General features: G+C 50.3%; 3 protein-coding genes across 5 annotated transcripts; 1 reads left to right on the top strand and 2 right to left on the bottom strand.

The window, feature by feature from the left end:
- Positions 1–45,454: 45,454 nt before the first annotated feature.
- On the bottom strand, positions 45,455–229,835 carry WDR3 (WD repeat domain 3). Of its 2 annotated transcripts, XM_085620704.1 has the most exons (27): positions 229,701–229,835; positions 188,399–188,611; positions 176,000–176,209; positions 174,564–174,682; positions 169,079–169,157; positions 167,992–168,087; positions 167,076–167,168; positions 166,870–166,971; positions 166,624–166,721; positions 163,908–164,015; positions 163,095–163,325; positions 162,622–162,715; positions 161,741–161,842; positions 136,599–136,684; positions 123,157–123,298; positions 118,455–118,511; positions 117,960–118,060; positions 110,670–110,781; positions 106,550–106,684; positions 104,844–104,894; positions 100,801–100,866; positions 77,639–77,731; positions 76,643–76,690; positions 73,115–73,158; positions 55,989–56,117; positions 53,523–53,616; positions 45,455–46,936 (listed from the first exon to the last, which is right to left on the bottom strand). In XM_085620704.1, exons 2-27 carry the CDS (start codon positions 188,567–188,569, stop codon positions 46,781–46,783), a joined length of 2,817 nt encoding a protein of 938 aa, XP_085476830.1. In that variant the 5' UTR covers positions 188,570–188,611; positions 229,701–229,835; the 3' UTR covers positions 45,455–46,780. The 2 variants fall into 2 exon arrangements, with proteins under 2 accessions (XP_085476830.1, XP_085476831.1); XM_085620705.1 differs by lacking the exon at positions 76,643–76,690.
- Positions 229,836–230,309: 474 nt separating this feature from the next.
- On the top strand, positions 230,310–701,619 carry GDAP2 (ganglioside induced differentiation associated protein 2). Of its 2 annotated transcripts, none has more exons than XM_085620706.1 (14): positions 230,310–232,070; positions 320,521–320,765; positions 340,021–340,160; positions 489,274–489,427; positions 501,411–501,499; positions 552,134–552,210; positions 583,178–583,337; positions 595,576–595,726; positions 632,391–632,467; positions 640,159–640,235; positions 672,563–672,702; positions 673,303–673,357; positions 695,357–695,500; positions 699,753–701,619. In XM_085620706.1, exons 2-14 carry the CDS (start codon positions 320,587–320,589, stop codon positions 699,798–699,800), a joined length of 1,491 nt encoding a protein of 496 aa, XP_085476832.1. In that variant the 5' UTR covers positions 230,310–232,070; positions 320,521–320,586; the 3' UTR covers positions 699,801–701,619. The 2 variants fall into 2 exon arrangements, with proteins under 2 accessions (XP_085476832.1, XP_085476833.1); XM_085620707.1 differs by lacking the exon at positions 230,310–232,070 and adding an exon at positions 298,238–298,354.
- LOC146799822 (parvalbumin beta-like) lies at positions 352,441–362,419 on the bottom strand. The gene is made up of 5 exons (XM_085620703.1): positions 362,304–362,419; positions 360,080–360,147; positions 357,928–358,060; positions 353,792–353,901; positions 352,441–352,689 (listed from the first exon to the last, which is right to left on the bottom strand). Exons 2-5 carry the CDS (start codon positions 360,138–360,140, stop codon positions 352,664–352,666), a joined length of 330 nt encoding a protein of 109 aa, XP_085476829.1. The 5' UTR covers positions 360,141–360,147; positions 362,304–362,419; the 3' UTR covers positions 352,441–352,663.
- Positions 701,620–919,161: the final 217,542 nt, after the last annotated feature.

The raw sequence follows: 919,161 nt of genomic DNA, 5'->3' as shown, positions 1-919,161 counted from the left end.
GGGATGCCAGTGGTCTTGATACCTCACCAGACCTTGGCATGTTGTCTCCTCCTACCGTGGCTACTGAGGAGGGAGCTTCCTGTGCAGTGGTGTTGCGTAGGATGGCCGAGGCTCTCCACCTCGAGCACCCTACAGTGGCGGTCAGGACTAACCTCCTGACAGAGGTGCTTCAACTGCAAGTGAGCTCTTCAGAGCACCTCCGGCCGTTTAATGAAGCCCTAACTGACATACTTTTGGGTACCTGTTCCAGGCCCAACACGGGGGCTCCCGTGGATAGGATGATTGCCCGACGCCACAGCCCGGCCCGAGCTACCCCACTTTCCTCTCCCAACACCCCACCCCTGAGAGCTTGGTGGTCCAAGCCTCTACTGTATTTATTTGAACAGTTTTATATAGCGATGGCTAGATCCGGAGGTATCCGAGCGCTTTACATGAGGACGAGCATTGTTTCATGGCATAGTTACAAGTTACATCGTTACAAGATACACAGTTTCAGAGCATAGTTACCAGTTGCTGGAGCGCAGTTGCATGCATAAAAAAATGAATATTTAAGGGAAAAAGCAGGCAAGGGGAGAGAGGATAGGAGCAAGAGAGGAAGACCAAGAATGAAAGAGGGAAAGAGGTGGCGGAGAGAGAAGGAAACTTAACAGAGAGACACGGAAAAACAGTGTTTACTGTCCAGTGTGCTGTGATCCCAGTGGAAAAGGTGTCGTTCCCACACCTCCGCTGTGTGTGGCTCCCTTGACGCTGTGGACTCTCTCAGCTCTCAGAGGGGTTTCTTAGACTCCAGGGCATAAAAACTGGATCCTCCCCAACAAGAGGATAGGAAGTGCTTTGGCAAGGGGCGCCATTCCCACACCTCCGCTGTGTGTGGCTCCCTTGACGCTGTGGTCATTCTCAGAGGGGTTTCTGACACTCCAGGGAATAAATGCTGGATCCCTCCCCAACAAGGGGAGAAGGAGCACTTTGGTAAAGGGCACATGGATTACAATAGTTACAGGATACACAGTTGCAGAGCATAGTTACCAGTTGCTGGGGCGCAGTTGCATGTGTTAAAAACGAGGCAAGGGAAGAGATTCAGGGGAGGGAGGATAGGAGCAGGGGAGGAAGACAAAGAATGAAAGAGGGAAAGAGGTGGGGGAGGGTGAAGGAAACATTAACTGGGTGACACTGAAAAACAGTGTCCAACGGCCGGTGTGCTGTGATCCCATTGGAAATGGTGTCGTTCCCACACCTCCACTGTGTGCGTCTCCATTTACGCTGTGGACTCTCTCAGAGGGGTCTCTGACACTCCAGGGAAAAAATGCTGGATCCATCCCCAACAAGGGGAGAAGGAGCACTTTGGTAAAGGGCACATGGATTACAATAGTTACAGTTCCAAAATCCAATACAGAAGAAACAAGTCTCCAGGAGAGGAAAGAGGGAAAAAGTGGGAGGGGGAGCGAGGGACAGGGGGCTGGGAAGCAGATCAAATCAGGCAGATCAGCCGTGGGAGTGGAAAACCTCGTGGGGCCCAAGGATGTAAAGAAAACGGGTCCAAAGCTTGACTGGGGTCACATAGACATTCAGTCCAGTGTAAAGTTAGGTAAAAACAATTTCTGGTTCATCGCCTGTACTGCCCAGCTTCTCTCACTGCACCGGCATTTTCCCCGCTTCGAGCCTCACATATACCATTCGGCTGCAATGAGGACCGCCATGAGGATCTTGACAGCTGAATCCTCAGAGTGATAGACTGCAAGTCGGATGCGTGTCCCCCACAGTAACAGTGAGCCCTGGAGGCTAAGGCAGTTCCATTATAGCACTTGGAGGAGGCAATCATGATAGCAACTCTTCGTGCCTCTGTCTAAGCCCTCTCCCAGCAGTTCTAAGATGGCCGCTGCAAACTACACAGATCCACTCTAAAACGCCCAGAGTGGAGTGAGAACAAGCACCAGTGTGGGGAGGCATAGTGATTGACGCGTCTGGAGGGCCCAGAGGAGCAAATCAGGAGGAGGAGGAAAGAAAAGACCTGAGGTTGTGTACCTGGCCGCTCTGATCGACATCTTACGGTGCGCAGAAGGGCACAAGCTCGGTTTTATGAGTGGCGGCAGCAGTGGATCGGCTGGGGTCAATTTGTACTGCTTGTGGTCATATAGTACATTGTTATACCTCTGGCCCAGACACAAGCCCCTACCCAAAACAAAAGCTAGGTGCCCAGTGAGGTGGTGGCGCTGACCCTTGGCGTAGGTGACCATGTTCATGGGATGCCGGCTCTTGCACACAGGTTAGCTCATGGTGACCGCTGGACATGGATGGGCTGCGCTCTTCTAGTCACTTCTTCATCAGTGGGATCATCTCAGGGCACTTTGAGATTTTCTACTTTTCTACTTCCAAGAGCGCATTCCCTAACGCTCCACCAGATAGGGAATCCAAGAAGCTGGATCATCTCGGGAACAAGATTTTTTCTTTCGCCAGCTTGGGACTGTGGTCGGTAAACACCTATTGGGTTGTTATTCCCACTTTGTGTGGGACACAGTTGCACAAGTGTTGCCTCAGTGTCCGAAGGAGGCCCGGACCGTACTCTCCCAGGCTGTAGCCGCAGGGAGGGACGCAGCGAAGTTTACTATCCGCTGTGGGCTGGATACCTCTGACTCTCTAGGCAGGGGGATTTCCACGTCGGTAGCCCATCAACGCTACACCTGGATGAGATCAACTGGATTTTCTGGGGATGTCCAGAGCACCCTTATGGACATGCCTTTTGATGGCCGTCGCCTTTTTGGCAACAAAACAGACAACGCTCTACAGCGTTTTAAGGACCCAAGGGCTTGGGCCAAGTCCTTGGGCCTCTCCAACCGCCCTGCGCAGTCTGCTTTTTGCCCCTTTTGTGGCTATGGAAGGGGTGCCCCACTACGTCCCACCAAGGGCCACAGGCCGGCGCAAAAGACGCTGCCTTGGACTTGAGAACCACCACCATGGTTCTGGGGGCCAGCAAGCGGGCCAGTCCACCATCCTCCCCTCAGCTTCCGCCTCCAAACCTTCCTAGTCTGACATTTCAGGCCCATCAATCGCCAGTGGGCAGCAGGATCCACCATCACCTCCCCCACTGGCGCACAATTACGTTGGACAGATGGGTTTTGCTGATAGTCCGAAGGGGCTACTCCCTCCCCTTTGAGGCTACCCCCCAGCCATGCCACCTCAGTACCATCGTATGTCGGAGGATCATCTGGGCCTTCTCCAACAGGAAGTCTCAGCTCTCTTGGCCAAGGGAGCCATTGACCGCGTTTGTGCCCCAGAAGTAGGTTGTGGTTGCTATTCCCACTACTTTCTGGTACCCATGAAGGACAAGGGCCTGCGTCCTATCTTGGATCTCAGGAACATCAACCGCTTCCTCTGAAAGGAGAATTTCAAGATGTTGACGCTCGCTCAGGTCTTGTCTACACTAGACCCTGGAGACTGGATGGCAGTGTTGGACTTGCAGGACGCTTACTTTCACATCCCTGTCCTGCCTGCCTACCACCCTTACCTGCGGTTCACGGTAGGCCAGGAGCACTTTCAGTTTACCATGCTCCCCTTTGGCCTTACCAGTGCCCCTTGGGTGTTCACGAAAGTGATGGTGGTGGTCGCAGCTCATCTGTGCAGATCAGGGGTTCCAGTCTTCCCCTATCAGGACGGCTGGCTGTTGAAGGCGGGTTCGCCCCAGGCTGTCGTCTCCCACCTCGAGGCTACAGCCGACCTCCTGCATTCGCTGGGGTTCTCCATCAACGTGCCGAAGTCACACTTGACCCCTCTCAGAAGCTCATCTTCATCGGAGCGGTTCTGGACACAACGCAGTTTCGGGTTTATCATCCCGAACAGCGAGTCCGGGATATTCGGGGTATGATTCCGATCTTTCAGCCTATATCCCGGGTTTCGGTCAGGATGACCCTAAGACTGCTGGGCCTCATGGCCTCCTGCTGGTCGATCATGCCAGGTGGCATATGCGGGCTCCGCAGTGGGACCTGAAGTTCCAGTGGGCGCAGCATCAGGGGAATCTGTCTGATTGCGCCCAGATCTCGGAGGGCACTGCACGACAATTGCAGTGGTGGCTCACGAACCAGGATTGGGTCAACGGCAGGTCCCTCTCCCTTCCCCAACCAGAACACACAGTGCTGACAGATGAAATGAAAAGAATTTTTGTTAAGCGCGAACAGCTGCACTGAGGCGTCCAGGCGCTAGGGAATAGAATGAACCTTCTACTGAAGATACATCCCTTCTGGGTTGGGACGGCCGGATGGGAGAGGCAGAGATCAGAGGCCTCTGGTTGCCGGCTGAGTCCGGGCTCCACATCAACCTTCTGGAGCTTTGGGCGAGCGTCTTGCACTCAAAGCCTTCCTTCCCTCTGTTTGGGGAAGAGTAGTGCAGGTGTTCACGGACAACACCACCGCCATGTGGTACTGCAACAAACAAGGTGGGTGGGGTCGTGGACCCTATGTCAGGAGGCCCTCTGCCTCTGGACATGGCTGTAACATCAGGGCATATCCCTGGTGGTTCAACACCTGGCAGGTTCACTGAACGCCAGGGCGGAGAACTCAGCCGCAGGTGCATGATGAATCACCAATGGCGTCTTCACTCAGAGGTGGTGCAAGGTCTCTTTCAGCAGTGGGGAGAGCCTTGGTTAGATCTATTCGCCACCGAAGAGAACGCGAAATGTCAGCAATTCTGCGCGTTGGAATTTCCAAGGCGGCACTCGCTAGGCAACGCTTTTCGTCACGGTGGAGTTGCGGTCTTCTATACGCCTTTCCGCCTATACCACTTCTGCTCACACTGCTGAAGAAGATCAAGCGCGACCGGGCCCAAGTCATTCTCGTGGATCCGAATTGGGCACGAAGAGTCTGGTATCCCGAGCTGCTCGACATGGCCATCGATCCTCCGATCCAACTGCCTCTTCAGGAGGATCTTCTGTCGCAGCAGCAGGAGATGGTCCTACACCCGAACCTATCCAGCCTCCACCTCCTTGCGTGGAGATTGAGTGGCGGTAGTTGACGTAATTCAACTTGCCACCCGAAGTCTGTGATGTCATCTTGGCAGCCAGGCGTCCCTCCACTGAGACGGTATACGCCTACCGATGGAACAAATTTGTGGCCTGGTGCCCAGCAAAGGCTGTAAATCCCCTTTCTGCCCCTCTTTCTGGGGTTCTCCTGTTCCTCCTTTCTTTGGCCCAGCAGGACTCTGCCCTGGGCACTCTCAAGAGCTATCTCTTGGCCATTTCTGCCTTTCTTAGGCGTCCTGATCATCCTTCTCTCTTCGAATCCCCGGTTGTAAATCATTTCTTAAAAGGTATTACTCATCTCTTTCCTCCTATCCCCTTCGTAATGCCTCAGTGGTACTTGAATTTGGTCTTGACCTATGTGATGTGCACTCCCTTAGATCTGCTTCACAACTGTCCTCTCAGACTCTTAAGACTGCACTACTGGTAGCCATCACATCTTCCAGAAGAGTGAGTGAGCTCCAGGCTCTTTCATCCAAGCCTCCTTTTCTGGCTGTACATCCGGACAAGGTTGTCCTAAGAACTCGTCCATCCTTTCTTCACAAGGTGGTCACCTCCTTCCATATTGGGCAGACCATCACTTTGCCCACCTTCTCTCCGCCTCCGCATCCTTCTAAAGAGGAAGAGAGGCTCCACAGTCTAGACCCAAAATGTGCGCTTTCCTTCTATATAGATTGCACCAAACAGTTGCGGGTGGATGACCAGCTCTTTGTTGGTTAGGTGTGCGTCAAGAAAGGTCGGGCCGTACACAAGCAGACCATCTCCAGATGGATCGTTTTGTGTATTAAAGCTTGCTATTCTCTTGCAAAATAGCAGCCTCCAGTGGGGCAACGCGCCCATTCCACCAGGGCGACGGCAGCCACTACAGCTTTGGGACGAGGAGTCCCTCTAAATGACATCTGTCAGGCAGCTGCGTGGGCATCGCTGCACACGTTTATAAAACACTACTGCCTGGACAGCCAAGTCCAGAGGGATGGCTTCTTTGGCCGTTCTGCATTCCGGACTTTCTGGTTTAATCTTGGTTCGCAGACCCACCTCCAGGGTTGGTATTGCTGGGGTATCTATTCTAAGGTAATGGATCTATAACTAACTGTTTCTTTCAGATGAACAAGTTACTTACCTTCGGTAACGATATAATCTGTAAAAAACATAGGCTGGTTATAGATTCCTTACTGCCCCACCCATCCTCCCCGTTCTGCGAACTGATTTCTAGGTTTAAGGACATCCTTTAAGGGCCCTAGTTTTGTGCACCAGTGATCAGTGTCTTACATAGCTCTGTGTATCTGGTGCGGAAAGTCGTGTACAGAACTGACGTCAGCGCACGAGGGCGGCGTCTAACTAGCTACAGTGACATCATCCCGGCGACCACAACGCCAACGACTGACGCAAAGCCACCTTTCGATGCGCAGAGGTACTGCTGACGAAAAACTTTCCGGATCCAGTCTGAAACCTGGGGTGATTCTAAGGTAAGGAATCTATAACAAACCTATGTTTCTTACACATATATTGTTACCAAAGGTAACTTGTTTGTTTGCACTGTGCCTTTCTGTAACATTTACATGCTTCATGTGTGACACTTTGAGCGACACAATGGGGCATATTTACAAATAATCTATGCAATGCAGCACAACAAGTGAAGTTACTGCGCTGCATGTACTGAAGAGAGCAGACAAAGTTGTGTCATATCTTCGAAGAAATGGCTCTGTTCTTGTCTGTTCATGCATTGGCCCTCTTTGTGCGGCATAGCACCAACACAGGCACCCTTGCGCCATATTGCAAAGATCCCTGCGCTACGGTTAGGATACTTTTTGTACAGAAACTACCATCCCGTACAAAAACTATCCTTTGAAGCTATTTCCTATTTGAATGTGAGCTGCAGAATGCAGCACACATGAAAAGAGGACATAACCAAGAGACAAAGATATTCCGCCTCGTTCCATCAGCTCCAGCTAAATGCACCATGTTTTAGACGTCTGTGTAAATATGGTGTTGATTCACATTACATGAGCGGATGCACAGGAATGCCCATGCACCACCCATGTAACACCTTCCTGATGCGAGGTAATGCAATATATACGACAAGAGATCCAACTGAACAAAGAACCTCTGAAAGGGGAAAGCATAAAAGTGGAAAACACCCCTTGATCCGTAAATTATACACTGACCAGGATGACTTGGGATTCAACTAACTTTTATATTGACAAATATTAATACATTGGCTTAGTACTTCAAATCGAATCGACAGTGGTTGCTCCGTCGTGACAAAGTGTAAAAAGTGGTCAAGGTAGGGCTCGTGAAGTGAAGGAAAGGTGGATAATAGAATTTACAAGCTATACAAAATATACAATATTTACAAGAGTTAGAGTGACCTGTCTACCATAGTTTTTAGGAGACTAACTCAAAATGCCCACGCGACGTGATGCCGTATATTTTGTATAGCTTGTAAATTCCATTTTCCACCTTTCCTTCACTTCACGAGCACTACCGCGAGCACCTTTTACACTTTGTCACGACGGAGCAACCACTGTCATTTCGATCTGAAGTGAAAATCCAATTGATGAATATTTGTCAATATAAAACTTTATTGAATCCCAAGTCCTCCTGGTCACTGTATAAGTTATGGATTATGGGGTGTTTTCCTTTTTCTTGCTTTTCCTTTTCAGAGGTTCTTTGATCCGTCGGAACTTTTGCCGTATATATTATTATCGGCCCAGTTCCAGCTGATATTGGGTATACCCTATTGTTATAGAATTGCAGGGTAATTCACAGCTTTGCTTTTTCTTACAAAGCCTTTGTAAGTACAAAAAAGGGTTTTCCGCCAGAGCTGCGCAACCAAGACTTCAAATCTTTGTAAATCTGGGCCATTATCTCAAGGAAAAAAGTGGCCCTGAATTCAGAGACATTTGGGCCCAGATTTACAAAGGTGTCACACAACGCAGTGCAGCACCCAAAGATGCTGCGGTGCCCTGAGTGAGAGAGCAGGAAAGCCCCATATTTACTAAGATATGGTGCTATCCTGCTCTTTACCTAGTGGCGGTGCACAATCAATCCGTGGGCGCCACACACATACATATCTATGCGCCATAGAGGAAAGGTCCCTGTGCCATGTCAAGCATAGGTTTTGTACCGCAAGGCTACCCTTCCAGTACAAAAAGCAATGCTTAGACTAACTTTAAAACGTTTCCCACTTTGAAAGTGTGCTGTACAGTTAGCCTGTCTTATTTTCAGTGTTTATTTTTTGTGGAATTCAGTGGTGTTTTCTCAGTGTTTTCCAAATGTTTTGAAATCAGTGCTTATCAGTGTTTATTCAGCTGCCTAACCCCCAAAATATACAAACACTGGGGCTCATTTACAAGCCCCTTGTGCCGCTGGTGCATAATTTCTTCCCATATAAAACGTGATGCACAGGCAGTACAAGAGGCTTGTAAATAAGCCCCACTGGGTTTTCCAGTGTTTACTAAACACATTGGTTTTTGCAGTGATTGCTATAAAGCACATATTTAGGGTAAAGGAGACGCAATGCAGGATATGGCGTGTCTTCCAACTGGCAGTGTGTAAATGTACATATGCAAGACTGTTTTAAACATAGAAGGTCAGTGCATTACATCTCATCCTCTCTTACATCTCATTACCTCTCACACTCAGGACTCTGTCTGGTTTACAGGCCTAATATTGGATTTAAAAAGGAAGAGTGCTATATTCACATGCGTTATTAAAACAAATTCCTGGACACAGTTAGGAGTCACTCACCTACTCCTAACTGAATATTATTACATTGTAAAGGGGGGGGGGGGGAGGTAAATTCTGCCCATGCATGGTACATGTGAAACCTTTAATATTTTGAAATACACCAGATTAATTTGCAGTCCTACATTCTAAGGCACATGGGAATTGTTGCTTTAAGCATGCTTGCCAGATGCCTCACTACATTACACTGGGGCTGCTGTTGTGTGGACATTCACTGCTCCCAAGTGTTCCTGTGGCAAATATCTCAGCCCTGACCTTTTTAACAGGCATGAGATTGTATTCTGGGACTAGAAATTATGCATTGTAACGATGGGCTAAAAAACCCAGCAGTACAATTCAGTTGGGTATAAAGCCAGGATTAGTGGAAGGATTCACGCATAACAATGGGGCAGGTATGAATAGTGTTGGTATGTGGAAAACATTGTATCATGTTTTCACCACTATCCCATGTGCATAATGACAGCTCTCTTTTCATAGTTACCTGTCACTACACCTTGGATTGAATGTTCAAATCTCAGGGTGTTTGGCAGGTGACCTGCTATCAATACTGATTTGTTAAAAAAGGGGGTTGATGTATCAAAGGGTTTTACACAATCTGTGGGTAAATGGGATAGTACATATTGACCAACTTTCTCATGAACCAGACATTTCACCAATACGGGAAAGAATTAAACACTGGCAAAAGATTAAATAAGGTGTTAATATACCCAAAGTCTCTACCATGCATAAAATAATTAAGTCAGACCTAAAACATGCTTCTAAACCCTGCACCTTCAATCAAATCACACAAGTCTAGAGGAAACAATAGGAAGACGAAACAATATTTTAGCGTCATCCCTAAACATCAAACCTCAAGCAGGAGTCTTACAGCAGTCTTTATTGCTGCTACCTTGTATAACAAAGTTATATTGTATTTATCCCTTCAAGAACAAATACAAATGACCTATTCTCTATACCTTTTGTTTCTTTGAATGGCATTTTAGTTTGTGGTTGTGCAATTGTTTATTAGTGGTTATATGTTTACATTTATGAGGGCTGTTTCCTTTTCTGTGGGGTTTTATCAGTCATTATAGGTTCCAATTAAAACTGAGGAGCCTAAGCACAGTGCAGCACACACGCACAGAGGAAACGTTAGGAGAAATAAAAGCATTACTCCTTTTAATGCCTGCTTCAAAGTGGAGTTAATTTTTGACATAAAACCCTGTCTCCTATTGCTAGTAGATAGAGTTTTGCATCAAAAACCATGGGTGGTTAAACGGGAACAACCTGGTGCTACCCATGGAATGCCCCCTTAGTGCAGAGAACCACAAAGCAGCACTTCTACATGTGAGGCAGAAGGCAGCACACATGGAAAGCAGAACTAACAAGCAGAAAAGAAAATATTTCACCTCGTTAAGCCTCTGGGGAGCAAGCGCACTATTTTAGCACAAACCTTGGTTTACAAGTCTTTATAAATCTGGGTGTACGTCAAAATCCATGGGTACTGAAACACCAGCACCCAACACCTAACCGATGCACAGTAAAGGGAAACAACGTTAGGCACTGCTTTGCGTTACTTTGTAAGCCACACAGAGCCCCTCAAATCTACTTTGCGTGGCTTAGTAAATGCCAAAATGGATACTGTGTCTGGTTTGCACAACAAAAGCGACACAACCCTTGTGCAAAATTTAGGAAGTCTAGGTCAGAAAATGTTTCAAGCACAATCACATCCTGTTTATTATTTTTACATTATGGAAATTTGCCACTTGGTCAGTGTCAGACTAAATGACTTGTCTACCTATTTATTTATTCACTGTTTTCTATATCGCGAATCAGACACCGAGATTGGGTGTCAGAGCGCTTTACATTTCCACCATCTTCGATATCAGGAGATATCCAATTCTTTCACGTCAAAAACAAGTTTATGTTTTGAGACATCACATACATGTCTATTTATTCACTAACACTGGCATATATTTATCCATACACAAGACACATATAATGCGGAATAATAGAGATCATTACATTACAATCACGATTGTTGTGTCGTACCTAAATTTAAGATAATACCATTACTGAGTTCTTCTATATCCAAGCTGGTTATAGTATTGATATGTTAAAACACATTGTTCGTTATAGGAGAAATTTACCCATCAGAAAGGTCTATGGGGCTGTCAGGCCCCAGCCCCGGTAAACACTGACTGCGTTGCGAGGGGCAACCAGGAAGCGCTTTGGCCTCCCTGAACTACATTACCCAGCAGCCGTAGCGGTGTCGCGTTGCACGTGACACTACGCTACGCAGGGAACCGGATATATGCGCAAGCTACAGACCCAGTGCTGTCGATTATTCTCGTCCCGGACGGCGGTCCGTTTGATGCTTCTACTTCTCGAAGACCCGGCGGTGTGAAGTCGCATCGCTTTCGTTGGGGTACCGTGAGTACAAGGAAGTCTGTGTTTTGTTGACTTTGGTGACGCTGGCGCTCCGCTCGTTCCTCTGTTGGTGAGACTGCCTTCCTGTGTCTCGTGCAGAGGAGCGTGCTTGCGCCCCAAAATGCTTCTGTGTTTTGGTGCCCTAGGTTCCTGTATTACTTCTGCACCCAAAAAACGCCTGTAGTTCGTTCCTCTGTTGGCGAGACTGCACAGCTGCGTCTCTTGCAGAGGAACGACAGATCGAGGGGGAACAGCTCCTTCTCACCTTACACTCCTCTGTTGGAAGAGACCACATAGTTGTTGGCCTCATTGCAGAGGAGATTCCAGTGGGATCTTTATATTCCTACCTACTGGTGCCTTGGATCACAATCAATCAATCAATCAATGAATTTGTAGAGCGCGCTACTCACCCGTAAGGGTCTCAAGGTGCTGGGGGAGGGGGGGGTGGTCGCTACTGCTCGGCCAGGTCTTGAGTTGTTTCCTGAAGGCGAAATGGTCCTGGGTAAGCCGGAGGTGGGTGGGGAGGGAGTTCCATGTCTTGGCCGCCAGATAGGAGAAGGATCTTCCTCCGGCGGTGGCTTTGCGAATTCGTGGGATGGTGGCGAGGGCGAGGCTGGCGGAGCGGAGCTGTCGGGTTGGTGTGTAGAATGCGAGTCGGTTGTTGAGGTACCTGGGGCCCGCGTTGTGGAGAGCCTTGTGTGCGTGGGTGAGGAGTCGGAATGTGATTCTTTTGCTGACGGGGAGCCAGTGCAGATCTTTCAGATGGGCAGAGATGTGGCTGTGGCGGGGGATGTCCAGGATGAGTCTTGCCGAGGCGTTCTGTATGCGCTGTAGTCTTTTCTGGAGCTTGGCTGTGGTTCCGGCGTAGAGGGTGTTTCCGTAGTCCAGGTGGCTGGTGACAAGGGCCTGGGTGACCGTCTTCCTGGTTGCGGTGGGGATCCATCGGAAGATCTTTCGGAGCATGCGCAGGGTGTTGAAGCAGGATGCTGAGACGGCGTTGACTTGCTTGGTCATCGTGAGGGAGGAGTCCAGGATGAAGCCCAGGTTGCGTGAGTGGTCTGTGGGTTTGGGGGCGGTGCCCAGTGCGGGTGGCCACCAGGAGTCATCCCAGGCAGAGGGGGATGGTCCCAGGATGAGGACTTCCGTTTTGTCTGAGTTCAGTTTCAGTCGGCTGAGCTTCATCCATTCCGCGACGTCTCTCATCCCTTCCTGGAGGCTGGTTCTGGCGGTGTTTGGGTCGTTGGTGAGGGAGAGGATCAGCTGTGTGTCGTCGGCGTAGGAGATGATGTTGAGGTTGTGTTTGCGTGCGATGGTTGCGAGGGGGCTCATGTAGACGTTGAAGAGGGTGGGGCTGAGCGAGGATCCTTGTGGGCCGCCGCAGATGACTTCGGTAGCCGGGGACAGGAACGGGGGAGGTGGACTCTCTGGGTTCTTCCGGCGAGGAACGAGATGATCCACTCCAGGGCCGCGCCTTGGATTCCGGTGACGCAGAGGCGTTGTATCAGGGTGTGGTGGCATACCGTGTCGAAGGCTGCTGAGAGATCCAGGAGGATGAGGGCGGTGGTTTCCCCGTTGTCGAGCGTTGACCTGATGTCGTTGGCAGCTGCAATGAGGGCGGTCTCGGTGCTGTGGTTTGCTCGGAAACCAGACTGTGACGGGTCGAGGGATCAGTTTGTCTCGAGGAAGGCGGAGAGTTGTTTGTTGACCGTCTTCTCGATGACTTTGGCAGGAAAAGGGAGGAGCGAGATGGGTCGGAAGTTCTTGAGGTCTGTGGGGTCAGCGGTGGGTTTTTTCAGGAGGGCGCTGATCTCTGCGTGTTTCCAGCTCTCCGGGAAGGTGGCGGATGTGAAGGAGCTGTTGATGACGTCCCGGAGTTGGGGTGCGATGATGGAGTCCGCTTTGTTGAAGATGTGGTGTGGGCATGGGTCTGTAGGGGAGCCGGAGTGGATGGTGCTCATTGTGCGGGCGGCGTCTTCGGTGCTGACCGGGGTCCAGGCTCAGAGGGTGGCGGTTGGGTGCGCGGGTTCGGTGGTTGTGTGCGTGGTCTAGTGCCGAAGCTGTCGTGTATGTCGGCGATCTTGCGGTGGAAGAACGAGGCGAGTGAGTCGCTGTTGCAGGCGCTGGGGTTGGAGAGCTCTTTGACGATGCTGAAGAGTTCCTTGCTGTTGTGGGTGTTGTTGTCCAGACGTTGTTTGTATGTATTTCTCTTGGTGGTGCGGATCAGTTGGTGGTGCTTGCGGGTGGTGTTCTTGAGGGCTGTCATGTTCTCTGTTGTCTGATCCTGGCACCAGGTTTTCTCCAGGGAGCGGCAGGTTTTCTTCGAGTTTATGAGGTCGTCGGTGAACCACGGGGCTTTCTTGCTGTGGGGTCTGCTGGGTGGTTTCTTCAGTGGTGCGAGTTCGTCGGCGCAGTTGGCGAGCCATTGAGCGAGGTTGCGGGCTCGTTCGTTGGGGTCCGTCGTGATGGTGGGAGGGTTCAGGCTGAGGGAGGTGGTGAGCTGGTCGGCGGTGATCTTGCTCCAGCTTCTGCGGGGGGCCTGTTGCGGGTGGTGGTGGGTCGTGGTTTTCCTGAAGGAGAAGTGGACGCAGCTGTGGTCTGTCCAGTGGAGTCCGGTAGAGTGGCTGAAGGAGATGTACTTGCTGGAGGAGAAGACGGGGTCAAGCGTGTGGCCGGCGTAGTGGGTGGGGGTGTTCACCAGTTGCTTGAGTCCGAGGTTGGCGAGGTTGTCCAGCAGGGTGGTGGTGTTGCTGTCATTGTTGTTCTCCAGGTGGAAGTTGAGGTCTCCTAGGAGGATGTAGTCTGGGGAGGTGAGGGCGTGCGGGCTAATGAAGTCTGCGATGGCTTCGCTGAATTGAGTGCGTGGTCCTGGGGGTCTGTAGATTAGGGTGCCTCTGAGGGTGGTTTTGGGGTCGGTGTGTATCTGGAAGTGCAGGTGTTCGGCGGCTGTGTTGGTGTCTTCCAAGTTGGTCGTGATGCGGATTGTGTTTCTGTTGACGATGGCGATGCCTCCTCCGGTTTGGTTGGTGCGGTCCCTCCGGGTGATCTTGTAGCCGTCCGGGATGGCTATGGCGATGTCGGGGGCTGAGGAGGCATTCATCCAGGTCTCTGTGAGGAAGGCGACGTTGGGTGCTATAGTGTCTAGGAGGTTCCAGAGTTCGACTGCGTGTCGGTGGACGGAGCGGGTGTTGAGCAGGATGCACTTGAGGTGATTCTTGCTGGTGGTAGGCTTGGCGGGTGTCGGACCGGGACGGGTGCAGGTGAATTTGCACTCTCGGCAGGAGAAGGGTCCGTGGGTGCGTTTCGGGGTGGCCAGGTGGCAGGCGGGGTTCCGGCCGGTGTTGAGTGCGCGGAGGGTGGCGGCGTCGTAGGTTCGTCGGGTGCGTTGGCTTCGTCGAGGTCCAGGGTTCCTGGCGCTGGGCGCGGTCCAGGCGTGGACGGGCTTGCCTTTGGCGCGCCTTCGGTGCGGCCGTGCAGCGGTCGCCATATGAGGGGAGGAGGGGTCAGCTGGGAGGCGGGAGGGTATGAGCCAATGGGAGCAGTGGGGCGGGGCCACACGGGAGGCAGTGGCGGGAAAGACGGGAGCGAGAAAAAAAGCAGTCACTCAGTCAAACACCAAAAGTCACTCGTTCATACAGGGTACAAAATGAAAGGGGGGCGGGCAGGCACACTCACGCAGTCAAAATGGGGTTACAGAACGAGAAGGGGTGCGGGCAGGCACACACGGGGCACAGAGCCCGGTCGGCGAGCGCGCAATCGGGAGACGCGCTGAACTGGCGGGACACAGCAATCAGGCAGGCGGAGCTGCAGCGGTGGAGAAGTGACCTACCCGAGGATCAAGGGTCACTGTCTCTGCCGCGCAGCGGTCGCCATAAAAGGGGAGGAGGGATCAGCTGGGAGGCGGAAGGGTATGAGCCAATGGGAGCAGGGGGGCGGGGCCGCACGGGAGGCAGTGGCGGGAAAGACGGGAGCGAGAAAAAAAGCAGTCACTCAGTCAAACACCAAAAGTCACTCGTTCATACAGGGTACAAAATGAAAGGGGGGTGGGCAGGCACAATCAAGTAGTCAAAATGGGGTTACAGAACGAGAAGGGGGGGCGGGCAGGCACACACGGGGCACTGTGCCCGGTCGGCGAGCGCGCAATCGGGAGACGCGCTGAACTGGCGGGACACAGCAATCAGGCAGGCGGAGCTGCAGCGGTGGAGATGTGACCTACCTGAGGGTCAAGGGTCAGTGTCTCTGCCGCGCAGCGGTCGCCATAAGAGGGGAGGAGGGGTCAGCTGGGAGGCGGGAGGGTATGAGCCAATGGGAGCAGGGGGCGGGGCCGCACAGGAGGCAGCGGTGGGAAAGACGGGAGCGAGAAAAAAAAGCAGTCACTCAGTCAAACACCAAAAGTCACTCGTTCATACAGGGTACAGAATGAAAGGGGGGCGGGCAGGCACACTCACGCAGTCAAAATGGGGTTACAGAACGAGAAGGGGGGGCGGGCAGGCACACACGGGGCACAGAGCCCGGTCGGCGAGCGCGCAATCGGCAGACGCGCTGAACTGGCGGGACACAGCAATCAGGCAGGCGGAGCTGCAGCGGTGGAGATGTGACCTACCCGAGGGTCAAGGGTCACTGTCTCTGCCGCGCAGCGGTTGCCATAAGAGGGGAGGAGGGGTCCGCTGGGAGGCGGGAGGGTATGAGCCAATGGGAGCAGGGGGGCGGGGCCGCGCGGGAGGCAGCGGTGGGAAAGACGGGAGCGAGAAAAAAAAGCAGTCACTCAGTCAAACACCAAAAGTCACTCGTTCATACAGGGTACAAAATGAAAGGGGGGCGGGCAGGCACACTCACGCAGTCAAAATGGGGTTACAGAACGAGGAGGGGGGGTGGGCAGGCACACACGGGGCACAGAGCCCGGTCGGCGAGCGCGCAATCGGGAGACGCGCTGAACTGGCAGGACACAGCAATCAGGCAGGCGGAGCTGCAGCGGTGGAGAAGTGACCCACCCGAGGGTCAAGGGTCACAGGGGGACCCGCTGTGCTTTGAACCTTTTGCCTGCTGTCAGGAACCAAACCAATACTCTGGGGGATTTAGTGCAAACATTTCGCTCCCCAAGGTATGACTTTGGTCAGGAATTGTTAGGCTCGCAGGAAGCACCTCTTCCATGGTGCACCATTCTCTCGATTATACCAGCGGCATAAGGAACTCTGTGGAGTATTGTGCAGTAATCTTTGCCTTGGAAACAGTTATCGCAGTACCTATGGATAATAGCAGCACTGTACAGAGGATGATTGTACCCTAGCTGTTGTGTCATGTTGTTTCTTGTTCATTATATATTATTTCCCTAGGAGAGAGAGTCTTAGGAGGGTGTGTCAGTAGCTGCAGGATTGCACTATTTACAGATCCACGTGTACCTCTGGGTAGGTTGGGGGAGGCAGATATAACCTTTGTGGGTCACAGTAAATGAACCATTACACATATGTGACATGTTTATGGTGTGTTCTCTCTTCCCCAATAGTTTTGTGTCGGATGTTTGCAATCACCCTCTTCTCTCTTCGGGTATCAGTCCTCCGCTCTCTTTGTTTCAGGTAGGGGGTTTCCCATAGCATCCGATAATTGCCATGTGCCGTCGGTAAGGGGGGTGTTGTGAATGGACAGCAGGGGCTAACTATGTGATCTTGTGTCCCCACAGGTCTCCCTCCCTGCAGTCCCCATCCTTTCCTTCCCTCGCTTAACTATCTCACCAGTCAGAGTATATTGCTACTCGGACTTGGGGCAGTTGAGAGGTGGACCCCTTTGAGCCTCAGCACAATCCCGAGGATTCTGGACAGTGGAACCTGACAGGGGCATATCAGCAAGCAGGCGATAAAAAATTATCGCCGCTTTTGTGTCCGTTTTCGGACGAAAAGTGGCGATAATTTTATCGCCTAATCAGCAAGGTCACACTATCGCGTGAAACCTTGCATTAGCGCCTGAAATCTGAACGCCCAGCTTTGCATCTCTAATGAGATGCAAAGTGGGCGTTCCATGCCGACATGACTGGAGAAATGTCGCTAAGCGACATTTCTCCTATCAACAAGCTCCACGCTATGAAGCATAGCGGCAAGAAAAGTAGCGATAACCCCTATTATCGCTACTTTCCTTACGCCTGCTTAAAGACTGACTTAGCCATGATATCCTATGGAAGGTGGATATCATGGCTAAGTTTATCTTGCTCTGTCATCAAGCTAACGCCAAACTTTATGATAATATCTCTGGATTTCCAGCGACAATAATCACGTTTGGCAGTTAGCGCTAGGATTTTTATCGCTTTTGAGATAAGCGTTGCTAATAGCACGCTATCTCAGCGATAAAAATCCACGTTAGCCGGCGATAATTATCCTAGCGCTAAGTGCGCTTAGCGATACTTATCGCCGGTCCTTGATGATATGCCCCTATGTCTCCTTTTTGAATCGTGGAGCATATGTGATTCTCCTAATATTCGGTGGGAGCGAATTCCAAATCCTTGGTGCCGCTATCGTGAACGCTCTATCATACGTTTTTTCTTACGTAATAATGCTGGTTTCTGTAGAAAATCCTCCGATCCTCTCGAGGGTCTAGCGCCTCCGGACAGCGTAATTTTATGGGCTAAGTAGAGTGGAGTTTTGTGGTGAATTGCCTTGTGTGCAATACATGCAATTTTTAGCTCTATTCTTGCCTCGTATGGTAGCCAGTTGAGCGCTTTCATATGTGGAGTGATGCGGTCGTATTTTTTTTGTTCCCGTTATAAGTCTGGTTGCTGCATTGAGACAAGCTTTTAGGGGAGCTGTTGAGATCTTAGGTGCTGGTAGAGTTGTGCATACATATTCAATTCTGGCTTCAGTTTTCTGAGATAATTCAGATGAGAACAAGCGTTTCTTGCCATTGTGTTGATGTGTGCTCGCATGTTTAGATCTCTATCCAGTGTGATACCAAGGGATTTGGTTGAATCAACAATCGTTGGGGTACTGTTTAGTGCTGTGATCAACTTGGTCCATTCTTTAATCTTGGCTGAGCTTTTAGGAGGATAGATCAGAAGGAATTTGGTTTTCTGCGAGTTGAGCTTAAGATGATTGTCCGCTAGCCATTCAACAGTTTTCTTGCAGTGGCGTCACTAGGGGGGTGCGGACCGCACTGGGTGACACCCTCACGGGGGGTGACACCAAAGGTCCGGTCGGTGTGTCACTCTGTCTGTGGTGCGTGCACTGCAACCGTCCGTGGCGTGCACAATGTTATTGGAACCACCAGCAGTCCAAACGCAACGACGACGCGCGCAACCTAACCTTGTTCTATTGGTGCCTGGGCGCAGCGCGCACTGTCTCCTCCTCCGCCGCGGCTGCGCAGCTCGGCAGTGACGTCACGTCGTCACTAGAGGGGTTCCCGCATGCGCATTGCCCCCCCCCCCCCAAAGTGCGCGTGACTTGGCATCATCACGACGAGGGACGAGGAGGTGAGGAGGTCTCAGGTCGCCGTCGGCCCGTCGCCAGCCCCCACTGCCACTAGAATTTAATTTTAAAGCAAGGCCGACCGAGGTAGTCCCCCCCCCCCCCCTGTCTGCAACTCAGCAGGTGAGTGGCCAGTACTACTATTGCCTGCAAGAGACAACTGATGAGCCTGGTGCGATGCTTCTTCTGTCTGGTTTCTGGAAACATAGTGACAGGTAAGAAACTCTGCTCCTGCCACCTGCAGTATTGAGGGTAAATATGGACTGACAATGGGGTAACTGTTAGGATCGCGCACAAATTACTTGGCGGGGGGCACCAGGGAAGGTGTCAACAAGGGCCAAAAAGATACCACAGATCGAGATTCATCGATGTCAGGGGTGTGTTAGCGCAGAGATCAAGGGTGTCAGCTGGCACGCGGGGCAAGAGATAGTGCAAGGATGGAAAATGCAATGAGTCCAGTGAAGTTAGTAGATAATGCTGCATTGACCTGCCTTGTACTGTAGGTGCTTTGGAAGTAGGTATTTGATTAATTGATGGTGATAGAGGATGGGCGATGTGCTGCAGTTTTTGCACCATTTCTGTGTTTTCTACCTTACTGAATAGTGCTTTAGTCTTTCTGCACTGTGAGGTCAGTTCCTCCAAGTGATTCCCTCAAAGAGTTCATTCCACACACACATTACCACACATTATTTGGGTTAATGTGTGAGTAAGGGGGCCTAATTTAACACTGATCCAGGTCACTTCTTGACAGAACAGCCATGCTTTGCTTTTTAAGTCTGTCCACCTGTCATTTCAATATTTAGCCTCAGAAAGTAAGACAGAGTGGTAGCAAACTGGCCAGATTGATTTTATTCACACCCAAACACATTAGCGCCACTTTTACAGTTTGCCAGTGAAGCGCTATTTTTGTTGTCTTGGCTTTGTTTTCCCTGGGCTTGGATCTAGTGCACCAATCCTGGAGGTACTGCAATGTGAGGATTAAAAAACAAAATTTGTACTGCTGCTCTGCATCTAGGGATGTTGTCTTTTTTTTACCATACTGCTTTCGTTTTGTAAGGATATAAGCAATAGCCATTGAAATGGGTCAATTCAGGGCCCTGTTGTCATGTCCTTAACTTTTCAGGCGAAAGCACTCACTGATTTCTGAACAGTGAGTGCAAAAGCGTTAATGTAAGCATGTTGTTCCTGCTTACATTTCACATGGTTTGCAAAATTTTGTATTCCCTATGATTGTTTGCTTTTTCCAGGATGCTGTCACTTTTTTCTTGTAGGCCACATATTGCTCTTGCCCAGTGCGTAATTTAAATTGAGCCGCATCCAGGTGTTTATTGCTGGCAACAATTGGGTTGTAGTTGAAGGCAGTCTGAGTTTTTCTCAGTGGGGCAGTATGGTGTTCAGTGGGGGAGAGGATGTGGCACTATGGCCAGAGCTGCTGAATTTGGAACTGGGGACCCAGGTTCAGACTTAATAACCAGTCCACCAGACCACTCTCCTGAGAGAGCACTATCTCATGCTAGACCTTAGAAGGCTTCGCAAGACATTAGAATCCCTGGTGTCGTAGCACCAGCAGGTGGACCCTAGCATGACAAGTGTAGGTTAATCTACAAGGCTTGTCCACCACTATTCATACTGAAGTTCACCTCCAGTCTTGTGGGCAGGCCTATGAAGCAGTACACCCTAGAACAACAGTGACCTTGTCACTGAGATCACAGGACCCTTGAGAAAGGTCAGCTCTAGGGCGGTGCAACCAGTGTGACCACACCAGGTGCTGACTTTAGGTTGAGGCATCATTTTTGCAAGTATATTATGGTTTTAAAAGCGCTTGCTGCCTCCTTCCTGGCCTCCAGTAATTTACGGTAACAATTAAAATGTCATGATGACTGGTGATTAATGTTCTTCCTAGAGAGAGATCGGAATATTGTCTAATGGAAGATTTGACTCATGGAAAGGTAGCTCAGTGGGTTAATGTACCTGCTGCAAAGAACATGTACCATGCAGATCACAAAGTGCACATAATGTAAATAGGCCAGTGGGCTACTTCTTTTGTCAGAGAGACCCTATTGTTACTTGCAGTTTATAAGTTAAAATCCTAACATAGAACAGTGAGCTATTAACTGTCATCTACTCCGCAGCAACACAAGTCACATTTTTTATTAACTTTTGATACGTTTGAGCTACAAACAATGTATTAGTTTAAATGGTCAGATCATGCTGCAGATCTTGCATTATGAGGCAAATATGGCAGAGCCATTATTATTTAGAAAACATTTGCAAACTAGGATTTTTAGCCATTCATGTTTGAACTGCTGTTTTGGAAAAGGGAGAAGTGCTGATGACAGAAACTCCATGGCTCGGAGACAAATGGCTTGTGCTTTTTATTGTATTTGGGGACAGTCTGTGATTAGAAGTTTATCCCACTTTGTGAATACATTTTACTGTCAATAATTCATTATAACCTTAAATAATCATGTGCATCCATTGGTTGATAAAACTGGGCAGTGAAACCAAACAAATACAAAAAATTGGGATGTTTGCGCATTCTGGCCACACCTCTGGCTCCGCCCACTGATCCAATCCTTGGGTTATTCCCGCCCTCTGATTCTCCGCCCAAAGTTCCCCTACTTTTTTTCCCCACTTCGACCACTGATATATTGTGTTTCTGGATAGTGGGAACACCACACCAGTAAAAAGTACCATACCTATGATATTATAAATTCCAATAAACTGTTGACCAGCAGGTAGCCCACTGTAAAACCTGATTAATGAGTCATTATCACACTGTAGTTAACAGGCACATTTTGTAAATATAGGACCTACATTTACAAACCTTACTAAGGATTCTGTATGGTCCCGTTATTTGCCAACTGTGTCCACTGGTGGACTCGGAGCGGAGGAGGTCCATGCGGTAAGTCGTGAGGGGGTGACACCATGAGTTACCCGCACCGGGTGACACCAACCCTAGTGACGCCACTGTTTTCTTGAGTGCTTGGTTCATAGTTTTGATCTCTTCTGGAGATGCTATCTTCATATACAGCTGGGGGTTGTCAGCGTACATGTGAGAGGAAATGTTAGCCTCGTGCAATACCTCAGTTAATGGTTCGACGTATAGGTTAAATAGTGAAGGGGATAGACTTGATCCTTGTGGAACCCTAGTTTGAATTGGAGGTGGTGGGGATAGCTTGTTGTCTACCAGGAATCTCTGCGATCTGTTCTCTAGGAAGGAGTAGAACCATTTCAGTACACCTCCCTGTTTTATTTATATTCTGATGTTTACTTTTTCTCATTAGAAAAACATAACCATGAGTACCAGAGAGCAGAGTAAAAGAAGCAAGGCTTGATAACCTACTCATGCTCGAGTGCGGGGCCAGTATCTGCATTTAGAGCATTGATATACCTTGTTTCCATGGAAACCCACTGGCAATCACATCTGTCACTTTATTGTAACATAATTGCACTTTCTAAGCACAACCTTCTTCCTTGGTCCATTAAAAACTTTTGTGAATGTATTGATCCTTTTAAATTAAAACTTTTGTTTTTTTTCTACAAATATATTCATTGAAATTTAAGTTAGCAAAGTTATTAACCTTTGAGGGGTATCCCTTTGCACTTTAAACCACTAGTAATACAAACTGTCACACTCGCCAGTTCCTGTGAGAATCAGTTGTACATTAGTACTCCGTATCATTCCCACTGTCTCACCACTGGTCCCACCCAGAGAGCTCCTGGGATTACTTTCTTACTAGTCTTCGGCCTCGGTTGGCCGTCCTCCTGGATTCTCAGCAGCTGGCCCAAATAGTTACACTACCTTTACCTCATGACCCAATTTGACAGGGGTGGCCTGAACACAGAAAGTGAGGCAAGGGCACATTTATTCCAGGGCCTAACAACACAGCAGCGCCTAGCCGCAGAAATAAATCTACTTACCACAGGTGAGACTGTGTGTGAGGGTGAAAACTAAGCCTGTGACCTGGAACTTCTTGCAATCCCCTGACCCACCACACCAGCCTCACCGTCCTCGAACTAGTTCAGGATGTGGTCACCCTTCCCACGCTCCTGCGTCAAAAAGAGAAAACTCCCCCCTTCCAAACATCAGTTTCTAACAAGCAAGGGTGTAAAGTAAGCCTGTGTGAGAGGTCACCCCCCGACCCACCATACTGCCATTCGGTCCCAGTTTGAGGCCTTGGCCTCCTCCAGTCTCACATGTTTAGGGTGACATCATCATTCCAGAATACGCTCTGTGGGGCAGATTTACTAAATTCTGATGTATACATTATTATTATTATTATATTTGATCTTATAAGGCGCATAGCTACCAAAAAGGTTTCCCAGCGCCACTGTACAGGAAAAAGTACAAGTAATCAAACTGTCACGGACCTATTGATTGAACAACCAAGCCTTTAGGTGTGTACAAAAGTTACTAAAAACAGTTTCTTTCCAAAGGAATAAAGGAAGAGAATTCCAAAGAAGAGGACCTAGATAAGCAAAGGATCGACCACCCAGACGGGAACGTTTGATCCTAGGTACTACAAACTTGGCCTGGGTAGTAGAACGGAGGGACCGCGAAGGAAGATACGGGTGAACAATGGCCTTTAGATATTGAGGGGCACTACCAGACTTCACCTTGAACATATAGTTCAGGGTCTTGAACTTTATACGGCTCTCGACCCTGAGCAAATGAAGTTCACGAAGAGAGCTGGAGACAGGAGTCATTCGCGGAATCTGGCATAGCAGCCTAGCCGTTGCATTCTGCACCAATTGCAGTCTGCGGTTTACATCCTTATTGGCTCCCAAATATAGGATGTTGCCATAGTCCAACCTAGTTGTAATAAGTGCTTGAATTACTGTTTTTTGAGTGGGACTAGGCAACATCCAAAGGATCTTCCTGAGCCATTTCAGGATTGTGAAGCAGATAGAAGCTACTTTTGCCACTTGCTGCTTCATTGAGAGTTGATTATCAATAATCACACCCAGATTGCGAGCTTGAGTGGCAGGTGTAGGGAGAGTCCCCATTTCAGGTGGCCAGTGCTGGGGGCCCCAGAGGTCTACATTCTTACCCAAGATAAGAACCTCGGTCTTCTCCCCTTTGAGCTTCAATGAGTTAACCGCCATCCACTCCGCAATTTTCCTAAGCCCATTCTGAAGAGAAGATGATTCCGAAAACCTATTTGCCGACAAAGAAAAAATTATTTGGGTATCGTCGGCACAGGAGAAAATAGACAACCCTACTGCTTCTGCGATCACTGCCAGTGGCTTAACATAGATATTAAATAATAAAGGACTCAAAATACCATAGGGGGATAAATGAGTTTTCGACGCTGCCTCAGATGAAAAAACCTGAAAGGTTCGGTTGGTCAAGAAATCACTGAGCCAGCTAAGTGCTGGGCCAGCTATCCCCAATGAACGCAAAGCCGTCAATAACACTGGATGAGACACCGTGTCAAAGGCGGCGCTTAAGTCAAGTAGAATATGCGCCGCTGTCTCCCCAGCGTCCAGATGTCCACGTAATTTCTCTGTGACCCCCAAAAGCGCTGTCTCGGTCGAGAAACCTTCCCGAATACTTGACTGCGAAGGATGTAAAAAATTATGGGTGGCAACAAATTTAGTTCGCTGAATATTAATGTTTTCTTTTCAAGATTTTGGAGTACACTGGAAGCAGAGAAATAGGGCGGAAGTTGGATAACTGCTCTGGATCAGCATTGGCTTTTTTTAAAAGAGGGAGAACCATGGCGTGCTTCCACTCAGCAGGTATAGTAGACTCACGAATGGAAGCATTCAGCAGCTCCATGATCACGCTCAGTCTAGATACATCCAGTTTTTGCATCACTGGAACAGGAAATAAGTCGTTTGGTGAACCAGATCTGAGACTGTTTAAAATTTGCCTAAAGGTGATAACATCAAGAAGTGCCCAATTTTCAAGTAGAGAGCTAGAGTGTCCGTGATTCTCCTTCAACTGTTTCGCAGAATTAGATGTCACTGGAGAAAGGTCTTGTTTCGTCTTAAAAGCAGCATACATTTTTTCTATTTTGTCAAGGAAGAAACCAGCCAAATTCTCACACTGAGTTTCAGAAAGAGTAAGAGGACTAGGAAGGTTATCAGTGCCAGACACATTTCTGACTACTTTAAATAGAGTTTTGGAATTATTTTGTGCATTTATTATAGTATTGTTCACAAATTCCGCTTTGGCAGTGTTGCACAGAGAGTGATCGGCTCGTGTTGCTGTTTTATAGGCGATCTTAGAGTTGTCAGAATAGTCCTTCCTCCAACACCTTTCAAGGACTTTGCATTTACTTTTTTCTTGCCTCAATTTCTCCAAAAACCAGGGGGCAGGTGGGCGATGCTAGAAAGAGGAAGACATGTATCGATAATATTTCTCAAACCAGTGTCGAATGTTTTGCATATCGGCCAAGGAAACCTGACTAATGTCAGGCATATTTTTTGCCAAAACCTGATTGAGATCCACCTGATTCAGCTTCTCCCAGTTTCTACCTTTAGTTTTGCCGCTCAAGACAGAAGTCGAAGGGTGAAACAAAGTTTGCTTAAAGCTAAAACCTGATAAATAATGGTCTGACCACGTTAGCGGAAGAGCAGGGGAACACTCTATGTTTAAAAGATTAGAGAAAATAGGGTCAAGTAAGTGCCCAGCTAAGTGAGTGGCGCCTGAGTTATGAAGTAATATGTTCATTGCCACTAGATCTGAGATCAAAGTAGAACTGACCCCGCAAGTAGAGTCATCCAGATGCAGATTAAGGTCACCCAAAATGGAAAAGTTAGCAGAATTTAAAAGATAAGGGCCGTTAAATCGGGAAGGGCAGCGGCCCACAGACCAGCCGGCCCCGGAGGACGATAAATTAAAAAACCCGAAAAAGTGAACTGGGGATTAAGATTCAATCTAAATAGAGCAGCTTCACAGCCTGAAAAGATTAACTCTTCAAATTTACAGGTATAAATGTTTTTATAAATAATGGCAATGCCACCACCTGATTTCTCTTTCCTATCCTTTCTCTTTATTATGTAATTTGCTGGAAGAGCAGAAGCTATGTCGGGTCCAGAGCTATCCTTTAGCCAGGTTTCAGTAAGAAACATGGCGTCTGGCTGCTCAATAAGCAATAAATCAAAGATCTCCTCTTTATGCTTAGGTAGCGAGCGGCAATTAATATTTAGAAAAGAAAAGGCAGAAACCCCTACTTGGTTGGCAGCGTTAGGTTGCTTAATATGAGTCTTAAAGTCAAATATGTTAGGGGAAACAGTCTTAGTAAACGCAGTTTGTGTACTTAAGACATGCTGGCAATTACTACAGCTATGTCTGCAGCGTACTGGATGTATTATCGAGCATTCGCTTAGAGGAATAGGACGTAGCGCTAAAAGCTGCTCACAGGAGTATTGTATAACAAACTTTTCAGTTTGGGCAGGACTCCTCGCCCCTTGGCCCGAACAGGCACGGACGGGCGCAGACGGGCTTGCCTTAGGCGCGCCCGCTGCGCGCCCGCTGAGCGCATCCGCTGCGCGTCCGACCCCAGCCCATTAAATAGTGATGCGGGCGGGCGGCGTGCAAGCACTAGAGCACTGACTCCAATCAGCGCGTGGCCCCAGCAAAATGGCCGCCTGGCGCCGAAGATTAAAAAGTAGCAGCAAGGTTTTTTAAAGATAATGCTTCCCCAAATTGCCCCCAAATTCAATTTACATCTGTAGGAGAGTAGGGTCTGCTATCCTATGGTCACCCCAAATTTTTGCTTTTTGCTTCACTGGTTTTTGACATATTGAGGCTGTGGGCCTGCTAATCAGACCCCCAGCCTGCTGTTCTCTCTACTAAATTGACACTGTGCACCCTAGGTGCATAACCAATTGGAACTAGATCACCCTGTGAGCCCCCTGTACCAGTGTACACTAGGTACCCAGGGCATTGGTGTATCTAAGGCCTACCAGGGGCTGAAGCATGTATTATGCCACCCCTGGCCTGGCCTAGCAATTTGACACAACTGGCTGACCACTCAGCTGGGGTAAGTTGGTGTAACCACCTCTTACTTAGGTGTAGTATACCTAACCTTAAATGGGACACATGTTAACCTATAAGTCACTCCTATGGCAGGCCTTAACAATCCTGAAGGCAGAGTGCTTGGTTCCATGTGAGATGGTGCTCTGGCATGAGCCGAGCCTGTCTGCAGTGGTCGGAACAACTTCCTTCTACCGTTTCCAGATATCGCCATACCATATACTCTTAAGTGCATTATGAACCTCGCGGTTAAATGCTATCTTTGGTTTGGCTTTATCAAAACATGTCGAGTAAGGTGTCATACGAATTGGAATACTAACCCCTCGCCAATTCTGGCGACGGGGTTAGCATTCCACCCTTCTAGAGGCACACGACATGTACAGTACCTGAAACCCGGGTAAAATCAGACATAGCCTCAGCTCCACAAAATGGACGCTGCCACCACAGACAAGTCTGCCCTCCTGCTGCTGGGAGTCCTTCCAGCTTGGGAGACGTGGACAAAGGGTTTCCTGCCAGGGGAGGTGCGTGCACCACCCCAGACAGGATTTTGTGTATTGGTCAGGTAGGGCTTGAATGGAATGAGACATGCCAGAGGCTCACAAGGAGCCTCGTGCATATGCCAGTTCAAACCGGTCCTGGGGCACACCAGCCCCGGACCTGGGGCAAGCTGGACAAAGGATTGGGGGTGTAACCGCCCCCCTTCCTGGTCCCACCCTTAGGGAGGGACCTAGCAGGTAGTCCGGCCCCTAGAATCCGCTTAAAGGTAGGAGCTGTGTCCTACGACTTCAGACATCCTGGAATCAACTTACTACAAAGAAGACGGGAACTTCGACGCTCTTCTGCACAGAGGACAGAAGGAAATCTCCCCTATGGTCAGGGAGTGACCATCTTGCTAACGCAAGCACCAACCAGCTACTCGACGTCTGCTTTGCCGGCGCCTCCTGCCGGAGCCCGAGCCCAGAGCCCGACAAGACCTGGACCTCCAGACCTCTCACCGCCCGATCCACAGTCCCTGGAAAGAAGGAACCCGTGGAGGCACCGAGACACGTGGAGCCAGCCATCTTGAAAGACCCACGACAAGCTGCAAGCGCGACAACAGAGGCTCCCTCCAAGTTGTGCTTTGGGTCCTGAGAAGCCCAACATCCGAGCAGCATCTGCACCAAAGGTGAGCCCTCCAGCATCTCCACGATCTGCGTGGGGCCCCTCTGCACTTTGCATCTCGACGCGCCTGCCCGGTCCCTGGCCCGTTGGCTAGTGGCCATTTTGGTGACGAACCTTGAATACTACGACGCTGGTCTGTGGTCTGGTTGCTCCAGACTGGCCCCTGCTGCCCTCCAAAGGAGCAGCCCCTCTGACCTTGCTGGTCAGAACCATCAGCTTTCTTCATCCTTCACGACTCCTGCTTTTGCCAAGGCTTGTTTGCTTCCTTCGAGTCGCCGACACCGCCGACAGCAAGAGCCTGCGTGGGACAGCTCGTGAACCGACTCCTGGACGTCGTTGACCTTCAGAGACCACGTGGCTGCGGAGACAAGCCACACCTCATCACCTGTTTGCACCCGACATCGCCTGGTACCTACCTGGTGCCACGCCGGTCACTGGCTAGTGACTGTGAACACTGTCCCCTCTGCTTTCAGGTCTTCTACAACTCAGATCCACCCTTGGATCCACCGCATCTCTTCTGGACCGACCGCCTGCAGCATCTTTGTCATCAGGCTCCATTGAATAGATAGACGAAACCCGACGCACTTCGAGACCTATGCACCCGCTTCCTGTGGGTGAGGTAAAGCTGGCACTCCGGTGCCGAAGTGTAGAGAAACATCTCTAGTGTCTGTGTTTTAAGTCTTTAGTTCGTAGTCCATCCAGAAGACCCTTCTAGCAGTAACTTTTGAACTTTTACGCACCCATTGAAAACCTATGGGAGCCCGCGTGTAACTTTCCTCACTGCACACGCGACCCGTGGACCTCCTGGTCACTAACTGAAGTTAGCTCCTTGTAGGCCCAGCGATTCTAGAGGTCCTAGGCCTTTTCCCTTTCCTAGCCGTGGTACTTATACCACTATTTTAGTATATGGTTTGAGTGGCCACCAGGGCCCATCCATATAAAGTGCAACTTCTGTATATTGTAATACTTTCTTGTTTAACGATTTGTGCTCCCGTGCTCATAAAGAGTCTAGGGGATACTTTGAGTAATAAATACATATATATTTTGAATATATATCTGTGTGGTGTCCTTTCATTGGTATAAAGGGGGGTTACATATGGTAAAACAGCCTGCTTAACACGCTTAAACGAGTTTAGCCTATAAGACTGCTTAGCCTATGCTACCACTAGGGCAGCTGGTCCGAAAAGGTTGACTTACAACCACACCATAAGGGTTGCTTGGCATGGTACAAGGTGGTCACTTTAAGTAGTGAACATCATATACCAGGCCAACTTCTCACAACATCTACCTGTGGATTCCTCACCTTTTGAATATCTCCCATGTGCCAGCTTGGAAGCAAACACTTTCATTAGCTCTTCATTTACAGCTCCGCTAGCGGCACCCAAAGACATCACTGGAGCCATAAAGAGCCCCTGTCGGTGTGCTGACGTCATTTCACTTTTTCCAAGCCTTTGACGTGTAACAATATTTCTTTACTCTTCAGGCATTGCCAGATTGTTTACATTTTCTCATCAAAAGTGCAGATTTTCGTGAGAATGTCACTGCCTTGAAAAGGGGATTTTTAAGCACTGCAAAGACCGCGAGGGTCGGAGGTCGATTACTGATCCTCATCAACTCTGTCTTTGGTGTTTAGGTCAGGATAATGATGTCAACATTTGTTCCAGTTGCCATTGGATGAATCTGAAGGCCCTGAAAAAAAGACATGTAGTTGTTCATGACCAGAGCAAGAAGGGAGAGAAGTTGTCATCAAAAATCACGTCCGAGGCCTAAGTCTCCATCTCCTCATTCATCAAAGTCTCAAAAGTAGAAGCAGCTCCATGGGTCTCGACATCGTTCTTCGATGGTCAAGTTACTGATGCTGTTATCGCTGCATCCAAATGTGAAGGATAATTGACAGCAGGCCAACCAATTCCATCTCCGGCGCCACTACCGGCATCGCCTTCGGTCCCAGTGCTGCTTCCGACTTCTCTGACTACGGACACAAAACAACCTTTGGATCTGGTTCGTCATCCTCAGCAGGAGCAAGAGTGCCCAGTCTTTCCGACTCGCGGAACGGACCACAGTCACTCCTTGAACGCCATGTATAACATATTTAATGGGGCGATGACTCCATCAGATGCACCTGGGTTCTCTTGCTTATTCCCTGGGGGAGTTCTCACCACCTTACCAGCAGGTGCTCTTTATGCGATGGCCAAAGATACTCTGGACAACTCCGGCACCAATGTAGGTTCCTAGAAAAAGAACACCTTCTCCTTTGGTCCTTCCTCCTGTAGAGGTGTCACCGATGCCACAAATGACACCTCAGGAGCCGGCTACCTCAGTATCAACGTCACAAGCTTCGACTCTGGTTCCTCTTCTGACTTCCCCGCCATTGCTGCCGATGTCACCAATGTCAGTACCAACGTCATTGACGCCACAGCATAGATCGAGAAGGGAGGCCCAACGACTAGTAGAGGAAGGTCAATATTTCTTTGGGGAGCGAGACTTTTCAGAAAAGGAAGAAGGGGAAATTGTGGAAAAATCATTAATGGACATGAACTTTGAAGCGTTAAGGGAGCCGAGTGGTCTGGATACATCCTCAAAATGGAAATTGTTTTCCCCAAAGGGTATTCTGTCTCCGGAAGTCACTTCTTTCATTATGTCATCAAAGAAAGCTAAGGCGATGTTAGATCTGCCACTCCCTTCCTCAGGGCTAAAATCAAATATTCTTACTGAGGTATTCAATTCTGCTTCAGTCTTCTGAGCCTCTACTATCCATCAATGAGGCTTTAGCAGAGCCAATGTTACACATTTGGCAGAAATCGAAGACAGCTTCAGCTGGTTCCAAGCCAATAGCCGGAAGATATAAAGCATCTCTCATCCTTCTCCGGAGAGTCTTGTTGTTTAGGCTCATGCTGGTCTATGTTGCCCTATGGATCACTCCCCTCCTCGCCTGCTGATAGGAAATCCAAGAAAACAGAGCAGTCAACGAAAAAGGTTTTCTCTTTTGGGAGCATGGCTCTTGTGTCTATGAATGCAACTTGTCTGCTGGGTAGATACACTCTTACCACAGCTCGTTCTTTGGGACTTCAGTCGCAGCTCAAGGACTACGGGCAGTTTGTTCGAGGATTTTCCAGGGGCTTTTCTTTTCAAGGACGTCAACAGTATGGCCAACATCAGAGGCAGCAATAGGAGTCATCCAATCCCCTCTGCAGGAGCTACAGTGGGCGTGGAAGGGGTAGACAGCGGGCCATTCCTTCCCACAACTTCCACCTCGTCCACTTCCTCCCCTGCTAGCGATGCAGGAAAGCAGTTCTAGTTTTCCCATCTTAGAGGATGCTTTGCCGGTGGGAGGATGGGTGTCTCAGTTTCTGCATCTGTGGAGGATGATAACATCAGACCTTTGAATGTGCAGTATTGTAGAAACAGGGTATGCCCTGCCCTTTCAGGAGTTTCCCCCTCCCATTCAGCCACATCCAAATTCACTTTCCACAGACCATTTTCGTCTCCTCCAAGAGGAAGTCCAATCCCTACTTCAAAAGGGCGCACTGGAGGTTTATCCAGAGTAGGAATAGGGGAGGGAGACTAGTCACGTTATTACCCGATTCCCAAGAAGGATGGTCGTTTACATCTGATCCCAGACCTCAGGATTTTGAACTGGTTTATCAAACAAGAAATGTTCAAGATGCTGACCTTAGCTCAGGTGATTCTTACGCTGGGGAAAGAAGACTGGATGGTGTCAATCGACTTGCAGGATGCTTACTTCCACATTTGTACAGAAAGTATCTTTGCTTCACAGTGGGATCCCAACATTATCCGTTTTCAGTCATCCTGTTTAGCCTCACTTCTGCTCCTCGTGTGTTCATGAAGGTGATTGTGGCTGTGATTCCATCTCAGAAACTCGAGGAATACCAGTATTCCCTAACTTGGACGACTGGCTCCTCAAAGCCTAATCTCCAGAGTTGGTGTTGCATCACCTGCAGGTAACAACTCGACTGCTGGTTGATCTGTGCTTTTCATCAAGAAGTCCAAATCTCACTGGAACCTTCTCAGCACATCTTGTTTAGAGGGGCGGCAATAGACACAACTGTAAACCGAGCCTTCCTTACGCCTAGTCTTTCCGGTTTTCAGTTTCTATTTTTGGTAAATTCTGGTGGGGTTGTTAGGTCTCGCCATAGGAGAGACCTTTAGTAATCGATTTACTTTTTGCCCCAAAAACGTGCACGCGTTGCATTGCTTTCAATGGCAATGCGTGCACATTTGGCGATTCCCTTGCAGGAGCGAGCTTTGAACAGATGGTTCCTGCTCACTCCCGCAAGGGAAACAGGCGCAGGCCCCCTCCTCTCCTCGTTTTACTCGCTTATTACATTACGATGCTTCCCACGTGGATTCCTGTGTTTTAAACAATGGCGCAGTATATTCCGTAAGATCTGTTGCCGGATATCTTGCTGGTTATTCTGCTCAGAAGAATTGTTTCTTCACAATTAACCACATCTCAAATACGCTTGTGGTATGATTCTTTCTGGTTTGCGTCAGATAATTTTTATGATCTTAGAAGATGGCCGTTCTGACAACAGAGCTTTTTTATTTCTTATTTGGTCCCTTTTCGATTTTTTGTTCGTGACGCGCTTGTGACGTCACTACGCATCGAACGTGGATTTCTGCCGGCTTGAAATAATGGCGCAGTACATTCCGCAAGTTCCTTGACGGTTATCATGCCGTCTTTCGCGTCTTCTGAACTGTGAAGGTAAGCTTTTTACATTATGTTTGGCGTTACACTATACGTCTGGGACTTTGTTACTTTTTTATTTGGTCCTTTTTCGATTCTTGTTCGTGATGCGCTTGTGACGTCACTACGCATCGAACGTGGATTACTGCCTGCTTGAAATAATGGCGCAGTACATTCCGCAAGTTCCTTGCCGGTTATCATGCCGTCTTTCGCGTCTTCTGCACTGTGAAAGTAAGCTTTTTAGGTCTTGCTGAGCCAACGCATGCGCTGCGAGACATTAAGTATCGGGGTTTTCAAAGTGCTGCCACAGGCTTTTGGTGGCCTAGCGCTTGCGTTCACGCAAGCGTGCACGCGAGCTTCTGGCATCTGCCTTCCTTCCAGCGCGATCACTTACAATTTTTCGTGCTGCTGCGGGGCGCGCATCACTAGCGTGTTTTTTTTTACATTACTACAAGCTTCCCGCGTCTCGCGGCCAATGCTTGTTTAATTGGCTATCAATTTAACAATGTAACGTTATTGCACCTGTTATTTAAAGATGCATTTAATCCTGATGCTGCAATTAAAGTGAGGAAAGCTCTGCAACTAAGGGTTAAATAAATTCATGGTAAATATGAGAGGTCGCATGGCAAACAAACCAAGAGGAGAAGGACTTTTCAATCTTGCGTTTTTATGCAGCCCCCATTACCTTCCCCTTCAGAGTTCCCACCTCTGTTAAACCAGGAATTTCTGCAATGGGCACCCTAGCTTTATACACTACGAGTGCCACTAAATGACAAGATTTAAGCATGGCAATATGTCCTTAAATACCCTATACTGGTGCCGCAGACCACGAGTACTTTTGTCGTAGATCTGACAACGCTCCTTTCGGATTGGAATTTATCTCACCAGTGTTTAACAACGCCAACCTCTTTGTGGCCTCATTCCCACACCACGATGTGATTTAAATGAGGGCAAGTGTAGAGGGGATAATACACTGTGCATCAACACAATCTGTATCCTGCTACGGTGCAGGGCAGACCATTGCTTGAATGTGTACCTGAAATCGAGGCAGTCACAGCCCTTAAGGGCGGTGTTTCCAGCACCCACCGTACAGGCCATTCCCGCATCTCAATGCTTTACACTAAACTGTCAGAAGGTTTTCTGACTATTTACTATAAATATAAACTATTTTGCAACTTTTCAACTTTACTTGTTTAATACACATTTTCATGAGGACCATGCTACTGATGGATAAAACGGTGTATATCATTCCATCATGCGGATCTCTCATCAAATGCCATTAGTTCTTCACCATGAAATACACTCTGACAGCTCTAGGTTTTACTTGTGTGCAGCAGGTCAAACACTTCGCAATATAGTATTTTAATCAGGGTAATCAACATGGAATACTGACTGAAAAACTGTTTCACCAATCCTTTATAAATTGGAAATATGAGCTTCGTACCCCAAATGGCTAAACCACGACCATTACCATTACCTGCAGTTACACTGAGAACCTTCGAGTTTATTTTATGTACCATACCAGCGCATAAAGAAATCAAATTTCACCGATACACACGTGGGGAGGGAGGCCACAGGCTGTCGTGACATACCCTTTGCTTCTGTAGCCAGAGGGCGTGTTCAGTTCACAACCCGCTAGACCCTGAGTTGCAAATGGCCACTATATTCCTGTCATAAGGCGCCCTAACCCTTCACGCGCGCACAAAAACTCACTCCAGTGAACGGATCCCAAGTAACCCTGGGCGTAGTTCACGAAGTAGCGCTACGCGTAGCTGCGCAAAGTGCACTTCGCACTACACGAGCTACTCGAAGCACTTCGCGAACTGCATAGTACCTTGTTCGCACTGTGCAAGATGCCGTTTTCAATGATTGCACAGTGCGCACAAGCATCCGCCACTGTGCAATCATTGAAAATGGCATCTTGCACAGTGCGAGCTGTAGTTTTCTGCCGCTCAAGTAGATTTTTACTCGAGCGGCAGCTTTCTCAACGCGGACTGGTAGTTTCTCATCGCGAGCATACGCGACCACTCGCAATGAGAAACCAGACCTCCCTGCATTGAGAATCTCGCCGGGAGGTTTATTTACCACGCTCGAGATCGGCAACTTGATGTTGCTGATCGCGAACGAGGAAAAAGTCTCGCTGGGATGTCATTTTGCTTGCTCGCAGTCGCCAACTTGACGTTGAGGACCGCGAGCAAGCAAAAAATGACCGCTGCACTACGCTACGCGACGCTACACGTGTTTGCACTGTGCTACGTGCAATTCACGTAGTGTGAAGTAGCACAAACTACGCGAGCGTAGCGTAGTGCTTTGCCCAGGCTTAATCACAAGTAGCATTTACGTGCCCCTCAGTATAGTATGTTGACATCATTTAACCATTTCTAGAGAGTCTGGGGGCCCGCCGGGGGTCATGAATGTTACTTTGCCTTTAATCATACAAGGTGAAATGTACCAGATGCCAGACAGGCCAGTCCTGATTTCCGTTCTCGTCCAAGCTTTCTTGAATGAAGGGATTGTATTTCCTTCCACTGATCCAGAGCGCGCGCAGTTACGTGAACACCGACATGCATGTGTAAGATGAAGCGGCCCGCAAAGGCTTGAACATACCTACAAAAATAAAATATGAAATCCCCGCCTGATAAGAGAACTGAAACTAAATACTGGACTACGCTATACGCCTGCTACTCAGCCAAATGTATTAGTCCACCCTTCTATTTGTTGCAGTCTTTTCATGGTAGACCAGTAATAATAATTGATATTGTCAGCACATTAAACAAGTAAAAAAAAAAGCATGTTTTAGGAGTAGCAGTAAACCTGGCGAAGAAGTGCCGCTGCCGGGAAGATGCGAAGTGTCCGAAGAGATCCAAGCCTGGATCGAAGATGTGAAGAACCTGAAAGCAGAGGGGACTGAGTCTGGGTAACTTGCCAGTGACCAGGGGCACGATAGACGAATGCCCACCGATGTTGGGTGTTTCAGGTGAAGAAGGTGAAGCTTGACTCTTCCGCCACGAGGACCAGGAGGCGCCGAGGAAGACCAGGAGCTGGATTCGAGCTGTCCCACGAAGGATGTCGAGTGCTGCAGTGTTGGTGCCCGGATTGGACACAACAAGCCTTGGCAACAGCAACCCACGCAGAAAGGAGAAAGATGCTTTGGTGCAGACCAGCAAGGTCTAAGGGACTAACAACGCGGTGGGGAGTCAGGGCATGTCTGGAGCAACCAGGGAAGCCCAAAGGAAGTCAGAGTTACCTTCACAGGGACCCACCAGTCGACGGACCAGGGATCGCGAAGGGACCTTGAGAGGATTCACAAAATGATGGCCCACGGGTCACTCGGGGTGACTAGGCCAACAATCTTCCGTGGATTCTCTGCTCGAGCTGTGGGCTACAAGTAACCCAATGCACAGCCTCAGGGGACATCGAGAAGCTGATGCACTTGCAAATGTGCACGTGTCCAGGGGTTCCGGTTCCACATCACTCACGGGGGCTGCGGGTCTCAGCTTTGGTCGGGACTCAGGTCGGCCTCCGAGAAGTCTGGAAATCCATCTCTGGTGTTGCAAAGTCTTCGGCGTCCGGCGGGAGCTTCGGAGATGCAGACCGGACAGCTGCGTCTTTGGTGCCTGCCAAGCAGGGGAGTCACTCCTTGACGCCAAGTGAGATTTCTTCAGTCATCTAGTCTTGCGTAGAGCGTCTAAGTTCCAGGATTTAGTTGCTGAGTTTCATCTAGGGATATCTAAAGTCCTGTTGCCAGGGGTTCCTACTTTATACCCAAGGAAGGGGTTGAACTAACTCTGGGGACCCACCTATGGGGAGGTTTGGAAAGAGGGGTGGCTACACCCATTCCCCTGGTCCAGTTTCGCACCAGAGCAGGGGCTGGTAGCCCCTGAACCGGTTTGAGCTGGACTATGTACAGGGACAGCAAGTGTGGCCCCAGTGCAGGACTTCAAAGCACTCTGAGTGAACCCACCCAGCCCCAAAACACTAAAGCCTGTTTGGAAGGTGGTGACACCTCCCGGTGACAGGAAACCTATTGCCTCCCCTGCCGGAGTTTCGGTCAGCAGCAGGAGGCCAGACTCGTGTCTGTGGCTGCAGCATCCATTTTGTGATGCCAGGGCTCTTTTAAGTTGGTACCGGGTATACCAGTGCTGTCATGTCTCTCCCTCTAGAAGGGTGGGATCATACTCCCACACCAGTTACAGGAGTGGGGGTATAATTCCAAGGTGTTTGACACCAAACACGACATGTTTCCGTGCAGCCAGTCCAAAGTTAGCATTTCCCTTTGGGTTATAATGCACTTAAGAGTATATGGTCAGGCTGCATCACAGACAACCCCGGAAAAGAGTTTCCGAAGGCTGCAGAGGGGCACTGCTCATGCATGGGCACCCTCTCACACAAAACCAAGCACCTTGTCTTCAGGAACGATAAGGCCTGCCATAGGGGTGACTGATAGGTTTCTATGTGCAGTGATAGGTGAGATATAGTGAACCTCTATCTCTGTATGGGGTGCATGCACCACCTTACCCAGGCTGCAGTAGCAGACCTGTGGTGTCATTTTGGAGGGCTTTCCAGGGGTGGCATAATACATGCTTCAGCCTCTGGTAGGCCTCTGGGGTACCTATGCCCTTGGTACATAGTATACCATATACTAGGGACTTATAAGGGCACCCCAGAATCCAATCTGTGGTGTACCTAAAGTACATGGAATCAATTTAGAGAGGAAGCAGCTAGGCTGGGGTCCTGAATAGCAGGTCCCCAGCCAGACTAAAGTTGAAAAACAGTGTTACAGCAGAAAAAAGTGATGGTAACCATAAGAAGCAGATCCTACTCTCCTACACCCCCCACCCTCCCCAAACGCAGGGACATTTAAACTAACCTTGACCAGTTGAGTCTTCATGTTCTAAGTGGAAATATATGGGGAGTCCATCTGCATTGGCATGGTTACTCCCAGGTCTATGTTCCACTGTATAGTCCATCCCCTGTAGGGAAATGGACCACCTTAAAAGTTTGGGGTTTTCACCCTTCATCTGTTTTAGCCATAAGAGGGGCTTATGGTCTGTCTGAACAATTAAGTGAGTGCCAAACAAGTATGGCCTCAGCTTCTTCAGAGTTCAAACCACAGCAAAGGCCTCCCTCTCAATAGCTGAGCAACGTTTCTCTCTGGGGGTCAGCCTTCTGCAAATAAAAGCTACTGGCTGATCCGGACCTTCATCATTCAACTGTGACAGTACAGCCCCTATCCCCAATTCAGATGCATCTGTTTGTACAATGAACCTTTTGGAGTAATCAGAACTTTGCAGAATGGGAGCAGTGCACATGGCCTGCTTCAGGTCATCAAATGCCTTTTGACAGCTAACTGTCCACTGAACCTTTTGGGGCATTTTCTTGGAAGTAAGCTCATTCAATGGAGTCACAATAGATCCATAACCTTTTACAAATCTTCTGTAAAACCCAGTCAGGCCTAAGAAGGCTCTAACCTGTGTGTGGGTTGTTGGAGCAATCCATTCCATTATGGTTTGGATTTTGCTCTGCAATGGTTGAACCTGGCCTCAACCTACAAGGTGGCCCAGGTACACAACCTGACTCTGCCCTTTCTGGCACTTAGTGGCCTTGATAGTTAGGCTTGCTTTTTGCAGGGTCTCCAAAACATTTCTGAGGTAGACCAGGTGATCCTCCCAAGTGGAGCTAAAGACAGCAATATCATCTAGATATGCTGCATTATAGTCTTCCAGGCCTGTAAGGACTTGATTCACCAACCTTTGGTAAGTGGCAGGTGCATTCTTCAAACCAAAGGGCATTACCACAAATTGATAGTGCCCACTAGAGGTAGAAAATGCTGTCTTTGGCTTTGCATCATCAGCTAGTCTGATCTGCAAGTAGCCAGCTGTCAAGTCAAATGTGCTTAGAAACATGGCTGAGGTCAAGTTACCCCCCACAGGTCTTTCCCTTGCTAACCTCAAGCCACAGAGTAATATCCACCCCCCACAGGTCACAGAGCCTACCAAGCAGCCACTACCGCTATTCTTGAGACATCTTCGCCCGCGCAAGCAACCTTGCCACCTTTCAGAGGTGGAATCCCGAGCTCTTGCCCTCTCCTACAACTCTACCACTCTCTTCATCACAAGGTCACGAGTGATGAGATATATTGACTTATCGTCATCACAAGGTCACCAGTGATAAGCTATATTGACATCTCTTGGTCACAAGCAATGAGATATATTGACATCTCTTCATCACAAGGTCACCAGTGATGAGATATATTGACATCTCTTCATCACAAGGTCACCAGTGATGAGATATATAGATATCTCTTCATCACAAGGTCACGAGTGATGCGATATATTGACATCTCTATCACAAGGTCACCAGTGATGAGATACATTGACATCTCTTCATCACAAGGTCACGAGTGATGAGATATATTGACATCTCTATCAGAAGGTCACCAGTGATGAGATACATTGACATCTCTTCATCACAAGGTCACCAGTGATGAGATATATTGACATCTCTTCATCACAAAGGTCTCAAGCGATGAAATATATTGACATCTCTTCATCACAAGGTCACAAGCGATGAGATATATTGACATCTCTTCATCACAAGGTCACCAGTGATGAGATACATTGACATCTCTTCATCACAAGGTCACCAGTGATGAGATATATTGACATCTCTTCATCACAAGGTCACCAGTGAATCATTATTGATTAAAGGGATCATTCAAAACACAGAATGATGCCTTGAAGAGGAAGGGCAACGCCCCAGCCTTGGCACTACGGAATCTAAAGAGGAAGGTAGCCGGCACTAATCTAACTCTACTGCTCTGAGTAATTCAAGCAAAATTGATCCCTACAATAACCTATGGTAGCGAGCCACTACGTGGCAGCAATGCATCAACGCCCGACAGGATTGTGTTCAGGGCCCATAGAAAGATCTTTGGTCCCCCCAAATACACCTCTCCCGCTCAGATAAGGCTGGAGTTTGGGTTTCAGAAACAATCCCTCACCAGGAGTGGTGCTTATATTAATTGTTGGTGCAAAATCAAGAACGGCAAACAGAAGACACTAAACTCACACACATGGCTGGAACTGACAACCAGAAGCAGTTCACCCACCCAGGCCTACCTCAATGCATCCTTAACTCAACTTGGCCAACAAGATCTCTTCAGCAACATCTGAAACCCACACCTGCTTCAAAAAGCTGTTTAACAAAACCATCAAACTTGTCTCACTAATCCAGGAACATTCAGCAGTGGCGGGCATAGCCCATGACTGGCTTGTGAAGCAAAGCTAAGACAAAGCTGTACCCCAGCCCTACTTCCATATGGGCTTTTCTAACTTATTAAAAGAAAAATTCCTGAGATATTGACTGGGCATCCTACCGTTACTCCTACACCTACCTCCTTGGAAATGCAACTCAACCGCAACTGACTGCCGGTTATGTAGAAAGGGGTCAAAGAGAAATTAGATCATGTAGGCAGGCAGTATTGTCCTGTTTTTCCCCCAATGGATTTACAGTTGAACAGTTGTTCCGGGAGATTACTCATCATGGATAAAAAGAAACTAACGGCAACGCACGGAGTGACACATAAGGACAAGGAATGAATTGTTGGAGGGGCGCTTAATACCGGAGCTCCGAAACGGGATAGACCCCGGATGGCGGCAGCGACACCGTGACAGCTGCGAGGGCATCACGAATGGACACCTGGTGTACCAGTCCATTCGCTGATCTGAACACCAGTATCCCTGAGACAGGGAACAACATGAAGAAGCTCCCCGGCATGCAGACTGAGAGCAGGGTCTATAGCAATTCGGGCAGCTGCAGACCAAAGCAGGAGACGGCGCCCGCATGAACGCTCAGCGGAGAGTGGCTCCTACCAACACCAGCCTACTAGCGACCCGGGAGGGGCATAGGACCTCAGCTTCCACCACCCTGGCCCTCAGCGGTGTGGAGCTGCTTCCTGCCACGACCCAGAGCGGCACCGGTTCCCCGTCTACCTCAGACTGGACTGGACTGGACCACAGGGATGAAGGCACAGGGGTGCGTTGCTGCAACCTGGACGGACTGCACACGGGGGCCGAGGTGGGACTCAGCTGTGTTCCAGGTGCGTGAAGCAGTGAACCGCGGGCCACAGTGAGAGTCAGGCCCAGCACGGGCCGATCGGCGGTGTTTTCTCCAACCACTGCCGCCTCAAATGACCCAGGTGGGATGCATGGCCTGCACCCCCTCCTCTCCTTCCTCCGCTGGCCCATATACGTAACCCCCCCCTGCCAGCTCTCTTAAGGGTGGATCGACTGATCAGCGCAGCGTGAGACCGCATTACAAACAGCAGGCACAACATACAGTCTCACCCCTGGATGGGAGGAGATCCTACAGACCGTAACCACTGTACTTTGCTGCCGGAACCTAACTGTAGCCTTACGAATACCACTGCTCCGCCATATGCCACCAGTGCAGGCATTGTAATATACCTATCGATGAGGATATAGTCATAGCTTATCACAATGTCACCAGGGATGAGGATATATTTACAGCTCATCACAAGATCCCCAGCAATGAGGATATAGTCAAGGCTTATCGCAAGATCCTCAGCAATGAGGATATATTCACACGCTATCGCAAGATACCGATCGATGAGGATATATTCACAGCTCATCACAAGGTCACCATTACTGAGGACATATTAACAACAACTCTCCAGCTCTGGATGCATAATACTTCAATTAAATTATTCAAAGGTGGTGGTGGTTTTATTCGGGTGATAGGTTGGCCATCTCTTTGGTCAGTCATGCGGACGACTCACCTCGCTCACAATGTCAAAGTAAAAATGACAGGTGGTCACTTTGACTAGGATATGGCCATAGAGAACTTTGGGATAGTCAGCAGCTGAAGTCACACAACCTACAAAGGATCATTATTTTATAAGAGACAAATTATTATTATTATTTTATTTATTATTTTATTTAAGTGGCTTATAAAGCGCGCAGCTACCCCCGGAGGGGTGTCCCGGCGCTAATACAGAAACTCAGAAAGGAGGGAGTAGTCAAGCCGATGGCAAGACGGGAATCATAAACTGGAGAACAGCCAGGTTTTTAGTTTACTACGGAAGATGGATTCAGACGGGCAGAGCCCGAGGTCGAGTGGGAGACAGTTCCATAGCTTAGCAGTAATTACGCTGAACCTTCTACCACCCATTCTGGAACGTCGAAAGTGAGGTGCAGACAGGAGGCGTAAGTGGTTAGATCTCAGTGATCTGACCGATTGAGATATTGCTACTCGCTTTTTCAGGTATCCAGGTCCAAGGCCGATGATAGCTCGAAAGGCGAGGGTGAGGATCTTAAATTGAATGCGGCTTGCAATAGGGAGCCAGTGAAGCTCTTTGCAATAGGAGGCAACCGATTGACGGTAGGGGATGTTTCCGATCAGTCTGGCTGCCGCATTCTGAACGATCTGAAGACGAGCGATCAGATATTGAGGGGCACCGGCGTATAAGCTGTTGGCGTAGTCTAGATGAGAAGTGATGAGGGCCTGAGTGATCGTTCTACGGGCATCCAGGGGAAGGTAGGGAAGGATCTTTTTAATCATGCGAAGCTTCATGAAGCAGGCAGAGGTGACCTTATTGATTTGCGCTTTGCAAGAAAGTGAATCGTCGAATTGAAAGCCCAGGTTGCGTGCAGATTGAACAGGGGTAGGCGCAGGGTTAAGTGCTGTAGGCCACCACAGGCTGGAGGATATTGGAGTTTTCTGGTTAAAAAACAAGACTTCCGTCTTGTCAGCATTAAGTCTAAGGTGGTTGATGGTCATCCAGGCACAGATGTTATCCAGACATTGGCGGAAGTTGACAAAGGTGGAGTCTGAGTGGTCTCTAAAGGAGAATATCAACTGAGTATCATCAGCATAAGAGACCACTCTGACTCCACAAGACTCCACCACTGCGGCCAAGGGTGCGAGGTAAACGTTAAAAAACAGAGGGCTCAGGGCAGAGCCCTGCGGGACACCACACAACAGGGGTTTACCCTCTGATTTGAAAGGCCTAAGCACCACCTTCTGAGTTCTGCCAGTGAGGAAAGACTCAATCCAGGCGAGAGCGGAGCCACCGATTCCGACCTGCTTTAAACGGTTTAATAGGATGGTATGTGAAACCGTATCAAAAGCTGCGGATAGGTCGAGGAGGCCCAGCATGGCCTCCTCGCCCCTATCCACACACTCACGGATAGTCTCAGCCACTTCCAAGAGAGCAGTCTCAGTACTGAAACCTGCTCTGAAGCCAGATTGGGAGTCGTGTAGTAAAGAGTTTTTTTCTAGATATTCTGTTAGTTGCAGCTGCACAGCCTTTTCCAAAATTTTTGCGGGTTTGGGGAGGAGGGAGATGGGGCGAAAGTTAGAAAATTTTGTAGGATCGGCATCAGGCTTTTTCAGAATGGGGACCAGCAGAGCTTCCTTCCACGTAGTTGGAAAGATGCCATGGTGGAGGGAGGCATTCCAGATAGAGAGAAACGGATAAGCCAATGAGGGGGCCAGGTCACCCATTGTCTTAGCGGGAATAGTAATAAATAAAGTAAATATAAGTGGCTGAGATAGAACCATAACCGAGACATCTTTTGAAAGAGTGCAATTTGCAAGGAATGCATGAAGTGGAGGAATTGGGACTGACAAAGTGTGGTCCGGTTTCTTCTGCCAGTCACCACACTGGCTATTTCTGGCCAACACAATTAGCTTTGAATTTCCTTTGTAATTTTCAAGTTTTTACTCTGTGATGCTCTGGTGTAGCCCACTAATATGATGTTGAACTATTTGCTGGAGCTCAGACACACTTCTGTCAGTTCCTCTTTAAATCCATAACAATATGGTAGAGACCCCAGTGTCCAACCATGTTTGATGGTCTTCCACCAGACCAGTAGCCCAACAGCTCTGTTATGTTTACGTGCCACCTGAAATCCTCCTACTTCTGGGTAACCAGAGCCTGGACAGCTTGAGAGGCAGCGTAGGCTTTGAACAGCAGCCATTCTCTCTCCGTCACGAAACGTGATGACAGTTCCTGGTTGGTTTGAATGATTAAATCTTCCCTACTGTTGAGAGAGTACTTCCTCCTGCATCAGAAGCCTCCAAGAAGGGCAAAGGCCGGGTCTTGTGAGGTCTGTCAATCAAGCCCTTACTCGATTCAGGATGATGAACATCACTTTCACTCTGAGCACCATGACCCTGAAGATGACCTGTGCTGGCCAGTGGAAGAACAGGAGGGAGGGTGTAGGAAAGCTGTGATTGCACTTCGAGCTCAAGTCCATATAGCACCGAGGCTATTAGAGACAGTGGCAGTAGGTGAGAGTGACGGACATGCATTCTGAGATAAGCCTGACTGCTCGTGTCAAGCTACCAAGGGGGTGAGCAGGGATTATTTTAGGACTGTAACTCCCTTATCCGGACTAGAAAGAAGTGTCCCTACTTGGACAAAGGTGCAAACCATTGCCAACCAGAGACCCCCATTTCAAACAATGCTCTTCATGGTCTTTAAGGTGTCTTCTGTCGTAAGCGGGGTCCAAGTGAGTAGGGTCTGTTGGGTGGAGTCGCTGGGGGTGGGGGTTGAGGCAGTGCAGAGGTCTTTGTTGTCAAAGCTGTAGTAGAGTGTCTTGATCTTGAGGTGGAAGAAGGAGTTGAGTCTGTTGCAGAGGTCTTGGGAGGAAGGGACGTCTTTTGTTTCGCTGCCGGATTCGGCGAATTCCTGTATGATGGAGAGGGGGTCCTTGGAGTTGTGGGTGTTGGAGAGGATTCGGCCTTGGAGGAACTTCTTCTTTGTGGATTTGATGAGTTGGTGGTGTGCTGTAGTGGCTGTACTGTAGGCGGTGTATGTTTCTGGAGTTTTGCTGTTTCTCCATGTCTTTTCAAATTGTCGGCAGGAGTGCTTGGATTCTTGAGAGTGCTGTGGTGAACCAGCTTTCTTTCTTGTTGTGTCGTCCTGTAACTTTCTGGAGGGGGGCGAGTGTGTCAGCACAGTTGGCGATTCATCGGTGGAGGTTGCCTGTTGCGGTGTTGGCGTCTAGCGTCGTTGGAGGTGGACTGCTGGTGAGGGCGGAGGTGCGATGTTCTACGGTGACTTTGTTCTAGCTTCTGCGGGGGAGGCGACACGCGTGCTTGTGTGTGGTGGGTTTCCTAAAGGAGAAGTGATGCAGTGGTCGTCCGTCCAAAGCAGTTTCGTGGTGTGGCTATAGGAGATGCTGTTTCATCTTGCAAAGGCGGGGTCGAGTGTGTGTCATTCTGTGTGCGTGAGGGCGGTGACCAGTTGCTTCAGTCCTAAGTTGGTGAGGTTCTCTAAGAGGGTGGTGGTGTTGGGTTTGTCGTGGTTATCAAGGTGGAAGCTTAGGTCTCCGAGTAGTATGCAGTCTGTGGAGGTGATGATATCGGTGAAAGGGGTGTGGGGGCCAGGCGGTCTGTAAACAAGGGTTCTGCAGTCGTTTTTGAGCTTGGTCTGGATCTGGAAGGGGAAGGGGCGAGGCGTCGGCCGGGTCGGTGGTTATCATGTGGAGGGATGTTTTGTGGACTATGGCGATGCCTCCTTCTGGGCTGGGCAGCAGTGGCGGGGAGCACAGGAGAAAAGGAGACAAAAATAGAAAGAGTGGTCAAAAGAGAGAAAGTGGTCAAAAGAGAGAAAGGGGTCAAAAGAGAGAAAGGGAGAGCAAAATAGAGAAAGAGCAAAAAAAGAAAAAAGACAAAAGGGCACAGAGCTGAACACCGAAGAGCAGAGTGCTCTTCCACTGGACCACCAGGGATGAGGCGCAGGCAGGAGCCTGTGGGTGGATGAGAGTCTTGAACATCTACCTGGCACAGAAACTCCGGGCTCAGAGGGTAGTCCCACAACGGTGGAGCTGCACGGGAGAGAACAGTGACACTGACCAAAAAGGTCAGTGGTCTTATTTATGAGGGGCTTTTGGTGACGTCCTGGTAGACACTGAGTAGAGTAACTTAAGTGTATGTTCAAAGAACACAGGAGCTTTCAGCACGTTTATAAATTCATTTATTTTTACAAAAGACTCTTAGAAGCAAGTTATGTGAATGAGCTGTTCCCGGGTATCATGACTGACCATGACTGACAGAGATAGCACAGGTTTTCGGAATCCCCTAATAGGAGACATGCCACAGGAACGCTGATGGACACTCCTTGGAACAGTAAAGTTGATGTCCGCTGGATCGCCTGTCACACGACGGATGACAGGAGGTGGTTCTCATGGCACCGCTTTAATGGCCCATATTTACATGCCGACCTTTTCAAAGACCGCTTCTGTGCCACAAACACATGGTACCCCGGGCAGAATGTGACTTTATGTGCGAACAACAGAGAGTGCATCAGATGAGCACATACAGCACCCAGAGGCACTCATGATTCTAGGCACTATGGAAGGTCCTTGAAGTGCAAGGGATAGTTTATGACCTTCCTTCCAGAACTCGCACTCTAAAATGATTGGCTTTATAAGTAACATGGAAAAACATGCTTTGAAATACTCTGTTCTTTGTAGATAACTGGCTTTAAAATATTCTATTTAGCTGCACTTAGGGAATAGAGGGCAAGTGAGACAGGGCATCAGAGAAGACAAACATTGCATGTACCAATGTCCAATGGATCCGTCACTGACTGACGTGAATGATGATTCACAGTGATCCTGTCTCAGGCCCAGTAGAAGTGATATCATGCTTACTTTAGCAGTGACTGAGTACATCCCTAAGTCACGCAAACAACCAAAAGAAAATGTGCTCACACACACGTGTGCACGAAGAATAGTAATATGGGTACCATTCATGGGGGTCTCTACTGCCTGTGGCGCTCAGGCACGGCCATCCAAACACTGCGTCAACTCATGGATGCCATGGGTTTAGCTTCCTTGGGACCAACGTCTCACCTCACATCAGTTACTGCAGACAGAAAATGGATTTTACTATTTTGAGTTTGTCAGGGATCTAACATTGCGGTGAACAACCGAAATCCCATTCCTGCTCTTAAAGACAAGTATCTTTTCAATGTGGCTAGGCACTTGACATATCAAGACACTAATCAGTGGTTCTTCGAACCCCTAGATGGATGATGCGCTGTTGAGCCTGTGCCAGGGCACTGTACACCAGTTAAAAACGAGGATCACACTTGTGCATTGCTCCTGCTGCTGTACGTCACTGCCTCTCGACAGAGGCAAATCTCACAATGTCCTCATCATGTTTAGCCGCAAATTCCAAGTCTTAAGGTGCAAAGACTTTGAGGCCTCCAAACAAAAGTACTGTACTCCTAAGATGAATACAGCACTGGCAGGTCCAGATGAAAGATGGACACGGAACCGCTAAACCATGACCAGAACCAGCTTCTCTTTCTTCTTCCTCTTCCGCCGCTTCTCTTCGAACCGGTCTGTTGCATCAGCAAAGAAGGTCACCTCCTCCTTGGACTCGATTTCTCGTTTCAGGAACTGAAGCCCAGCCATGTTAAAGCCCAGCACATCCTGCAGGGAGAGAGCAGGTAAGAAAGAGGAGGCATAGAATATACGCATTTTACATCTCCAACACACTTTCCAAATCACTGGTAAAAGGCAAAGAACCTGTGCTCGCACAGAAGGGGGTATTTTAATGTGTTCTAACGTCTACACATGGTATCCAAATTTAAGAAGAGGTGAAGGCGGCTGCCCTGGGATACTGAGGAACATCTATTTACATATCCCTGATACATGTTCGACTAGAGTCTAGCCAGCTCCAGGACTACAAGTAGGGGAAGGTGCATTCGAAAAGTTACATTTACATTTTGTGGGACAGAGTGAGGAAAGCCATCCAATTAGAGTGGGTTACCCCACTTCCGCTGTGAGCAGCCACTCTTTTATTGTCAAAGGCTGCTGCCAGCAAAACCAGTTTATCATTTCTACAGGAAGCATGTTTTTCCTGGATTGTTTGCGAGTGCAGCATGCGTACAGACATTGGTTGTCAGACTGAGACAAACAGTTTTGAGGTTGTGACTGTCAGTCGGATATTTCAGGTTAATAGGTCTTCCTGTTTTCCAGAGCCAGGGGTCAGCTTTATCCCTTCAGGCATTTTTGAGTTGGTTCGCTGTCTCGCTTTTTCAACAACATTGTGGAAGTTGTTTGGGAAAATCCTAGTGTCTCCCCAAACCTTTGTAGCACCCCAGCCCAACAGAAAGGCACAAGAAGGGTGGTCCTGCAAGCCACCCCTCCTCCCTCACCAGCCTTTGACAGTCTGCATACTCGAAGAAAGCATTATCTTGGGTGAATAGGGTCCAATTCCACCTAAACTAAATGAAATTGGCACAACACACCTGCACTCTTATCCTGAGTCGCACAGGTTGTCAGAAGGACGCCAGACAGTCTTTACATCACAGCACAAAGCCAGGCCTCATCAACACTTAGGGTGTCTTCTAGAGGCAGCGGCTAAGAGTGTGCCACAGCAAGGACCCTGCTTGTCCTCTCTCTTGCCTCTGATGTGATTAGCCGCTGAGAACTATTAAAAAGCCTTCGGGCAGGATGGCCTTGCCAATACTTTACATCTTTTTTATTAGGGTGAAATAAATACCCAGAAGGAGTTTTGTGTTTCTTTAAAATAAAACTCGTAGGTGAGGGCACGCGCAGCTCAAAGCTCTTCTCACTCACTTTCTAAATACATCTGGTCACTGCACAAGGCAATTCAATGCCAAGTGCACAGCGATGGTCCAACTTGAGGGACAACAACATGAGGTGCAAATGCCTCTAATTCATAACCAATGGCAAAATAAACTGTGGAAAGAGGGGTCTTGTTACGTGTCGTTTGTGGTTGTGTATTAAACACCTTTCAGACCGATATGAAGTAGGGCTGGACAGATTGTGTAGGTTGAAAAAGCAGCGGCCTGATCTGAGGAAACTTTAACTAGAGCAAAAGTCTACAGTAACACAAAATGTGAGCGGTGCTGAACTAGAAGTGATTTTGTTCTCATAATATTTCGGAGGTTTGTCCTATGGCTGGGCTTGGAGTTACTTGCCCGGGTGAGTGCAGTTAAGACACTAACGAAAGGCACACCCGTTGCAAGTCTATAACTGAAACCTTTTCATGACCAGGAGTGAGCTTGGTGATGAAAGGGAAATTTGGGTAAGTGACCGAATATCCCGATTAAGCAAGATATTGCTTTGTTCACTGATATTGGAGTTGACATTTATGCCCAACTGGATGTCAGCCTCACCCACCAGAAACGAGTGGGCCTTAAACAATGAACAAGAGGGCAGAAGGGTGGTCTCGTACAGTGCATGGGTGGGCCAGAGTGATTCGGATAACTGGGTTCTAAAGAACTGTAATAACCCCAGTAGACAGGAGGTCAAATTAGCAGCGCCCAGGTTTCCACGGTAGAGTGGACCATACCACATTTGCAGAGTGTTTAAATGCCCCTGGCCGTGTTTTCTGAACAATGTTAAGTGTTTATGCACCAACTATTAGAAAACAGACTAAACAGGTTAAAAGTACACATCCATCAGACAAGTTTGCTGTAAGAAAACAATCCAGCTCCAATGAGGAGAAAAGATTACCATCTTCCCATTAGCGGTCACAAAGACGCTCAAGGCACAGCCCTGCTAGATATTATAGATGCATATAATTTGGTGAATGTAATGTAAATGTGTGCCTTTTGCTACTATGTTTTTACCTCATATTTACTTTCCTAATCCTTTTATAATCTGGTTTAAATCTATAAACCGGCAGACATTTTTACGACCATTAATATCTAGGAAAGAATAAGGGGTTACTCAAGGAAGAGGATGAGGGGTTCAGACAGACAGATCCACATTTGATCGTGGTAAAAAGGTTTTGATATCCTTTTCGAGTGTACTGACATGTTTAGATCCCGGTGCAATCAAGATACTATCTGACTTCTCAAATCGATTGTTGGCTTCCGTGACGATCCATTCCAAGAGCGAGGTGGCTGTTCTACTCTGAATAGTTTGATAGAATTTGTAGTACTGCTAGTAATATCCTTGCGCAGAGCTCCAAAACGCTCCCCAAGATTTGTCAAGGTGGTACGTGTGGCTGGAGAACACTACAAGAGCTGTCTTAATATTAGAAGGAGGGAATCACAGAAAAAAACGGTGCGAAGCTCGTTGAGGGCACCCAGCGTAAAGATAGAGTGGACTTCTGGAAAACTGTGAACGGGTCCCCCTTTTCCTCCTGGGTGAAAGAGCCTTGGACATTAACATTCAGGCAGGACCTGTCTGGGTGACTTCACTATTTCTAAAGATGGTGAATTGCATATCCTTCAAAACGAACTACTGACTTTTCTTGTAAAGTGATTCTGCAAAGTCGTTGTATCCAATACACATAACACAGTTACGGACCTGGATGGTGCTCCTTTGTATCAGCAGTCAACACGCCTTACGAGGCTCATGGTGTCAATCGATTATTGAGCCAATCTTTAAATGGAGCGACAGGTCTGATCCAAAGAAACACTTTCCAACTTGTCTATCACCTGTGAAGATTACTGGCACCGATCAGGGCCTGGGCCGTGGATAGAGAGCTTTTTACTGACATCCAAAATGGCTCTCGACAAGGGTTGGGCGTGATTTACCAGCCTCTTCGTTTTTACAGCACTGTATCCAAGTGTGTCATGGTTCACAAGAGATCGATTAACGTTTATGGATCTAAGTTCTACTTTTCATTTTCTGCATCATGGGAAACTGGATCCTCATGGCTAATATGGACACAGATTTTGCGATTATAGCTTTTTTTGCAACAGATACATCAAAGTTTTTCTCTAAAAGTGCGATGTGGACCTAACAGGGAGTGTACTTGAGCTTTTCTCAAAGTGAGGTGTACGACAGGGTTATGTTTTAGTACTTCTTTTTATCCTATACAATAAGCATGTGGAAGGTTTTACTAAGGGCTGGTGGTTATGATTCACACAGACTTGATAAGAAATACATACTGCTGTCGCTCCATGCCAATGATCCGGTCCTTTTATCTAGGTCGATGAATTGTACAGACTCTCCGATTACAAGCTATGTTTGCTGTATGGGTCATTTAAATGTAAGGCCTGATTCACATTAGCGTGTATCATGGTTCTAGGGTCAAATAGGACAAAAGACAAAGTCCATTATTTGTGGGGAGTTCCAAAATAAATACAACAAAAATGCTTTTCAACATTTGGGCATTACGTACAATAAGAAATTGGAGCGATTTAGTGGAAAAAAGGAACTGCCATTTTTAAAGCATGCAGGCTGTGGTTTTGAATGTAGCTACTAGTTCATGGTACAAACCCACACACCAGATGCTGCCGGGGTACAAAGCGAAATGGAAGTCAACTGTGTCGTGCGGTGCAGGAATCTGGGCCTATCGTCCATGCAGGTGGTCTCCAGATGGCAGACAATACATTTTGTGGGATTAGTTAAGACAGCCCCGGTCTTTCATTTCATAAGGAGCTAGGGTTGGGCCATTCTCCTGCGGCTGTGGGGAATCTAGCCATTACTGTGCATACGATGCTGTGTGTACGGTACATTAGTTCTTGTAGGACGGGTCTGGTTTGGCCACTCCAGGCACTTTATCAAAGACCTATAAAAAGCAGTTACTTATCGTTGGTAAGTCTGATGGATACTCTATTTAACTGCAGATTTCTCAGCTTGTTTTCAGCGATTCCTTCGTGAGCCTGTGGGTGGTGAATCTGCGTCACCTCTGTCCCACCCCAGAAGTGATGTCAGAGGCATATATAATCACAACCCCGTCACGCTTACGTCAATCTCTGTCTGAACTCTGTGTGCGCCGTCGGATGCGGACCCACTGACTGACCACATTTGAGAATGTGCAGATCTCGAAAGTGGGAGCTTTTTAGGACAGAGAAGCAAAGGGTTCATTCCAGAGAATGGAGATTTGGGATGGGGTGTCTGTGGTTCGATAGATTAGAGTATTCGCCAGAAAGAGCGTTAATGAATGTAACAAACTTGTTCTTCCGACGGATACGTCTAACTGCAGAGTTCTCACCTTGTGAATGGATACCAACGCTGCACCGTTTCAGATGCTGGGGCTGTGGAATGGCTCAGGCCAAAAAGTCCTGCAAAACTGAATGGACCAAGTGTCGTTCCTGACTGACCTGGCTGTCAAGGGAGTAGTGTTTTGTGAAAGTAAAATCGGACGCCCTGGTTACACACTGACCGATGTCCAAACGGGCACTCGGCCTGCCGACGCAGTAGTATCAGCGCTGCCCATAGTGGAATGAGCAGATTTCGCTGCGGAGGACTATTAACAGTAAAATGATTATTTTCTGCCCTGCACCTCATGAAGAGCTGACTGTCCACCGATGGTCCTTGGGGCAATCGTCGTAAAAGCTCTTTTTGGATACAAACAAAGGAGTCTTTCTTCCTTTTTCGTGGGATCGGGTGGAGCAAAGCACGCCGGAAGTGTGAGCAACCGTCCAGCAAAGAAAGGCGTCACAACCTTGTGCAGAAACAGCGCCCTAGTCCATACCACCATCCTGTCCAGAACACATTTGGTATATAGTTGCTGGGCAGACAGCGTTTGCTATTCGCACATGCAACAAATTGATGTTACCGCTATGAGAAAGACAGTTTTCAGAGTTAAAAGACAAAGGGAACAGCTAAACACTGGTTCAAATGGGGCACACACCAAGTTTGAGAAACAGGTTAGAGTCCCACAGTGGCATCACAGATGGTCTGGGTGGAAACACGTAGACTAACCCTTTCAGAAAACACATCACAACAGTTTATTCGTGGCTGCAAGAGCAACATTTTTATTAAAATTGTGATTTTGTTTCTGCAGCAAACTCAATTATTTTTGTTTTTTTGGGACAGTTTTTCCATTCTTCTGGAAGGCCCCAGCACTATTCAGGGGTCTTGCTCCTCTAATGGAGCCCCCTCCCTCCCACTACAGATGAGGATTTTTTTTCTGCTACTTCAAAAATGTCGATTTAAAGACGTAGAGAAAAAATACTCTCCTCTATAATTCAATCCATTTGGGGGAAAATTCTGAATGTGATTGGCAGGATTCATGACTTTCTGAATCACAATTCTAAACAGCATACATATATCTCTTTAAAGCCCATGCAGCCGCTCACTTTCACGACTTACATCTCAGAAACTACAAAACGCATTTATACCAAGCCCAGGAAAGCATACTTCTGAGAAACGCTCTACGGCCAAGCCAAGTGTGGTGTAAATCCACTCAGCAGTTTTGGCTGCAGGAGGAGGCAACACTTCCTAAGGCAGCTAAAATGGGAACACATCTCTCTGCACTCTCCTCCCCTAACCTTTTCACCGCTACACAGATCTGTGTCAACATGGGCATGCTGGAAGTTAGTTAAATGAACCAAGCATTTGTCAGTTTTGGTGCAAATCAGTTTTATGGGTCCAAAATTTGAGGCACAAAAATACATTTTAAAGACTTTGGAATGGAAAGTGCGGCTCAACCAGAACGGCCGAATGGTAATTGTGGCAGATCTGTTCTATTTGTGAGTCTTCGTTTCTTAGCGGAAATTAGTTTTAAGATTAAATTATGCATTTTGCACTTTCAAGGCCTTTATTAAATATGGTCACTGTGAACTTGTGGAGCGGAGCATTTGATGTCAATGTGCGATGTAAAGGACCCCTCGGTTTCAACGCGATCTGTTTTACGATTATAGGATTCGGAAGGGTTGATCGTAAGTTGCTCCTATGGTTCTTTGAACCAAAAGAAACTTAAATCATAATTTAAAAAAGACAATCACTAGAGCGCACTTTGATTGAAACACGCGATCCAACAATGGCGCGATTTAGAGATTGTTATGAGGAATGATATTTAATGTTGTAGACGGTGAAGGGCGTGGAGTGAAATAGTCACAACGTCAATAGTAATACTACATTTTGCAAAATATAACCAAAGGGCTGTGAACGAGGAACCCCCCCCATCACACTCTTCTTCTGGTCAACTCTTTCCCTCTCCCGCTCTTCCTTGTCCATCCACACCCCCTTCTTGCCTCAGCGGGTCCGCCCTCCATCACCTCACCCTTCGCCATCTCAGTCTTCGCCCTCAAACTCAGACTCAAGTCAGAACACAAACACAGGGCGATCATCGCGCTCTCACCTTGACTTGGCCAACCTTTGCGATTGTGGTCGTCTTCAGGCTTTCGATCACACTGACCAGCAGCTGGTTGCTGGTAATCTGACCAAAGTGGATGCTAAACGAGGGCAAGAAAAGACATCAGACAGGAAGGACTCAGTACAAGAGCTCACTCTGACATAGCAAAGACCAAAGTTCAAAGAAACAAAAGGGGCAAGCATCTGGAAAGAAGGGATGTCTGTACACAAATAACATAGGAACTGTGATGTCACTCGCAACATACAATATAAAGGAAGGAGGTCCTTCTTAATATGGCAATAAGCTACTCAATTCATTTTCTGACTTTATTCTAAAGTGCATTATGAACCGAATATCATAACGTTTGCAAGCGCTTTCAAAGGCATGAAGACCCAAAGAACGACATTTCTGACCGGACATCGAGAATGAGGTCTTAGTCCCAGGAGCAGCTACTAGGCGATGACTACCAATGACCACACTTTGAGCCCAGCTCTCTGTAGCCGATGGTCACTGAAGTCTCCAGGCTCAAGAGCCATCAGGGGCAGGTACTAGACGAGGACTACCAATGACCACACTTTGAGCCCAGCTCTCTGTAGCCGATGGTCACTGAAGTCTCCAGGCTCAAGAGCCATCAGGGGCAGGTACTAGGCGATGACTACCAATGACCACACTTTGAGCCCAGCTCTCTGTAGCCGGTGGTCTCTGAAGTCTTTAGGCTCAAGAGCCATCAGGGCCAGGTACTAGGCGATGACTACCAATGACCACACTTTGAGCCCAGCTCTCTGTAGCCGGTGGTCACTTTAGTCTCCAGGCTCAAGAGCCATCAGGGGCAGGTACTGGACGAGGACTACCAATGACCACACTTTGAGCCCAGTTCTCTGTAGCCGGTGTTCACTGAAGTCTTCAGGCTCAAGAGTCATCAGGTGCAGGTACTAGGCGATGACTACCAATGACCACACTTTGAGCCCAGCTCTCTGTAGCCGGTGGTCACTTTAGTCTCCAGGCTCAAGAGCCATCAGGGCAGGTACTAGGCGATGACTACCAATGACCACACTTTGAGCCCAGCTCTCTGTAGCCGGTGGTCACTGAAGTCTTCAGGCTCAAGAGTCATCAGGTGCAGGTACTAGGCGATGACTACCAATGACCACACTTTGAGCCCAGCTCTCTGTAGCCGATGGTCACTGAAGTCTCCAGGCTCAAGAGCCATCAGGTGCAGGTACTAGGCGATGACTACCAATGACCACACTTTGAGCCCAGCTCTCTGTAGCCGGTGGTCACTTTAGTCTCCAGGCTCAAGAGCCATCAGGGCAGGTACTAGGCGATGACTACCAATGACCACACTTTGAGCCCAGTTCTCTGTAGCCGGTGGTCACTGAAGTCTTCAGGCTCAAGAGTCATCAGGGGCAGGTACTTCCTCTTCTATTTGAGAGGCAGCCTCGGATCATTTCCAATTTCGCCCATTGCCCAGGTCGGGAATATGCCCAGGATGAGACCTTACGCTGGGGACATGGAAGCACTTTAACCCACCCATAACCTTAGCCAGCATTCCACTCGTTAAAGTAGGGATAGCGGATAAATACCACTTAAGGCATTAAAACTTCGGCCAAACAATCCAGAACTGTACTGCATTACATTCTTAGCCCTACCGAAAGTGGTCTTCTCGATTTCCCATGCACTAGATTTAGAATTGGCCACAGTTAGAACCATACCATTGCCAGACTGAGAGAAGTTCATCCTCTAAGATGATAACTGAGCTATCACGTGACTCGACTCTTCTGGAAGCATGCACTATTAAGAGGCATGCTAACGCTGTATTTGTTTCAGATGCAGGCCAACAAGGTACCCTTTGAGAAGGGAATCCTACACCTTGCCCTTTTATGAGTCATGCTAACACCTTATCCCTTAGGAGACTGCTTATCATGATGCAAACACTCTTAGGATGGAAGCCGCCACCTGATGATGTAAGGGAGCACGCTAACACACTCTTAGGATTGAAGCCGCCACCTGATGCTGTAAGGGAGCAAGCCAACACACTCTTAGGATGGAAACCGCCACCTGATGATGTAAGGGAGCTAGCCAACACCTTATCCCTTAGGAGACTGCTTATCATGATGCAAACACTCTCAGGATGGAAGCCGCCACCTGATGATGTAAGGGAGCACGCTAACACCTTATCCCTTAGGAGACTGCTTATCATGATGCAAACACTCTCAGGATGGAAGCCGCCACCTGATGATGTAAGGGAGCACGCTAACACCTTATCCCTTAGGAGACTGCTTATCATGATGCAAACACTCTCAGGATGGAAGCCGCCACCTGATGATGTAAGGGAGCACGCCAACACCTTATCCTAATAGAAAGCACGCCAACACAGCCATCTTTTGGGAGGCGTGACAATACCTTACCCTTTACGAGAGATGCAAACACATGCCAGTATATAGCTTTCTCGGAGGCATGCCGACATTCACTCACCGGAGTACAAAGAAGAGGCAGCGGCAGATCCGCTCCAGTTCAAGCCCCAGCTGGATGTATTCATTAAAGAGCGTGAGCAGGTCCGGGACATACGAGAACGGCAGCACCAGCAGAGACTCCTCCAACTCGCTGAGGGCATAGAGAGGGTTAATGCAGGTTAAGTCTACTGTAAGCCCAGGTGCCAGAAATGACCAAAGTGTTAGATCAGAGACATTCACAAATGTTTAGTTTCATAAAACAAGAGTCATATGTTCCAAAAACAAGGTGTGTCAGAAAGGTAGTGGTCACCAACAAACTCCTCAGATGGCCATCACACCAGGTGTAAAGAGCATAAATGAGAGACGACAAAGCAAGACATTTGTGAATTTCATTAATTGTACAGTAAGCGCAGGCCTCGTTCATTGGCACTTTGCCACAATGGCTGCTTTTTCTTAACAGGATCCACAGCGCAGGAACTGCGCTAAGCGCTCTGAGCTACTCCAGAGTCATAATGCACACAATGAATATAAAACCTTCAAGCTTAACATGAGGGGATGTGCAGCAACTATTGGTAGCAACGCCCGGCCATCCAGGAACCTCAAGATAGACAAAAGATTAGCAATCTATGCATGTAATTACTAAAGGGCTGAAGAGGGAGACCTAGGGGGCCAGGCTCTCTGTATATACTGCATTTCTGTACAGAAAACCTTGTTTTCTCTCTGCCTACTTAGGAAAGTGAGTGCATTTCTTTCTTTTTTACCAGTGATCTTGCAGTCCAGTCACAGAGACCACAGGTTTCTTCATTTCACACTTTTTAAACGCTAGGAGCTACACCCCTAACCCACAGCCCCCGCTATAACGTACCCTGTGCCCGCGGTGTCCCTCCGACACATTAGACGTGCCACTCATCTCGATTAACCTCCACCCTGACTGCATTAGTCCTCGTCCACGTCACTCTCAATGCCCTTCATATGTAATTACCCTTCACTCACACAATTAACGAGCCTGCCCCTTTCTTCTGAACACCCCACTCTCCCTACGGCAACAAGATATCACCTGACGGTCCTCTTACCGCCAACACTTGGCCGCCCCCCAAGTGCCTCCCACTGGTGGATGCCAGTGAGGTCTGCAACAAAACCTACTTTAACCCTCACCACCTTCACTGCCACAAGCAGCGACTCCTGGTGGGATCAGAGTAAACTCCTCAAACACCCTTACTACGCCCCTCGATCAGCGCAGAATTGACTCTGACCCTGGTAAATTATACAAAAACATCCATGACATGCTGCAAAGCTTTAAAGGCAGGGAATATCCACCCAGAATATTGGAAAATGCCTTACAATGTGCAACATCCACACCTCGTGAACTATTGTCACCAACCATGAAATCTAGCAGGGTGAACCGCACAGTTTTAGTGTCGAAATTTTCCACATGGAGCTCTGGATTCAAAAACGAATCTTCAAACATTGGCCAATGGCACAAATGGAACCAGATTTTAAAGGTATTTTCTCTGCTCTCCCCCATATTCGCATATGAACGCAGTAAAGACACCAAAGAAATCTTATCCACACCTGCCATCAAACCTATTCAACAGTCGTATAAAGGCGCAATTCCATGTTTTAACTGCAACAACATTATTAAGGGGCATTACATAACACATCTACGTAAAGGTGTAGGAAAGTGGGTTTCTGTTGCAGTAACCCCCCCCCCCACACTTTTTGCCAGACTACTGATGCACTTTGACTTGATGTGCTCTGGGTCCCTGCCAATCAGGTTCCCACGGCCTGTGTTCTTTCCCCAAATCTAACCCAATTGGCACCTCTGGCCACAGGTCAGCCTCTGGTAAATGGTACCACATGTACCCAGGGCCCTGTGACCAGGGAAGCCCTCTAAAGGCTGCAGCACTTATTGTGCCACCCTTAGAGGCCCTGTACCTTTACACACACACACACACACACACACACACACTGCCTTTGCAGGCTGTGTGTTTTGGTGTAGAACAATGTGATGAGTCGACATGGCACACATCCTTGTGTGCCATGCCTACAACCCACTGCCCTGGCATAGATCAGTCACCCCTCTAGCTGGGTGCCCTATGCCTGTGGTGAGGGTACAGGTGCATGAGCCCTGTACCCCTACAGTGTCTAAGTCCATTCTTAGACATTGTAAGTGCAGTGCTGCCATTGAGAGTATATGGTGCTGAGAGGTTGTCATTACGAACTCCACAGGACCACAATGGTTACACTAAAGACTGAGAAGTTTGGTATCAAACTTCTCAGCACATTAAACCCACACTGATGCCAGTGTGGGATTTAATGAAAAATGCACACAGAGGGCCTCTCAGAGATGCCTCCTGAAAAACGACGAGCCTCTTGTGGGTTCCCTTACTAGTACACACCAGCCTGCTACCACGAGACATGTTTCTGGACCCCTAGGGTGGGAGCCTTCACTCCCTGGGCCCAGAAACAAAGCCTTTCCTGGGCGGCCCCAGGCCAGGAAGAGCCATCTGTGGCAGGGGAGCTTCAAAGGCCTGGCAGCCTTTGTAATGCGACCCCCAGCCTCTCCTGATATCAGGAGCAGCCCCCTTCCTGTCTCCCCTCCTTTTGGGCGGGAAGACAGGCGGGAAAAACAAGCCAGCCCAGAAGGAGTGCCCACCTCTGCCAACTCCATGCCTTAGGTGGGGGAGGCCAGGTGAAGCCCTCTCTTCAGTGCTCGCCATCTTGCAGATGGCAGGCACTCCTCAATCGGGATTAGGGTTTGTGCTCAGTCCCCCACGTGGGGTGAGAACACCAAGGGTGTAGTCACCCTAGGCTCAGTAGCCCATTGGCTACTGACCTCAAGACCCCTATAACGCCCCCTAAATATAGTATTTAGGGGGCAGCCCTGAACCAAGAAAGGAGATTCCCGCAACCTAAGAAGAAAAAGGATGAAAGAAGACTCCCAGTAGAGGAGACTGCAGAGAACAACTGACTTGGCCCCAGCCCTACCGGCCCATCTGCAGTTTCCGGAGATCCTGTGCCAAAAATCGTCTTGTCCTGCTGCCAGCGACCTCAGAACACCGGGGAGGACTGACTGCCTTCAACAAAGACCGGATCTCCTGTGAGCAGCAGCTCTGTTCAAAAGAAACCCCCAACAAAGACTCCGAGCCTGCTGAGGAAAAAGAAACCCGACGCCTGGAACCACCACTGCACCAGTCGCCTACGGGAAGAAGGATGGAAGAGATATGGACTGATTAATATGAAAATCAGACACTACCTTAGGGAGAAAAGATGGATGTGCCCTTAAGACCACTTTGTGCTGGTGAAAAACTGTGTAAGGCTCTTTGGTACACAGCGCTTGGATCTCGCTTACTCTGCGCGCCGATGTAATGGCTACCAGAAAAGCGGCCTTCCAAGACAGATGCTGCAAGGAAGCTCTGTGGATTGGCTCAAAGGGCGGACCCATCAATTTGGACAATACTAAGTTCAACTCCCACGGAGGAGAAGGGTTTCGAACAGGGGGTAAACTTTCTTCAACCCCTGTAAGAAGTCCTTGACCACCTGCATCTGGAAAAAAGAGGGTTGGTTGGGAGACCTCCTGTACGCTGTAATGGCAGACAAATGGACCCTGATTGATGCATACTTTAAGCCTGATCGTGCTAAGTGCAGAAGGTAAGGGAGAATGACATCCTCCTGCCCCTTCGTAGGATCAAGGTGATTCTCTCTACAGCAAATGAAAAACCTCTTCCACTTAAACGCATAAGACGCTCTTGTGGAGGGTCGCTTCGCTTCTTTCAGAATATGCATGCAATCAGGAGGCAGACCTAAATGTCCGTATTGCAGGACCTCAGGAGCCATGCTGTTAAGTTCAGTGAGGGAAGGTTGGGATGAAGAATCCTCCTGCCCATCTTGGACAGCAGGTCCGGCCTGCAAGGCAGGCGTCTGTGAGGTCGCACCGACAGATGGAGAAGGTCCGGGTACCACCACTGGCGTGGCCAGTCCGGAGCTATGAGGATCATCTTCATGTCTGAGCAGCTTGGATACCACCTTCGGAATCAGAGGCAGGGGCGGAAAGGCGTAGGCAAATGTCCCTGACCAGTCCATCAAAAGAGCATTCCCCCTGGTCCCTGGACGGTGGAATCTGGACGCGAAGGCGTGGCATTTTGAATTTTCGTCGTCTGCAAACAGATCTATTTCTGGACGACCCCAACAATGGAACAGGTCCACCACCACCTCGTCGTGTAGCACCCAGTCTGGCTGATCTTCGAAGTGCCTGCTGAGTGCGTCTGCTTTGAGATTTAACTCCCCCGGAAGGTGCACTGCCACTACCGAGGGGTTCCGGGCGAGCAGCCAGTGCCAGATCGCCTGTGCCTCCAGGGAAAGAGGACGTGACCGAGTCCCGCCCTGTTTGTTCAAGTAGAACATGGTTGTGGTGTTGTCGGTCTGCACCAGGACTGAATCGGCCTTGATTGCAGGGAGGAACGCCTTTAGAGCAAGGTGGACTGCCCGGAGTTCCAGCATATTTATGTGGTAGCCCTGCTCTCTTGTAGACCACCGACCCTGTATCTGGAGGCACCCCATGTGTGCCCCCCAACCTTGCAGAGACGCGTCTGTCACCACCGATTGCACCGGAAGTGGCTGGTGAAAAGGGACTCCCACCATCAGATTGTCCTGACGAGTCCACCATGCAAGGGAGGATTTTGCCGCCTGGGAGAGAGAGATTTGATCTCCCCAACGGCATGTGGACTGATCCCATTGGTCCTCTAGAGCTTGCTGCAAAGGTCACATTCTCAGTCTGGCGTTGGGAATGAGAAAAATGCAGGACGCCATGGATCCCAGCAGAGATGCTACCTGCCGGGCTGACGGCCTCTGCATCTGCTGCATAAGCCTGCATTTCCGCTTCATTGAAGACAGTCTCTCCTCCGAAGGATACGCTTTTCCCACGCTTGTGTCCAGAACGGAGCCAAGGTAGTGGATGGTCTGAGTGGGCTGCTGCATGGACTTTGCCATGTTGACGTGAAGGCCGAGATCGTGCAACTGTCGCAGACAGGTCTGAAAGTCTTTCCTCACTTGTTGCTGGGATGGAGCCTTCAGCAACCAGTCGTCTAAGTAAGGGTAGACGAATAGACCCTGCTTGTTGGGGCAAGCCGCCACCACTGCCATACATTTGGCGAAGACTCGCGGAGCCGACTTGAGCCCGAATGGAAGGACCTTGTACTGATCATGCTTGCTTCCGACCACAAACCGCAGGTATTTGCGGTGATGTCTTGCAATTGAAATGTAGAAGTACGCATCTTGGAGGTCCACCGAACACATCCAATCCCCTACTTGCAGATGTGGACATATTTGATTAAGCGCCAACATACGAAACTTCTCCTTGACGATGACTTTGTTTAGGAGACGAAGGTCCAGAATCGGCCGAAACTTGTGCTCTTGATCTTTTTTGGGCACAAGGAAGTACCGGGAGTACACTCTTTTTCCGATTTGCGAAGGAGGAACTTTTTCTATGGCCTGTTTTTGCAGAAGGGCCCTCACCTCCTTTTGGAGCAGCTTTAAGTGGTGAGGACGGGACTTTTTTGGCGGTATGTCTTTTGGACGCGATCGAAAACGTAGCGCATATCCATTTCGCAGTATATTCAGCACCCAGCGATCTTTTGTGATGCTGTCCCACTCTGCCAGATGTTGTGAAGCACTTCCCCCCCACTGGAGTGGGCAACGGTCGTAGAGGAAGCCACAGCTCATGACTTTCCTCCTCATGTGGTAGTGGAGGACTGTTGCTGGTGTCCACCTCTCCCCCTGGTGGACTTTCCGCCTCGAAACTGTGATTTTCCTTGGGTCTTACTCTGAGACCACTGAGGGGTTTGAACCCTCTGTTGAGGCCCCTTGCGTTGGGTGGGTCTATAACGGCGCTTGAATTCTTTTTTCTTCTCCAACCCCACAGCTTTGAGGGTGTCCAGCTCAGTTTTCATGCGCCCTGTCTCCTCATCCGTGTGAGTGCCGAAGAGGGAGGAGCCAGAGAATGGGAGGTTTAAAATCCTTTGCAGCGCATCCGGCTTGAGCCCTGTCAGCCTCAACCAGGATGACCTTCTGGTGCATACGCCGTGTGCGTAAGAATGGGCTGAGAGCAGCGCAGCATCCGCCGCAGTGCTAATCAACTGATTAGCCACCAGGGACCCTTCAGTGACTATTTCTTCGAAGTCCTTTTGGTCCTCCTTTGGGAGCTTGGACTTGAACCGCTCCATAGCGTCCCAGAGAGCCCTATCGTATCTGCCCATCAGCGCTGCCGCGCTGGAGACCTTGAGGGAAGCCGCTGCGGACGAGCAGGCCCTGCGCCCCCAGGAGTCCTGGGTTCTGCTCTCCTTATCCGGAGGGACGGAAGAGGACGCCGATACAGCATGACCCTTTCTTGCTGCCGCCACTATTACTGAGTCCGCAGGAGGGTCCATTTTGACAAAGACAGGATCAGAGGTAGCCGGCTTATATTTTTTGAGGATACGAGCCGGAACCGCTTCTACGGTCGCTGGGGTTAGGAAGGTGTCCATGACGGGTTCCATAATCCCTGGGACCAAAAGGTAGCAGTGGACGAGACGCAGACTTCTGGTGAAGTGTTTCGAAAATCACCGACGTGGTGACTTGCGGGACTGACATCTCAATCCCCAGCTTCTGCGCACCCCTCTGCAGCACCTCATGGTAGGTGTTGATGTCGTCTATGGGCGAGACCCTGGACACTGGGCTGCCCGATAGCGTGGGTGAGTAGTCCCTTATTGAGGACCTAGTGGACGAAGAAGATGACGTTGATGGTGACCTCCTATCCCGGCGACGATCACGAGCCCGTGATCCGGCTGAACGCCCCTCCCGCCTGGGGGAGCACGACCTGCATCGCCGGCTCTCAGGTGACTTCTCACGTGCTGGCCTGGGAGGACTTGCTCTGTCCACTGCCTCCACCAACCTTTGTAGCGGAGAGTCATGCACTTGGCTGACATATTCCCGCATTCTCCTTGTAGCCCCTGAGTCCTGCCAATGATGTGCTGGCAGCAGCCATCTGGGAGACAGTCGTACCGCAGAAATGGTCCCTTGAGCCTGAGGGGAAGACCTGCGGAGTTGGCTGGCAGACTCTCTTGGAATTGCTGGTCTTGGTGATGCCCCTGAACGTGAGGAGGAATGGCGCGAAGCCGACTCCGTCACCAGGACCACCGACCTGTCCGAGGCCTGTCTCGACGTCGAGCGTGGTCTTGACTTCGATCTGTGGCTTCGCCTTCTTTCTCGCCGGGACTCTCCTCTTCGACGTCGAACGACGCCTCGATGTGGACCGGCGGCAATGTTCAGCAGGCGAAGAATGCCGCCTCGACGTCGAACGGCGGTGTGAAGCCGACGACGGAGGCCCTCTCTCCCTCGACGCCGAACGCCGTCTCGACACCGGCGGAGATGCCACTCTCGACGTCGATGGTACCCTCGCCGCCGATCGCCGCCTGGATGACGACGGCAGAGGACTCTTCCCTCTCGACGTCGATCGCCGATGGACTCGCGACGACGGAGGGGATCCTGTCCTCGACGACGGAGGGGTGACACTCCTCGACGCCGATCGTCGCCTGGTTGACGATGGCGGAGGTTCCCTACTCCTCGACGCCGATCGTCGTCGAGATGACGACGGCGGAGGTTCCCTGCTCCTCGACGCCGATCGCCGCCGGGTTGACGACGGCGGAGGTTCTGCTCCTCGACGGCGATTGTCGCCTGGCTGACGACGGCGGAGGTTCCCTGCTCCTCGACGCCGATCGTCGCCGGGTTGACGACGGCGGAGGGGTGATGTCTCTCGACGCCGATCGTCGCCGGGTTGACGACGGCGGAGAGGCTCTGGTTCTCGACGCCGATCGCCGCCGAGTTGACGATGGCGGTCTAGACCTCGACGTCGACGACGTACCTGCTCTCGACGGCGAGCCCGCTGTCGAAGGTCTCTTCATGGAAACATGACCTACCGGAAGATCTTTTCTCAGCGCCGGTCCCGACGCTGAGGTGGAAGGACGAGAGGACTTGCTTCTAGAAGTATCTCTAGGCCTCTTGGAGCCCTTCCTCACCGGAGATCGTCCTCTGGATGGTTGTGCCAGGCCATAAATGCGAATTCGCTCCCTGTCCTTCAAAGTTCTCTTGGACAGGCTCTGGCAGTGAGGACATGTCTTGGAATCATGATCCTCCGGTAGACACAGGATACAGACCCTATGAGAGTCAGTCCTGGCCTTCTTCTTGCCACAAGAAGGGCAAGGATCGAAAAGAGATAGCATTTTAAGGTTGAAAAAAAGCCCAAAACTGCCTAAAAAAGACAGCCTCTTACTTCTGTAGATGTAAAACGTCGAAGTAAGGGAAAAAACAGTTGTAAAACACAATATTTTCTGACAAACTCAGAAAAAAGTGGAGCTCTGTTGCCAGGATCCTTCCAGAAGGAGCCGGAAAGAACAACTGACCTAACTGCCACCCCTGAGGCATGATGGGAAGGTGGGGGTCAGGTGTGCCTTAAAGGCACGGTGTCAGTTTTTTGCTATGCAGCTATGAGTTAGCTTTTCAGTCTTTTTAGACTGGGTATTTGCAATGCAGCCTGGGAGCTTCCTATGCTTTCAGTGATTTATGAGAATTTCTGCTGTTTTCTGAGCATTAAAACAGTTTCTAAACCAGTTATAATGTTGTTTCTCGTGTTTATAATGCTATTTTTTTATGTATAGTGGAAATTCCTTACAGCATGTTTCAGCTCTAGTGTTTATTGGCTGCAGTTGCTTGTGTATACATATAGGTATATAACATATATATTATAAAAGTTGAACTCACTGCTTTAATCCATTTATCCAGCTCCTAGCATATTCATTGAAGCTGGGTATAGGCATTCCATAATTTCATGATTTTATCATATTGGATTATTATATTATTTTATTATATCAACGTATTTATGTTTTTATAATATTTTAATATATAGACCTCCGTTTCTTGCCTCAATTCCACCAGCTGAACTCCCTTCAAGACAAATGAACTCTTTTAAACATTTAAGACTTTTTATTCTTTTTCTTCCCCTCTTTTTGTAAGATTTTACCATTATTCTAATCATCATTATTGATGTTAATGGTTTGTCATAACACTTGTAAGCACATGTGCACTTTATTCGGGGTTTTATACTTATACTGAGCACTTTATCTTGTGGACCTAATTAAGCAATGAATTTACCACCAACATTGAGCCAAATAACTTAATCTCTCTGGATCTGTGGAAGGGTTCAAAGTTACATCTCACAATGTGTTTTTATATTGTTTTAAATGTTTTTTTAATTAAGGATATTTGGAACTTTTTTAACACAATGTTTTGATGTATTCTCTCCTAATTTTAGTACGTGCGGAAATGTTAGACTACAGGGTCTTATCTATTGGAAATTCCAATTATCCGACATATAGGCACATTGCTTTTTAAGTGTTTTTACTGTATTGATACAGGAACTGATCACCATTAAGTTGACTAATATACGTAACACAATAGTGACCCAGGCTGTCCTACGGCATTTAAGTCGGTAGTTGGGTACATTCAAGATGCATATTAGGCATTCTTTGTAAAGTCACGTTTGATTATGTGCACGTATTGAGCATCAAATAATGGATCATGTTATACTCAACAAGTATGTCGGACATGCAGTATTGTGTTGGAATTTAAACATATAACTGGCCCTTTTGTTCGCATGTTTTGCAAGCATTATGCTTATGTCATGATTTTGGTGGCAACATCATCGCATAGTCTGTCTTCATGCTCTATGGTTCACTAACACTGTATAAAAAAAGAAAAAAAGCCACAGGCATGTCATGTGATCAAGGGCTTACGGGCCCGAAACGCGTCATGGCGGCATCCACTGCGGGTAATAAAAGTAATTAAGCACAAAAAAAAAAAAAAAAAAAAAAAAAGGCGGCATCCACTGCGGGTAATAAAAGTAACTAAGCACAAGTTGGTGTCCGTTTCCTGCTTTCGGAAGGTCCAGCAGCACGATTCTTCCGAATTAGTTGGATTTCGAGGACATATAGGTATATATGTATGGATATATATATATGTGGGGCACATATAATATACTGTTTCCGGGATCCCGCCCATTGGCGGGAATATTCTAATGCTTATGACTTTGATGAGGATCCCCTGGAAGAGAACTAGGCATATCACACAGAGTAGAAAAAGTAATCTAAAAAGCAATCTCAAAAGTAACGTAAAAGTAACTTGCATGTAATTTTCATTGCAAAGTTGATACAAAGTATATGTACAGCATTTCACAGTATTGCATTACCAGTAATTCAAACTATAGATTTCAAAAGTACATTTACAATTGCATTTCAAACTGTATATTTACTGCAAAGTATTTATCAACTTACCAGTGCCAGGCTCGCTTGGTTCTAGAAAATAAAATAACTAAAAGAAAACATTCATACAAAATCAATTGGTCTGAAGTTCAGTCTTTGAGTGTGTGCAATCATTTGCTGACTGAGTGTTTACAACAAATGCTTAACACTGTCCTCTGATACTGCCTTACTGCTCGACCACACTACCACAAATGGAGAGTGAGGTACTATCTAACTTTACCTCTGCCTACATTTGGGGATCCACTGGACTCTGTGCACACTGTACCTCACTTTGGTATACCATATACAGAGCCAGCTCCCTACAAAAGGCAACAAGATCAAGTTACATACCACTGCCAACTGCGACAGCAGGAATGTTGTTTATTTGTTGAAATGCCCTTGTTGTCTGGTTTTTATTGGAAAACCGGAGCGCAAAATCAAGACAAGACTAAACGAACACAAAAGTAACATCCAAACTCACAATTCGTAACCAAGCATAGCTCGCACTTCTTATTGTTCAACCACAACACCAGTCAATTGCGATACTTGAGATAGGGTCACCATGTGAGAGTATTAACAACAACAAACTTCTCCTTCAGAGAGAAACACGCTGGATCAAACTATTGGTCACACTCAATCCGAATGGGCTGAATGATCGCATAGAATATAGTTGCTTCTTATAACTGGACACAATCATGTCATGTTTCGATGTCACTGAACTGAATCTATTAATTTCCCTTGCTCTCTGATCACAATATTACCATGTTTTTCCTCCGGTTGAATTTTTAATATAAACTGATTGCTTTAACTGTTTTACCATTCCAAGATGGCACCCACGCTCACACTCATATGTTTATTTACTGTCATCTCGACTTTTCGTTGATATATTTTCACCATTGATGTTGTTTCCTTATTTTCCATGAGAACGGCCACCATCTTGTGGCATTGACCATTTGTTTTCTTCCAACAGTCTTGCTTCGTTTTTGTTTCTCTATTGCGAGCAAATGAGTCCGCTTTCACTTTCACCCACCTTGCATGATACTACCTGGTCACCTGTGTTGTTCCGACAAACCCATTGGTCTATTTAGTTTGAGTGAAGGAGTCTGTTGTTTTCCCCCTTTCCGTATTACAGCCGGGCTCTTCACCCGGTCCGTAACAACCACGATGCTGTGTTTTCCCCCGACTAACGCAGGTAAGAATCAGAATGAAACCCGTTGCACATTTCCTCACCATTGTAGATGAGCCGCATGCGATCACTTGTTTGCCTTCACGAACCTTGACATCCTAAGCTCGTTAAGTGACGATATGACCCTCTTGTGTGCTATTTACTGTCACGCCTTCCGACATGCACTACAATCACCCTGGACCTTTATGTTATTTTCCCACAGCACCAATACCAATTCATGAAAGAATAGTATAACCATACGGGTTCCGATTCACCCAGTGAGGCACTGGTCCCGATATAACACTCCCGTCATGGCACACTTCACCTTATTTTTTAAGATTAACCCACGTGAGCTCACTGCTCACGCATTTTACTGTAGTTACTCGCACTGATCACACAACTGTAGCAGGTACACAACAGTTTGGGTCATTAAACATGATGCATGACACCAACATACCATCTCATTACCATACTGTGACCCACGTTCTCCTTGCTTATTTCCTTCAAATGTTTAATGATCCTCTGACGAAGGGCTTCACTCAGCCCAAAATGCATTGGGACCAATAATAACTCATCATCACAAACAAATATGTGAAGGAAACACATCGCATCAGTATCGGTGTGAAGAAGAATTTATGAGGATACAATAAATTCTATACATTAAGAATAGATGACCGTGTTTTACTTTCGACCTTAAGCTGGATTACTCCATTCATTGGACACCCTGCAGTGCATTCAGGGCACGCAGCCCCTGGGGTGGTGCTTTTCACTTATTTCCACAGATGCTCACAGATCAGAGAGCGATACCTTGTCTGAATGCATCACCTTGCCAAACCTACATGAACAGTCGAGTTACTGGATTACTTTTTGGTGTGCATCCAGGTGTCTGGAGTTTCTGCAAGATGCAGGGAACGGTTCCGCTGTCCCACAGAAGGTCTGGGTTCTTTGTCGAAGGCAGGCCATCCTCCCAAGTTTCTGGAGGCAACAGCAGCAGGACGAGTCGACTTTGGTGCAGTTTTCGATTAGGGGTGTAGACAGGTCAGCTGCGTCTTCTCCCCTCTGCTTTTGTGGCTCGTGTCCTCTCTCTTCTTAGGTCATCAGGATCGGTTTCTCTGGTGCCAGGGGCTCCCCTAAATACTACATTTAGGGCTGTTAGGGGAGTATAGGGTAGAAGCCAAAGCGCTACTGACCCTTAGGGTCACTATGACCCCTATATGATCACTTCCTTGGTGGGATTAACCCTGTCCGAGAGTTTTTAGGTTTGACAACACAAAGATGGCTACTTTTGAAAAATTGTGACCACCTCAGTGTAGTCCACCTTAGGGGAGGTATTGGCCTGGAGGAGGCACACCTACCTGACTAGCTAATTTTTCCACCTGTCCAGGTGCCAAGTGGGTCCTGGACAGAGGGGCGGCTTCCTCTCTTGTGAGGGGAGTCAGACTTGCATTCCAAAGGCAGCAGCTCTTTGAAGTTTGCCGGCCTAGAGAGACTAATCTGCAGGTCATCCCCCGAAGGGGATGTTCCACCCTATTCCCGGACAGGCTTTTGTTCTGGGCCTCCTGAGAGCAGATAATCTCACCCTAAGAGATCAGAACAGTGTCTCGGGTGGCAGGCTAGCTGAAATCAGTCAGGGAGCACACCAGATTCTGGTAGACTTTCAGGGGGCACCTCCATGGTGCCTTCTGGGTGCATGTATTGGTAAATCCATCACTGGAATCAGTGTGGGTTTATCAATAGGACATGTTTGATGCCAAACATCCCTACCATCAGTGAAGACATCATGTAGCTGGGTAACTTGTTTTCACCAGTGTCCAGCACATGTTTTAAAATTGCTTCCCTGGTCACTTGTACTGGTTGTAGTAGGACTACCCGGCACAGGGGCATATCTGATCATGCATGTATCCCCTCACATTTAGTATAAAGCACCCTGCCTTAGGGCTGTTAGGCCTGCTGTAGGGGTGACTTACAAATATTGCATGCAGTGGTAGGGGACATGGCACACAGGGGGGTGTGACATGTCGTGTATTCACTTTTGCCTGCACCAAGACACGCAGTCTGCGACGGCAGCACTGTATGGGCTTGGTGAGGGGCCCCTTAGGGTGGCACAATTCGTGCTGCAACCCTCTGGGACCTTCCTTAGTACCTCAGGCCCTGGGTACCACTTACTAGGGACTTACAGGGAGTGCTAAAGGTTTTGCCAATTGGGGGAACAATTGTACAGTTTTGAGAAACAGCTCTGGCACTGGGGACTTGGTTAGCAGGAACCCAGTGCACTTCCAGTTGAAATCACATCAGTTACAAGCTAAAAGGTGGGGCTAACCATGTCAAAAAGGGCTACTTTCCTACACTTGATGGCCCCTTTAGCCAGCAGGAGGTTGGCTTTCTGCATTAACAATAGAGACGTGGTCTGGAAAAAACAACAATTTGGCATAGTAAAATCCGCTGGTCTGACTTGACGGATTCCAGCCGGGAAGGAAATATCATATCCTACCCCTAACTGGATGGTTGTGGGACTGTGAGGAGGAATCAAAGTGTCTTGGAAACAGCTGCAACAGGGGAGGAAGTGTTAGGGTACCGCTGTCCCTGCTGCAGTGAACAGCTTTGGCTGCCACTGTGCCCTCCGCCCTGACAGGACTGAGTTTTCTACTGCACCGGATTGGAAGGGGGGGGGGGGATGCTGCTGTTGTGTCAGGCCTCTGCAGTAACCCCTACATTTTCTATATCCCTGGTGTGAATGTCTGGCGGGGGATAATAACCCAAAAGTTTGACCTTCTTTGCACCGAGTGCCAAGTCAATGTTCTCGCCATACAGACTAGATCGGTCACCAGTCAAGTCTATAAGGAGGATTGGACATTCCATGGACACCTGGTTTATTGCATCCATATGTGCCTTCTAAGCACTACTCTGGTGTCAATAGCACAACTTATGTAGCTGGTGGTCTCCAGGCCTGGATGTAACACATACTTGGCTGCGTTGCGTCCGTCTTGACCCATTTCAGCCAGTGAAGCCCCAAGGAACTCTGGAACAACCGGCAGCATCTCCTGGCCACGCTCCATAAGGCACAACGCATTCAAAGGCTGTGAAGCTCGGCTAGCTGAGAAAAGCATTATCTTGCAAAGGCTTCACCTTCACTATATATCGACTCCCTGCATGGGAAGGGGGCGTTTAGAGAAAAACTTCTGGATTGACCATTTATTGATGCTGCACCACGCTGGGCATGGTTTAGATCAAATGGCCATCAGAGTGTCCAGAAGGGCCTTGTTAAATGGTAAAAGTGGTTCAGACAAAGTTGGTTCTAGTTGAAGAATTTCAGTCACATTTTTTCCAGAGTACGCAACTGTAATTTTCGGACTTTTGCTGATCTTTGCACAACTACAGCAAAGGAGGCACCTTCTACCATTGGTTCATTCTCTGGGGAGGTATGTAGCGCACTGGCATCAGCCCTTCATCAGTAAAATGAGAGATGAGACTGCCCACTTCCTCGTCATCCTAAGTGTCGCAGGGAACATTAGCTGTGCCCGGGACGGAATCTGAGTCGAAACCCGCTGATAGTACCGGAGTCAAGGGAGAGGCGGCATCTCATGGGGGGCTTTACAAGCACTGGCCACATAAGACCAGCAAAGACGAACATCTGTTCGGAGTCAGAGATCCGGTGCGAGCACAGGTGGCCTCAATAACAGCTGGAAAATACTGCAAGTGGATGATGACAGCCCGAGGAATTTGTGGCACCGAATCGAGGAGCCCTTTCAGCGCGGCGCTTGTGATTACTTGCCTGATGTCACGTAGTGGGATGGAGTCGAAGCCTGATTGGCTTTCGTGCACTTATGGCACAATTTCAACTTACTTACTTGAAGACTTTGAGCGAGATTGGAAGCTACCCCACAAACAGGACTGCGACAGCTGGTTAGAACACATCTTATGCATGGCAATTTAGAGTTTCGCCTCACACTCTCTAATCACCTTCGGGTGCACAAGGGCACACTTATGTCATCCCGGCATACTACGGAGGAGGGGTAGGTTTCCACACCCAGAGCAGGAGAGCAGACTTTCTCTACCTGTTACCTCTGAGGCGCCGACGAAGCCCGTCCCCTGGACTAGGAGGGTTGGGCATAGGTTCCTACAAAAAGAGTTCCTATCAGCGCTTGGACGCTTAACTCCTTTAATATTAAAGGTATTACAGGTTCACAGACTTCTTTTTCTCTGGAACCTCCTTCACTTTGTTCTCACCTTTTATACCGGTCCTGACGAAGCGCTACGGGATCCCTTAGGGACCAACAGCAAGTGCGAAACATGTTGACCCCATTTTAGTAGGACTTCATTCACCACAGCACCCATCCTGAGAGCAGCGGTCAGTCATACATCTGCCCTCCATATTCTTTCCAAAGAGGAGCTCCAGGATCCTTTTTAATTTGCCATATGGATCCGTGAATAAAAACTCTGGTTCTGGTTTCCATATAGTAATTTTAACCAACTCACTCACCTTCCCTTTTTATAGACCCACACACCCCCATGCACAACTGCGGCGTCTCCGAAAAAGATCTCCGACAAAGAGCCCTCTAGCAGGGCCCGTGAGGGACTGCAGCGCCGCCCCCACGAGGAGCAACGCTCTATGATGAAGCATGACACTCGCAAGGGTGTGTGAGGGCACTATATTCTAAAGGAGGAATTTCCTCCACACTTACTCCGACCCAACCTCGCGACAAGCTCACGCACCAACCTTTTGGTCTCATCTCTATTCTTTAAGGAACAGCTACCCTCCTAGTATATATATACACTTATGTCATGACTTGGAAATCTGTTTGGGGACGACCAGGATGTCATTGAACAGATTTGCTTTTTCATGTGGTGTGGCAAGCTGATCCCAGCAAGCTTTGCCAATTCCCCCAAGACGTGAACATATCCACTAAGGAAGCAGGTGGCATCAGCGGTGCAGAGGGTCAGGCTGTTGGACAAAAAAGACATTTCTGGGCATAGACACATTTCTTGAGGAGGCCTCGTAGGGAAGGCATTTTGTTCCTACTTCAAGGAGGATGTTTGAACAACAAGACGTACCACTCATGAGTAAGGACAAAAACTGGGAATCACCAGGAGCAGGCATACAATGTTTGGTATGTCTTAAGGAGAGACGGGGAGCAAACAAACACAGGCAACTTTAACAGAGGAAACGTTAGTCTGGTCTTGCCCAAGGGCAGAAGAGTTTTGTGGGTAAAAGTGTAAGAGAGAAATGCATGGTAGAAAAGAGGTACAAAGGTTAAGACAGAATAAGAGATTAAGAAAACACTTAAAGTTTATTGAGGGTGGACATACTAAAGAAAATAAGGGAATTAAATGTCTGGAACCAGACTGGATTCTTTCCAAGAAGGTTCTACTTTATGACACCTACCAACATCAGTTAGAATTTTGCATATTTTGATACATTGAAAATTGGCACAAAGGCTGAGTGCATATGAAGGGTGATGGTTTAAATGACATACCGTGCCCATGACCATATCCTACAGGAAGTGATCACACTTTGTAATTACTCAAAGGTAAATTATGTTCCAATCACTTATTTTTTGATTGGAATCCACAGTGACTGAGGTTGGTACATTTCTGACAAAGGGCCAGAAGGGCCAATAAGTAGCTGGACATGTCCAGAACTTTCTCATCACTCACCTGGACTTAACTTTCTTAAAAACTTCAAGGACGTATGCAGAAGGCTGAAAAGAAACGAAACAGCATAAAAGTATTCACTACCCACAGAGCCAACATAGTGTGCTGTGACGACATAGGGGCAATGTAGTTATATTTACACGCAGAAAGGCTGCAATTATATATTTAGGAAGTGAACAAGACTCAAATCAGGGTGACTAGTACACATGGTGCCCTAAGAGGACACTGTAAAATTACTCAAAATGATTCTAGCAGGATTTGAGCTTTTCTTATAAAACAGTGACTGCATCTAAACGTGCAACTCAGAGCTAGCATTTCCTTTATTCATCAGAACTTGTAATTTGTTCTACAATAAAGAATTAAAAAGCATATTATGTGACAAATGATGCTGATATGCACCAACCTTATACGATAAAGGACCACAGAACACACAAACCACAGCTGCCACGAGGGAGAAGAACACACAAACCACAGCTCCCACGAGGGAGAAGAACACACAAACCACAGCTCCCACAGCTCCCACGAAGGAGAACACACAAACCACAGCTACCATGAGGAAAAAGAACACACAAACCACAGCTCCCACGAGGGAGAAGAACACACATACCACAGCTTCCACGAGGGAGAAGAACACACAAACCACAGCTCCCACGAGGGAAAAGAACACACAAACCACAGCTCCCACAAGGGAAAAGAACACACAAACCACAGCTCCCACGAGGGAAAAGAACACACAAACCACAGCTCCCACAAGGGAAAAGAAGACACAAACCACAGCTCCCACAAGGGAAAAGAACACACAAACCACAGCTCCCACGAGGGAGAAGTACACACAAACCACAGCTCCCACGAGAGAGAAGTACACACAAACCACAGCTCCCACGAGGGAGAAGAACACACAAACCACAGCTCCCACGAGGGAGAAGTACACACAAACCACAGCTCCCACGAGGGAGAAGTACACACAAACCACAGCTCCCACGAGGGAAAAGAACACACAAACCACAGCTCCCACAAGGGAAAAGAACACACAAACCACAGCTCCCACGAGGGAAAAGAACACACAAACCACAGCTCCCACAAGGGAAAAGAAGACACAAACCACAGCTCCCACAAGGGAAAAGAACACACAAACCACAGCTCCCACGAGGGAGAAGTACACACAAACCACAGCTCCCACGAGAGAGAAGTACACACAAACCACAGCTCCCACGAGGGAGAAGAACACACAAACCACAGCTCCCACGAGGGAGAAGTACACACAAACCACAGCTCCCACGAGGGAGAAGTACACACAAACCACAGCTCCCACGAGGGAGAAGAACACACATACCACAGCTTCCACGAGGGAGAAGAACACACATACCACAGCTTCCACGAGAGAGAAGAACACACAAACCACAGCTCCCACGAGGGAAAAGAACACACAAACCACAGCTCCCACAAGGGAAAAGAACACACAAACCACAGCTCCCACGAGGGAAAAGAACACACAGACCACAGCTCCCACGAGGGAAAAGAACACACAAACCACAGCTCCCACAAGGGAAAAGAACACACAAACCACAGCTCCCACGAGGGAGAAGATTAACAAACTATCACTGAGCCGTCACTCAGATAACCAGAGGTTTAACATCGGTGGCAAGTCATACCAGGTGACTGTGGACACCACAAATGAATGTAAGATAGAAAATGTGAAACTAAAAGTGATCAACCACGGGAAAGGGAGGAATCCCGACAGAACAGATTTCTATAGTTCATGATAGAAGGGTATAGAGACGAACAGGGTCTGATTCACACTGATGTACAGGAGTAGTACAAGTATCAAGAGATCCATACTACATGGCAGGTGGTGGGGCACGGAGTGGGAAGCATGAGGAGTCTCTTTAGAGCACATAGCAGCTCTCTAGGAGGGTGAGCCAAGATTGTCCTCGTGTTGCCTGGGAGAGGTTTGGCAGGGATGGAGTTATCAGCGCGTCTCGTGAAACTAAGAGGCCCACTATGGATGGAAGTTGAGGTGGTTGGTTTGTTTCATTCAGCTATAAGAGACAGCCCCCAAAGCTAACAACAGATCTCGCAAAAGTAGCTCTCAGTGAATGAAGCAGGGTTAAGGGTCAGAGGCAAAAACACCACGGCAGCAGCTGTAAGGTGAATGGTTAGCCGGAGAGACAGTAAACGCTGCATTAGAGTTTGTAGTTCAGCCCATGGGGCGGACATGTTCACAGTTGAAGGGCATATGGGGGGCCTCAATGACTCCCTCCAGGCAAGTCCAGCCCTGGTTCGCATGTGGCATAAACAGGATTCCACCTTCTATCTCAGCAGCAAGCAGCAGCAGCCGGCTGGCAGAGAAGTCCATGATTCAATATCACAGCTACATAAAAGAACTGTCAGACCCTAATCTCTATTGTACAAGAGCCACAGAGTCTGGACAGCTAAACCCACGACACAGAAGGACCCGGAAACAAGATGTCCTTCACTAACAGGTTCAGGATGGAGACCCTTCCGAACATGGTATCAGCTTTATAACCGGATTCTTTATTCAAAACACCTATAATTGTGCCGCAGCATTCAATAACCTCATGAGGATAAAATGCTTAATGAGAAACTAAAAGATACTGCCCTTGGTCCAGAATTACAGACCCGAGGACGTAAGAGGTAGCTTCACTACAGCCACCAGAGAGGGAATACCTCCGAGGATGCCTGACATTTTACGTTGATGTCTGACACTCGTTTTGGGACCCTTAAAGGATCTGTGAACCAGGAGCCACGTTTAAGGAGGAAGTCTTGACTCACACTGGGAAACGCACATGAGTGAAAGGCCGACTGATGGTTTGAAACCACCGGTCCACACATCACTGCACGTGTCGGCCTGACCTCCCTTTCGAGGGAAGTATGACGTCAATGCAGGCGGGTGCAGGATGTAACTGCACTCGCCTGCAGGAGGATGCCTCGGTGTCCCGGGGTTTCTAGTGCACCCCTCGCAATTGTTGAAATCCGTGTGTGGATCAGCGGGTGCTCAGACAAGGGCTCCACGCCTCCTTAAAATGAGTTAACACCCCTCTTGTAATGCACTGTTGTGATCAATGTTATAGAAAAGGGCTGTGCAAGCAACTGCGACCCCGTCTGTAATACCAAAGTGACCTGGACGAACACAAACACGAATCAGACAGCAGTTATGGCACTGGGGGAAACCGTATAACATGGCATCCCCGTGTTTCACCAGCAAGCATTCTCCCGGCTTGTCCGGGGAATCATTTCAGCCTCTGAAGCATTGCGCATGCGCAGAGGCAACCCTCTTCTCGTGCACACCCTCCATGCTCTTTCTGCACGTGCTTGAATCACACAACGTGATACAATCGCCAAAGGAAGCCCCTCTTCCACACACATGTACATCATGTATGAGGGTGGCCACACACTGCAACGAGGCAGCTGCTGAAGTTCACTGCTTCATGATGAAAGAACCAGCAGCGAGTGTCCATCGATCGAGCCAAAGAGCCATCTTCCAAAGAGGAAGCCGTGCCAGCGACCTACCGTGATGTTGCCATAGGCCTGAAGAATGGGGTTGATTGGAAGAGGAACCTGTAAGAAGAAAGGGAATAGTTACACATCTCACACACACTCTGCACCCTGCTAAGATCTCAAAGCCCCAACTCAAGCTGGCACCATCTTCAGCAACTAAGATAAGCCTCGTTCAGGATTCCACAAGGGATTCCCCGGACGTTACACCTTTAGATGCAAAAGGGGATCATTGCTTTTCTAGGATAAGACGCCAGGTCCCTTTCCTTAGAAGACCCTTAAAAGAAATAGGAGTCAAAATGAGTTGATATTCCGCAGCAGAAATGAAGGACCTTTTAAAGTTCGAGCAAGGGGCATTATTCAGCATATAGGCCCGACGCCGTTTCGAACACAGCGCGACCATTGTCCACAATTAGTTTCTCTCACCCTTTAATAATGTTTTTGTGGAAATAGGGGCACTTCTTAAAGAACAATACGTGTGTCAGTTCTCAGATTAAACAAACTGACAAGAACTGATGTCAATTGTTAATCGTCAATGAACACCATCGCTATCAATGAAAACGTGATTCATAGGACTCCGTGTCTCCCGTTGCCACATTCACTCGCCCGCCATGATCGTCTTTGTATTGCGTCACAAACACTACGACTGCTTTGAGGACGTCGTTTTGAAACTATTTACACCGATGCTTCCTTGACAGCTAACGTTATGATCACTTAGTAAATGTTGTGTGTGAAGCATTTAAAGCGAAATCTTTGCATGTGATTACTTTGTAGTTCCAACAGATTAAGTCACTTGTCATTAAGTTAATCCTACGGATGTCTGTTCTATTTTTGTTTGCTTTACAAGAATCCAGGTACATTGTCACATGCTGACAATCTCTGAGGCAGGAGCCCCTCTACGCATCTATTTGCGTAGGACAAGAGCCCTGGAGTTACTGGTGATTGCAAGTCCTACTCAGCAGGTTCTGGATTTGGGGGGACACACAGTCTTGTCCTAGGTTTCGATCTCACCTCTTTCTCCGCCGCCCTGCACATGGCGTGGTGCTCTCGCCTCTTCCTGGACTCCTCCCGGTACAGCTCGATGGCCTCCATGACCCTTTCCGCCTGCAGAGGAGAAAACAGAAAATCAAAGGATTGAAATGCCTCTTGTGGCAGTTCCTTCAGCCTCCCCTCACTGCATCCGCTGTCAGTGCACACGTAATGCGGGGTAGCCGTGGGGTATGTCAGCATGCTAGAACTTCTAAGAGCTTTTGTGAGAAGTTGGCCTGGCATATGCTGGTCACTAGTTATAGTGGCACCTTGCACCAGTCCAATTCGACTCTTACGGTAGATAGGTTTAAGACAACCTTTTAAAGAAAGCTATCCCAGTGGTAGCTGTGGAGAGCAGCCTTCAGGCTAAGTCTCTGAGGAATGTAAAGCAGCTTGTTTTACCTTATAATCTCTTGAATTACCAAATGAAAAGACACCACACAGGTATATATATCAAATATATATGTATTTATTTCTAAATATACTCTACTAATCTCTTTATGAGATTAGAGCCAGGTAAACATTCAAAAGATCAACAGTTCTCAATAAATTAAGCACAAATATGGCTGTAGCCCTAGGGGCGTACCAGACCATATACTAAAATAGTGGTTTAACAAACTCGACTTGCAAAAGTAAGAGGCCTAGGGCCTTGGGAATCGCTGGGGCTTCACTTCTGCAGTGTTAGCAGGTAAGTAATCAGCCCACACACGCGGGTTTTCAATGCAGTTCAATGGCAAATGTGGCGGTTTGTATTTAACAGTTCTAGGGCACTTCGCAAAAGTCAACAAGCAAGAAACTTACAGGGTAAGTATTTCGAGAGCCAACACACACTTGGGCACCGGAGTGCACGAGTTACCTCACCCAGGGAAGCCGGGTGCATAGGTGTCCTTTGTTGTCGGGTCGCGATGCTGTTTTCAACGGAGATGGAGTAGTTTCTTACCTGTAACTCCAGTTCTGTAGTAGGGGTATCTCTGTTATAGTCATAATCTATGAATAATCCCCGTCCATGTGCGGGGACCCCGGAGCAATCAAAAATATCTCTTAAGCTGTCCCGCATTTGCAAACCTGCAAAGACACTTAAGAGACAGACAAAATAATACAGCCTAATCACCACAAGGCTGCACTGGCCAGCACTTCCTCTGAAGTGAACACAAAAGCCAAAATAAAGTTGAAATGTCATTTTTATTCACATTTGACATGTTCCTTTATTATCACACACTCCCTTCACCAAAATCCCTTTAAACAATAGAGAGGAAGGGGTGGACAGACAAGCCCTATAGGCTGTCATTATGTGTCTGCTAAAGGGATACCGTGCCTTTAAGAAACTCTCCAGAGACCTCCGGTATCCCAGGATGCACAGCCAACCCAAGTTACTTTCAGTTCTTTTTGAAGGTGTATAACAACAGGCCTGATACTGTCAGGTTACTCCACCGGGGAGGAGGGAGGGTCGCTTATGACTATAACAGAGATACCCCTACTACAGAATTGGAGTTACAGGTAAGAAACTACTCCTTCTGTAGTAGGGGATCTCTGTGTATAGTCATAATCTATGAATAGAATGGCAAGCCCATCCCAACCAACAAACAGCGGTGGAGTAAAAACCGAACACCAACAAATTACTGTGCAAACAAATTCCTCAGCGAAGCCTGTCCAACCTGCGCATCTGCCCTAGCATCAGAGTCCAGGCAGTAATGCTTTGTAAACGTATGGACTGACTTCCAGGTGGCAGCCTTACAAATGTCAGCAATGGGAACATTCCTAAGCAAAGCGGTGGTAGCCGCCTTGCCTCTAGTCGAATGTGCCGTAGGCTTACCCCCCAATGTTTTATTAGCTTTTTGGTAACAAAGCTGAATACAGGACACAATCCATCTGGAAATGGACTGCTTTGAGGTAGCTAAACCAGTTCTTACCGAACCATAATTAACAAACAGTTGATCCGACCTGCGGATATCTTTTGTCTTATCCAGGTAGAATTTCAACACCCTACGCACATCAAGTGAATGCAGGGACCTCTCCGCCGGAGAGGAAGGATGCTGAAAAAACGCAGGCAAAGTTATCATCTGATTCACATGGAAATCTGAGATTACCTTAGGCAAAAATTTAGGATGGGTACGCATCACTACTTTAGAAGCATGGAAAACAGTATACGGCTCTTGGCAACACAGAGCCTGAATCTCACTCACCCTCCTGGCCGATGTAATGGCTACAAGGAAGGCCGCCTTCCAAGACAAATGCTGCAGCGAAGCCTTATGGATAGGTTCAAAAGGCTCCCTCATCAATCTAGATAACTCCACATTCAATTCCCAAGGTGGAGAAGGCCTTCTAACAGGGGGAAACACCTTACGCAAACCCTCCAAAAAATCCTTAATCACAGGGATTTGAAAAAAAGAGGTTTGAGAAGGGCCCTTCCTATACGCAGTCAGAGCTGCGAGATAAACCTTAATAGATTGAAAATTAAGCCCAGACTGAGCTAACTGCAGCAGATAAGGCAAAATAACGTCTTCTTTACAGGATGTAGGGTCAAAGCCCTTCGCCTTGCACCATAAGCAGAATCTCTTCCACTTATAGGCGTAGGAGGTCCTCGTAGACGGTCTCTTAGCCTCTTTTAAGATCTCCATACAGTCCTGAGGCAGGTTCAAGTGTCCATACTGCACTAGCTCAGGAGCCATGCTGCCAAACTCAAGGACGAGAGATTGGGGTGAACCATCTGCCCTCCGAACTTCGTGAGGAGGTCCGGCCGGCACGGCAGGCGCCGGTGTGGCAGAACAGACCGGTGAAGAAGGTCGGTGAACCACCATTGTCTCGGCCACTCCGGAGCAATCAGGAACATTCTGGCTCTGGATTGCGACAGCTTGATCAGCACCGCCGGAATCAGAGGAATGGGTGGAAAGGCGTAGAGAAAGCTGTTGGACCAGCTGATCCATAGTGCATTCCCCAGCGTCCCTGGCTGGTAGTACCTGGACGCGAAGTCGCGGCATTTGCAGTTTTCTGCCGTGGCGAACAGATCTATATCAGGAGTGCCCCATTCTGCGAAGACGTCTCTTAGCACGTCGTCGTTTAGCACCCACTCGTGGTTCTCTTGAACGAGTCTGCTGAGCGCGTCTGCTTGGGCATTCTGCACTCCCGGCAGGTGGGTCGCCGTGATCGTCAGATTCCTGGCCACCAGCCAATTCCAGATCGCCTGTGCCTCCCGAGACAGGGTGCGTGACCGGGAGCCCCCCTGCTTGTTGAGGTAATACATGGTCGTAGTATTGTCCGTCTGAACCAGCAGGGAGGACGTCCTGAAGGAGGGATGGAACGCCTTCAAGGCCAAGTGTACTGCTCTGAGTTCCAAAAAGTTGATATGGTAGGTCGTCTCCATCTGCGACCATATCCCCTGAATCTGAAGAGGGCCCGAATGCGCTCCCCAGCCCTGGAGAGACGCATCGGTCACTATGGTCTGGGCCGGAATGTCCTTGTGAAAAGGGGTCCCCTTGCAGACATTCTCTGGGGAACACCACCATTTCAGAGACTGCCGAGCGTGCTGAGACAACTGGATCTTGTCCTCCCAACGCCCCCTCTTCTGGTCCCATTGATCCTCCAGACATTCCTGCAGGGGCCTCATATGCAGACGTGCATTGGGGGTGAGGAAGATGCAAGAAGCCATCGACCCCAGTAATGAAGACACCGTCCTCACCGTAGGAGAGCGGGCTGAGATGAGATGCAGAGCCTTCCCACGGATCGATAAGCGTCTCTCCTCCGAAGGACACACGCTTGCGGTCAAGGTATTGACTGAAGCCCCCAAGTACTGGAGACACTGCACAGGGATCGGCACTGACTTCGTCATGTTGATGTGCAGCCCCAGACGGTGAAGCAAAGCCGCCGTCCTGTTGAAATGGCACTGGGCTTCCTGATAAGTGGACGCTTTGATCAACCAGTCGTCCAGGTAAGGGTACACAAACACCTTGGTCTTCCGCAGGTGTGCCGCGACCACTGCCATGCACTTGGAGAACGTCCGTGGCGCAGACTTCAGGCCAAACGGGAGTACGGAATACTGGTAATGGTTGTTGCCTACCAGAAACCTCAGGAACTTGCGATGCTTCGGTGCGATCGGCACATGAAAGTAAGCGTCCTGCAGATCTATGGCGCACAGCCAGTCTCCTCGATGCAACTGACGGTAAATCTGATGCAGGGACAACATACGGAACTTTTCTCGGCGGATCCACCTGTTTGCTTGACGCAGATCCATAATAGGCCAGAACTCGTTCTTGTCTTTTTTTCTTACGAGAAAGAACCGTGAGTAGAGACCTTTTCCTTTTTGCCTCAAAGGAACAGCTTCTATCGCCTTCTTTTTTAATAGAACGTCCGCCTCCCGCTGGAGCTCCCGCACCATGTAAAGGGAGCGCACTGGTGGAATCTGTGGAGGCGAACTGGTGAAACGAAGACAGTAGCCATTGCAAACAATATTCAGCACCCACTTGTCCCGTGTTATTGTCCTCCACTCTGCCAGGTAGTGTTGAATACTTCCCCCCCCCACCGGAGCGGGTAACGGATGAGGGGGAAGTAACTTTTCAGGGCTTCGACCCGGACGGGCCTTTGTTCCCCGCCGAGGACTGATGCTGGCCTCTGCCCCTCTGGCGCTTCTGAAAGGGCTGCCTCTGGTACTGCTGCTGTTGCTGGGGCTGTTGCTGGGGGCCCGACTGACGCCCTTGGCCCCTCTGCTTGGTGTAGCGCCTGCCCGAGGAACGGAAGGACCTCCTCTGCTCCTTAGGCCGCTCCAGCCCCACCGCCTTCAGAGTCTCCGCCTCAGCCTTCATGCGGGCCATCTCGTCATCCGCATGCGACCCGAATAACGTCGTGCCAGAGAATGGTAGATTGGCGATCTTCTGCTGCGCTTCCGGCTTGAGCGGAGTCAGCCGCAGCCAGGAATGCCTCCTCATATGTATGCCGTGGCAGTACCCATGGGCCGCCAGCAACGACACGTCCCCCGCCGCACTGATGATCTGATTAGAGACCATCATGCCCTCGTTCAGCACCTCTTGAAAATCCTCCCTCTTGTCTCTGGGCAGGGAGGCCGCGAACTGTTGCAGGGAGTCCCAAAGAGACCTGTCATAGCGCCCCAACAGAGCGGAGGCGCTAGCGGCCTTCATTGTAGTAGCCGACGTGGAGCACATCCTCCTCCCCAAGGAGTCCATTTTGCGACTCTCCTTATCCGGGGGAGCCGTGGAGGAAGGCGTCGTAGAGTGTTGCTTACGAGCCGCCGCCACGATAACAGAATCCGGTGGGGGGTCCACTCTGAGGAACGCCGGATCCGAGTCAGGGGCCCTGTACTTCTTTGACAGTCTCGAGGGCGCCGGCTTCACCACAGCCGGCGTTAAGAACACCTCCATCGCAGGTTCCTCCAGTCCTGGGACCAGCGGGAGGAGGGGGCGCGACAGATGTACTTTATGCAAAGTCTCAAAAATCACAGACGTAGTGGGGATAGGGGTAGTCACTGATATCCCCAACTTCGCAGCCCCTCTCAGCAACACCTCCTGGAACGTGGCAATGTCATCCACTGGAGAGACGCGGGTAGGAGGCGTCTCTGACAGCGAGGGCGAATACTTGCCAGCCCCCGGAGAGTACGTGCCCCTCGACCCTCTGGAACGGGACCGATACCTCCGTCGACCATGTCCAGAGCGAGTGGAGGATCCGCGCCTACTCCGTGATCGCCTGCGAGGGCGAGAGCGAGATCTCTGCCGGTGAGGGACCCTCGGGGGAGGAGGCGGTGGCTGCGGTGGTGAGGCAGGCAGCTGAGGCACGGGCAGAGGCAGCGGAGGAGGTGGAGGAGGAGGAAGAGGAGGAGGAGAAAGAGGAGGAGGCTGAGGAGGAGGAGGCAGTGCAGGCACCGGTGGAGGCGCCGGTGGAAGGTCGGGCACCGGAGGCAAAGGAGGCCGCTGGGTACGCAGCGGGGTCAGATGGTCTGAAGCCCCATCACTTCTAGCCGGAGAGCCCCCATCATCATTGTCCGGCTCGCGGCCACTCTCCTCTTCTTGGCGGGCCTGTCCCGCGGGGAAGCCACCGAAGGCGAACGTCCGCGCCTCCCCGATCCCCGACTGGAGATCGTAATCACCGAGGACGTATTCCCCGATGTCTGGGACGTCGAACTGTACCTTGACCTCGAACGGCGTCTCTTCGCCCTCGACGACGAGTGCCGCCCCGCAGTCGATCGTCCTCTCGACGTCGAACCAAGTCTCCTCGACGTCGACCCATGCCTCCTCGGAGTCGAGCCCCGCCTTGATCGCCGTCGCCGGGGTGTCTGCCTCGACGTCGACTGTCTCCTCGACGTCGACTTCTGGCGTCTCGACGTCGACCGCCGGTGCCTCGGCGTCGACTGCTGCGATCTTGACGTCGATCGTTGGTATCTCGACGTCGATCGTTGATGTCTCGACGTCGATCGTTGGTGTCTCGACGTCGACCTGCGTCTCGGCGTCGACCGCCTCCGCCTCGACGGCGGGCGCCGGGATCTCGGCATCGACTCCGTCAGCGTCGAGCCGTGGGTAGACGGCGGCGAGTGCAGTCCATGGGGCTCGGTACGACGTCGATGTGTTGTCGACGTCGACCGTGACACCTGCGACGGCGACCCGGTCCCGGGTCTCGCCGGCCCCTCCCTAGACGTCGAACGCCGAGGCTGCCGCGACCCAGAGCCCTGGATCGACGGCGAACATACCGGTGCCTTCTCTCTCGCCGTCGTCGCCTTCGACGTCGAACGCGACCTACCAGCCGGTAGGTGTCGTTTCTGCTCCTTTTTCTGCCCGGAGGTCCCTCCAGGGGCTGAAGCATGGGCGGAGGAGGGGGAATGGGACCCTCCATGCCCTGAAGTCTCACCGGTCCTCTGCTTCTCCTGTCCCTGAAGGCGAGTCTTCTCCCGGTCCCTCAGGGTCCTTTTCGAAAAGGTGCTGCAGATGTCACAGGCAGCTGGGACATGTGAGGGCGACAAGCAGAGGATACACACCTCATGTGGGTCCGTCTTAGCCTTCTTCCTCCCACACTCAGGGCATTTATCGAATAAAGCCATGCTGAGAGTGGGCCAAAACTGCTCCAGATTGCAGGCAGTAGTAGACAAAGGCTTTAGACGTCGAATGAAACCACTTTTAATCCCAAAAATCCGATTTTAATCAATTAAACCACCCAAAAGGGTAGAGCTCAAGCTCCAGGGTCCTGCTAGCAGGAGCCGGAAAAAAGAACTGAAAGTAACTTGTGTTGGCTGTGCATCCTGGGATACCGGGGGTCTCTGGAGAGTTTCTTAAAGGCACGGTATCCCTTTAGCAGACACATAATGACAGCCTATAGGGCTTGTCTGTCCACCCCTTCCTCTCTATTGTTTAAAGGGATTTTGGTGAAGGGAGTGTGTGATAATAAAGGAACATGTCAAATGTGAATAAAAATGACATTTCAACTTTATTTTGGCTTTTGTGTTCACTTCAGAGGAAGTGCTGGCCAGTGCAGCCTTGTGGTGATTAGGCTGTATTATTTTGTCTGTCTCTTAAGTGTCTTTGCAGGTTTGCAAATGCGGGACAGCTTAAGAGATATTTTTGATTGCTCCGGGGTCCCCGCACATGGACGGGGATTATTCATAGATTATGACTATAACAGAGATACCCTTACTACAGAACCTTGAAGACTTGCTGCTTGTGGCGACTGGAGAGGTGTCCGTTCGAATCCGACGATGGATTGGAGTTGCAGAAGACCTAGAAATTGAGGGGACAGAGTTCAGAGTCACTTGCCAGTGACCGGTGGCCAGCGAGATGGATGACCACAGCTGTCGCGTCTCTTCAGGTCGATGATGGTGTTTTGTCTCTTCGCTCACGAGGTCCAGGAAGGCTCGACGATGACCAGCAGCTGGATTCGGGAGGTCCCACGACGTCTGCCGCTGTCGACGGTGTCAGCACCCGGATTGGAGCCAACAAGCCTTGGCAGCCGCAAGTCTCGTGTAGAGTGAAGATTGGCAATGGTGCAGACCAGCAAGGTCTGATGGATTTACCCAGCGAGGGTAAGTGAGGGCAGGCCCAGAGCAACCAGGCGAGCCCTTGAAATCGATGTGGAGGTCTTCAGGTGAGTTACTAGCCAACGGGCAAGCAACCGCAAAGACGCCTTTGCAGGACAAGTTTAACAACAGCCCACGGTCACTCGGGACGGGGTAGGCCGCTGAAATTCGGTACTAGACCTGCTAGGGACTTGGACAACAAGTGGTCCAAAGCACAACTTCGTTGGACGTAGTTTAGGGCTTGTACTCGAAATCAGTGCACGGTTCCCTGGTATTGCTGTTCCTCGTCACTCGTGGGGTCCAGATGCCACAGCTTCGCTGGGGACTCAAAATGGCCGTCGAGAGGTCAGGAAATCCGCTTCAGGGGACGCAGGGACTTCGGGCTCCGGTGGGAGCGGTAAAGTTTGCAACTGTTGTAGAGAGTTTTGGTGCCTGCCAAGCAGGGGAGTCACTCCTGGACTCCAAGGGAGATTCTTCAGTCTTCCAGAGATAGTGGAACGCCGAAGGGCCAGGATTCTTCTTAGTTGCGCGTCGTCCAGGTGTAATCTGAATTGCATTGGCAATGCTTGGTATCTTATAGTGAAAAGATGGGAGGGACTAGCTCTATGACCACTCCTCTAGGAGGGTCAGGGTAGTGGGTGGTTACACCCACTTCCCTTTGTCCAGTTTCGTGCCAGAGCAGGGGCAGGTAGCCCCTGAACCGGTTTGAGCTGGCATATTTACAGAGGAGCCTACTGCTCCCCCAGTGCAGGACTTCAAAGGCACTCTAAGAGTGCACCCACCCAGCTCCAATACACTAAATCCTGTCTGGGAGGGGGTGACACCTCCCTGTGACAGGAAACCCTTTGTTGGGCTCCCTCCACTGCGAGTTTCGGTCAGCAGCAGGAGGGCAGCCCGGTGTCTGTGCTGGTGGCATCCATTTTGTGATGCCAGGGCTCTAGATGATTTCTACCGTGTAGTACAGTGTGTACATGTCGTCCCCTCTAGAAGGGTGGGATCCTACTCCCACACCAGTTACTGGTGTGGGGGTAGGATTCCAAGTTGTTTGACAACAAACACGACATGTTTTGATGCAGTCATTCCAAAGTTAGCATTTACCGCGAGGTTATAATGCACTTAAGAGTATATGGTTTAACCGCATCCACAAACAGCAGCAGAGAATAGACTCTGCCAGCTACAGAGGGGTCCTGCTCAGGCAGAAGCACCCCCTCACATAGTAAACCAAGCACCCTGCCCTTGGGATTGTTAGGGCCTGCTAGAGGGGTGACTGATAGGTTTATATGTGTGTGTATGGTGAGATATAGGAACCTATACCTCATTGAGGAGTGCTAACACTACCTCACACAGGCTGCAGTAGCAGGCCTGTGGTGTCAGATTTAGTCTGCTTCCCAGGGGTGGCATAATACATGCTGCAGCCCCTGGTAGGCCTGTGAAGTGCCAATGCCCTAGGTACCTAAGGTACCATATACTAGGGGCTCATAAGGTACCACAGTATCCAATCACTAGTGCACCTAATATGCACACCAATCATTTAAGGGAGTAAGCAGATAGGCTGGGGTCCTGGATAGCAGGATCCCAGCCAGACTAGTCAAAAACCATCCAAACACCAGGAAAAAAAGTGGTGGCAACCATATAGTCAGATTCCACCTTCCTACAGCTTTTTGAAAGAAAACGGAAGTGGACATGAAAACAGACAAAATATAAAAGCTGGCAGTGGTGTCGAACGCTAAAAGAATTCCTGCAGAAATGTAAAGTGAACTCAAGAGAAGTAAGAAGGTGGTTCATAGAGCTTTAGTCTTTGGACCGGGATTAGTGGCCCCAAGCACACAGTATAAAAGTGACAAAGATTAAAAGTACCAATGTGGGATTTACTGTTCTGCAACTAAATGAATTTAAATGAGTCAACAGTTCATTGCATCCCGTTGTTTTTACTCATGCTGTACGGAGGCTACTCAACAGAGTTAGACCGAAGACGAAGGGGCTTTTGATGATGATGAAGCGATGCTGGGTCTCACGACAAGGGATCAACGTGTAGAGGGAAACGGTCTAGTCTTGGATAGACACCGGCTATTACCATGGATGCTCTTGAAAATGAGTGGCGGGCCATCACGGCGAGATCAGGCCAACTGCCTATCAGGCTACTGGGATGCGGTCACGGAAGTTTCAACAGGTCGGGACTAACTTGAGGAATTAGAAAAATGCCAGCTCTCCCAATTTCACGATCCGAGTAAACACAACCCTGTCACTTCCCTGAATGACATCTGATTTTTATTTAAAAAACACTAAGACAGGGCAGGACAGTAGCGCTGCAAGGACCACCCGCTCTTGCACCTTTGCACAGACGGCCAATCAATGGCGCCATTTCATGGGATTAATTTTGCAAGGCAGAGTCTGCAAAGACTGTCGATCACCTGAGGCCATTACATATGGCTAATTAGGGCAAAGAATGCACAGACTGTCAGTCAACTGGGGCCATGACGTGACTAGTACCACTATAAGGCAGAGGTTGAAATCAAGCCCAGACGCTGCCCGATGAATCTGGAAAGCGCTTCCATGGAAAGGAGGTGGAACTACAGGGTGCAGCCCAGGTGGAACAAATGATCGTCTGCAGGGGAAGTAGTTATTGTCGCTGCCCCGACCAGCAACCACGTGGAAAATGGCTGACACGTGTTAACGCTTAAAGATTTATTCTCAAGCTTCTGGGCGTCCAGCTCCTCGCTTAGCTGGTGACCGTACCACATTCTGCTTCCACCTGACAACAATCGACACAGACAATGCCAAAGAAGAATGTCAAATATGACCAACACTGCGTGAACTACCAAGGCACAGTTGTGTTCCTAGCGATGCCCAACTGGCACTTCAATGACCATCCCCTGGCAACGAGTCGGCAAACCTTTCACCAAAACCGTGATTTCAGCAGCTTTACAGGGTGATGGACAGCTATGCAGTGTGATTCTCAGCTATACAATGGTTAAAACCAAACGGCATGGTGCCAACAGGTGCAGCAGCACTAGGTCAGTTTCCCATGTTTAAAGGAAACGCAACTATCTAAATGCTACATGTATGTAAAGCACTAGGCCAGGTAATCTAATGCAGACACACGCGCTCATTGCTGGGGTGTCCCCGTTAGTCACATTCTCCCAATAACTAATAGGGAACAATCCTGGTAACTGGGTGACAGGATTATGTTACTTACCCTGTATGCATCTGTGTGCAGCGTGTAGCGCTGCAGATTCACACGCTCTACATACTCCTGCCATTTAGTCTAGGGCTCGGACATTTACAAGTTGTTTTTCTTTGAAGAAGTCTTTCGCGTCAAAAGGTCTCAGTGACACCTCCTTTGGTCGCAGATGTGCATGGTAACAGACTCGGCTGTTTAGTTGTTTTTCACCCAACGTGTGAGAGTAGGGACGGAGTAGTGCGCAAGATAAGAATAGTGATCATGCATGTTGAAAGAGTAAGATTAAAACGAAGGACATCTGTAGTAAACACTGGCTCCCGGGGATTCTGGAGAGTTATATATAATGAACAGATGCGTGCAGGGTAAGTAACATAATGTGTGGCTGTAAATACAAAATGCTCTCGACTCTAAAGCAGTACTCCCCTAAGCGATGGCCAGCCGGGACGGAGCATCGGTTTGGAACAGGGTCATGAGGACAGTTTGACCAGCCCTAGCTTGCTCTCTTGCCAGGATGTCCACACAGTAATGATTTGTACCCCAGAGTGTCGCCTTGGGTAGGAAGGTAGGGTTCCTTTATCTTTAGCATGACATGTCTGGGTGTATTTAACAATCCACCTGGTGATCCCTGCCTTAGAAATGGTTGAATATGCTACTTACCAGTATGCATCTGTTCTTGGCATGTAGGGCTGCTGACATTCAGATCTGTGCATAGATCGCCGCCTAGTGTTGGGTCCGGATGATTGCACATTGTTGTCCTGGAAGAGTCTTCGAAGTATAGGTGGCTCCTCCCCTGGGCTACAGTGCGCATGGGCATCCTCTCCATCCTTAGATTGTTTTTCGCCATTGTGGCAGTGATGGAGTAGATACAGTAAGTGATGACCATGCTATACAGTAAGTCTGAGTGCTGCAGCCGCTACAGGCGCCGGGGAGGAGGGTGGGCGATATGAATGTCAGCAGCCCTACATGCCAAGAACAGATGCATACTGGTAAGTAGCATATTCAGTTCGAGGCATGTGGGCTGCTGAATTCATATCTGTGCATAGATTATATAGCAGTCCCTCCATTTAGCGGCGGCTGCCCGTGCCAGCTGCAGCGGTCTGAAAAAGAGTTTTGAGAACAGCCTGTCCTACAGCTGCCTGCTGTTTGGAGTGTACATCTACACAGTAGTGTTTGGTAAATGCATGTATAGTGGACCATGTGGCTGCTCTACATATTTCCTGTAAAGGAATGTTTCCTAGGAAAGCCATGGACGCCCCTAGCTTTCGTGTTGAGTGGGCTTGTGGGGGAATCGTTAATGTGCGTTTAGCTTTTTGATAGCAAATTTGAATACATTTAACGATCCATCTGGCTATACCTGCTTTGGAAATGGCGTTGCCCTTGTGTTGTGGAGAAAAGGCAACGAAAAGTTGTTTTGTCTTCCTAAAGTCCTTAGTTCTGTCTATATAGTACATGAGGGCCCTCTTTACATCTAGTGTATGGAGCATTCTCTCAGCGACATTCTGTGAATTTTGAAAGAAAACAGGCAGTTCAATAGTTTGATTCATGTGGAACTGCGATATCACTTTGGGCATGAATTTGGGGTTGGTACGTAGTACAACCCTGTTTGCGTGAACCTGTATGAATGGCTCTTGAATGGTTAGTGCCTGGAGTTCACTAACTCTTCTTAACGAAGTGATTGCTACTAGGAAAGCTACTTTCCAGGTGAGGAATTGAATCTCACATGAATGGAGAGGTTCAAAGGGTGGACCCATTAATCTAGTGAGGACCAAATTGAGGTTCTACACCGGTGCCGGTGGGTGTCTTGGGGGTATTACTCGTTTGAGTCCCTCCAAGAAGGCTTTGATGGCAGGCACTCTGAATAAAGAGAGGTGCTGCCCGTTTTGGAGATAGGCTGCTATCGCGGTTAAATGGATACGTATTGAGTTGTATGCCAGATTGCATCGGTATAGGTGTAAGAGGTAACAGATGATGTTTTGAATGGATGCATCCAGCGGGTTAATGTAATTGTTGTTGCAGTAAATGACAAACCTCTTCCATTTAGCCGCATAGCAAGCTCTGGTAGTGGGTCTCCTGGCCTCCTTGATGATATTCATACATTCTGGAGGCAGGTTCAGGTAGCCAAACTGTAAGACCTCAGGAGCCAGATTGCCAGGTTCAGCTGTTGCGGATCTGGGTGCTGAATCTCGCCATGGTTCTGCGTTAAAAGTGCGGGTTTGATCCGCAGCCTTTGATGCGGCACCACGGAAAGTTCTAGAAAGGTGGTGTACCATGGTTGGCGCGCCCATGTGGGAGCAACTAGGACGAGTGTTAGTGAGTGCTGTCGCAGTTTGCGTGTCACTAGCAGTATCAATGGCGCTGGGGGAAAAGCGTACGCAAATCTGCCGGACCAGTTCATCCATATCGCATTGCCCTGGGATTGTGGATGTGGGAACCTGGCGGCAAAGCTTTGGCATTTTGCGTTTTCGTTTGTGGCGAATAGGTCTATCTCTGGTTGACCCCACTGTTGGAAGTACGGTTGGAGAACTGACGGATGTAGCTCCCACTCGTGCATCTGGTGGCTGTGTCTGCTGAGCAGATCCGCCATCTGGTTGTCCTTGCCCGGGAGGTGTTCCGCCATGAGGAATATGTTCCTTTGAATGGCCCACTTCTACATGCTCTGAGCCAGATGAGACAACTGTGGAGAGCGTGTTCCTCCCTGCTTCTGTATGTAGTACATGGCAGTCATGTTGTCCGTCCGGATCAACACGACCTTGTTGCACAAGTGTACTTTGAATGCCTTCATGGCTAGGAAGATTGCCATCAGTTCCAGAACGTTGATGTGCATCTTCTTTTGCTGTGTCGTCCATAGTCCCTGCACTGTGTAATTGAGTACATGAGCTCCCCAACCCTGGAGAGACGCGTCCGCTGTCAGTACTATTTGTGGGACAGGCTCTTGGAACGGTCGACCCTTGCAAAGGTTTTGTGGATTCCACCAATGCAGAGAGTTGTATGCCCGACCGCTTACCAACACTAGGTCTTTTAATTGCCCGTGAGCCTGGTTCCATTGACGTGCCAAGCACTCCTGAAGCGGGCGCATATGTAGTCTTGCGTGCGGGACTATGAAAATGCAGGAGGCCATCATGCCTATCAACTGCATGAACACTCGCGCTGGAAGGGAGTGTTGGGGTTTGAACTTGGAGATCAGCATTTGTATGCTGTTGATCCTCACTAAATTTGGCTGAGCTGTGGCTGTCAGTGTTTATGGTCGCGCCCAGGTACTGTCTTACGTGTGCGGGTTGGAGATGTGATTTTGGGTAATTTAGTGAGAATCCCAGACTGTGAAGAAGGTGAATGGTGAGGGACATGTGGCTGGCACATTGCTGGGCTGACTTTGCCTGAACAAGCCAGTCGTCCAGGTAAGGGAAGACGTGAATGTGTTGTCTCCGTAGATGTGCAGCCACTGTTGCTTGGCACTTGGTGAAAACCCTGGGTGCTGTGGTTACTCCGAAGGGGAGAACTTTGAACTGATAGTGATGCCCCTGAATAGTGAACCTGAGATATTTCTTGTGTGATGGGTGTATGGGTATGTGGAAAAACGCATCTTTTAGGTCTAGTGTGGCTAGGAAGTCTCCCTGACTGAGTAGCGGGAGAACCTGCTGTAGGGTGAGCATATGGAAATTCTCTGAGAGAATGTAGTGGTTGAGAGGTCTGAGGTCTAGTATAGGTCTGAGCAACCCGTCCTTTTTTGGGATTAAGAAGTACTGAGAGTACACCCCTGTCCCCTGTTGGTTGACGGGCACGACCTTTATTGCACCTTTTTGCAGCATACTTAGCACTTCCTGCTGCAATAATGCCAAGTGCTCTACGGACATAGGACGGTGCTTTGGCGGTATGTTGGGTGGAGTGGACGTTAATTCGAGACAGTAACCGTGCTGGATAATGTCTCTGACCCACCTGTCTGTGGTGATGGTTTTCCATGCTGACAGGAACTGTTGGAATCTCCCCCCGACAGGTGTTATGTGGTCGGGGGGCAGGGAGAGGGCGTCACTGTTTGTTTTTGGGGAGGACCTGGTGTTGCCGTAACCACGTCCCCTGCCCTTCGTGCTGGAGCCACGATATCCACCTCTGTTGGTTTTATCATAGGTACTTTGTGTGCCCCCTTTAGTGTACTGCTGCTGTGACCCCTGACCTCTAGCTGCTCCTCTATTCCCGGGGCGACGAAAGGAGCCACTACAAAACTGCTGCGTCTGCAGAGCCCCCATTGATTTCGCAGTGTCAGTGTCTTTTTTAATTTTCTCGAGGGTAGTTTCAACTTCAGGGCCAAATAAATAGTCTGGGTTGACCGGTTGATTTAAGATATTGTTCTGAATCTCCGGCTTGAATCCTGAGATTCTCAACCATGCGTGCCTCCTCAACATGACGCTTGTGTTGATTGCCCTTGCCGCTGTGTCGGCAGCATCCAGGGCGCACTTGATGGATGCATTGGTAAGGAGTTGTCCCTCTCTAATGAAGAGCTCCGCTGCCTCTTTATATTCATCTGGCAAATGCTGGAGTAGTGATTCTAGCGTGTCGTAGCGTGAACGATCATAACGGGCTAGGAGTGCCTGTGTGTTTGCAATGCGCCAGATGTTTGCTGCTTGCGCTGCAATCCGTTTGCCTGATGTCTCCAGCACTTTGGACTCTTTGTCTGGGGGAGGAGCATCACCCGTTGTTTGTGAGTGGGCTCGTTTGCGAGCATTAGCAACCACCATGGAGTCCAAAGGTAACTGACCCCTAATGTACATAGGGTCTCCGGGTGCAGGCTTGTATTTTTTTTCAATCCTGGGGTTTAGCACCCGTGCCCTGGTTGTTTCTTTAAAAATGTCTTTTGCAGGTTTGAGAACTCCTTTTAACATGGGCAGAGTCTTGACAGTTTTTTCGGAAGAGGCGAAAGTGTCCACCAAGAAGTCTTCTTCGACAGTGTCGGAATGGAGTTCTACTCCATGATTGCCAGCAGCCCGTTCTATGAGGGCATTAAAGGCAGCAGTGTCCTCTGTGGGAGATGTCTTTACGTTATAAAGCTGCGTGTCATGGGTATCTGGTGCAGCACCCTGGTCTGTGGGGTCATCCCATGCCTGATCTGGGTCTTGCAAGTGATCATCAGGATCGATATCCCCAGGGTAGGTGGTATCATCCCCTACATAGTCCTCTCCTGCGTCTGCCTCTGAAGGCGTAGGAGAAAAGGACGTTGGATCCTGATGGAAGGGTTGAAAGTGTTCATGAAGCACTGGCTCTGACCCTGCCGGCAATTTGTGTTTGAGAGGAATTTTGTAGGAGTCCAATCCCCTCTCTGGCGTGATTTTCCTTTTGCGGAGCATCAACCTACAAGTGTTGGCGTCGATAAATTGTGGCTGAGAAGGCTCGAAATCTGTGTGTCCAGTGGATGGGGACTGTGTCTGGCGGACACGTGTCCGAATCTCGAACAGTTTCGGCGCTGTGGGCGGCGGCAACCCAAACGTGATGTTGGTCGGCGCCGAGGGTGCTTTCGAAGCCTTGTGCATGTCGGGAGCCGGCGTAGAGTGGAGGGCTGCCCGTTCTCTGATGCGTTGCAACGATGCCGAGACCTGTTGCACGGTGAAAGCAGATGGCTCCTTGGAAGCGATCGGCACCTTGGAGGTAGGCGTCGAAGCGGCATCCGACTTCTTTGCAGTCATGGGGTCATCGATGCGAAGGGAGGCATCGACGGTCGTCGGAGTCGATGACTTGGCAGGCGCCGCCGTCTTAGACGTCGACGCAGACGGGGTGGCCACCTTAACTTTGGTGGTTTGGGCCGATGTCTTCGGTGCCAGAGGGCGAGGCGCTTTGTGGGGGCCGAGGGCCTTCTTCTTGGGCTCGGCACCCGTATCCGCTGCAGTGAGCTCGGCACCGAAATCCCTTTTTGCGCGGTCGGAGCCGATGACCTTTGCCGGCGTCGAAGGAGTGGAGGGCTTCGAGGCCTTCAAGCCGATCACAACCAGTTTCACTTTCGGTTTCGACAGAACTGGTGCGACGGATGGTTTCGGTTTCGCTGAAGGGAACCCAGTCGTCTTCGATAATAAGGGCTCTTGCGAAATGTTCGAGGCCGGGCCTGGAGGCGGGGCCGAAGAACCGTGAGATTGATCTTGGGTAAGGCCCGAAGGCGATCCCTCGACCTGAGCCTCATGATGACGTATTGTTTCGGCCTCCGTATCGACGGGTTGGCCTAGCTCCTCGCTGGAGCTATCTATCTCGGCCCCAAGGGCCTCATCGTAGTCTCCTACCTCTTCGACGACTTCTTCTCCCTGAAAGATCACCTCATCGTCGTCTTCCAATCGGGAGTCGTGTTCGGAAGCGGGGCTGGAGTCTACGTGTTCCACGCTCTCGGCGTCCTCGTCTTCGGTGCTAAAGATGTTGGCCGGGGCAGGCGCCGATTGCTGCGCCTCCAATCTCGCTGCCCGTCGATTCCGGAGAGTCTTCTTCGAGCGGAATCGGGCACAGGCCATAAATTTCGACTCATCGTGATCCGGTGAGAGACATTTGTTGCATACCGGGTGGACGTCGATGTGTGGGTATTTCGCGTGGCATAAAGGACACCTTTTGAAGGGAGTCCTCGATTCCATCGTCGATCGAAGTTCGATGTTCGGACCAAGCGGATCCGAAAAGCTTGAAGAAGATGCTAAAGCACTAAAGAAACTAGTCGATACCGAACGGGAACAGTACCGACGATAACTAAAGGCCTTTTGGCCTTAAACTGAATTTTCCTAACTGGAGCTAAGATAAGCACATCCGAACCCAATGGCGGAAAAAAACAATCTAAGGATGGAGAGGATGCCCATGCGCACTGTGGTCCAGGGGAGGAGTCACCTATCTCGTGATACTTCGAAGACTCTTCCAGGACAACAATGTGCAATCATCCGGACCCAACACTAGGCGGCGATCTATGCACAGATATGAATTCAGCAGCCCACATGCCTCGAACGTGAGCTTTTATGGGTCTGTGAAAAAGCCACAGATAGTTGTTGCATCTTACGGAAGGGTTTGGTCCTTTCTATGTAGTACATGAGAGTACATTTAACGTCCAGTGTGTGGGTGCTCTTTCAGCTACAGAGTGTGGTGCTCGCAAAAAGACTGGGGCTCAATAGTTCGGCTAAGGTGGAAAGGGGAGACCACTGTAGGTAGGCGCTTAGGATAGGTTCTAAGAAGCACTCTGCCATGGTGGACCTGGAAGAAGGGTTCCTGCATTGTGAGGCCCTTGAATTCACGGATGAGCCTAGGAGATGCGATCGCTATGAGGAAAGAAATCTTCCAAGAAAGGAACCGCAAAGGACATAATTGCAGAGGCTAGAAAGGGGGCCCTGGAAATCTGGAGAGGATAAAATTGAGATTCCAGACTAGGGCAAGAAGCAACCTTGGTGGAATCGCACCTTTACGGCCTCCATGAATGCTTTCATGACAAGGACTTGAAGAGGGAAGGGTGTTCCCTGCTCTGCATATATGCAGTGATGGCAGCTAGGTGTAACAGAATTGATATGTAGGCTACCCTGCCTTTTCTAAATGTGGGGGTAAGAAATAATATATTGTACTGTAAGAGAAAAGGGTTAATGTGGTTTGTAGTACAGTAGTGGACAAAACACTTCCGCTTACAAGCACAGCAGGTGCGGGAAGTGGGTCTACGGGCTTCTCTTAGTATACACATGCACTCATGAGGTAAACCAAGGCGATCAAACCCTAGGTTCTAGGAAGCCAAATTGCCAGATTACGCTACTTGGGGTCTGGGAGCCTGACCCTGCCGAGGCTTTGAGTGAGAAGGCGCAGCCTGTTGGGGAGCTTTTTGCGTAGAGAACCATGGTTGTCTGGCCCCCGGTGGAGCCACCAGGGTGAGGGATGTTTGCCTCAGCTTCCTGATCACCTACGTGTCAGTGGGAGACGAGAAATAGTATACACAAATATCCCCGAACAGTTCATCCACGGAGCATTGCCCATTGACTGGAATATGAAAATCTGGCAGCGAAGTTTGGGCAGGCAGCATTTTCAAACAAGGCGAAAAGGTCTATATCTGCGGTGCCTCACCTGCGAAAGTAAGGGAGTAGGATTTGTGGGTGGAGTTCCCATTTGGGACTTGTTGTTGTGTCCTGCAGAGCAGATCTGCAAAGTCGCTGTATACTCCCAGCAGACACTCTGCCAGGAGATGAACTCGGTGATGAATGGGGCAAAGCCAAATGTGTTGAGCTACGACCGGCACCTGAAGCAAGTCTGTGCCCCTTTGTTTCAGCATATAAAATATGATAGTCATGTTGTCTGAATGCACAAGGACTACCTTACCTTCAATCTGCAGAAGAAAGGCTTTCAGAGCAGGTTGAACGGCTAACAGTTCCAAGGGGCTGATGTGGAGACTCCTTCGATAAATAAAAATGAATAATACATATTTGTAAAGCACAACTTCCATCACCCCTTAAGGTTTCAAGGCGCTGGGGCCATGAGAAAGATTAAGTGAGCTACTGTCCAGAGTCACATGGTGCTGAGCTGCCACTGGGGATCAAACCGTGAGTCCTGCGCTCCGGAGTCAGTCGCTCTGTCACCTACGCCACACCTTGATGTGGTGGCCACAAACGTTGAACTGTCATGTCATTAAGATGTCCTCCCGAGCCGGCTACAGATGTTTCCATGGTGATGGTCACCCGTGGTAATGGGTCAGCAAAGGGCGTGCCCGCCCTGCAACATATTGCTGCTGTTCCGCCACAGCTGGGCGCAATCCGCTGGATGAATCAGGATGTGAAAGTAGGCGTCTTTCGGGTCCAGCGTGGCCATGAAGGCGCCTTGCTGCAGGAGGTGGATGACATCCTGTAGGGTGACCTTGTGGAAATGTTCTGACAGGATGCATTGGTTACCAGGGCGAAAGGGCAGGATTGGTCAGAGATCCGACCTACATGGGAATGAGGAAGTATTGGCGATAGATGGTCCGTTTCGCCCAGGTGCTGCTGTGGTTCTGACTCGATGCCTCCTTTGGATAGGAGCCCCGCACCTCTTGTAATAGCGAGAAATGTTCTGGCTGAGGGTGTGAGGGCGAATGTTTGGTGGGGTTAGGATTACTCCAGGCAGAAGCCGTGCTCGAGGATTGCTAAAACCAGTCTGTGGTGATTTCCTCTCATCGGGGAAGAAATCCCTGGAGTCTCCCTCGACGAGAGCTGCGTGATCGGAGGAGGGAGGAGGTGTGAGGTAAATCAGTGTTGGCGGTAGAGACTCTCTTACTAGGAGTGCATCTACCTCGGCCCTTGGAGCAGTTCTCACCAAAGGAGCCTTGAGTGAAACCCCCATCACCCTGCGAGGGGTCACCCTCTTGCTGAACACAGTAGGACTGGGTTGCTTCTAGGGAAGTGGCGTTTGAGCTGCCTCTTGTCGACTGTCTTGGAGAGGAGCCAGTCCCAGAAAGAACCTGAAGGGCACCATTGCCTTGGCCGTTTCTTGATCTTTTCAAGCATGGTGTCAACCTGGAGTCAATGCCGGTGCTCCCCATTGCATGGAAGCTTGACGAGGTGCTATTGCACCCCTGGCTTGTAGCCAAGAGAGGCACCTAAGAATGACTGAGGTGTCCACTCCCCTGGCTGCTATATCTGCCGCTTCCGGTCCGCACGGGATGGTTGCATTAGAGATCGCTCTCCCCCCGTTTGCGATACTGGTCAGGGGGATGCTGACCGAGCCCCTCCATCTCCTCTGTGGGCTCTATTAGAGCGAGAAAGGAGGCCTACTAAAGTGGCGATGCACCAGTGACTTGCTGCCCCCTCCGTTACTCTCTTCCCCGCAGCATCCATCTGCTAGCTCTCCTTGTCTGGAGGCCGAGCATCTCCTGTGTGCTGGGCTGACACTCTTTCTAGCCGTAGTATCCACTAAGGAATCTGGGCGGAGATGACCCCTGATACAGGGGAGTGTCCAATGGCAGGGCTTCCTCGAAGCCAAGCCTGCGTTTCTTTGGCAGGGTCTCCTCCATGGCAGAAATCTTGCCTGTGGGTGGCTGATGATCCTCCTCTGTCTTTCGTCCAGCTCCTGCTGCAGCCTCTGGAGGATGGGGCATTCCTCGACGCCGAGGGCAGAGGGTCTTGGATCTAAAGGTGGTTTCTGCACCGACGGTGCCTGCTTCGTTCCCGGTAGCGCTTTCAGCTTTGATGATGGACCAGGTTTTGAGAGTTCAGCCCCAACAGGTATCCTTGGACTCATGGATGGCTGAGGGTCAAGGCCCGTAGAAGGGTCCTTTCTTGGTCCAATGCCTTTTGCTTTGGTGCTGAAGAGAACTTGAAGGTGGTGGCGCCCCTGGAGGTGGCGGCAGGTTTGGCACAGGGCTTAACATCATTCACCCCGAAGTACGGTGGTCGGCTCCGATGTGCAGTCTGAGAATGGCTTGGGAATCGACAGAATTCACGTGAGGCGTGGTCTACAAGTGTGGACCGGAGCCGACTGAGATGGATGGAGCGTCCTCCAGTGTCCCTTCTTGCTCCAGGAATTCCTCCTCACCTGACTCCAAGACGTCGTATTCGATGAGCTGTGGACTTGGCTGGCGTGCCTGGAAGCTAGGCAGGTCATTCAGCGCTTCGCCCTCTTCCTAGGTGCTGAGCGGATCAGCCTTGCTGAAGATAGCCAGCGTTTCTGAAAAGGAGTTGGCCATTCGACTGTGGGCCCACCATCGGTCTCGATGCTGAGACAGTCTTCCTGCTGTGGAACGCTGAACAAGCGTCGCTTGTCATGGTCCTGCGAGAGGCGAAGCTTGCAGATAGCGTGGAGGTTTGGCCAGGGGTATTTAAAATGGCACACTAGACATCTTTTATAAGGTGTCCATTCCAGTACCTCTGGAGCATTGTCATTCTCCAAAGGGTAATCTGATGCTCGAAGGGCCCCGAGGACTGAGAGTGGATTAGGCACTGTTAATACAAAAGCACTGAAGGGTCTTCGCGCATAGGGTGGAAGGCAATGGACTCTTAGGCCGGGAGAGGAACCGACAGACTCGGAGACCAGGAGCAGGCTGGATCACGACCGACAGACTGGGAGACCAGGAGCAGGCTGGATCACGCCGGAACCCGAAGGCAGAGAAAAACAATCTAACGGCGGAGTCGGCGCCCATAAGCGCCTACAATCGGAGGAAGAGGCGCTGAGACCTCGTGACTCGAAAAACTTCTTAAAAGACAAACAAGTTGAAAATATCTGAGCCCAACACTAGATGGCAGAAGTATGCAGAGCGTGTGCATGTACAGGCAGACATGTTACAAAGTCGAGTACTGACATACTGGTGCCTAAAGAGGAAGGGGGAGGGGTCCAAGGGTGCTGTTAATCAATCTCTCTGGTCAAAACCACTATGCAGCTCCTGGTGAGGTAAGAATAGACATAAACATCGATGCTACTTTAATTCATGTCTCTCTGGAGGGAGACCCGTCTGAAGCTAAAGCAGAATTCAGCCACCGGGGCCTTTCAACCCCTTGCCTCTATGGACAAACATCCTTAAGATGATGAGAGGGCAGAAGCGCCTCCAGGGTCTCTCTGAAGAGATTCTACTCGGCTGGAAAGAGCAGAGTCAAGTTTGTCCGCAGACCCCGGCTTTCCCATGCCTCTCTGGACAGAGCTTTTTGCATAAGGGGGAGAAAGGCTGCAGGACCTCTTTAATTCCATGGTCATCTAACCACAGGGACTGTCCAGTTTAGGACATTATGTGCTCTGTCGTTGGCTGCACTAATGCTGCTCAGAACTCGCAAGCTATTCATCACTCATGAAATAGGGCCGCAGAGGACGCTTTTACAGCACCCAAGAGGCTGGAATTCTCGAAGTACACGCGGAGAGAGCGCACATGCCGGATGTAAACCTTAAACATCAGTCCAAAAACAATATTCATGTTAGGAAAGAAAAAAGGAAATCAATTGGAGTAATGAAAGAAGAACACATACTATGCAGACAAAGAAAAGGCAGGTGAAAGCAATAGGTCAGAGAGGGTGGATTCCTTACTGCTTTCACGGTTTCAATGGTCTTCTTTCCAGCCAGCCCAGTTTCTCCTTGTGTCTCTCCTGCAACCTGGAAAAGACAAGACATAAGCATCTGTACCAACCACACAGTGATGCACATGGGTTCAAAACTCCCCACACGGAGGAAATACAGGGCACGACAAACCCTTCACACGAAGAATACCTGCTCATTGCGTATCAAAACTCCCAATCACATGGAGGAGACACAGACAACAAGAGGCAATCACATGGGGGACAGCAGATTAACAAAGCCCAACACAAGGAAGAGACACAGGTCGCATGGCATCCTGTGGAGAAGACACAGATCGCAATCTCATCACAGAGAAGACACAGGTCACAAGACCCCAACACACGAGCGAGAAAGACGAGATAGCCCCATCAGGAGATCACTAACGTCCATCACAAGGAGGAGACACAGGTCACAGACTGATCACTAGTAAACTCTGATCACAAGAGCAAATCAAATGGAGGAGACCCCACATCTTCGGAAGAGACACTGGTCAAAATCTCATCACAAGGATGATACATGGAGAGCAGGCTCATAACTTTGAGAAGCCACTGGCCACAGCATCCTGTAGCATGGAGAAGAAACAACTACAAAGATCCTGCCACATGGAGAAGAAACCGGTACAAAGATCCTGCCACATGGAAAATAAACGGGTACAAAGATCCTGTCACATGGAGAAGGAACAGGTACAAAGATCCTGTCATATGGAGAAGAAACAGGTACAAAGATCCTGTCACATGGAGAAGAAACAGGTACAAAGATCCTGCCACATGGAGAAGACACAGGTACAAAGATCCTGCCACATGGAGAAGACACAGGTCAGAAGCTCGTCACATGTAAGCACACAGACTTCAGGCTCATCACGTGGAGGAAACACAGCTCAGAAGATCACTTTTCATAGAGAAGACACAGGCAAGAAGACACAGGCTCTTCGAATGAGGACACTGTTCCATCACAAAAGGCAAACAACTCCAAAACACCCAAACACATGGGAGAGCCCGGCTTTTCTGGTGGCACATTCTTGTTGTCCCAGGTAATGGCTGAAACATGCAGATACACCGGAGAGAACTCATATTTTCGAAAGAACAAATAACTTTATAATTAAAGTAATAATAGTGAGGCACCATTTCCTAATGTTCACCTTCAAGCAACAAACATCCTCTTCAGGGCCTCACGTTAACTTGGGTTTACAAACAGTGAGGTGAGGTACAGCAACACAGCACGGGCTTCCCGCCACCAGCAACTAGGACCATCGCTTCCCACTGATATCTTTGAGAAAGTTCTAAAAAGGCGCATGGATATTAAAAGTGGCCCATTACAAGGAGGAGTCATGGCAACCGGGTGTTTCATCAGAAGGTGAGCCACGGAGTCACATGTCCATCACAATGACAGCACATAGACCATCATAGGCGTGACACGGAGAACATACACACAGTCCTAACCTCCCATAACTGACAGCACAGAGAGACGAAATTCCCATCAAAGGGCAGCACACAGACCCTCCCTGCCCATCAAAGTGAGAGCACACAGACCTCACCTGCCCATCAAGGTGAGAGCACACAGGTTCCACCTGGTCATCCTAATGAGAGCACACATACCCCCCGATCATCAAAGTAGGATAACACAGACCTCACCTGCCCATCTAAGTGAGAGCACACATACCCCACCTGCCCATCAAATACAGAGCACACAGACCTCACCTGCCCATCAAAGTCAGAGCACAAAGACCTCACCTGCCCAAAGTGAGAGCACACAGACCTCACCTGCGCATCAAAGTGAGAGCACACAGACTGCACCTTCCCATCAAAGTGAGAGCACACAGACCTCACCTTCCCATCAAAGTGAGAGCATACAGACCTCACCTGCCTATCAAAGTCAGAGCATACAGACCCCATCGGCCCAAAGTGAGAGCACACAGACCGCACCTGATCATCAAAGTAGGATAACACAGACCTCAACTGCCCATAAAAGTCAGAGCACAAAGACCTCACCTGCCCATCAAAGTCAGAGCATACAGATTCCACCTGGCCATCAAAGTGAGGGCACACAGACCTCACCTGCCCATCAAGTGAGAGCACACAGACCTCACCTGCCCATCAAAGTGAGAGCACACAGACCTCACCTGCCCATCAAAGTGAGAGCACACAGACCACACCTGATCATCAAAGTAGGATAACACAGACCTCACCTGCCCATCAAAGTCAGAGCACACAGATTCCACCTGCCCCTCAAGGTGAGAGCACACAGACCTCATCTGCCCATCAAAGTCAGAGCATACAGACCTCACCTGCCCATCAAAGTCAGAGCACACAGATTCCACCTGGCCATCCAAGTGAGAGCACACAGACCTCACCTGCCCCTCAAGGTGAGAGCACACAGACCTCATCTGCCCATCAAAGTCAGAGCATACAGACTCCACCTGCCCAAAGTGAGAGCACACAGACCTCACCTGCCCCTCAAGGTGAGAGCACACAGACCTCACCTGCCCATCAAAGTCAGAGCATACAGACTCCACCTGCCCATCAAAGTGAGAGCACACAGACCTCACCTGCCCCTCAAGGTGAGAGCACACAGACCTCACCTGCCCATCAAAGTGAGAGCACACAGACCTCACCTGCCCATCAAAGTGAGAGCACACAGACCACACCTGATCATCAAAGTAGGATAACACAGACCTCACCTGCCCATCAAAGTCAGAGCACACAGACCTCACCTGCCCCTCAAGGTGAGAGCACACAGACCACACCTGATCATCAAAGTAGGATAACACAGACCTCACCTGCCCATCAAAGTCAGAGCATACAGATTCCACCTGGCCATCCAAGTGAGAGCACACAGACCTCACCTGCCCCTCAAGGTGAGAGCACACAGACCTCATCTGCCCATCAAAGTCAGAGCATACAGACTCCACCTGCCCAAAGTGAGAGCACACAGACCTCACCTGCCCCTCAAGGTGAGAGCACACAGACCTCACCTGCCCATCAAAGTCAGAGCATACAGACTCCACCTGCCCATCAAAGTGAGAGCACACAGACCTCACCTGCCCCTCAAGGTGAGAGCACACAGACCTCACCTGCCCATCAAAGTGAGAGCACACAGACCTCACCTGCCCATCAAAGTCAGAGCACAAAGACCTCACCTGCCCATCAAGTGAGAGCACACAGACCTCACCTGCCCATCAAAGTGAGGGCACACAGACCTCACCTGCCCATCAAGTGAGAGCACACAGACCTCACCTGCCCATCAAAGTGAGGGCACACAGACCTCACCTGCCCATCAAAGTGAGAGCACACAGACCTCACCTGCCCATCAAAGTGAGAGCACACAGACCTCACCTGCCCATCAAAGTGAGAGCATACAGACCTCACCTGCCTATCAAAAGTCAGAGCATACAGACCCCACCTGCCCAAAGTGAGAGCACACAGACCACACCTGATCATCAAAGTAGGATAACACAGACCTCACCTGCCCATCAAAGTCAGAGCACAAAGACCTCACCTCCCCAAAGTCAGACGATACAGATCCCACCTGCGCATCAAAGTCGGAGAATACAGATCCCACCTGATCATCAGTGAGAGCACACAGACCTCACCTGCCCATCAATGTGAGAGCACACAGACCCCACCTGCCCATCAATGTGAGGCCACACAGACCTCACCTGCCCATCAATGTGAGAGCACACAGACCCCACCTGCCCATCAATGTGAGAGCACACAGACCCCACCTGCCCATCAGTCAGAGCACACAGACCCCACCTGATCATCAAAGTGAGAGCACACACACCCACTTGACCCGCAAAACGAGAGCACCAACACCCGACCTGCCCATCGCCAAGTCCGAAATGCCCCTTATTTGTGGGTGATCTGGGTGTACAAGTCCTTGCCTGGTAAAGCAGGGTACAAGCAATCTCAGACTTTCAGTCACAGAAGCCATTCTATAAAGATACACAGAATTACGCATGCCTCTCCTTCAGTAATTTCAAAAGCATCAGAGTCCCACGTATGTGGACAGTCACTTACCACAGGCTCGCCGCCCTTCGACACACTCTCTTCGAACTCTGCTTCCCTCTGCTACAAAGAGATGGAAAGAAACGCAGCATCACTGACATGATCACGCAGCGCGGCGCGGCCAAGCCATGAAGGACGGGACACAGTAGGGCCTAAGGGACTGGATAGGGTTTAAGGCAAGAGCACTTAGGGTAAACCTCAGGCGGGCACAACAGGTGGGAAAGGAGCACGTGTACCAGAAAAGCTCTAGGCCTGGGGGTTAATGGTGCTGGAGGGGTAGCCCTGCTAGAGCTGTGAAATCAACCACTCTCTGAAAAAGATGGGCGTCGAAGTGAAGCTTTGACAGATGAAAATGGAATACTGGCATGTGAGGAGGTGCAGCTGCGATGCTTTGCAGGAGTGAAGAAACAAGGGCGCAGGCACTGCACCTCTGGTGCAGCTGTGAGACCAACGCAAGAGTGCTAACGCCAGTGCTCCTTAAGAGGGAGAGCCGTAGCAGTGGGGTCACTACGGCACTAGTAATGGTGTTTAAAGACTGCAATGAAAGCACTGCCAAAGCACTGTATGGTCAGACGCACCGTCGGCTACAGATCTGTGGTATATAATGGAGCAGCAGCAGGGTGGGCATGGAGATCGTGCAGGATAGTTCAAGAGTGTCGGTGCCCAGCAGCAGGGACTCCTCCCTTCCTTACTAACTTATGCCCTACTCTTCCTTCCCTCATTTCATGCTCCTTCTCCCATGCACTCTTATCCTCCTCCCTGCCTTACCGTACACTTCCACACCCTTGTTTCATGCTCCTCCTCCTCTGCTTACCATCTCGTGCTCATCTCTTCCCTACCCTTACCATGCTCCTTCTCCTCTCCTTACCACGCTTTTCTTACCCTTACCATGCTTCTCCTCTTCTTATCACACTCCTCCTGCTCGCATTACCCTTACCATGCTCCTCCTCCTCCTCTTACCCTTACCATGGTCCTCCTATCACACTCCTCGTGCTCTCCTTACCCTTACCGCACTCCTCCTCCTCCTCCTCCTCTCCTCACCATGCTCCTCCTCCTCCTTTCCTTATCCTTACCATGCTCTTCCTCCTCTCCTTACCATCAGGGCCGGACTGGGAACCAAAACCGGCCATGGCAAAGTGCTCGGCTGGCCCCCCGGGGCTTGGGGGTGCCGCCGAGCTCTTTGCCAGGGCCGGTTTTCGGCCGATTAAGTTACAGGGCCGCTTTTGCAGCTATGCTGCAAAAACGGCCCTGTAACAAAACCGGCCCCCACCCATGCGGCGCACCGGGGGATTGCCCGGTGCCCGCTACGGCCAGTCCGGGCCTGCTTACCACGCTTTTCTTACCCTTACCATGCTTCTCCTCTTATCACACTCCTCCTGCTCGCATTACCCTTACCAAGCTCCTCCTCCACTCCTCACCATGCTCTTCCTCCTCGCCTTACACTTACCACGCTCATACTCCTCTCCTTACCATTCTCTTCATCCTCTCCTTACCCTTACCACACTCCACCTACTCTCCTTACCCTTACCAGACTCCTCCTCCCCTCCTTACCAGACTCCTCCTCCTCCTCCTCTCCTTACCAGACTCCTCCTTCCCTCCTTACCAGACTCCTCCTCCTCTCCTTACCAGACCCCTCCTCCTCTCCTTACCAGACCCCTCCTCCTCTCCTTACCACACTCCTCTCCTTAACCTTACCAAGCTCCTTCTCCTCTGCTTACCATCTCGCGCTCCTCTTCCAGGATGAGTGGCTCCCGTGTCCGCTCCCAGAGACGCAACGACTTGTCGTGGGAGGCAGACACGATGTGGTCCCCATTAGGACTGATTGCCAAACACCAGACCTCGAGGTGATGTCCCTGCACAATAAAGAAGACCCTGTCAGCACAAGGGGAAAGCCAACCTGAGGCAAACAGGTGCTATCCCAACACCCAGGGGCACAACCAGCAAAGCAGAAAGCACTTGGCATATTGATATAGCTGACTTGCCACAGACGACAGTAGAACACTGTAGAGAGACTGGTGCACCGAGACATGAGGGCTACAGAAGCACAGACTGACATTCACTTACACTTTGGATTTAATGCGGAGTACAAGGCAGGGATGTGTATTTATGTTCATACCAAACAGGGGTTGTGAGAGAGCAACCTCAGGGGTATCCTGGCACTGTGTCGGTCTGCAGAGAAATGACCATGTGACAGATGTAGCAAAGAGCCAGGTGTTACTGGCTTTCCTAAAAGCCTGAAGTGTCTCAGTTTTCAGTAAGAAATTCAGAGTGTGCACCACCAGGAAGCTAAAAGATTGTCCCTCGCAGCAAGATCTTTTGATACGCCTGATGACTAAAAGATCGGAGTCAGAGAAACGAAGATTGTGAGCTGGCCTGTGTTACACCAGAGGCTTGTGAATGAATCGAGGCTGGTTTGGTTTAAGGCTTGATGGCACAGACATGTTTCAGAAAGTGCTTTTGTGAATGGGCGGCCAGTGCTAATGAGTCAAACGCTGAATTATATGTCCTGAGTGAGGCAGATTTAGGATGTCAAATGCCGCATTCTGAATCCTCTGAGGTCGCTTTGTCAAGTAGTGCGTGAGCCCCAGGTAGACAACATTGCAGTAATCTAATATGGACGCCACAAGAGCTACAACAATTGGTTTCTGAAAGGACACTGGAAGGCTGGAAAGAATTTTCCTAGAACATGGAGTAGCAAAGAACAAGAGACAGAGTTTGGAAATTTCGGTTTAGAGACGAGAAGCGGTCGGAAATATTGCCTAATTTTCATGCATTTGTTGGGGCTTTATCTCTACAAAGGTCGCCAGGTGTCAAAGTGAGGAAATGAAGCATGTTTTATTAGCATATAATTTATGTTGGTTTATGCCCAAACTAAAATCAGACTTGTATTCGCAAGAGAGGACTCGTATGAGCCGCCGTGCTATAAACCGGGCATTAGCGTGTGCACACGTACATATACATTGTCTGTTCCTGGAGGTGTCACGTATGGATGTCTTTCTCAGATTAGAGGATGAGGGAATTTTTCTAGTGAGTGAAGATATAAAAGGGTAAGAGTGATCTCTCTGGTGCTCCCCAGCAGCATCACTCTTTGCAGTGGGCGACATGACAGTGAACAACGTAGGAGAGGGGCCCCTTGCTTTCTTGGTGTAGATGGGTTTGAACTCATGTGTGCTGGAATTGAGAGCACGTGAAGATCCAGGAGAGTGCGTTGGAGAAGGGTTTGTAACTTAGCTTGCGACATTATTGAGGACTTTGGACAAGAAAAAAGATGGACACTAGGAAGCCATTGAGCAGGATAGTCCTGAAATGAGAGAGGGCATTCCTCGTGCGGTACAAACTGCTGATGGGAAGACTGGTTTAATCCTGTATAGCGGATACAACGCAATCTAGTTTTCCTTCTTTGAACACTCTTAGGACAGGCTGAGATCTGTGTAGAAGTCCAGGCGCTTGGCTGAGAGCAGCAATGTGGGCCAAAGTCGTCAACTTGCATGTTATTCAGAAAAATACGACATTGGGGGTTCTGCATCAGAAGAGAAACAGAGGTACTTTGTGGAGCGCAGCTGATTTGAATAAGTCGGTCAGAGAGAAACTAGCTAGCTGCCTGTAACAACAATTTTGCAGCTCGAAACTCTTCTGGAATTGCATGCTACACATTATTCCACAACCTCACTGTAGGAAGCTGGCTCTGCATAGGATATCATCACTAGGTGGTTCTACCGTGCACAGAGTCCAGGGGTTCTCCAAAAGTTAAAAGAACAGGGCTCAATGTAAACCACAAAGTGCTCTATTAGTGGTAGTGAACAAGCAGCCTTAGGCCGAACACAGAGGAGTGGAAGACATTTATTGCACAACAGTCATCAATAATGGACACGTGACTCAAGAAGGATAGCCAGACCAATTTTATAAAATTATTCTTTGCTTGGACTTTATTTTAAGACCAAGATCCTCATAATCAGGTAAGTACGTTTTTAATGAATAATACTTTTTACTTTGAAAAAGAAACAGAAACTTTTTAACACAGTCCAATGTTATCCTATGGGGAAAACAATATTGCGGTTAAACAGTTAAGTACTGAACCTACAATCCCAGTCTTCGGATGCCAAACGTCAGCAAGGGCCAGGGGTTACGTGAGCACCACCAGTGGCACAGGGGCGGCCCAGATGTCACTATAGAGTACTCGTAACATGCTTAGTAATCCTGAAGGGATCAACGATGCACAGAGTTTGGCCATCAGTGCACACAAAGCATCCTATCGAAGGCGACCAGAAAATCCTGAAGCGGCAACATATACACTAAGCAACATCTGTAGATGTTTGGGCAATTCCCAAAGGGCTGAACAAGGGTTCATTGAAAGCCCCCCCCCCCCCCTACAACGGAATAATAACCTCATCAGATAACCATTCCCTGAGCATTTTCAAAACTACCTTAGGTTAGACTTTGGCTATAATGTTATTAAGGGGATAAGCACCTCCTCAGGATTTAGGAACACACCCGGAAGAGGTGACTCAATGGAAAAAAGGTGCCTCAACGGATGGCACTGCCCTCACTGATGAGGCAATGCATGGTACGATCTGCGATACTAAACAACCGTACATACTACTGAGGATCTAAAATCAGCCACTAAGGGGGTGCGTCAGGCTGGGTCTGTACTGATACATCAGGAGCCCCAGGAGAGGAGCGAGCAGAAATCCTGGGAGGAGAGTTCAATGACACACTTCCCCGGTTCTCAGAAGATAAGCAAAGTGCGCAGTTAGTGGCAAATGATCACTATGTACAGTTTCTTTCACTTTGAAATAAGAAAACCGGTTTAAGTGCTCGAATGAGATAAAACTACATCCAACCATAGCTCTGTTGGCACTGGCCCTAAAAGTACGATGAGCTGGAGTATCCTTAAAACATCTACCATTTGCCAGATCAGCCCCTGCGGGGCCAAAACAGCCCCAGGGATTCCACTCGTTCTGAAAGAGGAAAATAATGACTAACTGCTGGAACCCTCTGGCCTCACATAAAATTGCCCAAGGGGCCGTAAAGCAGGGAGGGATTATTTTCAGGTTTCAGTCGCTGTCCACTGAAACAATAGAGGAGGGAAACCAGGATTCTAAATCAGTTCAACTGGTATCCAACAAACCCAGCAAAGGTAGACTTTGTTCAGGTGGAACGTACTCAACACTTATCATAATGGGTCATGGGACCGTCGCTCCCAGAGTCATCTCCACCTTTCAACCAGAGGACCAGGTACAATACGTATTATTAAAAAAGGAAATTCAGCATGAACCTCCTGAAGGCCTTCCTCTGTTCTTGTTACATGTTCCAAGACTATTGCATTGGCATCTAATTCTGAGATTGATCCGTACTCTCAAGAATAGTTCTAAGATTCTGAAAATCTCTTTGACGTGCGAGCGTCCATATTGTTACCCCTTAAGCTCTTCTGCTGTAGTCTCCTCACCTTCAAATAACTTATCGATATTGATCGCTCCACTTTTTTTTTTACCTCAAAGTGTTAACACATTTAGCACTTTATTTATTCACCCCATGTCCTAAAATTGAGTTTCCTCCAGGTTCGATTTAAATAAAGAGCACGCTGAAGCTTGATCAACGACACGTTGTCTACAATCTGGAGCCTCCACACTGCCACCAAACTCAACTGCAACAAAACGCCCTATGCAAAGCTGCATGGAAGACTTAGATTTAGCACATTCCACCTTGTACTACAACACGCCAGAGGCCGGCAACATTCATCTCAGCATTGGATAGTACCAAGTCATGCACTCCACATCCAGCACGTGTGCTCAGCACTGGATACTCCCAAGTCATCCTCTCCACATGCAACACGCGTACCTCAAGAGTCTGAATGTGCTCAAACTTGTCGGCATCCCACTGCTTAATTTTGCGATCCTTTCCAGCAGTGAAAAAAAGGTGAGACTTGGGCGAGAACTGCAGGAACATCACACTGTAGGATGAAAGGAAACAGCGCCAGGTTATATCAAACACCAAACCAGCAGCCAATGGCAGTAAAAGTATCCTCCGACTCGAAATCAGTGCAGTTAATACAACAGGTACAGCATAAGCGGAGGCTGTGCAGAAATATCACTTTATTTCCTGCCATACACTATGAAACCGCTTCCCTCACTCATGCTGCAATGCTCTAAAGCTACTGACGGAACTTTCACACCGCACACGAGCCGAGAAGACATTTAAGAAGCTTCAGAAGCTCTGCACGGTTTCTCGATAGCCAGACACACGCCTGTTGTTCATAAGACATACAGGGAACTCTGCCCCTCAATGACAAACGTCCTACCCACAAAAACAAGTAGGAACTGCTCCTCTATATTAACCTTACAAACTTTCAGAAAGTTTGGTGTGGTGAGAAAGAATATACAAGGAAGAGGAGACATATTTCTCGCACCAAAATCCTCCACTGTCAAATAATCTTTGTAAAAACATGGCCCAGATCATTGATCTTTCAAAGCACTCACATTTGCAAAAGACTAAAAGCTCAGCCTTCTAAACACCTACATTGATGAGAACAAGACACCTCCAAGGAAACGCAATCTCTGGAGCCTTTTCCTTCTCCCGTGGGGTTAACCAAAAATAGGCCAGCTGTTCCCTTGATACCCAGTCCTGTTTTTAGCTCTTGGCCTGGCGAAAGCAGCGCATGCGCTGCTCTGCCATGCAGAGGCTTTTTGGAACCGATACGATTCCAAAAGCCTCGTCCCAGCTCCACCTTAAGTTTTGATTTGTGCGCGTCGTTTTGCGTCACAAATTATGCCAAAGGTTGCACCGAAGGCATGTCACTCACTGATTGTTGCCACCCTGTCTCCTTTTAGGCAAGCCCCCTGGGATTTGATCTTTCACTCGCGGTGCAACACTCTCTCCTTCATTAGTCATTGAAAGCACTTTTTTTTCCATTAAGGAGACAGCTTCTCCGCAATGGCGACAGCTTGTTTTCAGTGCAGCGCGAGACGAGGTCTCAACACGGGCCGATAGAACTGCTCTCCGCGCACTCCATGCGCCGTTCGTGAGGTGTTTTATATGAGGCATACCAATATATTCTCCGTCCAGTGTTTCCAGCATTTCTTCATTACATTTGGCGATGACTAGCCAGCCACAGCCTGGCGAGTCGCTAAGGGCCCCTGCAGTCAGTGGGGACGGATCATGACGTTTTCAACTTAAACGCCACATCGCATAATGCATTGCTGTTCCCACGTTGTAACTGGCAACATTGATTACAGAAGGAGTTCCGTTACACTGTGTTTTTGCTCGAGTCCTTCTCATTTCTCTGGGGCGATGGCCATGCCTCCTAAGGCGTGCGCGCGTTCCATAGACTGCTGTAACCCAGACACCACGTCTGCCCAGTGCCCTGCTGCAGACTCCCAGGTGGCACGTTGGCTGTCCTGTGGACGAAGAGCTCGAGTTTCTGAGCCTCTGCTCCTACCCCCCTACCATGGCTGATACCCGGCTTCCCCAGCAAAGGTTTCTAGCCACATTAGCCGGAATCTACCTGTGTGCTTTCGGGTCGCTCTCTGTGCATGTCCTTGATGAGTAACTCGGTCTGCTCACTTCTCTTGTATTAAATGAATCGCTTTGCCTGTTTCGCTTGTCTCTACATCGTCGCTACTCTCATTCTCGATCTCCAATCCCCACACCACCCTCTTGTTTGGTTGATCGCCGATTCTGAAGCTTCATGGTGCAATGTTGATTCAGCCATGGCAGGATGCGGAAGCAGTGGCAATGGTACAAGGGAGCTTTAAACACGGGACCCCCCCAAACAAACGGAGCAGAGATCACAAAGAAACGCACTGATACCCCTCCGCACTGTTCCAGTTTGACCACATCTGTCCCCCATCTGCCCCTGCTGTTTCACCTATCCAGTCTTACCATTAACTCCCCCGCCGCCCCTCCTTTCTCCCCCTCCTCGCTTTGTCTGTCCCCACCCACCTCTTCTCAAGAGGAACCCCCATGCAGGGGGGGTGGGGGGGGAGGAGGGCTAGGGTCCCAGGAAGCGAAAAGGAGATGTAAAGTGCTTCCCTGCCCCCTTTTTTTGCAAACTGCCCCGGCTGCTTCTTTTGAGGTCACTGATGAAGTGTGGGGTGGGGGGAGATGGCTCTCCCGCCCCCTGTAGTCTGCATTGTGTCAGCATTCAAACCTGTGACCTGCAGGTAACCCAAACAAATCTTAGCAGCCGCCGCATCCATTCATTGAGCAAAAACACAAGCATTGACACCTGTGATCTGCGGGCCATGCGCCAATCTCGCCTGCCGGTGCATTAGCCACCCGAGCTGGCTTCGGCTCAGTGCCTGTGATTTACAGGTTAAACAGGGACCTTTCCAGTGGACCCAATCCGCGGAGCAATGGCCTTTAAAGCACATCGTATCCGGCTGAACATTTATTTATTCAGGAAACTATACGCCGCGAACAAGGCCTCCGAGTTGGTCAGAGCGTCTCATATTTTATGCATCTTAAAATACAGTATATACAGCAGTCCAGGCCTCTAGGAAAGCAAACTGGGTGCAGCGTCCGTGAGAGTCGAGGAGAGGTCAGATTGATTAAAAAAAAATGATACATTGTTGGACTTCCACAGAGAGTAACTGCATATACAATATAATGCAGCTAATCTTTAAAGTGCAGGAGACCCACTTCTTTTCTTTCAGCCGGAGGCAACACAAGGTCACCATTGACCCTGCCCGAACAGTTCTTATTTGACAAGAAGTATGGGGATTTTTTTCATAAAATTAAAAATGATTGGAAACATAGTTCTTCGTAGAACCCGTGCAGTTCGACCTCTGACTATATAAGCGGTGCACAAGCAGATAGCACCGCCTGTGAAAGCACAGAATAGCGAGTGTTGTCGACTTGGAAGGTAAAGGCCAGTCACAGAATGCAAATAGTAAAAGCTACATCTGGAAGTAGTGCCGTAGTTTGGATGTATTTGTGTGCATAAACACCAGTAAATCAATATTGCAAATGGTAAATTGCATCGCCCTAAAATATTGCCATGGATTAGGCGTACTTGCTTGCTGAAACAGAGATCAAATCCCGTTTGGATGCTTATGGCATATCAGGTTTCGAGGTATCTGTCTGATAAATTAGAAAACGCCGCAATCAGTCAAAAGCGTTGGGCAGCGTGATCGACTCAGATAGTGAAATCCATACCTGAAGCGTATGCCCTGTGCTGGAATGGGCAGCGTGATAGACTCAGATAGTGAAATCCATACCTGAAGCGTATGCCCCGCACTGGAACGGGCGAGTTTGCTCTGAAGGCAAAGGTTAGTTTTCATTCTGACCCTAGAGGAGCCCCAAAAATGGTCAATTTCTGCAGGAATATCTTGGAAGTATTCAGGTTTGTGAATACATCTTGCGTCAATTGGAAGTCATTTTATTGAAGAAAGGGCAGTTTTGATGTGGCCGTATTTGCATGAGTTTGAGACAAGCCCAGCTGCAGCATGCAAGCCCGGGGCTTATTTACAAGCCCCTTGCGACACCAGTGCGTCACTTTTTCCCATATTAAAAGTGATGCACCGGTGGCGCAAGGCGCTTGTAAATAAGCCCGCCTCGTCTTTAGAGGTGCAAGGCTTAAATTTGGAAGTCCAGTGAGGAGCATTTCCATTGTAAGGGGGGAAAGGACAAGCGGTTGTAGAGCCAGTTGTACTTCCTTCGATGGTAGTAAACGTTTTCACTTATGGAGAAGTCTGTGTCAAGAACTGCCCTATTTGGCGGATTTTTAATGTGGACTCTAAGGTTTAGTTTTCTGTCTGGTTTGATACCTCCAGGTCTAGTAGAACCAACAATCTGAAGTTGAAAGCTCGCAGATGTATTCAATTTTCATTCAGCCTAAGATTGAGTTTTTAAGAGAGTAAGAAAATTCAGTTTCTAATTTATTTCATTTTAGATTTAGAATTTTTGAATATAGGCGGGGAAGATGAGACCTTAAGATCAGCAGTGGAATTGGAAATGCAACCGGTCTCGCCTTTAACTAAGTTAAAGCCATTTGCTTTGCTAATGGTATGGTATAGCAAACCAAAGCAAATGGCTTTAACTTAATAAAAGGCGCGACCTATTGCATTTTCAATGCTTGTTATTTAATTCATTGGCTCTGCACCCAGAGGTTCGAAGAGGCAGTCGGCTGTACACAAGTAGAGTTTGGCATCTGAAGGCGTGGTCGGATGCCAACCGTACAGTCTATTCCCACCAATCAAACATCTAGACCAGCCCTGGCCCGTTTTCAGATAAGGCCCCAAAAAATATAATACTTCTGTTACCTGAGACAACGCCCTCAAACACTGCAGGAAGCTGGCTCTTTATGTGGCGATATCATGCAGAGGGTCCAGAGAGGTCCTCAGAAGTGCAGAGGGCTCAATGTAAACCGAAAGTGCTCTATTTGTGGTAGGGTGATCGAGCAGCCTGAGGCCTAACACAGAGGAGTGTAAGACATTTATTGCACAACACTGACCAATAAGGGACACAGGACTCCACTCCAATTTTATAAAAATAGGCTTCTTTCAAGATGTATTTTAAGACCAAGATGTATGTTAAAAGGCAAGTACGTTTTTAAATAAAGATCATTTTCCAGGTTTTGAAAGTGAAAGTGATGTCGTTTCAATTGTAAGTGCACAAGGTCCGTGCGATCCGGGTCCCCTGTGCCAGAGCTTCTTCCCTAAAACTGTACCATGATTGGCCCTTCAGACCCCCTGTATGACCCTAGGAAACAGTCCCTGGGTACCTAGGGCATTGCATTGAAGGGACATCCCCCCTGGGCCATGCAAACCGCCACTGCAGCGGGCAAGCCTTGGTGCAGACAAAAAAGACAACGTCGACGTGGCACACTGCCCGTGTGCCATGTCAAAGAAGCATTACCGAAGGCACGAGTAAGTCACCCCTCTAGCGGGCTGTACCAGCCCTAAGGCTGGGTGCACTATATCTCAGGTGTGGGCATATCTGCATGAGCAGATATACCCCTACAATATCTAATTCTATTCCTTAATGTTGTAAGTTCCAGTGAAGAGATTGAGTACATGGGTGAAAACTCGACAGCTCTACTTCCCCAGCACCATGATGGTTTCACTGAACAAAAGTGTGTTTGGTAACAAGCCACTCCTCTCAATAAACCCACACTAATGCCAGTGTAGGGTTTATTGAAACCTGTACCCAGAGGGCACCTCAGAGGTGCCACCTGAAAACCTACCAATGGTGGTGTGGTTTCTGATTGGCTTTAGTCAGCCTGCCACCACCAGACATGTTTCTGGACCCCTGGGTGGAGAGCCCCTGCTCTCTGAGGACAGAAACAAAGCACATCCAGGGCAGAGGTACCACACCTCCTGCACCAGGATGGGCACAGTGCTCGAGAGGGAAGCTTCAAAGTCCTTGCCGCCTTTGCAATGCGACACGAGCCACCGCTGCTAGCAGCAGATGGTCACCCCCTGGCTCAAACCCCCACTTTTAGTGGAAGAACTGGTGTGAAACCCAAGTGGGAATAGGAGGTGTGCCCCCCTTCGCCAACTCCACTCCTCAGGTGGTAGGAGGTGAAGTAAAGCACATTTTTCAGAGTCCACCATCTTGAAGATGGTGGTACTTATCCATTCAGGGCTAGGGGTGGCATAATAGAGGGTGAAGACACCCCAGGTAAGGAAGCCATTGGTCCCTACCTGCTACTACCCTGTAATGCCCCTAAATTTAGTATTTAGGTGGCTCCCCCAAACCCTGAAATCAGAATCCTGATGACCTAAGAAGAGCTAGACACCACAGCATTGCACCAGCAGAGAAGACTGCAGACACCTACTTGGCTCCAGCCCTACCGGCCTGTCTGCAGCCCTCAACGATCCTGTGCCAACAGACTACCTGTTCTGTAGCCCAGCGACATCCAAAGCCTTGGAAGGACAGCCGGCCTTAGTCAAAGATCAAGATCTCCCGTGGCCAGTGGACATGTCCAGAAGAAATCAACTTTAAAGAAAAGGAGCTCAACCCTGAGGAACCGCAAATCCACCGCCGGACCCACCTCTGCACCCGATGCCCACGGCCCGAGTCCAAGTGGCCCACTGGTCCTGCAAAGGTTCCCCAGCGATTCTTAGCCAGAGTCCACCGTGGGCTGATCTGAGCTGGACTCCACCTCGACGCCTGCAGCATCACATCGAAGACTCTCATCGACTGTGACCTGTCAGGTAAGACATTTCCGACGTCTTAGGATACCCCTGCACCTGAAACCCCTGGGCCTTGGGGACCTCAATCATTGGTGTCCCTACGTCCCCTAGGATCTCTACTTACCTGGGCAGCTGTTGGGATTGCTTTGGGCACCCTCCAGGCCCAAGCTTGCAGCCCCTTTCCAAAACTGATCTCCCTGAATTGCATTGGGCGCCTGAAGCGGTGTTGGCACTCTGCACCCCGCCACCCCTATGCCGCTGAGGGTGTAAGTTAAGTGCTGCCTTGTAGCGCCCTCGGTGCTTACCTTAACTCCAGGAGATCAACCCCTGACACCGGTTTCCTCACCTGTGAGCAGTGCATCTTCAATCACCCCCAGTCTCCATTGGCTAACATAGGGCGCCTGACCCCAAATTTGACCTCTGCACCCGGCCGCCCCTGTGCTGATGGTGGGGATACTTGGTACCAATTTGAACCTGGACTGGTATTGTCCTGACACCCTGAAGACTGGATCTGTAAGTTGTGTACTGACCTGAAAAACTACATTCTTTTTCCTCCCATAGGTTAACAAGTGGTCACTTTTTAAAGGGTAAAGTATTCTTACTAAAAAACGTACTTACCCTTTTACGCATTTCTTGGTCTTATAATAATTATCTTGAAAGATGCTTATTTTTCTAAAATTGGTGTGGATCTCCTTTTTGAGTTGTGTGTCATTTATTAGTCAAAGTGCGCACAACAAATGTCTTGCACGCCTCTGTGTTAGGCCTAAGGCTGCTCACCCACACTAGCACTAATAAAGCACTTTGGTTTACACTGAGCCCCGTACACTCGTGGGGGAATCTCTGGAGTCTGTGCACAGTGTCGCCACCTAGTGATATGACCTATCCAGAGGCGGCTTCCAGAGGAGGGAACTCAGGACTAGGGCTATATCCAGTCTGTATTGGTCAGCGAGGTATGAAGCTCAACCAATGAGCAGAGACCCTCCTGGCTTCCCACCTGTCCTCGTGAGCGAAGAGGGAGCGGTGGCAATCCCCGAAGTCCAGCCCCCAGATCTTGACATTTCTGTCCGCAGAGCCGGTGGCAATCAGGGCGCTGTCCTGTGTGAAGAAACGCATCACGACACAGGATTAGACCCTGTACTGAACTGCACAAACAAGGCAAGACAAAAATCTAAGAAGGCAATAACGAAAATATGACCACTCCCAACACAAATATAATCCCTCTATTGAAAAACATGCAAAATGATACCACAATGGGTAATGCCACCGCACTGCAAAGAGTATACGCACAGGATAGATACCTAGGCTTTCAAGAATCATTTCTAAAAACCCAAAGTCCTCTACGGGGTGAGGGGAAAGTAACACCATCAGAAGGAATCCATTTCTAAATCAACATTTACATCAGAACTAATCATTAAACACAATTGATCACTTAACAGCACAAGTTCAAGTACACACAGTACTACTTTTAAGAGATCAGTTAATGACTTACGTGGGATATGTCCATGCAGAGGACGGGGAGCTTGTGTCCGTAGAGAGAGAGAAAGAACTGCAAAGGAAAGAGAGGGTTCACCAATCTTATCCGAGCTGCCACGAAGGACTGACCTTAGTGGTGAGAAATGAATCCATCGGCGTCAGAATCAAGCAGTCACAGAGACAGAGAGTTGATAAACACTGGACATGGATAGGACCTTCCATCTCTGCATTTGGCTATAAGGCAATTGTTTAATGGTTTTCTTCGCCTGCTGCCACACACCCGTTACACAGCATTTATTTTAGCATTCTTATGCAACGCACTCAACCCTAGTGTATCTGCGAAGTGTACATACAAGAGAAGACATGCTTCAGCTAGCACAGAATAGGATGAGAGTAAAACAATCACATGTACACAAGAGGAAAGTCTAGTTTGGTTGGGTCCAGTATGGGCTGTGGTGTGGCAAGAACATGAGAATGGGAAGGGTTACTGGGCGGAAGCGCAGAGGAGAGGAAGTGACGGCGAGGCAGGTACCAGGAGTGGAAGGACAGTTTGAGGAGAATGGGAACACATGCTATATAAAGATCAGACTGTATTTGAAGTACAAACAGTGTATAAAGTGTGTAGAGTATAGAAAGCAGACGAGGTACATAAGACACATGCGGTGCATAAGGCACAGACGGTGCATAAGCACGGGAAACAACCTTTAGCACTACTCCTCAACATCAAGGGGCCTGAGCCACGATTCCTCAACCACGATCCAGCCTGCTCCTGCACCATTCATGGGCTGAGATCCCTCAACTGGTGAACAGCTGCTCGCTATAACAGACGGTTGTTGCACAAACGAAGACACTGAAGTCCGTGTAACGCCACTCCCCCCACACGGGCATGCTCTTGTTAGCCACATTTCTGTTAGAATCTTCTCCACTGCTTTAGCAGCCCATTCACATCATTAGGCAGCATCCATTTTGAATGAACCCAAACAAAGCTGGAAGGGTTGTCCTAATGCTCTGTCCTCAGTGACAGCATAGACTCCATTTACAGCAAGAACCGGATAAAACAGGGCCCGTCCCAAGGTTTATTTAATTCTTTTTTTTAATTCTGCTTTGAATGCCGCATCATTGCATTCTAGGAGACTATTCACACCTGCAGTCTCTTTCCAGCTCAAGGCAGAAGCGCGTCACAAAACATTCTGCACAGGTAAACCGCACCCGTTCACCACCTTCTAAACCGCCCTCAACCCATGCACACCACCATCAACTGAAGGCCAGGACAACAGGAGATCTGGGTGAAACAGCTGATCGTCTCCTGATGTGTGTGACTATTAAAGGACTGGTTTAGTTCAATTATAAGCATTTCTACGATCAATTTCTAGCTCATGTCATTTCTGTGTGCACTTTCAAATGCATCTACATGACACATACTCCACACCTTAGACCCCTGCGTTTAGGACATTTCATTCAAGGGTTAGGATACTGCTAACAGGATCCTTAGGTCTGTAAGGCCATATATCCATAAAGGGCTTCTGATAAAGTGGCCGAAACATGTTGACCAGAGGATGAGAAAAACAACTGTAATCCTCAAACATCCTCCGTTTATGTTTTTAAAGCACATTAACGAGGTTATTTCAATTACAACATGACATGTCATCAGGTTGGCAGAGCGGAGTTTTATCTCTATTATACTAAATAAAGTTCCCTTAATTCACTTTTATTTCAATCTTACTGTAGACAAACTTGATAAACTTGCTTCTGTTGACCTGCAGAGCGTTTTAACATTTTTAGTTGGACGATCGCCCATCTATAAACTAATTTTGACATCAAGAAAAAGTTCTCTGCAAAGAGCTCCCATCTCTGGGGCCCATCCAGTCAAATATCTACTGAAAAAAGAAGGGGCGCAAAGTGCAGAATACACTTGGAGCCGCAGGATTGTGAAAATACATTCCCTCTCCACCCTCAACTGTCCTTAGATAACGAGCCTGGGGGGTGATTAACATGAATAGACCATCACTGACGAACGTCGACTCCGTGGGGCGAGGATGGGCGACCATGAGGAACGAGAGCCGGACCTTTGGGAGGAGATGGCTACTAGTTTGATGGATCTCCAGGTGAATAGAACACAGCTCAAGGGGGGACTCTTGGGCAGGGGGGGCCAGTAGGACATGCGTGGGTGGAGGGGGGGAGTGAGAGAGGGTGGGCGAGCACAGCAGGGCGGGAACTTGTGGAATGGAGTTGGCAACAAAGTCCTCCTGCTGACCGATCTTTGATACGATGCTACGCTGTGCTCATTTTATACTTATGAAAACTGTTGGTCATGGATAAAAATCACAAATAACATTTATAAAGAATGTATCTCTACAGACAGGGTGAGAAGACCCAGTGATGAAGCTTGCCACGATGATAGGTGATGAAGCTTGCCACGATGGTGGGCGATGAAGCTTGCCACGGTGGTGGGCGATGAAGCTTGCCACGATGGTGGGCGATGAAGCTTGCCACAATGGTGGGCGATGAAGCTTGCCACAATGGTGGGCGATGAAGCTTGCCACAATGGTGGGCGATGAAGCTTGCCACAATGGTGGGCGATGAAGCTTGCCACAATGGTGGGCGATGAAGCTTGCCACAATGGTGGGTGATGAAGCTTGCCACGATGGTGGGCGAAGAAGCTTGCCACGATGGTGGGCGATGAAGCTTGCCACGATGGTGGGCGATGAAGCTTGCCACGATGGTGGGCGATGAAGCTTGCCACGATGGTGGGCGATGAAGCTTGCCACGATGGTGGGCGATGAAGCTTGCCACGATGGTGGGCGATGAAGCTTGCCACAATGGTGGGCGATGAAGCTTGCCACGATGGTGGGCGAAGAAGCTTGCCACGATGGTGGGCGATGAAGCTTGCCACGATGGTGGGCGATGAAGCTTGCCACGATGGTGGGCGATGAAGCTTGCCACGATGGTGGGCGATGAAGCTTGCCACGATGGTGGGCGATGAAGCTTGCCACGATGGTGGGCGATGAAGCTTGCCACGATGGTGGGCGATGAAGCTTGCCACGATGGTGGGCGAAGAAGCTTGCCACGATGGTGGGCGAAGAAGCTTGCCACGATGGTGGGCGAAGAAGCTTGCCACGATGGTGGGCGAAGAAGCTTGCCACGATGGTGGGCGAAGAAGCTTGCCACGATGGTGGGCGAAGAAGCTTGCCACGATGGTGGGCGATGAAGCTTGCTACGATGGTGGGCGATGAAGCTTGCCACCATGGTGGGCGATGAAGCTTGCCACGATGGTGGGCGATGAAGCTTGCCACGATGGTGGGCGATGAAGCTTGCCACGATGGTGGGCGATGAAGCTTGCCACGATGGTGGGCGATGAAGCTTGCCACGATGGTGGGCGATGAAGCTTGCCACGATGGTGGGTGATGAAGCTTGCACGAAGGTGGCTGATGAAGCAGGGCACTTTGGTGGGTGAGGGTCTCCTATGGTATATGTAGGCACACTCTGAAAAGTTTAGGATGGACTGACTTTCTCTCTCCTTCGCACACAGGGCACTATATTTATTTCAGGCTGTGTTGATTCTGTTGTCTCTTTGTGTTCACGAAGACAATCAGCCTAGACTTCGGCACCATCAGCCCTCCGCTCCGTTGCGAGGGGATACTCACTAAAGCGGTGCCTAGTAGATGTGAGAATGCAAACAGTGTGAAAACGCCTTGGTTTCAGAGTCAGGTAGGGAAATGCACTCAGTTAGCACTCACCCTCCTAATAATGACGTCCGCACAAATGACAGTCATTGCACTCACTCCCTCTGCAGATTAACCTCATCTAAAGGTATCCGCTAGCATCACTTCTCCAAGCAAAGCTGCCACGTGGTGCCCTGCTTATCTGGGTGAGCAGCCCGCCATCTCTAGTGTGTCTTGGCACACCCGCAGCTGGAGATGGGAGACAAAGAGGTGCGGAAAGAGCAAAGCAACGGGCAACTCCATCTATGTATCAGAACCAGGAAGAACATCCATGTGCCCGTCAGCACCGCCCCACCAACGTCACAATTCAGGAAGGAGGTGGACACATCTCATTAGAGAACACATGCCACCATGAAGCAACCGTCCACTCTGGCTTTTAGAAACCAGCACTGTCTCCAATCACACACTGATTCATCTTTGCCCTTAATGCTCTCTAGGTCTCCGCTGCTTTTCAACTAGGCTCGCGCTCTAACGCCAACCACAAACATACAAACCAGTTTCCACACAACCACGACAGCCAATACTATAACCAAGAAAAGCTGCATCTAACTGCATTTCTTTGCTCCCACAGCCCAACTCCATGTACAGAGATGACAAAGGCAGAGTAAACAATGCCTTAGAAAACAAGCCCTTCGCACAATGAAATGAGCAAAGAAGGAGCAGCATGAAAAGAAAGGTGGAGTTCGTTGTGAAGCTTGAGAGCAGCTCCACAAAGCGGTCTGTGATGCAACACACGTGAAGGCTCAGGACTTCCTGCTCATCCTCAGAGGGTGGTCAAGTGTAAATATACCTCAGATAAAGAGAGTGCACCGCTCATCAGTGCTCACAAAGGAGTGGTGAGGCCACACCCTACATACACATATGCCGTATAAAGGGGCTCCCTGGCGCGTGTCGCCATAGACAGGTGCTTAGAGGTGTGATCTTTGACATAAATGTGCAGGTGAAGGCAGCACTACATATCAGTGACATCTGCAGGCCCCACGGTATTCTCTGTACCTTTAGTGAATCCGTGTAAAAGATCTTCACGGTGCAGTCCAGCAGGGAGACGGCCAGCAGTCTCTGGCTGGGGCTGTAGCGCACGCAGAGGACATCCTCGTCCAGCTGTAGGACGCGAGTCTGCTTCACGGACAGTCTCCGACTGAAAAGGGATCAAAACACAAATGTGCACAATGACACACCATGAGAAAAACCTTCTCTTGACCACAGTCAGTCAAACTAGGGCATCTCTGACTGAAACAGGTGCGCCTTCACAAGAGTTCTACTGATTCAAGGCTACTCGACATCAGAGGTCATCCACTAGAGCTAAATCTCCAACCAGAATACAAGAGCCTGGCCAGAGAGGAAGCGTCTGTCGTCTCTGTATGGACTTGTGTGAAGGATCAGATTATAGACCTAGAAATTCATGACAAATAGTGGCCAGCTACACATCCTGTTCCATGCCCGCTTTTTAGGTCTCGCTGGCGAGATTTAATGTTATAGGGATTTTTCGTAAAGGGCTTTAAGCCCCGCCCCTCTTTCCCATTGGCCGGCGTCACCGTTTATGCTAAACTGCGGCAGCCATTGTTTTGGGGATTTTTCGGTAAAGGGCTTTAAGCCCCGACCCTCTTTCCCATTGGCCGGTATCACGTTTTAAGCTAAACGGCGGCCAGCCATTGGGAAAGAGCTGTTGGTGACGTTTTCGCTCTGCTTTTTGAGCCGTCCCATTTGGACGGGCTCGTCTGCCTTCCTTCTGCTGCAAAAGGTTTCTTATCTTTATGGGGCCAAACAGAAAGATAAGAAACCTTTTAGCAAGCGAGGCCGTCCAAGTGGGACGGCAGAAAAGGAATATGCTACTTACCAGTATGCATCTGTTCTTGGCATGTAGAGCTGCAGATCTACACACTTTTGCATAGATCGCCATCTGGTGTTGGGCCCGGATGTTTGCAGTTTGTTTTTCCTCTTGGAAAGTCTTTGGAAGTCACGAGGTCGGTGACTCCTCCCTTGGTTCATATTGCGTATGGGCTTCGGCTCCATCCTCAGATTGTTTTGCGCCAACAGGGAAAGATGGAGCGTAGTAATAACAGTGAAGAAACCCATGTGTGTTGTATCTAAATAAGATAAACTGGAACAGATACAGGTAGCCGGGGAGACGGGTGGGCGTGTGTAGATCTGCAGCTCTACATGCCAAGAACAGATGCATACTGGTAAGTAGCATATTCCGTTCGAGGCATATGAGCGGCAGATTACACACTTTTGCATAGACTATTTAGCAGTTCCCAACCTTAGCGGCGACCACCGGTATCTGCTGCAGTGGTTTGAAATAGTGTTTTTAGTACAGCCTGGCCCACACTAGCTTGTTGCTTGGTTTGCACATCTACACAGTAGTGTTAAGTGAAAGTGTGCGGTGTGGACCATGTAGCTGCCTTGTAGATATCATCTAATAGGATGTTCCCTACAAAAGCAATAGAAGCCCCTATCTTTCTTGCAGAGTGGGCTTTAGGGGGAACAGATAGCGTGCGTTTTGCTTTGTGGTAACAAATCTGTATGCATTTTACAATCCACCTAGCTATCCCTGATTTAGAGATAGGGTTGCCTTTATGAGGTGGAGAGAACGAGACAAACAGTTGCTTTGTCTTCCTGAAAGGTTATGTTCTCTGGATATAGTAAAGTAAGGCCCTTTTAACATGCAGTGTGTGTAGAGCCCTTTCTGCAACAGTTTGAGGTTGCGAGAAAAAAACTGGTAATTCTACCGATTGGTTTAGATGAAAGGGTGAGATGACTTTGGGTAGGAATTTTGGGTTGGTACGTAGGACAACCTTGTTCGGGTGCATTTGGAGAAAAGGTTCTTGTATAGTAAGTGCTTGTATTTCACTGACCCTTCTAAGGGAGGTGATGGCTACAAGGAAAGCTGTTTTCCATGTGAGGAATTGCAGTTCGCATTTATGCAGAGGTTCAAAAGGCGGTCCCATTAGCCTTGTGAGCACTATATTTAAGTTCCACACAGGTGAGGGTGGCACTCTGGGGGGAATTATTCGTTTTAGGCCTTCCATGAAGGCTTTAATGGCAGGTACTCTGAAAAGTGATAGGTGCTGTCTGTTTTGTAAGTAAGCGGCAATTGCTGCGAGGTGTAGCTGAATGGATGTATATGCTAGGTTAAATCTTTGTAGGTGTAGTAAGTAGCATATGATGTGCTGTATGGATGCGTCTAGAGGGTTGATTGTGTTGTTATGGCAATAAACAACAAATCTTTTCCACTTGGCGGCGTAGCAGGCTCTAGTGATAGGACGTCTAGCTTCTCTGATAACATTCATACAGTCGGGGGGGGAAGGTTAAGGTATCCGAATTCTAGGATTTCAGGAGCCAGATCGCAAGGCTGAGCTGAGCTGGGTCCGGGTGCCTGATCTCTCCATGGTTCTGGGTTAAGAGGTGTGGAGAGAGGCGTAATTTTTGGTGCGGTACTACAGATAGTTCCAGCAGTGTGGTGTACCACGGTTGTCTGGCCCAAGTTGGCGCTACTAATATTAGTATGAGGGAGTGCTGTTGTAGTTTGCGCACTACTAGTGGAATGAGTGGGAGAGGCGGAAAAGCGTACGCAAATCTGCCCGACCAGTTCATCCATATCGCATTGCCTTTGGACAATGGGTGTGGCTATCTGGCGAAGCTTGTGCCTTTTTTGTTTTCGTGGGTGGCGAATAGGTCTATCTGTGGATGCCCCCACATCTGAAAGAACGGGTGAAGAACCTGCGGGTGAAGTTCCCACTCGTGGATCTGCTGCGTCTGTCTGCTGAGCAGATCTGCCATGGTGTTTTGGACTCCTGGGACATGCTGGGCTAGGAGAAAGATTTTGTGTGGAATTGCCCATCTCCATATGCTCTGTGCTAGTTGAGAGAGCTGTGGAGAGTGTGTGCCGCCTTGTTTTTGGATGTAGTACATGGCGGTCATGTTGTCTGTGCGGATAAGGACTGCCTTGCCTAAAATCTGTGCGTGAAAGGATTTTAGGGCTAGAAAGATTGCCAGTAACTCCAGATGATTGATGTGGAGTAACTTTTGTTGCGGCGTCCATGTGCCCTGCACTGTGAGGTGTAATAGATGAGCTCCCCAGCCGGAGAGCGATGAGTCTTATTTGTGGAACCGGGTCCAGGAACGGTCGACCTCTGGAAAGATTGTGGTGTCCCACCACTGCAGAGAGCGATGGGTGCGAACGTCTACCAACACCAGATCTGTCAGTTGCCCCTGGGCCTGGATCCATTGGCGCGCTAAGCACTCTTGGAGTGGACGCATCTGGAGTCTTGCATGAGGCACTATGAAAATGCAAGAGGCCATCATCCCTATCAGTTGCATAAACACTCTTGATGGGAGGGAGTGTTGAAGTATGAATTTTTGACGCAAAGCCTGAATGCTTGCAATCCTGGCCGGATTGGAGTAGGCTATGGCTTTTGAGGTGTCTATGGTGGCACCGAGGTATTGCTTTATGTGGGATGGTGTTAGCTGGGACTTTTGGTGGTTCACCGTGAAGCCTAGTTGGTGAAGTAGTTGGATTGTAGTGGCGGTGTGGTGTACACATTGGTTGTAGGACGCGGCTTTTATCAGCCAGTCGTCCAGATACGGGAAGACGTGAATGTGCTCTCTTCTGAGATGTGCCGCCAGTACCGCTAGGCACTTGGTGAATAACCGTGGTGCTGTTGTGACCCCGAATGGGAGCACTTTGAACTGGTAGTGTTGCCCGTCCACTACGAATCTGAGGTACTTTCTGTGGGCATGGTGTACCGGAATGTGGAAGTATGTGTCTTTCAAGTCCAGTGTGGTGAGAAAGTCGTTCTGGGAGAGGAGCGGAAGTACACGTGTGTGCTAGAGGGGGGCGGTTTCATTGTTTAAAGCAAGATTCACAGGGCACGTGTAAGAAACAGGTGCATGAACACGTGCCTTGGAAGTGTGAGATGATTTTCAGTTGTGTGCTTTCTGCTGACAGTGCTGTGTTTGCTTTTTGTTCAGAGAGGATTTGTCACAGGTGGAGCAGATAAATGTGTCAAGTTTTGGGATTTCGAACTTGTGAAGGACGAGACGGATGCACAGAACAGGTCTTCTATACTCGTTGTATATTTCAGAAAAAGGGATGTCGGTGGGGCCAGGAAAATGGTCCGAATGTATGTATGTGTTTAGAGGCCGGAGATCCAAGATAGGTCGTAGAGTCTCGTCTCTTTTTGGTATCAGAAAATATAGGGAGTAGACCCCTATATTTTGCTGATCGTGGGGGACCTGTTCTATTGCGTGTTTTTGTAGGAGGGAGATTACCTCCTGTTTAGTAACGTGGAATGTTCTTGTGACATTGGACGTTGCCTGGGTGGAATGTTGGGGGGGTAGATGCGAGTTCTAGGCAGTACCCTGAACGAATAATTTGGGTCACCCACTTGTCTGATGTGATGGACTCCCAGATGTGAAGGAAATGTTGTAGTCTGCCCCCGACCGGAGTGGGATGGTCTGGGGGGAGCAGGGGAAAGTCATTGGGTAGGCGGTGTGGCAGAGTGGGTGGTATTTGTTTTGCCTCTGCCTTTATTGTTATTGCCTCTATAACCGCCTCTTTGATAACCTTTTGTGAAGGTGGACTGAGGAGGGGATTTGTAGGACGCGCTATCTGAGGAGTAGCCTCTGCCCGTGCCCCGAAAAGAAGAGCGGCGAAAGGAGCGCCTAGGAGGGTGTGACTGTAGGGCTCCCATAGATTTCGCCGTATCTGTGTCTTTTTTCATCTTCTCGAGGGCCTCATCTATATTTGGACCGAATAAATGTTCCTGATCGAATGGATGGTTTAATATGGAGGCTTGTACCTCAGGTTTAAAGCCTGAAGAACAAGTTACTTACCTTCGGTAACGATGTATCTGTAAGAAACATTAGTTAGTTAGATTCCTCACCTTAGAATATCCCCAGGCATCAGACTGGATCCGGAAGATTTTTCGTCAGCAATACCCCTTGCGCGTCGCTAGGCGTCGTCTGCGGCTCAGCATCCGTCGTCGGCGTCGTGCGCCGGAATGACGTCGGAGTACTTAGACGCCGCCCTCGCGCGCTGACGTCAGTTCTTGTACATAGCCTTCCGCGCCAGGAACGCAGAGCCATGCAAGATACAGACACTGGTGCCAAAAAATTCTAGGGCCCTGAAAGGGATAGCCTTAACCCTAGATGTCAGTTCGCAGAACGGGGAGGATGGGTGGGTCGGTGAGGAATCTAACTAACTAATGTTTCTTACAGATACATCGTTACAAAAGGTAAGTAACTTGTTCATCTGAAAGAAACACGTTAGTTAGATTCCTCACCTTAGAATAGATACCCAAGCAATACCAACCCCGGTGGTGGGTCTGCGAACCAAGATCACACCAGAAAGTCCTGGAGGACAGAACGGCCAAAGAAGCCATCCCTCCGGACTTGGCTGTCGAGGCAATAATGCCTGGCAAACGTGTGCAGCGAAGCCCACGTTGCCGCCTGACAGATGTCCTGCAAAGGGACCCCCCGTCCCAAAGCAGTAGTAGCCGCTGTGGCCCGAGTAGAATGGGCGCGCAGCCCCACAGGCGGTTCCTTTTTTGCCAAGGAATAACAGATTTTTATACACAAAACGACCCACCGGGAGATGGTCCGTTTGTGTACAGCTTTTCCCTTCTTTGCACCCACGTAGCCAACGAAAAGCTGGTCGTCCACCCGGAACTGTTTAGTGCGGTCCAAATAAAAGGAGAGCGCACGTTTTGGGTCCAGACGGTGGAGCCGCTCTTCCTCTTTGGAAGGATGCGGAGGCGGAAAGAAGGTGGGCAAGGTGACAGATTGCCCAAGATGAAAGGGGGACACCACTTTCGATAGAAAGGAAGGACGAGGCCGAAGGACAACCTTGTACGGATGAACAGATAGAAAAGGAGGCTTGGACAATAGAGCCTGGAGCTCACTCACCCGTCTAGCCGAGGTGATGGCTACCAGGAAAGCAGTCTTAAGAGTTAGAAGACGAAGAGGACAATTGTGAAGAGGCTCAAAGGGAGCGCACATCAGGAATGTCAAGACAAGATTCAAGTCCCACTGAGGCATTACGAAAGGGACAGGAGGGAACGTGTGAGTAATGCCTTTAAGAAAGCGTGACACTACAGGGGACTTGAAAAGAGAGGGCTGATCTGGAAGCCGTAAGAAGGCAGAGAGAGCAGCAAGATAACCTTTCAAGGTGCCCAGGGCAGAGCCCTGCCGGGCCAAAGAAAGAAGAAAGAGGAGAACCTCAGAAAGAGGGGCGGAAAGGGGATCCACAGCCTTTGCTGTGCACCATGCCACAAATTTGTTGCACCGGCAGGCGTATACCGTCTTTGTGGAGGGACGCCTGGCTGCCAGAATGATATCACAGACTTCAGGAGGCAAGTCAAATGGCATCAACTGCCGCCGCTCAATCTCCACGCATGGAGGTGGAGGCTGGACAGGTTCGGGTGGAGGACCGTCCCCTGCTGCTGCGACAGAAGATCCTCCCGAAGGGGCAGACGTATCGGAGGATCGGTCAACATACTGAGTAGCTCGGGATACCAGTACCTTCGTGCCCAATCCGGAGCCACCAAGATGACTTGGGCCCGGTCGCGCTTGATCTTCTTCAGCACTCTGGGCAGAAGTGGTATAGGCGGAAAGGCGTACAACAGACCGCAACTCCACTTGCGACGAAAAGCGTTGCCGAGCGAGTGCCGCCTTGGAAATTCCAACGCGCAGAACTGCTGACATTGCGCGTTCTCGTCGGTGGCGAATAGATCTAACCAAGGCTCTCCCCACTGCTGAAAGAGACCTTGCGCCACCTCAGAGTTCAGACGCCATTCGTGATCCATCATGCACCGGCGGCTGAGTTAGTCTGCTCTGGCGTTCAGAGAGCCCGCCAGATGTTGAACCACCAGGGTGATGCCCTGGTGTTCCAGCCATGTCCAGAGGCGCATCCTGACAAAGGGTCCACGACCCCACCCCGCCCTGTTTGTAGCAATACCACATGGCGGTGGTGTTGTCCGTGAACACCTGCACGACACTTCCCCGGACAGAGGGAAGGAAGGCTTTCAGTGCAAGTCGGATCGCTCTCAGCTCCAACAAGTTGATGTGGAGACGAGACTCCGCCGGAGACCAGAGGCCTCCCATATGGCCACCCCATCCCAGGAGGGACGCATCCGTCACTACGACATGCTCCGGTAGGGGTAGGGAGAGGCTCTTGCCCGTGACCCAATCGCGGTCCGTGAGCCACCACTGCAACTGCTGTGCAGTGCCCTCCGAGATCAAGACATGGTCGGACAGGTTGCCATGATGCTGGGCCCACTGAAACTTCAGGTCCCACTGCAGAGTCCCCATGCGCCGCCTGGCGTGATGCACTAGTAGGATGCAGGAGGCCATCAGCCCCAGAAGCCGCAACACTAGCCTGACCGAAACCCAGGATAGAGGCCGAAAGATGGGAATCAAGGCCTGTATATCCCGGACCCGCTGTTCCGGTGGATGAACCCAGAACCGCGCCGAATCGAGAACCGCTCCGATGAAAAGGAGCTTCTGAGAGGGGCTCAGGTGTGACTTCGGCACGTTGATGGAAAACCTCAGCAAATGCAGGAGATCAGCCGTAGTCTGGAGGTGGGAGACGACTGTCTGGGGCGAGCCCGCCTTCAACAACCAGTCGACGAGATAGGGGAAGACTGGAACCCCTGATCTGCGCAGATGAGCTGCGACCACCGCCATCACTTTCGTGAAAACCCGAGGGGCACTGGTGAGGCCGAAGGGGAGCACCGTGAACTGAAAATGCTCCTGACCCACCGTGAACCGCAGGTAACGTCGGTGGGCCGGCAGGACGGGAATGTGAAAATAAGCGTCCTGCAAGTCCAACGCTACCATCCAGTCTCCTGGATCCAGGGCAGCCAGAACCTGAGCTAGGGTAAGCATCTTGAACCTCTCCTTCCGGAGGAAGGCGTTGACGCTCCTGAGGTTCAAGATAGGGCGTAGGCCCACTTTGCTCTTCTTGGGAACCAGAAAGTAGTGGGAATAGCAACCACGACCTACTTCTGGGCCAGGAACGCGCTCGACGGCCCCCTTGGCCAAGAGGGCTGCCACTTCCTTCCGTAGAAGATTCAAGTGATTACCCAACATGCGGTGGCACTGCGGGGGCATGGCTGGAGGGGTCGTCTCGAAGGGGAGGGAGTAGCCCCTTCGGACGATTTGCAGCACCCACCTGTCCGATGTGATGGACCACCAGTGGAGCAGGTGATGGCGAACTCTGCTGCCCACTGGCGTGGAATGGGCCTGAAAGCTCGGACTAGGAAGGCTTTGAGGCGGATGCTGCCGGGGTGGATGTGGACTGACCGCGTCGTCCTCCAGTACCGCCTCGGCGGAAACCACGTCCGCGACCGCGTGCAGGTTGGTTCTGCAGCCGGTGGCTAGGCGGATGTGCCCCTTCCTTGGCCACGAAAGGAGCGAAAAGCGGAAGTTTGTGGCCGCGGGGCCGCGGGGCCGCGGGGCCGAGAGGCCCAGGGACGTGGATGTGGCCGTAGCCCAAGAGTCCTTGAAGCGAGCCAGCGCACTGTCCGCTTTCTCACCAAAAAGGCGAGTGCCATCAAAAGGCATGTCCATGAGGGTGCTCTGGACATCCCCTGAAAAGGACGTGGACCGCAGCCAGGCGTGACGTCGAAGCGCCACCGTGGTAGAAATCGCCCTACCCAGCGAGTCCGTAGTGTCAAGCCCACATCGGATTGCATGGCGCGCTGCATCTCTCCCATCAGCCAGGGCCGAGAAAAGCCGCGCCCGGGCCTCCTCCGGGCACAGTGGCAGCACATCCTCCACCGCATCCCACAGAGAGTGGGAATAATGGTCCAAGAGACAGGCGGTTTTCAAAGACCGCAGGCCAAAACTGAGCGAAGAGAACAGCTTCTTCCCAAACTGTTCCAGTCTCTTGGAATCCCGGTCCGGAGGAGCGGACGGGAAGGAGGATTGGGAGGTAGAGGCCTGGATAACCAGACTCTCGGGGTGGGGTGTTGGGACAGAAAACTGGGGTCGCCCGGAGCAGGGCGGTGGCGCCTGGCAACGTTCCTATCCACAGGAGGGACTGTGGAGGGCTTGGACCAGGTGCCCTGCAGAACGTCAGTGAGGGCCTCATTGAATGGCAGCAGAGGCTCAGTGGAGCATGCGGCAGACTGAAGCACCTCAGTGAGGATGTTAGTCCTCACAGCCACGGCAGGCAGCTCGAGCCCAAGGGCTTCGGCCGCCTTGCGCAGCACCACGAAAAGGCTGCACCCTCCTCCGAAGCCACAGTCGGAGGAGAGATGAATCCAGTGTCTGGTGAGGTATCCAACCCACTGGCCTCCCCCAGTTCATCTGCCCAGTCCTGTGCAAGTTGGCTCTGAAGGGCCATCGGGTCATCAGACCCCTCCCAGTCGCCCCCGTCATCCGATTCCTGGTAAACAGGAGGAATGATCGGAGCCGGTCGATAGACAATGTGTGTCTCTAGCGGCGTCGGATGCGGCATCGGGCGGCGCCGCATCGGCGTCGGGACCGGACAGGGGCTGAACCGGGGATCGACGTCGACCGGAGCCGGCGTCGGGTGCGGTATCGGTGTCGGCGCCGGCAGAGGAGGCGTAACGAGGTCGACCGGCGTCGACGGGGGCCCAGGCTCGGGGACCTGCGGCGTCGGGGCCGGAGCCTCCAACGGCGCCGGGGCCGGAGCCGCCGGCATGCGAGGTCGCCCAGTCGAGTCCGCGGGGCCCGAAGGCGCGCCAGCGGGCGTCGACGGCGGGGCCAGGTTCCTCATGGCTGAGAGGAAGGCACTGACCTCTGCCGGCGTCGCGTCAGTCCCAGGGACCGTCGGGTATGGGGACTTGCGCGGCACCTGCGGCTCCAGCGGAGCCGCGGGGGTGGAACCACCCGGACCCTCGGCCGAGTCGCGCGACCGGCGAGGGGAGTCCGAAGAGCGGTGTCCCTTCTTGGACTTCTTGGAGTGCCTCGACTTACCCGAAGACTTCGAGCCAGACGAGTGACGATGTCGAGTGCGGCTCCGCGACCGATCCTTGGACCTCCTCCTGGACCGGGATCCTGAACCGGAAACGAGAGCGACGCGGAGCCGAGTGGCGAAGCTCGAGAAGCTTGCGGGACCGCTCCCGCCTAGCTTTCGAGGTCAGGGCCATACAGTCGGAGCACGACGCCGCGTCGTGGTCGAGGCCCAAGCAGTACAGGCACCGGCGGTGATGATCGGTCACCGACATCAGTCGGTGACAGTCGTCGACAGTCGTCGCAGGCCTTGAAACCAGGCATCCTACCGGCACCAGAGTCGAGAAGTGACCAAAAAGAGTCAAAAAAGTTAGTCAAAAATTGACTAAAGGGGTAGCTCTCCCGGATCTGCGCTTACTGGCGCGGAAAAAAGAAGAACGGACGTCAGCGCGCGAGGGCGGCGTCTAAGTACTCCGACGACGTCATTCCGGCGCACGACGCCGACGACGGACGCGGAGCCGCAGACGACGCCTAGCGACGCGCAAGGGGTATTGCTGACGAAAAATCTTCCGGATCCAGTCTGACGCCTGGGGATATTCTAAGGTGAGGAATCTAACTAACGTGTTTCTTTCAGATACTCTCAGCCAAGCGTGTCGACGGAGGAGGACACTGGTGTTAATGGCCCTGGAGGCTGTGTCTGCTGCGTCTAAGGCACAGCGTATAGAGGTATTAGTTATGGTCTTACCCTCTTGAATTAATTCATGGGCCCTATTTTTATATTTTTCTGGGAGACGGTGCATGATGGTTTCTAGCTCATCATAATGCGCTCTGTCGTATCTGGCCAATAGCGCTTGAGTGTTGGCGATACGCCATATATTGGCTGCCTGTGACGCAGTACGTTTTCCTGACGCGTCCAGGAGCTTGGACTCTTTGTCAGGGGGTGGTGCTTCGCCTGACGCCTGGGAATTTGATCTCTTTCGTGCGGTGGATACCACTAGGGAATCCAGTGGCGCTGGCCCTTTCATGTAGGCAGGATCTGTGGGGGCAGCTTTATACTTTTTTTCTATGCGTGGGTTTAGGACCCTAGCCCTGACTGGGTCTTTAAAAACCTCTGGCGCATGTTTTATTACCCCTTTGAGCATAGGTAGTATAGCAGTAGACCTATGTGCAGTATCAAAGGTGTCAGTGTGTAGCTCTACCCCGTGATAATGTGCCGCCCTCTGAAGTAGGTGGTGAAAACCTAGTGAGTCTTCTGGTGGAGATGGCCTGGATGGATAAAGGCCATCTTGTGGGACATCTGGGATGTCTGGATTATTATAATCATCCCAGGGGTCTGGGGATCCTGAAGGGGTGGGGTCGTGTGGCACATCTGCAGGGTCATAGTATGGGACCCCCTGATCATCATGGTCTGGAGACGGGGTCGGAAAGCGATGAGGCAGGGGTGGAGAAGGTGGAGGGGGTGGAGGTGGAGAGGGTGGAGGAGGATGAGGAGGCGGGGAAGGCACTCTGAAAGGGGAAGTAGCACAGTCCTTCCTCTTTGGAGGCGGAGGTGGAGCTGGTTTGTCCAAATGTCTCTTTTTAGAAGACAGTGCCAAATGTCCAGTTTTTGGATCCTTGGTAAGTGTCTTTTGCAAAGGATCCGGTGTAAAAAGTACTTGCGACACTGGTTGTTCGGTCGGCGCCGACGTTTTCGGGGCCGACGGCTTGCTAGGCTTGTCTGTGCCGTGCTTTTTGAGAATCTCCGATTTTTTGTTCGGTGCCGAGACATGCTTCGACGCGGGAGTGTCGGTGCCGAGGGCCTTATGATGTTTGGTCGGCACCGAGAGGCTGGGTTTGGACACCGAGGGCTTTGGTGTGGAGCTCGGTGTCGAGGTAGAGGCCGATCTTTTCTTCAGTGCCGAAGGGTGTTTTTCGGCACCGCTGGCAGGCTGGTTGGAGCCCGAGCCACCGGAGGCTTACTTGGCTTCGTCACCGGGCCCGAAGGTGGGGTGGTCGAAGCAGTGTCTTTGGTCTTGCCTAGGCATGAAGGCGAAGGCGTGACCGAAGCCTTTTTGGGTGTCGGCGCGGGTGTGGGAGGGGGTATTTTACTCACGACCCTCTGCGCCGGGGTGATGTCCTCCACATCCGAGTCGTCTGCTTCGGAAGCACTGACGAGGTCCTCTTCGGTGTGCTGGTGTCCCGGAGTTTCGACGTCGTCCCCGAAGATGTCGACGAACGGAGGTTGAGGAGTGTGCCATTTTTCGTCTGGCCCTTCGATCTCGAATAGTCTTTTTGGATCTAAAAGACTTGCAGGCGGGACAGTCTCGAGCCTCGTGTTCAGGGGAGAGGCAGAGGTTGCACACCTCATGAAGATCGGTGTGGGGGAATTTGGACCCACATCGAGGGCACTTCTTGAATGGAGTTCTTTCCATCAGCCGGGAGCGGAGCCTGGATAGGCCCGAAGGCCGCCGTCGATGACTGGAATCGAAGGTGCGTCGAAGAAGGTGATTGAGGAGATCAGTATCTAAACAATACCGCGGAGAGCGAGGATTCCGCTTCGATCGTCGAACTGGAATGTTCGGAAACGGAGCGCGAAGTATTACATCCGAGCCCGATGGTGGAAAAAAACAATCTGAGGATGGAGCCGAAGCCCATGCGCAATACGAACCAAGGGAGGAGTCACCGACCTCGTGACTTCCAAAGACATTCCAAGAGGAAAAACAAACTGCAAACATCCGGGCCCAACACCAGATGGCGATCTATGCAAAAGTGTGTAATCTGCAGCTCATATGCCTCGAACAGCCAAATGTCATGGCGAGCGCTTGCTGGTGAAGGCATTACACTGTTTGCAGCCTCCTCTCCTCTGATCAGACCCCCTGAAGGCCTGCAGTGATGTTGGGTCATCGGTATGCCTTTAGGGGACTGCTTTCTTGTTGAGGTAACTCCTTAGCTTTCATTCCTCCAGCCTTGTGTTTTGGCATAGCCCTCTGCAAGTTGTGTGTGTGTGTCTGGACTATCAGAAACATGTCCTTTTCCTTCCGGAGATGTCACCTCCAGTCCTGGATACCAGTTTCAGGAAGAGTCCTTGTTGATGGTGCACAGTGATTACACACCCTCTCTCACTCTGCTGGTTCTGCCCTTCCCTGCGCGACCAATCACTGCTGTATCGTTGTGCACACAGACGTTTTTTGTAGAACTCTGAGCTCACCCAGCAGGTACTGGCCACGGCTTCAATACAGCGGCGTGCACCATTACAGTCCCCGTGGGGGGCAGACACTGTTGCATCTAGGACACCCTTCAACACACACTCATTCAGCTGCACTCACTCATTCCTCATGCCTCCCCCTTTTCTAGGACACTCCCATAATCCAAAGTTTCATATTCTTAAAATGTCTCAGGTGCAGAGAAGCCCTCACGGATCCTCACATGAAATGGGATTTCTTTTTTTATTGCTTTGTTATTTAAGCTGACAGCAGAGCTCCTGGCCCCACCGACATCCCTTTTTCTGAAATATACAACGAGTATAGAAGAGCCCTCACCTGTTCTGTGCATCCGTCTCGTCCTTCACAAGTTCGAAATCCCAAAACTTGACACATTTATCTGCTCCACCTGTGACAAATCCTCTCTGAACAAAAAGCAAACACAGCACTGTCAGCAGAAAGCACACAACTGAAAATCATCTCACACTTCCAAGGCACGTGTTCATGCACCTGTTTTACACGTGCCCTGTGAATCTTGCTTTAAACAATGAAACCGCCCCCCTCTAGCACACACGTGTACCTGTACACATCTTTATAGGAGAACCAGAACACGCATGTAAGCCCCTCATGCATAAACAGGCATGTAAGCTGCTTGCCTGCCCCTCCTCCTGAAAGTGCTGCTGCTGTGTGCGCTGGCCCAGCAGCGTCTTTCACCAGCTCTGGTCCCACGAGAGAGCAGCGTGGGCACCTCTGTGCAAACACACACGCATGAAAGCCCCCCCTGCGTAAACGGGCATGTAAGTTGCATGCCTGCTCCCTACTCCTGAAAGTGCAAACACACAAACTTGGACACCAGTGCCGAGGGCACAGACGGGGTGGAAGGCAGGGGGAAGTACTCAGTGCAGGGTATGGCGGAGGAGACAAGTTCACCCTGACAGGGAAGGCAGGGGGGCTCCAGAGGACCATCACTGGACACCCCGGAGGGTTGGTGGAAAACAGACCCCATCCATGTGTTACACGGTGGCGCAGAAAAAGCAGGGTTTAGAGGATTGGACACAACACGTCTGTACAGAGAAGTTTAAAACAGATGAGGAACTTTGTGACTGGGTGAGGGGAGCCTGTCAGTCTGGATATTTTAATATATACCACGACACAGACAGACACAGACGTGCACTCCCTCACACCGCTCTCAAGGCACATTTACACTGTTCGGGGTATGTGTACAAAGAGACAGCAGTCCTAGGATCAAATCACAAACCAACAGCTTTAGAGAAACTGGTTTGTGAGATCTGGTGGCAAAACTGTTCTTTGCTGTCAGGATGTTTTTTTTAAATATAGTATTTGAAATACCCAGTGGTAGCTCCAAGTGTGTGGTCATTGTTGAGAATGGATTGCAGGGTGTGACGTCAACAAAAAAGAAACAACTGGGTACATTATGCTATTCCATCATAGAACCCAGCTGACATTCAGGAACACAGAAATAATAACAAATGGAAAGAAAAGGGCAGTAAAGCAGCACAGCCTGAGGGAAAGGCAAACTCCTTCGTAATGATAACCCCCCGAAGGGAACTATACGCTTGCAAAGGACTTTCATAAAGTTAGCAGTTGACCAATTCGTGCTCAACTCTGTGCGGTGGAGATTCTGAAGGTGGAGGAGTCTTAGGGCGGGGACTTTGGGAGTGGTAGATTCACACCGTGCATCACACTGCGGACACTGCAGACCTGGGGTCCCTTGGATGGTTGCAGAGTCCACCGACCCTTGGATGGTTGCAGAGACTCCACCGACCCTTGGATGGTTGCAGAGACTCCACCGACCCTTGGATGGTTGCAGAGACTCCACCGACCCGTGGATGGTTGCAGAGACTCCACCGACCCGTGGATGGTTGCAGAGACTCCACCGACCCGTGGATGGTTGCAGAGACTCCACCGACCCGTGGATGGTTGCAGAGACTCCACCGACCCTTGGATGGTTGCAGACTCCACCGACCCTTGGATGGTTGCAGAGATTCCACCGACGCTTGGATGGTTGCAGAGATTCCACCGACCCTTGGACTGGGCCTCTGGTCTGATCAGAGCCTATTGAATAACGATGCATCAACCGCTCTGCAGGGCCAAGGATGGGCCACTGACCAGTCAAAGGATGGTGGCCTTTCACCTTCGAGATGGATGGCGTCCCTCCCAGGAGACGGAATTGAACTGAGTTCATAGGGAGAGTTGTGTATGATCCATCGACCCACTGGAGATCACCGACAACAAATCCACTGACTTACTGGAAGGACTTCCTGGCGCCCCCCGACGTCTCCATCCTGCAACGCACACCACAAGTTGGAGGGTTGGTTTGTACAATTCCGTGGCGCAAGTGAGAAGTGATGCGGTCCACTCTGCCCCTGCATGGCATTCTTAGTCACTGCCAACACCACGAAAAGGCAAATAACCCTCTTCCAGGAAAGGTGGCCTCAGCGGATACTGACAGCAGCTGCAGCCCTCCTCAGACATTTCCAGGCTGTCGTCTGGAGAGCGGCTCCATGGAGGGTTCCTCACACCTCTCTGAGGCTCGGCTGACTACAGAACAGATGCTCAATGGGTCCAAGCGCCTCTGAAAGCTTGGAATGAAGGCTGCCCCCTGTTCTCCGCTCCAGGGCACATCAGGATGTGCTGCTGGTCTATTCAGAGGTCATCAACACCTCTGGAGGGTCACAAGGGAGACACAAGCTAGCACCCTTAAATCCACATTCCCGACATGTAAAATGTACCCAGATTCATGAGTATATTGCCTCATACCTTTAAATATTGGTGTCTGTCTCTGTGCCCCAGGCTAAGCTCCTAACTGCTGAAGCTGTCGCCTCTGGAACAGCAGAGTCAGTCTGGATGCTCAAGAGACAGAGCAGATGTTTTCTCTTCAAGGGTGAGCAGACCACCTTCTATCATGTTTTCAGCTCACACAAGTAGCAGAATCAGTCTACAGGCTGCGGTCACGACAACGTTTGTTCAATAATTCAAGTAGCTATTTTTTTTGTTTTAAAAGCACAGTGTGGTGATCATATTCATATATCATATACAAGGGAGAGGATGTGGCATAAGGGCCTGAGCTGCCAACTTCAGAGCCTCTGGAAATCAGGTTCAAGTTTTGGGGTTGGCGTCAACATCCTGTGATTCTGGGCAAATCATGTAATCTCACCGTGTCTAGAACTCAGCACCTTCAGACCCTCCCCGGTGATTTGCTGCGCTTTATATATCCTGGATTTATTATTGATTTATATTGGTTAATGTTAGAAATGGGATTTCTGGTTGGCTAAGGCTTGCGCCAAAGTCAGGCAGAAACCACCACTCTAGTCAGGGCAAGGAAGTTACACGCCAAAGATAACCCCTGCTCACCCCCTTGGTAGCTTGGCACGAGCAGTCAGGCTTATCTCTGAGGCGATGTGTAAAGCGTTTGCGCGCGCACCCAGCAACAACACCCAAGGCCCACCACAAAGGAAACTCCACACAAGGTATTCTATAAAAATAGCCTTTGTATTATACACAACACCTTAGATAAAAACACACACTCTACAATGTGCCAGCAGGCACGGGCAGAATTTACAAGGGATTATATGTACAGGGGACAGGGCCACCTGGACCACTGTCAGGAATTAGCACTCTTAGAACATAACACAAATTACCAAGTGTACATGTAGAACATAACCAGTATCTACTGGCGCAATAATGACCTCAGCGTCATCACACTAGCATCAGGTATAAAACCTATCCTGCATCCATCACAGGGGCATAAATCACATTATGCAATTCTCATTGGTCTAACTCATTAGACCTAACCACCTAGGTATAACTGTACTAGGGGCGCACATCGCACAGGGAAGTACATTCTCCCTACCATCAACCTAAGCAGGTAAAACAACCTTCTAGGCAGAAATAACCACATTTAGAGGTATAAGACACAGGGTGCGCCAAACATACTATACACAGCACATTTCCTAGCACCAAAAGCATGAACACAGGGTGCGCAAAACATACTACACCGTACATTTCCTAGCACCCAAATCACATCAGAGTCCAGGTTGCGCCAGAACCTAAACGTAGCAGCTGCCCACTACTTGCTGGGCAGCTGGGGACAAGCACAGGGCCTAAACGCTGCAGCTGGCACTAAGTGCTGCGCAGCTGGGGGAGGCCAATAGTAGGCATGGGCTCTCACTAGCCCCTGGAACAATATCCACAACGTTGGAGCCACCTAGGCTCGAAAAACAACATGTCCCGCATGGAGCACACGGGCTCCTGAAATCAATATACGCCAAACGTGGGAGCCATCTCTGGGCTCTACACACCATGTCCCCAAGAACTACAGTGGCCCGCTACGGCGGCGCCACTGCCAACACTGGCCCTCTCGTTGGAGCCTCAGGGCTCTATAACAATTATGCCCCTGGTTGGAGCGCACTCGCGTTCTAAAAGCAACACTGCCCCCTCGGTGCAGCTGCCCTCTGCAAGCGGGGCAGCTGAAGTCACAAGTGGAAGCAGGGGGCCTGGCACATCTGTCGGAGCACACTGGCTCACGTTGGAGCGGCCCGCTGCAGGACGGGGCCGCTCAGAACAACAAACTTGTGCCCTTCGTTGGAGCCTCAGGCTCAGAAAGTAGAGATGCCCCCAACCGCTGGAGCCATCTAGGCTCTATGAACATTCGCCCATGTGGATGGAGCGGCCCGCTGCCAGACGGGGCCGCTCTGACTGCCTCTCCCCCCCCCCTTCCCTGGACTCCTTCGCACAACTCACCGGCTGGGGGTGGGAGGCAGGACTCTCTCCTCTCTTGTGGCAGCACTGCTAAGGCGGCGCGGGGATTCCCTCTGGGATCGGTGGCTTGCTCCGGTCACCTCTCTTCTTTACCCGGGCCCCCTCCTGGGACCCGGGACTCAGTCTTGCAGCTGCCTGTGCGACGCGGGGCTCTCCCTCGAGCATGGGAGCCCCGCGCCACGAACTCACGCCGGCCTCTTCCGGCTTGGGTGCAGGCCCCGCCCATGTCACGGGCGGGCCTGCCTGACTTCCGGTTTTGCCGCGGGCCGCGGCGGTGACTTTCCCTCATCGGCAAGAGGGGTAGGCTCCCTCGGAATCGAAAGTACCCATCAAGACTGAAGTCGCGGGGTGGGCACCCGCGCACCACACGTATGGCAAAGTCGCGGGGTGGGCACCCGCGCATACACTTAATTAAACAAGCGGGGTAGGCTCCCGCATTCGGGGGGAATCAATCAAAGAGGCAAAATAAGCGGGGTGGGCTCCCGCAAGACCAGCATCATGGGGGGAATCCCTACGTCGGGATTCCCTCGGCGGAGATCGCAGCCCAGCGCTGCCAAGCCTGCTCGCTCCTCCTCGGGGACAAACAAAGCCCTTGGCTCCCTACAAAGGGACAAAGCGCTCACCAGGCGCTAGGAGGCTGCACCCAGCCTGGGCAGAGAAACAGGACCAGCACAAAGGTCCAAACGGTCCTGAAGGCATCCAGGGGGCAAGGTAGGGCCCAGGGGCCAGCACACAGGGCCCTCCAGCAGGGAGGTAGCCCCCATGGCGGTCCCTCCTGGGCCCCACCAGCAGCAAGCCCCCCTCTGTCCGGATCCAAGAAGAGAACATCTTCTGTGGGGACACAGCCCCATTTTTATACAGCGAACCCCTTTGTTCTGGGTTCAGGGTGAGGGGGAAAACCAGTCGCAGCTGGTTGGGGAGCACCCTTGATGTGCTCAGCCCCTCACTCTATTCATTGGCAGGGCTAGGGTCGTCAGTCGCACCGCAGGGGGCGGGGCCAGCATTGTGTGTGGAAAACCCTGTCCTATTCAGGACCCAGGTGTACTCCTCCCACCCATCTAGCTGTTGATCTCCCCATTCACCACTGGGTGACTCATCCTGACTCTGGGGAATCCCTAGCCCGTCACATGACACGACCAACCAGCCAATCACGCGACAGACACACTGCACACAGAAGTGCCCACTTCTAGAAGTGGCACTTCCACACTAGGTACATGCACGCCGCACACATCATCGCGCAGCATTCACTCCCACGAGTCCGCACATACCAAACTCGGGCCTGCACACCCCACGCATCAGGAACTGCTAGGGACACATACACTCCCCATGCATTCCTATGGGAGGGCAGGCCTATCTCACCACATGCACTCAGAGCACGCACGCACTTTACCCTGGGACACAGGGAAAGTGCGCAGAAACCAAAAAAATTACCACACCAAGTCATCAGTAAAAAGCAAAAAGTTCAGGGGTGAACCTGCCAGAAGGGCCAAGTCCAACAGTTAAAATTGGATATTAGGTCCTTTTTGGGTCTTCAAGAATCATGCAAATAAGCAGAGCTACTCAGGGTTCATGAATTTAGTTACGATTCCTGTCCCCGAGAACTAGGCGATAATGATTTGTCTAGGATCAAACGGTGTGTCAGTAAAGAGCTGGGATTCAAATCCAGATCTCCAGGTACCAGAGGTCACCAACAAAGAGTGCAGGTCTCCTCCCATGGCTGACTGGTTCTTGGACGCTCATTTACAACTTAATGCTCAGAACTCTACGGTTTAGAAACAACTAAAAACCGTTTGCTGAATCCTGTGTTGGTTGACGTTTTTGACCAAAGTAGGACCGGAAGTGTTGCTTCCAGATGTTCTGAGTCCCGCAGTTCTTCTTTAAAGACGGGCTGCTGCCAGTCCCGTTTGTTTCATTTGGGAGACAGGATGCTGCCCTGAGGCTTCAAGCCATTCACAGGAATTAGGAAAGACCCCGCAGACAGTCAACATGCATGCCTACGTGTGCAGGAAAACTGTGTAAAGTTATTGGCATTTGTGTGTTTACTCACTTTCAACAAACTAACAAAGCACCAAGACAGCTGGGCAGCGAAGTAAGAGAAGAAAGTCTTACTACTCAACTCGGTAACAGAGGAAGGAACGAAATGTTACTGAGTAATTTGATAGGCGTGCGGGAGTCAACAAACATTTAGTTGTCTAAAGATGCATAAACCCTTTATGTAAACAAGCATTGTCAAAGTCAATACGTCGCACCTCCAAGACCTGCTGGCTTTCGCAATTATTTTTAGCCATGCTGTACAGAACCACTGTTGAAAACATATGCACTCTAGTAGAGTGTGTAGGAGAGTAGGATCTGCTTCTTATGGGTACCCCCACTTTTTGCTGATGTTTCACTGTTTTTCGACTTTAGTCTGGCTGGGGCCCTGCTATCCAGGGCCCCAGCCTAGCTGCTTCCTCTCTAAATTGATTGCATGTACTTTAGGTACACTCCAGATTGGACTCTGAGGTACCCTTTTAAGTCCCTAGTTTATGGTATACTATGTACCCAGGGCATAGGTACCCCAGAGGCCTATAAGGGGCTGAAGCATGTATTATGCCACCCCTGGAAAGCCATTCAAAATGACACCACAGGATGAGGTGGTGCATGCACCCCTTACTGAGGTATAGGTTCACTATACCTCACCTATCACTGCACATAGTAACCTATCAGTCACCCCTATGGCAGGCCTTGTCAATCCTGAAGGCAGGGTGCTTGGTTATATGTGAAAGGGTGCCCAGGCATGAGCTGAGCCCCTCTGCAGCCTTCGGAATTACTTCTCCGGGGTTGTCAGTGGTGCAGCCTGACCATATACTCTTTAGTGCATTATATCTTAAACGATTAATGCTAACTTTGAACTGACTGCACAGAAACATGTCGTGTTTGGTGTCAAACACCTTGGAATCATACCCCCACATCAGTTCTTGATGTGAGGATATGATCCCACCCTTCTAGAGGGAGAGACATGACAGCACCGGTATACCAGGTACCAACTTAAAAGAGCCTTGGCATCACAAAATGGATGCCTCTGCCACAGACACGGGTCTGGCCTCCTGCTGCTGACCGAAACTCCGGCAGGGGAGGCCTGGACAATAGGTTTCCTGTCCCAGGGAGGTGTCACCACCTGGATATCACAAATAGGAAGAGACAAGGGACTTGCAGTGGGGATATAAGGGTCGTTACCTCCCCTGAATACCCCATATTCTATATTTTAATCCTACCGGGGTTAACAAAAATAAAACACTGAGTGTTGACCACTAGGTAGTTTTAATTATATGCATCTGCACTATTTTGGTCCCGTCTCAAAGGGGAATTTATGTTTTTCCTTTTAGTTGTGTCACGCTTTTGCGTTCTGTTTCGTGTTTCTTCACATTTACTCTACCCTCACAACTATTCTTCATTTTTTAAAAATTGCGCTCCATCCAGTGTGTTGGTCTGCACCTGGATGCATGATGCGGCCCTATGATGAAGCATGACACTGCTAAGTGTGTGAGGGCAGTATTAAGCCATTTATTGTCTTCCCCTTACTTGTTTCTGGTAGGGTTGGCTATGAGATATACCATCCGATGTGGGTAGTTGTATGATTTGTAGTATCACCCTGTCCCTCAGTCTGGGGAAAAGAGTACCCTTAGCTCTTTTCTGTTGAGTGAGATTTAGGTGTAACCATCTCCCAGACAGGCTGATGTGTATTGGGGCTGGGCGGGAGCACTCTGAGTGCTTTGAAGCCCTGCACTGGGGGCACATTTGGTGTCCCTGTGCATAGTCCAGCTCAAACCGGTTCAGGGGCTTCCAGCCCCTGCTCTGGCGCAAAACTGGACAAAGGAAATGGGTGTAGCCACCCCTCTTTCCAAACCCTCCCAGAGGTGGGTCTCCAGAGCTAGTCCAACCCCTTCCTTGGGTATAAGTAAGGAACCTCTGTCACCAGAACTTTAGATATCCCTGGATGAAACTCTGAAGCTGATTCCAGGAACTTCGACGCTCTACTAAAGACTAGAGGACTGAAGAAATCTACCTTGGGGTCAAGGAGTGACTCCCCTGCTTGGTAGGCACCAACATAGCATTTTGTCAGTCTGCATCTCCGAAGCTCCCGCCGGACTCCGAAGTATTTGCAGCCCAGAAAGAGGATTTCCAGACATCTCAAAGGCCGACCGAAGTCCCCAGCAAGGCTGAGACCTGCAGCCCTCGTGAGTAGCGTGGAACCGGAACTCCTTGTCACCGTGCACTTTTGCAAGTGCATTGACTTCTCGACGTCTCCTGAAGTCGTGCTTTGGGTTATTTGTAGCCCCCACTTCGAGCAGAGAATCCACCGACGCGACCCAACACCATTTGACACCTATGTACCCGGCTTCCCTGGGTGAGGTAACACGAGTACTCTGGTGCTCCTGTGGGTGTTGACCCGAGAACTTCCTAAGTCCCAAGGGGTTTGGTCCTGACTCATTTCTAAGTGTCCCTAATCTTTAAAAATCTAACCGTGACTTTCCCCATAAAAGATAACGGGACCCCCCGGTTGTGTTTACACACTGCATACAGTCCCCGTCGGTCCCCTGTGTCACTAGCTTGGGTGGTTCCTTGGGGTCCCAGCGGTTCTACAGGCTCTAGGCCTTGTGTCTAGTTCAGTCGTGGTTCTTCATACCACTATTTTAGTATATGGTTTGGCTCGACCCTAGGGCCTGACGTGTATTTGTGCTTATTACTGTCACATTTGAAGTGTAACGTATGTGTTTTGACCTCTAGCCTCATAAAGAGACTAGCAGGGTGTGTTTAGAAATAAATACATATATTTAATATATATACCTGGTGTGGTTGTCTTTCATTTGATCATTCAAGAGATTATAGACTGGTAAAACAAGCTGCTTTACATTCCTTCAAGACTTAGCCTGAAGGCTGCTCTTCATAGCTACCACTAGGATAGCTTTCAATAAAGGTTGTCTTCAACCTATCATCCATAAAGGGTTGTTTGGACTGATACAGGGTGCCCACCCACTGTAACTAGTGGACAGCATATACCAGGCCAACTTCTCACAGAGTGCTAAAACTAAAAGAAAAAAATAGCACTTTAAAGGGAGAAATGGAAGAAAAAAAGTAACTGGTTCATGCTCCAGGGGAGGGGCAAACGCCAGGTGAGGAAGAAAACCCCACAGACACTGACGAATAAGTAGCAAGCAAATGCGACAATAAAGCCAACAATTGGTAAGCAGTGCATTGTCTTGAAGCCCAATTTAAGCTAAAATCTTGCAACAGACGGTGCATGCGCAGCCTTAAACGAGACCCAAAAAGTGGAGATGAAGCAGGTTGATGTGTTCAACGTCTCTTTGAAGAAGCAGATTTGCCATCGATGTCAGGTGATCAAGCGACTTATAAAGTTTGGCCCCTTTGGCTTTAACGTAAAGCCAGAGAGCACATTAGAGCCGGGGGCCCAACTTTATACGAGCAACACACATCACACATCAGTGGAAGCAGCGAGCGACTTCTGATCTACAACGGAAAATATCTACAGAGATATATTAGTAAAACATTCGAAGCGCGATTTAATGCTGAAGTGAAAATATCATGCAAATGTAACGCATACTAGTTAGAAGCAATTAACGGTACTTCTGAAACTGAATATTAATGTATTACAGAAGCAATAAACCGTGATGAAAATTTAATGAAGGATAAAAAATAATAAAAATCAATTCACAGCAGGCACAGGTTCTTCTTGGGGAATTGTTGAAAAATACTGTTGAGTTGAGATATTCAAGGGACGTTGAGCCTGCAAATGTGCTCGGAGCTGAGAGAATTGAGGGGTGTCTCTAGTTGGCAGCTCTTCCCAAAAGATATTCAGAGACAAGTGTTGCAAATCGAAGAGCAGAAAGACTGTGTCAGAGACACAAACGTGTTTGGACTGAAGCACCAATCTGCAAAGAGATTTGGGGATTCTCTTCTAAAGCACATTTGGAAAATGTAGTAACAAGTCGAACACTAAAAGCACACTATGCAGGCAGCTTCAGACGCCGCCCCCGGGAAACGAGTGTCAGAGGAGGGGCGTGACGGTGTCCGGCAAAGTCTCTACATCTGTGTGTGGCTCAGGATCGATAGAAAAAACACCAAATGGAGGGATCGTTTGAGACCTTATTATGTATCAGGTACACTGATCACATGTGCACCACAGTGCACCTTTAAACGGGTGTGCCAGGCGCAAACATGAACGCTGCACCAGCCTGCAATCAATGTGCTGCCGCTATCCTGGTGCTGCCCTGGTGGGTTCTTTGCCTTCATGCCCATGGCCATAATATGGAGGGGCTGCAGGGGCAAAGAATGCCCTCATTTGCATGCAGGAACACCCTCGACAGAGAGCACTAGTATTACACATGCGCCACAATATCGGTGTAACAGAAGGGGTCGCACACGTGTCTGCAGCCTATTCTTGAATATCAACGCGCCCTGGTGGTGGACAAAGTGGGCACCCAGGCCCGTTGCACCCCCAGGTCACTTTCTGTAGTATGGCCCCTGGCAATCAACACATTAGGGGGCAAAGAGGAACACTGAACTACATCCCGAAAATCAGTTGTGACTTTGTCATGCTTTTGCTAGTCGGGATTAACTTTCCACGCACTTCCATCTAGGACCAGCTGTTGTCAGGGTCGTGTCTTCCAGCAGAGAGGCTCGCTTCTCTTCAGTTTAAAGACGTGTGTTATTGAATATGTAACTAGTGATGAAGGGCTGTCTCATCAAATGCATGTTTCTCGCATGTGCTTTTTAGTCTGTAAATGTACAATGCATGTCTGATAACCAAAACCACATTCCGTGATAATTTAGTGACGATTTAGCTTAGACATTATTGGAGGCGAGGTCATACATCCCATGGCTGTCTCCCTTCATGGTTGTATTGTTGGAGCTGGTTTAGTCACTCGCTTTCAGGCTTCTTTCGTTTAGCTTTAGCTTGACCAGTTTGTTTACCTTTGGCCTCAAATCCATCCCAGGTGATGGAGGCCAAAATCTTCGGTAAGGGAAGTTGCCATGTTTCCACAAATTATGCAGAATCATCAAATTGGCTCCCTTTGGCACAGACGCCTGTGCCTATCTTTCCAAGGACTGTGGGAGTGTCAAGTCGATCAGATACAGACATCAACAGAGCCAACCGTGCGCATCAGTTTGGGACAGGTGCCTTTTTCAAGTTCATATAACAAGCTTAACCCAAACAATGTAGTCTATTGACTTTTTTTGTAACCTTATCAGTACATCCACCGATGTATGTGATTATCTCCAAACTTTCTTAAGGTGACAGTGCAAATTCCATCTTAACTAAGATACAATATATGAGGAAACTTCACCCAGATTGCAGATCCAGATGAGCATGACATCGGCATCGGGTTCCATTTCGACCTAAGAAGCCTCCAGCAGAACTCCCCGAGGCGCTGCAAAGCATTCCATTCTGCCTCCACAAACTGGTGTCAGGACTGTGTTCAACTATAGACAGAATCTCCTTGGCCTTGTGCTCGACATAACTGTCAAACTATTCTAAAAGGACAATAAACCCTGTTGTTTAGGTATGCGCACCACCTCCGAAACTCAGGCTTATTATCTAATGATGTTCTAGAACTAGCATAGCGCTTAGACACAGCACAGTGAGGGTAAGCGCTATAAAATTGTGATGTTACGATTTTTCCCAGTTTTAACTATTATTAAAAAGCTTAGCTGCTTATGTGCACTAGATCTCAGCATTTTAAAATAACTATTTTAAAATAAATATGTTGAAATACATATTCCGTTTCTACCGATCTTGAGTGTGTAAATCCTTAATGCACGATCATTTGGATTGCCATTGCTCACTGTTGTAACCCAAAAGCATTGACACCACCTCAGGTATGTATTGGGTGGGGTTCTGCAGGGTACAATAACCAGTTTTACACATTCCGCTCAGAACTAAGTTCACTTGTGTCACTCGTGGGTTTGAAATCAAACCTTTTAGAGCTGAGCCAAAGACTGAGTTTACACAACACAGAGTCTGATTTAGCTTGTGGTGATGTGCTCGGGGGTTGTGGTCGGGACGATCTCAAATTCTGGTAGAAGAGTCTTGAGCCATGGACGTATGATTTTGATGTTACAGAGCTGTGGCCAGAGGGATTTACTATGGGCAGAATCATCCCCAGCGTCACTGGGCAAGACTGTCACACAGCGGTTGAAGATTTTATTTAACTTCATGTTGCTGGTTAGAAGGCACGTCTGGGATATGTGGGATATGTCAGACATCGCAGTGCACTATTTGGATGTCCCTCAGTAGTTACTGAGGTTGCATTTGACTTGAAATTGAATGGAGGATGTGGGATGTTCTATTAAAAATTATTTTGATGTGTTTTGGAGTTGCCACACTGGTGACATTTATCTTGGGTACAATAACTCCCAAAAACATAGCCTAAATAAGAGAAGGGTAAGAAAGGTATAAAGGAATACATATAAGGGTTATGTTGGAGATAGGGAATAATTAAAGGAAAGTGTAATGATAAAAAAACAGCAGAATGTAAGGCTGCAATTAGGGGAGCACCGCAGCGAAAACAAAACTGAAAAAAGTAGATTCCAGAAAAAACAGTTCACGTCACACGGTAGTTCCCAAATAAAAGAGAAATGCGTCAATGATACCCTGTTCGGAAATTGCTGCCATGAGCAACTGTGTGTTTGATATTGGTATCTCACCTTTCAGAGATAAGATTCTTCCAATGCATCATTCTTCTCTTTTAATGGAAACTCTAGTGCAGCATGGACCTTTTTTTGCTGGAACTTCACTTTTGTTTTGGATTCCTGTGTTTTTTGCACTTTCTCGCTTTGTGGTGCATGTTGTTGTCTCAATCAATCAATCAGAATTTGTAGAGCACAGCTACTTCACCAGCGAGGTTCTCGAGCCGCTGTCTGATAGTGCTGCCTGTTCTCCTATCGGTTGAACATCCAGGTCTTGAGGTCCTTCCTGAATTCATGGAGTGGTGGTGAGGCTCAGAGGTGCAGGTGGAGGTCATTCCAGGTCTTGAGATCCTTCCTGAATTCATGGAGCGGTGGTGAGGCTCTGAGGTGCAGGTGGAGGTCATTCCAGGTCTTGAGGTCCTTCCTGAATTCATGGAGCAGTGGTGAGGCTCTGAGGTGCAGGTGGAGGTCATTCCAGGTCTTGAGGTCCTTCCTGAATTCATGGAGCAGTGGTGAGGCTCTGAGGTGCAGGTGGAGGTCATTCCAGGTGTTGAGGTCCTTCCTGAATTCATGGAGCAGTGGTGAGGCTCTGAGGTGCAGGTGGAGGTCATTCCAGGTCTTGAGGTCCTTCCTGAATTCATGGAGCAGTGGTGAGGCTGTGAGGTGCAGGTGGAGGTCATTCCAGGTCTTGAGGTCCTTCCTGAATTCATGGAGCGGTGGTGAGGCTGTGCATAGATCGCCGCCTAGTGTTGGGTCCGGATGTTTGCACATTGTTGTCCTGGAAGAGTCTTCGAAGTATCACGAGATAGGTGGCTCCTCCCCTGGACTACAGTGCGCATGGGCATCCCCTCCATCCTTAGATTGTTTTTCGGCATTGTGGCATAGATGGAGTATAATACAGTGAATGATGACCATGCTAACCAGTAATTACTGAATGCTACAGCTGCTACAGGCGCCGGGGAGGAGGGTGGGCGATATGAATGTCAGCAGCCCTACATGCCAAGAACAGATGCATACTGGTAAGTAGCATATTCGGTTCGAGGCATGTGGGCTGCTGAATTCATATCTGTGCATAGATTATATAGCAGTCCCTCCATTTAGCGGCGGCAGCCCGTGCCAGCTGCAGCAGTCTGAAAAAGAGTTTTGAGAACAGCCTGTCCTACAGCTGCCTGCTGTCTTGAGTGTACATCTACACAGTAGTGCTTGGTAAATGCATGTATAGTGGACCATGTGGCTGCTCTACATATCTCCTCTAAAGGAATATTTCCCAGGAAAGCCATGGAGGCCCCTAACTTTCGTGTGGAGTGGGCTCTTGGAGGAATTGTTAGTGTGTGCTTAGCGTTTTCATAGCAAATCTGTATACACTTAACTATCCACCTAGCTATTCCTGCTTTGGAAATGGGGTTGCCTTTGTGCTGTGGAGAAAAGGCAACTAACCGTTGTTTTGTTTTCCTGAAATGTTGTGTTCTGTCAATATAGTACAGGAGAGCCCTTTTGATATCTAGTGTGTGGAGCATTCTCTCTGCTACATTTTCAGGATTAGGATAAAACACCGGTAGTTCTATGGATTGGTTCATATGGAACTGCGAGATTACTTTGTGCGTAGTACGACCCTGTTGGCATGAACCTGTATAAATGGCTCTTGAATGGTTAGTGCCTGAAGTTCACTAACTCGTCTTAGGGAAGTAATGGCAACTAGGAAAGCTACCTTCCAGGTTAGAAATTGAATCTCACAAGAGTGTAGAGGTTCAAAAGGTGGTCCCATTAGTCTGGTGAGGACCACATTTAGGTTCCAGACTGGTGAAGGAGGGTGTCTGGAGTCCCTCCAAGAAAGCTCTGATGGCAGGCACTTTGAACAGTGAGAGGTGCTGCCTGTTCTGAAGGTAAGCTGCCAGTGCGGTTAAATGTATACGGATGGAATTGTATGCTAGATTGCATCGGTACAAGTGTAATAGATAACAGATCATGTTTTGCTTTGATGCATCCAGCGGATTGATGTCATTATTTTTACAATAAATGACAAATCGTTTCCACTTAGCCGCGTAGCAGGCTCTGGTAGTGGGTCTCCGTGCCTCCTTGATGATATTCATACATTCTGGAGGCAAGTTTAGGTAGCCAAATTCTAAGATCCCAGGAGCCAGATCCCCAGGTTCAGCTGTTGCGGATCTGGGTGCTGAATCTCGCCATGGCTCTGCGTTAAAAGCGTGGGTGTTAGCCGTAGTCGTTGATGCGGTACCACGGAGAGTTCCAGAAACGTGGTGTACCATGGTTGGCGTGCCCACGTTGGAGCAACCAGGATGAGCGTCATTGAGTGTTGCCTCAGTTTGCGTGCCACCAGCGGTATTAATGGTGCTGGGGGAAAAGCGTACACAAATCTGCCTGACCAGTTCATCCATATTGCATTGCCCTGCGATTGTGGATGTGGGAACCTGGCAGCAAAGTTTTGGCATTTTGCGTTTTCCCTTGTGGCGACTAGGTCTATCTCTGGATGACCCCACCGTTGGAAGTACGGTTGGAGGACTGATGGATGCATCTCAGCGCCAAGACGCCTATGGGCACACGTGCGCTTTATAAATTTTTAATCAAATCAAATCAAATCAAATCTCCCACTCGTGTATTTGGTGGCTGTGTCTGCTGAGCAGATCCGCCATCTGGTTGTCCTTGCCCGGGAGGTGTTCCGCCATGAGGAAGATGTTCCTCTGAATGGCCCACTTCCACATGCTCTGAGCCAGATGAGACAACTGTGGGGAGTGTGTCCCTCCCTGCTTTTGTATGTAGTACATGGCGGTCATGTTGTCCGTCCGGATCAACACGACTTTGTTGCACAAGTGTACTTTGAATGCCTTCATTGCAAGGAAGATTGCCATGAGTTCCAGAAGGTTGATGTGCATCCTCCTTTGCTGTGTCGTTCATAGTCCCTGCACTGTGTAATTGAGTACATGAGCTCCCCATCCCTGGAGAGACGCGTCCGCCGTCAGTATGATTTGTGGGACAGGCTCTCGGAACGGTCGGCCCTTGCAAAGATTTTGTGGATTCCACCAATGCAGAGAGTTGTATGCCCGACCGCTCACCAACACTAGGTCCTTCAATTGTCCGTGAGCCTGATTCCACTGACGTGCCAAGCACTCCTGAAGCGGGCGCATATGTAACCTCGCGTGCGGGACTATGAAGATGCAGGAGGTCATCATGCCTATCAACTGCATAAACACTCGTGCCGGTAGTGAGTGTTGAGGTTTGAACTTTGTTATGAGCAACTGCATGCTGTTGATCCTTACTGAATTGGGCTGTGCCTTGGCTGCCAGAGTGTCTATGGTCGCGCCTAGGTACTGCTGTACGGGGGCGGGTTGAAGGTGGGACTTTGGATAATTCAGGGAGAAGCCAAGGCTGTGAAGAAGGTGAATGGTGTGGGTTACGTGGTTGGCACACTGCTGGGCCGACCTTCCCTGGATAAGCCAGTCGTCCAGATAAGGATAGACATGTATGTGCTGTCTCCTTAAGTGCGCCGCCACTGTTGCCAGGCACTTGGTGAACACTCTGAGTGCCGTTGTTACTCCGAAGGGGAGGACTTTGAACTGGTAATGTTGGTTGAGAACAGTGAACCTGAGGTATTTTCTGTGTGATGGGTGCATGGGTATATGGAAATACGCATCTTTGAGGTCTAGTGTCGCGAGAAAGTCTCCCTGAGCAGCACCTGTTGCAAGGTGAGCATGTGAAAATGCTCTGACAGAATGTAACGGTTTAGAGGTCTGAAATCCAGTATGGGTCTGAGAGACCCGTCCTTTTTGGGGATCAGAAAATACAGTGAGTACACTCCTGATCCCTGTTCTTCTGCAGGAACGAGTTCTATGGCTCCTTTTTGGAGCATACTGAGAACCTCCTGGTGGAATAAGTGCAAGTGCTCTGCGGACATAGGACGGTGTCTTGGCGGTATGTTTGGTGGAGTGGATGTGAGCTCCAGACAATAACCGTACTGGACAATGTCTCTCACCCACCTGTCTGTAGTGATGGATTTCCAGACCGGCAGGAACTCCTGGAGTCTCCCCCCGACAGGTGTTATGTGGTCGGGGGCAGTGACAAGGCGTCACTGTTTGGTGGCGGCGGAGGACCTGGAGCTGTTGTTTCCTCGGCCTCTGCCCTTGATGTTGTTTCCACGGTATCCACCTCTGTTATTCTTATTATAGGTGGTCTGTGTACCTTGTTTAGTGTAATGCGACTGTTGGGAGTTCTGGCCTCTAGAGGGTCCTCTGTTGGTAGAGCGACGAAAGGACCCACTCCGAAACGGCTGTGATTGCAGAGCCCCCATAGACTTCGCAGTCTCTGTATCTTTTTTGATCTTTTCTAGGGTGGTGTCAACTTCGGGGCCAAAAAGGGAGTCAGGGTTGACAGGTTGATTGAGTATAGTTGTCTGTATCTCTGGTTTGAATCCCGAGATTCTCAACCAAGCATGCCGTCTTAACATGACGCTGGTGTTGATAGCCCTAGCTGCAGTGTCCGCTACGTCAAGAGCGCACTTAATGGAAGCGTTGCTTATGAGCTTCCCTTCTCTAATAAGCGACTCTGCTCCTTCCTTAAACTGATCTGGGAGGTGCTGTAGCAGTGTCTCTAGGGTATCATAATGCGCCCTGTCGTATCGAGCCAGAAGTGCCTGAGTGTTGGCAATTCTCCAGATGTTAGCTGCCTGTGCAGCAACTCTTTTCCCTGAAGTCTCCAAGACCTTAGACTCCTTGTCAGGGGGAGGAGCATCACCCGTTGTCTGTGAGTTGGCTCTCTTCCGAGCATTGGACACCACCAACGAGTCCAAAGGCAACTGGCCTCGTATGTAGGTAGGGTCCACAGGAGCTGGCCTATATTTTTTGTCAATCCTAGGGTTTAGTACTCTCGCCCTTGTGGTCTCCTTAAAAATGTCATGAGCCGGTTTTAGGACCCCCTTCAGCATGGGCAGAGTCTTAACAGATCTTTCTGAGGTAGAGAGGTATCTGTGAGAAAGTGCCATCTTTCTTGCATGGTATGCCCCCACTTTTTGCTAAATTGCTGAATGTACTTCGATTGAGTGTACCCTGGGTTCCTGCCAATCAGGTGCCCAGGGCCTATGTTCCTCCCTTAAACCACACAAACTCCAAATTGGCAAACCCTAGCCACATGTCAGCCCCTAGTAAATGGTACCCTAGGTACCCAGGGCCTTGTGACCAGGGAAGGCCTCTAAGGGCTGCAGCACTCATTGTGCCACCCTCAGAGGCCCTGTACCCTTACACACACACACTGCCCTTGCAGGCTGAGTGTCTGGGTGCAGGACAAAACAAAGAGTCGACATGGCACACATCACTGTGTACCATGCCCATCACCTACACTGCCAAGGCATATGTCAGCCACCCCTCTAGCTGGGTGCATTACGCCTATGGTGTGGGCACAGGAGCAGGAGCCCTGTGCCCCTACAGTACCCGGGTCCATTCCTGGGCACTGTAAGTGCAGTGCTGTCATTTAAGAATACATGGTGCTGAGAGCTTGTCAAACACGAGCTCCACAGCACCATATTGGCAACACTGAAGCCTGGGAAGTTTGGTATCAAACTTCTCAGCACATTGAACCCACACTGATGCCAGTGTGGGATTTAATGTACTAAGCACCCCAGAGGGCATCTTAGAAGATGCCCCCTTACAGCTAACTTGCAATCCACGTCTGCTCTGAGGCTGCCCAGGCTGCCACACAGCAGACACGTTGCTGGACCCCTGGGTGGGAGAGCCCCTGCTCTCCCGGGCCTGCAACAATGCACATCCTGGGTGAGGTGAGAAATCTCCTCCCCCAGGATGAGCAAAGGGAAGCTTCAAAGGCATGCCGCCAGTTGGAGTTTCCCCAGGCCACTGCAACCCCCCACTCTGGCGGGAAGCTTGGCCGGAAACCCCATACAAGGACAGGGGATGTGCCAGCCTGCCCACCCCACCCCTCAGGTGGGGGAGGCGAGGTGAAGCACATCTCCGGGCTCTCGCCATCTTGAAGATGGGAGGCCCTACCCTATCAGGATTAGGCTACTGCCCCCCTCCCACAGGAGAGAGGCAGGATAGGGGGTGTACCCACCCCAGGACAAGGACCCATTGGTCCCTGGCCTTCACCTACCTGTAACGCCCCTAAATCTAGTATTTAGGGGCCCCCTGAACCTTCCTTCCCCAGATTCCAGATAGAAAAACGACAAGAAGAGCAAGAAGAACAAAGACCTGCCCTGCAGCTGCTAAAAAGAGAAGAAGACACCAACTGCTTTGGCCCCAGCCCTACCGGCCTGTCGACTCTCGAACCTGCACCAGCGCGGCATCCCACGTGGCCAGCAACCTCACCAACCCCGGAGGACCTGGCTACCCTTTAGCTCTAAGCCCCTGGGACTCCCACGAGTAGAGGCTCTACTCAAGAAACCTACTTGCTATCCCTGGCACCAGCCCGGGACCGCGGACCCAACACACTCTGCACCAGCCAAGCCTGGCCAGTGCCGGAGCGGACAAAGACCCAGAGGACGACCCCACGGCGACTGTGACCCAGAGTCCGGCACCCAAGGACCCCCCTCGACATCCCGGAAGAAGCCTGCAGCCTCAGAACCAAGTGCCACCCCAGCCGCGATCAACCAGAGGGTAAGATTCCCGACGTCAAAAGGCACCCCTGCACCCGGCGCCCTGCGACCCCCTGTGCCCAATCCCGGGGTACCCACCTAACCTACAACTACCCAACTTACCTCTCGAAGTGGTGGTGGCACCTGAAACATCCTCGTCCCCGAGCCTGCAGCCTCTTTCCAAACCGGAATATTCCCATTGATTTCCATTGAGCGCCCTAAGGCTCAAAAGCACCCTGCACCCAGCCGCCCGAGTGGCCCTGGCAGTGCCCTCTCTACTCTAACCTACTTCCCCACTTGCCCTGAGTAAGTGACCAGGAGCCCAGCTCCCACAGCCGCGTGGCTTGCCAGACAGCAGCCACCAACCAAGGCCCCCCTATCCCTCATAGGATAACATTGGGCCCAACTCTCTCTGCACCCGGCCGTCCTGAAACCGCTGAGGGTGAATCAACTGTACTTACCTGACACTGGGGGACCCCTGAGTCCATGCCCGGAATTTCAACACTACCAGTCGAGTACTTACCCTTAAACCGCTAACTTCATTTTCCTCATAGGGTAACATTGACTGGCTTTTTCTTCAAAAATCTTCTAAGTGTGAACTTTTCAAAACTGCAAAAATTCACCAAAAATCAGCCAAGTGACAAAAACGAATTTACTCACCTGCTCCTAGGTGAGCTCCCAGTGCTGGATCTTGGTGCCCAGCCCTGACTCTGAAAAGTGTTCACAACTATACTTACTTCTAACTCATTTTTCTCCCATAGGAAACCATTGTCTGCTTTTCTGTGAAATTTCTTCTAAGTGTCTACTTTTACAAATTTGAAATATTCTTTTAAAATCGTACCAATTCTGCAAACGAAATTACTTACCTGCTTTTGATAAGGACCCCAGTCCTGGGTCTAGGCACCCAGTCCTGGATTACTAAAGTAACGATTAAGTACTCTACCTGCAATTTGAATTTCTTGCCATAGAGATCCATTGAATGTTTTCTGTGAAATATTTTCTAAGTGCTAACTTTTGAAATAGCTAAATATTATTTAAAAATCCTTACAGTTATTAAGTCGACTTTCATCACTTGATTCTGAATACTGACCCCAGGCTGGTTCTAGGATCCAGACCTGGAATTCCAAAAGTAATCTGAAAAGTAATTTATTACAAATAACCTAAATTTACCATTGAGCTCAATGCATTGTTATGTTTAGGAAATAGGATTGTTTATTGCAACCAACTGTGACTGTTTACACAAATTTATTGCTTGAAACAAAAGTATTTATATTCAACCTCTCATTCTGAGAAAGTATATTTTTACCCCCTTTGTGGTTCTAAAAATAAAACAAGCATATATTTTATATATACAAATCATTGGCCTAGAGTTCAGTTATTGAGTGTGTGAAACCATTTGCTGACTGAGTGTGTACAATAAATGCTTTACACTGTCCTGTGGTACTACCTTACTGCTCGACCAAGCTACCACTTTTGAGAGTAAGGTCATACCTAACTTTGACCTCTATCAGCCTCTGGGGGACTGTGGACTCTGTACACCCTGTACCTATTAGGGAACAGTATATACAGAGCCACTTTCTCACAGTATCCATCAGAAAATCATCCTCAATAGGATCAGTGTGGAGCTGTACATCATGATTTGTAGCTGCTCTCTCAATCAAGGCATTGAAAGCAGCAGTATCCTCAGTAGGAGATGATTTTACCACAAATGCCTGCGTGTCTGGAGCAGCATGTGGGTCCCCTGTACCAATATCGTCCACCCAAGGTTGGTTTTGATCTTGAGGGTCAGTGTCCACAGGATAAGTGTCCTCAACATCACCAGCATCCCCTGCATCCTCATCAAATTGTGTGGGTGAGAATGACTGAGGCTCCTGGTCATAATATTGAACATGTTCTACTAGAACTGGTGACGTGGTCCTCTTCTTCTTCAATGGAATTTTGTATGGATCCATTGATTTCTCTGGCAGTATCTTTCGTTTATATATTGACAGTCTACCAGTCTCCGCATCGATAAACTGCCTTGGCTCCTCATCTTCCTGAGGGACTTCGACAGCTCTTTGCCCCATCGGCACTCCTGTTGGTGCTTCGACAGGTTTCTTCGGGTCGACCCCTTTTTGCGGCTCGAGACCCTTCTTTGCGTCGAACATCTTCGGTCGTACCGCCGGTGGTAGTCCGAATTTTATGTGCGTCGACGCGATGTGAACTGTGCTGACCGTCTTCGGCTGCGGGAGTGCTTTGGCGCCGAGCATGGAAGCCGTGTCGCGGATGCGGAGTAACGACTCCGACACCTTCTTCTTTAGGAGGGGAGACGGGGTTGTTGAGTCAACACGTTCCGTCGATACCCTCTTGGACGTGGCATCTAACCCCGAACCAGACGCCGTGTTGTCGACACAAGGACCGGGATGGCTCGGCCGTCGCGAGGCGCTCTGTATTTTTGTGTCGATGATCCTCGGCGCCGATTTTTTCGGGTCGGCAACCTTGACCTTGGTTGTCGGCGCCCCCTTCGGCTCGACGTCCCCATGAAGTCTCTGTGCGTTGACGGCCTTCTTTTGTTTGGTCGGCTCCAAGGGCTTCGAGGCCTTGTTGCCGATGAGAGACTCTTTCACTTTCGGTTTCGAGGTAGGTGCCTGTGCCTTCAGTTTCGATTTCTTTTGATCGAATGATGGCTCTTTCGATACCGATGGCTCTTTGGGGTAGTTCGTAGACGGGCCTTTATGCAGGGCTGTAGAACGAGAGGAATGATCTTGGGTAAGGCCTTGTGGCGATCCCTCGACCTGAGCCTTATCGAGTGTCTCGTTGGGTCCTGTACCGACATGTGGGCCTAGCTCATCTTCTGAGCCATCTTCCTCGGCCCCCTAGGGCCTCCTCGTCGTCTCCTACCTCTTCGACGACACCATCTTCCTGTTCGTCTAGTATACGCTCGTCTTCGGCATCATAGTCGGATTCGCGCTCCGAATCCTGATCCGAGAGCTCCCCCCGAACTTCAAGGTCCACGACCTCCTCATCTTCTGTCCCGAAGATGTTGTCCGGGTTCGGCGTCGCTTTCTGCGCCTCGAGCCGAGCTGCTCGACGAATGCGAAGGGTCTTCTTCGACCGAAACCTGGAACACGCCATACAGGTGGCTTCGTCGTGGTTTGGAGAGAGGCACTTGTTGCACACCGGGTGCACGTCGAAGCAAGCATACTTAGCGTTGCAAAGAGGGCAACGCTTAAAAGGGCTATTCGATGTCTTTGGATCCATCGTTGATGATCTACTCGAGAACGCCCTCGACAAATATACTTGGCGCCGAACGAAAACAATACCGACGAATGTAAAGGCCTAAATACTCAAAGAGCTAAGATTAGGACATCCGAACCCAATGGCGGAAAAAAACAATCTAAGGATGGAGGGGATGCCCATGCGCACTGAAGTCCAGGGGAGGAGCCACCTATCTCGTGATACTTCGAAGACTCTTCCAGGACAACAATGTGCAATCATCCGGACCCAACACTAGGCGGCGATCTATGCACAGATATGAATTCAGCAGCCCACATGCCTCGAACACATAACTCTCCTGCTGGCTGAGAAGATAGGGTCAAACGTGTGTCCTGCGATGTGGGTGGGGTCGGTGACCAGTTGCTGGAGTCCGAGGTTGGACAGACTATCTAGGAGGTCAGTTGTGTTGGTGTTGTTGGTGTTGGTGTTCTCAAGGTGGAAGTTAAGGTCTCCTAGGAATACGTACAGATTTGAGTCGATGGCGATAGGATCAATGAAGTCTGGGATAGTGTTGCAGAATGGTGGGCGGGGTCCTGGAGGTCTATGGGCCAGGGTGCCTTGGATTGTGGCTTTGTTGTTTGTTTGGAGCTCGAAGTTGGGGTGCTCCATGAAGGGGCTGGTGTCGTCTGTGGTGCTTGTGCATTTGTGGATCTCTTTGTAAATTATGGCTATGCCGCCGCCATTTATGTAGTATCGGGCTGGGGTGGCGGTGGCCATGTCAGGGGCTGATGCGGGGTTCAGCCAGGTCTCTGTGATGAAGACGGTGGTGATGGTGTCCCAGATTTCCGTGGCATGCATTCCAAGTGTGTGTGCATTGATCAGCATGCAGTTGATCTCTTCGGAGGTGTTGGCTGTGGTCTTGCTGCTGGGTGTTAGTGACGTGGTGTGGCTGATGGAGGTGATTTCAGTTGTTTGCCGTGAGGTGCAGGTGGAGCGGCAGTTCCAGCAGGAGAAGGGTTCTTCAGTGGTCCTGGATAAGGCCTGGGCGCAGCTGTTGTTCTGGCGTCCGGGGTCTGAAGTTCATCCGAGGTGAAGCGACGTCAGTCTGAGGGGTGAAATGTGGTTGGAGTCCTGTCACCGAGAAAGGTCTGGGCGCGCACACAACATGCCCTCTATGCACGTCCGCTGCGAGGGTGCACTGTGGTCTCCATTGCGGAAGGCAGGCACGGGTGCCGGGGGGGGGTCTCTCCTCGGAGAAGATCCGAGGTGCAACAGGGAGTGATGCGAAAGGCGCTGGAAGCAACAAGTCTTCAGATAGCAGGGGAGGCCCCAGCAGAGACGCGGGGCAGGGACAGGTCAAGGAGGATCCAGCAAGAGGGCGGGCAGGGAGAGAGGGAAGCGGATGAACTAGACTGCAGGTGCAGCTGCACCAGGTTACCATGGGCAAGAGGGCGCACCAGGGCAGATGACTACAGGGAGCCTGGGGCAGGTCGAGCCGGAGGGAGAGCGCAGGGTGCAGTGTTGGGAGAGCAAGGCGGCAGGGTACTGTACCTGAGACTAAAGTGAAAGAGGGGTGGACCAGCCAAGCCTGCCCTGGGCTCTGACTGGTGTGGACGCCCCCCCCCCCCACCCCCCACTTTGGCCTGGGCTGGGCACGGGCTCCGCACAAGCGCATCTCACAAGGCGTGAGCTGGCGAAGGACTATATCAGCACTGGGAGTCAAGAAATCTGGCTAGGCCCGCCTCCTGGGGGTTGATGGGAACAGTAGTTCCACGTTAGGAATGGTGGCACTGGCTCCCAAGTGGAAAGGGTCAGAAATGCAGCAGGAGTCCAGGGCAGCGACCAGCAGCCGGAGGGACAGTAGAGACTGTGGTTTCTCCTTCTCGCAGTGAGCTCTTCAGATGAGGGTTCAGTGTAAATATGGTTGTACTTTGTGAACATCCAGCAGAGTGGGCTTTCCCGTTTGCAGACTCATTTGTTAGTGCTATGTTATCTCCCCATCATTCATTCTGCTTTGGTTTTCCAAGCCCATGAGTCTTTCCGTTTCGCCAACTTGTACATATCAGAATCCGCTCCAGTCTTTGGCCTTCCAGCAGACAGATTAAGACTTTAAAAAGCCTTTGACATATTATCAAATGCACCTCGCAGACTGACAATTTAACACAGTATCATCATGCTAATGTTTTAAAATCATCCAAGGTAAACAAAAAAGCTATCTGATTACCTGGTCTGGAGAAAGAGAGATAGACCAAATGGCTCCATCGTGAGCTGCCACCACCTCTAGCAAGTTCCCGGAAGCCAGGTCAAAGATCTGCACCTGTCCTGACTGAAGGGGAAAACAAAGGGGAAGAGTGAGCAGAGAGCAATCAGGAAGACTGGGATGGGTCGAGCAAATACAATGAAGCAAACATTCGTACCCTGGACCCTTCTGCCCCCCCCTCTCCCCTTTCCATCCTGCTCATTGAAGTATCTGTCGGGTCATGGGGCGGGACTCGACAGCCTTTAGTTGCAGGTCGTTCACCAATTCCAAAAGTCTCACTTGCTGAGAAGTTTCCGAGTGCACTCTTGACACCTGGGTGGTGCACGGATGAGGCTCCCCCATTGCATACGTCACGCTCTTCTGAGAGTGGCACAGTCCAGGAGAGTCCAATGAAGTCTCTGCTGTTACTGCGACAAGCAGAAGCTCTAAGGAATCCATGGTGCGGCCAGTGACGTGACGGATACATGAAGAGAGGCCCTGTCACGATGGCACTCTTAGGTGGCGCTGCTGACCTCAAGCAGTGAGCCCCAGACTGAGACCTGCTTCTATCAGTGTTTCATCAGAGCTCCCTCTCGGCCACTAGGGCCACCTTCTCATGACAGGCCACTGAGGCTCTTTGCTTTACGTAACTTAAAATGTTTCCCACCACACTTGGGAATGGTGTAGGCTCAGCTTCAACGGTGGGGACTTCCCCATACACCATACAACACACTGCATCAGGTTAGGTCAACAGTTCACAATGCACAGTTCTTGCATTTTAAAGATTGGCTGAACATGAAGTATGTCTTGTGTGAGTCTGTAAAGTAAAATATTGCAACAGAATAAAAAGCTTCAGAAGAGATTACCTTTGACCCGACGATGACCTGCCGGTCTCCAGGCACGAAGAGGGAGCAGAGAGCATAGTCACATGGCATCGTTCGGATGCACTGCAGTGTGGACCTGTCAGAAGAGAGAAGCACGAAGGAAATTTGTGTCAATCTTTCTAATGAGCGTGACGGAGGTCAGGATGGAAGTGTGGGTGTGCCTGTGTTGTGTGCAGTAGCAGTGGTTGTTGAATGCTGGGCACGGATTGACAGCATAGAGAGGGCTACATAAAATGTACAGAGGGCACAAGCCCATGATGCCAGGCTGCTGTAGAGATACCCACCTATACCTTTCACAAGAACCAAAAGGCTAAAAACCCTATGTGGGTTGAGACAGAATGTGCAAGGCCACTGGAGCTTATGGAGGAGTGGTCCCAAGAAATCCCACCGACGAGTAACTGATGCACAAACTCAAGCACCCTATAGAAGCACATCTGTGAAAGGGAGCAACAAACCTGTTCCAGATTTTCACGCTCTCTGCAGAGGCTGACAGTATGGCAATATTATCGGAGCTGAAGGCCAGTGTGCGCACATCGCTGCGATGACCAGCCAGTGTCACCTGGGCCACACGGGAGCTCTCAGGCGTCTTGGCCAATGGATTGATGTTGTACACTTCCAGGCAGTTGTTCTGAAGCAGTAGCACCGCCTTCACATCCCCCTTTGGGCACATGATTAAGTCAAAGGATCTGTGGGGGAAAAAACACTCATGTGGGCAAGAGTCATGGCTAGCAACTGTGGCTAGCGGTAGAAACACCGGGACAAGTAGTGATGGAGCATTCTGGACATAAAGAAAGGTAGAATTCAGAGGGTGTAAATACAATTTTGCTGTTCGAGAGAACTATCAAAACACATTAAATTAAATGAATTATTTGCCAACAGGGGCGTATTCCTTGTGCGCCCCCTTATAGGGTCTACTTTGAAGAGGTTCAACGTAACCACCCCACGTATGATTCCTTGTGGCCATCTCAGCTCGCCCTGCTCATTCATCTAAGGAACTAGCCTCAGCCCGTCTGAAAGCTGCTATTGAACTACTTGTCCATGTACTTTCGTAAAGCCACGCCCACGCTGCTCAGTGTCATTTCTAATCCTTCATGCAAATCTAATCAGTGACAAAAGCTCTCTGAGGACTGATTCAAACAACCACCCATTTATGTGACCTATCTTCCCAGAGGGCATTCATCTCGCCTCAGTCACGTAACCTGTCCGATGCAAGACTTCAGAAATCACCCTTAAACAGCAGGGAAAGATCCCAGCCTCTGGTCTCTCACTTGATTTTTGATGACGCTTTGATACTGAGGAGTCGCGGAACCTCGTCCTGGAGTGTGCTTTCGACTGTGGTCTTGGCATCCTCATCTTCCTCTTCTGACACCTTCTGCCTGGGGAGTTAAGAAAGAAAGGTGAATTCTTACAGGGAGGGATGTAGTGGAGAATGTACACAGGCCGTGTATAGCAAGTCTTGGCGTTAGAGGCAAGTTATTCAATAAACTAGAGTCAGAACTAGGCTTCTCTGGGGGTGATGAGAACTCGGAGGTTATGAAGTAAACACCAAGGTGGCCCCAGGGGGCCCGTATCATATCCAGGTGACCTGAAGTGTCCATCAGCAGGAGCTTTTGTTGCAGACATATTTACTCGCATTTCTGTAGTGCCAGAGGCACGCCCATATATCGGGACCACGTGATGACCTTTGACTACCATTATTTTAATTGACTTTAGGTGTTTTACTTTACTCTAGCCTAAATGTACGACATCATGTTTTCTGCACTTGCATGGACTTGAGATTTTATTTTGTGTCTCCTTGTAGTTTCAGAGTGGGAGTGTTTCACAGAGTAGAACAGCCTTGCCATGAACAGACCGTGTGGGATGTTCATTTGAATGCATGAGAGAGAGAGAGAGTGTGTAATGTACTTCTCGGTCTTAGAGTGTAGTGCTATAGGCAGTGGTGCACAAATGTGCATTATGTTGTACATTGGGAAGTTTTATGAAGCTTTTACTATTGACTTTGACATGCCCTCATGCCATCTTGAATTCGGACTCCTGAGTTTTGCACACACAAGCCGGCCCTCAGATTACTCACGTTATTTAGGTTATTCACATTCAAGATTGTTTTCTGTACTTTTAGAGATGTTTTCTACTTTCACAAGCTTCACTAAGATAAGGGGCTGGAAAGTGTGAGAGCGCTTTTACCTTTAGAATGCTTGGATGGAGCTCGGCCAACTCTAGTAAGTTTTCTTGGCATAGAGGTCTTCTTCTCTGAACCTTCTAGTGCATTGAGATTATAAAACTGTGGTCTGTTGACTTTAAAGGTGGGATTTTGGACCTGAAGGATGGACGCGTCTATTCAGTGTGGCAGTTCCTGGTTTAAAGAGTTTCTTGACCCCACGGGCTGTGAATCGCCCAGTCTGGTGTGGGCTAAGATGAAGTTATTGCAGCAGGCGATGTCTTTTTTCTGATTATTGGCATTGTGATGTGTGAGTGCGTCGGTGTGCACATTCAAGTTTCTAGAGGTTATAATCATCTGATGAATTAGGTGCATATCTCTTATATTTTTCCAAGTTTTCTTTTGTTGATTACTTGCATTTAGCAGTGCCTATTTCTTGCAGTGGACGTCCAGTATTATCATCATTGTTATCTGCTTGTACTTTTATCCCATGCATTTAACAGTTACATTTGCTAACTTGTAAGTGTGCTATTATTGCTTGCACATATATGTGTATATATATTGATATATATATACATACACACATGTAAATCGATATCTATAAACACACACACACACACACACACAGATATACACACACATACATTTACATATTGTTTGATGTCACATCTGGGAAAGCCTTTCTGTTGGAGAGTCCCACACTTTATTCTGAAAACTGTCTTCTGATGAGCCTCAATTTATGAGAGTGAAACCCCTTTTCAGGTGTTTTCTTGCTTTGCCGTGTGTGCGCCTCTGTGTGGGAGTGCTGCATTTCTTTTATTTGGGTGTGTGAAGCAGGTTACTCTGCCACAGTGCATCTGTAATATTTTAACTCCTAACGATGTCTGGAGAGACAGTACTGAATAAAGGCAAGACAGAAATAGCCATGGTCATAACAAGCACATTACCAAGCAATTCGAGCTAAAGGCGATGCAAACAGGAAGGGATAAATACGTTCTATATTGTGTATTGCACGTCAAGGGTCATTCAGGCTGTAGATGATGCAGTGCATGAATTGTGCAAGCTTCATCACAAGAGGAACTATGGGTCCAGGGGAGCAGACGGCCTAACAGGTAGAGATGACCCTCCGAGTACACCAGAGCAGACATTAGAACAAGAAAACACAGACTTGTGGAAAATAGGAAATGAACACTTTGTTCGCAAATATAAAGCAGGATCGTGGGATGCGCCCCACAAACAATGAGGCCCCTAGATGCAGTAAAGATGTTTGATATGAGAGTATAACGATTAACATTAAAAGCAGCGCGGGGAAGACTAGGCCATGTGAAAAACCAGACCCTCATGATGCCAAGACACAAACAAGGACCTGAAGTGGGACTTTACAAACAGGTGTGTGCTAACTGCAAGTGCAGGGACAAGTGCCGGTCTCATTTACTCACTGAACTGAGATCAGCAGGGGAAATGAATGCCGAGCACTCGACACACTCAAACTGTCTGGCGTTACCTGTGAAAGGCGGGGGAGAAGCGAAGCAGGGACTGAACAGCCGAAGGAGAGGCTGGACCCCGTGTGGCCTCCGAGGGCTCAGTGCACACATGCCTTCATTACAGGGACAAGTGTTTGAACCTCACGGCCACAGAAGTGAATTGGAGTGGTTCTACTCAGCTTTTCATTCGTCTGAGATCGATCAAACGAGTAGTCAATGATCGAGATAACAATACAGGTATATATTTGTCAAGATCACCAAGATGATTCACCAAAAGGCTTTATTGTGTAATGCGCGGGAAGGAGAAGCTTTCCGACGAGGCTTCTTCAGAAACACACTTACTTGGCTTTTTTCTTTGCCCTCTTCATCTTCTTTTCCAATTTCTTGTTAATTTCATCCTCATTTAGGACGGAGAAAACCTCGAGCACAGCATCGTTACCCTAAGGGGATAGAAGCCACAAAGAATGAAAGCTGTGAAGGCCTCAGGAGAGCTCCTGCAGCACACGATGCACACGCAGGATGCGCCATCGGCGAGCTGCAGACTTTCCACTGCCACAGAGGAGGCCACATTTAGCATCCAGAACTCACATGGCAGGCCAGGATCCGGCCTGTTCGGTCTGTGCCAAGGCTGACGACTCGGTCTCTGCCCTCGCGAAGGATGGCGCCCACCTTGTGGCAACTCAGGATTCGCTGAATGGAAATAACAGAAAGATTATAAAAGACCTTCAAATGAAAGAACATGGAGGCGCTGTCGAGAAGGAAAGAGAAGAAGATGTGAGTAGACCGTGTTTCACCTCTTCAGGTGTCTCGTCCACTTCTTCCGCGTCTCCTTCGCTCGCGGACGGTCCTTTTGATTTCTTGATCTCGGGAGCAGCAGGGTCCTTTTCCTACTCAGGAAGGAAATATTGATAACAATAAACACATCATACGCCACAGTGACTGGGCAGCGACGGGCAGAGGAGTGCATTGCCAGCTTTACTTTTTAAGCACAATTTTCTAAACCCATCTGCAGAAATGTCCTGATTCACTGGAGTTACGTTTAGTTCTATAGTTGCACAAGAGGCCACCAATTTACTTAAGCCACGACTGGGCAGTCGAGGAAAGGTTTGACCCAGTGAGGCTTGGTTTACATGTTATATTCCCAGCAGGCCGGGTGAGTCCAGACCAGTCGCTCAGCTGTACAGGGAAGGATTTTACGACCCCAGATCAGGTGCTAAATTATTAAAAGCCATAATAAGGTAAACTCTTTGATAATTGGAGGGGAAGGGGAGCCAGCTCCCTCCTCTGATTCTGCCTCTTCGAGACTTACCCTTGTCTTAACACAGCCCACAGTGTTTGCCGCCTGCACACTCACCTGCTGCATTGTTTACAGAGCTGCACACAGCCCAGAAGAATCCTGTGAATTATGGTATTAGATGCATCGAGCACAGCTCTGTAGGGTCTTCTCTCTACAGCATCTGGGCTCTGTTACCTACGAGTCTCGACTAAAAAGGCCTTAATGCGCCATGTCACCGGTATCTGTCCTCTTTGAATTGCCGTCCAGAATTCTTTATACTTCAGGGAAACAGCACTGACCTCTCCCTTAAGACAACACAAGACATGCTCAAAGAGGTGCATGACCGAGACATTTGTGGACTACAAAGAGAAGAAAACCCCATGTGGCGTATAGCCCACTGCACTCCAAACACAGGGGTCTCCGCGCTTCCTCACCTCTGATGGATATGTGATGTTCCACGCTCTGAGCTCACTGTCTGCCGAGCCTGTGAGGATCCTGCTGTCCTCTGACAGCACCGCCAGTCCCCAGACCTGCCCAGAAGAAACAGTCACCATCAGAGTGCTCACAAGCAAAGTAAGTCTGAAGAAACACAACAACAGTGGTGGACACGGCAACAGTTCTCATGTCCAGCGTGCCCACAGTCCGCTACACTCTGCTCTGCCTCCTCTGCTCCTTTCTTGCTCCGTTTGGCCTTGTCTGCTCATTTTTCTGCCATTTGTTTTGCCCACTTCTTTTCTGCTTTGCCTTGTCTGCTTGTTTTTATGCCCTCTGCTTGATCTTTTTCTGCCTCCTACTTACCATTTTCCTGCTCATTTTTCTACCCTCTGTTTTGCCCTCTTCTGTTCTGTTTTGCCTTTTTGCTTGTTTTCTACTTTCTGTTTTGCCTTTTTGCTTGTTTTCTGCCCTCTGTTTTTCCTTTTCCTGCTAGTTTCTTCCCTCCATTTCTTCAAGACATGTCGCATAGTGAGTTGGTACGACTGAGTCCTTGCACCCCAGATACCTCCTGGGCTTACAGCGCCACACTCTAAAAATGCTAATTGATGATGAATCTGAAAAATAGTCACTCGGTTGCATTCAAGCCAGCTCAACGTGAAGAAACACCGTCACAAGGGTGTAGACGAGCCAACACATCTGGACCAAAAGAATGACCTGTGTGCACAATTCACTCCTGGCACTGCATATTTAACAACCAGCAGATGAGCACATGGGAAGCAAGAACTAAGAAGGGAAGACAGGAGCAGGAAAGGACTCTTGTTAATCAGCCGGTGTTTAGGTCACACAATCACACGATTCTCCCGGTTCCATCCACACACATCCCCTTCAAAAGCACACAACTTCCAACCACAAAGCACAATTAAGGAACTTGCAGGTGTAGGGACAATCTATTTGGTATCAGCACAGTCCTTACCTCTAACAAGGTACCAAACAGGAAGCCACCTCTGTGAACTCACAAAAAAATGTGGCTAGTTTTCGACCCCTCCCACCACCATCGCAAGGGATCTCCCTACGTCTGGTACTTACCTCGGTGCGGTGGCCGACCATGGTTTTAAAGCAGTGCTGAGTATCCAAGTCCCACCACTTCACCAGGGTATCTTTGCCGCTGGAAAGAAATGAGATAAGAGACAATGAAATCTCACACAAGTTGAGCGAATAGTCATGCTTCCATTTTAGAAGGTGGGGACAGGCGTGTCTTCACACTGTAAACTATTCGAATATCATTCATCCCATATTTAGAAACGGAACAGCTCAAGCTCTCTGGGGGTGCATTTTATTCCAAACAAAAGGAAAATGCCCACAAGCAACTGACCGTTCTATGTTTGCAGTCCACGGACCAGGGATAATGTACGCACAGTATGATGTCAGCAGGTACGTTACACACCGAAAGAAGACTAGGACAAGTGTATGGAAGCAAATCAAACAACGACCACAGGTTCATCTTTCTCGGTTGGTGCAGTGAACTATCACGGCCTGCCTTGGTATTCTCACTGTAGGGCAGCTCAGAATGGAAGAAGTATAAGAAACGCAGATGCCTGAGAAATCCCCTGAACACGGCAGGAGGCCCCCACACAGAGTTCTCCTCGTCCCACACACCTGACCTCAGCCAAAGGAAATGGTGTTCCCAACTGCGGTTATGCTGAACACAAGGACAGACTGATACCTGAAGGCACCACCTACTGCAGTACAAACGCGTCCCTTCCTTCCAGCCCCCACCCCCTTATTACATTAAGTGTCACAAGGAGAGAAATACCTTTCCATGGTGGATCTCAGCTGGGGAATTTAAAATCACAATCATTAACTTTGGGTTTTGTTTACAACTTGAAATCCCTCTTCTTAGAAAAAGAAGAGACCACACCAACGGAGTAGGAGGAGGAATCGCCATCGTCCACAGGATCACTCTCAGAGTCTCACACCAACGACACCCTCAGCACCGTCGAACACCTGCACTTCCAGATCCACACCGACCCCAACACCACCCTCAGAGGAACCCTCGTCTACAGACCCCCCGGACCCCGACCACAGTTCAGCGACTCCATCGCCAACATCGTCAGCGCACACGCCCTCATCTCCACAGACTACATCCTTCTCGGGGACCTGAACTTCCACCTCGAGAACAACAACGACACCAACTCCACCACCCTGATCGACAACCTAGCCAACCTCGGACTCAGACAACTCGTCACAACACCCACCCACTCTGCCGGCCACACGCTTGACCCCATCTTCTGCGCAAGCCCCCACGTCTCCTTCAACCACACCACCGAACTCCACTGGACCGACCATCGCTGCATCCACTTCACCTTCAAGAAGCCCACCACGCACCACCACATCCAACTGATGCCCCGCCGCTCCTGGAGCAAAGTCACCGAACACCAGCTAACCACCACCCTCGCCCAGAGCCCACCCACCGACCCCGACATCGCCGCCCACAACCTCAGACAGTGGATCAACGACTGCGCCAACACCCTCGCCCCGCTCAAGAAACCCACCAACAGCCACACCAGCAAGAAAGCCAGCTGGTTCACTGAAGACCTCCAAGCAAACCTGCCGAAAACTGAAGAAGAACTGGCTCCGGGAACGAACACCGGACAGCTACGCAGCCCACAAGAAAACCACCCGCAGACATCATCACCTCATCAGATCCGCCAAAAGGGCCTCCTTCAAAGACCGCCTAGACAACAACGCACACAACAGCAAAGAGCTCTTCCACAGTGTGAAGGAACTCTCCATTCCCAGCTCCAACACCTCGCAAGACCTGTGTGACTCGCTGGCCACCTTCTTCCATCGCAAGATCGCAGACATCCATGACAGCTTCAACGCCACGACCGCCCCGACAACCAGTGAGACCTCCTCCCCACGACCCCCATCCGCACCAACCGCCTGCTCATCTGGACCAACATCAACGACACCATCAAGATCATGAACACCATCCACTCTGGATCTCCATCAGACCCATGCCCACACTACATCTTCAACAAAGCCAGCACAGCCATCGCACCCCATCTCCGGAAAGTCATCAACATCTCCTTCAAGACAGCAACCTTCCCGGAGAGCTGGAAGCACGCCGAGATCAACGCCCTACTCAAGAAACCTAAGGCGGACCCCAAGGACCTCAAGAACTTCCGGCCCATCTCCCTGCTCCCGTTGAAGGTCAGAGAGAAGACGGTCAACAAACAACTGACCCGCTACCTCCAGGACAACAGCATCCTGGACCCTTCCCAGTCCGGGTTCCGCAGCAACCATAGCACCGAAACTGCCCTCATCGCCGCCACCGATGACATCAGGACCCTGCTAGACAACGGAGAAACAACGGCCCTCATCCTCCTGGACCTGTCCGCCGCCTTCGACACGGTCTGCCACTGCACACTTCGAACACGCCTCCACGACACTGGGATCCAAGAGAAGGCCCTGGACTGGACCACCTCCTTCCTCTCCGGCAGAACACAGAGCGTCCTCCTTCCCCCCTTGCGCTCCGAAGCCACCGAGATCATCTGCGGCGTACCCCAAGGCTCATCCCTCAGCCCATCGCTGTTTAACATCTACATGGCATCACTCGCCCACGTCGCCAGACTGCACGACCTCATCATCATCTCCTATACCGACGACACCCAGCTGATCCTCTCCCTCACCAAAGACCCCCACACCACCAAAACCAACCTCCACGAAGGAATGAAGGCCGTCGCCGAATGGATGAGGAACAGCCGATTGAAGCTGAACTCGGACAAGACGGAGGTCCTAATCTTCGGATCCACCCCTTCGGCCTGGGACGACTCCTGGTGGCCGACCACACTGGGGACAGCTCCGACACCCAAAGACCACGCACGCAACCTAGGGGTCATCCTGGTCTCCACCCTCTCCATGACGAAGCAGGTCAACGCTGTCTCTTCCTCCTACTTCAACACCCTCCGCATGCTTCGTAGGATCTACAAGTGGATACCCACCGAAACGAGAAGAACGGTCACCCAGACCCTCGTCAGCAGCAGGTTGGACTACGGAAACGCACTCTACGCAGGAGCATCGTCCAAACTCCTGAGACGGCTGCAACGTATACAGAACGCCTCTGCACGCATGATCCTCGACATCCCTCGCCGCAGCCACATCACACCCCACCTGAGAGACCTGCACTGGCTCCCCGTCAACAAGAGGATCACCTTCAAGCTCCTCATCCACGCACACAAGGCACTCCACAACACCGGACCAGCATACCTCAACAGACGACTCAGCTTCTACACCCCCACCCGCCAGCTCCGCTCTGCCGGCCTCGCTCTCGCCACAGTCCCCCGCATCTCCGGTGGCAGATCATTCTCCCACCTCGCCACCAAGACCTGGAACACCCTCCCCACCCATCTACGGCAGGCCCAAGACCTGCTGACCTTCAGAAGACTCCTCAAGACCTGACTTTTTGAGCAGTAGCAACCTTCCCCTCCCCCCAGCGCCTGGAGACCCTCACGGGTAAGTAGTGCGCTTTACAAATTATATGATTGATTGACCTCCCTTGGCCATCATCAATGCCCATCCTTTTATCAAATATCCTTTAGAAGCGCCAGGCTCTTCAACCTTTTCCAACAGCGATCGGCCTAGTCATCAACTCCAGCGCCTGGATACCCCACGGGTAATAAGCGCTTTACAAAACCTCATAACATAAGACAGACAGACTGGAGCTGGAATCCCCAATGCATTTTTAAATGACAGTGTTTGGAGAAGCCTTTGCAGTTTTCAAACATTTACTTTGTAAACCGTGGAGGCCAGCTCACCCCTTCAGCAGACTCTTACACTCAAGCCGAGGGAGACGGCAGGAGAGGGGCAGGTCATCCGAAGGGCTTTAAAACAGAGATGTAGCGAGGGAGGGCTAATAGGGCAGCAGGGCAATTATTTAGAACTCTCATTTCTTCAATACAAGTATTTTAGTTGACAATACATCTGGAAAACAGTGAAACAAAATGGCTTCCTTCTTATGGAACTGCACCTTGAAGTAGAACTTTTAACCATGCAGGAGCTATGGGGAGGTAGTGGTTGAGATTCATAGTGTGTGTCTGATGCTTCCCAAAGAAATGATGTAGAAAAACCACAGGAGTTTTACCCATAGACCAAACTGAGATCTGGGTGAGTACAGTATAAAAGCAACAATATCTCAGCAGGATATAATGTAATTACTTAAATCTGTATGTACAAGACATTACAGTTTAGCGAACAAAAGAGAGGAGACTTCAAATAGTTCAATCCCTGCGCCCGTAGGCGTCATATATTATACGAAGATCAGTAAATATACAGAACAGTTGTAGCAGCACTGTAGGGTATAAATAGCCAGGCAACCCTGGTGAAATGTGTACAAAGTGCTCGTGACAGTGAAGTAACGGCGCAAGTGACAACGTGAAAGGTACCACAGCAGAAGGCGCAAAAGAATAAACAGTATGTACAGATTAAAAGGTTCTAACATCAACTTATTCAATGGTACAGTTCGTGATTTCAGTTATGTTAATGAACCAGGGGTCAGAGTACGCCTAGGGAGTTCGAGCTGGTGGACAATGGTCGACGGCGTTTCGATCCTCTCAAATTAGGATCATCCTCAGGACCTGGGTTGCCTATTTGTGGAGAGCTCTGAAAAGCGCTGGCGTAGGAGATGAAGCAACGTCAATGAAAAGGCAGGCGGTCGAATGGAGAGCAATTATTGGAAGGAGTCCATCAAGTTACAATCGTGTACTAGTCGCGGTCAGTCACTGACCGCGACTAGTACACGACTGTGACTTGTCCGATACTGCAGATTAATTTCTGACCCCTTAAATCAACTGATGCCCCTGGCTCATCGACTGGGCCGGCTCCACCATCCCTCGAGTGACGAACAAACCGCACGTCCTCGTTTTTCTCCTCCCGGAATTCACAGCTAATCTCGAGTGACTACCAACCGCACGTCCTCGTTTTCTCCCCGAACTCCATTCTACAGCGACTGCGCGATGGACTCCTTCCAATAATTGCTCTCCATTCCACCGCCTGCCTTTTCATTGACGTTGCTTCATCTCCTACGCCAGCGCTTTATTCAATGCGCTTCAGAGCACTCCACAAATAGGCAACCCAGGTCCTGAGGATGATCCTAATTTGAGAGGATCGAAACGCCGTCGACCATTGCCCACCAGCTCGAACGCCCTAGGCGTACTCTGACCCCTGGTTCATTAACATAACTGAAATCACGAACTGTACCATTGAATAAGTTGATGTTTGAACCTTTTAAACGGTAAATACTGTATATTCTTTTGCGCCTTCTGCTGTGGTATCTTTCACGTTGTCACTTGCGCCGTTACTTCACTGTCACGAGCACTTTGTACACATATCACTAGGGTCGCCTGGCTATTTATACCCTACAGTGCTATCCCAAAGAAATGAGGCTTAAGAACCTAGGGGTTCACATGATGGATGTTTAAGGGCCCAGATGAAAGTTAAAAAGGATGATGTGGCTTTCAAAGGTGCCATACAGTAACAACAGGATCATTTCTGAATTTCATTGGCCATCTACCTGGTAACCAATAAGTTCTTTTCTCGCAGGAAGAGCGCCCGAGTGACCATATCCTTGTGTCCCTTCAGTCTGTATAAACCGCTCTCATTGATGACGTCCCAAATAATAACATCGGTGTCCTGCAGCAAAAGGGAAGGAGGTGAGCATGGTTACAGGTGGAACATGGGAGTACCAGCGTGAGGTAGAACTCTAGGCAAGAGCGAAAGGCAGGCGCATGAGAAGGTGAACCTCCGCAGCACAAAGAAATACAGAGGGTGCAAGAAACTTACTGACGACAGTTCCTTAGCTGGAACACATCAACACTAGACATCCATCAGATATCTAGGGAGCAGATATCCAGGTTAATGAGAGAACATACAGTACTGAATGTGTACAGCCACTCCTGCAGTCGTTTTTATAAAGTCACTTTTTGTTGGTTTAATAAATACAGGTATTCTCACCTACCTGAGAACCCAGAGTCATCTCGGTCTGGGTATCTGACTTAGACTTATAAAGTGAACGCTGCAGGTCCAATAATGCAAACTTTCATCTGAGGACAGATGAAACCCACTCTTTCTGTGTAAAATACTCTGGACCTCATGGACAAAGATTCCATTTAAGGAATCATAAATTGAGACAAATAATTCGCTCATTGCGATTCCTTAAATGGAATGTTCAAAATGGATTTTTTAGAAGTGGTCACAATGTGTGCATCGACTTCTAAAGAATCCATCTGTATTTTGAGAACTGACCTATGTATTAATAAATTGGTTCTCAAAATACCGATTCGTAGTGGGTCACAATTCGGCCTACCTCATTAAAATGCGAGACAGACTACGATTGGCTACATTCACAGGCATGGACCACGGCTTGTTCATGAAAAACATTCACAAAGGAGAAGGGGTCCCTTACCAACAACTCTGAGGAGGTAAAATATTAACATTTTGTCGTTTAAAGATTCGGAATCCGTAAGGTACGGCCTTAACACGCCCCTTCCAAACACCAAATCTTTCTTTATTCCCACATCCAATTGGCGATTCAGAAAGATTAAGTAATATGTTATGGAATCACAGATTGGGGAATTTTAAAAAAGCCATTTTGCAGTTGGAAAGGCTCTGAATTTACGAATAGAAGCCTTACCGAGCGCAAAATAGCTTCATACATGAAGGCTTAGGTTATAAAACACAAAACATCGCACTTTGAAATGTCAGACAGAAACAAGAATGAAAGTCACCCATTCTAAATGCACAGTGTGGAATTATACACAATGTGAACTAATACAATTTCCCCTCTAGTCAGAAACTAATGCTCAATTCATCATCTCGGCATAAGGCCCTCTGGACTAAAGATAGACCTCAGACTGACAAGCTCTGTAGGGCGCAAGACCACCACTACAAGCACTTCAAACTATCTCAGATACTAACATCTTCCCAAAGCCCATAGAACCCCCGCCTCACCTTGGAGCCGGAGACCAGCCGGCCTCCCAGGTGATCGAAGCTCAGGGTGGTGACAGCCGCCTTGTGCCCGTTGAAGGTGATATTGCTTTCGCCACTCAAGAGATTGAAGATCCGGATGGAGCCGTCCTCATAGCCAACGGCCAAGAAGAGCCCATTGGGTGATGGGCACAGATAGGTGACATCCTGCTTCAACCCCGGAAGGATGAGGACCTGAAAAGAGGAGAAGAAAACAAGACAGCTGCCTCTTACATCTCAAAAAAACTCAAACTTGAAAACATACCTGCCCACTTCGTCTCTGAAACATAAAACACCTCTCCCCAGAGACTAGGCAGGAAACAACTCGCTTCCACTTCTCTGCACAATTTTAAAATGACTGCAAAAGGGTCGGGATTGCAGGCTTGAAGGCAAACTCTTGGCGTCAACAGAGTGGAGACAGCCTTGGATAGGAAAGAGCTCGCGCTACAGCTCAGTTTATAATGCCCTCCTAGGTTTAACCGTTCTTAGCAGGTGTTGCAGGGATTCTGCACATGCACAGAGCTATGCGCAGGATTACAGGACCTCGGTGCAAAGGGGCCAAGCCTTCCCACCACCTTAGTGCCCACGAGCCCAGGGCCGACTAGCTATAGTGTCTCACTCGCTCTCCTACTCACAAACGGAGAAAGCAAGGATTAGAAACCCCAGAACACAACATTCCCGCATCTCTCAGGAATCGCGGTAACAAGACGCACCCTTGCGCTCGCACTCTCGTACTTGTCCACAATAAGATCTGACAGACACAAAAATAGTTTAAGATATTTATTTTAATGTGCTCTAAACTGCAGTATATGTGCCACAACCACCAGCAAAATGCATAATATCGATACAGTTAGAATTGTAGCGAGGACATATATCAAAGGGAGATGTCATTTACTAAAGACCGTGGATAAAGGACTATAAGGCCTAACCAGCCTCCCCTTGCTGGGAAAAAGTATTATTATATGTTAGAAGACCTCTGGGCTTTGTCAGCAGACCCCATACCTCAGGCCATAGATCGTATTTCTACATCACAGGTGCGAGTTGCTCTTCTCCCTGGAAAGATCCCTCTCCAAGTGTGTGTTACCATAACATGCATCCTCATAATATCGAAGTACGATTCTCCGGCAAGAACAGCTGCATTGGTATGTTTTGTCTAAGTGCTAGGGCCTGAGCAGAACAGAATAACAAGGGGCGGTGTTTATCGACCTGGCTCCCAATGTTCAGACGAAACTCCAGGAACAGGCATAGAGGGAGCACAGCAGAGAGCTCTCATGTGAAAGACAAACGCTGTGCAAAACTAAAGACATGCAGTGCCCTGTGCAAAAGCAGCATCATGTCCACCGGGCTCACGCTAACCTAAAGATGCCGATAATGACTCCAGCGACCATGTGACATTAGTAATGGTCATAACACAAACCATCGCTTACATCCCTCGGCCGTCGAGCAGAAGCAGTTTGTCATTAGTGGGAGCATGCTATCAACAATTACCCTTTAACACCCCCCCCCCCCCCACCAGTGCTGTACATGGGTGTAGTAATGTTCCTATGTTGGAAATAATATGGCAAATTAATCTCTGCTCTAAATGGGTTGGGAGGCACTGTTTATGTGGAGAGAGAAGACGGGTCGTCCACTCGGGACACAAGGCAGGACTTTCAGGTACTTGGGGCACGTTCGTTCTCGGAGGTTTCTAGAGAGGATGGCATCATGGGGCCCAGGTGATTGGAATATGGGACCACCCTCGTTAGTTTCTCCATTGCCAGCATTTCCCAAAGGCGGCTGATGCAGTCGCGAGATGTGGGTACGATGTGTGATCCGCATAGTTTCCGTATGTCTGACGGGCTGTGACTAAAGGCATGGCTATCTGTTTCCCCCTAACTGATTTTGGGGTTCATTGGAGCGGGTATGGTTTACCTACTATTATAAGTGCGGGCTCTTGTGAACCTCTTGAAGCGCGCTTTCCCAATAGGTGTGGGGCAGCGCCAAAGTAAGTGCAGCAAAGTCCCCCACGCTACACACTCCCTTCAACCATGGGCAGATGTTGCCGGGTTCCACTTTACGGCTTTTCCAGGGGTTTTATACCAGTATGTTACAATTTTGTACTGTCTTCCCCGCTGGCGGACATCAGTGGCAAAGCGCCGTCCTCTTTCGAGTACTCTGTGCCAGTCTTCCTGTGTCAGTCTTTCTGTGCCAGTCTTCCTGTGCCAGTCTTCCTGTGCCAGTCTTCCTGTGCCAGTCTTTCTGCGCGAGTTCATTCCGCCCGGTGCCCCATCTCTGATGGGGGGTCTATGACGCGTCGGTAGCTCTGCTGTGGGTCCGTAAGAGGCCTGGCCGGGCCTCGCCTCTGTGGGGTGGAGGTCCCAGTGGCCTAGTTGGGTATGTGCGAACCGGTCAGTTTCGGGAAGTCACTCTTTGTTTCACTTCTTCGAAGGAGAGTATTTCCTGGTGGTGAAAGATGGACCCACCAGGAGGCATCTCTGCTCTCTGCGTGTTTTAAACTGGGAGAGGGTCTGCGTTGGGGGAAAGTCCTGGGGAAAAGAAAGCGGCATAGATGAGGATGGGATGGAGTGAATCCCAGGTGGGAGGACATGCATCCCAGACTGCTAGGGCTGCCATGGTCCCCGGCGAAGAGAAGAAACGCGTTACTTACCTGTAACAGCAGTTATCCAGTATTGGTGTCTTTCATAGATTCACATGCCTGAATCATTCCCCGTCGTCGAGACGGGAGCCTCCGGTACATAGAAAAGTAATGTCCTATAGACATACATAGAGAAAAAAATAGGCCCAAGGGCCTCCCCTTAGTGGCCTATCCTTGTCCTTATGTAAAAAGGACCAAACTCTCAGAGCCAGCCAATCAGCTATCACCTCCCTCTAGAACCTTCCTGACAGGAGCCTCAGTCCCTCAGATTTTCGTACGCACCAAGCTAGGTAGGCGTAATACAGTTAGAGAGAGACGCGAGTCCTTCCAGGGGAGGCGGGAGGGTTGCATGTGAATCTATGAAAGACACCAATACTGGATAACTGCTGTTACAGGTAAGTAACGCGTTTCTTATCCAGTATTAGGGGTGTCTTTCATAGATTCACATGCCTGAATCAGAGTAGTCAGCAATACATTATGCACATTTCTGATGTAATCATGCCATATAGTCATTTTAGATAATACACATATTACCATGCGAGTTTGAAACATTGGCATACATCAATATATATCATAGCAGCAAGAGATGTGCATACCAGGATGGCGGGATGTTGGAAGGCTCACCTCACTGGAATAGATGGCGAAGCACCGCCTGGCCCACTGCTGCATCCTTCAGAAGTTCAGCATCCAGGCAGTAGTGTCTGGAGAAGGTGTGCGGTGACTTCCACGTCGCCGCTCTACACATGTCCAAAATCGGCACTCCAGCGAACAGCGCTGCTGATGTGGACATCGCTCTGGTGGAATGCGCTTCCACCCTAGCTCCCAAAGGCCGTCCGGCCCCGTCATGGCAGAATCCCATCGCCGAGGAGATCCACCGTGAGATGCTCTGTTTCGTTAGAGGCATACCCATCCTTGGCCTACTGTAGGCCACAAAGAGCTGTGATGACTTCCTGAAGCTCTTTGTTTTGTCTATGTAAAACTTTAGACACCTTTTGAGGTCCAGAGAGTAGAGCGTCCTTTCTGCTGCCGTGGTAGGGTTTGCAAAGAAGGAACGTAGAACCATCGGTTCATTGAGGTGAAAGTCTGAAGGCACTTTCGGTATGAACTTGGGATTTGTCCTCGGCACCACCCTGTCCTGTTTGAACTGCATGAAGGGCTCCTGAATGGATAGAGCCTGTAGCTCGCTGACTCTCCTGGCAGATGTTAGAGCGAGCAGCAGAGCCGTTTTCCATGAGATGTACTTGATGGAAGCTCGATGAATGGGGCTCAAAAGGGTGCTTCATGAGTTGGTTAAGGACTAAATTGAGGTGCCATGTCGGTGGGACCCGTCTAGGTCTTGGGAAGGACCTATATAGTCCCTTGAGGAACTGTTTGATAAGCCTACTGGACCAGAGAGACGGTCCTTTGTAAGTCCTGGTGAATCGTGAAATGGCCGCCAGACGCACCTTTATGGATGCGTGCGCCAATCCTGACTGTGCCAAGTGTAGTAGATATGGCAATATCTGTTCGGGTGTGATATGGAGTGGTCTCAGGCCTTTCTCTAAACACCATACGCAGAATCGTTTCCATTTGAGAGAGTAAGTTTTGTTGGTACTGTCCGCTCTCGCTTTTGCCAGCACGTCCCTGCAATCCTGCGGGATGTTTAAATGACAGAACTCTCTGTGCTCAGGAGCCAGGCCGATAACCTGAGCGATTGCAGGTTCGGGTATTGCACCTGCCCGTTGGACATCGTCAGCAGGTTCGGGTGCTGCTTTAGACGAATCGGCACCCTGATGGAGAGGCGATGAAGATCCGAGAACCAGTGCTGTCTCGGCCAGAACGGGGCAATTAGGATCAGGGTACAGGGCTCCGCCTTCATCTTCCTGAGAACCCTTGGAATCATCGGAAACGGTGGAAAAGCGTACGCAAATACGCTGAACCAACCTATGGAAAAGGCATTTCCGAGTGACCCTGGTTGGGGACGCCAGCTTGCGTAGTTTGGGCATTTGGCGTTCTCCTTGGTGGCAAACAGGTCGATTCCTGGGACTCCCCATTCTGAGAATACGTGAGCCAGCGTACTCTTGTCGAGCTCCCATTCGTGGGAGAGGGATTTCTGTCTGCTCAGGGCGTCCGCAATGGTGTTGTCCTTGCCCGGGACATAGTCCGCCCTGACCGTGATCCCATGGAGTACAAGCCAGTTCCAGACCTTTTGCGATTCGCGCGATAGAGTGAGCGAACGCGTTCCTCCCTGTTTGTTGAGATAGTGCATCGTCGTGGTGTTGTCTGTTCTGACGAGCACCTGGGAGTTCTGGATGCGTGGTAAAAAGGCTTGCAGCGCCAGATACACAGCCCTCAGTTCCAGAAGATTGATATGGAGTTGCTTCTCCTGCTCTGTCCATTTGCCGCTCACTTTGAGGTCCTGTAGGACAGCTCCCCAGCCTTCCAGGGATGCATCGGTGGTGATCACCAGCGGTGCTGCTGGAAGTAGGAATGGCAGTCCTATAGACAAATTCTTGTGATTTCTCCACCATTCCAGGCTCTTGGATATTTGCGGTGTTATCTTCACAATGTCTTCGAACGAACCTGTACTCTGTGTCCATTGGTTCGTGAGGGCTTCTTGCAATGGACGCATCCGGAGTCTGCAGTGAGGGATGAGGAGTATGCAAGAAGACATCATTCCTAGGAGGGATTTGTAGGTTCGAACTCTTAGGGACTTCCTTGATGCCACAGCCGTGGCCAGAGATATTATTTTGTTTTTCCTTTCCTCTGAAGGAAATGCCCTTGCGCATTCCGTGTTCAAGGTCGCCCCGAGGAAGGTGATGCTTCTTGTTGGGGACATGTAGGATTTCTTGTGATTGAGAGTCAATCCTAGATGTTGAAAAAGATTGGTGCAGGCGTTGGAGGACTCGGTCGTGCCTGCAGCTGAAGGTGCCTTTACCAGCCAGTCGTCGAGGTAGGGGAAGACTTGGTGACCCATTTGACGCAGGAAAGCTGCCACAGGTGAAAGGCACTTGGTGAAAATCCGCGGAGCGGATTTGAGGCCAAACGGTAGGACTTTGAATTGGTAGTGCTGTCCTGCCACCTCGAATCTCAGAAACTTTCTGTGCCCCTTGAGTATCGGGATGTGGTAGTAGGCATCCTGAAGATCCAAAGATGTCATGAAATCTCCTTTTTCTAGAATGCCTAGTATTTCTTGGATCGTCACCATCCTGAATGACTGACTCTTCAGGAAAGAGTTGAGTGCCCTGAGGTCTAGTATGGGCCTCCACTTTTTCTCCTTCTTGCGTATAAGAAAGAAGCGGGAATAGAATCCTTTCTCCCTTTGAGACGATGGAACTCGCTCGATCGCTCCTTTCTTCAACATCGCAGATATTTCTCGGAGCAGCAGTCGTAGATGTTTGTGTGGAAGCCTGCGGGGAGGGGTTGCAGGTGGGATGGTGGTGAATTCCAGGGAATGGCCGAATCTTATCAATTGAAGTACCCAGCGATCTGTGGTGAGGAGATGCCAATTTTCTAGGAAATGGGTCAATTTTCCTCCAATCTTTAATGAGGGATATAGTTGCTGGACTGGCTGGAGTAATTGGTCACTGGCGTCCGCCAGTGCCCCTCTTCTGGTTTTTACCCCTGAAGTTTGATCTCCCATAAGAAGTCTGACGACCTTGTTGCTGCTTCTGTTGGTACTGGGACTTATTCTGGTAGGAATACGAGGACCTATTTTGATAGGATCCCCTGTAGGAGGACTGGCCCCTGGATTTGTTGCCTCGAAAGGACTGATTCCTTGCCTGCAAAGTACCAAGTGCTTTAGCAGTATCAGTGTCTTTCTTGATTGCTTGGAGCGCCTCGTCAATCTTGTCCCCGAAAAGGTGTTGGCCGAAGGGCATGTCCAGCACCTTTGTCTGCACCTCCTGCCATAGCTGATTGGCTGGCTCTGAGAGTTTGGTCCTTTTTACATAAGGACAAGGATAGGCCACTAAGGGGAGGCCCTTGGGCCTATTTTTTTCTCTATGCATGTCTATAGGACATTACTTTTCTATGTACCGGAGGCTCCCGTCTCGACGACGGGGAATGATTCAGGCATGTGAATCTATGAAAGACACCCCTAATACTGGATAAGAGGTGGGATCTTTTCAACCAGGGTTTGTCACAGTGGATTTTCTGATATTAGCTGATCGATAAGGAACCATTGTGTCTGTGGGTCCCTCCTGACCCACTCACAAGGGTCCGTAGCTGTGCGGCTCAGAAGTAAGGTATGAGATGAGGGCGCGCCCAGCCACCCTGCGCCGCGGGTTGTAAAGGTAGCAGAGTTTGAAGCTGCCTGAGAAGGAGGGGCGCAGTGGCAGGGGTATCGTTTGAAACGGGTAGAGGATCTGTGGTAGGATTCTCAATTTAAGCACCGCGAAGCGCCCCAACCAGGAGAGCTGTTTAGAATCGCAGCGCTGCATGTCGGGCTGCAAGGACCCGAGCATCTGCGTGTGGTCACTTCGGCCGGAGTGCGGCCCACGCCAATGCCCAGGGTTATCACTTGATTCGCTGCTCAGTGGATGTGGACGAGTCTTTCTAGGGTGTCTTTCTGTCCTGCTCGGGGGTGCAGTGGGAGAGCCTCGGACTTTGCGATGCTGATTTTGAAATTGGAGACAGCTTGGAGGGCACGGGGTTCTTCCATGACCAGGGAAAACGGACTGTTCGGGTTTCAGTAACGAGAGCATAGTGTCCTCTGTACACATGGTTAGTTTAAAGACGTCTCTAATTCCAGCATCTTGCATCCCTTCAGAGGATTGTATGTCAGCAGTAAAGGGCTCTAGCGATGAGCAAATACAAGCGGTGAAAGCAGGAAGCCCTGCGGGCCCTTCGCCTGATGTGGATGGATTGAGAGGGCGCCCTTCATGCAGTTTTGGAGGTAGGTGTTTGGCAATTAGCAGTAACTCGAAGGAAACGTGAATCCATCCCTAATTTTTCCAGGACCCCTTCTATGTACGTCCAGTCCACCCTACTGAACGCCTTGTCCATGTCATGGGACAGGAGAAGGACGTTCTTAGTTTCCTTGGGGTGTTCTCCAAGATAGGCTTCTTGGTATTATCGCTACATTGCCCGCCTGCCCGGATGACGCCAATGAGTGATAAAGTATGGGGCGGAGCAGGGGTCCCAATAATGCCGCTGGAATAGACGCCAGTAGGTTCACATCTATGCTAAGTAGCGATATAGGTCTGTGTGAGCTACTTAAGGTAGGGTCCTTCCCGGGTTTTAGAATGACGGTCACCACTAGCTCACTCATTGATGGTAGGAGGGATCCCGCGGCACCCATCCCATTGAACAGACATGCAAGAAAAGGGGGTGAGGAGGAGACAAGCTGTGTCAGAAGCATTTATAGAAGCTTGCTGAGTAGCCATCTGGGCCTGGAGTTTCTTTGTTTGAGCTTAAATGTGGCCGCTATCACCTGCTCTGGGAGGATCGGCTCATCCAGGGTCCATTGTCGCGCTCATGGTAGAGAATACCGTGAATGAGTGAGTAGCGTTTCCAATAGGATGGAAATGTTGGCTTCCATACGCCTCAAGAGGTGGATTCTGGCCATTCTCTAGGCAGGTGAATTTAGGCCTTTTACATTCAGGGCAACCAGTTTGACCGAAGATATTCAAGAGTGGGAGGCTATGTGCCATCCCTGGATGTCGTGGAGTGCAATATGTAAACATGGCACCAGCTGCAGTGAGTATTACCAAGAGCTCTGCCATAAGCTATACATGTACAGAATGTGGCTCCGATCCCGTGCTCCCTCCCCACCCCTGAATCAATTTCAACAAGCAAACAGGGCGACTTCCAAGAAAAGAAAAGCTAGTCAACAGTGATACAACCCTTCGTGGTCAGTTATGTCCGAGTGAGCAGGTCAGCGTGCCCTCCGCTGGCCCCCGTTTATGCTCTCAGTTTTCAACACAAAGGTCCCTTGGTTCCAGTCTCCCCCTCTCTGGCGTCCACCAAAGGCCCATCTCCCGCAGCTCCTGCTCGTCCCATGTCCTTGGTTCTCATTTTCTCTGCCTCTTGAAGGACTGCCTTTTCAGTCAATTCTATCTCCCCAGCTGTGGCGAGGCGGAGTTCTTAACTCCATTTAGCGTGCATAGCTCGGGCCGCTGTGTTCGTGGAAGGCGCCACACCTGGTGAACTTTTAGTAGGGAGAGCCAGCATGTGGCGGGCGTCTGACTCCATGCGTACCATAGGTTCTTGACTGACTGCTCCATGTAAAGATGAGGTGAAAAGGATGACCCCACTGGTACGGGATGTTGTGTGAGCAGAGGTGGTCAGAAATCAGTTTTAAAGTTCGCCGCAGTTGCAGTGTTCTTGTTGTTGGGTCCTTGTAAAGGGTTTCGTTGTGGCCCTCGAAAAGAACTGAGGGTGAGGAGTGGACGATGAACATCATTTATTCCTTCTAGTTGTAAAAGTGCACCCTCATGAGGAGGTCTGTTGGGGCCTCCCTCAATTTGCCAATTTTGTGGGTTCTGTCTAAGCTTATTGGAGGGTCACTAGGGCGGTTGCGTCTGTGATGGAGATGTTGGATATAAGTGTGAATATCGGGGCCCTCCACTCCTTGTGGGAGACCCCAAATTCGAATGTTGCTATGGCAGGATCAATTTTCTAAGTCTTCCTCTGTCGACTCCAGGTCCAGATAGCGTTTTTCTAATGCGGTCAGGCCTCAGCCGATGTCGTCCATCATCTGCTCGAGATGCCCCACCCTGTAGCCCAAGTCTGTTGCATCTTTTTGGATATCTTTTAGGTAGTCCTCGAGGTTAGCCCGAATCGTACCAATTTAGTCTGCGTTCTTTCAGGAACAATTGCAGGAAGCTTTCAGAGATGGTGGTTCCTGGAGGGGTCCAGGAGTCGTGCTCCACTGGTAGGCGGCCTCTCTATGGGGTCGCCCAGATGCTATGTCGCTGGGCGTTTACCTATAGCAGAGTTTCCCCCAGGAAGGTTGGCACGCAGTAGCGTTGTCGCCCACCTCGCCCCATGGAGGAGGGGAGCTGCAGGTCCGGACTAGTGTAGATGCAGCTTGAGCACAGGAGGTCTTTTGGTAGTGGATATGGCCAAGGGATTTGTTCCAGCTCTCCAAGCTTTCACCTGCAAGGGACAGTCACAGAGAATATCTCAATTGAAGCCAGTGACCGACTGAAGATGTGGTCCCCAAACTGGGTCGAAGAGCTTCTGTCCCGGTCCCCCCAGGTAGGACTTGACATGTTCCCCAGCATTTAACCACCCACAGCTGTCACGTTGTGTTGTGGTGGTCTGAGGCAGCTGTCACTGAGGGCTGCGTGGGTAGGGGCTTGAGTCTTTAGATAGTTGGCAGCTCCAGAACCAATATGCTGGAGTCAGGGGTGAATGCCAATGTGCAACATTCCGTCCATCATCTTGTGTGTTTTGCTGTTCGCCCTATATGGGAAGGGTATGCCCGGACGTGCGTCCCGTGCTCACTACGCCACGGGAGTCAAGCTATCCTGGCTGAAGAGGGGTGAAACCCCAAAACCGGTCCTAGGATGCTTGTTTCCGGTCCAGGGAAGACATGGCTTGGCAGTTCGGGCTGGACTGTTCCCATGAGGCACAGGGTCAAGACTGATTTGCATATGGCCATGTCTGAACTGGGGTGGCGTGGTGAGCAAAATAACGATGGATTAAACCCAGATCTGTGACTGGGGGTGAATATTTTGCCAATGTGCAATATTCCGTCCATCATCTTGTGTATTTTGCTGTTAGCACCAGCAGTACACCACCAGCGGCACGGGGGCAGCCGGGTGCAGGGTGCAAAACAGTGTCAGGAGCCCAACAGGTATCTATGGAGTTGGGTCACTGCGAAAAGAGGCTGCAGGCTCTGGTGGGAAGGACCAACAAGGGGGGGGGGGGGGGGGGGTGTTTAGATTTTGTGATGCTTGAGGATATACGAGGAACCTGGGGTCCTCTTCTCCACGGCCCAGGGGCGATGGATGCAGAGGTGAATTTAGGCGTCGGGTTTTGTTACAGGGAGCAGTTGCGGTCAATGGGGCATGGTGCGGAGGCTGCAGGCGGTGTTGGGGAATCCACAAGAGGTGAAACCACGATGGACTCTGCATTATTGGGGGACCTTTCTGACACCGTTGGCCCACTTCAACTTGGACCGGGGGCCACAGGTGCAGTGGATGCTTCAGTTGTCGGGTTTCTGGTGGTCACGGGCACCTCCGAGTCTTTGCTTTGGAATTCCTGCAGGGTGCAGTAGAACAGGTCTGCTGTTAAAGGGAGGTTTTGGGTCTTTATCGAAGGCAGGCAGTCCTTCCAGGTTTCTGCAGTCAACAGCTGCAGAACAAGTCAACTTTGCAGCAGTTTTCGACAGGGGTGCAGACAGGCTGGCATGGTTGGTACCAGGTCAGCTGCTTCTTCTCTCTTCTCTGCTTTTGCGACTCTTTGGTGTCCTCTCTCTTCTTAGGTTGTCTGGATCTACTTCTCTGGAACCAGGGCCTCGCCTAAATGCTGAATTTGGGGTGTTAGGGGAGGGTAGGGTAGTAGCCAATGGGCTACTGACCCATGGAGCCACTACGCATAACCCTGTCCAAGAATTCCGACGTATCCCATCACAAAGATGGCTACTTCTAAAAAAAACGTATCCACTTCAGTGTAGCCCATCTTAGGGGTGGTAATAGCCTGGGGGCGGCACGCTTACCAGACTAGCACATTTTCCAACCTGTCCAGGTGTCAAGTAGGTCCTGGACAAAGGGGAACGGCTTCCTCTCGTGTGAGGGGAGTCAGACTTGCATTCAAAAGGCGGCAGCTCTTTGAAGCTTGCTGGCCTGGGGAGGCTAATTAGCAGATCATCCTGTGAGAGTGGGTATTGCACCCTCTTCCTGGACAAGCTTCTGTTCTGGGCCTCCTGAGAGCAAAGGCTCTCCCCATAGGAGGTTGGGGTGCAGGCTGGCAGAAACCAGTCAGGAAGCTTGCCAGAGGCTGGTAGGTTTTCAGGGGGCATCTCTAAGGTGCCCTCTGGGTGCATGAATTGGTAAATTCATCACTGGAATCAGTATGGGTTTATCAATAGGAGATGTTTGATACCAAATATCCCTATTTTCAGTGAAGCCATCATGTAGCTGAGGAACTTGTTTTCACCAGTGTCCAGCAGGTTTTAAAATGGCTTCCCTGTCCACTTGCACTGGCAGTAAAAGGACTGATCAGCACATGGGCATATCTGCTCATGCAGGTATGCCCTCACAGCAGGGTTGACTTACAAATATGACATGCAGTGTTAGGGGACATGGCACACAGAGATGTGTGACATGTCTTGTTTTCAGTTTTGTCTGCACCAAGACACACAGCCTTGCATGTGCTTGGTGAGGGGTCTCTTAGGGTGGCACAATTTGTGCTGTTGCCCTTAGGGACCCACCTCGGGTACCATTTACCAGGGACTTACAGAGGGTGCTAAAGGTTTTGCCAATTGGAGAAAGAATTTAAATATTTTTAGGGAAAGAACATTGGTACTGGGGACTGGTTAGGAGGAACCCACTAAACTTCAGTCAAAGTTGTATCAAATACCAGCCAAAAAGTGGGGGTTACTGCAACAAGCTTCCTACACACACTTAATGAGGAGCAGTGCATAGAAGGAGGCGTGGCAATGCCTACCACACGACTAAAGTTTGGAATGGAGATTAGACCATAGCATGGACAGCCAACCTCAGGCTAATGAACACGTTAAGTTGGTGCAAAGCCAGGATTAAGTTACAAGACATCAACAGAGAACAAGGACACCACAGATATAACACAGACGGGCTCACCTTCTCACTCTTGCGTAGGTCCCAGATGAAGACATGTTCACAGGCGGACACAGCCACATAGCGCCCCTTTTCCCCACGCAGGGTGACGAAGACCACATTGGCTTTTGTGCTGGCGATGATGCCAAAGACAGCGCTGGCAGCATAGCGCAAGTATTGCTTGGTGAGACCCATGGCAAACAGTAAACCTGGCACCGATTACAGGTGAAACACAACCTGCAGAACAAACAGGGCAATTACATACACACAAATAGTCTTCTGATATGACACACAAAGGATGAAAATGATACTTCCCCCCCCAAATTCACACTGATCTGCCATCCTAGTCACATGTAATGTCTTTCTCTCAAGACTGTCAGTGCCTCAGTCACAGAGTTCCTAATGTGGATGTGAAACCTTCACTTCCCGTCCATCATGTGTCCTAACCTACTTCTTCTAGACTTCCTGGTACTTCCAACACTGCACCCCTCCACAAAGTCCTGCAGCACATCTCAGCCCAGCACTACAACCAACACTGCACCCCACCACACAGCCCTGCAGCACGTCTCAGACCAGCACTACAATCAACACTGCACCCCTCCACACAGCCCTGAAGCACATCTCAGCCCAGAACTACAACCAACACTGCCCCCCTCCACACAGCCCTGCAGCACGTCTCAGCCCAGCACTACAACCAACACTGCACCCCACCACACAGCCCTGCAGCACGTCTCAGACCAGCACTACAATCAACACTGCACCCCTCCACACAGCCCTGCAGCACGTCTCAGCCCAGCACTACAACCAACATTGCACCCCTCCTCACAGCCCTGCACCACTTCTCAGCCCAGAACTACAACCAACACTGCCCCCCTCCACACAGCCCTGCAGCACGTCTCAGCCCAGCACTACAACCAACACTGCACCCCGCCACACAGCCCTGCACCACTTCAGTCCTTCACTACAACCAACACTGCACTCCACATAGCCCTGTACCACTTCTCGGCCCAGCAGTGCAACCAACACTGCACCCCTCCACACAGCCCTGCAGTACGTCTCAGCCCAGCACTACAACCAACACTGCACCCCACCACACAGCCCTGCAGCACATCTTAGCCCAGCACTACAACCAACACTGCCCCCCGCCACACAGCCCTGCAGCACGTCTCAGCCCAGCACTACAACCAACACTGCACCCCTCCACACAGCCCTGCACCACGACTCAGCCCAGCACTACAACCAACACTGCACACCTCCTCATAGCCCTGCACCACTTCTCAGCCCAGAACTACAACCAACACTGCCCCCCTCCATACAGCCCTGCAGCACATCTCAGCCCAGCACTACAACCAACACTGCACCCCTCCACACAGCCCTGCAGCACGTCTCAGCCCAGCACTACAACCAACACTGCACCCCACCACACAGCCCTGCAGCACGTCTCAGCCCAGCACTACAACCAACACTGCAACCCACCACACAGCCCTGCAGCACGTCTCAGCCCAGCACTACAATCAACACTGCACCCCTCCATACAGCCCTGCAGCACGTCTCAGCCCAGCACTACAATCAACACTGCACCCCTCCACACAGCCCTGCAGCACGTCTCAGCCCAGCCCTACAATCAACACTGCACCCCTCCATACAGCCCTGCAGCACGTCTCAGCCCAGCACTACAATCAACACTGCACCCCACCACACAGCCCTGCGCCACTTCTCAGCCCAGCACTACAACCAACACTGCCCCCCGCCACACAGCCCTGCAGCACGTCTCAGCCCAGCACTACAACCAACACTGCACCCCTCCACAAAGCCCCGCACAACATCTCACCCAGCACTACAACCAACACTACACCCCTCCATACAGCCCTGCAGCACATCTTAGCCCAGCACTACAACCAACACTGCACCCCTCCACACAGCCCTGCTACACGTCTCAGACCAGCACTACAATCAACACTGCACCCCTCCACACAGCCCTGAAGCACATCTCAGCCCAGCACTACAACCAACATTGCCCCCCTCCACACAGCCCTGCAGCACGTCTCAGCCCAGCACTACAACCAACACTGCATCCCTCCACACAGCCCTGCAGCACGTCTCAGCCCAGCACTACAACCAACACTGCACCCCTCCTCATAGCCCTGCACCACTTCTCAGCCCAGAACTACAACCAACACTGCCCCCCTCCATACAGCCCTGCAGCACATCTCAGCCCAGCACTACAACCAACACTGCACCCCACCACAAAGCCCTGCAGCACGTCTCAGCCCAGCACTACAACCAACACTGCACCCCACCACACAGCCCTGCAGCACGTCTCAGACCAGCACTACAACCAACACTGCATCCCTCCACACAGCCCTGCAGCACGTCTCAGCCCAGCACTACAACCAACACTGCATCCCTCCACACAGCCCTGCAGCACGTCTCAGCCCAGCACTACAACCAACACTGCACCCCTCCTCATAGCCCTGCACCACTTCTCAGCCCAGAACTACAACCAACACTGCCCCCCTCCATACAGCCCTGCAGCACATCTCAGCCCAGCACTACAACCAACACTGCACCCCACCACAAAGCCCTGCAGCACGTCTCAGCCCAGCACTACAACCAACACTGCACCCCACTACACAGCCCTGCAGCACGTCTCAGACCAGCACTACAACCAACACTGCATCCCTCCACACAGCCCTGCAGCACGTCTCAGCCCAGCACTACAACCAACACTGCACCCCACCACACAGCCCTGCAGCACGTCTCAGCCCAGCACTACAACCAACACTGCACCCCTCCACACAGCCCTGCAGCACATCTCAGCCCAGCACTACAACCAACACTGCACCCCTCCTCACAGCCCTGCACCACTTCTCAGCCCAGAACTACAACCAACACTGCACCCCTCCACACAGCCCTGCAGCACATCTCAGCCCAGCACTACAACCAACACTGCACCCCTCCTCACAGCCCTGCACCACTTCTCAGCCCAGAACTACAACCAATACTGCACCACAAATCCTATTTCTCAACCCTGCCCTACATTGGGGAGTTAACTTTTCAGGCTTGCACTACATTTTAAAAAGTACCCCTTCACCTACTACTTTTCAACCCCGCACTGAACTGAACACTCCACGCTGCATCAACCTCATTTATCTTTATCCAGTGTCCACCTCTACATCACCTCTTCTCTCTCTGCACCTATTCTCTTTCCTACCTCTTCTGTCTCTGCACCTCATCTCTACATCACCGCTTCTTACCCTTTGCCCCTCTCCAAACTCATTCTTATTTTGACATTGGTTTACTTCACTGTTCTTGCTACTCTATTCTCATTCTTGACCCCTCTGCCTGCCCAGCTCCACCCTCTCTGCCTCTACCTCCCTCTAACTCACTCCTCAATCTTCCTTAATTCTCTTCCTCACCGACTGCAGTACCCACCGGTCTCCGTTAGCCATCTCCTTATTTCTAGAGCTCCATCACTCACCCTCATTGTAAAAACTTACCTATCTCAATGTCTCTGCCTACCTCTTCCTCGGTTTCATCTGACTGAATCTTTCTTTCTGGCTATCTCACCTTTCTGTTTTTACCTTGCAGATCTCCCTAATTCCCTTTCTCTCTCCAGCTCTACCTTCCTTTCCCCTCTACTTCACATTTCTCACCCCACCACTCTCTGCCTCTCTCTGTCATTCACCTGCACCATGAATTAATGAATGAATGGACAGACATTTATAAAGCGCATGGCTACTCAACAGTGTGTCCTGGTGCTAGTCAGGAAGTTCTCCACTTCCTCCACTCCCACCTAGTTGCAAAATAGCCGAGCTTTAAGTTGTTTCCTGAAAATAGCCAGACCAGTCGTGGCTCAGAGGCTCGCCGGAAGATGGTTCCAGGTTTGGGCTATAAGAGACATGAAAGATATTGCTCCGGTTCTAGCCCGGCGTATCCTGGGTATGGTAGCCAGGCGTTTAAATGAGGACCTCAAGGTTCTAGAGGGAGTGTAGTGAGTATTCTCTTGCTGATGTAACGGGCACCCATGCCATGTAAGGCTTTATATGCAAGCACCAAAGGCTGGAATTTGATCCTCTTTCTCACTGGCAACCAGTGAAGAGCACTAAGATGTGAGGACATATGGGACCTGGGGTTTAAATTGAGGACTAGTCTTGCAGCTGCATTGTGAACTGCCTACAGACGGTTTAGATGATCAGGCAGACCCAAGTATAGACAATCCCGTAGTCCAGCCTAGAAGTAACCGAGGCCTGGACCACAGTTTTTCTAGTGGTCAACGACAGGAGAGGTAAAAATGTCCTCAGAGTTCGTAATAGCCCAAAACAGGTACCTACTACCGCTTGGATTTGATGTTTCATAGACAGGAAACTGTCAAAATGGATGTCCAGATCTTGTACTGTGTTTTGTGCAGAGTGAGGTGGGGACATATCATGGGGCTGCCAGAGTCTTCACTCCTCAAAGTGGAGCACCAAAAAAGATAATCTCCGATTTATCGGTATTACATTTTATTTTGTTTTTAGCTAGCTAATCTTCTACCCCTCAAAATCTGCACCTTTCTCGCACCAAGGTCCCTCCAATGTAATTTACTCGTCACAGTTCGAGGTTTCTGTCTAGACAGAGAAGTTTAAAGTCAAAGAAGAGAAGAGGGGTGGGGCAGGAGAAGAGAATTGAGGAGAAACCTTCAAATTTCTCCAAAGAACGCTGAAAATCTTAGTATCAGTTAATTAATTGTCACTGCTAGTTGGGAAAGGGGATTTATTTGTGATTACCAATATTTGACAACTACAGCTACAGTCTCAAGCACTGTGTGCATGTATTATTTTAATATTGCGCACTAGTCTACTGAACGTCAAGAAGCACCTCTCACCGGGTCTTTCTGGCAGTGGGGTGAACCAGCTGATTAGGCACTGAATTCCACATAAAATATTGTTGTTACAAGACAAAAACAATATGGCCTGAAACGCAACAAGAGATGCCTTTATCAATGCTTGTTCAAGCCATCGCTCGGTACTACATGGATGGCAGACCACCGGCATCTTCAGCTTTTGCCTGTTTTAGTTTGACTTCATTTCTGACAGTTAAATAAATAATGCAATATTGTTTGGCATCACAAAAGTTTGCTCTAACTATAAATGGATATTAAATTCAAATTTGTCCTAAAGTGAGCCCAAATTTTGTCTTTCTTGGGCCCCAAAAATCCTCAAGATGGCCCTGCTAAGAGGGGCTAATATGGATTCTCACAGTGTAAATCTTCTACCCCAGTGAGACGCTGACACCCTGAGAACCAGATATCTGGGCCGCACAAACCTCCCTGGGGGTCAACTGATTCCCCGTCCCCAAGAGATCCTCTCAAACTGGGCCAGAGGACATGGAGAATTAACCGACAACGCCACTCGATAATGCTCCACCTCAACCTACCTCTTCAGGCACCTTACAGCCCCTTGACTATGCTCCACCTCTACCTACCTCTTCAGGCACCTTACAGCCCCTTGACAATGCTCCACCTCTACCTACCTCTTCAGGCACCTTACAGCCCCTTGACAATGTTCCACTACACCCTACCTCTTCCTACACTCTGCAGCCCCTCGATAATGCTCCACCTCAACCTACCTCTTCAGGCACCTTACAGCCCCTGGACAATGCTCCACCTCTAACTACCTCTTCAGGCACCTTACAGCCCCTGGACAATGCTCCACCTCAACCTACCTCTTCCACCCTCCCCGATCCCCCCTCGTTCCCCCCCTCCCGGAATGAGGTTGAGCCCAAAACACTGTGTGCTAATCGAGGCTATGTCAGGACATCCCCAGCTCAATGACGCTCAGCACACTGGGTTCTCTGAACATTTATGTTGGACTATGCCTTTCTCATGTGATTTCTGCTTAAATCTGTTGTAAAGCGCTCCGATACCCTCGGGTCTGGCTAGCGCTATATAAAACTTCTTAATAAATAATGTGATAAACGCACTTTTCACTACAGAGTCTCTTACTGTCTAAACCTAACCTAAAGCCAGGACTCTGCTCCACACCAATTCCCAGCATCCTTTCTCAGCAGCTAAGCATTCCACAAGTACTAAGGAACAGGCCTGGACATTCCAAGGTGGACAAAACAAAGAGAGTGGACCACCTTCAGAAGAAGAGGCTCTCACTACTCCAAGAAAACACTGCTTTCCCCCCCCCCCCCCCCATCACGAGGTGAGTAAACCACCTTCAGAAGAAGAGGCTCTCACTACTCCAAGAAAACACTGCTTCCCCCCCCCCCCCATCACGAGGTGAGTAAACCACCTTCAGAAGAAGAGGCTCTCACTACTCCAAGAAAACACTTCCCCCCCCCCCCCCCCCCCCCCCATCACGAGGTGAGTAAACCACCTTCAGAAGAAGAGGCTCTCGGAGCTCCAGGAAAACACTGCTGCTCCCCCCATCACGAGGTGAGTAAACCACCTTCAGGAGAGAGGCTCTTGAGCTCCAGGAAAACACAGCTGCTCCCCCGTCACGAGGTGAATAAACCACCTTCAGCAGAAGAGGCTCTCGAGCTCCAGGAAAAAACAGCTGTTCCTGCTGCCCCCTCCACCCCCATGTGAACGGTAAACCACCTTCAGGAGAAGAGGCTCTCGGAGCTCCAGGAAAACACTGCTGCTCCCCCCATCATGAGGAGAGTAAACCACCTTCAGCAGAAGAGGCTCTCAGAGCTCCAGAAAAACAATGCTGCTCCCCCGTCACGTGGAGGTGGCACATAACACCCAGGCTTCATCCGAGGGGTAGCAAATACCAAAACACAGTAATCTGTGAGATTTCACCTAGCAAGATATCTCTGTACAGCTTTGAACAAAGAGCAACAATCCACCCTACTGAATTCAACATATGTTTTTCACAATAAATAAGTCAAGCCTACTGCCTTTGTTGCAGCTTTTCTTAATAAATAGCTGCAACACATGGAATCGCCTACACAGATGCTTTCACAATAAATAAGTCGAGCCTACTGCCTTTGTTGTGACTTTCCATAACACATAGATTTGGTCAGTGGCATAATGTTTAGCAATGAACCAATCAGTTCACTGGGCATAATCTTTCCCAAAAGCCAAGTGTTCAATCCAAGCATCTCTTCAACAGACGCACAGACCATCTGATCAGTCAAAAGCCCACACAGGAGCCCCTCCCTCAGTACTGCTTCCTAAAGCTCCTATTCTGGTAATCATAAGATCTGGCAATAGGTGCCCTCTCAAGCCAGACCTAAATCAAAAATATTGCATCTTCACGTTTCCATAATACTGGTAACTAGAAGTAGGAAGAAGAAAAGGTCTCAATAATATATACAAGAAACTACAGATTAGGACTCAGTATGGACCACTTATTAAATCTGAAATCCAAATGAGACCCTTATAATGCCTAAAGATGCAAATGTGGCAACTTGGCCCTACAAAACCTTTTTGCAGAGGAGTATTTCACTTCCTACTTTTTAGGGTTCAAAACAAAACCACTGTTCAGGGAGCAAAAGGAAACAAGCATTGGCATAGCCAATAGGTCTCGCTTTTGGGACCTTATAAGTGCTTAGTTATGCAACTGTTGCATGGCTAAACACTTATAAGGTCCCAAAGGCGAGACCTATTGGCCATGCCAATGCTTGTTGATAGTGCTACTAGTTTGCTCACCCTAAGTGCGCTGTAGAATGCCATAGCAAACACAATTTAAACAGTGCTGCTTCAAAGCCGAATGTTTCTTGGTCCACTACTGCCAATAAGCGGCAGCCTGTACAACAAGCAGGAAGTGGGATAAGGGAGGGGGTGGCAAATGGTGAGGACTTTCGCGGCCGCTTTGATGTTCTCAGTGGCCGCGCGGCTCACTGAGAACATCAAAGCGCCCGCGAAAGTGATCAGGTAGGCTGCCAAATGGTGCGCGTGCCCGGCGCACATGCACTGTATTTGGAGGCCTGAAAAGCACTAGTTTGCACTTCCAAATCCCCCGTTTACTAAAGCTCTCGCCAGAGCAGCGCTAAAGCGCTGGCTCAGGCGAGACCTAAAAAGGACCCCTGATGTAACTATTTTGAAGCCGGTAAAATAGGTCACAGTTTTAAACTAAGGGTATATTTTGCTATCATCCTAGGTAAAAAAATTAAAAATATATTTTTTTATTATGAAAACCCTTTGATGGATCAGGCATCAACAATAGTAGAGTTCCTCATAGTGACGTATCACTACCGACTCTACTGATCTGGGAATAACACCAGTTCACAAGAGGTGCAGAAACCACAGTAGAGTTTCTCATAGTGACGTTTCACTACCGACTCTACTGATCTAGGAGTAACACTAGTTCACAAGAGGTTCATCAACAATAGTAGAGTTGCACGGGCGGTGTTGGGGGTTCTGGATGGACGCGGGAGGCTCTAGCTTATCTCACACAATGGCTACCGATGTGTACACAGTGCTGAAGTGGAACGTCAATGGACTAGGAAATAATGTTAAAAGGGGGTTAGTTTCGAGATATATTAAAAGGCTTAAACCGGACATCATACTCTTGCAGGAAACTCAATTCATGGGGCCACACTGCTCTTTCCCGGGTAGGAGGCAATACATTACTTTGGCGCATGCAGGATTTACCAGAGGGTCGAGGGGAGTGGCGATTCTTGTCAAGCGGTCACCCCCCTTCCAGGTTACTCGATGTTGGGAGGACCCAGAGGGCAGATATGTAGCGATTCAGGGTACTTGAAATCACAAATGTTGGCTGATTGCCAGTGTTATGTGCCCCCACGCCTCCAGCGACATACGCTGGATAAACTGTCCGACCTCTTGTTACAGTCTGGCCCCACCACTCATCTTATAGGGGGTGACTCCAATGATGTGAGCAACCCCGCTTTGGATCGTACACTGACCAGACCGGGGCAACAGGAGGCCACCGCACTGGCTAGGTTTCAGGCGGACCTTGGGCTCACTGACCTTTGGAGGTGCCATCATCCATCCACACGTGCATACTCCTACTTTTCTGGGGCGCACAGGGTGTATTCTAGGTTGGATTATCTTTTTGCCCCAGCTGGTGAGATTGACCAGGTTGAGGGGATGGACTACTTAGCCAGGGGAATCTCAGATCATTCATCGCTGTACCTGCGGGTGGGGGGAGGACAGAAGTCGGGGAACGACATGGAGGCTAAAGGCTTGGGCACTGAGGGATGATATGCTTGCTAAATAAATTGGGGTGGATACTGACCTCTACTTTAGAGAAAATGAGGGCTCCGTGCAATCAGCGGTCACTCTCTGGGAGGCATTTAAGCCTGTGATACGTGATAGAGCCCAAAATATTATAGCCCACAAAATAAGACGGGAACTTCAGGAGACACTGGTGCTGGAAACCAGGCTGATAGAACTTGAGAAGGGGAGTGCCCCTCCCTTGAGTGAACATACACTCCGTCAAATAGATATTGCTAAACTGGAATACCAAGCGCTCGTTACTAAAGAGACTCGGGCGCATCAACTCGCAGTCCAACATAGACTATTAGACTGGAGACCGGGCAGGAAAATTGTTAGTGTGGTTGGGCAGGAAGGAGCAAGAGTCGAGGTGGGTCTTGTCTATCAAAGAACAGGGAGGTATTTTTACCACACCTCAAGACATTGTGGAGGTTTTTGCTCGATACTACTCAAAGCTTTATGCAGCCCAGACACAAGCCACTGAGATACAAATAGCTCAGTACCTTGAGACGGTTGAACTCCCCTGTCTGCCCCCCGATGAGAGAGACAGGCTTGATGTGGACATTACTCTGACAGAGGTCATGGAGGCCATTGGTCGGCTCCAAGCAGGGAAAACCCCACGTCCTAATGGCCTTCCGGGAGAATTCTTTAAGGCATACAGTTCCCTGCTGGCTCCGCACCCACTTAAGATGTTTATGACCTCTAAAGAGGAAGGGGTACTCCCGGCAGATCTTAGACTAGCGACGGTGGTGGTGATTCCTAAAGAAGGGAAGCCCACAGATGAGTGTGGGTCATATCGGCCCACCTTGCTTTTAAATATAGAAACTAAGATCCTGGCCACTGTTTTGGCGACACGCCTGGTGTCCGTTATCACCTCCCTGGTACATGGGGACCAGACGGGCTTCATGCCGAAACGTGCCACACGTTACAACCTACGACAGTAGCCAACTGGATGGATGGAGTCAGGGACCGAGAGGAGGCTCATCTGCTACTTTCCCTGGACGCGGAAAAAGCGCTCAACACCATCCATTGGCCCTTCATGAGACACACTCTAGAGAAATTTGCTTTGGCCCGGATTCCAGGAATGGGTGGCATCGTTATACAATGCGCCTGAGGCCAGGGTTAGGGTCAATGGGACTCTTTCCAAGACATAGCCGATTGGGCAGGGGACTAGGCAGGGTTGCCTGCTTTCCCTTCTACTGTTTGCACTTATTTTGGAACCCCTGGCTTGTGTGGTTAGGGCCACGCCGGGGCTGGGTGGCTTTGTGGATGATTCCCGACAGATAGCGGAGGAACAATTTACAATTTACAACACATATCGTTATATGCGGATGATATTTTGCTGAATGTGACAAATCCGACAGACTTTCCTCAAATCCTGCGCATAGTTGAAGACTATGGCTACCATGCGGGGTATAAGATCAACTGGACCAAATCATCCCTAGGGGGGGGGGTGGTGGAGGATCAGACTTTCCCTAGCTGCTTCCACTGGTCCACAGAAGGCTTTACCTACCTTGATCTTTACATTACTGGGGATGTGAACACCAGCCTGGTCCACAACATTAGGCGGGTCTTCTCAAACTTTCAAGAGGATGCTAAAAGATGGCACAAACTTCCCCTAACCCTTATTGGAAGGGCTGCCATGTTTAAAATGGTCCCGCTCCCACAGTTGCTCTACGTATTGCAAAATACTTGCATTAAGATTCCGGATCTTATATTGAAAGGCATTGATAGTGAGCTCCGCTTGCTTCTCTGGGACGCGGCCCGTCCACATATTGCACTCTCAACACTGCAGCGGTATCCCTATAGTGGGGCTTTGGCTCTACCAGACATGAGGTCATACTATAGAGTGGATCATCTTATTGCCATTAACAAATGGCTCCATGCATCTGAGGATCATCCGACATAGGTTTGAAAGGCTGCAGTTTAGGGAACGTACCCATCATTACTATCTTTATGGGGGTAAGGGATGCAGTAGACGGCGCCAGGCGACCCAGAAGACATTGGAGGCATGGAAGAGCGCAGAGCGACAAATGAGGTGGGATCAAAAATGCACCAGGTAAACCCCACTGTGGGACGGGACCAGGCTAAAAAGAGATTGGAAAGCCGAGTGGCTTTAGGCACTGGGACCTAATAGGGATCTCTAAAATAGGTGATGTCCTGGACCATGGTGTGTTGGCCTCCTTCCACACGCTCAAAGCTAGATATCAATTGCATGACACACAGACATACGCGTATCTTCGCTTGCAACATGCTTGGGTGACGGAAGGGTTAGATGGGACGTTGCTACCGGAATATGCCCCATTGGAAGGTCGTCTTCTCCAGGAGAAAATTCCAGCTAAAGCGGTTTCATTTACTTACAAAACATTACTTAATAACACGCCCGATAGATTGAGTCCTCTTCGTGCAAAATGGGAAAAGGTCACCGGTGGGTTGGAAGATATAGATCGGGAGGCTGCTCATGCATCCATGTGAAGTGGCAATTAAATTAAGGTTACGGCTTATCCAGTACAAAATACTACACCGCGTACAATAGGAAGAGCCGAGAGCCCGGAGTGTCTCCGCTGTCAAACTGAGCCTGCGACGTTTATACATACCCTTTGGGGGTGCACTGAGATACAGGCCTATTGGTTTTTGATTGTGAGGGAGCTCAATCATATATTGAAAGTCCAAATAGAAACGGAGCCTCGGTTTCTCCTTTTGAGAATTTCGACAGATGTAGACATCCCAAGGCGCAAACTTGTTTTCGCTAATCTGGAGTTGGTAGTAGCCAAATGGGATATAGCTAAGTACTGGGGGCACCACAAATACCTACCATTAATGAATGGAGGGCAAGTCTTGACTTGTACAATGTTGCGGAACTGGTGACATATAGGGCCCAGGGCTTTCCTAAAAAGTACCGGAAAATATGGACCCCATGGATTAAATATTATGGTCTGGAGGTGGAGGAAGAGGGAGGAACTTTGACATCCGCAGGAACCGGGGTACAGTATTGACCGATGTAATGCTTGTTCCAAGTATGTGCAACCATGAGAACTGTGTAACTGACTGATTTCTCTTTGCGCCTAGTTCACTCACATGTATGTCTAGACTCCACCGAGATAGTCTTTTTGTCATATGCTTACCCTACATGATATGTATAGAAAGGAGGAAGGTCTTTTTCCTTTCAACATCAGTGGAGTTCATCTTAGTCACGTATCACTACAGACTCTACTGATCTAGGAATAACACCGTGTCACGAGTTCCCTACCCTCCCCCCTGAAAAGGAACCTTCTCCAGACAAGGAAGCGTTCGAGGACTGGTGGGCCTATTCCCCGGTGTCACGATCTCTCCTTCCTTTACAGCCCGGGGATTGGAGAAATGAGCCTGATCCCTTTTGGACCGGGGCTCCGTACGACAGTCAACGCTGCCCCTTTAAGACATCCACGGCTGTTGAAGTCCCCGCCCCGCCACTCACGTCAGCCAACAGAAACCGGAAATAGGGGAAGGAGAGGAAGAGAAGGAGGCACGTAAGGAAAGGTTTTCCCCAAATGACTTTTAGGCCCAAGAGGGGGGAAAAAAACAAATTTAAAGAGAAGCTACCTCTTTGACGGCCTATATTTCTTTCATTTTCTGGTAAATACTCTAATCAAATCTTAATAAACATGCACACCTACAGTGATGACCCATAAATACAATGTATACACACAATTCTTTACTTTTTATCTTTGTTTATTTTATTTGATAAGTAAGAGCATTTTTTGTATCAAAAAGTGATTATAAACATTTCATTTCAGTGTTATTTCTAATAATTCACAAATATGCTAAAGACAAATATGTACAATTGGACAAAATTATAAGACATATCCAAAATAACATAAACACAAATTATTTAGCCCCTCGATAGGCCAATTGAATCACTACATTCATATCTTGCATACTAATCTTGCATACAAACAGTCATACAACAGACTAATCACTACAGAAAAGAGAAAAAAGAACCAATAAAAGTGTACAACTGGGAAAGTCAATTGTCTTAAAATGTTCAACAAATTTTTTCCACGTTTGACTGTAAAGTTTATAGTAACAGACTTGATTTCTTCTTATTGTTTAGTCTGAGTACGTCCAGATAAGCTTTCTTGTCCAGTTGTAGAGAAGCTGGTCTACATCTGTCAAAAAGAATTTGATTTTTTGAACAAATCAAACCCAGTGACACCTGCCCTGTATGGTATCCCCAAAACCCATAAAAACATCCTTGATCGTCCGCTAAGGCCAATAGTCTCCTCTATCAACTCTTGCACAGAACCCCTCTCGCAATATGTTGATGCTTTCCTTTGTCCCCTGACTACTCAGTATGCCTCATACATCAAAGATACGGGGCATATGATATCCACTTTGGAAACAAATCCTTTGATTACAACACACAATTACTTGTCACCCTTGACATAGAATCATTGTACACTAATATCCCTCAGGACCTGGCCATTGAGTCGGTGGCAGCGCTCCTGGCCAGAGTCCCGGGGGACAGACCTGATACATTTATTCTAGAATGTCTTCAAATAGTATTAGAGCATAACTATTTTGAATTCCAACAGGACATTTTTCACCAGATCAAGGGAACCAGCATGGGGGCATCTTGTGCCCCCAGCGTAGCAAACATATTCATGGGGGAATATGAGAGGAAACACGTCTATAATGAAGCAGCCCCCTTTTACGAAAATGTTACTCAGTGGCGCAGATTTATAGATGATATCTTCTTCATCTGGTCAGGACCAGAATTAGAACTTTTGGAATTTACAGCCTGGCTCAATGCAAGTGATATAAATCTTAAATTCACCTGCAACTATTCACCCAAGAAAGTGGAATTCCTAGACATATGGATTGTGGGCGAAGAAGGTCATCTTACGGTTGATCTTTACAGAAAACCTACTGCAAAAAACACAATCTTAGAACATAGCAGTTACCACCCACTATGCCAAAAAGACTCTATCCCATTTGGGGAATTCTTAAGAATCAGAAGGAATTGTACCAACATCAAAGACTATATGACACATGCAACACAACTACAAGAACGGCTCCTTCTTCGAGGCTATCCCAAAAGATTGGTGAAACAATCACTAAAGAGGGCAAAATATTACAACAGAGAAACCCTTTTTAACAATGAACCCAGACCGAAGAAAGAGCAGTTAGTCTGTGTGATAGACCATTCCAACCTAAACTATAAAATCAAACAAACCATAGATAAAAATTGGAAGATCCTCTATATCAATGATGACGAAACACCTACCCAGAAACCGCTGGTAGCCTTTAGAAGAAACCGCAACCTCAAAGACAAGCTAGTACATAGTAGAGATAAATTGCGGGCACCCTTGAGACAAACGACCATTGATGGACTGCCCCTCCCTATAGACAACTATAGCTGTGGCAACTGCCATGCATGTTCATCAGCCATCATAACAAAGACCTGGGCATACAGAGACAAAACAGAAACTTTAAAATCCATGACGAACTGCAGAAGCTCTAATGTAGTTTACATGATACTATGTCCATGTGACTCTGGGTACATAGGCGAAACATCTAGAGAATTCCGCATCCGTCTCTCCGAACACAAATCTGCCATTAGAACAGGCAAAACACAAGCACCTCTAGTGAAACATTACGAAGAATGTCAACACACAGAAACAGATCTCCGTTGGGTCATTCTAGAGCGGGTCACACCTACACCAGGGAGGGGCCCTACCAAAACACGCAAACAGTGAGAAACTTTTTGGATTTTCCTTTTAGACACAGTGAACAAAGGCCTAAATGAAGAAATTGTATGGCTAGTTACATCTTAAGCCATCATAGCCACATCGGTTCCTCTTGAGTTTCATTCCTTGTCTGTTCCATCCCAGCCAAGACCTCTCTCCTTAGAAGTTTTCCGATTAGAATATGAGCCACCTGCATCATCCTGAAAGAAATATAGGCCGTCAAAGAGGTAGCTTCTCTTTAAATTTGAGGAAGAGAAGGAGGAGCACGCCCCCGGAAGACGCCGAGTCGAGAAGGAAGACGGAGGAGACGACGGAGGATCCAGAGCACCCGCTCGAGACCCACGGCAGCAGAGAGAGAGAAAGCCAGGAGGCCACCGATACGGCGGACCGCCCAGCCATGTTCCCGGAGGAGCGTGGCTCCTTCAGGTACGGAACCGGGTCACGGGTGGGTTGGAAGACGGGAGAAGGGAGACGGGTAGTTGGAATTGGGCGCTCATGTCCGGTGATGGTTCCTTCCCCACCACGTATGCACCAATGTATGCTGACACAGAGTGATTCACCGGTGCCCCCTACACTACCCACTCCCCTGTGTGAATACTATACGGCGGTAGAAAGCTCAAACTGACACAAGGTTTTCTTTCTTTTTTTCTAGTGCGGATTATGATGCGGTTTGGACATCACCTGGCCGGGCCTCCCCCTCCTTTCTGAGACCAAGAGGAATAGCCCTGACCCGAAGACTAGTCAGGAGCGAGGCGACAGTGTAGAGCCAGGAAGAGAGACTCGGAATAAGACTCCATTATCCTTATTGTCATGTCAAATAAAAACCTCTGTTAAGGAGCCGCAAGAGTGGACATTCTTTACATCTCCGATCCCTGAGAGCCGTTTCCCGTTACACACCGGTTCACAAGAGGTGCATAAACCATAGTAGAGTTCATCTTAGTCACGTATCACTACAGACTCTACTGATCTGGGAATAACACCAGTTCACAAGAGGTACATCAACAATAGTAGAGTTCCTCTTAGTGACTTATCACTGCTGACTCTACTGATCTAGGAGTGACACCGGTTCACAAGAGGTGCATAAAGCATAGTAGAGTTCCTCATAGTGACGCATCACTACAGACTCTACTGATCTAGAAATAACAGTAGTAGAGTTCCTCATAGTGACGTATCACTACACACTCTACTGATCTGGGAATAACACCAGTTCACAAGAGGTACATCAACAATAGTAGAGTTCCTCTTAGTGACTTATCACTGCTGACTCTACTGATCTAGGAATGACACCGGTTCACAAGAGGTGCATTAAGCATAGTAGAGTTCCTCATAGTGACGCATCACTACAGACTCTACTGATCTGGGAATAACACCAGTTCACATGAGGTACATCAACAATAGTAGAGTTCCTCTTAGTGACTTATCACTGCTGACTCTACTGATCTAGGAGTGACACCGGTTCACAAGAGGTGCATAAAGCATAGTAGAGTTCCTCATAGTGACGCATCACTACAGACTCTACTGATCTGGGAATAACACCAGTTCACATGAGGTACATCAACAATAGTAGAGTTCCTCTTAGTGACTTATCACTGCTGACTCTACTGATCTAGGAGTGACACCGGTTCACAAGAGGTGCATAAAGCATAGTAGAGTTCCTCATAGTGACGCATCACTACAGACTCTACTGATCGGGAAATAACAGTAGTAGAGTTCCTCATAGTGACGTATCACTACAGACTCTACTGATCTGGGAATAACACCAGTTCACAAGAGGTACATCAACAATAGTAGAGTTCCTCATAGTGACGTATCACTGCTGACTCTAGTGATCTAGGAATAACACCGGTTCACAAGTGGTGCATCAACAACAGTGGAGTTCATCTTAGTCATGTATCACTACAGACTCTACTGAGCTAGGAATGACACCGGTTCACAAGAGGTGCATAAACCATAGTAGAGTTCCTATTAGTGACTTATCACTGCTGACTCTAGTGATCTAGGAGTGACACCGGTTCACAAGAGCTGCATCAAGCACAGCAGGGTTCCTCAGAGGGACATATCGCTACCTACTTTTTCTAGTGGGAGCACTTTCCCGAAAAGCAGAAAAAAAACAGTTCTGTCTGGTACTTACCTGGAGGATTGTGTTGCAGCTATAAAGTCTTCATGGTGTGTACACATCTTTGCTCATAACTGGGCTTTACAACATACTCAACAGCTATTTTATGAAACCACAGAGGACTAAGCGGGAAGAATTGAAGAAACGTAAAAGAAATGACGTTTGCACACCCTGCCGAATAAAATATGCACTTTGGTGAGTTATCAGCACAGGACATTCATCCTGCTGGGGTCTGAGCCTCCAAAGCACGCGTCTGTGAGGCTGTGAGCTCTTCATCTCTGAGGCTTTACAACCACTGACCTTGCCCCGGCGCCGCTGCTTCTGGGAGGACCATTGACCATTGTTGCTTCTTGTTCACTCATTCACAGATCTGCCCCTCGGCTTTGTTTGGTTAAATCCCGCTCCACGGGTTCTTTTCAACGCTCTGATGCGTTTGTGCCACTAGCGCTGGTTTTATCTTCACCTGGAGGCAAAGAGCACACACCAGTAAAGTGGATTATCAGTGATCGATGGCTCATCTGTCTCTCCATCCCTTCTCACCTTGGTCGTCTGGCATCTGCCTTTTTCTAGGACTTCTTGCAATCCTAACAACGCACGTGGGGAGCCCAAGAGTGTTGTTTAAGGTGTGACACAGGGGAGCAAACAACCGGAACCTATAACCAAGCATTGGCCCCAAAGCTGCAGAACTGGAGACAGAAGGGAAGATGGAGGCAGCAGGAGGGGCCTCAGTGGGGCTGGATATGAAACACACGTGAGGGTGGAGTGAAGGTGGAGAGAGAGCCATGCAGGGTCCACGGCTCTGCTGTGTATTATCCCATCCCATCCCCCCCCCCCCCCCCCTCCTGTTAGCTTCCTGCAGTCTCACAAGATCTGCCTGGAAAGACAGAGCTCGAGAGGGCCATGAGATTCAGGCAGCAGAGGGAACAGACATCGAAAGGTTTACATGTATTTAGAGGACAAGCACCCCTAAAACAAGAGGCTGTCTTAAGAGAGTAAAGTGACGTCTGAAATAACAAGCATTTGCAATGCAATAGGTCTCGCATTTGCGAGAGTTTGAGCTATTGGCCTTGTAAATGATAATGTCTTTTATTTATGTTTTAAAAAGCAACACATAACTGCAAAGCATGGTCATTTACAATGTCAAAGGCTAAAACTCTCAATTGCGAGACCTATTCTTTTGCCAATGCTTGTTATTCGCAGCATCAGAAGGTGAACACATATCCAAATATAATATATATGTAAACTTGACCCCAAATGAGGCCCTTGCTGTTTGTCAAAAACCGGCAAGGCGGGAGCACTGCATTCCCCCGATCGCTGCCATTAAATAATTCCTGTGGCCTGGTTTATTGTTCATGGTGGCTCAGCAGCCACATGTGCATGGACAGGGCCACCAAACTGTGAATGAACTTAGGGAACTCATCCATGCCCGAGGCCAAAGAAATGCCCCCCTTTGGTTATGTGGGCCCGTTGCTGATTAGGGGTGAAGCTCCCCGAAAATCACTTCACAACATGCTCGTTTCATAAAACGTAAACTTAAATGACCCCAAACCGTACTTTAGCAGCCAAAATTGTCCCACTTTGAAAGAGAAGCTGTGGGCCCACTGTTCCAATCACAGCGCAACCTTTACACTATTGTGTGATCCTGGCAAAAAACATTTCAACTTCCTGTGCGCCATGTCCCTTTCCTAAAACAGGAGCGCTCAGAAATAGAATAAAAGTCCTACTTAAGCACCAAAGAAACATGCATTGGTAAATCAAGCCAGACTGCCTTTTTGTCAGGGGAAGATTTTGGAAACAGTTGGCCGATTTTGTACGTTTTGGCACCGGCAGCCCAAGAAACAAAACGGCAATAAAAGAACTTCCGGGGCGTCAACAACATGGCAGCTGGGTGCAGGGTGCCTGCGATGAACAGCAGCATTCGCAGAGTTCAGCTGTGCCCTCAAAGAAGAGTGTTAATAAAAATGAGATTTTTTAAGTGTTGACTTTAACAGGAATACACAACGAGGAACAAACATTGGCAAAGCCATTAGGTCTAGATTTTTGCTAGGGGAGGTGCCTGCTAACAATTCAGTGAGTCTCTGTGTGTGTTGCCCCTGATGACCTAGAAACACATCTATAGAACGCAGCAAAGTCTTGGACTTCAAAATGATGGAATCCGAGAGTAGGGTCCACAATAGCAGAGAACACTGCGCCCCCAAGAGAAGTCCTGTCTAAGGTTGACACAAGAGGAGTGGTCACTTTTAGTGAAATTAAAAAACATACACATTTAGACATTGCACAGTAGATAGTTTTGATAATGGGCCAGTATTTTATTGCATCTTTAAATAACCTTTTATGCACTGAAATCTATTTTGTGAACAAAAAAATAATCCAGTGTTATCAGAAAGTAAAACAAATGTGGGAGCAGGGTGAATAGCACGGTGTCCTTATGATAGGCAGATACATCCATACAGCATGAACTTCCTAAACTAAAAAAGCCAAAAACGCTAAATAAAATGTCCTTGTGTCAGTAAAGTAAATTTATCAAAGCGCACATACTTGCTCTAGTCTAACAGCAACACAACTTGATGCCCCATCGCCAAAATCTAATGCAACACGAATGTGACAAAACAACCATCCAGGAAATGCTTTGCTTTTGAAGGATAGCTCATCCAAGCAATGGCAAGCCATGGACAACACATGAAAGCCAAGGCTGAAACCGGCGGACGCGAAGCCCACTCTCCCTCTGTACTTCTGAAAGTATTTTTCTGAAGCATTAATTACATGAAGGTTTCCGAAAACTTAAGTGGTCAGTAGCTAAACCCAAAAAAGATTTCCAAATTGTAGGGGATCGTCAGTTTTAATGTCTGAAAATCTCTTGAAACATCCCCTAAAAATGAAAAGAGGGTGGGAGTTATGGATGACGCTTTTTAGGGGAAGCACATACAATCCCCAGGCCAATGCTTGGTTAATGCATTCTACAATTTGTCTCTCCGTGCACTGAATTATAGGAGCTATGTACAACATTTTTATTTTAGTCGTTTTTCAACTTATTAAATACATGGAAACATAAAAACACATCTTAAGTGAATACATGAAATGAACCCGGACTTAACTGATTCGAACTCAGTGAAACAGGGCCCGTTGTCTCTGGGACGAGAAAGTGCGTAACAGCTGCCCACTCAGAATTAGTGGCTGACCACTCGGGCCAGCTGATACTGAGGACTCAAATGCTTTCTGCTGAGAAGTGCTGGCAGTCTCTCTTTTAAAGTAAAGGAGTGCAGGTACTCCATACCTGCTCATTTAATGCGCACACCTTAAAGTGACCACCCAGTGTATACAAAAAACTGTTTCTTTACACAGCCCTGCTTCGCTGCCAATCACCTACAAAAATATGAATGCTGCTTGGTAAGATGACGTGTGATTGGGTTTTGAGACCTATTGTGACATCATTCGCAATGACCCGATTGAATTAATTATTAATGGTACAGACTGGCCTGCAGCAGCATGCAGTGTCACAGCAGCTCTGCCCTAGCAGGCAGTGTGAGCAGCGTCAGTAAGCAGGGGGAGGGGTGGCGGTTCCCGGGGGCCAAAAGCGAAGTTCACAGCACAGAGCCCACCTGAGAAAAGCCGCATCTCGGATGGGCCGGAGCTCCGTCTCCAGGCCTAGGCAGCCAGAGAACTCTTTACCCAAATATGGAGGCTTTCTGCCTCGGTTCCAGGCACGCGGGCCTCGGCCCAAGAGCTCCGCTTCACAGATGGTTAAGTCACATACAACTGCTTGGCCGGGCCTCTCCCGCCCTCCCCTGCAGCGGCCCTCTCCGAGAGCAGGCCGGCGCTCACCCTCTCTATCTACTAAACGCTTCACAACCAAGAGAGAAGGGTTTCTTGCCGTGGCACCGTCCAGAACGTTTCCGTAATGTACAACTGCAAACAACCTCTCTCCCTAGGACGCAACTGACACTTTAAATGTGTGTGCAACACGTGCACATCTCCTGTCCCCGTGCGCGCTGAAAGAGACGCCGTGAAAGCTAATATCGCTAGAGGAGACGCCATGCGCTTGCACATCGCCTGTCCGTGCGCGCACATCCTTTGTCTCCCTTCGCGCACCAAACCGACAACAATAGAGTTTTGCCAAGGCGAAGCGGCGCATGAGCTGCGTTTGCTAGGCGAGACCTAAAAATAAAAAGCAATGCCTAGGAATGTATAGGCAATGCATAGAACAGCCTCCTAAACGAACCACGGGAAGTAGAAACTAGTAAATAAATATAAAAAAATCTTTGAGCTACATGGAGGCAACAAGATCCTCATGGGATGGAGTGAAGCTTGAGGCCATGTATTTGACCAGAGAAAGAAATGCAAAATGTAAGAATCAATTGTTATTTTGGGTGGGTAACTACCCAAATCAGGGAATAATCACAACCCTTGTCAGCGAGAAACTCCAAAAGACACTAAATTAGCCTGTGCACTAACACCTGAGAGTTATGGGACAGAGCAGACAGGCTTAACTTTGGGCAATGAGTAAAGTAGTTATGTAGAACCAAAACAGTAACAGTCAAAATCTCAACCAATTAAAAAAAAAAAAAAAACACAATCACGGGGCACTGCCAAACAAGATGGCCGCCTAGACGTGCCCTCTGTGAGACCCTGAGCCCTCATATTAATCGTGCATAACCCTGTGCACAAGTCTTTCAAAAAGTGGTAACTGCAAAATGCCAAATGCCTTAGTGGCAGCCGCTGTGGAAATATTGAAACCCACCACCTCATGGAGACGAGAAATTGAACTGTGGAATACAATGGTTGTGAACATGAGCTGGCAGGGAATGACTGTAGAGGGTGAGAAGGACGATTAAGACTTACCACCTCCAAGATGGTTCTCTTGCTTCTGGGTAGTCTTAATATGGTGCTGCTTTGGCGCCTCCAATTAGTTTGGCCTTTGGCGCCTCTAGTGGACTCAAGAAAACGTTGCCTTGGTAGCTTACAGCGACTCACCGAGTTGGTCCTCTGTGGCTCCTGAATTGACTCCATGTGGTGCTGCCTTTGTGGCTCAACAGTGCTCCAATGAGCTAGCCCTGTGGTGCTTGGTGGGCTCCTTACAGAACTGCATTGGTAGGCTACAGTGCCTCCAATGAGCTAGCCCTGTGGTGCTGAGTGGGCTCCTTATACTGCTGCGTTGGTAGGTTACAGTGCCTATAGCGAGCTAGCCCTGTGGTGCTGGGTGGGCTCCTTATAGTGCTGCGTTGGTAGGTTACAGTGCCTCCAACAAGCTAGCCCTGTGGTGCTGGGTGGGCTCCTTAGAGTGCTGCGTTGGTAGGTTACAGTGCCTCCAACAAGCTAGCCCTGTGGTGCTGAGTGGGCTTCTTATAGTGCTGCAGTTGGTAGGTTACAATGCCTCTAACGAGCTAGCCCTGTGGCCTCCTTATAGTGCTGCGTTGGTAGGTTACAGTGCCTATAACGACCTAGCCCTGTGGTGCTGGGTGGGCTCATAGTGCTGCGCTGGTAGGTTACACTGCCTTCAATGAGCTAGCCCTGTGGTGCTGGGTGGGCTCCTTATAGTGCTGTGTTGGTAGGTTACAGTGCCTTCAATGAGCTAGCCCTGTGGTGCTGGGTGGGCTCCTTATAGTGCTGCGGTTGGTAGGTTACAGTGCCTCTAACGAGCTAGCCCTGTCGTGCTGGGTGGGCTCCTTATAGTGCTGCGCTGGTAGGTTACAGTGCCTCCAATGAGCTAGCCCTGTAGCCTCCTTTAAGTGATGCACTGGAAGGTTACAGGGCCTCTAATGAGCTAGTCCTGTGGTGCTTGGTGGGCTCTTATAAAACTGCATCGGAAGGTTACAGTGCCTCCAACGAGCTAGCCCTGTGGTCCTGGGTGGGCTCCTTATAGTGCTGCGTTGGTAGGTTACAGTGCCTCTAATGAGCTAGCCCTCTGGTGCTGGGTGGGCTCCTTATAGTCCTGCGTTGGTAGGTTACAGTGCCTATAGCGAGCTAGCCCTCTGGTGCTGGGTGGGCTCCTTATAGTGCTGCGTTGGTAGGTTACAATGCCTCCAATGAGCTAGCCCTGTGGTGCTCGGTGGCCTCCTTATAGTGCTGCGTTGGTAGGTTACAGTGCCTCCAATGAGCTAGCCCTGTGGTGCTGGGTGGGCTCCTTATAGTGCTGCGTTGGTAGGTTACAGTGCCTCCAATGAGCTAGCCCTGTGGTGCTCGGTGGCCTCCTTATAGTGCTGCGTTGGTAGGTTACAGTGCCTCTAATGAGCTAGCCCTGTGGTGCTGGGTGGGCTCCATATAGTGCTGCGGTTGGTAGGTTATAGTGCCTCCAACGAGCTAGCCCTGTGGTGCAGGGTGGGCTCATTATAGTGCTGCGTTGGTAGGTTACAGTGCCTCCAACGAGCTAGCCCTGTGGTGCAGGGTGGGCTCATTATAGTGCTGTGTTGGTAGGTTACAGTGCCTCTAACGAGCTAGCCCTGTGGTGCTTGGTGGGCTCATAGTGCTGCATTGGTAGGTTACAGTGCCTCCGAGCTAGCCCGGTTGTGCTGGGTGGGCTCCTTATAGCGCTGCAGTTGGTAGGTTACAGTGCCTCTAATGAGCTAGCCCTGTGGTGCTTGGTGGGCTCTTATAATACTGCATCGGAAGGTTACAGTGCCTATAACGAGCTAGCCCTGTGGTGCTTGGTGGGCTCCTTATAGTGCTGCGCTGGTAGGTTACAGTGCCTCCAACAAGCTAGCCCTGTGGTGCTTCGTGGGCTCCTTATAGTGCTGTGTTGGTAGGTTACAGTGCCTCTAATGAGCTAGCCCTGTGGTGCTTGGTTGGTTCCTTAGAGTGCTGCGTTGGTAGGTTACAATGCCTCTAATGAGCTAGCCCTGTGGTGCTTGGTTGGTTCCTTAGAGTGCTGCGTTGGTAGGTTACAGTGCCTCTAATGAGCTAGCCCTGTGGTGCTGGGTGGGCTCCTTATAGTGCTGAATTGGTAGGTTACAGTGCCTATAGCGAGCTAGCCCTGTGGCCTCCTTATAGTGCTACGTTGGTAGGTTACAGTGCCTCGAGCAAGTTTGTTCTCTGTCACTCCGGGGCGGACAGACCCCATATGGTGCTGCTTTAGCAGGCCTCAAAAACTCTACTCACCCTCTCTACGGCAGGCCAGATTTGATCAAGGCCAGCTATTTATGGGCCTACTAGCCTGTACATCTTTTGTTCATTTAGAAAGTGAATGAGCAATAAAAATGCCTTTATATCTTGCTTTTATCACATTTGCTGTGGGTTTAAAGACAAAGGTCAAATGTTATCTCATGTTTTCTTACAAACTGCTGCTCACTTTATCCCACAAATTGGTGTTTACTTTTCTTTCTTTGACTGCAATGTTAGAGGTGTTTGTAAAGTAAATATTCTGAAAATCGTACAGTGAACAGATGCCAGGTTTTTTTTCCATTCTCAGAGCATTTAAATAGCGTGTAAGTGAACAGTACAAATATTTCAAAATGTGTCAGCAGTTAGGGAAGCCCTTGTGGGCTGAGACAACGTGACAATGAGCGGAGTATCGTCAGCATATGACACGATGGTCACGTTATGACATTCCACCAGCTCTGCAAGTGGTCCCACATATAGATTGAACAGCGTGGGGCTTAGGATTGATCCCTGTGGGACTCCCTGTGACCGGGGAATACTCTTGGAAGTGTGCGTAAGTTGTATGACTTGAAAGCTCCGCAGATGTCATCCAGCGCAGAGCAGAGCCCCTAACGCCGCATGTCTCTAATCTTTGGCGAAGGAGACCATGGGAGACTGTATCAAAAGCCGCACTGAGATCCAAAAGGATCAGTGCAGCGGTCTGCCCTTCACCCGCATATTTTCTCAGAGTTTCAGTGGCCAAGAGCAGCGCCGACTCCGCTGAATGCGCAGCTCTAAAACCCGATTGTGAGGGGTGAAATAGGTCATTCTTGTTAATATGGTTAGTTAGCTTCTTATTCGCTACTTGCAATTTTTGCAACGAAAGGTAGTAACGAGATGGGGCGCAGATTTCCTAGCACAGAACAATCTATTGGTGGCTTTTTTGTTAGTGGACGTTGTAGGAGAGTAGGGTCTGCTATCCTATGGTCACCCCAAATTTTTGCTTTTTGCTTCACTGGTTTTTGACATATTGAGGCTGTGGGCCTGCCAATCAGACCCCCAGCCTGCTGTTCTCTCTACTAAATTAAAACTATGCACCCTAGGTGCATAACCAATTGGAAGTGGATCACCCTGTCAGCCCCTGTACCAGTGTACACTAGGTACCCAGGGCATTGGTGTACCCAAGGCCTGCCAGGGGCTGAAGCATGTATTATGCCACCCCAGGCTTGGCCTAACAATTTGACACAACTGGCTGATCACTCAGCTGGGGTAAGTTGGTGTAATCACCTCTTACTTAGGTGTAGTATACCTATACCTAACCTTAAATGGGACACCTGGTAACCTATAAGTCACTCCTATGGCAGGCCTTAACAATCCTGAAGGCAGAGTGCTTGGTTCCATGTGAGATGGTGCTCTGGCATGAGCTGAGCCTGTCTGCAGTGGTCGGAACAACTTCCTTCTACTGTTTCCAGATATCGTCATACCATATACTCTTAAGTGCATTATGAACCTCGCGGTTAAATGCTATCTTTGGTTTGGCTTTATCAAAACATGTCGAGTAAGGTGTCATACGAATTGGAATACTAACCCCTCGCCAATTCTGGCGACGGGGTTAGCATTCCACCCTTCTAGAGGGACATGACATGTACAGTACCTGAAACCCGGGTAAAATCAGACATAGCCTCAGCTCCACAAAATGGATGCTGCCACCACAGACACAAGTCTGCCCTCCTGCTGCTGGGAGTCCTTCCAGCTTGGGAGGTGTGGACAAAGGGTTTCCTGCCAGGGGAGGTGCATGCACCACCCCAGACAGGATTTTGTGTATTGGTCAGGTAGGGCTTGAAAGAAACCAGACATGCCTGTGGCTCACAAGGAGCCTCGATGCATATGCCAGTTCAAACCGGTCCTGGGGCACACCAGTCCCGGGCCTGGGGCGAGCTGGACAAAGGATTGGGGGTGTAACCACCCCCCTTCCTGGTCCCACCCATAGGGAGGGACCTAGCAGGCAGTCCAGCCCCTAGAATCCGCTTAAAGGTAGGAGCTGTGTCCTAAGACTTCAGACATCCTGGAATCAACTTGAAACTAAGAAGAAGACGGGAACTTCGACATTCTGCTGCACAGAAGACTGAAGGAAATCTCCCCTGTGGTCAGGGAGTGACCACCTTGCTAACGCAAGCACCATCCAGTGAATCAACGTCTGCTTTGCCGCCGCCTCCCGCCGGAGCCCGAGCCCAGAGACTGACAAGACCTGGACCTCCAGACCTCTCACCGCCCGATCCACAGTCCCTGAAAAGAGGAGACCCGTGGAGGCACCGAGACACGTGGAGCCAGCCATCTTGAAACGACCACGACAAGCTGCAAGCGCAACAACCGAGGCTCCCTCCAAGTTGTGCTTTGGGATCTGAGAAGCCCAACCCTCGAGCAGCATCTGCACCAAAGGTGAGCCCTCCAGTATCTCCACGATCTGCGTGGGGCCCTTCTGCATTTTGCCACTCGACGCGCCTAACCGGTTGCTGGCCTGCTGGCTAGTAGCCATCTTGGCGACGAACTTTACGAAATACACCGCTGGTCTGGTTGCTCCAGACTGGCCCTTGCTCCCCTCCAAAGGAGCAGTCCCTCTGACCTTGCTGGTCAGAACCATCAGCTTATTTCATCTCCTACAACAATTGCTTTTGCCAAGGCTTGTTTGCTTCGATCAAGTCGCCGACACCGCCGACAGCGAGAGCCTGCGTGGGACAGCTCGTGAACCGACTCCTGGACGTCGTCGACCTCCAGGGACCACGTGGCTGCAGAGACAAGCTACACCTTTCTTCCTGTTTGCACCCGACATTGCCTGGTACCCACCGGGTGCCACGCTGGTCACTGGCTAGTGACTGTGAACACTGTCCCCTCTGCTTACAGGTCTTCAACATCTCCGATCCACTCTTGGATCCACCGCATCTCTCCCGGACCGACCGCCTGCAGCATCTTTGTCCACAGGCTCCACGGAACAGATAGAAGAAACCCGACGCACTTCGAGGCCTATGCACCCGCTTCCTGTGGGTGAGGTAAAGCTGGCACACCTGTGCCCAAGTGTAGTATTACATCTCTAGTGTCTGTGTTCCAAATCTTGAGTTCCTAGTCCATCCGGAAGATCCTCTTTGCAGTAACTTTGTACTTTTTACGCACCCATTGAAACCTATGGGAGCACGCGTGTGACTATTTGCTCTGCACACGCCACCCGTGGACCTCCTGGTCACTAACTGAAGTTAGCTCCTTGTAGGCCCAGCGATTCTAGAGGCCCTAGGCCTTTTCCCTTTTCTGTTCGTGGTACTTATACCACTATTTTAGTATATGGTTTGAGCGGCCACCCGGGCCTATCCATATAAAGTGCAACTTCTGTGTATTCTACTGTAATCTTGTTTGACGATTTGTGCTCCTGTGCTCATAAAGAGACTAGGGGTTACTTTGAGAAATAAATACATATATATTTTGAATATAGATCTGTGTGGTGTCCTTTCATTGGTATAAAAGGGGGTTGCATTTGGTAAAACAGCTGGCTTAACACGCTTCACGAGTTTAGCCTCAAAGACTGCTTAGCCTACGCTACCACTAGGGTAGCTAGCCCGAAAAGGTTGACTTACAACCACACCATAAGGGTTGCTTGGCATGGTACAAGGTGATCACTTTAACTAGTGAGCATCATATACCAGGCCAACTTCTCACAGACGTACTATCGCTTGCTTCCATTTATGGGGAACTTCTCCCAGCTGAAAGGAGCGTGCTATTAGCTCAGAGATATACAGCATAATGACGTTTCCTCCCTGCATTACGGTCTCTGGGCGGGCTGGGTCTAGTGGGGATCCGGATTTAATTCCTCTAGCTGTGATCTCCAGCTCTTCTAACTCCTGCACCTTGAATTCATCAAGGGTTTCTCCCTCAAATACTGTATCCGGCCTACAATCTGACTTCCTGCCTTGACGTGCTTCTGCTGGAAAAGCGTCGTATACTTTTGCCACTTTTTCTGCAAAGAATTTGTAAGAGATACAGTTTTATCCATAAGACTATCCCTCAATGGGATAGTGTGTGGCATTCCAAACATGCTGTCTGTAGAGGACAATGTGCTACCACATCATATTTTAGTAATATGTTTATCAAAAGGGGGAGTTTTTAAACATGAACTGAGAACCATTTCTACACACCCTCTGAAGAAGATGTCTTAAGTAAACTAAAAGGCAAGACAGGGGTCCTGCGCAAATATGGGCTGGATCCCAATTATACATGGAGCAAACGTTTACTCTGTTAAATCAAAAAATAGTTTTTTGTACGACAGAAATGCTCAACTCACATATTTGATGGTGCTCTCATATTTGATAATGAAGGAAAGGTGGGTCTGTCAAATAAAATATTTGCTCAGGCTCACACAATTGGAGACCGGTTTATGGGTCAAGAGCATTACACTTAGGATGACTACACTATTCAAGTCACCAGATCTGGAGGTCTGTAAAATGTTTATAATTTTTCAAGCCCTGTTTTGTTCCGTTATAGTTTCCCCAATGGGCTAGCCCTGTGTCACTCCTGGGTGGACTCTATACAGTAATTCCGGTGTCGCTCCTGGGTGGACTTTATACAGAACTTCCTGTGTCACCCCTGGGTGGACTCTATACAGTACTTCCTGCGTCGCCCCTGGGTGGACTCTATACAGTACTTCCTGCGTCGCCCCTGGGTGGACTCTATACAGAACTTCCTGTGTCACCCCTGGGTGGACTCTATACAGTAATTTCTGTGTCACCCCTGGGTGGACTCTATACAGTACTTCCTGCGTCGCCCCTGGGTGGACTCTATACAGTACTTCCTGCGTCGCTCCTGGGTGGACTCTATACAGTACTTCCTGTGTCGCTCCTCCACAGACTACCGGTTTTTACAATTGCTGCTGTCACAGATAATTGCTTTTAATTATTGTTTTAAAGCCATTTTATCTTTGCGCACTTTGCACTTTGCCTTACCTTTCCTAGTGTTAACGCAGCCCTAGGCACCCGGTCCGTCACGGCAAGTGCCGATTGTACGGAGGGTGCAGAGGAGGCGAGAGCGGACACACTTCCGGGCTGGGGGCATTTCCGGCGCTGAGCGGTCTAGTTGCTCAGCACCCCATCACCTATATAATCACATGGAATTTAGAACGCGCAGCGGACGCGCCGCCGGCGCGCCAAAGGCAAGCCCGTCTGCGCCCGCCCGCGCCCCGACCGAGCCTAGGGCCACGCAATATACTCATATTAGATCAGACCTTAAGAGCTTCCGCTACACAAGCAGGGAGTTGCTTTCGCTAAGGCCCAAATCATGTTGCCAAACGCTAAATCCTATGACCGAAACCAAGATATGCCCACTTTGCCAAATTACCTTTGAATTTTCACATATCAGAAGGCTTACTCCTTGCCAGAACAATCCCACTAAAACTACCTGTCAAACCATTAAGGCGGCACTAATCAACGTTTGTTCCTTAGTTAAACATAACACAGAAACAGCCAATCTCATAGAGTCCCAGAATCTAGACTTGATCTTTATTACTGAAACCTGAGCAGATGATGCATCAGACTTAGACCTTTCATTAGCTGTTCCTGTAGGTTACTCTATCATCAGGTCTGATAGGAAGGGAAAGAGGGGTGGCGGTCTAGCTATTATCTTCAGAAATAGCCTACGAACAAAAGGCTCAGATCAGGGTAGTAACCCTGACTGTGAAACCCTTTTCTTTCAGTCGAACATCACAAAAAACGTCACACTTAAAGGCCTTTTGATCTATCGACCACCCAGGGCAAAAACACCGCTGTTACAACTGATCAACCCATTTTTGGAATCCAGTGTGAAAGGCCCCAATTTCACCGTTCTGGGAGATTTCAATATACATCTGGAAAAAAGCTCCGATGTATCCACAACTACACTATGCGAGACACTGGCTAACTTGGATATGGTCCAGATTGTCAATCAGAGTACCCATGAGGCGGGACATACTCTTGACGGGATTTTTACTTCCAATCACGACATTAAATTCCTGGATATCCTACCAGTCCCTTGGTCAGACCATAGTCGTAATCTTCTCTATAAACGCTGGAGACTCTAGTAACACAGCTGCCATTGTCTCTAACAGAACATCCTATCTTGATTGGAGCAAACTAGATGCCACAAAACTAAATTAACAGCTTACACTATCCATTCCAAAATTAGAACCAGATAGCAATATCGCAACACATCAAATATCCAGCTGGATAAAGACAGCAATTCATGATCTAGTACCTCAGAAAAAAATCACATCCAGACGAAAAACCCCTTCCCAACCTTGGTTCTCAGACGCCCTCAAAACACAAAAACAACTATGTAGAAGGGCGGAGAGAAGATGGAGGACCAATTATGACCCTCTGCTGAAAGATATTTATAAAACCTCCCTGGCCTCCTATAAAAAATTAATTCTTGCTGAAAAGAGCAAATATTTTGTCACTAAAATTAACGAAGCAAAGAACTGCAGCAAAGAACTCTTTGCCACTGTGAAAAAACTAACAAATATTGATAATGATAAACAGGCAGTAATAAGCACTGAATTTAGTAATACCTTGGGCCAATTCTTTGTGGACAAAGTAACTACAGTCTATGAATCCTTCAAACTATCAGATAAGGACACACCACTTTCGAGAAGTCCCCACAACCTTCAAATCATAACATCCACTTTCATTTCACACCACCATCAGTGGAACAAATTCTTCAAACCGTCAAGAATATAAAATCAGGGACTTTAACGGACCCCTGCCCTCCCAGGGTCATGCATCTTTTCCCAGAGCTTATAAGTGAACAATTAGGTAGTCTTTTCTCACATATAATAAAATCCTGCCAATATCCTGATGTCTGGAAAATTACCTCAGTACTGCCTCTCCTGAAAAAACCTAATTTGGACCCACAAGTTCCAGCAAACTATAGACCCATCGCAAGAATTCCTTTCTCAGCCAAAATTTTTGAAAAGTTATTAAATAAACATCTGTGTACGTTCCTTGCAGATACTCAGGCCCTAGACCATTCGCAATTCGGCTTCCGAGAGGGTCATGGAACCGAAACAGCACTGATTACGGCAGTTGAAGAACTCAGATACATTCTAGATGCCGGAGGGAAGGCCGCCTTGATCCTACTCGATCTCTCGGCGGCCTTCGACACGGTCAATCACGACATTCTTCTCACCCGCCTAACAGAAGCCGGAATACATTCATCAGCTAAAACATTACTTGCTTCCTATCTGTCTAACAGAACATTCACAGTTGAGCTGGGGGAAGCAAAATCACAATCTTTTAGCGCTCCATGTGGAGTGCCTCAGGGGTCTTCTCTGAGCCCCACTCTTTTTAATCTCTATGTTAAGCCCCTAGCTGCCATCATTAGAAACTGTGGATTTCTGCCAGTTTCGTACGCCGATGACACCCAAATAGTGGTGTCAATTAAAAATGACACCAGGGAAACAGCAGTTAAATTCAAAGACTGTATGAAACAAGTTAATCAATGGATGCAGAGGAACTGTCTAAAGCTGAACGGAGACAAAAGTGAAATTATGTTGCTAGGTACAGACATGGAAATCTGGTCCCCGGAATGGTGGCCGAACAACTTAGGCCATTGCCCAAATCCAGTAAACAAAGTGAAAAATCTTGGCTTTATACTGGACAATAAGTTGACTTTTGACGCACATACCAATAAACTTGCATCCACCATGTGGTATATCCTAAAAATAATTAGGAAACTCTTGCCTTTCATCCCCATGTCTGCCGGCAAAACGGTGGTAACCTCACTTGCTCTATCAAGGCTCGATTATGGAAATGCCCTATTTGCTGGAATCCAGGCCCAACACCTAGCCAAACTGCAGCGTCTACAAAACGCTGCAGCAAGATTGATCCTTGATGTTCCCAGATCAGAGCCAATCACACATAAACTGAGATCCTTACATTGGCTACCAATAGAGAAAAGAATAAAGTTTAAATCTGTCTGCCTAACTTACAAGGCCTTGCAAGGGGTCGGATCTAAGTTTCTGAGAGACCACCTGCAACTATACGAGCCCATTAGGACCCTGCGCTCAAGTCAATCAAAATTGATTCAAACGGTCAGATACAAGCAGGTTAGATGGGGAGGGAGAAGCTTCCTATTACATGCAGCAAGGGCTTGGAATCTCCTTCCTATCGCAATTAAAAACAGCCCCTCCATTCTGTCATTCAGGAAAGAGGTAAAAACATGGATGTTCTCGTCCATGTAAACTAGGCCACTGACATCTTCTTCAGGTAGTCACTGTCTCTGTTCAGCGCCAAGACGCCCATGGGCACACGTGCGCTTTATAAGTTTTTAATCAAATCAAATCTGGGTGGACTCTATACAGTACTTCCTGTGTCGCTCCTGGGTGGACTCTATACAGTACTTCCTGTGTCGCTCCTGGGTGGACTCTATACAGTACTTCCTGTGTCGCTCCTGGGTGGACTCTATACAGTACTTCCTGCGTCGCTTCTGGGTGGACTCTATACAGTAATTCCTGCGTCACCCCTGGGTGGACTCTATACAGTAATTCCTGCGTCACCCCTGGGTGGACTCTATACAGTAATTCCTGCGTCACCCCTGGGTGGACTCTATACAGTAATTCCTGCGTCGCCCCTGGGTGGACTCTATACAGGACTTCCTGCGTCGCTCCTGGGTGGACTCTATACAGGACTTCCTGCGTCGCTCCTGGGTGGACTCTATACAGGACTTCCTGCGTCGCTCCTGGGTGGACTCTATACAGGACTTCCTGTGTCGCTCCTGGGTGGACTCTATACAGGACTTCCTGTGTCGCTCCTGGGTGGACTCTATACAGTACTTTCTTGGTGGCTTAGCACTGCTCCTCCCAATATACTGATCCTGTGCCAGCCCATAGACAGCACTCCTTTTAGACTTCTCTTGGTGGCATGGCGGTGTCATCATGGGTGTGCCCTCTATCTCTCCTGGTAGACGACATATAGTACTTCCTGGTGGCTTAAGAGAATCTCCAATGAGATGGTCTTATGTTGCTCCTGGGTGGATTCCAAATAATACCCCTTAGGTGGTTTAACTGCCCCGCCGAGGGGTTGGGGGGTTGGGTCTTCAATGCTACTAGGTTGATGCTGTTTTCCTTAGTGGAACTAACTGCTTTGCATCAATTGTAGTCTACATTGGTTACAGCCCCCCTAAGGTTGCTACGCACCTGCATGTGTGAAGGAGTCTATTCTCACCCTCTCTGCTTCACCCCAGTCTTATATGCAACACCTCCAGGTGCACGCTCGTCAATCCTGGCCCTTAAAACCTCATCCCACATGTCCCTTATATGCCAAACTACAAACAAATCCCTTTCAACCATAAACCATGAAAGGACAGCCAGGAATCCAAAGGAAATCAGAGAACTTCCTGACCTTGCTAGGGGTATGATGCACTATATGAGTAACAATATAGGCCCACCCAGAAAGTGCTTAGGCCTTGCTGGGGGAACAGAAAGCGTTATATGTCTATCAACATAATACAATGAAGGAGCGTGTACAGTGCAGTACGCAAAGTCAAAATGCTGTGTTATAAATGCAAAAGTTGAAAACGTGAGCAACAAAAGCAAGTTTAAACGAGAACAGTAGCGTACACGAACACTGCCTAAATATATAAATGGTGTGTGAGTCTGTTGGCAGTCAGGAGTTATTGGGCTCAGATTGTATCCCTCGTTCTATACCTGATCCTCCTGGCAAGAAGAGAAATCTGTATTAAGTGGAAGGACAACATCGCTCCGGGTAAGGAAGAATGGTTGAGAGCCGCCTTCAAAAGGGCACGGTTAGATCAAGACATTAGGGACGACAGTCATCATAACATTTGGCAACCTCTGATAAGATGGGCATGGCAGAGGCATCTGATTCGATTCACCAACGAATCGAAATACAAAAAGAGCTCCACTTATAAGGTCCCATGATTACACCAGTCCTCAAACACGAGAGGAAGGCCGTGGGGCCTAGACGGAAACAGTGAGCCAAAGAGGCCCCTAGGAATGAGAAAATGTTGGCTTGTCAAATCTGTGGAAGTCTTTGGTGAGATGAGGACAAAAAAAATAAAAAAAGATTGTATTAACCACAGCAGTTTACTACTGCTAAAACGGGTCTTAACCTCACTATTGGGCTCAGAGGTGATCACCAAGTCCTCTCCATTCGCACAGGACTTCAGGGTGGCAAAATTGAATGGTCTACAGATTTTTTTCAGCGAGGTGGTGTGAGGTTGGAGACTTATAACTCAACAACCATCGGGTGAAAAAGTTATGAATCGCAGCCCAGCCAGTACAGAAGGATAACTGCACATAACTTAGCAGAGGGCGGTTAATCGGACACTACTGGAGTAGCACGCTCACTCCATTTCACGACAACCTTCTCTGGTGCAGTACATCAGCCCGTGGCCCTGTGTAGGGTGGGTGTTACAGTCCCTGAAAGAGGAGAAAGACGATGCTCTGGATATTCTCAGTCACAGCCACTTCCACGTAATCTTTCAGTTAGCCTTTACTCGGGGACACTCATCTTCACCGTAGAATAACAATGTCACAGTGCCTTTCCGTGTCCAGATGGAAATGTTTGTGAAATCCTTATGTGGGGGCTGCATGTGTGAAAAGCTGTCAGTAGAGCCTCCCACATTCTAATGGGGTGCACTAGGCATGGCTCACAAGCAAGGATACTTCAGCTGGGGCCTCGGCCCACTGGCAGACTTTGCACTTGCATGTAGGTCATGGGAGCACCAGCAGAAGTCTGATAGAGATGCACATGCAGCAGCAGAGCTTGTGGTCATAAAGATCTTGCTGACTGGGACCTACTCACAGACAGTCTCATGCCCTCGCCCCAAACACGCAAGTGTCCAGCATGGGCCGCAGTGGTGACGCTCCTCGGACATCCTTAGGTTATTATCAGCACTCTGAGAAACTTGAAAGCCAAACATGTCAAAGGTTGCAAATACCTTAGCACTTCAATCCTTATGGCTGCCAATTCTCAAAGTTGAACTCTCTTTGGGATGAATTGCAGAACATCCTTAGTCACGTGTTGATGCGGTCTTCACAAAACAGACACATCTTGGCTTCCAAACCATGTTCACAGCCCTTGGTTCATGCCTTGCATTGTGTTGCTGAGTCAGCATTATCTCATTCCATCTCTGGCCTCTTCTTCCTTTGTGCAAGGGTGCCTCCAGTGTCCCGCTTGACCGTCCGTCAACTCTCCTTCAAAGTAGGATGCAGGCAACTCCTTGGGAAGTTCAGGGTGTCTTCCTCGGGTTACTGGCTCTAACATGGCAAGGGAAGTGGTGGTCAGTGTACCAAACCTAGAACTGAAAGAAATCTCCCCGTCTTCACTCGTCTGCGACCCAAGATTTGTGGTGAGGAAATCTTGGCGCACTGATTGGAAGTATCTGTCTCATTTTTATACCCATGTTGAAGACAGGCCTTGCGTATTCCAGCAGTTGGGTTCTTTATCCGGTTCTGGGCAGTTCTGCAATTATGTGAATTTCACGCAGATTGGTACAGCCATGGTCTTTGTGACAAATGTGAACAAGAAGTCGGGGAGGGAGGCTAGGAGGCTCATCTCAGGAGAAACCTAAAACAAGAGGGCAAGGGAAGCTGTCCCACGTAACTACTTGCTACTGTAAAGTGCAGCCTCTCCCGGGGAGGGAACAATGGGCCAGGAAAGGGCATTGGAGATTCTGGGCTTCAAAGGGACCCTCTGTTTCCACCCCACTGTCTGACCGGCTGAAAGAGATCCCTGGAATATTCTGGGGAAAGCCCTGCAGTATATATTTGATGTCTGGGCTCTCCCTCCTAAGTACACACAGAGTACGCCTGACACAAAGTGGAACCCACTATGGCTGCAGCCACACCATCAACTTCAGCATACCCAGCCCACACCATCATAGGAACCACCATCACCAAATCTTTGTGAAAAGACTGGACCAAGACCTCAGAAGCATGCTGGTCTTCCAAACTCCTACGCCACTGGCCTCAACGCAACAACCTCCCCGAGCCCAACTTGGACTTCAACGCCTGGATACCCACCTGCACAGACACTCTGGCTCCTTTCAAAGCCAACAAAGCCACAAGAACTAGACCGCAAGCAAGATGGTAAACAGAAGTGCTCAGGCTCATCAAACGCCACTGCTAGCAACTTAGGCACAGATGTAGACAAAGTCAGAAAGACACAGACAAGAGCACCTACAAATCCACCCTCAGACACTACCATCAGGAAATCAGGCTACCTAACGCTCCGTGCTCACTGACAGCATCAACAGCAGCACCTACAGATCCAAGGAAATCTTTGCCATAGTAAAAGACTTCATCTCTCTGGCAGCAAGCTCCACCAGCATAGCCCACTCTCAGGACCTCTGCATCCTGCGGTCCCTATTCTTCAGCAACAAGATCCGCAGCATTTATAAAAGCTTCAAGCCCCAACCAGACCCTTACACCCTTGAAGCCCACCTGCCCATATCTACTAACACCCAAAGGACCACCTTGAACAACTGGCTCACAACCATCAATCGAGACCCGCAATGACCATGCAGTCCGTACAATCTGAAGAGCTCTCAGAACCATGACATCACCACGTCTTCATCAAAGGACTGGACCCCATAAGCACAGCCCTCACCCTGATCCTGAACGGCTCAATCATCACAGCCACCTACCCAGATGCCTGGAAAAAACCCACGGTACTCCCCTACTCAAGAAACCCTCAACAGACCCAAAGAAACTGTCCGCTATAGATCTGCAAGCCTACCAGGGAACAGTCATGGAAACTATGATAAACATCTCGCCACCCACCTCACTGAAAAACACCTCAAAAGCACTCAATCTGGATTCAGGCCCAACCACAGTACAGAAACCGCCCTCATCGCCACCAAGGACGACATTCAGATGGTATCAAATAGTCTACCCTGAGCACGCTGTAGTAATTCAATCAAAACAGTTCTGATTTAATTTAATTGTACTACAAGGCGGTTTCTGTAAAGAACTGTATTACAATAAGCTGTGGAGAAACTACCTGAATAATTTGAAAAAATAAAAAAACATGGACTTTCAGAACAACGTGTGAAGATTCCAAATTGGATCTGAACTGTTTTAATTGAATTACTACAGTGTGCTCAGGGTAGACTACTTGATTCTTTTCCTTCCTCTATGAATGAGGATTTAGGAGGATGAATTGGTAACCGACCTCTCTCCCCTTTGAAGCACTGATATAGATTGAGAGTCTGTATTTCGATACCTGGTTACCAATGAGTTTTTAGACATTCAGATGGTCACTGACAGAAGTGACATTGCGGCCCTCATTATATTGGATCTGTCGACAGCCTTCGACATCATCTTCCACCTCATCCTTATCAAACGACTGCATGAAGCCGGCATTTGCCCCTTTCTGACACGCCACACCCAGTCACTCAGCATGACCCCCTTCAACTCAGGTGCCACCAACCTCATCTGTGGAGTTCCACATTTACCCTCACTCAGCCCAACTCTGTTCATTGCCTACATAACCCATTTGCCAGCATCATCAGCGCCCAATGAATAACATCATATAAAGAAACCAAACACCCAGATCGATTTCTCCAACTGTATTGACCAAAGACGCCAGATGGATGACGAACAACTACCTCAAGCTCAACATAGACAAGACGGAAGTAGTGACTCCATCTGGTGGCCTTTCAGACTCGGGCCCACACCCTATTGGCAACCAAAGTAAAGAACCTCAGAATAGTAATCAACAACCAACTGACCACAACCAGCCAGCACAACCAAATACAGTCCCCATCTCCCGCTTCCACAGTCAAGATGCTCAAGAAGGGCTTCAAATGGCTCCACACTAACAAAAAATCATCACCAAAGTCTGTCTGTGAGTCTGTCTCTCCTGCTGTCCGCAGTGGGTGCCTGTTGCATGTCCTGTCTGCGAGTCTGTCTCTCCTGCTATCCACTGTGGGTGCCTGTTGCATGTCCTATCTGTGAGTCTGTCTCTCATGCTGTCCACCATGGAAGCCGGTTGGATGTCCTGTCTGAGTATGTCTCCCCTGCTGTCCACCATGGGAGCCTGTCCTGTCTGAGTCTGTCTCTCCTGCTGTGCACCATGGGAGCCTGATGCATGTCCTGTCTGTGAGTCTGTCTCTCCTGCTGCCCACCATGGCAGCCTGCCCTGTCTGTCAGTCAGTCTGTCTCTCCTGCTGTCCACCATGGAAGCCTGTCCAGTCTGTCTCTCCTGCTGTCCACCATGAGTGCCTGTTGCATGTCCTGTCTGAGTCTGTCTCCCCTGATGTCCACCATGGGAGCCTTTCCTGTCTATGAGTCTGTCTCTCCTGCTGTCCACCATGGGTGCCTGTTGCATGTCCTGTCTGAGTCTGTCGCTCCTGCTGTCCACCATGGGGGCCTATCCTGTCTGTGAGTCTGTCTCTCCCGCTGTCCACCCTGGGAGCCTGTCCTGTCTGGGAGTCTGTCTCTCCTGCTGTCCACCATGGGAGCCTGTCCTGTCTATGAGTCTGTCTCTCCTGCTGTCCACCAGGGGAGCCTGTCCTGTCTGCGAGTCTGTCTCTCCTGCTGTCCACCATGGGTGCCTGTTGCATGTCCTGTCTGAGTCTGTCTCCCCTGATGTCCACCATGGGAGCCTGTCCTGTCTATGAGTCTGTCTCTCCTGCTGTCTACCATGGGTGCCCTTGCATGTCCTGTCTGAGTCTGTCTCTCCTGCTGTCCACCAGGAGAGCCTGTCCTGTCTGTGAGTCTGTCTCTCCTGCTGTCCACCATGGGAGCCTGATGCATGTCCTGTCTGTGAGTCTGTCTCTCCTGCTATCCGCCATGGGAGCCTGTCCTTTCAGTGAGCCTGTCTCTCCTGCTGTCCACCATGGGAGCATGTCCTGTCTACGAGTCTGTCCCTCCTTCTGTCCACCGTGGGTGCCTGTTGCATGTCCTGTCTGAGTCTGTCTCTCCTGCTGTCCACCATGGGGGCCGGTCCTGTCTATGAGTCTGTCTCTCCTGCTGTCCACCATGGGAGCCTGATGCATGTCTTGTCTGTGAGTCTCTCTCTCCTGCTGTCCACCATGGGTGCCTGCTGCATGCTCTTTGGACTCATGCCCTGTCTGTGAGTCAGTCTCTCCTGCTGTCCACCATGGGAGCCCGATGCATTCTCTTTTGACTCGTGTCCTGTCTGCAAGTCTGTCTCTCCTGCTGACCACCATGGGAGCCTATCCTGTCTGTGAGTCTGTCTCTCCTGCTATGCACCATGGGACCCTGATGCATGTCCTGTCTGTGAGTCTGTCTCTCCTGCTGTCCACCATGTGAGCCTGGTGCAAGCTCATTGGACTCATGGCCTGTCTGTGAGTCGGTCTCTCTTGCTGTCCACCGTGGGAGCGTGGTGCATGCTCTTTGGCCTCATGGCCTGTCTGTGAGTCTGTCTCTCCTGCTGTCCACCATGGAAGCCTGATGCATGGCCTGTCTGTGAGTCTGTCTCTCCTGCTGTCCACCATGGGAGCCTGGTGCATGCTCTTTGGACTCACGGCCTGTCTGTGAGTCTGTCTCTCCTGCTGTTCGCCATGGGAGCCTGGTGCATGCTCTTTGGACTCACGGCCTGTCTGTGAGTCTGTCTCTCCTGCTGCATGTCCTGTCTGTGAGTCTGTCTCTACTGCTGTCCACCATGGGAGCCTGGTGCATGCTCTTTGGACTCATGGCCTGTCTGAGAGTCTGTCTCTCCTGCTGTCCACCATGGGGGCCTATCCTGTCTGTGAGTCTGTCTCTCCCGCTGTCCACCCTGGGAGCCTGTCCTGTCTGGGAGTCTGTCTCTCCTGCTGTCCACCATGGGAGCCTGTCCTGTCTATGAGTCTGCCTCTCCTGCTGTCCACCATGGGTGCCTGTTGCATGTCCTGTCTGAGTCTGTCTCTCCTGCTGTCCACCGGGGGAGCCTGTCCTGTCTGCGAGTCTGTCTCTCCTGCTGTCCACCATGGGTGCCTGTTGCATGTCCTGTCGTGAGTCTGTCTCTCCTGCTGTCCACCATGGGAGCCTGTTGAATGTCCTGTCTGAGTCGGTCTCTCCTGCTGTCCACCAGGGGAGCCTGTCCTGTCTGCGAGTCTGTCTCTCCTGCTGTCCACCATGGGTGCCTGTTGCATGTCCTGTCTTGAGTCTGTCTCTCCTGCTGTCCACCAACAGTGCCTGTTGAATGTCCTGTCTGAGTCTGTCTCTCCTGCAGTCCACCAGGGGGGCCTGTCCTGTCTGTGAGTCTGTCTCTCCTGCTGTCCACCATGTGAGCCTGATGCATGTCCAGTCTGTGAGCCTGTCTCTCCTGCTGTCCACCATGGGAGCCTGGTGCGTGCTCTTTGGACTCATGGCCTGTCTGTGCGTCAGTCTCTCCTGCTGTCCACCATGGGAGCCTGCTGCATGCTCTTTGGACTCATGGCCTGTCTGTGAGTCTGTCTCTCCTGCTGTCCACTATGGGAGCCTAATGCATGTCCTGTCTGTGAGCCTGTCTCTGCTGCTGTCCACCATGGGAGCCTGCTGCATGCTCTTTGGACTCATGGCCTGTCTGTGAGTCAGTCTCTCCTGCTGTCCACCATGGGAGCCTGCTGCATGCTCTTTGGACTCATTGCCTGTCTGTGAGTCAGTCTCTCCTACTGTCCACCATGGGAGCCTGTCCTGTCTGTGAGTCAGTCTCTCTTGCTGTCCACCAAGGGTGCCTGTTGAATGTCCTGTCGGAGTCTGTCTCTCCTGCAGTCCACCAGGGGGGCCTGTCCTGTCTGTGAGTCTGTCTCTCCTGCTGTCCACCGTGGGAGCCTGGTGCATGCTCTTTGGCCTCATGGCCTGTCTGTGAGTCTGTCTCTCCTGCTGTCCACCATGGGAGCCTGATGCATGTCCTGTCTGTGAGTCTGTCTCTCCTGCTGTCCACCATGGGAGCCTGGTGCATGCTCTTTGGACTCATGGCCTGTCTGTGAGTCTGCAGTGCATGTTGCACACTCAGGCAGGGGCTCCTGCTACGGGGTTACCCGGGAGGTGGAAGGGGCTCATGTCTTGATTTACCGCTATCCCAAACAATGCTTTTTTGAACCCCCTGCCTGGAAAGCATCAGGCACAGTGACACCGTCGGTGCCCCTACTCCGCCCCCAGCACCAGGCTGCAACTGCTCCCTTCCCCGGGTACCGCTGGTCCCAGCCAGCTCACCCCGCGCGTCTCACTCACCCCCACCGGCGTGCCCTGCCCTCCTTCCCCCGTGTCACACTCACCCCCACCGGCACCAGCCGTGTCCTCCCGCACCGCTCACCAGCCGCACGCTGCAGACCATAGAGACGGCCAGGGAAGAAGCGAGCGGCACCGAGGCGGACATGTTGGATTGGAATACTGCGCGCCCATAGACAAACAGCGGCCATAATGGAACAGGCCCAACGACTTCGCGTGCGACGTTCGCAAATAGCAGAGCTTCAAATGTCAGCCATTTTGCAACGGGGACTACCTAGCGCTAGTTGCGCCCGTAGGCTGGGATCACCCATAGGTCACATAGCTTCGGCCATCTTACACTGGGATATCGTATCGAGGATTTCAGCGAGCTGCGGCGTCGCTCTACGGTATTGGCAACCATGTTGCAATGCTGCCATTAAGTTAAAAGTGTAATGTGGGTAAACGAAAAATAGTGACAAGCCCAGGCTAGTAAATTTCCGGCAAGAATAAGTCCTTGCAGCAAGGAGTGTGCTGCTGTGAATGCCGCGCAAATAGTGCCCTTTGAGTCACGCACTTCTCCATAGTGCGGCAGTACTGTGCTCCTCCCGCTTGCTGAGCAGGAGCGAGGCTTAGGACGCACGCTGCCCCTCCTCTGCGTGCCTGCGCCGCCGGGGTCAGGGGGCGCGCACTACTTCCGGTTGTCAGGCTGGGTCAGCTGATGTTCCCTGAGCTGCAGTGTGCGGGCAAAAGAGACTGGCAGAGGCTGAAGGGAACGGGCTGCGGGGCAGGGAGGGCGGCGCTGGCGGCTGGGAAGGACCCTACGTCTGAGAGGCTCCGGCTGCTGCAGAGGGAAGGCTTCTGTGGGCTCAGGACAGGCAGGAGCCTGGGGACAGAGGCAGGTACAGAAGGGCAGAGGCAGGGGCAGCAGGGCAGAGGCAGGGGCAGCAGAGAAGAGCCTGGGGACAGAAGCAGGCAGAGGCACTCTGAGATCCGAGCAGGGTCATAAGGGTTGGGGGAACCACAGGTGGATACGCTCAGGCAGAAGCAGGCAGGCGCACAAGGACTGAGGTAGCAGACACTCAGCAGGACAGGCAGGAGTCACTATAGCAGAAGGACAGGCAGGGACACATGACCTGGGATAGGAGACACTCAGGCAGGGGGCACTCTACCAGCAGGACAGACAGGAGCACAAGCAGTGGATAGCAGACAGGGGCACGGAGTGAAGCAACATCCAGCCAGGGAGTTGTAAACAGGGAACACAGACAACCGCAGAGAGCCAGGCAGAGGTGAGAGGGCGCAGAGAGCCAGTCAGAGGTGAGAGGGCGCAGAGAGCCAGGCAGAGGTGAGAGGGCGCAGAGAGCCAGTCAGAGGTGAGAGGGCGCAGAGAGCCAGGCAGAGGTGAGAGGGCACAGAGAGCCAGGCAGAGGTGAGAGGGCACAGAGAGGTGAGACGGCACAGAGAGCCAGGCGGAGGTGAGACGGCACAGAGAGCCAGGCAGAGGTGAGAGGGCACAGAGAGGTGAGAGGGAACAGAGAGCCAAGCAGAGGTGAGACGGCACAGAGAGCCGGTGAGAGGGCACAGACAGCCAGGCAGAGGAGAGAGAGTGCACAAAGAGGTGAGAGGGCACAGAGAGCCTGGGAGAGGTGAGGGATCAGACAACCAGGCAGAGGAGAGAGAGGGCACAGTCAGTCAGGGAGGTGAGAAGGCATAGACAGCCAGGCAGAAGGGCTGAGACGTGCAAGTGGAGTACCGAGTAAGAAGCAGGCAACATGGTGTAGGTACTTCTATAGAGGCAGCGACATGGACAAAGTGTGAACATTGACGAGCAGAGTACCAGGTGTAGGTTGACCGGTCACAGGGGGTTGGCAGTGTGCCCTGCAGACAGGGTTAAATCCCCCAGAGTGAAAGGCATCCGGACGCACTGGTTCACAAGGAGGGCAAGCAGCAGGGTAGATGCACGCACAGACAGCTACAGAGAAGAAAGGGCAGGGCGGCAGCCTACAGGACAGGCAGGTGTATTCCAAGGCGGGGGCAGGCCTGGCAGATAGGTGTATTCGGAGGCAGGCCCACAAGTGAGGTACTGGTACCGAGAGAAGGCTCACAGGAAGTGTCTCAAGTGCTGTCTATTTACAGCAGAACCAGAGGTGGGCGATCTGGGGTCACTTCCACAAAGGGGAGGAAGCACTATCTGCTAGTAAAGCTCAGGCAGGGGAAAAGGAGGACATACAGCAAATCCCACAGCATCAGTGTGCGGGCTTCGGAAGGATGAGGCGAAAGGCTTCATCTACTCATCTCCCCATAATTCGCTAACTACGGATCACCAGCTATCACCTTACCTATGCTTCTGGATGTCGGAAGAGGACACCGACTTGAGCAGCAATAATCGGGCGCCAATGGGGTTTGCCTGACAGCACTGGGGATACCAATCAAAGCGGAAGGTACGTACCTTTATAGGACCGATGAGCCTAAACACCCTTGTATCTTTGTAAGAGGTACAATGCCATGATCGGCATCCATGTGTGCACTAATAGCTGGTCAGCGTGTTGATTGTGAAGTGACCACGTTGTAGTTGTCTCAATCTATACTGTGATCACTGGTGTGAATGAATCACAGCCAGAGTGTGGTAGCCTTAGGCACTCTTCCACTTACATTAGAACATTCTAAATCTAGTAGAATCTGTGGCGGGAGGTTCCTCCGCCATAGGTTAGTGCGATAAGGAGCACTCCGCATGGGAACTCTCCAGACTTATTGTTTCCCCTATAAATCAGAAATTGCTCCATGACCCCCCAACTCTGACTACGGTCCATAATGCTCATAGCGCGCCTGCCTCCGAGGGGAGTCTGTTCCCAAGTCTTGCAGAAAGGCAGCCTATTGATAGGTCTTCTCCAAGGAGATGCAAACCTTTCTTGGAGCTAGAAAGCCTTCTGGGCCGTTAGACAATCACTTCCTCATCCATGTTTGCATTTAGAGTTAATGCGTCTACATAGCTCAAGGGTAACGCTGTAATTTACAATTCAATAATAAACCCAACAAATGGAGTAAATTCTATTTTTGACAGCCAAGTCCACAGCTGGGGTTTTATAGCCAGCGCCAGCTGTCAAAGAAACACTCGTCAGTCGGTAGGAAACAAATGAGGTGAATGTGTTTCCCAAGCTAGGAGCCAAAGGCCCTTCCCGCTCTCCTAGTGACCTGTGCGTTTTGTGCTCACACTAAACGTACAGGCTGAGGACTGAAGGCAGTAAGTAACCTTGGTGATTTCAACCAGGTTCACAAATAACATGGCATATTTCCTTTTCATTGGCATTAGTGTAGCACGCAGATGCCAGTTGTGTGGACTGGTAGTTTGTTACAGGAACACACAAGTCAGAGCTTGGGTAATTGTTAGAGTTGCTCGTGTCGAGTGTGCTTTATGGTAAGCGCTCACTATTGTGTGCAGCAGTAGAAATGCACCTGCATCTTGTTCAGGGACGATGGTGTCCAAAGGTGAAAGAGAGAGCCTAGAGGCTATGGTTACTCCTATTTGGGGAAGGTTTCGTTTTATATCGTGACGGCTTCAGGCACGTCTGATCGTGCTGTAGTTGAGCATGTTGCTGAAATAAAAGGTGCTAGCCTGTCCGAGCAGTACCACAGGCTAGTGAAGTTCGCTCACGTTACTATAACCATCGTCGTTAGTTTGGAAAGCTGTCGGGACCGATGCACTGCAGGCTTTCTGCTGTTGATAAACCAATAGACTTAGCAGAGAGGTTCGTTTTGAAGCAGTTAGGGGGGACTGAATATTTATTTAGGTCAAGCCTACTTTGTGAATGACATATTGTAGGCTTACCAAGAACATGTAAGGGCATGGAGCTTGCCCATGATTTATGATTGGTTGTCACTCCTGTCACACTTATTTGGCAGCTTCCTGTGTCCTAGCGAGTCAATCTTGTGAATGCCCCTCCCATGGAGCATAGCCTGTTTACCATCTCTTTTCCTTGACGGGCTTCTATGCTTCCATTGCGTGCTTTTCAAGCGCTACTTTTTATCTTTGGCAAAGCACTTCTCGAGTGCATGCGTTTCATAGCCGACTCCTTCATGTACTCTCTCCATGCACTCCATGATGTCTCATTTGTGTTTCTTCTTGCAACCCTCTTTGTTGCACTTAATGTTATGTCCCCCGTTGCTTTCTTGCTCGTGTGCTTCTCCCCCCTGCTCCAAATTGCTCTATCACCGTAGTTTCTCCTCCCCACCTTTGCTCTCCGTGTTTCTTCCGTACCCCATCGTTCATGTTGTTTGCCCCACCCGTGCCCTCCTTCTGTCACCCGTTGTTTATCCTCCTACTTCCCACATTGCCCCCTCCCCAGGGCTTCACAATACTTTCCCTCATTTGTTTTGGATCAGCAAAAAAAAGGCATCTGTCATTTTGTAGGGGCACACCTACTAAATTATGCTACCTGCTTTGTCATATACTTTTTAGGTCTCGCTGAGACAGCGCAAGCTGTCTCTTTGAGACATTTTGTAAGTGGGTTTTCAAAAGTGCTACCCACATGGTTTTGCTGGCCTAGAGCTTGCGTGCAGGATGGCATGAACGTGCACAGCTGCTCCTCTGCTCCTTGCATTCCCCCCTCCCTTCGCACCCAGCCCTTTGATGCTCTGCTCGCATCTCCCTCCTCCCTTCTCCTCTTTTTTCGTCACTTGTATTCAGGCTCCTCTCATTTCCCCCTCCCTTCTCACCCAGCCCTTCTTTGTTTTTACTGCACTTCGACCTCTGGGTAAACATCTCAAATCATTTAACACGGTGTGTCAAAACAAACAGCTCCTTGCTCAATCCAATGAAAAACAAGCATTGGCATAGCCAATAGGTCTTGCTTTTGGGACCTTAAGTATTTAGTTATGCAACTGTTGCATGGCTAAACACTTATAAGGTCCCAAAGTCGAGACCTATTGGCTATGCCAATGCTTGTTTTATTTTCTCATTTAGCAATGCTGCACGGCATCTAGGATGCTGTACAGTTTGGCTAAAAACCATTGACCAAGCCAATAGGTTTCAAAGGCAATACTAGTTGGCCTTGCCAATGCTTGTTTAATAGCTCTCTGGACCAAGAGGTAAGAAATCATGCTTAGGCCCTCTGCATTTTGAGATAGGACACAAGACATGGTATTGTCTTTGCTGTCTCTCGATATCTCCTTGTGACGGAGAGGACTCGATGCCTGTTTCTCAAGTCTATTGTAGGGCCTGATATCGCAGTAGAACAGGGGGTTCCCCCACTTTACTAGTACCCTGACACCTGTGGCCCAAGACCGTATTTGGCCATAGGAAAGCTTGGGGTCTTTTCCCCTGTTATGCACTAGCACTATGAGATTCCCAGGATTGAGATGTATTTGTTTACACCAGGACAGTTTAGGGTCCTTCTAGAGTCCTCTCTTGCCTCTTGCACTCGTACTTTGTGAACATATGGACTACGGATGTATTTGTAGAACTCTGAGCTTATGGAATGTTTTCACGGTATGGATTTTAATTCATATATTCTTACTATGTCATTTTATTTAGGTTTTATTGTTTTTATGGTATATGTTTGCATGATTCTAGAGTTTTATTTTATATCATGTCTTCTTGTACTTTTATGGCTTCTAGCTGAAATAAAGATTTGAACGGTTGTCAATTTTAAAAAAATTATGTAGGTTATGATTTCCAAAGTTTGGTAACTGAACTCAGAGTGATCCTTCCAGTAGAGCCACGGTCAGCTGGGAGGCGTAATCCCTAATCGGGCGCCTGGAAAGGAGGCAGCATATATAAGGGCAGCAGTTCAGCTTTCAATTTAGAAAAACTGATCACGTCCCATGGAAGGCATAATGTGCAAAAAACAAGCATTGATGGAGATTCAGCAAAGTACTGCTAATGCAAGCGTCATGCCCTTCAAGCGGATTTATAAAGCAGGTGTGTTTGTAACTGTGTTTTGAATTGTTTGAAGTTTGAAAAGGAGGTGTAGTTAGGTGCAATCTTGGGGGCTGTTGGTTTATTCACCATGTGGCCAGAAGAACGAGGAGGGTTTTGAACCTGATGTAATCTAGGAAGAAGGAAAAGCATTTGTAAAGATTTATGATGTGAAATGAGAAGTTCATGACTGAACTCATCTGTGATGCCAACATCAGTTCGGCATCAGGATGAGCTTTTTGGATATGCCAGTGGCGCAGGTTGCAGGACCCATTGCCAAACGCTGTGGAGATGGGGTTTCTTCCACAGTTCAACATGTCTCTGGTTAGGTCTCGCCTAGCGATGCAGCACATGCGCTGCTCGCCTTGGCAAGACCTATTGTCGTCGGTTTCTCGGCCGAAGGGGGACAGGAGATGTGCACGCGTACGGACAGGAGATGTGCACTCCGTAAGCGTGCACATCTCCTGTCCCCGCGTATGGCTGGCGTTTCAACACAGCGCGCGCATGGCGCGCTTTCACTTTCCCTCCCTCCCCGTCCTCCTTTGCCTCCAGGTTTTTGTTGATGCTTAACTGATATCTCTACAGATGACGCTAGACAAGCCTTTTATAATAAATCTTAAAACTGTTGCAGTTATCACCGAGACTCTACTTATCTTTTCTTCTCTTCCTGCTAGTAGTAACTGGGCGTCTCAGGAGTATTTGAAAATGATAATTGGGTAGATTGAAAGCTCTGCTATTTGTAACACATAATGCTTGCAATGTCACTTACTTCTGTCTGGTGTCTGCGATAGCTCAGGGAGACACCGCCTTCACTTCCGAAGAAAGAAACTCAGAGCATAACATGAAGGATTTAATGCGAACACGCCCCCCCCCCCCCCCCCCCAAAAAAGAAGTCGGTGTATTCTTTAGAAACGGAATGATAAAATTAACTGGACTTTTGAACTTTCGGCAATTTGGGAGCTCTTCTGCTCAGCCAGCTTTGATTTATACTGTATTACTCTGTGATCCACGCCAGTGCTTCCTTCTTGGTGTCAGAATTGTTCACTGCAACCTTTTTGTGTGCTTTTTACATAGTGTGCTACCGGCCGAAAAAGCTCTTCAATGCCTCCTCAAGGGTCGTAAGCACTATACAAAAATATTTACAAATTACCACCCGCCCCTCCAGCCCCTCGCCGTTTACCGTGAAAAGACTGAGGCAAGAAAATATAATGGAACTATAAATTGCAAGGCCGGTTCTTATGAAATCTGTAAATTATTCACTTAAACAGTTCTCTCCTTGTTTAATTTGTTATCCAGTATTTGAACTGTCTTCATTTCAAAGTAGGCGAGTATTGAATACCAGGTCTTTTACTTTGTCACCACGTCACACCAGCCCTCCAAGCACTTCTCTGACTTCCCTTTTGCCGGTGCTCTGCCCTCAAGACACTATCGGAAAGGTTCAAGTAAAACCGCAAAGATACTCTCAGAATAGTACTCTCTGCTGTACCGGGCACCTCAGCTGGCAGTATAAATGCGGAGCTCCCTCCTGTCATTGGCTAGAAGCATCCAGCAGCACATGGACTCAAGAAGGCAGCAAGGCCCAGGCTCTTCCACAGCAGAGGAAGCCTGGAAATATTCACCATTGAAAGGAAGGTATTAGTGGAGTAGGATTCAGGAACATACCTGAACTCGAACTGGAAAGAAATCTCTCTCAGCAAATGCAGGCACAATCGCATGCCAGCTCTTTCTCACACTCGGTACACAAAGTATATGCGCAGCCGCATAACTGAGCATAAAGATCAATGTAAGCAACCAAATGTGCCTGACAGCGGAACAATTCCCAAGTAGGTCACACTTGCATTCACAGCCACTTTTTTTTTTTTTTGCTCTCAAATTCAACGATAGCACCGTGCAGGATAGCACTGTGGTTGGACAGATCATTACATCGGCGTTGTCTGTCACTATTATGTACTTTTGCGTGTTCAGCTCTGAATAAATATTGCTTGTCGCTGGTGATTTTGCGGTAGGACAGTCCTTGTGTAACCTGAAGGATTCAGTGGTGCCTGTCTATTACATTGCTTTAGTAATGTAAAGGAAGGTGACCGCATACTCTCAAGGGAGGGTGTGTCAGAAGCAATACCATTTAAAGGATTTCCTTTTGAGACCTTTATTCAAAGTGATGGCTCCTATTCCGCAACAGAATATTTGAGTCACATGTTTATGTCCAATATTTTCCATATGAGGTTGTGGTGCATCAACCTTAATTGCATTAAAATGCTCATGGGATGCCTGACAAAACATGGTCTGCTATATATGAGGATGGCCCTTGAAAGAACTGCTGCAAATATGAAAAGTTTATTTTTCACATGGGCGTTGAGTTTCTCTGTAACTATTTACTGGCTCCATGAGAGGTGATTTCAGAGCTGGCTGTGGTGCAGACAAGCTTGCACATAACCGCACTCCTTGATTGGCATTGTCTGAAAGATGGTTGAGCGGCTTGCAGGGTTCATCAGCGTAGGCCATAGCTGCTGATTAGCATGGCTGCACTACAGCTTGTCCCACACTCCTGCTCTAGAGGGGTCTCCAGTTCATCCATTGGCTCACTACGTTCAATCCCCTACAAAGGGCTTCTCTCCCTGCTGCCGCCACCACTCCCTGCACACTCCCTGCTGCAGGGCACATTCATGCAGCTCAACCCCAGACTTGTCCTTTCCATCTTCTACCATTGGGTGGGTCAAACTTTCTTGCCTGACTGGAGCGTACCCTCTGTGCACATGTCCCCATGCAGGTAAAGACGTTATTGCCTGGCATGTTTATGCTTCTCTGTGCTTCTTGCTGATCAGTCAAGACGCCTATGATCATGTACGCTGGAATTATGCGTTTCTGCGTCTGCTGCGTTTTTCACTAATTATTGATTTTCCGTGTTTGTCACATAAACCATAATTTGCGGGATAACCTGCAGATTTTAAGAAAAAAAATGTTTCGAACTCAAACGAATCAAAGTTTATTAAATATGTGGTGCCGTGTCTCCATGTAGTGGAAAGACCGTTGCAAAGGTAGGCTGGTCATCTTTCAGTTGCCTATTGCTGTCTTACGGTGTTAAACGAGTACTAATAAACCAATATCTTTGCCCAGACAGTATTACCATGTGTAAAAATGACAAAATAATGAAGTAATACTATCATAAAATGTGCCACATTACACCGCGTAATTTGCTTTTTCTTGCTGCATCATTTAGTAAACCCTGCCGCATGATTTGATCCTCACCTGCAGTTTAATTCCAGTGGCCATGAACTTGTTTCACTTAATCCGACTAGTTTGTGGCACCCCCTTCAGTACCTCCTCTCTATTCTACTATGTCTACTTTCACCATACAATATCCCTCTTGCTTCTTTAATCTCTCCACATTCTTTAAAATAGACTAATTGTATTTTCTTCTATCCCTTTTCTATCCTTCCCTTTGCCGATTCTCTTCACTGCATCTTTTTGGACCTGCCCTGGTTCTGTTACACACTGAGTCCCCTCTCGCCTCTCACTTTTTTTTCACCTACTGTTTTCATTGCCCTCCGCTCAATAAAGATCTTTTAGCGCTCTTTCATGTTTGGTGCACATCTCCCACTCTTAACTGCATGCCTGTTATGTGCATTTTTATAGATCACAAACTTGGTCTAAGGGTATTGGAGCACTTTACTTGAGAAACTGAGGTTTTACATGAGAATCAGACATTAGCCATTTTCTTATTCCTATTCCTATTCCTAATCCACTTGTTGGACCTTCTTGCTATGTATTTTCAAATCCTATTTTGCTGAATCTTTAAGTATAATAGAGTAACACAATCACAAGTAAATGTCGTATAACAAACCCCCTTACAACATCAGTGTGCTTCCGAAAAGGATCGAATGCAATTTTCATGGTACGTGCACTAAAGCATTAAGGCTTGGTGCGAAGTGGAAAATGGATGCCAGAGAAAAAAACCTATTTAAAGACATTAATATTGCTCATACTTTTAACTTCATCCTCGTATTCTATCACTTCCTTGTTATCCATCATGGATGCAGTTTGACAACTGTCTGAGGTCACCCTGGGAACACTTTCCGCCACATAAAACCTCGCGCGTGGACAAATGCCGTTGTGGCAGTAATGATGGTGATGGTGGTGGAAATGCGGTAGTAACGGGTTACACTTGAGGCCTGCCAAAAAACGGAGTCCACAGCAGTAAGAAAATTATACAAAAGATGGTATTCTGTATTCTATTCGATAAGAATTCATGTGTGATCATGAAGTGTATTTTCAGACGTAAAATAGTCTCTCCTGCTTTGCATGCGAGCACTTCATAGAAAGGGCTGATACACTTTACAGCAATTAGCTAAGGTGAGCCAGTAGTTCCTTTCCCCCTACCCCCACCTCCAAAGTCAATGCTGGGTATTTTAAAGAACTGTTAATCAGTCTTCAGGACAGACGTGCCTTCAAGGCAGAACTAACAAGCATTTGCAATGCAATAGGTCTCGCATTTACGTGAGTTTGAGCTATTGACATTGTAAATGACAATGCCTTTTATTTTTGTTTCCGTTTTTAAAACATAAATAAAACACATTGATATTTACACTGCCAATAGCTTAAACTCGCGTAAATGCGAGATCTATTGCATTGCAAATGCTTGTTTTTAGATGTAGGTGGGTCATGGTACTCATTGACATCAAAGAAGTGTCAACAAACTGTGAATATACAATTGGTCTTTAATGATCCTTATTAGGCCCTCCTAAGAAATGGTATTTTGCTTAGCCAACTACACTTCTGTATACCTTTCTAATTTTACGAGTGGATGCCGGACTTGTGTAAATCGGTACCCGCAAAGCAGTAGACTGACTTGGTTATGGTGAAAGGCTATGTCCAGTGCCTGAGGTGTCTGGTCTGCTTATTATGAAAATGTTATGATAATGTCACTTGGTCTAGCTCGGTGTCTATTAACCTTTTGACTTCAGAGGTCACCCACTAAATCCGTATTGGAATCTTGGTACCCCCACCGAGTCATTATTGGAAGCCAGGACCCTCGCTGAGCCAGTATTGGAATCCGGGGACCCCCACTGAGTCATTATTGGAATCCGGGGACCCCCCCACTGAGTCACTGTTGGAATCTAGGACACCCCCCCCCGAGTCATTATTGGAGTCCAGGGACCCCCCCACCCCCACAATGAGTCACTGTTGGAATCTGGGGGACCCCCGCCGACTCACTGTTGTAATCCGGGGACCCCACTGAGTCACTATTGGAATATGGGGACCCCCCCCCCCCCACTGAGTCACTGTTTTGATATAGTAGGCGAGGGTATTGACATTAACTATCAACTCTGAAAAGCCATGGCGTTTTCACAGTGTCTTGTTAGGCTGTGTTGAGTGGGACTGCGCTGCTCACTCGGCGAGACATATTGTGAGAGGAGATTTCAGAAGGGGACTTGAAGCCCCGCCCATCATTTTCATTGGGTCACGTCAGTGTTTATGCTAAACGCTGGCTTCCCATTGAAAAGGATGCTTTTTGGCCACTGCCCTTTCTCTCTTTCATCCGGCCCATCAGACTGGCTCGCCTGCTTCACGGCTGTCGTGAAGCAATTATCTCAACATCTGTTTCACTCAGCCGCGTGTTTATCTTTGCATTGTGCTTTCACTTAAAGTGAAAGCGCGATGCAAATATAAACAAGCAGCTGGAGCGCTTGTTGGATCTTGTGCTAAGCAGCATGGGGAAAGACTTTCTCTTCCTGAAACCCCTCCCCCAAAACCTGCTTTGCAACTCTGTCATGTAGCACAGTGTCTAGTGAACCTTTCCGGCATTTAAATGATGCTTTACATAAATGTCATTATTTCCCTGTGGTTATCAGGTAATGAATTGCACTGTCATCACTGAGACACAACACCGCTCCCACAAAGCATTTTATCCCAGGCTACCGTTGCAAAGGCCACTTTTGTAATGGCGTAAGTGAAACAGCTGTCCGCCTCAGACGTGAGAGTGGTGGCCCACATTTCCATGCGAGGGGAAATGGCGGATGAAAGCTGCGGCCTGTTGGGAACGCCGAGGGAGCCCATGAGAACCGGCCCGACTCGGAGCAGCCAGCAGGCCGCAGGTCTTCATGGGTGAGTGAACGCCTCAGCCCTATTCATCCTTGTGCTGGCTGCATAATAACAAACCGCGGCCCTCCCATAATACAGACTCCTCTATTCTCCGCTCTTCTGTAATCATTCATATCTCTCAGCTATGACACGAGGAAACCAGCATTTACAATGCAACGGTCTTGGCATTGTTAAAGTTAGAGCTATTGGCATTGCTCATGACAATGCCGTTTCTTTAAATGTTTTAAAAACAAAAACATAAACAAAAATGTCATGAGCAATGCCAATAGCTCTAACTTTACCAATGTCGAGACCATTGCATTGTAAATGCTTGTTTTCTTTAACTTGCATCCCTTCCTCCTCCCCCCCACACTGTTGCTTGTCCCACCCCGCCCCTCTCCTGCACTGCTTCTTGTCCAGTCTGCCCCCTCCCCCGCTGTTGCTTGCCCTGTCTGTCCCCTACCTCATTGCTTTCCCTGTCCTGTCCCGCGGAAAAAAAAGGCACGAAGTGCTACATAAACCCTACAGTACACTGGACACTACGGGATACTAGCTGGGTTGACAGCAGCTCGTCTCTGTTCTTCAAGTTAGAGCTTCATTCACCCTGTCTTTGTAGCTTGCGTTCACTCTTCCAGCTGTGCGATCCTGTGTGAGCCGCCTGGGAGGTGGCCGCGCGCCAGTCTGAGGGGATAAACTCGGCCTGGGATTAGGTAACGGCGCCTGATGAGTTTGGATTCAAGCACGGCCCTTGGATGACCGGCTGGGAGTGCCTTGCGCTCGCGCACAGCTCACATGTCACATCAGCGCCCTGATGCACCTGTGACAGGACCTGGGAGCCACCCGCGGAGCCGGGAGCGTCACCAGAGACAGCTCGACTGCGGGTCACCAGGATTCGGCACCCCATGCCAGAGCTATCGCCTCATACACACGTTGGTCGTAGCTCGGAGACCCTGTCACCCGCTGCTCACCATTCTAGGGCCCTTGCCGGGCCAGAGGCAGGAAAAGACACAGACAGCCACGGCCTTTCGCCGTCTCACCTAGGGAGCGCTGAGGGGCCTGGGGGCCTTCTCGCGGCAATCAAGGAGCCCCCCGGGGCTGTCAGCTCCATACCAGGGCCTTGTTGACTTGAGGACATGTGACGCAGGTAAATCACAAACGGCGCTGGCCTCACAACTAGAGGTGCTTTAGTTGCACTGTCTCAAATGCACAACTGAACTTCCCTGGAGCACAAGGCTTGCGCTCACTGCACCCAGCAGCGCTGCATCTATGCATAGAATAAACAGCTGGCGATGTAGACAGCGTATCCTCGTGCCAAGGTAGGATGTTCAGAGCGCCTTGCTCTTGCCCTCATTAAACATAGAGGTAAATCCTGGCATACGTCACGAAGGAAAGCCTGGTCCTCGCAGATACTACGCAGTCGGGGAAACACAGGGGATCATTTTGGTTATACGAGTCCTTGCTTATGCTACCACGAGCGTTCTCCGGACGCCGGGACACCACTGCCTTTCTCCGAGGCGAAGCAGAAATGCCTCGGAGAAACGCAGTGGCGGTTTCGGATTCGGGGGCGTGTTTTGCTTTTCTCTCCTCTTGCCATTGGCTGGAGGAGATAATTAGAAAAGTAATGAAAAAACACACCCCTGAATCCGAAAAGGACGGGGCCTGTTCGGAGTGACAAAGCCTCTTCTCCAATGGCTGACCAGCATTCAAGAGGCCAGCCAATGGAGAACAGGGGAGAAGAGGGGCAGGGTTCAAGCCCCTCTTCTCCAAAACATTAAATCTCCGACTTCCAGTCTGCCGACCGGACGGTCCTCGACCTAAAAAGGAGCCCGATGGGGAAATGCGCCTAACATTAGCATATTTCGTCTGTGCACAATGGGGGCATTAATCTGCCGTGAGCTGGACTACGCGTTTAAAGCAAAATTGAGGATAGGGCAACGTTAAAATTAGCCCTAAACAAGTTTACAAAACGAAACACAAATGCGTAAACAGTTGAGACGTTCTTTCCGAATTAAACTGCGGCTTCATTCGTCGCACAGCATCACATACAACGTTTTGCGGTATTAAAAAGCTGAGTTTGAGATTAAGGTAATTAAAGTCGACTTTACACTAAATGTTGTGCTAATACAATACTCTTCAAAGGCCGTGGAGGCTGTCATTTTCCAACGACTACTCGACCTTGCCTCTATGCAGGGCCTCTGTAATTATGCAAATTTGAATCCATATAATTATGGATTTGGTGCATCTGCCACATAATCACTCATCTGCTGCATGGCCTGTCGATTCTAACAAAAATGTTTCTACCTCAAATGGATCACAAGTTAATAAAATTTGTTTGCACGGGTTGCCACGCAGTGGAAGGCTCTTCACGAAGACCGACTGGTCACCTATCTGTAGCTTAATGGGGTCTTTGGGAGTTAAGCAAGTACTAATGAGGTGAAAACTTTGCCTGGACAGCGTTAACCTGTGTAATAATGACAAAATAATGAAGGAGTACAATCACAAACTCTGCTGCATTATTCCGCATAATTTGCTTTTTCTCGCCACATAATTTAGTCAACCTGCCACATAATTTGGCCCTGCTTATAGGAGGGTCACCCCATAGTACTCTGAATAGGCCAAAAACATCACCGCCAGCTTTAAACTCAGGCCGAGTGGAAGCAGGGCAGCCCGCCGCACTTATTGCGGGAGGAGGGCGAGCCCCGCGCCGCACAGGAGGGGCGCGTCTCCGGAGGCTCCCACGCCACAGCCTCTCTTCATGGAGCTGTTGTGCTGCGAGGCGCCAGCGGTGAGGCGAGCCCTGGCGGCGATGTTTGTATATAGACATGGCTGGGGTTATTCCTACATAGTATAAACCTCTGTGTATGCTGATCTGTGGCACTCTTTTTAGGTCTTCTCTCTCTGACCCCCCCACACACACACATAATTTTTTTTTCTACTTTAATAAGCACGGCGCCGTCTTCACTGACACCGCGCTATGCAATGCAATATGTGTTGCTTTTGGTATTGCAAATAACAATGCCTTTTAATTTTTTTAAAGGCATTGCCATTTACAATGTCAATAGCTGAAAATGTCATTGCGAGACCTATTGCATTGTAAATGCTTGTTAAACTTTATTTTTCTGCATGTTCGTTTTTTTAACATGTGTACCATGTTTACCGGTTTGTGTGAACATGAAGAGGCTTTTGCTGTTTAACGTGTAAAGCCAACGGTCTCGTTCTTATGGGTTCAATCTTAAAGGCAATTCCATAAGTCTGATCTGTTTATCATGAAAAGTTATGACAAAGCCATTAGGCCTGACCTACTAATTGTGAAAAGCATGTTTTCTCACCAATGCTTCCAGTTTTCAGTTTTTACTGATTTTTGCAGATAAACACAGACTAAATACGATGTGTGTTCCTGTCTGTATGCTTTAATACGGATGACAACAGACATTGGGAATTTGACTTATTCTAAATGTCATCAGTATTATTTGCAGGTCAAAGCTGTGCGGATTGACAGACCAGAGCATTAACCCCCCCCCCCCCCCAACAAATGCAATGGCAAAGCCAATAAGCCTCGCTCCCCTATGCCAGGGTCACTGGCGTTGCCATGTTGTATACCAGCGGGACTGATGTCCAGCACGGCTAAAAGTTAGTGCTGTGGAGTGGAGTGTCATAGAGTGGAGGGTGTTGAGTGCAGCAAAGTGTTGTTAAGTGTCGTAGAGTGATGAGGAGCGGAGTGGCGTTTCGTGGAGTATCGTGGTGCGCCATACAGTGGCTTAGAGTAGAGTATCAGAGTGTAGGGGACATATAGTGTTGCAAAGTGGCATGGAGTCGCTCAGAGTGGACTGTTGTAGAGTGGAGTAGCATAGGGTGGCATAGAGCGTGTCATGCACTGTAGTAGAGTGACGTGGCACAGAGCAGCGTGGAGTGGAGTGGAGTGGAGTGGAGTAGCCTAGAGTGTGCGTGGTGTGGTAGTGCACTGCCATTACAAACCACATATTTTCAATTGAAAAGGCCATTATATTTGCACAGACGTATAGTTTTACTGATAAAACTATACTTCACACGAACAATGTGTGGCAATGGCATCACCTAGTTTATTGATTTGTTTTGATCGGAATTACAATATTTGTTTCCAGCACATCTCAGAATTACAAAAATATGTACTTTAATTTGGGCTTTCCTCATTCTGATATAGTCTGAAGTATTTTCACAGTTCATTTACAGACATTTAATTTCTGTTGTTTGCTAGAAAAGAGGCCTTTACTTTCACACCTCCCTGATTGAAACAGAAATCTTCTCACTTTGAATTCCGAGGGAAAAAAAAAAAAGTAAACCCCTAGCTCCCTGTAAGACCGTGCCTGCCATTTTACCTCTGTTTTTGAATGCACAGCAAATGTGAGAAGATGAGAACAACATTTAGAGGCGTGTTTACAGAAAGTGAGCACTTGAAGAAGAATACAGTAAACAGGCTATGCTCCACGGAGGGATAGAGACCCGCTTTGCAGCCTGAAACAAATAAAGTCAGCAAATAGAAAGGAAACAAATGTGAGTTACAAACCACAAGGCCGATGGTAAACAATGAGCAAAATGCATTCATAGGTCAGTGTTCAGATGTCCAGAAGAATTCTTTAGCAACCAGGCAGCTGCACTTAACAAAATGGGTAGAATGTTGCATATTGAGGCTTAAACAGCTGTAAATGTGCATGCTTTTTCTTGTGTATTTATTTCTTGTCTCTGCCATAGCTTTTAAACCGGAAAGGTATTCAAATATAAGTGTACTTTCATTGGTTAAATAAATGTGGAAATACACTACTGTCAATTTCATTTTTTCTCAAAACTTAAAATCTGGACAAACACAGATACATTACTAAACATTTGGATAAATACGCCTGAAATGTTAAAAGAAAAATATAAAACTGTGAGCCCCAGTTTTTACATTGTGTTAAAGCCTGTAGTCCAGGTATTTTGTTACATTGAATCTCACAGATTACCGGAGTAGGCATGGTTTCTGGTGTTATTGACTTCCCGAAAGAACCTATGGGGACGGAAGAAGTGTACGACAGCAATCCTTGCTAGTCTCTCTTGGGAGAGATAGTATTGTTTGTCAACTGTAGGTTTGTAATCTGATGACTCAGTGCCTGACGGTTGCCTTGTGAGGAAGATTACAGTACAGTAAATAAATAACTAAATCCAAAGCGTGACCAATCACCCGTGAGGGTCTCAAGGCGCTGAACTGTAGGCACAGGGACATTAAGTGATTTGCCCAGAATCACAGGATGTTAAGCCAACGCTGAGACGCAAACCTGGTTCTCCCACCTCCGAAGTCTGCAGCTCTGGCCTTTACACCACATCCTCTCCCCACAGTATGTTTCAGTTCGTTATAGTGACAAGCGAACTGTTCATGGTATAGGTCTGATTGTGGTGAAATTTTACGATAAAGGCATTAGGCTTGACCTCTTCATTTTGGGAAGCACCTGTTCAAGCCATTGGTCGTGTGGTATCTTCTTCTTTGCCGTACATTCTCCTCCTAGTGTTATGTGCCCCACTGCTCAGCCAGAGTGACTGTGGTGTGGTTAGAATGCTGTGTGCGCTTGATTTGAGAGGGTATGTTGAGCATGTGGGCTGAGCAGCTAGGATGCTTCTGCCGGTGGGGCCATCTTTGCCGTGCATTCTCCTCTTAGTCTTATGTGCCCCACTGCTCAGCCAGAGTGACTGCGGTGTGGTTAGAATGCTGTGTGCGCTTGATTTGAGAGGGTATGTGGAGCATGTGGGCTGAGCAGCTAGGATGCTGCTGCTGACGGGGCTATCTCTCCTCTTCGTTTTATGTGCCCTGCTGCCCAGCCAGAGTGACTGTGATTTAATTAGAATGCTGCAGTGTGCATGGTTTGATAGTGTCAGTTGAATACATGAGCTGAGCAGCTAGGATGCTGCTGCGGGTGGGGCCATCTTTGCTGTACATTCTCCTCCTAGTGTTATGTGCCCCCCTACCCAGCCAGAGTGACTCTGATGTGACTGGGATGCTGGTGTGTGCATGATTTGAGAGAGGGTATGTGGAGCATGTGGGCTGAGCAGCTAGGATGCTTCTGCCGGTGGGGCCATCTTTGCCGTGCATTCTCCTCTTAGTCTTATGTGTCCTACTGCCCAGCCAGAGTGACTGTGATGTGATTAGGATGCTGGTGTGTGCATGGTTTGATGGTGTCAGTAGGGCTTCCTTCATACCTACTTTACCTGTACCCTGAGACTCCTACCTTATGAGTTAACCTGATCCTGTGTCACCTCTCTACTGGTGACCCTGCATCGTCCTCAACCACAGCATTTAAAGGTGGATTATTCTGTCCCTACCAATAGGTGTTTGTTACATTAACCTCTTCCATGTTCATGACGTCTCCCGGCCGTCATGAGTCACAATGGGCGTGCGCGGACGACGGCCGGGAGACGTCATGACCACGCCCACGAATGGAATGTCCAGCACTGCGGCAGGGCTGCGGTGGAGAGGTTAAAGGACACAGATCACCCTTGTAGGGAAGAGTTTTGATTGGATTACCGCCTCCGACAAACCGTAGGGGTTAGAAGATTTGAACTGCAGTAATTCTTAGCTGTCTGCCAGGATCTTGTCATTAAAAAAAACAAATAATACATACATTAATATGTAGAACTATATATTATGGTGGACTGATTACTCCCGTATTCAGTTTATGCTAACTCTACCTAATGTGAGTAGTAGAGCAATCCCGTCGGAGCACTTCCGTCAGGGAAGGGAATGGACCAGGCTGATAACAAAACAAACTCATTCCACTGCTTACAGAAAAGAACCCCTTCGACCCCAGACGGTGGAAGCTAATTATCAGACCTTTTGTGATCAGATATATCATACTCTGGATTCTACCTTACTGGTAAAAAAGTTAAAAACCAGAAATAAACAATCTGCCCCTTGGTACAGTGAGGAACTGAAACTGATGCGTAAAGAATGTAAACAGGCAGAAAGAAAATGGAGGAGATGTTATGATGAATTAGATTAAAGCTTGAAAATAGGAATGGTCATATATAAGTCAGCAATCATTAAGTCAAAAGCTGAATACTACGTAAGAATGATTCTGCAGGCTCCCAACAGTGCCAAGACTGTTTTCAATATAGTGAGGGACTTATCTAAACCTGCCTGTGCGAGTAGTAACATCACAGCGACACAAAAGCTCTGTGATGATCTTGCAGTCTATTTTGACGATAAGATTAACCAAATTATTAACGGGCTGAAATTAAATCGAGCATCCAGCACGAGCGATGGAAATACTTTAGTGACATCACTGCTGCTGGAGAAGCAGGAGGAGGAAACTGATACTGGTCAAGAGGCGACATTGGAACGCTTCCACATTCCTACGGTGGATGCGTTCAATAAATTGGCTCTGCGTGTCACTTCCGGCTCACCGCTGGATCCTCTTCCGCAGAGAATATGGAAGGAATTCGGCTCAGAACTCCTCCCACGACTGTATCAAATTTGCTGCCAATCATTGGACATAGGAGAGGTACCTGAAAGATGGAAGCAGACAATGGTGACTCCACTGCTTAAAAAGCCCTCACTTGATCCTCTGTCCGTCTAATTACAGGCCTATTTCACTACTACCTTATCCTGTAAAAATGATGAAGCGCGCAGTTAGAAAATCCATCTCTCTTCCTAGAAGAAAACCATCTGTTAGATGAGACGCGATTTGGATTCCGTCCCGAGCACGGAACAGAAACAGCCTTAGTCGCAGTCCTTGATGACCTAAGAATGTGGCTGACAATGGAAATCCAGTTGTATTGGTCCTACTGGACATGTCACCCGCATTCGATTCGGTGAACCATGATACTCTGCTGGAGAGACTCAGGGAATATAGGAATGAAGGGTCAGGGGTTAAAATGGCTCCAGTCTTATCTGACGGGCAGACAGCAGGCAGTCGCAATTCCTCCATTTGTATCTACAAAAAGCGCCGTTCAACAAGGGGTGCCGCAGTGGTCAGCAATAAACCCGATTTTATTTAATATATATCTGCGCCCACTCATCCCCATCGTTAAATCTTTTGGCATTGAATTAATAAACTATGCACACGACACACGATTAGTGTTCTCGCTAGAGGGGAGTCGGGCAGTTACGATGGATGAATTCCACAAATGTATGCAAAGCACTACAAACTGGCCCAGAAACAATCCGTAATAATAATAATCCACATTTGTAAAGCGCGAACAATCACCCGTAAGGGTCTCTAGGCGCTGGGGGCCGTTGGGAAGATTAAGGAAGCTATTGCCTAGAGTCACATGGTGCTGGGCTAATCTGCCGCCGGCGATCGAACCGTGAGCCCCAGATTCCGGAGTCAGTCGCGTGATCCCCCCCCACATTCTGGAGTCAGTCGCCCTGGCCGCAACTCCACACCTCTTCCATTCAGTTCCAATTCAATGGAGACAAAACAGAAATTGTGTATTGTGCTACAAATAAAATAGCTCGCCCTCTACCTATTGACTTTCGGTTTACCCCTTCAGACAAACCACTAATTCCAGCAAAAACAGTGCGTAATCTGGGGGTATTAATGGATGACGACCTTCCGCTGGGCTCTCAAGTCAATAAAGGAGTCGGCACATGTTTCTCCTCGATCAGAGCCTTACAGAAGATCCTCCTGTTTCTACCAGATCCTATCAGGATACAAGTGGTGAGGTGTGTAATCCTGAGCCGGCTGGATTACTGCAACTCGCTGTATCTGGAAGCACCCAACTCACTGATGCGGAAGTTGCCCTGAATTCAGACGATTGCAGCTCTACGAGCTCTAAAAAGGCAGAGGAGGCCCTCAACATCTATAGCTCTGCGGGATCTCCATTGGCTGCCAGTTCATCAGAGAATACAATTGAAATCTTTGTATTGTCTTTAGAGCAGTCCATGGTCGAGGACCTAAACCACTCCAGAGTAAACTCTCGTGGTACGCTCCCTCAAGAAATCTGCGCTCAGCGACAACACATCTGGTGAATATCACGAGATTCAAAAGATCCAGGACAGGAGGCGGCGCTTTCGGTCCTGCAGCCTCGCGGCTGTGGAGTGTCCTCCCCCCTCAATATCAGACAAACTCAGGATCTGTCTCCATTTAGGAAGAAGGTGAAAACGTGGCTGTTCCGTAGGGAGGAATAACCCAAAAATGCTGATGTGATTTGGATTTCTCAGATACCTTCTTTCCTGTCTCGCTGCTTTTCTTTCGTTGCCCTTTTCTAGACTGGGACAGACGGCTCAGCCAGGATACCCGTTGGGTGACAGTCTGCGCTATATAAATACAGCTTACATTACATTACATTACATAGATGGCCTTTGCGTCCCCTCTGTTCTGCCATTGGTCGGTCTGTCATTTACACTCTGCTGCCTTCCAGGATGGTGTACTGTGTGGGGTAACTGTTCGGCCCATCAGTCATCGTGTCTCTTGCCCTCTGACTGACAGTATTTTTTGATCACTTGTGCACACCCTCTTAAAAATGAGTGTGCTTGCTTGTAAGAGCAGGCTCGTTTGCTCCTTTTATCGTTCTCCTTTTGTTTCTTTGCTTCTCCTCTTTTTATTGTACTTTTCCTAAGAGGATAGAGCAGCTCTCCACACCTAGTCTAGCAGGTTGCTTGCTTGCCTCTCATTTCATCAGCAATGCACCACACCCCGTGTGTCAGGTACTCTATTCCAGGAGACAATCTCTGAATTCTGTTGTCGATAGTGTATCATTGTGCGGCCCTTCCAAGATGGAAAACATGTTGGTTTTAAATGTGGTGGGTGATTTGGAATTTTGAAACCGCAATAGACTATGTGCAGAACCTCTGCAAGATGGACACCTGCTGAGCTATTTGGGCTTGGTATTGAAAGCATGTGCCCACTGTGTTTAAACGTCAGCATGTTTTCTTTTTCCACCTGTAATCTTTTAAGTTATTTTGTTGAGTTTGTGTGTATTTTTCTTCGGTTGAGTCAAAGGGTGAATGCAAAACATAAGTCAGTGAATGAATGGATGCATAAGTGCAAAGATGAGCGACAGAGTGCACGTTGGATGAATTGAGTGCCCCAACCCATCACCAACACAAAAGGCGCTTTCATTTATAACCCCCCTCCCCCCCGGCATTCCCAGTGCTTGTTTATCCCTGGGTGCATTCTGCAAGTTTATGAACAGATGTTCCTTTGTGCAACCCTTCCTTGCTTTTTATGCTGGCTTTTCCTCAAACTTGTGTTTATACAATTGTAATCTCACATGTAGACGCCTGTGAGATTCCGAGCTCTAGCATGTGACACCGCCTGCCTTCCTGCTTTCAGCCAACTTTCTTTTGAATTCTCCGTCTTGTATTTTCCTACCTAACCGACTAAACAACCAAGTGCTTTCCAAGGGGCTGACGATGAGGCCCCTTGGATCTGCAGAGATGCCACTGGTAATGAGCCCTTTCCTGTGGTTTTTATAAGGCCTTCCAGTGTTCACGTTGGCATCGCTTGGAGAGGGAAATCGCAAGACGTCAATGCTTCTCTAGTTTCCCAGAGCCTGACCGGTGTGTGCCAGTGAAAGATGTTTGGAATTCAGCATCTGGCAGGATCAGCCAGCCTTCTCCCAATCTCTCTCGCTCTCTCTCGGTGTGACTTTGCCTTACTCTTATATTCCCATGTATATGACCACTCCCTCCATGTGTTTATGTAGATTGGATGTGGCTTACTTCATGTCTCCTGTAGAACCGCCTCTTCCATTAAGTACTACTTCATCCTGATTCTCCGTAGGGTACAGGTCTAGGTGTTTCACCCAGTTGCATATCCCTTGGACACGAAGAGTGTCTCGTCTCTCATCTACTGAGTCTCGGGGTGTACATCGTTCCTGTTTCCTTCCTCCAGGTGCTCATGTTATGTGGGTTTCTTCGTGTCTCCTGAAGAACCGCCTATTGCATCAAAGGGTATAGCCATCCTGATTCCCTGTAGAGTAGAGGTCTAGAGAGTCCGCCCAGACACCTATCCTAGGGATTCCAAGTCGTCCCTCTCTCTTTCAGGGGAACATAGGTCTCTTTTTAGGTCTCGCCTGGCGAAAGCAACGCATGCGCTGCACTCCGCCATGGAGAGGACCTTTTGTAAGCGATTGAACGCACTTCCAGATAGACTAACATGGCTGCTCTGCCGCCCGCAAACCTAAACATGCACGCGTAGGGACAAATGAATGCACCCGCATGTGGACAGCCCGACGCCATCTTTGTGCACACGCACGCGCATTTTTTTGTCCCTACGCTTGCATGGCGGCATCCTTTCGCTTTCACATGCTGCCGCGCTTCCATCTTTTCATCCTTTATTAGCAGCATTCCTGCCTTTCTTTTGCCCTTGTGTCGCCCGCCCTCCTTCTTCCACTTCCCTATCTACCCGTAATTCTTCCTCGCTTTCTCTTACTTTCCATTTTTGGCTGGTGGGAGGGCTGGGAGTGAGTCGAGAGCGAAGAAAGTCACTGACTGAAATAAGAGTCCGCTTTTGGGCGGGTACAGTTTGTCTTCACAACATCTCAGCAGCGAGGAAGGTGAACAAATAAACGTGCCAGGAAAGTGCAAACTGCTTGTCTTTTGCACTGATCACCCCGGAGCGCGGTTGCGCAGATGGTTGTACTTTTCTTGTGTCTGCTCGCGCCCTTAAAATCTCACGGAGTGACGCTGACTTCACCCAGTTCCACTCTGATATGAAAATCCTAATGCGCTTGAAATTGAGCTGGCATTTTTGTCAACGCAGATGTCATCATGTAATAAATAAACAAGCATTTGCAATGCAATAGGTCTCGCATTACTGAATGTTTGAGCTATTGGTGTTGCACTATTAGCAATGCCAATAGCTCAAACTTTAATAATGCGAGACCTATTGCATTGCAAATGCTTTTTTTTTTTTTCCTGTAGCTCACGCTGCTTTCTTTCTCCACTTTACTTCGTTTCACTAAAAAGGATCTCCATTGTGCGCCTCCCGCGCCTGTTTTTGTTAAACATTTTATTGTTCCTCTTATACACATCAACGTGCCAGTAGATTTTCCATTTATCATGGCATACACATGTACAACATCCTGTTCAAAATCTTATGCAACAAGTAATGGATTTGTTTTAAATTGACCAACACCTTCCCTCCGCTACAATGTCCTTTCTATGCCCCAGAGTAAAATAGTTTGCACAAAACATTTGCAATTTTGCATTCAGCAGAAAGCAAGCTTAGGTGTACGTCCTTGTAATCCAGCGTAAACCTCCGAATTATGATTTATGCATGTCTTCAAATTGGGTTTTACTTTACAGAACATATGAAATATCCTCTTTTTTTGCATAACATTTGCTTGTCCACCAATCTTCATATTTTCTGGCTCCGTCAGCATCCCGTGTTGATACACATGCCAGCTGGCCGTTAACTCTTCTTCTTTCATTTTGTAAAAGGGCGGATGACTGACCCCTTCCCACTTGTTCTGAAGAAACATTCTAAGCATCCGCTAAAAATATTTTCATTTGAGATCACTTTGTTTGTGTAGGTAGTACCTGTTGAATGCGTCAAAACGGTAGTTTGGGCTGATTCTCTGTTGTCACTCAGCAGCATAAAAAGGGCAATATCGTCTTGATATCATCTTGTTTTTATCCCACAAGTAGATCATTGTATGGTAGGGTGTTGTTTTTTATTTCAGTGGCTAGGAGATTGATATATAGGGAAACTACCAGTGGAATTGGAGGGTCTCCCCTGTATGGGGTCCAAATGAGTGCACCGGTGCCATACAGGGCAATACTCCTGCTGTAACTTGCACCTCGTACCGCCCTAGGCAGCATTCTCCATTTCCTTTGGGTTCTTATAAATGGTCCTCTTCCTGTTCACCCGGTTAGGCTGCTTTCTAGCTTGTCTGCACGCTCTGGATCTGAGCAGGCCCTTTTAGGCCAGAACCCGGCTCATCTGTCACCTCAGTGAAGCTCTGGGCACGGCACAGAGGACGGATTTGACCCGGGCAAGGCCCTTTTTGGTGCTCTGTTTTGGAGCCTGGGATAAGCCTTACGACTCATGGAGATGTCTGCTGTTATTGACAGGGACAGAAGAAGATAGACGACCAGGACTGTGCAGAACCTTCTCAAACTATCCAAAAGAACAAGTGAGGTCTAGCACCCTCAAGCTTTGTCTTGAGGATGTGCTGCCTCTAACAGGAACCTATCCCAAGACCAGAGTATCAACTTCAGCAAAACAAAGCTAGCTTCTCTGGCTTTCTTCCCCAGCCCTCCCCAACAAAGGGATCTTCCTCTGTTTGTGGTTGTGCTGGGGCTGCAGACTCAGGAAAGAGCTCCAGAACCCCCAGAATAAAACATTATCTTTTAATACGTTTTTGAGGTTTTTTTCTTTTTCCAGTAGACCTCTGGTTTCATTGGCCCTCCGAAGACACCACTGACAGCCGACTTGTACACAGTCCAATTGAGAATATTGTAGTGTAGATCTTTGGGTCTAGAAACACCTCCTCCCCTCTGCCTGAGCTGGTGGGTCCTGGGTTAGAGGTTGGAGGTGGCAGGTGGTGGAACAACCTCACCATTCCCCAACACAGCCCACTTGAACCATGAACATCTAACACTGGTCAGTGTGACATTTCCACCCATCCACTGTCTCTGTTGCTTTGGTCTACCCAGCCCGCTCGAGCAGCGAGTCTGAACTGAGAGGTGCCTGTGACCATTTTGAACTGCCCTTGGCTTCCAGATCCAGTTTCAAAGCCTCATGGGTATTGCTCACATGCAAGTCTTCATTGCACATTGCCAGAGTCTGCGCATTGCCAGAGTCTGCGCATTGCCAGAGTCTGCGCATTGCCAGAGTCTGCGCATTGCCAGAGTCTGCGCATTGCCAGAGTCTGCGCATTGCCAGAGTCTGCGCATTGCCAGAGTCTGCGCATTGCCAGAGTCTGCGCATTGCCAGAGTCTGCGCATTGCCAGAGTCTGCGCATTCCAAGAGTTGATCTTCCGTCTTCAACCTCAAAACCCCCTGAATATCTAAATTGACCAAAAACCGCTTCCTGGAAATGTACTGAGCTTCACAGTAGTAGCTGAGACCGGAGACCGGTACTTCTCCAAGGGCTGCCAAGTCCCTCTTACTCCACCAGGTGTCTGATGGCTAGCCTGGCATCATTCCTGGCATTCCAGACATGGCATAAACGTTGTTTCTCCATGACTAAATACTGTATAATGCTGATAGTCACGTCTGCTGAATTGTGTATTGTACGCAGATTTACAGTTCAATGGAAAGAAAGGCTTGAAAATGTGTACTTTGTTTTCAAGATTTCTGTGCAGCATATCGAGAAACATATTTCACAAGTACTGAAAGGCCAGAAATTGCTGATAGACGCCAAACATGAGTCTCTTTGGAATGCCAGTGCTGCGTGGCTTTCAGTTGCTTTCGAGAGGTGAGAATGGCTGTCCAGGCCTGGCGGGGACATTGGGCTACCACTGAGTGTCGAAGTAGTATGATTGTCCCCAGATGGACTTCAAAGAGCGGTGCATTGGAATAATCCACACTTCGTCTATCTTTTGTTCAATTGCCATTTCACTTGATGGCATCATTGCTTTTTAGGTCTCGCCTAGCGATGCAGCGCATGCGCTGTTCGCCTTGGCGAGATCTATTGTCGTCGGTTTATCGGCTGAAGGGGGACAGGAGATGTGCACGCGTGGACAGCAGATCTGCACGCGTGGACAGCAGATCTGCACGAGTAGGGCTTGTTACTACCGGGTCGGACACCAGAAAGGATCCGCCCCACATAACCGAACTCGTGCTTCAGGCTTCAGCTACTGGCCACCCACTCGAGCTGTGGAAGGAGCGAAGACCTCGGCGCTGCCCGGGGTGTCACTTGGCGACCTCTCTCGGCAGGTAATCTCCTCGGGCAGCCTCTCTCCACAGGTGGGAGGCAGTCTCTGTGCTGACAGCTGCAAAGATCACGCACAGAAATCCGGGGAGATCAGACTGCGTGCGCGTGGTCACGGGACGCCAGCGGCCATGCATAGAACAGGGGAGGTTGTCAACACGACGTGCAACGGTAGAGTCCGGGTGGCTCATAAACCACAGGTTGCGCTAGAGCAACTGCTCTGTAGTAAAGCTGTGCTTACTTTACGTATGTGACAGAGCTACTTACGAGCACTTATCCCATTCAACAAGGCTCTGAGACAGTTTTTCCTGCCAAGGCTGAGCTCTTGCACACGCATACAGACGAGGCTGGATGGACAACACCATTTGCTATATGCATACTCTGTAAATATTCACCATCGCTTGTTCTGTGCACGTAAAGCCGCCCTCTAACGAGAGGCGGGGCGTGCAGCCGCTAAATGCTGTGCTGGGTGAGTCACTCTCGCGCGCGTTTAGAGTCAACACAGCAATGTACAAGCTGTGAGTGAGGCTATCACGTACATCAAACTCCACACACTGGTGGTAACGAGCATTTGCAATGCAATAGGCCTCGCATTTACGCGAGTTTGAGCTATTGGCATTGTAAATCACAATGTCTTTTATTTATGTTTTGGTTTTTGAAACAAAAAAAAAGGCATTGTCATTTGCAATGCTAGTAGCTTAAACTCTCGCAAATGCAAGACCTATTGCATTGCAAATGCTGGTTTATGGTGGAGCTGCTTAAGAAACGAGTGTGCAGCCTTCTGACTGCCTCTGGCAGGGTTTCCTTCTGTTAATACCAGGCACATGCGAATGTAGCACCATGGAGCCTTTAGTTCAGCTGGCCAATAGCATTTGCAACGTTTATAATAATCCTTGTACGTACCACTTATAAATAGATATTATTGCTGTTTCTAAGCTCTGTAGATAACGTGTTACTACTGACCTTTGCAATGGTAATCATTTTATCAATCTTGGAGCGATAGATGCTTGCGTTTACCCTGGCTGAGTTGCTGAAGGTTCCTGACGTCAGTTAATGTCCATCTGAAAAGATCTCTCATGGTTCCTGATTGAGCGATTCCTGTTAGCTGGGTCGCAGCAAGCAGTTTTCTCTTCTTGTCTTTAATTTGTGGTTTAACATCATTATTGATCGTATCTGCTAAGTCCGAAAGAACATCAACCGTGGCCTGGTTTGACTTTATAATGAAACATAATTATTTACCACAAATGAAAAGTAAAAAGGCATATACGTTAAAATTGTAGGGAAGACATTCCATGTGTGGTGCGTGTCTCCATAGGACCCACTCTGTGGAATGAACCAGGCTGGTAATAGACACTTCATAGAAATCTGCGCAGCAGATTGATTTATACACCGTATTAGTGTGTCCTAGTAACACATGCAGGGTTTGAAAACATTTTGACCCAAGAATGAGGATAAAAAGAGAAATGACCTTGACAGTGGGAGAAAGTCTAGATAGGCATGTTTTCGGTTTTAGATGAATAATTAAAAAATTACGTCTGACGTTGGCATCTAATGCCTTTGTTTTCAGGAAGAGCGCATTAGCACAGAGTTCATTGGCCATGAGTACTTTCTACCAGGACTAGACTTAGAAGAAGAATGTTTCTGACCCATGTGAAGACTAGAGATGGAGATTAAGAGATCAGATCAACAAGTACTTTTCATCAATTTTCAAGAACAGTATGTTGATTTTGTTGAATCTTCTTTCTTATTGAACACCTCTTTCGAAACAGTGCAGTAAGCCTGTTTTATTCATTAAACGTCTTCTGGACTGCAAATGACACATGTCTACGTCAGTATACACATGTACAAATAAAATCTGCAGCCTCGCAGTGGGCGCGCCCAAGGCAAGCCAGTTTGCGCCCGTCCATGACCCGACCAGCGCCAGGGACCCTGGGTCTCCGACCACCCACCCCTACGACTCAGCTGCCCTCCTCACACTCCCCCCCCCCCCCCCCCCACCCGAAGGAACAACAACTGCCCGCTGTCTACGCCGAACTCCACCCACAGCCAGTTCTCTTGCCGTCACTGCCGCCAATCCTTCACCACCCTCTGCACCCCCACGGCTGCCAAGCCAGACGCCAGCACTTCCGAAGCCCTGTCTCCCACATCTTCCACAGAGCCGCCGCCATCGCACCGGAACTACGACACGCCATCAACACCACCTTCTAAACCGACACATTCCCCGTCTACTGGAAACGCACAAAAGTCAAGCCCCTACTCAAGGAGCCCTCAGCAGACCCAATGGAACTCATGAACTACTGACCCATCTCCCACCTCCCCTTTGCAGCCAAAGTCACTGAGAAGACCGTCAACATCCAACTAACGAAATTCATTGAAGAGAACTCCATCCTCGACCACTCCCAATCCGGATTCTGCAGCAACCACATGCCCAAGACCACTCTACTCGCCGCCACAGATGACATACGCACTCTCCCCGACCAAGGCCACACCCTGGCCCTGATCCTACTCGACCTCTTTGCAGCTTTTGACACCGTCTCCCACCGCACACTCGCCACCAGACTCCACGACGCCGGCATTCAAGGAACCACCTTCGACTGACTCCGCTCCTTCCTCACCGGCAGAACCCAAAGAGTCAGACTTCCACCCTTCCTCCCCAAACCCACAGAGGTCAACTGCAGAGTACCCCCAGGATCGTCCCTCTGCCCTATGCTCTTCAGCATCCGCATGGCCTCCCCTCGCCGTCATCGTCAGACAGCACGGACTCATCATAGTATCCTACGCCGACCACATCCAGCTCATCCTCTCCCTCACCAAGGACCCCATCACCACCAGACTCTGCTTTCACGAAGGAAAAGAATGTTTTATCCTGGATGAGCAGCAGCTGCCTTAAGCTTAACTCGGAGAACACAGAGGTCCTCGTGCTCGGACCCTCCCCCTCTGCATGGGACAGCACCTAATGGCCCACTGCCCTCGGCGGCCCCACGGGCCATGGCCGGAACCTCAGCATCATACTAGACTTTCCATGACCCGACAGATCAAAGCCGTCGTCTCCACCTACTTCAACACCCTCCGCATCCTTCGGAAGACCTTCAAATGGAACTGCCCCTCCCCCCTCCAAATCAAGAAAGAACGTCACCCACACACTCATAACCAGCAGACTGGACTACGGAAACAACCTCTACACCGGTATCAACAAGTCTCTGCTCCGCAAACTCCAGACCATACAGAACTCCACAGCCAGACTCGTCCTCTGCATCCCTCGTCACAAACACATCACCCAACACCCGCAAAACTTCAACTGGCTTCCCCGTCAAGAAGAGAGTCAAGATACTCACCCATGCCTACAAATGCCCCCACAACCTTGGACCCCAATATCTCAACGAAAGAATCTCCTTCCACGTACCCAGGAGAAACCGCCAACCTCACCCTTGCTGAAGCCCTGCGCATCAGCAGAGCAAGGACGGGTGGAAGAACCTTCTCCTACAGTGCAACTAAGATCTGGAGCGAGCCCCCACTCTGCACATCTTCAGGAACACCCTCACCTGGCTCTTCATCTGACCGCTCCCCTCCCCCTGGCGCCTTGAGACGCTCCCGGGTGAGTAGCGTGCTTCAGAATTTCCTGATTGATCATTCGAGGTATTGTATCTAATATTGTATGTGTAAAATGCTTTCCTACCCCTCGCAAAGCCCAAAACACGTTTTGGAATCATCGAGTCAGTGGCTGTTCCATTTTTGTGTAGAACAGAAACTGAACACTTCTCAAGACAATCGAGCATTGCATCAACCCCTTGCCAGACCCTCGTATTCCTCTCTATAGAAAAGTGCAGGATCATCAACCTCTTTTTCTTTGAAAAAATAGTGTGTACTGCACGTCAACGATGCAAAGCTGCTTCTTCTCTTCCCCCTTGCCTTTCTGTAGAATCTCCTGATGGTCAGCCTCCTGAGCCTTCTCTCTCTCTGATCTGGCTGAAACACGGAAATCCCTCAGCGCCACTTCTAATGGAGATGTCTTACCATCGCCCTTCATCAGGGCTCCCTCTGGGGACGCTCTCGAACCCCTGCTTTTCATTGTTCACGCCTCTCACTCAAGGCATCTCCCCAGAAGCTCTCAAGAGGTGAATTCATCCCACTTTTAAGAGGACCTGCACCAGACCCTGATGACCCCGCAAACTACCGGCCGATCAATCGTCTACCATTCATCGGCAAGAGCATTGGAAACGCGTCTATATTCAACACGTCAGCGCCGACCATCTCCTGCACGAACACCACTCTGGCTTCAAATGATGCCGCAGCGCAGAGACCTCTACCTTGCGCATCGTAGACTGTGCACTCTTGATCGCAGATTAAGATGACCTGGGCGTCCTGGTATTGGTGGACCTCTCTGGTGCCTTGGACACAGTGACCATCGAACCTTTATACACACCCTTGTGCAGTGTATGGGATACATAGATTATGCCCTTCATCTGTTCTCATTCTACCTTTCCAGTCGGTTCATATGGCACCTCCAGGTCATAAAAGATTCCATCCCATGTGGAGTCCCCCAGGGGTCCATACTGTCCCCGGTCACCTTCAACCTTCACACGGAGCTACTTGGTGCTCTGCTCCCAGAAAGCTGCATCAACTGTTACCAATACTCTGATGATGCACAACTCCACTGGAGTCTCCAGTGCATCATGCAAAGCCTCAAACACTGCCTGCGCATCCATCCAGCCTGGATGTCCAGCATCTTCCTGAAGCTCAACGCAGCTAAAACAGAATTACTTTTATTTGCCAAGACAAACAAACCAGATGCAACACAAAATTGGCTCAATGACATGAGCCTTGACTACTACGAATCTCAACCCTCGTCAAATGCCAAAGCACTTACATTCACCGTGGACACCAACCTCTCGATCAAGGAACACAGTGACCGAAAAATAAGGACCGTCTGATACCAGATCTCTCTTTTAAAGAAAGTCCAATCTTTTTGCCAGGAAACGACTTCAGAACTGCTGTTCAAGCCCTGTACTCTGGATGGTTGTAATGCCCCATTCCATACCCTCCCAGACCCCACACTGGCACCCTCCTACACGCTTCAGCACAACTCATCAATGCCAGAAGAAATACGATCCCATCACCCCCATCCTGATGGAACGCCATATCCCCTACCTTGCCAGCCATCCACGCCTTCCAAACCGACTGCGTCATTTACAAAACCATCACAACCAGCACCCACTCACAACCAGCACCCACTCACAACCAGCACCCACTCACAACCAGCACCCCCTCGCAACCCAGCACCCCCTCGCAACCCAGCACCCCCTCGCAACCCAGCACCCACTCGCAACCAGCACCCACTCGCAACCCGCACCCCCTCGCAACCCGCACCCCCTCGCAAACCAGCACCCCCTCGCAAACCAGCACCCCCTCGCAACCCAGCACCCCCTCGCAACCCAGCACCCCCTCGCAACCCAGCACCCCCTCGCAACCCAGCACCCCCTCGCAACCCAGCACCCCCTCGCAACCCAGCACCCCCGCAACCCAGCACCCCCTCGCAACCCGCACCCCCTCGCAACCAGCACCCCCTCGCAACCCGCACCCCCTCGCAACCCGCACCCCCTCGCAACCCAGCACCCCCTCGCAACCCAGCACCCCCTCGCAACCCAGCACCCCCTCGCAACCAGCACCCCCTCGCAACCAGCACCCCCTCGCAACCAGCACCCCCTCTCAACCCAGCACCCCCTCTCAACCCAGCACCCCCTCTCAACCCAGCACCCCCTCTCAACCCAGCACCCCCTCTCAACCCAGCACCCCCTCTCAACCCAGCACCCCCTCTCAACCAGCACCCACGCTCCTCTTGAGGCCAAGGTCCCCATCTCAGGTGTTTCTGTGCACACCCTCAGCCAGGACCCATCAGACTGCAGACCCTTTTCATCCATGTTCCAAGCATCCGGACGAGCATCGCCGCACCCACCGGGAGCGCCCCGAGGCTGCTCGGACTCAGGAAAGAGCTCACGGCTCATCTCTTCGTCCGCAGCTCGGTTTCGTTTTTTATTACTCACTGACTTGAAGCTTGCCTTTGACTATGTACAGCGCTGCGCTGCCTTGTGGCTAGGTTCATGCTATAGAAGTACCCTATACATGCACACGCATACATACACCTGCTCAAGAACTGTTACCACTCCCGCTCCTTGGAACTGCCACATAATTCCGGTGTTTGATCGGCTGTGGGACTGAGGTCTGTTTTTGTGAACTCCTTCTTCACCGTCTGTTGGGATTCATAGTCCTAAGTGAGGCCACCGCTGTCGATGGCCCCACAGACCGGATCTTACTGACTGACACTGCTTCACTTCTAGGTTTCAGAAACCACAAGGATTGTTTTTGCACACTCGCCGCCTTGAATGAAAAGGAAGTGGCAGAGTTTACACCTGCACCGGAAGTGCATCAGAGCTGGAGCTTTGCATAGTGAATGGGATCGGTCTGCTCTCTTGTACAATAAGGCCATGGGGGGGAAAGAGCGACTCTTATTTCACTATCGTGTGCCCTGTGTTCACAGTGAATGCGCCCTAAACGGCGTCGGTATGTATTAGCAAGTGGGGTTAAGTTTACATGGGCAGCAAGGGTAAATGGGGTCTCCAAGAGCCCCAGATATCAGCCCTCCTAACTCTGTCTGATTTTAAGGCACTGATATCCATGTAGGGGATTTCAGTCGTGTGTGCTGCAGCCTGCAACAAACCCTTCACAGAGCTCTTTGTGTCAGAGCAGTGTGTTGTTTTGACATCATTGCCCTTTCACACATGTGCTGACGAGTCTTCCTTGCTCCAGCTTCATTGCTGGTGAGGTGTGACCTGGGCCTTTGTAGAAGATACTGTGCCCGCGACTGAGTGACCGCCTCACACATCCCTGGCGCTGCCTCGCACATCCCTAGCGGCGCCGCACACATCCCTAGCGTTGCCTCACACATCCCTAGCGGTGCCTCGCACATCCCTAGCGGTGCCTCGCACATCCCTAGCGGTGCCTCGCACATCCCTAGCGTTGCCAGCGCACATCCCTAGCGTTGCCTCGCACATCCCTAGCGTTGCCTCGCACATCCCTAGCGTTGCCTCGCACATCCCTAGCGGCGCCTCGCACATCCCTAGCGGCGCCTCGCACATCCCTAGCGGTGCCTCGCACATCCCTAGCGGTGCCAGCGCACATCCCTAGCGGTGCCAGCGCACATCCCTAGCGGTGCCAGCGCACATCCCTAGCGGTGCCAGCGCACATCCCTAGCGGTGCCAGCGCACATCCCTAGCGTTGCCTCGCACATCCCTAGCGTTGCCTCGCACATCCCTAGCGGTGCCAGCGCACATCCCTAGCGGTGCCAGCACACATCCCTAGCGGTGCCAGCACACATCCCTAGCGGTGCCAGCGCACATCCCTAGCGGTGCCAGCGCACATCCCTGGCGCTGCCTCGCACATCCCTGGCGCTGCCTCGCACATCCCTAGCGGCGCCTCGCACATCCCTAGCGGCGCCTCGCACATCCCTAGCGTTGCCTCGCACATCCCTAGCGGTGCCTCGCACATCCCTACTCACACATCCCTAGCGGCGCCAGCGCACATCTCTAGCGGCGCCGCGCACATCCCTAGCGGTGCCAGCGCACATCCCTAGCGGTGCCTCGCACATCCCTAGCGGTGCCAGCGTACATCCCTAGCGGTGCCAGCGCACATCCCTAGCGGCGCCTCGCACATCCCTAGCAGTGCCGCGCACATCCCTAGCGGTGCCAGCGCACATCCCTAGCGGTGCCAGCGCACATCCCTAGCGGCGCCTCGCACATCCCTAGCGGTGCCTCGCACATCCCTAGCGGCGCCTTGCACATACCTAGCGGCGCCTCGCACATCCCTAGCGGTGCCTCGCACATCCCTAGCGGCGCCGGCGCACATCCCTAGCGGCGCCGGCGCACATCCCTAGCGGCGCCGGCGCACATCCCTAGCGGCGCCGGCGCACATCCCTAGCGGCGCCGGCGCACATCCCTAGCGGCGCCGGCGCACATCCCTAGCGGTGCCGGCGCACATCCCTAGCGGTGCCGGCGCACATCCCTAGCGGTGCCGGCGCACATCCCTAGCGGTGCCAGCGCACATCCCTAGCGGTGCCTCGCACATCCCTAGCGGTGCCTCGCACATCCCTAGCGGTGCCAGCGCACATCCCTAGCGTTGCCTCGCACATCCCTAGCGTTGCCTCGCACATCCCTAGCGTTGCCTCGCACATCCCTAGCGTTGCCTCGCACATCCCTAGCGTTGCCTCGCACATCCCTAGCGTTGCCTCGCACCTCCCTAGCGTTGCCTCGCACATCCCTAGCGGCGCCGCGCACATCCCTAGCGGCGCCGCGCACATCCCTAGCGGTGCCAGCGCACATCCCTAGCGGTGCCAGCGCACATCCCTAGCGGTGCCAGCGCACATCCCTAGCGGTGCCAGCGCACATCCCTAGCGGTGCCAGCGCACATCCCTAGCGGTGCCAGCGCACATCCCTAGCGGTGCCGCGCACATCCCTAGCGGCGCCAGCGCACATCCCTAGCGGCGCCGCGCACATCCCTAGCGGCGCCGCGCACATCCCTAGCGGCGCCAGCGCACATCCCTAGCGGCGCCTCGCACATCCCTAGCGGCGCCTCGCACATCCCTAGCGGCGCCTCGCACATCCCTAGCGGCGCCGCGCACATCCCTAGCGGCGCCGCGCACATCCCTAGCGGCGCCGCGCACATCCCTAGCGGCGCCGCGCACATCCCTAGCGGCGCCGCGCACATCCCTAGCGGCGCCGCGCACATCCCTAGCGGTGCCGCGCACATCCCTAGCGGTGCCGCGCACATCCCTAGCGGCGCCGCGCACATCCCTAGCGGCGCCGCGCACATCCCTAGCGGCGCCGCGCACATCCCTAGCGGCGCCGCGCACATCCCTAGCGGTGCCTCACAAACCTCATGTGTGAAATATTAGAAAGATATGTTACTTTTCGGGCGTGCAACTTACAGAACGGTGGTTTGTGCTAATCTACTCCTGTTTATAGTAACTAACACTGCTCCAGTGGTATTTTAACGCTGGGCTACCAGAAACACTACGCAACAAGTAGTTAGTGAGTGATCAAGATGGATTTACAGACCCCGCAACCAGCCACATGGTGTTCAGTCTATAAGTGACGTGGCAAGTCTATATTTTGCTATAAAGGAACACTGAGCTCCCTTTAAAAGGCATGTGCCTTAAAGTCTATGCTTCTTGGCACAGGCAGCCTTTGCAGTGGTCTCTTCACCAGCGCCATATACCCAACCTGTCTTGGAATCAAGAAAAATCATGGGGCGGCATTCTGAAGCCTTTGGATTCGTTGAATCAAATATTTTTGGGAAGATCTCTGTGTGCTTATTTTATTCATTTTATTTAATGTATGCTATGTATGTGCAATTGCTGCTTGAACTTTGCGAGAAAATAAAGAAAAGTTAGGCCTCCGCGATCTCCACATCAGCTCGCACCATAAGTGTTTTTAACTCCTTGCACTCGGTGAGGGAGCGACCCCTCACTCATGAGCTGTACCTTGTCTGGTTACTCAAGGCATGAGCCCCACCCAGCAGACTGTGCCACCTTCTGAACATCCTCTTCAGGTTGTTGAGATTCATTCAGCTCCCTACATCTGTTTTTAACTCCTTGTACTGGCGAGGGGGAGACCCCTCACTCCATGTGCTGGACCGTGTCTGGTCCCTTGACCCCGCCCATGTGCTGGACCGTGTCTGGTCCCTTGACCCCGCCCATGTGCTGGACCGTGTCTGGTCCCTTGAGCCCACCCAGCAGACTGTGCCACCTTGTGTGCTTCCTCTTCAGGTTGTTGAGATTCATTCAAGTTACTTGCATCTGGAAGAAGGTTCATATTGGAAACCATTGTATTAAAGGGCCGAGCCCTTGGGCCCAGATGCACTCTAAGGTTCCGAGATAACTTTAATCTGTAGAGGAGAAACACAGCCGCAACTTTTGTAGAGCCCTGATGGTGCAGTCAATCTCCCCGGTCACACAATGCGTTTTTTTTCCCCCTTGTCCGAGACGGACGCACTGTGTAGACTGGAGATTGACCGCACCATCAGGGCTCTACAAAAGTTGCGACTGTGTTTTTTTCTCTACAGATTAAAGTTATCTCTGAACATTCGAGTGCATCTGGGCCCAAGCTAATTACAATATTAAATATTCTAATTTCCCCACAATAAGTGGTGATTTCCAGCAGTGTGGAACCCTTAAGATTTGTTCCAAGTGCCATCACGCCACTCTCTGTCCTTGGAGCCAATGGGCCCACCTACAATGCTTCCACCTCCAAATTAAAGGTGGCGTATGGTGCCCCACATTCAGTCCTGAGGAAGACCCCGATGTAAGAATTCAAATGGCCTACTTAATTTTGGGGTCGAAACGTCAACTTTGTCACCTTTGTATGCCGGTTTGGTCAACAATGCTTTTTCACTGTGCTACTACAAGCAATGGCTATGTATTAGTTATTTGTTGACTGTTAGGCTGAGCAAAGCCTGTTTTATTGTAAATAATGGTACGATGGATATATTGTCACTACTGTACCTTTTCACTCCTTCAACCCTCACTTGATGCACACCACCCCATCTCCCTTTCTCCCCCTATTGCGTGGGGCACTTGTTCAGTACATTTTTGCAGATCTTTTTGTTGATGTTCAATGTGATTAAATAACATTGAACTAAGGATTTTTGAGTATTATTGTTCTAATGATTATTGGTATTCAAGTGTGTGTGTGTTTTTTTCAGAATTGTTCTACTGGGACCAGCTTCGCTACTGTACTGTGGGGATTGGATGTGACTGGCGACTCTGTGGCAAAGTGTACTTTCACATGTAGAGGAGTGCCTTGTGCATTCCGATGAAGGCATTTTTATTTTTTTTGCAGTTTTATAGAACGCAAACCCGGCCCAAAGGTGTCAGAGCGCTTTATATGAGCACCGGATACATTACAAAAGGACAGGTTCCTTTTGTTAGGCACCGGGAGATTAAGTGATTTGCTGAAAATCACAGGATGTTCAGCGTCGTTGCCAAGACTGAAACCCAGTTTCAAGTTTGACCGCCCTCTCCGTTAAGCCACATCCTCTCTTGGATGGAAGGAAGGAAGTTACACAAAACTGCCGAGAGCATGAGGCCAGGAATACTTTTTATGTATATTTTAAAGAATTGCTCCCAATACAGTGTGCAGACAGCTGCGGGAGGGCAGTTCACCGCAGATTGCGTCGCTCTTAAGGGAGGGCTTTATTGTGAAGATTTCACAAATGTCAAGAAAACGTGTTTTTGTTAAGTGCTGAGAATAGAAAACAAGCATTGAAAATGCAACAGGTCTCGCCTTTGTTTAAGTTAAACCAATTTGCTTTGTGAATGGTATTGTTTTGTATTTGTATATATTAGGGTTTGGTTTTGATATATGTTGTGATTTTTTTGTTAGAATTGTAGTAGTAGTTGTGTAGTAGTTTAAAGCAAACTGCCACTGTATGGGAGAGAGTATTACTTTGTGCGTGTGTGTGGAGTTTGTGTCTGAGTGTGTTGTGGGAATTGAAGCAGGCAAGGGCATGTATGTGTGAGACTCTGAGAGAGCTCCCAAATAGTGTAGGAGCTAGTAATGTTAGTCTGGGCGAGGCTGGACAGTGTTTTAGGAGCACTGAGGTAGAGGGAAATATTACTGAAAATAATCCAGTTGATGGAATAAATACCTCAATTAGCCCTGTAGATGGTTCAGCTAGGCATGATAGTTTGGCGAATGTATTTTCACCTTGCCCAGAAGGAAACTTACCTGTAAGATTAACATCATGGAATATAGCAGGTATAGCTAGGAACCTACGGGATGTAGCTTGGTGCTCCTATATTGAGGAGTATGACATCATTCTCCTTCAGGAGACTTGGGCCGTAGAAACGCCGCATAGGCTAGGGTACAAAACATTTTGTTGTGATGCAATCCCGTCAGTAAGAGGGAGAGCGTCAGGGGGGTTGGTGATTTGGGTAAGAGTCACTTTAGAAATAGATGTTACCCAACTGTCGATTTCTTCTCCCGACTTATTGGGATTAAAAATGGTGACCAGGGAAAAAGGTGTCATATATTTAATAAATTTGTACAATAGACCACAAACATCACATAAGGAATCCAAGGTGGTAGAGCTTTTGGATTCTTTTTTAGATACACTAAGACCAAACGCACAGGTAGTAGTCGGAGGGGATTTTAATTGTAAATACGAACCAGTGTCGGGCCTGGATAACTTAGTCGATGAGCAGGATATTGCAAATAATGTCCTGTCTGGATTCCACTGGGTCAGCTAAAACCACTATATCTGCTATTCAGATTTTACAGCTGTCCGTGGCCCATGATTTAAGGGCATGCAATGGCCGTTTTCAGTCCGACAGACCATCGGCTCCAACATTTTGTAAAGGCAACTGTAGGTCACATATAGACTTTATATTGGTCTCTCGGAGCCTATGGTATTTAATAATTGATTTTAAAATAGATCATAGGACAGAGAGTGACCATCTTCCACTTCAATTATGGTTAGACCCTGAGCCTTTTATATCCAAATTAGCTGGAGAAGCTATGTTAAATAGCTCTCTTGGGGAACCTCAGGCAACAAATAATAGGCGTGCTCTAAGATGGCCTTATATCCTGGCTAAAGAAGAGACGATGCTAAATATCTAATACATTTGCTGATACCATTGAAGCATGCCAGATGCCTCTATTGGGCACCCAGGGTGTTTTAGATGTGCACTATAAATTGGTAGATGCGCTAACTCCCCTCTTGAGTAAAATTTACAAAAGGGACACGAACCGAAAAGAAAACTATCTAGAGTTAGCTAATCAATGGTACAATAAGGAATGTCGCATAGCTAAGTCACATTTGATCCAGGCTGTCAAATCTAATAACCCGCAGGGTATAAGAGAATGCAGACAGGCATATAATAAAACACTGACCCAAGCAAAAAAAGCTTGGGATGATGCCCTATGGGATTACCTTTTAAATGCGGCTAAATTGAGAGATCAGGGCGCTTTTTGGAATCTAATTTCAAAAGGAAATAAAAAGGGCAGATCACCTAGGGATATTTATCTAGATGAAAAAACATGGTGCGACCATTTTTCTAAACTTTATTCAAACGACAATGAGGGGTTGCCCATAGGGGACCAAGAGATCAATTTAGCATTGAGTATTGCTCCCTTGCGATTTAGCTTGGAGGAGACTACCCAGGTATTACATGCCGTCAAAATGGGCAAAGCGCCAGGTCCTGATAAGATCCCCGGTGATTTATTGAAGCATGATGTGGAAGTTTGGGGGACCTATAATAATTTTTTATGTAACTCCATAGTGGCAGGAACACCAATCCCCGAAACCTGGAAAGGGGCAGAAATCGTAACAATTTTTAAAAAAGGTGATCGTTATGATCCGGGCAATTACCGTCCTATACGTTTAATAGATCTTTTACAAAAGGTTTTTGCCAGACATATTTTAAATAGACTTTTAGAATGGATAGAGGGGACCCAGATATTAACTAAATACCAGGCAGGGTTCAGATCAAAAACCAGCACGGTTGATCAGGTATTTAGGTTCACGTGCATCTGCTGGAAGTACATTAATATAAGGAAGGGCAGTTTGTACGTGGCATTTATAGACTTGAGGGCCGCTTTTGACCTCGTTCCACGTAATTTGTTGTGGTCCACACTTAAGAATATGGTGGTCCCTGGTGAGTTACTTAAGGAACTCATCAGATTACATACAGGGAATTACGCCAAAGTCAGATGGGGTAAGGGTGGTGAAATCTCAAAGGCCATACCTGTAGGACGGGGTGTGCGCCAAGGCTGTGTGCTGGCGCCTACACTCTTTTCATTATACGTTAATGATATACCTATTTACTTAAGGGACTGTGACCATGACTCCCCGAAGTTAGGAGATGAGGCGATCATCGGCAAAAAGTAATGCCGTGATACGATTCTCATCTCACAGACTCCAAACGGTTTACAAAACTTAGTGAATTCCTTCTATAGCTACTGTGTAGGGAAGGGGTTAGAAATAAATTCATCTAAAACAAAATATATGTCCATAAATCCTCAGAAGTCTTTTAGGAAGAACTTGGCCTTAAATAATCAAAAGCTGGAGTACGTGGGGAGTTTTAATTATCTAGGAATTATGCTGGATAGTACCCTTTCATGGAAGGGGCAGTTGGAAAAAAGTAAATTATCCTTGAAACAAAATTCGATGCCTATTTTAAAAGTGCACGGCGGTAGCCATTCTAAAGCCATTACGCCGGCTCTTGAGGTATTTAAGGCGAAGGCCCAATCAGCGGCACTTTATGGTGCTGAGGTATGGGGGCATTCCTGTTAAAGCAACTTTGAAAAGGAAGAAAATTATTTTATACGTAGATTGCTAAAAATACCAATTAGAACCCCCCTAGTCCCAGTGTTCCTGGATATTAATCTTAAAAGGACAGACTATCAAGCCATATTAAGGCCACTGCTGTATTAGGTTAGGTTATGGACAACCCCGGAGTTGAGTGATTATAAGAGTGGAGTGATAGAAATAATTCAAATCGATGGATATAAGAAAATTGCATGGTTAAAGCACATTTTCCAGTGGTATAACAGGTTAGGGCTCTCCCATTTATGGGAAGAACCTCAGAACATGACGCCGCCCTTCAAAAAGCTCGTAAAGTCTACTTTCTGGTCTTATGTCAATGGTGAATTATTTCATAGCTCATCGATTGGCACATTGACTCAGAAATTTTTGACTATAAAGGATAATCCTGAATTTGAACAATTCATGGATGAGATAGGACCACCGTTAGAAAAAACGTTATATCTGCAATTCAGATATGGGGTCCTACAGACTGCCGCAACTACTTGCAGGTGGGGGGGTAACAATGACAGTGGTTTGTGTACCCTCTGCTCTCTAAAGGCAAAAGAAGATGATGTCCATCTATTGTTCTTTTGTCCAGTCTATAAAAAATTTAGGGACCGTTGGATCAAACCCTTATGCAAAAACATGGGGGTTGGGTCTTACAAAGAGGCAGAACGTATAATCAAGTCAAATACCTCGCAACTGGTAGTGTTTTGTACAAGTAGGTTTTTATTTAACGTGTACCTCATTAGGAAACAGATTGGTTGTAAGTTGTAATGTGTTGTTGTGGTCTGCAGTCTTCCTTAGCCCTGTATAGTTAGTATAAAATGCACTGATTCCTTCTTTTAACTTGTTTTAAAAAAATATTTTAAAATCTGGCTTTTTAAATTAATTTTAAAAAGTATGTTTTTGATTTTTAAACCAGTAATTGCACAATCGTTGATGTAGATTAATTGTTGTTCGCCCCACTGTATGTATTAATTTGAATATTTGGTCTGTGTATTTGTATACAATTGTTGGAAATGTCTTTTTATGTACTTCTTGCTTTTATGGCTATTGTTGGAGGGAGGACCACCGGGGAGTCAGGGGGACCACTCCGGGGAACCTTCCTACCGCAAAGTTGTAGCCGAGCGCCGCTGAGAGGCCTCCTAGGTGAGGTCCTTCTCCTATGATCGTACTAGGCCCAGTAACACCACCACACAAGACTCCGTATCAGTTGCTCATCTAGGTACTTTATCAACAGCAGCACGTTAGAAATATTTACAGTGGGATCAGGAGATCCAGAAAGAGTCTCAATGTCCTAGCGGGACAGTCTCAGTACCAGCCTGGTACGGGGAAGCACTGCGCCAGACCTTGCGTCAGGCCGAAGGTGGCTCCGGTGGTCGGAGCGGTAGGTGCCGGTCTCAAGGCAGTTCGGACTTGGAGAGCCGCGACGGTGTCTGCAGGGCTCGGATGGTAGTTCCGCTTCGGTCGAGCCGCGACACTGTCTGCAGGGCTCTGATGGCAAGTTCAACAAGGTCAGGCCGCGACAGCGTCAGCAGGGCCCCAAAGGTTCGTGAGGATCTTAAGCACGGTGGAGCCGCGACGTCGTCAGCAGGGCTCAGAGCGTAGTTTCAGGATGAGTCTTTCTCCATTGGGTCAGCCGCGATCCGATCAGCAGGGCTCTTGACTCCAGGATACAACTGTCGTCTTGTTGCCGGGTCGCCCCAGATATAGGTCTGGAGCCCTTTGATGTCCGGACCCGTGCGCCCGGGGGGCGGAGAGGCCGGGTTGGGAGCGGCCAGACGCCCACCAGGAGAGGCGCCAGGCCCCAGAGAGCTGTGGGGCGATCGCACCTAGGTGTGGAAGGACGGTTGGGGGTCCCATTGATACTGCCCTCCGCCGGTAGTGGGAAGGGTTCACGTGGTATCCCCCGGGCCAGGGGTTGGCGCCTCGATGTCGGGCCTCGCTGGGACCGAGGCCGGGTGGAGCGGGGTCACGTAGGTGGTTACGTAGAGTCACGTATAATCCAAAATGGAGGAGCCCCGAGGTGCATGGGACCTCGTGCGGCTTAGCGAGGGGGAACAGGACCACGCCACGAGGCCGGCTCCAACATGCCTCCCCCCCCCCCCCCCCCCCCCAGCTGAAGGCAGGGAGAGTCACCCATCTCCTTGGGGGTTCTCCTCGCCGAGGCGGAAGAATCTGGACAGGCCGTCAGCATTGGCGTGGTCGTTGCCGGGCCGGTGCTCCACGGTGAAGTCCATCCCTTGCAGCGAGATGGACCATCGCAACAACTTGGGGTTCTCGCCCCGCATTTGCATTAGCCACCGCAAGGGCCAGTGGTCAGTTTGGACTCTGAAGTGGGTGCCGAAAAGGTAGGGCCGGAGCTTCTTGAGAGCCCATACCACGGCGAAGGCTTCCCGCTCGATGGTGCTCCACCTCTGTTCTCAGGCCAGCAGTCGGCGGCTGATAAAGGCCACAGGTCGGTCGAGGCCCTCGGCGTCCATCTGGGAGAGGACCGCCCGACCCCGTACTCAGAGGCATCGGTCTGAACCACAAATTCCTTGCTTTAGTCAGGGGCCTGTAGCACAGGGGCAGCACACATGGCCGCCTTGAGGGCTTCTAAAGCGGTCTGACAGCGGGGCGTCCAGTGCACCGCCTTGGGCTGTTTCTTGGAAGTGAGCTCCGTGAGGGGCCCCACAATACTGCCATAATCCTTAATAAATCGCCGGTAGTAGCCTGTGAGGCCTAAGAATGCCCGGACAACGGTTTGGGTTGCGGGGGGCTCCCACGCCTGGATGACATCGACCTTTAACTGGAGGGGCGCCACCTGGCCACTCCCCACCTGGTGGCCCAGATAGGTCACAGATCCTTGACCGATCTGGCATTTGCTGGCCTTAATTGTGAGCCCGGCCCTTTGGAGAGCGGCCAGGACTTCTCTGAGGTGTCCTAGGTGCGCGGCCCAGTGGTTGCTGAAGACGGCAATGTCGTCGAGGTAGGCCGCGCTGAAAGCTTCTAGCCCGGCCAGGACCTTGTTCACCAGCCTCTGGAAGGTCGCTGGGGCGTTCTTCATACCGAAGGGCATCACCCGAAAGTGGTAGTGCCCATCGGGGGTGGAAAAGGCGGATCGTTCCTGGGCGCCGGGGGTGAGCTTGATCTGCCAGTACCCAGCGGTGAGATCGAAGGTGCTTAGGTAGCGGGCGGCCCCTAAGCGATCGATCAGCTCGTCTGCCCGTGGCAGGGGGTGGGCATCGGTCTTGGTGACTGCGTTCAGGCCCCGGTAGTCTACACAAAATCTGAGTTCCGGGGGGGTGCCGAGGGCGGCGGCCTTCGGCACCAAGACCACCGGGCTGGCCCACAGGCTGTCTGATGGCTCGATGACTCCGAGGGCGAGCATCTTGGAGACCTCGGTCTGTATGCAGGCTCGGACTCGGTCGGGTACTCTGTAGGCACGGTGCTGCACAGGGGGGCTGTCCCCGGTGTCCACGTCGTGGCTGCACCAGGGGGTCACCCCGGGCGTGAGAGCGAAGAGGGCAGCGAAGGGTTGCAGCAGCTTCCGGCAGTCATGGCGCTGTTCTGGGGTCAGGGTGGCGGAGAGGTGGACGCCCTCCAAGGAGCCGTCTTGGCCCGAGGACCCCAGGAGGTCTGGTATGGGCTCTGAGTCGCTTTCGCCCCCATAGTCGGTAGCCAGCAGCAGGCTTAGTTCAGTTCGGGCAAAGTGGGGCTTGAGCCGGTTGGCGTGTAGGACCCGGAGGGGGTTCCTCGGGGACTCCATGTCGACCAGGTAGGTGACGGGGCTCTTCCTCTCAACCACCTTGAAGGGCCCGGTCCACTTGTCCTGCAGGGCGCAGGGTTCCACGGGTGACATGACCCAGACTTGCTGGCCCGGCTCCAACTCGATGGTCGAGGCATTTTCGTCATACCAGCGTTTCATGTCTTCTTGGCTGGCTTCGAGGTTGGCTTCTGCCAGGGCCCGGAACTTCCGAGTCTGGTTCCGCAGGGTCAGGAGGTACCGGTAGACGTCAGGGGGGGCATCTTGGACGTTCGCCTCCCAGCCCTCCTTGACCAGGCTGAGGGGCCCTCGGACGGGGTGCCCATACAATAGTTCGAAGGGGCTGAAGCCCAGGGATTTCTGTGGTACCTCTCGATAGGCGAACAGGAGGCAGGGCAGCAGGACGTCCCATCTCCTCCTCAGGGGCTCTTCCAGGCCTTTGATCATCCCCTTCAGGGTTCTGTTGAACCGCTCGACCAGTCCGTTCCCCTGGGGGTGGTAAGGTGTGGTGAATTTGTAGGTGACCCCACATTTTTGCCAGAGGGATCTCATGTACTTCGAAATAAAGTTTGTACCCCTGTCGCTCACCACTTCTCGGGGGAACCCCACCCTGGAGAAGATGCCCATCAGGGCCCGGCCCACCACTGGAGCTGTCACAGTGCGGAGTGGGATGGCCTCGGGGTATCGGGTGGCGTGGTCGACCAGTACCAGGATGAAGCGGTGTCCCAGGGCGGTTCGGGGGTCGAGGGGCCCCACGATGTCGATCCCTACTCGCTCGAACGGGGTGTGGACGGCTGGAAATGGTTGGAGGGGGGCCTTAACTCGACCTCCAGTCTTTCCGCTAGCCTGGCAGGTCAGGCAGGACCGGCAGTGATGGTTCACGTCTCTCCGCATTCGGGGCCAATAGAAATGGGTCACTAGGCGGCTGTAAGTTTTGTCTCGCCCGAGGTGTCCGGCGAGGGGCACGTCATGCGCCAGGTTCAAGAGGAACTCTCGGAATCGGAGGGGAACCACCAACACCCGGCCGGCTCCCAGTTCGGCGACTTTCTGCTCGCTATACAATAAGTCATTGTCCCAATAGATCCAGTGGGTTCCCGTGGGATCCCCCGAGGCCTGGGCGGCCGCTTGCACCCAGGAGAGAGCAGCAGAGCCCCCTTTACCCCCCCCGCACCCAGGAGAGAGCAGCAGAGCCCCCTTTACCCCCCCCTGCACCCAGGAGAGAGCAGCAGAGCCCCCTTTACCCCCTGCACCCAGGAGAGAGCAGCAGAGCCCCCTTTACCCCCCCTGCACCCAGTAGAGAGCAGCAGAGCCCCCTTTACCCCCCCTGCACCCAGGAGAGAGCAGCAGAGCCCCCTTTACCCCCCCTGCACCCAGTAGAGAGCAGCAGAGCCCCCTTTACCCCCCCCCTGCACCCAGGAGAGAGCAGCAGAGCCCCCTTTACCCCCCCTGCACCCAGGAGAGAGCAGGAGAGCCCACTTTAGTCCCCCCCGCACCCAGGAGAGAGCAGCAGAGCCCCCTTTACCCCCCCTGCACCCAGGAGAGAGCAGCAGAGCCCCCTTTAGTCCCCCCCGCACCCAGGAGAGAGCAGGAGAGCCCCCTTTAGTCCCCCCCGCACCTTAAAGAGCAGCAGAGCCCCCTTTACCCCCCCCGTGCACCCAGGAGAGAGCAGGAGAGCCCACTTTAGTCCCCCCCCCGCACCCAGGAGAGAGCAGCAGAGCCCCCTTTACCCCCCCCTGCACCCAGGAGAGAGCAGGAGAGCCCCCTTTAGTCCCCCCTGCACCCAGGAGAGAGCAGCAGAGCCCCCTTTACCCCCCCTGCACCCAGGAGAGAGCAGGAGAGCCCCCTTTACCCCCCCCGTGCGCACAGGAGAGAGCAGCGGAGCCCCCTTTACCCCCTCTCCGAGTCCGCACCCAGGAGAGAGCAGCGGAGCCCCCTTTACCCCCCCTCCGAGTCCGCACCCAGGAGAGTGCAGTGGAGGGTGGATGGCGGGTGCAGTCCTCTTTACTCCCCCCTGCGCCCAGGAGAGAGCAGCAGAGCCCCCTTTACCCCCCCCTGCGCCCAGGAGAGAGCAGCAGAGCCCCCTTTATCCCCCCTGCGCCTAGGAGGGAGCAGTGACGAGTGGGGCCCCCTGCCCCCCTCCCCCCAGCTGAACGAGGATGTGATTCTACAGATTAGATGATTGTCGCTCAGCGCCTTGAAACCCCGTCCCAGGTACCCACCTGCGCAGCCCCAGCCCTGCGATCCCCGCTCTGATCCCCCCCCCCCCCGGCGGGTTTTGCATAATCGCCGCCGCTGCTCGCGCTTCCTCTTTGAGGCTAAAATCATAGAAGTGATCTGAGGAGCGGAGCATGTCACGAGGAGTGCAGGCGGGGCAACCCCCCCCCCCCATCCTCCCCACAAGGAACACCCCTCCTGCCCAAGGGGTCGCACCCCTCCTCCCCATAGGGGCACCCCCTCCCGCCCGAGCTGTCTTATCTTTGCGTTCTCTGTGACCTGTCCCAGCCGCAGCTATGCCTCCACCTTGTAAGTATGTGGGAGGTAGAAAGGTGCTCTGTCGCAGTTATCTGTTCTGTAGCTCCTCGAGGTTGGGGCTGGTAATGTAAGCGCTTTAAGTAAGAGTTCGACACTAACTACGGGTCAGCTGGAGCACGCCCCCGCGCGGTTCGACCGCTACAGCGCTAACGTTTACTCCGCGCTTTCCAGTTCACTAACCTGCCTGTGCTGCGGCCTGGGCGGGGTGGGTGGGTCCGCCCCCACCAGACAGGAAAAGAAACCCGGTGCTGGAGAGGAGAAAACCAAGGAGGGAAGGAAAAGCAACCCGGTGCTGGAGAGAAGAAAACCAAGGAGGGAAGGGACAGAAACCCGGTGCTGGAGAGAAGAAAACCAAGGAGGGAAGGAAAAGCAACCCGGTGCTGGAGAGAAGAAAACCAAGGAGGGAAGGAACAGAAACCCGGTGCTGGAGAGGAGAAGACCAAGGGGGGAAGGAACAGAAACCCGGTGCTGGAGAGGAGAAGACCAAGGGGGGAAGGAACAGAAACCCGGTGCTGGAGAGGAGAAGACCAAGGAGGGAAGGAACAGAGGAAAGGAACAGAAACCCGGTGCTGGAGAGAAGAAAACCAAGGAGGGAAGGAAAAGCAACCCTGACCAGGCCCTGCGACCAGGTGACCACAGGAGCCCCTGAGACCCCTGACCAGGCCCTGCGACCAGGTGACCACAGGAGCCCCTGAGACCCCTGACCAGGCCCAGCGACCAGGTGACCACAGGAGCACCTGAGACTCCTGACCAGGCCCTGCGACCAGGGGACCACAGGAGCCCCTGAGACTCCTGACCAGGCCCAGCGACCAGGTGACCACAGGAGCCCCTGAGACTCCTGACCAGGCCCTGTGACCAGGTGACCACAGGAGCCCCTGAGACTCCTGACCAGGCCCTGCGACCAGGTGACCACAGAAGCCCCAGAGGCTCCTGACCAGGCCCTGCGACCAGGTGACCACAGGAGCCTCTGAGACTCCTGACTACGCCCTGCGACCAGGTGACCACAGGAGCCCCTGAGACTCCTGACCAGGCCCTGCGACCAGGTGACCACAGGAGCCCCTGAGACTCCTGACCAGGCCCAGCGACCAGGTGACCACAGGAGCCCCTGAGACTCCTGACCAGGCCCTGCGACCAGGTGACCACAGGAGCCCCTGAGACTCCTGACCAGGCCCTGCGACCAGGTGACCACAGGAGCCCCTGAGACTCCTGACCAGGCCCAGCGACCAGGTGACCACAGGAGCCCCTGAGACTCCTGACCAGGCCCTGCGACCAGGTGACCACAGGAGCCCCTGAGACTCCTGACCACGCCCTGCGACCAGGTGACCACAGAAGCCCCAGAGACTCCTGACCAGGCCATGCGACCAGGTGACCACAGGAGCCCCTGAGACTCCTGACCAGGCCCTGCGACCAGGTGACCACAGGAGCCCCTGAGGCCCGTGACCAGGCCCTGCGACCAGGTGACCACAGGAGCCCCTGAGACTCCTGACCAGGCCCTGCGACCAGGTGACCACAGGAGCCCCTGAGACTCCTGACCAGGCCCTGCGACCAGGTGACCACAGAAGCCCCTGAGGCTCCTGACCAGGCCCTGCGACCAGGTGACCACAGAAGCCCCAGAGGCTCCTGACCAGGCCCTGCGACCAGGTGACCACAGGAGCCCCTGAGACTCCTGACTACGCCCTGCGACCAGGTGACCACAGGAGCCCCTGAGACTCCTGACTACGCCCTGCGACCAGGTGACCACAGGAGCCCCTGAGACTCCTGACTACGCCCTGCGACCAGGTGACCACAGGAGCCCCTGAGACTCCTGACCAGGCCCTGCGACCAGGTGACCACAGGAGCCCCTGAGACTCCTGACCAGGCCCAGCGACCAGGTGACAAAAGGAGCCCCTGAGACTCCTGACCAGGCCCTGCGACCAGGTGACCACAGGAGCCCCTGAGACTCCTGACCAGGCCCTGCGACCAGGTGACCACAGGAGCCCCTGAGACTCCTGACCAGGCCCTGCGACCAGGTGACCACAGAAGCCCCAGAGACTCCTGACCAGGCCCTGCGACCAGGTGACCACAGAAGCCCCAGAGACTCCTGACCAGGCCCAGCGACCAGGTGACCACAGGAGCCCCTGAGACTCCTGACCAGGCCCAGCGACCAGGTGACCACAGGAGCCCCTGAGACTCCTGACCAGTTCCAGCGACCAGGTGACCACAGGAGCCCCTGAGACTCCTGACCAAGCCCAGCGACCAGGTGACCACAGGAGCCCCTGAGACTCCTGACCAGGCCCAGCGACCAGGTGACCACAGGAGCCCCTGAGACTCCTGACCAGGCCCAGCGACCAGGTGACCACAGGAGCCCCTGAGACTCCTGACCAGGCCCAGCGACCAGGTGACAACAGGAGCCCCTTAGGCCCGTGACCAGGCCCAGCGACCTGGTGACCACAGTAGCGCCTAAGGCCGCTGACTAGGCCCAACGACCAGGTGACCACAGGAGCACCTATGGCCGCTGACCAGGCCCAGCGACCCGGTGACCACAGGAGCCCCTTAGGCCCGTGACCAGGCCCAGCGACCAGGTGACCACAGGAGCCCCTAAGGCCCCTTACCAGGCGACCATAGGAGCCCCTATGGCCACTGACCAGGTGACCACAGGAGCCCCTTAGGCCCATGACCAGGACCAGCGACCAGGTGACCACAGGAGCCCCTATGGCTGCTGACCAGGCCCAGCGACCAGGTGACCACAGGAGCGCCTAAGGCTCCTGACCAGGCCCTGAGACCCGGTGACCACAGGAGCCCCTAAGGCGGCTGACTAGGCCCAGCGGCCTGGTGACCACAGGAGCCTCTAAGACTGCTGACCAGGCCCAACGACCTGGTGACCACAGGAGCCCCTAAGGCTGCTGACCAGGCCCAACGACCTGGTGACCACAGGAGCCCCTAAGGCTGCTGACCAGGGCCAGCGACCAGGTGACCAAATGAGCCCCTAAGGCTGCTGACCAGGCCCAGCGACCACGTGACCTCAGAAGAGCAATGGGTAAAGCACAGTCGGAGCACTGAAACCTTCCCTCAAACCAGCAATGGGTGCAGTCGGGAGCAGTGCAAGCTTCGCTCACTCTGGCAACAGGCACAGCACAGTCAGGCCTAGTGTAAGCTTTCCTCACACAAGCTCCTCTCACACCAGCGACCATATAAAGCACAGCTAGGAAGAGTGCAAGCTTCCCTATCACTAGCAACCAGATACAGCACAGCTAAGAGGAGTAGAAGCTTCCCTCACACGAGCAACCATGTATAGCACAGCTGGGAGGACTGCAAGCTTCCCTCACATGAGCAACCAGATACAGCACAGCGAGGATCAGTGCAAGGTTCCCTTACAAGAGCAACCATATACACCACAGCTAGAGGAGGAGTGCAAGCTTCTCTCTCACAAGAAACCATATACAGCACAGCTGGGAGGAGTGAAAGCTTCCCTATCACTAGCAACCAGATACAGCACAGCTAAGAGGAGTAGAAGCTTTCCTCACACGAGCAACCATGTACAGCACAGCTGGGAGGAGTGAAAGCTTCCCTCACACAAACAGGTAGAGCACAGCGCTAAGCAGTGCAAGGTTTGAGAACATACAGACAGCCTGTGTGCAGTCTGTTACCTACGCACACACGCACGCACACACACTAGGCACACTAGCATTAGAGGGGGTAGCACAGCCGATGCATCATGTACGCACAGCAGTCGTACAAGCTTCCCCAACATGTTCAGTCGGGTTCTCATGGGCAACAGCACTGAGTATTGTTACGTGAACGTCGGGACCGAGTCCAAATAAGATATTCGGTGTGGCCTGTGATGTTCTTCGTATCATGAAATGATATGTGTAATAATCATCGCTTTAGGGTGTGTTTCACGGCCGGGCTGTCCTCGTGCACCGCATTGCACAAGTGCCAGGATCCGCGGCCCCTCCGAACATCAGACAACCAGGAAGTGCGTCGACCTCAGCTTCCTAGCACTCGTGATGTTCACGAGATATACAACAGGAGCAAACGGCGGGGTCATGTGAGATCATGGAAGATACGCACTCCGTGTTATCCCCCAACTCCACCCTCCCTGCATCGGCAGCGCCTGGACGCGCGCCTCAAGCAGCTGTGCTAGAAAGGCTGCCCATGGCGCCAGCACACCCTCTAGCCTCCCTCCCCAGCAGCGCCTAGACACAGGCTTCAAGCAGCTGTGCTAGAAAGGCTGCCCATGGCGCCAGCACACCCTCCAATCTCCCTCCACCGGCAGCGCCTAGACACATGCCTCAAGCAACTATGCTAGAAAGGCTGCCCATGGCGCCAGCACACCCTCTAGTCTCCCTCCTCCAGCAGCGCCTGGACGCGCGCCTCAAGCAGCTGTGCTAGAAAGGCTGCCCATGGCGCCAGCACACCCTCTAGCCTCCCTCCACCAGCAGCGCCTAGACACACGCCTCAAGCAGCTGTGCATGGAAGGCTGCCCATGGCGCCAGCACACCCTCTAGCCTCCCTCCACCAGCAGCGCCTAGACACACGCCTCAAGCAGCTGTGCTAGAAAGGCTGCCCATGGCGTCAGCACACCCTCTAGCCTCCCTCCCCAGCAGCGCCTAGACACAGGCTTCAAGCAGCTGTGCATGGAAGGCTGCCCATGGCGCCAGCACACACTCTAGCCTCCCTCCACCAGCAGCGCCTTGACATGAGCCTCAAGCAGCTGTGCTAGAAAGGCTGCCCATGGCGTCAGCACACCCTCTAGTCTCCCTCCACCAGCAGCGCCTAGACACACGCCTCAAGCAGCTGTGCTAGAAAGGCTGCCCATGGCGCCAGCACACCCTCTAGTCTCCCTCCTCCAGCAGCGCCTCGACGCACGCCTCAAGCAGCTGTGCTAGAAAGGCTGCCCATGGCGCCAGCACACCCTCTAGTCTCCCTCCTCCAGCAGCGCCTGGACGCGCGCCTCAAGCAGCTGTGCTAGAAAGGCTGCCCATGGCGCCAGCACACCCTCTAGTCTCCCTCCTCCAGCAGCGCCTGGACGCGCGCCTCAAACAGCTGTGCTAGAAAGGCTGCCCATGGCGCCAGCACACCCTCTAGCCTCCCTCCACCAGCAGCGCCTAGACGCGCGCTTCAAGCAGCTGTGTATGGAAGGCTGCCCATGGCGCCAGCACACCCTCTAGCCTCCCTCCACCAGCAGCGCCTAGACACATGCCTCAAGCAGCTATGCTAGAAAGGCTGCCCATGGCGCCAGCACATCCTCTAGTCTCCCTCCTCCAGCAGCGCCTGGACGCGCGCCTCAAGCAGCTGTGCTAGAAAGGCTGCCCATGGCGCCAGCACACCCTCTAGCCTCCCTCCACCAGCAGCGCCTAGACGCGCGCTTCAAGCAGCTGTGTATGGAAGGCTGCCCATGGCGCCAGCACACCCTCTAGCCTCCCTCCCTCAGCAGCGCCTGGACGGGTGCCTCAAGCAGCTGTGTATGGAAGGCTGCCCATGGCGCCAGCACACCCTCTAGCCTCCCTCCACCAGTAGCGCCTAGACGCGTGCCTCAAGCAGCTGTGCTAGAAAGGCTGCCCATGGCGCCAGCACACCCTCTAGCCTCCCTCCACCAGCAGCGCCTAGACACAAGCCTCAAGCAGCTGTGCTAGAAAGGCTGCCCATGGCGCCAGCACACCCTCTAGCCTCCCTCCACCAGCAGCGCCTAGACACAAGCCTCAAGCAGCTGTGCTAGAAAGGCTGCCCATGGCGCCAGCACACCCTCTAGTCTCCCTCCACCAGCAGCGCCTAGACACACGCCTCAAGCAGCTGTGCTAGAAAGGCTGCCCATGGCGTCAGCACACCCTCTAGCCTCCCTCCCCAGCAGCGCCTAGACACAGGCTTCAAGCAGCTGTGCTAGAAAGGCTGCCCATGGCGCCAGCACACCCTCTAGCCTCCCTCCACCAGCAGCGCCTTGACATGAGCCTCAAGCAGCTGTGCTAGAAAGGCTGCCCATGGCGCCAGCACACCCTCTAGTCTCCCTCCACCAGCAGCGCCTAGACGCGCGCCTCAAGCAGCTGTGCTAGAAAGGCTGCTCGTGGCGCCAGCACACCCTCTGGTCTCCCTCCACCAGCAGCGCCTCGCAACCCAGCACCCCCTCGCAACCCAGCACCCCCTCGCAACCCAGCACCCCCTCGCAACCCAGCACCCCCTCGCAACCAGCACCCCCTCGCAACCAGCACCCCCTCTCAACCCAGCACCCCCTCTCAACCCAGCACCCCCTCTCAACCCAGCACCCCCTCTCAACCCAGCACCCCCTCTCAACCCAGCACCCCCTCTCAACCCAGCACCCCCTCTCAACCCAGCACCCCCTCTCAACCAGCACCCACGCTCCTCTTGAGGCCAAGGTCCCCATCTCAGGTGTTTCTGTGCACACCCTCAGCCAGGACCCATCAGACTGCAGACCCTTTTCATCCATGTTCCAAGCATCCGGACGAGCATCGCCGCACCCACCGGGAGCGCCCCGAGGCTGCTCGGACTCAGGAAAGAGCTCACGGCTCATCTCTTCGTCCGCAGCTCGGTTTCGTTTTTTATTACTCACTGACTTGAAGCTTGCCTTTGACTATGTACAGCGCTGCGCTGCCTTGTGGCTAGGTTCATGCTATAGAAGTACCCTATACATGCACACGCATACATACACCTGCTCAAGAACTGTTACCACTCCCGCTCCTTGGAACTGCCACATAATTCCGGTGTTTGATCGGCTGTGGGACTGAGGTCTGTTTTTGTGAACTCCTTCTTCACGGTCTGTTGGGATTCATAGTCCTAAGTGAGGCCACCGCTGTCGATGGCCCCACAGACCGGATCTTACTGACTGACACTGCTTCACTTCTAGGTTTCAGAAACCACAAGGATTGTTTTTGCACACTCGCCGCCTTGAATGAAAAGGAAGTGGCAGAGTTTACACCTGCACCGGAAGTGCATCAGAGCTGGAGCTTTGCATAGTGAATGGGATCGGTCTGCTCTCTTGTACAATAAGGCCATGGGGGGGAAAGAGCGACTCTTATTTCACTATCGTGTGCCCTGTGTTCACAGTGAATGCGCCCTAAACGGCGTCGGTATGTATTAGCAAGTGGGGTTAAGTTTACATGGGCAGCAAGGGTAAATGGGGTCTCCAAGAGCCCCAGATATCAGCCCTCCTAACTCTGTCTGATTTTAAGGCACTGATATCCATGTAGGGGATTTCAGTCGTGTGTGCTGCAGCCTGCAACAAACCCTTCACAGAGCTCTTTGTGTCAGAGCAGTGTGTTGTTTTGACATCATTGCCCTTTCACACATGTGCTGACGAGTCTTCCTTGCTCCAGCTTCATTGCTGGTGAGGTGTGACCTGGGCCTTTGTAGAAGATACTGTGCCCGCGACTGAGTGACCGCCTCACACATCCCTGGCGCTGCCTCGCACATCCCTAGCGGCGCCGCACACATCCCTAGCGTTGCCTCACACATCCCTAGCGGTGCCTCGCACATCCCTAGCGTTGCCTCGCACATCCCTAGCGGTGCCTCGCACATCCCTAGCGTTGCCAGCGCACATCCCTAGCGTTGCCTCGCACATCCCTAGCGTTGCCTCGCACATCCCTAGCGTTGCCTCGCACATCCCTAGCGGCGCCTCGCACATCCCTAGCGTTGCCTCGCACATCCCTAGCGGTGCCTCGCACATCCCTAGCGGTGCCAGCGCACATCCCTAGCGGTGCCAGCGCACATCCCTAGCGGTGCCAGCGCACATCCCTAGCGGTGCCAGCGCACATCCCTAGCGGTGCCAGCGCACATCCCTAGCGGTGCCAGCGCACATCCCTAGCGTTGCCTCGCACATCCCTAGCGTTGCCTCGCACATCCCTAGCGGTGCCAGCGCACATCCCTAGCGGTGCCAGCACACATCCCTAGCGGTGCCAGCACACATCCCTAGCGGTGCCAGCGCACATCCCTAGCGGTGCCAGCGCACATCCCTGGCGCTGCCTCGCACATCCCTGGCGGCGCCTCGCACATCCCTAGCGGCGCCTCGCACATCCCTAGCGTTGCCTCGCACATCCCTAGCGGTGCCTCGCACATCCCTACTCACACATCCCTAGCGGCGCCAGCGCACATCTCTAGCGGCGCCGCGCACATCCCTAGCGGTGCCAGCGCACATCCCTAGCGGTGCCTCGCACATCCCTAGCGGTGCCAGCGTACATCCCTAGCGGTGCCAGCGCACATCCCTAGCGGCGCCTCGCACATCCCTAGCAGTGCCGCGCACATCCCTAGCGGTGCCAGCGCACATCCCTAGCGGTGCCAGCGCACATCCCTAGCGGCGCCTCGCACATCCCTAGCGGTGCCTCGCACATCCCTAGCGGCGCCTTGCACATACCTAGCGGCGCCTTGCACATACCTAGCGGCGCCTCGCACATCCCTAGCGGTGCCTCGCACATCCCTAGCGGCGGCGGCGCACATCCCTAGCGGCGCCGGCGCACATCCCTAGCGGCGCCGGCGCACATCCCTAGCGGCGCCGGCGCACATCCCTAGCGGCGCCGGCGCACATCCCTAGCGGCGCCGGCGCACATCCCTAGCGGCGCCGGCGCACATCCCTAGCGGTGCCGGCGCACATCCCTAGCGGTGCCGGCGCACATCCCTAGCGGTGCCAGCGCACATCCCTAGCGGTGCCTCGCACATCCCTAGCGGTGCCTCGCACATCCCTAGCGGTGCCAGCGCACATCCCTAGCGTTGCCTCGCACATCCCTAGCGTTGCCTCGCACATCCCTAGCGTTGCCTCGCACATCCCTAGCGTTGCCTCGCACATCCCTAGCGTTGCCTCGCACATCCCTAGCGTTGCCTCGCACCTCCCTAGCGTTGCCTCGCACCTCCCTAGCGGCGCCGCGCACATCCCTAGCGGCGCCGCGCACATCCCTAGCGGCGCCAGCGCACATCCCTAGCGGCGCCAGCGCACATCCCTAGCGGTGCCAGCGCACATCCCTAGCGGTGCCAGCGCACATCCCTAGCGGTGCCAGCGCACATCCCTAGCGGTGCCAGCGCACATCCCTAGCGGTGCCGCGCACATCCCTAGCGGCGCCGCGCACATCCCTAGCGGCGCCGCGCACATCCCTAGCGGCGCCAGCGCACATCCCTAGCGGCGCCTCGCACATCCCTAGCGGCGCCTCGCACATCCCTAGCGGCGCCTCGCACATCCCTAGCGGCGCCTCGCACATCCCTAGCGGCGCCTCGCACATCCCTAGCGGCGCCGCGCACATCCCTAGCGGCGCCGCGCACATCCCTAGCGGCGCCGCGCACATCCCTAGCGGCGCCGCGCACATCCCTAGCGGTGCCGCGCACATCCCTAGCGGTGCCGCGCACATCCCTAGCGGCGCCGCGCACATCCCTAGCGGCGCCGCGCACATCCCTAGCGGCGCCGCGCACATCCCTAGCGGTGCCTCACAAACCTCATGTGTGAAATATTAGAAAGATATGTTACTTTTCGGGCGTGCAACTTACAGAACGGTGGTTTGTGCTAATCTACTCCTGTTTATAGTAACTAACACTGCTCCAGTGGTATTTTAACGCTGGGCTACCAGAAACACTACGCAACAAGTAGTTAGTGAGTGATCAAGATGGATTTACAGACCCCGCAACCAGCCACATGGTGTTCAGTCTATAAGTGACGTGGCAAGTCTATATTTTGCTATAAAGGAACACTGAGCTCCCTTTAAAAGGCATGTGCCTTAAAGTCTATGCTTCTTGGCACAGGCAGCCTTTGCAGTGGTCTCTTCACCAGCGCCATATACCCAACCTGTCTTGGAATCAAGAAAAATCATGGGGCGGCATTCTGAAGCCTTTGGATTCGTTGAATCAAATATTTTTGGGAAGATCTCTGTGTGCTTATTTTATTCATTTTATTTAATGTATGCTATGTATGTGCAATTGCTGCTTGAACTTTGCGAGAAAATAAAGAAAAGTTAGGCCTCCGCGATCTCCACATCAGCTCGCACCATAAGTGTTTTTAACTCCTTGCACTCGGTGAGGGAGCGACCCCTCACTCCATGAGCTGTACCTTGTCTGGTTACTCAAGGCATGAGCCCCACCCAGCAGACTGTGCCACCTTCTGAACATCCTCTTCAGGTTGTTGAGATTCATTCAGCTCCCTACATCTGTTTTTAACTCCTTGTACTGGCGAGGGGGAGACCCCTCACTCCATGTGCTGGACCGTGTCTGGTCCCTTGACCCCGCCCATGTGCTGGACCGTGTCTGGTCCCTTGACCCCGCCCATGTGCTGGACCGTGTCTGGTCCCTTGAGCCCACCCAGCAGACTGTGCCACCTTGTGTGCTTCCTCTTCAGGTTGTTGAGATTCATTCAAGTTACTTGCATCTGGAAGAAGGTTCATATTGGAAACCATTGTATTAAAGGGCCGAGCCCTTGGGCCCAGATGCACTCTAAGGTTCCGAGATAACTTTAATCTGTAGAGGAGAAACACAGCCGCAACTTTTGTAGAGCCCTGATGGTGCAGTCAATCTCCCCGGTCACACAATGCGTTTTTTTTCCCCCTTGTCCGAGACGGACGCACTGTGTAGACTGGAGATTGACCGCACCATCAGGGCTCTACAAAAGTTGCGACTGTGTTTTTTTCTCTACAGATTAAAGTTATCTCTGAACATTCGAGTGCATCTGGGCCCAAGCTAATTACAATATTAAATATTCTAATTTCCCCACAATAAGTGGTGATTTCCAGCAGTGTGGAACCCTTAAGATTTGTTCCAAGTGCCATCACGCCACTCTCTGTCCTTGGAGCCAATGGGCCCACCTACAATGCTTCCACCTCCAAATTAAAGGTGGCGTATGGTGCCCCACATTCAGTCCTGAGGAAGACCCCGATGTAAGAATTCAAATGGCCTACTTAATTTTGGGGTCGAAACGTCAACTTTGTCACCTTTGTATGCCGGTTTGGTCAACAATGCTTTTTCACTGTGCTACTACAAGCAATGGCTATGTATTAGTTATTTGTTGACTGTTAGGCTGAGCAAAGCCTGTTTTATTGTAAATAATGGTACGATGGATATATTGTCACTACTGTACCTTTTCACTCCTTCAACCCTCACTTGATGCACACCACCCCATCTCCCTTTCTCCCCCTATTGCGTGGGGCACTTGTTCAGTACATTTTTGCAGATCTTTTTGTTGATGTTCAATGTGATTAAATAACATTGAACTAAGGATTTTTGAGTATTATTGTTCTAATGATTATTGGTATTCAAGTGTGTGTGTGTTTTTTTCAGAATTGTTCTACTGGGACCAGCTTCGCTACTGTACTGTGGGGATTGGATGTGACTGGCGACTCTGTGGCAAAGTGTACTTTCACATGTAGAGGAGTGCCTTGTGCATTCCGATGAAGGCATTTTTATTTTTTTTGCAGTTTTATAGAACGCAAACCCGGCCCAAAGGTGTCAGAGCGCTTTATATGAGCACCGGATACATTACAAAAGGACAGGTTCCTTTTGTTAGGCACCGGGAGATTAAGTGATTTGCTGAAAATCACAGGATGTTCAGCGTCGTTGCCAAGACTGAAACCCAGTTTCAAGTTTGACCGCCCTCTCCGTTAAGCCACATCCTCTCTTGGATGGAAGGAAGGAAGTTACACAAAACTGCCGAGAGCATGAGGCCAGGAATACTTTTTATGTATATTTTAAAGAATTGCTCCCAATACAGTGTGCAGACAGCTGCGGGAGGGCAGTTCACCGCAGATTGCGTCGCTCTTAAGGGAGGGCTTTATTGTGAAGATTTCACAAATGTCAAGAAAACGTGTTTTTGTTAAGTGCTGAGAATAGAAAACAAGCATTGAAAATGCAACAGGTCTCGCCTTTGTTTAAGTTAAACCAATTTGCTTTGTGAATGGTATTGTTTTGTATTTGTATATATTAGGGTTTGGTTTTGATATATGTTGTGATTTTTTTGTTAGAATTGTAGTAGTAGTTGTGTAGTAGTTTAAAGCAAACTGCCACTGTATGGGAGAGAGTATTACTTTGTGCGTGTGTGTGGAGTTTGTGTCTGAGTGTGTTGTGGGAATTGAAGCAGGCAAGGGCATGTATGTGTGAGACTCTGAGAGAGCTCCCAAATAGTGTAGGAGCTAGTAATGTTAGTCTGGGCGAGGCTGGACAGTGTTTTAGGAGCACTGAGGTAGAGGGAAATATTACTGAAAATAATCCAGTTGATGGAATAAATACCTCAATTAGCCCTGTAGATGGTTCAGCTAGGCATGATAGTTTGGCGAATGTATTTTCACCTTGCCCAGAAGGAAACTTACCTGTAAGATTAACATCATGGAATATAGCAGGTATAGCTAGGAACCTACGGGATGTAGCTTGGTGCTCCTATATTGAGGAGTATGACATCATTCTCCTTCAGGAGACTTGGGCCGTAGAAACGCCGCATAGGCTAGGGTACAAAACATTTTGTTGTGATGCAATCCCGTCAGTAAGAGGGAGAGCGTCAGGGGGGTTGGTGATTTGGGTAAGAGTCACTTTAGAAATAGATGTTACCCAACTGTCGATTTCTTCTCCCGACTTATTGGGATTAAAAATGGTGACCAGGGAAAAAGGTGTCATATATTTAATAAATTTGTACAATAGACCACAAACATCACATAAGGAATCCAAGGTGGTAGAGCTTTTGGATTCTTTTTTAGATACACTAAGACCAAACGCACAGGTAGTAGTCGGAGGGGATTTTAATTGTAAATACGAACCAGTGTCGGGCCTGGATAACTTAGTCGATGAGCAGGATATTGCAAATAATGTCCTGTCTGGATTCCACTGGGTCAGCTAAAACCACTATATCTGCTATTCAGATTTTACAGCTGTCCGTGGCCCATGATTTAAGGGCATGCAATGGCCGTTTTCAGTCCGACAGACCATCGGCTCCAACATTTTGTAAAGGCAACTGTAGGTCACATATAGACTTTATATTGGTCTCTCGGAGCCTATGGTATTTAATAATTGATTTTAAAATAGATCATAGGACAGAGAGTGACCATCTTCCACTTCAATTATGGTTAGACCCTGAGCCTTTTATATCCAAATTAGCTGGAGAAGCTATGTTAAATAGCTCTCTTGGGGAACCTCAGGCAACAAATAATAGGCGTGCTCTAAGATGGCCTTATATCCTGGCTAAAGAAGAGACGATGCTAAATATCTAATACATTTGCTGATACCATTGAAGCATGCCAGATGCCTCTATTGGGCACCCAGGGTGTTTTAGATGTGCACTATAAATTGGTAGATGCGCTAACTCCCCTCTTGAGTAAAATTTACAAAAGGGACACGAACCGAAAAGAAAACTATCTAGAGTTAGCTAATCAATGGTACAATAAGGAATGTCGCATAGCTAAGTCACATTTGATCCAGGCTGTCAAATCTAATAACCCGCAGGGTATAAGAGAATGCAGACAGGCATATAATAAAACACTGACCCAAGCAAAAAAAGCTTGGGATGATGCCCTATGGGATTACCTTTTAAATGCGGCTAAATTGAGAGATCAGGGCGCTTTTTGGAATCTAATTTCAAAAGGAAATAAAAAGGGCAGATCACCTAGGGATATTTATCTAGATGAAAAAACATGGTGCGACCATTTTTCTAAACTTTATTCAAACGACAATGAGGGGTTGCCCATAGGGGACCAAGAGATCAATTTAGCATTGAGTATTGCTCCCTTGCGATTTAGCTTGGAGGAGACTACCCAGGTATTACATGCCGTCAAAATGGGCAAAGCGCCAGGTCCTGATAAGATCCCCGGTGATTTATTGAAGCATGATGTGGAAGTTTGGGGGACCTATAATAATTTTTTATGTAACTCCATAGTGGCAGGAACACCAATCCCCGAAACCTGGAAAGGGGCAGAAATCGTAACAATTTTTAAAAAAGGTGATCGTTATGATCCGGGCAATTACCGTCCTATACGTTTAATAGATCTTTTACAAAAGGTTTTTGCCAGACATATTTTAAATAGACTTTTAGAATGGATAGAGGGGACCCAGATATTAACTAAATACCAGGCAGGGTTCAGATCAAAAACCAGCACGGTTGATCAGGTATTTAGGTTCACGTGCATCTGCTGGAAGTACATTAATATAAGGAAGGGCAGTTTGTACGTGGCATTTATAGACTTGAGGGCCGCTTTTGACCTCGTTCCACGTAATTTGTTGTGGTCCACACTTAAGAATATGGTGGTCCCTGGTGAGTTACTTAAGGAACTCATCAGATTACATACAGGGAATTACGCCAAAGTCAGATGGGGTAAGGGTGGTGAAATCTCAAAGGCCATACCTGTAGGACGGGGTGTGCGCCAAGGCTGTGTGCTGGCGCCTACACTCTTTTCATTATACGTTAATGATATACCTATTTACTTAAGGGACTGTGACCATGACTCCCCGAAGTTAGGAGATGAGGCGATCATCGGCAAAAAGTAATGCCGTGATACGATTCTCATCTCACAGACTCCAAACGGTTTACAAAACTTAGTGAATTCCTTCTATAGCTACTGTGTAGGGAAGGGGTTAGAAATAAATTCATCTAAAACAAAATATATGTCCATAAATCCTCAGAAGTCTTTTAGGAAGAACTTGGCCTTAAATAATCAAAAGCTGGAGTACGTGGGGAGTTTTAATTATCTAGGAATTATGCTGGATAGTACCCTTTCATGGAAGGGGCAGTTGGAAAAAAGTAAATTATCCTTGAAACAAAATTCGATGCCTATTTTAAAAGTGCACGGCGGTAGCCATTCTAAAGCCATTACGCCGGCTCTTGAGGTATTTAAGGCGAAGGCCCAATCAGCGGCACTTTATGGTGCTGAGGTATGGGGGCATTCCTGTTAAAGCAACTTTGAAAAGGAAGAAAATTATTTTATACGTAGATTGCTAAAAATACCAATTAGAACCCTCCTAGTCCCAGTGTTCCTGGATATTAATCTTAAAAGGACAGACTATCAAGCCATATTAAGGCCACTGCTGTATTAGGTTAGGTTATGGACAACCCCGGAGTTGAGTGATTATAAGAGTGGAGTGATAGAAATAATTCAAATCGATGGATATAAGAAAATTGCATGGTTAAAGCACATTTTCCAGTGGTATAACAGGTTAGGGCTCTCCCATTTATGGGAAGAACCTCAGAACATGACGCCGCCCTTCAAAAAGCTCGTAAAGTCTACTTTCTGGTCTTATGTCAATGGTGAATTATTTCATAGCTCATCGATTGGCACATTGACTCAGAAATTTTTGACTATAAAGGATAATCCTGAATTTGAACAATTCATGGATGAGATAGGACCACCGTTAGAAAAAACGTTATATCTGCAATTCAGATATGGGGTCCTACAGACTGCCGCAACTACTTGCAGGTGGGGGGGTAACAATGACAGTGGTTTGTGTACCCTCTGCTCTCTAAAGGCAAAAGAAGATGATGTCCATCTATTGTTCTTTTGTCCAGTCTATAAAAAATTTAGGGACCGTTGGATCAAACCCTTATGCAAAAACATGGGGGTTGGGTCTTACAAAGAGGCAGAACGTATAATCAAGTCAAATACCTCGCAACTGGTAGTGTTTTGTACAAGTAGGTTTTTATTTAACGTGTACCTCATTAGGAAACAGATTGGTTGTAAGTTGTAATGTGTTGTTGTGGTCTGCAGTCTTCCTTAGCCCTGTATAGTTAGTATAAAATGCACTGATTCCTTCTTTTAACTTGTTTTAAAAAAATATTTTAAAATCTGGCTTTTTAAATTAATTTTAAAAAGTATGTTTTTGATTTTTAAACCAGTAATTGCACAATCGTTGATGTAGATTAATTGTTGTTCGCCCCACTGTATGTATTAATTTGAATATTTGGTCTGTGTATTTGTATACAATTGTTGGAAATGTCTTTTTATGTACTTCTTGCTTTTATGGCTATTGTTGGAGGGAGGACCACCGGGGAGTCAGGGGGACCACTCCGGGGAACCTTCCTACCGCAAAGTTGTAGCCGAGCGCCGCTGAGAGGCCTCCTAGGTGAGGTCCTTCTCCTATGATCGTACTAGGCCCAGTAACACCACCACACAAGACTCCGTATCAGTTGCTCATCTAGGTACTTTATCAACAGCAGCACGTTAGAAATATTTACAGTGGGATCAGGAGATCCAGAAAGAGTCTCAATGTCCTAGCGGGACAGTCTCAGTACCAGCCTGGTACGGGGAAGCACTGCGCCAGACCTTGCGTCAGGCCGAAGGTGGCTCCGGTGGTCGGAGCGGTAGGTGCCGGTCTCAAGGCAGTTCGGACTTGGAGAGCCGCGACGGTGTCTGCAGGGCTCGGATGGTAGTTCCGCTTCGGTCGAGCCGCGACACTGTCTGCAGGGCTCTGATGGCAAGTTCAACAAGGTCAGGCCGCGACAGCGTCAGCAGGGCCCCAAAGGTTCGTGAGGATCTTAAGCACGGTGGAGCCGCGACGTCGTCAGCAGGGCTCAGAGCGTAGTTTCAGGATGAGTCTTTCTCCATTGGGTCAGCCGCGATCCGATCAGCAGGGCTCTTGACTCCAGGATACAACTGTCGTCTTGTTGCCGGGTCGCCCCAGATATAGGTCTGGAGCCCTTTGATGTCCGGACCCGTGCGCCCGGGGGGCGGAGAGGCCGGGTTGGGAGCGGCCAGACGCCCACCAGGAGAGGCGCCAGGCCCCAGAGAGCTGTGGGGCGATCGCACCTAGGTGTGGAAGGACGGTTGGGGGTCCCATTGATACTGCCCTCCGCCGGTAGTGGGAAGGGTTCACGTGGTATCCCCCGGGCCAGGGGTTGGCGCCTCGATGTCGGGCCTCGCTGGGACCGAGGCCGGGTGGAGCGGGGTCACGTAGGTGGTTACGTAGAGTCACGTATAATCCAAAATGGAGGAGCCCCGAGGTGCATGGGACCTCGTGCGGCTTAGCGAGGGGGAACAGGACCACGCCACGAGGCCGGCTCCAACATGCCTCCCCCCCCCCCCCCCCCCAGCTGAAGGCAGGGAGAGTCACCCATCTCCTTGGGGGTTCTCCTCGCCGAGGCGGAAGAATCTGGACAGGCCGTCAGCATTGGCGTGGTCGTTGCCGGGCCGGTGCTCCACGGTGAAGTCCATCCCTTGCAGCGAGATGGACCATCGCAACAACTTGGGGTTCTCGCCCCGCATTTGCATTAGCCACCGCAAGGGCCAGTGGTCAGTTTGGACTCTGAAGTGGGTGCCGAAAAGGTAGGGCCGGAGCTTCTTGAGAGCCCATACCACGGCGAAGGCTTCCCGCTCGATGGTGCTCCACCTCTGTTCTCAGGCCAGCAGTCGGCGGCTGATAAAGGCCACAGGTCGGTCGAGGCCCTCGGCGTCCATCTGGGAGAGGACCGCCCGACCCCGTACTCAGAGGCATCGGTCTGAACCACAAATTCCTTGCTTTAGTCAGGGGCCTGTAGCACAGGGGCAGCACACATGGCCGCCTTGAGGGCTTCTAAAGCGGTCTGACAGCGGGGCGTCCAGTGCACCGCCTTGGGCTGTTTCTTGGAAGTGAGCTCCGTGAGGGGCCCCACAATACTGCCATAATCCTTAATAAATCGCCGGTAGTAGCCTGTGAGGCCTAAGAATGCCCGGACAACGGTTTGGGTTGCGGGGGGCTCCCACGCCTGGATGACATCGACCTTTAACTGGAGGGGCGCCACCTGGCCACTCCCCACCTGGTGGCCCAGATAGGTCACAGATCCTTGACCGATCTGGCATTTGCTGGCCTTAATTGTGAGCCCGGCCCTTTGGAGAGCGGCCAGGACTTCTCTGAGGTGTCCTAGGTGCGCGGCCCAGTGGTTGCTGAAGACGGCAATGTCGTCGAGGTAGGCCGCGCTGAAAGCTTCTAGCCCGGCCAGGACCTTGTTCACCAGCCTCTGGAAGGTCGCTGGGGCGTTCTTCATACCGAAGGGCATCACCCGAAAGTGGTAGTGCCCATCGGGGGTGGAAAAGGCGGATCGTTCCTGGGCGCCGGGGGTGAGCTTGATCTGCCAGTACCCAGCGGTGAGATCGAAGGTGCTTAGGTAGCGGGCGGCCCCTAAGCGATCGATCAGCTCGTCTGCCCGTGGCAGGGGGTGGGCATCGGTCTTGGTGACTGCGTTCAGGCCCCGGTAGTCTACACAAAATCTGAGTTCCGGGGGGGTGCCGAGGGCGGCGGCCTTCGGCACCAAGACCACCGGGCTGGCCCACAGGCTGTCTGATGGCTCGATGACTCCGAGGGCGAGCATCTTGGAGACCTCGGTCTGTATGCAGGCTCGGACTCGGTCGGGTACTCTGTAGGCACGGTGCTGCACAGGGGGGCTGTCCCCGGTGTCCACGTCGTGGCTGCACCAGGGGGTCACCCCGGGCGTGAGAGCGAAGAGGGCAGCGAAGGGTTGCAGCAGCTTCCGGCAGTCATGGCGCTGTTCTGGGGTCAGGGTGGCGGAGAGGTGGACGCCCTCCAAGGAGCCGTCTTGGCCCGAGGACCCCAGGAGGTCTGGTATGGGCTCTGAGTCGCTTTCGCCCCCATAGTCGGTAGCCAGCAGCAGGCTTAGTTCAGTTCGGGCAAAGTGGGGCTTGAGCCGGTTGGCGTGTAGGACCCGGAGGGGGTTCCTCGGGGACTCCATGTCGACCAGGTAGGTGACGGGGCTCTTCCTCTCAACCACCTTGAAGGGCCCGGTCCACTTGTCCTGCAGGGCGCAGGGTTCCACGGGTGACATGACCCAGACTTGCTGGCCCGGCTCCAACTCGATGGTCGAGGCATTTTCGTCATACCAGCGTTTCATGTCTTCTTGGCTGGCTTCGAGGTTGGCTTCTGCCAGGGCCCGGAACTTCCGAGTCTGGTTCCGCAGGGTCAGGAGGTACCGGTAGACGTCAGGGGGGGCATCTTGGACGTTCGCCTCCCAGCCCTCCTTGACCAGGCTGAGGGGCCCTCGGACGGGGTGCCCATACAATAGTTCGAAGGGGCTGAAGCCCAGGGATTTCTGTGGTACCTCTCGATAGGCGAACAGGAGGCAGGGCAGCAGGACGTCCCATCTCCTCCTCAGGGGCTCTTCCAGGCCTTTGATCATCCCCTTCAGGGTTCTGTTGAACCGCTCGACCAGTCCGTTCCCCTGGGGGTGGTAAGGTGTGGTGAATTTGTAGGTGACCCCACATTTTTGCCAGAGGGATCTCATGTACTTCGAAATAAAGTTTGTACCCCTGTCGCTCACCACTTCTCGGGGGAACCCCACCCTGGAGAAGATGCCCATCAGGGCCCGGCCCACCACTGGAGCTGTCACAGTGCGGAGTGGGATGGCCTCGGGGTATCGGGTGGCGTGGTCGACCAGTACCAGGATGAAGCGGTGTCCCAGGGCGGTTCGGGGGTCGAGGGGCCCCACGATGTCGATCCCTACTCGCTCGAACGGGGTGTGGACGGCTGGAAATGGTTGGAGGGGGGCCTTAACTCGACCTCCAGTCTTTCCGCTAGCCTGGCAGGTCAGGCAGGACCGGCAGTGATGGTTCACGTCTCTCCGCATTCGGGGCCAATAGAAATGGGTCACTAGGCGGCTGTAAGTTTTGTCTCGCCCGAGGTGTCCGGCGAGGGGCACGTCATGCGCCAGGTTCAAGAGGAACTCTCGGAATCGGAGGGGAACCACCAACACCCGGCCGGCTCCCAGTTCGGCGACTTTCTGCTCGCTATACAATAAGTCATTGTCCCAATAGATCCAGTGGGTTCCCGTGGGATCCCCCGAGGCCTGGGCGGCCGCTTGCACCCAGGAGAGAGCAGCAGAGCCCCCTTTACCCCCCCCGCACCCAGGAGAGAGCAGCAGAGCCCCCTTTACCCCCCCCTGCACCCAGGAGAGAGCAGCAGAGCCCCCTTTACCCCCTGCACCCAGGAGAGAGCAGCAGAGCCCCCTTTACCCCCCCTGCACCCAGTAGAGAGCAGCAGAGCCCCCTTTACCCCCCCTGCACCCAGGAGAGAGCAGCAGAGCCCCCTTTACCCCCCCTGCACCCAGTAGAGAGCAGCAGAGCCCCCTTTACCCCCCCCCTGCACCCAGGAGAGAGCAGCAGAGCCCCCTTTACCCCCCCTGCACCCAGGAGAGAGCAGGAGAGCCCACTTTAGTCCCCCCCGCACCCAGGAGAGAGCAGCAGAGCCCCCTTTACCCCCCCTGCACCCAGGAGAGAGCAGCAGAGCCCCCTTTAGTCCCCCCCGCACCCAGGAGAGAGCAGGAGAGCCCCCTTTAGTCCCCCCCGCACCTTAAAGAGCAGCAGAGCCCCCTTTACCCCCCCCCCGTGCACCCAGGAGAGAGCAGGAGAGCCCACTTTAGTCCCCCCCCGCACCCAGGAGAGAGCAGCAGAGCCCCCTTTACCCCCCCCTGCACCCAGGAGAGAGCAGGAGAGCCCCCTTTAGTCCCCCCTGCACCCAGGAGAGAGCAGCAGAGCCCCCTTTAGTCCCCCCGCACCTTAAAGAGCAGCAGAGCCCCCTTTACCCCGTGCACCCAGGAGAGAGCAGCAGAGCCCCCTTTACCCCCCCTGCACCCAGGAGAGAGCAGGAGAGCCCCCTTTAGTCCCCCCTGCACCCAGGAGAGAGCAGCAGAGCCCCCTTTACCCCCCCTGCACCCAGGAGAGAGCAGGAGAGCCCCCTTTACCCCCCCCGTGCGCACAGGAGAGAGCAGCGGAGCCCCCTTTACCCCCTCTCCGAGTCCGCACCCAGGAGAGAGCAGCGGAGCCCCCTTTACCCCCCCTCCGAGTCCGCACCCAGGAGAGTGCAGTGGAGGGTGGATGGCGGGTGCAGTCCTCTTTACTCCCCCCTGCGCCCAGGAGAGAGCAGCAGAGCCCCCTTTACCCCCCCCTGCGCCCAGGAGAGAGCAGCAGAGCCCCCTTTATCCCCCCTGCGCCTAGGAGGGAGCAGTGACGAGTGGGGCCCCCTGCCCCCCTCCCCCCAGCTGAACGAGGATGTGATTCTACAGATTAGATGATTGTCGCTCAGCGCCTTGAAACCCCGTCCCAGGTACCCACCTGCGCAGCCCCAGCCCTGCGATCCCCGCTCTGATCCCCCCCCCCCCCGGCGGGTTTTGCATAATCGCCGCCGCTGCTCGCGCTTCCTCTTTGAGGCTAAAATCATAGAAGTGATCTGAGGAGCGGAGCATGTCACGAGGAGTGCAGGCGGGGCAACCCCCCCCCCCATCCTCCCCACAAGGAACACCCCTCCTGCCCAAGGGGTCGCACCCCTCCTCCCCATAGGGGCACCCCCTCCCGCCCGAGCTGTCTTATCTTTGCGTTCTCTGTGACCTGTCCCAGCCGCAGCTATGCCTCCACCTTGTAAGTATGTGGGAGGTAGAAAGGTGCTCTGTCGCAGTTATCTGTTCTGTAGCTCCTCGAGGTTGGGGCTGGTAATGTAAGCGCTTTAAGTAAGAGTTCGACACTAACTACGGGTCAGCTGGAGTCGCCCCCGCGCGGTTCGACCGCTACAGCGCTAACGTTTACTCCGCGCTTTCCAGTTCACTAACCTGCCTGTGCTGCGGCCTGGGCGGGGTGGGTGGGTCCGCCCCCACCAGACAGGAAAAGAAACCCGGTGCTGGAGAGGAGAAAACCAAGGAGGGAAGGAAAAGCAACCCGGTGCTGGAGAGAAGAAAACCAAGGAGGGAAGGGACAGAAACCCGGTGCTGGAGAGAAGAAAACCAAGGAGGGAAGGAAAAGCAACCCGGTGCTGGAGAGAAGAAAACCAAGGAGGGAAGGAACAGAAACCCGGTGCTGGAGAGGAGAAGACCAAGGGGGGAAGGAACAGAAACCCGGTGCTGGAGAGGAGAAGACCAAGGGGGGAAGGAACAGAAACCCGGTGCTGGAGAGGAGAAGACCAAGGGGGGAAGGAACAGAAACCCGGTGCTGGAGAGGAGAAGACCAAGGAGGGAAGGAACAGAGGAAAGGAACAGAAACCCGGTGCTGGAGAGAAGAAAACCAAGGAGGGAAGGAAAAGCAACCCTGACCAGGCCCTGCGACCAGGTGACCACAGGAGCCCCTGAGACCCCTGACCAGGCCCTGCGACCAGGTGACCACAGGAGCCCCTGAGACCCCTGACCAGGCCCAGCGACCAGGTGACCACAGGAGCACCTGAGACTCCTGACCAGGCCCTGCGACCAGGGGACCACAGGAGCCCCTGAGACTCCTGACCAGGCCCAGCGACCAGGTGACCACAGGAGCCCCTGAGACTCCTGACCAGGCCCTGTGACCAGGTGACCACAGGAGCCCCTGAGACTCCTGACCAGGCCCTGCGACCAGGTGACCACAGAAGCCCCAGAGGCTCCTGACCAGGCCCTGCGACCAGGTGACCACAGGAGCCTCTGAGACTCCTGACTACGCCCTGCGACCAGGTGACCACAGGAGCCCCTGAGACTCCTGACCAGGCCCTGCGACCAGGTGACCACAGGAGCCCCTGAGACTCCTGACCAGGCCCAGCGACCAGGTGACCACAGGAGCCCCTGAGACTCCTGACCAGGCCCTGCGACCAGGTGACCACAGGAGCCCCTGAGACTCCTGACCAGGCCCTGCGACCAGGTGACCACAGGAGCCCCTGAGACTCCTGACCAGGCCCAGCGACCAGGTGACCACAGGAGCCCCTGAGACTCCTGACCAGGCCCTGCGACCAGGTGACCACAGGAGCCCCTGAGACTCCTGACCACGCCCTGCGACCAGGTGACCACAGAAGCCCCAGAGACTCCTGACCAGGCCATGCGACCAGGTGACCACAGGAGCCCCTGAGACTCCTGACCAGGCCCTGCGACCAGGTGACCACAGGAGCCCCTGAGGCCCGTGACCAGGCCCTGCGACCAGGTGACCACAGGAGCCCCTGAGACTCCTGACCAGGCCCTGCGACCAGGTGACCACAGGAGCCCCTGAGACTCCTGACCAGGCCCTGCGACCAGGTGACCACAGAAGCCCCTGAGGCTCCTGACCAGGCCCTGCGACCAGGTGACCACAGAAGCCCCAGAGGCTCCTGACCAGGCCCTGCGACCAGGTGACCACAGGAGCCCCTGAGACTCCTGACTACGCCCTGCGACCAGGTGACCACAGGAGCCCCTGAGACTCCTGACTACGCCCTGCGACCAGGTGACCACAGGAGCCCCTGAGACTCCTGACTACGCCCTGCGACCAGGTGACCACAGGAGCCCCTGAGACTCCTGACCAGGCCCTGCGACCAGGTGACCACAGGAGCCCCTGAGACTCCTGACCAGGCCCAGCGACCAGGTGACAAAAGGAGCCCCTGAGACTCCTGACCAGGCCCTGCGACCAGGTGACCACAGGAGCCCCTGAGACTCCTGACCAGGCCCTGCGACCAGGTGACCACAGGAGCCCCTGAGACTCCTGACCAGGCCCTGCGACCAGGTGACCACAGAAGCCCCAGAGACTCCTGACCAGGCCCTGCGACCAGGTGACCACAGAAGCCCCAGAGACTCCTGACCAGGCCCAGCGACCAGGTGACCACAGGAGCCCCTGAGACTCCTGACCAGGCCCAGCGACCAGGTGACCACAGGAGCCCCTGAGACTCCTGACCAGGCCCAGCGACCAGGTGACCACAGCAGCCCCTGAGACTCCTGACCAAGCCCAGCGACCAGGTGACCACAGGAGCCCCTGAGACTCCTGACCAGGCCCAGCGACCAGGTGACCACAGGAGCCCCTGAGACTCCTGACCAGGCCCAGCGACCAGGTGACCACAGGAGCCCCTGAGACTCCTGACCAGGCCCAGCGACCAGGTGACAACAGGAGCCCCTTAGGCCCGTGACCAGGCCCAGCGACCTGGTGACCACAGTAGCGCCTAAGGCCGCTGACTAGGCCCAACGACCAGGTGACCACAGGAGCACCTATGGCCGCTGACCAGGCCCAGCGACCCGGTGACCACAGGAGCCCCTTAGGCCCGTGACCAGGCCCAGCGACCAGGTGACCACAGGAGCCCCTAAGGCCCCTTACCAGGCGACCATAGGAGCCCCTATGGCCACTGACCAGGTGACCACAGGAGCCCCTTAGGCCCATGACCAGGACCAGCGACCAGGTGACCACAGGAGCCCCTATGGCTGCTGACCAGGCCCAGCGACCAGGTGACCACAGGAGCGCCTAAGGCTCCTGACCAGGCCCTGAGACCCGGTGACCACAGGAGCCCCTAAGGCGGCTGACTAGGCCCAGCGGCCTGGTGACCACAGGAGCCTCTAAGACTGCTGACCAGGCCCAACGACCTGGTGACCACAGGAGCCCCTAAGGCTGCTGACCAGGCCCAACGACCTGGTGACCACAGGAGCCCCTAAGGCTGCTGACCAGGGCCAGCGACCAGGTGACCAAATGAGCCCCTAAGGCTGCTGACCAGGCCCAGCGACCACGTGACCTCAGAAGAGCAATGGGTAAAGCACAGTCGGAGCACTGAAACCTTCCCTCAAACCAGCAATGGGTGCAGTCGGGAGCAGTGCAAGCTTCGCTCACTCTGGCAACAGGCACAGCACAGTCAGGCCTAGTGTAAGCTTTCCTCACACAAGCTCCTCTCACACCAGCGACCATATAAAGCACAGCTAGGAAGAGTGCAAGCTTCCCTATCACTAGCAACCAGATACAGCACAGCTAAGAGGAGTAGAAGCTTCCCTCACACGAGCAACCATGTATAGCACAGCTGGGAGGACTGCAAGCTTCCCTCACATGAGCAACCAGATACAGCACAGCGAGGATCAGTGCAAGGTTCCCTTACAAGAGCAACCATATACACCACAGCTAGAGGAGGAGTGCAAGCTTCTCTCTCACAAGAAACCATATACAGCACAGCTGGGAGGAGTGAAAGCTTCCCTATCACTAGCAACCAGATACAGCACAGCTAAGAGGAGTAGAAGCTTTCCTCACACGAGCAACCATGTACAGCACAGCTGGGAGGAGTGAAAGCTTCCCTCACACAAACAGGTAGAGCACAGCGCTAAGCAGTGCAAGGTTTGAGAACATACAGACAGCCTGTGTGCAGTCTGTTACCTACGCACACACGCACGCACACACACTAGGCACACTAGCATTAGAGGGGGTAGCACAGCCGATGCATCATGTACGCACAGCAGTCGTACAAGCTTCCCCAACATGTTCAGTCGGGTTCTCATGGGCAACAGCACTGAGTATTGTTACGTGAACGTCGGGACCGAGTCCAAATAAGATATTCGGTGTGGCCTGTGATGTTCTTCGTATCATGAAATGATATGTGTAATAATCATCGCTTTAGGGTGTGTTTCACGGCCGGGCTGTCCTCGTGCACCGCATTGCACAAGTGCCAGGATCCGCGGCCCCTCCGAACATCAGACAACCAGGAAGTGCGTCGACCTCAGCTTCCTAGCACTCGTGATGTTCACGAGATATACAACAGGAGCAAACGGCGGGGTCATGTGAGATCATGGAAGATACGCACTCCGTGTTATCCCCCAACTCCACCCTCCCTGCATCGGCAGCGCCTGGACGCGCGCCTCAAGCAGCTGTGCTAGAAAGGCTGCCCATGGCGCCAGCACACCCTCTAGCCTCCCTCCCCAGCAGCGCCTAGACACAGGCTTCAAGCAGCTGTGCTAGAAAGGCTGCCCATGGCGCCAGCACACCCTCCAATCTCCCTCCACCGGCAGCGCCTAGACACATGCCTCAAGCAACTATGCTAGAAAGGCTGCCCATGGCGCCAGCACACCCTCTAGTCTCCCTCCTCCAGCAGCGCCTGGACGCGCGCCTCAAGCAGCTGTGCTAGAAAGGCTGCCCATGGCGCCAGCACACCCTCTAGTCTCCCTCCTCCAGCAGCGCCTGGACGCGCGCCTCAAGCAGCTGTGCTAGAAAGGCTGCCCATGGCGCCAGCACACCCTCTAGCCTCCCTCCACCAGCAGCGCCTAGACACACGCCTCAAGCAGCTGTGCATGGAAGGCTGCCCATGGCGCCAGCACACCCTCTAGCCTCCCTCCACCAGCAGCGCCTAGACACACGCCTCAAGCAGCTGTGCTAGAAAGGCTGCCCATGGCGTCAGCACACCCTCTAGCCTCCCTCCCCAGCAGCGCCTAGACACAGGCTTCAAGCAGCTGTGCATGGAAGGCTGCCCATGGCGCCAGCACACACTCTAGCCTCCCTCCACCAGCAGCGCCTTGACATGAGCCTCAAGCAGCTGTGCTAGAAAGGCTGCCCATGGCGTCAGCACACCCTCTAGTCTCCCTCCACCAGCAGCGCCTAGACACACGCCTCAAGCAGCTGTGCTAGAAAGGCTGCCCATGGCGCCAGCACACCCTCTAGTCTCCCTCCTCCAGCAGCGCCTCGACGCACGCCTCAAGCAGCTGTGCTAGAAAGGCTGCCCATGGCGCCAGCACACCCTCTAGTCTCCCTCCTCCAGCAGCGCCTGGACGCGCGCCTCAAGCAGCTGTGCTAGAAAGGCTGCCCATGGCGCCAGCACACCCTCTAGTCTCCCTCCTCCAGCAGCGCCTGGACGCGCGCCTCAAACAGCTGTGCTAGAAAGGCTGCCCATGGCGCCAGCACACCCTCTAGCCTCCCTCCACCAGCAGCGCCTAGACGCGCGCTTCAAGCAGCTGTGTATGGAAGGCTGCCCATGGCGCCAGCACACCCTCTAGCCTCCCTCCACCAGCAGCGCCTAGACACATGCCTCAAGCAGCTATGCTAGAAAGGCTGCCCATGGCGCCAGCACATCCTCTAGTCTCCCTCCTCCAGCAGCGCCTGGACGCGCGCCTCAAGCAGCTGTGCTAGAAAGGCTGCCCATGGCGCCAGCACACCCTCTAGCCTCCCTCCACCAGCAGCGCCTAGACGCGCGCTTCAAGCAGCTGTGTATGGAAGGCTGCCCATGGCGCCAGCACACCCTCTAGCCTCCCTCCCTCAGCAGCGCCTGGACGGGTGCCTCAAGCAGCTGTGTATGGAAGGCTGCCCATGGCGCCAGCACACCCTCTAGCCTCCCTCCACCAGTAGCGCCTAGACGCGTGCCTCAAGCAGCTGTGCTAGAAAGGCTGCCCATGGCGCCAGCACACCCTCTAGCCTCCCTCCACCAGCAGCGCCTAGACACAAGCCTCAAGCAGCTGTGCTAGAAAGGCTGCCCATGGCGTCAGCACACCCTCTAGCCTCCCTCCCCAGCAGCGCCTTGACGTGAGACTAAGCAGCTGTGCTAGAAAGGCTGCCCATGGCGCCAGCACACCCTCTAGCCTCCCTCCACCAGCAGCGCCTAGACACAAGCCTCAAGCAGCTGTGCTAGAAAGGCTGCCCATGGCGCCAGCACACCCTCTAGTCTCCCTCCACCAGCAGCGCCTAGACACACGCCTCAAGCAGCTGTGCTAGAAAGGCTGCCCATGGCGTCAGCACACCCTCTAGCCTCCCTCCCCAGCAGCGCCTAGACACAGGCTTCAAGCAGCTGTGCTAGAAAGGCTGCCCATGGCGCCAGCACACCCTCTAGCCTCCCTCCACCAGCAGCGCCTTGACATGAGCCTCAAGCAGCTGTGCTAGAAAGGCTGCCCATGGCGCCAGCACACCCTCTAGTCTCCCTCCACCAGCAGCGCCTAGACGCGCGCCTCAAGCAGCTGTGCTAGAAAGGCTGCTCGTGGCGCCAGCACACCCTCTGGTCTCCCTCCACCAGCAGCGCCTAGACACGCGCCTCAAGCAGCTGTGCTAGAAAGGCTGCTCGTGGCGCCAGCACACCCTCTAGCCTCCCTCCATCAGCAGCGCCTAGACGCGCGCCTCAAGCAGCTGTGCTATAAAGCCTGCCCATGGCACCAGCACACCCTCTAGTCTCCGTCCACCAGCAGCGCCTAGACACACGCCTCAAGCAGCTGTGTATGGAAGGCTGCCCATGGCGCCAGCACACCCTCAAGCCTCCCTCCATCAGCAGCGCCTAGACACGCGCTTCAAGCAGCTGTGTATGGAAGGCTGCCCATGGCGCCAGCACACCCTCTAGCCTCCCTCCACCAGCAGCGCCTCGACGCGCGCCTCAAGCAGCTGTGCTAGAAAGGCTGCTCGTGGCGCCAGCACACCCTCTATCCTCCCTCCACCAGCAGCACCTAGACACACGCCTCAAGCAGCTGTGCTAGAAAGGCTGCCCATGGCGCCAGCACACCCTCTAGTCTCCCTCCACCAGCAGCGCCTAGACGCGTGCCTCAAGCAGCTGTGCATGGAAGGCTGCCCATGGCGCCAGCACACCCTCTAGTCTCCCTCCACCAGCAGCGCCTCGACGCACGCCTCAAGCAGCTGTGCTAGAAAGGCTGCCCATGGCGTCATTACACTCTGTCCCACCACCAGCAGCGCCTAGATGTGAGCCTCCAGCAGCTGTGCTAGAAAGGCTGCCCATGGCCTCAGCACACCCTCTAGCCTCCCTCCACCAGCAGCGCCTAGACACACGCCTCAAGCAGCTGTGCTAGAAAGGCTGCCCATGGCGCCAGCACACCCTCTAGTCTCCCTCCACCAGCAGCGCCTGGACAAGCGCCTCAAGCAGCTGTGTATAGAAGGCTGCCCATGGCGCTAGCACACCATCTAGCCTCCCTCCACCAGCAGCGCCTAGATACGCGCCTCAAGCAGCTGTGTATGGAAGGCTGCCCATGGTGCCAGCACACCCTCTAGCCTCCCTCCACCAGCAGCGCCTAGACACACGCCTCAAGCAGCTGTGTATGGAAGGCTGCCCTTGGCGCCAGAACACCCTCTGGTCTCCCTCCACCAGCAGCGCCTAGACACGCGTCTCAAGCAGCTGTGTATGGAAGGCTGCCCATGGCGCCAGCACACCCTCTAGCCTCCCTCCACCAGCAGCGCCTAGACACACGCCTCAAGCAGCTGTGTATGGAAGGCTGCCCATGGCACCAGCACACCCTCTAGCCTCCCTCCACCAGCAGCGCCTAGACACACGCCTCAAGCAGCTGTGTATGGAAGGCTGCCCATGGCGCCAGCACACCCTCCAGTCTCCCTCCACCAGCAGCGCCTAGACACACGCCTCAAGCAGCTGTGTATGGAAGGCTGCCCATGGCGTCAGAACACTCTGTCCTACCAACAGCAGCGCCTCGACGTGAGCCTCTAGCAGCTGTGCTAGAAAGGCAGCCCATGGCGCCAGCACACCCTCTAGTCTCCCTCCACCAGCAGCTCCTAGATGCGCGCCTCAAGCAGCTGTGTATGGAAGGCTCCCATGGCGCCAGCACAACCTCCAGTCTCCCTCCACCTGCAGCGCCTGGACAAGCGCCTCAAGCAGGTGTGTATGGAAGGCTGCCCATGGCGCCAGCAAACCCTCTAGCATCCCTCAACCAGCAGCGCCTTGACATGAGCCTCAAGCAGCTGTGCTAGAAAGGCTGCCCATGGCGCCAGCACACCCTCTAGCCTCCCTCCACCAGCAGCGCCTTGACGTGAGACTAAGCAGCTGTGCTAGAAAGGCTGCCCATGGCGCCAGCACACCCTCTAGCCTCCCTCCACCAGCAGCGCCTAGACACAAGCCTCAAGCAGCTGTGCTAGAAAGGCTGCCCATGGCGCCAGCACACCCTCTAGTCTCCCTCCACCAGCAGCGCCTAGACACACGCCTCAAGCAGCTGTGCTAGAAAGGCTGCCCATGGCGCCAGCACACCCTCTAGCCTCCCTCCACCAGCAGCGCCTAGACACACGCCTCAAGCAGCTGTGTATGGAAGGCTGCCCTTGGCGCCAGAACACCCTCTGGTCTCCCTCCACCAGCAGCGCATAGACACGCGCCTCAAGCAGCTGTGTATGGAAGGCTGCCCATGGCGCCAGCACACCCTCTAGCCTCCCTCCACCAGCAGCGCCTAGACACACGCCTCAAGCAGCTGTGTATGGAAGGCTGCCCATGGCGCCAGCACACCCTCTAGCCTCCCTCCACCAGCAGCGCCTAGACACACGCCTCAAGCAGCTGTGTATGGAAGGCTGCCCATGGCGCCAGCACACCTGCCAGTCTCCCTCCACCAGCAGCGCCTAGACACACGCCTCAAGCAGCTGTGTATGGAAGGCTGCCCATGGCGTCATAACACTCTGTCCTACCAACAGCAGCGCCTAGACGTGAGCCTCTAGCAGCTGTGCTAGAAAGGCTGCCCATGGCGCCAGCACACCCTCTAGTCTCCCTCCACCAGCAGGGCCTAGATGCGCGCCTCAAGCAGCTGTGTATGGAAGGCTCCCATGGCGCCAGCACAACCTCCAGTCTCCCTCCACCTGCAGCGCCTGGACAAGCGCCTCAAGCAGCTGTGTATGGAAGGCTGCCCATGGCGCCAGCAAACCCTCTAGCCTCCCTCAACCAGCAGCGCCTTGACATGAGCCTTAAGCAGCTGTGCTAGAAAGGCTGCCCATGGCGCCAGCACACCCTCTAGCCTCCCTCCACCAGCAGCGCCTTGACGTGAGACTAAGCAGCTGTGCTAGAAAGGCTGCCCATGGCGCCAGCACACCCTCTAGTCTCCCTCCACCAGCAGCGCCTAGACCCGCGCCTCAAGCAGCTGTGCTAGAAAGGCTGCCCATGGCGCCAGCACACCCTCTTAGTCTCCCTCCACCAGCAGCGCCTAGACACACGCCTCAAGCAGCTGTGCTAGAAAGGCTGCCTATGGGGCCACCACACCCTCTAGCCTCCCTCCACCAGCAGCGCCTAGACACACGCCTCAAGCAGCTGTGCTAGAAAGGCTGCCCATGGCGCCAGCACACCCTCTAGTCTCCCTCCACCAGCAGCGCCTAGACGCGCGCCTGAAGCAGCTGTGTATGGAAGGCTGCCCATGGCGCCAGCAAACCCTCTAGCCTCCCTCCACCTGCAGCGCCTAGACGTGAGCCTCAAGCAGCTGTGCTAGAAAGGCTGCCCATGGCGCCAGCACACCCTCTAGTCTCCCTCCACCAGCAGCGCCTAGACACAGGCCTCAAGCAGCTGTGTATGGATGGCTGCCCATGGCCCCAGCACACCCTCTAGCCTCCCTCCTCCAGCAGCGCCTAGACACACGCCTCAAGCAGCTGTGTATGGAAGGCTGCCCATGGCGTCAGCACACCCTCTAGCCTCCCTCCACCAGCAGCGCCTAGACACAGGCCTCAAGCAGCTGTGCTAGAAAGGCTGCCCATGGCGCCAGCCCACCCTCTAGTCTCCCTCCACCAGCAGCGCCTAGACGCGCGTGCCTCAAGCAGCTGTGTATGGAAGGCTGCCCATGGCGTCAGTATACTCTGTCCCACTGTTAGAATCCGGGGTCTCTGGTTGGCGCAGGTATGCACTTGCGACAAGCAGGGACCCTTTCCTCTAAGTCAGGGCAAAGGATCACCTCTTTAAAAATAACCCCTGCTCACCCTCTAGGTAACGTGGCGCGAGCAGTCAGGCTAGATTCCAGAGGGCATTAGGTTAAGCGTTCAAGGCGTCCCACACAATAACCACCAACCCACCACACAGAGACACAAGGCTGTATTTATGTAAAAAATAAAGTTCTTTATATACAAGATTTCTTTACGCAGGCTTTCAAAAATACAGTTCTCTACTTAAATGAGGTTCTAGTTACTTGTATTGCTTTTAGGCAGTCCACAGTTCTTAAAATTGCACTTTTCTACTTAAAATAGGCTTCTTTGGGGTATTGTGTACTTCGTAGTGCCTCCGGTACGCTTCGTACCGCTGTTTGGACGCGTCGTGCCGTTTCTCACGCTTCTCGCGTGAGCACGCGTACGCTGGACGTGAGCCATACGGACCGTACCCTCGTAGGTACGCGTCGTACACGTCCGGTACGCCTCTTGCTGAACCTCACGCTTCCCGCGTGAGCACCGTCAATGTATTTAATGCTGTACGGGCCGTACCTTCGTCGGGACGCCTCGTACAGCTGGTTCGCACATTGCCAAAGTTCACGCTAGTGAAGCGAAGCGGGACGATCGCCGTACACAGCGAAGGAAGCTGCGTACAGGGGCGCTGCACTGCACAGTACCTTTACTTGGGGGGCGATGTTCGTGGCGGCTCTAGAAGTCCGTCGACTGGTGTCCCACGTCGCGGTGCTGTCCCTTGAGGTCAGTGGATGGCGATGCTTCGTTGGGCACTTCCAGGCTTCCAGGCACACAACAAAGTTCAGAAGCAGGAGGGGCAGCTCGGGGGTGATCTTTCAGCGCGGCGCGCTGTCGGCGTCGCTCAGGTGACGAACAGTGCGTCGCAGGTCCTTACAATGAACTCCACGTCCAGGGGTCGCAGAGACTCAGCGCTTGGAGCCTGGTCAGTCTCTTCCTTACTTTGCGAGCTACGGCTCGGGGGGCAGTTGCTTGCTGTGCTCGGGCCAGGCAGGCAGGCCTTTACTGTGCTCACAATAGCCCCGGTGGCAGAAGTCGCGGTGCTCAGATGAGGGGCACACAGGTTCCCAGGGGTCAGCGTTTGCAGAATCGCCTCCAGCAGCTTCTCTTCTTCCAGGGGAAAGGTAGCGCCCACTGTTCCTGGGCGCAGTTCAGGGGCCAAGTTCACAAGCAAGCCCTTGGAGATTGTTTGTAAAGCACAAGTTGATCAAAAGTCTTTCTCAGTCTTTTCTTCCTCTCCTTCCAGCAGCAAGGCACCCACCGCAGGCCAGTCTCTCAGGCTTAGAGACAGTACTCCTCCATGCAGCTTTCCCAGGTCCTTCTCTTCGGGCAGAGGTTCTTCTTGGCGTAAACAGGATCTGATCTCTTAGGAGCAGGGCTCCTTCTTTTATACACAGTTTCTTTTGTTCTTTGTCGCCAGGGGGCCTGTGCCTGGCTCAGTCCGGTTTTGGAGCACTTTGTTGTGGTGACTCTGCTCTTTCCTTTCAGCAGCAGGGCAGAGACATCAGCCGCTCCACAGGGGGCGGAGCCGGCATTGTGGTGGCAGAGCACAGGTCTATTCAGAGTCAAAGGTGTACTCCTCCCACCCATCCTGGTGTAATCTCTCTACCCACCACCTGGCAGCCAGCCTGTCTCCTGGAATTCCCCAGCCCTGTCCCTCACTGAAACTAGGCAGCACACACACACACAGCAGAGGCGGACTGAAATGGCCAGACATGTAAATACTAACTTTCTAAAAGTAGTATTTACAAACACAGGATATTAAAATAAACTTTACTAAAAGGTATTTTATTATTCTGAGTTCAGGCATACTAAACTTGACTTTCTACCATGCTCTATGAGTCCACTGGGATTACAGTGTGAAGTAATTCCAGCAGCCCATTCTGGCCTATGGAGAGCAGGTAGCCTTCAATAGTGAAAAACGAAAATGGCTGTAATTCACTATTAAGACATGCCACACACATCAGGGCATGTCCTACCTTATACCTACAATGCACCCTGCCCTTGGGCCTACCAGAGGGGTGACTAATATGTAGTTAAGGGAAGGCTTTAGGGACCGGCAAGTGGGGGCACTTGCGCAGTCAGCGCGACAGTACCAGACTGCACGCAGGTTCTGCAGTGGCAGACCTTAGACACATTTTACTAGGCCGCTTCTGTGGGTGGCACAACCGGTGCTGCAAGCCCACCAGGGTTTATATTGTGTTTGAAATTACATTGTACCCAAATCCCTGGGGTTTATTGGGTTGCCCTATTGTGTTATATAGCAAGCCCACCAGCAGCATTTGTATTTACAAGCCCTGGCACTCCTGGTGCACTTTACTAGGGGCTGATAGTAAACCAAATCAGCCAAACATGGACACCAATCAACGTATACATTTTACCATAGGGAGAGCATATGCACCTTAGCACTGATCAGCAGTGGTAAGGTGCCCAGAGTCATAAAACAGCCAACAACAGGTCAGAAAAAATACAGGAGGAAGGCAAAAAGTTTAGGGATGACCCTGCAAAAAGGGCCAAGTCCAACACCCACCACCAGCAGCGCCTAGACGTGAGCCTCAAGCAGCTGTGCTAGAAAGGCTGCCCATGGCACCAGCACACCCTCTAGCCTCCCTCCACCAGCAGCGCCTAGACACAGGCCTCAAGCAGCTGTGCTAGAAAGGCTGCCCATGGCGCCAGCACACCCTCTAGCCTCCCTCCACCAGCAGCGCCTGGACACAGGCCTCAAGCAGCTGTGCTAGAAAGGCTGCCCATGGCGCCAGCACACCCTCTAGCCTCCCTCCACCAGCAGCGCCTAGACACAGGCCTCAAGCAGCTGTGCTAGAAAGGCTGCCCATGGCGCCAGCACACCCTCTAGTCTCCCTCCACCAGCAGCGCCTAGACACACGCCTCAAGCAGCTGTGTATGGAAGGCGGCCCATGGCGCCAGCAAACCCTCTAGCCTCCCTCCACCAGCAGCGCCTAGACACAGGCCTCAAGCAGCTGTGTATGGAAGGCGGCCCATGGCAAACCCTCTAGTCTCTCTCCACCAGCAGCGCCTAGACGTGCGCCTCAAGCAGCTGTGCTAGAAAGGCTGCCCATGGCGCCAGCACACCCTCTAGTCTCTCTCCACCAGCAGCGCCTAGACGCGCGCCTCAAGCAGCCGTCTTTTGAATGCCCATTCGATGAGTGGCCGCTGACTGGTGGCGCCATCACTCTCCCTCCCAGCTCGGTTCGCACAGGCCTTTGCTCACCAGCAGAGGCCACCCTGTGCTTCCAGTAATGAGTGATTAAAGGGCAGCCTGTGACGACGCCCCCACGTGCTTGTGAAAAGTGGTTTTACGAGGGAGTTTCTGATTTTGGGGGGGGGGGGGGGGTTGTTCCTTACGGTCCGAATCTAGAGCAGCTGGTTATCTTGCAGCCGAGGCTGTGGCTTAGAGAGACATCGGCTTCTAGGCGCATCCTCGGGGGTCAGCAGGGTGGTCGGGTGTCAAGAGACTGATGTTCATGGTGGAGGCCGGTCTGTGATTCGCTCATCGGCTTCTAGGCGCATCCTCGGGGGTCAGCAGGGTGGTCGGGTGTCAAGAGACTGATGTTCATGGTGGAGGCCGGTCTGTGATTCGCTCATCGGCTTCTAGGCGCATCCTCGGGGGTCAGCAGGGTGGTCGGGTGTCAAGAGACTGATGTTCATGGTGGAGGCCGGTCTGTGGTTCGCTCCTTCTCTTCTTTAGTCTCCTGGAATTAAACATTCCCTCGTTACCACGAAGGGCGCAGAGGCGAGGATTGTGCCTCATTGTTTCACTCTTTATTAATAGCAAGTTGAAAGGGGAAAAAGTAAAAAACCCAGCACCACAAGGGGTGTGGCGCAGCGGCCAGGGCGTCTGACGCTGGATGCTGGGGATCACGGTTCGATCCCCGGCGCCGGCGGCAGATTAGCCCAGCACCGTGTGACTCTGGGCAATAGCTTGCTTAATCTTCCCGTCGGCCCCCAGCGCCTAGAGACCCTTACGGGTGATTGTTCGCGCTTTACAAATGTGGATTATTATAATTACAACTCCCGTGAGGCACGAGGGGTCACCATGGTTGCCAGCAGTCCAATGCGGGACCGGTGGATACAACACAGAACACGTCGAAGTCCTTCCTCCGTCACTGAAGGGAGTTCAGGCCCTGAGCCGCATTCCGTCTTGGAAGCCGAACCGAAGAGGCTGTGGGGCCCGTCCATACGTACCATGAACACACCGTCTGCCAAGCGTGGGGCAACACGCCTTAACCCACAGCATCAGTCTGTCATTTCCCAAGTGCGACTGCCATAGACTGACGTATACATGACGTGTCCATTTGTCAGGGAGAAAGACAAACCTCGCACTTTGCAGAACAGAACAGTTCATTGACATTGAGTAAGGTCAGAGTTCGTCCCTGTTAGACACAGAGTCCAGTTCAGGAGGTTCCAGCGTAGTGTAGACTTTCTCCCCCTTTTCCTCCAAGGGTGGGTAGCATGGGATACATGCCAAGGGGGGATAATCCTCGCGTCCGCGTCCTTAATAGAATTGAAACTTTCCTTCATGCTAACTAGGACATGCTTCATTCTATGTCCGGCCGGTGAGGACTGTGCATGTCTAAAGCTTGTTTGCCACCAGTGCGGCTGCGCCGTGGATTGTGCCTCGGACGCCCTTTCAAAAGGTTCTATTTTAAACTAATCCGCCACCTTCATCTGCCCCTACCTGGACTGCCTTGGAGACTATCGCCCCCTGGTGGAGTGAGCTCCAACATCAGTGATCTCATTGCCGGCCTCCGCCATTGCCCATCTCACCCATCTGGCAATGGCGTAAGAGTACACAGCCTTGTAAGGCTTTTTGGTGGCAATAAAGACTTGCCGTTGTCCTGGTGGGCGTACCGCCAGTGTCATATCCTCGTATGCCTTCAGGCATCTGACCACACACGGTTGGTGGGTATCTGGAAACGCTAGATGAGATACCGACCTGGTACTCTTCCTCGTTCTCCTGGAGTTGTTGAAGGTGACCCCCCCCCCCCCTCCCTCCCCTCGGGGGTAAAATTCTAGCTAACCGGTCTAGAACCCGTATATCCGAATTTCTCTCACAAGAATTGAGACGGAGCAAGATTGCCCGCTTCACTGAAATCTCCCTCCCGGACAGGTATGGATTGTCTTTCCAGGATGTCAGCAAACGTAGGGCCCGTTTGACGTCCCACAAGCCCGCGTATCAGAGTTCCGGGGGACGGGACATTCTGATGCCCTTGAGGTCTTTACTTACCCATGGCTGTTCACCCATTGGAACATTGTTCACTGGAATATGACCCGCTGAGATAGCCGACCTGAAGGGGTGGATGGTGCAGCATGCCAAGCCCTCTTGGAAGAGTTCTGCCAGGAAGTTTGCGACCTCATTAACGCTGGTCCCGGCGGGAGCCAGGTGTTTCTCCACACACCAACGAACCCATCTTCACCAAGCCAATTTGTCCTTCTTGGTCCTTCCTGGGCCCCGTGCTTGTTGGATGAGGTATTCCGCTCCCTGCGAAAGGCTGACGTCTTGCCACTGGTGGAGCCGGTGAAGCAAACATGTGTATACCTTCTCTATTTGCATGACCAAATACTCATTACGTAACTATTCTAAATATTAACCTGTATTAACTGTTTGGAGTGTTATTATTAATCAATACATGCTCCTTAATAAACACAAATTACACGTGGGACTAAAATGCTAATTGCATGGCTAATAAATCTAATGATTAACTGTGCTACGCATATTAACCGTAGGATGTGTTGAAATAGAAATTGCATGATTCATGTTGCTTCTGTGATGGTTTGTGCTCCAGGTGTTGCGGAATGGTGAGTATCATTGCTTTAAATGTTGCTATAAGCAAGGCCAATACTAATATATATTGGGATTAGTGTGGGTTTAAACAGTAGAATCTTCATTTCCGTATATTAATTACTTTTATGTTTGTTTTTGCTTAAGTTGTTATTCGGGCGTACTAGGCCGCGATATTCAAGATGGAGTTTGGAAGTGGCCACTGTCTTGTGAGCGCGATGTCGACTGCGCAGACTCGGACGGCTCTGAAGATCTCCAGGCGACCTCCAATAACAAGACTACGTGTTCCTTGTCAAGGATAGGAACGTGGGGGATTGCCAAGACTAAGCAAATGTGAATGGCTGAAAATACAATGGCGACCTGTACCCGGAGGTCTACATGTTGTTACTTCGGAACTTTTTGCATGAGAACTGAACAAAAGAATACAAATTAAGGATGACATGTTCAATTCCCCGAGAACCAAGAAAACCTGGGAACAGAGTTCAGAATTTCAAAATTCGGGGGTTTAGACAATCAGAACACTTCTACTACTAGAAAATGTTGCATATTATCCTAGAATTAACTATATAAGGGGAAACTTTAGAAGAGGGAGGTGTGTGCGTTCCAAATTTCCGTCGGTGACTGTTGGTGAGGAGGGTCGATTTGCTAGCACAATTGCCTGGTCCTTTGGATACCTTTGGGACTGTTTCGTGCCGAGCACAATACCTTTTCCTGGACTTATTTGAGTCTTAACCTGCGTCCGACTGGACGATTTCACCAGAAGGGGTTTGATTTATGTAGTGCTGACGGGTTTCTGGAAGTGGTTACCAGTATCAAACTTTAGGGAAATATAATTTTATGTAAATTTGTGCCAAAAATAATATTAATTGAAAACTCTGATTTGATTGAAATTTGATTATACCAACGAAACAAGTTAATTAGATAAACTAAACATTGATTAACAGAAAATGAGTTTGTGATTCTTTTAACAAGGCATTCATTAATCCAAGGTTCCGAAGCTTTAATATGTTTTAGCTGGTTCTAAATCACCATCAACCAGTCCAACTAATTGGTCCATCGACCAAGTGGTGGAGTGCCTTGATGTTGAAGTTAGGATTCTATAGGTGCAGATGTATATAATATAAAGAATTTTCCTCATTTAGGTAATTAGGTTCTCCCACATGTCCAGCGCTTCTTTCCTCCTGTGTTCAGATTCGGAGTGAGACGTATGAGTGTTGGTGTTATGGGCCCCACCAATGAATGCGTGTATAAATGAGTTAGTTTGATGATGGGTCTGTGACGCAGTGAGGATATGTAAATTTGCCCTTTCAGCTGGAGCACCAGCGTCTCCTGAAATCTGCCATGCTATGAGATGAAGATGGCCCTGGAGGACCAGAGGATGTGGCCCGGGGCACCCAACAGGATCCCAACAAAAGATGGTGGACATACCGGAGCGGCCCATGCTCGCTCCATAAGAGAAGGGCAACCTGCTTGTGAGCGCCAGATCGGAGTGGTCAACACCAGAGTGGCTTTCTGACACCTGACCTGACTTGCCACTCGCTGGATAAATTGGAAGGGAGGGAAAGCATCGCCCTGAGCTATTGACTAAGAGTTCACCCCGCCTCCGGATCCGGTCGCCATCTGACACAGCGGGGAAGTTTGGTCTTCCATCTGGAGGCAACAAGGTCAAGTTGGCAAGGACCCCAGAGTGACATGAGCGCTTGAAATGCTTCTGGAGAGAGTCTCCAGTTGCTGGTTGTTTGGAGTTCCAGTCCGCTACCGAGTTCAACGCTCCTGGGAGATATGCTGCGGTCACTGAGATCTGCCATTGGAGGCAATAATGCCAGAAAACCTTGACTAGTTCCGCCAGATCATGTGAACGGGTACCTCCTAGCCGATTAATATATTGCACTGCTGCGTGTTGTCCATCCTCAAAGGTTCGCAGCACGATATCTTGTCCCTCGTGAGGGATTGAATAGCAAACAAGTCTGCCAGAAGCATAAAACAGTTGATGTGGAAGGACAGTTCCTCCTCTGTCCATCTGCCTCCGACTTCCCAGCCCAGACGGCTGCCATCTGACTCTACCAACCGGTCTGGACGGGAGCCAAAGATTGCCCGCCGTTCCAGGCCTCCATGTGGACTTCCACCACGGCATCTCCCTCCTGGCACAGATATATCACACATGGTTTGTATCGAGGACGATAATAAGCCAACAACCCTGGACAGTTGTCGCAGAGAAATCCTGTCCCTCCGGAGTACCTTCTTCAGGGTATTTTTGATCTTTCTTCTTTTCTGACCTGATGGGGACTGTCAAGTAGAGGTCCTTGAGATCCAGACTTGCTAACCAGTCGTCCTCAAGAAGCATTTCCCTGAGAAAGTGAATACCCTCCATCTTGAAGTGGCGGTAAATCAGCCACTCGTTGAAGGACCCGAGGTTGATCACCGGGTGGAAACCCCTGTCTCTCTTCTCGACCAGAAACAGGTTGCTGAGGAACCCACTTGTTAGACGGTAGACTACCCGACCCACAATGCATCAGGAGGGAGGGTAACATGTGTGCCTTCCCATACTGCACCGGGATCTAATCAGCTGACAAGCTCAGCTTATAAGCGAAGAGACTCGAATCCCTGGTGCTTGGCTTTGTTTCCTGTTTCTTGAGCCACGCCCTGTGTGACCTAGGAGTACAACCGAACCTATCTCCCGGAGGACGGAGCTGGATTCAACCTAAGGAGTGCCCGATACTTTCTTAAACCTTGTGAATGCGCTAGGACGCAAGATTCTCTAAGACTACCTTGTTACGTTGGACGCTCTTGGATGCGCTAATGCGTCACTAACGGAGTGACAGCTGTAAGCACAAGTTGCGCTGTGCATTGCACCTTTTAAAAAAAAAAAATATATATATTTTATTAGTTTCATTGCCACTGCGGACACTGGCGTATGCTGCTCATGGACTTGCCGACTCGTAAAGCGCGAGGAAGCGCTACTTACTTTCTAACCCCTGGACCCTTCAGAACGCCGTGACGTTCTGGGAGTGTGAATACATTATCCTACGGTAATCGGTAGAAGTACGCGGGTGCGCTGCCTCCACAGCTGACGAGCATGCACGCGGCAGTAAGACGTGCGCGCCGCCTCTCTCCCGCAAACTAGTCCAAGTCCTCTTTTTGTTGTTGCCTTTCCTACGGAGTGGAGCCTTGTACTCCGAACAAGAAGCACATAGCGCCTCATTGCCTACGCGACCATAAGAGTAGTGTTATGCTTCTACTGCCTATGCATACCGCCCGTTGTATCCTACTCCCCAGGACTGTAAAGTGGTGAAAGACTTCAATGTTGTGAGTACCCTATTTGTTTGTTCCAGAGGGTGCTTAGGGTCTGGGGGCTAGGTGGACATAAACCAAGAACTACCACTCCGTATCAAAGCCACGCATTATAAAGCTCCCATCCGCACTTTGTGGTGTAAGTATGTGAGGGTACACATTACTGCCTTATAGTGAAGTCTGTCCGCCTTTTAAGAGAAGGCGTTTTGTCCTAACCTGTCCCTATTTCTACTTTTGTATTGCTGCAGGTTCTTTGGCGATACAGATCCTCTGCGCCCTCCCTACAGAAAATCCTGAGGTTCCCTGGGTGGCTCATTCCGGTCTCTTCGCTCCCCAGAGATACCGTCCTCCTCCCGTGTTATTCTAGTAACCGAGGTGTGCGGTGTCTCGGGGGGAGAGGACAGACATCAGCTTCACTTCTGTGGATATTTGCATCTCTGTACCTGAAGCCCTCGGCCTCGACACCACTGGGGTGAAGGTGTGAGAAGCATATCACATTCTTGCCCAGAAGGTCCTGCACCTCTTAGTCTATCAGGGACATATCTTGGGGGGTTGGGGGGGGGGATGGGGGTGTTGGGAGGAGGGGAGGACAGAGGGCGGGGTCTCACTGTCTTGTGTTGGGGTTCCGTAGAACCCTATGTAGTAGCCTTGGGCGGTCTCTAGAACCCACTGGTCTGCTGTTCTCTGCCCAGTTGTGTACGAAAAAGCTCAACCTCCTCCCAATCGGAGAGGTGATGACAGGACGGGGCTTACCGTTGTATCTGTTGTTGGCTCCTGCTCCTGGATTGGTTATGCTTCCCTCTACCGCAGACGTGGGAGGGATAGAAGGTCTCTTGACGGCCATCGTGCCAGCCATTGTTGCTCTTTGCTTAGGTTCTCTTAGGCCCTTGGTAGGACTGGCTGCTGGTGGAGCGACGGCTGCCTCTTCTGGCCCTTCCAAAAACCTTCCCCGGGAAGATCTTCTTCATTGAAGATTGAGATTTGTTGAGGGCTGAGAACATGGAGACTCATTTTCCTAGTTCTTTGACGAAAGGTTTGCCGAACAGGGGACCCTGCGTTATTGGACCTGCCTCTGAGGCTGATATTTCTCTCAGCCTGGGGTCGATTTTGATCGGAAGGGAATGGTGGCGCTCCGCAGAGGGCGCAGTTGGCATGGCCCAGGAGGCAGGTCACCCTCTGCACCCAGCCCGCTACATCGTCTGTTGGTAGGAGTTTCCCTGACTGCTTGGCATTTTCCGCCAATTCGATGATCTTGGTTGAGTGACCCACTACATCCAGAAACTTGTCCTGGCACGCCCGCCTGGACCCGTCTATCCTTTTCTTGGAATCCTGCATGTATTTGGCGAAGAATGTGCATAATTTAGGATCGATTTCTGGGGTGGCTGTGACCTTATCGCCTAGGGACAGTTTGGGGGCACTCTGCCGGTAGTCGGGCCCTAACCTCTTTACTAAGTGGCTGATGGATCTTGCTCGGTACATACTCCGCTACCTTTTTGTCAGGGACCCACTGCGCAGATCGCGGCCGATAGATGCCCTCTGGATCGAACATGCCTCTTCAGAGGCACATGAGGGAGAAAAGTCCTGGTCCCTCGGGACTACATTTTGTTTAAGGATGAGAGCGTCCTTACGCCCTGAGAGATTTGTAAAGATGCAGCCCCCTCGCTGGTGCTCTGCTTTGGTGATAGGATAGAAAAACCGCATCCTTCCAAGGTTGTACTCCTACCACACTTGCAGTGATTCACACATGAAACATGGGCCAGGCCCTGCAGTCTTACCGCCTCTGCGGTGCCAGAGGAGGGCTGGAGAGAGGAGGCACACAGCAGGAGACCCTCTACCTCTCTCAGCGCTACACGGCCGCTGGGGAGTGCTGACTGCTGCTCCGCAGCATGAAGAATGCACTGGGAAGAGCGTCCCCTACCGCAGCCGCGCATCAGAAGGAAGACTCACGCGGGCAGCGCGCCTGCCGTGCGGGGAGGCTCAAATACAGGCGCATGCTCGCCAATGAAATATAAAATCACACTCCAATAAAATATGATACTAAGCAGCACCATCCCACTAACAATACAGGAAGGAATGCAAGGGCACATTAACTGACCTAGAGCAGTGAAGAGAGAGGAAGGACTATGGCATGTTCTGTGTTATATGTGTTATAGACTATGGGACTGTTACTGGATTGGGCTATTGGTGGCCCTGGTTACTACCTGTGGTTCATGGGAGTTGTAGTATTGTTCCTGTGTTTTTTTTTTACCTTTATACTTGTTATTAATAGAGTGAAGAAAGTTGTGCATAACCCTCGCCTCCGGTCCCGACATGGAATCATCCGATTCCCTCAGACTCGATAACAATGTGCGCTGTACATTGATGCGCCAGAATATTTCTGCGATACGTCATTCCAGCTCAAAGGTGATAAGATGTCTTCAGACTTGATAACAATGCGTACCAGGGCTCTAAGTGGGATGAAAAAACTGGGGGGGTCTCAAAGAGGCGTGGCCGATGTAATGAGGGCGTTGCTTAAAAAGTAAGCTAACAATCTGTGCTTATCTTTCTGTGTCGCCCGAATGGTAACTTCCTGCTTCTGTCATTGCCTCCAGATATATATTTGAACAAGTAAAATTACCACCTACAACAAGCCAGGACTATTTGCTTTGCCAATGGTTGTTAGTTGCATAAGATAAATAAGCAACAACTATTGCTTCGTTGTATATAATATTTAAAACGCTTCAGTGAAATGATGGGACTGTGAAAGTACTAAACCGAGTCTCTTTGAAGTTGCACCAGAGGCAGGGAAGGGTGGCACTACTGCAAACTTGAGATTTATTTTTCACCCGGAGGCTGAGGGCAGAAATGGGGAGCCTTTCTCTGCTCCTGCTTGTTAGAACTGCTGGTGCTTAGCACCGTCCGCGCCCGGGCCACTTCAAGCCCTGATGTGCACTCTACATTGATGCTTCTTTGTCAGATCCCCTCAGACTTGGAACCATCTTCACTCTACATTGATGCTTAGGGATGTTTCTGTGGTATGTCATTCCGGGTCAAGGGTGATCAGATCCCTTCAGACTCTATAGCAATGTTCACTCTACATTGATATTAGGGATGTTTCTTTGCTGTGTAATTCTGGGTCAAGGGAGAACATTATGCCTTGTTTCTTTTGTGTCAACAGAGAGTGCTCCCTTGGAGTCCACATCCTTCAGAGTGGAGGGCCCCATCGGCGTGAAGCGCTCGCTCCATGGATCCCCTGGGAGCGCCGTCGCAGTTTGTGGACGTGGATGCCCTGAAGAGTTGGAATGATTCCTATGAGGCAGACCCCGCAAACTCCTCTAATGTGGGGTGCAAGGTTGTTCCTGATGGGAAAATGTGCTCCCCTTTCCCATGCCGCCCGGACATCAGTTCAAAGGTGATTTTATGGTAAGGCTGAGGTTCAATAATACGATATCTCAGAAAGAGTGAGGGTCTTAGGGATGAGTTTAAAGACTTGAACAGTTTCTAATCCCCAAATCAACTTGCAATATATATAATAAAAACTTTAAGTCTAGTATTCTGTGTGACCTTTACACTACTACAAAACATGAGCTGAGTAATCAATAGAGTCTGGCTACAAGCGTATATATATCAGTATATATACATATATATGTGTATGGAAAAAGGGTTCCCATCACCCACTGGAAGTGGCTCGCTTCATCATCTGGGAACCAGGAGCTAACAAAGAAACGGTGCTTTTACAGCTTTAGCAAATAACTGTTTTGGAAAACTGGTCTACATGTTTCAGCCAACGGATATTTAAATCCAGGCTTTCGTCAGGACCAAAGAAAAGCCGCTGCAAAAAACTAGTGTTGTTGTGCAAACATAACAAGGAAAAATCGGTAACAATACAACCTGAACCCTTCTGTGAGTCCAGGATGATTTACAGAGAGTGGTTCTGGAAGGTTTACCCGATTTGTTGCGCGTGTGTACCTCGCCTCACCTGGCAACCGCTCAGGCTGTGAGGCACCGCTCTCTGTCGGTACCCCTCTCTGGTACTAATCATTTCATGCTCATCGTTGGTAGTATAAGATTTTCACTCTTTCATACACGAAACGATTTACTGTTTTAAGACAATTTACAAAGGTTCGATATGGGTGTTCTACGAGAAAGAAATTCATTTCGGAATGGATTGTCGGGAAGTGCACCGGTAACCTTCAAAGCTCCTCATGATACTGACTAAAAGTTCTGATGAGTAGAAGCGATTTGGAGTGTCTGGGGTGACCTGGAAGATCCCTCAAATTGGTGAAATATTACTTGCTCAGTCTTCAGCTTGAGAATGAGTTATATTGAATCTTTCGAGGGGCTCCATTAGACACACGAGCACACGCCAAAAAAAACAAGCGCTCGCCATGACGTTTTCGTTTGGCTAAAAGGTTTCTTATCTTTATGGGGCCATGTGTTTGGCCCCATAAAGATAAGAAACCTTTTACTTCAGAAGGAAAGCAGGCGAGGCCGTCCAAGTGGGACGGCTCAAAAAGCCGAGCGAAAACGTCACAACAAGCTCTTTTCCGATGGCTGACCACTGTTTAGCATAAACGGTGACGCCGGCCAATGGAAAAGAGGGGCGGGGCTTAAAGCCCCTTACAGAAAATACCTGTAAACATTAAATCCTGCCAGCGAGACTGCGCATGTGCGCAGCCTACGCTAGCGAGACCTAAAAACCAACAGAGCCAGATATTGCCTAATAAAGGTGGAGGAGAAATCCCCAACACCATGGACGTGTCGGAGAAAAGGTGCGAGGGTATTCTGGACAAGCACTACCTGGAGTTTCCGTAAGTAATTTCCAGACCAAGCATTGGGGGCACCATGTTTCAGGGACTCGCAATTGTGCCTCACTTGCCCTCCTAACCTTACCAGAGAAACAAGTGAATTGGCACCCCAGAACACAACCCTCTCAGGGATCGCAGTAACCAGACACACCCTTTCACATGCTCTGAAATGCAGTATACGTGACACAATTCGAGAACAAATGCATACTAAAATCACTGTTCGCATAGTTAATAATCCATATGTCATGAAAATCCCTGTCATTTTATAGGAAAGAGTGGCCTAAACCCCGTCTCCCTTGCTACTTTGCTAAATGATTACATATAAAAGATCTCTGGGACTACTGGCAGACCTCGTACCATAGCATACACAGATGGACGCTCTACATCTCAGCCGGCGCTGTGCTCTTGTCTCACAACTCTTGTTCCATGTGTGTGTTTGTGGCTCATGTGCTCATTTATAATATGACGTGCGCACATAAACAACAGCTGCATTCTTGTGTTATGTATTGTGCTAGTGCCAGACAATATGGAATAACAACGGACATTGTTGTTTGACTTGATATATGGTGTTCGGACTAAATCTCAGGAAAAGAACCGAATGCAAAAACATATGCAGTTTCCGTGTGAAAGTAGAATGTGGTACAAAAGCAAGCGTGTTTATCTAGCAACGTGCACAATTAGGCTAGCATAGGGAAAATTACAATGGGCCAAGCAGGAAACGCACGACAGCAGGAAGCTGTATCATATCACCAGCAGGGACGGCGTGTGAATGAAGCTGGCCAGCGAGTGTTTGAACACCGCCTTTACCATTCAAGGGACCGACACTTTGATGCCCTGAATCCAGCTAGATGGCTCTTTCTCAGACTGAAGATATCCGGTCTTACCAGCTACGTGCTGATAATAATGGCTTTCACTGCCGACCCTTATCAGTGTTTTCGGGTCACAGAGAAGATGTGCGCCCATTTTATTGCCAGCTCTCATATCCTCAATGGAGGAGGAGATGGAAAGATTGCCCTTCATTAGATCCACAGCGTCGTCTGTTCACAGGTCACAGCTCAGGAGCAGGATGTTTATTTTTTATTTTTTTTATTTTATAGTTTTATAGAGCGCGAACCAGACCCGTGAGGGTATCGGAGCGCTTTACAGGATTGAGGGGGGAGGAATACAAAGCGTAAGGATGGGAGGGATCAAATTGAGAGAGGTAGGGATACATTATACGGGAGGAGCACGCAGTCTAAAGTCCAAGCTACTTGTGGGATAGAAATTAAGGCAGGTAGATATAATATACAAAAAAGCTACATTATACAGGAGGAGCACGCCGTCTGAGGTCCAAGCTACTACATGTGGGATCAAAATTAAAACAGATAGGTATAATATACAAGAAGGCACGCAGTCTCAGCTCTTGGGGGGGGGGGGGGGATGCCCAGGAGTGCAGAAAAATGTATCATCCGTGGAGGCCGTGGATAATGCCGTGGTAGAGGGTGGAACATGTCGATGAGGTGATGGGAAAATACCTCATCTAATGAATACTTTACAATTAAGAAAGTTTTGGTTTCCCTCTTAAAGTGTGCCAAGGACGGAAGTCTTCTGACGGCGGGTGGGAGAGAGTTCCAGATTATTTGTGCGGCCCCAGAGAAGGCCCGATTGTAGGTTTTTTTTCTTCCGGAAGCGTGCTGGTTGCAGCAACACGTCTTTGGCAGATGGGGAGTTTCTGGCTCCTCCGGCTATCACGAGTTTTTGTGCGAGAAATGTAGGGGAATTCGAGTACAGAGCTTTGTGAGTAATGCAGGCCAGTTTAAATTGTATTCTGGCCTCTAGGGGAAGCCAGTTCAGAGCTTTGAGGTGGGGAGAGATGTGGTCAATTTTTTTTGAACCCGTTAGGAGTCTGGCGGCAGTGTTGAGGCAGTCTTTCAATGGGGCCAGAGAGTTCTTGGGTAGCCCTGCAAGAGTAGAGCATCCATATTCAAGTCTGGTAATAACTAGAGCTTGGTTTGCCGTTTTAATGTCAGACACATTGAGCAAGGGTTTTTAGGTTTCTTAGGTAGCTCAGGTGGAATCTAGCCGTTTTGGTCATCGAGTTTATATGGCCACGCATATTCAGGCTGCCGTCAAGGGTTATTCCAAGGGATTTCGCCGAGTCAACAATGGTAGGAGGGCAGTTTAGTGCAGTGATGGTCTTGATCCATTCCTGGATCCCTGGATTGGGTTTGGGTGGGGAGATCAGAAGAGATTCAGTTTTATTTGCGTTGAGTTTAAGCTGGTTGGCGGTGAATCAATGGACTGTCCGCTTCAGGGCCTCGTTTAGGAGAAAATGTCCTCAGGTGAAGAGATTTTTATGTAGGCCTGTGTATCGTCGGCGTACTTAAGGTAGGAGATGTTGGTGGCACGAAGCACTCGGTGAGAGGTTCAAGGTAAAGGTTGAAGAGGGTAGGGGAGAGGGTTGATCCTTGGGGGACTCCAACAGAAACTGGAGAGGGGGCGGCTAGATCACCGTTGATGAGGACTCTTTGTGAGCGGTTTTGGAGGAAGGATCTAAACCATTCAAGGACGGTGCCATCCAACCCCATCCTGAGTTTGAGGCGTTCTAGGAGAATTTTGTGGTTAACCGTATCAAAGGTGGAGGAAAGGTCTAGGAGGATTAGGAGACAGGTTTTGCCTAGGTCGAGGGCTTGGAGAGCGTCATCAACAATGTGGAGGAGGGTGGTTTCTGTGCTGTGTCCCGGTCTGAAGCCTGATTGAAAGTCATCTAGCAGGTGAAAGTTGTTGATGTGTAGGCTTAGCTGCTGTTGCACACATATTTCCAGAACTTTGGCAAGGAGTGGGATGTTGGAAATGGGTCTCTAGTTCTCAGCGGAGGCAGGGTCCAGCGCGTTTTTTTTTTTGGCCCGCCTTAAGTGAATCAGGCATTGAGCCCTGTAGGAGGGAGGCGTTGATTATTGAGGTCCAGGGAGGGATGATAGCCTGAGAGGCGGCAGCTAGGCAGTTAGAGGGGAGAGGATCATTGAAGTGATTGTTCGGTTTTAAGGAGGCAAGAGTTCTCGAGATATTGATCGTCATAGATTTTAAAGTTGGACCAGTGCGCTAGGTTTTCGGGTGAGGTTTGGGAGGACAACGCGGAGAGAAGAGGTGGAGCTGGCTGATTTTGATTTTGGTGGTGGGTTGCGGATTTAAGTTCAATTCCAAGGGCAGAGATTTTTTCGCAGAAGGAAGAGAAATCCTCGCTTGATATTAGGGGTTTAGGTGTTTCTTTGGAGGTTTTCGCTAGTTTGTGGGATTGGTGTTTGACCAAGTCGAACAGCTTGCGAGGTCGATTTTTTGGCGTTCTCCAGTTCAGTTCTGAAGAATTCTTTTTTAGTGTTGAGGATTTTCTTACTGTAGGCATTCCTGGCCTGGCGAAGGAGATTTAGATGAGCTGCAGATGGGTGTTGTTTCCAGTTACGTTCAGTCTGTCGAAGGGATCTCGTCTCCTTGTTGAGGGATCCGCTGAAACAGGGATTTCTATCTTTGATCTGGGTTCATTTTAATTTTAGAGGTGCCAGGTCATCGAGAATGTCGGATATGGTGGAGGAGTAATGGTCCCCTAGGTTGGCGACCGATGTGTACTGTGGTGGTGGCGGGTGGGGGGGGGGAGGAGGGGGGAAGGTCAGACTCACATCGCGCTGCCAGTTTCTCGTGGTCGAAGTTCTTGGTGTCCCTAACCCATCGTTTGGGAATCACGGGTTGAGGTGTCCATGATTTGTGGGTGCTGGGCAGGAGGAAGGTGATGGCGTGATGTGAACTGCATTGACTGCCAGGGAGGCATCCTTGTGAGCGGCTCCAGGTGTGGTTTCTGTCCGAAGGCAGATTAGGGCAATGTTTGCAAGCGATTCAGACAGGTGATGGGGTGGGCCATTGCCATCTGCCCACTAGTAAGGGTCTGAAGGGTCAAAACAGGGTTAAGAATGTCGAGAGGAAGAGGCGATAGTGACAAAGGACGATGCAGATATTGAGGAGGCAAATGAGTGGACATTGTTGAAGTTTGAACCAGGACTTTTTTCCCAATGGTTGTGGGGGATGAAGTCTGTTGTGGTGTTTTTCTAAGGGCTGCTGTATTTAAAGTGAAGAAAGAACAGCGTTAAAAATACAACAGTGCATATTTAAAACATGAAACGTACGAGTAAGTCACTTTAAAATGTGTTGCAGAGCTGCTCTGATGGTCTGTGACTGATAAGGGAAAGTAATAAACGGCAGAAAAGCAGTGTTAAAAATGAATACGGGATATTTGTATAAAGTCCTGGTTTTCATGTCTAGGCGTTTCCAGAATCTTCAAACATGAAGACAGTTCCCTGGGTAAGGTTCCGCCCTACTGGCCTATCCCTCGCCACCATATCCCATGCGCAGCACAGCTCGCCAGTGATGAGTGTCGTCCCAGTTCCTCACTGCCAGGATGAGAGCCCGGTGTCTTCATCGGCCGGGCTGGCGGCACCCAGGAGGTGTTCTTCTATGCTGAAAATTGCTTAGAGAGCGAGTCCAGGCCTCATTACTTCTGAAAGAAGGCTTATGCCCACCACCAGCCCTGCCAACTACCACGCATCAAGCTTTAGACTAATGCATTTCAGTGAGGTGGCTCGTATCCCGGTCACACATTTATAGCGCCTCTTCAGCAAGCCAGGGCGCAGCTAATTAGCACCACACGGACTGAGCAAAGCTCTGCGCTGCTTGCGGCAGGCTTGGGGGCGCTGGGTAACTCGGCTCGTTCTGGTTTGGCTACAATGTAACATTTCACCTGACCGGCACATTCAGGTTCACTGAGAGGGTGTTGCCAAAGTCAGTCCTCTCATGCTCGTTTGCCCAATCGCTCCATGCAGGACAGCTGGGCAGTGTGTGTCTGGTCGCATTCTTCACGCTCCCTGCCTCAGTCCCTCTCCCAGCATCTGCACAGCTCCAGGCTCCTCAGCTCGGTGTCCAGCTCCGGGCTCCTCAGCTCGGTGTCCAGCTCCGGGCTCCTCAGCTCGGTGTCCAGCTCCGGGCTCCTCAGCTCGGTGTCCAGCTCCGGGCTCCTCAGCTCGGTGTCCAGCTCCGGGCTCCTCAGCTCGGTGTCCAGCTCCTCAGCTCGGTGTCCAGCTCCGGGCTCCTCAGCTCGGTGTCCAGCTCCGGGCTCCTCAGCTCGGTGTCCAGCTCCGGGCTCCTCAGCTCGGTGTCCAGCTCTGGGTGTCCAGCTCCTCAGCTCGGTGTCCAGCTCCGGGTGTCCAGCTCCTCAGCTCGGTGTCCAGCTCCGGGTGTCCAGCTCATCAGCTCGGTGTCCAGCTCCGGGTGTCCAGCTCATCAGCTCGGTGTCCAGCTCCGGGCTCATCAGCTCGGTGTCCAGCTCCGGGCTCCTCAGCTCGGTGTCCAGCTCCGGGCTCCTCAGCTCGGTGTCCAGCTCCGGGCTCCTCAGCTCGGTGTCCAGCTCCGGGCTCCTCAGCTCGGTGTCCAGCTCCGGGCTCCTCAGCTCGGTGTCCAGCTCCGGGTGTCCAGCTCCTCAGCTCGGTGTCCAGCTCCGGGTGTCCAGCTCATCAGCTCGGTGTCCAGCTCCGGGTGTCCAGCTCATCAGCTCGGTGTCCAGCTCCGGGCTCATCAGCTCGGTGTCCAGCTCCGGGCTCATCAGCTCGGTGTCCAGCTCCGGGCTCATCAGCTCGGTGTCCAGCTCCGGGCTCATCAGCTCGGTGTCCAGCTCCGGGCTCATCAGCTCGGTGTCCAGCACCAGGCTCATCAGCTCGGTGTCCAGCACCAGGCTCATCAGCTCGGTGTCCAGCTGCAATCAGTCGGGCCTGTGGTTTCCGAGTCTCCGATGCTTCCTCCCTCAAGTGCACCATGGTGCAAAACTTGCCAGTTTGTGTTTTCTTCCTCTTTTGCAGTTATATGCTGCGTCACTGCAGTTCCTTGTGCGTCTTTTCAGGGCAGATGCGGTTGAATATTAAGGGCTCCGAGGGAGAGCCTCCCTAACTCGTGTATGCCATGTTTGACGGGTATCCCCCCCCCCCCGCTTAGCTTCTAAAGGATAACAAGGCTGCAGTGCCATCTTGTCAGACACCTTCTTCCTATTCTTTTACTTTTAGGGGAGCGCATGCCATTCAGCCTTGTTACTGTAAGTAAAGGTACAGCTGAGCTCTGCATTGCAGCCAATGTCTGTAGTCTGCACAAAGTTGTGTTCACCGTCAGCGAGGCAGGCTCTGGGGCCTCTCTCACATCCTAGTGAACTTCCATTTCCTGGTGCTTTGCAGCAGTTTTAAGATCTTCTTAGAGTTTCTTGTTGCTCAGATGGGTGTAATTTCTGATATTTGTGTATCCCTCGTCTTCATTGCTTGACTTTGCTCACCAGAAAGTGTCACTCATAATCGTCGAATGTCACTGATAATTACATATAAGCAATCTGAAAACTTGACAGCTGTGCACCGCCCTGATCTCACTGTGTCCGAGACATGGGACCAATTACCACCTGCCTCGTCCCGGACTGGGGGGCCAGGCACCGTGTGACCGCCGGAAAATAACACCGGCAATGAGTGCCTATTGGTATAGCCATAGGATTTAGGTGAATGCTCCCGATTTGTCGAGTACTGAAATTGGCTTAGACTATTATTTTATCTCAGTTGTGATTTCACGGGTGTAAACACTTCAATGCAATTTGAAGTGCATTGAATGACTATGAGGGCGAGGCAATGAGGGGAGTTGTGATAGTCATCCAATCCAATTAGTACAAATACTATTGGAATACAAAGACATTGTCACAGATAAGGCAGTCGGCATGGGTGGATTGTGGGGTTGTTGATATTTGTCATCTAACAATGAGCAATTTGTTGAGAATCCTAAGAAAAACAACCTATAAAAATGAATGAAACCTATGTTTACAGTTTGCACATTATTTAAAATGCACTGCTCGTGCTCATTGGAAAAAAGCCTATGTAATGGAGTCTGTTTTCTTTTTCCATGATACGTTGTTAAGGAGTACGGGTGCTTAAAGGTGACAAAGGCAGTTATGTGGAAACCCGTCTTCTGACAATAAGGAAAAGTGATTTGAAAGAACCTCCGGTGCTGCAGCAAGTATGCACGAGGTAGAAATCTCTTTGCATTACTGGGCGTGCGCCCGGCAAAGTAAAACCCGAGCTTCATACACGCCGTATCATCCACATGTGTCAGAGAGAGGCAGGCGGGGCCCAGAGCGAGTACAATACAACATTTTCCAGCTATCGCGACAAGAATTTTAGATTCTATTAAGGACATGGAGGCGAGGATTATGCATTCTCAATTTCTTTACTGACTCAACAGCAGCCAATTAAAAGTAAACTACACAAGTAAAAAACATCATTTCCCATGAGGCTTTGAACCACACCTCCTCATAACAGCCAATGGCAACATGTCAAAGTATACAAAATAGAGAAACACCGTCCTGGCTTCCTCTTTCTTTGTGAAACCAGTCCATAAAGTCTGAACGAAAAACACAGTTCCAACTCTCAACGGAGAGAAAAGCAGATTCTTCCTATTCTCAACGGAGACTATAACCAAAAGCCTTATGATCAACATCCATCTGCTCAATGAGGCGATCCCTCTCCGGCCCGAGCAGCACTTCAGTTCTTATTAGAATCCTTTCCTGAAAATAGAAACAAGGTCTGAAAGTAGGGAACCCACAAACTTGACTCTTTTAGGGTGGGCATTTAATAATGTTATGAACATAACCATAATAAAACTTAACAGTGATATTAAGTGTCCCAACGGGTGGGATAATCCTCTGCTCCGTGTCCTTAATAGAATCTAAAATTCTTGTTGCGATAGCTGGAAAATGTTGTATTCGATGTCCGGACCGGAAGTTTCTAAATTTGCAGGTTCAAAGCTCATCAATAACATCAGAAGAAACATGAGAAATAGGCTTGTAGTAAAACACCTTCTACATTCAATCCGTAGACCAGTCGGCTGCTTTCAGGATATCCTCTAAATGAGATCCCAACATGTAAGCCTTAGCGGCCATAGCTCCTCTAGCGGAATGAGCACCATATACCGAGATATCAATACCAGCTTCTGACATCACCCATCAGACCCACCTAGCCAAGGTGGCAGCTGAGACTGGTCTGAAATGTTTTTGAATCGCTAAAAATAACTGACCCAACGGATCAGACCTGTGTGCAAGAGTGTGTTCCTCATAACACTTCAAACATTGCAAAACACATAATTTATTATTATGAGGGAAAGCAGGATACTCCACCGAACGTGACATCGTTTTTGTCCGCCAGGCCCAGAGCACGTACATCAGACACTCTGCGACAGGAGATTAAACATAACAACATAGTGAGTTTGGCCGATAACTGCTTCAAGGAAAGGTCTTTATTATCTGGCCAGAACTCAAGTAATGAGAGTACCTTGGAAACATTCCATAAAGTTGAATATCTGGGAAGAGGGGGATTAGCCACCCTGACACCCTTAAGTAACTTACATACCAGGGGATGCATTCCCACCGGTTTACCGTCAATAGAATCATGACCTGCCGAAATCGCGGACCTGAAGTTGTTAACCGACCTGTAGGAAAGGCCTGATTCTGCACACTCACAAAGTTCAACATCTCTGTTACATCTGATCCCATGGGATCCACCTGCCGTTGAAGGCACCATTCCAGGCCGTCATGTGCTCCAGCCACCTAAGAAGCTCTTCTCGAGCGTCTGGAGAGAGAGGAATGAGATGGTCGTAATGAAACTTCTTCTGAATGTAATAAATCTTGAGGCGCTGAAGGGCCATAATGTAGCGGGCCTGGGAAGATGGCTTGGATGGATGAGGCTAGAAGGTCCACTATTCTCGCCAATACTCTCAATGAAATCATTTGTTTGGACAGGGGGGTTTTGATTTCCCTTTTGATAGACCTGATCTTGGTCAGTGGGAGGAGTAGTTGCGCAGAGACCGAATTTATCTGTAAACCCAGGAATACTATCTGTTGGCTTGGAAATATCATGGACTCTTTGATGTTTATGACGAAGCCCAGATTCTGTAAGAGGGGCATTGTCCACTCCAAGTGAGTGAGGAGAAGTTTCCGCTCCTGAGCCAGAATGAGCATATTGTCGAGGTAGACAATCATGCGCACTCCCATTTCCCGAAGGCGGGAAACTACTGATTTCAAGAGCTTGGTGAAAACCCACGGGGCTGACAGGCCAAAGGGGAGTGTGCAATAGCGGTACCATTGCCCTTTCCAATGGAACTGAAGGAACTTCTGATGAGAGGGGCAAATTGGGACCGTGAGGTAGGCATCTTTCAGGTCCAGATGGACCATCCAGTCCTTCTCCCACAGGAGATCTCTCAGAAGATGGATGCCATCCATCTTGAAATGTCTGTAGACTACGAAGGGATTGAAATCTCTGAGGTTTAATACTAGTCTCTGACCTCCTCCTTTGTTTTGCACCAGGAAGACGTTGCTGCAAACTCCTCCGGGGATGAAGGATCCTACGGCAATAGCCTGCTTGGCCAAAAGCTCTTGAAGCTCGGAGTCTATAAAAATCTGTTCTTGAAGGGAAAAAAAAGAAGAGGGCGAGGTGGGGCGACCTGACCCCGGGAATCCAGACGTTCTATCTGATAACCCTGAACAGCTTGAAGGATCCACACATCTGTGGTTAGTTGTGTCCAATTTACAACAAAATGCAACAATCTTCCCCCTAGGGGAATCGTCGGACACACAGGAATTACCGAAAGACTGGGAGTCAAAGTTTTTGTAGCTTCGGTTAGACGAGGCCAACTCCACCAATTGCGGGTCAAATCTAAGTAGGACAGATTTGCGCTGTTCGGAGGCCAAGGCGCAGTTAGCGTTACCAAGCATACAGATTGCTTTTTGGGTCCATCCCGCCAGGACCTCTGGGTGAATAGGCGCCTGTAGGGCTGTAGGAGAGTAGGGTCTGCTATCCTATGGTCACCCCAAATTTTTGCTTTTTGCTTCACTGGTTTTTGACATATTGAGGCTGTGGGCCTGCCAATCAGACCCCCAGCCTGCTGTTCTCTCTACTAAATTAATACTATGCACTCTAGGTGCATAACCAATTGGAAGTGGATCACCCTGTCAGCCCCTGTACCAGTGTACACTAGGTACCCAGGGCATTGGTGTACCCAAGGCCTGCCAGGGGCTGAAGCATGTATTATGCCACCCCAGGCTTGGCCTAACAATTTGACACAACTGGCTGATCACTCAGTTGGGGTAAGTTGGTGTAATCACCTCTTACTTAGGTGTAGTATACCTATACCTAACCTTAAATGGGACACCTGGTAACCTATAAGTCACTCCTATGGCAGGCCTTAACAATCCTGAAGGCAGAGTGCTTGGTTCCATGTGAGATGGTGCGCTGGCATGAGCTGAGCCTGTCTGCAGTGGTCGGAACAACTTCCTTCTACTGTTTCCAGATATCGTCATACCATATACTCTTAAGTGCATTATGAACCTCGCGGTTAAATGCTATCTTTGGTTTGGCTTTATCAAAACATGTCGAGTAAGGTGTCATACGAATTGGAATACTAACCCCTCGCCAATTCTGGCGACGGGGTTAGCATTCCACCCTTCTAGAGGGACACGACATGTACAGTACCTGAAACCCGGGTAAAATCAGACATAGCCTCAGCTCCACAAAATGGATGCTGCCACCACAGACACAAGTCTGCTCTCCTGCTGCTGGGAGTCCTTCCAGCTTGGGAGATGTGGACAAAGGGTTTCCTGCCAGGGGAGGTGCGTGCACCACCCCAGACAGGATTTTGTGTATTGGTCAGGTAGGGCTTGAAAGAAACCAGACATGCCTGTGGCTCACAAGGAGCCTCGGTGCATATGCCAGTTCAAACCGGTCCTGGGGCACACCAGTCCCGGGCCTGGGGCGAGCTGGACAAAGGATTGGGGGTGTAACCACCCCCCTTCCTGGTCCCACCCATAGGGAGGGACCTAGCAGGTAGTCCGGCCCCTAGAATCCGCTTAAAGGTAGGAGCTGTGTCCTAAGACTTCAGACATCCTGGAATCAACTTGAAACTAAGAAGAAGACGGGAACTTCGACATTCTTCTGCACAGAAGACTGAAGGAAATCTCCCCTGTGGTCAGGGAGTGACCACCTTGCTAACGCAAGCACCATCCAGCGAATCAACGTCTGCTTTGCCGCCGCCTCCCGCCGGAGCCCGAGCCCAGAGACTGACAAGACCTGGACCTCCAGACCTCTCACTGCCCGATCCACAGTCCCTGAAAAGAGGAGACCCGTGGAGGCACCGAGACACGTGGAGCCAGCCATCTTGAAACGACCACGACAAGCTGACAAGTGCAACAACCGAGGCTCCCTCCAAGTTGTGCTTTGGGATCTGAGAAGCCCAACCCTCGAGCAGCATCTGCACCAAAGGTGAGCCCTCCAGCATCTCCACGATCTGCGTGGGGCCCTTCTGCATTTTGCCACTCGACGCGCCTAACCGGTTGCTGGCCGCTGGCTAGTAGCCATCTTGGCGACGAACTTTACGAAATACACCGCTGGTCTGGTTGCTCCAGACTGGCCCTTGCTCCCCTCCAAAGGAGCAGTCCCTCTGACCTTGCTGGTCAGAACCATCAGCTTATTTCATCTCCTACAACAATTGCTTTTGCCAAGGCTTGTTTGCTTCGATCAAGTCGCCGACACCGCCGACAGCGAGAGCCTGCGTGGGACAGCTCGTGAACCGACTCCTGGACGTCGTCGACCTCCAGGGACCACGTGGCTGCAGAGACAAGCTACACCTTTCTTCCTGTTTGCACCCGACATTGCCTGGTACCCACCTGGTGCCACGCTGGTCACTGGCTAGTGACTGTGAACACTGTCCCCTCTGCTTACAGGTCTTCAACATCTCCGATCCACTCTTGGATCCACTGCATCTCTCCCGGACCGACCGCCTGCAGCATCTTTGTCTTCAAGCTCCACGGAACAGATAGAAGAAACCCGACGCACTTCGAGGCCTATGCACCCGCTTCCTGTGGGTGAGGTAAAGCTGGCACACCTGTGCCCAAGTGTAGTATTACATCTCTAGTGCCTGTGTTCCAAATCTTGAGTTCCTAGTCCATCCGGAAGATCCTTTTTGCAGTAACTTTGTACTTTTTACGCACCCATTGAAACCTATGGGAGCACGCGTGTGACTATTTGCTCTGCACACGCCACCCGTGGACCTCCTGGTCACCAACTGAAGTTAGCTCCTTGTAGGCCCAGCGATTCTAGAGGCCCTAGGCCTTTTTCCTTTTCTGTTCGTGGTACTTATACCACTATTTTAGTATATGGTTTGAGCGGCCACTAGGGCCTATCCATATAAAGTGCAACTTCTGTGTATTCTACTGTAATCTTGTTTGACGATTTGTGCTCCTGCGCTCATAAAGAGACTAGGGGTTACTTTGAGAAATAAATACATATATATTTTGAATATATATCTGTGTGGTGTCCTTTCATTGGTATAAAAGGGGGTTGCATTTGGTAAAACAGCTGGCTTAACACGCTTCACGAGTTTAGCCTCAAAGACTGCTTAGCCTACGCCACCACTAGGGCAGCTAGTCCGAAAAGGTTGACTTACAACCACACCATAAGGGTTGCTTGGCATGGTACAAGGTGATCACTTTAACTAGTGAGCATCATATACCAGGCCAACTTCTCACAAGGGCTAACTCAAGAATTTTAGCCAGAGGTCCTGCAAGGTCTAATACTATATCTTGACACGCCTGAAGGGCGCGGTCGATCTCTTTCTTCGGATCCTTTTTGTATTTTTTCAAGAAGGTTGTCATAGAAGAGTCTGTGTGGGTTAACCGCCACCTTATGCGCTAAATCTGGACAGGGGCATTCTGAGCCCTCACATCCTTATCGAATTTTTTACGTATATGTGTTTGCATGTAATCTGCAAGTGCAGGGAATGGGACCCAATCAGCGGAGTGCAGGTGGACAATGTCGGAGGGGTTGAACCTAAAAGGAGAGGGTTGGATGGGAGAAGATGAATGTTTGCGCTTCTAAGCGCTTTTGCGAGGCCTAGACTCTTGAGATGAGTGTGTCTCGTGCCTGTATCTGTAGTGGTATCGGGGATATGAATGGGGGGAAAAGGGGGGGGGGCCGGGGCACCATCCTGAGCCTCCTCTTTGGATTTGGAGATTTTCGAGTAAGTGTGCACACGTGGCCAGGGAAGACCAGGATGCTCTGGTGTGGGAAGGGGTGCTGGGACAGATGAGGGCCCAGAGGGAGAGGGGTTAGGAGGAACAAGAAGTTCTAGTTTCTGGGCTATTGGTAACAAGGCGGAGGAGAGCGCCTTACCAATCTTGGCATCCAACATTTTGTCAATAATTTCCTCCATTGATTCATCATAATAATAAGTGTCATCTCCCTGGTCCTCACACGCAGCTACCTCCTCTTGGTAGAACTCAGTCTGCAATGACTCGGGTGAATATTGCCAATATTCAATCAAAGTCCCCAGAAGGAAGCACAATTATCAACCCACACTAAAAGAGTTAGAGTGTCTAATAGGAGCCAATGAAGAATAAAGGGAACTAGCCTGCAAAGACTCAGGACTAATGGAGGGAGTAAAAACCCCCACCTGCCTGTGCAGAGCAGGAGTGCCCAAAAATTAATGTCTAGTGGACCTGGGAACTACAGGGTTAATGTCCACCACAAGCGTAACAGAAGCGCTGCCTTAACTTAGGAGAAAAAAAACGGCCCGTTCTTGGCTCCAGAGCCTGTTGCGTATGTCCCCGATTCAGCCTGGGGCAGGGCGTCCGTCTGGCAATGAGGAAGGGTGCCGCGCGCACACAGACGCGTGCGAGCTCCCGAGACGCACGCTGTCACGCTCCCTGCGGGGGAGGGGGGTGGCCAATCCCCTCCGAACACGCTGGGTAAACGTCTGGTGGCAGCAACTCCGAAGGAAACAAGCATTTGCAATGCAATAGGTCTCGCATTTATAAGAGTTTGAGCTATTGGCATTGTAAAATTACAATGCCTTTTATTTATGCTTTGGTTTTAAAACAAATAAAAGGCATTGTCATTTACAATGTCAGTAGCATAAACTCGCATAAAAGCAGTGTGTGGAGTGCAGCAGTGTGCGGCGTGCAGCAGTGTGCGGCGTGCAGCAGTGTGCGGCGTGCAGCAGTGTGCGGCGTGCAGCAGTGTGCGGCGTGCAGCAGTGTGTGGCGTGCAGCAGTGTGGCGTGCAGCAGTGTGTGGCGTGCAGCAGTGTATGGCGTGCAGCAGTGTGTGGCGTGCAGCAGTGTGTGGCGTGCAGCAGTGTTTCGTGTAGCAGTGTGAGGCATGCAGCACTGTGTGGCGTGCAGCGGCGTGCAGCAGTGTGCAGCGTGCAGCAGTGTGCGGCATGCAGCAGTGTGCTGCGTGCAGCAGTGTCGTGCAGCATGCAGCAGTGAGTAATGCAGCAGTGTGCAGCAGTGTGTGGCGTGCAGCAGTGTGTGGCGTGCAGCAGTGTGTGGCGTGCAGCAGTGTGTGGCGTGCAGCAGTGTGTGCCGTGCAGCAGTGTTTCGTGTAGCATTGTGCGGCGTGCAGCAGTGTGTGGCATGCAGCAGTTTGTGGCGTGCAGCAGTGTGTGGCGTGCAGCAGTGTGTGGCGTGCAGCAGTGTGTGGCGTGCAGCAGTGTGTGGCGTGCAGCAGTGTGTGGCGTGCAGCAGTGTGTGGCGTGCAGCAGTGTGTGGCGTGCAGCAGTGTTTCGTGTAGCAGTGTGCGGCGTGCAGCAGTGTGCGGCGTGCAGCAGTGAGCGGCGTGCAGCAGTGAGCGGCGTGCAGCAGTGAGCGGCGTGCAGCAGTGTGTGGCGTGCAGCAGTGTGTGGCGTGCAGCAGTGTGTGGTACTGCAAATATGTTCTTGCTAGTCTGGGAAGCAGTTATCCGATGGGCATCTGACTACTAAACAGAATAAATATGCAACACAAACACGAATGTTAAATGACAATTTACAAACGGAAGCACGGTGCAGACAAATTATGTATAATGCAGACTGGCTAGTCATGTCTTCCTTCCCCTACATGTCATATGGTCCCCAAAAGCAGGTCGTGGTTGTAATTAGCAATTATTTATCAGTCAGGCTGTGTGCACCTCTGAGCTCCGTGCCTGCTTAGCTGGCCTGGCTGCTGCAGCTCTGCCGCTCCCTGTGTGCCCATGGGCTGTCCCTGCCTCGTGGCAATACACGGCAGGCAGAAATCAGAGGACCGCAAAAGTAAAAGCGGCCCGCGTGCAAATCATTCGGCTAATTGATTAAAAATAAGCACACCGAGACAGGAGGGCACACGCACGGCTCTCTGTCCCCGGAAGTCCCCCTCGTATGGTGCTGCCTCACTGCTGTTGCAGCGGGGAGGAGGGACAGTAACGTCGGCGTGAAAGCAGCGTGATTTTAATAGAGGCCCAATCAGAGAGCCGACTGGAGCGTGTAAACAGTGTGACTGATAAGAAATGTAGTCACGTGCAGAGACGCCGTAGACTTGGTGTCCCAAGAGCATGTCCAAACCAGGCGGGAGTTTATCAGCAGGCTGCAGCAGCTTCATAAACACTGGACAAATAAAATAGCTTGCGGGTACAGTGTGATTAAAGACAAGATGTCAGTCAATTGTCAGAAAGACGAGTGTAAATAAAACATTTATGGTTTTGCAGGGGAGGAGCGGAGCGGATGGAGCTTTGTGGGTACACGGGTGGGAAGGCAGGCGCTGTGGGTTTAAAGTGAAGTTGATGGGCATTGCTGAAGCGTGCTGCTGGTGTTGTGTTGCCAGGGGGCCATGGGCGGCGGTTATGACAGAGTTTGCCTTGTGGCCTTGTTTGCGCCATGAAGGAATAAAGCAGCTGTAGCGCGTCTGCTCCTGGCATGGGGGAGTTGTGTGTGTGGGGGGGGGGGGGTTCTGTGCCAGGGCAGCTGCTTTAAGAGGTGTGGGCTTGGTTTCGCTGGAGACGCATGGGGAGTATCGTAGCATGCCTGGAGTGCGGTTGCCATGGTAGGACGTGGCTGGTGTTGAGTTAATGGCCATTTGCGAAGCGTGAAAGGGCATGTTGCAGGAAGGCCACGGGTCACATGATGTTTTCGCTCCACCAGCTGTGGATAAGTCCATTGTGTTCGAGCTGCAATAAAAACCAGAACAAGCGGCGCGAAACTGAAAGTGATCGCAATCGCGATAAAACATCAAAGCGGCCGAGCGGCCGCGAAAGTGAAAGACTACGAGTGCTTTCAGGCTGCCAAATGGTGCGCGCGCCCGGCACACATGCACAGTAGTTGGCGGCCTGAAAGCACTCGTTTGCACTTCCAAAAGTGCTTACTATAAGTCTCGCCAGAGCAGCGCTAAAGCGCTGTCTCAGGCGAGACCTAAAAAGGGGAAAAATACCTAAAGCGCAACACGCGCTCAGCAATCGGACAATCCTTAACGAGGTAAGAGCGCGCCTGAAGCGGAGCGTTCGAGCACCCGACTTCCAAAGTACTTACAGCGCTGTACTAAGTAAGTGGAGCATGACGCATCAAATTAAAGCATAAACACCATGTGTATAAGTCCAATAAAATCAATAAAGTTATCAATCATGACAATAGCAATCAAAGCACGATGGCAAAGTAGGTAAAATAGAGAGACACTTATCTTGACTGCGGAGCAGCAAAGCCAGAGGAAGCCAGGATGGTGTTTCTCTATTTTGTAGTCTTTGACATGTTGCCATTGGCTGTTTGAGGAGGCGTGCTTCAAAGCCTCATGGGAAATGATGTTTTTTACTTGTGTAGTTTACTTTGAATTGGCTGCTGTTGAGTCAGTAAAGAAATTGAGATTGCATAATCAGAAGCCTGCGGTCCTGACCTAGAAACCATGCTGACTTCGCTGGGTAACCATCCCAACGGGTTCCCAGGCCCGGTAATGCAGCGCGGCAATGTGCAGATGAGGCGCTGTGCACAAGGCTGCTTTTAGGAGCGCATTGTGATCATCAAAGGTGTCGGAGAGCTCTGCATGCGTGACACCAGCGCTGGAATGCGTGAGTCTTACGCCTGATGTTTGGTACTTGGCAGGGCTGTCTGTATGCATTGGAATCGCATGACTCTAGGAGGGAAGCTGCGGGCGCTATACATCTATTAAGGGCAGTAATGAATGTGGCCAGGGCTTCCAGGCGCCCTGGCTCTCCTCAGTCACTGTTTCCAAAGTACAAAGCTGGAGGTAGCAGTCGTCAAGGAAAAGGAAGTAAAACACAAAATCTTCTCGGATTCTTTTTTTCTTCTCCATTTTCCCTTTATTTAAAGCAGTTATTGCCGCAGACACTTGTTTTTGTTGGTCAGACTTTTCAATGCATTTATGTCTAATAACTTAGTTTAAGAATCCATTAAAGAATGTGTACATAATGTCATCGTTCTACGGTTTTCTTATCTACACAGCAGGCTTTATAGTTACAAAATAAAAAGTTGGCCTATCTCAAAGCATGGGCAGTCCATAGAGCCATCGGTGAAGCAGCCTCCTTCTTTGCTCCTCAAGGCTGGACATGTTTTGCCTTCGTGAGTAATAGAGCGCGCGTTGCCTCATGTGAGTGGCTGAGTCCATCATGAGTGTTTGGTGTAATCATACACCGAGCTCCTTGTCCCGTCATCTTGCTGGGACGTTTATATGTTTGTAGCATTCACCTCGCCAACAAGTCTTCCGTATGCTGGTTAATCTTTCCAGCTTCCGGTACTTTTGCCTTTTTCCCTGAACCCCCAGAAATGTGACCCAATCATTCCTGCTTTGTGAGGCTGTCCGAGCTGCTCCATGTTGGTTCTCCCTTGAATGGGCAGCACAAAGTTATTATTCTATGAGTGAGTGCTGGGTTTGAACGAGGGATTGTCCTGTCTCTTACTGGGTTCCTTCAGCATCCCTGGCTGCCACAGGACAGATGTTGGTCAGGTCCTACCACTGTTCATAGGACCCCTTCTTTGTTCCCTCAGGAGAGGCGACGTCGCCTTACTGGGCTGCACAGCCATAGTCAACACCAGCAACGAGGCCCTGATGGACAAGAACCCGGTGTCCGACAGCATCTTCAGCTACGCCGGGCCTGACCTCAGGGAGGCTCTTCAGAAGCTGAAAGGTAAGAGGCGTTTTAGGTGGCGGCCTTCGACAGCGCAGCGCTCTCCTTTGCTATGCACATCTTGGGGAAACTCAGAAAGTTGGCCTGGGAATGCCTTGTGTCCATTGTTTGCTGCTGGAGTTCTGGTTTGTAACTCATGTACTCGGGCTTTCCATCTCCTGGCTTTATTTGCTTTAGGCTGTCCAGCTTGAGTTACTACCTCCCTATGCCAAATCTGTGTTTACAGTATTCTTCCACAAACTCCTTTTCTTTAATAATCAGGCCTTTAAATCTCTCATCTCGTCACATTTGCTGGGCGTTCAAAGACCGAGGTCAAATGTCACGCTGCGTCTTTGAGGGAGGCTGGCGTTTATTTTGCTTTCGGCTGACTTTAAAGTGAGAGCGTTTACAGGAAATAGGAATACAGCTCACTCTCTCAGCGGATCCTGCTTGTGCTCTTCTTTTTATTTCTTTTTTCAACTTTATTTTAAACATATCCATCTCAAAAGGTTTCTCGTTCTTCAGCTGCAGAAAATATTTGCCTCTCATTCGTGGGGCATGAAGTTCACTCTCTGCATTGTCCGAGTAAATAGAACCATAAACATTTCTAAAATCATGTTTGAAAACTATTACTTACAAAGAAACCTTGCATTGATTGTGTGTGATGTACTGGAACTAGTGAGATAAGAAGAGTTCTGCATGTGAATGAAATACATTTTTGGAAATTTTGCAGAGATTTTCTCATATTTAACATGTTTACCTCAAAATGTGTTTACAAATGAAGGTGGCGCGAAAGTCAAGTGTGCAGGACCCCCTTGTCGCTTGCTTTTGGGTCAACTTGTACATACATGGTTGCCCGTCTTCAGCGGGCGCTTGCGGACTGCACTGATTGTGTCTGATGTACTAGTGCGACGAACATGCCTGTGAATGAAATGCATTTTGGGAATTTTGGCAGAGACTTTTGTATATTTAACATGTTTGTCGCAAAATTCCTCCTCTTTGCTGAGTGCATTTAATTTTAAGTACAAGAGCGCATTCCAGTCTCTGCTTCGGCCTAACCTCTGGTCCTCTTGGGCAGTGTACACTGTTCGCGGCCCGTCGCTGTCTGGCGCAGGGTAAGATCTGTTCACCGGGGACAGTCAGCCACATTGGAATACATTCAATAATGCCTGCTTTTCACTGTGATGTGCAAATCACATACTTTATTCATGACCTCTGTGGCAGCTCATTGTGGAGAGCTGGAGAAGTTTAAAGGCACTTTTTATGAAAGCTTTTGTGTTTAACTACAGAATAATTGTGTATTCCGTCTGCAACTGCGCCTTTTTCAGAACACCTATCACTGGATATAAATGATTTCCTCATTTCTCCTTGCAGGCCATTTGGTCAAAATACTTAATTAAAACAAATCATTCCACTAGGTGATGCCATTGCCGCACACTACGATACTCCATGCCACTACACTCCATGCCACTGCGCTCTGCCACTATACTCTACTCTGCAGCACTCTATGCTACTCTGCATGCTACACCACTTCACTCTATGCCACTCGACTACGCCACTGCCTGCATCACTTCCCACATCGTTCAGCTCTACGCCACTGCACTTTACGCCACTCTGCTCCACTGCACTCTACGCCACTGCATTCTATAATGCTGCTTTGTACGCCGCTGAATTCAATGCCACTGCACTCTGAACACTCTACACTAGTCCAAGCTACGCCATGCCACTGTATGCCACTCTACCCAACTCCAGTCTCTTCCACTCCAATACACGACACTCTCTGCTACTCCACTCTACATCCACTGTTCGCCATTTCATTCTACGACACTCCACACCACTCTCCTCTGCGTCACTGTCTGTTAGCGATGCTGAACAGCAGCCGCGCCGATGTACAACGCGGCTAAAACACATTGGCAATGCCAGTAGCTCTTGCAGGGCGAGACCTATTGGCTTTGCCAGTGCTTGTTTCACTTTGCAGCTCTGTCCCAGTGATGCCTGTTAATGTCAGTGTGTTTCGTCACCGTTAGTCATTCAGGCCTTGCGCCTCTCCCGTGGTTTCCCTTAGTGAGCACAGCGCCTGGAGGCCCTGGAGTAGTCTGGCTGCCTTCTCATGGCGCTCTTATGGTGAAAGAGGTCCCAGTGCTGCTGCTTTCCGTCACGTGCGTTCCTCTCTTGTGCTGTCATTGACCAGGACACTGGGAGTCCCATGGAGTAGGGTGGACACCGCTGACGCCTGTACGGTAGCCCACATGGCACACCTCTGTGACACTGTCCTGACTGCCCCCTCTGCCCAGTGAGCTGGCTGCACCCACAGTAGCAAAAACCCAGAGCAGGCTGCAAGAGGTGGCTTGAGCAGGTCTGGGGGTCGTTTGCTTGTGGTCCTGAGATGGCGGTTCTGGCTGAATACTTCATTCCTGAGTGGAGACTAAACGATGCACTTCAACAAGCAATTTAGACAAATCAGCTGTCTGAGGAGGGAGTTAAAACTCTGCCTGAGGTCTGTAAACATGCTAGTCTCGAGGCGCGTAGCTGGGGATGGAATGGTGATTAGGACAGAAATGCAGCGCCTTGAAGCTGGTTTCTCGGAATGCTGCGTGAGTAACCACTGAGCCGAAGGTGTTGCCTCCATCATAGGTGGGTTCCCTACGAGATGTGATGTTATGTCCTGGAGCCTCGGGCTGAAGAAGCCCTGGTGGCGGATGGGTTTCATGGCGGGTGGGTTCAGGCCTCCAGTGTAGGCGTAGGATCTGTACATCATGGTAGGAGGAACGCGGGCCCATAATCCAGGTGTCGCTTCGGCTGAATCGGGCTGGTATCGGGCAACTGACTAGAGATTTGACGAACGTGCTGGTTGCCACGTTACCCCTTACAGCTGGCGTGGATATGTTTCAAAGCTCTCGAATGGCTTCAGTCCTAGGCCCCCAGCCAGTTCAGTGCCCTCGTTGGTCACCGAGTTGTTTACTATGAAGGAAGCCGGGGCAGGGATCTCCTGAGCGAGGATGTCGCTTCTGTACCAGATTCTGAGACATCAAACTCAAAACTGCAGCAGGTTCTGCCCTTCTCTGGTCAATCTACGCTGATGTGGAAGATCGGTGACCAGCAGAGCACGCGAGGGCAATGAAACTTCCAGTCCCAAGGCTTCGGCCTTGATCCACACTGGTCACTCTGCTCTCACTTGGAATTTCACAATCCCAGAGCATGGGGAGTGGTCATTGCCCTCAGTTGCTCCCAAGATTGTCCTGTAGGATCCACCAGGTTCGGAATCATCCAAGTGTTGGTAATTTCTTTAGGATGAACCTGCTGTCCACGGAGTTTTGGCCAAGTTTCGCGTTATCCTTAAATCGTATCTGTAGATACCTAGGCGGCGAAGGTACATAGTGTCTTACAAGATATTTTGATAAGCTTAAGTGCTGAGAATTACAAGGCCTCTCAAAAACATGACCCTGGGTAAGTTGCTTGGGGTGGCTTGATTCCCCATGTGGGGAAGCAGACGAAGCGCTGCGTGAGGTACTCGCAGGTAGGTGCGTTGAGTGCAGAGGTGCACCCCTATGGTCCAGCTGAAAACAGGAGCTCACTGGGGAGCTTGGAGAGAGGGAGGCTCATTTATGGCAAGTCTAGGATTGTCTGGAGGTAACATTTTGTGCTCGGGTACCTCCCTTTTTTTGAAAGTTGATAAATGATGCAGGGAGTAGGGATATTTTGAGAGGTTGATGTCCCCCCTACAGGTTCGAGAACTCCTCTTGCAGCCCTCTTCAGGCCCTGGTCTGAGGAGGCTTGACTTGCCACATTCATGCGGTAGCAGGTATTCACCGCTCATCGCCTTACAGCCTGGGGTTGAAACGGGTGCTGCTTGCCCTGTTTTTGATCGGTTTGCCTGCTCCGCTCTGTGCTGTGCAATCAGTAAGTATCTGCATTTGCTGAGATGCCATGGTCGTGACCCCACTTGCAATTCTATATATTTTCAAAAAGGTAAACGCGGTTTCCCAGTTGCTGTAGACCTCGATCGCTTCTGGGCACTAGCGGGGAAGCAGCAGGAAGAGTCCTTCAGATCTTCAAACCTCTGCTCGCGTCAGAGGAACCTCCGTGACCGCTTTGGATTGGTTTGTGTGAGGTCTTGGACTGGTCCAGCAGGGCCTTCACCTCAGTCTTCTCAGATCTGCTTGGCCATCAGAGCCTCAAAGCGGCCATTGCCAGTATGAATCTGGACTGTCCGCAGAGCAGACGGCAGTGGATGAACAGAGGTGAAGCATGACGGGCTCGCGCCAGCAGTCCGGAGCTGGCCCCATGTAGACTGAACTCCATCTGTAACCATCAAAAGGGGGAGGCAGGGGGGCTGTGCCCTATTTTTGTTGAACTTGTTTACTAATGCTTTGAAAATCTGACTTTTGCACATTGGATACGATTGCCCAGCAAATGGCCTGATTCGCAGAATGCAAAAGGCATTTTTAAATGTACAAAGACCCAATTACGATTCCGTAACCTGTTACCCAATCGCATTTTGGGTTTGCGATTCGCTATTAGGATAATGGGAATGGGCGTGGTTAGGCCGTCCCTCCTTAACCAATCGCGGTGGCATATATGAATGTTTTGTGACCGATATACAGTCACAAAACATTCACAATTTACCACCAACTTCAAGTTGGGGGTAACCCATTTACAAATGTGAAGGGGCCCCCAAGGGATCCTTTTCCCTTTGTGAATCTTTTCAAAACTTTTTTTGAGAGCAGATAGTGCTCTCACCCACCACTGCCTTAAAACATTTTTTTAAACTTTTCATTTTTCTTTCTGAAACTCATCCCATTTTCCTTTAAGCAAAACGTTCTGCATTTGATTTTTAAATTACTTTATTGAAAAGCAATCACAGATGTGGTGGTCTGCTGACCGCGCAGACCTTCCCCCCCCCCCCCCCCCCCCCATTCCTGTGATTTTTGTGATTTCCAATGGGTCACAAACCGAGACCAACCTCATTAATATTCATGAAGTAAGTCTATTTGCGAGCCGCTGGGAATTGCAAAATGCGTAATACACACACCTGTACGTAGTTGTTTGCCATTTCCTTATAATGAATAGCAAACATGTGATATTCAGTTATCTCAAACAATTACCTACGTACGTCTTGCCGTTTGTCCCCGTATTCTAAGAAGCAGATGATGGCCTTGCAGGGGGGTCTAGGAGTAATTGATACATATGTCCCATAGAGGGATACGCTGGACCAGTGCACAGATGTAGGTAAATCTAAGGTAATGTGTATGTCTAGGCACACCTTCAGAAGTACATACGTGGAGTTGCAACTGCGGAACAAGTGAAAGACTTAGCACATTTGGTAGTCCTTTCAGACTTCCAGCTCAAGCAGGTGTCACTTCTCCATTCAACGCAATCGCCTGCAGAGCAAGCACAGTCCAGAGGTGGGTGAAGGCCTCCATGAGCAGAGGGCTGGTGCTCAGCGCAAACGCCTGCAGTGCAAGCACAATTGAGAGGGGGGCGAAGGCCACCATGAGCAGAGTGCCGGCGCTCAGCGCAATCGCCTGCAGTGCAAGCACAGTCGAGAGGGGGGCGAAGGCCTCCATGAGCAGAGGGCTGGCGCTCAGCGCAAATGCCTGCAGTGCAAGCACAGTCGAGAGGGGGGCGAAGGCCTCCATGAGCAGAGGGCTGGTGCTCAGCGCAAACGCCTGCAGTGCAAGCACAGTCGAGAGGGGGGCGAAGGCCTCCATGAGCAGAGTGCCGGCGCTTAGCGCAAATGCCTGCAGTGCAAGCACAGTCGAGAGGGGGGCGAAGGCCTCCATGAGCAGAGTGCCGGCGCTCAGCGCAAATGCCTGCAGTGCAAGCACAGTCGAGAGGGGGGCGAAGGCCTCCATGAGCAGAGGGCTGGTGCTCAGCGCAAACGCCTGCAGTGCAAGCACAGTCGAGAGGGTGGTGAAGGCCTCCAGGAGCAGAGTGCCGGCGCTCAGCGCAAATGCCTGCAGTGCAAGCACAGTCGAGAGGGGGGCGAAGGCCTCCATGAGCAGAGGGCTGGTGCTCAGCGCAAACGCCTGCAGTGCAAGCACAGTCGAGAGGTAGGCGAAGGCCTCCATGAGCAGAGTGCCGGCGCTTAGCGCAATCGCCTGCAGTGCAAGCACAGTCAAGAGGGGGGCAAAGGCCTCCATGAGCAGAGTGCAGGCACTCAGCGCAAACACCTGCAGTGCAAGCTGTTAGACCTGGCACCTTGGCGTGAGTCTCCCTTCCTCTTTTTGTCGCTGTGCCTCATGTGTTTTTATGGTGTTGGCAGCTCAGCGCGCTGTGCCACTGCCAACCAGTGTCACGGTGCGAGTGCTCCCTTTGTAAATTGTATATGTTGGTTGGATTCCATGATTGGATTGTTTGGTTTACTATCAGACCCCAGTAAAGTGCGCCAGGAGCGCCAGGGCATGTAAATACAAACACCGCTGGTGGGCTTGCAGCACGGGTTGTGCCACCCACAGAAGCGGCCGGTAAAATACGTCTCAGGTCTGCCATCGCAGAACCTGCGTGCAGTCTGGTACTGACATGCTGACTGGCAGGTGCCCACACTTGCCGGTCCCTGAAACCTTCCCTTAGCTACATGTTAGTCACCCCTCTGGTAGGCCCACGGGCAGGGTGCGTTGTGAGCATAAGGTAGGACAAGCCTAGATGCGTGGCATGTCCTAGTAGTGAATTACCGCCATCCTGTTGTTCACTACTGCAAGGCTAGCCTGTTCTCATAGGCCAGTATGGGCGGCCTGGATTATTACACCCTATGAGCCTAACCGACCCAGGGAACATGGTAGAAGATCGAGTTTAGTATGCCTGAACTCGGAATAATAAGGTACATCTTTTCGTAAGGTTTATTTTAATATTCCGGGTTTGCAAATGCCGCTTTTAGAAAGCTGGCCTTTGCTTGCCTAAACATTTCAGCCCGCCTCTGCGTGATGTGTATCTGATGTCTGGCTGGTATGAGTGACAGGGCTGGGGGAACCCAGATGGGCAGGGCTAGGTAGCCTGGTGGTGAATAGGACGATCGACAGGTAGATGGGGGGGAGGAGTACTCCTAGGCTCTGAATAGGACAGTGCTCTGCCACCTCAATACCGGCTCCGCCCCCTGTGGAGCGTCTGAGGACTCTGCCCTGCACTCTGAAAGAAGAAGCCTGCATCGCGTAAACAAAGTGCTCAGAAACCGGACTGAATTAGGCAAGGGCCCCCCTGGCCTGGGAGAACAAAAGATTTGCTGTATAAATGTAGGAGCCCTGCTCCTAAGAAACTAGATCCGCTTTTGACCAAGAAGAATCTCTGCCTGAGGAGGAGGCACCGGGAAAGCTGTAGGAGGAAGACTGTCCCTATCCTGGGGGATTGGCCTACAGTGGTGACCTTGCTGCCAAAGGGGAGAAGAGAAACTGTTGCTGAAGACTTTTACTTTCAAGACTTGTGCTTTTCCAAAACGATCTCCAAGGGCTTGGAACTGAGCTTGCCCCCTGAACTGAGCCCCAGGACCATTGGGCTCTACCTGATCTTCACTCGCCTGCTGCTGGACTGTGGTGTCCTTTCCCTCGCCGGAGCTGTGACCCTCGTGCCCAGTCCCTCCCTGAGCCGTGACCAGGACTGCTTAGCCGCCCCCGCCTTGGGAAGAGCCTCGCTCGATCGGAGCCGCTCCCCCTACGCTGTGCTGGGCTGCCCCTGTCACCTCGCTCGCCGGAGGCTCGCTGTGCACCTTTACCCTCCCGCCGGAATCGGCGTTGTGAGCATCTCCAAGCCTCGGACGGCCCGGACGTATCTGCGTGCCCGGCTGCCCCGCTTTGTTCACCCGCCACCTGCAACACCCCGCTCTTGTCGTGAGCCTGAAGATCAGACACCCATCGTGAGGTGTGGGAGCCCCGGACGCCGCCTCGCTCTTCGGTCGAAGAGCCGCTGAAATCCCGCACCCGCCTTTGCGTCAAGAAACCAGGTACTGTACTTACGAACTCGACCGCGAGCTCGCATCGGATCCAGGGTCCGCAACGTTCTTATTTCCCTGTCATCTGCTGCGTGCTTCCTGGGCGCTGCCTCGGCACGAAGTGCGCTGAGGCCTACAGTCTCCTTGTGCCCGCCTAAAGAACTTCCCGTAAACAAAGAGAACTTTACCGTATTCCTAAGAATTGTGGCCCCATCAGTTCAACGTTACTGGGCCTTGTATTTGAATCTGCTGAACCTACATAAAAGCTTATTTTTATATACCTCCTGATTGGTGTCCGTTTGTGGTGCATGCAAGGGGTTTACTGTATGTGTAATTGCATTTGCTTAACCGTGTACGCCTGAGACTTAGCCTAGACTGCTCGCGCCACGCACCTAGAGGGTGAGCAGGGGTTATTCTGGGGAGTCATCCTTCGCCCTGACAAGAAGTAAAGGGTCCCTGCTTGTTGTGGGTTCACACCTGCGTCAACCAGAGCCCCCTCATTTCTAACACAAGCACAGTCGAGAGGGGGGTGAAGGCCTCCATGAGCAGAGTGCCGGCGCTCAGCGCAAACGCCTGCAGTGCAAGCACAGTCGAGAGGGGGCCGAAGGCCTCCATGAGCAGAGTGCCGGCGCTCAGCGCAAACGCCTGCAGTGCAAGCACAGTCGAGAGGGGGCCGAAGGCCTCCATGAGCAGAGTGCCGGCGCTCAGCGCAAACGCCTGCAGTGCAAGCACAGTCGAGAGGGGGCCGAAGGCCTCCATGAGCAGAGTGCCGGCGCTCAGCGCAAACGCCTGCAGTGCAAGCACAGTCGAGAGGGGGGCGAAGGCCTCCATGAGCAGAGGGCTGGTGCTCAGCGCAAACGCCTGCAGTGCAAGCACAGTCGAGAGGTGGGCGAAGGCCTCCATGAGTAGAGTGCTTCAAATCTTTAAAGCAAGATGATGGCAGGATCTCCCCAGGTCTTTGGAACCTCAGTGGAGATTTGACTAGACTAGAAAATGGAGGTTTCCTTCCTGGTGTGAATCCAACCTGATCTTTCTTTTTTTTGTAATGCATCGAGAATTTTAACTTCTGCATATTTCTGCTGTGGTTGGGTGTGGCCCTGTGCTGCACACTTACTACTAACACAGCAGGTCGTAGCAGATGTCTGTCGGTTGTGAGCCTCTAGGAAGGTTCTCCTCAGTAAGGTCATGGCTGAGAGACGCCTCTAGCCTACATCAAGGATGATAAAATGACAAAAGAACAAACCTTCATGGTTGACTCTTACTCCAAGAGAACAAGGAAAGTGGAAAGAATGTGAGGACATATTTTATATTAAGTCAATCTTGGAATTGAGGAATTGAACCCTGTCTTGAGGGGTGGGCGTTGGCTCTGTGAGAGGGGTGGCTTCCTTAAGGGATTGCAGTGAAGTGAAACCATCTTCTTGTGGAAGTGCAAAGCATGGCTTGGCAGTTCGGGCTGGACTGTTCCCATGAGGCACAGGGTCAGACTGATTTGCATATGGCCATGTCTGAACTGGGGTGGCAGAGCGGGCTAAAGAACGGTGATGGATCAAACCCAGATCTGTTGACTGGGTGTGAGTGTTTGATTGGTTCTGATGCTCCGTCCATCACCACCCCCTTTTGTACCGCTTTGTTCACCATAAGTTGGCAGGGTATGCTCAGACGTGAGTCCCTTGCTCACTTTGCCACTGGATTCAAGCAAGCCTGGCTGAAGACGGCTGAAATGCCAGAAACCGGTCCTAGGAAGCTTGTTTCCGGTCCAGGGAAGGCATGGCTTGGCAGTTCGGGCTGGACTGTTCCCATGAGGCACAGGGTCAGGCTGATTTGCATATGGCCATGTCTGAACTGGGGTGGCAGAGTGGGCTAAAGAACGGTGATGGATTAAACCCAGATCAGTTGACTGGGGGTGAGTGCTTGCAATGTTCAACACTCCGTCCATCATTTCCTTTGGTTTTTGCTTTGTTCGCCATAAGTTGGCAGGTTATGCTCAGACGTGAGTACCTTGCTCACTTTGCCACTGGATTCAAGCAAGCCTGGCTGAGTGTGGCCAGCTCCCGAGTTGTGGTGTGGCCAGCTCCCGAGTTGTGGTGTGGCCAGCTCCCGAGTTGTGGTGTGGCCAGCTCCCGAGTTGTGGTGTGGCCAGCTCCCGAGTTGTGGTGTGGCCAGCTCCCGAGTTGTGGTGTGGCCAGCTCCCGAGTTGTGGTGTGGCCAGCTCCCGAGTTGTGGTGTGGCCAGCCCCCGAGTTGTGGCGTGGCCAGCTCCCGAGTTGTGGCGTGGCCAGCTCCCGAGTTGTGGCGTGGCCAGCTCCCGAGTTGTGGTGTGGCCAGCTCCCGAGTTGTGGTGTGGCCAGCTCCCGAGTTGTGGTGTGGCCAGCTCCCGAGTTGTGTTCCATAAGAGCAGCAGAGTTAGGAGAGGCTTCTTTGACGCTAGTTTCCATTAATGTTCCCACTTATTTGCATCCAAGTTGATTGTTTTTTAAGTGAGAGAACGTTGATAGTGTTTGTTTGTTTATTCAGGAGAGTTGACGTATACACGAAAAACCTATTGACAAAGTCCTAGGCGAGACCTATTGGCTATGCCAATGCTTGTAATATACATTGATTCATGGCACAGTGTTTGGAAATCTTCTTGCCTCAATGAATCTATTGAAAGTGAGACTGTCTGTGTAGTGCTCGTCTGGCTCTATGGTGTGTGGATGGGAGAGGTCCTTGCTCGGACCTCTCCAGCAGGGGGTTGTGGATCAGGCCTGCATCACTCACAGGGCCCTTCACACCTCCACTCACTGATACCTGGCTGCCAAGCTAAAGACATCTGGTGGCAGCAGGCATCACAGCATGTGGAGCCCCGCCCTTCAGCCTCTGACCTATAAAAAGGAAAGATTTGTGGCTCCGTCCTTTCCTGGAAGTGTTTCCAGGGTCTAGATCTCTTTCCTTCCGACCTTGCACACCTCCACCTCCGGACAATCTTTAAAATCCGACTGAGGGTCCTTGTGTTTGAAAGACGTGCCCATGAGTCCCTCTTTTGCCCCCCAACAACCCCTCTCGGACTTGGGGTCTGATTTAGATCTCGGCGAACGGGTCACTCCGTCACAACGGCGACCGATACCCATCCGCAGAATTATAAATCCCGTGGGATATGTGATTCCTATTTCAGCGGACGGGATATCCGTCTGCTGCGACCTAACTCTGGCCCTTCGGCTGCACTGACTGAGGTGTCTATAACTGATACAGCTGGTCATTCTCCTGCAATGCGCGGCTCCTGCTGTGAAACCTGTTTACATGTCACAGCTCAATATTTGTAACCAATAATTCTCCTGTAATATTCAGTTCCATTTGTAAAGCGCTCTGACACCTTTAGGTATATGAGATTGTATAAATCAATATAAACGGATTAATTCACTTTTAGCATTGTTATAATGAGGTGGCGCCCTGGTCCATCCCACTCTGCCAGCCTCTGGCATCTCTCAGACACCCTGCTACACTCTGGGCTCCCAGGGTCCCTCCTGCTGTGCAGCCGCTTGCATCTCTCGGGCACCCTGCAGTCCTCTGGGCTCCCAGGGTCTCTACAACTGTGCCAGCCTCTGGCCTCTCCCGGGCACCCTCACACCCTGGTACCCTCTGGGCTCCCAGTGTCCCTCCTGCTGTGCCAGCCTCTTGCATCTCTCGGGCACCCTGCAACCCTCTGGGCTCCCAGGGTCTCTGCAGGTGTACCAGGGTTTGGCATCTCCCAGGCACCCTCATACCCTGCCACCCTCTGGGCTCCCAGTGTCCCTCCTGCTGTGCCAGCCTCTTGCATCTCTCGGGCACCCTGCAACCCTCTGGGCTCCCTCTCACCTTGCCACTCTCTGGACTCCCAGGGTCTCTTCAGCTGTGCCAGCCTGTTGCATCTCTCTGGTACCCTCTCACCCTGTAGCCCTCTCAGCTCGCAGGGTCCCTTCTGCTGTGCTAGCCACTTGCATCTCTTGGGCATCCTACAACCCTCTGGGCTCCCAGAACCAACACAACTAGTGACCCTCACACTCCTACAAGTGTGATCACAAAGACGAGTCCAGCTCACCCAGAGCTGCAGGCACGGCTTGGGTGGCAGATATTTATTGATTTGTTTGACATGTTGTTGTGCTCATCTCTAAATACACAGACAGCGCCACCGTGTGGTAGATTGTCACAAGTGCCAGTGTTGAGGATTAACTGCCAGTGCCAGGATCTGAAGACACCGGCTCAAATTAATCACTTTGGTATACTGCACATATCCAGAATCTCAACGTTCTGCCGAACGTCAGCCGACATTCACCATGATCACTTTCTCACCCCTGCGCGTGGCACATCTGTTTCTTCTGCAGTTTTTTCAGCTGTTTATTAAAGAAACCCAAAGAGCACAAGAAAGTGAAAATATCTCCATTTATTGACTGGGCGGGCCCAGGTCAGACCCCAGCGGTGCAGTCCTTTTATCGATTAATGTCTCCATAGTGGAAGGGGCTAATCACAGCTCCATCCCTCCATGGGATTGTCAATGCCAGTTCACTGTACAAAATGCAGAAATAAATCCCTGTTTTCAAGTAAGACAGATTGGGTGCGGTGCAAGCAGCTTGGTCGTCATCCGGGAGGGCTTAGTTCTTGAGCAGGCCCTGGAACTCTGCGAATAAAATTTAAAAATTGGTTAAAAAGGGCTACATTGAGGTCTCTGCATCTTTGCTTCAACACGTTCTTTACAGGCTATTTAGTAAATAAAGATTTTTAAAATGTATGCAAAAGTTAAAAATACAAAGCTTTGTTGTGGTGTGTAGAAAGAGGCCTCTGTTCATGTGCACTGAGAGCAGGGGGAGGGGGCTAGGCTAGCTTGGGCCACCCGGAGCGGAAGGGGGGTGCTGGCCCACCCAGTAGCTGATGGACAAACCCAGCCAGTGGTACCCGGGGACAGTAAGGGGGCTAGGCTAGCTTGTACCACCCAGGAGGAGTCTGTCCGAACTAGCCCCGCCCATGGTACCTGGCGATGGCAGAGGGGGCTAAGAGTTTCTGCCACCTGAAGGAGAGCAGGCGGAGCGGGTTGAGTGCCACCCAAAGCAGAGCCACCGAGAAGGGAGCGTTCAACTGAGAAAAGTGGCCCATCAAGTGCCATTCGGAGAGAGGGTGGACTAAGTGTTTGCCGCCAGGAGGAGAGCGGGCAGACGGGGCCAACTAGGGCCTCCCAGAAGAGCGGTTGCTGCCACCCGGAGGAGAGCGGCTATACTGGGCCGTTGGGTGCCACCCACGGGAGAGCAGGACGACTGGACCTTGTAGTGCCACCCATAGAACAGTGGGAGGACTGGGCCATCTAGTGCCACCCAGAGGACGGGCACCCAGAAGAGCGGGTGGAGCCACCAAGAGGAGAGCGGGCCATCTAGTGCCTCCCAGAGGAGAGCAGACCGGCTGGGCCTTGCATTACTACTGCAAGGAGAAGGCGGTCTGGGCCATCTAATGCCGTTGATAAGAGAGCCTCTGGCCTAGTGGCCAGCTAGGGCCACCCTGAGGACAGCTGGTGGACTGGGCCATCTGGTGCCACCCAAAGGCCAGGAGGAAGGACTGAGAGAGTGGCCCTGCTAGTACCTCCAGGGAGAAGTGGCCTGGGTAAGATGGTGCCCCTGGAGGGGGAGCTGGCAAAGGGCCGACTGTTGGCGCCAACTAGCACTACTCGAGAACAGGTGAACTGGGCCATCTGGAGAAAGGCCTTCAGGTGGCAGTACTTTGCTGGAACTCACCGTCTACTCCAATCTTGCCATCACCATCAGAGTCACCGGCTGCCAGCAAGGTCTTGGTCTCACAGTCGGTCAGGGCTCTGGCGCCGGCATTGAAGTTCTGGAGAAACAGCCTGGGGTGGAGAGAAATGGTGGACTGTGAGTTCTGCAAAAGGGCACCCATTCCTGCCACCTTAGAGGGTCACCAGCCTCCCACTCTTTGCCTCCCTGGGAGGTTCAACACCAGCCTCCCATCCCTGCTTCCGTCTAAGATTTAACACCCGTCTTCCCACGTCTACTTCCCTAAGAGGTGCAGACCAGCTTCCATTGTCTGCCTCCATGTGTGGTCCTGTGCTGTCCACTGATCCCTAGCACATCAGGGCATGGTCAGTGTGTACCAAGGCTGCTTGGGCATGGTCAGTGTGTACCAAGGCTGCTTGGGCATGGTCAGTGCGCACCAAGGCTCCTGAGGACATGATCCTTGTGCACCTAGGCTGCTCGGGGCATGGTCGGTGTGTACCAAGGCTGCTCAGGGTATGATCAGTGTGTACCAAAGCTGCTCGGGCATAGTCAAGGTGTACCAAGGCTGCTCGGGGCATGTTCGGTGTACACCAAGGCTGCTCGGGGCATGATCGGTGTGTACCAAGGCCACTCGAGGCATGATCAGTGTGTACTAAGGCTGCTCGTTGAGTAATCGGTGTGTACCAAGGCTGCTGGGGACATGATATTTGTGTATGAAGGCTGCTCGAGGCATAATCTGTGTGTACCAAGGGTTCTCAGGGCATGATCGGTGTGTACCAAGGCTGCTCAGGGCATGATCGGTGTGTACCAAGGCTGCTCTGGGCATGATCGGTGTGCACCAAGGCTGCTCGGGTCATGTTCGGTGTGCACCAAGGCTGCTCGGGCATGATGGTGTGTACCTAGGCTGCTCGGGGCACGATCAGTGTGTACCAAGGCTGCTCGGGGCACGATCAGTGTGTACCAAGGCTGCTCAGGGCATGATCGGTGTGTACCAAGGCTGCTCAGGTCATGGTCAGTGTGTACCAAGGCTGCTGGGGACATGATGTTTGTGTACGAAGGTTGCTCGAGGCATAATCTGTGTGTACCAAGGCTGCTCAGGTCATGGTCAGTGTGTACCAAGGCTGCTCAGGGCATGTTCGGTGTGCACCAAGGCTGCTCGGGCATGATGGTGTGTACCAAGGCTGCTCAGGGCATGGTCGGTGTGTACCAAGGCTGCTCAGGGCATGATCGGTGTGTACCAAGGCTGCTCAGGGCATGATCGGTGTGTACCAAGGCTGCTCAGGTCATGGTCAGTGTGTACCAAGGCTGCTCAGGGCATGGTCAGTGTGTACCAAGGATGCTCAGGGCATGATCGGTGTGTACCAAGGCTGCTCAGGTCATGGTCAGTGTGTACCAAGGATGCTCAGGGCATGATCGGTGTGTACCAAGGCTGCTCAGGGCATGATCGGTGTGTACCAAGGCTGCTCGGGCGCACAAAGGCTGCTCGGGTCATGTTCAGTGTGCACCAAGGCTGCTCGGGCATGATGGTCAATCAATCAGTGACACTTATAAAGCGCGCTACATACCCGTAGGGTCTCAAGGCGCTGGGGGGGGGGGGGGGTGCCGCTACTGCTCGAATAGCCAGGTCTTCAGCTGCTTCCTGAAGGAGAGGTGGTCTTGGGTCAGGCGCAGGTCGGTCGGGAGGGAGTTCCAGGTCTTGGCGGCCAGGTAGGAGAAGGACCTTCCTCCTGTAGTCGCTCTTCGGATGCGGGGGACGGCGGCGAGGGCGTGGTTGGCTGATCGGAGGTGGCGCGTGGGAGCGTAGAAGTTGACTCGGCTGTTGAGGTAGCTCGGGCCTTGGTCGTGTAGGGCTTTGTGTGCGTGGGTGAGGAGGCGGAAGGTGATTCTCTTGTTGACGGGGAGCCAGTGCAGGTCTCTCAGATGTCCGGAGATGTGGCTGGATCGTGGGATGTCGAGGATGAGTCTGGCTGAGGCGTTCTGGATCCGCTGGAGTCTCTTCTGGAGCTTGGCGGTGGTACCGGCGTAGAGGGCGTTACCGTAGTCTAGTCGGCTGGTGACGAGGGCCTGGGTGACGGTCTTCCTGGTCTCTGTGGGGATCCACCAGAAGATCTTCCGAAGTATGCGTAGGATGTTGAAGCACGCCGAGGAGACGTTGTTGACCTGCCTGGTCATAGAGAGGGAGGAGTCCAGGATGAAGCCCAGGTTGCGTGCATGGTCTGTCGGTTTGGGTGCGGTGCCCAGGGCGGGAGGCCACCAGGAGTCGTCCCAGGCGGAGGGTGAAGAGCCCAGGATGAGAACCTCCGTCTTGTCCGAGTTCAGTTTCAGGCGGCTGGTCGTCATCCACTCGGCTACCTCTTTCATCCCTTCGTGCAGGTTGGCTCTGGCGGCGGCGGGGTCGTTGGTCAGGGAGAGGATCAGCTGGGTGTCGTCGGCGTAGGAGATTATGCTGAGGTTGTGTTTGCGTACGATGGCCGCGAGGGGGCTCATGTAGACGTTGAAGAGGGTGGGGCTCAGAGATGATCCTTGGGGGACGCCGCAGATGACTTCGGAGGCCTCTGATTTGTACGGTGGTAGGCGGACTCTCTGTGTTCTTCCGTCGAGGAAGGAGATGATCCATTCCAGCGCCTTGTCCTTGATTCCGATGTTGCTGAGGCGCCGTACTAGGGTGCGGTGGCAAACCGTGTCGAATGCCGCGGAGAGGTCTAGGAGGATGAGGGCCGCTGTTTCTCCATTGTCCATCAGGGCTCGAATGTCATCGGTGGCGGCGATGAGGGCGGTCTCGGTGCTGTGTTTGGCTCGGAAGCCGGACTGTGAGGGGTCGAGGGATCCGTTCGTCTCGAGGAAGGCGGCCATCTGCTTGTTGACGGTCTTCTCGATGACTTTGGCTGGAAACGGGAGAAGCGAGATGGGGCGGTAATTCTTGAGGTCGGTGGGGTCCGCTGTTGGTTTCTTGAGTAGAGCGCTGAGTTCGGCGTGTTTCCAGCTCTCGGGGAAGATGGCGGTGTCGAAGGATGTGTTGATGATGTCTCGCAGGTGGGGTGCGATGACAGCGTCGGCCTTGTTGAAGACGTGGTGAGGGCAGGGGTCGGTCGGTGATCCGGAGTGGATGGAGTTCATCGTGCGGATGGTGTCTTCGGTGCTGATCGGGGTCCAGGCGTGGAGGGTGGTGGTGGGTGGGGGTGGTTGGTCGGTCATGGTGTGCGTTGGTTGGTTGTTGAAGCTACTGTGTATGTCCGTGATCTTGTTGAGGAAGTATGGTGTGCACCAAGGCTGCTCGGGGCATGATGGTGTGCACCAAGGCTGCTCGGGGCATGTTTGGTGTGCACCAAGGCTGCTCGGGGCATGATCGGTGTGCACCAAGGCTGCTGGGGCATGATCGGTGTGCACCAAGGCTGCTGGGGCATGATCGGTGTGCACCAAGGCTGCTGGGGCATGATCGGTGTGCACCAAGGCTGCTGGGGCATGATCGGTGTGCACCAAGGCTGCTGGGGCATGATTGATGTGTACCAAGGCTGCTCAGGGCATAATCGGTGTGTACCAAGGCTGCTCATGTCATGGTGTACCAAGGCTGCTTAGGACATGATATTTGTGTACCAAGGCTGCTCAGGGCATAATCGGTGTGTACCAAGGCTCCTCAGGGCATGGTCAGTGTGTTCCAAGACTGCACGGGACATGATCAGTGTGTACCAAGGCTGCTCAGGGCATGATTGTGTACCAAGGCTTCTGAGGGAAAGAATAGTGTTTGCCCAGGCTGTTCTCCGCATGGGCACTGTGCTCCCAGACTACTCTGGGCATGAACCTAGTGCGCCCCATCGCCCTGGCAGGCCTCTGAAGCAAAGGCGAACGTACCAAACAGTGCCAACAACCTTCCAGCCCCAGCGGTCCACCCGCATCCTGTGATTGTGCCAGTCTACGCTGGCCTTTCTTAGTGTCCTGCAGTAGCCCCCTTGTCCCTGCAGCAGGCGCCTGAACCCTCAAAGTCCTCCATCAGAACCCCCCTTGTCTCTGCAGCAGGCGCCTGAACCCTCCATCAGCAGCCCCCTTGTCCCTGCAGCAGGCGCCTGAACCCTCCTAGCCTTCCATCAGCAGCCCCCTTGTCCCCGCAGCAGGCGCTTGAACCCCCTGAGCACCCCACTCACTTGAGCTCATCCTCTTCAATGAAGCCGCTCTGGTCCTGGTCCAGGACGGCGAACACCTTCTTGACCACATCCGCGCACTTGCCCTGGAGGCCGATCTTGGCGAAGAAAGTCTTGTAGTTGAAGGAGTCTGCGGCTGTGGAGGGGAGGGCACAGGTGTGAGAGGGTGGAGGGCACGGGTGTGAGAGGGTGGAGGGCACGGGTGTGAGAGGGTGGAGGGCACGGGTGTGAGGGGTGGAGGGGAAGGCACGGGTGTGAGAGGGTGGAGGGCACGGGTGTGAGAGGGTGGAGGGAACGGGTGTGAGGGAGAGGGGAGGGCACGGGTGTGAGAGGGAGAGGGGAGGGCACGGGTGTGAGGGATAGGGGAGGGCACGGGTGTGAGAGGGAGAGGGGAGGGCACGGGTGTGAGAGGGGGAGGGGAGGGCACAGGGGGGAGGGGAGGGCACAGGTGTGAGAGGGTGGAGGGCACGGGTGTGAGGGAGAGGGGAGGGCACGGGTGTGAGAGGGATAGGGGAGGGCACGGGTGTGAGGGATAGGGGAGGGCACGGGTGTGAGAGGGAGAGGGGAGGGCACGGGTGTGAGAGGGGGAGGGGAGGGCACAGGGGGGAGGGGAGGGCACAGGTGTGAGAGGGTGGAGGGCACAGGTGTGAGAGGGTGGAGGGCACAGGTGTGAGAGGGTGGAGGGCACGGGTTTGAGAGGGGGAGGGGAGGGCACGGGCATGAGGGGGGAAGGGGAGGGCACGGGCATGAGGGGGGAAGGGGAGGGCACGGGCGTGAGGGGGGAAGGGGGAAGGGGAGGGCACGGGCGTCAGGGGGGAAGGGGAGGCCATGGGTGGGAGGGGAGGGCACGGGTGTGAGAAGAGAGGGGAGGGGGAGGGGAGGGGCACGGATGTGGGAGGGGCACGGGTGTGAGAGGGTGGAGGGGTGAGGGGGTGGAGGGGCACGGGTGTGAGGGGGAAGTGAGGGCACGGGTGTTTTAAGGGGGAGGGCACGAAGTGAGGGCACGGGTGTGAGGGAGGGGAGGGCACGGGTGTGAGGGTGGAGGAGCACGGGTGTGAGGGTGGAGGGGCACGGGTGTGAGAGGGTGGAGGGGCACGGGTGTGAGAGGGTGGAGGGGCACGGGTGTGAGAGGGTGGAGGGTACAGGTGTGAAGAGGGGGGCTAGAGGGCACGGGTGAGAAGAAGGGGGCTAGAGGGCACGGGTGTGAAGAAGGGGGCTAGAGGGCACGGGTGTGAAGAGGGGGGCTAGAGGGCACGGGTGTGAAGAGGGGGGCTAGAGGGCACGGGTGTGAAGAGTGAGGGGAGGGCACGGGTGTGAGGGGGGAAAGGGAGGGCACGGTGTGAGAGGGGGGAGGGCACGGGTGTGAGAGGGTTGGAGGGGCACAAGTGTGAGGGTGGAGGGGAGGGCATGGGTGTGAGGGGGGTTAAGAGGGCACAAGAGCGAGGGTGGAGGGGCACACGTGTAAGGGAGAGACTGGCACAGGTGTGAGAGGGTGGGGAAGGGCACAGCTGTGAGGGTGGATGGGTGAGACAATGGGCATAGGTGTGAGAGGGTGGGGAGGGGCACAGCTTTGATAGGGTGGCGGTGCACAGCTGTGATAGGATGGTGGGGCACAACTGTGGTGGATGGTTCCAGTTGTGAGAGGGTGGATGGGTTGGGGAGGGGCACAGGTGTGAGGGTGGATGGTAGGGGCACTACAGGTGTGAGTGGTGGATAGGTGAGGAAGGGGCACGGGTGTGAGGGTGGATGGGAGAGGCACAGGTGAGGGTGGGATGGGGAGGTAGGGGCACAGGTGTGAGGGTGGCATGGGGAGGGAAGGGCACAGGTGAGTGGTGGATGGAAGGGGCAGCACCGGTGTGAGTGGTGAATGGGTGAGGGAGGGGCACAGCTGTGAGTGGTGGGTGGTAGGGCCAGCCCAGGTGTGAGTGGTGGATGGGTGAGTGGAAGAAACCGGGTGTGAGAGGGTGGCAGGGTGGGGAGATGGAAAGGAAACATTGGGGCATAGAATAAAGCGCCGAGAGTGAGCACGCACCAGCACTGGGTTAGAGCGCCTTCGGTGGGAGAGGGAGGGGCTGGATCTGGGGTGGAGGGCAGTGTTCAGTGGGCGAGGAGGGGTGGCATTGGGCAGGGGGCGCTAGGGCTCCTCGGGTCTTACCTTTGCAGCTGTCCAGGGCAGCAGCGATGTCAGCGTCGCTCAGGAGTCCTGCGAAGGCCATCTTGAACCTGAGGAGGGGGAGGCATGGGTCAGACTCGGGCCTCTCACAGGCATCACAGCCCCCTCACCCCCCAGGATCCGAGACGATTGCCTACGCTCTAGTGCTGTTCATAGCGCGTTACCTGGACCCTCTGGTGCCTAGAGGCGACCAGCAGGACCCTCGGGCCCGCGCAGTTCTCAGGCTCAGCTGGTTACTTTGATCCCCCTGGCGCTACCCTCGGCCCCGGTGCAACTCTCAGCTGGTCACTTGGACCCCCCTGGCACCAGCCTCGGCCCCGGTGCAGCTCTCAGCTGGTCACTTGGACCCCCGGGCGCTACCCTCGGCCCCGGTGCAGCTCTCAGCTGGTCACTTGGACCCCCCTGGCACCAGCCTCGGCCCCGGTGCAGCTCTCAGCTGGTCACTTGGACCCCCGGGCGCTACCCTCGGCCCCGGTGCAGCTCTCAGCTGGTCACTTGGACCCCCCTGGCACCAGCCTCGGCCCCGGTGCAGCTCTCAGCTGGTCACTTGGACCCCCGGGCGCTACCCTCGGCCCCGGTGCAGCTCTCAGCTGGTCACTTGGACCCCCCTGGCACCAGCCTCGGCCCCGGTGCAGCTCTCAGCTGGTCACTTGGACTCTCTGGTGCCTCGAGGCGCCCAGCAGGACCCCCGGTCGCTGCCCTCGGGCCCGCGCAGTTCTCAACTGGTTACTTTGATCCCCCTGGCGCTACCCTCGGCCCCGCTGCAGCTTTCAGCTGGTCACTTGGACTCTAGTGCCTAGAGGCGCCAAGCACGACCCCCTGGCGCTACCCTCGGCCCCGGTGCAGCTCTCAGCTGGTCACTTGGACCCCCCTGGCACCAGCCTCGGCCCCGGTGCAGCTCTCAGCTGGTCACTTGGACTCTCTGGTGCCTAGAGGCGCCCAGCACGACCCCCTGGCGCTACCCTCGGCCCCGGTGCAGCTCTCAGCTGGTCACTTGGACCCCCGGACGCTGCCCTCGGCCCCGCGCAGCTCTCAGCTGGTCACTTGGACCCCCCTAGCACTAGCCTTGGCCCCGGTGCAGCTCTCAGCTGGTCACTTGGACTCTCTGGTGCCTAGAGGCGCCCAGCAGGACCCCCGGGCGCTGCCCTCGGGCCCGCGCAGTTCTCAGCTGGTTACGTTGATCCCCCTGGCGCTACCCTCGGCCCCGCGTAGTTCTCAGCTGGTCACTTGGACTCTCTGGTGCCTAGAGGCGCCCAGCACGACCCCCGGGCGCTACCCTCGGCCCCGGTGCAGCTCTCAGCTGATCACTTGGACTCTCTGGTGGGGCGCTGGGGCAGTTGCCATCTGCTCTCCATACCTCCCTCCCCTGTGAACAGGCACGGCCCACAGGTGACACCCCCCCCCCTACCTCCGCATGTCTAGTGCCAGGGCCCAGGGTGTGCTATAACCTCCCCTTAGTGCCTGTAGAGCCTGGCTTCTAATGTCTCCAACGCCAGCCTCCCAGTGCCAGGGTCCCCGAGGGCAGTGCCCGCTGACCCCTCTACCCCCCAGTGCAGGGTATCCGAGGATAGTGCCTGAACTGTCCGCGCCCACAGGTGACCCCCTACCCCTCAGTCCCCCTTGTGCCAGGTACACCGAGGGCAGTGCCTGGACTGTTCTGTCCTGCGTCTGGCCCGCCCATCATCTGCCTGCCTAGCGCCATGGTCACCTAGGGCAGTGCCTGTCCTACTGCTGACCCCTCTACCCCCAGCCTCCCCAATGCCGGGATCCATAGAGCAGTGCCTGCTCACTCCTCACCCCCGGCCTCCTTAGTGCCAGGATCCTTGAGGGCAGTGCCTGTCCTGTCCTACTGCTGACTCCTCTACCCCCAGCCTCCCCAATGCCAGGGTCCCGAGGGGAGTGCCTGCTAAACCCTCATCCCCAGCCTTCTCAGTGCCAGGGTCCCCGAGGGCAGCGCCTGCTCACCCCTCCCCCAGCCTTCCCAGAGCCAGGATCCTTGAGGGCAGTGCCTGTCCTGTCCTACTGCTGACTCCTCTACCCCCAGCCTCCCCAATGCCAGTATCCCGAGGGCAGTGCCTGCTCACCCCGCTACCCCCAGTCTCCCCCGTGCCAGGGTCCATGAGGGCAGGTCCCGTCCTGTCCTGCAGCTGACCCCTCCATCCCCGTGCCAAGGTCCCCGGGCTCCAGGCTGGTGCTGCCCACTCACCGTGCTTGGGGTCTGTCTGAAGTGGCGAAGGAGAGTTGTTGAGGTCTTCGGCGGCCCTGGTCCACCCTTGGCCCTCTTTTATACCCCCTCTCCTCGCGACAGGTCCTTATACAGCAGTCCGGACCGGCGGCGGGCCCCCGCCCTCCCCAAAGCGCCAGCAGGCAAAAGTGCTGGCTGGCCAGATGGTATTTTTAACCCCAGGAATGCCCCGGATGTCTTGGAGACCCAGTCCTGCACTCCTTGGGCACCCTTGCCTCCTGCACCTGGGCCCCCCGGGAGAGGCAGTCTAGGGGTCTGAGGGGGCTCGGTGCCCTTCTGTCAGTGACCAGCGCACCCCACGTCTCGAGAAGGGCCCATTGACCGGATGGTAACCCGTGTGTTAGGGCGCCTCACAGCAGCTGAACTTTCACTTCTTGTTGCTGACAATCCGCTGACTCTTAAAGATGGGACACGTGCGAAGCCGCTCTCCGGGGAGTGCCAGGCAGTGTGGCACCTACAGGCCAGCCCTAAGGTGTGGCACTGCCGAGGGGGCCTGCACCTACAGGGCACCCCTCAGATGTGGCGCTGCCGACAGATGTGGCACTGCCGAGGGGGCCTGCACCTACAGGGCACCCCTCAGATGTGGCACTGCCGACAGATGTGGCACTGCCGAGGGGGCCTGCACCTACAGGGCACGCCCTCATATGTGGCCCGGGGAGTTGGCGGGGGGTGGATGGACCTGTAGGGCACCCCCTCATATGTGGCGCTGCCGGGGGGGGGGGGGGGTGGATGGACCTGTAGGGCACCCCCTCATATGTGGCCCTGCCGGGGAGTGGGCGGGGGGTGGGTGGACCTGTAGGGCACCCCCTCAGATGAAGCCTGGCCAAGGGCGGCTGGCACCATCAGAGCTCATGTTATAAGTAGTCCTGCCAAGGGGGGCTAGCACCCCCAAGGCGCACCTCCTCAGATGTGGCCATTGGTAAGGGGGCTTGCACCCCTTCTGATGTGACCCAGCCTCTGGCCGCGCGATGCCCCTGTAAAGGGGTTCCTACAAGGGGAGGGAGAGGGCAGTTTGAACGCTATTCTTTTGGGGGACCGATAGTCACGGGGTGCCTTGGGGGGGTTGCAGGATGTGGACAAACTGGTCTCCGCCCTGGCCGGAGCGCTGGTCAAGATGACGCTTTAGCCGCTGGACTGGTCAGCCCCCGCCCCTCCCTGCCCTCCATATTCTCTGCTCCTCAGGGGCGCGACGGTCGCAGCCCCCCCACACCTGGTCTACCTTTTACTCGCAGTTAGAATTGAACCGCGAGGGATCATGGGAGGCCGTTTAAGGTGGGACGGATCGAGGCGGTAGTGAGTGGTGAGAGTTCACTGCTGCCCCCCCCCCCTTACAGGCTCACCTGTGCCCCTCACATACCTTAGGCGTGCAATCACTTCTGAACCTCGAATCACATACCTCCCCTCAAACCACCACCTGCGCCCTCGGAGACGCTCGCGTGTACAGTCGCATGTGTCCTCATATACCCCCCTAAAACCACCACCGACCCCCTCACCTGTGCCCTCGGAGACGCCCGCGTGTACAGTCGCATGTGTCCTCATATACCCCCCTAAAACCACCACCGACCCCCTCACCTGTGCCCTCAGACGCCCGCGTGTACAGTCGCATGTGTCCTCATATACCCCCCTCAAACCACCACCGACCCCCTCACCTGCGCCCTCGGAGACGCCCGCGTGTACAGTCGCATGTGTCCTCATATACCCCCCTCAAACCACCACCGACCCCCTCACCTGTGCCCTCAGACGCCCGCGTGTACAGTCGCATGTGTCCTCATATACCCCCCTCAAACCACCACCGACCCCCTCACCTGTGCCCTCATAGACGCCTGCGTGTACAGTCGCATTTGTCCTCGCATACCCCACCTGTAACCACCACCGACCCCCTCACCTGTGCCCTCAGACGCCTGCGTGTACAGTCGCATTTGTCCTCGCATACCCCACCTATAACCACCACCGACCCCCTCACCTGTGCCCTCAGACGCCTGCGTGTACAGTCGCATTTGTCCTCGCATACCCCACCTATAACCACCACCGACCCCCTCACCTGTGCCCTCAGAGACACAGTTGTTGTCACATGCCTCGTCCATCGCTTGTTGCTTTCACAGATCTGTGCCCTCGCACACACTGATGTGTGCCCTCATGTACCCTCGTCTTTGTATCTTGCAGACCCTCGGGTGTGCTGCCACATTTTGCTCTCACAATCACCCATCAGCCCCCTCACGGACTCCTTGGTAATACTAACGGACCCCTCCACTGTGCCCTGACAGATATTTGTGGGTACCCTCACGCGGCTTAAATCTAAGGGCCCAGGCATTTCCCAGAAAGTTAAGACACTTAAAGAGCCTTCACCTGGCATATTTTTTTTTTAAAAAATATCTTTATTCGATTTTTCCAACTGAGTAAGAGTGAGGGGAACCTCAACAGGGCAAACTGGTATGCTGGAAATATCCGGTTATGGTGTAGTAAAGGGGCAACGCAAAATCCAGAGCACACACTCGGACCACATGAACTAGTAAGATGGGGGTTCTAAAAGTGCTCTCCGTAAATATTTGTGGCTTGAACGACATTAAAAAGAGACAAATTGCTGCGCTAGGATTACAAAGCATGAACCACGACTGTTGTCTGTTTACAGGAAACTCACATAGAGGGCACGTGTACACATATTTTAAAAACACTGGGGTACAAACTGGTTTGCGCAACTTCACAGGGGGCACGGGTGGTCGCTATATTAGCCAGGGGCACAGGGTACACATTTAACCGCTCTAAAGCTGATACATTTGGCCACTGGGCAGTTACAGAGTGTCAAGATGGACAGGGGCAAAAGATCACTCTTTGTGCCATTTATGGGAGCAATAGCGATGATCCGTCAGTCTTCCATGAGATTTCTAACGAACTCACGCGCTGGCCTCTACCCTTATTGATCTGCGGGGATTTCAACATCAATCTCCTCAGTGACTGGTCTTTGAAGGACGACGGGCAGTACACATGTAAGAAGAGACGACATCCTGATGTCTAACTCACTTCGATCTAAGCTTCAAATTGAGAAGCTCCCTCGAATTCTTTCAGACCACAACCCTCTAATCTGCACTCTAGAAACATCACCAGGAAACATAACGCCTACTTCATGGACATTTGAGAAATCCTTGCTCTCAGATGACAAATATTGCGCTCACGTAAGAGGACAACATTGGGAGTGTATCAATCGAAGTTATGTGGGACGCCCTAAAAGCAGGGGTTCGAGGAGAAACCATGTAATATTCACTGAAGGCTAACAAAAGGGCTAGGGAATCCATGAGGGAACTGCAGGAAAATCTTCGACTGGCCGAAGAAGAGTTGATAAGGGCGACCTGAGGATCCATGGGCTAGAAGAGATAAATAGAATACAAAGCCTGGTGGCAATCGCAAAGGTCGCAATTACAAATACTTTTACTGCTAAAGCCATAAAAAAAGCTGCAGCTCATAAAGAGATTTTGTATGAGGTCGATGAGCAAGTTGGCCACCAGCTGGCTATCCGTATGAGGCAACCGGCCTCCGCAAACTTGATACGGGAAATACAGGACCCAATGGAAGGCCAAATATTTGACCCAGAACGTATTGAGAGATATTTAGATAGAGGAGGCACCGACCGGTTTGACAAGGAAGATGAGCTTACCTTAGATGAAATCCCTAACGTAGAAGAAATTGTAACTACAATCCAAAACTTACCGAAAGGGAAAGCAACCGGATTGGATAATATACTTTCGGAATTTTATTTAGTGTTTATAGATCAGATTAAAGGCATTTTATTTGACTCAATCGTACACATTTTTAAAGGGGGGCAGCCTCCAAATTCATGGTCTAGGGCAAAGGTAGCCATTTTCCCTAAAACAAACAAGCCTCCAGATCAGCTAGGCTCATATCGCCATATCACTCTTATAAGTGCAGACTCTAAATTATATTAAAAAATGTTGGCAAATCGAATCGCCCCGATCATACATAAAGTAATTGCTAAATACCACCACGGCTTTGTTCCAGGGAGATCAACTACTAATCACATTCAGAGACTCATCACCTTATTTGATAGTATGGAATGTACAGGAGACCCTATGGCATTGGTTCTTCTCGATGCCGAGAAGGCCTTTGATAGGGTCTCCTGGCAGTTTATGTGGGCCTCTATGGCCAGGGTCGGAATCAAGATGGGGTTTATCCAGGCTGTGCAGAAACTATATGTGAACCCCAGGGCTATGGCAATGGTGAACGGTAGCCTTACCAAAGAGTTGATTATATCTCGTGGAACTCGACAGGGGTGCCCATGTTCGCCATTGCTCTTTGCGATCTATATTGACCCCTTCATTCGTAGACTAGAGGGAAACCGAGAAATAGCCCTGATTCTGTCACCGGATTATCCGACCAAGACCTTGGCGTGCGCTGCTGACACTGCTGTTACAACAGCTGATCCTAGTACAGCTGTGTCTGCTATTGAAAGTGAGGCTAATACATTTGGGCCTGTATCCGGATACGCACTCAATCGGGGGAAAACGCAGATCGTGCTGAACAACAAAAGCGAGATGTGTGATAAGGCTACATACTTAGGACTCTGCATTACATCTAAACTCGAGAATATGGTGGACCGAAACATGAATCCAGTGCTGGGCGCCATGCAGAAAGATCTCCGTCGCGTAGACAATCTACAGCGATCTCTAATTGGTAGGGCCAATGCCTTGAAAATTGGTTTTCCGTAAAATTTTATATCTATTTAGAGCCATATGTTTAGAATTTTCAGATCAATGGTTCAAATCTACGGAACGCACCTTCTCATTTGGGCATATGCGCCACCCCAGCGAGCATACAAACTATTGACCCTGCCAAAGGAATGAGGACGATTGGCTCTCCCAATTTTAAAAGCATATTATTGGGCATCTGTGTTGCTTTATAGTCGTGAGCTATTACAGAATGCCGGGATAGAAATGTTACCAGGGGCGAATCGCCATCTATTTTTCAATTAATTTTGGGTAGTAAGAGTAACGGATAGCTCTGGCGACACTTACATGACAGCTACCATAAAAATGTGAAATTTAAAACACTGTTTAGTGGGTTTAAGGTATGGAAAGCTGTCAGAAAAATGCTGGGTATTGGGCGAATATCATTTTATACCCCCCTGAGGGATAACCCTGCTCTGCCGGAGATCTTCAAAGATAACGGCATCAACAAGTGGAACGAGGCAGGAATAAATCCTATAGGGCGTCGCCTCCCCCATGCAGGGATACAATCCTTTGAAGAACTAAGAGAAAACTTTCAACAGGACTGGCGGGACTTTTTTAAATATCTTCAAATCAGAGACTTTCTGGTACGAAGGGTGGGGGGGGAGGACTCTGCCTGAAAAAATAACTTTAGTGGAAACATTAATTCACATACAAAAAAGCACAATCGGGGGAATATATTCCCTTATAAATGTGCTGTTTCTGGATGATCTGGAGGAAACATCTCAGAAGTGGCAGGGGAAAATTGGTACAACTATGGATACATTTAATTATGCATATTCAATGTCTCAAACAATTCTTATGTCCACGAAACTCCAAGCACAGTTCTATAAAACATGCTTCTTTTTATACTATACCCCAGACAAAATCGCCAAATGGGGGAGTGGTAAGGGGTCACCTGGCCTAATTTTAAAGGGCTGTCAAGAGCCCCCTACCCAAGCCCCCTCTTCAGTCAGACCGTCCCACTGTTGAGTGGCAGAGAGCCCCCCCCCCCACTACCTGCCCACCCCACGGTTCATCTGGGCGGTCTACCCCATGACTTTACTACACTCTAAGACACTCCAGTCCATGCCACTCTACACTACTTCAATGTCGGACTCTCTACAGCATTCTGCTGCACTCTACGACACTCTGCTGCACTCTACGACACTCTGCTGCACTCTACGACACTCTGCTGCACTCTACGACACAAGACTCCATGATACTTAGCGCAACTCCACTCTACTACGATACTACTCCATTCTACGATACTCCACACTACGCCACTCCATGACACACTGTGGGACTACACTTTGACACTCTCACCCATTCCACAACACTACTACACTCTACGCCACTCTGCCCCATTCTACGCCACTCTACACCAGTCAAGTCCACTCTGACACACTTCACCACTTCAGTCTACGACATTCTACTCCACATCACTCCTCCGCACTTAATGATACACCACTCTGCTTTAATCATCTACTCTATTCAAAGCTGCCACTCCACTCTGTGCCACTCCACTCTGCGCCACTCCCCGCCGCTGCACTCTACAAATCTCCATTCGGACATCCTACTCCACCGTACTCCACTCTACTTCATGCAAAGCCGCTCTACTTAAGCCTATGCCAGTCTACAACACTTCACTCTATGATACTGACACTGTACTCCACTCTAAGACACTCTGTCGTCCACTCTACTCTGCCACTGTACTCCACAATACTCTACTCCACTCTATGCAGCTCTGATAATCTACTCCACTCTATGCCACTCTACGATACTCTACTCCACTCTGTCACTCTACGATACTCTACTCTACTCTATGCCACTCTACAATACTCTACTCCACTCTATGCCACTCTACGATACTCCACTCTACGATACTCTACTCTACTCTATGCCACTCTACAATACTCTACTCCACTCTATGCAGCTCTGATACTCTACTCCACTCTATGCCACTCTACGATACTCTACTCCACTCTGTCACTCTACGATACTCTACTCTATGCAGCTCTGATACTCTACTCCACTCTATGCCACTCTACGATACTCCACTTTACAATACTCTACGCTACTCTATGCCACTCTACAATACTCTACTCCACTCTACGACACTCCACTCTACGACACTCCACTCTACGATACTCTACTCTACTCTATGCAGCTGATACTCTACTCCACTCTGCCACTCTACAATACTCTACTCCACTCTATGCCACTCAGATAGTCTACTCCACGCTATGCCACTCTACGATACTCCACTCTACGATACTCTACTCCACTCTATGCAGCTCTAGGATACTCTACTTCACTCTACAATACTCTACTGCACTCTATGCCACTCTACGATAGTCTACTCCACTCCATGCAGCTCAACAATACTCTACTCCACTCTATGCCACTCTACGATACTCCACTCTATGCAGCTCTGATACTCTACTCCACTCTATGCCACTCTACAATACTCTACTCCACTCTATGCCACTCTACGATACTCCACTCTACGATACTCTACTCCACTCTATGCAGCTCAACGATACTCTACTCCACTCTATGCCACTCTACGATACTCCACTCTACGATACTCTACTCCACTCTATGCAGCTCAACGATACTCTACTCCCCTCTATGGCACTCTACTCCACACCACTCTACAATACGATACTCTACTCCACTCTATGCAGCTCTATGATACTCTACTCCACTCTATGGCACTCTACTCCACACCACTCTACTCTACGATACTCTACTCCACTCTATGCATCTCAACGATACTCTACGCCACTCTACGATACTCCACTCTATGCCACTCTACGATACTCCACTCTGATACTCTACTCCACTCTTTGCAGCTCAACGATACTCTACTCCACTCTACGATACTCCACTCCACTCCACTCTACGATACTCCACTCCACTCCACTCTATGCAGCTCTATGATAGTCTACTCCACTCTATGCAGCTCAACGATACTCTACTCCACTCTATGGCACTCTACTCTACACTACTCTACAATACGATACTCTACTCCACTCTATGCAGCTCAACGATACTCTACTCCACTCTATGGCACTCTAGTCTACACCACTCTACAATACGATACTCTACTCCACTCTATGCAGCTCAACGATACTCTACTCCACTCTATGGCACTCTACTCCACACCACTCTACTCTACGATACTCTACTCCACTCTATGCAGCTCAACGATACTCTACTCCACTCTATGGCACTCTACTCCACACCACTCTACTCTACGATACTCTACTCCACTCTTTGCAGCTCAACGATACTCTACTCTACGATACTCCACTCAGCTCTACGATACTCTACTCCACTCTATGGCACTCTACTCCACACCACTCTACTCTACGATACTCTACTCCACGCTACTGGATTGTCTACCACCGGGGCTTCATTTCAAGAAGTGACTTTTCAGGGCGTCCCTGGGACAGTGCTGATGTCTTCTGTGTGCACCTTTGCCAAGTGGTGGTGTTTAGGCTTGGTCTGGAGGTAGCGGGTGTGGAGGGCAGTGCTGTGTTCTGCTGCTTGGTCTTCTGTACTATTTTCAGGTGCTGCTCCTGTGCTGTGGGACAACCTTGCTCTGCTGCTCCTTATAGTGTACCCGTGCTGTGAGAAACTTGCACTGCTGCAGCCTGTGCTGTAAGAGAAGTTTGCACACATGGCTTGCAAGACACTTTAATGACTTCTCCACATGCTGTGAGAGAAGCTTGTACGGCTGCTCTCAATGAGCTACACCTGTGCTGTGAGAGAAGCTTGTACAGCTGCTCTCAATGAGCTACACATGTGCCAGGAGGGAAGCTTGTACGGCTGCTCTCAATGAGCTACACATGTGCCAGGAGGGAAGGTTGTACGGCTGCTCTCAATGAGCTACACCTGTGTTGTGAGAGAAGCTTGTTCGGCTGCTCTCAATGAGCTACACCTTTTGCCAGGAGGGAGGCTTGTACGGCTGCTCTCAATGAGCTATTCCTGTGCTGTGAGAGAAGCTTGTACGGCTGCTCTCAATGAGCTACACCTGTGCTGTGAGGGAAGCTTGTACGGCTCCTCTCAATGAGCTACACCTGGGTTGTGAGGGAAGCTTGTACGGCTGCTCTCAATGAGCTACACCTGTGCTAGGAGGGAAGCTTGTACGGCTGCTCTCAGTGAGGTACACCTGCGCTGTGAGGGAAGCTTGTATGGCTGCTCACAATGAGGTACACCTGGGCTGTGAGAGAAGCTTGTATGGCTGCTCACAATGAGGTACACCTGGGCTGTGAGAGAAGCTTTATTGCTGCTCTCAGTGAGGAGAACACCTGTGCCGAGAGGGACACTTGTACGGCTGCCCTCAGTGAGGTACACCTGGGCTGTGAGAAGCTTGTATGGCTGCTCTCAATGAGCTACACCTGTGCCAGGAGGGAAGCTTGTACGGCTACTCTCAATGAGGTACAACTGGGCTCTGAGGGAAGCTTGTACGGCTCCTCTCAATGAGGTACACCTGGGCTGTGAGGGAAGCTTGTATTGCTGCTCTCAATGAGGTACACCTGTGCTGTGAGGGAAGCTTGTACGGCTCCTCAATGAGCTACACCTGTGCCAGGAGGGAAGCTTGTACGGCTGCTCTCAATGAGCTACACCTGGGTTGTGAGGGAAGCTTGTATGGCTGCTCTCAATGAGGTACACCTGGGCTGTGAGGGAAGCTTGTACGGCTGCTCTCAGTGAGGTACACCTGTGCTGTGAGGGAAGCTTGTATGGCTGCTCTCAATGAGGTACGCCTGTGCCGAGAGTTAAGCTAGTATGGCTGCTTTAAATGAGCTACACCTGTGCCGTGAGGGAAGCTTGTACAGCTCCTCTCAATGAGGTACACCTGTGCTGTGAGGGAAGATTGTACGGCTGCTCTCAAGGAGGTAGACCTGTGCCAGGAGGGAAGCTTGTACGGCTGCTCTCAATGGGCTACACCTGGGTTGTGAGGGAAGCTTGTACGGCTGCTCTCAATGAGGTACACCTGGGCTGTGAGGGAAGCTTGTACGGCTGCTCTCAGTGAGGTACACCTGTGCTGTGAGGGAAGCTTGTATGGCTGCTCTCAATGAGGTACGCCTGTGCCGAGAGGTAAGCTAGTATGGCTGCTTTCAATGAGCTACACCTGTGCCGTGAGGGAAGCTTGTACAGCTCCTCTCAATGAGGTAGACCTGTGCCAGGAGGTAAGCTTGTACGGCTGCTCTCAATGAGCTACACCTGGGTTGTGAGGGAAGCTTGTACGGCTGCTCTCAAGGAGGTACAACTGTGCTGTGAGGGAAGCTTGTACGGCTGCTCTCAGTGAGGTACACCTGTGCTGTGAGGGAAGCTTGTATGGCTGCTCTCAATGAGCTACACCTGGGCTGTGAGGGAAGCTTGTACGGCTGCTCTCAATGAGCTACACCTGTGCTGTGAGGGAAGATTGTACGGCTGCTCTCAAGGAGGAACAACTGTGCCAGGAGGGAAGCTTGTATGGCTGCTCTCAATGAGGTACACCTGTGCCAGGAGGGAAGCTTGTATGGCTGCTCTCAGTGAGATACACCTGTGCCGTGAGGGAAGCTTGTACGGCTGCTCTCAATGAGGTACACCTGTGCTGTGAGGGAATATTGTACGGCTGCTCTCAAGGAGGTAGACCTGTGCCAGGAGGGAAGCTTGTACGGCTGCTCTCAATGAGCTACAACTGTGCTGTGAGGGAAGCTTGTACGGCTGCTCTCAATGAGGTACACCTGGGCTGTGAGGGAAGCTTGTACGGCTGCTCTCAGTGAGGTACACCTGTGCTGTGAGGGAAGCTTGTATGGCTGCTCTCAATGAGGTACGCCTGTGCCGAGAGGTAAGCTAGTATGGCTGCTTTCAATGAGCTACACCTGTGCCGTGAGGGAAGCTTGTACAGCTCCTCTCAATGAGGTACACCTGTGCTGTGAGGGAAGATTGTACGGCTGCTCTCAAGGAGGTAGACCTGTACCGTAAGGGAAGCTTGTACGGTTCCTCTCAATGAGGTAGACCTGTGCCAGGAGGTAAGCTTGTACGGCTGCTCTCAATGAGCTACACCTGGGTTGTGAGGGAAGCTTGTACGGCTGCTCTCAAGGAGGTACACCTGTGCTGTGAGGGAAGCTTGTATGGCTGCTCTCAATGAGCTACACCTGGGCTGTGAGGGAAGCTTGTACGGCTGCTCTCAATGAGCTACACCTGTGCTGTGAGGGAAGATTGTACGGCTGCTCTCAAGGAGGAACAACTGTGCCAGGAGGGAAGCTTGTACGGCTGCTCTCAATGAGGTACACCTGTGCCAGGAGGGAAGCTTGTATGGCTGCTCTCAGTGAGATACACCTGTGCCGTGAGGGAAGCTTGTACGGCTGCTCTCAATGAGGTACACCTGTGCAGTGAGGGAAGCTTGTACGGCTCCTCTCAATGAGGTACACCTGGGCTGTGAGGGAAGCTTGTACGGGTCCTCTCAATGAGGTACACCTGGGCTGTGAGGGAAGCTTGTACGGGTCCTGTCAATGAGGTACACCTGTGCAGTGAGGGAAGCTTGTACGGCTGCTCTCAATGAGCTACACCTGTGCTGTGAGGGAAGCTTGTACGGCTCCTGTCAATGAGCTACCCCTGGGCTGTGAGGGAAGCTTGTATGGCTGCTCTCAATGAGGTACACCTGTGCTGTGAGGGAAGCTTGTACGGCTGCTCTCAAGGAGGTACACCTGGGCTGTGAGGGAAGCTTGTACGGCTCCTCTTAATGAGCTACACCTGGGCTGTGAGGGAAGCTTGTACGGCTCCTCTCAATGAGGTACACCTGGGCTGTGAGGGAAGCTTGTATGGCTGCTCTCAATGAGGTACACCTATGCTGTGAGGGAAGCTTGTACGGCTCCTCTCAATGAGCTACACCTGGGTTGTGAGGGATGCTTGTATGGCTGCTCTCAATGAGGTACACCTGTGCTGTGAGGGAAGCTTGTACGGCTGCTCTCAAGGAGGTACACCTGGGCTGTGAGGGAAGCTTGTACGGCTCCTCTTAATGAGCTACACCTGGGCTGTGAGGGAAGCTTGTATTGCTGCTCTCAATGAGGTACACCTGTGCTGTGAGGGAAGCTTGTACGGCTCCTCTCAATGAGCTACACCTATGCCAGGAGGGAAGCTTGTACGGCTGCTCTCAATGAGCTACACCTGGGTTGTGAGGGAAGCTTGTATGGCTGCTCTCAATGAGGTACACCTGGGCTGTGAGGGAAGCTTGTACGGCTGCTCTCAGTGAGGTACACCTGTGCTGTGAGGGAAGCTTGTATGGCTGCTCTCAATGAGGTAGACCTGTGCCAGGAGGTAAGCTTGTACGGCTGCTCTCAATGAGCTACACCTGTGCCGTGAGGGAAGCTTGTACAGCTCCTCTCAATGAGGTACACCTGTGCTGTGAGGGAAGATTGTACGGCTGCTCTCAAGGAGGTAGACCTGTGCCAGGAGGGAAGCTTGTACGGCTGCTCTCAATGAGCTACACCTGGGTTGTGAGGGAAGCTTGTACGGCTGCTCTCAAGGAGGTACAACTGTGCTGTGAGGGAAGCTTGTACGGCTGCTCTCAATGAGGTACACCTGGGCTGTGAGGGAAGCTTGTACGGCTGCTCTCAGTGAGGTACACCTGTGCTGTGAGGGAAGCTTGTATGGCTGCTCTCAATGAGGTACGCCTGTGCCGAGAGGTAAGCTAGTATGGCTGCTTTCAATGAGCTACACCTGTGCCGTGAGGGAAGCTTGTACAGCTCCTCTCAATGAGGTACACCTGTGATGTGAGGGAAGATTGTACGGCTGCTCTCAAGGAGGTAGACCTGTGCCGTGAGGGAAGCTTGTACGGTTCCTCTCAATGAGGTAGACCTGTGCCAGGAGGTAAGCTTGTACGGCTGCTCTCAATGAGCTACACCTGGGCTGTGAGGGAAGCTTGTACGGCTCCTCTCAATGAGGTACACCTGTGCTGTGAGGGAAGCTTGTACGGCTGCTCTCAGTGAGGTACACCTGTGCTGTGAGGGAAGCTTGTACGGCTCCTCTCAATGAGCTACACCTGGGCTGTGAGGGAAGCTTGTACGGCTGCTCTCAGTGAGGTACACCTGTGCTGTGAGGGAAGCTTGTACGGCTCCTCTCAATGAGCTACACCTGGGTTGTGAGGGAAGCTTGTACAGCTGCTCTCAATGAGGTACACCTGTGCTGTGAGGGAAGCTTGTACGGCTGCTCTCCGTGAGGTACGCCTGTGCTGTGAGGGAAGCTTGCACTGCTCTTTAATGTCAGGATAAAATGTCTGGGTCCAGTTGTGTTGCAGATCAGAGCTCCTAATCTGAGGCCCTTCATAGACATTGTCTGCGGCTAGCTTGGCGCCCGCTGGCCGCCACTCCTCTTGGCTGCAAAGTGCTGATAGCACCTGTCACCCTCCTCGATTTATTGCTTCGGGTGTTGGAGTCTAATTGGACGTGAAGCATGGGGCAGGCAGTCCCTGCTCGAGTTTCATGAGAAGCCCAGCCTGGCAGGCTTTTATCCCACTGGGCACAGGCGAGCGAGCCAACTCCATCAAAATACCCGTGGGATCCTGCCAGGCACCCGATGGTGACCAGGGCGGAAGCAGCCTCTGCACCTTAGGAGTCTCCTGAGCAATGTCGGATACTCGAAGGTGAAAATGGACGCAGTACCCATAATGCCGCGCTTCTCTCTTCTGATCACACAAGTCACGATGTGCCATTGTCTCAGTCCAGGTGGACAAATAATGCAGGGAATTGTGAATGTACTTCAATGTGACTCATTCTTCTCACACGTCGAAGCTTTGTTCTCTTGGGTTGTACCAGTGTTACTCGTGCACTGTTTGTGCCCAACCGCCTTATAAATTCCGCAGTTGTCTAATTGTCCAAGTGTCTTATGATTGTCCATTCGATTTCACACAGCAGCTGACCGACAAGTCTTTCTCCGCTGACCGCGGTTTCGCATTTTGTATTTTCTTTGATGGAAGTCCTTCTTCAGGGCTATGGTAGTGGTACATCTGTGGTACATCTGTAGTTCAGTGTCAAAAAGATCTATCCATACATGTTAGTCTTCTACTGGAAAATTGAGCAAGCTTGGGATATTTTATGGTGTATAGAACTGCATTATTTTTTCTAAATGAGCCATTTCTCGGTTGTGAGCTGTTTGGGGAAGCTTTTTCCTCTAATCCTGATGAAGGGGATGCGATTCAGAGCATCCAGCAGTCCAGGGAACATGACTCGGTGGCCTCGCGTGCCACGATGAATAGTCACCTTCCTAATTCTCAAACTAAGACTGCCTTCTTTCTCACTACAGGAAATGAGGTAGCAAACCTCTTAACTCTGCGCCTTGAAGCCAGCTTGTGCAGAGCTGCATAATGCAAGTAATGAACATGCAGTAAGGGCTTGTGGCTCAGTAGTGGACCATCCTAACTGCACTGAACTGAGACATGTTCTCTGGATAATGGTCCTTCCATCCCAGCCCCATAGCTGTGCATGTACAGCTGTGCAGGGCCGCCTGTGCTCACTGTGCAGGGCCGCCTGTGCTCACTGTGCAGCGCTGCCTGTACTCACTGTGCAGCGCCGCCTGTACTCACTGTGCAGCGCCGCCTGTGCTCACTGTGCAGCGCCGCCTGTGCTCACTGTGCAGCGCCGCCTGTGCTCACTGTGCAGCGCCGCCTGTGGTCACTGTGCAGGGCCGCCTGTGGTCACTGTGCAGGGCCGCCTGTGGTCACTGTGCAGGGCCGCCTGTGGTCACTGTGCAGGGCCGCCTGTGGTCACTGTGCAGGGCCGCCTGTGGTCACTGTGCAGGGCCGCCTGTGGTCACTGTGCAGGGCCGCCTGTGGTCACTATGCAGGGCCGCCTGTGGTCACTGTGCAGGGCCGCCTGTGCTCACTGTGCAGGGCCGCCTGTGCTCACTGTGCAGGGCCGCCTGTGCTCACTGTGCAGGGCCGCCTGTGCTCACTGTGCAGGGCCGCCTGAGCTCACTGTGCAGGGCCGCCTGAGCTCACTGTGCAGGGCCGCCTGAACTCACTGTGCTGGGCCGCCTGAACTCACTGTGCTGGGCCGCCTGTACTCACTGCGCTGGGCCGCCTGTACTCACTGCGCTGGGCCGCCTGTACTCACTGCGCTGGGCCGCCTGTACTCACTGCGCTGGGCCGCCTGTACTCACTGCGCTGGGCCGCCTGTACTCACTGCGCTGGGCCGCCTGTACTCACTGCGCTGGGCCGCCTGTACTCACTGCGCTGGGCCGCCTGTACTCACTGCGCTGGGCCGCCTGTACTCACTGCGCAGCGCCGCCTGAACTCACTGTGCACTCCACGGGATTAATGTTAGCCTGGAGTCCATGGGGGGGCTGCAGGAGCTGTACTGAGACTGAACCGAAAGGTTTTATTGTAGCATTCAGTGGGGCTCAGATTTGGAATGGAAGCATTAAAAGAAAACCTCTCATAACTGTACCAACAAATAGGTCCTTTTTCTCACCAGGCACATGGCATGCATGATTAGAAGCTGTGTAGAAATAGCGCTTCGCGGTACTGTGGTAAACACTAATGTACTGGAATCTTTATTTGAATCCCTTTCGGAGCAGTCAGTAAAAGTGGCAAATATAATTGAAAAATTGAGCAGTTAACATGCACCTTTTGGTTTCACTTTTCCAAAATTATCCTACATAAAATCCTACTGAGCAATGTGCTGGGGCTTACTCACTTGGTGCACATGGGGTCTAAGTTTATACTTTTTGACAGGGCTGTTTTAAATCACCAGTCCGGCCCTGGACGTGTTCCAGGGTCGAGTCAATGACAAAGAAGCGGTCCAAATGCTACATTCAGAAGGGGGAGGGTGTGGCTTAACGGCCAGTGCAGCCGACTTGGGCGCTGAGAGATCCAGGTTTAAGTCTCGTCGTGTGCTCAACATCCTGTGATTATGCGCAAATCACTTTCCCCTTGCCTACGGACAGCGCCTACAGACCCTCACAGGTTATTAGCGGCGCTATACAAATCCAAGTATTATATTATAGTATAATTATTAAGAAGAGAAAGAGGCAGCCAAAAGACGAGGATCAAATGTCCAAGCAAAATGGAAAAAGTGGCCTAGAAGGAGACTAGATAAGAGGTGTGGGGGGGGGGGGGGGGAGGAGTGGTCCGAACGCTACTCTTAAAAGCTGATGAAACACAACTAGTAGAAATGGACAAAGTATTGAGGAACTATATGCAGCCGTTCCAGGCGTTCTGAATTTTCGGTACTGACGGGAATCTCTGTATGCAATTACGAGTTTGCAGACCAAGAATTACTTGGCATAATTCTGCATGGAAAGCTGCATGTTTAAAGCTACAGATCACATTTTTAATGAAACTGCACTAAAGCAACAGCACCGGCCCTGATATAATATTAATGGCCGCCGAGCAGCACGGTAGCAGCAGAAAGCCTTTTAGGCTCTTACGCAACACGTAGCTAAATTAATTATTTGCAGGGAAAGGATCCCATACCCCCGGCAGCCTCCGAGGGATCAGTGAGAGCCGGACTGCGGAGGCGCTCATTAGCGACCCTCAAATGTCAGACACCGGGAGGAAAGAAGAGGCCTGACAGGGAAGGAGACACAGCGACACAGAGATCTGGAAGGGAGGGGGCGCGAGAAAGACAGGGACAGCGAGGTACAATGATGGAAGAGGTGGCGACGGAGCGGGCACAAAGAGAGGAGAGGGCGCGAGGTAGACGAGGACTGCAGGTTAGACAGGGACAGCGAGGTACAATGATGGAAGAGGTGTCGACGCGAGAAAGGGAGCGGGCACAAAGAGGGGAGAGGGCGCGAGGTAGACGGGGACCACAGGTTAGAGATAGGAAATGATGGAAGGCTCGTGAGAGAGAGCAGGATAGAATGGGGAGAGCGGGAGAGACAAAGAGCAGTAAATTCAGACATAAGCGAAAAGATAGAGAGAGCAGTAAATACAGACATAAGCGAAAGGGAATGGGGTCGTAAGAGAGACAGAGGCCTAGGAAAAGGAGGGGAGCCAGGTAGAGAACAAATGCGTATTACGAAGAAAACAAGACAAGCCCGGCTTCTAAAGTGCTCCGGACGTGAGCGAGCGCCCGCCGCGCGAAAGTGAAAGCAAATTTGTCACGGCGAGACGCGGCGGGGCGGGGGAGCGCATTCCAGGCGGGGGAGCGGACCCTTTGAAGTATGTTGCCAAGGGCGCCAGTGGGCTGAAGCGCTTCCGCAAACGGATTGCATGGCGGCACGATGCACGTGATTGTGCGCGTGCTCGCCATGCAATCCACTTTTGGGAGCACTTTGAAATGCCCCTCTTACTAGAGTCTTGCATAGCGATTGCGTAAACGCAATAGCTAGGCAAGACCTAAAAACAAATTTGTAGGAAACTGGACTTTTTGGCTGATGTCCCCCCCCCCCACGTTTTAGGTCTCGCGACCTGCGTTGTACTGCGCAGCAGTGCTTGCGCAGGCAAGAGTCCTTTTGTTCTGGGGTTCAGAAATGGACCTAGGAATCGCACATGCTCGTGCGTGTGCGATTCCTTTTGTGCTACGTGATTGGCCATGGCGTGCGTCTTTTTATAAAAGACTGCACGCAATTGGCCAAAGGCGGGCGCATTGCCCTGCCCATGGCCTATTGGTGTCTATTATGCGCTTGGTGCGCGTAATAGACACCAATAGGCCGTCATGTGGTTTCAATTATCGTGCCCACACACGAGCGCGATAATTGAAAGCACAGGGCTCACAGTGGCGTGCGCACCACTCGTTTGTTCTGTTTTCGTCTTCAGACCCAATCTTGGAGCTGGAGATGAGAAAGCCCGCATTACAACTTACCAACATCTCGAGATTTTCTGAGCAATTTGTTGAAATTGACAATTAAGTTTTCGGTCTGGGGCTGGCCAGCGGCGGCGCCATCACCGCCTGTTAGCGGGCCGAGTGTGAGGCCTCGGAGGGTTCATTATCCCCGGCTCGGGGCCCGGCGGGCCAGACCCTGGCCCCAGAGGCGGCAGGCACTCAACGGCCTGGCGTCACAGAGGTGTCCGCGTATCACCTCTGATTTTTAACCCGAGCTCCAAGCAGACAATTTTTTTTTTGTTTCAGAGAAACTTTACTTGGAAAAATTACAACGCTAGTACAATCAGACTTACACATTTATCATCTGGCTTGAAAGAAGTTAACGGGTTTGAAATGAAAATATGCATATTAACTTTCCTCACAAAAATAATAAAATGGAGGTGGAACTGACAGGTAATAAAAAAGATAAAAACAACAAGTCCCTTTCAGTAGTCCTCGGGTAAAGACCCATCTTAGGAGTTACACCCCATGTACTTTTTTGCGCTTTACATAGCGCGAACTCGAGCCGAAGGCCTAGGAGCGCTGTACATGAGCACCGGTTGCACCCCCCAAAGCCACATTGCTTTTGCACTTGACGGGCGCGCGACTACTGTACACGAGGCTGCGGTGTAACCCCGATATCAGATGGGTGATGACTCGCCTGGATCCTTGACCATGCGTGGTGGCATCATGGCGCACAACTCGGGGTATGGGGGTCCCACACGAATGCGCGCGCTTCTGGAGCGCGTCCATCGGCAAGGGACATTTGACGACTAAAACGAGGATCGAGGCGCTGTATGAATTTAAGAAACGTTTTATACCAACATTTCCAATGCACAAAATCAAAGCCTGTGCATCGCTGTTGTATAAAGAGTGCTTTAGATATTTTATACAGAGGTTCCACATAATGAACGTCGGAAGCAGTATCAAGCGGAGTATTCTAAATATGCTGCGTGGCCATATTACTACTGACCCATTGTGGTTATAAACACATTGTAATATGGCCGCTGCGTTTGTGTGCTCGGAAGCAAAGACGTGAAGTTTGTCCAACGACTTTCAAAGAATGGGTCCATATTACGAGTATTCGGCAAACCCCCAAAGGTCCTTGAGCTTGCCTCACAAATGTTCTTCTCGCGTTCATGTCGCATGTAACATGAATTCCCACAACACACCTTTAAAGATACTGTAATTTCCAGAGGGCTTAAAACGGCGCGCCTTACCAAGACTTATTTTGTAATTTTACCTTCTTAAAAGTTAAACAAGAAAAGCAACCCAAAAAATACGTGAAATGCATGAGTTAGGCTTCCAGCCTTTGCAAAAGAAACACGCATTTGCAATGCAATAGGTCTCGCGTTTACGCGAGTTTCATCTATTGGCATTGTAAATGACAATGTCTTTTGTTTATGTTTTGGTTTTTTAAAAATAAATAAAAGGCATTGTCACTTACAATGCCAATAGCTTAAACTCGTTTTAAACTATGTAAAGATTCAGAATATACTTCTAAAGATTTAAACGCACAGCTACGCTTAGTCACACAAAATTTCCCTACAGTGATGCTTTGTTGTTTGCATTAACACAACAACACTTAATGAAGTAAAATGCTGCTTTCCTGTCACTACGGTCTTCCAATATTAGCATTTTCAATAGATTTACATGCTTGTATAATTCCCCGTCATCGGGTTAGGAAGCTCTTGTACACTTTAATGACAGGAGAGCAGGAAATGCAATTGATGTGTGTAGTTCATAGATGGCACTAACTGGTGCAAACTTCAGATCAGTAAGTAGATGTGCCCTGAACTCCACCAGCCCAGAGGCCATCATACTTCAGATCTAATAGTACACCGAGGGAAATAAAAATACAGGTGCTTTGAAGGAGAAACTCGCACATGAATCTATGATCGACACCAACATTTGTAACTTACTTTCTTACTAATTGCCAATTCTTAAATCACATGGTTTTTACAAGCACAAACCTTCACTTTTTTTAAGCAAGCCTCAATGTGGTGCGCGATTGGCTGCTTCTTAAAAAGTGCTTTGCTTGCGCCGTTCGTTGATTATTGGTGATTTTCTATTTGTCTTACTTTTACCCTTTCTGCTGCTTTTCTGCATGCTTTGAAATAATTGAATGGAGCTTATTTGATCGAACTTACTTTCTTCTAACCTGACCACTGTATCTTTCATACTAAAGAAAACATTCAAATATTGTATATACACTATAAAAGGTATTTTGAACGTTCTGGAAAATATTACCTGCAATCCAAAGGGACTCCCCTGGGCAATTCAGCAACTCTGGCCTAAGAAAATTTGTTTTTGGTTAAATTTGTAATTGACGAGCTAAATGGTAGCGATCACTATAAAGCGGCCTGATTTTATTTTATTTTTTTTACACAGGATACATGGGTGATTTCCTTACAGGCATTTTGCAAATCAAACATCCTAAGATCTTGTTTAATATAACCATTCGACCGATCAGAGATGTTTTTATTAATGCTACCCATGCGTTTGGAAGTGACACAGTATAGCTCTACAGTGACTTCATATCAACCCACAAGTAACAGAGCAGAGCTGCGTTTTAGCAGCACCTGGGCTAGTTGTAGGTTTCCTAATCTTTCTACTTCTATGCCCTCTGATGCAGAGCACTTAAAACAAACTGCAAGTGACATGCCAAAATCCAACCTGGAAAGGTGCGACATTCAGTCGTCCATTCCACTCCATAGTACGAGAAGGTGAGCGGGATTTGAGGAATCGGCATTAGATAGAGCATCCACCAGAATGTGTTTATCGAAAGTACTAATTAAAGGTAAGTTGCATGTTCCACACCTGTGGAAAGTTACCCAAGCAATATCCCAAAATGTGAAAGGTCGGAGTAGTGGACTAGTTAGACAGATGAGGAAGTCTTGCAGTGCCAAGAGAGAAAAAAATGACTTCTCACTATACCTGCCTGTCACAGCAATCATTTTTAATGAACATGTGCACCAACTACCAAGCTGCAGCCTGGCATATACACCAAAGAAACTACATTGCCATACCTAGCTGAAAACTACCACAGTCGGGGAGAGTATCAAACTAATGACCAATATCCTTCCAGACAGTACAATCGCAAGATCCCTACATTCTCAGACACCTCAGATTCTGAGAATGAAGGTAGTTCGAATTAATTCGATACGAGAGGCAACAGACTGGTCACAAGAAGACGATATAATGGCCAGCCTTTTTTAGCCAGGCGCAACAATCGCTGAGGCCATTGGAGGCCACAGTATCAATCCAGATACCCAGGCAAGCAGATCACAACCAATACCTAGTGACACAGAGTGCTCAATATTAGAGGGAATTCACCAAATCCCAATAATTAATCTTTCGATATCCAGTTTGGATGCTTCTGTATATTCCTTACTTTCCAAGGGTCTCTATTTTTCCTCATACCGGCATGAACACCTTTGAACTGTTTCCAGACCTTATGGCATTTTTCAGAAAAGTCAGTCTCCAAGCTATTTTTTTTTCAGATCAACAAGCCATTACAATAACCACCAATAGATGACCCGCATCTAACTTTACGCCAACCTTAGACCAGGTACGACCAGGTCACCATCATTGAGCAGGTAGTATACAAAAAAATTCTAGCAGCTACCAAATATAGAAAAAAAATCTTTAATCTTGGCTGCCATGAATTTTCTGCACTCCAAACTTAAACAGACCATTAACATCACAATCAAGAATTGTGACAAAGGTGGCAGCATTGTAGTATTAGAAACAAACAACTATGTATCTATAATGATGGATCTTTTACAATACACCATTTACTACATGCCCCTCATTGTTGATCCCACGATGTGTGGTTGTGGTTGTGGTTGTGTGTGGTTGTGGTTGTGTGTGGTTGTGGTTGTGTGTGGGTGTGGTTGTGTGTGTGTGTGGTTGTGTGTGTGTGTGGTTGGGTGGGTGTGTGTGGTTGTGTGTGTGGTGGTGGTGTGTGGTGGTGTGTGTGGGGTGGTGTGTGTGGTTGTGCGGTTGTGTGTGGTTGGGTGTGGTTGTGTGATTACACATCACATAATTACACTGTATTCAATACAACATAAATACACTCCACCTACCACTCAGTACTACATAATTGCACCTCACATAATTACTCTACTTAATGCAAGATAAATACACTCCACACAATACCACTCTGTGCCACATAATAACACAACACATAATTACACTGTACTCAATGCAACATAAATACACACCTTTCACTCAAGTTCGTGCTATATAAAATAAAAACTAAAAAAAAACATTTGCAATGCAATAGGTCTCACATTACTGAATCTTTGAGCTGCTATTGGTGTTGCATTATTATTAGCAATGCCAACAGCTCAAACTTTAATAATGCGAGACCTATTGCATTGAAAATGCTTTTTGTAAGCAGATGCTGTGGTAATTGATGTGAAAGTGTGCTCTGTCCTGCTAACCAGGCCCCAGTCCCGGCGCTCTTTCCCTTAAACTATAAATGTGAATTGGTAAACCCAGTTAGCAAGTAATTTTACACCCCTGTCGATCCCTAGTATATGGTACCAGTGGTACCCAGGGCAGCGATGTAAAAGGGGTATCAGGACTGCAGCACTTATTGTGCCACCCTGAATGATCCGAGTGAAACCAAGGCCTACAGGGCAGCCGTGTCAGCTGTGCACGAGCAGCTTGCCTGCCCGACTTTGGCACTGAACATACCATGTGTGTCAGTCACCTCACTGCATTTATTATGTCAGTCACTTCTAAGGCAGCCCTCCTATTGGCCAGGAGGCAGAGTGCACTATATTAGATGTGTGGAAGTATATGTGTAAGCGAATACTGCCATGTGGTCGCATTCTAAACATAATTCTACCGCAAGTGACCGGTGGTCCATCGGATAACATGGGCTGCACATCTCCAGATGTCCAGCTTCATTATGGAACAGCCGATTTTCTTTGTGTTTGGTGTCAAACACCGTGCCTTTTAACCCCCGATAGGATGGTGGTTTCTAGGTTTAACCAGCATGGATCTAGGTGGCACTTTAGACAGAGCTCACCAAATTAAACAAGTGTTCTCATGCCTTGGCAGGTATTTGCAGGGTATGCTGCCAAGTCAGGGATCTGACCTCATGCTGGGAGTGTGTCGCTCCCAGGGGTCTGAAAAAAGTTGTGTGTGCAAGAGGTGACCCCTCCGCCCACACAGGATGGCTATTTAATGGGACCATCATGGCGCTGATGGCCAAAGGATCTTGTTCCCGACTCAAGGACAAAGCCTCCCCGCCACAGTCACTGTTTTTCACAGGCATGCAGGAAAATGAGATATTCAGAAGATGCACACTTCCCTAAGGCTGACCACACCTCTAGGGTGGTGCAGCTGAAGTGTACATCCGTGGATGGTTTTTGCAATCTTGGATTTAGTCCTAAAAGGTAGGTTCTGACTAGTTTAGGGACATCCACCAGATGCGGTCACTTCTGGGGCGGACTAGTCGCAGGACTAGATGGCTACTGATCCTCACACCCACTAACACCCCCTAAATCCAGGATTTAAGGGCACCACAGACGCCAGAACCTCTGATTCGATGTGATACCAAGAAGAGACCAGTTTCCACGACAAGGCAAAACTCCCCAAAGAAAGGCACTATGCTCTGCACCTTTGGCAGCTGCCCTGCATTCTCAGGATTTTAACTTGACCAAGGTAAGATGCTTGTTTTAAAAGGAAAGTGAACCCCTTCTCAAACTCCAGACTTCTCAAGAACTACCTTGGGCTAGAGGAACTAGTCCCCTGCAGTCTGCAGGCACAAACTGCTAGCTAAGTCCATCCCCTTGAAGTCCTGTTCCCTGAGCAGGCTGTCGTGGCTGCTCAAACATAACTGGGCAGGTGGCTTCTGGGAACTGTAGTCCCGACCCTCAACAAGGCTCTGCTTTCTACAACGTTTACTGATCCATTGAAAGATTTCCTCAACTGCAGTGCTTGCAGGTACCAAGGATTGTTGTTGGTTAGTCTGACTACTGTCTGTTTTATTCGATGCTGCAAGAGAAGGGATCCACCTGCACGAATGACCAATCACCCCTGTGGCTCCATCGTGAAGATCCTGCATTTGTTTTCACCCTCTCTAGGCACGCTTGCCGAAAACCAGTTGTCGTAGATCCTGTTCAGCACCATAGAAAGCCAGAAGCACATCTGCACTCATGTCCCCTGAGCCAGGTAGGTCCGATCTGCCTGGAGACTCAGGGTCCAGGGTCAGCTCCTGCTTAAGTTTCAAAGGGTGTTGCTCAAGTCGCCCCGCAAGTCGTGTTTTGCTTAGGTAGCCATTGAAATACAGCGAGCCTGATTGACAGCTCCATTTGACTGCTAAGGTGCACCTCTGCACCCCACTCCCCTGAGCCAGGTAAAACTGTGCTACCTGTTGTGAACTAGTCTAGGGACTCATGAGACTTTAACTCTGAGTGGGTTCCGCTGAACTTAACCTCTAAAGTATGATAAATTGGTGTTGGATTTCTCACGAGTCGTGTCACTTATCGTCCATGTTGGTGATATTAAATGCTTAACACCTATTCCTTTAAGCAGCCGGCTGCTCATTGCCACTCTACCAAAGTCGATAGAAGGTGTACTAGAGAGTACACGGAGTCCATCTTTTTGTGTTGTGCTAGTATTACACGGTAAATGCAAAAAGAACAATTGATGGACAGAATGCAGAACAATGTCATACATTCACCCCAGTACAGAGATCTGGGCCTAAATCCATCGTTTTTTTGCTCACCATGCCATTCCAGTTTGGACCCAGCCATATGCAAATCAGTCTTGACCCTGTGCCCAATGGGACCAGTCCAGCCCGAACTGCCAGGCCAGGTCCTCCGTGGACTGGAAACAAGCGTTGTAGGACCGGTTTCGGGGTTTCACCCCTCATCAGCCAGGATAGCTTGACTCCAGTGGCATGGAGAGCACGGGGCTCACGTCTGAGCATACCCGTCCCACTCTGGGTGACAAATGCAAAAAGAACTATTGATGGACAGAATGCAGAACAATGTCATACATTCACCACAGTACAGAGATCTGGGCCTAAATCCATCGTTGTTTTGCTCACCATGCCATTCCAGTTTAGACCCAGCCATATGCAAATCAGTCTTGACCCTGTGCCCAATGGGAACAGTCCAGCCCGAACTGCCTGGCCAGGTCCTGGGACCAGTACAGGGTCAATATTGATTTGCATATGGCTGGGTCCAAACGGGGATGGCGTGATGAGCAAAAGAACTATGGATTAAACCTAAGATCTTTCTGACTGGGGTGAATGTTTGCATTGCTCAGCATTCCGTCCATCATTTGTTCCTTTAGAGTATTGCATGGTAAGGCACACCTGCCATACCATAGAATACTTTCACCTTGCAACAACATTGTTACCTTCAATAAATACAGATAGGATTTCCCATGCCACGCCTTCCGTTTTAAGCAGCAAATCCAGTCTCCAATCTCTGCAGCATTTGAGCTGGATGTTATTCAGGTTAGTTTGTTTTATTAAGAGCACTTGTTCCCTTTCCTTATGGATTTTGGTGAGTAACAATACTACTCGCACTCCTGTGGCAAGACACCCTCTGACTGCAGGGTGTGGACTTCCCGGCGCCCCCAACAAACCTCACCTTCAAGCATTCACTCACAAGGCTGAGGTGCAGAAGTGGACACATCTGGCTGGAAGTGACCAATTGCAAACCTTAGTCCAGACAAAGAACCAAGGACGGGTTGTGTCCTGTCATGCATGGCCCAGATCACTGCGCTCTGAAGGTTCCTTTCACCAGGGATTGACCTGCTGGTTAGCCTTTGACCAACCTCAGAGAATCCAAAGTACCGCTTCTATTTCCACGTCTGAGAATGAGTTTTCAGCCAAGTCCACAGTGGAGCGTTAATCTGCTGTTCTTGGATCTACTTCTTCTCGGTAGCTTCATGTTTAAGACGTTCTGCCTGAATCCACCCGCACTCTTGCCAGTTAGAGAGACTCTGCTGAGTCTGGATAACCTCACAGGTGATTAGCTGCACTTTAAATATATACTGATTGATTGATTGATTAAACTGGGTCCATCCAGATGTTTATTGATCCGTCCATTAGTTCTCCCTGAATTAGATTTCACAATTACTTGTGTCTCGATCTCAGACTGGCTCCGCCATGCACGCCTCTTCCGCTTGTGTGAACTACTATTCAGGGTGACCTGGCTCCTTGTCAGAGTTACAAGTCTGAAACATGTGGTACTTAACCAGAGATGCTAGTCTGTGTGAACTAGTGCTTAACCAGAGTTACTAGTTTTTCATCTTGTACTTAACCAAAGCTACTAGTCTCTGTCAACTAGCACTTACCCTGAGTTACACATCTCTATATTCTAGTAATTAACCAGAGTAAGTAATTGTCATCTGGTACCTAACTAATTACTAGTAGGTGTCCCGTGGTACTTAACCAGACTAGTTTGTGCCATCTGGCACTAACCCAGAGGTATTTCTCTCTATCTTCTAGTACATAACCAGAATAAGTAGCTGTTGTCATCTGGTACTCAACCAGTTACTAGTCTGTGTTGTTTGTTACTTCACCAGAATTATTAGTTTGTGTCATCTGGCACTTACCTGGAGGTGCTTGTCTCTATCTTTTTGTACTTAACCAGAGTAACTAGTCTGTCTCATCTTATACTTACCCGGTGTTACTTGTTTCTATCTTCTGACACTTAACCAGAGTGACTAGTCTGTCACCTGGCACTTAACCAGTTACTTGTCTCTGTCTTCAAGTACTTAACCAGAGTTACTAGCAATGTTGCATCACATTTTTTTCCACTGTGTGCGGCAGTGTACGGTGTCTGTGTGCCAAGAAACTCACCATTCATACGAGTGCAGCACGCAACTACCAAAAGCAAGTGGCATTTGCCACTCCAAACTTTTGTTTTACATCTTAAGCAAGAAAGGAGTATTTTTACAAACATTGCTCCTTATAATGAGGTATTAAAGCAGTTTTGTGACATAGTGGGACACCCCAAGGACATGAGATCTGTTAAGTAGCACCTAGTAGACACATACCCAAGTTCTTACACCCCGAAAACACTAATCAGGTTAATTAACCTTCCCCCATCTTGGCCTAGGAGGGCAAGTGATGAACTATCTGACAGACGTAGACGACCTCCTCACATCTTATGCCCGGGCAACAGGTAACAGTAAGTCGCAATGTGGCACTATCCAATCCATTGTAACCAATCCCCTCAGAGAACCGACTCACAACAACAGATCCGTAAATAGAGATAACCTCACAAATATCAACATAGAGCAGATTACCCTAACCCACTCTATTAACAAGAAGAACTGTGGGCTCTTAATTGCAGATCTGCTGGCAAACATGCTCCTGACATATTCAACCTCATTCTAGAGAATGATTTAGACATTATTGTCCTCACCGAAACATGGCTAAATAGTTCCTCCTCTCCCATCCTTGACTTATTGGTTCCTCCTACTCACTACCTAATCCTAGTCTGACCCGCTAAATTCTGCCGGAGAGGAATGAGCGGATCCAGTCGAGGGCATTATCCCGGATCCCTGCTTCGTGAAGTCTGCGTGTTAGGGTGCGGTGAGAGACTGTGTCAAAGGCAGCTGAGAGGTCGAGGAGGATGAGGGCTGCTGTCTCTCCTCTGTTCAGGAGGGAGCGGATGTCGTCCGTTGCGGTGAGGAGGGCGGTTTCTGTACTGTCGTTTTTTCTGAAGCCGGATTAGGAAGAGTCGAGGATGTTGTTCACTTTGAAGGTGGCGAGTTGGCTGTTCACTGCTTTCTCAATGACCTTCGCTGGGAATGGGAGCAGGGAGATGGGTCTGTAGTATTTGAGGTCGGTAGGGTCTGCCGGAGCTTCTTTAGGAGGTGGTTGATCTAGGTGTGTTTCCAGTCGTCTGGGAAAGAGGCGTTCGCCAGGGAGCGGTTGATGGTGTGTCGAAGCATGGGTGCGATGGTGTTGGCGGCTCTGTTGAAGATGTGGTGGGGGCAGGGGTCCGTGGGGGCCCCGGAGTTGATTGACTTCGTCTTCAGTGCATCTTCGGTGGTTAGGGCTGTCAGCTGTCGATCGTTGGCTTCAGGGTGTCGGGGGCGGCTGGTGAGGGTTCAGTGTGTTGGCTTTCTTCGTTGAAGTTGTCGTAAATGTTATTGATTTTGTGGTGGAAGAAGGTGCTGAGTTTGTCGCAGAGGTCTTGTGAGGGAGAGTTGTCAGTAGATTCGCTGGTGGGTTGGGCGAACTCTGATGATGCTGAAGAGCTCTTTGCTGTTGTGCGCGTGTGTGGAGCTTCTTTCTTTGATAGCTGTTTTTCTCGTATTTCTGATGAGTTGGTGGTGGGCGTTGGTGGCTCTGAAGTTGTGGGCTTCTGTGGATTTGTAGTTCCTACAGGCCTTTTCGAGGTGGCGGCATGTGTGTCTGCAGTCTCGAAGTTCGGCGGTAAACCATCTGGCTTTCTTGGCGTGTGTTGTTGTTCTTCTTGAGGGGAACAATGGTGTTAGCGCTATTGGAGATTCATCTGTGCAGAGTTCAGGCTGTGGTGTTGATGCCGTCGTCTTCCGCGGTGGTGGGGTGGAATTGCCGAGTGAGGAGGTGAGCTGGTTGTCGGTGATTTTGGTCCAGTTTCTTCATGAGAGAAGTTGCTGGTGTCTGTGGATGGTGGGCGTTCTGAAGGTGAACTGAATGCATCAATGGTCTGTCCACGGGAGTTCAGTGTTGTGACTGAAAGTGAGGGAGTTTCCTGTAGTGAAGAGGGGGTCGAGAGTGTGTCCTGTTGAGTGCGTGGGTTCGGTTACGATCTGGCGGAGTCCTATGTTTTGGAGGTTGACCAAGATGGATGTGGTGTTGGGGTCTTGTTGGTTGTCGAGGTGGAAGTTGAGGTCTCCCAGCAGGGTGTAGTTGGTGGACACAATGGCTTGCAGAGAGATGGTGTCCGTGCGGGTTCCGGGGGGGGGTGGTAGATGAGAGTTCCTCAGAGGGTGGTGGTGGGCTGGCCTGTATCTTGAAGTGTAGGTGTTCCTTCAGGTCTGTGGGCTCGTCAGGGAGTGTGCTCAGCCGGAGTGTGGATTTGTGGACGATGGCGATTCCTGCGGGGCGGGTGGAGCAGTCCTTCCGGGAGATCTTGCATCCTTGGGGAATGGTCCTGAGGTGGTGTTGGTCCAGGTTTCAGTGAAGAATGCGACGTCCGGGGAGATGCTGTCAAGGAGGTCCCAGATTTCGGTGGCGTGTTTGTGGAGGGATTGGACGTTGGGGCGGGGGGGGGGGGGGTCCATTGCAGGGTCTTCGGTTCTGTTGTGTTCTTGCGGGCGGGCTGTGCTGGATTCGCGGTCTTGGCCGTGCTGCAGGAGTGGCGGCAGCAGTGACAGCTGAATGTTCCGTGGGTGTCGGCTGGTGATGCTAGCTTGCAGTTGTTGTTGTGGCCTGGGTTGAGTGCATGGAGTGCCGCTGGGTTGTAGTGTTGGTGTTTCGGAGATCCAGGGTTCCTGGCGCTGCTCGCGGACGGGCGCAGACGGGCTTGCCTTTGGTGCGCATTAGGCACGCCGGCTGCACGCGTATGTTGCAGGCTGTGCAGCGGCTGCCATTAAGTAGGGATTGGGGAGGGCTGGACAACTGGTAGGTGGGAGCGGGGAGGGGAAATGGAAAGGGCTGGGGGGGGGGGGGCGCCGGGGCAGCAGTAGCGGGGAAAAACGGGGGAAAGGAGGCCAAAAGATCAAGGAAAAGTGAAATAGAGAGAAAAAGTGCAAAAAGAATAAAGGGTGAAACAGAGCAGAAAGCAGAGAAAAAGTGATGAAAAGACTGAAGGGTGAAGAAGCTAGAGGGTGACACAGAGCAGAAGGAGAAGTTGAAGGGGGCAGAAAGTAGAAAGCGGAGCAGAGCGAGAGGAGTAGTCGAGGGCCTCGAACACCAGCACTACGGGATACCCATTGGCCTTTAAGGGATCCATCAGTTCTTCAGTGTCCAGTGGCGCAACGAATTCAGAACTGAAACATATATCCAGGAAGCATTCATGGCTACAAAGCAGACAGCGGTTGACAGGTTGTATGCAGTCAAGCCAGACCGGCCTGAAGGATCAGAATCCATGCTTATTTAGTTCTTGAAGCCGAAGTGTGCCGAAGCAGTGTACCATGCACTCATGGTAACGCAGTACTATCAGTGCTGTCTCCATTCTGTATTGGGTCATCCATTGCAGAGCAGATAAAATAAAATCAGGATTCCCGCCACAGTTAGAAAGACAAGCGTCAGCCTTCCAAAAACGCTTCCCAACACAGAGTGTATGAAAGATGGTATAACTCCAAAAATCGTCTGAAAGGTGCTAACCAAACCAGAGCCGATACATTTAAAAAAAGTGTACTATTCCTTTCATATCAGACATGTTAAAGATATGATGGACCAGCTCCCCAAAATACAGCGGGAAGTTAGTGTGGAGTAGTGTCCGTATCTCAGACGAGGACTGTGCAACCTGGAGATCAAACGTCTCTTTAGCTGAAGTTAAGGCCACATTGTTTTGCAAAAGCATGGCTTTCAGTTTGCTTAGGGAATCACATTTTATGTTGGAAATATTTATCGAAGGCCATAGTGCTGCCTCCCTAACTGTGTGGGCAGGTGGAAGCAGTGCTTGTGTGCAGCAAGTGACTATGAAATTAATGGTCACCAGATACGCAATTCTTGGCTCCATTCCGCATCAACCTTGATCATTCAGCATCAAATGGCTCCCATTCGAGAGCAGCCTGAACACAGGATGAATCACAGCAGCTGGGGAACCCTTCAGATAACAAGACAAGTTTGCTACTAAAGCATTGCATGCCCTGTGGAGAGAAATGTCCTTGCAAACTAAGAAACTGATTAAAGCATCTTCATTTTCAGAGCCACTAAGAAAAACTTCTGTCACCATTCCTGAATCTGAACCTGAAACAGTAATTCCCAATACTCGTAAATATATCCTTCCCCTAGCGCTTTATATCTGCCTACCTGTTGGTATTGGAGACAATATTAGAATTGAAAGGTCGTGACCAGCAGGGTAAAATAACCATGGATTATCCAGTCAGTGTATGGTGTCTCCGCCATGGTGAAAGGTAATTGGTCTAATTTTTCGATGTGCAACGTGGTATATTTTGTATCTCTGCATACCATTATTATCTGTCTTACTGTTGGATCGTATGCCGAGGACAGACTTGTACTATTGATGTAACACCATGGCACATGGCCAGAATGTAACGTTTGTAACATCCAGCTCAATATCAATATTGACTTTAATGGTGACTGTCCAAGTTGTTGTTTTTGCATTTGTCACGCCAAGTGGTACGGTTATGCCCAGACGTGGGTCCTGTGCTCTCCATGCCACTGGAGTCAAGCTATCCTGGTTGATGAGGGGTGAAACCCCAAAACCGGTCCTAGGATGCTTGTTTCCAGTCCAGGGAGGACCTGGCCTGGCAGTTCGGGCTGGACTGTTCCCACTGGGCGCCAGCTCAAGACTGATTTGCATATGGCTGGGTTCAAACTGAAATGGCACGGTGAGAAAAAGAACGATGGATTTTGGCCCAGATCTCTGTACCATCAATTGTTCTTTTGCAAGTTGTAAAATAGGCATGTCTTGCTGTACTATGTCAATTGCTGAAGACGCTATGTTGACCAGTGAATAAATTCTGTATGATAATGCGGTCATACAGTTGGATACCACAGCCAAAGTCTTTTCTAAATTAACCCTATCAACCTTGCGCCATCTCGCAGCAACTTCCTGTTGAGCTCATTGTATATTCTGCACAAGAAGCGCTTTTGATGTAGGTTCTGGGGGCCTAATAAAAAATCCCTGAGATCCGCGTCATCAGAACGAAAGGACAAGTGTTGCTTCACCTGGGAAAGTGTTGAGGTTTTTAGCCTCTCAAGACATCCCTTCCCAACACTATATGACATCACCACCCCGGAGTGTTCCTTTTGTTCATATCGCTGATCAGGCCTATTGATCCTAAATTCTTCAGTGTTACCCTGAAATCTAGATTAAAACTTGTTTGTGTTTATCGGCCAAACTAACCATCCCTTCCTATGGGGGTCTGATGAATTGAAAGAACCATTATGTATCATGGTATCTAGTGGGCCTCACTGAAGTGTGTAAAATGCTGCCAATTCTCAAAGTGTGAGAATGTAGAAATAAATGGTGTGTTCAAATCTGTTATTTTTGCTATACCAAGACTTGACGTTTGTTGCACTGTTTTATTCAGGAAAATCATTTGCTGTTGTATGAGGGATGTTCTGAACAAGTCCTCTGTTCCCTAAACCTGCCGATCTTTTGTCCCCCAGACTAAAACCAAAACCCTGTATAGACAGTTGGTTGGGAAATAAAGGAAGCAGAGTATATCCGTTTGGTGTATGTCAGCATATTTTTCTTTGCAGGTGCAAGCCTGTAATAATATAAGGCTAGGTCTGATATTCAAAAACCTATAAGATATGCAAACTTCTGTGAAAAAGTCTTTGAACTACCTTCCTGTGGTTTTGGGCAGTGCTCCCATTCCGTGTAACTATAAACAGCACATGTGACACGAGCTCTGTGTAAACAATGGTGACCATAATGCTAGTAACAGAACAGTTCACCAAAATTACTTGTACCATCATTCAATTCATCATGCAGCTGTAATTCGGAAAGCAAATTATGCACAGTTTCAATGTCCCAATAATCAGAGAAAGTACTGGAGATGATGATGTAATTTTAAGACATTTTAAAAAAATATGGAATTTTCAAAAATTCAGTAGGATCGTATACATCATATGATAGCCTGCCCCTTACAATTTCTTCAGGAACTGGAACTGCTGTAATGTTTCCCAGGGACAAGTCTCTTAGTTCACGGTGTGATGATGCATGTGGTTTAAGAACCAAGTTCACAAGTTGTACTGGGGAGCGTTCTGGGAGAAAGTGTCCATTCAGAAGTAGTAAGTAGACAGTCAGTATGCCAATCCAAAGTACCAGGAAAAGTAATCAGATTGTAATCCAGAGATGTATCCAGAGAACAACAAAGTAAGTCTTTTTCAGCCAAAGATAGAAAGCATACATTCATAGCTTGAAAGGGTGAGACTGTGTTGGCAGTTCAGGTTCACTTGGATCCGCTGGAAAATTGCCATAATGCACAAAGTAGCCAGATGCTGTACGGTCTATGCTTGGTAGCTCAGCAGGTTTTGTAGAACTGGTATATGACTCGATCTGTGGCATGTTTACATAGACGTCTGTACTTGTTTATTGTACAGATGTTGTTTCAACAGCGAAAAGTATAATTTCATTGGAGAGTGGAGTCTTCAGTCGTTATTAAAGCTTCCATCTGAACTTCCTGTACAGTAGTGAGAGGAGTGCGGTGGCTACCCAGGCCCACGTGGCCTGCTGTTGAGAATCCGCCACATAGTGTAGTTTTATCAGATCAATTGAAACAAACCTTTTTTTTCTCGGCGAGCAGAAAGGGGCGGAGGAAGTACAGTTCTGGTGCCCTCAACAGCCAGGACAGGTACAGGGGCTCTGTATAATGGCCCAAATTATTTTTTGTCCACTATCTTTTCTCTTACCAGGTCACCAATTTTCGGGACCCAGGCATGTTTTACCTTTACTACTTTCACTTCCCCAGAGGCGGTGCGTTTTGCTGGGACATTGCTTTGTAAAGCTTGGTATTCTTTAAGGTCCTGTAAAACATCCAATCGATCATTGATGTCAAATAGGGTTTCAGCCGCCACAATGCTAACACTATTGAGGTCGGGACCCACATCCTTACTGCAAACAGGAGTTCATAAGGTGTACGACCCCCCAGGGATTTTCTTGGCACGTTAAGTGCCCTCTGGACCCCATATAGATGACTGACCCAACTGCCACCCAAGCCTAATACCCTCGCTGTCAAGGATTGCTTCAAGTCAGGGTTTTTCATCTCAATTACCAAATTTCCCTCGTGATGGTTTGGGGAGTAGCACCAAAAGCCACACCCAAACTTCCCATTGCTTCTTTGTAAGGGAGAGAGCTCAACGCCGGACCCTGGTCGGAATGTATTGTGCCAATTGCATATGTGCCGATAAATACTCACAAATCCTTTTACAGTTTGAGCGTCAGCCAAGCGCTGTTGCCAAACCCACAGAAATCTGGAGCATGAATCTACTGCCATCAAGATGTACATGTAAGCCCAATCTGAGTGTAAGGGGCGCAGTGATCCAAAGAGACAAGTGTGAGAGGTTTGTCGGAGTTCAATAAATGTGTTTGTGGTAGACGTGCTACGGTAGAGCCATTCATCTGCTGGCAGATGTTGCATCTAAGGACAGAATCCTTGGTCTGTTTAATAGGGCCTGGCCACCAATAGCGCTGCTTTAGTAATGAAACTGTAGCAGTAACTCCTGTATGAGCTGAACCCTGACCTTTGTGTGCAGCTAGTATTAATCCCAATCTGGTATCAGTGTGTGGTATTTCTATATCCCCCACTCCAGAAATCCGAGCATACAGAATGTTTTGTGCATCTAACTTATAGGAGTACTTGAGTGGAAAGTCTTTTGGCAGGGCTAAGCTGTTGAGCGCTTCAATGACAGTTATAGTTGTTCCGTCTATCCTCGTACTGAAGTGACTTAATACAGCAACAGCAGCAGTACAAACTGTTGCCTTGGTGGCTTCATCGGCCATTGAATTCCTTTCAACATGTACGCCAACATGTTGATCGCTCAATGTATGAATGACATGAGCCCGTTGCAGGGCTTCTTTCAGCTTTGCCACTTGTTCCCAAAGCATCTTGTGCTTTAGTGTGCAGCCTTTGGAATCTCTAAATCCAGTCTGCCTCAAATAGTCGAAATATTTGTTATTGGACTGGACACAGTGAAATGAATCACATACAGTTAGTGTAAGGAATTACCGACCCATATTTTGTAGTGCCAGTATCAGCTTTTAGTTCCGCCAGCTGCGCCATATAGTCCCGTAAGGACTGAGTGTGTTTTTTTCCAGGATGGAACATTCTGTCATGCATGCGTTCTTTTACAATTGTGCATACCGCGGAATATTGGTGTTTTGTTCCTACGGACAGCCATTGGTATAAATGATACACTCTTATCGATCTAGAGGCATCATTTCATGTGGCAGAGGATATTCTTGTTCGTACTGCAGAAATGCTTGTGTTTGTAACGTAGAATCGAATCTGTAAACTACATCTGTTGCAGTGAGAGAGTTAGCCCATTGAATCCATCATGGATCCAATGCTTTAGCATTTGGAACGCTCACTTTTGTAACTGCCTCTAGGGTCGGTACAAGGGTCATGACAATTATGCGTTTCCCCTGAGCCAGTGCTCGCTCTCTCACTACACCAGTCTGTACCGCAGTGAGTATTTTTTCAGTTGGTGCAAAACGCTTTTCAGCATTTGTGTACAAATGTGATTTGTATGCTATAGGGACCTTATCACCTTCATTGAAAGTGATATATCTTCACCAAGTTGGTCCAGCAACTACGCGGATCGGCGAACAACCATCACAACGCACGCAACATTACGACGCGTGCGTTCACTATGCACGCCATTACATCGCATGCGACGTTACTACGCATGCTTTTACACCGACGGGTCATGCGCCGGGACGGGCTCCGGGAAGGATGTGCGCCGGGACAGAGAGACAAAGCTGGAACCACGACGAGAGACAGGTAAGGACGACGCTGGACTCGTAGTGGTTTAGGGTAGTTAATGGGGAGTGTAGTGGAGGGTAGTATTTTAGGCTTTAGGGATTAGGGTTTAGGGCTTAGGGTTGAGTAAGTAGTATATGGTAGTGTTTTAGGCTTTAGGCATTAGGGCTTATAGGGCTTAGGGTTGAAGAAGTAGTATATGGTAGTTTCTTAGGTTTTAGGGCTTGGGGTTGAGAGTGGTGTAGGGTACTGTTTTTGGCTTTATGGGTTAGGGCTTAGGGTTGAGGTCGTAGTGTATGGTCGTTTTATAGGCTTTAGTGTTTAGCGCTTAAGGCTTAGGGTTGAGGGTAGTGCCAGGGGGTCGTACTGTGTTTGGTAGGTTCCTATATTAGTGTTTGGTAAGAATTTTATGATGTAATTGAATGCGTGGTACTTGTGTGCGTTGAAAAGGTATTTTGCATGCATATGAAGGGGAATGCGATGTCATGGTTTGCGTGGTAAATGCATGCGATGTAACGGTGCATGCAATGTAAAAAATGCGATGTAATGGCATTCGTTGTTTTTGTTTGCGTTCTATTGTCATACATCCACGCGGATCACCAGGTTAGTTGTGTTAACACGTGTATATGTTTAGAAGCTATCATGTCAGCTTGTATGGAACATAGGATATCTGTATGTTCCTGTGTCCAATGATGTACTGAAAAATCAGGTCTTATTAAGTCGTAGAAAGGTTTCACCCTCTCTCGCGTAATCCAAAATGTATGTCCTGTCAAAATTAAAAAATCCTAAAATGGACTGTAGTCTTTCCAAAGTCGTTGGAACGTGGAGCAGCTCAAATTTTTGTAGCAATTTTTAATCTAGGCTTTTTTCTTCACTTGATAACTCGTACCCTAGAAATAGGACCCTGAGGTGGGAAATTTTTGATTTAAAAAAAAACAACAAAAAAAAAAAATTGTATCCAGGTGAGCGAACCCAAGAATTATGCGGTTCACCCTAGACCAGTGTTTCAGTAATTCATTGTCCGTCAGATAGATATCATCTACGTAGGACAAAGCCTACTCATCAAAATTTTGAAGTAAATCTAGTACCCCGGCTGTAAACAACCAGGGACTATTCTTATACACCTGAGGTAATCAAAAAAATTGCCCTTTGAGAGCCTAGCACTGAGAATGCGGTCAATATCTGCTCCCAGGCGCTATATTTTGGGAACAAAATCCATTTGAGATATCTAGTGTTTTGTATTTTTTAACGCATGCTGTTATTCATTAGTTTGGCACTACATGCATTTTGTACTGCAAATGTTCTTGTGGATGCGTTTAAATGTCTATAATCTAAGACTAGATGATCTGAATTATCGGGTTTCATTACGGGAAACAAGGGATTACTCATAGGTGAGGTGGAATTCTCCATCGCACCCTGGTATTCAAGTTAATTTAGGATCTCCCTGACTTTCTTTGCCTCATGTTTAATTGGGTATTATCTATGCGGTTGAGGAATTGATTTTAATGGGATTTCATGATGAGGTGACTCATCATCCCACCCAACATGCTTGTGGTATAGTGCAGGAGCTAGCGCTAAAGCCCACTCCCGCACGTATGAGTTTTTAACTGACTCCGGTACAAGGTCAGAAAAAGCAGGTAAAATAACTTCTTCCCCTATTGGGCAATCCATTACAAAATCAGGTGGCCAATCCTTTTCGGGTAAAAGAATGTTGTAACCATAGATCAGGTTCTCCCAAAAGAGACCCTTTACTTGTCTGGGTATGGCCCCCTCCATTTGGAGCATTATTTCGTATAAACGATGTGGGACACTTACCCTTGTATCAGGGGTTTCCACCGTGATATGCTCATTCAGCGCTACTACCCCCGGATAATCCATCAGGTACTGACGAGCTATTGTGATTTCTGCTGCACTGTCCAGCATAGTCACTGCCCATTCCTTGTTCAGAAGCAGAGTCCTCGGTAGCCTGGGTTTTTCTAATTTTAATCCTCACTACCTTTTTCTTTTTAAATTGTGGTTCAGAAGTCTTTTGTTTATCTTCTTGTTAATGATGTAGTCCAAAGTGCGATGTGTCTCCCTCTTAGGCTTGACTCGCTCTTCCGATCTGTGCTCTGACCGTCTGTCTCTCTCCGAACGTTTTTCGGATGACTCCTGAAAGGAACAAGAGGAACTTGTATCGGTATCTTGATACCAGTCAGGTTTTCTAATATTGTCACGGTTTCTCAAATTGTATTTTCTCTCTGTGTGCTCCTGTTGCGTAGACCCACCCCATGACTCTGTTTTTGTTTAATTTTTTGTTTAGTATCCCATTTCTTGTTTGAAGAATCGGTGCTTGCTTAGAGTTATCCTTTTCAGAATTGCTCTTAACTATTGGTTTCTCAGGTCTGGATCAAAGATTATCTCTGCCAAGCAAAGCATATGTATCTTCGATAATCGTAGGTAACTCCTGCTGTGCAGGAGTGAATTCCCTCCGGTATTGGCGTATAGCCACCACATAACATAATGGTCGATACCTGGACAAATTTGCCCATAGATTTCATCCCCAGATCTAGGACAGGCCCTGCCCTGTACTCATTCTGTATTTGTTTCAGTACATTTGGTATAACTGCTATTGAAGGGGTACCATGTGTTCTGGTACAAACGGCAGCAAAGATTGTACTCCGAGTGACACTATCTTCTATCGGGGGAGCCATCCCCATTGGCAAACAAATTGTCAGTAATCAATGTTTCTCCTGCTGGCCCATATGGGGAAAAAGTGCTTCAAGCTGTGCTGTTTTCTGTGTCATCCAAGAACGGGATTTGCTCCCGGCTGGTGGTATTCTTTCCCATTACTGGATTTACTGTTTGTGAGCTAATACCTGTAGTAGCCTATGTGGTTGTGTAGCCTGAGCAGCCCTTGCAAGCTGAACTGTTAATGTTCTCATTATGTATTATGTAAGATTATGTAGATTTTTACTAAATCTCTGTAGAGGGTACGCATTCCTGCTGCTCTTAAAGCAGCAATGTCTGGATGTAGTGTATATGATTCTAAGACCGGCCAGGATGCTCCTTCTCTGCTGAGCGGACCGAGTCTTACGTGTACAGTGGTGTGGAGTAGGACGCCTTAAACCAATTAATGTGCTCTTAATAAGTTAGTGAGTCTTCTAAGTCCACGTATGCGAAAAACTCATCCGGTGGTTCAACTTCAATGTATTCATGAAATAATTGTGTGTGTGCATCTGCTGGCAGGAATTTAACTCACGAGTAGAATAACTGTTCTGATGCTTCGTGTGCCTCAACCACATAGGTAACATCACCCGTTGCCGGGAGACCATGTTGTAGCAATTTCATAGTAACTGCCTATCTGCAATTTTCTGAAATATTTAGTGCCGCTACCTGCTCTTCCATGTCCTCAGTTTGTTTGGTCATTGTTAGATAAGTAGTATTTAGTTAACATTTTACATAGAGATATCGTATGCACAATTGGGGAACTTCTAATCATTCAAGCTTGAATAACCTCCAACCAATACTTAGGGTATGCCTACTCAGCTGAGGTTGGATTGGTTTCCCTTCCCACTTTGGACGTCTCCAGTTTAAATGTGAATAGGGGTCTTTAAGAAAACACGACTGAACTACTGAGATTTGACCGTTAAATAAAAGCCTGACCAACGTTGGTGGCGCCATGTTGTGTAGTTCCTACTGATCCATACGATCTATGCATTGTTTGGACAACATACACTAGGGGCTTGGTGCCAAGATTGATTCCGGGCACCCCTGCAGGATATGTTAGCCTATGGACCAGCTAGCTCACTGTGCCACCGTAAGCCCCCATAACCTCACAGGAAGCGAATGGTTTCTGGCAACCACTGAACATGACAACTCTGTCCCCTCGGGGATCGTGCAAACAGTACTGAACCTTTCGCTCAGTCACTCGTGCTCACTTATTCTCCAAGAAATATATAGAGAATACACAGTGGGACGTTTTCATTAAATCTATTGAACCAACATTATTCTTGCAAAAACGTAAATAGTAGGTATAGTTCTACCATGGTGCTAAAGCAATGTATATATGCAGACATATAAAACAAGGCGATAACTCAGTGCACTCCTTCTGATACGAACCCTACTCTAAATGTACCTAGAGTGTGTGTAGGTGTAAAGCCAAGAATCTCCCCAAGGGACGATCCAACCCCATTACCTGATGAGAGAGAATGAAGGGCCCGTCTTGGTCACGAACTGGACACCACTCACGAGATGTCAGACTGTTGTGTGGTGAAATTCTCAGCATGCACAGACCTCTGTGTCAGCGGAAGAGCCTCCTCTGCTAATCTATTGGAAAGCTCATCTTTGTAATAGAAGGCAGCCTTGCGATGTGCGTATAGATTAGTGATGTTATGGATATGTAGATAGCCCTGTCACCCTGTGGATGAAGATAGTGATGACATTTGTACACGAGACCTTGTACATTATGTTCAGGGCGTCGTGATAATGTTGTGCATAGCTACATGTGTATACCAGTTAAGTTTCAGCGAAACTAATCCAACATTGTCATGCACGCAAATATGTGCAAAAGGTAACCGCTGAAAATGTTATTTGTGAGAACAATGTAAGAAATAAGCTGCTTAACTACATGTGCCTAAATCTGTAATATAACTCACTTTTAGCCTCACTTGCAGCCCAGTTGTCAGCCCTGCAGCTGTGCACACACACACGGGTACTTATTCCATAAATCTTAAGCCTCACTCAGTCCTGGAGTCGTTCACGCATGCTTACTACGTACATCACTAGCCCTACTCTGTCCTGAAGCTGTTAGCACATCGGATTACTATGTACATCACTAGCCCCACTCTCAGTCCTGGAGCTGTTCACACATGCTTTCTACATACATCTATGGTCGTACTCTCCGCCATAGAGCAGTGCACACATTCTTACTTCATACATGTTTAGCATCACTCTCAGCCCTGTTGTCGGTCGTGGAGCTGTGTATACACACTCCATATATCTCTAGTCTCACTCTGTTGTGTAGCTGTTCACACATGCTTACTACATAGATCACTAGCTCCACTCTCTGTCCTGGATGGAGCTGTTCACACACATGCCTACTACATAGATCACAGCCCCGCTCTCAGTCCTGGAGCTGTTCGCTCACATGCTTACTACATACATCTATAGCCCCACACACACCCCTGGAGCTGTACACATACATGCTTGCTACATACATCTTTGGCCCTACTCTCAGCCCTAGAGCTGTGCACATATGCTTACTTCATACATGTTCAGCCTCATACTCAGCCCCATTGTTAGTCCTGGAGCTATGCACACATACACACACAAGTACTCCATATATCTCTAGCTCTCCTTTCCGCCCCGGAGCTGTTCACACACTTGCTTACTACATACATCTCTTCTCTACCCCTCTCGGCCCTGGAGCTGTTCGTAAACGTTTACTACATACATCATAAGCTCCACTCATCCCTGGAGCTGTTTACACATATTCTTACTACATACTTCTCTTCTCTATCCCTCTCAGACTTTGATCTCTTCGCACACATGCTTACTACATACATCTATAGCTCCACTCTCAGCCCTGGAGTTGTGCATGCATACACATCTGAAAGAAACACGTTAGTTATAGATTCCTTACCTTAGAATTACCCCCAGGCGTCAGACTAGATCCGGAAAGGTTTTTCGTCAGCAGTACCTCTGCGCGTCGGAAGCTGGCGTCAGTCGGCTTCGCGTCCGTCGTCTGCGTCGTGGTCGCCGGGATGACATCGCGGCAACTACTTAGACACCGCCCTTATGCTCTGACGTCAGTTCTTTCTTTTTCCGCGCCAGCCAGCGCAGATCCGGGAAGAGCGGTACCTCAGTCAATTTTTGACTAATTTTTTCTCCATTTTTGTCGACTTCTTGTTTCGAGTCTCCGACTCTGAAAAGGTGCACGAGGGATGCCCGGTTTCAAGGCCTGCGGTTCCAATAACAGTCTGATGTCGGTGACAGATCCGCACTGCATGTGTCTCTTTTGCCTGGAGCGCGACTATGACCCCAAGTCATGCTCCGTCTGCCGGTCGATGGCGCCGAAGGCTTTGCAGGAGCGGTTCCGAAAGCTGCTTGAACGCCGGCAGTCAGCTCCGCGCCATGTGGAGAGGGAGGTTGAGGGACCTGTCACAGAGCCACCACCATCCTGGTTCGAAATCATCGAAGTTTTCGCACTCTGGATCTGGTAAGTCGAAGCATAAGAAGAAGTCGAAGAAGCATAGTCGCTCTGCGACTTCTCCTTGTCAGTCGGCTGATCCGACAAGGCAAATGGGTAGTGCCCCTCCTACGTCTCCGCACGCGGAGCCTGAAGGGTCGACTCAGAGTTTCCCTCCCTCCCTTTCCGGGACCCGGAGCAACTCCCGCCCATTTTCGTACGTTCTACAAGGCAATGCAGGGCATCTTTGGGCGGACCTACTCCGCCGGCGCGCCTTCGGGCCCTACGGACTCGGTTAGGTGACCTAGGTCTTCGCTGCCGGCAGCTTCGGCCCCGGCACCACAGGCCCCCCTTTGATCCAGTCCTGGAACCGGATCAGCGACGGTGGACCTCGTTATGCCTCCATCGGCGCCGCTCCAATGACACCACTACCGCGTTCAACGACGCTTCAACTGGCTGCTTCAACCGGCTGCAAGCTCTTCGGAGCCCCTGCTTGCGTTTAATGAGGCCCTCACAGATGCCCGTTTGGGCCCGTTGTCCAGGTCCAACATGGGGGGCTCCCCTGGACAGGATGATTGCCCGACACCACCGCCCGGCTCCAGGTGGCCCCACTTTCCTCTCCCAGCATCCCACCCCGGAAAGCTTGGTAGTTCAAGCTTCCACTTCCAAAGGCGCATTCCCTACTGCTCCACCGGAAAGGGAATCGAAGAAGTCAGACCATCTTGACAAGAAAATGTTTCCTTCCGCCAGCTTAGGACGCGATCTATAAATACTGCATGTCTCTTGGGCCGTTATTCACACTCAGTGTGGGATACGGTGGCGCAAGTGCTGCCTCAGTGTCCGGAGGAGGCCCGGGTAGTGCTCTCCCAGACTGTTGCTGCCGGGAGGGATGCAGCAAAGTTTACGATACGTTGTGGGCTGGACATCACCGATTCACTGGGCAGGACAATTTCAACGTCTGTAGCGCTTTGTCGCTACGCCTGGATGAGGTCTACTGGCTTTTCAGGGCATGTCCAGAATACCTTGATGGACATGCCCTTTGATGTCCATCGTCTTTTTAGCGACAAAGCAGACCACGCCTTAAATCGCTTCAAGGACTCGCGGGCTATGGCCAAGCCCTTGGGCTTCTCCACCCCTCCGGCTCAGTCTGCTTTTTGCCCCTTTCGTGGCTATGGAAGGGGTACCCCGCTACGTCCCACCCAGAGCCACCGATCGCAGCAGGTTACCCTACCTTCGCGCGGCCGGGGATGTGGAAACAACCGCTGTGGTTCCGGGGGCCAGCAGGCAGGCCAGTCCACCAACCCGCTTCTGCAGCAGCCTCCAAACCCTCCTAGTCCGACCTTTCAGGCCCATGAAACGCCATTGGGCGGCAAGATTCACCATCACCTCCCCCACTGGACACTGCCTTGCCATGGTATCTCCTCCCCGCAGCTTCGAAGGAGTGTCCTTAATTGAAGTGCAACTATAGGCACCTCCCTTCGCCCTGTTCTAAGGCTCAAGGGGCAGTGTCTCCCTATTTTACAAATTACCATTTAGAATACCTAGTGGGTATTGTATCTGGCACATGACTGATTTGCCTATTTTCACGTAGTACACACTACTTGTACATGTATCGCTTACAATTTCATAACTTAACCGACATTGTCGATAGTTACGTGGGAACAGAAGGGATCTGTATTCTGTCCTGAAGAAGAAGTCTTGAACTTCGAAACATGTTGACATACACAGGAGGGATCGCACATTTAAGCAATAAACCTCCGACCCACGTTTTTAAAAGTACCAGCTCTAAGGAATATGAAATGTTTCTAATCCACAAGAGCTAGGTATTTTTTAAACTCACTTTTCACTTACCCCTGACCCTTCCACTCACTCATTCCTACACCACACACAGTTCTGATTATTAGTGCTCCCACATAGTCGTAGGTCGTAGCACGCCCCGTCCCGCAGCAGGGCGGGAAGACCCCTATGATGAAGCATGACACCAAGGGCCCTTTTGGGGTGTGAGGGGTGTTTAAAGAAACACTATGTGCTTCCAACCACTGTAGGAAATGCACATGACCTCTTAGGACATAAAAACCAACACGTTAGCGGCCTCGCAGCGGGCGCGCCGAAGGCAAGCACATCTGCGCCTGGACGCTGCCAGGGGATGCCACCCGTTCGCTCTCAGGTGTGTCCCCTACCCAGGATAGGTTACTCTAGAGAGGTACTGTTGAAGCTTGGACACCTGTCCCCATGCTTGTGGGGCAATGACAACGCGCTAATAGAGGACGCCATCCACTCGGGGAAATGCCCTTGCTGCGGCTGGTCGCTGGTCGAACAGCAAGATTGTTTTCTCTCTAGTAATGAGCAGTATGTTGGGACTGAGAAACATACCGGGAGAGGGCAAGCAGCACTCTTCCAGGGACTATATCTCAATGCAAGGTCCATCCTGAAGTGTGTGGCAGAAATCTGGGATTTGTTAGATGACGCAAAACCAGATATGTGTCTTTTCACCGAGACTTGGTTACACAATGACTCCACGCCGGTATTGGCAATGGCTTTCCCGGCGGAATACACTGTTGTCCATTTGGATAGATCAGGAAAGAGGGGTGGAGGTTTAGCGATTGCCACGCGTCCGCCTTACTATATTAAGACCTTCTCCCCCAATTTAGAGCTGATGATCCTTAGGGTGGAGCGATCCCAAGTGATCGAGTGGGCGGGAGCCTTCGCTTACCTTCCACCAGGAGGAAATAAAGAGTTATGCACTACGCTATTAGAAAGATTGGCCCCACATACTCTGCACACAAACACGTTCCTATTAGTAGGGGACTTTAACCATCACCTGGAGGTCCTCTCCAATGCGGAGTCTGCCAGTTCAGTGGCAGCAATGGGGTCACTCGACCTTTCGTCAAGGATTAGAAGTCCCACTCATATCGCCGGTCATGCGTTGGACACTATCTTTTCGAACATCCCGGAGTTAGTTAAAGAGCCCCCTCAGACTCTAGGCTGGACTGACCATTCGGCACTAAGCTTCTCTTGGGCATCTACCAAACCGTCCGCCCACCCGCAAGTCCGTAAGGACTTTCGTGGAGCTTGGAGAAAGGTTACACCCTCTGCCTTCAGTCCAGCATATATCGCCCCGTCATTCACAAACTGCAAAGATTGTGACATAGCCTTAGAGAAGTTCAAGACTTATAGAGGCCCTCGACTCTATTGCACCACTTAAGAGGGTAAAAATCCAGGACAGGGCAGCTCCAGCCCCCTGGTATTCAGACACACTCAAGAGAGAAAAGGCCCTATGTAGGGTCAAGGAAAGGAAATGGAGGAAATCTAAATCTGAGCTGGATGAATCGCTCTATCAGACGGCACATAGAGCCTATTTAAACAGCTGTCATTCAGCCAGAAGATTACATCTAGGCTCCCGTTTTTCGGAAGCAAAGAACTCCTCGAGGGAGCTTTTTAAGATCCTGAAGGAGTTCACGAATCTGAGGGCCAATAACCCGCTCCCTCCACCCACTCAGGAGGTATGTGAGGACTTGGCCAGCCATATCAAGATTGATTTTTTTTTTGTTGAAACATTTTTTATTGTTTTCATAGCAACAACACAGTACAAACCCGCTTCCTCCACGGCCAAAGAATGTTTAGTACACATAAAGTTACCAGCCAACAACCGGGAGAATGAGCTTCCGGCCCCTACCGGCCCTCCCCCCTCCCTCCCCACCCCATGTCAGTGTGCCTCCTGTCTTTCACCTCGCTCCCGATGTGCCCCTTCCCTGCCATAAATCAGACATGGGTACTCGCCCTCCACTAGGAATCCCTGTCTTTCCCTTACACTTAGCCACAGCCTCGTTGCCAGCGATCACTACTACTCCCCTTCTACTCCCCATTCGCCACCTCCTCCTGCCCGCCAGATGTGTCCCCCTCTACCCCATTGTCAGCCATCAGCCCCTGAAGTTCCACCACCAACGCCTCCCACGCCCGGGCTGTCGCCAACGCCTTTTCGTCATCACGCCGAAGAGCTAATTGCAACCGGAGCGCACCCTCAGCCCCCGCCCAACGCACAAAGGCCGCCCTCCATCGCAAGAAGCTAGGCCCCGTCCTGGACTTCCAGTGCATAGTCAGTTCCCTCTTGGCCATTATCAATCCTAAGTCGTAAAACTTGCTAGTGACCTTCGTCCGGCGGGTGTGCGGGAACCAAAGCAGCAAACAGGCCCCCAGGTCCGGGTCAATAGCTCGGTCCGTCACCTGATTAAGGCAATCCATGACCTCTGCCCAATAATCACCCAGCTGGACGCAGGACCAAAACATGTGGCGAAAATCAGCGCCCTCTCTCCCGCACCGCGGGCACTGCGAGTGCGCCCCCCCAAAAAATTGCAATATTTTCACCGGTGTCAAATACGCCCGGTGCAACGTGAAAAATTGCACCAACTGGAACCGGGCATTGCGCGTTCCCTTCCAGGCCCGCCGCACCAGCGTGGACCAGGTAGTCTCGGGGATCGGTTTCTCAAGGTCCAACTCCCACTTGCCCCTCAAGGTGGCAAGAGGCGGCAAGCCTTCCATCGCCAGCCTGCGGTATAGGCAAGTAATGGCCTTGGACGTCCCCGCTGCCATCACTACATATTGGCAACCCGCAGCGACCGGCGGCTCCGAGAGCCCCGCATTCCAGTGCCGCTGAAGGCTCGCTACCAGGGCCGCGTGAAGCAAGAAGTCCCCACGTGGGAGCCCATAGGAGTCCTGCAACTCTTGGAACGGCAGCAGCACCCCCTCCCGGAATAAGTCACCCACCATCTGCACACCCAACTCCTCTCAAACAGCCAGCCCAGACCAATCGCCTCCATGCGGGAACGCCGTACACATCCCCAAAGGAATCTCCGGGGCCATATCAAGATTGATACAATCTATCACTCCTTTGGGCCTGAGAAAATAAACCTTGAGGGAGTACCCCCTCAGGAAAACTCCCACCTTCCTAGCTTGGAATGTTTCCCGGATATCACGGGTGAACAAGTGGGCTCCTTCTTAACTCACGTTAAATCAGGATCCCCACTAGACCCGGTCCCTCCAGCCGTCCTGTCAGAACTCACCCCGATCTTAGCTGATGTGCTTGCTGAAGTTTGTAACATACTAAATAGATGCCAACGTGCACACGTGATTTGTAGTGTTTTCGATCCAGTAATACATTAATAATGGTGTGCTTCAAACACCATGGCGCCTGTCCAAGGCGTCGTTAGGGTGACATCCAAATGAAAGTGCAAGAAGAGTGAATCCTTCTGCTGGTGTGAGCACTGTTACAACAGCAAATAAATTGCTATCGACCAATTTTCGCGAGTAATCCTTTATCAATCACTTATAAGACAAATGTTCGATGTCTTCAAAATTTATTCTCAAATTTAGTGCATTAATTTCATGCAGAAATCATTCTTCGAAATCAAGTGGTGCTAGAAACCATTCTTTAGTCATCCAAAATCCGACATCAATAAATCCAATGCATTTCGGGTCCCATCAAGACCCTTCATCAGGGGTCATGTATCAATGCTGTAATTAAAAAACAGAAAAAGGCAATTTGTCTATCAGACCTCAGTAACTGCTGTCATACTACACTTGTGATGTAACAGAACTGTATGAATTAAGGTGAGCTCTTTGTTAATAAATACATAGAAAAAAGATCGTGCAACTCAATTTCACCGAAAACCGTGTGAAAGCACCCAGTAGAAATAAAAGTCGAAAATGAAACCGGAAAAGATACAAGCGTCACTTGCATTAGGTGCTTATGGCAATGATACAAGGCAAAAAACGTGAATAGCAGTGCCAGAGTGAATAACCGAACCTATACGGGTCTGTAGCAATAGTGAAAGAATCAGTGTCTGGATACCGAAAGTGCTCGCAGTAAACCATAGCGCGATACAAAGTTACCCAAACGTCCACGAAAAACATACTAATAAATATCAAAAAGTGAAGGTGACGGATAGTTCAAACTCACCGAATTCGGTAGTTGTACATGGCTTACTCAGCCAAGGGTGCGTGCGTGACGTAAGCAACGTTTTCATTTAAACTAACTGGGGAAAATAGAAAACGGATCATGGTACCTGATCATGGAAATCGAAGACTGTGCGCTTAAAGGTGAAAGTAAACAATAGATATAGAAAAAAATAACTCTATTTCGGATGGTGATCTATTTCGAGAACCAGAATAGCAAAAAGCTGCAATACAAAGAAACGGATACAGGAGGAAATGGAAATTTGAACGCAAACAAGCAGCAGCCTGTTAAATATGTACTCTAATGCAATGTGAATAAATAATTACACTCTAACCCCTTCAGCGCTGCGCGGATTTCCGCGCGGTGCTGAAGGTTCTGAGCGCGGGCGGGGCCATGACGGAGCGGTTCCGTCTTGCGCACATCGCAACCGACGCTCATGACGGAACCGGTCCGTCATGAGCGTCGAAGGGGCTAATGCAGTGTGCAAAAACAGATACATAAAAGAATAAAAAATAATAATAAAAATGAATCTCTACCAAACTATAAAAATCATGAAAATCAATAAGCTTTACAGAAAACAGCTGTATTCAATTCGATCGTTCATCCCCAGTGGTTGTAGAGATTGTAATTTTTTGGTCCAGAAAAATTCAGAGCGCGCTAATGATTTAGAAGGATCAGTGTCTTTTGTGGGCTTTTGTGCTTCCAAAATTGTGAAACGTAGTTGTGCTATGTTATGTCTAGCTTCCTTCCAGGGTAGCGCTACTGTTGACTTTTCATTATTCATTCGAATATTGCTTTTGTGTTCTCCTATCCGGATTTTCACTTTTCTTTCTGTCCTACCCATATAGATTTTGTCGCAGGGACATTTCAAAGCGTAAATCACATTCATAGTGTCACAGGTGCTAGAGTGTCGCAATTTGATTTTATATCCTTTTGTGGGATGAGTAAAGTGATCTCCTATCATCACGTTGTTGCAATGTACGCAATTCATACATATTTGCATGCCTTTAAAAATTCTTTTAGGGCCAGTAGATCCTTTTGACAACAGTTCTTTACGATTCTTTGAACGTTGCATAGCAAAAATTGGACGTTGCGGAAATAAGAAGTTGAGATCTGGTTCCGTTTGTATGATATCCCAATGTTTCATTATGATGGATTTAATCGTAGAAGCTTGTGTGGAGTGTTTCAGTAAATCTGTGAATGATATCCACTGTATCTTGAGGGTCAGAAGTCATTCTTTTTAGTCGAATGAATTGAGAGTAGGGTAAATGTTTTTTTTAGTGTAGGTTGATGAAAGCTGTCAAAGTGAAGACAATTATTTCTGTCAGTTGACTTGATGAACACATTGGTTTTGATGGTCGCTTGATCAATTTGAATGAGTACATCCAAGAAATTGATGCTAAATTTGTTAATTTGATGAGTGAATTTAATACGGTTGTGGATGTGATTGAGATCAAAAATGTTCCTTTCTAAATCACTAGGGTCACCTCTCCAAATTATCAAAATATCATCGATGTACCGTTTAAATAAAATCAAATGCTGAACCCATGTTTTATTGTTCAAAATATGATCATGTTCAAGTTTGGCCATGAATAATGCAAAATGTAGCAATTCCAAAAGAAACACCTTTTCAGCTTTGATGTTATGATTCAATAGAGCCCATTCAATAGCATCTAATCCATCGGCATGTGGAGTGGAGGTATAAAGAGCAGTGACATCCACAGTGCATAAATACCACTCATTGATGTGATTGAGGTCGAGACCCTGTAAAATATTTAAAAGGGTAGTGGTGTATTTTATGTAAGATTCTTGTTGCTGTACAATAGGTTGTAAAAAATAATCAAGATATTTACCAATGGGTTCAGACAGTGAGCCGCATGCTAAGACTATGGGACGAAAAGGTGGTTTTTCCAAACTTTTATGAATTTTTGGTAACATGTATAGTTTAGGCCGTCTTGGATATGTAGTATGTAAAAACTTCTTAGTTTTGTGATTGATCCAGCCCATCTCTTCTGCCCGTGTGAGAATCTGATTAAGAAGACTCTGATAGTGGGTTCTTGGTCTAATTTGGTATACGTGTCACTATCGGTGATGTGTTGCATCACACTTTGAGCATAAAATTCCGAGTCTAGAACAACTAAAGCACCTCCTTTGTCAGCTTTAGAGAAAGTCAATAGTTGATTATTGGCCAGTTGTCTGAGAGTACTCCATTCATTGGCACTGAAGTTTTGTTTAGTCTTCTTTCCGAAACTGATTTTAGTCATCTCTGCTTTAACCAATCTTTCGAAACTGTCAATGGACTTATGGGATATTGGCGAGCAAAAAGAACTTTTGGGTTTAAACTCTTTTAGTTGGCTTTCCTCCATAGATGGCATAGGAGATTCAATGGTACTGAAAAAATACTTTAATCTTAAGATTCTAACGAACTTAAAGAAAGCAATTTCGGTCTCTGCGATGTTGCTGTGATAAGTAGGTACTTACGATGTACCTTTATTCAAAACCGCAATTTGAGCTTTTGATAGATCAACCTTAGAAATGTTCACAACTAGGTTGCTCTCGTCTTGCTGCGAAGAGATCTCTTGTCTAATTCGCTCTCCTGTTCTTTTCCTTTTGCCCCGCCTTGTTTTTGTATAGATTTTTCTGGTTGATGATTTCCCGCTGGACTGGTGGCCAAAAAAGACGACTTCTTAGTTTGTGTACTTCCTGACGTGCTTGCTTGAGTGTCTGAAATAGTTTCAGATCTATTGACTGGAGGTCGATTTTGAGCCAATTCTGTGTCTGATATGACACTTTCTTCGGAGGAACCGGCTTTGTATGGTCTTTGCCATCTCCGTTGATTATAAACCTCTGCCCACGTATAAACCTCATCGAGTTTATAATCAATCGTGTCACAACGAAATTTCTTAATTTTTCTCTCTTGTACTTCCTTAGCATATTTGTCAAGCTTTTCGTTGAGATCTTGTAAAAGTTCATCACAATTTTCAGTGTCTTTTTTTAGATAATTCTTCCTTTATAGTAGTTATTTCAACTTCAAGGGCTTTCAAGATGTTGGAAAGTTCTTCAACAATTAGAAGAATAAGGTCTAGTGAACATTTATTCAAAATCTGGTACCATCTTTCCATAAATTGTTTATTCGTTTTGCAAAGCATGGGTTGTAAGGCAATCCGTAAACCTCTGGGGATTCTTTCACCTTCACTTTTTGATATTTATTAGTATTTTTTTCGTGGACATTTGGGTAACTTTGTATCGCGCTATGGTTTACTGCGAGCACTTTCGGTATCCAGACACTGATTCTTTCACTATTGCTACAGACCCGTATAGGTTCGGTTATTCACTCTGGCACTGCTATTCACGTTGTTTGCCTTGTATCATTGCCATAAGCACCTAATGCAAGTGACGCTTGTATCTTTTCCTGTTTCATTTTCAACTTTTATTTCTACTGGGTGCTTTCACGCGTTCACGTGGTTTTCGGTGAAATTGAGTTGCACAATCTTTTTTCTATGTATTTATTAACAAAGAGCTCACCTTAATTCATACAGTTCTGTTACATCACAAGTATAGTATGACAGCAGTTACTGAGGTCTGATAGACAAATTGCCTTTTTCTGTTTTTGAATTACAGCATTGATACATGACCCCTGAGGAAGGGACTTGATGGGACCCGAAATGCATTAGATTTGGATTTATTGATGTCCTATTTGGATGACTAAAGAATGGTTTCTAGCACCACTTGATTTCGAAGAATGATTTCTGCATGAAATTAATGCACTACATTTGAGAATAAATTTTGAAGACATCGAACATTTGTCTCATAAGTGATTGATAAAGGATTACTCGCGAAAATTGGTTGATAGCAATTTATTTGCTGTTGTAACAGTGCTCACACCAGCAGAAGAAGTTTGTAACATCTCTTTGGCTACTGCTATGTTTCCTGGTAAGTGGAAAAACACACGCATCAAACCACTACTTAAAAAGGTGTTAACTGATCGGACGATCTTCAAAACTATAGACCGATCTTGCTCCTCCCTTGTTGTTCCAAGATAATGGAGACACTAACTAATCGGCATCTCTGGCACAAAACAACCTACTGGACTCATCCCAGTCCGGCTTCCGTGCCTCTTATAGCACTGAAGCCGCAGTGTTGGAGGTTACTGACACTATTAGGATGTTATTGGATAACGGAACCCCAGTGATGTTAGTCCACCTCGACCTGTCGGCAGCCTTTGACACCATCTCTCATCGTATCCTTCTGAACAGATTGCGAGAGTTTGGTGTCAGAGTCAGGGCCTTTAAATGGATTCAAAGCTATCTGTTTGACAGAACACAATGTGTCCAGCTGGACTCTTTTGTGTCTCAACCACTCGGACAGATAAGGAAGTCCCTCAGGGATCCATCTTAAGTCCCACCTTGTTTAACGTATATGTGGCCCAATTGGCCGGAGTCATCAGAAGGTGTGGGTTTGAGACCATATCGTACGCAGACGATACACAGCTGATAGTACCTATTGAGGATGGTGCTGCAGCAACTAAACTAAAGTTTGAAAACTGTATGTTCTATATAGCAAGATGGACGAGTAAAAATTTCCTTCAGCGCAACTCCACCCAAACAGAGATACTGTTTGGTAAAGCTGAGGAACTGTTGACCCCAGATTGGTGGCCATCTGAACTAGGAGAAGCACCCTCCCCAAAAATGTGGGCTAAGAATCTAGGCATTAGAATCGATAATAAATTATCGATGGAAGAGCAGGTGAAGACATTGTCAGGCACCTGTTTCGGAACAATGTGGATGCTTAGAAAGATCTTCCCCCTGGATTCCTCTATCTGCAAGAAAAACCCTCATCCAGTCGCTCCTGGTTAGCCGACTGGATTAAGGCAATGCTTCACTGGTTAGAATAAGGGAAGACCTACTTTCAAAACTACAGGTGGTACAAAACCCGGCAGCCCGCCTTGCCCTCAAACTGGCGCGCAACCCCCTCTGTACCGCTCCTACGTCAATTACATTGGCTTCCTATTAGAAAACGAGCTATTTTCAAGCTGTTATGTACGGTCTTTGTTTCTTCAGGGTAATGGACCAGCCTACCTGAAGAAGAAACTCAAATTGTATCGACCTATAGGTCAGTTCAGATCTAGCAATCGCAATCTGCTTCGTACGCCGAGAATTAGGAGGGCCAAAATGGGTGGTCGGGCCTTTTCTCATCTAGCCCCCAGCCACTGGAGGAGATCCGGGCCTGCGCTGACCTGTCCCGATTTAAGAAAATGCTCAAGACCTGGCTGTTTTAAGTTTATGCTGCTCATTGGGTATCATCTTCTCAAGCACTGAGAGATCCCCCTGGGGATGATTCGCCGCGCCATACAAATGAGTTTAACCTCTTCGCTGCGGCGCAAATTCTGCCGCAGCGTGCTGAACATTCCAATCGTGGGCGTGGTCATGACGGCTCCCGGCCGTCGTCCGCACACGCCCACCGTGACTCATGACGGCCGGGAGCCGTCATGAGCATGGAAGAGGTTAATAATAATAATAATTTAATTATAATAAAAATATATTCCGAACAGAGAGTTAATGTCATCAGTTGGTAATCTGCTGACAAGGCTTTATCGCAAATGCTGCCAAGGCATGGAACGGCCTTCCTGGTCATCTCAGGAGTATGACTAACTTACTGGCCTTTAGAAAGGCGTTAAAAACATGGCTCTTCACCAATTATTATTCGTTGTCATATCTCCCATTCACAATATTTCGTAGGTCTTCGTACAGCGCCAGGACACCTTCGGGTAGCAGTAGCGCTCTATAAATGTCAATAACAAATCTTGTAGCTCCGGATTGGGCATGAAGAGTCTGGTATCCCAAGCTGCTCGACATGGCCATCGATCCTCCAATCATACTGCCTCTTCGGGAGGATCTTCTGTCGCACCAGTAGGGGACGGTCCTCCACCCGAATCTGTCCAGTCTCCACCTCCTTGCGTGAAGATTGAGCGGCGGCAGTTGATGTCTTTCGACCTGCCTCCCAAAGTCTGTGACGTTATCTTGGCAGCCAGGCGTCCCTCCCCTAAGATGGTATACACCTGCAGGTAGAACAAATTTGTGGCATGGTGCACAGTAAAGGCTGTGGATCCCCTTTCGGCCCCTCTTTCTGAAGTACTCTTGTTCCTTCTCTCTTTAGCCCTGCAGGGCTCTGCTCTGGGCACTATCAAGGGCTATCTTTCAGCCATCTCTGCCTTCCTTCGGCTGCCAGATCAGCCTTTTCTTTTCAAGTCTCCAGTAGTTAACCGTTTATTAAAAGGCTTAACACATCTTTTTCCTCCAATCCCCTTCGTTATGCCTCAATGGGACTTGAATCTTGTGCTAACCTATTTAATGTGCGCTCCCCTTGAGCCGCTGCATAACTGACCTTTACGTCGTTTGACTCTTAAGACTGCTTTCCTGGTAGCCATCACTTCTGCTAGAAGGGTGAGTGAGTTCCAGTCTTTCTTCAAAACCTCCTTTCCTGTCTTTTCATCCGGACAAGGTGGTTCTCCAGACCTGTCCATCTTTCCTTCCTAAGGTGGTCACTGCTTTCCACATCGGGCAGACCATTACCTTGCACACCTTCTTTCCGCCTCCGCATCCTTCAAAGGAGGACGAGAGGCTCCACCGCCGAAAACGTGCGCTTTCCTTCTATCCGGATCGAACAAAACAGTTCCGGGTGGATAATCAACTTTTTGTTGGTTATGTGGGTGCAAAGAAGGGTGGGTCGGGCCATACACAAACGCACCATATCTCGATATGCCGTGTTGTGTATTAAGGCTTGTTACTCTCTGGCTAAAAAGGAGCCTCCAGTCGGGCTACGTGCTCAGTTCACCAGTGAGACAGCAGCCACTACTGCCTTGGGAAGAAGAGTGTCTGACTGACATCTGTCAGGCAACCACGCGGGCATCGCTGCACACTTTCACCAAACACTACTGCCTGGACAGCCAAGTCCTGAGAGACGGCTTCATTGGCCGTTCTGTTCTCCAGGATTTTCTGGTGTGATCTTGGTTCGCAGACCCACCACCACCAGGGTTGGTATTGCTGGGGTATCTATTCTAAGGTAAGGAGTCTATAACTAATGTGTTTCTTTTAGATGCTCAAGTTACTTACCTTCAGTAGCGATATATCTGTAAGAGACTTAGATTCGTTATAGCTTCCTTACTGACCCCCATCCTCTTCCCCCCCCCCCCCCCCCGGAGCACACTGCATACAAGTCTAGCGCCACTCTCAGCCCGGGAGCTGCATGCACACAGACTCTCACACAGACGCACACACTGCATACATGTCTAGGTCTACTCTCAGCCCTGGAGCTGTGTGTGCACACACCCTCAGTCTCACACACGTCTAGCTCCACTCTCAGCCCCACAGACGCACACAAACACACTCTCAGCCTTAGAGCTTTACATACACACACATGTCTAGCTCCACTCTCAGCCCTGGAACTGTGCGCGCACACCCACACGTCTTACTCCACTCTCAGCCCTGGAACCACGCACACACAAACTCACACACACTTGTCTAGCTCCACTCTCACCCCTGGAACCACGCACACACAAACTCACACACACTTGGCTAGCTCCACTCTTAGCCCTGGAGGTAGGTGTGTACGTGTGTGTGTGTGTGTGCGCGCGCGCGTGTGTGTGTGTGCGCTCGCGTGTGTGTGTGTGCGCTCGCGTGTGTGTGTGTGTGCGCTCGCGTGTGTGTGCGCTCGCGTGTGTGCGTGTGTGTGCGCTCGCGTGTGTGCGCGCTCGCGCGCGTGTGTGTGTGCGCGCTCGCGCGTGTGTGTGCGCGCTCGCGCGTGTGTGTGTGCGCGCTCGCGCGTGTGTGTGCGCGCTCGCGCGTGTGTGTGCGCGCTCGCGCGCGTGTGTGCGCGCGCGCTCGCGTGCGTGTGTGCGCGCGCGCTCGCGTGCGCGTGTGTGCGCTCGTGTGTGTGTGTGTGTGTGCGCTCGTGTGTGTGTGTGCGCTCGTGTGTGCGCGCTCTCTCAATCTAGCTCCACTCTCAGCCCTGCACACATCGGCACTTGCTATTTAGATTTTTTGCCTGCCAGATACTCTTTCAATCCATGGAGCCGGATGCCACATGCCTTCTAGTTTTACTGCTGGCTAATGGCTTGGGCACCTGGGCAGAGGGACCGTCAACAGAGACGAGGGCGGGGGAAGAGTGGCAGCAGAAAGCGGTCGAAGAGAGTTGGGCAGTAGATTGGCATCCACCATTCTTAAAGGAGATTGCCTGCCTGCGCGCACAGGTCTGGGTAGCAGAACCAGCAGATCTTAAGTGTTCACTTGGTGTGGTGGCCGGACTATGGGCCCCTCTCATTCACTTGGTGTGGTGGCTGGACTATAGGCCCCTCGCATTCACTTGGTGTGGGGGCTGGACTATAGGCTCCTCGCGTTCACTTGGTGTGGTGGCTGGACTATAGGCTCCTCGCGTTCACATGGCAACGTTGCTGGACTATAGGCTCCTCGCTCTCCAATAATGTGACCTGTGTGACCTTCACAGCATTCATCATTTCTGCTAGTGAACCAATTGACCCTGTAAAGCTGTCCAGTCTTTTCACCCTTCCTTCGGTTTGTCTTCAGGCTCAGAAGCATCACTTATGGAGTGCTGATTCCCGTGCCCCGGTAGAGGATCGCCATCCCCTCCTAGGCATGGTGGCTTTCAGTGGACACCTCCATTTAGACGCACGGGATGGCCGTCACCAGGGGTCACTATGCCCCCTCCTAAGCATGGTGGCTGGCTGTGGACACCTCCTTTCAGATGCATGGGATCGCTCTCCCCAGGAGTAGGTGCACCCCCTCCTAACCATGGAGGCTGGCAGTGGACACCTCCGTTCAGCCGCACGGAATGGCCCTCCCCAGGGGTCAGTGCGCCCCCTCCTAGGCGTGGTGTCTGGCAGTAGACACCTTCGTTCAGATACACTGGATGGCCCTCCCCAGGGGTCAGTGCACCCCCTCCTAGCCGTGGTGGCTGGCAGTGGACATCTCAGTTCAGTTCAGACGCACGGGATGGCCATCCCCAGTGGACACCTCCATTCAGGTCTGTGTCATGTGGCCCTTACCTGGAGTTACTTTTCTCTCTCTTCTAGTACTTCCAGAGTAACTGGTCTGTGTCATGTGGCACTTACCTGGAGATAGAGAGATAAAATATATATATATATATATAATATATAGATTCACTGAAAAAAACATAGGTTTCAGGCACGTTATAGCTAGGAATTAGCATTTAAATAACCTTAGAAATTCACTGAAAAAACCATAGGTTTCAGGGGCGATATAGTTAGCTGGACTTTTCACTCGTACAAAACCATAGAAATTCCCCCGTTATAGTTAGTACATCACTCATGACATCACTGATGACATCATCCTTGTGATAGAGTGGCAGACCTCCTCTCCCCCTAATATAACCTTTCATACACACATTCAAAAATAGAAATTAAAATTTTCAAAACAATGGACATACCAATACCAGTTACAACAACCTATTCAGTAATTGTAAGATCCACATACACATCCACTCATTCACCAACAGTCCTATACAGTCACTCATACATGCACTCACTCATCATATGTATTCATACACCTATACATCCTGTTACACAACGCCACTCATCCATAAAGTTACTCACACACGTAGTCACTCATGCTAATAAAGAATCAAACATCAGTTTACCTGCATATTCAGTTATACACACACCACCACACTTACTTCTAAAGAAAATTACACATACTTTTTTTTTTTTTTTAAAGTTCCAAAACCTTTATTATCACCTTACACAGTCATACATCTCACGCCTACAACCTCACGGGCCGGCACCAGATAACACTTCCCCACAGATTTCCCCATCCTATACACAGCCATGTGGCCGACAACCCGGAGGTCCGGCGGCAAATATCTGTTTATCAAACAGGACAGCAGAACTGTGAAATGCACCATGAACCCCGGGCAACGAGCTGAGCACCATGTCCATTAGGCGCAGCTGCTCTGTGCGCTACCTGCAATCCGGAGGCGTGCATGTTCAGGAGCAGAACCCCCTGCAGCAGTCCACAAGCATCGCACTCATGAGGGGCAAACAATCAGATCCCCCTTAGTTGACCTCTACAGCCCCTAGTTCAGCAACTACCTGTACCTGGTTCTCCCCTTCAGCGGAGGCGGAGTGTGCCGCCAAATACCCTTTAAACGGGTCCCAAATGTCACTAGCTCTGCTATTTAATGGTTGCGTCTCAGCGTATATAGCACTCTGCTCCTGGCAGTACAAGAGATCCTCTATCCATTCCTTAAATTTCGGTGCTCGCCCTCTGCCCCACCGACATGCAACTCGCCGCTTCGCCAACAATAGTGCAATGTTCCCCAATTTGCGAGTCATCTTGGGTATCGATACCGTATAGCCCAACAGCATCATAAGCAGATCTAACTCCACCGTATCCCCCAACATAGCCGTCAATGCTGTATGCACCTGCAACCAATAGTCAGCCACTCCCAGACACAACCACGCCAAGTGCAAGAAATCAGCTCCTTCCGCATGGCACCTCTCACACCTGTCATTGTCCGAAAGTCGGCGTGTAATACATTCTCTGCAAGAACTTGTAATGGATAATACGCAGTCGGCTACTGGAGGATATCTGGGAGGTGAGCTCACAACAATACGTCCATTGCTCCTCCGTTATGTCCCTGCCTAGCTCGATTCTCCACTGCTGGAGTGCTCTACAGTCCAACCTTCCACTGTGCGCTCGAATACTGCTGTATAGTTGAGAGACCAAATGCCTACCATCCGTAGACGTAAGCAGGACTTGTAGAGGCCTCACTATGTCGGGTTCCTCCGGGAAGCGCGGCAAAATCTTCCGCAGCCCCTGCCGCAGCCAGACATAGTAAAAGACATCCAGTGGAGTAGGCTGATATCCACCAAACAACTGCTTTCGTTTTGAACCGACCACTAGCGGAGAGATCGCCCCAATGCCGAATTTTTATTTTAGCGCACAGCCCCTGGAACCCTCCTTCCTGTAACAGCGACAAGTCCGGGTGATAAACCAGCGGCAATGTCAGAGCATACATAAAACCAAGCGCCAGACGACGTAGTATTCGCTGCTACGCATCTACCGTGCACGGCACCGTAGTGAATGGCGTGTCAAGTGCGCGGATTGGGCCCTGAATAATACCCGTCAGTGGTAGTGATCGGGATATCCAGTCCTCCACCGCCAGCTGCGGCAGGAATGGCGTAGGTGCAAACCAATGGTATGCAAAGTGGGCCTGCGCACTCAAATAATACTCTAGGAAATCAGGAACATCAAATCCGCCATAGTCGTACGGCCGAGTTATAATCGACCATGCCAGTCGAGGCTGCTTACCAGCCCAGAACATTCGCAGTAATTCGGAACGCAACGTCCGAAAAAAATACGCACCCGGATAGTACGGGATGTTCTGGAAAAAATATAAAAAGCGAGGTAATACCACCATCTTGATCAGCGAGGCCCTGCCTGCCATGGTAAGTGGCAGACACCCAGCGAGTAACATCCTCTGCCAGCTTATTTATGGCCGTACCATAATTCAGCCGCAACGTCTCCTCCCGGACCTTTGAAATCTGAACCCCCAAATATCTGAGATCCGCCTCACACCATTCAATCGGGTAGTCCAGGGGAAAGCGGCCCACTGCAGGCGTCAGGGGAAAAAATTGCGACGACTTCCAATTTATTTGAATGCCCGACAGGCGCCCAAACACCAAAAATTCTCGGAGCAGCGGATTAAGGTTAACCTGCGGATCCACCACGTACAACGTCAAGTCATCAGCATAGAGAGATACATCAATCTGCCGTTGGTAACATTTAAAGGCACTCTGCTTATGCAATTGTCGGATACGGCATGCCAGAGGTTCGATCGCAATAGCAAACAGCAATGGGGAGAGCGGGCACCCCTGCCTGGTACCCCTAGTCAGCAGAATCGAGTCAGACACCTCACCATTAATTAGCACTCTCGCTTTCGGGTCAGTATACAGCAATTTTATCCATGCAACAAATATTTTGGGAAAGCCCATCCTGTACAATATAGCAAACAGGTAGTTCCACTCAACCGAGTCAAATGCCTTGGTGGCATCAAGATATACAGCCGCTACGGGCAGTTCCGGCGCTATCGTATTGATCAAGGAAAAAAGCGTACGCAAATTGCTAGCAGTCGAGCGACCTGGGACAAACCCCGACTGATCTGGAAGGGCAATTTTAGTCATAAGCAGAGAGAGCCTAATGGCCAGTACCTTCGCCAGTATCTTTGCGTCACAATTGATTAGAGAGAGCGGCCTATATGAATCCCACTCTGCCGGGTCTTTACCTGGCTTCAACAGTGAGGTAATCAGTACCTCCCTCATTGTCCCCGGTAACACTCCCACCTCCAGTGATTCCTCATACACCTCCCGAAGCACTGGAGCCATGACATCTATATAGCATTTATAAAATTCCGCCGGTAGTCCATCAAGCCCTGCCGCCTTACCATTGCTCAGAGACATAATCGCCTCCCGTATCTCATCCAGTTCGAATGGAGCTCCGAGAAACTGCCTATGGTCATCGCTTAACCAACGTAACGCCACATCATCCAGAAAGTCCCCAAACACTGCCTCCCCACCACTGCGGGCTTCATATAACTCCTCATAATGCGCAATAAATTGACCTAAGATTCCCTTCGTATCTTGATGTATGGTCCCTCCCTGCTCTCGTATCTCTAATATGTGTGTGGGTCCCCGTGAATGCCTAGTAATCTCCGCTAAGGCGCGACCTGGTCTCTCTCCTTCGCAATATCGGCGGGCTTGCCAATATCGGCCCCTGAATTTGGACTCCCTATCTGCTTCCTGCTCGTAAAGCGTGAGCCGTTTTCGGAATTCCTTATGGATCGGACCCATCGGTTCCTGGGCCATCCTGGTTTCCAGCTCCGCCAGTTCCGACTCTAATTTGGTGAGCGAGCCTTGTATTGCTTTTAATACACCAAAGCTCTTAGATATGTAGTACCCCCTGACCGTCACCTCAAACGACTCCCATATGGTCTCAACACTGTCCACCGACCCCTTGTTGCGGGGAAAAAACTCAGCTATCTCATCCCCCAATTCTGCCTGGAACACCGGATCCAATAGTGCCGTGGGTTGCATACGCCACCTGGGTGCTGCCCTGCCATATCCTGGGATTGCCACCTGTACCAATACCGGACAGTGATCCGAATACGACCTCGTTAAGTGCGTCACTCGACCGAAGTCCACCGCCAAACCAGTAGATGGGAAACAGTAGTCAAGCCTGGCCCAAGTGTTGGCATATGTTGTGAAGTGTGTCCCCTCCCGGACCCCAGCATGCACAAACCTCCAACTATCTACGAGTCCCCCTTCCGCCACTATTCCCGCCATTGCGTCCCTCGCTCCCTTATTGTATTGCGGGCTACCATCCGACCTGTCTAGCCCTGAGGTCATTGTGAGATTAAAATCCCCCCCCCATATAATATGCATGGAACCCGTGTTCAGTATCTTGCCCCATAGCATGGTGAAGAAGGCAGGCGAATCCACATTTGGCCCATAGCAGTTCACGATTGTGACCGTATCAGTTCCAAGTCTGCCCCACAACAAGACAAATCTCCCTTCCTTATCCGTAAGTTCACCTAGCATCACAAACGGCACCGCCTTCTTGATCAGTATCGCCGTGCCCCTGGCATACCCTGAATACGAGGAGAAGCTCCGTACTGCCGCCCATTTGCTTGCAAAAGTGTAAGTGGCCCGGGGACTAAGATGTGTCTCCAGTAACAATGCGATTTGCACCTTATGCTGTTCCAGATAAGCCACCACCCTCCTACATTTCCTTGCGTCATTTAACCCCCGGACATTCCAGGTTGCGATAGTGACGTGTGTCTTGCGCGCTTTGTCAGCCATGCGTCGTTAAACTCCCAAGATCCAAAGTAGCCACCCAGTTCTGCATGCCATGACCACCCCGGATACCTACCGCCCAACAATAACCCCCCTCTACCCCTTCAGATCGAATATTCAGAAGTGACCCTGTCATTAGCGCATCATACTCCAGCCCACGCCCTCCTCCATGGACAAATAACACACACCCGGTGCTAAGCTCTCTCGCCCATTCTGGAACTACAAACATACAAACCATAACAGCATCCCGTGTTCCCACCCTCCTCCCACTGAAGCAAACCCCAACCTGCCAGTCCTGTATCGCCCCCTTCCCGCCCACAATTGCCCCAAACACCAGGGCAAGTACTCTCCCCAACCCCCAAACATGTACTAGGGTATTTCCCATCAGGAAGCGAATCTAGGTGGCACCACCAATTCCCTCCCCAGAAATGCCAGCCCGACCACACATTGTGCAGTCCGGCTCGACGAAACGAGGAGGCGTCCGGCGCTAGAACTAGATCCACCTGGGGCCCACAATAAGCAAACCACTGCCTCCCTTATCAGCAACCAACACTGTGCCACACTCTGTGCAGCCTTAAAAGGATTCTGCTGCTGCGTCGGGGCCCCACAACCCACTGCCACCTCCCCATGCTCGTAGCCACGCAGCACCCAGGCCTAACCAACCCCCAGCGCAATGTCTCACAGCCAGGAATCCCAGTCTCAAACCACGGGCAACCCCCTCATCTGCCCATGTGGTCTAATATGCCAGCTACGGTCTCCCCACTCACAGTTCACCATCCACCAGCTCCTCACGCGTGGGGTCCACGTCGTTCACCGCTCCAGCCTCTGATCTGCGGGAGTGCTTGTACTGTTTAATGAAGTCCTCCACTAGCTGAGGATTCGTGAAGAACTTCTGTCTCCCCTGGTACGTGACCCGCAGGCGTGCCGGGTAAAGCAATGCGTAATCCATTTGCAAGTCTCGTAGTTTCGCCTTAACCGCTATAAATTTCCGACGTTCCTCCTGCACCATCGGAGTGAAATCTGGATACAGCGTGAAGGAGTTGCCATCATAGGATAACGTGCGCGTACTCCGTGCAGCCCTCAAGGCGGCGTCCCGGTCGCGATAATTGAGCATCCGGGCGATGATCGGCCTGGGCGCCGCTCCCGGCTTAGGTCTGGGGCCCAGGGCTTGTTGCGCCCTCTCCACAATAAATTGGGGAGAAAAAGCGTCCGATCCAATTGCTGCCGCCAACATCTTCTCCACATATTCCTCCATTTTGCCCACATTCGTCGACTCCGGAATACCTACGATGTGTACATTATTCCGCCTACTTCGCGCTTCCAAATCCTCATTCTTAGCAGCGATGAGGCGCAGCAGATTGTCCATTCTGGATAGCTGTGAGGTGTGTTGTGTCACCGTGTCCTCAGTGTCAGATATCCGCTGTTCCGCCCCCGTTATCCGTTCCTCTTGGACGTCCAACTCCTCCACCACCGCATCCATACGGGACGACATTCTATCCACTTTATCAGCAATCGTCGCAAACCCCTGACGCATCTCTCGCAAGACATCTTGTAAATTGGGCGCCGCATCCGCCGATCCTCCCGCCGTCACCGGCGTCTCTGCTGGACCACGAGTCTCCTCCACAACCTTGAGCGGCTTCTTACTAGCCTCAAACGTGAGTTTGGGCTGTCTCGCATCCGTCCTGCCCATCCTGGTCTCCGGTCAGAGCGCTCCGCCAGCAGCAGCAGACGACCCCTCGGGACCAGAAGCGGCGCCGATGCTCCCTCCGCACCGCCCCGGAGCTGCTGTCCCACGGCACACAGCAAGCACAAGCTTTCAGTATAACCAAGCGCAGTGTAGTAGTCCAGTCGCCACCAGCTGCACCCTCCGCGCACTCTCACCAGTCTCCGCTGATGGCTGGCAGCCGCGCCAGATCACCAGGGAAGCAAGCCACGTGCAGTCCGTTCCGCCGTCCTGCCCGGCTCACCCGACCTCCTCAGCGGCCACTAGCGAGGCCACACTTGCCGCAGTACTCCCAGTCACCTCCTAGGTTCTCAGTCGCACTCACGGGCCTCCAGCTCCTCCAGGCCCAGTGTCCCAGCATAGTATCTTCTCACTCGCCCGTCAGTGCTCCAGACCGGTCTTCCCCGGTGCCTGGGAGACCTCCGCTCCGAGTCGTCCGCAATGCCCAAGACAGGGGGTGGGGGGGCGATACCACTCGCCCCCACGCCGGTAGTCCAGATGTCGCTCGACTCCCCCAATGCACACCGCCACCGAGCGCAACTCGAAAGCACGCTACTCCCGGGAAGTGGCAAAAACCGCGCTCTACCAAAGCGGAGGGGGGGGGGTGGGCCTCCCCGTCAAAGAGCATCTCCAGCTCCTCCAGCAGCTCACCGATCTGCCCCGCTCCGCATCCACCGCTAAGGCGCCGTGTCCCCCGGATGCGTCTGTCCCGGTCACAGCGTCCACGGCCTGCGGCCGTTATCGCAGCCCCGGCCTCTCCTAGCAGCTTGATCCGGCAATGCAGCCCTGCTCTCCTATGCCCCTCTCACGCCGCCGACAGCGAGGCGTCGTTCTCCGGCACCCCTCGTCCGTTTTCTCTCAACAGCGGCCAGTACCCTCCGGACACTGCACCGATGCTCCTCTCTCAATTTCGGCACCCAGGTGCCCCAAATAAGGATAATTTAGCGGATAATTACCGCCGGACAGCGGGAGCCCTACGCGAAGGCTTCCATTCGCAAGTGCGCCACCTAGCGCCCCCAGAAACTTACACATACTTAGTCTTTTAAACAATCACTTATAGAAACACATACTTATTCATACCGGAACTCTTTCAATCTCTCACTCTCACATATACTCACTTATATACACCAATAGTCACATATACTAGTTTAAAACATATGTAGTTACTCATAAAGACACTATTGAGACAGTCATTCACTCACTAACACACCCATGCACACACTCATCCACCCATACAGTCCTGCACACATGCTGTCTTCAACACATACAAACAGTGAGTCACTCATTCATGCACCTATGCACTACGTAATACCCCCCACCAAACCATACAGACATCAGACACTCATACTGATACTCAAAAAATCAACTAATAACCTATATAGACACTCATGTAGCTACTCACCAACCCATGCAGCCACTTATACACAAAGTGAGAGACTGATACAGATATTTACATATTTAAACATTACTCACTAAGCCATGTATTCACTAAGATACACTTAATCAGTCAGTAATACAATCAATTTTTCAAAAACAAATCATCCATTTAGACCTTTATATACCCATTTATTCTTCCATCGACCTTGAGATATACATATATAAAACATATAATTTTCAGAAAAACACACATTCACTGGATGATGTCATCAGTGATGTCATTTGAGATGTCATCAGTGATGTCATGAGTGATGTCACTGACCATGTCATGAGTGATGTAATATGTGACGTCATCAGCAGTGCATTGCGGGCGCGCGAGTTATAGTTAGCTGAACTAACTATAACAGGGGAATTTCTATGGTTTTGTACGAATGAAAAGTCCAGCTAACTATATCGCCCCTGAAACCTATGGTTTTTTCAGTGAATTTCTAAGGTTTTTTAAATGCTAATTCCTAGCTATAACGTGCCTGAAACCTATGGTTTTTTCAGTGAATTTCAAAGGTTTTTTAAATGCTAATTTCTAACTATGCCTACAGAGATAGGACGTGTTAAGAAAGAAGGAAAAACGCACAGAAAGAAAAAAAAGAAATGCAGAAAGAAGCAACAGAAGTCCTCAAAGACGAAGAAAAGTGCAGGAAGAAATATAACGTGCAGAAAAAACAAACAGAAGAGCAGAAAGAAGCCTTGTTGCAAAATCATCCTGTACCCTCAACTTTTTCAGACGGATACTGGTGGTAACTGAGTCTGCCTAAGCAGTCCTAGAGCCAGTGCTATGTTAAAAGACACTCGGAATACAGTGAAAACACCTACATACACTAGGGCACACTATGCGTTGGGGTCCCCCTGTGATTAGCATGACCTCCTCTGTAAGCCCCTAGTATATAATAGGGCAGGGGATTAAAACTACCTCTTAAAACGCACCACAGGGCGTGTTTGAACACGTCACCTCATGCCCCGTCCCCTCCCATTCCCACTGTGTAAACACACCCTGTAGCCATTTTAAGTTGGGAGATTAAGTCCCCTTGAATCCTGAGGGTCCCTAGGGTCCAACTAGACCACTAGGTACCTCCAGTAAGCGCCACAGAGCTGCGTTGCAGAGAGGTGTAAAAAGTGGCACGGCCTGCACCACCTCTCTGCAACGCAGAGCAGTGGTGCTTACTGGAAGCACCTGGTGGGCTAGTTGGACCCCAGGGTCCCTCAGGATTGAAAGGGAATTATTTCCCCAACTTAAAAACGCGCCACAGGGCGTGTTTGCACACGTCACCTCAGGCCCCGTCCCCTCCCTTCACCACTGTGTAAACACGCCCTGTGGCCGTTCTGAGTTGAGAGATTAAGTCCCCTTGAATCCTAAGGGTACCTAGGGTCAAACTAGCCCACTAGGTACCTCCAGTAAGCGCCACAGAGCTGCGTTGCATGGAGGTGTAAAAAGTGGCGTGGCCTCAGAACACCTGTCTGCAACACAGCTCCCTGGCGCATGCATACTGGAGATACCTGTTGGGCTAGTTGGCCCTCAGGGACCCTCAGTATTGAAGGAGAATTAATTCCTCAACTTACAACTGGCCAGGGGGCGCGTTTGCAGAGTACTGTAAGAGGGGGCATGGCCTCCGGCGCGATGCCGGTCTTTTATTTATTTATTTTTAAGAAGGAGGGCTGTGTTGCCCCCCTTTCTTTTTCTAATTTATTAGCCCAGGGGACCCCGTCCCCCAGGGCCTGCACCCTAATTTTTTTTGTTGAAAAAAATTAATTTGGCCCTCCCAAGGCCTTAATCGACCCCGGGGACCCCAACCCCCGGGTCATGGCCTTTTTTTTTTTCATTCTTTAGGAGGGGGGCTGTGTTGCTGGACAAACCGTATGTACCTATCACCATGACGATTTGCGTGATATTCATTAAAAGGCGACTATGCATACAATGAATCCACGTAGAATGTATTCACACCGCTAGTGAAGCTCTGACATGTCTGACACCCTACCGTGCCTAATCCCGGCGCCCCCGCTGGTGGGTACTCTCCAAGTAGACACCCTTGTCGTTTATTTATACAAACATGGGTAGCTATTGACGGGCACATTTAATACACATGCACACCAAGCCATTCAAAGGGGATTCGACAAAAATTCGACCAAACTATGCAAGAAACCCCCTCACGGTTAATAAAACACACATCCACCACCGGATGTGTAATACTTTTTATTTTACTCTCTGGAAAGGAGACAAACCTCACTTGAGTCACAGCGCGCTCCTGGCAGAGCCCAATGCTGTGTTACACCCACCATTGCCCGCCGAGTGCCACACACCTCTGTGTTGTATTCCACCAGCTAGTGCGTATGCTATGACACTCTCTTGCCCCTTGTGCACTGTAACACCACCCCGTGAATATGTCATGCCACACTTGCCTTCGCACGGGTTATATTGCCCCATCTAACGTGCCTTCCTCAATGCCTATGTTATAAAGCACAGCGCTATGCCATACTTATTACAATCTGGGATCCATATCTTTGTCACAGTGCATATGCAATGTTACACTACCCAGCACATATTTTATATTACAACTTTAGAGACTACTTAGGTTACACAACACTGCCCTGTGCATATTACACTCCAAGGCGCATATCACATAGCAAGCGCTAGTGCCTGTGCTATCTCGCGCTCTCCAATGAATCTGTCATTGCGCACAATGTATTACTTATTATATTTCACGCCCCGGTTCATCTTGTATCACACTTTTTGGTGCATAGTTTATACCATATACTATATCTAGTTTTCATTTTCAATCGTGCTCTCAGGACTATGTTCTACATAACACTGTGTTCACCTACCCTTTTCACGGGCATTACATTTTGCGATAGGGGGTGGAGGGTCAGGGGGTGTTTCTGCCAAGTGAGCCCGGAGTCAGTCCCAAACGTCCTCTTCTTCCTGAATAAAAGTGAGATTATGCTGCATACTTGTTTATATTTTAAGTAGTTCGTACAGACGCACGTTTGAAAAACAATAAAGTTCCTAATACCCACCTTCTATGAACAGTTAGCTTGCTGCCCCATCCACCTCCTCCCTATCCTCTGTTGTCTGAATCCATGGACTAGCCTCCTGCCATGCATAGCATGATGTACCAGTCCACTCCTCCTGCCCTCCATTGCCCAATTCTATGGGCAATCATTGACCTCCTGCTTAGCCTCTGTGCTTAGCTTGCTGACCCTATTCTCCTTCCCCCTGCCCTCCGATGTCTTTGTGCATGCCCCTGCTCCATCCTTTTTGACCACCATGTTCCATGGACCTGCCACTCCTATCTACTCTGAGTGTTCTGTTGAGCTGCCACTCCTCTCCCACCTGCCTAGCATTGTCAGATGACTGTAACCTGTCCCTGCCACCTCCACCCTGCCTGTCCACATGCCATGCCCCTATCCTCATCCTCCTGTCCTTCATGGTCCATTTTACTGCCACACCCTTCTGCACTCCCTGGTCTGTTGTGCTGCAACTGCTCCTCCTGCCTGCCCCGCGTGGTCTGTTGTGAGGCCCCTTCCCCTGAACTCTCTTGTCTGTGCCCAGGTCCTGACCCTCCCTTCTATCCTCCATAGTCCTTTGTGCATGCCCCTGCACCCTCCTTCTTGCCCATCATAGCCATTGTGCTGCCACTAACCCTCCCGCTTGCCATGCATGGTCTTCTGTGCTGCCATGGCCCCTCCCACCTTCCCTGTGTGGTCAGCTAGCTGCTCCTGACCCCCTCCCACCTTCCCTCCATGGTCTGTGTGTATGCCATCAGTCTCACTGTTGCTCTCCATGGTGTGTCTTGTTTCTAGTGCCCATCCTGCCTGACCTCCATGGTCATCTTGCTGCTCCTGCCCTGCCCCCTTGCCCCCAGCCCTCTGTTTCCATGTGCAGACCCCTATTCCCTCCTTCCTGGCTTGTTGGTTCCATTGTAATGCCCCTGATCCGTCCCTCCTGCCCTTTATGGTCCGTTATGCTGCAGCTTTCTCTCCTGTCTGTCCATTATGGTCAGTTAGCTACCATTGCCTCTTTTCCCTCTGTTGTCTGTTGTCCATGTGCATGGTCCTGTCCCCTCCCTATTGCTTTCTATGGATTGTTGTGCTGCACTCCCGTCCCGCATGCCCTGTGTGGTGTATTGTGCTGCTGCAAACCCTGATGCCGGCCCTGTAGGGTCAGTTTGGTGCACCTCTCCATGTCCCTCCTGTCCTCTGTTATCCGAGTCCATGTCTCTATCCCAATTCCTCCTGCCTACCATGATCCAATGTACCATACTGGCGAACATTTTGAACTTGGTAAGAGGGAGATTTTGAAATAAAACTGGGGTATTGATTTTCCCCTTTGAGTTACATTGAAAAAGAGAAGATTGTAGACAGGAACCAGATCAAGTAAAGCCCATTTGAGCTTAAAAAGATTGGACGTTTCCTGGCTGAAACGGGTCTGTTGGCATGTATGGTTGTATGACCATTGCCTCTTCCTTCTGCCCACAATGGTCTATTATATTGCCACAGCCTCTCTTGCCAGTCCTGTATTGTTGGTTTGTAGCCCCTGCCCCCCTTTCCACTGCCCTCCATAGTCTGTTGTGCTTCCACTGCCCTTCCTGCCTGCCTAGTGTGGTCAAATTGTTGCCTCTGCACTCTCCTACCTGCCTTCAATTTTCAGAGTCCGTGCCCCTGGCCTCTGCCTCTCAACAGTATCCCAATGAACAACTAGATTGCTAACATTCTATATTTATTACAAAAGTGTGGAACGCCTGACGTCATCTTGATGTAATCATAACTGTAATGCCTAGAGCATTTCCTTTAGAAATTACATATATGAGAGGGTCTTATTGGCATCAAAATTATGGTTAGTGCTCTAAAAAACTAAAATGAGGACATATTTTCTGAGTTTTCAAATAGCGACAAAGAAATTTTAAATTATTTGTAATCTTAGTTTTTTTATCCAGTTGACCACTTGATTAAATGTTGCATCCAAGGGGAGAGGGTGTGGTGTTACTTCCAGAGCTGCAGACTTTGCAACTGGGGAACCAGGTTGGAGTTTCTGCTTCAGCACAACATTCTGTGATTCTGGTCAAATCACTTAATCTCCCCATGTCTACAACCAAAATGAATTTGATCTTGTGTGATGTAACCAATGCTCATGTAAAGCACTCCAATACCTGACAAGTCTGCACTATATAAAACTGCAAATACACAAAAAAATAAGTGTTTTGCACACTTCTGTCATTGGGCTACATTTGGGCTACATTTGGGTGATATTTGGGCTACATTTGGGCTTCATTTGGGCTCTTTTGTCTCTGGTGGCCATTTTAGGAGATTTATTTGTTATGAAGTTTCCTAATTTCCTCATTTACTGCAGTCTCCTCAGTAGGAAATGCTTTCAGTTTTTTTACTTTGATTCCATCAAGAAGGTATTCAGATATGTCACACATTTGCCATAAATTCTGAATGTTAGCACTCTAGTTGCTCAATAGATCACTGTAGTAAAGCTACTGCTCACCACGGAAGTCTGCTGCTAGTATTAGAAGTGCATGTTTCAGTCTGCATATCAGAATTTTTTAATGAAATAGAAGAGGATTTGAGAAGTCACTCAAAATATGCCCACATTTTTCTTTCTTCAGCACTAATCATAATTTCTATGGCAAAATGAACCCCCTCATTGTGTTCCTTTTTAAATTAAATGTTTTAAGTGTTACCAGTTTATTCCAATCAAGATGGCTTCAGGTATGCCATACTTTTGTCATAAGTAAGACAGTAAGCGCTCTAGTTGATCTTAAGAACACTCTGGGACGTTCTGTCATTGGGCTACATTTGGGCTACACCTGGGTGATATTTGGGCTACATTTGGGCTCTTTTCTCTCTGGTGGCCATCTTGGGAGATTTATTTGTTATGAAGTTTCCTAATTTCCTCATTTACTGCAGTCTCCTCAGTAGGAAATACTTTCAGTTTTTTACTTTGATTCCATCAAGAAGGCATTCAGATGTGTCACACATTTTCCATAAATTCTGAATGTTAGCACTCTAGTTGCTCATTAGATCACTGTAGTAAAGCTACTGCTCACCAGGCAAATCTGCTGCTGGTATTGAAAGTGCATGTTTCAGTCTACATGTCAGAATTTTTTTATGAAATAGAAGAGGATTTCAGAAGTCAAAATGTGTTTATCTTTCTGCAGCACTAATCATAATTTATATGGCAAAATGAACCCCCTCATTTTGTTCCTTTGTAAATTAAATGTTTTAAGTGTTACCACTTTATTCCAATCAAGATGGCTTCAGGTGTGCCATACTTTTATCATAAGTAAGACTGTTAGCGCTCTAGTTGTTCTTTAGAACACTCTGGAAAGCTGCAGTAGAACACAAAGGAATCAACTGACAGTCTCTGCCCTTGTTGGATGTACATGTTTTACTGAGAATGTCAGACTTCATTCTCACATGACTGAGAAAGATAATGTCAATTTACAGAAAATATGCGCTCAGTTTAGCTTATAGATCACCTTCCAAACCTCTGTGGGAAAAGCATGAGAAAATAGTTTTCTCTAAAACATGGTTCATGATATCACAGCAGAAGGCTTTTTCACATGGTATAATCACCTTAGAACACACCACAATTCCTAAAATGAGTATGGTACCATCAACAAATGACTTCTAATGTAACTAAAGTCTTAAAACCTTCTATTAACTGCAATGCTTTTTAATGAGGTGCTATCATGTATATTGGTCCCAAGATGGCTGCCAACACTTCTTGGATGAAGTGCTGACAGCCAATCAGATCTCAGGATGAGATGTGTGGTTAGGCTCCGCCTAGATATATATATGATTTTACTTTTGATTTTCTCAGGAACTACTGAACAGATTGACTCCATATATGCAAAAGGCACATCCCTGAGCTGAGGACTACCTCTTTGCTAAATTTCAAGTAATTCTGTTCAGCCGTTCGGGCTGTACCTTGGACTAAAGGTCCCTATGGAAAATTGCATGGGGAAAACGCGTTTTGGGACCCCCCTTTTTTTCTCAGCCCCCGCTTGACGAATCCCCCCGAGACTTTCAGGGTAGGAGCGGAGCGCCCCACCTATTTTGAAAATTTTGCGAGGATTCGTCAACCGGCGCCAAAGTTATTCCAAATAGAATGTTGCGGATTTCCTATGGAAACACGGTCCTAACTATAACTATCTACTGGCGACCGCCAGTAGATAATATATAAATATATATATATATATATATATATATATATATATATATATATATATATATATATATATATATATATATATATAGTTGTTTTTTTGTTCTAGAGTAACTGGTCGGTATCATTTGGCACTAACCTGGAGTTATCTCTCTCCTCTCCTCTCCTCTCCTCTCCGCCAGTGCTGTAAATGGAAATATAGAAGTGCTGGTGCTACTGTCCAACGTGCCTGCTTGCTCCTGAGAACTCTTGGTACTCTCCCATGAAATGTCTTCCACCAGTTATGAGAAGTGCCGGTACTCTTCCTTCCAAACCAATGAAGAGCAGGTACTCCATACCAGACTGTACCTGCCCAGTTAAACCCCTGGTTTGCACTCTCCCAGCTTCCCTGCGGCTCATGGAAGGGGGACAGCTCTGTTCCTAGAGCTTGAGAGGTTTATGGGCACTGTGAGTAGTACATAGTGTTGGTTCTCCTCATTTCCCCGAGTCAGCACTCACTCTTGACCTGTCAATAAGGAGGCAGGACTTCATGTCATCACTTGCCTTTTTGTGCCATTGTAGGTTTGAAGTTAGATGCATCACAAGCCACATTATCGGGCTGTGAAGATGTGTGTGACGTCAGAGTTAGTCTTTAACATAAGACACTGTTTATGCACCGGAGATGTAGGGCGAGTAAAATGAAGGGAAACGAATCCACACCGAAAGTACTAGCTCTTTCAGGACATGAGATATGATCCCAGATTTAAGAAAGAGTTTAGATGTAAGAATAGATAAATGAAATGTTTATATATGTACAAGGTATTACTGTAGCGCAAACCTAGCCGAAACGCAGCGGAGCACTGTACAGGGTCGATGCCAAAGTTAAGGCAACAAGTGATGGGAGAGGTGGTTGGTTGGGGACTGCCAATGGAATGTGATGTAGTGCTTTTAAAGAGGTGTGTCTTCAACTCTTTCCTAAATTGGAGCAGGTTTGCGAGGGGTCCCGTGGTACATGAATGTTTTTCCAGATCCTGGGTGTATAGATGGATAAGTCCTGTTGTCCTTTTTTATTTTTTTTTACACTTCTTAGCCTGCAGTCTAATGTTGTCCTGGCTGTGGATGTGCTGACAGCCACCAGGGATGGTAAGCTTGTCTGCAAAATAAGTGTGGGTGCTGGTTGCGATGGCTCTGTTGACAATGCAGCTGGTTTTGAAGGTGGTGCAGCCGATGGAGTTTGGGGAAGAAGTATACCAGTTTCTCTGTTTATGATGGTGAAGTCTCTGAGCTTTCTAGATCATTAGGGCGCTTTGAATCTGCCTATGTACCAGTGAGCAACCACCAGTCAGTTACTCAAAGGCCCACACAACTCCTCTACCTTAACCCTAGGTCTCACCACAACTCTAGCTCAGTGCCAACTCCTCTACCTTATTCCTAGGTTCCATCAACTCTAGCCCAGCGCCAACTCATCTACCTCAACCCTAGGTCCCACCACATCTCTAGCCCAGCGCCTACTCATCTACCTTAACCTTAGGTTCCACCACGAGTCTAGCCCACCGCCAACTCCTCTACCTTAACCCTAGGTCCCATCAACTCTAGCCCACTGCCAACTCATCTAACTTAACCCTAGGTCCCTTCATAACTCTTGACCACCGCCAATTCATCTCCCTTAAACCTAGGTCCCACCACATCTCTAGCTCAGCTCCAACTCATCTACCTTAACCCTAGGTTCCACCACAAGTCTAGACCAATGCCAACTCATCTACCCTAACCCTAGGTTCCACCACAACTATAGCTGAGCGCCAACTTCTCCACCTTAACCCTAGGTCCCATCACAACTCTAGCCCACTGCCAACTCATCTAACTCAACCCTAAGTTATACCACAACTCTAGCTCAGTGCCAACTCATCGACCTTAACTCTGTCCCAGCACAACTCTAACCGAGCGCCAACTCATCTACCTTAACCCTGGGTCCCACCACAACTCTAACCCAGCCCCTACTCATCTACCTTAACCCCAAGTCTCACCACAACTCTAGCCGAGTGTCAAATTATCGACCTTAACCCTAGGTCCCACCACATCTCTAGCCAAGCAGCAACTTATAGACCTTAACCCTAGGACTCACCACAAGCCTAGCCAAGTGCCGACTCATCTACCTTAACCTGGAATCACACCACAGCTGTAGTCCAAGACTCCAAAGCCATAGGTGCAAAGTGCACCTCGGCAGTCTTCTGAAGTTGGATTAAATTAAAGTAAAATGTAAAGTGTGTGTCTCTCTGGATGGTCCAATTGTAGAGAGAGAAGTGTTGGTGCCTGGAATTGCGGTGCCGCGTTACACCTGATGCCAAAGAAATGGGTGAGCCAATGAGTTCAAGAGGCCAGTTGTCTGCATAATAGTCAGTTCTACCTCTGATGCCGAGGATCACTGGGAGGTATGCAGCACCTCATGGTTGGCCCCCAAAGTGTTGTTCCCTGCTAGGGCCAGAATTTTACATTGTCGGACGGGAACCGTAGGTCCGGGGCCCACCCACTGGGCATGGGGTACCCACAGGGTGTGCAGGAGGCTCGAAATAGAAGTCAGTGTGACACCGAACCCTTAACTGAGAAGAACCTGGCAGTCGTGTGTCCACTGCAAGTGTCCTCCAGGACTGCTAGTCACCAGCGGTCCTCATAGTAACGGCTGGATCTAGTGTTCCTCTTGGACTAGAGGTCAGTGTCCTGGCCCTCTGGGTGGGTTAGGGGAAGCTGGATCCCAGTTCTTGGTGGTTTGGAGCATCTTCTCATCCGTTCTGTCTCGCTCGTGCTCAGGTGTGGACGAGGGTCTTGATGCAATGGTTCTGACGGAGCCACTGGTGTCTGTGAGATGTTGGACCACGGGCCGCGCATACTTTCTGAATGACTCATTTAAATTAGAAGGGAGAGAGGCAGCAAAGTGCTGTATCTAAAGCAGAGATACCTTTTAAATCAGCAGCAGTTGCCTACCTGGGTAAATAAAACAGTAAAACAACAATGTATAAGATATTCTGAAAACAGTTTTGAATGCCTCTTGGTGACCGGGAGCACTGCAGAGTCTTGCTCCAAGTGTTGCCTCACAGCGTCTGTGTTTTTTTTTTTTTCTTCCGTACTTTGTTTTTTTTAACATGTTACTTCTGTATGGTTTATAGCTGCGGAAGACTTCTTCGAGTTCAACTGCCTTGTGTGTAGTGTAGAGAGCTTTTAATGCAATACTAGAATCCAGAGATTTCTTGTGAAAGTCCATTTGTAGGGACCAGGTCTTATCAGATTGATCTGATTCTAGGCTAGTTCTGGAGTGTAGGACAAAGTCAGATCAAATAGATCTGATTTTACGCTGGCTCCGAAGTATAGGAGCAGGTGTGATTAAATAGATCTGATTATAGGCTGCCTACAGAGTGTAGTACCGGGTGTGATCGAATATATCTGATTCTAGGCTGGCTCTGGAGTGTAGGAGCAGGTATGATCGAATAGACCTGATTCTAGACTGGCTCTGGAGTGTAGGAGAAGGTATGATCGAATAGAGCTGATTCTAGGCTGACTCCGGACTGTAGGAGCAGGTGTGATCGAATAGATCTGATTCTAGGCTGACTCCAGAGTGTAGGAGCAGGTGTGATCGAATAGAGCTGATTCTAGGCTGGTTCCAGAGTGTAGGAGCAGGTGTGATCGAATAGAGATGATTGTAGGCTGGCTCTGGAGTGTAGGAGCAGGTGTGATCGACTAGAGCTTATTATAAGCTGGCTCTGGAGTGTAGGACAGGGTGTGATCGACTAGATCTGACTCTAGGCTGACTCCGGAGTGTAGGAGCAGGTGTGATAGACTAGAGCTTATTATTGGCTGGCTCTGGAGTGTAGGACCAGGTGTGATCGAATAGGCCTGATTCTAGGCTGGTTCCAGAGTGTAGGAGCAGGTGTGATCGAATAGACCTGATTCTAGGCTGGCTCCGGAGTGTAAGAGCCGGTGTTTAATCGATTAGACCTGATTATAGGCTGCATACAGAGTGTAGTACCAGGTGTGATTGAATAGATCTGATTCTAGGCTGGCTCTGGAGTGTAGGAGCAGGTGTGATCGACTAGATCTGATTCTAGGCTGGCTCCAGAGTGTAGGAGCAGGTGTGATCGAATAGAACTGATTCTAGGCTGGTTCTGGAGTGTAGGAGCCGGTGTGATAGAATAGATATGATTCTAGGCTGGTTCCGGAGTGTAGGAGCAGGTGTGATCGAATAGAGCTGATTCTAGGCTGGCTCCGGCATGTAGAAGCAGGTGTGATCGAATAGATCTGATTCTAGGCTGGCTCTGGAGTGTAGGAGCAGGTGTGATCGAATAGAGCTGATTCTAGGTGGCTCCGGCATGTAGAAGCAGGTGTGATCGAATAGATCTGATTCTAGGCTGGCTCTGGAGTGTAGGAGCAGGTGTGATCGAATAGAGCTGATTCTAGGTGGCTCCGGCATGTAGAAGCAGGTGTGATCGAATAGATCTGATTCTAGGCTGGCTCTGGAGTGTAGGAGCAGGTGTGATCGAATAGAGCTGATTCTAGGCTGGCTCCGGCATGTAGAAGCAGGTGTGATCGAATAGATCTGATTCTAGGCTGGCTCTGGAGTGTAGGAGCAGGTGTGATCGAATAGAGCTGATTCTAGGTGGCTCCGGCATGTAGAAGCAGGTGTGATTGAATAGAGCGGATTCTAGGCTGGCTCTGGAGTGTAGGACAAGGTGTGATCGACTAGATCTGATTATAGGCTGTCTACAGAGTGTAGGAGCAGGTGTGATCGAATAGATCTGATTCTAGGCTGGTTCCGGAGTGTAGGAGCAGGTGTGATCGACTAGATCTGATTATAGGCTGTCTACAGAGTGTAGGAGCAGGTGTGAGCGAATAGGCCTGATTCTAGGCTGGTTCCGGAGTGTAGGAGCAGGTGTGATCGAATAGAGCTTATTCTAGGTGGCTCCGGCATGTAGAAGCAGGTGTGATTGAATAGAGCGGATTCTAGGCTGGCTCTGGAGTGTAGGAGCAGGTGTGATCGAATAGATCTGATTCTAGGCTGGTTCCGGAGTGTAGGAGCAGGTGTGATCGACTAGATCTGATTATAGGCTGTCTACAGAGTGTAGGAGCAGGTGTGAGCGAATAGGCTTGATTCTAGGCTGGCTCTGGAGTGTAGGAGCAGGTGTGATCGAATAGAGCTGATTCTAGGCTGGTTCCGGAGTGTAGGAGCAGGTGTGATCGAATAGATCTGGTTCTAGGCTGACTCTGGAGTGTAGGACCAGGTGTGAGCGAATAGGCCTGATTCTAGGCTGGCTCTGGAGTGTAGGACAAGGTGTGATCGACTAGATCTGATTATAGGCTGTCTACAGAGTGTAGGAGCAGGTGTGATCGAATAGATCTGATTATAGGCTGTCTACAGAGTGTAGGAGCAGGTGTGATCGAATAGAGCTGATTCTAGGTGGCTCCGGCATGTAGAAGCAGGTGTGATCGAATAGATCTGGTTCTAGGCTGGCTCTGGAGTGTAGGACCAGGTGTGAGCGAATAGGCCTGATTCTAGGCTGGCTCTGGAGTGTAGGACAAGGTGTGATCGACTAGATCTGATTATAGGCTGTCTACAGAGTGTAGGAGCAGGTGTGATCGAATAGATCTGATTCTAGGCTGGTCCCAGAGTGTAGGAGCAGGTATGATTAAATAGAGCTGATTATAGACTGACTCCGGAGAGTAGCACCTCGCGGAGAGTGGCTAGGACATGGCATTGCCTTTGCCAGTGGCTGCCATGGCCTCGATGGGTTGGCTGGGGACAGCTGTTAGATATTCTAGGGTGGGTGCAGTTGCAGTAAATGTGGACACGCAAGCTGAGGCTGTTTGTTAAAGCTGGCATTGATATTGCTGCTGTGCTGATGGAGTTGGTGATGCCCATAGGTTGGCTTCGGTCTATCTATTTGTCAATGCAGAAGTTGAGGTTCCTTTGATTTTGTTTTAGAGAGGAGGCAGTTTGTCGAGGTGAGAGAGCTGAGCATTACTGTGTGAATATCTCAACCTATTGAGTAAGAATTGAGGTAATGAATACAGTACAATGAATTTTATCGGGATATGCATGTGGGATGTCATGTCCTGGTGACCCGTCACCACCCCAAGACCCTCGCCAGGTGTGTATCTGGCACCTGGTGTAACACAGCAGCTGTGCCAGGGTGCTGCTGGAACCTGCTGGAACAATGCAGGGCTCCTCGCGAGTAGGGCGGCTGTGCCAGGGTGCTGCTGGCACCTGGTGTGACACTGCAGAGCTCCCTGCGTGGAGGGTAGCTGTGCTGGGGGCCCTCGCTAGGTGTGCAACTGGCACTTGCTGTGACCACACAAAGCTCCCCATGAGGGGTTGACGGCTGTGTCAGGGTGCTGCTGGCACCTGGTGTAACACTGCAGGGCTCCCCGCGTGGAGGGTGGCTGTGCCAAAGCCCTCGCCAGGCATGCTGCTGGCAGCTGGTGTAACACGTGTTTAACACAAAATGTTTAACGCAAGTAGGGCGGCTGTGCCAGGGTGCTGCTGGTACCTGCTGTAACACTGCAGGGCTCCCCGCGTGGAGGGTGGCTGTGCCAGGGCACTTGCAGGCGCGCTGCTGGCACCTGGTGTTAAACTGCAGAGCTCTCCGCGAGGAGCGCGGCTGTGCCAGAGCCCTAGCTAGATGTGCAACTGGCACATGGGGTACACTGCTGGGCTCCCCGCAATGAGGTCTGCTGTGCCAGGGCCCTCACCAGGGTGCTGATGGCACCTGGTCTAACACTGCAGAGCTCCCTGCGAGGAGGGCGGCTGTGCCAGGGTGCTGCTGACACCTGGTGTAACACTGCAGGGCTCTCTGCGAGGAGGGCGGCTGTGCCAGGGCCCTCGCCAAGGGTACATCTGACACCTGCTGTAACACTGCATGGCTTCTCGCAAGGAGGGCTGGCTTCTCGCAAGGAGGGCGGCTGTGCCAGGACCCTCGCCAGGCATGCTACTGGCACCTGCTGTAACACTGCAGGGCTCCCCGCGAGGAGGGTGGCTGTGCCAGGGCCCTCACCAGGCTGCACGGCTCCTCGCGAGGAGGACCGCTGTGCCAGGGTGCTGCTGGTGTAGGAAGGTGGAATCTGACTGCATAGTTATCCCCACTTTTTCCTCGTACTTTGCTGGTTTTTGACTAGTCTGACTGGAATCCTGCTAATCAGGACCCCAGTTTATCTGCTTTCTCCCTAAAATTGGTTGTGCATGTACTTTAGGTACACTACAGATTGCTTTCTGGGATACCCTTATCAGTCCCTAGTATATGGTACACCATGTACCTAGGGCTTAGGTACCCCAGAGGTCTCCCAGGGGCTGCAGCATGTATTGTGCCACCCCTGAGAGACCATTCAAAATGACACCACAGGTCTGCTACTGCAGCCTGTGGCTGCAGAGTCAAGCATCCAATCTTCTCACCTGAAGCACCCGACATTGGTGGGCATTCGTCTGTCGTGCCCCTGGTCACCCTGAAGTGACCCAGACTCTGTCCCCTCTGCTTTCAGGTTCTTCTCACCTCAGATCCAGGCTGAGATTTCACCGGACACTTCATCTTTCCGGCAGCAGCACTTTCTCGCATCACGCCATTGAAAACGACAATAGTTTCCGACACAACTTGACCCCTATGCACCAGGCTCCTCTGGGATAGGTAACACGGGTACCTCGGTACTCACAAGGGGGCTGGCCTTAGAACCTTGTATGTTCCAAAGGGTTTGCTTGAAGTCCTCTCCGAAGTGTCCTTAAACTGTAAATTTCCAACCGCAACATTCCCATAGAGTTGTACGGAGCTCGCGGCTGTGTTCTCATACTGCACCCATCCTCCGTGGGTCCCCTGTGCCACTACTTAGGGTGGTTCCTTGGGGTCCCAGCGATTCTACATGCTCTAGGTACTGTGTTTAGTGATGTTGTGGTTGTTATACCACTTTCTTAGTATATGGTTCGGTCTTCCCCTGGAGCCCGCTCTGTATTGTGCTATTTACTGTCGTTCTAGTGATTTAATATTTTGTGCTTTGTGCTCTAATCTCATAAAGAGGTTAGTAGAGTGTTTAGTAATAAATACGTATATTTTATTTATCTCTTGTGTGCATGCACCCCTTACTAAGATAGAGGTTACCTATATCTATTCTAAATCACTACACATGTAAACCTATCAGTTACCCCTATGGCAGGCCTTATCAATCCTGAAGGCAGGGTGCTGGGTATTATGTTAGAGGGTGTCCCTGCATGAGCAGAGCCGCTCCGCAGCCTTCAGAACCTATTTTCTAGGGTTGTCTGTGATGCAGCCAACCATATATATTTATAACGGCTGCTTAGTATCGTGTCGTGTTCGGTGTCAAACACCTTGGAATGATACCTTCCCGCCAGTAACTGGCGGGGAAGGTATGAGTCCACCCTTCTAGAGGGAACACTGGTACACCCGGTACCAGCTTTCTCGGCCTGGGCATCACAAAATGGATGCTGCCAGCCACAGACACAAGTCTGCCCTTCTGCTGCTGAGCCAAGCTTGAGCAGGGGAAGGCCTGACAATAGGTTTCCTGTCACAGGGAGGTGTAACCACCTCCCAGACAGGCTTTAGTGTATTGGGGCTGGGTAGGTGCACTCTGAGTGCCAGAAAGCCAGCACTGGGGGCACATTTGGTGTCCCTGTGCATAGTCCAGCTCAAACTGGTTGCAGGAGCCATTTGCTCCTGCTCTGGCGCAAAACTGGACAAAGGACATGGGTGTAGCCACCCCTCTGCCCTGACCCTCCCATAGGTGGGTCCCCAGAGTTTGTCCCACCCCTTCCTTGGGTGTAAAGTAGGATTCCTGACTACAGGACTTTAGATTTTACCTGGATTAAACTCTGCTACAGAAACCAAGCACTTTGACGATCTACACTTCGCTGGACGACTGAAGAATCTCCCTTGGAGTAAAGGAGTTACTCCCCTGCAGCAGCAGACACCTTAACGCATCTGACCGGGTTGCATCTCCCGAGCTCCTTTCTTTCCGACAGCAGCACTTTCTCGCATCACGCCATTCAAAACGACAATGGATTCTGACACAACTTGACCCCTATGTACCAGGCTCCTCTGGGATAGGTAACACGGGTACCTCGGTACTCACAAGGGGGCTGGCCTTAGAACCTTGTATGTTCCAAAGGGTTTGCTTGAAGTCCTCTCCGAAGTGTCCTTAAACTGTAAATTTCCAACCGCAACTTTCCCATAGAGTTGTACGGAGCTCGTGTCTGTGTTCTCATACTGCACGCGTCGTCCGGGGGTCCCCTGTGCCACTACTTTGGGTAGTTCCTTGGGGTCCCAGCGATTCTACGTGCTCTAGGTACTGTGTTTAGTGATGTTGTGGTTGTTATACCACTTTCTTAGTATATTGTTCGGTCTTCCCCTGGAGCCCACTCTGTATTGTGCTATTTACTGTTGTTCTATTGATTTAATATTGTATGCTTTGTGCTCTTATCTCATAAAGAGGTTAGTAGAGAGTGTTTAGTAATAAATACATATATTTTATTTATCTCTTGTGTGGTTCTCCTTTCATTTGGTCATTCAGGAGGTTCTGATCTGGTAAAACAAGCTGCTTTACATTTCTTCGAGACTTAGCCTGAAGGCTGCTCTCCATAGCTACCACTAGGATAGCTTTCAATAAAGGTTGTCTTTAACCTAATCATCAATAAGGGTCGTTTGGACTGGTGCAAAATGCCCACTTTAATTAGTGTGTATCTGCAGCACATGATGGACGGAATGCTGAATGATTCAGACATTTCCACCCCAGTCAAGCGATCTGGGTTAAATCCATCGTTCTTTTGCCCACTACGACTGATGGATTTAACCCAGATCTCTTGACTGGGGGTGAATGTTTCGATTTGTTCTGCATTCCGTCCATCAATTGTGTGTCTTTTGCTTCCTCGCCCTAAGTGTGCCGGGTATGCCCAGACGTGGGTCCCGGGCTCACTGTGCCTCTGGATTCAAGCCATCCTGGCTGAAGAGGGGTGAAACCCCAAAACCGGTCCTAGGATGCTTTTTTCCCGTCCAGGGAGGACCTGGCTTGGCAGTTCGGGCTGGACTGTTCCTATGAGGCACAGGGTCAAGACTTATTTGCATATGTCCAGGTCTAAACTGGGGTGGCATGGTGAGGAAAAGATTGATGGATTTAACCCAGATCTCTTGACTGGGGGTGAATGTTTTGATTTGTTCTGCATTCCGTCCATCAATTGTGTGTCTTTTGCTTCCTCACTTTAATTAGTGGACAGCATATACCAGGCCTACTTCTCATAGCTGGCACCAGGTGTTACACTGCACTGCTCCTGGGGAGGAGGGTGGCTGTGCAACGGCTCTCGTCTGGCGTGCTGCTGGCACCTGCTGTAACACTGCAAAGTTCCCCGCGAGGAGAGTTGCTGTACCAGGCCTGAGACGTGCCATTTTAATGGCTCTGGGAGGGCAGCCAAGGACAGATTGATTAAAGTAGGTGCTAAAATCCACCCGTGCCCTGAACCGTCTGCGCCTGGCATGTCCTGGGCCTCTGAGCCAGGGTCCCAAGCCCTGTCAGCTGCCTCTTCTGGGCCCAGCACTTGGACGTTGGTACCACAGTCCCTGGCACACTGCGCTGCCCCTCCATGCTGGCAGCACGTCACGGCACCTACAAGCAAATACAAAATTAACTCTTAAAAACACTAATAAATACCTGCTTTCATCAAAAGTCTGATGACCGTTTGCAGAGCTGGAAACGGGATCAGGAGGGAAAGTAAAGTGCGTGTGTGTGTGTGTGTGTGTGTGGTTGTGTGTGCGTGGGTTTGTGTGTGTGTGGGTTTGTGTGTCTTGTGTGTGTGTGTGTGTGTGTGTCTTGTGCTCCTCCTCCGTGCTTTCTTGTCTTCGTGCTTTCTTGTCCTCCTCCTCCGTGCTCTCTTGTGCGCCTCCTCTGTACTCTCTTGTGCGCCTCCTCTGTGCTCTTGTGCGCCTCCTCTGTGCTCTTGTGCGCCTCCTCTGTGCTCTTGTGCGCCTCCTCTGTGCTCTTGTGCGCCTCCTCTGTGCTCTCTTGTGCGCCTCCTCTGTGCTCTCTTGTGCGCCTCCTCTGTGCTCTTGTGCGCCTCCTCTGTGCTCTCTTGTGCGCCTCCTCTGTGCTCTTGTGCGCCTCCTCTGTGCTCTCTTGTGCGCCTCCTCTGTGCTCTCTTGTGCGCCTCCTCTGTGCTCTCTTGTGCGCCTCCTCTGTGCTCTCTTGTGCGCCTCCTCTGTGCTCTCTTGTGCGCCTCCTCTGTGCTCTCTTGTGCGCCTCCTCTGTGCTCTCTTGTGCGCCTCCTCTGTGCTCTCTTGTGCGCCTCCTCTGTGCTCTCTTGTGCGCCTCCTCTGTGCTCTCTTGTGTGCCTCCTCCGTGCTCTCCTGCTCCTCCTCCGTGCTCTCCTGCTCCTCCTCCGTGCTCTCCTGCTCCTCCTCCGTGCTCTCCTGCTCCTCCTCCGTGCTCTCCTGCTCCTCCGTGCTCTCCTGCTCCTCCTCCTCCTCCGTGCTCTCCTGCTCCTCCTCCATGCTCTCTTGTGCACCTCCTCCGTGCTCTCTTGTGCCCCTCCTCCGTGCTCTCTTGTGCTCCTCCTCCGTGCTCTCTTGTGCACCTCCTCCGTGCTCTGTGCTCCTCCTCCGTGCTCTGTGCTCCTCCTTGCTTTGTGCTCCTCCTCCGTGCTCTGTGCTCCTCCTCCGTGCTCTGTGCTCCTCCTCCGTGCTCTGTGCTCCTCCTCCGTGCTCTGTGCTCCTCCTCCGTGCTCTGTGCTCCTCCTCCGTGCTCTGTGCTCCTCCTCCGTGCTCCTCCTCCGTGCTCTGTGCTCCTCCTCCGTGCTCCTCCTCCGTGCTCCTCCTCCGTGCTCTGTGCTCCTCCTCCGTGCTCTGTGCTCCTCCTCCGTGCTCTGTGCTCCTCCTCCGTGCTCTGTGCTCCTCCTCCGTGCTCTGTGCTCCTCCTCCGTGCTCCTCCTCCGTGCTCTGTGCTCCTCCTCCGTGCTCTGTGCTCCTCCTCCGTGCTCTGTGCTCCTCCTCCGTGCTCCTCCTCCGTGCTCCTCCTCCGTGCTCTGTGCTCCTCCTCCGTGCTCTGTGCTCCTCCTCCGTGCTCTGTGCTCCTCCTCCGTGCTCTGTGCTCCTCCTCCGTGCTCTGTGCTCCTCCTCCGTGCTCTGTGCTCCTCCTCCGTGCTCTGTGCTCCTCCTCCGTGCTCTGTGCTCCTCCTCCGTGCTCTGTGCTCCTCCTCCGTGCTCCTCCTCCGTGCTCTGTGCTCCTCCTCCGTGCTCTGTGCTCCTCCTCCGTGCTCCTCCTCCGTGCTCCTCCTCCGTGCTCTGTGCTCCTCCTCCGTGCTCTGTGCTCCTCCTCCGTGCTCTGTGCTCCTCCTCCGTGCTCTGTGCTCCTCCTCCGTGCTCTGTGCTCCTCCTCCGTGCTCTGTGCTCCTCCTCCGTGCTCCTCCTCCGTGCTCTGTGCTCCTCCTCCGTGCTCTGTGCTCCTCCTCCGTGCTCCTCCTCCGTGCTCCTCCTCCGTGCTCTGTGCTCCTCCTCCGTGCTCTGTGCTCCTCCTCCGTGCTCTGTGCTCCTCCTCCGTGCTCTGTGCTCCTCCTCCGTGCTCTGTGCTCCTCCTCCGTGCTCTGTGCTCCTCCTCTGTGCTCTCTTGTGCTCCTCCTCCGTGCTCTCTTGTGCTCCTCCTCTGTGCTCTCTTGTGCTCCTCCTCTGTGCTCTCTTGTGCTCCTCCTCTGTGCTCTCTTGTGCTCCTCCTCTGTGCTCTCTTGTGCTCCTCCTCCGTGCTCTCTTGTGCTCCTCCTCCGTGGCTCTCTTGTGCTTTTTCCTTCTATTACTCTCTTGTGCTCCTCCTCCGTGCTCTCTTGTGCTCCTTGTTAGAAATGAGGGGGCTCTGGTTGGCGCAGGTAAGTACCAGCGACAAGCAGGGACCCTTTACTTCTTGTCAGGGCGAAGGATGGCTCTTTAGAATAACCCCTGCTCACCCTCTAGGTGCGTGGCGCGATCAATCAAGGCTAAACTTCAGGGCGTACACAGTTAAGCATTTGCAATCATCACACAGCAAATACATTGCATGCACCACAAACGGACACCAGGCAGGTTTTATATAGAAATAAGGCTTTTATATATATATATATCTTTTATGCAGACTTATTACACGACCCATTAACGTTTGAAAGGTTGGGCCACGATATCTAATACTGCGGAAAGTTCTTTAGTGTGGGGCAACAAGGTGAACTGTGGGTCTTGGCGCGCTTCGCGCTGGTGCGTCGACCTGGGGGAACGTGTAGGACGCCAGGGAAAACATACGTTGCGGACCCTGGATCCGATGCGAGCTCGCGGTCGAGTTCGTGTGTCACAGTACCTTGTTTCTTTGTAAAGGCGGGTGTGGGGCGTCCAGCGGCACTTCAGAAGGGCGAGGCGGCGTCTGGGGCTCCCAAGTTTTACGGGGAGATCTGGTCCTTCAGGCTTACAGGGGGAGTGGTGTGTCCAGGTGGGCAGGTGGGCAGGTGAGCAGAGCGGGGCAGCCGGGTTCGTTTTCCACGTCCGGGCCGTCCAAGGCTTTTGGAGTGCTCACAGCGCAGATTCCGGCGGGAGGGGTGAATGTGCACAGCGGGCCTCCAGCAGGCGAGGTGACGGGGGCAGCCCAGCACGGCGTAGAGAGAGCGGCTTGGGTCGAGAGAGGCTCTTCTCAAGGCAGGGGCGGCCAAGCAGCCCGGTCACGGCCCAAGGAGAGGCTGAAGAGCACCAGAGTCACGGCTCCGGCGAGGGCGGGAACACCACAGTCCAGCAGTAGGCGGGTGAAGGTCAGGATCAGCCTAATGGTCCTGGGGCTCAGTTCAGGGGGCAAGCTCACTTCCAGGCCCTTGGAGATTGTTTTGAAAACACAAGGTTTTTTAAATAAAAATGGAGCAAGTCTTAGTAAAGGGTTCTTCTTCTCTCCTTTGGCAGCAAGGTCACCACTGCAGGCCAGTCCCCCAGGATAGGGACAGTCTTCCTCCGTACAGCTTTCCTGGTGCCTCCTCCTCAGGCAGAGATTCTTCGTGGTCAAAGCAGATCTGATTTCTTAGGAGCAGGGCTCCTTCTTTTATACACCATTTCTTTTGTTCTCCCAGGCCAGGGGGGGGGCCTTGCCTAGTTCAGTCCAGTTCTGGAGCACTTTGTTGGTGCGATGCAGGCTTCTTCTTTCAGGGTGAAGGGCAGAGCCGTCAGACGCTCCACAGGGGGTGGAGCCAGCACTGTGGTGGCAGAGCACAGCCCTATTCAGAGTCCAGGTGTACTCCTCCCACCCATCTACAGGTCAATCTTTCCATTCACCACCAGGCTACCTAGCCCTGTCACTCACACAAGCCAGACAGCAGATACACATCACGCAGATGCGGGCTGAAATGGTTAGGCAAGCAAATGCCTACTTTTTAAAAGTGGCATTTGCAAACACAGAACATTAAAATAAACCTTACAAAAAGATGTACCTTATTATTCTGAGTTCAGGCAAACTAAACTCGATTTTCTACCATGTTCCCTGGGTCTGTTAGGATCATAGGATGTAACAATCTTAACAGCCCATTCTGGCCTATGGAGAGCAGGTAGCCTTACAATAGTGAAAACGAAAATGGCTGTAATTCACTATTAGGACATGCCACACACATCAGGGCGTGTCCTACCTTATGCTTACAATGCACCCTGCCCTTGGGCCTACCAAAGGGGTGACTAACATGAAGTTAAGGGAAGGTTTAGGGACTGGCAAGTGTGGGCACTTGCCCAATCAGCATGTCTTTACCAGACTGCACGCAGGTTCTGCAATGGCAGACCTAGACACATTTTACCAGGCCGCTTCTGTGGGTGGCACAACCAGTGCTGCGAGCCCACCAGCGGCATTTGTATTTGCAAGCCCTGGCACTCCTGGTGCACTTTACTGGGGTCTGACAGTAAACCAAATAAGCCAATCATGGAATCCAACCAACATATACACTTTACATAGGGAGCCCTTGCACTGTGGCACTGGTTGGCAGTGGCACAGTGCTCTGAGCGGCCAACACCAGCAAAACACATGAGGCACAGCGACAAAAAGTGGAAGGGAAACTCACGCCAAGGTGCCAGGTCTAACACTCCTCCTCCATGCTCCTCCTCCATGCTCCTTCTTCATGCTCCTCTGTGCTCTCTTGTGCTCCTCCTCCGTGCTCTCTTGTGCTCCTCCTCCGTGCTCTCTTGTGCTCCTCCTCCGTGCTCTCTTGTGCTCCTCCTCCGTGCTCTCTTGTGCTCCTCCTCCGTGCTCTCTTGTGCTCCTCCTCCGTGCTCTCTTGTGCTCCTCCTCCGTGCTCTCTTGTGCTCCTCCTCCGTGCTCTCTTGTGCTCCTCCTCCGTGCTCTCTTGTGCTCTTTCTCCGTGCTCTCTTATGCTCCTCCATGCTCTCTTGTGCTCCTCCTCCGTGCTCTCTTGTGCTCCTCCTCCGTGCTCCTGCTCTGTGCTCCTCCTCCGTGCTCTGTGCTCCTCCTCTGTGCTCTGTGCTCCTCCTCTGTGCTCTGTGCTCCTCCTCTGTGCTCTGTGCTCCTCCTCTGTGCTCTGTGCTCCTCCTCTGTGCTCCTCCTCTGTGCTCCTCCTCTGTGCTCCTCCTCTGTGCTCCTCCTCTGTGCTCCTCCTCTGTGCTCTGTGCTCTGTGCTCCTCCTCTGTGCTCTGTGCTCCTCCTCTGTGCTCTGTGCTCCTCCTCCTCTGTGCTCTGTGCTCCTCCTCCTCCTCCGTGCTCCCTTGTGCTCCTCCTCCGTGCTACCTTGTGCTCCTCCTCCGTGCTCTCTTGTTCTCCTCCTCCGTGCTCTCTTGTGCTCCTCCTCCGTGCTCTCTTGTGCTCCTCCTCCGTGCTCTCTTGTGCTCCTCCTCCGTGCTCTCTTGTGCTCCTCCTCCGTGCTCTCTTGTGCTCCTCCTCTGTGCTCTCTTGTGCTCCTCCTCCGTGCTCTCTTGTGCTCCTCCTCCATGCTCTTGTGCTCCTCCTCCGTGCTGTCTTGTGCTCCTCCTCCTTGCTCTCTTGTGGTCCTCCTCCTTGCTCTCTTGTGGTCCTCCTCCGTGCTCTCTTGTGGTCCTCCTCCGTGCTCTCTTGTGGTCCTCCTCCGTGCTCTCTTGTGGTCCTCCTCCGTGCTCTCTTGTGGTCCTCCTCCGTGCTCTCTTGTGGTCCTCCTCCGTGCTCTCTTGTGGTCCTCCTCCGTGCTCTCTTGTGGTCCTCCTCCGTGCTCTCTTGTGCTCCTCCTCCGTGCTCTCTTGTGCTCCTCCTCCGTGCTCTCTTGTGCTCCTCCTCCGGGCTCTCTTGTGCTCCTCCTCCGTGCTCTTTTGTGCTCCTCCTCCGTGCTGTCTTGTGCTCCTCCTCCGTGCTGTCTTGTGCTCCTCCTCCGTGCTGTCTTGTGCTCCTCCTCCGTGCTGTCTTGTGCTCCTCCTCCGTGCTCTCCTGTGCTTTTTCCTTGGTGCTGTCTTGTGCTCCTCCTCCGTGCTGTCTTGTGCTCCTCCTCCGTGCTGTCTTGTGCTCCTCCTCCGTGCTCTCTTGTGCTCCTCCTCCGTGCTGTCTTGTGCTCCTTCTCCGTGGCTCTCTTGTGCTCCTCCTCCGTGGCTCTCTTGTGCTCCTCCTCCGTGGCTCTCTTGTGCTCCTCCTCCGTGGCTCTCTTGTGCTCCTCCTCCGTGGCTCTCTTGTGCTCCTCCTCCGTGGCTCTCTTGTGCTCCTCCTCCGTGGCTCTCTTGTGCTCCTCCTCTGTGGCTCTCTTGTGCTCCTCCTTCGTGCTCTCTTGTGCTTTTTCCTTCTATTGCTCTCTTGTGCTCCTCCTCCTTGTGCTCCTCCTCCGTGCTCTCTTGTCCTCGTGCTCTCTTGTCCTCCTCCTCCGTGCTCTCTTGTGCTCCTCCTCCGTGCTCTCTTGTGCTCCTCCTACGTGCTCTCTTGTGCTCCTCCTACGTGCTCTCTTGTGCTCCTCCTCCGTGCTCTCTTGTGTTCCTCCTCCGTGCTCTCTTGTGCTCCTCCTCCGTGCTGTCTTGTGCTCCTCCTCCGTGCTGTCTTGTGCTCCTCCTCCGTGCTGTCTTGTGCTCCTCCTCCGTGCTGTCTTGTGCTCCTCCTCCGTGCTGTCTTGTGCTCCTCCTCCGTGCTGTCTTGTGCTCCTCCTCCGTGCTGTCTTGTGCTCCTCCTCCGTGCTGTCTTGTGCTCCTCCTCCGTGCTCCCTTGTGCTCCTCCTCCGTGCTCTCTTGGGCTCCTCCTCCGTGCTCTCTTGTGCTCCTCCTCCGTGTTGTCTTGTACTCCTCCGTGTTGTCTTGTACTCCTCCTCCTTGCTGTCTTGTGCTCCTCCGTGCTGTCTTGTGCTCCTCCTCAGTGCTGTGTTGTGCTCCTCCTCCGTGCTGTCTTGTGCTCCTCCTCCGTGCTGTCTTGTGCTCCTCCTCCGTGGCTCTCTTGTTCTCCTCCTCCGTGGCTCTCTTGTTCTCCTCCTCCGTGGCTCTCTTGTTCTCCTCCTCCGTGGCTCTCTTGTGCTCCTCCTCCGTGGCTCTCTTGTGCTCCACCTCCGTGGCTCTCTTGTGCTCCTCCTCCGTGGCTCTCTTGTGCTCCTCCTCCGTGCTCTCTTGTGCTTTTTCCTTCTATTGCTCTCTTGTGCTCCTCCTCTGTGCTCCTCCTCCATGCTGTCTTGTGCTCCTCCTCCTTGTGCTCCTCCTCCGTGCTGTCTTGTGCTCCTCCTCCGTGCTGTCTTGTGCTCCTCCTCCGTGCTGTCTTGTGCTCCTCCTCCGTGCTGTCTTGTGCTCCTCCTCCGTGCTCCCTTGTGCTCCTCCTCCGTGCTCTCTTGGGCTCCTCCTCCGTGCTCTCTTGTGCTCCTCCTCCGTGTTGTCTTGTACTCCTCCGTGTTGTCTTGTACTCCTCCTCCTTGCTGTCTTGTGCTCCTCCGTGCTGTCTTGTGCTCCTCCTCAGTGCTGTGTTGTGCTCCTCCTCCGTGCTGTCTTGTGCTCCTCCTCCGTGCTGTCTTGTGCTCCTCCTCCGTGGCTCTCTTGTTCTCCTCCTCCGTGGCTCTCTTGTTCTCCTCCTCCGTGGCTCTCTTGTTCTCCTCCTCCGTGGCTCTCTTGTGCTCCTCCTCCGTGGCTCTCTTGTGCTCCACCTCCGTGGCTCTCTTGTGCTCCTCCTCCGTGGCTCTCTTGTGCTCCTCCTCCGTGCTCTCTTGTGCTTTTTCCTTCTATTGCTCTCTTGTGCTCCTCCTCTGTGCTCCTCCTCCATGCTGTCTTGTGCTCCTCCTCCTTGTGCTCCTCCTCCATGCTCTCTTGTGCTCCTCCTCCGTGCTCTCTTGTGCTCCTCCTCCGTGCTCCTCCTCCGTGCTCCTCCTCCGTGCTCCTCCTCCGTGCTCTCTTGTGCTCCTCCTCCGTGCTGTCTTGTGCTCCTCCTCCGTGCTGTCTTGTGCTCCTCCTCCGTGCTGTCTTGTTCTCCTCCTCCGTGCTGTCTTGTGCTCCTCCTCCGTGCTGTCTTGTGCTCCTCCTCCGTGCTGTCTTGTGCTCCTCCTCCGTGCTGTCTTGTGCTCCTCCTCCGTGCTGTCTTGTGCTCCTCCTCCGTGCTGTCTTGTGCTCCTCCTCCGTGCTGTCTTGTGCTCCTCCTCCGTGCTGTCTTGTGCTCCTCCTCCGTGCTGTCTTGTGCTCCTCCTCCGTGCTGTCTTGTGCTCCTCCTCCGTGCTGTCTTGGGCTCCTCCTCCGTGCTCTCTTGTGCTCCTCCTCCGTACTCTCTTGTGCGCTCTTGTGCTCCTCCTCAGTGCTGTCTTGTGCTCCTCCTCAGTGCTGTCTTGTGCTCCTCCTCCGTGCTGTCTTGTGCTCCTTCTCCGTGCTGTCTTGTGCTCCTCCTTCATGCTCCTCTGTGCTCTCCTGTGCTCCTCCTCCGTGCTGCCTTGTCCTCCTCCTCCGTGCTCCCTTGTCCTCCTCCTCCGTGCTCTCTTGGGCTCCTCCTCCGTGCTCTCTTGGGCTCCTCCTCCGTGCTCTCTTGTGCTCATCCTCTGTACTCTCTTGTGCTCTCTTGTGCTCCTCCTCCGTGCTCCCTTGTCCTCCTCCTCCGTGCTCTCTTGGGCTCCTCCTCCGTGCTCTCTTGGGCTCCTCCTCCGTGCTCTCTTGTGCTCATCCTCTGTACTCTCTTGTGCTCCTCCTCCGTGTTGTCTTGTACTCCTCCTCCGTGTTGTCTTGTACTCCTCCTCCGTGCTGTCTTGTGCTCCTCCTCGGTGCTGTCTTGTGCTCCTCCTCCGTGCTGTCTTGTGCTCCTCCTCCTTGCTGTCTTGTGCTCCTCCTTCATGCTCCTCTGTGCTCTCCTGTGCTCCTCCTCCGTGCTGTCTTGTGCTCCTCCTCCGTGCTCTCTTGTGCTCCTCCTCCGTGCTGTCTTGTGCTCCTCCTCCGTGCTGTCTTGTGCTCCTCCTCCGTGCTGTCTTGTGCTCCTCCTCCGTGCTGTCTTGTGCTCCTCCTCCGTGCTGTCTTGTGCTCCTCCTCCATGCTGTCTTGTGCTCCTCCGTGCTGTCTTGGGCTCCTCCTCCGTGCTCTCTTGTGCTCCTCCTCCGTACTCTCTTGTGCGCTCTTGTGCTCCTCCTCCGTGTTGTCTTGTACTCCTCCTCCGTGTTGTCTTGTACTCCTCCTCCGTGTTGTCTTGTGCTCCTCCTCCGTGTTGTCTTGTGCTCCTCCTCCGTGCTGTCTTGTGCTCCTCCTCCGTGCTCCCTTGTGCTCCTCCTCCGTGCTCTCTTGTCCTCCTCCTCCGTGCTCTCTTGTCCTCCTCCTCCGTGCTCTCTTGGGCTCATCCTCTGTACTCTCTTGTGCTCTCTTGTACTCCTCCTCCGTGTTGTCTTGTACTCCTCCTCGGTGCTGTCTTGTGCTCCTCCTCGGTGCTGTCTTGTGCTCCTCCTCCGTGCTGTCTTGTGCTCCTCCTCCTTGCTGTCTTGTGCTCCTCCTTCATGCTCCTCTGTGCTCTCCTGTGCTCCTCCTCCGTGCTCTCCTGTGCTCCTCCTCCGTGCTCTCTTGTGCTCCTCCTCCGTGCTCTCTTGTGCTCCTCCTCCGTGCTCTCTTGTGCTCCTCCTCCGTGCTGTCTTGTGCTCCTCCTCCGTGCTGTCTTGTGCTCCTCCTCCGTGCTGTCTTGTGCTCCTCCTCCGTGCTGTCTTGTGCTCCTCCTCCGTGCTGTCTTGTGCTCCTCCTCCGTGCTGTCTTGTGCTCCTCCTCCATGCTGTCTTGTGCTCCTCCGTGCTGTCTTGTGCTCCTCCTCCGTGCTGTCTTGTGCTCCTCCTCTGTGCTCTGTCCAGTCTTGATGGAAAATGCTTCTCTTGAAGTTCTGCTGGGTGTGAAGGGCTGCGGTGTTGAACAGTAAGGACTGGTCCGGGTCTGGCCAGGGAATCTCTACATTAATGTTTCTGAATACAGATCAACACTGCACATGCGCTGCTCCTGCTGTGCCTGCTCTGTGCTACAGCGCCTTTAATGTGCCTGAGCCTGTTCTGTATATGTAGGAAGCTTGCATTGCTGCTCCCTGTGTTGTTTGCTCTGTGTAGGCTAAGCTTGCATATCTGGTGCTGTCTGCTGTGTGTGAGAAGCTTGCATTGCTGCTCCCTGTGTTGGCTGCTCTGAGGTGAAGCTTACATATCTGGTGCTGTCTGCTGTGTGTGAGAGAAGCTTGCATTGCTGCTCCCTGTGTTGACTGCTCTGTGTAGGCTAAGCTTGCATTTCCGGTGCTGTACCTGCTTTGTGTGAGAAGCTTGCATATCTGCTGCCTGTGTTGGCTGCTCAGTGTAGGCTAAGCTTGCATATCTGGTGCTGTCTTCTGTGTGTGAGAGAAGCTTGCATTGCTGCTCCCTGTGTTGACTGCTCTGTGTAGGCTAAGCTTGCATTTCAGGTGCTGTACCTGCTTTGTGTGAGAAGCTTGCATATCTGCTGCCTGTGTTGGCTGCTCAGTGTAGGCTAAGCTTGCATATCTGGTGCTGTCTGCTGTGTGTGAGAAGCTTGCATTTCTGCTCCCTCTGTTGGCTGCTCTGTGTAGGCTAAGCTTGCATATCTGGTGCTGTCTGCGCAGTGTGTAAGGGAAGCTTGCATTGCTGCTACGGGTGCTGTCTGCGCCATGTGTAAGGGGCACTTGCATTGCTGCTGCCGGTGTTGGCTGCTCTGAGGTTAAGCTTGCATATCTGGTGCTGTCTGCTGTGTGTGAGAGAAGCTTGCATTGCTGCTCTGTGTAGGCTAAGCTTGCATATCTGGTGCTGTGTCTGCTGTATGTGAGAGAAGCTTGCATTGCTGCTCCCTGTGTTGGCTGCTCCATGTAGGCTAAGCTTGCATTCATTTCTGGTGCTGTACCTGCTGTGTGTGAGAAGCTTGCATTGGTGCTCCCTGTGTTGGCTGCTCTGTGTGTAGATTAAGCTTGCATTACTTTTGCACTTGCAGGGGAAGGCCTGTAGTGCTACATGGCTTGATTTTAGGTTAAGACCTTCCAATCAGACCTATTTCACCCTCACTAAATTAAGACATCTTGGCGGCTGATAGCCCTAACTCCTTGTGGCGGCAGAGCGCGGATGGCCCCTGTCTTGCCTGGCATTGATTTGTATTTATAGCTCAGTCTGATAGAATGTGATGCACGTGCCCCGTCCGGGTTATTCATATGCTGGGGGTGCAGGTCTTGCATCACGCTGAGGCTGCAGTTTACTGCTGTGGATATCCGGTCTGTCTGTCTGCTACCAAACCATAGGCTCTTCGTAGGTTTCAGCTTTCTTTCCTCCCTCCTCCTGTGACTGCCCCAGTCTTTGCTCTCTCCTCCTGTGACTTCCCCAGTCTTTGCTCCCTCCTCATGTGACTGTCCCAGTCTTTGCTCCCTCCTCCTGTGACTGTCCCAGTCTTTGCCACTTCCTGCTGTGACTGCCCAGTCTTTGCTCCCTCCTCCTGTGACTGCCCCAGTCTTTGCTCCCTCCTCCTGGGATTGCCCAGTCTTTGCTCCCTCCTCCTGTGACTGCCCTAGTCTTTGCTCCCTCCTCATGTGACTGCCCCAGTCTTTGCTCCCTCCTCCTGTGATTGCCCAGTCTTTGCTCCCTCCTCCTGTGATTGCCCAGTACTCCCTCCTCCTGTGACTGCCCCAGTCTTTGCTCCCTCCTCCTGTGACTGCCCCAGTCTTTGCTCCCTCCTCCTGTGATTGCCCAGTCTTTGCTCCCTCCTCCTGTGACTGCCCAGTCTTTGCTCCCTCCTCCTGTGACTGCCCAGTCTTTGCTCCCTCCTCCTGTGACTGCCCAGTCTTTGCTCCCTCCTCCTGTGACTGCCCAGGTCTTTGCTCCCTCCTCCTGTGACTGCCCAGGTCTTTGCTCCCTCCTCCTGTGACTGCCCAGGTCTTTGCTCCCTCCTCCTGTGACTGCCCAGGTCTTTGCTCCCTCCTCCTGTGACTGCCCCAGTCTTTGCTCCCTCCTCCTGTGACTGCCCAGTCTTTGCTCCCTCCTCTTGTGACTGCCCAGTCTTTGCTCCCTCCTCTTGTGACTGCCCAGTCTTTGCCCCCTCCCCCTGTGACTGCCCAGTCTTTGCTCTCTCCTCCTGTGACTGCCCAGTCTTTACCACTTCCTCCTGTGACTGCCCCAGTCGTTGCCACCTCCTCCTGTGACTGCCCCAGTCGTTGCCACCTCCTCCTGTGACTGCCCCAGTCGTTGCCACCTCCTCCTGTGACTGCCCCAGTCGTTGCCACCTCCTCCTGTGACTGCCCCAGTCGTTGCCACCTCCTCCTGTGACTGCCCCAGTCGTTGCCACCTCCTCCTGTGACTGCCCCAGTCGTTGCCACCTCCTCCTGTGACTGCCCCAGTCGTTGCCACCTCCTCCTGTGACTGCCCCAGTCGTTGCCACCTCCTCCTGTGACTGCCCCAGTCTTTCCCCCTCCTCCTGTGACTGTCCCAGTCTTTCCCCCCTCCTCCTGTGACTGTCCCAGTCTTTGCTCCCTCCTCCTGTGACTGTCCCAGTCTTTGCTCCCTCCTCCTGTGACTGTCCCAGTCTTTGCTCCCTCCTCCTGTGACTGTCCCAGTCTTTGCTCCCTCCTCCTGTGACTGTCCCAGTCTTTGCTCCCTCCTCCTGTGACTGCCCAGTCTTTGCTCCCTCCTCCTGTGACTGCCCAGTCTTTGCTCCCTCCTCCTGTGACTGTCCCAGTCTTTGCTCCCTCCTCCTGTGACTGCCCCAGTCTTTGCTCCTTCCTCCTGTGACTGCCCCAGTCTTTGCTCCTTCCTCCTGTGACTGCCCCAGTCTTTGCTCCCTCCTCCTGTGACTGCCCCAGTCTTTGCTCCCTCCTCCTGTGACTGCCAAGTCTTTGCCACTTCCTCCTGTGACTGACCCAGTCTTTGCTCCCTCCTCCTGTGACTGCCCCAGTCGTTGGCACTTCCTCCTGTGACTGCTCAGTCTTTGCTCCCTCGTCCTTTGACTGCCACAGTCTTTGCTCCCTCCTCCTGTGACTGCCCCAGTCGTTGACACTTCCTCCTGTGACTGCCCCAGTCTTTGCTCCCTCCTCCTGTGACTGCCCCAGTCTTTGCTCCCTCCTCCTGTGACTGCCCCAGTCTTTGCTCCTTGCCCCAGTCTTTGCTCCTTCCTCCTGTGACTGCCCCAGTCTTTGCCACTTCCTCCTGTGACTGCCCCAGTCTTTGCCACTTCCTCCTGTGACTGCCCCAGTCGTTGCTCCCTCCTCCTGTGACTGCCCCAGTCGTTGCTCCCTCCTCCTGTGACTGTCCCAGTCTTTGCTCCCTCCTCCTGTGACTGTCCCAGTCTTTGCTCCCTCCTCCTGTGACTGTCCCAGTCTTTGCTCCCTCCTCCTGTGACTGTCCCAGTCTTTGCTCCCTCCTCCTGTGATTGTCCCAGTCTTTGCTCCCTCCTCCTGTGACTGACCCAGTCTTTGCTCTCTCCTCCTGTGACTGACCCAGTCTTTGCTCTCTCCTCCTGTGACTGTGCCAGTCTTTGCTCTCTCCTCCTGTGACTGCCCCAGTCTTTGCTCCCTCCTCCTGTGACTGCCCCAGTCTTTGCTCCCTCCTCCTGTGACTGCCCCAGTCTGTGCTCCCTCCTCCTGTGACTGCCCCAGTCTTTGCTCCCTCCTCCTGTGTCTGCCAAGTCTTTGCCACTTCCTCCTGTGACTGACCCAGTCTTTGCTCCCTCGTCCTTTGACTGCCCCAGTCTTTGCTCCCTCCTCCTGTGACTGCCCCAGTCGTTGCCACTTCCTCCTGTGACTGTCCCAGTCTTTGCTCCCTCCTCCTGTGACTGCCCCAGTCTTTGCTCCTTCCTCCTGTGACTGCCCCAGTCGTTGCCACTTCCTCCTGTGACTGCCCCAGTCTTTGCTCCTTCCTCCTGTGACTGCCCCAGTCTTTGCTCCTTCCTCCTGTGACTGCCCCAGTCTTTGCTCCTTCCTCCTGTGACTGCCCCAGTCTTTGCCACTTCCTCCTGTGACTGCCCCAGTCGTTGCTCCCTCCTCCTGTGACTGCCCCAGTCTTTGCTCCCTCCTCCTGTGACTGCCCCAGTCTTTGCCCCATCCTCCTGTGACTGCCCAGTCTTTGCTCCCTCCCCCTGTGACTGCCCAGTCTTTGCTCCCTCCCCCTGTGACTGCCCAGTCTTTGCTCTCTCCTCCTGTGACTGCCCAGTCTTTACCACTTCCTCCTGTGACTGCCCCAGTCGTTGCCACCTCCTCCTGTGACTGCCCCAGTCGTTGCCACCTCCTCCTGTGACTGCCCAGTCTTTCCCCCTCCTCCTGTGACTGTCCCAGTCTTTCCTCCCTCCTCCTGTGACTGTCCCAGTCTTTGCTCCCTCCTCCTGTGACTGCCCCAGTCTTTGCTCCCTCCTCCTGTGACTGTCCCAGTCTTTGCTCCCTCCTCCTGTGACTGCCCAGTCTTTGCTCCCTCCTCCTGTGATTGCCCCAGTCTTTGCTCCCTCCTCCTGTGACTGTCCCAGTCTTTGCTCCCTCCTCCTGTGACTGCCCCAGTCTTTGCTCCTTCCTCCTGTGACTGCCCCAGTCTTTGCTCCCTCCTCCTGTGACTGTCCCAGTCTTTGCTCCCTCCTCCAGTGACTGCCAAGTCTTTGCCACTTCCTCCTGTGACTGACCCAGTCTTTGCTCCCTACTCCTGTGACTGCCCCAGTCGTTGCCACTTCCTCCTGTGACTGCTCAGTCTTTGCTCCCTCGTCCTTTGACTGCCACAGTCTTTGCTCCCTCCTCCTGTGACTGCCCCAGTCGTTGACACTTCCTCCTCCTGTGACTGCCCCAGTCGTTGACACTTCCTCCTCCTGTGACTGCCCCAGTCTTTGCTCCTTCCTCCTGTGACTGCCCCAGTCTTTGCTCCTTCCTCCTGTGACTGCCCCAGTCATTGCCACTTCCTCCTGTGACTGCCCCAGTCGTTGCTCCCTCCTCCTGTGACTGTCCCAGTCTTTGCTCCCTCCTCCTGTGACTGTCCCAGTCTTTGCTCCCTCCTCCTGTGACTGTCCCAGTCTTTGCTCCCTCCTCCTGTGACTGTCCCAGTCTTTGCTCCCTCCTCCTGTGACTGCCCAGTCTTTGCTCCCTCCTCCTGTGACTGCCCAGTCTTTGCTCCCTCCTCCTGTGACTGCCCCAGTCGTTGACACTTCCTCCTGTGACTGCCCCAGTCTTTGCTCCCTCCTCCTGAGGAAATATGAATTTTGTGATCAGTTATATCCCCTATCGTAGACCCCAACGGCTCCATGTGCATGCTATAAGTACATGTATGTTCCCTCCAGTTCCAGTTTTGAAGACGCAAATACATGTGCGTCCACCGTCAACATGTCCTCTTTCAGATCCGCCATGAATGGGTCAGATATTCCATTCCTAAGTATGAAAGGCCACCGACTTTATGTGGTTCACTTTCCACATTTTACAGATTCAGGCGAGTAGGCCCTGAATTCTGTCATCAAGCCTTTTCCTGCCTTCTGCCTCTGAAAGCTCCAGTCTGAGCCTGCATCTGTATCCATGAACTTTGTCCTACTCCCTGCGCGGCTAACGGTGCCTGATCCAGCATATTGCCTGCCAAAAACTGTATTTCACCTTCAAGATTATCTACTCCGCTCCTCATCCGATGCATTCCTGTCTAGCAGTTTAGGTAAACATTCCTCCAGCTACCGTGCAAAGGGCCAGGCCTCGCTGTCCTCATGCAAGTAATTCATAGGCCCCGTTACCATGGAATATTCCTACCCCCTCGCATCTCATGTAGACACTTAGACGCTTGTACACGCACTAACAGTCAGTATAGAATAGATTCTATCCTAGAGACCTTTCCTTTTGGATAACACAGTTCTTTAAACATAGGATATTAGATATGATTTGGGATTAGGTTGACATAACCCCCAGACTTTTGTCTCCACATGTAGAGCTAAATGTCAAGTCCCCTTCACCCTCTAGTTGCACGTCAATCACACGTCATGCGGCTGCGCGCGCATCTCTGCCAAATATTTCTGCTGACATTGCAGGATTCTTTTATGGATCCACCCACTTGTGACATCATGTATAATGACGTTCCTTAAATTACGCCCATATGACCGCCTCTATTAGTTACGTATGCACAGTTTATCTGTATTATCAGCTGTTACGCCTCTTGCATCTGTTCCTCTGTAATGCATTTCCTATAAAACCAATTATCTGTCAATAATGTATGCCCTTCCTTCCTGAACTTTCGTGGTGATGGAATAGAAAGCCTACAATTCGAATTGTATTCCTTTGTATAGGAATAAAGCCTTTTAAAACCTCTAATACCACGGATTCTGCCTCTTATATTTACTGAGTTATTCTTAATAGACTTTACCGCATAAAAATAGTACCGGTAATGAAATATTTACCACACTCCTGTGACTGCCCCAGTCTTTGCTCCTTGCCCCAGTCTTTGCTCCTTCCTCCTGTGACTGCCCCAGTCGTTGCCACTTCCTCCTGTGACTGCCCCAGTCGTTGCTCCCTCCTCCTGTGACTGTCCCAGTCTTTGCTCCCTCCTCCTGTGACTGTCCCAGTCTTTGCTCCCTCCTCCTGTGACTGTCCCAGTCTTTGCTCCCTCCTCCTGTGACTGTCCCAGTCTTTGCTCCCTCCTCCTGTGACTGTCCCAGTCTTTGCTCCCTCCTCCTGTGACTGCCCAGTCTTTCCTCCCTCCTCCTGTGATTGTCCCAGTCTTTGCTCCCTCCTCCTGTGACTGACCCAGTCTTTGCTCTCTCCTCCTGTGACTGACCCAGTCTTTGCTCTCTCCTCTGACTGTGCCAGTCTTTGCTCTCTCCTCTGACTGTGCCAGTCTTTGCTCTCTCCTCCTGTGACTGCCCCAGTCTTTGCTCCCTCCTCCTGTGACTGCCCCAGTCTTTGCTCCCTCCTCCTGTGACTGCCCCAGTCTTTGCTCCCTCCTCCTGTGACTGCCCCAGTCTTTGCTCCCTCCTCCTGTGACTGCCCCAGTCTTTGCTCCCTCCTCCTGTGACTGCCAAGTCTTTGCCACTTCCTCCTGTGACTGACCCAGTCTTTGCTCCCTCGTCCTTTGACTGCCCCAGTCTTTGCTCCCTCCTCCTGTGACTGCCCCAGTCGTTGCCACTTCCTCCTGTGACTGTCCCAGTCTTTGCTCCTTCCTCCTGTGACTGCCCCAGTCTTTGCTCCTTCCTCCTGTGACTGCCCCAGTCGTTGCCACTTCTTCCTGTGACTGGTCAGTCTTTGCTCCCTCGTCCTTTGACTGCCACTGTCTTTGCTCCCTCCTCCTGTGACTGCCCCAGTCGTTGACACTTCCTCCTGTGACTGCCCCAGTCTTTGCTCCCTCCTCCTGTGACTGCCCCAGTCTTTGCTCCTTCCTCCTGTGACTGCCCCAGTCTTTGCTCCTTCCTCCTGTGACTGCCCCAGTCGTTGCCACTTCCTCCTGTGACTGCCCCAGTCTTTGCTCCCTCCTCCTGTGACTGCCTCAGTCTTTGCTCCCTCCCCCTGTGACTGCCTCAGTCTTTGCTCCCTCCTCCTGTGACTGCCAAGTCTTTGCTCCCTCCTCCTGTGACTGCCACAGTCTTTGCTCCCTCCTCCTGTGACTGCACAGTTTTTCCCCATCCCTCTGTGACTGCCCCGGGTCGCCATGAATCTTTCTGCCCCCCTGGATCATTCAGTATGCTTTCCTTGGTACCAGGGTTGCTGGCACGTCGTGGACATCCCTGAGCAGAGGTCACCTGTCACTTCTTCAGCCCCTGCAGCTCTGGAGTGTTTTTAGGTCCGGATAAAGACAGGAGTAGGGTCTTAGGGCCCAGTGCAGGCATGCTAATGGTGACGTATTGAGTAAGGAAATGACGTCAGCAACACTCACACTTCAGTGCTCTGGCAGTCTACACTCTCACACTTCAGTGCTCGGGTAGTGTTCACTCTCACACTTCAGTGCTCGTGCAGTCTTCACTCTCACACTTCAGTGCTCGTGCAGTCTTCACTCTCACACTTCAGTGCTCGTGCAGTCTTCACTCTCACACTTCAGTGCTCGTGCAGTCTTCACTCTCACACTTCAGTGTTCGGGCAGTCTACACTCTCACACTTCAGTGTTCGGGCAGTCTACACTCACACTTCAGTGCTGGGGCAGTACACACTCCCAGTTCTGTGTCCTCTCACACTTCAGTAATCGGGCAGTGTACACTCTCACCCTTCTGTGCTCTAGCAGTGTTGACTCTCACACTTCAGTGCTCTGGCAGTGTTCACTCTCACTTCAGTTCTCTGGCAGTGTTCACTCTCACCCTTCTGTGCCCGGGCAGTGTTCACTCTCACCCTTCTGTGCTCTGGCAGTGTTCACTCTCACTCTTCAGTGCTCTGGCAGTGTTCACTCTCACACTTCAGTGCTCTGGCAGTGTTCACTCTCACACTTCAGTGCTCTGGCAGTGTTCACTCTCACACTTCAGTGCTCTGGCAGTGTTCACTCTCACCCTTCTGTGCTCTGGCAGTGTTCACTCTCACCCTTCTGTGCCCGGGCAGTGTTCACTCTCGCCCTTCTGTGCCCGGGCAGTGTTCACTCTCGCCCTTCTGTGCCCGGGCAGTGTTCACTCTCACCCTTCTGTGCTCTGGCAGTGTTCATTCTCACCCTTCAGTGCTCTGGCAGTGTTCACTCTCAACCTTCAGTGCTCAGGCAGTGTTCACGCTCGTCCTTGGGCAGTCTACACATTCACCCTTCAGTGCTCTGGCGGTCTACACTCACACTTCAGTGCTGGGGCAGTACACACTCCCAGTTCTGTGTCCTCTCACACTTCAGTCTACACTCTCACACTTCAGTGCTCTGGCAGTGTTCAATCACACTTCAGTGCTCGGGCAGTGTTCACTCTCACACTTCAGTGCTCGTGCAGTCTTCACTCTCACCCTTCAGTGCTCTGGCAGTCTACACTCTCACACTTCAGTGCTCGTGCAGTCTTCACTCTCACCCTTCAGTGCTCGTGCAGTCTTCACTCTCACACTTCAGTGCTCGGGCAGTGTTCACTCTCTGACTTCAGTGCTCGGGCAGTGTTCACTCTCACCCTTCAGTGCTCTGGCAGTGTTCACTCTCACCCTTCTGTGCTCTGGCAGTGTTCACACTCACACTTCAGTGCTCGTGCAGTCTACACTCTCACACTTCAGTGCTCGTGCAGTCTTCACTCTCACACTTCAGTGCTCGTGCAGTCTCCACTCTCACACTTCAGTGCTCGTGCAATCTTCACTCTCACACTTCAGTGCTCGTGCAGTCTTCACTCTCACACTTCAGTGCTCGTGCAGTCTTCACTCTCACACTTCAGTGCTTGTGCAGTCTTCACTCTCACACTTCAGTGCTCGGGCAGTCTTCACTCTCATACATCAGTGCTTGGGCAGTGTTCGCTCTCACCCTTCAGTGCTCTGGCAGTCTACACTCTCACCCTTCAGTGCTCTGGCAGTCTACACTCTCACACTTCAGTGCTCTGGCAGTGTTCACTCTCACCCTTCTGTGCTCGGGCAGTTTTCAATCTCACACTTCATTGCTCTGGCAGTGTTTACTCTCACACTTCAGTGCTCGGGCAGTCTATACTCACACAGAGCTCCATGGCAGAGCTCCATGGCAGAGCGCCATGGCAGAGCTGTCCCAAGAATTCTGTCGAGTGCTGTGGTGTCGGCGACCAGAATGGACCCAACAAGCCTTGGCAACGGCAAGTCACTGGAATTCAGAGAAAGGACTGCGGAGCAGACCAGCAAGGTCTGAAGGACTCGCCCAGCGAGGGTAAGTCAGGGCATGTCTGTAGCAACCAGGTAAGTCCAATTAGAAAAGGAGTTGCCTTCGTGGGGACCTGCTAGCCAACGGGCTAGTGATCGCAAGCTAGCCAACGGGCTAGTGATCGCGAAGAAGCCTCGAGCGGTCGCACTTGAAGCTGGCCCATGGGTCACTCGTGGAGTGGAGGCCAACAATCTTCGGTGCAGGTGGTCATCAAGGCTGGGGCTACTCGGAGCACAAAGCACAACTTCGAGGAGGACCAGGAAGATAGTGTAGCTGCAAAAGGTCACGGTGTCCAGGGGTCACGGTTCCATGTCACCCACGGTAGCCACTGGCCTCAGCTTTGCTGTGGACTCAGGGTAGCCTCGGAAGTCTGGAAATCCACCTCTGGTGATGCAAAGACTTCGGCGTCCGGCGGAAGCTTCTGCGATGCAGACCGGTCAGTTGCTTCTTTGGTGCCTGCCAAGCAGGGAAGTCACTCCTTGACCACGAGAGATTTCTTCCGTCTTCTAGTCATGATAGAAAGTCGAAGGTCCAGGATATATGTTGTAGAGTTTCGTCCAGGGTAATCTGAAGTCCTAGGGACTGGATTCCTATACTTATACGAAGTTTAGGGGATGGACTAACTCTAAGGCCCCACCTATGGGTGGGTCTGGAAAGAGAGGTGGTTACACCCATTTCCTTTGTCCAGTTTTGTGCTGGAGCAGGGGCAGGTAGCCCCTGCAACCGGTTTGAACTGGACTATGCACAAGGACACCAAGTGTTCCCCCAGTGCAGAACTTCAAAGCACCAGGGAGTGCTCCCGCCCAGCCCCAATACACATCTGCCTGTCTGGGGATGTGGTTACACCTCCCTTCCACAGGAAACCTATTGCCAAGGCCTCCCCTGCCGGAGTTTCGGTCAGCAGCAGGAGGCCAGACCCGTGTCTGTGGCAAATGCATCCATTTTGTGATGCCAGGGCTCAGGAAACTCCTACCGGGATTGACCAGTGTGAACATGTCTCTCCCTGTAGAAGGGTGCAATGCTACCCCCGCTGCCAGAACTGGCAGGGGGAGGGTAGTATTCCAAAGCGTTTGACACCAAACACGACATGTTTTGATGCAGCCATTCCAAAGTTAGCATTTACCGCAAGGTTATAATGCACTTAAGAGTATATGGTATGGCTGTATCTCAGAACAGCCATAAGGAAGTATTTCCGAAAGCTGCAGAGGGGCTCAACTCATGCTTGGGCACGCTCTCACACAAAACCAAGCACTCTGCCTTCAGGATTGTCAAGGCCTGCCATAGGAGTGGCTTATAGGTTTATATGTGTTTGTATATAGGTGTGGACATAGGTAGCCTATACCACTGTAAGGGGTGCAAGCACAACCTTACCTAGGCTGTAGTAGCAGACCTGTGGTGCGATTTTGGAGTGCTTCCCAGGGGTGGCAAAATACATGCTGCAGCCCCTGGTAGGCCTCTGAGGTACCTATGACCTAGGTACATAGTATACCATATATGAGGGGCTTATAAGGCACTCCAGAATGCAATTATATATGTACCTAATGTACATGGAAACCATTTTAGAGAGGAAGCAGCTAGGCTGGGGTCCTGATTAGCAGGGCCACAGCCAGACTAAGGTCGAAAAAGAGTGAAACACCAGCAAAAAGTGGGGGTACCCATGTGAAGCAGATCCTACTCTCCTACACTGGCCTCCTCCATCCTGGTGAAGCATGCCAGATAGTACATGTGGGCCGTGCAGTGGGAGTGCACCAGGGTGAACTCTCCGACCTAGTGTAGATTTCAAAGGGGACTGCAAAAGATCTACAGTGGTGACTGATAAACCGTGATTGAGGTAGCCAAAGACCCCTCTCTCTTCCCCACTCAGAGCTGACTGCGGTGATCGATGCATAATATTTGGGATGGGGTGCCTGTCTTAGAGAGCTGAAGATCTCGTCTCCATGTCAATATTCTGGAGCCGAGGACTATCCACTTTGAAAGCCATCCTCCCATCCACCACGGGTAGGCTAGTTCGGGTTTTTACAGATAACATTACTGCAATGTGCTATTACAACAAACAAGACGAGGGTCGATCATGGACCCTCTGGCAGGAGACTCTGCGCCTCTGGACATTGCTGAAGCAGCAGGACATTTTCCTGGTGGTACAACACATGGTAGGCTCATTGAACACTAGGATGGACAAATTCGGCAGTCCATGCCTTGTGGATCACAAATGGCGACTACATCTGGAGGTCTCATCCAAAGAATAGGGATATTCTTGGCTTGATCTGTTCTCCACCACAGAGAACATGCAATGTCAGCACTTATGCATGTTGGAATTTCCAAAGTGACGCATGCTTGGAGACTCATTCGGTGTTGAATGGAATTTAGGACTGCTGTACGCCTTTCTGCCGATACCACTCCTGTCCCAGGTTCTCAAGAAGATCAGGAATGGCCGGGCATAAGTCATCCTACTGGCTCCAGATTGGGCACAGAGAGTTTGGTATCCCGTACTCTTGAGCATGAACCTCGGTCGTCTTATCAGGCTGGCCCTTCCGGTGGATCCCCTGTCGCAGCAGCAAAGCAGCGTTCTGCACCCAAACCTGGCAACCCCTCCTTTATGCGTGGAGATGGAGGGGGGGCAGTTGAGGGTTTTTGATCTTCCTCCAGAAGTCTGAAGTCATCCCAGCATCCCTCCAGTAAAACGGTCTACGCCTGCCATTGGGATGAGTTTGTGATCTGGTGTTCCTCGCAGCATGTGGACCCCTTTCAGCACTGCTGTCGGAGGTGTTGCTGGTTGTTCTATCTTCAGCCCGGCCAGGCCGTGCCCTGGGCTCTTTTGACAGTTACCTATCGGCTGTTTCGGCTTTCCCCCAGTTGTCGGATCAACGCTTTCTGTTAAAGTCACCAGTTGTGGTGAAAGGTTTGCAACACTTGTTCCCTCCTGACCCGTTCATGACGCATAAAGATGCATTTCCACTTTTCAGGTTTGACAGAGACCGGGGAATCTCCACGCCTGTCTCTAGTGTAAGGACCAAATAATTTGACATTCGAGTCATAAAGCATTTCAGGACACTCCCTTCATCAGTAGATACGTGAGCTTACTTACCCTTTGTGGTGGATGGCATTAGCTGTGCTCCGATAAACCAAGCTCTTTACACCTAGACCTAAAACAGGACAGGACACTTTCAGAGCTTGGGGCGCCTGGTGTAGGGGATGAAGCCACATTCAGGTAACACAGGAGGATGATCTCTGAGGAACACCTCGCCCTTCCATCTCAGGGGCCTTCTGTTCACTTGCAGCGTCGAAATGACCGTCACATGGCCTGGTTTGCTGCAGTGCAGAGACCAGCACTGGACTGATACTGCTCCCGGTGGGGTTGGAGTATAGAAGCGATGCTCACCAACCCTGTTACCGTCGTTACCAACCTCTCTAATCTGAAGGCCAGGTCCTCCTGTGGGTTGATGGAGGCCGGTTGTAGGGTCTGTGGAGGAAGCACACTTTTTAGTGAGCCCTCGACCCCACCCCTTTCATTAGCAGGTGGAGGGGCTGGTTAAGGCTTGTCATTCTGTACTCCTCATGCAGTGAGGCCCCCCTCAGGGGCTGGTGGATGCTTGCTGCAGGGTCTGTACTCTTGGTGCAGTGAGGCTCCCTTGGGGGCTGGTGGAGGCTTGCTGCAGGGTCTGTACTCTTAGTGCAGTGAGGCCCCCTCGGGGGCTGGTGGAGGCTTGCTGCAGGGTCTGTACTCTTAGTGCAGTGAGGCCCCCTCGGGGGCTGGTGGAGGCTTGCTGCAGGGTCTGTACGTTTGGTGCAGTGAGGACCCCTCAGGGGCTGGTGATGGCTTGTTGCAGGGTCTGTATGTTTGGTGCAGTGAGGCTCCCTCAGGGGCTGGTGGAGGCTTGCTGCAGGGTCTGTACTCTTGGTGCAGTGAGGCTCCCTCGGGGACTGGTGGAGGGTTGCTGCAGGGTCTGTACTCTTAGTGCAGTGAGGCCCCCTCTGGGGCTGGTGGAGGCTTGCTGCAGGGTCTGTACTCTTAGTGCAGTGAGGCCCCCTCGGGGGCTGGTGGAGGCTTGCTGCAGGGTCTGTACGTTTGGTGCAGTGAGGACCCCTCAGGGGCTGGTGATGGCTTGTTGCAGGGTCTGTATGTTTGGTGCAGTGAGGCTCCCTCAGGGGCTGGTGGAGGCTTGCTGCAGGGTCTGTACATTTGGTGCAGTGAGGCCTCCTCGGGGGCTGGTGGAGGCTTGCTGCAGGGTCTGTACGTTTGGTGTAGTGCGGCCTCCTCAGGCTGGTTGAGACTTGCTGTAGGGTCTGTACTCTTGGTGTAGTGAGGCTCCCTCGGGGGCTGGTGGAGGCTTGCTGCAGGGTCTGTACGTTGGTGCAGTGAGGCCCCCTCAGGGGCTGGTGGAGACTTGCTGCAGGGTCTGTACTCTCGGTGCAGTGAGGCCCCCTCAGGGGCTGGTGGATGCTTGCTGCAGGGTCTGTACACTTGGTGCAGTGTGGCCCCCTTGGGGGGCTGGTCGAGGCTTGCTGCAGGGTATGTACGTTTAGTGCAGTGCGGCCTCCTCAAGGGCTGGTGGAGGCTAGCTGCAGGGTCTGTACGTTTGGTGCAGTGAGGCCCCCTCGGGGCTGGTGGAGGCTTGCTGCAGGTTCTGTACTCTTGGTGCAGTGTCGCTCCCTTGTGGGCTGGTCGAGGCTTAGTGCAGGGTCTGTACGTTTGGTGCAGTGAGGCCACGCAGGGGCTGGTGGAGGCTTGCAGCAGGGTCTGTACTCTTAGTGCAGTGCGTCCCCCTTGGGGGCTGGTGGAGGCTTGCTGCAGGGTCTGTACGTTTGGTGCAGTGAGGTCCCCCTCAGGGGCTGGTGGAGGCTTGTTGTAGGGTCTGTATGTTTGGTGCAGTGAGGCCCTCTCGGGCTGGTGGAGGGTTGCTGCAGGGTCTGTACTCTTAGTGCAGTGAGGCCCCCTCAGGGGCTGGTGGAGGCTTGCTGCAGGGTCTGTACGTTTGGTGCAGTGAGGACCCCTCAGTGGCTGGTGGAGGCTTGCTGAAGGGTCTCTACGTTTGGTGCAGTGAGGCTCCCTCGGGGGCTGGTGGAGGCTTGCTGCACGGTCTGTACGTTTGGTGCAATGAGGCCCCCTCAGGGGCTGGTGGAGGCTGGCTGCAGGGTCTGTACGTTTGGTGCAGTGCGGCCTCCTCAGGCTGGTTGAGACTTGCTGCAGGGTCTGTTCTCTTGGTGTAGTGAGGCTCCCTCGGGGGCTGGTGGAGGCTTGCTGCAGGGTCTGTACGTTGGTGCAGTAAGGGCCCCCTCAGGGGCTGGTGGAGGCTTGCTGCAGGTTCTGTACTCTTGGTGCAGTGTCGCTTCAGGGTCTGTACTCTTGGTGCAGTGTGGCCCCCTCAGCGGCTGGTGGAGGCTTGCTGCAGGGTCTGTACGTTGGTGCAGTGCGGCCCCCTCAGGGGCTGGTGGAGGCTTGCTGCAGGGTCTGTACGTTTGGTGCAGTGAAGACCACTTAGGGGCTGGTGGAGGCTTGCTGCAGGGTCTGTACTCTTGGTGCAGTGAGGCCCCCTTGGGGGCTGGTGGAGGCTTGCTGCAGGGTCTGTACTCTTGGTGCAGTGCGGCCCCCTCAGGGGCTGGTGGAGGCTTGCTGCAGGTTCTGTACGTTTGGTGCAGTGAGGCTCCCTGCAAGGTCTGTACTCTTGGTGCAGTGAGGCCCCCTTGGGGGCTGGTGGAGGCTTGCTGCAGGGTCCCTACTCTTGGTGCAGTGCGGCCCCCTCAGGGGCTGGTGGAGGCTTGCTGCAGGGTCTGTACGTTGGTGCAGTGAGGCCCCCTCAGGGGCTGGTTGAGACTTGCTGCAGGTTCTGTACATTTGGTGCAGTGCGGCCCCCTTGGGGGCTGGTGGAGGCTTGCTGCAGGGTCTGTACGTTTGGTGCAGTGCGGCCCCCTCAGGGACTGGTGGAGGCTTGCTGCAGGGTCTGTACATTGGTGCAGTGAGGCCCCCCTCGAGGGCTGGTGGAGGCTTGCTGCAGGTTCTGTACTCTTGGTGCAGTGAGGCCCCCTTGGGGGCTGGTGGAGGCTTAGTGCAGGGTCTGTATGTTTGGTGCAGTGTGGCCCCCTCAGGGGCTGGTGGAGGCTTGCTGCAGGGTCTGTATGTTTGGTGCAGTACGGCCCCCTCAGGGACTGGTGGAGGCTGGCTGCAGGGTCTGTACATTGGTGCAGTTAGGCCCCCTTGGGGGCTGGTGGAGGCTTGCTGCAGGTTCTGTATTCTTGGTGCAGTGAGGCCCCCTTGGGGGCTGGTGGAGGCTTAGTGCAGGGTCTGTATGTTTGGTGCAGTGTGGCCCCCTCAGGGGCTGGTGGAGGCTTGCTGCAGGGTCTGTATGTTTGGTGCAGTGCGGCCCCCTCAGGGACTGGTGGAGGCTTGCTGCAGGGTCTGTACATTGGTGCAGTGAGGCCCCCTCGAGGGCTGGCGGAGGCTTGCTGCAGGTTCTGTACTCTTGGTGCAGTGATGCCCCCTTGGGGGCTGGTGGAGGCTTAGTGCAGGGTCTGTATGTTTGGTGCAGTGTGGCCCCCTCAGGGGCTGGTGGAGGCTTGCTGCAGGGTCTGTACTCTTGGTGTAGTGAGGCTCCCTCGGGGGCTGGTGGAGGCTTGCTGCAGGGTCTGTACTCTTGGTGCAGTGCGGCCCCCTCAGGGGTTGGTGAAGGCTTGCTGCAGGGTCTGTATGTTTGGTGCAGTGAGGACCCCTCAGGGGCTGGTGGAGGCTTGCTGCAGGGTCTGTACTCTGGTGCAGTGGGGCCCTCTCGAGGGCTGGTGGAGGCTTGCTGCAGGTACTGTACTCTTGGTGCAGTGAGGCCCCCTTGGGGGCTGGTGGAGGCTTAGTGCAGGGTCTGTATGTTTGGTGCAGTGTGGCTCCCTCAGGGGCTGGTGGAGGCTTGCTGCAGGGTCTGTACTCTTGGTGTAGTGAGGCTCCCTCGGGGGCTGGTGGAGGCTTGCTGCAGGGTCTGTACTCTTGGTGCAGTGTGGCCCCCTCAGGGGTTGGTGAAGGCTTGCTGCAGGGTCTGTATGTTTGGTGCAGTGAGGCCCCCTCAGGGGCTGGTTGAGGCTTGTTGCAGGGTCTGTACGTTGGTGCAGTGAGGCCCCCTCTCGGGCTGGTTGAGACTTGCTGCAGGGTCTGTACTCTTGGTGCAGTGCGGCCTCCCTAGGGGCTGGTGGAGGCTTGCTGCAGGTTCTGTACATTTGGTGCAGTGCGGCCTCCCTAGGGGCTGGTGGAGGCTTGCTGCAGGTTCTGTACATTTGGTGCAGTGAGGCCCCCATGGGGGCTGGTTGAGACTTGCTGCAGGTTCTGTACTCTTGGTGCAGTGCGGCCACCCTAGGGGCTGGTGGAGGCTTGCTGCAGCGTCTCTACTCTTGGTGCAGTGCGGCCCCCTCAGGGGCTGGTGGAGGCTTGCTGCAGGTTCTGTACATTTGGTGCAGTGCGGCCCCCTTGGGGGCTGGTGGAGGCTTGCTGCAGGCTCTGTACGTTTGGTGCAGTGCGGCCCCCTCAGGGACTGGTGGAGGCTTGCTGCAGGGTCTGTACATTGGTGCAGTGAGGCCCCCTTGGGGGCTGGTGGAGGCTTAGTGCAGGGTCTGTATGTTTGGTGCAGTGTGGCCCCCTCAGGGGCTGGTGGAGGCTTGCTGCAGGGTCTGTATGTTTGGTGCAGTGCGGCCCCCTCAGGGACTGGTGGAGGCTTGCTGCACGGTCTGTACATTGGTGCAGTGAGGCCCCCTCGAGGGCTGGCGGAGGCTTGCTGCAGGTTCTGTACTCTTGGTGCAGTGATGCCCCCTTGGGGGCTGGTGGGGGCTTAGTGCAGGGTCTGTATGTTTGGTGCAGTGTGGCCCCCTCAGGGGCTGGTGGAGGCTTGCTGCAGAGTCTGTACTCTTGGTGCAGTGCGGCCCCCTCAGGGGTTGGTGAAGGCTTGCTGCAGGGTCTGTATGTTTGGTGCAGTGAGGCCCCCTCAGGGGCTGGTTGAGGCTTGCTGCAGGTTCTGTACGATTGGTGTAGTGAGGTCCCCTCGGGGGCTGGTGAAGGCTTGCTGCAGGGTCTGTACTCTGGTGCAGTGGGGCCCTCTCGAGGGCTGGTGGAGGCTTGCTGCAGGTACTGTACTCTTGGTGCAGTGAGGCCCCCTTGGGGGCTGGTGGAGGCTTAGTGCAGGGTCTGTATGTTTGGTGCAGTGTGGCTCCCTCAGGGGCTGGTGGAGGCTTGCTGCAGGGTCTGTACTCTTGGTGTAGTGAGGCTCCCTCGGGGGCTGGTGGAGGCTTGCTGCAGGGTCTGTACTCTTGGTGCAGTGTGGCCCCCTCAGGGGTTGGTGAAGGCTTGCTGCAGGGTCTGTATGTTTGGTGCAGTGAGGCCCCCTCAGGGGCTGGTTGAGGCTTGCTGCAGGTTCTGTACGATTGGTGTAGTGAGGTCCCCTCGGGGGCTGGTGAAGGCTTGCTGCAGGGTCTGTACTCTTGGTGCAGTGCGCCCCATCAGGGGCTGGTGGAGGCTTGCTGCAGGTTCTGTACTCTTGGTGCAGTGTGGCCCCCTCAGGGGCTGGTGGAGGTTTGCTGCAGGTTCTGTACTCTTGGTACAGTGTGGCTCCCTTGGGGGCTGGTGGAGGCTTAGTGCAGGGTCTGTATGTTTGGTGCAGTGTGGCTCCCTTGGGGGCTGGTGGAGGCTTAGTGCAGGGTCTGTATGTTTGGTGCAGTGTGGCCCCCTTGGGGGCTGGTCGAGGCTTGCTGCAGGGTCTGTACTCTTGGTGCAGTGTGGCCCCCTCAGAGGCTGGTGGAGGCTGGCTGCAGGGTCTGTACGTTTGGTGCAGTGAGGCCCCCTCGGGGGCTGGTGGAGGCTGGCTGCAGGGTCTGTACGTTTGGTGCAGTGAGGCCCCCTCGGGGGCTGGTGGAGGCTGGCTGCAGGTCTGTAGACTTGGTGAAGTGTGGCCCCCTCAGGGGCTGGTGGAGGCTTGCTCCCGGGTCTGTACTCTTGGTGCAGTGAGGCCCCCTTGGGGGCTGGTCGAGGCTTGCTGCAGGGTCTGTACACTTGGTGCAGTGTGGCCCCCTCGGGTGCTGGTGGAGCCTGGCTGCAGGGTCTGTCTGTCTGTTTAGTGCAGTGAGGCCCTCTTGGGGGCTGGTGGAGGCTTAGTGCAGGGTCTGTATGTTTGGTGCAGTGTGGCCTCCTCAGGGGCTGGTGGAGGCTGGCTGCAGGGTCTGTTTGTTTGGTGCAGTGAGCTGGTGGTGGGACGTCCTGCCCCCTCTTGACGTTGTGAAAGAATGATTGCGGAAGTGAACTCCTCCCCCAGCCCTCTGAGCTCAGTTTCCAAGGGTGTATTTATAATGTGCTCTGCCCGTGCCCCCGCTGTGCTGTCAACGCTCTGCCCTGATGGCAGCATCAGCTTGACATGGAGCTGACCTTTATTTCACAGAAACAAAGCCAATAGGTCTAGGCTCGTCTAGAACAAGTGTTCGGTTGTAATGTGTGAGGTTTGTTGATTCACTCATGGAGGTGCTCTTAGACAAGCCAACAGTGCACATGGAGGTACAAATACCCACAGACCATACCCAGATGCGCGTGCAGCCCGGAAACACGTAAGGACACACACCTGCAGAGAGGTGGGTCCTGTACCTGTGGTGTCTCGTACCTCACGGTCTCAAAGACCAGCAGGCATTAGCTCTGGAGAGCAGGGGGCCCCTGGTGGGATATTGTAACTTGCTCATCTGCCCTTTGCTAGCTTAGCAAACGTCTCAGGTGACGCACATCTTGGGGTGTCAATGACTAAAGGTGATGCACATCTTGGGGTGTCAATGACAGTCTTCTGGTGATGCACATCTTGGGGTGTCAATGCCCGTCTTCAGGTGATGCACATCTTGGGGTGTCAATGCCCGTCTTCATGTGATGCACATCTTCGGGTGTCAATGACTCTTCAGGTGATGCACATCTTGGGGTGTCAATGACTCTTCAGGTGACCCACATCTTGGGGTGTCAATGAGTCTTCAGGTGACGCACATCTTGGGGTGTCAGTGACCGTCTTCAGGTGACGCACATCTTGGGGTGTCAATGACCGTCTTCAGGTGACGCACATCTTGGGGTGTCAGTGACAGTCTTCAGGTGACGCACATCTTGGGGTGTCAGTGACCGTCTTCACGTGATGGACATCTTGGGGTGTCAATGACCGTCTTCAGGTGACGCACATCTTGGGGTGTCAATGACCGTCTTCAGGTGATGCACATCTTGGGGTGTCGGGTTCTTCAGGTGACCCACATCTTGGGGTGTCAATGACTCTTCATGTGATGCACATCTTGGGGTGTCAATGACTCTTCAGGTGATGCACATCTTGGGGTGTCAATGACCCTTCAGGTGACGCACATCTTGGGGTGTCAGTGACCGTCTTCAGGTGATGCACATCTTGGGGTGTCATTAACTCTTCAGGTGATGCACATCATGGGGTGTCAATGAGAGTTTACAGGTGATGCACATCTTGGGGTGTCAATGACAGTCTTCAGGTGATGCACATCTTGGGGTGTCAATGCCCGTCTTCATGTGATGCACATCTTGGGGTGTCAATGACACTTCAGGTGATGCACATCTTGGGGTGTCAATGACCCTTCAGGTGACACACATCTTGGGGTGTCAGTGACCGTCTTCAGGTGATGCACATCTTGGGGTGTCATTAACTCTTCAGGTGATGCACATCATGGGGTGTCAATGACACTTTACAGGTGATGCACATCTTGGGGTGTCAATGACAGTCTTCATGTGATGCACATCTTGGGGTGTCAATGACTCTTCAGGTGATCCACATCTTGGGGTGTCGATGACCGTCTTCATGTGATGCACATCTTGGGGTGTCATTGACAGTCTTCATGAAAATGCACATCTTGGGGTGTCAATGACTCTTCAGGTGATGCACATCTTGGGGTGTCAGTGACCGTCTTCATGTGATGCACCTCTTGGGGTGTGAATGACCGTCTTCATGTGACGCACATCTTGGGGTGTCAATGACCGTCTTCATGTGATGCACATCTTGGGGTGTCAATGACCGTCTTCAGGTGACGCACATCTTGGGGTGTCAGTGACAGTCTTCAGGTGACGCACATCTTCGGGTGTCAATGACTCTTCAGGTGACGCACATCTTGGGGTGTCAATGCCCGTCTTCAGGTGACGCACATCTTCGGGTGTCAATGACTCTTCAGGTGACGCACATCTTGGGGTGTCAGTGACCGTCTTCAGGTGACGCACATCTTGGGGTGTCAATGACCGTCTTCACGTGATGCACATCTTGGGGTGTCAGTGACAGTCTTAAGGTGATGCACATCTTGGGGTGTCGGGTTCTTCAGGTGACGCACATCTTGGGGTGTCAATGACTCTTCAGGTGATGCACATCTTGGGGTGTCAGTGACCGTCTTCAGGTGATGCACATCTTGGGGTGTCAATGACCGTCTTCATGTGATGCACATCTTGGGGTGTCAATGACTCTTCAGGTGATGCACATCTTGGGGTGTCAATGACCCTTCAGGTGACGCACATCTTGGGGTGTCAGTGACCGTCTTCAGGTGATGCACATCTTGGGGTGTCATTAACTCTTCAGGTGATGCACATCATGGGGTGTCAATGAGAGTTTACAGGTGATGCACATCTTGGGGTGTCAATGACAGTCTTCAGGTGATGCACATCTTGGGGTGTCAATGCCCGTCTTCATGTGATGCACATCTTGGGGTGTCAATGACTCTTCAGGTGATGCACATCTTGGGGTGTCAATGACCCTTCAGGTGACACACATCTTGGGGTGTCAGTGACCGTCTTCAGGTGATGCACATCTTGGGGTGTCATTAACTCTTCAGGTGATGCACATCATGGGGTGTCAATGACAGTTTACAGGTGATGCACATCTTGGGGTGTCAATGACAGTCTTCATGTGATGCACATCTTGGGGTGTCAGTGACAGTCTTCATGTGATGCACATCTTGGGGTGTCAATGACTCTTCAGGTGATGCACATCTTGGGGTGTCGATGACCGTCATCATGTGATGCACATCTTGGGGTGTCATTAACTCTTCAGGTGATGCACATCATGGGGTGTCAATGAGAGTTTACAGGTGATGCACATCTTGGGGTGTCATTAACTCTTCAGGTGATGCACATCATGGGGTGTCAATGAGAGTTTACAGGTGATGCACATCTTGGGGTGTCAATGACAGTCTTCAGGTGATGCACATCTTGGGGTGTCAATGCCCGTCTTCATGTGATGCACATCTTGGGGTGTCAATGACTCTTCAGGTGATGCACATCTTGGGGTGTCAATGACCCTTCAGGTGACACACATCTTGGGGTGTCAGTGACCGTCTTCAGGTGATGCACATCTTGGGGTGTCATTAACTCTTCAGGTGATGCACATCATGGGGTGTCAATGACAGTTTACAGGTGATGCACATCTTGGGGTGTCAATGACAGTCTTCATGTGATGCACATCTTGGGGTGTCAGTGACAGTCTTCATGTGATGCACATCTTGGGGTGTCAATGACTCTTCAGGTGATGCACATCTTGGGGTGTCGATGACCGTCATCATGTGATGCACATCTTGGGGTGTCAATGACCGTCTTCAGGTGACGCACATCTTGGGGTGTCAATGACCGTCTTCAGGTGACGCACATCTTGGGGTGTCAATGACCGTCTTCAGGTGACGCACATCTTGGGGTGTCAATGACCGTCTTCAGGTGACGCACATCTTGGGGTGTCAATGACCGTCTTCAGGTGACTCACATCTTGGGGTGTCAATGACTCTTCAGGTGATGCACATCTTGGGGTGTCAGTGACCGTCTTCATGTGACGCATATCTTGGGGTGTCAATGACAGGTGACACACATCTTGGGGTGTCAATGAAAGTCTTCAGGTGGTGCACATCTTGGGGTGTCAATGACCCTTCAGGTGACGCACATCTTGGGGTGTCAGTGACCGTCTTCAGGTGATGCACATCTTGGGGTGTCATTAACTCTTCAGGTGATGCACATCATGGGGTGTCAATGAGAGTCTTCTGGTGATGCACATCTTGGGGTGTCAATGCCCGTCTTCATGTGATGCACATCTTCGGGTGTCAATGACTCTTCAGGTGATGCACATCTTGGGGTGTCAATGACTCTTCAGGTGACCCACATCTTGGGGTGTCAATGAGTCTTCAGGTGACGCACATCTTGGGGTGTCAGTGACCGTCTTCAGGTGACGCACATCTTGGGGTGTCAATGACCGTCTTCAGGTGACGCACATCTTGGGGTGTCAGTGACAGTCTTCAGGTGACGCACATCTTGGGGTGTCAGTGACCGTCTTCACGTGATGGACATCTTGGGGTGTCAATGACCGTCTTCAGGTGACGCACATCTTGGGGTGTCAATGACCGTCTTCAGGTGATGCACATCTTGGGGTGTCGGGTTCTTCAGGTGACGCACATCTTGGGGTGTCAATGACTCTTCATGTGATGCACATCTTGGGGTGTCAATGACTCTTCAGGTGATGCACATCTTGGGGTGTCAATGACCCTTCAGGTGACGCACATCTTGGGGTGTCAGTGACCGTCTTCAGGTGATGCACATCTTGGGGTGTCATTAACTCTTCAGGTGATGCACATCATGGGGTGTCAATGAGAGTTTACAGGTGATGCACATCTTGGGGTGTCAATGACAGTCTTCAGGTGATGCACATCTTGGGGTGTCAATGACAGTCTTCAGGTGATGCACATCTTGGGGTGTCAATGCCCGTCTTCATGTGATGCACATCTTGGGGTGTCAATGACACTTCAGGTGATGCACATCTTGGGGTGTCAATGACCCTTCAGGTGACACACATCTTGGGGTGTCAGTGACCGTCTTCAGGTGATGCACATCTTGGGGTGTCATTAACTCTTCAGGTGATGCACATCATGGGGTGTCAATGACACTTTACAGGTGATGCACATCTTGGGGTGTCAATGACAGTCTTCATGTGATGCACATCTTGGGGTGTCAATGACTCTTCAGGTGATGCACATCTTGGGGTGTCATTGACCGTCTTCATGAAAATGCACATCTTGGGGTGTCAATGACTCTTCAGGTGATGCACATCTTGGGGTGTCAGTGACCGTCTTCATGTGATGCACCTCTTGGGGTGTGAATGACCGTCTTCATGTGACGCACATCTTGGGGTGTCAATGACCGTCTTCATGTGATGCACATCTTGGGGTGTCAATGACCGTCTTCAGGTGACGCACATCTTGGGGTGTCAGTGACAGTCTTCAGGTGACGCACATCTTCGGGTGTCAATGACTCTTCAGGTGACGCACATCTTGGGGTGTCAATGCCCGTCTTCAGGTGACGCACATCTTCGGGTGTCAATGACTCTTCAGGTGACGCACATCTTGGGGTGTCAGTGACCGTCTTCAGGTGACGCACATCTTGGGGTGTCAATGACCGTCTTCACGTGATGCACATCTTGGGGTGTCAGTGACAGTCTTAAGGTGATGCACATCTTGGGGTGTCGGGTTCTTCAGGTGACGCACATCTTGGGGTGTCAATGACTCTTCAGGTGATGCACATCTTGGGGTGTCAGTGACCGTCTTCAGGTGATGCACATCTTGGGGTGTCAATGACCGTCTTCATGTGATGCACATCTTGGGGTGTCAATGACTCTTCAGGTGATGCACATCTTGGGGTGTCAATGACCCTTCAGGTGACGCACATCTTGGGGTGTCAGTGACCGTCTTCAGGTGATGCACATCTTGGGGTGTCATTAACTCTTCAGGTGATGCACATCATGGGGTGTCAATGAGAGTTTACAGGTGATGCACATCTTGGGGTGTCAATGACAGTCTTCAGGTGATGCACATCTTGGGGTGTCAATGCCCGTCTTCATGTGATGCACATCTTGGGGTGTCAATGACTCTTCAGGTGATGCACATCTTGGGGTGTCAATGACCCTTCAGGTGACACACATCTTGGGGTGTCAGTGACCGTCTTCAGGTGATGCACATCTTGGGGTGTCATTAACTCTTCAGGTGATGCACATCATGGGGTGTCAATGACAGTTTACAGGTGATGCACATCTTGGGGTGTCAATGACAGTCTTCATGTGATGCACAACTTGGGGTGTCAGTGACAGTCTTCATGTGATGCACATCTTGGGGTGTCAATGACTCTTCAGGTGATGCACATCTTGGGGTGTCGATGACCGTCATCATGTGATGCACATCTTGGGGTGTCATTAACTCTTCAGGTGATGCACATCATGGGGTGTCAATGAGAGTTTACAGGTGATGCACATCTTGGGGTGTCAATGACAGTCTTCAGGTGATGCACATCTTGGGGTGTCAATGCCCGTCTTCATGTGATGCACATCTTGGGGTGTCAATGACTCTTCAGGTGATGCACATCTTGGGGTGTCAATGACCCTTCAGGTGACACACATCTTGGGGTGTCAGTGACCGTCTTCAGGTGATGCACATCTTGGGGTGTCATTAACTCTTCAGGTGATGCACATCATGGGGTGTCAATGACAGTTTACAGGTGATGCACATCTTGGGGTGTCAATGACAGTCTTCATGTGATGCACATCTTGGGGTGTCAGTGACAGTCTTCATGTGATGCACATCTTGGGGTGTCAATGACTCTTCAGGTGATGCACATCTTGGGGTGTCGATGACCGTCATCAAGTGATGCACATCTTGGGGTGTCAATGACCGTCTTCAGGTCACGCACATCTTGGGGTGTCAATGACCGTCTTCAGGTGACGCACATCTTGGGGTGTCAATGACCGTCTTCAGGTGACTCACATCTTGGGGTGTCAATGACTCTTCAGGTGATGCACATCTTGGGGTGTCAGTGACCGTCTTCATGTGACGCATATCTTGGGGTGTCAATGACAGGTGACACACATCTTGGGGTGTCAATGAAAGTCTTCAGGTGGTGCACATCTTGGGGTGTCAATGACCCTTCAGGTGACGCACATCTTGGGGTGTCAGTGACCGTCTTCAGGTGATGCACATCTTGGGGTGTCATTAACTCTTCAGGTGATGCACATCATGGGGTGTCAATGAGAGTTTACAGGTGATGCACATCTTGGGGTGTCAATGACAGTCTTCAGGTGATGCACATCTTGGGGTGTCAATGACCGTCTTCATGTGATGCACATCTTGGGGTGTCAATGACTCTTCAGGTGATGCACATCTTGGGGTGTCAATGACCCTTCAGGTGACACACATCTTGGGGTGTCAGTGACCGTCTTCAGGTGATGCACATCTTGGGGTGTCATTAACTCTTCAGGTGATGCACATCATGGGGTGTCAATGACACTTTACAGGTGATGCACATCTTGGGGTGTCAATGACAGTCTTCATGTGACGCACATCTTGGGGTGTCAGTGACCGTCTTCATGTGATGCACATCTTGGGGTGTGAATGACCGTCTTCATGTGACGCACATCTTGGGGTGTCAATGACCGTCTTCATGTGATGCACATCTTGGGGTGTCAATGACCGTCTTCAGGTGACGCACATCTTGGGGTGTCAATGACTCTTCAGGTGACGCACATCTTGGGGTGTCAATGCCCGTCTTCAGGTGACGCACATCTTCGGGTGTCAATGACTCTTCATGTGATGCACATCTTGGGGTGTCAGTGACAGTCTTCATGTGATGCACATCTTGGGGTGTCAATGACTCTTCAGGTGATCCACATCTTGGGGTGTCGATGACCGTCTTCATGTGATGCACATCTTGGGGTGTCAGTGACCGTCTTCATGAAAATGCACATCTTGGGGTGTCAATGACTCTTCAGGTGATGCACATCTTGGGGTGTCAGTGACCGTCATCATGTGATGCACATCTTGGGGTGTCAATGACAGTCTTCAGGTGACGCACATCTTGGGGTGTCAATGACCGTCTTCAGGTGACGCACATCTTGGGGTGTCAATGACCGTCTTCAGGTGACTCACATCTTGGGGTGTCAATGACTCTTCAGGTGATGCACATCTTGGGGTGTCAGTGACCGTCTTCATGTGATGCACCTCTTGGGGTGTGAATGACCGTCTTCATGTGACGCACATCTTGGGGTGTCAATGACCGTCTTCATGTGATGCACATCTTGGGGTGTCAATGACCGTCTTCAGGTGACGCACATCTTGGGGTGTCAATGACTCTTCAGGTGACGCACATCTTGGGGTGTCAATGCCCGTCTTCAGGTGACGCACATCTTCGGGTGTCAATGACTCTTCAGGTGATGCACATCTTGGGGTGTCAGTGACCGTCTTCAGGTGACGCACATCTTGGGGTGTCAATGACCGTCTTCACATGATGCACATCTTGGGGTGTCAGTGACAGTCTTCAGGTGATGCACATCTTGGGGTGTCGGGTTCTTCAGGTGACGCACATCTTGGGGTGTCAATGACTCTTCAGGTGATGCACATCTTGGGGTGTCAGTGACCGTCTTCAGGTGATGCACATCTTGGGGTGTCAATGACCGTCTTCATGTGATGCACATCTTGGGGTGTCAATGACTCTTCAGGTGATGCACATCTTGGGGTGTCAATGACCCTTCAGGTGACACACATCTTGGGGTGTCAGTGACCGTCTTCAGGTGATGCACATCTTGGGGTGTCATTAACTCTTCAGGTGATGCACATCATGGGGTGTCAATGAGAGTTTACAGGTGATGCACATCTTGGGGTGTCAATGACAGTCTTAAGGTGATGCACATCTTGGGGTGTCAATGCCCGTCTTCATGTGATGCACATCTTGGGGTGTCAATGACTCTTCAGGTGATGCACATCTTGGGGTGTCAATGACCCTTCAGGTGATGCACATCTTGGGGTGTCAGTGACCGTCTTCAGGTGATGCACATCTTGGGGTGTCATTAACTCTTCAGGTGATGCACATCTTGGGGTGTCATTAACTCTTCAGGTGATGCACATCATGGGGTGTCAATGACAGTTTACAGGTGATGCACATCTTGGGGTGTCAATGACAGTCTTCATGTGATGCACATCTTGGGGTGTCAGTGACAGTCTTCATGTGATGCACATCTTGGGGTGTCAATGACTCTTCAGGTGATGCACATCTTGGGGTGTCGATGACCGTCATCATGTGATGCACATCTTGGGGTGTCAATGACCGTCTTCAGGTGACGCACATCTTGGGGTGTCAATGACCGTCTTCAGGTGACGCACATCTTGGGGTGTCAATGACCGTCTTCAGGTGACGCACATCTTGGGGTGTCAATGACCGTCTTCAGGTGACGCACATCTTGGGGTGTCAATGACCGTCTTCAGGTGACTCACATCTTGGGGTGTCAATGACTCTTCAGGTGATGCACATCTTGGGGTGTCAGTGACCGTCTTCATGTGACGCATATCTTGGGGTGTCAATGACAGGTGACACACATCTTGGGGTGTCAATGACTCTTCAGGTGACGCACATCTTGGGGTGTCAGTGACTGTCTTCATGTGATGCACATCTTGGGGTGTCAGTGACCGTTTTCAGGTGATGCACATCTTGGGGTGTCAATGACTCTTCATTTGATGCACATCTTGGGGTGTCAGTGACCGTCTTCAGGTGATGCACATCCTGGGGTGTCAGTGACTGTCTTCAGGTGATGCACATCTTGGGGTGTCAATGACCGTCTTCACGTGATGCACATCTTGGGGTGTCAGTGACAGTCTTCAGGTGATCCACAACTTGGGGTGTCAGTGACCGTCTTCAGGTGATGCACATCTTGGGGTGTCAGTGACTGTCTTCAGGTGATGCACATCTTGGGGTGTCAGTGACAGTTTTCAGGTGATGCACATCTTGGGGTGTCAGTGACCGTCTTCAGGTGACGCACATCTTGGGGTGTCAGACTTCAGGTGACGCACATCTTGGGGTGTCAGACTTCAGGTGATGCACATCTTGGGGTGTCAATGTCTGTCTTCATGTGACGCATGTGAGAAGGTGGCCTGATATATGCTGTCCACTAGTTCTAGTGGGCTCCTTGTACCAGTCCAAACAACCCCTTATGGCGTTAGGTTAAAGACAACCTTTATTGAAAGCTATCCTAGTGGTAGCTATGGAGAGCAGCCTTCAGGCTAAGTCTTGAAGGAATGTAAAGCAGCTTGTTTTACCAGTCTATAATCTCTTGAATTATCAAATGAAAGGACAACCACACCAGGTATATATTTAAAAATATATGTATTTATTATAAAACACACCCCTCTAGTCTCTTTATGAGACTGGAGTTCGAAGTACTTAGTTTACAAGTCAGCAATTATCAGTAATAGTACAAATACACGTTTGGGCCCTAGGGGCGTACCAAACCATATACCAAAAAAGTGGTATAAGAACCACGACTGGGATAGACACTAAGCCTATAGCCTGTAGAATCGCTGGGACCCCAAGGAACCATCCAAGGTAGTGACACAGGGGACCCACGGGGACTGTATGCAGTGTGTAAATACAACCGCGGGTTCCCGTTATCTTCTATGGGCAGTGTCGCGGATGGAAATTTAAAGATTAGGGACACTTCTAATCGAGTCAGGACCAAACCCTTTTGGACTTGAGCAGTTCTAGGGCCAGCACCCACGGGAGCACCGGAGTACTCGAGTCACCTCACCCAGGGAAGCCGGGTGCATAGGTGTCTTTTGGTGTTGGGTCGCGTCATCGATTTTAATGGAAGCCTGCAAAGAACTGCTGCTGCCGTGAAGAGGAGAAGTGTCCGGAGAGATCTAAGCCTGGATCTAGGATGTAAGGAACCTGAAAGCAGAGGGGACAGAGTCTGGGTCACTTGCCAGTGACCTAGGGCAGGATGGACCAATGCCCACAGATGTCGGGTGCTTCAGGTGAGTTGATGGGTGTCTTGACTCTTCAGCCACGAGGCGTCGAAGTCCACGAGCTGGATTCGAGCTGTCCCACGAAGTTTGTCGAGTGCTGCGGTGTCGGCGACCAGAATGGACCCAACAAGCCTTGGCCACGGCAAGTCACTGGAATTCAGAGAAAGGACCGCAGTGCAGACCAGCAGTTAGCATTCCAAAGCGTTTGACACCAAACACAACATGTTTTGATGCAGCCATTCCAAAGTTAGCATTTACAGCGAGGTTATAATGCACTTAAGAGTATATGGCATGGCTGTATCACAGAACAGCCATGAGGAATTATTTCCGAAAGCTGCAGAGGGGCTCAGCTCATGATTGGGCACCCTCTCACATATAACTAAGCACTCTGCCTTCAGGATTGTCAAGGCCAGCCATAGGAGCGGCTTATAGGTTTATATGTGTCTGTATATATATGTGGATATAGGTAGCCTATACCACTGTAAGAGGTGTAAGCACACCCTTACCCAGGCTGCATTAGCAGACCTGTGGTGCCATTTTGGAGTGCTTCCCAGGGGTGACATAATGCATGCTGCAGCCCCTGGTAGGCCTCTGGGGTTCCTATGCCCTTGGTACATAGTATACCATATACTAGGGGCTTTTAAGGCACTCCAGAATCCAATTAGATATGTACCTAATGTACATGGAAACCATTTTAGAGAGGAAGCAGCTAGGCTGTGGTCCTGATTAGCAGGGCCACAGCCAGACTAAGGTTGAAAAACAGTAAAACACCAGCAAAAAGTGGGGGTACCCATGTGAAGCAGATCCTACTCTCCTACAACGCACATCTTGGGGTGTTACTGACCGTCTTCATGTGATGCACATCTTGGGGTGTCAATGTCAATCTTCAGGTGACGCACATCTTGGGGCATCAATGACTCTTCAGGTGACGCACATATTGGGGTGTCAGTGACTGTCTTCAGGTGACGCACATCTTCGGGTGTCAATGACTCTTCAGGTGACTCACATCCTGAGGTGTCAGTGACCGTCTTCAGGTGACGCACATCTTGGGGTGTCAATGACAGTTTACTGGTGATGTCAGTGACCGTCTTCAGGTGATGCACATCTTGGGGTGTCAGTGACTAAAGGTAATGCACATCTTGGGGTGTCAATGACAGTCTTCATGTGATGCACATCATGGGGTGTCAATGACGTCTTCAGGTGATGCACATCTTGGGGTGTCAGTGACCATCTTCAGGTGATGCACATCTTGGGGTGTCAATGACTAAAAGTAATGAACATCTTGGGGTGTCAATGATTTATTTGATGCACTTCTTGGGGTGTTAGTGACCGTCCTCATGTGATGCACATCTTGGGGTGTCAATGACTCTTCAGGTGACGCACATATTGGGGTGTCAGTGACTGTCTTCAGGTGACGCACATCTTCGGGTGTCAATGACTCTTCAGGTGACTCACATCCTGAGGTGTCAGTGACCGTCTTCAGGTGACGCACATCTTGGGGTGTCAATGACAGTTTACTGGTGATGTCAGTGACCGTCTTCAGGTGATGCACATCTTGGGGTGTCAGTGACTAAAGGTAATGCACATCTTGGGGTGTCAATGACAGTCTTCATGTGATGCACATCTTGGGGTGTCAATGACGTCTTCAGGTGATGCACATCTTGGGGTGTCAGTGACCATCTTCAGGTGATGCACATCTTGGGGTGTCAATGACTAAAAGTAATGAACATCTTGGGGTGTCAATGATTTATTTGATGCACTTCTTGGGGTGTTAGTGACCGTCCTCATGTGATGCACATCTTGGGGTGTCAATGACCGTCTTCATGTGATGCACATCTTGGGGTGTCCATGACCGTCTTCAGGTGATGCACATCTTGGGGTGTCAGTGACCGTCTTCAGGTGATGCACATCTTGGGGTGTCAGTGACCGTCTTCAGGTGATGCACATATTGGTGTCCATTACAAATCTTTCCATGTCAAAGACAGTCTCAGGTGATGTCTAAATCAAATAGTGGGAAGGAAGGGCATGTTCGTTTACCGAGGTCCTACACCCTAGCTCCTCTTGAGTGGTTCAATAGTCATCAGAATGGGGGTAGTTCCTCCTAAGCCGAGTGGATACAACCAGTTTGATCCAGTGGCTTATGTGTGGGTCGCTGGGAGATCTGAAAATCAGATCTTGGTGCCCTCACACACCTGTTTGGATGTCATGCTTCTTCATTGGGCGCTCCTCGTCTGGCCGGCGCTGCAATGCCTGACCGGCCTGGTGGCTTCTTTAACGGAGATCTTTTGATCTGGCGATGCCGTAAATATGAATGCAAGTGAGGGGGGGAGAAAGGGTAGTGAGTGGGTGATAACTAAAATAGACTCTGGTCCCCTAAAAAAAAAAAAAAAAAATGTAATGCTTGAGGAAGGTTATCAGGACTACAGGAAAAATAGAGGTGCTATCATGTGGTCTTCAGGTACCAAGATAGATACTAGACTAGTGTGATAACTAGTGTGGTGTGGCCAACATGTTTCGTGCCCTTGATGCCCCAAAAGCAGGCGGCACTTTATCAGGACCGAGAGAAAAATCAATTTAAATCCCTTATCGAGGGGTAGGGCTCTCCTTTCTAATGAGGATGGCCTCTTGTGTTAATCGGTGACTTCAAGGTGGGTGCCGATCAGTGATTCCACCTGGAGAGAGGAGACACAAGGTGGAAAAGTACTAGCTACATGGTTTAGACAAAGGAAGACATGGTGCGACTTATACGTTCAGTGAAGTGTTGAAGTTCAATTGTGAGGATGGGTGCCAGCTTCAAAAATTGTTCCTTTCTTGTGTATAACAAGTTCTCGACTCCTGAATGTGGTGTACCCTCACAGTAGGCTTGTGTGTCCCAAACTGTGGGCGGGATCCACTGGTGGGTTGTGAAAGCCCCGGCCTATATGTGCGCGATCTTTAACGTGATTAGCCCTGTGTGAGCACCAGTGCCTAGGGGCTGAAAAAGGTTCCTAAGGCGAGGTTTAGTTTTAAACGAATGATATTGTTTTTAGTAGCAGAAGAAAGTATACCACTGTGTAGATAACATGCAGTGCCATGGTGAAGATGCTCCGAGGGTACCAGCGTTAGTGATGGGAGGATAGAACATCGGCGAGCCCTACAGGAGTGTGCTTGGGTTCAGGGTAGGTGAGCGTGGGTGGGAGCATCGTCCTCCCTGATACACCCTCTCTTGGCCCACATCACAGTAGGATGTGTGGTAAGTCCGAGGTGGTAGGGGGGTACATGTCACAAGGGTTGATTTCTAGATCTACTTGTCCAGTTTATTCTATGCTTCAGGACATCTTTGGTTGTATGGAGAGTTGGTGAATACATTCTTGTCTGCACTCCTACTAAAGCTCACCCCTGGTCCCCAGCTGTTCCATGAGGGATGTTTGTAAGATTTCATCCTGTGTTCGACAGAAGGTCTGAAGGGAGAGGTCAGTCTGTAGAAGGTCTGAGAGAGAGAGGTCGGTTGTAGGTCTGGGAGGAAACGGTCGGTCCGTAGAAGGTCAGGGAGTGAGAGGTCGGTCCGTAGAAGGTCTGGGAGGGAGAGGTCGGTCCGTAGAAGGTCTGGGAGGGGCAGGCCGGTCCGGAGAAGGTCTGGGTGGGAGAGGTGCATCTGGTGATGGTCTGGGAAGGAGAGGTGGGTCTGAGAGGTGGGTCTGGAGACGGTCTGGGAGGGAAAGGTGGGTCCGGAGAAGGTCTGGGAGGGAGAGGATCTGGGCAGGAGAAGGTCTGGGAGGGAGAGGATCTGGGCAGGAGAAGGTCTGGGAGGGAGAGGTGGGTCTGGAGAAGGTCTGGGAGGGAGAGGTGAGTCTGGAGAAGGTCTGGGAGGGAGAGGATCTGGGCAGGAGAATGTCTGGGAGGGAGAGGTGGGTCCGGAGAAGGTCTGGGAGGGAGAGGATCTGGGCAGGAGAAGGTCTTGGAGGGAGAGGTGGGTCTGGAAAAGGTCTGGGAGGGAGAGGTGGGTCTGGAGAAGGTCTGGGAGGGAGAGGTGGGTCTGGAGAAGGTCTGGGAGGGAGAGGTGAGTCTGGAGAAGGTCTGGGAGGGAGAGGATCTGGGCAGGAGAAGGTCTGGGAGGGAGGTCTGGGAGGGAGAGGTGGGTCTGGAGAAGGTCTGGGAGGGAGAGGTGGGTCTGGAGAAGGTCTGGGAGGGAGAGGTGGGTCTGGAGAAGGTCTGGGAGGGAGAGGTGGGTCTGGAGAAGGTCTGGGAGGGAGAGGATCTGGGCAGGAGAAGGTCTGGGAGGGAGAGGTGGGTCCGGAGAAGGTCTGGGAGGGAGAGGATCTGGGCAGGAGAAAGTCTGGGAGGGAGAGGTGGGTCCGGAAAAGGTCTGGGAGGGAGGGGTGGGTCTGGAGAAGGTCTGGGAGGGAGAGGTGGGTCTGGAGAAGGTCTGGGAGGGAGAGGTGGGTCTGGAGAAGGTCTGGGAGGGAGAGGTGGGTCTGGAGAAGGTCTGGGAGGGAGAGGATCTGGGCAGGAGAAGGTCTGGGAGGGAGAGGTGGGTCCGGAGAAGGTCTGGGAGGGAGAGGATCTGGGCAGGAGAAAGTCTTGGAGGGAGAGGTGGGTCCGGAAAAGGTCTGGGAGGGAGAGGTGGGTCTGGAGAAGGTCTGGGAGGGAGAGGTGGGTCTGGAGAAGGTCTGGGAGGGAGAGGTGGGTCTGGAGAGGGTATTGAGAACGTTTGGGAGGGAAAGGCGGGTCTGGAGAACGTTTGGGAGGGAGAGATGGATCTGGAGCAGGTCTGTGAGGGAGAGGTGGGTCCGGAGAAGGTCTGTGAGGGAGAGGTGGGTCCGTAGAAGGTCTGAGAGTGAGAGGTACATCTGGAGCACGTCTGGGAGGGAGAGGTGGGTCCGGGGAAGGTCTTGGAGGGAGAGATGGGTCCGTAGAAGGTATGGGAGGGAGAGATGCGTCTGGAGCAGGTCTGGGAGGGAGAGGTGGGTCCGGAGCAGGTCTGGGAGGGAGAGATGAGTCCGTAGAAGAGAACGTGAGAGTACATCTCCTACACTAAACACCCCTGCATCAATATATAGGACTTCTCCGTGCCCCCACTCACGTCCAGGTCACTCCCCTGCACACTCTAGTGTGTGAAGCCATGACCACAGTTAATTAATAAACACCAAGGTATTAATCACTGTGTGTACCCCACAACTACCTGGAGCATCCTAGTGAACCCCCGCCCCACACACCTGGGGGACTTTGGCGCCCTGACGTCACCGTGCACCCCCACTTTTGGAACCAGGAGCCAGGGCTGAAGTTTGGCTGAGCACAGAGAGCTTTTAAGAGTCCTGAGAGCGAGGTCACAAATACAACACATATGAATAAATAACCCATCCCAAGCCGGCACGGGACTGGTTACCTATCTGCACTTACTCTCTCTTTATGAGGGGCCCCATAAATGGGCTGGACTTTCCTCACCCCATTGTTACAGATATAGGACCCGGAGACCCTCTAAGAAGTGAGCGATTACCTGAGGAATAGTAATTCAAAGTCCTTTTAGGGCAACCTTTTGCGCCCCAAAAAACATCCGAATCCCCTGGTGAGGTGCGCAGAGCTGCCACACACAATGAGGACTTAAACCTTGTCTGTCTTCTCTTCCCACAGGTTGTCGGACAGGTGAGGCGAAGTTAACGAAAGGCTTTAACCTGGCGGCTCGTTACATCATCCACACCGTGGGACCCAAGTACAAAGCCAAGTACCGCACCGCTGCCGAGAGCTCGCTGCACAGCTGCTACCGCAACGCCCTACAGCTTGCCAAGTAAGTAGTCAAACAGCCTGAGTCATCCTAGACTGGCCGCTTCTGCGCCTCCCCTGAGACTGGCCGCTTCTGCGCCTCCCCTGAGACTGGCCGCTTCTGCGCCTCCCCTGAGACTGGCCGCTTCTGCGCCTCCCCTGAGACTGGCCGCTTCTGCGCCTCCCCTGAGACTGGCCGCTTCTGCGCCTCCCCTGAGACTGGCCGCTTCTGCGCCTCCCCTGAGACTGGCCGCTTCTGCGCCTCCCCTGAGACTGGCCGCTTCTGCGCCTCCCCTGAGACTGGCCGCTTCTGCGCCTCCCCTGAGACTGGCCGCTTCTGCGCCTCCCCTGAGACTGGCCGCTTCTGCGCCTCCCCTGAGACTGGCCGCTTCTGCGCCTCCCCTGAGACTGGCCGCTTCTGCGCCTCCCCTGAGACTGGCCGCTTCTGCGCCTCCCCTGAGACTGGCCGCTTCTGCGCCTCCCCTGAGACTGGCCGCTTCTGCGCCTCCCCTGAGACTGGCCGCTTCTGCGCCTCCCCTGAGACTGGCCGCTTCTGCGCCTCCCCTGAGACTGGCCGCTTCTGCGCCTCCCCTGAGACTGGCCGCTTCTGCGCCTCCCCTGAGACTGGCCGCTTCTGCGCCTCCCCTGAGACTGGCCGCTTCTGCGCCTCCCCTGAGACTGGCCGCTTCTGCGCCTCCCCTGAGACTGGCCGCTTCTGCGCCTCCCCTGAGACTGGCCGCTTCTGCGCCTCCCCTGAGACTGGCCGCTTCTGCGCCTCCCCTGAGACTGGCCGCTTCTGCGCCTCCCCTGAGACTGGCCGCTTCTGCGCCTCCCCTGAGACTGGCCGCTTCTGCGCCTCCCCTGAGACTGGCCGCTTCTGCGCCTCCCCTGAGACTGGCCGCTTCTGCGCCTCCCCTGAGACTGGCCGCTTCTGCGCCTCCCCTGAGACTGGCCGCTTCTGCGCCTCCCCTGAGACTGGCCGCTTCTGCGCCTCCCCTGAGACTGGCCGCTTCTGCGCCTCCCCTGAGACTGGCCGCTTCTGCGCCTCCCCTGAGACTGGCCGCTTCTGCGCCTCCCCTGAGACTGGCCGCTTCTGCGCCTCCCCTGAGACTGGCCGCTTCTGCGCCTCCCCTGAGACTGGCCGCTTCTGCGCCTCCCCTGAGACTGGCCGCTTCTGCGCCTCCCCTGAGACTGGCCGCTTCTGCGCCTCCCCTGAGACTGGCCGCTTCTGCGCCTCCCCTGAGACTGGCCGCTTCTGCGCCTCCCCTGAGACTGGCCGCTTCTGCGCCTCCCCTGAGACTGGCCGCTTCTGCGCCTCCCCTGAGACTGGCCGCTTCTGCGCCTCCCCTGAGACTGGCCGCCACTCTGCGTTTCCCCCCCCTAGACTGGCCGCCACTCTGCGTTTCCCCCCCCTAGACTGGCCGCCACTCTGCGTTTTCCCCCCCTAGACTGGCCGCCACTCTGCGTTTTCCCCCCCTAGACTGGCCGCCACTCTGCGTTTTCCCCCCCTAGACTGGCCGCCACTCTGCGTTTTCCCCCCCTAGACTAGCCGCCACTCTGCGTTCCCCCCCCCCAGATTGGCTGCCTCTGCGTTTCCCCCCCCCCCAGATTGGCTGCCTCTGCGTCCCCCCCCCCCCAGATTGGCTGCCTCTGCGTTTCCCCCCCCCAGATTGGCTGCCTCTGCGTTCCCCCCCCTCCCCCTAGATTGGCTGCCTCTGTGTTTCCCCCCCCTAGATTGGCTGCCTCTGCGTTTCCCCCCCCTAGATTGGCTGCCTCTGCGTTTCCCCCTGCAGACTGGCTGCCTCTGCGTTTCCCCCCCCTAGACTGGCTGCCTCTGCGTTTCCCCCCCCCCTAGACTGGCTGCCTCTGCGTTTCCCCCCCCCCTAGACTGGCTGCCTCTGCGTTCCCCCCCCCCCCCAGACTGGCTGCCTCTGCGTCCCCCCCCCCTCCCCCAGGTTGGCTGCCTCTGCGTTTCCCCCCCTAGACTGGCTGCCTCTGCGTTTCCCCCCCAAGATTGGCTGCCTCTGCGTTCCCCCCCCCTCCCCCAGATTGGCTGCCTCTGCGTCCCCCCCCCCCCAGACTGGCTGCCTCTGCGTTCCCCCCCCCCCGAAACTGGGCCCCTCTGCGTCTCCCCCCCCCCCCCGAGACTGGCCCCCTGTGTCCCCCCCCCGAGACTGGCCCCCTCTGTCCCCCCCCCCCGAGACTGGCCCCCTCTGTGTCCCCCCCCCCGAGACTGGCCCCCTCTGTCCCCCCCCTCGAGACTGGCCCCCTCTGTGTCCCCCCCCCCCCCGAGACTGGGCCCCTCTGCGTCTCCCCCCCCCCCCCCCGAGACTGGCCCCCTCTGTCCCCCCCCCCCGAGACTGGCCCCCTCTGTCCCCCCCCCCCGAGACTGGCCCCCTCTGTCCCCCCCCCCCGAGACTGGCCCCCTCTGTCCCCCCCCCGAGACTGGCCCCCTCTGTGTCCCCCCCCCGAGACTGGCCCCCTCTGTGTCCCCCCCCCGAGACTGGCCCCCTCTGTCCCCCCCCCCGAGACTGGCCCCCTCTGTGTCCCCCCCCCGAGACTGGCCCCCTCTGTGTCCCCCCCCCGAGACTGGCCCCCTCTGTGTCCCCCCCCCGAGACTGGCCCCCTCTGTGTCCCCCCCCGAGACTGGCCCCTCTGCGTCCCGGTCCCCCACCCGAGACTGGCCCCCTCTGCGTTCCCCCCCCCCCCCGAGACTGGCCCCCTCTGCGTTCCCCCCCCCCCCTGAGACTGGCCCCCTCTGCGTCCCCCCCCGAGACTGGCCCCCTCTGCGCCCCCCCCCCGAGACTGGCCCCTCTGCGTCCCGGTCCCCCACCCGAGACTGGCCCCCTCTGCGTTCCCCCCCCCCCCCCTGAGACTGGCCCCCTCTGCGTCCCCCCCCCGAGACTGGCCCCCTCTGCGCCCCCCCCCCCGAGACTGGCCCCTCTGCGTCCCGGTCCCCCACCCGAGACTGGCCCCCTCTGCGTTCCCCCCCCCCCCTGAGACTGGCCCCCTCTGCGTCCCCCCCCGAGACTGGCCCCCTCTGCGTCCCCCCCCGAGACTGGCCCCCTCTGCGTCCCCCCTCGAGACTGGCCCCCTCTGCGCCCCCCCCCCCCCGAGACTGGCCTCCTCTGCGTCCCCCCCCCCCCGAGACTGGCCTCCTCTGCGTCCCCCCCCCCCGAGACTGGCCTCCTCTGCGTCCCCCCCCCCCCGAGACTGATCTCCTCTGCGTCCCCCCCCCCCACACTGGCCGCCTCTGTTCCCCCCACTCCCCGAGACTGGCCTCCTCTGCGTATACTCCCCCCACCCCCCCAGACTGGCCGCCTCTGCGTTTCCCCCCCAGACTGGCTGCCTCTGCGTTTCCCCCCTCCCCCAGACTGGCTGCCTCTGCGTTTCCCACCCCCCTAGACTGGCTGCCTCTGCGTCCCCCCCCCCCCCCAGACTGGCTGCCTCTGCGTTCCCCCCCCCCCCAGACTGGCAGCCTCTGCGTTTCCCCCCCCCCAGACTGGCTGCCTCTGCGTTTCACCCCCGGACTGGCTGCCTCTGCGTTTCCCACCCCCTAGACTGGCTGCCTCTGCGTTCCCCCCCCCCCCAGACTGGCAGCCTCTGCGTTTCCCCCCCCAGACTGGCAGCCTCTGCGTTTCCCCCCCCCAGACTGGCAGCCTCTGCGTTTCCCCCCCCCCAGACTGGCTGCCTCTGCGTTCCCCCCCCCCAGACTGGCTGCCTCTGCGTTCCCCCCCCCCCCCCCCCCAGACTGGCTGCCTCTGCGTTCCCCCCCCCCGACTGGCTGCCTCTGCGTTTCCCCCCTCCCCCGACTGGCTGCCTCTGCGTTCCCCCCCCCCCCAGACTGGCTGCCTCTGCGTTCCCCCCCCCCGATACTGGCCCCCTCTGTCCCTCCCCCCCGAGACTGGCCCCCTCTGTCCCCCCCCCCCCCGAGACTGGCCCCCTCTGTGTCCCCCCCCGAGACTGGCCCCCTCTGTGTCCCCCCCCGAGACTGGCCCCCTCTGTGTCCCCCCCCGAGACTGGCCCCCTCTGTGTCCCCCCCCCGAGACTGGCCCCCTCTGTGTCCCCCCCCCGAGACTGGCCCCCTCTGTGTCCCCCCCGAGACTGGCCCCCTCTGCGTCCCGGTCCCCCACCCGAGACTGGCCCCTCTGCGTCCCGGTCCCCCACCCGAGACTGGCCCCCTCTGCGTCCCCCCCCCCCCCGAGACTGGCCCCCTCTGCGCCCCCCCCCCCCCGAGACTGGCTGCCTCTGCGTTCCCCCCCTCCCCCAGGTTGGCTGCCTCTGCGTTTCCCCCCCCTAGACTGGCTGCCTCTGCGTTCCCCCCCCCCCCCAGATTGGCTGCCTCTGCGTTCCCCCCCCCCTCCCCCAGATTGGCTGCCTCTGTGTTTCCCCCCCCCCCTAGATTGGCTGCCTCTGCGTTTCCCCCTGCAGACTGGCTGCCTCTGCGTTTCCCCCCCCCCCCTAGACTGGCTGCCTCTGCGTTCCCCCCCCCCCCCCAGACTGGCTGCCTCTGCGTTCCCCCCCCCCCCCAGACTGGCTGCCTCTGCGTCCCCCCCCTCCCCCAGGTTGGCTGCCTCTGCGTTTCCCCCCCCAGATTGGCTGCCTCTGCGTTTCCCCCCCCTAGACTGGCTGCCTCTGCGTTTCCCCCCCCTAGACTGGCTGCCTCTGCGTTCCCCCCCACCCAGATTGGCTGCCTCTGCGTTCCCCCCCTCCCCCAGATTGGCTGCCTCTGCGTTTCCCCCCCCTAGATTGGCTGCCTCTGCGTTTCCCCCTGCAGACTGGCTGCCTCTGCGTTTCCCCCCCCCCCCCAGACTGGCTGCCTCTGCGTCCCCCCCCCCCCTAGACTGGCTGCCTCTGCGTTTCCCCCCCCCCAGACTGGCTGCCTCTGCGTTCCCCCCCCCCCCCAGACTGGCTGCCTCTGCGTCCCCGTCCCCCCCTAGACTGGCTGCCTCTGCGTTTCCCCCCCCAGACTGGCTGCCTCTGCGTTCCCCCCCCCCCCCCCAGACTGGCTGCCTCTGCGTTTCCCCCCCCCAGACTGGCTGCCTCTGCGTTGCCCCCCCCCCCCAACTGGCTGCCTCCGCGTTCCCCCCCCAGACTGGCTGCCTCTGCGTTCCCCCCCCAGACTGGCTGCCTCTGCGTTCCCCCCCCAGACTGGCTGCCTCTGCGTTCCCCCCCCAGACTGGCTGCCTCTGCGTTCCCCCCCCCCCCCAGATTGGCTGCCTCTGCATTTCCCCCCCCTCCCCCAGATTGGCTGCCTCTGCGTTTCCCCCCCCCCCAGATTGGCTGCCACTGCGTCCCCCCCCCCCCAGACTGGCTGCCTCTGCGTTCCCCCCCCCCCCAGACTGGCTGCCTCTGCGTTCCCCCCCCCCCTAGACTGGCTGCCTCTGCGTTCCCCCCCCCTAGACTGGCTTCCTCTGCGTTCCCCCCCCCCCCTAGACTGGCTTCCTCTGCGTTCCCCCCCCCCCTAGACTGGCTTCCTCTGCGTTCCCCCCCCCCTAGACTGGCTTCCTCTGCGTTCCCCCCCCCCCTAGACTGGCTTCCTCTGCGTTCCCCCCCCCCTTAGACTGGCTGCCTCTGCGTTTCCCCCCCCAGACTGGCTGCCTCTGCATTTCCCCCCCCCCCAGACTGGCTGCCTCCGCGTTTCCCCCCCCCCCCAGACTGGCTGCCTCCGCGTTTCCCCCCCCCCCAGACTGGCTGCCTCTGCATTTTCCCCCCCAGACTGGCTGCCTCTGCGTTTCCCCCCCCCCCAGACTGGCTGCCTCTGCGTTTCCCCCCCAGACTGGCTGCCTCTGCGTTTCCCCCCCCCCAGACTGGCTGCCTCCGCGTTTCCCCCCCCCCCAGACTGGCTGCCTCCGCGTTTCCCCCCCCCCCCAGACTGGCTGCCTCTGCATTTCCCCCCCCAGACTGGCTGCCTCTGCGTTTCCCCCCCCCCAGACTGGATGCCTCCGCGTTCCCCCCCCCAGACTGGCTGCCTCCGCGTTCCCCCCCCCGACTGGCTGCCTCTGCGTTCCCCCCCCCTGACTGGCTGCCTCTGCGTTTCCCCCCCTGACTGCCTTCCTCTGCGTTTCCCCCCCCTGACTGCCTGCCTCTGCGTTTCCCCCCCCCAGACTGGCCGCCTCTGCGTTTCCCCCCCCAGACTGGCTGCCTCTGCGTTTCCCCCCCCCCCAGACTGGCTGCCTCTGCGTCCCCCCCCCCCCCCCCCAGACTGGCTGCCTCTGCGTTCCCCCCCCCCCCCCCCCCAGACTGGCAGCCTCTGCGTTTCCCCCCCCCCAGACTGCCTGCCTCTGCGTTTCACCCCCGGACTGGCTGCCTCTGCGTTTCCCACCCCCCTAGACTGGCTGCCTCTGCGTTCCCCCCCCCCCCGGCTGGCTGCTTCTGCGATTTCCCCCCCCCCCCCAGACTGGCTGCCTCTGCGTTTCCCCCCCCAGACTGGCAGCCTCTGCGTTCCCCCCCCCCCCCAGACTGGCTGCCTCTGCGTTCCCCCCCCCCAGACTGGCTGCCTCTGCGTTCCCCTCCCCCCCCCCAGACTGGCTGCCTCCGCGTTCCCCCCCCCGACTGGCTGCCTCTGCGTTCCCCCCCCCCCCCCGACTGGCTGCCTCTGCGTTTCCCCCCTCCCCGACTGGCTGCCTCTGCGTTCCCCCCCCCCAGACTGGCTGCCTCTGCGTTCCCCCCCCCCCCCCGAGACTGGGCCCCTCTGCGTTTCCCCCCCCCCCGAGACTGGCCCCCTGTGTCCCCCCCCCGAGACTGGCCCCCTCTGTCCCCCCCCCCCCGAGACTGGCCCCCTGTGTCCCCCCCCGAGACTGGCCCCCTCTGTGTCCCCCCCCCCCGAGACTGGCCCCCTCTGTGTCCCCCCCCGAGACTGGCCCCCTCTGTGTCCCCCCCCCCCCCGAGACTGGCCCCCTCTGTGTCCCCCCCCGAGACTGGCCCCTCTGCGTCCCGGTCCCCCACCCGAGACTGGCCCCCTCTGCGTTCCCCCCCCCCCCTGAGACTGGCCCCCTCTGCGTTCCCCCCCCCCCTGAGACTGGCCCCCTCTGCGTTCCCCCCCGAGACTGGCCCCCTCTGCGCCCCCCCCCCGAGACTGGCCTCCTCTGCGTCCCCCCCACCGAGACTGGCCTCCTCTGCGTCCGTCCCCCCCCACCGAGACTGGCCTCCTCTGCTTCCCCCCCCCCCCGAGACTGGCCTCCTCTGCGTCCCCCCCCCGAGACTGATCTCCTCTGCGTCCCCCCCCCCCACACTGGCCGCCTCTGTTCCCCCCACTCCCCGAGACTGGCCTCCTCTGCGTATACTCCCCCCCCACCCCCCCAGACTGGCCGCCTCTGCGTTTCCCCCCCCAGACTGGCTGCCTCTGCGTTTCCCCCCCCCAGACTGGCTGCTTCTGCGTTCCCCCCCCCCCCCCCCAGACTGGCTGCCTCTGCGTCCCCCCCCCCCCAGACTGGCTGCCTCTGCGTTTCCCCCCCCCAGACTGGCAGCCTCTGCGTTTCCCCCCCCCAGACTGGCTGCCTCTGCGTTTCACCCCCGGACTGGCTGCCTCTGCGTTTCCCACCCCCTAGACTGGCTGCCTCTGCGTCCCCCCCCCCCCCCCCCAGACTGGCTGCCTCTGCGTTTCCCCCCCCCCCAGACTGGCAGCCTCTGATTTTCCCCCCCCCAGACTGGCAGCCTCTGCGTTTCCCCCCCCCCCAGACTGGCTGCCTCTGCGTTCCCCCCCCCCAGACTGGCTGCCTCTGCGTTCCCCCCCCCCCCAGACTGGCTGCCTCTGCGTTCCCCCCCCCCCCCCGACTGGCTGCCTCTGCGTTTCCCCCCTCCCCCGACTGGCTGCCTCTGCGTTCCCCCCCCCCCCCCCAGACTGGCTGCCTCTGCGTTCCCCCCCCCCCCGAGACTGGCCCCCTCTGTCCCCCCCCCGAGACTGGCCCCCTCTGTCCCCCCCCCGAGACTGGCCCCCTCTGTGTGTCCCCCCGAGACTGGCCCCCTCTGTGTCCCCCCCCGAGACTGGCCCCCTCTGTGTCCCCCCCCGAGACTGGCCCCCTCTGTGTCCCCCCCCGAGACTGGCCCCCTCTGTGTCCCCCACCCGAGACTGGCCCCTCTGCGTCCCCCCCCCCCCCGGAGACTGGCCTCCTCTGCGTCCCCCCCCCCCGAGACTGGCCTCCTCTGCGTCCCCCCCCCCCCCCGAGACTGGCCTCCTCTGCGTCCCCCCCCCCCCCCCCCGAGACTGGCCTCCTCTGCGTCCCCCCCCCCCCCGAGACTGATCTCCTCTGCGTCCCCCCCCCCCCCCACACTGGCCGCCTCTGCTCCCCCCACCCCCCGAGACTGGCCTCCTCTGCGTATACTCCCCCCACCCCCCCAGGACTGGCCGCCTCTGCGTCTCCCCGAGAGTGGCCGCCTCTGCGTCTCCCCGAGAGTGGCCGCCTCTGCGTCTCCCCGAGAGTGGCCGCCTCTGCGTCTCCCCGAGAGTGGCCGCCTCTGCGTCTCCCCGAGAGTGGCCGCCTCTGCGTCTCCCCGAGAGTGGCCGCCTCTGCGTCTCCCCGAGAGTGGCCGCCTCTGCGTCTCCCCGAGAGTGGCCGCCTCTGCGTCTCCCCGAGAGTGGCCGCCTCTGCGTCTCCCCGAGACTGGCCGCCTCTGCGTCTCCCCGAGACTGGCCGCCTCTGCGTCTCCCCGAGACTGGCCGCCTCTGCGTCTCCCCGAGACTGGCCGCCTCTGCGTCTCCCCGAGACTGGCCGCCTCTGCGTCTCCCCGAGACTGGCCGCCTCTGCGTCTCCCCGAGACTGGCCGCCTCTGCGTCTCCCCGAGACTGGCCGCCTCTGCGTCTCCCCGAGACATCCATGCAGAGACTGGCTCCCTCTGCGTCCCCCCCTGGAGACTGGCCCCCTCTGCGTCCCCCCCTGGAGACTGGCCCCCTCTGCGTCCCCCCTGGAGGCTGGCCCCCTCTGCGTCCCCCCCTGGAGACTGGCCCCCTCTGCGTCCCCCCCCCCCCCGAGACTGGTCCCCTCTGCGTGTCCCCCCCCCCCCCACTGAGACTGGCCCCCTCTGCGTTCCCCCCCCCCCCGGAGACTGGCCGCCTCTGCGTCCCCCCCCCCCCCCGAGACTGACCCCCTCTGCTTCCCCTCCGAGACTGACCCCCCCTCTGCTTCCCCTCCGAGACTGACCCCCCCTCTGCTTCCCCTCCGAGACTGACCCCCCCCTCTGCTTCCCCTCCGAGACTGACCCCCCCCCCCCTCTGCTTCCCCTCCGAGACTGACCCCCCCCCTCTGCTTCCCCTCCGAGACTGACCCCCCCCTCTGCTTCCCCTCCGAGACTGGCCCCCTCTGCGTCCCCCCGAGACTGGCCCCCTCTGCGTCCCCCCGAGACTGGCCCCCTCTGCGTCCACCCGAGACTGGCCCCCTCTGCGTCCACCCGAGACTGGCCCCCTCTGCGTCCCCCCGAGACTGGCCCCCTCTGCGTCCCCCCGAGACTGGCCCCCTCTGCGTCCCCCCGAGACTGGCCCCCTCTGCGTCCCCCCGAGACTGGCCCCCTCTGCGTCCCCCCGAGACTGGCCCCCTCTGCGTCCCCCCGAGACTGGCCCCCTCTGCGTCCCCCTGAGACTGGCCCCCTCTGCATCTCCCCACCCCCCTCTCCCCCCGAGACTGGCCCCCTCTGCATCTCCCCCTCCCCCGAGACTGGCCCCCTCTGCATCCCCCCCCCCGAGACTGGCCCCCTCTGTGTCTCCCCCCCAAGACTGGCCCCCTCTGTGTCTCCCCCCCAAGACTGGCCCCCTCTGTGTCTCCCCCCCAAGACTGGCCCCCTCTGTGTCTCCCCCCCCCAAGACTGGCCCCCTCTGTGTCTCCCCCCCCAAGACTGGCCCCCTCTGTGTCTCCCCCCCCAAGACTGGCCCCCTCCGCGTCTCCCCCCTCCACCGAGACTGGCCCCCTCTGCGTCCCCACCGAGACTAGCCCCCTCTGCGTCCCCACCGAGACTAGCCCCCTCTGCATCCCCCCCCCCCCCCGAGACTGGCCGCCTCTGCGTCCCCCCCCCGAGACTGGCCGCCTCTGCGTCCCCCCCCTGAGACTGGCCGCCTCTGCGTCCCCCCCCTGAGACTGGCCGCCACTGCGTCCCCCCCCCGAGACTGCCCGCCACTGCGCCCCCCCCGAGACTGGCTGCCTCTGCGTCCCCCCCCCACACTGGCCGCCTCTGCTCCATCCCCCCCCCCCGAGACTGGCCTCCTCTGCGTTCCCCCCCCCCCCCCGAGACTGGCTGCCTCCACGTCCCCCCGAGACTGCCCACCTCTGCGTGCCCTGAGACTAGCCACCTCTGCGTCCCCCCGAGACATCCACGCAGGGACTGGCCACTTCTGCGTCTCCCTGAGACTGGCCGCCTCTGCGTACCCTGAGACTGGCCACCTCTGCGTCCCCCGAGACATCCACGCAGGGACTGGCCACCTCTGCGTCTCCCTGAGACTGGCTGCCTCTGCGTACCCTGAGACTGGCCACCTCTGCGTCCCCCGAGACATCCATGCAGAGACTGGCCACATCTGCGTCCCCCCCGAGACTGGCCGCCTCTGCGTCCCCCCGAGACTGGCCGCCTCTGCGTCCCCCCGAGACTGGCCACATCTGCGCGCCCTGAGACTCGCCACCTCTGTGTCCCCCCGAGACTGGCTGCATCTTCGTGCCCTGAGACTGGCCACCTCTGTGTCCCCCCGAGACATCCACGCAGAGACTGGCCCGCCTCTACGTCTCCCTTGAGACTGGCCGCCTCTGCTTCCCCCTCGAGACTGGCCGCCTCTACGCCCCCCCTACCCCCTCGCCCTCCCACCCCCCTCCGACTAGCCGCCTTTGCATACCCATTCCTGGTGAGAGGAGAAGAGAAGCTAGTGAGAGGCTTCAGAGAAATATTAGCGAGGGTGTGAGGAGAATAGAAACAAGGGAGAGGCAATCAGTGTGGTGTTGGAGAAGATGAGGACAAGGGAAGAGAAGCAAGCGAGAGGCAATCCGAGAATTGTTCGGGAGACTGTGAGAAGAGAAGAAAGTGAGATGCAATCAGAGGATCGTTGGAGAGGGTGGGAGGAGAAGGGAAGAGAAGGAAGTGAAGCAATCAGAGAAGTATTAGAGATAGTGATAGTGATGGAGAAGAGAAGAAAAGCAAGTGAGAGGCAATCACAGTGGTACTGGAGAGTTCGAGAAGGGAAGTAAGCGAGAGGCAGTCGGAGGCATGTTATAGATGGTGACTGAGAAGGGAAGCGAAGCAAGCAGGAGGCAATCGGAGAAGTGTTGGAGAGGGTGTGAAAAGAGAAGTATTAGAGAGGGTGAAAAGAGAAGGAAGTGAGGTAATCAGAGAAGTTTTGGGGTGATGGAGAAGGGAAGCAAGCGAGAGGCAATCAGAGGAGTGTTGGAGAGGGTGATGGAGAAGGGAAGAAAAACAAGTGAGATAATCACAGTAGTGCTGGCGAGGTCGAGAGGAGAAAGGAAGAGAAGCAAGCTAGATGCATCCAGAGAAGTGTGAAGAAAGGTGAGAGAAAGGAAGAGGCAATCAGATGAGTGTTAGAGACGGCGAGAGGCAATCAAGTGTCAGAGAGGGTGAGAGGAGAAGGGAAGAGAAGCAAATGAGGCAATCAGAGGAATGTTAGAGAGGGTGAGAAGGGAAGAGAAGTAAGCGAGAGGCAATCAGAGAAGTGTTAGGGTCAGAGCAGATGGGAAGAGAAGGAAGTAAGGCAGTAAGAACAAAGGCCACTGGGAGTACATGTCAGAAAGATGGGAGAAGTGAGGGGGTGAAGGTGAAATCTAGTTCATTGAGAACATTTTTGAGGAATTAAGGTCACCCGACCTCCCTCACTTTCAGAAATGGCCTGATAAACTACCTGGAGGTGCCCGTCACTATCTGGCACTCCTCATTTGCTGACATTCCATTCCAGCGTGCACACAGAGCTCAGGGCAGGCAGCTGCACCACATGACCCTCTGGGGAAGAGATCTGTGGCTTGGCGTTGCCCAATAGATGTCTCGGGTTGTAACTGTGCTCTCTTCTCATCCCCTCTTGGCTGTAGGGAGCAGGCGATGTCATCTGTGGGATTCTGCGTCATCAGCTCCCTGAAGAGGTGCTACCCCTTGGAGGACGCAACACACATAGCGCTTCGTAAGTAGCTCATTCATGCAGCACAATGTGGAAGAAGAGGCCGGCATTACTTGGATGATTTTTTTTTTAATCAATCTAGAGCTATATAATATTACCTACTGGCGGTCGCCAGTAGGTAGTTATAGTTAAGACCTATTTTCCATAGGAAATCCGCAACATTCTATTCCCAATAACTTTGGCACCGGTTGACGAACCTTTGCGAAATTTTCATAACTTTTGGCCAGCTCCGGTCTGCTCCTATCCTGAAAATCTCGGGGTAATTCGTCAAGCGGGGACTGAGAAATAAGGGGGGGTCCCAAAACGTGTTTTCCCGATGCAATTTTCCATAGGAACCTTTAGTCGCAGCTACAGCCCGAATTACACCATATTTGGCAAAGAGGTAGCCCTTGGTTCAGAGTCATGATTTTTGGTTAAATGGTGTAAATCCGTTGAGTAGTTCCTGAGAAAATCAAAAGTAAAATCATAGATATATCTGGGCGGAGCCTAACCACACATCTTATCGTGCGATCTGATTGGCTGTCAGCACTTCATCCAAGAAGTGTTGGCAGCCATCTTGGGACCAATATACAGGATAGCACCTCATTAAAAAGCATTGCAGTTAATAGAAGGTTTTAAGACTTTAGTTACATTATAAATCATTTGTTGATGGTACCATACTCATTTTAGGAATTGTGGTATGTTCTAAGGTGATTTCACCATGTGAAAAAGCCTTCTGCTGGGATATCATGATTGAGAGAAAATATTTTCTCATGCTTTTGCCACAGAGGTTTGGAAGGTGATCTATAAGCTAAACCGAAAGCATATTTTCTGTAAATTCACATTATCTTTCTTAGTCATGTGAGAATGAAGTCTGACATTCTCAGTAAAACATTTACATTGATTCCTTTGTGTTTTACTGCAGCTTCCCAGAGTGTTCCAAAGAACAACTAGAGTGCAAACAGTACTACTTATGACAAACGTATGGCACACCTGAAGCCATCGTGATTGGAATAAAGTGGTAACTCTTAAAACATTTAATTTAAAAAGGAACAAAATGAGGGGGTTCATTTTGCCATAGAAAGTATGATTAGTGCTGTAGAAAGAAAAATTAGGGCACAATTTGACTTATCAAATCATCTCCTATTTCATAAAAAAAATGCTGACATGCAGACTGAAACATGCACTTTGAATACCAGCAGCAGACTTCCCTGGTGAGCAGTAGCTTTACTACAGTGATCTAATGAGCAACTAGAGTGCTAACATTCAGAATTTATGGCAAATGTGTGACACATCTGATTGCCTTCTTTATGGAACCAAAGTAAAAAACTGAAAGTATTTCCTACTGAGGAGACTGCAGTAAATGAGGAAATTAGGAAACTTCATAACAAATAATTCTCCCAAGATGGCCACCAGAGACAAAAGAGCCCAAATGCAGCACAAATATCACCCAGATGTAGGCCAATGACAGAAGTGTGCAAAACACTTATTATTTTGTGTTTTTACAGTGTTATATAGTGCAGACTTGTCAGGTATTGGAGTGCTTTACATGAGCATTGGTTACATCACACAAGAACAAATTCATTTTGGTTGTAGACATGGGGAGACTAAGTGATTTGACCAGAATCACAGAATGTCGAGCTGAAGCAGAAACTCCAACCTGGTTCCCCAGTTGCAAAGTCTGCAGTTCTGGAAGTAACACCACATCCTCTCCCCTAAGTGCAACATTTAATCAAGTGGTCAACTGGATAAAAAAACATAAAGATAACAAATAATTTAAAAGTGCTTTGTCGCTATTTGAAAACTCAGAAAATATGTCCTCATTTTAGTTTTTTAGAGCACTAACCATAATTTTGATGCCAATAAGACCCTCTCATATATGTAATTTCTAAAGGAAAGACTCTAGGTATTACAGTTTTGATTACATCAAGATGACGTCAGGCGTACAAACACTTTTGTAATAAATATAGAATGTTAGCAATCTAGTTGTTCATTGGGATACTGTTGAGAGGCAGAGGCCAGGGGCACGGACTCTGAAAATTGAAGGCAGGTAGGAGAGTGCAGAGGCAACAATTTGACCACACTGGGCAGGCAGGAAGGGCCGTGGCAGCACAACAGACTATGGAGGGCAGTGGAAAGGGGGGGCAGGGGCAACAAACCAACAATACAGGACTTGCAAGAGAGGCTGTGGCAATGTAATAGACCATTGTGGGCAAAAGGAAGAGGCAGTGGTAGTACAACCATACAATGCAACAGACCCGTTTCAGCCAGGAAACGTCCAATGATTTTAAGCTCAAATGGGCTTTATTTGACCTGTCTCCTGTCTACAATCTCCCATTTTTCAATGTAACTCAAAGGGGAAAATCAATACCCCAGTTTTTTTTTCCCAAAATCTCCCTCTTACCAAGTTCAAAATGTTCGCAAGTATGGTACATTGGATCATGGTAGGCAGGAGGAATTGGGGTAGGGACATGGACTCGGATAACAGAGGGCTGAAGGGACATGGAGAGGTGCACCAAACTGACCCTACAGGGCAGGCATCAGGGTTTGCAGCAGCACAATACACCACACAGGGCATGCGGGACGGGAGTGCAGCACAACAATCCATAGAAAGCAATAGGGAGGGGACAGGACCATGCACATGGACAACAGAGAATAGAGGGGAAAGAGGCAATGGTAGCTAACTGACCATAATGGACAGACAGGAGAGAAAGCTTCAGCATAACAGACCATAAAGGGCAGGAGGGACGGATCAGGGGCATTACAATGGAACAGACAAGCCAGGAGGGAGGGAATAGGGGTCTGCATATGGAAACAGAGGGCTGGGGGCAAGGGGGCAGGGCAGGAGCAGCAAGATAGCCATGGAGGTCAGGCAGGATGAGCACTAAAAGCAAGACACACCATGGAGAGCAACAGTGAGACTATGATGGCCTACACACAGACCATGGAGGGAAGGTGGGAGGGGGTCAGGGGCAGCTAGCTGACCACACAGGGAAGGTGGGAGGGGCCATGGCAGCACAGAAGACCATGCATGGCAAGCGGGAGGGTTAGTGGCAGCACAATGGCTATGATGGGCAAGAAGGAGGGTGCAGGGGCATGCACAAAGGACCATGGAGGATAGAAGGGAGGGTCAGGACCTGGGCACAGACAAGAGAGTTCAGGGGAAGGGGCCTCACAACAGACCGCGCGGGGCAGACAGGAGGAGCAGTTGCAGCACAATAGACCAGGGAGGGCAGAAGGGTGTGGCAGTAAAATGGACCATGGAGGACAGGAGGAAGGGGATAGGGGCATGGAATGTGGACAGGCAGGGTGGAGGTGGCAGGGACAGGTTACAGTCATCTGACAATGCTACGCAGGTGGGAGGGGAGTGGCAGCTCAGAGTAGATAGGAGTGGCAGGTCCATGGAACATGGTGGGCAAAAAGGATGGAGCAGGGAATGCACAAAGACATCGGAGGGCAGGGGGAAGGAGAATAGGGGCAGCAAGCTAAGCACAGAGGCTAAGCAGGAGGTCAATGATGGGCCATAGAATTGGGCAATGGAGGGCAGGAGGGGTGGACTGGTACATCATGCTAAATGGAGGGCAGTGGCAGCACATCAGACCATGCATGGCAGGAGGGAGGAGGCTAGTCCATGGATTCAGACATCAGAGGATAGGGAGGAGGTGGATGGGGCAGCAAGCTAACTGTTCCGAGAAGGCGGGAAGGCCGGTGGCAGAACAACGGCCACACAGGGCTGTAATAAGGGAGCAGGGACATGGACTTGGACAATGGATGGCTAGGAGGAGGGAAGGCAGGAGCAGCAAGCTTGGGTGGGGCAGCACAATGCCAGGCCCTGCTTCCAACCCCCCATCATCCATTGTGATATGCATCTTACTTAACGTTAAAAAAAAAAAAAAAAAACTAGAAATTTGCTGAAAAAACAAAGAGTTCGAGGCATATGAGCTGCAGATTGTACACTTAGCATAGATCGCCATCTGGTGTTGGGCCCGGATGTTTGCAGTTTGTTTTTCTTCTTGGACAGTCTTTGGAAGTCACGAGTTTGGTGACTCCTCCTTCGGTCCGTACTGCGCATGGGCTTCGGCTCCATCCTCAGATTGTTTTTTTCCGCCATCGGGCTCGGATGTGATACTTCGTGCTCCGGCTTCGAACTTCTACGGTTCCAGCCTCGACGGAAAATCCTCGTTTCTTCGAGTTTCTTCATCATCATCTTCATCTCTCGAAGCGGCACTTTCTCCATCCCGTACATCGGCACCGGCCTTCGGGCCCTCCTCGACTCCGGTCCCGGCCGATGGAAAGGACTCCGTTCAAAAAGTGCCCAAAATGTGGGTCTAAATTTCCCCACACCGACCTCCATCAGGTGTGTAACCTTTGCCTCTCTCCTGAACACGAGGCTAGAGACTGCCCCACCTGCAAGTCTTTTCGATCGAAGAAGACCATCCGAGATCGAAGAGCTCGACGCACCATGGCGCACTCATCCTCTGCAGCTCCACCGGACATCTTCGGAGACGGCGCCGAAGCTTCAGGGCAAACACACACCGAGCAGGAGGAAGACGTCGTCAGCGCTTCCGAGGCCGACGACTCCGACGTGGAGGACGTTACACCGGCGCAGCGGGCCGTGAGTACTATGCCCCCTCCCACCCCCGCGCCGAAAACCAAAGAGACTCAGGTTACTCCCTCGCCTGCCGGCCTGGGCAAAACCAAAACCAAAGCTTCTATCACCCCACCTTCGGGCCCGGTGTCGAAGCCTCAAGTCTCACGGCAGCTCGGGATCGAGCCAGCCGACGCCCGGTGCCGAAAAACAGCATCCGGCACCGAAGAAAGCAATATCCAGCTCGACTCCGAAGCCACCGGTGCCGAAGCCTGGACACTCGGTGCCGACCAAACACAAACACAAATCTGTCGGCACCGACGCCCCGGCGCCGAAACCTCATTCGACGCCGAAACACCCGGAGACCTCAAGAAAGCATGGCGCACACAAACCATCGAAACCCTCGGTTCCGAAATCACCGGTGCCGACAGACGATTCGGCACCATTGGCTCTGTTTACACCAGACCCTTTACAAAAGACTCTGTCCAAAGATCCAAAGACTGGACTTTTGACTTTAATTACCAAGAAAAGACGCCTTGATACTCCGGCTCCTCCTCCTCCACCCAAAAGGAAGGACTCTGCTACTTCTCCCCTCAGAGTGCCCTCCCCACTACCGCCTCCCCTACCTCCTCCACCCCCTCCCCCTCCCAGGTCTCCGCCACCTTTACCTCACTACGATCCGGCCCCATCCCCAGATCCGGATGACGGGGACCCGGACAATTACCCGGCGGACGCCCCAATGGATCCCACTCCACCAGGGACCCCAGACCCATGGGAGGATTACAATAACCCTGATATATCCGATATACCTCAGGACGACCTATAACCATCCAGGCCGTCTCCTCCAGAGGACTCCTTAGGGTTTCATCATTTAGTGCAGAGAGCAGCACACTACCATGGGGTGGACATGCACAGTGAACCAGTGGAAGAAGACTTCCTACTGGATACATTTGACATGCAAGACAAATCCACTTCTATTTTACCCATGCTTAAGGGTGTCACCAAGCACGCTACAGAGGTGTTCAAAGACCCTGTCAGGGCCAGAGTACTGAACCCTAGAATAGAGAAGAAGTACAAGGCGGCACCCACAGACCCTGCATACATTAAGGGCCCTGCTCCCCTAGATTCCCTAGTTGTCTCCACAGCTAGAAAGCGGGCTAACTCCCAATCCTCAGGAGAAGCCCCACCGCCAGACAAGGAATCTAAACTTCTGGACGCGTCTGGTAAACGCACCGCCTCCCAAGCTGCAAACATGTGGCGCATTGCAAACACACAAGCACTGCTTGCGCGATATGATAGAGCACACTATGACGAACTAGAGGCTCTTATGCAGCACCTTCCAGAAAAACACAAGCGCAAGGCCCATGACCTGATACAGGAGGGTAAACTAATTACAAACACCTCCATTAAGTGTGCCCTCGATGCAGCCGACACTGCTTCTAGAGCCATAAATACCAGTGTCCTGCTTCGTCGCCATGCCTGGCTCAGGATCTCAGGGTTCAAGCCTGAAGTCCAGGCGTCCATACTCAATCACCCCTTTGACCAGCAAACTCTCTTTGGGCCAAAGGTAGACGAAGCGTTGGAAAAGATGAAAAAGCCTCTAAACGTTCCTTTCGACGCTCGTCCTTTCGTGGCACAGGCAGAGGCTCCTCCACCGATAACGCCTCTACCTCCTACAAGTCCCCTCCTCAAAATACCTTTTCAAAGGGCAATCAAAGGGGTGGTTACAGAGGCAACAACAATAAGGGCAGGGGCAAAACCAACAACACCCGTTCTGCCACCCCACCCGCACAATGACTCCCCTCCGCTCCCCCCAGACCATCCCACTCCGGTCGGGGGCAGACTACAAGACTTTATCCACACATGGGAATCCATAACATCGGACAAATGGGTGACCCAAATCATTCGGTCAGGGTACTGTCTCGAGCTAACATCTACCCCACCCAATATCCCACCAAGGCACCGTCCAATGTCTCAAGAACATTCCACACTGCTCAAACAAGAGGTACTCTCACTCCTCCAAAAACACGCTATAGAGCAGGTCCCCGTCAATCAACAAAATCTAGGGGTCTACTCCCTATATTTCTTAATACCAAAGAAAGACGGGACCCTCGGACCCATTCTGGACCTCCGGCCTCTAAATGCCTACATACATTCAGACCATTTTCACATGGTCACCCTACAACAAGTCCTCCCACTCCTCTGCCAGGGAGACTTTCTCACAACCTTGGATCTGAAAGACGCATACTTTCACATTCCAATACACCCCTCTCACAGGAAATACCTCAGGTTCGTGGTGGACGGGCAACATTACCAATTCACGGTTCTCCCCTTCGGGGTCACCACCGCACCACGGGTGTTTACCAAATGCCTAGCAGTAGTAGCAGCACACCTCAGACGTCAACATATTCACGTCTTCCCTTACTTAGACGACTGGCTGATAAAAGCCGCGTCCTACGACCAATGTGTGCAACATACAAACAGCACCATCCAACTGCTCCACCAGCTAGGCTTCACGGTGAACTACCAAAAGTCCCACCTCATACCATCTCACACAAAGCAATATCTTGGGGCCACTATAGACACCTCCAAGGGTATTGCCTATCCAAACTCAGCCAGAATCACAAGCATTCAAGCCTTACGCAAAACATTCCTTCCTCAACACTCTCTTCCAGCAAGAGTGTTTATGAAGCTCATAGGAATGATGGCGTCTTGCATCTTCATAGTGCCCCATGCAAGACTCCACATGCGTCCACTTCAAGAGTGCCTAGCACAACAGTGGAACCAGGCCCAGGGTCAGCTGACGGATCTGGTGTTGGTGGACGGCCGCACACATCACTCTCTGCAGTGGTGGAACACCACAAACCTTTCCAAAGGGCGGCCGTTCCTGGACCCGGTTCCTCAGGTGATTCTAACAGCGGACGCATCGCTCTCCGGCTGGGGAGCGCACCTCCTACACCTCACCATGCAAGGTCTATGGACGCCACAGCAAAAATCGCTCCACATCAACCATCTGGAGCTCTTGGCGATCTTTCTAGCCCTAAAATCTTTCCAAAAACAGATTTCGGGCAAAGCAGTCCTCATTCGCACAGACAACATGACTGCGATGTATTATATACAAAAACAGGGGGGGACACACTCTCCCCAGCTCTCCCGCTTAGCCCAGAGCATATGGAGATGGGCAATTCCCCAAAACATCTTTCTCCTGGCACAGCACGTTCCAGGCGTACAAAACACCATGGCAGATCTGCTCAGCAGACAAACGCAACAACTACACGAATGGGAACTGCATCCACAAGTTCTTCACCCATTCTTCCAACAGTGGGGGCATCCTCAGATAGACCTCTTCGCCACCCACGAAAACAAAAAATGCCCAAGCTTCGCCGCCAGATACCCACACCCATTGTCCAAGGGCAATGCGATATGGATGAACTGGTCAGGCAGATTTGCATACGCCTTTCCACCTCTCCCACTAATTCCATTAGTGGTCAGGAAGCTACAACAGCACTCCCTCACACTCATTCTGGTAGCTCCCACGTGGGCCAGGCAGCCGTGGTACACCACGCTACTACAACTATCAGTGGTACCACATCAAAAACTGCACCTATCCCCATGCCTCCTAACCCAGAACCATGGAGAAATCAGGCACCCGGACCCAGCTCAGCTCAACCTGGCGATCTGGCTCCTGAAATCTTAGAATTCGGATACCTTAACCTTCCCCCTGATTGCATGAACATCATCATGGAAGCCAGACGTTCTACCACTAGAGCATGCTATGCCGCAAAGTGGAAAAGATTTGTAATTTACTGCCGTAATAATACAATCAACCCTCTAGATGCATCCATACAGCACATCATATGCTATCTGCTCCATCTTCACAGGTGTAACCTGGCATATTCATCCATACGCCTACACCTAGCAGCGATCGCTGCTTATCTACAAAACAGACAGCATTTATCACTCTTCAGAGTGCCTGCTATTAAAGCCTTCATGGAAGGCCTTAAACGAGTAATTCCTCCTAGGGCACCACCTGCCCCTGTATGGAATCAAAATTTAGTTCTTACACGACTAATGGGTCCGCCCTTCGAACCAATGCACAAATGTGAGCTACAGTTTCTCACCTGGAAAACAGCTTTCCTTGTAGCTATCACTTCCCTTAGAAGGGTTGGTGAAATACAAGCGTTCACCATACAGGAACCCTACATACAAATGCATCACAGCAAGGTCATACTTCGCACAAATCCGAAGTTTCTGCCCAAAGTCATTTCCCCCTTCCATCTCAATCAGTCAGTGGAATTACCTGTCTTCTTTTCGCAACCCCAATCTGTTGCGGAAAGGGCCTTACACACACTTGATGTGAAAAGGGCGTTGCTATACTACATACAAAGAACGCAACCCTTCAGGAAGACTAAACAATTGTTCGTTTCCTTCTCTCCACCACATAAAGGCAACCCCATTTCGAAATCAGGGATAGCTAGGTGGATTGTAAAATGCATACAAATTTGCTATCAAAAGGCAAAGAGAACATTATCTGTTCCTCCTAAAGCCCACTCTACAAGAAAGTTAGGGGCTTCTATGGCTTTTCTAGGGAATATACCCTTAGATGACATCTGCAAAGCAGCCACATGGTCTACACCGCACACCTTCACAAAACACTACTGTGTAGATGTGCATTCCAAGCAGCAAGCTAGGGTGGGCCAGGCTGTACTAAAGACACTTTTTCAAACAGCTGCAACGGATACCGGTGGTCGCCGCTAAGGTTGGGTACTGCTATATAATCTATGCTAAGTGTACAATCTGCAGCTCATATGCCTCGAACGGAATATGCTACTTACCAGTATGCATCTGTTCTTGGCATGTAGAGCTGCAGAGTTGTACACGCCCACCCGCCTCCCCGGCTACCTGTATCCGTTCCAGTACATCTTATTTAGATACAACACATGGGTTTCTCACTGTTATTACTACGCTCCATCATTTCCCTGTTGGCGAAAAACAATCTGAGGATGGAGCCGAAGCCCATGCGCAGTACGGACCGAAGGAGGAGTCACCAAACTCGTGACTTCCAAAGACTGTCCAAGAAGAAAAACAAACTGCAAACATCCGGGCCCAACACCAGATGGCGATCTATGCTAAGTGTACAACTCTGCAGCTCTACATGCCAAGAACAGATGCATACTGGTAAGTAGCATATTCCTTACAGGGACGGTATAGTTAGACTCAGATTTCACTCATACACAACCAGTGAAATTCAGCAGTTATAGTTACCTGAGCTAACTGTAACTTACGCCCCCGCAATGTACTGCTAATGACCTCAGACATTACATCATTCATGACATGGTCAGTTACATCACTCATGACATCTCAAATGAGCTGTGAATGGAACTATAATCGCTAGAACTTTATTTAGGGATAGTGTGTGTATATTAACACCCCTTTTTTTCCTTTTCTTTCGTGTAAGAACCATTATAATACGCAACGTGCCCAGATCAATATGGCCGATAGCCTTTCACTTTAAAGTAATGTGTAGTCCATTGTTTATGTTGATGTTTGCAATTCTAAGTATGTTTATTATGAATAAGTCACGTTGACGAACATACAGGTATGGCGGTCACGGGGCAAGATATGCTGAAATGACATTATGCGCAAATTAACACTTGGTTTCTTTTCTTTATTGTATCAATTCCTGAATTTTCACATCGTGACCAGGCCAATATGGCCGCCAGCTTTTTGGATTAAAGTAATGCACTGCTGATGACGTCACATATTACATCACTCATGACATGGTCAGTGACATCACTGATGACATCTCTGATGACATCACTGATGACATCTACGTGATCTGATGCACTGCTTCACACCCTAAAATACAGACTACCATTCTTGAAACCATAGACACACCAATACTAGTACAGCTACTGTGCACTATGCATGCAGACCTCTAATCAGCTACATAGCTTTGATACAGTCTTTGAAATACTCAGTACCTATGCAATCTAGGAATCCTTCTGTCTTTCCCATGCTCTTCTCCATTCAACCATTCAGCACTAACTACGTATCCTATCACTCTGCCAATACCCAAGCACTAATACATTTAGCATGCACTCTCTTTGCAGCACTGAAATTACTCCAATTATTAGTCATATACTTAAGGAATGGCCTAGCCACTAACACAAGTGCAGGTACAGTATTTCGTACACTATGCATGCAGACCTCTAACCAGCTACAAACTATTGATACGCTCTTCTAAATACCCCGTTAGTACCTATGCAGTGTAGGAATCCTCCTGTCTGTCCCATGCATTTCTCCAATCACCCATCCAGCACTATCTACTTATCCTATTACTCCACCAATACCTAAGCACTTATAAATTCCCTATATACTCTGTTTGTAATACTGTAATTATTCTGGTTACTAGTCATGAACTTCTGGAATGGCCTAGCTACTAACACAAGTACAGCTATAATATTTTGTGCACTATCCAAGCAGACCTCTAACTAGCTACATACTATCGATACACTCTTCTAAATACCCAGTTAGTACTCATGCAGTGTAGGAATCGTCCAGTCTGTCCCATGCACTTCTTTTTTGTAAATCTGTTTTTATTGTTTTAAACAAGAACATTCCTTGGCATTTGACACGATAGGTAAGCAGAGAGTCGTAAACATATGCAGGGGATCACCCCACATCAGGATCAATAACTACTACGTCATGACATGTATTCAGACTAATTGGTGATCACTGCCCACATCGGAGCCAGCTGCAGTCTCTTTGACAGTCCCGGTGCAGTCACGTCAGAAGTGACGGTAGTAACCGTACCTCAGCCAGGCTCCGTGTCTGTACGCGGGTGCCTCCCGCCCCATTCAGGTATTGAAAAACAGGCAAATTACCCACAATTCCCAAAGATTATACATAACAGAACCTTAACAATGGCAGCATAGACTGTACATACATACGCAATACCCCCCCAGCTGTCAGTAACCCCCCGCCCCTCCACACCCCCCCGAGGAGCCCCCGTGTGTGCGCCTCGGCCGTGAACGTCGCTATGCAAGTGTGGGTGTCACGGCGCTGAGGGAAAAAACAGGCAGGGGCCTATCATCTCGACAGAGGAGCATCCCCCGATCCACCCCCCACCCACGCTGACACCGTCGGTCACCTCCTGTGACCCCGCGCAACCCTGTCCCATGCACTTCTTTAATCACTTATCTACCACTATCTACTTATCCGATCACTCCACCAATACGTAAGCACTTATAAATTAAGTGTTCACTCTGTTTGCAGCACTGTCATCATTCCAGTTACTAGTGGTACTCTTATAAAATGACCTAGGCACCAACACAAGTACACGTAAAATATTCTGTGCATAATCCCTACACATCTCTAAGCAGATACATACTATTGGTCCACTCCATTAAATAGTGAAGTAGTACCCATGCAGCGTAGGATACCTCCTGTCAGTCTCATGCAATTCTTCAATCACCCATCCAGCACTATGTTCTTATTGTATCAGTCTGCCTTAGAACTTATGGGGCAGATTTACAAGCACCTTGCGCCACCAGTACGTCACTTTTTGTAATGTAGTGATGGCGCCAGGCACTCCTTCATATTTACAAGGAGAGGAAAAGCCACCCTGCGTGGTTTTTCCTCTCCTTGTAAATACGACCCCTTCATACACAGAACTTTGCGTTGAAGGGGCGTCCCATAGGTGTTGCTGTGGGTGTTCCCACTCAACACCCATAGAACAAGACACATCCCCAGATTTATGAGAAATCGTAAATCTGGAAATGTGTGTGAATGCTGCGCCATCCTAGAGTTGGTGTATCAAGGCGCAAAGAGGAGAATTGTTTTCATTTCTCCTTATTTTTTCCTCTTTCAATGCATGCTGCATTCCACAGCATACATTGAAAGAGGAAAATGCCTTTACTGATTGTTTTTGTGCAGGAAGGGACACCTTCCTGCACAAAAACAATCTCCACACGACACAGACATCCTTGCACCATAGTGCAAGGGTGCCTGTGTCACCGCATGGCTGCAGTTTGAGCAGCAGTGCAGAGGGAGGCACAGAGTTGCAACATATTCATGTACGTATGTCACATCCCTGTGCTTCGGAAGTGCCACAGTGCAGTGCAGCTAAAGAGCTTGCAGTGTCACGCTGCAGTACTTCCTCATAAATCTCCACCTATAAATTCACTACTAATGCATTCTTTCAGTCAACCATGCTGTATACATATATTCAACCAGACTTTCACACATTACCTTGCAATTATAGTTCTTTCTTTAGCCAGATAAGGTAGTTCTGATAAGACCTTTTTGTTTTTCTTTTTTGTTTTGTATTTTCCCCAAAAATATTTTAACAATTTTGTATTAGTTTTGGTTTTTTCAAAAAATGAACAAAAAAAAAGAACGAATAAAACAGGAAACATTTGGAATTACTTATCATTCCAAAAAACAAAAAAACAAAAAAATTAACTATGGTTGCGTTGTGCAGCACAAACTGCATCCACCGACTGCTCACCGAAGCATATACGTTTCTTACACTTCACGCAGTGTTGCTCGAGAAAGGCGAATTCTGGCCTAATGTCCATTGCAGGTGTTCCTGAGGACGCTCCAGATGTACTTGCCACAGCAGGTGAGGGGTTCAAAGCAGCTCGCCTCATTTCCTCCCGAGCAAGATTGAGAGGATGTGTGGTCCGGTGATGCTTGTACATAGAAGCAGTGCCACGAGTATTTTTTTTTCACTGCCTCTTGACAGGACTCGGTCACAAATTTTGCACGTCACCTTTCTCGCATTTACTTTTTTCTCTCCAGGTGGAAAAGTGAAGAATTTCCACACAACAGATTCCGGCCTCTGTGGACGTGGTGCCTCCTGCAAGAATTCTTCTTCAGAAGATACTTGCTCCTGCTGCTGCTGCTGTCCAGATGCAATTTTGTTTGATATTTTTTGAAAAACACCAAAAAAAACAACAAGCAAAAAGGGTTCTTGTAGGAAAAGAGATGTCTCTCTAAAGATGCTCCAACAAGAATGATTAAAATGGGTGGGGTCCTTCCATAGTTACAGTGGGAAATGTTATGAGACAATGAAATCTTTTTTTTTTTGAGGTCACATGGGATCCGCGCACTCTGCGCTCATGAAGCACGCACCCGACGCGACTTCGCGAAAATTTGTTTAAAAATAATATAAGTTTATTGTAATTACAAAAATATTATTTTTATGAATATCTTAGTCTCTTGCCCTAATATGTATATTAAACACACATACATATCATTTTAGAACATACATTTTTTTAGCGGGAGTCGCGCACCCAGCGCGCCCCAGCACGTATGATGTCACGCGGGACCCACCACCGCGCAAGCTTCGCGAACCGTAATGTGCATGTGTCGCAAATGCGCGGGAGCAGGAGTCGCGGACTGGTCGCATACCAATCGCTCACATCACTTAATATTAAATGTATATGATGTAACTGAAAAACACGCAGCCGTCGCACACAGTACGCGGATCCTTCACAACGTTTCTAAAATGGCGGCTAGAATCCGCGCACCCACCGTGATGTGTACGCTTTGAGTGCGCGACTCCAAAAAAAATTTGGGAAAAAAAAAAATTACAAAGAAAATAATATAAATATATAAATAAAAAAAACACAATATTTCAGTTTTAATTTAAAAAAAAAATGTTGTGCAATTTTCCGAAAAATATATAATGTTATTTAATGAATAAAATATTTATAAATAAACCGTTAAACTGTAGAAAATCAGTATAAAACAATAGGTATAACTACTTTTACACTTAAAAATTAGCATTTAAATAAACCTTAGAAATTCACAGAAAAAAACACAGGTTTCAGGGGTGTTCTAGTTAGCTGGACATTTCACTCGTACAAAACCATAGAAATTCCTCTGTTATAGTTACTTCTGCCAACTATAACTCACGCACCCGCAGTGCACTGCTGATGATGTCACATAGTACATCATTCATGACATGGTCAGTGACATCACTGATGACATCACTGACATCTCACATTACTTCACTGATGACATCATCCACGTGACAATCTGATACACCTCATCATACACTAGTATAACCTTTCATCACTCACTGTAAAATACAGAGTACCATATTTGAAACCATTGATTCCTAAGTCTACACACACAACTACCCATTCAACAACAGAATCATCTATACATGCAGTCACTAATTAATAGAACACTATCAAATGCACTTATACACATATATAGACATTGACACATCAGCAGTCATCTTAGTCGGTTATGCAGTCATCCTACTCACTCATGAAAAAAATTAATCACACTTACATTTACTCACTTACACAATTATCCAAAAACACCTCATTTATTCAAGCACATAGTAACTCATAGTTAATATGTTAAAAAATCACCATTACAATTATACACTCATTCATATAGTTAGTCTCACAATCACTGACTCATATATACTTATGTTAGAGGCATATGAGCTGCAGATTACACACTTTTGCATAGATCGCCATCTGGTGTTGGGCCCGGATGATTGCAGTTTGTTTTTCCTCTTGGAAAGTCTTTTGGAAGTCGCGAGGTCGGTGACTCCTCCTTTGGATCGTATTGCGCATGGGCTTCGGCTCCATCCTCCGATTGTTTTTCGCCAGCAGGGAAAGATGGAGCGTAGTAATAACAGTGAAGAAACCCATGTATGTTGTATCTAAATAAGAACGAACTGCGTTAAGTGGGCGCGCACGCCACGAATGGCGTAAAGTAACTTAGCATTTAAAAAACCGTACAAATTCACTGAAAAAACCATAGGTTTCACACACGTTCTAGTTAGGAATTAGCATTTAAAAAACCTTGCAAATTCACTGAAAAAACCATAGGTTTCACACATGTTATAGTTAGCGAAAATTTTACTGATAAAAAACCAATGAAATTCCCCCGTTATAGTTAGTGCAGGCAACTATAACTCACGCAACCGCAATCTTCTGCTGATGACATATGTGTCTTTATGAAAAAAATATTTGTAATATATGTATAGCTAAAAATGTATGGAAGAAGACATGGGCAAATAAGTGTCTAAATACAGTATTAGCATCAGCAAAGGATTGCGGTCGCGTGAGTTATAGTTGCCTGCACTAACTATAACGGGGGAATATACATATATATATATATATATATATATATATATATATATATATATATATATATATATATATATATATATATATATACAGAAACAAAACGATGGAGTTATCCTTAAGTCCACAAGGATGTAGAACAAATATATGTAGAAAAAGTATAGTAAAGATACAGGAGAGAAAAAGGTTTTTTTCTTTTTAAGAAAAAGGTTTTTCTTTTTAAGAAACCCCTCACTCACCAACCTAGTTGGTGACATGCTTCATCATCAGGGCCCACCCAAATGGTCTAATACCATCCGGGTGTGCTTCAACGCCTGATTACAGCGGAGCGGGTTAAGATGTTACGTGATAGTGCACGTGAGTTAGTGATATAAGTGAGGTTTAAAAATACCTCAAGACCCCCTAAGTAATTTAATATGGAGTCAAGAGGTAAGATTAAAAACAAGGTATAATGGCCTTTGGTATCTGGTGTTACTAGTGTTATACTTGTGATGTGAGACAAGGTCTTTCAGGTCAACATGTTTCTGCCATCTGTAGCAATGCTGGACTTTAGTCAGGACCTAAATTGTTTGAAGGAGGGGTATGCACCCTTCTCTCATCCAAAAATGTACCACCCCGTATACTCACGGAGTAGTTGAATTAGGGATCTTTTTCATGCGATCTGTGAAAAGAAGAAAGATAAAACTCCTGCATCAAATACTGTGTCTTTGCTTATTTAGATATTTGACAGCAATAAATGCCAGCAAACCCACACATACCTATGTGTGATATATCAACAATTAGACGCTGCCAAATGGAACCTACGTGATAAAGCGAGTGCCGTGCATTAACAGTAATTGCACACACAAACATACTGTGTTCCATTCTGATAAATACTAGAGTCCCTTCCACATTCGTTGCTGCTTCTTCTCATGCAGAAAAACAGCTCATGGAAGTTCGAGCTTTCCAGAAAAACGTGACTATTTTAAAAGTGCAACCGATCAGAGGCGATCGAATTGTGAATCTAGGATGATTAAATTCTAGGAAGTAACCGTGGTAATGTTTTGTAATTGTTACTCTCATTGTTGTTCCTTACATATTATTGTCATGAGTGATGCGCCACAGAGCTGCGTTGCATAGAGGTGTAAAAAGGGGCGTGGCCTCAGAACACCTGTCTGCAATGCAGCTCCCTGGTGCATACTGGAGATACCTGTTGGGCTAGTTGGCCCTCAGGGACCCTCAGTATTGAAGAGGAATTAATTCCCCAACTGACAACTGGCCAGGGGGCGCGTTTGCAGAGTGCTGCAAGGAGGGGGCGTGGCCTCCGGCGCGATGCCGGTCTTTTATTTATTTTATTTTTTTAAGAAGGAGGGCTGTGTGGCCCCCCTTCTTTTTCTAATTTATTGGCCCTGGGGACCCCATCCCCCAGTGCCTGCACCCTAACTTTTTTTGTTGAAAAAAATTAATTTGGCCCTCCCAAGGCCTTAATCGGCCCCGGGAACCCCAACCCCTGGGTCATGTCCTTTTTTAAAAACATTTTTATTCTTTAGGAGGGGGGCTGCCTCGCCCCCCTCCTCAGGCCACTTATGGCGCCGGGGACCCCATCCCCCGGGGCCGGCCTTTGTTTTTTATTTTTAAAAATATATATATTTATAGAAACACCTAGGACATGCTGGACAAACCGTATGTACCTATCACCATGACGATTTGCGTGATATTCATTAAAAGGCGACTATGCATACAATGAATCCACATGGAATGTATTTACACAGCTAGTGAAGATCTGACGTGTCTGACGCCCTACCGTGCCTAATCCCGGCGCCCCCGCCGGTGGGTACTCTCCAAGTAGACACCCTTGTCGTTTATTTATACAAACATGGGTAGCTATTGACGGGCACATTTATTACACACGCACACCAAGCCATTCAAAGGGGATTCGACAAAAATTCGACCAAACTATGTAAGAAACCCCCCTCATGGTTAATAAGAGACACATCCACAGTCGGATGTGTAATACGTTTTATTTTACTCTCTGGAAAGGAGACGAACCTCACTTGAGAGTCACAGCGTGCTCCTGGCTGAGCCCAATGCCATGTTACACCCACCAGTGCCCGCCGAGTGCCACACACCTCTGTGTTGTATTTCACGAGCTAGTGCGTATGCTATGACACTCTCTAGCCCATGTGCACTGTAACACCACCCCGTGAATATGTCATGCCACACTTGCCTTCGCACGGGTTATATTGCCCCATGTAACGTGCCTTCCTCGATGCCTATGTTATAACGCACAGCGCTATGCCTTACATATTACAATCTGGGATCCATATCTTTGTCACAGTGCATATGCAACGTTACACTCCCCAGCACATATTTTATATTACAACTTTAGAGACCAATTAGGTTACACAACACTGCCCAGTGCATATTACACTCCAAGGCGCATATCGCATAGCACGCACTAGTGCCTGTGCTATCTCGCACTCCAATGAATCTGTCATTGCGCACAATGTATTACATATTTTATTTCACGCCCCAGTTCATCTTATATCACGCTTTTTGGTGCATAGTTTATACCATATACTATATCTAGTTTTCATTTTCAATCGTGCTCTCAGGACTATGTTCTATATAACACTGCGTCCACCTACCCTTTTCACGGGCATTACATTTTGCGATGGGGGTGGAGGGTCAGGGGGTGTTTCTGAGTGATGTAATATGTGACGTCATCAGCAGTGCATTGCGTGCGCGCGATTTATAGTTAGCTGAACTAACTAGAACGGGGGGAAATTCAATGGTTTTGTACGAGTGAAAAGTCCAGCTAACTATAACGCCCCTGAAACCTATGGTTTTTTCAGTGGATTTCTAAGGTTTTTTTAAATGCTAATTTCTAACTATGCCTACAGAGATAGGACATGTGAAGAAAGAAGGAAAAAACGCACAAAGAAAAAAAAGAAATGCAGAGAAGCAACAGAAGTCCTCAAAGACGAAGAAAAGTGCAGGAAGAAGGATAACGTGCAGAAAGAACAAACAGAAGAGCAGAAAGAAGCCTTGTTGCAAAATCATCCTGTACCCTCAACTTTTTCAGACGGATACTGGTGGTAACTGAGTCTGACTAACCAGTCCTAGAGCCAGTGCTATGTTAAAAGACACTCAGAATACAGTGAAAACACCTATATACACTAGGGAACACTATGTGTTGGGGTCCCCCTGTGATCAGCATGACCTCCTCTGTAAGCCCCTAGTATATAATAGGGCAGGGGATTAAAACTACCTCTTAAAACGCGCCACAGGGCGTGTTTGCACATGTCACCTCATGCCCCGTCCCCTCCCTTCCCCACTGTGTAAACACGCCCTGTGGCCGTTTTTTAAGTTGGGAGATTAAGTCCCCTTGAATCCTAAGGGTCCCTAGGGTCAAACTAGCCCACTAGGTACCTCCAGTAAGCGCCACAGAGCTGCGTTGCATAGAGGTGTAAAAAGGGGCGTGGCCTCAGAACACCTGTCTGCAATGCAGTTCCCTGGCGCATACTGGAGATACCTGTTGGGCTAGTTGGCCCTCAGGGACCCTCAGTATTGAAGAGGAATTAATTCCCCAACTGACAACTGGCCAGGGGGCGCCTTTGCAGAGTGCTGCAAGGAGGGGGCGTAGCCTCCGGAGCGATGCCGGTCTTTTATTTATTTTATTTTTTTAAGAAGGAGGGCTGTGTGGCCCCCCTTCTTTTTCTAATTTATTGGCCCTGGGGTCCCCATCCCCCAGGGCCTGCACCCTAATTTTTTTTGGTTGAAAAAAAATAATTTGGCCCTCCCAAGGCCTTAATTGGCCCCGGGAACCCCAACCCCTGGGTCATGTCCTTTTTTTTATTCTTTAGGAGGGGGGCTGCGTTGCCCCCCTCCTCAGGCCACTTATGGCCCCGGGGACCCCATCCCCCGGGGCCGGCCTTTGTTTTTTATTATTTTTAAAGATATATATATTTATAGAAACACCTAGAACATGCTGGACAAACCGTATGTACCTATCACCATGACGATTTGCGTGATATTCATTAAAAGGCGACTATGCATACAATGAATCCACATGGAATGTATTTACACCGCTAGTGAAGCTCTGACGTGTCTGATGCCCTACCGTGCCTAATCCCGGCGCCCCCGCCGGTGGGTACTCTCCAAGTAGACACCCTTGTCGTTTATTTATACAAACATGGTTAGCTATTGACGGGCACATTTGATATACACGCACACCAAGCCATTCAAAGGCGATTCGACAAAAATTCGACCAAACTATGCAAGAAACCCCCCTCATGGTTAATAAGACACATCCACCGCCGGATGTGTAATACTTTTTATTTTACTCTCTAGAAAGGAGACGAACCTCACTTGAGAGTCACAGCGTGCTCCTGGCTGAGCCCAATGCTGTGTTACACCCACCAGTGCCCGCCGAGTGCCACACACCTCTGTGTTGTATTTCACGAGCTAGTGCGTATGCTATGACACTCTCTAACACCACCCCGTGAATATGTCATGCCACACTTGCCTTCGCACAGGTTATATTGCCCCATCTAACGTGCCTTCCTCGATGCCTATGTTATAACGCACAGCGCTATGCCATACATATTACAATCTGGGATCCATATCTTTGTCACAGTGCATATGCAACGTTACACTCCCCAGCACATATTTTATATTACAACTTTAGAGACTAGTTAGGTTACACAACGCTGCTCTGTGCATATTACACTCCAAGGCGCATATCGCATAGCACGAGCTAGTGCCTGTGCTATCTCGCGCTCTCCAATGAATCTGTCATTGCGCACAATGTATTACATATTATATTTCACGCCCGGTTCATCTTATATCACACTTTTTGGTGCATCGTTTATACCATATACCATATACTATATCTAGTTTTCATTTTCAATCGTGCTCTCAGGACTATGTTCTATATAACACTGCGTCCACCTACCCTTTTCATGGGCATTACATTTTGCGATAGGGGGTGGAGGGTCAGGGGGTGTTTCTGCCAAGTGAGCCCGGAGTCACAGTCACAAACGTCCTCTTCTTCCTGAATAGAAGTGAGATTATGCTGCATACTTGTTCATATTTTAAGTAGTTCGCACAGACACACATTTTAAAAACAATAAAGTTCCTAATACCCGCCTTCTATGAACAGTTAGCTTGCTGCCCCATCCACCTCCTCCCTATCCTCTGTTGTCTGAACCCATGGACTAGCCTCCTGCCTCCTGCCATGCATAGTCTGATGTGCTGCCACTGCCCTCCATTTAGCATGATGTACCAGTCCACTCATCCTGCCCTCCATTGCCCAATTCTATGGGCAATCATTGGCCTCCTGCTTAAACTCTGTGCTTAGCTTGCTGCCCCTGTTCTCCTTCCCCCTGCCCTCCGATGTCTTTGTGCATGCCCCTGCTCCATCCTTTTTGCCCACCATGTTCCATGGACCTGCCACTCCTATCTACTCTGATTGTTCTGTTGAGCTGCCACTCCCCTCCCACCTGCCTAGCATTGTCAGATGACTATAACCCGTCCCTGCCACCTCCACCCTGCCTGTCCACATGCCATGCCCCTATCCCCTTCCTCCTGTCCTCCATGGTCCATTTTACTGCCACACCCTTCTGCCGTCCCTGGTCTGTTGTGCTGCAACTGCTCCTCCTGCCTGCCCCGCGCGGTCTGTTGTGAGGACCCTTCCCCTGAACTCTTGTCTGTGCCCAGGTCCTGACCCTCTCTTCTATCCTCCATGGTCCTTTGTGCATGCCCCTGCACCCTCCTTCTTGCCCATCATAGCCATTGTGGTGCCACTAACCCTCCCGCTTGCCATGCATGGTCTTCTGTGCTGCCATGACCCCTCCCACCTTCCCTGTGTGGTCAGCTAGCTGCCCCTGACCCCCTCCCACCTTCTCTCCATGGTCGGTGTGTATGCCATCATAGTCTCACTGTTGCACTCCATGGTGTGTCTTGTTTCTAGTGCCCATCCTGCCTGACCTCCATGGTCATCTTGCTGCTCCTGCCCTGTCCCCTTGCCCCCAGCCCTCAGTTTCCATGTGCAGACCCCTATTCCCTCCCTCCTGGCTTGTCTGTTCCATTGTAATGACCCTGATCCATCCCTCCTGCCCTTTATGGTCTGTTATGCTGCAGCTTTCTCTCCTGTCTGTCCATTATGGTCCGCTAGCTACCATTGCCTCTTGCCCCTCTGTTCTCTGTTGTACATGTGCATGGTCCTGTCCCCTCCATCTTGCTTTCTATGGATTGTTGTGCTGCACTCCCGTCCCGCATGCCCTGTGTGGTGTATTGTGCTGCTGCAAACCCTGATGCCTGCCCTGTAGGGTCAGTTTGGTGCACCTCTCCATGTCCCTCCTGTCCTCTGTTATCCGAGTCCATGTCCCTACCCCAATTCCTCCTGCCTACCATGATCCAATGTACCATACTTGCGAACATTTTGAACTTGGTAAGAGGGAGATTTTGAAAAAACTGGGGTATTGATGTTCCCCTTTGAGTTACATTGAAAAGAGGAGATTGTAGACAGGAGACAGATCAAATAAAGCCCATTTGAGCTTAAAAACATTGGACGTTTCCTGGCTGAAACGGGTCTGTTGGCATGTATGGTTGTACTACCACTGCCTCTTCCTTCTGCCCACAATGGTCTATTATATTGCCACAGCCTCTCTTGCCAGTCCTGTATTGTTGGTTTGTTGCCCTTGCCCCCCTTTCCACTGCCCTCCATAGTCTGTTGTGCTGCCACTGCCCTTCCTGCCTGCCCAGTGTGGTCAAATTGTTGCCTCTGCCCTCTCCTACCTGCCTTAAATTTTCAGAGTCCGTGCCCCTGGCCTCTGCCTCTCAAAAGTATCCCAATGAACAACCAGATTGCTAACATTCTATATTTATTGCAAAAGTGTGGAACGCCCGACGTCATCTTGATGTAATCAAAACTGTAATACCTAGAGCATTTCCTTTAGAAATTACATATATGAGAGGGACTTATTTGCATCAAAATTATGGTTAGTGCTCTAAAAAAACTAAAATGAGGACATATTTTCTGAGTTTTCAAATAGCGGCAAAGAACTTTTAAATTATTTGTAATCTTTGTTTTTTTTATCCAGTTGACCACTTGATTAAATGTTGCACTTAGGGGAAAGGATGTGGTGTTACTTCCAGAGCTGCAGACTTTGCAACTGGGGAACCAGGTTGGAGTTTCTGCTTCAGCTCGACATTCTGTGATTCTGGTCAAATCACTTAATCTCCCCATGTCTACAACCAAAATGAATTTGATCTTGTGTGATGTAACCAGTGCTCATGTAAAGCACTCCAATACCTGACAAGTCTGCACTATATAAAACTGCAAATACACAAAAAATAAGTGTTTTGCACACTTCTGTCATTGGGCTACATGTGGGCTACATCTGGGTGATATTTGTGCTGCATCTGGGCTCTTTTATCTCTGGTGGCCATCTTGGGAGATTTATTTGTTATGAAGTTTCCTAATTTCCTCATTTACTGTAGTCTCCTCAGTAGGAAATACTTTCAGTTTTTTACTTTGATTCCATCAAGAAGGCATTCAGATGTGTCACACATTTGCCATAAATTCTGAATGTTAGCACTCTAGTTGCTCATTAGATCACTGTAGTAAAGCTACTGCTCACCAGGGAAGTCTGCTGCTGGTATTCAAAGTGCATGTTTCAGTCTGCATGTCAGAATTTTTTTATGAAATAGAAGAGGATTTGAGAAATCAAAATGTGCCCTAATTATTCTTTCTGCAGCACTAATCATAATTTCTATGGCAAAATGAACCCCCTCATTTTGTTCCTTTTTAAATTAAATGTTTTAAGAGTTACCACTTTAATCCAAGCAAGATGGCTTCAGGTGTGCCATACGTTTATCATAAGTAGGACTGTTAGCGCTCTAGTTGTTCTTTGGAACACTCTGGGAAGCTGCAGTAGAACACAAAGGAATCAACTGACAGTCTCTGCCCTTGTTGGGTGTACATGTTTTACTGAGAATGTCAGACTTCATTCTTACATGACTGAGAAAGATAATGTGAATTTACAGAAAATATGCCACCAGTTTAGCTTATAGATCACCTTCCAAACCTCTGTGGGAAAAGCATGAGAAAATAGTTTTCTCTCAAACATGATTCATGATATCACAGCAGAAGGCTTTTTCACATGGTGAAATCACCTTAGAACACACCACAATTCCTAAAATGAGTATGGTACCATCAACAAATGAGTTATAATGTAACTAAAGTCTTGAAACCTTCTATTAACTGCAATGCTTTTTAATGAGGTGCTATCATGTATATTGGTCCCAAGATGGCTGCCAATACTTCTTGGATGAAGTGCTGACAGCCAATCAGATCGCACGATGAGATGTGTGGTTAGGCTCCGCCCAGATATATCTATCTTGTTAATTCTAAATTTCTCAGGAACTACTCAACGGATTTACACCATTTAAGCAAAAGGCGCGAGTCTGGACTGAGGACTACCTCTTTGCCAAATTTGGTGTAATTCCGTTCAGCAGTTCGGGCTGTAGCTGCGTCAACAGGTCCTATGGGAAAATGCATGGGGAAAACGTGTTTTGGGACCCCCCTTTTATCTCGGCCCCCGCTTGACGAATCACCGTGAAATTTTCAGGAGCGGACCGGAGCTGCCCAAAAGTTTGGAAAATTTCGCGAAGATTCGTCAATCGGCGCCAACGTTATTCCAAATAGAATGTTGCGGATTTCCTATGGAAAAAAGGTCCTAACTATAACTACCTACTGACGACTGCCAGTAGGTAATTCATATATATATAGATATATAGATTTATATATATATATATATATATATATATATAACCTACTGGCGGTCGCCAGTAGGTAGTTATAGTTAGGACCACGTTTCCATAGGAAAACCTCAACATTCTATTTTGAATAACTTTGGCGCCGGTCGACGAATCCTCGCGAATTTCTCAAAATAGGTGGGGCGCTACGCTCCGCTCCTACCCTGAAAGTCTCGGGGGGATTCGTCAAGCGGGGGCTGAGATAAAAGGGGGGTCCCAAAACGCGTTTTTCCCATGCATTTTTCCATAGGACCTTTAGAACGAGCTACAGCCCGAACGGCTGTTCAGTAGATTCTGAGAAAATAGCCTTTAAATCAATATATATATCTGAGCCCGCTTACGGTACGCTTACCGTACGCTTACGGTAAGCGTACGGTGGCGTGCGCGAGCGCGATTCTGATTGGCTCTTAGATCTTAGTAAACATTCGAATCGGCCGAAACCAGGAAGCAGCGGCCGCCATTTTGTCTCTCGCACTGAGTGTTGTTTATCAAACATGATGGCCAAAAACATGTTACGGGGATGTTTTGACAACTCCCTCTCACATAGTCATGTTGAGGGAGTCCCCAAACATCCCCCAAGAGCAAAAACGGCATTATTTTTTTTTCGGCAATTTCGCGGGGTACGCTTACCGTACGCTTACCGTAAGCGTACGGTAAAAAATTATAAAAAAAAAAAAATCCACACTTTCTCCACCCCGTGTGCATGGCTTATCAGAGCACAGAAATTCCCAAAAAAATTTCAACAGATTACCTATCACAAGGAAGCGCATAATATGTCCTCCATGTGCGCACGGTGCGCGAAGCGCATCGTGCGTACATGGCCCATCTAGCGTAACGTGGGCACGGCACTAACTGCGTAAAGTGGGTGCGCGGTGCGCGAAGCGCACCGCGTGCTCACTGTGCGCGCACGGTGCGAACTGCGTTAAGTGGGCGCGCACGCCACGAATGGCGTAAAGTAACTTAGCATTTAAAAAACCGTACAAATTCACTGAAAAAACCATAGGTTTCACACACGTTATAGTTAGGAATTAGCATTTAAAAAACCTTGCAAATTCACTGAAAAAACCATAGGTTTCACACATGTTATAGTTAGCGGAAATTTTACTGATAAAAAACCAATGAAATTGCCCCGTTATAGTTAGTGCTGGCAACTATAACTCACGCGACCGCAATCTTCTGCTGATGACATATGTGTCTTTATGAAAAAAAAATATTTGTAATATATGTATAGCTAAAAATGTATGGAAGAAGACATGGGCAAATAAGTGTCTAAATACAGTATTAGCATCAGCAGAGGATTGCGGTCGCGTGAGTTATAGTTGCCAGCACTAACTATAACGGGGCAATTTCATTGGTTTTTTATCAGTAAAATTTCCGCTAACTATAACATGTGTGAAACCTATGGTTTTTTCAGTGAATATATATATATATATATATATATATATCTTTTCTTAGAAAAGCGAGTAGGTGGTTCCCTAAGAAAAGAGTAGATCGGGTCGTAACTGAGGAATCGGATCGGTAGATCTGATTGTTCTGAAGCAAGAGCCCTCGCACACCCAGATGGATGTCATGCCTCATCATTGGGCAGCTGCTCATTGGGCCGGCGTCGTTGTGCCCAACGGGCTCCGCGAGGGGGCTCTTTGCCGGTGATATTTGCTTTTTTTTCCATAAATAAATGGTGGGAGTAGGTGCTCTAGGTGTAGATTGGTGTAAGTGGGTTAAGATAGGCTTAGTGGTACCCTAGCAATGTTAATATATGGGTCCCCTTGTCTAGGTTAAAAGCATGGTTTGTTCCAGCTCAAGAGATTGTGCATAGGTGAGTCATCATGTTTCTTGCCGTGTTTTAAGAGATTAAACAGCAAACTAGAAAGCTGCAACAACCTGGCTCAAAATAAACCGCAATCAAGACAAACTTCACCTACGGAAACGTAACAGATTATACTAATCCGCAGTCAACAAAGTTTAAAAAGCTACTATTCAGGCAAAATTAAAAATGCTAAATGTGCAAATAAAGAATTTTATAAAATTCTCACTGAATTTCATAAACTAAAGTTCATAGTAGGCACTCATCCCATTACTCAAGAATTCACGGACAAACTGGTATATCGTTACTCAAACAAAGCAGACACATTGGACTCCTATTTAAAAACAAAGGAAAAGCACCAGCACCAACCCCTTTGCAAAAAACGCCTAGAGTAGGCTAATCCAGCCTCTGCATTCCTTCTAACAAATTTCACACTATTGATTTCTGGACCTGGTCAAAGCAGGCAGGCAGGCAGGCCTGCCGGCAGCCCTTCTGACCCGTGCCTACCACAAACCTTCAAGACCCTCCTTCTAACAAGCTCTGCTGCCACACCAGTGAGAAGAATCATCAACAACTCCTTAACTATGGAACTAATTCCAGAAGATCTCAAAGGTGTACATACGTCCATTATTAGATAAAACAACCATGGACCCACTTGACTCCGACAACTACAGACCAATCACAAATGGACCTTTCCTGGGAAAACTGACAGAAAGAGCAGCGTTCGCCCAGATGTCACAATTCATTGAAGATCACTCCATACTTTCAAACTTCCAAACAGGGTTCCATCTGGGAAGATGCACAGAATCTTCCCTCCTTGTCATCTGGGATGACCTTAAGAACAGAGTTGACCTGAATCACACTAATTCTCTTGGACCTCTCGGCTGCCTTTGACACGGTTGACCATAACGCCTTAATACAAAGACTCTAGAAAGCAGGCATCGAGGGGACTGTTCTTGACTGGATCACATCCTACCTTCAAAACAGAACAAATGTCATCCATTCTCCCCTTTTCTCATCCAAACCATACTTCACAACAGCAAGGGTCCCTCAAGGCTCTATCATCTCGCCCGTGCTTTTTAACATCTACATGAATTAATTACCGGCACTGATCAATGAATTCCAGCTCACATGCTATAACTATGCAGATGACACACAAATACTCCTTAAACTGGAATGCCAGAAAGACATTGAAAACTCACCAATTCAGTTGTCTTAGAACTGTGGAGCAATGGATGACTTGGAGCCATCTCAAATTGAATGCTTCCAAAACAGAAATACTCATGTGTGATGATTGGAAACATTATGACCCGCACGCCTCGTGGCCTGATGATCTGGGAACACCGCCTAAAGTATCGAAGGAAGTAAGAAACCTCTAAATGACCATGGACTCCAAGCTGTCGATGAATGCCCAAGTGGTCAAACTAGCAAAATCAAGCTTTGTTACCATAAAAACTCTGCGATACATCTCCCCCACCTGCGAGTTCCACACAAGGTCCAGACTACCATCTCTCTTGTTCTGTCCAAACTCGATCACGCCAATAGCCTCTACCACAGATCACCTTTAATGACTATGAAAAGACTACAACGGATTCAAAACTCTGGTGCCAGACTACTCCTACGTTTAAAGCCACAAGACCACATCTCCCCGGCCTTGAGTGCCCTATATTGGTTGCCAGAAGATCCACGTTCAGGCTGCTTTGTATCACCCAGAAAGAGATACATGGAACGGGACCGCTCTTCATCAGGAATGAAATCACAAAATACATTCAATGAAGGAACCTCAGCTCTAGAGTGGCATCTCGCCTCAAAATACCACCATACAAGAAAAAAAACACGGGCGGCACATCCCTCTCTGTTCAAACAGCTAAACTATGAAACTCTTTCCCCCCCAAATATGAGATCTACCGACACCACCTTATCTTCAGAAAACTACTCCAGGTTTGGCTCTTCCCCACATAACCACCAGACTCAAATATACAGTATATGCCCATGTATATAAGCATTTAATTTGATTATATACATGTATCTAGATGTGTATTTCTTTGTATAAATTTGTATAGTTATGTTTATACATTTATAGATATTATTTAAATGCTCAACAAATGCACATATTACTTATGGTTCTATTATTCTATGCTTAACATGTATGAGTCACTGCATACATTCGATAGAAGTTATCTCATTAGATGCTATTGGTCTCTGTTTATCTATCACTGTACTTAAATTTTATAGCTATTTATCTGCAATTGATTCACTATTGAATTATTGACAGAAAAGAACATTAAAAAATGAATACATTTTTAGCTTAAAGTATAGCAACACTTGAAAGTATGAGTTTATTAAATGCAACTTAAATCCTGATATATAACCTTCCATGTACTTATGTATCTAAATATTTATTACTTTACTCCTACTGTAAAAAACAAAATTGGGGAGGGGGGGGTCTTCAATGCACTACCCTATATTTCACCCTATACCTCTGTGTATCCTCTTCCTCCACTCTGACTCATCTCAAACCTCATTCTACTACCATGATCCCCAAAATAACCCTTTCGAGACTCTTCCCCCCCCTACCCCTCCTTGCATCACCTCAAACCTTATTTTACTAAGATCTCCCGAACAAGCCTTTTTTAACCGTTTCCTCATGTATCCCTCCTTTGACTCATCTGAGACCTCATTTTTCTCCCTAATCCACTTCTAGAGACTCTTCCCTCCTCCATCTCACCTTTACCCATCCCAAACCTCCTCCTCCTGCTATGATCTCCCAATAAACACTTTCTAGACCCTTTCATCTTCTATCCCTCCATTATCCTTTTCAATCCAACTAACAGGCTCACATGTTGTTGGACAGGCCACATGAAGGGCTTGCTCCCTCCCCGCATGACAGGTCCCGAGCCCCGGCCCTCCAGGTGTTACCCACAGAAACAACCCACACCCCGTCTCCAGCCGGGACTCCTGCCCCCGGACATCTCTGTATCATGGGGCCGAACCACTACCGGCTCCCTCGCCCGGCCGCCATCTTGGACACTGCACCACGAGGCCGCGTGGCCTCAGCTCGACCCTAACCCTGGGCCTGGCCAGGCCCCGACATCCCGGCACCACCATCCACCCAGGAAGTGAACGGACTACTTGGCAGGTCGATGGGAGAAAGAAGTGTCGATGGCTCTCCCCCGCCAGGTGCCGATCGCCCCCCAGCTCCCCCGGGCGCTGGCTCCACCCCCCTGCTGGGTGTCTGGACTCCCTCATCCCGGACCTCCCGACCTCCAAGTGCGGGGGTCCGGACATTAAAGGGCGCCAGACCTATAACTGGGGCAGCTCCAGAGCAGGAAGGCAGTTGTATCCTGGAGTCGAGAGACACCGAGAAGAACTCATCCTTGACGGACTACCGGCGCTGCCGTAGCCCTGCCTTGTGAACTATCATCCTGCCTGCTGGCGCTGCCGTGGCCTTCTGCATCCTCCATCCTCGTCGGGACCTGCTGGCGCTGCCGCGGACCGTTGTACCTACCACCTTCATTGGGACCCGCTGGCGCTGCCGCGGACCGTTGTAACCACCACCTTCATCGGGACCTGCTGGCGCTGCCGCGGACCGTTGTAACCACCACCTTCATCGGGACCTGCTGGCGCTGCCGCGGACCGTGTAACGACCACCTTCACCGGGACCTGCTGGCGCTGCCGCGGCCCGTCCAGCTAGAACACCGAGCTCGAGGATTGTGAGCTATCCATCATATCATCGCATCTACCAGATTGGTAACAAGACTGTCCCGCTACCCCCTTTCACAACCAAGAGACTAGAATCGAGGGGACCCCTGAGTCCTGACCTCCTTGTACCATTCTATCGTACATAAAGATTGCTTATAAAGAACGTTAAACCTTATCTTGGTGTGGTGTACATCTGTGGGGGGGGAAGTTACTCGTCTGTACGATCGCTGGAGACGGCTCTCCCCGGAGACCTCTCCCCTTGTCCTCGGCCTACCCTCCCGGTCCGTCTAACATTGGTGGCCAGCGGCGCGATCCGAATCAACGCGTAATCGTACAGAGAGTAGCTCACCCCACGACGAAACCACAATGTCAACCAAAGAGGGCGGATCCACTGAGAAATTCCAGATGGAGAAATTGGAAGAGTACAGCCATCGTGAATTGAAACAATTCTGCATTGAACTAGGCATTGCTACCACCGGCCTGAGTACCAAAGACGATTTCAAGCTCGCCATTGAGTCGTGGGCAGAAACCGGGGCCGCGAGATCCCCGGACCAAAACATTGCAGCATCAGAGAGGAACACCACGGCTCCCGAGGAGCGAAGAACGGGTCTCTCGCAGGAAGAGATCCAAGAGAGAGAAAAAAGCAGACTACATGAGCTAGAAATGGCACGGCTCAAAATGGACGGTGAACTAAAATTAGCCGAACAAAAACTGAACCTAGAACATCTGCGGCTCCGAGAAGAACGGGAAGAAAAACAGAGGCAGAGAGAGCTCGAAGAAAAGAGATTAGCGTACGAACACGAGCGCAAACTGGCAGAAATAGACCTACGGAAGCAGAACAAAGAACTGGAGGTGCCCGAGCGACCGCGCACCCCGGGAGCGACAGAAAAGAAAGTCCACATCCCCAAGGATGTCGTTCGAGAGTATGTCCGAGAGGACGACATACAACAGTGGTTCAAGGCCTACGAGATCGCCATGACCTCCCACCGGATCGATCGAAGTGACTGGGGAGCCGGTCTATGGGGGAGGTTCGTCTCTGAAGGCCGCGATGCCCTGTTACAGCTCCCAGACCATCTGATGTCATCCTATGACCACATGAAGGCTGGCCTCCTCACCCGATATGGGCTCACACCCGAAATGTACCGCAAGAGGTTCCGAGACTGCACCCGAATCCCGGGTACAACTTGGGTGGAATATGTCCACTATTTCAGCCGAGCCTTCGAGGGTTGGATCAAGGGAAGCCACGTAACGACCTACGAGCAACTTTTTAATCTCATGGTGTGGGAGCACCTCTCTAACAACTGCTTCGTCGAGCTCAGGCAGCACCTCCTCGACAGTAAATTGACTGACCCACGGCAACTCGCCGCCGAAGCTGACCGGTGGGAAAGCACCCGAGTGGGCCGGAGAGGGCCTCACGAACAGAACCGGAACAACCAAGGTCAGCACCGTCCCCGAGGAGGAGGAGGAGGCCAGGGACGAGGAAGAGACACCGTCCCGGCCGCTCCCAGCACCACGCCCCCGGCCAGCCGGGGCAACCCCCCGATGCGGCCGGGGTTCCGAGCCAATGTCACGTGTCACCGATGCCAGCGAGTCGGCCACTACGCCAATGACCCGAACTGTCCACAGAACCAAACTCCGAGACCCCGCCAGGTAGCTGCCGCCGCCCTGGGGGGAGAACAAATCTCCGAAGAACAGGAAGAATACGAGCAGGGACAACAAGAGTGGGAACCGGCCGCCATGGTTCTAGCGTGCCTAGGGGGAAGAGACATGGTCCCGCGGGCTCCCCTACCCGCCAACACCAGAAAATCTAGTCAGTGGGTGAACATTAATGGACGCCGGGCCGAAGCCCTACGTGACACGGGGGCCAGTGTGACGGCCGTCCGCTGTCACCTGGTAAAACCAGAGCAGATCCTGCCGAACATTCTCTGCCCCGTCCGTTCAGCCGACAATTCGGAGAGTCTATGTCGGATGGCCTGCGTCCCCTTCGAATGGGGAGGAGTCTCCGGCATGTTGAAGGTGACGGTCCGAGATGATGCCCCCGTGGACTGTCTCCTGGGGAATGATCTTGAGAGTTCCCCGTGGGCCGCCGTAGAAAGAAAAGAGCACCTGGGGATGTTGGGCCTCCCGGACTGGGCGTGCGTAACCACCCGGTCCATGGCCGCACGTGCCATCCAACGACCAGAAGAACCAGAATGGCCAGCACCTCGTCCCCCGATCGCTCCAGTAGAGGACACCGACCATACCAACCCCCCAGAGCAAACCCCCGAAGGGCTCGCTCAGCCCCAGGACCTTCACAACCTGGCTCAGTGGCATCAAGAAGGGGGGCCCACCCAGGAACAGTTCCGTCAAGAACAGAAGACCTGTCCCTCCCTTGAGGGACTCCGCCAGCAAGCCCTCGCCCAGAGCGCAGGGGACACCACCGGAGCCCATTGGATCTATTGGGACAACGACCTATTGTACAGTGAGCAGAGAATCGCGGAGTTAGGGGCCAGTCGAGTGCTGGTGGTGCCCCTCCGTTTTAGAGACTTCCTGTTAAATTTGGCCCACGATGTCCCTCTGGCTGGACACCTGGGCCAGGACAAAACCTACAGTCGCCTGGTGACCCACTTTTTCTGGCCGAAGATGAGAAACGACGTCCTCAACCACTGCCGGTCCTGCCCCACGTGCCAGGCCAGCGGGAAGAGCGGCCGCAAACTCAAAGCACCTCTGCAACCCTTCCCAGTTGTCACCACCCCGTTCGAGAGGGTGGGAATAGACATTGTGGGGCCCCTGGACCCCCGTACAGCACAAGGACATCGGTTCATCCTGGAACTGGTGGACCACGCCACCCGCTACCCCGAGGCTGTGCCCCTGCGAACTGTAACAGCCCCGGTGGTCGGCCGGGCCTTAATGGGGATCTTCTCCCGGGTGGGCTTCCCCCGAGAAGTCGTCAGCGACAGAGGCACAAACTTTATTTCGAAGTATATGAAGTCCCTCTGGCAACAGTGCGGGGTCACCTACCGGTTCACGACCCCCTATCACCCTCAAGGAAACGGACTAGTCGAGCGGTTCAACCGCACGCTCAAGGGAATGATTAGGGGATTGGAAGAGCCCCTCCGTCGCCAGTGGGATGTACTACTTCCGTGCCTCCTCTTCGCCTATCGAGAAGTTCCCCAGAAGTCCCTCGGCTTTAGCCCTTTCGAACTCTTGTACGGGCACCCTGTGCGAGGGCCCCTCAGCCTAGTCAAAGAAGGTTGGGAGATGGCCCCCCTAAAGACCCCTCCAGACGTCTTCAAGTACCTCCTGACCCTACGCAATCAGACCAGGCGATTCAGAGAAATGGCGAAAGCGAACCTTGAGGCCAGTCAGGAGGACATGAAAAAATGGTACGATCAAAATGCCTCCTCCATCGAATTCGAACCTGGCCAACAAGTGTGGGTGATGTCCCCCACCGAACCATGTGCCTTGCAGGACAAGTGGACGGGGCCCTTCAAAGTGGTCGAACGCAAGAGCCCCGTCACCTATCTCATCGATATGGAATCTCCCCGGAACCCCCTCCGGGTCCTCCACACCAACAGACTCAAACCCCACTTTGTGCGCTCGGAGCTCAGCCTCCTGATGGCTACAGACAGTGTAGCGGAAGAAGACTCCGAGCCTCTCCCTGATCTCCTGAAGACTCGTGAGAAAGATGGTTCCGTGGACGGGGTCCGGCTCTCCGATGCCCTCACCCCGGAACAGCGCCAAGGCTGCCGGGACCTCCTGCTGCAGTTTGCTACCTTGTTTTCCCTCACCCCAGGGGTCACCTCCTGGTGCTTGCACGACGTGGACACTGGGGACAGTCCCCCTATCAGACACCGGGCGTACCGCGTACCAGATCGGGTACGGGCCTGCATCCAAGAGGAGGTATCAAAGATGCTCACGCTCGGGGTCATCGAGCCCTCGGACAGCCCCTGGGCCAGCCCGGTCGTGCTGGTCCCCAAAGCTGCTGCCCCCGGCACCACTCCTGAGCTCCGATTCTGCGTCGACTATCGGGGCTTGAATGCTGTCACCAGAACAGACGCTCATCCCATCCCCCGAGCGGATGAACTGATCGACCGCATGGGGGCTGCCCGCTACCTCAGCATCTTCGACCTGACAGCGGGCTACTGGCAGATCGGTCTCACACCCCGGGCCCGAGAACGATCCGCCTTTTCTACCCCCGATGGCCACTACCACTTCAAAGTCATGCCATTCGGCATGAAGAATGCCCCAGCTACCTTTCAGCGACTGGTGAACCAGGTCTTGGCGGGGCTCGAGGAGTTCAGCGCCGCCTACCTGGACGATATCGCTGTGTACAGCCGCCACTGGTCCGACCACCTCCACCACCTCCGAGAGGTCCTGCAGGCCCTCCAACGGGCCGGCCTCACAATCAAGGCCAGCAAGTGCCAAATTGGTCAGGGGTCCGTGACCTATCTCGGACACCAGGTGGGAAGCGGTCTGGTGGCCCCTCTGCAACTCAAAATCGCTGCCATCCAGTCCTGGCAGCCTCCAGTCACGCAGACCGAGGTCCGAGCCTTCTTGGGGCTCACCGGCTACTACCGGCGGTTCGTGAGGGACTATGGCAGCATTGTGGGGCCCCTCACGGGACTCCCATCCAAAAACCACCCGAAGAAGGTCAACTGGACCCCAGACTGTCAAGCGGCCTTCGAGAAGCTGAAAGCCGCCATGTGCACGGCCCCTGTGCTCCAGGCCCCCGACTACAGTCGAGAGTTCATCGTACAAACAGATGCCTCCGACCACGGCATCGGGGCGGTCCTCTCCCAGTTGAACTCCGAGGGACTTGACCAACCGGTGGCCTTCATCAGCAGACGCCTCCTGGCCCGAGAACAGCGCTGGAGCACCATCGAGAGGGAGGCCTTCGCAGTGGTGTGGGCCCTCAAAAAGCTCCGGCCCTATCTCTTCGGTACCCACTTCCGGGTGCAAACAGATCATCGACCCCTGCAGTGGCTAATGCAGATGCGGGGGGAAAACCCCAAACTATTGCGTTGGTCCATCTCCCTGCAGGGGATGGACTTCACTGTGGAACATCGACCGGGCCAAGACCACGCCAACGCAGATGGCCTGTCACGCTTTTTCCGCCTCGACGAGGAGAGTCCCCAAGAGGATGGGTGACTCTCCCCGCCTTCAGCTGGGGGGGACGCATGTTGTACAGGCCACATGAAGGGCTTGCTCCCTCCCCGCATGACAAGGCCCGAGCCCCGGCCCTCCAGGTGTTACCCACAGAAACAACCCACACCCCGTCTCCAGCCGGGACTCCTGCCCCCGGACATCTCTGTATCATGGGGCCGAACCACTACCGGCTCCCTCGCCCGGCCCGGCCGCCATCTTGGACACTGCACCACGAGGCCGCGTGGCCTCAGCTCGACCCTAACCCTGGGCCTGGCCAGGCCCCGACATCCCGGCACCACCATCCACCCAGGAGGTGAACGGACTACTTGGCAGGTCGATGGGAGAAAGAAGTGTCGATGGCTCTCCCCCGCCAGGTGCCGATCGCCCCCCAGCTCCCCCGGGCGCTGGCTCCACCCCCCTGCTGGGTGTCTGGACTCCCTCATCCCGGACCTCCCGACCTCCAAGTGCGGGGGTCCGGACATCAAAGGGCGCCAGACCTATAACTGGGGCAGCTCCAGAGCAGGAAGGCAGTTGTATCCTGGAGTCGAGAGACACCAAGAAGAACTCCTCCTTGACGGACTACCGGCGCTGCCGTAGCCCTGCCTTGTGAACTATCATCCTGCCTGCTGGCGCTGCCGCGGCCTTCTGCATCCTCCATCCTCGTCGGGACCTGCTGGCGCTGCCGCGGACCGTTGTACCTACCACCTTCATTGGGACCCGCTGGCGCTGCCGCGGACCGTTGTAACCACCACCTTCATCGGGACCTGCTGGCGCTGCCGCGGACCGTTGTAACCACCACCTTCATCGGGACCTGCTGGCGCTGCCGCGGACCGTGTAACGACCACCTTCACTGGGACCTGCTGGCGCTGCCGCGGCCCGTCCAGCTAGAACACCGAGCTCGAGGATTGTGAGCTATCCATCATATCATCGCATCTACCAGATTGGTAACAAGACTGTCCCGCTACCCCCTTTCCCAACCAAGAGACTAGAATCGAGGGGACCCCTGAGTCCTGACCTCCTTGTACCATTCTATCGTACCTAAAGATTGCTTATAAAGAACGTTAAACCTTATCTTGGTGTGGTGTACATCTGTGGGGGGGAAGTTACTCGTCTGTACGATCGCTGGAGACGGCTCTCCCCGGAGACCTCTCCCCTTGTCCTCGGCCGACCCTCCCGGTCCGTCTAACACATGTCCACCGTTGAAAGTAATTCATATTTCCTGATATTTATTCACAATTCACCACTAATCCATTTTGTGTTCTGGAGTAGCGTGCATTGATGCCTTATCAGGGGTAGTAAGCGCTATATAAATACAATTGGAGTTTCAATTACTGTTAGACCTGGCACCTTGGCGTGAGTCTCCCTTCCTCTTTTTGTCGTTGTGCCTCATGTGTTTTGATGGTGTTGGCTGCTCAGCGCACTGTGCCACTGCCAACCAGTGCCACAGTGCAAGGGCTCCCTATGTAAAGTGTATATGTTGGTTGGATTCCATGATTGGATTATTTGGTCAGACCCCAGTAAAGTGCACCAGGAGTGCCAGGGCGTGTAAATACAAATGCTGCTGGTGGGCTTGCAGCACTGGTTGTGCCACCCACAGAAGCGGCCTAGTAAAATGTGTCTAAGGTCTGCCATTGCAGAACCTGCGTGCAGTCTGGTACTGACATGCTGACTGGGCAAGTGCACAAACTTGCCAGTCCCTAAACCTTCCCTTAACTTCATGTTAGTCACCCCTCTGGTAGGCCCAAGGGCAGGGTGCGTTGTAAGCCTAAGGTAGGACAAGCCCTGATGTGCGTGGCATGTCCTAATAGTAAATGACCGCCATTTTCGTTGTTCACCATTATAAGGCTACCCTGTTCTCATAGGCCAGAATGGGCGGTTAAGATTGTTAAATCCTATGATCCTAACCGACCCAGGGAACATGGTAGAAGATCGAGTTTAGTATGCCTGAACTCTGAATAATAAGGTACATTTTTTCGTAAGGTTTATTTTAATATTTCGCTTTTGCAAATGCCACTTTTAGAAAGTTGGCCTTTGCTTGCCTAACCATTTCAGCCCGCCTCTGCGTGATGTGTATCTGATGTCTGGCTTGCGTGAGTGACAGGGCTGGGGGAACCCAGATGGGCAGGGATAGATAGCCTGGTGGTGAATAGGAAGATTGACAGGTAGATGGGTGGGAGGAGTACACCTGGACTCTGAATAGGACTGTGCTCTGCCACCACAATGCCGGCTCCGCCCCCTGTGGAGGGTCTGATCACTCTGCCCTGCACTCTGAAAGAAGAAGCCTGCATCGCGTCAACAAAGTGCTCCAGAACCGGACTGAACTAGGAAAGGGCCCCCCTGGCCTGGGAGAACAAAAGAAATGCAGTATAAAGGTAGGAGCCCTGCTCCTAATAAATCAGATCCGCTTTTGACCCAAGAAGAATCTCTGCCTGAGGAAGAGGCACCGGGAAAGCTGCAAGGAGGAAGACTGTCCCTATCCTGGGGGACTGGCCTGCAGTGGTGACCTTGCTGCCAAAGGAGAGAAGAGGAACCTTTTGCTGAAGACTTTGTTTTATCTTTACTTTCAAGACTTGTGCTTTTCAAAACGATCTCCAAGGGCTTGGAAGTGAGCTTGCCCCCTGAACTGAGCCCCAGGACCATTGGGCTCAACCTGACCTTCACTCGCCCGCCGCTGGAATGTGGTGTTCCTTCCCTCGACGGAGTTGTGACTCTTGTGCCCCCCCAGCCCCTCCTTGAGCCGTGACCTGACCGCTTAGTCGCCCCTGCCTTGGAAAGAGCCTCGCTCGATCTGAGCCGTTCCCCCGATGCAGTGCTGGGCTGCCCCCGTCACCTCGCTTGCCGGAGGCTCGCTGCGCACCCTCACCGCTCCCGCCGGAATCGGCGTTGTGAGCATCCTCCAGCCTCGGACGGCCCAGACGCAGACTGCGTGCCCGGCTGCCCCGCTTTGTTCACTTGCCACCTGCAACACCCCGCTCTTGCCGTGAGCCTGAAGGATCAGAACCCCATCGTGAAGTGTGGGAGCCCCGGACGCCACCTCGCCCTTCTGACGAAGAGCCGCTGAAATCCTGCACCCGCCTTCACGTCAAGAAACAAGGTACTGTACTTACGAACTCAACCGCGAGGTCGCATCGGATCCAGGGTCCGCAACGTTCTGATTTCCCTGTCGTCTATCGCGTGCTTCCCGGTTGCCGCCTCAGCGCAAAGTGCGCTTAGGCCCACAGTCACCTTTGTGCCCGCCTAAGAACTTTCCGTAACAAAGAGAACTTTACCATATTTATAGAAATTGTGGCCCCACCGTTTCACCGTTACCGGGCCTTGTACTGAATCTGCTGAAACTATATAAAAGCCTTATTTTCATATACAACCTGATTGGTGTCCGTTTGTGGGGCATGCAAGGGGTTTACTGTGTGTCTAATTGCAATTGCTTAACCGTGTACGCCTGAGGTTTAGCCTCGACTGCTCGCGCCACGCACCTAGAGGGTGAGCAGGGGTTATTCCGAGGAGTCATCCTTCGCCCTGACTAGAAGTAAAGGGTCCCTGCTTGTCGCTGGTACTTACCTGCGCCAACCAGAGCCCCCTCATTTCTAACAATTACAGTCTCTTTACTGTACTGTATGAGGTAAGAATTGATGATCCATCTCCTACAAGCACATCCTGTCCCTCTTGTTGCCAGATATTGGAGGTTTCAGAGCCCAGGGACAGACCAGTCCTGGCTGGTCCAGGTGAGATGTGTTCCCCCTCCATCCAGATGCTGTAATATTCTCCCGTTGCCACAGTGGAGGAGCACACTCCAGGATGGGATGAACGAGGTTCACGTACACAGGGGAAGTCCATGCTGGACCGATGGAATAGGCCGCTACCTCCCCAGCCGCCAGGTGAACCCGGGTTCGGGGGAGGGAACAGAAAGCGGGCAGGGTACAGGCTGGATTTCCGAGCTGGGCTCAGAGGTAACCACCATGTGACACAGCACACACCATTCTGTGGACCACACCATGGACACCACTTCGTGGACACCACCTTGAACATCACTCCGTGGACGCCACCTTGAACACCACTCCGTGGACACCACACCATGGACATTGTTATTGTAAATTTTGGCTTGTAGAGCGCTTAATACCTGCGGGTCTCTAAGCGCTTAGGAAAATCTACGGAAGTTTCAGGGGAGTGATGTATCACGGAGGGGATGGTTATGCCCAGGCTTCTGTAAATTATAAGGTCTTAAGTTTCTTCCTAAAAGGAAGGAGGCAGCTTTCAAAGCGAAGCTGACCAGGAAGCCTGTTCCAGAGTTTCGGCATGGCGTAATTGAATTGTGGGCATTTTAGAAGGCCCCCCGTGGAGGACCATAGTGAGCGGCATGGGGCATATTTCACTAGGTGCTCCTTAATGTAGTTGGGTGCCTGTCCAAATAGAGCCTTGTGTGTAATAGAGACCTTTAAATTTGGCCCTCTGCTTGATTGACAGCCAGTGCAGTTGTTGCAATAAGGGCGATGCCCAAGTGCGCCTGGGTAGCTTGAAGATCAGCCTGGCGGTATCATTCATCACCACCTGGAGTTTGCCCAGCAAAGAGTCCGGTGGTCCGATGTAGAGCGAGTTGCCATAGTCAAGCCGGGATTGAATCGGGGTGGCCACCACTGTCCTCATGGTTGAGAGAATGGGGTAGAGTCTCCTCAGCTGCCGGAGTAAGTTTTCGCAGGGACCGCACACGGTGGAGACTTGTTTGTCCAGGGAAAGTTTGGCATCAATTTTGATTTCCAAACTTTTTACCACCGGAGCTGGGGTTGGGGGGTAACCCCCAGCTCGTGTGGCCAGTAGTGGGAGTTCCACGGGTTACTATCATTGGTGACGGTCAGCACCTCTGTTTTGTCCGGATTGATCTTAAGAGAATTGGCCGTCATCCAGTTTACCACATCATGCTGCGGTCACCACTCCGTGGACCACACCATGAACAGCACCGTGGGCATCACGCAGCAGACACCACACCGTGGACTACACCATGAACAGCACCGTGGACACCACTCCGTGGACATCACGCTGCGGACACCACACCGTGGACCACGTATTGGGCGGCACATGGACCACACATGGGCCACACAATCCCAGGTCCTCTATAAAGCACACATCACACACACAAACAATTCACTACCTTCCTTCATGTCTCGGGCACGAAGATGCAAAGGACCCCAAGGATGGAGGCTGAGCAGAGACTCTCGCCCCCCCCCCCCCCCCCTCCCTCCCGCGTCACGTCTCAGGCAGACCATGTGACTGACCTTCTACTTGGAAGGTGGGGGGGGGGGGAAGTGAGGAGAGAGGGCTCGGACCCGCGACACAGCACGTGCTCTAACCCCCTGTACACGAGCCCTGCAGCCATCGGAGGGGACAGTGTCACTGAATCCACTGCTTTGGCACCGTGTATGTGTGTCCTTGTGGAGAGTCCCTCACAGGCCCCCTGGGGGCCGGGGGGGGGGGGGGGGGGTGTAAGGAGCCTCTGGCTCACCACTACAGTATTTCCGTATTCCATTGTGTCCCCTTCAGAATCCCGGATTTTCTTTAGCATTGATGTGTAAACACTGTTGTAAGGCGTGCCTCTAAGCCGGCCCCGAACCCTTCTAAAGAGGGCCAGGCAGTGGGGTGCACATTACTACACAAACCCCAGCAGGCCCCTTCGTGGGTCTGAGAGCCCCAGAGGCCCCTCAAGCACAGTACAGTGGCCTGACAGCTCCTTGATCAATCCGGAGGGGGGCCCCCTCCATGTACCGAGCAGGGGGGCCCCTCCATGTACCGAGCGGGGGGCCCCTCCATGTACCGAGCGGGGGGGGCTCCAAGCACCTTGCAGGGGGGGCCCTCCATGTACCGAGCGGGGGGGGGGGGCCTCCATGCACCTTGCAGGGGGGCCTCCATGCACCTTGCAGGGGGGCCCTCCATGCACCTTCCGCCCCTGGGCCAGGCGAGGACAGTCCAGTTGAAGGGAGATATCCAAAGCTCTGCAGCGGCCACAGCTCCAGAAAGAGCATTAGAAGAAACGTGTCTATAGCTTGAAAGAACTCTGGAGTTCATGCTCTGTTTCAGCTCGCCATCTAGAGGCTGAGCGTGGAATTGTCCCTTCGAGTTCTTTCAAATAAGAGGAATCACTGTTTGTTCCTCTGTAGCGCTCACATGGAGCAGGAAGGAGCTTTAAACACCTGCTGTACCTTGCGCAAGTTGTGGACCCAGCGGGTGGGGTCGCTTTGTTCAGAAAAAAAATAGCCATTTTCTTTCCAGTGAAGTGGTGGGGCCTATCCCAGTGCCACTGGACCTGTCCCAGTGTTGTTGGACTTGACTGTTGGAGGGCCTTTGCTAGTGCGGTGGGGCCTGCCCTGGTGTCGTGTGCGGCCTGCCCTGGTGTCGTGTGCGGCCTGCCCTGGTGTCGTGTGCGGCCTGCCCTGGTGTCGTGTGCGGCCTGCCCTGGTGTCGTGTGCGGCCTGCCCTGGTGTCGTGTGGGGCCTGCCCCGGTGGTGTGTGCGGCCTGCCCCGGTGGTGTGTGCGGCCTGCCCCGGTGTTGTGTGCGGCCTGCCCCGGTGTTGTGTGCGGCCTGCCCCGGTTTCGTGTGCGGCCTGCCCCGGTTTCGTGTGCGGCCTGCCCCGGTGTCGTGTGCGGCCTGCCCCGGTGTCGTGTGCGGCCTGCCCCGGTGTCGTGTGGGGCCTGCCCCGGTGTCGTGTGGGGCCTGCCCCGGTGTCGTGTGTGGGGCCTGCCCCGGTGTCGTGTGTGGGGCCTGCCCCGGTGTCGTGTGTGGGGCCTGCCCCGGTGTCGTGTGTGGGGCCTGCCCCGGTGTTGTGTGTGGGGCCTGCCCCGGTGTCGTGTGGGGGGCCTGCGGGGCCTGCCCAGGTGTCATGCCTGGGGCCTGCCCTGGTTTTGTAGGTCCTGCCCCAGTGTTATCAATTCCACGGAACCCTCTTCAAGTTTTGTATTTTTTCTTTCTAAATCTTTATTTATTTATGTATTTATTTTTACTTTGGCAGTTGTTACATAGTGTGTAGGGTGACCAGATTCTCAAAACAAAAAACGGGGACAGGTCATAGACATAGAAGTAGGACTACGGTTTGCAGTAACCATCGACATAAAAGTAGGACTATTTGACAGCTGTCATAGACATAGAAAAAGGACTACAATTACAGCTCCCTCCACAGACCGAGATGGAGCATTACAGACAACAAATCTGCGGTCTTTTATTGGCAACCCTCTCCTTCACACAGCAGCATTAGTACTTTTTATTACATTTACACTTTTAAGGACTATAGCATATATTTGCCAAAAATCAATAAAACATCACAGACTAGCAAAAGCCAGATTTAATAGCTTTATCAATGCTCGTTTCTATAGCTGCACGTCAGTACCACATAAAGTACAACTCACCAATGTTGCTTAGTTGCTCATGACAGAAAAGCATGGGAGGTAAACTGCGGAATGCTAAATTGCCAAATGGCAGCCATGGACCAATGTAAAAAAAAACACTTCTCTCCAGGTATTACTGCCTTAGGGTCTTAAGGGTGGCAATGGCTGGCCGACCACACAGTCCTCCCACCTTTGCATGGTCACTGCTGGGATGTCATGTTACCTTACTGGGGTATGTATAGTGCACTCTAGCCATTGGTATCATCTCATAGTGAAATAGTGTGAAGACCTGAGCAAAGAGCTCGAGCAGCGCTGCTCGCCTCTCACCTCTCCCTGCTCTTTTAAGTCCTTTCCAGCTAAACAGTTTGCCGTGATCTGAAAGGTCAGTCAAAAGGTCAAGTCATAGCTTTGATATGGAGAACACAAAGGATGCATCAATTGGTTATGACTAAAACATGCAATGAGCAATGCATTAATCCTTGCACGGTATGCATATGGGCTACTGAAAAGTTTGTATGACTATGAATACAAGCAACAGGACGAAGAAATATTGTTTTATCCAAAGTAGAAACTTTGGCTGGCACGATGACGTAGGTGGCGCTGCGTGTAAAATGTCTCTCTTCAAAGGATTTCCCTTCTTGCTACAGCGCTCACCTCAGTGACGACACATGCCGTAAACAGTGCAAAGAGAGCATGCGCGCGCATGCTCAACCGGAACAATGAAAAACAGGGACATTTCTGTGTTTAACGGGGACACTGTTTGAAAACTGGGACATTTGAGTCACTTGGAGAAAAGTGTCGGGACACGGGGACACTTCCCCAAAAATGGAGACCGTCCTGGGAAAACGGGGACGTCTGGTCACCCTAATAGTGTGGGCATTAGAAAGCGATTTAGAAGAGTGCGGGAGGGGTGTTCTGGTTAACAAACACCATAAAACAACCTATTAGTACCGCGGAAAGGAGGGAATATTTCTTACCAGCAAGGATATCTCCGGATAAGTGGTTAGCTAACCAGCATCCCAAATCAGCCGCAAGTAACCAGGAGAGCAGAGAGAACACATATTTTGTATCAGGAAAGAGCGGCCAAGTCAACACAGGAGAAGCAGCCATCCCACTTTACCCAATAGGATGAGTTTGCGACCCTTTGAATGCGAGCAGGTCCTGCGAGGCCTGGTGGGCGGGACTTCCGGGGCCTCGCTGCTCTCCCAGCGGAAGTCTCTCAAGCAGCCTCCTTGCCTGAGAGTCGGAGGCTCGAGCAGGAGGGACGCATTGAGCTCCGGAGACTTTACATTTTCCAAGCAGGTATGAGGGAGCGGAGTTGTGCGGGGCTTGAGCGGCGCATGCGCTCCTAAATGGCATTGTTGCTTCTATGGGGAGCCGATGCAGGTACATTTCCTGGGGCCTGTTGCAGGGCGGGCCGCAGCATGGCTCTCAGGGGAGGCAGACGAGGGAGACCAGAGAGGAGTGAGCTAGAGTCATCTGTTGCAGAAAGAACCAGTCCCTGGACCCCGTTCCAGGTCATGCTCTGGAGACGCTGCCCGCAGCCCCAGCGCAGTCGTCGCCGGTGGCGAGCGCCTTTGGCCATGGCCAGGGTTTGCCTCTGGAGGTCGCGATGGTGGTCCAGGTCAAAGCCCAGTGATTTGGATTTTCCACAGTGACCGGATCTCAGTTCAGGAGAGACGAGGATTCCAGGCCCTCTTCAATAGGGAGGGTGTATTTGTTGAGAGATATTAGTACAAATTCAGATTTAGTTGGGTTGTGTTTTAAGTGGTGGTTGGTCATCAGTTTATGAACCTTGTCGAGGGTGAAGGAGAAGAGACGGATGTCTTGAGGGAATGAAATATTGTTAGATCTGGGACCAGCCAAGTATTGATGATGACTATTTTCAGATTTTCTTAAAATATCCCCAACCGGTTCAAGATATGGATGAAACCAGGTTGGGGTGAGGACAGAGGCCTGTGGGACCCCTTGTTATGTTGGTTCTGCTATTTTCACTATTTGTTAACGGTTGGACTGATAGGAGTCTAACCACTGGACTACTGTCCCATCGATTCCTGTCCGTTTCTTCATGGTGCTAATCGGCATTGTGACTGACTGTATCAGAGGCAGCCTTTGTGTCCAGGAGTGCAAGCAGACACGAGTTCCCCGAGTCTAGCAGGCAGAGAGAGTCCTCCACAATTTACAGAAGGGCCATTTCTGTGCTACAACCCGCCTGGAGCCAGAGTGGAAGACATCCAGAGGGTTATTGGACGGGATGTGGACCAACGGCTGTGACGCTGCACAGCTTTCTAGTAGCTTCTGTTAGAATGGAAGAGTTGGAAGCAGGCTAAGGTTGTTCAGGTCAAATATTGTTCCACAGAGAGTTCACCAGGGAGGTCCAGTAGTGTCGGAGAGGAACCCCTTGTTTCACGAGGAGTTCACCAGGGAGGTCCAGTGTCGGAGAGGAACCCCTTGTTTCACGAGGAGTTCACCAGGGATGTCCAGTGTCGGAGAGGAACCCCTTGTTTCACGAGGAGTTCACCAGGGAGGTCCAGTGTCGGAGAGGAACTGTAGGAAAGTAGGATCTGCTTCTACGGTTGCCCCCACTTTTTGCCTGGTGCTAAGCTGTTATTGACTAGTCTGACTGGTATCCTGCTAATCTGGACCCCAGTTTATCTGCTTTCTCCCTAAATCGTTATGTTCACTACAGATTGGATACTGGGGTACCCTTATAAGTCCCTAGTATGGGGTACTAATGTACCCAGGGCAAAGGTACCCCAGGTGTCCCCCATGGGCTGACGCATGCATTATGCCACCCATGGGAGATCATGCAAAATGGAACTACAGGCGTGCCATTGCAGCCTGTGGAAGATGGTGCTAGTACCACTTACTAAAGAAATAGGTTTCCTATATCTAGGGTCACTGCACTTAAAACCTATAAATCACCACTGTAGCAGGCCTTTGTAATCCTGAAAGCAGGGTGCTTGGTTGTAAGTGTGAGGGAGCCCCTGCATGAGCAGGACACCCCTACAGCCTACAGAGTCCATTCTCCCGGGTTGTAAGTGAAGCAGCCATATACCATATAGAGGGGCACTGCGTAAGTACGTGATGACCATCTCGAAAATGGCTGCAACGAATCCGATCATGTTTGGTATAAAACTTGTTGGAATGATACCCTCACACCGTAAACGGTGTGGGAGGTATCATTCCAAGCGCTGGAAAAGCCCGCGTTTAGCCTCTGTGTTCCCGGTGCCAACCTTCAAAGTTCCAGACAGCACAAAATTGTTGTTGCCGACAAGAGACACATTTCTGCCCTTCTGCTGCTGAGCCAAGCTCGAGCAGAGGAACGTATAACAATGAAAGTCTGAAAGTCTGTCTGAGGGGCACATTTGGTTCCCTGTGCATAGTCCCGTTCAAACCAGTCCTGGGAGCTGTTGGCTCCCAGGACTGTTGGCTCCCGCTCTGTCGCAAAACTGGACAAAGGACATCGGAGTAACCTCCCCCCTGGGAAAGTCCCCTGAATCGTCCCATCCCTTTCCTTAGGGTCCTTAAGGGCTTACCTGTGGGTGGGTCCCTAAATTCGTTGTGGGATAAGATTCAGATCAGATACCACTTCTTCTACCGTCTTGGCACCCTGGACTTCGTTTAGGCTCGACTTCGTCTCCCTTCCAGTCTGCTGCATCATCTGTGCCTGTGCACCATACTGGAACCTTCCATGGCCTTTGGGATCAAAGACAACTGAAGGAATCTCCCTCCGAGTGAAGGAGTCACTCCTCTGCATTTGCAGGCACTGCAACTAAGTCTACAGGTCTGCTGAGGCTGAGCTCCTCCGGACTCCGGAATGTTCTGCAACACAGTTTGTGGTTCTCCACAGTTCCCGATGCCTGCCCTACCCTCTCACTAAGTTTGAGGCCAGTATCCCTTGTGGAGGTTTGCAATAACTGAACTCCTGTTCACCACTTCAACTTGCAGTTGCAAAGGTTTGTTGGCTTCCTTCCAAGAAGATCTTCCGGCTCCAAGTAGCCCCAACCTCTAGCATCTCTGGTGACCAGAATCTTGGGCTACACCGCATCGTGTGCATCGTGGCCCCCATCTTTTGGTGAGCTGCTTGAGGTCTTCTCGAGACTCCAGTGCCTCCGGCCTGTGGGTCAATTTGAGGGTCACCTTTGCTTTTCTTGGGCTCCCCTGATTGCTCGGGGCCTGCCTGGACTCCACTGCTCGTGGTGAGTCCCCTGGACCTTGTTGGTCCCAACATTGCCCCTTCTTCGATATCCACGTGGGTTGCAGTTGCCTAGGCTTGTTGGTGCTTCCGACAGACACCGACCCCTCAACTGATGACATCCGATGTGGGACAGCATGTGCATGGTTACTGTTCTTCCTCACCATCGCCAGGTCCTCACAGCTGCTGAGTCAAGGTCACCGTCGCCTCTCCTGCAACACCCGACAACGGAGGGCATTCGTCTTCCAAGTCTCCTGGTCACTCCTGAGTGACAGACTCTGTCCCCTCTGCTTGCAGGTACCTCTCAACTAGAAGCCGCCTTCTGATTCCACTGGCCACTTTCTCTTTCTTCAGCAGTGGCGCCTTCCTGAAGTCCTCCATTGGGTTCGACGGCGGTTTCTGACGCCACTTCACACATGCACCCGGCTCCCCTGGGATAGGTAACTTGGTTACCACGGTATCCACGGGTTGGGTAGCTCTCCAATCTTTGGTCTTCCATGGGGTTTCTTCAGGGTCCACTGGGAAGGGTCCTTCATCTTTAAAAATCAAACCGCAGCTTATACATAGACTTGTAAGGAGCCCGTGGTCATGTTCACACTGCACACGCTCTACGTGGGTGGTTCCTCGGGTCCCCAGCACTTAAGGGTTGTCTGGACTGGTGCAGGGTGCCCACTTACATAAGTGGACATCATATACCAGGCCAGCCACTCACAGGAACGCCTTGTTTCACGGGTAGTTCACCAGGAAGGTCCAGTGTCGGAGAGGTGATAGTTCTAGTTTCAAGTAACTCTGACCCAGAAATATATCAAAGTACGCCCATGACTGAGCTTCACGGGTCAGCATACAATCTTCTAGGAGAGTGGATTTTGGTGAAAACGATTGCTCAATGGACTTTACCTTCTCACCAAAGGAGGTGGCTGGTGGAGACTGGGTGGCTGGTGGAGGCTGGGGGAGAGTGGAGAGTGGGAGTTTAGTTGTTTGATAATATCGAAAAGTTGCTCTGGGCTGCTTTTCGCTGCAGCACGTTGGGGTTTGGTTTCGCTTTGAAGATGTTTGATTTGTAGTTTCTCCTGGCGTTCCTGAGGGTGGTAAGATTTGAGGGCGTGGGGGCTTGTCTTCAGATCTTCTCAAGGGGCCTCAGATGACCTCTGTCCTAAAAAGACCCCTCTAGAAACTAGGGAATGCGCTGCCTGTTCCTTCTTGCGTTTCATTTGTGCATTTTCATGAATTCTGTTCTGATGCAGAAGAAAGACCGAGGCATTCCTCGTGTTTAAACAGGGTTGGACCGGGGGTCTCTTATCTGCCAGTTCCCCTCTCTTTTCGCGTCTCGTCCTTTCTCATCTGTCTCTCTCCCGCCTTCCACTCTCTTCCCCTCTCGAACCTATGGCGCTCCCTCCCTCCATCTCTCCCCATTCACTCTCGATCACCATAGGACTCTTTGGCATTCTCCCTCTCTCTCCCGTTTCTCACTTCCTTACCCCACCCTCTGTCCTTCTCTAGTTCTCTAATTTTCTCCCTCCTTTTCTTTTAGGCACTCCTCTTTCTCACGCTTTTTTCTGTTTCCCTTTTAACTCTCTCCTCTTCACCTACCCCATACTCACTCCTCTATCCCTTCCTCTTTCCTCTCTCTCTCTCTCTCTCTCTCTCTCTCTCTCTCTCTCTCTCTCTCTCTCGTCCTCTTTTCCCCTTTGTTTCTCCTCCATTCTCTGTCATGATCTCTCTGTCCCTCTTCACTCTCTCCTGTCATCTCCCCTCTCCTTTTCTCTCTTCCTCATCCCCTCTGACGTCACATGCACATAGTATGAACCACTACAGTCAGGAGACATTTGTGCGCCCTCTGGTCTATAAGTGATGCCGTCACTGTGGCGGCGTTGCAGGTTGGCCGCATGTGTTACACGCAGATGAGGGATTAACCATTTATTTGAAATGGCCCGCAGATCTCCAGGTTGGTCCCTTGAGGACGCAGCCATGGTTGGTGCATCTTTGGGGGAAGAAGGCTTTACCACTGTTATGCAGTGAACTCCCCCTCTGCCGATGACTCACCTTTTGATAGGTTGTTTCTCTTGTAAACCCCCCACCCCCACAAACACCCCTATTGATAGGTTGTTTCTCTCTGAAACCCCCTCCAGCCCCCATGAACACCCCTATTGACGGGTTGTTTCTCTTGTAAACCCCCTCCCGCCCCCATGAACACCCCTATTGACGGGTTCTTTCTCTTGTAAACCCCCTCCAGCCCCCATGAACACCCCTATTGACGGGTTGTTTCTCTTTGAAACCCCCCTCCAGCCCCCATGAACACCCCTATTGACGGGTTGTTTCTCTTTGAAACCCCCTCCTGCCCCCATGAACACCCCTATTGATGGGTTATTTCCCTTGTAAACCCCCTCCAGCCCCCATGAACACCCCTGTTGATGGGTTGTTTCTCTTGTAAACCCCCTCCCGCCCCCATGAACACCCCTATTGACGGGTTGTTTCTCTTGTAAACCCCCTCCTGCCCCCATGAACACCCCTATTGACGGGTTGTTTCTCTTTTAAACCCCCTCCCGCCCCCATGAACACCCCTATTGACGGGTTGTTTCTCCTTTAAACCCCCTCCAGCCCCCATGAACACCCCTATTGACGGGTTGTTTCCCTTGTAAACCCCCTCCCGCCCCCATGAACACCCCTGTTGACGGGTTGTTTCTCTTGTAAACCCCCTCCCGCCCCCATGAACACCCCTATTGACGGGTTGTTTCTCTTGTAAACCCACTCCTGCCCCCATGAACACCCCTATTGACGGGTTGTTTCTCTTTGAAACCCCCTCCTGCCCCCATGAACACCCCTGTTGACGGGTTGTATCTCCTTTAAACCCCCTCCTGCCCCCATGAACACCCCTATTGACGGGTTGTTTCTCTTTGAAACCCCCTCCTGCCCCCATGAACACCCCTATTGACGGGTTGTTTCTCCTTTAAACCCCCTCCAGCCCCCATGAACACCCCTATTGACGGGTTGTTTCCCTTGTAAACCCCCTCCCGCCCCCATGAACACCCCTGTTGACGGGTTGTTTCTCTTGTAAACCCCCTCCCGCCCCCATGAACACCCCTATCAACGGGTTGTTTCTCCTTTAAACCCCCTCCAGCCCCCATGAACACCCCTATCGACAGGTTGTTTCTCTTGTAAACCCCCACCCCCATGAACACCCCTATTGACGGGTTGTTTCTCTTGTAAACCCTGTAAACCCCCTCCAGCCCCCATGAACACCCCTATTGACAGGTTGTTTCTCTTGTAAACCCCCCCAACACCTCCATTAACTCACCCGACATCTTTCAGGCTCTGCCCTTAAGAGAGGAGGTGGTCCCGGGTTAGAGGCCTTTCAGTGCCCCCAGCAGTGACTTGAGGGGCTGTCCTTTCCTTTCATATGTTCACGGTGGTTTTTGGAGAAGAGGTACTAAAGGAGCTCTTTGAAGCGGTGCCTGCCCATGATGGCGCCCCCCCCTCCCCTGACGCTCAGGGGCAAGCAGGCAGTGCCCACCATCCCGAGCGTTGGACTGCTGTAATCCACGTCTCTGAAGCGGGGAGAGCCCGCTGCAGTGCACAGGAGATTGGGGTTCAGACATTTGTTCTGGTGTCTAGGTATCCAGGCTCTGTGTGGCAGGTTTCTCCAGCCCACCTTCTTTATCAGCCCCTAGTCTTGTTTAACTGTCCCTCAAAGGTCTCCTTAGTAACTTAAGGTAAACTCCTAGGCTTAGCACAGCTGAGCTGTGGGTGGAAGTAGTATGGAGTTTTGCTCCAGTGATGCACCCCAGTCTGCTGTAGCCCCCAGGCGGCATCCATCTGAAGGCTTCTCCAGGTACGTCCCCCTCCGCCTGGTTATTGAAGGTAACTCCAAGTCAAGTGGTGAAGACCTGCGGTTTGTGTTCATCTTTTCCCACGTCCACGTTTACGTAGTGATTTCCATCCTCTTTTCTTTCAGGGACAGTGCGCAGGTTCCTGGAGGCCCACGGCGAGTCCATTGAAAAGGTCGTCTTCGCTGTCACAGACCAAGAAGAGGTATTTAATTTGCTACTTCCTACATTTTCAGGCACTGGTGGTGCCCATCGCTCTAGCCTCCACTTTCTTTCCTGCCCTCTCCAGGCTGCATCATTCCTCTGGACCTTGGCTAGCTGCGTCCAGTCTGCACCGCCCCGGTGCTCTGCGCACCTTGTGACGGAGAGAATATGGTCTTGTGTCTCCTGCCCAGGGCCGGACTGGGAACACAAACCTGCCCTGGCAATTCAGCTGGACCGGCTCCGGCAGGTGCGAACGGGGGCGATGGGGTGCTAGTGAGAAGCACCGCTGCTGCTTTTGTTACAGGGGGAGCCGATATTGCACTGCTGCAAAAACAGCCCCCAATAACAGAACCTTTCCCCACCACTCAAACTGGCCCCCACCCTTCAGCCCCCCGGGAAACTGCCTGGTGCCCCCTACTGTCAGTCTGTCCCTGCCCATGTCCTGAATTTGACAGGAGCAACACAAATAAAGGATGGACGGAATGCTGAACATTGTCAAACATTCACCCGTAATCACAGATGGGCTAAATACATAATTTATTTGCTCGCCATGTCACCCAGTTCGGACTCAGACATATGCAAATCAGTCTTGACGCTTCTCCTCATGGGAACAGCCCAACCCAAACTGCCAGGCTAGGTTCTCCCTGGACCGGAAACAAGCATCCTAGGACCGGTTTCGGGGTTTCACCCCTTTTCAGCCAGGAAAGCTTGAATCCAGTGGCACAGTGAGCCCGGGACCCACGTCTGGACATACTCTGCACACTTAGGGCGAGAAATCAAAAGACACACAAATGATGACCGAATGCAGAACAAATCAAACATTCCCCCCCAGTCACAAAAATCTGAATGTAATCAATCGTTCTTTTGCTTACCACGCCACCCCAGTTTAGACCCAGCCATATGTAAATCACTCTTGACCCTGCGCCTCATGGGAACAGTCAAGCCGGGTCCACCCTGGACCGGAAACAAGCTTCCTAGGACCGGTTTCTAGGTATCGCCCCTCATCAGACAGACTAGCTTGAACCCAGTGGCACAGTGAGCCCGAGACCCACATCTGGGCATATCTGGCGCACTTTGTACTAGAAAGCAAAAGCTATACAAATGATGGACGTAATGCAAAACAAATCAAACATTCACCCCCAGGCAAGAGATGTGTGTTAAATCCATCATTCTTTTTCTTACCATGCCACCCAGTATGTAAATGTCTTGACGCTGCTCCTCATGCGAACAGTCCAGCCCGAACTGCCAGACCAGGTGCTCCCTGGACCGGAAACAAGCATCCTGGGAGCCATTTTGGGGCATCACCCCTCAGCCAGACTAACTTGAATCCAGAGGCACAGCGAGCTCAGGACCCACGTCTGGGCACACCCGGCCCACTTAAGGCAACTATAGCAACACAAGGATCCCATCCCTGCTGCACCTGCAGAGCCTGGCTGAATCGGACAAGACGAGCTTATAATTATAGAACCATCTAAATATGTGTAAGGTTTGTGCCGTTCAAGCGACATCTACCATATCCGGCGAAGACCGCTGTCTACACGTCTGTCCTCCTCTCGACATGACAAGCAAAAAAGATGCAAGGAGCCTTGAAGTAGAAAAAAAGGAGTATCCTCTTGTGTACCTGCCTGCCGGGACCACCTTCATACAGGGGTCCTTGTGAGCCTGTAGCAGTTCTGCTCACCGAGCCGTTGGACACAAGGATTGGTCTGCAATCGAGTCCATCTCATTCATCCCTGTTAGACCTGGCACCTTGGCGTGAGTCTCCCTTCCACTTTTTTGTCGCTGTGCCACATGTGTTTTGCTGGTGTTGGCTGCTCAGATCAATGTGCCACTGCCAACCAGTGCCACAGTGCAAGTGCTCCCTATATAAAATGTATATGTTGGTTGGATTCCATGATTGGCTATTTGGTTTACTGTCAGACCCCAGTAAAGTGCACCAGGAGTGCCCAGGGCTTGTAAATACAAATGCTGCTGGTGGGCTTGCAGCACTGGTTGTGCCACCCACAGAAGCGGCCTAGTAAAATGTGTCTAAGGTCTGCCATTGCAGAACCTGCGTGCTGTCTGGTACTGTCATGCTGATTGGGCAAGTGCACCCACTTGCCAGTACCTAAACCTTCCCTTAACTTCATATTAGTCACCCCTATGGTAGGCCCAAGGGCAGGGTGCATTGTAAGCATAAGGTAGGACAAGCCCTGATGTGTGTGGCATGTCCTAATAGTGAATTACAGCCATTTTAGTTTTTCACTATTGTAAGGCTACCTGTCCTCCATAGGCCAGAATGGGCTGCTGGAATTACTACACGCTGTAATCCCAGCGGACTCGGAGAGCATGGTAGAAAGTCAAGTTTAGTATGCCTGAACTCAGAATAATAAAATACTTCTTTTAGTAAAGTTTATTTTAATATCCTGTGTTTGTAAATGCTACTTTTAGAAAGTTAGTATTCACTTGCTTAGCCATTTCAGTCCGCCTCTGCTGTGTGTGTGTGCTGCCTAGCAACAGTAAGGAGCAGGGCTGGGGAATTCCAGGAGACAGGCTGGCTGCCAGGTGGTGGGTAGAGAGATTACACCAGGATGGGTGGGAGGAGTACAACGTGACTCTGAATAGACCTGTGCTCTGCCATCACAATGCTGGCTCCGCCCCCTGTGGAGCGGCTGATGTCTCTGCCCTGCTGCTTAAAGGAAAGAGCAGAGTCACCACAACAAAGTGCTCCAAAACCGGACTGAGCCAGGCACAGGCCCCCTGGCGACAAAGAACAAAAGAAACTTGCTATAAAAGAAGGAGCCCTGCTCCTAAGAAATCAGATCCTGTTTATGCCAAGAAGAACCTCTACCCGAAGAGAAGGACCTGGGAAAGCTGCATGGAGGAGTACTGTCTCTAAGCCTGAGAGACTGGCCTGTGGTTGGTGCCTTGCTGCTGGAAGGAGAGGAAAAAGACTGAGAGACTTTGAATTCAACTTGTGCTTTAAGAACAATCTCCAAGGGCTTGCTTGTGAACCTGCCCCCTGAACTGCGCCCCAGGAGCAGTGGGCGCTACCCCTCCCTGGAAGAAGAGGAAGCTGCTGTGGGTGGATTTGCAACGCTGACCCCAGAGAACCTGTGTGCCCCCTCTCGCTGAGCAACGCGACTCCTGAATCGTTTGTGCTGCTGTGAGCACCGTAAAGGCCTGTCCTGCCTGGCCTGAGCAAAGCAAACAACTGCCCCCTCGAGCCGGAGCGCGCACCGTAGGGAAGAGACTGCCTGTGCCCAAGCGCCGAGCCTCTGCGACCCCCCTGGCCGTAGAGACCACTGTGAGGACCGGCGGCGCACTAGTTCGCCGATTTGGACGAAGCCGACCAGCGCGCCGCGCTGAGAAATCACCCCCGAGCTGCCCCTCCTGCTTCTGACCCCCGAGGTGTGCTGCGACGTTCCGAAGCGCCCCACGAAGCATCGTCGTCCACTGCCCAAGCGGGACTGCAACGCGACGTGGGACGCCCCTCTACGGACTTCTGAGGCCACCACGAACATTACCCCCAAGAAATAAGGTACTGTGAGCCCAAGCGCCGTCGTACGAACCGTACTTTCCTGTGTACGGTCCGTACTGCGCTATTGTACCGCTACGCGACTCACGCGGGAAGCGCGAGACTTTGTGCGGTTTGTCCCCAGCTCGTACGGTGCGTCCCGGCGCCTGTACGGTCCGTCCAGCGTTAAAGATATAGACGTTGCTCACGCGGGAAGCGTGAGGTGTGGCAAGAGGCGTACCAGACTCGTGCGACGCGTACCTACGAAGGTACGGTCCGTACGTCTTGAGTCCTAGTACGCGTGCTCATGCGGGAAGCGTGGGAAACGGCACGACGCGTCCAAAACCTACGAGGCGTACAGGCCCCCAGAAGGTGCAGACTGCACCAAAAAGTGACCATTTTGAGAACTGTGGACTCCCTGAAAATAATCACAAGTAACTGGAACCTCATTTTAAGTGAAGAACTGTATGTTCGAGGCATATGAGCTGCAGATTATACACTGTGCATAGATCGCCATCTGGTGTTGGGCCCGGATGTTAGCAGTTTGTTTTTCCTGTTGGAAAGTCTTTGGAAGTCACGAGTTCGGTGACTCCTCCTCTGGTTCGTATTGCGCATGGGCTTCGGCTCCATCCTCAGATTGTTTTTTTCCGCCATCGGGCTCGGATGTAATACTTCGCGCTCCGGTTCCGAACTTCCCAGTTCACCGATCGACGCACAAATCCTCCCTCATCGAGCTTTTTCAAAGATATAAATCATCTTACTCATCTTCTCTTCGGCACTTCTTCGATTCCGGTGGTCGATGGCGGCCTATTCCGGCTCCGGTCTCGGCTGATGGAAAGAACTCCCTTCAAGAAGTGCCCTCGATGTGGGTCCAAGTTTCCCCACACCTATCTCCATGAGGTGTGCAACCTCTGCCTCTCCCCAGAACACGAGGCCCGAGACTGTCCCGCCTGCAAGTCTTTTCGCTCAAAAAAGACCATTCGAGATAGACGGGCTGGACGCAACATGGCGCACTCTTCGACCTCCGCTCCAGTCGACATCTTCGGGGACGACGTCGAAGCTCCGGGACATCAGGACATCGAACAGGAGAACGACGACCTCGTCAGCGCTTCCGAGGCCGACGACTCAGATGTGGAGGACATCACCCCGGCGCAGCGGGTCGTGAGCACAATTCCCCCTCCCACGTCCACGCCGATACCGAAAAAGGCTTCGGTCACACCTTCGCCTCCGGGCCTAGGCAAGACCAAGGACACTGCTTCTCACACCCCACCTTCGGGCCCGGTAAAGAAGCCTATTAAGCCCTCCGGCAGCTCGGGCTCGAGCCAGCCGACCACCGGTGCCGAGAAACACCCTTCGGCACCGAAGAAAAAATCGGCCTCCACCTCCACACCGAACCCGGCACCGAAGTCTTCGGTGTCGAAACCTGCTCCTCCGGCGCCGACCAAACATCACAAGACCCTCGGCACCGACACTCCCGTGCCAAGACCTTCTTCGGCAACGACCAAAAAAACGGAGGTTCCGAGGAAGCACGGCTTCGACAAACCTAAAAAGCCGTCGGCCCCGAAACCTTCGGCGCCGACCGAACAACCAGTGTCACAGGAGCTTTTCACACCGGATCCTTTGCAAAAAACCCTCACCAAGGATCCAAAGACTGGACACTTGACATTGTTTTCAAAAAAGAGACACTTGGACAAGCCAGCTCCACCTCCACCTCCAAAGAGAAAGGACATTGCTACCTCTCCTTTCAGGGTGCCTTCCCCACCTCCTCCACCCTCTCCACCTCCACCCCCTCCACCTCATCGTTCCCCCACCTTGTCTCCTGTCCCAGACGATTTGGGGGACCCTTACTATGATCCAGCAGATGTGCCACAAGATCCCACCCCTACTGGATCTCCAGACCCATGGGATGATTATAACAATCCGGACATCCCAGATGTCCCACAGGATGACCTTTATCCATCTAGGCCATCCCCTCCTGAAGATTCCTTGGGTTTTCACCATTTGTTACAACGGGTGGCACACTACCACGGGGTGGAGTTACATACCGACCCAGTGGAGGAGGATTTTCTCTTAGACACCTTTGACGATACACATAGGTCCACTGCCATTCTACCTATGTTAAAGGGCGTAATTAAACATGCCCCTGAGGTTTTTAAAGACCCAGTCAGGGCCAGGGTCCTAAACCCTCGGATAGAGAAGAAATACAAAGCCGCCCCCACAGACCCTTCTTACATTAAAGGCCCTGCACCATTAGATCCCCTAGTGGTATCTACAGCTAGGAAGCGCTCAAATTCTCAGGCGTCAGGCGAGGCGCCCCCACCTGACAAAGAGTCCAAGCTCCTAGATGCGTCAGGGAAGCGCACTGCGTCACAAGCGGCCAATATATGGCGTATTGCCAATACGCAAGCACTGTTGGCCCGATACGACAGGGCGCAATATGATGAGCTAGAGACCATCATGCACCATCTCCCTGAAAAGTACAAGACTAGGGCTAATGAACTTATTCAAGAGGGAAAACAATAACCAATACCTCGATACGATGTGCCCTAGATGCGGCAGATACAGCCTCCAGGGCCATAGACACCAGTGTCCTTCTCCGTCGCCATGCCTGGCTCAGGGTTTTAGGGTTTAAACCAGAGGTACAAGCCTCTATGTTAAATCACCCTTTCGACCAAGATCATCTATTTGGCCCTAAAGTAGACGAAGCCCTCGAAAAAATGAAAAAAGATGCAGACACGGCGAAATCTATGGGAGCCCTACAGACACAGACTCCCAGGCGCTCCTTTCGCCGTTCTTCCTTTCGGGGCACGGGCAGAGGCTACTCCTCGGACAGTGCATCCACGTCCTATAAATCCCCTCCTCAATCTACCTTCACGAAGGGTTATCAAAGAGGCGGATGCAGAGGCAAAAATAATAAGGGCAGAGGCAAAACAAATACCGCCCGCTCTGCCACACCTCCTGCCCAATGACTTTCCCCCACTCCCTCCAGACCATTCCACTCCGGTCGGAGGCAGACTACAACATTTCCTTCACGTCTGGGAGACAATCACCTCAGACAGATGGGTGACACAAATTATTCAGTCAGGGTATTGCCTAGAATTAACATCTACACCCCCCAACATTCCACCCAGGCACCACCCTATGTCGTATGAACATACTGCGCTACTAACACAAGAGGTGATCTCCCTCCTGCAATAGAGCAGGTCCCCATAAATCAACAAAATTTAGGGGTCTACTCCCTGTACTTTCTAATTCCAAAGACGGAATAGACCCTACTACCTATCTTAGATCTCAGACCTCTAAACACCTACATTCATTCAGACCATTTTCACATGGTAACCCTTCAACAGGTTCTTCCACTTCTCTCCCAGAACGATTTTCTCACCACTCTGGACTTGAAAGACGCGTACTTTCACATCCCAGTACACCAGTCTCGCAGAAAGTACCTCAGGTTTGTGGTGGACGGACAACACTACCAGTTCAAGGTGCTCCCGTTCGGGGTAACAACAGCACCAAGGGTTTTCACCAAGTGCCTGGCAGTAGTTGCTGCACACCTCAGAAGACAGCACATTTACGTCTTCCCCTATATGGACGATTGGCTGATAAAAGCCACATCCTACCAACAATGTGTGCAACATACCGCCGCTACGTTCCAACTACTTCACCAGCTAGGTTTCACGGTGAACCATCAAAAATCCCACCTGGTACCATCACACACACAACAATATCTCGGAGCCACCATAGACACCTCAAAAGCCATAGCCTATCCCAATCCTGCCAGGATTGCAAAAATACAGGCTCTGCGTCTAAAATTCTTATGACAACACTCTCCCAGCAAGAGTGTTTATGCAACTCATAGAGATGATGGCCTCTTGCATTTTTATAGTGCCTCATGCAAGACTCCAAATGTGTCCACTCCAAGAGTGCTTGGCGCGCCAGTGGAACCAGGCCCAGGGACAACTGACAGATCTGGTGTTGGTAGACGGTCGCACCCGTCGCTCTCTGCAGTGGTGGAACACCACAAACCTTTCCAGAGGTCGACCGTTCCTGGGCCCGGTCCCACAAATAATCCTAACAGCAGATGCATCGCTCTCCGGCTGGGGAGCTCATCTGTTACATCTCACAGCACAGGGCACATGGACGCCGCAACAGAAGTTACTCCACATCAACCATCTGGAGTAACTGGCGATCTTCCTCGCCCTAAAATCCTTCCAAGCGCAGATTTCAGGCAAGGCAGTCCTCATTCGCACAGACAACATGACTGCCATGTACTACATTCAAAAACAGGGGGGCACACACTCTCCACAGCTCTCTGTTAGCACAGAGCATATGGAGATGGGCAATTCCACAAAAGATTTTTCTCCTAGCCCAACACGTCCCAGGCGTACAAAACACCGTGGCAGATCTGCTCAGCAGACAGACACAGCAGATCCACGAGTGGGAACTTCACCCACAAGTTCTTCACCCGTTCTTTCAGAAGTGGGGGCATCCACACATAGACCTATTCGCCACCCACAAAAACAAAGAATGCCCAAGCTTCGCCGCCAGATATCCACACCCATTGTCCGAAGGCAATGCGATATGGATGAACTGGTCAAACAAATTTGCATACACTTTTCCACCTCTCCCACTAATTCCATTAGTGGTGCGAAAGCTACAACAGTATTCCCTAACTCTGATCCTAGTAGCTCCAACATGGGCCAGACAATCGTGGTACACCACACTGCTGGAACTCTCAGTAGTACCACACCAAAAGCTATGCCTCTCACCATGCCTCCTAACCCAGAACCATGGAGAGATAAGGCACCCGGACCCAGCTCAGCTCAACCTTGCGATCTGGCTCCTGAGGTCCTAGAATTTGGATACCTTAACCTTCCCCCTGATTGCATGAACATTATCAGGGAAGCTAGACGCCCTACTACTAGGGCGTGATATGCAGCAAAGTGGAAAAGATTTGTTGTTTACTGCCACAACAACGCAATCAATCCTTTAAATGTGTCCTGTGAGAAGTTGGCCTGGTATATGATGCTCACTAGTTAAAGTGATCACCTTGTACCATGCCAAGCAACCCTTATGGTGTGGTTGTAAGTCAACCTTTTCGGACTAGCTGCCCTAGTGGTAGCGTAGGCTAAGCAGTCTTTGAGGCTAAACTCGTGATGCGTGTTAAGCCAGCTGTTTTACCAATAGTAACCCCCTTTTATACCAATGAAAGGACACCACACAGATATATATTCAAAATATATATGTATTTATTTATCAAAGTAACCCCTAGTCTCTTTCTGAGCACAGGAGCACAAATCGTCAAACAAGATTATCACAGAATACACAGAAGTTGCACTTTATATGGATAGGCCCTGGTGGCCACTCGAACCATATACTAAAATAGTGGTATAAGTACCACGAACAGAAAAGGGAAAAGGCCTAGGGCCTCTAGAATCGCTGGGCCTACAAGGAGCTAACGTCAGTTAGTGACCAGGAGGTCCACGGGTGGCGTGTGCAGAGCAAATAGTCACACGCGGGCTCCCATAGGTTTCAATGGGTGCGTAAAAAGTACAAAGTTACTGCAAAAGGAATCTTCCGGATGACCTAGGAACTTAAGATTTGGAACACAGGCACTAGAGATGTAATACTACACTTGGGCACAGGTGTGCCAGCTTTACCTCACCCACAGGAAGCGGGTGCATAGGCCTCGAAGTGCGTCGGGTTTCTTCTATCTGTTCCGTGGGGCCTGTAGACAAAAGTGCTGCAGGCGGTCGGTCGGGAAGAGATGCAGTGGATCCAAGAGTGGATCGGAGATGTTCAAGACCTGTAAGCAGAGGGGACAGTGTTCACAGTCACTAGCCAGTGACCAGCGTGGCACCAGGTGGGTACCAGGCGATGTCGGGTGCAAACAGGTGATGAGGGGTAGCTTGTCTCCGCAGCCACGTGGTCCCTGAAGGTCGACGACGTCCAGGAGTCGGCTCACGAGCTGTCCCACGCAGGCTCTCGCTGTCGGCGGTGTCGGCGACTTGATCGAAGCAAACAAGCCTTGGCAAAAGCAATTGCAGGAGGATTCGGAAATCAGCTGTTGGTTCTGACCAGCAAGGTCAGAGGGATTGCTCCTTTGGAGGGGAGCAAGGGCCAGTCTGGAGCAACCAGACCAGCGGTGTTTGTCGTAGATTTCGTCGCCAAGATGGCCACTAGCCAGCGGGCCAGCAACCGGTTAGGCGCGTCGAGTGGCAAAATGCAGAAGGGCCCCACGCAGATCGTGGAGATGCTGGAGGGCTCACCTTTGGTGCAGATGCTGCTCGAGGGTTGGGCTTCTCAGGACCCAAAGCACAACTTGGAGGGAGCCTCGGTTGTTGCACTGGTCAGCTTGTCGTAGTCGTTCCAAGATGGCTGGCTCCACGTGTCTCGGTGCCTCCACGGGTCTCCTCTTTGCAGGGACTGTGGATCGGGCGGTGAGAGGTCTGGAGGTCCAGGTCTCGTCAGTCTCTGGGCTCGGGCTCCGGCGGGAGGCGGCGGCAAAGCAGACGGTGATTCGCTGGATGGTGCTTGCGTTAGCAAGGTGGTCACTCCCTGACCACAGGGGAGATTTTCTTCAGTCTTCTGTGCAGCAGAATGTCGAAGTTCCCGTCTTCTTCTTAGTTTCAAGTTGATTCCAGGATGTCTGAAGTCTTAGGACACAGCTCCTACCTTTAAGCGGATTCTAGGGGCCGGACTACCTGCTAGGTCCCTCCCTAAGGGTGGGACCAGGAAGGGGGGTGGTTACACCCCCAATCCTTTGTCCAGCTCGCCCCAGGCCCGGGACTGGTGTGCCCCAGGACCGGTTTGAACTGGCATATGCACCGAGGCTCCTTGTGAGCCACAGGCATGTCTGGTTTCTTTCAAGCCCTACCTGACCAATACACAAAATCCTGTCTGGGGTGGTGCACGCACCTCCCCTGGCAGGAAACCCTTTGTCCACACCTCCCAAGCTGGAAGGACTCCCAGCAGCAGGAGGGCAGACTTGTGTCTGTGGTGGCAGCATCCATTTTGTGGAGCTGAGGCTATGTCTGATTTTACCCGGGTTTCAGGTACTGTACATGTCGTGTCCCTCTAGAAGGGTGGAATGCTAACCCCGTCGCCAGAATTGGCGAGGGGTTAGTATTCCAATTCGTATGACACCTTACTCGACATGTTTTGATAAAGCCAAACCAAAGTTAGCATTTAACCGCGAGGTTCATAATGCACTTAAGAGTATATGGTATGACGATATCTGGAAACAGTAGAAGGAAGTTGTTCCGACCACTGCAGACAGGCTCAGCTCATGCCAGAGCACCATCTCACAGGGAACCAAGCACTCTGCCTTCAGGATTGTTAAGGCCTGCCATTGGAGTGACTTATAGGTTACCAGGTGTCCCATTTAAGGTTAGGTATAGGTATACTACACCTAAGTAAGAGGTGATTACACCAACTTACCCCAGCTGAGTGATCAGCCAGTTGTGTCAAATTGTTAGGCCAAGCCTGGGGTGGCATAATACATGCTGCAGCCCTTGGCAGGCCTTGGGTACACCAATGCCCTGGGTACCTAGTGTACACTGGTACAGGGGCTGACAGGGTGATCCAACCAATTGGGTATGTACCTAGGGTACATGGAGTCCATTTTACAGAGAGAGCAGATAGCCTGAGAGCCTGAATGGCAGGATCTCAGGCCAACTAAGTCGAAAAACCAGCTAGACACTAGGCAAAAATTTGGGGGTAACCATAGTCAGATATCCACCTTCCTACACAACCCCCCCCCAAACGAAGGGAGATAAGGCTGACCTTGACCAGGTAAGCCTATATTGCCCAAGTGGCCATATAAGGAGGAACCAGCACTGGCATGGTTACCCCCTGTCTCATGGTCCACTAAGCAATCCCTCACCCTAAGGGTATCAGAGGGTCTCCACCATAGGGAATCTCTACCTGTGGTGTGTCTTGGCAAAGTAAAAGGCTGGTGTTGAGATGGAGTACTGAAGTGAGTGTCCTCAAAGTGAGGCCTCAGCTTCCTCCAATCATCCTCCACCATGGATGCCTTTCTTTCTTTAACTGAGTTGCACTGTGCTCTCAGGGTCAGCCTCTGGCTACCTAAAGCTGGAGGCTGGGTCCCTTTTGTGGGCTTACTGGAGGGACAGGTCAGGTTTGGGGCCCTAAGGTCCCATGTTTGCCTGTGCCCAACAGAATCCCCCTGGGGGAGGTCCCTAACTACCTGTAAAGGAGATCCCTCAGGAATGTTTTTACCCATCACCTGACTAGGGCTACTAGCCAGGCAATCCTCATTCTTTTGATGGGGGGGTTCTTGTGGACAGGGGCCCTCTGGGGGTCCACTGGCCTCCCTGACCTCTGCAGCCCTGGGCTGACTGAGGCAGGGTAGAGAGAGGCAGGCTACCTGCACCAGACTGGATCCCACCTTGGAAGGGGCCACTGACATCAGAGGCTCTGCCAGGCCAGGCCTGGCTACCTCTGGGGCAGTTCCTTCACAAGGGGTGAGGTCAGATCCCTGAGGAGGCTGACCTTTTCCTAATGTCTGGGGAGAGGGAGACTTTTCTTCCTCCCCACTACTCTCAGTTTGTGTGGAGTGATCCATTGTTTCAGGCTTCACTACACCTATGTCAGTCTGAGTATAGGCTGAGACCATTACAGCCTTGCCAACCTTTTCAGGGGGGCACTCAGTTTGTGTTTGAGCTGTGACTGTCACAGCTCTGCCAGTCCCTACAGGGAAGTCTGTCTGTGCCTGGGCTGTGGCTACCACTGCCCTTCCAACCTTTTCAGGGAGGAAATCTATTTGGACAGGGGTTGTGAATGGCACAACCCCCCTACCCTTTTGTGAAAGGCCTACCATTTTAGAATGGGTGTCTTGTTCAACTCCAGCCCAAGCTGAGAGTTCTAAGTCATTCCCCAGTAAGCAGTCTACAGGCAAGGTTGGGGACACTGCTACCCTTTTAGGGCCAGTGACCCCTCCCCAGCTGAGACATACCTCTGCCATGGGATGACTGTTCTGTTTGCCATCAATGTTAGTCACCTGGTAGGAGAAACCGGGCAAAAGCTGCTCAGAGGGAACTAGCCAATGGGCCACCATTGTGATGCTAGCCCCAGTGTCTCTGTAGGCCTCAGCTTTTGTACCATTGATGTAGGGCTCCTGTCTGTACCTACCCAAAGTGTTGGGACAGGCAGTGAAGTTGGCAAACCCCATGCCACCATCACAGACAAGAGTGGTTGCTGTAGGGGAATTGGCTAAGCCAGGGTCCCCCTGTGTTCCCCAAGTAAACCCACCCAGATTTCTGGGGGCACTCCCACCACCTGGGGGATTACTGCTGACAGTAATAGGTGGTGTGACAGGAGTAATTGGAGGAACAGTTTTGTTTTTAGCCCTTGGGCAACCGCTGTCAGTTTTCCAATGCCCAGGAGTTTTACACTCATGGCAGTAGGGCTTTTTAGCTGTGGTAGAGGAGGGAGCTTGGGACCCACCACCCTGTGTGGAGTTTTGGGGCCCTGAGGAAGGTTTCTCTTTTTCTTTATCCCCACCCTTCTCTTGAGGCTTGGTGGTATCTTTCTTTTGGTCACCACCCTGGTTTTTAGGCCTGATCCTGGTCCTGACCCATTTATCTGCCCTCTTTCCCAATTCTTGGGGAGAGGTCAAATCTGAGTCTACCAGGTGTTGATGGAGAAGCTGGTTTTGACAATTACTTAAAATCTGCTCTCTCATCATCAAATTGTACAACCCTGTATAATCAGACACCTTACTTCCCAGCAACCAACCCTCCAAAGCCTTAGTGGCACATTCCACATATTCAGACCAGTCCTGAGTCTGTGTCTTCTGGGTGTCTCTGAACATTAACCTGTACTGTTCAGTGGTTAAGCCTAACCCATCAACTAGGACACTCTTCAGGACTCTGTAATTTCTGACATCCTCTTCTCTAACAGTGAGGAGTCTATCTCTGCCTCTCCCCTCAAAGGAGAGCCATAAGATTGCTGCCCACTGGTCTTCAGGAACCTGCTGCACTTTGCAGGCTCTCTCAAGAGCAGTCATCCATTTGTGGATGTCATCCCCACTTTTGTAGGGGGGCACAATCTTGGACAGGTTCCTATTGTCAAAGACCCTATCTTTGTCCCTAGGGACATTGCTGCCACCAGTGGGTATAGACCCACTCTCTCTATGCTGCCTAGCCTTGCTCAGTTTTTCTTCCATCAGGGCTACTTCTAGCTCCTGCTTCCTGATCCTCAGCTGGGCTTCCTGCATTCTGGCCTCATGTTCCCTCCTCTGAGGGGTGGTCATCCTTTTCCTGGAGTGACCTTGAGAGCCTCTAGAGCCATGGGAAGCATTGGAGTCACCTGAGCGATTCCTTTGCCTTCCCAGCCCTGTGTTAAGTCCACTGGGGAGATCCAGTGGGTTGAACCCACTGTCAGTCCCCAATAGCCTTGGTTTAGCTGGGCCAAGTTTAACACTTGGCACTGGGCTAGTTCTCCCTTCATCCTCACTACTGTCAGTATCCTTTTCACTCTCATCCTCTGTGGTAGGCATCCCATCTAAGGGGTGACTATTGGGAAGGGGTACTTCAGTGGCATCTTCAGAAGGGGGGCCTCCTGTTCCTGTCCCTAAGGGGGCTAACTGGGAAGCTTTCTTGAGTGCTCTCTGATTCTCATCATTCTGTAAGAGCTCTCTGAGCTCAGCAGAGTTTGGGTTCTTGGGCTGTTTAAGGCCTCTAAGAGTTGCCAAATGCCTGAGCTCATTCTGATTAAGGGTAGCAAAGCTGGATGGTGCCCTCTGGGGGTCACTCTCAACAGAGATGGGTACAGTGGACCCCTCTGCCCCGGCCATTGCTCTTAAGTGTGGGTGGATGTGTTGCAATCTACCTACACTTGGGTTTACCTACTAAACCTATCTAGTAGTCGTAGTCAGGGTGTGCTACTCCCTTTGCTCTACAACAACTAAGTTCAGTAGAACTTATGTATATCTAATCTTGTTTTATATGTACCTACAGGTACCTATGTGATCTTTCAATTGGTAACCAAGAGATTACAATGGTAAAACACAGCAAGCTCAAATCCCACCGCTGCTCACCAATGTGAGAAGTTGGCCTGGTATATGATGCTCACTAGTTAAAGTGATCACCTTGTACCATGCCAAGCAACCCTTATGGTGTGGTTGTAAGTCAACCTTTTCGGACTAGCTGCCCTAGTGGTAGCGTAGGCTAAGCAGTCTTTGAGGCTAAACTCGTGATGCGTGTTAAGCCAGCTGTTTTACCAATAGTAACCCCCTTTTATACCAATGAAAGGACACCACACAGATATATATTCAAAATATATATGTATTTATTTATCAAAGTAACCCCTAGTCTCTTTCTGAGCACAGGAGCACAAATCGTCAAACAAGATTATCACAGAATACACAGAAGTTGCACTTTATATGGATAGGCCCTGGTGGCCACTCGAACCATATACTAAAATAGTGGTATAAGTACCACGAACAGAAAAGGGAAAAGGCCTAGGGCCTCTAGAATCGCTGGGCCTACAAGGAGCTAACGTCAGTTAGTGACCAGGAGGTCCACGGGTGGCGTGTGCAGAGCAAATAGTCACACGCGGGCTCCCATAGGTTTCAATGGGTGCGTAAAAAGTACAAAGTTACTGCAAAAGGAATCTTCCGGATGACCTAGGAACTTAAGATTTGGAACACAGGCACTAGAGATGTAATACTACACTTGGGCACAGGTGTGCCAGCTTTACCTCACCCACAGGAAGCGGGTGCATAGGCCTCGAAGTGCGTCGGGTTTCTTCTATCTGTTCCGTGGGGCCTGTAGACAAAAGTGCTGCAGGCGGTCGGTCGGGAAGAGATGCAGTGGATCCAAGAGTGGATCGGAGATGTTCAAGACCTGTAAGCAGAGGGGACAGTGTTCACAGTCACTAGCCAGTGACCAGCGTGGCACCAGGTGGGTACCAGGCGATGTCGGGTGCAAACAGGTGATGAGGGGTAGCTTGTCTCCGCAGCCACGTGGTCCCTGAAGGTCGACGACGTCCAGGAGTCGGCTCACGAGCTGTCCCACGCAGGCTCTCGCTGTCGGCGGTGTCGGCGACTTGATCGAAGCAAACAAGCCTTGGCAAAAGCAATTGCAGGAGGATTCGGAAATCAGCTGTTGGTTCTGACCAGCAAGGTCAGAGGGATTGCTCCTTTGGAGGGGAGCAAGGGCCAGTCTGGAGCAACCAGACCAGCGGTGTTTGTCGTAGATTTCGTCGCCAAGATGGCCACTAGCCAGCGGGCCAGCAACCGGTTAGGCGCGTCGAGTGGCAAAATGCAGAAGGGCCCCACGCAGATCGTGGAGATGCTGGAGGGCTCACCTTTGGTGCAGATGCTGCTCGAGGGTTGGGCTTCTCAGGACCCAAAGCACAACTTGGAGGGAGCCTCGGTTGTTGCACTGGTCAGCTTGTCGTAGTCGTTCCAAGATGGCTGGCTCCACGTGTCTCGGTGCCTCCACGGGTCTCCTCTTTGCAGGGACTGTGGATCGGGCGGTGAGAGGTCTGGAGGTCCAGGTCTCGTCAGTCTCTGGGCTCGGGCTCCGGCGGGAGGCGGCGGCAAAGCAGACGGTGATTCGCTGGATGGTGCTTGCGTTAGCAAGGTGGTCACTCCCTGACCACAGGGGAGATTTTCTTCAGTCTTCTGTGCAGCAGAATGTCGAAGTTCCCGTCTTCTTCTTAGTTTCAAGTTGATTCCAGGATGTCTGAAGTCTTAGGACACAGCTCCTACCTTTAAGCGGATTCTAGGGGCCGGACTACCTGCTAGGTCCCTCCCTAAGGGTGGGACCAGGAAGGGGGGTGGTTACACCCCCAATCCTTTGTCCAGCTCGCCCCAGGCCCGGGACTGGTGTGCCCCAGGACCGGTTTGAACTGGCATATGCACCGAGGCTCCTTGTGAGCCACAGGCATGTCTGGTTTCTTTCAAGCCCTACCTGACCAATACACAAAATCCTGTCTGGGGTGGTGCACGCACCTCCCCTGGCAGGAAACCCTTTGTCCACACCTCCCAAGCTGGAAGGACTCCCAGCAGCAGGAGGGCAGACTTGTGTCTGTGGTGGCAGCATCCATTTTGTGGAGCTGAGGCTATGTCTGATTTTACCCGGGTTTCAGGTACTGTACATGTCGTGTCCCTCTAGAAGGGTGGAATGCTAACCCCGTCGCCAGAATTGGCGAGGGGTTAGTATTCCAATTCGTATGACACCTTACTCGACATGTTTTGATAAAGCCAAACCAAAGTTAGCATTTAACCGCGAGGTTCATAATGCACTTAAGAGTATATGGTATGACGATATCTGGAAACAGTAGAAGGAAGTTGTTCCGACCACTGCAGACAGGCTCAGCTCATGCCAGAGCACCATCTCACAGGGAACCAAGCACTCTGCCTTCAGGATTGTTAAGGCCTGCCATTGGAGTGACTTATAGGTTACCAGGTGTCCCATTTAAGGTTAGGTATAGGTATACTACACCTAAGTAAGAGGTGATTACACCAACTTACCCCAGCTGAGTGATCAGCCAGTTGTGTCAAATTGTTAGGCCAAGCCTGGGGTGGCATAATACATGCTGCAGCCCTTGGCAGGCCTTGGGTACACCAATGCCCTGGGTACCTAGTGTACACTGGTACAGGGGCTGACAGGGTGATCCAACCAATTGGGTATGTACCTAGGGTACATGGAGTCCATTTTACAGAGAGAGCAGATAGCCTGAGAGCCTGAATGGCAGGATCTCAGGCCAACTAAGTCGAAAAACCAGCTAGACACTAGGCAAAAATTTGGGGGTAACCATAGTCAGATATCCACCTTCCTACATGTCCATACAGCACATTATATGTTACCTACTCCATCTACAAAGGGGTAACCTAGCATATACATCCATTCGGTTACACCTCGCTGCAATTGCTGCTTATTTACAGAACAGGCAGCACCTATCACTTTTCAGGGTGCCTGCTATCAAGGCATTTATGGAAGACCTCAAAAGAGTAATTCCACCCAGAGTGCCACCCTCGCCGGTTTGGAACTTGAATATAGTCCTCACGCGGTTAATGGGACCCCCTTTCAAACCATTACATAAATGCAAGCTGCAATTTCTCACATGGAAAACAGCTTTTCTAGTGGCCATCACTTCCCTCCGAAGAGTTGGTGAAATACAGGCACTCACTATACAGGAACCTTTTCTTTAGATGCATCACAACAAGGTTGTACTCCGCACCAATCCCAAATTTCTACCCAAGGTCATTTCTCCATTCCATCTAAACCAGTCGGTAGAATTACCAGTCTTTTTCTCCCAACCCCAAACCGTTGCGGAAAGAGCCTTACACACACTGGATGTTAAAAGGGCTTTACTTTACTACATCCAACGAACACAACCTTTCAGGAAAACCAAACAGCTATTTGTCTCCTTCTCCCCACCACACAAAGGCAACCCTATTTCTAAATCAGGGATAGCTAGGTGGATTGTAAAATGCATACAGATTTGCTATCACAAAGCAAAACGAACGCTATCTGTTCCCCCTAAAGCCCACTCTACAAGGAAGATAGGGGCTTCTATGGCTTTCCTAGGGAACATACCACTAGATGACATCTGCAAAGCAGCGACATGGTCAACACCGCACACCTTCACAAAACATTACTGTGTAGATGTGCAAACCAAGCAACAAGCTAGTGTGGGCCAAGCTGTACTAAAGACACTGTTTCAAACAACTGCAACGGTCGCCGCTAGGGTTGGGTACTGCTATATAATCTATGCACAGTGTATAATCTGCAGCTCATATGCCTCGAACGGAATATGCTACTTACCAGTACGCATCTGTTCTTGGCATGTAGAGCTGCAGATCTATACACGCCCACCCGCCTCCCCAGCTACCTGTATCCGTTCCAGTCTTATCTTATTTAGATACAATACACATGGGTTTCTTTACTGTTACTACTACGCTCCATCTTTCCCTGCTGGCGAAAAACAATCTGAGGATGGAGCCGAAGCCCATGCGCAATACGAACCAGAGGAGGAGTCACCGAACTCGTGACTTTCAAAGACTTTCCAAGAGGAAAAACAAACTGCAAACATCCGGGCCCAACACCAGATGGCGATCTATGCACAGTGTATAGATCTGCAGCTCTACATGCCAAGAACAGATGCATACTAGTAAGTAGCATATTCCTTTTAAAGCGTGCTTAAAGAACTTTATATAAAGAACTTTATTTTTATAAATACAGCCTTGTGTCTCTGTGTGGTGGGTTGGTGGTTATTGTGGGACGCCTTGAATGCTTCACCTAATGCCCTCTGGAATCTAGCCTGACTGCTCGCGCCACGTTACCTAGAGGGTGAGCAGGGGTTATTTTCTTAGCGTAATCCTTCGCCCTGACTTAGAGGAAAGGGTCCCTGCTTGTCGCAAGTGCATACCTGCGCCAACCAGAGACCCCGGATTCTAACACTGGGTAGCCACTGGGAGCAGGTTTTTCCCAAATGCAAGTAAACTAGACACCTACTGTTCTGATCCATCAGTTATGGGAGTCATGTTGGAGACTACGTGGACGGTTATATAGCATTTCATCCACCAGCCCATAAGAACAGTCTCATTTTATATTTCATGTGGCAGAGACCAAGCTTTCTGGCGGTTCCATCTAAAGAGAGACACAACACCAATCTATGCTCTGGGCAGTCTCTGCCAGCGTGTTAAAGATCTCTTCTTTTCTTCAGCACATTCTAGACGACATCGTAGACCAACCATGTGATGGCAAACCCTGGTTTCCTCCATTTACTGATGAAATGCATCTATGAGGTACATCTGACTGGCCACAGTAAAGTCGAACACCGATTTCCTTACTTCTTGTCAAGGCTTTAAAGCCTTGTAAACCAGATAGTTCTGTAAAACCAACAGGAGGACTACAGCTCATGCACTCCTGTCCGTGCAACCCTTACATGAATCCCCAGTGCGCCCTGATAAATATTCCTCTTGATTTATCCATTGGTGGTGTCTGCGGGCCGAGGGTCTCCAAGGATGCCCCTTCCAATGTCCTCCTCATCCAATCACTCTTTCACAGTCTTCGGAGACCACATGGGTCGATCAGTCTTCGGAGACCACATGGGTCGATCAGTCTTCGGAGACCACATGGGTCGATCAGTCTTCGGAGACCACATGGGTCGATCAGTCTTCGCAGACCACATGGGTCGATCAGTCTTCGGAGACCACATGGGTCGATCAGTCTTCGCAGACCACATGGGTCGATCAGTCTTCGCAGACCACATGGGTCGATCAGTCTTCGCAGACCACATGGGTCGCTCAGTCTTCTCAGACCACATGGGTCGCTCAGTCTTCTCAGACCACATGGGTCGCTCAGTCTTCTCAGACCACATGGGTCGATCAGTCTTCGCAGACCACATGGGTCGCTCAGTCTTCGCTTGCTGACTTGCAGGCTCTGACTGCTGCCCACCCTCATGCCATCTTCTGTAAAAAGTCACCTGCTTGTTTTCAGTCCTTTCTTCCTCTTCTGTGGGAAGGTCAAGGCCCCTGATTTACCAAGTGAGGAAGGCGATGTGCCCTGGTCGCTGTCACTGGGATTTTGAGAATAAACCAGAAGAATTCAGAGCATGCAATCCTACTGACACGTCCCACGCAGGGCCCTGTATCTCTTGGGACAGTGAATCTACGGATGCTCGTCTGGGGCTTACCCGAGAGGCAGCATTTCAGGAACAAACAAAAAAAGGCAATTTTTCCTTTACCGCATGAAGTCTGGACATCTGGGGATTCATTCCTGTTGAAGGGGCCGTAGCCCCCATGAGGTCTTTCACCTTTACTAGTGATCAACATGACAAGCCCAAAACTCAGGAGTCCCTTCCCTCGGCTGCTTCTCACTGGTCCATCACGGTCTCTCCAAATCTACAAGAATCAAACTGATGGCCTTCCAGAAAGGTAAGGTCTCCATGTCCCTCCATCCTTCATAGTAGAACCACAAAGCCGGACGCCTCTTTCTGAAAATGAACATTCGTACTTTAGGCTGTCTGGTGGAGTTCTGTTGAAGATGTGTTCAGCCAGAAAGGACTACGTTCACCTTCCTCCTTCCGTCTCATCCACCTCCTCCTCATACTCCTCAGCCTCATTGTGGGCGATGTGCTTTCCTTTCAGTGCTATTTTTCTTGTACTGCCATTAGTCCTGTGGTGTCTACCAAGCTCTTGTAGCGTACCTTAGTTTTCCTGCCTATGTTTTTTTAACATGATTCCGAAAAATAATTTTGCTTGCCTTCTACGTATCGTGTTCCACCCAGAGGCTGTCTTCTGGTCGGGGTGCAAGAACCCAACTCTTTGAATCCTGTGACTTCTCCAACACGGACCGCCTGTAACACTTTGTCTCTTGTTGGAGACATCGAATCGGGAAGAGCAGTGGGTGAGCTTGGGCTGTGCCTTGAAAGAACCACTCCCAGACCCTTGAAAGGACCGCTCCCAGCCCCTTGAAAGGACCGCTCCTTGAAAGGACCGCTCCTTGAAAGGACCTCTCCTTGAAAGGACCGCTCCTTGAAAGGACCGCTCCTTGAAAGGACCGCTCCTTGAAAGGACCGCCCCCAGCCCCCCGAAAGGACCGCTCCCAGCCCCCCGAAAGGACCGCTCCCAGCCCCCTGAAAGAACCGCTCCCAGCCCCCTGAAAGAACCGCTCCCAGCCCCCTGAAAGAACCGCTCCCAGCCCCCTGAAAGAACCGCTCCCAGCCCCCTGAAAGAACCGCTCCCAGCCCCCTGAAAGAACCGCTCCCAGCCCCCTGAAAGAACCGCTCCCAGCCCCCTGAAAGAACCGTTGCCAGCCCTTTGAAAGAACTACTCCCTGCCTTTAGTACGGAGACGATGGAGCATTGTGCAACACACCGATGGAAGGTGGATTCCAGGTAAATCGAGAGATGTTGCCCTCCATTTTACTCCCTGGATCTGTCTCCTGCACCGGACACTAAACCTAACCTCACCCAGCAGGCACCTTCAAGGTGTCCTTAGAAAGAAGCAAACCCGTCGTCTGAGGAAGTCTTTACTACTCATGATGGCTTTACCACGAGCGAAGTCCCCCTAAATGGAGGTTGTAGGTGGAAGGTTAGTCCCAACTGATGTCGCAGGCTCTTCATGCAGATACACAACTAAAACACTGAATGGATACACCTGAAGCCGGGTCTGCGACCCTCCATGCTCCAGAATCAGAAGTGAGTAGGGCCGCCACATGGACATCCTTCAGGCAGGGCGCAGACATTGCTCCAAAAGAGCCCTTCTTTTACACTACGCCCACCCTACTTCTGTAACGCACCTTCATTAAAATAATCTTTTATGTCACAAGTGTTATTAATAAAGAAAGTGTTGGAATAAATTGTGTTTTTTATTTATATATATATATCTCATACTGCATTATTATGTTTGCTACAATATAATATTTAATATAATATAGAACACAGGGGTTAGAAAGACATGGTTGTGTTGTCTTTCATTGTCTTAAAAAGTAGGTTGCTCTTTAATAAACTTTGTAAGGAAGTGTCAAACATATGAGCATTTTAATTCTTTAGAGCCCATGTGTTTCAAGCTCTGAATTGGTTCTTACCTGATCCTTTTGTGCTGCTCTTGGCTTGGGTGGGTGAATGGCTGTCTGTGTCTGGCTGAATCGCTGCCACCCATTCCTACTAAGCAGCTACAATAATGCATAATATTGTTAAAGATAATGAAGCAGATGTTCCCACAGAAAAACCTCTTCGTTGAAGCTTCATGTCCATGAAAGGTCTCCTAAGTAGTGTCCAGAAGTGTCCAAAATAGTGAAGGGGCCCACACACCATGCAGGTCACTTGCTAGGTGGAATTTTCACCAAAACCCTAACATTACGTCTACCCATTCTCTGCCACTAACCTGCTCCGATCACTACGCAGTACTGTGGAACCTAAGACTACAAGGCAGCTCTCCTCCTGTAGCACGTAGGCTGCGCCAGGCTAGTTGTGCGTGGCATAAAATCCAAGCCAGTATCCTGGGTTATTTATTATCACAGTCCTTTCGTACAATAGTTACAAATTTGGATCAAATGGCCGAGGATTATTCTAACTGGATCCGCTCAGCCCTTAATAATATTGTCCCTATTGGAGGCATGGCCAAAAATAGAACAAATGTCTCAACCCTGTTTCGATGAATCGCTTCGAGCCACCGAACACGACTGCCAAAGACAAGAGCGCAAATGGCGCCCAGAATATAAGGTAGAGGAGAGGGTAAAAAATACAATCTGCTTAAGAAATCAGAAAAAATCTATTCTTCAGCGAAATCAACTACACAGAACAAATAAAAATAGCTAATGACGTAAATAAAACCCTGAGTTATGAACATCTTTAGAAATTTCACCAGCAGCTGCTCTGATAACATACCTAAACAAGCCATTGCAATGCAATAGGACTCGCATTTACTCAAGACCTATTGCATTGCAAACGGAAATGTGGCGGGTGAGAAGGCACAAACAACGGAATGCAGGGCCAGGGGAGGGAAGGGGGGGGAGGAGGGGAGAGAAGGGAGGAAGGGGCGGACGCACGAGAAGGCACGGACTTGAAGTAAAGGGGCCAGTAGCCATGGAAGGATACAAATAACGACATGGCCTTCATAAGATGGACTAACAAGCCTAAAACCAATCAGAAGTCAGCATTTAGTACCGACAAAGACGCACGCTAATGAAAAAGATAGGTGGAGAGTGGGCAGAGCTTTTCTGGAGCTTCCACTCCATACTGAATACTGCATGCCTCGCAAATCGAGCAGCATTTGCGCGCTGCCGCTATAGGTTCAACCTAAAAATGAAGAACTAAGTCAATGAGTTTTGGACATTTTACGCCCTCCCAGCCGCGCAGATCCCAGAACTTATCCCAGAGATTAAAGCAGGATCTCCTACGACCCTTGCACCCTAAAGATTGTTCACCTGGCCCCGGAAGTCATAGCACAACATCTATTGGTTATCTTCTCTACTGTTTTTAACACAAGGATCTTCCCGACTTCCTGGAAGTCGGCCTCAGTGCTTCCCCTTAGAAGGAACTCAATCTTAGTATTTTGGATCCGAACAGCTATCGACCTATAGCTCGGCTTCCATACCCGGCCAAACTTACAGAAACAATCATGAATCTCCAACTTTCCTCCTTTATTGAGAATAGTCGTCTCCTGGGTGACCAGCAGTTTGGTTTTAGTGAAAATCAGAGTAGCGAAACTGCTTTGATTGCAGCTACGGAGGAAATCAGATCGTCGTTGGACAGAGGGGTAATGCGGTCCTTATCCTGCCGGGTCCTTCAGCGGCTTTTGAAATGGTTCTCCACGAGATATTGGTTGACCGAATGCAGGATCTTGGGATTGGAGCAACAGCCCTGGATTATAAAATGTTCTCATGGGACACCGAAAAGTAGTGCTGCTGGGCGAATTTAGGTCAGATGCATATTTCTTACCCTGTGGGGTCCCACAGGGCAATGCCCCACCCCCGCCCTATTTAACCTGTGTTGCACCTCTTGCTTCCCTCATAAAATCCTTTTGTCTGTCACTGGCAGCATGTGCCGATGACACACAAATAGTAGTCTCACTTGCAAAACGTGAAAACTATTCTGGTAGCGCCGTCAACAACTGCACGAGTGCAGCCACCACATGGACGGATAGTAACTGCTTGAAACTCCATTCCACCCAAAACAGAGGGCATCTTGTTCTGCAATGATCCGTCCATCTCGTCTTGGAACTGGTAGCCAGCTGATCTGGGCACCCCACCAGTGCCAACCTCAAAAGAACAAAATGTAGGGATTTTGATGGATAGGGAGATAAAATAAAAAGACCAAGTCAATCAGGTCACCTCCTCTTCTTTCTACTTACTCAGAACTATCAAAAAAAGTGACCCATTTCTTCCTGCAGATCTCTTGAAATCTGTAGCCTTGGCTTTGGTCTTATCGCGACTGGACTACTGTAATGGTCTTTATGTAGACCTGTCAAGTGCTCCACTTAAAGTACAAACTCTTCAAAATGCGGCAGCATGATTCCTTTTAAAAATTCCAAAGTATCCATCGGCTCGATCAGCCATCAGGCAGCTGCATGGCCTCCCGGTTAGTCGTATCACCGTCATGGCACCTCGTCTAGCCTACAAGACCCTCTACGGGAAAGCACCTGTCTCCTTTAAGAAAAACCTCGAGTGGTACATACCTGGTAGAACTCTGTTCCAGTGCAGCCAGACTTACGAAGGTTGCTACTTTCAAGCACGCCCCTTGAGCTACGGCTCTATAATGGAACTGTCTGCCACCCGAACTGAAAACAGCTTCTTCACTCCCTGTCTTTAGGAAACAACTTAAAACCTGCCTTTTCAACCAGTGACCCTATAATATTCATACTTGGGACACTGACCTCCCTTCTCTGCTCTACATAGCGCCATGATGCCTCCGGGCATTCATGCGATTTTAAGTTTTATCTTTCATTCATTCATTCATCAAGATGTATGTAGGTATTTGGAGGTTTTATATAGCGCTACCTGTACCCTCATGGAACTTCAAAGCACTGCTAGTTGTAGTAGTAGTAACATACTGTCAAATGGAAAGGGGCGTTGAAGTGAGGCAGCAGAAGGTGGCTATTGCCCAGACAGCTGCGGATCCTGCCCCGTGGGTGAAGCCCCCTGGTCCAGCAAGAGCATCTCTTACGGATGCTTCTAGGCGGGGGACTCCATGTTCAGCCACTCGTTATATGTCAAAGTATTGCTGTGAAACTTTGCTCCACTGTACTTCAGTCTTCACTTCCTGTGCCTCCCAGCCCGGCTGCCCTCTCTGCCCTGGGGAGCCCTGGCCGTCCGTCCCACAGGATTCCTGCTGTACCCAGGGCACAAGTCCTAAATAAATAAGTGGGGGGACTAACCTAGTTAGGGAGTATGCAAGTGACTTGACCGCGCATGACATTATACATGGTATCACAGGAATTAACATCATAGGAAGTGGCATCACAAGTCACAACTTCACAGAAAGTAGCATCACAAGCCACAAGTTTACAGGAAGTGGCATCACAAGAAGTGACATCAGATCCTAAGCCCTCACATATATGTTTAACAGGTCTAACATGGGTACATTTGAGCGCAATTCAAGTATACAAGCAATCCCCCCTGATTGAGGCAGAAGACTCGCGCTTTAGTAAGCTACACACAAAACAATGTTGCCGTTTGTCAACGTAATTCTTCCTTTGCCCAAGAATTGAACAAACAAACTCTACTGCACCCTACTCAACCAGGCATAATATCCCATATTCAGCACATTTCCATGTAGATGTGCTTGCTTGAGCTGCCTTCGTTCTCCGAGGTGAGACCACCTTCTTATGCAAAGTATTCTTACTCAGTCTTACCCACCTGCACGGACGACCCAAAGCAACCGGGAAAGACAGAGGGGAGAAAGGAGAGAGATGAGAAAACAACGATGAAGGCAGAAAAGGGGTGAAAAAACAACCTGCAAGAATAAGCAACTGTAGGGTTGCGAAGGAAAAATGTTATGGCAACCTTGGCATTCAGCAGTAGGACCCTAATAAAAGCTTTAGGGCTCTGTATTTGTTACAAATGACGCACAGCCCCCAAAATGTCACCGACACATTTAGCAGCAGACATCGCTTGTATTCTTATTGTTGGCAGAACTGTATCTGAACCACCCTCTCATTTACCCACACAACCTGAGCTCACCCTGGAATCAGGACCACCAGCATGCCCACACCAAGAATGGGCCATGCATTTCAAAGTGAGAGGGATCCGCTCCACCAGAATGCCCACACCAAGAACAGGCCATGCCTTTCAAAGTCTGAGGGATCCGCTCCACCAGAATGCCCACACCAAGAACGGGCCATGCCTTTCAAAGTCTGAGGGATCCGCTCCACCAGAATGCCCACACCAAGAACAGGCCATGCCTTTCAAAGTCTGAGGGATCCGCTCCACCAGAATGCCCACACCAAGAACGGGCCATGCCTTTCAAAGTCTGAGGGATCCGCTCCACCAGAATGCCCACACCAAGAATGGGCCATGCCTTTCAAAGTGAGAGGGATCCGCTCAACCAGCATGCCCACTCCAAGAACGGGCCATGCCTTTCAAAATCTGAGGGATCCGCTCCACCAGACTGCCCACACCAAGAATGGGCCATGCCTTTCAAAGTGAGAGGGATCCGCTCAACCAGCATGCCCACTCCAAGAATGGGCCATGCATTTCAAAGTCTGAGGGATCAGCTCCACCAGAATGCCCACACCAAGAATGGGCCATACCTTTCAACGCGAGAGGGATCCGCTCCACCAGAATGCCCACACCAAGAATGGGCCATGCCTTTCAAAGTGAGAGGGATCCGCTCCACCAGAATGCCCACACCAAGAATGGGCCATGCCTTTAAAAGTCTGAGGGATCCGCTCCACCAGAATGCCCACACCAAGAATGGGCCATGCATTTCAAAGTAAGAGGGATCTGCTCCACCAGAATGCCCACACCAAGAATGGGCCATGCCTTTCAAAGTCTGAGGGATCCGCTCCACCAGAATGCCCACACCAAGAATGGGCCATGCCTTTCAAAGTGAGAGGGATCTGCTCCACCAGAATGCCCACTCCAAGAATGGGCCATGCCTTTCAAAAAGTCTGAGGGATCCGCTCCACCAGAATGCCCACACCAAGAATGGGCCGTGCCTTTCAAAGTCAGAGGGATCCGCTCCACATCAAAACAACTGTAAGCTGCACAGTATCCAGGATGAAAGGGACATGGTGAGAACATCAACTCGTATGAAAAAGGCACATGCAATTCCAGTCCTAATTAGCACAGTCAAGAAAATATCAGCCAACAGAAGGAAATGTTACTAGTTTGCATAGAAAAACTACCCACGTGGGGAGATGTAGTTACAGCGAGAGACACCACAAACTATCGCCAGTAATCAGAATCTACACTAGACGATGCTCGCTAGTAAGACCTCTGCATATTCTAGACAAGTTATACTGCCAACACGGTGCACCACAGACGGCCTACTTGTCTACAGTAACGCTGACCTGGGGGCTCGCCTGTTCACTGTAACCTCATCCTGAAGGAGCCGGCCCTAGGTAAGCATGCATGTGCTTTCATTTCATAGTTAGCATAACCCTGAATTACATCATCCTCCCAGACCTACGAGCATCATAACAACAAAGCCAACCTGCATTATTGTGTTTTAATACAGTACTTTGCGACCTCTCTGCCGTAGGTAGGTGTGAGCAGGTCAAAAAATGAAACCACCCAAATGCACTATTAGACCTTTTGTTGTTGTTGATGTTCGGAGAGGCCAGAACCCCCCCCCCCCCCCACCCCCCTCCTCCCCCACGGAACACTCTTAGAAGAGGGCTGGCTCACTCAGTCACTCGCTTACTACAATTCAGGGCAACTATTGCACCCCAGTACTTTCAAAAGATCATGTCAACACCCTAATACAGGTGGGATCTAAAATAGACTTTGACGTGTTATGTAAGCATGCTCTTATTATACAAGTTCAGCGCTTACTGTGATGTCATCCGAGTTAAAGAATGTAAAATGACATCATGGGAAAATTCAGGGTCCAAGGTAATATGATGTATCTACCTGTTAGAATTGGGGATCTCTGGTTGGCACAGGTAGGTACTTGTGTCCAGCAGGGATCCTCTCCTCTAGTCAGGGTAAGGGGTTACACTCCAACAATAACCCCCGCTCACCCTCTTGGTAGCTTGGCGCAAGCAGACAAGGCTTATCTCAGGGCGCAATGGTTAAGCATTTGTGAACACATCCAGTAGTTCAATGATACCCCCTCAAATGGACTCCACACTGCGTTTATCAAAAATAATTGCTTTTATATAATCAGACTTAGCACAAGACCCAATAACGATCAAAAGGCCCACAATACTATTGGCAATAAGCAGTTCTTTGATTCAAGGGTATTCTGTGCGGTTCGTTCTTCTTCGTACGGTGCGTACGGGGATGAAAGATGCTTACGAGTGGGTCTCACAAGCGTTGCAGACGCTCCTTTGCGAAGCGTACACCCTGCGGTGCTTATGAACGGGGCTCACAAATGCTGCAGACGCTCCGGTGCGAAGCGTACACCCTGTGGTGCTTACGTACACAGTACCTTATCTTTGAAAGTTCGTCACGGACGATTTGGTGAATCCCAGCGCGTTGTACGTTGCGATGTCCTCCTGTTACGGTACAAGCTACGGCTCGTAGGGGGCCTTAGTCACAATGTTCGAGGGGACGGTGCGTGGGTACGGTGCTCTAGCTGTTCGTTGCGGTGTACGAGCCGTACCTTGAGAGCGGCGCCTTTTCCTAAAGTGCGGTGCGAAGCAGGCAGTACGCTCCAATGGTGAGCGACGTACCAACCACTCCACGCGCCACAGTCTGCCCACAACAGGGGTAGGGGGGCACGCTTGAGCAGTAGGGTGCGGAGAGGGGAAATCAAAGTGCGGTGAAGTCCTTCCTTCACGGTGTGAGCTACGGCTCGTAGGGGGGCCTTAGTCGCGTTGTTTGGGCCAGACAGCTGGGCACAGGCTTTCTTAGTGTACGCGCCGATCTAGGAGGCGCACACTTCTCTCGGCTTCGGTTTCACGGTGAGAACGGTGGTTCTCGGCGGCGGCTCTCAAGGGGGCTGAAGTCCACTGGTCCTGGTACTTAGTTCAGGGGGCAAGCTCAGTCAAAAGCCCTTGGAGATCTTAAAAGCACAAGTTGAAATAAAGTTTCTCAGCAATCTTTCTCCTCTCCTTCAGCAGCAAGGCAACCACTGCAGGCCTATACCCCAGGTCAGGGACAGTACTCCTCCTACAGCTTTCCCAGTTCCTTCTCCTCAGGCAGAGGTTCGTCTTGTTAGCAGGATCTGATTTCTTAGGAGCAGGGCTCCTATACTTATACGCCATTTCTTTTGTTCTTGCAGGACAGGGGGGCCCTTGCCTAGTTCGGTCCGGTTTCTGAGCACTTTGTTGACATGATGCAGGCTTCTGCTTTCAGTGTGCAGGGCAGAGACATCAGACGCGCTACAGGAGGTGGAGCCAGCATTGTGGTGGCAGAGCACAGCCCTATTCAGAGTCCAGGTGCACTCCTCCCACCCATCCTGGGGTAATCTTCCTATTCACCACCTGGCTGCCCAGACTGTCTCTTGGAATTCCCCAGCCCTGTCACTCACACAAACCAGACAGCAGATACACATCAGCGCAGAGGCGGGCTGAAATGGTTAGGCAAGCAAATGCCAACTTTCTAAAAGTGGCGTTTGCAAACACAGAACATTAAAATAAACTTTGCTAAAAGATGTATTTTATTATTCTGAGTTCAGGCATACTAAACTCGAATTCCTACCATGTTCCCTGGGTCTGTTAGGATCAGAGGATGTAACAATTCCAACAGCTCATTCTGGCCTATGGAGAACAAGTAGCCTTACAATAGTGAAAAACGAAAATGGCTGTAATTCACTATTAGGACATGCCACACACCTCAGGGCATGTCCTACCTTATCCTTACAATGCACCCTGCCCTTGGGCCTACCATAGGGGTGACTAATATGAAGTTAAGGGACGGTTTAGGGACTGGCAAATGGGTGCACTTGCTCAGTCAGCATGACAGTACCAGACTGCCCGCAGGTTCTGCAATGGCAGACCTTAGACACATTTTACTAGGCTGCTTCTGTGGGTGGCACAACCGGTGCTGCAAGCCCACCAGCGGCATTTGTATTTACAAGCCCTGGGCACTCCTGGTGCACTTTACTGGGGTCTGGCAGTAAACCAAATAAGCCAATCATGGAATCCAACCAACATATACATTTTATATAGGGAGCACTTGCACTGTGGCACTGGTTGGCAGTGGCACAGTGCTCTGAGCAGCCAACACCAGCAAAATACATGAGGCACCGTGATAAAATAGTGGAAGGGAGACTCACGCCAAGGTGCCAGGTCTAACACTACCTGTGATGTCATTATGGTCAAAGGATGTGTAATGTCACTTCCACTACCCCTGGGATTTTCATGAATCAACGTCCGAGTTATCTGTATATGTGCACGTGTGTGTATCTATAGGTGTGCACATAGGCACTGCAGGCATGCGCTATGCGTGGGTAACTCTTTTTCTCACTCTCTCCTCCAGCCCACCTACCGGGGGGGCAGGGGGTGTGTGTGTCTCTCTCTCACTCTCTCTGTCTCGTCTCTCTCTCTCTCGTCTCTCTCTCTCTCTCTCTGTCTCTCTCTCTCTCTGTCTCTCTCTCTCTCTGTCTCTCTCTCTCTGTCTCTCTCTCTCTGTCTCTGTCTCTCTCTCTCTGTCTCTGTCTCTGTCTCTCTCTCTCGCTCTCTCTCTCGCTCTCTCTCTCGCTCTCTCTCTCGCTCTCTCTCTCGCTCTCTCTCTCTCTCTCTCGCGCTCTCTCTCGCTCTCTCTCGCTCTCTCGCTCTCTCTCTCTAGCTCTAGCTCTCGCTCTCTCTCGCTCTCTCTGTCTCTCATCTCTCATTCCCCCCCCCCCGCGGTAACTCTTTTTTTCCCTCTCTCCCCTCCAGCCCACCTACCTGAAGCTGATGCCTCTGTACTTCCCACGGTCGCTGGAGGAGGAGACGGCATCTCTCCCGCACCTTCCTAGAGACATTGGCAATGCCGAGGGTGAGCCGGTGGTGCCGGAACGCCAGATTCGAATCTGTGAGAAGCCGGGACTCCCAGAAGGTGAGTCTGTCGGTCCAGTGTCCAGCCCTGGGCATGGGCGTGCTGGCCAGCTCGCTCTTTGCACAATGACTTCATGTGTAGAAACCATCACTGATGCGTGATTGCATTGGAAGCCTGTGGGTTGTCTGTGGTGGGAGATCACGCCAGGCCTTTCACGGCTGCAAGAGTTCACCAAAATCACTTCAGTGTAAGAGCAACTATTACACTTGGAAACATTTGTAACATGTTCAGTGAGGGGAATTACTGTAAAAAGCACCATTTTAGCAATAGTTCAATATTTCCAATGTCACTGTCTCACACATCTGTTATCCTGACTTTTCTGTTATTCACCAGGAGTTCACAACTAGCTCTGACCTCACCAGGGGCCAGGGACCGAAGGCGGAGTCTGTTGGTGTGTTTAGTGCCCAGAGAAGAGATCTTTGGGCAACATGTAGGCCCCCGGGAGGGACCCCAGCAGGGCCAACCAAGGCTTTCATGCGTAGAGTCGTTAAATTGAGTACTACTGTCGCGGGGGATCGTTGACTGCTGTGGCACAAGTAACATGTCACTTTTTGGCATCCGTGAATGTGAGTGGGATCGTGTGCTGGTAGTACATGGTGGTGCTTCACTAGTGATAGAGGCACTTAGTTTTGGATATACTTATTTTATTTCATCGGGTTTCCTTTCACTCTCTGTGCATTTCTACATGTACACCTTGTGCCTGTGTTATTGATGTTACTTGGGGTCGCAGCTCAGTCTTTGGTACATTTTAGTGCTTGCACTAAGGAACCACTCTCCCAGAGCACTTCAACCCTGACCAGATCCTCAACGAACACATTGGCAACAAACAAACCCCACAAAGACATCCTGGACCAGCTCTCTTATAAAGAAAGCGACTTCAGAGCTGCTCGCACTCTTGCAGCTAGATGGTAGTAAGGCCCAACTCCATGGCCTCCCAGATCCCACACTGACATCCATCGGGGACCTTCTGTTCCTCATGGTGCAGCACATCTCGTCCAGGCCTACAGTATCACCCCCATCCTGATGGAACTCCATCGGCTCCACCTGCCAGCCCGTACCCTCTCCAAAACCAGCTTCGCTCATCTTGTAGCAAAGCTCACCATCTCTGGTGCTTCTCAGCACAGCCAGGACGCCATCAGACTAAGAAAAAACACGGCAGCAGGCCCTTTCCATCTGTGCGCCCAGGATCTGGAACAGCATCCCTGTATCTATCACGACCACCTCAGCATCTGTGCACCCAGGATCTGGAACAACATCCCCGTATCCATCAGGACCCCCCCCAGCATCTGTGCACCCTGGATCTGGAACACCATCCCTGTATCCATCAGGACCGCCCCAGCATCTGTGCACCAAGGATCTGGAACAACATCCCATATCCATCAGGACCGCCCCAGCATCTGTGCACCCAGGATCTGGAACAGCATCCCTGTATCCATCAGGATCGCCTCAGCATCTGTGCACCCAGGATCTGGAACAACATCCCATATCCATCAGGACCGCCCCAGCATCTGTGCACCCAGGATCTGGAACAGCATCCCTGTATCCATCAGGACCGACCCAGCATCTGTGCACCCTGGATCTGGAACAGCATCCCTGTATCCATCAGGATTGCCTCCGCATCTGTGCACCCAGAATATGGAAAATCCCATATCCAACAGGACCGCCTAAGCATCTGTGCACCCAGGGTCTCGAACAGCATCCCTGTATCCATCAGGACCGCCTGAGCATCTGTGCACCCAGGGTCTGGAACAGCATCCCTGTGTCCACCAGGACCACCCCAGCATCTGTGCACTCAGGGTCTGGAACACTATCCCTGTACCATCAGGACTGCCTCAGCATCTGTGCACCCAGGATCTGGAATAACATCCCCGTATCCATCAGGACCCACCCAGCATCTGTGCACCCTGGATCTGGAACAACATCTGTGTCCATCAGGACCACCACAGCATCTGTGCACCCAGGGTCTGGAACAGCATCCCTGTATACATCAGGACCGCCTGAGCCTCTGTGCACCCTGGGTCTGGAACAGCATCCCTGTATCCATCAGGATCGCCTCAGCCTCTGTGCACCCAGAATATGGAAAATCCCATATCCAACAGGACCGCCTCAGCATCTGTGCACCCAGGATCTGGAACAACATCCCATATCCATCAGGACCGCCTCAGCATCTGTGCACCCAGGGTCTGGAATAGCATCCCTGTATCCATCAGGACCACAGCAGCATCTGTGCACCCAGGGTCTGGAACAGCATTCCTGTATCCATCAGGACCACAGCAGAATCTGTGCACTCAGGATATGGAGCAGCATCTCTGTATCCATCAGGAACGCCTGAGCCTCTGTGCACCCTGGATCTGGAACAGCATCCCTGTATCCACCGGGAATGCCTGAGCCTCTGTGCACCCTGGATCTGGAACAACATCTCTGTGTGCATCAGGACCACCCCAGCATCTGTGCACCCAGGGTCTGGAACAGCATCCCCGTATCCATCAGGACCGCCTGAGCCTCTGTGCACCCTGGATCTGGAACAACAGCTCCATGGACATCAGGACCGCCCCAGCATCTGTGCACCAAGGATCAGGAACAACATCCCTGTATCCACCAGGACCACTACAGCATCTGTGCACCCAGGATCTGGAACCACATCCCTGTATCCATCAGGACCACCTCAGCATCTGTGCACCCAGGGTCTGGAACAGCATCCCTGTGCCCACCAGGACCACCCCAGCATCTGTGCACTCAGGGTCTGGAACACTATCCCTGTACCATCAGGACCGCTTCAGCATCTGTGCACCCAGGGTCTGGATCCGCATCCCTGTATCCATCAGGTACGGCCCAGCATCTGTGCACCCAGGGTCTGGAACAGCATCCCTGTATCCACCATAACCACCCCAGCATCTGTGCACCCAGTGTCTGGAACAGCATCCCTGTATCCACCATAACTGCCCCAGCATCTGTGCACCCAGTGTCTGGAACAGCATCCTAGTATCCACCAGAACCGCCTCAGCATCTGTGAACCCAGGGTCTGGAACAGCATCCCTGTATCTATCCGGACAACAGCAGCATCTGTGCACCCAGGGTCTGGAACAGCATCCCTGTATCCACCATAACCGCCCCAGCATCTGTGCACCCAGTGTCTGGAACAGCATCCCTGTATCCACCAGAACCGCCTCAGCATCTGTGAACCCAGGGTCTGGAACAGCATCCCAGTATCCACCAGAACCGCCTCAGCATCTGTGAACCCAGGGTCTGGAACAGTTTCCCTGTATTTATCAGGACCACAGCAGCATCTGTGCACCAAGGATCTGGAACATCCCTATATTCATCAGGACCGCCTCAGCATCTGTGCACCCAGGGTCTGGAACAGCATCCCTGTATCCATCAGGACCGCCTAAGCCTCTGTGCACCCAGGGTCTGGAACAGCATCCCTGTATCCGTAAGGACCGCCTCAGCCTCTGTGCACCCAGGGTCTGGAACGGCATCCCTGTATCCTTAAGGACCGCCTTAGCCTCTGTGCACCCAGGGTCTGAAACAGCATCCCTGTATCAATCAGGACCGCCTCAGCATCTGTGCACCCAGGATCTGGGACAACATCCCTGTATCCATCAGGACCGCCTAAGCCTCTGTGCACCCAGGGTGTGGAACAGCATCCCTGTATCCATCAGGACCACCTAAGCCTCTGTGCACCCAGGGTCTGGAACAGCATCCCTGTATCCGTAAGGACCGCCTCAGCCTCTGTGCACCCAGGGTCTGGAACAGCATCCCTGTATCCTTAAGGACCGCCTTAGCCTCTGTGCACCCAGGGTCTGAAACAGCATCCCTGTATCCATCAGGTCTGCCTCAGTATCTGTGCACCCAGGGTCTGGGACAACATCCCTGTATCCATCAGGTCTGCCTCAGTATCTGTGCACCCAGGGTCTGGAACAACATCCCTGTACCATCAGGACCGCCCCAGCATCTGTGCACCCAGGATCTGGAACAACATCCCTGTATCCGTAAGGACTTCCCCCGACGCTGCTCCAATTTAGCACATAGGTGAAGACACCACTCTTTAAAAACAAGATATCACACTGCATTAATATTCCACAAACCAGCGGCCTCTCCTGTCACATGTTTATTGCGTATTTTGCTTTGACCCTGTGCAGCTCCCCCCGCATTCTGGCTAGATTTGCACTCTAAAAATACCAGATACATACATGCATGCATACATGCATACATACATACATACATACATACATACATATGCATACACTACTGTCCTTTCCAAAGCTGTCCTGCAGCACTTCCTGCTCGTACCAGCATACCGCTGTAAGGGCCCTGAGAACCAGTAGCGCCCCCTGGTGCCCGCTGCCGTGGTGCAGTTGAGTGGGGATAGTAAGACTGCAGAAGTAAGTCGGCTCCAGACCGCGTGCACACCCACAGCAGGCGGCTGCAGGAGTACAGCCTTTACCCCTGAGGCGCCGCCTCTGCATCGAGGGTGCGTGCGACTCTACAGACCAGAGAGTCACGACAGACCAACAGCCCCATCTCTCACATAGCCTCGTAGATGGCCGGAGGGTTGGGGTCTACTCGAAGGCCATCTTAGATTCTTGGCTTCCTGCTATACCGACACCCGTAGTGAATCCTCTGCAGTGATGTCTGACCGTGAGGCTTCTCGTCTGCGAGTGACCAATGCTTTCTTCTTTCTGCCGTATCTTCATTAAAGATGGTGCTGGAAGTGATCGGAGAGGAGGAGGAGGGGTGGCGGGACAGCCGCAGTGTGGGACACCTACGCTCTGAAGCTGTTCGATAGATTGAATCCGCCCCCCCAGCTCATAACACCTCCCCACGGTGGCTGGGCAGCTGGCCGGAGTGTACGAATGTGCGACCCACTCGCTTCACACACTTGCTCCCTACACATCAACAAGAGATCCTGCACTCCTAGGAGTGGCCTGCATGGGGGTTCACCCCACTCCCTTCCCCCCCCCCCGGACCCACCACTAGCCTGTACTCTTCATGGGTACAGTATCCTCCTGTTCCCCCGTTACAGCACTTTCACGTAGTCGCGTATCGTCTCACCTCGAAAAAACTTTGATCGAAAAACTTGTGGCAGGCCGTCGGGCCTACCTGCACCGACCGCACCAGCCGTTGATGTAACGGACTCCCTTCAAATTCTGTCCCCGGTGTCGTGCTAAATTTCCACGCACTGACTTGCACGAAGTGTGCGACCTCTGCCTGTCCCTGGAACACAGCGAGAAAGGCTGCGATGCCTGGTGATTGTTTCGATCGAAAAAGACACTTTGGTGCTGTCGGGTCTGCCACGAGATGCAACACTAGAACCGCTCCGCACCGGACATCTTCGGTGAAGATTGCAACACAGGACATCATGTTCAAGGAGCCGAGAGGAAGAACATTTCTCTCTGTCCAAAGTCGACTCCGACAGGGAAGAAGAGGTGCAAGTTACTTCGAGTAAACGTACCGTGAGTAAAGATACACCTTTGCCCCCTCAACAACCAAAGACAAAGGCTCCGGTCCCTCCTCTGCCATAGAGCCAAGGTTGGCACCAACAAAACGTTTCTGATGCCCCGCCCTTGGGCCCGGCTTTGAAACATAAAGGGAAGCCTTCCGGATCGGGCTCGAGCAGGCCCACTCCGATGCCGAAAAACACCTTCGGCACCGAAACTCAAATCTAAACATGTGTCGTCACGATTCCACTGTTGCCGAAGACTCTACCGTGGACACCGAAAGGCTCGGAGCCGAAACCTTCGACGCCGAAACAAATAACTAAAGATAGTTACTCTGCCTAAAGAGCCTCGACCCGATGCCACGCCTTCGGATCCGAAGCAGAAAAACTTGTGATCAACTCTGATACAGGACATATAGAGGACCAGCCAGAGGACTACCACATTCCTCTCAAAAGCAAATGTGTGGGCACTAACCCTTCCCCACCTTACATTCCACCTCCTTCCCCCCCACTGATCCCAATTTACTTATTACACCATCAAATTCACCACCACTACTCACACCTGACCCACAGGATGACTGGGATGAGGATGAAGATCAGGATAGGCCACAGGACATTGACCCGTGGGAGGATTATCGTACTGAGCCAAGCCCAGATAATGACCCTGATTTGTATCCCCGCAGACCCCCCCACCCGACGATAACATTGGGTACATTGAGCTCCTTAACAGGGCTGCTCAATATCACGGGGTGGAGCTGCATAAAGAGCCTTTAGAAGAGGATTCCTCTTCGAAACACTCAGTTCCTCTCCGAGAGCCACTCAGACCTTACCTATGCTAAAAGGTGTGTTGAAACACACAGGCGAGATATTTAAAGATCCTGTGAGGGCAAGAATAATTACACCTAGAGTGGAGAAAAAATATAAACCTTCACCCACCGACCCTGTTTACATCAGAGGTCAGTTGCCTTTAGACTCTCTGGTGGTTTCCAACGCTCGCAAGAGAGCTAACTCGGAAACCACAAGTGAGGCTCCGCCTCCTGATAAGGAGTCTAAGCTTATTGATGCCTCGGGCAAAAGCGTGGCTTCACAAGCGGCTAATCACTGGAGCACTGCCAACGCTCAAGCTCTGTTGGCTCGCTATGATATGGCCCATTACGATGCGTTAGAAAAACGTATGCAATTTTTACCTGACGAACACAAAACTAAAGCTAATGACCTTATCCAAGAAGGTAAACTTATCACTAATACTGCAATCAGGTGTGCCCTGGACGCAGCAGATACAGCAGCTCGTACAGTAAACACCAGTGTACTCCTACGCAGGCATGCTTGGTTGAGAATCTCCGAATTCAAGCCTGAGGTGCAAACCTCCATCCTCAACCAACCTTTCAACAAAGAACATCTTTGTCCCAGAGGTTGATACTGCGCTGGAGAAGATGAAACCAGCACCAGAACCACCGCCGGAGGAAGATCTTTCTCCTACCTGGCGGCCAAGACGTGGAACTCCCTCCCCACCCCCCTTCGACTGACCCAGGACCATCTCTCCTTCAGGAAGCACCTCAAAACCTGGCTTTTCGAGCAGTAGCTGCACCCCCCCTCTCAGCGCCTTGAGACCCTCACGGGTGAGTAGCGCGCTCTACAAATGTCCTGATTGATTGATTGAAAAGAGACACAGAGGTCGCAAAGTCCATTGGGGCTTTGCTATTACCTGCCACTAGGGGTTCCTTTCGCCACTCCTTTTATAGGAGTGCTTCCAAACATGTATCCACTGAAACCCCTCCTCCTTTTACAAGGGCAACAACCAATCCTCCTCTTCAAGAGGTTATTTTAGAGGAAACAACAGTAAGGGAAGAGGCAGAGGCAACTGCACACGCACTTCCTCCACAAACAAACAGTGACTTCCTTCCGTTACTCCCCTATCATTCCACTCCTGTCGGGGGACGTCTCACTCAATTCCTACCTGTCTGGAATTCAATCACCTCAGACAAGTGGGTACTACAAATTATCCAATATGGTTACTGACTGGAGCTCACACACACTCCCCCAGATATACTTCCAAGATCACATGCAATGTCACCAGAGCACCTTACCCTTCTAAAGCGAGAGGTTTTCTTGCTCTTGGAAAAACACGCTATAGAACCAGTCCTACTACAATATCAGGGTACCAGGGTATACTCCCTGTTCTTTTTAATTCCCAAAAGATGGCTCTCTCAGGCCCATACTAGACCTCGGAGAACTAAATCTATACATTTAGTCGGACCACTTTTATATGGTCACACTCCAACACGTGCTTCCACTCCTTCAGCAAGGTGACTTTCTGTCCACTCTGGACTTAAAGGATGCCTATTTCCATATTCCCAATCACACTGCTCACTGGAAATACCTCAGGTTTTTGGTGGACGGCCAACATTACCAATTAAAGATCCTACCATTTGGAGTAACTACCGCACCCAGGGTTTTCACCAAATGCCTGGAAGTAGTAGCAGCTCACCTAAGAAAACAGCACATTCATGTATTCCCCTACCTAGACGACTGGCTCATAAAAGCCAGCTCGCAGCAAAGCTGCCTACGCCACACTCAAACAGTTCAACTGCATCACGACCTTTACTGTAAACCTCACAAAGTCTCATCTCGAACCATCCAATATACAACTGTATCTAGGAGCCACAATAGACACTCAATAAGCTCTAGCATGTCCCAACCCAGTCACAATCCGCAACATGCAGACTCTAATCTCTCAGTTTCAGTCCCAACACGCGTTACCAGCTCGAGTCCATGCAATTGATAGGAATGATGGAGTCTTGCATTTTAATAGTTCCTTACACAAGACTCCAAATGCGTCCCTCCAGGAACGCTTGGCTCAAGGTCAGTTATCAGATCTAGTGTTGGTAGATGGCCGCACCCATCGCTCTCTGCAGTGGTGGAATACAAAATAACCTTGCAAGGGGCTGCCATTCATCGACCCGGTTCCACAGATAGTGCTAACAGCAGACTCGTTGCTCACTGGTTGTTGAGCTCATCTACAAAAACATCCCATTCAGGGCATGTGGACTCTTCAACAAACACAACTCCACATAAACCATCTAGAACTGCTATCCATGTTTCTAGCGTTGAAAGCTTTTCAACTTCATCTAGTAGGCAAAGCTGTCTTAATTCCCACAGACAACATGACAGCCATGTACTACATACAAAAACAGGGAGGGACACTCTCTCCAGCTCTGTTACCCCAGAGCATCTGGAGATGGGCCATACCTCAAAAAATATATCTCCTTGCAGAACACCTTCCAGGAGTAAACAACCACATTGCAGATCTGCTCAGTCGTCAACGACAACAGATCCATAAATGGGAACTCCATCCTCCGGTTCTCCTCCCATTTTTTCAAATGTGAGGCTTCCCAGACATAGATCTGTTCGCCACCCACTTAAACGCAAGAGGCCCAAACTTTGCATTCAGGGATCCACACCCATTGTCCAAGGGCAATGCACTATGGATGAACTGGTCAGGGATATTTGCTTACACGTTTCCGCCTCCCCCACTCATTCCATTAGTAGTTCAGAAGCTCAAACAAGCGTCCCTGACACTAATCCTAGTTGCTCCCACATGGGCCTGTCCGCCATGGTTCGCAACCCTCTTGGAGTTGTGAGTAGTTCCCCGCTAAAAACTCCATCTCACTCCCAATCTCCTCATTCAGAACCATGGAGGGATAAGGCATCCAGATCCTAGTCATCTCAACTTGCGATCTGGCACCTGAAATCTTAGCGTTTGGCTACCTCAATCTTCCCCCAGATTGCATGAATATCCTCAGAGGCGAGACGTCCTATCACAAGGGCCTGCTATGCAGCAAAATGGAAGCGTTTTGTGACTTACTGCAATAACAATCAAGTCATTCCGCTCAACGCTTCAATCCAAAACATCATTTGTCATCTATTACATCTACAGCATTCCAATTCAGCGTACACATCCATATGCTTACATCGTGCTGCGATAGCTGCATATCTGTAGAACAAACATTTGTCTCTTTTTAAAGTGCCTGCGATTAAGACTTTCATGGAAGGACTCGAGTCATTCTCCAGACTTCCACCTGCTCCAGTGTGGCATCTCAACATAGTTCTCACAAGACTCATGGGTCCGCCTTTTGAGCCACTGCATGGATGTGAATGCAATTTCTCACTTGGAAGGTCGCTTTCCTCATAGCGATCGCATCTCTAAGAAGAGTGGGTGAGCTTCAGGCACTAACAGTAGAAGAACCATTTTTACAAATACATCAAAACAAAGTGGTTCTTAGGACTAACCCTACATTTCTACCTAAAGGCATTTCTGCCTTTCATAGCAACCAATCTGTTGAGTTGCCTGTGTTCTTCCCTCAACCAGACTCTGTGGCAGTACTTGCTCTTCACATCCTAGATGTAAAAAGAGCGTTACTATATCACATTGAAAGAACAAAACCTTTTAGAAAGACTAAACCACTTTTTGTTGCTTTTGCTCCTCCACTTAAAGGCGATTCAATATCAAAATCAGGCATTGCAAGGTGGATGGTCGAGTGCATTCAAATGTGCGATGCAAAAGCAAAACGAACGTTAACAGTTCCCCCTAGAGCACACTCTACACGTACACTGGGGGCTTCTATGACATTCCAAGGAAATATACCCATAGACGACAAATACAAAGCTGCAACATGGGCTGCACCTCACACATCCATAAAACACTATTGTGTAGATGTGTTAGCAAGACAACAAGCTAGGGTGCGCCAAGCAGTTTTACGTACCATATTTCAGACGACTGCAACAGATGCAGGTTAGCCTCCACTTTTGGAGATAACTGCTATCCCTGTCTATGCATAGCATATGATCTACAGCTCATATGCCTCGAACGGAAAATGCTACTTCCCACTATGCATCTGTTCTTGGCATATAGAGCTGTAGAGTCGTATGCACCCACCCACCTCCCTGGGTACCTATACCTGTTGCAGTAACATCTTACTTAGATATATGCATTCATGGACATCTCCTTTACTACTCTTACTAACTCCATTATCACCCTCTGCGGGAAAACAATCTAACAATGGAGTCGATGCCCATGTGTATTATCACCGAAAGGAGGAGTCACCTACCTCGTGACTGGAAAGACTTCTTCGAAGAAAAACAAAGTGCGAACATTCGGACCCAACACTAGATGGCGATCTATGCACAGCATTTGACTTTACAGCTCTATATGCCAAGAACAGATGCATACTGGGTAAGTAGCATTTTCCTTTTGGTGAACATTGTTTTTGCTTCCTCCTGCCCGTGCTTGGTCTGACTGGTGAATTTAGGGTACAGGGTGTTTTTTCCCCAGAGATCTATATCTTGAACCATGTCTTCCTCATCCTGATTTCCCTGTGGCTCCAGTGTCCATCAGTGACCATCCATATCCGCTGCTGGGCGTCTGCAGTGTGTCCACTAACCTTGATGAGACGAGCAGATACAGGGACCACAAGTAACATTTTCTTGTTTCACTTGTAAGTGTTTTAGTGTTTTGTGGCAGCATCTGCCACATGCTATGCTGAGCTTACGGCAATGTACACATAGGCTGTGATTGAGGTGGCAGAGACCAGGCTGAGGAAGAAGAGTCTTGGTCGGAGCAGTACTTGGTCAAATGTACGAGACCGGTCGAGAGCAGTATATGCCTCGTACGAGACCGGTCGAGAGCAGTATATGCCTCGTACGAGACCGGTCGAGAGCAGTATATGCCTCGTACGAGACTGGTCGAGAGCAGTATATGCCTCGCTCGAGACCGGTCGAGAGCAGTATATGCCTCGCTCGAGACCGGTCGAGAGCAGTATATGCCTCGCTCGAGACCGGTCGAGAGCAGTATATGCCTCGCTCGAGACCGGTCGAGAGCAGTATATGCCTCATACGAGACAGGTCGAGAGCAGTATATGCCTCATACAAGACCGGTCAAGAGCAGTATATGTCTCATACGAGACCGATCGAGAGCAGTATATGCCTCGTACGAGACTGGTCGAGAGCAGTATATGCCTCATACGAGACCGGTTAAGAGCAGTATATGTCTCATACGAGACCGATCGAGAGCAGTATATGCCTCGTACGAGACCGGTCGAGAGCAGTATATGCCTCATACGAGACCGGTCAAGAGCAGTATATGTCTCATACGAGACCGATCGAGAGTAGTATATGCCTCGTACGAGACTGGTCGAGAGCAGTATATGCCTCATACGAGACCGGTCAAGAGCAGTATATGTCTCATACGAGACCGATCGAGAGCAGTATATGTCTCATACGAGACCGGTCAAGAGCAGTATATGCCTCATACGAGACCGGTCAAGAGCAGTATATGTCTCATACGAGACCGATCGAGAGCAGTATATGCCTCGTACGAGACTGGTCGAGAGCAGTATATGCCTCATACGAGACCGGTCAAGAGCAGTATGTCTCATACGAGACCGATCGAGAGCAGAATATGTCTCATACGAGACCGATCGAGAGCAGTATATGCCTCGTACGAGACTGGTCGAGAGCAGTATATGCCTCATACGAGACCGGTCAAGAGCAGTATGTCTCATACGAGACCGGTCGAGAGCAGTATATGCCTCGCTCGAGACCGGTCGAGAGCAGAATATGCCTCGCTCGAGACCGGTCAAGAGCAGTATATGCCTCATACGAGACTGGTCGAGAGCAGTATATGCCTCATACGAGACCGGTCGAGAGCAGTATATGTCTCATACGAGACCGATCGAGAGCAGAATATGCCACAGCTGCTCGAGCACCGGCTCATCACACCTCTATGGTTCTCCGTTTCAGATGACTCTGAAGATGAAGTGCAGGAGCAGGACCTGTCGTTCATTGGCTCCCATGCCTTTGCCCGTATGGAGGAAGACGTGGACAAGCAGCGGCGACTCATCCTCCAGGGTCAGCTGTCCGAAGCGGCGATGCAGAAACAGCACCTTAGAAAGTGAGTATGGACACACAACTGCATAAGTCCCTGAAGTTAGGTTTTTATACAGACGTGTCCAAATACCTACGGACTCAGCAAACGTTCTGCTTCGTGAAAGAGTTTTCTCCTGCTGCAGTGCATATTAATGCCTGGCATTGTTTCTTCACAGTACCAGTTTTTATCCAGCATTCCATCACCTCATCATGCTTTCCTCCCTCCTTCCATCCTTCACCATTGCTTTCATTTTGTTGCACATTCTAACGGGAGGAAGAAGGAAACTACTATATAGAGTCAGCTCAAGCCGGAGTCCACCCGTCCCCTTCGTCCCCTGCGCCCCCTGCATCAGTCCCTTCTCCATATGAGATCCACTGTGGTGCACAGCAGTGACTTTTCTTGAGTGCACAGATTTCTTTTTTGTAAGTTTCTGATTCTTAATTGCATACGGACCTCCTGAATATCACCCCCCCCCCCCCCCCCCCCCACTCGTTCCTGGCCCCCTTCCATGCTACAGAGGACTGGGTTCAAGAACTGCTGCTCCCACATGGTAAGCTTAGCATCATTTGCTCCCCAGAGCAGTGGCAGCTGGCTATCCCTGAAAGTGGTGGGGCTTAATGCTTACCAAGAGTTCCCGTCTTTGTTTTCAAAATGTGCCTTGAGTGTCTTCAATATGTTAAAAAAAATTACTTGCAGTGTGACAGCAAATTTGGTCATGGATACAACCTTATACCAAGAATTACATACAGTATGTCAGTAACAGAATTTTGCCATTGATACAGCTCATGTACCATGGGGGGCCCATATGTTAAAAATCCCCCCCCCCCCCCAGTCTGTCAGAGCCAGCATTTTCATGTGGTTTGCGTCCCGCAATCAGACCTCCCAACCCGAAAGTGCTGTGTTGGCCAAGAATTGCATCCAGTATGCCAAGACTATCATTTTGCCGTAGATGTCCTGTGTATGTCAAGAATTGCAACCAGTATCGCAGGGCCTACGTTCAACTGGTGTCCTCCCTTACACCAAGAATTACATGCAATATGTCAGCAACAGCAAACTATTTTGGGCGTACCCATAAGCCTAGAATTATCATGAGTATGCCATGACCAGCAGCAGACTCACAAGCATAGAACATGCTAACAAGCACACTCTTACTTCTGTACACTCACACTCACTTTCTCATTCACTCCTCTGCCTCCCTCACCCTAACTCACACTCTCGCTCTTACTCATTTCTGATTCATACTTACTCCCATTTATTGTCACTCGCACAGAAATGTGCCCATACACTCAGTCTTATTCTCACTCTGTCACAAACACACTTACACTCGCTCACTCTTTCACAATCATTGACCCTCCCTCACAAATACGGGTGTACATGGACTCTGCTTCGAACTCCTGGAGTGCAAATGCTCTGCGGTAATAGATGGGTTTCAGTCTGCTCCTTTGGTCCCTGGTGCAACAGCTGCACAGTTGAAATCATGCCCCCCCCCCTCCCCACTGCCACTCTCTCACAATCTTTCCCTCACTCTTTCTGTCTGTCATACTACTTTACTCACTCCCTTGCTTTCACTTATTTTCACACTTACTCATTGGTTCGCACCCTTTCACTTTCATCGACCCTCTCACACACACTGTCACTCATTCTCTCTTGATCGCTCTCAAACACACTGAATTGACACACACTGTCACTGTAGGAGAGTAGGATCTGCTTCACATGAGTACCCCCACTTTTTAATGGTATTTCACTGTTTTTCGACCTTAGTCTGGCTGTGGCCCTTCTAATCAGGACCACAGCCTAGCTGCTTCCTCTCTAAAATGGTTTCCATGTATATTAGGTACATATCTAATTGGATTCTGGAGTTTCTTATAAGCCCCTAGTATATGGTATACTATGTACCTAGGGCATAGGTACCTCAGAGGCCTACCAGGCCCTGATGCATGTATTATGCCACCCCTGGGAAGCACTCCAAAATGGCACCACAGGTCTGCTACTGCAACCTGGGTAAGGGTGTGCTTGCACCTCTTACAGTGGTATAGGCTACCTATATCACTACCATTGCGCGCGCACACACACACACACACACACACACACACACACACACACACACACACACACACACACACATAAAACCTGCAAGTCACTCCTATGGCAGGCCTTAACAATACTGAAGGCGGAGTGCTTGGTTTTTATGTGAGAGGGTGCCCCTGCATGAGCAGAGCCCCTCTGCAGCGTTCGGAGTACCTCCTCCGATGCTGTTTGTGGTGCAGCCTGACCATATACTCTTAAGTGCATTATAACCTCGCGGTAAATGCTAACCTTGGGATGGCTGCACGGAAACATGTCATGTTTGGTGTCAAATGCTTTGGAATACTACCCCCCTCCCCCGCCAGTTCTGGTGGCATGGGTAGCATTCCACCCTTCTAGAGGGAGAGACATGTTCACACTGGCTAAACCCGGTAGGTCTTTCCTGAGCCCTGGCATCTCAAAATGGATGCCTCTGCCACAGACATGGGTCTGGCCTCCTGCTGCGGACCGAAACTCCGGCAGGGGAGGCCTGGACAATAGGTTTCCTGTCCCAGGGAGGTGTGACCACCTCCCCAGACAGGCAGATGTGTATTGGGGCTGGGCGGGAGCACTCTCTGGTGCTTTGAAGTCCTGCACTGGGGGCATACTTGGTGTCCCTGTGCATAGTCCAGTTCAAACCAGTTGCAGGGGCTACCTGCCCCTGCTCTAGCGCGAAACTGGACAAAGGTAATGGGTGTAACCACTCCTCTTTCCAAACCCTCCCATAGGTGGGTCCCCAGAGTATGTCCAACCCCAAACTTAGTATAAGCATGGGAACCCAGTCCTTGCTACTTTACATTACCCTGGATTATATATCCTGGACCTTCGACGTTCTATCCTGACTAGAAGACTGAAGAAATCTCCCTTGGAGTCAAGGAGTGACTCCCCTGCTTGGCAGGCACCAAAGCAACTGTCCGGTCTGCAATTCCGAAGCTCCCGCTGGACGCTGAACTCTCTGCATCACCAGAGGTGGATTTCCTGACTTCCCGGAGGCTAACCTGAGTCCACAGCAAAGCTGAGGCCCGTGGCCATCGTGGGTGACTAGGAGCCGTGACCCCTGGTCACCGCGTACTATTGCTGGTACATCGACTTCCTGTTCATCCTTGAAGTTCTGCTTTGGGCTCCGAGTAGCCCCAGCCTAGAGCACTGACTGCACCGAAGATTTCCGGCCTCCACTCCACGAGTGACCCGTGGGCCGGGTTCCAGTGCGACCGCTCGAGGCTCCTTCACGATCGCTTTCCCGTTGGCTAGTGGGTCCCCACGAAGGCAACTCCTCTTCTGCTTGGGCTTCCCTGGTTGCTCCAGACGTGCCCTGACTTACCCTCTCTGGGTGAGTCCCTCAGACCTTGCTGGTCTGCACCGACGTCCTTCTTCTCTTTCAACGATACTTGCCGTTGCCAAGGCTTGTTGGGTCCAATCTGGTCGCCGACACCGCAGCACTCAACAGACTTCGTGGGACAGCTCGAATCCGGCTCGTGGACTTCGTCCACACCTCCTGGACCTCGTGGCTGAAGAGTCAAGACACCCGTCAACTCATCTGAAGCACCCGACATCTGTGGGCATTGGTCCATCCTGCCCTCTGTCACTGGCAAGTGACCCAGACTCTGTGCCCTCTGCTTTCAGGTTCCTTCCATCCTAGATCCAGGCTTGGATCTCTTCGGACACTTCTCCTCTTCACGGCAGCAGCAGTTCTTCGCCAGCTTACATTGTAATCGACGACGCGACCCGACACCAAAAGACACATATGCACCTGGCTTCCCTGGGTGAGGTAACTCGAGTACTCCGGTGCTCCCGTGGGTAATTGTAATTGTAATTGTAAAAATATTTGTTAAGCGCGGTTGCTGCCCGTAGGCGTCCAAGCGCTGAGTTGAACAGAGAAGTGACGGGAAGAGGAGGTAAGGTACGCAGTATTTGGCAAACAGCAAAGTCTTTAAGTTTTTACGGAATGAGAAGAGGTCTGGGTTGGAACGGAGTGAAAGGGGGAGAGCATTCCAGAGCCTGGCGGCATTCAAAGAGAACAGCCTGCCCCCAGACCTGGCTCGCTTCACTCTGGGAACAACGGCGAGGAACGCCTCCGTCGACCGAATGTTCCTGTTAGGGTGGTAGGGGATGACAAGGTCGTTAATGGCTGGGCCCGTTTTCCAGAAGGCGCGGTGCGCCAAGCACAGCGCCTTAAAGGCCACTCGCTGCCTCACTGGCAACCAGTGGAGACTTTTTAGAGCAGGTGTGGCCGACTGGGTGCGCGGGATTTTCAGCAGAGAACGTGCTGCACAATTTTGCACAACCTGCAATTTTCGGAGGGTCATCTCAGGAGCCCCCACATATAGGGCATTGTTCGAGTCCAGGCGAGACTGGATGAGACCTTGTACAGCCACCTTTTTGGCCTCTAAGGGAAGTAGCGGGAGAACCTTCCTCAAGATTCTAAGTAGGCCAAAACATGAGGCGGACAGTTTTGTGGCCTGGGTGGAGAAGGAGAGTTTGTTGTCCAGCCACACTCCCAGGCTTTTAACACTTTCCTTAGGGGAGGGGGGGGGGCCCAGTGCACTGGGCCACAAGGAGGTGAAAGGCACAGGAGAGGTTGGGCCTAGGAGCATGAGCTCCGTCTTTTCTCCATTTAGTTTAAGGGAGGAGTTGGTCATCCATCCCTTGACGTCCTCTAGGCATTTTAACAGATTGACTGGGGAATGCCTGTTATTCCCAGTTGCCAGCGAGACCACAAGCTGGGTGTCGTCGGCGTATGACACCATTTTAATGCCATACGGTTCGACAACACCCGCCAGCGGCCCCATGTACACGTTGAACAAAACTGGGCTCAGGGAGGAGCCCTGTGGTACTCCACAGCTCAGGGGTTTGTTAGAGGACATTGTCTCACCGTCGAAGATCTGAAACGACCTCCCAGACAGAAAGGAGTCAAACCACCTTAAAGCATCACCTGAAACTCCGATGTTATGGAGATGGTCCAGCAAGGTGGTATAGTTGACCGTATCGAAGGCGGCACTTAGATCAAGGAGGATCACTGCCACTGATCCTCCCTGATCCAATATCCTTCTAGTTTCTTCGGTGACCGCTAACAAGGCGGTTTCCGTACCATGCTTTGGTCTGAAGCCTGTCTGGGATGTGTGTAATAGCGAATGGTCCTCCAGGAACTGGACCAGCTGTGCATTTATATATTTCTCTAGCACCTTGCTGGCCCAAGGGAGAAGTGAGATGGGGCGGTAGCTGGAGTGGTCATCTGGGTCTAGGCTGGGTTTCTTCAAAAGCGCCCGTACCATGGCTTGCTTCCAAGCTGTGGGGACAGAGCAGGCAGATATGGACGTGTTTAGCAGATCCAGAATTACAGGCAGGGTGGCTTTGCTAGCCTGCATCAGGACTTCTGGAGGGGCAGGATCACAGGGGGAGCCCGACTTGACCTGTCGTGCCACTTTGCTTAAAGTGTCGAGGTCCAGAGGAGGGAAGTGCTCGAGAGAAGGCTGGTCAGGGTGAAAAGGTGTTCTAGGGGGGGGTGGATTAATCACATCCGGGGTTATGGCTGTAGTTGGAAAGGAAGAATATATTTTTAAAACTTTGTTGTAGAGGAAATCTGCAAGCTCGTTGCATTGGTCCTGGGTTTTGTTAGGAGGGGGTGCCGTATTGGCACTGGAACATTGCTTTATAATTTGGAAAATTTCTTTGGGCTTTGATTTCGCTTCTAATATTTTCTCAGCGTAGTGGGTTGCCTGGGCCGCTCTGATCCCTTCTCTGTAGGCTTTAATCGCCTCTTTGTAGGAAGCCTTTTTGTCTGGGAGGAAGTCTAAACGCCAGGCTCTCTCTCGTTGCCTGCAACGGCGTTTTAGCTGTCTTAGAGAGTCAGAGAACCAGGGGGCAGATTTCTGTAGTCTCTTCGAGGAGGATCTATGAAACGGGAGGATCGAGTCTAGCGAGTGGGTGATCCAACTTTCATAGTTGGCGTTTGCCACATTAGGGTCTAGGCAAGGTGCCGGGCGAGTGGAGTCCAGGTTGTGCAGCCAGGCCTCCAAAGGGAGTTTTGACCAGTTCCTCCTGGTGGTGACTTGAGAAGGTAATTTGGGGGTTTTAAGTGTGACCCAGGTAAACGGGACCAAAAAATGGTCTGTCCATGGAAGAGGGATGGGTTGATCAACAGTTATATCCAGGCAGTTACTAAATATAGGGTCAAGTAAGTTGCCTTTTTCATGGGTAGGGGCTGCGACCAGTTGGGACAGTTGGAGAGCTTCCAGATCATCTAGTAATTCCTGAGCAATGTGGTCTGAGGGGGAGTTAAAATGGAGATTAAGGTCCCCTAGGATCGTGTGGTTGGCGGAAGAGAGGATTCTTTCCGCTATAATTTCTGGAAGAGACCTATGGAACACTTTTACAGGCTCAGGGGGGCGGTAGATCAGGGTGCCGGAGAAAAAGCTGTTTGCGTTGAACTCTATGCAGAATGCTACACTCTCGCACTCAGAGATAGTTTCTGCTGTAGTACGGCAACGGTATTGGTTCTTCAATATGATCGCCAGACCACCGCCTATCCCTACCTGTCTATCCAATCTAAGGATATGGTAGCCTACGGGTAAGGCTAGAACCACATCTGGCTCAGAGTGAACAGTGAGCCACGTTTCAGTCAGGAAAACCGCGTCTGGCTTTTGCTCCTCAAGCAGCATGGCAATCTGTGTGCTATGTTTTGGTAAGGAGCGGCAATTTAGCACGTACATACGGTACGTTTGTGCCGCGGCCGACGGGGATTTACGGAAGGAGTGTTTGCACCCCGGACATCGGGCAGGTAGCTCTGTGGGAGCATAGATATGGGAGCACTGGGAAGTGGCAGTCCTACCTATGCTGTATAAAGCCGCAAAGCTGTAAGTCCTGCTCTGGATAGGGTGGGAGCCAGGGTTTGTGGACCCGGGTCCCGACTGGTCGCGGACGGGCGCAGACGGGCTTGACTTGTGCGCGACTTCGGCGCGCAGTCGGCGCTCCCGCTGCGCTCGTCCGCTACGCTTGCGTGGCTAGCACTAGGGTGCTAGCCCTAGAACTTCCGAAGTCCAAAAGGGTTTGGTCCTGACTCGATTCTAAATGTCCCTAATCTTTACATTTCCAACCATGACATTGCCCATAGAAGCTAACGGGAACCCGCAGTTGTGTTTACACACTGCACACAATCCCCGTGGGTCCCCTGCGTCACTACCTTGGATGGTTCCTTGGGGTCCCAGCACTTCTACAGGCTCTAGGCCTTGTCTACTTCAGTCGTGGTTCTTATACCACTTTATTGGTATATGATTTGGTACGCCCCTAGGGCCCAAACGTGTATATGTGCTATTACTGTTGATTGCTAACTTGTAAATAAGTACTTCGAACTCCAGTCTCATAAAGAGACTAGAGGGGTGTGATTTTATCTTAAATACATCTATTTTAAATATATACCTGGTGTGGTTGTCCTTTCATTTGATCATTCAAGAGGTTATAGACTGGTAAAACAAGCTGCTTTACATTCCTTCAAGACTTAGCCTGAAGGCTGCTCTCCATAGCTACCACTAGGATAGCTTTCAATAAAGGTTGTCTTTAACCTATCACCATAAGGGGTTGTTTGGACTGATACAAGGTGCCCACTAGAACTAGTGGACAGCATATATCAGGCCACCTTCTCACAGTCACTCATTCTCATTTGCTCTCAGTCGCTCACAAATGCACTTGGACTCCCAGAACATAGGACAGTATTTTTACCAACAGTACCCACATAGAAGTGATCAGCTCGCTGCCCTTACTCTGTTCCGATCACTATGCTGTCAATTTCATTATCAATACCTCCAATAATAACCGGTGCCGCCGAAATAGACCCCCTCTGAGCAAGGTTCGTGCATGGAAGAAAATATCCCAGCAAAAGTTGACCATGTCCTTGAAAGTGAATCCAACTTTTAGGGCAGATCCCAATCAGGCAGCCTTGGATTTTAACAACTGGATAACTCGAGCTATATATCCGCTGGCCCCGGAAGTTACCAAATTGGACAAAAAAAGACTTGTATCCGTGGTATTAAGCAGAGCTAAAAACTATAAAAAAAAAAATGCAGACTCAAGGAACGCATTTGGCGTTCCTCTTACAGCTCAGCGCATAAGATCGATTACGGCTCCGCACTAAAAGAATACAAGGGAGCAATAATATCAGCTAAGGCAGCTTATTTTACCTCTAAAATCCTAGAATCCACCAACTCCTCCAAAGAACTATTCAAAACAGTCACAGCACTATCCCGACGGCCGAGGGACTCTGTCTTTGTCCCTGACCAAGCCTTTGTGGATAACTTGCGGTTTTCCTCCAGACCAAGGTTAAAATGGTCTATGAGGAACTTTTGAACTTACCGCAGGTCAACAGTACCAACCTCCTAGAGACATGGGAAAGACATTCCTGCCAAGATAGTCTAACCCGTTTCACCAGTCTGGATGAAAAGCAAGTGGTAGACCTACTTCACTAAGTCAGGATCTCCACTTGACCCCTGTCCCCCATACATTTTACATTTAGCTGCGGATGAGGTAGACGCAGCGCTGACCCCTTTGTTAAATCTAGTTATCTGAACAGGGACCTTTCCAGCAGGATGGAAAATGGCCTGTATTAGGCCTATTTAAAAAAAAAAAAACACTTGAACCCCATCTCCTGTTTGCCTTTGACCTCCAAGGCCTTGGAGAAAGCCATTAATTTGGAATTGGCTACCTACCTTGAGGAAAATAACCTTCTGGATCCCACCCAGCATCACTCCACCTCAGCCAGCATTAAACAACTACACTGGCTTCCGGTGAGATGACGGGTGGAGTTTAAAGCTCTATGCCTTGTGCATAAAGCCCTCTGTGGAGGTGGGGCGGAAGATGTTCAATCACTATTCCCCCGCTACATCCCGTCGCGCTGTCTAAGGTCCATGGACACTGGGCTGGTCCTTCGTCCCAAGACGAAGAGTGTTAGTTGGGGAGGCAAACGCTTTTCATTCTTGGCAGCTAAACTGTGGAACTCCCTCCCAGTCGCGCAGCGACTTCAGCCATCACGGATTTCAGGAAAGCTATAAAAACCAGGCTCTTTACACAATGCTAACCTCAGTGCAACTCTCAGGTCATCCTACCTAGCGCCAAGACGCCTCGGCATAAGTGCGCTCTACAAATACCCTCAGTCAGTCAGTCAGTCAGTATAACCTGACACTCCTTGACCTGCTTAGTAATACCCCGGGACTCTGGAATTTTGTGATTGTGCGGCCGCAGTGATTTTTGCATGATTTTATATCTGCCACATTATCTATCACCTTCTGCATAATCTGCACATTTAAAAAAACAAAAACATGTTTTTAGCGCAAATGGTTAAAAAGTTACTAAAAATGCAGCGACGTGTTGCCCCTCAGTGGAAGGGCTTTGGCACAGCTGTGCTGGTCTCCTTTCAGTTGCTTATTGCTATAGTTGAGGGTTAAATGTGTGCTGAGGTGTGACCAATGCCCAGACACTTGTTTCTAGGTTTAACAAGCATTGGTAATGCATCGGTTTTAGCTATATAATGAATAAAGAGCTGTTTTCTTCAATCATCGTCTGGGAGAAGGAAAGGGCTCCTTGACACATGAGTGGAGAGGATGTGGTGCAGCAGCCAGAGACGCTGACTCAAGAGCTGGGCATCCCAGTACGAGTCTCGGTAGCACCGCGGAACATCATGTGACTCTATGCAAATCACTTAATCGCTCCGGGGGATAAATTGTTACATAAATATGCTGCAAGAGTAAACGGCAAAACTTTATGTAAATATCGTTCCACCAAAACGAATGTTAAAAGTATTTCGGTAGCGGGAAACTGACTCCTTGACCCCCTGGGCCAAGTCCAGCCCTCTCCCCGGCAGCTCCACCCAATCAGCTGCCTGTGCTCCCTCCCGGCTGGGTTCGAGCCGGCTGCCATGACTGCGCCGCAGGTCCTCCGGCGCCTGTGGTTTCTCTTTCCTGATTATTATTCTTAATTGTTTTAACCTTTTTGTTCCCCTGTGCTACTTATTGTGATTGTGTTACTGTTGTTCGAAAATAATGAATCACAAACGCACTCCAATGTATGAACTAAGTATGCTTTTTGTGTAAAGTCGATGGTGCTAGAGGGTTAATCCTTCTGAGAGCAAGGATAAATATACAATAGAAAAAGCGCTATCCTTCGAAGAGGGGCGTCCCCCTTAAGCACTCAAAAAATAATGTTGATTTATTTCGTTGTCTTCCAAATAAAGTGTTTGAAACTGTTTGCAAATAAAGTTTTATTTGTCTTGAACTCAATTTTGATATTTTCAAAAGTGAAACATGTCAATGAACCGTATTTAGTCCATTTAATCCATATTGAAATATTTCTTAAATCATTGACGTGTTATACTTCTCAACATGTTACAACTTATCGTTAGCCCAATGCATTTGGGGCCGTAGCCCTTCTTCGAAGTATAATATACTTCTTCAAGCAGTCACCCACGAGCGTAGTAAGTAGACTATGCCCGTTAACAGCTTTATTTATTAGCAGTCACACTGTCTTGTTTTCGCATTGATTACTATGTTTTCACTTATAACAACGCACTTATCTCTTTCCAATACGCGCCACCGGTAACTTAACCACATCGATTAGGACATTACTCGATTTCTTATATAACGGCTCTTCACGCTATCACGCGGCCAACAAATCTGATTACTATCACGCATGGTTTCTTCATTCTGCATGATTATTTACTCTTTAAACTCATTTATGTTCTCCCTTTTCATCACACCGTAAGATTACCATTACAAATATAACCCAGTGCCTTGACTGACACATCCTTCATTTTTTACATTTTTTTACATTTTTATTTTCCGAGAGCTTTTTGCCCCCGAAGAAGGGCTACAGCCCGAAATGCATTGGGCTAACGATAAGTTGTAACATGTTGAGAAGTATAACACGTCAATGATTTAAGAAATATTTCAATATGGATTAAATGGACTAAATACGGTTCATTGACATGTTTCATTTTTGAACATATCAAAATTGAGTTAAAGACAATAAAACTTTATTTGCAAACAGTTTCAAACACTTTATTTGGAAGACAACGAAATAAATCAACATTATTTTTTGAGTGCATAAGGGGGACGCCCCTCTTCGAAGGATAGCACTTTTTCTATTGTGTTACTGTTGTTCTCATTCCTCGAACCCCCTGTTTTACCGCCTCCCACTCTTTCCTTTCCCGCCGCTGCTGCCCCGAGCCCGCCTCCCTTCTGCTGCTCCCGCCCCCTCCCCTACTTATGCCGACCGCTGCGCACCTAAGGCAAGCCCGTCTGCGCCCGTCCGCACCTTGACCGCGCCCAGTGCCAGGCCCCCTGGTCCACGCATGCACCATGGTGCCAGACGCTGCTACGACACAAACACCATTCGCGCACTTAATGCCAGCCGATCCTCCACCTGCTTCCAGGCCACCCCGAAGCTCACCCACGGACCCTTCACAAGCCGAAACTGCAGCTACACCTGCAAGCACACACCGGCACGTCCTGCACACCCCACCAGAGCGGACCACAACCACCTCAGATGTGTACTGCTCAACACCCACTCTGTCCACAGACACGCTGTCGAACTCTAGGACCTACTCGACTCATCCTCTCGGGACGTTGCCTTCCTGACGGAGACCTGGATGAACTCCTCATCGGCACCCGACGTTGCCATAGCCATCCCGGATGGCTACAAGATCACCTACAGGGACCGCACCAACAGACCGGGAGGCAGAATCACCATCGTCCATAGAAATACCCACTGAATCTTGACCAACACCGAAGACACCCTCAGCACCGCCAAACACCTGCGCTTCCAGATCCACATCGATCCCAACTCCACCCTCAGAAGAACACTTGTGTACAGACCCCCTGGACCCTGGACACAGTTCATCGACTCAATCACAGATGCCGTCAGCGTGCAGGCCCTGGCCTCCACAGACTACATCCTCCTCAGAGACCTAAACTTCCACCTCGAGAACACCAACGACAGCAACTCCACCACACTACTGGACAACCTCGCCAACCTCTGCCTCAAACAGCTCGTCACGACACCCAAACACTCCGCCGGACACACGCTCGACCCCATTTTCTCCGCCCGCAGCCACGTCTCCATCAGCCACACCACCGAACTCCACTGGACCGACCACCGCTACATCCACTTCTCCTTCAAGAAAACCACCGCACACAACCACCAGCAAAGAAACCCCCACCGCAGCTGGAACATGGTACCGAAGAATAGCTAATCACCACCCTCGGCCGAGATCCACCGACCAACCATACCGACACAGCCGCCCGAAACCTCAAGCAATGGATTGATGACTGCGCCAACACTCTTGCCCCGATAAAGAAACCCACATACAGATGCACCGACAGAAGAGCCATCTGGTTTACCGTCGACCTTCAGACATCCAACAAGACCTGCCGGAGACTAGAGAAGAAATGGCGCCACGAGCAAACTCCAGACAACCATGTAGCCTTCAAGAACGCCAGCTGCAGACACCACCAACTCATTTGAACGGCCAAAAGGACCTCCTTCAAGGAACGCATCGACAACGCACACAATAGCAAAGAGCTCTTCAACATCATGAAGAAACTCGCCAGCCCCAGCTCCAACGACATCCCTCCGTCACAAGACCTCTGCGACTCTCTAGCCACCTTCTTCCACCGCAAGATCGCAGACATCCACGACAGCTTCAACACCCAGACCTTTCCGACAGCCGCCGACACCCCAGACTCACCGCCTCCCAGGCACACCGGCCATATGATCTCCTGAAACCACGTCAACGACGAAGACACCATCAAGACCGTGAACACCATCCACTCCGGCTGACCATTAGACCCCTGCCCCCACCACATCTTCAACAAAGCGAGCTCCATCATCGTACCCCAACTCCGTAAGATTTTCAACAGCTCATTTGAGACCGCCACCTTCCCGGAAGGCTGGTAACACGCAGAGATCAACGCCCTACTCAAACCCATGGCTGACCCAAAGGACCTCAAGAACTTCCGGCCCATCTCCCTGCTCCCGGCGAAAGTCATAGAGAAGATCGTCAACTGGCAAAATTCCTCGAAGAGAACAACACCCTGGACTCGTCCCAATCTGGATTCTGCAGCAACCACAGCACCGAAACAGCCCTCATCGCTGCCACTGACGACATCAGGGCCCTGCTGGACAACGGAGAAACCGCGGCCCTCATCCTCCTGGACCTTTTGGCCGCCTTCGACATAGTCTGCCACCGCACCCTGCGCACACGCCTCTACAACACGGGGATCCGCGACAAAGCCCTGGACTGGATCACCTCCTTCCTCACCGACAGAACCCAGAGAGTCCACCTCCCTCCATTCCGATCCAAAGCCACCAAGATCACCTGCGGCGTACCCCAAGGATCATCCCTCAAACCGACCCTCTTCAAAAGTCTATATGACACCACTCGCCAACATCGTCCGATCGCACGACCTCAACATAGTCTTCTACACTGACACCCAGCTGATCCTCTCCCTCACCAAACACCCTGCCACCGCCAAAACCAGCTTCCACGGAGGAATGAAGGCCGTCGCCGAATGGATGAAGAGCATTCGCCTGAAACTGAACTCAGACAAGACGGAGGTTCTCATCCTCTGCTCCACCCCTTCTGCCTGGGACGACTCCTGGTGGCCAGCCTCTTTGGGAACTGCGCTGACACCCACCGACCACGCATGCAACCTGGGGTTCATCCTGGACTCTTCTGTCAATGACCCAACAAGTCAACGCCGTCTCCTCCTCCTGCTTCAACACCCTCCGCCTGCTTCACAAGATCTACAGATGGATCCCCACGTAAACCAGAAGGACGGTCACTCAGGCCCTCGTCACCAGCAGGCTGGACTACGGCAACGCCCTCTACGTGGGAACCACAGCCACACTCCAGAAGAGACTCTCACGCATACAGAACGCTTCCACACACCTCATCCTCGACATCCACAGCCACATCACCGCCCACCTGAAGGACCTGCACTGGCTTCCCATCAACAAGAGGATCACCTTCAAGCTCTCCACGACGCCGGACCAGCATACCTCAACAAGCGACACTTATTCTGCACCCCCAACTGCCAGCTCCGCTCCGCTGACCTCACCCCCGTCCCACGCATCCGTCGAACAACCACAGGCGGCAGATCCTTCTCCCACCTCGCCGCCAAGACCTGGAACACCCTCCCCATCCACCTACGGCAGACCCAGGACCTGCTGAACTTCAGGAGAGTCCTCAAGACCTGGCTGTTTGATCAGTAGCTGCGCCCCCAACTCCCCCGAAGCGCCTTGAGACCCTGTAGCGCGCTCTACAAATGTTTGATTGATAAGAGAAGCAAATCAAGAAAAAACACTGGGAAATGCTGGGAAATGTGCTACAACCAATGGAAATGGAGGAAAGGTAAGTGGCACGCACAGGAACCAATGAGAAACCAGGAAAGAGGAGACGGGATGTAAATCCCTTTTAAGTTTATATTAAAAACTGTAGATTCCTCAGGCACAGTGCGAGCGCTGTGCAAGCGAAACCTAAAAATGATGAAATAATGAAGTAATACTCTTACAAAATGTGCCACATTATGCTGTATAATTTGCATTTCCTACCCGCATAATTTACTCAACCGTGCTGCATAATTTGGCCCTCTCCTGCTGCATAATTCCAGTGGCCCTGGAAATACCCTTTATTTGTTCCACGGGAAGTAGTACACTCTTGAGGTTAGGGCCAGCTGTGCCTCTTTGAATTGTCAAGTGTCATTAGTAAATGTTGAATTCATAGGCAAGTGATAAAATGTGAAATTGGTTTAATTCGACGTGCTATAGCTGAGCATTGTAGCACTTATTGTCAAATCACTCCGCATATAGAATAAAAAAGTGTTGCCGTTTGTCTAAGAATTGCTTTATTGTCATGGATTGTTTTCAGAAGTAATCGTGAATTCCCTGCATTGTGCTGTACAATGGAAGTTGTTGACCTTCTTCCTGAAGTGTATCCCAGTTGTACTACGCAATGTTTATTCACAATAATCCCCCGGACTGCATCCCATTGTGCGGCACAAGTTATAGTATTAACAGACCTCCTCCAGTGTATCCGCATTGCACCATGCAATGCTTTATTGTTCACATTGCTCGAACTGTGTACAATTTATGGTGTTAACACACTTCATGAAGTGTGTCCTCATTGTACTATTCAATTGTGTTTTGAGAATATTCCTGGTAAATTATATCCAAGACAGTATTGCGTATATTTATTGTAGTAAGTTCCCAATCTTCATTAAATTGTGAACCAGCCAACACGTGTTTCACCCTATGTGGCTTTACAGTCGGGTGCTTTTTCATGGCTGTAAGAAAGGTACAGGAATGTATGTGTTGTGAGATTCTATTTTGTAATTACTTTTATAGGTGAAAAGCTATGCCTACCCCTTAGGGTAAGCGAGTCACCTGTAAAGGTGCATCGATAACATTAATAGACGGTTCAATTACCCATCATGGTGCCATCCTGCTCTAGTTTAAGGACTTTAAATTATCGACCCTCTTGTGCACTGGCGCGCGAGCGCTTTATTGTTGTGTCCATTTGTATCACTTTACAACTCCCTGAAGTGATCACCAGTAATGTGAGTGAAAAGTATGCCCCATAGTTATTTATAAAATGTATTCTAATATCGACGTAGCAATAGTGAATTACCCGTTATTTCATCTAATACAGTTCTCCATTCAAGCAAAGTCTGTGGTTCAGAGGAGGAAAAGGCGTCATTTCCCAACTCTAGAGATCAGATGAGAAAACCTTCGAAAATAGATGGATTATGACCACTATAATACAAACCTCTGCTTATTCTGATGGAGGTCACTCGAGAACTTTAATTTAACCTTCCACATATGTATAGTTGAACAAAATACCGGACGTAACCATATTATTGAAGGTTCAGTACAGTTCTAACTATAAAAAATTATCTCACAAGGAGTAGGGGTCTAAGGGATAGGTTTACCGACTCAAACAGTTTGTAATCCCCAAATCAACAAATGTATACAAAAAAGAAACTGTGAGTCAAAAGAGGTTGAGTGACCGTAACAAAACCACTAAGTAAGTACTGATCAGAATTTAATTGCTGTTTATGAAGTGCCAACTATATCAACAGGTATGTGTATGTGTATATAAATATATGAAAAAGATTCCCATCACCCACAACAAGTGGCTCGCTTCATCATTTGGGAACCTGGGAACTTCACCAGAGAACCGTCTTCTACCAGATGGACGTAGATATCGGTTCAGTAATGTGTCCCAAATGTATCTATTGATATGCTAGTTAGATCGAAGGAACCATCAAAAAACTAAATGAGGGTTGATGTGTGCAGTGCTAGTGTTAAAGAAATGTGAAAATTAAAATTGGTTAACCAGGCACGAAAATATTTTTAATGAAGTGCTACCTGGGTACCAAAATAAAACAAGACAGTGCTGTAACAGTTTGAAAGGATAACTGTGTTGGAAAAAACTGGTCAACATGTTTCAGCTCTTGGATACATTGTATCCTAGCTTTCGTCAGGACCAGAACGCTACTGCAATTAGTAATGTTGTGACTAAGATACATAGAATATATATTTTTATATACAACCTGGACCTTGTTTTTCGGTACAGGAAAGTACCTACAAAAGAAACAGCATTAATTGAAAGCAGACTAACAAAGTGGTTAAATGTGGAAAATCGGTCAACAACTGCAAAACATTCTATATAAGGTTTTTGCAAAGGTACCATCGAGTGTACAAGAACAACCATATAGACATAATCACAAATTAGAAAAAACGATGATTAGGTTGTCACTCACCCGAATTAATCTGGGTATGTGCCTCACCCCGCCTGGCAACTGCTCAGGTTAGGAGGCACCGCTCTGGGGAATAATATGAATGTAGAACATATCGTTATAAGGTTATATTAGTTGAAATGTTCAAACATCATATAGCGCTGGGTATGGCAACCAAACGGTTAAAAGCACGGAAGTCCAAATGTCGAAAAACATGCCAAACAACATTGTAAGCGTTTTAATTTCAAAGAGAGAGTAACATGGATACAAGCCGGTGATTTTTGCTGGTATTTAACATTGTTGTCACTATTGCGAAAGTTTTAGAAAAATTAATAATAAGTGTGCTCAAATCGCAATCACGTTGAAACGATTGAAGTGCACATTTTTAGTCAAATCCTACACTGAGGTAGCTGGGCTATACTCAACGTGAATCGTGTGACAGTAAGACCCACCTTGACCCAGTTATACTCAGAAAGTCGTGGAAATAGGAATTAGAAGTTGAAACCAAAGCAGTATGTAGAGATTAGTCTTACCTCTCCGTCGGTACCTCTCGCAGTATCTGAGCGAGAAGGGGAGGTGTGCGCTTAAGGTAGCGAAACCTATTTAAGGATTCCAGAAACGTCGTATCCGTTCGGCGCATAATCCAAAACAGGAGAAAACGCCGCCTGATGACGTAATCACGCTGTAGCGTGACGTACAAGTGATTCTGGGAAATGTAGTCTAACTCAGATTTGCGCGTATACTGAACCCAACTTTATTGGGATCGAAAGGATGTTGACAGGCCCCACACAACGTAACCAAGTAAATGGAAAGAACTAGTGAAATAGCAGTCACGATCTATTTTTCTTGTGGAATATAATCTACAATCCATTCCGATATAGAATATACAATCGGATATTAACGGCTAGGTGATAGCATAACAATACTCGAAACTCAGATCAGGAAGAGCAGTATAATGAATGACCGTTCTACTGTTTATCGAGGACAACGCTAGGCTAATATAGCCTATGTTTGTAACTCAGAGTGAAGTCCACGGTATCTGGTCATTCAGTCCCACACCATCACTATGCAATTTATAAACCCACTTCTGCTCTTTTGTGAAAAGGAATTTATTAATGTCTGTGACGTGGGAAGGGATGAATGGTTGTTCTAGAATAAGCCATTTCAAGTCTTCTGGCTTATGGTTAAAAGCCAAGAAATGAGTGGTAAGTCTTGTGGCTTGTTTCTTCCGCCTGATAGTGCTTTTGTGCTCACTGATACGGACCTTGATCTTGCGGGTCGTCATACCTATGTATCTTAGTGAGCACGGACAGGTGATAAGGTAAATTACCTTTTCTGAGTTGCAGTTGGTGTGTCGCCGTAAAATCCAAGGTTTTTCCAACCCTAGGTCAACGGACTTAGTTGGCTGGGTTTGAGGACAGGCAGAGCATGTGCCACATGGGTAGTGGCCTTGGACTGGTGGTAAATCCCATAATGTGGAAGTAGTTTCTTTTTCTTTCATCCTGGGTCTGGTATGCACGAGATTGTCACGCAAGCTCATTCCTCTTTTAAATGAGAAAAGTGGTAATGGGATACTCTCCTTTGCTACATTCAAGATGCGCCAGTGTTTCCTTATTGATTTTTGGACACTATTGGATAGTGTACTGAAGGTGGTGACGCATGTCATTCTCGTTAAGGGTTCCTTAGCTACCGGCGGTTCTAGCAGGGCGTCTCTATTGTTGTTACATGCCCTTTTTCGCGCTTTTCTCACCAGATGTGCTGGGTATTTCCTTACTTGAAGTTGCTTAGAGAGTGACTGTGCATGGACCTGAAAACTGTCCAACGTGGAGCAGTTCCTGCGAATACGCAGGAACTGTCCCACTGGAAGATTGTGTCGGAGAGACTGAGGGTGATGACTCTGGAAGCTCAGAAGAGAATTTTTTGTCTGAGGCTTCTTATACAGTTCACTTCCCAATACCCCTGCAGTAGGGTAGATCATGATGTCCAGAAACGGAAGTTTGTTTCTGTCATATGTGACTGTAAATTTGAGGAAATTGTTTTGAGCGTTAAGCCACGCATGAAAATCCAACAGAGTGGCAACTGGACAATTTCCTCAAATTTACAGTCACATATGACAGAAACAAACTTCCGTTTCTGGACATCATGATCTACCCTACTGCAGGGGTATTGGGAAGTGAACTGTATAAGAAGCCTCAGACAAAAAATTCTCTTCTGAGCTTCCAGAGTCATCACCCTCAGTCTCTCCGACACAATCTTCCAGTGGGACAGTTCCTGCGTATTCGCAGGAACTGCTCCACGTTGGACAGTTTTCAGGTCCATGCACAGTCACTCTCTAAGCAACTTCAAGTAAGGAAATACCCAGCACATCTGGTGAGAAAAGCGCGAAAAAGGGCATGTAACAACAATAGAGACGCCCTGCTAGAACCGCCGGTAGCTAAGGAACCCTTAACGAGAATGACATGCGTCACCACCTTCAGTACACTATCCAATAGTGTCCAAAAATCAATAAGGAAACACTGGCGCATCTTGAATGTAGCAAAGGAGAGTATCCCATTACCACTTTTCTCATTTAAAAGAGGAATGAGCTTGCGTGACAATCTCGTGCATACCAGACCCAGGATGAAAGAAAAAGAAACTACTTCCACATTATGGGATTTACCACCAGTCCAAGGCCACTACCCATGTGGCACATGCTCTGCCTGTCCTCAAACCCAGCCAACTAAGTCCGTTGACCTAGGGTTGGAAAAACCTTGGATTTTACGGCGACACACCAACTGCAACTCAGAAAAGGTAATTTACCTTATCACCTGTCCGTGCTCACTAAGATACATAGGTATGACGACCCGCAAGATCAAGGTCCGTATCAGTGAGCACAAAAGCACTATCAGGCGGAAGAAACAAGCCACAAGACTTACCACTCATTTCTTGGCTTTTAACCATAAGCCAGAAGACTTGAAATGGCTTATTCTAGAACAACCATTCATCCCTTCCCACGTCACAGACATTAATAAATTCCTTTTCACAAAAGAGCAGAAGTGGGTTTATAAATTGCATAGTGATGGTGTGGGACTGAATGACCAGATACCGTGGACTTCACTCTGAGTTACAAACATAGGCTATATTAGCCTAGCGTTGTCCTCGATAAACAGTAGAACGGTCATTCATTATACTGCTCTTCCTGATCTGAGTTTCGAGTATTGTTATGCTATCACCTAGCCGTTAATATCCGATTGTATATTCTATATCGGAATGGATTGTAGATTATATTCCACAAGAAAAATAGATCGTGACTGCTATTTCACTAGTTCTTTCCATTTACTTGGTTACGTTGTGTGGGGCCTGTCAACATCCTTTCGATCCCAATAAAGTTGGGTTCAGTATACGCGCAAATCTGAGTTAGACTACATTTCCCAGAATCACTTGTACGTCACGCTACAGCGTGATTACGTCATCAGGCGGCGTTTTCTCCTGTTTTGGATTATGCGCCGAACGGATACGACGTTTCTGGAATCCTTAAATAGGTTTCGCTACCTTAAGCGCACACCTCCCCTTCTCGCTCAGATACTGCGAGAGGTACCGACGGAGAGGTAAGACTAATCTCTACATACTGCTTTGGTTTCAACTTCTAATTCCTATTTCCACGACTTTCTGAGTATAACTGGGTCAAGGTGGGTCTTACTGTCACACGATTCACGTCGAGTATAGCCCAGCTACCTCAGTGTAGGATTTGACTAAAAATGTGCACTTCAATCGTTTCAACGTGATTGCGATTTGAGCACACTTATTATTAATTTTTCTAAAACTTTCGCAATAGTGACAACAATGTTAAATACCAGCAAAAATCACCGGCTTGTATCCATGTTACTCTCTCTTTGAAATTAAAACGCTTACAATGTTGTTTGGCATGTTTTTCGACATTTGGACTTCCGTGCTTTTAACCGTTTGGTTGCCATACCCAGCGCTATATGATGTTTGAACATTTCAACTAATATAACCTTATAACGATATGTTCTACATTCATATTATTCCCCAGAGCGGTGCCTCCTAACCTGAGCAGTTGCCAGGCGGGGTGAGGCACATACCCAGATTAATTCGGGTGAGTGACAACCTAATCATCGTTTTTTCTAATTTGTGATTATGTCTATATGGTTGTTCTTGTACACTCGATGGTACCTTTGCAAAAACCTTATATAGAATGTTTTGCAGTTGTTGACCGATTTTCCACATTTAACCACTTTGTTAGTCTGCTTTCAATTAATGCTGTTTCTTTCCTGTACCGAAAAACAAGGTCCAGGTTGTATATAAAAATATATATTCTATGTATCTTAGTCACAACATTACTAATTGCAGTAGCGTTCTGGTCCTGACGAAAGCTAGGATACAATGTATCCAAGAGCTGAAACATGTTGACCAGTTTTTTCCAACACAGTTATCCTTTCAAACTGTTACAGCACTGTCTTGTTTTATTTTGGTACCCAGGTAGCACTTCATTAAAAATATTTTCGTGCCTGGTTAACCAATTTTAATTTTCACATTTCTTTAACACTAGCACTGCACACATCAACCCTCATTTAGTTTTTTGATGGTTCCTTCGATCTAACTAGCATATCAATAGATACATTTGGGACACATTACTGAACCGATATCTACGTCCATCTGGTAGAAGACGGTTCTCTGGTGAAGTTCCCAGGTTCCCAAATGATGAAGCGAGCCACTTGTTGTGGGTGATGGGAATCTTTTTCATATATTTATATACACATACCTGTTGATATAGTTGGCACTTCATAAACAGCAATTAAATTCTGATCAGTACTTACTTAGTGGTTTTGTTACGGTCACTCAACCTCTTTTGACTCACAGTTTCTTTTTTGTATACATCAGTACAGTTCTATCCTTGGCATTGATCTAGTGTCAAGTCGCTCATCAGTCGAACAGATCTTCACGCGCCGCCACCCGTCATGGGTGAACCCCGCACACCCCTCGATCCCTGTCCTGCTGGCACGCGGCATCCTCCACAGGCGCCATCTTTAAAGGTCTCAAGGGATACTGAGTCCTTCTACTATGTTTGTTACTCCAAAGCGGCCTTTCAAGATCTAATGGCTGCGACCGTATTCTAATACCAGATGAAGGATCCCCTCATGTTATAAGTTCATTTGGCTTTTATCGTATTGTGTTTCGTAAGTTACGGAACCACGGGTAATGTTCTAATATTTGTCCATAGTGGAGGTCTGAAGATAAAAGTTCTAAACATGATATGATCTTATAATACGTGGTGTCTGGAGTGTTTTTTACACCAAAGTTGACTGCCAAGGTCTAATGGCTGCTGCCATGCTAGTGTCGGGCGAGGGATCACCTCATATGAAAAGTTAATTCGGTTTTACCATATTGTGCTTTATAGATAATGGAAGAAAAGGAAAATGGGCTAAAAATAATTGCCCATTGTTGGGTCTGAAATTAATATGCTCAGAATGAATAGAATCCTGTGATGTGTGGTGTCTGGAGCTGGCGTTATTTATATATTAAAAAAAAAGCTCAAGGGATGTCGAGTCCTTCTGCAAACGTAGTAACGTTCACTTTTCAGTTGTTGCAAACAAAGGCTGAAGTGAATACGCTTCAGACAAATGGTATGCATCTGTGTTCTAGAGGTCATGCATCTGTGTTCTAGAGGTCACGCATCTGTGTTCTAGAGGTCATGCATCTCTGTGCTCTAGAGGTCATGCATCTGTGTTCTAGAGGTCATGCATCTGTGTTCTAGAGGTCATGCATCTGTGTTCTAGAGGTCATGCATCTCTGTGTTCTAGAGGTCATGCATCTGTGTTCTAGAGGTCATGCATCTGTGTTCTAGAGGTCATGCATCTGTGTTCTAGAGGTCATGCATCTCTGTGTTCTAGAGGTCATGCATCTGTGTTCTTGAGGTCATGCATCTGTGTGTTTTAGAGGTCATGTTCATATTTTTGTAGCCAGGGATTTTGTGTTGAAAACCACACCTCTTCCAGAAGAAGAAAACCTATAACAGAGCTTTCTCTGGGGCTGCCCCCAGAATCTGGAACTCACTGTCGCCTTACAACAGAAGAATACCTGCTCTGTAAAGTTTCAAAAAGGAAGGGGGGGGGGGCGTGGTCTGCCGTGCTGCAGAATGGCCGCTCTGTGAGCGAGCTCTGCTGGCCGAGACATTATCCTACACTGATCCGCACATCCTGAAGAGTCAAAGTCCTGCCTTTCATGCCTCATAGGCAGCGGTTGACCCGTGGCAACAAGTGGCGTCAATATCTGGTGCCTTCACTGCTCTCCCACCGAGATACCAGCCCCAAAGTGCCGAGCGAAGGTGAGAGCGGATCTGCCGGAGGGGTGGAGCGGAGGCCGCCACTAACTGAGGCCGGGGCTCCGGTGTGGGCCTAGGCGTCTCTGGTTGCGGCGCCTGCGGCTCCAGGCTGCCCATCAGCGCGGATGCGAGGACAGACCAGGTACCATTGTGTCACAGTCGTGAGGAGAGGCTGGTAACTGAGACACGACACGAAGTCTCAAGAGGAACCTCCCGCGACTTGCAGACGCCATTTTGTGCTTGGGAGCGATGACCAGCATCCTACCGCCGGTGGTAGAACTGAGTGCCTGCCCTGTGAGACCCGACAGTTAGTGAAGTTGTTCTGATCTGGGGGTGAATTATCCCACTGGTGGCTCGGTGTGACGAACTAGGTGGAGAGTGCCGATAGACTATAGGTGTATTGATCCGGTGGGCACTTTTATTGAATGGATGGCTAGCTGCTACCCGATGCGTGCTGTTAGCTGGCTTTCGCCCTTCTAGCGCTGGGGTGTAAAGGATTGCTGGTGGATGAACACTTGGTCCGTGTTGCAGTCCTCTGTGCGCGTACTGCGCCGTGAATATATGGACACAATTCAGGGACGGGAAGGAGTGGTACCTAGCGCCATATGGTGACGTGAGGAGTGGAGAAATTTTGTGTTCGTTTGGGATCCACCATGATCTAGATCACTGTTCTCTGCAATCATTTGTGTTGAATGCTGTGGGTGTCACCTCCCTCTGTCAAAACATAGAGAGGAAGGAGGGAAGCGCTAGTGGTGCATAGAAAGCTGCCATATTCCATCTGGCCCCTGTTGGCCCATAAAACGTGAAAGATCATGGACTGGGAAAGAGGCAGTATATACAAGGAGGACATCGCAAAGCCTATAACTTCCTGTGGAGGTGCACCTTCTAAAAGCAAATCCTGGGCAAGCAAGATGCCTAACAGCCCAAACTCAGCTTTAACCAGAGAAGGGTGACCCGTCATATGGAGTCAGACTCGGAGTCCGTGGCAGGAGATACTGACGATGGACAATTGGGGGACAAAAAAGAAGATATCCGCACACTTATGCTCGAAATGCGTTTCAGCCTCCGCACCATTGACGCGAAATTGGACACGTTAACAACCAAATGGAATCTGTGAAAACCCAGGTTGGTGTTCATGAACATAGACTAGACATTCTTGAAAATAAACAGTTGGATTTTCATGAGTTTCAGGTTGAAACAAAGGACCAACTGCTGCAGATTGACAAGTTATTGGGTGTGATCCGCGCCAAGTACGAGGATTTGGAGGCGAGGTCACGCTACAACAACCTGCGCATTACGAGATTTCCTGAAACCACAGCAATCAACAAAATGGAGGTGTATGTAGCGGAACTGCTGCGGGACCTGTTTGCTGCGCACCTCTCGCCAGTATTCGCCGTGGAAAGAGCTCATCGTGCCTTGGGCCCCAGACCTCCGGTGGGGGCCACTCCACGGCCCATCCTGATGAGACTATTGAACTACCAAGACCGTGATGCGATAGTGCGCCATGCGCGCGCAATGGGAAAAATAACACATCAAGGGAACCAGGTTTCCTTCTACCCGGACTTCACTCCAGCTGTACAGGCGGCGAGACGCGAGTTCTTGCCAGCAAAGCGGATCCTGCTGCAGGCACAAATCCCCTACTCGTTACTATATCCTGCTAAATTTAAGGTGTCTCATGACGGACCAGCCCACTTTTTCACGGATGCTAAATCCGCCTTTAAATTTGCGAAACACATGGGTGGTAAGCAGGCCAAGGGCAGCCCTAGACTGGAGGAATCGACCGAGCACCAGCTCAGTGACAATGACTGAAATGCTAGATATGTATTTTTTTTTCCTTCTCTGCATAGCATAAATAACACTTTTCTATCCCTTTTAAGTTTGAGAGAGGGGATGTATTTGTGTTTGCATTGATGTCAGGTCCCTACACTGTTGGATTGAACATTACGGATGTTTTGCAATTAATGTATAACAGTTTGGTCTGTCTATTGGTCGATGATCTGCCCTGGGGTTGTAAATGATTGACAGATGTCCCGAGAGACTATTGCCTTATTTTCAATTATTGCTATTTTGCTTCCTATAGCTGCGTCACTAAAACGTGTTTGGAATAGTGAGACGGGGTGTAGAGTCACCTACTTTTGAACTGTAGCCACGTATTTCTACCTTTTGTCGTAATGCAGGCTTGTCTCCTTGCAGTTTCTTGGCCACCCTGCCTAGGTAGGGGAACATGCCAGTACTCATACATCCCCATGGGAGCTTTCCCAGAAGCATGCTGGTAGCAATATATGGCCCTAATGTAGACTCCCCAAGTTTTTTCCAAGATATATGGGCTAAAATCAAATCGACTGGTTGTACCACGATTCTCTGGGGGGTGGATTCCAATGCCATTTTAAATGATGACCTGGATAGGCAGGGTACGACGAGGACGCATCATCCTGGTGACGGAAAAGTTCTGACTGCATTGTTGGATGATGGAGACCTGGTTGACTTTTGGCGCTTACGGAACCCGCAGACTAGGGAGGGTACCGGTTTCTCTGAAACACCACAAGGCCTGGTCTCGGTTGGATTACGGGCTGATGACGCGGGATGTGGCTAGCTGGGTTGTTGAGGTGACACTTGCCAAGGACATTATCAGATCACTCCCCATGCCTCTTGAAGATTTCGCTCCCTGACACCACGTGGAGAGCGTTCTCCTGGAGTTTGCCCCCACATGCTCTATTAGATGCAGCATTTCAGGAAGAAATTTGTAATGATATAACTGACTATTTCACTCTCAGTACAGGTACTGTTGACACTGAAGCCTCTTTATGGGAGGCATTCAAAGTAGTGATTAGAGGACAGTGTATTTCCAGACAAACAGGGGTACTGTAGGCTATTAGACTCACATTACAGAATATTGAGGCTCAAATAAAAGACCTAGAGGCGCGCTTCTACACTGAAGGCACGCCTGCTACTCTAGCTCAATTGAAGGCTTAACTACTAGAATATGACAGAGGCACAAAGGGAGGTGAAGTTTCTTGGGAAATATGCAGAAGTGCGAAGATATGGGGAGGGCAACAGACCAGGACGGGCGCTTGCTCGAATGCTTCGAAATCCACGATCCACTGCCTACATTCCCGTACTGGTCGATAAGGGAGGCGGTACTGTCAGGGGCCCGGTGGCTATAAATGAGTTCTCCTCCTTCTATGCCCAATTATATACAGCTACACAAACAGAATGCCCAGAGGGCATGCAGGCCTTTTTAGATGCACTCTGGCATTGGTCTGGTTCAACGACCGACACAGAGAGTACATGCACCTACCGATCACGGTCAAAGACGTGGCTGAAGTGATTAAAAGCTTACCATTGGATATGGCCCCGGGGTCGGGCGGGTTGACGACCCCTTTCTATAAAGCGTATGCGGAGAAGCTTGCGCCCAGACTTTTGGCGGTGTATGAGGAGGCTCATGAAACAGGTATTTTGCCCTAAACAATGCAGGAAGCGATAATTGTAACCTTGTTAAAACCAGGGAAACCGGAAACTGACTTAGATTCATATCGTCCCCTGTCGCTTATTAATGTGGATGTCAAAATTCTGGCGAAATTAATAGCGAACAGGTTGAAACCTATGCTCCCCCTCATATCCTTCTCGACCAATCTGGTTTTATACCCGGGATGGCCACCTCCCACAAGCTTAGGACAGTTTTTTCGGTACTCCACTATTTACACCGAGATGTGCAGGCAGCGGCGGTGTTCTTGGACGCTGCCAAATTCTTTGACTCGCTGGAATGGCCCTATCTCTTTAAGATATTAGAGCGGATGGGGTTTGGCCCCCTTTTCATCAAATGGATCAGACAATACAATAAAAGCATATTTAACTTAAAACACGAGGTGATCCTTCACCTGATATTTTAATATGGCGGCAACAAACCTAGTTGAAAGATTCCGTATCTCTTGAGTCCTTTAACAATGGTTCTAGTGAGAGACGCTGTGTAACCTAGCACCCTAGAGATGGAACGACATGAGGGTTTTAGCCCATATCGGGTAAGCGCATAAAGATCTTTTCTTCAGATTAGCGTCCTTTGACATGGTAAAAGCCTAATTAACTTATAACATGAGGTGATCCCTCACCCGATATTGTAATATGGTGGCAGTCATCAGATCTTGGAAGCCAGCTTTTGTGTAAAAAAACATATTAGAAAACATTTCAGTGGTCGAAGGCGCCGCATAACACAGGACTGCAGAGATAGAACGACGTGAGGGATTTAGTCCATGATGGGTAAGCGCATAAAGATCTGTACTACCGATTAGCGTTTTATGATACTAGGTAAATGGCAGGATAGAATTGTGCTGAACCATTCATAATATTGGTACATCCGGTATTTTTTTTAAATTATATGTATGTGGAAGGTTAAATTGTATTTCTTGAGTGACCTCAATTAGAACAGTTGGATATTTGTGCTATAATGGTTATTTAATCTCAATATTTTCTCATTTTATATCTATATTTGGGAAATTATACCTGCCTTCGTTTGAACCACAGATTTTGCTTGAATAGAGGACTGTATTATATGAAATTCTAGGTAATCCACCACTGATTCGTTGATATTAGAATAATTCATTTTATAAACAACAATGGGGCATACTTTTCACTTACATTACTAGCTATCACTTCAGGGAGCTATGAAATGATAAAAGAGACCTATAACGATAATATGCGTGCATGCCAGTGCATGACAAGAGGGTTGATAACTTAAAATCCTTAAACTAGAGCACGCATGGCACCATGATGGGTAATTGGACCTTTTACAAAGGGCACTGTAGGTTAGTTGAACGCCATGTTAATATTATAGTCTCACTGTTAGACCTGGCACCATTAGTGTGGGTCTCCCTTCCATTTTTTGCTGTTGCCTCCTCTATTTTTGCTATGTGTTTTGCTGGTTTAGATGCTTTGGGCACTTTGCCACTGCTAGTCAGTGCTGCAGTGCAAGTGCTCCCTATTGTAGATTGTTGTAATAGATTATTGACTCCATGATTGGCTTATCTGATTTACTTGTCAGACCCTAGTACAGTGCACCATGTGTGCCCAGGGCCTGTAAATCAAATGCTGCTGGTGGGCTTGCAGCACTTGTTGTGCCACCCACAGAAGCAGCTTGTAAAATGTGGCTCAGGCCTGCCATTGCAAAGCCTGTGTGCAGCCAGGGGCTGCCATGTCGACTTGGCAAGTGCACACACTTGCCAGTCCCTAAACCTTCCCTTTTTAACATATTAGTCACCCCTAAGGTAGGCCCAAGGGCAGGGTGCATTGTATGTAAGAGGTAGGATATGCCCTGGTGTGTGTGGCATTTTCTGATAGTGAATCACAGCCAAATTTGTTTTTCACTATTGCAAGGCTATCTGTTCCCATAGGCCAGAATGGGCAGTTTGATTATAACATCTTATAATCCTAACTGACCCTAGGAACAAGATGGGAAAATAAAGTTTAGTATGCCTGAATTCCGAATCTTAAAATATATCTTTTAGTGTGGGTGATTTTTACATTCTGTGTTTGGAAATACCATTTTTAGAAAGTAGGTGTTTTCTTGCCTAACCATCCAGCATGCCTCTGCTAGGTTTGTGTATTCCATGTCTGGTTTGTGAGTGACAGGGGGATGGAGAGGGCTTTGGCTCCAGCAGTCTGATGGGTCAGGGCTGGGCTGAATAGGACCTGCATAGAATAGAGAGTAGGGGGAGGAGATTTCCTTTCAGCTACCTGGTCCAGGTCTGCTTTCAACAATGCTGTCTCCATCTCCTGCCAGGAAGCTGCTTTGAACTGGTTTTGGCTTGGCACAGGCACCCTCTGCCTTCAGAGGACAAATGATTTACTAGTATAAATATTGGGGCCCAGACCCCAGAACTTTAGATCACTTCTGGGAATCAAGACAAACCTTTGCCAAGGAGAAGAACCAAGTAAGCTGAAGGAGGAGACTGCCCTTGTGCTTTTTTGCGATTTCTGGGGTTGGCCTGCAGTGGTTACTTTATTGCCAAGGAAAGGGGAAAAGGACTTTTGTGAACTTTTTATAATCTTAAAGAAGAATCTCCAAGGGTTTTAAGTATGCTTGCCTCCTGCCTGAACTCTCAGGGATACAAGACTTCACCAGTTCCCCTGAATTCCCTTGCTGGGAATTCTACCTGCAGAGAGGTGCCTACTGTTTTTTGGGCTCTCTGAGAAGACTGCGTGCCGCTGGAAGCGCGATGCAACGAGGAAAAGCGTGTCACTGCTGCAGCAGTTGTCGCATAGCCAAAGAAGTGCGCCGCCGTCGCTGTTCGCCATCGCATCACTGACGAAGCGTGTTGCATTACCGAAGAAGCATGTCGCAAGGCCTGTCGCGGCTCAGAAGTTACCGAGTTCACCACCTGGCCGTCGGGCGTGCACGCATCGCATCCAACGTTGTTGCATCGCATCAAGGACGCATTTTGTCCCATCGCACCGGATAATCGCATCGAGACGTCCTCTTGTCCCATCCTCACCGGGCCGCAGTAAGAAACAACGCATCAACTCCCCACACAGTAAGGAAGCGAGCCTCAACTCCCATGCGCATCAGTAAGGAACCGACACATCCCACTCCCCTGAGTGTAAGGAGCGGCGCATCAACTTCCCTGCGACCGTTTTGCTTGTTTTGCATGACACATTTAATGTACTTTGAGAGTAAAGTGTTGCATTTACCATCTACATTAAACCAAGCTATTTTTACCATTTTAAAGTTTTATTTTTGATTACAGTATTGTGGATTTTTAACGTTTGGTCTTGTGTTAAATCTAGTAAAGATTACTTATTTTTCTAAACTGGTGCGGTGTCCATTTGTAGTGTTTTCACGGTATTACTGTATGTGTTCACAAATGCTTAACACACTGCCTTTGAGATAAGCCTTTCTGCTCGTGCCAAGCTACCAAGGGTGTGAGCAGGGGTTATTTTAGAAGTGTAGCCCCGTACCCTGACAAGAAGCAAGGGCCCCTCTTTGGTCAAAGGTACCTACCTCTGCCAACTAGAGACCCCCAATTCTAACACTCACCTTCACATGTGACATGCTTATTCTAAGGGGTATGCATGTTAGGCATCATTAAAAGCCAATACCTTTTAGAATCTCACAACACTTACATTCCTGTACCTTATCTTCCTTCCAGTCCTACAGCCTCCAAAAAGCCCCAGGCTTTAAAACCACATATGGAGTGACACACTTGTTGGCTGGTACACACTTTAATGGAAGATTGAGTTTACTACAGTAAATATACACAATACTGCCTTGGTTATAACTTATGAGCAAAACAAAAAAATGGAATAGTCCAATGGGATACCCTTCATGAATAATCTAAAGATAAATTGTGCAGCACAACGGGATGTAACCGAGGAATGTGAACAATGAAACCCTGCATAGTACAAGTGGTGTACACGGCAGGAAGAATGTTAACACCATAAATTATACATCACAACGGGCTGTCATCCGAGGAATGTGCAATGAGGACACACTTCATGAAGAATGTCAGCACCATAAATTGTACCGCAAAATGGGAGGACATCGGAGGATAAAACATTGCATAGTCCAGTGGGGATTCACTTCATGAAGAATGTTAACACCATCATTTGTACAGCACAATGTGAGGTAATTCACGAATACTTCTCAGAAACAATCAATGACAAGATTCTAAGACAAGCATTTGCAATGCAATAGGTCTCGCAGTTACGCGAGTTTCAGCTATTGGCATTGTCAATAACAATGCCTTTTATTTGTTTTTATTATTTGCAATGTGAATAGCTCACTCTCGCGTAAATGCGAGACCTATTGCATTGCAAATGCTTGTTTTTAAATAGCGCTTCATACCACACTTCTACACTTTCCAAGCAATGTAAGTTCCCAATGTAATGGTAGACAGTTTACCAACCACAGAGGACGGAAAGCGGAGTCTGCCTTGCTAGGGATGTGTACACGTAACTCTCCGGCCCCTGCTGAGGTCTACGGAGAGAATGATCTCTCGGGACACTGATTCACCAAAATACCAAGGGCCGCAGAAGGGAAATCTCACACCTTCTAACTTGGGTTTGCATCACAGTATGTGCCCAGCAGCCCGCTATTTCCTGCTGGGGGGGTCAGGGGAAGGGCATCGAGTGCAAACAACCGAAAGCAAACCGGGCTCACAGAGGCGGCTTCCTCTCTTCTTGCTGCTGCCTTCATGACCCCCGACCCCTTAGCAGCAAGGCCAGTGCCAGGGGACACGGCAGGGTTACCAGCAGCAACCAATGCTTAATTTGTAAATCAAATAAATGCCACAACCCAGCATATTTCTCAAGCGGTCACTGCAGCGTGCACCATCCACTGTCCCTGCCATCACTGCCACATGCTTGTACCCACGCTGCCTACTCACCCTCACACTCCTTACTCACCCTCACACTCCTAAGTATGTGACAATTTTGACCTTTCCAGGCCGCAGTGAGCTGTAGTATTTACCCAGACCAGCTGATACCATTATTCTTTTTAAATATATGACTTTGTTAAACACTGCCCATGTTTTCTGATGTTAAAAAACAAGTGCCTGTGCCGAGCACCAATGAACACTGTCACAAATTAAGCACTGGCTGCAACCCTACCTAGCCATAATTAACTTGCACTGCAACCTACTCCTACAGCCTACGTAGATCTCATCACTCACTTGGACTGCCCATTAGACAGTAGAGCTCTCTCTCCAATCTAATCACAGCAGGCACACAGATCTTCTAGAGCCGGGCTTTGAACAGCAGACAGACCAGATAAAAGTTAAAATCACGGCTAGCTATACGTACAGGTGCGTGGAAGTAGATGGCTCTGGACTGACAGGGTTGGATTGGGATTAAAAATCAAGAGACAAGCACTGGAAGGAGTTTATACAACCCAGTCCTTCTTCACTCTCTATCGTGTTTTGCGTGATAGTTTTTATTTCCGTCCTCCTATTTTAGTGGTCTCTGTAACACATGTGGTTTTGTGGCAGTTTGCAGCTTGGTGACTTTTGCGTTGTGATAGTCTGGTCACGGTGACTGCTGCGACTTCCGTGACTCTCTTGGTTTAGGACGCCACTGGCATGGGGGCTGTCAGAAAAACAATGTTTAATTCAACGCATTTCAATGGGAAGTCCCAGATGAATCCAGTTAAAAAACCAAACAAAAAAAAAAACTGGCTTGTGGTACGCATTACAGTAGTCCAAGTTTGCTATGAGATTGAGTCTGTCTTTCGAGCTTTAAAAACATTCTTGGGCTTTGTTAGGCAAGCAGTCATATCGAACCCGTAAGCATTATAAAAGTTTCGGTTTCTTTTAAGAGTCGCTTTTGTTTCATGCAACGCGGACTTCAGAATCCAGCTTCCAAGACGGACACTCGAAGGAAGGTACTTTTGCGGTGAGTTTCACGGGACAAAAAACAAGCTGTCTCCGTGGAGCCGACGGGGGGGGGGAGGCAAAGTGAAAGCGCGCGATGCGCGCACTGTGTGACGCCAGTCCTACACGGGGACAAGAGATGTGCACGCGTGCGGAGTGCACATCTCCTGTCCGGGCGCGTACACATCTCCTGTCTGGGCACGTGCACATCTCCTGACCGGGCGCGCACATGATTTGTCTCCCTTCGCTCCCCAAAGCGATGACAATAGAGTCTCGCCAAGGCAAATCAGCGCATGCGCTGCATTCGCTAGGTGAGACCTAAAAAACTGCCAAACCTGATTATTTTATATGCTGAATGATTCGACGACAAGTGCTACATTGCACAACTATAGTAGATAGAATTAATGTAAATTCGTATTTTATCAATTGCCTGTGAATTCTACGAAAACGCACTCACCATTTAGTTATCAAAATGTCACTCTTGGATGCCAGAGAAACACCCCTGTATTGTTGTACTCACCATCCTTCCTTTTATGGTAACTCAGGGCTCCATGGCAGCAGCAGAGCGGGAAGCCAGTGCTGGACTTTGAAACCACCAGGTGATTCCCACTGAGGATCCCACCCGAGCAGCAGGGCAGGTCTAAAGAGAAGTCATTCCACCTCAGTCCCTCTTCCAGCTTCTTGATGGGACTGGACGCACAGACCTATAAGAAGCTAGTACAGTGCTGGGGATCCCGCCCCCGCTGGATCCCCAGGAGTGGTTCCTCATTGGCCTCAGTGATGCACTGATGTGCGCCCTGACAGGCACATTTTAGCAGATGCACTGTGCTGCCTCAGGCATGTGTAGTATGTCTGCTACAAAGGATTGTGTATGTGTGAGGGGATCGTGGTTGAACTGTGACCCTCACATGCACAGTTCAGCTAGTCCAACATTGAGGTTTTAAACAGCACTCTGTGCATGGATCATCGCTCAGCCCGCCTCCTTTCCTTCCTCCTCCTGTCATCGGGATCCTGGAGATAGGACCATCTGAGGCTCATCCATGAGATGTAAGTGGAAAAGAGTCCTGAGAAAAATCAATACCGATTCGAATGTTAGAAATTGCTGGGAGTAAAAAGAGAGGTTGAAAATGAGAGATAGTATTCAAAGACGCTTTCATAAGTAAAAGGAGAATTATGGGCGGAGTGAAGGGAGATGAGAACTTCGTGAAGACAAAGAAAGATTAAAAACAATAGTCAGATAGGACAGGTGACGAGGATAACCAGTCTCAGAAGTGATGTTGGATGCGATTCAAGAGGAAAGGCAGGAGGCTTGGTCTGACAGAGCGGAGCCAAACCTACTGCCCAGCCACAGGCTGCACGAAAGGGCCCGCCGGAGGGGTAGTCACAAAAGGAGCAGATACTGCAGACCTTGCCAAAGAGTCCGGTCCACCTCGCACCCTCATCCCTTTGGCTTCTCTTTCGGCTCCTGTCCCTCCCACTGGACTTGGCAGACTACTGTGCAGTTCCTTTTAGAGATTACACCATCCAAATGCCCACCCAGGGGATACATGGAGCTTTAGTCTGTTACCACCAGATCCCTTAAGAATGTTTCCATCCGCTCCGTGGAACAGACCCATCCGCTCCTCTTCCCTGTAAGGATAACGATGACCACGGCTTGGCATTTGAAACGACAGTCTCAGATCCAACTCACTCCCACAAAAAATCAAACCAAACTCCAATGCCCCAGTGCCCACAAGACCACAACGCTGGGAAGAGTATAATCACCTTGAGCACTGCGTCCGCCCCTAAACTCCTGGCCTGCAAACTTTCTGCAAACTTCCCGAGTGCTGCATCAAAGTCAGCCCGGAAGCCGACCGTGAAACCAGATTGGCAATTTTGTACAAACTGAGCACAATGCACACAACACGGGCCTCACAACATCACTGCTGTCATTGCCTCACCGCTGCATCCCCGCCTATGTCCTGCCAACCCGGTCAGCCCTCGCCAATCCCTCAAAACCTCATGATCCCACAGCAGCATCCTACCTCCGACTCCCTTTCAAATACCTCTTCAGGCTGTTGGACTGGACATTATCAAATACACAACCAGGTAACACACCACACCTGGACAGGGAGACCTTTCCAGCTAATGCCTGTTACCCCCTTCCCTTCTCTGCTGGGTTCTGGGGCTCCCTGTGCAGTTCAGCCCCAGGGACAAACAGCCCATCTCCACTCTCTTCGTCTGTCAATCCTCCTTTGGAGTCCATATTGCTTTCCTCTGTGACTCTCCACATCGTTCATCACCGCGTCCTATTTGACACCACCTCCACCGGCTTCTTCGAAGCGGTCCTTAGTTGGTTCTCCTCCTTTCTAGCCAGTAGACGTCCCAGAAACAGACTGTGTTTGTGACACACATGACCACAGTCCACTTACAGTCCCCACACAGACCGCAGGATTTACTTAATTGTTCCTTAAAGGATGAACAAGGTATTTAAAAAAACAAAGTGCTTCTTACACAGACTTAGAGATGTCACTGCCAGTAAGACAGCCGACCTTGAAATCTTCGGCGAGGTTTTAACTGGCCCTAGTGGATGAAATGTGTCCGCTTAACCTACCATCCCTTGAGCTGGTTGAGTCTTTGCGTGAAGTAATTCTGACTTGAATCAAGTGAGAATCTCATTAACCCATTTCAAATCCAAGGGGATGCCTGTGTCTGCTGTACACTGGACTGTATGCCCCATGTTGATGCCTGTGTCTGCTGTACACTGGACTGTATGCCCCATGTTGATGCCTGTGTCTGCTGTACACTGGACTGTATGCCACATGTTAGCCACTTTTCTTTCTACAGTAATAGGTTGTCTATGAAAGGAGCTTCTAGGCGTCCTACTAATGTCACCCTAAACCAGTATGAGGACACAAAACTGTACCTTTAGGGGCGATCATCAGCTGACATCACACACCCGAAACATCCCTTGGACAACATCCACTTCTCAAAATGTGCAGTCCGCCTCAATCGAATGCCTACAAAAACTGAGTCCATTCTAATGAATGAGGAGAGACACTGATAATAGGTGCCCAGGCATTAATAATCGATGGGCAGGCATTAAGGATGGATGAATGGAACACTGGCCCGTTCCTTGCTGCTCAGTGGCTTTCCCGCACCCTCAAGGTGTCCAGGACCTGGGCTGTTGCATCAGTTTGAGTCTCCTCATAACCGGGTGCACAGAATCCTCGCACTCCTTGGTAGTAAATGAACATCCTACGCAGAATCGAGCTTTCCTCTCAGCTCACACTTTCCACTCCACTGTTGGTGGTCTTAGACTGGTGCTGCTCACTGGTCTCCCAGAGTCCACCCTCGCCGCTGCCCCCCTGACCAGTGGCCAGTGTAAGGTCAGTGCATCACCCCCACATACAGGGAGCTCTTGTGCTCTCTCAGCAATAATCAACCATTCATGGATCCTCCTGGCCAGCTGGTAGTAGTACCAGCCTTCTCTTGCAGTGCCCAGGATGGTATTGAAGGACCCCAGGCAAGGACAGAGCACAAGGAAACAACTGGATGGCTCAGTCTGTGCGTCCGGCTGAGACGGAGCCCTTCACGCCTGACCTGCAGGCAAAGAGTCAAGACTGTCATCAGCTCCTTTCACCTCTCCTCTTCTAAACATCCCCGTCTCGCCTTTTCCCGCCTGACCTGAACTGGTTACATAGAGTAGCAATTACCCTGAAATACATATGTTGCAACGCGCCTGTCTACTCCCACCGTTGATACTTAAGGCATGACGACATAGCTCTCAGACACATGGTCGGATGGTTCATCTTGGCACCTAATTCCCTTACTTGAGTAAAGCTTCCATTGTTCTCTGGCCTTGGTCCGACACTGACACACACGCACACCCCACCCCACCCTCTTAGTAGCCGTATGGGCAGTCGGACCCACTTTAATTGTGTTTTATTTGGAGCTGGGACACATCAGCACTCCACGTACAAGTATTTTACACATATATACAGTTAATTCACCACCTTTGTTTGCATCACATCCTACGCAAACTGAAAAAATGCACCAGTGTGGCGGTGGAATCGTTGCAGTTGCCTTTGGAAGTCAAACTTCACAACCAAGTTTCTGTAATCTGCCTGAGCTGAACTTGAACTCTGACTGAAACTTAACTCATTTTCCTGATCTGTTATTTTTAGCTACAATCGCTGGTTAACGCGAGCGAGGACTGAAGACCTCTCTGACATAGCTGCCCTCCGAGCTCTGTACCAGACAGGTGAGCTCTGCTTTAGTTTCATCACTGTGGGTATCTAGGGCAGGACCCCAGCCCCAATGTGCTGCTCCGTGTTTATACTAGTCATTGCCTTTCTAACAAGGTCAGGTCGCTGGCACGGAGGATGGTCAGCCTCGTGCATCATCTCCCCACGCGTCTTACTTTTTGCTGAATATTGTCCACAAAGCGCGACTGCCTCAGCACCCTCTAAACTGGACCCACAACAGCGAGGGAGGTGTTGTATCTGACATGAAGCACGTTGCACGGGTGATGGGTGGGACATCTTGGGTCTAAGGTTAAGGATGTGAGGAGGTTTTTGAACTGAGGTGGTAGACATTTTAGGACTCGTATGAGGGAGGTTTGGTTTTAAATTTCAGACGTTTTGGATCAGATGTGCCAAAAGTAGACATTGAGTTTGACCCTGTTCTTGGGGGGGCACAAGGCCAGGTAGGTACTGCTAGACTACAACCATGGGGCTTGGTGTATTTTGCCTCTGCTGCCTAGGGTCCCTCATAGCTGCAAACTAGGCCACATGCACCCTTTCTGCACTTGACTCTCAGGTTAGGGAAGGTGGGCAGTCCACATGGTCTCAGGGAGGGAGTGTGGGAGGAAAGGACTCCAAATTCAAGCAGTCAAACACAGTAAGGGAATGTCACCACAGAGCTTTTGTTTTCAGAAAAATAAAAGTACTTCAATCACAACAGGGAAGTTATTCTATGAATGCAGCGAGGTTACTAAACAGACAAGCCAAACCTTGATATTTAAGCACAGTTGCAGTCTCTGTTTGGTGAAATCGAGCAGCTGTCTGGCATTTTTGCCCCATAGGTAGTTTGTATACTTGGACTCGCTGTTCTCTGAAGCGCCTTGCAGTATTTTCAACAAATTGCACCAAAATCGGTTAGTCAAGTTCTCAGTCAATCCTTGGTTCAGTGATTTGCATTACTTGAGGAGCAGAACGCTCAGGCTCTGTCAGTCAGAGTTGCAGATAGTTATTCCAGCTGTCCCACCTTCTTCTCTTTGTGTCGGGCTGATGGAAGCTGCACTGGTACAGTTGAGTGCATTCTGATCAAGCAGGCCTTGGGGTTGCTTGTCGGATCCCGTCCTGCAGGACATAATGCAGGATTGCAGTCATTGAAGGGCAGCAAAGGCCGAGTCAGCACAGGTTCCCTGGTCTTCCTGTGTGGCGGTCGCTGTTGAGGCCCCACGTGCAAGTCATCAGTTCATGTAGGATTATCTTTGGCATGTGGTGAGGCCGGGAAACCCTAAGGCACACTCTGATCGACTCTGGGCACACTCCCCACAGAAGGCTGCTTATCCTAGGTCTCTCTCAGCTGTGCCCTTCCACCTCGTGCAGCCAGCTGCTGCAGGATCATTTCTTCCTTCTCTGCTCTCAACAGGCAAGATGGCTCCCAAGTCTCAGGCACACCCACAGTTGGCCTTAATTATTAGCAGACTTGAGGTGATGGCCCTCTCCTCCAGGAGACACCAGCCCTGGATCCCGGCAGCTCTCCCACACCAGCCCTGGATCCCGGCAGCTCTCCCACACCAGCCCTGGATCCCGGCAGCTCTCCCACACCAGCCCTGGATCCCGGCAGCTCTCCCACACCAGCCCTGGATCCCGACAGCTCTCCCACACCAGCCCTGGATCCTGGCAGCTCTCCTGTACCAGCCCTGGATCCTGGCAGCTCTCCTGTACCAGCCCTGGATCCTGGCAGCTCTCCTGTACCAGCCCTGGATCCCGGCAGCTCTCCCATACCGGCCCTGGGTCCCGGCAGCTCTCCCCTACCGGCCCTGGGTCCCGGCAGCTGTCCCCTACCGGCCCTGGGTCCCGGCAGCTGTCCCCTACCGGCCCTGGGTCCCGGCAGCTGTCCCCTACCGGCCCTGGGTCCCGGCAGCTGTCCCCTACCGGCCCTGGGTCCCGGCAGCTGTCCCCTACCGGCCCTGGGTCCCGGCAGCTGTCCCCTACCGGCCCTGGGTCCCGGCAGCTGTCCCCTACCGGCCCTGGGTCCCGGCAGCTGTCCCCTACCGGCCCTGGGTCCCGGCAGCTGTCCCCTACCGGCCCTGGGTCCCGGCAGCTGTCCCCTACCGGCCCTGGGTCCCGGCAGCTGTCCCCTACCGGCCCTGGGTCCCGGCAGCTGTCCCCTACCGGCCCTGGGTCCCGGCAGCTGTCCCCTACCGGCCCTGGGTCCCGGCAGCTGTCCCCTACCGGCCCTGGGTCCCGGCAGCTGTCCCCTACCGGCCCTGGGTCCCGGCAGCTGTCCCCTACCGGCCCTGGATCCCGGCAGCTGTCCCGGCAGCTCTCCTGTACCAGCCGTGGATCCCGGCAGCTCTCCTGTACCAGCCGTGGATCCCGGCAGCCCTCCTGTACCAGCCGTGGATCCCGGCAGCCCTCCTGTACCAGCCGTGGATCCCGGCAGCCCTCCTGTACCAGCCGTGGATCCCGGCAGCCCTCCTGTACCAGCCGTGGATCCCGGCAGCTCTCCTGTACCAGCCGTGGATCCTGGCAGCTCTCCTGTACCAGCCGTGGATCCTGGCAGCTCTCCTGTACCGTCCCTGGATCCCGGCAGCTCTCCTGTACCGTCCCTGGGTCCCGGCAGCTGTCCCCTACCGGCCCTGGGTCCCGGCAGCTGTCCCCTACCGGCCCTGGGTCCCGGCAGCTGTCCCCTACCGGCCCTGGGTCCCGGCAGCTGTCCCCTACCGGCCCTGGGTCCCGGCAGCTGTCCCCTACCGGCCCTGGGTCCCGGCAGCTGTCCCCTACCGGCCCTGGGTCCCGGCAGCTGTCCCCTACCGGCCCTGGGTCCCGGCAGCTGTCCCCTACCGGCCCTGGGTCCCGGCAGCTGTCCCCTACCGGCCCTGGGTCCCGGCAGCTGTCCCCTACCGGCCCTGGGTCCCGGCAGCTGTCCCCTACCGGCCCTGGGTCCCGGCAGCTGTCCCCTACCGGCCCTGGGTCCCGGCAGCTGTCCCCTACCGGCCCTGGGTCCCGGCAGCTGTCCCCTACCGGCCCTGGGTCCCGGCAGCTGTCCCCTACCGGCCCTGGGTCCCGGCAGCTGTCCCCTACCGGCCCTGGGTCCCGGCAGCTGTCCCCTACCGGCCCTGGGTCCCGGCAGCTGTCCCCTACCGGCCCTGGGTCCCGGCAGCTGTCCCCTACCGGCCCTGGGTCCCGGCAGCTGTCCCCTACCGGCCCTGGGTCCCGGCAGCTGTCCCCTACCGGCCCTGGGTCCCGGCAGCTGTCCCCTACCGGCCCTGGGTCCCGGCAGCTGTCCCCTACCGGCCCTGGGTCCCGGCAGCTGTCCCCTACCGGCCCTGGGTCCCGGCAGCTGTCCCCTACCGGCCCTGGGTCCCGGCAGCTGTCCCCTACCGGCCCTGGATCCCGGCAGCTGTCCCCTACCGGCCCTGGGTCCCGGCAGCTGTCCCCTACCGGCCCTGGGTCCCGGCAGCTGTCCCCTACCGGCCCTGGATCCCGGCAGCTGTCCCGGCAGCTCTCCTGTACCAGCCGTGCATCCCGGCAGCTCTCCTGTACCAGCCGTGGATCCCGGCAGCTCTCCTGTACCAGCCGTGGATCCCGGCAGCTCTGCTGTACCGGCCCTGGGTCCCGGCAGCTCTCCCGTACCGGCCCTGGATCCCGGCCGCTCTCCCCTACCGTCTCTGGATCCCGGCAGCTCTCCCGTACCGTCCCTGGATGCCGGCAGCTGTCCCGTACCGTCCCTGGGGTCCCGGCAGCTGTCTCCTACCGGCCTGGGGTCCCGGCAGCTGTCCCCTACCGGCCCGGGGTCCCGGCAGCTGTCCCCTACCGGCCCGGGGTCCCGGCAGCTGTCCCCTACCGGCCCGGGGTCCCGGCAGCTGTCCCCTACCGGCCCGGGGTCCCGGCAGCTGTCCCCTACCGGCCCGGGGTCCCGGCAGCTGTCCCCTACCGGCCCGGGGTCCCGGCAGCTGTCCCCTACCGGCCCGGGGTCCCGGCAGCTGTCCCCTACCGGCCCGGGGTCCCGGCAGCTGTCCCCTACCGGCCCGGGGTCCCGGCAGCTGTCCCCTACCGGCCCGGGGTCCCGGCAGCTGTCCCCTACCGGCCCGGGGTCCCGGCAGCTGTCCCCTACCGGCCCGGGGTCCCGGCAGCTGTCCCCTACCGGCCCGGGGTCCCGGCAGCTGTCCCCTACCGGCCCGGGGTCCCGGCAGCTCTCCCGTACCGGCCCGGGGTCCCGGCAGCTCTCCCGTACCGGCCCGGGGTCCCGGCAGCTCTCCCGTACCGGCCCGGGGTCCCGGCAGCTCTCCCGTACCGGCCCGGGGTCCCGGCAGCTCTCCCGTACCGGCCCGGGGTCCCGGCAGCTCTCCCGTACCGGCCCGGGGTCCCGGCAGCTCTCCCGTACCGGCCCGGGGTCCCGGCAGCTCTCCCGTACCGGCTCGGGGTCCCGGCAGCTCTCCCGTACCGGCCCGGGGTCCCGGCAGCTCTCCCGTACCGGCCCGGGGTCCCGGCAGCTCTCCCGTACCGGCCCGGGGTCCCGGCAGCTCTCCCGTACCGGCCCTGGATCCCGGCAGCCCTCCTGTACCGGCCGTGGGTCCCGGCAGCTCTCCTGTACCGGCCCTGGGTCCCGGCAGCTCTCCCGTACCGGCCCTGGGTCCCGGCAGCTCTCCCGTACCGGCCCTGGGTCCCGGCAGCTCTCCCCTACCGGCCCTGGGTCCCGGCAGCTGTCCCCTACCGGCCCTGGTTCCCGGCAGCTGTCCCCTACCGGCCCTGGTTCCCGGCAGCTGTCCCCTACCGGCCCTGGTTCCCGGCAGCTGTCCCCTACCGGCCCTGGTTCCCGGCAGCTGTCCCCTACCGGCCCTGGTTCCCGGCAGCTGTCCCCTACCGGCCCTGGTTCCCGGCAGCTGTCCCCTACCGGCCCTGGTTCCCGGCAGCTCTCCCCTACCGGCCCTGGTTCCCGGCAGCTCTCCCCTACCGGCCCAGGTTCCCGGCAGCTCTCCCCTACCGGCCCTGGTTCCCGGCAGCTCTCCCCTACCGGCCCTGGTTCCCGGCAGCTCTCCCCTACCGGCCCTGGGTCCCGGCAGCTCTCCCCTACCGGCCCTGGGTCCCGGCAGCTGTCCCCTACCGGCCCTGGGTCCCGGCAGCTGTCCCCTACCGGCCCTGGGTCCCGGCAGCTGTCCCCTACCGGCCCTGGGTCCCGGCAGCTGTCCCCTACCGGCCCTGGGTCCCGGCAGCTGTCCCCTACCGGCCCTGGGTCCCGGCAGCTGTCCCCTACCGGCCCTGGGTCCCGGCAGCTGTCCCCTACCGGCCCTGGGTCCCGGCAGCTGTCCCCTACCGGCCCTGGGTCCCGGCAGCTGTCCCCTACCGGCCCTGGGTCCCGGCAGCTGTCCCCTACCGGCCCTGGGTCCCGGCAGCTGTCCCCTACCGGCCCTGGGTCCCGGCAGCTGTCCCCTACCGGCCCTGGGTCCCGGCAGCTGTCCCCTACCGGCCCTGGGTCCCGGCAGCTGTCCCCTACCGGCCCTGGGTCCCGGCAGCTGTCCCCTACCGGCCCTGGGTCCCGGCAGCTGTCCCCTACCGGCCCTGGGTCCCGGCAGCTGTCCCCTACCGGCCCTGGGTCCCGGCAGCTGTCCCCTACCGGCCCTGGGTCCCGGCAGCTGTCCCCTACCGGCCCTGGGTCCCGGCAGCTGTCCCCTACCGGCCCTGGGTCCCGGCAGCTGTCCCCTACCGGCCCTGGGTCCCGGCAGCTGTCGCCTACCGGCCCTGGGTCCCGGCAGCTGTCGCCTACCGGCCCTGGGTCCCGGCAGCTGTCCCCTACCGGCCCTGGGTCCCGGCAGCTGTCCCCTACCGGCCCTGGGTCCCGGCAGCTGTCCCCTACCGGCCCTGGGTCCCGGCAGCTGTCCCCTACCGGCCCTGGGTCCCGGCAGCTGTCCCCTACCGGCCCTGGGTCCCGGCAGCTGTCCCCTACCGGCCCTGGGTCCCGGCAGCTGTCCCCTACCGGCCCTGGGTCCCGGCAGCTGTCCCCTACCGGCCCTGGGTCCCGGCAGCTGTCCCCTACCGGCCCTGGGTCCCGGCAGCTGTCCCCTACCGGCCCTGGGTCCCGGCAGCTGTCCCCTACCGGCCCGGGGTCCCGGCAGCTGTCCCCTACCGGCCCTGGGTCCCGGCAGCTGTCCCCTACCGGCCCGGGGTCCCGGCAGCTCTCCCCTACCGGCCCGGGGTCCCGGCAGCTCTCCCGTACCGGCCCTGGGTCCCGGCAGCTCTCCCGTACCGGCCCTGGGTCCCGGCAGCTCTCCCGTACCGGCCCTGGGTCCCGGCAGCTCTCCCGTACCGGCAGCTCTCCCCTACCGGCCCTGGATACCGGCAGCTCTCCCCTACCGGCCCTGGATACCGGCAGCTCTCCCCTACCGGCCCTGGATACCGGCAGCTCTCCCCTACCGGCCCTGGATACCGGCAGCTCTCCCATACCGGCCCTGGATACCGGCAGCTCTCCCATACCGGCCCTGGATACCGGCAGCTCTCCCATACCGGCCCTGGATACCGGCAGCTCTCCCATACCGGCCCTGGATACCGGCAGCTCTCGGAGTACACTGCGGAATACCCTCTTCATTTGTCTGTAAAGATGACTACAACTGGAACCAAGCGGCAAAGTTTAGGTTCACTCTATACATTATTTCCAGAAAAAATGTCTAATTTATGAAGTCCAAAACCAGTTGTTCGAGGCATATGAGCTGCAGAATTCAGACTACTGCATAGATCGCCATGTAATTTTCTGTGCTCCGGGTCGATGTTGTTGGATTCCCCTTCGACGCGCAAAAACTCTCACCGCTCGACGGTATTGTTTCGATCGCGAATCTATGTCAACGCGTATCCAGTCAAAAATTAATCCCACTGTCCTCCGCATTCACAAACTAGCAAACAAGTGGGAGTCCTGCTAGCAGGCACCATAGCGAGACATGCCCTGGACATGGATACCGTAATATCAGCGCAGGTTCAGAGCATGACATGGAAGTGGACCCGGACACCAGCGGGCCTAGAGGCATCACACTCTAAGGCCTTTTAATGCTCTGAATTCAAAAGTGATATGCTGCCTCCACCACTTACTGTACATGTCCCAAATGACATGGACAGTAGTCTCGTGTGCTAGAGGACATACGCTTGTGTCCCTCCTGACCTCAGAGCCAGGCCTTGGGGCGTGTGTTCAATTTCGAGCCTAGGCATCTGCACACATGCAGGATCCAGAGACATTCAGACTATCCGTGTGTAATGCAGTGAAGTCGCCTCTGGCAGGGGTGCAGGTCCGTGGACCATGCAGGACGCGTTCACATCCCAACAATTTGCATTGGAAATCACGGGCAGGTTTCAGTCAACTGCTGAAATATTGTCACTCTGGATTTGTTGAACCTTTTAATCAGGAAAACCATGTCTAAAATACCTTTCATTCCACAGCTCCGTGATAGTGCTGTGCTATGGATTTAAACAGTTGTCAGCAATTCTATACCATCGGAGGCTTTTGTAATCGTGCCAGTTACAGCTGCTCAGTGACCCAGTCCCCATCTCTGCCCGAGCGAACCTTTGATTAGTGTCAGAGTATTTAAATGTTTGTTCGGACATTGCCTCAGTGCAGTGGTTAAGGCAAGCACCATACCCCATGGGCAGAGAATGCTGCAGTGAATCACACCCTCTGTATACCGAAGGTGCCTACGCTTGAAGGTATTGTAATGACCTTTTTTTCTGTCTGCAGGTGTGGACAACTGTGGCCGAACAGTCATGGTGGTGGTGGGGCGCAATATTCCTGTGACAATCATCGACATGGAGAAGGTAAGCTAGAAACAGATGGATGTCGAATTCGCCATATTCTGTAGAAGCCACCGCTTCCATTTTCTGAACAGTATTTTCTAAAATAAGCGTACCCTGAAGTTTAAAACCATGAAGAATAGTTATATGTTACGCCTCATATATCCTCTATTTGGAATGACTGCGTTTTCATGTTCTTTTCTGTTCTTTTATGATTAGACTCAAGGGAGGTTTCAAACATTCTCCTCTGTACTCTCTCCCACTATGCCTCAACTGTATTTAATTCCTAAAATACACAAAAACACTACCAATCCCCCTGGTAGACTGATCATTTCTGCTATTGGTGGACTGTTTGAAAATACTTCACGGTTTATTGACTTTTTTCTTCAGCCATTTGATTTGATTTACCATCGCACATTAAGGATACGGGCGACTTTCTGACCAAAATGTATGATGTTACATGGCAAGACAAATATGTACTTATGACACTTGATGTGAACACATTATACACAAGCATTAGGCATAAGGATGGATTACATGCACTCAAACACTATCTGAGCAAAAGACCAATACGCCTACATGGAAACACTTTGATGCTTCTGCAAATGGCAGAGTGGTGCCTGGAAAACAATATCTTTTTCTTTGATAAATTGTTTTATAAACAACTACAGGGAACAGCCATGGGTACTTGCTTCGCCCCCAGCTATGCTAATTTGCATATGGGCTGGTGGGAGGAGCAAGTACTCATGCAAACACATAGCTTGGTTATGAAGGAAAATTTTATGATTTATGTCAGGTACATCAATGACATTTTTGTTCTATGGCAGGGCACACAAGAAAGTGCTGAATGCTTTGCACAAGAACTTAACGACAACACACTTAACCTATCATTCACCAGTCACACCAGCAAAGAATGTATACAATTTCTGGACACAGAAGTGTATATAGAAAAGAACAAAATACAGACGAGAACATACAGGAAGCCCACAGCGAGTAACGCCATCTTGCACGCAAATAGCGTTCACTACGACAGTGTCAAAAAGGGTTATCCCCTATGCAGAGTGCATAAGAATGAAACGCAACTGCAGCACGGAAGAGTCTACGTAAATCCACCAATGACCTCTTCGATAGATTGCGCAGAAGGGGATACGAGACCAAAACCCTAGACAATGCAAAGACTAGGAGTGACAATTTTACCAGAGAGGATCTCTTATTCAACAACAAAAAAAGTAAGACAAACTGAAACCAACAAAATAGACACGCCAAGACTACGACCTCCCCGGGGCCTATTAAATTTAATGCGGGGGGCACGCAGCCTCCAAGTAGCCCCGGGGACCGCCACCTCACCGGGGCTTTCTAAAGAAATGCGTGGGGATGCCCAACCCCCCCTTTGCTGCTCCGGGGACCGGCACCTCCCCGGAGCATTTATCTAAGTTGGTGGGAGGGGCCTCGCGGGCCCCCCGTGCCCCGGGGACCGCCACCTCCCGGGTCACTTAATATTGAAATATGGTGGTCCGTAGCGGGCCCCGGGGACCACCACCTCCCGGGGCTTCACACATGTTGGAAGGGGGGCTGCACGGCCCACCTCCTGGAGCCCTCAATGCCCCTGAGGACCGCCACTCCCCAGAGCCGGCTCCTGCAGTGTCCCAGGGTGCCAACCCCCGGGACACTGCTGTTTGCTATGACAGGGTGGAAACCGTGCAGCTCCCGCCCTGTCATAGCAAACACTGGTTTGGATTTTGTAAGCGAGAGTAGGTTTCCTGCTCTCGCTTACAAAATGGATATCAGATTGCTTTTCCACAAGGGGAGCTGCATGTTAGCAGCTCTCCGTGTGAAAAAGCAATGCCGGCTCCAGCAGGAGGCGGGAAGCTGGCAGGGACCGTGGGGGCATTGGGGCTCCCCCCACAGTCCCCAACGGACTGGCCAGGCCCCGGGGGATGGGGTCCCCGGGGCTAGAAGTGGCCCGGGATGGGGGCCACGCAGCCCCCTCCCTCAATTATAAATAAATAAGAGGCACTGCCCCGGGGGGATGGAGTCCCCAGGGCCAATAGAGGGCCCATGAGGGGGGCCACGCAGCCTCCCTCCTTAAAAAATAATGGGGCCGAAATTAGCCTCGGAGGGGGGGGCCTAGCGGCCCCCTTCCCGTTTTGTTTTTTTTAAAGTAAAAACAAAAAGAGCAGGTCCTGGGGAATGGGGTCCCCAGGGCCCCAATTCATGTAAAAGAAGAGGGGCCACACAGCCCCTCTTGTAAAATATATATATTTTTTTTTTTAAAAGCCGACATCGTGGCTAGGCTCTGCCCCCTCCCTGCAGTACTCCGCAAATGCGCCCCCTGGCATGTTCTAAGTTGGGGAATTAATTCCCCTTGAATACTGTGGGTCAGTGGGGGCCAACTAGCCCACCAGGTACCTCCAGTATGCGCCACAGAGCTGCGTTGCAGAGAGGTGTTCAGAGGCCACGCACCTTTTTACACCTCTCTGCAACACAGCTCTGTGGTGCTTACTAGAGGTACCTAGTGGGCTAGTTGGCCCCCAGGGACCCTTAGGACTCAAGGGGAATAAATCCCCCAATTTACAACACGCCAGGGGGTGCGTTTGCACAGTGGTGCAGGGAGGGGGCGGGGCCTGACACAGCAAGTGTGCAAACGCACCCCCTGGTACATTGTAAATTGGGGGATTAAGTCCCCTTGAATACTGAGGATCCCTGGGGCCAACTAGCCCACCAGGTACCACTGGTATGTGCCACAGGGCTGCATTGCAGAGAGGTGGTTCGAACCCACGCCCCTTTTTACACCTCTCTGCGCGCTTACTGGAGTTACCTGGTGGGCTAGTTGACCCCCAGGGAGCCTCAGGATTCAAGGGGACTTAATCCCCCAACTTAAAACGCACCATGGGGCGCGTTTGCACACTTGTCACATCAGGTCCCGGCACCTCCCTTCACCACTGTGCAAACGCGCCCCCTGGCGCGTTGCAAGTTGGGGGGATTAACGCAGCGGGGATATATATATGTTGGTTGGTGGGAGAAGCATGTCCTCAGCCACACCCATAGGGATACCTTCACCAACAATATCATTAGATGGTGGAGGTTTATAGATGATGTGTGTGTGATTTGGAAGGGCTCTGAAGAATCCGCACAACAATTTGTCAATGATATCAACAACAACTATTTAAATTTACAATTCACAGCAAGCATTAGTAAAGAGAGGGTTGAATTTCTCGATGTTGAATTATATGTGAACAACAATACCATCCACACCAAACTCCATAGAAAGGCTACAGCCGGAAATTCAACATTACATGCCAGGAGTACACATCCCAAACACCTGATTAAAAGTATACCCTACGGGGAATTTTTGAGGATAAAAAGAATCTGCAGTAACAAGGGAGATTTGTCAGTTTGCCTAGAAGATTCCGTAACTAGATTCTTGGCCCGAGGGTACAAAATGGAAGATTTACAGGCAGCTTTAAGCAAAATAAAGGATGTGGATGAGGACACTATTATGTCTAATGATAACATTGATACAGCAGGTCCTGTAGCCAACTATGTAGATGATAACAAATCAATAGTCAGGCTGATAACAACTTACAATAGCCAAGAAAAACAAGTTAGGAGAATCATAAACAGAAATTGGCCTATTTTAAAAACCGACATTATCCTTGCGCCTGAGTTAAAAGCCCAACCAGCCATCACTTTTAGAAGGGCACCCTCCATGAGGGATGCCCTAGTCAAAACAAGCCCAGAAGTGAGAAATACTGGTAATTGGCTATCCAATAGAAAAGGCTTTTTCGAATGTAGCTCTTGTAGGGCATGTAAGTTTGGAATCAACATACAAGAATTCTTTGATGCATTTTCCCCTATGCCTTTTAAGATTCAAGGCTTTTTCACATGCAAAACCGAATATGCTATCTATGTGTTAGAATGCACTTGTCATTTAAAATACATAGGTAGCACCAAACTACAAGTATTCAATCGTATTTTGCAGCACTTACGTGCCATTGTGAATTCCGATGCTACCTACCCTGTTGCACGGCATTTTAAACTAATACATCAGAACAATCTAAACGACCTTAGTTATTATGTAATAGATGCTGTTCCGAAATCAATAAGAGGAGGCAACAGGGAGAAAACTTTGCGCCAATTGGAAAGCCGTTACATTTTACAATGTGACACAAAAATGCCTAATGGTCTTAACACTGGAGAAGATTTACACAACTTTTTATAATCCAGTATTACTCTTTTAAGACCTTTTTTTAAGACCTTTTGTAGGACCTTTTTCAAGATCTTTTGTAATAAATTTTAATCTTGTCTTTTATCGGATTTGTTACAGATTTTTTACCGGTTTTATTAATTAATTTATTGATTAATTTTACCAGTATTTGATCTGGGTTCTATATGACAGGATTTTAAGACTGGCGTTGGGTTTTTCCAGGTTATCACCTATGTTCTCATACTTTTGATCTGTTATGTGGTCGTTACATGAGTTTGGCTCAATTTTGAATTGTATTTGAAATGTACATGAATTTACTGAAGATATCTAGTTTAACCTATCGCATCAGTTGTTTTTACTCTCAGCATATGAGTATGTGGATATTCTCTTTTTATTGCTACTAAATTTACTTTTTTTCAGGATCAATTGGCATATTAGTCAAATTACTATTATTTTTTGCTGGGACAAATTGATCATTTAGTTTCCGTTTACACGCAGATTTTTGTTTATTTTTCACTGCTATGCTAGTAATCTATGGTTTTAATAGAGAACTAGCATAATCATTTATTTATTTATTTATTTACTTAATTTTTGCACTGATTGTTATGCATTTTTGCACACAGTATGCTTACTCTTGCTCCCCTACATCTTAGTATTTCCAGTATTTCTCTAAGAGTTACATTGTGACATACAATGCCGGATAGTCTCTGGGCACTTGCCCTGCATCTGAAACCTTTTTTAGGACACAACTTGATAGACTTTTTTGAAGAACTTTATTGATACTTATCAATTATCTTTTTTACATTGTCTTCTGTTTTTACATATTTATTTATTTAAAATCCTTTTTAAATATTTATGTATGGCATTTTATTGTGAAACGTATCTCATTGACTTTAGTATTTGCACTGCGATATGATTTAGGGTTTCACTACTAACTATTTGTACTCATTGTTCAGATTAGAAGTCTGTTTTCTGGTTCTATGAAATCTGTAGGAGGAGCTGGCTTCACTCTAAAAATGTATTTAAAGCACTGATTTGTCTCGACTTGTCATGTGATCAAGCCCGGTTGAATCCGGGCGAAACGCGTCATGTTGTTGTAAAGGGAAGAATTAAAGCTACACTTGGATATTAATTACCTGCGTGGTGGTCCGTTCCTGGTTGTGTCTCATCCAAGGATTGTGGTTGCATATATATCTATATATATAAATTCACTTAAAAAACCATAGGTTTCACACATGTTATAGTTAGCTGGACATTTCACTCGTGAAAAACCATTGAAATTCCCCCGTTATAGTTAGTGCAGGCAACTATAACTCACGCGACCGCAATCCTCTGTTGATGATGTCAGATATTACATCACTGTATTTAGACACTTATTTACCCATGTCTTCTTCCATTAATTTTTAGCTATACATATATTACAAATATTTTTTTTTCAGAAAGACACATATGTCATCAGTGATGTAATATCTGACATCATCAGCAGAGGATTGCGGTCGCGTGAGTTATAGTTGCCTGCACTAACTATAACGGGGGAATTTCAATGGTTTTTCACGAGTGAAATGTCCAGCTAACTATAACATGTGTGAAACCTATGGTTTTTTAAGTGAATTTGCAAGGTTTTTTAAATGCTAATTCCTACTATACTATAACGTGTGTGAAACCTATGGTTTTTTCAGTGAATTTGTACGGTTTTTTAAATGCTAAGTTATGTATTTTATTTTATTTTTTTAAGTTTTTTCACCTTGCGCGTACCGTACGCGCACGGTGCGCTTCGCGCACCTTGCGCGCTATCACTTTTACAGACTGACACATTATGAAACCACTTTTCAGATTTTTTTAAATTGCACATGTCCAGACTGCTTTTTCAGACCACCACCATGTGTATCCTCGGTGACTGCCTACACTCCAGCAAGGGCAACCAGCCTTAGTGATGCTGAATGTATTTGCATTACAGACTGAAACCTGAAAACCCCACTCGCTTGTAAATACTGTGCATGATTATACATGGACAGGAGCTGGGTGTGTGCTAAGAGTCTGCTTCTTCCCCCAAAAAATCGCTCCCCCTTTTTCCTACTAATGCAACTGTGAAATCACCAGAGCAAAACGCAATAAATCTCTGCCTGTAATTCCTATTTGCACACAGAGTCATGTTTTCACATTAGTCCCAAAACGAAATTTCTTTGCCAATTTGAATGCACACTTACTGCTCTTTTTTTTTTGGCAAGTGAAAATCACTTTTACAGACTGACACATTATGAAACCACTTTTCAGATTTTTTTAAATTGCACATGTCCAGACTGCTTTTTCAGACCACCACCATGTGTATCCTCGGTGACTGCCTACACTCCAGCAAGGGCAACCAGCCTTAGTGATGCTGAATGTATTTGCATTACAGACTGAAACCTGAAAACCCCACTCGCTTGTAAATACTGTGCATGATTATACATGGACAGGAGCTGGGTGTGTGCTAAGAGTCTGCTTCTGCACCAAAAAATCGCTCCCCCTTTCCATCTAATGCAACTGTGAAATCACCAGAGCAATACGCAATAAATCTCTGCCTGTAATTCCTATTTGCACACAGAGTCATGTTTTCACATTAGTCACAAAACGAAATTTCTTTGCCAATTTAAATGCACACTTACTGTTCTTTTTTTTTGGCAAGTGAAAATCACTTTTACAGACTGACACATTATGAATCCACTTTTTAGATTTTCTTAAAAAGCCCATGTCCAAACTGCTTTTTCAGACCACCACCATGTGTATCCTCGGTGACTGCCTACACTCCAGCAAGGGCAACCAGCCTTAGTGATGCTGAATGTATTTGCATTACTGACTGCAACCTCAAACCCTTAAAGTATTCCTTATTTTTACCAGTACACCTTAATTTATCATGAAAAAATTGTCCATATTATTTTACATGTTCCTCACATTTAAATTTCTCCCAAAACAGAAAATAATAAACACAACTTCAACAAAAAGAATTACATTTCTATTATTCATTTCTTAATTTACCATATACATCTCCTCTCAAACTCTAAACTCACCTTTAAAATTAGTTAGTTGTGAAAGAAATGTGGCACTCAAACAGCAGATTATCAGAGCCAGGATCTCTGTTCTATACACCGCTCTCCTCTCAGCAGAACCAGATAATGGCAAACTTTCCCTCTATTTTTCCACACATATACATGTAAGTTTCAAATCTCAGTGCTTCCCCCTTTTTTTCAAATGTAATCACACATTTCTATTGGTTGAAAACCAACCCTTTTCCAAAAGTACCCTTCCCCCAACTTGACTTCTGCCTAGTACCCTTCCCCCAACTTGACTTCTGCCTGCTACCATAGCAACAGCTCATGGAACACTGTTGTGTGGAGTTAGGTCAGAAGTTCGCCACACAATGTTTCAATTCCACAGAGCAAGAGTGCTTGACTTTTCAAACCTAACAGCAAATCCATAGTACTGTTCTTTGGTAACACATTTTTTTGTACCAATACAAAACATGCTTCTATTAATTTACACATACAGCCTAGTTTTTTTTCTAGAATGGTATGAAACAGCCAATCAGTTCTTTTTGTTTTGAAAAAAATATGTATGCCTCCATTTCCAAACTGTCTTTCTTTTCATATTGCCATTCTACTGAAAGACACCTCCTGAGTGCATCCAGTTCTCCTTTGAAGATGTTCACAGTGTGGATTGTAGGGCACAGCTATGTCTTCTGGAGTGAAAAGTTTGCAGAGAAAACAGGTATGGTGAGAGACCTTGCTTTGCCAAATGTAGACATTAAATGGATTGGTCAGAGAGGGTTAAAGTGGCACCAATTGATGCCATTGGTGAAATCCTTCATGCAAATCCAACACCCTGACCTCATAATAGTGCACTGTGGTGGCAATGACCTAGGCACTTTGACTGGGGTAGGTCTGGAAATGCTTATGAAGGACACCTTTGCACAACTGTTTTCACTTTTCCCTAAAACTGCCTTTGTGTTTTCTAACATATGCCAAAGACAAAAATGGAACTGGTCCAATCATTTCTGTCCACAGATTGACAAAGCAAGAAAGCACGTCAACAAATCTGTTTCTGCTTTCCTCCGAGACTATGGTATGGGTGCCATTTACCACAACAACTTGCGTTATGACATGCAAGACATTTATAGAGGAGATGGTGTGCACTTCAATGATGAAGGGAACAGAGTCTTCCTCTTGAACCTTAGACTCTGCATCGGTACTTACTTGTAGGTACCACTTAAAAAATCACTTCATAAACACAACGGCTCTTTTTAGAGCCCCCTAATATCTAAACTCTTAAATCTGCATTTCATTTCTTTTTAAATTTTTTTTTTCTTCCGTACGCTTACCGTAAGCTTACCGTACGCGTACCCCGTGATTTTTTTTAAAATCAATAAATGTTTTCTTTGTACTTTTCTGTCCTTCTTTGACCCCCTCACAAATGTAAGGGGGTCTGTAACTCTCCTCCTTGCCCCCTTTTCTTGTTTTCACTCTTTTTTTTCTGAGTGAAACACACAAAATGGCGGCCGCCGCTTCCTGGTTTCGGCCGATTCGAATGTTTACTAAGATCTAACAGCCAATCAGAATCGCGCTCGCGCACGCCACCGTACGCGTACGGTAAGCTTACGGTAAGCGTACCGTAAGCTGGCTCAGATATATATATTGATTTAAATGCTATTTTCTCAGGACCTACTGAACAGATTTACACCAAACCTACAAAAGGCACTTCCTTGACCTAGGGACTACCTCTCTGCCAAATTTCTAGTAATTCTGTTCAGCCGTTCGGGCTGTAGCCCTGTCTAAAGGTCCTATGGAAAAATGCATGGGAAAAACGCGTTTTGGGACCCCCCTTTTTTCTCAGCCCCCGCTTGACGAATCCCCCCGAGACTTTCAGGGTAGGAGCGGAGCGTAGCGCCCCACCTATTTTGAGAAATTCGCGAGGATTCGTCGACCGGCGCCAAAGTTATTCAAAATAGAATGTTGCGGATTTCCTATGGAAAAGGGGTCCTAACTATAACTACCTACTGGCGACCGCCAGTAGGTAATATATATATATATATATATATATATATATATAAACCAAAGGTTTCAGGGGTGTTATAGTTAGGAATTGGCATTTAAAAAACCTTAGAAATTCACGGAAAAAACCATAGGTTTCAGGGGCGTTATAGTTAGCTGGACATTTCCCTCGTGCAAAACCCTAGAAATTCCCCTGTTATAGTTAGTTCAGCTAACTATAACTCGCGCCCCCGCAATGCACTGCTGATGACGTCACATATTACATCACTCATGACATGGTCAGTGACATCACTGATGACATCACTGATGACATCTCAAATGACATCACTGATGACATCATCCCGGTGATAAATTACTGCATCTTCTCACACCCTAATTTAACCGTTGATACACCAACTCAAAATTTCAGACGTACATTCTCAAAACCATAGATACTCCAATACCAATAACTACCTGTACAGTCACTCATACTTACAGTCACTCCGTACAAGACTATCATATATAACAGGGGAATTCCTAGGGTTTTGTACGAGGGAAATGTCCAGCTAACTATAACACCCCTGAAACCTATGGTTTTTTCAGTGAATTTCTAAGGTTTTTTAAATGCCAATTCCTAACTATAACACCCCTGAAACCTTTGGTTTTTTCAGTGAATTTCAAAGGTTTTTTAAATGCCAATTCCTAACTATAACGTGCATGAAACCTATGGTTTTTTCAGTGAATTTCAAAGGGTTTTTAAATGCCAATTCCTAACTATAACGTGCATGAAACCTATGGTTTTTTCAGTGAATTTCAAAGGTTTTTTAAATGCTAATTCCTATCTATAACTTATCTCTGATGATATCATGTTTAATGATTTTGATTGGATTTGTATATTTTTCAAATTCAGTGTCAATTTCATTAATTACATTTTTTTAAAAATACTTTATCATCACTATTTTTTAAACTTATTTTTTGTATTAATTCTTTTAAAAATTAAAAAGTATTATTTGAACTTAATGGGTTTTTCAAACATATTTTTTTAAATTTTTCAAAATATTTTTTTAACTATATGTTCAAAACTTTCTTTTATATATTTTTTTCAATGTTTTTGGATCCGCGCACCCTATGCGCACCGTTCTCGATCCCTACGCGATAGCATCCGCGCATGGTATGCGTCGGGTACGTGGTTAGTGTGTGACCGGTACGCGACTCCCAGCCTATACGCGACACGTTCGATGTACGTAACGCGACGTTTACGCGCTACCGCGATGCGTCATCTGCGTCTATGACGCGGTAGGTGCGCGGATCCCGCCAAGTATTTAACATTAAAAAAACATATTTATGTTTTTCATGTGAATATTAATTGAACACAAACTCTAAACTAAGTAATATATTCTTACATCTATTCCTATAATTATTTTAATTCAATTTCGCGGATGCTGCGTAAGCGCAGGGTGTGCGGATCCCTTTTGCAAAAAAAGAGATTTGATTGGTTCATTACACTTCCTCTTCTAACTATTCAAAGACCCTAACCCATTTCAATCATTCTTCTTTGACCTTCTTTAGAGCACCATCTCTTTGGAGAGAAGAAGATTTTTTAGACTAAGTTTACACTTAGCTCTAACTTTTTTCAACCAAAAATGGCTTCAGGGCAGCAGGCATCACCTACATCTCCTCATATTTCTGAGGATGAATTTTTGGAGGAGGCACCACCCAAAGAACGTTTTTCTTCAGCGGTGTGGAAATTTGTTACTTTTCCCGAAGGGCAGAATAAGACCAATGCCACCTTGGTCACGTGCAAGATTTGCAAAAGAGTCCTGTCGCGAGGGGATCCTAACAAGAAATACTTGTGCGGCACAGCAAGTATGATGAAGCACATGAGGTCCCTTCAGCCAAACAATCTTGCACGAGAAGAGTGCCGACGGATGAGAAACACTCCTGCTCCTGCGCCTTCCACCTCATCGCAGCCGAGCACATCAAGAGTGCATCCATCAGCCCAAACCTTGGACATCCGTCCTTAATTTCAATTTTTAAAAGTGCACTAAGTGCAATGCGACTTTGTGCTATGGTGAGCAGTCGATCAATCTGATCTGCCGCCGGCAAGAAAGTCACATTTGCTAGTTTTTAAAAAAAAGTTTTTTATTGTTCCCTGAAGTTCATTGTTTGGTTCCTCCTGTTGTTTTTTTTTGGGGGGGGGGGTTTCATAAAAACCCAAAAAATCACAAAATTGTTAGAAAACCCCCAAAAAATATATAAAAGAAGAAAAAAAAAGTTCTTGTAAGAACTAACTTTCCTGGTTTAAAAAAAGAGCTACATTTCTTTGTTAGTGTGTGAAAGTTTTGATGAATGTATGTGTAGTACGTAATTGACTGAATGAATGCATTAGTAGCGTATGGTGAATGTATAAGTGCAGAACTATGAGGAAGTGCTGCAGCATCACACAATAACCTCTTTAACTGCAGTGTGCTGTAGTACTTCCGAAGCACAGGGATGCAACATATGTACATAAATATGTTGCAAATCTATGCTTCTCTCTACACGGCTGCTTAAACTGCAGCCATGTGGTGACACAGGCACCCTTGCACCATAGTGCAAGGATCTGTGTCATGTGCTGTTTGTTTTTCTGCAGGAAGACACACCTTCCTGCACAAAAACAATGAGAAAATGCATTTTTCTCCTTCAATGTATGCTGAACATTTCAGCATGCATTGAAGATATAAAAATGTGGAGAAATGAAAACAATTCTCCTTGTTGTGATTTCCTACACCAATTTTGGAATGGTGCAGCATTCACACACATATCGAGATTTATGATAAATCTAGACATGTGTCTTGTTCTATGAGTATTCACTGCAATCGTGCACAACAACACTTATAGAACACCCTTTCAACGCAAAGTGGTGTGCATAATGAGGTTGTATTTACATGGAGTATAAAAAGTGCACAGAGTGCCTTTTCCTCTCTTTGTAAATATGAAAGAGTGTCTTGCACAATAACTATGTTACAAAAAGTGACATATTTCCGTTTTTAAAATTCCTTGCGAATGATAAAAGGTAAGCACAGAGTTTTGTCTGCAAAGATGTTCAAAGAAGAATGATTGAAATAATTGCGGTCCTTCAATAGCTAAAATAGGAAATATTATGAACCCTTCAAATCTCTTTTTTTGCAGGTCACATGATATCTGATTATATCTATGTAGTTTTGAAATCTGACAATAAACAGTGTTTTTAGAAACATGTTTCAACTTTGTAGCTTCTTGCAGACCTCCTCATTCTGCATATTGAGACTTAGTTAAACTTACCTTCACAGTAATAGGAATAAAAAATGGTACACATTTTTTTCACATTTTCGTTCCAATCTAAGTTCATAAAAATTGCTTATTTTAAAATTTGGATCTGTGAAAGAAAAGGAAAAAAAAATTATAACATGTAATAATAAATTTTTTACAACACAGCATCATTTCCACAGAGTAATTTTTATTCCTTTTTTGCTATTCTCAGAATATATTAAATTTCACTCAAAATAGTGATTTCAATCGTACTCATCACTTAACAGCGGGCAAAAAAAAACAATCTCAAAGATTGTTAAAAAAAAAAAACATGCTATTCTCAAAAAAAAAACAAGATACAAATCACAGATATATAAAATGCATACAGCTAACAAAATTTTATAAGTTTAACTTACAAAAACTGTAAATGTTGTCGCTTTAAAATATTCACAGAATCTAAGGATGAATTTTTGGAGGATGCACCACGCCCACGTTTTCCTTCAGTGGTGTGGAAATTTTCTACTTTTCTCGAGGGGCAAACAAAGACCAATGCCACCTTCGTCACGCGCAAGATTTGCAAAAGATTTCTGTTACGAGGGGATCCTAACAAAAAATACTCGTGCGGCACGGCAAGTATGATGAAACACCTAAGGACCCTTCATCCAAACAATCTTGCACGAGAAGAGTGCAAACAGATGAGAAACACTCCTGTTCTGTATCTGTAAAAAAGAATCACAAATGTATATTAACTTTCAAATTTATACTATTCCATTACTGTACAAACACATTTTATATAAAAACTGACTAAGAAACTATAGCCCTGAACCACAAGTATGACGATGGTTAAAACACTACATGCATAGTGCATACTACTTTGAAGCAGTTCATGCCCTAAAGCCTACCTCACTGAAACACTACATGCTAACTGACTAAATGATTACAGTACTATAAGGAGACACACTGGGTGAGTGACAGGGTGTTTGCTAGAAGTGTATGAATACTAACTAGGGAATTGAAGGTGTGAAAGACAACTGTGTAGGTGATTAGAGGACTGCATCCATACTGGATAGGCATTTAAAGCAATCCATGTGCTAAGGCCTGGCTCACTGCATGAGTACTTGGGTACTGACTGAATGATTAGAGTACAGCAAGGAGAGTGCCTAGGTGAATTTATAAGTGGTAGGCTTTTGGAGCAGGGAATGGATTAGTACTGAATGGGTCACTAGAGGAGTGCAAAGGGAGTGACAGGATGTTTGCTGGACTGTATGGATACTGACTAGGAAATTGAAAGTGTGAAAGACAAGTGTCTAGGTGGTTAGACGACTGCATACATAGTGTATAGGGGTTTGAAGCAGTCCATGTGCTAAGGCCTGGCTCAGTGCATGAATACTTAGGCACTGACTGAATGATTAGAGTACTGCAAAGATAGTATCTTGGTGAATTTATAAGTGTTTGGGTTTTGGCACAGTGAATGGATTAGTACATGGTGCTGAATGGGTCACTAGAGGACTACAAAGGGAGTTACAGGGTGTTTCCTGGAAGTGTATGGATACTGACTAGCAAATTGAAAATGTGAAAGACAAGTGTATAGTATGTTAGAAGACTGCATGCATACTGCATAGACATTTGAAGCAATCTATGTGGTAATGTATGGTTCACAACATGAGTACTTGGAATCTGACTAAATCATCAGACTACTGCCTGGTTAGTGCCTGGGTAAAACTTTTAAATTTTCAGTTCTGGCACAGTGAAGAGAATAGTACATGGTACTGCACTTTAGTGTCAAACCCTGACTCATTTTATCAATGCATAAGCAAAGAATAGCTTCTGAAGCTACTAAAACTTGACAACATAACCGATTTTAAAACAGTTACCTGTCATCAAATACACTATGTTACCAAATGCTTCTCTCACAATCCTTACCCAAATGTACTCAGACTCACAGTGTGATTTTAGACAAGCAACACTATCCCTAGCAGTTTACCAAAACCCATTCACTAGTCTAGAAGAGGTAATGGTACTGCACACAATCTACATATTTAAGTACAGCACATTAGTGTCAAAGCATGACTCATTTAATCAACGCATAAGCAAAGACTGGCTTCTAATGCTACTAACACTTGACAACATGACAGGTTTTAAAAGAGTTATCTGCTAAAAAATACACGATTTTACCAAATGCTTCTCTCACAGTGCCCAAATGCACACAGACTCACAGGTTGATTCTAGACAAACAACACTATCCCTAGCAGCTTACCAAAACTCATTCACTACTGTGGAAGGGGTAAGGGGACTGCACACAAACTACATATTTCAATACTGCACTTTAGTGTCAAAGCATGAATCATTTTATCAATGCATAACCAAAGACTGGCTTCTAATGCTACTAAAACTTGACAACATGACAGGTTTTTAAAAAGTTATCTGTCAGAAAATACACGATGTTACCAAATGCTTCTCTCACAGTGGTTCCCAAATACACACTACCTCAGTGTGATTCTAGACAAGCACCACTATCCCTAGGAGTTTACCAAAACTCATTCACTACAGTGCAAGTGGTAAGAGAACTGCACACAATCTACATACTTCAGGACTGCACTTTTGTGTCAAAGCCTGACTCATTTAATCAACGCATAAGCAAAAACTGCCTTCTAATGCTACTAAACTTGACAACAAGACAGGTTTTAAAACAGTTATCTGTCAGCAAATACACGATATTACCACATAATTCTCTCACAGTGGTTCCCAAATGCACACAGACTCAGTGTGATTCTAGACAAGCAACACTATCCCTAGCAGCTTACCAAAACTCATTCACTACTGTGCAAGGGGTAAGGAGACTACACACAATCTACATATTAAAGTACAGCACATTAGTGTCAAAGCATGACTTATTTTATCAATAAGTAAGCAAAGACTGGCTTCTAATGCTACTAAAACTTGACAACATGATAGGTTTTAAAACAGTTATCTGTCAGCAAATACACAATGTTACCAAATGCTTCTCTCACAGTGGTTCCCAAATGCACACATACTCACTGTGTGATTCTAGACAAACAACACTATCCATTGCACTATACCAAAACACATGTCTTCATCTAGAAGTACTACATTTTAGTATATAAACATAACATAACTCATTTCACAAATTCATAAACAATGACTGGTTTCTAATTCTACCAAAATATAAAAACAGCACAGTTATCTGTCTGCAAACACATGAAAACACAAATGCTTATCACAGAATGGTTTCTACATGCACACACACTGTCAATAAGATTGTAGAGAAAAAAAGTACTCCCTACACTTTAGCAGGAGAAATACATTAGTCTGATTAAAATCAAAATACTCTACATACATCCCCTCACAATTAAATAACTCACCTTTCAAGTTGTTTTGTAGATTAAGAAGTATATCAGTCACAAACCAGATTTTCTTTTACAGAATCTCTGCACTGTGCACCTCTCAGCAAAAACAAAGAATGGAAAAGTTTCCCTTTCATTTTCCACACATATACATGTAAACATCAAATCACAATCCTTCACACATACATTCAAAAGCAAACACACATTTCTATTGGTTAAACATTTCAACCCTTTCCAACTGAAATACATTTCAACCCTTCCCCCAATCTGCCTTCTGCCTCTTACCATAGAAACAGGTCATGAAACACTGCACTGAGCACACAGGTCACAAGTTCAGCACACAATGTTGCTAAACAAGACCGGAAGTGTGCTTGACTTTTCAATCTATCAGCTTATCATATATAATGTTCCTTACAATCTGTTTTTGTTAACCAATAAGAATCATACCTTTAACAAACAGAAATATACACCCTACCTTTCAGTGTAGAAAGTAGTCAAACAACCAATGATTTCTTTTATTTTTTCAAAAATAATTTCCGTGGATCCGCGCGCCCAACGCGAGAGAATCCGTGCACCCAACGTGATAGGATGCACGCACCGTGTGCACATTTCCCCGTTTAAAAAAAAAAGAAGGGGGGGCCCCAGGGGGTTCTTCTGGGATCCGCTAAGCACCTCTAGAGGGTCAGAGTATTTCCATTCTGCCCCCTTTATATGTTTTATACACTTATTCCCCTTGCTTCTTCAGCCTCGCTTCTACCGAGGCAGAAAATGGCCGCCAACAGTTCCTGGTTTCGAATGTAGACAGACACTCAACAGCCAATTAGTATTCAGCGCGCGATCGGGAGGGTGCGCGCTTGGTTCGGGGAGGGTGCGCATACGGTGCGGGTAGGCTCCGCGGATCCTCCTCGGCCACCGATATTTATGTACTTTTAACTCTAATTTTCACAGGAACTACTGAACGGATTCACACCATTTATGCAAAAGGCACGAGTCTGAACTAAGGATTATCTCTTTGCCAAATTTGGTGTCATTCCGTTCAGCGGTTCGGGATGTAGCTGCGACAACAGATCCTATGGGAAATTGCATGGGGAAAACGCGTTTTGGAACCCCCCTTTTTTCTCGATCCCCGCTTGACGAATCACCACGAAATTTTCAGGGTCGGACCGGAGCTGGCCAAAAGTTTGGAAAATTTCGCGAGGATTTGTCAACCGGCGCCAGACTTATTGGGAATAGAATGTTGCGGATTTCCTATGGAAAATAGGTCCTAACTATAACTATCTACTGGCGACCGCCAGTAGATTATCTATCTATCTATCTATCTATCTATCTATCTATCTATCTATCTATCTATCTATCTATCTATCTATCTATCTATCTATCTATCTATCTATCTATCTATCTATCTATCTATCTATCTATCTATCTATCTATCTATCTATCTATCTATCTATCTATCTATCTCTCCAGTAGGTAGTTATAGTTAGGACCTATTATCCATAGGAAATCCGCAACATTCTATTCCCAATAAGTCTGGCGCCGGTTAACGAATCTTCGCGAAATTTTCCAAACTTTTGGCCAGCTCCTATCCTGAAAGTTTCGTGGTGATTCGTCAAGCAGGGGCCGAGAAAAAGGGGGGTCCCAAAACGCGTTTTCCCCATGCAATTTCCCATAGGACCTGTTGACGCAGCTACAGCCCGAACTGCTGAACGGAATTACACCAAATTTGGCAAAGAGGTAGTCCTCGGTTCAGACTCGTGCATTTTGTATAAATGGTGTAAATCTGTTCAGTAGTTCTTGAGAAAATTAGAGTAAAAAAGATAGATATATCTATGACCTCGGAGGATCCGCGCACCCTCCCTGAACCAAGCGCGCACCCTCCCGATCACGCGCTGAATGCTAATTGGCTGTCAGGTGTCTGTCTACATTCGAAACCAGGAACTGTTGGCAGCCATTTTGTGCCTCGGTAGAAGCGAGGCTGATTAAGTAAGGTAAATAAGTGTGTGAAAGATGTAAAGGGGGCAGGGTAGAAATACTCTGACCCTCTAGTGTTGCCCCCTTTTTGGGTTTTTTTTAAACGGCGAAATGCGCACAGGGTGCGTGGTTCCTAACGCGTTGGGTGCGCGGATCCCAAAAAAATGGAAAATAAAAAATTACGTTTTGAAAATATAGTTTAATAAATATTTTAAAAAATATAAAACTATTTTAAAAAAATTTTTTTTAAAACAAATAATTTTTTTTAATTTTTAAAAGAATTAATTCAAAAAATAAGTTTAAAAAAAAGGTGAAAGTATTATAAAAAAACATAAAGGAATTGACACACTGAAATTGAAATTTTTTGAAATTCAAAGAATATCATTAAACATCATAGCTTTAGAGATAAATTATAGATAGAAATTAGCATTTAAAAAACCTTTGAAATTCACAGAAAAAAACATAGGTTTCATGCACGTTATAGTTAGGAATTGGCATTTAAAAAACCTTAGAAAATCACTGAAAAAACCATAGGTTTCAGGGGTGTTATAGTTAGCTGGACATTTCCCTCGTACAAAACCCTAGAAATTCCCCTGTTATAGTTAGTTCAGCTAACTATAACTCGCGCCCCCGCAATGCACTGCTGATGACGTCACATATTACTTCACTCATGACATGGTCAGTGACATCACTGATGACATCTCAAATGACATCGCAAATGACATCATCCAGTAGGTATGTGTTTCTGTACATTTTTAATATGTTTAATATATATAGGGAAAGGTCTGTTGAAGAATGAGTGGGTGTACAAGTGTGTGAATGGATGATTTTGTAGGTGCGTAACTGACTCTAAGTGAGTCTTTAAATGTATCTTACTGCAGACTAGTGACTAAACTGTGTGAATGTCTGTATGTGTCTGTGTGTAGGTGTATAAGTGGCTGCATGGTTTTGTGAATAGCTATATGAGTGTCTTTATGGGTTATTGATTGGTTGTCTGAGTATCTGTATGGGTGCCTGAGGGTTTGTGTGGGTAGGGTGTGTGTGACTCTATGCATAGATGTGTGAGTGGGTGATTCTATGGGTGCATGGTTTTAAGAGTGCATCTAGTATGGACTGTATGGTTGGGTGAGTATGTATGGGTGTGTTAGGGATTGAATGTATATCTCAGTGGTACATGTGTGACTAACTACATATGTGAAAGGCAGTATATATGTGTGTAAGAGTATATAAGTGGGTATATGTGAGAGTGTGTGATTGTGAGAGTGGCTGTATGGATGAGTGTGCTTGTATCAATGATTCTATTAGAGCGTAAGAATGTAGTACTATTTTTATGAGTAAGTGAACTTGAGTGTGTTTAACTGCATAGGTGAGTAAATTGGACTGTGTTTAATTACTTGCACGACTGACTAGGTGTGTCAGTACCTCAATGGATGATTGGCGGTGTGTGAGTGTCTATATAGGTGTACAAATGCATATGATAGTCTTGTACGGAGTGACTGTAAGTATGAGTGACTGTACAGGTGAGTGAGTGGAGGTGTATGTAGACCGAAGATTTAATGAGTGGGTATGTAGTTATTGGTATTGGAGTATGTATGATTTTCAAAATGGCCGTCTGAAATTTTGAGTCGGTGTATCAAAGGTTATATTAGGGTGTGAGAAGATGCACTAATTTATCACATGGATGATGTCATGAGTGATGTCATGAGTGATGTCATTTGAGATGTCATCAGTGATGTCACTGACCATGTCATGAGTGATGTAATATGTGACGTCATCAGCAGTGCATTGCGGGGACGCGAGTTATAGTTAGCTGAACTAACTATAACAGGGGAATTTCTAGGGTTTTGTATGAGGGAAATGTCCAGCTAACTATAACGCCCCTGAAACCTATGGTTTTTTCAGTGAATTTCAAAGGTTTTTTAAATGCTAATTCCTATCTATAACTTATCTCTGAAGATACCATGAAAAGCATTCTTTTTTAAAAGTAGGGTGCACATTAGTTTTGTGGAAAAGCATCTTTGTGATTGGTTAAGTAAAAGCAGTTTCAACGTGGAGTACATATCAAAGGATAAAATTTGCTCAGATCAACCAGACCTGCTACTTGCATTTGAAAGGCACTGTTCGAACTTAAAACAATCGTCAACTTTTAACCTGCACGTGTCGTTAAATATTCAAGAAAATGTTACAAAAAAATATCGTTAAGTTTTAAAAAATTTATGAACTTTTAACCTGCACGTGTTGTAGAATTTTTTAGAAAGTGTGTAGATAGACTACGTTGCACTTCTGACTTCTATGTGTTGTTCAATATTAAAAAAACGGTTCATATGGAAAATTCAAAAGAAACCAATAGAGAAGTTTTGAAACCTAAAAGAATCAAGGAACTATTCTAATTTATTCTTTACATGCATTTATGTGTGCAGCAACAAACTTATAGACACAACAGCAGTAGAAAGAGGAAGAAGCAGGGAGTGGGGGGAGGGGGGGGAGATGGGCAGAATGGCACACATGCACAATTAAGTACAACACACATATAGACTAACAATGGCCAAAATGAAACACACCAACAAGCAGCACAAGTCACACAACCCGCCAAATTCACACCACTGATCGAGCATAGAAGTGAAAACCACGCTGCATTCATACAGGATGTGTACAAAGGCCAGTCGTTGGTGTTGTGGGATGTCTGCGACCGTGGTCATCATGGATGAGATGCCCAGCATGTGGCACATGGTCGAGTTCACTGTGTGTTATGTTGCCAAACGGCTGCACCTCCCTCCCACGAGCCCCCACACTTTTGTATGGTGCGCTGTATCTCGTGCACTCGTACAGCACACCATTGTAATGCCTATTTGCGCATGTCCTGCTACATTCCAACTACAACATCACAGCGCCGTTTGGAGGTGGTGCATGCCAGTTTACAACATCAACTGCTGCGGCTCTTGTAGCAGGCCACACCAGAACACAGAGACACACTTACCGCACTTCCTGTACACGGACATGTCCGAGACACCCCGTTCCCCTTGCCAGATAGGCACACCCCTGCAGTGACCTGTGAACCCCAGACCAGCACACGCCAGTTGTGCATGCAGGAGGATGCATGCGTAGCTACACATCCAGGCTCACTGCCAACGCTGAGGTGACAGCACACTATGATGTTGCAGGGCTCGTGCCTATCATGCTAAGACAATGACCACAGGGACACACTTGCTAAGATGTGGGTTTGGGGGGCATTGGCGCTCCTGGAGTTGTTGAGATGAGTCTTCTGTCCCTCATGAGTATCCCTGTATCATGCTCATTGACTCTATGGTACCTGTGGGTGTTCTGGTGTGGCTCTTGACTGTGTTCCCTTTCATGGTGCAGGTAGTTGTCCTGCTTAACACCAGCAGAAAGCAGGTGTAAAATCCTCGCCGGAATTTGTTTCGCATTGCAATTGGTGTGAAAGTTGTGATGGGATTTTTTTCGTGTGCAGAACAATATACGAACTGAGCAGTGTATCTCATCAAGATCCAGCACCTGACGCACTATTCCCAATCAATATAAATACAATGAGATTTCTTAATAGATTTTGTGTGTACACTGTAAGTGCAGCCAATACCTCAGTGCAATACAATACAGGATTTTAGTATTTAGAATAAATCGGAAAGGTGCACCTCGTGTCTTTTTGCACGGGAACGGCTACTCTCCATTTCATTATCAGCACTTTAACGGAAGTAAAGTTGAGATAAATCTAACACACTATTCAGAAGTTAGTGCAAACTGTAGATATCACCAGTATTCCAGCGATAAGTCCCCCAAAATTTAACACCATGGTGGACTCCATCAAATAACAGTAATAAGAACAAGAAAGAGTCACACAGCAGTTAAGAGAACAACCAAAAACGTTATTAATTTTTTTTCCAAACTTTATTTTTTATAATAATAAATATATAAACGAAAAACTATTTTCAAACTTTATTTTTTTATTATGAACAATAAACTAATAAACAAAATGTAACAACAATAATAAAAAACCACAAGGCGGAACACTACTGTGGGGACAATGGATGTCGACGACAGACCTGGAAAATAAGAAAGATTGTTAAAAAAACAACAACATGGTATTCTCAACAAAATACCACAAGAAACAAATCACAGATATATAAAATGCATACAGCTAACAAAATTTTATAAGTTTAACTTACAAAAACTGTAAATGTTGCCGCTTTAAAATATTTACCGAATCTGAAGAAAATGTTTTGCAGAAGGCACCACACAAACAACGTTTTTCTTCAGTGGTGAGGAAATTTTTTACTTTTTCCAAGGACCAAACAAAGACCAATGCCACCTTCGTCACTCGCAAGATTTGCCAAAGAGTTCTGTTACGAGGAGATCCTAACAAAAAATACTTGTGCGGCACAGCAAGTATGATGAAACACCTAAGGACCCTTCATCCAAACAATCTTGCACGAGAAGAGTGCAAACAGATGAGAAACACTCCTGTTCTGTATCTGTAAAAAAGAATCACAAATAAATGTATATTAATAACTTTCAAATTTATACTTTTTCATTACTGTACAAACACATTTTATATAAAAACTGACTATGAAACTATAGCCCTGAACCACAAGTGTGACGATCATTAAAACACTACATGCATAGTGCATACTACTTTGAAGCAGTTCGTGCCCTAAAGCCTACCTCACTAAAACACTACATGCTATCTGACTAAATGATTACAGTAGTATAAGGAGTCACACTTGGTGACTCACAGGGTGTTTGCTAGAAGAGTATGAATACTAACTAGGGAATAGAAGGCGTGAAACACAACTGTGTAGGTGATTAGAGGACTGAATCCATACTGAATAGGCATTTAAAGCAGTCCATGTGCTAAGGCCTGGCTCACTGCATGACTACTTGGGTACTGACTGAATGATTATCGTACAGCAAGGAGAGTGCCTAGGGGAATTTATAAGTGCTAGGCTTTTCGCACAGAGAATAGATTAGTACTTGGTACTGAATGGGTCACTAGAGGAGTGCAAAGGCAGTGACAAGTGCTGGACTGTATAGATACTGACTAGGAAATTGAAAGTGTGAAAGACAAGTATCTAGGTGGTTAGAAGACTGCATGCATAGTGCATAGGGGTTTGAAGCAGTCCATGTGCTAAGGCCTGGCTCAGTGTATGAATACTTAGGCACTGACTGAATGATTAGAGTACTGCAAAGATAGTATCTTGGTGAATTTATAAGTGTTTGGGTTTTAGCACAGTGAATGGATTAGTACATGGTGCTGAATGGGTCACTAGAGGACTGCAAAGAGAGTCACAGGGTATTTCCTGGAAGTGTATGGATACTGACTAGGGAATTGAAGGTGTGAAAGACAATTGTGTAGGTGGTTAGAGGACTGCATACATAGAGGATAAGGGTTTGAAGCAGTCCATATACTAAGCCCTGGGTCACTGGATGAGTACTTGGGTACTGACTGAATGATTAGAGTACTGCAAGGAGAGTGCCTGGGTGAATTTATTAGGATTTGGCGCTGTGAATGGATTAGTACATGATGCTGAATGGGTCACTAGAGGAGTGCAACGGCAGTGACAGGGTGTTTGCTGGAAGTGAACGGATACTGACTGGGGAATTGAAGGTGTGAAAGACAAGTGTGTAGCTGGTTAGAGGACTGCATGCATAGTGGATATGGGTTTGACGTAGTCCATGTGCTAAGAACTGGCTCAGTGCATGAATACTTAGGCAGTGACTTGAATCATTAGAGTACTGGAAAGAGAGTGTCTAGGTGAATTTATAAGTGTTTGAGTTTTGGCACAGTCAATGGATTAGTACATGCTGTTGAATGGGTCTCTAGAGGACTGCGAAGGAAGTGACAGGATGTTTCCTGGAAGTGTATGGATACTGGCTAGGGAATTGAAGGTGTAAAAGACAATTGTATAGTATGTTAGAACACTACATGCATACTGCATAGACATTTGAAGCAATTTATTTGGTACTTAGAAACTGACTAAATAATCAGACTACTTCTAGGACAGTGCTTAGGTAAAACTTTTAAATTTTCAGGTCTGCCACAGGGAACAGAATAGTACATGGTACTGCACCTTAGTGTCAAACCCGGATTCATTTTATCAATGCATAAGCAAAGACTAGCTTCTAATGCTACTAAAACTTGACAACATGAGAGGTTTTAAATTGGTTATCTGTCAGCAAATACACAATGTTACCAAATGCTTCTCTCACAGTGGTTCTCAAATGCACACAGACTCACAGTGTAATTCTAGACAACAACCACTATACCTAGGAGTTTAACAAAAATCATTCACTACTGTGGAAGTGGTAAGCGAACTGCACACAATCTTCATATTTCATGACTGCATTTTGTGTCAATGCCTGACTCATATAATGAAAGCATAAGCAAAGACTGGCTTCTAATGCTACTAAAACTTGACAACATGACAGGTTTTAAAACAGTTATCTGTCAGCAAATACATGATGTTACCAAATGATTCTCTCACAGTGATCCCAAATACACACTAGCTCACAGTATGATTCTAGACAAGCACCACTATCCCTATGAGTTTACCAAAACTCATTCACTACAGTGCAAGTGGTAAGGGAACTGCACACAATCTACATATTTCACAACTGCAATTTACTGTCAATGCCTGACTCATTTAATGAAAGCATAAGCCATAACTGTCTTCTAATGCTACTAAAACTTGACAACATGACATGTTTTACAACACTTATCTGTCAGCAAATACACAATGTTACCAAACGCTTCTCACAGTGGTTCCCAAATGCACAAAGACTCAGTGTGATTCTAGACAAGCACCAGTATCCCTAGGAGTTTACCAAAACTCATTCACTACACTGGAAGTGATAAGGGAACTGCACACCATCTACATATTTCACGACTGCACTTTAGTGTCAATGCCTGACTCATTTAATCAACACATAAGCAAAGACTGGCTTCTAATGCTACTAAAACTTGACAACATGATAAGTTTTAAAACAGTTTTCTGTCAGCAAATACACGATGTTACCAAACGCTTCTCTCACAGTGGTTCCCAAATGCAAAAAAGACTCAGTGTGATTCTAGACAAGCACCAGTATTCCTAGGAGTTTACCAAAACTCATTCACTACACTGGAAGTGATAAGGGAACTGCACACAATCTACATATTTCACGACTGCACTTTAGTGTCAATGCCTGACTCATTTAATCAACACATAAGCAAAGACTGGCTTCTAATGCTACTAAAACTTGACAACATGATAAGTTTTAAAACAGTTTTCTGTCAGCAAATACACGATATTACCAAATGCTTCTCTCACAGTGGTTCCCAAATGCACACAGACTCACTGTGTGATTCTAGACAAACAACACTATCCCTTTCACTATATGAAAACACATTTCTTCATCTAGAAGTAGTACTACATTTTAGTATAGAAACATAACTCATTTCACAAATTCATAAACAATGACTGGTTTCTAATTCTACCAAAATATAAAAACTGCACAGTTATCTCTCTACAAACACATGAAAAACACAAATGCCAATCACAGAATGGTTTCTACATGCACACACATTGTAGAGAAAAAATGTACTCCCTACACTTTAGCAGGAAAAATACATTAGTCTGATTAAAATCAAAATAGTCCACATACATCCCCTCACAATTAAATAACTCTTCTTTCAAGTTCTTTTCTAGATTAAGGAGTATATCAATCACTCACCATATTTTCTTTTACAGAATCTCTACACTGTGCACCTCTCAGCAAAAGAAAGAATGGAAAAGTTTCCCTTTCATTTTCCACACATATACATGTAAACATCAAATCACAATCCTTCGCACATAATCTCAAAAGCAAACACACATTTCTATTGGCTAAACATTTCAACCCTTTCCAACTGAAATACATTTCAACCCTTCCCCCAATCTGCCTTCTGCCGGTTACCATAGAAACAGGTCATGGAACACTGCACTGAGCTCACAGGTCACAAGTTCAGCACACAATGTTCGTACACAAGACAGGAAGTGTGCTTGACTTTTCAACATATCAGCTTATCATATATAATGTTCCTTACAATCTGTTTTTGTTAACCAATAACAATCATACCTTTAAAAAACAAAAATATACACCCTACCTTTCAGTGTAGAAAGTTGCTATACAACCAATGATTTCTTGTCGTTTTTCAAAAAACGTTGCCGTGGATCCGCGCACCCACCGCGAGAGAATCCGTGCATCCAACGCGATAGGATGCGCGCGCATTTCGCCGCTTTTTTTTTTTTTTAAAAAAGGAGGGGCCCCAGGGGGTCCTTCTGGGACCCCCTAAGCACCTCTAGAGGGTCAGAGTATTCCCACTCTTCCCCCTTTATATGTTTTACGCACTTATTCCCCTTGCTTCTTCAGCCTCGCTTCTACTGGGGCAGAAAATGGCCGCCAACAGTTCCTAGTTTCGAATGTAGAGAGACGCTCGACAGCCAATTAGCATTCAGCGCGCGATCGGGAGGGTGCGTGCTCGGTTCGGGCAGGGTTCGCGTACGGTACGGTGCGGGTAGGGTCCGCGGATCCTCCGCGGCCATAGATATCACTAACTTTTTTACCCTCATTTTCTCAGGAACTACTGAACAGATTCACACCAAATATGCAAAAGGCACGAGTCCGAACTGAGGACTACCTCTTTGCCAAATTTTGTGTCATTCCGTTCAGCGCTTCGGGCTGTAGCTGCGACAACAGATCCTATGGGAAATTGCATGGGGAAAACGCGTTTTGGGACCCCCCTTTTTTTCTCGGCCCCGCTTGACGAATCACCACAAAACTTTCAGGGTAGGAGCGGAGCGGAGCTGGCCAAATGTTTGGAGAATTTCGCGAAGATTCGTCAATCGGCGCCAAAGAAATTCCCAATAGAATGTTGCAGATTTCCTATGGAAAATAGGTCCTAACTAGAACTATCTACTGGCGACCGCCAGTAGATAATATATATATTACCTACTGGCGGTCGCCAGTAGGTAGTTATAGTTAGGACCACGTTTCCATAGGAAATCCGCAACATTCTATTTTGAATAACTTTGGCGCCGGTTGACGAATCCTCGCGAATTTTTCAAAATAGGTGGGGCGCTACGCTCCGCTCCGCTCCTACCCTGAAAGTCTCGGGGGGGGGATTCGTCAAGCGGGGGCTGAGATAAAAGGGGGGTCCCAAAACACGTTTTTCCCATGCATTTTTCCATAGGACCTTTAGACACAGCTACAGCCCGAACGGCTGAACAGAATTACTTGAAATTTGGCAGAGAGGTAGTCCTCAGGTCAAGGAAGTGCCTTTTGTAGGTTTGGTGTAAATCTGTTCAGTAGATTCTGAGAAAATAGCCTTTAAATCAATATATATATCTGAGCCAGCTTACGGTGCGCTTACGGTACGCTTACCGTACGCGTACGGTGGCGTGCGCGAGCGCGATTCTGATTGGCCCTTAGATCTTAGTAAACATTCGAATCGGTCGAAACCAGGAAGCGGCGGCCGCCATTTTCTCTCTCGCACTCTGAGGGGGGAGCTGATAAACAAATGCCAAAAACATATAAAGGGGCTGTTTAGACAGCGCCCATGCACATAACCATGTTAGTTGAGTCTTCAAAGATCCCCCAAGGCAAAAAACGGTAATTTTTTATTTTTCGAAAATTTCGCCGATTACGCTTACCGTACGCTTACCGTACGCGTACGGTAAAAAATTATTAAAAAAAAAAAAAAACCCCACTCTCTCCACCCCTGTCTGCAAATGGTGGCCGAAGGCCACCATTTGTGCATGGCATATAAGAGCACAGCATTTCCCCAAAAAATTTCAACAGATTACCTATCACAAGGAAGCGCATAATATGTCCTCCATGTGCGCACGGTGCGCGAAGCGCATCGTGCACACATGGCCCATCTAGCGTAACGTGGGCACGCGGTGCGCGTAGCGCACCGTGTGCTCACTGTGCGCGCACGGTGCGCGAAGCGCACCGTGCGCGCACGGAACGAACTGCGTTAAGTGGGCGTGCACGCCACGAATGGCGTAAAGTAACTTAGCATTTAAAAAAACGTACAAATTCACTGAAAAAACCATAGGTTTCACACACGTTATAGTTAGGAATTAGCATTTAAAAAACCTTGCAAATTCACTGAAAAAACCATAGGTTTCACACATGTTATAGTTAGCGGAAATTTTACTGATAAAAAACCAATGAAATTCTCCCGTTATAGTTAGTGCAGGAAACTATAACTCACGCGACCGCAATCTTCTGCTGATGACATATGTGTCTTTATGAAAAAAAAAATATTTGTAATATATGTATAGCTAAAGATTTATGGAAGAAGACATGGGCAAATAAGTGTCTAAATACAGTATTAGCATCAGCAGAGGATTGCGGTCGCGTGAGTTATAGTTTCCTGCACTAACTATAACGGGAGAATTTCATTGGTTTTTTATCAGTAAAATTTCCGCTAACTATTCAATCATTGCACGCTACACGGCGCTAAACACCGAGCCACTAGAGCGATAACAATAGCATAAGGCGCTACAATAGGACATTAGAAATAATCCACCATGATTAACGTGGTTATTGCGCACTTTTCACCTTACCACACGCCACCCGGCGTAGTTGCAATTAAAGAATGACAATTTCCTGCCATGACGCGCATTAAGAAACAATTATATGCGTGATACGTACTAGAAGGTGCACGAATCTAATTCTATGTTGTTGCAGTGAATATGAACTGTACTAACTGAAAAGGAACACCACTTGGCATTATATGTGTATGTACCATTTGATGTGACAATAATATCTGTTGGCATAAACGGAACTGAATAGTTGTATGTATGAAATATGACATGTTCAAAGATGGCGACCATGTGTACCTTGAAACAGTACCTCACTACAAGTCTGTTTTCTATGTTGAGCTTTCGAACTCTATGTAATGCACAGGGTCACTGACATTCGACGTGTGAGCAAGAGAGTTTACTCTCGAAACGCGTAACGTCAGAATAAAAGATCGCTATTATACCCTAAACTGAGAGCGCGCTTTACTTTGGAATATTGGATTTACATTTGTGCCGGCTGTGGCTCTACCGGCCTCGTGCGCCACCAGACTATGGGCGGATATCCCAGGAGGAGCTGAATCAAGTTTGAGAAAATATATATATATATATATATATTCTACTGGCGGTCGCCAGTAGATAGTTATAGTTAGGACCGTGTTTCCATAGGAAATCCGCAACATTCTATTTGGAATAACTTTGGCGCCGGTCGACAAATTCTCGCGAAATTTTCAAAACTAATGGGGCGCTACGCTCCGCTCCTACCCTGAAAGCCTCGGGGGGGATTCGTCAAGCGGGGGCTGAGAAAAAAGGGGGGTCCCAAAACGCGTTTTCCCCATGCATTTTACCATAGGACCTTTAGTCCGAGCTACAGCCCGAACGGCTGAACAGAATTACTTGTAATTTGGCAGAGAGGTAGTCCTCAGGTCAAGGATGTGCCTTTTGTAGGTCTGGTGTAAATCTGTTCAGTAGGTCCTGAGAAAATAGCATTTAAATCAATATATATATCTGTAAGCGCGCTCCGTGCGCTTACCGTAAGCATACCGTACGCGTACGGTGCCGTGCGCGAGCTCAATTCTGATTGGTGGTTACATGACTGTAAACATTCGAATCGGTCGAAATCAGGAAGTGTCGGCCGCCATTTTCTGTCTCTCGCACTGAGAAACAAAGGTGGGGAACGTGGAAAGGGGGCAACGAAGAGAGTTGCAGACCCCCTAGTGTTTGTCAGGGGGTCCAAGAAGGACCCAAAAGTACGAAAAATACATTTAATAATTTTTTTTAAAAATTGCGGAGTGCGCGTACGGTAAGCTTACCGTACGCGCACGGCAAAAAACAAATAAAATAAATAAAGAAGTAATAATCACATTTATTTAATAAATTAAATGACCCACAAGGGAGAAAAAAACAAATGTTACTGTGTAAAAAAAGGCGAGGCGCGCACGGCATGGACCGTAGCGCACCGTGCGCGCAGGGTGTGCGCATAGTGAAAAACCAGAAAAAAAATAAATAAATAAATACATAACTTAGCATTTAAAAAACCGTACAAATTCACTGAAAAAACCATAGGTTTCACACATGTTATAGTTAGCTGTACATTTCACTCGTAAAAAACCAATGAAATTCCACGTTATAGTTAGATCAGGTAACTATAACTTGCGCGACCGCAATCCACAATGTGTAATTTCAGATGTCAACATTGATGTCATGAGTGACGTCACTGACCATGTCATGAGAGATGTAATATGTGACGTCATCAGCAGTTTATTGTGGGCGCGCAAGTTATAGTTAGCTGAACTAACTATAACGTGGAATTTCATTGGTTTTTTACGAGTGAAATGTACAGCTAACTATAACATGTGTGAAACCTATGTTTTTTTAAGTGAATATATATATATACACCCACACACACACACACACACACACACACACACCCACCCCCACCCCAACCCCCCCCCCCCCAGTTTATTGTTGATGACTTCTCAGTTTGTCATGTATTTCAATCACTAAACTGGTGGGGACCAGTAGCTGAGACTTTAGGCACCGAGCAATATTCCTATCACCCAAAAGAACAGTTATAATGTTCATATATTTTGAACCTGTTGAAGGCCACGGTCAAAACTCGTTGGTCTCTTTTCTGCACTGCTGGTGGAATTCTATAAATAAAAGACTTACAAGCTCATTAGTGCCTGGCTGTGCTGCTTTTCCTTGGGCTCGGATCGTTGGCAGGTCTGTTTGGAATGTAATTGTAGATCGATAGATAGATAGCAGTGTTTTGGAGAAGGGTTTCCTTTCATATTGGAATGGGGAAGGTCTGTTTTTTTTTTCTTTGTATATGTCCTTCGAGTGTAGTTAAAAAGTCCTCGCTGTAGCAGTGCTTCTTGTGGTAAAAGTGTGTGCATCAGTGGGAAGAGAGCGTCTTTCAAGTGCCACTCGGTCAAAATCGTCCTTGCACATAATTTATCATGTGTGCGAGGTAGGGATGGTCTAATGGATGCTGCATTATGAACCACTGTCCCCTTACATTTGCCATCCCTCAACCCCCTCCTGCTTCACTTCTTGACCCGTTCCCCCGCCACCTCCCTCATTGCTGCTTGCCCCTTCCTTGTTCATTACGTACCGCCTCTTTGCTACTCCCCTCCAAAAAAGGAGGAGAAGCACCAAGGAGAGAGAACCTAATTTTTTGATACCACTGAGCTTGAGGTACTTAGAGGGCGTCCATCTTGCCACAGCTTCCATGCATTGATGGGAGGCGGCAAAGGCACCCGCTGGATTGTAGGCAACAAAGAAGTAGATTTGAGTGTCGTCCGCATAGGACATAACCTCGATTCTGCATGAGCAGATGATGGCGTTCAGGTGTCTGAAGTAGATATTGAATTGTGGGGCTTAATGAAGAGCCTTGAGGTGCCCGGCAGGTACCCGTCAGTGGGTGAGAATGGGAGGGAGGTAGGGATACGGTTTGAGTTCATTTGGCCAAAAAAGAATGTCACTGCACTTGCATGCCTACATGTGATGTGCACACATGTATTGTGCATAGCACACAAACCTGAGCTAAAGTGCAAGAGAAGCGTCTCCTGGTCATACCGCTAGATGGCAGAGTACCTCAGACTAGATATTGCAAACTTCCTTTGCTAAGGGAGTTTAGCTTTAAATGTTTGTGGGTTGTGAACTAGGAGATAGATTTCCAAGTTAGAAGTGACAAATAATTTAATTCATTAATTCCTTTTCACCGATCATGCAACCCTTTAAGAACATGTAGCTGATGGTAAGCATGGGAGGGATATTGACATGTCTGCAGACAGTGCTCCACTGGTTAGCGATAAACCTTAATGAATCTCTGCGTCCTCAGCTCTGCTGACCTGTTTTTGTCTTCCAACTCCTGCCAGGACCTTCTGTTCATCCACGTGTGTGAGGCGTGCTCCTCAGCCGAAGCACACACAGCTATCAATACCCGGCACTGATCATCCCTGAGATCCCCAGCTGACCTGTCTCCTTCCTTCCTTCCTTCCTTCCTTCCTTCCTTCCTTGATCTTCCTTCCTTCCTTCCTTCCTTCCTTCCTTGATCTTCCTTCCTTCCTTCCTTCCTTCCTTCCTTCCTTCCTTCCTTCCTTCCTTCCTTCCTTCCTTCCTTCCTTCCTTCCTTCCTTCCTTCCTTCCTTCCTTCCTCCCTTCCTTCCTTCCTTCCTTCCTTCCTTCTTCCCTCCCCCTGATGGATCTTCCTGTATCTCATCCATGTCTGCGGACAATGCTCCTCAACTTAAGCTCCCTCAGAATAACAGTGACCCTTGTTCATGGTGTCAGTTCTCCTCAGCCCCGTTGATCAGTTTTTGTCTTCCACCTCCTGTTCTTCATCCGCGTCTGTGAGGAGAGCTCCTCAGTCTACGCACACTCAGGTTTTAAATAAACTACAGTAAAAATCTCTATTAATAATAATCTCTTACTCTATGACCCCCAGCTGACCTTTGTCTTCCTCCTCTTGCAGGCACTCCTATACTTCATCCACGTCATGGATCACATTGCGGCGAAGGAATATGTCATTGTCTACTTCCACACTCTGACCAGCGAGCACAATCACCTCGACTCAGACTTTCTGAAGAAGATGTATGATGTTGTTGATAACAAGTAAGTCTCCAGCAGAAAGATGCTGTTCCCTGTCCTCCCTGCAGGCTTGGACGTGGTTCCCCTCCATTACCTCGGTAGGTGGGAGAGGGAGATAACCCCCCAAAGAATGATGACTATCTAACATCTCCCCCACCATACCTGCGTCTTCCGGCCGATTGAAGGTGGTATCGCCCCAGTCACAAGATGTCCCCATACCTGTGCATCGATTGCACATACTTGTCGATGTCATGGATCGCACTTGCAATAGCTTGGAGTAGACTTACACTGCTGTGAGGAACCAGCGGAGGGACATATGGCAGACATTTAGAATGATTGCTACGAATTGTAAACTGTCAGACATTTCCTCCACTTGTATCTATCCTGGGGTTTCCCCATTTAATTGCAAGGTGATGGGTTCATACCTCGACAAATAAATACTTGTTTTTAATTCCAAAGAAATATATTAGTCAAGAACACTATCGTGTTTCCCTTTGGGGTCTTGTAGATGATGCCACAGAGCTGTACGAAACCATACTGCTTTGTAGCCAAGACTGTGATATGCAAGTCACAAACATGCAGCCCATTTCTATAACTAAGTGGTGCTTTTGTCTCTCAAACTAGGTACAAGAAGAACTTGAGGGCTCTGTATTTCGTGCATCCCACGTTTCGGTCCAAGGTAAGTCGGCTATTAAATCTGAAGGCGACTCCTCGCCGACATTAAAATATTGAAATATGAGGATGCACGTTTTGAAGCTCCAGTCTGGCTTTCTGGGCGCAAAGTTTATTCTGTTTTTAAATAGCACATGTCTTTTGTAAGCCTTTGGATGTTTCAGAGGCCCTGTCCTGTTTAGGTGGCGGGCTCATTGTGCAGAGCGTTCAAAGGCTGCATTCGTCAGAGGTAATTGGCGTATAGATACGTTCGAGGCATGTGTGCTGTATATACACATGCTTTGCATACTCCTGCCATCTAGTGTTGGGTCTGGATGTTTGCAAGTTTTTCTTCAAAGAAGTCCTTTCAGTCATGAGGTAAAGAGACTCCTCCTTTCTGCGATAGTGCACATAGGCATCAACTCCATGGTTAGATTGTTTTTTTGCTCCTTTGGGTTTGGACATGTTTTGCTGCCCTCCGTTTCGAAACTGTTCTTCAGGTCCACCTCGGTGCGCAATTGACTATACCCTTGATGGTATTGTTTTGTACGCGTTTCCCACTTCTCTGCATTTCGATTCTGTCAACTAAATCTTCAATTTCGATCTAAAAGTATTGTGGGCAGCCTTCGGGCAAAACAGTGTCGGTCTAGCTCTTCGTCGATGAAACGGATTCCGTTCAAATTCTGTCCTCTGTGCCACGCCAAGTACCTGCACACCAACTCGCACCAGGTGTGTAACTTGTGCTTGTCTCCAGAGCACAGAGAAGAAGAATGCGATGCGTGAAAATCATTTCGGTCAAAAAACTCTCTGCGATGGTCAGGCTCAATGTTGGGAGATGCAGAAGATCCCTTGCCCCGTCCACCCACCCCCAAGAAATTTAAGGCGTTGGCACCACCTCTGCCTTCTGGCCAAAGTCGGCACCGAGACGATGTTTCTGACGCTCCGCCTCCTGGCGCGGCACCGAAACATCTAATCGAGCCTTCTGGCTCTGGACTGAATTGCCCGAAATCCACGTTGGAACCGAAACAGACCGATTCCAAGCACAAAGCCGCTTCTGAGCTGAAACCCTCCACACCGACAAAGAAACAGCATTCGGAGCCGAAACTTTCAGTGCCGAAAGGCCATTTCTTGTCGGCCCCGAAACCGTTGGTGCCATAAACTAAAGAAGTCCCTTCAGCACCTTTGGATCCGAAATTAGACATTGTACCATCCAAATCAGATCCCAAACAAAAGAAACTGTACATTAATCCTGAAACAGGAACTATTCATGCCAAGCCGCCTTCTAAGCACACGCTTCCTGATGCTGACAGTCATTTCAAAATCCCTTGAAGAGGAAAAATGTCAGTACCAGCCCTTTTCATCCACCCCCGCCATCTTCTCCACCGCCACCCTCCTCTCTACTTTTAGATCCTTCACACATCACACCTCATGAATCTCAACCACCTTACCATGAGGGAGACTATATTGATGAGGGACACACACACTTACCAGGGGATCCATGGACAGATTATACAATTGACCCTCCGTTGGATAATGATCCAGACCTTTACCCTGCCACGCCATCTCCCCTTGATGACAGTGTATCCTATCGAGAGCTCATTACCAGGGCCGCACAATACCCGGGGGTGGTGCTCCACAGAGAATCCCTAGAAGAAGATTTTTTTTTTGAAACACGAGGATCCACGCACAGTTCTAGCCAAACGCTCCCTATGCTCTGAGGAATGAAGATGCACGCAGACGACATTTTTAAAGACCCTGTCCGTGCACGAATCCTGACCCCTAGAGTCGACAAAAAATACAAACCTTCCCCAACAGATCCGGTATTTATCAAAGGGCAGTTACCACTTGACTCCTTGGTAGTGTCGAATGCTCGCAAGAGAGCCAATTCCCAAACCTCGCAGGACGCTCCTCCACCAGATAAGGAATCAAAACTTATTGACACTTCTGGCAAACGCATAGCCGCTCACGCTGCCAATCACTGGCGTATTACCAACACGCAAGACAAAACGGAGCAAGTGCCACAACATCTCCCAGATGAGCATAAAGCTAAAGTCCAAGACTTGGCCCAAGAGGGAAATGAATTTCCAACTCTCCCATTAAGGTGTGCTCTGACGCTGCTGAGAATATCAACAACAGATGGTATAGAGGGATCAATCTCATTTATTTTTTGCGCAAGGAACCACAAATCACCTTGGCAATTTAATGTTTAAAGTAGCACAATTCTTTGGAAAATTATTGGTCAGGTACAAATATTTATCGGCAAGACTCAAGACAAACATATATATTCACAGTGAATAAAACACACAGCGTGAAAAAAACCAAACATAAATTACAGCAACAAACATGTATACAATGTCAATCATATACACAACATATACATTCCCCTAACAACTTCAATACCATGTACACTTATACATCCAAGTGTTACTTTCAGAGGTAGTCCTCTTAGCGCCCGAGGTGTCACTCCTCTATCTCAATCAATTTTATGCGCGAAGTAACTGTTTCATTCAACAATGGTTGGACTCCTCCTTTAACTGTCTGTCGACGCGGTCGCGATTCAGCCCCAAATTTCTTTAGGCCTCCTCAGGACAGGGGTACGCTCTATCTACAACAATAGTTAAAATCACATCAATCAAACGAATACTCTACCGATCTTCACTCTCTCCCTTATTTGCCCATACAGTGCTCGGAAGGAAGCCAAACAAAGACCAAGTTAAAAATAGACAAATATAAAGGCAAACAAAGAAAAGGGAATCCAAAACTTAAAGGGTGACAAAAGTGAGGTGCACTGATTGTAAAGCCACTCCAAAGGTGTCAAGTCATACTGTGTGCCCAACAGTGCCCAGTAACCATGAAGGGTACCTCGATCTCAACACGGCAGCTGGAGAAGTCAACACTAGCCTCCTACTCCGAAGGCAAACTTGGTTACGGATCTCCAGTTCTAAGCCCAAAGTCCAACTATTTATTCTAAATACACCTTTTGGCAAAGAACATCTTTTTGGCCCTGAGGTACAGCTAGCGCTCCAAAAAATGAAAAAGGGCACGGAGGTAGCCACCAATCCTCCTCCTCAAGAGGCTTTTTAGAGGGGGGTACAGAGGAAACCACTCTAAAGTCAGGGGTAAGGGCACCACGCCCCGTAACACCCCTGCCCCTAATAAACAGCGACTTCCCCACACTTCACTCTGGCTATTCCACACCTGTCGGGGAAGACTTCAACAATTTCTCCCCATTTGGCAATCGATAATAACCGACAAATGCGTGTTTGGAATTATCCTACATGGCTATTGCCTGGAGATCATCGCCAATCCTCCAAATATTCCACCTCGCTCTCACAAACTGTCGCCAGACCACTTGCCTTTGCTCGTGCAAGAAGTGCAATCTCTCTTACGAAGCCTTAGAACCAGTTCCACTTCAGTACCAAGGTTCAGGGGTTCACTCTCTCTACTTTCTGATCCCAGAAAAGGACAGTTCACGAAGACCTATTCTGGATCTCAGAGAGTTGAACCAATACATACTGTCAGAGCACTTTCACATGGTGACTCTTTAACAGGTACTTCCACTTTTACAGCAGGGCGATTTTATGTCTACTTTAGATTCAAAAGATGCATAATTTCACATTCCAATTCATCCAGCTCATCTCAAATACCTCAGATTTGTCATAGCAGGCAAACATTACCCGTTCAAAGTAATTCCATTCGGAGTCACCGCGGCTCCCGAAGTGTTTACCGAATGTCTGGCAGTAGTGGCAGCTCATCTCAGAGGACAATGTATTCACGTCGTCCCCTACCTAGACAACTGGCTCATCAAAGCCAGCACTTACCAAAACTGTCTGCAGCAAACCCGGACTACAATAGACCCACTTCATCAATTGGGCCTCGGGGTCAATGCACAGAAATCCTATCTGCGTCCTTCACAGATGCAGTCTTATCTAGGGGCCACTATCGCCGCTCTCAAAGCTCTAGCCTCTCCCAGTGCATCCAGAGTTCACAACATTCACTCTATGATTCTACAGATTCAACCCAACCAGACATTACCAGCCAGAGCTTTCATGCAGCTGCTGGGAATGATGGCGTCTTGCATCTCAATTGTACCCCATGCAAGGCTTCACAGGCGTCCCCTAGAAAAGTGCTTAGCACATCAGCGGAATCAGTTGCAGGGTCAATTAACCGATGTAGTGTAGGTAGACGGCCGCACCCATCGCTTTCTGCTGTGGCTGAATCCACAAAATGTATCAAAAAGGCGGCCCTCCATAGACCTTATTTCACAGATTGTGCCAAAAGCAGACGCATCCCTCACCGGTTGGGTTGCCTATTTGTAACATTACATGATCCAGGGTAGGCGGAGTGACAATCACCAAAGTCTCCATATCAACTACCTAGAACTTCTGGCAGTGTTCCTAGCACTCGAAGCTTTTCAAACTCCCCTCATAGGCAAAGCTGTCCTAGTCCGAATAGCCAACATGACCGCAATGTATTGTGTCCAAAAACAGGCAGGGACACACGCTCTCCAACTGTCACGCCTCTCACAAAACATTTGGAACTGGGCAATACATCACTGGATCCATCTCCTGGCGGAACACCTTCCAGGAGTAAACAAGAAGATTGCTGACCTCAGCAGAAAGAGGCAGCAAATTCACAAGTGGGAACTTTATCCCCAAGTTCTCCATCCATACTTCCAGCAATTGGTATTTCCACAAATAGACATTTTCGCCACAGTACACAATCCAAAATGCCCAAACTTCGCATCCAGGTTCCCACACCCTCTATCCAAATGCAATGCCCTATGGATGAACTGGTCAGGGATATTTGCCTACGTTTTCCTCTTCCGTTACTAGTTAGGAAGCTCAGGCAAACATCCCTTGCGCTAATTCTAGTAGCTCCCACATGGGCTCGTCAACCTTGGTACATCGCCCTGCTAGAACTATCAGTGGTTCCACATCAAAAACTACATCTCCCCTCCAGTCTCCTCAATCGGAGCCATGGAGAAATCAGACAAAATCCCAAGGAGCTCGGCCTAGCGATCTGGCTCCTGATGTCCTAGAGTTTGGTTATTTAAATCTACCACCGCAATGTATGACTATTTTGAAAGAAGCCAGAAAGCCTACTACCAGAGCTTGCTATGCAGCGGAAGGGAAAAGATGTGTTGTCTATTGTAATAACAAGAGCAATCCTCTAGACGCTCTTGTACAAAACATTATCTGTTACCTGTTGCATTTAGAGCAAACTGGGTTGGCTTACACGTCTATTCGTTCGCACCTTTCAGCGGCAGCTGCTTATTTGCACAATAGACCACATTTATCTCTAAGTAAAATCCCTGTAATCAAAGCTTTCATGGAAGGCTTGAAAAGAGTAATACCACCAAGAGGTCCACCCGCACCAGTGTGGCATCTTAACCTTGTCCTTACAAGACTCATGGGTCCACCTTTTGAGCCCTTCCTTAATTGCCCTCTACAGTTTGTTTCATGGAAGGTTGCTTTCCTCATTGCCATCACTTCATTCAGGAGAGTTGGTGAGTTACAGGCATTAACCTTAAAAGAACCTTTCTTTTAACTGCACAAAGATAGTTGTTCTTCGCACCAATCCAAAATTCCTTCCCAAAGTGGTTTCTGCTTTTCATATTAACCAATCAGTTTTGAGTTACTGGTGTTCTCTCCACAACCTGATTCAGTGGCACAACGAACTCGCCACATGCTAGACGTTAGAAGAGCCCTATTGTACTACATAGAAAGGACCAAAGATTTTCGCAAAACAAAAATTGTTTGTTGCTTTTGCTCCACCTCACATAGGCAATCCAACCTCTAAATCGGGCATTTCAAGATGGTTTGTAAATGCATTCAAAGATGCTATGCAAAAGCAGAGAGAACTTTATCCATTTCCCCGAGAACGCATTCTACTCGCAAAATAGGGACAACTATGGCCTTCTTCGGCAACATTCCTCTAGCTGACATCTGTAAAGCAGCTACATGGTCTACACCACACACGTTTACCAAACACAATTGTGTGGATGTGTTAGCATGACAACAAACTAATGTAGGCCAAGCAGTGCTTAAAACACTATTCCAAACAACTGCCACATCTAAAGATTAGCCACCACTTTGGGAGAGCACCGCTATATAGTCTATGCAAAGCATGTGTATCTACATCACACATGCCTCGAACGGATAATGTTACTTACCTAGTAAACATCTGTTCTTGGAATGTAGAGCTGGAGATTCACATGCGCCCACCTGCCTCCCCGGGTACCTATACCTGTTGCAGTTCTTCTTTCTGACATACATATGCGTGGACATCTCTATTCTACATTTTACTAACTCCATTCTCACCCTCGGCGGGAAAACAACTAACAATGGAGTCGATGACTATGTGCGCTATCACTGAAAGGAGGAGTCACCTTACCTCATGCCTGGAAAGACTGCTTCGAAGAAAAACAACTTGCAAAGATCCAGAACCAACACTAGATGGCAGGAGTATGCAAAGAATGTGAATCTACAGCCCTACATGCCAAGAACGGATGCTTTCTGGGTAAGTAACCTCATCCTCATCCTTATAGAAACCGCTATTGACAAAGCTATTATTTTATCTTTCTCCACAATGATCATTTTGTCAGCAGCTGATTTTATGAATCCCTGTTGTAGCAACTGGGAGTGTAATTAATGTTTGCCCTGTCCTTTCTGTTTATCCCACTTTTACGGCCCTGCGTATGAGGATCTGCAGGAATAATAATCCACATTTGTAAGATTCCACATTTGTAAAGCGCCCCCGTAAGGGTCTCTAGGCGCTGGGGGCGGTCGGGAAGATTAAGCAAGCTACTGCCCAGAGTCACATGGTGCTGAGCTAATCTGCTGCCGGCGCCGGGGATCGAACCGTGATCCCCAGATTCTGGCATCAGTCGCCCTGGCGCCACACCTCTTCCACATGTTTCTGTGCAGCCTAAATCCTCTTCAAGGTGATTGTTCATTTCCCACTGGGAGATGCCACACTCATGCACACACTTGTATTTTAGTAACACATAGTCTGGAGTGTGTAGTGCTGATCCAGGTCTGTGCCACCGGTGAGAGCAGTAGATTTACAGTGTCTTGGACAAGTTGTCCTTGAACGTAGACACCGCGTGGTCTCCATACGTTTACCGTCTCGATAACCTGTTAACTTGCGATGTCATTCAGACCAACTGATGGATCTTAACTTTGCGGGCGCGCTTGTCCACCCCGTACCACTCGCCGCTGTGCATTCCGCGCTCTTCCTGCACAGGTTGTGGCTGACACAGGTAGTGCTGTCCCTGGGGACATGCCCAGAACCACATCCCAACCTGTAGTCAAAGCTCGGACTTTATCACAGCTTCTTGAACCACCCAAGTCCCCTCTGGCTAGTCTGCTGTCGCTCCAAATAAATGAAAATCTGGCCAGAGCTGGTGTGGCTGTGGACAGGGGCGTAACACAGGCCCCCTCAGCCCTCACGGTGCAGGGGGGGGCGAGCTGCAGGGGGGCCCCCACAGCACAATACTCTGGCCCAAGAGCTCTGATTAGATCCGGGTGGGGGCCCCTCCATGTACGTGGCAGGAGGGCCCCCTCAACTTTCATTACGCCACTGGCTGTGGAAGGTAGAGTCAGAGTGCAGCTCACACTCCATCCACCGCCAGTGAGAGTGGGGCGGAGTGGCCGATTAAAAGAGAAGAGTTTGTTGCACTTCAACGCCCCTGTCCTGCTCAAGGTGCAGGATAGGTTTTCATGTCCTCGCAGTGCAGGGGTGCGAGACTTGAGTTGCGCCTGCCTTCCAGAGCGCAGACCGGATGGCTCAGTGTTTAGAATGCTTGGATGAGGCCACGAGACGCCCATGATATTAGATACATCGTACAGTATTAATAAAACTCAGACCTACCCGTGAAGTATTACTGCTTGTAGTCCGTAGCAGCTCGCACAGGTAAGTGCAGCGGGCGGTGTAATTCGACAGACGCCCCGAGAAGTAATATTAAATAAATAACTAAAACCACTTACTTTGTGCTCGCCAATGCGGCGAACGCAAAGAAAGTGGTTTTATTTATTTAATATTATCCCATTGTCTGTTGAATTCCACCACCCCGCCTCGCCACACTTACCTGTGCGAGCGACAACTGCTTGTAGTAAATAACACGAGATGTCGATTGGACACTCTAACCCCACGACCTGTCAGCACTCATGACCTTACTTCAGAAGGGACACTGCAATGTGACGACTCAGAAGTTAAAGATGACACCAGGCTTGTTAAGTCCTTTTTAAAAGTCACTAAATCTTAAGATATTGACTCGTATTATAAACGTAAAAAACTTTGTGTGGTCTGTAGTTCACCCCCAGCACCAATGCATAGTTCTTATATCGGCAACCCTCCCCACAAACAATGGTAAATGGCTACTTACCACACATGGGATTAAATAAACCACACAGTACATGGTTTCATGGAAAATCAGTGTTCGAGGCATATGAGCTGCAGATTACACACTTGTGCATAGATCGCCATCTGGTGTTGGGCTCGGATGTTTGCAGTTTGTTTTTCCTCTTGGAAAGTCTTTGGAAGTCACGAGTTCGGTGACTCCTCCCTTGGATCGTATTGCGCATGTGCTTCGGCTCCATCCTCAGATTGTTTTTTTTCCGCCATCGGGCTTGGATGTAATCTTCGCGCTCCGGTTCCGAACAGCTTCCAGTTCGACGCGCAATCCTCACCCCAATTCGCGGTATTGTTTTCGATCGCGATCTCCCCACTCGACGCGCCTCATCGGCAAGACCTTCGGTTCCAGTCGTCGACGGGCCTACCCAAGCTCTGGTCCTGGCTAATGGAAAGGACTCTATTTAAAAAGTGTCCTCGATGTGGGTCAAAATTCCCCCACACCGATCTCCACGAGATGTGCAACCTCTGCCTCTCCCCTGAACACGAGGCTCGAGACGGTCAGGCGTGTAAATCCTTCCGGTCCAAGAAAACGATTCGGGACCGAAGAGCCAGAAGAGCTATGGCACACTCTTCGGCGATCCCGGACGACATCTTTGGGGAAGGCGTCGACGCTCCAGAAGAACACCACACCGATGAGGGACTCGTCCGCGCCTCTGAAGCCGACGATTCAGATGTGGAGGACATCACTCCGGCACAGAGGGTCGTGAGTACTACTCTACCCCCCACACCCTCGCCGGCACCGAAAAAGGCTTCGGTCACGCCTTCGGGCCTAAGCAAGACCAAAGACACTGCTTCCCACACCGCACATTCGGGCCGGTAAAGAAGCCAATTAAGCCTTCAGGCGGCTCGGGCTCGAGCCAGCCCACCGTCGGAGCCGATAAACACCCTTCGGCACTGAAAAAGAGACCGGCCTCCATCTCGACACCGAGCCCCACACCGAAACACTCGGGGTCGAGACCCAGCTCCTCGGCACCGACCCCATCTTTGGTACCGTCAAAAGCCCACACGACCACCGGCACCGACATTTCGAAGCCGAAATCCATCTCGGCCCCTACTAAACAATCGGAGCTTTCCAAGCATGGTTCCAAACAACGAGCGAGCACCGACCAGCCTAAAAAATCAACGGCCCGACGCCTTCGGCGCCGACGGACCGACCAACCTCTCCAGAACTATTTACACCGGATCCCTTACAAAAAATGTTAACTAAGGATCCCAAAACTGGACATTTAATGCTCTCTATCAAAAAGAGACAGTTAGACAAACCTGCTCCGCCTCCACCTCCAAAAAGGAAGGACTCTGCTACCTCCCCTTTCAGACTACCTTCCCCACCTCCACCACCTCCTCCACCTTCCCGTCCTCCACCTCCTCCACCATCTCCACCCCCACCTTATCATTCCCCGACCCCATCCCCGGATGATGATGATCAAGGGGATCCATACGACGACATAGCGGATGTACCCCAAGATATACCTACAGGGGACCCCACTCCCACAGGATCCCCAGACCCATGGGACGATTATAATATCCCTGATATCCCTAATGTCCCACAAGACGATCTTTACCCTTCCAGACCTTCTCCACCAGAAGACTCCTTGGGGTTCAATCATTTTATTGCAAAGGGCGGCACACTACCACGGGGTAGATTTGCATACCGACCCAGTGGAGGAGGATTTCCTCCTAGATACATTTGACACCACACATAGGACTACCTCCATATTGCCTATGCTAAAAGGTGTTATAAAAGATGTGCCGGAGGTCTTTAAGGACCCAGTCAGGGCCAGGGTCATTAACCAGCGCATTGAGAAAAAATATAAAGCCGCCCCAACAGACCCCTCCTACATCAGAGGGCCAGCGCCACTAGATTCCTTGGTGGTATCCACAGCACGGAAAAGGGCCAACTCCCAGGTGTCAGGTGACGCACCACCACCTGACAAAGAGTCTAAACTCTTGGACGCATCAGGCAAGCATACTGAATCTCAAGCGGCCAATATATGGCGTATCGTCAATACACAAGCACTACTAGCGAGGTATGACAGGGCCCATTATGACGAGCTAGAAGCCATAATGCACCATCTCCCTGATAAATACAAAGCTAGGGCCAATGAGCTAATTCAGGAGGGCAAAACAATTACCAATACCTCCATACGTTGTGCCTTAGATGCAGCAGACACAGCCTCTAGGGCTATCAATACTAGTGTCCTCCTCCGTCGCCATGCCTGGCTAAGGATATCCGGTTTTAAACCGGAGGTACAGGCCTCCATCCTCAACCATCCCTTTGACCAGGAACATCTGTTTGGCCCCAAAGTGGATGACGCCCTAGAGAAAATGAGAAAGGACACTGACACGGCAAAATCCATGGGAGCCTTACAATCTCACCCTCCCAGGCGCTCCTTTCGCCGCTCTTCCTTTCGGAGCACATCCAGAGGCGACTCCTCAGACACCGCTTCCACTTCATATAAGGCCCCTACCCAATCCACCTTTACAAGGGGATACCAAAGAGGCGGCTACAGGGGCAACAATAACAAAGGCAGAGGCAAAACAAACACCGCCCGCTCTGCCACCGCGCCTACCCAATGACTTCCCTCAGACCATCACACACCGGTCGGGGGCAGACTTCAACATTTCCTTCTGGTCTGGACTACCATCACCTCAGACAAATGGGTAACACAAATAATTTGGTCAGGCTACTGCCTAGAACTAACATCTACCCCCCCCCAAACATTCCACCCAGACAACGCCCGATGTCACCAGAACATCTGCGGCTACTCAAGCGGGAGGTAATCTCCCTCCTAAACAAAGAGGCAATAGAACACGTTCCTACCAACCAACAGAATATAGGGGTCCACTCCCTGTATTTTTTCATACCAAAAAGGGACGAGACTCTACGACCCATCCTACACCTTCGGCCCCTAAACAAATACATACACTCAGACCACTTTCATATGGTGACGCTTCAGCAGGTACTTCCGCTACTTTCCCAAAATGACTTCCTCACCACTTTGGACCTAAAAGACGCTTACTTCCACATTCCAGTGCACAAGGCCCACAGGAAGTACCTCAGATTTGTAGTGGACGGCCAACACTACCAATTCAAAGTGCTCCCGTTCGGAGTCACAACCGCACCACGAGTATTCAGCAAGTGCCTAGCAGTGGTGGCAGCACATCTGCGAAGACAACACATTCATGTCTTCCCATACCTAGACGACTGGTTGATAAAAGCCAGTTCATACAATCAGTGTGTACAACACACACCACCATCCAGCTACTTCATCAGCTGGGCTTCACCGTAAACCACAAAGTCCCATCTCCAACCATCCCACATAAAACAATACCTAGGTGCCACTATAGACACCTCAAAAGCGCTTGCCTACCCCAATCCTGCCAGGATTGCAAGCATTCAGGCTCTACGTGCAAAATTCATAGCACAACACTCCCTTCCAGCTCGGGTGTTCATGCAACTAATAGGGATGAGGGCCTCTTGCATCTTCATAGTACCTCACGCCAGACTCCAGATGCGTCCTCTCCAAGATTGCTTAGCGCACCAATGGAACCAAGCCCAGGGTCAATTAACAGATCTGGTGTTGGTAGACGGTCGTACCCATCGCTCTCTGCAGTGGTGGACCACCACAAACCTTTCCAAAGGTCGACCGTTCCTGGACCCGGTTCCCCAGATAATACTAACAGACGCATCGCTCTCCGGCTGGGGAGCTCATCTATTACATCTCACCATGCAGGGCAAATGGACACCTCAACAGAAGCTACTCCATATCAACCATCTGGAGTTAGTAGCGATCTTCCTAGCCCTAAAATCCTTTGTGACACAAATTTCAGGCAAAGCTGTCCTAATCCCCACAAACAACATGACAGCCATATATTATATTCAAAAACAAGGCGGCACACACTCTCCACAGCTCTCTCAATTAGCACAGAGCATATGGAGATGGGCCATACCCCGGAAAATCTTTCTCCTAGCCCAACATGTCCCAGGAGTACAAAACACTATAGCAGATCTACTCAGCAGACAAAAGCAACATCTCCACGAGTGGGAACTTCACCCGCAAGTTCTTCACCCATACTTTCAAATGTGGGGGCATCCACAGATAGACCTCTTCGCCACCCACGAAAACAAAAAATGCCCAAGCTTCGCTGCCAGATACCCACACCCATTGTCCAAAGGCAATGCGATATGGATGAACTGGTCGGGCAGATTTGCGTACGCTTTTCCGCCTCTCCCACTCATTCCACTAGTAGTGCGCAAACTACAACAGCACTCCCTCATACTAATATTAGTAGCGCCAACTTGGGCCAGACAACCGTGGTACACCACACTGCTGGAACTATCGGTAGTACCGCATCAAAAATTACGCCTCTCTCCACACCTCTTAACCCAGAACCAATGAGAGATCAGACACCCGGACCCAGCTCAGCTCAACCTTGCGATCTGGCTCCTGAAATCCTAGAATTCGGGTACTTAAATCTTCCCCCGGACTGTATGAACGTCATCCAAGAAGCTAGGCGCCCTACCACTAGAGCGTGTTACGCCGCCAAGTGGAAACGTTTTGTTATCTATTGTCATAACAACACCATCGATCCCCTAGATGTGTCCATTCAACAAATCATAGGCTACTTACTCCACCTACAAAGGTGCAATCTAGCCTATACGTCCATTCGACTATACCTCGCAGCCATAGCAGCTTACCTACAAAACAGACCACATCTCTCACTCTTTAGAGTACCTGCCATTAAAGCCTTCATGGAAGCCCTTAAAAGAATAATTCCCCCCAAAGTGCCACACTCACCTGTGTGGAACCTAAATATCGTTCTCACCAGACTAATGGGACCTCCTTTTGAACCCCTACACAAATGTGAACTTCAATTCTTAACATGGAAAACCGCTTTTCTTGTAGACATCACTTCCCTCAGAAGGGTCAGTGAGATACAAGCATTTACTATTCAAGAACCTTTTCTACAAATGCACCATAATAAGGTGGTTCTCCGTACCAACCCAAAATTCCTCCCCAAAGTCATTCCTCCCTTTCACCTAAACCAATCTGTAGAACTACCAGTATTCTTCTCGCAACCACAAACTGTTGCAGAAAGAGCTCTTCACACACTAGATGTCAAACGAGCCTTACTCTACTACATCGAGAGAACTCAACCTTTCCGTAAGACCAAACAACTGTTTGTCTCTTTCTCTCCACCACACAAGGGCAACCCCATCTCCAAGTCGGGGATAGCTAGGTGGATTGTCAAATGTATTCAAATTTGCTACCATAAAGCAAAACGAACGCTATCCGTTCCCCCTAAAGCCCATTCTACACGTAAAATAGGGGCTTCGATGTCTTTTCTAGGGAACATCCCATTAGATGATATCTGCAAAGCAGCTACATGGTCAACACCGCACACTTTCACCAAACACTATTGTGTAGATGTGCAAAATAAGCAACAAGCTAGTATGGGCCAGGCTGTACTCAAAACATTATTTCAAACCACTGCAACAGATACGGGTGTTCGCCACTAATGGTGGGTACTGCTATATAATCTATGCACCAGTGTGTAATCTGCAGCTCATATGCCTCGAACGGAATATGCTACTTACCAGTATGCATCTGTTCTTGGCGTGTAGAGCTGTAGAGCTGCAGATCTACACACGCCCACCCGCCTCCCCGGCTACCTGTATCTGTTCCAGCTTATCTTATTTAACACACACATGGGCATCTTCACTGTTATTACTACGCTCCATCATTTCCCTGCTGGCTAAAAACAATCTGAGGATGGAGCAGAAGCCCATGCGCAATACGATCCAAGGGAGGAGTCACCGTAATCGTGACTTCCAAAGACTTTCCAAGAGGAAAAACAAACTGCAAACATCCGAGCCCAACACCAGATGGCGATCTATGCACAAGTGTGTAGATCTGCAGCTCTACATGCCAAGAACAGATGCATACTGGTAAGTAGCATATTCCTTTTCTTTCAATTCTTCTCCCTTTGAATTCTAGCACATCTTCAAAATAACCTTAGAGATCTATTCTACGCCCCTCATATGAGACCTGAGAACGATCAGGGGAAAGTAAGGATTGACAACCATTCCAAGTTTCTTCAAATAACTTTTGCGTGATCATAGTGATCTTCGCTCCAGAATCAACTAAGAGTTTAACAGTGTGGTTTCCAATCTTGATATCTACAATCGGAATAAATACATGAGGAGGGATCTCCAGTTGCAACATCAGAAGAGGCTGTAGACTCAACAGCCCCCGATTCATTTTCGCACCTTATAATGGAAACCACTTCTAAATCTGATTCACCCTCCGATTCCACACAGCAAACTGCTGGTTTGCTCACATACTATTTTTTTTAAACAGACTTTCGCAAAGTGACCCATCTTTTTACAGTAGTTACAGGTAACATTGTTAGCAGGACAACGTGAACCTTTGTGTGGAGGATTGCCGCATCTAATACACATATTCTTAGGAACAGATTTAATCGCGTTATTGCTATCAGAATTAGGTTTAGATATTTGATGACTTGAATGTAAAGACTTGTTATGCTGTTTGGTATTAGTATTATTATTGGTGGTCACAACATTAATCACATCTTGTGGTTTGTCGTCAAGTTCCTTAAGAGAAACCATGGAAATTTCAATACTTTTTGCAATTTTTATAATTTCATCTTGTGACGGATCACTTAGTGTCAGCAACTTTTGGTGAATATTTTTGTCCTTGCACTGACACACAAACTGATCTCTGATCAATTGATCTGTAAAGTTTTCAAACTTGCACTCAGCTGCTAGTCTGCGCAAAACAGAGATGTAAGCATCAACATCCTCTCCTTCCGATTGTTTTCTTTTGAAGAATTTGTGCCTCAAAACCATGAGGCTTGGTTGTTTGTCGAACCTAGTTTTTAATTTAATAACAGTCTCTTGGTATTCGTCGATTCTATGAAGTTCTTCTTGTGATAGAGGTGGTAAATGCTTATGAATAGACCTACCTTCAAATCCTAAGGAATGCAGAAGGAGACATTTCCTCCTCTCAGCACTGAAGCGTAACGCACCAATCGCTCCTAAATATGTTTGGAAAGCGTCATACCAGATTTCCAATCTAACTGTGGGATCACCCGGTGATTCAAGAAATGAGGGTGGCGGATTTACGGATTGCATGGTGCACAATTCTGCCAAAGTTGGAAAGATTGAGAGAGCAACGGTGGAACTTCAATAATAAAAAAAAAACTGTAACGAAATGTATAGTGTTGAGAGATAGGTGATCAATTTAACAAGTTACATATATAAAGAAAAAAAATTTTTTTTTGAACAGTACAGAACATACGTTTCAACTAATTTAGTATGCAATGAAAAAATAAAATGGTGTTGAAGCTGGTAAGGTATAATATTTAGGTAAAATGATTTTTGTATGGTGTGCAGATCACCGAGAAAAAAAAAATGAATGCACTATGATCCGATTTATTGGTGTGCGCGTCACTGAGGTCAATTTGAGCGCACTTTAACTTTAAAATCGGTGTGTGCGTCACCGAGGTCAATTTGAGCGCACTTTAACTTAAAAACCAGTGTGCGTATCACCGAGATCAGGAAACACGCAACTGCTTTTTTTTTTTTTAGAAATGAGTAACAATTTCGTAGTTGTCCAATGGTGTGCGCGTCACCGAAATCGAACTGAGCGCACTTTAACTGTAGTGGAGGTGTGTGTGTCACCGAGATCAAGAGAAACACTTGCCTGTCTTTTAAATTAAGAAGGTTTCAGTCTTTAATAAATGAAGGAGAACTGCTTTCGCCGAGAAAAGTGTGCTTGTCACCGACACGCGTTGCTACGACACGTTGATGCGTTGCTATGACTTCACAGACAGCCAATTAAGATGCGCTCTCCCGTACGTGACAACGTCACACAGAGAAATGGAGAGAGATGTGTAACACGGAGACTGGAGAAAACAGCAGCTCGAGCTAAATGGTGAGCGCGCTGCGAGTTTAAATGAAAACAAAGTTTTAGACAGTTATTTGATGATTGCGGTTGACTTGTGGATAAAAATGCAGGAATTTGTCACTTCAAATATCAAAATACCGCAAATTATAGCATTTCCACTATAACGGGAAAGGTCGGTCTCTGCCAAAATAAACACAACTTTCATGCCAACAAAAACCAGAAGTGTCCGTAGGGTTACGAACAATTCTGCAGGCAAACAACGGGTTGACTTGATTTACGAGTGGCAGTTAAAAAAAATAAAAAGGGGGCCACAAGCGATTTAAGAGTCGGCAGATGCCGCAATAAATATTTAAAATTAATAACGGGCTGGAGAATTCTTTTCTTTGAAAGAAAGTTGTGGCAAGACAGGAATATCAAATGAAAGTTATTTTGATATTGTGACTATACCAAGTCACAACAGCGCAGCGCAAAACCAAATACCCTCCACCAGTAGACCGCAGGAGATCTTCATTAGGATGTATAAGAACATTTTGATTGAAGATTCTTTTTCTTAGTGAGATGGTCCAGGTGGCTGCGTGGGTTCTTCCATGTAGCTAAATCGTCGCCATAATTTTGTAGTAAGGAGGCAGATGCAGGTTGAGTAAGTTGGTAGTTTATTAGCTACATGGACAGCAGAGACGGGTCTTGCTCTGCCAACAGCTCCAGCAAGAATGTCCACAACATATCATTACTAGGCAACCATAAACATTCTAGATCATCATAACACCAGATAGGTTGCAGTAAAGTACATTAAGTAAGCTGAAGCATAACATAGAGTACAACACACAGCTACGGAGACCATTCCTCAAACTTCACACAGATTCCTTTACACGTTCACGTAAATGAAGACAAAGGGCATGATTTATATCCTTGTAGTAAGTGTACTGCGTTGTTAGCGTATGCTTCCTGGCAAGGGGATGGCCAACCCGCCCGATTTAGATGCGGGTGGACCATAGGTTTGGCTACAGCGGTGACTACCCCGTCACCTCCATTCGAACGTCCCAACGAAGCAAGGGCCGAGGGACAAATGCCTATATGTCCACCCTTCCAATTAGGATGGGCGGAGTATAGCCATTTTGTTTTCCAGGAACGGGTGTACTCTGCATCCTTGGAAGAACTGTTGTTATTTGCCACTTACCGCCTGCTGTAAACTAAAGAAATCGGTGCCGGGAACGATGACAAACCGGTGAAAGGTAAAAAGAAAGGAGAGGAGGAGGAGAGGTGTTTACCTTGAGAGGGAGGAAGGTAAACAGCATGGATGAGAGCCTGAATGGAGAAGAGGAGGAGGAGCGGTGTTTCCCTAGAGAGGGAGGAAGGTAAGCAGCATGGCCTGAATGCAGAAGAAGAGGAGGAGGAGAGGTGTTTCCCTTGAGAGGGAGGAAGGTAAGCAGCATGGCCTGAATGGAGAGGAGGAGGAGCGGTGTTTACCTTGAGAGGGAGGGAGGTAAACAGCATGGATGAGAGCCTGAATGGAGAAGAGGAGGAGGAGCGGTGTTTACCTTGAGAGGGAGGAAGGTAAGCAGCATGGCCTGAATGGAGAAGAAGAGGAGGAGGAGAGGTGTTTACCTTGAGAGGGAGGAAGGTAAACAGCATGGATGAGAGCCTGAGTGGAGAAGAGGAGGAGGAGAGATGTTTACCTTGAGAGGGAGGGAGGTAAACAGCATGGATGAGAGCCTGAATGGAGAAGAGGAGGAGGAGCGGTGTTTACCTTGAGAGGGAGGAAGGTAAGCAGCATGGCCTGAATGGAGAAGAGGAGGAGGAGGAGCGGTGTTTACCTTGAGAGGGAGGAAGGTAAGCAGCATGGATGAGAGCCTGAATGGAGAAGAGGAGGAGGAGCGGTGTTTACCTTGAGAGGGAGGAAGGTAAGCAGCATGGATGAGAGCCTGAATGGACACGAGGAGGAGAGATATTTACCTTGAGAGGGAGGAAGTGAGCAGTATGGATGAGAGCCTGACCCGAGAGCACGTCACCTGCCAGAGACATGATCTGCCTGGCTGTATTGAAGTTTTTCACCAGCATAGAGGAAGAGTTTGAAAACTGGTATTATTTGTGAAGCTGGAGAGAAACACCACTGTTTGGAGAATGGATCTACAAGAAATAGGTCCAAAGCTCTCGCCTGAGAGGCCATTGGGCTCCTGGGGCACCCCAAAAAGCATGTGCTGCTTTTGAAAGTATGATTTCTGTATGTATCTCCCCTTTGACCTGCAGAGCACTAGGGCCCCTTCAAGTGAGTAAAGCTGTGTGCCAGATAATGTGGGGCCTTCAAGCCAACATTGTGTAAGGCAGCCTGGTATTGAAAATACACGCGCTCCAGCGAACACCAGTCTATGGAGCTCCTAGCTGGTAGGTTGTAGTTCTAGGGGTTACATCACTGGGAGCATCAGCTCCTGGGTGCTGACAGCTGTCTGATGTTTGGACTTACAAAGGCATTCGTTAGTCAGGCCTGTACAACCGTGCATAGGTATTTGTGTGGTGTACACCATATGTACAAGCGCATTTCCCCATAGACACAGAATGTGACACACATCTGGTCACAGTGTTTATGCTTCTCAGAAGGTGACGTTGGAAGAGTTTTCTTTCACAGCAGGCCTCGGGTGTAGCTGCAGGTGAGGTTTGCCATGAGGTGCAATGCCCTGTGATGATGTTGTTGTGACCCAGTATTATTGTTACTCCTACTACAATGGTAAGGTCCATTACACACGCGCAATGAACCTCTCGGCGCAGTCGGTCAGCTCTCGCCTGTTTACCACAAGTCTACTCCAACTGGGGATAAGTTCTGAAAACTCATCTTTTCAGTCTCCGATTTGAAAGAGGGAGTAAGTTCCATATTGCGAGTCCCTTTACCCGTGATGCTCCACCGCCCGGCTTATCTACCTAGCTTTTGGTACCACAAGTTTTAACTGAGCCCTGGCCCTTACCGTACAGCAAGAAGAGTATTTATAAGCCACAACCGCGGGCTTTTAGCCTAGCAGAGCTTCCGCATTTTTTAAACTTGCTTAAATTACACCCTTGTTTGGACAGGTAGTAAATAAAGTTAGCGTAAGTGGCCGAAATTTGATCGAATTTCTTAAGGTTGAAAATGACTTTTTCATTAGAATGTTGTATTTTTTAAACTTCACAATGCTCTATTTAACGTGACCTAAAAATATTAATTTGCTATAAATCAATAGAGGTTTGAATACCTGTGTTCTCAGTGACTATTTTGTGGGTAAAAGAGTGAAAATAAAAAATGAAGTGGAAAATGTGTAGGTGGAAAAAAAAAAAAAGATTATCACATAAACCAATCCAATTGGCAGTCAAGGTCTACTTCTGGGTCTAAATTTGTCCCTTCGTGCAATGGAGACCGGTACAAGGAATGCACCCAAAGAATTTGAGCAACAAGTTCCATTCCGCCTCCCTGCAGGGTTACAGATGGAAAGGATCTCTGTTTTGAGCGGTCAGTTTGAAAGCGTTGCCCCCATACACTCTCGAGTTGTTTAGAATGCCAAAGGGCGCTCCATGCTCGGTTTGCAACGAGGTGTTGGAGGAGTTTCATCTTCTTCCTGGTGGTCTGAGACTCCAGTGTCGGTGATCATCTCACCTGAAAGCTTGACCTAGAGGTGGGAGACCGAGGCGCGGTAGAGAGGGTCTCAAGGTACCACCTGGCACAGGTACTCAGATCCACAATGAAAGGAGGGGAATCCTTTTAACTTTAGTCCTCCATTGCCTCCACTAACGGGTACATGGAGTTTAAAAAGACCATATAGTGGAAAGAATCTAAGGTTACTGATGGGCCTCGAGGGATCAGAGGGAAATCATCTTCTTTCTTCAGGATATGGCGGACATGGTGCTACAGTTGGGTCTGAAAATCAAATTAATCCTCTTTGAGAAGGTTCATCTTTAAAAAATATTTAGTGAGTTCAGAAAAAATGTGGTTTTCGTTTTCATGCCTATACAAGAGAGCCTTGTGATGGGTCAGAAGTGGTTTAGTTAGCTGAGGGGACAAAGGGCTTTTGTTGTCTCGCTTCATATCGCTGAAGAGTGTTGCTAATCTCCTATCGCACAAGACCTACACTCGCTGCCATCCTTTTAACAAGCTCGGCTGAAATGGAGTCCATCGAAGGGCTGAAGGCGATTTTATGATTGTAAAGCATTGGGGTGGTAAAGTTCCGACAGCCAGTGTTAACTTTTCAAGGGAAGATGGAAGGTGGGTCTAGGCTGATGTGACCACAAGGCCTTGTTTAATGTTCTCGTTTTATTCTGAGTGTTGTCTTAACATCTCTCTGGTTTGTGGAGGAATCAAGGAAAGAGAAATGGGTTGGCGGTGTTCATCACCTCCTCTAAGAATTGCTTCATCAGGTTATGGTTCCTTTTAAATAGATTTCTTTAGATGGTCCAATGTTTTCTGGGACTTGACATGACTGTATTAGTGTAAAAACTGGCCGATCATGTTACAACTGCTCTCATTGCCCCTGCAGGTGCAGAGTTTTGATAATTCGAAGTCTAAATCATGACCTTGCTTATATCCCTTCATTCTATCAATCCTCACACTTTCACAGAAGTAACTATTTAAACATAGCTAGGTGCTCTTACTGTTGATGCAGACCCGACACATCACGGTTTCATCATTTCCTCAAGGGTGCCCACTACTACCACCACCCCCTCCACTGTCCTGCCGAAGACCCCATTGACCGTAAGGCTTGAAACATTGATGTATATTCCTGAGACTGAGCCCATGATATCATGCATTTTAAAAACAGACATTTTTTGCCCAGACAAATGATCCTGTGGTTAGCTAGTACTCTTTTCAGTGTTATCTCCATAGTTTTAGTGGTCTCTCTGGAACTGCTGTGCACTTTACCAAGCACATTCTTCTCTGTTTGTCATTGTGCCGTTAACACAGCATGTTTGCCTTTAAAATCAGTGACACTGGTTTGCAATTGACATGGATTTCCTTCAAGTATTATATAAAGTATTGTGTTTTGGACACAAGTTTTTTGTTGCACTTGTTCATACTGAGTACAACTTCCAGAGAGCCCCTGTTGCTAGAGATTTTCTCTCTGTGAAGAACTCGTCATCTCGTCAGTAGAGAGACGGCTGCGCTGACATTGTGTCACACCAGTCGATAGCATAAAACTGTCGGTAGAAAATGAGAAGTGCTTGGAGCACGCCCACGTCTGGTGTATCCACCTGGGCAAGTGCCTCGCTAAGGCACGAGGAGGTGGCAGGACCTCCCATCCTCCTCTGAAGCGTGGAAGTGGTGGAGACATTGCAGTATGGTCGGGTGTAGTTGGCCGGGATTTCTCCACCGGCTCAGATTCCCACCCTTGCCAGTCTGTTAAAGCAGACATGTGGGGTGATGTTGCTAGAGTTTGGCGGGAAGAAGCCCCCACCCTCGCTCTACTTCCAACTCTAGTCGAGGCCTGGGCATGTATTTTGTTGGTGTCGATGCAGGCGAGGGATATGCCTAGCACTGGAAGAGATTCATGGCAGCCGTCAAGAAATCACATGCATGTTGACATTTGCCGGCTGCATTCAGGCTTTGGTCGTGGTGCTCGCCCTTGGAGATTCATCTTTTATCCTATACTTTATCTCCGCTAAAGCACTTGAGCTGTGTTAGGCTCTCAGTAATCAAGCTGTGTTTTCCTCGACTTCCTTAGGTATCAACGTGGTTTTTCACCACCTTTACCGTGTCTGGTTTGAAGGATAAAGTGCACCAGGTGGAGAGGCTTCAGCAGCTGTTTACAACCATATCCCCAGAGCAGATCGACTTCCCGCCCTTCGTCCTGGAGTACGACGCCAGGGTAAGACAATGAGTTGTGCTGCCCATAGGGATCGCAGGTTGACTTTCTATAGTGATCATGCAGGCTGTGACCGTGCTCCTGTTCTGAGTAACTTTATGTGGAAATTCATAAGGTACAAACGTGTTAGTAAATGTGTGTCCTTTTGGATAGCATCCCAAATAGGTTCCCGCAGGGACTGAATCTGATTTAAATGCACTTTTGCAGCGCTGTAGCTCTCATCTGTACAAATTGCCTGGTATCGTCTGTGGGTTACAAAAGCTAAAGGAGGTCTTGAAAGATGGGCCAAACCGCTTCATCGATGGAGGCCATTGCCAAGAACTGCAGCCCTCCGCTCCATAGATCACTTCTGTACAGCATCATCAGCCGCAGGAGAGCCCAGTGGAACTTCAGTAGCGTAGAGTGCACTGCAGGAGAACCCAGTCCTTGCGACTTTAGATTACTGTGAGAAGTTGGCCTGATACAAGGTGCCCACTATAACTAGTGGAAAGCATATATCAGTCCAAACAACCCCTTATAGTGATAGGTTAAAGACAACCTTTATTGAAAGCTATCCTAGTGGTAGCTATGGACAACAGCCTTCAGGCTAAGTCTTGAAGGAATGTAAAGCAGCTTGTTTTACCAGTCTATAATCTCTTGAATGACCAAATGAAAGGACAACCACACCAGGTATATATTTAAAATATATGTATTTAAGATAAAACACACCCCTCTAGTCTCTTTATGAGACTGGAGTTCGAAGTACTTAACTTACAAGTCAGTATTCAACAGTAAAAGCACAAATACACGTTTGGGCCCGAAGGGCGTACCAAACCATATACCAATAAAGTGGTCTAAGAACCATGACTGAACTAGACACAAGGCCTAGAGCCTGTAGAAGTGCTTGAACCACAAGGAACCACCCAAGGTAGTGACACAGGGGACCCACGGGGGAAGCGTGCAGTGTGAGAACACAGCCGCGAATCGCCGTTAACTTCTATGGGGAAAGTCGCAGTTGGAAATTACGAGTTTAAGGACACTTAGAGGATGACTACGAGCGAACCCTTTTGGACTTAGAGGTGTCTAGGGCCAACACCCACGGGAGCACCGGAGTACTCGTGTTACCTCACCCAGGGAAGCCGGGTGCATAAGTGTCAAATGGTGTCGGGTCACGTAGCTGTTTTCAATGGAAGCTGCTCAGGAAGTGCCGCTGCCGTGAAGAGGAGAAGTGTCCAGAGCAAGCCCAGATCAAGGATGGAACGAACCTGAAAGCAGAGGGGACAGAGTCTGGGTCACTTACCAGTGACCAAGGGCGTGATAGTCCAATGCCCACAGATGTCTGGTGCTTCAGGTGAGTTGATGGGTGTCTTGACTCTTCGGCCACAAGGTCCAGGAGGCGCCGATGACGACCAGGAGATGGATTTGAGTTGTCCCACAAAGTCTGTCGAATGCTGCGGTGTCGGCGACCAGATTGGACCCAACAAACCTTGGCAACGGCAAGTCACTTGGAAAAAGAGAAAGGACATCGGTGCAGACCAGCAAGGTCTGGGGGACTCACCCAGCGAGGGTAAGTCATGGCACATCTGGAGCAACCAGGAAAGCCCAATCAGAAGAGGAGTCGCCTTCATGGGGACCCACTAGCCAACGGGCTAGCGATCGTGAAGGAGCCTCGAGCGGTCGCACTGGAAACTGGCCCACGGGTCCCTCGTGGAGTGGAGGCCAGAGATCTTCAGTGCAGGAGGTGCTCAAGGCTAGGGCTACTCGGAGCTCAAAGCACAACTTCGAGGAAGACTAGGAAGATGATGGACCAGCAAAAGATCACGGTGTTCAGGGGTCATGGTTCCACGTCACCCACGATGGCCACGGGCCTCGCTTTGCTGTGGACTCAGGGTAGCCTCGGGGAAGTCTGGAAGTCCACCTCTGGGGATGCAGAGACTTCGGCGTCCAGCGGGAGCTTCAGAATTGCAGACTAGACATCCTGGACCTTCGACGTTCTACTTCAACTAGAAGACTGAAGAAATCTCCCTTGGGGTCAAGGATTGACTCCCCTGCTTGGCAGGCACCAAAGAAGCAACTGTCCGGTCTGCAATTCTGAAGCTCCCGCCGTACGCTGAAGTCTCTGCATCCCCAGAGGTGGATTTCCAGACTTCCCCGAGGCTACCCTGAGTCCACAGCAAAGCTGATGCCCGTGGCTATCGTGGGTGACGTGGAACCGTCACCCCTGGAAACCGTGATCTTTTGCTGATCCATCATCTTCCTGGTCTTCCTCGAAGTTGTGCTTTGGGCTCCGAGTAGCCCCAGCCTTGAGCACCTCCTGCACCGAAGATTTCTGGCCTCCACTCCACGAGTGACCCGTGGGCCAGTTTCAAGTGCGACCGCTCGAGGCTCCTTCGCGATCGCTAGCCCGTTGGCTAGTAGGTCCCCACGAAGGCAATTCCTCTTGCGATTGGGCTTTCCTGGTTGTTCCAGACGTGCCCCGACTTACCCTCGCTGGGTGAGTCCCCCCATTCCTTGCTGGTCTGCACCGACGTCCTTTTTCTATTTCCAAGTGACTTGCCATTGCCAAGGCTTGTTGGGTCCAATCTGGTCGCTGACACCGCAGCACTTGACAGACTTCATGGGACAGCTCGAATCCAGCTCCTGGTTGTCATTGGCGCCTCCTGGACCTCGTGGCTGAAGAGTCAAGACACCCGTCAACTCACGTGAAGCACCCGACATCTGTGGGCATTGGACTATCGTGCCCTTGGTCACTGGCAAGTGACCCAGACTTTCCCCTCTGCTTTCAGGTTCCTTCTATCCTCGATCCAGGCTTGGATCTCTCCGGACACTTCTCTTCACGGCAGCAGCACTTCCTGAGCAGCTTCCATTGAAAACAGTGACGCGATTTGACACCTATGCACCCGGCTTCCCTGGGTGAGGTAACACGAGTACTCCGGTGCTCCCGTGGGTGTTGGCCCTAGACACCTCTAAGTCCAAAAGGGTTTGCTCGTAGTCATCCTCTAAGTGTCCTTAAACTCTTAATTTCCAACCGCGACTTTCCCCATAGAAGTTAACGGCGATTCGCGGATGTGTTCTCACGCTGCACGCGTCCCCCGTTGGTCTCCTGTGTCACTACCTTGGGTGGTTCCTTGTGGTCCAAGCACTTCTACAGGCTCTAGGCCTTGTGTCTAGTTCAGTCGTGGTTCCTATACCACTTTATTGGTATATGGTTTGATACGCCCCTGGGCCCAAACGTGTATTTGTGCTTTTACTGTTGAATCTGACTTATAGCTTAAGTACTTCGAACTCCAGCCTTGTAAAGAGACTAGAGGGGTGTGTTTTATCTTAAATACATATATTTTGAACATATTCCTGGTGTGGTTGTCCTTTCATTTGGTCATTCAAGAGATTATAGACTGGTAAATCAAGCTGCTTTACATTCCTTCAAGACTTAGCCTGAAGGCTGCTCTCCATAGCTACCACTAGGATATCTTTCAATAAAGGTTGTTATTAACCTATCACTAGAAGGGGTTGTTTGGACTGATACAAGGTGCCCACTAGAACTAGTGGACAGCGTATATCAGGCCAACTTCTCACAGGGAGACAGCTGGAAAACACATACACTCTTACGGAGTACTTAATCCGAAAGAAAAAAGATAGTGCTTTAAAAACAAGCAACTGGAACCATAGAAGCCATCCAATCAAAAGAGATGGTAAAGAGGCTATGCTCCATGGGAGGGAGAAGTATAGGATTGAGAAGCAGAACCACGAATAAGAAGCAGACAACTGAGAGTGACAGGAAAGCCAGCCACTGGTAAAAAACGGCTGGGCTCCAAGCCCCTGTATGTTCTCAGTAAGTCCATAATGTCTTTCTCAACGAGTCAGCTGTGCTCTCTTAAAGACTCGAACTAAGAACCGGGAGTCCTCAGTTTAACTTGGTGGAAGTTCAGAAAAGCATGGTAATCCATGAGGGATTCCCTTCTTGAAGTAAGGCAGCCCAGGGTTAGCAGGGGAGGATAACAATGTGGTTTTAGCAAGTTGCCTTTATTGGTTGGTCAGAGGAAGCTTGATCCTGGGAACCGCAAGGACCTGTCAGTGCTATAGCTGAGCCTTGCTTGCCTGTCGACAGGTGTTTGCATTAAATCCTTTTGCCTCTACTCAGTGTTTTTGTTTCTGTGAAGACTTAACCGTGTGCGAGATGTTGGATCGTCTCTTGTGTATCAGGTCATAGCGGTACAACAGTTCGAACAAAACACAAGCCAATGTTTCAACTGAGTATTATTTCCCTTCCCTACAGGAAAATGGACCATTCTACCAGACGTGCCATTCGTCTCTGGATCTGTGATTGGCTGTGCTCTTCCTTGGGACTCGCCATTAGCTGCTACTCGCGGCTCCGGATATCCGCTCGTCTCCCCAACGACAGAACAAGGCGGGAGGATATTCCCCAGTCAGTATTTTTTTATGAAGGAGATATTTTCCAGACAGCGAAACAATCTGAGAACTTGGTGCCACTGTGAAATGCAAACTTGACAGTAAACTATTTATTTTTGGCCTGGCTGTATTTTTTTCTGGTCTTGAATAATCATTCCAGGAATACTGCAAACCTTAGAAGCCCCTTCTGCTGGAAACATGCCCTCTGCTGGACAGATTTCAGAGCTGCAGCGTTTGCAGGGTGCGTGCAGCGGTGTGACCTAAGGGGGCGTGGCAGTATTGTAGTTTTGAGATTGACCATATATAGTAGAGAGGAGGTCAACAGCCACTTGGATAAAGTACTCTAAACTGCAAATTTGCCATGCTATGTTTACGTGAACATTCGGTCACAATGTTATCTGCTACATGGCAGGATTCACAGCTGGAAATGCCCAAACTTGGATCGAAGCCTCAATTGGGCCCTCCTTAGTCATTCATGGCTGTTGGTTTATAAGAATCTTTGTGCCTGTCTGATTTTTCTATGATTTGTACGATTATTATAGAATATACAATTTGTATAGCGGAGTTTTAAATTGAAACTGCGAAGGAATGATGTCCTAGGAATAAGAGAAGGTAAGGTGGTATCATTGCCATTGCACCTATCCTAAAGGATACTGGGACACTCCAGGATTTACGCACTGCCCATACGGCATGTCCATTTCTACGCTCACAAACCTCCATGTAGGTGGTGGTCTTTCTGTACTCACTGTGCAGTACAGACTGCTCCCCTCCCGGCCTCTCCAGCAGCTGACGCACTCACAGTCCTTCAGCTGTCGCAGGCAGAGTGTTAAAGGTCTGGTCACCTGCACCTATGCTTCACCCCCCCCCCGCACAGGCTGTGATCAGCCGACAGTCCGCACACTTCCTGGAGGGGGCGCCTGTAGGGAGGAGCAGTCCCCGGCCGGTTACCCTTGGGTTGGAAACTGATAATGGTTGTAGTTTGTCTGATGGTATCACTAGTTATGTACCAAGATTCAGGGATTTCCCTCCACGAGGATTTGCCGAGGTGCAGGTTCAGTGGCTACCTCCCAAGTGGGTGTACGAGGCATGTCGCGCACCAAAGGTGGGGGAAGCTGCCGCGCATGCACTGTACTGTAGCTGCCACCAGTGCAGGTGGGTAGGATTGACCACAGACCTGCTCTGATGTGTAGTGCGTATGCAGTGGCACAGACCCCAACCCTCCCACTAGGAGCTGTGGACCTGTTGTACAAACACTGCTTCTGCTGCTGTAGAATCTAGCTCTCTTCTCTTTTAGGTTGGGGTAGATGTTACCATGACCATGCTCTCCTACAGACTGTATGTGCCCTGGTGCAGGCCCTCTCTGGCCTCACTTTCTGTGCCGCGCCACCAGAGTAATTTGAGAATGCCGCTATAGTCTAAAAGTCTCCACTACACTCATACGCTTCATGCTCAATACTTAATTTTGACTCAAAGTTGAGGAGTGTAAACATCTCGGTGGTTGTGTTATGCATCAAGTCCGAGGCATCCTGCGACTGCCTGAAGATTTGGGAATAGGATTGGCCAACATTAACTGTGCGATTCGGCCTTTACTCCTATGGAGATGCCTTTGGCCGTAATAACTGTAGGCAGAAGTCGTTTGTACTACACCAGCGCTCATTATCATGTTTATGTTCTGTTGCATTATCCATACTGTAGTGCCTGGATTCTGGTTTAATTACATTCTTTCATTTGCAGTTTCTTATCCATCTGTTTCTTTAATTCATGTGGTCTGTACCAAATGTTTCACTGCTAAATGATCTTGATTTATGAACTAGAACATCTACCAGAGTGCAAGCTCTTGTAGGAGAGTCTTTTACACAGTAGACCATGTCTACCCCAACTCCACCTTTCTGGAGTTGTGAGGACAGGGCCTGGTTTTAGGTTTGACTGGGAGTCAACCCCAAAACCCCAGAGCACCGGAAACTGTGACTGATGGAAGTGTACCAGAAGGGGACCCGTTGTGTGAGAGAACATGGCAGATGCAGTATGTGGACATGATCTCTGGTGATTGTTTCAGAGGGGTTGATGCGAGGCTGCATGGAGTTGTCTGTATGAGCGAGATTCTGAGGAGTGCGAACGCAGCAGGTCCAGAACTTGGAACCTCATGGTTTATCAGGGCGAGACCTCATGTGTGCTTCCACCCCTGGATCCAGACTCTCCTGGGAGGCACACTGTGTACTTTGGGCCTCAAGCAGTTGCTGTCCCGAGTTCTTCTCAGACCTAGCGTTGCTCCTGGAGCAGAGAATCTCAAGGAAGCAGCTGAAGGATGGGGACCGGTTTATGGCTAGACGTCCTCGTTGCCACAACTGTACGTAGGTAAGAGTGTGAGTAACCAAGTGACTAGACACCCCCTGGTACTGCTACTGGTGATCCCTTTTTTTCAGCATGAACCTGTTCGAGGCGCACGCTGTGCAACATCCCGTGCTATAAGAACTAGGCTTGGGAAATATCTTAACTTGAATACAGTTCCCGGCATCGACCTGGCGCCAAGCGCTATGTTCACACTACTTTCTATGCCATAGATTTGTAAGCATGCAACGGCCTGAGCAAAGAAGTAGAAATATGACTTTATGACCGGCACAGTTGGTTCACCGGCGAGTACTTTGGTCTTCGATACTCAGCACTGTCGTGGCTTACAAAGTATTGCCGGAATGCGTACGATTTAGGACTCCAGTCTCTTCGGGTCCCTACTGGTGCTGATGGCCTTTAAGTTGTGACTGAATTGACACCATTGATACTTATGCATAGCTTCATAAAAGGTATGTACTTGGTTCCTTCCAAAAACAAAATGGGGGCGAGAATGGGCATTTAATTCCAGACCAGAACAAGGTTGCAGCAGCCCTCTGAAGCTGTGCGACAGGATCATGCCTGTATATTTGAAGCTGAAACCTCAAAAGCGGAACTCGCAGACTGACTACATAAAAGCTCAGCGAGATTCTGCAAAGTCCCATGAGTGTTGGAATTCGGTACGTTGCACCGTTTGCACTAATTATTAGCCCTGAGAGCTTGTTCCTCGTTGTAAAATCACTGCATACTGAACCACGCGACCTGCCAGAGGGTGGTGCTTCTTTCTGTCGTTCAGGTAGATTTTCTACTCGAGCAGCAGCTTTCGCAACGCGAACGGTAGCGGCCTGCTGCAACCGCCCATATTGAGAAATCTTGCCGGGGGCGTTCTAGCGCTCAATTTTCACGCTCACCAACTTAACGTTGGTGCGCCGCGCGTATGATGAAACTCTGCAACACAGTGGTTGGGAGAGTTTTGCTGGAACACCGAGCTTCTAGCGGAGTGTGGAGTAGGCAAAGCTCTGCCGGGGGAAAGGAGTTTATTGCCCACCCCTACTCAAAAGTGGAAAAAGTCAAGACTGCTCACAATCAAATAGTTGTTTGATTAAATGACGAGGGACAACACAAGATGCATTTTAAACCTGCACGCGCCGCTCCAGCGATCTTTCTGATCTTATTGCCAATTCCAATGTTCAGGCCACAAAGATCATTGAGGTGCAAACGACTTGAGAAAGGCAAACCTGCTGTGTCGGCGCCTCTGCCTTGAGGCAGGAACAAGACTGTTGTGTCTAAACTGAACTACATGTTGTGAGAAGTTGGTCTGGTATATGCTGTCCACTAGTTATAGTGGGCACCTTGCACCAGTCCAAACAACCCTTGTTGATGATGGGTTAAAGACAACCTTTATTGAAAGCTATCCTAGTGGTAGCTGTGGAGAGCAGCCTTCAGGCTAAGTCTCTGAGGAATGTAAAGCAGCTTGTATTACCAGTCTATAACCTCCTGAATGACCAAATGAAAGAACCACAAAAGGAATATATAAAATATATGTATTTATTTCTAAACACTTTCTGCTAACCTCTTTATGAGATTAGAGAGCAAGGCACACAATATTACAGTACTAAAATGACAGTAAATAGCACAATATACAATGGGCCCCAGGGGGACACCAAACCATATATTAAGAAAGTGGTATAAGAACCACGACTTGACTAGACACAGTGCCTAGAGCCCATAGAATCGCTGGGACCCCAAGGAACCACCCAAGGTAGTGACACAGGGGACCCACGGGGGACGCGTGCAGTGTGAGAACACAGCCGCGAGCTCCGTACAATCCTATGGGAAAGTCACGGTTGGAATTTTAGAGATTAAGGACACTTAGGAAAGGACTTGGAGCAAACCCTTTTAGACTTAGAAGGTTCTAAGGCCAGCACCCACGGGAGCACCGGAGTACTCGTGTTACCTAACCAAGGGAAGCCGGGTGCATAGGTGTCAAATGGTGTTGGGAATCTTTGCTGTCTTCAATGGGGAGTTGCTGCAAAGTGCTGCTGCCGTGGAAAGGAAAAGTGTCTGGTGGGATCCAAGCCTGGATCGAAGATGTGAAGAATCTGAAAGCAGAGGGGACCGACTCTGGGTCACTTGCCAGTGACCAGGGACACGATAGATGGATGCCCACCGATGGAGTTTCAGGTGCGATGAGGTGAAGCTTGACTCCACTGCCACGCAGACCAGGAGGCATGGAAGACGACCACAGTCTGCAGGCAAGCTGTTCCACGAAGGATGTCGAATGCTGGGGGGTCGGTGTCCGGATTGGAGACCAACAAGCCTTGGCAACAGCAACCCACGCAGTGAGAGTAAAACTGCTTCAGTGTGGACCAGCAAGGTCCTGTGGACTCCCCAAGCGATGGAGAGTCAGGGCACATCTGGAGCAACCAGGTAAGCCCATTGAAAGTCAAAGTACCCTTCTCGGGGACCCACAAGTCTACGGAAAAGGGATCGCAAAGGGACCTCGAGAAATCACTAAATACCAGCCCACGGGTCACTCGGAGTGTAGGCCAGTAATCTTCGGTGGAATCACTGCTCGGGGTCTGGACTACAAGTAGCCCAAAGCACAGCCTCGGGGATCGCCAAGAAGCATATGCTGCTGCAAATGTGCATGGTGGTGCATGGTGTCCAGGGGTTCGAGTTGCACGGTCCCCACGAGGGCTTTGGATCTCAGGATTGCTGAGACCACAGATCAGCCTCGGGGAAGCTTGGAAACCCACCTCCTGTGTTGCAAAGTCTTCGGAGTCCTTCAGGAGCTGCGTAGTTGCAAGCTGGACAGATCCGTCTTTGGTGCCTGCCTTGCAGGGGAGTAACTCCTTTACTCCAAGCAGATTCTTCGGTCAGCCAACGTCATGTAGATGGTAGAAGTTCTGGCATTCTGTAGCAGAGTTTTGTCCAGGTAAATCTAAAGTCCTGTAGTCAGGGGTTCCTACTTTATACCCAAGGAAGGGGTGGGACAAACTCAGGGGACCCACCTATGGGAGGGTCATGACAGAGGGGTGGCTATACCTATATCCTTTGTCCAGTTTCGAGCCAGAGCAGGGGCTGGTAACCCTGCCACCGGTTTGAGCTGGACAATGCACAGGGACACTAAATGTGCCCCCAGTGCACACATCAAAGCACTCTTGAAGTGCACCCACCAAGCCCCAATCCACTAAAGCCTGTCTGGGAGTTAACACCTTCCTGTGACAGGAAACCTATTGTCCAGGCCTCCCCTGCCGGAGTTTCGTCCAGCAGCAGGAGGGCAGACGCTTGTCTGTAGCTGGCAGCATCCATTTTGTGATGCCAGGGTCCTGTTAAGCTGGTACTGGGTGTACTGGTGAAGTCCTGTTTCTCCCTCCATAGGGTGGAATCATACCTCCCAAACCAGTTACTGGAAGGGAGGTAGGATTCCAAGGTGTTTGACACCAAACACAACATTTTTCCATGCAGCCATTCCATAGTTCGCGTTTACCGCGAGGTTATAATGCACTTAAGAGTATATGGTTTGGCTGCATCACAAACAACCCTGTAATAAAGGTTCGGAAGGCTGCGGAGGGGCTCTGCTCATGTAGGTGCACCCTCATAAAACCCAGCACCTTGCCTTCAGGATTGATAAGCCCTGCCATAGGGGTGACTGATAGGTTTCTATGTGCAGTGATATGGAGAGATATAGTGAACCTATATATGAGTAAGGGGTGCATACACCACCTTACACAGGCTGCTATAGCAGACCTGTTATGTCATTTTAAATGGTCTCTCAGGGGTGGCATAATACATGCTGCACCCCCTGAGAGGCCTCTGGGGTACCTATGCCCTGGGTACATGGAGTACCATATACTAGGGACTTATAAGGGTACCCCAGAATCCAATCTGTAGTGTACCTAAAGTACATGCAATCAATTTAGAGAGGAAACAGGTAGGCTGGGGCCCGGGATAGCAGGGTCCCAGCCAGACTAAAGTTGGAAAACAGTGAAACATCAGCGAAAAGTGGGGGTAACCATAAGCAGCAGATCCTACTCTCCTACACATGTGGCCTGATCAGAAGCTCTTCTGCTGTTTGCCAAAAACTATTGGTTGACAGGGAGTTCGAAACACCATCAGAGGAGGCATTGAAATAAGTAGTTCAGCCTTGAGCCAAAACAAAGATGTCGTTATTGTTGAGAATTCTTCTGAGCAAGTCGCTATCAATGGGAAATGAATCCAGTGCTGAAAAATGACAAGCGGTAGAAAAAAAAAACTAAGCCTTGAAAATGCTGTAGGCTCCCACAGAATCCTTAGAAAACATAGCTTGGGAGCAACAAAACTAGGAACTCTCAAGTCTTCAAGTCACGAGATCTAGTGACCACCTATTCCTGCTAATGTGCATGGGCAGTGGGGCATTGGCTTCATTGTTAGATTGTATTTTTTTCTGTTTGGTTCAGATTTGTTCTCACCAAGCACCGGGTCGACGCCTCTAGGTCGCTGAGTCCATTCAGGTCCTCTAGACTAGTCAGCGTAAAATTCGGTACTCAAAGCATCACGCATCCTTGTCTGGTTCTACGACCCAGAATTGTCTCGTTTAGACCTTCAGCCTTTCGAGGCCTTCTCTGCAGTTCAACAAGCAAGAGTGTTCCATCAGTAATGAAAAGGACTCCATTTCAAAACTAACCTAACTTTTGTGCCAATTATCCATGGACAGATCTCCATCAGGCGTGTAACCTCTGTCTGTCACCGGAGCACGATGAGCTCACCTGTACTGCTTGCCTCGCATTCCATATTAAGAAGACCATGCGCCACCGTTGAGCTTGATGCCTGGCATCCATCTCAATGACGCATCAACAGAGCGACAACACTTCTGATCTCTGTGGCGAACAGCACATCAAAGTCGAGCCGCAACTGGAGACTTCTCTCACAGAGGGGCAGGGCTTATAGCTATAAGAGAGCTCCCTCTCCAAAGTCAGTGAATTGCTGCATCCATTAAAGACAGCCGTGAGTAAGACCACCCCCCCCCCCACCCCCCCCCCCCACACACACCTTTCATATCCCCAGCAATGAACACTGGCCGAGCATCACCCTCTGGGTCGAGCTTCAAGCCCAGAAGCCTGCCAGGAGACTTCTGTTCTGTCACTGCCAGTGTTTGCTGGCACCATCACTATACTTTGGACCTAGCACCTACCTAGCTCCTGGCTCCAACTGGCCTTTCGACACCTGCTTCAAACACACCCTTGAAGCCATCTTCAGACTCCAAATTCTGGGGGAGCCGAAATCCACCATAGTGCCACCAGGCCAAAGATCTTCTTCAACGCTGAAACACTTGTTGCCCAAAGTGCCACCCTCCTTTGCCTCCACAGATCAAGACCAGAAACCCTCCAACAGCTTCTGGGTTAGCTTGACGCCCGGCAGCAGCAGATCCTCATCCACCCACCGACTGGTCGGATCCTTGCTCAGGCTCCTCCAAAGGCCAAAGACCCCACTCCCAAGAGGAAGCTGACCTTTGAGGAGGCCCTGAACAATCCAGCTGAGCTAGTGCCTAAGAGTCCACAGCACTGGGACAGAGGCACCAAGCCACCTCCCATGCCTCGTCTTCCTCATCCTTGCCTTTCCCCGTACTCCTTCTTTTCCTTCTTCTCCACCTCCCCCTCGTCCATCTTCACCTCCACATCTTCCTGACCCCTCGTCTCACTCTCCACAGAGGTCACCACACTCTGGGTTTTGGTGAGACAGTCCAGGATCTCCTCATGATTCTTTGACACACCTTTTGGACCCACATCCTCGAGCCGACCCGTGGAACGATTGACCTTGAACCACCTGGGGATACTGATCCCTACCTGTACCTCGCAAAGCCTTTCCTGGCACCATATCCTGCCCCGAGGACCTCCATAGTGTGGCCACATACCATAAATTTGAGATGCAATAGCTACCGGTGGAGGATGATTTCTTGCTGGCAACTCTTTCACCCAGCGCTCTATACAGAACCCTCCTTGTTTAAGGGAATGCTTAACATTTTAAGGAGCCTGTAAAAGCCAGGGTTATCACCCTCGGGTGGGTAATAATAACAAGGTGTCCTTCTCTTACCCAGTATACATTAGGTGACAACTTCCACCCCTTTACCAGGGCACAGGCGATACACCCCCTCCTGACAGGGAAAGTAAGAAAATAGATGCATCCGGGAACCCATCACTGTCCAGTCTGCGACACTTTGGCCTATCACTAATTTTTTCAGTTTACTTTCCTGGTATGACAGGGGGCACTGGGACGCAAGGAGGGTACAGGAACATGTGCAGGGGGCAAGCTAATTTTGAACACTAGTATCCAGTGTGCCCTTGAGGTTGCTGACATTGCAATGTCCGCAAGTGTCCTTTGCCGACACACCTGGCTGCGTGTTTCAAGCTGGGGGTCCAGCAGCGCCTGCTCAATCTGTCGTTCGACGGGGAGCGCCTGTTTGAGTCGCAGATTGACCAGATGCTTGGAAAGATAAAGGAAGACGCTGATACCGCGAAGGTCTTCGGTGCATTACGAATACCGTCTACCCTTTGGTTTTTCATCGGTCTCAGGACCGCGGAAGTTCCAAGACCATCTTCCGAGGCACCCACCTCTTTCCAGAGATCGCAAACACCGCAGACCTCTCCCTGTGGATATTTTAGAGGGGGTTACAAGGGCAGTAACACCAGGGGTAGAGGCGGATCCATCCAGAGCGGTGACTTGCTTGCATCCCCCCCCCCCCCCCCCCCCCCCATGCATCACACCTGTCGCAGGAAGACTACAAGGGGTTCTGTCCCGATGGGTGGAAATCAGCGCCAATCAACTGGCCTTTGAAAGCATAAGCGAGGGTTACTGATTGGAGCTCAATAACACACCACCAATTATCCCTCTCCACAAACACACCCTCTTCCCAGAACATCCGCGCCCCCTTCAAGAGGAAGTGGAGTTACTTGTTTTGAAGGGGGCTTGTGCCACTCCACCACCACAGCGAAGGTCTGTATTCCCTGTTCCTTCTCATTCCCAAAGAGGGTGGGTCTTGCAAGCCCATACTCCACCTCAGGTCCCACAGTGAATACATCCGGTCAGAGCACTTCCACTTGGTGACACTCCAGGATGTCATCCCTGTTCTACAACAAGGTAGCTTCATGACTGCCCTCAACATGAAGGACGCCTATTCCACATCCCCATAGACCCTGCACTCACTGGTTCCTCTGGTTTGTGGGAAGTGGTCAGCATAACTAGTTCAAAGTGCTGCCCTTCACGAGTCACCACAACCCCCAGGGTGTTCACAATATGTCTTGCCGCAGTAGCTGCTTATCTCGTGAGGAACAGCATTTATGTCTTGCCTTACAAGTGGCTGACCAAGAGCGCAATTGACCAACAGTGCTTGGCTCATGCACAGGCCACTATAGACTTCCTCTTTTGCCTAGGTTTTACCTTCAATACCGCAAAGTCCCACTTCCAGCCCCTTTAAACTCTGCCTTTCTTGAGAGCACTCCCCAACTCTGTCTCTGGGAAAGCCTACCTCAGCCGTGCGAGGGTGCAAGCTTTCCACTCCATTCAGCCAGCTGGTCAAGTAACGGTCCAGGCGGTCATGTGCCTCCTCGGATGATGCCCTCTTGCATTGCCACAGTTCCCCAGTTAAACATGTGTCCGTTGCAGGAGTGCCCAGCTGCACAGTTGTCACAAGGACACTGGGTGGATCTAGAGTTGCTTTGGGGTCGAAGTGACCGCTCTCTGCAGTGGTGGAACAGCAACAACCTGTTGCAAGACCGGCCCTTTATCAACCCAGCGCCCCAGGTAGCCATCATAACCGACACCTCCCTCACAGGGTGAGGGCGCACTTACAGGATATGCCTGTCCAAGAAATGTGGATACCACATCAGCAATGTCCCCACATTAACTACCTGGAGTTGCTGGCCATCCAGCTAGCCCTCATGGACTTTTATCACATAAAGCACAAAGGTTGTCCTCCGTCGCACAGACATGACTACCATGTTTTACCTGCAGAAGCAGGGTGGCACTCACTCTGCACAGCTGTCTCTGCAAGCCCAGCGCATTTGGTGGTGGACACTCCACAACAGAGTTTCTCTGCTGGTGGAGTGCCTACTGGGAGCGAACAACCATTTTGCAGACCTGCTCAGCAGGGTGCAGCAGCAAGTCCACGAGTAGGAACTTCACCCAGAAGTCCTACTCCTGTATTTTTGTTGGTGGGGTTTCCCCAATGTAGACCTCTTTGACACCACTGAAAATGCAAAATGCCCAACTCTGCATCCAGGTACCCCCAGTACTTGGGCACTGTACTATAGAAGAACTGATTGGGGATATTTGACTACTTTTTTCTTTCTCTCTGACTTCTTCCATTCCTGGTTCAAAAGCTTTGACAAATATCCCTCACTCTCTCCCTGGTAGCCCACACCTGGGCCAGACAGCCCTGGTTCACCATCCTCCTCGACCTTTCCCTGGTGTCTCATGAGAAGTTGACCAACAGGCCTGACCTCACGCAGAGCCAGTGCAAGCTGAGGCAGCTGAACCCCAAGGATCTAAATCTTGCAATTTGGCGCCCGAGGTATTAGAGTTTGGCTACCTCGAACTGCCTCCAAAGAGTATGACCATCTTGAAGAAGACCTGCAGGCCTTTAACGAGAGCTTGCTATTCAGCCAAATGGAAAAGATTTCTGCGCTACTGTGTTCCTAAGCACATCAACCCTTACGGGCAGCCATCCAATATATTGTCAGTACATGCTCCCCTTGCCAGGGGCAGGCCTCCCTTACACCTCCATCAGACTTCACTTTTCTTTTTTAAACATACTTTATTGATTGTATATATTGCTGCACCGTGGGTGAGCGCAAACGCAGTTGGTGCACGACTCTCAGAGCAGAGATACAGTGAACATGAGCATGGTCTTCTCAACCTGCTACATTCAAATAGAAATCGTAGCCCATCTGGGTTGTTTGACATTTTTAGGATCAGCCAGCTGGAACAACTGCTTTAATGATATATTGTCCGACAAAATCAAATAAAAAGGAACATTTTCAAACTCCCCCCTCCCTCTAAACTGGCTCACTCCCCTCTGAGGTAATTCGGACCTGGGATTCTACATTATTCTTAAATGTGTGTCGTGTGGGGGTCACTGCCAAGGGATGCCGCCTATGTTGGCTGACCCATCGTTGGGTAGGGGTGTTGTGGGGAAGAATATCACTGCCTCATGCCGGAGAATCAAAGGGGGGGGGCATCCCGTACCACGTGTGGTGTGGTGTGAAGGGGTCTGTGATTTTAAGGCCTCTAACACTGAAGAAAGTGACCCGAATCTGGCCACCCGGGTTACCCACAACTCGGCCTTCCACAAGAAATGAAGTCGATTAAATAGTGGAGAATACAAACCAAGTTATTAGTAATTACGCTCGAGCGGAGTCCAGTCAGACTCGCCTCCTTAGATGCTACCGAGGGGACTGACTTCAGAGCACTTGGTAAAACATAATATGCATTTCCAACACCCCTAAAGACCTGCCCAGACTAGAATTTTCCAGCTCAGGCATTGATGGACAAAGGAGGTACAGAAGGATGAGCTACCACCTGCAGACCGGTTACATGTTATCACATTTTCAAGGTTGTCTTGTTCAGGCCGACGCTTTCTAGTGTGGGGGCATGGCTACGGTAGAGGAAAGGCATGCAGAAACAGTATAAGCTATTCATTAGTGCATTAGGATTCAACCTTGAATACGATGAGAAGTAACTCGAAGTAGCTTTTTCGCTGAGGCAGACAGTTCATGAGACAGCTTACTTTCGATCACAGTACTAAATGGCGGCTAAATACAAAATGGCACCGCAAATGCTAACTTAACTTGCACAATGCTAATAGGAGTCAGACGCATTTGCAGTCCACCAGACCCTCCTTTTACCATTTGCTAACAATTGTGTCTATTCTAGCATAATAAGAAAATTATTAATGCAGGGTAATGCACATACTTTACTGCTAATATTAAAAAATACCCTCATCTATATTCATCAAATCATGGACTGTTTGCATCATCATTGCTGAGGGCTTAGCATCATGCCCTGGGGCCTTGGGTGCAGGCGTTAACTTGCTAACACAATATGTACAGCAGGCAGGAAGACAATTAATAAACAGGCAACAAGTGAAAATGACACCCTCAATGGCTACTAGGAAAAGGAGTATTTTCCAACCCCAGGATGCTATCAAACCCCTGAACCAACCAGAAAGGGACCAGGTGCCATTCTCTTGGTGAATATTGGATGCAGGTTGATGCAACTTCTGTATTGCTGCATAGAGATTCGGCAAAAGACACATTCGGAGCATGATCCGGTATGTACATACAGCAGCTACTACCAATGACGTGACAGGCCCCACCCCGATCAGCAAGGATGACGTCTAACACCATCCTGTTTTGAAGAGCAACAAGTCTCATAGCCTGAAGCTCAGCTGTAATGTTGGTCAGTATTCCTGCTGTGGTGTTAATACCTCCCTCCACAACCCTTGTGAGTCGGTGAATGTTAAAGCTATTGGACATAGGACCCCAGAAAGCAGAATACATAGCATCAGTAAACTGCTGCAGAGTAGTTTCTGTCTGATCTGTTCTTCTGTGTTGATAACCCTTCTAACTCTGGATAGACTGGCTTCCCTACGCTGTAATTTATGGTCCCTATGGTAATTGGATGGTGCTATGTATACTGGGGGAAGGAGGAAAAAGACATAACGTATGCCAGACCACCCCTTGGGAAGCCATATATAAGCCTGGGACCCACAAACAAGATACACATTATGGGGTGGAAGTAAAGGTGGACTATTGGTTGTGCTCAAGTCATAAGTATAACTGCAAATACTCATTCCCACTTTAACACTCCCAAAACCTTGGACACAGAAACTAGCTGTCATATTAACTATTGGCACTGGCATTTGCTTTGTCCTGAGTAATATTACGCATTTCAAAAGACCTGAAGTATTCAGTGACATTAAAATCTTGAAAATCCATCATTTCATTTTGGAGTCACGTTACATTCTTTTGACTTCGTAACCATTCATACAGGCATTTGGATGCAAAGTATCAGGGGCCCCTTGTTCTCCTGGAGTTAACCCCTGGTGTACATGGATATATTCTAACACAGTGTCATAATCGGCATTTCAAATTCATTGCATGGAAATGGATACACACCATGATAAACAGTTGAAAGCATGCCTCACAGCTCCATAAATAAGAGAAGGGTAGGGACATCAGTTAATCATTTTTATGCATCACAGAAGGGAGCAAGCCGCAACCCCAGCAATCAGTAACATTAGAGGTATGGTGCGCCTGATGGAACATCTGTAGGAAAACATTGTCAACGTATGTTTGTCTGTGTCTCTCCTTATGAGGGGCCAAAGTGACAATCAGTTGTTTGTTACGCACGACTACTCACCCGTAAGGGTCTCAAGGCGCTTGGAGTGGGGGGGTTAGCAAGCTCCAGTCCATCAAGGGGGAGGGGGGGGGGGTCTGTCGAAGAGCCAGGTTTTTAGGTTTCTTGCGAAGATGGGGAGCGATGTTGTCTGTCTGAGGTGGAGTGGAAGGGCGTTCCAGGCTCGGGCCATGAGGAAGGAGAAGGAGTGGCCTCCTGATGTGGTCTTTCTGGTGCGGGGAACCATGGTGTAGGAGAGCTGGGCTGATCATAGGGTCCTCTGGGGTGTGCGTGGAATATGAGAAGGCTGTCCAGGTATGTTGGTCTGGTGTTGTGGAGGGCCTTGTGGGCGTGGGTGAGTATCTTGAAGGTGACTCTAGCTTCGAGGGGGAGCCAGTGGAGTGTGCGCAGGTGCTGGGAGATGTGGTAGTTCGAGGACCCGTCTTGCGGCAGCATTCTGGATGTTCGGTAGCTTGCGGGTGAGGTTTTTGTTCTGTCGTAGAGTGCGTTGCCGTAGTCATGTCTGCTGGTGACCAGGGTGTGAGTGACGGTCTTTCTGTGTTCGAGGGGGATCCATTTGAAGGTCTTACGAAGGAGGCGGAGGGTGTGGAAGCAGGAGGACTCGACTGAGTTGATCTGGCGGTCCATTTTGAGGTCAGAGTCCAGGATGATTCCCAGGCTGCGTGCGTGGTCCATGGGGGTGGGTGGGCGGACTTCCGAGGGTGGGGGGCCACCAGGTGTCGTTCCAGGCATTGGGGTTTGGGCCCATGATGAGTTCTTCTGTTTTGTTGGTGCTTAGTTGTAGGCAGCTGTTTTTCATCTATGGTGGTGCTATTGAGCACTTCTCGGTGGAGCTGCGCGATCGCAGCCCTTTCTAAAGAAATCCACGTCACTCTAGATAGGGCACCCTCCCTCCTTGGAAGACACCCTCAACTTATCCTGTCCAGTGTCTCGGACAATTAACCAATCTCCCTTTCCCTGATCTATATTTGGTACTGAGACAGAGTACATGCACCCTATTCTTCATCCATTTAGTCCATCCCTACTTAATCTGACTTTCCTTTGGTGCACTGTCCCTCCTTCGGGGGGCGTAAATTGTACCTAGCCACTCCGGGCACTGTATCGTCAAGGAAAAGGATCTTAAATTCAGAGGGGCCAAGGGACTGAGACTCCAGCTCCTGTGGGCCAGATGGAAGAGGATCCTGGGTAGCCCTTGCTTCTGGGTGGGCCACCTCATTCAAGACCGCATCGTTCTCCGTTTGCACCCATGTCAGTCGAGCGTCAGAAAAAGGGACAAAGCGTGGTAACTTCTCTGTCTTGTGGTCCCCCATGCTGTCCAGGACCCACTGGTCATAGGGGAGGGGTATCTGGACTCTCCGGCAGTGTGATGAATGGATCCAATGCTTCTGGCTGTCCACTTTCACTGCCGTCCGGGTGGTGAGGAGGACCCGCAGAGGTCCTTTCTAGCTTGGTTCCAAACTCCCCTTCCTCTGGTAGTTCCTCACCAGTATGTAATCGCTGTGTCGAATATCGTGACCTGGCCCCTCCGGTATTGGCGGTAGAGTCTTGTGAATCTGTTGGTGAATAGAACGCACATTTTTAGTCAACTCGCACAAGTAATCCACAAGCAAAGGGTATTCCATTTCAGAAAAACAGCGGGGTCATGGGACGCCCCAGACATTTGCCAGGCAGCCGAAAACGAACTCTATTCTAGAGTGGGCTGTCGCACTTGTGGTCAGCAGGGCTAGGGGTAATACCTCTGGCCATTGCAATCCTGTGCTTTCTTTGATCTTTGCCAACTTCAGCGTGAGAGTACCTTTGTACTTCTCCACCAAACCTGCCGATTGTGGATGGTTTGCTGCGTGGAATTTCTGCTTGATATGCAAAACATCTCAAATCAACTGGATAACCTTTGAGTTGAAGTGGCTCCCATTGTCACTCCAAATCAAACCGGGCAAACCAAAATGCGGGAAGCCCTCTTTTAAGAGTGCTTTTGCCGTCACCATGGCGGTGTTCTCTTTAGTGGAGTAAGCTTCAATCCATTTACTGAATGCACAAACAGCCACTAACACATATTTTAAATTGTTGACTAGTTCCATTTCGATTAAATTCATCTGTAGAACTTCAACAGGGAAGGAAGGTGGTGCAAAGTTACCAGAGGGTGTAGGAGTGCGTCTTCCAGGATTGTATATCAATCAGACCATACAGTACTTCACCAGATGAGCAGCGACCTTAGGGATGTTATCGTTCTGCCATACAGGGTCTAACAACTTACATATTCCCTTTGCACTAATTTGAGCTGCTCCCTGTGCCATTGTGACTACAGGGAGTACAAATGCATCTGGTAACATCCATCTCTTCTTCTCTGACTTATCAGTCCAACACCCTTCTTCGTCTAAACGTCTTGTTCTCTCCTGCCATATTGATAACTCCTCAATTATTGCCTTGCTTTGGATCTCTTTAACGTTCTCCGATGTATCTTCGAACCTCGCACCGTCGGGTACCCATCTAGCAGGACCTGCCACAAACATTCTTTTCATCTTAGACCTGGCTGTCTCCTTAGCTGTCTGATCTTCAAATGCATTTTCCCTCCCCACATCATCAATAATTGCCTTGTGGGCACTGCACTTCACTATTGCTAGCTTTTGGGGTAGTGTCAGGCCTGACAAAAGCCTGTGTATCAGTAGGCCGTTCTGGATTTTTAGCCCATGTGAGGTTAAGAAACCCCTCTCTGCCCAGAGCTGCCCGAAATTATGGGCAACCCCAAAGGCGTACTGGCTGTCAGTATAAATATTGACAGTCAGTCCCTCACTTAACTCACAAGCTCGAAGGAGAGCTACTAGTTCTGCAGCTTGGGCTGATTGATAAGGAACCTGTGATGTCTGAACTACAGTGCGCAGCATAGTAATAGCGTAAGCTGCACTGGTGGTGCCATCTGGTAGTTTAAAACAAGAGCCATCGACATATTTATTTATAGAGTTTTATATAGCGTGAACGTGACCCTTGGGTATCCGAGCGCTTCACAGTTACATGAGGTACATTTTAATACAGCGAGTATAGCTGCATTAATATATATAATATTCTGTTACATGTCTTTCTTAGCCATAGCAGCAATAACAATTTTAGGAACTGTTTAATGTACAAGGTGTAACAGTATTTCTATACAGATGGTTCCGATGTGCTTTCCGTGAGTTCTACATCAGAAACAATTCCCGATCGACGTTTGGGTATTAATCACGATGCTGATCCGTCTAGCCTAAGGAAGGAACTTCCTCATTAGGAAGATCTTCGCTTCACTCTTGAGTGTTGCCGTGTTTGGAATTTTTCTAATGTTTGGAGGGAGTGAGTTCCAGATTCTACGGGCTGCTCCGGAGAAAGCGCTGTCATACGTTTCCTTCTTCCGAAAGATGGGTGGTTTCAGCAACAGCTCTCTGGCACTCCTGACTGGTCTCCTTCCTCCTGATAGCTCAATTTTCTTAGCTAGGTACCATGGTGTTTTGTAGTGGAGCGCTTTGTGGGTAGTACATGCCAGCTTAAGTTGAACTCTGGCTTCGTATGGTAACCAGTTTAATGCTGTCAGATGTTGAGATATGGTCGCATTTTCTTGATCCCGTAATGAGTCTTGCGGCCGCATTTGGACATGCTTTTAGTGGTGCTGTGGAAATTTTTGATAGACCTGCTAGAGTTGTACATCCATATTCAATCCTTGAGATAACTAAGGACTGGACTGCCAATTTGAGGTCCGCCGTAGAAATGAGTGGTTTCACTTTTCTAATATAGTTCAGGTGAAAATGGGCACTTTTTGCCATGATTTGATGTGGGCTTGCATGTCTAGGTTCTTATCAAGCGTGATTCCCAGTGATTTAGTAGATTCCACTAGAGTAGGGGTGCAGTTTAGCACTTTGATCAGTTTCGTCCATTCCTTCACTTCTGTGGGGTTCTTTGGTGGTGATATTAATTGGAATTCCGTTTTTGTGCATTTAGTCTCAGGTGATTGCTAGTTAACCAGTGTAATGACACTTTTAAGGCCTCATTCATAATTTTGATGTCTTCCAGTGACGCGATCTTGATGTAGATCTGAGTGTCATCCACGTACATGCGATAGGAGATGTTTGCGTCTCTGAGAATTTCTGTGAGGGGTTTGACATAAAGGTTGAATAGTGATGGAGATAGTGTTGATCCTTGAGGGACCTCAGTCAAATTTGGGCATGAAGGGGATAGCTTCTGGTTGACCAGGAATCTTTTTGTTCTGTTCTGAAGGAAGGATTCAAACCATTTCAGAACGTTTCCAGATAGTCCCATCCTGTCTTGAAGCCTGGTTAGCAATTTTTCATGATTTAACGTGTCAAAAGCAGACGACAGGTCAAGAAGGACTAGTAGGCATGTTTGATTGTGATCTAGGGCCTGTAGCACATCATCCACTATATGTAAAGATTGCTGTTTCCGTACTGTGGCCTGGTCTGTCATCCAGCAGCTTGAAATTGCCGATGTGATTGCTGAGTTGATTTTGTACACATTTCTCAATTAATTTGGCAAGTAATGGAATATTGGTTACTGGGCGAAAGTTATTTGGTTCTACCGGGTCCACTGTAGGTTTTTTGATGATGGGTAGGACTTGACCTGTTTTTAGGCACTCTGGTAGGATCCCTTGAGATAGTGAGGCATTTATTATTTTTGTCCATATTGGGAAGATGATATAGTTGATTCTTTTTAGGCATTTAGAGGGGAGGGGGTCATTGTGTGATTATTAGGTTTGATATCGGAGATAGTTTTGGCAATAGTATTCTGGTCATATAACTAGAAGGTTGCCCATTGTGCATTATTTTTCGATCTATCGTGATCGTTTGTCGTGGTAGCATTGTTCTGTGGTGGTAGTTGGGTGAAGAGGTTGTCGGCTGCCATCCTGAGCTCTTTTTCTAGCGTGTTGGCCTTGTCAGTGAAGAATGTTGAGAATTCCTCGCAGCTCAGTTGAGTTTTAGTCATTTCTTGGGCGGATTTGGCCAACTTATTAGATTGTTGCTTTAACATCTCAAATAGTTTCCGTGATCTGTTTTGGGCGTTGTCCAGTTCCGATCTAAAAAAATTCCTTTTTGGAGTTGAGGACCCTTTTGTTGTACTCGTTTCTGATTTTTCTGAGTTTTCAGCAGGGGGGAGGATGGGTGCTGTCTCCATTTTCTTTCTGCAAGTCTCAGTTTCCCCTATCTTTATTTAGTGTCTCATTAAATCATGGATTTTTATCCTTCTCAGATATTCTTTTCAGTTTTAGTGGCATGGTGGAGTCAACTATATTCATTGACGTAGTGTAGTGCTCAGTGAGTTTGTTAACGCTCAGCAAGTTGTTAGGCAGATTTAGATCCGTCTCACATCTTGCTACTAGTAGCTAAATATTAGGATCTCTGGTGTCCCGGGTCCACTTGTTCAGTTTGACCGGCTGTGCGGTCCTGCTCTTTTTTATGGTGGGTATCAGGAAGGTTATGGCATGGTGATCCGACCAATCGCAAGGAGCGATTGAGTGGATTGTAATATCCTTGCTTCTCGAAATTACCCAGTCTAAGGTTGCCCCTTTCGAGTGTGTTGGCAGTGTGCAGGCTTGAGTAAGGTTTAGATCTGTTAAAAAGTCTTTAAGTGCGTCGATCTGTTTGTCATTATTGTCATCCCAGTGTAAATTAAAGTCGCCTAGGAATATGTTATTAGTGTGATTGTTAGAGTTAGCCATGATGATCTCTATTAACTGGTCTATGAAAGGGGCATTGTTGCCTGGTGGGTGGTAAAGCGCATGCAGGTTGCACCTTTGATTATCTGCAGTTCTTATACCGAGACCGAGGTATTCACAGGATTCGAGAGGGTCGGACTGTATTTGGTTGACCTCTATATCCGATGTGTGTATGCAGGCTATACCGCCTCCTGTCCTTTTTAGTCTGTCTAATCTCACACTGTTACAATGAGGGGGCACCAGTAGATTCATGAAAGGGGAAGAGGATTCTGTAAGCCATGTTTCTGTTAGGATTGTCACGTCTACTTCCTGGCTAACGATGAGGGCAGCGATGTCTGAGGCACGTTTTGCTGAGGACCTACAGTTGAGCAGTAGGCATAGTAGTGGTTTCCCTGAGCTACTAGAGTTCATCTCTTGAGAATTGGCGGTTAGCTGGACTTGTTGTAGGTTGTTAAGGTTGGGTTTCCTATTCTTCGGCCAGGATGTTCTATTTCATCGATCGGGACTGATTTAATTTCCTCACCTCTGCTGCTGGCTTTAGACTCATGACCGTAGTATGGTTATGGTTTAATCGTCCGATAAGTATTTAAGATTTCTGTCTGGTCTATAATGCCTATTTGATAATGGCATGGCTGTCTCTCTACTCTTTTCTTGAATATTATTCACTCATTGTTGGACGTGTTCGAATTTGGAGTGGGTGCTTACAGTGATTTCTAGTATTTTTTCCATAGCTTGCAGTGCGCTTAGAATGTCCTGTGACATATTGCCCACTTGTGTTTGAAGAGTTTCGATTTCTCTCTGAGTCTGAGGTGATATATTAGGAGTACGCATCTGCCTTTTTCGGGTTTTGTTTGTGTCTCGGTGCTTTAGATCTTCGATTTTTTTCAGTGTTCCTATTTTTATCATTAGTTTGTGTCTGCGCCTCCTCTATGTGTGATGTGAGATGCGCTCCCTATGTCCTGAGATCTTGATACTACGCTAGGAAGATATGAGTTTTGTAAGGTCATAGATGCAAATTGTAATGTTGTTGAGGGGGGTATGAAAGGGGTGTTCTCTTCCATATCCTCTATTTCTGGATGGAGGTTCCCGTTGAATGGCCTACGTGGGGGAGAAGTCAAGTCCTGGGGGAGAGGCGCTGATTCTTCCCGCTGTAACGGCGTCGGGCGGTATTAGCATATAGTATAGATTTTTCTCCGGTCTCGGTATCACTCCCGTCCAATGTGCCTCCTGTCAAAGTTGTGTCTCCTGGCAGTATTGTAGTTTGTGGTTCTGGAGGATCTCTATGTATTGTGATGTCTGTGGTGGTAGTGTTGGTGTTGGATAGGGTGGCTGCTTGTGTGGTCAGGGGTTGTTGAGTAGATAACCTTGAGTTATCTACACACGCTTTTAAAGTTGAAAACAGGTTGTCGAACTTTTCTCAGTCGTTGTTTGCTGCTTGTATAAGCACAATACTGCTCTTGTCGATAGTTATGCATAGACCAGCTCTTAATCTTGGTGACGGGACGATCAATAGGTTTGTACCATGTGGGATATTGCTTATATTTTTTATGTTGAGCGTCTTCGTAATGACATCGCCATTTAGCCGTTTTTCTGTTGAAAAGTCAATTACAATAATGCCTTTGTTTAGATTAAAGTATGGGTCAGATCAGCGTGTCTGGGTTTTATCTAATTAGATTGTGTTTGAATTTTTTGGTTGCATTCTTAGATAGGTTAGTTGGGTACTTTACGTAAGAGTTTATACCTGCTGATTTTAAATTGGTTCCGGCTATATTTACTGAAAAGTGTTAGATAATTCTCCGGGGTGTTCCTGCAGTGGTGACCTCACTTTGATGTCATTACCTGTCTCCGGCTGTTTGCAGGTCTAATGTAGTTCCTGTAGGTTTCTCTCCTCTCCTTTGTTTCCTTGTGTCCCAATTTAATGTATCCCCTTGCCCCATGGGTCTTTCTGTGGTTTCTGCAATGTCTTTGCTATCTTTTATTACCTTAGATTGTAATCGTTTGAGAATTATCCTCCTCTGGAATAGAATTTATTTAATTCAATATCATTTGGTTAAGGCGTATGGAAAAATTACTATTCCATGTCATTTCACAAACCACATTTCCATTCATTGGCGCTATAGCGAGTCATTCCAAGATGGCCGCCGTCTTAGTGGTCTAAGCTCATCTAATAGCTGTAAGGTCCTTTTCTATTTCTATGCACAGTACTCTTTCTATTGCCATTTCCAGGTTGCTACCATTTTGGAGATCGAGTTGAAGCATTTAGAGGGAGCAATTCTTTACTCAAGATGGCCGGGGCAATAAGGTAGAAAAAGAAGAAGAAAGCCACCCGTGTGTAAAAAGGAAAGGAAGAGGAGACGATGGTTGCTGTATAGTTCCCCTAGTGGGTCAGATAAGGGAACATTAGTCAGGTCTACCCATGCCTTCGTCTCTTTTTCTGTTCGAAAGATACAATCATGTATATCTCTGTCCTCACTTTCAGAAAGGAGGGGTAGTAAGGTGGCTGAGTTCAGAGTGGCACATCTTTTAATTGTGGCATGTTGTACAAAGAGGATCAGTTCATAGCCAGTCAGATGTGCGCTGGTAAGGTGCTGTGTCTTCGTTTTGTTCAAAAGTGTGTCCGCAGCATGGAGTACCATAACTTTGAGATCACTATCAAGGACGAGCCCCGCCGATTGTCGGAAAGAGATGGCCACAGCTATTAGCCAGCTCGGGAGGGATCTCGCGATGTTACCAAGTCTTGGCCGCAATGTGGGAGAAGGATCTTCCGCCTGCTCTGGCTCTGCGTGGGGTTTCAGCCAGTGCGAGGTTGGAAGATCTGAGGTTCCTTTTGGGTACCTGGAAGTTAATTCTGTTGTTGAGGTATTCGGGTCCGTTGTTGTGTAGGCATTTGTAGGCGTGAGTGAGGATTTTGAAAGTGACTCTTTTCTCCACGAGGAGCCAGTGGAGTCTTCGTAGGTGTTGGCTGATGTGTTTGTGCCGGGGGATGCCGAGGACGAATCTGGCGGCGCTGTTCTGTATCGTCTGGAGTTTGCGGAGTAGGGACTTGTTTATGCTGGCATAGAGTGCGTTTCCATGGTCCTGTCTGCTGGTGATGAGTGCGTGGGCGACTGTCTTCCTTGGCTCAGGGGGGATCCACTTGAGTCATGCAGAGGGTGCGGAGGGTGTTGAAGCAGCTGGAGGTGACGGCATTGACAGAGTTTGGACAGAGAGCACTCAACTAGCCGTCTCGTGTACCTACAACACGAACGGCTTAGCATAATCTGTGTTGCCAGGCACAGGTGCAGAGCAAAGCACAACTTTTATTTGCTCAAAAGCTTGCTGACATTCAGGCGTCCAGGGCAAGGGTTCATGCACATCTTTAGTGGTTAGCGGCAACAGCGGCTTTGTTAGTGAAGAATAGTTAGCAATCCAGTGGCGACAGTACGAAGTAATGCCGATAAAGGCTTTCACATCCCTTTGAGTCTTAAGAATGGTCAGTTTAACAATAGCACTAATGCGTTTGTGTTAGACTCCTTCCCTCCTACGACAGTAGGTGACCTAAATAGGTGACCTCCTGTCGACAATATTGAAACTTTGAAAGGGACACTTTTGTCCGTGCTGTTCCAAATGCAGTAATAATTTGACCGTTGCATCTTTGCAACCTTCCTCAGTGTCAGAAGCTATTAAGAGGTCATCTACGTACTGCAGTAATACATTTCCTGGGGGAAGTGTGAGGGAATCCAATTGGCCTTTTGAAGCTTCACTATATATGCTAGGACTTTCAGTAAAGCCCTGAGGAGCGCGACCGAATCGGAAACTTCTGATGGCCAGAGTAAATCCAAAAAGATGCCTGCTATCTGGATGAATGGGAATGCTAAAGAACGCGTTTTTCATCTATCACAGAAAAGAATTTTGCAGTGAAAAGAATCCTTGTCAGAAGGGCGGTAATGTCAGGGACCACTGGGAACAGAGGGACCACTATTTTATTAACCTCACGCAAATCAATCACAAAAAGATAGATATCAGGAAGAGCAGCAGGGGAATCTAAGGTTGCCCTCTTAAGAATGGAAAGAATAGGTCTATTACACACATTTGCTGCTGTCTCCTCAATAACTCATGACTTAATCAAATCCTGTATAATCTTCAACAGAGCTCGTTCCCCTGCCTGCGGTATTTTAAAATTTTTATTTTATTAGAAACCGTTAGCACACAATAAAAGACATACAAGGGCCTACAACCACCAGGGCCGGCCGCTATAGAGCCCGAGGGCCCGCAGTGTAACGCCATACATTCAAATGAACCAGCGGCAAAGTACCCGGCAGTCCGTAAGCACCTATAACAGACCATGGCCATAGGCCAGGAGCGGTTTAAGACAACGGTTTCATTTTTTATTAAACATAAAACACACTCAAGGCAATGAGAGTCCGAGATAGCAGCGTGCTCTTCCCAGGACGGGGAACAACATACAGTGTCCAAAACGATTCTGATCCAGAAGCGGTGAAGGGGGACAATGGGAAAACAAAGCATGGAACACACATCACACACTCCCGCAGAATGCGCTGCTAGGGGGTCAAAGCAATATCGACCTCTAATGGCAAAGGCGGGGCGCAGATACGGCCTCGATATAAATTCCACGGACCCCATACTCTACTCCATTTCCCTGGCTTGCCTCTCGCCACATACACCGTCTTTTCCCTAAACATACACCAGTCCATATTCTCCTTCCATACATCAACCGTGGGTGGCCTCGGGGAGCCCCATAGCTGTGCAATGTTACGCTTAGCCACCATATACCCCAAGGTCACCCACTGCGTCTGTGCCGCATTGCAATCATTCGGTTCCCAGACATTCAACAAACACCTCCTAGCCTCTGGCAACAGGGCCACGTGCGTGACCCCCTCCAGTACGGTATGGATACCGTTCCAGAATCGCACAATCTCTGGACATTCCCACAATATATGAAGGAACGTGCCCGGCAGGCCACATCCACGCTTACACTATCCATCCATCGAATAACCCATACGCAGCAAACCGGGCCCTGTGACATACACTCTATGGAGGATCTTCAGCTGTACAAACCGGAGGCGGGCCGGGATCGCCACCTCCTTCGGGGAGGCCACCGCCGACACCCAGTCCTCATCATCCAGCTCTAAGCCATCGCCTGTCCATGCCTCCCTCAGACGGAGCAGCAAGTCCGCGCGATCGTTGATGAGTTTCTTGTAAATCAGGGAAATAGTGCTGTCTGGCACATAGCCATCCAACACTCTATCCTCCAGTGGGGAATACTCGGGGATGGCAGCAGCGTCCGGAAAAACCGAACACAGCGCATGGTGGACTTGAGCATATCGGAAGTACTCTCTATCGTTCAATTTATATTCCTTTTTAAGCATTTCAAACGTTTTGAAAGCTCCCCTCACCCAAAGATCACCCACTTTACATATACCAATCATGTCCCATTTCTCAAAGCCTTTCGATCTCCACAAACAGCCCAACCGCCCAGAGGCATACAGCGGCATCGCCCGAGTCAAGCGATCCCTCCACCCCATCGCAGCATTCGCCGCGTGCCACACACGCACCGCCACCCGCGTGGGTCCCGTCAGCCGCGTGTCCGGGGTCACCGAGTACAGCGCCCTATTATAATCCCCACCCGGAAGCAGGAATTTATCCATCTTGAACGCCGGGTTTAAGGCAGGACCATATATCCCGTGGTTCACAGCCGCCAACTGAGACGCCCAATAGTATCGTTTGATATCAGGGAGTGCAACCCCCCCATCGTACCAAGGAAGCGTTAACTTGGCGAGAGCAATCCGCGGCCGCCCGTCCCAAAACAGTTGACGCTGAAGACCCTCAACCTCCCGGAAATAGCGGGCCGGTACGACATCCAGAGTAGTTTGAAAAGCGTACAAAAAGCGAGGCAGCGACATCATTTTAAACAATGCCGCCCGTCCAAGCGGTGAAAGCGGAAGTCGTCGCCATCTTGCGACGTCGGCCTTCAGTCGCTGGAGGGGAGGGAGAAGGTTTCGCTCATAGCGGACCGCGGGATCCAGTGAGATAAAGATTCCCAAATATTTGAACCCCAGGGTAGCAACCTGAACAGGGCAGTCTTGCGGCAGGAGGGGGGCGTCCCCGGAGAGGACGTAGACGCACGATTTGGCCCAGTTGATAACCAGGCCGGAGTTGCGGCCAAAGGAAGTCAACACGTCCACCAATACCATTAGTGACTGTCGGGGGGAAGTGAGATATAGAAGGATGTCGTCCGCGTAAAGGGAGACGCGGTCTTCGAACTTCGGCGTCCATCTAATGCCTCGCAACGACGGCTCCCAACGCAACCAGGCAGCGAGAGGCTCCAAAGAAAGCGCAAAGAGAAGGGGTGATAGCGGACATCCCTGTCGCGTACCCCTCCCCAGTGCGAAGGGAGCCGACACCCTACCATTCACCACCACCTGAGCCAGTGGGTCAGCGTATAGCAATTTTACCCAACCAATAAACTCAGGGCCGAATCCAAATTTCGCCAAAACGGCCCAAATATATGGCCACTCCAAAGTGTCGAACGCCATAGTCGCATCTAAAGATGCCAAGATGGCCGGCTCCCGTATAGACTCGGCTCTAGCCAGCACACCGTGCAACCGCCTCAAATTTAGGGCGGTATTTCGATGGGGTATAAAACCGGACTGATCCTGATGAATCAAGTCGCCCGCGACCCGAACCAGTCGGTTAGCCAACACCTTAGCCAGAATTTTGGGTTCTGCGTTCAACAGCGAAATGGGCCTATAGGAGGCGCAGCGGTCTTGCGGCTTCCCATCTTTGTGTATCACCACTATGGTGGCGAGGCGTTGGTCAGGGGGAAGGAAGCCCGCCGCACGTGCCGCCGAAAACATGTCACGAAGATACAGCGCTATCTTATCAGGACGTAACTTATATAGTTCAATGGGAAGACCATTAGGACCCACCGCCTTACCAGACGCGATCGAGCGAATGGCCAAAGCAATCTCATCTGACGACAACTTCGCCTCCATCAATGTTGCATCCGCCTCCGATAAGGTTGGCAGTGCGATGTCTCTAAGCAACAGATGAGAATCCTCCTCCGAACGCACGGAAACCGGAGAGTATACCCCGCGGAAGTGATCCGCGAAGCAGTCAACAATCTCCACAGGGTCAGTCACACGCACTCCATCCATTCTCTCCACAACGGGCACCACCCTGCTCGCTCTCTCTTTCTTATCCAACCAAGCAATCAACTTTCCGGCCTTATCCCCCACATCATACAGACGCCCTTGCTGCTCTCTATACATCCCTTTAGCAGCTTCCGTGACTAGCGCTCTATAATCTGACTGAGGCTGAGAACATGCAATTTCTCATCAGTAACTCCACGCTCCAAGTCCTCCTCCATTTCAGCTATTTCAGCCTCCAGGCGAACCACCTCAGCTCTCTCGCACCTCTTAGTATGGGAGATAAGGGACAAGGCCTGCCCCCTGACCACCACTTTATAAGCCTCCCATAGGGAGACGGCCGACGACACCGACCCCACATTATCAGTGAAGTAGTGATCAGTGGACTTGACCAACTCCGCGCGGATCTTAGGGTTACGAAGATACCAGGGGCCAATAGGTGCCACTCTTCCCTCTGTGCCAGGGTCAACCCTCAATTGCAACCATATAGGGGAATGGTCAGAAATACCTCTGGCTACGTGACGCACCTCCCCAATCATCCCCGCCTGGGTCGCCGGCATGAGCATATAGTCGAGTCTCGAGAGACTCCCATGGGCCCCCGAGTGAAAGGTATACTGCGCTTGTCCCGGGTGCATCATTCTCCAGCAATCCACCAGTCCCAAAGTGTCCAAAAAACTCCCCAACCAGGCCTGAGCCCTAGGGAGATCCCTGGGGTGACGGTCCTCCAATCCAGAGACCACGGCATTAAAGTCTCCACCCAACACCAAAACCCCCCCAGGGAGCCCCAGGACCAAACGCCCCAAGTCAGCAAATGTAGTCGTCTGCAACCCCGGGGGCACATACACAGCCACCAGTGAAATGGTTCTACCCTCCCATCTCCCCACCAGCGCCACATATCGCCCCCTATCATCGTGAAGCACCTCGTCCACTGCCAATGGGAGGGAGGTCCTAACTAAGATGCCCACTCCCCTAGAGCCAGAAGTGAAACCAGAGTGAGCGGCAAGGCGATAGCCCCTCCTATTTAGGGCCTGGAAGGAGTTCCCAACCAAATGTGTCTCCTGCAGGAAAACAATGTCGGGCGAGAGCCGCTTCAAGAACTGTAACACCACCCCGCGCTTGATCCTGTCCCCCAGACCATTCACATTCCACGAGAGGATTCGCAATCCCCTATCCCCCATCCCACTCCCGCACATGATACCCACATCCCGGAGAGAACAACCCAGAGAAATCAGCAAACAACTTCACATTGCCCTGCGAAACGAAAAAACAACAACCATCCCCAACAACCCCCCTCCCCCACAGACCCAAAACCACAACTCCCCCCTCCCTGCACCCCTGCTTGAGCCCGAACAGCCCCTCCAACTTGCAGTGTGCCTGTCGCCCTAACATATACCACAAAAGAACCCCAGAAGGAGGAAAGGACCCCAAAAAGCTCCCCGCAACCCCCAGACATTTGAAGGGCATGATGTGCCGGATTAGAGTGTAATTGAGCCAAGGTGCAATGAATAGTCAATCTAGTCCATCGCCAGGAACCAAGTTCTAGTCCTGCTCCACCACATCCCGTCCGCTCTCCTCCGCCCGATCGACTCGATCCTGTCCCCGCGGTAGGGCATCCAACCAGTCACCAACCGCCTCCGGTCGGTCAAAAAAGTGGGAACGACCCTGGAACTCAACCCGCAACCTCGCCGGGAATAACATCGCGTATTTCAGCTCCATGTCCCTCAGGCGCCGCTTGACACCCAAAAATCCTAGCCGCTGTTTCTGGACCGCTTGCGTGAAGTCCGGATAAAAGCTAACATTGGAGTACTCAAACTTCAGCGGCCCAGCCACCCGCGACGCCTGAAGGATAGCATCTCTATCCCGAAAGTTAAAAAGTCGGGCGATTATAGGCCGCGGGGGAGCACCCACTTTGGGCGCACCACCCGGAATCCTGTGGTCCCGCTCCACCGCAAAGAACTTGCTCAATCCCTTGGGCGCGAGACGGTTGATCACCAGATCCTCCACAAAAAGATCAGCAGCAGATTCCTCTGATCTTTCCGGCACTCCGATGATACGGACATTGTTCCGTCTAGCCCTGCTTTCCGAATCCTCAAGTCGACGATCAGTCTGGTCACTGGCAAGCCGCAACCGACGGACCTCCGTCTGCAGGGCGGCCACGTCCACAGTTAGGCTCGACGCCGCTTGTGACAAGGAGTCGACCCGATCGTTGGTTTTGGACAAGTCTGCCCTGACCAAATTCACATCGATCAGTACCGCGTCCAACTTATGTGCCAGGGTATCAAATCGCTGACCCACAGCAGCCTTCATCTCCTCAATGGCGCCCATAACGTCCTGCAGGGTAAATTCCGACGCTGGGCCCGCCAGCTCTTTAGACCGCTCAGGCGATTTATGCAGGCCAGCGGGGGATCCCTTTAGCTGCGCGTAGCGGTCCATGTTGTTGGCCTGAGCATAGGATCCCCTCCGGGTTGACTTAGATTTTGACTTGTCCCCTTCGAGTCTCGCCGCCATCGTCCGGAGGCCACCAAGGTTGGCACCCGCCAGCGCCAGGGACAGGGACCCGTTGGCTAAGTTAAGCCGACACTGCGATCGCAGAGAGGACGTCCGTGGATAGTCCGAAGATCGGGCCAGACACTCCGTTTTCCGCGCTCCTCCGAAACACCAGGGTCCCTCAGCCGGTCTCAAACAGCAGACTTGAAAACGAAAGTGAAAGTGCGGGGCACGGGGCAGGTCAAGCCCTGCATGCCGCTGTTGTTCACTTCGTACCCGGGCACCTCACCAACTCGAGACCGGGACCTAGGCACCAGCAGGCCGCAAACTTCGGAGGGCAACCATTCGGGTTCCCGGCGTCCGATCAGAATTCGGGAAACAGGGTGGCACCTCAGCGCGAATGCATCAGCAAAAGCCCGTCAAATTTACCAGGATTTAGTCAGGATAGACGTGGGAGGTTGCGGAGGCCCTCGAGAGCCTTAAGCCTATGCGGCCATCTTGGTTGCGCGCTAGGCTCCTCCTCCTGCGGTATTTTATACTGAGGCATATGAGGCAACACAGCATTTTCTTTTTGATCTTAATAGAGACCGGAGGTATCTGCAACAACCCCACGTCCGTGTCACCCGTAGCCCACAACGTGGCCAGCACATCTTTGAGTTCAGCAGGGGGTGGCACATCTTTGAGTTCAGCAGGGAGCGGCGCATCGTAGTTCAACAGGGAGCGGCACATCTTTGAATTCAGCAGGGAGCGGCGCATCTTTGAATTCAGCAGGGAGCGGCGCATCTTTGAGTTCAGCAGGGGGCAGCGCATCTTTGAGTTCAGCAGGGGGCGGCGCATCTTTGAGTTCAGCAGGGGGCGGCGCATCTTTGAGTTCAGCAGGGAGCGGCGCATCTTTGAGTTCAGCAGGGAGCAGCGCATCTTTGAATTCAGCAGGGAGCGGCACATCTTTGAATTCAGCAGGGAGTGGCGCATCTTTGAAAAAAACACTGCTTGGACCTAGCCACATTTGGTCCTATCATCATGTAGACACCATCCGGAGAACAAAAAATTGTTGCATGCAACTTCTTCAACAAATCTAGTCCCATTAAATTCTCTCCGCAATTTCTTGTTAATAAGAATGGCGAATTTACGACAAAAGGGCCAATAGTCAAAGCAAGGGGTTTGGAAATGGGGCTCACGACTGGTACGCCTTAAAAGCCTACCAAAACATTATTTTGGCCAGACAGAGCTTTCCCGGGGACCAGCGAACGAGAAACAGAGCTATTCATTGCACCTGTATCCACTAAAAACCTTTTGACTGAGCCATGCAAATCCGCTGTGACATAAGGACCGCGCTGATCTACAGGTATCCAAAGTGGTCCCTCACTCTGTCCCTGGCTGTCCTAGCTGTAAGACATCCCTGTCAACTCGTCCATAGCATAATCATCATGATAGTACTGTCTTCCTCGAGGGTCATCAAAATAGATCTGATTAGAGCGACCCTGTGACGACTCACCTGCCTGAAACTCGTTACGACCACCTCTACCACGACCTGGTCCGCAAGGACCCCGTCCTCTGGGGGCCGCAACTTTCTGTAACAACTCTGGACACTCACTTCACCAGTGCTACTCCTTCTTACAATACGCACACTGGTTCGGCCCCACAGGTGCACTATTTCTACCTGTGCTGGGCAACTGTCGGGCCGGACCGGTGCCACGTCCTCCACAGTTCCCCCTAGCTGCCTGCTTTTAACACCTTCGTCTTCAACTCTTTATTTTTCTTCTCCACCTTTTTCTTCTCCACCTTTTCCCTATGCTCATAATACTGCGCCATACTCAATATCACTGAAGGGGAGGATGTAGTCCAACTGCTCTCCAAAGCCTGTAACCGAGTCACGATCTAGGGAAGCAGGTTTGTAACAGATCTGTTAACGAACAATCAGACACCTCCCTCCATTGAGAAATCCTGCCCACTGAAATCCCAAAACACACCTTCAAACCTAGCAAAAAAATCAGATACACTTTCATCTTTCTTCTGGCGACATGCTGCTAACTTGTCGCAATCTACCCGTCTAGGTGGGATGAGGGAATGCATGTAGGTAATAATATGAACTGACCAAGCTAGTATCTCAGCCCTAGGCTTCTCACCAGGCTTCCTCTCTTTATCCCATGCCCCGATCTCTTCCCAAGTGCCACCCAACTCAACAACGTGGTCCTGCGTATGCACCTGTGTAGGAGAGTAGGGTCTGCTATCCTATGGTCACCCCAAATTTTTGCTTTTTGCTTCACTGGTTTTTGACATATTGAGGCTGTGGGCCTGCCAATCAGACCCCCAGCCTGCTGTTCTCTCTACTAAATTAAAACTATGCACCCTAGGTGCATAACCAATTGGAAGTGGATCACCCTGTCAGCCCCTGTACCAGTGTACACTAGGTACCCAGGGCATTGGTGTACCCAAGGCCTGCCAAGGGCTGAAACATGTATTATGCCACCCCAGGCTTGGCCTAACAATTTGACACAACTGGCTGATCACTCAGCTGGGGTAAGTTGGTGTAATCACCTCTTACTTAGGTGTAGTATACCTATACCTAACCTTAAATGGGACACCTGGTAACCTATAAGTCACTCCTATGGCAGGCCTTAACAATCCTGAAGGCAGAGTGCTTGGTTCCATGTGAGATGGTGCTCTGGCATGAGCTGAGCCTGTCTGCAGTGGTCGGAACAACTTCCTTCTACTGTTTCCAGATATCGTCATACCATATACTCTTAAGTGCATTATGAACCTCGCGGTTAAATGCTATCTTTGGTTTGGCTTTATCAAAACATGTCGAGTAAGGTGTCATACGAATTGGAATACTAACCCCTCGCCAATTCTGGCGACGGGGTTAGCATTCCACCCTTCTAGAGGGACACGACATGTACAGTACCTGAAACCCGGGTAAAATCAGACATAGCCTCAGCTCCACAAAATGGATGCTGCCACCACACACACAAGTCTGCCCTCCTGCTGCTGGGAGTCCTTCCAGCTTGGGGGGTGTGGACAAAGGGTTTCCTGCCAGGGGAGGTGCGTGCACCACCCCAGACAGGATTTTGTGTATTGGTCAGGTAGGGCTTGAAAGAAACCAGACATGCCTGTGGCTCACAAGGAGCCTCGGTGCATATGCCAGTTCAAACCGGTCCTGGGGCACACCAGTCCCGGGCCTGGGGCGAGCTGGACAAAGGATTGGGGGTGTAACCACCCCCCTTCCTGGTCCCACCCATAGGGAGGGACCTAGCAGGTAGTCCGGCCCCTAGAATCCGCTTAAAGGTAGGAGCTGTGTCCTAAGACTTCAGACATCCTGGAATCAACTTAACACTAAGAAGAAGACGGGAACTTCGACGCTCTGCTGCACAGAGGACTGAAGCCAATCTCCCCTGTGGTCAGGGAGTGACCACCTTGCTAACGCAAGCACCATCCAGCGAATCAACGTCTGCTTTGCCGCCGCCTCCCGCCGGAGCCCGAGCCCAGAGACTGACAAGACCTGGACCTCCAGACCTCTCACCGCCCGATCCACAGTCCCTGAAAAGAGGAGACCCGTGGAGGCACCGAGACACGTGGAGCCAGCCATCTTGGAACGACTACGACAAGCTGACAAGTGCAACAACCGAGGCTCCCTCCAAGTTGTGCTTTGGGATCTGAGAAGCCCAACACCCGAGCAGCATCTGCACCAAAGGTGAGCCCTCCAGCATCTCCACGATCTGCGTGGGGCCCTTCTGCATTTTGCCACTCGACGCGCCTAACCGGTTGCTGGCCCGCTGGCTAGTAGCCATCTTGGCGACGAACTCTACAAAATACACCGCTGGTCTGGTTGCTCCAGACTGGCCCTTGCTCCCCTCCAAAGGAGCAGTCCTTCTGACCTTGCTGGTCAGAACCATCAGCTTATTTCATCTCCTACAACAATTGCTTTTGCCAAGGCTTGTTTGCTTCGATCAAGTCGCCGACACCGCCGACAGCGAGAGCCTGCGTGGGACAGCTCGTGAACCGACTCCTGGATGTCGTCGACCTCCAGGGACCACGTGGCTGCAGAGACAAGCTACACCTTTCTTCCTGTTTGCACCCGACATTGCCTGGTACCCACCTGGTGCCACGCTGGTCACTGGCTAGTGACTGTGAACACTGTCCCCTCTGCTTACAGGTCTTCAACATCTCCGATCCACTCTTGGATCCACTGCATCTCTCCCGGACCGACCGCCTGCAGCATCTTTGTCTTCAGGCTCCACGGAACAGATAGAAGAAACCCGACGCACTTCGAGGCCTATGCACCCGCTTCCTGTGGGTGAGGTAAAGCTGGCACACCTGTGCCCAAGTGTAGTATTACATCTCTAGTGCCTGTGTTCCAAATCTTGAGTTCCTAGTCCATCCGGAAGATCCTCTTTGCAGTAACTTTGTACTTTTTACGCACCCATTGAAACCTATGGGAGCACGCGTGTGACTATTTGCGCTGCACACGCCACCCGTGGACCTCCTGGTCACTAACTGACGTTAGCTCCTTGTAGGCCCAGCGATTCTAGAGGCCCTAGGCCTTTTCCCTTTTCTGTTCGTGGTACTTATACCACTATTTTAGTATATGGTTCGAGTGGCCACCAGGGCCTATCCATATAAAGTGCAACTTCTGTGTATTCTGTGATAATCTTGTTTGACGATTTGTGCTCCTGTGCTCATAAAGAGACTAGGGGTTACTTTGAGAAATAAATACATATATATTTTGAATATATATCTGTGTGGTGTCCTTTCATTGGTATAAAAGGGGGTTGCATTTGGTAAAACAGCTGGCTTAACACGCTTCACGAGTTTAGCCTCAAAGACTGCTTAGCCTACGCTACCACTAGGGCAGCTAGTCCGAAAAGGTTGACTTACAACCACACCATAAGGGTTGCTTGGCATGGTACAAGGTGATCACTTTAACTAGTGAGCATCATATACCAGGCCAACTTCTCACAACCTGTCTCCAAATATCTACTGGTACCAACAAACTGAAAAATATCTCGATCTGCCAACGTCATCACTGTTGACGAGGCGGCCTCTGTCGATTCTTTATAATATGCAGTCAGATTTTTCCTAGGGTCTGGCAACTGACTCCTAAGAGCTAAAACCTCACTCCTTTTCCATGGAGTGTAAACCCATTGATCTTGAAAGTGAGCCTCTACTCGCGGTCTGTTAATGGTATCCTGCTGATTACACCACTCCGGTATCTCAGGGTGAAAAATAGGATGGACTTCCCTCATTGGAAACTGTTGTTGGTGTTTTCTGTTGTAACCTACCTCGGTAACCAATCAGTGTGGCAACATTACTAAAAACGTCGCTAGGAGCCATGTTGGCAGCATATACACAGTGCCATATGTCATAAATTATGAGGTGCAACACTATTGAAACACTGTTCCCACAACCCTATTAGTGCGGCCGTCATATGCTTGAGGGCATGCTGCTGCACAAACTGCTCATAGTCTTTCACCAGACCCCACACATTGTCCATGCTGTAAATCGGATTCCGAGCCCACTGCACGGCCTGATCAGCCACCATCTTTTTCTCTTCATTCCCCACATCAGATCAAATCAGCAGCCGCCCCATTCGTTCTCGAGCTGCTGCCCAATACCCTTCGTCCGATCCACTCACCAGCGTCCCAATACTCGGTAATGTCTCGGAAGAGACATTTGGGGAAGACACAATAGATGAAGGGGCAGGCACTAAAGTTATTAATGGCTGTGTTGAGGGTGTGAGGGATGGAGAAAGAGCATGAGCAGAAACAATAGCCATAGCGGGGAGACTTGCATTCGCTGCATCCGTGGCTTGGGAAGCTAGGGAAAGAGCAGGAGGTGCCATAGCTGAAGCAGGCAGGTCAAGAGCAGAAGAACCAGAGGTGGAAGCAGGAGGGGCGGAAGACTGAGGCGTCGGGACAGCAGGGTGTATATTCTCTGTGGGGCATAGGAAGGTGGAGGTCGAGCGTCTAACAGCTCCTCCACGAATGTATCGTCTTCCTCACGGGCGACATAAGATTTGTCACAGTGCAATCAAAACTTTCTATCAGCACACTCTATACCTTTTCTATTTTCTCCCTATCATACGCTACTGCTTTCTGAGTTGCTGTCTGCAGCTTCCCTTTATGGGCCTCTTTTTCTGCTCTTATGCGCCATTGCCTCGCTTCCTTTTGGCATACCTGAAGAGAATCAAACATCGACTGTCTACTTCATATCGCAAACAATTTATCCTGCAGGAAATTCAGTTTTTGTTCATCAAAGGTACATGTTAGTGGCCACTGCAGTTCGGCATTGTCCCTCGTATATGTGTGCCATAGTGTACTAAACATAATAGGGCCAGTGCTGTGCTTTACATACATTTCAAAGTTTGGGTTGCCTTCCGGAGGTGCAGTTGTCTTTCCTCCAGGCGAGCCTCAGCAGAACAACAGCACCCCAAACACCACAATTTTCTCAAACAATGCATCTTAATAAAAGACACGTTAACGGCATCAAACAAAGGAAACCAAGAGTCTGTCCTCAGACTGCACCACAGAGACGGGCTCAATCCCCAGGCATTTTCAAGAGTAAGCCAAATTCATTTTGTTGCCTGGCAGAGTGTTCGCAGACACTCTGTATCTAAATGGTCCGCAGCCCTACAAAGTTCAAGCAAGCCAAGAAATGGTCTTCAGACCTTACCCAAGATTACTCAAAATGGTGCCATATTCACCAAGTCTCAAGTCAAACTCACCTGGTGCACACAGGTCGAAGAAAGTTATTTTCCACTGCCAACTCTTTGGACCAAACTGTCAAATCCAAGTGTTTCGCCTTTCAGGACTCCAGCCAGGATGAGGCACCACCCGATCAGACAGGTGGGGCAGCTGCGAGTACTAGGCTCTATCATGCAGGGATCCCCGATCTGCCCATCCGACCTAAGGTGGCCACGTCATCGCCACCCGTCCGCGGGCAGAGATGGGGTCAGCCCGATTAAGTCCCTGTTCGGGCGCCAACTGAAGGAAGTGACATGAATCTGGCCACCAGGGTCACTCGCGACCACCTCTCGGCCTTCCACAAGAAATGAAGAGTTGATGAAACAGGAGAGAATACAAACCAAGTTATTTATTAGTAATTGCACTCGAGCAGAGTGCAGACAGACTAGCCTCCTTAGTTGCTACCGAGGGGACTTACTTCAGAACACTTGGTAAAACATAATATGCATTTCCAACACACCTAAAAACCTGCCCAAACTGGAATTTTCCAGCTCGGGCACTGATGAACAAAAGGAGGTACAGAAGGATGAGCTACCACCTGCAGAACGGGTTACATGTTATCACATTTTCAAGGTTGTCTTGTTCAGGCTCAACGCTCTCTAGTGTGGGAGCATGGCTACGGTAGAGGAAAGGCATGCAGAGATAGTATAAGCTATTCATGAGTGCATTAGGATTCAACCTTGAATACGAAAAGAAGTAACTTGAAGCAGCTTTTCCCTGAGGCAGACAGTTCATGAGACAGAAGCTTACTTTCGATCACAGTACAAAATGGCGGCTAAAGACAAAATGGCACCGCAAATGTGAACTTAACTCGCACAATGCTAATAGGAGTTGGCTAGATGCATTTGCAGTCCAACACATCAGGTCCCATTCCATGGAAATAGGTGTTTTTCGGCAACCCGCGGTATTCATCCCGTCTAATGATTGCACTCTCTGCTCCCCTCCCATTGGGCCATCTCTGCGTGCCAAGTGACAACTGTTGGGGGAAGGGCCGATTTCTACCTCCTTGTGATGGAGTGCTTTGCAATGGGTAGTGCCAGGTCCGCGAAACGGAGCTGCACTTTCTGTGACTTAGGGCGACAGAATAATCCTAGTATGAATCGTTCTGCTGTGTCCCAGTTGGGGATTCTTGTGGCGTGTCCTAGAATTTGTGCGTCTGAGAACCAAATCTCTCTGAGGCGTGGACACATCTATAACATGTGCCGGATGTCTGCCTACTCTGCCTGACATCTAGGTCAGCAGACACGCAAGTCGGGTTATATGCAATTGAGGAGGTGCGGGTAAGGTAGGCCATGTGGAGAATCATATATGGTATTAGCTGGAATTTGGCATTCCGAGACACCTTCTTGGGGTATTCTTGAAGGGAGGACTAGTCCTTGTCCATTACGTCCCTTTCAAGGTCTCCGGACCACTTTTCTCTTAGGGTAGTGAGGGAGATCCCTGCATGCGCCCCGGTGCCCCTTAAACAGCCATCAAATGAGATGGTGTCCCTTGCCCATCATATATATAGCGTATATTAGCTCATGTGTTAGGGGTTCTTTGCCGTTTGGTGCCCAATGTTTGTTTATATACTGGGTGATGGCTGCGTGCAGCATAAAGAGAGAACGCGGGACTCCTTGTTCCCTAGCAAAGTTCTCAGGATCCATCAGGGCGCCGTCTGCAAACAGCGCACCCACTGTGGAGACCCTCTCCCACGCCTAGTGACCAAGCCTGTTGTAGTGGGAAATCATAGTAAGAGGATGTTAGGGGCCTAGGGGAGACATTGTTTCATGTACTGTAAGGCCTTTTTCAAATAGGAAAGCGCTAATCGCAACCGCCGCGGGGAGTCAGGGGGTATCTTGCTCCATGGTAATAGCAAGGTATGCAGAGTACCTCGGCTTATGAATTGAGGCGTGTAGCCAAGTTCGTGCAAAACGCACCCTGTAAGCCAGTACGACAGCCATTGCAACTGACTTACAAAGCAGTAATCACGAAAATCAGGCACCCCCATACATTATTTGACTGTCCCCAGCTGTAACTTAGGCAGTCCCACCCTCCTGCGCCCAGTCCCCAGATGAGATCCAACAGAAGGGAATCCAATGTTTTAAAAATAGAGGCGGGGAGTATTACTGGCAAATTTGTGTAGTACAGCAGGCGCAGGAGCATGACCCTCTTAGAGATGGCTATCCTGCCCATCACCGAGAGGGGCAGAGATGTCCAGAAGGATATCTAAGTGTGTAGGGCCCTAACCGCTCTCATCAGATTGCCATCTATTGAATCCTGTGGAGTCCTATTAAATTGAATACCCAGATATTTGAAGGTATGTGGGGCAACTAGGAGGGTGAACGTCCAAACAGTTCCAGGGCGCTCTCCCGTGTGGACGAAAAACGCATGGGAATTCTTCTCATTTATGGTTAGGCCCGAGATACATTTGAATTGTTCAAAAATATGTGGTATGGGCTCTAAATCCCCTGTTAAATCGTGAGTGTACAAGATCAAGTCATCAGCATATGCTGACAGTATATGCAATGGGTTGTTGTGATCTTCGGGATTCGGCGGGCTGGAAAAGCAGGCAAGGAGGCCGTATATAGTGTGCAATAGTCTACTTTATTGAGCCCAAGGTACGGTGTGCAACATGATAGAATACGGGTCTTCTGCAGGTGGAGGGGTGGAACCGATGTGGGATCCCGTCGGTTGCGGTTGTCGTCACCGAAGGTCTTCTGCTGTCCAAGTCACCGACGTTGGTCCCAGGAAGGGGAAGGACGGACACCTCGGAGGGCAGTGAGACAAAAACACAGAGGGAGCCGTTAGACCTGCGGACACTCTATGTCGCTGCCGTAACCTTCACCCGGGAGTGATAAAGAGGAGGGGAGTGTGAGGAGAAGGGACGAGGAGAAAGAGGGACAAGTCGAAGAAAGATGGGTGTTCGGAAAGGGGGTTGAGTGGGATACTATGTACAAAGCGTGAGGTGCTGTACAATGGATACTGAGAGATCCTATTAGTGTGCAGGGGTGCTAACAGGAGAGAGACTATATACATCTATGTACAAAGAACCTAGGGTACACACGGGTACTTTAGAGTGCTATACTGAAAGAAAGCTGGTACTCACGGGCTCCGCCGTAACTCTCATCCGAGTTACGGCCGCTCTTCAGCCTCCTCCGGGGGACTCCACCAGTCTTCCGACCACTCTTCTGGTTCGCCGCTCTCGTCCTCTCCTTTCGTCGTATCTCCTGCCGGACTCTCCTTCCACGATCCTTCGACGACTTCTGCTTCCTGTCTTCCGGCTTTTCTGTCTCCGGCGGGGAACGGGTAGGAGGGACTTCCGGGAATCAGGGGTTGTCCTTCCGGTGGGTCGCTGTTCGGGATTGGCTCCTGTAAGAGAAAGAGGGGCGGGGTTCCTGGGGTCACCGAGGCTGTGGATGAAAGCTTGGATGGACTGTCCGAGCAGGGAGGATTGAGCGGAAAGGACTCCCTGGACAGGGTAAGAAAGGGGGGCCCGATCCGAGGTAGGGAGTCTCCGTTACATTCCCTTTCCCTAGCTGTCTTCCTTGTATCCGGTGTGGATAGGGGATAGCGAGAGAGGAAGTCCGCGTTACCCTGTTCTGTGCCTTTTCGGTGTACTGTTTTGAAGCGGTATGGTTGGAGGGCCAGGAACCACCGCAGGACACGGTCATTGTGCCCCTTGTTCCGGGCCATCCACTCAAGGGGGGCGTGATCGGTGAAGATGGTAAAGTCACGTCCTTCTAGGTAGTAACGGAGACTGTCCACTGCCCATTTAATCGCCAAAGCTTCTTTCTCCACGACGGCATAATTCCGTTCTCGAGGAAACAGTTTCCTGCTGAGGTACAGGATGGGTCTTTCGTTCCCCTCGTGGTCCCTCTGTGACAGGACTGCCCCTAAACCCTGTTCGGAAGCATCTGTCTGAAGGAGGAAGGGTTGTGTGTAATCCGGACTAACTAGTACGGGATCGGAGGTCAAGGCATTCTTCAGATCGTTAAATGCATGCCACAATAGGGGAGTCGGGTTTTTCAGAATGGCCTCTGTTTTTGTGGCTTTCTTCAATAGGTCAGTGAGCGGGGCGGCCCTTTGGGAAAAATTGGGCACAAACCTGCGATAGTAACCAAGGAGGCCCAGAAAGGCCCGCAAGTCTTTTCTGGTCTGGGGGAAGGGGAGGGAATGGATGGCTTCTGTTTTGCTGTTCTGGGGCCGTATGAGGCCCTCACCCAGGAGGTATCCCAGATATTTAACGGTTTGGGCTGCCAGGGTGGTTTTGGCGGGATTAATCGTGAACCCATAGGAGCCCAAAGAGGAAATGACGTTATGGAGATGCTCCAAGTGTTGTGACCAGGTGTCGCTGTAGATAACTATATCGTCGAGGTAGGCCCCTGCATACTGAGTGTGGGGACGTAAGATGTGATTCATGGCCCGTTGGAATGTGGCGGGCGCGCCATGGAGGCCAAAGGGGAGGACGAGGAACTGATATAAACCTTCAGGGGTCGAAAATGCCGTTTTCTTTCGGTCTTCTTTTCTGAGGGGTATCTGCCAGTACCCCTTACAAAGGTCCAGAGTGGATATGTACTGGGCTTTCCCTATACGCTCGACCATCTCGTCTACTCGGGGTAACGGGTATGTGTCAAAGGATGATATCTTATTGACCTCCCGGAAATCAATACAAAATCTAACAGACCCATCAGGTTTGGGTACAAGCACTATTGGGGAATTCCAGTCACTTACAGAGGGTTCTATAATGCCCAGTTTTAACATTTGTTCGATTTCTTGGTGTATGATCGCTCTACGGGCTTCAGGGACCCTATAAGGCCTTTGTCGGACCACTTTCCCCGGACTCGTCTGTATGGCGTGCTCAGTAATGGAGGTGTGACCAGGCAAAGAGGAAAACACCTGTTGTAAAGGGGAGAGACGATGTTGGAGGGCTACACTCAGGGACAGAGGTAGGGCGGGGTCTATGCAAGGGGAGAAAGAAAGGGGTTCCAGACCCATAGAGCCGGCCAGGACGGGACGAGGACCTTCCCATTTTTTTAGTAAGTTGACGTGATAAATCTGGGTGGTACCCCGTGTGGGGTCTAGTTGTACTTCGTAGGTGACAGGGGTTATTTGTCGGAGTATGGTATAGGGACCTTGCCATTGTCCAAGGAGCTTTTGGTCGGAAGAGGGCATCATTAAGAGAACTAGGTCTCCCACTGAGAAGACCCGGTGTTTTGTGCCTCTGTCATACTGACCCTTCTGTTTCTCTTGTGCCTGTGTAAGATTCTGATGTACGATGTCCCTTATTAGAGACAAGTGGTTTTTGAGGTTCTCCATATATTCCGGGAGGGGGCGGGTGCGATCTGGTTCTGCCTCCCAGGCTTCCTGAGCCATGTCCAATAGAGAACGAGGGGGTCGGCCATACAACAGTTCGTAGGGGGAATATCCTGTGCTGCTCTGCGTCTTGCAACGTATTGCAAATAAGGCAAGGGGTAACATTTCCTCCCACCTCCTCGCCTCCAGCCCTAATAGTTTCTTTAGGGTTTGTTTTATTGTGGCATTGTATCGTTCCACCAACCCATCGGTTTGTGGATGATACGCCGAGGTGCGTATCTGTTTAATCCCTAGTTGGGAGCAGACCTGTTTCATAAGGGAGGAGACGAAGGGAGTGCCTTGATCCGTCAGGATCTCCCGGGGAAATCCTACCCTTGAGAACACAGTGATGAGAGCTTTCGCAACGTTTTGGGCGGTGGGTTGTCGTAGGGGAAGGGCTTCGGGAAAACGGGTGGCGTAATCCACGATTACTAGGGCGTATCGGCAACCACTTCGGGAAGGTAGCAAGGGCCCTATGATGTCCATACCTACCCTGCTGAAAGGGACGTCAATGAGGGGAAGGGGTTGTAGGGGTACCCTTGGAGGTTGGTATCTACTGTGTTTTTGACAGACCGGGCACTCTCTGCAGTATGTTTTGATGGTTTGGTGTACTCCTGGCCAATAGAACCTGTCTAAGATCGCTTGGCTGGTTTTCTCGTCTCCGAAATGTCCCCCCAGAAGGTGGCTGTGGGCCAGAAAGAGCACCTTCTCCCGGAAGGGACCGGGTATGAGTAATTGTGGTTTTTGGTGGGTCCCTCCCTTCCGATATAGCAACCCATGTTTCTTAAAGAAGTAGGGACCTACTATAAGAGGATCCTCGTGGTCTACTGCCTTGGCCCATGCTTCCTGCAGCACCGGATCCTCTCGCTGGGCTGCCCTGGATTCTCTGTCGGTCGGCCACGGGTGTTCTTCGAGGGTCACTGGGAAGACACCGGTGTATTCACGTCTCTCCTTCTTTTTCTGGGCTTTGGGTTTCAGTGGTTTGGGTTCAGTCCTAGGGGAAACAGGTCCTTGAGGGAACGGGGCTTCTCCCCACCAACGGGTCAGGGAATCAGTTGTTTCTTGCAGAAGTCCTGGTAGTCCCATATAGTCGCTTCCCAGAATAGCCTGTTCCGGTAGAGTGGGGACAAGACCAACAGAGAGGGTGGTTCCAGGATCTTTGGGGTGTTGGACCCGAACTTGAGTAGTGGGGTACTGTTTTGTGTCTCCATGGACACATTGAATGGCGACCGTACCTGACGTCGGCCCCACAGGTTGAGGCAAGAGCTGGGGTCGGAGAACACTCTGTCGACACCCCGAGTCAGCCAGGGCCATAAGTGGTTGTCCATCAAAGCTTACAGGGCAGCGGAACGACGGAGGTGACATGCCTGGGACCGAACACACATAATTCCTGGCGAGTCCCACCTCCATGGGTTCCTCCTTCTGGGGGCACAACCGAGCAATATGACCAAAACCCCCGCAATGGTAACACTGGGGTCCGGGGTTATTAGGTCGGAGAGGTACGGGGTATGGGAGCAGGGGGATTGGTTCCGGTCGCCTTTGGAAAGACGGACGGGGAGGCCGGAGGTTTATGGAGGGATGTGGTTTGGGGGGTGGATCTTCCTTACTTCGTTGGATCTCTTGTGCCCTACTGTAGGCACTCGCAATTTCCACCGCAGTGTCTAGGGTAAGGTGGGCATGTTGTCGTACCCACCTTTGGGTGCCGGGCAACAATGACATCAGAAATTGTTCCAGGTAGATTTTTTGTAACACGTCGTCCATGGTGGAGGATTCCGGTCTCAACCACCTATTTGCCAGGTCCTTAATCCTAAAGGATAGAGCTCTCGGGGTTTCCTGGGGTCCTTCCTTGATTTGCCGTAGTTTCCTGCGATAAGTTTCATCGTCGATACCCAACCGTTCAAGGATGCATTTCTTTATGTCCCCATACGGTGTGGTACCCTGTACGTTCGCCTGTTGGTACGCCGCCTGTAATTCGCCGGTCAATAAGGGACCCAGGTAGTGACCCCAGCGGTCGGCAGGCCATGCTGCAGCCTGTGCCAATCTCTCAAAATTGGTAAAGAAAAAGTCGGGATCCTCCCCGGGCACGTATTTTTGCAGTACCACTGAGGGTAGGGAGGTGGCTGGTCTCTGGTGCTCCAACACAGTGGTCAGTTTCCCCATAGCCTGTTCATGGGTGGTCCCCTGACCCTTTAACACATCGTGTAGTTGGCCGCGATCGTCCTCGGCCGTCTTCAAGAACCGCTCCATCATTATCCCCATCTGCTCCTGATTCTCCGCCATTTTCTTTATTACGGCCTCCATGCTTCCAGCTAATCCCACTTCTGACACCACCTGTGATCTTCGGGATTCGGCGGGCTGGAAAAGCAGGCAAGGAGGCCGTATATAGTGTGCAATAGTCTACTTTATTGAGCCCAAGGTACGGTGTGCAACATGATAGAATACGGGTCTTCTGCAGGTGGAGGGGTGGAACCGATGTGGGATCCCGTCGGTTGCGGTTGTCGTCACCGAAGGTCTTCTGCTGTCCAAGTCACCGACGTTGGTCCCAGGAAGGGGAAGGACGGACACCTCGGAGGGCAGTGAGACAAAAACACAGAGGGAGCCGTTAGACCTGCGGACACTCTATGTCGCTGCCGTAACCTTCACCCGGGAGTGATAAAGAGGAGGGGAGTGTGAGGAGAAGGGACGAGGAGAAAGAGGGACAAGTCGAAGAAAGATGGGTGTTCGGAAAGGGGGTTGAGTGGGATACTATGTACAAAGCGTGAGGTGCTGTACAATGGATACTGAGAGATCCTATTAGTGTGCAGGGGTGCTAACAGGAGAGAGACTATATACATCTATGTACAAAGAACCTAGGGTACACACGGGTACTTTAGAGTGCTATACTGAAAGCTGGTACTCACGGGCTCCGCCGTAACTCTCATCCGAGTTACGGCTGCTCTCGAGACCCTCCTCCGGGGGACTCCACCAGTCTTCCGACCACTCTTCTGGTTCGCCGCTCTCGTCCTCTCCTTTCGTCGTATCTCCTGCCGGACTCTCCTTCCACGATCCTTCGACGACTTCTGCTTCCTGTCTTCCGGCTTTTCTGTCTCCGGCGGGGAACGGGTAGGAGGGACTTCCGGGAATCAGGGGTTGTCCTTCCGGTGGGTCGCTGTTCGGGATTGGCTCCTGTAAGAGAAAGAGGGGCGGGGTTCCTGGGGTCACCGAGGCTGTGGATGAAAGCTTGGATGGACTGTCCGAGCAGGGAGGATTGAGCGGAAAGGACTCCCTGGACAGGGTAAGAAAGGGGGGCCCGATCCGAGGTAGGGAGTCTCCGTTACATTTGTGCAGCTGGATCCCTAATGTTTCCGCTTCCTTCCGGACTCTAATTGCGAGGGGTTCCAGCGCCAGCACAAACAGCAATGGCGAAAGGGGGCAGCCTTGTTGTGTGCCTCTACCCACTGGGTAGGGTCGTGAGATATGGGAACCAGAACGGACTCGTGCCGTAGGGGCCTGTATATAGTAGCTTGAGACAGCTCATGTATCCCGGTAGGACGCCAAATTTGTCCATAGCTTTCATCATATAATCCCAGTTAAGGGTGTTGATAGCTTGACGTAGATCAAGAGAGATACATCCAGTGCCTTGGTAGTCATCAGGGGTAGCCTGCATAACATGGTGAAGGCGTCTGATGTTAAGGGACGTATTTTAGATCGAGACAAATCCGCACTGGTCAGTGTGGATCAGTTGTGGGAGATAGGGGAGTAAACGGTGGGCCAGGATTTTGCTTAGGATCTTGTATTCTGTGGCTAAGAGTGAACTATCCCTTTGGTCGGTTTAGGGAGGGAGGGAGGGAGGTGGTGACCAGGGCCTGCATGGTGGAGAGAGGGAGAGCGCCGGAATCGTGGGCTGTTTAGTATAGGCGTTCCAGGTGAGGGGTTAATTTATCCGAAAAGGTATTGAACTCTGCAGGGAGGCCATCTAGATCCAGAGCCTTATTACGTGGGAGTTCTTGGATGGCTGCCTTGATTTCAGCCTTGGTGATGGGACTGCACATATCTTCCTGGGCCGCATGCGTGAGTTTGGGATAGGCTTGGCCGTTCAGAAAAGCTGCTATGGGCTCCTCCTCTGAATTACCAGAGGCATGGTATACTGCTTCATAGTATTCTCAGAAGGCCAGATTTATTTTTTGCTGTGTGTTAACTATACTGCCATCCGACAGGGCTACCTCGTGTATAGCGGTAGGAGGGGCCCATTACTCAACAGTCGTGCCAGGAGTGTTCCCGATTTATCCGCCTCTGCATGTTTGTACTGGGTAAATGATTGATAATCTATTACTCGGAGTCGCTCTAGAAGTTTAGTGTGTTGCATCCGCACCTCCTGTAGTGCGTTTTTCTTTGAGGGTTCGCTGACCGCCTCTTGTTCTAGCTTGTTTAAAGTGTCTTCCACTGATTTAAGATTACTGTGGATCTCTTGTCTGGCCCCCACAGTTGTACCAGTAGCGACACCCCTGATCACTGTCTTAAACGCGTCACACTCTTTAAGGCGTGAGGAAGCCGTGTTGGTATTTTTATTAAAATTATTTGTGATGGTCGACGCTATAGTATCACGGAAAACCGCATCTTCCAGCATCTGCGGCCATAGCCTCCAGGTAGGAACTGGAGTGGGGACTCTTCCCCCAGGATAGGGTGATCTCTAGTGGGTTGTGATCTGAAAAGGTCTTCCCTAGATATTTGGCATGTGAAACCTGGGTTGCTATGGAAAAGGAGCATAGTATCTTATCTATTAGTGTGTGTAGTTGGTGAGGCGGGGAGTAGAAGGAATATTCGCAACTGTTTGGGTTCTTAAGGTGCCAGAGATCTCCAAGTGACCAACCTGCCACCCACATACGCAAGGATTCTGCCTGTCTAATGGAGACAGCTCCCTGAACGGGGGGTGAGAGCGGTCTAGTTGGCCATCCAGGACTGTGTTGTAATCTCCCCCTATCACCCACGGGTAGCCCACCCAGTCTGTCAACCCTGTGTTGAGGCTTGCTTGAAATTTGCCCTACTCGTAATTTGGAGCGTAGATGCTGCAGATGACTATGTGTGTACCGTCTGGTGTGCCATGGATCATGACATATCTGCCATGTGTGCCAATGCACTACTCCAGGGCCTCGAAAGGGACCCTGTGTCTGACCCTCCATCCGGTCGCTCGTGGACTCCGGGTTGTCAAAGAAGTGCGATTTTTGATCATAGATAATCCTTAAACGGGCCGGAAATAATAGAGCATATTTGAGATTCAGGGCTCTAAGTTTCTTTTTAAGTGTTTGGTTGGAGGCTTCTTCTGCGTTGGACCAGGACTGTGTAGTCTGGGTATAGCGAAATCCGGTGATTTTCGTACTGTATAGGGGATTTTTCCCTTGCCATTTGGAGCAGGGTGTCGCGATCCCTATAATTAAGTATACAGGCTATCACTGGGCTGGGGAAGCACCTGTCACTGGTCTCCCTGAAGGGATTCTATGCGCCCTTTCAACACAGAAGAAATCTGAAAGGCCCTCTGGGGCAACATGTTTTCACAGCTACTGTTCCCCGAATTGGGTGGCGTTAGGGCCTTCAGAGCGTTCCGGCAGGCCTATAATTCGAACATTGTTCCTTCGTGCCCTACCCTCGGCGTCCTCCACCCTGTTCTGGAGGCCGGACACCTGCTGCTGTAGCTGTGATAGTTGTTCTGAATGTTCCTTGTGCTGTTTCAGCAGTTCGGTCAGGAGTTGTTTATTCTTCTTCACTGTGACGGACAGCTTATCATGGTCTACCTTAAGGAGCATGAAACCAGTGGTCGGGGAGCCTATTTGCTGCTCTATTGCCTTCTGCAACTCCCTCATCTCCTACAGGATGAGGTCCAACTTATCCGATGCAGTTTCCATGTTGGTTGGTGGAATGCAGTTCAGTGAGGGTGTATGGGTGGCTTGATCTGTGTCCTCTCGCAGTTGCAAGCTCGCAGAGGCCATCTCCGGTGCCCTTCCTTTTGTGCGTCCCATGGCCTGGTGATCAATGGGGTGCGTCGCTCTCTCTGCCCCGAGATTTGGTCAGAGGCTATAGTGTCACCAGGTAAGTAAATGCCGTGGGCATTCGCTGAGACTAATCCAGGCATTGCAGCATGCCGCAGCAGGTTTGTGCACACTGTTTCAGGGGAGCCAGAGTGGAGGCAGGTGTCTGCGCATTCCAGCTAATTATTTTGGGTGCAGCTTTGGGCAGGAGGACCCGGGGTCAGCCCCACCTGACAGCCGCGCTCGCAGACTGATGCAGGGGGGGCACCCGCCTTAAGCAGCCTCAGGAGGAACGAACTTCAAGGGGGTCCCCAGAGCCTCTGGCCAGGTCGTGTAGCAAGTGGTCCAGATGGGCCAACAGTCAGTGTAGTGTTGCCACTTCAGCCTGGTGTTTACTTTACATGCAGGTGCAAGCCGAGGGAAATGCCCTCCTAGGCAGGGCAGGGCCGCCAGCAGTCTGTCCCGCAACAGCCTCCAGGGACCTCCTGTCCAGATATCTGCTTCCTGGCTGGTGTACTCAGCTCCTGGGAGACTGCCGACGTGGCGGGCGCAGCGCTCCCACGGCAGGCAGTCCGGCGATGGCCCAGGCCCGACAGGCTTCCGCCCCCCGCAGTCGCGGGCAGCCGGGGCCCAAGTGCCGAAAGAGACCCGCCCGCCGGAGCACTGCACAGCACAGCTGGCACACTCGACTCACCGCAGATAGGGTAACAGACCAGGAACCGCCTCTCGGTCAAGTGCTCCACGGGAGATCAGGGGGGGGGGGGGGGGGATCAGTCTCGCTCCGTTCGGAACTTTGGTCCCGCGATCACTGCAGGCGGGGGCCACTGTAGGAGAGTAGGATCTGCTTCACATGGGTACCCCCACTTTTTGCTGGTGTTTCACTGTTTTTCGACCTTAGTCTGGCTGTGGCCCTGCTAATCAGGACCACAGCCCAGCTGCTTCCTCTCTAAAATGGTGTCCATGTACATTAGGTACATATCTAATTGGATTCTGGAGTGCCTTATATGCCCCTAGTATATGGTATACTATGTACCTAGGGCATAGGTACCTCAGAGGCATACCAGGGGCTGCAGCATGTATTATGCCACCCCTGGGAAGTACTCCAAAATGACACCACAGGTCTGCTACTGCAGCATGGGTAAGGGTGTGCTTGCACCCCTTACTGTGGTATAGGCTACCTATATCACTACCCTATACAGACACATATAAACCTATAAGCCACTCCTATGGCAGGCCTTGACAATCCTGAAGGCAGAGTGCTTGGTTTTATGTGAGAGGGTGCCCAAGCATGAGCTGAGCCCCTCTGCAGCATTCGGAAATATTTCCTTATGGCTGTTCTGTGATACAGCCATACCATATACTCTTAAGTGCATTATACCCTTGCGGTAAATTCTAACTTTGGAATGGCTGCATCAAAACATGTTGTGTTTGGTATCAAACATCTTGGAATACTAACCCCCCCCCCCCCCCCCCCCACCACCAGTTCTGGCGGTGGGGGTAGCATTCCACCCTTCTAGAGGGAGAGACATGTTCACACTGGCTAAACCCGGTAGGACTTTCCTGAGCCCTGGCATCACAAAATGGATGCCTCTGCCACAGACACGGGTCTGGCCTCCTGCTGCTGACTGAAACTCCGGCAGGGGAGGCCTGGACAATAGGTTTCATGTCGAGGGGAGGTGTCCCCACCTCCCCAGACAGGCTGATGTGTATTAGGGCTGGGCGGGAGCACTCTCTGGTGCTTTGAAGTCCTGCACTTGGGGCACATTTGGTGTCCCTGTGCATACTCCAGTTCAAACCGGTTGCAGGGGCTACCTGCCCCTGCTCTGGCGCGAAACTGGACAAAGGAAATGGGTGTAACCACCCCTCTTTCCTGGCCCACCCATAGGTGGAGCCTTAGAGTTAGTCCATCCCCTAAACTTAGTATAAGTATAGTAATCCAGTCCCTAGGACTTTAGATTACCCTGGACGAACCTCTGCAACATATATCCTGGACCTTCGACTTTCTATCACGACTAGAAGATGGAAGAAATCTCCCTTGGGGTCAAGGAGTGACTCCCCTGCTAGGCAGGCACCAAAGAAGCAACTGACCGGTCTGCATTGCTGAAGCTCCCACGGGACGCCGAAGTCTTTGCATCACCAGAATGGATTTCCAAACTTCCCCGAGGCTACCCTGAGTCCACAACAAAGCTGAGGCCCATGGCTATCGTGGGTAACGTGGAACTGTGACCCCTGGACACCGTGATCTTTTGCAGCAAAACTACCTTCCTGGTCATCCTCGAAGTTGTGCTTTGGGCACCGAGTAGCCACAGCCCTGAGCACCTCCTGCACCGAAGATTGTTGGCCTCCACTCCACGAGTGACCCGTGGGCGAGCTTCAAGTGCGATCACTCGAGGCCCCTTTGCGATCACTAGCCCGTTGGCTAGCAGGTCCCCACGAAGGCAACTCCACTTCTGCTTGGGCTTTTCTGGGTGAGTCCATCAGACCTTGCTTATCTGCACCGCAGTCCTTTCTCTGCATTCCTGTGACTTGCTGTTGCCAAGGCTTGTTGGATCCTTTCTGGTTGCCGACACCGCAGCACTCGACAGACTCCGTGGGACAGCTCGAATCCAGCACGTGGACTTCGTTGACGCCTCCTGGACGTCGTGGCTGAAGAGTCAAGACACCCATCAACTCACCTGAAGCGCCCGATATCTGTGGGCATTGGTCCATCCTGCCCTAGGTCACTGGCTAGTGACCCAGACTCTGTCCCCTTCTGCTTTCAGGTTCCTTACATCCTAGATCCAGGCTTGGATCTCTCCGAACACTTCTCTTCACGGCAGCAGCAGTTCTTTGCAGGCTTCCATTGAAATCGACGTTGCGACCCGACACCAAAAGACACCTATGCACCCGGCTTCCCTGGGTGAGGTAACTCGAGTATTCCGGTGCTCTTGTGGGTGCTAGCCCTAGAACTGTCTAAGTCCAAAAGGGTTTGGTCCTGACTCGATTAGAAGTGTCCCTAATCTTTAAAATTCCAACCGCGACATTCCCCATAGAAGATAATAGGAACCAGCGGTTGTGTTTTCACACTGCATACGGCTCCCGTGGGTCCCCTGTGTCACTACCTTGGGTGGTTCTTTGGGGTCTCAGCGATTCTAGAGGTAATAGGCCTAGTGCCTATTACAGTCGTGGTTCTTATACCACTTTTTTGGTATATGGTTTGGTACGCCCCTAGGGCCCAAACGTGTATTTGTGCTTTTACTGATGCTTAAACACTTGTAACTAAAGTACTTCGAACTCCAGTCTCATAAAGAGACTAGAGGGGTGTGTTTTATCCTAAATACATATATTTTGAATATATACCTGGTGTGGTTGTCTTTTCATTTGATCATTCAAGAGATTATAGACTGGTAAAACAAGCTGCTTTACATTCCTTCAAGACTTAGCCTGGAGGCTGCTCTCCATAGCTACCACTTGGATAGCTTTCACATAAGGTTGTCTTTAACCTATCACCATAAGGGGTTGTTTGGACTGATACAAGGTGCCCACTAGAACTAGTGGACAGCATAGATCAGGCCACCTTCTCACATTGGTGTGCAGCGTGTGGGATTCCAGCTTGCTATTGTTTTACCAGATAATCTCAATTGAATGGATCAACTGAAAACCACTAAAGGTACCTGAGGTACATATAATATCAAGTTTAGCTACAGTAAGTTCTACTGAACTTAGAGTTGTGTGTTAAGGGATAGCACACCCTTTCTACAACTCAAGAGAGTTTAGTAGGCCACACTAGTGTAGGTAGTGCAATACACCACACCACACTAGTGATGTCTAACCAGCCAGGAAACCCTACCCGGAACCAGTGAGCTCCTTCCGTATAAATATGAGGATCTCACCTTTGTTCAGCTTAGGTCCCTATGTACCCTTAGGAAGCTGAAGACAGGCAAAAGCCCATCCACCCAGCATCTCATACAGATACTGAAACTGGATGATATCACAAGTCCTAGTGGGCCTGTAGATGTAGACAGTGTGGGTGGGACAGCACCTGAGGGTGGGTCTAGGGTGTGAGAAGTTGGCCTGATATGTAGTGCTCACTATTCTAGTGATCACTGTGTATCATTCCAAACGACCCTTATTGATGATTGGTTGCAAGTCAACCTTATAGACCAGCTATCCTAGTAGCGTGGATACGAGCAGTCTTAGGCTAAACTCTAGAGGGCGTGTTAAGCCAGCTGTTTACCATCACATATACCCCTTGAACACCAAGTGAAAGGACACCACACAAGTTGTTATGAAAATAAAAGGATATTTATTTATAACAAGACTACCCTGGCTCTTTATGAGTCAGGGAGCTAAGCACACTACAAAACTCTTAGGAAAATACTTCAGTTGCACAATTTACACAAATGCCCGAGGGGCACGAGAAACCATCTACACTAACAGTGAAATGCGAATGGTTAGAGTCTGGAGGTACTGATTCCGGAGTGTTCCGATCAGTGGGACTAAACGAAAAAGGAACTGGACACTTGTAGAGCGAACCTGCGATGGAGCACCGAGATGCTCGAGTTACCTAGCCCGGAGGCTGCGGCTGCGTGAAGTTCGGCAAGATGTCGGGAGTCCTCGTGTAGTCTCAGGAGCCTGAAAGAAGAAGTTGCTGGCAGGCGACCAGTGACGATGTTCAGAGCGATCCAAGCCTGGATCGGTGATGAAGGAAACCTGAAAGCAGAGGGGACTCAGTTCTCAACCGCTAGCCAGCGATCGTGTGGGTACCAGGGGGGTACCGGCTGAAGTCACCTCGACCAGGTGAGTGGGTGACGTCGGACTCGGCTGTTCCTCGGACCAGGAGGCGCGGCGGCGACCAGGATGGAGGGCGAGCTGTCCCACGAAGGTGTCTGCTGTCGATGATGCTGGGCCCAGGAAGGGGCAGCGGATCTTGGCAGTGGCAACCCAAGCGGGGGAGTCAAGATGGCGTCGGGAGTGGACCAGGAGGGTCCGTGGTACTCCTCTGTTGAAGGGGAGAAAGAGCCAGTCTGGAGCAACCAGACCGGTGATGCAAATAATCTTGGAGCGTCGTGAAGAGGGCCACAAGCCGGTCGGCAAGTGGTCGGACAACGCTGGGAACAGCAAGAAGCGGAAGGGCCCCCACGCAGATCTCGTGGATGCTGGGGAGACAGACTTCGATGCTGGAGCTGCTCAGGGTTTAGGGCTTCTCAAACCCTAGGTGCACTCACTCAAGGGTCCCTCGGTGGGCGTGCTAGATAAGCGTCGTGCAGGTTCTGAAGATAGCCGGTCCCGCAGGTCTCGTCACACCTACGACTCTCAGCTGGGCTGATGAGGTAGGTAAAAGGTCAGAGATGGCAGGGAACTCGGGTCTCGTCGAGCTGGGCAGTCTTGATCCGTAGGAGACGTACAGCAAACCGCAAGCGCTTAGGTGGTGCCTGCTGGTGCAGGGTGGCTACTCCTTAGCCACAAGGGAGAGTCTTCAGAAATAGTCAAGAGTTCCTTTCATGGAAAGTGGTTCGTGATTCGGAGTTACCCGATTATCTGATTATCCAATTTGGGAAGGGGACTCGCTCCTACCTTTATTCTAAGAAAAGGGGCTGGCCCGTGACTAGGTTCTACCTATGGGTGGAGCCAGGAGGGGGGTGGTTACACCCCTATCCTTTGTCCGGCTTCGCGCCAGCTCAGGGGCTGGTGTGCCCCCGAAACTGGTTTGAGCCGGGCTATGCACAGTGAGCACCGGGGTGCCACTTGCAATCACCTTCCTTTCAGCCCTGCCTACCTGGGATACACAAACCCTGTCTGGGATGGTGCTAACACCGCCCTCGACAGGAAACCCTTTGTCCAAGCTCCCCTTGCTGGAAGGTCCCCCAGCAGCAGGAGGTCAGACTTGTGTCTGGTGGCAGCATCCATTTTGTGATGCTGAGGCTTGAGTCAACTTTAACCGGGGTTCAAGGTTACTTCCATGTCGTGTCCCTCTAAAAGGGGGGAATGCTAACCCCGTCGCCAGGACTGGCGAGGGGTTCGTATTCCCATTCGTATGACACCTTACTCGACATGTGTAGGTGATGTGATGCCAAAGTTAGCAAATAACCGCAAGGATTATAATGCATTACAAGTAGTTGGCCCGCGTCACCATGGAACGGCTATTAGGACTTGGTTCCGCAAGCCGTCGACGGGCTCAGCTCGCGCCAGAGCACCTGTCCCACATGATTCCCTGCACTCTGCCTTCAGGATTGATAAGGCCTGCTATAGGAGTGACTGATAGGAATCCATGTGTCCATTTTAGGGTTTAGGTGTAGGAATACTACACCTACAGCAACGGGTGATTACACCACGTGGCCCCAGCTGTCGTGCAGCCAGTTGTGTCAGATTTGGGCGGCCATTCCAGGGGCGGCATAATACATGCTTCAGCCCCTGGTAGGCCCTGGGTACACCGCTGCCCTGGATACCTGTGGTATGCTGAGACAGGGACTGACAAGGCGGCCCAGTTCCAATTAGTGGATGCACCTAATGTACATGTGTGTTAATTTCGAGAGAGAACAGCTAGGCTGTGGGTCTGATTGGCAGGCCCACGGCCGGAGAAAGTCGTAAACCAATGAAGCAAAAGCAAAAAATCTGGGTGATCATAGGATTGCAGACCCTACTCTCCTACATGACCCCCCCCAAACTTTGGGACAATAAGCTAACCTTGACCAGGTGAGTCTTCTTGCTCTAAGTGGAAATACCTGGAGAGCCCATCTGCATTGCCATGATCAGTGCCAGGTCTATGCTCCACTGTGAAGTCCATCCCCTGTAGGGAAATGGACCACCTAAGTAGTTTGGGGTTTTCACCCTTCATTTGATTTAGCCACAAGAGGGGCTTATGGTCGGTCTGAATCTTGAAGTGAGTGCCAAACAAGTATGGCCTCAACTTCTTCAGGGCCCAAACCACAGCAAAGGCCTCCCTCTCAATAGCTGACCAATTCTTCTCTCTGGGGGTCAGCCTCCTGCTAATAAAAGCTATGGGCTGGTCATGACCATCAAAATTCAGTTGCGATAGAACAGCTCCCACACCCAGCTCCGAAGCGTCTGTTTGGACAATGAATGGTTTGGAGTAGTCTGGACTCTTTAGGATAGGTGCTGTGCACATGGCCTGCTTTAGGAACATCGAATGCCTTCTGACAGCTTGCTGTCCACTGAACTTTTTTTGGCATCTTTTTACTTGTCAGGTCGTTTAGCGGGGTCACAATGGATCCATAATTTCTGACAAATTTCCGGTAATAACCAGTCAGGCCCAAGAAAGCTCGAACCTGAGTCTGGGTGGTTGGAGGAGCCCAGTCCTGGTTGGCCTGTATTTTGCTCTCCAATGGTTGAACCTGGCCTCCACCTACAAGGTGGCCCAGGTATACAACCTGTGTCTGCCCTATCTGGCACTTGGTGGCCTTGATAGTGAGGCCTGCCTTCTGCAGGGCCTCTAACACTTTCCTCAGGTGGACCAGGTGATCCTCCCAGGTGGAGCTAAAGACAGCGATATCGTCCAGATACGCCGCACAGAAGTCGTCCAACCCAGTGAGAACTCGATTCACCAGCCTTTGGAAGGTGGCAGGTGCATTTTTCAAACCAAAGGGCATTACCACGAACTGATAATGCCCACCCGGGGTAGAAAATGCTGTTTTGGGCTTGGCCTCCTCAGCTAACCTGATTTGCCAATACCCAGCTGTCAGGTCAAACGTACTTAAGTAGTTGGCCGAGGCCAACCGGTCGATAAGTTCGTCTGCTCTTGGTATCGGGTGGGCGTCAGTCTTAGTGACCGCATTGAGACCTCTGTAGTCCACGCAAAACCTCATCTCTTTCTTACCGCCCTGGGTGTGAGGTTTCGGCACGAGCACTACGGGACTAGCCCAGGGGCTGTCCGAGGGTTCAATGACTCCCAGCTCCAACATTTTCTGCACCTCTGTCTTGATGCAGTCTCTGACATGATCAGGCTGCCGATAGATTTTACTCTTTACGGGCAGACTGTCCCCAGTGTCGACCTCATGGGTACACCACTTGGTCTGACTGGGTGTCAGTGAGAACATATGTCGAAAGGATTGAAGAACCTGTTTACAATCCTCTTGTTGATGTCCAGAGAGGCTGCCACAAAAGACAACACCGTCTACTGATCCATCGTCAGGGTTCTGAGAGAGCAGGTCTGGGAGAGGGTCACTCTCCTCCTCCTGTCCCTCATCTGTGGCCATGAGCAAGCCCATGCCCTCCCTGTCGACATATGCCTTGAGCCTGTTTACATGGAGCACCCTGTGGGGGCTCCGGGGAGTTCCCAGGTCTACCAAGTAGGTGACCTCTCCCTTTTGCTCAATGATCGTGTGGGGCCCAGACCATTTGTCTTTGAGTGCTGCTGGGGCCACTGGCTCCAGCACCCACACCTTCTGTCCAGGCTGGTACACAATCAGGACAGCCTTTTGGTCGTGCCAAGCTTTCTGTAATTCTTGGCTCGCCTCCAGGTTTTTAGACGCCTTTTCCATGTACTCCGCCATCCGCGAGCGGAGACCGAGCACATAGTCCACAATGTTTGATGCCGGCTTTCTGAGAGGTCTCTCCCATCCTTCCTTTACCAAACAAAGGGGTCCCCTTACAGGATGTCCGAACAGAAGCTCAAAAGGGCTGTAGCCAACCCCCTTCTGCGGGACCTCTCTGTAGGCGAACAAGAGGCAGGGTATCAGGACATCCCATCTCCGCCGAAGCTTTTCAGGTAGTCCGTGAATCATCCCCTTTAGGGTCCTGTTGAATCTCTCAACAAGCCCATTGCATTGTGGGTGATAGGGTGTGGTGAACTTGTAGTTGACACCACATTCCTTCCACATAGCAGTCAGATATCCCGACATGAAGTTTGCACCTCTGTCTGAGACGACCTCCTTAGGGAAGCCCACTCTGGAGAACACTCCAAGTAGGGCCCGTGCCACCACAGGTGCTGTAGTGGTCCTAAGGGGAATAGCTTCAGGATACCTGGTGGCGTGGTCCACCACCACCAGTATAAACTTGTGCCCTGATGCTGTCTGGGGTTCCATTGGTCCGACAATGTCGATCCCCACCCGTTCAAAGGGTACCCCCACCACTGGTAGTGGTATGAGGGGGGCCTTTGTCGTGCCACCTGACTTGCCACTGGCTTGGCAAGTGACACAGGAGCGGCAAAACTCCTTCGTATCTTCGGACATGTGGGGCCAGTGAAAGTGTGGAACAATTCTGTCCCAAGTCTTATTCTGGCCTAAGTGACCTGCAAGGGGAATCTCGTGGGCCAAGGTGAGAAGGAAACCTCTCAGAGACAAGGGGATGACCAGCCTCCTGGTCGCACCAGGTTTGGGGTCTCTTGCCTCGGAGTACAGGAGTCCATCGTCCCAGTACACTTTGTGGGTACCTGTGGCGTTCCCTGCAGCCTCAGCAGCGGCCTGCTGTCTGAGGGGTTCAAGTGAGGGGCAGTCTAACTGTGCCTTCCCCAGGTCTTCCCTGGAGGGTCCCCCTGAGCCCAGAACCTCAACCTGACCAGGTTCGAGCTCTTGCGGCTCAGTTTCCCTCAGTTCTTTAAGGTCAGCCTCCTCGGAGACTTGATCCACGACCTGGGGCAAGGGGGAAGGCGAAGCCTTACCCTTACTGCTCCTTTTCTTGGAAGGTGTCTGGTCCGTTCTTCCAGGATCCAGCACCTGTTCAGTGGGGCATCTTTTGGCCTGTGACCTGGTCACAGCAAGGACATGTGCTGGCAAGCCTAACATCTCCATGTGAGTCCTCTGCTCCACTTCTGACCATTGTGACGTTTCCAAATCATTGCCCAACAGACATTCTACGGGGAGGTCTGAACTAACCACAACCTTTTTCGGGCCACTTACCCCTCCCCAGGAGAAATCAACAACTGCCATACTGTGATTGGTAGTGACGTTGCTGGCATTGGTCACTAGGTAACTGGTACCTAGCATGATCTGTCCAGGGTCCACGAAGTTAGGCGTCACCATGGTGACACTGGCACACGTGTCCCTGTAGGCCTGAGCCACTTTTCCATTTATCAAAGGTGTCTGTCTGTATTTGCCCAAAGTATTGGGACTGGCATCAGGGGACATATCCATATCCCCTGTACAGATAAGGACGGCCTGAGTGAGCGTGCCGACTAAGTCGTCACTCCCCTCGGTTCCCAAGGTTAACCCAACTAATGCCTTGGGAGGCGCACTACCACTGCTGACTGTACTAGGGGGCGCAGGTGCCTTAGGGGCTGCAGTGGCAGGAGTTTGCCCTCCTTTCTTGGTGCACTCACTAAACCAGTGAGTCTTACTTTTACAGTATTGGCACCACCTTTTTGACTGGCCTTCTTGAGTCTTCTTCTTCTGTGAAGCCTGACCCCCACCCTCTTTGGTTTGTTGGGGACCTGTCGAAGACTTCTGGTCATTTTGTTCGTTCTTGTTACCCTTTTGGTCTGCTTTCTTCTGACCACCCTGGTTCTGATTCTGGTTCTGCTTGACCCTTGTTCTGACCCATCTGTCTGCCTTCTTTCCCAATTCTTGGGGAGAGGTCAGATCCGAGTCGACAAGGTGCTGATGCAACAATTGGTTCTGACAGTTGTTTAAAATCTGTTCTCGCATGATAAGATTGTACAATCCTGTGTAATCAGTAACCTTGCTACCCAGCAACCAGCCTTCCAAAGCCTTAGTGGCACAATCGACAAAGTCAGCCCAATCCTGAGACTGAATTTTCTGGGTGTCCCGGAACAGCACCCGGTACTGTTCCGTGGTTAAGCCGAACCCATCAATCAGTGTGTTCTTCAGGACTTGGTAGTTGTTAGCATCCTCAGCTCTTGTAGTGAGGAGCTTGTCCCTTCCTTTACCCTCAAAGGAAAGCCACAGTATAGCTGCCCACTGACTTGGGGGGACGCACTGGACAGTGCAGGCCCTCTCCAAGGCAGTTATCCACTTGTGGATGTCGTCCCCTTGTTTAAAGGGGGGCACTATTTTACTCAGGTGTCTAGTGTCTATACCCCTGTCTTTCTCTCTATTGAGAATGCTGCCACCAGTGGGATCTAACCCACTTAATTTCTGCTCTCGGGCCAAGGCAAGTCTTTCTTTGGCGAGGGCAAGTTCTTCCCGCTCGATCCTCAGATTGACCTCCCGCATCTTCGCTTCATGCTCCCTCCTCTGAGGGGGAAGTCATTCCTCTCTGAGAAGGTGCCTGAGAGACATGTGTATGAACCGATCTGCCAGAGCCTCTGGAGAGAGACCTAGCTCGTCCGTTCCCAAGGTTAAACCTGCTTGAGCGTGGGCCCGGGGCTCCCCCAGTTCCATTCTCATGCCTGCTTAAGTTGGTCCTTGTAAGCCTGCCGACTACCACTGGACCTTTGTCTGCCTCGTCTCCCGATAACTCGTCCTCGTCCTCCTCCTCTGTGTGGAGGTCGAGGTCTGGGTCACCGAGGGTTCCCTCTAAGGGAGGTATGTTCCCATCTGCACTGGGGGGACCTGGGTTAGAGGACCTCCTAGCATCGTACGCCTCTAAGAGACCTATCAGTATTGCGATGGTAGGGTTAGAACCCTGGTTTAGCTTCCTGGAGGCACACAGTTGTCTCATCTCCTTGAAGCTAAGAGTTGCATATCGTGACACGACCTGTGGAGGGTCACTGACCACTAAGGGAGTCCCTGCAGACTCTCCGTGGACCGACATGCTTTTCTAGTGAGGTGTAAGTGTTGCACCTACCTACACTATGGGTTTACCTACTGATCCCTTGCTAAGAGTTGTAGTCAGGGTGTGCTAAGCCCTGTTACACTACAACAGCCGGTTCAGTAGAACTCGGAGTATTCTAAGTTAAGTTATATGTACCTGGGTACTTATGTGATCTTTCACTGCGATATTCTTAGGATACGTGTGTGGTAAAACAACAGCAAGCTCAAATCCCAACCGCTGCTCACCAATGTGAGAAGTTGGCCTGATATGTAGTGCTCACTATTCTAGTGATCACTGTGTATCATTCCAAACGACCCTTATTGATGATTGGTTGCAAGTCAACCTTATAGACCAGCTATCCTAGTAGCGTGGATACGAGCAGTCTTAGGCTAAACTCTAGAGGGCGTGTTAAGCCAGCTGTTTACCATCACATATACCCCTTGAACACCAAGTGAAAGGACACCACACAAGTTGTTATGAAAATAAAAGGATATTTATTTATAACAAGACTACCCTGGCTCTTTATGAGTCAGGGAGCTAAGCACACTACAAAACTCTTAGGAAAATACTTCAGTTGCACAATTTACACAAATGCCCGAGGGGCACGAGAAATCATCTACACTAACAGTGAAATGCGAATGGTTAGAGTCTGGAGGTACTGATTCCGGAGTGTTCCGATCAGTGGGACTAAACGAAAAAGGAACTGGACACTTGTAGAGCGAACCTGCGATGGAGCACCGAGATGCTCGAGTTACCTAGCCCGGAGGCTGCGGCTGCGTGAAGTTCGGCAAGATGTCGGGAGTCCTCGTGTAGTCTCAGGAGCCTGAAAGAAGAAGTTGCTGGCAGGCGACCAGTGACGATGTTCAGAGCGATCCAAGCCTGGATCGGTGATGAAGGAAACCTGAAAGCAGAGGGGACTCAGTTCTCAACCGCTAGCCAGCGATCGTGTGGGTACCAGGGGGGTACCGGCTGAAGTCACCTCGACCAGGTGAGTGGGTGACGTCGGACTCGGCTGTTCCTCGGACCAGGAGGCGCGGCGGCGACCAGGATGGAGGGCGAGCTGTCCCACGAAGGTGTCTGCTGTCGATGATGCTGGGCCCAGGAAGGGGCAGAGGATCTTGGCAGTGGCAACCCAAGCGGGGGAGTCAAGATGGCGTCGGGAGTGGACCAGGAGGGTCCGTGGTACTCCTCTGTTGAAGGGGAGCAAGAGCCAGTCTGGAGCAACCAGACCGGTGATGCAAATAATCTTGGAGCGTCGTGAAGAGGGCCACAAGCCGGTCGGCAAGTGGTCGGACAACGCTGGGAACAGCAAGAAGCGGAAGGGCCCCCACGCAGATCTCGTGGATGCTGGGGAGACAGACTTCGATGCTGGAGCTGCTCAGGGTTTAGGGCTTCTCAAACCCTAGGTGCACTCACTCGAGGGTCCCTCGGTGGGCGTGCTAGATAAGCGTCGTGCAGGTTCTGAAGATAGCCGGTCCCGCAGGTCTCGTCACACCTACGACTCTCAGCTGGGCTGATGAGGTAGGTAAAAGGTCAGAGATGGCAGGGAACTCGGGTCTCGTCGAGCTGGGCAGTCTTGATCCGTAGGAGACGTACAGCAAACCGCAAGCGCTTAGATGGTGCCTGCTGGTGCAGGGTGGCTACTCCTTAGCCACAAGGGAGAGTCTTCAGAAATAGTCGAGTTCCTTTCATGGAAAGTGGTTCGTGATTCGGAGTTACCCGATTATCTGATTATCCAATTTGGGAAGGGGACTCGCTCCTACCTTTATTCTAAGAAAAGGGGCTGGCCCGTGACTAGGTCCTACCTATGGGTGGAGCCAGGAGGGGGGTGGTTACACCCCTATCCTTTGTCCGGCTTCGCGCCAGCTCAGGGGCTGGTGTGCCCCCGAAACTGGTTTGAGCCGGGCTATGCACAGTGAGCACCGGGGTGCCACTTGCAATCACCTTCCTTTCAGCCCTGCCTACCTGGGATACACAAACCCTGTCTGGGATGGTGCTAACACCGCCCTCGACAGGAAACCCTTTGTCCAAGCTCCCCTTGCTGGAAGGTCCCCCAGCAGCAGGAGGTCAGACTTGTGTCTGGTGGCAGCATCCATTTTGTGATGCTGAGGCTTGAGTCAACTTTAACCGGGGTTCAAGGTTACTTCCATGTCGTGTCCCTCTAAAAGGGGGGAATGCTAACCCCGTCGCCAGGACTGGCGAGGGGTTCGTATTCCCATTCGTATGACACCTTACTCGACATGTGTAGGTGATGTGATGCCAAAGTTAGCAAATAACCGCTAGGATTATAATGCATTACAAGTAGTTGGCCCGCGTCACCATGGAACGGCTATGAGGACTTGGTTCCGCAAGCCGTCGACGGGCTCAGCTCGCGCCAGAGCACCTGTCCCACATGATTCCCTGCACTCTGCCTTCAGGATTGATAAGGCCTGCTATAGGAGTGACTGATAGGACTCCATGTGTCCATTTTAGGGTTTAGGTGTAGGAATACTACACCTACAGCAACGGGTGATTACACCACGTGGCCCCAGCTGTCGTGCAGCCAGTTGTGTCAGATTTGGGCGGCCATTCCAGGGGCGGCATAATACATGCTTCAGCCCCTGGTAGGCCCTGGGTACACCGCTGCCCTGGATACCTGTCGTATGCTGAGACAGGGACTGACAAGGCGGCCCAGTTCCAATTAGTGGATGCACCTAATGTACATGTTTGTTAATTTCGAGAGAGAACAGCTAGGCTGTGGGTCTGATTGGCAGGCCCACGGCCGGAGAAAGTCGTAAACCAATGAAGCAAAAGCAAAAAATCTGGGTGATCATAGGATTGCAGACCCTACTCTCCTACATAGGGGTGGAAACTCCCCTGACCCTAACTCTAATGCTGACCAGACTGATGACAATGACCAGACTCTGGTGAACACAGATCTCCTGGATGAGGAGGAGGAGGATGACAACAATGCCACTTCCTTCATTCCTCATGGTAGGCCTGAAAACAGGGTTAGAAGGGATATGTCTCTGTCAAGGGGATCTATTCAGTCTAACTGCTCTATTGGAACCTCTGTTTCTTCTCACAGAGGGAGGGAAATCTCCCAGGAGAGGAGAGAGAGACTGCTGCAGTATGAGCAAGACAAGTTCAACCTCAGAAAGCAGCAGATGGCCGTAGACAGGGAAGCCCTAGAGCTCTACAGAGCTACTAAAAAGGAGGGACTAGAGTCCCTTGGTGGCAGCAATTTCCCTAGAGATAGGGAGTGGTCTTATGACCATAGAAACCTAAGTAAGATTGTCCCTCCCTACCAGAGTGAGGATGAGATCCACAAATGGATAACTGCCTTGGAGAGGGCCTGTAAAGTACAGACGGTCCCTCAAGGTCAGTGGGCAGCAATCTTATGGCTCTCCTTTGCAGACAAAGGTAGAGACAAGCTCCTCGCTGTAAGAGAAGAGGATGCTTACGATTACAAAGTCTTGAAAAGTGTACTGATAGATGGGTTTGGCCTAACCACTGAACAATACAGGTTAAAGTTCAGAGACACCCAAAAAGCACAAAATCAGGACTGGGTTGACTTTGTTGACTGTGCTGCTAAGGCTCTGGAAGGTTGGTTATTGGGCAGTAAAGTGTGTGACTTCATAGGATTGTACAATCTGATAATGAGGGAGCAGATTCTTAATAACTGTCAAAATCAGCTGTTGCACCAGTACCTTGTAGACTCTGATCTGACCTCTCCCCAAGAATTGGGAAAGAAGGCAGACAAATGGGTCAGAAACAGGGTGAGGCAGAAAGTACAGAACCAAGGTGGTGACCCTAAGAAGCAAGATTCCAAAAACTCTGATAAGGGTGGGGACAAGGGTAAAGACCAGAAGTCTTCACAAGGGCCCCAAAAATCTTCTTCGGGGGCGTTCACAGGCTAACAAAGGGAAAGGCCACAAGAAGCCCTGGTGCAAAATCTGTAAGTAGAAAACTCACTGGACCAGTGACTGCACCAAGGGTAAAGAAAATACTCCAACCACCACCAATGCCACTAAGGCACCTGTTCCCCCTAGTACAGTTACGATTGGTGGTGGGAATACCCAGAATAAGGGTGTAGTAAGGTTGACCCTGGGTTCTGAGATGGACTCTGGCCTAGTCTGAGTACCAACTCAGGCTGTGCTTGTCAGTGATGGGGGGCATGGATATGTCCCCCTTTGTGAGCCCCAGTAACCTGGGCAAATACAGACAGCAGCCTTTGATTAATGGAGTAGAAGCTTGGGCATTCAGGGACACACGAGCAAGTGTCACAATGGTGACAAAAGATCTTGTGGATCCTGGGCAGATTATACTTGGTGAAATGTACCAAGTGACCAATGCTAGCAACGTCAGAACAGACCATTCTCTGGCAGTTGTTCACTTCTCCTGGGGAGGGGTAACTGGCCTTAAGAAGGTTGTGGTAAGTGCAGACCTACCAGTACAGTGCTTGCTTGGCAATGATCTAGAGACTTCAGCTTGGGCTGAAGTGGAGCTCAGGACACATGCAGAAATGTTAGGGATCCCTGCACATTTCTTTACTGTGACTAGGTCACAGGCTAAAATGTCAAAAGCTGGACAGGCCCTGGATTCTGGAATAATGGACAAGGTGCCTCACAAGAGGAGGAGCAGTAGGGTTTAGGCAGAGCTTTCCCACCTGTCTCAGGATACTGATCAGTCTCCTCAGGGAGATGATCTTGAGCCTGCAGAAGGAACTGTCCCAGGGGAGCTTGAACCTGACCAGGTTGAGTTCTTGGGGACAGGGGGCCCTTCGAGGTCTGATCTGAGCCAGGAGCAGAAAACCTGCCACTCTCTTGAAACCCTCAGACTGCAAGCTGCTGATGAGGCTGGTGGGAATGCTAGTGGCTCCCATAAAGTGTATTGGGATGATGGACTCCTATACTCAGAGTAGAGACCCCAAGCCTGGTGCATCCAGGAGGTTGGTTATACCTCTGACGTTTAGGGGTTTCCTATTGACACTAGCCCATGTTATTCCCCTAGCAGGACACTTAGGCCAGAACAAGACTTGGGACAGAATTGTTCCTCACTTTCACTGGCCACACATGTCTGAAGACACAAAGGAGTTTTGTCGCTCCTGTGTAACCTGCCAAGCCAGTGGCAAAGCAGGTGGCACTACAAAGGCCCCCCTGATACCACTACCTGTGGTGGGGGTTCCCTTTGAGAGGGTTGGGATTGACATTGTTGGTCCCATGGATCCTCACCAGCATCTGGGCACAGGTTTATACTGGTGTTAGCGGATCATGCCACCAGGTATCCAGAAGCTATTCCCCTAAGGACCACTACAGCTCCTGTAGTGGCAAGAGTTCTCTTGAGTGTGTTCTCAAGAGTAGGTTTTCCAAAGGAGGTAGTATCTGACAGAGATGCAAACTTTATGTCAAGTTACTTGACTGCAATGTGGAAGGAGTGTGGAGTGAATTACAAATTCACCACACCCTATCACCCACAATGCAATAGTTTAGTTGAAAGGTTCAACAAAACCTAAAAGGGCATGATTAAAGGACTCCCAGAGAAGCTTAGGCGAAAATTGGACCTTCTCTTGCCCTGCCTTTTATTTGCATACGGGGAGGTACCTCCGAAGGGGGTTGGCTAAAGCCCATTTGAACTTCTGTTTGGTCACCCTGACAGGGGTGCATTGTGTTTGGTGAAGGAAGGATGGGAGTTACCTCTCAAGCCCCCAAAGCAAGACATAGTGGACTATGTACTTGGTCTCCGCTCTCGGATGGCTGAGTACATGAAAAAGGCAAACAAAAACCTTGAGGCTAGCCAGGAACTGCAAAAAGCCTGGCATGACCAAAAGGCTGTTTATCAGCCAGGACAGAAAGTGTGGGTGTTCGAGCCTGTGGCCCCAGCAGCTCTCCAGGACAAGTGGAGTGGACCCCACACTATTGTTGAACAGAAAGGGGAGGTGACCTACTTGGTAGACCTTGGAACCCCTAGGAGTCCCATAGGGTTCTCCATGTCAACAGGCTAAAGCCATATGTAGACAGGGCTGACATGGGCTTGCTCATGGCAACTGATGAGGGACAGGAGGAAGAGAGTGACTGCCTGCCTGACCTCCTCTCACAAAACCCTGATGATGGGTCAGTTGATGGTGTAGCCTTGGCAGGCAGCCTCACTGCCCAACAACAAGTTGATTTCAGACAGGGGCTCAATCAATTCAGACACATGTTCTCACTGACTCCAAGTCAGACTACCTGGTGCACTCATGAAGTGGACACTGGGGACAGTCTGCCTATTAAAAATAAGATTTATAGGCAACCTGACCATGTCAGGGACTGTATCAGGACAGAAGTCCAGAAAATGTTGGATTTGGGTGTGATTGAACCCTCAGATAGCACTTGGGCTAGTCCAGTGGTCCTTGTGCTAAAACCTCACACCAGTGGTGGGAAAAGAGAGATGAGGTTTTGTGTGGACTACAGGGGTCTCAATGCAGTCACTAGGACTGATGCCCATCCAATACCAAGGGCAGATGAGCTTATAGAAACTTTGGCCTCAGCCAAGTACCTTAGCACATTTGACTTGACAGCTGGCTACTGGCGGATCAGACTAGCTGATGATGCAAAGCCAAAGACCGCATTTTCTACCCCTAATGGGCACTATCAATTTGTGGTAATGCCCTTTGGTTTGAAGAATGCACCTGCCACTTTCCAAAGGTTGGTGAATACAGTTCACAGGTAGGGAAGCCTTTAGTGCAGCATATCTAGATGATATTTCTGTCTTTAGCTCCACCTGGGAGGATCACCTGGTCCACCTAAGGAATGTTTTGGAGGCCCTGCAAAAAGCAGGCCTAACTATCAAGGCTACTAAGTGCCAGATAGGGCAGAGTCAGGTTGTGTACCTGGGCCACCTTGTAGGTGTGGGCCAGGTTTAACCATTGCAGAGCAAGATCCAGACCATAATGGAATGGACTGCTCCCACTACCCAGACTCAGGTGAGAGCTTTCTTAGGCCTGACTGGGTACTATAGGAGATTTGTCAAAGGGTACGGCTCAATAGTGACACCCTTGAATGACTTAACTTGTAAGAAAATGCCCAAAAAGGTTCAGTGGACAGTTAGCTGTCAAAAGGCATTTGATGACCTGAAGCAGGCCATGTGTACTGCTCCCATTCTGCAGAGTCCTGACTACTCTAAAAAGATCATTGTTCAAACTGATGCATCTAAATTGGGTGTTGGGGCTGTACTGTCACAACTGAATGAAGAAGGTCAGGATCAGCCAGTAGCTTTCATAAGCAGAAGGCTGACCCCTAGAGAGAAACGTTGGTCAGCCATTGAGAGGGAGGCCTTTTCTGTGGTTTGGGCTCTGAAGAAGTTGAGGCCATACTTATTTGGTACTCACTTCCTTGTTCAGACAGACCATAAGCCCCTCTTATGGCTAAAACAAATGAAGGGTGAAAACCCCAAACTGCTTAGGTGGTCCTTTTCCCTACAGGGGATGGACTTTACAGTGGAACATAGACCCGGGAGTAACCATGCCAATGCAGATGGACTCTCTAGGTATTTCCACTTAGGACATGAAGACTCAACTGGTCAAGGTTAGTTTAATGTCCCTGCGTTGGGGGGGGGGAGGTTGTGTAGGAGAGTAGGATCTGCTTCACATGAGTACCCCCACTTTTTGCTGGTGTTTCACTGTTTTTCGACCTTAGTCTGGCTGTGGCCCTGCTAAAATGGTTTGCATGTACATTAGGTACATATCTAATTGGATTCTGGAGTGCCTTATAAGCCCCTAGTATATGGTATACTATGTACCTAGGGCATAGGTACCTCAGAGGCCTACCAGGGGCTGCAGCATGTATTATGCCACCCCTGAGAAGTACTCTGAAATGATACCACAGGTCTGCTACTGCAGCCTGGGTAAGGGTGTGCTTGCACCCCTTACTGTGATATAGGCTACCTATATCACTACCCTATACAGACACATATAAACCTATAAGCCACTCCTATGGCAGGCCTTCATAATCCTGAAGGGAGAGTGCTTGGTTTTATGTGAGAGGGTGCCCAAGCATGAGCTGATGAGCCCCTCTGCAGCATTCGGAAATACTTCCTTATGGCTGTTCTGTGATACAGCCATACCATATACTCTTAAGTGTATTATAACCTTGCGGTAAATGCTACCTTTGGAATGGCTGCATCAAAACATGTCGTGTTTGGTGTCAAACGCTTTGGAATACTACCCCCCCCCCGCCAGTCCTGGCAGTGGGGGTAGCATTCCACCCTTCTAGAGGGAGAGACATGTTCACACTGGCTATACCCGGTAGGACTTTCCTGAGCCCTGGCATCACAAAATGGATGCCTGTGCCACAGATTCGGGTCTGGCCTCCTGCTGCTGATCGAAACTCCGGCAGGGGAGGCCTGGACAATAGGTTTCCTGTCGAGGGGAGGTGTCCCCACCTCCCCAGACAGGCTCAGGCTGATGTGTATTGGGGCTGGGCGGGATCACTCTCTGGTGCTTGAAGTCCTGCACTGGGGGCACATTTGGTGTCCCTGTGCATACTCCAGTTCAAACCATTTGCAGGGGCTACCTGCCCCTGCTCTGGCGTGAAACTGGACAAAGGAACTGGGTGTAACCACCCCTCTTTCCTGGCCCACCCATAGGTGGGGCCTTAGAGTTAGTCCATCCCCTAAACTTAGTATAAGTATAGGAATCCAGTCCCTAGGACTTTAGATTACCATGGACGAACCTCTGCAACATATATCCTGGACCTTCGACTTTCTATCACGACTAGAAGACGGAAGAAATCTCCCTTGGGGTCAAGGAGTGACTCCCCTGCTTGGCAGGCACCAAAGAAGCAACTGACCGGTCTGCATTGCTGAAGCTCCCGCCGGACGCCAAAGTCTCTGCATCACCAGAGGTGGATTTCCAGACTTCCCTGAGTCCACAACAAAGCTGAGGCCCGTGGGTAACGTGGAACCGTGACCCCTGGTCACCGTGAACTTTTGCAGCAACACTACCTTCCTGGTCATCCTCGAAGTTGTACTTTGGGCTCCAAGTAGCCCCAGCCTTGAGCACCTCCTGCTCCGAAGATTGTTGGCCTCCACTCCACGAGTGACCCGTGGGCCAGCTTCAAGTTCGATCGCTCGAGGCCCCTTTGCGATCACTAGCCCGTTGGCTAGAAGGTCCCCACGAAGGCAACTCCACTTCTGCTTGGGCTTTTCTGGTTGCTCCAGACTTGCTCTTACTTACCCTCGCTGGGTGAGTCCATCAGACCTTACTGGTCTGCACCGCAGTCCTTTTTTCTGCATTCCTGTGACTTGCCGTTGCCAAGGCTTGTTGGGTCCTTTCTGGTCGCCGACACTGCAGCACTCGACAGACTTCGTGGGACAGCTCAAATACGCCTCGTGTACTTCGTCGACGCCTCCTGGACCTCGTGGCTGAAGAGTCAAGACACACATCACTCACCTGAAGCACCCAACATCTGTGGGCATTGGTCCATCCTGCCCTAGGTCACTGGCTAGTGACCCAGACTCTGTCCCCTTCTGCTTTCAGGTTCCTTACATCCTAGATCCAGGCTTTGATCTCTCCGGACACTTCTCCTCTTCACGGCAGCAGCAGTTCTTTGCAGGCTTCCATTGAAATCGACGTTGCGACCCGACACCAAAAGACACCTATGCACCCGGCTTCCCTGAGTGAGGTAACTCGAGTACTCTGGTGCTCTCGTGGGTGCTAGCCCTAGAACTGTCTAAGTCCAAAAGGGTTTGGCCCTGACTCGATTAGAAGTGTCCCTAATCTTTAAATTTCCAACCACGACATTCCCCATAGAAGATAATAGGAACCAGCGGTTGTGCTTTCACACTGCATACGGCTCCCGTGGGTCCCCTGTGTCACTACCTTGGATGGTTCCTTGGGGTCCCAGCGATTATAGTGGCAATAGGCCTAGTGCCTATTACAGTCGTGGTTCTTATACCACTTTTTTAGTATATGGTTTGGTACGCCCCTAGGGCCCAAACGTGTATTTGTGCTTTTACTGATGCTTAAACACTTGCAACTAAAGTACTTCGAACTCCAGTCTCATAAAGAGACTAGTGGGGTGTGTTTTATCCTAAATGCATATATTTTGAATATATACCTGGTGTGGTTGTCTTTTCATTTGATCATTCAAGAGATTATAGACTGGTAAAACAAGCTGCTTTACATTCCTTCAAGACTTAACCTGAAGGCTGCTCTCCATAGCTACCACTAGGATAGCTTTCACATAAGGTTGTCTTTAACCATTCACCATAAGGGGTTGTTTGGACTGATACAAGGTGCCCACTAGAACTAGTGGACAGCATATATCAGGCCACCTTCTCACAGTCGCCAACTCCCCAATTAAGTCTGGGCATCAAGCCCCCACATAGAATCTCAAGATAGTCCTCGCCAGACTTATGGGTCCTCCTTTTGAACCACTTCACTCATGCCTTCTGCAATTCATACTTGGGAAGGTAGCATTCCTGGTCGCAATCACCACCCTTAGACGTGAGGGAGCTTCAGTCTGGAAGAACCCTCCTTAAAAATTCACCCCAATAGACTAATAATTCTTATGACAGATCTCAAATTTCTCCCAAGCTGATTTTTCCTTTCACCCTTAATCATACTATTGAGCTTGTGTTCTTCCCTCGTCAGAGTCTGTGGCAGAGAGGGCTCTTCACTTCGTTGTTAAGAGAGCGTGTAATACATTTACAGAACAAAACCCTGCCTAAGACACAGCAGCTTGTTATCTCCTGAACCACACAACGGCTGTGCTCTCACTATGGAATAGCACGTTGGTAAGTCAAATGTATTAAGACCTGTTGCGCTAAAGCTAAAAGACATTAGCCTATCCCTTCCAGACCCCACTCTACCCTCAAAAAGGGGGCCTCAATGGCCTTCTTGGGTAACAATCTGATCGCCGATATCTGCGAAACATCTGTCTGGTCTACTCCGCACACTTTCAACAAACATTACTGTGGGGATGCCTTAGCCCTTCAACAAGCTAGTGTGGGCCAGGCTGGTCTTTTTACAGTTTAGTCTTCTGCAACATCCTCCGGCTCGCCACCGCTTAGGGAAGGACTGCTTTACAGTCTATGCACATGACCGCTAGACATGCTAGACAGAAAATGTTACCCTGTAAGCATCTGTTCGTGGCATGTTGTGCTTTAGATTCACATGCGGCCACCCTCCTGCCCGGAAGCCTCTGGATGTTCCAGATAACTTTCCTTCTTTCTTCGCATCGTTATCTTCTGTATCTCAACACTCCATCTCCATCCTCACCTGCCGTGTGGGAAAAACAATCTAACAATGCGTGTTACCAGCAGTAGGCGGAGTCAGTAGGCCTCATGACTCGTAGACTTATTTGAAGAAAAGCAAGTTGCGCACATCCGAGCCCAACATTAGATGGCAGGAGTGTGCATAGCATGTGAATCTACAGCCCTACATGCCACAAACCGAGGCATACAGCATAAGGAACACTTCCATTATTAAATATCGGTCTCATATTCGAGTCATTCCAATGCATTCACTGAGAACTGTACTTTGCTTTACTGCTTTTCACTGTCCACTTGTGCAATTAATTTTTAAGGACGTAGGTTCGAGACATCAGGTTCAGTAGGGATGTTATTTCGTTGGAATGTGTCTTTTAAAGATTCACTATACGTGGACTGTATCTACGATGGACATAGGTAATGATGCTAGTGTTGTACTGAAATCAGTGACCAAGCAGTAATTAAAGAGGCGTACATATTTTGGAACTGCCTCAGGCTGCATGTAGTAACCGATTAGAACAAGTATTTTACATGTTTATATGATTTTGTAGAAGTAATGTTCCTCTGTTAATGGAATAAACTATTACCAGTGTTACGTCGGAACCCCTTTCAGAGGACCATGGGGCAAGCAGGAGCTGGTAGGAACAGCTGTGGGGGTTCAGGCCTTTTACTCCCCATGTCCCGGGACATGCCCTACTATGGGTCCTGAGCAACAGGACAAGTACTACCCGTCCAGGGCTTGACTCTCAGTAGTGGCGCTAGTCGAGCAGTCAAAGGCTCTTCATGGGGAAGTCGGTGTGAGGCGTTCACATGCTTAGAACTCAACATAAAGAAAGTAGCATCAATAAGATCTTTGCCCCATCAAATGCCAGCTTTTGAAAAAAAAAATGAATATTTATTTTAAACACAAAAAACATGTATGACACGCTAAATAATCCCTACAGTCCTCTGAAGGATAGCGTGCTAGCACTATCTGGAGCAGGATTCCAGAGACCCTCTGCCCCTTGTAGTAGGGGTGGTTATTCCCCATTTGAATAATAGACACAACTCCCAGATGTGGCCCACCCTAGTCCCCGCGCTCCAAAGTCTATGCTGCACTCACCAGCGCCTCACTGCTAAGTTCATGCAAGTCCTCAGAAACCGGGATCACATAACCAATTTGTTGGCAGCCAGCGATACTAGGAGTACCAGGGCTACTTCGCGAGCTCCAGTCTCCTTATCGAGGGTCCTCCACCTTTTGTGGTATTTCTCCAAAGACGCGTCTGGCCTCCTGAGTCCAGGGACAGTCTGCTTTGGTCCAGCTGCAATCAGTGAGTGTTCTGTAGAGAATCCTCAGCATGAGTGTGAGACCGGCCTCGTGGCGTGGGCCCTCCCGACCAGCAAGTTACCCTACAACCACGCCGCACCTCGTGGACGCGGCCTTCCGGCTCCCGTGGGCCAACATTCCGAGGGCCGACCAGATCCCCAACACGCATGCCCGGCCGAGGGAGAGAGGAACCCCCCAAGCCAGACCAAGAGGCGCCGACCCGGTCACACCTCTGGTCTCTTCCCCGAGGGAGGTTTCGATCGACCACCAGGCCCCCGGTGAGCGGGCGCCGCGCCTGCTGGGCGTCTGGAGTCCCTCCCAGACCCACCTGAACAGATCAAAGGGGTGAGCGACAGGAAACACCATCACACCGCCCCCCCAGGCACCAGACCCCTCTCCGCGAGGACTTCGGACTTCAAAGAGGAGGGGGAGTATAACAAGGGGTGCTGATGGGACGGGGCGGAGAAGACCTGGACTGACGAGAGCCTGCTGACGCTGTCGCGGCTCGATCGCTCCCCGAACAGAAGAACGCTACCCGAACTCTGAACCATCTGAGCCCTGCTGACGCTGTCGTGGCTCCCCGAACTCTGAACCATCTGAGCCCTGCTGACGCTGTCGCGGCTCCCCGAACTCTGAACCATCTGAGCCCTGCTGACGCCGTCGCGGCTCCCCGAACTACGAACCTCCGGTGCCTGCTGAGTGACTCGCGGCCCGCTCCTCCAAGAGAATCGGCAGAGATTGCCGAGAGAAGCAACATCCCCTCAGCTCGAGGATTGAGAGCTGTGCGCCGGATACCTCGCAGAGACACTGTTTCAAAGACTGTCCCGCTACCCCTTTTTCCCTCTTCACGAGATCGCTGCCGCTTGTGGCATTAATTCTGCACCTGCCTGCCGGATCATAAAGATCCCTGACAACCACCGATAAAAGCATATTATCTTACAATGAATTACTGTGGATGTCCCTCTATCCGAAGAAGAGTGTAAGCGCAGCGTGTGCGATCCTAGGTACGAGACCCTTCCAGGAAGGGCCTCCCTGCTCTTGCTCGGCCTATCTCTGGGTAAGGTGGGCCTCCGGGTGGTCGGGAACGCATTCCGCAGCCTCCCCGGGGGAACGCCTTCCAACATTTGGTGGCAGGCGACGGGATCCGAGCCAACACCTAGAGATCGTGCAGTAAACGGCTTACGCACTACCAAGGAGAATGGAAGGAGAAACTTCCCTAGGTGCCGCAGGCACCAACCCGAGCACGGCATTCCAAAAGGACCAGTTAGAATCTTATACGCACCGAGAACTGAAACAATTTTGCAAAGACTTTGGAATCGCTACCACCGGACTAAGCACGAAAGAGGACTTCCAGGGGGCATTAAAAACCTGGGTCAGGCGGAAACTCCCCGGGCACCAACAGAAGGAGAACCTCCCAACGAACCACGAAGCAGCCCGGGGAGGAACGGCGCCCCCGAGAGGGGCCTATCCCCAGAGGAACTAGCGGACCGAGAAAGAGGTCGCAACCACGAACTAGAACTAGCAAAATAAAAAATCGAAGGAGAGCTAAAACTAGCTGAAAAAAAACTGGCGGTGGAACAATTACGCCTACAAGGAGAACTAGAGGAAAAGAAACGACAGAGAGAACACGAAGAGAAAAAACTCCAACTAGAGCACGAACGTAGCCTAAAAGAAATCGAGCTCAAGGCTAAGAAGGCGGAGGCCCGACCCTCGGAAACCCAACCAATCCCCTCCACCGTGGAACCAAAGGTCCACATCCCCAAAGATGTGGTGAAAGAATATTATAGGAACGACGATATTCAGCAATGGTTCAAGGCCTACGAAGTCGCCATGACCTCCCACCGAGTCCCGCAGAAAGACTGGGGGGCGGGGCTGTGGGGCCGGTTCCTGAGCGAGGGGAGAGATACCCTGCTGGACCTGCCCTCCACGGTGATGAACTCCTACAGTCACATGAAAGAGGCCCTAGTAGCCAGGTATGGACTCACCCCTGAAATGTACCGGCAACGATTTAGAGACTGCAAAAAGATACCCGGTACCACCTGGGTGGAGTACGTGATCTTTTACAGCCGGGCCTTGGACGGTTGGATCAAGGGCAGCAAGGTCTCCACCTTTGAGGAGCTATTCGACCTGATCGCTTGGGAACACTTGGCCGCTAATTGCTTCGTAGAGCTGCGCCAGCACCTCCTGGACAGCAAACTCACAGACCCTCGAAAATTGGCCGTCGAGGCTGACCGGTGGGTGAACACCCGGACCTCCCGGGGCCCCGTGGGAGACTACGGTCGCCACAGTCAGGGACCCCCCCGCCAGAGGGGCGGAGGGAATCAAGGCCGGCAAAGGGAGCTCCCGGGGGGATCCCCGCTCAGCCCTCCCAGAGGACAATCTCCGCCCTTTCCAGCTCCACCTCCGGCCAGCACCGGGCCACCAGGGAGGCCGGGGCCCCGAGTGAGGATCACCTGTTTCCGCTGCCAACAGACCGGACACTATGCCAGCGACCCTCAATGTCCCCTGTACCAGCGGACCGCCACAACAACCCCGCCGGCTCGACAGATGGCCTCCGTAGCCCTGGGGGAAGAGATGGAAGACTCCGAAGAATGGGAACCAGCCGCCATGGCCTTGGTCTCCCTAGGGGACCGGGAGATGGTCCCCGGAACGTCCCTGCCCGCCAACACGAAGAAGTACCGACAGCAGGTGACGGTCAACGGTCACCGCATCGAGGGCCTCCGGGACACGGGGGCGAGTGTCACGGCGGTTCATTGTCACCTGGTCTCCGAAGATCAGATCCTGCCTGGCGCATTTTGCCCCGTCCTATCATCAGACAATTCCGAGAGCCTCTGCCGGATGGCCCTAGTCCCCTTCGAATGGGGGGGGGAGTCACCGGCAAGCTCAAAGTGGCAGTCCGAACCTCCCAGCCCGTGGACTGCCTCCTGGGCAACGACCTTGAGAATTCCCAGTGGGGACAAGTAGAACGAAGAGCCCACCTCGAGATGATGGGCCTACCCGAGTGGGTATGCGCCACCACGCGCTCAATGACTCTCCGGGCGCCTTTCTCCGAGGGGGGAGAGGCCACGCCGCTAAACACCACCACCATCCCCCGAGATCCAGAATACACCACCAGAGGCCAACGACCCCCTTCTGGACAAACCGACCGCTCCCGACGAAGGGTCAGTGCCTTGCGACCCCGAAACCCTGACCAAACTCGAGGACTTGCCAGAACTGGCCCAGTGGCCCTGCGAAGGGGGCCCCTCCCGTGAAGAGTTCTGCCGAGAACAATCCACCTGCCTGTCCCTCATGGGTTCCGACAACAGGCCGAGGCACAAGCAGCAGGCGACCGGACTGGCACCCACTGGGTATACTGGGAGAACGGCCTCCTGTACAGCGAACAGAAGTCGACCGAGTTGGCATCGGCCCGGGTACTAGTGGTACCCCTACGCTTCCGAAGTCTCCTCCTGGGCCTGGCCCATGATGGTCCCCTGGCCGGACACTTAGGCCAAGATAAGACCTACCAACGGCTCGTCACCCACTTCTATTGGCCCAAGATGCGAGCAAATGTGGAGGCCCACTGCAAGTCCTGCCCCACGTGCCAGGCCAGCGGAAAGAGTGGGGGCAAGCGCAAGGCTCCGCTACAGCCCTTCCCCGTCGTCAGTACCCCTTTTGAGCGGGTAGGGATCGACATTGTGGGACCGCTGGATCCCAAGACCGCCCAGGGCCACCGGTTCATCCTCGTCCTGGTGGATCATGCCACCCGTTACCCCGAAGCCATCCCTCTCCGCACCGTGACGGCCCCCGTGGTAGGCCAAGCCTTGATGGGGATCTTCTCCCGCATGGGGTTCCCCCGCGAAGTCGTGAGTGACCGGGGTACGAACTTTATCTCCCGATATATGAAGTCCCTCTGGCAGCAGTGCGGAGTATGGTACAAATTCACCACCCCGTACCACCCCCAAGGAAACGGCCTCGTCGAGCGCTTTAACAAAACACTGAAAGGAATGATCATGGGCCTCGAGGAACCCCTACGCCAGAGGTGGGACGTCCTTCTCCCATGTCTCCTGTTTGCCTACCGGGAGGTTCCCCAAAAATCCCTGGGATTCAGCCCATTCGAACTACTATATGGACATCCCGTCCGAGGACCCCTGAGCCTGGTCAAGGAGGGGTGGGAAACAACCCCCCGGGGGACCCCTCCGGATGTGTTCCGATACATCTTGGCGCTCCGCAACCAGACCCGGAAATTCAGAGAACTCGCAGAAGCGAACCTCGAGGCTAGTCAAGAAGAAATGAAGCGATGGTATGACCAGAATGCCACGCTGGTCGAGTTTCAGCCGGGCCAACAAGTCTGGGTCATGGCCCCGGTGAAACCCTGCGCTCTCCAAGATAAATGGACTGGGCCCTTCAAGGTGGTCGAGCGGAAGAGCCAGGTCACCTATCTCGTCGATGTACAGTCCCCGCGGAACCCCCTCCGGGTTCTCCACGTGAACCGCCTCAAACCTCACTTTGTACGGACCGAATTGAGTTTACTCCTGGCCACCGACGATGGGGCCGAAGAAGACACCGAGCCCCTTCCAGACCCCCTGGGGGCGAAAGAGACCGATGGGTCTGTGGAGGGAGTGAGACTGTCAACCGCCCTCACAGCCCAACAGTCCGACGACTGCCGCCAGCTACTAGGGCAGTTCGCGGACCTCTTCTCCCTGACCCCTGGGGTCACCAACTGGTGTGTCCACGACGTGGACACCGGCGACAGCCCGCCAGTGAGACATCGGGCCAACCGGGTCCCTGATCGGGTCCGAACCTGCATCCAGACCGAGGTGGCGAAGATGCTGGCCCTCGGGGTCATTGAACCCTCCGACAGCCCCTGGGCCAGCCCGGTAGTCCTGGTGCCGAAAGCGACTACCCCGGGTGTTGCCCCCGAGCTGAGGTTTTGCGTGGACTAACGAGGACTCAATGCGGTCACCCGAGCGGACGCTCACCCTATCCCCCGTGCCGACGAGCTCATTGACCGCCTTGGGGTCGCTCGCTACCTCAGCACCTTCGACCTGACCAGTGGGTACTGGCAGATTGCCCTCACCGAGGGAGCCAAGGAGCGCTCCGCCTTCTCCACCCCGGATGGGCACTACCGCTTTAGGGTGATGCCGTTTGGAATGAAGAATGCCCCGGCCACCTTCCAGCGGCTGGTGAACAGGGTCCTGTCCGGACTAGAGGGGTTCAGTGCAGCGTACCTCGACGACATCGCGGTCTTCAGCTCCCAATGGACCGAGCACCTCCAGCACCTCCGTCAAGTCCTGCTGGCCCTGCGCCGGGCCGGCATCATCAAAGCCAGTAAATGTCAAATTGGGCACGGCTCTGTAACCTATCTGGGGCACCAGGTGGGAAGTGGGCAGGTCGCCCCTCTCCAGCCGAAAATCGACGCCATCTTGTCCTGGGAACCCCTCGCAACCCAAACGGAAGTCCGGGCCTTCCTGGGCCTTACCGGCTACTACCGAAGGTTTATTAAGAACTATGGCAGCATCGCAGGCCCCCTCACAGAACTAACCTCCAAAAAACACCCCAGGAAAGTACACTGGACTCCCTCCTGCCAGAAGGCGTTCGACACCCTAAAGGCCGCCATGTGCGCGGCTCCAGTGCTCAAAGCCCCCGACTACGCCCATGAGTTTGTGGTCCAGACGGACGCCTCGGAACACGGCATCGGGGCAGTCCTCTCCCAGTTCGACGACAAAGGCATAGATCGGCCCATAGCCTTCATCAGCCGAAGGTTGCTGCCCCGGGAACAGCGGTGGAGCACAATTGAAAGAGAGATCTTCGCAGTGGTCTGGGCCCTCAAAAAGCTACGGCCCTACCTGTTCGGAACACACTTCCGAGTGCAAACAGATCATCGACGCCTGCGGTGGTTGATGCAGATGCGAGGGGAAAACCCCAAGCTGCTACGCTGGTCCATCTCCCTCCAAGGGATGGATTTCACTGTGGAACATCGCCCCGGGACGGACCACGCCAAGGCGGACGGCCTGTCCCGATTCTTCCGCTTCAGCGAGGAGAACCCCTAAGTGGATGGGTAGTTCTCCCCGCCTTTCAGCTGGGGGGGGCACGTGTGAGACCGGCCTCGTGGCGTGGGCCCTCCCGACCAGCAAGTTACCCTACAACCACGCCGCACCTCGTGGACGCGGCCTTCCGGCTCCCGTGGGCCAACATTCCGAGGGCCGACCAGATCCCCAACACGCATGCCCGGCCGAGGGAGAGAGGAACCCCCCAAGCCAGACCGAGAGGCGCCGACCCGGTCACACCTCTGGTCTCTTCCCCGAGGGAGGTTTCGATCGACCACCAGGCCCCCGGTGAGCGGGCGCTGCGCCTGCTGGGCGTCTGGAGTCCCTCCCAGACCCACCTGAACAGATCAAAGGGGTGAGCGACAGGAAACACCATCACACCTCCCCCCCCAGGCACCAGACCCCTCTCCGCGAGGACTCCGGACTTCAAAGAGGAGGGGGAGTATAACAAGGGGTGCTGACGGGACGGGGGCGGAGAAGACCTGGACTGACGAGAGCCTGCTGACTTGGTCGCGGCTCGATCGCTCCCCGAACAGAAGAACGCTACCCGAACTCTGAACCATCTGAGCCCTGCTGACGCTGTCGCGGCTCCCCGAACTCTGAACCATCTGAGCCCTGCTGACGCTGTCGCGGCTCCCCGAACTCTGAACCATCTGAGCCCTGCTGACGCTGTCGCGGCTCCCCGAACTACGAACCTCCGGTGCCTGCTGAGTGACTCGCGGCCCGCTCCTCCAAGAGAATCGGCAGAGATTGCCGAGAGAAGCAACATCCCCTCAGCTCGAGGATTGAGAGCTGTGCGCCGGATACCTCGCAGAGACACTGTTTCAAAGACTGTCCCGCTACCCCTTTTTCCCTCTTCACGAGATCGCTGCCGCTTGTGGCATTAATTCTGCACCTGCCTGCCGGATTATAAAGATCCCTGACAACCACCGATAAAAGCATTTTATCTTACAACGAATTACTGTGTGGTGTCCCTCTATCCGAAGAAGAGTGTAAGCGCAGCGTGTGCGATCCTAGGTACGAGACCCTTCCAGGAAGGGCCTCCCTGCTCTTGCTCGGCCTATCTCTGGGTAAGGTGGGCCTCCGGGTGGTCGGGAACGCATTCCGCAGCCTCCCCGGGGGAACGCTTTCCAACAATGAGGAACCAGGGATAAGGCCCTGTCTCAAGGGTGTCCCCATGCTGGCACATGGGGGTCACCAACTTTGGTTCCCTCAGGGTAAATGGCCTTGGTGACCCCTCACCCACGACCGAGACTAGCAGGCTTTGTTCCTCACTCTGGTTCCAGCAGCAAGAAGTCTTGGCGATCTTCCCTCTGCTGATGAGATGGTGCTTTTCAACCAAATATGGGGCACAAGCTCCCACCTTTATAGTCCAAATCCAGACGCACATGATTTAGTGTCTGGCCTTTTGAATTCGAGTTGGGGATGTCCTCTCCTTTGAAGTGCTCTCTCCTCTGCACTGTCCAGTTTGCCACAGCAGGAGTGGCTCCAATTCTGAATGGCCTGTATCACAGGCCAAAGAGTAACTGAGGATCACACCTGGCTCTCTGCCTCCACTGAAATGTGCCTCATAAAACTTTAAAGGATGACGCCTTTAACTTTATCAGATTTTCTGGTAGTGCCAACCTTATCAGTCCCACCATCTCCTTGTTGATGTGTCCCGTACCCACTGACCAGTAACTTCTGGAATCAAAGAGCTCTTTGATATGCACAGAGGATGCTGTGCTCCCCTCCCTTCAGTGTGTGCCTCACCTCAGCACAGCAATGTCAGCAACACACATCTCCTGTCTGGAGGATGCAGTCCTCTCTTCTCCAGCCTCTCCAGGCCCTGGGCTTCCAAAATCGAGCCCACAGACCTCGGTGTTATGTACCATCTACCCGTGGGCGGAGAACTCCGCTCGCCTGTGGAGTGTGGGGAGATTTGCCTACTCTGCGTTACGTGGAGTAGGCAAATCTCCGCACACTCCACGGCGGAGCGGAGTTGGCCCGCCTCCACCCCCTATTAAGATATAAGCTACAAGTAATTAAAAAAAGTAAAAGCCACTTACCTGTTTACCGGGACGTCCCTGGGCTGTCCTCCTCCTCCCCATACGGGTACTGCTTGAGAGAACTGAACTGCATACCAGCGCATGTACAAATGTGCGGGCGCTCATCCGCAGTTCTCTTAAGCAGTACCTGTATCGCGAGGAAGAGGAGGAAGGCAGCCCGGGGACATCGCAGTAAACAGGTAAGTGCTTTTTACTTTTTTTTTTTAATTACTTGTAGCGTATATCTTAATAGGGGGGTGGAGGCTGGCGGCGTAACTGCACAGTTGTTTCCAACTCCGTGGCCCTCCGTGTCGCCCTGCTACGCGGGCTACTCCCAGGGTTAGTACTATCCACAGGCACACACATACAACCTGGCACACACCCATAAGTATCATGTGCTGCACACAATCCCTGCAGGCCACGCGTGAGTTAACGACACAGCCCTGGAGCTTTCCACAAATGCGCAAGCACACCACACTCCAGTGGTATGGATAAAAGGCCTTTTCTTATCACTAGTTCTACTGAACACAAAGCGGGTACACTCCCACCACGTGCTCGCGTCACTTTCTCCAGGTAAGGGCAGCTCTCTACCTTTACAAAGGCAGCACTTGGTGCCCTCCTCCCAGTCTAAGCAGGCCGCATTACTTTCGGAAACGCCTGGGTCATGGTGCATACACATGATACGTGTTTACTCATGACCTCAAATCAGGGCCACAACTACACATATTATGCACCTGGTGCACATAGGGTAGGGGTGCACGTACGCCACTGTGCAGGGGACTGTTCCGTCCCAACAAGCTGTCTGGACTGTAAAATTCAAACCCTCCTAAGGATATGTGTTAAACTTCAACAAAAGGTTGTAAGTGATGATCCAATTCAGATATTAGATTTGAGATTTTTATCTCTAAATTAATTCAGTCTGTTAATAAAATAGAATATTAAGTTAGAAGAGCGTTGTGTAGAGCCCAGAGCTGCCTCGTTAGTACAGTGCCACCTTATTTCAAGCCAGAGATTGCGTGGGCCGACCGCCATACTCACCTGTTTTGTTCCGGAAAGCCAGTGTTTGGCTATTACTGCACAGGAGGAAAAGCAGGGAGGCAAGTTTCAAGCCCTAGTAAAGGTTATCAATTTAGGCAATCAGAGCAAACGATAAAGGGTTTCTTGTCTGCCTCCCATTGAAAAAGCATGTGTGACATTCAAATTAACCCTACAGGCAAGTTCCCCGTCAGGGCATACAAATCGGTGTGGTGACTGATTAGTTTGTGACAAGTGAGAGATTTCACGGGGTATCCTCTGTTTCCTTTGCTCACTGCTGACCATTAGCATCTGGAAAGAACTTCACTAACCATTACATCTATTGGTGAGGAAGATCCCGCCAGCCTGCCTGCAGATGCATCCTTTTGAGGGAACTATGGCCATGAGGGCTTTTAATGTTCCATTCTAACCTTCTCTTGCTGTCACTGTCCCCTCTCTGCCATGGAGAAATCCCTCTATAGACACCATGACCACAACACATGGTATTAACGAGGAATAACTTCCAGTTTGAAAATGAATTCTACCTACAGGTACACAGAACATCTATGGGGAGCACATTTGCCCCCTGTATAGCTTGCCTGTGTGTTCATGATTTTGAACAAAAGAACATATACAGGAGCCACAATCCCTTCCCTATGAACATACAAATATGGAAAAGATTCATAGACAACATATTTGTAATATGGAGGGGGACTGATTGTGCCACCCACCGAAGTAGCCTTTCAAACCTACTTAGGCCTGCCATTGTCGTGCCTGCACGTGCAGTTCACTGCTACTTCAACTTGGCTTTTAAAACCACTTTCTAAGTCTTAAACCCCTCTTTACTGCATATAGGTCACCCCTAAGGTAGGCTCTAGGTAGCCCTGAGGGCAAGGTGCTATGTAAGTGAAAGGTATGGCATGTATTTTTATGTTGTGTATGTCCAGGTAGTGACAAATAGCTACATTTGTTTTTAACTACTGTGAGGCCTACTCCTTTCAAAGGTTAGCATTAGAAATTCCCTTTACACTTTTAATTGGTAATTCCTAACCAGAAAGTAGTAGTTATCTCATGTTTCATATCTTTGGAATGGTAATGATAAATCTTCCTTACTGGTGAAGTTCGGTTTAACATTGTTAGAAATGCAACTTTTAGAAAGTGAGTATTTCTCTGCACTTACTGCTCTTTGTGCCTTGTAGCCTGTACCCAATACACCTCTGGGGTGGGTGACAGCTACACTGTGCATTCCCTTCAGACAGCCACAACACAGGATGGATAGGTGTGTCTGAGTACCCATCTATATACATCTGCATTCTGATGGCCCTGTCTGGGTAGGATGAAAGGGAGGGTCTAACACTTCACTGAATATGTAGTGTCCTGTCCCCACACATGGGGCTGATTTATCCCCCATAGATAGCCTGACAGACAGAGAAGGGTTGAAAGCAGGACCTGCGCACTTCAAAGAGCTGCTTTCAAGTTACTTCCACATCATAGGCACTTTTGGGTATAAATACAGGGTTTCTGACCCCTTAAAAAATCAGACACTACTCGACTTGTAACTGAAGCTCTGCCAGAAGAACTGCTGCGCTTCTTGAAGTACTAGACTGCTAATCTGGAAAGCCTGCTTTTCTTTTTGCTTCCTTATTTCCCTGCTGCTCTCTGAATCTGCTGAAGAAGAGCTGGACTCTGCTTTCACTCCGAGTGATCTCCAAGGGTTTGTTAACTTGCCTCCTATTGCTTGAAACTCAGGGATATCAAAGTCTCTACTCACTGGAAGTATCCCAAATACTAGCAATATGGATTTCGACTCATCTCCTGTCTGTGCGTAGCACAATTGGTGCATCGACCTGGTTGTAGGACTAAAATCAGCACATCGCCTTGGAACCAGCTCCCTGCCTCCAGATATCGACGAATCGGTGAGTGTATCACCGCTGCTGCAGCTTGGTGAGATCGATGCATCCCCTGAACTGTGTGGCAGAATCCAGCCCATCGCTTGATGCCTCTCGACTTCAGCACATTGCTCGATGTTTTAAGATTGTACAAGAAAGATAGTTCCCTAAAGGACTGAGCAGAGGTAAGTGGCGCTGTTTCTCCAGGTTATTTTTAGGACTTTGTTTGCTGAGCAGAGCTCTCGTGCCAGCCTCCCGAGAGTCAGCGATAAGAAGGGCGCAGAGCTGAGCTCTCAGCTGAACCCACCTAGTGGCCAGCTCTGACGTCACACGCCCGTCCCACTGCCCGAGTGTGTAACGTCACTCGCCCGTCCCACGGCCCAGGAGTGTGTGATGTCACTCGCCCATCCCTCAGGTCCAAGAGTGTGTGACATCACCCACACGTCCCACCGTCCAGGTGTGTGTGATGTCACTCACCCGTCCCTCAGGCCCAGGAGTGCGTGACATCACTTGCCCGTCCCTTGGGCCAAGTAGTGTGTGACATCACTCGCCCGTCCTACGGCCCAGGAGTGTGTGACGTCACTTGCCCATCCCTGACGCCCAGGAGTGTGTTACATCACTCACTCATCCCACGGCTCAGGAGTGTGAGGCACCACTCGCTCATCCCATGGCCCAGGTGTGTGTGATGTCACTCGCCCGTCCCTCAGGATCAGGAGTGTGTGACGTCACTCGCCTGTCCCTGAGGTCCAGGAGTGTGTGTAGTCACTCACCCGTCCCTCAGGCCCAGGAGTGTGTGACATCACTCGCCCCTCCCTCCGGCCCGAGAGTGTGTGACCTCACTCACCCGTCCCTCGGGCCCCGGAGTGTGTGATGTCACTCACCCGTTCCACGGCCCAGGAGTGTGTGATGTCACTCGCGTGTCCCTCGGCCCGAGGGTGTGACATCATTCGCCCGTCCCATGGTCCAGGAGTGTGTGACATCACTCGCCCGTCCCACGGTCCAGGAGTGTGTGACGTCACTCGCCAGTCCCTCAGGCCCCAGAGTGTGTGACGTCACTCACCCATGCCACGGCTCAGGAGTGTGTGACGTCACTCACCCACCCTTCAGGCCCAGGAGTGTGTGACGTCACTCACCCACCCCTCGGGCCCAGGAGTATGTGACGTCACTCACCCACCCCTCAGGCCCCATAGTGTGTGATGTCACTCTCCCACCCCTCGGGCCCAGGAGTGTGCGACATCACTCGCCTGTCTCTCAGGCCCAGGAGTGTGCGTCGTCACTCGTCTGCCCCATGGGCCCAGGAGTGTGTGACATCACTCGCCCCTCGGGTCTAGGAGTATAAGAAGACCTTATGGTCTAACTCCAGCATGTAGGTCATGCTGAGTGGGGGGCACAAGCCTGGCTCCAGAAAGGCCTGCAGTAGAAGCATCCAGGTCCTCATCCCTTCTAGCATCCCACTGCCTTTACCTTTCAGTTTCTTCCCAGCATCCAGGTTCAAGAAGTCTGTGAGAAGGTGGCCTGATAGATGCTGTCCACTAGTTCTAGTGGGCACCTTGTATCAGTCCAAACAACCCCTTATGGTGAATGGTTAAAGACAACCTTTATTGGAAGCTATCCTAGTGGTAGCTATAGAGAGCAGCCTTCAGGCTAAGTCTTGAAGGAATGTAAAGCAGCTTGTTTTATATTTAAAATATATGTATTTAGGTTAACACACACCCCTCCAGTCTCTTTATGAGACTGGAGTTCGAAGTACTTAAGTTACAAGATAGCAATCATCAGTAATAGCACAAATACACGTTTGGGCCCTAGGGGCGTACCAAACCATATACCAAAAAAGTGGTATAAGAACCATGACTGGAATAGACACTAGGCCTATAGCCTGTAGAATCGCTGGGATCCCAAGGAACCACCCAAGGTAGTAAACACAACCGCGGGTTCCCGTTATCTTCTATGAGCAATGTCGCGGTTGGAAATTTAAAGATTAGGGACACTTCTAATCGTGTCAGGACCAAACCCTTTTGGACTTAACGGGAGCACTGGAGTACTCGAGTTACCTCACCCAGAGAAGCCGGGTGCATAGGTGTCTTTTGGTGTCAGGTCGCTTCGTCGATTTCAAAGGGAGCCTGCAAAGAACTGCTGCTGCTGTGAAGAGGAGAAGTGTCCGGAGAGATCCAAGCCTGGATCTAGGATGGACCAGTGCCCACAGATGTCGGGTGCTTCAGGTGAGTTGATGGGTGTCTTGACTCTTCAGCCACGATGTCCAGGAGGTGTCGATGAAGTCCACGAGCCGGATTCGAGCTGTCCCACGAAGTCTGTCAAGTGCTACGGTGTCGGCGACCAGAAAGGATCCAACAAGCCTTGGCAACAGCAAGTCACAGGAATGCAGAGAAAGGACTGCTGTGGGACTCACCCAGCAAGGGTAAGTCAGGGCACGTCTGGAGCAACCAGGAAAGCCCAATCAGAAAAGGAGTCGCCTTCGTGGGGACCTGCTAGCCAATGGGCTAGTGATCGTGGAGGAGCCTCGAGCGCTCGCACTTGAAGCTGGCCCACGGGTCTCTCGTGGAGTGGAGGCCAACAATCTTTGGTGCAGGAGGTGCTCAAGGCTGGGGCTACTCGGAGCCCAAAGCACAACTTCGAGGATGACCAGGAAGATAGTGTTGCTGCAAAAGTTCACGGTGTCCAGAGGTGACGGTTCCACGTCACCCACGATAGGCACGGGCCTCAGCTTTGCTGTGGACTCAGGGTAGCCTCGGGAAAGTCTGGAAATCCACCTCTGGTGATGCAAAGACTTCGGTGTCCGGCGGGAGCTTCAACGATGCAGACCAGTCAGTTGCTTCTTTGGTGCCTGCCAAGCAGGGGAGTCACTCCTTGACCCCAAGGGAGATTGCTTCAGTCTTCAAGTTAAAGTAGAACGTCGAAGGTCCAGGATATATGTAGCAGAGTTTCGTCCAGGGTAATCTAAAGTCCTAGGGACTGGATTCCTATATTTATAGTAAGTTTAGGGGATGGACTAACTCTAAGGCCCCACCTATGGGTGGGCCTAGAAAGAGGGGTGGTTACACCCATTTCCTTTGTCTAGTTTCACGCCAGAGCAGGAGCAGGTAGCCCCTGCAACCGGTTTGAACTGGGCTATGCACAGGGACAGCAAACGTGTCCCCAGTGCAGGACTTCAAAGCACCAGAGAGTGCTCCCGCCCAGCCCCAATACACATCAGCCTGTCTGGGGAGGTGGTCACACCTCCCTTCGACAGGAAACCTATGATGTCACTAATTCTAGTGTACACCTTGTATCAGTCCAAACAACCCTTATGGTGATTGGTTGTAAAGTCAACCTTATAGACCAGCTATCCTAGTGGTAGCATGGACAAGAGCAGTCTTAGGCTAAACTCTGAATGGCATGTGAAGCCAGCTGTGATACCATATGTAATCCCTTGAATACCAAATGAAAGGACACCACAACAGATATATATATAAAATAAAGTGTATTTATTCTAGGAAAACCCTCAGCACTCTTTATGAGATTAGAGGTAAGTACAACACAGTCTTATTGAAGCATACATTAAGTCACACAGGTAAGTAATACAGTTAGGCCCTAGGGGCCACGCAAACCATATACTAAGTAAGTGGTATAAGGACCACTGTCACCAACACAGGATAGGCCTAGGCCTAGGGAATCGCTGGGGCTACACTATACTACCAACTGTTAGGAAGTGGGAGGCCCACGGGATTCAGGTGCAGAGTGGAAACACTCACGCGTAATGCGTAAAAGTCGATAGAATCACTAGCAGTTAGAAATAAGCAGTTTTAGGCCACTTCTGGTATAGCTAGAAAGTCGAGACTCGGAAACTAGACCCTAGGATAGTCAATACCCTTGTGAGCACCGGAGTACTCAAGTTACCTAGCCCACGGGCTGCGGGTGCATAGGTGTGAACTTGCGTCGGGTTTCGTCGTGGACTTCTATGGATGCCTGAAGGAAAGTTGCTGACAGGCAGTCAGTGAAGAGTGTCCGGTGGATCCCAAGGTGGGGATCAAGAAGGAAGGAACCTGCAAGCAGAAGGGACAGAGTCTAGGTCACCAGCCAGAGGCCGGGAAGGAACCAGGAAGGGACCAGGCGATGTCGTGAAGATGCAGGTGAAGAGGTGAAGCTTGTCGCAGCAGCCACGGGTACCAGGAGGCGTCGAGGACGACCAGGACCAGGAGGTGAGCTGTCCCACGAAGGCTCTTGCTGTCGGCGGCGTCGAAGTCGAGTCAGGACCCAACAAGCCTTGGCAAGCGGAACCCACGCAGGATGGAGGACTTGCTTCTGGTGCAGACCAGGGAGGTCTGGGGTGCTTCTCTTTCACAGAGGAGTGGGTGCCAGTCTGGAGGAGCCGGACCAGCAAGTTGAAAGTAAAGGTTCATCGTCGCAGAGGTTACTAGCCAACGGGCCAGCAACCGGACAACACGTCGAGCAACACAGGTGCAGAAGGGCCCCACGCAGAACACGTGAAGTGTGGGGAGCTGGTCTTCTTTGCAGATGGTGCTCGGGAGTGGGGATTCTCAATTCCCCAAGCACAGCCTCGAGGAAGCCTCAGAAGTTGCGCTAGTCAGTTACTAGCCACTTTTCCCAAGTCGCCGGTCCCACGTCCCTCGTCGCCTCCACGGGTCTCAGCTTCGCTGGAGATGTGGATCTGGTTCAGAGGTGTCTGGAAGTCTCGGCGTTGGTCAGTCTCTGCAGTCGTCCCTCGTAGGATTCAGTCGCAAAGCAAGCAGCGGTCGCTGGATGGTGCCTGGTTGCCCAGGGTGGTCACTCATTGGCCACAAGGGAGATTTCTTCTTCTTCCTGAGGTCGAATGTCGAAGGTCCAGAGTTTCTGTTCAAGTTGCAGATTCAGGTTAATCTAATTTAGCAGGGCCCAACTAGCTACTAATATACTGGGCTAGTGGGCTGGGCTACCTGCAAGGTCCCTCCTATGGGTGGGACTAGGAAGGGGAGTGGCTACACCCCCTTTCCTTTGTCCAGTTTCGCGCCAGAGCTGGGGGTGGAGTGCCCCAGCACCGGTTTGAACTGGTCTATGCATGGGACACCTTGTGTGCCCCAGACAGTGTCTCGTTTCATTCAACCCTCCCTGCCCCAATACACTAAATCCTGTCTAGGGTGGTGCTCGCACCTCCCGAGGCAGGAAACCTATTGTCCAAGCCTCCCTCGCTGGAAGGACTCCCAGCAGCAGGAGGTCCGACTTGTGTCTGTGGCAGCTGCATCCATTTTGTGATGCTGGGACTCTGGTTAACTTTAACCAGGTAAGTAGGTTTCAACATGTCTTCTCCCTCTAGAAGGGAGGAATAATATCCTCATTGCCATAAATGGTATGGGGGTATTATTCCAAAGTGTTAGACTCCTTACACGACATGTTTCGATAAAGCCCAACCATAGTTACCATAACCGTTTAAGATTATAAGGTACTTTAAGAGTATATGGTAGGCTATATCATAGAACAGCTATAAGAACATGGTTCCGAAAGCTGCAGACAGGCTCAGCTGATGCTAGAGCACCATCTCACATGTTACCAAGCACTCTGCCTCCAGGATTGTTAAGGCCTGCCATAGGAGTGGCTGATAGGTACACATGTGTCTATATATAAGGTAGGTATGGGAATACTACACCTAAGCAAGGGGTGATTACACGACTTTGCCCCAGCTGAGTGATCAGCCAGTTGTGTCATAATGGAAGGCCAGGCCAGGGGTGGCATAATACATGCTGCAGCCCCTGGTAGGCCTAGGGTACACCTATGCCCTGGGTACCTAAGGTACACTGTGCAGGGGCCAGTAAGGTGATCCTATCCAATTGGGTTATGCACCTAAAGTACATAGTAATAGTTTAGAGAGAGAACAGCTGGGCTGTGGGTCTGATTAGCAGGCCCACAGCCACATATAAGTCGAAAACCAGTGGAGCAAAAGCAAAAAGTGGGGGTGACCATAGAAAGCAGACCCTACTCTCCTACACAACCCCCCCCCCCCCCCAACTTAGGGACATTAAACTAACCTTGACCAGTTGAGTCTTCATGTTCTAAGTGGAAATATCTGGAGAGTCCATCTGCATTGGCATGGTCAGTCCCAGGTCTATGTTCCACTGTGAAGTCCATCCCCTGTAGGGAAATGGACCACCTAAGAAGTTTGGGATTTTCACCCTTCATCTGATTTAGCCACAAGAGGGGCTTATGGTCTGTCTGAATCTTGAAGTGAGTGCCAAACAAGTATGGCCTCAGCTTCTTCAGGGCCCAAACCACAACAAAGGCCTCCCTCTCAATAGCTGACCAACGTTTCTCTCTTAAGGGGTCAGCCTTCTACTTATAAAAGCAATGGGCTGGTCTTGACCATCTACATTCAGTTGTGAAAGAACAGCTCCCACACCCAACTCAGAAGCATCTGTCTGGACTATGAACTCTTTGGAGTAGTCTGGACTTTTCAGAATAGGTGCACTGCACATGGCCTGCTTCAGGTCATCAAATGCTTTTTGACAGCTCACTGTCCACTGAACTTTCTTTGGCATCTTCTTAGCTCTGACCTGAGTCTGGGTAGTTGGAGGAGTCCAGTCCTTTATGGTCTGGATCTTGCTCTTCAGTGGTTGAGCCTGACCCCCACCGACTAGGTGGCCCAGGTACACAACCTGACTCTGCCCTATCTGGCACTTAGTGGCCTTGATAGTGAGGCCTGCCTTTTGCAGGGCCTCCAAAACATTCCTCAGGTGGACCAGGTGATCCTCCCAGGTGGAGCTAAAGACAGCAATATCATCAAGATAAGCTGCACAGTAGTCATCCAGGCCTGTAAGGACTTGATTCACCAACCTTTGGAAAGTGGCAGGTGCATTCTTCAAACCAAAGGGCATTACCACAAATTGATAATGTCCTCCTGGGGTTGAGAAAGCAGTTTTGGCCTTTGCATTCTCAGCTAGTCTGAATTGCCAGTAGCCTGCTGTCAGGTCAAATGTGCTCAAAAACTTAGCAGCTGCCAGTCTGTCAATGAGCTCATCTGCCCTAGGTATTGGGTGGGCATCTGTCCTAGTGACAGCATTGAGACCTCTGTAGTCCACGCAAAACCTCATCTCTCTCTTACCATCTTGGGTGTGAGGTTTTGGCACAAGAACTACAGGACTAACCCAAGGGCTCTCTGAAGGTTCAATGACTCCCAACTCCAACATCTTTTGTACCTCAACTTTTATGTAGTCCCTGACATGGTCAGGTTGCCTGTAGATTTTACTCTTCACAGGCAGACTGTCACCAGTGTCCACCTCATGGGTGCACCAGTTTGTCTGACTTGGGGTCAGAGAGAACATATGTCTGTAGGATTGCAGAACTTGTCTGCAGTCCTGTTGCTGATGGGCAGTGAGGCTGTCAGAAAAGACCACACCATCAACTGAGCCATCATCAGGGTTCTGAGTCAACAGGTCTGGGAGAGGGTCACTCTCTTCCTCCTGCCCCTCATCTGTAGCCATGAGTAAGCCCATGTCTGCCCTGTCAACATATGCCTTCAATCTGTTGACATGAAGCACCCTGTGGGGGCTTCTGGGAGTCCCAAGGTCCACCAAGTAGGTGACTTCTCCCTTTTTCTCAACAATAGTGTGGGGTCCAGACCATTTGTCTTGGAGTGCTGCTGGGGCCACTGGCTCCAACACCCACACTTTCTGTCCTGGCTGGTACACAGTCAGCACAGCCTTTTGGTCATGCCAAGCTTTTTGGAGTTCTTGGCTTGCCTCAAGGTTTTTAGAAGCCTTCTTCATATACTCTGCCTTCCTGGAGCGGAGACCAAGTACATAATCCACTATATCAAGTTTGGGTTGTCCGAGAGGTCTCTCCCATCATTCCCTTACTAAACATAGGGGTCATCTAACAGGATGCCCAAACAAAAGCTCAAAAGGGCTGTAGCCAACCCCCTTTCGTGGGACCTCTCTGTAAGCAAACAGAAGGCAGGGTAAAAGGATGTCCCATCTTCGCCTAAGCTTGTCTGGTAAACCTTTTATCATCCCTTTTAGGGTCTTGTTGAATCTCTCCACAAGGCCATTGCACTGTGGGTGATAGGGTGTAGTAAACGTATAGTTGACAACACATTCCTTCCACATTGCAGTCAAATATCCTGACATGAAGTTGGCACCTCTGTCAGACACCACCTCCTTTGGAAAACCCACTCTGGAGAAGACTCCAAGTAGGGCTCTTGCCACAACAGGGGCTGTTGTGGTCCTCAGGGGAATAGCTTCTGGATACCTGGTGGCATGGTCCACTATCACCAGTATAAATCTGTGCCCAGATGCTGTAGGGGGTCCATTGGTCCTACAATGTCTATCCCCACTCTCTCAAAGGGAAACCCCACCACAGGTAGTGGTATGAGGGGGGCCTTTGTGGTGCCACCTGATTTGCCACTGGCTTGGCAGGTGACACAGGAGTGACAAAACTCCTTGGTATCTTCTGACATATGAGGCCAGTGAAAGTGAGGGACAAGTCTGTCCCAAGTCTTTTTCTGGCCTAAGTGTCCTGCAAGGGGAATATCATGGGCCAAGGTAAGAAGGAAGCCTCTGAAACTCAAGGGTATTACCAACCTCCTGGACGCACCAGGCTTGGGGTCTCTAGCCTCTGAGTACAGTAGCCCTTCATCCCAATACACTCTATGGGTACCTTGAGTATTCCCTACAGCCTCAGCAGCAGCCTGCTGGCTGAGGGGTTCAAGAGAGGGGCAGTCTAATTGAGCCTGCCTCAGATCTGCCCTTGAAGGTCCCCCTGTCCCAAGAAACTCAACCTGATCAGGTTCCAGTTCTTCTAGGACAGTTCCTTCAGGGCTCTCAGAATCATCCTCCTGGGAGGGCTGATCCACCACCTGAGGCAGGAGGGAAGGCACAGCCTTTACCCTACTGCTCTTTCTCTTGGGTTGTGCCTGGTCCATAGTTTCAGGATCCAGCACTTGTTCAGTGTTACACTTTTTGGCCTGTGACCTGGTCACAGCAAGGACATGTGCATCTATCCCCAGCATTTCTGCATGGGTCCTATACTCCACTTCAGACCAAACTGAAGTTTCAAGATCATTTCCTAACAGACACTCTACAGGAAGGTCTGAACTTACCACAACTTTCTTTAGGCCAGTTATCCCTCCCCAGGAGAAGTTAACAATTGCCACACTATGGGAGGTAGTGGCATTGCTAGCGTTGGTCACTAGGTAGTTCTCACCTAGCATGATCTGTCCAGGGTCCACAAAGGCAGGTGTCACCATTGTGACACTAGCCCCAGTGTACCTGTAGGCCTGAGCCATCCTCTCATTGATAAAAGGAGTCTGTCTGTACTTGCCCAGGTTACTGGGGCCTACAGTAGAGGACAAAGCTAAGTCCCCATCACAGATCAGAACAGCCTGAGTAGGTATTCTGACTAGGCCAGAATCCTCCTCAGTTCCCAGGGTTAACCCTACTACACCCTTTTGCTGGGAACCACCACTTACAGCTGGACTAGGGGGTACAGTTGCCTTAGGGGCAATGGTGGCTGGGGGCTTATCCTTTTTGGTGCACTCACTAAACCAATGTGAGTTGGACTTACAATAGTTGCACCATGGTTTCTTTTGGCCATCTTTCTTTTTATCCTTTTTGGGACCACCCTCCCCCTGAGCCTTTTGGGGGCCTGGTGAAGACTTCTGGTCTTTTTGTTTCTGATCATTACCCTTCTGGTCTGCCTTTTTCTGATCACCGCCCTGGTTCTGGTTTTTCTGCTTAACTCTAGTCCTGACCCACCTATCTCCCTTCTTTCCCAATTCCTGGGGAGAAGTTAGGTCAGAGTCAATCAAGTGTTGATGCAACAGCTGGTTTTGACAGTTATTAAGGATTTGTTCTCTCATGATCAAATTATACAATCCTGTATAGTCCTTAACCTTACTTCCCACTAGCCAGCCTTCCAGAGCCTTAGTGGCACAATCTACAAAGTCAGTCCAGTCCTGAGTCTGTGTTTTCTGGGTATCCCTGAACAACAACCTGTATTGTTCAGTGGTTAGGCCAAACCCATCAATCAGAGCACTCTTCAGGACAGTGTAATTGTCTGCATCCTCATCACTAACTGTGAGGAGCTTGTCTCTACCTTTCTCAGAGAAGGAGAGCCACAAGATAGCTGCCCACTGACTTTGGGGTACCTGCTGTACTTTGCAAGCTCTCTCCAAAGCAGTTATCCATTTGTGGATGTCATCCCCACACTTGTAGGAAGGGACAATCTTGCTCAGGTTTCTATTATCATAGTGCCTGTCTCTATCCTTAGGGATATTGCTGCCACCAGTGGGTTCTAACCCACTTAACTTTTGCTCTCTAGCCAGAGCAAGCTTCTCCTTGGCAAGGGCAAGTTCTTCCCTCTCAATCCTTAGATTAGCTTCCCTCATTCTGGCTTCATGCTCTTTTCTCTGGGGGGAAGTCATTCCCCTGTGAGAAGAGGCATTGGAGCTGTTAGAGACATGGGAGTGGATGGATTCCCTTGAAGGGGATCTGTCTCTCCTGTTTCTCTGGTTAAGTCCACTTGGGGGTCTGTATGGGGGGACCCCATTCAGACTCCCATGCAAGATTAAGTTAGCCTGGCTAAGTCTTCCTACTTCGACCTGGCTGTCTACCTCCTCATCTGTAGTCTCATCTGACTCATCTGTAGTGGGTAGACCCTCACCTGTACCTAGGGTACCGGCCTGGGAGGCCCTACGAGCATCATACTCCTCTAGGATCTCTACTAGCTAAATGAGGGTAGGGTTTGAACCCTGTTTTAACTTTCTGGAGGTACACAATTGTCTCATCTCCTGAAAAGTTAGGGTATCATATCTTGTGGGGATCTTTCTAAGATTTACCCCTCCTGGGAGAGAATCACCTTGATCTTCTCTCAGAGACATGATCTAGTGAGGGTGTGGTGTGTGCACCTACCTACACTAGTTGTATCTACTAAACCTCTCTAGTAGTTGTAGTCAGGGTGTGGTAGGCCCTTCAACCTACAACAACTAAGTCCAGTAGGACTTAAGTATTTATAATCTATGTTATATGTACCTAAACAATATCTTATGTGATCTTTCAATTTAGTATCTCAAGAGTACAATGGTATTACAACAGCAAGCTCAGATCCCAACCGCTGCTCACCAATGTGAGAAGTTGGCCTGATATTTGATGTCACTAATTCTAGTGTACACCTTGTATCAGTCCAAACAACCCTTATGGTGATTGGTTGTTAAGTCAACCTTATAGACCAGCTATCCTAGTGGTAGCACGAACAAGAGCAGTCTTAGGCTAAACTCTGAATGGCATGTGAAGCCAGCTGTGATACCATATGTAATCCCTTGAATACCAAATGAAAGGACAGCACAACAGATATATATATAAAATAGAATGTATTTATTCTAGGCAAACCCTCAGCACTCTTTATGAGATTCGAGGTAAGTACAACACAGTCTTATTTAAGCATACATTAAGTCACACAGGTAAGTAATACAGTTAGGCCCTAGGGGCCACGCAAACCATATACTAAGTAAGTGCTATAAGGACCACTGTCACGAACACAGGATAGGCCTAGGCCTAGGGAATCGCTGGGGCTACACTATACTACCAACTATTAGGAAGTGGGAGGCCCACGGGATTCAGGTGCAGAGTGGAAACACTCACGCGTAATGCGTAAAAGTCGATAGAATCACTAGCAGTTAGAAATAAGCAGTTTTAGGCCACTTCTGGTATAGCAAGAAAGTCGAGACTCGGAAACTAGACCCTAGGATAGTCAATACCCTTGTGAGCACCGAAGTACTCAAGTTACCTAGCCCACGGGCTGCGGGTGCATAGGTGTGAACTTGCGTCTGGTTTCGTCGTGGATTTCTATGGATGCCTGAAGGAAAGTTGCTGACAGGCAGTCAGTGCAGAGTGTCCGGTGGATTCAAAGGATGGAATCAAGAAGGAAGGAGACCTGCAAGCAGAAGGGACAGAGTCTAGGTCACCAGCCAGGAGCCGGGAAGGAACCAGGAAGGAACCAGGCGATGTCGTGAAGATGCAGGTGAAGAGGTGAAGCTTGTCGCAGCAGCCACGGGTACCAGGAGATGTCGAGGATGACCAGGACCAGGAGGTGAGCTGTCCCACGAAGGCTCTTGCTGTCGGCGGCGTCGAAGTCGAGTCAGGACCCAACAAGCCTTGGCAAGCGGAACCCACGCAGGATGGAGGACTTGCTTCTGGTGCAGACCAGGGAGGTCTGGGGTGCTTCTCTTTCACAGAGGAGCGGGTGCCAGTCTGGAGGAGCTGGACCAGCAAGTTGAAAGTAAAGGTTCGTCGTCGCAGAGGTTACTAGCCAACGGGCCAGCAACCGGACAACACGTCGAGCAACACAGGTGCAGAAGGGCCCCACGCAGAACACGTGAAGTGTGGGAGCTGGTCTTCTTTGCAGAGGGTGCTCGGGAGTGGGGCTTCTCAATTCCCCAAGCACAGCCTCGAGGAAGCCTCAGAAGTCGCGCTAGTCAGTTACTAGCCACTTTTCCCAAGTCGCCGGTCCCATGTCCCTCGTCGCCTCCACGGGTCTCAGCTTCGCTGGAGATGTGGATCTGGTTCAGAGGTGTCTGGAAGTCTCGGCGTTGGTCAGTCTCTGCAGTCGTCCCTCGTAGGATTCAGTCGCAAAGCAAGCAGTGGTCGCTGGATGGTGCCTGGTTGCCCAGGGTGGTCACTCCTTGGCCACAAGGGAGATTTCTTCAGTCTTCTTCCTGAGGTCGAATGTCCAGAGTTTCTGTTCAAGTTGCAGATTCAGGTTAATCTAATTTAGCAGGGCCCAACTAGCTACTAATATACTGGGCTAGTGGGCTGGGCTACCTGCAAGGACCCTCCTATGGGTGGGATCAGGAAGGGGAGTGGCTACACCCCCTTTCCTTTGTCCAGTTTCGCACCAGAGCTGGGGCTGGAGTGCCCCAGCACCGGTTTGAACTGGACTATGCATGGGACACCTTGTGTGCCCCAGGCAGTGTCTCGTTTCATTCAACCCTCCCTGCCCCAATACACTAAATCCTGTCTAGGGTGGTGCTCGCACCTCCCGAGGCAGGAAACCTATTGTCCAAGCCTCCCTCGCTGGAAGGACTCCCAGCAGCAGGAGGTCAGAATTGTGTCTGTGGCAGCAGCATCCATTTTGTGATGCTGGGGCTCTGGTTAACTTTAACCGGGTAAATAGGTTTCAACATGTCTTCTCCCTCTAGAAGGGAGGAATAATATCCTCATTGCCAGAAATGGTATGGGGGTATTATTCCAAAGTGTTAGACACCTTACACAACATGTTTCGATAAAGCCCAACCATAGTTACCATAACCGTTTAAGATTATACGGTACTTTAAGAGTATATGGTAGGCTATATCATAGAACAGCTATAAGAACATGGTTCCGAAAGCTGCAGACAGGCTCAGCTCATGCTAGAGCACCATCTCACATGTTACCAAGCACTCTGCCTCCAGGATTGTTAAGGCCTGCCATAGGAGTGGCTGATAGGTACACATGTGTCTATATATAAGGTAGGTATAGGAATACTACACCTAAGCAAGGGGTGATTACACAACCTTGCCCCAGATGAGTGATCAGCCAGTTGTGTCATAATGGAAGGCCAGGCCAGGCCAGGGGTGGCATAATACATGCTGCAGCCCCTGGTAGGCCTAGGGTACACCTATTCCCTGGGTACCTAAGGTACACTGTGCAGGGGCCAATAAGGTGATCCTATCCAATTGGGTTATGCACCTAAAGTACATAGTAATAGTTTAGAGAGAGAACAGCTGGGCTGTGAGTCTGATTAGCAGGCCCACAGCCACATCTAAGTCGAAAACCAGTGGAGCAAAAGCAAAAAGTAGGGGTGAACATAGAAAGCAGACCCTACTCTCCTACAGATGTCACTCGCGCGTCCCTCGGCCCGAGGGTGTGACATCACTCGCCCGTCCCACAGTCCAGGAGTGTGTGACATCACTCGCTCGTCCCATGGTCCAGGAGTGTGTGACGCCAGTCCCTCAGGCCCCAGAGTGTGTGATGTCACTCACCCATCCCACGGCTCAGGAGTGTGTGAAGTCACTCACCCACCCTTCAGGCCCAGAAGTGTGTGACGTCACTCACCCACCCCTCGGGCCCAGGAGTGTGTGACGTCACTCACCCACCCCTCAGGCCCTATAGAGTGTGACGTCACTCTCCCACCCCTCGGGCCCAGGAGTGTGCGACGTCACTCGCCTGTCCCTCAGGCCCAGGAGTGTGCGCCGTCACTCGACTGTCCCATGGGCCCAGGAGTGCGTGACATCACTCGCCCCTCGGGTCTAGGAGTATAAGAAGACCTTATGGTCTAACTCCAGCATGTAGGTCATGCTGAGTGGGGGGCACAGGCCTGGCTCCAGAAAGGCCTGCAGTAGAAGCATCCAAGTCCTCATCCCTTCTAGCATCCCACTGCCTTTACCTTTCAGTTTCTTCCCAGCATCCAGGTTCAAGCAGTCTGTGAGAAGGTGGCCTGATAGATGCTGTCCACTAGTTCTAGTGGGCACCTTGTATCAGTCCAAACAACCCCTTATGGTGAATGGTTAAAGACAACCTTTATTTAAAGCTGTCCTAGTGGTAGCTATAGAGAGCAGCCTTCAGGCTAAGTCTTGAAGGAATGTAAAGCAGCTTGTTTTACCAGTCTATAATCTCTTGAATGATCAAATGAAAGGACAACCACACCAGGTATATATTTAAAATATATGTATTTAGGTTAACACACACCCCTCTAGTCTCTTTATGAGACTGGAGTTCGAAGTACTTAAGTTACAAGATAGCAATCATCAGTAATAGCACAAATACACGTTTGGGCCCTAGGGGCGTACCAAACCATATACCAAAAAAGTGGTATAAGAACCACGACTGGAATAGACACTAGGCCTATAGCCTGTAGAATTGCTGGGATCCCAAGGAACCACCCAAGGTGGTGACACAGGGGACCCACGGGGACTGTATGCAGTGTGTAAACACAACCGCGGGTTCCCGTTATCTTCTATGAGCAATGTCGCGGTTGGAAATTTAAAGATTAGGGACACTTCTAATCGAGTCAGGACCAAACCCTTTTGGACTTAACAAGTTCTAGGGCTAGCACCCACGGGAGCACCGGAGTACTCGAGTTACCTCACCCAGAGAAGCCGGGTGCATAGGTGTCTTTTGGTGTCAGGTCGCTTCGTCGATTTCAAAGGGAGCCTGCAAAGAACTGCTGCTGCTGTGAAGAGGAGAAGTGTCCGGAGAGATCCAAGCCTGGATCTAGGATGGACCAGTGCCCACAGATGTCGGGTGCTTCAGGTGAGTTGATGGGTGTCTTGACTCTTCAGCCACGATGTCCAGGAGGTGTCGATGAAGTCTACGAGCCGGATTCGAGCTGTCCCATGAAGTCTGTCAAGTGCTACGGTGTCGGCGACCAGAAAGGATCCAACAAGCCTTGGCAACAGCAAGTCACAGGAATGCAGAGAAAAGACTGCTGTGGGACTCACCCAGCAAGGGTAAGTCAGGGCACGTCTGGAGCAACCAGGAAAGCCCAATCAGAAAAGGAGTCGCCTTCGTGGGGACCTGCTAACCAATGGGCTAGTGATCGTGGAGGAGCCTCGAGCGCTCGCACTTGAAGCTGGCCCACGGGTCACTCGTGGAGTGGAGGCCAACAATCTTTGGTGCAGGAGGTGCTCGAGGCTGGGGCTACTCGGAGCCCAAAGCACAACTTCGAGGAGGACCAGGAAGATAGTGTTGCTGCAAATGTTCACGGTGTCCAGAGGTGACGGTTCCACATCACCCACGATAGCCACGGGCCTCAGCTTTGCTGTGGACTCAGGGTAGCCTCGGGAAAGTCTGGAAATTCACCTCTGGTGATGCAAAGACTTCGGTGTCCGGCGGGAGCTTCAGCGATGCAGACCGGTCAGTTGCTTCTTTGGTGCCTGCCAAGCAGGGGAGTCACTCCTTGACCCCAAGGGAGATTTCTTCAGTCTTCAAGTTAAAGTAGAACGTCGAAGGTCCAGGATATATGTAGCAGAGTTTCGTCCAGGGTAATCTAAAGTCCTAGGGACTGGATTCCTATACTTATAGTAAGTTTAGGGGATGGACTAACTCTAAGGCCCCACCTATGGGTGGGCCAGGAAAGAGGGGTGGTTACACCCATTTCCTTTGTCTAGTTTCACACCAGAGCAGGAGCAGGTAGCCCCTGCAACCGGTTTGAACTGGGCTATGCACATGGACAGCAAACGTGCCCCCAGTGCAGGACTTCAAAGCACCAGAGAGTGCTCCCGCCCCGCTCCAATACACATCAGCCTGTCTGGGAAGGTGGTCACACCTCCCTTTGACAGGAAACATATTGTCCAGGGCTCCCCTGCCGGAGTTTCGGTCAGCAGCAGGAGGCCAGACCCATGTCTGTGGCAGAGGCATCCATTTTGTGATGCCAGGGCTCTGGAAAGTCCTACCGGGTTTAGCCAGTGTGAACAAGTCTCTCCCTCTAGAAGGGTGGAATGCTACCCCCGCCACCAGAACTGGCGGAGGGGTAGTATTCCAAAGCATTTGACACCAAACACGACATTTTTTGATGCAGCCATCCAGAAGTTAGCATTTACCGCGAGGTCATAATGCACTTAAGAGTATATGGTATGGCTGTATCACAGAACAGCCATAAGGAAGTATTTCCGAAAGCTGCAGAGGGGCTCAGCTCATGCTTGGGCACCCTCTCACACAAAACCAAGCACTCTGCCTTCAGGATTGTCAAGGCCTGCCAGAGGAGTGGCTTATAGGTTTATATGTGTCTGTATAGGGTAGTGATATAGGTAGCCTATACCACAGTAAGGGGTGCTAGCACACCCTTACCCAGGCTGTAGTAGCAGACCTGTGGTGCCATTTTGCAGTGCTTCCCAGAGGTGGCCTAATACATGCTCCAGGCCCTGGTAGGCCTCTGAGGTACCTATGCCCTAGGTACATAGTATACCATATACTAGGGGCTTATAAGGCACTCCAGAATCCAATTAGATATGTACCTAATGTACATGGATACCATTTTAGAGAGGAAGCAGCTAAGCTGTGGTCCTGATTAGCAGGGCCACAGCCAGACTAAGGTAAAAAAACTGTGAAACACCAGCAAAAAGTGGGGGTACCCATGTGAAGCAGATCCTACTCTCCTACACAGTCCTCCGTCTCTTTTCTGGCTGCTGCTGCTCATTATCCTTCCTGCTTTTATGGCTCTAGTTTATCAAAACTTTCATCGAGTTCTGGAGGGTTTTTTATGTTTGTTTAACATCATCAACAGCATGCATTAGAAGGTCTGACCGCCTCCTTGGTGTCCAACGAGAGGTGGTGAAACCTGTTTTAAAAGCACTTCTGTGTCAGACCAGGAATGACTCCGGCGTTCATGCTTTGGGGTTGTGTTTTTGGGGGCAACGCCCCCATCAGCCTGGTTCTTTAGTACAAGCTGGGTATTTCCCAGGGACCTGACGGGTGGATGTCCTTAATTTCCAGTTATGTTTTCTATTTAAATTTAAATCTGCAGTCATTAAATGAAGCATATGCAAATGTTTCAGTATTAGTTCTAGATTTAGTAGCCTCAGTTTTTGGTCGGATTGAACTCTCAGGCAGCAACAAATGAACCTCCATTGACGTTTGCCAAAGTTAAACATTTATAATATAGCCTTATACCCATCCGTAGCGGGCTATACCGGCCATTAAAGGCCCGCTCCAGCGTTCAGGCCTTTAACAAGGGAGTGGGACTTTAATGGCCGGTATAGCCCAGCTACATTGGGCTATTCGGCTATTAGAACATTCTGCCACTAGAGGGCAGAATGTTCTAACAAACAAAACCAAAGGCCTCTGGTAGTCCAAGGGGGTTTAAATCCCCTCGGGCTCCGAGATGCCTTTGTTCACAGAACAAAATCAACATTGGAATGTTGCTCTCCGGGCTTTTACTGGCCCATAGAAGCACTGAGCACTCCATTGTATTCAATGGAGTGCTCCACATTCCCATGTTCCAATAATTATTGCCTCTCTCTTATCGGAAGTCTTTCAGGAAACATCCTGGGACACCTGGAGCTGCAACTGCCCTCGGCGGGACCAGGATTCCCCCTAGCAGTCCATGGGCAGTACCGTGGGCAGTACGGTGGGCTCACTGTCCTTGAATCCCGTGAGGGACTGGCTCTTCTGTGGCCAAATTTCTGGCTAAGATGGCAGAGATACTGAATTCAACAGTAAATACCATCCTGAATCTGTCTCTGAGCTCGGACCAGGTACCCGAGATATGGAAAGTGCAAAAGTGATTCTGTTGCTGAAGAAACCCTCTGCAGATCAGACTATACTTTCCAACTACAGACCTGTCTCCCGTCTCTCATTCTTTGCTAAAATGCTGGAAAAATATGTACATTCGGTAGTTTCCAACTTCGCTGAAACTAATGACCTCCTTCATGCAAGTCAGTCAGGTTCCGTTCTAACTTCAGCACGGAGACGGCCTTACTTGAGGTCTCTGAGACCATTAAAGAAACCCTTGATAAGGGTGGAAAAGCTGTCCTGATTCTTCTAGATCTTTCGGCAGCTTTCGACACCGTGCCCCATGATCGCCTGCTGCAGAGATATCAGCAGCATGGTTTTGGTGGCACGGTGCTGAAATGGTTTCCCTCGTTTTTAAAGGACAGAAAGCAGGAGGTTTGATCGCCTCCCTTTACCGCCAGGATCCCGCTCCTAAATGTGGGGGTCCCCCAGGGCTCTATTCTGAGCCATGTATTATTCAACCTGTATATGTCCCCCCTTGCAATGTTGGCGGAGGCAGGAGATGCTAAGATTATATCCTATGCGGACGACACGCAGTTGTTGTTCACTTGTGGGAAGGGTGAAGACTTTAATGGGCAGAAGATTAGAGCCTGCCGGGCCGAAGTGTTCCTCAGGTTCCAATCCCACCAGCTCAAATGCAATCCGGAGAAATCTGAGATCATTTTCTTCGGCTCCCCTCCGTCGGACATTTGGAAACATTGGTGGCCTGACGAAATGTCGCTACCCCAGACGGCTGTTAACATGGTTAAAAATCTGGGGGTGAAAATGGACGATGTGTTATCAATGAAAACACAAGTCCAGACTGTGACTGGCACTTGTTTTGGTTTATTAAAGATGATCAGGAAATTTCTCTATCTCCTGCCAATGACACATAGAAAGGTGTTTGTGCAGGCCCTCATCACCTCTAGATTGGATTATGTTAACGTCCTGTATCTTGGCATACCGAGGGCTTATTGAGCAGACTTCAGGTCGTGCAGAACTCTGCGGCCAGAGCAGTCCTGAAGTTAGGAGCCAGAGAACGGATTTCGCCCCATTTGAAGAAATTGCACTGGCTCCCGGTTCGTTGTAGGATTTTTTTCAAAGCACTAACCCATGCTTTTAAAGCTTTACACGGGTTAGGGGCTCATCACTTGCGTAAAAGAGTTCTTTATTACATCCCGCACAGATCGCTTAGATCAGCCCATCAACATTTGATCTCGGCACCAAGGTTCTGTAGAGCACGTTGTGGAGGACGGTCTTTCCAGGTACAAGTAGCCCGTGCTTGGAATACTCTGCCTCTCCCCCCTAAGACAGACTACCTCCCTTTTGGAGTTTAGAAAACAATGAAAAACCTGGATGTTTCAACAGCTAATCTAATCCGCTTCCCCTCCGTTCAATTGTCTGGGTGCATAGCCTTTGCCTCTGTCTTTACTGTCATAGCGCCGGGACACTCTGTCGAGTAGCTGAGTGCTCTATAAATCCCTGTTTAACATAACACCACCGCTCCGGGGGGGCTCCAGGGAGATCACAAAAACAGGCTCATGGCATGGGTGGGGGGCTACAGGGAGACCATGACAACAGGCTCATGGCATGGGTGGGGGTGCTTCTACATCTGGTTGGGTGGGGGTGCTGCCTATGTTTGGAGGGATGGGGGTGCTGCGTACTGCTGGATGGGTGGCGGTGCTGCGTACAGCTGCTCTCTACCAGCGCTTCCAAAGTAGTGGTGAGATGTCTGAAGATGTAAACTTTTAGCAGGACAGGGTTCTCCTACTCGGTATATTCAAGGTGTTGTGCAGATATGTCTTCTTCTAACTGTACTGAAATGTTGCTACACCGCTTCTGTGTATTGTAATATATTTTATGTATAAATCTTTGATTGACATGCAGTTCAAATGTACTGTTTAGTACTTGCAATTAGGGGTATATTTATGAAACTTTCAAGCAGCGCAGCAAGCCACCGTGCTGCGCTGCGTGAAATGGCAGGAATGCATTTAACATTATACAGCACATGCCTGTCCTTTCCTTTGGCGGGCTCACAATGTGCTGCCTAGCGCCCACGCAGGCACCCTTGTACAAGGGCGCCCGCTCTGGAGGCAGGATTCTTTTTCTGCAGGAAGGGACACCTTCCTGCACAAAAGCCATTACCTGAGGCATTTTCCTCTTTCTATGTGTGCTGCAGAAGAGGTAAAGATCATGAGAAATAAAGATATTTCTCCTCGTTACACCTCACCTGGGCAGGCATATCATTGTAAATCATTCTCAGGTCCACTAGTATTGGTAAATCTGGGAACGCTCCAGAATCCATGGGTGGATGCGTGGGAACGCCCACGCTCCACCCATGCAACGCCTCCCTGCGGCAGAGTAACGCAACGCAGCGATTTATGCTGCGTTGAGGGACTCTAGATTTATCAAGCCAGTCATAGCCACGGAAGGCGGCCTTGCATAGCTTGATAAATCTAACTTTAATGTTGGGTCGCTCTTGCACCCTGTCGCATGGCGCAGGGGCTCCCAAACACAATGATAAATTTGGTCCTCAGTGTTCTAGCACTGGGTGCGCTGAACCCTGCAGACTCGTCATTCTTTCTCTAGAAGCTGATTGGCCGATGGGTTAGAGACATTTTAGGTCTCGCCTGAGATAGTGCATGCGCTGTCACTTGCAAGATCTTTTGTTAACTTTAAAAAAACTTAAAATGTGCTTACAGCCCGTCCATTACTTACCATTGGCTGGCTCCATAGTCATTATCATTTCCTTGCTTCTAATTGGGCAGCGCCTGCCGGTTTCACATTATCTCCATGTATTCAGAGATGTTTTAAGGCAGAGGCAAAGTGGTCCCTGGTCTTTCAGAGCCCCCCGATAGAGCCAGCTCTGTTCTGCAGAGTCTTGTCCTGATGTGCTGAAATAATTTTCAAACAAACTGTTTTAAATACCACTTTCCTTTAATTTATTTTTTAACATGCGTGAAATGTGGAATTTTCTTACAGACATTTTGTAGAGATCTGTAGAGTTTGTTTCATGCAATATCTATAAAAAAAAGTATATTTTAGATCAAAACAGGACCTCACATATGGGAAATTGAAGAGGGTCACAGAGATTATTCGCAATAATATTAGTGCACTGCTCCTGTGTTACAATATTAATAACACCTCAAAATCCCTGAATATTAGATGTGCACACATTTAGAATTTGGAGCAGTGTGCCTGTGCACTGCTAGTGACTTAAAAGTGCTGGAACTGGTTCAGAAATTCAAAGATGCTCCTAACAGAGGTGAATATGTTTAGACCAAGTCCCCCCAATCCTTAAGCTGTCCCTGCAATCACACAAGAGAAGTGTGCACTAAAATCAACAGAGGAGTATGCAGTAAAATCGAACAAGAGGAGTATGTAGTAGAATCACACGAGGAGTGTGCAGCAAAATCACACGAGAGGAGTGTGCAGCAAAATCACACAAGGAGTGTGCAGCAAAATCACACAAGAGGAGTGTGCGGTAAGATCACACAAGGAGTGTTCAGTAAAACCACACTAGAGGATTGCGCAGTAAAATCACACAAGAAGGGTGTAGTTAAATCATATGAGAGAAGTGTGCAGTAAAGCCACACTAGAGGAGTGTGCAGTAAAATCACACAAGAAGGGTGTAGTTAAATCATATGAGAGAAGTGTGCAGTAAAACCACACTAGAGGAGTGTGGTAAAATCACACAAGTAGTGTACAGTAAAATCAAGAGAGGAGAATGCAGTAAAACCACACAAGAGGAGTGTGCGGTAAGATCACACAAGGAGTGTTCAGTAAAACCACACAAGAGGAGTGTGCGGTAAAATCATGAGAAGAGTGTGCAGTAAAACCACACTAGAGGAGTGCGCAGTAAAATCAACAGAGGAGTATGCAGTAAAATCGAACAAGAGGAGTGTGTAGTAGAATCACACGAGGAGTGTGCAGCAAAATCACACGAGAGGAGTGTGCAGCAAAATCACACAAGGAGTGTGCAGCAAAATCACACAAGAGGAGTGTGCGGTAAGATCACACAAGGAGTGTTCAGTAAAACCACACTAGAGGAGTGTGCGGTAAAATCATGAGAAGAGTGTGCAGTAAAACCACACTAGAGGATTGCGCAGTAAAATCACACAAGAAGGGTGTAGTTAAATCATATGAGAGAAGTGTGCAGTAAAGCCACACTAGAGGAGTGTGCAGTAAAATCACACAAGAAGGGTGTAGTTAAATCACATGAGAGGAGTGTGCAGTAAAACCTCACTAGAGGAGTGTGCAGTAAAATCACACAAGAAGGGTGTAGTTAAATCATATGAGAGAAGTGTGCAGTAAAACCACACTAGAGGAGTGTGGTAAAATCACACAAGTAGTGTACAGTAAAATCAAGAGAGGAGAATGCAGTAAAACCACACAAGAGGAGTGTGCGGTAAGATCACACAAGGAGTGTTCAGTAAAACCACACAAGAGGAGTGTGCGGTAAAATCATGAGAAGAGTGTGCAGTAAAACCACACTAGAGGAGTGCGCAGTAAAATCAACAGAGGAGTATGCAGTAAAATCGAACAAGAGGAGTGTGTAGTAGAATCACGCGAGGAGTGTGCAGCAAAATCACACGAGAGGAGTGTGCAGCAAAATCACACAAGGAGTGTGCAGCAAAATCACACAAGAGGAGTGTGCGGTAAGATCACACAAGGAGTGTTCAGTAAAACCACACTAGAGGAGTGTGCGGTAAAATCATGAGAAGATTGTGCAGTAAAACCACACTAGAGGAGTGTGCAGTAAAATCACACAAGAAGGGTGTAGTTAAATCACATGAGAGGAGTGTGCAGTAAAACCACACTAGAGGAGTATGGTAAAATCATACAAGTAGTGTACAGTAAAATCAAGAGAGAAGAACGTAGTAAAACCACACAAGAGGAGTGTGCGGTAAGATCACACAAGGAGTGTTCAGTAAAACCACACAAGAGGAGTGTGCGGTAAAATCATGAGAAGAGTGTGCAGTAAAACCACACTAGAGGAGTGCGCAGTAAAATCAACAGAGGAGTATGCAGTAAAATCGAACAAGAGGAGTGTGCAGCAAAATCACACGAGAGGAGTGTGCAGCAAAATCACACAAGGAGTGTGCAGCAAAATCACACAAGAGGAGTGTGCGGTAAGATCACACAAGGAGTGTTCAGTAAAACCACACTAGAGGCGTGTGCAGTAAAATCATGAGAAGATTGTGCAGTAAAACCACACTAGAGGAGTGTGCAGTAAAATCACACAAGAAGGGTGTAGTTAAATCACATGAGAGGAGTGTGCAGTAAAACCACACTAGAGGAGTGTGGTAAAATCACACAAGTATTGTACAGTAAAATCAAGAGAGAAGAATGCAGTAAAACCACACAAGAAGAGTGTGCGGTAAGATCACACAAGGAGTGTTCAGTAAAACCACACAAGAGGAGTGTGCGGTAAAATCATGAGAAGAGTGTGCAGTAAATCCACACTAGAGGAGTGTGCAGTAAAACCACACTAGAGGAGTGCGCAGTAAAATCACACAAGAAGGGTGTAGTTAAATCACATGAGAGGAGTGTGCAGTAAAACCACACTAGAGGAGTGTGCAGTAAAATCATGAGAAGAGTGTGCAGTAAAACCACACTAGAGGAGTGTGCAGTAAAACCACACTAGAGGAGTGTGCAGTAAAATCACACAAGAAGGGTGTAGTTAAATCACATGAGAGGAGTGTGCAGTAAAACCACACAAGAGGAGTGTGCGGTAAAATCATGAGAAGAGTGTGCAGTAAAACCACACTAGAGGAGTGTGCAGTAAAACCACACTAGAGGAGTGTGCAGTAAAATCACACAAGAAGGGTGTAGTTAAATCACATGAGAGGAGTGTGCAGTAAAACCACACTAGAGGAGTGTGCAGTAAAATCACACAAGAAGGGTGTCGTTAAATCATATGAGAGAAGTGTGCAGTAAAACCACACTAGAGGAGTGTGGTAAAATCACACAAGTAGTGTACAGTAAAATCAAGAGAGGAGAATGCAGTAAAACCACACAAGAGGAGTGTGCGGTAAAATCACACAAGGAGTGTGCAGCAAAATCACATGAGAGGAGTGTGCAGTAAAACCACACGAGAGGTGTGCAGTAAAATCACAAAAAGAGTGTGCAGCAAAATCACACGAAAGGAGTGTACAGTAGAATCACACAAGGAGTGTGCAGTAAAATCACAAAAGGAGTGTGCAGCAAAATCACACGAGAGGAGTGTACAGTAGAATCACACAAGGAGTGTGCAGCAAAATCACATGAGAGGAGTGTGCAGTAAAATCACACAAGGGGTGGGCAGCAAAATCACACAAGGAGTGGCCAGCAAAATCACACGAGAGGAGTGTGCAGTAAAATCACACAAGGAGTGTGTAGTTAAATCACATGAGAGGAGTGTGCAGTAAAACCACACTAGAGGAGTGTGCGGTAAAATCATGAGAGGAGTGTGCAGTAAAGCCACACTAGAGGAGTGTGGTAAAATCACACAAGTAGTGTACGGTAAAATCAAGAGAGGAGAATGCAGTAAAACCACACAAGAGGAGTGTGCGGTAAAATCACACAAGGAGTGTGTAATAAAATCATATGAGAGGAGTGTGCAGTAAAACCACATGAGAGAAGAATGCAGTAAAATCACACAAGGAGTGTGCAGTAAAATCACACAAGGTGTGTGCAGCAAAATCACACGAGATGAGTGTGCAGTAAAATCACACAAGGAGTGTGCAGTAAAATCACAAAAGGAGTGTGCAGCAAAATCACACGAGAGGATTGTGCAGTAGAATCACACAAGGAGTGTGCAGCAAAATCACACGAGAGGAGTGTGCAGTAAAATCACACAAGGAGTGTGCAGCAAAATCACACAAGAGGAGTGTGCAGTAAGATCAACAGAGGAGTATGCAGTAGAATCACACAAGAGGAGTGTGCATTAAAACCATGTGAGGAGTGTGCAGTAAAACCACACGAGAGGAGTGTGGTAAAATCACACAAGGAGTGTGCAGTAAAACCACACTAGATGAGTGTGGTAAAATCACACAAGTATTGTACAGTAAAATCAAGAGAGGAGAATGCAGTAAAACCACACAAGAGGAGTGTGCGGTAAAATCACACAAGGAGTGTGCAGTAAAACCATATGAGAGTGTGCAGTAAAACCACACGAGAGGAGAATGCAGTAAAATCACACGAGAGGAGTGTGCTGTAAAATGACACAAGGAGTATGCAGTAAAACCATGCGAGAGAAGAATGCAGTAAAACCACACGAGAGGAGTGTGCGGTAAAATCACACAAGGAGTGTGCAGTAAAACCATATGAGAGGAGTGTGCAGTAAAACCACACGAGAGGAGAATGCAGTAAAACCACACAAGAGGAGTATGCAGTAAAACCACACGAGAGGAGTGTGCTGTAAAATCACACAAGGCGTGTGCAGTAAAACCATGCGAGAGGAGAATGCAGTAAAACCACACGAGAGGAGAGTTCAGTAAAATCACTGAAGAGGAGCGTGCAGTAAAATCAAGAGAGGAGAATGCAGTAAAACCACTCAGGAGCGTGCAGTAAAATCATGAGAAGAGTGTGCAGTAAAACCACGCAAGAGGAGTGCGCAGTAAAATCACGAGAGAGGAATGTGCAGTAAAACCACACTAGAGGAGTGTGCAGTAAAATCACACAAGGAGTGTGCTGTAAAATAATATGAGAGGAGTGTGCACTAAAAGCAAGATAGGAGAATGCAGTAAAATCACACAAGGAGTGTGCAGTAAAACCACACGAGATGAAAATGCAGTAAAACCACACGAGAGGAGTGTGCTGTAAAATCACACAAGGAGTGTGCTGTAAAATAATATGAGAGGAGTGTGCAGTAAAATCAAGAGAGGAGAATGCAGTAAAACCACATAAGAGGAGTGTGGTAAAATCACACAAGGAGTGTGCAGTAAAACCACTCAGGAGCATGCAGTAAAATCATGAGAAGAGTGTGCAGTAAAACCACGCAAGAGGAGTGTGCAGTAAAATCACGTGAGAGGAATGTGCAGTAAAACCACACTAGAGGAGTGTGCGGTCAAATCACACACGGTGTGTGCAGTAAAATCATGAGAGGAGTGTGCAGTAAAATCATGAGAAGAGTGTGCAGTAAAACCATGTAAGAGGAGTGTGCAGTAAAATCACATGAGAGGAGTGTGCAGTAAAGTCACGCGAGAGGAGTGTACAATAAAACCATGTGGGAGGCGAATGCAGTCAAATCAAGAGAGGAGTGTGCAGTAAAACCACATAAGAGGTGTGTGGTAAAATCACACAAGGAGTGTGCAGTAAAATCACGTCTGAGGAATGTGCAGTTAAACCACACTAGAGGAGTGTGCAGTAAAACCATGAGAGGAGTGTGCAGTCAAATCAAGAGAGGAGTGTGTAGTAAAATCACAGACGAGGAGCGTGCAGTAAAATCATGAGGTGTGTGCAGTAAAATCATGAGGTGTGTGCAATAAAATCATGAGGTGTGTGCAGTAAAATCAAAAGAGGAGTGTGCAGTAAAATCACAGACGAGGAGCGTGCAGTAAAATCATGAGGTGTGTGCAGTAAAATCATGAGGTGTGTGCAATAAAATCATGAGGTGTGTGCAGTAAAATCAAAAGAGGAGTGTGCAGTAAAATCACAGAAGAGGAGCGTGCAGTAAAATCATGAGAAGAGTGTGCAGTAAAACCACACTAGAGGAGTATGGTAAAATCACACAAGTAGTGTACAGTAAAATCAAGAGAGAAGAACGTAGTAAAACCACACAAGAGGAGTGTGCGGTAAGATCACACAAGGAGTGTTCAGTAAAACCACACAAGAGGAGTGTGCGGTAAAATCATGAGAAGAGTGTGCAGTAAAACCACACTAGAGGAGTGCGCAGTAAAATCGAACAAGAGGAGTGTGCAGCAAAATCACACGAGAGGAGTGTGCAGCAAAATCACACAAGGAGTGTGCAGCAAAATCACACAAGAGGAGTGTGCGGTAAGATCACACAAGGAGTGTTCAGTAAAACCACACTAGAGGCGTGTGCAGTAAAATCATGAGAAGATTGTGCAGTAAAACCACACTAGAGGAGTGTGCAGTAAAATCACACAAGAAGGGTGTAGTTAAATCACATGAGAGGAGTGTGCAGTAAAACCACACTAGAGGAGTGTGGTAAAATCACACAAGTATTGTACAGTAAAATCAAGAGAGAAGAATGCAGTAAAACCACACAAGAAGAGTGTGCGGTAAGATCACACAAGGAGTGTTCAGTAAAACCACACAAGAGGAGTGTGCGGTAAAATCATGAGAAGAGTGTGCAGTAAATCCACACTAGAGGAGTGTGCAGTAAAACCACACTAGAGGAGTGCGCAGTAAAATCACACAAGAAGGGTGTAGTTAAATCACATGAGAGGAGTGTGCAGTAAAACCACACTAGAGGAGTGTGCAGTAAAATCATGAGAAGAGTGTGCAGTAAAACCACACTAGAGGAGTGTGCAGTAAAACCACACTAGAGGAGTGTGCAGTAAAATCACACAAGAAGGGTGTAGTTAAATCACATGAGAGGAGTGTGCAGTAAAACCACACAAGAGGAGTGTGCGGTAAAATCATGAGAAGAGTGTGCAGTAAAACCACACTAGAGGAGTGTGCAGTAAAACCACACTAGAGGAGTGTGCAGTAAAATCACACAAGAAGGGTGTAGTTAAATCACATGAGAGGAGTGTGCAGTAAAACCACACTAGAGGAGTGTGCAGTAAAATCACACAAGAAGGGTGTCGTTAAATCATATGAGAGAAGTGTGCAGTAAAACCACACTAGAGGAGTGTGGTAAAATCACACAAGTAGTGTACAGTAAAATCAAGAGAGGAGAATGCAGTAAAACCACACAAGAGGAGTGTGCGGTAAAATCACACAAGGAGTGTGCAGCAAAATCACATGAGAGGAGTGTGCAGTAAAACCACACGAGAGGTGTGCAGTAAAATCACAAAAAGAGTGTGCAGCAAAATCACACGAAAGGAGTGTACAGTAGAATCACACAAGGAGTGTGCAGTAAAATCACAAAAGGAGTGTGCAGCAAAATCACACGAGAGGAGTGTACAGTAGAATCACACAAGGAGTGTGCAGCAAAATCACATGAGAGGAGTGTGCAGTAAAATCACACAAGGGGTGGGCAGCAAAATCACACAAGGAGTGGCCAGCAAAATCACACGAGAGGAGTGTGCAGTAAAATCACACAAGGAGTGTGTAGTTAAATCACATGAGAGGAGTGTGCAGTAAAACCACACTAGAGGAGTGTGGTTATATCACACAAGTAGTGTGCAATAAAATCATGAGAGGAGTGTGCAGTAAAGCCACACTAGAGGAGTGTGGTAAAATCACACAAGTAGTGTACGGTAAAATCAAGAGAGGAGAATGCAGTAAAACCACACAAGAGGAGTGTGCGGTAAAATCACACAAGGAGTGTGTAATAAAATCATATGAGAGGAGTGTGCAGTAAAACCACATGAGAGAAGAATGCAGTAAAATCACACAAGGAGTGTGCAGTAAAATCACACAAGGTGTGTGCAGCAAAATCACACGAGATGAGTGTGCAGTAAAATCACACAAGGAGTGTGCAGTAAAATCACAAAAGGAGTGTGCAGCAAAATCACACGAGAGGATTGTGCAGTAGAATCACACAAGGAGTGTGCAGCAAAATCACACGAGAGGAGTGTGCAGTAAAATCACACAAGGAGTGTGCAGCAAAATCACACAAGAGGAGTGTGCAGTAAGATCAACAGAGGAGTATGCAGTAGAATCACACAAGAGGAGTGTGCATTAAAACCATGAGAGGAGTGTGCAGTAAAACCACACGAGAGGAGTGTGGTAAAATCACACAAGGAGTGTGCAGTAAAACCACACTAGATGAGTGTGGTAAAATCACACAAGTATTGTACAGTAAAATCAAGAGAGGAGAATGCAGTAAAACCACACAAGAGGAGTGTGCGGTAAAATCACACAAGGAGTGTGCAGTAAAACCATATGAGAGTGTGCAGTAAAACCACACGAGAGGAGAATGCAGTAAAATCACACGAGAGGAGTGTGCTGTAAAATGACACAAGGAGTATGCAGTAAAACCATGCGAGAGGAGAATGCAGTAAAACCACACGAGAGGAGTGTGCGGTAAAATCACACAAGGAGTGTGCAGTAAAACCATGCGAGAGAAGAATGCAGTAAAACCACACGAGAGGAGTATGCGGTAAAATCACACAAGGAGTGTGCAGTAAAACCATATGAGAGGAGTGTGCAGTAAAACCACACGAGAGGAGAATGCAGTAAAACCACACAAGAGGAGTATGCAGTAAAACCACACGAGAGGAGTGTGCTGTAAAATCACACAAGGCGTGTGCTGTAAAACCATGCGAGAGGAGAATGCAGTAAAACCACACGAGAGGAGAGTTCAGTAAAATCACTGAAGAGGAGCGTGCAGTAAAATCAAGAGAGGAGAATGCAGTAAAACCACTCAGGAGCGTGCAGTAAAATCATGAGAAGAGTGTGCAGTAAAACCACGCAAGAGGAGTGCGCAGTAAAATCACGAGAGAGGAATGTGCAGTAAAACCACACTAGAGGAGTGTGCAGTAAAATCACACAAGGAGTGTGCTGTAAAATAATATGAGAGGAGTGTGCACTAAAAGCAAGATAGGAGAATGCAGTAAAATCACACAAGGAGTGTGCAGTAAAACCACACGAGATGAAAATGCAGTAAAACCACACGAGAGGAGTGTGCTGTAAAATCACACAAGGAGTGTGCTGTAAAATAATATGAGAGGAGTGTGCAGTAAAATCAAGAGAGGAGAATGCAGTAAAACCACATAAGAGGAGTGTGGTAAAATCACACAAGGAGTGTGCAGTAAAACCACTCAGGAGCATGCAGTAAAATCATGAGAAGAGTGTGCAGTAAAACCACGCAAGTGGAGTGTGCAGTAAAATCACGTGAGAGGAATGTGCAGTAAATCCACACTAGAGGAGTGTGCGGTCAAATCACACACGGTGTGTGCAGTAAAATCATGAGAGGAGTGTGCAGTAAAATCATGAGAAGAGTGTGCAGTAAAACCATGTAAGAGGAGTGTGCAGTAAAATCACATGAGAGGAGTGTGCAGTAAAGTCACGCGAGAGGAGTGTACAATAAAACCATGTGAGAGGCGAATGCAGTCAAATCAAGAGAGGAGTGTGCAGTAAAACCACATAAGAGGTGTGTGGTAAAATCACACAAGGAGTGTGCAGTAAAATCACGTCTGAGGAATGTGCAGTTAAACCACACTAGAGGAGTGTGCAGTAAAACCATGAGAGGAGTGTGCAGTCAAATCAAGAGAGGAGTGTGTAGTAAAATCACAGACGAGGAGCGTGCAGTAAAATCATGAGGTGTGTGCAGTAAAATCATGAGGTGTGTGCAATAAAATCATGAGGTGTGTGCAGTAAAATCAAAAGAGGAGTGTGCAGTAAAATCACAGACGAGGAGCGTGCAGTAAAATCATGAGGTGTGTGCAGTAAAATCATGAGGTGTGTGCAATAAAATCATGAGGTGTGTGCAGTAAAATCATGAGGTGTGTGCAATAAAATCATGAGGTGTGTGCAGTAAAATCAAAAGAGGAGTGTGCAGTAAAATCACAGTGAGGAGCGTGCAGTAAAATCATGAGAAGAGTGTGCAGTAAACCACACAAGAGGAGTGGGCAGTAAAATCACGAGAGGAGGGTGTAATAAAACCAGCGAGGTTTGGTGAATACATTTCTGTATCTAGACTGGGCTCTAAAGACCGAATCATACGATGCAGACTATGTTGGCGGAATGTGATCCATGTTCATAATCTTTACATGTGTGAGCCTGGGGTACAAGTAAGATGCACGTTTCACATGGTTCATATTAAAGCGAACTACTAAACATAATGCATGTAAAGATTACAAGGTCAGAGGGTCAATGGCCTATAAACGTCATACATGTTGTTGGAAAATGGCCCTATCTGAAGGAGCACCCCAAACTTTCTGCCTTCCTCCTTTTTTTGCTGATTCTTTTCATTGGCCTTCAGACTCTGAGCACTTGCTGACCAGTGCTAAAGCAAAAAAACGATGGATTTAGGCCCAGATGTCTGTACTGGTATGAATGTATGACATTGTTCTGCATTCTGTCCATCAATTGTTCTTTTTGCATTGACCAGTGCTGAAGGGTGTGTGCTTGTCCCCTAAATATGGTTACATTTGGTACATTCACAATTGGTATATTTAATGCATCTATAAGCCCCTAGTTGAGTTCACTACCTGTTTCCAGGGCCTGTCAATGCAATGCCACTGGTGGGCCTGCAGCACTGATTGTGCGACCCACAAAAGTAGCACTTTAAACCTGCCTCAGGCCTGCCACTGCAGAGCGGGTGTGTGCAGTTTTACTGCCAGGTCTACTTGGCATTTAAAACCCTTTGGCAAGCCTTAAATTCCCTTTTATTACACCTAAGTTACCCCTAAGGTAGGCCCTAGGTAGCCCATAGGACAGGGTGTTGTTTTAAAAAAATGGTAGGACATGCTCTTTTAAATTTGGCATGTCCTAGTAGTGAAAAACACCTACAGTTGTTTTTAACTATTGTGTGGCCTACTCCTCTCATAGGTTTATAATGGGAATTCCTTATTACATTTGTAAGCTGTAATTCCTGAACGAAAAGAGTAGCTTTGTCATGTTATGTATCTTTTGAATGGTAATGATAAATCCTCTTTACTGGTAAAGTTGGATTTAACATTACTGTTTTAGAAATACCACTCTTAGAAAGTGGACATTTCTCAGCTCTTTGTGCCTGCAGCCTATCTCCAATACATATCTGGATGGTTGACAGCTACACTTTGTGCATTCCATCTAGACGGTGACGTATCTCAGCAATGACGTGTGGCTTATCTTCTGTGCTGCTCGACAGCAGTGCTTTCCGTAGTGAGCGACTTGATGACGCATTGCATCTCACCTCCCTGCTCCTCGCATCGCTTCAGCCCCCAACCAAAGGTACTGTTTCATCAGGCCAAGGCTGGTCCCTGTATCTGGCCCGCGCTCCATTGTGGTCGGCCTAAATGTTTGGATTCACCCCGGTCAAGCGCGACAAACTATCCCCGGTTGGTGCACTGGATTTTCAGATATTCTTTAAAAATTCATAACTTGGATTTTTGTCATTTTGTTCTTGCTCTGTTCATAATAATATACTTGTAGTGTCCTAGACATTTGTTTCTGGTTCTGGCTAAATACTGTGGCCAGAACCAGAGCTCGTAGCAATTTAGAGTTTTAGATGAGGTTCTATATGTGGGAGTTCGATGCCAGTTGCTGATACGTGGTGGTGGTGTAACTTGTTTTGCGGGCAGCTCTGCAGAATAAATTACATAGTATTACTCACCTGGAGTGCACGTATTCCTGCAGATTACCACAATACTCGATTTTTCTGACTTGGTGTGGAGTCTTTTTGTGGTGTTTTCAATGTGTTACTGTGTGTTGTGTTGCACAAATAATGTACACATTCCCTCTTGAGATAAGCCTGACAGCTCCGTGCCACGCTACCGGAGGGTGAGCACAGGTTATCTTTCACTAGCTGACCCTGACCAGGATTGTGGTCCCTACGTGGACAGGATGCAGACCTCTGCCCACTAGAGACCCCATTTCTAACACGTGTTCACACAACTTGCACTATAGATCATTTTATTCCAGTGGTGCCTTCACCAACACACGAGGGGAGGGCTGAAATATTTCCCCTATAGTAGACAAATTAAAAACGTAATGTCACTGCCTTTGCTTGTGACAGATTCTAAACAATATAGTGTCATTATGGGCGATATATCACAATATAGTGTCATTATGGGCGATATATCACAGAGGTCACTAGGATGTTATTGGTACATCAGTGGATGCAGCTGGAAATATCCAGGACATGCTATGGAATCTGTACTGCCTTTATCACAGCAGAGGGGGTCCGTTGAAAGGAATGGGGGCACACCCGGGGTAAAAGCAGGACTGGAAGCAAGTTCCCTGTTCAATCCAATATGTGTTTATAATTCTATGAATGTGAGGAGAGATAATCTTAGAGTTACACTTGATTACTTATGCAGTTATTTAACATATACTGTATCGCCCATACAAAAATGTATTCTGTCAGTCTGAATGATCGGATGGGGAACTAAACACGTTTTTTTGGGGGTGGGGGGGATTTATATAGCGAGAACTTGACCCGAAGGCATCCAGTATCAGAGCGCTTTACATGAACACCAGTTGCGCTACACAAGGACACATTCATTTTTGTTAGGCAAGGGGAGATTAAGTGATTTGCCCAGAACCACAGGATGCTGAGCGTCATTGCCGAGACTCGAACCCTGTTCCCAAGATTTGAGGTCGACCGCCCCTGTCGTTAGACCACATCCTCTCCCCAAGTTACAGTATGAAGTAGCGGCACAAAAAAGAGTCGTGGGGAGTTCACTTACGGGCTAAAGAAGTTACTGTGTGAAGCGGAGCACAAAAATAAATTGTGGGGTGTTCACTTCCGGGGTAAACAAGTTACAGTATGATGCTGCAGCACAAAAAGGAGTTGTGGCGAGTTCCCTTCCGGGGTAAATAAGTTACAGTGTGAAGTGGAGGTGCAAAAAGGAGTTTTGGGGAGTTCACTTCCAGGGTAAACAAGTTACCGTGTGAAGCAGGGGCACAAAAATGAGTTGTGGGGAGCTCATTTCCAGGGTAAACAGGTTACAGTGTGAAGTGGATGTGCAAAAAGGAGTTGTGGGTAGTTCACTTCAGAGGTAAACAAGTTACACTAAGAAGCAGCAGCACATGGGGAGTTGTGGAAGTTCACTTCCAGGGCAAACAAGTTACCGTATGAAGCAGTATTCCAAAAAGGAGTTATGGAAAGTTCACTTCCAGTGTACACAGTGTGAAGCTTTGAGGTAAGTGGTTTAATATAGGGTGTGGTTGTGAGACTTCACTGTGTAATTAACTCACTGCCTTTACTAGGTCCAGTCAGATTAGTTTGAAAAACCTTAGCTCAACCCTGGGTAGCTGTGTCTCTGAGCAGTCAGGCTTTGTCTAAGGAACAAGTGTAAAGCATTACAAAGAACGAAAACAGCAGAATATGCAGGAAGCAAGCCTCAATCCAAAATCCAAAATCAATTTCTAAAAATGCCTTGTAGTTTCATCTTCAAATATACACCTCATTGACAAAAATCCACTGAAGGGTTCTGGAAATATGAATTTTCAAAGGAACACTAAATCACAGTGTTTTCACTCAAGTGCAATAAATCATTGTAATGGACTGTGCTCGCTGCCAAACGTTGGAAAACTTTTATAAAGATAGTTATAACCTATGCTCTCCAGTCCCAAGCTGGCTGGGAAAACTGCCAAACACTTCCATTGGAGTGGTCCTGATGCAAGGGATACAGGATGCTGAAGATGATGATCCAGTGATGGAGTCTTTCTGGGGCTTCTCCTCAGTCTATGGTCACGGTGGGGTGACTTTGGCCACAGGGGTTGATGTTCCTCGCAGTCTGTTTGAAGTCCAGGTAAAAAAACAGTTGCCACTTGTCCACTGGTCTCCAGTTACAGCTAAACCAGTGGTTTTCCTTTAAAAGTTGACATCTTCCATTTTGAGCAACCCAACTGCATTCAAAGTCTAGCCTGGGAGACCAAGTCCGAACCATCAAAATTTACAATTAACCCTCAAAAGTTACACTGCAAGTTTGCAGGACGTGTGTGATTCTCCCCACCCCAGTGCACGTGCGTGATCCTCCCCACCCCAGTGCATGTGTGTGATCCTTCCCATCCCCATGTACGTGCGTGATCCTCCCTGCGCATAATCCCCCCACATGTGCGTGATCCTCCCCTCATGTGCGTGATCCTCCCCTCCCCGCATGTGCGTGATCCTCACCTCCCTGCATGTGCGTGATCCTCACCTCCCTGCATGTGCGTGATCCTCACCTCCCTGCATGTGAGAGATCCTCCCCGTGCATGTGAGAGATCCTCCCCCCACGCGAGATCCTCCCCCCCACGCGAGATCCTCCCCCCCACGCGAGATCCTCCCCCTGCGTGAGATCCTCCCCCTGCGTGAGATCCTCCCCCCGTGCGAGATCCTCCCCCCCGCGCGAGATCCTCCCCCAACGCGATCCTCCCCCCGCGCGATCCTCCCCCCGCGCGATCCTCCCCCCGCGCGATCCTCCCCCCGCGCGATCCTCCCCCCGCGCGAGATCCTCCCCCCGCGCGAGATCCTCCCCCCGCGCGAGATCCTCCCCCCCGCGCGAGATCCTCCCCCCGCGAGAGATCCTCCCCCCCGCGAGAGATCCTCCCCCCCGCGCGAGATCCTCCTCCCCCCCGCTCGAGGTCCTCCTCCCCCCCCGCTCGAGGTCCTCCTCCCCCCCCGCTCGAGGTCCTCCTCCCCCCCGCTCGAGGTCCTCCTCCCCCCCGCTCGAGGTGGTCCTCCCCCCCGCGCGAGGTGGTCCTCCCCCCCGCGCGAGGTGGTCCTCCCCCCCGCGCGAGGTGGTCCTCCCCCCCGCGCGAGGTGGTCCTCCCCCCCGCGCGAGGTGGTCCTCCCCCCCGCGCGAGGTGGTCCTCCCCCCCGCGCGAGGTGGTCCTCCCCCCCGCGCGAGGTGGTCCTCCCCCCCGCGCGAGGTGGTCCTCCCCCCCGCGCGAGGTGGTCCTCCCCCCGCGCGAGGTGGTCCACCCCCCGCGCGAGGTGGTCCTCCCCCCCGCGCGAGGTGGTCCTCCCCCCCGCGCGAGGTGGCGCGCGAGGTGGTCCTCCCCCCCGCGCGAGGTGGTCCTCCCCCCCGCGCGAGGTGGTCCTCCCCCCCGCGCGAGGTGGTCCTCCCCCCCGCGCGAGGTGGTCCTCCCCCCCGCGCGAGGTGGTCCTCCCCCCCGCGCGAGGTCCTCCTCCCCCCGCGCGAGGTCCTCCTCCCCCCGCGCGAGGTCCTCCTCCCCCCGCGCGAGGTCCTCCTCCCCCCGCGCGAGGTCCTCCTCCCCCCCGCGCGAGGTCCTCCTCCCCCCCGCGCGAGGTCCTCCTCCCCCCCGCGCGAGGTCCTCCTCCCCCCCGCGCGAGGTCCTCCTCCCCCCCGCGCGAGGTCCTCCTCCCCCCGCGCGAGGTCCTCCTCCCCCCCGCGCGAGGTCCTCCTCCCCCCCGCGCGAGGTCCTCCTCCCCCCCCGCGCGAGGTCCTCCTCCCCCCCCGCGCGAGGTCCTCCTCCCCCCCGCCCGAGGTCCTCCCCCCTCCCCCGTGCGAGGTCCTCCCCCCCTCCGCACGAGGTCCTCCCCCTCCGCACGAGGTCCTCCCCCCCGCGCGAGGTCCTCCCCCCGCGCGAGGTCCCTCCCCCCCCCCTCGCGCAAGGTCCTCCCCCCCACGCGCAAGGTCCTCCCCCCCGCGCGAGGTCCTCCCCCCCCGCGCGAGGTCCTCCCCCCCCCGCGCGAGGTCCTCCCCCCCCGCGAGGTCCTCCCCCCCCCCCCGCGAGGTCCTCCCCCCCCCCCACGCGAGGTCCTCCCCCCCCCACGCGCAAGGTCCTCCCCCCCCCCTCGCGCAAGGTCCTCCCCCCCACGCGCAAGGTCCTCCCCCCCGCGCGAGGTCCTCCCCCCCCGCGCGAGGTCCTCCCCCCCCCGCGCGAGGTCCTCCCCCCCGCTCGAGGTCCTCCTCCCCCCCGCGTGAGGTCCTCCTCCCCCCCGCGTGAGGTCCTCCTCCCCCCCGCGTGAGGTCCTCCTCCCCCCGCGTGAGGTCCTCCTCCCCCCGCGCGAGGTCCTCCCCCCCCCGCGCGAGGTCCTCCTCCCCCCCGCGCGAGGTCCTCCTCCCCCCCGCGCGAGGTCCTCCTCCCCCCCGCGCGAGGTCCTCCTCCCCCCCCGCGCGAGGTCCTCCTCCCCCCCCGCGCGAGGTCCTCCTCCCCCCCGCGCGAGGTCCTCCTACCCCCCCGCGCGAGGTCCTCCTACCCCCCCGCGCGAGGTCCTCCTACCCCCCGCGCGAGGTCCTCCTACCCCCCGCGCGAGGTCCTCCTCCCCCCCGCGCGAGGTCCTCCTCCCCCCCGCGCGAGGTCCTCCTCCCCCCCCGCGCGAGGTCCTCCTCCCCCCCGCGCGAGGTCCTCCTCCCCCCCGCGCGAGGTCCTCCTCCCCCCCCGCGCGAGGTCCCCCTCCTCCCCCCCCGCGCGAGGTCCCCCTCCTCCCCCCCCGCGCGAGGTCCCCCTCCTCCCCCCCCGCGCGAGGTCCCCCTCCTCCCCCCCCGCGCGAGGTCCCCCTCCTCCCCCCCCGCGCGAGGTCCCCCTCCTCCCCCCCCGCGCGAGGTCCCCCTCCTCCCCCCCGCGCGAGGTCCTCCCCCCCGCGCAAGGTCCTCCTCCCCCCCCGCGCGAGGTCCTCCTCCCCCCCCGCGCGAGGTCCTCCTCCCCCCCCGCGCGAGGTCCTCCTCCACCCCGCGCGAGGTCCTCCTCCCCCCCGGCGCGAGGTCCTCCTCCCCCCCGGCGCGAGGTCCTCCTCCCCCCCCGCGAGGTCCTCCTCCCCCCCCCGCGAGGTCCTCCTCCCCCCCGCGCGAGGTCCTCCTCCCCCCCGCGCGAGGTCCTCCTCCCCCCCGCGCGAGGTCCTCCTCCCCCCCGCGCGAGGTCCTCCTCCCCCCCGCGCGAGGTCCTCCCCCGTGCGAGGTCCTCCCCCCCTCCGCGCGAGGTCCTCCCCCCTCCGCGCGAGGTCCTCCCCCCCCGCCGCGCGAGGTCCTCCCCCCCGCCGCGCGAGGTCCTCCCCCCGCCGCTCGAGGTCCTCCCCCCCGCGCGAGGTCCTCCCCCCCGCGCGAGGCCCTCCCCCCCCCGCGAGAGGTCCTCCCCCCCCGCGCGAGGTCCTCCCCCCCCGCGCCAGGTCCTCCCCCCCCACGCGAGGTCCTCCCCCCCCACGCGAGGTGAGCCGCCTCCAGGGCTGTGGCAGAGTTACAGGGCGATCTGGAAGCAGGCCGGTACAAAGGGTACCTCTGCGGGGCACCATAGAGGGTGCCTGAGCCAAAACCGAGGAGCCTCAGGGGAGGTCCCGGAAGCCGTGTTGGCGCCCCGCTAGTCCTGCGGGCGGTTGTGGGCCTGAACAACCGGGTGCTTGCTAAGCGACGCTCCGCCCCGAGAGGGGGGCGTGAGTAGAAGTTACCAACGGCACGTGATCGTAGAAAGAATCACCTGGAGGGCAGCAACGGCGGGCATCGCTCCCGCGCTGCCCGGCTCATCAGGCGGGCAGGCGACCCAGTTGGTTGCCTGCCCTTGGATCGCCCGTAAGATAACCCACCCATTACATTTTCTGGAATTATGTAATAAACCTGCAGCATTGTTACCCAACACCAACTGACTTGTGTGTGTCATTTGGGTAACCTACTATGGGGGAGGGGGCACAGCGGGGTGCCCCTGGGGGTACTATGTGCCATGTTGCCTTAAATTTGGCAAATGCAGCCCTTTCCCTGCCAAGCAACGCAGTGCGGCGAGGTGACTTGCTGCACGAACTTCTCGTACAAGCCCCCAAGGGGTGGATATGTTAACATTTTGGGGCAGATTTATGATAACTGGCGCATCCCTGCATATCAGCAGGGATGCACCAGTTATTTTGCGCCACAGCTGCGCCACCATGGATGCGCCGCATTTATAATGCGGCGCACCATGGGGCAAAAACGGCACAGATGCGTCAAGAATCTGTGCCGTAAAAGTGGCGCATTGCTGGAGTTGCGTCGCAAGCGCGACGCAGCTCCAGCAAGGCTCGGGGGTGCCCTATCTGTACAATGCTGCGTCAATCCTTACGCCTGCTTCAAGCAGGCGCAGGGTTTTGACGTAGCATGGGCCTAAAAGTGACTGAGTGAAATCTTGTAGATTTCACTCAGCCACTTTTAGGAGGCGTTCCTGCGCCGGAACGCCCCCACCTGCCCTGGAACGCCTACATGTGGCGCAGGGCTTTACAACGTGACGCATCTCCCAGATGCGTCACGTTGTAAATACCCCGCACCATGGCGCAGGATTTGCGCCGCTGCGGCGTCACAAAAGTGACGCAACGGCGGCGCAAAAGTGGCGCAAGTGCAACATACATCTGCCCCTTTGTGTCGGGTTTGTGCCACTTTTGTGGGGGTCGCCCCAATGCAAAATGATTTCTGTTATTTAGTAAGCTGTGCAAGCCACTGTGCGTGGTGCAGTGAACACTAAGGAATGCAGGGCAGACATACTATACTGCGCGTGCGCAGAGGCGCAACTAGAGCCGAATTTCGGGGGCGGGGGGGCTAAGAAAAGATTTCGGGTGGGGGGTTAATTCTAACAGCAATAGGCAGAGTAGCGATGCAGGGGCTCTAAGAAGGGGTGAAAAACACAACAAAGCCTCATTAACAAACAAATGGTCTTTCAAAGACCTGTGCGGTGCTCGGTGTGCCCGGGGAGCGGTCTCAGCCCGGGCTGCCACACACGACGGGGCTGAAGCCCTCTGAGCCCAATGGGCGTTGCGCGCCATCACCAATGAGAGCGAAGGAACTGCAGTTCAGGGGGAAAAGGGGGGCGGGGCAATGACATCCAGCTAGTAGACTAGTCAGGTGGCTCAGTGAGCTAATATATCTCTTTCAGGCATCTGCGTGTGACCCAAGGCCGGTCGACTCAGCCTTTCAACCTCCTTCAGAGTGAATGACCACTTGGCACTGACTTCGCCCCAGCCCTGCCTTCCTTTGAGCAGCAGTAAGTCATCGGCTGTCGATATCTCTCTATGTCAGTCCTCCCTCGCTCCAGCCCCGTGCCAGGGAGACTCTCGCCCCAGCCCCGTGCCAAGGCCCCCGGCTGTGGGAGACTCTCTCTCCAGCCCCGTGCCAGGGCCCCCGCTGTGGGAGACTCTCGCTCCAGCCCCGTGCCAGGCCCCCGCTGTGGGAGACTCTCGCCCCCTCCCTCCTGCCCCGTGTCAGGACCCCCGCTGTGGGAGACTCTCGCCCCCTCCCTCCAGCCCCGTGCCAGGGCCCCCGCTGTGGGAGACTCTCGCCCCCTCCCTCCAGCCCCGTGCCAGGGCCCCCGGCTGTGGGAGACTCTCTCTCCAGCCCCGTGCCAGGGCCCCCGCTGTGGGAGACTCTCTCTCCAGCCCCGTGCCAGGGCCCCCGGCTGTGGGAGACTCTCTCTCCAGCCCCGTGCCAGGGCCCCCGCTGTGGGAGACTCTCGCCCCCTCCCTCCTGCCCCGTGTCAGGACCCCCGCTGTGGGAGACTCTCGCCCCCTCCCTCCAGCTCCGTGCCAGGGCCCCCGCTGTGGGAGACTCTCTCTCCAGCCCCGTGCCAGGGCCCCCGCTGTGGGAGACTCTCGCCCCCTCCCTCCAGTCCCGTGCCAGGGCCCCCGCTGTGGGAGACTCTCGCCCCCTCCCTCCAGCCCCGTGCCAGGGCCCCCGGCTGTGGGAGACTCTCTCTCCAGCCCCGTGCCAGGGCCCCCGCTGTGGGAGACTCTCGCCCCCTCCCTCCTGCCCCGTGTCAGGACCCCCGCTGTGGGAGACTCTCGCCCCCTCCCTCCAGCTCCGTGCCAGGGCCCCCGCTGTGGGAGACTCTCTCTCCAGCCCCGTGCCAGGGCCCCCGCTGTGGGAGACTCTCGCCCCACGCCAGGTGCCACTTTCCACGACAGCTGCGTCTATTTTAAGTCTGGCAACAAGCAGAGGAAACCGCGCCTCTGAACGGCGATCACACAGCCGGCCAAGGCCAGGAGTGGGAACAGAAGCAGGTGGTGGCTGGCCCCTGAGCCCGCCAAGGGCCACAAGCCATGGCCTTCAGCGGAAATGTTCACAAGGGCCCCTGACCCAGCCAAGGGCCACAAGCCATGGGCCTTCGGTGGAAAATGTCACGAGTGTACCAGAGCCAGCCAAGGGCGCCATCCCACGGGCCCTCAGTGGAAAATGTGACAAGGGCCCCTGAGCCAGCCAAGGGCCACAAGCCATGGGCCTTCGGTGGAAAATGTCACGAGTGTACCAGAGCCAGCCAAGGGCCCCATCCCACGGGCCCTCAGTGGAAAATGTCACAGGGACCCCTGAACCAGCCAAGGGCCCCATCCCACGGGCCCTCAGAGGAAAATGTCACAGGGCTCCTCAGCCAGCCAAGGGCCCCGCCCCACGGGCCCTCAGTGGAAAATGTCACAGGGACCCCTGAACCAGCCAAGGGCCCCGTCCCACGGGCCCTCAGTGGAAAATGTCACAGGGGCACAGAGGTCCGCAGAAATACACCCCTTCTTGAGAAAAATACTGAAAGGCAGCGACCAAAGTGTTAACAAACTACGAGCTGAGGGGACGAACGCTGGGACTTTAACTGCACTCATCAGAATATGTTGTGTATAGATCCGTGATGGTGCAGTACCACAGTACGGGGGGAGGTACACGGGTACTGTGCCCAGAACAGAGACGGTAAGTACTCACCGGCCGCCTGTTCCGAGCCGCCACTGGCCTGCTGACAGAGGCTACGAGGGAACCATTGGGGACACGTTTAACCAGTGGCGGCTGGTGACATCTGAAAGTGGTGAGGCGTAAAAGTTCGTCAGGAATGCCATGTGGAGAGCAAGTGAAGAGACCATGCCCGACTGCCTTTAGAGAGGCCTGGTGGGGGATCTCCCGCAGGCAATTGTTTTTAAAAAGAGTGGGCAAATGGTGCATTTTCAAGCAAATTTGAGAAATCAAGACGGTTAATTAATCCATTGTGAAAGTGTAGTTATGACATCAAAGAATAGATTTCATATGATAATGACGTAGGTAGCTGCTTATTCAGTATAACCATTCTTAACATACCTGCTCAGTGCTAGCTCAGTGCAGTGGCCTGTTCACAAGAGCACAGTGCACCAAAGGCAAGTGCGGTCTCCTGGGAGCTCCATTCTCAAAGATTAGATTAGACTAGAAAGGAGTACAACCTAAGGCAACATGTCTGTGCCAACCCATGGAATCTGTTACCACCAGGCCCTGTGTTTTTTGTTTATTTCCAGACAAATGGCTTGCATTTGAAAGTGCCTACTTTCAGCAAACCTGTTTATGTAGGCTGCATGAAATCCATTTGTCAGGCCATAAAGATTTCACACAGTAGGGTTGAGGGCTCAGGAGGAGTCAGACGGGCTGGGAACTGTTTTGCTGGCAAAGGAAATCGAGAACAGGACAGCCTGAGTCCACTGTGAAAAGTAAAACGAGATTTATTTACATGGGAGTCTGCGAGCATTTGTACAGTTTTATCAAGCTTCCTATGGAGAGAGATGGCTGTGTGTCCGGGTGCTGCAATTGGTACCAGGTAGGGGTGATATATGTCACGTTTCCAAATTAAGCTGCTCAGCACAAACAAAACATCCTGCACGAGCGGTGCTGCTTATAAATGTTTGTGTTGGTCCCTGTTACGTGCGAACAGATCGCGATCCTGAATGCAGTCCTTTAAATGGCAGTGGTTTGATGAACAGGGACATTCAAAGATGCATGGAGCTACACAAATAATAATAAAGTGCATCTTTCGCATGGCGCTGCCGAACAAAAGCTGATCCGCAAAGTGTCACTCTGAACGCCATTTGGCCTGGAAAGTGAATTCTTATAGCGCTGCCATAAGTGTAGGAATTGACTATTGCTGCTGTATCTGCATTTAAATTGGCAACATCACTGAATGAAATATTTCACATGCATTTCACAAAAACGTGTCTAATAATACAACATTCATCTGTCTTGTCACAAAGTCTATTTCACTGTTGTAACCTTACTAGACACAGTGGTGTTCCAAATACACTTTCCAAGCACATGGAGTATCATACACATCACGTGGGCAAGCGCTTCAACGTCTGACCTGTTGTGGGAAGCACTATCTAAATGTTATTGTACAATGCAAACGTATAATGCACTCAAGACCAAAGAGTGTATGGCTCATTCTACCATCTGAGAAAATAATTTTTATTAGATTCAATATAAGGTATTACAGCCTGGTGGGTTCACTGTGTTCAAACACTGATAATATGTCATTATTATTACCAAATTCAACAGTATTCTTTATCGACAACTGAAGGATGAAAAGCTATGACTGGCTCAGTGACTCTGCCGAAACTTGGTGTTCGCACACAGGTCTCTGATTGCAAGTGGTCCCTGTAGCCTTTCCGAAACATGTTGAGTAAATCACGTGCGTTTCAGGAATGTGTGTGGCTCAGTTTCTGCCACTGACGTCCTGGTAGAAGAGTTTGGAGATGTGAAAGGGAATATGTTGTTGTCCCTTTAGTCACCATCGCCATTTGAGGCACCGCTGTTCACAGGCACATGTGCATACTGACAACCAAAAAAGCGTACAACTATTGCACTCGCAATTTTGGAACATTTTTCAAAAGTATGAACGGGTGTTGAAATGATATGCAGATCAAATGGTGATACAATAACACTGTGTACTGAATACACCATGTATATAGTACTATGTTTTTGCCTCATTTTCCAAAGCTCTTTTGTATCTGATAATTGATTGCAGCAAAGGAGACCCCGGAGCGCAATGACTCGTATTGTCAAAATAAACTAACATGTTCAGGACAAACAAAACATCCTGCACGGGCGGAGGTGCTCATTTTTTAAATTTCTGTTGGTGTCTGACCCTTTCATTCACGTGCACACAAACATATCGAGGTCCTGGCAACCGAAAATGACATTCAATCAAATACTGTACTCACATTTCAAAGCTCTTTTTGTGTTTGATTAGTAAATGTTCCATTGGAGCGATTTTTGCACCTACAGAAATAAAACCCCGGAGCTCAATTGCTCGAATCCTTAAAATAAAGGAACATGTTCAGCACAAACAAAACATCCTGTACGAGCGGAGCTGCTCTCGCGAGCCAGGGGTTCTAGGTAAAAAAACACAAAGTGCTGTGTGAGTCTCAGCGCTCGGCCCAAGGATATCCTGTGATTCTGGGCAAATCACTAAGCCTTAAAAAATCTGACCTTGAGTAATGTATCCCGGGCGCTCCTTTAATGCGCGCCAATACCGTTGAGTTGTGTTTAACTACAAACTCTCCTGTGTGAACACCGCATGGCTGCTTAACTGTGCGCACATAAAAAATCCACAAAAAGTGAAGTATATTAACAGCTTAAAGTACAAAATAGGCACCTACCAGCCTGTATTCTTTTGAGCCTACGTTGTAAAAAACACAACAAGACATGGCTTAGCTCCAGCTGCATAACGCTTTTCAAAAGTGAAAGCACACTCGACTACACGTGAGGAAAGGAATGAGCTGCACCCCTCCTACAGCCCGGCCCCCCCCCCCCCCTGATGACTGGTAATTGTTGCCACCCACTATTCCTTCTCCCTCTCAGCCTGCCCCGCCCCCTGCCATTGAAATGAATAGAGTTCTGCCAACTCCTCCCAGGGCCATTTAGTAAACGCCCGATAAGCAGCCTTATCCATGGCATTCTAACTGGGCACCGGCACGATGATGTCACTGCTGTAGCTTGTGCCTGCAGGTCGAAATATGACCTCGCCCTGGCAGGCACATGTGCAGCAGGACGTCTGCAGTTTATCACAGCTGCCCCATTAAAAGTAATAGAGCAGCCAGCAAGTGGAAATTTCTTTTCGGCTGCTTGGTTTTTTTAATTAATTTCTTACGTCTCCCCTGAGGCTCTGGATGGCAGGGGGGGCGACGCCCCTTTTGCCCCTATACACCAGCCGCCCCTGCGTTTAGCCATGAGTTTACAGTTGGGGGGTCTCTGCCCGACCTCCAGCCCAGACTCGCTATATTCCTTTCTAGCGCTGTGCCTGCTAGAGAACGCTTTACTTCTCCCGGTGTTTACATGGACAACAGTGTGTCACGCTCGTCTGTGCTCTGAGGCGCGTCCAGGCCCTGGTACCGCTGAATGCCAGAGGTGCTGAAGGGTGCAGGGAAGCGGAGTGCCCAAAATAAAGCAAGCAGCACCGACGAGGATGCTACCTGACAGAGGAGAAAGGCAAACGTCAGAGAAAAACCTCTCAAAACAAAAAACAGAAAACTAAGAAAGTAAACTCAGGTCAGGCAACAGTGACAAACTCAGAGCAAGAAACATAACCAAGCATTTGCAATGCAATAGGTCTCGCATTTACGAGAGTTTGAGCTATTGGCACTCTTGCAAATGCGAGACTTATTGCATTGCAAATATTTTTTGTGTCAAAGCGCCACATGTTGCTCTTTCACGTTAATGGAGGCCGCACCCCTTTCTTTAGACAAGCTGTGTCCAAAGAAAGGGGTGCGGCCAACATTAATATGAAAGCGCTGCACGGGTGCTAATAAAGAAACAAAAAAAATGTAATACATAAATTTAAAGCGGACTGCTTGTAGCGTCGCCGCGCTCTAGTCTTCACGCTTGACGTGATGACGTAGAGCGCGGTGGCCATTTTAGGTGCAGACAGATCGCGCTGAGCCCGCGAACGCGTTAGACGTTCCCCGACGCTCTCCCGAGGTAAATGTAAATTAAACCGTCAATAAACCAGTACTTACCTGCCACGATCCTGTGCCTGGGCTGTTCTTCCTACCTCAGACATATACACTACAAATGGCGACGAGGGACTGGGATGCACGAAGAAGAGGACCAAGAAGCACTTGAACCGGGGATACACATGGCCAGGTGCTCCGGAGTCACAGAGATCGACTCAAAAACAGGTACACAAAGAGGTAGAGCGCGGCAGAGGGTACACACAGTGCCTGGAGCAATAATACGCGCGGAAACATACACCGTGCTTGTAGAGGGCATCCCAAGCCACCTTACTAGGAGGTCTGGACCACGCAGCGGGGAACATCGGCACCGCAGACACAGCCAGCCCCAGCAGCATAATACAACGCAGGAAGTGCGGGCACTGCGGACACACGTTGACCCACTGAAGCAGGGCGAAGTGAGGCCCAGAAACCAAGCACACAGAAACAAAGCCCTCCACACCTCAAAAGACAGGGGTAAGGGGTGAGGCCCTGGCGGAGCAGGCAGAGCAAGGCAGAGGGGGTGAAGCGGCGGCGCAACAGAGCCCTCCACGCCAGCAAAGACAAAGCGCGCCAGGCAGTCCGAGGGGAGAAGAAGAGTCACCAGGGAGGAGAGCGGAAATGTGCGCCCAACCATCCTCACTCATGACACCGATCCCCTTCCTACCCAAACCGGGAGACCCCTCAATGAAATGGGAGGATTGGAGGGAATACTTTATGAACTATTTGGAAGCCCTGGAGGACAAGAACGGAGAAACATTCCCCAGCAAAAGGAGAAAGAGGATACTGCTGCACAACCTCGGACCGGAAGGAATCAGAGTATTCCAGAACATAGTCCCCACGCCAAGGCAGGCAGCGGATGACGATGTGTTCCAGCACACGATAGATGACTTAAATAAACACTACAGACCAGCGGTATGCACGTCTATAGACAGATACAACTTCCAACAAAGGAAGCAAGCGGTGGGGGAGTCCATAGATGAATACGTAGCAGCGTTGAGGAAATTGGCAGTCACGTGTAAGTTTGGCTCATTACACGATGAATTCATCAAGGACCAAATAGTCATGCACACCACCAACTCGACGATACAGGACAAGTTATGGGCCAATGGAGAGGCGACCCTGCAGGAGGTTATAGCCATGGTAAAAAAGGCAGAGCTATCGAAGAGATGTGCGGAAGCGGCGAAAAAAGAGACTGTCCCTAGGCCCATGGTGAACAAAGTCACCGAAGCAGAACCACCGGAGAGAGGCAAAGGAGCAACAGGGGACACGAGGACACAGACCAAGTGGACGCCCAGACCAGCACCGGCGAGGAAACCGAGCACCGAAAGCAAGAACATGTGCTACAGGTGCGGCAGTCTGTCTCACCCAGCGTATGACAAGCGGTGTCCGGCCTTCAAGGCCAAATGCATGTTTTGTGGGATAACGGGGCATTACGAGAAAGTATGTCGCCGCAAGCAAAAAAGAACCGGGGTCAAGTATGTCGCACAAGAGGTGGAGGAAGAAGGAGAAATAGAAGAAGATGATGACAGTGTGCTGTGCATAGACGAACACATACTGGGTATCAACTGTAACCGCTCCAAGAAACCCCAATGCGACCTAGTGATTGGAGGGGTACCAATACAGATGGTAGCCGATTCTGGGTCCCCCTATACCATAATACAACAAAACGTGTGAGACGAACACTTCAAGAACCACCTGGGTGATCGCCTGGAGCTTCCAGACATTCGTCCAGTCACATTCAAGGGAGACCCCATTCCCATGGTAGGATACCGCAGTCTGAAATTCGAATTCGAGGAACGAAGTGCCAGGTGCAAATTATATGTGGCAGAGAAGGGTCCTTCGGTCCTAGGGTGGATAGACCAAAGAGACCTAGTAATACAGTTGAACCCAGGAGGTATCACACAAGTCCTGATGACCAGCGATGCCCAGCGGCCGGATGCAGAAAAGCTGAAGGAAGAGTTTCCCACCGTGTTCGGGGGCAAGGTCGGCAAACTAGCAAAATTCACGCACAGGATCGATCTCAAAACAGATGCCAAACCGGTGTGCCACAAGGTGAGGAATATCCCACTGGCGATCAGAGAACAAGTACAACAAGAAATCCACAGACTAGAGGAAAACGGCATCATAGAACCGATAACAAGTGCTGAGTGGTTGGCTCCGTTGGTGGTCGCCATGAAACCAAATGGTAAAATACGCCTGTGTGTGGACCTGAGGGAGTTGAACAAAAACATCATAGTAGAAAAGTTCCCCCTCCCAAGAATAGACGAGATGCTGGCTAAAACAAAAGGGGTGAAATGGTTCTCGACCATTGATCTCACATCAGCCTACCACCAGATCGCACTGCACCAGACCTGCCGGGAGTTGACATCCTTCATAACTCCCTTTGGGTGCTATCAGTTTCGCAGGATGCCGTTTGGACTGGCCTCGGCAGCAGCCGTATTTCAGAAACTGATGCATAAGTTGTTCCGCGAAGTAGAAGGAGTACAGTACTTCCAAGACGACATCCTGGTAATGGGCATGAATAAAGCTGTGTTAATAAAATATCTCACAAAGAGTAGGGGTCTAAGGGATGTGGTTTAAAGACTCGAACAGTTTATAATCCCCAATTCAACTCATGTACACAAACAAGAAAACTGTGAGTCAGAGGAAGTTAAATGACCGTGACATAACCACTTCGTAAATACTGATACAAATCTACCTGCTGTCAACAAGGTGCCAAATATACAAATAGGTGCGTGTATGTATGTATGAGAAAGATTCCCATCACCCACAACAAGTGGCTCGCTTCATCATTTGGGAACCTGGGAACTTCACCAGAGAACCATACTCTACCAGATGGACGTAGATATTGGTTCAATGTGTGTCCCAAATGTATCTGTTGGTATAATGTTTAGATCAAAGGAACCACAGTATAAATGATAAGGAGTGATGTATGCAGTGCTAGTGATGAAGGTATGTGGTAGTTAAAATTGGTTACCCAGGCACAAAAATGTTTTTAATGAGGTGCTACCTGGATACCAAAATAAAATAAGACAGTGCTGTGACAGTTTGAAAGAATAACTGTGTTGGAAAAAACTGGTCTACATGTTTCAGCTCTTGGATAGACTGTATCCTAGCTTTCGTCAGGACCAGAAAGCTACTGCAAATTTGTGATGTGTTAAATACAAAAACTCAGAAAACATACAACCTGGACCTTGTTCTCGGTACAGGGGAATACCTGTGAAAATAACAGCAGTAATCAATTTAAACAGACAAACAGAGTGGTAGAATGTTAACGATCGGTCACAAACCGCAAAGATATTAAGTCAATCATTTTTGCGAAGGTACCTTTAAGTATACAACGACAACTATGCAGCCATCATTTCAAATGGAAGAGAGTAATTTAGTTGTCACTCACCCGAATAGTTCTGGGTATGTGCCTCACCCCGCCTGGCAACTGCTCAGGTTAGGAGGCACCGCTCTGGGGAATAATATAAGTGTAGAACATTATAGGACGTGACCAGAGTTGTTGAAATGTTCAAACAATATATAGCGCTAAATTTAAAACTAGGCGGGTAAATCACACGGAAGTCTAATCATCGAGAAAACATGCCACTCGGCGTTACTAAACTCGTGTTTCATATCGTAGGAAAAATATGTCGTAAGGGCATAAGCGGATTGCTCGAGCTACTGTTTGTCCTGGTAATCAATGTGCTAGAAGTTGTAAGTGTGTCTTCTTAGTTTAGAAAAATATCGCACGCACTCGAGTAAAGTTGTTACTTAGAAAAGGCGTGTGTTACGATGACTAAGTAACCTGTTGGTGAAAGACCGTTTCGTTATACCTTACAGATCAGATCCTTCTAGTTAAAATGACTAACCAGTGTTGGACGCAACTCATAAAATGGATGTGGCCAATTTCAACTACAAGATTGTGAAAATAAGAGTAGGTCAAGAAGCGGTATGCTCGTTTGTGCCTTACCTCTCCGTCGGTACCTCTCGCGGCTTCTGAGCGAGAAGGGGAGGTGTGTGCTGATAGTAATGAATCCTATTTGAGGACTCCCAGAACGTCATTGCCGCCATGCGCGTGATCAGTGTCAAGGTCGAGCGCAGGCTGATGACGTAATGGCGTATTAGCGTGCCGTGCATGTCATGTTGGGAAATGTAGTTTGGTGAGTGTTTTCGATCTTGCTACACTCGACTCTGATGTGTGTGGCATGTCCTAATAGTGAATTACAGCCATTTTCGTTTTTCACTATTGTAAGGCTACCTGTTCTCATAGGCCAGAATGGGCTGTTAGAATTGTTACATCCTATGATCCTAACAGGCTCAGGGAACGTGGTAGAAATTCGAGTTTAGTATGCCTGAACTCAGAATAATAAAATACACCTTTTAGCAAAGGTTATTTTAATATCCTGGGTTTGCAAATGCCACTTTTAGAAAGTTGGTATTTGCTTGCCTAGCCATTTCAGCCCGCCTCTGCTCTTATGTGTATCTGCTGTCTGGTTTCTGTGAGTGACAGGACTGGGGAATTCCAAGAGACAGGCTGGGCAGCCAGGTGGTGAATATAAAGATTACACCAGGATGCGTGGGAGGAGTGCACCTTGACTCTGAATAGGGCTGTGCTCTGCCATCACAATGCTGGCTCCACCCCCTGTGGAGCGTCTGATGACTCTGCCCTGTACACTGAAAGCAGAAGCCTTCATCATGTCAACAAAGTGCTTAGAAACCGGACTGAACTAGGCAAAGACCCCCTGGCCGCAAAGAACAAAAGAAATGCGGTATAAAGATAGGAGCCCTGCTCCTAAGAAATCAGATCCTGCTTGAACCACGAAGAACCTCTGCCAGACTAGAAGGACCTGGGAAAGCTGAAGGAGGAGTACTGTCCCTGACCTGGGGGATTGGCCTGCAGTGGGTGCCTTGCTGAGAAAGGAGAGGAAAAGACTGAAAGAGACTTTGCAGAACTTGTGCTTCAACCTAATCTCCAAGGGCTTGTGGGTGAGCTTGCCCCCTGAACGGAGTCCCAGGAATATTGGACTCCTCCTGCCTTCTTCAAAACCCGCCGGATATTGCCAGAGATCTGCCTGCTGTTGGAGCCGCGATCCGAGTGCGACTCATACCCCTGTCCGCTCTGAAGTGCGCGCCTGGCCGCCCCGCTCTCTGTGCCCCTCGGCTCTCAACTCGAGCCGTCGCTCGCACCATCGGCAAGGGCCGCCCGTACCTCGCTTCCTTCTCTCCCTTTTTGGAGCCGCACTGACATCGTCGCACTCCTGCCGCTGGTTAAAGGATTGGGGCGCACCGCACGATCCAGTACGGTCCGTATGCCGCAGCGTACCGGCCGCCGTGCATCGCGCTCATCCAGTCCCCCGGCAGCGCCGCACTCCAAGAGCCCGGCCCGTACGTTCGTCACATACCGGCCGCCTCGTGCCGCGCTGTGCTGCGCACCTCACCAAGGCATCCCCGCCGAAGAAGGTACGGCTCGAACGCTGCAAGGAACAACGACCGCTTCCAATCCAGGGCCGTCCACCCCGATCTCCGTGGGCCCCCCCCCCCTCCGCTCACTGCCTGGCTTGAACTGCCAACACCGCGCCGGATCCACATCGACAGGGCCCCAACACGCCTGGACTGCCTTCACCTCCTGCCAAGCCGTGTCCAAGCCGAGCCCCATCAAGAAGGTATTGTTGCACGCCTTGCATACCCACAGCACCCGCCTCGGACCTGAGTGTCCGCCGGGTCGGTGCTACGTTGTAGACCTTCTTTTCACCACCGTGAGAGTAAAACAGAGGGTGCGAAACGTACCAAACAAGAACTACGCATTTTTAACACAAAAACTCTTCTTTTGCTACATAGTATTGTGGCATCATTTTTTAAACGTTATCTGGGTCTTGTATTAAGTCTGCTTGAGATATATATAAAGAAAACCTATTTTTGATACAAAATTAGACTGGTGTCCATTTGTGGTGTAACATTGAATTGCTGTGTGTGGTCATATTTTGATGCGTATTAGTAACCTTGAAACTGTTTGAGCTAGAAACTTTTTTTTATGAACTCGCAAAGTAAGATGTACATTATGAGTTATACGACCTATCTATAACTATGCGGCAAATGCTGAAGGATGGATTTAACCCAAATCTCTTGACTGGGGGTGAATGTATGGTTTATTCAGCATTCCGTCCATCATTTGCTTGCGTAGCACTTTTCGCCCTAAGTGGGATGGGTATGCCCAGACGTGGGTCCTTGCTAACTGCGACACTGAATTGAAGCTAGCCTGGTTGATGAAGGGTGTTACCCAGAAACCGGTCCCAGGAAGCTTGTTTCCGGTTAATGGAAGACCTGGCTTGGCAGTTCGGGCTGGACTGTTCCCATGAGGCACAGGGTCAAGACTGATTTGCATATGGACATGTCTGAACTGGGGTGGCGAAGTGAGCTAAAGAATGATGATGGATTCACCCCAGAGCTGTGACTGGAGGTGTGTGTCTGAAAAGTTTCAGCGCTCCCTCCATCATCTCCTTGTGTTTGCTTTGATAGCCCTAAGTTGGCAGGGTATGCACAGACGTGGGTCCCTTGCTCACTTTGCCACTGAATTCAAGCTAGCCTGGCTGATGAGGGGTGTTACCCCAAAACCGGTCCCAGGATGCTTGTTTCTGGTCCAGGGAGGACCTGGCTTGGCAGTTCGGGCTGGACTGTTCCCATGAGGCGCAGGGTCAAGACTGATTTGCATATGGCCATGTCTGAACTGGGGTGGTGGAACGAGCTAAAGAAGGATGCATTTAACCCAAATCTCTTGACTGGGGGTGAATGTATGATTTCTTCAGCATTCCGTCCATCATTTGTTTGGTAGGACAGCTGGGTGGAGTAGCAAATTCCAGTGACTATATATTCAGGTTGACGTGTATGCCTGTCATTGTATACTCTGGGAGTTAACAGCAGGCAACAGAGAGAGGTGTGCAGCTCTCATGCCATAATTTCTCATCTGATTGGCTGACTTCTTGGCCGTTCATCCTTCCAAGGCTGAGATTGGAGACCCTTCTGTCCTCCAGTGCTGCGGAACCTTGTAAGATGGGGTAGCAAGCGTTACTTAGAGACATCTGGGATGTTTTTAACTAGATAGACGCTGCGCTATTGTACACTCAAATGATTCCTGATGGATTGCTCAGGGATCTGGGGATCTGGTGATCTGGAGGTCATGCGTATGAATTGTGCCAGGGTACACATCCTCCCAAGATGGGTACATTGAGTACAAGTGACTGTGCAGTGGTCACATCTGATATTTAAAGCGCTTTGAAACGGCAGAAAAGCAGTAGTTAGTGGTATGTTATTAAGAAACACAGTACTAAAAATCATTTGACTTTAGGCATATTTCCTCACATAAAGCCATTCTTGAAACATGGCAGGGGGTGTTTCGCTGCCAGGGTCCATGATATAGAAGATGTCTCTTCGATCTCTCTCCTTCACACAGAACACGGCGCTCCATTTCTCATAGTGACCACACCGTCATCCGCTTCAGTCAACACGCATACACAGATGTCACCCAATGATTACACTGACACTTTCTTTGTGGGTGAAGAACTGCTGCAGGTTTATTTCATACAACATAAGTATGACGATAAATGGGTTATCTTACGGGCGATCCAGGGCAAGCAGCCCCTAGCTGCTCCGCCCGCCTGGTGAGCCAGCACACACGGTGGGTCGATGCCCGGCAGTGTGGCACATATTTATTTTCAGATCATCCACTGGGTCACGTGATCTGTCTCCTACTCCCGCCCCTTCTGACAGGGGCGGAGCGTGTTGTGGCACACCCCCGGTTGGTCAGGCCCCCCAACCGCCCGAAGGACTAACGGGGCGCCGTCGCGGTCTTCCCAGAACGTAAATTTGATACTTGTATAGCGCACTACTCACCCGCAAGGGTCTCAAGGCGCTTGTACGAATACCGCTGTGGAACCCATCCTGGCTTTTCCCTGTGAGGCGTCCACTCCTGGGCACCCCCAAGGTGAAGGCCAGGCATCCTTAGCGTTGTGGGGGCCGTTGTGGAGATTAAGCAAGCTATTGCCCAGAGTTGCAGAGTGGGACTCCATGAATAGAATGGCACCGAGGCGAGAATTATCAGGTCCATGGAATTTTTGAGCCCAAGACCCGCCGATGCGGGGAATTGAACCCTGGTCCCGGGCTAGACCTCTGCATCAGGGTCTGCCGCTCTAATCATTGAGCCACACTTCTCCACTTCGGCTCCTGGACCTTGGCTCGGGCACCCTTACTGTGCCGGACAGGGGTACCCTTACTGTACCGCCTGTCGCAGAGGTACCCTTACTGTACCCGTCTGCCTCCAGATCGCCCTGTAACTCCGCCTGCAACGCAAAAGAAAAACATTAAAACATTCCAATAACGCGCTGTCTCCGCCACGCAGGGTAAGCGGAAAGGGTGGGAATACGCGTGTCCGAGCAGGAGCGGCGCGCAGGAAGCAGAGGAGGAACTGGGCGAGAGGGACGCCTAAGTAGGGGGGGCTGGCCTCGCCCCCCCCCCCAACGGCCCGCCTCCACCTACACACTTATTGGGAGATCTCCTCCCTGGGCGTGGCCTCGCGCGCGAGGCAGAAGATGGGGGAGGGGGAAGGCTACGACGGGCGGCCTCTAGAGAGCTGCCCTGCTGATGTCCCACTGTGTGGGACGCGGGCAGCGGCATAGTGACCACACCGTCATCCGCTTCAATCAACACGCATGCACAGACGTCACCCAAGGATAACACTGACACTTTCTTTGTGGGTGAAGAACTGCTGCAGGTTTATTTCATACAACATAAGTATGACGATAAATGGGTTATCTTACGGGCGATCCAGGGCAAGCAGCCCCTAGCTGCTCCGCCCGCCTCTGTCTCCTACTCCCGCCCCTTCTGACAGGGGCGGAGCGTGTTGTGGCACACCCCCGGTTGGTCAGGCCCCCCAACCGCCCGAAGGACTAACGGGGCGCCGTCGCGGTCTTCCCAGAACCCCCTTCAGCTCCTGGACCTTGGCTCGGGCACCCTTACTGTGCCAGACAGGGGTACCCTTACTGTACCGCCTGTCGCAGAGGTACCCTTACTGTACCCGTCTGCCTCCAGATCGCCCTGTAACTCCGCCACAGCTCTGGGGAGGCTACCGTCGCTGCCAGAGCCCCCCCTACCCTCCATAGGTGTTACTGATGTCCTTTGCTAGCTAGCGCCTCTTGTACGTCGAGCAGGAACATGTCCATCCCTACCCTGGACAGGTGCACCCCATCCTTCTCGTAGTACCCCTCAACCTTCTCTTGGATCAATGCATGTCTGATGAAGCCCATGCCCCTACGCTCCATAAATTTTTGCATGGACCTATTGACCCTTCTACGTGACCGCTCTACTGCTGCCGGGGACCTGGCCCCCCTCCAAATCCTGCGGGGTACAATTTCAGACCACCAGAATTTGCATGACCCCCCAGCCTGGCTAATGGCCGGCAAGTCCGTTTGCATGGACATGAGCAGGGCCCTCCTTCCCCTGGAAACCAGGTCATTACCCCCTAGGTGTAAGATAATAATAGAGGGCAGAACCCCCACAACAGCCAGGCACTGTTCAATTATGCCCCGGGCTTCACTCCATTTCATCCCCGGGGAGCCCAACCACACAAACTGTGTGTTAGCAAAATTCTGCGACCAGTTCCTGTGTGTTGCCCAGCGTTCCAGCCTCGTGATGTAGGAGTGTCCCATCAACCAAACCTGGTGACCTGTCAATGAAACGATGAAGCAGCTTTTAGGTAGTCGTATCTTTATTACACACAAAATTAGATACGTTCATCCAAAAGGAACAAAACCCAGGGCGGGAAGAGTCGGATCTGCACATACAGCATCAAGGGCGAACATACCTCTTAAAACAATCAGACTCCCAACGCCCCACCCCTTTTACCCCCTCTGTGCCCAGGCCGGCTTTCGCCGCTGAAGTGGCAGCACCAATTCTGGTACCCGGAGGCCTTGCTACGATGTGACTAATCGATTTAAAAAAAAATCCAAATATAATCGCAGTCGCTTAAAGTGGATGGTGGTCGTCGGACACCCAGTGCTCACTGGCGCCATTTTCCTACCTCAAGGCACTAGATGGAGGCGTGCGCTGCTCCGTGTTCACCACTAGTGCCATGCAGGGGTCAGCTTTATGGACACTCTGCTGCCTCGTGTGAGTAAACTGGCAGCTAGACTTGTAAATACCTTCTTTTTACGGCCTTCCTTCGCTTCTTTGTAAACAAGGGTTAACAGCATACATTTTCAATGAAACGTTTTTTATTTTTTTTATTTTCTTAAAGTAGGTTTTATTGGGTACAAGCAGTACAGTACAAAATCTGCATCCCACAAAACGTTATACAAGTGCTCCTTCCCCCTACTTCAATGATGCAATATCAAACAATACAACATTATACATACAATAAAACATCACAGTCAATGACACGTGTTTCATAAATGCCCTCCGTGTTGCATACATCAGTACAGCATGTTGCGACCGTTTCCTACTATGGTATTGTCCGAGTGTTTCGTAACTTTCCAAAAAGAAAGACCCCAGTACATGTGTGACTATTACAAACTTAATTCGCTTTGTGCCTGAAGATATTCCCTAAGAGGAGACCATATATCCTTGGGGCGAGAGGACGTTGGCAATTCCTCCGCATACAATTCCAGCTGTTCATGACAGTAAACCATGTCTTTAAGCCACAGATCAACCTTCGGGCTCAGTCGACTGTCCCATGTGAATAACACCCGCCGTTTTGCTACCAGCAGGGCTATTCGGACAAACCTACCCCTCCCCCGCTGTAAATTGGGGGACATGACCCAGTAGACACACCAACGGCGTAACCTGGACGACCTGACCCGTCATGCTATTTAGAAGCCCGATCACCTGTTCCCAATATTGGCACACCTTCACACATTGCCATGCCAGATGGAGATAATCCCCCCCATCCGACCCACATCTCTTGCAACAGGCAGACTCCCACAAACCCATTCTGTGCAACTTCTTAAGAGTGTGATAAACTTGATGAATACATTTTAGATGGATGATGCGCAAGTTGCTGTTCGACGTGAGTCTACCCGTGAGCATACAAATCTGTTTCCAGCCTGTGTCAGTGATCGGAGGCACCATTACCGTATTCCATCTCTCCAGACTTTTGTCCACGCCATGGACCGCATCCCCCTGAACTGCTTTATACAGCTTAGTAACCAACTTTTTCCGATTCGGGGTTACTAGTAACATTTGCAACGCCTGCGACGTTTCTGGTTCCATCGGGAAACTAGTGTAATGATCTTTTATTGCTCTGCGAAGTCTGTAACAGGTGCACTGGAATAGTGGTGTGGGATTGTGTATGTAGGCTAAATCGCTGCTCGCGATATATCTCCGTCCTGTATATAAATCACTCATGTGTGTTATGCCTGCCTCTCCGAGAGCTGTGGCAGGGCCGTGCTCACAGGCTACCTACAGCGCATCATGCCCTGCGATGGGTAACGCTGGGGCATACAAAAGAAGCTTATGTGTTCGCTTCCCAATCTCCTGCCACGCCGCAATGGTGGTATCTATCGTGTTTATCTCAGATTTAGGCGTCTGTATACTGGTGTGAGTGATGATGCTCCTCAACGGTGTTGGGTGCGCATCTCCCTCCTCTACGGCCACATGCGGAATAAAAGCGTGTGGCCTGAACCAATAATACGCATATTGAGCCTGCCCACATAAATAATATACATAGAAATCCGGCGCCTTGAAACCTCCTTTTTCGTAGGACAACGTCAGATCCTTGGTTGTTTATTTCCCCATACCAATTTCAGCAGTAGAGTTTGAATCGTTTTAAAAAAATGCTTCGTCAACGGGATAGGGATGTTACAAAACAGATACAATAATTTAGGGAGAACGACCATCTGTGTTAGCGCTATGCGATCTGCTAGGGACAACGGCAGACCGACCCAGCGATCAATCTGCTGCTCTAACTGTGAATATGCCCTGCCATAATTCTCCTTGATCACTACCGTGGGGTCTCGATGAATCCATACCCCTAAGTACTTAACCGGCTCCTCGGACCACATTAGGGGGAATTCAATCTGGGGCGATGTTGTGATTAATGTGAGGGGAATAATAACAGATTTTTCCCAATTTATCTGAAGACCCGAGAAGAGGCCAAATCTAATATATTCCTGAATAACCTGGGAAAGATAGCCTTGCGGTTCCCGAACATATAGGACCATATCGTCCGCATATAGAGAAATTCCAACCAGTCTGTTTTGAAAATGTAGAGCCGCAGCCCTGTGAGTCTGTCGGATTTTACAAGCCAGTGGCTCCAGGACTATAGCGAAGAGAAGGGGGGACAGTGGGCAGCCTTGTCTGGTGCCACGTGCTATACAGAAAGGTTCTGATGTAAGTCCGCCCACCCTAACCCTCGCCGAGACTTCAGTATATAGAATCTGAATTCCATGTACAAATTCGAGGGGAAACCCCATTCTGTGTACAATGTGCCACATGTATGTCCATTCTATAGAGACGAAAGCTTTCGCAGCATCCAACAACACTGCGACCGCTGAGAGATCAGGATTGAGCACATGGAACATAGCAAACATGGTGCGGAGATTCAGGGAAGTGGAACGGCCCGGGAGGAACCCAGCCTGGTCCGGGAGCACAAGGAGTGACATTAGGGGCTGTAGCTTGGTAGCCATAATTTTCGCTAATATCTTGGCATCTAGGTTAATCAGTGATAACGGTCGATAGGAGTCACAGCGCGAAGGAGATTTGTCTTTCTTCAGCAATGTGACTACTAAGGCTTGCCTCATCGATGGAGGTAGATTGCCTGATTCGAGAGCCTCAGCATATACTTCAAGTAGGTGGGGAATAAGGAGATCAGCATATGCCTTATAAAATTCTGCTGTCAGGCCATCTGGCCCCGGAGCCTTACTGTTGGGCAAAGAGAAAATCGCTTCCCTGACATCGCTCTCTTCTATAGGCAGACTTAAATATTTACGGTGGTCATCGGACAGCCACGCGCAGGCCGTATCCCCCAAGTAATCATCCAGCGCTTCGTCCGCCATGCCGCCTCTAGTAGTATACAGGGAAGCATAGAAGCTGCGGAACTGCTCTACTATAGCACCTTGAGAGTGGTGGGCTACCCCATCATCGCCAACGAGCTGATCGATCGGGGGATTGTTAACACGCTCTGTGAGTCGATTTATCAGCACTCTCCCTGGTCTACCCCCCTCACCATAGGCCCTGGCCACATGTCTCTTGGACAGATATTTAGTTTCTGCGTCCGCCAAAGAGTTATATTCCTCAACCTGTTCATGTATTCTAGCCAGAACCCCAGGGGATGGCGCGCTGTCATATTGGGATTCTAGATCCCTAAGTCGCTGTTCGACCTTCTGTAATTGTCCCCGAAGATCTTTAAGAATTCCCGCCGAGGTACTTATACAAATCCCTCTGATCGTTGCTTTGAAGGCGTCCCACAGAATCGCCTGGCTGTCAACAGAGCCCTCATTCTGCTCGAAGTATTGTATAATGGCAGACTTAAAACTCTCAACATAGAGCGGGTCTAACAGTGCATCTGCTCGGAAACGCCATGTAAATGGATGATGCGGGTTGTCTGGAATGAACATAGTCAGCACCACAGGGTTATGGTCAGATAGGGTCCGCGGGAGCGTGTGAACCCCCTCCACCCAACCATTAGCTTCCCCATTGAGCAACCAGTAGTCCAGCCGAGACCAACTGCTAAATGCTGGGGTTATGAGTGTACCCTTCAGGACCCCCTCGTTCCGCAGGTGCCAAGCATCCACTAGTCCCATTTCCACCATGACATCCCGAATACATTGCGCCACTTTAACCATGCGTGCCCCAGTCGGGTTAGATTTATCCACACGTGGGTCAAGGTGGGTATTGAGGTCGCCTCCCCAGATCAGTGCAACTTCCGGCCAGGCTTGCAGAACATTAAACATTTGGAGGAAGGACGTAGTATCATCCACCACTGGGCCATATGTATTGATAATTGTCACCAGTACTCTACCCAATTTGCCCTGAACCATAGACCAGCGGCCCTCGTTATCTACGCAAGTCTTGACAGGCATAAATGGAACCCCTTTCTTAATCAAGATAAGAACTCCCCTCGCATATGTGGAATATGATGAAGCAAGTCGCTATGTCGCCCGTATACGTGCCACAGCTCTTTCTGTGTGCCTATGTAGATGAGTCTCTTGCGGCAGTGCAATGTGCATTCCATGTCTATCTAGGCGCGCCAACACTTGCCTGGTCTTCTTAGGTGTATTTAACCCTCGGACATTCCAAGTCACACATTTATATGATGCACCCTTCATCTATAGCGATAGACCAACCAGAATCCGCAATACATCGGTCAGTACATATGCATGCATAGCCACACAGAGTTAAGATTTCAGAGCTGCTCCTATTAGAGCGCCAACGACTGGAACTATCAAAACCATCCCTCCCGCCCCCCACCCACTTCAGCAACCCCAATTCGCAAAAGACCTGCCTCAAAGAAACCTTCCACCCCAACAAATGTAACAAACCATGAACACCCAGGTGGGGAATACCCATTGGGGGCGTAGCGGCGCAATCCACTCCCAGATCTGCAAGGGAGGGGGCCGCCAGTATGCAGTAACTTCCCACCACCATCACGATACCCCTATTCACTGCAGACACACAAGAGACACAATCGCATAATGAAACCCTCACAGCCCCCACGGACGAGTTCGGGGCTAGGAAGCATACATTCACCCCCATGTCACTCAACGTGCAGAGTCCAGCACCTATGCAATGAACGTATATCCCAACGAGAACCCCCATATTACAGACTGCGGCTCACGTACATATCAGAGTCCAAACCAGCAGAATCAATGTTAAATGGCAGCAGAGAAATCAGTAAATAAGCAAGCTATTCAAACATCCCTCACAGTCTATATGATCAAGGAGGTGGACCCAAGTCTATGTGCGGGGCAAAGCCCCTCTTACTGTTCAGCCATCGACGTCTGATGTCTGGTCCGAGAATGTCTGCTGACGCCTCAGGGACCTGGCGTAATCCATCGCGTGTTTAGGACTTGTGAAGACCTTGCCATCCGCCGCCTCCCCAATACGCAGCCTGCCAGGGTAGAGCATCGCATACGGGATCCGTTCCCTGATCAATGCCTTCTTAACATTCTGGAATTCCTTCCGCGCAGCTGGTACGTTTGCTGTAAAATCCGGATAAAAGGATAGCACATGATTTTGATAGGTCGTTGTACCCATTTGATGCGTTGTGCACAGGATAGTGTCACGGTCCCAGAAATTGAACAGCCTAGCAATTATCGGCCTCGGGGGAGCGCCAGGAGGAGGGCGTGTCGCCAGAGCTCTGTGAGCACGCTCCACCGCGAAGAGGGCAGATAAGTGTTCCGTTCCACAGATTGTGCGAAACATCTCCTCCATGTAATCCTCTAAGTGCCCAACGTTCTTAGATTCCGGAAGGACCAAAACGCGAATGTTGTTGCGCCGTGAGCGCGCTTCAATGTCCTCATTCTTTGCCTGGATGACAGCTAGGATTTTCGTGATATCGGATGTCTTTTTGGTGACCTGCTGTAGGCCGTCCTCCGCATCGGAGATGCGCTGTTCCGCCTCCCCGCGCCGCCTGCTTGATCCATTCTGTCGTTGAGGGCTTCAATCTTGCCGTCTATCGCCTGGAGACTTTCGTGAATCGCTGCAAGTGATTTCTCCAGCGTTGTAGGGGCTTGCGCAGGATCCATTTCCGAGTCCGAAGCCGGAGCTTGCACCGACCTGGGACCCTTTCTCGGCTCAAACGTGAGTCGCAGCTGACTCTTCTCCGATTTGCCCATTGTGCCCGCTGCTGCCAGTCCGATTCACTCAGTATACAAGCAACGTCGCCTCCTTCGCACAGACTCCAATCGCCCTCAACCAGACACCGACCAGTGCTCAGGCGGCATGCCCAGGAAGAGACCCCCGGAGAGAGGTCCCAGAATCACAGGATCAGCTGCCACCTGAAGTACTGGGTATTTTAGACCCAGCGGTGCAGGGGCACACACCCTATGACTTCTGGGTTCACCCTGTTCCGGACCTACAGAAACACAGAGTCTTCTGGGTGAAGTCAAAGATTCGTTTATTGGCTGCAGACCAATTACAGGTATCCTAGAAGTACAACAGCGTGTATGTTCTCAGGAGACTGCTGAAAATCATAGGAACGGACTTCTCCTTAAGTACAAAATATCATGCTCCAGGCACACATTCCTTGGTTTACGATATGGCCATATAAAGGTATACATTACAAACGAAAAAGCAGAGTCATGATGACCATCCCACATTCCAGTTCGGCCAGCCCACAATGATTTACACAGTAAGGTTCAGATCCCACATCGTATGTCAATAGACCCCCCAATAAACATGAGCATCTCCTGTTTTGGGAAACAAGTCATAAAGCGGGAACAAGCAGGTGTGGAAGAGATTAGCCGGGGGATTGTGTAGAATGAAAGGGTTTTATGACGGGTCAAGCCCTTGATGCTAATCACAGGTGGACAGAGGAAGGGGAGCTCGTGAGACCGGTTTGACCTGGGGCAGCAGAGCCAGCTGCCCAGGTCACAGAGAAGTCAGAGGGAAAGCCCATGTACTGTGAGGCCCGTATTCACTCCATTATAGCCTATGTGAGGGCAATGACAAGATGGCCACTGCTTCCAAAATGGAACCCGCGTAGTGAAGCTGAATAACGTGTACACAGTGCATTCATAGCTAGAACGATATATAAAGCACTCGTACATGCCGCATTTACCATTTGCGGTTCGCTAATACCAAGATAGACAGGGGTAGGGCCCTGTCCCCTACGCGGTCCCGAATATTAAAGTACGACAGACCCTCCTTTTGCCCTTACATAGGCAATCACTATACTCATCTTAATCCGAGTCTAGGTCAATGTCCGCAAAGTCATGGAGATGTTGCTGTAGCATCATCCTATTACTTAGCTCGTCCCTCGATACAGGTTTCCTTACACATAAGGTAGCACAGAGGCCACATATCGCAGGAGCACACTGTATGCACAGACAGAACAGGAAAAGAATGGCTAAGATCATTCCAATGACCATCAGAACTTTCCAACCCCAGGCAGATATCAATTCCCAGAACCACCCCACCAGTGACCAATCTCCCTTATCCACGTGTATGGCTTCAGATATTTTATGGAGTTTGGAGATGGCTTGATACACTGTTGGAGCATTATCTGGTATGAAAATGCAGCAACTGGATTGGATGACCTTGCATACCCCACCGCGGTCTGCAAGAATAACGTCTAGAACCATGCGGTTCTGCAAAGTCATAAGGCGATCCGCTTGGAGCTCAGCTGTCAGATTACTAAGGGCACCAGCCGTTATATTGACAGTGGATTCAACCACACGTGTCAGTTGTCTCAGGTTCCTACTATTGACCATAGGTCCCCAAAACGGCAGGAAACCCAAGAAGAAGTCTCCCGCTTCCTGACCGGCAGTATCCTCCTTACTAATCACACCTCTCACAACTCTGGTCTTGTGATAGTCAGAGGCAGCAGTAAATGTAGGCGGTAGCAAGTTCGCAATATAACATGTGCCCGAGAAATCAGGGGGCAGCCATGTATATGCTCGGTCATGACAGATGAAATATGTGCCCTTGGCAGCCAAAAACGCAGGGGAAAACTGTGACGGGAAGGTGCACGTTTCAGTACAGTCACTTCTTCCCAGTTGAGCTCTAGGATTCTGACCATTACCCTGTAAGCAGAACCGACCCATGTGGGGTACGACCCAGATTGGAGATGAGATTTTTCGCTGTCTTTCACCCAAACTAATACTATACCCCGTCGCGTTCCATCCTACATAAGGTCTCAACTCTTCTTTGGGAATGGATGAGTATGCATCGATATCCCTACTCATATCGGCAACTCCTTTCATCAAAGCCTTATTATTGGTGATAGGTCTGATGGAACGCGGTTGGCGAGGGGAATATGTATCTAGAGCATAGAGAAACATGGTTTGGAATGCCCATGACGATCCATTGTAACTATACGGCAGCACCAGGTAGGGAATACCTTTGTTAATGGTATGGGGCATTAACCCACACACCCAGCAATTGGTCGTATTCATTACCAGTTGGTGCTGGTGCAAGAGCTGGATAAACGAGTTATTTACAAACTCTGATCGTCTGGTCTGTTCGTGCTCAGGCAAAGGGTGAAAAGAGTGAGAGGAGGCAGTAGAAGGAGATATAGGCTGTTCAGTGGGTGCAATGGGCTTTTGAGCGGAGAAAAACACAAATCCTACAATAAACATTATTATACTACACAGTGTAAAAAGGCACAAAAAGACAAAACATTTACTTTTCATAATTTTACATATCCTTGCGTTAGAGTTCATTTCCTCAATCGGTCTCTCCATCTTAAAAAACTCCATCCTCTACTCGGGCCGCTCGCGGTGGATGAGTTTCTTCTGCTAAGGAGTACGCCTGTCAGTCCAGGGAAACGCCCCTAGACCAACCAGAACCGTCAACCTAGCGTCTTCGGCCTGTACCCCAAAGTCTTGGCACCGCGACCCTGCGGCAGAACCCGGATGGTGGTTCGAAAAACAAAAAATCAAGAAAGTCCTTCAGATGGGAGAGCAAAAAATGTCAAAAGGGAAATTGTAAGAAAATCTTTATTTGTCCATGGGCCTTGGTCTCAAATTATAACGGAGACGGCCAGGTGCTGTTTGGTCTTGAAACAAAAGTTCAGGCTCAGTGGTGTCTAGTCGACTTGATGGTGGCACAGCTTCCTGCAGAATATTGTCACTCTCTTGGTCTGAAACTGTGCCTTTTATGCGTGCGTCACTGAATGGTACAAAACGAGGTACAATGTCTGTCCCTGAGTCGGCGATACCCTCCTTGACCCACTGGTCATATGGCAGAGGCAAGGGGACTACTTTACAGTGGGTACCATGAATCCAGTGTTTCTTCCCTTTTACTCGCACCGCTGATCTTGTCGAAAGGAGAACAAGATGAGGGCCGATCCAGCGAGGCTCGTCGTTGCTCTTGCGCTGGAAATTTCGGACTAGCACCCACGTACCAGGGTTGATAGGGTGTCCAGGAGGTTCAGAGGCTTGGGGAAGAGTATCATGTACCTGTTGGTGCAAAACACGCAGTTTAACAGTCAAATCATACAGGTAATCGAGCAGTACTGGATGTTCTACCTCACTAAATTTCGTGGGCCTCGGTACACCCCATACATTGGCCGGACGGCCAAAGACAACCTCGTAAGGTCTAAGCCCCACTCGTGAGTGTATGGTCATTCTGGTGGACAGGAGTGCTAAAGGCAGAGCGTCAGGCCATTTAAGACCTGTGCTCGCCTGGATTTTGGCCAGCTTGAGCTTTAAGGCTCCATTGTAGCGTTCTACTAATCCAGCTGATTGGGGGTGATTTGCAGCATGGAACTTCTGCTTTATCCCTAGCCCTTCACATACATTCTTCATCACTTTACCCACAAACTCACTTCCATTATCACACCACACCATTCTTGGCATCCCAAACCTAGGGAAAAATTCCTTCACAAGGGCTTTGGCTGTGGATAGGGCAGTGTTATCTTTCAGAGGATAAGCCTCTATCCATTTTGAGAAAGCACAAACAACCACCAGTACATATTTCAGGTTGTTGCATCTTTCCATGTGAATAAAGTCCAGCTGCAAAACTTCGAATGGACATGATGGGGGTGCAAAGTGACCAGCTGGGGTTGGAGTTCCCCTACCAGGGTTGTACTTCAAACATACCATGCAATTCTTGACCACATTCTCTGCACACTTGGGAATCCCAGCATTCTGCCATACTGGAGCCAACAACTTGCATATACCTTTCGTACTGATATGCGCCATTCCATGTGCCATAGTAACCACTGGAAGCACATATGCATCAGGCAACAACCATCGCCTATGTTCTGTCAGATCAATCCAACAACCATTCTCATCCAACTTACCCATACTTTCTCTCCACTTGCTTAACTCTTCCTCTGTGGCTTCAGCTTGAAGCGACTTCACACTCTCTATTGTGTTCTCACACATTCCCACATCATTAACCCATCTTGCGGGGCCTGCAACATACATTCTAGTCTTCACATTCTGTGCCGTTTCTTTTACGGTCTCATCAGCAAACGCATTCCCACGTCCAACATCATCTGTGACTTTCCTGTGCGCACTGCATTTCATGATCGCAACTTGCAACGGTAGGGTCAGTGACTCAAGGAGATCATTCACCAACTTGCCATTCTGAATTTTAGCTCCATGCGACGTCAGGAACCCACGCTCTTTCCACAAACGCCCAAAATTATGAGCCACGCCAAAGGCGTACTGGCTATCTGTGTATATATTCACTCTCATTCCTTCAGACAACACGCATGCTCTCGTGAGGGCGATTAATTCTGCTGCTTGGGCCGAATTATGTGGCACTCGTGCAGTTTCCACGACCGTGTGCAAAGTCGTGATAGCATATGCAGCAGTCGTGTCACCATTAGGGAGCTTAAAACATGACCCATCTACCCATAAAGTGCCATCACACTCAGTCAGGGGAGTATCTTTTAGATCTACTCTCCCTTTCGTCTCTTCTTCTGTTCTGAACAGACAGTCATGTTGCTCAATCTCATCTGAGTCTGCTGGAATTGGCAACAATGTGGCTGGATTCAGCGTATTGCATCTTTTTATGTGTATGTGATTTGCTAACAGTGTAAGTTCATAACCTGATAACCGCGCACTAGTCAAGTGTTGTGTCTTGGTCCTATTTAATAATGTATCTACAGCGTGTGGAACCATAACAATCAATGTGTTGTCCATTACCAAACCAGCAGATTGTCGGATAGACATCGCTGCAGCAGCTGTCGCTCTCAGACAGCTTGGCAATGCCCTTGCTACAGGGTCCAAGGTTGATGAAAAATACGCGCATGGACGCAGTCTGTCGCCAAAAGGCTGTGTTAACACTGACAACGCACATCCATCTTTCTCGTGAACATACAATGTAAAAGGTTTGCTGTAGTCAGGAGTACCCAACACAGGTGCTGAACATAATGCATTACGCAATTCCACAAAACTTTTCTGGCACTCTTCAGACCATGGGATAGGATTCGGTGTGTCTTTGCATGTTAAGGCTAACAAAAGTTTTGCCAATAAAGAAAAACTAGGGATCCAATGCCTACAGTATGAAGTGATGCCCAAGAAAGCACGTACTTCTCTCTGTGTTTTTGGCACACTCAACTGTGCAATGGCTTGAATTCTTTCTGGGGTCAGTTTCCTTCCCTCCTTCGATAAGAGATGACCTAAGTAGGTCACCTCTTGTCGACAATATTGCAGCTTAGAGAGAGACACTTTGTGATGGAAAGCGGATAAATGGCGCAACAGTGACAATGTGGCTTCTTTACAGATCTTCTCAGTATCCGCGGCGATCAGTAAATCGTCCACGTACTGAATCAGGATAGCGCCACTAGGTAAAACAAGTGCATCAAGCTGTGCTTTCAAAGCTTGACTGTATATGGATGGACTCTCACAGTAGCCCTGGGGAGCGCGTTTGAAGCGGAAGCTTCGGCCTCCCAGACTAAAACCAAAAATATCTCTGCTCTCTTCTGCAATTGGGATACTAAAGAAAGCATTCTTTAAATCGATCACTGAAAACCATGCCGCAGAGGCTGGAATCATTGTTAACAAGGCAGTTATATCGGGGACAACCGGAAACTGTGGCACAACAATCTTATTAACCTCTCTAAGATCAATCACAAACCTGTAAACAGGTGGCTGTGAAGGATCCGTTCGTTTTAAGACAGGTAAAATCGGACTATTGCAAACGTTGCCTCTTGTCTCTTCTATCACACCCTTATTAATCAAGTCGCTGACAATGTCTAACAATGCTTTCTGCCCTTCATTAGAGATCTTGTACTGGGGAATACGTGGCAGTCTGACATTAGCCTTTAGAGTCACCACATATGGCGGTATCTCCAAGAGGCCCACGTCATTGGGACCAGTAGCCCAAAGGGCATCCGGAAGGGATGACAATTCAGGCAGCATTGTATTTTTAGACAAATACATTGGGGAAATCACTTTCTTGCCTAATGTAAGTTGTACTCCTGAAGGAGAACAATACAGTGTAGCGTGCAATCTTTTCAACAAATCTAATCCCAGCAAATTCTCACCACAACCTGTTGTCAGAATCAGGGGTGCTTTCAGCTCGCAAGGTCCAACAGAAAGTGACATGGGACTAGAAATCGGGTTCCTATCTGGGGCGCCAGAAAAACCTACCGAAACATTTATATCGCCAGACAAAGGTGCGCCAGGGAGTTTTGAATGCATGATTGAACTCTTTGCAGCACCAGTGTCTAGCAGAAAAGGCTCCGTTACATTTGCTGTAGTCACCTCAACATACGGTCCACTCTGATCCACTGGCACTGAAACAACTCCCTCTCTCTGTCTATGGCTGTCCTAGTAATCATTACTTTCTGCATCACCGTCCTCTGCATAATAATCATTATTATAATACTGGGCCGTATTACTAATCGCGTTAGCTTGCTGATCAAAGCTATTGATGGTATTTTGAGGCGGCAGAGGACGCGCGTTCTGGGGAACACTTCCACGCCCTCTGCCTCTAGGAGCTTGCTGACCACCCCTTCCTCTGGCGCCATACATATTGCCGTTACGCTGCATCAATTTAGGGCAACTATATTTAAAATGACCTTCCTCTTTGCAGTATGAACATTGGTTGGGACCTATAGGGACACGTGGTTGGTAATACCCGTTCATTTGCTGATTGTTCTGAAACTGTTGGGGTTGGTGATAGACACCTTGGGGTTGCCTATAATTATTCTGACCTCCACGTGGCGGATAGGCCTGCTGTAAAAGGACCTTTGTCTTCAGTTCCTTCGTTTTCTTTTCTGTTCTATCTTTCTCGTCTTTATCTCTATTTTCATAATACTGTGCAGTAGCCAGTATTTGCGCTGAAGAAGAAACAGCCCAAGAACTTTCTGAATCTTTTAACTTTTTACACAGGTCAGGAAGTAAATTCTGCACAAACTTATCCACAAATAACCGTTGGCCACCCTCAGTACTCATATCTTGCCCACTGTGGTCAATAAATGTTTCTTCAAACCTAGTAAAGAAGTCTGACACTGTCTCATCTTTCCTCTGCTTGCATGCAGATAACTTGTCCCAATTTACGCGCATCGCAGGCATTATTGTCTTCATATACGTGATGATTCTACCAGGCAATTCAGCTACTAAAGGTTCTGGTTTCGCACCACCAGTTTGTCTAGCATCAGCAGCAATAATGTTAGCCCATGTGTCCCCTAGTTCTGCATTGTGATCTACATTACGAATTGACCCCCATAGAGGCTGTGGAACAACATTACCAAACAACATGTCTATGTCGGCCAGATTCATAATGCATGACCCTGCCGTCTGTGACAACTCTTTATAATAACCTGCTGGGTTTTTACGGGGATCAGGCAAGGACTGCTTAAGCGCTAACACCTCAGAGCGCTTCCATGGAACATGCACCCAAACACGCTGGAAATGCGCTGCCACAGCGGGGTTACCACCGACAGCTGCAACCGCTTCCTTCCATACCGGGGGAACTTCTCTCATAGGGTATTGTCGCGCTTTTGCCTTTTTCCCCACAAGGACATCTTGTTCAAACAATGATTGTTGGCAATCATCATTCCTGAAGGACAATACAACCGCAACTGCTTTATCTACTTCGCGGTCCACAATTATACCAGTTCCAAAATCGAACCTCACTCTACACAACTCCTGCGGGTTCGGATTTTTACCACTATCCTCCAATTCTTCACAGAGAATTTCGCACATTTTCTCAAACACATATCTCTGTTTCGGGGCATCCCATTGATGGAAAACGTTAACAACTGATTCCACATTATACAGTGAAGGAAAAACGATCCACCTACGCGCCATGTTATCTATTACCTTTTTCTCATCGGGGTTAGGTAATTGGCTGCGCAACTGCTTACGCTGTAAACCAGGAGTCACACCAGATGACTCAAAGAGAGGAGACATTAATGTAGTAACCACATTAGCTAAGCGCTGTCGCGCTGAAGGAGAAGCTGAGGCGAGAACAGGGGGAAAAACAGAGGGAAGAAAAGAGGATGTAGAGACAGGTACTGGAGTGGTGGAAGGAAGAGTGTCAGGGGAAGCAGTTGCTGAATTAGGCAAAGTCGCAGGAAGTGCGGGGGCAGTTGGAAGCACAACTGGCGGCGCTTGAGAGGGCTGCGCTACAGGGATAGGAACCGGCTGCAAAGCAACTGGCGGTTGCGGCAAGGCTTGCAGTATATGCACTGGAGGTGGCATATTTACAAGCTGGGGAGGCGCCGTGGCATTTTGAGCATACGGGGGTGGCGAACTCAACAAATGTGACATCAAGGGATCTTTCTCCTTTTCTCCTAACTCATTCTGCTTAGAATGTGGTAAAGCTGGGTAACATTTGTCAATCCCTAACTTACGCTGCCTGTGCAATTGCTCATTCATCTGTTCCTCCTCATTGTCTTTAAATTGTACAGCTGCTTGCATTACTGTCATACCTTTCTCTCTTTTATTCTTTTTCGCTAACTTAATTTCCTTTTGTTTGGCTTCCTTTCGCCATAAGCGGAAAGAGTCAAACATCGCCGGCCGGGCTTTCTTCTTAAACAATTTAATTTCCAAATTATCTAAAATATCGGTATCGAAACTACCATTTTGGGGCCATTTTAAAACACCATCTTTCCTGGTGTAGTGGATCCACACTTCGTTATATGCAATGGGGCCTACGCCATGTTTTACATAGAGCTCATAAATTGGACTTCCAACCGGAGGAACCGGACATGATTCCTCTAGCTGGAAATCTTTTCCACAACCCAAACAGAATAATCTACCAAATAGTCCAGAACCAGGCATCTTTGCTCACTAGTCTAGATCCAAACGTCAAAGGATTATCGAATACGATATTCTCGTGAATACACGAGTCCTCTGGTTTTGGCGTTTGCAAACTCCAAAGTACCAAATTACCAAATCAAACGATCCCGAAGGATACCAAAAACAAATGGGAGACGCTCCACTTATACTTAACTGAATATTGTTGATCGATGGCGTCACCAGAAGACTCTCTCGATTGTTTCGCTCTCTCAAAACTCGTCAAGGGTCCAAAACAGGTCGATTAATCAGGGCAGCAGTCCTTCGTAGCCGTCGGGACGCGGAGAACCTCGCAGAAAAGACTTTCGGACCACGTCGACATGCAGGGGTCGATGAAGTGGCGGCCTTCCTCCGGAATTTCCACACGAAGCTCCTCACGAACCTCTGGCTTGGACTGGTACCGCTGAAATCGTCCCGAGTTGGGCGCCAAACTGAAGTACTGGGTATTTTAGACCCAGCGGTGCAGGGGCACACACCCTATGACTTCTGGGTTCACCCTGTTCCGGACCTACAGAAACACAGAGTCTTCTGGGTGAAGTCAAAGATTCGTTTATTGGCTGCAGACCAATTACAGGTATCCTAGAAGTACAACAGCGTGTATGTTCTCAGGAGACTGCTGAAAATCATAGGAACGGACTTCTCCTTAAGTACAAAATATCATGCTCCAGGCACACATTCCTTGGTTTACGATATGGCCATATAAAGGTATACATTACAAACGAAAAAGCAGAGTCATGATGACCATCCCACATTCCAGTTCGGCCAGCCCACAATGATTTACACAGTAAGGTTCAGATCCCACATCGTATGTCAATAGACCCCCCAATAAACATGAGCATCTCCTGTTTTGGGAAACAAGTCATAAAGCGGGAACAAGCAGGTGTGGAAGAGATTAGCCGGGGGATTGTGTAGAATGAAAGGGTTTTATGACGGGTCAAGCCCTTGATGCTAATCACAGGTGGACGGAGGAAGGGGAGCTCGTGAGACCGGTTTGACCTGGGGCAGCAGAGCCAGCTGCCCAGGTCACAGAGAAGTCAGAGGGAAAGCCCATGTACTGTGAGGCCCGTATTCACTCCATTATAGCCTATGTGAGGGCAATGACAAGATGGCCACTGCTTTCAAAATGGAACCCGCGTAGTGAAGCTGAATAACGTGTACACAGTGCATTCATAGCTAGAACGATATATAAAGCACTCGTACATGCCGCATTTACCATTTGCGGTTCGCTAATACCAAGATAGACAGGGGTAGGGCCCTGTCCCCTACGCGGTCTCGAATATTAAAGTACGACACACCCAGATGCAGCGCCTGGGGTAGAGGGAGGGGAGGAGGGGGAGAGCAGCCAGATCGCCTTTACCAGTTGATTATGTCCCAGTGTTCTCCAGGCGGACCCCAACAACTCCCCTCAGGACCCAGCAGGACACACGATGCAGTCGCATTACAGGTGAGCTCCCCAGCAGCAATGAGGGGAGGGGGGGGGGCACACCCGGGCCGGTCCAAGCGAAGCCGGCTCCACACACGGGACTCGCCTCAATGCCCAACCACCGCCAGGCCCCCCAGCGCTCAGTCCAGCTATCGAGTCCACGTGCAGCCCGTCTCACTGCACCCAACCGCAGCCCCCCCGATGTCCACATAGGCGCTCGCAGGCATCTAAATGAGGGCCGATGCACCCACTCATCGATCACCCGAGGAGGGGGGAAGAGGAGGAGGCCACAGCGGGACCGCGGCGCGGCAGCGAGAGAGCCGCCCAGCGCCTCCGACACCCAGCGGCGTGCTCGCTGTCCGCTCCAGCCGCCCTGCCTGCCACTAGAGTAGGCAGCAGTGCCCGGCACAGCGCTCAGGCCCACCGTTCACTCCCGGCATCCACCAGCTCCGATGAAGGCAGCAAGTCCAGCCGCGAGGGACGCACCACCGCTGCGGCGTCTCCCGCCTCTCACCCTGAATCGCTTGACACAGCAGCCGATGGAAGGCGCGCAGCTTCAGTGCTCAGCGATCGGGATCGCACCTCCTAGCACGCCGAGATTACAGCCACGCCAGCACTCCACGTACGTTGTCGATCCGCACAGATAGAGTTCCCCGCAGCTCGAGGGGTATCGCCGTGGAGGTCTCGGCGTCAGCGATGCAGTTTCAGCAAGCAGAACAGCAGATGGCTCGATGGGGGAAGGATAGAGTCAGGATAATTATCGGCGGCCGGCAGAGCTACACTAAAGTGCGGCCATCTTGCCGAACACCAAGCCACGCCCCCATTTTCAATGAAACGTTAGTATGGAAGTCTCGAAACGGCGCTGGTGTGTATTAGCTGCCAACACGAGAACTGAACAGCCCTAAACGCGAGGTCGGATCAGCGCCCCGAAGACCGTGAAATGAGGGCATTAAATGCGGTTATTAGACCGCAGTCCAGATTTCTCGGGTGTTTGTGTTTATTGCCCCACTCCAAGCCAGCTCGGTATGTGGAAAGATGGCAGGGGATGCCAGGCGCATGGAAGCAGTACCGTGGGAGCGTTACACATCTGCAAGGGGCCTCGGAGTTGAAAGCTTGTTGAAATGCGGAGCCGATGGCCTCCAGCTCTCCGTGTCTCTAATGGGAGCGAGAAGCACTACTCGAAGATTGACTGCGGCGGGATCCGTTTGCAAGCCATACGTGTCCATAATAGCATCGCCATTGGCACCCCTCAGTCCCCCCTCCACAAAATTACATACCCAATAATAACACACACACAGTCTGTTTGGTTGGGTACAAAATTGCTGCAGGTTTATTACATACGCCATTATGTAATAGGTGGGTTATCTTACGGGCGATCCAAGGGCAGGCAACCAACCAACTGCCCGCCTGATGAGCCGGGCAGCACTGGGGCGAACCCCGCCTTTGCTGCTGTCCAAGTGATTCTCTTACAGGAGCACGTGACCGTTGGTAACTTCTACTCACGCCCCTTCACGGGGCGGAGCGTCGCATAGCAAACCCCCGGTTGTTTAGGCCCACAACCGCCCGAAGGACTAGCGGGGCGCCGACACGGCTTCCAGGACCCTCCCATGAGTCTCCTCGGAATTGGCTCTGGCACCCCTATGGTGCGATGCAGAGGTACCCTCGGTACCGACCTGCTTCCAGATCGCCCTGTAACTCCGCCTGCAACGAAAAATGAAAACATTACAACATTCTCACCCCCACCTGTACCACCACGCCGGGTAAGCGGTAGGGAGGGATGCGGCGTGCGAAGCGACAAGAGGTCGCCAGCATGGTGGGGGAAGGCTATATAGCCTCCCCCTTCGCCAAAGGAGGTCCGGAAGTGACGCCCCTCGCGTCACTTCCGTGCTGGAGAGAGGAGGGTGACACCGGCCGGCGTCCCCGCCCCCCAAAGGGGTGGGAGCGGGGAGGGGTGACCGGTGCCCAGGCGATACTAGGCCGATGATATGTAACGGGTAGCAGCACATTATAGCCCCATAATGCCCTCGAGTGGATGTGAAGACGTTCACTAAGACAAAAGTACCTTTGTATAGCGCTTACGTTCCCCGACGAGGAGCTTTAATGAATCTTATCGAGTGTTCAAATGTGAAGGAGATGAGTGTTCCTCGCACCGCTGCCTTGACTGTGGCACACAAAGTCGACTGGGCATGCACGAGGACATGTCGACCCATTTTGAATCGTTTGTTGGCCAGAAAATGTTGATGAGTTTTGCCTCAACTTTGCAGCGGCACACGCCACATGGTGCACACAAACAAAATTATGAGGCGCGTATAAAAGAAGCCTTGTATGAGAGAAGAGAGAGAGAGAGAGAGAGAGAGAGAGACAGAGAGAGACAGAGAGAGAGAGAGAGAGAGAGATGTACACGTGCGACAAGCCCAACGTGAAGCGGGAAATGCACATGGACGATGAGCCTAGTTAGACAGTACGAGACGGATGTGTGTGGGTGATACTTGGAAGTGTGGTGTTTGCGATGAACACAGATCGAGGCAGAGGGAGATACTTGCATACTGTGAGAAAAAGCTTGAAATTGAGTACACCATTATTAAAGTAAACAAGCATTTGCAATGCAATAGGTCTTGCATTTGCGAGGGTTGAAGCTATTGGCATTGTAAATTACAATGCCTTTTATTTATCAGTTTTTCTAATCAACACATGAATAAAAGGCATTGCAATTTACAATGCCAGTAGCTCAAACTCCTGTAAATACGAGACCGATTCAAAGTAGCGGCTGCCAATGTCCTGGGCTGCTCCGAAAGTGAAAGCGCGCATGGCGCGCTGAATGTTGCAGGAAAGCATGTTGTGCCTGCAGTAGGGGGAACTCATTAAAGTAAATAGTGCAGACCAGAGCTGCTAACTTTGCCAATGCTTTTAAACTATGTTGTCAGCATACTTGCTGCTGTGACGCCTGTTGAAAAATGATAATACAAGAGTGTGATGCAAGCAGTGGCTGACAGACGTTAGGTGGAACAGTGCTAAGGGGAGCGGGCGGGGGCACCGTCGGCCGTTCCGGGTTGAAACCTCACCTGTCACTGCACATTGGGGGTGGGGGAGGGGGGTTGTGAACGGAGTAAAAGTTACTGCGAAGCTCCGGTGCATTTCAAGAAGCAATGGGTGGTGGCGTTTTAATACCCGAGGCTCCATGGATATGTTGTGGGCAGCGCCGGCCGGCTGCAATGATTGAAAGGGTAAAGCGAGACCTACTTTTCCACACGCTGCACGGCAGCCACACTGCTCTACGGCACAGCTTGAAGATATTGGCAAAACCAATAGCTCTGGCTAAACACTTATAAGTTCCTAAAGGCGAGACCTATTAGCTGTGCCAATGCTTGTTTTCAACTTGTCCCTTATTAGAGAATGTGTCTACACACTGGACAACCCCACTTCTGCCAGTGTGCGGTGGCTCTCCCGACCACGAGTAACGCCTCACCACCAAGCAGGACAGCAGTGCGCCACATCCCGCAAAGCCACGAAGATTTCTAAATCCGCCTTTTAACAGGTGCAGCGTGATTGGAGCGGCGCCTTGGTCCGTGTGCAACTTGTTATACATGTTCTTTTTTGTGTTCAAAATATTTTATTGAAATTTTATAATGAACAGCAACAACATAAACATACAAAAAAGAGTCATAATAAACTAAAATATCTAATACAATGCGTATAAAAACATTATCGAATTCATTTCAATAGAAAAGAAAATAGTCATATTCTTATAAACTTAAAAGGAGGGGGGAAGGGAAACATCTAATACCAAATTATTGTGTAAGTAATAAATAGAGCTACTATGACATAGTAAATAATATAAAAATCGTAAAAAGCATTACAATACATAAATATACCCCTAAGATGCAAAATAGATATCAACAGGTATCCAAAAAGAATGATAGGAAATAGGATTATGATTAACCCCAGATAAAGATAATTGAGCACCTCTTCTTGTAAAGATAACCCAAGACCACCAAGCATGAACTGATAACTTAGAAACATCTTTCCAACAAAAGGTAATAGATTTTAACGCAGCAGAAATCAAAAAATCAAAAAGCCTACTTTCAAGATCACTTAGAGATTGTGATAATGTAACTGATTTGCAAATTAACATTTTATATGATAAGTCTTCCTGGATATTTAACAACTTCTTAATAACATCCCAAACTTCTTTCCAGAATTTTGCAATTAAAGGACAATCAAAAAGCATATGTCGTAACGAACCAGGATGCAATTTACAATGCCAACAAGTGTCTGCCTGAAGGAGTTTAGCCTGGAATAAACGTAATGGAGTCCATAAAGAATGAAATAAAATATAGGAATTGGTTTGATAAAGTGAGACAGGTAACCAACCAGAAATATTTCTAATCCATATAATTTCCCATGAATCATTAGACAATGTAAGTGAAAGTTCATTATTCCAGAAGGTTGCAATCATCGTTATGTTACTTCCTAACGTATTAGATAATTTTTTATATAAAATGGAAACACCATTAGCTTTCAACGATATAGTTTGAATATACACGGATAGGTCAGCTGTAACACTAGTCGGAATAGCTTGCGGAAAGGAATCTAAAATTGAATTAATTAAATATCCATATTTAATAAGATCAGATTGAGGTAAACCAAACCTTGTTTGTAGATCCTCAAACGGTATAAAGGTATTGTTGGAATAAATGTCTCCAAGATAAAAAATACCCGCTTTAATCCATGAAAACCAAAATCTAATGTTCCTATTTAATTTAATGATATTGCTATACCATAATGATAATTCAACAGTGTTATACATGGGGTATAGAAAAATGGAATCTAGATCATTAAAAACCATTTTAGTGGATTTGAGAATGATAGATTTATGAAAAAATGAGGAGTTGTTAGACATAGTTACCAGAGTTGGTAATGGGAACGGCTTTACAATAGATTTTTCAATTTGGAGCCAAGAAGGTGGATTATGTAAAGGAGAATGAATAAACCATATGGCACTTTGTTTTAAAATAAAAGCTTTGTGATAAAGAAAAAAATCTGGGATACCAAATCCAGCATTACATTTAGACATTTTTAATTTTTTATAACTAATGCGAGGTGATTTGTTATTCCAAAGAAATTTGGAGAGAAGTTTATCAATATCTTTATAAAATTTTAATGGGAACTGAGTAGGAATCATGGAAAGAGTATAAAAAATTTTTGGAGCAATATTCATTTTAATAGATTCCAGTCTACCCCACCAGGAAAGATGTAGTGATGCCCATTTAGACGTTTTATCTTTAATATAATCTAAGACAAAATTACAGTTTAAAGTCATTGTAGATTTTATGGATGAGGAAAATAAAATACCAAGATATTTTAATTTAGTCTTTTGCCAAACAATTTCATTCATAGGTATCATATCAGGAGTACAATAAATGTTTAAAGGGAAAAATTCAGTTTTATTAGTGTTTAATTTGTTACCAGACACCATAGAATATTTTGTTATAATCTCTAATAAAGAAGGAAATGAGGATAAGGGGTCATTAATAAACAAAAGTACATCATCAGCATACGCTAAAGTTTTAATAATAATCTCATTAATAATAATTCCTTTAATGTTATCACATTTTCTTATAGCTGTAAGGAAGGGTTCAATGCCAATTAAGAACAGTAGCGGAGAAAGGGGACATCCTTGTCTAGTACCTCTAAATAGGGAAAATTGATTTGAAACTTGGCCATTAATAAAAAGACGAGCAGTAGGAGCACAATATAGAGCTGAAATCATACGAATAAAATTATCTCCAAAGTTAAAAGATGATAAAGCATGAAATAAAAATTGCCAATGCAATTTATCAAAGGCTTTTTCAGCATCCAAAGCCATAATTCCTGAAGGAGTAGTTAACGTATGACCCTGTTCAATGACATGTAATAAAGTTCTTGTATTATTTGCAGAGTGTCTATTTTTCATAAAACCAGATTGATCCGAATGTATAATAGAATCTAGTACAGGGGATAATCGTGTGGCTAATATTTTGGCATATAATTTACAATCCTGATTAATTAAAGAGATAGGGCGATAATTAGATACAAGGGTGGGGCCTTTATCAGGTTTGGGAAGAACGATAATTAAAGCTTCAGTAAAGGATCTTGAAGTAATTCCCGTAGAGCCAAATGTTGTAAAAAGTTGAAATAATAAGGGTAAAAGACGGTATTGAAACTCTTTATAAAACTCCGCCGGGATACCATCAGGACCCGGAGATTTGTTTTTTTTAAGAGATTTTATAGCGACTAAAATTTCATCCTTAGTAATTGGAGAGTCAAGCCCCATTTTATCTGATGGAGAAATTTTAGGTAGACCACATGAAGATAAAAAAGAATCAACTAAAGAGTCATTATGAAAATCAGGTTTATCATATAACTTAGAGTAAAAATCCAAAAATTCATTCACAATATCTTTATGAGATAAAGCAATTTTACCATTGGTTCCGTGAATAGAAGTGATTTGAGTTTTATCTTTTTTGATACGCAAGTAATTCGCTAACAATCTTCCAGATCTGTTTGCATTAAAACTAAATTTAGCTTTGGCCTTAGAAATCTGAACGCCAGCTCTTTTACTAAGAATTGTATTAAATTCATATTGAAGCTTTTGCAACTTACTTCTATATTGAGGGTCATTAGACGAAATAAAAAGTTGTTCATTTTCCGCTATTTGCTTTTCTAGCTTTTTAATACTGGCACTAAAAATCTTATTTTCGTGAGCCATAATAGAAATAGTAACCCCTCTAATATAAGCTTTAAAAGCATCCCATCTATTAACCAATGAGGTAGTACCTTCAGGATTAAATTGAAAAAAATCATGAATGGCAGAGAGGAGCTTTGGTTTATTAAGTTCATTGAGAGCTATACCAGAATTCATTCTCCATCTAGGCTGGTTAGTAAAGGTGGAATTTAAATTTAAAATACAAGAAACCATAGCATGGTCAGAGACGTCAATGTTGCCAATCCTAGGGTTACTAACACAGTTGATCAGCTGCTTCGAAACTAATATGTAATCGATCCTAGAATGAGAATTATGTGGGTTAGAAAAAAAAGTAAAACATATTTTTCTGTAGGGAAGTGTAAACGCCAAATATCAACTAACTTTGTGGTTTGAAGAAATAATCTAAAAGCAAAATAAACCTTAGGGGGGTGGAATTTAGTACTAGATAATCTATCTAATAAAGGATCAGATATGACATTAAAATCACCTGCAACAATTAAAGGTACATTACCAATTTTTACAACCTCCGTTGAAAGAGTAGACCAAAAAACAGGGTCATCTGCAGTAAGGCCATAAACATTTAATAAAAATAAGATAGAATCATGAACTTTAACCTTAACAATTAAATATCTGCCATCCGTATCTGTAATTTTGCTCAAAACTTGGCAATGCGCTTTTTTCGCACATAATATAGCTACACCATTTTTCTTGCCATTAGCAGGAGAAGAAACAATATTGTCAACCCATTTTTCTTCATATAGTTTAAAATTTTATCATCTATATGAGTTTCTTGTAAAAAACAAAAATCAGCTTTGCAACTACCCAAATAATCCAAAATTTTTGTACGTTTCACAGGATGGCGTAAACCTTTAACATTCAGTGACACTACTTTAATATTAGCCATGACAAAATAAAAAGGAGAGAAGGATTAGAAAGAAGAAGGTCAGAAAAAGACACAAATGTGAAGAAGAAAGTAGCTCCAAAACACACAAAAGGGAATGGAAGAAATAAAATATAGCAAAAAAGACAAACAAAATACATAAATATGAACATTGGGACGCACACACGCTTTACAAGCATGGCCAGAACCGCTGGAGCCCAAAATATTATGAGTTATATAACTCTGTCAAAGAAGATCATACAGGAAAAAATCAAGTGGTAGGACCCTGAGTGTCCATAGTTTGCTGTATTTGTAGATCCAGAAATTGTCGCAGATCTTCAGGACGCTGAAAGGATTTTGAAAAATTATCTTTCCAAATGCGCATAGTTGAAGGGTCAAAAAGGCCATATTGGTATCCAAGGCTTCTCAATCGTGGGCGAAGATCAGTAAATCCCTTACGCGTTGCAACAGTTTCCTTGGCAAAATCTTGATGAATAAAGATTTTGTGACCATTGACCAACAATGAAGGAATTTCTCTAGCTGCTTTTCTGATCAGAACCAAATGATGATGACGGAGAACTTTAAATATCATTTGTCTTGGCTTGGTATGTTGAGGATTGCGACGTGAAGGAATTCTATGAGCCTTATCAATTTCAAATTTTTCTGGAAATTTGACGTTTAAAAGACCAGGAATTAAGTTCTCTAAGTATAGTCGACAGTTAGAACCCTCAACCTCTTCTGGTAAATTAAATATGCGAAGGTTGTATTGTCTATTGCGATTTTCCATGTCCAAAAGTTGTGAGCACAGAGGAGATATTTTCGCCACAAGTGGAGTAAAAGCATCGACTTTAACTTTATTGTCCTATATTTTAATTGAGTTGTCTGAGATTTTCATCGACATACTCGCCATTTCCTTTCGTACATTTTTTATTTCAGTCGCAATAGTTTCTGTATTCGCACGAAGAGCCTGAATTTCCTCCAAAATTAAAGAAAGCGAAGGTTCAGATGACTCCACCACTTTTGATTTTATTGGGGGCGGTGAAATCTGCTGTTTTCTTTTATTGTTGAGGGGATTTTTATTATCCATTTTTGAGAAAAATAATGAAATTTGAATAAAAATGAAGAAATTATGAGTAAAAAGAGCGAAAAGATGCAAAGCAATCCTCAAAAATACTGGTGCAGCAGCTAAACTGGGCTAGGGGAGTGGCTAGGCCCAAGCCAGGCCCTTTCCTGAAGTACGCTCCGCCCCCCTGACAGACTAACCAGGCTGTACCTCAATGCAGAGCTCGGAGCAGGAACCAGGGAGCCAGAGACACGACTTCCCACGATCAAAAAGGCCCGAAACCGCTTCACAATGCTGGTAAGCCTATGATGTTAACAGCGACCTCCTTTTAAGCAAAATTCTGACAGAGAATCGTCGTTTTAAATGGAAAAACGGGCGAAAACGCGGAGGAGCTCACCGGGTGGCGGCCATCTTGAATCGCGCGCTCGCGCGTCTCCTCTTGTTATACATGTTCTGTCTGCACAGGACTTAAGGTAAACGTAGAACATGACAACCACAGGCTGTAGACCATGTTCCCACAAGAGATTATAAAGCCAAAGTGTGTGTGTTTCAGTTTTGGGGTTCCACATGGCTACCACGTGTCGTGTGTGACTACTGACTTTTTAGGTAATACACTTTGCATGCTGAGCGTCCTAAGACCAGCCATACAACGTTAAAAGGGAAGGTACGTGTCCCATAACGCAAGGAGTTGTTTGTCAAAACACCCAAACTACCTGGAGATGCCACCTATGACAGGGGGTACCTAGCAGCTGTGAGGTCCAAGATAATATGCGATATGTCATACTGTCATGATAATCACATGCCAGAGGAGGGAGGGGCTCAAACCAATCTGGTTTTCCCAGAGACAACAAATTAAAATTCGGTTCATAGATAGAGGTGTTCACAATTGCACCCTTCAAGAATGACTCTTGGAAACTGTGCGACATCACAAAGTATGCAGAGCTTTCTGCTCAGCCACATTCAGCCGGTAACTTGTAAGGTTGGTATCGATTTCTGTCGCATTTATTGACACTCATGAAATGCTTCTGCGTCGGAGATACTGCGTAGAAAATGGTTACTGTTCTTCTGTACATCCCCACTGTACTCTGCAAAAGTTAAACTTGGATCGGAAAATTCTGCATACACCTTCTAGCCTGCTGTGTTCGGCCAGAATAAACCTACCTCGCTAATTGGTGAAAATTAGATTATCTTAATACGTAGAGAAAACGTTTGCGTTGGCAAAGACTTTCCAGGAAACTATGCTTAGACCAAGAGCAAGGAACTCTGCAAATATGTGTTGCCATAAATAAAAGCCACAGCCCAAGTGATAACTTTGTGAGGTTGAATTTCAGCGACAGCTTCAAAATGCTACAGACGGCTAGTACCTGCATTAGAGCCCAGAGCCACTGCAGCGTGCCCAAGCCACCAGACGTCTTGAATAATTCACTTGCCCATATATTGAACACAGACTTACCTCATTCGTGTTGCCATTTCTGTCAGAACTCACAGCTCTGGCGCGTGGCAGCAGAGGCGGGCCCTCCCTTCATCCAGTCAGTGGCACTAGAAAGAGAGTCAAGGCAGGCAAATAGGTCACACATGGAACAAGAGAAGGCTGAAAAACAATGATTACAGGTTTGAGGCTGCAGTTTAAGAGTGAGCTCAGGCTGGATGAAAGCTGTTCAGGAGAGGGTTGGTGATTCGCTAGGGTAGGCTAAGATGTGCAAAAAGCCATGGAAGATGGAGGCCCCGCAAGACCTGGATGAATAACACTAAAGGCACCCGTGCCCAGGTTTAACCCAACAGATTACTCAGGCACCAGACACCAGGTTTGCGGCGGCAAAGGGATGGGGAGCAGGACCCAGACCAGTACACGCTGTGTAATCATTGAGCCCCCGGATGGATGGATGAGACCTCCATAGTCCAGTGTGAGCTCACTGAAGCGGCACGGTGCAACTATTGAAACTGCAAGGCAGGAGGGAGCGCAAGTCGGGCAAGTACCCTCCAGAGTCCAGCAAGGGCCAGAGTTTAGGGGGCCACATCGCACACACAGCATTCAGCAGGAAGGAGAGTCTTATGAGGTGTTAGGGAAAAGGTGCTTCCCAGCCCCCGGCAGGCTCCAGTGTGAGGCATGCTCTGCCAAGCCTATGTAAACAGCTAATACATGTCTCTTGCTGCCAGGGGAAACCCCATCTGCCTCAGCTCTTAAACAGGGGGCTGAAGGCACTGATAGTCATGGAGTCCACACTCCGCTTACGGACACTCCTTAGTCCCCACAAGGCGGTCGTTCAGCGTGAGCACAACCCCGGGCTGGCTCCCCTCACCTTCTGCTGCTGGGGCCCTGAGCAGTCTCTGCGGAGTTCGCCTCTCACCCCACCAGCGTGCAGCAATGCCAGGAGGCCCTGCGGCATCCATGGAGGCAAGGGCTGTGTGGGAGGGGAAACAGGGGGCCTCCACGATTGTGCTGCTTCTCGGGTCATTCAGCAGATTCCTCCAGGGCAGAGCAGTGAGAGGAGAAAGCTCTACTCAGAAGCATTAAGACCCTTCACTAAGGACGCGCTAAAGTGTAACATGAACGGCAGGCGGGGGCGCATTCAGCCGTTCCGGGTTGAATCCTTACCGTGCACTGCACATGGGGGGGGTGGGGTTTAACGGTGTAAAAGTTGCTGCGAAGCTCGTGTGCATTAAACGGATCTGGTAGATTCTTTGTACAACGTGAATAAAATAAAAAATAGCTGTAAAGTATTCTGTGCCTCTTGTTGTGTGCTTTTATGCCCCGTGCAAGGTTTCCACGCCGGAGTAACAGAGCCGGTCCGTGAACAGGAAAGCAGTATCCGAGCGTGTACACAGCCGCGAGCGTTACCTGGGGTTGAAGAGGCGAGGCTGGCACTGGCCTGGGGCTCCTCCGGTCTTCGGGACAGTAGGCTCCTGGTGAGGCTGCATGGAGAAGGAGCGGGGCAGCCCTTTCGGTTTTGAGCGCACCTCTCAGCTCGACGCTCACGCCCCTCTCTCCAGCGGAGACGCGGCTGAAGGGAATCCCGGTTCCTGGCTAACACCTAGCATGAAAAACAAGGAGCAAGGTGTTGGGGGGTGCAACACCGCAAAAAGTGACGCGTGCATATTAAACATATGCGCAAACATGGCGCCATGTTAAAAAAAAAAAAGTAGCCCCTACAATAAAAGATACCGCCCTGCAGCGTAGGTTAATTGTAGTTGGTCGATGCTGCTTCCTCCAGAAACGGAAGAAAACGGAAGTGACGCATCGGCCATCCAGCCAATAATAAACAAGATAACAAAAGCAATGGCAGATTTCACCAATGGCAAGCAACAAAACAAAGAGAAACTCCATGGGTGGAGTTTGACTAGTAATACTGATTACTTGATGCCTCGTAGAGGCAGCGCATGCGCTGCCTATGCGAGACCTAAAACAAAAGAGAGAGTGGGGTGTCCCTGAAACGGGGCCGCACTCAGTATTAAAGTACAAAAAAAAATTGAAATTGAGCGAGGTGTCCGTGAAGAGAGCACCACGCTCATATTATAGGACCGGGACCCCCCAGGTTCACCCTGGTCCTCCCCCACGTAACCCAAAAATCAAGACTTGACGACCAGAGTTGTGGGTAAAAAGACGCCATGTTTAATCCAAACAATCACACATAAACATGACAATATTTATCTAATCAAATTCACATTTCCTAAGGTGCATATTTAACAAACTAGATCTCTAAGCAATATTTACATTTGGTCCTATCATCATAAATCATCAGCAAGAAAAAGACCAATTTAATATTATATAAAAAGTTCTCTATCACTCTAGCACTAAGGGGCCCTCTGGCTCGCATCCCCCATCTGAGAACCACGCAAGGCGCAACCCACCTGCATCCTTGAGAGGTGACCCCCAGCCCTCTGGTCCTTGTCTGCAACCCTAGGGACCCACTTCTCCACCACCAGGCTGTTTAGGGGGGGAATTCGTAGGGTATAACCGGGGGCTGCCGCCCCGTGCCCTAGTTTGTAACCTGGCGCCCTTGCCCTCAGCCAGTGTCCCCATTCTCTCTGGGGTGAGCTTACTGTTTCTCCCCCTCAGTGCTGGCCTAGGGAGTATGCAGGAGGACTCCCATTACCAATGTAAGTCCATTACTGTGGCCCCCCTACCGCCACCAGGGCGACCAGGGCCAACTGGTCCTTCGCCCACCCTACCACAGAACAAATTTCTCACAAATTACCAAATGCCATCAATCCATAAATCCGTTCTAATGTCCGACAAGTGCACGCCATCGTGATTTGAACATCTGGTCCCCTCTAAGCAATGGGTGAGGTATGTGACAAAGGCGGCCCTGCCTGGAACACAGTTTTGCCAATTCTCCATTCAGGCGCCTTACTGAAATATTCAAAGCCCTTGACTTCACTCCAGGCCCCCATGAACTACACGGGATCACAAATGACCATGCGATCCGCGCCCCAGGGAATGTTCTCCCCAACCATGCAAATTCTGTCAGTAATGCCTCCCTGACAGCCCGCGACCAAGGGTCACCATGTCGTTTCCGCCCAAATGCAGGATGATTAAATCCGGGGACTGGAGTCCCTCGTGCGCCTTCGTCTCTTCCACCAACCGCCGCAGCTGCCCGATTTGAAGGCCCCCAATTCCCCGCCAGTGGAACCACATCCCTTCCAAACACACCAGTTTCGACCTACGTTGCTGTTGCAGTCGGTAAGCAGCCCGCCGCACGAAAAAGTGTCCCAACACCATATCACTTTAAGAGGCATGCTACTGCAGAAAGAGAGAAAAGACGTTAGAATGGCCACACACGGATAGTAAGTCGGGACGCACATAGTACTTTAAACATGATGAAGACCATCGACCCACACGCTTAACCTCGTCGACTGACAGACCTGCTCCCGCAGTCAAGGTCGCCGCCCCTATCCTGAATGAGTGTGTACAATAGCCAGTGGGATCTATACCCAGACTTCTTTGCCTACAGAGATGTACCTGAGAAGGGGGTTGGTTACAGCGCTTTTGAACTTCTGTTTGGACATCCAGTTAGGGGTCCATTGTGTCTGGTGAAGGAGGGATGGGAGTTACCTCTCAAACCCCCTAAACAGGATATTGTGGACTATGTACTTGGTCTCCGCTCCAGGAAGGCAGAGTACATGATGAAGGCATCCAAAAATCTTGAGGCTATCCAGGAATTGCAAAAGGCCTGTCAGGACATAAAGGCTGTGCTGACTGTTTACCACCCAGGACAGAAAGTGTGGGTGTTGGAGCCTATGGCCCCAGCAGCCCTCCAAGACAAGTGGAGTGGCCCCCATACAATCATTGAGCAAAAGGGAGAGGTTAACTACCTGGTGGACCTAGGAACTCCCAGGGTGCTCCATGTCAACAGACTCAAACCATATGTTGACAGGGCATACATGGGCTTGCTCATGGCTACTGATGAAGGACAGGAGGAAGAGAGTGATCCACTCCCTGACCTGCTCCCACAGAACCCTGATGATGGTTCAGTGGATGGTATAGCCTTGGCAGGTAGCCTCACTGGCCAGCAGCAAACTGATTGTAGGCAAGTCCTGAATCAGTTCAGACATATGTTTTCACTGATTCCAAGTCAGACTACCTGGTGCACTCATGAAGTGGACACAGGTGACAGTCTGCCTGTTAAAAATAAGATTTATAGGCAACCTGACCAAGTCAGGGACTGTATCAGGACTGAAGTCCAGAAAATGTTGGAACTGGGAGTAATTGAGCCCTCAGATAGCCCCAGGGCTAGTCCAGTAGTCTTTGTACTAAAACCTCACACCCAGGGTGGTAAGAGAGAGATGAGGTTCTGTGTTGACTACAGGTGACTCAATGCAGTCACTAGGACTGATGCCCATCCAATACCCAGGGCAGATGAACTTATTGATACTTTGGCCTCAGCCAGGTTTCTGAGCACATTTGAACTGACAGCTGGTTACTGGCAAATCAGATTAGCTGAGGATGCAAAACCAAAAACAGCATTTTCCACCCCTAGTGGGCACTAGCAATTTGTGGTGATGCCCTTTGGCTTGAAGAATGCACCTGCCACTTTTCAAAGATTGGTGAACAGAGTCCTTACAGGCCTGGAAGCCTATAGTGCAGCTTATCTACATGATATTGCTGTCTTTAGCTCCACCTGGGAGGATCACCTGGTCCACATGAGAAATGTTTTAGAGGCTCTGCTAAAAGCAGGCCTCACTATCAAGGCTACCAAGTGCCAGATAGGACAGAGTCAGGTTGTGTACCTGGGCCACCTTGTGGGTGGAGGCCAGGTTCAACCATTGCAGAGCAAAATCCAGACCATCATGGACTGGGTTGCTCCAACCACCCAGACTCATGTCAGAGCTTTCTTGGGCCTGACTGGGTATTACAGGAGTCTTGTCAAAGGAGATGGATCTATAGTGACCCCTTTGAATGATCTAACTTCCAAAAGAATGCCTAAGAAAGTTCAATGGACAGTTAGCATTTGATGACCTGAAGCAGGCCATGTGCACTGCTCCCATTCTGCAAAGTCCTGACTACTCCAAAGAATTGATTGTTCAAGCAGCTGCATCTGAATTGGGGGTAGGGGCTGTGTTATCACAACTGAATGAAGAGGGTCAGGATCAGCCAGTAGCTTTTATTAGCACAAGGCTGACCCCCAGAGAGAAACGTTGTTCAGCTATTGAGAGGGAGGCCTTTGCTGTGGCTTGGGCCTTGAAGAAGCTGAGGCCATACTTGTTTGGCACTCACTTCATTGTTCAGACAGACTACAAGCCCCTCTTTTGGCTAAAACAGATGAAGGGTAAAAACCCCAAACTTTTGAGGTGGTCCATTTCCCTGCAGGGGATGGATTATACAGTGGAACATAGACCTGGGTGTAACCATGTCAATGCAGATGGACTCGCAAGATATTTCCACTTAGAACATGAAGACTTAACTGGTCAAGAGTACTTTAATGTCCCTGCGTTATTGTGTAGGAAAGTAGGATCTGCCTCTTATGGTCACCCCCACTTTTTGCTGATGTATCACTGTTTTTGACTTAGACTGACTGGAATCCTGCTATTCAGGATAGCAGTGTATCTGCTTTCTCCTGTTCAATTTATTGCATGTACTTTAGGTACACTCCAGATTGGATAATGGGGTACCCTTATCAGTACCTAGTATATGGTACACCATGTACCCAGGGCATAGGTACCCCAGAGGCCTCCCAGGGGCTGAAACATGTATTGTGGCACCCCTGAGAAGGCATTCAAAATGACACCACAGGTCTGCTACTGCAGCCTGTGTAAGGAGGTGCATGCACCCCTTACTTAGATATAGGTTCCCTATATCTATTTTAAATCACTGCACATATAAACCTATCAGTCACCCCTATGGCAGGCCTTATCAATCCTGAAGGCAGTGTGCTGGATTTTGTGTGAGACGGTGCCCCTGCATGAGCAGAGCCCCTCTGCAGCCTTCGGAACCTATTCTCCAGGGTTGTCTGTGATACAGTCAACCATATATTCTCAAGTGCATTATAAACTCGCTGTGAATGCTAACTTTGAAACGGCTGCATAGAAACATGTCATGTTTGGTGTCAAACACCTTGGAATCAAACCTCCCCGCCAGTAACTGGTGGGGGAGGTATGATTCCACCCTCCTAGAGGGACTTATGTGGAACACCGGTATACCCGGTGCCAGCTTCCTCGAACCTGGGCATCACAAAATGGATGCTGCCAGCCACAGACACGAGTCTGCCCTCCTGCTGCTGAGCCAAGCTCGAGCAGAGGAAGGCCTGACAATAGGTTTCCTGTCACAGGGAGGTGTGACCACCTCCCAGACAGGCTTTAGTGTATTGGGGCTGGGTGGGTACACTCTGAGAGTGCCAGAAAGTCTGCACTGGGGGCACATTTGGTATCCCCGTGCATAGTCCGGCTCAAACCAGTTGCAGGAGCCATTTGCACCTGCTCTGGCGCGAAACTGGACAGCCACCTTTCTGTCCTGCCTCACCCCTAGGTGGGTCCCCAGAGTTAGTCCAACCCCTTCCTTGGGTATAAAGTAAGATCCCTGACTACTGGACTTTGGATTTTACCTGGAATAAACTCTGCGAGCAGAAACCAAGTACTTTGACGGTCTACACTTCGCTGGACGACTGAAGAAACTCCCTTGGAGTAAAGGAATTACTCCCCTGCAGCAGCAGGCACCTAGACGCATCTGACTGGTTTGCATCTCCTGAGCTCCTGAGGACTCACAAGATTTCTGCAACACAGGAGGTGGGTTCCGAGTGTCTCTGAGGTTGATCTGCTCTTACAGCAATCCAGAGACCAGTATCCCTCGTGGGGACTGTGCAACCCGAACCTCTGTGCATATGCTTTTTGGCAATCCCTGAGGCTGTGCTTTGAACTATGTATAGTCCCGACCTCGAGCAGCATTTCCACCGAAGATCTCCGGCCTCCACTCCACAAGTGCTCTGTGGGTTGCTGCTTTGTGAATTCGCTTGAGGTCCCTTCGCGATCCCTGGTCTGTTGGCCTGTGGGTCCTGGCGAGGGTCACTTTGATTTTCTTTGGGCTTCCCAGATTCCTCCAGACGTGCCCTGACTCCCCATAGCTTGGAGAGTCTCCTGGACCTGGCTGGTCCACACCGTAACCTGTTTCCTCTGCCCGCGTGAGTTGCCTTTGCCAAGGCTTATTGGTGTTCAATCCGCACACTGACCACTCAGCATTCGACATCCTTCGTGGGATAGCTCACCTCCGGACTTTGGTCGTCGTCGACGTCTCCTGGTCCCCGTGGCTGCAGAGTCCAGCATCCTATCTTCACACCTGAAGCACCCGACATCGGTGGGCATTCGTCTATTGAGCCCCTGGTCACCCTGAAGTGACCCAGACTCTGTCCCCTCTGCTTTCAGGTCCTTCTCACCTCGGATCCAGGCTTGGATTCCACCGGATACTTTTAATCTTCCTGGCAGCTGCACTTCTTTGCATCTCGCCATTAAAAACTTTGAGGGTTTCCGACACCACTTGACCCCTATGCACCCGGCTCTAGGATAGGTAATACGGGTACCTCAGTACTCACAAGGGTACTGGCTTTAGAACCTTCTATGTTCTAAAGGGTTTGCTTGAAGTCCTCTCCGAAGTGTCCTTAAACTGTAATTTTCCAACCACCACTTTCCCATAGAGTTGTACTGAGCTCGCGTCTGTGTTCTCACACTGCACCCGTCCTCTGTGGGCTCCTGTGTCACTCCTTTGGGTGGTTCCTTGGGGTCCTAGCGATCCTACAGGCTCTAGGCCCTGTGTCTATTGAAGTTGTTGTTGTTATACAATTTTTTTAGTATGTGGTTCGGTCTCCCCCTTCAGCCCGCTGTGTATTGTGCTATTTACTGTCCTTCTATTGATTAAGTATTGTGTGCTTTGTGCTCTAATCTGGTATAGAGATTAGTAGAGAGTGTTTAGTAATCAATACATATATTTTATATATCTCTTGTGTGGTTCTCCTTTCATTTGGTCATTCAGGGGGTTCTGATCTGGTAAAACAAGCTGCTTTACATTCCTTCAAGACTTAGCCTGAAGGCTGCTCTCCACAGCTACCACTAGGATAGCTTTCAATAAAGGTTATCTTTAAACCTAATCATCAATAAGGGTCGTTTGGACTGGTAGAGGGTGCCCACTGTAATTAGTGGACAACATATACCAGGCCAACTTCTCACACATCCGAAATCACATCATGTTCCAGGCAAAAAGCGGGGGCTAACCAAGTCAAAAGAGGCATTTTCATACTTGTACACATTATCTCTCTACTCTTGATCTCTCTACTTGTGATCTCTCTTTTCGTGATCTCTGTACTCGTGATCTCTCTACTCAAGATCTCTCTAATCGTAATCTCTCTACTCTCGATCCCTCGACTTGTCATCTCTGTACTCGTGAGCTCTCTGCTCATCATTTCCATTCATGATCCCTCTACTCAGGATCTCTCTACTCGCGATCTCTCTACTCATGATCTCTCTACTCAGGATCTCTCTACTCGCGATCTCTCTACTCGTGATCTCTCTACTCGCGATCTCTCTACTCATGATCTCTCTACTCGCGATCTCTCTACTCATGATCTCTCTACTCGCGATCTCTCTACTCATGATCTCTCTACTCGCGATCTCTCTACTCATGATCTCTCTACTCGTGATCTCTCTACTCGCGATCTCTCTACTCATGATCTCTCTACTCATGATCTCTCTACTCATGATCTCTCTACTCGTGATCTCTCTACTCAGGATCTCTCTACTCGCGATCTCTCTACTCATGATCTCTCTACTCATGATCTCTCTACTCGTGATCTCTCTACTCGCGATCTCTCTACTCATGATCTCTCTACTCGCGATCTCTCTACTCATGATCTCTCTACTCGCGATCTCTCTACTCATGATCTCTCTACTCGTGATCTCTCTACTCGCGATCTCTCTACTCATGATCTCTCTACTCATGATCTCTCTACTCATGATCTCTCTACTCGTGATCTCTCTACTCGTGATCTCTCTACTTACGATCTCTCTACTCGTGATCTCTCTACATTATGTTATGTTAATAAAAATGTCTATAGCGCACGTACACCGAGAGGTTTCTTGGCGCTGAAACTTGGTCAGTGTCACGGCAGAGACGGATTATGCATAAGCCTGCTCAAGCAGCCATGTCTTGAGCATTTTTCTGAACCCCAAGAGATAATTGCAGGATCTAATCGCTAGTGAAAGAGAGTTCCAGAATTTGTGGGGCCAGGTGGGAGAACCTACACCCTCCCTGGCGTTTGAGCTTATAGGTAGGGGTAGTTAGCAGCTGGAGGTGTGCTGAGTGCAAGTTGCGGGGGGGTGACATGCCTTTATATCATGCAACTGATAAATTTAGGGCTCCTGCAAAGTAGGGCCTTAAAAAGTAGGCACCCTGTCTTAAAAGCTGCGCGTTGGGCAATTGGGAGCCAGTGAAGTTTTGATAGTAAGGGACTGGCAGACTGCAATTTTGGCCGTTTGTGGATTAGTCTCGCAGCTTGGTTTTGTACCAGCTGGAGACGTTTAAGTAAGAACAATGGAAGGCCGAGGTAGAGAGAGATGGAAAAGTCGAAACAAGAGAGAACCAGGGCGATCACTACCTGTATGAGAGCGGTGTGGGTAAGCAGGTGGGCAACCTTCCTGATTTTGCGTAACTGGAAGAAGCATGAGGCGACCACTGCCCCTACTTGGCCTCTAAGTGAAAGATCCGCATTTATGGTAATCCCTAGACTTTTTACGGAAGGGGACGGGATGGGGGGAGGTCCCAGTTCAGTCGGCCAATAGTGTGGGCCCCAAAAGATCTGGCCTTTTCCGGGCAGGACTAGTTCGGTCTTGCCCGGATTAAGTTTGAGATGGTTAAGGTCCATCCAACTCTGGATATAGCGCATGGTATCTTGAAATTCCTCGATTGAGTCAGGGGAGTTGTTGATGGTGAAGACAAGCTGAAGGTCGTCAGCGTAGTTGAAAGTGGTTACCTTCCTGTTCCTTAGAGAGTGACTCAAGGGCAGCAGGTAAAGATTAAACAGGTGGGGGGACAATGATGATCCTTGTGGGACCCCACAAGTGATAGCGGTTTTGGGGGGAGTAAAAGGTCCAAGACGTACTGCTTGGGTGCGACCCTCGAGAAAGGACTTGATCCAGTTGAGAGCTGAGCCTTGTATGCCGGCCTGTCTGACACGGTCCAACAGAATTTTGTGGTCAGCCGTGTCAAAAGCGGCCGACAGATCTAGGAGCACCAAGGCATGAGGGATGCCCTTGTCCGCATTAGCTCGTAAGGCGTCTAGAACCGCAAGGATTACAGTCTCAGTCGAATGGGCGGGCCGAAAGCCTGCTTGGTGAGGATCCAGGTGTTCGGAGTGTTCAATGAAATTGGATAGACACCTGGCAACATGGGCCTCCAATATCTTAGCCAGGAAGGGGAGCAAGGAGATGGGGCGGTAGTGTGATGGATTTAGGGGGTCGACTCCTGGTTTCTTTAGGAGAGGCTCCACAATTGCATTCTTTAAAGCATTCAGGACCCTGCCCTGCGCGAGGAACTCGTTTAAAAAGGGCAGTACGGTGTGTGGTAAGGCAGAAGAAATGTCCTTTAGAATGTAAGGGGGGCAGCAATCTCTAGGGGAGCCTGATTTGACTCGGGCCAATAGGTCCGAGAAGGTCTCTGGGCAGATGGCGGGGAAATGGTCCATGTTGACTGTATTGATTATCATACTGTCGGAGACTCCATGTGTCTGGAAGAGGAGATGCTGGCTTAATGCTGGAGATTTTATCCAAGAAATAGTCATTCAAGGAGTTGCATAAATCTTAAGTAGGAGTCTGTTTTGTGAGAATTTGCTCAGCATTACAAAGATCATTAACGTGCCTAAACCGGCGTGTTTTACATATTATGTGTCTATGTGTTTTGTCCCGTCCTTTTCTTCCACAGGTACAAACTGAGAGGAAAACCTCCTCTTACAATTACAGCACCTTAGCGAGTGCTTCACATAGGGTGCTTACAACACATTAGTCCCTTGTTTCACCCTCTCACACATAGGTCCTGACGAAAGCCAGTTTTAACCAAAGGCCTGGCAGAAACTAGTTGACCACAATGGACGTGGGAGACCATAAGTCTCTCCCACCACGTCCAAAAGCCTTGTTTTTAACTCTGCCTGGGGCCCACCAATAAATTAACCGCTTGGGACCTCAAGGACAGCATTTTAACCCCACTTCAAACACCTTCACTACACACTCACTTAACACATCCTGCTCCACTGTAATTAGGTGTCGTAGCACACCTGAGGCACATTCGGTGCCTCGGCTGGGGCCCGATGATGAAGCATGCCACCAACGAGGTTGGTGGGTGAGGGCTTTCTTAAAAACTAATAGGTTTTCCCAACCAGACACATACAACACGTACATTATCAAAGTAGCTAGCTCTTTCTGATTACTACACACTCCTTGGGGAAGTGAACTAGCCACTCTAGTTCCTCACTCTCTATTGTGATTATAAGCATCCATTTCTGAGCGTCAGCTTGGCGTGCACGGTTGAGTTTAGTAAGCGGGGCATGTGCATTACATGCAGCGAGTAGCCAGGTAGAGATATTCTCTTCTGTGGAGTTAATTTCAGGGTCAGGGCGGGTACTGAGCTAGCCAACGTGTCAATGAAATCCTGTTTAATTAGTGCCCTCCACTTCCTAATCATACCACCCTCAGCAGCGGGGGTCTTGATATTGAGGGGGATCGTTGCCGTAAATGTTATTAAATGATGGTCTGACCATATGCATGGTAAGATAGTGGGTACCGAGAAGGTTAGATTGGTCGGCAAGAGGTGGTCCAATATGTGCCCTTTGATGTGGATGGGCGAGGATATGTGCTGTATGAAATTAAGGTTGGAGAGTAAGTCAGATAGTTCAGTAGCATGCGGCCCTCTGAGAGCGTCGTTGAACCAATAGTTCATATTGCCTATGAGTAATATGTTAGAGTAATTCTTGGCCAGATTGGCCATTTGTTCACTCAAGGAAAGAGGAAATGAGGGCATGTACTGGGGGGGCCTGTAGACAATAACACAAAGGAGGGGGCCAGCGTTGGAGTCCAGTTTGATGGCCAAATTCTCTGTCGACGGGAGACTAAGAGGGGTGATGGTGGTGAATTTATGATCCTTGTGAATAATGGCGGCTGCTCCACCACCTGTTTTACCTGGGAGCTGGTTTGCCTGTAGTATATAATAGTCCTGAGGTAGCGCCGCTCATATGTCCGGGGTGGAGGTGAGGCTAAGTCAGGTCTCCGTGACCAAAAAGACGTCTGGTTTTTCGGACATGAGCAGCAGGAAGATGTCTAACTGGTGTTTAACCAGTGAGCGGGTGTTAAGATAGAAAATGCGTAAGGTGGTATGTTTTAGCTTGGAGAGGACGGAGGTTTGGGAGCGGTGAGGACGGAGGTTTGGGGGCGGTGAGGAGTGGGGGGAGGTGGATCAACAAGGGAACTACGTGATCGATAAATCTGGTTAATACTAATACGCTTGTGGGTAGATGGGTCAAGGGGCACAGCCGGCTGGGCCAGCAACCCTAGTTCCTCAGAAGAATATTTTATGATTTGGCCATAAATTGTGGACCTGGGCCCATCAGGGCTCGGACGGTCGCAGACGGGCTTACCTTTGGCGCGCCGCAGGCACGCCTGCTGCACTCCTGCGCTGCGGCGTGCATTTAATGCCAGGCCCGCCTCAGACTCCTCCCCCTCCTGGCGAGATTGGTTAATGCCGAGGGGTAGTGCCGAGCAGAGTGACAGGGGATGCCCGCGAGTGAGGTGAGATCAATTCCGGTTATTTACAAGTTTTAAAAAACACAATAAGACAATTCAGCAATACAATTCTAGTTAAAAGTTTTGAAAAACAGAGAGAGACTACTTGTGATCTCTCTATTCGTGGTCTCTCTACTCATGATCTCTCTACTAATGATCTCTCTATGCATGTTCTCTGTTCCCATGATCTCTCTACTCCTGATTTCTCTACTCGTGATCTCTCTTGATTTCTCTATGCATGTTCTCTGTTCCCATGATCTCTCTACTCTTGATTTCTCTACTCATGATCTCTCTACTTGTGATCTCTCCACTCTTGATCTCTGTACTCATGATCTCTTTACACACATTCTCTGTACCCATGATCTCTCTACACTTGATCTCTCTACTCGTGATCTCTCTACTCATGTTCTCTCTACTCGTGATCTCTACTCATGATCTCTCTACTCATGATCTCTCTACTCATGATCTCTCTACTTGTGATCTCTCTACTAATGATCTCTCTATGCATGTTCTCTGTACCCATGATCTCTCTACTCATGATCTCTCTACTCATGATCTCTCTACTCGTGATCTCTCTACTCATCATTTCCATTCATGATCTCTCTACTTGTGAAATTTCACCTCATGATCTCTCTGCACATGATCTCCCTGCTCAAGATCTCTCTACCCATGATCTCTGTACTTGTGATCTCTGTACTTGTGATCTCTCTACTCATGATCTCTCTATTCATGTTCTCTCCACTCGTGATCTCTCTACTCACGTTCTCTGTACTCATGATCTCTCTGCTCATGATCTCTCTACTCATGATCTCTGGACTCATGATCTCTCTGCTCATGATCTCTCTACTCATGATCTCTCTACTTGTGATCTCTCTACTCATCATTTCCATTCATGATCTCTCTACTTGTGAAATCTCCACTCATGATCTCTCTGCACATGATCTCCCTGCTCAAGATCTCTCTACCCATGATCTCTGTACTCGTGATCTCTGTACTTGTGATCTCTCTACTCATGATCTCTCTACTCGTGATCTCTCCACTCGTGATCTCTCTACTCACGTTCTCTGTACTCATGATCTCTCTGCTCATGATCTCTCTACTCATGATCTCTCTAATCATGATCCCTATGCTTATGATCTCGCTATTCCTGATCTCTGTACTTATGATCTCTCCGTAGTCTCTGTACTTGTGATCTCTCTACTCATGATCTCTGTACTCATGATCTCTCTGTTCATGATCTCTCTACTTATGATCTCTTCATGATCTCTGTACTCCTGATCTCTGTACTCCTGATCTCTGTACTCAAGATCTAGTTATGATCTCTTCGCGATCTCTGTAGTCGTGATTTCTCTACTTATTATCCATGTATTCATGATCTCTCTACTCATGATCTTTCTACTCATGATCTCTCTACTCACAATCTCTTTACTCACAATCTCTGTACGTGTGATCTCTCTACTTATGATCTCTCTACCCGTGATCTCTCTACTTGTGATCTCTGTACTTGTGATCTCTCTACTCATGATCTCTCTACTCGTGATCTCTCCACTCGTGATCTCTCTACTCAAGTTCTCTGTACTCATGATCTCTCTGCTCATGATCTCTCTACTCATAATCTCTCTAATCATGATCCCTATGCTTATGATCTCGCTACTCCTGATCTCTGTACTTATGATCTCTTCTTGATCTCTGTACTTGTGATCTCTCTACTCATGATCTCTGTACTCATGATCTCTCTATTCATGATCTCTCTACTTATGATCTCTTCATGATCTCTGTACTCCTGATCTCTGTACTCAAGATCTAGTTATGATCTCTTCGTGATCTCTGTAGTCGTGATTTCTCTACTTATTATCTATGTATTCATGATCTCTCTACTCATGATCTTTCTACTCATGATCTCCCTACTCATGATCTCTCTACTCACAATCTCTTTACTCATGATCTCTGTACTTGTGATCTCTCTACTTATGATCTCTCTACTCGTGATCTCTCCACTCGTGATCTCTCTACTCACGTTCTCTGTACTCCTGATCTCTCTGGTCATGATCTCTCTACTCATGATCTCTCTAATCATGATCCCTATGCTTATGATCTCGCTACTCCTGATATCTGTACTCATGATCTACTTATGATCTCTTCGTGATCTCTGTACTCCTGATCTCTGTACTCAAGATCTAGTTATGATCTCTTCGTGATCTCTGTAGTCGTGATTTCTCTACTTATTATCCATGTATTCATGATCTCTCTACTCATGATCTTTCTACTCATGCTCTCTCTACTCATGATCTCTTTACTCACAATCTCTCTTCTCATGGTCTCTGTACTCATGATCTCTCTACTCATGATCTCTGTACTCATGCTCTCTCTCTACTCGTGATCTCTCTACTCATGATCTCTCTACTCATGATCTTTCTACTCATGCTCTCTCTACTCATGATCTCTTTACTCACAATCTCTCTTCTCATGGTCTCTGTACTCATGATCTCTCTACTCATGATCTCTGTACTCATGCTCTCTCTCTACTCGTGATCTCTCTACTCATGATCTCTCTACTCATGATCTCTCACTAATTGTGATCTCTCTACTCATGATCTCTGTACTCATGCTCTCTCTCTACTCGTGATCTCTCTACTCATGATCTCTCTAGTTGTGATCCCTCTACTCTTGATCTCTCTACTCATGATCACTCTACTCCTGATCTCTCTACTCATGATCTCTCTTCTCCTAATCTCTCTATTCTTGATCTCTCTACTCATGATCTCTCTAGTCTTGATCTCTCTACTCATGATCTCTCTAGTCTTGATCTCTCTACTCATGATCTCTCTTCTCATGATCTCTCTAGTCGTGATCCCTCTACTCTTGATCTCTCTACTCCTGATCTCTCTACTCATGATCTCTCTACTAATGATCTCTCTATTCTTGATCTCTCTACTCATGATCTCTCTTCTCCTGATCTCTCTACTCATGATCTCTCTAGTCTTGATCTCTCTACTCATAATCTCTCTAGTCTTTTTTTTTTTTTTTTTTTTTTTTTTTAAACCTTTATTGACATTTCAATCAAGAACAAGTATGGGCCTACAACCCCCCGGGGCCGGCCGCTAAGCAATCAGAGCAAAAACGGGCAAATGTAAACACAGGCAGCACTTCGGGGAGCAGAATCGTAATACTAATACTGTGAACAGCGTAGGTAGGGCACCAGGAGAAAAAGGTTTTCATTTTATAATGAAACAAGGCAGAAGGATCAGGTGCCAGACAATTTTCAAACAGCAATAACAGGTATGCAGAGTAATAGACGTAAGCGATTTACAGCAATCTATTAGGTCAATGGCGCAAACACAAGAACATAAGGATGGGGAAGAATATCATAAACAGTTGCGCCTGCAGTCCCCCGCCAGAACTCCCAGAGAACACCCCGGAAATTGTGGTACACATGGAACGGCAACGAGTCATAGCAAAGGAGGTGTATCACGCTGATCCCAGAAAAGGAAAGACAAGAAGAATCAGAGAAGAAAAAGGAGGCCATGGAAAAAGAGATGAAAGACTAAAGAATCCCCTCCCCCAACCCCCCACCCTGCACCTCTGCAGATGAGTACGGCCCCCCCCCAGCAGTGTGCCTGTCACCCTAGAACCAGACCCGAAATATAGGAGAATAGGGAAAAAGAAGTAGGAAAAGAACCCCACCAGATGGGGGGGTAGAGAAAGTATTAATAAACTGGAGGAGGGCCTTCAAAACATACCCCCGGCTTCTCCCTCCCGCACGGTAAGTTTCCCCCAAAGTGAACAATAAACAGCACAAAATCGATCTTCTCAAAGAAAGATGGGGAGCATTATGCACCTATTATGCTAATAGCTATGCCAGGAGAGCACGCAACCCCTGAGCCTGCCCGTCCACTAGATGACCACCCCTGAAGGATCAGCCTTATCCCTGACCACTCTTTGTAAGTCTGCCCATGCCTACCCCTCGACCCAGCACCATATCCGATGTTCCAAGGTAGAGGAGTGTCCAAAAATGACCGAGAAGCGACGCACACAGGTGGGGTGGAAGTCTCTGAGCATCAACACAGTCCGCAGCGTGGAGAAACAGGCTTCCCAGTGCTGCCCCAGGATCTGCACTGCACTCAAGGTCCAGGAAGGCAGAAGCAGCCAAAGCAGACAATTGTTGCTGGAGTTTTTCCCTGGGTCGCAGGAGGCCATGTACGGGACGAGGCCACCACATCCCACTCAGGTCCAATGCCTCCGGGACAGATCAGGCCCTCAGCTGGACGAACACACTGTAGCATACTGGCCGGAGTGTCCAGCTGTGCACTAACCTCAGGGGTGGCCGCCACAGTGTCCTCCTGTGCGCAGTGTGGGTAGTCCCTGTGTACGTGCGGACAGGCGAGCCGCCACTGCCCCAACGCTGACGCCACACCGTCGAGTTTACTCCCCAAGACCCCGACACCATGAACCAAGGAGGAGTGAAGAGCACCAAGGGCCTCGAGGAGGTCGCCGTACCCCAGCACAGCTCTCTGCGATCGCGTCGCCACACTCCCAAAAGTCACACTCTCACAAGCCCGCTGCGACCCAGCGGACAGGATGGTAGGCTTCATCGCAACAAGATGGCCGCCAAGTATGCCCGACCCCCACCGGGGCCGGGACCCTGGGACAAGCGTCTCGATGTCCACGTCGCTGGTGACCGGGTTCCGGGGGCAGGCGAAAAGTTATCCGTTGCGTGGTCACGGGCAACAGTCGTCCCCACCACGGACCAGCTCCCGCAAAAAACCCGGGGGCGGCCCGCAAGGATCAGGGCAGGATACGGGCGGCGGCCGGGCAGCTCACCATCAGAGGCAGGGGCAGTCACCGAAGGATCTGAGAATTGCACCCCCGGGCATGCACTCGGTCCGCTACGCTTGGCAGTAGAAACGACCACGACGAAATGTAGGCCGAGTTTGGCACCGCTCCGGAGGACCGACTCCACCCAGTCACAACAGGCGGCTGTTGTTGAACTGCCACCCGGCCACGGCGTCCACTCGAGGTCCCGGCTCCAGGGCCGCACGGGCCGCAAAGTTCAAATGCACATTTCTCCGGCGATACCGCAGCCAGAAACCTCGGAGTCACACAGTCGGGTGCCACTCTCCTTCAGAAACACGACCGCGTAGCACAGGTTGAGGATCTCGTGCAGGATATCCGTGCGGGATGCGGAGGTTCACAGAGCCGGGAGTCTACGCTGCCGTCCCGGTCGCCATCTTGGCTCCTCCCCCAATCTCTCTAGTCTTGATCTCTCTACTCATGATCTCTCTTCTCATGATCTCTATAGTCGTGATCCCTCTACTCTTGATCTCTCTACTCCTGATCGCTCTACTCATGATCTCTCTACTAATGATCTCTCTAGTCTTGATCTCTCTAATCATGATCTCTCTACTCATGATCTCTCACTAGTTGTGATCTCTCTACTCATGATCTCTTTACTCACAATCTCTCTACTCGTGATCTCTCTACTCATGATCTCTCTACTCATGATCTCTCTAGTTGTGATCCCTCTACTCTTGATCTCTCTACTCATGATCTCTCTACTCCTGATTTCTCTACTCATGATCTCTCTTCTCCTGATCTCTCTATTCTTGATCTTTCTACTCATGATCTCTCTAGTCTTGATCTCTCTACTCATGATCTCTCTAGTCTTGATCTCTCTACTCATGATCTCTCTTCTCATGATCTCTCTAGTCGTGATCCCTCTACTCTTGATCTCTCTACTCCTGATCTCTCTACTCATGATCTCTCTACTAATGATCTATCTATTCTTGATCTCTCTACTCATGATCTCTCTTCTCCTGATCTCTCTATTCTTGAAATCTCTACTCATGATCTCTCTAGTCTTGATCTCTCTATTCATGATCTCTCTAGTCTTGATCTCTCTACTCATGATCTCTCTTCTCATGATCTCTCTAGTCATGATCCCTCTACTCTTGATCTCTCTACTCCTGATCTCTCTACTCATGATCTCTCTACTAATGATCTCTCTATTCTTGATCTCTCTACTCATGATCTCTCTTCTCCTGATCTCTCTACTCATGATCTCTCTAGTCTTGATCTCTCTACTCATGATCTCTCTAGTCTTGATCTCTCTACTCATGATCTCTCTTCTCATGATCTCTCTAGTCGTGATCCCTCTACTCTTGATCTCTCTACTCCTGATCTCTCTACTCATGATCTCTCTACTAATGATCTCTCTAGTCTTGATCTCTCTACTCATGATCTCTCTACTCATGATCTCTCACTAGTTGTGATCTCTCTACTCATGATCTATTTACTCACAATCTCTCTACTCGTGATCTCTCTACTCATGATCTCTCTACTCATGATCTCTCTAGTTGTGATCCCTCTACTCTTGATCTCTCTACTCATGATCTCTCTACTCCTGATCTCTCTACTCATGATCTCTCTTCTCCTGATCTCTCTATTCTTGATCTCTCTACTCATGATCTCTCTACTCTTGATCTCTCTACTCATGATCTCTCTTCTCATGATCTCTCTAGTCGTGATGCCTCTACTCTTGATCTCTCTATTCCTGATCTCTCTACTCATGATCTCTCTACTAATGATCTCTCTATTCTTGATCTCTCTACTCATGATCTCTCTTCTCCTGATCTCTCTCCTCACGATCTCTACTCACGAACTCTTGATACCTCTACTGATGATCTCTCTACTCGTGATCTCTCTACTGGTGATCTCTCTACTCATGATCTCTCTTCTCCTGATCTCTCTCATCATGATCTCTACTCACGATCTCTCTACTCACAATCTCTACCCGTGATCTCTCTACTCGTGATCTCTGCACTCGTGAGGGCACCTATGTGTGCTTGGAACACTCCTGCAGGAGGGCACCTGTGTGTGCAGGGAACACTCCTGCAGGAGGGCACCTGTGTGTGCTGGGAACACTCCTGCAGGAGGGCACCTGTGTGTGCAGGGAACACTCCTGCAGGAGGGTACCTGTGTGTGCTGGGAGCACTCCTGCAGGAGGGCACCTGTGTGTGCATGGAGCACTCCTGCAGGAGGGCACTTGTGTGTGCAGGAAACACTCCTGCAGGAGGGCACCTGTGTGTGCTGGGAGCACTCCTGCAGGAGGGCACCTGTGTGTGCATGGAGCACTCCTGCAGGAGGGCACTTGTGTGTGCAGGGAGCACTCCTGCAGGATGGCACCTGTGTGATCTCTCTACTCATGATCTCTTTACTCACAATCACTCTACTCGTGATCTCTCTACTCATGATCTCTCTACTCATGATCTCTCTAGTTGTGATCCCTCTACTCTTGATCTCTCTACTCATGATCTCTCTACTCCTGATCTCTCTACTCATGATCTCTCTTCTCCTGATCTCTCTATTCTTGATCTTTCTACTCATGATCTCTCTAGTCTTGATCTTTCTACTCATGATCTCTCTAGTCTTGATCTCTCTACTCATGATATCTCTTCTCATGATCTCTCTAGTCGTGATCTCTCTACTCATGATCTCTCTACTAATGATCTCTCTATTCTTGATCTCTCTACTCATGATCTCTCTTCTCCTGATCTCTCTATTCTTGATCTCTCTACTCATGATCTCTCTAGTCTTGATCTCTCTACTCTCTAGTCTTGATCTCTCTACTCATGATCTCTCTTCTCATGATCTCTCTAGTCGTGATCCCTCTACTCTTGATCTCTCTACTCCTGATCTCTCTACTCATGATCTCTTTACTAATGATCTATCTATTCTTGATCTCTCTACTCATGATCTCTCTTCTCCTGATCTCTCTACTCATGATCTCTCTACTAATGATCTATCTATTCTTGATCTCTCTACTCGTGATCTCTCCACTCGTGATCTCTCTACTCAAGTTCTCTGTACTCATGATCTCTCTGCTCATGATCTCTCTACTCATGATCTCTCTAATCATGATCCCTATGCTTATGATCTCGCTATTCCTGATCTCTGTACTTATGATCTCTCCGTAGTCTCTGTACTTGTGATCTCTCTACTCATGATCTCTGTACTCATGATCTCTCTGTTCATGATCTCTCTACTTATGATCTCTTCATGATCTCTGTACTCCTGATCTCTGTACTCCTGATCTCTGTACTCAAGATCTAGTTATGATCTCTTCGCGATCTCTGTAGTCGTGATTTCTCTACTTATTATCCATGTATTCATGATCTCTCTACTCATGATCTTTCTACTCATGATCTCTCTACTCACAATCTCTTTACTCACAATCTCTGTACGTGTGATCTCTCTACTTATGATCTCTCTACCCGTGATCTCTCTACTTGTGATCTCTGTACTTGTGATCTCTCTACTCATGATCTCTCTACTCGTGATCTCTCCACTCGTGATCTCTCTACTCAAGTTCTCTGTACTCATGATCTCTCTGCTCATGATCTCTCTACTCATAATCTCTCTAATCATGATCCCTATGCTTATGATCTCGCTACTCCTGATCTCTGTACTTATGATCTCTTCTTGATCTCTGTACTTGTGATCTCTCTACTCATGATCTCTGTACTCATGATCTCTCTATTCATGATCTCTCTACTTATGATCTCTTCATGATCTCTGTACTCCTGATCTCTGTACTCAAGATCTAGTTATGATCTCTTCGTGATCTCTGTAGTCGTGATTTCTCTACTTATTATCTATGTATTCATGATCTCTCTACTCATGATCTTTCTACTCATGATCTCCCTACTCATGATCTCTCTACTCACAATCTCTTTACTCATGATCTCTGTACTTGTGATCTCTCTACTTATGATCTCTCTACTCGTGATCTCTCCACTCGTGATCTCTCTACTCACGTTCTCTGTACTCCTGATCTCTCTGGTCATGATCTCTCTACTCATGATCTCTCTAATCATGATCCCTATGCTTATGATCTCGCTACTCCTGATATCTGTACTCATGATCTACTTATGATCTCTTCGTGATCTCTGTACTCCTGATCTCTGTACTCAAGATCTAGTTATGATCTCTTCGTGATCTCTGTAGTCGTGATTTCTCTACTTATTATCCATGTATTCATGATCTCTCTACTCATGATCTTTCTACTCATGCTCTCTCTACTCATGATCTCTTTACTCACAATCTCTCTTCTCATGGTCTCTGTACTCATGATCTCTCTACTCATGATCTCTGTACTCATGCTCTCTCTCTACTCGTGATCTCTCTACTCATGATCTCTCTACTCATGATCTTTCTACTCATGCTCTCTCTACTCATGATCTCTTTACTCACAATCTCTCTTCTCATGGTCTCTGTACTCATGATCTCTCTACTCATGATCTCTGTACTCATGCTCTCTCTCTACTCGTGATCTCTCTACTCATGATCTCTCTACTCATGATCTCTCACTAATTGTGATCTCTCTACTCATGATCTCTGTACTCATGCTCTCTCTCTACTCGTGATCTCTCTACTCATGATCTCTCTAGTTGTGATCCCTCTACTCTTGATCTCTCTACTCATGATCACTCTACTCCTGATCTCTCTACTCATGATCTCTCTTCTCCTAATCTCTCTATTCTTGATCTCTCTACTCATGATCTCTCTAGTCTTGATCTCTCTACTCATGATCTCTCTAGTCTTGATCTCTCTACTCATGATCTCTCTTCTCATGATCTCTCTAGTCGTGATCCCTCTACTCTTGATCTCTCTACTCCTGATCTCTCTACTCATGATCTCTCTACTAATGATCTCTCTATTCTTGATCTCTCTACTCATGATCTCTCTTCTCCTGATCTCTCTACTCATGATCTCTCTAGTCTTGATCTCTCTACTCATAATCTCTCTAGTCTTTTTTTTTTTTTTTTTTTTTTTTTTTAAAACCTTTATTGACATTTCAATCAAGAACAAGTATGGGCCTACAACCCCCCGGGGCCGGCCGCTAAGCAATCAGAGCAAAAACGGGCAAATGTAAACACAGGCAGCACTTCGGGGAGCAGAATCGTAATACTAATACTGTGAACAGCGTAGGTAGGGCACCAGGAGAAAAAGGTTTTCATTTTATAATGAAACAAGGCAGAAGGATCAGGTGCCAGACAATTTTCAAACAGCAATAACAGGTATGCAGAGTAATAGACGTAAGCGATTTACAGCAATCTATTAGGTCAATGGCGCAAACACAAGAACATAAGGATGGGGAAGAATATCATAAACAGTTGCGCCTGCAGTCCCCCGCCAGAACTCCCAGAGAACACCCCGGAAATTGTGGTACACATGGAACGGCAACGAGTCATAGCAAAGGAGGTGTATCACGCTGATCCCAGAAAAGGAAAGACAAGAAGAATCAGAGAAGAAAAAGGAGGCCATGGAAAAAGAGATGAAAGACTAAAGAATCCCCTCCCCCAACCCCCCACCCTGCACCTCTGCAGATGAGTACGGCCCCCCCCCAGCAGTGTGCCTGTCGCCCTAGAACCAGACCCGAAATATAGGAGAATAGGGAAAAAGAAGTAGGAAAAGAACCCCACCAGATGGGGGGGTAGAGAAAGTATTAATAAACTGGAGGAGGGCCTTCAAAACATACCCCCGGCTTCTCCCTCCCGCACGGTAAGTTTCCCCCAAAGTGAACAATAAACAGCACAAAATCGATCTTCTCAAAGAAAGATGGGGAGCATTATGCACCTATTATGCTAATAGCTATGCCAGGAGAGCACGCAACCCCTGAGCCTGCCCGTCCACTAGATGACCACCCCTGAAGGATCAGCCTTATCCCTGACCACTCTTTGTAAGTCTGCCCATGCCTACCCCTCGACCCAGCACCATATCCGATGTTCCAAGGTAGAGGAGTGTCCAAAAATGACCGAGAAGCGACGCACACAGGTGGGGTGGAAGTCTCTGAGCATCAACACAGTCCGCAGCGTGGAGAAACAGGCTTCCCAGTGCTGCCCCAGGATCTGCACTGCACTCAAGGTCCAGGAAGGCAGAAGCAGCCAAAGCAGACAATTGTTGCTGGAGTTTTTCCCTGGGTCGCAGGAGGCCATGTACGGGACGAGGCCACCACATCCCACTCAGGTCCAATGCCTCCGGGACAGATCAGGCCCTCAGCTGGACGAACACACTGTAGCATACTGGCCGGAGTGTCCAGCTGTGCACTAACCTCAGGGGTGGCCGCCACAGTGTCCTCCTGTGCGCAGTGTGGGTAGTCCCTGTGTACGTGCGGACAGGCGAGCCGCCACTGCCCCAACGCTGACGCCACACCGTCGAGTTTACTCCCCAAGACCCCGACACCATGAACCAAGGAGGAGTGAAGAGCACCAAGGGCCTCGAGGAGGTCGCCGTACCCCAGCACAGCTCTCTGCGATCGCGTCGCCACACTCCCAAAAGTCACACTCTCACAAGCCCGCTGCGACCCAGCGGACAGGATGGTAGGCTTCATCGCAACAAGATGGCCGCCAAGTATGCCCGACCCCCACCGGGGCCGGGACCCTGGGACAAGCGTCTCGATGTCCACGTCGCTGGTGACCGGGTTCCGGGGGCAGGCGAAAAGTTATCCGTTGCGTGGTCACGGGCAACAGTCGTCCCCACCACGGACCAGCTCCCGCAAAAAACCCGGGGGCGGCCCGCAAGGATCAGGGCAGGATACGGGCGGCGGCCGGGCAGCTCACCATCAGAGGCAGGGGCAGTCACCGAAGGATCTGAGAATTGCACCCCCGGGCATGCACTCGGTCCGCTACGCTTGGCAGTAGAAACGACCACGACGAAATGTAGGCCGAGTTTGGCACCGCTCCGGAGGACCGACTCCACCCAGTCACAACAGGCGGCTGTTGTTGAACTGCCACCCGGCCACGGCGTCCACTCGAGGTCCCGGCTCCAGGGCCGCACGGGCCGCAAAGTTCAAATGCACATTTCTCCGGCGATACCGCAGCCAGAAACCTCGGAGTCACACAGTCGGGTGCCACTCTCCTTCAGAAACACGACCGCGTAGCACAGGTTGAGGATCTCGTGCAGGATATCCGTGCGGGATGCGGAGGTTCACAGAGCCGGGAGTCTACGCTGCCGTCCCGGTCGCCATCTTGGCTCCTCCCCCAATCTCTCTAGTCTTGATCTCTCTACTCATGATCTCTCTTCTCATGATCTCTATAGTCGTGATCCCTCTACTCTTGATCTCTCTACTCCTGATCGCTCTACTCATGATCTCTCTACTAATGATCTCTCTAGTCTTGATCTCTCTAATCATGATCTCTCTACTCATGATCTCTCACTAGTTGTGATCTCTCTACTCATGATCTCTTTACTCACAATCTCTCTACTCGTGATCTCTCTACTCATGATCTCTCTACTCATGATCTCTCTAGTTGTGATCCCTCTACTCTTGATCTCTCTACTCATGATCTCTCTACTCCTGATTTCTCTACTCATGATCTCTCTTCTCCTGATCTCTCTATTCTTGATCTTTCTACTCATGATCTCTCTAGTCTTGATCTCTCTACTCATGATCTCTCTAGTCTTGATCTCTCTACTCATGATCTCTCTTCTCATGATCTCTCTAGTCGTGATCCCTCTACTCTTGATCTCTCTACTCCTGATCTCTCTACTCATGATCTCTCTACTAATGATCTATCTATTCTTGATCTCTCTACTCATGATCTCTCTTCTCCTGATCTCTCTATTCTTGAAATCTCTACTCATGATCTCTCTAGTCTTGATCTCTCTATTCATGATCTCTCTAGTCTTGATCTCTCTACTCATGATCTCTCTTCTCATGATCTCTCTAGTCATGATCCCTCTACTCTTGATCTCTCTACTCCTGATCTCTCTACTCATGATCTCTCTACTAATGATCTCTCTATTCTTGATCTCTCTACTCATGATCTCTCTTCTCCTGATCTCTCTACTCATGATCTCTCTAGTCTTGATCTCTCTACTCATGATCTCTCTAGTCTTGATCTCTCTACTCATGATCTCTCTTCTCATGATCTCTCTAGTCGTGATCCCTCTACTCTTGATCTCTCTACTCCTGATCTCTCTACTCATGATCTCTCTACTAATGATCTCTCTAGTCTTGATCTCTCTACTCATGATCTCTCTACTCATGATCTCTCACTAGTTGTGATCTCTCTACTCATGATCTATTTACTCACAATCTCTCTACTCGTGATCTCTCTACTCATGATCTCTCTACTCATGATCTCTCTAGTTGTGATCCCTCTACTCTTGATCTCTCTACTCATGATCTCTCTACTCCTGATCTCTCTACTCATGATCTCTCTTCTCCTGATCTCTCTATTCTTGATCTCTCTACTCATGATCTCTCTACTCTTGATCTCTCTACTCATGATCTCTCTTCTCATGATCTCTCTAGTCGTGATGCCTCTACTCTTGATCTCTCTATTCCTGATCTCTCTACTCATGATCTCTCTACTAATGATCTCTCTATTCTTGATCTCTCTACTCATGATCTCTCTTCTCCTGATCTCTCTCCTCACGATCTCTACTCACGAACTCTTGATACCTCTACTGATGATCTCTCTACTCGTGATCTCTCTACTGGTGATCTCTCTACTCATGATCTCTCTTCTCCTGATCTCTCTCATCATGATCTCTACTCACGATCTCTCTACTCACAATCTCTACCCGTGATCTCTCTACTCGTGATCTCTGCACTCGTGAGGGCACCTATGTGTGCTTGGAACACTCCTGCAGGAGGGCACCTGTGTGTGCAGGGAACACTCCTGCAGGAGGGCACCTGTGTGTGCTGGGAACACTCCTGCAGGAGGGCACCTGTGTGTGCAGGGAACACTCCTGCAGGAGGGTACCTGTGTGTGCTGGGAGCACTCCTGCAGGAGGGCACCTGTGTGTGCATGGAGCACTCCTGCAGGAGGGCACTTGTGTGTGCAGGAAACACTCCTGCAGGAGGGCACCTGTGTGTGCTGGGAGCACTCCTGCAGGAGGGCACCTGTGTGTGCATGGAGCACTCCTGCAGGAGGGCACTTGTGTGTGCAGGGAGCACTCCTGCAGGATGGCACCTGTGTGATCTCTCTACTCATGATCTCTTTACTCACAATCACTCTACTCGTGATCTCTCTACTCATGATCTCTCTACTCATGATCTCTCTAGTTGTGATCCCTCTACTCTTGATCTCTCTACTCATGATCTCTCTACTCCTGATCTCTCTACTCATGATCTCTCTTCTCCTGATCTCTCTATTCTTGATCTTTCTACTCATGATCTCTCTAGTCTTGATCTTTCTACTCATGATCTCTCTAGTCTTGATCTCTCTACTCATGATATCTCTTCTCATGATCTCTCTAGTCGTGATCTCTCTACTCATGATCTCTCTACTAATGATCTCTCTATTCTTGATCTCTCTACTCATGATCTCTCTTCTCCTGATCTCTCTATTCTTGATCTCTCTACTCATGATCTCTCTAGTCTTGATCTCTCTACTCTCTAGTCTTGATCTCTCTACTCATGATCTCTCTTCTCATGATCTCTCTAGTCGTGATCCCTCTACTCTTGATCTCTCTACTCCTGATCTCTCTACTCATGATCTCTTTACTAATGATCTATCTATTCTTGATCTCTCTACTCATGATCTCTCTTCTCCTGATCTCTCTACTCATGATCTCTCTACTAATGATCTATCTATTCTTGATCTCTCTACTCGTGATCTCTCCACTCGTGATCTCTCTACTCAAGTTCTCTGTACTCATGATCTCTCTGCTCATGATCTCTCTACTCATGATCTCTCTAATCATGATCCCTATGCTTATGATCTCACTACTCCTGATCTCTGTACTTATGATCTCTTCTTGATCTCTGTACTTGTGATCTCTCTACTCATGATCTCTGTACTCATGATCTCTCTATTCATGATCTCTCTACTTATGATCTCTTCATGATCTCTGTACTCCTGATCTCTGTACTCAAGATCTAGTTATGATCTCTTCGTGATCTCTGTAGTCGTGATTTCTCTACTTATTATCTATGTATTCATGATCTCTCTACTCATGATCTTTCTACTCATGATCTCCCTACTCATGATCTCTCTACTCACAATCTCTTTACTCATGATCTCTGTACTTGTGATCTCTCTACTTATGATCTCTCTACTCGTGATCTCTCTACTCATGATCTCTCCACTCGTGATCTCTCTACTCACGTTCTCTGTACTCCTGATCTCTCTGGTCATGATCTCTCTACTCATGATCTCTCTAATCATGATCCCTATGCTTATGATCTCGCTACTCCTGATATCTGTACTCATGATCTACATATGATCTCTTCGTGATCTCTGTACTTGTGATCTCTCTACACTTGATCTCTGTACTCATGATCTCTGTACTCATGGTCTACTTATGATCTCTTTGTGATCTCTGTAGTCTTGATTTCTCTACTTATTATCCATGCATTCATGATCTCTCTACTCATGATCTTTCTACTCATGCTCTCTCTACTCATGATCTCTTTACTCACAATCTCTCTTCTCATGGTCTCTGTACTCATGATCTCTCTACTCATGATCTCTGTACTCATGCTCTCTCTCTACTCGTGATCTCTCTACTCATGATCTCTCTACTCATGATCTTTCTACTCATGCTCTCTCTTCTCATGAACTCTTTACTCACAATCTCTCTTCTCATGGTCTCTGTACTCATGATCTCTCTACTCATGATCTCTGTACTCATGCTCTCTCTCTACTCGTGATCTCTCTACTCATGATCTCTCACTAATTGTGATCTCTCTACTCATGATTTCTGTACTCATGCTCTCTCTCTACTCGTGATCTCTCTACTCATGATCTCTCTAGTTGTGATCCCTCTACTCTTGATCTCTCTAATCATGATCTCTCTACTCCTGATCTCTCTACTCATGATCTCTCTTCTCCTGATCTCTCTATTCTTGATCTCTCTACTCATGATCTCTCTAGTCTTGATCTCTCTACTCATGATCTCTCTAGTCTTGATCTCTCTACTCATGATCTCTCTTCTCATGATCTCTCTAGTCGTGATCCCTCTACTCTTGATCTCTCTACTCCTGATCTCTCTACTCATGATCTCTCTACTAATGATCTCTCTATTCTTGATCTCTCTACTCATGATCTCTCTTCTCCTGATCTCTCTACTCATGATCTCTCTAGTCTTGATCTCTCTACTTATGATCTCTCTAGTCTTGATCTCTCTACTCATGATCTCTCTTCTCATGATCTCTCTAGTCGTGATCCCTCTACTCTTGATCTCTCTACTCCTGATCTCTCTACTCATGATCTCTCTACTAATGATCTCTCTAGTCTTGATCTCTCTACTCATGATCTCTCTACTCATGATCTCTCACTAGTTGTGATCTCTCTACTCGTGATCTCTTTACTCACAATCTCTTTACTCGTGATCTCTCTACTCATGATCTCTCTACTCATGATATCTCTAGTTGTGATCCCTCTACTCTTGATCTCTCTACTCATGATCTCTCTACTCCTGATCTCTCTACTCATGATCTCTCTTCTCCTTATCTCTCTATTCTTGATCTTTCTACTCATGATCTCTCTAGTCTTGATCTCTCTACTCATGATCTCTCTAGTCTTGATCTCTCTACTCATGATCTGTCTTCTCATGATCTCTCTAGTCGTGATCCCTCTACTCTTGATCTCTCTACTCCTGATCTCTCTACTCATGATCTCTCTACTAATGATCTATCTATTCTTGATCTCTCTACTCATGATCTCTCTTCTCCTGATCTCTCTATTCTTGATCTCTCTACTCATGATCTCTCTAGTCTTGATCTCTCTACTCATGATCTCTCTAGTCTTGATCTCTCTACTCATGATCTCTCTTCTCATGATCTCTCTAGTCACGATCCCTCTACTCTTGATCTCTCTACTCCTGATCTCTCTACTCATGATCTCTCTACTAATGATCTATCTATTCTTGATCTCTCTACTCATGATCTCTCTTCTCCTGATCTCTCTATTCTTGATCTCTCTACTCATGATCTCTCTAGTCTTGATCTCTCTACTCATGATCTCTCTAGTCTTGATCTTTCTACTCATGCTCTCTCTTCTCATGAACTCTTTACTCACAATCTCTCTTCTCATGGTCTCTGTACTCATGATCTCTCTACTCATGATCTCTGTACTCATGCTCTCTCTCTACTCGTGATCTCTCTACTCATGATCTCTCACTAATTGTGATCTCTCTACTCATGATTTCTGTACTCATGCTCTCTCTCTACTCGTGATCTCTCTACTCATGATCTCTCTAGTTGTGATCCCTCTACTCTTGATCTCTCTAATCATGATCTCTCTACTCCTGATCTCTCTACTCATGATCTCTCTATTCTTGATCTCTCTACTCATGATCTCTCTAGTCTTGATCTCTCTACTCATGATCTCTCTAGTCTTGATCTCTCTACTCATGATCTCTCTTCTCATGATCTCTCTAGTCGTGATCCCTCTACTCTTGATCTCTCTACTCCTGATCTCTCTACTCATGATCTCTCTACTAATGATCTCTCTATTCTTGATCTCTCTACTCATGATCTCTCTTCTCCTGATCTCTCTACTCATGATCTCTCTAGTCTTGATCTCTCTACTTATGATCTCTCTAGTCTTGATCTCTCTACTCATGATCTCTCTTCTCATGATCTCTCTAGTCGTGATCCCTCTACTCTTGATCTCTCTACTCCTGATCTCTCTACTCATGATCTCTCTACTAATGATCTCTCTAGTCTTGATCTCTCTACTCATGATCTCTCTACTCATGATCTCTCACTAGTTGTGATCTCTCTACTCGTGATCTCTTTACTCACAATCTCTTTACTCGTGATCTCTCTACTCATGATCTCTCTACTCATGATATCTCTAGTTGTGATCCCTCTACTCTTGATCTCTCTACTCATGATCTCTCTACTCCTGATCTCTCTACTCATGATCTCTCTTCTCCTTATCTCTCTATTCTTGATCTTTCTACTCATGATCTCTCTAGTCTTGATCTCTCTACTCATGATCTCTCTAGTCTTGATCTCTCTACTCATGATCTGTCTTCTCATGATCTCTCTAGTCGTGATCCCTCTACTCTTGATCTCTCTACTCCTGATCTCTCTACTCATGATCTCTCTACTAATGATCTATCTATTCTTGATCTCTCTACTCATGATCTCTCTTCTCCTGATCTCTCTATTCTTGATCTCTCTACTCATGATCTCTCTAGTCTTGATCTCTCTACTCATGATCTCTCTAGTCTTGATCTCTCTACTCATGATCTCTCTTCTCATGATCTCTCTAGTCACGATCCCTCTACTCTTGATCTCTCTACTCCTGATCTCTCTACTCATGATCTCTCTACTAATGATCTCTCTAATCTTGATCTCTCTACTCATGATCTCTCTACTCATGATCTCTCACTAGTTGTGATCTCTCTACTCATGATCTCTTTACTCACAATCTCTCTACTCGTGATCTCTCTACTCATGATCTCTCTACTCATGATATCTCTAGTTGTGATCCCTCTACTCATGATCTCTCTTCTCCTTATCTCTCTATTCTTGATATCTCTACTCATGATCTCTCTACTCATGATCTCTCACTAGTTGTGATCTCTCTACTCATGATCTCTTTACTCACAATCTCTCTACTCGTGATCTCTCTACTCTTGATCTCTCTACTCATGATCTCTCTACTCCTGATCTCTCTACTCATGATCTCTCTTCTCCTTATCTCTCTATTCTTGATCTTTCTACTCATGATCTCTCTAGTCTTGATCTCTCTACTCATGATCTCTCTAGTCTTGATCTCTCTACTCATGATCTGTCTTCTCATGATCTCTCTAGTCGTGATCCCTCTACTCTTGATCTCTCTACTCCTGATCTCTCTACTCATGATCTCTCTACTAATGATCTATCTATTCTTGATCTCTCTACTCATGATCTCTCTTCTCCTGATCTCTCTATTCTTGATCTCTCTACTCATGATCTCTCTAGTCTTGATCTCTCTACTCATGATCTCTCTAGTCTTGATCTCTCTACTCATGATCTCTCTTCTCATGATCTCTCTAGTCATGATCCCTCTACTCTTGATCTCTCTACTCCTGATCTCTCTACTCATGATCTCTCTACTAATGATCTCTCTAATCTTGATCTCTCTACTCATGATCTCTCTACTCATGATCTCTCACTAGTTGTGATCTCTCTACTCATGATCTCTTTACTCACAATCTCTCTACTCGTGATCTCTCTACTCATGATCTCTCTACTCATGATCTCTCTAGTTGTGATCCCTCTACTCTTGATCTCTCTACTCATGATCTCTCTACTCCTGATCTCTCTACTCATGATCTCTCTTCTCCTGATCTCTCTATTCTTGATCTCTCTACTCATGATCTCTCTAGTCTTGATCTCTCTACTCATGATCTCTCTAGTCTTGATCTCTCTACTCATGATCTCTCTTCTCATGATCTCTCTAGTCGTGATGCCTCTACTCTTGATCTCTCTATTCCTGATCTCTCTACTCATGATCTCTCTACTAATGATCTCTCTATTCTTGATCTCTCTACTCATGATCTCTCTTCTCCTGATCTCTCTCCTCACGATCTCTACTCATGAACTCTTGATACCTCTACTGATGATCTCTCTACTCGTGATCTCTCTACTGGTGATCTCTCTACTCATGATCTCTCTTCTCCTGATCTCTCTCATCATGATCTCTACTCACGATCTCTCTACTCACAATCTCTACCCGTGATCTCTCTACTCGTGATCTCTGCAATCGTGAGGGCACCTGTGTGTGCTGGGAACACTCCTGCAGGAGGGCACCTATGTGTGCTTGGAACACTCCTGCAGGAGGGCACCTGTGTGTGCAGGGAACACTCCTGCAGGAGGGCACCTGTGTGTGCTGGGAACACTCCTGCAGGAGGGCACCTGTGTGTGCAGGGAACACTCCTGCAGGAGGGCACCTGTGTGTGCTGGGAGCACTCCTGCAGGAGGGCACCTGTGTGTGCATGGAGCACTCCTGCAGGAGGGCACTTGTGTGTGCAGGGAACACTCCTGCAGGAGGGCACCTGTGTGTGCTGGGAGCACTCCTGCAGGAGGGCACATGTGTGTGCATGGAGCACTCCTGCAGGAGGGCACTTGTGTGTGCAGGGAGCACTCCTGCAGGATGGCACCTGTGTGATCTCTCTACTCATGATCTCTTTACTCACAATCTCTCTACTCGTGATCTCTCTACTCATGATCTCTCTACTCATGATCTCTCTAGTTGTGATCCCTCTACTCTTGATCTCTCTACTCATGATCTCTCTACTCCTGATCTCTCTACTCATGATCTCTCTTCTCCTGATCTCTCTATTCTTGATCTTTCTACTCATGATCTCTCTAGTCTTGATCTTTCTACTCATGATCTCTCTAGTCTTGATCTCTCTACTCATGATATCTCTTCTCATGATCTCTCTAGTCGTGATCTCTCTACTCATGATCTCTCTACTAATGATCTCTCTATTCTTGATCTCTCTACTCATGATCTCTCTTCTCCTGATCTCTCTATTCTTGATCTCTCTACTCATGATCTCTCTAGTCTTGATCTCTCTACTCATGATCTCTCTAGTCTTGATCTCTCTACTCATGATCTCTCTTCTCATGATCTCTCTAGTCATGATCCCTCTACTTTTGATCTCTCTACTCCTGATCTCTCTACTCATGATCTCTCTACTAATGATCTCTCTAGTCTTGATCTCTCTACTCATGATATCTCAACTCATGATCTCTCACTAGTTGTGATCTCTCTACTCATGATCTCTTTACTCACAATCTCTGTACTCATGATCTCTCTACTCATGATCTCTCTACTCATGATCTCTCTTCTCATGATCTCTCTAGTCGTGATCCCTCTACTGTTGATCTCTCTTCTCCTGATCTCTCTACTCCTGATCTCTCTACTAATGATCTCTCTATTCTTGATCTCTCTACTCATGATCTCTCTTCTCCTGATCTCTCTCCTCACGATCTCTACTCACGAACTCTTGATATCTCTACTGATGATCTCTCTACTCGTGATCTCTCTACTCGTGATCTCTCTACTCATGATCTCTCTTCTCCTGATCTCTCTCATCATGATCTCTTCTCACGATCTCTCTACTCACAATCTCTACCCGTGATCTCTCTACTCGTGATCTCTGCACTCGTGAGGGCACCTGTGTGTGCTGGGAACACTCCTGCAGGAGGGCACCTATGTGTGCTGGGAACACTCCTGCAGGAGGGCACCTGTGTGTGCAGTGAACACTCCTGCAGGAGGGCACCTGTGTGTGCTGGGAACACTCCTGCAGGAGGGCACCTGTGTGCGCAGGGAACACTCCTGCAGGAGGGCACCTGTGTGTGCTGGGAGCACTCCTGCAGGAGGGCACCTGTGTGTGCATGGAGCACTCCTGCAGGAGGGCACTTGTGTGTGCAGGGAGCACTCCTGCAGGATGGCACCTGTGTGTGCAGGGAACACTCCTGCGGGAGGGCACCATGGTATAGATGTCTGTGTGCTGTGTTTTGTCTTTGCACACAACAGCTAAGCATAATGCGGGTACTGTCATGTGTTTTCTGGTGATACATTTGTGCCTGAATGTTTTACACTGTGTCATGTTTGGTGCCAGGTACAGCCTCGCACTATGCTGCACAGGTGTCTGTGCGCTGTGCAGTGCAGGAACCAGGCCCTCCTGGTACAATCAACCCGCCTACATTAACATGGAGGGGTCAGACGGATTGGCTGTGCCCCGAAGGATTCGTTACAGCGCACGCTGTAACATGTACAGGCTTGCTTTGTGACTCCAGTTGTTGCAGCGCATGCTGTGACGTGGTTCAGGCATGCTTTGTGACACCATTCATGACAGCGCATGTTGTGACATGTACAGGTATGCTTTTCGACCACATTCGCTGCAGCGCATGCTGTGACATGTTCAGGCATGCTCTGCGACCCCATATGTGACAGCGCATGATATGACATGTTCAGGCATGCTTTGTGACCCCATTCGTTGCAGCGCATGCTGTGACATGTATAGGCATGCTTTGTGACCCATTTTGAAATTGCACAGGCTCTTACATGTACAGACTTGCTTTGTGACCCCAGTTGTTGCAGCGCATGCTGTGACGTGTTCAGGCATGCTTTGTGACACCATTCTCTGCAGCGCATGCTGTGACATGTACAGGCATGATGTGAGAAGGTGGCCTGATATATGCTGTCCACTAGTTCTAGTGTGCACCCTGTATCAGTCCAAACAACCCCTTATGGTGATAGGTTAAAGACAACCTTTATTGAAAGCTATCCTAGTGGTAGCTATGGAGAGCAGCCTTCAGGCTAAGTCTTGAAGGAATGTAAAGCAGCTTGTTTTACCAGTCTATAATCTCTTGAATGATCAAATGAAAAAACAACCACACCAGGTATATATTTAAAATATATGTATTTAGTATAAAACACACCCCTCTAGTCTCTTTATGAGACTGGAGTTCGATGAACTTTGTTTACAAGTCAGCAATTATCTGTAATAGCACAAATACACGTTTGGGCCCTAAGGGCGTAACAAACCATATACCAAAAAAGTGGTATAAGAACCACGACTGGAATAGACACTAGGCCTAGAGCCTCTAGAATCGCTGGGACCCCAAGGAACCACCCAAGGTAGTGACACAGGGGAAAAATCACAAAGAGAGAGGGGGGCCAAGGAGCTACTCAAGATCCAGTGTCCATGCTCCTAATTCCTACATTCGTTTTCACATTGGGACACTGTTCCTGTAGCGGGGTGCAAAAAGTCACCGACGTATAAGGGTGCAAATAGTCACCCGTTCAAAAAAAAAAAGAAAAAGGAGGAAAAATAAAGAAAAAAAAGGGACTTCCAAGGTAAGTGTGACCCGCTAATAGAGTGGATAAAACGCTTGTTGTCCTCTGTTGCCCTCACACACCCCAGGAGGTGTCATGCTTCATCATTGGGCAGTTGCTCCTCGTAGGGCCGGCGCTGCAATTTCCTACGGGTCCCCCGAAGGGTCTCTTTATCGGAGATCTTTTAAAGGACTGCCGGGTGGTGCATGTGGGTGTGTGGGGTGTGGGTCCAATGAGGGTGATAAGGGTGCGTGCAAGATAGTGAAAAAGGTTAATAAAGGGTAAACATGCAGCAAATGTATAAATTGTAAACCCTTGGCAGAAAAACTGCTGAATAAAATAATTGCCCCTAAAGCACACTCTGCCCGGGTGTCTAAAGGTCATAGGTCAACATGCTTCATGCCTGCGTCGCCATAAGGGTCGTTGGCGCTTGGTCAGGACCAGAGCAATAACATATAAAGTGCACGAAATAGAAAAATTACTAAACCCTCTAAACCAAACAGGGCGGGGCAGTAACCCATATACCTATGATATGGTTACAGCTGCATGGTGCGAAGCCACTCCTGAAGAGTACTTCGCCAGGATATGGAGGTGACTCCACTGACAAGAGCAAGAGACACAGGGGACCAACGGGGACTGTATGCAGTGTGTAAACACATCCGCGGGTTCCCGTTATCTTCTATGCGCAATGTTGCGGTTGGAAATTTAAAGAATAGGGACACTTCTAATCGAGTCAGGACCAAACCCTTTTGGACTTAAGAAGTTCTAGGGCTAGCACCCACGTGAGCACCAGAGTACTCGAGTTACCTCACCCAGGGAAGCCGGGTGCATAGGTGTCTTTTGGTGGCGGGTTGCGTCGTCGATTTCAATGGGAGCCTGCAAAGAACTGCTACTGCCGTGAAGAGGAGAAGTATCCGGAGAGATCCAAGCCTGGATCTGGGATGGAAGGAAGCGATACCAAAGGGGATGATGGACGGAGCATTTGAGCAAATCAAACACTCACCCCCAGTCAACTGAACTGGGTTTAATCCATTATCATTCTTTAGCTCACTCCACCACCCCAGTTCAGACATGGCCATATGCAAATCAGTCTGACCCTGTGCCTCATGGGAACAGTCCAGCCCGAACTGCCAAGCCATGTCTTCCCTGGACCGGAAACAAGCATCCTGGGACCGGTTTCGGGTTCATAACCCTCGTCAGCCAGGCTATCTTGAATCCAGTGGTAAAGTGAGCAAGGGACCCACGTCTGGGCATACCCTGCCAACTTAGGGCGAACAAAGCGATACCAAAGGGGATGATGGACGGAGCATTTGAGCAAATCAAACACTCACCCCCAGTCAACTGATCTGGGTTCAATCCATCATCATTCTTTAGCTCACTCCACCACCCCAGTTCAGACATGGCCATATGCAAATTAGTCCGACCCTGTGCCTCATGGGAACAGTCCAGCCCGAACTGCCAAGCCATGTCTTCCTTGGATGGAAACAAGCATCCTGGGACCGGTTTCGGGTTCATAACCCTCGTCAGCCAGGCTATCTTGAATCCAGTGGTAAAGTGAGCAAGGAACCCACGTCTGGGCATACCCTGCCAACTTAGGGCGAACAAAGCGATACCAAAGGGGATGATGGACGGAGCATTTGAGAAAATCAAACACTCACCCCCAGTCAACTGATCTGGGTTTAATCCATCATCATTATTTAGCTCACTCCACCACCCCAGTTGAGACATGGACATATGCAAATCAGTCTGACCCTGTGCCTCATGGGAACAGTCCAGCCCGAACTGCCAAGCTATGTCTTCCCTGGACCGGAAACAAGCATCCTGGGACCGGTTTTGGGTTCATAACCCTCGTCAGTCAGGCTATCTTGAATCCAGTGGTAAAGTGAGCAAGGGACCCACGTCTGGGCATACCCTGCCAACTTAGGACGAACAAAGCGATACTAAAGGGGATGATGGACGGAGCATTTGAGCAAATCAAACACTCACCCCCAGTCAACGGATCTGGGTTTAATCCATCATCATTCTTTAGCTCACTCTACCACCCCAGTTCAGACATGGCCATATGCAAATCAGTCTGATCCTGTGCCTCAAGGGAACAGTCCAGCCCGAACTGCCAAGCCATGTCTTCCCTGGACCGGAAACAAGTATCCTGGGACCGGTTTCGGGTTCATAACCCTCGTCAGCCAGGCTATCTTGAATCCAGTGGTAAAGTGAGCAAGGGACCCATGTCTGGGCATACCCTGCCAACTTAGGGCGAACAAAGCGATACCAAAGGGGATGATGGATGGAGCATTTTAGAAAATCAAACACTCACCCCCAGTCAACTGATCTGGGTTTAATCCATCATCATTCTTTAGCTCACTCCACCACCCCAGTTCAGACATGGCCATATGCAAATCAGTCTGACCCTGTGCCTCATGGGAACAGTCCAGCCCGAACTGCCAAGCCATGTCTTCCCTGGACCGGAAACAAGCATCCTGGGACCGGTTTCGGGTTCATAACCCTCGTCAGCCAGGCAATCTTGAATCCAGTGATAAAGTGAGCAAGGGACCCACGTCTGGGCATACCCTGCCAACCTAGGGCAAACAAAGCGATACCAAAGGGGATGATGGACGGAGCATTTGAGCAAATCAAACACTCACCCCCAGTCAACTGATCTGGATTTAATCCATCATCATTTTTTAGCTCACTCCACCACCCCAGTTCAGACATGGCCATATGCAAATCAGTCTGACCCTGTGCCTCATGGGAACAGTCCAGCCCGAACTGCCAAGCCATGTCTTCCCTGGACCGGAAACAAGCATCCTGGGACCGGTTTCGGGTTCATAAACCTCGTCAGCCAGGCTATCTTGAATCCAGTGGTAAAGTGAGCAAGGGATGGAAGGAACCTGAAAGCAGAGGGGACAGAGTCTGGGTCACTAGCCAGTGACCACAGGCAGGATGGACCAATGCCCACAGATGGCGGGTGCTTCAGGTGAGTTGATGGGTGTCTTGACTCTTCAGCCACGAGGTCCAGGAGGCATCGACGGAGACCACGAGCCGGATTCAAGCTGTCCCACAAAGTCTGTTGAGTGCTGCAGTGTTGGCGACCAGAATGGACCCAACAAGCCTTGACAACGGCAAGTCACTGGAATTTAGAGAAAGGACTGCGGTGCAGACCAGCAAGGTCTGAGGGACTCACCCAGCAAGGGTAAGTGAGGGCATGTCTGGAGCAACCAGAAAAGCACAAGCAGAAAAGGAGTTACCTTCATGGGGACCTGCTAGCCAATGGGCTAGTGACCGCGAAGGAGCCTCGAGCGCTCGCACTTGATGCTGGCCCACGGGTCACTCGTGGAGTGGAGGCCAACAATCTTTGGTGCAGAAGGTGCTCAAGGGTGAGGCTATTTGGAGCCCAAAGCACAACTTCGAGGAGGACCAGGAAGATAGTGTTGCTGCAAAAGTTCATGGTGTCCAGGGTTCACGGTTCCACGTCACCCACGATAGCCACGGGCCTCAGCTTTGCTGTGGACTCAAGATCGCCTCTGCAAAGTCTGGAAATCTACCCCTGGTGATGCAAAGACTTCGGCGTCCGGCAGGAGCTTCAGCGATGCAGACCAGTCAGTTGCTTCTTTGGTGCCTGCCAAGCAGGGGAGTCACTCCTTGACCCCAAGGGAGATTTCTTCAGTCTTCTAGTCAGGATAGAATGTCGAAAGTCCAGGATATCTGTAGCAGAGTTTCGTCCAGGGTAATCTAAAGTCCTAGGGACTGGATTCCTATACTTATAGTAAGTTTAGGGGGTGGACTAACTCTAAGGCCCCATCTATGGGTGGGCCTGGAAAAAGGGGTAGTTACACCCATTTCCTTTGTCCAGTTTCGCGCCAGAGCAGGGGCAGGTAGCCCCTGCAACCAGTTTGAACTGGACTATGCACAGGGACACCAAGTGTGCCCCCAGTGCAGGACTTCAAAGCACCAGAGAGTGCTCCCGCCCAGCCCCAATACACATCAGCCTGTCTGGGGAGATGGGGACACCTCCCCTCGACAGGAAACCTATTGTCCAGGCCTCCCCTGCTGGAGTTTCGGTCAGCAGCAGGAGGCCAGACCCGTGTACCCTCGGACTGACGAATAAAACTACCTTTACAGTTCCGAAGGGTATTTTAAGACAAAACCACTCACACCACTACCACATTCCCTTTTTCTGAGGCCCACACACCCACATGCACAACTCTGGCGTTTCTACAAAAAGATCTCCGATAAAGAGCCCTCTCGCGGGGCCCGTGGGGGACTGCAGCGCCACCCCCACGAGGAGCAACGCCCTATGATGAAGCATGACGCTCGCAAGGGTGTGTGAGGGCACTACATTTCAGTAGGAGAGATCCCCTAGGGGGGAAGCACCTCAGTTTCAGAGATTTGTTTTCTCTCTTTGTCTTCCTTTCTTCTCTCTATTTTTCAGTGACTGAGTCTTGTCTCTGAACTTTCTTACCTGTAAGGAACAGATACCACAGTGTGACTAAACGTTCATTTTTGGGAGTATTGGTTCTGGACCTAATTTTTATTCCTAACCCACTCTCAGTCCCTCCTTCTCCATTTTGTTCATGATCATGCTGTGACATGTACAGGCATGCTTTGTGGTCCCATCTGTTGCAGAACATGCTCTTACATGTACAGAAATCCTTTGTGACCCCATTTGTTACAGCGCATGCTGTGATATGTACAGGCATGCTTTATGACCCCATTTCTTACAGCGCATGCTGTGATGTGTTCAGGCATGCTTTGTGACTCCATTCTCTGCAGCGCATGCTTTGACCTGTTCAGGCATGCTTTGTGACTCCATTCTCTGCAGCGCAAGCTGTGACATGTGTATTCATGCTTTGTGAGCCCATTCCTTACAGCACATGCTGTGACGTGTTTCGGCATTATTTGTGACCCCATTTGCTGAAGCGCATGCTGTGACCTGTTCGGGCATGCTTTGTGACCCCATTCGTTACAGGGCATGCTGTGACATGTTAAGGCATGCTTTGTGACCCCATTCATGACAGCGCATGCTGTGACGTGTTCAGGCATGCTTTGTGACCCCATTCTCTGCAGAGCATGCTGTGACATGTACAAGAATGCTTTGTGACCCCATTTGTTACATCGCTTGCTGTGACATGTTCAGGCATGCTTTGTGACCCCGTTCTCTGCAGCGCATGCTGTGACATGTACAGGCATGCTTTGTGAACTCATTTGTAGCAGCGCATGCTGTGACATGTTCAGGCAACATTTTTTACCCCATTCGTTACAGCGCATGCTGTGACATGTTCAGGCATGCTCTGTGACTCCATTTGTGACAGCGCATGCTGTGACGTGTTCAGGCATGCTTTGTGACCCCATTTGTTACAGTGCATGCTGTGACCTGTTCAGGCTTCTTTTGTGATCCCATTCGTGACAGCGCATGATGCGACATGTTCAGGCATACTTTGTGACCTCATTTGGTGCAGTGCATGCTGTGATATGTCCAGGCATGCTTTGTGACCCCATCTGTTGTATCACATGCTGTGACATGTACAGGCATGCTTTGTGACCCCATCTGTTTCAGAACATGCTCTTACATGTACAGAAATTTTTTGTGACCCCATTCATTACAGCGCATGTTGTGATATGTACAGGCATGCTTTATGACCCCATATTTTACAGCGCATGCTGTGACGTGTTCAGACATGCTTTGTGGCCCCATTTGCTGCAGCGCATGCTTTGACCTGTTCAAGCATGCTTTGTGAGCCCATTCATGACAGTGCATGTTGTGACATGTTCAGGCATGCTTTGTGACCCCATTCGTTACAGCGCATGCTGTCAATCAATCAATCAATCAGGGGTTTATAGAGCGCGCTACTCACCCGTGAGGGTCTCAAGGTGCTGGGCGGGAGGGGGGAGCAGCTCTGGATCAGTCGAAGAGGCAGGTCTTGAGGTTCTTCCTGAACGTGTGCAGGGTCGGGGAGTGTCTGATGTTCACCGGGAGCTCGTTCCAGGTCTTGGCCGCGATGTAGGAGGAGGCTCTCCCACCTGCTCTGTTTCTGCAGATGAGGGGGACCTCTGCCTGGGCGAGGTCGGTGGAGTGGAGGTTCCTCTTGGGTACGTGGAAGGATAATCTCTCGTTGAGGTATTTAGGTCCGGAGTTGTGGAAGGATTTGTAGGCGTGGGTGAGGAGTTTGAAGGTAACCCTCTTCTCGACGGGTAGCCAGTGGAGGTCTCGTAGGTGTTGGGTCATGTGTTTGTGGTGCGGTGTCCCAAGGACGAGTCTGGCTGCGGCGTTCTGGATGGTTTGGAGTTTGTGTAGAAGGGTTCTGTTGATTCCGGCGTGGAGGGCTTAGCCGTAGTCCAGTCTGCTGGTTATGAGTGCGTGGGTGACGATCTTTCTGCAGTCAGGGGGGATCCATTTGAAGGTCTTACATAGGATGCGCAGGCAGTTGAAACTGGTGGAGGCGACGGTGTTGATCTGGCGGTTAATGGAGAGGGAGGTGTCGAGGATGATACCAAGGTTTTTTGTGTGGTCTGTGGGGGTGGGCGGGTTCCCGAGGGCTGAGGGCCACCAGGTGTCCCAGGCGGAGTTGCAGGGTCCAAGGATGAGGACCTCGGTCTTCTCTGAGTTGAGCTTCAAACAGCTGTCAATCATCCAGGCTGCCACGTTCTTTATTCCTTCCTGGAAACTGAGTCTGGTGTCTTCGGGATTTTTTGTGAGTGAGAGGATGAGCTGGGTGTCGTCGGCGTAGGATACGATGCTGAGCCCATGCTGTCTGACGATGGCGGCCATGTAGATGTTGAAGAGCGTGGGGCTAAAAGAGAATCCTTGGGGTACTCAGCAGTTGGTATCAGTGGGTTCGGAGAGGAAGGGAGTAAGTCTGATCCTCTGGGTTCAGCCGGAGAGAAAGGATTGGATCCAGGCCAGGGTGGCTCCCTCTATTCCCGCGTCATGGAGTCCGGCTGCAAGCATGCAATGTGAGTCGGTGTCGAAGGCTGCAGAGAGGTCAAGAAGGATGAGGGCCGCGGTGTGTCCCAGGTAGAGGAGCATGCGGATGTCATCGGTAGCGGCGAGGAGGGCCGTCTCGGTGCTGTGGTTGCTGCGGAATCCAGACTGGGAGGCGTTCAGGATGGCGTTCTCTTCTATGAAAGTGGTCAGTTGGGCGTTAGCGAGTCTCTCTGTGACTTTGGCCGCGAAGGAGAGGAGAGAGATGGGCTGGTAGTTTTTCAGGTCTGTAGGGTCGGCCGTGGTGTGACATGTTCAGGCATGCTTTGTGACCCCATTCATGCAGCGCATGCTGTGACGTGTTCAGGCATGCTTTGTGACCCAATTCTCTGCAGCGCATGCTGTGACATGTACAGGCATGCTTTGTGACCTCATCTGTAGCAGCGCATGCTTTGACATGTTCAGGCTGTTTTTCGACCCCATTCGTTGCAGCGCATGCTGTGACATGTTCAGGCATGCTTTGTGACCCCATTCGTTGCCGTGCATGCTGTGACATGTACAGGCGTGATTTGTGACCCCATTCATTGCAGCGTATGCCTCTTTTACATGTACAGGCATGCTCCGTGACCCAATTTGTCACAGCGCATGCTGTGACGTGTTCAGGCATGCTTTGTGACCCCATTCGTTACAGCGCATGTTGTGACATGTTCAGGCATGCTTTGGGACCCCAGTTGTTGCAGCACATGCTGTGACGTGTTCAGGCATGCTTTGTGACCCATTCGCAGCAGTGCATGCTGTGACGTGCCCAGGCCTGCTTTGGGACCCCATTCTTTACTGCTCACACCTCTTTTACATGTACAGCGTGCGTTGTGACCCCATTCATGACAGCGCATGCTGTGACATGTTAAGGCATGCTTTGTGACCCCATTCATGACAGCGCATGCTGTGACGTGTTCAGGCATGCTTTGTGACCCCATTTGTCGCAGCGCATGCTGAGACATGTACAGACATGCTTTGTGACCCCATTTGTCGCAGCGCATGCTGTGACATGTACAGGCGTGCTTTGGGACTCCATTCTTTACAACTCACACCTCTTTTACATGTACAGACATGCTTTGGGACCCTATTTGTTACAGCTCATGCCTCTTTTACATGTACAGGCATGCTTTGTGATCCCATTCGTTACAGCGCATGCTGTGACGTGTTCAGGCATGCTTTGTGACCCTATTCGTTACAGCGCATGCTGTGACATGTTCAGGCATGGTTTGTGACCCCAGTTGTTGCAGCGCATGCTGTGACGTGTTCAGGCATGCTTTGTGACCCCATTCATTACAACGCATGCTGTGACGTGTTCAGGCATGCTTTGTGACCCATTGGCAGAAGTGCATGCTGTGACGTGTCCAGGCCTGCTTTGGGACTCCATTCTTTACTGCTCACACCTCTTTTACATGTACAGCGTGCGTTGTGACCCCATTCATGACAGCGCATGCTGTGACATGTTAAGGCATGCTTTGTGACCCCCATTCATGACAGCGCATGCTGTGACGTGTTCAGGCACGCTTTGTGACCCCATTTGTCACAGCGCATGCTGTGACATGTACAGACATGCTTTGTCACCCCATTTGTCGCAGCGCATGCTGTGACATGTACAGGCATGCTTTGGGACTCCATTCTTTACAGCTCACACCTCTTTTACATGTACAGGCATGCTTTGGGACCCTATTTGTTACAGCTCATGCCTCTTTTACATGTACAGGCCTGCTTTGGGACCCCGTTTGTTACAGCGCATGCTGTGACATGTTCAGGCATGCTTTGTGACCCCATTCGTTACAGTGCATGCTGTGACGTGTTCAGGTATGCTTTGTTACCCCATTTGTCGCCGCGGATGCTGTTACATGTACAGACATGCTTTGTGACCCCATTTGTCGCAGCGCATGCTGTGACATGTACAGGCATGCTTTGGGACTACATTCTTTACAGCTCACACCTCTTTTACATGTTCAGGCATGCTTTGGGACCCTATTTGTTACAGCTCATGCCTCTTTTACATGTACAGGCATGCTTTGGGACCCCATTAATTACAGCGCATGCTGTGACGTGTTCAGGCATGCTTTGGGACTCCATTCGTTACAGCGCATGCTGTGACGTGTTCAGGCATGCTTTGGGACCCATTCGTTACAGCGCATGCTGTGACGTGTCCAGGCATGCTTTTGGACTCAACTCTTTACAGCTCACACCTCTTTTACATGTACAGGCATGCTTTGGGACCCCATTAATTACAGCGCATGCTGTGACGTGTTCAGGCATGCTTTGGGACTCCATTCGTTACAGCGCATGCTGTGACGTGTTCAGGCATGCTTTGGGACCCATTCGTTACAGCGCATGCTGTGACGTGTCCAGGCATGCTTTTGGACTCAACTCTTTACAGCTCACACCTCTTTTACATGTACATGCATGCTTTGGGACCCCGTTTGTTACAGCTCATGCCTCTTTTACATGTACAGGCATGCTTTGGGCCCTCATTCGTTGCAGCGCATTCTGTGACATGCTCAGGCATGCTTTGGGCACCCATTCGGTGCAGCGCATGCTGTGACGTGTCCAGGCATGCTTTGGGACTCCATTCGCTGCAGCACACACACTGCGGGGCTGTCCCGGGTCCACGAAGGGGGCCCTCCTAAGAGGGCAGCCCCCCTTAGTGCCACACGAGTCAGCCGCCCAGTGTTTTGGGACCCTCAAGGGTCCACATGCCCGCGTCACTTCCGGGCAGGAGGGGGGCGGGGGTGAGGTACTTATACCTCTCCCGCCCACTGGTCGCCCACTTTGTTCTGCTGCCCTGATGCCGTTTCCCTCCCCACCGCGTACAGCGGGGTACCCTCTGCAGGAGCCCCACAAGAGTTCAAAGGCCAAATATCCCCAGGGAGGTCCTCGCGCTGGACCCTGGAGGAGCGACGGCGCCCCGTTAGTCCTACGGGTGGCTGTGAACCTGAGCAACCGGGGGGTGCCTGCAACGCTCCGCCCCCTTAGCTAGGGGGTGTGAGTAAGGGGGTGGACTGGTGGTCCACCGGAGGGAGGGGCTATCCCCTCCCCCAAATCTGGCAAACACCGGTTGGCTACGGCCACGGTGTCATTTGGCTCATCAGGTGGGCATGCGGCGAGGGGCTGCCTGCCCTGGCATCGCCCGTAAGATAGCCCACCATGTTGGCATATTTGTTATGCAAATAAACCTGCAGCAATTGTCTCCACAAAGAAGGTGTCTTGTCTGTTTATTTCTCCAGGATATTGCTGTGGGGGGGGGGGGGTGTTGCCGATATTGGCACTATGGTACATGTGCAGGTGTGCTTTGCGGCCCCATGCGCTATAGCTCTTGCCCCTTTCACATGTACAGACATGCTGTCTGACCCCACCTCCTTCGTTACCTCAGCGCTGCGATCCTGCCACTTTCAAAGGCGTCATCGCTTGCAGTGCCTGACGTGTGCTTACACGACCGAGAGTCTTCAGTGCGCTTTATACAAATGAGGGGCCTCTGTGGAGGGGGAGAGGGAACAGGTGTGCGTTTGAAGCTTCACACTTTGCAAAACCTGCCCAGGGCGGAGCAGCTTCCAGAGTGAAACTGGAGAACCCTCGACCCCGACATGAAACCAGCAGCTGTGAACCCACCACACACGCTGGGCTGCGTCAACCCGGTCTGAACCTCACGTCCGTTGTCAGCAGGGGGCGACAAAACGGGTGAGCAGGCCCAGCAGGTCTCAGAGAAAACTAGTAGAAATGAGCGCACACTGGGTGTACAGCCGACGTCTCCTGCACGGGCAGCAGCGCACCAGACAGCTCAGTGGGTGGCAGCCAGAGGCGCAACTAGAGCCAAATTTCGGGGGGGGCTGAGCAAAAATTTCGGGGGGGGCTGAGCAAAAATTTCGGGGGGGGCTGAACTTTAAGCAATAGGCAGAGTGGAGCTCAGGGGCTCTTAGAAGGGGTGACACAACAGCGAGGCCTCATTGACATGCAAATGGTCTTTTAAAGACCTGTGAAGTGCTCGGGTGCGGCTGTTTTTTTGCCCGGGAAGGTGTCTCATCCCGGGCTGCCACACACGACGGGGGGGGCTGAAGCCCTGTGAGTCCAATGGGTGTTGCGCGCCTGGTGGCAGCACAGCTGCAGCGTTTGTGAGAAGCCTCTCTCATGCTGCAATGCACTCCCCCTCCCACGCTCCTGGCCTGTTAACACTGCACTCCCCCTACGACCCCCCCGGCCTGCTCCCACTGCACTCCCCCTCCCACGCCCCTCCCCCGGCCTGCTCACACTGCACTCCCCCTCCCACCCCCAGCCTGCTCACACTGCACTCCCCCTCCCACGCCCCTCCCCCGGCCTGCTCACACTGCACTCCCCCTCCCACCCCCCCAGCCTGCTCACACTGCACTCCCCCTACGACCCCCCGGCCTGCTCCCACTGCACTCCCCCTCCCACGCCCCTCCCCCGGCCTGCACACACTGCACTCCCCCTACGACCCCCCGGCCTGCTCACACTGCACTCCCCCTCCCACCCCCAGCCTGCTCACACTGCACTCCCCCTCCCACGCCCCTCCCCCGGCCTGCTCACACTGCACTCCCCCTCCCACCCCCCCAGCCTGCTCACACTGCACTCCCCCTACGACCCCCCGGCCTGCTCCCACTGCACTCCCCCTCCCACGCCCCTCCCCCGGCCTGCTCACACTGCACTCCCCCTACGACCCCCCGGCCTGCTCACACTGCACTCCCCCTCCCACCCCCCAGCCTGCTCACACTGCACTCCCCCTCCCACGCCCCTCCCCCGGCCTGCTCACACTACACTCCCCCTCCCACCCCCCCAGCCTGCTCACACTGCACTCCCCCTCCCACGGTCTGTTCAAAGTGCACTCCCCCTCCCACGCCCCTCCCCCGGCCTGCTTACACTGCACTCCCCCTCCCACGCCCCTCCCCCGGCCTGCTCACACTGCACTCCCCCTCCCACGCCCCTCCCCCGGCCTGCTCACACTGCACTCCCCCTCCCACGCCCCTCCCCCGGCCTGCTCACACTGCACTCCCCCTCCCACGGTCTGTTCAAAGTGCACTCCCCCTCCCACGCCCCTCCCCCGGCCTGCTCACACTGCACTCCCCCTCCCACGCCCCTCCCCCGGCCTGCTCACACTGCACTCCCCCTCCCACGCCCCTCCCCCAGCCTGCTCACACTGCACTCCCCCTCCCCCCCCCCCCACCCGCGGCCTGCTCACACTGCACTCCCCTTCTCGCGGCCTGCTCACACTGCACTCCCCCTCCCCCCCCCCACCCGCGGCCTGCTCACACTGCACTCCCCCTCTCGCGGCCTGCTCACATTGCACTCCCCCTCCCATGGCCTGCTCAAACTGCACTCCCCTTGCCACGGCCTGCTCACACTGCACTCCCCCTCCCATGGCCTGCTCACACTGCACTCCCCCTCCCATGGCCTGCTCACACTGCACTCCCCCTCCCATGGCCTGCTCACACTGCACACACTCTCCCTACCACGGCCTGCTCAAACTGCACTCCCCTTCCCACGGCCTGCTCACACTGCACTCCCCCTCCCATGGCCTGCTCAGACTGCACACACTCTCCCTACCACGGCCTGCTCAAACTGCACTCCCCTTCCCACGGCCTGCTCACACTGCACTCCCCCTCCCATGGCCTGCTCACACTGCACTCCCCCTCCCATGGCCTGCTCACACTGCACTCCCCCTCCCATGGCCTGCTCACACTGCACACACTCTCCCTACCATGGCCTGCTCACACTGCACTCCCCCTCCCATGGCCTGCTCACACTGCACACACTCTCCCTACCACGGCCTGCTCAAACTGCACTCCCCTTCCCACGGCCTGCTCACACTGCACTCCCCCTCCCATGGCCTGCTCACACTGCACTCCCCCTCCCATGGCCTGCTCACACTGCACTCCCCCTCCCATGGCCTGCTCACACTGCACACACTCTCCCTACCACGGCCTGCTCAAACTGCACTCCCCTTCCCACGGCCTGCTCACACTGCACTCCCCCACCCATGGCCTGCTCACACTGCACTCCCCCTCCCATGGCCTGCTCACACTGCACTCCCCCTCCCATGGCCTGCTCACACTGCACTCCCCCTCCCATGGCCTGCTCACACTGCACACACTCTCCCTACCACGGCCTGCTCACACTGCACTCCCCCTCCCATGGCCTGCTCACACTGCACACACTCTCCCTACCACGGCCTGCTCAAACTGCACTCCCCTTCCCACGGCCTGCTCACACTGCACTCCCCCTCCCATGGCCTGCTCACACTGCACTCCCCCTCCCATGGCCTGCTCACACTGCACACACTCTCCCTACCACGGCCTGCTCAAACTGCACTCCCCTTCCCACGGCCTGCTCACACTGCACTCCCCCTCCCATGGCCTGCTCACACTGCACTCCCCCTCCCATGGCCTGCTCACACTGCACTCCCCCTCCCACGGCCTGCTCACACTGCACTCTCCCTCCCATGGCCTGCTCACACTGCACTCCCCCTCCCATGGCCTGCTCACACTGCACTCATGCTGACACTTCACTGCTTACTCTAATGCTGCACTCTTCCCTCTCACCAGAGAGCTCATGGTGAGCCCTTCCTCTCACACTGCACTCCTGCCTCTAATGCTGCACCCTTCAGTCTCGCACTGCACTCCTCATGCTGACACTTCACTGCTTACTCTAATGCCGCACTCTTCCCCCTCACACACTGTCTCTTGCATCCAGTGCTGTACTTTCCCCTCTCACACTGCACTCCTGCCTCTAATGCTGCACACTTCAGTCTCACACTGTACGCCTCCCTCTCACACTGCACTCCTCACGCTGACACTGCACTGCTTACTCTAATGCATGAATGGCTCTTGGTCATTGTACAGCGCCACATGCCACCAACTGCACTCCTAGGCGCTGGAGCGCATCTGTATAGTAAGAGTTTTGTATTTTAGAATACAGCGCACTGTACATCGTCAACCCCTTGTGCAAGGTCACATGACCACTTCTTTTCAGCTGCTGTTCACCCACTCACTCTCAGCCCCCACCCACCCCTGAGATAGAACGCATCATAACGGGCTCACCGGTTACTAATGAAACAGGCTGGGCTCAAACAGCTGCTGACTGCCCACTGGCGCTCGAAGGGGGCCACTCGGCGGTCGGCGCCTTAGTGGCCCCGGGGCCCCGGTCACCCCTCCCCACCCCCTCCCTAAAGGGGGGGGGGGGCGGGGACGCAGACTGGAGCCCCCCTCCGTTGGCAGGGCCGGAGGTGACGTGAAACTGGCTGGGCTCAAACAGCTGCCGACTGCCCACTGGCGCTCCAAGGGGCCTTGCATGGCCCCTATTCTACATACAAGAGCAGTTCCAGGACATGTACCCTTGATTTGCCTCTCAAACCAGGGGTAGCTTGGATCCATGATGGCTTCCAGGATCCTTCCTGCGATTGAGGTCGTTGGTGGAGGTCTGGCTTCCTGTGCTGCGATGAGGGAGGGCGGCGGCCCTTAGTCCATGTGAGGAAACCCAGCCCAAGATGGTACCGTAGACACTGGAGTCACTTGTCTCGCTTGATGGATGGACTGAGGTGCGGTGCAACCGCGAACATACATGAAGGACTAATGAATGAACATGCACTAATGAGATAAGGCACAATGAACTGCAGCAGGTGGAGGGAAACATAATCTCTCATTCATCTACCCATATCCCATCCAAGAGCTCAATGGGTGACACCAACCATGCGCTCACCCATTCATCCAGCCACCGTAGACATTTGTGATCATTACTGCCTGCAGCCATTAATGGTCATTACTGCCTGAGGCCATTAATGGTTATTACTGCCTGTGGCCATTAATGGTTATTACTGCCTGAGGCCATTAATGGTCATTACTGCCTGTGGCCATTAATGGTTATTACTACCTGAGGCCATTAATGGTTATTACTGCCTGTGGCCATTAATGGTTATTACTGCCTGTGGCCATTAATGGTTATTACTGCCTGTGGCCATTAATGGTTATTACTGCCTGAGGCCATTAATGGTTATTACTGCCTGTGGCCATTAATGGTTATTACTGCCTGCCGTCATTAATGGTCATTACTGCCTGTGCCCATTAATGGTTATTACTGCCTGAGGCCATTAATGGTTATTACTGCCTGAGGCCATTAATGGTTATTACTGCCTGTGGCCATTAATGGTTATTACTGCCTGTGGCCATTAATGGTTATTACTGCCTGAGGCCATTAATGGTTATTACTGCCTGTGGCCATTAATGGTTATTACTGCCTGCAGCCATTTTGGCTATTGTGAGAAGTTGGCCTGATATATGCTGTCCACTAGTTCTAGTGGGCACCTTGTATCAGTCCAAACAACCCCTTATGGTGATTGGTAAAAGACAACCTTTATTGAAAGCTATCCTAGTGGTAGCTATGGAGAGCAGCCTTCAGGCTAAGTCTTGAAGGAATGTAAAGCAGCTTGTTTTTCAAGTCTATAATCTCTTGAATGATCAAATGAAAGGACAACCACACCAGGTATATATTTAAAATATATGTATTTAAGATAAAACACACCCCTCTAGTCTATTTATGAGACTGGAGTTCGAAGTACTTAATTTTCAGGTTAGCAATCAACAGTAATAGCACAAATACACGTTTGGGCCCTAGGGGCGTACCAAACCATATACCAAAAAAGTAGTATAAAAACCACGACTGAACTAGACACATGGCCTAGAGCCTGTAGAATCGCTGGGACCCCAAGGAACCACCCAAGGTAGTGACACAGGGGACCCACGGGGGCCGTGCGCAGTGTGTAAACACAACCGCGGGCTCCTGTTAGGTTCTATGGGCGATATCGCGGTTGGAAATTTAAAGATTAGGGACACTTAGAATTGAGTTAGGACCAAACCCTTTTAGACTTAGAAAGTTCTAGGGCTAGCACCCACGGGAGCACTGGAGTACTCGAGTTACCTCACCCAGGGAAGCCGGGTGCAAAGGTGTATTTTGGTGTCGGGTCGCGTCGTTGATTTCAATGGAAGCTGGCGAAGAAGTGCTGCTGCCGTGAAGAGGAGAAGTGTCCGAAGAGATCCAAGCCTGGATCTAGGATGAAGGAACCAGAAAACAGAGGGGACAGAGTCTGGGTCACTTCCCAGTGACCGAGGGCAGGATGGACCAATGCCCACAGATGTCGGGTGCTTCAGGTAAGTTGATGGGTGTTTTGACTCTTTAGCCACGAGGTCCAGGAGGTGCCGATGATGTCCATGAGCTGGATTCGAGCTTTCCCACGAAGTCTGTCGAGTGCTGCGGTGTCGGCGACCAGATTGGACCCAACAAGCCTTGGCAATGGTAAGTCACTGGAAATCAGAGAAAGGACTGCGGTGCAGACCAACAAGGTCTGAGGGACTCACGCAGCAAGGGTAAGTTGGGGCACATCTGGAGTAACCAGGAAAGCCCAATTAGAAGAGGAGTTTCCTTCGTGGGGACCTACTTGCCAACAGGCTAGCGATCGCGAAGGAGCCTCGAGTGGTCGCACTTGAAACTGGGAAAAACTGCACAGTCATACTAGAATGTGTCCCCCTGGGCACACTTGTGGGTCTCTTTTTGGGAGACCAAGTTTGTGATGCAAATACGATTATACGTTGTATGTAATTTCCACAATTTTATTCATTGCATTTCTCTGTAATTGTTTGTTCATTTATACTTTCATTTGTACATTGCTTGAGGTTAAACGAGACATCTTGTAATTCAGATGTTTGTTATTTGTCCAATGCATTTCGGGTTCCTTGAACCCTTCAGCAGGGACATGTCTGCAAAATAATCATAATAAGCAATCATAGTGAGGAGACCAATACATCTCTAATACATATCTATAAATAATCATTGTACCGTCAACTGTTTAATCATAATAAGCAAAGTGTATATATATGTTAGTGTTTAGAGGAGGGAACTAAGTGTTCGCAATGCGTCGGTTTTTAAGTCATTCCTTACGGAAGCAAAAGCATGAGTTATCATGTAACTGAATTATAGAAAGGATAAAGTTGTAAGATTCAAAAGTTTTGTATTTGTGACGTGATGTTATTTGTGTGTGCCGAGATTGCGTGAAACCTATTGGAAAAGCCAAAGAATCTTCGCGCTTTTATTACAACCCAGTATTCGTAATGTCGAGTTGCATAAGTGGCTGTCACTGTGTCGGGGTATCGTGCTCTTATTGCAGCATGATGTTCACGATGTCAAGTTACACAGATAACTCCCAAAGTATCGGGGTATCGTATATTGATTAAATTTAAACGAAAACCATGGGAAAGGAGCACTTACTTCGAGTTCGTGTGGAGTTAGTATGTCCTTCTTCCTGTCTTGATGTAGGTGAATGGCGTGTGTCTGTACCTTGCTATAAGTGAACGTGGAGTCGAGAGACTGGCCCACGGGTCACTCGTGGAGTGGAGGCCAGCAATCTTCGGTGCAGGAGGTGCTCAAGGTGGGGGCTACTAGGAGCCCAAAGCACAACTTCGAAGATGTCCCAGAAGATAGTGTTGCTGCAAAAGTTCACAGTGTCCAGGGGTCACGGTTCCACGTCACCCACGATAGCCACGGGCCTCAGCTTTGCTGTGGACTCAGGGTAGCCTCGGGGAAGTCTGGAAATCCACATTTGGTGATGCAAAGACTTCGGCATCCGGCGGGAGCTCCAGCGATGCAGGCCGGTCAATTGCTTCTTTGATGCCTGCCAAGCAGGGGAGTCACTCCTTGACCCCAAGTGAGATCTCTTCAGTCTTCTAAGCAAAGTAGAACGTTGAAGGTCCAGGATATATATCGCAGAGTTTCGTCCAGGGTAATCTGAAGTCGCAAGGACTGGGTTCCCATACTTATACAAAGTTTGGGGGTTGGACATACTCTAGGGACCCACCTATGGGAGAGTTTGGAAAGAGGGGTGGTTACACCCATTTCCTTTGTCCAGTTTTGTGTCAGAGCAGGGGCAGGTAGCCCCTGCAACCGGTTTGAACTGGACTATGCACAGGGACACAAAGTGTGCCCCCAGTGCAGGACTTCAAAGCACCAGAGAGTACTCCCGCCCAGCCCCAATACACATCTGCCTGTCTGGGGAGGTGTTTCGGTCAGCAGCACGTGGCCAGACCCGTGTTTGTGGCAGAGGCATCCATTTTGTGATGCCAGGGCTGTAGAAAGTCCTACCGGGTTAGACCAGTGTGAACATGTCTCTCCCTCTAGAAGGGTGGAATGCTACCCCCACTGCCAGAACTGGCAGAGTGGGGGGGGGGGTTAGTATTCCAAAGTGTTTGACACCAAACACGACATGTTTCCGTGCAGCCATCCCAAAGTTAGCATTTACCACGAGGTTATAATGCACTTAAGAATATATGGTCAGGCTGCACCACAAACAGCAACAGAGGAGGTACTCCGAACGCTGCAGAGGGGCTCTGCTCATGCAGGGGCACCCTCTCACATAAAAACCAAGCACTCTGCCTTCAGGATTGTTAAGGCCTGCCATAGGAGTGACTTATAGGTTTTATATGTGTGTGCAATGGTAGTGCTATTGGTAGCCTATACCACAGTAAGGGGTGCAAGCACACCCTTACCCAGGCTGCAGTAGCAGACCTGTGGTGCCATTTTGGAGTGCTTCCCAGGGGTGGCATAATATATGCTGCAGCCCCTGGTAGGCCTCTGAGGTACCTATGCCCTAGGTACATAGTATACCATATACTAGGGGCTTATAAGGCACTCCAGAATCCAATTAGAGATGTACCTAATGTACATGGAAACCATTTTAGCAAGGTATTTGAATATACCGAAACGCATTGGTTAAGCGCCTGTGATTTATATTTAAAATAGATTGAAGAATAAATTAACTACACTTTGACAAGAACTGCAGGAGTGCGACCTCTTTTTGTCTTTTGGGATCAAAGGACTGTGAGCAAAGTGTTACGGTTTGGTTCTGCCGTGAGCTAACGCACCTAAGAAAGCGCCAGAAGGCCAGACGCCAGCGAACCGAGGGAGAGTGGATATATATATATATATATATTGTAAAAAACAAAGGTTAGAGTAACATTATAGCTAGGTGTGATGAAAAGATTTGTTTTTGTTAAAAAAAAAAGTCTTTGAAAGTCACTGAAAAAGCCTAAGGTTAAATTGACAGTATAGTTAAGTGAATATGTCAGTGACAATATTTACGTTTTGAACTAAAGAAAACACAGTAATTCGCCAGTTATAGATAGTAGAGCTAACTATAACTTGCGCCCCGCCATGCACTGTTTATGACCTCACATGTTACATCACTCATGTGTTACTTTGTTATATTCTTTACATTGAGGCGGGAAACTCCCATATGACCTTTGTACCTAATTTTGTGCAATTCTATCTAAACTACCCAGTGGCGACCGCCAGTGGGTAATATATATTGCATTTATATTTTTCTAACTTTACACCACTTTAATAGGG

This window comes from Triturus cristatus, chromosome 8 (genome assembly GCF_964204655.1).
Source record: "Triturus cristatus chromosome 8, aTriCri1.1, whole genome shotgun sequence".
Lineage (NCBI taxonomy): Eukaryota > Metazoa > Chordata > Amphibia > Caudata > Salamandridae > Triturus > Triturus cristatus.
Note: the sequence above shows the minus strand (reverse complement) of the source record. Positions and strands in the feature narration are given on the sequence as shown.

What these genes read in the sequence shown, in the direction of transcription:
- GDAP2 (XM_085620706.1), top strand. Translation starts at nt 320,587, where the DNA reads ATGGATCCCCTGGGAGCGCCGTCGCAGTTTGTGGACGTGGATGCCCTG. An exon ending in AACGCCCTACAGCTTGCCAA is followed by an intron (nt 489,428 to 501,410) that starts GTAAGTAGTCAA and finishes TCTTGGCTGTAG; the next exon opens with GGAGCAGGCGATGTCATCTG. An exon ending in GAAGCCGGGACTCCCAGAAG is followed by an intron (nt 583,338 to 595,575) that starts GTGAGTCTGTCG and finishes TCTCCGTTTCAG; the next exon opens with ATGACTCTGAAGATGAAGTG.
- LOC146799822 (XM_085620703.1), bottom strand. Translation starts at nt 360,140, where the DNA reads ATGGCCTTCGCAGGACTCCTGAGCGACGCTGACATCGCTGCTGCCCTG. An exon ending in TGCCCTGGACAGCTGCAAAG is followed by an intron (nt 358,061 to 360,079) that starts GTAAGACCCGAG and finishes TCCCCTCCACAG; the next exon opens with CCGCAGACTCCTTCAACTAC. An exon ending in TGGCAAGATTGGAGTAGACG is followed by an intron (nt 352,690 to 353,791) that starts GTGAGTTCCAGC and finishes TTTTATTCGCAG; the next exon opens with AGTTCCAGGGCCTGCTCAAG.
- WDR3 (XM_085620704.1), bottom strand. Translation starts at nt 188,569, where the DNA reads ATGGGTCTCACCAAGCAATACTTGCGCTATGCTGCCAGCGCTGTCTTT. An exon ending in AGCACATTCAGACTCTTGAG is followed by an intron (nt 106,685 to 110,669) that starts GTACGCGTGTTG and finishes TTTATTGTGCAG; the next exon opens with GGACATCACCTCGAGGTCTG. An exon ending in TGGAAGAGGAGCGCGAGATG is followed by an intron (nt 104,895 to 106,549) that starts GTAAGCAGAGGA and finishes ATCTCTTTGTAG; the next exon opens with CAGAGGGAAGCAGAGTTCGA.